The 961,759-nt window shown below is 39.3% G+C and overlaps 1 protein-coding gene, 1 non-coding gene and 4 pseudogenes across 16 annotated transcripts; 5 read left to right on the top strand and 1 right to left on the bottom strand.

The window, feature by feature from the left end:
- Positions 1–56,988: 56,988 nt before the first annotated feature.
- Positions 56,989–58,368, top strand: LOC118521571 (splicing factor 3B subunit 4 pseudogene; annotated as a pseudogene).
- A 99,051-nt stretch (positions 58,369–157,419) lies between these two features.
- Positions 157,420–157,523, top strand: LOC118521583 (U6 spliceosomal RNA). The gene has a single exon (XR_004910204.1). It is a non-coding gene; the product is annotated as a U6 spliceosomal RNA (small nuclear RNA).
- Positions 157,524–160,140: 2,617 nt separating this feature from the next.
- Positions 160,141–160,543, top strand: LOC118521566 (large ribosomal subunit protein eL42-like; annotated as a pseudogene).
- Positions 160,544–160,622: 79 nt separating this feature from the next.
- LOC118521557 (elongation factor 1-alpha 1 pseudogene) lies at positions 160,623–162,101 on the top strand (annotated as a pseudogene).
- A 109,587-nt stretch (positions 162,102–271,688) lies between these two features.
- On the top strand, positions 271,689–804,164 carry UNC5D (unc-5 netrin receptor D). Of its 15 annotated transcripts, none has more exons than XM_036081557.2 (18): positions 271,689–272,115; positions 576,827–577,045; positions 591,932–592,075; positions 616,922–617,025; positions 698,167–698,347; positions 699,323–699,490; positions 701,225–701,389; positions 718,821–718,853; positions 732,816–732,830; positions 733,581–733,727; positions 737,209–737,586; positions 742,345–742,429; positions 762,017–762,185; positions 763,810–764,037; positions 771,836–771,985; positions 778,352–778,516; positions 785,382–785,560; positions 797,527–804,164. In XM_036081557.2, the coding sequence occupies exons 1-18, from the start codon at positions 272,013–272,015 to the stop codon at positions 797,729–797,731; spliced, it is 2,838 nt and encodes a 945-aa protein (XP_035937450.1). In that variant the 5' UTR covers positions 271,689–272,012; the 3' UTR covers positions 797,732–804,164. The 15 variants fall into 15 exon arrangements, with proteins under 15 accessions (XP_035937450.1, XP_035937448.1, XP_077925739.1 ...); XM_036081555.2 differs by having other exon boundaries at positions 733,581–733,766; XM_078069613.1 differs by having other exon boundaries at positions 733,581–733,859.
- Positions 804,165–848,869: 44,705 nt separating this feature from the next.
- Positions 848,870–849,896, bottom strand: LOC118528895 (prostaglandin reductase 1 pseudogene; annotated as a pseudogene).
- Between the last annotated feature and the right edge of the window lie 111,863 nt (positions 849,897–961,759).

The following is a 961,759-nucleotide window of genomic DNA, read 5'->3' as shown; positions in this document are numbered from 1 at the left end:
ATTAATTGCACTAGTTAATGGGTAATTATCAAATCACACCCAGATGCTCTCCCCTTCCTTTTTTTCCCCCACTGGTACACATAATACAGCAACAAATTTCCATTTAATATACTAATGGATTTGCCTTATCTTGTGTTTCACTGGGAATTTGTTTCACCAAGACTTCACTGATATGAGCAGTTGTTTAAACTGAAAAATCGTAATGCCTTCCCCAACAACCTTGATACAAGTCTTATCTGTGTGTGAAAGTGACAAAAACATATCTTTTTGTTGAGACAGTGTTGGAATGAACTAAGCTACATAAAGATGTTATTTTCTATCTAGGATCGGAAATAAAGAAAAGTCCTGGTCCTTTCTTAGGGTTCACCTGATTGTCAACACAAACTTGATGTGAACGTGTGACTCTGTCACTTCCGTCTGGAACTGTCTCAGGAACCTGAAGAGGGAGGACACTGGACTTAATATGTACAGAAAGGTGTGGGTTTGACATTCAGCTTTAGGAAGGGAGGAGATGATGGACTTGAGAATTTTTATGCAGGCTTCATAAGTATTAATGATATATTGAATCAACTAAACATTTTTGTAGAGACATCTTTAATGTATTTTATTAATGGACTGTTTTGTGATGACCATAGTTAAGCATCAAGATAATGAAAGAATCCATTCAGAAGCTCAAATAAGCAGAACTTTTAAGTATTGGATTTCTTATGAGAAATAAATATAACACTCTAGGCCGAAATACTTCACACAGAAGAATATTTGTTCCTAAGCATAAGACGATTCCTTGAGCTTAAGGAAATGCCTGGATATATTGTAATATGTTGCATTTATCCTCATTTATCATTATAATTTTCTTTATTATATGTAATAGTAGAAATGATAAGTGTAGAGAGGAGGAAAATGTGCATGTGTCGATATGTGCATATATGTGAGAGTGTGTGCATGAGTGTGTGTGTGAGAGAGAGAGCAGTTGAAAGAGAGGGAATAATGTTATGGTTAGATATTAAGAGTATAAATGGCCAGATTACTAGACCTTAGGATGTCTACAGTTGGATGAGAAATGCTTCTCAGAGAATTACAGCTTGTTCACAGAAATGACACTTGCTGATCTATGCACCAGGAACACACCATTTCCAGATAAATCATTTCACAGAAGCCTATTCCCTAGGTGGGCTAGTAAGAGTAGATTATTAGGATGAAAAAAAAAAAAAGAAAGAACCAGGGAAAGATCACATGATATATTTTAGGGTCTTACCCAGTTTCTCAGCCTCATAAAGATAAAAAATAAAAATAAAAAAATAAAAAATGCTTGATCTCTCCAACTGAGGAATGCATAGGACCAAATACAGAGAGTTTTCCTCATTGACATGCAGAGTCTCTGAGCTGGCAGTAACAAATTCATTATTATGAGATACTTTGAGATGTCTTCAATCAGTTAAAAAAAAAAAAGTATAGACACGCACATGCATGCAATACGCACGCACACACACACACTTATGTATACTATTGTTTTGTACTTCTTTTCAGCAGCCAAATCATCCCCAAGAGGGTTGGCTCACTTGTTTATGTCTATGTATGTGAATGAAATTTATTTGTATAAGAGAATATAGTCGCTGACCTTTACGTGATACAAGGAAACACCATGAATCTTAGTTCCTAATACTCACTTCTCAGCTAGTCCTCAGCCTGCAAGGTGTTGGTAAAACACTAGCTGTAAGAAAATGAAATTTTAAGAAGTCAAGCAAAGGAATGACAGTAGCAAAAGACGTCTGGTGCCTATAGGCAAAACAAAGGAATTCCACACATGGCCCCTCATGGTGGCAGAATTAAACACTTTTACAGCTTCAGAGACTTGTCTTTACTAAATTCCCTTCCAAATTTTGCCTACTGGGATTCAATTCATAGCCTGTCAGCATAACATTGTCTTTCAGTTATCATGAGAAATGTTTAAGCTCCTTTGAGGGGATCAGTATTAAAGAGAAACGTCTTGACTCAGGCCTAGAGGATGAGGGCAAATAAATTCCACACATCTCCGCAGGGCTCAGGACTGAAGTAGATGCAGATATGATGCCCTCAGCTCTGGAGAATCTCAGAATCCTTACCATAGGGGCAAGAAATCTGGAAGTTAAACAGTGATAGAACAACCACACTAATCAAACACGTCCTATTGGTTTTGCTTGCATTATCTTTAGTTCATGTAATAATCTTCACAGGTAAATATTCTATTTTGCAAATGACTACACTGAGGTTTAGAGTAATTTCTTTTCTCAGGGTCACCCAGTTTTTGAATAACAGAGTCACAGTCAAGATTTGGTCACAGGTCTAATCAATTCTAAATTATGCCAATCCTTCACAAAGCCCCTCAAGGGTCCAGGCTGGGAGAGGGGAGCTGTTTTCATCCAAAATCATCTGGCAATCACACTCTCATCATAATACACACGTGCTTTCTTAGTATAAGATAGTCTGCTGAGTACTATGGGTCCACTTATGCAGACATACCATCATATGAGAGAAAGAAGCAGACACAGCACAAGAAAATTGTGGTGAATGTATAGTAGATACACACACACCAGGAGGAAAAAAGGTCAGTGGAAGAAAAGGAAATAAATAGATTAACTCTGCTTTGGATGATTAAGAACACTCATGAAAAAGATTTAAATTTAGTGATGCCTTGAAAGATAACTGCATAGATATGAGGAATGAGTACATTTTACCTAAATCAGAAAAGAGAAGATAAGCTGTGAGCAAAAGTGAATGGCAGAATCTGGAAGTTTCATGATTTAGCTGGATTAATGAGCACATAAGTTTAAAGTAGACTTCAAAACCCGAGTTAGGGACATAGGCCTCAAATGTAAATGGACTAAATTCTTCAATCAAAGGTAAAAAAAGGTAACCTACTAAAGGGCAAAAATATTTGCAAATCATATATCTGATAAGGGTCTAATATCCAAAATATATAAAGAACTCATACAATTAAATAGTAAAAAACCACAAGCAATCCAATTAAAAAATAAGCAAAAGATCTGAATAGAAAGTTTTCCAAAGAAGATATACAGATGGCCAGCAGATATATGCAAAGTTGCTCAACATCACTAATCATTAAGGAAATGCAAATCAAAACCATAATGAGATATCAACTTATACCTGTTAGAATGGCTATTATCAGAAAGATAAGAAATTAAAAGTGTTGACAAGGATGTGGAGAAAAAGGAACCCTTGTACACTATTGGTGGGAACATGAGTTGGTGAAGCCATTATGGAAAACAGTATGGACGTTCCTCAAAAAATTAAAAACAGAACTACCATATGATCCAGCAACAATTCCACTTTTGTATATTTACCCAAAGAAAATGAAGATACTAACTCAAAAAGATTAATGCATCCCCATGTTTATTGCAGCATCATTTACAATACCCAAGATATGGAAACAATCTAAGTGTACATTGATGGATGAATGGTTAAAGAAATTGTGATATCTATCTATCTATCTGTAGATAGATTGATAAAATGGAGTAATTTTCAGCCATAAAAAAAGAAGAAATCTTGCTGTTTGTGACAACATAGATGGACCTCAAGGGTATTATGCTAAGTGAAATAAATCAAAGAAAGACAAATACAGTGTGCTTCCACTTATTGTGGAATCCAAAACAAACAAACAAACAAAAAACAAGCTCATAGAGAAAACAGATTAGTGGTTGTCAGAGATTGGGGGTGGGAGGGAGAAATGAATGAAGGGGATATAAGTTTATTTTTAAAAAAACCTCAATTGGGAAATTTATATTTTATTCTGCATACAAAGAGAGTATTTGAATTTTTCTAAAAAGGAAAGTGGTGTGGTTGTTTGACAGATTATGAACATAATCTGGCGCCAGTATGCAGAAGGTAGAATTTAAAAGTCTTTAGGATCTGGGGAGAGTGCAAAGAAGTAAGAATAAAAATATCTGGAAACAATATTTCTGTCTAAAAACAGATTTGAAAAGAGTAGTTGAGTGTCTTGCCAATATGCATGGCCCTAAGTACCAATATGTAATGACCCAATTCAATTAGCGTCTCCATGTCTGGGAACTCATTCCTTGCACTAAAAAGATGATGATTGTTTTCAGAGGACTAGTTTGAATGGATCTCCTCCAGAGAGTGAGCAATAAACATTGCTTCCACAAACTGTGCTTTGGATAAGCATTAAGGGGAGAGAACTTCCTGACAAGTGTCTCAGGAGCAGTAAAGGGTGGAGCCTTATCTCTTAACTGCTTGCTCAGGTAAGCTTTGGCTGACATCCTCTAATAAAAGTTGAGAATCTGGAAAAAACACATCTGTGCTTTGAAACCCACTCATTTTCTCTGCACATAGGCCTCCTAAATATACATGGCAGAAAGACCAAAATTCTCTCTGAAAAGCAGCTTCCAGGGGCCATGTCAAACACTGAACTGCATACTAGCTTCCAGATCTTAAACTACAATCATATAGGTCGAAGATATTTAAAGCAGACAAACCCAAACTCTACACATCCTCATGATCATTTTTTTTTTCGATAAGGCTCCCAAGGACTCAAATGTGGATTTACTGCAAAGCTAATGAAGTTCAAGTCTCAATGCTCCTGATTTGCTGGATCCTTCTAAGGTTCTAGAAAGATCCTGAAACTTGTAAAGTCTGAGGTATTTGTTGGCTTTTTGTTTTGAATTGTAATTTGTTGTGATTTATCTATTTATTTTTAAAGTAGGCTCCATGCCTAGCATGGAGCCCAACTTGGGACTTGAACTCACAACCCTGAGATTGAGACCTGAGCAAAGTCAGACAGTTAACCTACTGAGCCACCCAGGTACCCCTGTTGTGATTTATTCTTGTCTATGTAAACATTCACACTTACACCTGATTTTTTATTCTGTTTTTTAAAGAAGGCTTCCCCAAACATTATAAGCTGCCTTCCCTATCTGCATCGTTACTTTACCTTAGGCCATTTAACTCCTTGGTATATTCTCCAGGTAAATTGGTTGAAAATATAAGCCTAGCTAACTAAATGAATTAACTCACTAAATATAATTATTGATTCCAAGTCACTTAAATATTAGGGATCCTACACCAATCATTAAATTGATTTTGTGATATTCATGTTGGCAGTTGACAAAAGAGCCAGTTCTCTATTAAGACCAATCTTTCTACATGACAAAAATCTGTGTAAACTGTATATGAGAAAAGGCATCGTCTTTTTATTCTCTGTGGTAAAGGGCATACATCCATTTACCCAAGAGTGATTTCAAGTTATCAAGGACAAGTTAAAGATGGAGGTGAAGAACACATCTCCATTTAGAATTGTTAAAATTGAGTTGTTCTCTGCTACTGTGAGAAAGGATTTGTATGAACAGTAAAAACCCAGTAACCAGAGCTTATACTGAGCTCCAATAGTTTACCCGGCAAACAATTCATGTCACAGAGACAAAGAAAATGGAAAGGTCAGTACCAGCTATAATCTTGTATTTTTCCAGTTGATTTCTACATACAATGATAAATAGTGCCATTAACTGGAGTCAACAGCAATATAACTATACATCAAGCTTGTTATCTCTTGGTGTAGAATATCGGCCTTAGAATGAACAACACAATGATCAATAAGAAAACCGGCAAATGTTTTATATGGAATGCTTAATGAATGAACGACAGATAATTAGGAGAAATAAAGGTTTGCTCTCTTAAAAAAAAATGATAAATCCTAAATGGGTTCTGGCAAACCAGATCATGTTCATGGAGTTGATCAAGGTAAATAAATTGGCAAGAATATGTGTCCATCAGCCATGAAGAGTGGTATCTGAACAAATGTTAAGAGCAGAAAATCAACCCCATTTTTTTAAGTTTGTTGAGTTTTCTTCTAATCTTGTAAATAAACACATACCACCAGCACCTAGTCAGAAAGTGGTTTGGCTTAATAAAGTTCACGGCAGTTGGCCTGCTTTGTGAGGCCTGGAAAAACAAGCTCCTTCCTATTCATTAGGATCTGCACTTTTCCATCACTCTCATCCCAGATCTGTTGGCCAGCCAAAGTCTTCGAGTTTCACTACATATTGTGATCACACTTGAGGTTTTGTGTTTTTGAGATTTCTATGTGAGTAGGTACATAATGTAAGTAAGATAAAAATCTTAGAAGAGTTCTTAATACTTCTCGGTATTGATTTATTTTGTTTTACAAAATTACACTAATCCTTGTTAAACTTGACTCTGTCTAGAGCAGGAGTATCCTTTTCACTGATATACTCTGAAGATAGTATTGATATTATGACATCAGCAATCTTTCAGTAATGAGCCTTGTTTTCAAGGATCTGAAGGAAATTTTACATTTTAATGATATTTATTACATTTTTTCTAATTAAAAAAGTAGTTAAGTGTTCCTTTGAGAAATACGATTTTTTTTAAAGATTTTATTTATTTATTTGACAGAGAGAGAGACAGTGAGAGAGGGAACACAAGCAGGGAGAGTGGGAGAGGGAGAAGCAGGCTTCCCACCCAGCAAGGAGCCCAGTGAAGGACTCGATCCCAGGACGCTGAGATCATGACCCAAGCCGAAGGCAGTCGCTTAACCAACTGAGCCACCCATGCACCCCAAAACAACATGATTTTTAAACTGTAATTGTCCACATTCCTACTTCATGTAACCTCTTGAGGTTCTGGTTCAATAGCTCTGAGGTAGGACGAAGACATCAGCAATTTTAATAAATTCCCCAGGTACACCAATTTTGAGAACCAATTTTGATTTATATATGCTGCCTTGTTTTTGTTATATCACATATATTATTAAATATATAAAAATATATAATATATAAAATATTATAACATATTTTTATTTCATTAAAAATCCTTTGAAAGCATGATTTTTTATAATCTCTGGGTTTCCCATCATCAGATTGGATTATAAAGTTTAAAATATTTTCTGCTTTTGGGGGCACCTGGGTGGCTCAGTTGGTTAGGTGTCTGTCTTCAGCTCAGGTCATGATCCCAGGGTCCTGGGATCGAGCCCCGCATTGGGCTCTCTGCTCAGCAGGAGCCTGTTTCTCCCTCTCCCTGTCGCTCCCCCTGCTTGTACTCTCAATCTCTGTCAAATAAATAAATAAAATCTTAAAAAAAAAAAACCTTTAAAAAAATAAAATACTTTTCTATTTTTAATATATAGGTTCATTCTCATTTTAATCTTATAAATGTGCAACTGTAAACAGTAAAATATAAACTTTCAAACCTTCTGATAAATTTCACTAGCTAGATTCCTACAAGCAATACCATTAGATCAAAAGATGTAGATTTTTTTAAGATTTTAAAACAAGTTGCTAAATTATTTTCCCGAAGTTACAATAATTTATACTAGTAATGATGATATTGCTCTTGTGACCTTACTCCACCAGTTTTAAATGTTCTAATTATTTTTCACATTGCCAATTTGACAGCTGAAAATGGTTATCTCCTTGTATTCTTAATTTGCATGTATTTGAGTATAGAGAGGTTAAAATTTTTTGTTTATGTATGAGCTCTTGATATTCTTTTTTTGCTGAAGAGTCTATTCAGATCCTTTTCCAAGGCAGAGGTAAAGGCCCTCAGATAACCACAGATCACCAAATTTTGAAATCCCCCAGCACATCTAACTCTTCTCTTTCCTCAAACCTTTCCAGTCTAACTAATGATGGCAGGTGGGGTCCCAGGCAGCTATACCAAGGTTGCGACTTAAAAGTGTTCTCCAACCGGGCGCCTGGGTGGCTCAGTCGTTAAGCGTCTGCCTTCGGCTCAGGTCATGATCCCAGTGTCCTGGGATCGAGCCCCTCATCGGGCTCCCTGCTTGGCAGGAAGCCTGCTTCTCCCTCTCCCACTCCCCCTACTTGTGTTCCTGCTCTCGCTATCTCTCTGTTAAATAAATAAATAAAATCTTTAAAAAAAAAAAAAAAAAGTGTTCTCCAACCTAGTGTTCCTTCTCAAGGTAAGGGATGACGGAAAGGACTCAGCTACCATTGTCACTCTCCCTCCCTTGACCTCATGCTACTACAGGCAGGAGGAAGTTGGGGCCCCAAAGTTCTGTGTGATTCTGGTGAGACTCCATTCTATCTCCTGGAAAACGCCCAGCTTTACCGCCACCATCTAAGAGACGGAGCATCAAGAGGAATTCCTCTGGTCCCTCTAACCCTGTCCACTACCTCGCTACAAGAAACTCAGCAATTCCAACTCTGTACACCCAACATCCCCTAATCTAAATTTATCTCCTGGCCTCTCTTAGCTCCTGGCACCCTCCTCCTCTGAAACTAAGGGTCACTCGTCAGCTACATCTCTTTTATTTTTAGGCTCTTCTCTCAAAATGCTCGTTTCATTTTGTTCTGTTTGGCTCAGAGAGGAGAGCACAACTCATCTCCTGCAGCTCTCCCCACTGGTGGCTGCTTTGTCTCTCACACACCTCATAATCCTGGGCCAGTATATGTAGTTGTGTCTTCCTTGCTCCTCCTGTTCTTCTCAGAACTGTCTCTCCATATGCTATAAAAGCCTTTAGATCTGAACCTCAGCTAACACCCCACTTATCTCCACCCCTCATTGTATAGTCACTATACACCCCCAGTTTACTTACTCTCATGCCCAGATTGTTTTCGCTCATGGCTCATTTTTAGTCTGTCCAATGCTAGTCACATGATCATTTCTGGTGATTTCAATAGCTCCAATTCTGATCCTTCCAGATCCTGACATTACAGATCCTTGAAGTCCTCTCTTCCAATGACCTTACTCTTTCCCCAATCTCAGTCACTTTCTCTGATAGTTACACCATAGACTCTACCAATAACTACATTCCTTCCATTTCCTCAATTTCAAGCATCTCACTTTCTGATTTCCACCTGCTGTCTTTCAAGCTCACTTTATCTAAGCACTCTGACACTTAAAACTCTTTGACCCTACTGGTACCTGCAGTGCATTGAGCCTATTAAATGTTCACAGTAACTTACACCTTCAGTGCCATTGGTTCCTCCCTTCCTCAGCCTAGATTCCATATTGTAATGTTATACTGCATTTACTCTTAACTCCCTAGTCTCCCTCACTTGTTTTTACTCCATGGAAAAATCCCAAACCTGGCTAGATGCAGCCATCAAACTAATCAATTGCATCATCTGCACAACTGAATGAACCTAGAAGGAAACACATGTCTATGTCAACTGGTCTCGTTTTGTATTTATAGACTCTACAGCAATAGTATTATATTCGAGTCCATGAGTTATCCCCTTCCCTTGGACCATTTATATCTTCTCTCTTCCTACAAGCACTTAAAACATCCTCAATCTTAGCTCATGACTTTGATTCTTGTTCTTCTAAGGAAATAGGAGCAATGAGAAAATAATATCTACCTCTACTCACATAGTTTAATCTGTGCCTATCTACACTGCCTTCACTCTTGTTATTACATGTGGAAGATAGCATTAATGGATTCTTCATTCCTCCCTCTAGACACACCCTATGCCATCTTATTTGACAGTTCCTCTTATTAAGAGATGGAGTATATTTCCTCACCTCTTGATTTTTTGGGTTTAACAATTGTGACTTGCTTTGGCCAACAGAGTAGAGCAAAAGTGACTGTGCCAGTTCTAAACTTAGGTTTCAAGTGGCCTTAAAGTTTCCCACTGCCCTTCATGTGCTTCAACCATTATCATGAGCCTGAGCCCCAGAACAGGAGACATGTGGATTAGACCTGAGCCCAAACCATGGAGACAAGCTGAGGCACCTACAGCTGCCTGGAAAGAGTTGTCCAGTTTCTCCAGTCTAGCTTAGATATGCTGACCTCCAACACACCTGCAGAGTTACATAATCCTCATTGGTATGAGTCACTGAAGTGCAGTGGTGTTTGCTGTGTGGCATCATTATGGCGATAATTCCTGCCATCCCATAAATAAGGTAGGTTGTCTATGGCCAACTTTTCCATTAGGTTCCATTCTCTCACAACCACTTAATATTCCCGATGAGTGTCATCTCTCTTTTGTATAATCCAGTTTTCCTTCTCTCCTAAATCACTTCCATCATAATAAAAACATAATGAAATATCTGACATTTTTAGAAATTATTTCTTCCTGGCCCTATACTTTTTTCTAGTCACCAACAAATTGCTCTCTTCCTTTTTATAGCAAATTTCCACATTTTCTCCAATTCTCCTCCAAATTTCTTTTGAACCAACTTTGATCAAGCATTTACTTTGACCATTCAACCAAAACAGTTTTGCCAAGGCCAACAAAAACCTCTATATTGGGAAATATAGAGGTCAGTTCTCAATAATCAGTTTCTTTGAATTATTAGCAGCTTTTGACACAAGGCTTAACTCTTCTCTTTGAAGCAATTTCTTTACTTGGCAGTCAGTACACTCACTCTTCTGGTTTTTCTCCAGTCCCCACTGGACATTCCTCTATGTCTCCTTTGCTGATTTCTTCTTATCACCTAAATCCATATACTTTGGATGCCCCAGTTCTTGGCTTTGAGCTGTTTCTCTTCTCCACCTAAACTTTGTATTAGATGATCTCATTTGGTCTTACAGCTTAAATACCAATATGTGTTATTGGGTCCCAAAATTATTTATCCAGCCCAGACCTCTCAACTAAACATAAGATTCATAACTATAACTCTATAACTGAACTCCCAATATTGAAGACCCCTATGGATCTGAAACTTCACAAGTCTGAAACCAAATCCTTATTATCCTCCAACAAACCTGCTCCCCTCCATAGTCTTTACCACTTTTGTATATAGTAACTCCATCATTCCAAAGACTAAAAACTTTGGTGACATCCTTGAAAATTCTTTCTCTCAACCCCCCCTACGTATACTGGCTCTTCCTTCTACCTGGAAAATTTCCCGCAGATAGCCACACGGCTGGCTTCAGTTTCTTCAGGTCACTCTTCCAACATCAACTTGCCTGACCACCTCACATAAAATAGCAGCCTCCACCCACTCCTCACCAATTGGCTAGTATTCCCAGTCCTACTCTGGGGTGTGTGTGTTTGTGTTTGTGCATGTGTGTGTGTGTTTCCTGCAAGATACCTATCACTTTCTGTGTACTCGTTTTTGCTTATTGGTTATCTTCCTCCATTAGAATATAAGCTCAGCTGGAAGAGCCATATCTGTTAGTTGACTGCTATTTTCTCATCTCACAGTATTCCCAAAGTAGTGCCTGGAATATATAATACACTCAGTGAACATATACAAATGAATGACAGTGATAAAATCTATGGCACCAACCTCCAGCATAGAAATATTTTTAAATGTTTTTTCCATATTTAACTTATATACACCAAATTCCACTAGATTTTATTCATCACTGAATTAATTTTTATTTTTTAACTATTTTAACTAAAACTTTTATTTTAATAATCATAGATTCACATATAGTTATAAGAAATTATAGGTCCCATATATCCTTTACACACTTTCCCTTGTAAAACTGAAATATCGTATCACAACTAGGACATTGGCATTGATACAATCAAGAGAAAGAACATTTCCATCACCACAAAGATCCCTCATTAGTACATTCTTTTTTGTTGCTGAGCGGTATTCCATGGTATGGATATACCACAGTTAGTTTAACCATTCACTCACTGAAGGACACCTGGGCTGTTTCCAGTATGCAGCTGTTATAAATAAAGCTGCTATAGACATTCTGTATAAGATTTGGTGTGACCACAGGTTTTCATTTCTCTGGGATAAATGCCCAAGAGAACAATTGCTGGGTGCTGTGATAATTACATGTTTAGGGTCTTTTTAATATGCAAATTGTTTTCCTGGATAGCTGTACCATCTTACATTCCCATCAGCAATGTATAAGTGATCAGTTTTTCCTCATCCTTGTTAGCATTTGGTGTTGTCACTCATTTTTATTTTAGTCATTTTGATAAGTGTGTAGCAATATCTCACTGTGGTTTAATTTGTGTTTCCTTAACTAATGATGCTGAAGTTCATGGCTGATTTTGAAGAGGGATTTTACATATTTTTTTTGTATGTGTCTCCTGATACAACTATTTTTTAATTGAAATATAATTAGCATCTAATATCCTATTAGTTTCAGGATATTTAAATCATGTCTATGGCTCTCAAATTATGGCTGTTAGGAAATTTACCACTTCTCCCCACCAATCCCCAGTGGCTTCTAAAGCAGAAATTATTAACTCTATGATAGGTAATATTGATGAAGTAGTGGAAGATGATCAAAAATCATATGTTAAACAAACACTAAGATCCTTAAAAAAAGAATGTAAGTGTCACAAAAAGTCATGTCCTCGTTTGTAGGAAACCAGAGCAGGAATGGATGAACAATTTCAGGTCATATAATATGCGACATTCAATGGTAGAATTCATAATGTTGACAGAGATGTCATATTTTTTGCCTTGATAGCCAACAAAAAAATAAACTCTAAAATTAGAAGACCAGAATGATAACTGCTCTAACATCTCATCTCTTGGACACAAATAATATTAGATACACTAATAAAGCAACACCTATACATCTTTACCTTTCAGATCTCAACCAGTCATCATGTGGGAGAGATGGTGCATACTCCACAGAGTATCTTAAATTTAAAGAAACAGAGCTCTTGACCTTGCTATTAAGCTTAGTTCCAGGAAATCAGCTTTTTCCAGCAGAGTACATGGCTCCATCTGACTGACCCAAATGACTCTGACCCAGATGACTCTGTTCATCTGAGACAAAATGGGGTTTGATACTAGAAATGGGGAAGATTATAGGAGTATGGGCTGGGTTGGGGTCTTACTGGTAAGTCAATCAAATAAAATTTTATTCTTAAGGATGATAAGCACACAAAAGTTTGCATAAGCATTTATGGAATAATGGTAGGAAACAGCATCGCTCCAATAAACCAAATGTACCAATGTGAGAAGAGAGGACTCAGCTTGTAGATCTCTTGACTTTCTGGTATGAGCTGTTTGAACAATGCAGCCTCTAACAATGGAAACTGCTCCAAGGTACCTTGAGGAGCAGCTCATAAGAGGAGCCTCTGAGCATTAGGGTTCAGATCCTCATTTATACCACCACACCTACAACCATCCTCCTTGTCAGTCATCATTAAAAAAAAATTAATAATGATAAATATTAGAGTAAAAAGATTTTCACTTTCTGTTTTTTAAAAATAATGACTGTATGATAGACAGTTAAATGCAAATTAAAACTAAAATATGAGAGAAAATAAAAAGTAAAAGTCAAAAATTTTTTTTAATTAAAACTCTGATAAAAGTTTAAAGGTTAAAAATAAGGTAAAAAAGATGTGATTTAAAATAAAAGATAAAGAGCAAGAAGCCAATAAGATAAAAGGTTAAACACATAAAAGTAGAGAAAATAAAAATTAGATAAAAGGCTAAAGCCCAGGAGATAAACAGTGAAATATGTAAAAGAAAATTGGACTAAGGATTAAGAATAGAATGGGGAACTTAAAATGTAAAATTGAAAAATGTGAAATTGAAAAAGTAAAGAGCATCATGAGAAAAACATTTTTAAAGGGAAATGGAAATAGAAAGATTGAATAGTAAAGAAACAGGTGATCTTAAAAGCATCCTCCAGCAGTTGACTAAGAGTGAGAATTTACTATTACGTATTTCTTAGGGGCACTTGTGCCATTCTTCTTCCTCCAGTGGAATTTGTCCTTTGGAGTGGCAGTCCCCCTCCAGAGCCCTACATGGAGAGAGCTTTTCAATGAAGTACTTTCATGGTAGGTCCTGGGGCTCAACTGCATAAATTAACAGTAGGATTGTGATCCAGGTTGAAAGAAGCAGCACCCAGTGTGCCCTCTGGTAAATTCTAGGAAAAAAATGTGTGATGTATAAAGTCAATACTCATCACATACATTTGCCTGTTGTGTCCATTGTTGAAGCACTTTCCAATTTATTACTTACTTGTGACCTTTAGATCAGCTTCATGAGGTGGGCAGAGATAATCTGTACCTTCGAGAAGAAACCAGTTCTTAGAGATTGGAGGCTGACAGAGCTAACAAGTGTGGAGTCGGGTAGCATTATACTATGAGGAAAGAGTACTAAATATGAGCCTAGTTCTTCTGAAGCTGAGCAATAAAACCATGTTAACACACTCATAAAACAGTAGGTAGAACTCAGGGTGGATAAGAGGAAGCCTTTCAGAATTTTTTGCAATGAAGCCATTTGTACACCTTGTGCTGGAGGACCTCCATGAATTGCCTTAGAAAGAAGGAAGTCTCTGGAAGGGCCTCAGTGCCATTTCAATAAAATCCCTTTCCTGTTTTCTGCTTGCCCTGGCGTATGCAATCTATCCCTCAGCCATTTGTGCAGCCACCTTGTGACCTTGCCATGGCAGGTAAGAAATGAGAAATTTTGAGGATGGCTGCACGCCTGGGATTTTCATGGCCTTGGCATAAAAATATTTAGTACAGGTGCTTTCCGAGCAGTGAACTGGTGAGGAAGGGCTGCAGAGTTCTCTGAGCCTCGAAGTCACCTTTCTGCCTATGAGGGGCTGCCCCAGCCTCAAGGGTTCTGGTAGTCTGTAAATACCAAGGCTGGCAAAAGGAGAATTATTGTTTCCTGTGCCATCATTAGAGATTTCCCACTTCCTTGGGGTTTTCCCAGACTTTGTTATTAAAAAAAAAAAAAAAAGTGTGTGTGTGTGTGTGTGTGTGTGTGTGTGTGTGTGTGTGGCTTTCTGCTGACATTTGAAGGGGAACACTTTATAACCAAGGATTAACATAGATTTGGAAACCTTTCTGGGTTTGAAAGAAGCATCATAGTTTGTTGATAAACCTTGATGTTTGATGTTGGAAAGCCTCTGGAAGAAGTGGGCAAGGATGATTATTTACCATCCAGCCCCTGCCTCCTACAATTCTGAGTTTCCTTAATACACTGAGTTGATTTTCCCTGCTCTTGAGAGGTTAAAAGATAGAAGCAACTAGATGCAGAAGGGAACAGTTAACAAGGGCAACAAAATAAGGCTAGCAGGACATCGTAGGTAATAGAGAAAGACTCTATTTTTACAGATTTTTATAGAATCAAGGCTTTCTAAAAGTAATAAGTAATCCAGGAATGTCATAGAAAAATCTGGAAAGTTTCTCCTGTAGCTCCTGCATTATAGACTCATGTTTCTTCTCGCTTTGACTTTCACTTCCTTTTCCTCCTCTTCCTTTTCTTTTCTATTCCTGTCTTTTTAAAAAGCTAAACTCACAGCTTCCTTCTAGTATCTTCACCTCCAGGTAGTAGCAGCATGATATGACAAGCCATTCAATCATCTGTCTTTTATTTAACAAATATTGTTGAGTGCCTGTGATAAGCAGGGCACTATGCTGGGCACTGAGAGTGCTAACTACATTAAATGTTTATAATGAATATCTGCTATGTATAATAGTATAGAAAGGTATTATAGAAAAGTCGCCTAAAGGGGTGCTTGGGTGGCTCAGTCAGTTGAGCGTCTGCCTTCGGCTCAGGTCATGATCCCAGGGTCCTGGGATCGAGCCCCACAATGGTAGAATTCATAATGTTGACAGAGATGTCTCTCTCCCTCTACCTGCCACTCCCCCTGCTTGTACTCTCTCCCTGTCTAATAAAAAAATAAAAGAATCTTAAAAAAAAAAAAAGAAAAGTCGCCTAAAGCCATAAGAGAGAAATGCTGGCTCATGCTTCCTTCATCAAGAAATGAATTTCTGCAGCAATCAGTTGACTGCAAAGTCACTTCAAATACCATTTTTCTTCCCTTGACCCGTGTTTTTCATTTGCAAGGAAGAAAAAGTGCCAGATGGTTCTTGCTTATCACTTTGTGTCAATTTCTTATTCACCCAAATATCATTTCTATTGGCAGGAAAGTTATAACTGGCATCTATCCTGTATCTGATGTCAAAATATTAATGGCTCCTACATTTAAAGCAGAAAACATGTATCATGTATCATATGATCTCATTGATATGAGGAATTCTTAATCTCAGGAAACAAACTGAGGGTTACTGGAGTGGTTGGGGGTGGGAGGGATGGGGTGGCTGGGTGATAGGCATTGGGGAGGGTATGTGCTAAGGTCAGCACTGTGAATTGTGTAAGACTGATGAATCACAGACCTGTACCTCTGAACCAAATAATACATTATATGTTAAAAAAAAAAAAAAAAGAAGATAGCAGGAAGGGAAAAATGAAGGTGGGGAAATTGGAGGGGGAGACGAACAATGGGAGACTATGGACTCTGAGAAACAAACTGAGGGTTCTAGAGGGGAGAGAGGTGGGGGGATGGGTGAGCCCGGTGATGGGTATTTAAGAGGGCACGTATTGAATGGAGCACTGGGTGTTATACGCAAACAATGAATCATGGAACACTACATCAAAAACTAATGATGTAATGTATAGTGACTAACATAACATAAAAAAATAATTTAAAAAAAGTAAAGAATTAAAAAAACCTGAAAAAATAGTAGAAATGAAAAAAATTGAAAAATAAATATATTAACAACAAAAAAAGAAAATATATAGAAAGGGGTTACCATATCAAGCAGGTCAGAATTTACATGCAATTAAGACTTATAAACAAAAATATTTTTTAAAAAATCTTCTTCCATTTATTTAATGAAATCCATTTTGCTATTGGACCTTTTTATAAAGGCTTGAAATTAAGATCAAAGGTCACTCCATTGTAAGATTCTGAGACCAGAAAATGTGTCATGGATGCTTGAGCCAGAATTAAACAGCAGGTATTAACAAGAAACCTAGAGGAAGCAGGTGGCTCCATCACATCTCAGAAGACATCAATAACTAATACCCAGGGATGCAGAGATCCAGCAAGATGAAGCTCTCTGGAATGTCAGAGAGGACCACATGTGTGATAGAATAACAGAGGCCGCTTCTCTCTGTACCAAGTCTCCAACCTGGGAAGGGATATGGAGAGAAACAGTCTTGATTGGGAATTTAACATCCTGAGTTGCCTAAAAGGAAGTTTCATTAATATAATTTAACAAGATTAACTATTTTTCTCAAGAACAAGATGAGATCATGAAAAATATAGAGTAAATTAAGGTTTTGGACAGAAGGGTCATTGTGTTTCAGATGACTTTCCTACAAATTCCTTGGTCTACCTTGGCCCTAACTGGAACTCTTTAAGAAGGAGAAGACATAAATGTAGCTTTGGTAACTGTTGATCTGTTAACAGAATGCCAGAAAAGAAAACAGACCAAGGAGTAATGTCAACTCTAGTATGAACCTAACCTTACCTTTCAAAACGTGCTCTAACACATGCCTTCTTGGTGAGAACCTGGGCCCACATTGGTGAACACAGAGAAACAAAAGCCAGTGCTAGAGGAAATTTTTTTTTCCAGAACAACTGACCTGAAAGACTATTTGATCCAACTTTCATATGTCAGCTATACTTTTGTCATCTACCACCAATCTCAGCAAACCAAAAATTAAAGAATTAATCAAGTAATTGCATTTGTTCTAATAAGTATATCACCTACTTTATAGCCTATATTGAAGCAAAAGTAACTGACACATCACCTAAGAATTGAAAAAGGAAAGAGAAAGTTTCATAATGCTGTTTGTTTCTTGCCAGTTAAAAACACACACACACACACACACACAAGTGATGGCATTGGAAATATAGTCTGCGCTAATCAGGAGACTCTTATTGTTCTTTTATGTTCTCTGCTGAAGCATTCATTACAAGGACAGGATCTGGAGGTTTAATTAGGGAGGGACTCAGCATGGGACATTTGTGTCTTAGTTGGATGCAAAATCTCACCTGATTTCCAACATTGTTTGATAATAAATATTTAACAGGAAGCCATGCAGAGATGGAAGATATTCAACTCAGAGAAAGATGTAGCACACCAGGCCAATGCTTAAACCAAATTACTGCATTTTGCAACTGGATGCAGCAGATTTATAAACGAACTGACAGAAAAACTGAACCACCACCTAAAGAGCATTGAGTCTGAATGATATTAATCCATCTGTCACCCTCAATTATTTTCATTTAAATATGTATGATATGCATTTTCATTTAATCGTGTGTTTTCATTTAAAAGTCTATTTTCATTGAAACATGTATAAACACTTCATTTAAACACATATAACATGTGAACATATAAAGAAGGAAAATTTAGAAGGAGGAAATTTAGAAGTCCAGGTAATCCTTATTACCTGCTGGCCCAGGTAATAGGGATCAGAGAAAGATGAACTATAGAGAAAGGGCAGTATCTGTTATGCCCTGCCACAAGTATAAGACCCTGAAATGAATGTCTAGTCTGGTCGACACTGTAAATCAAACGGGATGAGCCTTCCATCAGAGGACCAACAAACTCTTAGTGAGTCTCTTACTCTTTTTCAAAGTCTTTTCAAAGGCTGGTGTCACCTGTTTCCTCAATCCCTTCATCAGTACTCATGCAGACACTTGAAGATAGGGATTCCAGATTTAACAGGGTTTCCAGAGAGTCCAATAAAATCACAAACATGTAAATAGATTAATAAATATTAAAGGATGGTTCTCCAAAAGCTGTTTGCAAACCAATTTTCTTATAATTTGAGTTCCTTTTAAGTACACCCAACGAAATTTTGCCTTAAAGACAGTCCTGTCATGAATCCTATAAAAACAGATTGCCTTGCATTTATTTTGTATGCTATTCCACCCATGGAATTCCCTAAAGCATACAAATCATAAATACCAATTATAAAACTCACTATGAGGTTTCTAAAATGATCTGAACTATTCTTTTCCTTCTATCTTTCTTTCTTTCTTTCAGTCCTTGGATCTTTCTTTGCATACCTTTCTCCTTAAAAGGAGACTAAGTCTGATCTCTCAGGGCCATTATTTTTTCTGAAGACAAAAGAAAAAGACAGCATAATCCAACCTCCTTCCTTCTCTGTCCCCCACCTCCTTTTTGTTCACACCGTGCAAGGGACCTAATTGTCTAACGTGGGTCAGATATGAATTTAAGAAAAGAAGATTTATGGGAGGTTGTCTTTTTCCACTTAAAATTCTTGAACTACACACATATTCCGACAGAGTCTTGTGAAATCCAAAAGCTTTGGTTCATTTAAATTATAATCTTTCTCTTTTCCTCCTGTTTAAAAAAAGGCATTCAATTCAAGTGACATTTTCCTAATACTGATCATATCATTCAGTGACTATTTAAACTTTTGTAAGCTACTGACACTATTCCTTTGAGTTCTAAACACTGACTTATTGAGCATTATGTACATGCATTTGATATACATTGAAAAATTTAATACTTTTTTAAATATAAATTTTAGTTAGTTAACATACAGTACAATATTAGTTTCTGGAGTAGAATTCAGTGATCATCAGTTATATACAACACCCAGTGCTCATTACAAAAAGTGCCTCTTTAATACCCATCACCCATCTAGTGCATTCCACCACCCACTTCCCTCCATCAACCCCTTGTTCTCTATTGATAAGAGTTTCTTATGGTTTGTTTCCCTCTCTCCTTTTTTCCCCCTTCCATATGTTTATCTGTTTTCTTCCTTAAATTCCACATAAAAGTGAGCTCATATAGTATCTGTCTTTCTCTGACTGACTTATTTCACTTAGCATAATACACTCTAGCTCCAACCACAAGTCATTGCAAATGACAAGATTTCATTTTTTGATGGCTGAGTAATATTCCATTGGGTGTGTGTGTATGTGTATGTATATATATATGTGTGTGTGTGTGTGTGTGTGTATATATATATATATACATCTTCTTTATCCATTCATCAGTCAATGGACATTTGGGCTCTCTCAATAGGTTGGCTAATGTTGATAATGCTGCTGTGTGACCCTGGGGCTCCTGGGGCTCTGCTCTGCTTCCCCATCAGAGCACCACTCAGCTCCCCAGAAGCCACGCTGATGATGTTGCAGACCTCCAAAACTTCAGATTCTGTGCTCCACTGTTTATAAAAAACTGGTAGTATTGTAACCCTTTCTTTTTTCCCCATCAATGGTTTTGGGAAATAGTTTTCTTATGCAGTCTCCTGTCTGTGTTTTCACTTTTTTTTTTTTTCCATGCTTTCTCTCTCTCTCCTCTTTTTCTCTTGCTACTCCCTCCATGATCAGTGCTCCCTCCCCTGGACAGCACCCACAGCTCTTTTTTTCCCATGAATCTACTCTCCGCAGTTCCTACCTTCCACAGGTCATTTTTCTGGTGTGTAGATGTGCAGCTTTGTTCTCTAAGACTTCCAATCAATTTCTTGGGTGTTCAGAATGATTTTATATTTGTCTAGCTGAGTTCGAGAGAGGAAGCAAGTTTAGGGTCACTCTACTCCCCTGCCATCTTATCTCTTTCCCAAAAATTTAATACTTTTTAAAGCTTTACATTTTTAAATAATGTAAGGAAAGTAACAGTAATAATAATAGCTAACATTTATTAAGAATACTGTATGTCTGATGCTGTTCTAAGTAATTTACATGTACTGATTTAATATTTACAACAATCCTGTGGGATGGTCATATTGTCCCCACTTAACGCGGAAAGTAACAGAGAGGCTGTGTTACTTGCCTAGAGACCCACAGACTGGAAGTAATATTCATGGCACAGCAGTCTTCTTCAAACCTTTCCCAGAACAAGTGGAACATGGAGAGAGTGCTGGTGTTTAAGATGATCAAAAAATCCAGGGATAAGAAAAGGAATGGAGAAGAAAGTGAAGCAAATACCACTCATCCTATGATAAAGATGAGTTTGGTAAGTGAAAAGTCCATTCCAGCTGAGAGTCAAATCCATAAACAGCGTAGCAGAGGGTAGAAGAGCAAGTACAAAGCTATGGACCTGAAAGATTCTAGAGAAGAAAAATAACACAATACCTAGGGATCTATACATTGTGCCTATAAGTGAGAGGAAGGGCCCCTTCCATAGGGAACTTGTAGCTTAACCAGGAAGGTCAGGGAAAAGTGGTGTTAAGTTGAAGAGTCAGTTTCAGCTCTGTTCACAATTGACTGCCACCAAGATTCAGCCTCAACTATTCTCAGAACACCCAAATAGTTATTTCTCTACCATATATTCTCAAGAAAAGCCAGAGTAATCCTATTCAAATATACATAAAAATATGTGATTTCTCTACTGAAACTCCTCCAGTGGCTTCCCATCGACTGGGAACAAAATCTAAACCTTTCTTGTAGCCCACAGGCCCTTCCACACTGGTCTTCACTTACTATGCTCTGTCATCCTTGCTGTTTTTCAATTCTGCTAAGTAATCTGTCTGCCTCAGGACCTTTGCACCTTCTGTACCAATTGCCTGGACTTCTAGTCCTTGAAACATCAGTAAGCCTCCTTTCCTCTCTACTTTATGTCTCTGCCCAAATGTTTCCTTATTTTAAGGCCTCCCACATAAGGCACTCTATCTCCCCTGCTATATGTTATTTATAATCCATATCGCCACCTGGTATATAATTAACTTATTTTCATTGTCTCTTCCCACAAGAATGCAAACTTCATAATGATAGGCATTATGTGTTCATTGCTATATCCACAGCACTTAAAAGCACTGGGTACACAGTAAACCTTCAATAATAATTGTTGAATGAGCAAAATGCATTAGACATTCCTGAGCATTTTGAATAATGACAAAGATATTAAAATGTAGGGGGAGAAAGCCTTATTTTACTCATCTGAGGGCAGTAGGTTGAGTGCTCTGAGGCTGAATGCAGTCTTCAACCGTGTTTTGTTTTATCTGCAGAGCAATTTTTCAACAATATAAACCAATATTTAAATATCAAGAGAGTTCACATAAAAATCCAGGATTCTGGCTTCTTTCCAAAATGTGAAAAGATTTAGCATCCCCTGGACCTATATTCTCACATTCCAACAATCATCTGAGCTTGAGTAGCAGCTGCCTTTTTAAGGCCAGGCCTGCCTGCTCCAGTTTATACACACACATACAACTATCTCCCCAACAACAAGGCCAAGTGTGAGTTGCCATTTATCATTGTTATTGTACCTTTGTATGGATTAAGGCAGAGAAATATTTCTCTGTGCCCATGTCTCTGTCAACAACAGGAAAACGAAAGACTGAGAGAGCCACATGATTCAAGAAAAATGGGAGCGAGTATATTTCTTTGTAGAAGTGAAGACATTCCTATATGTTTAAAATGCCAACATTGGGCCACTTGTGCCATCTATACTACCTGTCTGGCCCCTGTCATCACTTGACTTTGCCATACCTGTGCTCTACACAGATGAAGAAAGACAAGGGAAGATAGGTGGATCCAGCCACCTTCTTGGGGATTGGGCTGCGGTGGCCTTAGGACACAGACTCTTGATTCAGTACGTGTGTCCACTTTCTGCACTGTTGCTTTCGGTTCCTGCTTGTTCTATGTTTGCCTTAGTTTCCTAGAAAAGCTTTTTTGGAAAAAACTCTATATCTCAGGTGAAGAGTACAAAATCTATGACTTATTACCAAGTACTACGTGCCTTGAACAATGCTAAATGTTTTACATGAACTTAGCTCATTTCATCTTCCCGGCAAATCTACGCAATGATAATTAACATGTTACTTTATTTAATAGATAGGAAAATTGAGGCACAGATAGGAGAAAGATCTTGCCAACAACATCAGCGCTAGTAAATGGCAGAGACAGAATTTAATTCAGGTATGTCTGACTCTGAAATCTGTGCTCTTAACCTTCTCACCGCACTGCCTCCCCTATAACACCACTATAACAACACCACCTTGGCACTATTGACATTGAGGGGTGGGCAGCTCTCCCATGTGTTGCAAAATGTTTAGCAGTAACCTTGGCCTCTACCCACTACATGCTGGTAATACTCCCTCCAGCCCCCACCATGTGACAACCAAAAATTTCTCCAAATACAGCCAAATATTTCCTAGGGCACAAAGTGGCCCTTGATTGAGAACCACTTCACGAAGGGGAAACTAAGGTTTGATCATCCCTTCTTGGCCACACTAGTTAAAAGAATTATAGGGCCAAAAGCAAAGGTGGAGGCAACATTTTGACCTGAAAATTTTAGATACAAAAATTTTTTTTTTTTAATTTTTATTTATTTATTTGACAGAGAGACACAGCGAGAGAGGGAACACAAGCAGGGGGAGTGGGAGAGGGAGAAGCAGGCTTCCCGTGGAGCAGGGAGCCCGATGCGGGGCTTGATCCCAGGACCCTGGGATCATGACCTGAGCCGAAGGCAGACGCTTAACGACTGAGCCACCCGGGAGCCCCTAGATACAAAAATTTTTAAGAAAAAAAATTTAGATACAAAAATTTTTAAGAAAAAAATTTAGATACAAGCCCAAAATGTGGCATATAAACTGCAAGACAGGGAGCGATATATGGACACTAGTGATCGTCAATCCATTCTCATCATGAATTTCCCCCTCTCGAGCAATGGTGATAGAATCTAAAGCAAAGGCACTCACAGGACTGATCTCCATTGATTTCATTGAGAGGCCTGAGCAAAGATGAACTGGAAAGATAATAGAACTAAAAGAGTGAGAAATACTAAAATAGCCTAGCAATGCACTGGGCACCTAATTGGCTTTTAAAACATATGTATTGATTGATAAGCTGATTTCAAGCTTGAAGACTCTCTGATACCTGGCAAACCTTCTTTAGACTCTATGACAGTACACCTCATTTCCATCCAACCTTCTTTCTTCTTTTACTGATAATCGGAATGGCATCATAACCTGATGCCTCTCCCAGCCTTCCCTAGCTACCTCTTTATTTTTCTCTTACAGGCATTCCCCTTAATAAAAACTGTGCATTTAGCTCCATCTTGGAGGCAGCTTTGTGGATGAGCTGGACTAATGCACCCCCATTTAAGATCTCCTGTATAATGCAGGGTAGAAGCCGGGAGCTACATTTCTAAGATATTCCTTTCCTGTATGGTTCTTGGAGAATATTTACCTATGAAAGCAACTTGTGTGACATTTAGAAGACAGAATGGAGGAGAGGTCATTATCCTTAGGAGGTATTTGTAAACAAATCTAGTGGCTTTATAGATTTCTCTGTGAGCTCTACAGTAAACTAGGAAAATGGTGGGATCTTTCCCAAAGACATAAAATTTGCAGTGATTTATCAGAGTACTTTTGAAAAACACCCACTTTAGTGTTTCAGGCTGAAATTTTCGGAATTCTTCTGACTGCAATCTTCTTCCTATCATCTCTAATCTTCTAACTGTAGCCTCCTAGAACATCATTGCCCAAGTCGGGTATAAACCATAACTCCTATGTTGAAACCCTTTATTCCAGGAATAGCTTCATTTTCCTAACCATATCCACACTGATGCAAGAAGAAACTGAGGCTTTCTACCTCAACATGATGTTTAAGATACATAAGGGTCCGGGGGGAGGAGCAAGATGGCGGAGGAGTAGGAGACCTAAATTTCATCTGGTCCCAGGAATTCAGCTAGATAGGGATCAAACAATTCTGAACACATACAACTCAACAGGAGATCAAAGACAAGAATAGCAGCAACTGTCTGAACAGAAAAGCGACCACTTTCTGGAAGGTAGGACATGCGGAGAAGTGAATCCGAGGTGATATTCGGGAAGATAGATGGCGGGGGAAGGGAGCCTCCATCAGCAGCTACCGGCAAGTGATAGAGCAGCGGAGCACAAAATCGGAACTTTTAGAAGTCTGCTCCACTGAGGGATGTCGCTCCAGTGGCTAAGCAGGGGGTGGAAGCCTCTCTGGGACAGTGTAGTCTCAGGACCCTTGGGGTCACAGGAAGACCGGGGGACCTGAGTGCAGCAGAGCTCCCAGGTATCAGAGCAGGGAAGCCAGCTGCAGAGACAGAGCCGAGGTGCGGGCTCTCAGCTCAGGGTTGCCATAAACCATGATCCGGGGCACAGTCGGGCCACTGCTCCTCCAGCAGGGACCCAAGAGCAGCAGATCCGGGGAGACTCCCCTTCCTCCCCCGGGAGGAGCGGCACAGGAGTGCACCACAGGAATCTGCTGGGTTTGGAGACTCCACACGGGGTCGGGTGCCGGAGATAGAAACGCTTGGTCACAGGTCGGGTGAGCACGGAGTGCGGCCGGAGACCGGGGAGACAGGAGTGACTGACTGCCTTTCTCTGGGGGCTCACTGAGGAGCGGGGCGCCAAGTTCTCGGCTCCTCCGGGGCGGAGATTGGGAGTCTGCCATTTCCACTCTCGTCCTTCAAAGCTGTATGGAAAGCTTGCAGGGAACAAAAGCTCCCAAGAGCAAACCCTAGCAGATTACTTAGCCAGGCCCTGGCAAGCGTGGGGCAATTCCGCCTCCGGCAAAGACATTTGGGAACCATGGCAACAGGCCCCTCCCCCAGAAGATCAGCAAGAACAGCCAGCCAAGACCAAGTTTACTGATCAATGAGAATGGCAGAATGCCAGCACTAGGGGAATACTGCACATAGAATTCGTGCTTTTTTCCCATGATTCTTTAGTCTTTCAAAGTTAATTTTTTAAATTTTCTTTTTCTTCTTTTTCTATTTTTTTTTTTGAATTTTTCTTTTTCCCTTTTTTAACCAACATCTTATCAATCCGTTTTTTAAAAATCTTTTTTATTTTTCATTTTTGGAGTCATAATCTATCCCTTCATTGTAGTTAACCTTATTTTTGGTATATATATAAGTTGTTCTCTTTTTAAAATTTTGGGATACATTTTCTTCTAACAGACCAAAATATACCCTAAATCTCTAGTGTATGGCTTTGTTCTAGTCTCCTGTGTGATCATATTCTCTCCCTTTTTTTTTAAATTTCTCTTCTTTCGTTTTTCAACCAACTTCTTTTCATCTTTACAGTCATATTCCATCCCTTCATCGTATTTACCCTTATTTTTGTACATATGTAAGTTTTTCTTTCTTTAAAATTTTGGGAGGCAGTTTCTTCTAACAGACCAAAATATGCCCCAAATCTAGTGTGTGGCACTGATCTATGCACCAGCCTGATCATATTTGATCATATTCTTTTTTATTTCTTTTTCCTTTTTCTGTTTCCTTTTCCTTTTTCTTTTTTTTTCTTTTTCCTTTCTTTCCCTTTCTTTTCCCCTGGTTTCAGGTCTCTTCTGATTTGTTTCATGTATATTGTTCTGGAGTCATTGTTACCCTGTTAGCATTTTCTTCTCTCATTCATCTATTCTCCTCCAGACAAAATGACAAGATGGAAAAATTCACCTCAAAAAGAAGAACAAAAGGAAGTACCGACTGCCAGGGAACTACTCAATACGGACATTAGTAAGATGCTGGAACTAGAGTTCAGAATGACGATTATACAGATACTATCTGGGCTTGAAAAAAGCATGGAAGGGGGGAAAGATGGCGGAGGAGTAGGGGACCCTATTTCAACTGGTCCCCGGAATTGAGCTGGATATCTACCAGACCACTCTGAGCACCCACAAAACCAGCCTGAGATGTAAGAAGATCTGGATCTCTACAAACAGAATATCGCAGGCGGTTGGTTTTGAGGTACGAAGCGGGGAGCAGTGATTCCGCGGGCAGATATCAGAGGATAAAGGGCAGCGGGAGGGTGCCTGGACGTGGGGATCCTACACCGCCTGTGAGTGATAGCCTCGTGCGCTGTGGACGGAGCACAGACTAGCAGACTGGTAGCGGCTGGGAAAGGACTTTAGGGCAGCCCCTGGGGAGGACACCGGGAAAGGCAGGGATGCACCTGAGAACTGCAGCCCCCGGGACAGAAACCCGGAGCAGCGGGGTTGCGCACGGGTGAACTTGGAGTGGCTGGCGGTTTTAGAAGCACAAAGGACAGAGATGTACCCCAACCTGGAGGCAGGACTGGGAGCGCTGCGGAGGGGCGCACAACCCAGGCCACTGCAGTTTATAGCAGCATGGACAGAAACAGAGATGGTGTGGCCTGGAGATCTCACTGAAGAACAGATGCGATCTCTCTGCTCTGAGGCAGAGGGTTGGAAATGGTCTCTTCTGCTCTGACTCGTGGAAGAGATATGGAAAGCCGTCAGGGAAAGCCGCCAGAGAACAAAAGACCCAAAGACTGATTCCCGCTGAGCCCATCCCCTGCCACAGGGGGGCAGGGCAACACCGCCCAAACAGGGTTGCCTTAGTAACAGCGTGGCAGGCCCCTCCTGCAGAAGACAGGCTGGGAAAACAAGAGGCCAGCAACCCTAAGGTCCCAAGAAAACAGGTGCATCTTGCTTGGGTTCTGGTCAATAATTTGGACTCTATACATTCCCTCAAACACCCATCAACAGAATGACTAGGAGGAGGAGCCCCCAAAATAGAAAAGACTCAGAGATTATGACTTATGCTGCAGATTTACAAATGGATGCAGATATAACCAAGATGTTGAAGATGGAATTCAGGCTAGCAATTGTGAAGACAATGGCTAGAATGGAGCAATCAATGAATGGCAACATAGAGTCTCTAAGGGCAGAAATGTAAGGTGAATTGGCAGAACTTAAAAATGCTATCAATGAGATCCAATCCAATCTAGATAATCTAACAGCTAGGGTAACTGAGACAGAAGAGAGAATAAGCGACCTGGAAGACAATATAATAGACAAAAAGGGAAAAGAGGAGGCCAGGGAAAAACAACTCAGAATCCATGAAAATAGAATCAGAGAAATAAGTGACACCATGAGGCATTCCAATGTCAGAATCATTGGAATCCCAGAGGGAGTGGAGAGAGAGAGAGGACTAGAAGAAGTATTTGAGCAAATCATAGCTGAGAACTTCCCTAATCTGGGGAATGAAACAAACATTCATGTCCCAGAGGCAGAGAGGACCCCTCCTAAGATCAAGGAAAACAGGCCAACACCCCGGCATGTAATAGTAAAATGTGCAAATCTTAGAACCAAGGAAACCATCTTAAGAGCAGTTAGAGGGAAGAGATTCCTTATGTACAGAGGGAGGAACATCAAAATAATGTCAGACCTATCCACAGAGACCTGGCAAGCCAGAAAGGCCTGGCAAGGCATATTCAGCGTACTAAATGAGAAGAACATGCAGCCAAGAATACTTTATCCGGCAAGGCTTTCATTTAGAATGGATGGAGAGATGCAGAGCTTCCACGACCAGCAGAAACTGAAAGAATATGTGACCACTAAGCTGGCCCTGCAAGAAATATTAAGGGGGGTTCTATAAAAGGAGAAAGACCCCAAGAGTGATATACAACACAAATTTACAGGGACAATCTATAAAAACAACATCTTCACAGGCAACATGATGACAATTAATTCATACCTTTCAATAATCACTCTCAACGTGAATGGCCTAAACGCTCCCATAAATCGGCACAGGGTTGCACATTGGATAAAAAGACAGGACCCATCCATATGCTGCCTACAAAAGACTCATTTTGAACCTAAAGATATATCCAGACTGAAAGTGAAGGGATGGAGATCCATCTTCCATGCCAGCGGACCTCAAAAGAAAGCTGGGGTAGCAATTCTTATATCAGACAAATTAGATTTTAAAGTCTGTAATTAGAGACACAGAAGGACATTGTATCATTCTTAAAGGGTCTATCCAACAAGAAGATCTAACAATTGTAAATATCTATGGCCCCAACATGGGAGCAGCCATCTATATAAGCCAACTGTCAACCAAAATAAAGAGTCATATTGATAACAATACGTTCATTGTAGGAGACCTCAAGCCTCCACTCTCAGCAATGGACAGATCATCTAAGCAGAAAATCAACAAGGAAACAAGAGCTTTGAATGACACATTGGACCAGATGGACCTCATAGATATTTACAGAACATTCCACCCTAAAACAACAGAATACTCATTCTTCTCGAGCACACATGGAACTTTCTCCAGAATAGACCACATACTGGGTCACAAATCAGGTCTCAACCGATACCAAAAGATTGAGATTATTCCCTGCATATTCTCAGACCACAATGCTCTAAAACTGCAGCTCAATCACAAGAAAAAATTTGGCAGAAATTCAAACACTTGGAAGCTAAAGACCACTCTGCTCAAGAATGTTTGGGTCAACCAAGAAATCAAAGAAGAACTTAAACAATTCATGGAAATCAATGAGAACGGAAACACATCGGTCCAAAACCTATGGGATACTGCAAAGGCGGTCCTAAGGGGGAACTACATAGCCATCCAAGCCTCACTCAAAAAAATAGAAAAATGCCGAATTCACCAACTAACTCTACACCTTAAAGAACTAGAGAAAAAGCAACAAATGATGCCTAAGCCAAGCATTAGAAGAGAAATAATTAAAATTAGAGCATTAATCAATGAATTTGAAACCAGAAACACAGTAGATCAGATCAACGAAACTGGAAGTTGGTTCTTTGAAAAAATTAATAAGATCGATAAACCACTGGCCAGACTTATCCAAAAGAAAAGAGAAAGGACCCAAATTAATAAAATTATGAATGAAAGGGGAGAGATCACGACTCACACCAAGGAAATAGAAACAATTATTAGAAATTATTATCAACAACTATATGCCAATAAACTGAGCAATCTGGATGAAATGGAGGCCTTCCTGGAAACCTATAAGCTGCCAAGACTGAAACAGGAAGAAATTGACAACCTGAATAGGCCAATAACCAGTAACGAGATTGAAGCAATGATCAAAACCCTCCCCAAAAACAAGAGTCCAGGGCAGGATGGATTCCCTGGGGAATTCTACCAAACATTCAAAGAAGAAATAATACCTATTCTCCTGAAGCTGTTTCAAAAAATAGGAACAGAAGGAAAACTTCCAAACTCATTCTATGAGGCCAGCATTACCTTAATCCCCAAACCAGGCAAAGACCCCATCAAAAAGGAGAATTTCAGACCGATATTCCTGATGAATATGGATTCCAAAATCCTCAACAAAATCCTAGCTAATAGGATCCAACAATACATTAAAAGGATCATCCACCACGACCAAGTGGGATTTATCCCCGGGATGCAAGGGTGGTTCAACATTCGCAAATCAATCAATATGATAGAACACATTAATAAGAGGAGGGAGAAGAACCATATGGTCCTCTCGATGCAGAAAAAGCATTTGATAAAATACAACATCCTTTCCTGATTAAAACTCTTCAGGGTATAGGGATAGAGGGAACATTCCTCAAGCTCATAAAATCCATCTATGAAAAACCCACAGTGAATATCATCCTCAATGGAGAAAAGCTGAGAGCCTTTCCCTTTAGATCAGGAACACGTCAAGGATGCCCACTCTTGCCACTGTTGTTCAACATAGTACTAGAAGTCCTAGCAACAGCAATCAGACAACAAAAAGAAATAAAAGGTATTCAAATTGGCAAAGAAGAAGTCAAACTCTCTCTTTTCGCAGACGACATGATACTTTATATGGAAAACCCAAAAGACTCCACCCCCAAATGACTAGAACTCATACAGCAATTCAGTAATGTGGCAGGATACAAAATCAATGCACAGAAATCAGTTGCTTTCTTATACACTAACAACGCAACTGTAGAAAGAGAAATTAGAGAAACGATTCCATTTACAATAGCACCAAAAACAATAAGATACCTTGGAATAAACCTAACCAAAGAGGTAAAGGATCTATACTCTAGGAACTACAGAACACTCATGAAAGAAATTGAAGAAGACATAAAAAGATGGAAAAATATTCCATGCTCATGGATCGGAAGAATAAACATTGTTAAAATGTCTGTGCTACCCAGAGCAATCTATACCTTCAATGCCATCCCGATCAAAATTACAAGGACATTTTTCAAAGTGCTGGAACAAAGAATCCTAAAATTTGTATGGAATCAAAAAAGACCCCAAATCACCAAGGAGATGTTGAAAAAGAAAAACAAAGCTGGGGGCATCACGTTGCCCGATTTCAAGCTATATTACAAACTGTGATCACCAAGACAGCATGGTACTGGCACAAAAACAGACATATAGACCAACGGAACAAAACAGAGAACCCAGATATGGACCCTCAACTCTATGGTCAAATAATCTTTGACAAAGCAGGAAAAAACAAGCAATGGAAAAAAGACAGTCTCTTCAATAAATGGTGCTGGGAAAATTGGACAGCCACATGCAGAAGAATGAAACTCGACCATTCTCTAACACCATTCACAAAGATAAACTCAAAGTGGATGAAAGACCTCAATGTGAGACAGGAATCCATCCAAATCCCAGAGGAGAACATAGGCAGTAACCTCTTTGACATCGTCCACAGCAACTTCTCTCAAGATACATCTCCAAAAGCTAGTGAAAGAAAAGCAAAAATGAACTTTTGGGACTTCATCAAGATAAAGAGCTTCTGCACAGCAAAGGAAACAGTCAACAAAACAAAGAGGCAACCCACAGAATGGGAGAAGATATTTGCAAATGACACTACAGATAAAGGGCTGGTATCCAAGATCTATAAAGAACTTCTCAAACTCAACACCCAAAAAACAAATAAACAAGTCAAAAAGTGGGCAGAAGACATGAAAAGGCACTTCTCTGAAGAAGACATACAAATGGCTAACAGACACATGAAAAAATGTTCATCATCATTAGCCATCAGGGAAATTCAAATCAAAACCACATTGAGATACCACCTTACACCAGTTAGAATGGCAAAAACAGACAGGGAAAGAAACAACAAGTGTTGGAGAGGTTGTGGAGAAAGGGGAACCCTCTTAACACTGGGAATGCAAGTTGGTACAGCCACTTCGGGAAACAGTGTGGAGTTTCCTCAAAAATTTTAAAATAGAGCTACCCTATGACCCAGCAATTGCACTGCTGGGTATTTACCCCAAAGACACAGATGTAGTAAAAAGAAGGGCCATATGCACCCCAATGTTCATAGCAGCAATGTCCGCAATAGCCAAACTGTGGAAAGAGCCGAGATGCCCTTCAATAGTTGAATGGATAAAGAGGATGTGGTCCATATATACAATGGAATATCACTCAGCCATCAGAAGGGATGAATACCCAACATCTATATCAACATGGATGGAACTGGAGGAGATTATGCTAAGTGAAATAAGTCAAACAGAGTAAGTCAATTATCATATGGTTTCACTTATTTGTGGGACATAAGGAATAGCATGGAGGACATTAGGAGAAGGAAGGGAAAAATGAAGCGGGGGAAATCGGAGGGAGAGATGAACCATGAGAGACTATGGACTCTGAGAAACAACAGGGTTTTAGAGAGGAGGGGGAGGGGGGATTGGTTAGCCCGGTGATGGGTATTAAGGAGGGCACGAACTGCATGGAGCACTGGGTGTTATACGAAAACAATGGATCGTGGATCACCACATCAAAAACCAATGATGTATTGTATGGTAACTAACATAACATAATAAAATTAAAAAAAAAGAAAAAGAAAAAAGCATGGAAGATATTAGAGAAACCCTTTATGGAGAAATAAAATAACTAAAATCTAACCAAGTCAAAATCAAAAAGGCTACTAATGAGGTGTAATAAAAAATGGAGGCTTTAACTGCTAGGATAAATGAGGCAGAAGAAAGAATCAGTGATATAGAAGACAAATGATGGAGAATAAAGAAGCCAAGAAAAAGAGAGATAAACAACTACTGGAGCATGAGGGCAGAATTTGAGAGATAAGTGATACCATAAGATGAAACAATATTAGAATAATTGGGATGCCAGAAGAAGAAGAAAGATAGAGAGGGGCAGAGGGTATTTGGAGCAAATTATAATAGAGAACTTCCCTAATTTGGGGAAGGAAACAGGCATCCAAATCCAGGAGACACAGAGAATCCCCCTCAAAATCAATAAAAATAGGTCAACACCTGACATCTAATAGTTAAACTTACAAGTCTCAGAGACAAAGAGAAAATCCTGAAAGCAGCTCAGGACAAGAGATCTGTAACCTACAATGGTAGAAACATTAGATTGGCAACAGACCTATCCACAGAGACCTGGCAGGCCAGAAAGAACTGGCATGATATCTTCAGAGCACTAAATGAGAAAAATATGCAGCCAAGAATACTATATCCAGCTAGGCTGTCATTGAAAATAGGAGAGATAAAAAGCTTCCAGGACAAACAAAAACTAAAAGAATTTGCAAACATGAAACCAGCCCTACAAGAAATATTGAAATGGGTCTTCTAAGCAAAGAGAGAGCCTAAAAGTAACATAGACCAGAAAGGAACACAGACAATATACAGTAACAGTCACCTTACAGGCAATACAATGGCACTAAATTCCTATCTTTCAATAGTTACCCTGAATGTAAATGGGCTAAATGCCCCAATCAAAAGACAAAGGGTATCAGACTGGATAAAAAAACAAGACCCATCCATAACCTGTCTGCAAGAGACTCATTTTAGACCCAAGGACAACACCAGATTGAAAGTTAAGGGGTGGAAAACCATTTACCATGCATCAAAAGAAAGCTGGGGTGGCAATCCTTATATCAGACAGATTAGATTTTTTTTTTTAAAGATTTTATTTATTTGTGAGAGAGAGAATGAGAGACAGAGAGCATGAGAGGGAGGAGGGTCAGAGGGAGAAGCAGGCGCCCTGCTGAGCAGGGAGCCCAATGTGGGACTCGATCCCAGGACTCCAGGATCATGACCTGAGCCGAAGGCAGTTGCTTAACCAACTGAGCCACCCAGGCGCCCAGACAGATTAGATTTTTAAACCAAAGACTATAATAAGAGATGAGGAAGGGCACTATATCCTACTTAAAAGGTCTATCCAACAAGAAGATCTAACAATTGTAAATATCTATGCCCCTAACATGGGAGCAGCCAATTATATAAGCCAATTAATAACAAAAGCAAAGAATACAATACAATACAATACAATAATATTACGGTACTTTAACACCCCCCCTCAATGAAATGGACAGATCATCTAAGCAAAAGGTCAACAAGGAAATGAAGGCTTAAATGACACACCGGACCAAATGGACTTCACAGATATATTCAGAACATTCCATCCCAAAGCAACAGAATACACATTCTTCTCTAGTGCCCATGGAACATTCTCCAGAATAGATCACATCCTAGGTCACAAATCAGGTCTCAACTGGTACCAAAAGATTGAGATCATTCCCTGCATATTTTTGGACCACAATGCTTTGAAACTAGAACTCAATGTCAGAAAGAACTCAAATACATGGAGGCTAAAGAGCATCCTACTGAAGAATGAATGGGTCAACCAGGAAATTAAAGAAGAATTTTAAAAATTCATGGAAACAAATGAAAATGAAAACACAGCTATTCAAAATCTTTGGGATGCAGCAAAGGCAGTCCTAAGAGGAAAGTATATAACAGCACAAGGCTTTCTCAAGAAACAAGAAAGGTCTCAAATACACAGCCTAACCCTACACCTAAAGGAGCTGGAGAAAGAACAGCAAATAAAGCCTAAACCAAGCAGGAGAAGAGAAATAATAAAGATCAGAGCAGAAATCAATGAAATAGAAACCAATAGTACAGTAGAACAGATCAACAAAACTAGGAGCTGGTTCTCTGAAAGAATTAATAAGATTGATAAACCCATGGCCAGACTTATCAAAAAGAAAAGAGAAATGACCCAAATAAGCAAAATCATGAATGAAAGAGGAAAGATCACAACCAACACCAAAGAAATACAAACAATTATAAGAACATATTATGAGCAACTATATGCCAGCAAATTAGATAATCTGGAAGAAATGGCTGTATTCCTAGAGATGTATCAACTACCAAAACTGAACCAGGAAGAAATAGAAAACCCGAACAGACCCATAACCACTAAGGAAATTGAAGCAGTAATCAAAAATCCCCAACAAACAAAAGCCCAGGGCCAGATGGCTTCCCAGGGGAATTCTACCAAACATTTAAAGAAAAATTAATACCTGTTCTTCTGAAACTGTTCCAAAAAATAGAAATGGAAGGAAAACTTCCAAACTCATTTTATGAGGCCAGCATTACCTTGATCCCAAAATCAAAGACCCCATCAAAAAGGAGAATTACAGGCCAATATCCTTGTTGAACATGGATGCAAAAATTCTCACCAAAATACTAGCCAATAGGATCCAACAATACATTAAAAGGATTATTCACCAGGACCAACTGGGATTTATTCCTGGACTGCAAAGTTGGTTCAACACCCACAAATCAATCAATATGATACAATACATTAATAAAAGAAAGAACAAGAACCATATGATCCTCTCAATAGATGCAGAAAATGCATTTGACAAAGTACAGCATCCTTTCTTGATTAAACCTCTTCAGAGTGTAGGGATAGAGGGTACATACCTCAATATCATAAAAGCCATCTATGAAAACGCACAGCAAATATCATTCTCAATGGGGAAAAACTGAGAGCTTTCCCCCTAAGGTCAGGAACATGGCAGGGATGTCCACTATCACCACTGCTATTCAACATAGTACTAGAAGTCCTAGCCACAGCAACCAGACAACAAAAAGAAAGAAAAGGCACCCAAATTGGCAAAGAAGAAGTCAAACTCTCACTGTTTGCAGATGATAGGATACTTTATGTGGAAAACCCAAAAGACTCCACCCCAAAACTGCTAGAACTCATACAGGAATTCAGTAAAGTGGCAGGATATAAAATCAATGCACAGAAATCAGTTGCATTTCTATACACCAACAACAAGACAGAAGAAAGAGAAATTAAAGAGTCGATCCCATTTACAATTGTACCCAAAACCATAAGATACCTAGGAATAAATCTAAACAAAGAGGCAAAGAATCTGTACTCAGGAAACTATAAAATACTCATGAAAGAAATTGAGGAAGACACAAAGAAATGGAAAAAGCATTCCATGCTCATGGATTGGAAGAACAAATATTGTGAAGATGTCAATGCTACCTAGAGCAATCTACACATTTAATGCAATCCCTATCAAAATACCATCCACTTTTTTTCAAAGAAATGGAACAAATAATCCTAAAATTTGTATGGAACCAGAAAAGACCCTGAATAGCCAGAGGAATGTTGTTGAAAAAGAAAAGAAAAGCTGGTGGCATCACAATTCCAGACTTCAAGCTCTATTACAAAGCTGTCATCATCAAAACGGTATTGTACTGGCACAAAAACAGACACATAGATCAATGGAACAGAAGAGAGAGTCCAGAAATGGACCCTCACCTCTATGGTCAACTCATCTTCGACAAAGCAGGAAACAATGTCCAATGGAAAAAAGACAGTCTCTTCAACAGTCAACAAAACCAAAAGACAACCAACAGAATGGGAGAAAATATTTGCAAATGACATATCAGATAAAGGACTAGTATCCAAAATCTATAAAGAACTTCTCAAACTCAACACCCAAAGAACAAATAATCCAATCAAGAAATGGGCAGAAGACATGAACAGACATTTTTCCAAGGAAGACATCCAAATGGCCAACAGACACATGAAAAAGTGTTCAACATCGCTCGGTATCAGGGAAATCCAATTTAAAACCTCAATGAGATACCACCTCACACCAGTCAGAATGGCTAAAATTAACAACTCAGGAAACGACAGACGTTGGCGGGGATGCGGAGAAAGGGGAACCCTCCTACACTGTTGGTGGGAATGCAAGCTGGTGCAACCACTCTGGAAAACAGTATGGAGGTTCCTCAAAAAGTTGAAAATAGAGCACCATTCAATCCAGCAATTGCACTACTGGGTATTTACCCCAAAGATACAAATATAGGGATCCGAAGGGGTATGTGCATCCTGATGTTTATAGCAGCAGTGTCCACAATAGCCAAACTGTGGAAAGAGCCAAGATGTCCATCAACAGATGAATGGATAAAGAAGAGGTGGCATATATATACAATGGAATATTATGCAGCCATCAAAAGGAATGAGATCTTTCCATTTGCAACGATGTGGATGGAACTGGAGGGCGTTATGCTAAGCGAAATAAGTCAATCAGAGAAAGATATGTATCATATGACCTCACTGATATGAGGAATTCTTAATCTCAGGAAACAAACTGAGGGTTGCTGGAGTGGGGGGTGGGGTGGGAGGGATGGTGTGGCTGGGTGATAGACATTGGGGAGTGTATGTGCTATGGTGAGTGCTGTGAATTGTGCCAGACTGTTGAATCACAGAGCTGTACCTCTGAAACAAATAATGCAATATATGTTAAGAAAAAAAAAAGAATATAGTAGGAGGGGAAGAATGAAGGGGGGAAATCGGAGGGGGAGATGAACCATTAGAGACGATGGACTCTGAAAAAAAAACTGAGGGTTCTAGAGGGGAGGGGGAGTGGGAGGATGGGTTAGCCTGGCGATGGGTATTAAAGAGGGCACGTTCTGCATGGAGCACTGGGTGTTATGCACAAACAATGAATCATGGAACACTACATCAAAAACTAATGATGTAATGTATGGTGATTAACATAACAATAAAAAAGACAGTCTCTTCAACAAATAGTGTTGGAAAATTTGGACAGCCACATGCAGAAGAATGAAACTGGAGCATTTCCTTACACCACACACAAAAATAGACTCCAAATAGTTGAAAGACCTAAATGTGAGACAGGAGTCCATCAAAATCCTAAAGGAGAACACAGGCAGCAACCTCTTCGACGTCAGCTGCAGCAACTTCTTCCTAGAAACATCGCCAAAGGCAAGGGAAGCAAGGGCAAAAAAGAACTTTGGGGACTTCATCAAGATAAAAAGCTTTTGCACAACAAAAAAACAGTCAACTAAACCAAAAACAACTGACAGAATGGGAGAAAATATTTGCAAATGACATATCCAAAATCTATAAAGAACTTCTCAAACTCAACACCCAAAGAACAAATAATCCAATCAAGAAATGGGCAGAAGACATGAACAGACATTTTTCCAAGGAAGACATCCAAATGGCCAACAGACACATGAAAAAGTTTTCAACATCGCTCAGCATCAGGGAAATCCAAATCAAAACCCCAATGAGATACCACGTCACACCAGTCAGAATCGCTAAAATTAACAAGTCAGGAAACAGCAGATGTTGGCGAGGATGCAGAGAAAGGGGAACCTTCTTACAGTGTTGGTGGGAATGCAAGCTGGTGCAGCCACTCTGCAAAACAGTATGGAGGTTCCTCAAAAAGTTTAAAATAGAGCTACTGTGCGACCCAGCAATTGCACTACTGGGTATTTACCCCAAAGTTACAAATGTAGTGATCCGAAGGGTTACATGCACCCCAATGTTTATAGCAGCAATGTCCACAATAGTCCAACTATGGAAAGAGCCAAGATGTCCAGCATCAGAAGAATGGATAAAGATGTGGTATATATATACAATGGAATATTATGCAGCCATCAAAAAAAAAAAGAAATCTTGCCATTTGCAACGACATGGATGAAACTAGAGGGTATTATGCTGATCTAAATAAGTCAATCAGAGAAAAACATGTATCATATGATCCCACTGATATGAGGAATTCTTAATCTCAGGAAACAAACTCAGAGTTGCTGGAGTGGAGGGGGTAGGAGGGATGGGGTGGCTGGGTGATAGACATTGGGGAGGGTATGTGCTATGGTGAGCGCTGTGAATAGTGTAAGACTGATGAATCACAGACCTGTACCTCTAAAACAAATCATACATTATATGTTTTAAAAAATAAAAAGAAGTTACTAGGAAGGGAAAAATGAAGGGGGGGAATCGGAGGGGGAGATGAACCACGGGAGACTATGGACTCTGAGAAACAAACTGAGGGTTCTAGAGGGGAGGGGGCTGGGGGGATAGGTTAGCCTGGTGATGGGTATTAAAGAGGACATGTATTGAATGGAGCACTGGGTGTTACACGCAAACAATGAATCATGGAACACTACATCAAACACTAATGATGTAATGTATGGTGATTAACGTAACATAATAAAATAAAATTAAATAAATAAATAAATAAATAAATAAATAAATAAATAAATAAGATACATAAAGGTCCTTCAGCACCACCCCCCCAGTATTTGAATGTAGAACATGCTCAATAACTATTAATTCAAAGAATGAAGACAGTGATTTATTTAAAGGATGTAATTATCAATTTTTAAAATTCTGTGAAATGCCTGAGTACTTGATGTATTTGACTTATCATGCTCTATTCCAACATCTCCATAGACTCTTTTATTTGTACTCCTACCTCTACTCCTACCCAATGAGTTTTCGATCCTACCCCTCTCCTCCCCTCACTCACATTAAAACTACCAGCATTCACTAGGAACTCTTCCATTCTGAACTGGACCACCACCTCCTGTTGGCTCACTTTGGTTTCTCTATTAATGATTTGCTTTTTCCATAGAAAATACTTTCTCACACAGAAGCCAGCATGATCTTTCCAAACCACAAATGCTTTCTCACACAGAAGCCAGCATGATCTTTCCAAACCACAAATCTGATTATGTCAAGTTTCATGCTTAACATGCTAAATGCCTTCCCATTGGTTTCAGAATTCAATCCAATTCATTCAAAAGTTCTTAAATTGATTTCAAGGCCCAGTGTAATATTTCTGTTCTTATTTAAAGCATGTTCCCCCTTGCTCTCTATGCTTCCACTACCCCTTCTTGGGATTTCTCTAATGTGTATTTTGCTATTTTCTATTTCACAGGGGTTTTTTTTTCCATGTCTGTCCCTCTTCCTTTAATACTTTCTTCCCTATACACACTCACTGGCCTGTGTGCACATGACACACACACATCTTTCACTTCACTAATCTTACTCATGTTGCAGGTTTCAGCTTAAAACTCACTTCATCAGGAAAGCCTTTCCTGGGCGCCTGGGTGGCTCAGTCGTTAAGCGTCTGCCTTCGGCTCAGGTCATGATCCCAGGGTCCTGGGATCGAGTCCCACATTGGGCTCCCTGCTCAGCAGGAAGCCTGCTTCTCCCTCTCCCACTCCCCCTGCTTGTGTTCCTGCTCTCGCTATCTCTCTCTCTGTCAAGTAAATAAATAAAAATCTTTAAAAAAAAAAAAAAAAAGGAAAGCCTTTCCTGACACCCTACTAGGTCAAATTCTTGTGTTATAAGTTCTCAAATATGATTGTATTTATTTCATTTTTTTGCAATACTTATTTTCCATTTTCCATTTAAGCTTCTTGTGGGAAGAGACCAACATTCTTATATTTGTCATTGTATTCACACATCTTAGACATTTAATAAATATTTTTGAATAAATATATGTTCCTCATATCAACAAGCAAAGTTCATAACCTGATTTTGACAGTGTGTCTATTTTCTGTATTGGGGTCCAAGAGTGAGCTAGAGACAGCTCATCATCTTCAAGACAACATATTGAAACTGGAGAGAATGTTAACATACCCCAACTTTGTTTTCCTGGAAACTCAATAACTTACTGGCTTATCAAGAGCCCAGATCATACAAGGAAGAATGGAAAATCATAAGAAAAAGAAAGTATGTTGATATCATTAGATAACTTAAACCAGTATTATTTGAAAGGACAAATTTATGTCCACAAAGTAAATTTATGTGGATAAAGAGATAAAATTAGCAGTCTTGATAGAATTTATTATAGACATCCAAAGAACACCACATACAGATAAGTTTTGATAAAACAATATGGGAAGCACTGTGAATTGTGTAAGACTGTTGAATCACAGACCTGTACCTCTGAACCAAATAATACATTACATGTTTTAAAAAAAAAAGAAGAAGAAGAAGATAGCAGGAAGGGAAAAATGAAGGGGGGGGGGAATCGGAGGGGGAGACGAACCATGAGAGACTATGGACTCTGAGAAACAAACTGAGGGTTCTAGAGGGTAGGGGGGCGGGGGGGTGGGTTAGCCTGGTGATGGGTATTAAAGAGGGCAGGTACTGAATGGAGCACTGGTGTTATACGCAAACAATGAGTCATGAAACACTACATCAAAAACTAATGATGTAATGTATGGTGATTAACATAACACACACACACAAAAACAATATGGAAAGCATGGTCCATATCTTTCTTGGAGCAGCAGCATAGGATTATCAGATGGAGAAATGTGCCCTCCAAATTATCCTCCAGGTGCACACTTGCCTCTTTAATGTTTTATAAAATAAGCATGCATGCCCATGCTTTAAGACAACACTCACACTTCCCACTGACTTTGAGATGAACCATTTTATTCTGTACAAATAAAAATACAATATCTATTCCATTACTAATTTCAGAAAGAGGCAGTATCTGGGAAAAGAACAATACTTCTGGCTATGCTAAAATCCAAACAAGCAAAGTCACCCTTGGAAACCTCCATTGCTGGTAAATGGATTGTATTTACATTTCATGCTTCATTTTTTTCCCCTCCCAACTGAAACATTAAGAATGTCTCAAGGCAATCTGGTCTATTTGTCTAACAACACCCCAATGGCTATATATCATTCTTTTGGACCTTGACCTCAAAAAAAGTCTTTTCCTTTCCCTTAGTCTTTTTTTTTTTTTTTTAACTTTTCACTTCAAAGTTGGCTAATATCACTGGGAAAGTCTGTTTAAGCTTACCACTTAGACAGGCTCTAACAGCTTTGGTGAATCATATTATATGCAGTCCTGGGCATGTATGACTTTTGGATAAATAAAGCCAGAACTCAGAAGCCCAGGAATCTAGAAATTGCCCCCATTCTCCAGGATAGTAACCCCAAAGCATTATCCTGTCACTGAGAGTATTAAAGGAAATAGTGCCACCATTAAGGGCTTCAGAGATTTAAGAGTAGGTGACTTTTGGCTTCATTAAACTCACCTGTTTGCCAGGCACAAAAGCCACATGCAGCTTGGAGAGTGACTATAGATTGTTATAAATTTAATCAGATGGTGATGCCTATCATGGCTACAGTTCCAGAAGTGGGATCTTCTAACACAACTCAACTGGCTCCTCATACTTGATATGCAGATATTGACTGAATAAATGCTTTCTTTTTAGTCCACATCAGCAAAGATAATCAAAAGCAGTTTGCCTTCAGGAAGCAAAAACTGCAATTCACCTTCACTGTCTACACTTAGAGATAAGTCAACTCCCAGTCAATTGTCTGGCGAACCTTCAAGATTTTAATAGCCCATTGGAGACTACACTGGTCCATTACATTAAGGATAATTTTCCTCATTTGTCTTGGTTATTTCTTGCCATTATGCTATATGCTTAAGTAAGACACATTCATATCAAGAGATGAGAGATAAACCCAATGAAAGTGTAGAGCCTGCCACATTGGTGAAGTTTCTAATGGTCCACTGACAGGGGGCTTGATTAAAAAAAAAAACAAAACTTTTAAAGTAGGAGACAAGTCTTTGCTCCTGTATTACCCATCCAACACAAAGAGGCACAAAATTTGGGGGGGAGGGTGTCTCTTTGAACATAGGCTAATTTGAATGTGTTGTGCTAATTTCCTAGATAACCTAAAATTCTACCTGTTTTGAATGGGCTCTGGAGGAAAAGGAGATGGTGCAGCAGGATCAGGCTATAATGTAAGTTGCCTTGTTACTTGAATCTTATGACCCAGTAGAACCAATAGTGTTGGAAGCTATCTTTGGAACATAGAGATGACTTACAGAGTCTGTGGCTAAGCTCCCTAGCCTTTTTGAGGAAGGAAGTATTTGTTCCTGTAGATATATCTTTTTTTTGAAGAGCAACTGCTAGATTACTACTTGACTCTGGTAGAGACTGAATAACAATGGGACATGGAGAGTCGCCCAAAATGCTGTTCAAGAAGTGGGTGTTATCTCAAGAAATAATAGGTGTTGATGAGGATATGGGGAAAAATGAACACTTGTGAACTGTTGGTGAGAATGCAAACTGGTGCAGCCACTGTGGAAAACAGTATGGAGGTTCCTCAAAAAATTAAAAATAGAACTACCCTATGATCCAGCAATTGCACTACTGTGTATTTACCCAAAGAATAATAAAACACTAATTCAAAAGGATATATGCATCCCTATGTTTATAGCAGCATTATTTACAATAGCCTAGATAAGGAAACAGCCCAAGTGTCCATCAGTTGATGGGTTATAAAGAGGTGGTATATATATACAATGAAATATTATTCAGCCACAGAAAAGAATAAAATCTTGCCATTTGCAATGACATGGATGGAGCTAAAGAGTATAATGCTAAACAAAATAACTCAATCAGAGAAAGACAGAAACCCTATGATTTCACCCACATGCAGAATTTAAGAAATAAATGAGCAAAAGAGGAAAATAAGGGAGAGAGACGCACACACAAATCAAGAAACAGACTCAAGGGGCGCCTGGGTGACTCAGTCATTAAACGTCTGCCTTCAGCTCAGGTCTTGATCCCAGGGTCCTGGGATTGAGCCCCGCATTGGGCTCCCTGCTCCACAGAAAGCCTGCTTCTCCCTCCTGCTTGTGTTCCCTCTCTCACTGTGTCTCTCTCTCACTGTGTCTCTCTGCTTGTGTTCCCTCTCTCACTGTGTCTCTCTCTGTCAAATAAATAAATAAATTTTTTTAAAAAAAGAAACAGACTCAATTATAGAGAAAAAACTGATGGTTACCCAAGAGAAGGGGAGTGGAGGGAGGGGTTGAATAGGTAATGGGGATTAAGGAGTGTACTTGATGAGCAGTGGGTGATGTATGGAAGTGTTGAATCACTATATTTTACACTTGAAACTAAAATAACATTATATGTTAACTAACTGGAATTAAAATAAAAACTTAAAAGGTACCTCCCCCCAAAAAATAAAGGGCATACAAATTCACAGAATAAAAAAAAAAAAGAATTAGGTGTTATCTGATACACTGAATCATAAAATCAGATGGTGAAGCCATTTTCAAATGGAAAATAGAAATGCTATAAATAAGAAGGTCTAAAAGTTACAAAGTTTATGAGCAGATGGATCAGATTCCTTTGGCACCTGCTTCTCTTCTGTTGTCACCTCTCCCTCAACTCACACATATGATCAGGCCTGATTTAAGGGTAGGCATGAACACTATGCTGGTACCAGCTAGAAGTGGGTAGTTGCTACATTATAGCCCTACTGAAGGTTGGTTCTGAAAATCAATGCTGAAAAGAAATCCTCCCAGTATAAAGAATGCCTAGCAGAAAAATCTAGTCCATTTTCTTTGAAGAAGATATGATCAGAGGTACAGATAAATGTTGATTGTCAAAGAGTGCCTAATAGTTTTAGTGATCAAGGACTAGGAACAAGATTGAAAAATTGATAATATAGAAGACTTGGGGAGAGGTATATAGTTGGGTTTCTTAGAATGGGAAGAGAATTTAGAGATATTTGTAAATACCCATCAGAAGGCATCCATTGCAGAGAAGGTGGACAAGATGACATATTTGCTAAATGTCAGTCTGCATCTTTTCCTAGCCACCCCAATTTTTGCTCAAGGCACCAATTTTAAAAGTGGCCATGGTAACATGGTGACAAAAATGGAGGTTTATCTTGAGCTCAACAACATGAACTTTGCTTGACTAAGATTGCTCATACCATGCCACTGCATCCTGCATGCCCAGGATGCCATTAGCAGAAACCAACACTAAGCCCCAATATAGCCCATTAGTACCTAGAAAAAGCAGCCATCTATCTGGTTGATTACAGTGGGTCTATTTCCATCACAGAATAGGCAGTAATTTGTTCCCATTAGGATCTAGGGTTTATAGTGTTGTCCTACAAGATGCAACATATTTCTTTCATAACATACAGTTATGTCTACCCATAGTCAAAGTGAATTGGTCCTGGCATCAAGGAATGCCAATGGAAGAGGTCAATTTAATACCTAACACTTAAGGAATTCCTCTTGCCCTTCTCCATTAGTTTGAGGACAATGGGTTTGGAGATTTTAGTGCCTAAGAAAGAAGTGGTCTGTTGGGGCATATAGTCATGTTTCTGTTAAATTTTAAAGCTGAGACTGCCCCCTAGCCATTTTAGGTTCCTCATGCTGCTTAACCAACAGGTAGAAAAAATAATCACTCCACTGGCTGACATGGCTCATCCAGTTTACTAAGAGAGAATTAGATATGTCAAGGACTTATCACTGAAATCTAGAAGATTCATTCAGATGCCTTTTAAATAATCATACTAATCAATAGAAAACTGAGGCAAAGCAATAAGATCAGGACTGCTGAGGACCCAAAAATTATGGTTTGTTTCATGCCACCTGGTAAATAATGCCATCCAAAGGAAATGTTGACAGAGAGCAAGGGGGTCATGGAATTAGTGGGAGAAAAAAGGAAACCTTGACTTTTAATGCAGGTCTTATGAGCAGCTATAGAAGTGGATGCTGTTGCATCTGTATGTTATTTTAATTAACTGTTTTTTTGATAACTCCTCTTTTCCCATTTTTGTTTTGCTTTGTTTTTTTATAATACGGAGCATATTAGTAAGCATGAATATTTTGGGCTTCACATGGAACTATGACTAAAATTACACACTCTATGATGAGATGATGACTGATGGGACTTTAAAAAGACACACATTGTCACTAGGTAAAGAAACAAGAATGGGCTATGCTACATACTCTCATTGCCACCATATTTATCCCTACCAGTTACATTCTCCATCTTTTGTACAATTTGTTGCTCCAGAAGCCTAAACTGTAGGGACTGCCTGAATCTTCTTGCCTCTGTTTGGATTCAGCCAATGATATGCAACTATGGGATATCATAGGGCAGAGGTTTGATGCCTCTGCATCTTTTCCTGTAAGGCCAGGCATTGATAGAAGTTACATGCCTCAACTGGGAGTCACCTCTCCTTTCTGGCATCCCTCTCCTACAGTTATATCTCTCCTCTAGGTTTGGTAACCCTTCCCTCCCATGGTCCTTTCCATGGGGTGGGATGACTTCATCAATTCCTGATAGTCTTCATTAACCTTGTCAACATCTTTCAATTGTACCTTTTGAATGTGCCATGTTTTTCCTGCTCTGATTCTGACTGGAACAAATTCCATGCTCCTTCCATTCTGGGATTCTTTGTTTCTTTTCAGTTCTTGTTCTCTTTTATTTCCAGGGTTTACCTAGGCTTTTTCTCTTGTCTGGAAGATTATCCTCCAATCATACTATTAAATATACCATAATTGTATATCCTTCCCTAAACTTTAAGCTCAACATGTAGGATGAGTACATTCTTCTTACCTATTCTCATAGCCCCTGCAAACTCCCATAAAGCTTAGCATATAATAGGTACTCAATCAATATCTGCAATAAATGATTTTATGCCCTCAAATGCCCCACCCAGAAAAATATTGCCCTAGGCCTTTTTTTTCACAAAAGGGTTTTGTGTAGCTGAAGTTGATAATTCATTTTTGTTACCAGTCCTACTTTCATTCATTATATTCTCAAATTAAACTGAAATTACCTTATTTGCTCCAGGGGTAAATGTTTCTCTGCTTCTGTGACCAACATAAACTTGCAGGGCAAATAGAATACATGATGATCCATGGAATACAGACTAGGTTCTAAAGTTTCTGGGCTTCCAAATTATAAAAAGCAAAGTGTTCACTTCTGCTTTCAGCTTGAACATGTAAACGGCATGGAAGTTGTCACTCCCATCTTTACAACAAGAAAAAACTGAACAAACTAAAAAACCATGAATTTTCTTGGACCTGTCAGAGTGAGTTTGCAGGACAAATTTCCAGCCTGAAATACAAAAAGAGAGGGAAGTCAAGAGAGTCTCTGCTCATACCTAAAGCAAAGGTTTCTGGAGTCAAAAACCCAACACGTAAATTAAGATATTCCTGAAAACTGCAGTCTTAAAGCAGTCTCCAGACTTTTGTGGGTTTTACCTCCAGGAATCTATAGTTTCCCAAAGTAAAGATCTGAGAAAGATTCTCTCATAGAGCCAGGAGGAAACCAGTCATGGTGAAGTACCCCTAAGAGTGTTCTCCATAACAAAGACCTTCTCTTCAGGAAAAAAAGATCTAACCAAACCTTATCTGAAATGAGGGAAGAACATTGCTGTCACTTCTGGCCCTCTAGCTTTCCTTCCTCATCTAAAGGACGAACAGAGCTATAAAAATGGAGAAATACTTGTGAAAGTTACAAACCAGAGACCCAGGCCCTTGAAAACAAGATTAAATCAGAAGATTATAAAATGCTTTCTCTCCTGTACTTACTACCACATGCATTCATGATAAAAACTCTCAGCAAACTAGTAATAGAAGGGAATTTCCTCAACTTGTTGAAGAACATACACACACACACACACACACACACACACACACATGCACACATACACACACACACACACACACCCCTACAGCTAACATTACACTTAAGAGTGAGGTACTGGTTACCTTTCTGGCAGTAACAAGATCAGTAACAAGGCAATAATGTCCTCTCTTATTTTTATTCAACATAGTACTGGAAGGCCTAGTTAGAGCAATCAGATAAGAAAAAGAAATAAAATATGTTGACAGATTGACAAAGAAGTAAAACTCTCATTTTTCCCAGATTATAGGATTGTCTATGTAGAAAATCCCAAGGAATCAACAAATATACTCCTGAAATAATACCAAGTATAGCAAGGTTGCTGGATATAATGTTTATATCCTAACATCAACTGCTTTACTATATGCCACCAATAAACCATTAAAATTTAAAATAAAATGAAAATATAACTTATAAAGCACACAAAAAAATAACTCTTAAGTATAAATCTAACAAAATATGTGGAGGATCTATATGTGGAAAACTATAAAACTCTAATACAAAAAGAATCCAAAATTATCTGAATAATTGGAGACATATTTTGTGTTCATGAATTGGAAGACTCAATATTATTAGGATGTTGCTTTTTCCCAACTTGATCCAAAGATTAAATGTAATCCTAATCAAAATTCCTGTGAGGTATTTTGTAGATATTAACATGAGCTGATTTTAAACCTTATATGGAAAGGAAAAAGACCTAGAATAGCCAGCACAATACTGAAGAAGAACATAGTTGGAGAACTCACATTACCTTGATTCCAAGACTTAATACACAGTATTCAACACAGTATAGTATTGGTGAAAGAATAGACACACAGGAAATAGAACAGAATAGAGACCCATCCAAATGTAGTCAACTACTGTTTAACAAAGGAGCATGGATAAGTCAATGGAGAAAGAATAGTCTTTTGAGCAGATAGTGCTGGAACAAGTGGATGCCCAAATTAGAAAAAAGGGGGGGGTGGAGAGGGATTAGAGAAAGATCTTACACCTTTCAAAAATTAACTTAAAATGGATCTAAATGTAAAATCCAAACTATATAACCTCAAGAAGAAAACATAGAGAAAATTTAGGTGACTTTAGGCTTGCCAATGAGTTTTTGCATACAACACCAAAAGCAAGATCGAAGAAAAAAGTAAGTAGGACTTTATAAAAATTAAAAAAAAAAAAAAAAAACTTATGCTGTGTGAAAGATACTGTTAGGAGAATGGAAAGATGAGCCACAGACTGGGAGAAAATATTTGCAAAACACATATCTGACAAAGGACTTATATCCAAAATATACAAAGAACTCTTAAAACTCAACAGTAAGAAAACAAACAACCCAATTAAAAAATGGGCAAAAGTCCTGGGCAAACACATCACCAAAGAAGATATACAGATGGCAAATAAACATATGAAAAGATGTTCATCATCATTTTTGTTAAGAAATTGCGAATGAAAACAACAAATGAGATACTACCAAAGCCTATCAAAATGGCTAAAGAAAAAAAAAAGACAATACCAAATTCTGGCAAGGATGTGCAGTAATAGTAATTCATAGTAACTCTCATTTGCTACTAGTGGAAATGCAAAATGGTACAGTCACTTTGGGAGATATTTTGGCAATTTCTTACAAAGCTAAACATAGCCTTATCATATGATCCAGCAATCATGCTCCTAGATGTTTACCTAACTGATGTGAAAACTTATGTCCACACTAAAACCTGCACTTGAATGTTTACAGCAGCTTTATTTATAATTACCAAAATCTGGAAGCAAGCAAAATGTGCTTCCATATGTGAATAGATAAGCAAACTGTGGTGTACCTGTACAATTGAACGTTATTCAGCAATAATAAGCTAGCAAGCCACAGAAAGAAATGAATAAATCTTAAGTATATACTGTTTAAGTGAAAGAAGTCAGTATGAAAAGGCTATATGGTGTATGATTCTAATTATATGACATTCTAGAAAAGCCAAACCAATAAAAGAAGACAAAACAATAAAAAAAGATCAGTAGTTCTGGGGGTTTGGGGAATGGGGAAAGAAGGTTAAATAAGTGAAGCACAAGGGAATTTTTAGGGGGCTGAAACTATTCCGTGTGATATTGTAATGGTGAATACATGACAATATGCAACTGTCAAAACTCATAGAACTGTACAGCACTTAATATATGCAAATTAAATAAGCAACATGTAGGAGGTCAGGAGAATCCCAAGATGGAATGCAGAATGTGACAAAACAATCTAACTCTATTACAAATGTATGAAACAACCTCATTCTAGGGGATGGGGGAAATTGCTGATGTAAGTAACTTTGGAAATGAGTAGAATATGTCAAACTAAAGGTAAAAGAAACTATACATAAGAATTGTATTCTAGTTGATAAAATTGTCCCATGAGGACAATTTTCTTCTTACGTACTAGAATTGAACAGATAAGTAAATGGACAATGAATAGTGAGAACCAGGTTTCTCACTGTTTGGTTAAGTTACAGACAGAAAAGGAAGGGGAAGAGACAAGAATGATCCATGTGAAAATGGATTTTAGTTGGAGATACCAGTATGTACTCATGTTTGGGTTAATATAGATACAGATTGTTACATGTAGAAATATTCTTAGCTATGTGTCTGTCAATACTTAGGTTAGCATACACACATATTACCTTGTTCTGTCAGCTAAGAGGGCCTGGAAGCAAGGACATACCACCAGCAGCAAACACTCCTAGTCTCTAGACTTTGGTTTCTAATACTGTTTTCAAATAAAAGGAATGAGGGCAACTTGGAGAAATGGCTGAGTCTAGAGATAGGTTAGGTGACAGATAATATGAGACTGGAGTATCTTGAAGTGCCCAGAAGTAAGGAATTATTAAAAATACACAAACAAACAAACCAAAAAATAACCCAAACACATGAAGAGGTATGTCAAAGGGATACCATAGCCATCTGAAAGAACTCACAATGGCCAATGCTGGAACAATTTGAGCAACAAAATAAATGACACAGTATTATAACCCAAAGTATAAAATAAATATCCATGAGTGCATACTGAGATAAATAAATGATAGGTTGAATAAATACATAAAAAATAATTCCAAATAATTTATGTGGCTTTACCCCCTCCTTACATTTAGGTTGTATATGGTGACTTCTTTTCAAAGAGTACAGTATGGGGGGGGCAGTAACTTTACAGAGGAGAAATCTGACAAACACTACCTCACCTAGGTGATCAAGGTTCACATCAACAGTTATGCCATGTTGCTTGTATGTACCCTTGATATGATGTGATTAAAATGGCCCTTTATCAATTAGACAGAGCAAAGATGGCCACAGAGTAGGAGGACCCTAGGCTCACCTTGTCCCGACTTGATAACTATCACAGCATCCAAAATACCCCAGAAATGAATCTGAAGACTGGATGAACAAACCACAACCAAAGTAGAGAAGAGGCCACATTGAAGAAGGTAGGAAGTACAGAGACGTGGCTTGCAAAAGAAACAAATTGTGGCTGCTGCAGTGGGGAAAGAGCCACAGTCACAGAGAAGGGCAAGAGACAGACTAGCACACAAGGGAGCACACAGGGAAAAAAATTTCCCATAGCAATTGGCTTGGAAAGTGAGAGGGCCTGAATTTCATGAGTTCTTGCAATCAGAGGGGCTTAAAGCATAGAGTTTGGATGGTCAGCATGCTTGGCTCTGGGAGAATTCAGAGGACATTGGGGCTGCTCTTGAAAAGAAGACAGGCAAAGAGCCCTTGGTATAGCATAGAAATAGTGATCTGAAGAGTACCTGGAGCACACAGGAGGGAGGTTATTTACTCCTCTTGGAGTATGAGCCAGAGAGGTAGAGTTCACAGAAAGATCCCTCCAAAAACAAACTGGCAGGTGCCATTTCCCACCCCTGTCCCTCAGCATAAGCACAGGGCCAACTGCAGTAAGCAGCTCGGCACTGACATTCATTACATACCTTGCTGACACCAAGCCCACTCCCCTGCTCCAGTGGAACTTACCCTCCCATTCACCCTTGCTTCAGTCCCAGTGTGACCAGCCCCCTTACACAGAAGGCCAGTCCAAACCCTTGCCAACACCATGTCTCCCAACCTGGGTTTTTGGCAAAGCCTCGGTTCCTGTGGCAGTGGCAACAGGTCTTATCCCATCTTATCTCACAAGCACACCAGAACACACCTAGATTTTAACTAATGCACTACATTTAGGACAGGGACCAAACACTGCACACAACAGGCAAGAGAGCCTCTGCAGACAACTGGCCTGAAAGATAAAGCAGCAAGGACACAATAACAGAGCACATGCAGCACACATTAGAGACACTTCTGGAAGCTCCAGACCCCAAAGAACAGGGGACACTACACTGCAGGGTACTATAAGACCTCTTCTTCATAAAGCCATTAACCTCAAGAACAAGGGATATAGCTGAATTTCCTAACACACAGAAACAGGCACAGAGACTTAGACAAAATGAGAAGACAGAGGAATTTTCCCCAAATGAAAGAATAGAATGAGGCCGCAGCAAGAGATTTAAACAAACAGATGTAAGTAACATGCCTGATGGAGAATGTAAAGCAATGATCATAAAGATACTTCCTGGAATCAAGAAAGGAGTGGAGGACATCCGTGAGACCATTAATACAGAGACAGCAATAACATAGAAGGATAAAGTGCTCAATAAATGAAATTAGAAACACAGTTGATGGAATGAACAGCAAACTGGAAGAAACAGAGGAATAAATTTAATGGCCTAAAAGACAAAATAATGGAAAGTAATCAGGCTGAACAAAAGAGAGAAAAAAGAATTATGTAAAACAAGAATGGACTTAGGGAACTCCATCAAACATAATAAAATTTGCATTAGAGGAGTCCCAGAAGAAGAAGAGAAAGAAAAGGGGGCAGAAAATATTTTTGAAAAACATAATAGTTGAAAACTTCCCTAATCTGGGGAAAGAAACACACATCCAGATCCAGGAGGCACAGAGAACTCCCATCAAAATCAACAAAAACAGGCCAAACTAAGACATATTGCAATTAAATTTGCAAAATATAGCAATAAAGAAAAAATTCCTAAAAGCAGCAAGAGAAAAGACAGTTACATATAAGGGAAACCCCATAAAGCTATTAGCAGATTTTTCAGTGGAAACTTTCAAAGCCAGAAAGGAGTGGCCTCACATATTGAAAGTTCTGAATGGGAAAAACTTGCAACCAAGAATACTCTATCCAGCAAGGCTATCATTCAGAATAAAATGAGGGATAAAGAGTTTCCTAGACAAACAAAAAGTAAAGGAGTTTATGATTCATGATCACTAAACCAGGCCCACAAGAAATATTAAAAGGGACCCTTTGAGTGGAAAGACGAAAAAGGATGGTATGAAGGTAGGAAACACAACAGCAGTAAAAATGAATATTTCTGTAAAAAATCAGTCAAGGAACTCACAAAATAAAAGGATGTAAAATATGACACCTTACACCAAAAACATGGGATGAGAATGGATTCAAACTTAAATTACTATCAACTTAATATAGACTGCTATATGCTGAAGACATTATACACATCTAATAGTACCACAAATCAAAAACCACTCATAAATATGCAAAGAAAATAGAGAAAGAAATCCAGATAGACCACTAAAGAAAACCAGAAAACCATGGGAGAAAGACAAGAAAGGATCAGAAAAATCTTTAGAAACAACACAAAACAAGTAATAAAATGGCAATAAATACATATCTATCAATAATTGCTTTGAATGTAAATAGAATAAAATCTCCAATCAAAAGACATAGGGTGACAGAATGAATAAAAAACAAGACCCATCTATATGTTACCTACAAGAGATTCATTTTAGACCTAAAGACACCTGCAGATTAAAAATGAGGGGATGGAGAAACATTTATCATGCAAATGGATGTCAAAAGAAAACTAGGGTAGCAGTGCTTCTACCAGACAAAATAGACTTTAAAACAAAGACTGTAACAAGAGACAAAGAAGGATACTATATAATAACAAAGGGGATAATCTAACAAGAAGATATAACAATTGTAAATATTTATGCACCCAACATGGGAGCACCCAAATACATAAAAGAGTTGATAACAAACATAATGGAACTAATTAATAATAATACAATAATAGTAGGGGACTTTAACACTCCAGTTAGATCAATAGATAGATCATCTAAACAGAAAATCAACAAGAAACAATGGCTTTGAATGACACACTGGACCAGATGGACTGAACAGGTATATTCAGAACATTTCATCCTAAAATAGCAGAATATATGTTCTTTTTAAGTACACGTGGAACATTCTCCAGGATAGATCACAGGTAGGCCACAAAACTAGCCTCAACAAATTCAAGAAGATTGAAGTCATAGCATGCATCTTTCCTGACCACAATGGTATGAAACTAGAAGTCAACCAAAAGAAAAAAATCTGGAAAGATCACAAATACATGGAGATTAAATAACATATTACTAAACAATGAGTGGGTCAACCATGAAATCAAAGAAGAAATAAAAAGGTGCATGGAAAAAAATGAAAATGAAAACACAATGGTTCAAAATCTTTGGGATGCAGCAAAAGCAGTTCTAAGAGGGAAGTTTATAGCAATATAAGCCTACTTGAGAAGAAAGAAAAATCTCAAACAATCTAAACTTACACCTAAAGAAGCTAGAAAAAGAAAAATAAACAAAACCCAAAATCAGCAGAAGGAAGGAAATAATAAAGGTTAGAGCAGAAATAAAAAAAAAAACAGATCCATGAAACCAGGAGCTGGTTCTTTGAAAAAATCAATGAAATTGATAAACCAAAGAGAAAGGACCCAAATAAATAAAATCACAAATGAGACAGGAAAAATAACAACCAACACCACAGAAATACAAACAATTTTAAAAGATTTTGAAAAACTATATGGCAATAAGCTGGACAACCTAGAAGAAATGGATAAATTCCTAGAAACATATAAACAACCAAACGGAAACAGGAAGAAATAGAAGATGTGAACAGACCAATTACCAGCAAAAAATATTGAATCAGTAATCAAAAACTCCCAACAAACAAAAGTTCAGGACCAGATGATTTACAGGAAAATTCTACCAAACATTTAAAGAGTTAATACCTACTTTTCTCATAGTATTCCAAAAAATAGAAGACAAATAAAAGCTTCAATACTCTCTCTATGACACCAGCATTACCCTGATCCCAAAACCAGATAAAGACATTGTCTCTGATGAAAATACATGCAAAAATCCTCAATAAAATACTAGCAAACTGAATCTAACAATATGTTAAAAAAAAAAAAAAAAAACATTTCTCATGATCAAGTGGGATTTATTCCTGGGTTGCAAGGGTGGTTCTGTATTCGCAAATCAATCAATGAGCTATATCACATCAAAAAGAGAAAGGATAAGGACCATATGATCATTTCAATAGCTGCAGGAAAAGCATTTGACAAAATACAACATCCATTCATGATAAATACCCTCAACAAAGTAGGTTTAGAAGGAACATACCCCAACATAATGAAGGCCATAAGAAAAACCCACAGCTAATTATCATCCTCAATGGGGAAAAACTGAGAGCTTTTCCTTTATGGTCAGGAACGAGACAGTTGTTTTATTCAACATAGTATTGGAAGTTCTAGTCATAGAAATTAGGCAACAAAAGGAAATAAAAGACATCAAAATCAGTAGAAAAGTAAAACTTCCACTATTAGCAGATGACATGATACTATATAGAGAAAGCCCAAAAGACTCCACCAAAAAACTGCTAGAACTGATAAATTCAGTAAAGTCACAGGATACAAAATCAATCTGTAGAAAACTGTTTAATTTCTATACCCCAGAAATGAAGCAGCAGAAAGAGGAATTAAAACAATCCCATTTACAATTGTACCAAAAATAAGATATCTAGGAATAAACATAACCAAAGAGGTGAAAGACCTGTACTCTGAAAGCTATAAAACACTGGTGAAAGAAATTAAAGATGACACAAGGAAATGGAAAAATATTCCATGCTCATGGATTGGAAGAACAAATATTCTTAAAATGTCTACACTACTCAAAGCCATCTATACATTTAATGTAATTCCATCAAAATACCAACAGCATTTTTTACAGAACTAGAACAAACAATCCTAAAATTTGTATGGAACCACAAAAGACTCCAAATAGCCAAAGCAATGTTGAAAAAGAAAAGCAAAGCTGGAGGCATCACAATTCTGGACTTCAAGTTATATTACAAAGCTGTGGTAATCAAAACAGAATGGTACTGGCACAAAAATAGACACATAGATCAATAAATTAGAATAGAAAACCCATAAATAGACCCACAACCATATGGTCAATTAATCTTCAACAAAGCAGGAAAAATATCCAATGGGAAAAACACAGTCTCTTCAATAGTATTGGGAAAACTGGACAGCAACATGCAAAAGAACGAAACTGGGCCACTTTCTTACGACATACACAAAAACAAATTTCAAATGGATTAAAGACCTAAATATGAGACCTAAAACCATAAAAATCCTAGAATAGTAACTTAGTTGACATTAGCTATAGCAACTTACTAGATATGTGTCCTGAAGCAAGGGAAACAAAAGCAAAAATAAACTACTGGAACTATATCAAAATGAAAAGCTTCTGCACAGCAAAGGAAATAATCAAAAAAATTAAAGGCAACCTACAGAATGAGAGAAGATATTTGCAAATGACATATCTGATAGAGGGTTAGTATCCAAAATAAAGAACTTACAAAACTCAACACCCCAAAAAAGAATCCAATTAAAAAATGGGCAGAACACATGAACAGACATTTCTCCAAATAAGATATACAGATGGTCAAAAGACACATGAAAAGATGCTCATCATCAGTTATCATAAGGGAAATGCAAATCAAAACTACAATAAGCTATCACCTCACACCTGTCAGGATGGCGAAAATCAACAACACAAGAAACAACTGGTGTTGACAGAGATGTGGAGAAAAAGGAATACTCATGTGCCGTGCATGGAAACACAAACTGGTACAGCCACTGTGGAAAACAGTATGGAGGTTCCTCAAAAAATAAAAAATAGAATTACCCTATGATTCAGCAATTGCACTACTGGGTATTTACCCGAATAATAGAAAAACTCTATTTCAAAGGGATACATGTGCCCTTATGTTTATAATAGCATTATTTACAGTAACCAAGTTATGGATATAGCCCAATTGTCCATCAATTTATGAATGGATAAAGGAGAGATGATATGTATATATATATATATATATATACATATATATATATATATATACACACACACACACAGTGGAATATTATTCAGCCATAAAAAAATGAAATCTTGCCATTTTCAATGACATGGATAAACCTAGAGAGTATAATATTAAGTGAAATACATCAGTCAGAGAAAGACAAATACCATATGATTTCACTCACATGCGGAATTTAAAAACAAAACAAATAAATATGATGGGGGAATGAGGGAGAAAGGAAGACCAAGAAACAGACTCTTTTTTTAAAGATTTTATTTATTTAGGGGAGCCCGGGTGGCTCAGTCGTTAAGCATCTGCCTTCGGCTTGGGTCATGATCCTGGTGTCCTGGGATCGAGCCCCACATCAGGCTCCCCGCTCCACAGTAAGCCTGATTCTCCCTCTCCCACTCCCCCTGCTTGTGTTCCTTCTCTCGCTGTGTCTCTCTCTGTCAAATAAATAAAATTTTATTTATTCGTCAGAGAAAGAGAGAACAAATGGGGGAGCTGCAGGCAGAGGGAGAAGCAGGCTCCTAACTGAACAGGGAGCCTGATGAGGGACTCCATCCCAGGACCCTAGGATCATGATCTGAGCTGAAGGCAGATGCTTAACCGACTGAGCCACCCAGGCATCCCAACAGACTCTTAAATATAGAGAACAAATTGATGGTTACCAGAGGGGTGAGGGGTGGGGGAGAGGGATGGGTGAAATAGGTGATGAGGATTAAGGAGTGCACTTGTGATGAGCACCTAGTAAATAAAATAAGAACTTGTTAAAAAGAGAAAGGCGGGGAGCTGTTTCACCATGGCGGCCGGGCCCAACTCCAAGTGGAACCAGGATGCCACTGTCTACATCGGCGGCCTGGAGGAGAAGCTTAGTGAACCATTGCTGTGGGAGCTATTTCTCCAGGCAGGGCCAGTAGTCAACACACACGTGCCAAAGGATAGAGTCACAAGTCAGCACCAAGGCTATGGCTTTGTGGAATTCTTGAGTGAGAAAGATGCTGACTATGCCATTAAGATCATGAACATGATCAAACTCTATGGGAAACCAATACGGGTGAACAAAGCATCAGCTCACAACAAGAACCTGGGCATGGGGGCCAACATTTTCATTGGCAATCTAGACCCGGAGATTGATGAGAAGCTGCTTTCAGCGCCTTTGGGGTCATCTTACAAACCCCGAAGATTATGCGGGACCCTGACACAGGCAACTCCAAAGGTTATGCCTTTATTAATTTCACTTCATTTGATGCTTCGGATGCAGCTATTGAGGCCATGAATGGGCAGTATCTCTGTAACCGCCCTATCACTGTGTTCTATGCCTTCAAGAAGGACTCCAAGGGTGAGCGCCATGGCTCAGCAGCTGAAAGACTTCTGGCAGCCCAGAACCCACTCTCCCAGGCCAACCGCCCTCATCAGCTGTTTGCAGATGCAACCCCTCCACCCTCAGCCCCCAATCCTGTGGTATCATCATTGGGGTCCGGGCTTCCTCCACCAGGCATGCCTCCTCCTGGGTCCTTCCCACCCCCAGTGCCACCTCCTGGAGCCCTTCCACCTGGGATACCCCCAGCCATGCCCCCACCACCTATGCCTCCTGGGGCTGGAGGACATGACCCACCATCAACAGGAACCCCAGGGGCTGGACATCCTGGACATGGACACTCACAACCTCACCCATTCCCACCAGGTGGGATGCCCCATCCAGGGATGTCTCAGATGCAGCTCGCCCACCATGGCCCTCATGGCTTAGGACACCCCCATGCTGGGCTCCCAGGCTCTGGGGGGCAGCCACCACCCTGACCGCCACCCAGAATGCCTCATCCTGGACCTCCTCCAATGGGCATGCCCCCTTGAGGGCCTCCGTTTGGATCTCCCATGGGTCACCCAGGTCCTATGCCTCCACATGGGATGCGTGGACCTCCTCCACTGATGCCTCCTCATGGATACACTGGGCCTCCATGACCCCCACCCTATGGCTACCAGCGGGGGCCCCTCCCTCCACCCCGGCCCACCCCCCCGGCCTCCAGTTCCCCCTCGTGGCCCACTTCGAGGCCCTCTTCCTCAGTAATTTCTTGTTCTCTTGCCTCCTGTTCTATCTTCCCAATATCTTTTCAATTCCTTGGACCAATCAGAGTTGCTGTAGCTCCCTAACGCTAAGGCACTAATCCCTCTCAGGCCTTTTTTTTTTTTTCCTTAAATGTAATGTTTTTCACAGGAGGTTTTATTTTTTTTGTTGTTGTTGTTGGTCCTAAGTGTTTTGCAAATGCACAGAGAAAATAAAACTAAATTCCTTGTTTAAAAAAAAAAAAGGCAATGTCACTTTATCTCTGTGGTTTTCCTTTCAAAAACCCCTACCCATACCCCAGTTTAATCATAAGAAAAATAACAGACAAATTCCAATTACTACAAAAGACCTGATAAATCCTCCTCAAAACTATCAAGGTCATCAAAAAACAAGGAAAATCTGAGAAACTCTTATAGCCAGGAGGAGCCTAAGAACACATGATGACTAAAAAGAATTTTGTGGTGTTTTGGATGGAATCCTGGAATGGAGAAAAGACATTAAGAAAAACAAACAAAAACAACAACTAAAGAAATCTGAATAAAGTATAGATTTTGATTAATTAATACAAGATAAACAATCGATTAATCTTACCAACAAATGTTATGAGTTGCATGTTCAAGTCTTAATTTATGCTAATCTTTCAAAATGAAATGCTTTCCTCCTTCAGTTATTTGAAGTCCATTCATTCTTTAAAATTATGCTGGAAACTACCTTTTTCACCAAATAACTAACCCTGCTACTCTAAACTTCAGTGATCTCTCACACTAGGCACTTAGTGTTAGAGTAGGTTTCGAGCCACCTAACCCCTATGTACATGTTATAACTTTCCTCTCCCCTCCCTTTTTATCAGTATGTTGGCTCCTTGAATAATTTCAAGTCAAGTGGCTATATCTTTACAAACTTCCTTTATATGGCAATCATCTTTAAGTATAATTCTAGGCTTAAGGTACGTGGCAATTAAAATTTGTTGATTAATTCACAAAAATCATGTGATGTGCCCCAAGATACCTTTTCAGGCCCAAGAGTGTGTCTAACACTAAGGACCATTTTCCTGTGTCTATGACCTATAGGTGTTGATATTTACAAGACTGACAAAGACTAACTGATCTTTTCTTTCAAAGGACTCCGTAGCTCCCCAATGACTAAAATATAAAATCTCAATTCATCTGTCTCTTCACAAACTAAATTCTGCCAACAACTTTGGCCTTAACCCCTTATAGTCTCCCAAATTTACATTCTGTTCCAAAAAAATAATTCAGTTTATTGGTGGAGGGCAAGGGGGATTTTCATGCTCTTCTCTACCTCTACATATTTACAATTGATGTTCACTCTGCTGAAGTCATTTCCTCAATAAAGCCACTCCTAACCCTTCAGCTAGTAAGACTTAGGTACCTTTTCTCCTGCCTTTCTATATTATTTCAAAGTATTGTATCACCTTATTTCAAAGTAACTATCATAATACTTATTACAATGATGTAATTATGTTTACCTCTCCATCTATCCACTGTACTATGAGACTATCAGTAATAAGGACTATATTTTCTTCATATTTATAGCCCCTGTAACTCAGAGTAATTGGCACTTAATACATCTTCAAATGAGAGCTTATTGAATAAATGAATACATGAATATGAATATGGTGTGCAAGAAAACAATGTATTCTAGCCAGCATGATTCCCAATGCCTAAAAATCCACAGAAAGTTGGCATTGTTGATATATTTCCTATAATATTCCAGAGAATGCAACCCTTCTACGAAATGCCTTGTGGGAACACCCACCAACCTTCTCAGTGAAAGATCTGAAACTTTAAAGCACATAGACCATGGATGATATGCTATATATATGGCTTTTCTTTATCACTTTATATCGTATATCCCTTATTACTTTATATGACATAATTCACCTAAACTTGCTACTTTTATGGACCTATACTGTGCTGTACACAAACCTTGAACAAACCATCTATTAGAAGCACAGATTACGCCTTTCAGACGCAAGCTCCCTTTGAAGGTTCTCTTTAAGAATTTGAACTACCTGAAAATGTAATCTTATCTCCTATAAGCTTTTAACCAAGCAAATGGAATTTGCAAGGACATTGGTCAAGTGGCCGGCCTAGATAGACACAGAGGTAGAGCATTGCTTTCAAGATGCACTGATTATCACAGTATGGTAAAGCTGAGAGTAGTTTCCCTGCTTTCAGTCAGCACACATTTGGAGGCATGCTTACTATGTGCAGGTGTGATGCTAGTCTCAGGGACATTAGAGCTCCAGACCAACTGTTTCATTTTTTGCAAGTAAAGACAGAGATCTAGACAGGTAAATCGATTCTCTGCAGCCACCAAGCTAATTATTGACAGAGTAAAGACTAGAAATCACAACTCCAAGATTTCCCATTCACTGACATTTCTTAGACACTTGACTGGCCGAGTTCTCCAAAAGGAAAAGTCCACCCTTTCCAGAGTGCCCTCAGCTCTGAAATTCCACCATCCATTCCTTTGGGCCTCGTCTCTTTCAAATTCACCTGAGAGAAGTAAGAAATTAACATTAAAATATGTAATACTTCAGAATAAATTAATTCTTAAGTGTGGGGAAAATGGAACAGCATAGAAGTACTGGGCACCTGGCAGGGAAATCAATAATAAAAAAGCAAGAATAAGGAGCAGGAAGGAAAGAAAATCTAGGTGATTCACCGACAGATGCCAAGTGCTCACAACTTTGCCTCGGGCCAATCTGGTCTGTTTCAGAATGGAGTAATTAGCTTGCTCAAGCTTGAGCCCTTGGTTCCTCTGCCAGAAGGTTTCCCTGTGGTTTATAAACTTAAGCAGACCTAGCAAAAAATCACCTATGACACAGAGTTTGCTGCAGCTTAACAGGATTCCTTCAGGAGTGCTCACTCCGGAGTCCAAAGAAGAGTTTCAAGTGTTGATTGCAACGCTCTCCCTTGTTTTGGGTCAGAAACATCAGCAGGAAGAAAGGACACTTAAGAAAGGATTTTTTTAATTGTCAAAACCAGAACAAATTCTAGCAAGGGCAGAAGCCTTCTGATAAGAGACAGCTAAAAAACAGCTTACCCTAGCTGCCTGATTTTTTTTTTTTTTACTCATAAATTGATTAGGAACAGTAGGTGGACTCTAGGTGAAAGTAGAAAAGAACCACTCTGGACAACCCAAAGGTCAAGCTTAATGGGGCTGTGCTTGGGCAGGTGGCCAGATGGGTGAGTGCCTCCTATTCGGAAGAGACTATCAAAGGGAAAGGTTGATGCATTGCACTTTAGAAAGCCATTTTTCTCTAAGTTTCATACAAAATCCAGCCACTAAAATCTAGAACCACAAATGGTAAGAATGAACCTATTCACTCTGCTTGTGGAAGTTTCCATGAGCACCGGAGTGTGCAGCTATTGCTGCCAATGACCCTCTTCTTGAAGCAGTTGGTATCAGATGTGATGACAGCAAAAGCACCCTCCATAGGAGGACTTCGCCAAGTCGATCTTATGTGGCCTGGTCTGCCTCTTTCACTCAGCCTCTCTGGGCACCAAAAACACCTCCTCAGAAGGAGTCGATATATTTAGAAGCCCTGTCTTGAAGAGGTCAACAAAAAAGATAGGCTGGATACCTTTGGATGTCATTTCATTTAGAAACGAGAACTTGTGTCTCAAGGGAGAAGCACTTGTTAAAGGGGAGAGAAGGTTTAGTCTTTGATTTGGAATCTGTGTATTTGCTGTGGGTTTTCACTTAGAAATATAATACCAGACACCTCGGATTTACAAGCAAAGCTGCAAGGTGTTTGGTATTCTGCTGATGCTAAATCTATACTTTCTTTCATCTGTTTCTTTCTTTCTTTTGGATATTCATTGTGGAAGAATTCAATCATAAATGTGTAGAAAAGAGTACACATGGGTGCATTCAGGTACCCATCACTGAGATGCAAAATAACAACTGTTGGCCAATCTTGTCTCCCAGCCTTCTCCCTACGTCCACTGGGTAATTTTAAAGCAAATCTCAGATAGCCTATCATTTTGTCATACACACTTCAATGTAACTTCCCTTTGTATGACCTGTATTTCTTAAGATGTTTTTAACTGGTACAGAATAAGTTGGTTGGTTCTGCTAGGGATCTGATGCTGCATTCTTAAATAGCACAACCTCCTCTCTATGCTTGGAATGTTTCTTCCATTGATGATGATATGCCAAAGAGCCTCTGATTTGGAAGCTTAGCGAGTACAGTTAGAGATAAGGGGAGAGAGCCAGTTGATGGCATGGTGATTGCTTCTGCCTGGACCCTTGGACAGGGTTCAAGTCTCTTTGATTCAGGCAGGGCAGAAAGTGGATGGAATAATTTCCATGTGAGACTGAGTGAGCATCTGAGTCCGGGGCTAGCTCCTAGAGAGGTTGTTTAGGGGAACACAGAGAACACTGATCAAAATAAAAACTCTTTGGGGGCCCATGTGTGAGATGGGGCTTGGCAGAAAGTCACTCTTCTGACTTTTGCATGGAATTTAGCAACACTCTGACAGTCTGAGATTTATACAGTAGTCAGAAGTAACTGCATTAGTAGAGTTTCAGGCGTTTACACAGGGACGCTTTCAGCTCTGGCAAGAGAAAATTCCCACCATTCATTCATTGTTTTGCTTTTTTTTTTTTTTCTTTTATTTATTCAAGAATGTACCCCTACTATGGGCCAGACACTGTTTGTGTTACTGTGATCATAGCAGAGCTCAAGATAGAAAAATTTGCTCCCATTTTAGAGGGAAAGTGGGGCAATATGCCCTAAATATATAATATAATTTCAGATAGATAAATGCTGTAAGAAGGAAAGCAAACAAAAAAAAATTTTTTTTTAATTTTATTTACTTATTTGACAGAGAGAGAGCACAAGCAGGGGAAGCGGCAGGCAGAGGGAGAAGCAGGCTTCTTTCTGAGCAGGGAGCCCGATGAGGGACTCAATCCCACAACCCTGGGATCATGACCTGAGCTGAAAGCAGACACTTAACTGCATGAGCCACCCAGGTGCCCCAGCAAACCAAATTTTAAAGAAGACTAACTTCAGGCAGAGGGTGGTATTTTATACGTGGGCATGGAAGGTCTCTATGAGGAGATAACTTCTGAGATGAGGCCTGAATAAAATATGGGGACAAGGCACCCACAAGTTTGGCTGAAGGACATCTGGGTTAAAGGCACAGAAAATGCAAACTCCCCGGAGTTCAAATAAGCAGGGTGTGATCAAGAAAAGAAAGACAAGTATGGCTATTGTGTAGTGATCCAGGTGGAGATTCACAGGAGATGAGCCCAAGAAGCAGGTCAGACTAACTTTGCAGGGTTCTAGAGGCCACAATCATGTATTTGTCTTTTTTTTAAAAAAAGGATTTAATTAGGGTGCTGGTTGGCTCACTTGGTTAAGTGTCTGCCTTCCGCTCAGGTCATGATCCCGGGGTCCTGGGATCGAGCCTGGCTTCGGGCTCCCTGCTCAGCAGGGAGTCTGCTTCTCGCTCCCCCTTCCTCCTGCTCCTTCTCTCTCTCTCTCTCACTCACTCTCTCAAATAAATAAATAAAATCTTTAAAAAAAGATTTAATTAATTTGCAAGAAAGAGAGAGAGCGAGTCAGAGGAGGATCAGAGGGAGAGGGATAAGCAGACTCCCCACTGAGCGCAGAGCCCAACACAGGGATAGATCTGAGGACCCCAAGATCACTACCTGAGCCAAAATCAAGAGTCAGAGGGTTAACCACTGAGCTACCCAGGCGCTACATATTTGATGTTTTAGTGTTTTAGTGTGTGTGCTCTCAGCAGGGCCTCTACATTGCTTAATGACAGAGGCACGATTCCTAGTCCCCACAGTTGGTCAGGACACAGTCCACATGAGCAGGGGCTATGGGCCCGAGGCTAAGGGTTTCAAGCAAGGGAGTAACAAAACCTCTGTAGATTTTAAAAAGGAGCCCCTGGCTTCTATGTAAGCAAGCACTTCAGGGTAATACAATGAAAGCTGAGACCTTATAAAAGGCCATTGGTATAATCTGGCAGGAGGAGATAACGGGCTAAACCTAACAAGGAGATAATGAGGTATGTGTGGATTTAAGCTGCATTCCCAGATGGAGCTGATAGGGTTCGCTGATGGATCAGAGGGCTGTGGACGTGGGGGAAAGAGACTCACGTATTTGGTGTCTAGGCAGCAAGGTGTGCAGTGATGCCCTTTACCAAGATGGAAAAGAGGAGGTTTGGGAGGGAGAGAGGTAAACACCTCTAGTTCCTAACAAACCACCTTTCCTCCTTGTTCTCTTTCTTCTGCTTTGTCCATCTGTCCCTTTCTATTGATCATTCCTAGAAGTAACAAATGTACAATAACATTTCCCATCTCATATCCACTCCCTCGGCCTCCCTGGTTCTGCAGGGTCTGGCCCCGACGGGCTGCATATCCCATGCTCACAGGTTAGCTGGCCTGTGCTGGGTTGGGCCAATGAGAAAAAAATGGGGGGAAGATTGCAGGACAAGAGGAATGAGAACCAAAACGCTTCTCTCCAGGCCCTCTGCCTCAGCCGGCATTGCTGGTAGAATCAAGGACTTTGGCACCCCAACTCTATTTAGAGTTCAGGAAGGTCAAGAGGATCCAGAAAAAGGGACTAAGATGGAGTAACCAATAGAAAAAGAAGAACCTGGGGCACCTGGGTGGCTCAGTCGGTTAAGCGTGTGTCTTCGGGTCAGGTCATGATTCCAGAGTCCTGTGATCAAGCCCTGCATGTGGTTCCTCCCTCTCCCTCTGCCCCTCCCCCTGCTCGTTCTCTCTCTCTTTGTCTCTCTCTCTCAAATGAATAAATAAAATCTTTAAAAAAAAAAAAAAAGAAAGAAAAGAAAAAGAGGAACCCCATAAACCAAGTGGTAAAAACTTTTCCAAAAGAGAAAACATCAACTTTGTCAAATGCTGCTAAGAAGCCAAGTAAGATGATGACTGAGAATTATCTATCATATTTCACAATTGATACTATGAGAACAATTTGGTTGGACTGGTGAAGATGAAAGCTTGACTAGGAGAAATTCATGCAAAATATGAGAAGAGGAAATAGAAACAAGTATTGCTACATTTCAAGACCAGAGAAACATGACCCTCATTTAAGAGGAATATAGTGTTTGGGCAGAAATTGTCTAAAGATGGGAGATCTATCCATCAGAGTCCACCCAGTAAAGCAGAAATCTCCCGAAGCATTTAAAACAAAGGTAATTTAACCAGATAATGCAAGAGCTGAGACACCAATAGGGTCAGATGAAGAAGCCCAAGACTAGTGGCCTGCAGACCTCTACTTCCTTCTGCCCAAAAGGACAAAGCAAAGTAAGATGTTGCTAGAATCCAAAATACAGGGTCACCTTCAGAAGCTGGAATCACAGCATTTGTGTCCATTTGGATCTAGAGCCAAGAAGAAGACTCAGTTTCTATTAGATATATTCTAATTATTCAAGATTCTTCTTGCTGATTGCTCAACATTGACTTGGAGAATTCTGCACTGGGCAGTGATTCTTAACAATGTCTGTAAATACAAATCATCTGGGGTGCCTTTTAAAAATACCAGTACCCAGACTGTACCCCAAACTAATTAAATCAGAGTCTATGAAGTTTTGGTTTGTTTTTAAAAATTGCCAAATGATTTTAATGTATTGCCAGGGCTGAGAACCACTGCTCAAAATTCTGCATGATAAAACAGTATCAAATCTTCCTCGCACAAAACTGCCTCCAGCACTCGAATCTGGTCCTAAGGTATCCATCATAGCAACAAATGGTAAAAGCCCAAATGGTGAAAGCTCCCTGCATCATTGAATTAATTTTCTTAATGAAATCGGCTGCCTGAAAGCTCCCATCTCTTTAATGCTCTTTTGAGGTTAGAAGAGCAAAAGATGAAAAGCCCAGAAACAACATTCTCTGTGTTTCCTTTCACCATAACAGAATAATTAAGTGGTGTGGTTACCCACATGGCGCCGAGAGACACATTTTTCAGGATGCTATAGGTCACAACTGATAGAAGTAAAGGGGCATACCCTGCCCATGTGGAGTGAGGAATTAACACACCTGATCTCTTTTCAAACCACTCAAATGCCTTTCAGAGTGGCTCATGTTTGTGCTTCTCTAATTTGGAATATATTATGTATCTCATAATTAGGGCTTCGCTCTTTCTGGGAGCCTGAAACATTTGTCACTTTTACAGAATCGAAATCTTGAGTCTGTGGATCAGAAATAAGCTCCTGGTCTTTTATTGGGAATCCTGCATTTCGGTAAGTAATTTCCCCCAAGCAGCTGGGATTGAGTCAGTGTTCTTAGTTATAATTAAATGATAAATCTTCACATGGAAGGCATCCAACACCAAATATGTCAGTCCCATCAAAGTGGAAGAGAGCACAAGATACATTTACCTAGGAGAATGATTCCACTTTGGAAAATTATATTCTCTTGTCAGAAGCCAGATGACAAGCAGTTGCCTGCGAACAGTCGATAACAAAAGGCTCTTTAGTGGCTCGTGATGCATCTTTCAGACCCTGCATCCATGCCGTTTTCTGGAAATAATGAGTGGCTCCCTCCCTGTCTGACATTTCCTTATTGGCATCGGCATCGCCAGTGTCCAGATAGGCTTAGTGCTCAGCATTGATTTAGGGATGCTGGAATGCTCAGCTGGAATGTGAAGCACATTGCAGTCAGTTCTTGCTGTGGCACGCCGATCATTCTACCATTCAGGACTGTTACTTACGTTCCTTTCAAACCTCTTCGCTCAACAAACATTTATTAAATACCTGCCGTGGACTGGGCTTGTACTGGCAATGTGGGAGGTTCAACCCTGACTCTGACAGTTTTGATTCACTTGTCCAGTCAGGCATCAAGAATTCATTAAGATAGGGAGAGGCAGAGAGCTTGGAGTTGGTGATTCAAAATTGTCCTTTCCAAATTGAAAATGATATGGCTCTGTTTACATATGCTTATGTGTGTGTGTGTGTGTGTGTGTGTGTGTTTAAATATAGCACTGTTTAACTCATTTCTGTATCCCATGTGTCCTAGCACAAGGCACTATAACTACTAAGAATTCAATAAGCTTCTGCGGACAATGCATTGCATGAATGAGATAATTAATTATGATCTTTGGAAATGCATAGCATAAAATTTTCAAATAGTAGCTAACACATAGATGGCTTACTGTGTGCAGAACACTCTTATAAATCATTTAATCTTCACAAGAACCATAGGAAGTATTATTATTTTCATTTTAAGATAAAAAATGGGAGATGCGGGGCGCCTGGGTGGCTCAGTCATTAGGCGTCTGCCTTCGGCTTGGGTCCTGAGCCCCGCATCGGGCTCCCTGCTCCGTGGGAAGCCTGCTTCTTTCTCTCCCACTCCCCCTGCTTGTGTTCCCTCTCTCGCTGTCAAATAAATAAATAAAATCTTTAAAAAAATATATGGGAGACGCTTAGAAATCAAGGAAACCATCCAGGCACACACAGCAGATAAGGGGCAGAGAGAGGGGGCATACTCAGGCTTTCTGGTGTTATTGCCACACCAACAAACTACACTCCAGAGAGTGGTGGTAAGTTAGTGTTTGACCGAGGCTAGCATCGTTTCTCAGAAGTAGGGAAACATGGGGCCCTAGAAAGGGATTTGTCTTTGGGATCCAATATACCCAGCCCCACATTGAATGGCTGTGTGACTTGGGCCAGTTCATGGACCTGTCTGAGCCTCAGTTTCCTAACCAAAATTATAACTGTGCCTATCCTGTTAGTAAACAGACTCTGGAGCCAGACTGTCTAACTGCATCACTAAGCAATCTACTTCACCTCTTTGTGCCTCAGTTTCCTTGTTTGTAAAAGGGGCACAGACAGGTAACTATCTCCTATGGCTGCCGTAAGGGTAACATGTATCTATATATGAAATGCTTTGAATAATGCCACCACCCAACAAGTGCACACCATCAATGTCATTTATTATTGTATTGCTATAGATATTACTATTATTATTTGGCTTGACCAGACATTGAATATTTGTTTTGCTACCTAAGGCCAATTCTTCCACTTGGCAATAAATCAAACTCTTTCACCTACTCAAGGATTCACTCCAGGAATGCCTCTTCTTTGTCTTATGTCATCCTCTCCACTGGATCATTCCAATCAGTATTCAAACTTGCTATAAATTCTCCCGTATTCAAGAAACAACTCGTTTTATCCCATTTCCATCTCCATATTCGTCATTGCCAATTTTCCTCCCATTCTCTTTTTTTTTTAATTTCTGTGGTACAATATGTATAACATAAAATTTATCATCTTAATCATTTTAAGTGTACAGTTCAGTGACATTAAGTACATTCATATTGTGCAATCATCATCACCATCCATCTCCAGAACTTTTTTCATATTTCCAAACTAAAACTCTATGCCCTTTAAACAATAACTCCCTATTCACCACTCCCCCAACACCTAGCAGCCCCCATTCTTGCTGTCTCTCTGATTTGGCCTACTCTTATTACCTCGCATAAGCAGAAGCATATAATATTTGTGCTTTTGTTGCTGGCTCATTTCACTTAGCATACTGTCCTGAAGGTTCACCAAGGTACTATATGCCAGCTTCATATATTTGATGCTCTGTTATTGGGTGCATACATTTTATAATTATTGTATCTCCTTGTTGTACTCAACCTTTTAATAGTATATGATATCCTTTCTCACTTGAAACTTTGACTTTGAAAGTTTGATTATAACATGTCATGGTGAGTCTCTTTAAGTTCACCCAGTGGGACAGGTGCTTTTTGACTGTCACTCACTGCTTCTCATGCTTGGGGCAGGACAGGATAGGTGCTTTGTTGTACTGGTCCAGCCCCCGCTGTGGGCCAGCCTCCTTCTTAGTGGACCTGAGATGTAGAGATCCTCAGCATTCCTGCTTCTTCTCCCTGTAACAGCCAACTTTGCCTTGAGTCTGTGGTAGAGCTTGTGCAGAAGAGTTTCTTGCCTTTCAGTAGAAGACCTTAAATATAGGATCTTCAACCTCAAACCCTTTCCTATTCTTTCTCTAGGACTAAAGGGATTTTTCTTCTATCCTTTCCCCAGAAAAAAATTAAGATTCACTGCCTCTTCCCAAGAAGCTTAAAGGTTTTCTTTTGTGCAAGCAAAGGGGTCTGGGGAAATGTGTGATGTTTTATGCCTGCTCTGGAGTGGCAATCAAACCTCTCTTACAGGCCTATAGCACTGTGTGAGAGTCTCTGGTCTCCTGCCCTGGGCCACCAATCTTTCTATCAAGCACCTGAATAATGTCCATGAAAAATATCCTGTAAATGAGTTTGAAATCTCATTGTGTCTGGGGTTCTGAGGGGATCTATACTGTCATACTAACCCACATTCAACTATTAACTGTTCATTACAATATTTACTGATTTTTTTTCTTACCCATAGAATGACTACTGGTGCTTCTCCCTCCCATTCTCTGTTACTTCTCTCTCCTTGAAAGGTCCTGTCCTTGACCTTTTGGCTTTTGGCCACATGGTTGCCCTACACATCAGCTTTGATAGGTTCCAAAAAATTAATGACTTTGTAATTTATCTTGCTTCTTGTTGTTTTCGTGCAAGTGACACACGTTCTAGCTTGGTACATTCTAATCATAAGCAAAATTTATCCATTATTTTTTATACTACACCAATTAGGATTTTACCTACACCTCTCAAATGACACAGTCAAAATCATCAGACAGCTCCATACTGCTACATATTTCTAATCTACTAGATAATTCTCAGTACTAATCTTTCTAAATTAGTAACACTAGGCAGAATTGATCCCCCTCTTATTCTGTAAACATTTTATTTGGTTTCCAATACACAATAACTCATAGCTTTCCTCTTTCATCCCTAGAAGTTCCTTCTCCCTGTATTTTGCTGACTCCTCTTCTTCTTTTCAATGTCTTAAACTCAGAATACCCTGGGCTCAATTATTTCACCTCTTTTCTTCCCTGCCTATGTCCATTAGTGATTTCATCCAGTCTTGTGACTTTAAGTATTAGCTCAAATTTCTCTATCTAGCCCAAATCTCTTTTCTGCCACACTCATATTAACTTATTATTTGACTTCTTCACTACAGTGTCTAATAGGCAGCTCAAACATATCTTGTCAAAAAAATTAATTCCTTATCCTCATATTTGAATCTACAGCACACACGTTCTTCTCCGTTTCTCTAGATCACAACCTCTTATTTCAGAACCAGAGGACAAAAACAAAAACTTAGTTACCCTCGCCTTCCCTCTTTCACTCATGTCACCCAATTAACTCTTTAGCAACTCGTCAGTTGGCTCTACCTGCAAAATAAATAAAATAAAATAAGTTTTTAAAATAAAAAATTCAATTTCTTCTAACCACTTTGATTATTGCAACCAAATCATCTGTTGCCTGACTTATTGTAATTATTTTCTATCCAGTCTCCTTCATTCCACTTTTGCTTCAGTACATTTTCATCATGGCATTAAGAGTGAATTTTGGAAATAATAGGTCAGATCTTGTCACTTTCCTACCCCAAATCCACTAGCAACCCCTATGTAAGCCAGAATGAATACCAAAGGTATTACAAAAACTCTTTCTCTGGACCTCCCTATCTTAATGTCATCTCTTACTGCTCTTCCTCTCACTCTCTAAGATGAATAATAAATTTAGTCTACTAAAATAAAAAATAAACTCCAACTACGTTTGACTCTTTCTACTAGTCTTTGAAAGTGCCAGGCATATTACCACCTCAGGGCCTTTGCACTGCATGTTCCCGCTGACTGGAACTCTTCTCTCCTGGGCATCTATAGAGCTCACTCCTTCACCTTCAAATATTAGCTCAAATGTCATTTTTTAAAAACAATAACCCAACCCACTTCCAACAAGCACTCTTTGTACTTCTTACTTTGTTTAATTTTTCTTCATAGTACCTTTACCATAATATACAATTATTACTTCTACCAAAGTATATAATGTACTTATATTCTATGCTTATTATTGTTTCCTCCCATTAAATAGAAAACAATAATTTGTCTCTCTTTTTCACCACTGTAACCTGTGTTTAGAAGAGTATCTAACAAAAAAAAAAAGTATCTAACAAATAGTAGACAATCACTACATAGTTCTTGAATGAACTATCAGGGTTGATTGTATGAATTAAATTAAGTAACATAGGTAACACATCTGATATCCGAGACAATCTCAGTAAATACTTTCCATGAATAGAACAAGCAGTGATGGACACATATTATAAATATTCTTTGATAAACTAGTGTGACTTTTCAGTTTTTAAGTTTTAAATTTCCTATTCTGAGTAGAAACAAATAATGAAAAAGTACATATTTAAAAATTATATTCTCATAAGTGAGAAAGTCAGGGTAGTAGAGAACAATGTGCATTTTACCATTTTTGTGGGGTTTTTCAAAGTCTGAATAGAGTTTTTCTTTAACAACACAAAACTATGTGCTACAAGTAGTTGTCTATGAAGGGACCTAGGGCACCAGTGAGAATCACCAGTGTGATATAGAGACTTATTTTTCACTGAATGCATTTTGTACTTGTCAATTTTTTAATCATATGCATGTATAACTATTAAAAGTAAATAAAATCCAGGGGCGCCTGGGTGGCTCAGTCGTTAAGCGTCTGCCTTTGGCTCAGGTCATGATCCCAGGGTCCTGGGATCGAGCCCCGCATCAGGCTCCCTGCTCCGCGGGAAGTCTGCTTCTCCCTCTCCCACTCCCCCTGCTTGTGTTCCCTCTCTCGCTGTGTCTCTCTCTGTCAAATAAATAAATAAAATCTTTAAAAAAAAATAAAATAAAATAAAATAAAATAAAAGTAAATAAAATCCAGTAATTATATTTATAGATGTATTTGAATTCTACAGAGAAACAAACAAACAAAAAAAGAGTGTGTGTGTATGTGTGTGTGTGAGAGAGAGAGTTATTTTAAGAAATTGGCTAACATAATTATGGAAGCTGGAAAGTCCAAATCTGCAATGTGGAGAACTAATGGTGCAGATGAAATCCAAAAGCCATCTGTCAGATAATTCCCTATTGCTTGAGGAAGCCAATCTTTTGTTCTATTCAAGACTTCAACTGATTAGATGAAGCCCACCCACATTATGGAGGGCAATCTGCTTACTCAAATTATAAATGTTAAGCTCATCCAAAAATATTCTCCAAGTTGACACAAAAAATTAATTATCAAAATAGCTATTTAAACATATTAAATACCCATCAAAAAAAACTTGTACAAAAATTTTCATAGCAGTTTCAGTCAGAATAGACAAATCTAGAAACCTCTCATTTGCCCATCAGCAAGAGAATACATAAATAAATAGTGGTATACTTATAAAGTGAAGTACTACTCATCCATAAAAAGAAACAAATTCCTTATCCACACCAACATAGATTAAGCTCAAAAACATTAAAATGAATGAAAGAAGGCTTACATAAAAGAGCACATATGGTATGATTCCATTAAATAAAGATCTAAAACTGGCAAGACTAATTTATAGCAGAAAAGAAAAACAGAATGGTGTGTGAATCTGAGGGTAGGTGGGTAGGTATTGATGAGAAAAAGAAATGAAGAAACTTTCCAATGTAATAGAAATGTTCTGTATCTTGGGGGCACCTGGGTGACTCAGTCATTTAAGTGTCTTCTTTCGGCTCAGGTCATGATCCAAGGGTCCTGGGATCGAGCCCCACATCTGGCTCCCTGCTCAATGGAGAGTCTGCTTTTTCCTCTGCCCCAACCCCCCACTCATGCTCTCTCCATCTCTCTCTCAAATAAATAAAATCTTTAAAAAAAAAAAGATAATGTTCTATATCTTGAAGGGATTGTGATTTTCACAGATGTATGCAGATTACAAACCTATTGAATTGTACACTAAATTTTTTCATATACTTATATAAAAACTTTACCAATAAACAAATGTTGAACACTAGTTAATGATATGTATGCTTAAGTATTTAGAGGCACCTAAACACTTTAGCATTCATATCATTAAGTAGATTTTAATATTTATTTATAGCCTACAACCTACTTAAAAATGCATCAAAAAATTAAGTGGATTTGTGGGTAAACAACAGGACAGATACATAGTTATGTGAGAAAGCAAATATAGTACAGTTAATCAAGGAATCTATGTGGTAAATATTTGGGTATTCACTGTACCTTTCTATGTTTTTCTATGTTTGAAACTTTTTATAATAAAACATTGGGAAAAAATAAAATGTAAACAAAATAATTATTTGTATAAGTATCTCTCTATGCATTCAACATAACTGACCCCCTTTTGGAAAAAATGAAAACTCATTTTCCTAATTTATATTTAAGTAGAAAACAACTACAAAGAAAAACTGTAATAAAGTTTTCCATGTAACTCTTTCAGTTGCATTTTTTTACTGTAGAGCAGAAACAAAGTATAATAAAAACTAAAGCATTGCTTGTTAGGGAATCCACATGATTAGTCCCTTCAACCAGGCATGAAAGGGAGAATTTTAAAAGAGGGCTCATGAGGCTCCTATCTTCCTGTCTAAAATGTATTATTATTGCTTTTGCTATTAGAACTCTAGACCTAGGGGCCATGGTACATATTGCTGGAGCATTGATAACAAAGCATCCTTGTATCACTGAAATTCTCCAGCTGATGGGCTCTGAGTATTTCAGATAGAAGGGGAGTGATACCTATCAACACTTTAGTCTGATCCCTGATTGTAAAATGAAGGTTACTTCTCACCACAAATTTCATAATAATTTGTATAAACCAGTCAGTGACTTTGCAAATTAAGGGTTGAGAAAAGAAATAGTAAAACTTCTAAGTTTCCAATGGCAATTTCAGAGGTAATATAAAAACACTGCCTATATCTGAATGACTTCTATTAAGTTAATAACTCTGCACTAATTATGGTGAACTTGACCATAGATACTCCCCAGTATCATCAGGTAAGGACTCAATTATCTCTTCTAAATTGGAGCCCTCTGGATCTCCATCCCACTTTTGCTTCTCTCCATTATCCCACTTCCATAGGGTCCACTCAAATATGCATACCCCAATGCACATAGACATAGCCTAATAATGTTGAAAAAGTATTTTCCAATAATAATACTTCAATGCCAGGGTGTCTGGGTGGCTCAGTTGGTTAACTGTCTGACTTTGGCTCAGGTCATGATCTCAGGGTCCTGGAATTGAGCCCTGAGTCAGGCTCTGTGATCAGTAGGGAGTCTGCTTCTCTCTCTCTCTCTCTCTCTGCCCCTCCCTCTGCTTGTGCTCTCTCTCAAATAAATAAATGAAATCTTAAAAAACAATAGTAATACTTCAATGCCTTTCATTCACATAGTGCCTTATATTTCAATATGCTTTAGTAATAGTAATCCACTAAGACTCAGTAGGTAATGCTGTCTGCAGCATTAGTTCTCAAATCATTGTTCAAATAAAGTAGGAAAATCACTGGTGGCTTATTTTAAAAACAAGTTTATGAGAACAATCCTACAAGTACTCAAAAAGAAAGATATATAGATAGATAGATAGATAGATAGATAGATAGATAGATAGATAGATGATAGATAGATAGATATATCCTTTCACTCAAGAAAGTTCAAGAATCACATATTCTTACCAATTATGCCTCTTCTTTGGCATGACAATCTTGATTGCAATTATCACCCATGTTCCAGCTAGTTAAGATAGCTATTCATAACAATACATGTAGAACTTTTGAACTTTTGAATTGAAAAAAAAGGGTTAATTGAAAATACTTTAATGTCTATGATGGAATGGCTTTACTAGAGCATGTGTGTATGGAAAAAGAGAGGGACAGAGGTATAGACTGTGGAAGAAATAGGGAATAATTAGAGTAATTTTTAACATGGTTCTGGTTATAATGCCTAATCCCTTCTTTGTAGCAATTAGTGATAATACTAATCAAATGAGGCTAACAATAGATCTTTGTTTGGTCATAGCCTTTCTTTTCTTGTCATCCTGGGTCAGTCTTCTTAATCTCTGACTTCCAATGGAATAATGGCTTCATTATGGCAGCTAGGAAATTTCAATGTTGGGAGACAATTATCCAGAGGTTTCTCATATTTCTGCATGTCTTATAAGCCGAGACAACGACTATATGATTGTTCTGAGCTATATTTTCATGAATGTTGGCATAGCAAGCAGCTTGAATGATAGAGACAGTGTCAAGAAGGATTGCTTAGTGCCCACTATAAAAGATGCATGTTTCGTAAACTCAAGGTTTCTTTCCTGTAATATAACCCATCAGATGTGTAAGTGTCACCTGGCCCTCCTCACATCACCTTGTGGGAACTGGGGCTTAGGGCATCAGTGCAAGAGAAGACTGATTCTCTAGCTACTGTGTAATTAATTGTCCTTTGTCTCTAATCTAGAGGTTGTCTTCTTTCATCATCTGTGGTGAGGTAATTCACTAGCTTAAAGGTAAGGTAAAATCCCAGGTGCTTCACGGTTTTGACAGTGAATTGCATAACATTTTCCATTTCTCTCTTACTAAAAGTTCACACTAAGCAGCAAGCCCTTGAAAACTCTATTTGTATAATCTAGTTATCTATTGGTAACTTACAAAGTTTCAAGTGACTCTTTCACTTTGTAGAAAGTGTAGAAAACACTTCTATAAGTCATTTGTAGACCCAGACATGGCATCCCTGTTCTAACCAGGTCTACACTCTCACATGTTGTCTCTCCTGAGAATTCTGATTTGCATTCTATTGGAGGGACAGGCTGGCGTTTTATCTCACTATGGTCTCTGTATATGGAGCAACTTGCAGATCAAATCTGAACTTAAACATATTCTCCCACTGATTTTATGATTGATTTTCTCAATGTGTCTAATAAATCTGACCATAGTTTCCTGTGCAAGCGGAGAGGAAGGAGAATGGTAATGTTTCCTTACCAATTTATCTCTGTAGTCATATATAGACTTCAAAACTTTTATTTTGTTCCCTGTTTTTGGTAAACATAGTATCATAGAACTTAAATTTTAAAGTTGAAAAAGATTTAAAAGTCATCTCTGTGCAACCTCCCACAGAAAGCAGATACACAAAATATAAGCAGACATTGCTTAATAATCTACAGTGATGGGAGCTTATGGAATTCACAGGAAAGGGCTTATCATGATTGAGTTTATTTAATATTTAGAAATGTCTTCTTATACTAAGCATAAATAACTTATCCTAATCATCTCTAACCATAGTCCTAGGACCATCCTCTGGAGCTTCCACTGAATTTATCTGTCCTCTCTCAGATATCATAAGCAATTTCCTCCCCAAACTAAACTTAGTCTATTATTTCTTAAATGGCATGACTTCAAAATCTTTGGGTATTCTGGCAAAATCCATACTGAAATGTACTTTATATGCACTCATCCCACAAAAGCCTATCAGCAAAACTGAATCCTGTATTTCTCCCTTTTTTGTGTACAGATGCCTCATATTGTTGATTTATATTATGTTCACAGTTAACTAGAAATGGTAGGTCTTTTTCACATTAATTCCTGACAAACCAAGTTCATCACATGTTAAATGCACACAATTGATTTTTTTTTCTCTTATCTAAAGTAATCAAAAAGAACTGTGCTAAATTAGTTTGCTGGGTTTAAATCCATTTTCTATCCTCTTAGGATTCTTTTTGAATGTTATTTCTCTAATCAAAACTATTGGTAGCTTTTTCAAAATTTGTCATTAAAAAATCTGAAACAAATGCCTTTAAACCTTTATCTAAGTTATTGATTAAAACATCAGATAGAACAGGACCAGTAACAGAACCCTTTGATCTTTAGCTTTCTCTCATAATTGACATGATTTTTAAGATCTGTATTTTTTTATGTGTGGTTACTCAAAAGGTTTCAAATTATCTTACTATATTGTCAGCTAGGATTTATTTAGTTATCTCATTCCCAAAGTTACAATGACTTGAGAAAATTTAATGTGACTTGCTGAATTTGGGTAAAAAATATTTGATTAATCTTTATTATAAAATATATTAATATTTATTGGAGAAAATTTCAAAATCACCTGGAAAATATAGAGTGCAGTTGACCCTAGTATAAAGGTTGCTATCAAAATCAGAATAGGCCCACAGAGTCTGAAAAATAACATGTAGATAAATGAAGAAGTACAGATAAAACCACACAAAACACACAGCTTCTGTATTATTAGAAAACAGAGACTACTATGAGTTTTAATTATCTGTACGTAGAGAAATCAACATTAAATACCAACATAGTTACTATTAGACTTCTGACTATCACTTCCAAGACCATGTATATAGAAACAGAGCTAAGACTGAGGAAACTACATAGAAAACAGGAAAAGAGAAAAGGGGGCATCGCAAAGCAAGCATAAAATTACCACAGAATAACCCAACACTGAACACAGGTCTAAAACCTGAGAGATGAAAGTACTAGATGTGGCAAGAGATTTGAAAATATATAGGTTCTGAGGTGGCAGTCTTGGACAGAGAACATTTCTGGGGGAGAGGCAGGTAAGTAGAAAGGAGAAGACATCCTTTTAAACTAGTAGTGAAGGCAAAGAAAGAATAAAGAGAAAAAAAAATAGAGATCTTAAAATTAAAAAAAAAAAAGACATGAATTATTTCCTTCCACCACCAACATAAAAGATATCCATTTTTAAAAAAGTAACTTTATTCTAGCCACACAATCAGACAAGAAAAAGAAAGAAGAGGCATCCATATTGGTAAGGAAAAAAACTGTCACTTTGCCCAGATGGCAAGATACTACACCTAGAAAACCCTAAAGACTCACCAAAAAACTATTAGAAGTGATAAATGAATTCAGTAAATTTGCAGGATACAAAATTAATACCCAGAAATTGATCCAATTTCTACATACTGATAATGAAGTAGCAGAAAGAGAAATTAAGAAAAGTTCCATTTACAATTACACCAAAAAGAATAAAATACCTAGGAATAAACTTAACTAAGGAGGTAAAAGACCTGTACTCTGAAAACTATAAAACACTGATGAAAGAAATTAAAGATGACACAAACAGGGGTGCCTGGGTGGCTCAGTTGGTTAAGCATCTGCCTTCGGCTCAGGTCATGATCCCAGGGTCCTGGGATCAAGGCCCGTGTTGGGCTCCCTGCTCAGCAGGAAGCCTGCTTCTCCCTCTCCCTCTCCCACTCCCCCTGCTGTGTTCCCTTTCTCGCTGTCTCTCTCTGTCAAATAAATAAATAAAAATATTTAAAAATAAAAAAAATAAGTATGACACAAACAAATATAAAGATATTACATCCTCATGGATTGGAATAATTAATATTGTTAAAATGTCTATACTACACAAAGCAATCTACACATTCAATGCAATCCTAATCAAATTATCAACAGAATTTTTCATAGAACTAAAACAATTAATACTAAGATTTGTATAGATTTCTAGCCAAAGCAATTTTGAGAAAGAACAACAAAGTGGAGGTATCACAATTCCAGATTTCAAGATATACCACAAGTTGCAGAAATCAAACAGTATGGTACTGGCATAAAAACAGATACATAGATCAGTGGAATAGAACAGAAAGCCCAGAAATAAACCCACACTTACACAGTCGATTAATCTATGACAAAGGAGGCAAGCATAATAAAATGGGGGAAAGACAATTTCTATAATAAATGATGCTGGGAAAACTGAACAGCAACATGCAAAAGAATGAAACTGGACCACTTTGTAACACCATACACAAAAATAAATTCAAGATGGACTAAAGACCTAAATGGGAGACCCAAAATCATAAAAATTTAGAAGAGAACACAGTAACTTCTCTGACATCAGCCATAAAAACATGTTTCTAGATATGTCTCCTCAGGCAAGGGAACCCAAAGCAAAAATAAATTATTGAAACTACATCAAATTAAAAAGGTTTTTCACAGTGAAGGAAACCATCAACAAAACAAAAAGGCAACCTGCTGAATGGGAGAAGATATTTGCAAATGATATAACCAATAAGGGGTTAATATCCAAAATATATAAGGAACTTATGTTAACTCAACACCAAAAAAAAAAAAAAAAAGAAAAGAAAAAAAAATCCAATTTAAAAATGGGCAAAGGACCTGAATAGACATTTTTTTCAAAGAAGACATACAGACAGCCAACAGACACATGAAAAGATGTTCAACATCGCTAATCATCAGGGAAATGCAAGTCAGAACTACAATAATATCACCTCACACCAGCCAGAAGGGCTAGTATCAAAAAGACAAGAAATAACAAGTGTTGGAGAGGATATGAAGAAAGAGAACTATTGGTGGGAATGTAAATTGGTGCAACTGCTGTGGAAAACAGTATAGAAATTCCTCAAAAAATTAAAAATGGGAATATCGCATGATCCAGTAATTCCACTACTAGGTATTAATCCAAAGAAAATGAAAACACTAATTCCAAAAGATATATGTATTCATGTGTTTATTCCAGCATTATTTACAGTAGTTAACATACGGAAGTAACCTAAGTGTTCATTGATTGATGAATGGATAAGAATGATCTTGTAACATATATACACAATAGAATATTACACCACCATAAAGAACAAGAGCTCTTGCCATTTGAGGCACCATGGATGGACCTCAGGGGTATGATGCTAAATGGAATAGCCAGACCGATAAATACAAATGCCATATGATTTCACTCATAAGTGGAACCTAAAAAAATGAATGAATAAATAAACATACCCAGAAAAAAGTCAGGCAATTAAAACATCATCAGGGTGAGAGCAGCTCTTTGATATAGGAGACAGACTTCAAAGCATTATTTATAAATATGTTCAAAGAATTAAAAGAAAAATGTTCAAAGAATTAGGGGAAAAATGATAAAAGTGAGTGAACAGATAAAGAATATCAATAGAGAAAAAAAATTATCAAAATGCATAGTATATAACTGAAAAATACAGTAACAGAAAGTTAAAAGTCACTAGATGAGAAGTAACAGCTGATTGGTGGACTTCACTTGACTTTGATATTGCACTAAAGCAAAATAAAAAAGAGTAAAGTTTGAACCTAAAAAAGGATATTTACTTCAATGGAACAGAAAAGAGGATTCAGAAGCAGACCTAAACTTTTATGAGGAATTGGCTTCTGGCACAAAGGTAATTCCTTTGTGGGGAAAGGATTAATTTTTCAGCCAATGGTGCTTGCAGGACTGGATATCCATCCATTAAAAAAGTAGAACTTAAGCTTTACCTCATATCATACACAAAATTAATTCAAAATAATGTATAAAAATTCATGGGCTTATTGTAAAAATTAAAACTATAAAAATTCTAGAAGAAAGCATAAAAGGCAACCTTATGATCTTGGATGAGGCAGGACTCAGATTCCTTAGACAAGACCTAGGAAACAGGAAGTGTAAAATAAAAAAATAGATAAAGTGGATTTCATCAAATTTTTAAATGCCAAATTTTCATAAGATACTCCTAAGGAAATTAATAGGCTGCACAGACTGGAAGAAAAATATTCACAATACATATATATGATAAAGGAGTTGTATGCAGAAAATATAAAAAACCTTACAACTCAATAACATGAAGACAAACAACTACCAAAAAACTGGCAGAAGATTTGAACAGAAACTTCACAAAAAAGCTTTAGGAGTAGCAAATAATTACATGAAAATATGTTCAACAGCATTAGTCATCAGGCAAATGCTAATTAAACAATTAGATACCACTCCAGACCCACTAGAATAGCTAAAGCAAAAAACAAATGAACAACAAAAAACTGAAAAGACAAAGTATTGGCAAGGAAAAGGAGCACCCAGAATACTTATACACTGTTGGTGGTAATGTAAAATGGTTCAAGAACTTTGCAAAACAGTTTGGTAGTTTCTTATAAAAGTAAACGTGCACTTACACTTTCAGGATCCAGCAATTCTACTCCTATTTACACAAGAGAAAGAAAAGCATATTATTATTGTGTTCACACAAAATTTGTACACAAATGTTCATAGAGGGCTTAGTCTTTTTTTTTTTTTTTTAAGATTTTATTTATTTGACAGAGAGAGAGACAGCGAGAGAGGGAACACAAGCAGAGGGAGTGGGAGAGGGAGAAGCCGACTCCCCACTGAGCAGGAAGCCCGATGTGGGGCTCGATCCCGTGACCCTGGGATCATGACCTGAGCCAAAGGCAGACGCTTAACAACTGAGCCACCCAGGCATCCCGAGGGCTTAGTCTTAATAGCTAAAAAGTGAAACAACACAAATGGGTATCATTGGGTAAACTCATACACAAATTGTGATACATACAATGGAATACTACTCATCAACAAAAAGAAAGAAACTAACACATAATATGGATAAATTCTAAAGCCATACTGAGAAAAAGAAGCAAAACAGAACACAATATATAGTTCATACTGTATGATTCCATCTATATGAAATGATACAAAACCAAATGTAATCTATAGTGACAGAAATCAAATCAATACTTGCTTATAGCCAAGGAGTGGAGTTTTGGGATGTTGCACATGTGTTGGGGGAAAGGTATTGACCAAAGGCAGGCACAAAGGAACTTCCCTGAGTTATGAGAAAGTCCTATATCCTATATCCTAATTGAGAAAGTCCTATATCCTAATTGTGATGTTTATTACATGTTTATTACATGATTTATACAAATGTATACATTGTCACAAATCATTAAACTCTACATTTTAAATGGTTGATTGGATTATTCATTTTGGGGGTGTTGAATTATATAAATTCTTTTTTTTTTTTTTTAAGGTTTTATTTATTTATTTGAGAGAGAGAGAGAGCAAGAGCACGGTGAAGGGCAGAGGGAGAAGCAGACTTCCCTGCTGAGCAGGGAGCCTGATGCGGGGCTAGATCCTGGGACTCTGGGATCATGACCTGAGCCAGAGGCAGACACTTAACCGACTGAGCTACCCAGGTGCCCCGAATTATATAAATTCTTTATGTATTTTGGATACTAACCCTTTATCAGATTTGTCAATTGCAATGATCTTCTCCCAACACCCAAAAAAGGAATATTCCAAACATGGGCAGAAGACATGAATATATTTTTCCCAAAGAAGGCATACAGATGGTCAACAGACACATGAAAAGATGCTCAATAACTTATCAGGAAAATACAAATCAAAGCTGCAATGAGATATCACCTCACACCTGTCAGAATGGCAAAAATTAATAACACAAGAAACAACAAGAATTGGCAATGGATGTGGAAAATGGGAACCCTCTTGCACTGTTGGTTGGAATGCACACTTGGGCAGCCACTCTGGAAAACATTATGGAGGTTCCTCAAAAAGTTAAAAACAGAACTACCCTATAATCCAGCAATCACACTACTAGGTATTTACCCAAAGAATACAAAAACACTAATTCAAAGGGATACATGCACCCTGTTGTTTATAGCAGCATTATTTACAATAGCCAAATTATGGAAATGGCCCATGTTCATTGACTGATGAATAAATAAAGAAGAGGTGGTGTATATATACAATGGAATATTACTCAGCCATAAAAAAGAATGTGATCTTGCCATTTGCAACAAAGTGGATGGAGCTAGAGAGTGTTATGCTAAGCAAAATAAGTCAGAGAAAGACAAATACCATATGGTTCACTACTATGTGAAATTTAAGAAACATAACAAATGAGCAAAGAGTAAAAAAAAGAGAGAGGGGTAAACCAAGAAACAAACTCTTAACTATAGAGAACAAATGGATGGTTACCAGAAGGGAAGTGGGTGGGGGGATGGGTTAAATGGGTGATGCAATTAAAGAGTGCATTTGTTGTGATGAGCACTGGATGATGTATGGAATTGTTGAAAACTAAATTGTACACCTGAAACTAATATAAGTTAACTAACTGGAATTTAAATAAAAACTTTAAAAAATGGTTGAATCGGCGAGAAGTGCAGCTGGCGGGAGCTGCAGGAATCAGTGGTTTGGCACACAAAGAGCCCACGCTATGACTAGGCAACAGCTCTCAGGGTGGTGTGACCCCCAAGGGACACTGGGGCAGCACTCAGCATGACCTGGGAGCTGTGGAAGAGGGTGCATGTGCAAGCCCACAGCCGCTAGCAATTGCAAAGTCACAAAGTGCAGAGACACTGGCACCCAGGAGAGGTGTGGAGGACAAGAATTGCATGAGTCTGTAGAGATTGACCTGGAGGATTTGCTGAGGTGGGGAGACAGCGACATTGCGGCTCTGGACCAGAGATTCCTGCAAGCCATGTTTGCTCTGACCCTCTAAAGAGAAGCAGAAAGATGTCAGGGAACAAAAGCTGGGCAGCCAACCAGTTCACATTAAGCCCATCCCCCTGACAAGGGGTGGGGCAACTCCACCCAGGCAAAGACACCTGAGAAACCAAGCAGCAGGCCCCTCCCCCAGAAGACAGACTAGAAGAACAGGTGAATGGTAAGCCTATTTCCCACAGGACTGTAAAACTCCAGCACCAGGGGAAAATTATATAGGGAGCTCCAGGTGTTCCCTGCAGGAACAGGCAGATCACCCTGCTGAGTCCACCCTGAGAGATTATAATCTCTCTCCCTGCCCCCCCTTTTTTTTCTCTTTTCTTTTTTCTTTATTTTTTATTGTTTTGGATCATCTTGGCCTTGGTGGCATATCTGTGGTAGCTTTTGACCACTTTGGATTTTTTCTTAGGTGCATTTTGCTTGGGTCATGGTTTATATTTTGGACTCTGTACATTCCCTCAACCATCCCTCAACAGAATGACTAGGAGGAGGGACTCCCAACAGAGAAAAGAACCAGAGACAATGTCCTCTGCCACAGATCTAATGGATATGGATATAAGCAAGATGTTAGAGATAGACTTCAGGATAGCAATCATGAAGTCAATAGCTAGGCTTGAGAAAAGCATTAGTGACAATATAGAATCTCTTAAGGGCAGAAATGAGATCTAATCAGACCGAACTGAAAAATGCTATGAATGAGATGCAGTCTAAACAGGTTACTCTAACAGCCAGGACAAATGAGGCAGAAGAATGAATTAGTGAGTTAGAAGATAAGCTGATAGAAAGGAAGGAAGCTGAGGAAGATAGGGATAGGCAGCTAGAAGCCCATGGGAACAGACTTAGAGAGATCATTGACACCATGAAATGTTTCAATGTCAGAATTATTGGGATCCCTAAGGGGGTGGAGAGAACTAGAAGGTATATTTGAGCAAATCATAGCTGAGAACTTCCCTAATCTAGGGAAGGAAACAAGCATTCATGTCCAAGACATGACCCCTCCCAAGATCAAGGAAAACAGGCCAACGCCCCGGCATGTAATAGTAAAACTTGCAAATTTTAGAACCAAGGAAACCATCTTAAGGGCAGTTAGGGGGAAGAGATTCCTTATGTACAGAGGGAGGAACATCAGAATAACGTCAGACCAATCCATAGAGACTTGGCAAGCCAGAAAGGGCTGGCAAGACATATTCAGGGTACTAAATGAGAAGAACATGCAGCCAAGAATACTTCATCCAGCAAGGCTGTCATTCAGAATGGATGGAGAGATAAAGAGCTTCCAGGACCAGCAGAAAATGAAAGAATATGTGACCACCAAGCCAGCCCTCAAGAAATATTAAGGGGGATTCTATAAAGGAAGAACGACCCCAAGAGTAATATAGACCAGAAATTAACAGAGACAATCTATAGAAACAGGGACTTTACAGGCAATATGATGGCACTATATTCATATCTTTCAATACTTACTCTCAGCGTGAATGGGCTGAATGCTCCCATCAAAAGGCACAGGGTTTCAGATTAGATAAAAAAAAAAAAGCAGGACCCATCCATATGCTGTCTACAAGAGATTCATTTTGAACCTAAGGACACCTCCAGATTGAAAGTGAGGGGATGGAGAACAATTTATCATGCCAGTGGACCTCAAAAGAAAGCTGGGGTAGCAATTCTCATATCAGACAAGTTAGATTTTAAACCAAAGACTGTGATAAGAGATGTAGAGGGACACTATATCATACTTAAAGGGTCTATCCAACAAGAAAATCTAACAATTATAAATACCTATGCCCCAACATGGGAGCAGTCAACTACAAAAACCAACTATTACCAAAATAAAGAATCATATTGATAATAACACATTAATAGTAGGAGACTTCAACACTCCACTCATAGCAATAGACAGATCATCTAAGCAGAAGCTCAACAAAGAAACAAGAGCTTTGAAGGACACATTGGACCAGATGGACTTTGTAGATATATACAGAACATTCCATCCTAAAACAACAGAACACTCAATCTTCTCAAGTGCATACAGAACTTTCTCCAGAATAGACCACATACTGGGTCACAAATCAGGTCTCAACTGATACCAAAAGATTGAGATTATTCCCTGCATATTATCAGGCCACAACGCATTGAAACTGGAACTCAACCACAAGGAAAAATTTGGAAGGAACACAAACACTTGGAGGTTAAAAAGTATCCTGGTAAAGAATGAATGGGTCAACCAGGAAATTAAAGAGGAACTTAAACAGTTCATGCAAACCAATGAAAATGAAAACACATTAGTTCAGAACCTCTGGGATACTGCAAAGGCAGTCTTTAGAGGGAAGTACATAGCCATCCAAGCCTCTCCCAAAAAATTAGAAAAATCCCAAATACACAAGCTAATCTTACACCTAAAGGATCTGGAAAGTGAAGAGCAAATAAAGCTTAAACCAAGCCGGAGAAGAGAAATAATATAGATTAGAGCAGAAATCAATGAAACAGAAACTAGAAGAATAGTAGAACAGATCAATGAAACTAGAAGTTGGTTCTTTGAAAGAATTAATAAGATCAATAAACCTCTGGCCAGACTTATCCAAAATAAAAGAGAAAGGACCCAAATCATGAATGAAAGGGGAGAAATCACGACCAATACCAAGGAAATAGAGACAATTATTAGAACTTCTTACCAGCAGCTATATGCCAAAAATGAGGCAATCTGGAAGAAATGGATGCATTCCTGGACACTTATAAACTACCAAGACTGAAACAGGAAGAAATAGACAATCTGAACAGACCAATAGCCAGCAAGGAAATTGAAACAGTAATCAAAAACCTCCCAAAAAACAAGAGTCCAGGGCCAGATGGCTTCCCAGGGGAATTCTACCAAACATTTAAAAAAGAAATAATACCTATTCTACTGAAGCTGTTCCAAAAAATAGAGATGGAAGAAAAACTTCCAAACTCTTTCTATGAGGCCAGCATTACCCTGATCCCAAAACCAGACAAAGACCCCATCAAAAAGGAGAATTACAGACCAATATCACTGATGAACATGGATACCAAAATACTCAACAAGATCCTAGCCAGTAGGATCCAACAGTACATTAAAAGGATTATTCACCATGACCAGGTGGGGTTTATTCCTGGGATGCAAGGGTGGTTCAATATTCACAAATCAATCAATGTGATAGATCACATTAACAAAAGAAGAGACAAGAACTATATGATCCTTTCAATTGATACAGAAAAAGCATTTGACAAAATACAGCATCCTTTCCTGATAAAAATCTTCAATATATAAGGATATAGGGAACATACCTCAATATCATAAAAGCCATCTATGAAAAGCCCACAGTGAATATCATTCTCAGTGGGGAAAAACTGAGAGCTATTCCCTTAAAGTCAGGAACATGACAGGGATGCCCATTCTCACCACTTTTGTTCAACATAGTACTAGAAGTCCTAGCCTCAGCGATCAGACAACAAAAAGAAAAAGGCGTTCAAATTAGCAAAGAAGTCAAACTCTTTCTCTTGGCAGATGATATGATACTTTATGTGGAAACCCAAAAGTCTCCACCCCCAAAATATTAGAGCTTATACAGCAATTCAGCAGCGTGGCAGGATACAAAATCAATGCACAGAAATCAGTTGCACTTCTATACACTAACAATGTGACTGAAGAAAGAGAAATTAAGGAATCAATTCCATTTACAATAGCACCAAAAACCATAAGATATCTAGGAATAAACCTAACCAAAGAGGTAAAGGGTCTATACTCTAGAAACTACAGAACACTTATGAAAGAAATTGAGGGAGACACAAAGAGATGGAAAAACATTCCACGCTCATGGATTGGAAGAATAAACATTGTGAAAATGTCTATGCAGCAATCTACACTTTCAATGCAAGCCCGATCAAAATACCAATGGCATTTTTCAAAGTGCTGGAACAAAGAATCCTAAAATTTGTATGGAACCAGAAAAGACCCTGAATCACCAGGGGATTGTTGAAAAAGAAAACCAAAGCTGGGGATATCACAATACCTGACTTCAAGCTATATTACAAAGCTGTGATCATCAAGACAGCATGGTATTGGCACAAAAACACATAGACCAGTGGAACAGAATAGAGACCCCAGAAATGGACTCTCAATTCCATGGTCAATTAATCTTCAACAAAGCAGGAAAGGATATCCAATGGAAAAAAGACAGTCTCTTCAATTAATGGTGCTGAGAAAATTGGACAACCACATGCAGAAGAATGAAACCAGACCATTCTCTTACACCATACACAAAGATAAACTAAAAATGGATGAAAGACCTCAATGTGAGACAGGATCCATCAAAATCCTAGAAGAGAACATAGGCAGTAACTTCTTCGACATCGGCCACAGCAACTTCTTTCAAGACACACCTCCAGGGGCGCCTGTGTGGCTCAGTTGGCTAAGCGACTGCCTTTGGCTCAGGTCATGATCCCAGGGTCCTGGGATCGAGCCCCACATCTGGCTCCCTGCTCGGCAAGGGGCCTGCTTCTCCATCTCCCTCAGCCCCTTCCACTGCTAGTGCTCTCCTGTTCTCTCATTCTGTCAAATAAATAAATAAAATCTTTAACAACAACAACAAAAAAGACACATTTCCAAAGGCAAGGGAAACAAAAGCAAAATCGAACTTTTGGGACTTCATCAAGATAAAAAGCTTCTGCACAGCAAAGGAAACAGTCAAGAAAACTAAGAGGCAACCCACAGAATGACATTACAAATAAAGGGCTGGTATCCAAGATTTATAAAGAACTTCTCAAACTCAACACCAAGAAAACAAATAATGCAGTCAAAAAATGGACAGAAGACATGAATAGACACTTCTCCAAAGAAAACATACAAATGGCTAACAGACACATGAAAAAATGTTCAACATCACTAGCCTTCAGGGAAATACAAATCAAAACCACAATGCGATACCACCTTACACCAGTTAGAATGGCAAAAATTAACAAAACAGGAAACAACAAATGTTGGCGAGGATGTAGAGAAAGGGGAACCCTCTTACATTGTTGGTGGGAATGCAAGCTGGTACAGCCACTCTGGAAAACAGTATGGAAGTTCCTCAAGATGTTAAAAATAGAGCTACCCTATGACCCAGCAATTGCACTACTAGGTATTTACCCCAAAGATACATATGTAGTGAAAAGAAGGGGCACATGCACCCCAATGTTCATAGCAGCAATGTCCACAATAGTGAAACTGTGGAAAGAGCCGAGATGCCCTTCAACAGATGAATGGATAAAGATGTGGTTCATATATACAATGGAATATTACTCAGCCATCAGAAATGATGAATATCCACCATTTGCAGCAACATGCATGGAACTGGAGGGGATTATGCTAAGTGAAATAAGTCAAGTAGAGAAAGACAATTATAATATGGTTTCACTCATGTGAAACAAGGAATAATATTTAGGACCATAGGGGAAGGGAGGGAAAACTGAAGGGGGAGAAATCAGAGTGGGAGATGAACCATAAAAGACTATGGACTCTGGAAAACTGAGGCTTACAGAAGGGAGGGGGTTGAGGGGGTGGGGTAACCAGGTGATGGGTATTAAGGAGGGCACATGTGGTGATGAGCACTGGGTGTTATATGCAACTAATGAATCATTGAACATTACATCAAAAACTAATGATGTATTATATGTTGGCTAATTGAACATAATAAAAATAATAAATATAAATAAAAAATAAAAATGGTTGAATCTTATATATGTAAGTTTATGTAATTTTACATAAGAATCAGAAAAAAACTATAATCAAAGAAAATTTTCTTAAAAAAAGATCTGCATCTATACATTATAAAGGTCCAATGGAATAATTGATTTGAAATTCTGAACTCCATGGCACACCCTGGTAAAACTATTACAATTTAAAGTTAAAGACAAATATTCTCAGGATTTACACACTAAAAGACCAAAGTAAGAAAATAATATTGTAATCAGACCTCTCAAACTCAACATACAAAGCAAGGCCATAGTGGAACAACATTTTTAAGAAATTCAAGGAAAAGGAAGTGTGATCTAAGGGTGTTCTAGCCAAGTCAGCTACTGTTCAACTGTCAAGGCCACAGACAATGATTTACACCTGAAATAACTCAGACTTTTCTCAAGAGTCTTTCTAGAGGAAACTACCAGGGGATGATCTTCATCCAACCAAAAGATAATGTGAAATTTTTGGCAAAAGGATGGACAGAGAGCAATCAGTATATTTAATTTTAGATGTAAGACCAAAGCAAAGATGAGAAAAAAGGTGAAAGAAAACCATGTAAATATGATCTCACAAAGTACAAGAATTCCACTTTTAAAATGAATTTTTTAAATGGAGTAAACATGGGAAAAATAAAATAAGTTCACTGATTGGAGTAAAAAAAGACAATCATTGTAAACTGATGAGTTAAAAAAGGAAGGTAAGAACAAAAGGGGATTAAGGGTGCTATGAAAGGTAAAAATATAAAGATAATTTCAAGAACAAACAAAACAAAATGGATCCTTCCAATATACTAAAAGAAACTTTTTTTAAGAAAAGATAATTTTGTGAGAAAAAAAATCATACATAACTTTCCAGAAATGTTCAATATTAACTAGAATTCCTTCCAACCTCTCCTTCCCCACCCCCCTCTCCTTTTTCTCATCCACTCTTGGCTCTCTCCATGTGTATTATCAGCACGAACTTCATTTGTTGGATTGCATTTTCATTTAATATTTCATCATGAGCATTGTCCATGCCAATAAATGTTCACGAAAAAAACATGACTTTTAATAGATTCTTATATATTATATGTAATGGATGAATTGATATATTCTTCTGAAATCTTGCTAGCTCATTCTATATTTTGATTAAGCATGCATCTTTTATTCAATCATTTAACATGTATTTATAAGATGTCTGTTGTATACAATACATCTATGAGCAGGATAGATGTATTCTCTGCACTCCTTGGAGGGCCCATTAAATAGTTATATGTTAATGATGTGGAATTACTGTTAATAATGTGGAAATTGAGAGAGGTGTGGGAGCGTGGTTTAAGGGGATTTATCTCAATCTGGAGATAAAGTCTAGGCCTACATTAGGCACCCCTGTGGAAGAAAGTGAAGCTTAAAATGAGCTGTGAATAATGTGAAGTGGGCCTGGGGACAGGAGATGGGGACCATTTGGTTAAACTTCCTTAACGTCTCCATTTCTCTATCACTTTTAAAGGTTACATTTTTCTTTGACTTTTGTCCTCTCTCTAAACTAGACTATATTTACTTTTTATTTCTAGAAGCCTTGAAATTGTTTTTTTAAATTCCAGTATAGATAACATAACAGTGTTATATTCGTTTCCAATGTACAATATAGTGAACAACAATTCTATACAACACTCAGTGCTCATCATGATAAGTGTACTCTTAATCTCCTTTACCTATTTCACCCAAGAAGCCTTGAAGTTTTAATAAAATACGTTGAACCTCTTCTTTTCTCTAATCATGGTATCTTCACTCTTGTACTGAGATGAGAAAGTACCTAACTTTGTTTCCTTCTCTGTTGCTCCTCCTTTATCAGTTTTGTTGTTATGAGCTAGAACTTTAGATTCAAATTTTATGAATAATAATGTCTTTCATTATATATCTTCTTTATACACACACACACACACAATGGAATATTACTCAGCCGTCAGAAAGTATGCATACTTATAATTTACATCAACGTGGATGGAATTGGAGGGTATTATGCTGAGCGAAATAAGTCAATCAGAGAAAGACCATTATATGGTTTCACTCATACGTGGAATATAAGAAATAGCACAGAGGATCATGGGGTAAGGGAGGGAAAACTGAATGGGAAGTCATCAGAGAGGGAGAAAACCATGAGAGACTTAACTCTAGGAAACAAACTGAGGGTTGCTGGAGGGGAGGTGGATGGGGGGATGGGGTAATTGGATGATGGGCATTAAGGAGGGCACATGATGTGATGAGCACTAGGTATTATATGCAACTGATGAATTATTGAACACTACATCTGAAACTAATGAGGTACTATATGTTGGCTAATTGAATTTAAAAAAATAAAGAATTTAGATGTTTGCTCTATTTTATAAACATTTTAGTGACTGTTAACTTTGTGTATAATTGGTTGTTGAGTTATTTTATACCACCACCTGTCCATTTTCAATTTCTTATGTTGACTAATTTTGTGTTTACTCCAGTATTTTAAAAGTTTTTCCCCCAGGAAAAATATCCTTGTTGATATTTACATATATCTTGTGTATGACATTTTTAAGGGAGATTATAGTAATTTAAACAACAAAGAGTCAGTATCTTGTGGCAGGATTTGTCCTTAAAAATGAAATGATGAGGGTTGCCTGGGTGGTTCAGTAAGTTAAGCATCCAACTTTTGATTTTCGGCTCAAGTCATGATCTTGGGGTTGTGAGATCGAGCCCCGCGTAGGGCTCCAAGCCCAGCATGGAACCTGCTTGAGAGTCTCTCTCTCCCTCTGCCCCTTCCCTTTTCTCCTCTCTCTGTCTACCCACCCCATAAAAAAAAGGAAAAATGAAATAATGATCATTAAGAATCAGTTTAAATCCCATTTATCTGAAATGTCCAGAATAGGTGAATCTATACACTTGATCTTAGCCAAAAGGCCGAGATCTATAGAGACAGAGAATAGACTAGGGTTTGCCTGGGCCCATGGGACTGGGGAGATGAGGTGCAAAGCTAAGTGATATGGTGTGAGGTTTCTTTCTGGAATAATGAAACATTATAAAACTCATTGTGGTGATGGATGCACAACTTTACAAATATACCAAAAGTCATTGAATTGTATACTTTGGGTGGATTATGTGGTTTGAAAATTATATCTCAATAAAGCTGCACAAAATGAATCAGCTTGTTATTTTCACTGTTCAATAGCCTATTATTTGCTGAAATTTATCTTCTTTTTTGAAACCAGAGGCATCATTTGCTAATCTCCAGGCTTTTGGCATCTCTCCTCTTCACTGTGGTTTCAAACTCAAAGTATGAACTAGATGAAAATCACAGCAGAGAGAATTTCACTCTGTCCTGGCTGGATATAATAATATGGATTTCAAAATCACTTCCACTATTTACTTTTTGTTCCACTTTGGTTTTATCTGTATCTCTGATGTCTCATGTTCTGCCCTCCTCACACTTTGACCCCTTAGACAAATAAGCTATTATGAATGTATCTGATCTACTGTTCCCTGTGTATAAAGGCTTACATCGTGACCCCAGGAAACATCACAATGACGAAAACCCTTAGGTCGAAGAGGAAAGGTGCTAATGATGAAATTTAAGGCAACAGAAGAGATTAGAGAAGCATTCGGGAATACAGAGATTCTCCAGTACCCTGAAATCAGGACACGTGTGGGTCTGTGGCCATGCATCCTGCTGAGGCTGGCTCTTGAGTGCCCCTGGTTTACACTTCCACCCTTTGCACTATAATTCTGAAGGCCATTAAGGTTGGTTTTTCACCAAACACTTTCCCTTGTCTAGCCTGGGGTAGGTTTAAGATTTATTTATTTACTTTAGAGGGGCAGGAGGAGGGACAGAGATCCTCAAGCAGACTCCCTGCTGAGCCCAGAGCCCGGCACAAGGCTTGATCCCAGGACTCTGAGATCATGACCTGAGCCAAAATCAAGAGTCAGTCGCTTAACTGGGATAGGTTTAACAACACCTTTATCATCCTTAGCTTGGTTTTTCTCCTCTCCCTCATGGTCCTCCCCCTGCAAATTGTAGATGGAAGATGTTTAAGGCCAATGCCATGAGGAAAGTAATAAGTTCAAAGCATTCTTTTAAATTTATGTTGTTTTATTGAAACATTTTATGAACCTTGGCATTTTTTTCTTCTCTTTATCTAAAATAGTGCTTCAAATACTTAAAATTTCAGACAAGACATTTATGAAGCCTTAGAAAGAAAAATAAGAAAAATACAACTGGAGAAAACATGCTCTCTAAAGATTACCTGTATTCTTCTGGAAATTTTTCTCAGTAACTAGAGGAGGAGGACAAAAAGCCATATAAAGATATTTTTTAAATTAACTCAGCACCACTCACTGGCATCTGGAGGTCTGTGGAAGTGAAGTCAACAGGGCTGACACTTTCCAGCAAGCACCAGCCTCCTTGGGAACTAGAAGAATGAAAATAGAATCTAGGCCTTTGGAGGAGCCTTCTAAGGTCCCACCATCCACTGCCCTCCCCCTCTATCCAGTAATGGGGGCTGTATCCACACAAGCCCTCCCCGCTAAAGATCAGGTCATTTTTTGAAGGGGAGAAAAATGGTACTTTAATTCCAGGTAGTCTGCTGCTATTTAACAACACTAACAATGACATTTTTAGCTATTTTTGGACTATTTTAACACTCCTCAGTTTCAACATAGCCTTTTTTTTTCCCTCCTCTTGTGTCCAGTGGAAATGAAAGTTTATCATCCTTTCTGGATTTCAATGTGTTTATTGTGGATTTTCTTTTTTATTTTAAAGATTTTATTTATTTATTTGACAGAGAGAGACACAGCGAGAGAGGGAACACAAGCAGTAGGAGTGGGAGAGGGAGAAGGAGGCTTCCCACTGAGCAAGGAGCCTGATGTGGGGCTCCATTCCAGGACCCTGGGATCACGACCTGAGCCGAAGGCAGACGCTTAGCGACTGAGCCATCCAGGCATCCCTATCGTGGATTTTCAAGTGAAGTCGTCTTTCTGTTCCCTTTATCATCATCTTCTTCTTTTTCTTCCTCTTCTTCTTCTTCTTCTTTTTTTTTTTTTTTTTTTTCCGCTGGGTCATCTGAAACTTCTCTTACAGTTTTATCTCTAACTAGAGTCATGGAGCTGAACTTCGCGTCCAGGGTGAAATACCCTTCTGGCGACACGTCCCAGCACTTCTGAGGTTACAGACCGTCGCTCACATCAGACTTGCTGCCTGATGGAATCTGCATGGCTGACTCCCAGTAGGCTCATGGTCCACCGTGGCCCCTCAGTTTTTCTCTCCCCGCCCCGCGTGCCCACAGCTCCTCCTGCCCTGCCGAAGTTTGCTTTGACTTCATAAGGAGAGCTTTTGCTTTGTTTCCCGTGCCCTTTTGCAGCTTTTCAGGGAGCCACGAGTGTCAGCTGCTGAGGCGCTTTTTAATTACTGACTCATCAGCCTTGGCCTTCCCGGGGGAAAGAGAAACTGCTTTTTCACATTTGTGCTATTGAGGGCCATGTCGAAGATACGATAAATAAATAACAGCGCATGATGAGTGTCTGATCCTCTGCAAGCCGCAAGAGAAAACGTCTGTCGAAGCAGCCATGCTTCTTTCTCCTGCTAACAAAGCGTCACCGCTTGCGAGGCCCCAGCTGCTAGGGTAAAACAATAAGCAAGTACTTAAGGCTCCCAGCTTTCCTATGCCCAGACAAAGAGGGTGGCAGCCTTCATAAATCCTAAATTGTGGGCCTCATCTATTTTCATCCTTTTTCTGGACCATTTTAAAGGAAGAAGAACGGAAGTGAGAGTTCCTCTCTGGAGACCTGCATGCGTGTCCTTGCTTCATCATTGTGGGGTCCTTAGCCGCTCACTGTCTCTCGGCGCCTTAGGTTCCTTCTCTACAAAATAGAAACACTACCGCACTGTCTACTCCGCATCATTGTTAGGAAACCCCAATGAAACCGGATGCGTGGAAACTAGAAAAATATAAATGTTTATTAGCAGGAGGTATTTTTCTCTTCCCTCATTAAGTTGACGAATATTTAAAGATCTAGGAAAGCTGCGCTTTATTTTGCTCACTGCTAACATCTAAAATCGTGCCTGACGCATGATGAGCACTCATTACATATTCAAGGAATAAATCGCTGAAAGAATGAAGAAATGAGTTGAGCTTCTACCGTGTAGTTATTGTGCCTGATACTGGCTAATATGAAGGTGACTAAAATGGGCATGACTTCTGCCCTAGGGAGATTTATAGATCATACATCATAGAAACTATAGAGTGCTTAGAGCAAAGATACTGAGATCCCCGCCCCCAACTTAGAGACTGGGAAAAAAAAGAAAAGAAGAAGAAAATGCAACTAAGTCTAGGTCTAAAATTAGGTGAACTTTGGAAGCCGGCAAAGTCATCTTGAGGGGCCAGCTTTTCTCTTTTACGTTCTTCCGGCTTCTCCTTAGCGACTTTCTTCCCCCCAGTTCTCCTCTGTCAGATTACCCCCTTGTGGCGAATTCTGTTTTCCCTGTTTTCAAACTCATAGAAATATATCTGTGACCTTCGTAATATTAATGCATTTCTCAAACGAGTATCCTGGGAAATGTCAATATTTGCTTCAAGGAAAGTGGATTTTGGTGCTGAATAGCTCTGGAAAATGGTTGCTTAAATGATGTTCAGTAGGATGCCATTTAGTCTGTAGATGAATTTGGTAAGAAGGACATCTTTGAATGATTAAGTCTTCCAATCCATAAATATGTATATTTCTCCACTTACATAAGTCTAGGTTTTTTATCATTTTATTTTTTTCATAATGATAAGTGTACTCTTTAATCCCCATTACTTATTTCACCCATCCCCCTGCCCACCTCCCTTCTGGTAACCATCGGTTTGTTCTCTATACTTTGAGAGTCTGTTTCTTGGTTTGCCTCTCTCTCTTTTTTCCCCCTTTTACTCATTTGTTTTGTTTCTTCTGCATATGAGTGAAATGATATATTTGTCTTTCTCTGACTTATTTCACTTATCATTATAGTCTCTAGCTTCATCCATGTTGTTGCAAGTGACAAGATTTCATTCTTTTCAATGGCTGAATAATATTCATACATGCGCGTGCGCGCGCACACACACACACACACACACACACACACACACACCACTTCTTCTTTATCCATTCATCTATCAGTGGACACTTGGGCTGTTTCCATAATTTGGCTATTGTAGATCATGCTGCTATAAACATCAGGGTGCTTGTATCCCTTTGAATTTGTATTTTTGTATTCTTTGGGTAAATAATCAGTAATGCTGGATCGTAGAGTAGTTCTGTTTTTAACTTTTTGAGGAACCTCTATACTGTTTTCCACACTGGCTGTACCAGTTTGCATTCCCACCAATAGTGCACAAGTGTTCCTTTCTCGACACATCCTTGCCAACACCTGTTGTTTCTTGTGTTGTTGATTTTCAGCATTCTTACAGGTGTGAGGGGATAGCTCATTGCAGTTTTGATTTGCATTTCCCTGATGATGAGCATGTTTTCGTGTGTCTGTTGGCCATCTGGATGTCTTCTTTGGAGAAATATCTATTCGTGTCTTCTACCCATTTTTAATTGGATTATTTGTTTTTTTGGGTGTTGAATTTTATAGGTTCTTTATATATTTTGGATACTAACCCTTTATCAGATATGTCTTTTGCAAATATCTTCTCCCATTCTGTAGGTTGCCTTATAGTTTTGTTGATTGTTTCCTTTGCTGTGCAGAAGCTTTTTATCTTGATGTAGTTCCAATAGTTTATTTTTGCTTTTGTTTTCCTTGCCTCAGAGGATTTATCTAGAAAATGTTGCTATGGCCAATGTCAGAGAGGTTACTGCCTGTGCTCTCTTCAAGGACTCTTATGGTTTCAGGTCTCACATTTAGGTTTTTAATCCATTTTGAGCTTATATTTATATATGGTGAAAGAAAGTGGACCAGTTTAATTCTTTTGCATGTGGTTGTCCAGTTTTCCCAACACCATTTGTTGAAGAGACTGTCTTTTTCCCATTGTATATTCTTGTTTTGTTGAAGATTAATTGACCATATAATTGTGGGTTTATTTCCAGGTTTTATGTTCTTTTCCATTGATCTATGTATCTGTTTTTATGCCAGTACCATACTGTTTTAATTACTACCACTTTGTGATATAACTTGAAATCTAGAATTGTGATATCTCCAGTTTTCTTTTTCTTTTTCAGATTGCTTTGGCTATTAGAGGTCTTTTGTGGTTCCATACAAATTTTAGGATTGTTTGTTTTAGTTCTGTGAAAAATGCTGTTGGTACATAAGTCTATTTAATTATATTCAGTAATATTTTGTAACTTCTAGTGTAGGAGTCTTGCACTATACTTTTAAAATGTATTCTTAAGTATGTTGGGGTTTTATGTTATTTTAAACATTATTTTTTAAATTAAGTTTCAATATTTGTTACTAGCATGTAGAAATACAATTGACTTTTGTATATTGACATTTTATCTTCTGACTTTAATAAATTTACCTATTTCTAGTAGTTTTTATAGATTCTCTGGGATTTTTTTTTTTTTTTTAGATGATGAAGTCATCTGAGAATAAAGCAAAATTTTTTCTTTTTTCAATAGATATCTTTTATTTTCCTAGCTTACCCTATTTCATTTATTCAGACAGCCAGTTCAATGCAGAATAAAATTAGTGGGAGTGGACATCATGGAGATAATGTGCTCAGTATTTTATCCTTATCCTGATATTGTGGGCTTTTTTGTAGATGCCCTGTGTCAGAATGAGGAAGCTTTCTCCTATTCCCAATTTGCTGAAACTTTTTACTGGAATAAGTTTTGGATTGTGCCAGATACCATTCTGCATCTAAAGAGATGGCGGTATGATTTTTTTTATCCTATTAATATGTCAAATTACATATTGATTGTTCATTGAATGTTAAACCAATTTTGCTTTTCTGAAAATAAGCCCTGCTTGCTCATAATATATTGTCATTTTATGTATTGCTGGATTTTATTTGCAAATATATTTCTTAAAGTTTGATGTTCATGAGGAATATTTGCATGTAACATGTTTATTTTTGGAATATCTTTGGCAGGCTTTGATAGCAGTATTTGGCTGGCCTAATAAAAGAACTTGGTGTTTCCTCCTCTACTTTCTCAAAATATTTGTGTAAGATTGATAGTATTACATTCTTAAATGTTTGGTAAAATTCATCACTGAAACAATCTGGACCTGGAATTTTCTTTGTGGAACAATTTTTTATAAATATTTGAATTATTTTAAGGAGTATATGAGTCTTCAGATTTTGTTTTATCTTGTACCATTTTTTGGTAGGTTTTAAATTTCAAGGAACTTACCCATTTTATCTGAGTTGTCAGATTTAGTGGCATAAAATTTTTCATAACATTCCCTTAGTACCATTTAATATCTGTATATCTATACTGATATACATTTCATTGGTAATTTATGTGTCTCTCTCTCTCTCTCTCTCTCTCACACACACACACACACACACACACACACACACACCGGTCTACCTAGGGATATATCAATTCCATTAATACTTTCAAAAAACAACTTTTTAGCTTTATATTTTTTCTATTATATTTTTGTTTTCTATTTCATGGATACCTGCTCTAATCTTTATTACTTCCTTGCTTCTAATTACATTATATTTACTTTGCTCTTCTAGCTTCTTAAGGTGTACTTACGGATCATTGATACTAGGCCTTTCCTGTTTTCAAATATAAGCATTTAATTCTATCAGGTTTACTCTACACTCAATTCCACTCATTCTGCTCTTTTATCTTTTCATTATCATTAGATAAAAAGTAATTTCTAATATCTCTGTGATTTATTTATTCTTTGGCCCATTGGAGTTATATAGATATCTTATTATTACTAATTTAAAATTTAATTTCATTATGAGCAGAGGACATTGTCTATAAAATTTCAGTCTTTTAGCCATATTGAAACATTTAAAACTTTTGCCATATCAAAACTTGTTTAATAGCCCAGAGTATGGTCTATTTTGGTGAATGTACAAAGTACACTTGAATAGAATATGTAGTCTAGTATAGTGTTCTTTAAATTATAATTAGTTCAAGGATGTGTATAGTGTTGTTCAGAGCATTTATGGGCATACTAATTCTTTGTCCAGTTTAGAAAGGGGTGTTAAAATTTCCAACTGAATGTATAGATTTTAATATTATTCCTTTCAGTTCAGTCAGTAGTCACATAATGTATTTTAAAACTATTATTAGCCATATACATACTTATGATTGGTATGTCTTCCTGAAAAAAAATGACATATTCATCATTATGAAATTCCCTTCTTCTGTAATACTCTTTAACCTGAGGTCTGCCTTACTTGATATTAATATAGCCACTCCAGCTCCCTTATGTTTATTGCTAACATTGTATTTTTTTCCACTTCTTTCTTTTTAACCTTTCCTCTTCTTTTATTTTTTTATAATACCTTATTTTTTAGAGAAGTTTAAGTTTCACCAAAAAATTAATGTGAAGGTAGAGATTTACCCCCTGCCCCAACAAATGTACAGCCTCCCACATTATCAACATTACTCACCAGAGCGGTGCTCTTGTTACAACCGATGAACCTACACTGACACATCATCACCAAGAGTCCACAGTTTGCATTACAATTTACTCCTGGTGTCTGTATATTCTGTAATTCCATGAATGTATATGTCTAGTAGCCACCATAATGATATCACACAGAGTATTTTCACTGCTCTAGAAATCCTCTGTGCTCCTCCTCTTCATCCCTCCCACTCCCCAACTGCTGGAACCACTGACCTATTTACCAGTGATCCTTTGTTTCAGTAGTTTCACCATTTACAGAAAAATGATTTATTTGCAACACAGCCCAGTCTCCATCACTTCAGCATAGTATAGGAATAGAAAAGAGTCACACTGCAAACGTCATTCAGTCTAAGCGGTACTTCATCCCTCCCCAAACAGCAAGCGCATCTCCCCCCAGAGATCCAGCCCAGAGCCAGATTGAACTCACAAACAGGCAAGCCCAGAAAGGAGTTGGCCACAGGCCTCACAACATCTCACCCTTCCCCCACAGCTCTTCAAGCTTCCTGGCCGCAGTCGTCTACTCCTCCACCCCCAACCAGGCCAACTCCTAGCCTCTGAGCCGCCAGGGAGCTTTCTTTGTGATAATTAACAAGGATTTAAGTGTTAAATAAAACAATGCCCTGTGAAATCCATTGTTCCCTAGAAAGTTTAAAATGACTCCCCCACACATAATCCTAATCAGCAATGACAGCAATCCCTCTCTACATCATAGATGCAGGTGGTTTTGAAGTGATTATCCTCTCAGCTCCATATTCAAGTTTTCCTATTAGTCTTATGAAAGGCTGTTCTCCTTACCCTGGAGAAGGGATCCCAGATACTTTCCCCAGATTCAGAGGCTGAGAGAAAAATCCCTGATATCTTAGAAAGACTCCTGTTTCCCTCCAAAGATTTTAATGGAGTTTATTACCTAAATATTTTTAATCCATCTGAGAAAAGTCAGTTTTAGATTCAGAGGGCAATGCAAGCAAAGAAGCAGGCATGGTTAGAATTATACAATATATAACCTTTTCAGATTGGCTCCTTTCAATTGTAATATGCATTTAAAGTTCCTCTATGTTTTTTCATGGCTTGATAACTCATTTTGTTAGGCACTGAATAATATTTTGTTTTCTGGATGTACCACAATGTATTTACCCATTCACCTATTGAAGGACACCTTGGTTGCTTCCAAGTTTTGGCAATTATGAATAAAGCTGCTATAAACATCCACGTGTAGGTTTTTGTGTGAACCTAAGTTTTCAACTTCTTTGGGTAAATACCAAGGAGTGCGATTGTTGGGTCTTATAGTAAGTGAATGATTAGGTTTGTAAGAAAATGCCAAGCTGTCTTCCAAAGTGTTTGTACCATTTTGCATCCCAGCAGCAATATATGGCAGTTCCTGTTGCTCCACATCTTCACAAACATTGGGTATTTTCAATGTTCCAGATTTTGACCATTCTGATAGGTGTGTAGTGGTATCTTATCATTTTAATTTGCATTTCCTGATGACATAAGATGTGGAACACTTTTTTTTTTTTTGCTTATTTAGCATCTGTATATATTCTTTGATGAGGTATCTGTTAAGGACTTGGCTTATATTTTAATCAAGTTTTTTGCTTTCTTATTGTGGAGTTTTAAGAATTCTTCATATAGGGCGCCTGGGTGGCTCAGTTGGTTAAGCGACTGCCTTCGGCTCAGGTCATGATCCTGGAGTCCCTGGATCGAGTCCCGCATCGGGCTCCCTGCTCGGCAGGGAGTCTGCTTCTCCCTCTGACCCTCCCCCTCTCATGTGCTTGCTCTCTCTCATTCTCTCTCTCTCAAATAAATAAATAAAAAATCTTTAAAAAAAAAAGAATTCTTCATATATTTTGTATAACAATCCTTTATCAGATGTGTGTTTTGCAAATATTTTTGCCTGGTCTGTGGCTCATCTTCTCATTTTCTTGACACTTTCACAGAGCAGAAGTGTTTAATTTTAATGAAGTCCAGTTTATCAATTATTTCTTTCATGGATTATGCCTTTTGTGTTGTGTCTAAAAAGCCATTGCCATACCCAAGGTCATCTAGGGTTTTGCCTGTTATCTTCCATGAGTTTTATAGTTTTGCATTTCACCTATAGGTCTATGATCCATTTTGAGTTAATTTTGTAAGGAGTGTAAGGTCTGAGTTTACTTTTGTTTTTGTTTTGTGTGTGGATGTCCAGTTGTTCCAGAACCATTTGTTCAAAAGTCTATCTTTGCTCCATTGTATTGCCTTTGCTTCATTTTCAAAGATCTTCCAACTTTGTTCTTCTCCTTCAATATTGTGTGGGCTATCCTTGGTCTTTTGCCATTCCATATAAACTTTAGAATAAGCTTGTCAATATCTATAAGTAACTTGATAAGATTTTGTTTAGGATTGTATTGAATATATAGATCAAGGTAGGAAGAAGAGACATCCTTACAATTAGGGTATTCCCATTCATAAACATGGAATATCTCTCCATTTATTAAGCTATTCTTTGATTTCATTCATCATAGTGTTATAGTTCTCCTCATACAGATCTTGTACATATTTTGTTAGATTTATACATAAGAATTTAATTTTTAGATGCTAATATAAATGGTATCATTTTTTTTAAGATTTATTTATTTGAGAGAGAGAGTCAGGGGAGGGGCAGAGGGAAAGAATTTTCAAGCAGACTCTTGGTTGAGTATGGAGCTGGATGCACTCTCAGTCTCACAACACTGAGATCATGACCTGAGCCAAAACCAAGAGTCGGATGCTTAACTGACTGAGTCACCCAAGTGCCCCAATTATATCATGTTTTCAATTTTAATATCCACTTGTTAATTGGTAGTATATAGGAAAGCAATTGACTTTTGTATATTATTTTTTTAGTCTGTAACCTTGCTATAATTGTTTATCAGTTCTGGGAGGTTCTTTTTGTTTTTTGTTTGTCAATTCTTTCAGATTTCTAAATAAATGATTATGTCATTTGTAAACAAGGATTTTTTTTATTTCTTCTCTTCAGATTTGTATCCTTTTTATTTTCTTTTATTGCCTTATTACAATGGCAAGAACTTCTAGTAACATGTTGAAAAGGAATGGTGAAAAGAGATAACCTTACTTTATACCTGATGTTAGTGGAAAGCTTTGAGTTTCTCACCATTACCCATGCTGTTTGCTGTAGGGTTTTTGTAGATATTCTTTTTGGTTTTTTTTACACTTTAAAAGGATACATTTTATTGTATGTAAAATTCATCTCAATAAAGTTGATTTTTAAAAATATAATGTTACAACCACAATACATTATCATAATTTGATGAAATAAAAGCATACAAATTAAAAGAAATATTAAAAGGAAAAATCCACTCAGATACCACTAACCTAACAAAGTTTTTCCATTTCTGCTTGTAATCTTAGTGTATATATATTTTGCACAGCTGTTATTGTTTTGTATAAATAATTTTACATCCAACTTTTTATTTATGTTATACACATTTTTCACATTATTTCATAGGCTATACAAAATGACAACATTATATTTCCTGAAGTAGATTTGCTATAAAAAAGTAGATATGCTATAATTTAGTTATCCATTAATCTTTAGACCATTTGCATTGCTTTTCATTTTTTCCAATTATAAAAATTATCATAATGAACATCATATATAAAGATCCTTTTCTTTTTTTTAAAGATTTTATTTATTTATTTGACAGAGAGAGACACAGCGAGAGAGGGAACACAAGCAGGGGGAGTGGGAGAGAGAGAAGCAGGCTTCCTGCGGAGCAGGGAGTCCAATGCAGGGCTCGATCCCAGGACCCTGGGATCATGACCTGAGCCGAAGGTAGGCACTTAACGACTGAGCCAACCAGGTGCCCCAGAGATATTCTTTATCAAGTTAAGAAAGTTCCCTTCTATTCCTAGATTGCAGAGAGGTTTTATTATGAATGGGTGTTGAATTTTATCAAATGCTTTTCTACATCTATTGATATAATCGTGTGAGTTTTCTTCTATCACCTGTTGATGTGATGGATTACATTGTTTTTTGAATGTTGAACCAGTCTTGCATACTTGAGATAAAGCTGGTCATGAGAAAAACTTGGTCATGTTGTATAATTCTTTGTCCATAATGTTGGATTTAATATTTCAATAATATCTTGTTGTGACTTTTTTTATCTATATTCATGAAAGATACTGGTTTGTAGTTTTCTTTTCTTGTAATTTTTTTTTCCTGGTTAGGGTAGTAGAATAATATTGGCCTTGTAGAATGAGTTAGGAAGTATTCCTTCTGTTTCTGGGCTCTGAAAGAAATTGTAGAGTATTGGCATAATCGTGTCCTTAAATATTTGGTAGAATTCACTAGTAAAACAATCTGAGCCTAGTGTTTTGCCTTTGGGAAGGTTATTAATTGTTGATTCAATTTCTTTAACAGATAAGGGCCTAATTAAATTGTCTAGTGCTTCTAGTGTGAGTTTTTGCAATTTGTGTCTTTCAAGAAGTTTATTCATTTTATTTAAGTTATTTATGGGCATAAAGTTGTTCATAGTATTTCTTCATTATTCTCATAATTTCCATGGAATGTGTACGGATGTTCCCTCTTTCATTTCTGATATTAGTAGCTTATGTCCTCTATTTTTCTTCATCAGTCTGGCTAGTGGCTTAGGGATTTTATTGATCTTTTCAAGGGCTAGCTTTTAGTTTCATTAATTTTTGCTATTGATATCCTATTTTTAATTTTATTGATTTCAGCATTAATTCTTATTATTTATTTTCTTCTACTTGGTCTGGATTTAATTTGATCCTCTTTTTTTTTAGTATCCTAACACAGAAACTTAAACGATTAATTTTAGATCTTTTTTTCCCAATATATGCACTCAATGCTATAAATTTCCATCTAAGCGATGCTTTCATTACATTGCACCAGTTTTGGTAAACTGTGCTTTCAGTTTCCTTTAGTTCAAAATATTTTAAAAGCTCTGATTTCTTCTTAACCCTTTTCAACTTCTTGTTTATTTAGAAGTGTGTTGTTTAATCTCCACATATTTGGGGGATTTTTCAGTTATCTTTCTGTGATTGAATTCTAGTTTAATTGTGATCTGAGAACATATATTGTATGATTTCTATTCTTTTAAATTTGTTAAGGTGTGTTTTATGGCTTGCAATGTCATCTACATTGGTGAATGTTCCATATGAACTGGAAAAGATGTGTATTGTTGGATAAAGTAGTGTATAAATGTCAAATGGTGTTGTTGAGTTCAACTATGTCCTAACTGATTATCTGCCTGCTGAATTTGTCCATTTCTGATAGAGCAATGTTGACGTGTCCAATTATAGTAGTGAATTGATCTATTTCTCTTTACAGTTTTATCAGTTTTTGCCATGTGTAGTTTGATGCTCTGTTGTTAGGTGCATACACATTAAGGATTGTTAGAAAATTGAACCTGTTATATGATAATCTCTGTCTTTTAATAGGTGCATTTAGACCATGATGTTCACAATGATTACTAATATTGTTGGATTAATATCTACTGTATTTGTTACTGTTTCCTATTTGTTGCCCATGTTCTTTGTTTCTGTCTTCTACTCTTTTTCTGCCTTCTGTGGTTTTAATTGAACATTTTATGTGTTTCCCTATTCTCTCCATTTTTAGCATATCAGTTATGCTTCCTTTTTTTTAAACTTTTTTTAGTAGTTGCCTTAGAGTTTACAATATACATTACAAGTAATTCAAATCCAATTTCAAATATTACTACACCAGGTGAATGGATAAAGAAGAGGTGGTATATATAGACAATGGGATATTACATAAAAAATAATGAAATGTTGCCATTCACAACAACATGGATGGAGCTAGAGAGTATTATGCTAAGCAAAATAAGTCAGTCAAAGAAAGACAAACGCTGTATGATCTCATTTATATGTGGAATTTAAGAAACAAATCAAAAGAGCAAAACAGAAAAAAAGAGGGGGGGGGGAGCAAACCAAGAAGCAGACTCTTAACTATAGAGAACAAACTGATGGTTACCACAGGGGAGGGGGTGGGAGGATAAGTGAAATAGTGAAATAGGTGATGGAGATTTGTCCTGATGAGCACTGGGTGACATATGGAATTGTTGAATCACTATATTGTATCCCTGAAATTAATATAACACCATATGTTAACTATACTGGAATTAAAATTAAATTAAATTAAAAATAAAATAAAGTAAAATAAAATAAAATACTATACCACTTCACAGGTAGTGTGAGTACCCTATAATACTAAAACAATCCTAATTCTTTTTTCCTACTCTTGTATCATTGTTGCCATTCATTTCATTTATATATAAATATATATGTAAGTATATAGATATGATGCATACATAAGCACACCCAGAGTATGTTGTTACTGTTGTTATTTTGAACAAAATGTTATCTATTAAATCAATTAAGGATAAGAAAAATAAGTTTTTTCTTTTACCCTTAATCCTTCCTTGATGCTTTTCCTTTCTTTGTGTTGATCCAAATTTTATATACTTTATATATATAAATAAAGTACTTTTAACATTTCTTGCAAGGCAAGTCTACTGACAAAAAATTCCCTCATTTTTTTGTCTGAGACAATCTTCTTCACTTTTTGTAGACTACAGAATTCTAGGTTGGTGGTTTTTTTCTCTCAGTACTTTTAATATTTTACTCTATTCTCTTCTTGCTTATGGTTTCTGAGGAGAAAGATGTATTTATCTTTGTTCCGCTATAGGTAAGGTGTTTTTTCTTCCCTCTAGCTTCTTTCAGGACTTTTTTCTTTAGCTTTGGTTTTTTGTAATTTGAAAATTAGAGATTTAGGCGTAGAATTTTTTGTTGTTGTTATTGGTGGTGGTGGTGTTTTGTTTTGCTTTTCGCATTTAGCATTTATCCTGCTTGGTGTTCTCTGAGCTTCCGGGATCTCTGGTTTGGTGTCTGACATTAATTTGGGGTATTTCTCTGTCATTATTATTTCAAACATTTCTTCTGTCCCTTTCTCTCTTCCTTCTCCTTCTGATGCTCCCATTGTGTGTACGTTCCACCTTTTGTAGTTGTCCTACAGTCCTCGGATATTCAGTTCTGTTTTGTTTTGTTTTTTAGTCTTTGTTTCTTTTTGCTTTTCAGTTTTTGAAGTTTCTATTGAGATAACCTCAAGCTCAGAGATTCTCTCCTCTGCTCTGCTTCTAAGCCTTTCAAAGACATTCTTTATTTCTGTTATAGTATTTTTTTTGTCTCTAGCATTTTTTTTGGTTCTTAGAATTTCCATATCTCTGCACACATTGCCCATCGGTTCTTGCATGTTGTCTTCTTTATCCATTCTAGCTCTTAGCATAGTTGTTTCAAATTCCTCATCTCATACTTCCAACATCCCTGCCTTGTCTGGTCCTCAGGATTGTTCTGTCTCTTCAAATTGTGAGGTTTTGTTTTGGGTTTGTTTGGGTTTTTTGTTTTTTGTTTGTTTTGTTTTGTTTTTTGCATTTGGGTATGCCTTGTATTTTTTTTTTTTTTTTTTTTTTTTTTTGATAGCCAGACACAATGTGCTGGGTAAAAGAAACTGCTGTGGTGGTGAGGTGTGAGGGGAGAGGGAGCTTTATATAGTTTAGTAATGTGGTGGTGAGGTGTGAGGGGAGAGGGAGTTTTATATAGTTCTATGATAGGTCTCAGTCTTTTAGTGAGGCTGGGACTCTGAACTGTGAACTTCAAGAGTGTTTCTCAGTTTATTTTCTCTCCCCTTAGTAGGAGAGGATGGCTAGAGTGGGCTGGAGTTGGGTATTTCCCTTCCCTCAGGTCAATTAGGCTCTGATAAAACACCAGCAGGTTAGGTTCTGGTTAATTAGTCTCTCTTGAGTGCAGACCTTGTTAAGAAGACTAGAGCGCTCCTGTTATTTCAAAAAAAAAAAAAAGGTTCTTTTTCTCCTCCCCATGACAGATGCTTGAGGGTATGTTTCTTTATTATTTACTGTGGGGATTTGGTTGAGCTCCTGGAAGTAAATTTCACAGTACTGGGGGGCTCTCCCTATGACTAGGTCCCTGCTAGAGTTTTTTTTTTTTTTTATTTATTTATTTGACAGAGAGAGACACAGCGAGAGAGGGAACACAAGCAGGGGGAGTGGGAGAGGGAGAAGCAGACTCCCCGCTGAGCAGGGAGCCCAATGCAGGGCTGATCCCAGGACCCTGGGATCATGACCTGAGCCGAAGGCAGCTGCTTAACCGACTGAGCCACCCAGGCGCCCCTCTGCTAGAGTTTTTAACTCTCAGAATTGTCCGTACTAAGCCTCTGGTTGTTCAATTACAGTTCGAGGTTTCTCTACCCTGGCACTGGTTCCTGCAGCGGTTTTCCTGTGTGAGTCTCTGCTCCAGTGAACTGTTATTCTCCATGTGTGCCTGTCTCTCCAATATTGGGCGCAGTGGTTTACCTGTGTCCTCCTCTTTTATAGGTCCTAGAGGAGTTGTTGATTTTTCAGAGTTTTACTTGTTATTAGGATGAAGTGGCAACTGCCAAGCTTCTTATCTATGGAACCAGAAATCATAATTCATAATTTCCTGTTTTAATGCATCATTCCCACTCCCAGTCACACATACTGTCATTCTCTTAACTCATCATCCCTTTTGGCAATCATTTCTCTCTTCCCCTTTACAAGAAAACTTGTTTAAAGAGACATCCTCATTGCAGTCAATTAGGTTCCCATTTCCCATGGGTCCTCGCCAGTAGGGCTTTCACCGGTAACACTTTACAATAGCTCTTATCAAATTCACATAAGTCCTCCATGTTGGTAGGTCTGATAAATAATTCTTAGTTATCTTACTTGATGTAACACTAATACTTTGCATAATCAATCACTCCTTCTTCTTGGAAATATTTCCTCTACTTGAACGATATCATACTCTATTTTTTCTTCTCCTTTGCTGGGGGCTGCTTCTCGGTTTCTTCATCTGATTTTCCCTCATCTCCTTGTCTTCTAGGCAATTTACGACTCTTTGGACCTCTACCCTTTTGAATTTACTCTTCTCATTTTGTGATCTTATCCAGTATGCTGATGTCTCCCAAATTTGTATGGCAACCTGGTCTTCTATGAATTCCAGACTATTACACTCAGCACACCCATCAGTAAAAAGGCATTTCAAATTGAGCATATGACCTTCCCCTCTAAACATACTCCACCCACAGTCTCCATTAGTTAGTGGCAAGTGTGTGTGCTTCAGGTAGCTTAGGAAAATCTGTCAGGAAACTGGTTAGGAAAACCTCTTGTCTCCACCACAATATATATTCAGAATCCTCCATTATCACAGTCCCTACAATAAGCCCCCTGCCAAAGCAGCATTTGCTCTTTCCTGAATTACTGAAATATTTTTATTATTTGTCTTCATTTTTTCTCTTTGCCAAACCTCAGCATGCAACCAAGTAGGCTAGATCCTCTTACTTCTCTGGTCCAAACCCTCTGATGGCTTTCCACCCAATTTAAAATAAAGATCAGGAATCTTTCAAGAGCCTAGAAGGTCCTACACAATCAGCTTCAACCATTACCTCTAAAATGTCATCTCCTACCCCCTCTGCTTACTTATTCTGTTCTGGCCACACTGGCCCTCTTGCTGTGTGTGTGTGTGTGTGTGTGTGTGTGTCCCTCATTTTATACACAGTTACAACTTTTTGATACAATGTTCCTATTTCTAGGAATGTCTTCCTCAGATAGTTGTGTGCCTTGTTTCTTTTCCTCCTTCAGATTTTTACCTAAATGTATTATCAATGAGGTCTCTCATGATCATCTTATTTATAATTGGAATCTTTCAACCTCTCTAACTCCCTTCTTTATTTTTTATTTTGGAACTTAACCCCTTCTACTGTGTTACATTTATCTATTTATCTCTTTATTTTTTGTCTTCCCCTCACTCAGTTCCATTTGTGGATATATGTTTGTTTATTCTGTTCGCACATTTAAAATAAATATATATTTATGGGCAAGCATTGATTTTTCTAACCAATGGAAGATAGATCTGAAGTGTGAATAATGAAATAATTTTAAGTGTTGAATAATTAAAGTAGCCTTTATGTATTGAGAATTTATAGTATGTCAGCCTCTAGATTAAGAGCTATACTCGTGGTATAGGTCTGCTTTCTACTAGGGATTCTTCCTGAGTTTGGCCTTTGGATTGCTTTGTATGGGATATTGTAGATATTTGTGAACACATATTTTTTATTTCTCCCATATATTACACTCTGCCAGTGAGAGATCAGATCCTATCTTAGTCAACTTTGTATATAATGTTCAGAGCAGGGTCTTTCTCATGGAAGGAGCTCATTAAATGTTGGCTTAAGAAATATAAACCAATGTGTGGCTGTTTGATGATTGATTGAAATTAAAATAGTAACTTTGACTATGGAGTTTTGATTCTAGAAATGCAGGGAAGCTGTCCAATTTCTATCCTTTTTCTTTCAACTAATCCTTAGGATCTATTGCATGCTAGGAGATAGAAGCAATACTTTCTCTGAATGTTGCCAAATTTATCCTCTCAAATGTTTTAGAGCATACAGTTTTCTGCATCATTCATAAAAATAGAAGGGATTGATGTCCATAAAGCTATAATTATGCAGGTTAAAGACTTCATAATTAATTAATGGCAAAGCACTCTTCTAGCTTTGTGATATATAAAAAGATGATATAAGTAAATTTGCCTTTCAATTAACTTGAGAAAATCTAACTGCCATTAAGATGGTTCTTCCACCCTAAACATAAACTTTCTTTAAATATTATTAACCAGGAAAATAAAGCTTCTAAAGTGTTTTTGAATTAAAATTATAGAACCATCACACTTTGATAGACTACCCATAATGAGTTATGCAATTGTTTAAAGTTACATTTTTTTCTGTCATGGGCAGTTTTGAATTTACAGCTCTTAAAAACTCCTAAAAGGACACAAATAAAATTTTAATGGGCATTTCAGTGAAGTCTTTCTGAATTTTGTATTAGATTTCCCTTTAGCCTTGGGTAAAGCCATAAAAAAAATTGCCTGCTTAAAAATGTAATCATCACACAGGAACCTTCCTAAAGTCAGCCTCAAATAGAATAAAATATATTTTATTAATGATACAATTCACAAAATTACCAGCCCTGCCACTCTCTGCCCTCCAGGGACACCTCCTCCTCCTCTTACACATCCACCAGTCACTGGTGTTTGTTCTGTGTAATTTAACCTTCTGATTGCCTTGAATGTTTAATGAGCCAGATTAAGTGAAATGCTGATTAGGAGTGTTGACTCCTGTTGGTAAAGTGGACCAGTGAAATCCCTTTTTTGAGGCTCAGCCCAAGCAAGGCCCAGTCCTGATTAGAGAACTAGAACTAAGAAAGCACAGGCAAGCTTTGTTTGTTTTCACTTCTCAAGTGAAGTGTTAGTAAGTAAATGGAGTCCATTTTCAAAGATCCAGTCAGACCTGGGAATCTGAGCTCCTTTGCAGGGGCAGTGACCCCATTCTCCTTAAACGACTTATTTTTTCCTCAAGGTATATGTCTAGGACTCATACAAAATTATAACTGATCTCTTTTCTTTTGCCTCAATTTAGTTGGTTTATTCTTGTCTCAGAACTAAATAAGTTTCTTCCTAAATAAGTTTCTTCCTCAAGGAGAAGGAGGAGGTGGACCTTCCTGGGAGACTAATCCACAAGCCTGAGATTAGATCCATCGTGAAGCCAACACCTTACTCTTACAAAGACTCCCAGCAAGGTCCTGTGCCTTCTTAGACAGAGAAAAATGCTATTGGTTAATGCTTATCATTTGGTAAGCAATAAAATTTGATTATAGTGTTTTAATCTGGGATTCATTAAACACTGAAAATTATTTGTTAGATATTAAAATTGATTAGGCTTTGTGGGCTAACCCAAAAAAACCAAGATAATTTTCTTAAGCAGTTTTCATAGCAGTTCATAGTAGTTGTTACTCATAACACCTGGTAAATAATGACATAATAACTTGGAAATATCAAGAAGAAATTTAAAGTACTGTTTACACGTTCAAACTTGAGAATTGAGAAATGAAATATAAAACCAGGGACATTTACAATAACGATATTCTAATATCTAACATCAGCTTTACTATTGGAATAGAAGAAATGGTCAAAATGGCATGTTGATTATTCTGAGACTAAATTTCTACTGGCTATCTAGACTTCTACAGAAAAATAATTTTATTTACTGAATTTATTTAATCCTCAGGGAAATTATGTCTTCACTTCAGAGGGCATCACATCTGCTGTAAGACACATACTTCACAAGAGCAGAAGGTCCATATGAGATAATTCTACCCTTACTCTAGGGGTGGGAAATTAGGAAACAATTAGCACTACTTTCAACTATTCCTCTATTCTAATGTTCCCAATAAGGTGGATTTTCCTTACCTTTCATTAAAGGAAATTTAAATGCATATTACTAAATGAAATAAGCCAATGTGAAAAGGCCTCATTTTGTATGATCCAACAATATTACTAAATAAAGAAGCCAATCTGAAAAGTATAATTCTGTATAATCCAACAATTTTTGTCTATTCTGGAAAAGATAAAACTGTGAAGACAGTAAAAAGGTCAGTTGGTGCCATGAATTGGGGTAGAGGAAGGATGAATAGGTAGAGCACAGATTTTTAGAGGAGAGAAAACACTCTTTAAATTATTATAATAATAGATGTACATCATTATAATATTTGTCACAACCCATAGAATATACAAAACCAAGAGTAAGTCCTAAAGTAAATTATGGAGTTTGAATGATTATATGTCAACATAGGTTAATCAGTTTAACAAATGTACCACTCTGGGGAGTGATGTTGATAATGGGGGACACTGCATGGGTGGGGCCAGGGAATATTTGGGAAATCTCTGTACCTTTCTCAATTTGGGGGTGAACCTAAAACTGCTCTAAAATAATTAAGTCAGGGGGCACCTGGGTGGCTCAGTTGGTTAAGCGTATGCCTTTGGCTCAGGTCATGATTCCAGGGTCCTGGGATTGAGCCCCACGTTGGACTCCCTGCTCAGCAGGGAGCTGCTTCTCCCTCTCCCTCTGCCTGCCATTCCCCCACTTGTGTTCTCTCTGTCACTATCTTTCTCTCTCTCTCTGTCAAGTAAATAAATAAAATCTTAAAAAGCCTGGTGATGGGTATTAAAGAGGACACATACTGCATGGAGCATTGGGTGTTATACGCAAACAATGAATCATGGAACACTACATCAAAAACTAATGATGTAATGCATGGTGATTAACATAACATAATAAAAATAAAATAAAATAAAATAAAATAAAAAGACAAAAAAATAAGTAAAAATAAAATAAAATAATTAAGTCAGGAAAAAATTAAAGAAAAAAAGAAATTATTAATGACTTTGGGTGAGAGTGAATTACCATAGTGATGTCCTTGGGGATACAGGATGAAGTCTAATATTAAGAGTACCTAGGATGGTAAATGAAATGGCAGGACACTGTGGAAATTTTATTCTGATTATCTAGATTTGCTCTGAGAATTAGGAAATAAGATATAAGCTGAGAGTATTTCAGAGAGAGGAGAAGGTATGAATCATTTTCTAGAACAGTGCTACTTTTTCCTAATCTTTTAGTAATGATAGTAAACTGGTGTGTAGGGACTGTCTGCCATGATAGCTGGTTATCTGGTCATCTCAAATTGTCATTTTCTTTCTTTGCTGAGATGATTCAAAGACTCACTTTTGCCACTATACTGTTTTCTGAGAACAAGGATCATGCTTTGTATCGTTGGCACTTCTTTCAGTGTCTGGCAAACAGTGGACATTGAATCAATGTTTACCAAGTCAATAGATATTTTAGGATCCTTACTACATTTGTGTATATTGCTTATTTTTTACATATATTATTTCTTGAGGGTATGTGTCCTGTTAGTCCCAGATACTTCCCGACACTAATTATCCAGCTCTATTTGGATATTTTCTCTCCTAAAATTAGAAATTTGCTGTATTTTAGAGAATATTTTAATGGCCCACACCCTGTAAATATTCACAGTCAAGAATAATGTTTTCACTAATCTCTATCCCAGGGCAGAAATTCCAACTGTTTTTAGTGTACTATCAGCATGAAGCCTTCTGACATGGAGGAAAGAACATACTGTTTAAAATCAGAGATACTGTAATTGGAAATTATAGTTCTATTTGGAAAGTTATTTTAGTACTTTCATAGCCTGTGTCTACAGTCTGGAATCACACATTAAATGAGATATTATGGTCCAGTTCAAAGTCAGTATATAGTGGGCATTCAATAAATTGTAGCTAAGGAATCTAGTGCTTGAATATTATATTTCTATTTTTAAGACAAGTTGTCATTGAAAGTTGTTCAAATAGAGATCACATGTTACCTTGGACTGTATTTTGTTCAAGGAAGAATCACTTGAGTGGAATCCTATTATTATACAAATGTAAGACTCAGAGGTACCCAATGACCCAGGGAAAAAGGCTGCGATCGGATTTTTTTATGTAGGCTGAAGAAGGCCAATTACATTCAGTGGGTGAGCTTTGGACAAGAAGGCAAGCTAAAGAATATCAATACGCAAATGGATCTCTCTCACTGAAAACCATCGAGGCTTCTATGACTGTTTGAAACAGAAAAAACATCATCATATCAGTGAACAAAATAGCTTTAAACTGGTTGGACCAATACTTCATTGATTGCTAAGAGTATAAGCAACAGTAATGAAGCAGCCCTCTAGCGGACTTCTTATGTCCTCCACTATTTTGCCATGATGCACTGAAGCATCCTTAGATTCACAGACAATTCTGCCCTACTCTCAAATGGAGATTCAAGTCAGTTGTAATCTGAAAAATATTTTAATGTGTAACCCTTATTTGATAGCAGTTAATTAGGTTTTAGCTATTACATTATTGTTACTAATAACATTATAATCATTATTAGGTAACAGCTTCATAGAGAAACTCCATGGGGAGAAGAGAATGGCCAATGTTTCCCTCTTGTATGTCCCTCAAGTGTCAAAGATTTCTCTGAAGCTTTTATTTTTTTAAAATCTCAGGCATCCAAGCTTCTGAACCCAACTTCCTACCAATTTTCAGGGAACTCTTCTATTCTGCTTCTCTTCCAGAATATTCCATGGACCACACACACACACACACACAAAAAGCAACTGGATACTTTTACTTCCTCTTTGGAGAAAATGCCATCATGTCTCACCTTCGTAGAAAAGCCATAAGCTCTTAGCAGATAGGTACTATTTTATGCTTGATTTATGGTTGGCTCTACATAACATCCAGCACAGTGAGTAGATTTATGATTGATGGATTGGTTAGTTGTGAAAACATATTTTATAGTGGGCAGTGAACTCAGGAATTAAGAAAGCTCTCTGTCACAGCTGAAATTTCCAATATCCCGGTGGTGCTAATCGTGACTTTCCCATTGTTTTACTGTGTGACATATCTGTTTCTCATCAGCATTCACCAAGTGCTACTGTTCATGTTTCACTGTTCTTCATGTTGACTTTCATTGCTGCCATCCCCTCACCACCGCCACCACCACCCCAAAAAACACACACAGATATTTTTGGTGGTGTAGTACATATATTCTAATTGCTTTTTGGTGTAAAACGGCAAGTCTGTGAAAATTTAGTTTATACAAAGACCAACAAGAAAAAAAGAAGGCAGTTGCCATAAAAGCTTTATTTGACTCATCCTTCCCCCCAACACTAACATTACCTCTTTTGAGCCTTTCCTCTTGCTTTTGTTATTCTATTCTGTGACCACAGCTATATTTAGTACCTTGGACTATCTTCATTCTTAAAAGTGAAGAAAATGTTAATTGTGTCAAAGGCTAAGCATCATTTAATTACACATTTTAAAGAATGTTAAAGGCACTGAAAATATTTAACCACCAGGTGAACCTCAGTAAAGTAACAAGGTTAGCAGGACAGTGTTCCAATTCAATGAGCAGCAAGCTGGATTTAAAGAATGTAAGTGAATGGAAGAGAAAATGTGATTAAAATGTCAGTCCTGCCAATGGTCAATTACTTTTCCCAAAAATATACTAATAGAGTTCTTCAAGCAGTTTATTGTGTCTCTTATCTCCATCACCACCTTTCTTTTGGGGGGCAAATAAGGCCTCTAATATGGTTTCCTAAATCGTTTCTTACTGTTGAAGCAGATGTAAGACTTTAAAAATTATGTAATTATTATTTGAAAACCAGGTGCTTGAATTTTCTGTCCTGGTTTATCTTCCTTCTAGGAATTTCAGCCCTGAGACTTTCAGCCACCCAATTCTCTGATTCAGACTCGTAATGAACTGAAAAAATTGGTGTGGGTGATTGGGTAAATGGGGTAGAAATGACTCATAAATGGGAGGTATAGTAGGGGAGGATAAAAATTGATATCCAGATTAAGTCCAAGGTGCAAAGGGCAGGTACTCACCATGATACCCCTATTCTAAAGAAGCTTCTCAGATATCAGACTACCCAGCATCAGTCACCAGCCCCATCCATTCTGTTCTAATTCACCAAGCTTATATTTTTAAGTCTTTGTATTATTTATTCATCTCAGTCATTCAGAAATACACATATTTAACACCCCCTCTAAGCCAGTTGTCATGTTAGGGAAAATGATTTTAAAAAATTAGAAGGGGGGCACCTGGGTGGCTTAGTTGGTTAAGTGTCTGCTTTCAGCTCAGGTCATGATCCCAGTGTCCTGGGATCAAGCCCTTCTAGGGCTCCCTGCTCATCAGGGAGCCTGCCTCTCCCTTTCCTTTTGCCTCTGCCCCTCCCCCGACTCGGGTGCTCACTCTCTCTCGCTCAAACAAATAAATAAAATCTTAAAAAAAATTAGAATGTATTATGCTAAGTGAAATAAGTCAGAGGAAGACAAATACCCAAATACTATATCATTTCACTTGTATGGGAAATCTAAAAAAAAAAAAAAAACCAGACTTTTTTTTTAAAGATTTTATTTATTTATTTGAGAGAGAGAATGGGAGAGAGAGCACGAGAGGGGGGAGGGTCAGAGGGAGAAGCAGACTCCCTGCCGAGCAGGGAGCCTGATGCAGGACTCGATCCTGGGACTCCAGGATCATGACCTGAGCCAAAGGCAGTTGCCTAACCAACTGAGCCACCCAGGTGCCCACAAAACAGACTCAAATACAGAGAACTAACGGCTGCCAGAGGGGAGTTGAGGGTGTATGGGTGAAATAGATAAAGGGGATTAAGAGGTACAAACTTCCAGTTATAACATAAATAAGTCACAAAGATGAAAATTATAGCATAGGGAATATAGTCAATAATATTGTAATTATTTTGTATGGTGATAGATTATGACTACACTTACTGTGGTGAATGTTGAGTAATGTATAGAATTGTTAGATCATTATATTGTACACCTGAAACTAATATAACATTGTATGTTAATTATACTTCAGTAAAAAAATAGAACATACATTAGGGAAAAAATAGTCTTTTCAACAAATGATGGTGGAAAAACTGGACAATAGTATGCAAATGATTGAAACTGGACCACTTTCTTCCACCATATACAAAAATAAACTCAAAATGGATTAAAGACCTAAATATGAGACCTGGAAACATAAAATTCCTAAAACAAAACATAGACAGCAATCTCTTGGACATTGCCCTTAGCAACATATTTATGAATATGTCAGTCAAAGGCAGCAAAAGCAAAAATAAACTATTGGAACTATGCCGTAATAAAAAGCTTGTGCACAGAAAAGGAAACCATCAATAAAACAAAGGCAACCTAGTGAATGGGAGAAAATATTTGTAAATGATATATCCAATAATGGATTAAATATAAAGAATATATAAATATATAATATATATTTTAATATATCATATAATATATATAAAGAATTTATACAACTCAACACCAAAAATCAATCCAATTAAAAAATGTACAAAGGACCTGAATAGACACTTTTCCAAATAAGACATACAGATGGCCAGCAGACACATGAAAAGATGCTCAACAGCACTAATCATCAGGGAAATGCAAATCAAAACCACAGTGAGATATCATCTTACACCTGTCAGAATGGCTAGTATCAAAAAGACAAGAATTAACAAGTGTTGTTACAGATGTGGCAGAAAGGGGACTCTCCTGCACTCTAGGGAATATAATTTGGTACAACCACCGTGGAAAACAGTAAGGAGGTTCCTCAAAAAAATTAAAAGTAGAAATACCACATAATCCAGTAATTCCACTACTGGGTATTCAGCCAAAGAAAACAAAAACACTAATTCAAAAAGATACATGCACCCCTATGTTTATTGCAGCATTATTTATAATACTCAAGGTATGGAAGCAACTCAAGTGCCCGTCAATAGATGACTCATTAAAGATGTGGTATATATACATTGGAATATTACTCTGACATAAAGAAAAATGAGATCTTGCCATTTGTGACAACATGGATGGACCTAGAGGGTATTATATTAGGTGAAAAAAGACAGAGGACAAATACCGTATGATTTCACTGATATGTGGAATCTAAAAAACAAAACAAATGAACAAACAGAATCCAGACTCTTAAATCCAGAAAAAAATTGGTGGTTGCCAGAAGGAAGGTGAAGTGTGATAGGCAAAAGAGAAAAAGGGAATTGAAGCTATAAACTTCCAGTTATAAAATAAGTCACAAAGATGAAAAGTACAGCATAGGGAATATATAGTCAATAATATTGTAATGATGTTGTGTGGTGACAGATGGTGACTATACTTATCATGGTGAGTATTAACAAAAAAAAAAAAAATGAAATAGCGTATGATCCTTTCCTAAAAGACTCACACCGTCTTCGTGGGGCACATTCATATAAACAAACAAAGCCTACACCTAATGCAGTGGAGCATAGAAGAAAGAATACCCAATTGTATGTAGGGTTACCAGCAAAAGCATCACATATGCATAGAGCTTGAGCTTTGGCACAATAAGTGAACGATAGGGAACACACAGCCATAGAGAACAACCGGAATGAATGCACAATGGTATAAAAGAAAATGGTACCTCCAAGGAATGCATTTGTTGTGATGGCAGCAATACAGAGTGCATACAGGAAGGGCAGCAATTACAGTAATTGAAACTATATATATATATATATATATATATATATATATAGGTTGGGCACAGGCCATCATAAGATTATTTCACTGATGGGAAGCTACTGAAGAAGAATTTTGTTAAGGAAATTATGTGATGATAGGGGCACCTGGGTAGCTCAGTCATTTAAGCATCTGCCTTTGGCTCAGGTCATGATCCCAGGGTCCTGCTCAGCTGGGAGCCTACTTCTCCCTCTCCCTCTGCCTGCCGCTCCCCCTGCTTGTGCTCTCTCCCTCTCTCTCTCTCTGTCAAATAAATAAATAAAATCTTTAAAAAAAAAAAAAAGGAAATTATATGATGGTTTAAGTAAGACCCACGTCAAGGAAACTAATAGGAGGATCATCCCAGTAGCTGTGAAAAGAGAAGATAAAAGCCTTTGCAAAGGCAATGGCAATGATTATGAAGAGGAAAGAGGTTGAAGAGATGTTGGAAGTTAAAAGAAACCTGAGTCATACAAAAAGATGAAAAGAAGACTAGAGGGACTCCCTGGTTCCTGATGGGCTTCTAGGTAGCTTAGATTCTTTAATAAAATTGACAATATAGGAGGATGCACAAGCTTGAGTGGAAAAGATAGCATTCCGATTTGACTGTGTTTATTTGGAGTTATTTGTGGGATTCCCCAGGCATTGGCACCCATATATGTCTGTAATTCAGGAAAGTGTTCTGGTCTGGAAACTTGGATGTAAGAGCCGTCACCAGACAGGCACTAATAGAAGCTGTGTCTTTGTATGAGAAAGCATTCAAGGTTTTTACTAACCCACCTCAACCTACAATTCTAGCATCATCTATGGCTCTCCTACAGAGAGCACATATTCTTTTTACTATCTCAAGTTTTGTGCATTTCTACCCCCATGTCCATGTTGATACTATTGCATTTTCCTAAAAAGTCCTCTTCCTCTTTCTTGACTCCCAACATGTTATTTTTCCTTTAAATTAAACCTGAGACCCTGGGGCACCTGGGTGGTTCAGATGGTTAAGTGTCTGCCTTCGGCTCAGGTCATCATCTCTGGGTCCTGGGATCGAGCCCCACATCTGGCTCCCTGCTCAGCAGGGAGTCTGCTTCTCCCTCTCCCTCTGCCCCTCCCCCCAACTTGCGTTCTCTCTCACACTCACTCTCTCTCAAATGAATAAATTTTTTAAAACAGAAAAAGAAAAAAAAGAAAAAAAAAAACTTGAGTCCCTCTTAGCATGGGAACCTTTTCCTGGATAACTCCGTCTCACTAATGCTTTCACTCCTTCTTTCTAATTCCTATAGGATATACTGCCTATCTCAACTATTAGTTAATTATATCCTAGTTAGCATTAATCTATAACTTATAATAATTTATATTTATGTATAATATAACACATATTCATAATATACATGTAAATACTTCTGTTTTACAAACTTATTATTTTTGCAAGCAATGGATTATAGCCTTTATGGTTGTATGTAATGTACCATATCACATACATAATTGGTATGCAACAGTATCTGCTGCGAGTTTTATAATATACGTGTTGTAACAACTACACTACTAATAATGCTTAGAAGACTCCTACAAACTGTTGTGAGGTTCAAGTGAAATTTATGAAAAGTAAATGCTTTGTAATTGTAGAGCATTTTAAAATTTGAGAAAGATTATTGGTATATTAATTAAATGGTAAGTATGTAAAATTACATACATTATTATATCCTCTATGCACAATGAATGATTACAAGAAGTTTTGGATCACCTTACATGCCAAGTCTTGTGAAATACTGCTTCAGAGTCTTAGATTGTTGGCCTTTAATAGTAGAACCCCTATTTTATGATGAGGGAAATGTTTGTGTTCTAAACTCACAAAACAGAAGAAAAGAACAATTCTAGGTTCACAGTTGTTCTAGAGAATGTCATGTTATTTTCTTCTTATACTTCCTTAGAATTATGTTTTTAAAAATGATGTCCATTTGTACACATTCTTTAGAAGAATGTAGAAATGACCACAGAAAACAACTCTTAAAAATAAAAGTTGGAAGTTTATACCCGACTTCTAGACTTTAGTAATGAAGACAGTGTGGTATTGACATCAAGATAGGAAACTACAGAATGATGAAAGTGAATAGGCTATCCAAAAATAAACTCACATTCATATGGTCAATTGCTTTTTCATTAAGATACCAAGAGAATTTATGGGAAAAGCTTTCAACAAATGGTGCTGGAACAATTGGATACCCATATGCAGGAAATGAACCTTAATCCTAACCTCATAGCTTAAACAAAAATTGAATAAATATTGAACATAAGCTTAACTGTAAGAATTTAAAATCTAAAATTCCTAAAAGAAAACAGAGGAGAAAATATTAGAGAATTTGGGGTTGATAATTTTTTAAATAGGACCCAAAAATTATGAACTCTAAGTGCAAAAATCAATAATTTGGACTTCATCAAAATTTGAAAAACTTGCTCTTCAAAAGATAGTGTGATAATAGTGAAATAACAATGCAGAAAATGAGAAAATATTTGCAAACATATATCTGAGAAAGGCTTTGAGTCTAGACTAAATAAAGAATATTTACAACTCAATGTTAAGAAGATAAGCAACCCCAATTTTTTACATAGGCAAAAATAATTGAATAGACATTCCACAAAGATGTGAATGGCAAGTAAGTATGAGAAAAGATGCTCAAATCATCAGTCATTAGGAAAACACAAGTTCTGCTTGCAACTAGATATTACTACATACCCATTGAATGTCTGAAGTTAAAAATAATGATCTTACCAGTTGTTGGTGAGAACGTGGGACAATTAGAACTCACATTCACTGCTGGTGGGGATGTAAAATGATTCAACTACTCTGGAAAATATTTAACAGTTCCTTAAAAAGTTAATCGTAGGTATAATATACAAGACAGATAATCAACTTTAGATATTTACCCAAAATAAATGAAAACATGTCTAAACAGAGATATGTACATGAATTTCCACAGCATTTTTATTTGTAATAGAAAAACTGGAAACAAGTTGTCCATCAATATGTGAATGAATGAACAATTTACAGTATATTCATACAATGGAATATTAGTCGACAAGGAATAAATTATTGATATACACAACATTGAATTTATCTCAGTTATGCTGATTAAATAAACTAAATAGAGTTCATACTGGATGTTTCCATTTATATAAAATTCTAGAAAAAGTAAACAGAACTCTAGTGACAGAAATCCTATCAGTTGTCAGGGTTGGGGTAGGGGAGCAGAGGAGAAAGAGAGAGAAAGACAAAGAGGCGTAAGACAATTTTTAAGGGTGATAGATCTGTTCATTTTCTTGATTGGAAGGTGTATAGATGCCAAATTTATCAAATTGTACACTTTAAATATAGGAGTTTATCAAACATCAATTATACCTCAATAAAACGATAAAAAATACATTAAAGGCCAAATGTCTACTTCAAACAAAAAAACATGCCTATTTGTATACCTTCTTGAGAAAGTAGAAATTGCTGCCAGAACTTCAGTTATATTAACAAAAACACCTGCTTTGCTTCATATTTCTCTTATTGGTCCTCCTAAAATCCCCACTTTCATGCTCCATATAGTGTTGGGTCGGTGGAAGAAGAAAGCCAGTGTTCCATCTAGGGACCAGGAAAGACATGTACCTGTCTCTCCAGCCTCACACACTGCTCATCAGGGCTCAGTATGGCATTGTGTTTGGGTGAAAATTTTGCTATGTCAATAAAGCAGGAAGCATTTTTTCTCACCAATATTGATCAAATAATTTCACTGACAAACTCCTTTTGTTTGAGACTAGACCTTTACTGCTATATACTAGAAGTCACTCAACACAGTAGGACCTATATGCGACACTTTTATCCTCCCCTTCACAAAGTGAATCCTGAACTTTTTCTTGCCATCTGGAGTTCCATTTTCCGACACCTGTGTGTTTCCAAGTACATCTACAGATTGTAGAGATGTATCATATAGTCTTCCTTGGAGGAAAAGAAACTTACCAAAAGAGAATGAGAATTGGCTACTTGCCTTCACCAGGCTTTTCTAGTATCATGCACTGAGAGGATCACTTGCAGACTGAATTATGAGCCAACTCTGACCATTGGTAGCAATATATCAAGAGATACCTTCTCACCATCAAAGAGCAGTGAGCCTGAAATTTCTTTCTGCATTAAATTTGGTGTCAACTTTGAACACATGTGTAGTCACTGAGTTGTAGCTTCCCATTACCCATCTGTAAACAGTTTGCCTATTCCTAAGGTTTGGTTTTCTGAATTGTCTGATTACATTTCAATTCATTTCAGTGAATAGTCACTAAATCCTACTCTGTGCATTGAATTCTGTTAAGTCAAGGGACCACAGGGATAAATACAGACTGAAAACTCACTAGTACATGAAAATAGAAATCTAAGAAATGCATGGACCTTGATCCCAAGGAACTCCTCTAAAATGGGAGACTGATCAAGCTTCTTACTAATCCTGGTCACATATCTACTTATTGATCGGTTCCACACATCTCCTCCTGGGGCCACTTTCTTTTACTAACCCCAAATTCTTGCTACCATACCAGGGATCATCTTGGGCTCCTTGGGTACTGATCCACAATGTGTGTTTTCCAAAAGTTTGGACACTGTCGTTTGAATAACTGGCAACCCATCTTGGGATCATCCCTTCAGTTAATTATTCCTGCCTTCTTTATCTTCCCTAGCAGCTTGCTATAATATTCCATGAATCTTTGTACCCAAGCCTGACACGCTAAGAAACTCTAGTCAATATTAGCTCCAAATATCATTATGACTCACTTTAATATTCAAATATTGTCCTTGACTTACCAGAAATTCAGGGAGGGCATCCAAAGTAAGTGCAAATATCAAGGATCAAGAATTTGAATGCCAGGCAGAGGCAAAAGAGACCATGATTTTATCCAAATGTTACAATAGAATAATTTGGGCATTGTAGAGAATGATCAAGAAAACTAACTTTTCCAGAATAGTGGAATCTGGCCTTGCTCTTTGACACAATAAGAGAAAGGAAATCATAGGCAGGGAGATGCTCAAAGAGAGGGTTAATCTACAGGAACTAATTCTAAAGACAAAGGAGGGGTTATGATCAGGTGTATAGGAGAAAACTTTGGCAAAGATAAGGGATACAGTTTTATGTGATGCCATAATAGGAAGAGAGGAGAACAGGAAGGACACTGATATGTATTGAGATGTTGAAGAAAGTAAAGAAACTCAAGTCAGAAGTTTTCAATTCTGCCAGTATCATAACTGTAGTTAGAACCTTCAGGTGACATGTGTAGGGGTGGCAACCTAAGGAAATTAATAATGTGGAATAATGTGGAGCAGTGGCTGTGGGGGACGTTTTGTTGCATCCCCCCACATATAAATAAATAGATCAAGGATTACTGAGCAGCACGGAAGGCCTGACTGTGTTTACTTAGCATGAAATTGCAGTGGACCCAATTATTTTAGTTTTGTGACTTTCTTTGTCTACTGCTGGCAGCTCAGCAGAAAGAGTTGAAAATGCCTGATGGGGTTATCCTGAGTTAGGGATCTATAAACTAAACTAGACAGAAGGTTGGGAGTGGTGGTAGAGAATTCTAAGATGTTAATGAGATGTCACTGAATTGTCCGACCATAGGGTTCCATGCTTTATAGGAAGGCAAGTGGATTCAGAGAAAATTGCTGGACTATAAGAACTGGGAAAGTTTCAGGGATTCACATTTATGAAGAAGGTGAAAAGTATTTCAGAAGAATAAAGAATTAGAACAAGGACCTTATAAAAAGATGATAGTCACCAATAAATAAATAAATGAAAGCATCCCAGAGATCCCAGACTGCATGAAAATGAGGTCTATTAGGCAGCCTTACTGTTATGTATGGGTTATGAAATAGAAGGAATGTAAAGGTCAAGACAATCACAAAAAAAGAGGAGATGTGTAAGCGAGATGCTATGCCCATTACGAAAGATAGGGCAACATCATGGATGTTGATAGACGAATGTGGTGAATGTCTTCAGTCTAAAATGGCATAAACTTCAAAAGTAAACAAGTTATTGAGTAAAGCCATAGTCTGGAAGTACCCACAGCATGAAACAGGTTAAAAAAAAAGTCTGACTCCATCAACTTGCCTCAAGAATTGTCAAGGCAAGAGAACAAGGAATTTGGTAAGGAATTCAGGAAAAGGAAGCCATTGGAGAAAGGCAATTTTCAGTTAAAGCTAAGAGATAGAAAGAGCACAAACAGAAAAGTCTCAAATCAGAGGGAAATTTCCTTGCTTACAGTACCACAAAGTTTCCATGTAGGAGGGGAGATGGAAAATGTGGAGGGCTCCTAAGGCAAGAAAAGTCGAACCTGAAAAAAAGTGGGAATGCCAAAGACAGGAAGGAAAGGATTTGTTCCTGCAACAGCAAGTGTTGATATTTGGCATGAAGGGAATATTGTTGAAGAATAAGTGACGTTAGCTCTTCTCAACAATTCTTTGCTAAATTCCTTACACTTTCATATTAATACTTAAGGATAGTACCTTAATATTGAAAAATAAATCATTGAAGGTTGGTGGAAAAAAGAAGGTAAAAAGTAACGTGAGAAATAAATTTAGAATTCAATCAATTCCTACAGTACAGAAAGTGAATTTAATGAAGTTAAATAACCTGTCTCAACTTCCTCAGCTTGGAACTAGAATTCATGTCTTTTAACCATCTGCCCCTAATTAACTGTCAGTCAAACAGACTTGTATTTTTGCCCCATCTCTACTATTACTGAGGTTTTTGCTTTGTTTTTAATCACACTACCTGCTCTTTTTCTTTTATTATTTTTCTTACATATAAGTCACACAAAAAGGCAGAGTGCTTGAATCTCCCTGTGTCTCTTGGTGGTAGGGTGAACTCAGCCTGACACCATATGCTAGCAATACTGCATGGGGTTTCATTTCTTTTCTCAAGCAGAATGGCAGGATGGACTTTTAAATCTGAGTTCAAAATTGTCACATTTCCACTGACAACTTTTGTCAAAATCTTATTTTATTAAAATTGCACACAGCTACAGGGTTTTCATTCTAGCCTGTGCTTTCCCTTTTATTTCTCATATTATTTCCCTGTGAAATAGTATGTAAAACATTAACAGACTTTGCTACTGACAAATGTTTGAACTATATCAAGTCAGTTCCTCTTTCTGGGTCACTAAGTCATTTCTATGTGAAATGAAGAAGTTGTACTACACTATTCCTCAAGTCATAAAAGCAGATATAAGAATTTTCTATGAATCTCTTCATCTTTCCTATTCTCTCTTCCCTTTCTCCACAAAGTGTCAGAATTTTCCCCAATCTCCATGGGTTCAAAAGGCTGTTTAGTTCTTAAATGTGTAGCAGACAGAATCTACCCTAACATCATGCTACAGAAATAAATAGCCCCCAAATTGAAATTTATATCCAAAGGGGCACAAAGTTTCAGTTATGCAAGACCAGTAAGTTCTGGATATCTAATGTGCAGCAATATGACTGTAGTTAACCATACTACATTGTGTACTGAAAGTTTGGTAAGAGGGCATATCTTAAGTAGTCTTATCACAAAAGAAAAGAAAAAGGTAATTTTGTGAGGTGACGTCTATGTTAATTAGTTTGTGGCAAGTATTTCACAATGTATATGAATATCATCAAAACATCAAGTTGTATACCTTAAAAGTATACAATTTTTGTGTGTCAATTATAACTCAATAAAAATGAAGAAGTTAGTCATTCATACAAAGTCCACTGTGAGTCTGAATGAATCCCAGATTAACATTTTTCCTTGTGAAAGCTCAGCACTCCAGGCAGCTTGGATCTCACGGTGCCTCTACATCAGCACACACTATCAAATCCTGGGTGACTAAATAGTCAACATCGAAAATGAAATGCCTTACAATTGGGTTTATACTTGCTAATGCTGAAGGCAGAAATTGGTAGGTCTGAGAAGTTCCAAAGTGGAGAACCTCCAGAACAAGACGTCTGGGAAAGTGTTGGGAATGTGAGAGAGTATCGGGTCTGGAGATGCCAGGGACTAATGTACGGTAATCAGAACACTCCAGTAATTGCCTGAGAAGTTTGCCGAAGTCCTTGCTTAGAGCAATGGTGGCAAGTGGAGTATGAAAGGTAGGCCTGGTGGCAGTAAGAGGAATGATTTTGCTATTGCTGTATAGCCCCTTAACTAAGAATTTATAAATTAAAGCATCAGCTTATATACAGGAATCATTTGCTGAGTGACCAGGTTCAGTAAGTTTTTACTTTTCCTGAGAGATAATTGATTTCTATGTTTTGAACTATATCCTTTCTATTGCTGATAAATTCAGTACTATAGTGACTGGCAAAAACTTAATGATTATGTTTATAATCAGGTAACTCCAACAATTGAATTAGACGCTACCACTTCATTACCAGCACAACCTGGGCTAAGCATTCTGCTACCTGAACAGATTTCTGCAAAAATACTGCCAAAAGTCATGCTTCTCATTTCCTCCCCCTTGACAAGAGACATCAGGTATATTATGAAGTGTGGCTGATTTTTATCCACTGTGTTAAACAAAGCACTTTTTGTTACCTCAATCATACTCTGTTCCTTCATGGGAAACACTCAGCATGACTCATGGTACCTGCTGGTGCTCATTACCTTGGACTGTGTAAGAGGTAAAATAAAAATGATCAGATTTAAAGGGCCAGAAGTAATAAGGAAGCAGAAGGAAAATCATCTGGAATAAATGGTTGTATGAGGACATGGCAAATGCCCAGTAGCTAAGTGTTGAGCTTTGGAGTGCTTCCAGGCTCCCACGTCACATTAGGGCAAAACAAAATTTCCTATATTCTAAGCAGTAGGAAACAAATCAATGACCCTGCAGGGAGAAATGCTCATGATTGCTCTGGCACTTACATCTAGAAGTGATAAGCAGATGAGTCAAAATCATTGCAGGATATCAAGAATACTTTACTACTAACAGGTGAACATAAAGTTTAGTATCCAGGCTGGGATAAAGGAGACAGTGTTAACTAATAGAGCCATAAAAAATATTCACAGATGGAGGCTACTCAGATATGTGATTCACTTTTCTTTTACCAATGAAATCAAAATGCTTTTGAAAAATTTGGAGACTGAAATTCTGGACAGGCTTCTTGTAGAACAATGTGTCACTCTCTATATCTGAGAGGTACAGCTCCAGGAGACTACAAAGCTTGCACTCGAATTTGGGGATTTCCTAAGTGTGGTGGCCCTTGTTGGGAGTCTTTAACTGCTGCAGTAATAGCCCCTTTTCATCAATTTGGTATTTTTTTTCTGGCAATTTTAGAGGATTATCCATCACTTTCATAGGGAGGGGAGCAGACGTATCATCTCAGGCAGTTTTACAATCTACAATTTCCTTATCTATTAGGCTTTTCCGTCGTTGATCTAGGTTAGGGACTCCCAAACATTTTAATACAAGAATCACTTGGAGAGATAAAACTTTTATACCAATGCCTGGGATCGCCTCCAGTAGTTTTGGGTGGGATCTGGAAGTCTAAATTTTTTAACAATGACTCAGCTGATTCCTATGTAGGTGCTCCAAGGACCACACTTTGGGAAACACCTCCCATGAATCACCAAGCCTACAGAACCCATTGCTTAGGAATAACCATGGCTAGGGCTCTGCTGAATACAAATTTGGAATTAGGTTTAGAGGAGAGCTGGAGAAGAAAAGATAGATTGAACAAGAAATTTTACCATAAGCCCATGATGCATCTATCTCCAGTGCATGAGCTGGCTATCCCTACAGTGAGAAGCAAGTCTCGTTTTTGATGACTAGAAAAGAACTCAAGAGCAAGTTCCTAGGAAAATGGAGTTTCCTACTAACACCTTAAATCCATTCATTCTAGTGGTCAGAATCTTACCCATTTCCAGTAACCATGATCATTCTGGAAGGCAAAATGATCTGTCTTCTCACTGAGATCTGCAATCTCAAAATAGTAGCTCTGCTCCTCTCTGTTTGTGGCCTGGAAATCCCAGAGAAGAATGTCGCTCACTGATGCTGTTCTTTACTTAAGGAAAGGCGTACCAATACATTTTGATATAGTTTCAGCATCACTGCTATCGAGTCCCCTGAAGTTCCACTTTTGACCAGCATGAGGTCTAAGTCCCAAGAGGAAACCTGTGATCATTCAGTCCATTGCTAAACAACTGTATATCATGGGGCTGAGTTTGTTCCCTATCCCACATACTCGTGCACATATAAAAAATAGACCTACTGTAAAAAATCAAACGCAAAATTGATATTTTATATATGTTTCATGGTAAAATGGATGAGTGGAACTATTACATTATGTACAAAACACCAGTTTAAAAAAAACTCTATTTCCCAAACAATTTAATAAACCATCAGTTTATTCAACCCACTAAACAAAGTCATCTGATACTAGTATTTAGGAGAACCAAACCATTTCTGAAACTCAAAACTATATGAAGAACGTCTCTTTTAAGAAGTGGACCTTGTCATTCGTTAAGCTTTCAAACCCTGCCTGCCTCTGTGAATTAACAAGACTATGTTTTGGTTCTTTTTAGCCACCAGCTCCTCTTTTCTTTAGAATCTAAGATAAATCAAAATGGGAAATATTTTTGGCTTCTGAATTGATTAACCGCTTAACCAACATTTACAGAAGGTATCCATTAGGATCTATGGGAGCAATTTCTTAAAATAAGTACTTACAAGTTGCTTTCTATTTGCCCAAAGTGATCCTTCCCCTTCAAGTATAGTGAGGTGACTGAATGTCAGAGCTATTTCTTTGATGGCTAATAATGAGCCCTCCTCTAAGGGCAGTGGCTTGGTCCATTTTCGATGACATTCCTGAGTAATACATCATGTCTGACACTTAACCCTTTTACAATTCAGTGGAAATACAGGCCCCTGCTGTTTTAATGCCTATAGGAGAATCAAATGTGCTCAGGGATGTAATCACTCCTTCTTAGGAGAAGCCTTCGCCTTCAAATAACCTGTTTTTAATGTTTTTCAAAAGCTTGCAGCTCAGAGTAGATAAACCTGCCAGTAAATTGCTCGTATTAAAATTTAATTGTATTATTTTTACAGAATAGTGGGTTACTTCATGCACTTGGCTTTCTTCTACACCGAATATGGGAACACGAAGAGCAGAAGTCACAGAGATAAAAACAAAATCTTGGAATAGTACAGTGTAATAGGAATTTAGAGATAATGGTGTCTACGCTCATTTTACAGATGAAGAAAGTGAGGTCCAGAGAGGTGTGTCTCTGCTATTGCAGTATGTCACATTTTCTAATAACTCTCTTTTCTATCTCTTCCTGGAAATTTCAGCTTTCTTTCTTCCATGTGACTGGCTTCTACATAATCTAAGCAGCAACTCAATGCTGCAAGTCCATAGCACTTTGTTCTTAGGATATACCGCTAACAGTATTTTATTAAATAATTGGCTGCACATCCATCTCTTTAGGGGCAGTGCCTTCATTGTCTTTTTAGTCTCAGTTCCAACTACAATGCATTGTACAGAGAAGTTACTAAAAAAAAAAAAAAGTCAGAGTAACTTGCTCAAGTTCACACAAGTAGCCATCAAAATGGCCACTGGTTTGTTTTTGTTTTTATTTTTTAAACTCTCTCCACCTAGTCCTATTTCAACTTTGTTAGGTTGACTCAGAGATTGTAGAGGAATTGGTTATGTCTAATATGTTTCTCTTTTTATCAGGATACATCCGGAAAAGTGTAAAGTGTTGAAAAGACTTAGCCAGATACATTTTTTTTAAATAACACCAGATCACATCTTTATGGAAAAGAGAAACAAAAATAGCAAGACCTAAGGATTTAAATAGCATAGGATTAAAATGCTGGTTCTGCTACTATCTATTTGTGAAATTATTCAGCTAATCTGAAATGTCTGCCTGAGAAATTGATTTATCTGAATCCCCCCTTCCTAAAAGGATTATTGTAAAAATTAAATGAGATTGTAAAGTATGACATTTTGTAGAGGTTACTTTTCTCCTGTCTTTCTCACTAATTTGACACCATATAATTTCCAGGATTTTTAACATTTTCCCAGCTGAGTCATTATAGCTCTGTGAGGTGACCAAGAGAGATATTACCCTCTAATTATAGGAAAAGAAAATGACATGTTTGAGATATGTTTCTGAGGATCATATAAATAAAAAACAGGCTTTTTTTTTTTTTTTTTTTTCTTTGCATCTGTCAACACAGTATCCATCCAGTGCCAGGAATCAAAGCTAGATCTTCTCATGTGCTAAAGTATAAGATAAAATATAAGCTCTCCCTTCCATGGATACCTGGACTTTCCTAGAAAATTCCAGGAGAATCCAATATGAACTGTGTTAAGGTCTCAGAAATAAACACAATCCAGTCTGACAAGGACTAATTTGGGTCAGGCATGCTATCAGTGTGATAAAACTATAAAGAAAAGCAACTAAAAAAATACATCAAACAGGGAGGTGATTGCCATTCATTTGTAAATGAAATATATGGACATATCTTTCTACACCCCACTGAAATGCTTCAGGTGACAGATGATCAATATTTTCTCTGGGTGGGTCAATGTATTCCTTATGTCCCCAATCTCAGTGATGGTTCTAAAAGCATTTGAATAGCTGGTGGACTGAGGAAGCTCTAGTCTTCCCTTATATAATAGAGAAGACAGAAGTCAGATTGTTGAAGTGCAATGCTTTCCATGATTCATGTAAGCATGTGGTTATCCAGTTTTCCCAGCATCATTTATTGAAAAGATTATCCTTTCCCCAGTGAATGTTCTTAGCACCCCTTTCAAGTATTAGTTGACAATATACATGAGGGTCTATTTCTAAGTTCCTAATTCTGTTTTATTGATCTATGTGTCTATTTTTATGTCAGTATCATACTGCTTTGATTACTATAGCTTGGTAGTGTGGTTTGAAATCAGGTATGTGATGCCTCCGAATTTGTTCTTCTTTCTTAGGATTGCTCTGGGTTCAGGGTCTTTTGTGGTTCCAAAAAATTTTAGGACTTTCTTTTTCTATTTCCGTAAAATAATTCCATTGAAATTTTCATAAGGACTGCATTGAATCTATAGATGGTTCTGAGTAATACAGACATTTAAACAATATTAATTCTTCTAATCCATGAACATGAGATATCTTGCCATTTGAGTCTTCTTCAATTCCTTTTATTTTTTATGATCACTTATATATTCTTATTTACTAATCAGTTCTTTTTAAATTTTTATTAAGGTATTGTTGACAGACAATATTATATTAGCTTCAATGTACAACATAGTGATTCAATGATTATTTACATTATGAAATGCTCACCACAGTAAGTGTATTTACCATCCATCACCACACAAATTTATTATATTGTTGACTATATTCCCTATGCTGTACTTTTCATCCTGTGACTTATTTATTTTATAACTGGAATTTGTACCTCTAATCCCTTCACTTATTTCACCCAATCCCCCCACCCCTCTCCTCTCTGGCATCCACCAGTCTGTTCAGTCTATTTATGAGTTTATTTCTGGTTTTGTTTGCTTGTTTGATCATTCATTTTGTTTTTCATATTCCACATATAAGTGAATTCATATGGTATGATCAAAGTTCTGTCATATTCAGTATATAGATCTTCCTCTTCCTTGGGTTAAATTTATTCCTAAGTATTTTATTGTTTTTATTGCCATTGTGAATGGTATGGCTTTCTTTACTTCTTTTCCAGATGTTTTGCTGTTGGTGTATAGAAACACAACTGATTTCTGTATGACTATTTTGTATCTTGCAACTTTACTAAATATGTTAATTAGTTTTAACCATTTTTGGTGGAATCTAAGATTTCCTATATATAAGATCATATCATCTGCAAACAAAGACAGTTGTACTTCTTCCTTTTCAATGTGGATGCCTTTTATTATTTTTTTGTTCCATGGTTGCCCTGGATGTGGGTATGGCTGTATTATGTTGAGGTATGTTACTTCTATATTCAATTCATTCAGCATTTTTATTATAAAAGGATGTTTTATTCTGTCAAACACTTTTTCTGCATCTGTTAAGATAATCATATGATTTCTATCTTTCATTCTATTAATATGGTGTGTCACATTTATTGATTTGCTTATGTTGAGCTATGTTTTCTTCCCAGGAATATCTCCCACTTAACCCTGATACCAAAACCAGATAAGGGCACCAAAATAAAAGTAAATTATAGAACAGCGCCACTGATGAATAATGTAAAAGTTCTCAACAAAATATTAGTGAACTGAATTCAACAGCACATTAAAACAATCATACACCATGAACATCAAGCAGGTATAAAAATTATGCTAGAGTAAAAAGATAGAAATTGAATGAAGACTGATATATCTTTAAGGAACTTGAATCAAAGACCCAAAATCTATGGGAGAGAGGGAATAGCAAACAAATAACCTATATGCAACCAACTTAGAGAAAGACATTCCCAAGATTGAATCCCAGATCTACAAAGTAATAGCTGATAACATTGGGCTAGTAACTTAATCTTTCTGAGATTAAGAATATTCTGAAAAAAAAATAAATCTTCTTCATAAGTGTGTTTGGAAGATAAAATCTGCATCAATTTAAATTAACATGGGAGTAATAGATTATTGTAGGTAAGAACTCATCCTCAGGAGCTCTACTGCCTTAGTTCATACTCTACCTCTCCCATTACTAGTTCTGAGACAAGGTAAACAATTTGTTAGATTGGATAATTTAGTTAATTTTCTTAGTTCTTAGTTTAATCACCTGTGAAGTAGGAAAATGGAAAAAGGAGAAGATTGGGCAGGCTTAAAGTGTTACCAAGAGCTCTGATTTGTCTACTCTGAGTCTGTTATTCCTTTGAAAAACAGTAGAGCTATTCCAGGGAGAATTCATGGCTGGAGATATAGATATGGGAGTGACAGGCATATAGGTGATAACTAAAATCAGTATTAGAGGTAGGGCAGCTGGTCTGAAAAAGTAGGAACTATTAAAACTAATAGCTGCAGGATACAAAAAAGTTGCAGGATACAAAATCAATATACAAAAATCTGTTGTATTTCTATACACTAATAACAAAGTAGGAGAAAAATAAATTAAGAAAACAATTCCATTTACAATTAGCATCAAAAAGAATAATTTACTTAGGAATAAATTTAATTGAAGGGGTGAAAGACCTGTACTCAGAAAACTATAAGACACTGATGAAAGAAATTAAATGTGATACAAATAAATGGAAAGATAAACCATGCTCGTGGACCAGAATAATTAATATTGTTAAATGTTCATACTACTTAAAGCAATTGACAGATTCATGGCAATCCCTAACAAAATACCACAGGGGCACCTGGGTGGCTCAGTAGATTAACCATGCAACTCTTGATTTTGGCTCGGGTCATGATCTCAGGGTCCTGAGATAGAGTCCATGTCAGGCTCTATGCTCAGCACAGAGTCTTCTTAAGATTCTCTCCCTCTCCTTCTGCCACTACCCTCACCTCACCCTCTTTCTTTCTCTGTCTTTCTCTTTCTCTTTCAAAAAAAAAAATACCACAGAATTAGCACAAATAATTCTAAACTTTGTATGGAACCACAAAAACCCTAAATAGCCAAAACAATCTTGAGAAAGAACAAAAAGGAGGTATCACAATCCCAGATTTCAAACTACATTGTAAAGCCATATTAATCAAACAGCATGGTTCTGGTGCAAAAACAGACACATAGATCAGTGGAACAGAAGAGAGAACCCAAAAATAAACCCATGCTTTTATGGAAAATTAATCTACAATACAAAAAAAAAAAAAAAAAAACACCTACATTGGGGAAAAGACACTCTTCAATAAATGGTGCTGGAAAAACTGGACAGCTATATGCAAAAGAATGAAACTGGACCACTTTCTCATACCATATACATAAATAAAATGGAGTAAAGACCTAATGGAAGACCTGAAACTGTAAACTTTTAAAAGAAAACATAGGCAATAATCTCTTGGATATCAACATTAACAATATTTTTCTGAATCTGTCTCCTCAGCAAGAGAAATAAAAGCAAAAATAAACTTTGGGACTACATCAAACTAAAAAGCTTTTGTACGATGAAGGAAACCATCAACAAAATGAAAAGGCAACCTACCAAATGGGAGGAGTGATTTGCAAATGATAAAGCAGATAATGGATTAATATCCAAAAGATATAAAGAATTTATACAACTCAACACTAAACCACCCAAATAATCTGATTTTAAAATGGCCAGAGAGCATGACTAAATATTTTTTCCAGACGACATAGAAACAGCCAACAGACACATGAAAAGATACTTAATGTCACTAATCATCAGGGAAATGCAAATCAAAACCACAGTGAGATATCACCTCACACCAGTCAGAATGGCTAAAATCAAAAAGATAAGAAATAGGGCGCCTGGGTGGCTCAGTCGTTAAGCGTCTGCCTTTGGCTCAGGTCATGATCCCAGGGTCCTGGGATCAAGCCCCGCATCGGGCTCCCTGCTCCATGGGAAGCCTGCTTCTCCCACTCCCCCTGCTTGTGTTCCCTCTCTCGCTGTGTCTCTCTCTGGCAAATAAATAAAATCTTAAAAAAAAAAAAAAAGATAAGAAATAACAAGCATTGACAAGAATGTGGAGAAAAGGGAACCCTCTTGCACTGTTGCTGGGAATGTAAATTGGTGCAACCACTGTGGAAAACTATATACTTTTATATATATATACATATATATATATATATATATATAAACTATATAACAATAGCTATAATAAATATATAGTATTAATAACTATAGTTTTTTATATATATCAGTGTATATATACTGATAATATGAACATAAAAACTTAAAATATTCTTTATATATTTACTATACATAAATATGTATTTTATATATAATAAATGTGCATGTTATATATAATAAATACATAAGATATATTAATATATACATATAATAAATATATAATATATATTTTACATGTGACATATATAATATATGTAATGGAATATTACTCAGCCATAAAAAGAATGAAATCTCAGTATTTGCAACAACATAAATGGGCCTAGAAGTTTTTATGCTAAGTGAAATAAGTCAAAGAGAAAAAGACAAATGGCATATGATTTCACTTATATGTGGAATCTAAAAAACAAAACAAATGAGCAAACAAAGCAGAAACAAACCCATAAATACAGAGAACTGGTGGTTGCCCAGGGGGAGTGGAGGTGGGTGATGGGCAAAATAGGTGAAGGGGATAAAGAGATAAATACTTCCAGTTAACAAATAAAATTAAATATAAAATGAAATTAAAATGAAATATAAAGTTAAGATAATAAAATAAAATTAATTTTTCATTATAATTAAATAAATTAATAATTGATTAAATTTAATTAAATAATAAAAGCAGGTTGACTGGTTTACCTTAGATTATTGGGCTTTAAACTTGTTTGTTCCAAGGCACTGAAATAGTATAAATTCAAATAGGCTGTATTGACCTTCATCCAATCTTTCCTTGTGCTGCAACTACTTTCAGCATAGATCAGGGGATTCAACAGGATCCTAAGTTGTCAAATTGGAAAAATTTTATTCATTTCAACAAGTCATTGCTTAGCTGTGCATTCTGATATCAAATAGAAGTATCTTTTCAAAGTAGGAATTTGACAGCCAAATAGATTTTCTTTCATTTATTGTTTCCATTTAAAAGTAATCTCAATCAAGATGGTAATATAGGTTGTTCCTAACTTTGCTCCTCCCACAAGAAGAATAACCAATAACTATTCAAGAACAAAACACCACTGAGAGAATTCTAAGGAGTGAGAGATAAAAGAAGTGAGCTTGAAAACAAACCCTCACACCACAGAAACTAAGGTGATATGAGAAGTGTAAGAAAAGTGGCTAAATGTTGACAGAATTGCCTCTTCACCAGGTCAGGGCAGGACCATACACAGAGGCCTCCCTGGAGGCACCAGCTTCTCCAGTGGGAAACCAGAACCCAGGGCAGACAATCAGATCCCCTACCAGTACTGTGGGTTGCTTTGTGAGAGCCACTATTCTGTTCTTATCTCATGGGGATTGTAGGAGAATCTTCAGGGCTCAACTACTGGGAATCTGACTGTGATGGAGTAAAGGGGAAAGTCTTGCAAGAACCAGCACATGGATGTTGGCAGACCAAGTTTATATCCACAGCACCCAAGTGGTAGTCCCAATTAGCAACTTTTCTTTTGTGCAGAACCAAGTTGGTAGTGTACTCTGACCAGGGACTTGGTATATTACAGATCTTATTGATTCAGATTATTAAACAAGAAGTTTTGCCAGCCCTAAGGCCTGGTTTGCCCAAACACAGATAAGAAGCTGAGTCACAGCACTTACCCACTGTAGTCAGTGTCTCCCGGCCACATCTGACTATAGGGGTTGGTGGAAATATCTGGAAACTGTGTGGCCCAATAATACTTGAGTTGAGAGCTTGGTGGGCAAAACTGATCACCCCCAGAACAAAGAAAGTTCTGGGTGTGGAAGACTCCTGTTCTATGCACTGGCACAAAACTGTAGGGCACTCCCAACCTGTCCCAACCAGAAAGACTTTTTGGGAAATTGAGAGTTGTTTGGAGCAGCCCCACCCCATCCTTCCTAGGCAAGGTAGCTGAGACATAGCTCCATCAACTCACTGTGGGTCCCAACCCCATCTGACCAAAAGGGCTGCTGAGAACACCTGGAAGCTGTACAGATCAGTGATACTCAAGGAGGGAGGGACAAGCAGAGCAGATACTTTGTAGAGCAAACCCAGTGGACCTGTTTGGCCAAGGAACTTGAGGCATAGGTCAGCTTGAAAGTTAGGACAACAAAGAAATTTAGTAGTCTTAGAGCTGCTTCTCCTACTGTGCCCAGGCAGGGAAACTAATTTGTAGTTCTGCTCATTCCTGAATACAAACTCCAGCTTGCCCAAACAGGGAACCCAACTGGAACACATGGGAAAATATGTAGCCCATCCAAAAGCTTTGTTTACAGTGGCATTTGAACAGAGAGCACAGCCCATGGCTTTCTGAATCTGCAGAGAAGAACTCATGGCCTCACCTGACCAGGGAATTTAATACACACTCTTGCCTGATTTGGACCCCAAAACAATGAGTTTCAGATATAGGCCCTGGGTCTCAGATCCTGATACCTTCCAGGACAGGCAAGCTAATTCATAGCCCCATTTACTACTGAATATAGTACCTAGTCCCAACCAGGCAAATACAGGACCCATCCTACAGCATCACTTAAGTGGAAAGCCAAACAAACAGTCCTATCCAACTATTGCCAGCCAGTGACACACACTCCTGCCCCAACCTCAGAGGACAAACAGTTTTCTCACCCAAAAATAGACCACAACAGCAGGCCCCACTTGCCTAAGAACATTACCAGTAGACATACTCAGAAACTCAAACTGAGCTACTGGTAAAAATCTGTCTATGCCAAAGCAAGCCTAAAGTCTGGAAGAGGAAATTGATTACTCAAATGTGCAAATACCAGTACAAAGAGTCAAGGATCAAAAACAAAAACACAGGTAAATATAACACCAACAAAGGAAACTAATAAAGCTCTAATAACTGATCTTAAAGAAATAGAGCTCTATGGACTATCAGTCAAAAAATTCAGAATAATCCTCTTAAAGACATTTAATGAGGGTGCCTGGGTGGCTCAGTCGTTAAGCATCTGCCTTCGGCTCAGGTCATGATCCCAGGATCCTGGGATCGAGGCCCACATTGGGCTCTCCGCTCCGTGGAAAGCCTGCTTCTCCCTCTCCCTCTCCCCCTGCTGGTGTTCCCTCTCTCGCTGTGTCTCTCTCTGTCAAATAAATAAAATCTTAAAAAAAAAAAAAGACATTTAAAGATTTAATGAGCTGGAAGGACAGACAGACAGCTAAACAAAATAAGGAAACATGCATTTAAAAAAATGAGATCAACAAGGCAATGGAAGCCATTAAAAAAACATAAAAATCCTTGAGATGAAAAATATAACTAAATTGAAGAACTTACTAGAGAGTTTCAAAAGTAGACTAAACCATGTAAAAGAATCAGTGACTTTCAATCTTTTTACTTGATAAGGTGAAAAGAATGAAAATAGTTAAGAAAGCCTACAAAACCTATGAGACACAATGAAAAAGACCAATATTCACATTATGGAAATTCTAGAAGAGGAAGAAAAAGAGAAAGGGGCAGAAAGTATAGTTAAAGCAATAATGGCTGAAAACTTCCTGAACTTGGGACAAGAAATGGACATCCAGATCCAGGAGGCCCAAAGAATTCCAAATAGAATGAACCCAAATAGGACTACACCAAGACACATTACAATTAAATTGTCAAAAGTCAAAGAGAAGAATTTTAAGAGCAACAAGAGAAAAGAGAAGTTGCATACATGGGACCCTCCCTAAGACTACAAGCAGATTTCTCAACAGAGACATTTCAAGCAAGGAGAGAATGGGATAACATATTTTAAATATTGAAAAGAAAAAAAAAAAAAACTGCCAACCAAGAATGCTATAGCTAGCAAAACTGTCCTTCAGAAATGAAGAAACATAAAGACTTTACCAAACAAACAATAGCTGAGGAAGTTCATAACCTCGAGGCCTGTCTTACGAGAAAGCTAATAGGAGTTGAGTAGAAGTAAAGGGGCATTGGTTAACATCATAAAAACAGAAAAAGGTAGCATATAACTCACTGGTGATGATAAATTAGACTCAAAATTAGAGTTGAATTAGAGTCAAAATTAGATTCTGTAATTAGGTAATGATGGTGCATAATTCACTTACAATTCTAGTTTAAAAGTTTAAGAAAATGAACGCAGTAGAAATAACCCTAATTAAGATAATCTGTTATTAGCTACACAGTATTAAAAATATGTAAATTATAACAGCAATAACCTAAAATGTGAAGGAGGGAGGAGAAGTAGAAGTGTAAAGTTTGGGGATTCTGTTGAAGTTAAGTTGTTATCACCTTATAATAGGGGTTTATAAATTTTTATATTTTATGTAAGCCTAATGGTAACCACAAGGGAAAGACCTGTGGCAATTATGCAAAAGAACATGATGAAGAAGTTAATGTATACTGATATCAAAAGACATTAAAAAGGAAAAAAAAGATAGCAAGATAAGAAACAAGGAATAATGAATCTCCAAAACAACCAAAGAGCAATTAACAAAATGGCAATAGTAAGTCTTTACCTATCAATAATTACTTTAAAAAATTACTTTAAATGTAAATAAATTAAATTCTTTAATCAAAGACATAGAATGGCATAAAAAAAATACAATGTTATACTGCCTACAGAGGCTTACTTTAACCTTAAAGACACACATACACCAAAAGTGAATGGATGGAAAAATTCATTTCTAAAAAACAGTAACAAAAATAACAACAAAAAAGCAGGGTTAGCTATATTTACATCACACAAAATAGACTTTAAACTAAAAAGAGAAAAAAAAGAAAGAAAAAACAAAGAAGGTCATTACATTATGACAAAGGGGTTGATCCATCAAGAACACATAACAATTGTAAATATTTATGCTCCCAATATCAGAACACGTGAATATATAACATAAAAACTAACAGAGATAAAAGGAGAAATAAAAAGTAATGCACTAATAGCTGGGGACTTTAATCCCACTCTTGATGATGGATAGATCATCCAGAGACAGAGAATCAAAAAGGAAATAGTAGATTTGAACAGCATGATAGACCAAATTGACCTAACAGACATATACAGAACATTCTATCCAACAATAGCAGAATAAACATTCTTATCAAGAGCACATGGATCATTTTCTAGGATAAACCATATGTTATGCCACAAAACAAATCTTAGCAAATTGAAGAAGATTAAAATATCTTCTCTGACCACACAGTATGAAACTAGAAATTAACAAAAGGAAAACTGGAAGATTCAAAAACACATGGAAACTAGAAATTAATAACAAAAAGAACACTGGAGGGCACCTGAGTGGCTCAGTCAGATAAGCGTCTGCCTTCCTCTTGGGTCATGATCTTGGGGCCCTGGGATTAAGCCCCACATTGGGCTCCCCACTAAGTGGAAAGTCCGTTTCTCCCTCTTCTTCTGTCCCTCCCCCTGCTCATCTTCTCTCTCTCTCAAGTAAATAAATAAAATCTTTAAAAAAGAGGGGGAGACACTGGAAGATTCACAAACACAGATAAACAACACTCTCCTGAACAACCAATGGATTAAAAAAGAAATGAAAAAGAAATAACAAAGTTTCTTATGACAATAGAAAATGGAAATACAACATACCAGAAGTTATGGGATGGAGCAAATAAATCCTAAGAGGAAAGTTTATAGCAATAGATGCCTACATTAAGAAGTAAGAAAGATTCCAAACAAACTAAATCTGCTTTAAGTAATTGGAAAAAGAAGAATAAACAAAGCCCAAAGTTTGCAGAAAAAAAGGAAACAATAAAGATTAGAAAAGAAATGAATAAAATAGAGAACAGATAGAAAATTTTAACTAAACTAGTTCTTTGAAATGATAAATAAAATTGAAAAATCTTTAGCTAGACTAACCAAGGAAATGAGTACCCAAATCACAAAAGTATAAATAAAAAAGAAAATATTACAATGACTATCAGAAGTACAAAAGATCCTAAGAGGCTACTATGAACAACTATATACCAACAAATTGGACAACCTAGAAGAAATGGAAAAATTCTTAGAAAAATATAACCTACCAGGACTGAATCAGGAAGAAATGGAAAATCTAAACAGATAAATTACTAGTAAGGAAATTAAATCAGTAATCAAAAAAAAAAAAAAATCTCTCAATGAAGACAACCCCACGACCAGAGGGCTTTACTGGTGAATTTTACCAAACATTTAAAGGAGAATTAACACCAATTCTTCTCAAAGTTGTCAAAAAAATCAGAGAAGGGAACACTGCCAAACTGCTTTTGCAATGCCAGCATTACCCTAATACTAAAACCAGGAAAGAACACTCCTAGAAAAGAAAACTACAGGCCAAGTTCTCTGGTGAATATAGATTTAAAAATTCTCAATAAAATACTAGCAAACCAATTTCAGCAGCATATTAAAAGAATTATTCACCATCAAGTGGGATTTATTCTTAGTGTACAAGGATGGTTCAGCATATGCAAATTAATCAACACAATACTTCATGTTAATAGAATGAAAAAAAATCATATGATTTCAATGGATGCAGAAAAAGCATTGGACAAAATCCAGCATACATTCATGATAAAAACTCTTAACAAATTAGGCATAACAGAAACATATCTTAACATAATACAGGCCATATATGACAAGCCCACATCTAATATCATACTCAATGGTGAAAGGTTGGAATTTTTTCCTCTAAGATCACTAACAATACAAGAGTGCCCACTTTTACCACTCCTATTCAATATAGTACTGGAAGTCCTAGCTAGAACAATCAGACAAGCAAAAGAAATAAAAAGTATTAGAATTGGAAAGAAAGAAGCAAAATTGTCTCCATTTGCAGATAACATGATTTTATATGTAGAAATTCCTAAAAACTCAACCAAAAAAATATCAGATCTAATCAGTGAATTCAGTAAAGTTGCAGGATACAAAATTAACATATAAAAATTGGCAGTGTTCTATACACCAACAATAAATTTTCTGAAAAAGAAAAAATTTGATTCCATTTACCATAGCATCAAAAAATATAACACATTTAGGAATAAATTTAACCAAGGAAATGAAATATCTCTACCCTGAAAACTAAAAGACATTGATGAAAGAGATTGGAGAAGTTACAAATAAGTTGATATGATCCCATATTCATGGATTGAAAACATTAATATTGTTGTGGTGTCAATACTACCAAAAGCCATCTATAAATTCAGTAAAATATCTATTACGTTTTCAATGGAATTTTTACAGAAGTGAACAAAACACTCCTAAAACTTATATGGACTCAGAATAGCCAAAGAAATCATGAGAAAGAAGAACAAACAGAAGGCATCACATTTTCTGATTTCAAGCTATAGTAATCAAAACAGTATGGCCTAAAAACAGACAAATAGACCAATAGAACACAATTAAGAGCCCGGAAATAAACCTAAGCACATATGGTCAAGTAAGAGTTGACCAAGGTGCCAAGAATACTCAGTAGAAAAATACAGTCTCTTCAATAAATGTTGCTGAGATAACTGGATATTCACATGCAAAAAAAAAATGTAGCTGGACCCCTATCTTCCACCACTCACAATAAACTCAATGGATTGAATGGATTAAAGATTTAAAGATCTGAAACCATGAAACTCCTGGAAAAACACATAGGAATAATACTTTTTGACATGGGTCTTGGCAATGATTTTTTGGATAAAGCAACTAAACCACAAGCAACAAAATCAAAACTAAACAAGTGGAACTACATCAAACTAAGAAATTTTTATACAACAAAAGAAACCATCAACAAAGTGAAAAGTCAACCTATTGTATGGGAATAAATATTTGCTAACCATATATCTGATAAGGGGTTAATATTCAATATATATAAAGAACTCATACAACTTAATAACAAAAAGAAACAACCCAATTAAAAACTGCACAAAGGACCTGAAAAGACTTTTTTTTCAAAGAAGGCATATGAAAGACCAACAGGTACATGAAAAGATGCTCAAGATCAAGTCATTAGGGAAATGCAAATTAAAACCACAATGAGATATCATTTTATGCCTGTTAGAATGGCCATCACCAAAAAGGCAAGAGATTACAAAGCTAGCATGGATGTGGAGAAAAGGAATTCTTGTGTCTGGTTGGTGGGGTTGTAAATCGGTATAACCACTATGGAAAACAGTATGGAGGGTCCTCAGAAAATTAAAAATAGAACTACCATATGATCCAGCAATTCCACTTCTGGAATATATCCAAAGGAAATAAAAACATTAAAAGATATCTGCACACACACACACACACACACCCTGTTAATAGCAGTATTATTTACTATAGCCAAGACATGGAAACAACCTAAGTGTTCATTGATAGAGGATGGATAAAGAAGTTGTGAGATAAATGACAGATAGATATAGATAGATGATAGATAGATAGATGATAGATGATAGATAGATAGATAGATAGATGATAGATAGATATAGATAGATGATAGTTAGATAGATGATAGATGCAATAGAATATTATTCAGCCATAAAAATGAGAAAACCCTACCATTTGTGATAGCATGGATAGAACTTGAAGGCATTATGTTAAAAAAAATAACTCAGACATAGACAAAGGCCTTAACTCACTTGTATTTGTAATTTATAAATAGATAAATACATACATACATATATACATACATACATACAAACATACCAAGCTCCATAGAAAAAGGGATTAGGCATGTGGTTTCCAGAGACTGAGGGTTCGGGAAGGCAGAATTGTGGAAAGGTTGTCAAAAGGTATTAATTTCCAGTTATAAGACAAATAGGTACAAATAGGAATGTACAACTTGAGGACTATTGATAACACTGCTGCATGATATATAGAAAAGTTTTTAAAAGAGTATATCCTGAGTTCTCATCATAAGGAAAAAATATTTTTTTCTTCTTCTCTTTCTCTTTATTGTATTTATATGAGAAGATAGATATTAGCTGAACCTATCGCAATAATTATTCCATAATATATGTAAATCAAGCCATCATGCTTTATACCTTAAATGTAGACAGTGATGTTTGTCAATTATTTCTCCTCAAAATACATACATCCCTGTGTGTATGTATATATAGTCTCTTCATCTCTGCTGAAAAAAAATTCTATTCAAATACAATTGAATCCTACAGCTAACTTCAAAGTCAAGATCTCTGTATGCACTAGAAGTCAAATGTAGAGGCGAGTCTATCCATTACAGAGAATTCCTTTTTTTTTTTCTTTTTTTTGCAACAGCATTAACTCTTTATATATGAAGTAATTTATATATGAAGTAATTCAAAGGCCTAACAGGAAGTTAAAGTAGCAACAGAGACCATTCCTTTAGGAAAATATATCAATCCTGATCCCCCCAATTTTTTTATTTAAAATGCTAAAAACTACTCAGATATATTTGTTAATAGGAATTCTCTGTTCAAATTTTGAATGCCATTAGCGTGGACTTCTAAAGAGATGATCACTTCTCCTCAGGACTGCACGGATTTTGCTTTATTTTAAGGTTTAGTTATATAAATTATTAAGAGGCCTAGGTAGATGACATAACAAAATGAAACTGAACTTTGGAACCTCATTTTATGCTTTCATTTCTGAGAGATTTAACATCTGTAGAGATTGTGGGCTTGGCAATGGTATGATGGGGGGGTTTTTTGTTTATTTTTGTTTTGTAAACCTCCTTTTCCTTATCCTTCCTTTTTTTTTTTCCTTACTCTTCCTTTTTCCTTTTCTTTATTTCTCCTGTCAAAATAAGTGAAGACCAATCAAATGAGACAGGGAAAAGTTACTGAATCAGAGTTTACAATAGCAAGAGAGTCAACCACCATCACCTGGGTCTGGCAGAGATGCAAAGGCAGGCGGAAGAAAGAAATCTTCAGAGTGGAAAAAGGGGAAGTCTCAAGTGGGCCCTGATTGGAGGTTGTTGGCATGGGAAGCCGTAGGCAGGCACACTAGAAGTGGAGCATTCTATGTGATTAATTGTGGGTGCATATTTGGCTTTTTCTGGTTGGTGCAAAGTTGGAAATAGGGACAAAATTTAGAGAAGTTGTCAGTTATTCATCAAGTCCTGGCCACTGGGGGCCAATTGTTATAGAAGTTTTTGTTCCCCTTCCGGGATTATTATGAGATACCAATCTGGCTTCCTACAAGTCTAATTTATAGAAGGCTGGCTTCCTGAGCCATTCACTGTAGATAAAATGGTTGGTTTTCCTGAGCAAATTGCTGCAGATTGTGGGTCAGATTTTTGTTTTTCCATATGATCTGGCCATTGTCCTTATGTATATTCAGTCTCTTACGCCTCTTAAATTTTTATCTCCTTATCTCCAAATCTTTTTTTCATCTTTCTTTATTTCTTCTTAATATTTGTGTATTTTTCTTAGAGCTTAGTAAAGATTGGGGAAAGGGAATGTGAAATGTGGTCAAGGTCCAGTGTCTAAGGAAATATTTTGTTCATTCATGTCATGTTCTGAATAGCTCTTAAATAAAGGATGGGCAATTTGGGTAATTTTGTGATCCAGAATGTGCAATAAAAATTGTTCTTATGAACAAATATTAAACACCATGCTATTATTTAGCTATTCTCAAACATAATAATGAAGTGCTTTTCTATATAAGTTTCCCAGAAAATAGAAACTTAAAATCTGAAAATGTGATTTAGTATCTTCTGGAAGTGAGATTGAACTGAACATTCTTAATTTCTCTACTCTGGACTTGCCAACACATGGGACTATTTTGAGATGAGACAGCAGAAAAAAATAACATAACCTCCAATATGTACCTTCAAAATATTTAATCTTTTTCGTTTCAGGGACTATGAATGAATCTTAAGTGTGGCCATGTGGCCTAACAATTCTTCCTATTTGAAGTTGCATTCAAATTTTTTTAAAAAAACAGGCTTTAGAGAAAGTGGATGTTTGTTGTCTTTTTGGAATATTGCCAACTGGAGCAGTAAACCTAAGTGAGTCAGTGAGAATCAAGAGAGGGAAACTCATTTAAATTAACAGTCAGATCTGATATTTTTATAGGACACCTGCTCCTGTGTGCTGAAGATCTATGATCAAAGTGCTAGGAGTATAGAAATATTTTATATTCATTGCAGAATTGCTAAGTTTGTGGATCACACTTTATTACGTGAAATGTATTTTTAATGGCACTCCCTCTTTTCTGGATTTTTTAAAGCCAATTAGGCATTAATACCTTTAGCTGTGAACACCTACAGCATCTTCTCTTATCCACTCTTCACCTAGCATAACACTGGGTTTTTCCAGGGGAAATAAATGTTGCTGTATATCTCCAAACCCAAGGAGGAGGGTGGTAGGTTAGGCCTCCAGATCATAACAGCCTCCTAACTGTACAAATGTGCCCAAGAACAGCATTTTTGAAGGTAATCCAGCTGTGCAAGCTGAATCATTGCTCACAGTAATTTTACTAATGCATTCCATCCTAAATTTAAAAAGCCTGATGAGTCACCCTGTATCACCAACTGCTTACATTATTAAGCAGAACATAAAAGCATTTATATACATTGGCATAATCCATTGCTGGATCAACCACATTAACTCCTACTTTTATAACCCTTCAAACTTCACATGGACAAAATAAATGGTTCCTTAACTAATAGAATGTGTTGGCAAATGTAGAATTAACATGTCAGCTGTTCTATTCTCTCTCATATTTTATGTCTATGTTGTTCTTCCATGAAAGTAGTTAACCAGTACACATGAATTTGAAGGACAACAGAAGACTGGGTTAAGTTGTCTCATGTGCTAAATGATACCCATGTAAGGATATAGGATGTTTTCCTGGCATGGCTTAACAAGACAGTATCCTTATATTAATTTAAGAGAGGCAGAGAGTGGACTAAGTTCTCTCTGAAGAGTGCATTGAGTCTAGAAAATTTTCAGCTTCAAGAGAACCAGATCTATATGAGAGGTCTTAAAGTCCTTTATTTAAAACAACAACAACAACAACAACAATGTTCCTGTGTTTAAAAAGCAACTTTTTCCAGGTAACAATAGTGTCTCTATTCCTGTGGCCATTCTCTACCATTACAATCATCACTCATCATTTACGGTACATGGCACTTTTGATCTTCAGAACATTTGAGGCATTTTATCAAATTTTCCACACATCACTAGGAGGCACAGCTGCCTATAACAGTAGATATCACACTACTTTTGAAAAGTATCTTGGGATTTTATTTATTGAGTCATTAATGATAGGAACAGAGCATCTGTATTTATCATCATCTCTAAAAGAACACAGTCAGTCATGTGTTCAAGACTTGAAAGCATTCGCTTATAATCTCTAAGGAAAAGATGTGATTGTTTCCCATGTTGTACTTCTTTTGTTCATGTAGTGCTTTCACACTGTGCTTTTTATATGTTTGCTCAGTATCCATATCATGTTACCATGCTGTGTCACTAAACATCTAGTATGGTCATTGAATATTTTACACTCAATATTCATGAGATAATGATCTCGTATAAACAATAAAAGTGTAACAGGGTTAGATAATATTTATGCAGTATCAAATCATCTTAAAGTTGCAGGGATCTTGAAGAATCCCGAAACATTTTTTAACAGATGCTTGAAGAGCTCCAGCAATAACTAACTCACTACCTTAAGCAGTTTGAGGAGATGCCAGCTTCCAAAGCTGTATGGGGACTAGATTATTAACATGCATGAAAGGGTAACAGATAAAGCTTGGCCTTTTCAGGATACAAAAGTGAAACTGAGATTGCCATATAAAATCAGAATCTCTGTAGAAGTGCAGACTTAGCACATAGGTATACTAGAAAATTATCTGGATACCAAAATAAGAAGAATCACAGAAATTTGTTTGGGGTCTTCTATTCCTTGTTTTATTGTGGCTTAGCTTCTGTGCTTGGAAAGAACCCCTCTCATTCAGAATTTATATTATATGCATTTGAGATTTAACTTATTATACCTGAAGGGTTAAAGAACACCCATCCCCAAGCTAATAAAAAAAATAGTACTTGACTAATGACAACTCTGGGGAGCTAAGCATAAAACACAAAACCTCTCACCCATCTTGAAGCAACCTAGAAATCTCTCCAAAAATATCAGTGATAAATCATTTCATCAACTAAAAGTATAAAGCATATAAGGAAATCATCTACTATAAGTGAGAGAGAGGGCTATTGGAATTAAAGTACCCTAAGATCTTTATATCTTTCTCAAGGAAGTAGAGGTATACTGCATATTAATTGATGAATCTGAAAAGTCAATATGCATGTTAAAAATTTAAGGGTATTTATAAAAAAGAAAGAATATACAGTGTTAAATCAGTGGTGGTACATGGGAAAAATAATAAACTCTAGAAGATAGGGAAAAAGAAGAATCAAGATGTACGAAAAAGCAAGTAATACAGATAGCAACAAATAAGATGAAATATTAAAAATCAGTGTGGGAAATTACATTTCTAAGAAGATGGAGTATTCCTATCTCCCTATTCCTCCCACTAAGTACAACTAAAAATTTGGACATTATAAATAAAATAAACATAAGAAGACTCTGAAAGATGGAAAGAAGACAGATTAGCTGAGGATTTCAGAACATAAGGAACAGTACAGTAATGATTTCCCTGAGTTTTCTTTTTGTTTTGTACATTCCATACATAGAGTTGAAATAGACCACAACACAGAAATACTAACATGTACAAAGAAAAAGAGCCCCCAAAAGCCTGCTCCCTTTTCTCAAAGGAACAGGAAAGACAGAAAACTTTTAGACAATAACCATTCTATTTCAGTCAAACACCACAGAAAGAAAAAAAGCTGTGACCACATTGCCATCCACATCAGAAAAATCCAAAAGAGGAACCTAGAGTTCCACTCTCAAGACACTATATGAAGGTATATCAGTACCTTTGCCAGGATGGTGTCAGAGATGACCAAATGGGAGCTTGACTTTGAATCCTTTACATGAGAAGCCTGAATTTCCATACCCACCCAGCACTGATGAGGTGCCTCAATTTGTTTCTGCTAGAGTGGCAGCAGAGGAGGCCTAGTGAAGGGTCAGGACTTCCCACCATTGCCCACAAGGGGGTTCCTCCACCCTGAGCTCTCAATGAGTGGTGAGTAGGGACCATGGACTTCTAACTCCACACAGTACTAAGAAGGCAGCACCCAGCCACCCCCAAATTTGCCTGCCAAAGCAGCATCAGACAAAACGAGCTAAAATAGAAGATTTAAATAAGAACCAGAGTCTTATAATATAATATGAACATCTCTGAGTTTAAATGGAAAATCATTCATCATGCCAAATATCACAAGGAACTCAATCAGAATTTTTATAAAAAGACAGCCAATATATATCAACACTGGGATAACAAAGATGTTATTACCTGGTAAAAATTTTAAAGCAGCTATTATAATAGTGCTCCAATGAACAATTACAAAAAATGATGGCAACAAATGAAAAAAAAAGTCTCAGCAAAAAAATAGAAGACATAGAGAAAATGCAAAAGGAAACTTAGAACTGAAAAATAGAATAATAAAAATAAAAATGAATGGGCTCAAAAACAAAATGTAGTGGATAGAGAAAAGAGTCAATCAGCTAGAATATATAGGAATAGAAACTACCCAGTTTGAACCACAGAGAAGAATATGGACTAAATAAATAATTTGAGGACCTGAAAGACAGGTGAGACTATAACAAAAGATTTAACATTCATGCCATTTGAGTCTTGGAAGGTATGAGAAGGTAGGTGAGGCTGAAAAGGAATTCAAAGAAGTCTTTGCACAAAACTGTCCAAGTTTGGCAAGAGACACAAACCTGCAAATAAAAGCAATGAGTGAAACCTAAATAGGATAAAACCAAATGAATCCATGCTAAGACACATCATAAGTAAGCTTTTGGAAACTAAAGAAAAAGAAAAAAACCTTGAAAGCAGCAGCAAAAAAACATCTTATCTATAGAGGAAAGACAATTAGAATGACATTGTATCCCTTGTCAGAAGTCTTGGAGGCCAGAAGGAAGTGTCACAATATTTTTCAGGTTTTGAAAGAAAAGAACTGGCAACCCAGATTCCTCTATCTAGATAGTATCCTTCAGGAATGAATGCGATAATCGAAATATTCTCAGGTGAGAAAAACAAAAAGAATTTGTCACCAGCAGGCTACACTAAAAGAATGACAAAACAGAAATGAAATGACATAAGAAGGAAACTTGCAGTATCAAGAAGGATTAAATTTGATGATGGAAGCACAAATTATAGCACTGTCAGATGCATCTCTATATGGGCAGAGATAAAATATTTAAGATGATCATATTATAAAAACAGAAAAGATAAAGGGACATAAAGTGTGCTTTCTGCACTTCACTCAAATTGGTAAAATGTTGACAATAATACACTGTGTATATAATGTAATACCCAGAGCAACCATTAAAACAAGCTATAAAAAAAGATACAGTCAAAAACACTATAGATAAAACAAATCAAAATTCAAAAAAATATTCAAGTAACTTAAAGAAAGACAGAAAAAAGAAAACAGAGAAACAAAGAGAACAAATGGAAAACAAAAATTATAAGGCAGACTTAAGTGTTTATCCCAGAGAAATGAAGATTTATATTCACACAAAAACCTATATAGGAATTTCTGTAGCAGCTTTATTCATAATAGACAAAAACTGGAAACAACTCAGACGTTCTTTAATAAGGAAATATTTAAACTGTAGTACATACACAACATTGAATACTACTCAGTGATTAAAAAGTAGCAAACTAGGGGCACCTGGGTGGCTCAGTCATTAAGTGTCTGCCTTCAGCTCAGGTCATGATCCCAGGGTCCTGGGATCGAGCCCCACATCGGGCTCCCTGCTAGGCAGGAAGGCTGCTTCTCCCTCTCCCACTCCCCCTGCTTGTGTTCCTGCTCTCTATCTCTTTCTCTCTCTCTCTCTGTCAAATAAATAAATAAAATCTCTAAAAATAAAAAATTAAAAGGAGCAAACTATATGATATACCCAACCTGGATGAATCCCCAGAAGTGTATGGAAAAGGCAAAGTCTGAAAATTATACAGGTATGATTCCATTTATATAACATTCTTGGAATGAAAAAATTATGGATTTCTTATGGTTAGTTTTTGCATCATATATCTTTCCTTATCCCCTTACTCTCAACATGTTTGTACATGTGAATCTACAGTGTATCTCCTGTAGGCAGAATAGGCTATGTGTTTTAATTCACTCTGACAATCTGTTTTTTAATGGCTGTATTTGCATCACTTCTATTTAATGGAATTATTAATGTGTTAGAGCTTATGTCTGCTATTTTTCATTTTGTGATCTCTGTTTCCCATTTTTGTTCTCTTTTTCTGTGTGTTCCCAAGACTTATTTGAATGTTTTTTAGTATTTCATTTTGATTTATCTATATGGTTTCTGAGAGTATGTTTCTCTATAGATTTTTAGTAGTTGCTTTATGTATTACATTTTATATACAAAACTTAACACAGTCTACGAATGTTGACATTTTACCAATCTGAATGAAAATAGAAACCATGCCTTAATTTACCTTTCCCCTTTTATAATATAATGGTCAAATATGTCCTCTATGTTCATTTAAGTGCACATCAGAGAGTGCTCTAATTTTTGCTTCGATCATCAAGAATAATTTAAGATGCTCAACATGACAATAACCTATTGTGTTTATATATGTTCACTGATACCACCCTGGTGGTGAAACATTTTTTCCCTTTCTGTTGTTCATTCTTCTTTTTGATGTTTCCTTCTTTTGTCATTTCCTGTTTAAGGGACTTATGCTAGCCATTTTTTGAGAGTAGGTTTATTAGCAACAAATCCCTTAGTTTTTTCCTTCATGTGAGAATGTCTTGATTTCTACTTCATTCCTAAAGAATATTTTCACTGGATATAGAATTTGGGGTTGAAATTCCTTTTCTTTTCACACTTTAAAATGATGTGCAGCTTCTGCTTGGTCTCCATGTTCTCTGATGAGAAATCTACTGTCAGTTGAATTGTTTTCCCCTGTAAGTGGTAAGGTATTGTTCCTTTCTCATTGTTTTCAAGACTTTTTCTTTGTCTTTAGTTTTCAGAATTTTGACTGCACTGTGTTTTGATGTGAATTTCTTTGAATTCATCATGTTGGGTTTCTTTCAACTCCTTGAATCTGTAGGTTTATGTCTTTTGCCAAATTTGGAAGTTTTCAGCCATTATTTCTTTAATTACTTTTTCTGCCTCACTTTTTCCTCTTCTGGGACCCTGGTGATGCAATCCTTTAGTTACAGTACCATAGGTTGCTGAAGTTCTCTTTTTTTTTTTTTTTTTTTGGTATATTTTCTCTCTGCTTTTAAGAAAGTTCCTATTGTTTTATCTTCATATTTACTGATTCTTCTTTCCTCCTGAACATTCTGTTCTGCTAATCCACTGATATTTTTATTTTAGTAAATATATATTTCAGTTCTAAATTTTTTCATTTGATTCTTTTTATATCTTTTGTTGCTTGCTGAAATTTTCTGCTTTACTTTATTCAAGCTGTCCATTTTTTTCATTTGTTTTAAGAATTTATTAATTACTCATTGACACTTTTATGATGGTTGCTTTATCTCAAACAGGTTCTGCATAGGATAATTCTAACTCTGTCATCTCAATATTGGTGTCTATTGTCTTTTTTTGTTCAAGTTGAGATTTTCCTTGTTCTTTTTATGATGAACAACTGTCAGTTGAAACCTGGACATTTTTATATTATGTTATGAACCTTTGGACTTATTTAAAACTTCTTTTTTTATCTGGCTTTCTATGACACTGCTCTGACAAGGAAGGAGGGTATGGGAGAGTGCTGCATTGTTGCTGCCATATCAAATGAAAGTCTATGATCTTTCACTGGCCTTCACTGACATCCAGTTAAGGGTGGGTGGCTCCTCATTACTGCTGGGCAGAGGTGGGAATTCCAGCTAGGACAGGAAGGAGTGCTTTATTATTGCTTCCCATGCAGCTCCATTGAATCACTAAGGGAGGGGGGCTTTGTTAACGCTGGATGGTGGTGAAAGTTCTGACTCTACTAGGCCTCTTCTAATACCATTCCAGCAGGAAATGAGTAGGTTTCCTCATTATTGCTGGATGTAGGGAGAAAATGTCCAGGTTCCCCACATTGTCTCTGGTGATACCATAGGAGATGAAGAGGGGATAACTTCGCCATCTAAGAGGGATAAAACTCTTAGCTTCATACTCAACCTTCTCTGACACCACCACAGTGGTAAGGTGTTAAGGTGCCTCATTTCACCCTGGTGAGAATGGAAGTCTAGATTTCTAATTTGGCCATTGTTGACCTGGGTGAAGATGAAGTATGTTCTGTGGTGTTTGGCTGAAAAAAAGTAATTATTGCCTTAAAAATTTTCATTCTCTTATGCTACTCCTTTCCTGGTCCTTCAACTAGACTGAGCAAGTTTTTGTGAAGACTGGGGTTTTCTGTTTGTTTGTCTTTTTGGTTTTTGCCCATTTTTATTTATTTATTTTATTTTATTATGTTATGTTAATCACCATACATTACATCATTAGTTTTTGATGTAATGTTCCACAATTCATTGTTTGCGTACACCCAGTGCTCCATTCAAAATGTGCCCTCTTTAATACCCATCACCAGGCTAACCCATCCCTCCACCCCCTCCCCTCTAGAACCCTCAGTTTGTTTTTCAGAGTCCATAGTCTCTCATGGTTCATCTCCCCCTCCGATCCCCCCCCTTCATTTTTCCCTTTCTACAATCTTCTTTTTTTTTTTTTTTTAATATATATTACTTGTTTCAGAGTACAGGTCTGTGATTCATCAGTCTTACACAATTCACAGCTGTGACCATTTTTAAGTTGCTCCTTCCAGCCTGGGACATATGAGGCAAACTGAAAACCTAGGGGACTCTCCATGTATTGTTCCTCAACCTGGGGTCCCTAGCCATTCTACTTTTTTTCCTTCCAATCTCTCTGAATCTCATGGTTGTTTTATACATAATATTCAACACATCTAATGTACCTGGTGGGAGGAATAGGAAAAAGTACATGTATTCCATCTTCCTAAAGTCAAACATCTTTAGATTCCTTTTTGAATCTTATTGTTCCCTGGAATAAAATATATTCTAGCCAAGGGAACATAATATTTGTACAGCAGCTTGATACTCTCTCATAGTCTCTTTGCTAAACTTGGATATCTGTTCTCCTATATTTAGCTCAAAGGTCAGTATCCAAAATAGAGAAGGAGAAGAAAAAAATTAAAATGAAGTGTACTTTCTTTAATGTATATCTATATTACATATTGACAACTTCCCTTACACCTCTGGGCAGCAGACTTATTCCTTTTTTGGTCTTCTGGTTTCTAATGTAATTTTAACATGTACTTATTGTTTCTAGCATTTTTAGAGATTTGCATATTTTCAATCCTACATGCTACAATTTTTAATTTTTAAAAATAATTTCTCATTTTACACTACCATTTATTTAGTGTCCACTATGTATTTTACCAAGTGACATGTGTTTTGCCAGTGACTATACTATTGTTAATTTTAAAGTTATATGAGTATAGGTTTTAGAGTTATTTATTCATAAAACATATTTTTTTAAGATTTTATTTGTTTATTTTAGAAAGAGAGAGCATATGTGAGCAGGGGGGAGGGGCAGAGGGAGAAAGAATCTCAAGCAGGTTCTGCATCAAGCAGACTCCACGCTGAGTGTGGAGCCTGATCCAGGACTCAATCTCAGGACCCTGTGATCATGACCTAATCCAAAATCATGAGTCTGACACTTAACTGACTAGGCCATCCAGGCTCCCCTCGCAAAATATATTTATTCATAAAACATACTGACTACATAGAAAAATAAACAGACATGGTCTCAGTCTTCATGGATTTTGCAATCTGGTAGGAGAGGGAGAAAGAGATAAACAAGTAAGCAAACAAAAATATACAGTAACTATATGTTGTGGTGAATGTTCTGAATGACTTTAAAACATAGAGTAGTGGAGCATAACAGGGTAAAGCAACCTAGAAAGTTGAGTCGTCAAGGAAGGCCACACAGAGGAGTTCGTATTTAAGCTAAGCCTCAAAGGAACAAAAAGAAGTCATCCCTACAAAGCATGAAGCAGAGGGTGTCCTAGGCAATGAAGGGCAAGAGAAAAAGTAGAAAATATCACAAGGTAACACAAGAGGTGTAGTGAATGACCCCACTACATTCTGAAACTGCCTTCCAGGGATCATTTCCCGTTTGGCTTTCTTCAACTTTTCAAGATGTTGTTTCTGCCTACCATCTGCTCAAGCAGAAGGTGGTCAAGCCTCAGGGACATTGGCAGTGCCAGTTTTCCTGGTGCTCAGAAGCCTCTGGTCACTAGCTGATTACCCATTCCATCTGAATTCAAAAATCTCAAAACAATAACCTTTTCTCATCTATCCAATCTCCAAAGCACAAGCCACAAGGAAAGAAACTAAATGAAAAGGAATGTTTTGATGGAACAATTGTAGACTGTAGACAGGGAATAGAATGCCAGAGTTCCAGTGCTAATTCTGCCATCCCTCATTTTTTTTACATGTATAGGCAATTGCCTTCACTTGACAAATTATTCTTTTCTCCCTGGGAGGATGAAAATCTTAGAGGCAGAAAAGACCTTACAGATTCATCAGTATAGCTCTCTCAGCAGCACAACCAGGTATACACTGATTTTCAACTTTCATATCAAGAGATCTACTACACCTCACAGCTGTTACACATAAAACCTGCCTTGTCTGAGATCCCAGGAATTTAAACTAGAATAAATGCTAAGTGATCAGTCTACATGTGAATGTATGTACATAGTATTTATAAACATAATCTATACACATCTTTTGAAACACAAGTATAAAATAATTGCTTTGATTTCCTCAGAAGAACAGCTATCCATATGCAAGGAAATGATAATGTTAGAGAAGAAGCCAAATACATACAGTTTTTCTTCCTCGAAGTATATTCCTACCTCTGCTAAAGGCAAAGATAGTTAACTAGTAATTGCCTCAGGAAAATGAGACACAGAGAGCATTTTCTCTTTTCAGATAATGCTGAGCATCTTTCCAGAGAACAATAAGAATTGACAAGAGGAAAAAGCATGGAAGAGTTTTGTTTTTAAGTGATCCAAACACCAACTGTTAGCCTCAAAGGAAAATAATATGCAAGACAGAAATAAAAATGAATGATGACTTAATCAGGACATTATTAGAAAGGGCACAGAGAATTTTAACTATACTACTTAAAAGTTGTTCTACTTTCCAAAATCAAGGCATAATCAATGGCCAAAGATGAATCTAGCAAGAATTCAGATCAACTTCATGTTTCTGAGATTCTAAATTTTTTTTTCTATATTAGCCATAAGTAATTAACATAAATATAGTTTGATTGCAGTGACATACTCCACCTTATCCATTGCCTAGTGAACTTATTTGACATGAAAGTACCCACTCTACCTCTTCCAGGACCAACATCTTCCAAAGCATCTTCTGAAAGTCCCATTAAAGATTCAAGATATGTCTCAGAAAAAAAAAATCTCAGAAAAAAGATTCCATGTGAAGTTAAATTCAAGAAATATAGAGTGAGGGGTGCCTGGGTGGCTCAGTCGTTAAGCGTCTGCCTTCAGCTCAGGTCATGATCCCAGCGTCCTGGGATCAAGTTCCGCATCGGGCTCCATGCTCAGCAGGGAGCCTGCTTCTCCCTCTCCCTCTGCCTGCCTGTCTGCCTACTTGTGATCTCTCTCTCTCTCTCTGTCAAATAAATAAATAAAATCTTTAAAAAAAAAAGAAATATAGAGTGAAATGAAACTACATGTACATCTTCTTCAAAGATCTTAGCTGCATTTCCCACATACATTTGAGCAAAGAACACCTCTATGAATCAAGGGAGAGATTCTAGTGTTCCTTGAAACATAACTTGGGAACAAAACCCTGGGCACTCTAATCAAGCTGCAGTATCAAACCACAATTCTTATTTGCTTCAGCAGCACATGTATTAAAATTGGAACAATACAGAGAAGATTAGCCTGGTGCCTGAACAAGGATGACATGCAAACCACAATTCATGGAATCCCTGTGTGAAACCAAAAATTACTTCCCCTTTCACGTTGCAAAAATGTTCCATGGGATATGAATCTGATATCATTTGCCACTTAAGGTGCACAGCTTTGTGCTCTTATAACTTTCAAAAGCACAGAATGTTTTCCTTTATTCTCCTAATCTACCTCAACACTTGTATTCTACAGTGTGATTATCTAATCTAGTTTTGTAGCCCAGAGTAAGCACCAGGGAATTTACCCTCAATATTCTCACCCTTGTTTTTTTGTCTTTTATATAATGTATCTTTTGCTAGTTATAAATAACAAATTCATGCTCATTGTAGGAATTTAACCAAAATATAAGAAAACTAAAATCATATGATTTGATATTGTATAAAAGTATCTTAAAGTTTATATTGAGTAATAAATACTTAAGAATAAACAAGAACATCATGAAGCAAAATAACAGGAGTAAAGGTAGTATAGGAATTTGCCTTACCAGATATCAAAATATACTAAAAATTCACTTAATATGGAATGGACAAATAGATTATGGGAACCAAACAGAAAATCCAAAAATAGATCCAAGAAAATATAATAATTGAACATATGACAAAGGGGTATTTGAATTCAGTGGGGAAAGATGATGTATTTTTAAAGGCTACATGGACAATAGTTATATGTTAAAAAGAAAACAAAATTATATCCCTTCCTCACACTATATACAAAAATAAATTACAAATGGATTATACACTTAAATTTATTTTTTTAATGAGACAATAAAACTCTTAGCAGAAAATCTAGAAGAGTGCATGTTAAAAATTTAAAGATGACAAGGATGCAGAGAAAGGGGAACCCTCCTACACTGTTGGTGGAAATGCAAGCTGGTGCAGCCACTCTGCAAAACAGTATGGATGTTCCTCAAAAAGTTGAAAATAGATCTACCCTAAGACCCAGCAATTACACTACTGGGTATTTACCCAAAAGATACAAATGTAGTGATCCGAAGGGGTATGTGCACCCCAATGTTTATAGCAGCAATGTCCATAATAGCCAAACTATGGAAAGAGTCAAGATGTTCATCAAGAGATGAATGGATAAAGAAGATGTGGTATATATATACAACGGAATATTATGCAGCCATCAAAAAAATGAAATCTTGCCATTTGCAACAACATGGATGGAACTAGAGGGTATTATGCTAAGCCAAACAAGTCAATCAAAGAAAGACAAGTTTCATATAATCTCACTGATATGAGGAATTTGAGAAACAAGACAGAGGATCATAGGGGAAGGGAGGAAAAATGAAACAAGATGAAACCAGGGAGGGAGACAAACCATAAGAGACTCTTAATCTCAGGAAACAAACTGAGGGTTGCTGGAGTGGTGGGGGGTGGGAGGGATGGGGTAGCTGGGTGATGGACATTGGGGAGGGTATGTGCTATGGTGAGCACTGTGAATTGTGTAAGACTGATGAATCACAGACTTGTACCTCTGAAAAAAATAGTACATTATATGTAAAAAAAAAAAAAATTTAAAGAAGAGAAAACATTCTAAACCAAACAAGAAACCTAAGCCTACAAATAAATAAACTTAAAATATGTAAATATGTAAACTTTTATATGCCAAAATACATAATAAAAAATAAATGATCGGCCTTGAAAAAAATAATACAGATGACAAACTAAGTGCTTATATTTGAAATACACAAGGATTGTTTTAAAATACAAGGAAAATACAAACAACCCTATAGAAAAGTTGGCAAAACTGGGAAAAGGCAATTCATGGCATAGAAAATTTTAATGACAAAATTAATACTAATTAGGTAAATTCACCTTAACATAACCACAAAATATAACTTTATACCACTAAGATTAGCAAATATTTTTTAAAACAGTATTTATTGCTAGCAGAGATAGGAGATGAAAACATAAATTGTTACCATCTTTGTAGAATGTTGAAAGAAATCTGGCAAGAGCAATTAAAAGTAAACATACCAGGGCGCCTGGGTGGCTCAGTCAGTTGCGAGTCTGCCTTCGGCTCAGGTCGTGATCCCAGAGTCCTGGGATTAGGCCCCACATCAGGCTCGGTGCTCAGCGGGGAACCTTCCTCTTCCTCTCCTCCTTCCCCTGCTTGTGCTCTCTGTCAAATAAATAAATAAAATCTTTTTTAATAAATTAAGAAAAGAAAAAAGAAAAACAAATAAAAGTAAACATACCCCCTGCCAAAAAAAGTAAACATACCATTTGACACTGAATTCCTGCTTCTGGTCATACTTCCCATTGAAAAAATTCTCAGTTAATATGAACATAAGTATATAGATGATTAATATGAAATTATTTGTAGTGGCAAAAGATAAAAATGAGTTTTTCTTTCACTGGGAAGTAGAAAGATAGAAAAAGAAGAGGATTAAGAATACAATGGACTCTGAAAAACAAACTGAGGGTTCTAGAGGGGAGAGGGGTGGGGGGATGGGTTAGACTGGTGACGTTATTAAAGAGGGCACATACTGCATGGAGCCCTGGGTGTTATATGCAAACAATGGATCATGGAACACTACATCAAAAACTAATGATGTAATGTATGGTGATTAACATAACATAAAAAAAAAGAAAAGGAGTACACTTATCTCACCCTGCCGGTAGCGCTCTCGCAAACATGGTGAACGTTCCTAAAACCGCCAGACTTTCTGCAAGAAGTGTGGCAAGCACCAGCCCCACAAAGTGACACAGTACAAGAAGGGCAAAGATTCTCTTTATGCCAAGGGAAAGCAGCATTATGACAGGAAGCAGAGTGGCTATGGTGGGCAGACTAAGCCGATTTTCCAGAAAAAGGCTAAAACTACAAAGAAGATTGTGCTGAGGCTTGAATGTGTTGAGCCCAATTGCAGATCTAAGAGAATGCTGGCTATTAAGAGATGCAAGGATTTTGAACTGGGAGGAGATAAGAAGAGAAAGGGCCAAGTGATCCAGTTCTAAGCTTCATATTTTGTTAATATTATGAAGACAATAAAATCTTGAGGTTATGTTCACTTCAAAAAAAATAAGTAAATAAAAAAGAACACACTTACCTCTTTTTTCACAACGGGTTTGCCACCAGAACACAGGTGTAGTGACAACAACCACTAAACCTAAAGCAAAATGGGAAAGGAAAAGACTCACATCAACATCATCCTCTTTGGACACATAGATTCAAGCAAGTCTACTACTGCTGGTCATCTGATTTACAAATGTGGTGGGATTGACAAAAGAACTATTGAAAAATTTGAGAAGGAGGCTTCTGAGATGGGAAAGGGATCCTTCAAGTGTGCTTGGGTCTTGGATAAACTAAAAGCTGAATGTGAACATGGTATCACCATTGATATCTCCCTGTGGAAATTCGAGACCAGCAAGTATTATGTAACCATCATTGACTTTATCAAAAACATGATCACAGGCACATCTCAGGCTGACTGTGCTGTCCTGATTGTTGCTGCTGGTGTTGGTGAATTTGAAGCAGGTATCTCCAAGAATAGGCAGATCCGTGAACATGCCCTTCTGGCTTACACACTGGGTGTAAAACAACTAATTGTTGATGTTCACAATATGGATTCCACTGAGCCACCCTACAGCCAGAAGAGACATGAGGAAATCATTAAGGAAGTCAGCACCTACATTAAGAAAATTGGCTACAATCCCAACACAGTAGCATTTGTGCCAATTTCTGGTTGGAATGGTGACAACATGCTGGAGCCAAGGGCTAACATGCCTTGGTTCAAGGAATGGAAAGTCACCCATAAAGATGGGAATGCTAGTGAAACCACATTGCTTAAAGCTCTGGATTGCATTCTGCCACCAACTCGTCCAGCTGACAAGCCCTTGCATCTGCCTCTCCAGGATGTCTACAAAATTGGTGGTATTGGTACTGTCCCTGTGGGCTGAATGTAGACTGGTATTCTTGAACCTGGCATGGTGGTCACCTTTGCTCCAGTCAATGTTACAACTGAAGTAAAGTTTGTTGAAATGCACCATGAAGCTTTGAGTGAGGCTCTTCCTGGGGACAATGTGGGCTTCAATGTCAAGTACGTATTGTCAAAGATGTTCATCGTGACAACATGGATGGTGACAGCAAAAATGACTGACCGATAGAAGCCGCTGGCTTCAGAGCTCAGGTGATTATCCTGAACCATCCAAGCCAAATCAGTGCTGGATATGCATCTGTGTTGGATTATCACACAGCTCACATTGCTTACAAGTTTGCTGAGCTGAAGGAGAAGATAGATCGTCGTTCTGGAAAAAAGGTGGAAGACAGTCCCAAGCTCTTGAAATCTGGTGATGCTGCCATTGTTGATATGGTTCCTGGCAAGCCTATGTGTGTTGAGAGCTTCTCTGACTATCCTCCTCTGGGCTGTTTTGCTGTTCGTGACATGAGACAGACGGTTGCTGAGGGTGTCATCAAAGCAGTGGACAAGAAGGCAGCTAGAGCTGGCAAGGTCACCAAGTCTGGCCAGAAAGCTCAGAAGGCTAAATGAATATTATCCCCAATACCTGCCACCCCAGTCTTAATCCGTGGTGGAAGGACGGTCTCAGAACTGTTTGTGTCAATTGGCCATTTAAGTTTAATAGTAAAAGACTGGTTAATGATAAAGCATCATAAAACCTTCAGAAGGAAAGGAGAATATTTTGTGGACCATTTGTTGTGTGTGTGTGTGGCGGTTTTAAGTTAGTAGTTTTTTAAAGTCAGTACTTTTTAATGGAAATGACTTGACCAAAAGTCTGTCATAGATGGGCACCTGGCTGGCTCAGTCATTAAATGTCTGCCTTCGGCTCAGGTCATGATGCCAGGGTCCGGGGATCAAGCCCCGCATCGGGCTCCCTGCTCAGCAGGAAGCCTGCTTCTCCCTCTCCCACTCCCCCTGTTTATGTTCCCTCTCTCAGTGTGTCTCTATCAAATAAATAAATAAAATCTTTAAAAAAAATCTGTCATAGAATTTTGAGACCCATTAAAACAAAAGTTTAATGAGAAAAAAGAGTACATTTACCTTGATGAGCACTGAGTAACACATAGAATTGTTGAATCATTGTATTACACACCGAAAACTAACATAACACTGTATGTTAATTATACTTAAATAAAAAATCTTATTTTTTAAAGAAAAGCACAGATCCCATAAACAATGAGAAAAACCAGGATCAACTAAAAATTATACCTTTTCTTGACCCCATTGGAGAAGTTGGAATAACCAGAGATGGATAGGCCCCTCCCAGGAGAGACAAAATAGACTGACTAGCTTGTGACAGAGCACAGGGAGAGGAGCTGGCTATTCCAGCTACTCTCATGGGTTCATTTGGAGGCTCTTTTTCACAGAACCTCATCAGGGGCTCACAAGAATACTGGTGACAGGGCAGGGGAACAGAGCAAACCCCCCTCACACACCGGCTTTGCAGTCAGATATTCGGGAGGGGATTAGGAACTGCAGTGGAAAGGGCACAGAGCGTCACCACCCCTGATCCCCTGCCACAGACATTTTTGTCATTTCAAACTAAAGCCTTAAGCTTCTAAAAAGGTATTTAAAATACTGTTACCTGCAGGGTACACATCAAGACCCATGGTAGCTGGTGAAAGGATAGAAGGAAAAACAAAACAATTCCACTACTGATGGGAAAGCAAATAATAATTAATAATAAATAATAATAATAATAATAATGGGTCCTAGACCCCTTATTGATGCCATTAAAGTTACTTACCACTGGAGAGTAAATCAGAAAATCTCTTTTATACAAGATTTTCCACAGATACAAAGAAGGGTTTGGTTGCCATGGAGAGGAGATACCAGGAAGCCAGGAAAGTCCCACCCGAAGACCCAGGCATGCTGGGCCAGCTTAAGAGGCTGGATCAGAATTATCGAGACAAGCCTGGCAAAGCACTGAGAACTGTAGTCTAGCAGTGGGGGAGGGGGCAGAACTTAGAGACAGACCTTCCTGTGTGCAAGTGTAGGTAGGCTAGAAGTAAGAGTAGAACACAAACACCAAGAAAAGCCCTCTGGCACCACAGCTACTTCCCTAAGCCCAAGGCTGCAATAGTGAACACTTGAGAATGTTTTTGGTAACAGGTTTATTGAAATACAGCTCACACACATACAATTCATCAACTTAAAGTGTACAATTCAGTTAATTTTACTACATTTACAGTCTTGTGCAACCATCACCACAATCAATTTTAAAACATTTTTATCTCCCCAAAAAGAAACTCCATACCATTTAGATACCCCCAACTCTTCCATCTCAATGACCCCCACCACCAACTCTAAGACAATCACTAATTTACTTTTTGCCTCTATGAATTTGCCAATTCTGGACATTCTGTATAAATGGAATCATATAATTTGATCATTAATTGTGGCCTTTTGAGACTGACTTCTTTCAGCATGTTTTCAAGGTTCATCTATGTCACAGCATGTATCAGTACTTCATTACTGTTTATGGCCAATAAATAAATATACCACATTTTGTGTATCATTTCATCAGTTGGTGAGCATGAGTTGTTCTCATTGTTCTCACTTTTAGCCCATCATGAATAATGCTGCTATGAATGTTCACATACAATTTTTTAAAGATTATATATATATTTGAGAGAGAGACCATGAGCAGAGGGGGGAGAGGGAGAAGCAGACTCCCCACTGAGCAGGGAACCCAATATGGGGCTTGGTCCCAGGACTCTGAGATCTTGACTTGAGCCGAAGGCAGGTGCTTAACCTACTGAGCCACCCAGGTGCCCCTCATATACAATTTTTGTATGAATATATATTGTTTTGTGGGACGTATATACTTAGGCATGGAATTGCTGGGTTATATGGTAATTCTATGTTTAATTTTTTGAGGAACTGCCAAAATATTTTCTATAATGCCTGCATTATTTCCATTCCCACCAGCAGTGTATGGGGGTTCCGATTTATCTACAACCTTGCCAAAACGTATTATCAGTCTTTAAGATTGCAGCCATTCTAGTTGATGAGAAATGGTATCTCATTTTGGTTTTGATTTGCATTTTCCAAGTGACTAATGATGTTGAGCATCTTTACGTATATTTATCATCCATTTATATGTCTTCATTGGGAAAATAACTATATAAATACTTTGCCCATTTTTAATTGGTTATTTGCCATTTTATTATTGAGTTATAAGAATATTTTATATGTTTTATATATAACTCTGTCATTTTATGTTTCATATATAACTCCAGTATATAACTTGCAAACATTTTCTCCCATTGTATGGGTTATCTTTTACTTTTTTCCCAGCTTTATTCAGATACAATTTACTTGTATATATTGTGAAATGTTTACCCCAATAAGGTTAGTTAACACATCCTTCACCATACATAATTACAGTTTTATTCTTGTTGGTGCTATGGTTAGAACACTAAAGTTCTACTCACATAGCAACTTTCAAATATACAATGCCATATTATTAACTATAGTCGATGCTGTACCTTAGATCCTCAGAACTTATTCATCTAATAACTGAAAGTTTGTACCCCACGACTAATGATCTCACTTCCCATTCCTCAGCCCCTGGAAATAATCATTCTATTCTATATTTCTATGAGTTTGATATATTTAGATTCCACATTTAAGTGAGATCATTCAATTCTTTCTGTGTATTACTTATTTCACTTAGTATAATGATGTCAAGGTCCATCCATGTTGTCACAAATGATAGGATTTCCTTTCTTATGGCTGAATAATATTCCATTATATAAATACAGATCACATTTTTTTACCCATTCATCCATGAATGGACACTCAAATTGTTTCCATCTCTTGGCTATTGTGAAGAATGCTGCAATGAATATAGGAGCACAGATACCTCTTCAAGATAGTTATTTCAGTTTTTTTGGGGGGGGGGGGCATATACCTAGGAGTGGGATTGCTGAGTCATATGGTAGTTCTATTTTTAAGTTTTAGAGGAACATCCATACTGTTTTCCATAGTAGCTGCACCAATTTACATTCCCAAGAACAGTGCACAAAGTGTCGTTTTCTCCACATGCTCACCAATGTTTGTTATTGCTTGTGTATATGATGACAGCTATTCTAACAGGGATGAGGTGATATCTCGTTGTTATGATTTGCATTATCTGAATATTAGTGACATTGAGCATCTTTTTATATACTTGTTGGCTGTTTGTGTATTTTCTTTGGAGAAATGTTTATTCAGGCCCTCTGCCCATGTTTGTTTGTTTTTTTAAAAATTTTTATTAAAACATTATGTATTATTTGTTTCAGAGGTACAGGTCTGTGATTCACCAGTCTTACACAATTCACAGTGCTCACCATAGCACATACCCTCCCCAATGTCCATCACCCAGCCACCCCATCCCTCCTATCCCCCACCACTCCAGCAACCCTCAGTTTGTTTCCTGAGATTAAGAGTCTCTTATGGTTTGTCTCTCTCTCTGGTTTCATCTTGTTTCATTTTTCCCCCCCTTCCCTATGATCCTCTGCCTTGTTTCTCAATTTCCACATATCGGTGAGATCATATAATTGTCTTTCTCTGATTGACTTATTTCGCTTAGCATGATACTCTCTAGTTCCATCCATATCGTTGCAAATGGCAAAATTTCTTTTCTTTTTTTTTTTTTTTTTTTGATGGCTGCCTCTGCCCTTGTTTTAATCAGATTATATGTGGATTTTTGTTGTTTCATCGTGGGTTGGGGGGGTTGTTTTGTTTTTGTTTTTATTTGCTATTGAGTTGTATGAGTTCCTTAAATATTTTGGATATTAAATCCTTATCATATAAATGGTCTGCAAATATTTTCTCCCATTCCATGATTGCATTTTCATTTTGTTGATTATTTCCTTTGCTGTACAGAAGAGTTCAGTTTCATGTAGTCCCATTTGTGGATTTTTGCTTTTGATGCTTTTGCTTTTGGTACCATAACCAAAAAATCATTGCCAAGACCAATGTCAAAAATCTTTATCCATATATCCATATCCATTCTTCTAGGAGTTTTAGTTACAGGTCTTATGTTCAAGTCTTTAATACATTTTGGATTAATTTTTGTAAGTGGTATTATATAGGGGGTCAATTTCATTCTTTTGCATATGAATATCCAATTTTCCCAACATCATTTACTAAAGAGACTATCCTTTACCCATTGAGTAGTCATGGCTCCCTTCTCAGATATTAGTTAACCATATATGTGTGTCTTTATTTCTGAGCTTATAGTTTGAATCAGGAAGTGTGATGCCTCCAGCTTTGTTCTTTCTCAAGATTGCTTTGGCTATACAGGGTCTTATGTGGTTCCATATGAATTTTAGGATTTTTTTCCATTTCTGTGAAAAATAGGAATTTTGATAGGGATTGCATTGAATCTATAGATGTCTTTGGGTAGTATGGACATTTTAACAATATTAACTCTTCAGATCCATGAAAAAGGGGATATCATTGCATTTATTTGTATCTCCTTCAATTTTGTTTTTCATCAATGACATAGTTTTCAGTGTGATTGCTCACTTCCTTGGTTAAATTTATTCCTGAGTATTTTAGTTTCTGAAGTTATTGTAAATGGGATTGTTTTCTTTATTTCTTTTTCAGATAGTTCATTGTTAATGTATAAAAACACAACTGATTTTGTATGTTGATTTTATACCCTGAAACTATTGAACTTGTTCCTTAGTCCTAACAGTTTACTGCAGAGTCTTTAGCATTTCCTATACACAACATCATGTCATTAGCGAATATAGACAATTTTCTTCTTTCTTTCTGATTTGGATACCTTTTTTTTTCTTGCCTGATTGCTTGGGATAGGGGTTCCAGTACTATGTTGAATAGGAGTGGGAAGAGTGGGCACACTTGTCTTCCTAATCTTCGAGGGAAAGCTTTCAGCCTTTTATTATTGGTTATAATGTTAGGTATGGTTTTGTCATATATGGTCTTTATTGTGTTGAGGTATGTTCCTTCTATAACCAATTTGTTGAGCATTTACATAATAAATGGATGTTTTATTTTGTCAAATGTTTTCTTTTCATCTGTTGAGGTGGTCATATGATTTTTGGTCTTTCATCCTATTAATGTGATGTATCACATTTATTGATTTGCATATGTTGAACCATCCTTGCATTCCAGGGATTAAATCCTGCTTGGTCATGGTATATGATACTTTTAATGTGATATTAAATTTGGTTTGCTAGTATTTCTTTCAAATTTTTTGCATCTGTATTCATCAGAAATATTGACCTGTAGTTTTCTTTTAATATGGTATACTTACCTGGCTTTTGTAACAGGGTAATGCTGTTCTCACAAAAAAAAAGTTTGTAAGTATTCTCTCCTCCTCAATTATTTGAAGAGTTTAAGAAGAATTGGTCATAATTATTTAAATGTTTGATAGAATTCACCACTAAAGTCATATGTCCCTGGCCTTTTTTGTTGTCATTGCAAGACATTTGATTAAAGTTTCAATCTCCTTACTTTTAATTGGTCCATTCAGATTTTCTGTTTCTTCATGATTCAGACCTGGTAGATTGTGTTTTTCAAAATCTATCCATTTATTCTAGGTTGTCCAATTTTTTGACATATAATTCTTTATAGTAATCTTCTATGGTCCTTTGTATTTCCATGTAATCTATGTCTCTTCTTTCATTTATAACTATTTAAGTCCTCTGTTTTTTTCTTGGTAAGTCTAGATAAAGGTTTGCAAATTTTGTTTATCTTTTCAAAAAACAAATTCTTAGTTTATTTATCTTTTTTATTGTCTTTCTGGTCTCTATTTATTTCTACTCTTATCTTTGTTATTCCCTTTTCTCTGCTAACTTTGGCTTAGTTCATTCCTTCTTTTCTAGTTCCTCAAGGTGGTAATCAGTATGAACTTCTCCCTTAGCCCTGCTTTTACTACATCTCATAAGATGTCATATATTGTGTTTCATTGGTTTCAAGATTTTTTTTTAATTTTCCTTTTGATTTCTTTTTGACCCATTGATTGTTCAGAAGGGTGTTATTTAATTTCCACATATTTGTGAATTTTTCAACTTTCCACCTGTTATTGGTTTCTATCTTCATACCACTGTGGTCAGATTTATAGCTAAGTGTTTCACTTTGAGGATGCTAATGTAAATGTCATTGTGCTTTTAATTTTGAATCCCGCTTATAAATATTTACTTTGGTATATTTACTTTGTATCATGTAAGCTTGCTATTATTTCTTATTCTTACTAGTTCCAGAAACTTTGTTGTTGATTTTTTAAGGAGATATATATATGTCTGCAAACAAAGATAGTTTTCTTATTTCCCTCACAATCTGTACTTTGGGTCCTTTTCTTGTCTTACTGCATTAGCTAAGACTTCCAATATAATGTTGAAAGAGGTAGTGACAGGAAACATCCTTGCATTTTCCCAAATTAGAGGGGAAGCTTCAGGTTTCTCATTATTAAGTATGGTGTTAGCTGCAGGTTTTTGTAGATATACTTTATCAAATTGAGGAAGGTCCCTTCTGTTCCTAATTACCAAGAATTTGTCATGAATGGGTGTTGGATTTTGTCATATACTTGTTCTGAATCTATTGACATAATCATTTGATTTTCTTCTTTAGCCTGTTGATGTGATGGATTATATTAATTGACATTTGAATACCTCAGATAAACCCCACGTTTTCATGGCATATAATTCTATTTATATATTGTTGGATCTAATTTGCTAATATTTTGTTGAGGAATTTTCATCTGTGTTCATGAGAGATATTAGTCCGTATTTTTCCTTTTTTGTAATGTCTTTTTCTGGTTTTGGTATTAGAGTAATGCTTCTCTCAAGAATGTGTTAGGAAGTATTCCCTCTACTTCTATCTTCTCAAAGAAATTGTAGAGAATTTGTATAATTCCTTCCTTAATTGTTTGTTAGATTCAACAGGGAATCCATCTGGGTCTGGTGCTTTCCGTTATGGAAGTTTATTAATTAGACACAATTCATTTTTCCTTAATATTTTTTTATTGAGATAAAAATGACATACAATATTATATTATTTAAGGTGTACAACATACTGATTCAATATTTGTACATATTGCAAAATGATCACCACAATAAATCTAGTTATCATTTATTACCACATATATTTACAATTCTTTTCTTGTGATGAGAATTTTAAGATCTCCCAGCAACTTTCAAATATACAATACAATAGTATTAATGATAGTCACCATGCTGTAACTTATATTCCCATGTCTTATTTTATAACTGGAAGTTTGTACCTTTTGACTCGGCCCATTTTGCCCCCAATCCCACCCCCCGCTCTGCCTCTGGCAACCACCACTCTGTTCTATTTCTCTAACTTTTTTTCTTTTTTAGATTTCACATATAAGTTAGATGTTAGGGTATTTGTCTTTCTCTGTCTGCCTTTTTTTACTTAGCATAATGTCTTCAAGGTCCATTCATATTGTTGCAAATGGCAAGATTTCTTTCTTTTATGTGGTTCAATAATATACCACTGTATACCTTTACCACATTTTCTTTATCCATTTATCCTTTGATGGACACTTAGGTAGCTTCCATATCTTGACTATTGTAAATAATGCTGTGATAAACATGGGGTGCATATATCTTTTTGAGTTAGTGTTTTTGTTTTCTTTGAATAAGTACCCAGAAGTAGAATTGCTGGATCATATGATAGTTCTCTTTTTAATTTTTTGAGAAACCTCCATACTGTTTTCCATAGTGGCTGCATCTATTTACATTCCTACCAACAATGCACAAGAGTTCCATTTCTCCATATCCTTGTCAACACTTGTTATTTCTTTTTTATAATACTTATTCTAACAGGTCTGAGGTAATCTCTCATTTGGTTTTGATTTGTATTTCCCTGATGATTAGTGATGTCGAGCCTATTTTATTGTACCTGTTGGCCACCTGCCTGTCTTCTTTGGAAAAATGTCTATTCAGATCCCCTGCCTATTTTTTAAATCAGATTGTTTTTCTTGTTTTGGGTTTGTTTTTTTTATGCTATTGAGTTGTATGAGTTCTTTATATATTTTGGACATTAGACCCTTGTCAGATACATGATTTGCAAATATTTCCTCCTTCAGTAAGTTGCCTTTTCACTTTGTTGATGGTTTGCCTTGTTGTGCAGGAGCTTTTTAGTTTTATATGGTCCCACTTGTCTTTTGTGGTTCCATAGAAATTTAGGATTGTTTGTTCTATTTCTGTGAAAAATGCCATTATGATTTTGATAGGGGTTGCACTGAATCTATAGATTGCTGTGGATATTATGGTCATTTTAACAATATTAATTTTTCCAATCCATGAGCATGGAATATCTTTCCATTTATTTATCTCTTCTTCAATTTCTTTCAGTATCTTAGTTTTCATTGTACTGGTCTTTCACTTCCTTGATGATATATCATCTACAAATAGTGACAGTTTTACTTCTTCCTTTCCAATTTAGACACTTTTTTTTTCTTGCCTAATTACTCTGGCTAGGACTTCCAATACTATGGTGAATAAAAGTGGCAAGAGTGAGCATCCTTGTCTTAGTCCTCATCTTGTTTCAGCATTTTGCCATTGAGTATGATGCTAAATGTGGGCTTCATAGACTCAGTTTCTCTAATAGATATAGACCTATTCAGAATATCTATTTCTCCTTGTGTGGGTTTTGGTATATTGTGTCTTTTAAGGAATTGGTCCATTTCATTTTGATTATCAAATTTGTGGGCATAGAGTTGTTCATAGTATTCCTTTACTATCCTTTTAATGTCTGTGGGATTATAGTGATGTCTCCCCTTTCATTTATGATATTCATGATACATGTCCTCTTTTTTTCCTTAGTTAGCCTGGCTAGAGATTTATCAGTTCTATTGATTGTTCAAAGAACTAGTTTTTTGTTTCATTAATTTTCTCCATTGGTTTCCTATTTTCAATTTTGTAGATTTCTGCTCTCACTTTTTTTCTTCTTCTTCTTACTTTGGTTTCAATTTGCTTTTCTTTTTCTAGTTTCCTAAAGTGGAAGCTTAAATATTTGATTTTGGATCTTTCTTCTTTTATTCACTCAATGCTATGAATTTGCCTCTAAACACTGCTTTTGGCACATTCCACAAATTTTGGTAAGTTATACTTTTACCCTCATTTAGTTCAAAATATTTTTAAATTTCACCTGAAATTTCTTCTTTGCCCTGTGTGCTATTAAGAGGTGTGTTGTTTAATTTTCATATATTTTTTTTATTTGTTGCCCTGTTCTTAGTTCCTAGTTTTGTCTTTTGGTTTTTTTCTGCCTTTTGTAATTTTAACTGAGCATTATATGTGTTTCCATTTTCCCTCCTTCTTAGCATATCATTCATACTTTTTTGTTTTACTCTTTTTAGTGGTTGCCCTACAGTTTGCAATATGCATTTACAACTAATCCAACTCCATTTTCAAATAACACTATACTTCATAGGTTGTGCTAATATCTTATAAAAACAAAATTATCCTAATTACTCCCTCCTGTCTCTTTTGCCATTGCTGTTATTCATTTCACTTATATTTGGGGTGTGTGTGTGTGTGTGTGTGTGTGTGTGTGTGTGTGTGTTATACCTTTTGAAGCTATCCCACAATTCTAGCATTGTCTGTTCTGGTCTATTTTCTCTTTGCTTTTAAGTTTTGGCAGTTTCTATTGAGATATCCTCAAGCTCAGAGATTCTTTTCTCAGCCATGACCAATCTATTATTAAGCCCATCAAAAACATCCTTCATTTCTGTTACAGTGTTTTTGATCTTTAGTATTTCTTTTTCTCTTTTCTCTCACAGTTTCCCTCTGCTCATATTTCCTGTCTGTTCTTACATCCTGTTTACTTTATCAATGAAAACCTTAGTATATTAATCTAGTTGTTTTAATTCCAGGTCTGTCAATTTAAACATGCCTGCCTGATTTTGATGCTTTTCCTGTCTCTTAAAATGGATTCTTTGGCCTTTCAGTATGTCTTATAGTTTCTTCTTGATAGGAGGGCATGAGATGTACTAAATAGAAGAAACTTTTATAAATATATTTTTAATTATGTTGGTAAGATGTTAGGATAGGGTAAGTATTCCATAGTCCTATGATTAGGATTCATTCCTTTAGTGAGAGTTTGCCTCTGAACTGTGAACTTCACTAATTCTTTCTAGTTTTTCCTTTCCTTAGATAGAACAGGATGGCTAGAGTAAGCTGGATTTGCAACTCAATTTTTTTTTTTAATGGCAAAGGATTTGGATAAATATTTCACAAATATGATATACAGATTAAAAATAAGCACATGAAAATATGGTCAACACCATTAGCCATTAGGAAAATATAAGTTAGAACTGTGAGTTACAGCTACACATATAATATATTACTTCATTTACAGAATATTCCATAATAGGCAAAATTATTAGGACAGAAAATGTATCAAGGGTTATTATGGGCTGAAGGGTGGTGAAAGAATTGATTAGGCATGATAAAATATTTGTGGTGGTGGAAATGTTCTATAACTTATTTGTAGTGGTGATTACACAACTCTGCACTTGTCAAAATTATAGAATTAAATGCCCAAAAAGGCAAATTTTAGAATATATCAAATATATATGAATAAACTTGACTTTTAAAAAGTAAACATTAAAGCATAGAAAATAAAGTGAAGACTATGTATAATGGAATTATTAAATAAATTATGTATATACACATGATAGAATGGTATTAGTTGATGTAAAACCATTTCCACAAAATATTGAGTGAGAAAGGGATCATGCAATAATCAAACATAAGTATAAATGAGGTTCCCCAGAAGGAACACCAAAATATTGACAAAATTTTTAAAATACTTAAAATTATAGTTTAAGAAATATTTCTAGAAATCAAAGATTGGAATATGCAGAATAATTGGCAAACTATGTTCCAGAAAGGATGTCACAAATGATCCATACTGGAACCCATCCCATTAAGGTTAAGAAAATATCCTAAGCTAGCCAGTCAAAAATCTCTTCACTGATGAAGGGGTAAATAGCAGCTGGCATGAAATTTTTCCAAAGAAATATTCAAAGATAGAAGATAGTAAAGTAAGGCAAAATAGATAGAAACACTGGTAGGAAAAGGCATTCTTTCTATGACTGATCAACTGGAAAGAAAAAAAAAAATGTTACCTTTGGGAGAAGCTGGGTGAAGAATACAGAGGACTGTACTAATTTTACACATTTTTGAGGGTCTATAATTTTTTCAGAGAGGGCAAGGAGACAAGATGTTACCTAACCTAGAAAAAGAAAAAGAAAAAAGAAAAAAGAAACCAAAATACACAGAATAAAAAAATGATACAGCAGAGATAACCAAATAACCGAAAATTCAGGAAAAACTCAAATTCTGAAAGTGGTTTTTTTTTTTTTCCAACAGGGAAGTGATTGTTGGATGAGATTCAAAATTGGGGCTAATTTATGTATCCACATCTCAAAACTGTACATTTTCCCTCCATCAGAAACAGAAACTGCTACATTCATGTATGACACCACCATTTCTCACCTGCCTTCCAACTCATCTCTTTGATTCCATCTTACACTTCTCAATCATTTTTCACACAATAGCCAAAGTAACCTTTCTAAAATGTTAACTGTACCAGGTCGCCAAAAAAGTCCCTTCACTATATTAAATAGAAAAAAAAAAAAAATTCTCCTGGGTTATCTTCTATTTTTTAAGGTTTATTTGTTCATGTAACTTTTTAAATTTTCATCTTTATGTAAATATGGAGTCTTTTTTTCCCAAATAGTTAACTATTTAAACATTTAAACAGTTAGCTAGATTGTTATTAAATAAGACTTTCTCAACATATTTATTTGTGATGCCAGTTTTATTATATAATAAATCCAAAATACTCTTATCTATTCTTGAGTTATTTCCTATCTTAAGTTAGTCTCTCTGTTAATTTTACTTTGTTATCTTGCTTTTATTTTAATTTATAGTATATTATAGTACCTGGTAAGAAATCTTCCCTTATTACTTTTAATATTCAAAATTTTTAATTTTAATTTTTGAATCTTTAATCAGACATTTTGCAGGGTTCCCAATCATTTTATTTTTACGGAATTCTTTATTCATGCTTTCAAATTACAAAAAAAAAGACCTTTTGAGATTTTCAATTAATTTGTGTTTAAAAATATAAAGTAAGTTGACATCCATAAAATAATCAATCTTCTTGTCCAAGAATGAAATAAGCCTACTGGCTTAATTCCTGATCATTCCAAAATTTTGCATTGATGATGCTTCCAACTGATGAGGCTTTCAGTTACTTAACCTTTTCTCCTCCAATGGTCTTATCTTCCTCCCTACCTTATTTATTCACTTCTATAATCATATCTTAGGCCTCTTATGCCAATAATTACATCTCTTCTATATCAATTCCAAGCACCACCTCCTGTCTTTCCACTTCACTGCCTTTAGAACCCTAACTCCAAAGGCCTTTAAGTCTTTAGATCTTATAATCTCTTTTCACTTTCCTCCACACTCTTTACATCTTCACCAGTTTCCATACACAGTTTAGATACTAGGTTCTCATTATATTGATGATTATTCTTTTTTATAGATATAGTTAACTCAGTTGCCCTTCTCTCCATTGATCCTACTTGCTCAGAAATTTAACCCTGATTGGAAGGGGGGGAAAGATGACGGAGGAGTAGGGGACCCTATTTCAACTGGTCCCCGGAATTGAGCTGGATATCTACCAGACCACTCTGAGCACCCACGAAACCAGCCTGAGATGTAAGAAGATCTGGATCTCTACAAGCAGAATATCGCAGGCGGTTGGTTTCGAGGTACGAAGCAGGGAGTCGTGATTCTGTGGGCAGATATTGGAGGATAAACGACAGCAGTGGGTGCCTGGCCGTGGGGATCCTACACCGCCAGTGAGCAACAGCCTTGCGCGCTGGGGACGGGGCACAGACTCGCAGACTGGTAGCAGCCGGGAAAGAACTTTAGGGCAGCCCCCGGGACGGAAACCTGGAGCGGCGGGGTCCCGCCTGCGAACTGGGAGTGGCTGGCAGTTTTAGAAGCACAAAGGGCAGAGATGTGCCCTGACCTGGAGGCAGGACTGGGGGTGCTGCGGAGGGGCACACAACCCAGGCCACTGCACTTTATAGCAGCATGGACAGAAACGGAGACAGTGTGGCCTGGAGAGCTCACTGAAGAACAGACTGCGGTCTCTCTGCTCTGAGGCAGAGGGTTGGAAACGGTCTCTTCTGCTCTGACTCGCGGAAGAGACACGGAAAGCCGCCAGGGAAAGGCACCAGAGAACAAAAGCCCCAAAGACTGATTCCCACTGAGCCCATCCCCCGCCACAGGGGGGCAGGGCAACTCCACCCAAACAGGGTTGCCTGAATAACAGCGCGGCAGGCCCCTCCTGCAGAAGACAGACTGGGAAAACAAGAGGCCAGCAACCCTAAGGTCCCAAGAAAACAGGTGCATCTTGCTTGGGTTCTGGTCAATAATTTGGACTCTATACATTCCCTCAAACACCCATCAACAGAATGACTAGGAAGAGGAGCCCTCAAAATAGAAAGACTCAGAGATTATGACTTATGCTGCAGATTTACAAATGGATGCAAATATAACCAAGATGTCGGAGATGGAATTCAGGCTAGCAATTGTGAACACAATGGTTAGAATGGGGAAATCAATTAATGGCAACATAGAGTCTCTAAGGGCAGAAATGTAAGGTGAATTGGCAGAACTTAAAATGCTATCAATGAGACCCAACCCAATCTAGATAATCTAACAGCTAGGGTAACTGAGGCAGAAGAGTGAATAAGCAACCTGGAAGACAATATAATAGATAAAAAGGGAAAAGAGGAGGTCAGGGAAAAACAACTCAGAATCCATGAAAAAGAATCAGAGAAATAAGTGACACCATGAAGCGTTCCAATGTCAGAATAATTGGAATCCCAGAGGAAGTGGAGAGAGAGAGAGGATTAGAAGATGTATTTGAGCAAATTGTAGCTGAGAACTTCCCTAATCTGGGGAATGAAACAAACATTCGTGTCCTAGAGGCAGAGAGGACACCTCCCAAGATCAAGGAAAACAGGCCAACACCCTGGCATGTAATAGTAAAATATGCAAATCTTAGAACCAAGGAAACCATCTTAAGGGCAGTTAGGGGAAGATTCCTTACGTACAGAGGGAGGAACATCAGAATAACGTCAGACCTATCCACAGAGACCTGGCAAGCCAGAAAGGCCTGGCAAGACATATTCGGGTACTAAATGAGAAGAACATGCAGCCAAGAATACTTTATCCGGCAAGGCTGTCATTTAGAATGGATGGAGAGATGCAGAGCTTCCACGACCGGCAGAAGTTGAAAGAATATGTGACCACTAAGCTGGCCCTGCAAGAAATATTAAGGGGGGTTCTATAAAAGGAGAAAGACCCCAAGAGTGATCTACAACAGAAATTTACAGGGACAATCTATAAAAACAACGTCTTCACAGGCAACATGATGACAATTAATTCATATCTTTCAATAATCACTCTCAACGTGAATGGCCTAAATGCTCCCATAAAACGGCACAGGGTTGCAGACTGGATAAAAAGACAGGACCCATCCATATGCTGCCTACAAGAGACTAATTTTGAACCTAAAGATACATCCAGACTGAAAGTGAAGGGATGGAGATCCATCTTCCATGCCAGCAGACCTCAAAAGAAAGCTGGGGTAGCCATTCTTATGTCAGACAAATTAGATTTTAAACTAAAGTCTGTAATTAGAGATGCAGAAGGACACTATATCATTCTTAAAGGGTCTATCCAACAAGAAGATCTAACAATTGTAAATATCTATGCCCCCAACATGGGAGCAGCCATCTACATAAGCCAACTGTTAACCAAAATAAAGAGTCATATTGATAACAATATGTTAATTGTAGGAGACCTCAAGCCTCCACTCTCAGCAATGGACAGATCATCTAAGCAGAAAATCAACAAGGAAACAAGAGCTTTGAATGACACATTGGACCAGATGGACCTCATAGATATTTACAGAACATTCCACCCTAAAACAACAGAATACTCATTCTTCTCGAGCACACATGGAACTTTCTCCAGAATAGACCACATACTGGGTCACAAATCAGGTCTCAACCGATACCAAAAGATTGAGATTATTCCCTGCATATTCTCAGACCACAATGCTCTAAAATTGGAACTCAATCACAAGAAAAAAATTGGCAGAAATTCAAACACTTGGAAGCTAAAGACCACTCTGCTCAAGAATGTTTGGGTCAACCAAGAAATCAAAGAAGAACTTAAACAATTCATGGAAATCAAACATATCAGTCCAAAACCTATGGGATACTGCAAAGGTGGTCCTAAGGGGGAAATACGTAGCCATCCAAGCCTCACTCAAAAAAATAGAAAAATCCCGAATTCACCAACTAACTCTACACCTTAAAGAACTAGAGAAAAAAGCAACAAACGACGCCTAAGCCACGCATTAGAAGAGAAATAATTAAAATTAGAGCAGAAATCAATGAATTAGAAACCAGAAACACAGTAGATCAGATCAACGAAACTAGAAGTTGGTTCTTTGAAAGAATTAATAAGATCGATAAACCACTGGCCAGACTTATCCAAAAGAAAAAAGAAAAGACCCAAATTAATAAAATTATGAATGAAAGGGGAGAGATCACGACTCACACCAAGGAAATAGAAACAATTATTAGAAATTATTATCAACAACTATATGCCAATAAACTGAGCAATCTGGATGAAATGGAGGCCTTCCTGGAAACCTAGAAGCTGCCAAGACTGAAACAGGAAGAAATTGACAACCTGAATAGGCCAATAACCAGTAACGAGATTGAAGCAGTGATCAAAACCCTCCCCAAAAACAAGAGTCCAGGGCCTGATGGATTCCCTGGGGAATTCTACCAAACATTCAAAGAAGAAATAATACCTATTCTCCTGAAGCTGTTTCAAAAAATAGAAACAGAAGGAAAACTTCCAAACTCATTCTATGAGGCCAGCATTACCTTAATCCCCAAACCAGGCAAAGACCCCATCAAAAAGGAGAATTTCAGAGTGATATCCCTGATGAATATGGATTCCAAAATCCTCAACAAAATCCTAGCTAATAGGATCCAACAATACATTAAAAGGATCATCCACCACGACCAAGTGGGATTTATCCCCGGGATGCAAGGGGGGTTCAACATTCGCAAATCAAGCAATGTGATAGAACACATTAATAAGAGGAGGGAGAAGAACCATATGGTCCTCTCAATTGATGCAGAAAAAGCATTTGACAAAATACAACATCCTTTCCTGATTAAAACTATCCAGAGTATAGGGATAGAGGGAACATTCCTCAAGTTCATAAAATCCATCTATGAAAAACCCACAGCGAATATCATCCTCAATGGGGAAAAGCTGAGAGCTTTTCCCTTAAGATCAGGAACACGTCAAAGATGCCCACTCTCACCACTATTGTTCAACATAGTAATAGAAGTCCTAGCAACAGCAATCAGACAACAAAAAGAAATAAAAGGTATTCAAATTGGCAAAGAAGAAGTCAAACTCTCTCTTTTCGCAGACGACATGATACTTTATGTGGAAAACCCAAAAGACTCCACCCCCAAATGACTAGAACTCATCCAGCAATTCAGTAATGTGGCAGGATACAAAATCAATGCACAGAAATCAGTTGCTTTCTTATACACTAACAACGCAACTGTAGAAAGAGAAATTAGAGAAACGATTCCATTTACAACAGCACCAAAAACCATAAGATACCTCGGAATAAACCTAACCAAAGAGGTAAAGGATCTAGGAACTACAGAACACTCATGAAAGAAATTGAAGAAGACAGAAAAAGATGGAAAAATATTCCATGCTCATGGATCGGAAGAATAAACATTGTTAAAATGTCTATGCTACCCAGAGCAATCTATACCTTCAATGCCATCCCGATCAAAATTCCAATGACATTTTTCAAAGTGCTGGAACAAACAATCCTAAAATTTGTATGGAATCAGAAAAGACCCCAAATCGCCAAGGAAATCTTGAAAAAGAAAAACAAAGCTGGGGGCATCATGTTGCCTGATTTCAAGCTATATTACAAAGCAGGGATCACCAAGACAGCATGGTACTGACACAAAAACAGACATATTAGACCAATGGAACAGAATAGAGAACCCAGATATGGACCCTCAACTCTATGGTCAAATAATCTTTGACAAAGCAGGAAAAAAGATGCAATGGAAAAAAGACAGTCTCTTCAATAAATGGTGCTGGGAAAATTGGACAGCCACATGCAGAAGAATGAAACTCGACCATTCTCTAACACCACTCACAAAGATAAACTCAAAGTGGATGAAAGACCTCAATGTGAGACAGGAATCCATCCAAATCCTAGAGGAGAACATAGGCAGTAATCTCTTTGACATCATCCACAGCAACTTCTTTCAAGATACATCTCCAAAAGCTAGTGAAACAAAAGCAAAAATGAACTTTTGGGACTTCATCAAGATAAAAAGCTTCTGCACAGCAAAGGAAACAGTCAACAAAACGAAGAGGCAACCCACAGAATGGGAGAAGATATTTGCAAATGACACTACAGATAAAGGGCTGGTGTCCAAGATCTATAAAGAACTTCTCAAACTCAACACCCAAAAAACAAATAATCAAGTCAAAAAGTGGGCAGAAGAGATGAAAAGACACTTCTCTGAAGAAGACATACAAATGGCTAACAGACACATGAAAAAATGTTCATCATCATTAGCCATCAGGGAAATCCAAATCAAAACCACACTGAGATACCACCTTACACCAGTTAGAATGGCCAAAATGGACAGGGCAAGAAACAACAAATGTTGGAGAGGTTGTGGAGAAAGGGGAACCCTCTTACACTGTTGGTGGGAATGTAAGTTGGTACAGCCACTTTGGAAAACAGTGTGGGGGTGCCTCAAAAATTTAAAAATAGAGCTACCCTATGACCCAGCAATTGCACTACTGGGTCTTTACCCCAAAGACACAGATGTAGTGAAAAGAAGGGCCATATGCACCCCAATGTTTATAGCAGCAATGTCCGCAATAGCCAAACTGTGGAAAGAGCTGAGATGCCCTTCAACAGATGAATGGATAAAGAAGATGTGGTCCATATATACAATGGAATATTACTCAGCCATCAGAAAAGATGAATACCCAACTTTTACATCAACATGGATGGGACTGGAGGAGATTATGCTAAGTGAAATAAGTCAAGCAGAGAAAGTCAATTATATGGTTTCACTTATTTGTGGAACATAAGGAATAGCTTGGAGGACATTAGAAGAAGGAAGGGAAAAATGGGGGGGGGAGGAATTGGAGGGAGAGATGAACCATGAGAGACTATGGACTCTGAGAAACAAACAGGGTTTTAGAGGGGTGAGTGGAGGGGGGAGGGGGGATTGGTTAGCCCAGTGATGGGTATTAAGGAGGGCACGTACTGCATGGAGCACTTGGTGTTATATGAAAACAATGGATCGTGGATCACCACATCAAAAACCAATGATGTATTGTATGGTGACTAACATAACATAAAATTTAAAAAATAAATAAAATTAAATAATAAAATTAAAAAAAAAAAGAAATTTAACCCTGATTAAAATTCTCTTTCTACTTATACCAGTATCCATGTAGCAGAATGTTGACCACCCTGCTGACTATCCTCACTCTAAATTCATGACCACCATCCTCAAAGTGCCCTTAGTACCATGGGATGATTCTACTTCCTTTCCCCATTCCATTCAATTTCCAAATCAGCTAGTAACTACTTTATACATTTGTTGCAGCCTCTAATCATCTTTCCCTTTCTCCTCATTTTCAACTGATGATGTTGCTTTCTTTTTTAATTAAGAAAATAAAAAACAATTACAAAAAAAAAAACTTTCACATGCTCCTATCAGTACAACTTCTATGTCACCTACATTTGTGTCCACATGGCCTAACTTCCATTCTGTTTCCAGAGTTAAACTCTTTGTGTGGCTTTCTAAAACCACAAAATAGGTGATATAAATCTACCTGTAAACTGAATTCCATTCCCTTTTGCCTACCCAAAAACATAGCTCTAGTAATTGTTCCCTACTTCTACCACATCACAAAATTTCTCCTTCTCTATAGATTTATTCCTATCAGTATATGAACTTTGTCCCATATTAAAAAAAAAAAATGTTATGTGAAGTCCTCTTTCACCAAACACCTCATTTATCAGCTTCTCTTTGCAACAAAATTTCTTAAGAGTTGTCTATCTGTGTGATCTCCAATTCTCTTCCCTTCCATTTCGTTTAGAACTACTCCAGTTATACGTACACTCCCACATTCTATCAAAAAAGATTTTATCAAGATCACTGAAGGCCTCTTTATTTTTAAATGTTATGATCAATCCTCATCAATCTACCACTAGTATCAAACTTGATGATTACATCCTCTGATTCCTTTTTTGTTTTTTTCCTTTTCTTTTAGATTGGTTGCCTGGACAACAGTTTCTTCCTCTCCACTTTTCATCTCCTTGGCTAGTTTTTCCTCATCTTTCCTTCAACCACCTAAAAGGGACTGTCTCAAGTCCCATCCTTGGTACTCTTCTCTATCTCTATTCTCAACCTTGGTGATCTCTTCCAGTTCCAAAGATTTTTATTAGGTTGAATCCTATGAAATTGCTGGCATTTGCAGTCAAAAATCACCAAGGATTGTCAGTTGTATATGGTTTAACTTCTATCCCATCTACAAGGTGCCAACTCTCAGCTCAGATATATCTTCTAAATCCCAACCAATATAGCCAAATGCTTACTCAGCATTTCCCTTGGCTGTCTAATAAATATCTCACTCTAAACTGTCATGACTGAATTCCTGCTCATTTCCACCAGCCCACTCCTTTCTCATGCTAGCCCATCTAAATTGATGGCAATTCCATCCTTTCAGTTGCCCAAACCAAAAATCTCTGAGTCATCTTTCCTCTCTTTTTCCTGCTCCCCATATGCAAGCTGCCAAAAAAAAAAAAAAAAATCCTATTGGTTCTACCTTCAAAATATATCTAGAATCCAACCAACTTTCCATCCCCCCCCTCCCAGCCTGGTACTAATCACCATCTTCTTTCTCCTTGGTTTTTGCATTTACCTTCTAAGTCTCCTTGCTTCTACATTTACCCTCTATGCTCTATTCCCAACAAAGTAACCATAGTCATCTTTTTAGAACATAAGTCAGATTATCTCACTTCCCTTCTCAAAACCACCCATGGCTCTCATATCACTCTGATAAAGGTCAAATTTAATGCATTGATCTTTAGGACCCTACTAATTTGGCTTTCAGTGACTTCATATTCTTACATTATCCTCCCTCCATCATTGGGCTTTAGCCTTGATGTTCCTTCTGCCTGGAGTGTCCTTCCCCAGACAGCAAAGGGGTGAACTTCCACACCTATCTCATATTCTTTCTTGAATGTCACATTTTCAGTGAGGCCTACCTGAGCAACCAGCCCTCCCCCTGACCCCACTGAGGCACTCTCAATCTCTGCAATCTTGATGAATTTCTTTTTATTATTCCATATCACTAACCACCTTCTAGCACGCTACACAATTTACTTGTTTATTATATTCATGGCTTATTTTTATCTCTCCCTGCCAAATGCAAGCTCCAAGATTGTCTGTTTTGTTTATGGATTGTATTCTAAGTACCTGGAATGGTGTCTGGTACATAGTAAGTAATAATACATATTGATTCACCCATAAGTGTATTTATTCCTTAATTTTAAAAATATTACCTAAATATTAGAATAATCTACAAAATTTTACTTTCCATATTGATTGAGCTGAACTCTCTACCATATAAAATTGTTGCAATTCTATTTCTCCAATTCATATCACCCAGATATTCCTATCTTAAACTATGGATAAGCCTCATTTTCCCCCTGATATCTATCACTTTTTGTTCATGCTTCCCTGCTTTTTTCTTTGGACTCCAAAATGCTGTCCAAAATCTTTGCCATGGACTGTGTTGACATCCAAATTTAAAAAGAAATATCACTATATTTACAGTCTTTAAAACCTCTATGATTACTCACGATATAAAGTTTCTTTAATAACCACAGGTTTCCTAAATCCAGTTTTACCAGAAATGAAATTTCTTTAACTGATTTTTTCCCTCTCCTTAAACTTTTTAGCTGACACACTAAATTGATGCAAGTCATGTGATGTACTGGAATATGAATCTGCCATCCATCTTGATACATCCCAATTCAATGTGTCAGCTGAATTCATTTTCAAAAGCCCTGCAGCTCCACAGAAATGCAGCTTTTTAAAGTCACATAAAAATAATAAAAGATTGAAGGTTGGATGTTAACTTTCTAAAACACCACAAGCAATAAAAGAGACCCCTCAACATGAAGTGCTCCATACCCATCCCTCATAATGGTACACACCACTCGACAACGATATCCAGGATACGGCTTATCGATCTTGGACTTCTTCCATGTTCTGTTTCTACATTAATCCAAAAATCTTTATAATAAAGTGATCTCACATATACTCTGCCATCTCACACAGGGACATCAAAGCTGGCATAGAATATAACATTTGAGTGTAACAAAAAATCTTGCTCTCTACTCCTTTGAGTAACAACATTCTCTCTAGCCATCCCAAATGAGAGATATGTAACTGACAAATGTACCTCTCTATATATAATAGAAATAAATTGTGAAATCAGATATTGCATCTTCAATGTTCATTTATTGGCCCTGGATTTAGGTGTAAGAGGTCTGTTTCTCTTTGCCAGAAACAAATGCTTATAAGAAATGTTCTCATTATGTAATGGTTAATTTTATGAGTCAACTTGGCTAGGCCATGGTATCCAGATATTTGGTCAAGCACTAGTCTAGATGTTATAGTCAAAAGTATTTTTTAAAAGAGATTAACGTGTAAATTAGTAGACTTTGAGTAAAGCAGATTACTCTCCATAATGTAGGAGGGCCTCATCCAATTAGCTGAAGGCCTTAAGAGAAAAGACTGATGTCCCCAAGGAAGAGGGGGTTTTTGTCTTTGGTCTGCCTTCAGACTTGAGCTGCAGCATCAACTGGGTCTCTAGCCTGCCAGCTTTCCCTGAAAATTTTGGATTTGCCATCCTCCACAATCACATGAGCCAAGTCCCTAAAATAAATCTCTCTCTCATGTTCCTCTCTCTCATTAACATATAATACATATATGGTATGATATATATATGATATCATACATGTATTATGTATATATGTATATATACATCCTATTGGTTCTGTTTCTCTGGAGAACCCTGACAAATATACCTGACGTTGAATACTACTAAGAAAACAATGTTCCAAAATAATATGAAGGATAGTTAAAATTTGTTATTATTTGTCATTCCCCTCTTTCTTAAACTAAATTTATTATCAATGAACCAAGAAGCTTATTTATTTGGTTATTTTTAAGAATCCGTGTTTAGTCGTGGATCACCACATCAAAAACCAATGATGTATTGTATGGTGACTAACATAACATAATAAAATTAAAAAAAAAAAAAAAGAATCCGTGTTTAGGAAGGAAAATACTTCCTAATTTGAACTCACAACAGAAGATTATATAACACTTGTCACAATGGTATATTTCATAGATTTAAATGTTTCTCTTTGCTAGTATAGACTCATAAGTATCTTTTACAAAATGGTTTTAGAGAGCACTACCCTTGGATTACATTTGGAAAATTTTTTTAATCAAAGTGTTTGAAAAACTGGGCTTAAAATTTATTCTCAAAGGTTTTTTTCTTTTTTCTAAAATTGCATAAGTAGGAAAAATAGGCTTATGTCAGAGCATATTTAATATGCTTGAACCTTAGGGCTGGGGATAAGTAAATTGCTTAACTGGGTGAAGCACACTGTTTCTTAGAATCAGGAATCAAATTTGTCCATCTCTGTTCTGCATTTAGCAAAACTATGTGACCAAAAAAATGTCTAAAATGTTGAAAATTTCTTTTTGAGTCATGGTTTAATACAAAACTACCAGACATCATGGTGGTTACAACTGGTCTGAGTTTGAATTTTAATTTTTGCCACTTAATAGCCATGTAAGTTTTAAGTTCTCTGGGCTTCTGTTTCTCATCTATACAGAGAGAAAATAATTGTATCTTTCCTCATGTTCTGTGCTGCTTAAATGAGTTTAATGAATGTAAAACCCTTAGAATGTAAGACACACTCAAGCCATATGGTCTTTGTGTATAATTGGAGGAGTTCTAGTTTATATTTATGATTGTGTTTACATGTAAAACTAGTTGAAACTAAGAGGTACATTTGAGTTCAGTATAACAAACAGAAACTAGTTACTAATCATTTTATTTCACAAGTTTTGTTTGCTACATACATTTGGGCATTTTGGCTAATTGAACATGAGCCATGTGCATCCATGTGATGGAATTGCCCGTGTCACGACTTCATTTGTGGATGTAGCCCTTTGATGGGAGGCCTCAGACTTCTGATGATGATGGCAAGTAATCAGCTCTCCTGGATAGAGGGTATCCTTCTGAGAAATTTTCTGAAAACCATGTTCTTCTGCTATTTTAGCAACAACTTGTAGGCAAATAATTCATCTTCAAATTCATTTCAAAAAAAATTTTTCCATGAAATACTTGAATATTTTTCCTTGTTCATCCACTTTCAATCTCTTTCCCTTGCCATATCCCTAATGAGTTGCATTCTTTCTTTGCTATTAGATTATATCTCTTTTTTGTTTTTGTTTTTGCTTTTACATCATAATTTCCTACTGTAACAAATAAAGGGTATTAAATGCTTACCATTCATTTTACTTTGGTTTCTCTTTCTCATTTTCACTTTTCATTTTGTTGTATTATTGTTTGTTTTGTTTAATGACAGAAAGTAAAACTAAAAATCACATTCAGATACCATAATATGAATATCTAAAACATAAAATAATCCATTAAACAATTTCCTCCTAAATAAATTAACTGGATCTCAGTTGGCTTTTCAACCATATTTTTTCTATTATCTCTTTAATCCATAAAATCAAATTAAATTCATATCCTTCCCTCAACTGCAAGGGAAAAATAAATCTTTACGTTTCCCCCAATGTCTCATTTTTACGTAAGGAAGTTGCCATATGGACATGTTAAAAATGACATTTAAAATTGTATGTATGCAGATGTTCCACAAATACTGGTTTTAGAGAAATATAATTTTTTCTGAAAATCTGGAACATCAGACATGTTCCATCTTTATTTAATGGAACAGTCTAAACCTTGCTAAAATTATAACTTTCATGATTGATTACATCATTGATCAAACCAAAGCTATTCTGGCATTAACATCTGTTAATCAACCAGATGTTCTCTATGTTCTCAGTGACTGAAGAACTCTTTCCCTGCTGGTTGTGGACTAATGGGGAAGTGTTTTTTTGCAAGGGACATTTCTCAGTGATGAAGAAGGAACAATATAAATTCTAAAAAAGCAAAAATGGATGATGAGTCTCTTTAGATTTGTACTCGGGCACACTGGAGTTGAATATATACAATCTGTGTTCTTCTTTGGGTTAATAAGTATGAGTCACTTTCTGACATCAATTCCAGTCTTATTTTAAGGGAGCATATTTTGACTCCCTTTCAGTGAAACATCTGCAATCCACACACACACACAAATAAGTTACTTGTAAACCAAAGATCTTTACCTATTTTATAACTCAGTCTCTTACCAACCTTTGGCTTATCCAAGTGAAATGTCAATATAGAAATATACCTACTAGCAGTAATGCCAAGTCTCAGTGACTGATTCATAATCAGAATCTCTTTGGTTACATGCATGCGGAATAAAAAAAAAGAATGCTCCAGTGAATTTAGCCTTATCTTTTTTATTTAGAAGGAAGGAAGGAAGGAAGGAAGGAAGGAAGGAAGGAAGGAAGGAAGGAAGGAAGGAAGGAAGGAAGGAAGAAAGAAAGGAAGGAAGGAAGGAAGGAAGGAAGGAAGGAAGGAAGGAAGGGGAGGGGGAGGAAGAAGGAGGGAGGGAGGGAGGAAATATCATAGTCTTTGATTTATCTTATCCCTAAGGATGTCTTAAATTGACATAAGGCCCAAAGATATCCCTAAAAGTATGAGGTCAAAAGGAAATTTTAATTTTTTTGATCTTCCTTTCCACCTCATTCCATCCCTAATATTTACATAAGATCTCCTCTAAATAAACCCAAAAAAGCACCAAAAGTTATAAGTTGCACGATATTTTAGCCTTAGAGGTCTGAGGGGAAAAGGTAATTCCCAATACTAAGGATTGGTTTTTGTGTTATAGGGAAGCTGAGGAAATATTTGCAGGTCTAAGCCCTGGCTTGTTTTAGCAGCAGTTCGCAGATCGGCCTTGACTCCCTCCCTTCCCCTCTCTCCTTGCCCACCCCATGCATGCAATCCCTGTCCAGGTAAGCAGCTACGGCAAGGAAAAAGCAGGACTCAGCACACCTACCCAAAGACAATGCAAGTAATACCACACTAGAGCTGCATGATGTTCTTCCTGTCACATTTTTTCCCCTTATATCATCTCATTTTCGTCCTGACAACAAATCTGTAAGGTAAGCATGATAGCATTGATTTCATAGCCAAGGGAACTAAGGCTCAGAACAGTCAGGTGGCCACCCAGGGCATACACATACTGAGGGGCAGCTGAAATTGTAACCCAGTTTTCAAATCTCACGGTAGAGGAATTCTTCCTCTGTTCTCCAGAGTAAAGGAGGTGACTCACTGAAATGACAATGAAAGGTCAGAAAGGATCAGCGTGGAACAAGCTGCCACTTCTCTTCCTCTGTATCACAAATTCTCTCAGAACAACATACATGGACCCATAGACATGCACTCAGATGTGCCCACACATCATCCTGGATCCCTAGCGGGGGGAGGACATCTCCAGAGACAGTAGTCCAGCCATGTGACAATTATCTGTATCCTGGAGAATGAAGGAACACTGATAAATTTATGCTCCCAAACAGCCCTTAAAAAAAAAAAAAAAGCCAATGGGCACCTGGGTGGCTCAGTTGGTTAAGGGTTGGACTCTTGATTTTGGCTCAGGTCATGAACTTAGGGTCATGAGGTCAAGCCTGGGTCAGGCTCCACACTCAGCGCAGTCCGCTGGAGATTCTCTTTCTCCCTCTGCCCCTCCCCACCTGCTGTCTCTCTCTCTCAAATAAATAAATAAATCCTTATTAAAAAAACAAGAGCCAAAAGAATTCATATTTTTGAGTGATTCTTGCCAGGTGGGACAATTCCTAACCTCTTCCAAAACCACACACCGTGTTGAGTTTTTACGCATCTATGTTTCACCTTAGAAAAATCACAGTGAGAATTAATAGCAACTCTCTCAACAGTAAGAGGGGTGAAGAGACTTTGATTTTACAGCAGAAAGTTGGGAGGCCATTACCATTTTGAACTTTTCATACAATATTCCAGAGTTAGGAAAAGCTGGCTTTTTCAGGAGATGAATCTCTTCCTTTCCCAGCCAAGTAAGTTTCCAGCTGCAGCCAAACCCAACCTGAAAAATCTCCATTTCTCCTTTTCACAAGATGACCACAGACTCAGGTGGTATAAAGGAAAGAGGAACTAACTCTGTGAGGTCAAAACCTCACAGCTGAGAAGTAATAAAAATTGCTTCTAGTTCATAACATGGCCCCTATTCACCTTCTTGTCTTCTGTCTGGACTGGCGGAGAATTTTTCAGTTAAGTTGCCACATAAAAAAACCATTTTTCTAACACCCTTAAAACTTTAGAAAAAGCAGTTCTCTATAGATCTTATGAGATTCCCAAAGACAACTCAGCTAATTGTTGACAACACAAGACACAAGATTCAGCCCACCACCCTTAGTCTCAGTCTCTCCAAGATTAATCCTTTTTTTTTTTTCCTTTTCTTATGTGGTGACTGGTAAGCTCTGTAGCCTTGTGATTATAAAGTAGGTTGTCATGGGATGTAAGAGTTCGTGTTCAAATGCCAGCTCTACTAATTCTTAGCCTCGCTTTTTTGATGTGTTTAGTGGGGATAATGATAACTAACCTTTAGGGTGATCATGAAGAGTATAAGAGTAAAATATGCAAAGCACTTAACACATTGCCTAGCACATAGCCAGTGTTTAATAAACAGTAACTCGACAGAGAGCATAAGGCTATATATATATATATATATATATATATATATTACAAAGAAAAAAAAATAAGGAATACATCTCACACACTTAAAAAAAAAAAAAACCTAAAATAAAGGAGAAAACTGCTAAAGATATGTCACAACTGAATTCTAATTCTTTTTAAAAGTCTTTCTGAAGAAGTTTAATAATTCAAAACGTCCTGCATGTAGCTATCATACTATATTCCTAGTCCTTTTTACAATTCCTCAATCTGCTAAATCCCAATCCCCAGCTTCAGTGTTAGCCCTTCTAATTGAACTTGTTAATGCTATTGGCTCAGAGGAACAAGGTTACAGCCAATCAGGACACGAAAGGCAAGACTCTCTTCACATTGTCCTTTATAATTTAAAGGAGTTGAATGCCTTGTATACTCAATGGGCAATTCAGAGCAATGTCAGGTTGATTTCCCAAAGGGTAGAATTCAATGTTATAATCATCACACATATGGAATCCAGCTTCACAGACTGAAAAAAGAGCAAAGCTAGAATGTATTCCTTGTTTGAAGTTAATTAAAGTGATAGTGAAACAACCCATAAAACACTGTCTGCAACCAACTAATTCTACTCCAGCGAGGATGTTGATTTATCTTGCTTCTGGTGCATATATTTTTCCAGTTCCACTAATCAAATAAATAAGAGTGCCTTTTTGTGTGTGTGAAAATTACCAGAGGCACTTAAAAGTGGGTATTTCAAGGGCTCACGGCTGGTCTTTTGCAGGCTGCCCACTTCAGGTTACACAAAAAGAAACAAAACTCTTCTCTGGTTTTATCTCCACTCTGTATTTTAGTAAGGCTTTGGCCTTCGAACGCATACACGATCATTTAGAGAACGAGATCACTCTCCATTGTTTTAAGGCCATGTAGGATACAAACAGAGGCAAGTTAGTCATTTGCACAGGCTAAATATGGAAACCAGATTTTTCTCCGTTTATCTACCACTCTTCTCCTCCCTGCGCCAAGAACAGAGTCTGAATAGGTTATAAATCCTCATGAGTGTCTGTTGTGAATGCAAACATAAATGTCCATTCTTGTTTTTTAACCTCTTTATGCCCACACACGTTCTTTTTGTATAATCAGTAAGAATCAAGCAATTCCTAGATGCCACAAGCTATTCTTCTTTTTCCAAAATTTCGCACCAAGAGCCTTCTCTGAATTCACTCTCTATCATATCCATCCCAATGGTCTGTTTGTCCTATTGTCTTGCTAGCATTCACATTTAGAATTATTTACTAGATAGCTGGCATTGTGCGATGAGTTTTATACTCAGTGACTTTTTTAAACCTTAAAACACTCTTAGGCAGTAGATATCATTTTCATTTTTAGGGATGAGGAAATGAAAGTTAGAGACTTTTAATGATTTGATCAAAGCTACATCATAGGGATGATATTAAGGCAGAGCTCATTTCTTCATTATTACACTGCATTGCCTTAACTAATAATTTGACTCAAATTTGTAAAGAGAGAAGGGACTTAGAGAACACTGAGTCCAATTGCTTCATTTCACATGCAGGGAAGCTAAGTGAGATTAAATGTCTAGCCCAAGGTGTCAGGGCTAAGCAGATCTAAATTAGAAGCCATAATCCAAATTCAAGTCTATGTTCTTTTCACATTTCTAGAATCCATAATCTACTGTATAATTCAACCCAACAAAAAACACACTTGCCAATGCTTGTATTCATTGCTAATTAATGCCATCTTTTACCTAGTCTCCTGCCCCTTTACCTCTGCTGCACTTTTCAACAAATATTTCTGTCTTCACCAATTCTAATTTCTCCGTCTTTCCTTTTCTCTGTCCCTCTCCTGCAGTATAGGACGTTTTGAACTCCTCTTCCTTTTGCCCTAGTGTGCTTTGGTTCCCTTGACTATCTTGTCTCCCTATTTTCTTTCCACATATCTGACCGCCTTTTTCAACCTCCTCTGCTTGCTTCTCCTCCTCTACCATATCTTATAATACGTGGCCGCTCATGGTTCATCCATGGTTTTCCCTTTATCTCAATCACAACTTTGTTTATACTACCACCCCTATCCTAATAATTCCACATCAGAAACTCCATCCTGATGCTCAAACTCAAATTTAACACTACCTGCAGAATATTTCAACCAGCATGGAGTTGAACTCATTTTCTTTGCTTCCCATCAAACTTGCTTTTTAAAATTTTTCGTTCCATGGCATCGCCATCTACTGATCATCGTAGCGGAAACTGGCCCATTATTCACCAATATCCAAGTTCTATTCCTTAATGCCACCCATTTCCTGATTCCCTTGAGATTAATGGAATTTGGGTGGAAGTGGTGTGAAGCCTTCCTGAGTCTGATCCTAAAGGCTTATGAAATATTCCACTCTGTCTTCCTCTCTTACCTCACCTGTTGACTGAATGCAGAGGCTTCAGGTAGGAATTCAAGTTCCTGCAAGGTTGTGGAGCTCAGAATGGAAGGAGCCCACGTCTTTGAATTACTTCATGAAACAGACTGGTCATGGTCACTCCTCCGTCAACTCGCATTAGAATGTAAGTAAAAAAATACATTTTCATTTCAGACACCGTGTGGGGGTTGTCACAGAAATTAGCTTACCCTGACCCAACAGCATCACCTAAGTAAGTAACTTTAGTCATTAATCACCCTGTTCTTTTAGTTCTTTTATATACCCAATCATTCCCAATTCTCATTACTTCTTCCTAAGTATTATTTTTTTAATCTCTCCATTTTTATCACTGTTATCCCAATGTAATTGTTACCATTTATTTCACACTTTCATATCTTTTACTAGAACTAATGCACTTTATTCTCCATTGCCCTTTGCTACAAATATCTGTCAAATTCATTTGTTCACACAAGTCAACATCTAAAATATCAAGGCTTAAAATCATTCCATGGCCTTAAATCATTGCTTTCAGGGTGAAGTCCAAACTCTTTATCTTGGCACAAAAATTGTTAATAGTTTTCTTTTCTATTCGTTTGCTGCTCTAAATCATTTAGCATTTGGGGCTCCTGGGTGGCTCAGTCATTAAGCGTTTGCCTTCGGCTCAGGTCATGATCCCAGGGCCCTGGGATTGAGCCCTGCATCAGGCTCCCTGCTCCGCGGGAAGCCTGCTTCTCCCTCTCCCACTCCCCCTGCTTGTGTTCCTTCTCTCACTGTGTCTCTCTCTGTCAAATAAATAAATAAAATCTTTAAAAAAAAATTAAAATTAAAATTAAAATTAAATCATTTAGCATTTTACTTAAACTATTCACACCCTTATTCCATCAATTTATTTATTCTATATATAAGTATATAATTATAAAGAATTATAATTCTTTTTTTTCTCTGCTGTCAAAATTCGTCAAGGATTAAAATCATAATCTCTACGGTGCTTTCTCTAATCCCAAGATCAGAAGTGATTCCTATACCCTTTGTGTGTGTAACTGTTCTATCAAATTGTTCACCTTAGTTCTGAATATCTTAGTCTTTTCACTACTTTGAGAGATTCCTATAGCCAAATATCAGTGTCTTTTCCCAGTGTTTATTTTCTGGTTCCAAGTGTTTATTTTCTAGACCAGGCTTTATACTTAAAGTAAGTACCCAATAAAGATTCGGCAAATTTTTGAGGAAATAAATATATGTACAAATGCAATATTAAACATATTGCACTTGTGAACCACATTGCTAGGCACCAGTATTTATTAAAATGGTTCATGATATACTGTCTGCTTTCAAAACAAAGTCTAATGGTCTCTGTCTGTATATTCCAACTCATCAAAGATTTGTTATTGTTGTTTTTTATAGTTGTTCATTTATCTCAACTCTTTGAAGAGGTTGGAGTTCAAAGCTGCCTTTTAACTTTTTTTTTTCATTTTTTATAACATTTTAGGCTTTCTTGAATTAAGAAGCATAAAACCACTTACCTTAGAAAATGCATAAGAGATCAAAGTAAGATAGCCCTGGAAAGTACACTTAAGAATTAGGAAAGGGTAGTAATATTACCCTATAATCATTTTAATTTACCTATTTTTCAAATGAAAATGATCCTCCTTTGCTTCTCTAGGCCATCAGTGACCACCTCCTATAAACACATAGAACATGGTGTACCACTCATTTGCTCATTAATTGCTGCCTTTTTAACATCCTGTTGTTGCTTACTACTATTATTATGCTATTTAATTTTAATAAGCACACACCTGATCTCTGCTAGGTTTTAAACTCTTTAAGCATAAAATCTCTCTTGGAAATGAGGTTCTCCTCCATAACTTACTCAAATAATAACTCAATTTTTGTTTTGTTTTAATCCTTAGACCACACAGTGAAATATTCATGCTTTTTGTGTTTTATTTGGAGAAGGGGCTACATTTCTTTGGCTTAGTTTGGTTAATTCAACTTTATTTTATATGTTTGCCTTTGCTATCACTTATTTGAGTAATGGTGATCAAGGCACTTAATTCCAGGAAAGCTCACTTGGTGTATTTTGGCTGAACAAGAGCTATTTGGTGAGATGATATTAAGGGAAATCATTTGTGATTCATATTATTTTGGTCAGGACATGAGTGTTTAAGCATACATGATTCTGGGATTGGTTTTGAGAAACAACAAAAAGAGAGGACAAGATTCACTCTGTGTTAATAATAGTGGAGTTTAAATGCCAAGACTGATTTTCACTCACAATTTTCACTCCTCTGGACCCCGGACAGTCAGCTATCCCTTCACTCATTTCATTGTTTTTGTTTACTATATGTACTATCAGGAAAGAATTTGCCTCCTTAATGGCTATGTACTTGCCTCAGATTCTTAGATTCATCTATTATTTAAGTGAGGGAGAATCGAAAGCAGATGAGGGCTTGCAAGTGGGTCCTCAAGGCTATTTAATTAAGGTATAAACCCCAAAGTGGCCCATTTGTCTTCCTTCACCCTCCATTTTGAACTGGGGAGAAAGAGCGAGGAAGTAGTCAGAAGCAGGCGCAGAATTAAAGCTAATTATAAGAAAATTAGAACACCAGTGTTGCTAAGCATTCCTCTTTCTCTTCTCCCCATAACAACAACAGCAACAAGAAATCGCAAGTGACTCCAGTCACATTTGGAATGGGAAGGTAAAGTTATATTGGTATTCAGTGTTTTTCTGAATTTTCTGCAGGGCGGCTCCATTCCAACCTCAGCACTGCCATAATGCCTGGCCAAGCAAGTATCCACTAAAGAAACCATCTATCCACCTGGCAGCACCCTGCCTAGGATGTGGAGGATGGACAGTTTTATATGTTGCAATGTCAGTATACAACCTCATGTTCAAGGCCGCTGGAATCCCTGAGCCAGAAAGTCAGCTTGCAGAAAGGAAATCCTCAATCGAATGTTCAGAAGGTCTGAACTTTCTTCCCCACGACCACCTGCCAGATGGAAAAAAGAGAAATCTACTGCCATGGCGTCTGAGGGATGAAAATCTTGGTTAATATTTGTTACTAACATGAAGCCTGAAACCCTCAGACAGTATTTCTCTTCATTTCGTCTGCAAATCCCTCACTGTCCTTTTATGTATAACGGAGTTAATTCCCGGAGCCGGCACTAAATTAACACACATCGACAGCTTCTCTTTCAGCTCAGTTTGGGGAACACACGTAGGATCAGTTTCAAAATGGTGGTCCCTGGTCCAGTTGCCTTCCGTTCCCTAGCCAGGAGGAACACCACAGCCAAACCTAATGAAATCCGGCCTCGAAGTCAATTTGCATTGGTCTGTCCCCTGCCCTTTGTTACCAATAGGTGGAGCTGCTGCAAAGCAGATCGATATATATACGGTGCCTACGGGATTGTGTTATGACAGCTGCAGACTTGTACGCACTCGATCGAGCATATGCGCTCTGGTAGACCCTAACAGCAGAGGGACCGGCCTTAATTCTATCACCAAAAATGGTGTTTATTCATTAAACCGGTGATCATCCACAGTTTCAAATAGCATATCTGCGAAGGACCCAAACTTTGACCTCTATTTAAATAAATCTAGGCTTTCCTTTCATCATTTTTGGATTCTTTGCTTTAAATGAGCTTAACTATAGTTTGCCTCATTAAAATATTTTAAATATTGATTGCATTACAATTCCCTCAGCAAGTCCTGTTAGAGCATTGTTGTCAGTTTTAAATATGAGAAACAGGTTTTCATTTTTCCCCCTTTCTTCCCTTACCTGACACTGTCATCCTTGGCTTTGAGGAAAATAGCATCTAATCATGCCATGGGCCATGGACTAGAACAGAAGATCTGACTTCAGAAATCTGTCTGAGACAAGGAAGTAAAATCAAAACTGGATCAAAGAAGATATACACACACATATACCCATATTTATACGTACATATATATGTGCATATATGTATGTATGTTTATCTTCCCTACAAAATTCACCCATGTTTTATTCATCAATGCCTTCTCATACTTGACAGAGAAAATGTAGTCACTTTATTAAAATGACGTGCATAAAGTGAGGTTAAAATAACAACAACAAGTAGAAAATCATGCCTATACATCTGAGATGAGTTGCTGATCACGTAAAGAGAAGCTGCAAGGAAGTACAAGCTAAATAAGGCCAATGGTCCTCTCTGCCTTGTGCTTGTCCATCTTTCTATCACAATTGTGGGGATCGTTAGCTGGTGAGTGTTACTGGAGCTCTGCTTCAGAGAGTGATGATCCCACAGAGAATGTTGTGTGGACCTATACAAACTCTTCCAAACTCACAAGACATCTCTGAATTTTTTGCTCCTTAGAAAAATGACTTACGCTTTCCAATATTGGTTCTGAATATTTTTGCTCATAATTCTGGCAAAGCATTGATTTCCAATGGCACCCAATATAACTTCCCCCCAAATCATTCCCTTCCCCAAGAGGCTACTAAATGAAACCATCTCCAAAAGCTACATCATTAAGTGAGAACAAGCAAATGGTCATTTCATAAGCTTGGAAGAACGGGGAGGACAGTGGTATTCCGCGGCCAGAGCAGATACCAATGGAAACGTTCACATTAAAGTTCCTGGAACTCACTTGATCTCAACTCCAGTTGCATCACCAGTGAAGTTTCTTTGTCCCTGCCAAGCTCAGCCTTTCTAACAAGGGTCATTTCCCCAGAAATAAGTTTAGTACATTCAGCTCAGTGTTCAGTGCATCTGAAACCTAAGCTGAGCACCATTATAGGTTTCTGGGCATTCTTAGGATATCCCATTGGCTAAAGTTCCGTGATTAATATTTTAAAAAATCTGGTTTCAGAAAGTCTGTCTCTTCTATGTTAGATAATAATGCATTTCTATATAAGAGAAATGTGACAGTATCAGGGAAACATCTCTGACACCCTGACCTCCATCCAAATAGAAAATTATTGAACCATAAATCCAATATTATGAAAATCAATTGCTAAACCACCGACAGCTAAACATTAAGTTTGTTCCTGCTTCCATGCATGATACAATATGTCTCTCCAGATGATCTTTTAAATTAATTCATAATTTTCTTTAAAAAGATATATTGTATCTTCCATTTCTAAAGATAGAATACTTGTAACACAATTGAATTATTTCTCCTTGATAGTGAAAACATTCTTTAAGTCAACTTAGTCAATGCAGTGTCTATCTTAGATGACTATGGAGAAATTCCCTCTATTTATGGTCTCTCTCCCACTGTGCTTCCCTACTTTTTATTCACCAAATAACATTTTAAAAAACAAACAAAAAACAGATGCTTGAGCCTACTTCAAGAGATCCTTGTCCACTTGCTATGTAAGCAAGAGATTTTAGAACCAGAAATTTAGTGAAAGATTATAGTTTATTAAATTTCCTTTGAACAACACATTTCCAAAGCATCATTTCAGAACACCCATTACACATTCATTGGTCTCAGTGAATTTTTATTAAGTTCTTAGTCAGTGGGGCAAATGAAATTTTAAGGCTCAAATTCCTCGAAGTAGTTCATCTCAATCATATTGTTAATGGTACTCATCTCTCTTTAAAATTATTTATTTATAAGCACATGTATTTTCTTTCTGACAACCAAATTAAATCTTGACCAAAAAACATTTGAATAGTGTTTGATACATAGGGACTCAATAATTACAATAAATAATGTCTTATACATGCTGGTGTTATACATGAAAAAAATATAAAAAGTTAATTCACCTTCATTCATTGTTGGTGGGAATGCAAAGTGGTATAGGCAGTTTTGAAACCAGTTTTCCAGTGTCTTATGAAATTAAACACACCATATGACCCAGCATTTGTGGGACCTAGCAATCCCACTTCTAGGTATTTACTTAAGTGAATTGAAAACTTACACCTACAAAAAATCTGTACACAGATGTTTATAGCAACTTTATTCATAATAGAGATGAAATTTGAAACAACCAAGGTGTCCTTCCATAGGTAAATGGATAAGTGAACTGTGGTACATCCATACAATGGAGTACTACTCAGTGATAAAAAGGAATGAGCTCTTAATGAAATTCAAATTCATTTTTCAATTTAAGTAAAAGAAACAAGACCCCAAAAGCTACATATGGTATGGTTCATTTATGTGACATTCTTGAGAAGGCAAAGCTATAGGGGTGGAAAACAGGTAAGTATTTGTACGAGGGATTCGAGGAGGGAGCGTGATTGATGCAGGGGGGCACCTATGGGAACTTATGAGGTGATAGAACAGTTATGCATGGTACTAGGGAGGTATAAATGACTTTGTGCATTTGTCAGAACCCACAGAACCAAATACCACAAATGATCTTTATTACATGCTAATTAAACAAACAAATAAACAGAACACGTTGGGAATCCCAGATGGAATGCAGACTCTGACAAATGAATCTAACTATATTACAGATATGTGAGAAAATCACTCTGAAGGGAGTGGGGTAAAAAATGAGCTGACCTAAGTAAATTTGGCATGCAGTGGTTTAACTGGAAAATGTAGGACTGAAGACAAAAACTTTACCTAAGCACTGTACTATGGTCAGTAAGTTTGTTTTTCAGGGGTATAATTAAGCAATTCTGAAGCTACTTTGTGTATACTCTAGTGAGTTTAACACTCAGTAAATGACTTGTAAATAATAAAAGCCAGATCTTTCACTGCCAAAGTAAGAAGTGGATTAGAGTGAGAGATGGTGTGTGTGTGTGTGTGTGTGTGTGTGTGTGTGTGTACACGTACGTGGAGAGAGAGAAGTGGGAAAAGGGAGGGAAGGTGCTGAAATGTAGATATGAGTATATCCACAAGATAGTTTCTGTACAGATAAATTTTCTAGTTCTGCACAGTGAGAGGACTGAAAAGCATTGACAGGCTACGAGCAGCAAGCCCACACAGCTATTGCCCAGGTCTTGGTTTCTAAATACCATTCTCTGATAATAGGAACCAGGGCTTCTTAGAAAAATAGTTGGTTCTAGGGTTCAGGATGTACAAGATAATACTGGAACATCTTGAAATTCCGGAAATTAAAGAAGTGTTCAAAAAAAAAAAAAAATGGAGGCACCTGAGTGGCTCAGTTGGCTAAGTATCTGACTATTGATCTTACCTCAGGTCTCTATGTCATGGTCGTGAGTTCAAGCCCCAAGTTGGACCCCACACTGGGCATGGCACCTACTTAAAAAAAAAAAAAAATGGAGGCATGCCAAAAAGACATGAGCTTCCAAAAGCCAACACTGGAACCGAATAAAGAGAATATTGGATTATAACCCAAATAATAATATAAACAAATGTCTATGACATACTAACATAAATGAGCAAATGAATAAATGTGCAAATGGACATATATTCCATACAGAAGAATCCCAAATGATTAATACAGAAGAAGTGAGGGAAATAGAAAAGCACCTTTAGACCACCATAGTAATAACCACTTTTTGCAAGATTCACTGATAGATGCTAAAGTTAATGAGCAAATATTAAGAAGAAACAGGATAAATGAATAGCCTCAAAGCATGTCTCCCAGAACACTTAATAATTGCCATTGTCATCTTTACTATATTTCCATAAATTCTTTCATACTCCTTTCTACAGGAGGTGGACCTTAATTTCCCTTCTCTGAAATGTGGGCTAGCCACACTTAGTGACTCACTTCTTTTTTTTTTTTTTTACATTATGTTGATCACCATACATTACATCATTAGTTTTTGATGTAGTGTTCCATGATTCATTGTTTGTGTATAACACACAGTGCTCCATGCAGTATGTGCCCTCTTTAATACCCATCACCAGGCTAACCCAGCCCCCCTCCCCTCTAGAACCCTCAGTTTGTTTCTCAGAGTCCATAGTCTCTCATGGTTTGTCTCCCCCTCTGATTTCCCCCCCTTCATTCTTCCCCTCCTGCTATCTTCTTCTTTTTTTTTTTCTTAACATATATTGCATTATTTGTTTCAGAGGTACAGATCTGAGATTCAACAGTCTTACACAATTCACAGCGCTCACCATAGCACATACCCTCCCCAGTGTCTATCACCCAGCCACCCCATCCCTCCCACCCCCCACCACTCCAGCAACCCTCAGTTTGTTTCCTGAGATTAAGAGTTCCTCATATCAGTGAGGTCATATGATACTTGCCTTTCTCTGATTAACTTATTTCGCTCAGCATAACACCCTCCAGTTCCATCCACGTCGTTGCAAATGGTAGTGACTTACTTCTAACGAGTAGAATATGAAAGGGGAAAAATAATAATGTAGTAGAGAAACCTAACAGACAAAACTTAATAAAGTGTTTGAGGCTAACATTACCAGTGATAAGTCACAGTGGCATCATGTGCTCTCTGGTATAACGTGACGTTAAGGACACTTTATCTCTTCAGTGTTCTTCTTCAAAATCCATAACCTCCATCTTGTCATGAGAAAACAAATGGAGGTACAGTCTATAGAACACTTGTTTAGTGCCCTTCAAAAGTGTCAAGGTCACATACACACACAAAAGTCTGAGAAACTGTCACATATTGGTGCAGACAAAATGACATGATGATTAAATGCAATGTGGAATCCTGGATTGGATCCTGGAACAGAAAAAGGTCATATTAGAAAAAATAGGGAAATCCAAATCAACTCTGCAGTTTAGTTAATAGTATCATACCAAGCGAATGTCTTAGTTTAGATAAATGTACCATGATTATATAAGATGTTAACATTATGGGAAACTGGATGGAGGGCACCCAGGACACTCTGTATTATCTTTACAACACTTCTGTAGATCTAACATCATTTCAAAATACAACTTTAAAAAGAAAAACAAGTTGATTAATAATACATGCCACTTCTCCAGAGAAGACATACAAATGGCTAACAGACACATGAAAAAATATTCATCATCATTAGCCATCAAGGAAATTCAAATCAAAACCACACTGAGATATCACCTTATACCAGTTAGAATGGGAAAAATTGACAAGGCAAAAACCAACAAATGTTGGAGAGGCTGTGGAGAAAGGGGAACCCTCTTACACTGTTGGTGGGAATGCAAGTTGGTACAGCCACTTTGGAAAACAGTGTGGAGGTGCCTCAAAAATTTAAAAATAGAGCTACCCTATGACCCAGCAATTGCACTACTGGGTATTTACCCCAAAGACACAGATGTAGTGAAAAGAAGGGCCATATGCACCCCAATGTTCATAGCAACAATGTCTGCAATAGCCAAACTGTGGAAAGAGCTGAGATGCCCTTCAACAGATGAATGGATAAAGAAGATGTGGTCCGTATATACAATGGAATATTACTCAGCCATCAGAAAGGATGAATACCCAACTTCTACCTCAACCTGGATGGGACTGGAGGAGATTATGCTAAGTGAGGTAAGTCAAGCAGAGAAAGTCAATTATTATATGGTTTCACTTATTTGTGGAACATAAGGAATAGCATGGAGGACATTAGGAGAAGGAAGGGAAAAATGAAGCGGGGGAAATCGGAGGGAGAGATGAACCATGAGAGACTATGGACTCTGAGAAACAAACTGAGGGTTCTAGAGGGGAGGGGGTGGGGGGATGGGTTAGCCTAGTGATGGGTATTAAGGAGGGCACGTACTGCATGGAGCACTGTGTGTTATAAGCAAACAATGAATCGTGGAACACTACATCAAAAACTAATGATGTATTGTATGGTGACTAACATAACATAATAAAATAAAATTTAAAATAATAATAATAATAATACATGCCAAATGACTAGTGAAGACCAAAACTGAAAAAGGACATCACTGTGCACATGAATGTTAACAAGAGAGCAGATAAGGAGTTGGGTGTAGCAGGTTGGTTAGGATTTGGACATGGAGAAAGTAAGATGAAGGGGTAGCATGATCAGGGTTAGAACAGGGAAGGGCACAGCTGGGTGGGGGTTGCTGTGAATGAGCCAGTCCAACTAAGCCTCAAGTTGGCAGAGTTAACAAGGCTCCCTCCCTTGTTGTATAAATAATGGTTTTGCAGTGTAGGCATTGGATTTAATTGCTTGCAATATTCATTTTTCTAAACAAAAATATCTTTACCCTTATTCTTAGATAAAAGGGCGACTTCCTTAAAATAATCCAGACATTATCTCATCAACTTGTGACTGGTAAAGACATAGTGTTTGTTGTGATTTGGTTTAGGATGTTTTTTCAGCTACCAGTGAATCCATTAGTGGTCCAAATGGTTGATAAAACATCTGTTTATGTCAGTGTCTCAGAAGGAGGTTAGGTAGAAAAATTAAGACCTTTGAGTCTGAGTGACTGTTATTAATGCGCTACAACACTTGATATGACATGACCTTTCCTGGATCACTCTATTATTATACAATTGTCTGTCAAAGACCCCTCCCAGGGCTCCAGAGTGACTGTCCTCAGATATTGGCTCTTTCTCCTCACGAGGAGGTTCCTACCCAGAAGTCTTGCCATCTTTGTGCATGAGGGATTTGAGCTGTCGTTTCTGGAAATGCTAGTAGTATTTCTATATGATTTAACATTTATTTTAGTTAAGGAGTCCACCTGGAATGACTGTGGCATTGTGCATTTTCAAATCCCCCATAATCCCCATCTAGGCTTCCTGAGGCCCTCAGGAGCCCTCTGCGGTCTTCTTTAGTGTACAACATCTTTGCCACTTGGACATTTTATGGGAGAAATACAAAGTTACTCCTCTAGGAGGCTGACACGCTACTTAGCTGAAGTTCAACTAATGATAGGAGGTACAGATAAAGCATGGAAACTAATTCCCCTCATTGTCTTTGTTTCGTTGACAATCAGTAAATGCTGCTGGCAAAGTGCTTCCAGGTAGCAATCTCACCATCCAAATGCAAACACACATTGCCCCTCCTCATTGCAATCAGCCCTTACACACACACACACACACACACACACACACACACACACACACCCTTTGCTTTCATCACAGGGAATCAAGCCTGGAAATAGTTGTCTGCTTTTGGAGAGGAAAATTCTTTCTTTCCTGCTAGTAATGAAAAGTGTAAAAATGTGTCCATGAAAACTATGTCTCCTAGGAATTCACTGCTGCTTGAGCCAAGATCTCACTGGTAACAAATTACTGAGCGGCGTGGGGAGGGACTTGATGGCTTGTGGTGTCTTCATCAAATTCCAGGCACAAATCTGAACAGTCAGTGGCAAAGGAACCCTTAAAACTGAGTATATATTTTGCACCCCCCCAAAAGTGATCAAATACAGATAATTTTAATAATTCTAGTTTTGTTCTTAAAAGTAATTATGGGCTAGTCCAGAGAGCACTGAAGATTACCTCTGCTTGGCAAGAGTCTTAGTACAGGGTTGGCAGGAAAACATTTTCTAGGATATGGACTTAATTAAACTGAAAATACAGAATGTTAACGTTAAAACCTCAGACTCACAGTGTGGTTTGATCCAGCAAGGAAAAAAAAAAAGCCTCTTAATCCATGCAGAAAATAATGGTGCTTTAGAATGTGAATTTGGTGCCAATGAGGGATCCCGGCCAGAGTTCCAGAGGCCAAGAGAAAACCCAGGTAATTGTAACCCAGAACCCTCGCCATATCCTCCCTGCCTGCCTGGTCCCTTGGCCCTGTCCTGGAGGTACCATCCTCTTTACAGAGCAGTGTGATGCCACATTCAGACCTTGGCATCGCTGTGGAGATTCAAACACTTTTTTGGAGAAGTGGTTTTCAGCCTGTGGACACCCCATGTTCTGCAAGGAAAGGGACAGTGCTTCAATACGGATTTTTCCTCGCTCCGCTGTGCTGATGAATTCGCCTGCATGGTTCTTTCAGCTCTCCCCAGGCTCTCAAATCCTTTTTCCTTGACACACACACACACACACACACACCTGAACTTCATTGGAGCTGAGTCCCTAAGAAAACCCGAGACACAGGCCTCCTTTTTATGCACGGTGACATGCAGGAGCAAACACTGTCTGCCCCTACTCATAAATGCTCTTTCATTTCAACAAGAAAGCATGCTCTTTCTCTGTCACCTTCTCTCTCTCACACACACACTTGCACACATTGACTCACAGAAATTTTCTCCCTTTCAGCTCATGATCAGTAGGAGGATACACTCCTTGAGAAAGTTGCAGAGTGGGCCTCCTGCATCTCGAAAACAAGGGAAACGCTGGGAAAGCTTTTCCTGGAAGAACCATCCGAGTGATCAGGATGAAGCCTGATTTCAGTCACCAAGAGAGAAATTGAGTGAGCATTGACCAGGGTGAGTTGGTATCTACCCAGTCGCTTCACCAGCTAAACTTGTTACTGGCTGTCCTGACATGATGGCTTGACATTAGATAAACAGATACACAGAATGAGAAATCACCGAGGAAAATAATTGCACCTGGCAGAGAAGGATGGTGTGACATTTCTGGATCCCCAACTGCCTTTCCTAAGAATTCATTCTCTGGCATCAAAAAGTCTCAGAGTTAAAGTCTGATAAGGTTAAGGGACTTTATTCTCTGTAAAGGAAAAAAAAACACAACAGTCAAACAAAAAATTTTAATAGGAAAACAATACCGTGGTTTCTTTCGCACCTCCGATGAGAAACTCAAAATTCAATTTACAAAGAAAGTCTTGCTTATCTTGTGAATTAGGAACTCTGCAGATGAAAAATTCCCCTCTTTGACTTCGATTTCTGCTGCAAACCTGAGAAGCAGCCAGCTGATGTTCTTGAAAGCTCACCCTGTTGAGGACATATGATGTCCAGTTTTTTGATAAAATGATCTTTTCCTGTCTTATGCATATGCCTTCCCTTTTCTCCTTCTTGATGCATCAACAAATACAAGTAAGACTCTGAATTCAAGAAGACTTTGTCTTCAGCCTCCCTCTAGACATCATGCTTGAATCTGACCTGAACAATCTCAAATACTGCTTGATGAAATAATTTCCTTTGCTTGAAAAAAAGGAGTTTCAAGCTTTGAAATGTGATTTTTTTTTTTTTTTAATCTCAGCTCATGTCAATCACCTTCTAAATAATCAGTAACGACCCTCTTTTAACCTTTAATTCTATCTAGGGCTGTAGCTCAAGGATTCACAGAAGTCAGAGAAAGGGGTATTCTCACTTTCTATGGAGCAATTTTTTCTCAAATGTGTCTTCCAGAGCACACGCTCTCATCCGCGGCCACCTTGCTTTCCTTTCTTGGGTGGCTTTCACTTTACTAGCATGCTCATTTTTAAAGAATGATTCGTTTTAAAATGAAAAAGTGACTTCCAGAATTGGGAAAACACTGCCTTTCAAAGGAAGAGAAGTGAGATGGACCATACCCATCCTCTATCATATGTCATTTTGCTTTCCCCTTGTAATAAGTATATGCCAGGCATCACTGATCTCAAGTAGCGAATAAGGAGCCTGGGCGTGACTCACACACAGCTCAACTGAGAGGTGGGACCCCAAACCAGGCTTCTGTTACTGCTGAGCCTACCTCCCCTCTGCCACAGGATGCCCCTCCCCAAGGTCATTAAATGGGTGTATGAGAACTAGAAGAAAAGGTCCAGGAAGTCTGAAACTGGGCATTTTTTATTTCCTTGCTTTTCCAATAAAATATTAAGCTTCAGTTTTTAATATTAACGTCATAAGTTCTTTTTTAATGAGCACTAGTAGAAATCAGTTAATGTAAAATAATCTTTAGAACTAATAAGTGTGTTTGTTTAAGTCCAAGAAAAATAAGGAAAATTTTACCTCTCTTTAAGCATATTCTAGATCTTTTTTAAAAATGCCAAGAAAGGAAAAATGGCAGTGCTGAAAGCCAGAAACTTAATAAAAAGAATGTGGTCCTTTAATTACCCAAGCTGAATGGAATATAAAAGCACACCCTGAATGGTGAGAATTCTTTTTCCTCTTGGGGAAAGAAATCTATCTTATGTCAGTAACAAGAGCAAGAAAGCATTTTTAACTCTTCGTGTAAGGCATTTATTTACAAGTATACTTAGATCAACAGGCAAAGAATCATTGCCCTCTACAAATGTAAACACAATGTTAGCATTGTACCCTTAAAAATCTAATTTATGCAACTCAATTTATGGACAGTGTGAATTAAAATGTTGTGTGTGGTGGAGGAAGACACTCAAGGAATCATATACATGACAATCTATATAGCAACGAATATATAACATCTAATTGAATTCTCATTTGTTTATGAATTTTGTAATTATAATTACTTTTCATAGAAGGTAATTATCAGAGTACTATTACAAAGACCAGCTGAATTTCGTACCAGTATTAGAAATAAATTTTATAGAAAGTAGAAAGGAAATAGTCATACATTGCATATATCTGGTTTTAATGATAATGTGTATGTGTGTATACTACTTATTATGTATATACACACATATATAATGTATAATGTGTATGTGTGTATACTGTTCATTATGTATACACACACATGCACATTATATATTAAACACACACACATTATACATTATACACATACATTTACTTGTAATTTACAAATAAATGTGTGTGTATACTGCTTCTGTGTCAGGGGTTGGCAAACCACACTCAAGGGCCACATCCTGTCCCTTTTTGTAAATAAAGTTTTATTGGAACACAGCCACACTCATTTGTTGACATATTATCTATGGGCTGCTTTCATGCACACACGATGGCAGAGCTGAGTACTTGTGATAGAGGCAGTCTGGCCTGCAAAGCCTAAAATATCCACTATTTGGCCCTTTACAGAAGAAGCTTGCCAATCCCTGATCTATGTATGACCCATAACTACCGATCAATTTTTGTGAGATTGAGTTTCGTTAAAGATCTTTCCTGAATGTATTGCAGCAACAGATTGTATAAATTGATGAACAGGTAAATTCATATGCTTGAATAAACTCTGTGATTATGTTTCTGTTCAACGTGATAAAAGTGAAAAATTATTTTATATATATTGTGTTATATAATTTGGTATAAAGCAAATATTGACATATATAAGCACAAGTTCCTATGAACTTTCAAGGAAGATTAGAAGTTGCTCCTTATCAGCTCTGAGGCTTTGGCCTTTCTAGGCCTCAGTTTCCCCACTGGTAAAACGATGATAATAATAGGCATATTATGGTATACTAACATATTGCCGTAAGATGAAAGGAAATGAGTGCTTGGCAGAGTGCCCAGCACAGACTGAGCACTTAATAAATGTAAGTTACTAATATTTTTATGACTGTTGTAGCTATTCTCAGGAATCTTTGTCCACAAGTAGGCACCTCTATCCATCTCTAAGAGGTGGTGTGTGATCTTTTAAGGGGAGACGTCAAGTCGTTATCCGAAAATGTTAGCTGTGCCATCTAGACAACAAGTGTGTAGAGCCTTAATGTACCAACAGTCTGGACTCCAGATTCTTGTCAGAGCTTACTCTGGGGGAGCTCTTATTCAACTCATGTGAAAAGAAAACTCAGAATGATTGGAATATGCTAAGGGCAGTATAAGGAAAACACTATTCATCCATTCTTACAGGCTTTCTTGAGTTTATTTTGTATCAAGTTCACTGGTAAAGAGAACACATAATCTAGGATGTATTCCTTCACATCACATCAGTTTATCAGGTGCCAGGGAGTACCTTTGGGGCAAAACAAACACTAGCCTGGCCTTATAAAAATTACTCCAGTTGGAGGCTTGGGACATCCAATGACATTTGGGGTCTACTTCTTTCCTGTACCTCTTTCTCTCATCAACTCAACCTGGTTTTTGAGTTACTGATGCCAGGTAATAGTATCTTGTATCTAGCTCTGGTTTCTCTCTCTTGCATGGCTTTCATCTTCTTTTATATATTCCATCATTGCAGTGTTCAACTCTGTTTTTACTTAATTACAGAGAATAAGATAAATTTGCTGTTTCTTCAGCAAACTTTCACCTCTGTTGGTACCACATGAGATATGGTAAAATACTTTTACTGAATTAAAATCTACATGACATCCTAATTTTTATATAGGATCATGGTAAGAAATATGTTCATGGGGCGCCTGGCTGACTAGGTCAGTAGAGCATGCAACTCTTGATCCTGGGGTTATGAGTTCAAGCCCCACATTGGGTATAGAGATTACTTAACAATAAATAAAATATTTTTTAAAAGGGAGAAAGAAAATGTGTTCATGAAGTAAGTTTTTGCATCTTCTAGCAAATTTTCTTTTTGAAGGACTCTAATGTGAGGATTTGTATTAAGTTGTTCCGAACAGTAATTTAGTGTCAGACATTGTCTCTTCTAAATGAAATGCATGTTTTTTCAAGCTGTGAAGGCAATATATCTTTTCTTATCTATCATCTATCTATCTATCTATCTATCTATCTATCTATCATCTATCTAGGGACTGAATATTTGGAAGCTCTGAATAAATTTGATGTTTAAGTGTAATTACTGCATAATCCAAGTTTCTGTGAGAATTTTTATTCCATTTTCTGTGAAGCCACAGATCTCGAAACACGAAAGAGCAACACAAAAACAGCCTCCAAAATATATATTTTTTATTGTGAGATTTTTCTGATTTTTTGTTCTTACGATTTTTAGATGAGTTAGATACAGTATTAGCATACCATACATTCTGAGTAAATAACACTACTTTAAAATATGTTACAATGATGCCCTCTATACATGTTTGAAAAAAGAGAATCCCTTTGTGAAAATGCATGGGGAGAAAATCAGATGCTTTTAAATCTGTGTATTGTTACAGAGATCCACTGATATAGTATATTGGTATTTTAGCTTAATAAAGATATAGAAACAGCAGTCTACCCGTAAATAGTGATTGTTATATAATGTAGGATGCTAGATCTTGGGAAATACAAAAGATGAAATAAATAACACTTGCTTAAAGGCAATCACCATCCTTTTCCATGGCTTCACACAAAAATCCAGTATCATCCCTCTTGGTTGTGAGAATCAACCAGGTCATCGTGGGTGGTGTCACTTAGGGGCCTCTCACCCCACAGCAGTTTGATGGTCATGAGGCCAGAGTCATCTGGAGGCTTTCTCACTCATGTGTGGTGCCTGAGTGGGACGTCATGATATCTGCGTGGGCATGTCTTTCTTGCTCTCACGCCTTCTCTCCATGTAGCCTTTCCCCATGGGTTCCTTCACGGCAACCTCGGAGTCATTGAACTTCTCACCATGGCAACTGGCTTCCCTTAAGCAAGTATACCAAGAGCTTAAAATCATTTTAAGAGTTAAAATAAAACAATAGTAATATTTTAAAGATTTATTTATTTGAAAGAGAGAGCATGAGTGGGGGGAGGGGCAGAAGGAGAAGGGGAGAGAGAATCCTCAAGCAGGCTCCCCACTGAGCATGGAGCCCAACGCCTTTGCAATCACTTGAGCGCAAACCAAGAATCAGTTACTTAACCGACTGAGCCACCCAAGTGTCCCGACAATAGTAATATTTTAATGAGCACCTGTTTCTATACCAGATATTGTGAATATCTTTTATTTTATTCTCCTAATAACCTTGAAAAATGAGTACCATTATTTCCATTTATTTCTATTTTAAAGATGAGGAAACTGAGATTCAGAATTGTTACCTAATTGTGTCAGTCCACATTGCTGCAAGGTAGGCAATCCAGGTTGTCCGATCCAGTTGTTTTGTCCAATTTAAATCCAAGCTCTTCCCTCACTAGAACCCATATCCTTTCTCCTATGCTGAGCCACAGCTCATAAAACCATGAAAAATTAAATGGCACTATAAGAGATAAATAACAGTTCAATACACAATACACGTGAATCCGTTATGACTAATTGCCAAATTAAAATACAGATAACAAGTACTCTAGGAGTACAGCAGAGGGAGACTTCCCCATGAACTAGTATTTCTGAGGAGTTTTCTTAGAATAAGTGACCTAAGTGCCACAAAGTTTTGTTCACAAACAGAAGACAATTCAACAAGTTATACATTTTATTTTTTGTTTATCAGGTATTTTTTGCTTACCTCAAAATTCTGGGGATACCTTTTTCCCTTACATAGATATTAAATTCCAGATCTGTAAAAGGCAGAGCAGATACCATTTTCTTCAAGTGGCTTGGATAATAACTCTTGGTCATCTAGATAGTTTTGCTTATTTCCTTTTTACTGTATTAGATTATATGATCATTATTATTTAAGCCTAAAAGAGAGTCCAATCCTCTGAGTAAAGCAGGAAGAAAGGACTGTTTCATTAGAAGAGGCAGTTGTGCTTTCCTTTATGGGGAGAATGATGATCACAATGTTAAATCAGAGTATTTTCTCTGTTCATTGCAAAGAGAGCCTTGTACAGCTCTAAAATGCTCTTCAAACTCTGCTTTGTGCCTATTGGATGTGTTAGTAGCAAGTTTAGAGCTTCAGCTTCTGTTGACTCTGGTTTCCTACTGCACCCCCCTCCCTAGTGAGACCTCCAGTGAGGGTCTGTTCCAACAAGTACAAACTCCATTAAAAGGGAGAGAAAGGACGCATGCTCATAGGAGACCTGCAGCTGATTCATCTTCATGCTGATTAAATTGCCCAAATCAAGTGAAGTGGGCCCATGACACATTAGGCAATGGAGCCCTTTGGCGGGTTTGCAAGCTAGAGTTTCACAGAATTCGGTGTTGCCAGAGCAAGAGCTGAGGGGAATAAAGTTGCCCAGGGCAAGTCTACATACAAGTGTTGTCCCAGACCATTTTTTTTTTTCTCATGATGCTTTCTATTCCTGGACTTACACATTTTTAAGACTTCTGTGGCACACGGGGCACCTGGGTGGCTCAGTCGTTAAGCATCTGCCTTCGGCTCAGGTCATGATCCCAGGGTCCTGGGATGGAGCCCCGCATCAGGCTCCCTGCTCAGCGGAAGCCTGCTTCTCCCTCTCCCACTCCCCCTGCTTGTGTTCCCTCTCTCGCTATCTCTCTGTCTCTGACAAATAAATCAATAAAATAAAGATTTTATTTCATTTATTTATCTGTGGCACCATCCAGAGTCTTTTGGTTTGGTGAAAAGAGTAATCCAACGATCCCGTCAGTCCCGTAGACTCTATGCTCCTGGAGGCAGGAATGTAAGCAAGACAATCAGATCCTTCCAGGCATCTAGGGTAGTGCTTGCCCACGTGATATTTGCTTTGCAAGTCAGCACCTCTTGAATGTCTGCCTGCTTCCACACTTTATACTCAAGCGATATCGAACTCTTGCAGTTGGCTTCCTACCCAACTCATGCTCTGGAACTTGTCCACATCCTTTGCCGTCATTCTTCACATGCCTTACTCCTGCTTAGCTGCAAGTTTCAGCTCAGATATCTTCCCCTCCAGGAACCTGTCTAAAGCCCCGTTCCATGCCATGCACACTTCGATCACATCCCTGAACTAGTCTGTTAGAGACGCCCGTGTAGTATACCTGCTCCATCGGCTCACTGAGAATAAAGATCATTGCTTTTTCATCCTTGCACCTCCGTTCCCAGCTCCAGGCCTGACTTGTAGTTTGAGCTCAGTAGTATCTGTTGCATGGAAGAATGGGATGAGACAGGAACTCGATGAGGCGAACAAGGGCGCTGGGCCTCCCAGATGCCACCGGTGTCTTCCACATCCCTTGGAAAAGGGTCGCTAGTGTGGGGATTTTGTTCAGATTCACTCCACGCTGCCTCCTAGAAACACAACTCCATTTTTTTTTCACTTTTTAAAATTCAAAACTGCTATTGAAAACAGAATGGGGAGGTTCTAACAAGTAATTGAATCTGTCCCACTTCCCTTAGGAGTTGTGGGAAGACCCAAGAGGAAAGAGGTAGAAACGGATGCCACCAGAGGGGTTCCACAGGTGTCAGGGCTAGAGAGGAGGTTTCCAATTACCACCAGAGAAGCCGTAAGTCCAGGAAAGCAGACAGAATGGAGTGATACCACGTGAAAGGGGTGTGTTCTCCTGGCACAGGAGAAAAGACAGCAAGCCGAAGAGGTTAAGCATAAATGGAAAGGAATTCCAGTTAATTCCCTAGAAGAACTGACACTATTTGAGACTTGCTTGGATGTGCCAGATTTTAAACAGCCACAGGCTGAATGGATAGTGAGTGTTGGCTGCCTTGCGGTGCCTTCCAGAGATCAGCTGCCTATGCTGGCCTGCACCACAGCAGATCAGACATGAGAAAGCGTGGGATGTTGGATGCCCCCGGGAAGGATCCCAGTGCCGATCAGCAGATCACAAATTTATTTAGGGCAAGAGGAAACAAAGTAGGTATCAGGGCCCCCCTAAGCCTTTCTGATGAGCTTGGAAGCAAGGCAATGGGACTCAGCAGACAGTCCTCCAAAATCAGTAAACCGTCAGTTGCATCTCCTTGGGGAGCAGGAGATGGTGCCAACATGAAAGGACAGGAGGGCATTTCCTTCACTGCCATGCTGTGAAGCTGCTGGGACCTTATCCCAGCCTCACTTGCTCCAATGCTATTTGAATTAGATCTTCTGCAAAAATGCTGCTTTTGCAAGAGATGGTGCTGTTTCTTGTTGGACTTTAAGAAAAAGGGTGAAAGAATTGCTTCATCTTGCTCAGCCTCCTCATCAGCGGATGGGATTCATGACCCCGGACTGAGGGGGGTTTTGGTTTCTTCAGGTCAAGTCCTGTCCCCAAGAGCAAGGCATGTGGGTTGCCCTGAGCCCATGCGGGTTGAGAGATGCTCCCGGACAGAGAACAATGAATTGCGGTTCCCAACTGCATCCGAACGTTTCTGATTAGCTCACTATCCTTTGCAGTAAATCAACTTAGTCTCCATTACAATAGATGGCAATAGTGCATATTACTTGTCAGCAACATGCCGCAATAATAAGGCTCTTTCAGGCTGCCTCTCAAATGCTGATTGTGATGTCTGTGGAGAAACAGAACTGCTTTTAAAAAGAGTATGAGCAATAGCTCTGTAATAAGGCCAGATCCAGTATTGAAACAGGAGGGTTTCTGAATTTTCTTACATCATGACAAGAAATTTATTGCAGAAAGCATGGTGAAAATTCATTATTTAGTTGAAAACTATTTATGAAATTGAGGTCCTATTAATTCAGCAAGAAAAATATAGCCTCCAAAATGTGCAAAGCCTGCAGAAACTACAAATTATCTGGTGGACTCTGGAACCAGCTGGAAGGATCAGATTCAAACCTTGCCTCCGCAGCTTACTACCCACATGACTATATGTGGGCTACTCAGACCCCCTCCTTACCTTATTTGTCTAACGGAGGTCATAACAAGATGTCTGTACAAGCTTGTGGATTAAACGGGATAACGTCTGCAATGTGCTATAACAATGCCTGTAACACAAGGATCTGATCGATGTCATTTATGATTATTTTATGCCCAATGTTTTCAGTTTCTAACGTTGGAAGACCAGACGCACCATTCAATTCAGGAAACCCATAGGATGCCTGTTCCTTATTTCTTGCCCTTCCTTCCCTTCATGCCAATATAGATTTGAATTCCCAGCCAGTATTCCAGGGGGATTGAATTCTGAGCTTCCCAAAGGGAGAAATAAAGAGACCAAAGTCAGCTTGACCCCACTGGGTTGGCATCTGACAAAGATTTGAAGTGGCTGTGAGCCATCACGGCAAGTGGCTGAAAATCACATTGTCAGCCTGAAACGCATCAGAGCTATTTGCTGGCTTGAGCCACCCCAGGGAGAATCTCCATTCAGCTTCGTCCGTGCAGAATCACGTTTGGCCCTGGCGGGATGGAAACTAACTTGCCATCCCATATGGCACCTAGTTTGTAGTAAGCACTTGATGAGAAAGAAATCATGACAGTCATAACCCCTCTTCACCCACAAACAGTACTCAGTTAGGGACATCTGTTACCATTATCACCACGGCCACAAATTCTGCTATTACTTGGTGCCGCGGAAAACCTAATGAAGCTCTTCGCTTTGTCGCTAATAAGGAGGGCATCTCACCTAAGCTGTGAACAGTAAGGAAGTCCGCCGGTGGCATCAAGCATGCCTACCCCCGCCCTCTGTGGCTGTCTTGTTAGCATGTGGAGAGCACTGATACATCCTATTTATTTTTCTTGTGCTTAATTCCACTTCATTAGCCAGAATCTTCCTCCCTGTACCTTTGGATAATCCAAATTCAGCGCCACCCTGTATTTCCTATTGCCTCGGGTGATGAATGTGCGCCCTCCTACCGGAAAGATCTCCGCAAACTTGGGAGGGAGTTCCCGCCGGACCCGTGATGAGTGCCCCCTTGCTCGCCGACTGCATCATGCCACCACTGGTGCGCAGGTCACATGCGCCTGCAATAAGTCAGCTTCTCAGCGACCACGGCTAAGCAGTGTTCCTGGGACAGTGGTTTGTAAGAAATATGAAATCACTTTTAGTTTCTTTGTAGATTTAAGGTTGTGCTACATTATAGGCTATTTTTACCCAGAAGGAAACGAGCTAATGACAGAAGGAGGCAGTTTTCCAAACTGCAGAATTGGACAAACATCAGCCCAAAATAGAGCCCCCTTTTTTTTCTCATAATTTCTTTTTTTTAAAGATTTTATTTCTTTATTTGTCAGAGAGAGACAGCACATGCAGGGGGAGCAGCAGGCAGAGGGAGAAGCAGGCTCCCTGCTGAGCAAGGAGCCCTACGTGGGACTTGATCCCAGGACCCTGCGATCATGACCTGAGCTGAAGGCAGATGCTTAACTGACTGAGCCACCCAGGCACCCCTTCTCATAATTTCTTACTTAGCAGGTTTCAATATTATGGTTGGCTAGGAGGAAATAAAATTTCCATGCCCGATGACTTCAAAGCAATGAGTAAGTCAAAGTCCAGTGAAATGTCTTGAGTCAGGGCAAACACAATCCACATTGTAAGTGATGGGTGAGAAATCCCTGCCCCCTGTTGCTTAGGCACTGGTGTCTTTTCGTAGCACTTGGTTAGTGTCTGCACTTTGGTACATGCTCTTCCTCATTTACTCATCATTTTGCATAAAAGATTGGGCTAATGGTGAGATATTCTGAATCACAAAATCAGCTAGAAAAACTTGCAATTTAGTTTTTCTGTTTGTCACTGAAAATGGTTAACAATTCTACAAAAAACTGTTTGATACATAGAAAATATATTATTTATTACATATATCCCAAACGGTCCAAAAACAAATGTTCTAAAGGCCTGAAAATAAAAAATAAGGCTTAGATGAGTAGAGTTATTCTTGATTTGTAAGAGATTGAGTTTCATACTCTGTTTTCTGCTACCTGTATTCAGGTGAGCCCTTCCACCCACCCCTCAAATTACCTGTCCTCTGTAAGCCTCCTCTGTCATTTCTAGAATGAGGGAAATAATTTTCCTGTCTCATAGAGTTGTCATAATGATTAAATGAGCTAATGCACAAATGACATTTATTTATTTTTATTTTTTTTAAAGATTTTATTTATTTGTTTGACAGAGGAGACACAGCGAGAGAGGGAACACAAGCAGGGAGAGTGGGAGAGTGGGAGAGGGAGAAGCAGGCTTCCCGCGGAGCAGGGAGCCCAATGAGGGGCATGATCCCAGGACCCTGGGATCATGACCCGAGCTGAAGGCAGACGCTTAACGACTGAGCCATCCAGGAGCCCCTCCACAAATGACATTTAACCTTGTGCCTACAACATAGTAAGCCCTTAGCAAGAATTACCCATGATGATGATATGACAATTCCTATTTCACTTCGCATTTTACTAAACATTTCCATGTATATGAGCATATGGGATTTTCTTCCCCATTTCATTCCTTTTGTGCCTCATTACTAAAAGGAGAGGAGTGTTTGAAAGATGGCCAATAGAAGCAAGAGCAAGTTTTCATTACCTTGTAAAATGCTTCACTCTTAGGGAGGTGAGTATCCAAGGCAAGAGATGAGAATTTCCAGAGACTAGTTTGTTTTAATTGAGGATCCTAGGAACAGCAGTAGAAAAGGAGGGTGGTTGTCTCAACTGGGCAGGGGGTACACAGAGCTGCCTTTCTGGGAGCCCACGGGAGGTGAACTTGTCACTGAATGGAGTCCCAAGAGAAATGAAGATGATATTTACACCATTGCCTAAGCACCGAGTCTATTCCTAATTGGCTGCTACTAAAAGCAGAGTCTCTGGGGAATGGAACAATGTAAATACTTCTCAGATATTGAGGACACAAAGGCAGGGTTACATAAGTTTTCCATCAATGTTTCAACAGATGGCCAGCTTCATTCTCTGAGGGAGGTAGCATTATTATCCACGTTAACAGTGAAGACAGTAGTCCGTAACTTTCTTGGGGGTCACACTCATTTTTTTTATCATGATAAAAAATAGAGCAGGAGATCTATCCTCCACAAATCATGAAGTATAGAGTTCAGTATTCTTAACCATAAACAAAATGATATACACAGATATCTAGAACTTCTTCATCTTGCATAACTGAAACTTTATATATAAGGAACAGCAGATTCCCATTTCTCTCTCCCGCAACCCCTTGGCAACCATCGTTTGACTGTCTGTTTCTAGGAGTTTGGCTACTTTAGATACCTCATAGAAATGGAATCATGCAGTATTTATACCGCACTGGCTTATTTCACTTCACATTATGCCCTCAAGGTTCATCTATATTGTTGCATGTGGCAGGATTTCTTTCTTTTTTAAGGCTGGATAATATTCTACTGTGTCTACACATGACACAGGGAGAGAGCTCTGGTATCTTTTCTGATACTTATAAGCCTTATCAGGCAAGGGTCCCTTCCTTATGACCTCATTTAACCTTTATTACCGCCTTATAAGCCTAATCTCCAAAAATAGTCACCTTGAGGTTAGGGCTTCAACGTATGAATTGTAGGGGAAAGAAACATTCCGTCCATAACGTGCACCATTCTGCATGTGGAGGTAGGTAGTAAGAGAGAAACATTTGGGCTTTTTGTTACACCAACATATCAAAGGCTGTACATTTTTTATGTTGTTCAATCTCTGAGAGGTATTGTCAGGTAATTTTTGCAAGCTTAGATGGTTGATTTCCTATAAAAAAAAAAAAAAAAAAAAAGGGAAGAAAACCCATGCTAGGTTAGTGGTGTGCTCTGGATCTGCTAGAGTGGTTTTCTTCCATCCAGTCAGCATGCAGTTTCCTTATGATGGAGCGCTTCACATGCTGCTAATCATATGTCAACATCGATACACCATAAGACTTTCAATATCTAAGGCTTGATGGGGCGAGTGAAGTCTTGCATTTCTATTCCCACTGGACTGGCCAGCTCTCACAGGCTGGTGGTTGAGATTTTGTGCTCATGGGACTTTAATGTAACTTTTGATTATAATATGAACAAGATGATTCAGAAGCAGTAGATAGAAGCAGGTGGACCCAAACCTTTCATTCAACTACCCTTCTACCTTCACCCACCCAACTAGGCTTCAGCTGACAGAGGAAGACATTTTTCTCTTCCTCCTTTCACTTACCAATCTCAGTAGTCATTAACACTTCAAGAGAGCCTCTTTGTAAGTTCAATGAGCCGTTTTCATATCCCCAGAGATGGTCTTAAGCTGGTTCCTCTTCCCAGGGTTGTTTAACTGTATATGGTTTGGGGGTTGGGGGGGAACAGTCACCACTGTAACACTGCTTTCTCACACTTTTTTTAGCTAGAACATATAAATGCACTTAGTAACTTTTTTATTATTTATTTTGCTAAGTTAATATTCCTTGTCTGAGGTCCAAATCAAAAGATATTCTAGGGTTTAAGTGATCCTGAAATAACAAGGTTTGAGGTGATTCCCTCCATGCAAGACAGCTTATACCACCATAATGCGGTTTTTGTTTGTTTTTCCAGTTTTACTGACATATGATGGACATATAATGTTGTATAAGTTTAAGGTGTACAACCTAATGATTTGATACATGTATACATTATAAAATGATCACCACAATAAGTTTAGTTAACATCTATTCCCTCACACAGTTATAATTTTTTTCTTGTGATGAGAGCTTTTAATATCTACTATCTTTGCAAATTTCAAATACACAATACAGTATTGTTAACCACAAACTCACACATATACAGTAAACTAATATTTGACAAGGAAGCTAAAAATATTCAATGGAGAAATTCTCAATGGAGAAAAGACAGTCTCTTCAATAAATGATGCTGGGAAAATTGGGTATTCACTTGCAAAAGAATGAAACTAGATTCCTATCTTGGACCGTTCACAACAATTAACTCAAAATAGACTAAACATTTTTTTTTTTAAAGATTTTATTTATTTGACAGAGAGAGACACAGTGAGAGAGGGCACACAAGCATGGGGAGAGGGAGAGGGAGAAGCAGGCTTCCCACCGAGCAGGGAGCCCGATGCGGGGCTCAATCCCAGGACCCCGGGACCATGACCTGAGCTGAAGGCAGATGCTTAATGACTGAGCCACCCAGGCGCCGCTAGACTAAACATTTAAATGTAAGACCTGAAACCACAAAGCTCCTAGAAGCAAATAGGGAAAAAGCTCTTTGACAATGGTCTTGGCAATGATTTTATATATATATATTTTTTTTTATATATTTTTTTATATATAGCACGAGCAACAAAAGCAAAAATAAACAAGCGGGACTACATAATGTTTTATTAATAACATAAGGATGATAACTAATATTTATTTGTCCTTACTATAGGTCAATAATATCCTAAGTACTTAATATGGCTTATAACATTCAATCTCATAAGAGCTCCATGAAGTAGATGCTGGGGAAGTGTCCCTATTATGTAGATGAGGAAATTAAATTAAGAGAGTTTAATGGCTTGCAGAGTGACAGACAAGAAGAGATAGTAAAATCAGGATTTGAGCCTAGAGGGGGTCCAAATTTCCATCTTTACTTGTAACTGTTAAGTTTAGATGATGTGCTGATCTACCATCTTTCTTGTCACACCTTTCTTCTTCCCTTTATTTATTTCCTTTCCCTACATCTCAGGAATGCTGGTGGTTGTGACTAATTGTGGCATAAGGCATTCATTTATTGAACAAATATTTATGATAGCCCATGAGTGTGTAAAAGCAATTTCAACTGGTAGAAAGGGAAAAAAATAAATACACGAAGAATTATTTTCTAAACTGCCAGCTTATTTCTTTTCCCACATCTTCTGTGTTAAGTATACTCTCTCCACCCTGCTCTCTCCTATAGAGTCTCTGTAGCTTTTTGCACTTAACAAGCTCTATTTTACACTATGCAGTGCTGTGCACAACAATGTATAAGATGTTTTAAAGACCATCTTGGATAACTTTGCTGTAATGTTTGAGTCTGAAATGTTTTCCCCTAAACCCACTATTTTCCATATAGTCAAGCTGCTAAATTGCCTCTCTGAGAGGCAGAAATTACTCTGCTGATTTGATTTCTTTTGTTTCTTAAGTAAGTATAAGATATAACCGATTTCTTTTTAATCCTACCACGATTGCCACATCTCCCTCCTCACTTTTAAAACTCTAGACAGTTTTCAAAAATAAGTACCTGAAGAAATATTAATTTTTACGGAATGAGGAAAAGTTATGTGCTCTAATGTTTTAATTGGCATCCTTAACCCTCTTTGCGAACTTTCTAGCCCAATTTCTAGCAGCAAACGAGCAATCACGGCAGCCAGGAGTCAGCATCATCTTCTTGTTATGCTTCTGTGTTTCCTGTTTGTCAAGCAGTGATGGTAAAGCTTCCTTAAAGGTCTCCCTTAGGAACCAGATGTTCTTGAAGACTTTTCTATGTGCTAATTAGTCAATATGAGAAGATACGGACCTTTGTGTTAAGAAAATTTGTCAGAGAGGTGACACTCCTTCTGGTAAAGACGAAGTTGGACTCTTGTTCTATGCATATCAGAGTTACTTAAAATTAGAAGCAAGCAAGTAGTTAATGACTAACTTCTTCCCCTGAACCTGGATCATGACACAATTAAGTCAAGAGAATATCAAGTAGGGATAATTTCTCTCAGTTACAGAACAAGTAAAGTATTATAAGGATTTATGCCACTTCTTTAAATAACTGAATCCAATGATTCAAGAGCTTGAATTTGATTATGTACTTGTGACCAGAATCCCATTTTTGTACCTACTCTACTGAAAACAAAGCACCTCCTAAGAGTTTCTGCTTTGGTGAGAAGTTTCTCTGTAGAATTTGGTCAGATTTTGAATATCTGCTCCCCTTCACTTTAGAATATTTTACTTATTCACTCTCAGAGTTGGTTTATGAGTTAGGTATATATTGGTTTTATTCTGTGGTGTCTGATTTGGGATATATTAGGACTTCAAGATAAAGATTTCATCACAGTTTACTTGAGATACATATTAGGAAATGAAGGCTTGTGTGCTTCTATAAATAAAAACAGACTACTTAGAAATTTCTGATTTAAGGAGCGCCTGGGTGACTCAGTCGGTTAAGTGTCTGCCTTTGGCTCAGGTCATGATCTTGGAGTCCTGGGATGGAGCCACGCATCGGGCTCCCTGCTCAGCGGGAGTCTGCCTCTCCCCCTCCTCCCCGCTCGTGCTCTCCCTCGCTATCTCTGTCTCTCTCTCTCTCTCAAATAAATAAATAAAATTTTTAAAAAAATGAATTTCTGATTTAAACACATATCCGTGTGCACACACACAACACAACACAAATTTGATATATATGAAAATTCACTCTCACAAGAAAACTTTGGCTTTATTCAAGTTAAAATGGAAAGGCCTAGAATACGCCTTTCAAATAAAGTGATTATTTTGATGAAGCATGTTTTAACTGGTTTTTATATACTTGAAATGACTTTCATATTGAGATAAATCAAAGCCCTTAACTAAGTAATGAATTGAATGTTATTGACCATAATCTCTTATGCAGAATTTTAGATTTTAGATAATATTTATGTGGATGTTCATAAGTATGAAAAATAGGCAGAGAAGTTAATTTGTCCTTACCTGGTATTAAGCCTTCTTGCTTATCATAGTGTGGGGCTGGCTGAACAGAGCCGCAGTGACCTGTGTGTGAGGGAGAGAGCCTCGGGTGGAGGCTGGAGTGATCACCAGGCACAGACCTTGTGGTTACCATTTCAGTACACCTTCCAGAGCATTGTAGAATCTCTCATCATCCTACGACCTTCTGCCATTTCTGTACCAATTCCCAACCCTAAGCCTTCCATCCTGTGCTCTCCCAATCTTTTAACTCCCAATGGCTGAACATGAGGAGAAAAGTCATGAAAATGTATTCTCTCTTATCTCCTAATTCATCTGTCTCAACTCAGTTAGACTGCCTGGACTACCCAAAACAATTTTTATTTATCATTGCTTATCTCCTTTTATAATCCACAGAAGGTTATTCTACATTCCTTCCATAGCCTTCGGATACCCATTGTCATCTCCATATCCCTAACTCTCAAGGGGTGGCCTTTTTTTTTCTTCTTCTTTACCTCGTTAAGAAAGCCTAGCTCATCCAGCCTTAATTCCTGGTTCCATTTCTGCTTCACCTGACCATTGTTTCCCATCATCTCAGGGTTCCCCTGAATGTTGCCTTAAGCTCTCTTCCCTCCTATCATGAGGAACAAGACATCTCTCTGTGTTACTGACACTATAGTCTTTTGCATCTCTCGAGAACTTCTTCGTATTTCTTTTTCTTCACAATTTTATTTTGTGGCTTTCCATTGGCTTTTTCCCTTTTGTTTTTCTCTGTGTTCAAATCTCCTCATGTATAAAAATAACTAAAAGCTAACAAATCAAAAGCACCCTAGTATGCAATGGGAAGAATTTAAATCAGAATCTTCCCCTTGTCCTCTAGGAAATCATAGAAAGAAATAAGGGAAAAAATAAGTGCCCACAAAAAGATACACACACTCCATTTAAAATGAAACAAGAAGACAGAAAGCTGCTAGGGCAGGGGCGGGGTTGTCAGGGAGTGGTGTGGTATTTGGCATCAAGAGCAGCAGTGAGCTATGAATGAAATGAAAAGACCTCAGGGCAGGAGTCCCCAGAAAGCACTGGCAAAAATAATTCCCAAAGATAAAGGTCATATCCTAAGGTCCAAAAGCTGCCTAGGAATGCTGAGAACAGAGCTGGGGATTATCCAGGAGACTCAGTGCACAGAGATGGCAAGAGAAATGGCAACAGAGGCTGGGACAAACAGTGGCTGGGACAAACAGTGGCTGATTGGGAAAGCATTTAGTGACATGCCTCTGAAATAGATCCCATGAAAACAGCCCTTGCCAGCCCAGAGCTGGTAGCAGAAGCCCTCCTGGACCAAATTAAGTTCAGAAAAGGGTGGAGGCCTATTCAGAAGTCATACAGAAACACATGGAAGTGTCATACTGGAGTAAACAGTCTGTCCCTCTGGCAGCAGAAGACAGACCCTTGAGTGTGCAGCCTTTTCCTTGCCACACACTTCCCCAGTCCCACCTACCACAGAAACCTCCTGCAAATAGCTGGTCTGGAAAAATCTAACCCAGTTGACCTTGAGTAATAAAAGAAGAGTGGCACAGAATCCATTCAAAAATACTATTAAAAATGTGTAAAGGAGCAGTAAAACTTTCCAACAGGAGAACAGTCACCAGAAAAATATTGTCAAGTTGTAGCTGAAGATTTTGCCAAAGATCTCACCATTAAAATGAGTTATGAAGCAATCACAGCAAGAAGGAAGAACACAAAGCAGGAAAATAAGAAGGTGCAGGAAATGGCCACACAATGCAGACAAGTGAAACAAGAGCTGACAACACTCAGAGAAGGAAGAGACGGAAGACAAAAGGATTGCACAAATGAAGAGTATCAGAAAGAGCACAAGGAGAAGAGTTATTGTGGCTGTCAGTAGCCCCAAGAGGACAGTAGAAATGATAAAAGAAAAATAAAATGGATGAACTCTTTTAACTCTAAGAAATGTAGAGGAGAAAGGCAAAGGGCAGGCAACATATTCATATTTGGAATCCTTAAAATCCAACAACAAAAACAATGGAACAAAACAAATGTTTTTAAATGTAATTCAAGAAACTTTTCTGAAAATAGAGAAACTCAGCCTACATTGTGTTCCAGAAAATACAGACGAGAATAGTCATCTCTATGATGAATACTAGTAAAGTTACTGAATGTTAAAGATAATAAAAAAAATCCTCCAGATGTAAAACCAAAAATAAGGTCCTAAGGGAAAAAAACCTCTATATAATCAAGCTAACATCAGACTTGTCTCTCTACCCTAATATCCAGCACTGGAAAACCAAAGACAGTGAAGTCGCACTTAAAAAATATAAAAGGCACATAGATTATGAGTCAAAATTTTATATCTAGCAAAGCTATCCTTTAAGCATGTAAGATATAAAAAGCTATATATGATAGCTACAGACAGTTCAAAATGGAAAAATTCCGAGAATACCTTTGCTGTAAGCGCTACTTGAAGAAATGATTTAAGACTTTTACTCAGAAGAGAAATGACTGCAGAAAGTTTAGCAACAGACTGGGGAGAGGGGTGAACTACGAATAGGTTTTGCTATAACTACAATTAAAACAAGTGTGGGGATAAGGGTAACAGCATCATATGGACATACGAAGAAAACAGCTTACAAAAAGAAGAATAGAAGAATATAGACCTAGAAAAGAGGAAGCACTGAAGCAAAACAGAAGCTTTTACTTTAGGTCTTAGAACTGCAATTCAAGAGCACAGATTCGGGTAGCATCCCAAATTATGTCCCATTGACATAAAAGCCTGCATTAGCAGGATGCCTGGGTGGCTCAGTCAGTTGAGCATCTGCCTTTGGCTCAGGTCGTGATCCCAGGGTCCTGGGATTGAGTCCCACATCGGACCCCCTGCTGCTTGTGCTCTCTCGCTCTCTCTTGCTTGCTCTCGCTATCTCAAATAAATAAAATCTTTTTTTTTTTTAAAAAAGGCAGGATAAAGAGTTTTAGTCCCCCCCAAAAAGAATCTGCAACGTTCAGAGAGTTTACAGAGGTTCACAGGTCAGAGGGTGCCCATAAAATAAACTTGCTAAAGTTAGTAGCCAAGAGGCAAGAGGTAGCATTGAAAGCTGGCAAATCAAATAACAGAAATATAAGCAGAGTTACAAATGCAGTGGTAAACATGAAGGGAAAGTACTTTGAGGGAGGAGGAGATACAAAAGAGAGAAAAGAAGGTGGATGAAGAATACAGGAAGATATCAACTGATTTTCTAATGCTCACGGAAAGGAAACTAATAGATAGTAGGTATTCTTATAGTGGTAATCACCTGAAAATGCAAACTTTTTAAATATCAGAGGATGTACAATTTTCAAAAAGTGAATAGTAAACACAGTGGAGCCTACCCTCAGGAAAAATGAGTTAACTGGAGCCTAACTGACCTGGGGGAAGGGAAATACCCAGCTTGGAGCAACTCCAGCCATCCTCCACTACCCAAGGGAAGAGAAAGAACCCTGAGAAACACTTGGAACAGTCACAGTCCAAAGGCATAGGCTCACTAAAAGACAAAACCCTGGGGCGCCTGGGTGGCTCCGTCAGTTAAGTGTCCGACTCTTGATTTCTGCTCAGGTCATGATCTCAGGGTTGTGAGATAGAGCCCTGTGCTGGGCTCTGCGCTGGGCGTGGAGCCTGCTTAGGATTCTCTCGCTCCCTCTCCCTCTGCCCCTCCCCCTCTAAAAAAAAAAGACTGAGCCCTGACCACAGCATTATTGAATACTCCCCTTTCCCCCACACCTCACTACTACATCACTAAGAGCCCACTGACAGCACTAAACACAATGGATAACATATATTCATATTTGCTTATATTTGCATAAAGAAAAATTGAGAAAGAGATTCAAGAAAATGATTCACGTGGTGGCCTGCTAGAGGCCAACAGGCAAAAACCAGAGTAAATAGGGACTTGTCTTAACATTACACTTTTCTCTTGGTTTGATTTTTTTTTTTACCAAAATGAATATATTACCTGTAAAGATGTATTTTTTATTCAAAATAAAAATTTAAAAATTTAAAATTAGATATTTAAAAATAAGAGAAATTACATTCCAATAGCAAAAATGTCATCAGAAAACTGTCTTTAGGTTCTGTTGTCCCTTCACACTACCATTTGACTTCCTTTTCATATACATGCAGACTTCTTAAAAGTGTAATACATATTATTGTAATAAAAACATGAGTAAATTATATCAGCTTTCTCCACTTTCTCACCCTTTTCTACTTACCACATAAATATTTGCAGTTAACTTCCCAAGGTCACCAATGATCCCATGTGGACAAAGCTATAAAAATTATCATTAATATACCTCCTTTTATTTAACCGTTCTGTATAATGCTGTCAAATGTTGTTGAAGTGAGAAAAGAAATTAGTAAATGATATTTATCTTTTAATGTATTTGTTTCTTATGTTGCAAGTTTTGATGGTTTCAATTTTGTTAAAATAATGTTAGATGGAATGATTTTGATCTTTTGAAATGAGATCTTAGTAAGAACATTACTTTTTGAGAGACCCACCCGGCTGGAGCCGGACTCCGGCATCTGTATGTGCTTAGTCAATAAACAAAAATATTTACAATACTTACTTCTAAGTGTAGAGCTTTGGGTGATTATTTTCGTCTATATATTCTGTATAATAAAAATTCTTTTCAAGGAGGGGGAAAGATGGCAGAGGAGTAGAGGACCCTATTTCAACTGGTCCCCGGAATTGAGCTGGATACCTACCAGACCACTCTGAGCACCCACGAAGCCAGCCTGAGATGTAAGAAGATCTGGATCTCTACAAACAGTGTATCTCAGGCGGTTGGTTTTGAGGTATGAAGCGGAGAGCCGTGATTCTGCGGGCAGATATCGGAGGATAAACGGCAGCGGGAGGGTGCCTGGCCGTGGGGATCCTACACCGCCGGTGTGACAGCCTCCGCGCTGCGAACGGTCACAGACTCGCAGACCGGTAGTGGCGGGGAAAGGACTTTAAGGCAGCCCCCGGGGTGGAAAACCAGACCGGCGGGGTTGCGCGCACGCGACCTGACAGAAACCGGACCGATGGTCGCGCGCAAGCGAACTGCAGCCTCCCAGACGGAAACCTGGTGCGCCGGGGTCCAGCCGGTGAACTGCAACCCCCGGGGGTGGAAACCCCAAGCGGCGGAGTCGCACGCGCCCGAACTGGGAGCGGCTGGCGGTTTTAGAAGCACAAAGGGCAGAGACGTGCCCTGACCTGGAGGCAGGTCTGGGAGCACTGCGGAGGGGCGCACAACCCAGGACTCTGCAGTTTATAGCAGCACGGACAGAAACGGAGACAGTGTGGCCTGGAGAGCTCACTGAAGAACAGACTGAGGTCTCTCTGCTCTGAAGCAGAGGGTTGGAAACGGTCTCTTCTGCTCTGACTCGCGGAAGAGACACGGAAAGCCGCCAGGGAAAGGCACCAGAGAACAAAAGCCCCAAAGACTGATTCCCACTGAGCCCATCCCCCACCACAGGGGCGCAGGGCAACTCCGCCCAATCAGGGTTACCTGAGTAACAGCATGGCAGGCCCCTCCCGCAGAAGACAGGCTGGGAAAACAAGAGGCCAGCAACCCTAAGGTCCCAAGAAAACAGGTGCATCTTGCTTGGGTTCTGATCAATAATTTGGACTCTATACATTCCCTCAAACACCCATCAACAGAATGACTAGGAGGAGGAGCCCCAAAACAGAAAAGACTCAGAGATTATGACTTATGCTGCAGATTTACAAATGGATGCAGACATAACCAAGATGTCAGAGATGGAATTCAGGCTAGCAATTGTGAAGACAATGGCTAGAATGGAGAAATCAATTAATGGCAACATAGAGTCTCTAAGGGCAGAAATAAAAGGTAAATTGGCAGAACTTAAAAATGCTATCAAAGAGATCCAATCCAATCTAGATAATCGAACAGCTAGGGTAACTGAGACAGAAGAGAGAATAAGTGATCTGGAAGACAGTATAATAGATAAAAAGGGAAAAGAGGAGGCCAGGGAAAAACAACTCAGAATCCATGAAAATAGAATCAGAGAAATAAGTGACACCATGAGGCGTTCCACTGTCAGAATCATTGGAATCCCGGAGGGAGTGGAGAGAGAGAGAGGGCTAGAAGATGTATTTGAGCAAATCGTAGCTGAGAACTTCCCTAATCTGGGGAATGAAACAAACATTCGAGTCCTAGAGGCAGAGAGGACCCCTCCTAAGATCAAGGAAAACAGGCCAACACCCCGGCATGTAATAGTAAAACGTGCAAATCTTAGAACCAAGGAAACCGTCTTAAGGGCAGTTAGGGGGAAGAGATTCCTTATGTACAGAGGGAGGAACATCAGAATAACGTCAGACCTATCCACAGAGACCTGGCAAGCCAGAAAGGCGTGGCAAGACATATTCAGGGTACTAAATGAGAAGAACATGCAGCCAAGAATACTTTATCCGGCAAGGCTTTCATTTAGAATAGATGGAGAGATGCAGAGCTTCCACGACCAGAAGTTGAAAAAATATGTGACCACTAAGCCGGCCCTGCAAGAAATATTAAGGGGGGGTTCTATAAAAAGAGAAAGACCCCAAGAGCGATCTACAACAGAAATTTACAGGGACAATCTATAAAAACAACGTCTTCACAGGCAACATGATGACAATTAATTCATATCTTTCAATAATCACTCTCAACGTGAATGGCCTAAACACTCCCATAAAACGGCACAGGGTTGCAGATTGGATAAAAAGACAGGACCCATCTCTTGTAGACAGGAGACTCATTTTGAACCTAAAGATACATCCAGACTGAAAGTGAAGGGATGGAGATCCATCTTCCATGCCAGCGGACCTCAAAAGAAAGCTGGGGTAGCAATTCTTATATCAGACAAATTAGATTTTAAACTAAAGTCTGTAATAAGAGACACAGAAGGACACTATATCATTCCTAAAGGGTCTATCCAACAAGAAGATCTAACAATTGTAAATATCTATGCCCCCAACATGGGAGCAGCCATATACATAAGCCAACTGTTAACCAAAATAAAGAGTCATATTGATAAGAATACGTTAATTGTAGGAGACCTCAAGCCTCCACTCTCAGCAATGGACAGATCATCTAAGCAGAAAATCAACAAGGAAACAAGAGCTTTGAATGATACATTGGACCAGATGAACCTCATAGATATTTACAGAACATTCCACCCTAAAACAACAGAATACTCATTCTTCTCGAGCGCACATGGAACTTTCTCCAGAATAGACCACATACTGGGTCACAAATCAGGTCTCAACCGATACCAAAAGACTGAGATTATTCCCTGCATATTCTCAGACCACAATGCTCTAAAACTGGAACTCAATCACAAGAAAAAATTTGGCAGAAATTCAAACACTTGGAAGCTAAAGACCACTCTGCTCAAGAATGTTTGGGTCATCCAAGAAATCAAAGAAGAACTTAAACAATTCATGGAAATCAATGAGAACGAAAACACATCAGTCCAAAACCTATGGGATACTGCAAAGGCGGTCCTAAGGGGGAAATACATAGCCATCGAAGCCTCACTGAAAAAAATAGAAAAATCCCGAATTCACCAACTAACTCTACACCTTAAAGAACTAGAGAAAAAGCAACAAATGACGCCTAAGCCACGCATTAGAAGAGAAATAATTAAAATTAGAGCAGAAATCAATGAATTAGAAACCAGAAACACAGTAGATCAGATCAACGAAACTAGAAGTTAGTTCTTTGAAAGAATTAATAAGATCGATAAACCACTGGCCAGACTTATCCAAAAGAAGAGAGAAAGGACCCAAATTAATAAAATTATGAATGAAAGGGGAGAGATCACGACCGACACCAAGGAAATAGAAACAATTATTAGAAATTATTATCAACAACTATATGCCAATAAACTGAGCAATCTGGATGAAATGGAGGCCTTCCTGGAAACCTATAAGCTGCCAAGACTGAAACAGGAAGAAATTGACAACGTGAATAGGCCAATAACCAGTAACGAGATTGAAGCAGTGATCAAAAACCTCCCAAAAAACAAGAGTCCAGGGCCTGATGGATTCCCTGGGGAATTCTACCAAACATTCAAAGAAGAAATAATACCTATTCTCCTGAAGCTGTTTCCAAAAATAGAAACGGAAGGAAAATTTCCAAACTCATTCTATGAGGCCAGCATTACCTTAATCCCCAAACCAGGCAAAGACCCCATCAAAAAGGAGAATTTCGGACTGATATCCCTGATGAATATGGATTCCAAAATCCTCAACAAAATCCTAGCTAATAGGATCCAACAATACATTAAAAGGATCATCCACCACGACCAAGTGGGATTTATCCCCGGGATGCAAGGGTGGTTCAACATTCACAAATCAATCAATGTGGTAGAACGCATTAATAAGAGGAGGGAGAAGAACCATATGGTCCTCTCAATTGATGCAGAAAAAGCATTTGACAAAGTACAACATTCTTTCCTGATTAAAACTCTCCAGAGTATAGGGATAGAGGGAACATCATAAAATCCATCTATGAAAAACCCACAGTGAATATCATCCTCAATGGGGAAAAGCTGAGAGCCTTTCCCTTAAGATCAGAAACACGTCAAGGGTGCCCACTCTCACCACTGTTGTTCAACATAGTACTAGAAGTCCTAGCAACAGCAATCAGACAACAAAAAGAAATAAAAGGTATTCAAATTGGCAAAGAAGAAGTCAAACTCTCTCTTTTCGCAGACGACATGATACTTTATGTGGAAAACCCAAAAGACTCCACCCCCAAATGACTAGAACTCATCCAGCAATTCAGTAATGTGACAGGATACAAAATCAATGCACAGAAATCAGTTGCTTTCTTATACACTAACAACGCAACTGTAGAAAGAGAAATTAGAGAAACGATTCCATTTACAATAGCACCAAAAACCATAAGATACCTCGGAATAAACCTAACCAAAGAGGTAAAGGATCTATACTCTAGGAACTACAGAACACTCATGAAAGAAATTGAACCAAGACACAAAAAGATGGAAAAATATTCCATGCTCATGGATCGGAAGAATAAACATTGTTAAAATGTCTATGCTACCCAGAGCAATCTATACCTTCAATGCCATCCCGATCAAAATTCCAATGACATTTTTCAAAGTGCTGGAACAAACAATCCTAAAATTTGTATGGAGTCAGAAAAGACCCCGAATCGCCAAGGAGATGTTGAAAAAGAAAAACAAAGCTGGGGGCATCACGTTGCCCGATTTCAAGCTATATTACAAAGCAGTGATCACCAAGACGGCATGGTACTGGCACAAAAACAGACATATAGACCAATGGAACAGAATAGAGAACCCAGATATGGACCCTCAACTCTATGGTCAAATAATCTTTGACAAAGCAGGAAAAAACATGCAATGGAAAAAAGACAGTCTCTTCAATAAATGGTGCTGGGAAAATTGGACAGCCACATGCAGAAGAATGAAACTCGACCATTCTCTAACACCATACACAAAGATAAACTCAAAGTGGATGAAAGACCTCAATGTGAGACAGGAATCCATCCAAATCCTAGAGGAGAACATAGGCAGTAACCTCTTTGACATCGGCCACAGCAACTTCTTTCAAGATACATCTCCAAAAGCGAGTGAAACAAAAGCAAAAATGAACTTTTGGGACTTCATCAAGATAAAAAGCTTCTGCACAGCAAAGGAAACAGTCAACAAAACAAAGAGGCAACCCACAGAATGGGAGAAGATATTTGCAAATGACACTACAGATAAAGGGCTGGTATCCAAGATCTATAAAGAACTTCTCAAACTCAACACCCAAAAAACAAATAATCAAGTCAAAAAGTGGGCAGAAGAGATGAACAGACACTTCTCTGAAGAAGACATACAAATGGCTAACAGACACATGAAAAAATGTTCATCATCATTAGCCATCAGGGAAATCCAAATCAAAACCACACTGAGATACCACCTTACACCAGTTAGAATGGCCAAAATGGACAGGGCAAGAAACAACAAATGTCGGAGAGGTTGTGGAGAAAGGGGAACCCTCTTACACTGTTGGTGGGAATGCAAGTTGGTACAGCCACTTTGGAAAACAGTGTGGAGGTGCCTCAAAAATTTAAAAATAGAGCTACCCTATGACCCAGTAATTGCACTACTGGGTATTTACCCCAAAGACACAGATGTAGTGAAAAGAAGGGCCATATGCACCCCAATGTTCATAGCAGCAATGTCCACAATAGCCAAACTGTGGAAAGAGCCGAGATGCCCTTCAACAGATGAATGGATAAAGAAGATGTGGTCCATATATACAATGGAATATTACTCAGCCATCAGAAAAGATGAATACCCAACTTTTACATCAACATGGATGGGACTGGAGGAGATTATGCTAAGCAAACTAAGTCAAGCAGAGAAAGTCAATTATCATATGGTTTCACTTATTTGTGGAACATAAGAAATAACATGGAGGACATTAGGAGAAGGAAGGGAAAAATGGTGGGGGGAATTGGAGGGAGAGGTGAACCATGAGAGACCATGGATTCTGAGAAACAAACGGTTCTAGAGGGGAGCGGGGAGGGGGGATTGGTTAGCCCGGTGATGGGTATTAAGGAGGGCACGTACTACATGGAGCACTGGGTGTTATACGAAAACAATGGATCGTGGATCACTACATCAAAAACTAATGATGTATTGTCTGGTGACTAACATAATATAATAAAATTAAAGACTACAAAAAAAAAGAATATTACTTTTTGATTCTGTTATTTTAAAAAGGTTTGTGTGTATGATTAGGTGTGCATTTACACAAGGCTGCACAAAATGTCCACACCCCCATTCCAGGGTGCCAACTCACACATTACAATCTGGCCACCCAATTCCACATCACATAGTGCCCACTCATAGAAGCTCCTTAAACACCCATCCCAGGTCTCTTCTTAGATCTTCCCCACTCACACACCCACCAGGTCTGAAAATGTTTGTTACTGAAGCAATAAATTCATCGGTAGGTACTTGCTTCCTCTAGTTAATGCCAGCTCCATTTTCCAGACTCAGGGTGAAGAAAAAGAATCTGAAATTGCATTTTGTCTGAAGTAATAAGGGATCACTAATTTTCCTGACACAATTGAAAGAAAATGTGTTTTAAAAATAAAAAAAAAAAAAACATAGAACCTGCAAAATGGCCTTTGTTTTCCTCTCGGTGCCAAAGCTTACTTCATATGCTAATTCCAGAGGGCCAGCATAAGAAAACTGACTTAAATTGAAGAGTAATCCATAGTGAAATTGAGTAATCTGGTTTCACTTATTACTGACTCTGTTAAATGCAAAAGTAGTACATTAAATTGAAAATAACAAAAGAGAAAACAGTGTTTCTAAATTGCTGATACATTGGAAAGCCCATGTCTTCCAGCACGGGGTGTGCATGTAGCATAAGGCACATATGTCAAATGGGAATTTTGCAGCCTGTTCTTATAAAAACCTGTATGAAACTCTATCAGAATTCAAAAGCATAGTCTTAACTGAGGCAAGTCAAAGAAGCATTTTTACCCAGCAAAAGCAGGCACAAACAAAGAAGAGCAGGTAAATGTCAATTAAGAATTTCTTTAGGAAAAACCATAAAACAATATAAATGTTCACTATACTGTGTAAAGGATTTCAGTTTTAACAGGTACCTCACATCCACACATCCCCCGCTCTCATCCCACAGCAGCCTCTGACATGACAGGTTGTCTTCTTAAGTACTGTCTCAATTCCAATTAAAACAGCATTCTCAAAAATAGAGAAAAGTATGTACAGTTTGCTATCATTCATCTAAGGGAGGAAGGAAATACAAATGTGTGTGTGTGTGTGTGTCTACATATACACATGATATGAATGTTTGCTTACGTTGTTAAGGACACTTTTAAGGGCATAGATGAGAATAAGGTAAAGGGAAAAACAATTCAAGCTAAACTTCCTTGAATGTAGCTTGTTTTCTAAATTAGAATTTGAAATCATGTACATGCATTATATAATTATAAAACAAAATGTAAATTAAAAAAATGATCCTATAAATAAAAAATGAAATAAATAATAACTGTGTAATTCAATTTTTGGCATGACCAGTCAGAGAGGAAATATTTCAAGGGACTGTAAAACATAATAATTTGGCTGCATGTCCATAGTGGATAGATTCCCAAGGGAAACAAATTGCAAAAGAAAAAATGTAGCTGTTTTCAGTAATCATATTATTGGTGGTAATGTTGTATTATTGTTATGAGACTGTTATGTCTATGAGATAAAACAAATAAGTAATTATATATATGTTACTGAGAACTAAGATTTGGGGCATGGCATAAGTGAAATACTGATATTAAGTAAAATCTCTTTAGTTCTTGATTTTAATTGGAAATATCAGTATAAATTCACAATGCATTTTGGGTTTTTTATTTTTTTTAAGATTTTATTTATTTATTTGAGAGAGAGAGAGAGAGAGCACATGAGATGGGGGAGGGTCAGAGGGAGAAGCAGACTCCCTGCTGAGCAGTGAGCCTGATGCGGGACTCGATCCTGGGACTCCAGGATCATGACCTGAGCTGAAGGCAGTCGCTTAACCAACTGAGCCACCGAGGCACCCCATTTTGGGTTTTTTAAATGTATATTTTCCAGTTCTGTCCCCTAGGAAGGCCTAAAGACAATGAATAATACCCCTTGTCATGGTCTTGATATGCCATCACCAACTGAGAAGAACCAGGAGTCTTTGAAGACATAGCTGTTACCAGGAAGAAAAATGTTGTCTTGGATAATTTTCAAAATAATCAAGGACAGAGTCCCTGGGAAAGTTTAGGAGTATGGAAGAAACAAGATGAGCATTTCTCCACCAGAGAGCAAGGGAGCTATCTGACATGACTACACTGTGTCAAAGAACTTTGGAGCCAACTTAAACAGGTTCTCGCTGGTCAAAGATGAGACAGTTAGAACATCAGTAAAGGTAATGACAACAGTAGCTTGAAAAATATTAAACTATTTAAATCCATCAGTTCATAATGATCCCTAAAAAGTCAGTCATCACCTTTGGAAAATATTAAGTCTCACTATTTTGAAAACTCATAAATGGAAGAAAATAACCAAGCATTATACCTTTAACAACTATACCTTAGGGCAACCAAAGGGTTGATTAAGACAGATTTCTCTATATAGAAGTATTTACAGTAATGATTGAAGAAGGAATGATGGAATATTACCCTTCTATAACCTCTAATGAATTAATTCATCTAATTAGTGATTTTCAATAGCTACTAATATCATAACAACAGAGAAAACTAGAAATTAGGTACCTCTTATGGGAAGAACACACAACCACCTATAAAGTAGCCTGGAAAAAAAAATCTAACTTGAATATGATGATTACCAATGTACATGAGAACAGAGCATGTTAGCATTATGGATATGACCTCCATAACACAATCTGCAGCAAATTCTACAGGAAAAATGACTGGATTCTATATCAGCAAGAAAAAAATGCAAGAAAAAAAGAGAGATGGAGAAGACACTTAAGGGACATGCTAATCATAGTGCATGGATCTTATTTAGATCCCAGTTCAATAAACAAAGAGTGGAATTTATGACAAGTGAGTGATGTATCTGATGCTGACTGCACCGCAGGAACATTCCCTGTCTGTTCCAGATGTCAGAGGCAATAGTTCTCGGACCTGCCAGACTCTTCCTGCATCTCTCTGAGGACATTTTCTGGACTCAGAAACAGGCCAGAAGTCCCAGGACATAACTCTCAACCAGTGAGATATGACAGAGGATAAATACTCAGTCTGCTTGACCTTCTGTGGGATAATTCTGACATGTGCCCCACACCGTGTCTCCAAGGGTCTCCAACAGGATTGGATCCCACTTGCCTACAACAGCATTTCTCTATTAGCAAGCTCTTTATTCACTTTCATTTCCTCCTCTTGCCCACTTCCTCCCCTTCAGAAAGGCTTCCTGGTATCACCTTCCAAGGTAGTTTATAATAGCATCCAAATCTTTGTCTTAGGGTTTACTAATTTGAGGGAACTTAGACTGGGACACTGGGAATTTTATAGTAATAACTTTTTATTTTTCTGGAGTGTGATTATAGGGTCAATGTTCTATTTTAAAAAGAGGTCCTTTTAGAGATGCTTTCCAAAACCTTTATAGATAAAATTATATGATGTCTGTGATTTGTTTCAAACTAATTTATGAGTTGCTGGAAAAGTAGGTGAAGTTATAGACATACAAGATTGCCTGTGATCTGATAATTGGTAAAGTTATATGGTGGGTGTATGGAGGTTTATTATAGTGTTATCATTACTTTTAAAGATGTTTAATATTTTCTATAATAAAAAGTTTTATCAAATTAAGTCCACAGTAATGGCTAATGGCTTCAAAGAAAATAGAAAACCTGGTTGCATCTAGTATGGGTCACATTGGTTGCATGTCAAAAATTGGTTACATCTAGAGAGTAGGAAAATATAGTGGAAGGGAGATTTTTCACTATATAATTTTTTTTACATCTTTTAAAGTTTGACTATGAGACAGTGTTATATTTTCCGAAAAATATAATTTTATAATAATAAAACTAGAGTTTAGAAGAGAAAGTGAAAAGCAGTGTGACTGATCACATCACTTTCCTGCTTAAAACCCTTCATATGTAGCCCATTGGTCTAAATGTAGAGTAAAATCTTTACATGTCCTAAAAATCCCTGCAGGATAGTCCATTTCCACTTCTCAAGTTTAAGCTCTTTATAGCTTGGCTCAATATACTCTAAATATGGACACCCGACTGGCTCAGTGGGTGGAGCATGCAACTCTTGAGATCAGGGTTGTGAGTTCGAGCCTCATGTTGGGCATAGAGATTACTTAAAAATGAAATCCTAAAATATATTTTTTCTCTCCTCAAAGACTTGGCACAAGCAATTCCCTCTTCCTTAGGTGGGCATTTCCTAATCCCAGACTACGTCCTCATTTCATATATACTCACAGTACCCTATGTCCCTGATGCTCACAATTGTGATTTCATTTTTATATTATATAATAATATGTACAAAAGCTATGATTTTAGTCCACAAACCCAGCTGTGTAAGAAATGTATCTTTATTTAGTGTCTGCTTCTCCCCTGTTAGGACTTCATCTTTATTTTTTTTTAAGATTTTATTTATTTAGGGGTGCCTGGGTGGCTCAGTCGGTTAAGCGGCTGCCTTCAGCTCAGGTCATGATCCCGGGGTCCTGGGACAAGTCCCGCATTAGGCTCCTTGCCCAGTGGGGAGCCTGCTTCTCCCTCTGCCTGCCGCTCCCCCTGCCTGTGCATTCTCGCTCTCTCTCTGAAGCATAGGCCGGGGGAGTGGCAGGCAGAGGGAGAAGCAGGCTCCTCACCGAGCATGGAGCCCGATGTGGGGCTCGATCCCAGGACCCTGGGATCATGACCTGAGCCTAGATGCTTAACTGACTGAGCCACCCAGGCCTCCCAGGACTTCATCTTTATGAGCACAGATACACTACCGTGGTCCCTTTGAAAACTCCAGCATATGGTAGACACTCAATATTTATTGGATGGAGAGGGATGGATGGATGGATGGGTGGATGGATGGATGGATGGATAGATGGATGGATGAACAAATAAGTAAATGAATGGATGTATCCATGAGCAGAATCTTTTGAATTTTGGCCATCGATTTTGTTGCCCAAAGATTTGAGTTAACATGTGGCTGATCTTTGTATTTCAGTGTTTATAAAACCAAATGAAAGCCTTGGTTGTACACTAGGATAAGGAGAAAGGGAGGATATGTGGTTGAAGTGGATACCTCTAACTAAGTTGAGGCCACTCCACCTCCATTTGTCAGAGTAAGCATCACTCTATCTCAACACTTTAATACTGCAAGCAGTGCAGAGGGGACTCTGTCTCCTCCACTACAACATGGGAATGTTAAAATCTCTTTGCAACATTATTACGGGTACCATTAAGTAATAATATATGTCAAAGTGCATTGTAAATGTCAAGGGTATTAAAACTGAAGTTAGTCTGTACTTTAAATGATGTCAAAGTTAAACATGAAAGCCATTCTTGGGCAGGAAAATTTGTTACAGGAGACAAAATGCAGACATGGATGGAAGAGAAGAAGATCATGTTGACTATGGGTTTCCAGTGGAATTCAGTTGGTAAATTAGTTCTTGTTCATTACATCTCATCTTTTCAGGATCAGTCTGCCCATTGGGAATGTGGCCTTCTCTGAATTCAAGATGAGATCCTCAAAGCACCCTTCTGCTTCATGTTTGTAATGTATTTATTCTCTAACCCAGCCAACTGTTGGGAAGGTGGGCCATCCCAATAGCTTATTTTCATGACTCCAGCTTTCAGAGGGAATCGACATGCCTACAAGGGAGAGACTGCGCTTGTAACCTGGAGGGAGGAATTTGGGAACACAAAATAAGTACCTACAGGTTTCAGACCTATGTATTTTATGTTCATACATATCCACCCTGCTGATAGGCGTCATTTCTTTTTTCAAACTGTCATGCAAGATCAGGCCCACCTCACCAGACAGGAGTGATTAAGAGAAGAAAAACTGCAGGCCCTCACCCACATGATTCCACAGTAAAGCATTCAGCATAGACACTCCATGTGGGTTGGCATTCCTGAGGACAGTCTCCCTGCTCGATCGCCTCCCTCTTTACAGGGCAACCATGCAGGCAACATGATTAGTGAGGGGACACCTACACATCTTTGACTCCAGACTGCACAGATACAATTACCAGCAGTTTGCAGGAACTGCCTGGAAATGCTTGCTGCCCAGAACCTAGGATGCCTGTGAAGGTGCTGTGCCCGCATTCCTATAGGAAAGATCCCATGAATCCCAAAGGAAGCTGACCTTGGATGCAGCCCCTCTAGCTTGGAAAAAGACTCCCCTCCCCAACCTGTCCCACTAGCTCCTTGTCCAGACCACCTGGAGAAGTCCAGGTTCATTTTCAAATATCTTGCTTCTTGCATCACACAAAGCAACACTAACATCTGTTCAAATTCACTCTGAGTTAGCAGGGGCATTCAGCACATGAAACCAAAAGTGGGCCGACCTGTACTGCCAGTCAACTAAAAAATATAAGACTGAAAAATATATTTAAATAAGCAGACATTTTCCAGGCGTCCCTACCTGTGGATTCAGTTAAAGGGCTAACTTAAAATTCCCTGGTTTTTCTCCTGCTTATATAAACCCAAGGCCATCTCTTCTCAATTTAAAAATATGTATTTTCGTATGGCCATGAAATACTCATTTCTATATAGAAAAGAGGAACAGTGTGCTCAGAAATGAAGAAAGATCTTGAAATCAAGAGCACAAATTGGAGCAGTAAAGAGAAACAATTAATTTGCTGGCAGCAGGAGGGGATGCCCTCCTTTCAGATAGCACAAGTTTTATATGTTACAGACTGGTCAGATGAGAGGCAGAGTGGGGAAACGAGCAGGTGATGTGAAATGAGGTAAATGTTTCATTACCGATTTGACATCATCATTTGATGATGTCAGGACTTGCAGTGGAAGATCAGCAAGGTAAGGGGATGTTGTGCACTAGGAGCTGGCCACTCTTGGTTCCCTTGGTGTTGCAAAAAAAAAAAGACAAAACACAGCTCTTGGTCATGTAGGAGTTTCCGACCAAAATGTTCACCCTTTACAGAAGCAAAATTGTCACAAAAATCACAGAAACAGCATGACCATTTTGAACATTGCCTCCGATACTGTTTATACTGTCGAAAACAGCAGAAGAAAGTCTTTTAATTTCTAGGCAAAATCATTGTGGCAGTTTCTTGATGGTACAAGATATAATATATGCTCATGAAAACTATTTTCTTAGGCACTTAATCTGATTATTTTTTACCAGCATAGCAGGTGTAAATCTATCCTCATATACTAAATTGTATCTTAAGTTAACTAAAAAAACACTTTCTGAAGAGAGTGACTATGTTGATTCCCCTTTCAGCTAGTTGTAATGACTCACAGAATTATCCTTTCTCCTTTCCTATGGCACTAACGGGTACCCCTGACTCAGCTACAAAATCAGTTGACTCATCAAGCTGATCTATAATTGCTGCAAGAAGTTCTCATTCATCTTATGATGTTTCTTTGGAGTACCCAATACCACCAGACTCTGTGCGTATGGTCACTAATGTTTTGTCTCTCGTAGTCATCCATTTACTTATTTATTCAAATGAGGATCTTGACTTATGTTTCAAACAGCTTCTGAAAATTAAATAAACTTCAAGTTACCAAATCTTTAATTCTTCCAGATTCTGCTAAGATTCTTAAGTGTTAGTTAACTCCCCTCCCCTTTTATTTGATTGTTCAGGAAGCACAAATAGTGTGAGATTGGTGTTTAAATATTAAGTGTTGTGGGGTGCCTGGGTAACTCAGTCAGTTAAGCAGCCAACTGTGGATTTCGGGTCAGGTCACAATCTCAAGGTCCTGGGATGGCGCCCCGTGTTGGGCTCCATGCTCAGTGGGGAGTCTGCTTGGGATCCTCTCTCTCCCTCTTCTTCTGCCCCTCCCCGGCTCTCTCTCTCTAAAATAAATAAATTTTAAAAAAATATTAAGTGTTGCACAATGTCCATTGTCTTTGAGTTCCACCCACCTCCATCACACAATGAAATAAACAAGGTGGCAGCCATTGTATCTGTGGTTTTGCAACATGACTCTATCCGAACATAAGGGAGAGATTTTTCCATGGAACAACCTGAATACGAAGCATTAACAAGGAGATGTTACCTGAATTCAAACAAGGTCCAGCCACTCCCACATCACTAAAACACAAGCTGGAGAAAACCCCCACAATAACCAAAAGGCAGATCTTTTTAGCAATACTACCATTCAACTCAGTTCCACTCGCCACTGCGCATGGCTTATTTATCATCCTGACAAGTTTTGCGCCAGCAGTTGTGACTATTCACTAGAGAGTTAGGCACACTCATGAATTATTTTGGCAGAGCTTTGTTCTCATGCCTTATTTGGATCACTGTAACAGGACAGTGAAGGGGCATACACCCAAAATATCAGTTGGTACCAAGGCAGAAGACAGTGGTAAATGATGGTTTGGCTCAGTGTGGATATTTTTATAGTTCTTATTACCCTAAGTCCTAACTCAAGGAATTTCTCCAATAAAGCAGTTTGTTCCTTCCTCTGTGTCTAAAATGTAAGGGGAGAAGAAAGAGTCTAGATATAATTTTCTTCTGTCTCTCATATACATAAGAATATATATATAAGAGGGGCGCCTGGGTGGCTCAGTCGTTAGGCGTCTGCCTTCGGCTCGGGTCATGGTCCCAGGGTCCTGGGATCGAGCCCCGCAACGGGCTCCCTGCTCAGCGGGAAGCCTGCTTCTCCCTCTCTTACTCCCCCTGCTTGTGTTCCCTCTCTCGCTGTGTCTCTCTCTGTCAAATAAATAAATAAAATCTTTAAAAAAAAAAAGAATATATATATAAGAATAGATGAATCTACGATTTTCATCTCTCAGGTAAATACATATATACATTCATTTTCTATATATGTGTGTGTATATATATATATATATATTTATGTGCCTATCTATTTATTGTACATATATACACTTGTGCATATATATAATGACTTTCTGATAGCCAATCAGTAGACTTGCATTTTTATTGGATTGCTCGATTCTGTAACTGAGCACCTTGGAATGCTTTGCATCATTTAATTACATGCTGGTAATTAAATAACTATATTCAGGGATAAAAAAACATCACCAAGCAGATGTCGTATACTCAAGGAATGTCATATTTGTTCTACAGATAAAAACGATTGTATTAGTTTAAAGTAGATAGATGTTTAGTGCAGTCTTTCCCATGCCATGTTCGTGCTTTTCCTCAAGCTATATGTACCCTATACTAAACTATACTACTCTATGTAGTATTTTTCTATTTCAATCCTAAAAGCCTCTTCCAAGGTGTCAGTAAAGAATTGCCTATTTTTCTTTGTCTATAGCATGGTAAGTGAAGATCTGAAATGAGCAGGTCATTTTCACAACTAACACCAAACCATCCTTCCCTCTCTTGTTTTGTGATTTGTAGTTCACACTTCTCAAGAAACAGAATTCTCTTACACAAATACTTATGCATAATACATTCATTTAATTTATTTTTACCAGGTGGCTTTGCTCTGACTTGTTTCTTAGTACTTGAAATTCTGCTTTGTTTATATTTCTCTTTCTGAGTACATTTTGTTTGTGTCATTGTTTTTGTAAGAACCCCTAGATGATAGGGACACTGCCTGCCTTGTGTTAAAAAAAATAAAAACAAATTGGTTAAATTGTCAAACCTGCTTTTCTGTAAATGTAGCAAGAACATTGACTGTGGCCAAGTTAATGTGATGAGCAGTGTGTTCATTCTTTGACAGAATACTTGATCAGTATACAATAGAACTGTTTTAAGGTTATAATCATGTTGACCTGGCATAAACAATAAGAACACATAAGTTGTGGGACGCCTGAGTGGCTCAGTCGGTTAAGCGTCTGCCTTCGGCTCAGGTCATGATCTTTGGGTCCTGGGATCAAGTTCCACATCAGCTTCCTGCTCAGCGGGAACCCTGCTTCTTCCTCTGCCTGCCGCGCCCCCTGCCTGTGCTCTCTCTTTCTTTCAATCTGACAAATAAATATATTAAAAAATCTTTAAAAAAACCCACATAAGTTGTTCATTTTTGAAGTGACATTAAGCAAAACATAATTGTATTAAATACTCCTTTGGGTGGGGCACCTGGATGGCTCAGTCGGTACGGCATCGGACTCTTGATTTTAGCTGGGGTCGTGATCTTGAGTCATGAGATTGAGCCCCGTGTGGAGCCCTGGAGCCCTGTGTCAGGCTCCACGATGGGCGTGGAGCCTGTTTGGGATTCTCTCCCTCTCTCTCCTTCCACCTCCCCTCCTGATCCCCCCCCAACCCTGCTCTCATTCTCTCTCTATCTCTAAGAAAAAAAGGTACTCCTTTGGTACAAACCTAACTGCATTTTGTCTTAATGGATATAATTGATGCAAGTATATTTTTATAGGGAGTGATAAAACTGTATAAAAGGAATCCCCATCCCTACTTAGGAATTCACGTGTAAATTTGGAAAACAGTCTACCCTAACATTTTATCACAAAAGACTCAACATGTATTTTAGATTAGCCATTTGAAGAAATCTTCAAAAAGAAAATAGTCCAACTATGGTTGATGACATTTGGGCTCTCTTCAAAATCACTTTGTATGTACATTATCTCATTGTCATAATACCAGGATATTTTGATGACTCAAACAACAGGAAAAAAAGAAGCCTGTGAATTAAACGATTTGTCAGTGTGTTTTTATATTTTCCAAAATGGCCAGTGTAGGGGATGATTCTATTGACCAGACTTCATTATGTAGCTAAAAGACCCTAGAATGAAGAATGGCAATTTCTGATGTTATGATAATGTGTTAGAGGTACCTCTCCGGGTCCTCCCTGACCTTCAGTATTCTGCCTGCCCAAAGAATGGAAGTCACTCATCAGAACTCCAACATACACACTGCACGCCACAATCTTTCAGCAACAGGTAGGATTATTTATTTAGAAATTCCTATTATTCTTTGTAATAAGTAAGGATTCTTTCCTGTCAGTTTAATATAGGCTTGGAATTACAAAGCAGCCAAATCACTTCAGGTCAAATCACTGAGAATAAGTTCTTGTATCCACAAAGGTGAGACAAGATTTGATTTGCAGTGACAGAAATAAAGTGCAGATGATCCTTGTAGCCATGCTTTAAATTGGATGCCAACTTCTTTCTGTCCAATGTAGCCAATTGTCTTTGTCACATGCTAGTTAGTAAGCAGTTAATGGAAATACTTAAAAATAATGTGGTGTTTACAAAGCTAAGATTTTAGTTACTATATCTTCAATTCATTTGTTCTAAAATTGTCAATATTCAGAAATACCCTATATTTCTTTATGATACAATCATTATCAAAATCATCATCATCATGGGGTGCCCAAGTGGCTCAGTTGGTTGGGTGTGCGACTCTTGGTTTCAGCTCAGGTGGTGATCTCAGGGTCAGGAGAGATAGAGCCCCATGTTGGGCTCCACACTCGTTGGGGAAACCACTTGAGATTCTCTTTCTTCCTCCCCACCACCCCCCGCCCCCATGCTTCCACTTTCTATCTATCTGTCTCTGAAATAAATAAATAAATCTTTTTAAAAAATCACCATCTTCATATTTGGACAGACAATAGAGCCATCTCATGATTTCATAGGCAAAGAGAGTTCATACTTGCAAAGAAGTAACTCCCTTTACAACAATGGAAGTCAAGGCATTGTTTTATCTCTAATAGAAGGACCGTAAGTCCAAGGGCTTGGGTAATTTACCCAATGACACAGCCTCAAACTTTATATTTTTGGCAAAAGAATAATGTTATTTACAAAAAAGAAATGAAATACAATTTTTCAAATGAGTTTTAATCAAAATGTACATTATGTATCAGACATATTTTTTTCTTATTTTGCTTAAGAGGGTTGACCTCCATACTTCAAGCTTTTTGTAGTGTGGAATTTACCTGTGAAATTTTGTCATGTGATGGATCCTGTGAATATTCATACTTTTAAATATCTAAATAATTGGCTGTATCAAAGCATAAAGCACCTCTTTGCCCTGTCAGGAAAGATGTAGTTCTTTCTTAGGGCTTGTAAGGAAATGCTAGTTGTTGAATTAAAGATTTAAAAAATAAAAAAGGGGGCACCTGGGTGGCTCAGTCATTAGGCATCTGCCTTTGGCTCGGGTCGTGGTCCCAGGGTCCTGGGATCAAGCCCTGCATTGGGCTCTCTTCTCGTTGGGAGGTCTGCTTCTCCCGCTCCCATTCCCCCTACTTGTGTTCCCTCTCTCGCTGTCTCTCTCTCCATCAAATAAATAAATAACTAATCTTTTAAAAAATAAATAAATAAAAAATAAAAAAAGTTTCATCTCAATATTAACCCATGGGCAAGAAATTAGGAAAAGGTGACCATTTAAGAGAAAAGGAGAATGTGACTATGTCTACTATTCAAATTTATGAATTTACAGTTTTGGGGAGCTGGAGTGTAATAAATGTTTTCTATATTATTTGATATAATATTCTATTATTAATCTTTGAGAACCTGGAGCATTGCAGAAATTATTAAAATACCAATTTGAATTATTTTCATTGGATAAAAAGCAAGAAACCATTGTATGTTCTGAGGCCAGAAAGTAAGATTGTAAGTAAAACTTACAAAGACTTACTTGCCAAGTAGTTTGTAGGACAGCGGAGAGCAGACAGTAACTGTGGGCAAAATCATGCTGTAACGTCACAAGAGCTCTCCCATGAGAGTTGTGTTATCTGTGAAAACAAAAATAAAGGAGACACCAATAATTATTTGTGCATCTTTTATTGAAAATTTCAAAGGGAGTCTTTATTTGGGCATAAAATATGGAAAATTCAGAAATGTGTAAAATTAAAACACATTCAGAATACAAGACGTAGGATAATGGGTAAGGATATGGGCTGTGAAGTCAAGGAAATCCCTTGCTATTGTTTAAGCTATTTATTGAGTTTTAAATTTTCATTACTCAATATAAATTTCTAGAAATTGGATTTAGTCATGTTTAATTTGTAATTTATGTAAGACAACATCCACTTATTTTAAGGGTACAATTCAAAGAGCTTGAAAAAATTTGTGGAGTGGTGTAACATCATCACAAATCAGTTTTAAAAACAATTCCATGACCCCAAAATGTTACCACAAACAAGTTTACAGATGATCCATGCTGCCACCACCTTCCACAGACCCAAGACAAAACTACCTTAGAGTGAAATTGCTAGATTGGATGGTAAGTATATGCTGTGTTTTAGAAAACTGCCAAACCGTTTCCCAAAGTTAGCTGTACCCACCAGCAATGTATGAGGGTTCCAGTTGCTCCCTGTTCTCACCAAAATTTGATATTGTCGATCTCTTTCACTTTAGCTAGTCTAATGGTTATGTAGTGGTATCTTGTATAGTTTTAACTTGCATTTCCCTAATGACTAATAATGTTTAATACATTTCCATATGCTTATCGGTCATTCACACATTTTCTTTGGTAAAAGACAACTAAAAATGGACAATTGGCATGCCTGGGTGGCTCAGTTGGTTGAGTGGCCGACTCTTGATTTAGGCTCAGGTTTTGATCTCAGGGTTGTGGGATCAAGCCCCGTGTTGGGCTCCATGCTCAGCAGGGAGTCTGCTTGAGGATTCTCTCTCCTCCGTCTGCCACTCCCCAACTTGTACTCTCTCTCTCTCAAATAAATAAATAAATCTTTTTAAAAATGGACAATAGCCTGACTATACATGACAATGCATTGACTCTTAACTTCTGCAGCAAAAAGTCCAGGAAGCCAAGTAAGAACTGCTGCACCCAGGGGCCAAGAAAGGTCAGGAATTGGTCAGGAATAGCTAGCTTTTCTTATTTTTACCTCCACTTTCAATTCAGAACTGGAGAAGTCCAAATATTCTCCCAAACCAATTACACTGGCTGCCCCACTTCCAGGTAGTCCTCCTCCAGTTTCTCCATGCCAATAATCTCTCATCAAAGCCTGCCTGAAAACTTTTCCATTTTTCACTATTAAAATTTCCCACTTCTTTGCCTGCCTTTGAGTCTCTGCCAAACTCAAGTGACGGTGGTTGACACCCTTACAACAGCAAGCTCTGAATAGTCTCTCTTGTTTCTCTTTTGGGCTGTCTTCACTTATTTTTGAACTGGTGAAGCAACTATTCAAATTTTTGTGCATTCTTGTGGGGCTTTTTGTCCTCTTATTATTAAGTTATAAGCATTCTTTAATTATTCTGGATATGTCTATAACCAAATACATGATTTGCAAATATTTTATCCCACACTGTAATTTATTTTATTTTCTAATGGTGTCTTTTGAAAAACAAAAGTTTTAAATTTTGATGAAGTCCAAATTTGGCCATTTTTATTCATGGATGTTGCTTTTGGTGTTACAGTATAGAAACCTTTACCGAATGCATGGTCACAAAATTTCTTTTCTATTTTTTAAAAGTTCTTACATTTATTTCTGTAGCCTGTTTTGAGTTCATTTTATGTATGATGTGAGGTACTAGACCAAGTTTTGTTTGTTGCATATGGATATTCAGTTAATATAGCACCATTTTTATCTTTTCCTTATGTAATCTCCATGGTACCTTTGTCAAAAATGAGTTGATCATAAATGAGTTGATCATAAATGTGTTGATCAAAAATTTGGCATATTTCTGGACTCTCTATTCTGTTGTGTTTCTGTGTCTACCACTATACCAATACCATTGCCTTATTATAGCTTTACATTAACTTTTGAAATCTGGAAATTTAAATTCTCCCAATTTGTTCTTCTTTTTTAAAATAGTGTGATTTTTATAGGTTTTTTTTCTTTCTGTATAAATTTTAGCAACCCAAAAGAGAACAAAGAGAGACTATTTATTCAGAGCTTGCTAATTTCTACAAATAAACCTACTGGAATTTTCATAGGGATTGTGTTGAATATGTAGATCAATTTGGAAAGAGTTAAATTTTTATTTTTTTTATTTTTTTTATTTTTTTTTTAAAGATTTTATTTATTTATTTATTTGAGAGAGAGAGACTGAGAGAGAGAGCACATGAGAGGGGGGAGGGTCGGGAGGGTCAGAGGGAGAAGCAGACTCCCTGCCAAGCAGGGAGCCCGATGCGGGACTCGATCCAGGGACTCCAGGATCATGACCTGAGCCAAAGGCAGTCGCTTAACCAACTGAGCCACCCAGGCACCCTGGAAAGAGTTAAAATTTTTAGGTTGTTCATGGATAGTATATAAAAACATAGTTTTGGGGCGCCTGGGTGGCTCAGTCGGTTAAGTGGCTGCCTTCGGCTCAGGTCATGATCCCAGAGTTCTGGGATCGAGCCCCATGTCGGGTTCCCTGCTCAGCGAGGGCCTGCTTCTCCCTCTCCCTCTGCCTGCCTCTCTGCCTACTTGTGCTCTCTCTCTCTCTCTGTCAAATAAATAAACAAAATCTTTAAAAATAAATAAATAAATAAAAACAGTTTTTTGGGTTTGGGTTTTTTTGTGTGTGTGTGTATATTGATCTTGTATCCTGCAACCTCCCTATACTCACTTATTAGTTCTAGCAGATTTTTTTTTTTTGTAGAATCCATAGATTTTTGCATCTGAATGATCCATCCATTCCAAATGGTATGCTTTCTTTCTTCTTTTTCTGTTTTTCTTTTTATTTCACTATCACCATAACTACAATGGTGAATATATATGGTAGAAGTAAATATCTTGACAGTGTTCTGTATCTTAAGGGAAAAGAGTTGAGTTCTTCATTGTTAAGTATGATAGTAGCTATAGGTTTTATCTAGCTGTCCTTTTAACAGGTGGAGGAAGTTCTCTTTCATTCCTAGTATTGAGATATCTTCTAATGAATGGATATTAAAATTTTTAAACGTTTTTGTGGTAAAACATGCAAAACATAAAATTTACCCTTTAGCCATTTTTTACATGTACAAGTCGGCACCATTAAGTATATTCATCTTGTTATGCAATCATTCCTACCATCCATCTCCAGAATTTTTCCATTTTCCCAAGCTGGAAGTCTAAACCAATTAAACAATAATTCCCCCATCCCTCTTCCCCTCAGCCCCTACAACCATTATTCTATTTTCTGTTCTGGGTACCTCATATATGTGAAATTATACAATATGTGTCCTTTGGGTCTGGCTGATTTCACTTAGCAAAATGTCCTCAAGGTTTGTCCACTTACAGCATCTGTCAGAATTTCATTCCTTTTTAAGGTCGAAAAATTGTATCACATTTTTTTATCCATTAATCTGTCAATAGGTATTTGAGTTGATTCCACATTTGGCTATTGTGAATAATATTAACAAGAACATGATAAGTAAATCCTTGTTTGAGTCTCTGCATTCAATTCTTTTGGATATATGCCCAGAAATAGAATTGCTGGATCATATGTAATTTTATTTTTAATTTATTGAGGGGCCACTATACTGTTTTCTATAGCAGTTGTACCATTTTACATTCCCACCAGCAGTATACAAGTGTTCCAATTTCTCCACATCCTCACCAACACTTGTTATTTTTCTGTTTTTTGTTTTGTTTTTGCAACAGTTATCCTAATGACCACAAAGTAATACCCAATTGTGGTTTTGACTTGCATTATCCTAATGACTAGTGATATTGAGCATCTTTTCATGTGCTTATTGGCTATCTGTGTATTTTCTTTGAAGAAATGCCTATTTCTTTTTCAGAATCATTGAGATGATCATGTGTCATTTTTTCCCCTTCATTCTATTAATGTGGTGTATAATATTGATTGGTTTTTTCTGTTGAAATATTCTTGCATCCCACTTGGTCATGGTATATACTTCTCCTATTATGTTGTTGAATTTAGTCTGTTAGTATTTTGTTGAGCATTTTTGCATCAATATTGATAACATCTTAGGTTGTTTCCATGTCTTGGCTATTGTAAGTAATATTTCAATGAATGTAGGTGCAGATATCTCCTTGAGATAGTGATTTCTTTACCTTTGAATACATATTCAGAAGTGGAATTGCTGGATCATATTAATCACTTTATTTTTAATTTTTTTGAGGAACCTCCATGCTGTTTTCCACAGTTGCTATGCCAGTTTACATTTACACAATGTACAATATTTCCTTTTCTCTACATCCTAGCCAGCACTTATTATCTCTTGTCTTTTTGGTAATGGCCTTTCTAATGGATATGAGGTAATATCTCATTGTGGTTTTGATTTGCATTTCCTTGATGATTAGAATGTTGAGCACCTTTCAAGTTCCTGTTAGTCATTTGAATATCTTTTTCAGGAAAATCTCTGGCCAGGCCCTTTGCCCATTTTTAATTGGACTATTTGATTTTTGGCTGTTGAGTTATATAAATTTCTTATAATTTTTGAATATTAAACCCTTATCAGATATGTAGTTTGCAAAATATTCTCCCATCCATAGGTTGTCTTTTCATTTTGTTATTTCTTTTGCTGTGCAAAAGCTTTTTAGTTTGACATATGATTTAATCTTTCATTATATTAATGTGTAGAATTAAAAATAAAAATAATATGGTCATCTTAATAGGTACAGAAAAAAATTTGAGAAAATTCAAAATCAATTAATGATAAAAACTCTGAATAAACTGGGTATTGAAAGAACATACCTCAACATAATAAAGGTCATATATGACAAGTCCATGGTTAACATCATACTCAATGGTAAAAGGTTGAAAGCTTTTTCTCTAAGATCAAGAACACATTAAGGGTGTTCACTCTCACCGTTCCTATTCAACATGGCCCTTAAAGTCCCCAGAGCAATCAGGCAATAAAAAGAAATAAAAGACATCCAACTAATAAAGGAAGAAGTAAAATTATCCTTGTTTGCAGCTGACACAATTTTATATAGAGAAAATCCTAAAGATTCTACCAAAAAACTATTCAATATAATCCACAAGTTCAGTAAATTTCGGAATACAAAAATCACATAAAAAATCAGCAGTGTTTCTATACACTAACCACAAATTATGTGTAAAAGAAATTAATAAAACAATCCCATTTATAATAGTATAAAAATAATAAAATACTTAAAAATAAATTAAACCAAGGGAGTGTAAAGTCTGTACACAGAAAACTATAAAGCACTCATGAAAGAAATTAAAAGACACAAATAAATGGAAAGATATTCTGTGTTCAAGGATTGGAAGAATTGATATTGATATTTTTAAAATATCTGTACTACCCAAAACCACCTATAGACTTGATGCAATTCTGAATCAAGATTCCAATAGGATCTTTTACAGACAGAAAAAAAAAATCCTAAAATTTGTGTGGGACCACAAAAGACCCCAATTAACCAAAGCAATCTTGAGAAAAAAGAACTAACGCTGAAAGTGTCACACTTCCAATTTCAAAGTATACTACCAAGCTATAGTTATCAAAAGAGTTAAGTATTGGCATAAAAAAACCGACATAGAGGGGCCCCTGGGTGGCTCAGTCGTTGAGCATCTGCCTTCAGCTTAGGTCATGATCCTGGGGTCCTGGGATCGAGCCCCAAATTGGGCTCCCTGCTCTGCGGGAGGCCTGCTTCTCCCTCTCCCACTCCCACTGCTTGTGTTCCCTCTCTCGCTGTGTCTCTCTCTCTGTCAAATAAATAAATAAATAAATTCGAAACAAAACAAAACAAAACAAAAAAACAAAAAACAGACATGGACCAGATCAAGAGTCCAGAAATAATCTCAAGTATACACAGTCAACTAATATTTGACAAGGGAGCCAAGAATCTTCAGTGGAGAAGCAGTCTCTTCAAAAAACGGTGCTGAAAAAAACTGGATATTCACATGTAAAAGAATGAAACTAGATTCCCATCCTATACCACTCACAAAAATTAAGTTGAAATAGACTAAAGACTTAAATGTAAGACCTGAAACCATAAAACTCCTAAAAGAAAACACAGGGGAAAATCTTGACTCTGGTCTTGGCAACAAGTTTTTGGATATGACGCCTAAAACACAAGTAACAAAAGCGAAAATAGACAAGTGGGACTACAGCAAACAAAAAAATACACTTTTCTTACAATGTCTTTGTTTGGCTTTGGAAGCAGAGTAATGCTGTCATAGAATGAATTAGTAAGCATTCCCTCATTTTCAATTGTTTTGGAGATATTATAGAAGGTTCAGTGTTACTTTTTCTTTAAATATTTGGTAGAATTTACCAATGAAGTCTGCTGGTACTAGGCTTTTCTTTGTTGGGAGGCTTTAAGTTACTGATTCAATCTCCTTACTATATGGAAATCTATTCAGATTTTCTACTTCTTCATGATTCAGTCTTGGTAGATTGTGTTTTTCTAAGAATATGTTCATTTCATGTAAGTTATATAATTTTTTGGTGAACAGTAGTTCATAGCACTCTCTTATAATCCTTTATTATTTCTGTATAATTCATTAAAATGTCCTCACTTTCATTTCTGGTTCTAGTTATTTGAGTTTTCTCTCTTTTTTTCTTAGTCAATTTAGCTAAAGGTTTGTCAATTCTGTTGATCTTTTTGAAGAACCAAGTCTTGGTTTCACTGTTTTCTCTCATCTTTATTATATATTATCTATTTTTTCTCTCTCTCTGCTATAATCTATGTTAACCTTACAACTATAAATTTCCCTCTTAAAACTGCTTTGGCTAGGGGCACCTGGGTGGCTCAGATGTTTAAGTGTCTGCCTTGGGCTCAGGTCATGATCCCAGGGTCCTGGGATCGAGCCCCACATCGGGCTCCTGGCTCAGCGGGGAGCCTGCTTCTCCCTCTCCCTCTGCCTCTCCCCCTGCTCATGCTCTCTCTCTCTCTGTATCTGTGTCTCAAATGAATAAATAAAATCTTTGAAAAAAAAAACTGCTTTGGCTACATCCCATCAGTTTTGGTATAATGTGTTTTTATTTTCCTTTGTCTCAAGATATTTTCTAATTTCATTTATGATTTTTTTCTTTGACCCATTGTTTGTTTGAGTGACATGTTTAACTTCCACATATTTGCAATTTTCCAGTTTTCCGTCTGCTATTGATTTCTAGTTTTATTCCACTGTAATTAGAAATGATACCTTGTATGATTTTAATCTTTGTAAATGATTAAAATTGTTTGTGACCCTATGTATGGTCTATCCTGGAGAGTGTTATATGTGCACAAGAGAAAATGTATATTCTGCTGTTTTGGGGTGGAGTGCTCTGTATATGTTTGTTAGGTTCAATTGGTCCATAGTGTTCATGTCTTCTATTTCCTTTTTTATCTTCTATCTGGTTGCTCTATTGATTAATGTAAATAGGGCTTTGAAGTTTCCTATATTATTGTAGAGCTGTCTATTTCTCCCTTAAATTCTGTCAATGTCTGCTTCATATACTTTGGAGCTCTGATATTTGGTACATATATGTTTATAATTGTTATATCTTCTTGGTGAATTGACTCTTTAATCAGCATATAATGTCCTTCTTTTCTCTTGTAATAGTTTTCGACTTAGTCTACTTTGTCTGATTTTAGCGTAGCTACCCCTAATCTCTTTTGATTATTATTTGTGTGAAATTTCTTTCTCATCCTGTACTTTCAACTTAGCTCCATTCTTAGATATAAAGTGAGACTTGTAGACAACCGATAGTTGGATTTTGTCTTTATATCCATTATACCAATCTAAGTGTTTTGATTGGGAAGTTTAATCCATTTGCAAATTTTAAAGTAATTACTGATAAACTTATTTTTGATGTTTTGTTATTTATTTTCTGTCTTGTAGAGGCTGCTTTTAGGCAATAGGCTTGAGCAATGGAAACCTGAGTAAGGTAAAAAAGGGCCCACAGTGACCACCAGGCTGAATGCAAATAGGCCCATTAGGTGACCCACCTCAAAATGTCCATAAGCCCTAGCTGACCAATGGGCTATTTATAACTGCACACGTACTAAAAAAAGGAAAATTCCACGTATTCCACTACCTCTTCACCTTCCCCCTTTAACTATAGCTCCCCACCGCTGCCTGCCGGCAAACCATCTCTCCTTTGCTGTCCTGCCTGCTTCTGTGTCCTTTGTTCTGCCTTGGGTGAATCCTTTCACTGCCTGTGCCATTACCTTCCACCTGATTGGGTCATCCCACATGTCTTATAATTTTATTGTCCCAGCTATATTTCCAGTGTTTTTTATGGTTTCTCCTTTGACAAGAAGGTTGCCTCTTTACTGAGTCATTTTATTATATTTTAATTTCAGAGTCCTGAAATTGTTCATTTTATCCAGTTTTAAACTTTTTTTTTTCTCCAGATAGAATCCACTGAATTTCTTTTCTTTGAGTACATTTATAAACTGCTAAAATCTTTCTCTGCTAAATCTAACATCTTGGTCAAGTGAATTTCTATGACTGTCCTTTTTTCTGAGTATAGGTCACATTTCCCTGTTTCTTTTGGTGGCTCATAATTTTTGTTTAAAAATTGGACATTTAAAATAATATATCTGGGGCGCCTGGGTGGCTCAGTCGTTAAGCGTCTGCCTTCGGCTCAGGTCATGATCCCAGGGTTCTGGGATCGAGCCCCGCATCGGGCTCCCTGCTCCGCGGGAAGCCTGCTTCTCCCTCTCTCACTCCCCCTGCTTGTGTTCCCTCTCTCGCTGTGTCTCTTTCTGTCAAATACATAAATAAAATCTTAAAAAAAAATAATAATAATAATATATCTTAGCAAATCCTGGGTTCTCTTCTTTTTTTTTTTTTTTCATTGTTTTGTTTTGAATATCCTGCCTAGAATGAAACTGTGGAATCTGTTTCCCATTCAGTGCAAGTGATGTTTCTTCTTAGTTTTTGATTTTTCTATTTTATGTTCTAGCCTGGTTGCCTAGGGTTTGCCCTTGTGTCTGCATAGCTCAGTGGTTAGCGAGGTGATTTGGAAAGAGCTTGTATCCAAACACCTGAAGCCCATAAGGCTGTCATCCTATGCATTTAGATCTCTTTGTGGTTTGGGAGCACATTCAAATTTAGAGCCGGTGCCCACATCTCCCTTGCCTTTTACTTTTTGCTGGATTGCTCCTGGATGTAGTTTCCCAGTCACTCAGGTAGATAGAGAGAACTCATCTCAGCACCTCCATGGCTCTCACCTTTCCAGAATCTCACATTAATTTCTGCACGATTGCTTGCCACAACTTGGGACCTCAGTCTGGGGACTGCACCAGTTGCAGGTGTTTCCCATTCATTTCCTTTTGAGTGTTCCATTTCAAGCTGACAAAGCTACCAAATGTAACCCCTGCCCAAAATTGAGTCTCCCACTCCAGCAGCAAAACTGCTAGGATTGTTGCCACTCCTACGCGGGTAAAGCTATAGTTCTTATCAGTCAAGTTAGGAAGGAAGGATAGGAGTGTCCCAGGCCAGAAGGCCACAGACTCTCACTGTTCTTACCCTCAAACTCTTCTCATTTCATCTTCTTGGTTTCTCTTGCTTCCTCCCCATTCTTAGAGCCCTGAAATGGCTTTTTTCATCCAAAAACCTTTTTTTTCTAGATAGTATTCATTGACATTCAATGCTTACATAGGCATAAGTTTGTCTTCTTTATCAAGTTTGGATACTCTGAAATAGTTGTTGTATTCCACAGCCCAGCAAGGTAAGTTAGATAAAACAATACTCTATGGATTGCTTCTTAGTTTCGTTTTCATAAATTCTGTCTTGCAAACTTCTGTCTTCAGCTATTTGGGGGGAGCTTTATCAACCACAGACTCTCACTGAATATCCCTATCAACTAATTGTGTGTTGGATCATAAACATATGGAGAAGAATGACACACTCCCTGCAAACTTCCTGAGGAAAATGATCTATTTAGTGTTTTGTATAACATCTTGTTTCTTGCCGGTGTGTTTTCAATTATTTTATTTTATTAAATATTATAAAAAGTCTTATTTAAATTGTATAAACAAAATTACAATATCTGAATTTTTCAGTAACATGATTCTTTAGCTTGTTGATTCTGTTAATGGACTCTTATTGATGCTTATTTCCTGGTATTTGTCATACAGATTGTAAGTTTATATTTGCCTGGGTTTTATGGGGAGAAAAATTCCCAGTGTTCAAGGGTACTCTCTCTAAAGAGGACATTCTTTTCCTTCTGCTACATACCCTGTGCCTGGGACACTACCCATCTAGCACAAGTTAGTTTCATGATTCCAATTTTCTGTAACCACATAGGTATGTAATTTTGACCCTCAAACCTACCTTCCGGAAAACCTCATTTAAAAGTCTTAGAAATGTTGTTGTTTTTGTTTTTAACCTAGATCTTAGGCCAAGACAGACGAACCTTTCTGTGGCCTCTTTGTTGATAAGTGGATATTTCTGGTCCACGTTTTCAGTTGTGTTGAAGCACTTAATGGGTCCCTGGTTTGTATGCAGATCTCAAGTCTAATTCCTCCCTTTTGGAAGACCCAAGAATTAGCCTCTTGTCCTCAGAATTAGCATTAAAATGCAAGTCCATGGGCTGTAGACTTTGTTAAATTCCTCAGGACAACCGCAGCCTCAAAGTAAGCTTATCATTCTGATTTCCTGGTCTTTGAAAAAATTTTGGCTTCTGCATTTTCCCCTTAGTTTGACAGGAACTTGACAATGCACTGCACAGAAGTTTGTGATATTTTATCCAGCATTTCTAGTTTCGTTTTCTTTTCCCGGGTGCCACAAGCAGAAATCACCATAGGGGTTTTAGTAAATTTTAAAGTTTAGTTTCTACTTAGAAAATCATACATGCATAAAGAAAAGAAAAGATAATCAGACATGTATAAATAATGTTTGTTCACTAGTCTCCATTATGGTACGTGTAATTTAATAAAACAGTTAACAACATGGGTCTGAACTATGTGGGTCCACCTATATGTGGATTTTTTTCAATAAATATAATTTTTAAATTGATGGAGATTTGCAATATTTGAGAAAACTTGCAGACAAACCATGTAGCCTAGAAATGCTGAGACACTAAGAAAAAGTCAGGAATGTTATGAATCCATAAAATACATGTGGATGTCTGTTTTATCATATACTACCATAAAATTTGCACAAATCTATGACGAAAAGTTAAAATTTACCAAAACTTACCCACACACTTACAGACCATACATGGCCCCATTCCCAGTCCAGAGAAATGTAAACAAATGCAAAGACGCAGTATCAAATCATGACTGCATAAAATTAACTGTACTACCTACTGTATTACTGTAATAATTTTGTAGCTGCCTCCTGTCCTGTTGCTATTGCCGTGAGCTCAAGTGTTGTGAGTATGCACTTAAAATGCCATGTGATACTAATCCTCTCCCCATGAACAGTTCATCTCTCCAGTATATCGCATATTGCAGAAAAAAGCAATCTCTTGCATTTCTTGTGTATTTGTCGTCATGTCTAGTGCAAAAGTGTCAATTCTGAATAACACCATGGGATCCATACAAAGTGCCAATAGTGAATCTGGAGATGCTCTCAAGAAGCAGAGAAAAGTCCCCCATTACAAGAAAAAGTTGAATTGCTTGATGTGTACCATAGATTGAGGTCTACAGCTGCAGCTGCCCATCATTTCAAGATAATGAATCCAGCATAAAGACCATTGTGAAAAAAGAAAGGGAAATTTGTGAAGCCATTGCTTCAGTTATGCCAACTGGCATGAAAATCTGGGACTTTTTTTTTTTTTTTAAAGACTTTATTTATTTATTTGACAGAGAGAGACACAGTGAGAGAAGGAACACGAGCGGGGGGAGTGGGAGAGGGAGAAGCAGGCTTCCCGCTGAGCAGGGAGCCTGGTGTGGGGCTCGATTCCAGGACCCCAGGATCATGACCTGAGCCAAAGGCAGATGCTTAACAACTGAGTCACCCAGGCACCCCAAAAATCTGGGACTTTTTGTAAGTGCCTTTTTATCTCGTATTGAAAATGCAGCTTTTATGTGGGTGCAGGATTGCTATCAGGAAGGCATACCTATAGACTCTAATATGATTCAAGAGAAAGCAAAGTCATTATATGACAACTTAAAGCAAAAGGAAGTGAAGTGTCTAAAGCTGGAGAATTTAATGCCAGCAAAAGATGGTTTGATAATTTTAGATAGAGGTTTTCTTGCCAGGTGGACCTGGGGAGACCTCCGGGCGCTGAGGCCTCTACCCAGCCCATCCCCTGGATATTGGAGGTTCTTGGTCTCTTAGCAAGAAAGAATTCAAGGACAGGCCATACACAATGGTAAGCCTTGTAAGGAGGAAAGTTTATTAAAGTGAGAGTATACTCTCAAGATGTGAAATCAGGGGAGTTATAGGGAAGGATGAGCCCAGGGTTTGGGTTCTAGTTGTTAACTAGGAGGTGGGATGTTCATTATTTGGGAAGGAGATTTCTTTGAGAGCATGGTTTCATGCCTTTTCTCCCTTACTTGGTGAGGGTTCTCCGCCTTCTTTGACTTGGGCCTGTCTGGTTTGATCCAGCTTCTTGTGGCTTTGTTTTTGGAGGGCTGCCAGGACAAGTCTCTAACTGCCCCCCCCCCCCATAAAGGCCATGATTTCCCCCTTTGCTGGCTTCCAGGCATCCAGTTAAAACCTAACTAACTGCCTACCCTAACAGTTTGCCTTAAAAATTGCAAGATAACAGTAGAAGTAGCTTCTGCCCACCAAGAGGCAGCCAACAAGTTCCTAGGTGCCATTAAGAGAATCACTGAGGACAATGGATATCTGCATGAACAGGTTTTTAATGCAGATGAAACTGGAAAAAAAATGCCACAAAGGACATTTATTAATGAGGAAGAGAAGTGAGCACCAGGATTTAAGGCAGGAAAGAACAGGCTAAGTCTAATGTTTTGTGCAAATGCAATTGGGTTTATGATCAGGACAGGCCTTGTCTATAAAGCTAATAACCCTGAGCCTTGAAGGGAAAAGATAAACACCAGCTGCTGGTCTTTTGGTTGTACAATAAGGAGACCTGGATAATGAGAAACTTTTTCTGGATTGGTTGCAGTGATGATTTGTCGCTGAAGTCAGGAAGTGCCTTGCCAGTAAGACTTGTCTTTTGAAGTTCTTTTGATATTGAACGATGCTTCTGTCACCCAGAACCCCATGAATTCAACAGCAAAAGTGTCAAAGTAATCTATTTGCTCCAAAACACAATGCCTCTAATTCAGCATCTAGATCGGGGGTCATAGGACCTTTAAGGCTTATTTCACATAATACTCTAAGGAATGGATGGATTGTCAACCCTATGGAAGAGAACCTCAAGGAAGAGAACATCATGAAAGTCTAGAATGATTACACCATTAAAGATGCCATCATTGTTATATTAAAAAAAAAAAAAAAAGCCATGAAAGCCATCAAGCCTGAAACAATAAATTCTTGTTGGAGAAAACTGTGTCCAGATGTTGTACATGACTTCACAGGATTTACAAAGAACCAACCAAGGAAATCATGAGTTTGTGGATATGGCCATAAAGGTGGGAGATGAAGGGTTTCAAGACATGGACCTTGGAGAAATCTAAGAGCTAAGAGACACCACACCAGAGGAATTAACCAAAGACAGCTTGATGGAGATGCATGCTTCTGAACCAGTGCCAGATAATAATGAAGATGACATAAAGGAAACAATGCCAAAAACAAAACAAAACAAAACAAAAATTGACATTAGACCACATGGCAGAAAGGTTCTAATTATTCAAGACTGTCTTTGACTTCTTTTACAACATGGACCCTTCCATGATATGGGCACTGAAACTAAAGCAAATGGCAAAACGATTGGTACCATATAGAAATATTTTTAGAGAAATGAAAGAACAAAATACCCAGACAGAGATTAGGATGTATTTCTGTAAATGTAACCCCGAGTCCTACCTTTCCCACCTCCCCTTCCGCCTCTACCACCCCTGAGATAGCAAGACCAACCTCCCCTCTTCCTCCTCCTCAGCCTGTTCAATGTGAAGACAATGAGGATCCATTTCCATTTAGTGAATAGTGAATAATGACAATGCCATACAGTTAAAAAACTTACCTGTTGTATATGTGTGAGTGTCTTTGTGTGAAAATCTAATAACCATACAGCAGGAACTAGATGAGACATTCTGTGCCATCATCATCATCACCTAAATATTCATCATGTAACACATGGTGTGCAATGCTCATGCAGAAGTGGTTAGCCTATCTTTACATGGGCATCAGGTGAGTGATATTTAATATCAAATTAATAATGTGTTAATTTTTTTACTATTTTATAACTTTGCTTTTGAAGAATGACATTACTGGACAGTATGTCTCTCTCTCATAACCAGAGAAACCATGTATCAGCATATCATCACAGGTAAGTGCTTTTAAAAAATAACAATTTTTTTAATATTGTATTATGAATATGACTGCAATACTGTATTCCATAAAATTTTATAATGATTAATTCATTAGTGTATAGGCTAGGCTACCATGAAACAATCATATCAATGACATAAGACTGCCATATGGTAATCATATTGCTACTTCTTTATCAGTGCGTGAATCATTATACCTGCAAATAAATATGAATTTCTTTTTCACATTATCTTTTCATTTTTATGCCTAGTGTTAGTAATATGTATAATATCTACACTGTTTTGTATTATATAAGACAATATTGATGTAGGTACTGACAGATGATTCACCTTGTAAACAGACAATGTAAACTCACGGTATTGAGAAATATAGTACAGGACTGTAAATATATTTTCTCTTTCTTATGATTTTCTTAATAGCATTTTCTTTTTTCTAGCTTACTTTATTGAAAGTATACAATATATAATACATACAACACATAAAATATGTTTTAATCAACTCCTTATGTTATCAGGCTTCTGGTCAACAGTAGGCTAGTGGTAGGCAAGTTTTTAGGGAGTCAAAAGTTATACATGGACTTTTGACTGTGTGGGAGATCTCTGCCCCTAACGCCAGCATTGTTCCAAGGTCAACTGTAATGCATTACAGTGGCTGAATCATCCCGAACCTTGTTAAAAAATTAGAATGAGAGCATTGTAGTTCATTCATAGTTTTAATGAGAATGACTGTATTTTGCTTTATAGATTTGGCTCTGGGTTTGGAATAGTCAATCTTAAGTGTGTCTTCCTCTTTTTAGTTTAGAATATGTATGCAAAATGTAGCAAATGTCTTTTTTGCATCTATTGGGATGACTGCAAAGTTTCAAGTATTCAAGTAGTACAATATTTTTGCCCAGCAAGAGACAGCTGTTATCACCTTCAGGGGAGGGATCCCAGTCCACCAGGAGCCGCAGTCTCAGGATGTCAATTCCGTCCATGGTTTGGTGTGGCAAGAAACATAGGAGTCACGCAAATATTAGATGGAACAAGACCTACTTCCAAACAGAAGAGACAGAACAACATCAGCTTTAGTAGTGGGTGTTAGGCCCCCAACAGCCAGTGGGTCTCCTCCCAAAGTGACAGAGTGATGGTCTGCATGCACCCCTCTTCTGCAAGCAAAGGATCCTGACCCTTCCTCCATGGGGTCTGAAATTCAGAAAGCTGGGGGGCATGGCTGAGGGTTACATGATGCACACCCTTAAGCAGAACAAAGAAGCACACATCAAGCCCTGAAGGGGGAAAAATACTCCCAAATAGGGAGGTATGCCCAGCACAGGCTGTGGGGAATCCTTGGTATTCTGTAAGGAAATATTTCAGGCCCCAGGCCACTCTTATGCAGACATGCAGGGTAGAAAGATTGCATGCACGAAAGGAAACAAACTGCCTTTCCCAACAATTTTCTAATATTGAACCACTTTGCATTCCTGAAAAATCCTTATTTGGTCATATTTTACACATATATATACATATATATGTATATATATAAATATGTAGGTATATATTTTAAATATATATTTTATATATCACATATACACACATATGTGTATAATACATTTGTTTTAATTTAGACCTTTGTAGTTATATTCATATAGAATTTATTTTGTACACACTATGTTTCAGTGAATTATGGTAGTTTTATGATTAGGAAGGAATTTTTTCTTAAATTTTCCTTGTCAAATTTTGAATTTCAAAAGAAATAAATGCTCATTTTATCTAGGGGAATAATGTAAATTATTTAGTGGAATAATGTAAAGATGCATAAAATAAAGTCAGCAATCTCTTCCCACTCCCAAAATTTTTCCCACTTTATTTCTACAGTTTTCTGTTAATAAAAATTCCCAAATACTTTACATATTTAAATTTTTTTGTTTGGGTACTTTATTGTTCTTATTAAAATGGAATCCATAGTGCTCATGACTTACTTTCCGAAATTAATGACATTGGATATATTGGGTATCTCTTCAGGTCTACATGTATAAATGTATCACCTGTTTTTTTGATGGTTACATGATATTTCACAATATGGATGAACTACAATTTATTCACATTTTCCTCCCATTGATGAATATCCACATAGGACTTATAAAAAATTTGTTATTGTTTTGTTTTTATTTGCCCCTACAAAAAATAAATATCTTTGTATATATAAACTATATACAAGTATTTTCAAGTTTATAAGATAAATTTATCAAAGTGCCACTGTAATACAATAGATATTCTCGGAGAAGTTTCCCAAAGGGTTATAGGGTCATACTCATCAGTAAAATATGAATGAGCATTTCTTCTTCACACCATCATTTTTGTATCATATCTTCTGTTCTAGGTGAACAGTGGAGGAACATTGTATATTTAATTGGCTTTTCCCAGACTACTAATGAGATTGATCACTTCGTGTATTTATTTTCCATTGGATTTTCTCTTTTAGATAATTGCCTTTCTTTGACTATAATATTATCAAATTGCTTTTAGCTATCAATATATAGAAGTATATCATTATTAGAAATAGTAACTATTTTTGTCATTTAAGTTGAAAAAATATTCCCCATTTTACTGTTTGTTTTTTGATGTTATAAAGTTACTATGTTTGGACATAATTTTTTTTTTGGGGGGGCAGAGAGAGTGAGCATGGGGGTGGGGTGGACAGAGGGAGTGGGAGAGAGAGAATCTTAAGCAGGCTCCACACCCAATGCTGAGCCCCATGTGGGGCTCAATCTCAGAACCCTGAGATCATGACCCCCGCCGAAATCAGATGCTTAACCCACTGAGCCACCCAACGACCTGGACATAATTTTTAAAATCATTATTGAAGTATAATTTACATATAGAAAAATGAACAAATCATAATTGTACAGCTTAATAATTTATCATGAAGTGAGCACAGTCATGAAGCCATCACCCAGATCAAGCAATAGGACAACAGGGGCTCCTGGTGGCTCAGTTGTTAAGTGTCTGCCTTCAGCTCAGGTCATGATCCCAGGGTCCTGGGGTGGAGCCCCGCATCGAGCCCCCCATCGAGCCCCGCATCGGGCTCCTTGCTCCGCCGGAAGCCTGCTTCTCCCTCTCCTACTCCTCCTGCTTGTGTTCCCTCTCTCGCTGTCTCTCTCTGCCAAATAATAAAATCTTAAAAAAAAAAAGAAAAGAAATAGGACAACAGCAGCAGCTAAAATCTCTCCTGTATCTCTTCTTGATTCATCACACTCTCCCTCCTCCCTCACTTTTAACACCATGGATTTGTTTTGCCCGTTATTAAAATGCATATATCTACACATATCTTAAACACATTAACTTCATTGTTTGTTACAATCAATTTTCATTTTACTAAAAATGCCATCTTTTTATTGCTTTTCTTCTCATTTTTGTATTTATCTTTTCATATGGTATCCTTCTCCTTCCGCCTAAAGAACTCCCTTTTAGTATTTCCATTATATGGTATCTGCTGATGATAAATTCTTTCATTTTTGTGTGTAAAAAGTTCACCCACTTTACTTTCATTTTGAAGGGTATTTTCACTGAATATAGAATTTAAGTTGATATTTTTTCATCCTTTTGATGACTCTCTTCCACTCTCTTAGAACTTCCACCATTTTGTTGAGAGGGGAGCAATGATTATTATCATCACTCTGCCATTCCTTTGTTTTTACTGCTTCCTTCTAAAAACATTTTTTTTCCTTTTTTTCCCTTCTTCCAATAGTTTTACTTGATATGGTATGGTTTTGTTTTGTATCCTGCTCCAGCTTTTTTACAGTTTTGAATCTTTATCTTAATGAGTTCCATTTATTTAATCAAATTTTCAGGCATTATCTTTTCAATATTGCACCTGCTCTTTCTTCTTTCTTGTCTTCTTCTACTGAAATTCCAAATTAGTCTTTTCCAGAATGTAATATGTCTCTTGTGCTCTTTTCTCCATTTATTTTTGTTTGTTTCTCAGTGCTTCATTCTGGATATTTTCTTCTGATCTCTCTTTCACATCACCAATTCCTCTGTGTCTAACATAATGTTACTCACCCAACAAATTCTGAATTTCAATTACTAAATTCTTTAGATCTAGAATTTCTAATGGATTATTTTGACTTTGCTAGTCACTGATTAAATTCTCCATATTTTCATGTAATTTGCTAAAAATACTAATAATATTGATGTATTGACCTGTGTCCCTTAATCTTTTATGTGTAAAACATCATTTAAAATGCTCTATATTATAGATTAAATTAATTACATTTTACGTTGATACTTATTTCCCTCTAATAGTCAGATGATATCATTCCATGATCTTTAGCCATCCACAATGGCTGATGTTAAATCTGTTTCTTTCTACATAATATGTATTTTTAAAAACTTCTCAGGGCACCTGGGTGGCTCAGTCGTTAAGCGTCTGCCTTTGGCTTGGGTCATGATCCCAGGGTCCTGGGATCAAGCCCTGCATCGGGCTCCCTGCTCAGCGGGAAGCCTGCTTCTCCCTCTCCCACTCCCTCTGCTTGTGTTCCCTCTCTCGCTGTGTCTCTCTCTGTTGAATAAATAAATAAAATCTTAAAAAAAAAAAACTTCTCATAACTTTTAATAGTTCTTTTAATCTTTTATATTCTGTCATATCACTATGATGTGTTGATGTGTGGATATATTTTATATGTATTGTACTTAGTAATTTGAGTATAATTTTCAGCTGAATAATTACTTATGTCTTTAAACTTGGAAAATTTTCATTTTCTGTTTCCTGAAAAGTTATTTCTCTACCATTTCCTTTATAATAATTTTCTGCAACTCTTATTGGATGTTTGTCAGAGTATCTCAATCTAGCCTCAGAGTCTCTTAATTTTGCTTAAATTTTGCAATTACACTTGCATTTTTTTCTATATCTGATGTCTCTTCAGTATTATTTTCAAATTAACTAGTTGTCTTTTCATCTTTGCCAGCCTTGATTACTTTTCCATTATTTGACCATAACATTCAGTTCCTAGATTTATATTTTTTCTTATCTACCAATACTCATTACATTTTGTTTTTTGAATTCAGTTATTATTTATTTTCCATAATTTTGTAATCAATGTAGTTCTTTCTTTTATTGTTTGGAGCATTCCAAATACATACATTTTAAGTTCTATGATGCTTTTTTTTCCCTATAAAGTATGAATTGATGTTCAAACATTGATTGTATTTTTCTGTATTTTTTAAAATCATGTTATCCACAAATGTTTTAGGGTGCTGGTCAATATGCTCATTTTTAAGGGAGGGGGTTCTTTTTCTCTCCCCTCCCCACTATCATCTGTCTCTTCTGGGATTACCACTCTTTGAACTGTAGCTTTGTGGCTACCTCCACCTAAACCCAAGGCCTAAGTCATTCAGGACATCTAAGTTGTAGTATTATTGGGATATATCACATTCAGCCGTTGAGCCAGTGTATGGTTAGGTTCAGTTCTCAGTGAAGAAGCTGTGTCTTTGTAATTCTTGCTTCCCTAAATAGCAGGCTTAGATTGGCTGAGTGTTTTTCAGGCAATTCCCTTGTGTTGGGGAATTCCATGCCAATCCCTTGTTTAAGTTGTGCAACTGGCTCTGACATCTCATTTGTCACGGAACCATTTGTTCCCTATTACACTGCATTATTCAGACTTCCATATTCCACTGCCTGCTTCAGGAGCCAGGGCCCAGAAAGTACATGGATTTAGCACCACTCACCATTTATCAATTTTGTTTTGTTGATGATCCATACAGATATTTGTCTTGGTTTTGAGCTAGGCAATGTTTCTTCAGTTTCCTATTTGATATGCAGCCTCATTTCTAGGTGTCTAGAGCAGACAGAGGTTAAAGTAAAATTATGAGGTCATCTTGGTCAGAAGTCATCTCCTTTTCTTAAAATACTTTCAAATATTTCAGTTCTGTTTTCACACATACACGTGTACACACACACACACACACACACATCCCACACTCTGGTTGGATGTGCCAGTTCATTCACACATACACTTAACACATATATGTATGTATGTATGTATGTTCACATATGTGATATATATATGTATGTGACATATATATGCATAGAGATATATTGATTCATTCATCCGTATACACATAAACAGTTCATTCATACATACATATGTATAAATATATAATATTCATTCATATATATGAAAATGAAATGGCACAAATACCCAGAGTGTGTATATATATGTATGTGTATATATGTATGTATATATATGTTTGTGTATGTATGTGTGTGTGTATATATATATATATATATATATAGTGAGTGTGTGTAATTTGCTTCTCTTCTCAACAGAGAAGTATATTGTCAGTAGGTTGAGGGCAGGAGAATCAAAGGAGTTCTAGCTTTATTTTCTGTTTGGATTAGTTTCTTACCAAAGTAATAATAATGATCATGGTCTTCTAGTGATCCCCCCAAATCTACTCTAGAACTAGATTGTCTGTCTCTAGGGAAATTGGTACTTGAATTGGGATGAAGTCATCCTTATACCTGACAAGATGAGTGGAATATGTGGTTGAATTAAATTGCAAATGGTACTCTCTTAAATTTTATTTTCAGTAAAATACTACTTAACATGTAAAGTAGATCTTTTCTCCTTCAAAATGCATGACAGTCATTTACTAATGAATGCTTTTAAATCTACTGCCTGAGCCTTAAGATATAACAAATTATAAATTCATAGGGTTTTTAGGGGTTGGGCTATAAAGATGGAGAAAGGAAGCAGGTGTGGTAGGATTTGGGCCATGAAAGTCAAAGCTTTATTTGAAAATTGGAAACAATTCTGTTTGTTAAGCTAGCATTTTCTCTTTGCACACCATCAAGTGGAATCATGTAAGAGTTTTTTAAGTCCTGCTTTAAAGAATCTACTAGAGTTGCCATCCTTCTCCTAGTGACAGGGATTAATTTATAATATCTTATTCCAGAAGAGAAGTCAAGGAAAGTGAAGGAAAAAGGAAAATGAGAGCAGAAAGTAAAAACTAGGAAGAAAACTATGGTTGTTGGTTTTTGTTTTGTTTTGTTTTTTCCTTTCAGAGAGCCATTCCTTTCTTTTCTTAGTGATTTCTAGTTGGCATTTGTACAAGTGGCTTATTATGGTTAAAGACTCTTAAAATAAATTCCTTTGATATAGGCTACTCCCTAAATATGTACACTAACATTCTGTTTGTCAGGTTTTGTTCGAGGCCAGATGACCTCTTTTGGTTCTTTTACTCTAAACGGGTGCATATTCCCTTCTAGTCTCTAATTTTGGCATACACATATCCTCCTGACTGTGTCCATTTATTCCTTAGCCCTTGTCAGGGAGGAAAATGGGTAGCTTTAGTGGAAAAAGATATGTGCTTGCCCTCGTCATGCCTCTACATGGAATCTGCATCTAACCCTACTTTCCCACAACAGTTTGCTCTGGGTGTTGTGCCAGAACCAGGAAAATCGAACACCTCTGGATCTCATAACATTAAGGAGGGGATGGGAAGGTTGGAATATACGTTTGCTCAACTTGTTACATTTTTGACTCTTGACTCTCTTCTTGACCGGAACTTGCAGGGCAACCATCCCTGCTGGGCTTCAGCCTTCTGTTCGGATATAGCTGTGTGGTTAACCTGTGTGTTCTAGTCAAGGCTACATGGCACTTTGAACTATAAATTTACTTTAATTGTCTTTGGATATCTCTTCCCTTGCCCCCTCCAGAGGGCACAATGTCTACCAGAATAGGTGAAGAGGAACAAATGAATGAATGACCAAATGATGTCCCAAGGCAGGGTGTGAAAGGAGCAAATAGAAACAAAACTGAGCAGGAAAAAACTGTCCCAAATAAAACTGTCCCAAATACAACCTCCACAGAGGTTTGGCAGCATCCTCCATTTGACAGTAAGAGCCATGGTATTTTCTCCCAAAGTGGAAAGACACCAGGCTATCCCTCAGCTACCACAAATACCACAAAGTGCCGGGATGTGTACGCTGTCACACGTCTGATGCTAAATGCCAAGGTCAGGTAACTCAAGTGTCGCATGTTGTGTTGTCATCCGAGGCTACATCTTTTATGGGTTAACACATCTCATCTTTTCTCCTCAGTTTATTATTTTTTTAAGTGCTAACACATTAATTTTACTGCCAAATAATTGTGTTTCTTGTTATTATTTTGAAGTTCTTTCATTCATCTGTGTCAGGAGCTGAAGCTGAAACTCCAGGATGTGTGATTCCAGGAAGAATTCCCTGGGTACAAAACGGGGAAAGCACACTTGCAATGTCAGGAAAAACTTGTTTAGTTAGACTCTTATCTTGGTGCCCTGCTGCCCTTCTTAAACAAATGTATTGGATTTTTGCACTTTATTGCTGCTTCATAACCCAATATCTGAAATGGACTTCTCTAATTTTGTGTGAGAGGGTTTACTTAACAAAGCGATCCCTTATTGCTTTTAACAGGGGAGCCTGTTAACCTGGATTATTGTGCACAGACAGAACATGACATGTGAGGAAATCACAGCTCCCTGGCTTTGAGCATCCTTTCTTCCCCATGCTTCCAGCAGGTTCATGAATCATGAGCTGGGCTGGGAACACACAGCGCTGCTGAATAAAATTCAGCATGTTCTCTGAAAGTTGCATGCATTTCTAAAATGTGCTGCTCTGATTGAACAAGACCTTCCTGGGGAAATGACTGGCGCAGGGTATTCCCAATGGAAATATCGCTTGTAGAATATCTCATTTACTTACATTGCCAAGTTCACCCGTTGAAGTTGCCAACTGTTGCCCTTTTGTCCAGTTGATTTTTGGTCTTCCCTATTTATTATCATAATTGTATGATTAATAGAAATGGTGGCTTTTATCAGAAAAGTCTGCGAGTGGCAGAGCTAGAAATAGTTGTCTTCAGAAACAGTAGTCAGGTTCTGGGAGGAGGGAGGCCACAGTGTTAACATCCCAAATGTGGGAAGACTGCCCTTTCTCTATAACCCATGCCTAGGAAAGGATCTGTGTGCAGCAGAGAAAGGCCCTACAAACCTTAGAAATTCTTAGAGCAGTTCTAACTAAAATTGCCGGTTGAATCCAGAAAGTTGGTAAAGTATGATGCACAAATATATTGCAGAATTCTTTTCAGCTCCTCTTTCCCTTAGTCTTTTGTTTTTTAAGATTTTATTTATTTATTTGAGAGAAAAAGAGAGAGAACAGGAGCGGGGGAGGGGGGAAGGAGAGGGAGAAGCAGACTTTCCCCTGAGCAGGGGAGCCCTTCCTGGGGCTTCATCCCAGGACCCCGGGATCATGACCTGAGCTGAACGCAGCCACTTAGCCAACTGAGCCACCCAGGGGCCCCTTCTTTCCCTTAGTCTTTTTTTTTTTGGTAAGATTATTTATTTATTTATTTGACAGAGAGAGAGACAGCGAGAGAGAGGGAACACAAGCAGGGGGAGGGGGAGAGGGAGAGGGAGAAGCAGGCCTCCCGTGGAGCAGGAAGCCCGATGCGATGCGGGGCTCCATCCCAGGACCCTGGGATCATGACCAGAGCCGAAGGCAGATGCTTAAGGACTGAGCCACCCAGGTGCCCCTCTTTCCCTTAGCCTTAATGTTCAATGTTCTTAAGCCCATTTCCTCTCCTTTCGGCTACAGCTGTGTTTTGTTCCCCAGGGTCTTGATCTCATTGACTTATGACACCTTGCTTTTGTTCAGATTTTAAATGAGGCACTTCCTGCTCCTAAAAGAATGCAGGTCTAAGGTTTAGGACAGTCCCAAAATATCTCCATACTTTTCAAAAGCTTCCATGTCTAAAGTCTTTTTGATCTCTCCTGAGTGTTTTGTCTTTAGTAATCTAGATGCAAACTACAATCTCTTCACCATTTTTCATAAATTCACTTGCCTTCATAAGCTTAAAGATGATTTGGAGCTCCCAGGAGAAAGGCCACGTCTTAGCCAGGTCTTGGCTTTCCACCAACCCCTTGGCTCCGCTTTTCCTTCGCCAAATCCTAGAACAACAGATTCTTCCCCTTACTCGTGTAGAATATTTCTATTTTAACTTCCCTTGGAGTTTTACTATTTACACCAAGCAGGTTGGCTAAAATCTTTAAATACCTTTTCCCAGACAAATACAGAGCTTTTCCTAAGGACTTATAGTAAGCCATTTAAAAAAAATTCATTATATTTGGAAAAAAATTCATTATATGTGGAAGGACAGATCTCTCTATGCCCGGTCCCTATCTCCCCTCCTCTAAGTTTGATTCGACTCAAACATTTTCTATTTTTGAGACTAGTTAGGCTAAAGATGGCCAAAAGGCAATGCGAGTACAAACGTTCTACCTCTTTATCTTTATGTATAAAGTGTTAGAAAATAGGCATAATCAATTCAAGCAACAAAGAATTGAGGAAAACACTACCAAGTCTGTTCACTGAATTAATATTACCTGGTTACAGCTAATAACTTTAGGGTGGCTATCATCCCAAATAATCTGTCTAGAACACATTTTGCATTTGTTACATAATTGCCCCAATTCCAGAATAGGTGGCTTGATTTCTGATTTGGTTGTACTGAGTATTCAAAATCATAACATGCCACAGTTGAAAATGATGGATTTTAAAAAGGATTGATCTTAAAATTCTCTGGTCAAATACTCTCATTTTTCAGATGGGGAAATGGAAACCGGATGTTGACTTGCCCCCAGGCTACAGGACCAGTCCTTGGCAATGTCATGGCCCTAGTCCCTTGGTGTCCCAATTTTCAGGCTGGTTCTTCTACTATGGCCTTGCTGCTGTTTCATGGCTGGAGACATTGATCCTGGGCAGTGACTATTCAATTTATTTCTCCAAGTGGAACGGAATACAATTCATACATGTTTAAAAATAGCCAGAATTAGATTAATACAGGATATTCTAATATATGGAACTTAATTAACGTGTCGTGTATAATTCATACATGATGTGTAATATGTGGGGGTAATACTGAAGATCCAACTTCTCCCAACTCAATAGCTAAATAGTACTGAGGAGGACAAGGTGGAATATCTATTTCTGGAACATCTGATTGAAAGGATACTACCTCAACCTTCATCTTGGGTTTAGAAACACACAAACTCATGTCTCATTCTTGATGTTTGCGCACTTACCTTTAAGATCTTGGGCAAATCACTTCTATACTCAGCCTGACTTTCCTTACCTGCCAAAAAGGGATAATAGTACCTATATTCTAGGATTTGGTTCTGCTATGAAAAAAAAAAATATGTGAAACAACCATTTCCTTGAACAGGGTATGCAATCAGGTTTCTTATTTTCTCTCCTGTCTCATTTGTCATTGCAATTTTACTTTAATTATTAACTAATATTAGCTCATCTAGTTCCCAGATATATTTTTTAAAAATAAAATTGTTTTTACTTTTGCTCCCCTCTGGGGACAGTAGTAATACTTAAATACTATTTTGGAAACATAGTTAGTCTTTTTTCTTTCTTTTTCCCCCCTCCTTTTTTTTTTAGAAAGTACTCATTTGTGATAGAACTGCCACATAGTCTTGAAGAATAAGGAACGTCAGAGGATGAATGACTATTTTCCAGAAGACAGGTAAAGCATATTTGGTAGATTAATTCTCAATTCACCTTCTCAGAGGAAAAGGACAAAACACTCATCTACCAAGATTCTAAAGAGATTTTCAGGCAAGTCCCTAGCCAGCCCCACATTAGTCTTTGCTTTGAAGCATTCATTCCCCAGAGCTTGGTTTTCTTGACCAGGACCCAAACCTTTTATTGAGCTGCAAGAAGACTGGAGGAAGCAATTGGCTCCTCTCCCCGACATTCACAGGTCTGGTGGCATTCAGGAGAGGGATGGCATATGTGCTTATCAGGGAATCAATCTTTCTGCCTCCTATCCTCTTTTTCTTCAGAAGAAAGTGAGTTAACGCAATTACCTCATCCAGAACAATTACCTCACTTTAAACTGTTTACTCTCCGCAGAAACGTGTTTGGGAGCAGGGAGCACTTTGGCAAGAGAGAGATGGATTTTTTTTTTTTTTTTAGAAGTACTCGTATCAATGTTGAGTGAGGGCACTGGGGAACAGTCGGGAAGGTTTTCTTTTGAGCCAAGACTTCATTTTCTGTTGGGGTCAACCAGGCAAAAGGGGACGCGTGTTCTAACCAGTTGAGTTCTGGCACCATTTTGGGGGCTCACTACTGGGAGAGATGGTGCATGCTTTGACTATGGAGTCTTGGACTCAGGGCCAACTCCCCAGGTGTGTTCTTTGCTCTGAAACTGTGTGGCCTAAGGCAATCTCTTTTAAGTTACTACTTCGGAGGGAAGAATAAGAGGCAACCATGAGTACTTTCAAAAGCAGTTAAATAAAGATTTGACAGGTTATTCAAAATAAACCACACTTTTAAGAAAAAGTCTTCTTTCCTTCTTGTTACAAAGGCCAGCACGACTCACTTTCCCTGATACTTAGAAGAAAGGCAATTCCCAGGGCCCAGATTAAAACAAAACCAGGAGACGTCAGAAATGAGGAAGCTTTCAGACAAGTTAAAAAAAAAAAGGTAGAAATAAAAAATCTATCACATACCCGTTAACGCACCCCTGACTGTAATTTCCCTACCTCTTTATTTATATGCATGCAGGTTTAGCATACTTATAATAATGGATTTATTCTAGTGTTATTTTTCCCCACTTGGCATTTAAGGCTTTTTCTTTTTTCTTTGAACATGTACGGAGTGCTGTCTGATCTGATGTTAAAAAATGGAAGCAGGAGAGGCAGGACTGCGAAAGGGCTCAAAGTTGAACAAAACAGGTTTCGTGGAAGCGGCAGACTCCGAGGTAGGCTGCCGAGATGCTCACATCTTTCCGCGCTGGGTTCGCCTCCAAGAGGCCCGCCGGCGCCACTCACGTCCGTAAGCGTGAGCTCGCGTCCCCGAGCCGGCTCCGGACCTGCTTCCTCTCTCCTTGAGCGGGGGCCATTTGCGGAGCGTGGAGGAACCCGGGGGCGCGTGCCGCAGCCGCGGGGCTCACCTGCGCCTCCCGGCCTCCCGCCCCGCACGGCTCGCCGCCGCCCCGCCCCGGCCCGGCTCATTGGCTGCCGCTCGGAGGGGAGGAGAAGGGGCGGCCGCGGGGATCTCATTAGCGATGCGGACTCGCTCCTCCGCCTCGTAGTCCCGGACCCGGCAGCAGCGGGAGCGCGGTGAGCGGTGCTGCGGAGACGACGCGCGACTCCGGCAGCGGCCGTGGCGGGAGCCTTCGCCCCGCCGTGGGAGGCTATGGGGGCGCGTGCTGGCTCCCGGTGCCCGGCCAGCGGCGGCTCCGGGCGCCCTGCCCCGGGGCTGTAGGGAGCCGCCGTGGACCAGTCACTCGCCGAAGACCTCCGGGACCCGCTCGTCTCGGTCCCCAGCTCGCCGTGCCTCTCCCGGGCGCCCGGGGCGTGGAAGAGGAGCCAGACTCCGAGCGGGGCGAGGAGCATGGGGAGAGCGGCCGCCGCAGGGGGAGGCGCTGGAGGGGCGCGCCGGTGGCTCCCGTGGCTGGGGCTCTGCTTCTGGGCGGCAGGGGCTGCGGCTGCCCGAGGTAAGCGCCGGGCGGAGCGGGCGGCGGGGCTGGGGAAGAGGCGAGGGGGCGATGGCGAGACCGAGCGGGACCCGCACCCATGGCGCTGGCTTCCCAAGTTGCGCCCTGCATCTCTGCGCGCGCGGACCCCACAGGGTGGGAATCGGGCGGAGGACCTCGGAGGGGACCACTGCCTCCCACCCCAAGTTTGCGATCAGCCGCAATCCTACAGGTTGCTGTGACCGGGGCCCCTACCCCTTGACGCCCATCGCCTGCTCCATTTTCCGAGCCCTCCCCAATTGCTGCAGACCGGAGTACCCACTTCTTCACTCCAGTCTCGCTCTCCCCTGCCCTCCCCACTTGCCTCCAAGGCGAGGGACCACGGGTGGGCGCGCATAGTGGTGTCCGAGAGTTTCTGGGAGAGGGGCGGGGTGATGGGAGTCTCTGTAGGGTGGGCTTGAATGGAGAGGGCGCTTTTTCCCTTTGGGGAGCAGCACCCAAGCTAAAGTCCGCTGAGCTTGGCACCCCACGGGCGACACTAGCCCGAGGACCTAAACAGCACTGGGCTTGCTTTCGAGGAGGCCGCGGTATGCGGGAGCCCGGGAGAGCTGTGTGCACCATCCGCGTTTAGCTGCGCCTGCGGTGCCGAGCCAGGGTAAGCGTTTGTCCCGAGGCTGCTCACCCGGCGCCTCCTCCCGCTACCGGGTGCCTACTCCAGCTAGGGAGCTAGCGAGCGCAGGGCTCCACGGAGCAGCGGGGAAACCGCCGCTTCTTGCTGACTTTGAAACGTAAACCCAGTTTTCCTGGATCCTCCGGACTCCAGTAGAGTGAAATTTCGCAACTGGTTTCACCTCCACTGTGAACGAGAACGTGAGCATCAAGTTAAAGATAAATCCCGCCGACTTGTTTTGAAGATGATCAGAAGCAATTTCAGCACATAGCTTGAGTATTACGGCTTTACCTTTGAAATAATCCCGAAGCCTCTCCTTCCTGCCCATCTTTACCTTTCTCCTTCCCTGTGTGCCATCCATTAGGTTTTAGAATATGTAATTGCACTGAATAATTCACCTATCGCTTGTCTGGCGAGAGGGGGACTGAGCTGACCACCTCACCTTCTACTCTCTTGGCTATCCTGAACATAATGAGTAGCCGGGAGACAGAAGAGGGTGGAAGGGGTTGACGACGATCATAAAAGAACCAACACAATCTAATTTTTATAAAAGCTAACGGTGTGTTAAAAGCAGTCAGGGTGTCTAGAATGAAGAATTAAAAAAAAAAAAGAAAAAGAGGTAGATAAGAGGCTTTCTGTTTTATGATCCTGTTCATTGACTATTTGCATTTAATTTCTTGAAAACTTTTTTTCCTTTTTTTTTGTTTTGTTTTTGGTGGAGCAGGCTTTTTAAAAAGCAGCAAAGGTTTAAAAATGAGCCTCGTGATTGCACACTCTGGGTTCTGGTGAAGCATAGTTGTTTCCCTTGCTGGAAGAAGCATAAGCTTCAGCCATTGAATTTACTATGGAGAATGCCTCCTTGCAAAGCTGACTTTGCTCTGAGTTGTTTTTAATACACTGTTATAGGGAAAAGCAAGCCTTTTCTTTTCTAAATTATCTAAATGTCTGAATTCCCACTTGCTATTTGATGTGGAAATACCTAAGAGTGCCTGCCTCCATGTACTGACCCCTTGGAATTTGGTTGGTGGAGTTGTCTTGAAGCCAGCCCCAAACAAGAGGTGGGGACATGCCAGAAGCCTCTTGGATGGAGTTTTGCTGGCTGTGAAACTAAGGCTAGCACCTCTTGTCTGCAAGCTGTTCTTTAAAGGTCTCCTAGAAAACATACTGTACACTCCGCAGGCTTATTTACAACAAAATGTCTTGCACAGATCATAGTAATGTTCAAGACACATGGAGCAGAGCAGTAAATCTGCCTAATATTTCCCTTGTAGTATTTTATGTTGTGGGGGTATGAAGCCCATTCCTTAGCATCTGTCCGAGATTCAATAGGGAATGAGTCGTAAGCCGGCTCTGGAACCTGTGAAGCTGCATGCATCTGGCTTTGGACAGGTGGGCACCATGGGAGTTTTCAGAACAAAGGGTGTGTTTCAATGTTACTTAAGTTCTGCCAGCTTGGGAAGGTGCCCGTTCATTAAAAGCAGGATGAGGTGAACTTTGTGGCATGTTTGTTGAGTCGTCTCACCAGACTCTGTGGGGTTGACCCTAGGTTGTTCTTTATCCAACGAAGTGTTTTTTTTGCAAGCCTTTTCATGTTGATTTGAACCAAGGTATTCTGCCCCCCCCCCAAACAACAGGGGATATAGAATTATGCCGTTTGCTTTATGATCTAAGAATATTTAAGAATATTTAACAATTCAGTAGCATTTTCTTTAAAATGACTTACGCTTTGTTTGCAAGATGAGTGCACCAACTTTTTTTTTTTTTTCCTTTTCTTCTCCATACTTAATGTAAAACCGTCTGAAAATCAGAGGGAGATTTCAGGTAATTGGCTTTAAATGAACGTACTGGAAGGGGAAGATAACTTGGGACAAGGGACTGCCCGTAGAAACTGGTATGGCCCAAGGAGCAAAGTTCTGGTTCCTTCCTTTGCAAGCAAGACTTATCTTTTCAGATTTATGTTCCTGACTGCTGGCACACTGTAAGGAAGGCACTTTGGTGCCATGATTACTGTATATTTTAACACTTTCCAACTTAAAAGAAGGCTGTTTAAAAGTTATTCATGACCTGCCAAGTGCTAATTGAATCCACATTGTGTTGTCATGTTGATTTGTTTTTGTTCTTTGAAAAACAAGAGTAGTGCTGTAGATCTGGTTGTGATTCCTGTATTAGATACTGTACATAAAGATATCCTCATCTAAAGGCAGGGAGGGAGGTAATCTTAGATAGGCTAAACTTCCACAAAGTTCCTTGCTTTAAAAAATGTCCCGGACAATGACATCTTCCTTATAATAGCTATAGTAATGCATTAAGGGCAAGAGAGGTACACATTTATTTTCTGGGCATAATAGGGTCAGACGGTTTACACATACTTAAATCCATTTATCTACCTGGTTCATACATTTTAAAATCTTTAGTCATTTCCTTCTTAATGAACTTTATATGCCCCTGCCTCCTTCCCAACCCCCCGCCCCCCTCCCCCCCCCCACCGGCCTTTCTCATTCTGCTCCTTTTCCTCAAAAAAACTGTCCCTCCAGAGTGCTATGAGGAAAGTGTCTTTTCTCCTAATTTCCTTCCAGGATTGTCTTATTCTCACTCTTGGGTTGTGCTCTCAGCTTGAACAGTCCCGTGGCACCTTCTTTTCTGCTCAAGAAATGTTTTCGAGTATCTTAGTTCTTAAGATGAGATTTGTTGTTCTGATTTGGCCCTTAGAAAGAAAGTTGTTCTTTTGCAGGGTCTCACTATGAAAAATAAATGTCCTTCCTCACTCTTTGAGTGACCTGTGTATGGTTCTGTAAGTGATGGCCCATAGGGTGGGAAAAGCTACGGGGCCAGGAATCCTCCTTGGGCTCTCAGAACTGTATGACTGGGTGGGTCAGGTAGTTCCAGACCCTGCTGTCTTACTAGTTAGGGAAGCAGTTTTCTCTCTATCGTCTCAATGACTTTATTGTCCTCCTTCTACTGTATATAGTACCCAGCTTAAAATGTTGCCAACTCTAAAGGTTTCTCAAGGAATTAGTTGTACAGGATTTAGTGAATATTTGGTACCACTCCCTTGTGCCTTTTCTTCTTTTTTTAATGTGACGGCTAGAGACCCAGGCTACATGCATTCACATCTAATCCCAAAGACAGGTGTATTTACAAAGAAAGATGTATTCTGTAACATCCTCTTAAAGAAGGTGGTAGTGGGGTTACCAGTGTCCCCGTAATGGACAGGCACACACATTCACAGAAAGTCCCGATGGGGATGCTTCTTGATTGCACTTTTGCCATTAATCCTAATCCCATATTGAGGCAAGTGCCAGTTGAGCAGCCCCGTCATTGTCTTCTCTTCTGTCCTCCTCCTTCTGATACCTTCATGAACTAATGGCATGACTGAATAGCCAATGGGAACTTTCCTGTAATGAGAGCTGCAAACTCTAGGCGAAGACCCTGACCAGCTCACCCCCCTCATTTGCTAAACGGCCCCTGTTGGCGTGAGAACTTACCATTGTGTTGCTACCGCTCTTTATATTCTGCCTATTCCTTCAGAGAAGGCATTTTTGTAGCCTTGTTTGAGTGCAAAATAATAATAGCAATTATTGTATTTAGTGTGTGCCATTGATTATTCTAAACGCTTTACGTATGTTAACTCATTTAGTCCTTAAAATACCACTCTGAGGTGAGTTGTATTCTCATTTTTAATATAGGAAACGAAGGGCAAAGAGGGATTAAATAACTTGTGCAAGGTCACAGAGTTAGTATATGGAGGAGCCTGGATTCGAACCTACACTGTCCTGCTCCAGAGCCTACAACAAGGACCGTTTTCTAAACTATGCTAAAAATAAAGTGACCCTTATATTTTGGTGACAAAAGGACTAAAAAATTTCTCTATCACTGTGAGAGCTGTAGAGGGATTCGGAGTAGCTTCAATAAATCTATAAATATATTCAGATAAATCTCAGAGATTTATGTTGTATGAAAACAACCACCCTCTCACCATTCAGCTTAACATTCTTTGGGATTGGATTCACACTTAAAATTCTGAACGCCAGTTTCTAATATGATAGCTTGCTTTATTTTTTTTTTTCAATTTTGAATTTCAGCAGAAAATATTACTCTGATTGAATACGCCATCCATGGAATGGCAGATCCCAAGAGACTATTGGTTGCATGTCTTGTATTTTTAGCCTTGTTTGCCGGGGAAATGTGGAGTGTGAGATTTGAGAGTAGACTGTTAACACCAGAGGCTGCTGTTTCTGCTGTTTGGGGTACTCCTGCTGCAGCTCTTTCGAGGCAGATGGCTAGATTCATTTACAGAAAATAGATATTCGTTCTATTTTGCATTTCCGCTTTGGAAAGAACTTTTAATTGTTTGTGCCACATTGCATCGTGGGGCCTTATTGTGCGCATACGCATGCTGTGCGTAGATAATTTTCAGAATTAGGCGGATGTTAATGTATTCACTTTGGACTGCCTTAGAAATCCACTGTGAACTCCGCTGTGCTTTTGCAGTATTTCTTCCAAAAGCGGGTGTGGGTGCGCAGGACAGGGTGTGAACCGCGTCTTCTGTGCTCAACACCTGCCCCTCCCTACTGACTTCACCGACATAGAAATTAGGGGCAGAAGTCCTGGGTTGTGTTTCTGGGGCTCGAGTAGAAACAACCCACCTGTATGATGCTTCTCCAGTATATCGGACCACTACAGGACTCAAGAGTATTTCCCGATATTGTTTCTAACAAGACAAGAGTAAGGGGAGGCCTGAATTCTTCCTCTATGACCAGTTCCTTTCTTCATAAATAAGGAAACTGAAAAACCAAAAGCTGTCTTCCAAGTGAGGTCAAGGCCAGCTTCACTTAACGCAGATTCTGACTCTCTGTCCCCAAATTTCTGGTTCATAAAGTGCGAAAGAGCCTTACTCCCCAGGAAGAGAGACCTTGGCGCACAGATATCCCACCAACCCAAGCTGGCATTTTAAGGCTAGGAGGAATCATGTGGGGTAAACGTCACTGCAGCGATGCGGAGCTTGAATACGAATGAATTTCGCAGATGCTTTGTTGTTATCTAAAATCAAACGTTGTAATTTCTCAAATCAGGTGAGTCCAAGGGAAAGTGGTACTGCAGAAATTCCGGCAGGTAGGTGGTTGGCAGGCAGGCATGGGAAGAAATCATCCTGCATACTTCAAAGGCTCAACTAACACCAGCATAGCTATGTTGTGTGGACTATCATTCACAGATTTTGATAACTTACTATAAAAGCAAATTTATTTTCTAAATATTGGATGAGAAATTTGCCTCTGAATATATTTGTGCATGTGTTGTTGGGAGTAGTGTGAAAGGGATTGGTGGCTTCTGCTAGCAACAGTACTTATTTAGTAGTTACCATCTTTGTTTGAATTTAATTTAATAAAATCTATGAGGAGAGGAGGGGAAACCAAATGATCATGGGTTATGGAAGCTTCGCCGGTAATATCTTTGAAACTTACAAATCAGTGCTTTTCAAATGTTAATGTGCATGTAAATCACTGCAGTTCTCCTAAAAATGCACCTTCTGATTTAGTTAGTCTGGGGAGGGGCCTGAGATTCTGCATTTTTGATAAGCTTCTAGATGACCCCATCCATGAACCCCATCCATCTTTAAGTAGCAGGGCCACATGTGATAGTAATTCAGAGTTTGTATTTTCAATATTGTTTTTCACGTGCAAGCCAGTATGAAGTGGAATACAGTGTAAGACTATTTTTAAAATGCCAATAGAAGACTAGGTAAACACAAATGTCAGTTTTAACTCAGACAAACATGCAGCCACTCATAAAACGAACACATTCAGGAGCTCCATTCTGAGATGATAAATTGTCTTTCTTCCAGCATTTGTAAAGACAGATGCAATATTTGAAAAGTCTTGAATCCGGGGTGCCTGGGTGGCTCAGTCGTTAAGTGTCTGCCTTCGGCTCAGGTCATGATCCCAAGGTCCTGGGATCGAGCCCCGCATCGGGCTCCCTGCTCAGTGGGGAGCCTGCTTCTCCCTCTCCCACTCCCCCTGCTTGTGTTCCCTCTCTTGTTTGTGTCTCTCTCTGTCAAATAAATAAATAAAATCTTAAAAAAAAAAAAAGTCTTGAATTCTATTTTGAAGTAATTGAGGACTGATGTTTGCATCTAATTAATTGCATGTAATAAAGAGGAAACTGAGTCCCCCAGAAGTTGAGCAGTTTGCCCAAAGTCAGATTTTTATTAAATAAGAAGCTTTTCTACTCCTCTCAATCACCTTCATTCTATCGTATCTCTTGACTGACCTGCACTTGAAATGATCTGGAATTCAAGATAATGAGAGAATGAGGCCAGAGTTAAGTAAGAGGTAGAGTAAAACCAGTTGGTTCAAAAAAAATAAAAAAAACCCCCAAAACAGAGCACTGTTCATACAGCGTACTGAGGCTTCCCAACCAGCTGGATTATCGTTGTCAGAACATCGTGTACGTGTTTGGGGTCTGTCTTTCTCTGCGGCAAGGTAGTTAGTTATCTCTCCTTGACAGGGCCCATTATGCTTACTGTTACTCACCCAGCCCCTGGCAGTCATTGTCCAATAGCATACACCAACCAAAGTTCTTTGGCAATTAAATTTCCCTGAGTTATTTTATCACAGTATTGAATAAGTTTTAGAAACTTTCACCTAAACAGTATTAGGTGAAAGTTTCAGGGAATATATGTTTTCATATATATATATATATATATATATATATGTATGTTTTCCCTTAATAGGTTGGAAAGCCTACATTCCTAGACAGACTATTCTAAAAAGATGGTTAAGTATAAGAGTGATACTCTCATGGATGACTGTTTTGAGTAATCATTCATTTGCATGGAACTTGACACTTTTAAGGGATGTTTACAAGCGTGATTGCTTTGTATTTTCACATCCACCCTGATCTTGAACAGATGATAAAATTAGATTTAGAGATTCTTCAACCAAGGCCAGACAGGTAGCAGTAAATAGTACCAGGCCTAGAAGCTGAGTCTCCAAATGGTTTCTGGGCCTTTTGGACTTCTTTAGCATGTAATTCTATTTTATTACCAGATGGATTGATTAGACCTGAGCCAGACGATACAGCATTTTGCTCATGTTGCTCTTGAGACAGGGCTGCGGATGCGTGAGCATGTGTGAGGAAGGAGAAATACGTGAATAAAATTTTGGATGATACCTGTGTTGCCTTCTCGGTCTGTTTGTGTTATGTTTCTCATGGTTATAAACAGAAATGGCCCTGCCTGGGAAATGTGTCAGAAGTGCTTGGAGGGAAGTAAAATTGTGACTATATCGCTAATGGCATAGTGTGGTATGGCGTAAGTTGTATGTCACATATTCTGAGGAACTTGCTAAGCAGTAACGTTTTCTTAATCTAAGGAATGAAAGTGTTCATTAAAGTAGGTGAAATCACAAATTAGTTCTCTGGTTTTATTTTTAAAGATGCCATTATAAGCCAGGCTTTTTAGAAATAGAATACTAGCTCCTCCATCTTCATAGCTTTCTAAATACATTGTCTTTATTATTAATTTTGAGTGTATGTGCTGTATTTTTTCTTTCTGTGTACACTTGTAAAACAAGATTAAAGTCTTTAAATTTGTACTTGAAGGTTGTGCCGTAGCACAGGGCCATTGGACTTCCAATAACAGTTTTCATCAGTGTGTCTTTAAGAATTTTCCAGCCTGTCTTTAAAAAGAGATAGGGCCAAAAAAATACAGACCACCGAATAAAATTCTTTGCCAGGCAAATGTAAGTATTTTATAAGCTATTTGAGAGGGGCTGGAAAAAGTTCAACTCTCCTGCATCTAAATCAGCAACCCTTGTATCTCCCTCAGTCTTGGGACCAGAAGCTACACTGATTGCATCAGATTTCCTAAGTTGTTTTCCTTACGGGAAAAAACAAAAACAAAAAAACAATCAGGAGGTTCACAGGTTTTGTTAGTGTGAGGTGTGTGGGTGGGATGTATTTGGGGGTTTGCTTTAAAGAAATAAAGCTGAATAAAAGATTTGTCATTAATTTCTTTTTTTTACATTGGGGCAAAAAGAAAGCAAAAAAAAGAAAACCCACACAACCCATTTAGTATTTTCTCAAGTTTAACAGACAGCTTGAGATGCATTTCAACCTCTGGAACGGCAATGCGGAAAGACAGCACTATCATATCACATCCTGCAGGAGAGAAGACCATCACTTAAAAAGCCAGTTATTAATAATTGTCAAGGTGATAAGTGCTTTAATGCATGGGTATCTGCGTATGTATTATATATTAGTAGAATGTCATATATCATCCTTACAGTAAACTTAGATCATGAAGTTCTATGCTATTAATTTAAATGGCATTAATAACACTTGAGATGTCGATTTAATTTTGACTTCTTAATTTAGGTACTCTGTTTCTCTCTCCATGGTATCTCTTGTCTAACCCCCAAATCTTTGTATTTTTTTTTTTAAGATTTATTTATTTGAGAGAGAGAGAGAGTGTGTGAGCATAGGCGTGGAAGCAGAGAGAATCTCAAGCAGACTCTGCTGGATGTGGAGCCTGACATGGGGCTTAATGTCATGATGACCCTGAGCCAAAACCAAGGGTTGGGTGCTCAACCCAGGCCTGCCTGTCTGTTTCTTCCTCAAGACTTCTCAAAAATTCCCTTCTCCTTTAAGCAGTGTGATGAGCCTGGGAAGTTGGAGACCACATGTGCTTCAACGTGTCACTTCCTTCTCTGGTTCTTCACGGTATTTTTATCATTTTGGGAAGCATTTCTTGGCATTTTAAATATATATTAAAACCTTCAATAAAAAATGCTGTGGCTGTAGAATTTTCAGGACAAGTTAGTGGGACTTCAGGAATGATGCTGGTAAGCCTTGGCTGAAGCATTTTGAGGAAGGTACAAACACCATAAAAAATTTAATTCTAGGTATCAGTTTCTCCTAAATCAGTGGTTGTAAACTAATGCATACATGAGCAACTCTAGCAACCGAAGTGGGTTGCATGGAAAATGGCTGAAGGAGTTAGGACCCCCCCGCACCCCCACTGTGGCTCATTTTTGCTCAGTTGGATGCAGAGGCCTATGGTTGCTAGAGTGACTGACTTTTTCTTTCCAATAGAAACCAGATTTATGAAATTTTATGTTTCCAGGTTCTCTGAGTCTTCTCACATTATTGTAATAAAACACCTTTGATAAACAAAACTCACTGTATAGAACACTCTGACTTCCAGTTTGTCTCAGTGACCTTGGTGTATTTTATGAAGAGATTGAAAGGATCCGGGAGCCAGTCATTTCTCATGTTCAGTACTCATCTTTCAGCTGTGCTTCTAAAGCTTCTTCTAGCTTTGTGGAGGGGCACTGCCTAAAAGCAGAAGATAGAAAGCATTTACATGGCCATCCATTTAATGTTTCATAAACATTAATTTGATCACCGAGTTTCTATGTAATTCTGTAGAGGAAAATCATAAAATTATATCACTGAAAAGAACCCTAAAATTTCTAGGCCAAAGCCCAAATTTTTACATGAACAACCAAAGTCTAGAGAAGCAAAGTAGCTTTCTTGACTTTTATAGGTCATTTCTGTCGGTGCTCACCCACCAGATCTTCACTTTCTCAATGTCATTCTTACCTCTTTTCCTTTCTGGGCCTATAATAACAAAAGTAATCAATAGAGGCACAAAAGAATTCAAAAGAAATACCAGAAGACTAAAGACTATTGATCATTTTTCCTCTCTGTTAAAGGATGTCTTCCTTTTATTTAAAATGTTTATATTTTTCTAAATACCTTTGAAATAATATAGATCTCTCTTCTTGGCTCAGTTCTTAGAGAACATTAGGGTTTTGATTTGAGGGGCTCAGGTTAGTTCAGTGTAGCAGAGCTAATTAATATCATAAAAAGTGTTTCCATTATGGATTTGTTTCATGTTGGGAGGAAATTTGGCGTGAGTCTTAAGCTTTTGTCTCGATTACTTCTGCATCCTTGGTAATAAGTGTGTCCAGTATGAACAAATACTGAACTGGTATTTAGGATCTACTACAATCAATCACTAGTAGGTCCTAAATACTTCCTAAATGTCATTATTTTAAAAATCTGTACACAGGAAAGAATATTATAGTAACTGCATTTTCTATGTGATATTAGTGCTGTGAGTTATGCTTTACGCAAAGGATATGATTTTAGAGTGGTATTTGCCACACAGCTCCGAATTCTTATCTGGGTAAATAAATCACTTCCAATTTCCATTTTTCCCTGTGTAAAGCTGGATTTTCAGGTGTGGTGAGAAGGTAACACTTCCAGTTTGAATGGTCTGCTGGGCCCATTATGAGGTGGTTATTCAAGTGGATGTAATAGTTGGACACTCTGAGGACACTGGGTGGGGCAGATTTCAAATGTGCGTAAGCATTTGACTTGTGCTTCTTTTAAGAGAGCTTTTGATGTTGGCAGCCATATGCTAGTGATACCCTCAAAAGGCTATAAATCTGCATTCAAAGAGAGCGACTGGGTATAATTTTGAAGGCTTCAGTTGCTGCTTCTCATGGAGTCCCTATTTTTCCTTATTTTCAAGTGAATTCTGCACCTCCGAAGGCCAGGATAACTTGCAAAAAGCAATCTCCGTGATTGAGCTGGAGCCTGGAAACTTGGGTGACTGGATCATGTTGATGATTCATATCCAAGCCACTTTGCCGGGGAAGTGTTAAACACACGGGGTTTAGGAAACTTCTGATTCTTGGAGATTAGGTATGAAAATATTCAGGGTTTTTTTTTTTTTTTTTAAAGATTTTATTTATTTATTTGACACAGAGAGAGAGACAGCGAGAGCAGGAACACAAGCAGGGGGAGTGGGAGAGGGAGAAACAGACTCCCCGCTGAGCAGGGAGCCTGATGAGGGGCTCGATCCCAGGGCCCTGGGATCATGACCTGAGCCGAAGGCAGATGCTTAATGACTGAGCCACCTAGGTGCCCCGGGTTTGGTTATTTTTTTAGCAATTATCAGTGAAGGCTCTTGCTGCTGGAAATGGTGGTCAGGTTTTAGATCTCCAAATCCCTGGTCATCACCCAATGCTATTTTTTCAAACCCAGCAGAAAGGCAGACTTCTGTAGTATTGTCAGCCAGGATGGGGGAGAAAATCCTACGCAGGTACTTCGGAGGTGTGTTGACATTAACTTTTTTTTTTTTGAGTTTCAAACTGATGTTTAACAGTTTCAAGTATGTTTAAACAGTTTTATCGAGAAACAGTAGATGGAAAGATGAGCACCGAATGTTTAGTGTAGCCCTGGTTTATTGAAATACATATGTGTGTGATTTAAGTGATGAAGTCAGTGTCTCTCTGACGTTCTCAGCCAGCTGCTGCAAGGGCCTCTAACTCAGAGCAATCGAGTCGGAATCTCCTGGGGATGACCCACTGGTATTTTTTTTTTTTTAAAGATTTTATTTATTTATTTGAGAAAGAGAGAGCACATGAGAGGGGGGAGGGTCAGAGGGAGAAGCAGACTCCCTGCCGAGCAGGGAGCCCGATGCGGGACCCGATCCTGGGACTCCAGGATCATGACCTGAGCCGAAGGCAGTCGCTTAACCAACTGAGCCACCCAGGTGCCCACCCACTGGTATTTTTTTAAGTTCCCCAGGTGATTCTCAATTTGGGAATGCAAGATCGAGACCCATTGATTTAATGGGTGCATTGATTGTGTACAAATGTTGACTCTGATCTTGTTTTAAAATTTAGAGAAGTGATTTGGAAATCACTGTCCCAGCAAAAGGTAAGGGATTGAAGGTGACCATGCCCCATTTGCCTCCCCTTCTGTGTCAGGCGTCATCTTTCCACATTGCATCCCGGATGACTTGCGTGAGTGAAACTGGATGCTGGCACAAGTCGAGAAGCTCGACTTATCGTACTAGGAGGCAACACCTGGGCTATTACTAAAAGGGATAAGATTATATGAGAGGGATTAGGCATTAAGGACTCAGGTTTGGAGGTTGTACCATGTTTCCCTTCTGGACAAAAGCACAGGGCTCACAGATAGAGATTCCCATCCCCTTGAAGCATCATTGAATGTCTCCTAGGCCCAGGATGTACATGGTAAGTAGTCATATTTATGAGTGGATTAGTATCTTTGTGCTAGTCTTGGTGTCTGAAGGATATAGGCAGGGTAGCTCCTCCTACACACAGTGGAGGGCCAAGTCCCAGGGAGCACCACTGTTGTTGACGCAGAGAGGTAGGCAGGGACACCATAGCCATTCCAGGCAACTTGGTGTAGGAATTCTCACCACAAGCGTTTCTAATAGTACTGCCCTGTTCACAACTGCCAGTGGTTCCTTATTTGTCTGTGAAATCAAATATAAACTGTTAGACATTTTGTGATTTTATTGTTGCGTATGAATAAGTAGTTTTTTTTTTTTTAAGATTTTATTTATTTGCCAGAGAGAGACACAGCAAGAGAGGGAACGCAAGCAGGGGGAGCGGGAGAGGGAGAAGCAGGCTTCCCGCTGAGCAGGGAGCCTGATGCGGGGCTGATCCCAGGACCCTGGGATCATGACCTGAGCCGAAGGCAGACGCTGAATTACTGAGCCACCCAGGCGCCCCTGAATAAATAGTTTTTTTAAATAAATAGTTTTTAAAAAATCAAATTACACTGGGTATTTGTGCACTTAACACCACACGTAAGAAGTGGGGCGCTGTCAACACTTGACCCTTGTGTGTGTTCCTCCCATCATGCACCGCTCGGGTTCTCCTTCAGAAGGAATCATGGCTCACATTCTGTGCTCATCATCTCCTTGTTTCTAAAAAATAGCTTAAACAAGTATGTATGTACTTCGACACAAACACAGTTTACTTTTGCTTCTTTTGGAGATGTATTTAAATTAGAGTCTACATATTTCTCAGCAGTTGTTGTTTGTCACGACAAGATTGTGTTTCATCTCTGTTATTACATGTACTGTTGTTGATTCACTTCCCTCAGATACGATATTCCGTGGTGTGACTCAGCCATAATTGACTTATGTTGCTGTCAGTGAAATTTGGGCTTGTTCAGATTTTTTTTCTTTTATGAAAAGTGCTCCTAGGAACTTTGTTATGCATGCCTCATGGTACCCATTTTCAAGTGTTTCTTACCTGAGAGGAGATCACTAAGACCTAGAGGGCAAGCATGTTAAATTTTCCAGGCAATGCCACATCATTTTTCAGTAAAATGTAAGTTCTCATCATTTCCCATCAACCACCTTTGGATATTAATAGGCCTGGAGGTTTCTGCTCATTTTTAGTGGGTTATAATATGATTATCTCTGCATGGATTTAATTTTCATATTTCTGATTGCTAATGAAGTTAAACATTCTTCCGTATACCTCATTGCCATTTATATTTCTTCTATGAAACACCTACTCAAGTCTTTTGCTCATTTTTTCTATTATTGTATCTTATTGAATTGTAGTAGTTTTAAGTGTATATGTCATACATGTTTTATATATACATATATAAAATCTTTAATGTATTATGTGTGACTGAAATTTCTTTAGTTTTTTTTTTTTTTACTTTATGGTATTTTCTGATGACTTGAATATTTTGTTATTTTCTCATGAACTTTAGTTTCAATTTTAATGTAATCAGTGTTTTCAGTCATTTTAGGCTTAGGTCCTTTGTGTTGTGCTTAGGAAATCCTTCCTACATGTAATTAAATACATTCTCCTATATCCTAAATTGTATAGTTTGGTCTTTCATATTTTTGCCTTTAATCCACCTAGGATACATTTTTCTTTCTTTTTTTCTGTGTAGAGTTTGAGTTAGAGATTTCTTTTCTTTTCTTTTTTTTTTTTTAAAGATTTATTTATTTATTTATTTATTTGAGAGAGAGAGAATGAGAGAGAGCACATGAGAGGGGGGAGGGTCAGAGGGAGAAGCAGACTCCCTGCCGAGCAGGGAGCCTGATGCGGGACTCGATCCAGGGACTCCAGGATCATGACCTGAGCCGAAGGCAGTCGCTTAACCAACTGAGCCACCCAGGCGCCCCTTCTTTTCATTTTTTAATGCACATAATCAGTTGTCTCAGAACCATTTATTGAGAAGTCCCTCCTTTCCCTAATGATCTCTGATGTCACCTTTGTAACGTATGAACATTTCATATACACATGGGTTTTTTTTTGGTCTGGCATTAAATGGTCTTCAGAACACTTCTAACAAAACTTTGTTTTTTTTTTTTTTTCCTACTGTCTCTTCATGTACCTTCTACTCAACTGGACTCCTTGCTGTGCCTCAAAACTACTCCTATGATTTCCCTTGTCTTGTGCATTTTGTTACTTATACCTCTCACATGTTGCCTTGTGTATTATTTTAGGTATATTCATTTCTCTTTTGCTCCCTATTATTTGCGAACTTTAGATAGCAGGCATGATTATTCATCTTTGATACCTTTGGACAGAATAATGTCTTTTACTTAACAGATATTTGATAAATCATTGAACTAAAGTGGGGTTTGTAAATGAGGGGCTCTTGGATACTATCCAGTTAGTCTCATTGTATTTGCCCACTGATGATAACTGAGATTTGTAGAATTTAAATGCAGTGCCCAGGGTCACACAACTTGGTGGATCCTTGACTTTTTTTTCTTGAACTTATTCCAGAACACCTTTCATTATATATTCCGTAGGCAAAGAACTGAACTATCAGACATTGTCCAGAAGTATGAACTAATATGAAGGTACTGGAAAAAAGGTGAAGAGATATATGTGGCAGGTCCAAGATTCTTAGACTGGTTGAGTCCATTGCCAACAATGACATTCATTTCATACCCAGACACTGGGCATTTCCTAAGCATGCTGTGCTAACTCACATCTCTATGCCATTGTTCCTTCCCCTTGTTTAACAAATCTGTCCTCATGGACCACTATCCATGAATTTTCCCCACTCCTGGAGATTAAGTTCTCCTCGTTGAATGCTGTATTTCCATACCTTGACATCACTTCTGGTACTGCACCAATGAGACCATATTCTAGTTCTTTTTCATAAGTCTCTCTTGCTTTTGATTTTTACTACTTGAGGTCAGAGACAATTTTCTATTTTACTGTATCTTTTCAACACCTAACACAGAGCCATGTTTGGAATACATTAGGTTTCCAAGATGTTCCGACTGCAGAACGGAGACAAGCAAAAAACCAAAACCTTCATGTGAGCTTATAAATATGTTCTGTCATTCCACCGTTTAGGTGTATAATTCATTTTGGTAGAATCATTGTGCTACCCCATCTAATAAAATACAAAACCTGTGGGAATGATAGTGTTAACTGTTATCACAGTAGTCTAAATGAGCTAAAGAACTTGGTGTAAGTATTCAGAGGTCCCACGTTAGGGAAGCTTTGCTAGGCTGAAAGCACACTGGGTTTTTGAGCGAATGATGCTGTATAGTTGGGAATCTATATAATCAGAAGAGAACTTAAAGATCCTAGGCATTTGAGTTGAAGGTTCAAAAAGAGGACAATTATAGGAAAAGGAATGGAGATAAGAGGGTACCAGCTACAAATAATAACGCTTTGGTTCAAGGGATGGCCCTGCAATGGTTACAGTTCTGGAGTGAGCATTCCAACTTGCTCTTAGTTTCAAGTCATGAAGGTGAACTCTTGAGTGTCTCCTTCACTGCTGGGAGCTTCCAGGCAGGAGAACATTGGGAAACTAAGTCAGTGAGCCAGCAGGGCGGGCAGTGGGAGTTTTAGGAGCTGGCATTCTCTTTTCCATCCTGGAAGTCACAAGTTGGCTAAATGGTTAGATGAATGCAACTAAGGAGCCCAAGGGAGCTTAATTGTACTTACTATAAGTAGTTCTTTTAGGTGAAAGTATTTTTTTCCGATAATTTTGAAAGTATGTGTTTATTGTATTAGAAGAAATCTGAAAATATAGGAAAGTATTAAAGAGAACAAAATCCCAGTAGATACCCAAAAAATAACCACTCAGGGGAATTCTCCGGGTAGAAGCCATATTCCTCACGGTGCCTCTGTTAGTTAGTCTGTAAATCCCTGGTGGTTCCTCTCTGTCTCTACCATTTTGAAAGAGGAACAACCAATTATCTGAGTACTAAACCAAATACTTTAGTTCCTGTTCTTATCTTTTCAGAATGTTGACTTCTTGGTAGCAGATTCTGAGTAGCCCTGTGACATATCTTCAGTGCTTTGGATGATGTGAGAATAGCACGCATTGTTATTTTTCAAAACCTGGCCAGAGCTGCTGGACACAGCCGTTGTAACTGTAGCGCCCAGGACCCTCGACAGCCGTGTCTTCTGAGAACCTACATAGTAGTGCTTTGTGTTCATTGAGCTGACTAGAGAAGAGGCCACGAAATCATTTCTTTATCTCTCAGTGTGAGGATGGTATGTGATTTGGTTACTGCTTTGGAATTCAGAAAGACAGTTTTTTTCTTTTTTTTTTTAACACTCCCAAGATAACTTTGAAGGATGGTTTTTCTATACCTGGTACATTACCACGTATGGATTTTATCTCAGCATCAGGATGAGTCAGACCTTGGCTAATATGAGCTCTTCTAACTATTGTAGACTGAGATAAATAGGGATATATTTGTTTGGAATATATTGTTCTTACGTGTATGAAGGCTGTCTCAGTTGTGGTGAAGTCTGTCCCTAGGTAGCCAAGAGCAGTCATCAATATGTACACTCATGTTCATGTTCTGTATTTTTTTTTCTTTTCTTGGCTAGAAACAAACAATTATATGGAATTCTCATAGGTAAAACTAATTAAGATTAGAGCAGTTAGTCTTTGCCAGGTCCGTTTCTTACCTTCTTCTTAAACTGATTTATTAATAAAATGCATCTGAAGTAATTAAGATTTAGAAAATAAAAATCTGAATACCATATTTTTTGGCAATCTGTGACTTAACATGTTTTCAATTCATCTGTCCCTTCACCACCACCAGCACCTCCCTTAGCTAAATTCCTCACCTCCAAAATGAAAGCTTCTAAATTCCTAATCTACTCAGAAGTGTTTTCCCCAATATGTGCATATCTGTAATGGTATCAGAGTTTCATAGCTGGTGGTTGTCTGTGTAGGGAGTTGAATGTCTGTTTATGTTTCCATATAAAACACCTTGGTGACAGGCTTGTTGTTTTCTGAATCTTTGCAAATACTTGTGGTTTGGCACATTTTAGTAATTCAAGGAATAAACGAGTAGATGAATGGATGAATAGTTACCAGCTACAATGAATATTTGTGTGTTAACTGAGCTCTGGCTTGCTAATTGTATATGATCATGTGACTGTCTGCTTGTGCCATTCATTATGGTAGATGCTTGACATATATATGCTTTAATTCCTACAATAACTGTGTCAGGTAGGTATTATTATTTGTTTACAAATAAGGAAATTAAAACTCAAATATACTTTCCCAAGGCCATACTTGTAATAGTGGGGGGGGGGTGGATTTGAGCCCAGGTCAATTTAGCTGTAATACATGTATGCTGTATCATATCAAGGTGCCTTCCAACTTTATAATGAAGATTCACACAAGTGTCTGAGATTCTTTGGATAAAATACTCCTTTGCAAGCCAGCTAGAGTTGGTTTTCCCAGCCACTTCTTAGTTACCAGGTATGGTAGCCGTTCCCTAAGTGAATGTGTGTTGGAATCTGTCTTTTGGTTCTGTCCTTGGCTGTTGTCTTTGGTATCAGCAGTTTATCGATTACAGTTTTTCCTAATGTGTAAATGTCCTTGAACACCAGCCCTGTTTTCCTCTTTGGTAGAGGAAACAGCAAGCATGGAAATGATGGAGTCTGCCTCTCTGGGGCTCTGGTGGGCCCATAAGCCCACTTCACTGGTCTTCTGCTGGCTGGTGACCAGGCCCTAATTTGTATGGTCCATGCTGTTTCAGGGCCGATGCTTCCCTTACATCAGGGGAAAATTGCAACAGTAAGCTCTCGGCCATGGAGTCTGCGTTATATATGACAGACCTTGCTTTGGGCAAAGATGGTGCTTGAGTTGATGTAGGAACTGATAATAGTTGGTAATATTATAGACCAAATGATCACCTCAGGTAAAAATCAGTTGCCTGCATTTCTAACTGGGCTTTTATTGCCTGAGACTCACTATGAGAATTCGTCCCATTGGTGGGTATTTGGTCAGGAGAATGAACGTGTATTCAGCATACCCATGCATGGTGCTAGCCAGATTGCAGGGCCTTTTTTTATTTAGTTCTCAAAGGGAGGAAACTGAGGTTGCAGAGAAGGAAATAAAATTAGAAGATGTTAAATGAGCTCTTTTGGGATCATGCATATTGTAAATGATGGATCTGAATTTTTTAATTCTTCCAAAAAACAATTGAGTATATTTACTGTATGCATATATTATTTTTGAAAGGCAGTGAAGAATAGTGATAAAGCACGCAGTTCCTAGAATCAGACTGTTTGAGTTAGAATTCAGTTTTAAGCACTTATTAGCTGTGTGGCCATAGGAAAATGGCTTCACCTCTCTGTGTTTCAGTCTCCTTCCCTGTAAAATGGGGTTGAGTGATACAGATATTCTGAGGGTTAATTAATATATGCACAGGACTTAAAATAATTCTGATACATAATCATTTATATTTATTACTCCTCCTCCTGTGTTTAAGTCACTGTGTTGGGAACTGGGATCTAGAAATAAAAACTACTTCAACTGCCATCAAGAGTCTTACAGTCTTCTGCAGGAGATACTAGAATAAACCTTACAAGGCATTATGGGAAATACAGGGAGTGAGACACCACAAGGTGCTCTGGCTGCAGGGAGGGCCCCCTCCACACCCTGGCCCCCCCAAATTTTGGAAGTGGGAGTATACCCAGAGGAAATGATCCCCGGGCTGAGTGATGCATTTTAGGTAGGCAGGTTTGGGACCATCACGATAGTAGTTCGAGAGTGTTTTTTCCCCTCAGAAACAGACACCACAAAGGTTTGGGCAGAGATAATACCTCGTGCTGTGTTTTCCAGCGTTGGACTCCTGAGTGCTATATATATATACGTCACTCCAGGCTCCGTGGCTGCCCCCATCACACTGGTAGTTCATTTTTACCTTTTCCAAGTGAACACTTTAGGCAGACTGATTTACTTTTTTTCCTCCTCTCTGAAATAGAGAAGTGCTCTTTAGCACTTTTACCCTTTGAAAATATAAAATCACTCAAGGGCTTTCATATTTTCAAAGGGCAGAAGCAACTTTAGCGAGAGAGAGGAGTGCAAAAAGCTGACTGATCTTTTTTTTTTTTTTTAAGTGCTATAATGAAAACATGTATAAGACATAACCTCCGGGCCCGTGTGTGTGGATGCGGGTAAAAAGGTAGACGAGGTAAGGAGGGTGAGAAGGGGAGTGGAATGCGTATTTAGGAGAGTTAACGACCGCTTTCTCTGTTGCTGGGATTTTTTTATTTTTTATTTTTATTTTTCCCTTTTTAACTTACTGGAGAAGAAACAGCCCTTATTCCTGCCCCCACCCCACAGGCTCATGCTAAGATAAAATAAGTGGTGTCCCTCAAGATTTTAATGGAGAAAACACCTGCTTCCTTCCTCGGCCTTGATTCGCCAAATCTCTGACCCTGGAAAATGAAAGCATAACCGCCAGGAATTTGGCAGTGGTATTCCTGAGCTAGTTTTGCCTTCGGAGTGACAGGTATAGTTATGTCTCCTCGAAAATACAGAGAGAACAGTTCACCTGTCAGGTAAGAAACAAATAACTGAGCTGCCAGCCGGGCCCCATTCTTCCCCCCGCACCACACCTGTGCACGGTAGACACCTCTGGGGTGTCCATCTTTCGAAAAGGGCCATATTTTACCCAATGAGGTGCTTACTACGAGCAGCCATCGGAATGATCTACTAGCTCAGGCTTCGTTGGCAGGGCTGGCTGTGGCATTCTGTGCTAGATGGGATGTTTGTCTTCTCCCCAAAGCACATACCACAGAATATTATCTGCAGGCAGGATTTTACTTATTTATGTTTATTATTAAATATACACGTGAACAATGGCATAGGAGGTTTGTGGCAGTTGAGGTTCTTAAATGCTATTTTCAAGAAATGGTGTCTTCCTTTGGGTCCCCAGGGGTCACAGCATTAATCAGCAGGCCAAGGAATTGCCCCAGACCCTCATTCCAAGAAGACACCCAGGACATTGCCAGAATGAGTTGGGTTGGGGTTTGCTAGAGTCTAAAGCTGGTAAGGAACACACTCTGCTATTTCAGGGACTCCGTGGTATTGTAATGATTCTGACACACTCTCTCTTTCTCGTTCTCCCTCTCTCTTCTAAGACAGCCTGCACTGCTTGAGTCGGGAGACAGGGAGAACGTTCTGAGTGGTAGAGTTACACTCTTCCTTGAGTTTACTACAGAGAAGCAATTAATTGTGAACCTGTGTAAGAGTTTATGATCCTGCTTCATATGGACTTGCCCATCAAAGGGCCACTTAAAATTCACGCACAGTAGCAACTGTGAAGGAATACCGAAGACTCATAAATAAAGCACACCTATCTTAATTTATTGCCAGGACCTTCTATACCCATTGAGCTATTCAGAACCGTGCACAATTGATGTTTCTTTCCTCCAGTTATTTCAGTAAAAAATGAACTCTATTTTATGCCACACAAGCATACTAATAAACCAGTGTTTTGCTGCTTATAAAGGCAAACTGTCACCTGTTAAAATATGTAACTGTCATAGAAAGATAAAAAAGGATCATTTAATAATGATGAACAATGTGCATGTGGCAGAAATAGAATCCAAAAAGTAAACAGCAGTTTATTATGCTATAGCCAGGCAAGCTATTCCTCAATGGAGGGCTCAGTGTTCATCTTTGTGCTCTTCCTTTTAAGGGAAATAGAACCTGGCTTAACAATAATTCGTGTGTGTGTCTGTGTGTGTGTGCATGCGTGCACGCGCGTGTTTAATGGAGGCTCATTACTGGTGCAAAATATGGACTGTTGCTCTTATTAAGGGGGGAGAAATGGTTTTCAGACCTATTTTCTTAACTCTGATGGGAACAATCTTAAGTGCTCTGTGTTATTGTTTCCTAGTGCTGAGTAATAGGGAGCGTTTAGAAATTTCATTTTGCTGGTAGGTTTGGGAAGGAGGATGTTTTTAATTAAGCTCTTCAGCTACTTTTTTCCCCCCAGTGTTGGAAGCTGAATATATCTCTAGCAAGAATATATCTGAGGCAACTGAATAAAACCAGTGCTAGCAGAAATAAAAATGGGCTCATTATAGTTACCTGGGTTTCTTGATCTCTTTTTATTGACCTGTACAAATAATACCTCCAAGGTACAGCAGCGAAAACTCTCCAGATTTCCTTCATGATGTAAGGGGACAATTGTAGGTGATGGCACAGTGTTAAATTTATGTACCTGTACAGTAAATTTTAACAGTCCTGGGGGAAGGGGTCTGGGTTTTGGTGCAACTAATAAGAGATTATAATGGAACTTTTTTTAATTAAAAAATACTTAAGTTGTAGTCTATTAAACTCCAGGGAAGTCAAAACCAGGAGAGTTACCAGGATAAGAGCTGCTTCTCTTCCAGGGCCGTTTTTTTCTCCCTGTTTCCAGTTAGCATGTATTTACAGCGACTAATGTCTTGGAAACGACAATTATGGCTGGGTGAATAAATATTGAATGTTTTAAAGATTGTGTAAATATTTGCCCAATAGACAGCCCTGGCTTCTTAAATATTTGGCCTTTTATATTAGGTTCAATTTGAAATGATTTAAAAGCTTACTTAACTATTGAACACAGCTATACCAGCTTAAAAAGGAGGAAAAAAAAAACGCTCTTTCAAGCATAGTTAAATTTAAAGTATTGTATTCAGTAGGAAATAGAATTTTACCCAAATCAGAGGAGCTAAGATTGTTTTGAAAGAATTAAGAAGGGCTTCACTGGAAAGCCAGGGTGAGCTCTAGTTCCTGGGATTGGGAGCTAAGGTCACTGGCATCCCAGCTCCACACCACAAGTGTCCCCCTCACGGGGAGATTTCTTGATCTAGATATTTCCTTTCTCAGCAAAATGCTTAAAATAACTCTGTTGTTCGCCAAAGTGATTTATAGCCCTAGAAAAAACAATCACTTCATAAATTCAAGGTAGAATCTTTGTAATATTAGGTACTAGAGCAAGATTGGGCCACCTTCCCATGTCCCATAGTCTAATTAATCTTTCTACCAGAAATCTATTTCTGAAAGCCTCATTTTTATTATTTCCCTCCCTGCCTCCCCACCCAGTGGACAGCAGTTCTCTGGTGCCTTTAAGCTGAAGTACACATTCCTTGATAATGTAACTTGGCCTCAATGACTCTTCTGGTTTCATCCTTCACCACCATCCACCGTGTACTTTACACTTCAATCACAAAAACCTTCCCTGAACTTTTCACAGCTCAGTAGCTGTGCGTATGCTTTTTTTCCAAGACACAAATTTACCTGACTTTTCTATCAGGTTGATGAACTCCTACTTCATCTTCTACACCCATTTCAAAGGTGAGCCCCACTGGAAATTCTTCTTATAATTCCACTGAGTGGAATGAATCACTCCTCTCTGAAGCCAGTAGTTAAAATATGGCATTTGCCATATTAAGTTGCAATGAATAGATTGCCTATTTCTGTAAATTTGTACTAAACTTTAAGGGATTGTGTGTGTGTGTGTGTGTTTTAAAGATTTTATTTATTTATTTGAGAGAGAGAGAGAGCATGTGCCAGAGAGAACACGAGCTGGGTGAGAGGCAGGGGGAGAAGCAGACTCCCCGCTGAGCCTGGAGCCCAATGATGCCCCAGACCCTGGGATCACGATCTGAGCTGAAGGCAGACGCTTGACTGAGCCACCGAGGTGCCCCAAGGGGTTTTGTTTAATTCATCCGTGCAGCACATCACGGATATTTAATAAATTGTCATTTTTCTTTTTAACTAGTAATGGACTTTCTCATTCAACCTAGTGGTGATGAAACTCTAAATCTGTGGCTTTGTCTCCACACATTTTGACTTTAGGTTTTCAAAGAGCATCTGAATATTAAGCCTTGCTAACAGTAAGAACAGATGTGAGAAAACAAACAAGTGAACTAACCTTAGGAGTGAGAATGACATGCTTGATGATTTCAGTTCTTCCCATCCTCCTGGATGATCCACAGTTGACCACTGACTTGCGCTGTGGCTGGCTGTCAGCAAATTTCCTAGCCTGTAATCTTCTCATTTGACAAATGAGAGTAAATAATGCCATTCTTTCCTTCTGTACTAGATACCAACTCCACTAGTCTAAAATTGCCACAAATTTTTCTGAAAAGAATATTCACATGTGGCTTTTTGGGGCAATAATTAATACCGGTATTCAATTTAATGTACTTCCCAGAAAAAGAAAATAAAAGCACTTTGTGTTTTTTGAGACAAAGCTTACATGGGTCATCTTTTATTTGGTCCAGGAAAAACGTAATCAAACCAGGTCATGTGATTTCTAAGATAAAGTGACATTTTGGGGAGTGAAAGCATGGGCTCATTTATATCCAGCCACAGAATATACAGACTAAATTTACAGCACAAGCTGTAGTTTATCAATTCATTGATCTGTTTGCTCGGGCACTGCAGATGTTTTAAGTGTAAATGGATGGAGGGATAAAATTCCTGCACAAGCTTTAAAAGTGGGGCTTACAGTATGATCTCTTCGGGTGTAGGAGCAAAATAGCTTTTCCTGTGAAACATTTCAAGTATATAAAAAGGCATAGAGAATACTATATGGTGATTATCCATGGTCCCTGCCCCAAGCTTCATCAAACATCCTAACTTTGTATCTAGAAAATCATAAAGGATATTAAGCTTTTAAAATATGTAAGACACAAATTGACTCCTGCGCCCGCTCAGGCTACAGGCAGGACCATCCTGTGGCACATGAGAGCCTGGGAAAAGTGGGGTCAACACAACCCACGGGGCTCACAGGGGACTGCTAAATGATGTTCTGGTCTTAACTCATTGACATGAAATGGGCAGATGGGTCATACCTATTCCTGCAAACAAACAGTACTTTGAAAATAGTGCTAATGAGGCAAGCACAGATGAAACCAGGAGAAAACGAGAGAGACGTGCTTCTTCAGGTCTGAGTGCATGCTCCCTGTGTTCTGAATTGTGAGGAAAAACAGTAACAATCAAATCGGGTTTGACAGAGTCAGCCAGATGATTTTAAAGTGACCTTATTTGACTACAGTGCATAATAAATCCTGCCTTTAGTTTATATTCAGGCCCTTACCTAATCATAGCGGGAAGCTATTACCATATTACCAATCTAAGTATGGGACTATAATGACTAGCAAGGTATGTTATGTTACCTTTTTTTTTTTAAATTCTTTTAGAGCAGGGGTTGGCAAGCTTTCCTGAATAAGGGCCAGATAGTAAAAATTTTTGGCTTCCCCATACTTAGGCTTGGAGCCATAGGTTTGCTCACAACGACTCAACTCTGTCAATGAAAGCAACTATAGACAATCCCATTAGTGAATGAATGAGTGTGGCTGTGTTCCAATAAAACTTTATTTATAAGAGCAGGCAGCAGGCTGGATTTGATCTGCAGGCTGTAGTTTGCTGACCCCTGTGTTAGAGATGCATACAGAAATGCTTATGGAAATGACATGATATCTAGGATTAGCATCAAAATACCCTGGGAGTGTGGGGGATGTGCTTGGAGATATAGATGACCAAAACATGGGCCATGTGTTGATAATTGTTGAAGTTGAATGATGGATATATGAGGGTTAATTATATATTTCTGACGATAAACATTTAAACTTTTCATAAGAAAACCAGCCTTTAGAACATTAGGACAGATCTCTTTTTTTTCCCTCAGAATGTTTAAAATCAGCATTCAGTCCAGTAGTTTATAAAATTTCACTATTTTTGATAAATGCTTGGGAGCTTATTTGAGATGTCTTTAGGTCAAAAGGTAATTGGCTATATACCACTGGAAAAAAAGTTTATTTCCCTTTCCTTGGTAAAAATGGCTGAAGTAATATGCCCCAAACATTACAGCATTCAAGTGAAATGCATTCCTTTGCTGACAAATACTGTTGGAAAGCAGATAGTAAAAATTCTCGAAGCTTTCAAGGAACAAGTATTAGAAGAAACTATACCACACAGGAAGTTGGTCACATAGTTAGGTAAATGTACAGAAGTTTCAACATCTCGGAGCTTATGTTGTTTGTTAGATTATGTTCTAATAGTGAAATATATAAAGATCTGTTCCAGTGACTATTGTATAATAAACCATCCCAAATTTAGTGGTGTAAGACAACCATCATTTTATTATGCTCTTGAATTCTGTAGGTCAGGAATTGAGCAGGGTGTAGTGGGGGTGCTTGTCTCTGTTCCATGATGTCTGGGGTCTTAGCAGGGATGACTTTGAATGACAAGAGTGGTTGGGGCTGGAATAATCTGGGAATTTCCTCACTCACGTAACTGGTAGGTTGGAAGCACCTACAGGTGGCCTTTCTGTGTGGCTTAGCTTCTCTCAGCAAGAAGAAGGTGCTGAGAGGAAGCGTTCTAAGACCGAGCCTCTGGAGAGCGAGTGTTCAAAGAGAACCAGACAAAAGAACACGACTGAAGACAGAATTTTGCGACCTAACCTCAGAAGTCACTTCTGTCATACTGTGTAGATTGAAGCCATCAACCAGCCCGCCTGGATTGAAAGGAAGGGGACATAGACCTCCCTTTAGATGGGAAGAGTGTCACAGTATTGGGGAACATGGACAAATCTGTCACAAGGAATGAACTTTTCTTTTGATGAACCATTAACGGAAAGTCAGAGTAGAAAAATCTCACCTGTAAACAATAAATAAATCTATGTGAGTGTAATTACTGGTGGAGAGAAAAATGATTTTTTTCAGGGTAAGTTTAATGAGAAACCACCTATAGGAAGTTGATTTCTCTATCCTTTAAGACTGAACTCTTTAAAAGTTGAGAACCTTAAACCACAGTGACACACTGAATAGCATGTTGCATTGATAGACCTTATTTTATGAAATAATAGAACTTGTTAAATTATTGTAGAATCTTGACAGTGTTTTGTGATGAGTTGGGAAATGACTGTGAACACTTTTTGAGCCATGTGGAGATTCTCTGGCTAGATTAGCAAAGTAACCTAAAGAGTTGTCAGACTTAAAGATGATTATTGTATTTTTTTTCTAAAAAGAAGATTGTTCCAAGTTTGCTGACCTTTTCTGTGGTGACAAGAGAGTGTCACTAGATTTCCAGCAAAGTTTTTGAAAAATTACATTTGATGTTTCTTTCTTTCTTTTTTTTTTTTTTTAAGATTTATTATTTGAGAGAGAGAAAGAGAGCATGAGCCAGGGCAGGGGCAGGGAGAGGGAGAGAAATCCTTAAACAGACTCCCCGCTGAACGTGGAGCCTGAAAATGCAGGGTTTGATCCCAGGACCCTGAGATCATGATCTGAGCTGGAGAGCTCAACCGACTGAGTCGGAACCAAGAGTCAGAAGCTCAACCGACGGAGCCACCCAGGCATCCCATATTTGATGTTTCTTATCATTATAAAATGAGTGAAATCAGAGTGATCTTTAAAATAAACTTCAATGTACAGAACATTTGAAAATGAGACTTTGGAAATGACTTAATTTACATTTTGTTATCATATACTATTTGTGTTCCCTAGAAATTTCTATATCTACTCATTTAGAAAACTTAGAAGCAGAACTTATTAACCTACTTTAAAGTCTTCCAAAGTTAACATTTTCAGTAGCTTTCAACCTTTTGTTAAAAATATAAAGTTTTGGGGGCACCTGGGTGGCTCAGTCGTTAAGTGTCTGCCTTCAGCTCAGGTCATGGTCCCAGGGTCCTGGGATCGAGCCCTGCATTGGGCTCTCTGCTCAGCAGGAATCCTGCTTCTCCCTCTCCCACTCCCCCTGCCTTGTGTTCCTTCTTTTGCTGTGTCTCTCTCTATCAAATAAATAAATAAAATCTTTAAAAATATATATAAAATTTTTGTATCTTCTGATTCATTTTAAGAACAACTGAATGACATTAGCAAAAATGAAAATTTACTGGGTGAAACTAACAAAAAATTGCTGAAAAACAGGTGGATAAAACTGAATGGTGATTAAAGTACTTGTAAGTGCATGTGGAAATGTAATCTTCTTTTGGTCCTGTTTTCTTAGGGGATCTGTTGTAACTCTAATGGCCGTCATCTAGTTAGTGATAAATAGAATTTAGAACCAGAGCCATTAATTCCTTCATCACCAAGTAAACCAAGATAATCAAAAATATCAGAGTATGTTCAATCACATTTCTTTTGCTAAAGATATAAATAATTGATACTTTGTGATATAAAAACTTTTTGTGTTCTTAATAAAATGACATGTCTTAAAAATATTTACTTCAGGTTTTCTAATTTTTTAGTATTTTCTGTTTTGGTATATATTTTATAATACTATCATAATAGCTAACTTGTATTTAGAACTTATAGATTCTGGGTACTGTCCTAAAAATGTTGCTCCTATTAACTCATTTTATCCTCATAACACCCCTATGAAAAAGGTGCCATCATTATCTCCACTCCGGAAACTGAAGCATGGAAAAGTGTCTAATGCGAGGTCCCACAGTTAAACTATGTAGATAATAGTGAAATATCACTGTATATAAGTAAATACATGTACATTTATTGGGACTCTATTAACAAGATTATAACTGAGAAAAGGTATATAGTAATACAAGTTTGTCTGCCACTAACCTAGAGGACGAAATTCATAAAGCAACCTCTGGACCTCTTCATAGCCTGGCTTTAGTCCATAGTGATCCTTTTTTCATACCTCTAAATCTGGGATGTACTCTGTCTTCTTTCCAGACTGGCCTTTCCAAGTGCTCACCCATTCTTGGAGACCCAGCTCAGATGCCTTCTTTTCCATGCTGTCGGCCTTGACTACCTCTGCAATCCCGTGTGCACTATTTCCACTTATTTTATTTATTTTATTTTATTTTATTTTATTTTATTTTCATGTATTCCTGCATTTATTTATCCATTTACTTAGTTTTCTCCTTTATCTTTCCCAATAGAATATAAAGTTACACAGACCAAGAACCAGGACTGTTTGATTTTTTAATGCCCACTGGTTGGCACAATGCCAGGCACGTCCTGTGGTGTTTTCTACCATTGCTGGGCTGGTACTGCTATTCCCACTGCTGATTTATTTATTGAGTACTGTGTGTTTAGCACCTGAGTAGATTATTTCATTTAATCTGAAAAATAAACCCAATAAGGTAGGTCTTGTGGGAGTCTGAGTGCCCCAGGCAGATGAGGAGATTCAAACTCAGGTCGGTGACTGTGAAATGCTGCCTCCCATCCACCACGCTAGATAAAATCCTGTGTTCAGTACAACTTTGATGGCACCTGACAACCACCAACATTTGAGACATCTTCGGTGGTGCAAAATAGGATTTTAAGGTTGGGAGTAGGATGGGAAAAGAGCTTCTGTTCTACCACTTTACTTTGAATGTTTTCTCTCCTGGATACAATGAGAAAATTGAGGGTAGGGGGCAAGGAATGAAATGGAGGCAGATGGAGATGTGAACTTTTCTTTCCAACAGCCCTGGGATCTACCCTAGTTTCCCTTGTAAGAACTTCTCCTTATTTTCTTCCTGTAATTTTCCTGTCTGATTTGAAGCGTCCCCTACCAGATGCTTGTGTGTGACCATGTAAACTCATAATGTCGTGTAAGTAGTTCATTTTTCAGGCTTTAGATATAAAATTGCATGCGGTTGTAGCTCTTTGTAGAATTAGGTACTAAATACTGCTGTGCCTACTACTCTTACTGATTTATTTATTTGTTTATTTTGAGAGCGAGAGGGAGAGAGAGAGAGAAAGAGAGACCCACACGCACACATGTGCACAGTGCGGGAGGGACAGAGAGAGAGGAAATCTTAAACAGGTCCATGCTGAGCATGGAGCCTGACGCGGGTCTCAATCCCATGACCCTGAGATCATGACCTGAGTGGAAATCAAGAGTCCCTCGCTTAACCGACTGAGCCACCCAGGTGCCGCTACCCTTACTGATTTATTGATTTAAGATTTTTAAAATTTATTTTAGAGAGAGAGTGAGCATGAGTGAGGGGAGGGGCAAAGGGAGAGGCAGAGAGAGAGAATACTTAAGCAGACTCCCTCTGAGCATGGAGCCCCACATGGGGCTCGATCCCAGGACCCTGAGAATATGACCTGAGCCAAAATCAAGAGCCAGCTGCTCAACCGACTGAGCCACCCAGGCACCCCACCCTTCCTGATTTAATTCAGCCAGTGGCCATCCTTAAAAGGGAATCAATTTCTACTCCTCTTCTCAGTAGATGAGCTTTATGACAAACAATTTTCTCATTCTGGTTAAAATTAATTTTAAGCCTTATTCATCCAGCTTTTGCCTTTTTCTTCTGAATAACTTTAATAATAACAATAATAATAACACAACAGGCTGTCTTACTTAATTAGTTATTATGACAAATTGATAGACTGTGTGTAATTATCATTATAGTCATGGTTGGTGCAATTTAGTATATTCTTTGAATTAAAAGTAAAACCAGGTGTCCTGTCAGAGCTTAAATTATAAGATCTAAGACAGAGTTGTACTGTTCATTTATATTTTTATGAACCTCTTAGCTTTGTACAAGTCTCTAGCAGACACCTGCTTCATGGCCATTTAAAACAGTGTTCATAACATACAGTAAATTTATAGGCAGTCATTTCTTGGATTTGCCAACTTATGGTACTGTACTTGTGACTGCAATAAAAAAAAAAATCACTATTTATTTCTTTAAGTTTTTACATCAAAATGTGCCCCCCAAGGTACATTATGGATATGTTACTCTATTACTGGGGATGGCTCCTGTCATTCCTCATCAGCTGAGCACATCTCTTTGGGTGAGCTTTGTTTTTAAAATATACACCTGTCACAATAATCACGACTGATCTTCTAAGGAGAGATTAATGAATTCTGTCCTATGCTTACATTGCAGAAAAGTCACCATCCTTAAAGATAGTGTGAAAATTGGATTTCAGAGATTCTTTTATTCAATAACAAACATATTTGCTAGGCATTGCTGTGGGCACTAGGGTCAGAGAGACAGGTTTCTCCCCTCATGGGGCTTCCCTTTGGGTATATTTAAAATAAATTGTATCTCTAAGGATAGCTTTTTAGAAGCCTTTGTGTCATTGCTGTAGATAAAATTATCATGGAAAACATAGTAAGGATGGAGGCTCTTTTTTAGCTACATGTGCAATGTAGCCTCGGTTAGGTGTGACATATGGACAGTCTACCCACCACTGAAATAAAACTCCAAAAGATCCCAGCAGCTGTGGAATAGAGTTAATGCAATGCTGCTTTTGAAGTTGTTGGATTTTTAGGGGAAAAAAGTGAAGTTGAATTGCTGAGTGTTTATGTAGCTGCAGACAAAACTGAAAAATGATACATAAAAATAAATATTACTTAAAGTAAAATTTCAGTTGTCTCGCTGGAGAGTGTACTATTTTCTTGTATTTTTGAATGTTTCATCTTAAGTAACTGTCATAGGTTGGGTTTCCTGAGATGCACATCCCACCATGTGGGATGCAGAATGTTTGTTGCGAGCATTCTGAGAATCAGTCCAGGGCAGAGAGAAGGGGGCAGGATTGGTGGAGGGAGCAGCTGAAAGGCAGTGTGTCTACTACAGAGGCCTCAGATGCTTCATGGGAGCTCAGACACCGGAATGACCCTTTAGAATTGTCCCAAATTGAGGCAAGTGCCTATGACTTTAAATATACCTCTTTGTCCCATTTCTGTCCCCAACAGTCACCAGATTTGGCCTCCCCATGGAGTGCTTCTTCAAGTGCATGAGACTTTTTGACTGAGAAATCACCCCAGGGCTGGTTTCCAAACTACCATGCACCTAGTGTCCCTGGCTCCCCAGTGGATTCACGGGGACCCTGCAGGGAACTACAAGCTTTAGATAGTTCACAGTTTCCACACTGGATCACAGTTTTCCTTTCAAAACCAGGTTGCAGCAGTCAATATGGGAAAAAGCAAGTACCATGTGAGAAACAATGCAAAACAGCAAAGGAAGGTGGGAAGTGTCCAGTCTTTGAAGACTTGGGCGCTAAGTCATTAAGACTTGAATACATGTTAAGTTGTTTGACCTACTTATAAGTAGCAGGTTAGGTAGGCATCTCTCTCTCTCTTTCTTTTTTTAAAAGATTTATTTATTTGAGAGAAAGAGCATGAGTGGGAGGGGCAGAGAGAGAGGGAGAGAGAATCCCAAGCAGACTCCACGCTGAGCGCAGAGCCTGATGCAGGACTTGATCTCATGACCCTGAAATCATGACCTCACCAAAACCAAGAGTCGGAAGCTTAAGCTCCTGAGCCACCTAGGTGCCCCTGGGCGCCTCTTAATTTAAGGAGTGCCATGAAAGGCTCCCAGGAGTGATACAGTTTGAGGAACTCTGGAACGGTGCTGGGAGAGGGGGGCTTAGCTTAAAGCCATCAATCCAAACAGCTGGGGACCATGTGCTTTTGTCCTAAAGGATGGAATCTGGTTGCAACACGTAGCATTCATTATAATGACAAAGAACCGAGTGTCTCATAACCTTCATGCCAGATACAAGTCTTGGAAGTCTATAGACAAAATCAAACAAAACACTGCTTCTTACATTAATCAGCTAGAGCCAACTGAAAATTATGCAGGTGTGGTGATTCGTGTATCTTCTGAGCTGTTGGTTGCTCTCCATCATGTGAACACACGCAGATGTGTAACTGTGGGGAAATGTGTAGGTGTTTCAAGATGGAATCAGAAGGTGTGATTTAAGTTCCTTACCCTAAATTTGCACTTTGGATCTTCATGTTGAATCTTGTTAGGATGAGAAACTGACAGCCAGACTTCTTTTGGACTTAAATAATCCAATTGCCCTCACTGGGGGTCCTCTGAGTTCTGTGAAACAGTGGTAAAGAGCCTCTGGTATGTTTGGAAACCTCCCCAAAACGTTGACTTCAGAATTATTTTTCCCCAGGGAAGTTAGAAAAAATGAATAGCTGAAACTCAGGAAAAATATACTTAATTTTGATATTTTACTTTCATATAACCATTCCAGGTTGGTAATTAAAAATTTGCCATGGGTGTTTATTGGTTTACCCAAATCCAGTTGTTTTTCCAGTAAGTGTGAGTCAGAAACATGTCCATAGAGCTGGAAAAGTTTGTTAAATATAAATCTCACATACTCTCCATTAATTTTATTTGTAACTCTGGGAGAAATGCAGGCCTTAACCACCCAAAGCATTTTTTTCCCCTAGGTTTTCTGGTGTCATTTTTAAGCCTATTATGAACTTTTAATTCATCCTGGAGTTTTTTTTTTTTTTTTAAACTGTCTCAGGAAGGAGGACTCATTTGTCTACTTCAACTGTGCATAATTATGGTTTGAATGGAGCCCATTGTAACCTTAGAGAATCTCAAATCTTGTCTCTGTAAAGTTCAAAAGATCTTGCTGGTTATCAGCTGGCATTTAAAGAGTAAAATCTTTTCTTAGTCATCATAATATTAGGTAGGTTTCCTCGGATGATGATGTGAATGTGAAGCTTTAAATACACCACAATGCAAAAGGACTAGCTGGGTGAAAATCCAAGAGTGAAATGCTTTCTTCAGATGATTTAGGGAATCTCTAGGAAGGATTTGTCTTAAGAATCCATTGCCTAAGTCCAGCGTAGCAGGAATCATGTTCTCAGAAACTAAATTGTCTCAAAAGGGAGAGAAAATAATTCTCCAGCCGAATTGAATTTGTAATCTGTTTATCTAGCAAATATTGGATGAGGTCCAGCACCTCTCGGGGGTTGGTGCATGCGTGTGTGTGTGTGTGTGTGTGTGCCTATGGAGAGGTGTGCATGTGTGCAGTTGAAATGGTAATGACAGGTGGTTTCATGACAAGTGGTTTTATCAGCCTGGAAGAGAACCTTCAAACCTCATTGCTCTATGATATACCTCATGGTGTCCTTTGGTGGCAGAGTTTAACAACATTAATTCCTTATTTGTTCCCTAACACAGGTGGGCTGAGCAGCAGTTTTATAACTTCAAAGTTTGTCTCTCTGTGTCTGACACATTGAATATGTATTTTAATCATAGGTAACCACAGCCAGAGAAAATTTAGGGAGGCAAAAAATCTCTTAATATATTGTGAAAGTGGTTTAAATTGATCAATTCTAAAAATCTCCTTTTGATTAAAATATAATGAATAGGAAAATAAATCTGCACTGCTCTCTCCTTGCTCTCTCTCATTTGCCTTCCGTATTTTGGCCAAATTTCTCAGTTTCTCTTCATAACTGTTCCTCCATTGCCTGTTTTTCTCACCACCCCTCCTCCCAAAGACCTTCGGCAGAAGAAATCTAATATTTTAGATTAAAAGTTGATAACAAGTGTCACCATCTGTTGTAAATTAATTAGTGTGTCCTAATTTCAGGCAAAGTGTGTTGGAAAAAATAGTTTTATAAACACAAATCAATATTATTGTGACAAATCGATGTGACAAACGTGTCTTTTATATAGAGGAACACGACTTGCTTTTCTTTTCTCTGGGACAATATAATTGAAAATTGGTATTCGTTTTCTTAGGTATGTTTTTTTCTCTGCTTACATTCAGCTCCATGAAATTATGCTTATTTAATTTGTCTTCCTTATTTTTGAAGTGCAGCTGATATGTTGACAAGAAGTGTGACCTTCGGAATCTGGCACGTGTAGAGTCTAAGCTCCACCATTTCCTCTCTGTGTGACCTTGAGGCAAGCGATGTGCCACGGTTTCCTTATCTGTAAAATTGGCATCATGATACTTCCTCCTCTCCCCCCGCCCCAGAGCTCGAGATAGTATATAAAGTGCTACTGATTTGCCTCTAATTGCAGGTTTGTTTGTAGGCTGTAATCTTACATATCTGTATCTACGTATGGATCCATGGTTTTCATTTATAGTTTTAAATTTTTTCTCATAGCGCCAAGCCCTTTTATAAACAAAATAGTTGTAAATCTCTAAGGGATTAGGGGCAGATGGCCAGGGAGATGGGATATGTGCAAGTTCTGATTGTATTTTTTGGAAGATGGGTGGATAGAGAGAGAAGATTGCCTTTGTGTCTTACTAGATGGTCACTTTTTTTGTTAGTGATTAATGGAAATTGAATATAAAATGCATGTTTTTTTATAGGCAGGTTATAAAGCTTTCAAAGTATAGGCATCTAATAACTTCTCAATTTTTTTTTCAAATTCTTGAGAAAATTGTCAGTACAGGGGGTTATACTGAATTGCCCCATAACAGCACAGTTATAATGGCAGTAAGCTTGTCCTCTGAGTGTTAAATTGAAAACTGACATTCGTAGATCAAAGGTCCAAGATACGGTATTTTATTTATTTATTTTTAGTCAGCATCGCTTCTGGGCTGTCTTCATCAGGTCATACTTTTCCTTAATTTTGATTCCATCTGCATTATATCTAGCAAAAAGTCCTTGGAGTTTCTGCTGTGAAAAATATAAGCAGGTTATTCCTTACTTGAAAATATCCTGTTGATGGTCATTTCAGTGGGTATCTGAATTAGGGGAAGGAGTGTTGGGTGTTCAAGGCTGTATATTATTACCTAGAGAACGGAATGTCTTTTTTTTTTTAAGATTTTATTTACTTATTTGACAGAGAGAGACACAGCAGAGAGGGAACACAAGCAGGGGGAGTGGGAGAGGGAGAAGCAGACTCCCCGCTGAGCAGGGAGCTGGATGCGGGGCTTGATCCCAGGACCCTGGGACCATGACCTGAGCCAAAGGCAGATGCTTAACGACTGAGCCACCCAGGCACCCCGAACGGCATGTCTTTTAAAAACAATCCGCTAAATGTTATTTTGTGCAGTATGGTAGGTACTAGTTACTATCACCAGTAGAGAGTAATCATCTTCCCTAGGAAAGATGCAGGGTTTAAATAAATCAGATTTCTGCCCTCTCCCAGACTCCCTGCTGTGAGCCCCCCCAGATCAGGAGAGTCTGGTGAGCTCCAACAGAACTTCTCTCGCCCCACAGAGATGCACTGAGGAAGACGAGGAGTATCTCCTGAATTCTAATGATGTTGTGTGCACTCAACATCTGTGTGTTCAGTCACTTTGTAAATAGTGACTGGTGCTTACAGACTTGAGTTAAGGCATTATTCCAGAGTGTTTCCAAAAAAGGAAGATAAATACACTCAAAGGGAGTATGTGGGACTTCACTCCATTGTCCGCCTGTAACTTGGTGTGTTTGTATTTACTTCTGGGGATGGGGGAGATGAGGTTGGGAATAAGGACCAGCTGTCTCCAAGATACAGTGATGAACTTGTAAACTATTTGAAGAACATAAACATAATAGAAATTTTATGTGGGTGGCAAATTGCTCCCAGGTCGACTGACCCTTTGCAATGAAGAAAAAATTTGTCAGCATTGTATTTTTGCTGTAGATCACACTGGTGATTAATGAACGCAGATCCCAAATGTAAAATGTGGAGGAATCAGTCCTCCACGGCCAGTTAATAACCAAGTCTACTACCACAGTAAACCTCAAGGGATGATGGTGATTTCCCTCTCACCTTCATCTCAACTCCCTCCACACACATATATCAGTGCTCTGGTGAGGAACACTTCTGAAGTGACCTTGCTTTGCCTCAGAAAGACACTGGGGCAGAGACAGGCTCAGCCTGTAGTAGCTGTTGGCTCTCCCAGAGGCGAAGATCCCTGGTTTCCAATTAGCTACAGCACATTCAAGCCAAAAGAGAAGACAGAATCTATAGACGCGGCCTTGTAAAATCGAGAAACATCCTGGATTCTGAATGCTGTTGTGGAGGAAATGGAACATCATCTTTTCAGTCTTACACTTAAAGGCTCAGACAACGTACATGCTGCCTTGTCTTTCTAGAGGTTCATCTGTGATTCCTCCACTCTGCAGAATACCTGTGCGAGAGGATCTTTTTGAGAAGACACTAGTGAAGTCTTGATATTTAATCGTTTAATATTTAATGAAAGGGTCTGTTTTGTCCAGTGTTCTGCATTAGAACAGAGTTGACCTTCCCAACAGTATCTTTATCCCTGCATCTGCATTAACATGTGAAGTTGTGTGTGTGTGTGTGTGTGTGTGTGTGTGCTGGGGGCAGGGAGACTGCTAATGTGAGGACGCTCCACAGAGTAACAGGGATATACCCTCCGCTTGGCAACTCCTTCTCCTTGCTGTCAGCCAGAACGGAATTCATACAGGCTTGGCAATACTTGCAACACTCCTTGATACTTCGCACAACAAGTTAGGTTGTTAGGAATCTGCGTATTCTGATTTAGTGCTGGGCCTTCTTTTTATTCTCATAAATAGCTGTCTCTTGCTCAGAAGATGGCACGCAAGTGGACGTCCATCCTTGGTGCCATCCCCCCACCGATTCATTCCGTCCTGGGTCGCCAGGTTCTTCTTCTTGCTGTACCCTGTGGCTGTGTGCGTGTGTGTGTGTGTGTGTGAGTGTGCGCGTGTGTGTGTACACCCTATGGCTGTGTCTCCCTCCTTAGGTTCCCTCTGTTTCCCCATTCCCCAGCAAATAAAGCTCCAACGTGATATTTAGTTAAAGCATATGTGTGCCCGTCTCCCAACTCATTATATCTCTCAGCGTGATTCTTTTTACCTGTCACTGCAGACACAAAGCCTCCTCTCTCTGCTCCCCCAGCCGGGGCTCACCTGGCTCCTCACCAGCTCACTGGGCCTGCACTGGGCCTCAGATCCCCGCTCTGTGATCACATCTCTGTGTATCTTCTCCCTGTGGACAAACTCCTCTTTATACCGAAGCCCTTCTTTCAACTCCTCTTTCGAGTCCTGGCCCTCAGGAAAATTTACCTCTTTCCTGACAATGCTGCATTCCCTGGTTTTCTCTGTGCTCTGCCTGCCCAGATTCAGCGAAGGAGAGAGGTTCCCATGGCCCACTCCATGCCTGCGTGGGGTCCAGGTGGGGCACCACTTATTAAGGAATGGATCTTTAATCTCTCTGTCTCTGTGTGTGAATGTTTCTTGCATTAAATGAGTAATTATGAGTAATTATAGCTTCTTCTCCCCAGTACTTTCTGTCAAACTCTTCTTTTTGAAATTCTAACATAGCTATGCCTCCTTTCCTGAAAACAGGCTTATGGGCCATGTAAAGGATTCTTGTAGGATGTTCCCCTGTGAACATGCCTCGGGGCTGAAGTCTGGCTGTCCACCATGGGCTGCATCTTCATTACTATGGAAAATAAATTCCGTCATGCCTTTGATGCTCTTAGGAGATACCATTCTCTTCACTTCTAGCTACTTCCTTGATTTCATTTGGTGAATGGTGTTCCAGTAATATCCTGAATCTAGATATCCTTCTCAACTCTTACATTCTCTGTTTTATGAATTACTTTTATGTCACTTCTTGAATATTCACATTTAATGATGTACCCCTTCACATGTACTCAGTTATTCTTTTAGGTACTAAAATACTGGGTTATTTTGTATCACTTCATAGCCATCTAGGCAAGATTCAGTTGTAAAGAACAGTTCTCAATCTCTAAAGGCTCAGAGGAATTTGCAGAGGCAGGAATTTGGTCAAACAGACAGGTAAATAAAATATATTTCAAATATATATGTATATATATATATATATATATATATATATATATTGCTTTTCTTAAAATAAGAAGGAAAAAAAAAACTAGTCCTAGGGGGCCTCTTTTTAAAAATACCTCATGAGGGGGGCGCCTGGGTGGCTCAGTCGTTAAGCATCTGCCTTCGGCTCAGGTCATGATCCCAGGGTCCTGGGATCGAGCCCCACATCGGGCTCCCTGCTCGGCAGGAAGCCTGCTTCTCCCTCTCCCGCTCCCCCTGCTTGTGTTCCCTCTCTCGCTGTGTCTCTCTCTGTCAAATAAATAAATAAAATCTTAAAAAATAAATAAATAAATGAAAATATCTCATGAAACAGCGGCCACTCTCTGAATGCTGCTGTCGCCATACCACAGCATCCAGGACCAAGGACAGCATGCTCTTGCCTTGCTGGCTACCGACCCAGTGAACAACTTCATTGTGTAGTTTTCCTTCCTTTTTACCTGTTTTCTGCTAAAATTTAGTTGCAAATCATGTAAATGTAGTGCAGTAACTCCTTCTCCTCTTATAAGAAACAACAAACCAAACTTACACTCTACCACTCCATGACCCCCACCCCCAGTACCAGTTTTAATCACTTCCACAAACGCGTTGTCAGAAGTTGTGTCATATGTAAGGTCTCTTTAACAAGGAGGAGAGGTTGTCAGGAAAGGGTAGAATTCTGTAGTTTTGTCCTGTGTATATAACTTTGCATAGACCCTTCTAAGTTACTGAAGTTGATATACAAGAGTTTACAAAACTTGACCCAGTACCATAATTTTTGAGGTAAAAATGCTCCCCGTGTTCTTTAAAATGTTTTTTTCTGGGCTGAACTTTATTTTGCTACTTTAACAGATCAGAAAACACAAAGTATTTCCTTCTTTTTTTTTTTTTAAAGATTTATTTATTTATTAGAGAGCATGCAAGCATGAGTGGGGTGAGGGGCAGAGGGAGAGAATCTTCAAGCAGACTCCCTGCTGAGCCGGGGAGCCGGGGCTTGCTCTCAAGACTCTGAGATCACAACCTGAGCCAAAGCCAAGAGTGGGATAACTGACTAAGCCACCCAGGCACCCCACATATTTCTTTCTTGATGTTCCATCCTGGAGCGATAATATTTATCAGCTAACGTAAAGTCATAACACTACTAATGAAACCTTACAAATATATTGATTATGGATGTTTATTTTCTAAATCTGGAGTGAAGCATCTTGTAAAGGATTCCCTATTTTTTAAACAAATCTTTCATTATATGAAAACATCAGTACATTTATCTTAATAGACTTTCAGTCTTGACAAACACTTTTGATGTTTTATGAACTCCTAGGTTAGCTAAAACTATCAGCTTACATGTGGTTTACACAAGCATTATTCATTAGAAGATTTAATGCTCTTCAGAGGTTATTTAGGGAAGGTTCACTCTCGAGGTTGTCAGTGGTAGAGAATATAAAATGTTTTTCACAAGAAAATGGAATAGTCTGCAGTTAAGATTGAGTAAGGTAGACTGGACAAAACTGAGTCTCAGGAAAAACTTGATTTATAAACAAAAACTGAATTTCTAAATAGAAGTTCAAAATACTTTTAGTAAGATGTTTAGGATGACAGTTTTAATTTCACACATTAAAGTAAAACTACTGTATCATGTACAGGGGGAGAATAACTTAATTTGAGAAAATTTGCACATGTAATCATTTCTCTTTTCCTTTTTTTAAAAAAGTGTATTATCTGTTGGGGTTTTTCTGACTACCTTTGTCCCCAGTATACAAATAAAAGGGTTGATTTCTAACTATTCATGGTAGAGTCGGTGACTACCATCAACACTTAGCCGTGTGTTTTCTCTGTAACGATGTTTGGAGGTGGCGAGATGAAACATAGACAGCTCTGTTGGTGAGATGTGCCACATCAAGTCACAGATTAGCCTGCGGCAGAGGTTCCCAGATGTGGGCTGGAATCGCTTGGGGAGGTTTAAATCTACGGATGCCCAAGCTCGAACTTCAGAGGTTCTAATGTAGTGTATACAAGAATGGGGCCCAGACAAGTGTTTCTTAAGAGTTTCCCAGATAATTCTAGCAGAGCCAAGGTTGAGAACTACTTATATCAAGAATCATTCAAGTACCTAGACTCTTCAAAAAAATCTTGAAACCCTTTCACGTGAGTAATTTCTGTAGGTGTTGAAAGGGATGTTTATTGGGGAAGAAATTCATTTTAGAATAAGAAATGATTTAGTGAGAATTCCAACAAAAAATCTTGGTCTTAGCCAGGTCTGTGAATAAATAGAAAAAGATAAAGATTACATGAAGCTATATCAGGCTGTGTTATGCTTATGTATACTTGTTGCTGAAATAATTGCACTGAGTTTAGAAATTATATGTATAAACTGGTTATAGACTCAGAGGGCATAAGTGGCTTTTATTAAACTAATAGTGAATATTTTTAAAACCTACAGATTACAGAACTTTTTTTTTTTTTTAAAGATTTTATTTATTTATTTGACAGAGAGAGACACAGCGAGAGAGGGAACACAAGCAGGGGGAGTGGGAGAGGGGGAAGCAGGCTTCCCGCTGAGCAGGGAGCCCAATGCGGGGCTCGATCCCAGGACCCTGGGATCATGACCTGAGCCGAAGGCAGACGCTTAACGACTGAGCCACCCAGACGCCCCTACAGAACGTTTTTTAAACTTAATTTAGAAAATTGCTTCTTCTGGTGACAGAGATTTTCTTTGTATACAAATGTCAAAATTATCACCTTCCTCTGCCCCCTCAATGCCATCCCTCTAAACTCCAGGGTCATGTGGTGAGTTGGAGATAAACTACTTCCTGATAATTTCAGTTATCTGTACTAGTCTTCACTGGTAAAGAAACCACATCTCTTTTTGATTTAGCAGTGGGAAAAATCTGGGAAAACTATTTAAACAATATAATGTGCATTTTCTATAAATCAAACATTTCTTTTTCTTTTTTTTTTAAAGATTTTATTTATTTATTTGACAGAGAGAGACACAACGAGAGAGGGAACACAAGCAGGGGGAGTGGGAGAGGGAGAAGCAGGCCTCCCGCGGAGCAGGGAACCCGATGGGGGGCTCGATCCCAGGACCCTGGGATCATGACCTGAACAGAAGGCAGATGCTTAACGACTGAGCCACCCAGGCACCCTAAGTCAAACATTTCTTGCTCTGAGTTATATACTATAGAGTAAAGTTGTTTTAATCACTTTGCCTCCATTGACCTCGACTACATTGTTCCTTTTGTTGCCTTTTTGACCTGTGATCGTAAAACAGACTCATTCTGGGTGGCTTTGAGATCGTTATTAGCACTTAAATGATATATTCGCTAAATGGTGACCCTCATTTCTGGTATGTTTTTAGGCTTATGCCGTCATACAACATCACTAATTGTGTAATTGTAGTACTTTCACCTCCATGGCCTACAAATCCCAAATTGTAGCTGGATGGATGTGCAACTGTGTGTCGGGGGTAATGGCCTCATTGTCTGGTTCCTGGATGAGGAAAAGGCATGTGGGTTTCCTCAGCCCATTCTCCACAGGATGAGACCAATTTATCTTCAGGAGAACACCTTTCCCTGGGTCTCTGTAGGAGAATTATAGCATTCATGGTAGGACATTCTGTAGCACAGGGAAGATGACTGTTATTCCGAATGCTTGACTATAATATTGCTCAGAAGTAGTAACTGGTTTTAGGGGAAGCTTCGAGTAAGTTCGATTTCTAGGGTTCTGTGGATCTGTAAATACAATTAACTTTCTTCATAGGAGATAATAGATGAATCTGAGTGAACCTTCTGGGGAGCATTTCCTTTGCTATTATGTGAGATGAAGGGAAGGAAACGATCAAGTTAATGGATCATATTTATTCAGTGATTCGGGGTAAACAATTCGTTCCTTTGGTATAGAGCACAAAATGGTGAAGAAAATCACGTCAGGTTAAACTTTTTATTGAGGAAACCTTCCCTGATAAGACCCAGCAAAAGTGTTTCGCCTGGAGAAAAGTTACCCCACGGAGGGCTGGGGGAATCCAGAGATCTACTCCTTCATCCATGCACCGGACACTGAGGCAGTCAGCATTGTCCAGCTGTTTCACATCTGTCTACCTCTGGTTTGGAGTTTGCAAGCCACAGAGGTGAAAGTCTTGTGATTACATAGTTAACCAACTTTTATGTGACAGTACAAACTTAAAAATAATGTTAGAAACAGAAACATTAGAAATACAGCATGATGAGCCCAGGGTGTTGTATGGAAGTGTTGAATTACTATATCGTACACCTGAAACTAAGAGAACACTGGATGTTAACTCTGCTGGGACTAAAATAAAATTAAAAAAAGAAAATGTGGAAAATAAATAAAATTTAGACTAGCACTCAAAAAAAAAAAAGTCACAATTTAGTGAGTGTGTCATTTCTAAGGAAAAAATTCAAAATGATTAACTCTTCATGGGGTCCCAAAGTTTTATATAAAGATGAAAAAGCTGTTTGGGAGTTATGAATTACTGTAGCCTTCTGTTAAATCTGTCTTGACAGCTGTTAAAAGGCATTATCATCAAAAATAGGGCTGCATTTCACTCTGTCTGTCAAATATAACCAACATATCAGACTTTAAGAAAGTGTGACTACAAGGTGTGTCAAAGCAATTGCAAGAAATAACCAAAGATCAGCTACTTCTTGCTACTGTTGGAGAGAGGCTTTAGAATAAAACCCCCAAACCAATGCCCAGTACCCTAAGTGAAAACCGAGTCGTTCAGAATTATCATTCGTAAGCTGAGAGCAAATAGTGTAGGGATTGGAAATCACTTCTCTATTGTATAAGTCAACCAACCAACTAGTCTAAAAATGAATACCGTAAAGGAAACGTCTCTGCAAGTTCACACGACATCCTTGGTGGTCTGAGGATCATTTGTGGTGGTGAGCCACCATGTCCAGGGGCCTCTGGAGCTGCTTGTGGGTGAACAGGCCACTTCTGCAGTGGAGAAAACATTGAATGGGAAACCAAAGACTTGGTTCTCGACCAAAATTGACCTGTCCCTATGGTCAGCTCTTAGATACTTGCGTTTCTTCTAGGCTCTGCTTCTTTATGCTTAAATGAGGTGAGTGGTGGATTGTGTGACCTTTATGGCCGTCTCACCTCTGAGATGCCTTGATTGTCAATTCGGCTTCTTCCATTTCTTCCTCTTGCATTGTTGAACTTCAGGTACTATATAAATAGCAGCTTGTAAATATCAAATAAATATTGTATATTAAATAATAAATATTCATAGTATTTATCCTGTGACTATTATAATGTATTAAATATTAACTATGTTAAATATTAAATACATTACAGATATATAACTTTCAATAAGTTATATAAATATGATTAAATATTATTTATTAAATAGTAAGTAAAGTATTTACTTATAATATTATAAATAGCTACTTCTTTTATATATGTAAAATTTAAAAAATGAGTACCTGGTTAGACTTCGAACTGGATTTCATCTTTATAGCAAATGCTGTCACTCTGAGCTACATCTATATCTGGTTAGTTGAAGTTCAACAGTGAAAAGTTATATGTTTAATGTATTAAGTATAAATATTTGCTATTTTATATAGCAATATATAATTATTATTTTTATTTTTTAAGATTTTTTTTTTTAAAGATTTTATTTATTTATTTGACACAGAGAGAGACAGCGACAGAGGGAACACAAGCAGGGGGAGTGGGAGAGGGAGAAGCAGGCGTCCCGCCGAGCAGGGAGCCCGATGCGGGGCTCGATCCCAGGACCCTGGGATCATGACCTGAGCCAAAGGCAGTCGCCTAACCGACTGAGCCACCCAGGCGCCCCAAGATTTTTTTTTTTATCCATTCGAGAGAGAGAGAGAGAGAGGGAGGGAGGGGAAGAGAGAATCTTAAACAGACTTTGTGCTGAGCACAGAGCCTGATGTCGGACTCAATCTCAGGACCGTGAGATCACAACCTCAGCTGAAACCAAAGAGTTGGACGCTCAACTGAGCCACCCAGGTGCCTCAGCAATGTATAATTATTATAAATATACTATATTATAACTACATTGTAGAATATATAAATATATACTATACTGTATAATATATAAATATAAGCTAATTATATAATACATTTAGGTGTAAGTACATCAAGGTATAAATCAAATAATATATGTATATGTAATCCTATATGTAATAAATCAAATTTATTCTTCATGGACTTACTTGAAATAGTTGCTGTTGGTTATGAAAGATTTGTGTAGCCATGTTAAAAAAGATACATTTTTTCCCTAAGGCACCCACCACTGGTTTCTTCTAGTTTCTGAGACCCCCAGTTGTCTTTCCCCATTTTGGCAACCTAATTAAAGTTAGGCTGCTTTCTAAGTAGAGAGATTCATAACTGTAAGTTGGCTAGTTTCTTGGGAGATTTTGGGAAGTCAAAATAGCTAGAAGGAATTTTAACAACTCTCAAACTCCAAATCCCTTTGTGATTGATACAGTTCAATTTTTCCTTATTCTTATCTTGATTTGTTGTTTCCTCCCTTTGCTAGTTTCCTGTTTTTGAGGAGGGAACTAAAGTGTCCGAATTGCATGCAGGGCATTTAAAAAGAATTTGTTCTGCATCTCTAATTACCTTTATCTATTATGTTAGGATTTAACTCATTTTGCCAAATTGCATTGCTACAAAGCCCATTGGAGATTTTTAAAAACCAGGATTAGTGCACGCTGCATATTCAGAACTTCAGTTATTAATTCATTTCTAGCGGAAAATTTTTGTTCTAATTATTATAGCATTGCAATATTGGACATTGGTCAAAGCTTCCACAGATAGTTATAAAGCAACTTGAATTTATTTTACAATAAATTAGTTGATTATATTCAGGGTCAAAAATATGTATATCAGACTACTCTCATATAGGACACTGTCTATTGTGTAATACTCATATTTTTAAGTCAAAGGGCATTCAGCAAATAATGCCATACCAAATCTGTGTCATTCGCCACATAATAGCATTGCTATTGATGGATTCTGTAGAGTTGAAGTTCCTATATATGAAATTATTTTTATAAGATATTTAGTTGAATTAAAGACACAAAAACAATTTTATTAGTTGTGGGAGAAGCAGATGTTTAGATAATGACCATCGGTGGGAAGGTTATGTTTGTCTCCGTTCATTGGAATCAACAGGGTTGACCCCAGGCAAAGTAGTGTTCTGTCTGACCATTGTTTTTGATGCCTCTCAAAAAAGTAAATGTTTTATATTTCTCACTTTCCTTCTCTACTTAGAAAAATTTCTCATGTCTAGTCATACAAATACTCCTTGACTGTTGGATTCATTTTTAAGAAAACAGTTTACTCTAAATTGTGGCTTAACCAGCTTTCTCATTTTTCAGTAAATTGTAGGCATCTAGATATCAGTAAAACAATCTGCTAGGAAGGTGGAGATGTTTCTGAAATGATGTTGTGTCCAATTTCTTGGACCTTCATTTCCAGTGGTTTGAGTAGTGGAGGATAGAAGGATTTATATGATGGAGTCACATCCCTTAAGGAGATTTTTTTCCCCCTGAATAGGCTGACTGAGGCCACATTGGGCAGTTGAAGAGCCAGAGGGACTTAGAATTTATTCCAGCAGTTCCCACTAGGATTGAGTCCCAACCTGTCCTCCAGTGGACCTAATCTTAATGATGAAGGTGCATAGAAAAGTTTCAGTCCTTTCCCTTTAGCATTTAATAGGTGATAACTGTGACAGGTGTGATTTGTTTCCTAGACTCTTCTGTATTTTTTTTTTTTTTAACTTTAGCAAGTTAAATAAGGCACAATATCTACACTCATCAGGGTACTAAGAATACTAAGACCCCAGACTTACTCAAATTTGGCAGAGTCCCATGACTTCCATTTGGTGGGTTCAAAAATGGGGGCTTTTTGGTGTCTAAAACAGAGGGTAGGAGCCTGGTCTTTGGCCAGTGCGGTTCTCCCTTAGCTTCATAGTCAGTACTGTGTTCTTTCTGATTAGTGTCAGAGATGCTGCTCAAAGAGCTGCTCCCTCAGGGTGAGACCATAGGCTCAACTACAGGGGCCTCTCCTGCTCTGGAAGGTCACCTCTAGGCCACAGCATCTGCTGACCCTCTAGAGCCTTTTCCCACTTGTGTGCTTTGCATACAAGCAAGATCTAGGACTCTTACAGAAACACCCCCACATACCCTGGATCCTTCCTAGTCCCAGAAAAGCCAATGTTGTCTTCCCAGTTGAGCTATTCAGGCCTTCTCCCACCCTTGAGCATTCCCAACCTACCTCATCCCTAAAGTTTGGCTCCATGGCCTCTTTGAATGTGTATTTTTAAAAACAACTGTTAGTTCTCACTTGCAAGGAACTCTTGGTACAATGTAAGCCTAAAATTATTAGAGAGAGAGAGAGGGAGAGATATGGATATGGAGCCTGGGAGATGATTTGAAAATTTCAGCAGTGGTTGGAAAGCCATGGGTTTGACAGACATACAATTTTGTGCCTGATTAAGTGGGGTGAGAGGTAGTGGAGGTTGGGAGGAGGGATAAAGAGTAGAATTTGACTCTTGTTAATCCAGTTTGGATAAATTCAACAGCTAACCCTTCTGCTTGAAATATTTATTTAACATTGAGTGGCTCAGTGGTGCCATTGGGTTTCGAGGAATGAGAGAAGCTCCAAATCTCCAAATGGAGATGGGCCAAGAGCCAAATCTAGAAAATCCTTTCATGGGAGAAATTCAATCTCTCCACTCTTCCCCTTAGGATTCTAGATGTTTCCTGCATTATAAAAGGGGAAAGCTAAGCCCAAGTGCAATTGAAATGCAGTGCAACAAAATGACCTTATTCCCAAATGCAAGAATTGCAGGACTCTTTACATATTTTCCTTTCTCTGATGCTGTATGACATCAGGACTTTCAGAGGATTTTCAAAAGTGCTTTAAAGAACCTTCTTTCCAGGACCAGCTATAATGGTGGTAGCTGTGTGTGTGGATATGTGAATGCAGAAGGTAGAACAGAGAGAGCAGGGATTTTGAAGGGATGCTATCTGAAGGCAGGATGGAAGATGAGATTTTTAAAAATTCTTTCACTTCTTTGGAGAACACATATTAAGTATTAACAAAGATCTTGTATTGCTAAGTATTAAAAAAAGAAAATAATGATCTAGGAAATTTAGATTGTTATTTAGGATTTTAAGGTATTAAATGTTTAAGATAAGTAGGCCATTCTACTACCTAATAAGGTAGTAGAATTAATAAAAATTACCATTTATTGAGTGGTATGCCAGACACACTAGGGAATATTCTTTATATATGTGCATTTTAATTTTTATAAAACCCTACAGCATAGTTGTTTATCCTCCTGTTTGACACATAAAGAATCTAATGTTTGGAGCAGCATTGCCCAATAGAAACATAATGCAGGTCACAAATGTAAGCCACATATGTACTTTTACATTTTTTTAAAGATTTTATTTTTAAGTAATTTCTACACCCAACTTGGGGCTTGAACTCACGACCCAGAGATCAAGAGTCGCACGCTCCACTGACTGAGCCAGCCAGGTGCCCCTGTAATTTTTAATTTTTAGTAGCCACATTTACAAAGGTAAACAAGTGAAATTAATTTTAGTTGTATGTATGACTTAGCTCAATTCATCCAAAATACCATTTCAATATGTAATTTATATAAAACATTGTTAATGAGATATTTTACATTTTTTATGCTAGATCTTTAAATTGTCACTTCTTTATACATCCACATCTCAGTTTGGATGCTAAATTTTTATTGGAAATACTTGATCTGTATTTAGATTTCATAAAATGTACAGTTGAAACAGATTTATATACACAAGTTGTTCCAACATGCTTAAAGTTGTTCCAATAATTGAATAAAGTTATGTTTTTAAATTTAAATTTTAATTAATTAAAATGAAATAAAATTTAAAATTCAGCTCCTCCGTCACACTTGCCACATTTGAAGTGCTCTGTAACAACATGTGGCTGATGGCGATCACAGGGGACAGAGAATTAAAATTAGTTACCAAAGACCTCAGAGCTCATCAGTGCTGGAACTGACATTTAAATCTGAGTTAACATGACTCAGAATTTCATGATCTTCACTCTAACTTCTTGTATGAAAATATTGTTGCTTAGCAGAAGTTGGGTGGTAATGAGAGTTTGCTTAGTTGAATGCATTCTCTCCTCTGCTTTTTGGTAATTGTACTTCAGCTGATGGGCTGAATGCCTATAATCAGTTGTCCACTGTGAGGCAGCTTGTTTATAAGCATGAGCAAGCGGGCCTTCAGAGAGGAGCAAGCAAACACACTTCACAGGCGGAAATGCTAATGTATTTCTTGGTCAGTCTCAGTCATTGCCACATTGCAATGAGAACAAAAATGCAAATGGTTAGCTGAAACCATTTCACTCTGGAGGCTGGTTCTATTTTACCTGGGGTCCCCGGTTGAACTTCATTAACAGTCTGAGTTGTTTGTCCTTGTCATACCGTTTTTATTTTTGTTTTGTATATTTTGGGGCTTTTTCATGGTAAAAAACAAAGGCAATTAGATTCCTCTTCTCAAGGGACTCACATTGATCTCCCCAGTAAGGGGTTTTGGCTTCTAAAACGAAGGAAATCTAGACAAAATCCTTTAATTGCCAGAGAAAATTGCCATGGACTTGATTTTTTTTCCCCACTCAGCATCATTAGAGAATCGTTCTGATGTTTCATATTTTTTACTACTACTCTATTTTTAAAAACCCTTCAAACACATTGGTTTCATTTCTTGATGCTGGTTTATCAGTTACAGACATGTTTCTTAGGAAAGATGCTTGCTTGTTAGTGATTTGCATTTTGACAATGGGTTTTCCTTAGGGAAAAAAAATGTGCTGGGCAATATCTGTCCATGAAAACAGAAAACCCTGTTTCTTGATTTTGACCATTCTTCGGATGGTGGATAATTGTTTTTGTACACAGAGAAGGAAAAGCGTAAAAGAAGAGAAATTGAATGACATGCCAGTGATTTTAGTTACTTTCATAATAACTTAATCTATGTCAGAGAAAATAAAATGAATCACAACTTAAAAGGAAATGACTTTTTAATGAAAATCATTCAGGCATGTCATTTATGTGTGTGTGTGTGTGCGCGCACACGCATGTGTGTATTCCTATTTCCAACAGAAAAGCCATTAAATAGGAAAAAAAAAAAGAACAGCAAATATTAAAAGCCTGTAGTAATTTTGTAAGCCAGTGTTTTGTTTTTCTCTTAGTTTTCTATATGAAATGTTGGATGTAAATTATATGGGATAAAATAATTGTTCTCTCCCTGAACTATAGTCACAGGGTGACCTATTGGGTTTGCTCTATTTACTGTGTCTGCAGCATAATTATGAAGACTTAGCTGTTCTCCCAAATAGTTACAGATGTGGGAGAAAAATAAATTACTTTTGCATACTAGCCCTGGAAGTCGTGCTGTTGTAATATAATGTAATCGGCCATGAACAAAAGGAAGTTACTATATTCATTTATATTAGTTTGAAAGCCAAAGAAATGTATCCTATTATTTTAGGCTGAAGAATTGAAGCTGTACCATTGATGATTCTCCCCCCGCTGCTCATCCAGCTTTATTCTGAGGGTCATCTTTGTGAAATGTGGTCATCCCAGCCTTTTCATTTTACTTAAGATATAAGCAGATCATGATAGCTGTCATCAAATATTTGAAGACTTACAGAAGAGGGGTTATATTTGGTCTGTATGACTTCAGGTGGGAGAAACAGATCAACGGCTGGAAGTGACAAGACAGATTTTAATTGACTATAAGGAAGCCATGATCATGGTCAGAACTGTCTAAAGGTGGAAGGGAATTCCTTGAGAGCTGAGGAGTTTTCAGTGTCTTAGTGTCCTGGGAAGTCGCTTCCTTTAAGGCCATTCTCCAAAATTAGATAACTAGATAGGTGGATTTAAAAACAACAACAGAAGGGCGCCTGGGTGGCTCAGTCGTTAAGCGTCTGCCTTCGGCTCAGGTCATGATCCCAGAGTCCTGGGATCGAGCTCCACATCGGGCTCCCTGCTCAGCAGGAAGCCTGCTTCTCCCTCTCCCACTCCCCCTGCTTGTGTTCCCTCTCTCACTGTGTCTCTCTCTGTCAAATAAATAAATAAAATCTTAAAAAAATAAAAAATAAAAACAACAACAGAAAGCATCTAAAGTCCTTTTACTTCCAACCTCGAGACCCATGAAATCAGACCTCTAGAGGGAGCCTGGGTTTGTAGCAAAATACTGTCGAATAGTGAGTGAGCCACTTGGATATCATGACTTTGGGAAAATTCCTCCTACCAGTACGTAGGTATGCATACCTAGGAAGATAGTGGTAGGAGGAATTTTAATGTATAAATATATAAAATTTAAATATATTAAAGGGAAGGTAATGATCCTTTTTTCCTTAACACACAGAAATACAATTAAGTTAATATGGCTTTCTGTAATATATATAGATCTATTTGCTAAACTTTAAATACCACTTTAACGTAAAGATAGTGAAGTGTTTCATTCTTTATCTGGAACGGCAAAACAAGAAGTTGATTTAAACTATATAGGGGAGTACATAAATGATGCAAGGTAGGCAAAAAAAAAAATTATGACCTTTGGAAGAGGTGGCAAATTTTTTCCATGTTCTTTTTAAAAAATTATTTTCATTTATAAGATGTTTTCAGTATGTTCTCACCTAATGATCACCCTTTGACTCACTGGCTTAAAAATATCCACTTAATTTTTCTCAGTTTCTCAAGGTTACCAGTTATATTTTCAGGTTTGAAGCACACTGTTATAGACATAATCTTGGTCATTTTTAAAATCACTCCTTTTTAAAGGGACAGATACTGTAAGCAGTGTCATTTTATCTGAATACCATGAAAAATTGTTGAGACATATACATAGAGGGCGAGAAGCAGAGACACAGTGAGACAGGGATACATATCCCTTCTAAGGGGTTATTTTGAGTGAGGCTTCTTAATTATTTAGGTTTTTAAATCCCTAGTGAAATTTTGGTAATTCTTGGTTACCAACCAGCTTGGTAAAACTTATGAACTACCTCTGGAAAGGGATTAGTTTAGGTTTACGTAGGGGCATTAGAGGAAGAAGACCTTCCATAATAAATCATCACCATCATGAATCATTTCTGAAATTTGACATCTAAGGTGGTTTTTTTTTTTTGTTTTTTTTTTTTTTTTACATAGGGTATTTACTGAAGTTGGAATTCACTTCTGGGGTTGAATAGACATTTTTTTCTAAGTTCAGAGTTCCATTTATTTTTGAAACAGTTTAAACTTGTTTAATGGGAAATTTGAAACATTACTGATCCCATTCGCTCTATTGTTGTGCTTTTGTTTTTAGTTTGTCATTTGGTATTTCCAGTTGAAAGACAGTTTGGCAAATCTCAAATTTTGTTAGGAAAAGCTATTCACAGTTGGGAACATAGAAAACAGCAGTCCACACCATAGCTTAAAATTCAAGGACAGGACTTGTGTTGAGGTAAATTATGTACTTTGCATTGCCTCATTACTACTCACTAGTTACAGGTCATTTTAAGATTTCTTAACTGCCAGTGTTTTCTCATTCTGCTCTTTCCCAAGTGATCCAGGTGAGTGGGCATTGTTCATCTTAGCAACTGGTAATCTTCAGTATTCTCTGATACGGTTGTGACCCAGCCATTTGCCTGGTACTAGTTACTAATGGGATGATGAGTAGACTTACAAGTGATTCTTTGGTTAAGTGAGGAGAGATTCTGGAGAGAGTGAGAAGGAATGAGTTGAGGGAAGGGAAGTCCCCTTAGTTAGTGCAAAATCATTTAAATTGCCTTAGATTGAAATGATAGAGTTTGAAACAGAAGGAAAAGGCAATGCATCATCATTTGCGGTGTACCTGGTTTAATTAACCTTGCATTTCCACTTGTGCAGTCTTTTGGGTAGGTGAGGAGAGAATGCTCTGGGATAAAATTGACCTTGCTTTCCTACACATGCATATGGAAATGCCATGCAGGGACTTTACAATTAATATTGATTCAATGTCAGAAGCACCACATTGATTGCAAGGGAAAAGACTATGGCGGGGAACCTCCTGAAATTTTCATTTGGAATGTGTGAAAGTGCAAGCCCTAATTATTGACTGATGTGGAGATCTTGAGGATACATGCTGAGGCCTGTGATGATCCACTTCTCATTTGCTATAGAAGCAGCTTTTTCATACCACTTTGATTATATCTTATCTATTTCTTACTCTAAAAAGAAGGAAATGTTTGCAATAGAAGTCATAGAGTTACCTATCTTAAGCCTTTTCCACGTAATGATAGACATGCGCCTATAAACAGAAGCTTAGAGAGGGGGCAGCTTTTATTCCAGCCCGTGATTTTTGTGTATCAGGGGTCTCTGTCAGAAGGACATCCTGTCAGTAAGTAATTAACAGAGCTTTACATGGAGTAGACACAAATTAGTAGCCACATTCTCACTGGTTAATACAACGCTCTTCTCACCTGGGACCTCATTCTGTGACATGAATCCAAGGACGTTCTTACAGGGAAGCTGTGGACATTCGAACATGTTTTATGACCAAACAGTCCTGGGTTAACAGCTACCAAGGGGAAGTCCAATTAACAAATTTATTCATTTGGGCCCTATTTACACTTCTGCTGTCAACTCTAATTACTTATTTTTGAAATAAAAACTTTGGCCTTCACTATGGTCTCCAGTGCCTGTCAGTGAATGATAATCTGTTTGAATCTCCTCAACTCTATTAGAATTTCATAGGTCTGCCATCTGGTAGTAGGAACCAGAACTCAATCAATATTTATACATACAAAAAGACAGTTCCTGAGAAGGGATCGTTTCGACTTCAGTGAACGCATGGCTAATGTTTATACTAGAATTACAAACATAGCCATGATTTGTGCGTCAGTAACGATTATTCCATGCCATGGATGTTTTTAGTCCTTCACAGGAAGGAGCCTTTATGCTATAAAACTTGGAGGACTTGAAACCTGTGCTTTTACTGCTTGAAGGCAGGAGAAGGGGAGGGAGAGAGACGACGATAGCCTTGAGCAACCCTGGGGGTAGTGATGGCAAGACAGCCATGCTGCTTCCCATTTGCTTTGTCCTTGGTGCCTTCCATTAAAACTTGCCCCAAAAGCCAGCTATCCACAAGAACGCTGGCTGACAGCTCAGCCCAGCTCAACTGGGCTCTTTCTCATTCCTCAACAGTGAACAATTTTGGAACCTTCAAATACTTGGCAAACTTCCCTCACAATTTTGGTATCGACAAACACTAATGTTTGCCAATGAGCAGAGCTCTGTTTCAACGTATGGGTTTAGAAACTGAAGCATGAGACCATTGAATGACCTTGCCCCCCAAATACTCTGTATTCTCAGAGTAGAAGGAACTGCAGGGATTTCTAGCTCTACCCACTCGTGTTGCAGAGGTGACACTGAGGCGTGGAGGAGCTCAACGGAAGGTTCGATGACACGGTCACAGCTGCACTGGCCTCGTCACTTACTCGAGTTCTTAGTTCTTGTGGGTCTTTGATGATGTTAAATGGGAAATATGTGTCTGGACAATGAACTTTTCTTTGTCAATATAAATATTGCTTAACTGTGAGTCCACTTTGGAACAAACTCAGAAGCTACAACATAAATATTAATTTGAAAGGTTAATTGTGGATAGTTAGTGGCTTTCAAAGCTTCTTTGTTCTGTGCTGAAATAGAGGATTCCCAAGAATCATCTTGCTCACATTTTTGTCAATACAAGGTACCTTTTTTACCTAATAACTTAGAATGTTCTCAAACTTTTGAAGACAGAAGCTTTTCCTAGGGAGCTTATTTAAGATGCAGATTCCAAGGTTGCAGCCCGCAGAGATTGCTATCGAGTAGTGCTGGTGTGGGCCCCAAGACATTGCGTGTTTAACCGGCGTTCCAGGTGGTTCTGTTACAAAAAATCAAAAAGACATTTTGGGAGTCGTCAATCAAGTGTGCTGATTTTGAATTCTGATTATTTTTAAATTATAGTCATTGTTTTTTGAGAAATTTGTGAATTACAGCATTGCCTTAAAATGAAATACACATAAGTGATTCTCTAGTTTGGTACTGTTCAAGATTCTTCACGTCTCAGCCTCTATTCTGATAATTCGATTTTTATACTTTGGCACCTTATTCAAATATTCCTTGAAAGTTGCAAGTGTCTTTTTAAGAAAGAACACAATGCCATAACAGTTAATACGTAACTTTTTAATTTTGTTTGTGTTTTAGTGTATAGTCCAATGTGAATGTGAAATTCTATTTGTTTTTATGTCTTTTTAAAAGTAATCTCCCAATATAAATAACAATAAATAACAATGAATGAAAGATGCGGAACAAAGGGGGAGCTCTACTTAAAATTTCCTGAAATTATTAGGCCCTCAGGAATTTACAGCTAATTTACAAAGATCTCCAGGGGAAAAAGCACTATAAATACAGCAGTTAGAACAGCATTCTTTTTTTTTTTTTTAAAGATTTTATTTATTTATTCATGAGAGACAGAGACAGAGACAGAGAGGCAGAGGGAGAAGCAGGCTCCCAAGGAGCAGGGAGCCCGATGAGGGACTTGATCCCAGGACCCTGGGATCATGACCTGAGCCGAAGGCAGACACTTAACCATCTGAGCCACCCAGGCACCCTAGAACAGCATTCTTCACAGAGTTTTAACAATAATTTAGGAAAAGAAGGAATAAAGGACAAAAGAAGGAAGAAAAAGGGAAAGGAAGGAAAGGTATTGAGTGATTATATACTGTAAATATATTTGCGTAGAAGCTTGGCTCTTGCTGTATATGGAGTACATCATGAATTCCTTTCTAATTTATCTCACCAAGCGTTTTTAAGTATCTACTGTGTTTGGGACAAGCTACCATGGATGCATTAGTTTGCTGCCAGAACAAAGCCCCACAAGCCTGAAGTGTATTTTGCAAAATTTTAGAGACTAGAAATTCAAGATCAAAATACCTTCAGGGTTGGTTTCTCCTGAGGCCACTCTTCTTAGCTGGCAGACTGTTCTCTTCCTGCTGTGTTTTCATACAGTGGGCCCACACCCCCAGTGTGTCTCTGTGTCTCCAGATCTTCTCTTCTTATGAGGTGCAGTCAGGTTGCATTAGGGTCCCACCCTTGTGATCTCCCTTAACCTTAATTGCCTCCTGAAAGGCACCATCTCTGAATCAGTCACACTGGGGATTAGGAATTCAACATGAGGGGCGCCTGGGTGGTTCAGTCGCTTAAGCGTCTGATTTCAGCTCAGGTCATGATCCCAGGGTCCTGGGATCCATCCAGCGTGGGGCTCCTTGCTCGTCGGGCACCCTGCTTCTCCTGAACTCTGCCTGCTGCTCCCTCTGCTTGTGCTCAATCTCTCTCTCTAAATTGGGTATTTATTTCAAATAAACAAATAAAATCTTTTACAAAAAAAGGAATTCAACATGAAATTTGGGGAGCAGGCACAGTTCAGTCTCAGAGTGAATGAAAAGGTAAGAGCTTAAAGACAGAGTTACCAATTTTAAGATACGTGATTGAGGGGGCTAATTGAACTATACTACTCTAATGTGGACAATAAGGTGTTTTTTTTATTATTATTTATTTGAGAGAGAGAGAGAGAGAGCATGAGCAGGGGGAGGGGCAGAGGGAGAAGCAGGCTTCCCGCTGAGCAGGGAGCCCAATGCAGGGCTCGATTCCAGGACCCTGCGATCGTGACCGGAGCCGAAGGCAGACGCTTAACCGACTGAGCCACCCAGGCGCCTAAGGTGATGAGTTTAAACAGAACTTATGAAAGCCTGGAGAAAAGCAAAGCTGTCATAGGACCCGGTGGGGAAAGCCTCGTGGAGCGGATTGTATTTGAAACCGGTCTGTGAAGCCAAATTTGGTTTTGTAAGAGGAAGGGGAGGCAGAGAATCGAGCAGGGTGAATGGCCAAGGGGTTGCTTATTTGGGCATCTACACATAGAAGTGATAAAAGTGAGAAAGTGTCCAGAGAAATAGCGGGGCATGAAGCTGAAAGGTTATTTCAGAGAACATTAGAAAAGGTCTTGACACCGTGCGCTGATTGGTTGGACCGCGGACGACGGGCGTTTGTTTTGTGCGGAGGAGTCACGTGATCATGTAGGCGTGGTCAGAAGCTCAGACTCGATGCAGAGCACGGTAGATGCCTCATCTCTACAATAGGGCCAACACCTCCCCATCTTCAGAAAGCCTGTTTTGAGGAGTGAATGAGAGAATGCATATAACGTGCTTGCCTACAGCAGACGCTCAACACTGGTTAGAGAGGAGATCGTTTTTTTCATTCGGCAAATATATGTATGCTAGGCATGGTGCTTCAGCCAGGGGTTTAAGAATTTGAAAATGATTAACGCAGTATAGGATTTAAAATACATTGTCACAGCCTCAGCACCTGCATTCAAGGCCAGTAGTTTGAGGAGTGGACTGAGGAAGGAGTTGGGGGAGGTGCTGGAGGCAAAACAGATCAAAGCTATTTTAACCGTACAAGGAAGAGAATCTTCAGTTGGGTCCTCAAGAATTAGTGGGATATGTTTTAATCTGTCGGATCTGCATTCCTTGTATTGACACTCCTGACTCCACATTGGCATAATACATTTCTATCGGTTTCCTAGCGATGGGGGTGGGGTGGGTGGGGGGGACAGGAAATCCCCCGTTCTTTTTTTCTTTCTCTTTTTAATTCCCTCATTCTTTTTAAATTCTTGCTTTTATGCTCACACTGTACTCCATTCAATCAGTATTTCATTCTCGGAGGTAAAGTCATGTTTCCCAAACTAACATTGTTTTTCGATTAATTAAAATCAGTTAAGAACAATTTAATTGAATGCTGTCACTAGCTCCATAAATCACTGTGATGCCTTGCTGTCATCACCCAGCTTCCGAAAGCACATCTTGTGGCGAGATTCGACACAGCTTATAGTAATATCCAAAATGTTTAACCAGGATGACATAATTGTCAAATGTGTAATTGTGTTTTACTGCCTATAGCATTCACTACCGTTTGAAAATGTCAGAAATTATGACCGCAGGCAAGTCAAACATTTAAATATATGTCCAGGGTACATCCTCTGCCAAGATAAAAAAGCATCACTTCTCCTTGGTGACTTTAATGTCCTGTGTATCAAGAAGCGTCTTCCCGTGTGTTCACACTACATTTCACGTTTGGGAAGAATGCAGCCCCAACTGTGTGACTAAGAATTATTAGATGTGGAAATTGGATACAAGGATCTTTTGAAGGGAATAAGGATGGGTTTGTCACACTGGGTAATATTTTAAAATGAATTTTGACATGTTCAATAGACTTCCTAACAAATGATTAGCATCTTAGCATACTTATGGACTATAGTGACACCAGCTGTCTTCGGAGGGCGTCAGATCATAGGACAGATTCACTGGAATCAAAGGAAGTGTTGAATTTGTGTTGAAATTTCCCCTTGCGTTAGCAGTTAGCGTCTCGACTTTGGACAGTATTATCGAATGTAAACTCTCACTACATTGTCACTGTTGTCTAACATTTATTTACTCTTTGGCTTCATAACCTAAATTGTCAAATTAGTGCCCCCTTGCCAGCCTCCTCCTGGACCAGCAGAGGACCTGGCTGTATCAATATGTATTCATTTGACAATTTTGTATCAGATGGCAAGACAGTTCCATCTAACAGCTGGGTAACCACATTAAAATAAGTCAACAGGTCCTTTGAAAGGAACAGTCAGTTCAAATTCAATGGAAATGTGTACTTAAAGGGAGTAGAACAGCCACCACCGGAATAGATATTAGCCCACATTTATTTTATTAGAGTTCACCCATGACATGTCATTAGTATGGACTGTGCTTTTCTTAAAATACAAGGAGTGCCAGGTCCTGTACATTGCAAATATGATGCATCCACTCAGATATTTATTTAGAAGGATATAGTTCACGGAAATCTTTTCTTTGTCATTGAGTACAATAATGCTCTTTAATACCATGGTGCTTTGTTTCTGTGATCCTGCATTCGACTGTGATGAACTGCGGCACAGAAAACATTTGAGCATATTGTTGACTGCTCATCAAATTTTCTCTTCCATGAAATGAAATAGAGCCATGTCCCAAGTGATAGAAAATTACTACAATTATCCCATTCTACAAGGAAGTTTTGTGATTATTTGCAGAAAGAAAATCCAACAATCCTTCACGCCAGCAATGGGCAGACTCTTTTGATGGTCTTCCACTGACCTGTCTTCCAAATGAGGTAACGCAGGTGGGAGGCCTGATCGATTACACCAGTCATCAGGGACTGATTTGAGTTGTCTCGTTTTTTTGCTCCCGCTATAATTAAGGGGATGGACACAGGATGGGGCTGTTCAGGTCCAAATACTGGCTCTGCCCCCCAGGAGCTGTGTGATTCAAGTTACAACCTTTTTATGTGTGAGTTTCTTCTTCTGATACATAGATATAATAGTAGCACAACCCGATGGGATTGTTTTGAAGATTGAATGAGTTTATGTATCTTTCTGTCTTAGAGCAGTGCCTGACACATAGTAAGAACTCAGTAAATTTAGCCATTATTATTATAACTTTTGTTAATATGAATTGATGTGTTGAAGTTAAGTACTATTAAATTTTTTGATGCTTCGTTGAGCATGAGAAAGGTGTCAGGAGAATGGAAATGTTCTAATTTTCTAAACTGATGGAACATTTGGATTCTGAAAATAATAGATTGTTACAGTTTCTCCTTTGAAAAATTCTAGTCAAAATTACTGAACAGATGGCTTGTGAGTGCTCACAAAAAACTGTGGTGGTCACTACCATCATAATGTGTTAATTAAAAGCAAGTCATTTCAAACTAGCCTAATCTCATTTTTGGAAAGAGTTAGTGGATTGTTGGAATAAGAGATGCCTTACTGGGATTTCTGCAAGGTATATGGATGCTTTCAATCCGTATTTTGATCAAAATGAAAAAAACCTAAGTGTGCTCAAATAGAGTTACTATTTTTGTGGGTAAAATCCCACAAGAATGACTGTTATTCTCAAGGGAGGTTGCTCAGTTTAAAAAAAGTAGAGTTATTTTGTCCATTTCATTCAATAATCGTATCCCTGGTTTCCATGAAGACTTGGAAAAGAGGCACATCATGTGAGTGACACACATTTCAGAAAGGTAGCTAATGTTGATGACAAATGTACGTTTCAAAAAAAAATAGAACAGTGGTTGATACAAATGAAGGAATGTTTAATGGGAACATGTGTAAAGTCATTAATTTATTTTTAAAAACTCAAAATAGTAAAGCAGTCTAGGCTTAATAGAAATTTATTTAAAAACACTTTGAACCTTTGGGTGCCTGGATGGCTCAGATGGTTGGGCATCTGCCTTCGGCTCAGGTCATGATCTCCAGGTCCTAGGATCGAGTCCCATGTGGGGCTCCCAGCTCAGTGGGGAGTCTTCTTCTCCCTTTCCCTCTGCCCCTCCCCTGCTTGTACTCTCTCTGTCTCTCTCTCTCTCTCCAGTGAATAAATAAAATCTTTAAAAAAAATCTCTTAAAAAGAAAAAACAACACTTTAAATGCAAACAGTTTTCTTTTGGAGAGTCAACTCTGGTTGGTTAGATAGGTTGAATTAAGTGCCGTGCTAGGGAGGAGTCCCAAGTAAAACAGTAACTAATACCCAGTAGTGACATAGGCCCTACCTTCCAGGAGCTTGTAAAATAGTGTGGGTGACAAATCTACAAGTAAAAACAATACGGTATGGAAATACCAAAGCACTGCATTCTTGAAAATTTGCAGAAAGGACATTTAACACCACATAATGGTGTCAGCAAATGATCCTCAAAAGAGGATATGATTAAACTCAGAGGGATAGGAGTTTGTGAAGTTAGGGTAGGGGCATTGGTATTCCAGGCTGATAAAATATAGAAAGGGCCAGAGATGGGAGTGCATGTATATTCCAGGATTGTAAGTACCAGTGGTCCAAGTAACAATAGAATGTGAGGTAGAGACCACTGAGTTTTAATAGCTTATATTCATGTATGCCTGGTACACATGAAAGTATTTTACTATACTAACTCATTTAACTGTGTTGTATCCAATAGTTTTTGCTGCATAATAAACCCACGCCTTACTGACTTGAAACAATCCCTTACTGTTATTCTTGAGTTAGGATTCAGCAGGGTATCTCTGCTGGTACGGACAAGGCTTGGATCGTCCTGGCTGGATTTGCATCTTCCTCTCTGCTCAGCTGGTTGTTCATCTAATCTGAATGGTCTAGAATGATCTCAGTCACATCTCTAGTAATTGCTTTGCTTTTGTTGGGGGGCAGTATAAAAGACTTGACCTCGTGTCTCCGGTCATTCAGCGAGTAAGCCAGACTTGTTCACATGACAGTCAGAGGGTTCTAAGATGAGCAGGAGGACCGATCTCAATGCTCAAGCACAGTAAAGCCTCTGCTAATGTCCAAAGCAAGTCCACAGGGTCAGCCCGGATCGAAGGGTGTGAGAAATGTGACTTCACACCTTGAGAAGAGTGAAAATATGTATGACCAATTTTGTAATCTGCTACAACTTAAAACATACCTTGAAGGTAGGTGCTTTTATTGTCAACCTCAATTAACCTCTGAGGTACAGGGAATATTAAGCTTGGTCAAGGTCACATAGGCATCAAGTGGTAGGTCTGAGATTTTCCAACAGGGCAGTCTGTTTCTTGATTCTTACCCACTGTACTCTGCTGGCATTTTAGGGAAGAGTTAGGGCTAGGTACAAGACTATGAAGAAAAATGTATGTTATTGTGAGAAGTTGGGCTTTTATTCTGAGGGAATAATGATGAGCAGAAGACTAACACAATCATCTTTGCAGCTTAGAAAGATCAGTTGAGCTGCATGATGGAGAATGAATTATAGGAGGGCAATATTGAAAATTGACTCATCAGCCAACTCCTCAGTATATTAATCTATCAGGATGCTGATGGAAGACTGACCTAAGGTAGTAGTAGTTGGATAGCTATATAGTTTTATCTAAATTAAGGAAATGCCATGTTAAAAATCATCATACCTATATGACACTATTGACTGGCTATTAGTAGCTGGGAAAACTGGAATTGTGGGTTTGTAATGTGGGTTCCACATTTAAGGAAGTACAATTACTTTATCATTTGTTAGTCATTAATGAGTAATCAAGGTGGAAGAATTTAGGTGCTATAAATAAATGACTGGAGTTGACAATAGAGGTGTGAAAGGGACTTTAACGAATACATTTGCTAATTGGCTTTGTAAAGATGCCAATCGCCATTCTGTCTCTATAAGTGAAGCATATAGATGGCACTTACTCGGTGAACACAAAACTCCTTTGTGATTGTCCATCTGCCAAACTAACTCACAAGGTGTGAACATATATTTTTATAGAATACTGACTTAGCATCTTAGAAAAACCAGATACATTGCCCTAACTATTCAAGAATGAAAGAGGGATTTTGTTATCTTATTTGATTTAGCGATTTGTAGCCTCTTGATTTCTGGGATGGTTCATATGAGCCCAAATGAAAATGATTACAGATTTAATCGAGAGTATAATTATTTAGGTTAAATTTTTATCAAGGCTGCATTTTGGTGTGATGAGTAAGTAAGGTCAGAGATAATGCAGAGACTATGGAGATTAGTTTTCTTCATTGCTTATATTATGTTGCGTTTTCAGGAAATACACTGTCAGATGGGTTGGCAATATTAGGGGCCACCAGAGGACATTCATTTAATCACTGAGAGCAGCCATAACAGCCAAAGAGCCAATATTTGGAAGAAAATGAAGTCATTTCAGCATAAAATAAAATGCTCTGACTTTTAGAGGATCCACTAACATCTTGAAGTGAGAGAACGTTAGAGCTTTGGAAGGGACCTTGGACAGCGCATATTCAATATCTCCATTTATGGATAAAGATACTGAGGTTCAGAACAGTTAAATAACACTTCCAAGGTTATGTTGCCAATTAGCAACCTGGTTAGGAAAATAACCCAACTTTCTAGTTCTCATCCAATACATTATCATTTAGTTATGATTAAATTGATCCCCAAATATCATGTTCAGAAGAGTGTGTGCCTGTTCCTGCTAAAATGAAGAACTCTGTCCATTTTCTGATAGAGAACATCTCTTCTTGAATAGTTACATGAGTTCTGAAGATACTTAAAAGAAGGCACTTTGGGTTGCTTTGGCTCACTGACTTCACTGGCTATGAAGGACCTTGTAACAGTATCTGGGTAAGTTTGTCATGGTCAAAAGTATAATTTTTTACTCACCAGTCCAAAAATTACATGATGACAGTATATCAGGATGTGCTTGTCTAAGGATGCTACATCACATTAAGAATACTTGAAAGACACTTATAGGTAGAAAGCAGAGCGCCCATCAGCTCATGGCATTACAATGAGAGATGTAACCATCAGTCAAAGGAGACATTCTTTTGGACCTATTGTGTGCACTCTCCTGCTTCCACTGACCTGGGAAACCAGATGACTTGACAAGCTCAGAGTTAGACTGAGAGTAGGTATTGATAATTGTCAAATACTTCAGAGTCCCAAGCTAATATTGCCTCTTATGTCCGTGTTCAACCACTCACTATCTTGTCTTCTGCCAGGACAAGATAGCTTGGTTTGGAGGCATGCATAACCCACCTTCTGGTTGGTTTGAGGATCAGCATGGCCAAAGCTCATTCCAGTGACATGTTCTCATTTACTCCAGTTCCGACTGTCATTTTTTCTGGCTGATACTCCTGCCCCACCCCAGCCACCAAATATATATTAATACTTTTCCAAGTCTTGTTAGGTATCAGAGATCTCTCTGAACAGGGACTTTACATGTCTCTGATCTCCCTTTACTATTTAACTTTCGGAAGGCAACCTAATTCCCTTTACTTCCCAATTCTTGGAAGGTACCACATCGCCTCTTGTCATTTCTGTGTTCTGCCTCTAGCTCTGCCTCGGTTGGAGTCCAGATTCTGGACTCCAGAATGTTGACATACTCTGCCAGGGGTTTAGCTGGACTGATATGTAAAGAGCAGTTATCTTCCTGGTGCTCGGCAAACCTCCATAAGTACTAATTCTCATTCACCTATTAATAATAATGAAACTGACAGATTCTGTTTCCTGTAAGCAGTATAAAAAGTAAGCACATGAGAAATACATGAATCCCTAACATAGGTACAAAAAGGATGGATTTGGAGATCAGACATGGGCTTTGAAGCAAGCCTCACCTCTTACCCGCTGTGTGACCTGTATCTTTGCATCTGATCCTGTTTTATCATACATAACATTTTATTTTTATTTTTTTAAAGCTTTTATTTATTCATTTGAAAGAGAACGAGAGAGAGAGAGAGAATGAGAGGGAGTGAGCGGGAGAGAGCAAGAGAGCACAAGTGGGGGTGGGGGGCAGAGAGGCAGAGGGAGAGGGAGAAGCAGGCTTCCTGCTGAGCAGGGAGCCCGATGCGGGGCTGGATCCCAGGACCCCGGGATCATGACCTGAGCCGAAGGCAAACGCTTAACGACTGAGCCACCCAGGCACCCATCGTACATAATACTTTAATGATACTTGCCTTTTAGGATTGTTAAGATTTAAAGCAGTTCTGTACATTTAAGGCTTTATTAATATGGCTACCACATAGGTGTTTACTAATTCTGTATTTTCCAGCTGAGAACTATAGATTATTGATATTTAAAGAGGGAAAAAGTAACTTCACATTGGCTAAGACTTTGTTAGCCTTAGAATAATCAGAGCAGCCTGAACACATATGAGGTGGTGCCTCAGTGTAGTGCATTCTCAGTGATGTTAACCTTAAAAATAAAACTGGTATTTTACCAGCAAAATGGGTATATTCCAGAACAGCAGAGAATTGCAATTTGGAACAAGCAAGCTATAATAGCAAAACCATAGGCAAGTCCAACAAAGGAGAGGAACATTATTTTATGGAGAAGAGGGTGGAAGTTGGGAGGGGTGGTTTTGAATGAAAGTCCACTGGAGAAAAGCAAGAGTTCAGGGTGATAATGGTTTCTCATTGGCTGAGTTGCAGGGGTAGGCAATTCCTTGTAGGGGATGCAACGTGCCTCTTTTCCCGTTGGGTGGTGTAATTGACGATTCTTTCCTGTTGAGGAGTCTTCTGTTGGGGTCTGTAATTGACAGTTCTTCCTATAATTGATGTTGTGTGGCAGTGCTCCCGTTCTGTCCTCGCAACTCCATCTGAGTGAGGTTTCCCTGTATTCATTTTCACAGTAAGACTATAAATTTTCACCAGAGACCTTTGGATACCTAAACTGCAAAGATGTGAGTTTCTGGAATAGCTGTAACTTATCCATTCAAAATTTATCTGAGAGTGTATCCTTAGAACACACAAAAATTAATCCTCACTTAGGAGTTTCCTTTAACAGCCAATCTGCCGGAGCGCATAGAGTCTTAGAGAAAGACCTCATTAACATTCCCTGAACAATAGTCCTCTATTCTTTCAGGTCTTTAGAAGAAGAAAGGATTCGATGATCCCCCATGGTAGCATTTCATAACCATATGTTGTCTGTGTTTAGTAGTTAGCTGACAAGGCATCTTCGAGCTCAGCTGCACAAGTTGTGGCGATAAAGTCTGGATTTTTCTCCCCCCTTGTATGAAGCGTACAACCACATTATAACTTCCTATTAAAATATGCCCTTCCGGCCAACTTAACATCTCATTTACGGAAACATGAACATATCTCCCTCTGCCCCCCACTGGCCTCAACAGTGTTGATTGCTACAGTTTGTAGAATACATTTTTAATTTACTCCTCCACTTGTCAGTAGCAGCCCACATTCTGTTTTTGTTGTTACATAAGCAGCAGCCCAGAATCTTTACGGGCTGCATGTCAGGCTGTCTGAACCCTTGATACGGCATGCACTGGGAGAAAGGTCAGATTAATCTGTATTCCTTAATAAGACTGTCTATTTCCCTATGATATAGAATAGCTTTTGTCTCCTTGAAATGTGTATTTCGGTTAAGACCACTCCACTGTCAACTTACTTTCCACGAGCCTCTGCCTTTTTCTCCTTTAAAATGGTGGTTAGCTAAGAGAACCACCAGACTGAGATAAATTGATTTCAATTTACATAGTGAAGACACCAGAAAAGAACAAGACTGTATTTTGGCCATAAGTTTCTGATACAATTGAAACTTTGTAAAGTGACCAAAGAGGATATATGCCTTCATAATTCTCATGTTCCTCTGGGAAGTATCAGTAGCATCTGGAGACCAAGGAGAAGTGGGGACTGTGTATTCCTTGTACCACGACTTGCTTTTGGACAGTGGGCTATAATGATAGTAGGTCTTACACAAGACTCTGTTCAACACACAAACTTCTGTTAGGAGGCAACCCCAAACTATCATACAGCCTTTCTTTTCTATAAGCTCATGTCAGACCTTCTGTCCTCATGACTGCGGCAAGCGTCGGGGGCATGGAAGGTTAACTCTGTAGCAGGTTCAATGATATACAGATAATAGGACCAGGCGACTGTGTAAGCAGATCAGAGTTGGGGTCCCTGGGTCACCAGGATTTCATATCGTAAGCGCTGTCTATAAGATGCTAGGAAGCTGCTGACTTTCTATGCTGTGATCACATCTCATTTCACCATCCCTTAAACTGATTAACAAGCACTGTGGCGCAAATTATAAGAGAGTCTTTTGTTGAACTGTTAAGTAGATATTTTTCTCTGTCTTGTAGGCAGGATATGAAAACCCACAGTACCTATTTCATAGGTTTCTTAAGAGGAATACGTTAGGAACATGTATGTGAAATGCTCAGCCTGGTGCCTTAAACATAGTACATGTTAGCTTTTTTTATTATCCACGTGATCAATCATTGGTTGTAGGATGAAAAATATTTTTTAACAATTGCTATGAACATAGTACATAATATCATCATATGAGCAGATTCTGGTGTTAAGAGTTAGCTACAGGGGTGCCTGGGTGGCTCAGTCAGTTAAGTGTCTGCCTTCAGTTTGGAATCCTGGGGTCCTGGGACCGCATCCGGCTCCTCAAATCCGGCTCCTCACTTGAGGGGAGCCTGCTTCTCCCTCTCCCTTTGCCTGTCACTCCCCCTGCTTGTGTGCACTCTCTCTCTGTGTCAAATAAATACATTAAATTAAATAAAAAAGAGTTAGCTACAGTGAAGGGGTTATTCATTTACTTGGTCAAGGATTTTCTCCTTCCTTCCATCCTTTCTTCCTCTTCCTCCCTCCCTCCCTTCTTTCCTTCCTTCCTTCCTTCCTTCCTTCCTTCCTTCCTTCCTTCCTTCCTTCCTCAGATGGCACATATTAATATTTATTACCTGCTCATTCCTCAGACATGCTAAATTTCAAATACTTAATGGTTCTTATTCCTTACATAAAGAATTGAAAACAAATACGGATTTTCTTTCCTTCCTTCCTTCCTTCCTCTCTCTCTCTCTCAGGTCCTTTAAATTAGAAAACAGTGTTTCTTCTGCAAGAGTACCTCGTGAATCAACTAATACAAAACGTGTAAATCTTCATTTTACATACTCATCTTCTTAGCTTCTTGGGATTAGCATCTGCTTTGGGTACATCCCTTTGCTTGTGGGCACATACTCCCTGTGTCAGTCTGTTGCTTTCACACAGTAATACAGTTTTGGATTCCCCCAGGGGACTAAAGGAAACATTGTGCTTTAATCCCCTCTCTGACCCTGCCTTCTCAGGAGGATTTAATCATCATGTGAATAGGGAATAACTGTATGCGAATGTCCCTCATTTGCAATGCATGTTGTGTCTGCCTCTTTAAATAAAGTAAAGGTTAATATGTTGATTTCCTATTTATAGGTAACTTAATGCTTCTAATTTTTCCTAATCATGGTGCAAGGGTTTGGCTCAGTACTACGATTTCTTAAATGATCTTTCTAAATCGTTATAATGATTTGATGAGTTTACTACTCTCCGAAGAGGTCGGATTGACAGGTTTAAAGAGACAAATCATACAGTACTTTTTTTGCCACATAATATCTAGTTATAGCAGTAGGTCCTTCCATTAAGCAAACTGTGTTTCTGGTTGATACATCTTTAGGCTTTTTTCTTTGAGCCCAGACATTTCTTCTTTGGCAATCCAGTTTTAATGGTAGGGCTCATCTGACCTTCACATATATCAGAATAGATTCACACAATATTTAATCTGAAAGCTGAACTAATATTATCCATCAGAGGAAGTAGATACTAATTCATTACATCATTTCCATTTCTGACATTAGAAAAAAAAAAAACAGCTTGACGTTTTACTGTTTTTTCTTCCTCCTTTCCTTTTTTTTACATGAATTAAACTGTAGAAAAGCCTGTCTTCAGACAGTGTGAGACCTGGAACCATCTTGAGGAACTAACCAGTTACTAATCTTTGCCTCAGCAGACTGGGAACGGGCTACTTAATTGGTATCTTTATGTGTTTTGTTCAGTGTATTTGAAACAGCCTTTCTTCTGGGTCACTTGGCGTTCTAAGGAGATGCAGTGTACCATCTGTAATGAGTTGCAAAATGACTTGTCTGCCCACCTTCTAGTCCTTTATTATTTTCGAGTCATTTTGGACAATATAAACTATGAAAAGACACAGTTTTTCCAAGTAGAAACAGGTCCGAAGGATCGTTCATTGATTCAACAGATATCACTTGAGCGGCTCTTCATGGCAAGCATGGTGTGGGCACTCGAGGTATTAACCACCACTAACTCCAGACACATAGAGGATGTTGATGGTGTGTGGAGCAGAGCTTTAAGCATTTTTACATAGATTAATCTAGTTTTCTTGGAACATCCACGTGGGACAGGGACTATTAATATTCCCATATTAGCAAAGAATAAACTGAAGTACAGAAAGCTTGTTACTTTTCCAGGGTGGAACTGAATCTGTCCCTGTGCAGTGCATCTCCAGAATCTATCCTGTTAAACATGTCAAAAACTAACATTCAGCCCAGTAAATTTGAAGATCTAATTGGTTTTATTAAGCAATTCATGAATTCGGCAGCATCCCGTTTAGCCAGTAGAAAAGAGCTCCTAGGAGTTGTACAAAATGGAAGGGTTTTAGAAGAAGGAGGGTGCAACAAGGATGTTAGGAGCCAAAGAGAAGAAAGGATTGTTTTAGGCCAGGTAATGTCCCGCAGGGGGAATGAGCAGGGCATCGTCTCATCAGGCAGATTAAGTCATCATCCTTCGGGGGCTCCAGAGGGAGAGGGTCCTTCTGGCAGACTACCTCGTTGGTGCCTACCAGAGAATTCCTGACTGGGTAAAACTCCGTTTCTTGGGGGACGGGGGTTGAAACTGGGTATGAAGCCCAGTCTGGTGACGTAGCCTAGCATAAGTGACTGCCTTTTGAGCCTGTGATTTTCTTTTTGACAAATTCAGTATACATGTAACCACTTACGCAAAGGTGACTGATAACAAAGTCATTGCCTTCCTCCTGCCCACAGGATGTCCAGTTGTCCATTTTTGTTAGGAATAAGTCCCCAGTTCTGCGCTGTCGAGAGCATGCCCTGTGTACACGGGTTCTGGGCAAACTTAAGAATAATGGTGAAGCTTTCCACCCTCTGTGCATGAGATGGATGTTTATTGAGTACTTACTATGCACCAAGTGCAATGCAAGACACTGGGAGCCAAAAAGAGGAATAATAAAAACCATTTTCCCAATTTCATATGCAGTTTAAGCTGTTCATTACATCATTTCCATCTTTTGTTTTCCTGCTGTTTTAAAGTACTTAAAACGGGTAATGTGGCTATATAAAGAGCACACCATAAATTCTAAACCGCTGTGCAAATACTAGGTTTTATTTTTATCATTGCTTGTTTTATTGAACAGCATCTCATGTGCCCTTCTCATAGGTAACTTTGGCCATTTGTTAATTCCATTTATATTCCATCCAAATGATTAAACTTGGTGTTTGTGGTTCCTGAGTAAAAGACACATAGTCAATTAAAATTTCAGAACTAATATTCAGTATGAGATGGCCGTGTTGCTAAATGAAAATGCATATTATATGATGAAGGGAAGCTTCAGATTTACTTGGATTTCCCTATCAAATTAGCAGCTTGCTTGTTACAGAAAATGAATGCTAATTAGTTCTCTGTTCTGCAGAAGGCAGCCCATCCCTGCCCCAGGACAGTGTTGGTAAAGCAATCTCAATTCTGCAAGGACTGTTCTTGCCCTTTTTTTGCTGGCACCGGCAGGAGAAAAGGATAGGGGAGGATCATTGTCGTTGCCAGGAGCAGTGTTGGAATGATACCCCTCATCACTGAACCTGCGATGGTCATGTTTCTCAACGTAGAAGCCAACCTTGGAAAGACTGAGGGTTCCAGATGAGGTGGGTTGTTCCCCGCTGGTGAAAAATGGACACCTATAAAAGCCAAGAGATGGGGCACTCTTGGATTCAGAGCTAAGGCAGACAAGTGGAATCCAGTAGGGAAATGACAAAGCAGTCTTTATCAATGAATAAAGAATTTTGCACTTTGGAGTCAATGGTTAAGCAACTTATTTTCGAAACAGATCTTTAAAAGCCACAATGTAGAGGCTGGGGGTTGGAGACACAAAAACAAATTTCCTGGTGATTATTTTAAGAGGGACTTAATTTGATAATAATGCTCGCCACATACTTCTAGGTTGAAAATCCTGAGGCTACCAGTGAAAATGGAGGAGGATCATGCCCGGTTTTGTGACAGGTGCCAGGACAAGGAATACAGGCAGAAAAGTACGATTGAGGAAGCTCAGAGTGACATGGTGAGTGGGTGGGTGCAGAGGGAGGATTGGGCAGGTGTGTGTGTTGAGTGGTCAAGGCATGGGGTATGTGAGTCAGCCGAAGGAACCAGGAGTGCATTAGAAGTGTAGCATTGGTACCAAAGAAGTCACAGTTCTGCTCTGCACTGGCCTGAACACACGGGAGGTAATGCATTCCTATTCTGGGGACCATGTTAAGAATATAATCAACTAGGTGCACCTGGATGGCTCAGTCGTTAAGTGTCTGCCTTCGGCTCAGGTTGTGATCCCAGAGTCCCAGGATTGAGTCCCGCGTCGGGCTCCCTGCTCCACAGGAAGCCTGCTTCTCCCTCTCCCACTCCCCCTGCTTGTGTTCCCTCTCTCTCTGTGTCTCTCTCTGTCAAATAAATAAATAAAATCTTTAAAAAAGTAAAAGAATATAATCAACTAGAACACGCACAAGAGGGAGTTTCCACCAGCATTAAGCGATTTGCAACCGAGAGACTATTCAAGGAAGGCCTGATGACCCTTTACAAATCTGAGAGACTGGCTTTTATGTGGGAGAAGGGGAGATAGAAAAGGAAGAACATTTGTATATTGTCTCCTGTGTTCTAGGCCCCATACTAGAGACTAAAATACCACAATTAATCTTCACCAAAAAAATCATGGTTGCTCAGTATGGAGTCGAGAAGATGAGGCCTGTAGAGGTTGGATGTGATGCACAAGCTCACATCAGAAGTACTATGTGTTGCCATGATCCCAACTAGGATCTTTTGGCCTTCGATGCCCATCTTCTTTATTCTCCACTTTGTTCTGTTCTCAGGGGTTAGAAATGAGACCAATAGGCAGAAACTTTCACAGTGATTTAGATTAACATAATGAATCATTTTTACCAAATTCTCTTACTATTCAAGAGGTTTTTATATGAGAAAGGAGTTACTCAGGCCAAAGCAGGATGTCTCCTCAACTGGGAATGTTTTAGGGACAGTTGTGGATGATGCCCTTTAATATCCCTTCCAACCCTGAAAGTATATATTTCCTGATTTTATGAATAAACCCAGAATGAGCATTGATTGAGCGTCCAAGTGTAGTTAGCACACTGGAAATGAAGGAGGGAAACCTAAGGCAGGCAGAGAAGGGACAGGTCAAGGCAGACAGTGAGAAACCAGAAGACATGTTTAAAAGGCAAGGCAGGGAAGGCCCATCAGCGGGGTGCCTGGCTTGGCTGAATTGGTTAAGCGTCTGCCTTCGGCTCAGGTCATGATCCCAGGGTCCTGGGATCGAGCCTCTCATTAGGCTCCCTGCTCATCAGGGAGCTTGCTTCTCCCTCTCCCTCTGCTGCTCCCCCTGATTGTGCTCTCTCTCTGACAAATAAATTAATAAAATCTTAGAAAAAATAAAGGAAACAAGCCACCAACACCTGGAGAGCATTGACTCAGAGGTGAAGTTGTGCAGCGTCCGCAATCCCCAGTGACAGGTGCTATACCAGCATGGGTAGAGTGCGGGGTCCTGGATGATCGCAACTATGTACATAGGTTGACTTCCAAGAGTAGCATCATTTTGTTTTAAGGTTCAGCTGCGATAGAGTTGTAATGAACATTGCCCCCAACTGGATTGACTGGCGGTGGTGGGGGGGGCATTTGTCTGAATTAGTGGAAGTGGTCAGATGTGTACTTGTATGAAGGGCCGAGCACCAAAGGCACATTACCCAAGTGTCTTGACAGAAAGATGAACAGGAAGAATTGCCTGTTAAAATTAGTCGCCCACGGAGTTCTGAAACATATAGCCGTAATGATATTTTCTAAATCATGTTTCCCAAAGGATATTTCAGAGATGAGCATACAGCTCACTTACTTGAAACTGTGTAAATTGTAGCAGTTAATTTTCACATGGACTAAATGGCCTTTTCAAATGATTATAGCAATGCCCTTTGCTCCAGAATGCATTTTCGGCGTGTTTGTGTCACAGGGGGAGGGTCTGCTGACCCATCTCCTGTCAGAGACCTGTGCACAACTGGTGTCCATTCATCCCAACCTCCCATGCTCTAAGAAAGAGTTCCCATCTCCTAGAAAATGCCACATAGTCCCTATTTGGCAGGAAGGCCATTTTCCTTCTCCCAGAGTTCCGTGACTCCCAAGGGAGGATCGACAGGCCTCCCTGGCCAGAACTGTGTCTTCTGCATTGACTGTCCAAATGTCTCCTTTGAGCAGATGCTTATCTCTTGTAGGGGGAACCTGGAAAGTTGGTTCCTAACCTGCTTAACTGACTACACCGGCTCTTTCTGAGCTTGGTTGTGGAACTATGACCGCCTTCCGATCCACGGTGATGGATTGATGGTGACAGGCTGAGTTAAAGTTCTGAGCTCCCAGCTGGTCAGTTGATTTCACAAGTACAATGTTGCAAGAGCCATTTATCAGAAGTGTGAACCCAGAGATTCAGATGTTTGAGGGGACAGCTGTTAGACACACTGCTTAGAGAAATAAGTCACAGAAGATTAGGGTAAGACGGCCTGTGATAGAGGACAGTGGGTTCATTTGTTAATTTTTGGTCTGTGTGATTGGGAAATTGTGGTAAGGAAAGGTCTCCATGGACATTTCTACTCTGTCATTGCCACGGCCATTTCTTTCTTTCTTATTCCTGGAAAAACACCAGCAAAGATTTGGGTGACCCCAAGTCTGATTTGCTATAACCCTTATATAATGTCTGTGTATGTATTTGTAGAGAAATTAAAGCAGGATTTACTTTTTCGTGTGCGCCTAACACTCTGTTAATGGTAAGTTGATAATTCCTTTGAACAGACAGACATAGGACGCCTGGGTGACTCAGTTGGTTAAGTGTCTGCCTTCGGCTCAGGTCATGATCTCAGGGTCCTGAGATCGAGTCCCAAGTCGGGCTCCCTGCTCAGTGGGGAGTCTGCTTTTCTCTCTTCCTCTGCCCCTGCTCATGCGCTCTCTCTCTCTCGTGCATGTGCGTGTTCCCTCTCAAATAAATAAATAAATAAAATCTTTAAAAAGTTTAGAAAAGTCACACATAGCACTGGTTCAAATCCTTTTTAATCACAGACCGTAGAGTTCACGACAGTCATGCTCTTCAAACAATGAGCACTTTCAGCCTCCCCAGGGAAGTAAAATTAAATCATTATTTGTGATGCTGTTTTTTGCTTGTTTGTTTATTTGTTTGTTTTAATTGTCTAAACATTAGCTTTGAGCAAGCCTTTTGACATTCATTTCCTGGCAGGGACCTAGGCCCAGTTTATTTTCGTGAACTAATCTTAGCTCCAGTCACAGCAGAAGCTCAAACTCTTTCTTTCTTCCCGCTATAATAATTATGCAAATTACACTCCCAAAATATGTCTGTGGGCCTCCCTTCTTGTAAACTTTTGTTGGTGTCGGGCCTCCGGATGCAACATACTGGGCCTTCTGATGCCACTCCCCCAAGCAGATAGGACTTGCATTTGAGAGAAAATTTCAGTACGCCAGCTGAGACATCACATATAAACTTACTGAAGTCAGATTGGCCCGATGTGTGCACTCTTTTTCCAAGGCAGTCTGTGTCAGGAGCTGCATTTACTCTTTGAAACCACAGGGGTATCCTTGGGCGTATTACCAGTATGAACTGGTTCTTTCATGATCCATTTTGGAAATATTCTATTTTTGTTCCTTCCCCAGTCACACACACATACTCATTACACTATTTGTCTTTCTCTGGGGTTTTTTCTTTTTTTTTTTTTTGCATCTTTTTGCTCCACATCCCTGCTTCAAAACACACACACTCTTGCATGAGTTCATGATCTCAGTCTTACTCTCTGAGATACTGATGAGTGAGTGCATTGGCAGAGTTCCCTTACTTATAAAGTCCTCTTTTTCTCCAGTTTTTTTTTTTTTTAATTTTGTGGAGGATAGCCTTTTGGTTTTGTTCTGTGGTTTGGTCTGCTTCATCTCTGATGTGTATTGTACCCTCTACTCATCACAAAGTAGATATGTTTTCTCTCTTGTACAGGAAATTGCACTCAGAGAGGTTAAATTACTTGCTGGAAGTCAGAGCCAAAATTCGATTTTGGAATTGTCTACCTTCAAATTCCATTTTTTCCCTCCTGCTGTAGTCCCCAGTGCTTCTACCCTTTTTCTGCGCATAAGAAGATGACGTATTCCTGATCAAAAAAGAAACAGATAAGCATCTTCCAGCATATGCAAGTAGTGTAGGTAGGGAATATTCCCAATTTCCTGGTTCTTACTAGGGGGGCATATCTGGAAAAAAAAGAAAAATTAGATGTCAATCCCAAAAGCAATAAATTAGATTGGAGTTCTAATGAGACCAGAGAGTAGATAAGCACCCGAACCATCATTATTAACTTCTGTTAAGAATGGCTAAAGTCTCATTCATTATTTCAGTTGTGTTTTGTTATTTCCTTCTCCCTGACTCCTTTCCGTAATTAGGCTACAGTCGGGTTTGCTATAAAGTTGAACCAGTAAAAACAAAATCCCCAGAACTAACAGTAATAAAAATAAAGAAGTTCGTATCTGGGACCCAGCCCGGTGTGCCCGAGGGAGCCTCACCCTAACTAGAATCAGTGGTGTCTCTGCCCTTTGCATTTGCCTCCAGGACTGTTCTGAACTTACCCCATTATTAATTCACCATTTCTCTGCTGGTCTCTAGACTTGTATTTATAGCCCTTGAGCAGGTATGGGCAATGCTTTCTTCACCTTGTAATGACAATAGCTAACATTTAGTGCACCTTTAATAAATTCCAGGCACTGTGCTGAACACTTCAGCTGCATTATCTCATTTAATTGTTCACACTCCCAAAGGAGAGGGTGACTGTGGAATAACATTGGGAAATATAGTAACTTGTCTGAGGTTTCACAGGTGCTCAGTGATTTGCCCAGAGTCACAGACAGAGGTAGCAGGTGGGCGAGCCAGCTTCAAACTCTGCATTCTTCTGACTCCATGGCCTCAGTCCTTAGCACTAGATTTCCATTCTCTAACACAGTCTTTGTCATAGTCATTGCTCAGAAGGGCTTCTTGAGTCAAGAAGAGAGAGACTGAATTCTGTTGAAACAAACCACAGGCTTATAATTAGAAGATCAAGGTTTGAGTTGCATCTACGCCACTTTTCACTTTGTGACCCCGATAATTCACATCCCCTCTCTGCACCCCCTTTTTCTTCAGCTTTAAAATGTGGTGGGAAGGGCGCCTGGGTGGCTCAGTTGGTTGGGCGACTGCCTTCGGCTCAGGTCATGATCCTGGAGTCCCTGGATCGAGTCCCGCATCGGGCTCCCTGCTCGGCAGGGAGTCTGCTTCTCCCTCTGACCCTCCCCCCTCTCATGTGCTCTCTCTCATTCTCTCTCTCTCAAATAAATAAATAAAATCTTTAAAAAAAAATAAAATAAAATAAAATGTGGTGGGAAGAGTTAAATGGGCTCTGAGGTCTCTTCTAAACTCTGACGAATGCAGTGAGAAGGAGACTAGGAAAATTATTCAGAACCGCCAGCTGATGCACCAGTTAGTGGGCAAACAGCTATTGCTTTATTCCAGTTGGTCTGCACTTCAGCTGTAGTGGTATAATTCCATTTAGATCCAATCTAGATATGTTTTTGCAGGGCCTCTATCATTTTTCAGAATGTTTGAAAAACAAAATACATTTAGGCTTCTAACGCTGAGTTTGGAAATCTGAAATACACGTAAGATGATATGAAGGAGGCTGACTTTGATTACCATATAGTGGCATAGCTGGGGGCTGCAATAAAAAAAACCTATAAAGTTGAACTCGATATGAACCATGACAGGCCTCCTTAATGTGTGGATGCTTTGGTTTTCAAGTGTATTCTTTCGCTGCATTATACAAAATGTGGATAAAGTGATAAGTGAGTTTAAAAATGATTGTATAAGTGAAGTGCACTGTCACACTGTAAAGCATTTTGCCTAGGGAGACCAAAAATGTAAGGCAGCCTCATTTCCTTTCTTTTAAGTGCTTTCTGGGTTGCTTAGGGTTGCCATTGACGGGTTGGTTGGTTTGTTGTTTGCTAAGTTAAGATAATATTAGTCTTGATTTTTTTTTTTTTTTTTTTAGGAATTGTTGTTCAAAGGGGACTTGTGGAGAGGCAGAGAAATAAAGGCAGCAAGATGGGGAAAGACAAGAGCAGAGAAAAAGAGAAAAGAACCAGAGAGAGAAAAATAGATGTTAATTCATAAGCCTATATATAGATACTTGAAACCATAAAAAGGCACAGGGCTGATATCTTGGGGAGGCCACTGGGCTTGCTTGAAGTCCAATGATGCAAAAAAATTAAAACAACTGAAGTTGATGACCATGACTACTCCCTTCTCTAGCAGTTTATAGACCCTGGAGCATGGACATTGCCTCTGTCCCAGCCTCAGTACCATGAATGTTCACAGAGCCCTTTGCTTCTCTCATGTGGTCAACTGTTCCATTCATGGAGGTAGCAATGGCCACAAAACTTCAAGAGGACCTGCAGACTAGCAGAGCAGATAGGAGCTGTGTGTCTACCTGTCTTATCCTCATGTCTTCTGTCATCTCCACCGCTTGTCTGATAGTTCAGTAGCTAACCAGAGAGAAAGCAACTCCAGTTTCTATTACCAGTCAGTTGCACCAGTCTTTGTACATGGACCAACCTTTGAGGTCAGGCCTAACTTACATACAAAGTTTTATAATGTTTCCTTCCCATCCTGAGTCAGTTGTTCTTATCAAGAAGGATAATGAAAGTGACATGAACGCAGTCCAACTGCCTGATACAAGATAAGAATGGGCTTTGGATTCATCCTTACATCCTGCCTCTGTCACTACTGAAGTAGGAAATTTGCCAAGGGCTTCTCTCTGTGCCTCACTGGAAAAGGGGAATACAATGTTTCCTTTGCCCAGAACTTGGGAGAGGTGTGCGCAGTGCCTGTAAGACATAGTTCCTTGCATATAGGTCAAGTTCAATATTTGGTAGTCATTGTAATTTCGCTTGCACTTATTCTCTCTCTTGCCTGAAGGGAGCAAACTCTTCTTTTAACGTAGGGAAGCCTTGCAGTTGAACCATCTACTGTGTGTTGAGACTTCAGAATGACTCCGTGAAGACCCTCTGTAGAGGGATAAAATCATAAGCTTGCTGATTCAGGCCCAAACAGGCTAAAACTAGGGTGGGCATGATGCTAGGAGTGTGCTCACCCAGCACTTTTTAAATATAATAATGTTAGATACAGGTGTAGCTTTCAATCTGTATCCATTTGGGGGCCTTTACTATACTGTAATGCAGCAGAGCAGACTTACAAAAAGCTCACTCTCAGAGTTCCTGGTCTTATATTCCCAAATGCAGATCTTCCAAGTTCTAGTGAGGATAGTGGAAATGCCACCACCACCACCACCAAGCATGTGTCTCTCCTTTATTACTTAGTAATGACCCTAAGTATTTTTCAAAATGCAAAGATTTCACCGAAACTCTTGTGAAATTTAGCAGCTCTTTTGTTTTAGTGGCTGCGGTTAGCAAACGCTGAGCACTGATGGTCAGAGCATTGTTACTAACACTAGTATGTGGTTTTAAAAGAGAAAATACTGGTAACTAAACAGTATAATTTCACACAATCAACTTTCAGTTATAGAGGGGCAGATCAGTCCTGCTTAAGACCAAGCAAGTTCTGGACGTTTCATTTCTGGGCTAAGAAATCTGATAACGGCCCACCATTGACAAGTGCTAAATACCCCCCTCCATCCAACCTCGCATGGTAACCGCAGTGGGGTCAGAGGAATGGGTTTAGTTTGAGGTCTGGGAAGCTGCAGCATTACCACCAGATGGTTCTCACTCCAGCATTCACTGGGCCCACATAGGCACCCATCAGAACTCCAGATCCTGATCACCTTTCTGAGTGGGGTTAACCTATAGCTCTCATCAAGTGCTTGCTGCCTGATATCCCAGCTCCACTGGGGAGAGGAACAGGTCCTAATTCACCTTATGAATAAGCTGCTCTGAGAACAGAGGTGGATTTCTCACGTAGCTAAAGACATTTAAGCATTTAAGCATTATCCGTCTTACTTGCCTGGGGCCTGTTCCATATCCTGACATAGTTTTGTATTTGTTATTTTGTAGTCTTAAAGCGATCCCCTCAAATTGTGTAAATTTTAGCTCTCTCTGAAGCTGGGGAATGAGTATTTATTTTAATCATTATTTGGGGTAAACCTTATATGACAAAGTTAAGTTTAGAACATAGGGTGCTTTATACTACAATGTTTTAAAATGTTAAAATAATACTGTGCCTTGTGTCAATTACCAATTACCTAGTGTTCAGATGTGGGAAACTTTGGGAGGGCCTCAGGTTCAAACCTAAGTACTCTTAAATGAATGAGCCGTCAACATCAATAGATTTTTTCCACTTAATTTTATATGCAGGGTGTGCTTACCATTTTTATGTAACTTCTTAACCTCAGGGATTGGAATAGCAGACAGCGAGGAAAATAGATGAAAAGAATGAGTAAGAAAAAAGACCCACGTAGAGAAGCGAAACATAACTGTAGAGATCACAGCTGGGAAAGATGGGCTGCATCAGTGAAAATGTAGCAACAGCATGGGGCCATTCAGGGTAGGGGCGAATTGATCAAAACTGAGATTTTCCTTAGGGATTTCACTTGCAGGGAGGTAACAATCACACATTAGAACAACAGGCATCAATTAGCCCTTTATATCTTAAATAGAGGAAAATAAGTGATGTTGCACTAAGTAAAACTGAATTTAAACTCAATACGCTTCTTATGCTATGTAGAAATTTTATCATATCTGAGGCTATATATGCTGTGTGGGGTAATGCACAAGCTTTGGAGTTGGAATCCTAGCTTTTTTTTTTCTTTTAATTTTATTATGTTATGTTAGTCACCATACAATACATCATTAGTTTTTGATGTAGTGATCCACGATCCATTGTTTTCGTATAAAACCCAGTGCTCCATGCAGTACGTGCCCTCCTTAATACCCATCACCGGGCTAACCAATCCCCCCTCTAAAACCCTGTTTGTTTCTCAGGTCCATAGTCTCTCATGGTTCATCTCTCCCTCCAATTCCCCCCGCCCATTTTTTCCTTCCTTCCTTCTCTTAATGTCCTCCATGTTATTCCTTATGTTCCACAAATAAGTGAAACCATATGATAATTGACTTTCTCTGCTTGACTTATTTCGCTTAGCATAATCTCCTCCAGTCCCATCCATGTTGATGTAAAAGTTGGGTATTCATCTTTTCTGATGGCTGAGTAATATTCCATTGTATATATGGACCACATCTTCTTTATCCATTCATCTGTTGAAGGGCATCTCGGCTCTTTCCACAGTTTGGCTATTGCGGACATTGCTGCTATGAACATTGGGGTGCATATGGCCCTTCTTTCCACTACATCTGTGTCTTTGGGGTAAATACCCAGTAGTGCAATTGCTGGGTCATAGGGTAGCTCTATTTTTAAATTTTTGAGGCACCTCCACACTGTTTTCCAAAGTGGCTGTACCAACTTGCATTGCCACCAACAGTGTAAGAGGGTTCCCCTTTCTCCACAACCTCTCCAACATTTGTTGTTTCTTGCCCTGTCCATTTTGGCCATTCTAACTGGTATAAGGTGGTATCTCAGTGTGGTTTTGATTTGGATTTCCCTGATGGCTAATGATGATGAACATTTTTTCATGTGTCTGTTAGCCATTTGTATGTCTTCTTCAGAGAAGTGTCTGTTCATCTCTTCTGCCCACTTTTTGACTTGATTATTTGTTTTTTGGGTGTTGAGTTTGAGAAGTTCTTTATAGATTTTGGATACCAGCCCTTTATCTGTAGTGTCATTTGCAAATATCTTCTCCCATTCTGTGGGTTGCCTCTTTGTTTTGTTGACTGTTTCCTTTGCTGTGCAGAAGCTTTTTATCTTGATGAAGTCCCAAAAGTTCATTTTTGCTTTTGTTTCACTAGCTTTTGGAGATGTATCTTGAAAGAAGTTGCTGTGGCCGATGTCAAAGAGGTTACTGCCTATGTTCTCCTCTAGGATTTGGATGGATTCCTGTCTCACATTGAGGTCTTTCATCCACTTTGAGTTTATCTTTGTGAGTGGTGTTAGAGAATGGTCGAGTTTCATTCTTCTGCATGTGGCTGTCCAATTTTTCCAGCACCATTTATTGAAGAGACTGTCTTTTCTCCATTGCATGTTTTTTCCTGCTTTGTCAAAGATTATTTGACCATAGAGTTGAGGGTCCATATCTGGGTTCTCTATTCTATTCCATTGGTCTGTATGTCTGTTTTTCTGCCAATACCATGCTGTCTTGGTGATCACTGCTTTGTAATATAGCTTGAAATCGGGCAACGTGATGCCCCCAGCTTTGTTTTTCTTTTTCAACATCTCCTTGGCAATTCGGGGTCTTTTCTGACTCCATACAAATTTTAGGATTGTTTGTTCCAGCACTTTGAAAAATGTCATTGGAATTTTGATCGGGATGGCATTGAAGGTATAGATTGCTCTGGGTAGCATAGACATTTTAACAATGTTTATTCTTCCGATCCATGAGCATGGAATATTTTTCCATCTTTTTGTGTCTTCTTCAATTTCTTTCATGAGTGTTTTGTAGTTCCTAGAGTATAGATCCTTTACCTCTTTGGTTAGGTTTATTCCGAGGTATCTTATGGTTTTTGCGGCTATTGTAGACGGAATCATTTCTTTAATTTCTCTTTCAGCAGTTGTGTTGTTAGTGTATAAGAAAGCAACTGATTTCTGTGCATTGATTTTGTATCCTGCCACATTACTGAATTGCTGTATGAGTTCTAGTAATTTGGGGGTGGAGTCTTTTGGGTTTTCCACATAAAGTATCATGTCGTCTGCAAAAAGAGAGAGTTTGACTTCTTCTTTGCCAATTTGAATACCTTTTATTTCTTTTTGTTATCTGATTGCTGTTGCTAGGACTTCTAGTACTATGTTGAACAACAGTGGTGAGAGTGGGCACCCTTGATGTGTTCCTGATCTTAAGGGAAAGACTCTCAGCTTTTCCCCATTGAGGATGATATTCGCTGTGGGTTTTTCATAGATGGATTTTATGAGCTTGAGGAATGTTCCCTCTATCCCTATACTCTGGAGAGTTTTAATCAGGAAAGGATGTTGTATTTTGTCAAATGCTTTTTCTGCACCAATTGAGAGGACCATATGATTCTTCTCCCTCCTCTTATTAATGTGTTCTATCACATTGATTGATTTGCGAATGTTGAACCCCCCTTGCATCCCGGGGATAAATCCCACTTGGTCGTGGTGGATGATCCTTTTAATGTATTGTTGGATCCTATTAGCTAGGATTTTGTTGAGGATTTTGGAATCCATATTCATCAGGGATATCACTCTGAAATTCTCCTTTTTGATGGGGTCTTTGCCTGGTTTGGGGATTAAGGTAATGCTGGCCTCATAGAATGAGTTTGGAAGTTTTCCTTCTGTTTCTATTTTTTGAAACAGCTTTAGTAGAATAGGTATTATTTCTTCTTTGAATGTTTGGTAGAATTCCCCAGGGAATCCATCAGGCCCTGGACTCTTGTTTTTGGGGAGGGTTTTGATCACTGCTTCAATCTCGTTACTGGTTATTGGCCTATTCAGGTTGTCAATTTCTTCCTGTTTCAGTCTTGGCAGCTTATAGGTTTCCAGGAAGGCCTCCATTTCGTCCAGATTGCTCAGTTTATTGGCATATAGTTGTTGATAATAATTTCTAATAATTGTTTCTATTTCCTTGGTGTTCCTTGTGATCTCTCCCCTTTCATTCATAATTTTATTAATTTGGGTCCTTTCTCTCTTCTTTTGGATAAGTCTGGCCAGTGGTCTATCAATCTTATTAATTCTTTCAAAGAACCAACTTCTAGTTTCATTGGTCTGATCTACTGTGTTTCTGGTTTCTAATTCATTGATTTCTGCTCTAATTTTAATTATTTCTCTTCTAATGCGTGGCTTAGGCGTCGTTTGTTGCTTTTTCTCTAGTTCTTTAAGGTGTAGAGTTAGTTGGTGAATTCGGGATTTTTCTATTTTTTTGAGTGAGGCTTGGATGGCTATGTATTTCCCCCTTAGGACCACCTTTGCAGTATCCCATAGGTTTTGGACCGATGTGTTTTCGTTCTCATTGATTTCCATGAATTGTTTAAGTTCTTCTTTGATTTCTTGGTTGACCCAAACATTCTTGAGCAGAGTGGTCTTTAGCTTCCAAGTGTTTGAATTTCTGCCAAATTTTTTCTTGTGATTGAGTTGGCAGTTTTAGAGCATTGTGGTCTGAGAATATGCAGGGAATAATCTCAATCTTTTGGTATCGGTTGAGACCTGATTTGTGACCCAGTATATGGTCTATTCTGGAGAAAGTTCCATGTGCGCTCGAGAAGAATGAGTATTCTGTTGTTTTAGGGTGGAATGTTCTGTAAATATCTATGAGGTCCATCTGGTCCAATGTATCATTCAAAGCTCTTGTTTCCTTGTTGATTTTCTGCTTAGATGATCTGTCCATTGCTGAGAGTGGAGTATTGAGGTCTCCTACAATTAACGTATTGTTATCAATATGACTCTTTATTTTGGTTAACAGTTGGCTTATGTAGATGGCTGCTCCCATGTTGGGGGCATAGATATTTACAATTGTTAGATCTTCTTGTTGGATAGACCCTTTAAGAATGATATAGTGTCCTTCTGTGTCTCTTATTACAGACTTTAGTTTAAAATCTAATTTGTCTGATACAAGAATTGCTACCCCAGCTTTCTTTTGAGGTCCGCTGGCATGGAAGATAGATCTCCATCCCTTCACTTTCAGTCTGGATGTATCTTTAGGTTCAAAATGAGTCTCTTGCAGACAGCATATGGATGGGTCCTGTCTTTTTATCCAACCTGCAACCCTGTGCCGTTTTATGGGAGCGTTTAGGCCATTCACATTGATAGTGATTATTGAAAGATATGAATTAATTGTCATCATGTTGCCTGTGAAGACGTTGTTTTTATAGATTGTCCCTGTAAATTTCTGTTGTAGATCACTCTTGGGGTCTTTCTCCTTTTATAGAACCCCCCGTAATATTTCTTGCAGGGCCGGCTTAGTGGTCCCATATTCTTTCAACTTTTGCCGGTCGTGGAAGCTCTGCATCTCTCCATCCATTCTAAATGAAAGCCTTTCCTGATAAAGTATTCTTGGCTGCATGTTCTTCTCATTTAGTACCCTGAATATGTCTTGCCAGGCCTTTCTGGCTTGCCAGGTCTCTGTGGATAGGTCTGACGTTATTCTGATGTTCCTCCCTCTGTACGTAAGGAATCTCTTCCCCCTAACTGCCCTTAAGATGGTTTCCTTGGTTCTAAGATTTGCAAGTTTTACTATTACATGCCGGGGTATTCGCCTGTTTTCCTTGATCTTAGGAGGGGTCCTCTCTGCCTCTAGGACTCGAATGTTTGTTTCATTCCCCAGATTAGGGAAGTTCTCAGCTATGATTTGCTCAAATACATCTTCTAGCCCTCTCTCTCTCTCCACTCCCTCCGGGATTCCAATGATTCTGACAGTGGAACGCCTCATGGTGTCACTTATTTCTCTGATTCTATTTTCATGGATTCTGAGTTGTTTTTCCCTGGCCTCCTCTTTTCCCTTTTTATCTATTATACTGTCTTCCAGATCGCTTATTCTCTCTTCTGTCTCAGTTACCCTAGCTGTTAGATTATCTAGATTGGATTGGATCTCATTGATAGCATTTTTAAGTTCTGTCAATTCTCCTTTTATTTCTGCCCTTAGAGACTCTATGTTGCCATTAATTGATTTCTCCATTCTAGCCATTGTCTTCACAATTGCTAGCCTGAATTCCATCTCCGACATCTTGGTTATATCTGCATCCATTTGTAAATCTGTAGCATAAGTCATAATCTCTGAGTCTTTTCTATTTTGGGGACTCCTCCTGCTAGTCATTCTGTTGATGGGTGTTTGAGGGAATGTACAGAGTCCAAATTATTGATCAGAACCCAAGCAAGATGCACCTGTTTTCTTGGGACCTTAGGGTTGCTGGCCTCTTGTTTTCCCAGCCTGTCTTCTGCGGGAGGGGCCTGCCATGCTGTTACTCAGGTAACCCTGTTTGGGCAGAGTTGCCCTGCGCCCCTGTGGCGGGGGATGGGCTCAGTGGGAATTAGTCTTTGGGGCTTTTGTTCTCTGGCGCCTTTCCCTGGTGGCTTTCCGTGTCTCTTCCGCGTGTCAGAGCAGAAGAGACCGTTTCCAACCCTCTGCCTCAGAGCAGAGAGACCTCAGTCTGTTCTTCAGTGAGCTCTCCAGGCCACACTGTCTCCTTTTCTGTCCGTGCTGCTACAAACTGCAGCGTCCTGGGTTGTGCGCCCCTCTGCAGCACTCCTAGTCCTGCCTCCAGGTCGGGCACGTCTCTGCCCTTTGTGCTTCTAAAAGCACCAGCTGCTCCCAAGTTGCGCGCGCGCGCGACTCCGCTGCTTGGGGTCCTGTCCAGGGCACTGCAGTTCGTGTGCCCGCGACTCCGCTGCTTGGGGTTTCCTTCCCGGAGGTTGCAGTTCACTGGCGGGACCCCGGCGCACCCGGTTTCCGTCTCAGAGGCTGCAGTTCACGTGCACGCGACCGTCGCTCTGGGTTTCTGTCCGGGCGGCTGTGGTTCACGTGCACGCGACCCCGCCGCTCTGGGTTTCCGACCCGGGGGCTGCCCTAAAGTCCTTTCCCAACGCTACGGGTCTGCTAGTCTGTGCCCGTCCGCAGCGCGCGAGGCTGTCACTCACCTGCGGTGTAGGATCCCCATGTCCAGGCACCCAGCCGCTGCCGTTTATCCTCCGATATCTGCCCGCAGAATCACGGCTCTCCGCTTCGTACCTGAAAACCAACCGCCTGCGATATTCTGTTTGTAGAGATCCAGATCTTCTTACATCTCAGGCTGGTTTCGTGGGTGCTCAGAGTGGTCTGGTAGATATCCAGCTTAATTCTGGGGACCAGTTGAAATAGGGTCCCCTACTCCTCCGCCATCTTTCCCCCCTCCTCTGGAATGCTAGCTTTTTAAATTTAGGTATAATTAATGTAGAATAAACACACATAAAGGGCACAATTTGATGAATTTTGACCTATATAGTCTGTGTGAAACTGTCACTGTAATTAATAACCTCACCCGTCACCCTCAAACATTTCCTCACACCCATTATGAGTCTGTCCCTGTCTACTGTGTACTCGCCTTCCAGACATTTACTGATAGGCTTTGTGTTACTGTAGATTAGTTTGCATTTTCTAGAAATTTATGTAAGTGGAATTATATATGTTCTTTTTTTTTTTTTTTTTGGTCAAAAGTCTCACTCAGCTTAATTGTTTTGAGATTCACGTACCTTGTAGTTACTTTTTATTGCTGAGTAGTATTCCATTGTGTGTACATGTGACAAAATTTATCTATTTACCTATGTGGATGTTTAGATAGTTTCTACTACTTGGCTGTTACAATTAAAACTGCAGTGAGCCTTCATTTGCAAGTCTTTGTATGGCTATGCATTCAGTCTCTTGGGTAAATACCTAGGAGGGAAATGGCTGGGTCATACGGTAAATGTACATTGACTACTTGGATTTAAATCTCTCTTGTACCATTTAGTAGTTTATGACATTGCATTAGTCATTGCATCTCTGGTATGTAAGGCGCAAGTCTTTTAGAAGGATTAAATCATATGATTCATGTGAAGTGTTTAGTTAGCACTGTGCCTGGCTTATAGTAAGCATTGATCATCTTAACTGTAATCTTTTTTAACTTTAACTATTTTAAAACTTTAGAAAATTTCATTGTTGAAATTTCTTAGCTTTATTTCTTGGGAAAGTTCATTCATGTGAAAAGGGATTATTCCGTCATACTGCATAATGGCACATCTAATAAATGCTCTATTTAAAAGATACGTTTCGTTGTAACAGGAGGTATGTACATGGTTATTAGCTAATGAAATACATAGAATGCTTAGCAGGCTGGCAACCTTTGAAATGATAGATTGACATGAGAGATTTCAGTTTCTAAAAGACTATCCATATATTAAAATGCATGAATGTGTAATCAGTTTATTTTTTAAATTTTTTATGTGTAATCAGTTTAATGAGGATTAATAATAAATATCCATTTATATATGAAAAGTCAATGATAAAAGAGCTAAGATAAAGATAATGCAGTTCTGTAGCTTCTCCTTGAGTTCTGGTGTAGTAATTGAGGAGCGATCTCTACATTGAGAGGGGACCCACTTTCCTTATTAGCTCTGTTGCTTTGGGGACATCATTTAACCTCTCTGCCACTTAGAAGAATTAGTCTCCAGCTCAAAAATCTATGATTCGGTGACACATTACATGGCAAGATACTTCTTTAACCATTCTGGCACTCCCTCAAATCTAAACATTGAGTTGAAATCATTTTTTAATTATGCCCATGGAGAGTTTTATGGTTGCTTAAGGAGAGGTGTAGATACTAATGCATTTATGCAGGAGTCTGCACCGGGTGTCCAGATTCAGTGCTGTTATCTTTTTGGTCTGCATGCTGAAAACCAGCCAGGTATCACAGGAGACAGAGCTGAGCTCTCAGGTTTTATCACCACTGACGGAGGGTCAGAGCCGAGCAGCCACCCTCCCTCCAAGTTTGCTTGAAAGTCTCTTAGACGTGAGCAGTACGCAGACATTTTGCTTTCCTCCCAAACGTGTACATGGAGGAAGGACCCTCTCCTGAGGATGTGGTTTTTGCAACACAAAGCCCAGAGAGACACAAGGAAACGCTGATTTTTCTTCTACTTTATTTTTAGTTTTACTGTTTGGATATTCTTTTCAGCAGTGCCTTATATGAAATTAACCATAACACTGCACTTAAATTGACACCTGCTGTCCGTCTTTTCAACTAGCAGCTGGATGAACAGATGCCAGTGAGCAATTGCTGTCCAATAACTACCCTGCTCTATTTTGTCAGGACTATTATTTGCATTTTTCATATTTATTTATTTATATGTATAGCTGCTTTTCCCTGAGTAATATTCAAACTGCTGACCCCATTGTTGGAGAGTAATGATTTAGAAATACTGCAGTGGTTATAAATTCTGATACAATATATCATAGACTGGAACTGCAGAATGATCAGACAGAAATGCTGTCTTTTTCAGATGCACACTTGAGAAGACATCAGTGTCTCTAATAAATTTCAGTCTTCCTGCCCCCACATCTCCACAGGACCACCAGGGCCATCTGCAGGAGAGGATTTTTGATAGGAGTTTCCAAGGTTGTTGCTAATATCTCTTCAATTAAAAACTGGTTACTTTCTTTGTGGAATCCTCAAAGGCAGGGGAAGTTTATTTGGCAGTATCTTTAGAACTTGCTTTTAAACAGAATGATTTCTTTCCATTCTGACATAAGGAAGGGATGTTTTGGGCCACTACTGACATTTTATTCACGCATTTAGCTTATTCAGTGGGTCTGCTGGGACTGAGCACATGCATTGACTTCAGCTTCCAGTCATCAAGAAAGCAGTCAGCTTTTCCTACTGAGTTCAGAGAATATGCCCCAATTTGTGGGTAGTTCCTCTTAGCATTCCTGTGTGGTACACAGCATACATTGAATTTTGTTCCCTTCAGTAAATCGCTAGAATGTTTTCTCTCAAACAAACTCAACTTCTGATCATCTTTGTTGGAAAAACTATAAAAGCCTCATTCTGTGCAAATATGGAAAAACTATTATCTTTCCCTATTCTGGGGCAAAAAAAAAAAAAGGCAAATCAGATAGTCAAGAAAGTCAATTGTTGGTTTAATTTCAACATTTCCAAAGTGGTAATCATATTTTTAGTTATTACTGTCAAAGTTATAAATTATTAAAGGTCTGTGTTTGTGATATTTTTTCACTTCTGCATTATCCAAATTGATTGGCATGCGGTAAAAATTCAATTTGCCTTTTGCTTTCTCATTGCTTTAAAATGTTTGCAGAATGTAAATGATTATATTAAAATTGTACAGTATTCATAATCAGTGTGCTAGTTCAGTGTTTTAAAAGGAAACAGAATGAAACCTTTCAACATTCATCCATTGATCTTCTTGAATGTCTTTATTTTTTTAACCTAATTTCTGGGGAATTAAATGATCATTTAACATAAAGGTAATATATTCTCCTGTAGAATGTAGAAATTTCTCTAGAACCTATTCTCACAGGATAGGCTGCCAGATGCCAGTCTCCCAAAAGGGAGATTTGTTCAAATTTTCAAATTTGCTATTCTTAAGGGTTTTTTCTTTGTTTTCTAAATGTTGAGCAACTAATAGCAATTGGCAGGAGGGATTTGTGTCTAAAATTCAGTGATGCCTTCAGCAACATTCATTTAATCAAGTTTTGCTTTGTGTGTGTGTGTGTGTGTGTGTGTGTGTAAAATAAGAAAGGCCCATGAGATGATTTCCCAAAAAACAATGTTTAATTCCCTAGGATAGATTTAAGAACCAGATCAACTGAGCCAAAGAGCAGTGGGTACATAACTCATATTCAGATTTTCCAGTGACCTTGGAGATTCTCTGTTAGAGACCACTGCAGGATTAGCCTTGGGACACTGGGGCCAAGGAAAAGTTCTGTTCCTATCTCTGACTTCAATATGACTTTTCTTCCCACCTCACTGTTTAGAAACACTCCAGTTTCTTTTTTTGTTTGTTTGTTTTTTTGTTTTAAAGCTTTTATTTATTTATTTGAGAGAGAGAGAGAGAATGAGACAGAGAGCACATGAAGGGGGGGGAGGGTCAGAGGGAGAAGCAGCTGATGCGGGACTTGATCCCAGAACTCCAGGATCATGACCTGAGCCGAAGGCAGTCGCTTAACCAACTGAGCCACCCAGGCTCCCCGAAAAACTCGTTTCTTTACTGCTTTCACATCTGCTGTTTACCCTCCTTCTGGCCTATGCCCCCATCCAGAGTGCATTTAACAAGGCGGGAGGACAGGACTGGTGAAAGAATTTTCAAAGGCACCCTTGCACACCCCATGCTCACAAAAGGACGCAAAATCAGTTTATCCCTATAATACAAAATACTTCTCTGTCTGACAGCAGGAATATGTTTCTAAGTACCGATATTCTTGGGAATGCCTTGTTGGACACCCTGTACAGGATTATGGAAAATATTGTAAACTGTTGAATGACAGATACATCAACCTAGCACATGGTTGTGTGTGGACCAGAGCTGTTTTACTCTGTGGGGTTTTATTAGTGACAGATTGCTTTACTTGCAATATGGTCACAAGTTTGGTGTGTTTGCGGGTTTACGTGGGCATTATAAAGTGTAGATAAAAACAATAAAGCAGCAGATGGGATTGGAGAAAGTGAGTATCTCTTCATGGTCATCGGGATAATTTGGGATCTTCCATTTGCAATTTACAGAGAATTTATATCTGTTTTGTCTCTGCCACCCATGTCCAGGATTCTCTGCTCCCCTGTTCGTAGTGTGTTTGGTCATATGGGATACACCACTGGGAGAAACACCTGAATATGTGTATGCTGGTGTTCAGAGCATGGATAACAAATAGGACTCTGACTTGGTGACCCTAGAGTTGAGATATACATAGTAGCCACACAAGGGGACAAAAAGATTTGTTGATTTCCAGCCTTGAAGCTCAGAGGCCCCATATTTCTAGTCAGATGTTAGGTGGGTAAAAAGTATTTTGGCAGCTGCCGGTCCTTTGAGGACTCCACCGTCTGCTTCTTGGCCGTCAGTTTTAGCCTCCAGCGCCTTCCAGTCTTCAGCACGCCTGGTCCGACCCCCAGTGGCACTAATGTGGGCTCATCGGGGTGCTCCCCCAGCAAAGCAGTGTCCGCCGGGGCGGCTGGATCCACGGTCTGGCAGAGAAAATACGCGAGCTGTGGAACAAGGAGCGCGGGCGCACAACCTCCGCAGGCGCTGGGGGCATGTGGTGAGGGCATGTGGTGATTCTACACAGAAGACTCACCTGGGCTCAAGGTTGGCCCTGTTCCAGTATTGGTTATGAGTCTTCTGTTCATTGCTTCTGTATTTATGTTGCACATTTGGGGCAAGTACACTCGTTCATAGATTCGGCTACATCCATCTGTCTGTCATCTGAAGAAGAAGGAAAAAAAACATATCTTGGACCAAAAGCATAGTGACTTTCTGTTTGTGAGAAAGAAATATTCTGTAAGCTTATTGTTTTACAGGGAACTTAACAAGAATTGATTTAAGGAATCAATTTTTTTCTATGGCTAATAAACTTTTTAATTCATTAAAAAAAAAAGTATTTTGGTCAAAAATCTATTCCTTTGATATCCACCTTCTTCCTGAGAGTACAAGATATTTCCAAGAGAATAGAATGGTTTTCTAAATCTTATCTTCTATAGTTTAAAAATGGTTGATTTCAGGGGCGCCTGAGTGGCTCAGTCGTTGGGCGTCTGCGTTCGGCTCAGGTCATGATCTCAGGGTCCTGGGATCGAGCCCCGTGTCGGGCTCCCTGCTCGGCGGGAAGCCTGCTTCTCCCTCTCCCACTCCCCCTGCTTGTGTTCCTTCTCTCACTGTGTCTCTCTCTGTCAAATAAATAAATAAAATCTTTAAAAAAATAAAATAAAAATGGTTGATTTCAGAACTTAGGAACATACCCTGACCTATGACTATTGTAACAGCAGTTCTCTGTGATAATTATTCACTTACTATATTCTGTGTTAACACAACAAAATCACCAAATACCAATTTTGGGGAGCTATAACACTCAGAGTAAAATCCCTAGAATTTTCTACCATATAAACTATATTGAAATAGTTCAGAATTTTTCCATTATAATCTAGAAATGATTTTTATAAGTACTCAAAACTAAATGTATGAAATATAAGACGTTTGGCATCCATTTTTGATATATATCTAAGGTGGAAAAAAAGTAGGGATTAGTTAAACAACGGTTCTCTTTGAGTAGAGTTCAGTGTTACATGGATTTTAATTCTGACTTGACTTATTGCTCAGATAGTCTTCCAGGTAGAAAGGTAGTAAGCAGACAAAACCATAACCAAATTGGGGCAGGAGTGTCAGGGAGAAGCTTTTGTTTTTAGAAGGGACAGATTTGAATGAAGTTGACTGAACTGATCCTTGGATATGCTAACAGCATTGCACTTACTTCTTCCTCTTCTTTTCCACCATTTTAAAATCTTTTGGCTTGTCATCTTGATATAACCTTTGTACAAGTACTCAGAAGAAAGTCAAGATGCTTAATAATCATATAAATTAGGCAGAACAGACACATTTTTGATAGGAGAAATAACTAATAACAAAACATGTTCTTAACAAGTGGCCAGTGATGTGACAAATATTTCATATAAATGGAATTAAGAGTGAAATGTGCAGCCGCCAGCTAACATTTTTAAAATGAGAAAATCATAGTTAATTCAGCTTTATGAGACAACATATTTAAAAAGATGTTGTATAAATGGCTCATGCAGTAGCATGTGGGTTTTTTTTTTTTTTTTCATTTATTTGTATTTAGGAGAATAGGGCAAAATGTCGAGCATTGTAATTTTATAGTAGCCTATAGTAGTCTAAATGGCATGCCTCATGGTATCAATACTGTAGAATATAGGTTTTGTCTCCCACCCCCATCCTCAAGACTCTTGGCTGTCAACCTTGTAACATCCTGAAAAATTTAACTCACCACTGTTGCGGTTATTGAAGTGATTTCTCCCAAGGTGATTTGTGGTCTAAACAAAGCCCTTCATGGAATTTTTAGGGCTCAGTGGAGCTCACAGATAGGAATCTTGTCTATAATATGTAAGTGAAGGTTGGTTTCTTTGGAATATATTGCTAGGAAGCACTGGCACGTAAATGGGTAATAGCGATGCCTGGAGGTATAGTGATCGAAAGGACGCAGGGAAGGGAAGGAGGCCAATATAGGATATAGATCTGAGCAGGTTGCTCTGCACCATGGGGCCCAATCCTGCTGGGAAGGTCTGAGAGATGCTGTTAGATGCTTTCAGAGCTGTCCCTGCCTCAGGGTGTTTATCCACCCTGTGACCTGAGAATCCCAAGTAGGTCAGATTGTGTCTCGTGGACAGACAGAAAGAAGGAAGGTTGTTCTTGTACCCATTGATACTCGTTCTTATTTATTGTGTGGGACTGACTTGATCTTCTAATGAGTGACCACATGGCGAGTTTTGCTATGTGTCCTTCTGATTCAAAACACATTGATTATGGTCTTCTGTGATAGGTGCAGGAAAATAGGAACCATCAGGAAAGTTGTTGGTAACCCCTGCGTGCAGATAATGGGAGCATGGGCCAGAGAAACACACCATGATACCATCCACAGATTTGGTCTGTCAAATATAAATTGCTTGTATCTTCGGGGTAGATGACTGTTCTGCCAAATCCATCATATACTAAGAAATATGGATTTGTCTACAGCAGTTTTTTTTCTTTTTTTTTTTTTATGTTATGTTAATCACCATACATTACATCATTAGTTTTTGTTGTAGTGTTCCGTGATTCATTGTTTGTGTGTTAGCACTCAGTGCTCCATGCAGAACGTGCCCTCTTTCATACCCATCACCAGGCTAACCCATCCCCCCCCCAGAACCCTCAGTTTGTTTCTCAGAGTCCATAGTCTCTCATGGTTTGTCTCCTCTGATTTCCCCCCCTTCATTTTTCCCTTCCTGCTATCTTCTTCTTCTTCTTCTTCTTTTTTTTTTAACATATAATGTATTATTTGTTTCAGAGGTACAGGTCTGTGATTCAACAGTCTTACACAATTCACGGCACTCACCATAGCACATACCCTCCCCAAGGTCTATCACCCAGCCACCCCATCCCTCCCACCCCCCACCTTGCCATTTGCAACGACATGGATGGAACTGGAGGGTATTATGCTGAGCAAAATAAGTCAATCAGAGAAAGACATGTATTATATGACCTCACTGATATGAGGAATTCTTAATCTCAGGATACAGCAGTTTTTTTTAACCATGTTCTTTTAAAGCGATGTAAGCCGTCATTCTAAGGAAACCCTATGATACTTGGTAAAAACCCAGATTCCTGAGCACAAACCTATTATAACACGATCTCTGGGAAGACTGTGTGTCATGCACTCTGCGTTTATAGTCCACAGTTGTTACTATTTGCCAGATTTCCTTTGTATCTCTTCTTCTATCCAAATGCAGAAGGGATATTGTTGTAGCACAAATTCAGCTGCGGACCACGTGACACGTCATCTTTAACTGCTATAGCGCCATAACATTTTAAGCAATTTCTGCAGCAACGCGATACAAGCTACAATTTGAAACCAGTCTTCTGAGGAGTGGTTCCCTTGAGCAACTTGAGCATGCATCAGAATCTCCTGGAGGTCTTGTTAGAGAGTTTCTGGCAAGTTTAGTGGATCTGGGCTGAGGGCTAGGGATTTGTGGTTCCAAAAAGCTCCTAAGGGAGCTGACACTGCTGCTCTGGGGACACTCGGAGAGGAGAATCTTTGTCGTAGCGTGTTGAGGCACAGATTGTGTCTAATGAGGACTCAAAAAAAACACTTGTTTCAGGGCGCCTGGGTGGCTCAGTCAGTTAAGTGTCCGACTCTTGGTTTTAGCTCAGGTCATGATCTCAGGGTTGTGGGATCGAGCCTCACGGTGGGCTGCTTGCTTAGCAGGGAGTCTGTTCGAAGGATTCTCTCCCTCTGACCCTCCCCCTACTTGTGCTTGGTGCTCTCTCTTCTCTCTCTCTCTCTCTAAAAAGAAATAAATGTTTAAAAAACAAAACAAAACAAATTTGTTTCTAGTCCAGTCTATCAACTTCCTCTTCTTTTTCTTTCCTGCCTCTGGTTTCTATAATTAGATGAGAATGGAATCACACTTTAAATTGTACCATATATTTGTATTCTCATCAAATGTGTTCTTTTTTTGTTTGTTGTTTACTAAGTTCATCAGCCAAGAACCAAATATCTTGGGTGAGAACACAGATGAAGACCAAGTACAGTGGATGATGTTCTTGGGGCAGGTTGCTCTCCAAGGGCTTGCATTCTAAGGACATTAGATATAGGACCCAGATGTATTGGGGGAGATTAGTGTTACCTTATAATACTTCTTTTTTTAAGATTTTATTTATTTATTTGAGAGAGTGAGAGAGAGCATGAGCGGGGGGAGGGGGCAAGGGGTGGGAGGGGCAGAGGGAGAGGGAGAAGCAGACTCCCCACTGAGCAGGGAGCCTGATGCGGGGCTTGATCTCAGGACTCTGAGATCATGACCTGAGCCAAAACCAGGGGTTGGACACTTAACTGACTGAGCCACCCAGGTGCCCCTGTAACACTTCTTATTTAGACTGAGTACTACCATGGGGAGGGTGTAGGAAAGGAAGGAACTTCCAGAATAATTTATGGCATTGTCACTAGGTAGCTGATGCTTCCTTACTCAGAACGAGTGGGGCCACTCCTCGGATCCTGCTCCTTTGGGCTTTCTCAGGCTGACCATGATGGACCTGAGGGTGGGTTTGTTGGAGATGGAAATGCAAGAGACTTGGTGGATAAATACCTCGAGGCGGGCACAGCTCTGAAAGCATCTAACAGCATCCATCTCTTAGAGCTTCCCAGCAGGATTGGGCCCCATGGTGCAGAGCAACCTGCTCAGATCTATATCCCGTATTGGCCTCCTTCCCTTCCCTGCTTCCTTTCGATCACTATACCTCCAGGCATCGCTATTTTCCACGTACGTGCCAGTGCTTCCTAGCAGTACATCCTAAAGAAACCAACTTCCACTTACATCCCTGTCTCAGAGGTTGCTTTGGGCGTGGGGAGTAAAAACTTAATGCCGAGAAAGTAGAATGAGCACCTAAGAAACATTTATAGGGCAACTCAGCTTTTCATTAACTCTTTGTGAGGTATACTTATTTTATTAGCAATGAATGTTCTTTATAGAAGAACTAGAAATTTCATGTACCAAAAGTTAAAAGTTTAAGTCACACAGCATCTAGAGGTGAACGTGGGGGTCAAATCACGTACTGTCTCATGCCCCTAAACATGACCCCCAGAGTCTAGTCTCAGAGCTGTGTTGTGTTCAAAAGGAGACATCCGTCAACGGAGAAGCATTTAAAGTAGCACAAATTCTTTAATTGTTTTTCTTGGACTATTTAAAAGTTAATAAGTATGTGAAACATGGTAATTCACTTCTAACATACCCTTTTGTTCTGTCCGCACCTGTCAAATCCTAGAGCAGCTCCTGTACTTTTTTCTTTTTAGTAGTACAACTTTTTCTAAAACTCACACATACACACAAAAATCTACCCAGAATTAGATTGGTATCAATTATTCTCTATTCCCATCCTTTTTGTTCCTAAGTTTACATGATATTAGAAGTCTGAAAGAAGGGGCACCTGGGTGGCTCAGTCAGTTGAGCATCGACTCTTGGTTTCGACTCAAGTCGTGATCTGAGGGTCATGGGATGGAGCCCAACATCAGGCTCCCTGCTCAGCGGGTACTCTGGGATTCTCTCTCCCCCTTTCCCTCTGCCCAAGAAAAGGAAAAGAAGTCCGAAAGAAGATGTCTGACTAGCTGGGTCCTCCGTTAGAAAGCTTGGAAGAAAGTAAATGCAGAAGCAGATCCCCAGTCTCCCTTAGCAGGTTGGGTGGGGTTGGGGTGATCTGAAGACATTAACTGATTAATAAAATGTGTTCTATTACACAGATATTTATAGCATGCCTTATTTTTCTGTGACAGTTTTTTTTTTTTTTTTTCACTTAGCGATGCATGGATACTTTCCTTTTTTTGGAATACTTTTTACTAATTATGTATGCACGGTCATCACTACTATTGGATTTCATAGATTCAATCAAAGACTATATCATAGATTCAATGAAAGACTATAATTTATTTTCCCAGTCTACTGGGCATGTATGGTATTTCCATTTTTTTCTCCTATCATAGTTATGCAGTGTATGTATTTATGTACTGACTTGGTAATTTCCTTAGGATCATTTGCAGAAGTGGAATTACTAGGTTGGAGATCGCTATTTTTAAATATTCGGATCTATGTTGCCAACTTATCTTCCAGCAGTACATGGCTACGGTGATTTTGCCAGGACCTCAAAAACCCAAGAGGTCATCATTCTATCTCAGTCTTTGTCAATCTGATAGGCAAATAACAAATAAATCAATAAATAATATCTTGTAAAACATCTGGTTTTTTTTTTTTTTTTTGACCACTCTCAATATTGATACTCTTTGTATGTTAGAAAACTCTCTTTTCTTTGGGGCAAATTGCTTTTCTATCTGTAGCTTACTTTTTCAGGGGGGTGTTTTTAGTCTCGATGTTTTGTGTTGGAGTGCTTAATAGATAAAAGAAGTTATCTCTTTATCTGGGAAATATTTCCCAGTTTGGGCATTTTCTGTTTATTTTTTTAAATTATTTTTTAAAGATTATTGGGATGCCTGGGTGGCTCAGTTGGTTAAGATTATTTATGAAGAGAGAGAGAGTGCATGCGAGCAGGGGGTGGGGTGGGGGAAGAGGGAGAGGGGGAAGGGAAGCCAGCTTCCAGCTCAGCACAGAGCCCATCATGGGGCTTGATCCCAAGACCCTGGGATCATGACCTGAGCCGAAGGCAGACGCTTAACGACTGAGCTACCCAGGTGCCCCGAAGAGTTATACTTTTAATAAACAAATGAAAGATCTTCTTTGCTGACTGGTTCCCTTTTACCTTGTGGCTGCTACCGGCTTCAGCTCTTCCAATCACAGCACCGAGGTACCTCGTCGTATGTGGCGGCCACTGTTTTTCAGAGCCTCAGATGTCGGGTGGCACTTATGATTCTGTAGCATTGCTATTTCAAACATAAATGAATTTGTTTGCAAATTCCCCTTAAAGACTACTTTTTATCATTCTCACAGCTTACAGTTATTCACTTACACAGGAATGTCATGGAGGATTCATCCGAAGGTTATATTAGATTGCATATCCAAATTGGTGTTACTGATAAGTGCTAGAAGATTTTATTTATTTATTTATTTTTTTTATTTTTATTTTATTTTATTTTTTTTTTAAAGATTTTATTTATTTATTTGAGACAGAGAGAATGAGAGAGAGAGCACATGAGAGGGGGGAGGGTCAGAGGGAGAAGCAGGCTCCCCGCCGAGCAGGGAGCCCGATGCGGGACTTGATCCAGGGACTCCAGGATCATGACCTGAGCCGAAGGCAGTCGCTTAACCAACTGAGCCACCCAGGCGCCCCTATGTGCTAGAAGATTTTAGAGAAGGTGGTGACCATTGTCTGCTGAAGCAGTTGCTTCTCATGGAGGCAGTGCCTTGGAATGGCTCTGTTGGGGTCTCAAGAGGTAGAGAGGTAGGAAAAGGTAGTTCTGACTCTGGTTCTATTTTTCTCTTCAGCAAGTGTAAGAAAACAAACTGAGGGTTGCTGGAGTGGGGGGTGGGGTGGGAGGGATGGGGTGACTGGGTGATGGACACTGGGGAGGGTATGTGCTCTGGTAAGCGCTGTGAATTGTGCAAGACTGTTGAATCTCAGATCTGTACCTCTGAAACAAATAATGCAATATATGTTAAGAAAGAAAAAAAGAAGAAGAAGAATGGAGCAGGAGGGGAAGAATGAAGGGGGGGAATCGGAGGGGGAGAAGAACCATGAGAGACGATGGACTCTGAAAAACAAACTGAGGGTTCTAGAGGGGAGGGGGTTGGGTGGATGGGTTAGCCTGGTGATGGATATTGAGGAGGGCACGTTCTGCATGGAGCACTGGGTGTTATGCACAAACAATGAATCATGGAACACTATATCTAAAACTAATGATGTAATGTATGGGGATTAACATAACAATAAAAAAAATTTTAAAAAAAAGCAAGTGTAAAAATAAAGGAAACCTCATTTAAAATGGAGTCGGGAAGCCCTGAAGGGGGCGCTCTCGTGCACGTGCCACTCATTCATTGCAGCCTGTATATAACCAGCAGAAAGAAATAATGATGTATGGAGATTAACATAACAATAAAAATTTTTAAAAAAGAAAGAAGATAAGAATTAGCTTGACGAGGGGCATGTGGGTGGCTCAGTCAGTTAAGCATCTGACTCTTGATTTTGGCTCAGGTCATGATCTCAGGGTCATGAGAGTCCGCCCCATGCTGCACGTGGAATCTGCTAAAAAAAGAATTATCTCGACAAGGGAGGACATTTCATCCCTGCTTTTAAGAAAAAGAAGGAAGATCCTTCCTCACCTCACCAACAAAACACTACTCACCACTTGAAGCCAATGAGAAACTGCCACAACCTCAAACTCTTGTTCTTATACAGTGAATTTTATTTAAAACAACCTTCCTTGATTTCCGCTGACCCTTCCTCTGTCTCTTTGGACATGCCCATGGTTCACAATAGCTTGCATGTCCCTAATTGCAATTCCTCTGCTATTCCAGGATAAACTCATTTTGCTCAGAAAATAACTGTGTATTTTATTTTTAAGGTTGATGCAAGAAAGACCTCGTCCAATACAAAGCAAATAAAGATAAATGGCAATGCCAGTACACGGGCCACCTGTTCCCCCACAATTGAGTTGCCTAGTAGCGAGATTCTGTTGCAGGCTTAAGGCCAGATGCCCTGGGCTACTCTCCAAACGCAAAGCACATGATGGCCTGAGTCTTGGGTCAACCTTGGAAGCAAAAATACATGATCTCCATGATTCTGCTTGGAGAGAATTTTGCCTTCTTCTCTGTCTTTATTTTGGGTTCACAGGCATTGGCTCAGATAATCATACGGTGTAACTTGAGAAGACTGTAAATGATATTCCTTGATATGCTGAATAGCTGTGCGGGAATATAAATGATATTTATGAGGAAGTTGGGAGTGCTTTAAATATTGTGAAAATGCTGACTTTGACACATTGGGGATAATGATGCAGAAACAGTAGGCTCTTTGTAAACTGTTTAATGGCAACAATTTTCTAAATCAAAGCAATCTACCCTTCCCCATGTACAATTTCATCTCCAACTACTACAGTCTCATAAAGAGGTTTACTACACGGAATCTTTTGCTTTTCTGAATGGTTATCTGGTACTCTGATGCTTCAAACCATTTATGTTTTATCTTTTAAAAACTTAGAAATGTTGGGCGCCTTGGTGGCTCAATCGTTAAGCGTCTGCCTTCGGCTCAGGTCATGATCCCAGGGTCCTGGGATCGAGCCCCAAATCGGGCTCCCTGCTCAGCGGGAAGCCTGCTTCTCCCTCTCCCACTCCCCCTGCCTGTGTTCCCTCTCTCGCTGTGTCTCTCTCTGTCAAATAAATAAATAAATAAAATCTTTAAAAAAATCCAAAACTTAAAAATGTTACTTGGGGGTTGGAGGTGTTTGTCATTTTGACCAGGACATGGTATTGTTAATCGTTACAAAATTTATGTAAGAAGCTCGTTTCAAAATGTGAGATGATGTCATGTTAGTATTTAGTATTCTAGATAAATATTAATACTTATGTGAGCGGGTTTGTGTGCGTGTATAGAAATAACATAATGGTAATGTACATATGTCTCTAGCCTATTGAGTAAAGTGTTTGCAGTAGTAAATGCCAAAAGGGTTACACAGTGTAACTCAATTACATTTAATGTTTCAAATATGACAGAGTTTAATCTATATATTAACTTATGAATTTGCTAAATCACAGGCATTTACCTCAAAATGCATATTTTTCTCCTTGCTGGAGCCGGAAAGAATTCTTGTAATCTAATTATATTTGATTGTATCCAGTGCTGTTTACATCATAATACCTGCATTTATTCCTGACCTGCTGTATCTTCATTTCATCAGTTTCTTTGAAAATTTTCCATGACCCCTTTGCTTGCTTACATGAGAAGAGAAAATAAGTTGCTATAAAATAGCAGAAGTGTGTGAGAAAAATGCCTCCTAGAAAACACTTAAATCTTCCCAAGGGAACCGGGAGAGAGCTTTCCTACTATGTGGTTCTTGTCATGCGGAGCATTTCTAGAAACAAAAACTCTGCTGCACTCTGCTTTAGGTACATTTGAGTAACACATCTCAATGTTAGTAAGTTTCCTCTGACTCCATTTTCATTTTCATTTAAAGAGAGGGATTTCTTTTATTTGGGAAAGTAATTTTCATCATCCTTGACAGTGTAAGGCATGGGAAGAAAAGTAAACGTAGCTCTATGCTCAGAAACACAATATGCCAACTTTGTATCTCTGGGACTTTGCTATAAACTTTTATTTTAAATGTTCTGTGTGCTCACAAAAATTTAGAGGATATGAAACACATATTAGATTTTTTTTTACCTCAAACACTGAATAAAAACTCATGCATGGAAGTGCCTAATAAAATGGATAATGTCCAAAGGAAGGAACAAGGATTTTATGATTTTAATACAGACCTGACAGAAAAAAAAAAATAAGTTAAAAAGCAGAGTCATCTCTTTGTGAGGCGTATCACCCACGAGTTGAAAGAAAAAGAAGATTTGCACATTTAATTCCTGGTGGTCTTTACGGTCTCTCTCTGAGTCTACCCTGACCTTTTGGGTCATGATACATAGTTTCCGTGGAGGAGTTTCGAGTCATTCTTTTCCTGTTGAAATTCTTAAAAGAGAAAAAATACTCTGTAAGTTCAAAAACACTTTGCTCTACCTGATGCTCCTTTTCTGTTTTGTATATTCTCAGGGGAAAAAAGGAAATGGATGGTAGCTTGGTATAAAGTAGACAGAAACTGTCAGTGGCTGGCATGATATCATCATTATTTAGACAAGTAGGAACTGACAGAGGAACCGTGTGGAAACAGTCATTGTCTTTGTGTGGAACTGCAAATCCGATTAGAGACTTCCAGTGATAATGACTAATTAAATATATATTTATATAGAAAGTAATGAAAACTGATGAGGTCTGCAGAGATTTGAAGGTGACATGGAATTCAAAGTGTATTTTCATCTTTAATTATTATTATTTTTTTATTTTTATTTTTTATTTATTTGAGAGAGGGAGAGAATGAGAGAGAGAGCACAAGAGGGGTAGGGTCAGAGGGAGGAGCAGACTCCCTGCTGAGCAGGGAGCCCGATGTGGGGCTCGATCCCGGGACTCGGGGATCATGACCTGAGCTGAAGGCTTAACCAACTAAGTCGCTTAACCAACTGAGCCACCCAGGCGCCCTTCATCTTTAAACATATGTGTGATTTTGCTGCTTTTTTTCAATATATGGTTGGACAATGTATGCATTATGTAGTTGGAGCAGATACACACACACACACACACACACACATATATATGTATATAAACTATATATAAAATATAGATATTGGTACATATGTATAAATATTGTATTGTATTTTCATAGAACCAAGAACTTTTAAGCTTAAATAAAGTATTTGATACAATAAAAGATGAGATGAATATTTTGTATTGAGCATACAATGGGATCAGTTGCTCATTTGAATGTAGATAGTGGAGTGTCACCATCCTAAACATTAATCTCTTTATTAGAATTGCAACAAGTGTGACTATTCCGAGGAGTCAGTAAGCCTTCATTATTCCTTCATCTGCACATCTTTTTAATTTTTGTTCCCCTAATGATTCTATGTGTTAGATGTTGGCATCCACAGCAATGATATTCTCTTTCTGTTTGTGTTTGTTTCTGTAAAACCACCCTGCATCTCATCGGAGTAACACAATACATCAAGGTAGACGAGACAATTTATACATTAGAGCACAATAACTACGATTCCCTGGGTTAATTGAAGCTTGGCAGAAGTGGAACTAAAATTAAGCAAATATGAGAGAGGGATGCTTGCCACCATTAAAAGGATAGTGAAGAATAACTTAGTGTTTTGGAAAATGGCTTTGGAGGCTTGTAATGTGAGTGTGGTCAACAGATCACACCAATTGCCAAGTTAAAATAATTGACTCATTTGAACCAGAAATAGGTTCTTTGTCGCGAAGAGCCTTAAACAGAGGCTGATTGCATGAGCAGCAGTTGTGGTGGTTCATGAGCTAATCGTCTAATCGTCTAATTGTCTAATATGGTAGGTTTGGTAGGGTATGGTAGGTTTTATAGGGTGTATATTTTAGTCACTGTCTTTCCAGGCTTTGTAACCCAAACTTCTCTGTCATATTGTGTAACGGTAATATGGCAGTGACCAGTCTTTAGTCTATACTCAGTTTAATCTAAATATATTTATTTGGTCACTTTAATTGCAGCTGATATGCATTCTCTGGGATGAAGTGAGAATTCTCTTAAGAATACTGATACAAAACTTTTGCTAGAATCATCAGAATTGGTGTCATTACCCCCTGCCCAATATACTTAGAGCTCATTCTCTTAAACCTGTGATGTGATTCCTTTAGGATTTGGTTGGAGGATATTTGAGTGCCATCATGCATTGCTCAAACTCCCAACACATCCCTCTTTGCTAAGTCCACTCCTATGAGCCTTGATGTGGTCACAGGTAGCAATGAGAGAAAGTGACCTGGCCTCAAGATCAGTGCTCCTTGCATATTATTGACTGTCATCCTAATTTGTGATTTTTGTATGATAATTTTGACTCTGTAGAATGCTCTAGAATTCAATTTACATTTATACTGTATACCCAAGGAAGTCACACAATGGAAGACCAGGGAAATTTATGCAAGACTAATGAGGGTCTCACATAAACAGAACTAAGAGTAACCTCTGATTAGGAACTAGATGTAAAAAGAGAAGTGAAAAAGATTAGAGCAGACTGCTGTGATCTCCATGAGGGTGGGTATTGTTGTCTATTTCATTCTTGCTTGCATCTTAAAATAAGCAGAAGTGCCCAGCACATAATAGGAACTCAATAAGAGGTTTTTTTTTGTTTGTTTGTTTTTTTGTTTTTTTTTTTTGTTTTTTTGCGAGAGAAATCGAGTAGGGGAAGTGGCAGAGGGAGAGAGAGAGGCTTAAGCAGGCTCCATGTGGGGCTCGATTTCACGGCCCTGAGATCATGACCTGAGCCAAAATCAAAAGTCTAACCCTTGACCAACTGAGCCACCCAGGCACCCCACTCAATAAGTATTTTTTTTAACAAATCAATAATGTCCATTAATAAAATTTCAAGAGTGTGCAAAACTACACAATACCATGTTTAGAAAACACTGGGGGAATAAGCTCCTTCAACCCTCCCCACTTTGGATTTCAGAACTCACATCTAGCTTTAAAATTGACTCGAACAGTGAGTTCATATTTTCCAAATGATAGTTTTGGCATAATTATTAGAAACAGTCAAATTTCCTATCCTCCATCTTTCTTCTAAGTCTTCATGGAAATGCGGTTTATAGTTCCTTCAATAAACCAGGGGATGGAGGGAATTCGGTTTAGAAAAATAGGTTAGAGCATGCTGTTTTCTGTTTTTGTGTTTTGTTTTGATTTACAATCTGTGTACGCTCTTGTTTTGTGAGCATCAAGTGCTTGTGGATTGTTGCATTTGCTGCTGTTTTTGTTATTTTCCTATATTCCCTATATTCATGAAGTGGAAAATGTTCAGATTTTATTTACTGGGGAGTGGTGGATTCTGAAAATTAAAAAGTTCTTTTAAATAGAAGCTTATATCTTGAGGCTCCATGTTATTCTGGTGAGGGGGTATTTCTTTCTACTGGTTTTAAAAACAGCAGTGTGTGTGTGTGTGTGTGTGTGTGTGTGTACTCGCGCATGTATTTATTTTTAGTTTTTTGTATTTTAACTTTACAAACAGCCAACTTGAAAACACTGGCATAAGTATGCTTCAGCCTTTGATGGCTGAAAATTAGCTGCCGGAATCCACATGTGTGCGAGTACTTTTTAACAGAGGCCACATTTCCAAAGACATGAAAACTTTTTTTTTCCTAAAAGATCGTTGAAAATTCTTTTTTTGTTCTTTATTCACCTAGTCCCCACATGGCTTATGTAACTTTTTAACAGTTATAGCTTTTAAAAGTTAGAGGTGATCTTCCAGAGAGATTTCTAAAATATTCCTGATAGTGGCATTTAAAGTAGCTGAGCTCAGAATATTAAATATATCTATACATTTTATAAAGCTGGACGGGTTGACATCTGCCAGTGCAAATATTTTTCAAGTCTCATCTATTATGGCAAGTGGCAGCATGAGAGTAGCATCTTCCTTGCTAAATTACCGTCAGGGCCATTCTACCTATGGTGTTCTTGAAGATTGCAGAACCAAACAGCTACTCTTCTGCACTTAAAGACTAAGAATGATTATCCCCGAGGAAGGAAAAAATTCATTGCTTTAAATAACTACCACCACCAGAAAATGAAATTTACTAATTTCATTGTCCCTAGGTGACATTCATCAGGCCTAATACAAGAAATGGTTTGTGTTAGTGGAATTATAGATGATGAAACTTTAATTTTATTTTAAAAATGACTGATAATTAAAAATGCAAGTTAAAATATGGAAGTACCATATTTCCCCTTTGAAGATTAACAAAGGATTAAAAGTTTGGTGATAACTGGTGCTGGTATTGGCATGGATATGGGAATTGGGCACATGTGTACACTGAGAAATTGATATTGGACAATTACCTTGATGGTAAGTTCTCACTGATCATCAAAATTCCTTAAAAGTGATTCATATAGGGCGCCTGGGTGGCTCAGTTGGTTAAGCGACTGCCTTCGGCTCAGGTCATGATCCTGGAGTCCCTGGATCGAGTCCCGCATCAGGCTCCCTGCTCGGCGGGAAGCCTGCTTCTCCCTCTCCCACTCCCCCTGTTTGTGTTCCCTCTCTCGCTGTGTCTTTCTCTGTCAAATAAATAAAATCTTTAAAAAAAAAAAAAAAAAGTGATTCATATATTCCCTTTTTTGAAAATTTTCCAGGAAACAAAATAATCGTGTAAACACGCAAAGATGTTTTTACATAAGGACATATCTAAATATTTTTAGTATTTGCAAAAATGAAAAGCTAAATCCAACATTAGGGGGTTGGAAAAATATAAATTTAGAGGGTATTATATAACCATTAAAATAAGTGTGTAGTTCTGAAGTTATTGATACAGAAGGATGCTCTTAATGTTAAATGAAATAATCAGGTTCAATTTTTTATTAAAACTTATATATACACGTGCATTGAAACAAAGCAGGAAAGATATACATATGAGTAATGGCTGTTATTCTGATGGAGAAATGCCCAACAATTATGGCTTGATTTGATTGGTCCATACTCCCTTTCCAGGCTTTTTATAGCATCATTTGTTGTGTTTATAATTTTTTCCAACATGTTGACACATACACCTATTTTGGAATGACTACCGATATCAAGATCACTAACACACTTATCACCTCCCATAGTTAACTCTTTATTTTTTGTGGTGAGAACACTTCAGATCTACTCTTCGGCAACTTCCAGTATACAATACCATATTTTAAATTATAGTCACTCTGTTCTACATCAGATCCTCAGAACTTAATCTTCCTATAACTGAAAGTTTTATACTGTACCTCATTTCCCTCTCACCCCAGCCCCTGGCAACTGCCAATTTATTCTCTATTTCTGTGAAATCAGGGTTTTAAAAAAATTAATTTGTTAAGATTCTATATATAAGTGATAATACACATTATTTTGTGTTTCTCTTGTCTTATTTCACTTAGTTTCACATCCCCCAGGTTCATCTATGTTGTTGCAAATGTGAGGATTTCTTTCTTTTTTTATGGCTGTGAGTCACATTCCATTGGGTAAATGTGTGTATGTGTATATATATCACATTTTCTTTATCCATCCATCCATTGAAGGAAATTTAGGTTGTTTCCATATTTTGACTATTGTGAATAATGCTGCAGTGACACTGGAGTGCAGATATCTTTTTGAGTTATTGATTTCATTTCCTTCAGATATATACCCAGGAGGAGAATTGCTGGATCATTTGGTAGTTTTATTTTTAAATTTTGAGGATCCTCCACACTGTTCTCCACAGTTGCTGCACCAGTTTGCATTCCCACCAATGGTGCAAAAGGATTCCTTTTCTCCACATCCTCACCAGCACTTGTTACTTCTTGTTTTTGTTTGTTTGTTTTTGGTAGGAGCCAAGGGAAAAGATGTGAGGTGCTAACCTACTATGGTTTTGTCAGTCTCTTTAAATTTATTAAGACTTATTTTGTGAGCTGATGTATGATCTATCCTGGAGAATGTTCTGTGTGTGCTTGAGAAGAATGTGTGTTCTTCTGCTGTGAGATGGAATGTTCTATATGTGTCTGTTAGGTACATTTGTGCCAGAGTGTAGTTCAAATCCATTATTTCCTTATTGACTTTCTGTCTGGATGATCTATCCGTTGTTGAAACTGGGGGGTATTAAAGTCCCCAACTATTATTGCACTGCTGTCTATTTCTACCTTCAGATCTGTTAATAATAATTCACTGTATTTAGATGTTCTGGTATTGGGTATGTATATATTTACAATTGTTATGTCCTCTAGGTAAATTAACCCCTTTTTATATGATGACTTCTTTGTCTCTTGTTATAATTTAATGCTGATAAATTTGCTGTTAGCCTTATCAGGGTTCCATTGTATGTGATTAGTCTTTTTTCTCTTGCTGCCTTCAAAATTCTCATTTGTCTTTGATTTTTGAAAGTTTGATTATAATGTGTCTGGGTGAAGATCTCCTTAGGTTGAATCCATTTGGAGATCTTTGAGCTTCATGTGCCTGGATGGCCATACATGGCCCCAGATTCAGGAAGTTTTCAGCCATGATTTTTTAAAATAAGTTTTTGATCCGTTTCTCTTTTCCTGGGACTCCCACATTGCTAATATTATTTTCTTTAGTGCTATCCCTTAATTCATGCAGGTTTTTCCTCACTCTTTTTCATTCTTATTTCTTTTCTTCTGATTAAGATTGGGAGATCAGTTTGAGGATTTTTCTTCTGCTTGATTGAAACTGTCATTGTAGCTCTTTGCATTTTTCATTTTATTCATTATGTTCCTCCATTCTCTAGTTTCTGTTCGGTGTGTCTTGGAGAGCAGAGCTGCAGCAGTGTTCTCCAGCAATGACAGGTCGAAGGCATAATTTAGAACCCTTGGGGTGGGGCGCAGAGCTACAGCAGCACTGCACCCCAAGGATGGCAGGTCAAAGCCAAGACCGAGTACCCGCTGTGGGCGGTTGCAGAAGAGCAGTGGCATGGCCCTGGGGAAGGCCCATTAACCCTTCCCGTCAGGCCCCAGAGGTTCCAGCACAGAGCCGCACAAGCAGGGTGCCAGTGATCACAAGTCCGAGCAGTGACTTAGGACCTAGGGTCCAACTGCAAAGCGGCATCAGTGCAGCCCTAGTTATTGTGGGTCAGAGCTCTGACTTGGGACCAACTGCCTCAGAGTAGCAATGTGGACCTTGAGGGTGGGGTGCAGGACAGCAGTATCTCTGGTTCTGGGGAAGAGATGCATTGGCTGGACTCTGGGTAGTTCCATCAGCTGTGTTTGGCGTGGGTGAAGACTCTGGGGTCTTCAGTAGCAGGGGCTGCAAACATTGATGGCAGTAAAGCTTGCTGAGTGTCTTCTACTCTTCTTTTCCTGGTGGGGTGATATTCCTCTGAAGGTGCCGAGTTGCTCTGGATTCTGGGATGGGGTGATTCAGGGAAGATGCTTTCTATGTTTTTCTGTGTAGGAATCCTCGGTTTGGGGCTCTACAGAGTTTCTGTTGCTTTGTTGTAGTCCCAAGCTTTCCCAGAACCATTTTTTATCAATTTGTAGTTGTCTGTTTGTTGTTTGTGTAGGAGAGACAAGCTTTGGGAACCTGTAGCCCTTCATCTTGCTTGTAGTATCACCTCCTCAATAATTTTAAAAGTAAAAAACTGTCAGTGTCAAAAATTATATAGAATTGTGTTGTTCAGTGAAAACGAAGAAGTCTCCGTGGTTTTTTTTTTTTTAATTATACTATAATTACATTGATTCAAATTCTGTTGCTAGAAAGAAAGGATTCATTAATAAGAAGATGAGAAAACATTTTTGTTATATGAGGATGGTCTCAATGATGACATTTCTTAATGACATTTGACTAATATCTGTTCGCTTTTTGTAGAGTGGGGTAGTGGATTCATTAAAGCAAAATAAATCAAGAAAAGTAGTCTTTGCAACTATGACCCTAAATGCACAAGCCACCGTATAAAAGTTTGATAAATTCAACTAGATTTTTAAAAATGTTCATAGCAACCCCTCATACGCAAATTCAAAAGACAATTTGGGAAAATAATTTTTGGAAATCCTATCACAGCCCAACTGCTAATTTCTTTAAAGAATTTCTAGAAATCGATGGGAAGACTACTAATAACTCAGTAGGAAAACAGAAAAAGAATATGAGCCAAGGCTTAACAGAGTAGAAAGCACAAATAGCTCTTATACATAAATAATCAATAGGAGAATTACAAAATAAAACATACCAAAATTCCAATTTTTCACCTGTCAAATTGACAAAAGTCTAACCATTTAATAAGACTGTTGTCATGTCTGTGGATATAATTATTGCTTTTGGGATTGTAACTTTATACAGTCCCTATGTAGGCAAATTGTACTTATCCAAATTATAAATATACAGAGAATTTACCCTTGAACAATTCTACCTGCCCACCCATGCAATTGAAAATATTTGTATAACTTTATACCCTCAAAAAACTCTACTACTACTACTAGCCTGCTGTTGACCAGAAGCCTTACTGATAATATAAATAGTTGATTAACACATATTTTATATGTTGCATGTATTATATATTGTATTCTTAAAGTAAGCTGTAGAAAAGAAAATATATTTTTTAAGATTTTATTTATTTATTTGGCAGAGAGAGACAAAGCAAGAGAAGGAACACAAGCAGGGGGAGTGGGAGAGGGAGAAGCAGGCTTCCTTCTGAGCAGGGAGCCCAACGTGGGGCTCAATCCCAGAACCCTGGGATCATGACCTAAGCCAAAGGCAGACGCTTAACAACTGAGCCACCCTGGCGCCCCTAGAAAAGAAAATATTAAGAAAATCATAAGGAAAATATATTTATAGTACTGTACTTTATATATTGGGAAAAAAATCCACAGATGAGTGGACCCACACAGTTCAAACCTATGTTCAAAGGTCATCTGTATATACCTTTTCACCCAGAACTTTCATATCTTGGAAATGCTAGAGATATTGCTAGCAAAGGATGTATGTAAGAGGTCATTCATCACAGCATTGCTGGGCAAGGTGCAAAGACTGCCAGCATTTGATGTTCATCAAGGGCTCTGATTAAATATAGAGCAGTGTGTTATGTATTATTACACCAGAAATGAACAAGATACCTCTCTCTATGTATTAATATTGGAAAATTTCCCAAAAACATATTGGAAAAGGGAAGGTTTAGAACATTGTATAATGAATGTGTAGAAAAGGGGAAAAAAGTTATGTACATCTACACATTCATACTTGAGTACATAAAATTTATATTTAAAATGCATATATATATATATTCCCACACACAAATACATATCTATGGCATATATTTAATATAATTGTATAAAAGCATGTGTACTTTTATTGAATAAAATATTTCTAGAAATATGCACAGGAAACTGAATATATTTGTTGTCTCCAGGGAATGGTGCTGAATGGCTAAAGATAGGGTAGGGAGAGTGACTTTTCTTTCTATTCTCTTTACCAAGTTTAGAGTTTGAATAATATAAATATATTACTTGGCCCGAAAGCAAATGCTATATATGTGTGTGTGTGTGTGTGTGTCTGTGTGTGTGTGTGTATATACATATTATATAAAATTTTTTTTTTAGACAGAGACAGCAAGAGCTGGGGGTGGAGGGGTAGAGGGAGAGGGAGAGAGAGAATCTTAAGCAGGTTCCACACTCAGTGCAGAGCCCAACTCGGGACTCGATCTCATGACCCCTAGATCATGACCTGGCCCAAAATGAAAGTCAGATGCATAACTGGCTGAGCCATCCAGGCACCCCATATATATTTAAATATAAATAAGATACCAATATGACTGCCCACAGTTTGTTTCAGGTGTGTTCAGTAATTACTCACAAGGTTGTATTGAGTACAGGAAAATTCACTGGAATCACTGAGTGCTATTATCTCTTTTTCTTTTTTCAAAAGTCTTCATCTTCAAACAGGGTAAGACAAGTGGGTCATTTCTTTCTGGGCCATGTGTTTATTCTTTTTTCTTACCCCCGTTCTTGTCTTTCCTTTCTTCTGATATATTAGGCAAAGCAGGGACAATGCTCAAGTACATGAGTGACAGCTTGTCATTGCAAAAGTTCATTGTGGGAATTTTTATGAGTTTATGACATCTTTGTTAATAAGCACTTAAAATTATCATCTTACAAGATGTTAACAGAGGGGTGTAGTGAGCTTCAGTGCAACTTGAGCTATTTCATATGCATGTGTTTTCAAGGTGACTGAGCTTTTCCTTTTTGTTATGCATAATGTATTCTGTTTTGCTTAGTCTACATAGTAACCACCATCAATGGCCTGGTCACTATTTATGTTGCTAATATACTTTCATGAAGGAGAGGGAGAGACTCTCTTGATACAAAGAAGCAATTTTTTACTTAGGAACCTAAAATGGTGGCCTTGTTTTCTTGGTTCACTTATAATTTCGTCCCAGTTATCCTTAGATAATTGCTGCATTACAGACTGCCTCAAAACTTAGAGGCTTACACAGCCATTTTATGTGGCTCACGACTTTCCTTTTGGTACAGATATTAGGAAGGGTTCGACTGTGTGGTTTGGTTTTCATCTGTAGCTGGGGCTGGAGGATGGACCCATTTCCAAGATGGTGTCTTCACTCAAATGTGAGGCACCTCAATTCTCTGTAGTCCTCTGTCCACGCAGTATATTGTCCTACAAGGGCCTTCTTGTGTAACTTGGGATGCTCACAGTATATTGGTATCAGGGTAGTCACTCTGCTTCCATGACCGCTGGTTTCCTAGAGTGAATTTTCCAAGAGACAGGAAGTGAGAACTGTCAGTCTCTTTAGGATGGACCTGGAAACTGGTGCCAAGTCACTTCTGCCATTATTACTTTAGTCAATGCAGTCTCAGAGTCACTCAGCTCAGGTTCATGAGAGGGGACATGGACCAACCTGTTGATGCGAGGCATGTCAAAGAATTTGTGAACAATTTTAATCCTCCTAACTTTTTTTTTCAAAGACTTTATTTATTTATTTGATAGAGAGAGACATAGTGAGAAAGGGAACACAAGCAGGGGCAGGGGGAGAGGGAGAAGCAGGCTTCCGGCCGAGCAGGGAGCCCCATGCGGGGCTCGATCCCAGAACCCTGGGATCATGACCTGAGCCAAAGGCAGAAGCTTAACGACTGAGCCACCCAGGCGCCCCTGATCCTCCTAACTTTTATTATTATTATTATTATTTTTTGAAGAACTTGGACAGGATCCTAAGGGCTTTTTTAAAAAATATTTTTTCTTTATTTTTTTAAAATTTAAATTCAATTAATTAACATATAGTGTATTATTAGTTTCAGGGGTAGAGGTCAGTGATTCATCAGTCTTATATAACACCCAGTGCTCATTCCATCACGTGCCCTCCTTAATGCCCATCCCCCAGTTACCCCATCCCCCCACCCACCTCCCCTCCAGCAGCCCTCAGGTTGTTTACTAAAAAAAAAAAAAAAAAAAGAAAGAGTACTTATGGTTTGTTAAGGACTTTATTGGGAAGTTTTAAAATGCCCTCCTTCAGCTCAAACTCCAAAGTGTACCTTCCTTCCTTGTTAGCAGTTGGTCTGGGCTTCTGTGCCAAGTCAAAGCAACTTTCTATTCTTGACCTTATTAGGAGATACCTGCCTAGATGGGCGTTGTGAATATTGAATTCAGCCTCTGTTCTTCCTCTTCATCCCAGCAGTCTGTAACCTGATCCTCAGTCCAAAGCTGTGCTTATTTGTTCTTCCATAAAAGCCTTTTAAAAATAGCTTTCTTGGTCTTCCACCTTGGTACGTCAAGCAGATTGAAGCAGCCGCGAGATCCTTGTTAGGCGGTGCCACCATTAACAAGACCCTGGGGCTTATTTCCAATTCTTCAGCTCTCGTCATTCAGCCAGTGCTGTGCCCTGGGGGAGTATAGAAGCGTAGGCTAAGCATCTTGTTTGTGTCTGTTTCCCCAGCACCAAGAGGCTCTGGGAGTATGGTCAGTGCTCAGTATAGCTACATAAATGAATGATGATAAGGCAATTATTCCCTCTGTAAACTTCATGAACCTACCCCTGCCGACCTGTTTTATCTCTCATCTTTACTTTTGCTTCTGTTTTGGCTACTATTCTAGATCTCATTCATCCCAAGTCTCCCAGTTGATTTCCCTGATTCCAGTCTCGTCTTCTGTTTTATTTTTCACATTGCAGCTGAGGTCATCATCCTAGTGTGAAAATCTAATGATGTGATATCCCTGCTTAAATTTCTTTAATGGCTCTGGTGCCACTTAAGTCAAATAACTTACATGCCTCTGAATGATTGGCTCTTGCTTTCCTCAGGCTTTATCGTGACCCACATTCCCCTTCTTTCTTGATGTTCCAGCTGTGTGAACTGCTCTTGTTTCCCTCGCATGCTTTGCTTATTTTTAACTTCAGGCCGTGTGCATGGTGTCTCTCCCCCTCGTCCTCTTCCCGCCCCTTCTCTTTCCTTCACCCTATCACTTCTTAAGTCTCAGGTGGGAGCACGGTGTCTTCAAGGGGCCTTCCGTGACCCACCAAGGCCAGGTTTCCACCGCATATGCTCCTCATTCACTCTCTTATTTTCTCCATGATAGATATCATTGTGTTACTGTGTTGGCTTTGCTCATTTGCTAGTCTAGTATCCTCTCTTAGAAGCTTGGGCGGCTGGAGACTGGAGATTTTTTGTTTAATTGGAGTATAGTTGACAGACAATGTTGCATTCGTTTCAGGTGTAAGAGACTGGAGTTTTTTGTTTTTTTTTTTAATATTTTATTTATTTATTTGACAGAAACACAGCGAGAGAGGGAACACAAGCAGGGGGAGTGGGAGAGGGAGAAGCAGGCTCCCTGCCGAGCAGGGAGCCCGAGGTGGGGCTCGATCCCAGGACTCTGGGATCATGACCTGAGCGAAGACAGCCGCTTAACTGACTGAGCCACCCAGGCACCCCGAGACTGGAGTTTTTTGAGGGCTATATTACCCCTGCTTTGAATAATACCTGGTATATCCTAGGCCTCACAAAAAGGTCAGATGGATGGAAAAGTCAAGCTAGTAGTAAATACCCTTTGGCCAATGGTTCTTTGGGTAAAGCACTGTTGCCCATTGTTATTGGCCACATACTTGTGGTTGGCCCAACTAGCTACCTAGTTTGTTTTGTTTCCCTCCCCTCCCCTCCCCTTCCCTCCCCTCCTCTCCTCCCTCTTCTCCCTTTTCTCCCTCTCCCTCTCTCCCTCCCTCTCTCTCTTTCTTCCTTTCTTTCTTTCTCTTTTTGGTTCTATTTTGATCTAGACAGTTGAGATTTCTGAATGACTGACTTCCAGATGAGTGGGAAGTCGCTATAATTTATAACAGCATCTTTCCATATTTATATCGTATTTTGAGCTCTGGGAAATTCTTTTTTGATCTCTAGATCTTTCCTTACTCTCCAGATATTTTAGATCAAGTTCTGTGTTCTGTATCTGCTATATCATGTTTTCAATCACATTCATCTCTTCTTCATGAGATCTCTTCTAACTCTTGAGCCATTCCATTCCAACTATCTCTTTCCTTAGGAAGCATTCTTAGATTTGTGATACACAAAATTTTGTCCAGTGACAGTAATTCATGCTTCTGTATTCAGAAAACTTTAAGGACTAGTACTACATCTATCCTTTGGTATTCCTGTGGAGGCGATACCACTGTAAGACTTTATTAGGTTAACTGGAAACTGGATTTTTATATGAAAATCCATGTCATTTATTTATATATGAAAAGCTTAAAAATTAACCTATTTAAAATCATGATCACTTATTAATATATAAACTACAGGTAGAAAATGGACCTAGGGATTATAAGTCTTTTTTAACAAAGAAATTGTTAAAATTTGTTTTTGAAGGGACATATTTTTAATTGGTTTTACATTCTTGCTTTTTACACTTAGCAAAAGTCTAAACACCTCTGTGACCCTGTAGTTTCCTTTTTGTTCTTGCACACGAACTATCAGCAGTCTCAAAACAGAAATTCTTTACACAGCTACCAGGTTCCATATGATTGCCAAATCATGGGATGAGAAGACTTCATCACCCCTTTAGAATATATATCCCTTTGTATATATTTTTATTTATTTTTAAAGATTTTATTTATTTATTTTAGAGAGAGAGAGGGAGAAAGAGAGAGAGTGAGAGAGCACGAGCAGGGGGAAGGGCAGAGGGAGAAGCAGACTCCCCACTGAGCAGAGAGCCCGACGTGGGGCTCCATCCCAGGACCCTGGGATCATGACCTGAGCCGAAGGCAGATGTTTAACTGACTGAGCCACCCAGGCACCCCTGTATATATTTTTATTTGCGGACATTTATAACATTATCGAGGTCACCTATGTGTGAGATGATTGTGGTTCATGTGGCAATCCATGTGAACTCTGGATTCTTTGGCCTGTAGTATTCTGGTTAATTGCATATCTGATTAATGAAGTTACCATTTACACCCTCCGTGGATTGGGTAGTGTTAAAAAACAGTTATTCCCCTTCCTTTTAATACCTACATTATGACCCTTGTATCTTCTAGTCCCACAGCATTGAGTACAGTAGCTTTATTCAAAGTATACTCTGCATTGCATTCATTAAGCAGATGTTTCTGATGATCTTTTATGATGATTCAGAGTGGTATAGGATCTAAAAATTATGAATGCCAATTATCATTCTACCACAAAAGCTTGGAAGTGAGCGTTAATGGAGAGTTTCTGTACATTAGCTGACTCTGTGATCACTTTCCATTTTGTTCTAAATTAGTTGAAATTATACCATTTAGTGTGCAAACTCAAATGAGAGTGCAGTAGAAATTTGGTTTGTTTTACGTTTTTTTTACCCCCATGTCCCCGGGCCATTCTTGGTTTCTCTCCCTGTCCTTGAAGGCCCTATCTGCAGCATGTTGATCAAGTTTGGGTCCGATATTGTGCTTATCTCATCATACCTCTAAGATTAGTGTTGTCTCTTGTTTTCTGTCATGTGCGAATATGAACAACCCCTCCAAATGGTCGTCACATGTTGAATTCCTGTAATTCACGCATCTCTTCCGTCCGGAGCGCTTCAATTAGAGAATCTCTGTACTCTCAATTTTGTCCAAGCCTTCTCCCTTGAAAGCAGCTTTTCTTGAACTTCATTTAATCAGAGTTATGGACGATGTGGTCTCTGAGCTTGGGCTTTGCTGAGCTGCTGATTGGCTTGATGTGCTGCTCGGCGTCTTCTCTGGAATGCTGAGTGTGTTCCAGGATTCTGTAATCTGTCTTGTTTAGTGCACTGCCTATAGGTTACCAGTCATTACTTGAAAAAAAGATTGTCTTCTCTGTTCCATGTATCTGAATTTTAACCACAGCTGTGCTATTAGTCAAGTATGTGCATTTCTGAATTCAATCTATTAATTTCTGCTCACTGAGTACATATTTTGGGAGTGTGGAAGATTAGATGGGCATTGGTGGTAGGTGTAAAGTGTGGCTATATTCATATGAATACATATTCCAAGAGGCGATACGAAATTGGCAATATATTTTTTTAAAAAACTCAAACTACAGCTACTGACAATAGTTTAAAACTCCTCCTGTGTTTTTTCAGTTGGTCTCCCCAGGTGGGAGAGTTGTGATTGGAATAGTATTACAAAATTGCAGTTGCTTTAGATGGCTTTATTTTTATACAACTTGATTTTAAAAAGATTTTTAAAAAATATGTACCCTCAAACATCAAAAGCACATTTTGACTCATTTTTTAAAAAGGAAAATAAGTTTAATGGATGTGAAAATACATGAAAACAAGCATGTTTGCCAGGATTGTGATAATGGGCATGTGGGTAGTGGAGAAGTTTCAGGGTGGTTGCAAATACTGAATTAGGTTCAGTCCTCTGCATGATGAAATGGACAGGCTACTGGACCAGGAGTGAGGACACTGGGCTCTGGCCTGGGCTCTGCCACAGTCTCCCTTACTGCCTTTCTTTATGCAAATATTCTCACCTCTCTGCGTCTGTCTCTTCCTTTGTGGAATAAAGGAGCGAGACTAGATGGTATCTAAGACCCAACTATGAAATCTCCCGGCTGCCCTTGATTTTAACATGGACAATAAACAAATAAGGATATAAATAGGGTAGTTTGACCTTGAATTGTCAGACTGTACAACCTCTCCAGAACAGCAAGCATTCAGGACTAAAATCACAAAAAATTAGCCACTTATCCCAGTGTCTTCAAGTTGCCAGCTCTGAATGTTTAGAATTAAGGACAGTGGATTGATTTCTTTCAGGTGGGATATTGACTGTCATGGATACCAGAGCAGAGCACTCACAGAAATGCAGAGATGTGGGGCGCCTGGGTGGCTCGGTCGTTAAGCGTCTGCCTTCGGCTCAGGTCAAGGTCCCAGCGTCCTGGGATCGAGCCCCGCATCGGGCTCCTTGCTCAGCGGGAAGCCTGCCTCTCCCTCTCCCACTCCCCTTGCTTGTGTTCCCTCTCTCGCTGTGTCCCTCTCTGTCAAATAAATAAATAAAATCTTAAAAAAAAAAAAAAGAAATGTGTGAGAAGGGCATTAGTTTGCAGCCAGCAGAGTCTGTGCAGGAGGTAATTTGGGTTCTCAGAATCGCTTGTGCAGCTTCTTTCGTTCGTCAGAGCTGAAATTTTCCAGTGTTGACCAGCATTCCCATTAGTGTGAGTCTTAGCAACGGCTTTAACTGGCCATCTGCTTCAGTTGTTGCTGTCTTTGCTAAGGCAGACCTGGAATATCATTCCACAGGGAACAATCCAAATTGGTAAAAGGTACCTCCAAAAATATATACTGATCTCGTATTGAGTATATGTAGTATATTGTAATTCATTCAGAGGTACACATTTTACTATTTTTGATTTAGAAGTACTTATAATTGATGGCATATGCAAGTAAAACTGGCAAAGCCTTTTCTCTTTGTGGTCAGTAAAATACTGGTGTATCTTAAAATCAATGGTATCTTAGATTGGATGGTTTATGAGATTAACCTGTATCACCAGGAAGGGTATAGGTATTAGTTTCTTTATTCAGACAACCTTCATCGTAAAGTAGAGACAGAAAACCTCCATTAATATGTTTGGGATGTTGGGATGGAGGAATTGTGCTAAAAATAACCCTTTCATGCGGTGTCCTTGATGGTTGAGTCAATATCTCATGCCACTCCTCTGTAGCTCTTGCTGGCTTACTTTACTATCTAGTAAAAAGTGTTTTTATGGAATTAGAAATCTCTAAGTAAATGGATTTTCCTTTTTGCAAATGCACTTCTTTACAAGAAAATAGGTGTTAAGCACTTAGCCCAGAGCCTGACACAGAATAAATGGCAACCATAAAGTGTGTTCTAGGTAAGAGCACTTTCTGGCTGAGTGCATGGATTTTGCATTTCCATGTTTAGCGCACTGTAAAAGTAGCTGTCTCTCACCAGAGGCAATGAAGGGCCAAACTTCAGTGTATTAAAGCCAAGGAAGAATCCATCTTACAAATGACTGAACCACTCTGACAATGGAGATGACTAGGCTCCAAGGTATAGATTATTTTTGAATTATTCATTTTGAAATATTTGCAGACTTACAAAACAGTTGCAAAAACAGAAATTCCTGTAAACACTTCTCTCAGAAAACGGACCTTTTCAAGAACCACAGCGCAGTGACCAAAATCATGAAATTAACAACCTTGATACAGTACTATATTCTGATCCAGAAATGAACATCCTTTTTCTGTAAAGGGCCAAAGAATGAATATTTTTGGCGTTGTTGGAAGTAAGGTCTCGGTCACTACTGCTCATCCCCGTCGTAGTGCAAGAACAGCTGTGGATGATACTGACATGAATAGGAATGGCTGTGTTCCAAAAACTTGAATCATAGAAATAGGTGCCCAGTTGTCTCTAGTTTTCCAACCTGTGAAATCTAAGACCTTCTTCCAAAATGCGTCCGTTTTCCGCTAATATCCTTTCTTGGGCCTAGAGTCAACCCCAGGTCCTGTGTTACATATCCTCATGTCTGTTCCTCATTTTATTTGGAACAGTTTATTAGTCTGCTTTTATATTTAGTGACTTTAAAACTTTTGAAGCATATTGGCCAGTTATTTTGTAGGTTGTATGTCAATTTGGGCTTTTATGATAGTTCTTCATGGTTATATTTAGATTGTACATTTTTGTTAAGAATAACAGAGAGATGAAACTATGACCTTCTCTGTGCACTACATTAGGAAACAGACTGTTTATTTATCCCATTATTGGTGATGCTACCATGGGTCATTTGGATGGCATGTTATCTGCCAGGTTTTTCCACTGTACACTTATTCTTTTTCTATTTTCAATTTAAACATTACAGGGTGCCTGGCTGGCTCAGTGAGTAAAGCAGGAGGCTCTTGATCTCGGGGTTGTAAGTTCGAGCCCCACATTGGGTATGGAGATTTCTTAAAAATAAAAATCTTAAAAAAAAGTTATTTTTTCCTTTTCAATGATCATACTTTGAGACTACGTGTATGAGACTATGCGTTCATCCTTTTGCTGATTAATTTTAGTGTTCATTTTTTATTCTTTCCTTAAACAGTTCATAACCATATTGTCAAAAGGTACATTTTTTAGTTTCATTATTCCTTTTTCATTTATCAGTTGGAATTTTACTGTAAGGACCTGCTTTTCCCTTATTCCCTGTTTGTTTATATTAGTATGAGCTCACGGATTCTTATTTTGTACATTGGGCTAAGTTCTGTTGCTGTCCTCATTTTGTTTCTGGAAACATCACAGATTTGGCTGCTGGGTGGCCCCTCTGGTTAGCTGTTGTATCCTTTCGTATGTCCCCATCAATTTTTAAGCACTTTCTTAGGTTATGGGACCACAGGATATTCCAGGTTCATCTTGTGCTTTGGTTGCCTGAGCCCTGGAATCAGGGCGTTTTACTAAGGACTGCTGGCTCATTTTATTAAGTAATAATATTTAGAAACTGTGAAGAGAGGAAGTAAGCGTGCTGTTGTTACTGGACTACCATAGGCTTTATGCCCTGTTAGTGAACCGAGCTGGAAAATAAACACACATAAGTGTGTACACACACACACACATATGTGCATTTGTATCTGTATCTGTCAGGGTATATATTAAAATTCATACCAGTACCTTTAATTTCAGTTCAGCATAAGGGGAATCCAGGCTTTCCCTCTTCCTTATTTATAAACTCCCTTCCTTTCCACTGATAAAGCTGGCTCCCAGTATGCATGATATACTAATTTCTTCAATCCTAGAATAAAACAAGGTAGTTTTGAAATTGCTACCTTATACCCTTGTGAAAACACACTTACTTTGTGTGCATTTTTTTGTCTTTCGCCTTAGATCATATAGTCAGTATATTATGTTCCAGGATCATTGAGGTTACCCGCCTTCAGCGTAGTTACGCTGTTCATTTGTAATAAAGTTAATTTCATTTCTTAGTGTTTGTATACCGTCTTCCCACATATATTTATTTTATTTTATTTATTTTTATTTTTTAAAGATTTTATTTATTTATTTGAGAGAGAGAGAGCATGAGGGAGGGGAGGGACAGAGGGAGAAACAGACTCCCTGCTGAGCAGGGAGCCCAACTCGGAGCTCAATCCCAGGACCCCGAGCCAAAGGCAGGTGCTTAAGTGACTGAGCCACCCAAGTGCCTCTACATTTATTTATTTTAATTGCATATTACATAATATGTAAAACCTTACCATAGTTCTAAAGTCAGAAAAGTATGAGAAGTTATCCTCAGAAAAATGTCACTCTTTCTGTCCCTTCTACCCCAGTTCCATGTATACATTTTTCCATTCTGCTCCCATTTATCCCTTGGGTGTAACTCATCTTCTTAGTACCTAGTGTATGCTTTCTATGTTTCAATTTATGCAAGTGAGCCAGATACATGGAAAATTTATACATTCTTCTGTACCCAGCAATTGGAAATGCATATATATAAAATATGTTTATTGCAGCATTGTCTTGTAATGGCAAAATACTGTGAACAACCTCAATGTCCACACATAGGAGAACGGCTGAATTAACTATTGTAAATTATACATCCATACACACTGGTGCTGGGCTGTGAAGCTGTAACAAAAATGAAGATCTCTATGAACTGATTTGGAGATAATTCCAGGATATATTGTTAAATTAACACAAAAAAGTACATAAGGAATAGCCTTAAGATAAGGTCCCAGCTGGAAGTCCTTATAGCATGTGCCTTCATGAAATTTCTTCCCTACCCCTTTTTGTCCAAAATTCTCTCACTGGAGGATTATCTCTTCAGCTTGCAGTTTCTATACAAAAAAAAAAAAAAAAAGCGAAGAATAACAAAGCAATGAACTGTTACCAGTTGTTACAGCCAGGGCAGATGAAGGGTTTGAGAAATTCCTTGGTCAAAGATGGCAGGAATAACTTCCTAGGGCTAGCCCACACTGGGAGAAATGGGGAAGGGTATCATGAATTGGGCTACAATTTAGTTAGTGGAACTAACAACCAGCTGCAGATCTCTTGACCTAAAATGGTACTAGTAATTCTGTTACTGTGCAGGGAACTGAGCCTGCTTTTTGCATACTACTCTTCATTGTGAACCTCACAGAGAATATAGTATATGGCATTTCCACAATGATCGTGGAACACTTTTTCTTTCTCCCCACAACGGAGCATCTTGTAGAAATAGTGATTCTCATTCTCTTTTCCCTCTCTCTCTCTCTCTCTCTCCCACCCACCCCACCTACCTATTGAAAGAATGATTATAAGTTCTTACCACCTCTCTCTCCCCCTGCTTTCATGATCTTCCACAATTCCTGTTTGCCATTAAACTTCTTTTGTTTTTCTCATTTTCTCACTTCTTCCCTATATAAAAAAGAAAGGATGGAGAGTTCAGACATACTAGACTTTCTCACCAGAGCAGGGACTGAGCCCTCTCCAGATGATGACCTGATCGTAAATGAATCATGTTGGGGACCAATGTGTTGGGAGTGGACGTGAGTATGCGTCTTTACATCTTCCCAGAGGGAGAAAACATTCCGAAGTATGGGGAACATGCTAGAACTCTTGAACATGCTTATCTCAATTATGTGCACTCCGAAATACTTCAATTCTGAATTCGTAATGGTATAAAATAGCAGATATAAAAATAGTGATTTCAGCAATTAAAACAAAAAATGTGGCATTAGTCAAACATCCATAAAATAAAATGGGCAAGAAGAGTGAATTTATCATGGCGGGTCTTTGGGCTGCAGGAACCTTGATGTTTGCTTTTACAGGCTTGTTTGACCAGATGAGCCAAACCAGTTAATCCTTCTTCTGTGTGGTGTGGGGCATAATAAAAAGATTGCAAGTACGTGAGTCATTTACCATATCCTCTGTTCCCTCCTTTCTCCCTTCCTTCCTTCTTTCTTCCCTCCCTCCCTTCTCTATATTTTTATACTTCTCTATACCTCTATTTTAAATTTATTAACAAGGAGATTTCCTTTCAAGTGTGCTTTTGAACATAGGCGTCATCCTGCTTTCGGCTTTAACTGGAAGTAGTGGTTTAATAATATGGCAGGACATTATCATGGGGGAGCAAAACAGATCACGTTATGTCCCTTAAGGGACACATTTCCAAATACCTAGGAAAAGAAAGAGGTCTTAAAGCTGGTACAGCTCTAATACTATTATTTAGGTTTTAAAACATCACGTTAGTTAACTTGGTGATTTTCCCAATTTTTATTTTGAAAAATTTCAAACCTATAGGGAAGTTGAAGGAACAGCAAATACACTCATGTGGAGTTCTCATTCAGATTTACCAGTGACCAATATTTTGTAACATTTATTTTCTCTCTCTCTCACACACCACACAAAGAGTTTTAAACTAACCCATTTTAAAGAAATTTATAGAAATGTTTATGGTTTATTCCTGAATACATCAGCTTATATTTCCTGCTAAAAACAAAGGCATTCTATTGCATGATATCATATCACACTCAAGAAACTTGATACAAATTTAAATATTTAATATAAATTTATTTAGGGGCGCCTGGGTGGCTCAGTTGGTTAAGCGTCTAACTCTTGATTTCAGCTTAGGTCATGGTCTCTGGGTTATGGGATCAAGCCCTGCGTCTAGCTCTGTGCTCTGCAGGGAGTCTGCTTGACATTCTTTCCCTCTCCTTCTCTTTCCCCCACCCCCTGCTCGCACACACACTCTCTCTTTCTCTCTCAAATAAATCTTAAAAATTATTTAATAGAAGTTAAGATATGTAATATAAATTTAAGATAACATGATATAATCATGTATGATATATAACGTGTATAATATATATTATATAATGTATTTATTATGGACTGAATGTATCCCCCCAGATTCATAGGCTAAAGCCCTAACCCCCAATATGATGGTGTTTAGAGATAGAACCTTTGGGAGGTAATGAAGGTTAGACAAGGTCATGAGAGTGGGACCCTTATGCTGGGATTAGCTCCTTTCTAAGAAAAGACAGTAGAGAGCTTGCTCTCCCTATCCGAGTGCACACACTCAGGGAAGGCCACGTGAGGAAACAGTGAGAAGGTGGCCTCGTGCAAGCCAGGTAGCGAGCTCTCACCAAAACCTGACCTTGCTGGTAACCTGATCTTGGACCAGTGTCCAGATCTGTGAGAAAAGAAATTTCGGTTGTTTAAGCCACTGAGTCTGTGGTATTTTCTTATAGCAGGTTGAGTTAAGACGCCATTATAAAAAAATTATTGTATCATATATTATGATGTAATATAGATATATTTAAGATAATATATCTTAATCCTACTTTAAACACATTTTATTTAGCAATGTAAGGACTTAATGTTCTGAAGAATGATGTTGGTGATTAGCATGTGGTAATGACAAGACCTGTCTCTCCTGTGGTCTCTGTCCCTAAAGAGTGAGCTTCTAGAGGTTAAGGATCAGGTGTAACTCGGGATTCACGTACTAGTCATCTTTGTATTCTCAGCATCTAGATGATGCTGAGTGGAATGCAGAAAACTTGATGAGTGGAGCTGTACTTTGAATTCATTTTATTTAAATTAATGGGTAGAATGATACTCCTTTCAACAGTCAGGTTTTAGGGCCTTTGAAGTAGAATTCAAGTATACATACACTTAGTGATAGTGCTTTTATGGTTGGGTGGAAAACACTAATGGGGATATTTATCAAGAGCAGTTGGGCAGGTGCTCTTGTTCGCTCAGATTTTTCTTGCCTCTGCCTGAGAAGGCTCTAATCCATATCATGTGGGTAGATCTACTATCTCAACAGCTGCCCCCTCTTGCCTTGGTCCAGAGGGCCTGAGTTTATTTAATTGGCTATGTACAGCCGTAGATGCGTCCTGTAGAGTTCTTTTTTCTCTGCTGGTTTGTTGTCTTTGTTTGCAAGCAGCTCCCCTAGGAATAAGCATGTTGGTTGTTCTGGGATGGTATGTAGACTATTCTAGGTTTTCTCTCCATTATTATCCCTCAGAATAGACTATCATGAGTAGACCTGTGTCTCATGAGCTTTTGTTCAGTGAGGATCTTTCTCTCCTATGCTTCCCCTGTATATTCAATAATCATATTGTCAGTGGCACAAGGAATGGAAAGTTAAAGCCACTCACTTGTTTTCTGGGTTGCAGTTTTCTGTCTTTTTGCTTGGTGTTCGGCTTCTCTTTTTTTTCTACTTTCTTGTTTCCCACTCTTAGGAATATTCTAGGTGTGTTTCCCTTTCTTCTACCTTGAGATCAGTTTAGTGATGAACATTTTATCCACAGTGCCTAAGAAGCTAGCACACCTTTCCTTTTGCTGGTGTTGGCGGGGGGGGGGGGGGGGGGGGTAAGCTTTTTCTAATTAAATTCGATCTATGGTCTTTCTTACTTGAACCTAGTGAAATATGACTCTGTGATAATCTATAGTGCAGAATAAATGCCATGTATTGACCATGGCTATTCATTTCTAAGGAGGGTTTTCAAATGGAAAATTAAAAAAAAAAAGCTTGGGTGCTCTGCCATGGTATATGGCAATGCTAAGATAAAGAAAAAATATAGTTTGTAGTAACAGATGGATTTGAACCACACTTGGATCTGCTGAATGCTTTAATATTTAATTTACAATGAATCTTTAATATAACATTTAACTAAGTGTTCTGTCATATTCTTTCTAAATGTATGAAGCCTTTTCAGTGTAATTGTGTCTAGAAGATTTCATAAGAATATTGAAATGTTTAAAATTAAAACTGTCATTGGAGGGGAAAAAAAACCAGTAATTTTCCCAAGATTTTTATGGTTCACTTTTATTTGTGCTGTTTAGAATGTTGTATATTTTTTTTTTAAGTCTGTCAACTTCTGCTTTATTTCCTGTTAGCTGGAAAAAAAATGAAACCAAATAATAAAAGTAACTTTCATCATGAAAATGAAACATACATGACAGCTGTGCTGAGGCCATTGAATCCATTCTATTTGTTGGTATGGAGCCAGGTACCACCATAGTTTAATAACAGTGTGAGAAATTATGGGTGTAGCATAATCAAGGGATGCCCCCCTTTGCGGAGAGAGGCAGGATAAATGAAGGCACAAAGGAAGTGCTAAAGCAGCCTCCTCAATCACATCTAAAGAAACCCGAGGGGGACGCCTGGGTGGCTCAGTCATTGGGCGTCTGCCTTCGGCTCAGGTCATGATCCCAGGGTCCTGGGATCGAGCCCCGCATGGGGCTCCCTGCTCGGCAGGAAGCCTGCTCCTCCTTCTCCCACTCCCTCAGCTTGTGTTCCCTCTCTCACTATCTCTCTCTGTGTCAAATAAATAAAATCTTAAAAAAAAAAAAGAAACCCGAGGAAAATTTCTGTTGAATTCCTTATCTGTGCCTGTTACATTTCATACAAAATTTATTTTTGATTGTTTTCAAAAAGTGTATCGGGCGGTTGGGGTGGAGGGTGTAGGTAAGACGTGTTCTGACTTATGCCTCATGCTGGTTTGCCATGGGATGGCTACGTCTCACTCATGTTTGTCACACCTGGGTCCCATTAATGTAGAAGAGAGAAATGAAAACTCCTTCCAGGCCAGTACTTATTCAGTACTCCCTCCCTTGCACTTGATGAGGTCCTCTGTTTTGGCATGTGTTAGGTTGGCATTATCCTTTTTAAAAAAAATATAGAGGATGTTAGAGGAATGAAACGTTCATCACGGATGATGGCCGGGTGTCAGCCTTTGTCTAGTAAATGCCTGGTATGAGAAGGAGCCCCGCCGATTGAAGGTCTGTCTTTCCTGGTTTGGGAAGAGGAACTTGAACCGTGTTACAGTTTCTTTTTTCTTTTCTTGTTTTTTTTTTTAAAAGATTTTATTTATTTGACAGAGAGAGACAGATAGTGACAGAGATAGCAAGAGAGAGCACAAGCAGGGAGGAGAGGGAGAAGCAGGGTGAAGCTCCTGCTCAGTGGGAGCCTGACTCGGGGCTTGATCCCAGGACCCTGGGATCATGACTGGAGCTGAAGGCAGATGCCCAACCGACTGAGCTACCCAGGTGCCCCCATGTTACAGTTTCTTAGGTATTGATAGCTGTCAGCACTTCTCAAGACGCATACTGGATAGAGAAGTTGGTCCACGTTATAATTCTTGAAGTCTGAATCTCTGGACACTGCTGGCACATCCTTTTATAATTCTGAGTTCTAGAGGTTTTGTGTTTGGTTACAGTTTTATTTGTCTCACTGTGTATTATGGTCAGTATTTCTGCACAGTGTCCCCTCAGGAAGTTTAGATGTTTAGGTTAGGGTGTTTAAAGACATTCCTGCAATCTTTCTTCTTCGTTCGGACCTGTGGGCTTTGTCGTTTTTTTTTTTTTTTTTTAATTTTTTTATTGTTATGTTAATCCCCATACATTACATCATTAGTTTTAGATATAGTGTTCCATGATTCATTGTTTGTGCATAACACCCAGTGCTCCATGCAGAACGTGCCCTCCTCAATACCCATCACCAGGCTAACCCATCCTCCCAACCCCCTCCCCTCTAGAACCCTCAGTTTGTTTTTCAGAGTCCGGCTTTGTCGTTTTGAACAGATCAAACAAGTATGAAAATGAACAGTTGTCTAATTGGATGGGCGAGGAGGAGTCATGGTGACATACATCATCTACTCTTTGGTTCTTTGATCTGAGCCTCTGATCTGTGTCTCATTATTCCTTTCACTTCCCCTACCCTCACCCTGACCTTTGATAATGACATGAGAAGATGTATTACTTGATTTGGCTCCTTACTAGTTTTGGGCCCTTTGAGATGTCATCGATCTTATATATTTTTAGGGGTTAATATCTTTTTGCAGAAGAACCGGATTGGCTTATGGAACAAAGACATTGTTTGATATTTGAAGCTGCAGCTTTGGAATGAAAAGGAATAGGCACCCAATTTCATAATGGGTCAGGCAGTCTGAATATTTTAATCTACCCATTCCATTCACATTTCCTTTGACCGAATCATCTTTTTGTCCAGCCCAGTGAGCGCCAAAATATGATTCAATTTCAGGGCCAATGGTTTGCTTTATTTAGCGTGCCAGGTAAACAGCATCTTCATTCTCCCTGCCTGTTCCACTCCAATCTCACACATTGGCTAACTTAGATATCCTTTCCAGAAGGCTAGCCTTTCCTCTTGTATTTCTACAGTGGTTTCATATGTAAAAAAGAATAGCTTCACTCGTGCTCAGCCTTTCTGAAGGACCCCAAATGGCATGGTTCTCAAAATAGTTTTATTTTTTAAACAAATAAGAGTACAAAGTGAAATGAATTGTGAGTAATTTGTGCCCCACTGTTCAGTGACATTACTGTACCATATGGTGCTCCACTGAATGATTTCAAACATACTGGGAAATGTTACCTACTCCACGGTACAATAGGCATTTCTTTAAAAAATACATGTAGCAATAAAGCATGGCCATATTTATCCTTCTCTTCTGTCAGGCACATTTTTTTTTAACATAGCTTTTATTTTCTAGTTAATAAGCATCACATAATAGGAAGCCACATGCCTGTTCTCCTTGCCTGGAACGTATGCATAAGCTGGTGAAGGTTTAATTACTATCTCTGGTGCAATAAAGCGACAGTTCGTGCAGGAAAGGGGCCCCCTGATAAGGCAGATGATGTTGTTATTTTGGATTTATCCTGTCTCGAAAACTTATCAGCAATGCATTTAGGATTGGCTTACCCTGGAAAGTGGATAGGGAATTGAGAGGAGAGCCAGAATCAACGATCTGCAGTTATACACTGTGTGGATGTTTAAACCTCAGAGTTAGCTCAAAATTCATGAGTCTAAATTCATCTTCACTTTTTGGTATCATTATAGGAAAAAAAATATTGATGAATACATCAGTACAGACACTTCCTTATCTCCTGTGAGCACCAGGGTTCCAGAGATCAAACTGGTCTTTCTTTCTTTGCTGTGCTCTTATTTTCCAAGATGGGTTGGGAACTATTTTGTCTTAAGGGAAGGGATAAGCAAGTGAGTGAATGATGTGCATTTAAAAGGCTATGTTTTTTATACAATGGATTAGCTGCAAAAAATACCATGAACTTTGCAGAGAAATCATGTGTTTTTTGGTGACATATTGGTTGTTTTATATACATCTTAAATGTGTATTGATGATGTTGCCTTTCGGTTGGAGAAATTACCACTGTACTTTTATTTTGCTTTCACCATAAACTGTTCCTTTGCTGTTTAGTACTAGAACTAATTCACTTAAATGATGACAGAACGTATGTGTTTTAAATAGAGTTTGTCTGCTCTTGCCAGCCAGGTGTCCAAAGATGATGATGTAATGGTAAGCACTGATAGTTGCACTTTTGGTCCAAAAGGAGTTGGAGGAAAGAAATACTAGTGAGAATGATTTTTCAAAGGGTATTCACCCATTTCTGGTCAGAATGAGAAGCTGCTATGAAAACAGTCTCCTGAGGGGTGACAAGAAGGTAACATTACAGCTTAGAGAATGCACAAAGCTTTTGGTGTATAAAGAATGGACTGGGTATGGTAGAGCTAGGTTGGATCCATAAAGAGACCAAACCCAAAGGAGGCTATGAGGAATTAGCAGCTTCCTTGCTCCTACCCCACTACCTTCCACCCACGTTCATATCCTGTGGAACATCAGCAGGCTCCCAAATGCTTATTTGTTACTGTTTCAAAAAAAAAAAAAAAAACCACACTGAAGACTCATTTCAGTTATACTTCATCTTCCTCTGCTTTCCAACAGAGGTCACAAACATACATTCATGATCTTCTTCGATTCAGACCCTTTGTGGGAAAAGTGAAATGGGTGGCAAGTTTGGATTGTAGAATTTAAAAACTGGAGCACATTTTGTTGCTGTGTAATGCATTGAGAACTAAATGCTCAGTTTTGCCTGAGATTCTTTAAAGGTCTGCTTTAATAAGGAGGTAAGGCTAGTTTTAATTAGCTTTAGCAGATCAAGTTTTCATATATAAATGAACCTTCTGAGAACGAGAAAATTTGTTTTATTATAAGGAGCTAAATGTTCTTTTTACAACCTTTTCCATATTATTTATTTGCATGGTTTTTTAAATCATGTGTAGTATCAAGGTGGAATTCAGCTAAGAATTATATGCAAATTATTAGAGACTATAATAAATGTTTGAAAGTAGTGAGCTTGTTATACAGGGGAAAGTATGTGAACTGCAGTCTAGGTTGGAAAAAACAATCTTTTATTTACATGTGTATTCATGTTCTCTCTCTCACATTGAAAAGGGAGGGGAGGAAAAAGCTCTTATTAAGTTTGCTTTCTATTAAAGACTGTCTACAGAAGAACCACAAAGTATTTGAAGCAAAAAGTATCTGTTGTCAACACTTTGTTAAAGGACCAAGATATTTAGTATGAATTATTGAAGTATGCCTTCCTCAAGAGTTCATACCTTGATAATTGCCCTACTTGCTGGTACTGGGGAAGAGAGAGAAGAAAAAGAAAGTGTGCATGAAAGAATCCACCTATAGGAATTAGAGATGGTTATAAGAAGCCCCCTCCTGCAGTTGAGCTTTTATCTAATAAAAAAAGACAACAGGCACACAAAACGTAACTGTGAGTTACAGTTCAGACCATGCGAATGATGGCAAACCAATCCTCATACAATAACAATAGTAACAAATAAGATTAATGGTGGTGACTTTACAATCTATATTTAATTTTGACCGTGGGAATTCCATTTGTTAGAAATCACTAACATTTTAGAGCAACAGAATAAATAAAGGTCGTTGAGAATTTTCTTCTCTAATCCAAACTATTGATTTCAGTCGAGATTCATGGAGCCTGCAGTTCCTAAAGCTATAGAGGATTTGCTGGGCAACTAAATTTGTCCTATTAGTTCAGTTGCTTTTTTGAAAAGAGGAATTTTTAATCCCTTTAGAATAGGAACCCAGGGTGGTATTTGGACTCCCAAATGCTGATCATTTTTAGATTCTTTAAATATGAAAATTCCAGGTAGGGGTGTCTGGATGGCACAGTTGGTTAAGCCTCTGACTTGGTTTTGGCTCAGGTCATGATCTCAGGGTCCTGAGATCGAGCCCCACGTCTGGCTCCTTGCTCAAGAGGGAGTCTGCTTGAGATTCTCTCCCTCTCCCTGTGTCCCCACCTCCCCCCTGCTTGTGCGCACACGCTCTCTCTGTCAAATAAATAAATAAATAAATCGTAAAAAAGAAAAGAAAAGAAAAGAAAATTCTAGGTAAAAGCACCTCTTCTGAATCTCAGAAGAAATGTGAGACAATCCCAGAAATTGGTTTTTGCCAACTGCAGTCTGTATCTCATTGTGCTGAAGAAGTTCTTATATTGTGCATTTTTTTAATCACAGAAAATCTTACCACTTTCTATCTTTAGTAAAATTGATCTTTCAAAAATGGATTAAATGTGCTCTGGTGGAGCTGAAGTATAAGCAGAGCATACTGAGTATTGTCTTCTTGGGGGAACCCCTTTGACTTGGTGTTCCTCATCAACACTTACGTTGTGTGTTGGGTGGGTGGGAAGTGGTAGCTTACTATGGTTCTGATTTGCATTTCCTTGGTGACTAATGCAAAGACCAATCCAGGGCAGTTTAGGATAGAGAAATGGATTGGTAGAATGCAGTGGACAGTCCAGAAATGAGCACTCATACTTAGTGGTCAGTTGACTATCAACAAGGGTTCTTTGTATCATGCACCTTCCCTTGCACTGGCAGGCATGTAAACACCAGCGACAGAAGCAAAGACAGGCATGTGGGAATTTTAAGCCTCTCCCCAAAGGCCTTTGCTTAAAAAGCTTTTCTTATCATAACTTTGGACAATAGGCCAGAAGGAATTTCTGCACAGTAAATATTTGGTAAAGAAAGGGGGGGATGTTGGCTTATGTGATGTCCTTTATGAGACAGAACAGATACAAGGCACGGTGGGGCAGTGAGTACGTCTATGGAATGGTGGCTGGTCACCTTGTCTGGGAAGAGTCCTGGGCTAAACAACTCAAGTTGTATGTATGTGAGTAAGCAGGTCTATTTGGAGGCGAAGGTGGGAAAGCAGATGCTTTTTTTCCTAGTGAATGCCATTGATAAAAAGAGAGAGTTGATAAGAATATGTGGCAAGGCATATCCTCCCAATCTGTGACCCTTTTGATTTTTCTTGGAAGTTCAGTCCAACTCCAGAACTTTCAGTGGCTCCTCATGCAGATGATGGGATCTATTCACAAGAGTCTTCTACCTACCTGTGCATTATCCAAGTGCTCTCCGATGTGAAGTCCCTGCTCTGTAACCAGCCATGGTCTTCCTTCCTCTCTCTGCTCATGATTTTCTTCTAGCTGGGAGGCTTCATCCCAGACCACCACAGTTCACGTACCTACCATCCTCCTGGGCAGCAAAAATCATAACTGTCTTGTAAAAATGCCCTCGACTACCCATCTCATAATGCGTGCTGTCTTTTCTGCTTGCCTTTGGTAAACTTGGGTTGCCATCTATGAGTCCTTACTTCTCCTTATATATTTCTTCTTTGTCCGCCTCATCTCCTCTGGTTGGATATGAGGCTTTTCCCCAAAGGCACACGTGGTGTTTCACTTTGTCTCCTTCACAGATGATAAGCTGCATGGTGCGTTGTTGCTCAGCAAATATTTGTTTGGCCATATGGATCATTGCAGACCCTGATGACAGAACTGCCTTTGGATGTCCGACCCGATCTGGGGCGCGGTAGCCCTCCCGCCTTTGCCACAGGACGACACTTTGTAGTAGACCCTTATGCTGGCTCAGGTGCGGCATGACCGCCATCCTGTAACGCGGAGCATAGATCTCTTATCTGCATTTTAAATCTTCCGGGAGCCCCTGCACCCGGCTCCCACGGTGCACAGCCTCCTGCAGAGCCCAGTGGGAGCACAAGGGCAGAGAGAGTGACTGGCATGTCTCGGCAGGCTCTGGGTTCGGGGTTATTAAAGCAGAGTGTTTCTGTAAGTGCAGCACAGTGGGAAAGCTCCCCATGTCACCTCCTTGTCTGCTGACCCCAGCTGCCTGCTGTGCAGCCCAGGAATATATTAGTAAACCTCTATAGCAGTGCAGGGACAGCTTGAATTCCTTTGATTTGTCTGCCCTTTTCCCTCTGGTTTCTCTGTGTTTACATAGAAAGGTGGTGATATATATTAGAGGAGTCTCCAGGTGAGCCATGGGGAAGACATTCATATATGTGGATACTGCTGTGTCACGGGAACATCATGGGTCACTTTTCTGAAGGAGTTAGCGGAAGGGTCGCATCTACACTTTTTTTTTTTTTTTTACACGCTCTTCTGAGTCTATCCATTTGCTTTGAGCTTCCAGTTAGTTTTCCTCCTGAGAGAAGTTGTCCATTTCTATTTTATACTTTATTTCTGCTTTCTTTTTTATGAGGTTCAACCTCTGTCCTCCTGCCATATTACAGACATTCCATTGTCATCCAGGGCTTTTGCTGCCTCTGTGTTATCCTCCCTAGAACCGCTTATATGACATTTGCTGTCCAGTGATTAGGTGATTACGAATCATCTGTAGCTACTACTGTCTCATTACTCATCTCCTGTCCATCGCTACCCTCAAATCTTTAGTGTTCTTTAAAATTCTACTGTGAGGATAAAGAGGCAGGCTTCCTAACTCCTATGCCCTATGTCCTGGCCCGCAGTGTCTTACGACAGCCCTTCCTCCAAGGGCAAAAACATGGGGTCCTTAAGTACCGCTCCTCACAGATAGGAAGACCTGTATGAGTGCCATGTTCTGCCCACAGAGGAAATTTTACCTCGGACTCACTTTTCACGTGGCTTCAACCCTCCTGTGCTCTTGTAACATTTCCCTGGAGGCTCCCACCTCCTTCATGGGTTCCAGGCAGAGCAAAAGGATTGGAGGAAACTGGCCCAGTTCTGAAGGGTCAGGCAAGCCTTCTGTTCCATGTCCAACTGAAGAGGACGTGTCAGACCACATTTGAAGCAGAAGCCCCTGTCCTCTGGAATCGGTAGCCAGGCCCTGGGTGTGCTGTTTGCCCCGGGTTCTCTTGCCCGACAATCCCTACAACCCAGAGTGTGGCCTGACCTTCCTGTTTGACACGGACACCTGCTTCCAAACGGTAAGCCTAGTGGTGTCGAGAGGTGTGCCTCCTCCAGTCTGGCCCGTAGCCAAGACCTCCCCTACCCCCTGAGTCTGCATGTGCACGTGTCTCCTGCTAGCAGGTGGGGTGTCCTCCCTCAACCACAGTGCACAGCTCCCATGTTGTTGGCTGTCCTGCCTGATCCTGGTCTGGTTTCTGGTTCTCACCCCTGCTGGAAAGCCCTGTGGCCACTCAGGAAATGGCGCTTCAGTATCCGTGTCTTTGTTTTTGAGCTCATTCTGCTTCACTGGCTCATGGAAGCCATAGACAGTGCTGAACTAGTTGAGGATTTCTTCTTCCTCTTTTTTTTAAAGCTTTTACTTTTTTAGGGGGGCAGGAGGGGCAGAGGGAGAGAAAAAATCTCAAGCAGACTCCGCACCGAGTGCAGAGCCCCATGCAGGGCTCAATCGCAGGACCCTGAGATCATGACCGGAGCCAAAAACAAGAGTCAGACACTTAACAGGCTGAGCCACCCTACGAGCCCCAATCCAAGTATCTCTGTTAAACACCTGGGTTGTGGAAGTTCTGTGGGGTGATAGGGCACCGTGGAAGGAAGGACGAGGAATGAAACAGGTGGGCCCTGCAATTGTAGTGATGGGCTAGGAATTCCTACTGTGACTCTAGTCCAGTTGCCTTCTTATTGTGCTTCTCTCGTGCCACTAAAAAGGCAGGAGGCCAGCTCCCTGGTTATGTCAGGTCACAGGTGTGGAGGTGTCCCAGCAGGTGTCCTTGATTATCAGGAAAGCCCCAGAAAGAAGGTTAGCAGGAGATTCTCTGGTCTCTCTCTCTCTTTTATAGCTACTGCCCATGTCAAGGAGAATAGATGTTTCTTTTGATTTCCTATATTGCTGATTGGGGAAATAGGAGCGATAACACTAGAGTTGTAGTCTCCTGAGCTGAGGGAAGAATAAAAGTCATCTAATTCAGCCTGTTCATTTGACAGGAGATAACTGAAGCCTAGGGTGATTTACGTGTCCTGCCAAGGTCACCGCTGCTTGGTGAGGGTGCCCGAGCTCTCCCTCGCCAGGGTTCTTCCCATTTGCTCTGACACCGTCCACGTTGTTTCCTTACATTTCAGCTCATTTCCTACCAACAGTACACCTTCTTGTCCCTCTATGCAAATGGCATCACACCCAACTCCTCAGTCTTCCAAGTTGAAGCCTTTAACATCTTCTCTGCCCTTTCTCTTGACCTCTGTCAGTCACCAGGACTAGTGGATTCTCCCAACTCTGGATCTGTTCTTATCTGTTCTCTTCCTTCCTTATCTTTGTCACCTTTGGACGTGGCACTTCTGTCCACATGACTGTTTCCCAGAAAAATCCCACTAGTGATTGCAGTGGGTTTTCCTGACTTTCTGGGGTATCCTGCCCTAAAATCCCACTGCCAGATCCACGCACCAAATGCATGGCTATAGACCTGTCTATCTTCTTTATCCCCTATTATCTGAGCCTTAGAGTTTACTCCATTGCCTTAGAGTTTCTATTTGGGATCCCGAGTTAGGAAAACCAGTGACTTAATGAGGAGAAAGCAAAAACTGCAGCTTGCATTTACACAAAGTCTTCTGTGAGGAGAGACAAAGGGAATATTGGTGCCTCCTTAAGGTTAGCTTTCCCTTGTCTCGTAGCCTAAACAGAGTACACTTTGACATGTCAGGCTGCCATTTTTATATATTTTATTATATACTTATATACATTTAATATACACACATACACAAACACAAATATGTATGAATATATTTGAATATATTATAGCACGGGCCCATGAATTATGGCTGGAAAGAATGATGTTGCATCTAGGCATGATCTTTTTTTTTTTTTTTAGGAGAAGTTGAAATCTTTTTGTGAGGAATACAATGTAAGGATTTTTGGGGTATGATTTCTTTGAATGTTGATTATATTTTTTAATTATAATCTCATGCTTTTAAGAATCTGGCTTCCAGATTAGAAAGCTGAAAGGAAGGCTTCTTTGAACTTCATCTCATAAAGCAGAGGAAGCAAAACAGTTTACTGTAAAATTACAAATTCAACGAAGAGGGAAGATTTGGGATCTTACACAATTAGGAAAGACATACACTGCTAATTATGTCAATCTGGGTATATTGTGTGGAAACTGATAGGATGTATGTGTTTGAGTCATAGTTCTTCTGTTAAACCTGTAGCAGTTTTCAGATCTGCTCTCAAGAGAAATAAAGAAGCCCTGAAAATGAAGTGCTTGGTCTAACCTCATGTTCTCTGGGACTCTGCTTCCCATCCCCTTGCTCTAGCTGTTAACCTTCGAATCACCCAAAAAATATTCACTGGATAATCAGTAGAACGGGTATTGTGTCAGGCCCTGTGGATAGACAGAAAGCTGTGTGTGTGCATGTGTGTGTGTATGTGTGTGTGTATGTGTGTGAGAGAGAGAGGGAGAGAGAAAATTCTATCAGGAAGAATTATTGATCTAGTTAAATTTATAAGGTATTCAAATTAATATGATAATCAGCATGGAAAATCAGCTTCCTAAGTGTTCCAGAGGAGTGGAAGAGGGAACTCCTAGGAATTTGAATGAGATCTCTGTGGGTTGACTGGGGTGATCATGAAAACTTTTATGGAGCAAATGATACTTAAATTTTGCCTGTAGAGTCCAAATAATTTATCTTGTTCTTTTTACCTCTACCTATTCCAGGGCCCTGAATCCTGGGTGATTTATAACTGTAGATGTTCACGCTGGAGAGGAGCTGGGCCATCTAGGGCTCTGTTAGCGGAGCCCTTCTAGCTATAGCGTTCCACAAGCCCCCTCCAGCCCCCACGCAGGGATTCAGCTTTAGTGAGATCCTACACTAATCACCCGGTCTGCTCCTGGATCCTGGGTAGCACTTGGCTATGGGCTGTTATTATGTTTCCTAACTGTTATTATTTAGAGTGAGTAATTTAATTCAAGAAAAGATGATCTATATTCTTCTAAGTTTCATTAAGTAGTCATTAGAATGCTTAATCTCATGCAGCTTTTTTTTTTTCCCCAGTCAGAAGCACTGCCATTAGTTTAGATAGCACTTATTAAATTTTTAGCCCTGCCAAGCCACAGTGGTAACATGAAATATTGAAGTTTTGCTCCTTTGATTCTAGCAGAAAGCCTTATCACAAAGCATATAGTCACCCTGTGCTTTGCACACTTGCCTGGGTTTGATTTAAGAGAGCCCCTGCTTCGTCTCCTCTTCATGCTTGCTTGTCGCAGATTTCTGCTGCTTTTGTTTTGTGCCAGAGTTTGCATTTCGTATTAAATCTTCATTAACTTAAAAGGTGAGTGGGTGTTAGTGCGGCGACCCTGCCAGGAATCACCTGTTTGAAGGGTGGATATGATATCAAAAGGGAGTGTTGCAGCGTTTTGAAAGGATTTGTCTGCCTTTTGGGATTTTAAAATAACTTTGTAATTATGGATTATTTCAGTGCAAATACATTTTTAAGTAACAAGAGCCTGAAAACCTTGACATGGTAGACCCACCATAACACAATCTAAATAACCTTGAGGAATTCTTCACAGTTCTGCCCAGACGAAGATAAAATCTGTCAAGGTGAATTGAAAGGCATCCAGAGGCCTGGAGTTTGAGGTTCTGTGTTTTCCCCTACAGCAGTTGATGACATTTTTTGATATGTAACTCGGGCCAGACAACTGTATTTCTTATCCTCCTTTTCGTGTCTGTGATGTCCTTAAACAGAAGAGGAAAAGAACACTGGAGAGATTTTTAGAATTGCCTCAAGTCACTTTTTCTAAGAGAAAACTGAACCTGTTCAGAGTACTTAGCTTACACCACTGTGAACAGAGATGCCCCTTCTTATTTTTTAACTTAAAAAAAAAATGTAATGCTCCCTTTTGCTGATTTGGGAGTTTACGGATATTTTATTTATTTTAAAAAATACCGTTTTTTATTCACCTTAGAGTTTACTGGCTAAAGTACTTTATCTTTTTTGTATTGTCTTGAGGCTAAGCTCTAATATTTCATTGGTGATAAATTCTGAAAGATGAATAGGAATCGCAAAGGAGATTTTTGCTTTGGAGATTTACAGTGACTGTGTCTGCACTCACATCTCAAGGAGGACATCCACACCCGCCCGTTTAACATCGCTTATTTATGGAGCTCAGCATCCTGGCGAGGTGGCTTGTACCCCTCTGGACTAGGACAGCAGCTTTGAGGCTTCTGTGAAAATGTGTGCCTCCCGTTTATATCCTTGATCATCATCACTCCTCCCGTTCATAGATATTACTGTCATTTTGTTAATACTTTCCTCATCGACTTTCCATGGAAAGTCCCAGGAATTCTGTGCTAGAAGACTGCCCACGCTCAGTACACGTTAGGTGTTAGACGGAACCTGGCTTAACACACTCCCTGCTGAGAAGTAGGAGAGAAGAACCTGCATATTGAGTGGTGATTTGACAACCTGTTACAACGTAAAGAACACTTTCGTTATCAGTGATCAGATTTAAGCAGTTCAACAGTCAGGCAATTTCCATTCCTGATTTTGCGGATTAGGCATCTTCATCACAATGACATTGAACGGTTTGTCCAGCAGCTTACCGCTGGTAAAACCAGAGCCCTGGCTGGCACCCAGGACTTTTTAATTCAGGGCCCCACTTACTTTCACTGATCTGTGTCATTTCCTGTAGCACCTGTCACAAACAAGTGTTTCAGTTAAACATCCTAGTTAAGTGTTAGGAATAGCTGTATGCATATTACGGTAAATAGATCATGGCCTTGAGGAGCCCACAGTCACATGGAGGGAATGAACATTGCAAGGCAAGTTGAGAAGCGTTATTGAAGTTAGATAATTATATACCCATTCCTTTGAGTTCAGAGGGGAAAACCTGACCGATGTCATCTGAGAGATTTCCAGGGGGAAAGGTCTTTCCATCTGGGCTTGAAGGATAAGTAAGTAGGTAAGGAGCATCTGAGATAGGGGGCACAACTCGGGCAGAAGCATGGCGGCATGAATGGGTGTGGTTTGTGGTTGGGCATCGGAAGAAATGGTAGCAAGTGAGGCTGAACAGGTGGGATTTAAGATAAATTATGGACTAAAGCTGAACTTCTGGTTTTCGACCTTGTTTGGTAGTGGAAATGTCCTTAATTTTTTAATAAAGCCAAGTTCATTGCACATATAATAAATGTGCCCATGACAGTAGTAAAAATACCCAACATTTAGAATGGGATGGTCTTAGAAAATTATTGGTATGTTTATGAATTAACTCTGTCTCTCAGAGTATTTAGAGTGGGTTGTGCACATAGAATAGAGGCTCAGCGAAGACTTGAGTGTCCTATGAATGCACTGTAAATGTGGCTGCATGCGTCTATGTACCTTCCATCTCGCCTTGCCTTATGTTCCAGTTTCTCTCTCCTTCTTCCCCATTTAAGTTGGAAGTAGTTTGTATCTTTTGAGTCCACCCTGACAGAGTCAACCCTCTAAAAGCGCCTTCTGTTCTTAGTGCCTGTTCATTTGGTGGAACTTTGCTTCCACATGCGTTGGCTTGTTCCGCTCAACACTTTCGGCTGCTTAATAATAATTCCAGACTCTTAATCAAAGTTACAGATGGTGGCACTTGCACAAACCCAGACTGGGGTGGAAGAGAAGAAAGAGGTGAGCAGTTGACCCACATGTATAGATTGTGCTAATTAATTAGCAGGTGAAAGGTGCCGTTTATTTCATTCTCAGTTTTCAATTTGACAAAAGGAAGGTTTTATCTACCTACCATAAGTGCAGCCCTGGAGATCGATAGGACTAAAGGTTTACATTTGGGGGGGGGGGGCTGTGGGCTTCCAGCAGTCTGGCAGCAGCATGGGAGTGTCCAGGACCCTGGAAAGCACGGGACTTAGCTTTGGAGTTGGCGTGAGAGGGTGGTAAATACATTGGAGCCTTTTGGGAGCAGGCACTGTAGTGGAGGTGGTGAGCCAAGTCTAGAGCTTCCAAGCGACATGTTGAAAGTGTACCCCAAGCGGTATTCTGAGAATGCCAGGGTGAAGTCAAAGGAGCCTCGGCAAGAAGCCGTTGCTCGAAGCACACAACTTCCTTAGTGAAATTCCCCTGGCGTGGCTAGCGCTGTGAAGTCATAGAAATTCAGATGGGAATGGTCTCCCCGATGTCCTCCAGCCCTTCCCTCTCCGCCAGGCCGGGGATCATTCCTTACAGGTGAGTCTCGAGTTCTTTGTCTAGTACACTTTTAACTGACACAAGTGATAAGGTATTGATCCTTCCCAGTGGTGAATTTCTTTTGATTTGTGCAGGCTGTCATTCTGCGCATGGACTCTTGTAGCTCCTCGTTAAGATTCTTGCACCACCTGAAACCTGCATGCCACCAATTTTTCAATGGGATGGTTACTCTCTGAGAGAAGGTCACCCTCGTGTGGCTTTGTGTTCACATCCTTCTGCCTTCCTCTTCTCAACAGAGATGACAGTAGAGGGACCCTCTTCAGAAATGCGCAGATATTTAGCCAATAAAAAGGGGATTCGCTTTGCAGCTGAACATTTCTTGCACGTTTCACAATCATTTCTGACCTGTCTAACCATATGCAGGCATGGTTCTGTATTTGGTGGTAGTCGACTGCCTTCAGTTTCACTTCTGACTACGATCCAGTTTTATCTGTAATTATTTGTCAGTTCAGTTCGCAGGCACGTCTTGTGGCATGCAATAGTTAGTATAGTTACTCAGAATTATAAAGGAGGTTATTCTCTATTTGAAAAGTCAACATTCATGCCTAATTTGATTTTTTTTAAACTTCTTTCCCCTGGTTTCTCTTTCTTTAGTAAAAACTTCTGAGGTGAAGAAGAATAATAAAGTCAGCTCTCACTTATTTTCAAACCATGTAACCCGAACTCTGTAAGAGCACCATGTGCTCAAATTTAAAGATGGACTTTTCAATCAGGAACTACTAAAATTATTAGCTAAGAGTAGAAATATGATACATCTTTATTTAAAGGGCCACACACACACACGCACGCATGCACGCAGCAATTAACATAAGGAAATCACTCAGCCCTGAGACCTATAAATCAATTGCTTGTCTTTTAACAACAGTACCTCATTGTTTTTTAACTGAAAGATTGAGTGATTTCCTCTGTTAATTATTTTTTCGCAAAAGGAGACTCAGTGCTGTGAAAGGGAAATCCACGAAAAGCCTGAGGAGAGAAAAAGTGTCTAGGTTATAATTTTAGAAGAGCCATCACCGTATTGTTAACCAAACTCCAGCTGCGTCAGGTGCACTGAATCTCTGACCTATGAAAAATTGTTTGGATTCCCCCCATTTATCTTGTTTGACCAGTAAAGAAAATATAATTGAAGAAATAGCATTGAAGAGTATCCGGGGTTATTTGTTATCAAAAGTGGCATGCAGGAGGCTTTCCACATTAAATTCAAACTCAAGAAGTGGCTAAATCTGTGACTATGGGAAGGGACGATTTGAGTTTACCTTTTTTTGAAAGCTCTGGTAGAAAATGATATACACAGGGCTTACTTTTTTTTTTTCTTTCTTTAAAACCAGGACTCTCTTCTGAAGGTGATAATGAGGGGGAGTCCAAGATTGAAAATGAAAAGTGACTTAGGAAATGTGATGAATGTAATTTGCAAATGATGGATGGTGAGAAAGAATCTACTTGCCCCACCCATCTCCCCAACCCCATAGTGGCAGCATGGATCAGACACACACTGAAGTTTGAGACCTTTGGGTCTAAACAGTTTTCATAGGTGAGCCCTTCCTTCTCTAGTCTCCAAATTACTTGCATTACCAGCTCAGAATACTTCTCCGTTGGCTAATGGTGCAGAGTTCTTTAACACTGAAGAAATGGAAGGTAGTCAAGAGACAAACAGGAATGGGGCACCTGGGTGGCTCAGTCGGTTAAGTGCCCAACTCTTGATTTCGGCTCAGGTCATGATCTCAGGGTCGTAAGATCGAGTCCCATGCCGGGCTTCCTGCTGTGCCTGGAGTCTGCTCTAGATTCTCTTTCTCCTCCCTCCCTCTGCCTCTCCCCACCCCACAGCTCTCTCTCTCTCTCTCTCTCAAAAAAAAAAAAAAAAAAAAAAGGAGACAAATAAGATTGGGATCCAATGTGAAGACCCTTGAGCTGGCTATCTGTATTTGAATCCTAGCTAGGCCACTTGGTGCCTGAGCCACCATGAACCATTTCCTTAACCTCTTTGATCTTCAGTGTCTTCATGGGTAGGATAGGGATGATACAAGGATCATTGTATTATCCATCTGAACAGATTTTGTTAGTATGTATGTTTAGAGATGGTACCTGGGACCTAGTAAGCATGGAGTAAACTTACCTATTATTTTAATTATGACTAACAATAAAAAATAATTTTGGAAGAGGTGATCTAGTATTTGGTATTATGATAATGTGTGAATGAATGCTATCTCGTTCTTTTCTGAAAGCAGTCTTTGATGGGATGAACATTTAAGAAGAGAAATAATACCAGGGGCCGTTGGGTGGCTCAGATGGTTAAGCATCTGCCTTTGGCTCTGGTTGTGATCCCAGGGTCCTGGGATCGAGCCCCACATTGGGCTCCCTGCTTGGCGGGGAGCCTGCTTCTCCCTCTCCCTCTGCTGCTCCCCCTGCCTGTGCTCTCTCACTCTCTCTGTCAACTAAATAAATAAAATCTTAAAAAAAAAAAAAGAGAAATAATTCCAGATTTCCAAAGGAGCAGTACACAAACCTATGAGGAAAGGATCAAGAATGGGTAAAGGGTTACATCAAAGAGGTATTTCCTTAAGTCCTGTTCAGGGATCAGCTTTTTATTAAGAAGGAAGATTTGAAAAAGGACACTAATCCAGAGCCCTTCAGTTTTTAATTTTTTTCTAAATTTAAATTTTAGGGTGAGGGAGAGAGAGAATCCCAAGTAGGCTCCATGCCTGGTACGGGGCTTGATCTCATGACCCTGAGATCATGACCTGAGCTGAAATCAAGAGTCAGACACTCAACCGACTGAGCCACCCGGGTGCCCCAAATACAGAGCCCTTTAAACTGCCTTCTTTTCCCTATGTTACAGAGAATGTTCGGTCCACCACACTTCGAGCATGTTCAGCATGTTCTCATAAAGGTAGTGTGTTTCCTTGTTTCCACGGTGTCAAGGATTTAAATCCGAACATTCTGCAGTATTGTAAAACTAACCAAAATAAAAGGGTTGTAAAGTCAGAGAGATCACTGGCAAGTGTGTGGCACAACTACGGTTTTTCAGTGAAGGTTAGTACTCTGACCAACCTATAGGCATGTTTTCAGTCAGTTCCGTTAACTGCGAACATTCTGTGTAATCCCCATGTTCCATGCTGTAGATATAGACAAGTATGAGAGACAGTCCAGCTCTCAAGATTCTGACATGGTATTTTCCTAAATGGCTGTTCTCTTTTTTTTTTGTTTGTTTGTTTTTGAATTGAGAGGCACTGAAATGTTCCAGAATGTATTTGACTTAATGATCTTTTGAGGTAAAATTTGAGCACTGATAAGGAAGTCAACATTTAGAAATGAGGGCACCTGGGTGGCTCAGATGGTTAAGCGTCTGCCTTCAGCTCAGGTCATGATCCCAGAGTCCTGGGATCGAGTCCCGCATCAGGCTCCCTGCTCCTTGGGAGCCTGCTTCTCCCTCTGCCTCTCTCTCTCTCTCTCTCTCTGTCATGAATAAATAAATAAAATCTTAAAAAAAAAACATTTAGAAATGAAAAAATATAGCTCATATATATGAAGATTTCTCAGGTTAGTAAAATGAGTAAGTTTCCCCCCACCCCCCAAGAGACTTTAGAATCTCTTGGAGTGAATGGACTGGTTCCTTTCCCTGAATCCATTCAGAGTTCACTGTGTTGCTCTTTAAAATGTAGCTCTCCTATACTTCAGAGTTGACAAATAGACTGAGGAATGTTTGGGGTGTGTGTGTGTGTAGTTAGTTCTTAACTGGGTGAAAATAAGATTCTTTAAACTTAATGACCTGTGGTTTTCAACACGGACTCTATATAACAACCACCTGTGTCCAATTTTCTTTAAAAATACAGAAGGTTGGAATCTATTTCTGGAGATTCTGACTTTGTAGGTCATATTCTACCCTGGTGAATAATAGACAGCTAAGGTTGCATTTTTTTTTTTAATTTAAATTAAATTTAATTAACATATAGTGTATTATTAGTTTCAAAGGTAGAATTTAGTGATTCATCAGTTGTATATAACACCCAGTGCTCATTTCATCAAGTGCCCTCCTTAATCCCCATCACCCAATTATCCCATCCCCCTACCCACCTCCCCTCCAGCACCCCTCAGTTTGTTTCCTAGAGTTAAGAGTCTCTTACGGTTTGTCTCCCTCTCTGATTTCATCTTATTTTATTTTTCCTTCCCTTCCCCATATGTTCATCTGTTTTGTTTCTTAAATTCTACATATGAATGAAATTGTATCTTTCCTTGATTGACTTATTTCGCTTAGCATAATACCCTCTAGTTCCATCCATGTCATTGCAAATGGCAAGATTTCATTCTTTTTGATGGCTGAGTAATATTCTGATATATATATATATATATATATATATATATATATATATATATATATAATATATGGAATATATAATATATATATGCACCACACACATACACATACCACTTCTTCTTTATCCATTTATCTGTTGATGGACATCTGGGCTCTTTCCATATTTTGGGTATTGTGGACATTGCTGCTGTAAACATTGAGGTGCATGTGCCTCTTCCAATAACTATGTTTGTATCCTTTGGATAAATACCTAGTAGTGCAGTTGCTGGGTCGTAGGGTAGTTCTATTTTTAACTTTTTGAGGAACCTCCATACTGTTTTCCAGAGTGGCTGCACCAGTTTGCATTCCCACCAACAGTCTAAGAGGGTTCCCCTTTGTCCATATCCTCACCAACATCTGTTGTTTCCTGAGTTGTTCATTTTAGCCATTCCGACTGGTGTAAGGTGGTATCTCATTGTGGTTTTGATTTGTATTTTCCTAATGCTAAGTGATGCTGAGCATCTTTCCATGGGTCTGTTGGCCATTTGGATGTCTTCTTTGAAGAAATGTCTGTTCATGTCTTCTGCTCATTTCTTGACTGGGTTTTTTGTTTTTTTGGGTGTTGGGTTTGGTAATTCTTTATAGATTTTGGATACTAGCCCTTTATCTGATAAGACATTTGCAGATATCTTCTTCTGTTCTGTAGGTTGCCTTTTAGTTTTGTCAACTGTTTCCTTTGCTGTGCAAAAGCTTTTTATCCTGATGAAGTCCCAGTAGTTCATTTTTGCTTTTGTTTCCCATGCCTTTGGCGATGTTTCTAGGAAGAAGTTACTGTGGCCGAGGTCAAAGAGGTTGCTGCCTGAGTTCTCCTCTAGGATTTTGATGGATTCCTGTCTCACATTTAGGTCTTTCATCCATTTTTATTTAAGATTTTATTTATTTATTTGAGGGAGAGAGCGAGTGAGAGAGAGAGAGCAAGTATAAGTTGGGGGGGGAAGGGAGAGGGAGAAGCAGACTCCCCTGCTGAGGATCCTGGGATCATGAGCTGAGCTGAAGGCAATGCTTAACCGACTGAGCCACCCAGGCACCCCTCTTAAATCCATTTTGAGTCTATTTTTGTGTATGGGGTAAGAAAGTGGTCCAGTTTCATTTTTCTGCATGCGGCTGTCCAATTTTCCCAACGTCATTTGTTGAAGAGACTGTCATTTTTCCATTGGATATTCTTTCCTGCTTTGTTAAAGATTGGTTGACCATAGAGTTGAAGGTCAATATCTGGGCTCTCTATCTTGTTCCATTGATCTATGTGTCTGTTTTTGTGCCAGTACCATGCTATCTTGACTACAGCTTTGTAATACAGCTTGAAGTCCAGAATTGTGATGCTTCCAGCTTTCGTTTTCTTTTTCAATATTCCATACAAACTTTAGGATTCTTTGTTCCAGCTCTGTGAAAAATGTTGATGGTATTTTGATAGGGATTGCATTGAATGTGTAGATTGTATTGGGTAGCATAGACATTTTAACAATATTTGTTCTTCCACTCCATGAGTATGGAACATTTTTCCATTTCTTTGTGTCTTCCTCAGTTTCTTTCATAAGTGTTCTATAGTTTTCAGAGTACACATCCTTTACCCCTTTGGTTAAGTTTATTCCTAGGTATCTTATGGTTTTTGGTGCAATTGTAAATGGGGTCAATTCCTTGATTTCTCTTTCTTCTTCATCATTGTTAGTGTACAGAAATGCAACTGACTTCTGTGCATTGATTTTATATCCTGTGACTTTACTGAATTCCTATATCACTTCTAGCAATTTTTTGGTGGAATCTTTCAGGTTTTCTACATAGAATATCATGTCATCTGTGAAGAGTGAAAGCTTGACTTCTTCTTTGCCCATTTGGATGCCTTTTATTTCTTTTTGTTGTCTGCTGAGGCTAGGAGAGAAGCCCTGCATTATTCTGGCTTGACTCCTTGTACCGGCTTTCTCAAGCTATAAGAGAAAAAAATCTAGGTCATTGCTCTCAAATTTTAATGGGCATGCAGATCACTTGGGCATTTTGTTCAAATGGGGTAGGGCCTGGGACTCTGCATTTCTGAGAAGTTGGTGGTGATGCAGATGCTCTAGATTTTCAGCCCACACCTTGAGTAGTAAAGAACTAGATCATGATCTACACTTTAAGAAACAATACTATACCGTGATTCTAATTACGACAATCCAGAATCCCATGTTCTTCCTCTTCCTGTTTTGTAACAATGGAAAAGAATATTACGACTTTCTAAATAACTTGCCCTTTTTTTCTTTACATGATTAAAGGTATATTACCAAGCCTGAAAATGACTTTGCAGTATAGAAAGGATTTTGCAACCACGGTTCACCTCCTTAATGGAATTCTAGAAGTTAATGTTCTGACTGATAAAAAAGTCAGTCTTTTGGGGCAGTATATAGAAGTAATGAGAAGTTAAAAGGAAATGAGAAAGAATATGTACGTGGATATCCAGATACAGTTATAGCTACATAATTATAATCATCATTGCCTATTAAGAGAAAATACCTCCTGGTTATACCCCCCTGTTAAGAGCATTAATTTAAAATAGATTTGAAACTCTGGGCATACACAGTAAATTCTCAGTATATAGTAGTTATGGCCATCATTCTTGTTGTTAACATTATCATCACTGGTGGCAATGCTCCTATTTCATTAGGTCCTTTTAGGGGAACTCTCTCAGTGTTGGTTACAATATAAGAACAAGAATAATTCTGAAGAGAAAAATTCTGAGAATCAGAATCTTTAAGGGGTAGGATAAAACCAAAATATAACAACTTCAGGAAAATAAAAAAGAGCAAAAGTGCTTTTTTTGTTAAGTAAACATCCTCAAGAAATATTTTTCCTGTTCATTGATAATACTCTGGCATATCATTAATCCAGGCAAAGTCTCTCTAAATTTACTGATGCATGTGTTCCATTTTCAAATATCTCATTAGTTCCCCTTTATGGATTAAATGTTCATGTTTACTAGTGAACACCCAGTTCCAAGAGATGGATGTAATTTGGATGTAATGGATTAGAAGTCTTCTTCATTGTCATTTGAACTAGTTAAACCAATGCACCAGTCTACTCTCTTTATTGTTCTGAGAGTTAAAAAACAATAAGAACGAGAACAAAAGCTCAATTCCACATGCCAAAAGGCAGTTGCTTTTAGTGATAATGTTGGAATGCTTTAAGGCATTCTATGAGCCTTTCTGTTTTGTGTGAGGTTGGAGCCTGTGGGAGCTGAGTCTCTGACCTTTCATCTGTGACTGGGCAACTGGGCATGTGCTAGAGGTTGTTGGGGGGCATAAAAGCTGGATGTCCTGTGCCCTAGGTGTAGGTGGAAGAGTCTTTTTGAAGAAACATGTGACTGGACTGCTTCTGTTGAGGTGAGACATTTGTTCTGTCTTCGTGTTATGAAATACATGGTTATGGGGTAGGGGAAAAGCCATCCCGTCTGCCTTCCTTGGGTGGGTGAGCAGACCTCTTCCTTCCCATCATTGTTCCTCAGCTCCAGATGGAATTCCTCAGTTCTGTGTAACATGAGCCAAGCTAATTAGCTGTTGGAGACTGACTTATCCCATCTCCATGTAAAATTTTTATGACATGTAAAATTTTTGACATTTGGGTGTAGCATTTAAAAAAATAAGCACAAACAAATGAAGAATTGTGGCCTTCAGTGTACATTTTCATTTCCATCATTCCATTGTGACATCTCAGCCAAAAGTATACTTTGGGTCCGTATGCCTTTGCCTTTATAGTTATGCAAAGAAATTCTCAGTTGTGCCAATGGAAGAAATATCGCGTGTTGTGTGTGACCTCCCCTCAAATAGGAAACACTGTTGATTAAGCATAAGTTTAGTAGATAAGTTTATTGCAATAAGGAAGAATATCAACTTGAGGAGTGTTAGGAGTCTCACAAAAGGAGGAAAATGAGGATAGCTGTTTATGAGGTAAAAAGCCTGGGTGGGTGAGTTTGAGGCAGGTCTTGTAAATGAGGAAGCTGGTTAATATTGTGGAGTTCTTTGTGGAAGAACTGGTCTGGAGGGTACAGTGAGATCAGGGTATAATGAGATCAGGATCATAGGCCAGCTGTTAGTCTTGTCAATAAGTCACCTATTTTACCTGGTTTATGGTCTTAGCTTCCAGAGACAAAACCAGCCAACCAACCAAGTATTTCCCTCTGCCTGATTCCAGTATTTCTTACCACAGGAACTGGAGTGTGTGGTAGTTTCAACTCTCAAACATCATGATAAAGAAATGGTATGTATTAGTGTCCCATTGCTGTCATAATTTACCACAATCTTAGTGGCTTAAAACAACACGTATTAGTCTACTGTTCTGGAGGTAAGAATTCCCACACGGGTTTCACTGGGCTCCATTCATGGTATTGGTAGAGGTACATTCATTTCTGGATGTTTTCCAGGGAGAATCTGTTTCCTTGAACCTCTCAGCTTCCACATGTTGCCAAGACACCTTAGCTAGTGGCCCCTTCTTCCCATCTTCAAAGCCAGCAAACTTGCATCTCTCTGACCCTTCTTAAAGTTACGAGTTCATCTTCCACTTTTAAGGACCCTTTTGATTGCATTGGACCCACGTGGATGATCCAAGATACTCCCTCCACTGCAAGGTCACATCTTCAAAGTCTCTTTTGCCATGTAAGATAACATATTTACAGGTTCTGGAGATTAGGATGAGGACATCTTGAGGAGTGGAGAAGTTGCATTATTGGGCCTACTGCATGGATGATAGATTCCCCTGGAAATTGGGAAAACTTTTTCCTCTTGCAGCCTTTGGCTACCAAAATGACTTCATGGTACAGATAATTCTTTGATAATTCTTGGAGCATTTATTTATGTTCATAAAAAGCAATAATTGTAGAGCCTCTTCTTGTAATCCGATGGATGTCAATGAGATCTATTTGATAACATTCATTTATTCTGTGCTTTTTAAAAAATCTTTTCTATGGTGTTTTTTAGAGGAAACTGCCATTCTGTTCTTTGTGTTCTAGTTAGCCCCAGGAGAACATGGGATACCTACTTCAGATGATTATGCAAATATAGCTAAATATCTGAATACCTATTCCTACATTTTATCCTCTGTAATCTAGTGACTCCCTTGATACAATACTATTTGAAATTATCTTCAGTGAGAAATGACTTGCATTTAGCTTTTTATATCACACCATCATCTAGATCATTCTCAGTATCGTTTTACATAAATTAGGAACCCTCCTTTCTTTAAGACACAGTGCAGATAGTATTCCCCAAATTAAAGCCCATCAACAGCCCAGATTTTGCCTCATTTGAAAAGCACCAGCGGCACCCATAGATTTGAGTGCCCTACTTTTGTTACTGAAAATGAAAAGCACAGGGAAGACTCTTTTCTTTTTCCCCCTGAGTTACCATAAGGTCTTTCAGCCATGGAAGGTGTTCTCATTAAGCCTCAAGCCATCTCATGACTACCTTGTGACTCCTATGTGAAGTATATTTTAAGGAAAGGGGAAAGAACTTGCTTTGTTAAACTGTCAAAATTGGCCTTTTTAAAGAAAGATTTATTTATTTATTTAGAGAGAGAGAGGGAGAGCGAGCAAGCAGCGGGGAGGGGCAGAGGGAGAGGGAGAGAGAGAGAGAGAATCTCAAGCAGAATCCCCACTGAGCATGGAGCCCGATGTGGGGCTCAATCTCAAGACCCCGAGATCATGACCTGAGCCAAAACCAGTAGCTGGACGCTTAACCAACTGAGCCACCCAGGCGCCCCTGGCCTTTTTTTTTTTTTTTTTTTTAATGGTAGTTTGAAATGAGATTGGAATAACACACTGTAGAGCTTAAACCAAGATAATCTCAGTTTTAAACTTTTGTTTGGCTAAATGAAACACAGGAATAAATATAGAGCTGGGATAGGAATTTCTTTCTGTCCCTCTTCTTGCTCTTTTTCCCTTTCCCCTTCTCTTCTTCCTTTCTTCTCTCTCTCATTTTTTCCCCTCTCTCTTTCGGTTCTCAGCCCTAGGACTTTAAATGACATATATTTTAAGCACACCACCTGACCATTCTGTCATGGACCCGAGTTTGTGTTACAGAAGTAGTTCCTTACAAGCAGAAGAGAATTGCATGCATAAGAGTATTTGTTAAGTGATTCTTCACATGGTGAAAAATTGGAAATTACCTAAATGCCTATCAGATAGAATTAAGTTAAATAATTTAGGAAAGCAGTGCAGTGTTAGTAGTGAATATTTGGTGACATGGAAAGTTGCAGACAGTAGAATCCCATTTTGTGGTATATTTACAGTGTTTCTTTATCTGGGAAATAGTTACAGAGGGATGAAAATACAGAGAGTGTGTGCACCGATGATATGTGCACTTTTGTGTATATACATTTTATTTTAATACTATTAAAAATGATGTATCTGCTGAAATAGAAACATGTGGAAGCCTATATTAATAACTTAACAGGGTTAGAGTCATGTTGGGGCTTTTACTTCCTGCTTCCTACACATCTGGATAACTTGAAATTTATGATCAGCATTTATATTTACTGTCTAAAGAAAGAAAAATTAAGGAGACTGGTGAATTTATGGTATATAACACAGCTTAGTAACACTGTTTAAAGCAAATGAAAAAGCAAAAACTATAAGATACTACTAACTACAAAAAAATGACGCAAACCAATTCCAGCTTCTGTGTCATCCAGATAGCATGAAAATTAAGAAAATAGGATAAGAGTGGCTATGTATATATGGAGCGGTATTATTTCTCGTATTGCCAGAAATCTTGTCATTATAATTGTTAGGTCACATTAGTAGTGAGAAAGGCAGAAGGGCCAATCTTTAGATCAAGGGTAATGTAAATTGGGTTTCATACTCTTAATCTCAAGAGTCTAGCAGAGAATCTGGTACTTGTTGCCAAATACATTTGTGGGATGAATAGATGGATAGAGCAATGGGAATACCTCAGCCTACCTTACCTTTCTTTGGCAAATAGTTATTTGTTTTCCCTTTGTAGTGCCTTCAGTATTGATGTGTAAAAAATTAAAAACAAAAACAAGCGCCCCCCCAGCCCCACCCCGCGCAAATCCAAAACCATAGGGCTACTTTTTTTCCTTCATAGCACTGGTGGGAAATTACATGGACAATGTGTATTGAGTGCTTTCGTAATGTCAGGTCAGAAGGGAGACCTTTTATTCCAAGCAGTAGTGGGCCAATGCTAGAATCTTCAAGAGCAAGGGCTGTCCCTATGTTTATTACTTTCTGTCAATATCTAGCACTGTAACTTGAATATTGGACAGTTGGTAAAGCTATTTAATTATGAAAATGAAGAAGAGGTAAATATTGTTTTTCCATAAACATGTGGCTAGGAAAATTGAGAACCTAACCAGATAAGGTATTTGCACATCTCCTAGAGTAAAAAGCAACCACTCATCTGAGCAGCCCTCTGAGCATCATTTAAAAGAAGCAAAAAGAGAAAGCTAGCCAGAAGAGACTGTGGGGTAGAGTTAATGTTATAATTATCCTAACGTTTATTTGGATTCTCTTTTGCCTGTATTGCTAGAATTGTTACTCTGTATTTAAAGAAGCTTTTCTCTCAAGAATTTATTTTTAGATGTAATACTAGAGAGTAAATCGTTTCAAATGCTTGGAAAAGTCATGAATAATCACTGTAATAGCACCAAACCTGCTCAGAATTCACATCTCTATGTTTAGTGCCGGTCCCCTTCCATCCAGAATAGGTAGGCAAAGGCTAATTCTGTATTTTCACAAGATAAGAAAGCACCTCTTATTCAGGAAAAAAAAAATCCACAGGCACTTCCTCAGCCACTGACATTATTTTCCTCAGACATCAGCAGGCCCCCGTCTCCCCTCTGTCACAATCCCCAAGTGCTCTGTGTGGCCCACAGGAGCAGAATTTAAACTCGATTCTTTAGCACAGAGGAGAGCCCAGGCACTGGGATACTGGAAAATTTAACCTGAATGTCAAGAAAATATCAGTAATTTCTTTTCTTGGTATGGTGACTTTATCTCCCTGAGGAAAGGAAGGGAAAGCTCCAGAGCATGAGCTGTGTAAACATCAGTCTGGAGCGCATTTAGCATTTAGTATTTATTACACTAAGTAGTTCGGGAAGTCCTATCTCTGAGGTATTTATCCTACATTGTCCACTCTTCCTTCTTTATCTTCTTTTATATGTTAATCCTGAAATCTCCATTTTGGCAGTTGATCATTACGTCCAAGGTCTCCGAGGTCATCCTCGGGTTTGGTGGTTCACTAGGACTCAGGGCCATGATGTATTAAAGCCAAAAGTGCAAAGCGAAGTTCATAGAGGGAAAAGGTGCGCAGGGCGAAATCCAAGGAAGGTAAGACTCATGGATCCAAGGGCCCTTTCTCAAGGAATAAGATACGAGATACTTCATCCCTTCAGAACCAGATTGTCACAGAACATGTGAGGTGCTGCCCATCAGGGAAGCTCATTAGGGACTCTGCCCAGGGTTTTTGTTGGGGGCTGGTAAGGTAGGAACCCTCTGCCTGGCATGAACCAGAATTCTAGACTCCCAAAAGGAAAGCAGATGTTCCACATAAACCATGTTGTTCATACAAGCAGTTTGGTCAGAGGTGCCGTTCTTACCAGTTCTGGGAATGGTGGGAGCCCTCTTGAAATCCAAGTTCACAGAGGCAGTTAAGGACCAACTTTGTAAATACGCCCTTGAAAAGATAGCCATCTGGCCTTGCTGGGTTCTCCCTTTACTGCACAATCTGTGTATTAATCTATAATCTTCTCAACTTCTTTACCTGACGTTTTGAAACTTTATATAGAGTAGGCACTTGTTGAAAACTCTGACGATATCTACCTTTTTTTTTTTTTTTTTGCTGAACACTTAGTAGGTGCTTTACTTCCCTTCTCCCCCATGCCAGTGCACAGTCCTGTGTCCTCTGGACCTAAAATAGATCCAGAGTCCACCCACTTTCTTTCTTTTGCCCTCTCCTACTTCAAGCCACTCCTCTCTTGATGAGACTATTGCAGAGGCCACCAAACCACCTTCCACATGCCACAAAGCAGCCGAGACTGTTTCTTAAAGCTCATTAACATTACTCCTTTACTTAAAGTTCTTCCATGAGCTCACATTATTCTTAAGATGAATTGCCAAGTCTGTGACATCAGCTAGCTCTGACTCATCCAGCCCCATCTAGGACCATTCTCTTATTTTGCAGCGACACTGGCCTTCCCTGCTGTCTTCAAATGTTCCAGTCTCTTTCCATCCTCAGGCATCACACCAGCTCATTCATAGACCTGGAAGGCTAATTTTCTTTCTTATTGTTAGGCTAACACCTGCTGATTACAGCTTACGTTAAAGGTAGGGCAACCACGTAATTTATCATCCAAACCAGGACACTGTTTAGAGTAGAAGGGAGTGTTATTTGTAATTCTTCCAGGTCAACAGGTGTAACCTTGGAAAGATTGTCATCTTAGTAATCAGTCCCTCCCTTGGAGAGCCCTTTCTTTACCCCGTCCTGTCCTTCTAAATTGGATGACTGTCTTCCTCTCTATAACAACCTGTCATTTTCCTTTACACCACTCATGTCATAATCATTATGCACCAATTTATGTGATGATTTGTGTAACATCTTTTATCTCCACTATGCTGTGAAGTTTCACAAATTCATGGGCATGATAGCCAGCACCCAGTAGCAGTGCCAGGAGACATTTTATAAATAGTCCCTAATTCACAATTAGGTAATAGCCATGCTTTCAAACAGGCTTTTTTTTTTTTTGGATCTGTCTTTTCTTCAATCCTCTTGCTTTGTTTTTTCTCCCACCGAACTTGTATTTGGGGAGCTCTTCATTAACTTCTTGGATTTTTCTTCTAGTTTTTGTCTTACTGAGTATATAAAAGGACTAATTTGGTTGTGTGTTGACGTTTCACCTCTACAAAAACTCTCAAGCATATTGGTTTGCTAGTGATTTGTGTGCATTTTAAATGGGCATCCTTCAAATTTCATTTCATTCATTTTTTAAAAACAAGAATACTATTCAATAAAAAAAAAAAACGGTTCTCTTTATATCAATTAATTCATCTCACCCTTTGTAGGTGTGAATTTGCTCTGATCTCCTGGAACTGGTCAAGCACAAAATTGGTTTCTATGAACAAAGCAGTGTACTCCAAATGCTAGGAAGACTCTGGCATTTCCCAACCTTTTAGGTGGTGATCCAGGCAATGCTTTCTTCTTTTTCTTCAAAGGTCTAAACAGGTCAAATAGGTGTACAGTTGTGGGTAGAATTAAAAATTTGGCACAATTGCTATCATCCTGCTGTTTTGATACCTTATTCTCTAGAGTGAGAGCTTTTATTTTGTTTCAGATTCAACACAAAGTGAAGGATTTATCAATTTTCAAGCCACGTACTTTCCACTATCTTTGGAAATTTATTTATACACTGATTTATACATCTGGGCATCACAAATTTCCATGCATATATATGTCAAAAGTCAGTATACTTAACATCTGTGTCTCTTTAAAGGATAAGAAAAAACTGAGAATTGGAATTGAGACTGCTTTAATTACAGAATAAAGGCTTTTCATTGATCTTAATTCAATACAACAGTTTAAATTTTAATTGTGAAAGCTGGCTCTGGACACAGTTGACTGCCTACTCAGTATGGTTCTTCTTTGCCAGCAGAGCTTTCTTCAACTATAGGGCTAAAAGATATAATACTCACTTCTTCTGAAGCCCCAGCATCCAGGAAGTAGGCAAATGGCAGTGAGACCAGAGGAGAAGTCTGACAGTAGGGAATAGGGTCTGAGTGTAGTCAGCTTGGGAACTCTTGGAATTTCCCTCATGATTAAAAACAGCTATGTGTGGAGAAACTGCCTTTTTTTTTTTTTTTTTTTTTTGGCCTTTGGATATGGTTAATAAGGATGTGATGCCTGGAGCAATGGCAGCCATCTTTTCATCATATTTTGGCCAGGTGGAAAGAAGAAAAGAAATGTGTCTTTAATGACACCAATGGGCATTTGCAGCAACCTTGGAAGCACCGGGTGTCCCCTAAGACTTATGCATGTGAGATAGTACATGTCCTTGTAATTTAAACCATTTTTAGATGAGATTCTGTTTCTTAAAAAAAAAAAAATACACTTGTCAGTACACTGGGAAAATTAATTTAAAAATTCAAATTTACCTTTAGGATATCATTTGAAGTGTGTGTGTGTGTGTGTGTGTGTGTGTTGGTGGAATATTTTAGTCAGTCCCTGAATTTAGGCAATAGATATTTTACCACTGGGCTGAACAATCAAGCTGTTCATTATCCTGGGTTACAGCAAAATTTTGTTTAGCAAGGACACTTTCTCATTTACTGGCCTTTTCTGTTCCTCAGAGGCCAAATCACAGACGTAGATTTCCTTTTTTTCTGTTAATAAAATAAAACCCTACCTTCATCTCTCCTAACTGTGTTCTCCTTCGGTTGTTAGAGCAACAAAGTTACCAGTATGGTACATTGGTTTTTATCAACACAGGTGTCGTTTGACTAGTTGATGAAAACTTTCTAGACCAGATTTTGGAAAGTGATACATTTTGACAAAATTTTATAGATATTCCACCACCATCACCATCTCCCCCACACTCCAAATTGACTTCAGTTACAATCGTTTACCACTCCTCCCTGCTCATTTCACCTGTGAGGGAGAGGTAGAAGAAGTGGGATTAGAAAGTCTGTCATTTGTTGTTCTTAGCTCAGTTATTTGTCTTACTGAGTAGTGTGTGTGTGTGCACAGTGGAGGTGTGTGTGTGTGTGTGTATAACTGATACATAATGCCTATTCTTTAGCTCTAGAAGAATCCCCAGGAAGCAGTCAGCCTCACTGTTATCTTGGCACCAGTAATACAATTTACATTCATAATATTCTCTAGAATTACCAGAAATAAGCAGTAGGATTACATGATCTCAAGAATGTCCACCTTGATGAGCTATACACTTCTTATAAAAGAAGATAACAGACTTATGGTATAGAATGAACAAGGTCCACTTAACCATGCCAAAGATACTGCTAAAAAAAAAAAAAATGAGGGAAAGAAGTTGGGAGAGAAATATTAGCTTCATTAATAATTAGCTTAATTAATTAATGTTGATCTTAATTTGGCCTCGTGAATAATGGATTTAACCTGGAAAGTTTTGCTCACTTGCATACTGGTGCACTCTCTGATCAGTCTTTGTATGATTGCTTTTCTGCTTCATTATTCATACTCCAGTTGGGTCACTGAAATGTCCTGCATTTCTGAATGTTAAATCTAACCTGCAAGGAGTTTCATTGGTTTATGTTCTGTTGAGTGGCTTACAGAAAACTGAATCTTTATCTGATGTGTCTGTCATTATTTCCTATCCTCCTAAGTAGGAATTTGAAATTTATGCAAACTCTATATTCTCAAGAGACATGAGGAGATTGATTTCTTTGGCCCATTCACCAACTTGATGACCAATTAAGCTGTCTGACAATGGCTTCTCATCTTGACCCTCCAATGGAGGAGGCATTAGGATTCTCCATTAGGAGCTTGATTACCTTTCACATTACTATTACTCTTCTGAACATCTTCGTTATCCTTACGCCCTCTTCCCTATTAGTCCCAAAAGAATAGTGAGAAGTTGAAAATTATGACCCTCATGGGATTGGGGACAGTTTGATGCCCCTCAAATTATCCAATGCTTAGTTCATTTAGGGGTTCCTCATATTTGTAGACCCTGCGGTTCTAATGGTCCAGGCTTCACTTCCAGTGCTACCCCAGTCTTTGAAAGCCATATCTGCATAAACATTCATTTTCCCTCAGAGACTTGTTCTTTCCTTCTGGCGTCATAGTCAGGTCCTGCCAGGTTATTGAAAAACAGGCATTATCAGCTCCTAAAAGTCAGGGAGTATGTGAGTTAACATTGGCCACTTTTTGCTGTTCTGCTCCTCGACCCCTGTATTTATTAAACAGACTCAGCCATCGCATTACACAGTGTAAATCATGGAAGCAAAAGCATAAGCCATTGGTAATGATGTCACCTTTTGATGAAGACTGCTGGCCAGCAGTCTCCGGCCCCCGTGTCACATTTGTAATAGCCACATTCAGGTCACCTCCTCAGACCTTTACGTTGCTGCCTATTCTAGATGGTCAGGACACCTGGAGGAGGATGCTTCTGTATTCAGCCTGAGGCCTACTCCTTAGCGCTATAGTCTTCTTGACCATTCCAGGAGCTGCCAAGTTGCTTCTACTGTGTGGAAGACACTGAACTAGGCACTGGGCACATAAACAGTCTTGAGAGGTACCTGAAGTAGAAGAAATTGTAAATACATCAGTGCCCTGAGTTCACTTAAAGTAAGAACATTCTGCTGTTGATGTGGAGGATTATCTCTGAAAGGGATAATCCTCATCATCTTCTTCACCTGTCCTCTGATTGACTAGACTGAACTAAATCCAGTTAGTCACTTTTGTGTGGCAACCACAGTGTGGGTGTTTTCATGTGCTGTCTGTGCTTGTTCTGCTAGCCTGTGGTCCTACAGATGTTGTTACCTGCAAATAGAAACAACTTTACTTCTCTTTCAATTCTAATACCTTTTATTTCTTTCTCTTGCCACATTTCTCTAGCTAGAACTTCTAGTACTCTGTTGAATAAGAGTGGTGAGAGTGGATACTCATATCTTGTTTCTCAGATGATGCTTAGGCACATTTAAGTTTCATAAGCATTGGTCTTACTAATAACTGCTAATATTAGGCTTTTGGGGTTTTGGTATCCTTATCTACAAAGTGGGGATTTTTAGTAGCTATCTCACTATTGTTGTAAATATTTAAAAAGTAATTATATATTTGAAAGCACTTATGAAAACGTAAGGAGTTTTAAAAATAGTATGTAAACAGGGAGCCGTCAAGAGTTTAGAGACTTTGTACAAAAAAATCTCATTTTTAATAGCAGCAACAGTTCCAGCCCACATGATTGTAGCTGCTTTCACCTAGATGTTGGAGAAAGTGGGAACAGTTGGAAGTCAAGGTTGGGATAGTGTATTGGGCTGTTGGGGGTGTATATTGGCTCCCACTGAAAGTGAACCCTATATTCTAATTAAGATGTTACAATATTTACAATATTCTGGAATTCTGGAGATCCATTAGACAAAATATTGGAGATACCTGTGAATTCAGGCTGAACCTATGGTTCACATAGTGCCTTGTGTCAGATTTGACCAACTGGCTTTAAATTGCATAGAAAGCTGACATGGTGATGATATTATATATTTGATGATAATTGAAAATATTTAGCCCCTGCTAAATGTGAAAGGAGAAGTTAAAAATATTCCCCCCACATTCTTTATTTTCATAAAAATGCATGTTCATTTGGTAATGAAGTTTCCTCTAATGTTAAACTGTTTTCAGGAGTTGACATTCTCTATTCACAACTTTTTTTTATAGGTTCTGAAATCACATTATCACAGTTGATTCATTTTCTAATTTTCAACTTCATTTCTAGTTACGACTCTGACCAGCTTTTAGCACTTCTTTCTTGTAGGAAAATATTATTACATGTGACTATGTATTTCCTTTTGGTGTGCTGAACGGGAGTATGTAAAAATAATATCTATATGAATATAATTTGCTGAATTTAGAATCCTGACATATGTAACTCAAAGATTTAGCTGCAATCTGGGTTTGTAGATTTAAATTGGCTAAAAGGAAGGGAAATGCAAACATACATGTTTCTGACCTCTCTATATTTATTAGTATAACATTAATTCAGATTAATTATGGAATACAAATAATGCAGTGTATTTTGTGAGATCTCATGTTTCCTTCCATTTTATCGTCTTTTGGGCTTGATGGTGAAATAGTGCAAGTGAGAGGGACTAGAGATAACAAACTTAGGTTCGCCACATTATAATTACTGTTTTTTTTTTTTTTTTTTAGTTAAAGTAGGCTCCATGCCCAGTGTGGAGCCCGTCACAGGGCTTGAACTCACGACCCTGAGATCAAGAGTCAGAGGGTTAACCGACTGAGCCACCCAGGCACCCCTAATTACCTTTTATTGTTTAAAAAAAAACAATAACGGGTGCATGGGTGGCTCCATCCATTAAACGTGGGACTCTTGTTTTCGGCTCAGGTCATGATCTCGAGGTTATGAGATCGAGCCCCAAGTGGGGCTCTGTGCTCAGCAGGGAGTCTGCTTCAGATTCTCTCTCCCTCTGCTCCTCCACCCACTCATGCACTCTTTTCTCAAATAAATAAATAAATAAAATCTAAAAACAAAAACAAAAACAAAACAGTAACTGAATCTTCTCCCATTGTATCTGTTGAATGCCATATCCAAAGGTGACAATAGTTGGGAAACCTTAATTATTTTTACATTGCATACTGAGGTATTGACAAGTTACACATATTTTTAAGAATTATGAGTAATATTGCTTTCAAGGATATATTTACCTTGATAAAACTTAGCTACTTTAATTTTCCAGGACTGTGTGTTATCACAGTCATAACGGGCTGTCCTGAAAGATCAGTGTAGACAGTCATTTGCTCTAAAAATGTGTTAATAGTGAAAGATACAAGTAGCCTCAGCTTCAGACAGTGTATTTCCCTGAGAGACTTTGGTACTGAGGGAGGGGGAACAGAGTCCAGGTGGGAGAAAGAAACAGGAGGTACTTAAGTTCCCATGAAGGGCTTCCTTAGGACTTTGATAGAATTTTAGAACTTGAAATGACCTTCTAGATTTAGGAAATTAAAGGATAAGGAAAAAGAAATATCTTTTCCAAGGTCCCACAGTTAAGATTATAGTCTCCTACTATATCGGTCTTGTATTCCAGTAATATTTTCATTGCGCCACGAACTCAAATATCCAGGATTAAATATATATATGGAATATATGGTATATGTATACATATGTTTGTATGAACTTACCATATATATGTGTCTGTATGTATATGTATAAGTAAAAAGTGTATATGTGTGTATATGTATAAGTAAAAAACACTTGGTAGTAATACTTTTGAGCATGTAAAGATTTTATTTATTTATTTGAGAGAGAGTGAGTGAGAGAGAGATAGAGCTGGAGCAGGAAAGATGTGGGGCTCGATCCCAGGACCCCGGGATCATGACCTGAGCTGAAGGCAGACGCTTAACAGACTGAGCCACCCGGGTACCCCGAGCATAAAGTGTTTTTGATTGTCCAGTAATATACTTTCAGACAGAAACACACCATTACATTGAATTTGGCCACTTTCTCCCTCTCTTTCTTTTTTTTGAATTTGATCACTTTGAAAAAAATCTCAAAAGCCATATTATAGAAATGTAAGTTTTAAAACAGAAGAATAAACTATAGTTATTTTTCCACTTTTAGATCATTTGGGAGCAGCTCTCTGTTCAGGAAAGTTTGTGATCACTCATATCATTTCAGACACGTGCTTTTTCTCAAAATATTTTATAAAATTATTAATATTTGAAAAGAAACCTAAAGGCTCCATTTTAAACATGTTCACATGTAATCATTTGTTTTCAATATCTGTTATCATTTTAGTTGACTCATCATTTAAAGACTAAAGAGCTCTTTGGTTCACATTCCTTCTTTGCAATTGCTTGTATTCCTGAAAATTCTTTGCTGTTTTATTTATTTTATTTTATTTTTTTAAAGATTTTATTTATTTATTTGACAGAGAGAGACACAGCGAGAGAGGGAACACAAGCAGGGGGAGAAGGAGAAGCAGGCTTCCTGCAGAGCAGGTAGCCTGAGGTGGGGTTCGATCCCAGGACCCTGAGATCATGACCTGAGCCCAAGGCAGATGCTTATTGACCTAGCCACCCAGGCGCCCCTGCTGTTTCATTTTTTAATTATGACATATAAATAACAATCCAGGAATAAACATCCTTATTTTAATACCGATAGGGTCTCAACTCACATTAGGCAAAATTAAAAGCACAGAATATAAAGGTCCATTGGAGTAACCGCTTACCCGTGTGTGTGTGTGTGTGTGTGTGTGTGTGTGTGTAATTTTTCATGTTGTGTTGAACTTTGATTACATGGGGAGCCAAATCCAGACAGTTAGCTCCGATGATACTGCTTTCTACTAACACTTGGCTGTTCATTTACATGGCTTTGAGAGCATGGCTAAAATGTATTATTTAAAGGGGAACCAGAAGGAATGTTGTGGGGGGAACCAGAAGGAATGTTTCCTGTATTAAATCAAAAGTGTGTTCATAAATATTACACACTCCAATGCCAGCACGATTTAAAACTCATATCCACAGGTAAGATTTCAGAAAAAACAATTCCACAATGTAACCACACATTTAGATTCCTAGGTCACTAGACAGAGATTTAATAGAAGTAGAGAAATCGGTACCTATATCTACGTCTGTCATAGATGCCCATGTATTCAAGTTGGTTCAAATATATTTTTAATTTACAAACAGTGAAATGCATGGTTCCATGAATCTTGATAAACGTGTAGTCATGTAATCACCATGACATTCAAGATCCAGAACACTTCTGTTATCCCCCAAACATCTCCCTCCTGCCATCATTTTGTAGGGAAACACTCCACCGTTTGCTACTGTCAACCACTGATCCCTGGAGCTTTGCATTTTCCAAAATCTCCAATAAATAGAACATGTAGCCTTTTAAGGCTAGTTTCTTTCACTTGGCTTAATGCCTTTGTGTTTCATCCATATCGTTGCATGTATACCCATGGTTTCTTCCTTTTCTTTTCTGAGTGGCGTTCCACCGTAGGCATGTACTACCGTGTGCTTATCCAGTCTCCATTGGAGAGATACTTGAATTGTGTACACTTTGGGGCAGTTGTGAATAAGGATGCTGTAAAAATTCTCGCACAGGATTTTGGGTGGACCTAAGTTAATTTTTCATGGCTAAATATCTAGAAGGGAATGCTACCTCATACGGTAAGTATATGTTAACTTTATTTGAAATGAAAACCAAGACCCCAAAAACTTCCAGACTCTTTTCAAAGCTGTGTAGCTCTTTAGCATTTTGCATTCCTGCCGGCAGTGTGTGAGCCTTCTAGTGCCTCTCCACATCCTTGGTATTGCCAGCTTCTGTTGTTTGTTTTAATCTTAGCCTTCCAACAGGTAGAAACTAGTATCTCCTTACGGTTTTATGTTATTCTAAATGCTTTTTGAAATGTGTAGATCTTCTTTGGTGATGTGTCTGTTCAAATCTTTTGCCCAGTTTTAAAGTGGGATTTTTGTTTTCTTGAGTTTTGAGAGTTCTAACTATACACATATATACATATATATATGTATATATATGTGTGTATATATATATATATATATATACTCTCTGAATACACTTTTTTTTAAACTGAGTATGTGATATGAAAACATTTTCTCCCAGTCTGTGTCTCGTCTTTATTTTCTCTGTGTTTAGCAAAGCAAAAATTCTTAATTTTGACGAAGCCTCATTTATCAAGTTCTTCTTTTGTGATCAGGCTTTTGATGTCATATCTAACATCATGACTGGCATCAACCACCTGAGGCCATGTGGAGTTTCTCCTGTTTTCTTCTAGAAATGTGTAGGTCTGTAATTCATTTTGAATTAATTTTTGTATGAAGTATGATTTATATTTTTAGGTTTTTTTTTTTTTAATAGAGGGGGGCTGTCAGGGGCAGAGGGAGAGGGAGAGGGAGAGAGAGACTCTTAAGCAGGCTCCATGCCCAGCACAGAGCCTGATGCAGGGCTCGATCTCACAACCCTGAGATCATGACCTGAGCCGAAGTCAAGAGTTGGACGCTTAACCAACTGAGCCACCCAGGCGCCCCAGGTTCTTTTTTTTACATAGAATATCCAGCTGTTAAAGCACCATTTGTTGAAAAACTATCTTTTCTCCATTCGGTTACATTTGTACTTTGTCAAAGTGTTGACTGCATTTGTGTGATTCTATTTCTTGGTTCTCTTTCATGTTCCATTGCTTTGTATCTCTATGTTTTCACCAGTACTGCCTTCTCTTTTCTCTCTCTCTCTCTCTCTTTAAATTTGAGTGTAGTCGACACACGGTGTTATATTAGTTTCACCTTGTACAACATAGTGATGCAACAAGTTTATACATTATGCTCTGTTCACCACAAGTGAACCTACCGTCTGTCAGGATACATCCCTATTACAATATCACTGACTATATTCCTTATGCTATACCTTTTATTCCTGTCACTTACTCATTCCAAAACTGGACACCTGACCTACTGCCTTCTCTTAATTACTGTCATTTTATTGTAAGTCTTGAAACTGGGTTGTGTGTCCTCTGGCTTTGTTCTTCTTCAGAATTGTTGCCTATTTAGTGCCTTTGCCTTTCCATATAAATTTTAGCTTCAGCTTGCCATGTCTATAAAAAAGTTGCTGGGATTGGGATTTTGTTGAATCTATAAATAAAATTGGTTGGAAAGAACTGACATTTTAACAACGAATATTCCAATCCATTAGCACAAGTAACTCCATTTGTTTAGGTTTGAGATTTATATTTAACTGAGAATTGTGCTCTAACTTGAGAACATCTAGTTAACTCCCAAGAGCAACTAGTGTCTGGTATGTAGTAAGCATTCAATAAATATTTCTCGGATAAAGCAGCAGCTTAGCCAAGATACTATTGATTTTGTCTTTTCTCCTCTTTCATTTTATTCAAGGGAAACCTTTGGGGTAAAAGAAACTATGCAGTTTTTAAAAAAAAAAAAAAGAAAGAAAAGAAAAGAAGCCTTCAGGTCACTCACTGTACGGTTACTGTGCTCTGTTGCCAAACGAAATTTTGGTGGGATCATGGTGGTACCTTCTTTTATCCTTGGAAAAGCTGAAGGTAGCACGTGTGAGGCAGGATTAGACTTTGTTTTTCAGAAAGTTTCCCCCTCCTCTGCCCAGCTCTGACCACAAGTGTGAGAGGTGTTAGAATTCCTGATGGCGCAGGGTAGAAAGAGGCTTCAGAGAACATCTCTTCCAGTGATTATCACATTGTTTTTCTTTTTTTCATCAGGGCACATACATTTCAAATGAAATCTTACTCAGAAATACAGTCAAAATAGATAAAAGCAGAGCTGCTCAGGTTGAACTGGACTCTGCAGAGATATTTGAAAGCTTCCTATGATTAATGCAGTGATGAGAAAAGTGAGCCTCAGAGAGATTATGTAACTTGCCCAAGGTTGCACAACACATTGTTGCAAAAGCATAAATAGAGTCCCCATCTCCTGATTCTTAGGACAAAGCCCTAAATGACTGCCTTTTCAGATTTTCCTCAAGCTGAGTTCTTTGTTTCTATGGAAACTCTGTTTTTTGTTTCCTTTGTACGCTGTAGTCAGAAATGTGACTGGACTTTCTCTTAGCTTCAGTGTTTGATTTGAGAGAAGGCTGTCTTGAGGCCCCCTCCCCCCGTAGTAAGGAGACCTATTCAGTAGCTAAGTCTCACCATCAGGATTTCATTACTTCATGTTGTTATTCCTGTAATCCAGGTGGAAAACACAGACTTGAGAGAGAGATCACCAGAAACTAGGTGTCAGCTTATTTTAATGAGGCTTCCTGGCACAGGACACTTGCTTTTCCAGCCGTGACCCATGACACATGGGTTATTCATGGCACATGAATCATTCAGGTGCTTCAGGGCCTCAAAAGTTTGTACTCACCTTGGAGTAAAATGTCTCTTACTGTCTCAGAATACATGAAGTCCATCCTGAGATTTGCCAGTGAAGCTGTTTAAACCTGTTGCATTTATGATTTCTTAAGTATGTGAATTTGATTTGCTTGAGTTGAAGAAGAAACAGGTAAACTAGAACACAAATTGCACGAGTTATCTATAAAACTACAAAATACCATTCCTCATTTCAAAGTGACATTGTTACATCTTTCCTTTCCTACTGCTAACTAGTTCTTATAGAGCAGAGGCTTTGTGAACGCCATTTTCTAATGTATGTTAACTACCCAGAACAGTGCTGGGCACCTTATAGACACTGACCCCATTTTTTATGAATGACTGAGTGAATGAAATTCTTCTCATTTAGATCTCAAGTTGAATGTCACCTGAGAAGTCCACCCTGGCCACCTTACCTCTATACACAGCCCCTGTCACTCTTGACACTCTTGATTCCATTAGCTTTCTTTTCTTTTCTTTTTTAAAGATTTTATTTATTTATTTGAGAGAGAGAGAGAGAGAATGGGAGGGAGAGGGAGAGGGAGAAGCAGACTCCCTGTTGATCAGGGAGCCTGATGTGGGGCTTGATCCCAGGACCCCGAAATCATGACCTGAGCTAAAGGCAGATGCTTAACCGATTGAGCCACCCAGGCGCCCCTGTTTTCTTTAAATCTCATATTGTATATAGCACTAGCATTATATTACATATATACTTATTTCCTCTCTCCTTCCTCTTGAATGTAATTGCCAGGATGGCAAAGATTGTGTTTGCTTTGTTTACCAATGTATCTCCATAATACCCAGTATGGTTCTTTGCGTATCGTATTAAAAAGTGTTCCATAGGTGTGCCTTGACTGAATGAATAAAATGATTCTTACCTGCTTTTAATAATTGTATTAAAAATGACAGTATAGATCATGAGTCACCTTATGTCCTGTCCTGCCCCTGTCACACTAGGGAAGTATTAAAGAGAGGAAGGGCTTTCACAATGAACAGAACATCTTTTAGTGAAAAAGTTTGTTATCTGCTGTGTGGACCTCCTTGGTTTTCCTGATGGGTTTTATGCTTTTGTTATTTATTGGTGACTTAACTGCCCCTGGTCAACGTCTGGTATTCTCCTTTACATCTCCTTCCAGGCTTCAGGATATATCTTCAGTGCAGTATTAATGGTTAGAGTCTCTGAGCTCCTGCCACTCGTCCTATTTTTAGAACCCTCCTCCAATGGGCATCAGTTAGAACATCCTTAAAGTGTCCACACTGACGGTAATAGTGTTCTGTACAGATTGGTGGTACTGGCTCTTCTGATCCGATCATAACGCTAAAAATATGTGCACTATTGGGTTAAGTAGAAACAAAGGATTTGGCAGAAACTTCAGAGATGTTCCCTTGGGCTAAGGATGCTCACTGTTTGCATTGCCGAGGTCCTTTGCTTTTTGTACGTAGTAACAGAAAAAAACATGAGCCGCGAATCTGAAAGATGTGACTTCTAATCTCAGATCCTGTTGGGTTTCTGTATGACCTCAGGCAGAGTACTTAACCTCTCCCTGCCATGGTTTTATCATTATTAACACGACAACATGGTGTCTTCCTTTTTAGGAATGGGAATCTTAAAAAAAATGAATCAATCCATGTAAATAAAGTGCTCAGCCTTTTGGAAAGGAAATCCTCACAATAAGATAAGACAGGGGCGGATTTGCCACTCAGCTCCTTGTTGTGATGGGCCTTTCCTACTGGGCAGTCTGCTTGTTATCAGGTAGGGGGTACCGCCCTGGTGCATACCTGTTTGCCATGCACAGCTAGTTAGGTACTTATTCCAACTCCCGGGAATAGTCATCTAGAAACAGAACCTAACTCTAATTCCATGGAGAGCTGCAGAAAACTCTTTTCGAGAGGGAGGCGAGTATGCAGTCTACACAGAAAGAGCTTCATAACACACGTGTGGGTCTCACTGGCCTCCTTTTCAGCATATAAAATGACCTAGTTCTATTGAGTTTCACTGTTAAGGTAGTTTTTTTGTTTACACTGAGTGGCTCTGAGCATACCATGTAGTGGATTAATGCTCGGAGCTGCATACAAAGTTTGCCAGTATTGGCCTGTTTACTTCGAAGGACAACTGTGAATTGCACTGTGCAGACGGTGCAAAATGAAATCTACATTAGCTGTGTCCCATCTCCCTGCATTTTAGATTTCTAAAGATACCCCTCTCAGGTTTTCTAATGAGGGATTTTGATCCTGCGCCGCGCCCCCCACCCGCACCCCCACTTCTTTGCAGTCCTAGGCGAATTGGAGATTTGGAGATGGACATCTGGAAGCTAGGGTTTTAACAGACTCTGCAACAAAACAAAACATTCAGCTGTTTGTTCTCTCCCCTCTTAAACTCATTAAGAATATAGACAGAAGCCCTATGCTACCAGGAGCCTTTTACTGCTGCATTCTCAATGTGAAAATAGCAGCTATTGCTGTACTGCACACGGGTGCTAAATGGGGTGCTGAGGAGGAGGAGGATGGCGGCAGGTGGGGAGGAGGATCATGATTGCCCTTTGACTTTCTGCCATCATCTAAGTCACGTGACAGGATGTGAAAGGAGACAATTTGATCTTGATGAAAGGGTCTCTCTACCCAGGGAGCTTGTAATAATGTGCAAAGCCCAAAATACTTATTTCAAATTCCTCCAATCATCCATTCAACTCAGAGAATGGCTAATATCTTTTCAAATGCCCTGTGAAAGTAGTGAGGCTGGCCTGAGAAATCACAAAAAGTGGAGGAAAGAGGAACTGCTCGAATCCATCTCTTAAATTGGTAGCAGAAGAGTGTTTTTTTTTTTCTCCCTAGTAGAATAGGTCTACACATTTTCTGCATATAGAATTTCAAGAGTATAGAATCTACTCAATGGGTCTTAATGCTGGCTGTGCATTAGAATCATCTTGAGAGCTTTTAAAAGATACCTGTGTCCTGGTGCCATCCTCGGATTCTTGATTGGAATAGGATCCAACCAGCAATGTGTTGCTTGTTTGTAAAAGTTCCCCAAGTTGTTTTAAAGTTCCATTAATGCTGAGAATCACCTGTCATAGCCTTCATCGATCCTTCTAGCTCAATTTCCCACCCCCCCCCCCAGCTCTATTATATTAATCTTACTGTAAGGTCTGCAGTCAAGATTCTCATGGAAATCTAAAAGAGATCCAAGAACCCTTGATGAAATTGTGATTATAAGTCACTCAAGGGCGTGAACTGTGTCTTTCTTATGTCTTCTTCATGTCTTCTTGAATATTTATCTTGTTATGTCTTAATGCAGGATTTCATGATCATTAAGGTTTAAAATTTATGGCGATTACCTGTTCTCATGTAGTTCTAATGCATGCTGTCTTATCTATTCTCCAACTATAGTGTCTTCTTTTTCTACCATTGATATACTCTTCTTACAATCTTCATTTGTCTCATTTAATTAAAAAATCATCTAGCCCAGTTGTGAGTCTAATGTAGCTCTTCCAGCTACTTATTTACCAATCTAAAACTCCACAATGAAAACAAAAGCTATGATTTATTATCAGGATAATTTCATTTTTGAGAGATTTGAGAACCAAAATATTAAAAAGGACACAATTTTCAGAGGAAGTTGAAGAAAACTTTGGAGGGAGTTGAACTTCTTGAAAAAAAAATACATTGTCTTGGTTGTCACATTTTACCATGGACTGATGCAAATTTTGATGTGGGTGGGAGGCTTTAGGATTTACTTTTGAGGAAATTCTGTCTGTTGCAATGGTTGTTCCATTCATTCATAGTTTTCTTTCAACTCTTCATGGGTCAGTTTTCCAAATCATAATAAACTTGATCTTTTTTTCCTGTCTCAGTAGTGAATGTGGAAATACCCACTGGGCCTTGAATAGGAAGACTCATTTATTATTTTGCTCTATCTCTTGTCATTTATTAGAAAATACTCTCTAATAACTACCACAGTGTTTAAAAGAACACTCAACTAGCAGTGTGAATCCACATCACCTAGGGAATTTCTGTAAGGTACATAATGGCTGACCTCATCTCAAATCCGCCAAATCAGAATTGTGTTTAGGGAAGGGAAGGTCTGGGAGCTAGATGACCATATTAAAACAAAATTATCTAGGAGATTCTGCTTATAAAATTTTGCCTGTCCCACCCAATATTATTACAAAAATTTATTGTAGATTTTCTGCTAATCGTTTTATAGTTTGTTTCTAAATTTATAACTGATCTTGACATAATTGTGTATGTTTAGGGTCTGACAAACCTCAGGATCTTGCTTTATTTTTTTCTAAATGAATAACCAAGTGACTCAATATGACTCAATAATTCCAGTGTGAAGTCAAGGTTGAAAAGCAAATTTCCAGACCGTCTATGACAATGCAATCCATCCGGCTTCTTTTCTTTTTTCTTTAATTTATTTATGTATTAAGTAACCTATAAAAAACCTGTAAAAACCATTTAAAATCTATATAAGGTGAGTCAGAGAGGAGAGAGTATTCTACTCTTCTGTCCCCTGTCCACTTAGTTTTCCCCTACCTCCCAAAGCAGTCACTCTTCAGTTTCCTGAATATTCTCCATCTGACTCCTTTTCAACTAGGTAGCTATACACTTCTCTTACACAATGGCCATGGAGGGTGCATGTGGTGCCCTCCCACTTGCTGATGGAGAATTACCCAGGTCGTTCTTTTCATTTTCCAGTCATCTCCTGTTTCTGCTGCTTTCCTGATTTTTGTGTCCACTTTTAATTACATCTTTTGTTGCACTGAGTATTTCAAAAGTTATACCAACAGTGATGAAGCCCATGATAGCTCGTTCCCCTTTTACGCTCCCTATTTTCCTATGGTTGACTGTGTAAACTACTTAAAATTTAGAATTTTTTTAGGCATCAGAAAAGTGAACCACAATGGATTAGGAAGATAACTGAGTTACTATGAAAAGATCTGGATTTGATTTCCTCTGGGAATGTACCTTGCACACTGTAAGGTACTCAGCGAAGTTAAGTTTTGTTGTTGTTGCTACTGTTGCTGTCTCCTTTACATGATGCAAGATTCCAAGGTACCAAGAAGTGTCAGGCATAACCGTAGATTAACTCGGTCTAGGGATTGCACCTGCTGGCTTTTTTGTTAAATTAATCACTAAATTAGAAAAAGAACCAGATTTTGAGCACAGAAAGGAGATGTAGGGAGTAAGATAAAAAAAAGAAGCAGATAGCTCAGCCAGAACCAAACAAAACACAAACAAAAACCTTTCATATTGTACTGCACTGATTTTTGTTTTGTTTTCACTTAAAAATGACTAATTCGGAGCCCATTTAAATCTTTCATTTGTTTTAATCAGTATTTCATAAACAAGTTGATCTATAAAAGCTTGGACAATGTAAATCCCAGCAACTGTTAGCCAGTCCTAGCCAGAGGGAAAGTTGAAGATAACCCTAAAAATATCTAATTGGATAAATGTGTGAAGAAAACACAGGTGGCCTCAAGGTCTGCTTCTGTTGTGTTGTAGTAAGTATTTGCACTGATGGCATTTCCTTTCTCATAATAAGAATCAAGTCAGCAGTAACTATTGTGATTTTTCCATCTGAGAGAGAAGAAAGTGTGTGTGACCTTGATTTACTAACAATAACATGCTACATAGTGTTTTGCCTCTGTTGCAGACAAACTTCATTTGAAAGGCGGCCGATAAATGTATGACAATAATCGTGCAGCTTTTAACATCCATGGTCTGATGGCAAGCTCGGTTATCATTGAGATGGGACTTGGCAATCTGAGGGTTCTTTAAAATGAACCATTTGAATGTGGGGTCTGCTATTAAGAGTTAACATCTAGAACTTGGTCAAGAAAGGATGTGTGGAGTGATTTTTATATCAGATTCAGTGGGGCAAGATGAGTTTGGGTTCTTGCATTAGGTTTGGATATACATTTTAAGTAGGATTGATGTGGTTAAGGAGTGGATTGTACAAATGATTTATTTTCTCCAACAGAGCCATTTGAAAAAAGTTAGTGTGCAGAAAAGCAATATAACATGGAATGATTCAGCCAGTACAGCACTCCATTCTGATTTTGCTTGAAGTAACAGGTCAAACATATAGATTTTTTTTTAAAATGACACAACTCTAGGTGTTACACAAATAAATTTTTCTCCTTTAAACATGCTAATGCCTTTTCATTTGCTTATTTATTATGACATGTACTCACCTTTTGGTTATTGAATTTCCCTGTTGAAATGGGAACTGTCTTTTCATTTTAAAAGTGATTGCCCAAGAGACCCCTGGGCATGTTATATTTCTGCTTCCATATTTCTAGGCAGACCAACAAAAGAATCATTATCCCAGATCCACAGATGTGAGAACATCCAAGGCAGAGTATTTGTGTCACACAATAAATCAGTGGAGTGAAGACAATGGGACTTCTGACTCCGATTCCCGGAGTTTAACTATGCTCATTTTCAACTCCACTGAACAGTGCTTAGGTGAGGTAGTTTAAATCTGGTGAGTGCGTTTATTTCCCGTTGCAAGCCACGAGCGACCCTCCTTCCATGCCCTGAGCCCGCTGTCCAGAGCGACCCTCCTTCCATGCCCTGAGCCCGCTGTCCAGAGCGACCCTCCTTCCATGCCCTGAGCCCACTGTCCAGAGCGACCCCCCTTCCACGCCCTGAGCCCGCTGTCCAGAGTGACCCTCCTTCCAGGCCCTGAGCCCACTGTCCAGAGTGGGTGCTGAGCTTTGAAAACAGAGATGGGGCTAGAACCACCTGGAAACTAATTGGCTTTAAATGTTATTTTTTGTTTCATTAAAAAAATTCTGCCCCGTTCCTTTCTGTGTCTTACTGCCCAGGGCCTGTGTCAGTGGTGTTCAGAAATCATCTCGGCGCTTGGTTACGGTCTCCCGTGCCTCCCTTGCTTTGCTCACAGCCATAGCACAGCCTCCCGGGAGCAGCTGTGAGCAGACAGTCCTCCTGTTCCCCTGAAGGGCTGTGGAGTTGTTGCCAACACTTCATTTCATTGTCCTTCCCTCTGCAGGTGCCAGAAGCTTACTTCATAGTTGATGTGTGAAGGCATTTGGGGCATATCGTCGTACATTAATGATTTTAAAGCCCTTATTGCCTCCCCGCTTTTCCATATGCTCTCGACCCCTGTTCCAGGCTGAGGAAACACAGAAGTACCTCTGTTGAATTGGACAAATGCAAAGGCATTTGCTCTCCTGTCTTCAAAATATGTCGGGATGCCATTCAGAGTCCTGTCAAGAGTTCCTGATTGCGATGCCGAAAACAGAACGAAACAAAACAGCAAGGAAAGGTGGAAATGAATTGGAAGGACCGTGTAAAGGAAAGCCCCACCCCATGACTTCTCCACATCTCATTAACAGTATCGCGTTCTGCGTAAAACGAACATGGTAGCATGGGATTCTCCTCCCCAGCAGACTCGGGCACATTGAACTCTTCCCTCTGTCTCTACAATATCATAAAAGTTGTGTCCAAAACTGTTCAGCACAAATTCCTAGAACCTTCCCTGTTGAATCAGGGAAGCACTTTGAGGGTGGGAAGGATGGAGCGGCATAGGTTTTGTGGGCAAACAGCCCGAGAGCCTGTGGGGTGGTCCCTGACTTCAGCTGGGCATTGGGACTTTGGGAATGGGAGCACACTGTTATTTCGGGTGGTGGAAGCAGCCGGAAATCTGCAAGAATCACTTATTGGTAGAAAAATTCACCATTCTATGTGGTTCCTAAAATACAGCCATGGGTATCGCGACGAAGTGGCTCATTAACACCTCCTTTTAAACTGCTGCACTTTGTAAGTGACATCACTGCCTTGCAGGAAGTAGGATACTAATTGTGTGTGGACTTCTGTGTAGTAAGAATGCTCCAGCATCACAAGTCATGCTAATTAACCAGCTGACTGGACTTCCTTCGGGGAGGAATCCTTGCATCTCTGTGGCCAGCTTATGAAGGGTCATTTGAGCAACTATTTTTCCTTTTCCTCCTTTTTTTTTTTAATAAGAAAAGAACATAAAATTAAAGAGCCCCCTTATAGAAGCTGTAAAGCCTTTATTAATATATTTATAATTTAATAGCATTCGCAAACCTGGTAAAAAGCTCATAAACATCCTCTTGATTAGAGATTTAAGAACAGGATCTGACCACCTAGGAAACTTCTCATTAGAGTCAACTAACATAGCATTTTCTCTTTTTATTGATTTCCCCTGCACGGATGCCTTTCTTGCTGTCCGTAAAGGTAGTTGCCAATGTGGTACTGTACGAGCTGCCTTATGATGTATCCCGAAGTCAGATAGGAGAATGGAGCTCACGATAAAGTGCTGGCTACCTCCATTAATTTGACTATAATTAGTCTGGAGTCTTTGGAAGCCACAACTCAAGAATAGACTAGCAGATGCATTGTGAAGACACCAATTCCCCCATAGGGAGCTGGATGTGCTTCCTGTCCTTCTCTTCCTCCCTTAATAGTCTATAGTTTAGGAGGTAAGTGAGTGGAAAAGTCATACTGATGCCATATCAATTAAATGCATTAATACCATGGGTTTTTCTGGAGAGACTGCTATTTCAGTAGGTTGGAAGGGAGTGTGTATATTTCTCTCATGCCTGAGTATAGAAAGGGTAGACCCCGGAGAGCTATAAAAATCACCATTATATAAAGTGTCTGACAAGTCAAGTAGGATACAGGTCAGAAATGATGTGTGACTCCTTTGTTCTGGCATTACCAGAGAACTTTGACTTAAGTTATAGCTTGGTTGCCGCTATCTTTCTTTGCAAGGCTGGGCCAAGGCTACTTTGTGAAGGTATAAAGTGTCCCCTTTCCCTGTGCTGCGTCATGTCCTTCTTCCTTTGCCTCTTTTCCCCCATGTAGGAACTCAAAGTGCTACTTCTTCCACCTTCCCTGACTCCCAGTCTAAGTCCGATTTCCAGAAGGGTTATGGCATGAGTCTTAATCTGAGTATATGTCAGTTCTCTCAGATGCACAGTCGGAGTAGGTGAGAGACCTGTGGCATGTGGGGGCCAAGCGTGGTTTCTTCGCGCAATCGAAATTCAGTCTCATCTCTCAAGCCCTCTACTTGGTGAAACTTGTCCCCACTTTACCAGTCTTCCCTGCCGAGTCAGCCTTGGCATTGGCCTCAAGACCTCACCTAATAACTGTAGTGGAATGGGGAGAAGAGAATTATTAGTACTGTGGCATAAACATTATTTAGGAAACAAGGCATTTATATTGTTGACACATACGTATCAGATCCCCATTGAAGAGATTCGGTGAGAAGGTACAGCTCCTGTTTTTAGAGACTTTTTTTTTTTTAAGATTTTATTTATTTATTTGACAGAGAGAGACACAGCGAGAGAGGGAACACAAGTAGGAGTTGTGGGAGAGGGAGAAGCAGACTCCCGCGGAGCAGGGAGCCCGATGCAGGGCTCGATCCCAGGACCCTGGGATCATGACCTGAGCCGAAGGCAGACGCTTAATGATTGAGCCACCCAGGTGCCCCTGGAGACTTTTAAATTATGCTTTAATAACGGGAATTGTTTGTAATTTATCCATTTGTTATTTGGCAGCAGCATTGTATATAAAGTAGTGTTATAATTTATACACATCAGTATTGATTGCATTAGTGTCTTTTCTTATGAGCTTGTATTTTTATAGCCACAAAATATTTATATATCAAATATATGTGTATGTGTGTGTGTATCCAAATAACCCCACCCTTCAGTTTTAGATTTCTTTTGACTAATCTAAGCTTCTCTTTATACCATCATTTAGCTTTTAAAAATAGTGAAAAGGAAAACTTAAACTCAGTATTTATATATCCACATGTTCTGTAGTGGGCCTTTCTGAATAAATAAGTTTTCATTGCTGTCCCCCTGAAAGACACAAGATACAAACTAAACTCTGAACAGGGTATAATATACCTTCTGCCTTCTTCATGTCCATTAATGGAACACTTTTTCAACCATGACGTTTTGACAGTTTTAACTCGGAAGTGATTATTCGCATGTGGTTCTTAGCTGATTGTATATGCACTGGGGTTGCTGGAGCTGTTTCAAGAATGCAGAGACCCTTATGCTCTCCAAGTTGCTGCCAGTCATCGCAGACCTCAATATGGCCCTTTTCCTGTGAGCTTATGGCACACGGTAACGACAACAGTTGGACTGCTGTTCATGGTACTCTATGGAAACAGCAAAACAGAAGAATGTGCTAATAAAAATGTGTCTGCGTAGAAAGAAGTTGGAGAGGAGTGAGTTTCATTGGGAGACCATTCTCTCAGTTAGCCTTTGTTTTGCCGAGCAGAGGGTGTTTGAATCAGTCCTGGTGTGAGAGAGGGTTTGATTGTTCTCTGAAGAAACAATATTCTTTCATTGTCAATGAAGGTCTAGAAACAGTTGCCATGCCTAGCAGGAGACCAGTCATTGGATTCAGGCATTAATGAGCGGAAGAATTGCATCCACAATATAAAATGACAAAAGGTGACATGTCTTTCCATGAATACTGCAGTTCCATTTCCCCATAAATTTCAGTATCTATGCACAAAGAGAATTTTTGTCTTGTGTTTGACTAAAACCAGTGCCAATTTTGTGTGCATTAGGACTTGAACGTGGCTCGACATCACTTGAAATAATAATAATGGGGAGAACACCCCATCGTTTATTGAACTCCTACTATGTGCCAGGTGCTTTATATAAATAATCCCATTTAATTTTTATAACAACCGTATGAGATGTGTGGTATTTTCTCTCTTTTAAAATTCAAAAACTGGGATTGAGAAATAATAAGAGTCTATCACCGAAGTCCATGCTTCTTATGGTCTACCATGTTGTGACCACTGTAAATTAAGAGTGGGAAAGGGTGCAGATGTCTTATGTGAGGCTCTCAAATAAATATCTCACAGAAGAGGACACAAAGCCCCATACTTGAGGGACTTGCCTCAGATTATACAGTTACTACTTGAAGAGCTGTCTCTGGAATCCAGGTCTTGTCACCGCTCCTTCCATACTGATCCTTGTCAAGTGGAAATTACCCTTTTGTTTTTGAGAAACGGATGCAATGCAGTTTAGCCAGTGGTTTGATGGCCGATATGGCATGACGTTATTCCACTTGCTGGGGAACAGTGTTCATAGTTCAGTTGGTGAGGCCACAACAGGTAAGATGATTGTATTGAGTATAGGGCACCTCCTCAGAACGTCCCCCCCACACACACACATCACGAGTCTCTGTCACCACAAGGGTCTTTAAGCACCTTCACAGGAGCCATGCTGGCCACGTTGTGCCCAACAGAGGCCATCCTCGTGGCAGTCTTCAGACCTTCACTCTTGGTGTTTATCCTGTCTTAAATGTCTCTCCCTCCCTGCCACGTCAGCGGCTCCTACTGCAGGAGATATGTCTATCATGTGATAGACACACATGAGCAGTAGTAGTCTTCTTCCCTGATGAGACTAATTTTCTTCGGGCTAAAAACCATATACCTTATTTTCCTTTTTTTCCCCTCAGTTGATTAATAGACACATGGTCATAGAAATTTACTCCGTTTTTCAATGAATACACTCAATAAATAGGAGAGTGACAAATACTTGAGCCATCTCCCCTTTTGGCAAGTCACCATTGATCACCAAATATGTAATGTCATAATTTTGGATAGGTGCCAAGTTTAGAAGATAAAGTCATTGGAAAAATATCTCCTGAAGGATGGAAAATTAAGGATAGCATCGTTTCCACAGAAGTATGAAGGGTGACTACTGCTGACATTAATTGAAACCAAAGGGCTCAAGAGAAGCTGAAGTTAGTTATGACATTGAAATAGCAGTAAGTCTATGGGTTTATAAGCTGAGAGTTTTTTTTTTTTCCTTTGGTTCCCTGAAAGATGTTAATAAAGAGTATAGTTTTAACTGAGCTTGAATGATTTCCTTCTGTGGAGCATTTGTATGAGACAGTGTATGGGGAAACATATGCTTTGAAAATATGACAATCTATAGAAATATAAGACGTAATTAATGCAGTACCTACAGGTCACATATGTAATTTTTAACATTCTATTTACCACATTAAAAAAATAAAAGGAGGGCACCTGGGTAGCTCAGTCAGTTAAGCGTCTGCCTTCGGCTCAGATCGTGATCCCAGAGTCCTGGGATGGAGTCCCGCGTCGGCGGGGGGAGGGGGGGGTCCCTGCTCAGTGGGGAGTCTGCTTCTCCCTCTGCCCTTCACCCGACCTGTGCTCTCTCTCTCTCAAATAAACAAATAAAATCTTAAAAAAAGTAAAAAAAGGGAACAAGAGGAAGTAATTTTAATGATATATCTTATTTAACATGATATGTCCAAAGTATTATTATTTGAAATGTCATCAGTATTCTACAATCTCTTTTTGGTCTTAAGTTTTAAGAATTTGGTATGTCTTCTACAACTCATCTCAGTTTGGATTAGGCATGTTTCAAGTGCTTAGCAACTCATGTGGCTCCTATATTAAACAAGGCAGATCTAGGGTAGCAGTGTAAGAATGATCCACAAGCCCTGTGGTTCTTGTGTGATTTGCAAAATTCTCTATCAAGCTTTAAAAAAAATAAGGTGTCCTAGACCCTGTTCATAGAGGTTTTGACCTGGTAAGTCTGGTGTGAGACCTCTGCATCTGTTGCTGATGCCCTTTAGGTGATTTCGAGGTGACTCTGAGGTTCAGTTCCTGACCCTAACCTCCCTTAGGTGGACTCAGGCCTCTGCCCTCTTTTCAGTTCTAATGGCTCTGCTTTGCAAAAGGTAGCTCAGCATATAACAGATTTGTCCTTATATAAGCGAGGGATGGACTCATTGGAGGCTGATTCTCAAGTAGTGAATCGTACAGGAATCTAACCTTTTCTCTTTCTTTCACCCTTGGTTGTGGGATAGTCGTGGGCCTATTTGTTTAATGTGGGTGGGCAAGTACAGAGTTGAAACGGTCCCTCTTCTAGCCAAGGTGAGTGCTGGGGAAGTTGTCTTCACTCTGTTCTTAGCCTGGCTCAAATGCCCATTACTTGTTAATGCTCTGTGTAGAATCAGAGTCAGTGAAAAGGCAGAAATCTGGGAAGGTTCTGTTTCAGCCCCTGGCTAAATACATTATTCTTTTAGCCACCCCTTTAGCTTCTTGATGCTTCTGTTTATCCAGCCACAAAATGTGGTAAATGCTGATGTATCAGCCCTCGGAGACCCCCAGGTTAAAACACTGCTGTGCTCAGTATACCGTGTCATCTTAGGATTATGGTAAGCTACACAGCATGCCCGTGAGTTAAGTGAGTGTTTACAGAAATTTGAACAAAGCTGTACTTTAGAAGGTCAGATTGACTTGCTCAAGGACAATACATTTCTCAAGGGCTCTGATTCTCCTCCTCAGAGCCAATTGACTTTCTCCTATTTACTGCTCAAATCATCTGGCTTCTCTACCTGCCCTGCCCCTCCTTTAGAGGGGTAGATTGGCAGACTTTGAGTTTGTGAAGGTTTGCCCTGTTTTCTAACCCTCTCAGGGTTGGAAGAAACCTGAAAACAATCTGGTTTAACCACTTATGTGATTTTTGAATATCCTTTTTCACATCCGGACATTTTTCCCTCTATTTTTTAACAACGCCAATGATAGGAAGTTCACCACCTCCTAAGGCAGTCCGTATCATGGACAATGAGGAACAGCTCATTTTCCCCTCCAATTCAACAGAAATATTTATCCCTGTAACTTCTCTCCTTTGAAGCTGTGTAGGGCACCTAAGTACGACAACCTTTCAAGTATTTGAAAATAGGGATTTTGGCTATGATTCCTCGCCCCTTCATCAATATATTCTTCCTGCCTTTCCCTCTTTGGGCTGAGTAATCCTGAGTTCTTTCAAGTGTTCCTCATAAAACATGGTTCTAAGTTTCCTTATTCTTCTCTGAATGGACTTCAAGGACTATGCATTTAATGTGGCACTTTAAATATAATCTGACAAACACAGATTCATGAAAGATGGGAGGAATAAGGAAAATAAAGGAGCAACAGAAACTGATGTTAAGGTTTTCTTTTCTCTTCTGAATAATCATAGAATTCACCATTTAGAAAATAATCCTGCATTCCACTTCTTGCAGTACTTTTGTGAAACCAAGTAGGAGGACAGTGGGTGTCTTTCCTTCGGTAAGTATTCCTTTCTAGTATTATACTAGGAGAGTTGTTTTGAGGTTAACTTAATGTAATTAGTAAAATATCTTGTGATGATCTTACCTGGGCATCTATATACTCATATTTCTTAACTTGAAAACATGTATCTCTTACTTTTACAGTTGGCAGACTTAAAACTATTAAAAAGGTGGTATTTTTAACTTCAGAGTTTTGTTGTCCCCATACGCCCCTTTTTAGTGTTTGAAATTAAACAGCAGGGAGATTTAGGCGAGTGTTCCAGGACGATTATAGTTAGCTAGACCTCTGAGATGCATTCAGCTTTGCAGAACTAACAGAGTACTTAATCCACGTCATTGCCTGGACTCTAGGGTGCGCGTCCAGTGGAAGGCGTTTATTTACCAAATTAAAAGCCCAGCAAGTAAAAGCCAAGGTATTATTTAAGCACGTTTATCGACTCTTATTCTGCTACTATTTACTAAATTTCTCACTGATGGAAGATGATGAACGAGTTTGATTTCTTGCAACCACTTGGCTCCACTAAAGGTGAAATACATCTTCCTTGATTTATTCCTCTTGCATTGACAAAACAGCATTTGGTAGAATTAGAGGATATCCAGCTCTAGCTGGATATAGTATGTATAATTCAGGGTTTTTTTTTTTTTTTTTTTTCCTTTTGAATTATTCTGTCAAGCCTGTTAGATGAAATCATCCCTGAAGAGATGGAGACATGCCTGGGATTCGGTGCCTGTTTTCACCTCTGCTTACCTAAGTCCCTTCTTTCTCTTCTTCCATTGGATGTTCACATGCAAATAGGCAAGCACACGCACGCACGCACACATACGTATTCACACACGCACAGGTGAACACAGACCTTCAAAAACCTACCGGTGGCTATCTGGATCAACATCCTGATCGGAAAACAGAATGAGAAGTCCAGAGATTTTTCACACTACTGCCGTATGATATTCTACTTGCTGAACAGCTTCTGTGATCAAAGAATTTCTCATCTGTTTTTGCGGGATGGATGCCAAACAAAGTTTGTTATCTTTGTCTACCATCAGCCTTGAGAGACTTGCTGCTTTTTGAAGAATGGGTAGAGATAGATATTAGATATAGTGGTGTTGGAGTTTGGGTGAAATAGGGAGAAATTGTTGATCGTGGGTTATTTCAGTGAGGATATTTTCTGCTCTATGATCCCGAGAGAGTAGCTTTTAATCCCTGTCCTTTTTTTGTGCACTGACCAGGCTAGAACTAAGTTATTTTTAGTTCTCTTGGACAACTTTTCCCTCACTGATAATCTCCAGGATGAAGTCAACCTGATCAGATTAAGGTTTTCTCTGGAACGCTCATCTATATGTCACAAGCTTCTGGGGCATATTTGCCGTTTTCTGCTAATAAAATAGCAAGTTTTTCTGTGTCAGGGCAACTCAGAGCTTATGCATCTAAAACTCATTGATGCAGTGGGTCTGGTGAGTGTTATAAAGTTATAGTTTGCAAATACTTTCAACAGCCAATTTTTTTTTTTTTCCCAAACTGAATCTTTTCTGGAAGCCCAATATTAGATAAATGACATAGTTCTCAGGTTGAACCAAGGATGGAGGGTCCAGAATCCTAAGACACTGGTAGACGCTGAGGGCCTTGCTCATGTGGCCTCTCCCTCATTCACTGACGTGAGTCTGAGAGACTCAGTGGTATGTCACGTCCCATCATATTTTTAATCCTACTTCTTGCAAAATAATGGATGGCACTCCTTTCTGACTCTCCTCTGCCCCACTTAGGATGCATTTTGCCTTGTGCAACATAAGGTCACTATGCTTGTGTTCAGAAACTATGACACACAAACACACACACTATAATTGTTGTTGGATATCCATGTATCTTAACGGGTACCTGAGATTAATTAACAAGTTAGTGTTGAACCGTTGACCAGCAAGGACTCATCTATCAGAGTTTTCTATCATAGCTTAACTTGGGGGAAAAAGTTCTGCAGTGGTGAGGAAGAGGTAGCTCGCTAATGAAAAACAGCAAACCAACCCTCACCGGGGTGGGGTGGGGTGGTGTTAGTGGTTGCTTTCCTGACCACTTTTTGCTTTTTGTTCAAGGTTTTTTTTTTTTTTTTTTTTGAGATTTTGTTTATTTATTTGACAGAGAGAGACACCACAAGAGAGGGAACACAAGCAGGGGAGTGGGAGAGGGAGAAGCAGGCCTCCTGCTGAGCAGGGAGCCCGATGTGGGGCTTGATCCTAGGACCCTGGGATCATGACCTGAGCTGAAGGCAGATGCTTAATGACTGAGCCACCCAGGTGCCCCTTGTTCAAGGTTTTATAGCCTTCAAATAGACAGTAAATAATCACTGGAAAAGTAGGCAATTTACAAAGAAGTTTAATATGGTAATTGATTAGTCATTGAGAGAAGGGGAGATGTTGCTAAGCTGGAGGAAATCCATCTCTTTACCCCAGTTTGCTAGTTAAATGGAAAATATGGTAGCAATGAAAGTGAAATCTGTTGGCTATTTTATGCTTCATTTACATCGTATAAAACACACATCATAGTTGATTGTCAGCATGAATATGGACTGTGCTTTTCAAAGGCTGCATTCGTCCCCTTTTTAAATCTTACTTTTTGATAACACAGAAGGAGGTCCAGTGGGCATTACTGTCTTTAAAAGGTCAAGGAGCTTTGTGCAAGTGATTTTGAACTGTAGATTTTTCACAGAGATAGCAATAAACTGAGGTCATAAATTAAGCAGTTGATTAGATTTTTTACCATGTGACCTGTTTTACCATATGAATATTTCAGTGGATAGAGTATCACTAACGTAGTGTTTTATCTGTGGTAGAAACCAAGGTGGGTTTGTTCAACCACATCTGTTTATTTGCAACGTCGATCTCAAAACTCTAGATATGTATGCCACAGCGTCTCTAATGTCTTATAAGACATGAAGACTTAATGACCTAAGACTATAAGAATGAATCCTCATTCTTTTTGAATATTTTATATTCAGTATATTTTATATTATCATTATTTTAGCCTTTCAGGTTGAAAATATTCCTTGGGCAAATGAGTTTCATAAGTGTATTCTACAAGGTATAAAATAATGTTTTCCCCCATTTCACAGTACATTTTATGTCATCACATACAATTTATGTGTAACAAACTATATCCATTTTAAAGCTACTCTTTGATGAGTTTTGACACCATCCTAATTAAGATACAGAACATTTCCATCACTTCCAAAAGTTTTTTTTTAAATTTTTTTATTATTGTTATGTTAATCACCATACATTCCATCATTAGTTTCTGATGTAGTGTTTCATGATTCATTGTTTGTGCATTACACCCAGTGCTCCACGCAGAACATGCCCTCTTTAATACCCATCACCAGGCTAACCCATACCCCCTCCCCACTCCCCTCTAGAACCCTCAGTTTGTTTCTCAGAGTCCACAGTCTCTCATGGTTTGTCTCCCCCTCCGATTTCCCCCCCTTCATTCTTCCAAAAGTTTCTTAATATCCCTTTGTGTTCTGTCGCTGTCCCAGCCCCCAGCCTATGACAACTACTGATCTTATATTTTTCATCTCTGTAGAGTCTAATATTTCGTTTGAATCTGTCCTGGAACTACCTTTTGAAATTTCAATACCTATGTTTTTTTGCTTTTGGCAAGCAGTGGTAGAATGAAAAATACAGTAAAAATTATAATCAGTTTGGCTTTTCATTTGGGGGGTGTAAAGACTCTGTTATGTCATCATTTAGAAATAAAACACAAACATTATATATTTATGCCAAACTTTTTTTATGAATAAAATCTAAAAACTCTAAGCATTAGATAATGAAAGACGTTTTGTACAGTTTTGATACCATATCACTCTACATTTTTCACTCTACATTTTCATAGTGTGTGTTTGGTTTCCGAACCCAATACAATGTAATACTTAATTAAAAATAATTTATAACTTGTGCTTTGTCTCAAATAATAATAGTAATAATAAATTATTCTTACAATAAATTAAGTAACATGGGCCACTTTTCAATGGAAGGAAGTAAACAATTTTCTGTGTAAGTTATGATTAATTTTAAGTAGAGTGTTACCAGGAACTTTATGTTATAATACTTAAAAACATACTGACTTAAACTTTCTTCTTTATTATATCACAGAAAAATGATTAAGAGCATGGTCTCTGGAGTGACCTTGGGGAAGTTATTTAATCTCAGTGTAATTATGTATAAAACAAGGGAAGTAATGCCAAACTACATCATAGTGTTATTGGGAGAGTTAACCAGCTTAGCCACAGAAAATATTTAAAATCATATCAGGCACATAGAAAGACCTCTATAATTCTCATTATCATTATCATTATCATCATCATTATTATTATTATTATCCCTCCCCAAAATAGTTTTTTAATCCTCCAAGTTTTGAAAATATAGCATATTATTATGACACAGTTCAATGAATCAGAAAATCTTTGGAAACGCTCAGCTGAAAGATCTCCAATTTTCATTGTCTTGTTTTATGAAATAGTTCCTCCCTTTCTGGGTGTATGGTTCTGAATACTGACGGTACTATCCAAGGTGCTGAAAAGGCCCATCCATTTTTACTGTTACTATTACCCTTTATACTGAATATTTAAATTCCAACTAGAATCACTTGGGTTAGAGCCTCAAGGTTAGTGCATAATTCTCTGAAATTAATGTTGTCTGCTCGGTGGTGGAAAAGCGGGAGAAAAGTGTTTGATGATGGAAAGACTTGGGAAAGTGGGTTGCTTGTCAGTTAAATAACAAACCATCCCTTATCTCACTTGCACTGAAATCACATTTTGTGTATTTTTCATATTTGCATAAGAGTAAAGGTTTCCAATTTCTCAATTCAGTTCGCCATATAGTTGGATGTCTTGCCTGAATACTTTTGATCTGCAGTCACATTCAAGACCAAGGAACTTTGTCTAGTGCCGGGAACAATTAATTTCTTGAGGCTCTAATAAAGAGAGTTTTATATAGTTACACAGGTAAACAGTGAATTTATAGTTAAACAAACAAACAAAGGATATTCAGAAATAACTTATGAGATTTCTGGAGGTCAAGGTCTATGTCATATACAACATTATGTCCTTGACAGTTGATAGTGTTGACACATATTAGTGCATAGATTCTTATGTTATTAAATTGAATACTTAACTGATTTCCAAGGCTGAGTCTGAAAGCTAAAATTTATCTTCATTATGTTTTGCATGAAGACTTAGATGACAAATTTCCATTGGTTTTCCAGATTTCTCTAAAAATAGCAAGAATCAAATTATAGGATGAATAACCTAATGCAGTGGTTAGGGTCCAGGAGGATATGGATCTACCTGGTCTGTAATGTTCACAGATACCTAGGAATCTCCCTTTTCATCTCAAAATCTTGGTCCATTTACTAAGAATACAATATTAAGTTTGAAATTATATAGAATATTCTCTATCTGGATTTTCTAAAATTTCTTTCTTACAGTGGGAGTAATATGCAAGAAAAAACTCACTAACTCCTAAAGAAAGCAATAGTAGTTTATCTGAGTTTAAATGGACTAATTTCAATCAGTCCACCCTGCAACAAAAACATAATCGTAAAAGTCTACTTAATTCTGTTGTGAAAGACTACTGTTAAAAATAGTGGTATATTTTACTGGCATAGAATATGAACAAAAATGAATAGAATATTCATGGACCGTATATTTATATTAATTTTTATATCTTTTTTTTAAAGATCTTATTTATTTGTTTGATAGAGACACAGCGAGAGAGGGAACACAGGCAGGGGGAGTGGGAGAGGGAGAAGCAGGCTTCCTGCCAAGCAGGGAGCCCGATGCGGGGCTCGATCCCAGGACCCTAGGAGCAGATGCTTAACGACTGAGCCACCCAGGCGCCCCTATTTTTTATATCTTTTTAATTGGTTTATAAACCATCAGTATTCAGAGGCCATAAGAATGAAGAAAGTACTATTGTAAATATTATAATGTAAAATAATTCTTAGCTTTATGTTAATGAAGAGGACCATTTTCACTGATAATCACCCTATGTTCTAATTTATATCAGTGAATGTTATCACTTCAGTGATGATATTAGCAAGCTATCTTTTTCTGATTCCTAGTCTATTTTGTGATATATGCTTACAGTATGTTTTATTATTCCTACCTTGTTTAGAATGTAATTTACTTTTTAAAGTAACATTTTTCCATTGAGTTAGAATATGTAACATGATAAGTCTTGGGATAAAACACTAAAATCTATTACTTAATTGAGGAAAGTAAGAATTTTAGCCTTTATTGAAAAGTCTGGTGAATTTTATGAAATCTTATGATGGAGTTGACATTAAATTAAATCTAATCAATTTCATATGGATTTTTATATATTAGCTCATCCGTTATACTGAAATACAGAAATAAATTTGGTAACATCTTAGTGGAAATACAGTAAGTTCTACTAATAAGAACCAGTGGTTTAATTTTGGGTTTTAAAAAGTATCAATTATTGCCTTAGAATTGCTCTGAAATGAAAATTTTTTTTTATTTGGGGAGCTGTTGAAAGAGGTAATGGTTTTTAAATTATTTTGATTTTACGTTATAGCTATGTATGTAACAAGAGAAACAATCTCTTTTTAACTTCTGATATGGAAATGTAGAATATATGCTTTCAACTTTTTTGCACAGTATTAATGTTTTTGATAAGAATCTGTTTCCCAGAGGGGCACCTGGGTGGTTCAGATGGTTAAGTGTCTGCCTTTGGCTTGGGTCATGGTCTCCACGTCCTGGGATCCAGCCTCATGCCCAGCTCCCAGCTCAGCAGGGAGTCTGCTTCTCCCTCCCTCTGCCTCTCCCCCTGCTTGTGTGCTCCCTCTCTCTCTCTCTCGCAAATGAATAAATAAAATCTAAAAAAAAAAAAAAAAGAAACTGTTTCCCAGAAATAAAATTAACATTTTTCTTCCTCCTCTTCATTTTTCCCTCCTTTTCCTCCTTTCATATTTATTATTCACTTACTATAAATCTTGAGTTACTACTACAGTGCTACATTTAATTTAGAAGTAGTTCATATACCATTCATTAGGAAGATTGTATTTCTAAAGATACCAAAATTTAAAAGCAAGTTGGGTGCCTGAAAACTGTCATGAAAGTTCTTTGCTAGATCAAGTTTCATTAAAAAAAAAAAAACTATAATTTATGTTCTAACAGTTAAAATATATTCTTTGGCAAATGATAGACCCAGAGCAATGATTCTGTGGATTATTAATGACAGGATGGCAATCAGCCCTTGGTCTGTTATTATTTAAGTTGTGTGTGTGTGTGTGTGTGTGTGTGTGCGCGTGTGTGTGTGAGAGAGAGTTTTTTTACATTAGCTAGTGCTATTTTTTTTTAATTGTTTAGCACCCTTTAAGGCTAGAACGATTGTGGAGTATGATTTTTCTGAAAGGGGTTCAATGATTCAAAGGGGTTGAAAACAATGATCTTTTATTTGATTGTATGGGAGTTTCTCCAAATCATTTCATCTTTATTTCCTATATGACCGTCTGCAATTTGTTTTTGAATGTCTTAACATGATAAACAGATTAATTCAAGAATACTTATGAAGAATTAAATATGATCCACATACTAATGCAGACATTAAGGATTGCATTTCACTTCAGGAATGAGAGGAGAAGCTATTGTATAACTTTATCATAGTATGAAAACATTCTCTGTCTTCATTCTTAAATTTTGGTCATTTCTTCCACTCATTTCTGGGGAAAGCTGGAAAAAATGAATTGCCATCTAAAATGTGAAGGATTTGATAATACAGAAATCCTTCACTTTCTGAGAACTGGAGGTTATAGGTAGAATGACCATGAAAGTTGTAAGCAAATAGTACAATAGAGCCATGTGTTAACCATAATCCAATTAGATATATCATTATAATGTTTCTAAGCATATAAAACAGTACAAAAATCTATAAGAGAAAAAAACCTCCTTTGGTGATTAAGTGGAAATTTGTCTTAAGGGCCAAAGAAATGTAAAATTCAGCCCACTGGGATATCTAAGTTAGTTGTGGGTTGGGAGATACACTGTAAAACTTGAATTTCAGATGTTGGAACCTGCATCTTTTTGGTTATTGACTGTGGAACCTATAATCGTATTCAGACTTTCCTCCCTGGATAACTGTTGAAAATGCAGTCAGCCTGTTAGCTTGAATTTCTGGTCATTTTTGGAGTTGTAGAACATGGAGGAATTAACTCCAAAGTTACTTTGGAAGGTTACATTGTGGGAGCTGAAATACTTACTTCTTTGGGAGTGAGCATTTGTTAAATCTTAAAAAGTTTTAACATGAAGTAAAGGGAACATGGATCTCATTGTATTAATATTTATCCAAAAGAGGGGTTATAAAAACTTGTGGTTACAATATTTAAGAATATTTGAACTAATAGAAAAATAAATTTGCCTGTTACTCCAATTCTAACTTAATTATCCAAATTTATAATTTGAATAATTAATTTGGAACCATGATTTTAAATTGAGTCTTAGTAAGCTTGTAAACATTATTGGAACACTTAATTTATAAATTTTGCATTTCTTTGCATTATAGTTTAAATATATTGATTCTAACAGTAATTTAATTACTCATTAAGGCCTATAACAAAATTTTAAATGTATAAATGCAGTTTCAAATGTTTGAAGATGTTTATAATGAAAGCAAACATTATTCACAGCACCCTTAAAATAAGTTTATTAGATTTGTAAATAGCACATTGATTCATTTAGTTTAAAAATTTAAGAAAGAGTTTGAGCTTATACATTTTTAAAAAACTGAATTTTATAACAGAAACTAAAGGAAAGCTCTGAATAGCCTTTTCTGTACTCAAAAACTACTCTTGACACCAAAACCCATATATTTAGCTGAGAAAGTTTCTGGTATTTTCAGCAATTGGCATTCAGTTTTGTTGACTGAGGAACTCATTTAGAAGTCTTTGGAACTAACATTGGATTTTACCATGTAAATACTAATAAAAACTCCATTTAGGAGTCACAAGAGGAGAGAATCAGAATGTGTTCATTTGATCAGGAGGCAAAGGTTTCTGATAAGTCCTGAACTCATTAGGGACTATAACTTGAAAGGAATAAATACTTAAAGTCAGAATTCTTACTGTGGTCCAGTTTAAAAAGGCTGTAGGCTTTTTTTTTTTTTTTTTTTTTTAGAACATTTCTTTAAAATGAAACATTTAGTGCTAATTGGCATGTGTTTCTACACTGGGGAATAAAGGAAAGTATTCTATAAACTATTTCCAATGCATCTTTAATAGCAATACTGGGATGCTCAATTTACTATTATAATGAAACTTCATTAAAACATCTCATTTCCATGTTTGGTTATTCTGAGGGACAAAGTATGCTCTCAAGTTCTTAGGATGGATATTGCATTTATCACTTTCATTATAAAAATCTAAACATATGGTATGACTAGTATTTCCTTGAAAACCATCATATTTTGCCCCATACATTGACTTATTGATTTCTCAATGTATTAAATTTTCTGTGTAGCATGGAATGAGCAGATGATACATGTCTCATATAAAGCTACAATGAAAAAATATATGTAAGTCCTTTGATCTGTGTAGAATGGTCAGCAAATTTCTCTTCTGACAAGACATAGACATTTCCTCCTGTATCTGTCAATGTTACGCTGAATGAAACAACATCGGTAGACGATTGCCTGATGAATACCCATTAAATGTGCTAATATCTATTCCAGAATTAAGCGCAACTATAACATTCACATACCTGAATTATATTTTATTTGCTTCCTGTGAAATCAGTCTGTTCTCTCCACACTCACTCCCTCTCTCCTGAATTGTGCTTTGGAGTGGTGCCATTAGCCAATAACAGAGGACACTATAGAGAAGAGACCTTTAAAAATTTCTTAGGTTTATCGTAAAGATGTTGTTGTGATTTTTGTTCATCGGATGTATTGTCCCTTTTATGAGTGCTCCTAGGTGAATTGGTTTGCTGCTTTTTGGACTTAGTACCTGCAACAGGTTTCTTCATATCAGTTGATGTTTTTTTCTGCTCTTAGTGGTACTTGGTTTATAAACTGATTAGCTTTCTCTCTCAATTATTTATTACATGTTAAATAATTCGATATTATAGTTCTATCTGGCTCCATTTTAAGTCTCTGTTTTCTAGTATTTGTATTCCCATTTCTTCAGATTTATGTTATCTTGGTATATTTTATGTCTAATTATAAGCCACTTTCCATCTATGTTGGAAAAGGCAGAAAAATACATGGACTGTTGGACAGGCAGACAGACAAGCAGGTGTTCTAGAGGCTCTTAGGAAAGCCTTCTGGAGAACAGTATGATACGGAAGAGGACTGCCTGGAGCCTTGCTTCAGACAGACTTGGGTTTGAATTTTCCCTCTGTTTGGTTACATCTGTCTTTGATTCAGATATTTTAAGCTCTCTAATTGTCATTTAGCTCACTTATATAATGGGAATAAGGTTAGCTACATTTTCAAACTCATGGAAAAATAAAACTAAGTTGTTGGAGGCGTACCTTCACAATGTCTCAGTAGTGCACATGATTGGGATAACCTTAAAGTTTATTGTTCAAACAGAGCCCGTTGAGAGTTAAATGGGGGCATATTACTAATTATACAGGACAGTCAACATGAAATCAGGTCTGGTCTAGACAAAGATGTGTGGTCACCTTGTATATAGGAAACTATAAATGCCTTTAATTCACAGATGCTTTCAAGGATTACTATATTTGGTGATATATGTATATATATGTGTGTATCAAAGACTATGTAATGTAAGACAAACAAACCACCTTTCGTGGAAGATCTGTGTTGATCCTGGCTTTCACATAATTTGCTTTGGCAAAATCTGCAGCAAGTTCCAAGAACGAAAATATAAGGTCGAAGTTTAGGTTAAAACTCCAGTGAATGAACGATCAAGGACTGCGAGGTAGAAAACCAGCGCTAGAGAATTTGGGATGTCAGTTTATAGTTATCAGAAGCCCATTTACCATAATTAGGGCATGAGGGTAGAGGGAAATGTCAGGTACAGGTCTCCCTTCAGAGACGACAGGGATAAAACTATATGCAGAAAAAGGAACCTCTGTGGAGGGCAAGACGGATACAGAGGCTGGAAATCTGCCTAATGAATTAGAGAGCTCTGGTCCAAATATTCATTTTGCCAAGCTGAGTGAGTAAATGCGAGTTTTTAAAGCGATCTGAGCCCTCTTTCTAGATCTCATAACGTGGATAATAATACCCGCCTCACAGATTGTTTGAAAGATTTGAAAAGTACTTAAGATAGTGCCGCCCCCCCGATAGGCTTCCAGTACATAGTAATTATCATCGTGCCCCAGCACGTGGCTGCATTCTGCAAGCAGGTCCGGTGTGGGCCGCTTTTCATAAAATAGCATGAGAGTAGCCTTTTCTTAATTTGCAGGAAACTTGAGTATGGTTGGGATATTCTCAATTGACAGTTTGTCTGAGATCGATGTTTTCACCCTTTGGTGTTTACTGCTCCTTGTCTGCCAGTGGGCTGCAACAGATGACAAAACAAATGAGTGAGCAGTATCAATATTTCATGCTTTTCTCCCCAAATCAACAAATTGCAAGTGTTTCACTACTTGGGCAAGTTTAAGAACCATTGTCTGGTTCTGTGTCTCTGATTTAATGAATGCCTGTTTTAGCAGAAGTCTCTTGAGGCTGTGAAACGGCAACTTCCTAATCTCTCAGGCTTCCTTTCTGCTACCTACAATGGAGTGGTTGGACAAAACTCTGTCTGAATTCCCTGTCATTCAGAGGAAGAGTGTCGTTTTCTAGCGATGGAAAGTGTCTTTTCCTAGGACACTTTGCTGTGCTGAGGAGAGGACTAATCTACTCCCTTTACTGACTTCCTGCCTGAATCAAAGTATCAGAAACTCTCCAGCTGGCATAATTCATGTTTTAAAAGTAAATGAAAGGAGATAGGAAAATTATTTGCAGTTATAAGAAGATGTATTCAGTTGTACTATGTAGGGATCTAAAGGTCACCAAGCAGGTACGTTCAGATTTAGTGCGTGCCCGCCCCCCCCACCATGTGCTCACTGATCCTCGCTGTTTCCTTTCCACAATTGTCCTCAAGTTCAACTCTATCACTCTGGTGACCTGTATTGCTGAGCAGTAGCAATAGGCCCCTGGTGGCTCTCACTAACTCCATCCTTTTGTTTTGGAGAAATGTTTCTTCATAGGTAAGAAACTAAGCATCGCCATCTGGGCTTATCTAAGATCCTAAAAGCCCTATGAATGTGAGTTGATGGTCTCATTTTAGAGTCCCCTGTGCATCATTGGAGCATATCACAAGAACACAAATCACTGTTAGAGAGTGCATTCTTCCAAACTCAGTCAGCCTGTGTCTCTCAGAAAATACATCCACTTCTGGCAGCTTTTCATGAAGCATGCCTTATCAGGAAAAAAAAAAAAATTAAAACATGAATTTTAAGATTTTTGTGTTTTCTGTTGTGTGTGTATTTAAATTTGAGCTTGTGTCCAGATAGACACATAGTATATGGTGACTACTTCTGTTGGGGCTTTCTGATGCATTCAGGCCCTTTATTAAACTTGAACCACACTGAACTTCAGAGCACTTTCTCCACACAGCCTTCCCTGGCTGCTCTTGTCTTGATTAAAGACAAAGACTATTAATGCACGTGGAAGTGCTATGCAAATGTTAGTTGCTGTTCACAATTTTTATCTTCCCTAAACAACTCTGCCACATAAAACGTTTGTCATAAATTAATTTGTATATATTCTTTGATTAATGAGTGCTATTTTTGTCTTCCTAATACTGTCCCTGATTCATGTGTTTTCAAATACATTGTTCGGTGATTCATACATGGTGATCTTATCTCCATGAGCGGACTATTAATGTTCTAAGATGAAGCAAGGAACAGATATTATCTGTTCCCTTAACTATGTTTAGTAAAGGTCTGCTGTTTAGATGTTTTCTAAAATGTTGGCTGGTGGAAGATTTGCAGGTCTTTGGGGCATGCAGTTTCCTGTGGGTGTACCTAACTCCCCATTCTCTGCCATGACATTTGGTTTTCTTGTACCAAAAGATCTTTATTTTTTCAACCACCTTATTGAGGTGTGAGTAACATGTAAAAAACGCTGTGCATATTTATCGTATAAACCTGATGTGTGAGGGGATAAGTATCATCAGTGATGATGAGACCAACCCGTGAAAACAACACTGACAGCAAGACCACAGATGTATTCATCACTACTGTTTCCTTGCATTCCTCCATTATTATTAATATATTGTATATGTGAGTTTGAGTGTGCATCTTTTTTTTTTCAAGATTTATTTATTTATTTGAGAGAGAAAGAGCGAGAAAGCGGGGGAAGGGGTAGAGGGAGACTGAAAGAGAGAGAGTAACTCCAGCAGACTCCCCGCTGAGCGGGGAGCCCAATGCTGGACTCAGGTCCCAGGACCCTGAGATCATGACCTGAGCTGAAACCAAGAGTCGGATGCTTTTCTAGCGATGGAAAGTGTCTTTTCCTAGGACACTTTGCTGTGCTGAGGAGAGGAATAATCTACCCCCTTTACTGACTTCCTGCCTGAATCAAAGTATCAGAAACTCTCTCCAGCTGGCATAATTTCTTCTTTTTTTAGGGCCAAATAATATTCCATTGTATGTATATACCACATTTTCTTTATCTGTTCATCCTTCACTAGACATATAGGCTGATCTTGGCTATTGTGAATAACACAGAAATGGGCCCAGCAGTGCAGACACCTCTTTTGGATCCTGATTTCAATTCCTTTGTATAAATAATCAAAAGTGAGATTGCTGAATCATATGTTAGTTCTGTTGAGTAAGAGCCATACTGATTTCTATAATAGCTGTACTGATTTACATTCCCACCAACAGTAGACAGGATGTGCTTTTCTCCACATCTTGCCCATACTTGATATGTTTTGATTTTTTAATAATAACCATCCTAATAGATGTGAGGTGATATCTCATTATGGTTTTGAATTGCATTTTCCTAATGATTAATGATCTTGAACACCCTTTTGTATACCTGATGGCCATTTGTATATCTTCTTTGGAGAAATGTCTATTCAGATTCTCTTTTTATTTGTTAATTGGGTTATTTGTTTTTTTGCTATTGAGTTGTACGAGTTCCTTATATATTTTGGATATAACTTCTTATCAGATACATGGCTTGCAACTATTTTCTCCTATTCCATTGGTTGACTTTTTATTTTGTTGATTATTTCCTTTGCTATGAAGAAATTTTTTAGCTTGATGTAGTGCCACTTGTTTATTTTTCTTTTTGTTGTCTGTGCTTTGGGGGTTAGATCTAAAAAATCATTACCATGTCCAATGTCAAGATGCCTTTCCTTAGGTTTTCCTCTAGGAGTTTTACAGTTTCAAGTCTTACATTAAGTCTTTAATCTGCTTTGAGTTGATTTTTGTGTATGGTGTAGAACAGGAGGCTGATTTCATTCTTTTGTATGTGGGTGTCTAGTTTTCTCAATAACATTTATTGAAGAGAGAGTCCTTTCTCCATTGTATATTTTTGGAATCTCTAACAAAACTAATTGACCATGAAAGCATGGGTTTATTTCTGGGCTCTCTATTGTGTTCCACGGATCAATATGTCTATTTTTATTCCAATACCGTACTATTTGGATTACTATAGGCAAGCCTCATTTTATTGTGCTTTGTTTTATTGTGCTTCAGATACTGCGCTCTCACAGACTGAAGGTCTGTGACAACCTGGCATTGAGCAAGTCTATCAGCACCATTTTTCCAATAACACTTGCTCACTTTGTGTCTATGTGTGACATTTTGGAAATTCTCACAATATTTCAAACTTTTTAATTATTATATTTATCATGATGATCCTGATGAATGATTATAACTTGCTGAAAGCTCAGATGATGGTTAACATTTTTTTAGCAATTAAATATTTTTAATTAAGATATACACATTTTTTTAAGAAATAATGTTATTACATACTTAATAGACCAACAGTATAGTGTAAACATAAATTTTATATGCATTGGGAGACCAGAAAATTCATTTAACTCACTTTATTGCCATATTCATTTTATCGCAGTGGTTCAGAACTGAGCCTGCGATATCTCTGAAGTATGTTTTGTAGCTTTATAATATAATTTGAACTCAGGAAATGTGATGCCTCCAAATTTGTTTCTTCTTGCTCAGGATTGCTTTGGATATTTGTGTTCTTGTAGGATTGTTTTTTTCTCCTGCTATCAAAAATGCCACTGAAATTTTGATAGGAATTGCCTTGACTCTGTAGAACACTTTGGATAGTATGGATATTTTAACAATACTAATTTTTCCAGTTTATGAATATGAGATATCTTTCCATTTATTTGTGTCTTGTTCAATTTCTTTCATCGTTGTTTTGTGGTTTTCAGTGTACAGATCTTTCACCTTCTTGGCTAAATTTATTTTATTTTATTGTATTTTTATTTTATTATGTTAATTACCATACATTACATCATTAGTTTTTGGTGTAGTGTTCCATGATTCATTGTTTGCGTATAACACTCAGTGCACCATTCAATACGTGCCCTCTTTAATACCCATCACCGGACTAACCCATCCTCCCACCCCCCTCCCCTCTAGAACCCTCAGTTTGTTTCTCAGAGTCCATAGTCTCTCATGGTTGGTCTCCCCCTCCGATTTCCCCCCCTTCATTTTTCCCTTCCTTCTTGGCTGAATTTATGCCTAAGTATTTTATTTTTTTCAGTTGTATTATAAACAGGATTGTTTTCTTAATTTCTTTTTCAAATGGTTCATTGTTAGTGTATAAAAACACAACTGATTTCTGTATGTTGATTTTGTGTCCCACAAGTTTACTGAATTCATTTATCAGCTCAAAAAGTTTTTTGATGGAGTCTTCAGGGTTTTCTATATAAAAAATCACATCATCTTTTAAGCAAAGACTTCCTTTCTGATTTGAGTGTATTTTATTTCTTATTCTTGCCTAATTGGTTAGGATTTCCACTACTAAGTTGAATAGAAGTGATGAGAGAGTGGGCATTCTTGTCTTATTCTTGATTTTATAGGAAAAACTTTCAGCTCCTTGTTGAGTAGGATATTATCTATGGGCCTGTCATTATAACCTTTATTATGTTTGAGTACATTCCTTCTAGATCTAATTTATTGAGAGTTTTTATTATGAAAAGATGTTTTATTTTGTCAAATGCTTTTTATATCTACTGATGTAATCATATGACTTTTTCTTTTTCATTCTATTAATGTGGTATATCACATTTATGGATTTGTGTATGTCAAACCATCCTAGCATCCCAGGGATAAATGCCAATGGATAATTTTGTGTGATCCTTTTAATGAACTTTTGAACTTGGTGCCCTAGCATTTTGTTGAGGGTGTTTGCATATATGTTCATTAGGGAAATTGGCCTATAGTTTTCTTGCAGTGTCTTTGTATGACTTTGGTATCAGAGTAATGCTGGATTAATAGAATGAGTTTGAATGTGTCATTCCTCTTCAATATTTGGAAAAGTTTGAGCAAGACTGGCATTCATTCTTCTTCCAGTATTTGATAGAATTCATTTGTGAAGCCATCTGCTCCTGTTTTTTGTTTGTTTGTTTATCTGTTTGTACTTTGTGGGGAGATTTTGATTACTGATTCAATCTCCTCCCTCATTATTGATCTGTTTAGATTTTCTGTTACTTCATGATTCAGTCTTGGTAAGTTTTATATTTCTAGGACTTTATCCATTTCTTCTAAGTTATCTGTGTTTGTGGTATCATTTGTAATGTCTCTTCTTCACATATAATTTTGTTTAATTTTTTATTCTCATTTTTCTTAGTGTAGTTAAGAGTTTATGAATTTGGGGCACCTAGGTGGCTCAGTCGGTTGGGCGTCTGCCTTCAGCTCAGGTCATCATCCCGGGGTTCTGGGATTGAGTCCTGCATCAGGCTCCCTGCTCAGCGGGGAGCCTGCTTCTCCCTCTGCCTGCCATTCCCCCTGCTTGTGCTCTCTCTCTCTGACAAATAAATAAATAAAATCCTTTAAAAAAAAGAGTTTATCAATTTTCTTTATCCCCTTTAAAAAAACAAGCAAATCCTAGATTTCTTAATATTTTCTGTTACTTTTCTTATCTCTATTTTATTTCTGCTTTGATCTATATTATTTCCTTGGCTAAATGTGGGTTTTGTTTATTCTTTTATTTTTAGTTCTTTGAGGTATAAAGTTAGGGTGTTTGAGATCATTCTTTAATATTAATGCAGTTGTTTATCACTGTACACTTCCTTCAACATTGCTTTTGCTGCATCCTATATGTTTTGGCATGTTGTGTTTCCATTTTTGTTTGTATTAAGATATTTTTTGATTTCCCTTGATTTATTGTTTGATCTATTGGATGTTCAGGAGTGTGTTTTTTAATTTATACATACTTATGAATTTTCCAATTTTTCCTTCTGATCTTGATTTCAACTTTCATACCATTGTGGCTGGAAAAATATATTTGATATGATCTTTTAAATTTAAGACTCTTTTGTATCCTAACATATGATATGTCTTAGAGAATATTCCTTGTGCATTTTAGAAAAAAATGTATTTTGCTGCTATTTGAAGGAATGTTCTGGGGCACCTGGGTGGCTCAGTCGGTTAGGTGTCTGCTTTTGGCTCAGGTCATGATCCCAGGGTCCTAGGATTGGGCCCCATGTCGGGCTTCCTGCTCAGCGGGGAGTCTGCTTCTCCCTCCCTCTCTGTTCCTCCCCCCACCTCTCAAATAAATAAATAAAATTTTCAAAAAAATGGAATGTTCTGTGTATGTCTGTTGGGTCCATTTGGTCAATAGTGTTAAGTCCACTCTTATTAACTGTCTGGATGATCTATCCATTATTGAAAGTGGGGTGTTGAAGTCTTTTCAGGTGTACAATGTAGTGGTTTGACATTTTTATACATTACACAATGATCACCAAGATAAAACTAGTTACCATCTGTCACCATACAGAGTTATTACGATATTATTGTCTTTATTTCCTATACTATACTTTACATCCCTGCAAATTATTTGTTTTGTAACGGGATGTTTGTACCTCTCAACCTCCTTCACCGGTTTCACCCATTTTCCAACCTCTTTCCCTCTAGCAACCACTATTTTGTTCTCTGTGTTTATAAGTTTTTTTTCCATTTTTTATTTGTTTTATTTTTTAGATTCTATATGTAAGGATATTTGCCTTTCTCAGTCTGACTTATTTCACTTAGTACAATACCTTCTCTAGATCCATCCATGTTGCTGCAAAATGAAGTATTTCATTTTTTTATGGCTGAGTAATATTCCAATGTGTGTGTGTGTGTGTGTGTGTGTGTGTGTGTGTGTGTATGTCACATTTTTATCCATTCATCTGTTGATGGGCACTTAGTTTATTTTCTTATCTTGACTATTGTAAATAATGCTGCAGTGAACATAAAGGTGCATATATCTTCTCAGTTAGTGTTTTTGTTTTCTTTGAATAAATACCTAGAAGTAGAATTGCTGATTATATAATACTTCTTTTTTAATTGTTTAAAAAGATTTTTATTTATTTATTGAGAGAGAGAGAGAATGATAGAGAGCATGAGAGAGAGGAGGGTCAGAGGGAGAAGCAGACTCCCCACTGAGCAGGGAGTCCAATGCGGGACTCGATCCTGGGACTCCAGGATCATGACCTGAGCCGAAGGCCGTTGCTTAACCAACTGAGCCTACCCAGGCGCCCCTATTTTTAATTTTTTGAGTAACTTCCACACTATTTTCCATAATGGCTATAACAATTTACTTTTCCACTAATAGTGCACAAGGGTTTCCTTTTCTCCACATTCTTGCCAACACTTATTATTTCTTATCATTTTGATACTAGCTGTTCTAAAAGGTGTTAGGTGATATCTCATTATGGTTTTGATTTGCATTTCCCTGATGATTAGTGATATTGAGCATCTTTTCATGTGTCTGCTGGCCATCTGGATGTCTTTGGAAAAATGTCTGTTTAGGTCTTCTGTCCATTTTTTAATCAGATTTTTTAGGTTTTTGGTGCTGAGTTGTATGAGTTCTTCTTTATATATTTGGATATTCTTATTGGATGTATCATTTGCAAATATCTCCCCCCATTCAGTAGGTTGCATTTATTTTGTTGATGGTTTCCTTCTTATGTAAGTGCTGCTTTAGTTTGATGTAGTTCCACTTGTTTACTTTTGCTGTTGTTACCCTTGCCTGCAGAGACAGTCCCAAAAACACATTGCTAAAACTTTTGTCCAAGTGTTTCCTACCTATGTTTTCTTTTAGGAGTTTTATGGTTTCAAGTCTTACATTTAGGTCTTTACTCCCTTTTGAGTTTATTTTTATATGTGGTGTTAGAAAGTGGTCCAGTTTCATCCCTTTTCTTGTAGCTGTCCAGTTTTTTTAATGTCATTTATTGAAGAGACTGTTTTTTCTTTATTGTATGTTCCTGCCTCCTTTGTCATTGATTAATTAACTAATTAAGCATGAGTTTATTTCTTAGTTCTCTTTTCTGCTCTATTGATCTGTGTGTCTCTTTTTGTACCAGTGCCATATTGTTTTAATTACTATAGCTTTGTAGTATAGTTTCAAATCTGGGAACATGATACCTCCAGGTTTGTTCTTTCTCAAGATTGCTTTGCTTTGGGATGCCTGGGTGGCTCAGTCGTTAAGCGTCTGCCTTCAGCTCAGGTCATGATCCCAGGGTCCTGGGATTGAGCCCCGCATTGGGCTCCCTGTTCCGTGGGAAACCTGCTTGTCCTCTTCTACTCCCCCTGCTTGTGTTCTCTCTCTTGCTGTGTCTCTGTCAAATAAATAAAATCTTTAAAAAAAAAAAAAAAAAGATTGCTTTGGATATTTGGGGTCTTTCTGGTTCTATATATATTTTAAGATTATTCTAGTTCTGTAAAGTCATTGGTAGTTTGATAGGGACTACATTGGATCTGTAAATTGCCTTGGGTTATATGGGCATTTCAACAATATTTTTTCTAATCCATGAGCATTATCTATCTTTCTGTTTATTTGTGGTCATCTTCAATTTCTTTCCTCAGTGTTTGATAGTTTTCAGAGTACAGGTTTTTCACCTCCTTTGTTAAATTTATTCCTAGGTATTTTATTCTTTTGATGTGCTCATAAATGGGACTGTTTTACTTTCTCTTTCTGATAGTCATTAGTGTATAGAAACAACAGATTTCTCTATATTAATTTTGTATTCTACAATTTTACTGAATTTATTCTTTAGTTCTAAAATTTTTTTTTCATAGAATCTTCAGGGTTTTCTATGTATAATATCATGTCATCTACAAATAGTAACAGTTTTATTTCATTCTTACCAATCAGGTCCCTTTTATTTCCTTTTCTTGTTTGATTGTTTGTGACTATTACTTCTAGTACTGTATTGAATAAAGATTTGTTAATATTTTTGTGGCAGTTGGCTCTGATTTTTTTTCTTTCTCTTTTGTGTATCTACTACAGGTTTTTTTCTTTGCAATTATCATGGGATTTACATAAGTATCTTATAGTTATAACAGTCTATTTTAATATGACAACTACTTAACTTCATTCATATATAAATACGCCATACTTTTACTCCACTTTCCCACATTTTATGTTATTGATGCCACAATTTTTATCTCTTTTTATATTGATGTCAGAATTTACATGTTTTCACATTTCAGCATGTTTTATATTGAGATATATAGTAGGGCAGCTGTTTAGGCCAGTATAGGGCAACAGAATAGGTTAATGAGAGATGCTGACTGAAAAGTCTATACTAGGTATTGCCTGTGAGAGGCAAAGGTGAGTCAATGCCGTATTTAACAGAATCCAGTTTTTGATCACTTATCATAATCATTCATCTAACATCAAAAAGGGAACAAACAACAAGAAGGAGAGATTCTTCAATTAGGGATCCAGCCATGTGCCAAGAAAATTCTGATTCTAGGGCCTATTTGATTTTCACAATATTAACACACTACTTTCTTAGTGTTGTCTGTGTACCAGGTACATAACATTACCTGTTGTCGTTACCATAGCCTGTCTATCCTGTGGATCCTGTGTATCCCAGTAAAATACAAAGTTATTATTTTTACTTATTTTTCTGTTTTGTAAATTGATGAAACCAAATTTGTTTTTCATAATTAAGTGTTTTTTGTGCTATTTTATTGTTGTTTTGCTTTGTTTTTTAATGAACAGTCATTGAAGGTAGGAACAGTTACATGTATATTTCTTGATAACCTTGCTGTCATATGCCAAAGTATATTTTGATCTGAACCTTGCTACAAATACAAATATTTATGGAAATGAAAGTATGAAATTAGTCATAATCATGTTAGCTGAACAGCAATATCCAGAAGTCTGTTCTTTTAAGAGTTCTACCCATAGGTTGTATAAAAAAATTGCAGAAGTTATTCTAGAGGCAAGAATTAATTAATATTATAATTGGCCTTCATAATCAGAATCTTCTGTAATAGTGGTGAGATTCAAGGCTGTTTAAAAACCAAATCTCAGGTTCCATTTCAAAGGTAAAGACTTTGTATAATAAGTTCATGCAAGGAAATGTGTGACATTTCTAGCCTATCCACACAATATGAATTTGCACCACTAAATTCGCCAGTGAAACCCCATTTCAAAAATCTTTTATGCTATTTAATAAAAATCTCTTTTGTTGATCAGAGATAAAGATAACTGGAGTGTTTTAGTAGCTACTGTATCCTTTAGATTATATGAGAACCAACCCAATTCAGACAAGTAACTACCCTTGGTTGTAAATTAAAGCTCTGTTTATCACATATTAGTACACACACACACACACACACACACACACACACACACACACACGTACCACTATGCTTAAGTATCTTAACATCTATTACAGACATTACGACAGCATTTTATAATGAGGACCATTAGGCTCAGAGAGGTTAATTAACTTCCCTCTGAATTTAAAACTAGTAACTGGGAAAAGAGAGAGTTGACCCCACACGGTCTTAGACTATATATTCATACATGTTCTTTATACCATACCGTACCTCCTGAGCTTTTTCTATCGGTGGGTGCTCAAAACCAAATAACCTTATTTATTTGACTAAGCATGATGCATTCCTTGGTACCAAGAAGGAAATGCTAAGGACTCCTGTAAAATATGTACCTATTGCAGTTTCTTTCTTGGAACATATACCAACTTCTGTGCCTTGAGTCAGTTTGCTGTGTATGACAATGAGGTGCTGTATCCAGGGGAGAAGCATGGAGATGATTCAGCAGGAGTTAGTCTCAACAGATCACTAAATTACTGCTGGCAGGGGGAAGTAAGCCACAGAAGCTGGCATGCTCAGATGGGAACAAATGGGAAAAAGCTCCCAGCCAGATACTAAATAGAAGAGGCATGTTCTTATTCTGTCTCGATGCAGCTTGGGGTAAATGATGTTGGTGGCTTTAGTTCCTTGGTGATTCTCAAAAGATAGATTATGGATTCCAATGAGAATGTGATAAATATCTAGTTCTAATCAAGAAGAAAGGCACTGTATTATTTCTGCTCCAGATATTTTCCTGCTGATGGTTATAGCTTCACACTAGAAAGAACTCTTTTTTCTAACAAATTGTGGTTAAAAGCGTAAGATTTCTCTTTAATGAAATGGTGCTTTCTGAAGTCATTCCCTTCAGGTCTGATTGTTGCCATAAATTTAACACCTGGGATGTTATATAGAATTAGATTTACATATGGAAGTCTATATGTTAATGTATCTGAAGGTGATGTATCAGGTAGAAGTAGCTGATCGCCTTTCATCATGGCAACAGAAGCAGGATTTGTAAGTTCTATGTTGATCCTCTTAGAAGAGGCACATAAGAAAGGGCCACTTTCTTCACTGCTTCTAATATAGAAGCTGATGATATTTATTTTTCTATGTACTTTTTCTGACTCATTTTTAAACATGTATTTTGGTTGAAAAAAAAAGAAATTATTTGATATAGCCTAATAAGATAATTTGATATTTATCCACTGTTCAGGGGCAGTTTGTCTTTATTTTTAATTGAAGTTTAATTGACATAGTAGTTTCAGGCTTCTAGCATAGTGACTCAATAATTACATACATTATGAACTGTGACACATGATAAGTACGCTTCTGGAGGGTACCTTTTCTTGACCTATCTCTGAGTGTTCATTCTTCTGACAGAACACCCTAGGTTTGCAGTCCTTAGGGGAACAAATATCAAGTTCCCTATTCTCCCTTCTGTCCTATTGAATTGTGTATGTGTTAGTGCTTGCTTTTATGCTTCTCTTCATACCCTTTGTACATGCTGCTAGTTCTTCCTCCTAAACCAAGTGATAAACTCTTTGGGGGACTCGGCTAATTTCGGTTTGGAAGCACATTCAATCTGAGATTACTCAAAATGTTTAGAGAATGTTTACCTCCTGGAAAGTAATCAGTCTGTTGCAGATTTTCCCCTGGTCTTTGTGGAAGGACCTGATTTTCTTTTCCCCTTTGATGTAACACATAGAATGTGTGTGTGTGTATGTGTGTGTGTGTGTGTTCATCATCACATACACATGCATTACAAACACATACACATATACACATACTTTTCCCAAATCCATTCATCTGCTAAAATCATACCAGAGCTAGAGAAATTGTCTTAAGTAATCCTAGCCTTAGGAGGGTCAACGGCAACAGAAATTATAGGATAGACATTTCTGGTGTGGACCATCTTGAATTTAGGTCTCTTTGTCTTCCAGGTTTCTGTTCTTTCAACTAAATCATGCTTTCTTCTAGAACTGTATCTGAATACCAAGTCCCCAAGATAATCCAAATCTTATGAGAATGATCTTTGTTGACTCTAGGAAAAGGATAATTTCAACTTAGTAATTTTGATATCAAAGGAAGGGGGGAATTGTGGCTAAAATCTCATTTTTTTAAAAGATTATTTATTTAGTTATTTGAGAGAGAAAGTGAGCATGAGGGAGAGGCGGAAGTGAGCAGGGAGCTCAATGCAGGGCTTGATCCCAGGACCCCAGGATCATGACCCGAGCCGAAGGCAGACACTTAACTGACTGAGCCACCCAGGAGCCCCTAAAAGTCTCATTTATACTTCTCAGTCCATTGTAATAATGTTACCTCCCTCTGTTCACATTTAGTGTCTCAATTTGGATGAGAAATTACAGAGTCACTCTAGCTCTGGGCGATGTTTTTATCCTGGGGTCAAATTGTATCATTTATATGTACAGTTTCTCACCTGGCTAAGTGATGTATACATCGACACTTATCCACTTCTTCCATTGGCTTCAGAGCATAGCTCCCCAGCTCCCCATCCCTGGGCCACCCTCCGGCACTTGGTAAGTCCAGACTCAGTTGGCTTTTCTTCCCCAACCACTACCCGGCCTCCAGTAAACATAATTCTTGTAAGTTTCTGAATGACTGTATGGGGATTAATATCTGTGCACAGCTACTGCTTCTGCCTTTAGGAGCGTGAATCTCTTTTACCTTTACGGGGAGACCGGGAGGTTTGGGGGCAGGTAGGGGTACCAGGTAGCACAGTGATTGTCATCACCACCATCATCGTTACCCTGGTTACTTTGTACCAGCCAGGCTGTTCTAAGTGGCCTCTGTGGAATAGCTCGTTTAGTTTGTATAAAAACTCTGGGAAGTAAATATTCTTATTTGTCACCATGGCACAGAGGGGAAGAAAGTTGCCTAAGGTTCTGTGGCCGAGAAGTGGAATAGCTGAGTGTTTACTGGTAAGACACTTATCACAAAACCTAAATATCTACTAAATGCTTATTGAATTGATGAAATTCCATTTTACATAGGAAGAATGTGGCATTCCAAGAGGTCAGGGTACTTGCCCAGGGACAGATCGCCAGCTGTTTGGTGGCCAGCCGCAGGAGGTTCTCATTATAGCTGGTAGGTTGTGATTACACACTTCTCATCAGCTGCTTAGAGGAACGGGCTTAGGAGAGCACAGGTGTGAGAGTCCAGGCTTTGAAACCGTTTGAATCCTTCTACTAACATGTATGACTTTTTGACCTTCAAGTCATTTAGCCTTTCTGAGCCTCTTACCTCGTCTGTGAAGTGGAGAAAATACTAGTATTTTTCTGGGAGATATTATGAGGCGTAAATGACATTTAAAGTACTTAAAATCGTGTCTGTTGGGCAATGGTGCCCAATACGTGGGCAGTTGCCGTGAAAACAGAAGATCGTTTGGGTGAGCTGACTTGTGTGTATCATAAAGGTACTGCCTTTGCATGGAGAGGAAGTATTACCTTGGAGGACTTATTATTCTCTCCTCCCCACCTAGGGTGGCGAATTTCAGCAAATCTAGCTCCTCTTTCCTGTGTATCTTTCCTCTTTTATCTGCATCTTCTCCTTCGGAGTCTGCTTATAATTATGGTCTTAAACCAGTCACAGGAGAACTTCTGGGAAATTCAACAATATTCTATCAGGAAATAATACTCCTCTGTCTGAAAGTTGCAGAAATTTTCCCTCCAAAAATCCTGCCATTTTTGAGGCTCTTTTCCAACATTCTCCAAAATCTCCCCCTCCCTCCACCTCCCCTCTTGCTCCTTGTGGAATTTTTAGCTCCAGCAGCGACACATTTTGTCATCAATTTGAAATCAATCTCTTTTAATAAAGAGGCTGGCCTAGAGTAAAGAAAGAAGGAAGGAAAACAAAAGCCATTGCTAAAGAGCAATGCCATTCCATTCTGCCCCCATCGGATTAGGCTGGTGTTGTTCCATATGCTTTTTGACCACTGGAGTTTTGTTATTGTATTTTTGGGACTATTAAAAGAATATTTTAAAGATTGTCTTAAGGAAAGGATTTAAGTGAAGGATTAGTTCATTTGCCTTAAATACGGTGATGATGATGGTGGTGGTGATAATGGGATGTTTGGAAAGCTGAAAAATAATGTCTTATTGTTCCTTAGTAAATGCTTACCCCCCAGCTCTAATTACTTTCCAAGATAGACTTCACTTGACCCAAATTCCTTGCTCTCTAAGTTCATACCCTCTAAATCAGTGCTAAATTGTGGACGGGGCAGGCAACATCAGCAGCACCTGGAAGCTATTAGAAATTCAACTCCTCAGAACTAATAAACAAATTCAGTAAAGTTGCAAGATATGAAATCAACATACAAAAATCAGTTGCATTTCTATACATGAACAGTGAGATATCTGAAAAAGAAATAAAGAAAATGATCTTATTTATGATAGCATCCAAAACAATAAAATATTTAGAAATAAATTTAATGAAGATGAAAATCTGTATACTGAAAATGACTTTGATGAAAGAAGTTAAAGAAGACACAATAAGGCGAACGATATTTTGTGTTCATGCATCACAAGAATTAGTATTGTTAAGATGTCTCTACTACTCAAAGCCATCCATAGATTGGGTACAATCTCTATCAAAATTCCAGTAGCATTTTTCACAGAAATAGAACAAATGATCCTAGAATCCAAATGGAATCACAAAAAGATTCTGAACAGCCAAAGCAGTCTTGAGGAAGAAGAACATAGTTGAAAGCATCACACTTCCTGGGTCCAAACTTGACTACAAATCTATAGTTACTACTAAATCGTGTACTGCTAGCATAAATATAGACACATCAACCAATGGAATAGAGTTGGGAGCCCAGAAGTAAAGCCATACATATACAATCGACTAATATTTGACAAGGGAACCAAGAATACTCAATGGAGAAAGGATAGTCTTTTCAATGAATAGTGGTGGGAAAACTGAATATTCACATGCAAAAGAATAAAATTAGACCCCTATTTTATATCTTTCACAAAAATTAACTCAAAATACATTAAAGACTTGAATGCAAAACCTGAAACCGTAAAGCTCCTAGAAGAAAATATAGGCAATATGCTCTTGGAGGTTGGTCTTGACAGCTATTTTTGGATATGAGTGGTACAGGGAGGGTACGTTGCACGTGGAAGATTTATTTCAGGGCGACAAAGGAAGGTCAGAGGGTCCTTCTTGCACAGGCTGTTTGTTAAATACCTTCAATTCAAGATAATTGATATGCCAAAGAGGCATATTTTGGGGTGACAAATTCTGTTCCCCTTTAAGTCCTAGTGATTAGCATCCATTAGTAGGGAGACTCAAAACTTTCTCTTTCCACATTGGTGATAATTGTCATCATTACTGGACAATATCATTACTGGACCAAACTCCAGTTCCTCTGTCCCCACTCTACCCTCAGTTTCTCCTCATAGGGCCTTTTCCCTGGAACATTCCATCTTCACTCTGCTCTGTCACGGAAATCTGCCCATTGTCCATGACTCACTCAGTGCACATGGCAGCTCATTCATGAAGCATTTCCTGACTCTCAAACTCCCCTTCTATAATATTGATCTGTACCCCACTTTTGTCTAGAATATTTTATTTTTTTTAAAGATTTTGTTTATTTATTTGACAGAGAGAGAGACAGCAAGAGCAGGAACACAAGCAGGGGGAGTGGGAGAGGGAGAAGCAGGCTTCCCGCTGAGCATGGAGCCTGATGCAGGGCTAGATCCCAGGACCCTGGGATCATGACCTGAGCCAAAGGCAGACACTTAACGACTGAGCCACCCAGGCGCCCCTAGAATATTTTAAATCTCTTTGATGCTTCTTCATTAAACAAATATTTACCGAGCATCTACTTTGCCAAAATAGCAAGAAAACAGATTTGGTTCCTGCTCTCACAGAGCTTATATTTTCTGTGCTTGGGAACTAGAATCTTACGTAATTTAACTCATTTCACATCATGTTGTCAGTATTTTTCCTTTTTTAATGTATTTAACTGCATTGAAAACTCCATGAGATCACGTGCCTACTGTTTATACACAGTAGTTGTTCAGTATATTTTAGTTCCATTAAGGACCTCTCTGTATTATAACTAAACTTACTCTAACATTGGCTGCTATTCATTGCAATTGCCAGTCTTTGACCTTTTGCCTACAATGTTAATCTATTCAGCATGACCTTTGTAACTGTTCTTGTGCATTTCTGTCTTTCAAGAATTGATTCCCACATGTGATGTTGTGATTTACAGTAAGTAACATATATTTAGTCTTTGACCCCTTTTTTGGCACCAGAAACCCTTGGAATTTCCAGAGGCGAAAGCAAGAAAGGTGTTTTTTGTTATGTTAATGAGGTGACTTTCAGAAAGCACCTAAGCAGGTGGGCTGGTTGCCTGGAGAACCCATCATGTGATTGGAGGGTTGGAACTTTCAAGCCTCCTTCCCCACAAGAGGGGCTGAGGGTTGAGAACAAATGCTAATGAGCAAATATTTCAATCAATCATGCCTAAGTAATGAAGCCTCCATAAAACCCCAAACGGACAGGGTTCAGGGAGCTTCTAGATCGGTGAACCAGAATGCTTCCATGTGCCACCATACTGGGCTGAGGACTGCAAGAGGACAGAAGCTTCTTTGTTCACTGCCTCACCTTATGTAAGTCTGCTTCTGGCTGTTGATTCAGATCCTTTAATATCCTTTGTAATGAACTGGTAATCTAGGGAGTAAGCTAGTTTCTGGAGTTCTGTGAGCCTCTCTAGCAAATTAATTGAACTTAAGAAGATGATTATAGGTACCTCTGATTTATAGCTCGTTGGTCAGAAGCCCAGGTAACAACCTGAACTTGTTTTTTTTCAACCTGAACTTTCGATTGGTATCTGAAGTGGGGACAGCCTTGTGGGACTAAGCCCTCAAGGTAAATAGAGTAGGAATTGAGCTGAATTGTAGGACACCCAGCTCCTGTGGAAGAACTGCTTGGTGGTATGGGAGAAAACCCGAAGGCATCAAAACTGGTCCCAGAGTCTTACCATTTATCTTCCTTTTCCACAAAGCCTTTTTAGACTATTTTGGGACCCATAATGATTTCTTATAAAATACTCTTCTCTGGATTTTTCTGGAACTGTAGCGTGACACATTTTTGTTAAGTTTATATTATACTAGACATGATACCTCAGCTAAATTTTAAACTCCTCGAAGGCCAAAAATGCAAATGAAACCTGTTTAGCACTTAGTAAGGTGTCTTGTCCACAAGCGCCGAATAAATCTGGATTGATGAAATGCATGCTAATGCACTCTAACGGCTCACAAAATTCCATCCTTGTCACTTCTAGTGATCATTAGTTTACATGTCCTGTGCCTTGCCCAGAGTAGGTTATTACTCTCCTCTACCAATAAAGAAAATACCCTCAGTAAGATAGCCAGCCATATGCTTCCCTGGGTTTTTCTATTCTGGCCTCTTATTTATTAATAACATTGAGCTCTATAGTAATATGTAGATTTGTTCTTTATTTTGGGACCTAGGAAGGCAAAAGTGCTTTTGAATTTGTCTAATGATAAAGTAATAATTCATGTGACACCTTATGACACAGGGGCTATTATCTACATTATATAGGGAGAGCTATGTACTATTTATAAAGTATACTCACAAATGAAGATTAACTACAGTACTTTCCGAAAGCAATCTGCATCTCCTTCAATAAGAAATGAGTACTGTTTTTTTTATAACCTAGGCGAGTAATTGAATCGTCCATTTGTTGTCAAATCTTTATAAAACACTTGACTAGGTACCAAGTATGATTTTAAATTTTTTATATATGTTAAGACGTGTAGTCCTCATCCTGGTCCAACGTGGATGGAACTATTACTATCTTAATTTTACAAATGAAGAAACACAGGTACAGAGAGAGGTAAGATGTGCTCAATCAAGGTCACATAGGGATAGAGCTAAGGTTTCAACTCCAGAATAAGTGTTCTGGAGTTTTCATCTTTTCACACTCTTAAATGGTATGCCATGTCGTAACTTTGGCACTTCCATATTCTTGTCTATGTGTCCCAAAATGTGTGTGTGGACCCTGCTATGATGCTGCTTGCCTCTTATTACTGAATATAGGTCATTTTTAGTCGGCGCTTGTTGCTGAAAGTCCGTTAGCTCGATCACTGTGGGTTGTGCCTTGGGTTTTTCTGATGGATAGTGGAGTTCTCTTTAAGTTCACTTTGTTCTGCACACTGTGATATTAAGGGAAGAAATTTGAAGTTCTTTGGTAAGGGAAAGCCTCATCCCATTGGGAAAGAAACCTAAACTAGAGCTTTCTTTGGTGAAGCACCCACACTTCCTGTGAATCCCCTTTCCTCACTCCCCACACCCACCCAGGCAATGAGCAGTCCTTTGACACATTTGTTCAGTGGGAGAGTTGCATACATCACTTCTCTGTATTTGGTAAGCTGTTTATGGACAAGCAGTCTCTGCCCAATTCGAAGTACAGTACTCAGGGCCTGGCACAGAGCGACCACTTAACAAATTCTTAATGAGTTAGTGTGTGAATTGATGTGAGTCACAAGTGCACCGTACAGATTTGTCAACTTAATTGCTTAAGAGCTTCAGAGTGTGAGTGTGTGCATGCGCCCGTGTGTGTGGAAAAGAGAATTCTAATTTCCTTCATTAACAAACGTTATCAAGCACCAAAGCCACACGATGCTATCCTAGTTGCCGCCCAAAGTTAGCTAAAAAGAGACACAGTCGAGGCCTGTTTTTTTGAATTCTTGAGGATTTAAAGCACAAAAACAGTGTAGCTGATGAATTTGCACAAGGCATGCAGGCAAAGAAGGGCATTACATAGAAAAATAAATGGGTATTACTGACTACCGCTCCATGCGCCACAGGTATTTATTGTCCAAATGGACTTATGTGAAAGGTTTCTAATGGAAAGATAACAGACTAAAGGCCTCTTCAGATGGAGGCATTAGTATTCTGATCCAAGAGTTTCAGAGACATTAGTTTACTTTGAATATTTTCATATCTTTTTACCACTGGGGCCTTTAGTATTGGAACAAATTGATGTCTAGAGTCCAAAACAGCTGTTTAGTGTGTGATAGTAGAAAATTAAATAATACATTTGTCCTGCAGGCTTCTGGCTCTCACATTTATGCAAAATCGCTAGAATACCCACAGCCTCTTTTTGGAATGTTGGATGTCTTCATTGGAATGTGAGGACATCTATTTAATTACTGACCTCAGATGAATGTAATGAGGATGAAGTTGCCCTTCTACATTGGAATTTCTGCTCCTGTCTCCAGTAGCATTTGCTCACCCTGAGAAAAATGAATGCTCATCCTCAAATTCCAGACTTTTTTTGTAGTCATTACCCATGGTGCCCATTCTCTGCACCATCTCCATCAAAATGGAGAGTTAAGACTGATGAAGTGAATGCATTGTATTTTGACGGCCTTGAAAAATAGATGCATTAAAAGGGATATCTAAGGCAAAGTTAACTTGGAAGTGGGTGGCATTAACTCTGCAAGTTCAAATTTCTGGCAACTCCTGGTCACAGGAATCTCCATGATTATCATTTGAGGGATGGACAGGGTCCTCCCTGATGACAGAGTCCTCAGAGCAGTTAAGAGTAAAGCAAATCAAATAACAGAAAATTCTGGGTTTTTTTAAGAGTGAGTTTTAAATTTGTATCTGGGAGAACAGAGAAAAAAGAGGAGAAAGTCCTCTGGCATTTTCCCGGTTAATGTCTCCTCCTAATTGCTGTTTGGCCTAGTTCTTTTTTTGTCTGTGTTCCCTCCATGCAGGGCTCTTGGCTGCTTTGCATCTCAAGGGGGTAGCATATTCAGGACTCCACTTTCAAATGTGGGTTTCTAAAAGGCAGAGTGAGACATCTGCCACCCACCCACTCTCCTGCCTACCAGGACATTCCTCATCTTGCTTTAGCTGGAGTGTAAAATTAACCTCCTGCCCACACTCAGTAGAAGGGGCTGGCTTTGTTTTTTGTAAGCCATCACGTCCTCCAACCCCCCACACCCTGTTTCTCCTAATGGCAGAAAAATACAGAAGCAGAGAAATAGATGAAAGCATTAAGAAAAAAAGATATTGATACTGGGCTGTTTCCATTGCATAGCATATTAAATTGGCCCAGTGTACTTGGATCTTGGGTTTATGACTCACCGTATGACCTACCAACCTGATCAACCTTCCCTTCCCTCTCTTGCCTGAGTTTCTTCTTGTTATATAGAAACCTGGTGGTGGGCATTAAGGAGGGCACGTGTTTTGATGAGCATTGGGTGTTATATGCAACTAATGAATCATTGAACACTACATCAAAAACTAATGATGTACTATATGTTGGCTAACCGAACATAATTAAAAAAAAAAAAGAAAGAAACAAGTGGAAAGGGGAAAATAGCCTATGGCCATCACTGTTGCAGTCGTGATTCTTAAACCTCTTTGCTGGGACGGGTTGGGATCCAGAGCTTAAAGGAGGTCACACATACACGAACACACCAGAGGAAAGCGAACCAGCAAGCAGAGGCATTTTTCTTCACTGACTCAGAGATTTGGGAGTTCCTGGTGAAGCGGATCAGAATATGCCACCCCAAAATACGCCACTTTGTCATAAGGATTATTTTGAGCTGAAGGCATTGAGAAAAAGCAAGCCCAGGAAGAAGTCTCTACTTTCCCCTTCTTGGCCCAAAAGCAGGGCATCAGCTTTTCGTTGTGAATGTACCCTTGTTCTTTCTCATATACTAGGAGGAAGAGAACAACTGTAAACACCAGAGATGGAAAGTTTGCCTTGAGAGAAGTTTACTGCTCCTAGAAGCTTGAACCCCTTTTCCTTTGTCTAGTCACTTCTCCACAATTTATCACCCTTTATTAAAATGGTATGTAAGTTCTCAAGCCTAACGATTTAATTGGTTTTTCACTTGTTTTCTGTGAAGGCCCCATCCCATAAAAATGAAAAACATGACTAAAATGTATTTGCCTATTTTCCTGTTAGTCTGGCTTTTTGTCAGTTTAATTCACCAACCCCAGTGACACAGATTAAGAGTGTAGAGGAAAAGTTTATCCTCCCCCACACTGGTGAAGAACTGTTTCTTGATTGGCAGCTTCTCTTTCTGGACTCAGAAAAACTTCTCTAGAGCTCATTTATAACTCTGAGTTTCAAAGGTAACATACCACATGTCATGAATTTACTCCTTTTATCCAACAAATATGTTATGGAGCACTTTCATTAGTAAGGCTTACTTCTTGCTCTCATGTGGTTGATAATCTAGCAGACAACTTTTTAGGCTTTGTAGAGACTTTAGATTTGCTCCAGTGAAAATTACCATATAGTTAGAAGGTACCATGCTATCTACCAATCTATCATTTATTTATTAATCATCCATCCATCTGTCTTTCACTCCATCTATTTATATCATTGTGCTTTCACATATAAACTATTTTATAAAGTAGTAATAAATGTTTCACCTTCCTAACCATCATAAAGTTTTAATAATTGAAAAATTTAAATTAAAAAAATTTTAAATTAGAAATGGATATTCCAATATCGTATAAAATCCACAGATTATGGTTGTGAAATAAATATACAAAACAGCCAGGAATTTAGACACTGTACTTTCTAGCAGTTAAGGTAAACCTAATGGCCTGCATAATTCAGATTTTACTTTTATTTTAAGGAAGAACATCCATTTATGAAAACAGGCAAGCATATTTCTGATTCCACATTCTGTACGGAATTTCATTAGAATATTACCTTCCATTATAATTGGTTGGAGTTTCTGATTCTTTCCCTCTTACTTAGATTTTATTTATTCATTTTGAGAGAGAGAGCATTCACGCACACAAGCTGGGGGAGGAGCAGAGGGAGAGACAGACTCCCAAGCGGACTCCACACTGAGCTCGGAGTCCAATGCGGGACTCAAATCTCATGACCTGAGCCAAAACCAAGTCCGATGCTCAACCGACTAAGCCACCCAAGCACCCCCTTTCCCTCTTATGTAGAATCTGGGTTACTAGGCTGCTATTCTCTTTAGGCTAGTCTTTCTAAGCTGGAATGAGTATCTAAGTCACCTGGGGCGCTTGTTGTAAGTGAAAACACAGATTGGCTGGGTTTCATCCCCAGGCTTGATTTAGTTTTTCAATCCTTGGGTTGGAGGCCCTCCCAGGCTAAAGATTGGTAAACTTCAGATTTTGATTCTGCAGGTCTGGGATGGGGCCCAGAATCTGCATTTGTAGGTGCTGCGGGTGCCACTGGTCATGGGAAGACACCTTGACATCCATGACTCAAGGACACAACGGGTCACAAAAATTAGAGAAGTTTGGGTGAGATTCACCCCCCTTTGTGGATGTTCAGGAGACAGTTGCAGATTGTCATGTGTACCTAACATTTAGTATTGTGTCCTTAACGCACTGCGAGATTGGGGTGGTGATGCCCCCCCCCCACACCCACACCCCGGTGTGGCTTGTCACAGCATCACGGTGCTTAAAAGTAGAAATGTGTTTGGTGAGGCAGGACCTGCCTGACCAAAGTGGGCCATGGGAGAGTTATTGATGTAATTGACCTTCTCTGTCAGAATATTTGTTAAAAGTCAAGAGTTGTTAAATCCAGTAGTGCTTCACTTCATTACATAGGAATCTGCGTCTTCATGCTACACTTTTTAGTAATGTTCTCTGGCTTGTTAAGAAAGGACTATAGGAAACACAATTTAGGGGGTGTCGGGCCATTCTCTCAGGTGTTACAAGATCACACTCAGCCTGTGTCTCACTCTTCACTTTCTTAGCAGCACTGGTCTATGTAATACATAGGTAATACACATGCTGTTACCTATTTTACTTGTGGTGCATTTAGACAAGATTTTTGTCTTGGCTCAGAAATTTATTAATGTATGCCCTCGAGCGCATTTTCTTATTGTTTCCAACTGGGCCACGTTTCCTCCTCTGCTAAGGGGATAATAATACCTAGCCTTAATTAGGTTTACTTCGAAGATTAAATCATATAGCCTGTGAAATGACTGGCACGTAATAAATACTTCATTCTTTCCCTCTCTTTTTATGTCATTTGTTTAATAATATTAAAAATCTTAAAAATTAATTGAAATCTCCTGATTTCAGACATAATTGGAAAGATTTTTTGGTCTCATGATGTTTCAGTGTTCTTTAAGACTCAGACGGGAGGGCGCCTGGGTGGCTCAGTTGGTTAAGCGACTGCCTTCGGCTCAGGTCATGATCCTGGAGTCCCTGGATCGAGTCCCGCATCGGGCTCCCTGCTCGGCAGGGAGCCTGCTTCTCCCTCTGACCCTCCCCCCTCTCATGTGCTCTGTCTCTCTCATTCTCTCTGTCTCAAATAAATAAATAAAATATTTAAAAAAAAAAAAAAAAAAGACTCAGACGGGAGGCCTCCCAGTTAAAGACTGGTAATCTTCCAATTCTGACCTCCTCCCTTTGTTAGTCTCTCCTGCTGTGCCTGAACAGGATGGCAATGGCCAGGGTCTCACCGTCTCCAGCTGATTCATTCTTACCAGACTATTTATTATCCCCAAGGTAGCAAGGTTGAATGTCTTTACCCTTCTGATAGGTACGTTAGGCTTTGATGCTGCCTGCAGGCAGGGATCTGGAGCCTGATTCTAAGTGGGGCGAGAAAGGTTGGAACCGTATCGAATGCCCCAAATCCATGAGGAAGGGACATGTCTGAGGGCAGTTCTCTGCTGTTTTTCTAATTTCCCAGGCTACTTATTCCCTGAGTCCCTTAGAAACCTAATGGGAAGGATCTGCTTGAGGACACCGGGTCTTATTTACTCTCTTATTCCTAGTGCTTGGCACAGTGTCCACACAGGATGGGCTCAATCACTGTTTTTGAATAAAAGAGCTTAGTAATAAAAGAATTTCTACACAATCCCAAGTTATGCAAGGATCTCATGAAAGGTTGGCAAGCAACTTTTTAAAAGGCTTATTCAAATTGGCAGTAAAGCATGGAGCATCCTGTTAAGACCCTGTGAAACTGTATTAGTTTTCAGCTCTTTTGTGGACTGCTTTGCGCTTTAATCGCGTGGCTGCAGGACCGTCCCCACTCGTACAGAACAGAATGGTAGAGCAGTTTCTTGGAGAGGGCCCAGGGCAGTCCCCTCATTGCACAAAGGAGGAAACTCACTGCCTTTCTGGGGAGATTGTGTTTTCTGGCACAGAAATGCCTACCAATACCTTTTCCTACCTTGTAATGAACCCAGAAATGAGTTCTGTAATTTAGTACAAATGATCGTCAGGATATGTTCCACAGAGAAGCACTGCTAATGGTGGTTATTGACCCTGTCACTTGCTTGCTGCGGAGGGCTCACCATGATTGGTAGTTGAATAGTGCTACCATTTTCTGAGGCCACCAGCACTGACCTGCTGGCCATGGGATTCAGTCGCTCTTCACTCCAGCAAGGAATCTTTAATTAATAGCATCTAAAGGAAAACAAATAAGAGAACAAGGCCAGCATGGAAAGCCCTCATGTATGCCACTAAGGAAAACCAAGACACTGATCTTAAATAACGAGACACTTGCAGATGGATGAAAACAGGTGCACCAAGAGCAAAGCCCAAGGATACTGGAGATTGTTGGTACACATCCAGGGTCAGAGACATGCTCTAGAAGGAAAGCCATGAAATGAAACATTACGAGTAGCCTTTTTAAGGCCAATGTACCTTAGGCAAGCTTCAGATTTTTGGGGTTTTCCTGTTATTTCTTTTTTTTTTTTTTTAAAGATTTTATTTATTTGATAGAGAGAGACACAGTGAGAGAAGGAACACAAGCAGGGGGAGTGAGAGAGGGAGAAGCAGGCTTCCTGCCGAGCAGGGAGCCCGATGCGGGGCTCGATCCCAGGACTCCAAGATCATGACCCGAGCTGAAGGCAGACACTTAACGACTGAGCCACCCAGGCGCCCCTTTCCTGTTATTTCTTATTTTTATCCAAATAAGTAGCATTTTCATTATCTAAGTATACAAACCACTTCTCTCCTCTCTCTCTCTCTTTCACTCCTCCCCCTCCCCCTTTTTACCTCTTTTGGTCTCCACTGCTGTGCATGTACGGTTAAAACATCTCAGAAGGTCTGTGAGCCAGTAGATACCTCAATGGAAGTCATGGATTGATGCATTAATAATTAATTTTCCCTAGCTCTTTTGCAGGGTGTGGTAGGAGGAGAAGGAGGGTAATATCGGACAGGCTAATTCATCTGATTTCACGAGTAGTTGTGTTTCCCTGCTGATGACAGCCTCTGGTGGCCTGGTTCAGACAAGAGACTACCGCATTCATTCATTCAGCGTGTCTCAGTCAGTTAGGTGAGGCTAGAGAATTTCAAGCAGCAGTGCTAAGCCTTTAACCAGAAATGATAGTATTGCCAATAACAAGGAGAAGCAGGCTAATAACATTTCAATTTTTACATTCTTGGCCCCATTTTTCTTTCATGCTGAAATGTTATTGAAGTATAACTGCTTGTTGAACACACATTAATTCTGGAATTTGTGGTGAATCCAATCACACATAGCTGAATTCACCGGCTCACTGCATAAGCCTTTTGACATTTGAGGCCAAATGTTCAAATCACAAAGCAGAAGGTCATGGCGTGTATTAGACAGGGAAGAATTAAGAAGATACATAGCCCCCATGATCTCTTGCACAGTCTTTACAAACCTGTCACCATCACCAATGCATTATTTATCAGATTAGGTGAAGGAAATGCTATCCTTTTTTTTTTTTTTCTAAACAGGGCTTAGTTATGGGGGTGGATGGACTCCACTGGTACTGTCTAATAGGAAAGCATCTTATTTCAAATGTAGACCCTTCCAGTTACACTAATGAGCCTTCTGCTTTGATTTCTAACATGTTATTGCATATATTTTTAGGTTGATTTTATGCCATTGGACAGTCCGTCTATAACTGGCAAACATTTGCATGAACATGGCTCATTAAGTATTTTTAGATCTGCTCTGGCCTTTACAGAATATAACTGAACTGGAGAGTTCTATCCTGCAGGATTCAGCGCCATACATGCTGGAAGGGGTGAGAGCAACTGGTGAGGGTCAGCCAGCTCCTCTGAGCAGGAGAGCCGATCCCAAAATGATCTGGAAGTTTGGAGTGAAAGGAAAGGAAAAATAAGCTCATTTTGGCATCAACTGAGAAAACTGGGATTATCAAAATTTCTTTATTTCCAGAACATTAAAAGACTCTGTTCTGGGCAGTCAGATGGCAAATGCTGGCCCTGCTGCTTTCTGAGCAACAGAGCGGGGGGATATATTCTCTTCCTCAAAACATTCCTGAGGCTTTCTTTCCCGAAAAGAGGTTATCATCTCCCCCGGGAGAGCTGTCTTGACAGCTTGAGAGACACCAGAGTGGAGCAATTCAAGATACCTCATGGAAATGTGGGTTGAACCGAACTCCACATCCGGAAATGGTCCAGATGCTGTAACATGAAATTCAAAGTCTGAACTTGTTAACCTGAAATGATACGAGGACCACAAAACCTCTGAAACACACATGGCTTCATCAACTTACTCGAAATCCCCTGGGTAGTTAGGGTTTCAGCCAAGGAAATGCAGTGACCCCAGTGCTAAACCACAATGCCAATTAATTTTTATTCATTGATTTTCGAGGGTATATTTTATTTATCATGCCCACATCTTTCCCCCTCCTTGTTTGGAGTGATGCAGAGGCCTTTTAAATTTTGAAAGCTGCTTGAGGCCTTTGCTCGCCTGTTGGAGACCATTTTCCTTATTGTTTCCTTCCCTAGCTGTGTTTCTGTGTTTCTTGCTCTGTTCTGTGCGTATGCCCTTCAGGCTAATTTGGATCACCCTGTCCTTTAATTCAATGCATTTAGAAGGTCTGCTTGTCCTCACCATCAGCAGCAGTGATTCATTCTATTTATATTTTTTCGGACTTTGTCCATCCGGTGGTCTGTTTCTTTGGAAAGCAAAACAGGAAATGTGGTCAGGATGGTTCCCATTAGTGGTTCATGAGCAGATCCTTACCCTATTATTCCGCTTTTGCATTTAGGCAAGTGAAGTGGACTAGGTCCCAGCGCTTTTTTGAACACAAGATAGGGTGGTCCTGAGAGCAAAGTCGCCTAGGTGGAGATGGCATGATGAGGTAGTTACCGGAATAGTTAGAAGAAAGCTACAGTGCATTAGACTCTTTGCCAGAAGAGGCGATGGGGGAGTTGGGTAGAGAAGGGACATTTAATGAAGGGTATTTGTTGACAGATTCTATGTTCCATTGTTTCTGTAGGTGGGCTGGGGCCTTTCAGTTCCAGAGCTATTTCTGGGTTTATATCTCACGCTTCTGCATTGCTTACGTTCCGAAGCTCCTACTTCTGTGCTATATTCTGATGAAAAGAGGAAGGCTCAGGGTTGCGTCTGGAAAGATTCCATGAGCAGAAGCAAAGTGGAGCTGTGCAAGGTGGTGGAGAGCCCATCTGTCAGTCACCTGGAGGAAGTGAAAAAAATCCAATATACACGGCCATTAATGGGTTGTAACACATAATAATAGCGATTCCATTCCAGCTCGAGAAGAGGTGCATTCATCCCACTCTTTGAATGTTGTCCACAGACACCTTTTAGCATTGTAGGGGCCAACAAGAGAGCAGAAAGTTGTCCTAAACATGCCTTGGTGAGATGCAGCCTCTACATGAAATGAAGAAACCCTGCTTCCTTAGTCCTCATGGCACCCCAAGGAGCAGGGGCTGGGAAGTCTGCTTCTTGGGTGTGAGGGTGGGGAACAACTTGGTGCATAAGGTCCTAACCATGCTTCTGGGATAGGAACTGAATTTAGACCCAGTCGCCCTTTGGAGGAGACTGTAAATCTGACCAACAATGAATAACAAACTGCCCAGCAGGCCGAATACAAGACCCCAGCTCTTTATAAGGAGCTGGCTGGGATGTTAGAGGTTCTTTACCCCAGGCTTTTCATAACCCATGAGGTGACAGATACCCTGGGTAGTCACATGATAACCTGTGGGAGCTTTTCGGTGTTCTTAACCATGATTTTAAACCTTAGAAAGATTATTGAAGGGCTACTTTCATTTTGAATATTAATATTTGCTTTATTAAAATTACAAATTCAAGAACTGAGTTCTTAAGCTTTAAGTTCAATTTACAAATCTAATTATTTTACTAAATCTGGCAACTTTAGCAATCACTTTTTAAAGGGTTTTTTTTTTACAACTTAATTAAATCACTTAAATATTTTAAACTGCACTTATAAATTTAAGATATTCGATTTTCTTTTTAAGTACTTAAATTGTCTAACAAATAAACTTTCTCACGTGCTTAAATAACACTTGTAAATCTCCTAAACTGAAGTTGTAAATATGGCGGATTGTAATTCTTCTGCATGTTACAAGATTATTTACAACTTTAGGAAATTTTTTTATAGCTACCAACTTAAATTTACAGTTTTAAAAGTTAGGGGCACCTGGCTGGCTCATTGGGTAGAGCACAGGACTCTTGATCCCAGGGTCAAGAGTTCAAGCCCCATGTTGGGTATAACACCTACTTAAAAAAAGAAAAAAAGACAAAAGTTATTCAGTTATGCCTCATGTAAAACTTGAACCATAAAGATGATTTCTTAGGCATTCTATATTGAATTCTCTTAAACAATACCAATAGTGTACTTAAAGTATCAGTTGTACACAGAATATTCTTAAATTTAACAAAAATAATCATAGGCTGGGACTGATTTACTTCATTATTTTTGCACATTTTTCCAAATTTCCCTGGGATTAAATGACACTTGCACCGAACAAGAGGAAGAGAATGTCATATCAAGGGGGAATGGGGTCCATGTCCTCACATAGGTGAGTTATGGACCCAAAATGATAGGGTGAAACAAACAACTTGGTTTTTGCCAAAGACATTGCCCTAATGATGTGTGCAACAAAGTTGAACTTAAAAAGGGATTTGATCTCATATCTCCAACCTCCAGTTTAAGAAATGTCACAACTTAATTCTCTCCTCTTAATTCTCTCCTTGCACAAAGTTGCAACCATCTCTGGACATGTAGCTAACACATGTAGCTAATTCAGTCTTCGTACTTTCATAAGCCATGGGACGTCTTCCCCTCTGGAGCATCACATCCTTATGTAAGACTTCCCATACCTCTTTGGATTGGATACATGTTGGATCTGTATTCTCAACAAATGTTTTCTTCCTGGCAGAACTACAACTTGTTTACGTAGATATTAAAAGCATTTCCAGTTGGATTTGCATATGTCACAGCATTGCCTGAATGTGTTCCCACAGACTGAAACCATGTCCCATTTCTCCCACATTGCATCTCCCCCATTATACTTCTGCTTGCCGAAGCCCAGGATGGGTTTCATTTATTGATATAGCTCTAAATTTTAATATTAGTTATGAGAGAAAAAGTGAGAAGGCAAACAAGCATTTATGCAAATCTGGAAAGTCACTAATGCTAATGTGAAGTGCATCTACTTTTAAAAGTATGCTATGTATCACTTTTTCACAACAGGGACTAATATCCCGAGAGGCAGGACCTGTCGTGGTTACTCTGAAGCCAGACCACCTGGCTTTGCCCCCAGCTCTATGTCTCCTGGCTGTGTCGGTAATACCTGCTTCAGGTACCTCATCTAGAAGACCTACCTCACAGGACTGTTGAGTGTATGAAATCCACGAGAACAGAAGCTTCATGAAGACTAACAGTTGCATCGGTTTGGTGATGGATATCTCCTCGTCCCCTGCGATAGTGCCTGGATATTATATCCGTGCATTTAGCTAAATGTAAAGTGCTTAAAACAGAGACTGGCAGGTAGAAAATTTCCAGCAAAAGTTGATTGTGATTATGTTTTGGTGACAACTTGTTTGCCGTCCGTCCCTTGCAGATTTCTAATCTCGCATTGATCTATCAGGAAATAGTTTGCCGATGATTCTCATGCCAGTGATTTCATACTTCTGTTAATTTGTGATATGTGCAATTACTTTCACCTCGAGAAAACCTTTGGTAAAGCTAAATTACTCCAGCACTTGGGTGCCCAGGGTAGTTTTAATTTTCTGGGTTCGTAGGTCTTCTTGTCCTGCTCAGCATATATGTGCACTTTCATTCACTGTGTAGTTTTTTTTTTTCCCCTTTAATCTCTCTTGTCCTTAAGTCTTCCTTCACTCTGTCTTAGCCTTTTTCCTGTTCTCTTCCTTTGTGCACCCTTTACGTGAAGGCAGTCTGTGAAGGTCAATTCTCAGCTATTTATTTTCATATTTCATCTAGTCTTCCTGGCCAATCTTGTAGACTCCTGTCGCTTTAAGTAAAGCTGCCTTTATCCCTATCCCTGACCATTTCCTAAATCATGACACCCCCACCCCCAAACACTTGCATAATATCTACTGTGTTCCCAAGCTCTGATAACAGAACGGTATTTTTCTTACATTTGAGACTTGAGTGGTGGTAGAAGCTTCCATTGTCTTCTCCAGAACCCCGATGGTCGTCAAAGTTGTGTGTTCTCCCTTACACAGTGTTTTTCACATCTACTATTCACACAATCGCCGTATCAGTTCAGACCCTTATCATAATCACCTGGGCTCTCCTCATTGGTCTCCCCGCCTCCAGCAGGTACCTCCTCATCCACCTGCCATGGTGCAGCCAGAGTTGTGTTCTTCCTAATATATATTTCTCCATGCTCAGAAGCCAATGGGGAGTCTCAGTTCTCTCATTTCCAACTTTATCTCCCCTTATTTCCTTCCCATATGTCTTTGTTTCTTTACCTGAAACCCAGTCTACCCACCATCTCTTACTGTGGTCTTCTCCCACTACAATAGGTAGAATAATACCCTCCTACCCCTGTTCTAATCCCTAGAACCCAGGAAGATGTTGGGATACATGGAAAGGGTGAATTAAGATGGCAGATGGATCGAAGATGCTAATCAGCTGACCTTAAACTAGGGAGAGCATTGTGGATGACTCAGGTGGGCACAGTGTAATCACAAGCGTCCTTGAAAGTGGAAGAGGAGAGCAGAGGGGAGAGTCCGAGGGGGATGTGACCTCAGAAGATATGCATGATGACATGGGACATGAACTCCATCTGCTGTTGGGGGCTTTGAAGATGGAGGAGGAAATGCCCTGAGCCAAGGCATGTGAGTAGCTTCCGCAAGCTGGAAAGGACAAAGACACAGAATCTCCCCTAGGGCCTCCAGAAAGGAATGTCACACTTTGACTTAGCCTAGTGAGACCCGTGTCAGACTTCTACGGAAGTGTAAGATAATGAATTTGTGTTTTCAGCCACTATGCCTATAGTAAATAATTTATTAACAGCAGTGATAGGAAACCAACATACTCACCTCTATGCTTATACTCAAGTTGATCATAATGTTGAAGGTGAGCTTCTCCTTCCCACTGACTTAACTGAAATCAGGTAGACTTCAGGGTCCGGTATAAATCTCACTTGCTCCAGGACTTGCTAGGAACTTGCAGTCAAAATTCATGTCTGTAACCCTTCCATATTTACCTAAAACCTTGTGTCCTGTGTCAGCGCTTTCTCTCTTTTATTAGATACATGTGTGTCTCTCTAACCTTGGATTGTGAACGCCCAGAAAATATGATTCGTATATTACTTATTTTTGTAGCCCCTCCCAGAAGCTTTACATTCAAGCCAATGCTTTTTTGAATCAAATTGTAAAAATGCAACACGTTATATATAGTGCTAAACATGAGTCCTATATGCCCACAAGATGGAGATATTTCCTTAAAAAAATAATTTCCTTATCCCATGAGACCACTTCTCTTTGACCCCTCTTGAAACCAGAAACTCATTGCTTTTTAGTTGAAAGTGAGAGCATTGGAATTTCAAGTCTTACGTTTGGAATCATAACTCAGGATTTAAATATATATATAGATATAATGAAAACTTCATTGACCATTTTAAAATAAAGGTTGGTATGCACATATATTAGAATTAAATCTATTTGCCTAAGAGGACTTGAGTAAACAGCACAATTGCACGTTTGCAAGTGCAGTGTGGGCCAGTGATGGACTGTCTCGTGGAGCATGGTTGTATTTCAGAGTATGTATTCTGTGTTCTCTTTAGGAAGAGGTCAGGAGAAAATGAGGAAATTGTCTCACTTGCTACAACTTAGTTTAGTTTTTTTCTATTGGAATACAAATTAAAGTCAAGGATGCTCTCTCCTAGAGACTCTTCGACAAGGGGCAACATTCCAGGTTGTGTGAACATCTACGACTATAATGAGACAAGCATGTGAACACACTTAGGATGTCTTCTGACAGGCAGGATTTGGATGTTTAAGCTCAGAAATTCATATGCCCTCATCAGTTCTTCTTTAAGATGTCTTCCTTAAAAATTACCCCTACCTCAGTGCCATTTGCCTTTACATTAAGTAATGGATGGCTAGTTTCTAATGTCTAATGTCCTTTTCTGAGAACTCAGCTGAAGCTACCTGTTCTCTTTCCAATGCCAAATTCATCCTGGAACTTTGTTCTGGGAAGATGAGAAGAAATGTGGGAGGGTGTGTGGACATGCTGAGTTAGTTGGTTTCAAAGTGGGTGGATTGACAGTTTGAAAGCACAAGTTAAGCTATGAAGGCAGGGTTGAAGATAATTTAAATTCCACTGAAATACATGAGATAGTCGGATTCATCCCCTTAGGTACGCAGCATTAATGTTCAAAATAATCCAGGGCCATTATTTTACATCTGAAAGCATCCCAGCCATAATGACACTATGGCCAAAAAAAAAAAAAAAAAAAAATCAGGCTTGTTTGAGTTACCTGTCAATAACTGTCTCCAAATATTTAAAGGACTTGAAGATAAGGAAGAAAATTATCTCCTTTACTGTGGCATATAGGGCAAAACCAGAACTTATGGGCAGATGTTGGGAGGAGGTAGAGTTCATTCATTGTTACAAAGCATCATCTTACAAGAGCTGAGTAAGCATGGACTACACTTAAAATAACCTAAGGCTTTAACTAAAAGGCTAGAGGATCACTTTTTAGGGAAAGGTCCTGTGGGAAGTGTTATTGGATGACCTTCATGGTTTTTTTTTTCCTACCAAACCTAAAATTCCGTTATCAAAAGGACACACACACACACACACACACACACACACACACACACACACACCACACTCTTTATGAGTTTTGTGTCTGTAAAAGAAATAAAAACCCAAATTAAAATGATCACTAGAACAGACTTTACTAGCTGTTAACTTTAGTTGATAAAAGAAGGCGGCGCTCCCAATGCAGTGGTTGATGAAACTAAACCTGGAAGCATGCTTCTGGTATAGGGTTGGTGAATGCTAGAGTGATGAATGGTCACTGGGAACATGTGAAATGAAGCCTCAGATAAATAGAGATAGGAAAGTGCTTTTGAGCTTCATAAACCAAAGATGACCAGCTCTTCCTACCAGTTGATACTTCTCTTTTGCCTGCACTCTTTGGAATACCAAAATTCTCCTTCAGGTTGCGTAGAGTAGCTCATTGCAGTGAAAGTTGTATTTCATGCTCTTTTTTTTTTCTTTCCTACAAAGAAAGAATGAGTTGTCCGTGTTGACTATCAAATCCCAAGCTCTCCTTTGTGCAGCCCTGACCCCTGTGTTGGTAGGGTCTCCGTCTCCTTGAGGGATTGTATTTATGGGGGGTCAGGGTTCTCTGTTCTTGAAAATTCTGTCACAGCCTGGATGGCTTCCCGCACTAACTGGATTATCACCTGGCCAGTGGCAGCAAATCGCTCTGGGAGTTTGAATCTTGCAGAATGACCGGAGTCCCATTTTGCTGTCACTAAAACATCTCCTGGCAAAGAAGGTGTGATTTCCATGGGGTGGTGCAGATGACTTTTTAATTAGGATTCTTCTCTTTAGCGTGTGCTGAATTAATAGGTGGTTTGGAAAAAGAAACTTGAAGGTGTGGGAGCGCTTGGGAAATGGGGGAGCTATTGTTAATTGGCATTAGAAACCGGAGAAAAGTAGCCAGAGAAGCCTCTGCAGAAAGAAACTATCCATGCTGTGTGGCAGGTGGGAGTTGGAGAGGGTGGTAGCTGATAATAGGAAATAATCCATGATTACACCTTTCTCAGCAAGTTAAAAATGCTCTGGTGATGTGACAGGAGCTATTAGCCCGTCCTGGTCAAAGAGAGAGCAGGTTTTACCGATGACATTTGTTATCAGACCAGCATAGGTAAAAGCTTCTAATTATCAGGAGGACATACACTTAGTTAAAATTTGGAGCCAACTAGATTCGACTTAGACAGTTCATTTAGGCTCCACGAGGCTCATTTTCTTCAGCTTTAAAGTGTGCATAATAATGCTTGCCTAATCACATTATCTTGCAAGTTAAAGCAAATGATAAAATGCATAGAAGGCACTTAGGCTACGATCTGTCCATAAGAAGTATTCAATAATTAGAATTAAATATTATTTTCAGGACCCAAGCTAAGGAACCTAGAAGTTACCAAACACTGTCACCCTTTCCTGGAACAGCCTGGATCCAGTGCACGTATTTGGAGTTGGGGAGGGGGTAGGAAACTGCAGCCTCCAGTTTAGTAACTCCTTTTGCTTCAGAATACCTATTTAATGAACACATCTATGCCTTAATATCCTGACCACACCCAGAACTTGATATCACTAACTGCCCCTTTCTCACAGTGAAGCCACAAAGGTAGATATTAAGAATCTACACAATATTTTCATTGGACCAAAGAAGGGCATTTGAAGGGAACTGTAATGCATTTCCTCAAGAAGATCTGAGTGATCAATATGAGGTTTTCAGCTCAAAATCAGATCTCCTGACCACATTATTACATTTATGCCTGACATACATCAGTTTTTATACCTTAAGAGAAGAAGAAATCTTAAAATAGGATGGAGATTTAGGTTTATGGTAAAGGGAGTGAAGGAAGGAATGTTGGAACTCTTTGTCCTTCTTGAATGTCTGATGGACACCACATAATGGCGTAGACACCACATATTGATGTAGATTTGCTTAAAGTGGTTTGGAAACACCACAGGATGGTGTGGGGGATTTTAGGGAAAGACTTTCCTCTTTGAAATAGTATTTGTGGCCCTAGCCTAACATGATACAATTCTATGTAATTTCTTCATTAACATAACAAACACGTATTGAACATCTTCTGGTCCTGGCACTTAGTTGGTTTGTGGGAAATTAATTGTACATCCTGACATTAAGGAGGTTATGGTCTAGCTGGGGAAGGAAGAGAGAGAGAGAGAGAGACACACACACACACACACACACACACACACACACACACACAGTGAAGAATTAACGTAGGATTGCCTTGCCATTGACTGGTAAAGCACAATTTGGCATCAATGGGTGACAACCTGTGCCCCCCCCCCCCCCCCCCGGGCACCACTGAGGCCTTGAATTTTTATTAGGTGTATTAAAACATGCTTTCCTAGAGATCATCTCACTTAAGCTTTGTAACAACCCTTTGAGGTTGACTTCCTATTTTGTAACTATAGAAACGGACTCAGAGGTTTAAAGGATAGTCTTAAGTTCACATAGCATGCTATTACAGGTTCCAGCCCTTGAACCTAGATTTCCTGATTCTGGTATCTTGAAACCGATTCCTTGATCCTAGCTGTCTGCCCACCCCCACCTCTCCTTCAGAGCCATTGCTTGAGAAGGACTATTTGATGACCTTGTCCTGCAACTAGGGGTGACCAGTGTTGTTTACCCACTAACACCTTCTTCACCTCAACATTTATTCAAAACCTCCAATATCCAGGGAATAACCACTGTAAGAGGGTCCTGAAGTAAATATCCCTATTGATATATGCTGTAGAAGATTTAATTAAGAGATTTCACAAGGAATAGAGAATTGAGGAATTAGACCAAGCACTTTCCTGTCGTCTTCATCCCTGTAACTGGAAGGCACTGCAAAAACTCATCCTATTTTAGCTAAGAATACATTTATTGAAGGCTCTTATAATTGCGGTGAATTGTAACACCTTGCAAACCGACTTAGAAAACGTTGGAAAAAACTCTGAATTTTTGTTGTGTTAATTCAAGTTCCCCAGTGGACTTTAAAGCAATTAATACCAAAAGAAAAGTAGTAAAAACCTCCAACTGTTGCTTTAGCACATTCTGTTGTATTACATCTTTCTCTTGTTAGTGTATATCCTTGTTCTTCTTCATACCTAAGACTTAATTAATATTCTGGGATCTGGTAATGTTTTCATGATGCAGTAGACCACAACTACTTTTCTTATGTTTTACTTAATGAATTAAACACATACTGGTAGGCACATCTTTTGCCTGATGGCTATTGTAGAATGTGGCGTTTGGTGAGTATTTAAAGATCCATTGAGTTATTAAAAGAGGAAGCTGCCATTACAAGGAGATATATTGATGCTTTATTGTGGATTACTGCCTACCAGTTAATGGCTACATAAATTAAAACAAAACAAGCAGACACTTCAGTGTTTGCTTTGTGGTTCAGTACTGGATGAGTAAAGCTGTTGAATTTTCTTAGTCCCTGTCTAAGGAATTAAGACAACAAGAATCAAATGCATAAACAAACACAAAGCAGAATCAGACGCATAAATACAGAGAAGAAGCTGATGGTTGCCAGAGGGGAGGGAGATGGAGAAATGGGCAGAATGGGTGAGGGGAGTCAGAGATACAGTCTTCCAGTTATGGAATGAATAAGTCATGGGAATAAAGGGCACAGCATGGGGAATATAGTCAATGGTATTATAATAGTGCTGCATGGTGACAGATGGTAGCTACACTCTTGGTGAGATTATCATAACACAGCGTTGTTGAATCACTGTGTTACACATCTGAAACCAATGTCCACTATTTTCAAAACCGAATCAACTGAAAAGAGACAAGACAGACCTCAAGTACATAGTGTTGAAATGTTTTCTCCTTATGCAGAAACTAGGGATTGCATCCATTATAAGAAAGCAAAAGGAGGTTTGAGATTTGTATAGTCAGACAAGAAGATCTCCTCAAAAGAGCCTTTACCCAGCCCCCTAGGTCAGGAAAAACTTCCTGGTGAAGGAAAGGTATGCGCCGGGATTTGGGGCATAGTCAGGGGAATGGTGCCCATGCAGGAGTGAGCAGCAAGAGTTTAGAACCTGCACTGAAAAGAGGTAGAGGAGGTTTGGTGTGCCCTGGTTTAGGAGAGCAGCCCACAAAGAGAGGGGATGATGGGTGATTCCTGGAGCCAAGAGTGGGTTGGTAGGATGAGTAGGAGGTTGGTTCGTGGTCTTAAGCTGAGATGAATGGCAGAGTGGGAAGAAGTTACAAAAAGGGCTATTGGGAAAAACTTTGAGAAAAGTGTGAGGCTTTTGATTTGAATGTGAAATGCCCTGGTAAGCAACCAGATGAACTGTAACCCTGTGTTTTTAATGGGAATTAAGCTACGGTCTGACAAGAATGATAACATACTTATGGGAAAGGATGTGGGAAATAGAGACCATCCAGGAAAATTAAAAAAAAAAAAAAAAAAATAGGCCAGATAGTCTCTATTACCATAAAGCCCTTGGTAAATAAAAGAGAGGGGGGAAATGATCTGTGCTCAGAAACTCTGAACCAAGCATCCTCTTGAAGCCCAAAAGAGGAAAAGTGAGTTGCTTAAAAGTTCAAGAAGTATTTTGTTATCAGGATTAGTAGAGGACCCACGCTTCCTATCAAACTGGACCTTTCCATGATACACAACCTGAATAATGAGAAAGGGTGAAAGATGGAAAATAAAGACTTGGGGATGGAAAGCCTGGCATAAAGATGGAATGTTGGAAGCCGACTTTTCCACGGGGGTTCAATGTCATGGGTGTGGGAGTCACAAAAGCACATCAGAGAAGCAAACCAGAGTTGCTATCCTACTGGGCTGACTGAGCAGTGGACCAGGCAACACAGATTGTGAAAATAATATTTGAGTTGTCAATTGTAGAATGTAAGGTTTCTTTAAATGTGATTGCCCTGACAGTAAGTGACAGAACTTCCAACAAACGAGTGAGCAGATGACCTCTGTTACAGGGAAGATGTCAACCTCCATTGAAAATGTGGGAGAACCTAGAGAGGATATAGTATCTGGAAATAGGCCTATCAAGTTCATCTTGGGGATTGGGGAATAAAAGGAAGACTGAGGAAAGCAACCAACTAGAAAAAACACATTGGAAACTAGGGAATGCAGTTATTCTAGAAGGTGAGCTCAATGAAGGCACAGATTATTGTAAGCTCTATTCATTGCTTTATCCTCAAACTTAGTGCCTGACATGTGGGAGGCATTCAGTGTTTGTTGAATGTTTGGGTGTTGAGCTTATCCCTCTGACACTTAATTTTCCCCAACCTTTGCATATTAATTGGTACTCACCCTGCGTTAAAAGGTACATCTTTTTTTTTTAAGATTTTATTTATTTGAGAGCGAGAATGAGAGAGAGAGAGAGCATGAGAGGGGGGAGGGTCAGAGGGAGAAGCAGACTCCCTGCTGAGCAGGGAGCCAGATGTGGGACTAGATCCCGGGACTCCAGGATCATGACCTGAGCCGAAGACAGTCACTTAACCAACTGAGCCACCCAGGCGCCCCAAAAGGTACATCTTAGGGGCACCTGGGTGGCTCATTCAGTTAAGCGTCTGAATGTTGATTTTTGGCTCAGGTCATGATCTCAGGGTCGTGAGATGGAGGCCCTTGTTGGGCTCTGCACTAAGCATAGAGCCTGCCTAAGATTCTCTCCCTGGGCACCTGGGTGGCTCAGTTGGTTGAGCAGCTGCCTTCAGCTCAGGTCGTGATCTTGGGGTCCTGAGATCAAGCCCCACATCGGGCTCCCTGCTCATTGGGGAGTCTGCTTCTTCCTCTCCCCCTTTCCTCTCCCCCTGCTTGTGCTCTTTTGCTTGTGCACCTCTCACTCTCAAAATAAAATATTTAAAAAACAAAACAAAAAGCTTCTCTCTCTCCCTCTGTCCCTCCCCCACCTCTCTCTCTCTCAAAAAAAAAAATACATCTTAAAAATACTTTGTTTAAAGAATTCCCTTTACAAGCTCAAGAGCCCCCTGCAGCTTTAAGAATCATGTGAAGGACATTCCCTCTTTTTCTTAAATCAACATGGGCCATCAGGGGCGTTGAATGGTAGAAGGTAGAAACCACCAGGATGGTACCTAGACTTCGTTTGCTTGGGGGAATGAATCACAAACTTGCCATATGTCAGAGTGCAACTGACAATATAACAGTGCTGTTTTGCGGGGTGTGTATGTGTACTCCTACCATAGGAAGTTTACAATCAGATGCAAATCAGTGTGTTCATCAGAGGTAACACCAATTGTGATTCTTTTCCTGTCTCTGTGATTCTTGTGCCTCTAGCTTTGAGCATGATGATTTACCACAGTTCACTCTTGACCTTGTCTACTTTCTGATCCTTTAGTATATGCAAAAACATAACCATTTCTTGTTTGATACTGTTTAGTTTTGTTTTTAATGGCTTTCAATTTACTCAGCCAACTCATTAAAACACCGGAAGAGAATGTTTACCAGCATTCAAAGGCAGGAAAACAACTTCTGAGAGGTGGACTATGGGGATATGGGTAAAAGGGTCCTTCCAGATAGCACAGGTATGCTAATGTTATATGAAGATAATAATTATTGCTGTCATAGTAGAGATTGCATACACTATTTTATGAGCTTCCTTATTTTTACTGGCCTCTTGAAACTGGAGTGAAGCCATGGGATGAGTCCTGGCCACTGAACAGAAGTGTGACATGTTACTTCTGGGTGGAGGTAGTTAAAAGCCAGCGAGATGCCTCATCTCTCCCTTCCCTGCCTCATCAACCTTGAAGGCCACATGTTGAGATGGTGGCATCACAAGATGGCAGCGTTATGGGTCCCTGAGTCTTGGATGGAGGTGGTCCCCCATTGACCTTCTTTGGATTTTCTGTGAAGAAGGAATAACCCTTTCTTGTATCAGGCCACTGAGATTTCATTGCTTGTTGCACCAGCTAAAGCTATCCTGCCTAATAAAGTTTTATATAATGTTTTAGTGAACTGAACTACTTTATAGTGGTAGAAAGGAGGCCCACCAGAGAAGTGAATCATAAAGCTCTCCTTAGGTGTGTGGGGTTAATAATCTGAGCCTCAGTAGGGGAGATCCTTCATTATGTAAATCACTTAAATGCAGGGAATTGGAATCGTGAGGAGGAAACAGCAACTGAGTTCACTGTCCTCCCCAGAGGGGTCTGGGAGGCTTAATCTGGGCATTAACATTTGGGAGAATAGGAAAGAATATTCCGGGAGTAAGGGGAAGGGTGTTTGCTTGATGGATCTTACTTTTACTTGTATTTTTCTTAAACTTTAATATGTTAAACAAGGAGGAGTTAAATTTGGAAATCCTTAGTGCGATCACTTACAATCAAAATGAAAGCACCCCAATGAGACAGGCAAAGGAGGGCCAAGTCTGGGACTGCTGCTTGTCTCTTTTTCTCCACCCTGCCCTTTTTTGCTGGACTTGCCTACAGAGCAGTCCCATTCAGACCTGACAGGTGACTTAAAAGCAGCTACCACAACCACCCAGAAATTGGCCACCTCTTCCCTGTGTTGGCTCTGTCCTGGGACTTGAACTTTGGCAAGGCGTTCTTCTGCACTTGGTCTGTTGGACCATCTTTTTTTTAAGTATGCTCCACACCCCACATGGAGCCCAACATGGGGCTTGAACTCATGACCCTGATACCAAGACCTGAACTGAGATTAAGAGTCAGATGCCGAAGCCGCTGAGTCACACAGGTGCCCGGACCTCCTGCCTTCTAAAGTGCTGCAGGCTGATCTTGTGCCTCTAGCTTTGAGCAGCCCTTCCCAGTGAGTTCCCAAGAACCCAACCTACCTCCCCCACCCCCCAACCCCCGGTGAACAGGTGTGTGGGAGAAGGGGGGAGGCAAATTTGGCACCTTCTTTGAGAATTATTTGTCCCCCAGACCTTCTGTTTTGTATCTTGTTTCAACACGAAGGTGGGGGCAAATTGGTCTGCATCCTAATTTAAGTTTTTAAAAATTGTGGCACAATTGCATGTTGTTGACACTTGATGACCATAATGACCCATCACCATTTCTGTTCTGAGCATATGTGGGGAGGTGACCATCCATAGTGTACTTGGAGAGGAATCATTTCTTCATACTGTTGAGCATCTGTTGATCACCATCTGGCAGGTTCTAGCATCCTCACTGTCAACTCTGTCTACAGAGCACCCCTTGGGTGCTTGGCCTGAAATAAGTGGCTCAGTGACTAATGAAAACTCTTTGAGGGCAGTGTTTGCCATCATTGACTTCTATCATTGGGCAGTACCTTGCACACAGACCTCAATGAATGTCTCTTGCATTGGATTTAAGGTAGTGGTGCTGTGTGAGAGCTGGAATAATTCTTTCTGGCTCAGGCCTGCTTGCCTTGTCCACTCTTGATATTGGGTTAGGACCAGTGTCCCTGGGATCCCCTTTTAACAAGCCTCCAAATGACTCTGCTACAAACACCTGTTTTCAGAACCAGTGAGTTGGGCCACAGACCCTTGCAAAGATGCTGGAAGAGAAACACACCAGCCTTGAGGAACAGACGCCTGGGGTCTAGGCCTGGCTCTGGTGATGTTTCATCAGTCTGGGTATTGGTTTATTCATGGAGCTTTAAAGGTGCACTACTAAATGCTTGTAAAGCTTTCTCCCAGCTCTACAGTTTGAATTCTTTTATTCATATCTGCATTTTCCCAGGAGTGCAGTTTGGGTGTTGTGTATGAAGACTGATAAGAGAAAGGGACATCTTTTGTGATACAGAACGTGAACGCTCTCTGGCCTTAACTTGGCCCTCATGATATGGGCTCAAAGCAGTAAGTGTTAGTCCTCAACCCCACTGCTGACAAATAGCTTCCTGAAGTTTATTTCCGAGCCAGGTTTCCCTTCTCTGTTATCTCCTGCCCTGCCTTCTGCAAGGCCATTTGTCCTGGATTAGCCTCAAGTGGGATTCAGACCTCTGCTGAAAATAAGACTACCTCCCTCTACAGACATTCTTTCCTGTTTATTTTTCTCCTGCAAACTCAGGCTGGAAAATATAAATGAAGGATTATGCATATGTATCTTTATTTCTTTCAAGGTTCACAGCCCAGGGTCGGGATGTTGAGTTGCAAGTCTTTGATCACCCATTCTGGCATTAATACTGATTTCCATTCTGTTCTTCCCTTGCTCCTGGAATCGACCCCTCTCTCCAATGTCTGCATCTCATTCCTTCTGTGATCATTATAGCAGGGCATGCATTTGAATGTTTAGCAACATCTATTGCATTTACCAGGCAGCTAGCCCCCTTGTGGGTCCTTCTGGTTTATCTGATGTGCTGCACTTGAAAAGACCCTCTGTCTAATACTCTAAGGTAATTTTCTTTGTACTTTAAAAGACATTTGCTTGCTTTTGAGATTCATTTCACTTAATTTTGAAGTTATTCCAGGGTTTAATTTTAATGCATTCAAAACTTAGAATGTAGTCTTTTTCTTTCTCTCTCTTTGATTAGTTTAAGAATTTTCTTTTCATTTTTTATAGTAATTCTTCCTAGTGTACATGTTGTGCACACAAGCCTGAGACTCACGATGGTATTTTACCTTCTTTTTTCCTTCCTTTTTTTTTTTTTTTTTTTGTTATTGTTGTTGTTCTTTCTCGTCCATTACATATCATTTGGGTATTTACCTGCATGATTTCAAAGTCTGTATCACATCATTGAAAATCAGCTTCTTTTCTCTTCAAGATGATTTTTATGGTGTTCATTGTTGAGAGACGCCACTGCTAATGATGTTGGTTTTTTGTGCCAGAAAAAAATTCTTGAATTTGTGTGTGCGTGGAGAAAATTTGAATGGAGCTAGGCACAAACTATTCTGACATCCAATCAAAGACCATCATGTGTGGCTAATAAGCAATATGGAAAGAAAAACAATAGTAAAAACTAAAGACTAGCTACATCTAGAGTCTCAGAACCAGAAACTTAATATTGCTTTATTATTCTGCACGTTCTACCAAACACTCATTAATCAACACTCAGTGGTTGCATCTGGATACACAGTTCAACTTATAAAAATTACAAAATCCTACCATGTCTTGAATGCATGCTAGTGGTCACACAGACAAAAGTAATTAACCACTTCTATTGAGTTTCTACTTACGTTTTTATTACCAAAATTAGTGTCGTAAGTTAGAAGATACTCTTTGAACATTGGCACATAAAAGTAAATATTCACAAAGAATTTTGAATTCCATGCCAGAGAACTATTATCATTAATGAAGATGGATAAAAGGTCTTATATTTATCAATAGATTATTTTATTTTAAGAAATTGTAGGCAGATTTATAATTCTTGTACTTAGCAATGTTCTTTTCCATTGCCCTTAGATATTAACACCTTATGCCAATATTAGAATCTACCGTGCAATAAGATAAAAAGCCAAACTAATCAATACAGATGGATTTGCTACTCAAAAGTTGTTTGAATATTTATTTAGCTTATTTCAAAATGTGACAAACCTATGTGAGCCCCCTTGCGAAAACCAACACAGTGACCTTAGCTTAAATTAATGTTACCATACTAACTTTGTTCTTTTAAATTGGTGACTAAAATGAACTGGACATCAACAATCTGTAGGTTAGAAGCACACACATAAAAGCTCTTCTTCCTTCAGTAGCTCTTATGGAAGTGACTTGTCATCATAAAGTTGTAACTTATACTCTAATATTCTGGTAAAAACATATACACAAACTTGGATTTTAGTATCTCTTCTCAATAAGGTTCATATTTCAAAATCCTGTGTTCCACCAACCCTCACACTTGGTACTAAAGTTACTTGTTCATAATGGAATCAGATTTCAAGCAGAAGACCATGCTTTACCTATAGGCATATATCTGTTTCTGGAGGGAGAAATCCACAATGAGTTCTGATCCTTAATTTTGGTTTTATTTTAAATGTTTTTGAATATCAGATCTGAAGCTGATGGTATTGAAATGTGTTAATAACATTAAACATTCTATGCTTTTTGATCAAGTGTGAGGTATCTGAGGAAGCAAAAAGTCAAGTACAACATTCTTTAACCTGCTTTTAATTAGATCATTAGGGATTTAAGGCTCAATTGGTTGAATTACACTGCAGCTCCTCATTCTTAGCTATTGAATTTATTTAAATTACATTTCAAACTAGTCCGTATAGAAGAGGGTTTTAGGAAATTTTCTGAGTGAAATAAAGGACAACTCTTTGGAGAGCGTGATGTCTTTTTAGACTAAGAGACTTAAAGAAATGTCTCTGTCTTTGGAGCTCAGAAATAGGAAGGTAGTTTCTAGCACATCTTCAGTACTGGATTGCTTCATTTTTTGTGTCTCACCATACTGTTTGCTTTGAGAGGCTTTGAAGAGCATTAGCCCTGCCTTTTGATGGTGTGGACACACAGAGAACCAGTAAGTCTATGTTGCCTCAAACTTGGGGGAGAAAGTCACCCTCCTAGAATTTCTAATAAGTTATTTGTTAGCCTTTGAGAGGCTTTGATTCTTTATGAATTTTCTTTTATTAGAGGAGAAATACAAAGGAATTAAAATCAGTAATTGCTGTGCTGAGTATCTGATTCCTGGGGCAAAAGTGTCCATCCTATGACTGTGGAGCCCTCCATTAATAATATATGCATTAAAATTTGGGGAATCTATCACTCTGTCCTTTGGAATACACTACTGACCTGTCTCTACCATGTGGTTCTAATGGTGATCCCGTGACAAACTACGGTTTCTTTAAGTTAGCAATGGAATGCTAAAAGCCTATTCAAGATCACTTTAGTCTCCATTTTATTGTGTTTCAGTAATAAATTAGTGATTTAGATGTAGAATATTGAATGCATGGCCTTTATTGATGGTAGATTTCTCTATATTTGCTTTTTTTGTTTCAGAAAAGTGTTTTTTAAATTTTTTAAATTTAAATTCAATTAGCCAACATATAGTACATCATCAGCTTTTGATGTAGTGTTCCTTGATTCATTAGTTGCGTATAACACCCACTGCTCATCACATCTCTTGCCCTCCTTAATGCTCTTAAATGTATGTGATTGCACTATCATAATGCTATTCTTCCAAAGGATAACAAAAGTCATAAATAGCAATACACACTAAAATTAAAAAAACAAAACAAAAATTAAGAAGAAAAATGAAACTAAACAAAACAATTTTGTTTTGGAATTTCAGAATATCTAGGCTTTGTTTTATTGGAGGAGTTGTCAATGAGATTAAGAACTTACTATATTTTGAGAATTATTTTATTTTCGGCATCTGATCTTTTTTTCTTTGGAGTTCCTGGAGAATCTTGAAAGACTCCTTGGTAGAGAGTTTGTTGTTCAATTCAGTTTGGTAAAACAAAACAAAAATATTTATTGAGGGCCTACTATATGTGAGGGTTTATTCTAGCTTGTTGGGATACATCAGTAATTGGAAGAGACACAGATCTCTGTTCCTGTAGGGCTTAAGTCCTGGCAGGGTCAAGACAAGAAATATATAATAAACCTCTTAACTAAATGAATTCTATAGAAGGCTAGAAAGTGATAAGTGCCATGGTGGGGGGAATGGTAAGATAAAGGTGATCAGGAGAGGTTGCCATTTATTTGGACTTGTTAGGGTGGCCCTTATTGAAAAGATAGCCTTTGAAATTAAAAAGGGAAGTTAGCGGAGTAGATACTGGAGAGGAAAACTTTTACTCTACCCTTCAAGATTCTTCTATCTGGTCTAAGAATTAAGTTGACTTAAAACAGATTAACAGGGGAAAAAGTTTAATTGCATGCATATGGAAGCCCAGTAATAAAGTTGAGACCCAAAGAAATGACCAAGGCATGCAGCTCTTATACAGTTTAGATAAAGAAACCTAAATCTGTAAGGAATTGAGGGGACAAAGAGAACTTATATTCAGGGGCTTCAAATAGTAAGGAAAAAGTAACAATGTTTATATAGGCTTCTTGGGCCCTGAATTCCCTATTTCTGACAATAAGGATGTCTCTACTTCCTAGTTCAGGGAGGGTACTTTTGACATGGGAGATTTATTTCCTGCTCTCTGGAAACAAAGGAGTGTCAGAGTATTCTTCCCACACTGGCTGTTTCTTAAGTACCTTTAATTAAAAACAATATGCCATCATGGCACATTTTCAGGTGGCCTACCTTGCACCACTACAGTGTCAAATAAGAACATTCCAGGCAGAAGGAAAAGCCCAAGCAAACCCTCTACAGTGGGAGAAGCCGGTGGGTTGTAGGAGAATGCTTGTACATTTGACAGGGGAAATACATGGGAATAAGGAGTCATTTGGGGGGTTTGGTCAAGGCATAAAATGATGTGACTTACCCTTTCTAAGGCATCACTCTGTCTCCTGTCAGATTTTTAGAGCCTAAAGAGAAAATAGTAGAACTAGTTGTGAGACTAGTACAATTATTTGTCTAAGCATGCTATTGTATTTGCTTCTGTCATTCTAGTAGCAGTGGATGTGGTAAGAAATAGGGCTAATTTGGATATATCTTGGAGAGCCAACAAGATTTCCTGATAAATTGGATTTGGGATGTGACAAAAGTCTATCAATAATGATTCTGGTCCTCTTGGTCTGGCTACGTGTAAGATTAAAGTTGCCCTTCACTGAGACTGAGGAGAACTTGGTGAGAAGGGGCAGGGGGTAGGGATTTCAGTTTTGGATGTGTGTAGCTTAAGATGACAATTAAGGCTCTTGAGAAATGCGAAGTCAAGATGTAGAGTTGCGTATAAACACCTGTAATTTGTGAACTAAGTGAGAAACTGAGAAGGTAATAGGTTCTTCAAAGGGTCTCTGTGGCACATGCTCTTAATTTATTCTGTGGATGAAGTAATCATTGGTCAAGCCAAATGACTTTATTTGCTTTTTAGCATGTAAATCTCTGTACATACTTCATCAAGCAAACATATCCTACCAGAAGAAACACTTGACCTTTAACATTGAATGAAGTGCTCAGAGCCCATCTGATGGGCAGAGGATTAAAGCGCAGAAGGCAGAAAGGTGATATCATTCCTGTTCTTATCAGTGCTGAGGCAGAGTGTATTTGCTCTCAGCAGTGCAGTTAGTGAATGGATAACAACCACAAAAAATATATAAAATTTAAAAGCAGACCCCATCGTATACCGTAGATTTGTATTGACTTTCTAGCCCCCACATACTTAACACTTGATAACATATTTGTTTTTCGGTGTTGTGCAGTATTAAACTCGAGAATAAGAACAGCTATTCTTCACTGAGCATACACTCTTGTCAACCTCTGGATTCAGGTATAAGGATTAGTTTTGTAAAAAGGATAGTATTGAAAGAGGGTTAAAACAACTGATATCTAAAACGGAAACTGCCCATAGTTCCCTCAAGTCTGTGGTTTCATTAAAAAATGTTATCTTTTAATTTAATTTAATTTTATTATGTTAGCCACCATCCAATACATCATTAGTTTTCGATGTAGTGTTCCACGATTCATTGTTTGCATATAACACCCGGTGCTCCATGCAGTACGTGCCATCCTTAATACCCATCACCAGGCTAACCCATCCCCCCACCCCACCCCACCCCTCTAAAACCCTCAGTTTGTTTCTTGGAGTCCATAGTCTCTCATGGTTCGTCTCCCCCTCCGATTCACCCCCCTTCATTTTTCCCTTCTCCTAATGTCCCCCATGATATTCCTTATGTTCCACAAATAAGTGAAACCATATGATAATCGACTTTCTCTGCTTGACTTATTTCACTTAGCATAATCTCCTCCAGTCCCATCCATGGCAAAAATTGACAATGCAAGAAACAACAAATGTTGGAGAGGTTGTGGAGAAAGGGGAACCCTCTTACACTGTTGGTGGGAATGCAAGTTGGTACAACCACTTTGGAAAACAGTGTGGAGGTGCCTCAGAAAATTAAAAATAGAGCTACCCTATGACCCAGCAATTGCACTACTGGGTATTTACCCCAAAGACATAGATGTAATGAAAAGAAGGGCCATGTGCACCCCAATGTTCATAGCAGCAATGTCTACAATAGCCAAACTGTGGAAAGAGCCGAGATGCCCTTCAACAGATGAATGGATAAAGAAGATATGGTCCATATATACAATGGAATATTACTCAGCCATCAGAAAGGATGAATACCCAACTTTTACATCAAAATGTTATCTTTTAGGGGCTCCTGGGAGGCTCAGTCAGTTAAGTGTCCAACTCTTGATTTTGGTTCAGGTCATGATCTCAGGATTGTGAGATCAAGCCCTAGGTCATTGGCCATGCTGGGCAGGGAGCCTACTTAAGATTCTCTTTCTGCCCCTCTCCTTGTGTCCTTCCCTGCCCCTTGCATGCACACTTCTCTTAAAAAAAAAAAAAAAGTTAACCTTCTAATTATGGCATATGTAAGAATTGGATGTTATGCTAACATGGATAGAATTCTATATTTTTAATTTTCATTTAACTTCATAATACACTAGAAATTTTGTTCACTTCGGTTTTGTTTTTGGTTTGGTTTGGTTTTAGATACTCCATTCCAACACTCTCTAATTTCCTAGACAGCCAGTGTGAACAGCCTGATGATTAGACCTCTACACCTTTATGTGTGGTGTGTGTGGTGTTTGGTATATTTAAGAGCATGTCAAGAGAATTTTCTGAAAAACTGGATTTGAAGTGTGATAAAAATACACCAAGTGTGTATATATAATGTGTGGTCCTTTTACGATCCTACTACGCACATTTCCCTGTAGGTAGATTGAATGGTGAGTATCTCTCCAGGTCTGTAGATACAGGTGTAATCATTGTTTTTAATATCCACACAATATTTCATGTTATTAATTTATCATATTTTTTTAGTTCCTCTATAGATGGACAATCAAAATAATTTTACTTTTTTTGTACTGACTACAGTGCTCATGAAGCATATTATGCAGTGTGTGGCCCAGAGTAAGCACACAATAAATGCTAGCTGCTATTATTGACACATTTGATGTACATAAGTGCTGGAGCCCTGTTTCCAACATGGTTACTAGAACTTTCCTCTTCCCCCTTGCTTCTACTCCCCCTTATCTTCCTCTTCCTTTCTTTCTTCAGTAACAGCTATAATGCTTCTGTGTCTTAAGCTCCCCCTTGGATTTGAGATCAATGTCTGACCTTATGATGCCTATTTCCATATATTTCTAATATTTCCCTCTAAACTTTTGATTTGAAAATCAAACTTGAGTTGTTATTCCAAAGCTAGTTCTCCCCCACGTTAAAAAAGAATTGTATCAATATTACAAATATTCCTTTACCCATCTGTACCTTGAAATTATCATCCTGTACTTTTTAATGCCTTCACCTCCATATCTAGTTAATCATAAGAATATGTGGATTGGATTGCTCCCATATCCCTCAAATCCTTTTTCCTATTTATCCTTACTTTTCTCATCCTATTTACATATTTATGACTTCAAACCTAATCACATGCTTTTGTCTTTATCCTGTCAAATATATCCTACCATTTACCAAATTAAGATGTTAGAACATGCTTTATGTACATCACTTTCTATCTAAAATAAGCCAAAGGCTCCTTTTAATCTATAGATTGAAAGTCACCGAATCATGACCTTTTTGGACGAAGGGACATTACCTGAGGTCAAGACATCCCCTCTGTAGAATTCCAGGTGGCTATGGTCATTAAGTGGTTGTTTGGATACATCTGATAGTGGGATCTGCACTTCTTCCCAAGGGAGATGCTTAATTTTTAGATAATTTAGATTGTGAACATGTTCTTCCTAAACTTGAGTTAAATACGCCTTTCATTGCTTTCCATGCATTTTCTTAATTTTGCCTTTTGAAATTCCACAATGTCTTAATTTCTCTGAAACATAATCTTCAAGTCTACAAAGAATACTACTATATCTCCAACCCATTCCTGGATGCCACTTCTGATTTTTATGTTGCTAAAAGAACAGACTTTCTAGTTTCTTTGCCATCTTGGTCAGCCCATTCCGGACACAGTAAAAAATCCTCTTAAAATATGGACCTTAGAATTGAAAACAGTTGTCTAAATGAGAAAGCATTAATTTGTCAGTATTTGTTTAAAGATTGTTAAAAAGCAAAATTCAATTGAGTAAATTTTAAAGGTCTTATTGTCTTTATTCAAAGATTCCTGAATCAGGCACCATCCAATTTAGCGGATAGAAAGGGGCTCTGAGATCTGTACCAAATGAAAGATACTAGTTAGGCAGAAGGGAGAGGGAATAAGGAAATGATACTAGGCAAAAAAGCTAGTTGGTTATTGCAAGGTCACTTTTCTCTAGGGGATAGGAGGGGCCGATCAGGCCTATCACTTAGGTCTACCTAACTAGAGTATTCTTGTTTGACTGGTTTAAGATGTTATTTCTGGGAGAACCAAAACTAATTAAGTCTCAGTTGGTGACATGGGGCTTAGCATAGTGACTGCATTTTAGGCCTGTTGTCTTGTGTTTAACAATACTTACTTTTTGCAGATTCAATGTGTTAGGTAAAAAAGGAAGCAGACACAAATACTAACCTCATGAAACTTAGGAGAGACCACAAATATAAACATTAAATCAAAAAATGTATGTAATCTGCAAAGTAATGACAATTGTCATCAAAGACAATTTTTTAGTGCTGCTGTTCAGTCCCACATGAAATAAGAGAGAGACAATGCTCATGAAGACTTTTAGATCTTGGTGAGCCGCCCTCCAGATATTTGATCCATGCACTGACAGCACAAGGTGATACATATCTTCTCTGATCATGAACTAAGTAGGTTCAAAAAGATTCCTCCTTCCTAAGTTCAGAATGACCTCTCACCACCAACTACAAGAGCTATCTACTGATGGTGAAGGGGAATAGAATTTGTTACCCCAAATATGCCTTTTTGGCATAAGATTACTTTAGGCTATTTGTAAGAAACCGCAGAAGCTCTGAAAATGGAGAAGTTACTTTTTTGTAAGAGACATTTGTATTTATAAGGGAAGTCTCCATTTGTAAGGGTGTCTCCCTCTCTGTACCAGGAAGAGCAGGATGACTGTAAATCTCTAGAAACTCTTATCTGTGGAGAAGACAATGATGTAAATCTGTATAACGACCTTACTCTTGTGTACTGTGCTTTTCCTGGTAACCTCCCGTAACTGCATCTCCCCCACCTCCAACATCTTTTTTCTTTAGCTGGAGTTACTGTTTAAGGTGGTAGCTTGGGTCATTTTGGAGAGTTGGTCCGTTTTCCTGGGTGTCCCCCATGCGTATAGGAGGTATACATGTCGTTAAAGTTGTATTTTTTTCTTCTGTTAATCTGTTTATTACGAGGGTGTCTTAGCCTTGTTAAGGTAGAGGGAGAATTACTTTTCTTCGCCTACAGTGGCCAAGTTAGAGGAATTTGTGCATCTACTAAGTTTACTCGCCATAAATGGTTCAGGATACACAGTCTGTATGCATCCCCGGTCACCAGAAGGGGGTGTGTGTGTGTGAGCTTGGTTACATTCTCTAGTTCATGTACTGCCACCAGACTGATCTTCCTGAAGCACAGATTAGGTTGGGTCACTCGTAAGGGTGGCTTTTGTTGAGCGAAGTTTGGGTCACTCATAAGGGTGGCTTTTGTTGAGCGAAGTTTGGCTTGAAAGGTAGAAACTTACCCAAAAACTAGAGCATTTTGTTTTACCTCTTGATAGCGATATGGTTCTTCCTCTAGTGTTGAACTCCCTAACAGAGTGACCCAAGATTTCTATTTCTCTGTTATTGTAACCGAGGTGTTTAGGCACAAAGAAAACTAAGGGTTTTTCTTTATCCACCCCAACCGCCTTGGGTCCTAGGAGGTATTGATTAAAAAACACCACTCATAGGAGCAGTGGTTGAATTAATATATTAGTGTAGGATGAGACATGAGAACAGATAAAAACATTTTAATTATTTTCTTCTTTAGGCAGTCACTTAGACTGCTTTTCTGACATCTGAGGCTCAGAGTGTAGTGAACACAGGGCTGCTGGGAGTAGAGATTCCAGGCAGGATGTTTGTGCTGCATCCAAATGTGGGGAGCTGGGGAGGGGCTTGTGAACTGGCCAATCGATCAGCTGCCTCCAGAGACCTGGCTTCAATTCACAATATAATCATATCTAGATAATGACTCTTAAGGGAAAGCGGAGTTTCTTTATCTCTGCCTGTAATGAATTAAGCATATTTATATTTAATCACCAAGACATCAATGTCAAGCTCCTTGTCAAAAGCCTGTTAAGGGGGGGAAAAGGAAAGAAAAAAAAAAAACAAAAAAACTCTTGCAACCCCACAGAACCTTTCTACTCTGTTTTTGTGTGAACCTTGTCAAAGAGCCAAAGCTTGGGGTGGCTTTGGCTCACTATCTGGGCTTTCCCTGGGGCTGGCCAGCCCCTCTTCAAGCCAGAATGTCCAGTTACTCCTCATTTTCTCTTTTCCTCACTCTACCTTGATCTATCATCAGAGAATGTTACCACTTACTCTTAAAAACCTATTTCTATTCCCTTCATTTTCTCCATCTGCACTACCCATGTTTGGTGTTAGGCACCATTTCATCCTTCCTGTCACTGAACCAGCCTCCTGACTGGTCTCCCTACACTCACACGGGCACATTGAAGGTCATTCTTCACCTGGAAGAATGATCTTCTTAGAAGTAACTTGGATGGCACCGCTCCCCTGCTTAGATCCTCTGGTGGCTTCCCACTGACCTTTCAGGGAAATGCATACCACATCCTTCATGGCCGTCAGGGGCTCCCCTCATGCTCTATGGCCCTTCTTGAGCCTTTCTTCCTTCCCACTGTAGTTTCCCAGTGCCTGGAACACCCTCCTCTCTGTCCTGCCTCAGAACCAGAGCCTCGTTTTCTCTGCTTTGAATATTCTTCCCTACTGTGCATACCAATCTCCCCCACACTATCTTGCAGGTCTCAGGTGAGAGGCCACCATTTCAGAGAGGTGGCCCTGACCAGCCTACTTAAAATAGTCCCTCCCAGTATTCTTTTCCTTGTTTGCATCTCTCTTGTTTGTTTCCTTCAAGCCGTATATCACAAAGTAATTATTTTTTATCTACTTTTGTCTTGGTCTTTCTCCCATGATAGAATATATATTTCACGAGATCAGGGACTATGCCAGTCTTGTTCATTGTTTTCCCAAGCACCTAGCCTAGTGCCTGAGCACAGTTAGTGCTCAATAAATAAATATTTATTGGCAATCACTACCACTGAAGTAGTCTTTCTATGCCCTTATCTACAGGTTGGAGCAAGAGGGAAGACTGAATTTAATGGTATATCCCTATGAGAAAGCAGGGCTCTTTTGTTTTCTGCCTCAGGATCTATGGTAAAATCCTAGTACTTTTTTTTTTTTTTTTTAAGATTTTATTTATTTGAGAGAGAGAGAGAATGAGCAGGGGGAGGGGCAGAGGGACAAGCAGATTCCACACTGAGCAGGGAGCCCAATGCGGGGCTCGATCCCAGGACCCCAGGATCACTATCTGAGCCGAAGGCAGATGCCTAATCAACTGAGCCACCCAGGTGCCCCACAATTCTAGTACATTCTTATTCAGATACCATGTGCTGCATGTTCAACCAGGCTGGTGCCAGTATGGCATGATTTGGGCAAAGATCATCCCGGCGGCACTCTTCAAGGCTTTCCTTGACTTAATTGACACGGATGCCTGCATTCCAAGAACAAAAATGTATCCAGCAGATACTGTGTGTGTTCCATCATGCCAAGTGCTTGATAACACCCCTTTGCGGATGGTATTATCACCATCTTTAGTGGAGAAGCTCAGGCTGACAGAAGTGGGACTGTGTGCCCGGTGTCAATGTCGCTAGCGGATCCTGGATTATAATCAGGTGCTCTGACTCCAGTTCTCAGTATCTTAACTCCAATACACATATGTACCATAAATAGTCTCCCCTTTAAATTGTTTTATTTTTCCTGATACAAGGATGTTGTGGTAGTAACGTTCTACGTCACCACACAATATTTCCTATAGTTTCATTGGGTCACTCTCCTCTGTGACAGAGAAATTCATAAATTCAGAAGAGACCAAACTTGACAGGCAAAATGCACAGAAAAAAAAGGGTAGGTGGTGATGCGGTACTGAAAGTCTCATACCAGCTACTTTACTCTTGGCCTTAATGTTCATTTTGGTGGTTTGAACCTAGGAATAACAATCGGTCTTACATCCTTACGGCTGAGCCAATATTTGTTTCCAGAATAGCTTCAAAATAACTTAGAGATGGACAAGATGACTGGTATATATTTTCCTTAAATTTGTCACTAGTTTCAGAATTTAGAGTGAGAAGTAAGAAGAAACCTTCTGGTTTATCATGCTTTTACTTGGTGAGTGTTCACACACTATGACTTTATATGGAGAGTATCTCATTTAATCTCCATACCATAAGGTAGGTGACTATTCTACCATTATATGGTGGTACAGTCTGATTCATGGAAAGCTTTAGGCAATTCTATTTTATTTTATTTTATTATTTATTTATTTATTTATTTATTATTTATTAAGGAGGGAGGCTTCATGCCCAGCGTGGAGCCCAACACGGGGCTTGGACTCAGGATCCTGAGATCAAGACCTGAGCTGAGATCAAGACTCAGATGCTTAACCCACTGAACCACCCAGGCATCCTTAGGCAACTTTATACTCCAGAACTTATATTACTATCCACTGTGTGAACCCACTTGCCCTGCTGCCTTGTGGTACTAACCCCCAAAATACCGCGGATCTCCTGAGTAACAGGGCAGTAGGACCAGCGAAAATAACAAAGGTGTTGAAGACAGACAGACTTTGCTTGTCAGTCCTTGTTCCTGCTTTTCCTAGCAGCGAGACCCTAAGCACAGTTTTAATGTTGCTGTGGTCGAGGTTTCTGATGTATCCAATGGAGATGATCAGAACCTGAGAGTTGTTCCAAGAATTAAATGAAATAGTGTGTGTAAAACCATGGTAGACACAGAGGAGGTGATCAGACAGTGTATCTTCACCACGGTCTCCATCGTGGGCTGTGTTCTCTCCAGTCTGAGTTGCACTTGGCCTTCCCTGGCTCTGGTCCTTCATGCTGCCCATGTCACTCATGCCTTTCTGTGGCTTGGGGATCACACCGGGGACTGGCTGCCTATTTCTCAATGCTTTAAATGTCATACTGCTACTTTTCCTAGGCAGTAATTTACCTTTGACAGTGATGGATTATTATTCAGATTTGATTCATAGCAGGGTTGCCATATAAGGACAGAGTGGCATATCAATGAGGAGTGCTGCCATTTTAAATATGGGAAATATTTTCAGTAATTTCCTAATTAGCATGAGTAGATATAAAAGCCATTTCCTAAGCTCTATGAGGAGCACGTTCTAACTCCTGTAATGCATACATGTGGTTAAATTCCCTCTGCCGTGCTGATTCATCCAGCACACGCTGTCTAATGGGACCCGTCCCCTAAACACGTAACCTAGTGCCCAGGTTGAGGACAGTGAGCTAGAAGAAGTTCAGATGCCGACTGAGAGGGGGGCCTAAGGAGACATTTGAGATCTTCGTCTGAGCTTCTCTTTCTGATAAATATGAAAATGGTCTTTGACCTTTCCTACTCCATGGAACACTTACAAGGATTTGAATCTGAAAAAAAGTCCAAACTTAGAGTCAAAGTATAACATTATTAACGTGGTTTTGTTTTAATTCTCACTGACTGGTTTGCTGCATGAGGTCAAAGCCAGTTATAGTCAGAATGTCTGTGATTTGTCGTAAGGGAATCAGGTAAGGAAATCCAATTAAGTAATATGTCTATCTTTAAAACTAGAAAAAAAGCAAAACCAGACTAAAAACCCAATCCCCCACTTCACTGAATTCAGTGTCATTTTGTGCATATGTGAGTATCACATATTGCCAAACTGTCCAGGGACATTCCCGGAGCTGTTTGAAGAGGCTGTCCTGAGTGTTGTCGTTGTAGACATGGAAGAATCCTTAGCTTCTAATATACCCCCTGACTGAGTACTTAAGGGAACCAAGCTGGGAGATGTGGTCATATAACTAACTGCTCATAAGGTTAGACCCTGAGTCTTAAGACTCCCAGCCCAGGACTCTTGCACTAGGCAGTGGCAGAATCCTAGACCATACTATCCATCCTCAGGTCATAATGCTACAACTGAGATTTTAGTACATGATTTTGATTATGCTCAGTGCTTTAAGCGATTTTAGTCCAGTTACTCCTCTTTTTAGATGGTAAAGGTTTTCAGAATCTGTGGAACTTCTTCTAATGGACCACAGCACTACACCCAATGAATATACCTTATGAAACTAAAATTATACTTGGCGTCATGAGTAACTTTGTGTGTCAATATAGCTGGACCATGGTGCCCAGATATTTGGTCAAACATTATTCTTGGTATTTCAGTGAGGGTGTTTTTTGGAATGAGATTAACATTTAAACTGATAGACTTTGAGTAAAGTAGATTAACCATGTAGTCAGGGTGGGCCACATCAAATCAGTTGAAGGCCTTAATAGAACAAAGCCTGATTCCCCCAAGAAACAAAGAATTCTGCCAGCAGAAGGCCTTTAGACTAAAACTGCAACTCGTCCCTGGATCTCCAGTCTGCCAGCTGTCCCTGCAGATTTTGGACTTATCACACCTCCACAATCATGTGAGCCAATTTTAAAGCTGTCAATCCCACTCTCTCTCTTTGTGTATAAATGTATACCTCATGAAAGTTAGGAGAGACCACACACATCCTATTGATTGTTTCCAATTGATCCCTGATTAATACAGATTTTGGTTTTGGGAAGTGGTTGCTGCTTGTGACAAATGCCTAAAAATGTGGACATGGCTTTAGAACTGAGTAATGGGTGGAGGCTTGCACATGTTAGAAAAAACCTAGCTTGCCTTGCAGAGATGGTTGGTGGAAATGTAGATGTTAAAGGTTTTGTGGTAGAGAGACTTTGTAAGTAATGAAGTTGGATGTTTCGTTGAGTGAATTTCTAAGCAAAGTGTTGAAGGTGTAGCCTGGCTTTTGCTTGTTGCTCAGAGCAAAATGCCAAAAGAGCTAAATTGGGACGCCTGGGTGGCTCAGTTGGTTAAACGTCTGACTGGCTCAGGTCATGATCCCAGGGTCCTGGGATCCAGTCCCGCATTGAGCTCCCTGCTCAGCTGGGAGCCAGCTTTCTCCCTCTGCCTGCCGCTCCCCCTGTTTGTGTTCTCTCTCCTTCTCTCTGACAAATAAATAAATGAAATCTTTAATTTATCTCTCTCTCTCTCTTTTTTTTTAATTTAAAGAAAGTGTTGTTATAAAGAAACCAGAACTTGAGCATTTGTAAAATTCTCAGCCTATGCATGTTGTGAAAAATGAGCAAGCACTTCTGGAGAGAACACCAAAGGTGTGGCTGGGCAGTCATTTGGTAAAGAGATTATGGGTGTGACTCCTGGATCCAATCAGCCAAGTCAACAGAAGACAACATTAGAGATGGGGTTATCCCAGCAGAAACACTGCCAGTTTGGACTAAAGTGGACAGAAATAGGATGAAATGAAGAAGACTGTCAGATTTCTGGGCTCCTACAGGATGAAACAATAGAGCTATCGGGCAGTGAACATGCCTTGCCCTTCAAGAAAAGGGAAGAATGACCTCTGAGGTGACTGGAAGATTGGCCGAGCTGCCACTGCCCCCGTGGGCCCAGAGGGCACAGGTTTAGGAGGTGAGACAGTCTGTGCCCTCCTCAATTTTAGAAGGCAGGGCCACCTCCTAGGTTTCAGTGGGCCAGTCTGCAGCTCAGGCAGAGCCATCACCCTCCCGGGCCCCCAGGACACAGCATCAAACCAAAGTGCATTCTTTCTTTTCTTTCTTTTCTTTTCATTTATTTGACAGAGAGAGACACAGGGAGAGAGGGAACACAAGCAGGGGGAGTGGGAGAGGGAGAAGCAGGCTTCCCGCTGAGCAGGGAGCCCGACGCAGGGCTTGATCCCAGGACCCCGGGATCATGACCTGAGCCGAAGCCAGACGCTTAATGACTGAGCCACCCAGGTGCCCCCAAAGTGGATTATTCTTGAGCCTTCAAATCTAATGGACTTTGCCTTGCTAGGTTTCAGACTTGCTTGAGACCCATGATTCATTTCTCCTTTCCTGTTTCTCCCTTTTGAAAGGGGATTATCTGTCCGATGCCTGTTCCACCACTGTATTTTGGAAGCATATAATGTGTCCAGTTTCACAAGTTCACAGCTGGAGAGGAATTTTGCCTCAAATCCTCAAGTCACACCTGTACTTGATTTACATGAGATTTGGGACTTACTATTGACGTCGGAATGGGTTCAGACTTTGGGAATTGTTCAGGAGGGGGTGAGTATGTTTGGTATGTGAGAAGGACATGAATTTTGGGGGGCCAGAGGGTGGAGTGTTATGAGCTGAACTGTTTTTCCCAAAAATTTCATATTTCGAAGTCCCAAACCCCAGGACCTCAGAATCTCACTGTATTTAGAGATTGGACCTTTATTTATTTATTTATTTTTAAGATTTTTTAAATATTTACTTGAGACAGAGAGTGAGCACAAGCCGGGGGAAGGGGCAGAGGGAGAAGCAGACTCCCTGCTGAGCAGGGAGCTTGGCACAGGGCTCGATCCCAGGATCCTGGGATCATGACCTGAGCTGAAGTCAGACGCTTAACCGACTGAGCCACCCAGGCACCCTGAGACTGAACCTTTGAAGAGGTTTGATTAAGTTAAGATGATGCCATCGGGCTGGGCCCTAATCCAGCCTGACTGGTGTCCTTCTAGGAGGAAATCTGGACATACACAGATGCTGGGGATGAACACTTGCACAGAGGAAAGGCCATATGTGGATACAGGAAAAGGTCACCATCTGTGAGCCAAGGACAGAGGTCTCCGGATAAATCAAACCTGTCGATACCTTGATCTTGGACTTCCAGCCTCCACACCTGTGAGGAATTAAACTTCTGTTCTTTAAGCCACTGATCCTTTGTTATGGAAGCCCTAGCAAACGCATACACTTGGCAAGCTTTTCTAAGTAGATCATTCTGAACTGTTCACTTGTTAAGGTCAGCCTTCTCCGTGAGGTTCCCTTCCACATATATGATGCTTTGGGTGGTTATTGTAAAAGTTATGCAGCCGAAGGTATTCTGCCTACTCTGGAATCCTGAGACACCATCTGAGCCAGGTCCATTACATCCAGCTTTAATTGTATTTATAGGGTTTTTTTGCTCATGTTGAAGATCCTTTTTTAGTTTCCACAGGTAATAAATATGGCCCATTGAAAAGCGAGAGATCATCACTACTCGTATACCAACTTTGACTTCACTTACATATAACCCCAGTGGGAAGGATACATTATAAAGATAGTATATTTTATTTTCTTAAAATTGCCAGTTGGTTGTTGTTTATAACCAGATCTCTCCTTACTTAGCAATTCCACTTTTTCTCTTTTGGCAGCCACTAGAAACATGAGTACAGGATTGTCTTATATATTTTGCTTTTTTAAGGATTCTGGAGGTTTGTGGGCGGGAAACCTCTAGATAACCAAAGTTGTCTTTTATGTACCCAAACTGAAACAGACCCCCTAGTAATCCTGGATGGATTTGTCTTTATGCACATGAATGATGCCTTAGCTTGGTGTATCAGATAGACTGGACCGGCATTTCCTTGTGAACGTTATTATTCTTCTGACCTCTGGGAAAATAGGGAGCTCAGGAGATATTTATTATAAGAGTTCAGTGCTGGTTGTCATTTCACCAAACAGCTTCAGGTCGTCTGTGACTTGAGTTCTGGGGGATAGTTTTAGAATTTTTAGAGTTTTTTTTTTTTTTATCAGAATTTTCCTTAACTATATTTGATTGTTTAGTTTTCTTCCTTTTCATGCGCTTGCCTGTAGCATTCCTTCTCCCCATTCCTTATTTGTTTTTTAAAAACTCACTGCGGGCTTACATAATTGAATTGGCTAGCGTTGTTTGCAAAGTAAGCAAAAACAGGCTGTGATTATAGGCCTAATTTATAGTGCTTGAACTTTGCAGTATTAACATTCACTGTTAAGAGATTACCAGTGCTTTCTGTTGGCTTGTTTACATTCAGCTAGTTGAGGCTGCTGAGTTGAACTTTAAGGAAAGAAAGTATTTTTATAGCAGGTTTCATCAAGCAAGAACCTCTTTCCGAAAGGTTATCTCTTCCTGTCATTTGCAGTTTTTGTGCAAGTGAGATATAAATGCTTTGTTTTAGAGAACATATGATCATTTATTTACCATGTAGTAACTTTTCAAAACAAACATTAACTGAATTAGGGAGATATTGACTTTTAATGTGACTATTAACATGACAGACCCAAGTCTTTAAGCAATAAGTCTATGTTTGATGAATTAGATTCCACTTGACTTACATCAGAGATGTCATTATTTAAAGGTACCCCAATACAACATCATCACATTACCACGTCCTTCAATTTTAACTAGTTTTTACAAACTAGATCTTTTAGATGGTCCATTTTCCAAAAATGAGGAACCCAAGCATTATTTTATCCATGGTAGCTCTAGCAACATACTCAAAAATACACTTCAAGAAGAAGGCAGCACTTTAGACATTGTTTCCTTGTGGGAGGAAATTCACAACTCAAAATAATTCTTTTTGTTCTTTCAGCTTCTAGGAACTGTCTTTAGGGATGGATAAAATGGTACTTTGTGACACAGGTATCCTTTGTTTTCATTTTCTTTTCCCATCCCCTGCCTTATCCTTCTAATATTGAAACTGCATTTTTTTAAAAATTTTATTCTCCACCCAGACCTTTATTTGCTAGAAATGATCAACTATGTATCATTGTATGTATGTATCATGACAACCGTCATTAGTTTTTGTAGGGATACTTCTTAATTAGACCCCTTCTGTCTTAGTTTTGTTTGTTTGCATGTTTTTTTTGTTTTTGTGGGTTGTTTTGTTTTGTTTTTTGTTTTACTCGTTTCCTTCTCTCTCTTCTAAGAGCACCAGTGCACCCTTCAACTTGGGTAGACGGCATTGTATGAAGCACATATTTGATAAACAGTAATGAACTCGTCTCAAATATTTCACTAGCTAATTTACTTTATTTTCTGTTGCTTCCTGAATACGGCACTTTCCTCTTTTGCTTTCTTTCCTAGAGTCCAGACATCAGTCTACCTTTCTTGTCATTATTTCCTTAAGCAAAGAATGAGCTTCAAGTTTTGGTCAAATGCAACCGCTAGCTAAGCTATTCTTCACCTTTCAGAGCTTACAGATTTATTTTTCTTATCTTTCATCTGTTTTCTTTTATTTTAACTATGACATGATGTGAGTCAGAAGAAATAACTGTCAGTGGGGTATGCTGCTTCAGTGTGCAAAAGCGAGAAATAAAAGGTGACTACTAGCATTTTCATCTAAAACCAAGGAAATGCTAGTTAGCCATCAGTGGTTGAGAGCTTGGGGTCCCAGAAGGTGTCACATGCATTATGAGACTGAACATTTCCTCTTATCTGTACTTTAATTTTACTAACAATTAAGATTTGCTTCAGTGAAGCCTGGGACAAAAACCAGTTTGCTTTGTAGTTAAGCATCTGTTCCTAGTCTTGAAAATAGGCAGCATGTTATCCCTCTTGCTGAGAGGGAGTGTCAGGGTTGTGTGTGTTTTGAAATGTTGTGTCACAGAGGGTCTGGAAGCCAATTACTTTATTTTTTAAAAAAAGATTTTATTTATTTATTTGACAGAGAGAGACACAGCGAGAGAGGGAACACAAGCAGGGGGAGTCGGAGAGGGAGAAGCAGGCTTCCCGCGGAGCAGGGAGCCCGATGTGGGACTCGATCCCAGGACCCTAGGATCAACCCTGAGCCGAAGGCAGACGCTTAATGACTGAGCCACCCAGGCGCCCTGGAAGCCAATTACTTTAAAACTCCATTGTGTTTCCTTATGTTGTTGGTCCTGTGTTTATAATTATTAAATTTGCCTTTCCAGCTGGCACATAATTTAAAGGTAGCTTTAGGTTGTTTGCATCACAGAATTAAAAAAAAAAAAAAAAAAGTGAACCATCAAAAAAAAAAAAAATCCAAACCCACAAATGGGATTAAAACAAAAACAGTTGTTGGTGTTATAAATATGCAAAAGTATTTGAAATTGTTTTGAATTAAAGAGAATATTGAAGTTTTCTGTATTAAGTTTGGTTTATAGCATGTTTATAATGGGTTTTAGTGGATATTTTATTTTCTTTCTTTAATTGAAAAACTATCCACCATATTTCTGTTGGTAGGAGACCTTGAAATCTAGGTTTTACTTACTAGAATGTATCAGGGAGAAAGTTACTGAAATTAATAGGTGGATTTTTCTCTTACGCAAAGAACATGAAAATATTTTCAAATTAATTGCATTTTTCATAATTTTGTTTTCAGATAACTAAATTCAAGTACATGGAGACAGGATTTAAGCTACCTTTTATTAGTGATGGATCGCTTTGATAAAATGGTTGCCAACTCATGAGTCAGATTCTCAAAATGATCTTTCTCATCTTCCCATCACGCTCATCTGTCCTAAGTGTTTACAGTTCCCTTTTAGTTGGCTTTCCCTCTCCTGCAGTCTGGCCAAATATACAGACTACCTTCTCTGTGAGATTACTGGTACTTAGTGATACAGTTAAACTGCATAACTTAGTGTTTAACTTGCATTAAGGAAGTCTCTGATTCAATCTTTGCCATCTCTGCAGAACAGTTCCTAAGAGTGTAGTTCAAAATGTTTGTAAAGGAAATTAAATAATGAAATAATGTATTAAACACTATTTTGCATTATGTGCTTTTTTTGGACATCTTCAGATTATTTACCCTAATGACAGAAGTATGATAATATAATAACATCTTTCCTAACCAGAACTTTTACTTATGCTACAATATTTTTGTTACTCTTTAAAAAAAATTCTGTGAGAAAGCCAAGTATTATTATATTCATTTTACAGATAGAAAATCTATACTCTCTAGAAAGAATTGATTTCCTAAGAATTATAGATAGATGGTGACCATGATGAAAAGCAGTACTCTCCATTCAACTGTTTGCTATTCAAACCATTTGTACACACTGGCAAAATTCTAATTTTGTGTCTATGCCTCGCATAAGTTGAGTCAAATGCTTGGAATATTTATTCAGATGCAGTTGTCCAGAATAATTCTGACAGATTAGGATTTTGTCCACATCTACAACATCAAAATTTGTCAGTTACCATTTTTGTGATTTTAGTTCAAGTGTGTTTTAATTGTTTCATATTTTTTTAAGTTTTTTTTTTTCTTAAGATTTTATTTATTTGAGAGAGTGAGAGAGAGTGCGGGCGCACACACACAAGTGGAGGGGAGGGGCAGAGGGAGAGGGAGAAGCAGACTCCCCACTGAGCAGGGAGCCTGATGCAGGACTCGATCCCAGGACCCCAGGATCATGATCTGAGCCAAAGGCAGGTGCTTAACTGACTGAGCCACTGAGGCACCCCAGGATTTTTTGTTTTTTTTGAGTAATGTCTACACTCAACATGGGGCTTAAACTCACAACCCTGAGATCAAGAAGGCAGACGCTTAACTGGACTGAGCCAGCCAGGCGCCCCAGTTCTGTTTTATAAAAAGGGACTTTCCTTTGCCCTGTTTTAATTATACTTTTTCACTATTTCATTTTTAATGTCTCTGAAAAAAGAATCTTAGAAATCTCGTTTTAACACTTTTTTTTTTTTTTCTCTCCACAATTTCAGCTTTTTTCCCCCTCTCCATGGCCTTTAGGGCTCCGGGTTTTGGGTTAGGAAAGGATACAAAAAAGATGGGCCCCCGTGAGTCTCAGGGCTTACAGAGGAGTGACGGGGTTGAGACTAGACACCTCACAGCTAAACTTATTGCCAAGTGATGGTTGGGAGCTTATTTTAATCACAGGGGGAAAAAAAGGGGTGGGGGAGAGAGAGACTGAGGAATCTGGACTTGCCAGAGGTGCTGTCATAGCTCAGAACAGAAGCACAGGGAGAAGTCAGTGTATGTAGAGATAAGGAAAGGATGTCAAAACACTTTTTCCTAGCAGAATTTTGGAGGAGGCTGAACATTTCTATTTGGCTGGCAGAAGCTCTTTCTATTAAATAGGAGAGAAGCCATGATTTCAAGACAGGCTTTGAAGTAATTTCTGCCTGATCTTTAAGGAGATGGAGCTTTCCCGAATTTCCATTCTGGCTGCTCTTGTCTGGGCCTCTCAGAGACCATCCAGCTTGTTCGTTTCAGTCCTCAGTTTACTTGGGTTTAACAGAGGAAAGGAAACTAGGTTATTTCACAGGTGTATTAAGGACTCTGTGTGTGTGTGTGTGTGTGTGTGTGTGTGTGTGTGTGTGTGTATGTGTATGTGAAAACTTCATACTAAGGAATAGCAATCCCCTCTCCCATGACTGACCCATCAAGAAAGGAATTTCCTATTCATTAATAAAAGGCATTGATATTAACTCTTTCCAGTGGAGAAGTTATTCTTTGAACAATTAGTTATAGTCAGGTACCAGTCTAGGTGCTGAAGATGCAGTGATGAACAAAAGGGCAGACGCATCTGCACTCCCTGCTCCCTTGCAACTATTATGTGGGTGGAGGGAAGGATGGATATTAACCCAAGTCATCGTAGTGGTGAAGGTTTAGTTGACAAACTGGAATCTGTTCCTTGAAGACCGGAATTGTGGTTTTCTGAGGCCAGTAACTAATGGGGCCGACTTACACTGAGGAGTCAAGGTAATTCTCCTCAAGCCAATTCTTGAGCTGCCACCCAATGGGGAGTAGAAATCGAGCAGGTGAGGATGGGGTAGAAGAGGGCTGCAGGTGAAAATGTCCCTGACCCAGGAGAGGTGTGGGGAGGGGAGGATGGGGGCAGGGGTCAGCAGGCCAGTCACGCTGGGTCTTCTAGGTCGATTTAAGGAATGTGGCCTTTAAGGACTTTAGAAGGCAATAAAGGGTTTTTAAGCAGGAAAGATATTTCTGGCTGAAGTCTGGATAATGGTTTGTCACGGGTACCAGAGCTGATGGAGACACTGGTAAAAGCTATGGCAGTAGTCTCGGAAAGATGATACTGCTTTAAAGTAGAACACAAAGGGGCGCCTGGGTGGCTCCGTAAGTTAAGCGTCTGCCTTTGGCTCAGGTCATGATCTCAGGGTCCTGGGATCAAGCCCCATGTCCATGTCAGGCTCCCTGCTCAGCAGAGTGTCTGCTTCTCCCTCTCCCTCTGCCCCTCCCCCCCGCTTGTGCACTCACTGTCTCAAATAAAATCTTAAATAAGAGCAGAAAATGGGTAAATTGAGAAATATTTTGGTAGTCTGATTGGTGGAACTTAGGAATAGGTTGACACTGGAGATGACAGAGAAAAGGGAGGGAATCAAACAGCACTCATATCTGTAATTTTGAAAGCTGTTTCATTGAGATACAATTGACACACTGCAAAATTCACCCATATTTTAAGTATACAACTCATTAGATTTTAGTATAATTTTAGAGTTGCACTGCTAACATCACAGTCTAACCGAAGAAAAAAAGTTCTGTATATTTGACACACAATGTCACATTAGTTTCAGGTGTACAACAGTGATTCAGTTTCTCTATATGCTGTGCTCACCACACTGTAGCGACCATCTGCCACGTGTCATCAGCACGATGACAAAACCGTCGACTGTGCCTTTTATTCCTGTGACTTACTCATTGCATAACTGGAAGCCTGGATCTCTCATTCCCTTTCACCCCATTTTGCCCATCTTCCTACTCCCCTCCCCTCTGGCAACCATCAGTTTGTTCACAGTCTAATTTTAAAACACTTTCATCACCCTAAGAAAGAGAACTCAAGCCCATTTACAGTCGCTCCCCATTCCCATTCTCTGGCCCTAGGCAACAGCTAATCTAGTTTTGATCTCTATAGATTTGCCTTTTCTAGACATTTCCTCTAAATGGAATCACACAATGTGTTTTATGTCTGGCTTTTTTTCACTCAGCAAAGTATTTGAGGTGCATCCATGTTGTAGTTTACCTATGCAGTTCGAAACCTAGTGGGTCCTTTCTTTTAGAGAGGTAGAACCAGAGGGGACAGGATCGGCAATGAAGAAGGTGAAGGTGATAAATTAGGTTTTAGATATGTCAGGAGTGAGGTGCCTCTCAGATATCCAATGGAACCATCTAATTTATAGATGGTAATTGAAACTCTGCACATAGATTCAAAAGCAAAAGAATAAAGAAAAAAAGTGGCCTAGGACTGGACCTTGGGGGTATCCAGCAGTTTACAGGAAATATCCTTTGAGCTAAGAGGACAAACGAGCAAATGATGAGAACATTTCTAGAACAAGGTAGTCGTTAAATATGTCAAATGATACAGATATGTCACTTAGGTTGGGTGCTCCACTGGTTGATTGTCATGGAAGCCATTGGTGATGTTAGAGTTGTGTGGCTTGGATGGTTAAAGGTTGGGTAACAAGGAATTATGAATGCAGGGCCACCTTTTGTGCAGAAGAAGAAAGATAGTTGCATGTAGAGCTGAATACTGCTTTTGATAACAGGAGAGAGATTTTAGCGCAACTAAATATGGACCAGGAGGATCAGTTCAGGGAAACTGGAAAGCTGTATGTAGGAAAGAAAGGCAACATGGTAGGTGAGCATCCTGGGAAAGCAGAAAAATAGGATCAAAGGCATGCTTGCATGAACAGAAAGATGGACACCCCTCCTGTACACCAGGAAGAAAATGGGTGGAGATGGAGTAGATTTATGGTTGGTTTTACGACTTATGTTTCCACCCTGTCGATACGTTTGCATTGATATGGCTGGCCTGTTTCTCTAAAGGCGGTTGGCTGGATTTAGCCATGAGGCATGGTCACAGTCTTGTATATGGAGGATAAACACAAACCTGGCTTCATGAGCTCGAAACTCATAATCACTAAGAGAAATGTGTGAATCCTCAATGGTTGACAAAAATTGAGTTTTTTCAGAACTTACCTTATAGATTTTCATGACTTTGAGTCCTATGTCCTGCTTTCCCTGGATAGATCCTGCTCCCTAACACTTGCTTCCAAGCATTCAGCAGTTTTTTTGAAACTTCCTTGCTTGGAAACAGGACCTCTACCAGTGTAGTCTAAAGCAGGATGTGAATTAACACTGCCCTAAGCACCTCTAACATTTGAATCAGCAGTTGGCGCCTTCAAATCTCTTTACTTTAATCACAGCAATTGATCTGCAAATCAAGTTGAGGGAAGAGCTTGGGGATTGTTTCAGACCAATAGCTTCAGTAAATGAAATGTTTCTCCGGATAAGAATATACACCACAGCACAGGTGCAATTATGACGGGGCAGGATTCGGTTACGTTTATTACTGTCCTCTTGCCAGTTTGTAAGTGAATGCATTAGCAAACAATTCAGACCAGAGGCCTCCTAAGCAGCTACCTTAGGTCAGTAATTGCACTTGGGAGGAATCTTGGGTTAGTCCCCTCCTTGGTGGAAGATGGAGTATTAGCCCTGCTCCCCGTTAGTTCTCCCTCATGGACATTCGTCTCTGATTCATCATAACTGAACTGACCGAGAGGACAGAAATCTTCTCAGCAAAAAGCCCACACATGATTCAGTGACCGTATCAAGTTCCGTCGTTGGGAAAACTTTGTTCTCTGGGGTGAAGACTTTTAAACAAATGTTGTAAATATATTTTAATTATGTCTGTTCTGGCATCACTGAGCCAGAGGAAGCAATTTTTGAGGAACTCATTTAATCTCCCTTGAAAGTTCTGGTTTTAATGTTGAAAAGCTTGTGAGAAGAGTAGCTTGGAGGGAGGAATGGGGCAGGGAGAAGCTGCAGGACCGCAAGCTGTTTTTAAGTCTCATGTAAAAGGCCCATCTTCATTCCCAAGCAGGGCAGCATTAATATGTAACAGATAATACCCTATATTGCTTCTTAGCTATTGCTCATTAGTTGGACGATATTGGAAAACATCTGTGAATCATGCAGACTCAAACATCTCATTTTCCCACCCCGCGATGTTTCATTAATTCTCATGCTGGAAAATGCAAAACATCTGATATTCTAATCGGATTTTGTGCAAATGAAATTATCAAGTTGGGAATGGATAAATGTTACCCCATTCAAACCCAAGACTGCATCTAGCAACAACAAAAACAAATTAATACCATCCCCCTTCATTTTAGATAATTTATTTCATGTTTGAGTGGCATTAAGCCATGTGTGCTAGTACTGTTACTTAGTTTTCAAGAAGATTTGTCTTCACCTCTTTTCCTGACTCTGCTAGGCTTATAGGATGTTAAATGCTTCTATTAGCTCTCCATGTGGCTAGTCATGCTGTGTGTATGTGAACCAATGACTTAAACATTTCCTCCTCTGTGAAGCCCTTCTTGACCTCTCTTTTAGGAGCACATCGTCTCGTGCTCCTTGAGAATGTTTCCACCTTGCCTACTAGACTCTGAGCATCCTGAGGTCTGGTAGTTCTCTTCATGCTCAGCACAAAGCCCTGCAAACCATGGATGATCAGTAAAGAATTGGTGATTGAATGCATGCATATGAATGAATGAATTAAAGCAAAAGATTGGGCCAGACCCTTGTGAAATTCACCAGATGTTGTCTACATTGAGGGGGTGGGTGTGGGTAAATATGATGCTTAAAAAGGGTGAAAAGTATAACCAAAAACATTCTGTTTTAGGGGTTCAAAAAACTTAAAATCATAAGATTATGAAGTAAAACTATAATGAAACAAATAAAGAAAAGGTGTGAGAAAGATTTCTGGAGTCATTTAGAATACCACAGTTCTTAGCAGTGCGCCTCTGGGTACACTATTGGGGAGCTTGTCTGAGGTGTGCCCCGCTGGTATATAGTAGGTCCTCAATAAAAATGTGACGTCTGAGGATCACAAATAGGCGGACCATCAGCCACGAGGGTGTTCTGTGGAAAAGTTGACCCATTTCACAAAGCATGATTACCAGGGCAATAGATCTAGGCCCATATATGTAGAGGGGCTTAGTGCCAGAAATAAGTTCTCTTAAGACCACAGTCACTTCCGGGTGCTGCCTGATCAAGGTTAAAAGCAAAAAGAGCTTCAGTGGCCAGCCTAGAGGGTGTCTGTCCCCTACGTGTTGCCTTTGTGCTGGTGGCTGCTTTCCTTTACATTTCCGTACCAGCGATCCTAAGGAAGCTGGAAGAAAGGTCTCAGGTACGGACCACCCTGGGCCCAGCCTTGGGTGGAGGCCATCGGTGCCGGGAGGGAGAGAAAAGGCCTCTGGGGGAAGTGTTCTCAAGTTACCCAGAGCCAAAGCTTCACTTTGGCATCTTTCTGGGTTGTTGATGTCTCTGTGTAAGGGCAGGTGGACAGATTCTGTAAAACATGTCCTGAAGCTTCTCTAGTTCTCAGTAGTTGCATCTTAAAAAAAAAAAAAAAAAAAAAAAAAAGGAAGAAACAAAAGTCTCAAATCACTGCTCTTCTCATTCAGAATGGAAATAAATGATTTGGAGTAAAATACCCCATCTTTACCATCATTAGAACATACTTAGTGAACAGATTCCCTTGGGCCTTACAGACTTTCCACTCTGGCATTTTCCTGTGAGCAAATACTATCCTCTGCTTTATTTGATGTATTAACAAATAAAGCTTTGTGTGTGTTTGAGGGACTGATTCATGTTTATTGAATGTGGTTTCTTAATCTCTGCATTAAATAAATGCGAGAGACAGTACTATAACTTGCAGTCTACTTAATTAAAATTTGAGGGGTTTTTTTTGGTGTGTATATATGTATACATAGGTAGGTAGATAGATAGACATGTAAAAATGAGGAATTAAAATGCAAAAGAGACTGCAATGGGATGATGATACTGTCTTTTCAGCTACCACTAGTGTTTTATGAGCATATTAATCCTCATTGATAGATATAAATGTGTTCATCTCCCGGAGCCAAATATCAACCTGCTTTCCGGGAAGTTACCCCCTCTTAATTTCTGCACAGTCTCACCAGGGTAAGGACCTCCTGGCAGAGCTTCCCTAAAGCACACAGAGAACAGAGTGGGGTGAACTTAGAGACAGGGGCTGCCCATAAAGTTATCCTTCCTACAAGCCAAAGTCCTCTCTAATCCAAGAGCAGGTACTGTTCAGATCAAAGCAGAGTTGTCCCAGCTGTGTGTGAGCAGGATCAAATTTCAGGCTGTCCTTCCTACCCTGGATGAAAGCTCCCTGAGCCCTAGTCCTGATGTTTATTTAATAAGTGGCCTTCATTTACATATGGTATCCCAGTGGGCCCCCTAGTGCCTTCTAAGGCTGGGTGCTATATACTTGATATCGAGTCTCTCACTGAGTCCTCACAGAGACTCTGTGATGTAGATACTGTTATTTTTAATTTATCACTTAACAGATAAGGAAACTGTGCTTCTCCAAGTGTGGTCCATAGGCCACGAGCATCAGTATCAGTTAAAAATTTATGTACTACCTTTTCCCAGAATGACTTAATCAGAGCGTGCATTTTAGCAACATTCCCAGGTGATTTGCAGCATTGCCAAAATTCACACAGCCTATCGGCCGAACCATGACTCAAAGGCGCCCCTGGCGCCAACATTCACGTCCAGGTGAAATGACTTGCTCATCATCACAAGATGGCAAGTGTCCAATAGGATGTGACCCAAGCTCAAGACTTTGTAGAGTTCTCTCTCTGTGCTACAGTTGTATTCTCTTATGGAGAAATTAAGAGTAATGAGTAGCATAAGTTTTTGTTAATTAGAATGCTTAAAAGCTGTGCAGGAAGTTTTCTTAATAGGAAGGGAGTTAGAATTTTAATTCTCACTCCCACTCCTGGTGTTCCACCCTCTGAATCATCACCCTGGAAGAGTGTATATATTAAAAGTGCCTCCTTGTGTCTCGTGCTATCTTAAGATCTAAAGATAGCGAGTGGGCCAGTGAGAAGAACATTAAATATAGCTACCTGCTATGCATGCTAGCTGCGTGCCGGCCCAGTGCTTATTAGCATTTACATATAATTTAAATTTCAAGAAACTTATAAAGTAGGGAATGTTCTCTCCTGTAATTTTAACCCATGAAATGGTTGCCATGTTTGGCTGACTTTTGTTAACCACGGGCCTTAAAGGATGGAGAAGAGGCAGAACAATAACGAAGGCATGGCGGCATCCCCGGCAGGGGAAGGTGTGAGATTCAGTTTGGAATGGGGGAGTGTCACATTCATGGGCCTTGCTGGCTGGAGCGAGGCAGTAACTACTAATGAATTCACACTGAGTTCTGGCACTGAAGCATTGTTGCGAAAGGGTACTCACCCTGGAACCACATGCCTGGATCCAATCCTGGATCGGCCATGACCGGCTGTGTGACCTTGGGCCAGTTATGTAACCTTTCTGGTTTTAGATTTGTAATGTGGCAAAATAACAGGAGCATAGCATCGTGAAGAGTTAGCATACAGGAGCGCTTAGGCATTGCCTGTCATGGGTCCTTTCTCAGTGTCAGTGCTTAGTACTCAAGCCACTTCGGGAATACTAAGTAGTATTAGATATAGTCCCGGTAAATACAACTGTGGGGCTAATGATCTACTTGTGAAAGGGTGGGGAAATGTCTAAGTGGGATGTAATTAGTTCATTGTATGAGAACAAAGGAAGAGAAGAGAAAGAAGACAGGTTTACCCCAGGCTTAAATACCATATGAAAGTGTTTAGATGCCATTCAAACCCTCTACTTTGTTGGCTCCTTTGTTCTTTCTGGCCATTATGGCCATTATGATAAAGTCCTAGGTTTTAATGTGCATCAGAATCTTCTGGGGAATGGTTTAAAATGAATATCCATGAGCCTTTTATCTCTAAAAACCTTGTGTTAAGTCTGGTGTAGGACTCAGAAATCTGAGTTCTAGTAAGTCACTCATTTGGTGGTAGTGGTTCTATGTGGCTTTTTCCCTTACAGTAAAACAGAACCCATCTTCCCGTTTCGTGGCCCAGCAACCTGTCTCTACTCTCAAATTCCCTCTTCAAATGGAAGAACAACTCCATCAGACACCGTATGTGACTAAAAGATAAGGGAACCATTGTTCTGGACTGGGTAAACATGTGAAGACGGGAACTTGTTCAGGGTGATTTGGATCAAATCACTTGGGAACAATGAAGAAGGATGTTGGAAAATTACAGGAATATTTTGGAGATAGGAAAAAGAAAATGGGTCCTAGTGTAACTGAATGGTCAGAAGCTATTCTGGTAGGTTCGCTTGAAGAAACTGACTTGGGGTTTGAAAAAATGACATTGGGGTCTGAGGAGTGGCCTGCAGCATTGGGAACTCCCAACAGAAGGGAAGTTAGTCTTGAGAATCAGGTGTAGCGGCACCTGCGTGGCTCAGTCTGTTAAGCGTCGGACTCTTGATTTCAGCTCAGGTTGTGATCTCACAGTTGTGAGATCGAGCCCTGTGTCCGGGCTCCATGCTCAGCGGGGAATCTGCTTGAGATTCTCTCTCCCTTGCCCTCTGCCCTCTGACCCTCCTCCCTCACTCATGCTCTCTCATACACTTGATAAAAAACAAAACAAACCCCCAAAACAGAATCCAGTCAAAGTAGAACTCATTTGAGACCAGTCTGGGATAGGGATGTAGGCCATCAAAATACCATTGGGTGGTTTGTGGTGAGGGTCAGTGTGGATAATAAACTCTAAGATCTAGGTACTAAGGGGATGAGTACACAATGGCAGTGGGTGAGGAAATGCCTGATGCTATAGGATACGTATGGAACCCAACATTGTTAACAGAATTAATATTGTTAACAAAATAAGAGCATATTTGAAAGCCTTCAACTTTACACAAGGAACGGTCTAGGTGGCTTTGTTTTTAAAGCTAAACCCTATATGGGATCATGTATGTAAGTAGGGAAAGAGATTTTCAGTGTTGGCTCTGGACCCACACCTCTTGTGCTCAAATGCCTACTTTTCTGTTCCCTATTGGGTGAATCGAACAGGTTCTGTAACCTGTCTGTGCTGTTTCCTCACAGACTCTGAGGATTGTTGTGATAATTAAATAAGTTAATATGAAATGTTTCAAATAATACTTGACATTGAGAAATTTCTTGATGTTAGATAATGTCATTATTTTTACTTAATACGCTTTCTTGCAGCTTCAAGTGGTAGAAAAAGCCCTGGCTCAGATTATCTAAATTATAAGGATGTTTATTATTTGACACAACATACGTTATTACTTCAGCAGTTCAATAAGGATATCAAAACCAAGTTCTTTTGGATTTTATACTCTGCAATCCCCAGTAAGCCAGTGTATCTTCAGGCTGGCTCCACTGTAGGTAACAAGATACTGTAACAGTTCTAGCCATCACATTCAGACACAACATTGTCTAGTAGAAGAAAAAAAGGTCCTTTCTTCTTGGGTGTATCTTTCTAAGTCCCAAAGTCCCAAAGTCCCAAAGTCCCCTAGCATCCTGTCATTCACATCTCAATGGTCAAAATTGCTTCCTGTGCCTATTACTGGTAAGTCAAATGGAATGGAATTTTCCTGATTGGCATAAGAAATTCCAGGGCCTCATAAAGGAGAGTATGAGATAGGTAGTATCTATTAAAGATACAGGTAGAATTAGCATCAGAAACAAAGAATCCGAGATTCTTTATGGTTGACCATAAAGCTCACAATTTAAAACTCTTCCTTACAATGTGATTCATAGACCTATTTGCTTTGGGTAGCACATGCATCTATTTGGAGTCCGAGAGCGCTGATTAAGTCATTGTGGGGGATATTATGGAATGGAGGATTCAGAACAGGACAGCTGTGTGGTCCAGCATGAGCTCATGACTCTGTAGGCGTCTAAGGACTGTGAGTTGGAAGTAACCTGTGAATCCAGAATGGCACACACGTGACTTTGTGGGTCAGGGCTCTTGGAAAAGGGCTGTCAACCTCTAAGACTAAATGAAATGGACCACATTGCTTGAACTGATTTATTTAGTGTCATCTTGGCTTTTCAGTATCATGTGTGACAGATGAATTCATACCCTTTGAAGGTGTTTTTGTGGGGGTGAGTCTTTGGGGCACATTTCCATCCTGGTTTCCCTTCTCATCAATCCCTGTTGACAGACCCACAGTACAGGTGAAATAATGTGGTTATTGGTGCCATTAGAGGGAGTCTGTCCTTCACTCTGTGTAATTAAGAATGGCTTCTTGGCGAAGGTCCTGGAGGACAATGACAATACGATCTGGTAGGTGGGGAAATTGTCAGGGGTCCTTGGTTGACTGATAAAAGAGGAGTCAAAAAGAAAAATCATAGAAACCTTGCTCTCAGAACTGAGTAGGTTGCAGAAGCTCTGCTTTAATGGAACAACACCAGGCATAAAGTCAGAAGCCCTTGCTCTTCACTCGCTGGTCCTGAGATGGCCAATGTGGCTCTTGAATTTTCTTCCTCAGTAAAATGAGTTTGATCATGGCAACTCCCAGAGCTCTTATAAAAAATAAAAGGGTTGAATGCATGTAGGAATGCTTTGAAAGTTAGAAACTGCCCCCTAGGAATGTCCTGGCATCTTGACACTCCTGTTACCTACCTCACTGTTTGGACATCAGTGCATCTTAGTGCGGTGACTTTGGAGGGTCTTTTGTCTGTTCTATTTAAAGGCAATGGCTATTTTCAGAGGCAGCTGGGAGGAAAAGTTAAAACTCTGACCTCGGTCTAGATCATTTCAATTTTTTTAATTATCCTCATTTGCTGAGGGCCTGACATTTTGACTTTATCAGAGCACCAGGAGTTTTCTAATGACAAAGTTGGCACTTCTCTTCGGAGACCCAGGAGGAAACAAAAGCGGGGAGGGTTTGCACCAAGCTGCTGCATATGAGTCTCCTCTTGTCATTACTACATAGGTCAGTCAAGAGGGAGGCCTCCCAAGAGACAAACTGCACCCTTTCTCAAGTCCTGCTCACAAGTAGAAACTGGCTTCACATCTCTTCCAACTCTCTCCTCAACGGGAAGATTTTAGAGAAGAAAATGGCAAAATGGCAGGAAACAAATTTTGATAGATGGCCAGGTGGCACGAGGGTTGGGGCTGTGTCTCTCAGAATTCCACTGAAGCACTAAGCCCCTTAATTACACTCACTGGTGATAAGCTTACGTGGAGCTGAGAGGGTCAGCATTGGAAAATCAAGATGTAGGGCTTCGTTTGCAGTCTAGAAATGAACTGAAGGTAGTTGGCAGAGTTCTTCACCTTCAGAAAATGGAATTGAGCAGTGTGCATACCTCAGCTTTGATTTAGTGAGCATAGTTTCAACACTTAATAGTTTGAGTTTGTTAGTAGTGGCTTATGTCAGGGGCTCGGTCAGTGGAGCCTCTGACTCTTGGTTTCGGCTCAGGTCATGATCTCAGGGTCGTGGGATGGAGCCCTGTGTCTGGCTCCATACTCAGCATGGAACCTGCTTAAGATTCTCTCTCTCCCCCTGCCCATCCCCCCCCTCGCTCGTTCTTTCTCTCAAATTAAAAAAAAAAAACTAATGTCTAAAGAAAATGTAGAATTAGTTTATTTTCATCAAGTCTTGCTGCCATTCCTCAAGGTAGATATTATAAATTGCATCTTTATAGATGAGCCTCTCAGGAGGCTTCATGTCTCCCTTAAGAACTAATATTGTCCACATTCAGGTGTGACTGGCTGCCGGCACTTATTCTTTTCCCATATTTTCTACCATGTCATGGAATAAAGTCTATACTCAGAAATTGTGTCGCCATGGGGAAGTAGTATATATATATATATAGAGAGAGAGAGAGAGAGAGGATGGAGTTTGGGGCAGGAGGGAGTATCAGTCACAGGAAGAACACAATTGTTTTCTTTCCTGTGGATCCATCAAGGGATATACACGTATTATCACATCAAGGTAGTAGGAAGAAGGATGAGAGGCCTGGCCTCAGCTCTCTATGGAAGGTGTACCAGGGCCAAGAAGTGCGAAGGGGGAGGTCCAGGCAAGGGTACTGATTGCTAAGGCCCTGCAGCAAGGAAGGGAACACAAGGTCAACATGGATCCCATTTAAAGATCTTCAGCTTACCTGGCTTGTTGGGGCAATCCTCTTCTTTGGGGTGGAGGGGAGGCAAAAATGGCTCTTGGAGACCCTGGGACATACCACATGCTGGACTTCTTTCCTGCACTGGATACGTTCCCCGTCCTTTCTCACCAGCTCCTTTGTTGAAACACGCATCGCCGGTTTGGGCTTGTGTGTTTTCAACACCTCCAACCACTTATCACCTCCTGGCTCTGACTTGTTTAGGGAAAATAAAGCTTCTTTGTGGATGATGTGACAAATTGCTTCTTACAACCTCTGCCCCATGAGGATGCCCTGAGCCCAATAGACAGATGACTCACCACCACCATAGCCCTGCCAGTAAGCTCAAATACAGACCACTTGCCCAGCATTGAGACAAGTCACACTATAAATTGGAATCAGTCCCCTTGCTTTTCTAAGGAGATGATTTTTGCACTTTTTTTTTTTTTAGTGGTTTGCATAGGTACCTTAAAAGTTCTCCCATCACCTTACCTGTTCTGTGCTCTTGTCACTATGAAGGACTTAATAGGAAAATTGATGAGTACTAGAGATACTGAAGATGACACACATAAATCAATGTCTGGTATTTATATAATGTCACACTTAAATTATTAATTCATTCTTGACAGTAACAAATGTATAGTAAAATTTACTAATTTAGACTAATTGAGGGAAAGGCCAATTATATAGCAAAGCCTCCATTAACTGGAATCCAACTAACAAGACCCCAAATCAATCAATTCTGGGTCTTCCTGCGTTTGTAAGAGAATTCACCAATCTTAGGAAAATCAAGCTTTCAGGGACTTTCCCCCTCAAAAGTGATTTCTAGATTCTATCTTAGGGTCAATGCAAGAGTGGTGCCTCTTTCACTGAACCCCCTGATCTTTCCCCCTACTTAGCTACATGAAGTGCTGCAAAATCCAGAAATGCCAAGAAATACTGAAATGAAGTCTTGTAGAATTCTAATTAACATGATCTCCGGCTAGCCCTCAGTAGCTCAGGACCAGTGTGCAGAACCAAGTTAATGACAATAATACCAATATAGATTTCAGTATCATTCACTCAATAACAAGCATTTTCTGTGGTTTAAGTCTTAATTTTCACAACCACCCTAGGAAGAAAGTTCTGTGTTTACACCTATTTTACATGTAAGAAAACAGAGGTTCCTGAGAGTTTGAGTTAATTATTGAAAGTCACACTAGTAAGTGGTGGTAGTGGGGATCTGAATCCATGCTCTCTGACTCCAGAACTGGTTCCCTTAACCACTGCCAGAACCTTCTGAGCATCTGGCTATTTGAAAGAGAGGTCTTCAGAGGCAGTGATGGACCACATCATCAGATGTGCTCCAGCAGGAGATGGACAGTATGCTGATGAGCGTTCAAACATCTAAAGTATATTGAGATGAGATTATAGTATCTCAGAGTTGGAATAAGACTTACATATAATTCCAACCAGGAAACATACCTGGCTAAAACACCTTATCCCCATAGAATATCAGCTAATGGATATCAACTATGGTATGTCACATTACATATATAAAGTATAAATTAAAAAAGAAACTTGGTAACTTTCCCATTTCATAGCGTCATACAAATAGTTTTCCAACTAGATTCTTGAGTGAAGATACTTGGACTCCATGTGGAATGGAGGCTTCTGAAGTCTTTGAAAAGCAGGAGTCTTTTCACCAGCTTCAAATTTTTCCTTCCCCAGTCTTTACATTTTTAATTTACCTGGTGTACTCTCCATTTATAGAGAATATAGCGGTGTATCAGGATAAAGGATCATCATTTCTAATTAGGGTATAAAATTAAGGATCGTTTACTATAAAACGTGTATGGCTATTAAATTATTGAACTTGAGACCAGGTTGTGGATGTCTGTTTTGCTGTACATTGACTAGCCATGCATTCTGAGGCCTGTTACCCCAACACACGTACTCCCATAGAAAAAATGAACATGGGAAGTAAGACTGTCTTCACATATTAAGACACTGAAAGAGCAACCCGGTCTGCAGTTGCTTCATTAGTTACCTGGCTGCGTTCTTGTTGGTTCTTAGAAACTGTTACCATTATCTATAAGAAAACTAATTAGATTTACTAAGAAGAATTTAAATTACATTTCTTCCCTTGCCAATTATTAGAAAGGACTCTAATAATCTGACAAAGAGCAATTTCTTGAACTTGGGAGGGTATAACAATCTTGAAGAGAAGCACTGGCAAATGTGTTATTTTAGTTTCCTTCTCATAGAGACTCATTTCTCCCTTCCCCTTCTCCTCCCTTGTCAACCTGGGTGATAAAAAATTATTCTTTTTAGCACTCACTTCCTCAAAATTTCCCTTTAGTATTAAAAATATAGTTGTTTTTTTTTTTTTTAAAGACTGTATTTATTTTAGAGAGCACGAGCAGGGGGAGGGACAGAAGCAGAGTCCCCCCTCTCCGCATGGGAGACCCATGTGGGGCTCAACCCCAGGACCCCGGGATCATGACCTGAGCCGAAAGCAGACGCTTAACTGACTGAGCCACCCAGGTGCCCCCAAATATGGAAGTTTGTAAGAGCATTTTCTTAGCATTTTTAAGACCTCCTTGAATTACTCAGAACAACTGATAGGATTCACAGCCTTACTGAGTACCTACTGAGTGCCAGGGACCCGTGCAGGTGCTTGGGATTCATCCGTGAGCCAGCTGGATACATGTCCCTGCCTTGGTATATTGGTATATTGGTATATTGGACATTTCTAGTAGAAGAGACCAGGAATAAACCGTGTATATTATAAATCAGAAAGAGATCTAGGAAGACAGAAGGTGAAAAGTACTATGGGATAAGAAGTGAGTAGATTAGAGCATGAGGAATTGAGAATGAAGACCTGCACAGGTTGCAGTATTAAATAAGGTTGTCAAGGTAGGCCTCAGAGAAAGGTGACATCTGAGCTGATGTGAAGAAAGTGAGATTGTGATACCTCTGTCGAGAAACTAAAGGTTTGTCACCTCCCTCAGACTCAAAATCCCATGTCCTAAAAGGCTCCACATGTGTACTGTGCCTTCTCTCCTTTATTTTCCTGTCCTCCTCATCTCCCTGCTTTGCCTCCTACACCCCCTCCCCCCATACACACCTTTCTCTGCATTTGCTTCCTATGGTTCCTCTAGTATTGTAGTCACCTCAGGACCTTTGCACTTGCTCTTTTGTATACCCTAAATATACTTGGCTAAATATCCATATGCTTTCTTACCTCCTTTGCTTTCCTAAACCCTTCTTAACCACATTATTATAAGTTGAGATTCCCCCTCACCCAGGAGTTTTAATCCCTCTTACCTGCTCTATTTTTCTCCATGGCACTTTATCATCATCAAATATGCTATATATTTTTAAATAGGTAAAAATGTATATATTGTCTATCTCCCCCCAAGAAAGTCTACTTGAAGGGGAAGGATTTTGTCTTTGACCACTGAAATTCCACTCCTAGCACGATGCCTGGCACAGAGAAAGCGTCAAAAGATACTGTTTTTTGAAAGACTGAGTGGTGTGTATGATGGTTGTTGACTTATTAAATGGGTTCTTTTAAAATCTAGGAAAAGAGTTTGCCTTTTAAAACTAATGCATTAAACTGGTCATTTTGTTTACATTCTTTAATATTCTTAAGCTATTACAAAAATATACTTCATCAGTGGATTGCATAAAACTCCAACTAAGTAAACTGGAATCAAGGAGTTATCATTACAAACACAAGCCACATAAAAAAGCTATTGGTATAAAGTGGGGGAGGGAGGAAGTCTTCCAAATAAATGAAAATGGATTAAATTAAGTTGTTCAGTACAGTGTTTTAATAGTAGAATCCTTATTGCCCTCCTGTTCTCCAACTGAATCCATTTTATATCTCAGCAGCCACGTGAACTGACATGCATAAGCCCCCCCCCCCCAGGAAAGAGTGGTTGAATAGTTCATGTGCAAGACTGAGGACCCAGAGTGCTTGTGTGCAATCCTCTCTCTGTCATTAACTTGCTATAAACCCGTTTAGCCTCCCCATGCCATCACATACCCATCTGCCAGGCTCTTCTATAGTTAGGGAGTGAGCAAATGAGGGCTTTTGAGAGAAACCTTTAAAGGAGACATTATCAGAATGCTCGGGATCCGTCTCTGTGTCCCAGAGCAGATGGAAGTCACTGTAACCAACCAAGAAGAGTCAAAGCCCAACATACATCTCCAGGCTGGCTTGTGCACAACATTCTGATTGGAGGGGGTAATCTCATGGTTTCTAGGAATGAGATGATGGTAGAAAATGGTCTTTTTGTCCTTGCATCCAGACCCGAGAGATGCCACGAGCCTCGGACAGCTTTCAACATGGCTTTACTTTGTTTGAATTTAATATTTCTTTTGGCTTTTTTTTATGTCTGAAAATAATTTCTCTTTCTTTAGTGGCAATTCAAACACAAAGAGAAATCAACATTTTAAAATTCAGATAAGCAGGAGTTTACAGTTAGAGATTTTGAGCACACTGCTTTTGTGTGATAATATTTGAAATTTATTTCCACAAGTTATTGCACATTCATTTCTGGAGTTTTCATTGCAGAAAATTGCCAGAAGGAATGGATTTTGTCTTCTTCAGCTGGCAGAACAATTTTCCACCTGTCGCCCAAATATTTGATGAGGATTATGTTGCCGGCTCTGAAAGTTTATACTGTGGATCTTTGGAAGTGAGAGGTCCCTAATGAAACTACTACCCTGATATCAGAGTCCAGCTTGCAAAAGTGTCTATGAAGCTGTGGAAGGATTTCTGGTGGTGAGGGCAATTTCCAAAAGCCTAGTTTCAATGACAGAAACAGATGTGCGTTTGCGCCGACAAGCACATGCGCATGCGCGCGCGCACACCCCCTTCTCAATTTGTTGTGTGGCAGTTGACGTTTTTCTTTTATGCTGTAACAGTATTCTTGTATTCAGCAAAACTCTTGTGGCCTTGCCAAAGATCTGAATTAATCGCCTGAAATTATTGCTGTTCATCTTCCTGGTAAATGGAACCAAAGAGAGGCACTGGTGCATGGATATAAATGAAATGGTCGTTTGATTTCAGGTTCCAGTAATTGACTGTCTCCACTGAGTTTTATATCCCTCTGTAGTTTGTTCGGTATATAGCCAGCATCGTCGGTACAATCAACAAAAACAGATTTCAAAAATACATGCATAATGGCAGCAACCTTTTAAACTGTCAGAATAAATATAAAACTGTTTTTCCCTTGTTTCTTCAAACACTTTATGGACGTCGTAAGTAACAATAATATCGCTGCCGTCAGAAGAATTTTTCTGAAGCCTGGATTTTGCTGGGCTGTATCAGGACTCCTCAGTTACCTCAGAGGAAAGGCTAACGTTTGTGGCCTGCGCTCCTGTCCCTGGATAATGAGCCCTTCTCTTGGATTTTCTGTCTTACCTTCCTCTATCCTCTGTACCTTGCAAGCCAGTCAAGCCCAACTGTTTCCTGCATATTCCTTGCAAATTACCGAAATCGCCATGCTTTAGTTCATGCTGTTTCTTATCCTATTTATCAAATTTACGTTTTAACTACCCATCGTGACTTAATACAAATTCTCCTCTCTCCAAAAAGCCTTCTATGAAGCATGCAGCTGTAAATAATGCCTTTGTGAACTCAGACCAGGTCATAGACATTGTTTAGGGAATCTTTTAGCTTATGTTTTTTTATTCCCTTCAGTTGCATACAAATCTAGAACAAGATGGATTCGATCTTTAAGAGCATTTTGTTAGGTTGTTTACGTGGACGCAATAGCCTTGCTCCAAACTGAGTTCTGTGTATTTTCTTCTGAAAACCTGTTCCTGTTGGTCCTGGATGTTTGTACTTCCCACAGCTCAGTAAGGTCACCTGGCTTGTCATTTGCTATTGGTGTGCTGAGGGCTTCAACAATCTGCTAGAAGCCAGTGCTGATCATAATCTGTCCTTAGAGCATGTTGTCAACTGATGGAAACACAACAACATTCACACAAGGTGTACCCAAGACGCAGGGTGGAAAAGCTGACCGTATATCCTTCAGCTCACCTCCTCTCTATGTCCCCTCCCAGGTGTACCTTCCCAGATCCTTCCCTTCAGGCTCTGCCTCTGGGCTCCTTCTTCCTTCCTCTGTCTGGGTACAAATCCAATGAATATCTTTGCTTCCCTATTTTGTGCTTCCCAAGAAGAGCTATACCATCCTGAGTACAGGCAGTGTGCAAATGTAGGAGGAATCCATCTTTTTGGAGCATTAATTTTACTTAAAAATATGAGACCATTTTTTGTTTTCATTAACTAGATATATCATCAAGTAAAATTCAAAATTTGCCCAAATTTTAAGATGAAACAGGTAATAGCAGAGAAATGCCTTGTGTGTGGTCCCACTGTTCTCCTCCCTTGACCCTCTTAAGAGATCTACATTCTTCTCTGCCTTTAGGATTATTTCAGTAAAATAATTTAAAAAGCATTAGGATTAGGATTTTGAGGTCATTTAGTCTTTTTGTAGTTGATAGATTTTGTTCCCTCTTTACCTTCTTTTCCAAAACTTTGTCTTCTCTTCTCCCCGAAAACCAAAGGTTCTGTCCCACGTTCGGGAATGTGCCTCTCTTTGACTTCCCTGACCAAGACAGCTGGATGGTTGATAGAGCATCTATGCTGTCATGCAGTCTTGTTCAAAGAATTTGGGAACCAGATGTATGGGTGGAAAACAATGGGAAGGTAGTAACTAGCTCTTGCTGGTGGCATGGTGACTCTGTAACAGAGTAAATCCTGACATGGGAGTTAATTGAAAACAGGCAATGTTTTTGTTGTTTCCTTTTATTTTTAAAGAGCGGGAAATGAGATTGGGAAAGTCTGATTACTTGTCTGTGCGTAGACCCGTGCTGTTCCAGAGCTGGAAGATATGTAAGAGAGCTTTGCTGTCGCCTTGACTTTAACCTAGGATGCCATGGGGTTGCAGAGCAGTTGGGGAAAGCGCACTATTTCCAGCGTTTAACAAAGCATTATGAAAAGTGCGCATTTACTCATAACACATTTTTCTGATTTGGGCTGGAACTTCTGAAATTCAGTAGAGTTATACTGGAAATAATGGATTAATCAGAGATTCTAATTGTTGTCTGAGAATTTTAAATAATATAATAAGAATGTATATCTATCTTTAACTGTGGTTATTTTTAATTATTATTTATTAAGTGGTATTAGTTTATTTGCTTGGTATATTTTTAACAAGAAAAATAAACAGTATAGATAAAATCAGAGCACTTTTTTTTTTTTTTTTCCATACCTCTTTCCATCATCTTTCCCTCCTCCATTTCCCCAAGAGCAGCTTCTCTTGGTAATTTAATATCCTTCTATTTTATTTTTATATTTTACATACATTTATGTACTTGTAATATTTATTGCATTGCTTTATGCTTATGTTCTATAAAATTTTATAAACATGGAATCCTACCGATATATTCTTCTGTAATGTGTTTTTTTCTTATATGTTGAGATTTTTCCATGTTGGTAGATAGATTGATGGTCCCTTCTTATTGCAGTATAGTATTCTATTCCACAAATATGCTTTACTTGATTTATTCTACTCATAGTAGATGGGTATATTGATTTTACTCTTTGTCTAAAAAATACCTGGAACAAATTTATCCATGCTTATTTTGGCTTATGTTCTGGTAGAAATTTCGTTATGTCTCTAATTAAAAAACAGTGGGGGAAATTATTATTTAACAAATACTGGTTGCTAGGCAGAATCTTTTAAATGATATACTCCAAAGGAAGGAATGGTCAAAGGAATTGAATATCATTGATATAATGTACCCCTCTCTCTATGAACAGGGCTAAATTTAAGTTTTCTTAGAAATTTTCTCTTTACCCTTTGAAAAAATACCAGACTAGTGATGCTGGATGGACCAAACCCTCAAGATGGGAGCCATCATGCCCCTCGCCAAGAGCTGGGGCCTCATGCCCCTCACCAAGAGGGTTCTTGGATTTTCATGAGGAAGAATTCAAGAGGAAGCATTTGAGAAAGGGACAAAGAGTTATTAAGAGTTATAGAGAACTAAGGGGCTACTTCATAGACAAAGACATGGCATCTCCTCTCAGATGGAGAGGAGGAACCCCCCCCTTTGCCTCTAATGAAGGGTTTTATAAGTTTTTGTTTGTTTTTGGTTTTGTTTTAATTAGCTAACCATATAGGAGGTTAACTTTGGGTTTATCATTTACGTTGAGCGGTGAGTTTTTCCATTGTCTTAGGGTTGTGTAATTACTGACAAGGAGCAATTTTAAGAATGTCCAGCCTATATGGTTTTTACTTCAAGAGGAAGTGAGGTCTTGTGGTTTTCCGTGAGCCAGATCTTGTGACTCTTTTTATGACCTGCTGACTTTCAGGTTAAGGGTCAGCCTGAAACCAAAATGGCTTCCCTTTGGTCAACTTGTCTCCCTGCTCTCCCTTCTATCCTGCTTCAGTAGGAGTCCGCAGATCCCTTGGTTACATATTTTAGTATCTCAGAACACTAGAGTTGGAAAATTTTTCATAGCATTTGACCTAAAATCTTACTTCTCTAATTGAAGTCCCATTCTCTTGTTTTTCTCCAGAAGTGATGAAGACCAACTATTTGCCTCTACCCTTAAAATAACCATGTGTTCCCAGATGCTGATTTGAAGGGTTTTTTTCCTTTAGACTGCATGAGTCTAGTCTCTCAAGTCATTCTCCTAGGATTTCTTGCCCTAGGTCATTTGTGTAGTTCTAATCAAGGATTTTTCAGATTGATCCATATCTTTTTTTTTATAGGGCTCAAAATTTAAAAATATGATGGCCTTGAACAGGGCTGACCGTATTACCTCATAACTTTTATATACAACTTTCTGAATTTATATTTATGTATAGATATTTATATATCTATTGCTTTATTCAGGAAATATATATTGTGTTCCTTCTTAGCAAGGCTGCAAAAGTTAGAACAAATATATATACGTATACATCATGTACTAACAGTACTGGGTGGCTGGATTACATTTAGCATGTAGCCTATTAGATTGACCAGTTAGGCCTTTTGATATTTTGCACAAAGGCAGTTTTTACAATTAGGCATTAATTTAGTTGATAAAAGGGGGAGGATATGATTATTTAGAGTATACTAGAAGATATGTAAGGAAAGTTCATAGCAGGATTGTTTTCAATAGCCGAGCAAAACAAAACAAAGTGAAATGGCCATTGACAAGAGGATGGATAAGTAAATCATGATATATTCATGCAATAGAATATTGCAGTGAAATGCATGATTTCCAACCACATGCATTGACAAGGGTGGATTTTAAAAACAATGCTGAGTGCAAAAAGCAATCAGAAGAACAGAAATGGCCAATAAACATATGAAAGATGTTCAACATCCGTAGCCATTAGGGAAATACAAATCAAAGCCATAATGAGATACTACTTCACACTCACACTAGGATGGCTATCATCAAAAAGAAAGATCCTAAATTTTGAAGAGGATGTGGAGAAATTTGAACCTTCGAACATGGTTGGTGGGAATGCAAAATGATGTGGGCAGTATGCAAGAAATGGCTGTTTCTCCAAGAGTTAAGCCTAGTTACCATATGACCCATCAATTTTATTCCTAGATGTAAACCCAAAAGAAATCATATGTCCATACAGGGCGTATGTGTGGCTTAGTCAGTTAAGTGTCTGCCTTCGGCTGAGGTCATGATCCCAGGGTCCTGGGATCAAGTCCTGAATCAGGCTCCCTGCTCAGTGGGGAGTCTGCTTCTCCCTCTACCCTTCCCCCCCTTGCTCATGATCTCTCTCTTTCTCTCTCTCAAATAAATAAATAAAATCTTAAAAAAAAGAAACCGTATGTCCACACAAAAAAGTGTTTGTGAATATCCATAGCAACATTATTCATAATAGTGAAAATGTCCCAAATGTCTATGAACTGATGAATGGATAAACTATGGTATGTACTTGATAATTTAAAGGAAGGAAGCCCTGAGATATACTACAATATGGATGAACCTTGAAAACATTCTGCTAAATGAGAGAAACTGGTCACAATCCATGTTATATGATTTCATTAATATAAAATGTCCAGAACAGGCAAATGCATAGAAACAGAAGTATATTAATGGTTGCTAGGGGCAGGGAAGGAATAGAACTGCTAATGGGTACAAAATTTCTTTTTGAGGTGATGAAAACATTCTACACTTAGATTGTGGGGGTGCCTGGTTGACTTAGTCTGTAAAGCATGTCACTCTTAATCTCAGTCATGAGTTTGAGCCCCATGCTGGGCATGGAGCCTACTTTAAAAAAAAATAAACTTAGATTGTAGTGGTGGTTATCTAACTGTGAATATGCTAAAACCATTGAATTATACACTTGAAGTAGGTGGATTTTATGGTATAGGAATTCTACCTCAAAGATATTTATTTTTTAAAAGCAGTCTGAAGAATGCATGTACTCTATTGTGATTTTTATGAAGTTCAAAAACAATCAAGTAAACAAAATATTGTCTATGGTTATATACCCATAAGGTAAATCCATAAACCTAAAGGAGGGAGTGAGCTAAAAGAAGAAAAATGTAGCGTAGAGTGGTGGTTGTTAACACTGTGTTTCAGACAGGACATCATATCAGAGGGGAACATGGAGCCATGGTGTTGGGAACATTCTGTTTCCTTAGGATGAGTGGAGCATTCCTTTTATTCCCATGCTTCATCCCTCATATTCACATTATGCATATTGTTTTAACCATTGCTTACTACTAAAATGTTTATATGCATCAAGAACTATATAGTAAAAATCTGAATGCAGCCTTCTTTACCCTTTTTTTAAAGACTTTTATTTATTTTGAGAGAGAGCGAGCATGTGAGAGAAAGAGGGAGAAGCACACTACCCTCTGGGCAGGGAGCCCAACTCGAGGCTCAATCCCAGGACCCTGGGACCATGACCTGAGCTGAAGGCAGACATTTAACTGACTGAGCTACCCAGGCGCTGCTTCTCTACCTTTTGAAGGAGATAGTGCACCTGCTATTAGTGGAACTGTATATGTTTATACTATTTCTATTCCCTCAGACAGACTGGTAGGGAGGGACAAAGGGTGACATCCGGTGGAGGTGGCCCATTGCTTAGCCAGCATGCTGATGAGTTTCGGGTTATAGGAATCTGAATTGTTTTGTATTAGAAAATGGAGGGAAAGCATTTTTTTTTTTCCTAAAAGAAAAGATTTTGTTTTGTTTTGCTCTTTAAGAGGGATTAGCAGAGGAGAAATAGATGAGGGTAAGAGGTGAGGTGAGAGAAAAAGGATAAAACTACATGGGGGAGGGGGCCCTGGGTGGCTTGGTTGGTTGAGCTTCCAATTTCGGTTTAGGTCAGGCTCCATGCTTGGCAGGGTGTCTGCTTGGGGTTATCTCCCTCTCCCTCTGCCCTTCCCCCTGCTCTCTCGCTGTCTCTAAAATAAATAAATCTTAAAAAAAAAAAAACAAAAACTACATGGGGGAGTTAACAAATTCCTTTTATGAAAATGACTACCTGAAACCCAATTTTGATTGTTTTCCTGTTACAGAAGAGGAATTGCATCAATGACACAGAGAGGAGGTAAACTGAACTAGTTTAGAGAGGGAGAAAAATATAGGAGCTAAGAAATGCTCAGTCTTCCAGACTTCTCCCAATGGCTCCTTGTAGAGATTAGGAACAGTTGATCCTAATGCTGTGATTTCCAACCCCATGAATGGTTTGGTTGGTGAGAATTTCATCTGAAATCCCATTTGAATCTTAAAATATAAGATCTATATAAGCCATATATGATATATATGTATATCCATCCTTGGGTTGTCAGATCATTCTACCATCTGAAAACATCCCTATTGGCCTTTTTAAATATGTCTTTCTCTTTACATATATGTCCATTTTTCAAAATTGTAGAAGTGACATAGTATTTTAAGCAACTGCTCTAATGTTGCCACACACTTATCTAAATTGGGTCTCATCAGCACCTTAATGAACAAACTCTCTATAACCCAGCCTTAATCAAAATGTTTTTTAAAATTAAAGCAATGATCAGCTCTATGTGCTTCCCTTAGGTATTGAACTTGAGATGCCTTGAGGAACAATTCACATGATTGTTTGAATATCCAAAGTCTGAGATTTCATGACCTCGTGATACCCAGTCCCCAAAACATTGTACATTGCATGCTTTACTAATCCTAATATCCTCATGTAATATCTGCTAATTCTAAAAATTAACATTTAAGTATGTTTATTTTGTTCAAAGACCATTTTTGGAATAAATTCTGTGACAATGCTTTAGAGAACTGGTGTCATACTTGGATGTCTAAAATCAGATTTGAGGAATCATTTTTCTAATCAGTTGTGCACCCACTTGGCAGTAATCTGATCTAAACTCAATTCTCTTAGTCTTTGATGAGCTCTCATGTGGAGCCAAATCTAAATTCCCTCAAAGAGCGATATTTCACTTGCCCTTTTTCTGATCAGTGGAGCCCTCCCAGAATTCCAAGAGCTTGCAAAGATGATTACAATGAGCTCTGCGATTTCAACCAATTCCTGAAATGCCTTGGCATATTTTTACCCTGCAAGATGTTTATGCAAAGAGAGGACGTTTCAGCTAGAAGGAAAGAAATACTTTAAGGTAACTTTGGGTTTAAATGTCAGTTTTTTTTCACTTGAATCTTGGTTTCAGATGGCAGAAAGAACTCTATTAAGAGATGTGTTTCTAGTTCCCTAAACTTGACTTAATCATTAGCTAGTTGAGTAAACTTGGCCAAGTTACTTAGGTTCTATGATTGGCATTTTTCTTGTCTGTAAAATGAGTTAAGTGGGATGATTTCAATAGTACTTTCTATCATTAACACACAAAGATTCCTAAGATAGATTTGGACCACTCTGCCCCTTTTTGCCTTTTCCATAACAAAGACACTGCAAATGTCCCTACAAAGTATTTTGCTTAGGCACATATCTCCAAAACAGCATAATATTGAATTTTGCCCTTGCTCTGAATACTTGCTGTAGAAACCTGATTAACAGTTATTTACCAATTAGTGATTATCTTTGGTATCTACCAGCTTTGTTTAAAACAGATCTATATTAAACAAATTATATTAAACAGATCTAGAATTATTTCCTTTGAGTCCTTTTGTGACTTAAGACCTATTTTTACTCATAATTACGATGGCATTGTTATGTAGGCTTATCTAAAATGTAACTTCACAAACAAAAAAAGCAGCTATGAAGAGATACTGCTCTATCAGTAGTTTTTAAGGAATGACAGATCTGGGGCGCTTGGGTGGCTCAGTCAGTTAAGCGTCTGCCTTCGGCTCAGGTCATGGTCCCTGAGGTCCTAGGATCGAGCCCCATGTCAGACTACCTGCTCAGCGAGGAGTTTGCTTCTCGCTCTGCTCCTCCCCCTGCTCGTGCTCTCTCTCTCTCTCTCTCAAGTAAATAAATAAAATCTTAAAAAAAAAAAAAAAAGGACAGATCTAATTATTCACTTGGACAGTCACATGGATAAAATTAGAGTTTCAGAGCAACTTGAAATTCCTTTTAGAACCTCTGATATTAAGAATGCACTCTTTTGACTCTTCAACTTTTTTTTTGTTTTAATTGGGCAGAAAAGCAATGTGTTACTTCAAAGATATTTAGTCATAGTAAAATCCAGTGTAGCTATTAAAAAAGAAAATCTTTTCTTTCCCTGCCCTAGAGTGTTCATAAAGAGTCTACAAATACGGTCTGTTATTTTGTGTGTGTCTCAAATATAACTGGCATAATTATCTTCATATTTGGCTCATTAAGCATTACATTCTTCTGTGAATCACTACAGTGTGACAATGGCCCAGGAATGAAATAGTTCCCTGTGAGACAAAGGGAAAAAGCACGATTCTGTTCTAGTAGTTTTACCTTTAAGTCTACCGTTGTCAATGGAGAACATGGCTTTGATGTATAATTAATCTAACCGAAGCCTACTGTCTTCCACTTACTAATAGAAAACCAGTAATCTGCATTTGCGACAAGCCCAGACCTTCAACCAAACCCGGAGTCCACATTTATCTTGCAGGTTTATGTTGTTCCCTGCAGTCATGGGGAGGACAGCACATTCTTCAGAAAGTGGCTCCTTGAGTCCTTGGACACCGGAGTTATAATAAGTGTGGGAGCTCGCCTCATCAATCTCGGCTGCGTCTGTAACGTGCACCCGGCCTCCAAAGTGTGTGGTGCCTTGGAAGCCAAGTGGATTCTCCCCATAACCCCAGTCTTTGTGGTTGTCCTAGTGGTTTCATCTGGGATTAGTGTGAGGTGGGGACTACAAGTGTAGGGTAGACTGGAAGATGAGTGAATTGTTTTGTTTTTTTTCAGTGTTCACATTTTAATCTCTACAGGATTATGTCCAAGAACTTCAATGTTGAAAGATGAAGGATTACTTTTCTTTTCCCATATGAAAATCTAATTTCTGCCATCCAAGAAAAGGGAATTATCCAAGAGGGATAAATGCTTATGTCACTTATAATGGTTTTCACTGAGTATTCAATGTGCCCTATACTCCATAATTTTTTATTTTATTTTATTTTGTTTTGTTATGTTAGTCACCATACATCATTAGTTTTTGATGTAGTGTTCCATGTTTCATTGTTTGTGTATAACACCCAGTGCTCCATTCAGTACGTGCCCTCTTTAATACCCATCACTAGGCTAACCCATCCCCCCACCCCCTCCCCTCTAGAACCCTCAGTTTGTTTCTCAGAGTCCATAGTCTCTCATGGTTCATCTCCATAATTTTTAATGATGGGTGAATGCCCAGTTTGCTCCATTAAGTGCGTATTGATATATCTCATCTTTCATCACCCTCTATAGTGACATTTGTTCCAGCCCCATAGCCAGGCATGCTGTGTATGAGTAACTGGTTACTCATATTTATTATGGGTCAAAACTTTGTGTGTCTTCACTTCTGCTTTTATCACAATTTATTATGGGCTTCTATCTATAATAAGTCACCTGGACCAAAAAATAAATAAATAAAACACCTTAGTAGTTTCACGCTGAGACCTTGAATAGTAAACCATTGTAGGATCCTTGGTTGTTTTTTTTTTTTCGTCTTTGTTCTGAATTGAGACTTTCAGGGTCTTCTCTTATCCCTTTGCCCCAAGGACCCTGATCTTGCCAGTGGCATTCCCTATAGCAGGTAAATAAGGAGGTGGTGTTTTGATTGGAATCCCTTGTATGTGGTGATAATGATTGTATTCCAGAGGCTCCTTCCCGAAAGATGGACAATGTCCAGTCAGATTTACTGTGACTTCTAAAATCATCTGGTCACTTTTTAAAGAAGATTTTATTTAATTATTTGAGAGAAAGAAAGACAGAGATAGCGACAGAGCACAAGTGGGGAGGTGAGGGAGAAGCAGGCTCCCCGCTGATCCGGGAGCCCCACATGAGGCTCAATCCCAGGACTCTGGGATCATGACCTGAGCCGAAGGCAGACACGTAACTGACTGAGCCACCCAGGCACCCCTCAACTGGTCATTTTTATAGACAACGTAATATATTATCATCCGTCGAGTGGGAAAAAATCATTTCTAAGTCTCTATTTACTTTCACATTTTGCATCTTAGGGATTGTATAATAGGGATGTAATGCAGCATGGGTCTAGGGGTTTTTCTGGAGTGGATTCTAATGTCATACTTAATAGCTTTCTCCAGGACTGCTGTGCCATTGTATACCTCATTCTGTCAGCTTTAAGCACGGTCTTACATTGATTTCTAATGTCTTGACTTTGTTTTCTTCTGATAAAAGTATTTAGTGTGCTTTCTGTCCACTTTGCAGTTATGGTGTTAAATTCTAATTCTAATCAACTATAAACATCTTTTTTGGTCTCGTGTTTGAGAGCCCTTAGGTTGATGATTCTAGAGTTACCTAAAGATCAATTCTAGGAGCGCCTGGGTGGCTCAGTTCAGTGTCCCACTCTTGATCTCAGCTCAGGTCTTGATCTGAGGGTTGTGAGTTCAAGCCCCACGTTGGTCTCCCTGCTGGGCGTGGAGCCTACTTAAAAAAAAAAAAAAATATATATATATATATATATATATATATATATATATATATCCATTCTAAACAAGTATAAGTTAAACTATTTAGAGAAAACTGTATCTGAAAAGTACACAGATCCATTTTTAAAGGAAGGATACCAGAACATATTTCCTTCCCCAGATTTTGCAATGCTATTGCTTCTGTAAGTTAATATTTTAAATGGCCACATAAACTGTATTTGACTAGGCAAGTATTGTAGTCAAACTTGCTTTAATGTATATTTGCGCTTCAAAAAAGATTGAGACAGGAGAAGGAGTAGAAGAATGATAGTGTAATGATCTCAGCATCCGTTCTTTCTTTTCTCCACTTACCTAACAAGAAAATTTTGATCCTCTCCAGGACTCCCTACATCTTTGCCCTGGAAATTACCTCTAACCAGTAGGAAATGTTTCATTCCTTCTAGGGTACATGGACCCATTTGATTGATGGTTTAATATCTTCCCCCAAAGTACCAACTAGTACTGGTTGTTTCTTTTAATTTCAAAACCTGTTCAGTAGTAACACAGGTCATTACCGATCTCCTGACCCAGACCCTAGGTGCCAAAAAATTAAATGCTTGCTATAAGCCACAGATACCTGCAAGGCATCAACCTACTGATGACAAATAGCAAACTGGAATGGCCCTAGTGATATGTACATGTTGCCAGATTCGTAGTCATTTGCATATGGAGGTAGGGTGCTGAGATAGCTAAATAATTAAATCCCATCATGTAATTAAACTTACTGTTAGAGTGCTCTTTTTCCTTCCATTGTTCTTGCTGACAGCATGCAGACCAGGTTTCACCCCAGTGCAATTAAGCTGATTAGGTAATACTAAGCTGCTCAAGTGTGTAGTAGGCTTTTCTGTTGTTGTTGCTTCTTTTTTTTTTTTTCTTAAGCTTCGTAAGTCAAATGCCAGATTCTCAATGTACAACTTTAGGTTTTTAAGTGATGTACATAAAGCTCTTTACCAAACACATTACAGCAAAGCCTAGTGGCCTTAATCCTCAAAGAACATTCAGGTCCTAAGAATTGGTCACTGGGTTGTGATCTTAGGGAAGGAAAATTTTTCCTTCTCCCTTCTAGGTTCTTTGGCTGGTCTAATCATTTAACTGACATAGGGCAGAGTTAGAGGAGGTAAAACACACACACACACAAATTTAATTCTGTACATATGGGAACCCCAAAGGTCTGAGGCTACCAGGCAGGTAGGCAGTTGAGGCTCATATGCTATCCTGAGTTAAGGAGAAAGGGTTGCGGTCTGGAACTACAAGTGGGGGAAAGACAATTCATAGGAAGATGGGAGGAACAAGTGTTTGGTTAAAAAAAATTATTTAGATAAATATATATATATATATATATATATATATATATATATATTTTTTTTTTTTTTTTTTTTCCCTGTGCTGCAGGGATAAGTATTTCTGACGTAAAAAGTTATCTATGGTGTTAGCTCTCTTCATGGTACAGGCTTTCTATCCAAATTCTTATAGAAAGTTAAGAGAGAGGTGTGAAAACAACCTCTTACTGAATCTGTTGGGTCTTGATTGCCTTCAGCTCAAAATAATCCACGTGTTATAGTGTCATCTTTTGGGGTCATGTATTCTCCCCATGAATCTCACCTTTGAAACTTCCCCAAGAAATTTCACAGTCCAGATGTTGAGTTGGTAGATTGCTCTCTTTGATCCAGTGTCTAGTCCTGACAATAGGTCAATCCAGTTAAAGTCATTTCAAGCAAGCAGTCAGGTATGCATGAGGAGATAGTTCTATAGAAACGGAAGGACAGCAGTTAATGATTGGAGCAGGGAATAGTCCTGGTTTCAGAGTTTTGAGGGTAGCCAGTCAAGAAGATTTTTAGCTGTCAGGGTCAAGGCATCTTCAGATAGAGTGAGGGTGGGCAGTGGCAATTCGACAGATTTTCCTGGTTTGCAGTTTGAATGTCTCAGGTGATCTGAGTGGCCCACACAGCAACAGGCATGAAGATTGTCTGTACATGACCTGTTGTGATTTCTTTGAAGTGTATATCATGTCCAACTTTAGCTTACATAGCTTCAGTAAAATGGCAGTGTCCGTTCTCAAGGATTTCAAGTCAGAAGGTTGGAGAGAAATTGGAAGTGCTGGTTTAGGGAGTGGTAGCTAAAAATTGGAGGAAACTACAATCATTTAGGATCCAGCCCAGCTTACAGGTGGAAAACAAAACCTCGAAGACAATGAACAGAACTAAAATCTCCATGAGTGTGTATTCTACTGAAACATTATTTTTCTCTCTATAGCCACCCCCATTTCCATCAAAGATAACCGTAGTTAAGACTAATTTGTTTGCCCATCATGTCTAGTTTCAATAAAGTTGGCTTGATTATTTACATAAGGACAGCAAGAACAGTGATTGACTATAGAGAATCTTCTAATCTGTTGTGCTGGAACTTTTTAGAAGGAACCTCAGACTTTTAAAAGCCTTTCAAGGGGCGTCTGGGTGGCTCAGTCATTAAGCGTCTGCCTTCGGCTCAGGTCATGATCCCAGGGTCCTGGGATCGAGCCCCTCATAGGGTTCCCTGCTCGGCGGGAAGCCTGCTTCTCCCTCTCCCACTCCCCCTGCTTGTGTTCCCTCTCTCGCTGTGTCTCTCTCTGTCAAATAAATAAATAAAATCTTAAAAAAAAAAAAAAAAGCCTTTCAATGCTTGCAAATATCCTGAGCTTCTTGTACCTATCAGGAATGACCTTCTTACTCACCTGCTAAGACTGCTGGGGAGCCCTGTTTTCAAGGGGTCTTATTAACTCCATAAAGTCCACTGAAGTTCCTTAAAGCTGTCTGGTTATATCCGACTCTGTGCATGGCTCTCTCATGACCTTCTAATCAAAGCCTTGGTAATATAACTAACATTTTCATTTGTGTGCTGTTAGAAGGAGAATAGATTCTTAGGGAACTTACACAAATAACTATTTTGCCATGAATTAAGAACACTAAGAGTTCCTGAATTCTGGAGGGATCAGGTAGGGGTGAAAAAGGTGTTTCCATTCTGCTTATAAAGGTATATTTTACCAAACTGCTGTCATTGTTCACTTAGCAGGAAATGTTTCCTTATATCTGGAAAACAAAATATTAAAGAGCCAGGAGTATTTCAAACAAGAAGTCATAACAATGATCTTTCTCATCACTTTTCTCAGTCCCTTGTGATTCTTTTTTTTTTTTTTTTTTTTTTAAGATTTTATTTATTTATTTGACAGAGACACAGCGAGAGAGGGAAGACAAGCAAGGGGAGTGGGAGAGGGAGAAGCAGGCTTCCCGCGGAGCAGGGAGCCCGATGCGGGGCTCAATCCCAGGACCTGGGATCATGACCTGAGCTGAAGGCAGACGCTTAACCGACTGAGCCACCCAGGCGCCCCCATCCCTTGTGATTCTTGTTGATCTTGATCTTTTGGTAGCAATTTTATGAAGCCATCAGTGTTTGTTTGTTTGTTTGTTTTTTCATTAAAGTTCTGTAATTTCTTACCTGGGTCAGTGATAGAACCTTAAAATCCTTAGAAACCTGTATTTTATAGTCCTTGTCACAGTCCTTTCCATGAAATTCTCTAAAAATGAGAGCGATGCTGGCAGGAACATTGTTGCAAAAGTGTCAGGGTAAAACAATAAACTTCCTATAAATGACAAAAAACTTAAAAATGACAGTCATTGAAGATCAGGGGATTACTCACCATTGATAAGGAAATTTGGTTATTTCTGTGATGTGCAACATTTAAGATAATAACTAGAACTCCAAGAGATAACATCAGACCAGGCCATTCCAGATTTTTTAGAAATTTCATGTAATTTTAGAATATTTGTATTAATAAACATTTACCCATATAATATAACCTAATAAGGCTTTAATTTATTTAAGTGATCTCTGTCCCCAACCTGGGGCTCGAGCTCACGACCCCAAGGTCAAGAGTCAGATGCTCTTCCCACTGAGCCAGCCAGGTGCCCCAAATATAACCTAAGTAGATTTATTACCATTTATTTGACAATATTTCCCATGTAATTAATATACCAGTAAGCCTAATTAGTGTAACCTAACTCTTTTTCTTTCCACCCCCCTCCTTTTTTAATATGGAGAGAGAAAAAAATGTTTTGAGATATTCTAGGGATTGCTCTGGAAAATCTGAAAGTTAGTTTGAGGCCAAAAAGACTTCATTTAGAAATTGAATTTTGGGAATTTTGTCAAAAACATAAAAAATCTTTAGGCATTTAACTAAGATTACTGATAATTATGAAACAATACTTAATTATCCATTTAACCAAACTGACAAAAAGATTTCAAAGGCACGTATAGAAGGTACATAGTCCGAGCAAAACAGCTGTTTCAATTATCAAGAAGGCTTGGGTTTACTTCAGTAGTTAAAGACCTGATGATAAAGGTAATATGAAGTACAGGAAATTAATTTGATAAAACACTAAATATTTGTTTCTAGGCGAATTACTTAAAAGGTAAAGAAAAATCTTTCACAGTATCTTATCAAGAGCAGACCAACTGTCCAGGAAACTTTGTCCTTCCAGCAGATTTAGATTTATATAAGCACACTAGTGGTATTAAAGCTTGATTTTAAAATTCCTATAATAGCAATTCAGTTTTTAGCCAACTTGACCATACAAGGTTTCCTCTTTTTTTTTTTTTTCTCTCTCTCTCTCTCTGGTCAACTTTTTTTGGCCATAGCTGGTCCTTCATTTTCCTTCTTCCCATTCTGAAATAGCCATTTAGGCAAAATAACTTTCATTTTTCTAAAAAAAAAAAAAGCATCTCTGTACCTCATACCTTTTCTAACAACAAAAAAATCAAATTTTCCTTGCATACAGAGTTTTTTGCCACCTCATTTCTACTAGCTTTAATTATATATTAGAATTCTTTTTTAAAAAAAGATTTTATTTGAGAGAGAACAAGTGAGCAGAAGCAGGGGGAGGGGCAGGGGGAAGAAGAGGGGTAGAAGGAGAAGCAGACTCCTCATTGAGTGGGGAACCCAACGCAGGGCTCCATCCCAGGACCCTGGAGTCATGACCTGAGCCTAAGGCAGAAGCTTAACCAACTGAGCCAACCCAGGCGCCCATATATATATTAGAATTCTTAACCCTTAGAAGCCTTAATTTCTAGTGAAAACTAAGTAAGCCCTTGTGAACTGTTTGTCATACCAGCATTCTTTAAATTGGCAAATTTGGGGACGCTGGGTGCCTCAGTCTGTTAAGCATCTGCCTTCAGCTCGGGTCATGATCCCGGGGTCCAGGGATGGAGCCCCACATCTGGTTCCTTGCTTAGTGGGGAGCCTGCTTCTCCCTCTGCTTGCTGCTTCCCCTACTTGTGCTCTCTCTCTCTGACAAATAAATAAAATCTTTAAAAAAATTGTCAAGTTTGTGAATATATTTCATATCTTAGAAGCATACATTTTCTTATAGTACAGTTTCTTTTGTATGTGGCACCAGACATGTATACTGGCAGATGCAAATATCTTTAGTTTCTCTGTAATAAGCCAAAAGTGGATAAACCTATGTTCAGTAACCAATATTTCTGTATTTCATTGTATTTGGAAATGACCTAGATAGTCAATGAAATGCCATCACTTAACCTGGCACAACTCTTACCAGTGGAAGTCCAAGAAATTTAGCTATTTTTAGGTAGATATACCAAAGAACAGTCATTGTTGAAATGATTACCCAAAAAGTCTCCTCCTATTTCTACTTAATACACTTTTTTTAGCAACCATTTTTAGATTCCTTATGAAGATTTCATGAGACATTAAAGCAGTTAGCCATCGTCTTAAGTTATCTTTCTTGCTGACAAAGTATGTAACAGAGATAGCTTGAGTTCAGTTGACTTTTAGTAAACACAGGTAGAATGTAAGTATTATACTTAATGCTGATAACTCTAAAATTAAACCAACAAAATTAAACTAACTTTTACCAAAGAATTATATGAAAGCATCTGAACTTGATAAACATTTGAGTTCACTTCCATTATATTTCTGAGATTTAGAAATACTTAATTTGATAAACACTCATTTGTCTGTAAGCCCATTAAATAGACTTCTTTACAAATTTTGACAATAACATCCAGAGGTAGAAAAATGTCATGTGTGTGTGTATATACATACATACATATGTATATATCCTATATCCATAAATATAAAAAGGAAGACACAGGGACTCCGTAGCTTCATTCTTAAAATTTTAGCTATAAATCAGGTGCAATCCAAAACTCACTAGTTTATGAATCCTGGTGTCTCTGGCAGATGGAACAAGATAATGTTACCCACTTAGGTGGTTCTAGTTTTTTACTAATATTTGTGGAGAAGTCTTTTAAGATTTGTCTTTGTCCTTGACAAGTGATATTATGATGACTGTGGACCAGATTGTGGGAAGGAGCTTTTACATCTCCCTTCTTATTTTTAGTCTTACAGTATAGTTTTCCTTCCTCCTGGGGTGTTTGCTCTTCAAAGACATGGTAAGATTTATATCTTCAAGGGACAAATAAGAACGTAAGCTTTCTCCTAGGATTTTTGGAGTGTGTTTGTCTATCAGAAATCTGGGGTAATTTCTCCTTTTTCTTAAGTGCACGACAATTGTACTTTCAATGTCCCAATTATTTTTATGGTATCTTCAAATGTCTGAAGGCAAATAGGAAAAGGTGAGTGGACTTGGAGTTGCTCTTAGAGTTACGATTTTGTATCTCTAAAGATTCAAGTCGTAAATCAAGAACTATTTATTCTAATTCTTTTTTTTTAAGATTTTTTTATTTTTATTTATTTGACAGAGACAGTGAGAGAGGGAACACAAGCAGGGGGAGTGGGAGAGGGAGAAGCAGGCCTCCCGCTGAGCAGGGAGCCCCATGAAGGGCTCTATCCCAGGACCCTGAGATCATGACCTGAGCCGAAGGCAGAAGTCTGCGTAATGACTGAGCCACCCAGGAATTATTCTAATTCTTCTTTTTGTTTTGTTTTTGGGGTTTTGTTTTTTTTTTCCCCCTTGGACTACATTCCTGCAAGCTATGTTCAAAGAATTAGGTAGTTTTTTTCCACTATAAGAATACCATTATTAAAGAGTTTGAGTAGCCCACCCAAGCACACTATTTTGATTTTGTCTTTTTATCAGGGAAGAATACTGTGTATTAATACGTAAATTACAAGATTTTTGTGTTCTGGAGCTTCAGGGTTTAGAGCAGTATGCCTTTGAAAAGACTGTACAAAGTGTTCAGCAAAGGCCTTTGGATGTTCCCCTGCTTTTTGAGTGCCCAATTTAACCTTTGATCAATTCACCTGAGGGGGAGAAGCCTCTATTTATGTTTCTGTCAGTCCCTGAATATCAGCCTCCAGCTGAACCATTTCCTGGTCATGTGCAGGATGGCCTGGAGATTTTCTGGACTACTGTTGCCTCTGTGAGGGAGATTTTATATGGGGGGTGGGGGGCTGGCTTGTGTGATAACTACAGGATTATCATGGTTGTGAAGAACACCCCTTAGCAGCCAAATATATTCCCTGTGAGTGGGCTTGTGAATGGCCATTAATCTTTTCAGTTCCCGTTTAAAACTGGTAGGATCTAAAAGTAGGGGTAAAGGGCTCTGTAATTTAGATGTGCTGTTGATCAGGGGACACAAGTTCTTTGAGTGGAGGTCCACGACATATCCACAAAAGACATTGCTTAGGAAGCCCTGAAGCTCATACAGCCTGATTACAGAGCCCAGCAAAAAGAGCCTTATTGTTTATCCCAGATGCTTCTCATAAATTTGCTTCCTTGCCTTCTGCATTTATATGAGTAACTTCTCCATTTGGGGCCTAGAGAAGAGGCTGGAGTGCTCTGTAAATCTTATCAGAAAAGGGAAACTAAAATAGGTGGCTGAGTGTTTACCAAATTTTCTGGGAAGGTGGGGGAAACCTTTGGGGAGGTAAAGGAATTTGGGGAGGCAGTCAGGCCAGGTCTTAAAAAGGGAAATTTATGTTGGTTGTGGACTTTAGTTTTTGTTCTGATTTCTGTTCTTTCATCTTATTAAGGAAATCTCTACTTTTTCTATGGTCTTTCCATAGGAACCAGTAAGACAATTGCTTTATGATGAGAGCTTTCTATTTCTTTTTTTTTTTTCAAATATAGTTTTCCTAAGTTTCCTAAGTCAATCAATCTATTGATGGGTAGGATCTATTGATGGGTAGGATCTAGTATTCTTAATAGCTACTCAAACCAGTAAGCCTTTTTATGGCTTAACCAAGGATGCAATAGGTAGTCCAGAGGAAAGTGCAAAGGGTGTGGCCCTCATAAGATCCAGAAAGTTCTCTCCCTGAGTCAGCCTAAGAAAGCAAAGATCTTTGTTGTCTTGGTTGGTAAGAATGGTGTAGTGGAAACAGTGTCTGTGGTCTCCCATGGAATCATGAGATGCCTCCAGTCATAGACCCACTGCTCTGTGACACCAGGCAGGTGCTGCTGGAATGGGACTTTTCCAGCACTAACAAGACGGCCAAGGTTTAGATGACAAAGGCCACTTATTGGCTGCCTTAAGACAGATTTCCCTGAGAGCTGGCATGGCTGGACAAAGAAAGTGCTCTTGTGACTTTGCATTTCAGAATATCAGAGTATTCAACTGGCCACACCATACGCACCTGTACTTCCCCCTTCCAGTGGGCAGAGACCTGAGAAAATATTCTCACTGGTCACAAAACCAGACTCTCAAGATGTAAAACAAGATGTAGGGAAACCTCATCTGGTTTTTACATAGGAGACCCACAGCAAATTTGTCTAAACAGACACCGATCTGGTGAGAACCTTGAACTAACCAGTCTGTGTGGCCGGCTGGAAACACAGGCCAATAGGACCTCTCCCTGTGTTCTAGCCTCTGGTTTTGTCTTTTAAGACAATGACACAAAAGACTAAGATAGAGGAAAACAATGGCCATCTCTTGGAGGAAAAGGATTGATAGAAAACAAGAGTACTCTTTTTTTTTTATTATGTTATGTTAATCATCATACATTACGTCATTAGTTTTTGATGTAGTGTTCCATGATTCATTGTTTGCGTATAACACCCAGTGCTCCATGCAGAATGTGCCCTCTTTAATACCCATCACCAGGCTAACCCATCCCCCCACCCCCCTCCCCTCTAGAACCCTCAGTTTGAAAACAAGAGTACTCTTAATAGATTTTTACCGGAGTTGCTATACCCAAGGAACTAGTTCACACTAATGTTTTCTCCTGCTAATCTGAATTTGGAAAAAAAAAAAGAAAGAAAGAAAAGGACTTTCACCACTTTCATTTCCACCAGATCCCACAGCCAGAGAACTGGGAAACTGACGTGGTAAGAATTTTTACCTTCTGCCAGCTTCTGTCAAAGGTCCTGGGATCTCTCAACCACAGAAGCTCCAGAGGGAGCAGTTCCAGTGAGTGGAGGGCTCTCTATTGGGGCACCATATCTGCAGGGGAAGAACACTTTTTCCTTCTTTCTTCTAAGTTCCTTGCCTGGACTAATAATTAAATTGGTATACGACAGGTTAACAGGAGAAAACAAATTAATTTCCTGCATAGGAGAACCCCAAAGAGATGAGGCTCCCAGTCAGGCAGTTGAGGCCTGTATGTCATCCTGAGCTAAGGAGAAGAGGTGAGGCTGTGGGACTTCAAAGGAGAGGAAGATAATTCATAGGAAGATAAGCAAATGCTTGATAAACAAATGTTTGCCATGTCCTAGGAATCAGTCTTTGTGATGTAAAAAGCTGTCTCTGGCATTAGCTCTCTTCCTGGTCCAGACTCTATCTAAATTGTTTTAGACAGTTAAGGAAGAAGTAAAAAGCTCTTCTTGAGTCTATTGGCCTTGATTGTCTTACCTTGAAACAATCCAAATGCCAACATAGCATATTTTCAGGTCATGTATTCTTTTTTTTTTAATAATTTTTTTATTATGTTATGTTATCTGCTCCCCTTAACTTTGTAAGGAGCAAGTCTGTAAAATTTTTAGGCATTTTTTGAAGTGCTCAGTCCTGGGGGTTCTTGATGTAGCCATTTTTTCTCACAAATGAAATAATCTACAGATGGAAATCTACATTCATCCTTCGCCCATCCATCTATCCCTTAATTTCCATTCAATAATTAATATGCTAATAATAATTTCTATTATATAGTGAGTGCTTATTATATGCCATATAATAACCTGGTCAATTTACACTTACCTACTTGAAGGTATACAACAGTTTTGTAGTACTATAGTACTATAATACTACAGTATTCTTTTTCTATGTGGAAGAATTTGGAGGACAAATTAGGTTAGATATCTTACCCAAGATATTATAACTAATTGTAAGAGAGCCTGGATTTGAATCAAGCTCTAACTCCAAGCCTCCATTTGTTCCCTTGTATCAAGCTGCCTCTTGATGAAAGATATCAGGAGGAACAGTATTTTGTGCTTCTAATACAACTTGGAATAAATCTGTCTCTGACAGTGTCTGACATCCTCTCTAAGGAGGATAAGGAAATTAAGCCCCCTCAAATGTACACTTTCCACCTCCCAGTCAGATGACTGTCAGATCGAATCAGGGCACAGCTTCTCTTGCTGGTCACTAGTGCCATGTGGTTTATTGTCAGTCTTTACTAAATACCACATCTCAGCAGGATCAACTAAATCTGTGTATTAGGAAAAATAACAAAGGAATTAAAGGATTTCATATGAGCATCAAAACTTCATCCTCATATCAACATCCTATGTGATTTCCAGAAGAAGGACTTTGTTGTGCAAAGAAGGTCATCTCATTAAGAAATGGAAGACAAATCTTATTCCTCTTTTCTTTATTAATCCTCCTCATGAAATATTGATTTTTTTAAAAATGTAAGTTCTTCCCTGCATAAGACCTTTTTTGTCTAGAGCTAACCATTTTAGTCAAAATTCTGTTGCTTTTGGAATAGTGGAACTGATCTTTTGATTTGTGTAAGTCCAAATTGGTGATGAATGAAGGATTTGATGGATTGGAAGAAATACCGTAAAATTAGGGTATAATTGGTATGATTAAGCACCTGATATGGAAACAATGGAATCTATGCATTTAAGTTATGTTTGTACTTATTTTTAGAGCTTCTGTAGCTATATTTTTCTTAAAAGTGTAAAACAAAATTGAAATGGTAGAAACTATGAGTTTGAAATTTGTAAAAGAGTAAATGAAAACAGTTGATAAACATGTTTTAATATTCAACTTGGCTGGTAACCAAGAAGTGTATGTGAAACAATATTCATTTTATCCATCAATTAACAAATATCACCAAATGTTTAATGCTGGTGAGGATGAGGAAAATTGGTAAAGTCCTATAATGCTGGTGGCTATGTCAATTTGCAGAGTTTTTCTGAAAATAAATTTAGTCACACATATGTACTTAATACATATTTGTTACAGAGAATGGTCACAGCATTTCTTCATGGCTTCATTGAACTCTTTATTTAGATATGCTTGTCCTTTGCCTTCATTGAACCTACAGTCTAAAGGAAGGTACATTGGTATACATAAATAATTATGTAGTAGTACAAAGTATTATGGAAGGACAAAGAAGGAATGTATCCTGGAATTTTTGTTGTTTCAGTAGGGCTTTACATATGACATGTCAACTAAATAAAGCCTGAAAGGTGAGAACAGGCTATAAGCCAAACAGGGAGGAATTAGTAACGTAGGCAGAAGAAAAAGCGTGGCGCAGGCAGATCCCAGGTGAAGTGTTGGACCCCCGAACGAATTGACAGTCCCTGGAGCCTCCTGTTGGTGAAATGATTCAGTGTGAAGGAGGGCGAGCAAGAATGATGATGAAGCCTGGACCAGTGGTAGTCATTCAGAATAGTGGTGATGACTAGGGGCAGGGTAGTAAGAATAGGGATGAAAAGCAGTTACTGAATTACAAAGATATTTAGGAGACAGAACCAGTAGGGCTTAGTGATAAATTGGATGTGGGGTCTGAGCAGAAGAAAGTAGGTGATGCCCAGCCCTGGGGAACTTGGAGAACTCAGTGACTGCTAAGGTTACTCTTTCATTTGGGGAACTTAGGCCAAAGAACAGATCTAAGGGTCCAAGTAATTCTAAGCTGTGCTTTAGGCATAAGAAGTTTTGTTTTGTTTTGTTTTTTGTTTAGATTTTATTTATTTGAGAGAGAGAGAATGAGAGACAGAGAGCATGAGAGGGAGGAGGGTCAGAGGGAGAAGCAGACTCCCTGCTGAGCAGGGAGCCCGATGCGGGACTCGATCCCAGGACTCTAGGATCATGACCTGAGCCGAAGGCAGTCGCTTAACCAACTGAGCCACCCAGGCGCCCTAGGCATAAAAAGTTTGAGGGTTCTACGGGTGCCTGGGGGGCTCAGTCCGTTGGGTGTTGACTCTTGGTTTCAGCTCAGGTCATGATCTCAGGGTCCTGGGATCAAGCCCTCTGTCCTGCTCTGCCCTCAGAGGAGAGTCTGCTTGAGGTTCTCTTCCTCTGCCCATGCTCCCACTTGCATGTTCTCTTTCTTTCTCTCTCTCTCAAATCTTTAAAAACATTTTTTTTTGAGGGGTCTATAGGGACATTTATGTGAATATATCTTGAGGCAATTTCTTACATAGATTTGTATGTCCAGAGAGAGAAATGAGTTGAAGATACATATTTGAGTCTAATCAGAATATAAGTAAGTGGAACATTATAATATCAATATAAAATAAAGTCTGGAAATACCTGTTAAATAGTAAGACAACGGCAAGATCAAAATTGACATCTACTCTCAATCATTAAGAATCTGGTTAATGAAAAGTAATACCATGACAATATGAAATAGCATCTCACAAATATGCACAGAAAACCCAAATATTCAATATACATCTGATAAAGAAAGATACAGGAATGAAATATACTGAATTATGAATAGTAATAATCTTTGGGAATTTGGTGACAATGGACAACAATGTGTTCAAGCATATATGTATTATTTGTCTTTTTCTCTAGTGTTTCGTAAGACATAATTTTCAGTAGAAAACATCATAAAAGTTAAAGATTATATTTTTTGTTGTATTTGATTTTACTAGAATGTTTGCAAGTTACAAGGTCATCCTAAGAGAGATTTTACAAGGTTGTTTTCTGCATATAATTTCTCAGTAGATGATAACACAAGACTTAGTCGTATATTCAGTCTTTTGTCTCCTGTCCAAATGAAAGCAGAATGGGGAAAATATTATTGTGTCAACAGAGATTTCAACCTAAGTTTGCTCCTTGGAGCTCTTTGACAAGTTGTTTAACCTCTGAGGGCCTGAGATAAGAGTTGGCCCAGATTTTATCTAAGATGAACTCCCACTCTGTTTTGCTTGAGTCCAGATCACCTACAAAAAAGGTATCAAACCATGTTGCAGTCAAATTGGCCCATATTAAAATTTTGAGCTATGCGATTTATGGGTCACCATCTGAGTTTTTAAAATGTGACCGACATGTAATGGAAGTGTGTTTATTTCAAAGGGAATTTAGTGTTTGTTCCTTATGCTTTTGTTTCCCACCTTTTGTTTCTTCTTTTTGTCATAAAAAGATTGAAAGTCCCTGCTGTATTCGTGTGCAGAACATAAAACATGAAGCTCTTCCTGAAAGGTAATTTTCCAAGAATGAAAAATATGAGAATAGTGTTTGATTGTTTGGTTTTCTGTCATTCAGTGTTGCATTAAAACAACCATTTTTCCATAACTATGAATGGCCTCACTCTCGAAAACTGTCAGTTACAAATGAAAAACGATAACACTTTGAAAAGCAAAACCTTTCCCAAATCCCACTAGGTTTTCAGAAGAATTTGAAAACTAGTCAGTGGTACATATTCATAGACAAATGTATCCATTGTTGGGGGAAAAAATTAAGAAACAATTTCTAAGCTTCATCTTATCTACTATTTTCAGCAAAATATTACTCTTTTTTTTATACTTTAGAATGAATAATTTTTATAAATCTTATAATCTAATCCTTTACATTTTTTCCTAGGGACATATTTGTTAGTTTTTCTCTGATTTGTGAATTTTATTTTATTTTATTTTTTTTTTTTTAAAGGTTTTATTTATTTATTTGACAGAGAGAGACACAGCGAGAGAGGGAACACAAGCAGGGGGTGTGGGAGAGGGAGAAGCAGGCTTCCCGCCGAGCAGGGAGCCCGATGCGGGGCTCGATCCCAGGACCCTGGGATCATGACCTGAGCCGAAGGCAGACGCTTAACAACTGAGCCACCCAGGCGCCCCTCTGATTTGTGAATTTTAATAAGTAGAAGTTAGACACCATGAAGTAAAATCTAGAAGTTGCCATAGTTTACGGAGCCTTTTATATTCCTTTACTCAACAGATAATTGTTTATGTATATGTATATAAATATACACACACTATATATATGTATATATAAGTATATAGTTATATATTGTGTTTATTTTTGGAACATATTTTGAAAATATAGTGAAAGCAAAACAATAAAAATTTAAATCCTTAATAATCTCATCACAGGTAGAGAACCATTGGACTAAATTTGGCCTCTTATATCGGAGTCCCATTGGAGAAACTGTTATCGTGGGAACAAGGGTCTTGTGCTAAATCTGGTTGTATGTTGCTTGTTTCTGTTCAGGAACAAGGCCTGCCATCAGAAAGAGTGTGAAATCTCTGACTTAGACTCAACGTCAGAAGTCTGTTTTGTGTATAAGTCAAGGGAGAACCAAAATGGTGTTCATTTTAAAAACAAAAAGAACTTTCCCTGTGGCCTTGGGAGATAGGCCACTTGTGTTGGTATGGCTTAAAGAATAACTCCATCCCATGTATCAGAACAAACATGGTTTCTCCCTCATGAAAAGCATACACAAAGAATTACTTTAACCTGGCTTTGGGACCCGTTTTGTTAAACCAAGAATGCTCTCTCTCTGTAGTTTGGTAGTTTCTTTGTATCTACATCTCAGAAAGCTCTTAGTCAAAGGCACATAAAAACAGGGATGTTGGGGGAATGCCTGGGTGGCTCAGTCGGTTAAGCATCTGCCTTCGGCTCAGTTCATGATCCCAGGGTCCTGGGATCAAGACCCACGTTGGGCTCCCCACTCAGCGGGGAGTCTGCTTTTCCCTCTCCCTGCTCGTGCTTTCTTATCCTCTCTCTCTGTCTCTCAAATAAATAAAATCTTTTAAAAATTCTTAGAAACAGGGATGTTGGAGCCAAGTAGGGCCAATGATTTAGTATGAATGTTAAAGTAAACTCTAAAATGTGAGTTCTGATGAAGATATATTTATATCTCCCTGTTTTCAACTTGTATTCCGTGATGGCACATGCCATGACTTAGGTTGGAATGCCTTCTCCCATTTGTTCCCCCCTTCAATTCCTGTGTCCAAATTGTGCTGAAATGTTTTCTTCCTTGTGATGTTTGCCATGAACCCTCCCAAGGAAAGTCAGGCTGGCTCTTTCCACAGTGCTCCTATGACATTTTGTGTATAGTTCCAATATACTGTTGGCATGTTTATCGTTGTTCTATAATTTTTTGTCTCTAATTTAGTGTGTGAGCTCCCTGAGTAAATTAACTATGTCTTAGTGAACTTTGAATCTCCAATACAGAGAATATTGACTAACCTTAGTAGGCATGCACCTGTACGTCAATTAAAAAAATGAACATATGAACGTAAATTATGATAATTTGGGGAATAGTGAATGTCCTTTCATAAGCTCTACTGAAATCTAAGGTTTCTTGTTTGAGGAACAAAGAGTGACCCTTCATATTTCTTTGACTGTGTTGTAAGCATTGTTTACTATCTTCCACTCTGCAAAATTTAAGATCTGCTCAATGGAATAATATCCTAGGTTGACGAGATAGAAGATCGACACAGGTGAAGTGAACTATGCAAATGCAGTGATATATAAAACATTTCCATTTTTATGAGAGTTTGGGAAGAAGGCAGAATAGTTTGAGTTAAAAAAAAAAAAAAGAAAACTCTTATTGAGGCCTAGGGAAAGAGTCTGTGTTTCATAAATTGCATTAAATATTTGCTATGTAAGATTCCGATTGTTGTTCTGCATTCAGTGGGTACAGTGCATTCCCTATCTAATTAAATAACCATATGGAGACAAGCCACATTTCTGTAAACAAAAGCAAAGAACCCAGCTCTTTTGTGCTGTGTTAGATTATGTAACTTGGTTTCCCTCCTATGGCTTTCTGCTCCGACTTGCATATTGCTGTGGACCAGTATGCTTACAGACACTGAGTGGAATTTAAAGAGCTATTTCTAAGGTGCCTTGCTCATTTAAATATTACAGAGAGAGGGGCTCTGGGATACTGTGAAATCTCCTATGGTTAATAACTGCTTGCCTATTAAAGGCAATGGTTTTGGGATCTGGCCAGCAGGAAATCCATTGTATATCATCCTACTGCTTTGCAGGATGACCATGTGCCTGGTGTATGGTATAAGCATTTGCTACGTGTTTATTGAATAAATAAATGCTTCACAGCATGTGTTCCTGGGTTTTGACCTAACAAAATTATACTAACATACATATGGGTAGTAAATAGTAAAAACACATTACAAGCAACAGTTCCATATCATGAGGGCTCTGGGTTGAAAATAAGAGTCGTAATCACAAAACTGAAATACAAATATTAGGATAATAAGCTTGGGAATGGAAGTCCTAGAGATCATAATTATAAATATCTTTCTTTTGTTTGCTGTTCTTTATCCAGGCGGTGGAAGTGGTGGCATATTGTATTTATGTAACATTTGGGCATTTACTGTGTATTTTTTATATATATTATCTCACTTTAATGTCACAAACCGCTGACTAATAAACTTCAGTTGCTCATTTTTATGAATGAGAAAATTGGAACCTCGTAGTTAAGTTACTCACCAAAGTTCACAGAGGTAACCCAGAGTTTAAGTCAGATTATTTGTTTCTAAAGTTCTTCACTCTTGCCAGATTTAGTCTTTGATTAATGGCAGAATTATTGGTTGGACATTGAAACAAATAGGAATGTTTTGTTCCAGTGAGAGTACAAGCATACTTTGGAGATAGAAGAGGAAAATAAGGGGCGCCTGGGTGGCTCAGTTGTTAAGCATCTGCCTTTGGCTCGGGTCATGATCCCAGGGTCTGGCATCGAGCCCCGCATCGGGCTCTCTGCTCAGGGGGAAGCCTGCTTCTCTCTCTCCCACTCCCCCCCGCTTATATTCTCTCTCTCGCTGTCTCTCACTCTGTCAAATAAATAAATAAAAAATCTTTAAAAAAAAAAGGAAAATAAAAAGAAGAAATGTGTTTCAAAGTACTCTTGTGGGTAAAAAGTGTGAAAATAATTTGGGATTTCTCAAAACCTGTTAAAGCTCAACTCCATTTGTACTCTAACCCTGTGCAAAGCCAACATATTTTGCCGATAGCCCAGGGTCTTATGAATCCCACTTTGGAATGACTCTGGCCTCCAGTGTGCCCAATCCTGTTACAGATTTAACAGATCAACCAGTGGAATAGTGGCAGTTTTGCATGGTTAAACATGATAGAATGGCATTGCCCTGATGCCAGTCTCTTTCTTTCTGAGGTTCACTGTTTCCTGTAATACTCCTTGTTATTTTTTTTTAAGATTTATTTCATTATTTTTATTTTTATTTTATTTTTTTAAAGATTTTATTTATTTATTTGACAGAGAGAGATACAGCGAGAGAGGGAACACAAGCAGGGGATTGGGAGAGGGAGAAACAGGTTTCCCGCCAAGCAGGGAGCCCTATGCGGGGCTTGATCCCAGGACCCCGGGATCATGACCTGAGCCGAAGGCAGACGCTTAACGACTGAGCCACCCAGGCGCCCCTATTTCATTATTTTTAGAGAGAGAACAAGGGTGTGTGCATGTGCACAGGGGCAGGGGCCAAGGGAGAAGGAGAAGTTTAAGCAGACTTACCGCTGAGTACGGAGCCCAACATGGGGCTCAATCTCACGACCCTGAGGTCATGACCTGAGCTGAAACCAGGAGTCTGATGCTCAAGGGACTGCGCCACCCAGGCACCCCTACTCCTTGTTATTTTTAATTGGAGTTTCAGTAGTTAAATATTCCTGCTCAGGGATGAAACAATTCCAAATGAAATATTGAAAAAGCTTTCTCATTTTATTTTCAAACACGTATTCTTCAACTTCATTGTTTTCTAACTTTAGTGAAGATACCTAGTCATTTGATCATAATTAATTGAGTACTTTCTGTGCTCTTCTCTCAAGAATATTTTCTCAAGACCTTGTCTAGGATGTGCCCATAATATACCTGAAATCACAGTCCAACTAATGGGGTAACTGTGTGAGTGATCTTTAAGATGAATATTATACTTAATTGTAGGCTGTGAGGTACCACACAGGTAATGCATCATTTTATATCTTTTTTTGGTTTTATGAACTGCATGTTACTGCCATAAGGCACTCACTAAATTACCGCACCAGACTTCGAAGGGTCCATTCATCTGAACTAAAATGGAATTGCGAGGTGATTGCAGTCAGAGCTCTGTTCAAATTCTGAGCCCCATTGACTAGCTGGATGACCTTAGACAAGGCACAGAATCGAAGCATTTCCTCAAATGCAAACAGGATACTGTGCCCACCACAGAGAGTTGATACGGAGCTTAAGTGACTTAATCCACACAGAAGGTGTATCAGCATAATCTGTAATCATTCAATACCTAGCTGCTCTTACTTTACTGTCTGATATCCTAATTTCCTTGGTTTTTAGCTGTCCAAAATCAGTGACACTGAGAGCATTGAATTTAATAAAATGAAGCTTGGAGCCCTGGCTTTGTTGAAGAAGGAAGATCTAGTTGTATCAGTGAGGAATATCTTCTGCAGAAACAACAGAAAATCTGAGTGTTAGTAGCTTAAATAAGTAAAGATTAAAAAAAAATTGTCTGGAGGTGGATGCTCTGTGGTGTTATTTCAGCCTCTATGTTGTCTGCTCTTCTGGGACATTTTTTCCTCTTGATCTTCCCTAGTTAAGGCAGGGACAAGAGGGAGAAGGGACAGAACCTACCAGACCCGTTTCCCTTATCAGGAAAATGAAAGCTTTCTCAGGAATCTCTGCTTATGACTCATTGGCTAGATGGCTGTCACGTGACCGTTCCTGCCTGCAAAAGAGTAAACTGAGTCCATGACTTCTCCAGCCTCTATTGTAAAAGCAAGTATGGGAAAAGGCAGTTGACTGGGTCATATAGTTGCCAGCATTCATCACACCAGGTTTAAAACTTTTCTTTGAATTAGAAAGCAGGGGCAGATGTATTGAGGTCAGTAGGTACATTTACCCTGAAGCCCAGATGTATTCAGGCAGGCTTCCATAAAACCATTTATTAAAGTAAATTGCCCTCCATCCCCCAACACCTCCAAAGAAGAGGATCTGTTGGCAAATTCTAAGGCCCTGAAAAGTACTCAAGTCACTTCCTTTCTTTTAGTCACATCCCTTTTGCTTTGATGAATCCCCTGAGAATTTCCTGAGCAATTACGTTCTAAGCCAGTCGGTGGGGTTGAGCACAGCGGGCCTCCTTGGGGCAAAATGGAGGTAGGTGACTCCCAGCCTTGTGGGGTAAGGAAGGGGTATCATCCTGGAGGTCAGCCTGTGGGGAGAACCCAGCCTTCTTGCAGCACCAAAGCCATCTGAAGGGCAGGGCATTATTGTAACGCGAACTTGATCCTGAGCCCATGGTGAGACTTAGGGGAGGGGAAGTGGGACTAGGGGAACAGTGTTAGGTAAATACCACTCCCAACACTTCACTATACAAAGCAAAAAACAAAACAAACAAAAACAACAAAAAACAAAAATCAAAACAAAACAAAAACCAAAACAAGCAAACAAAAAAATCACTTATTTCATTTCTTTGTTGGAAGGATACAAATAAATGGTAATATGTATACCTATGATCTCACCTTCCCACTGCCACCCTTGATAAATTGATTTTTTCCTTTGTTCCTTGTTTTCATGGATCCTGGCCCTTTTCGTATACATATATGACTCTGACATGGCTTCAGTAATAATTAAGATGTAAGGTTACAATTTGCCTCTCCCCCCCCACCTCCTCTGAGCATTAGGATTGACTGATTTTTTTATTCCTGATAAGGATCTATTTATTTTTTTATTATGTTATGTTAATCACCATACATCATTAGTTTTTGATGTAGTGTTCCATGATTCATTGTTTGCGTATAACACCCAGTGCTCCATTCAGTACGTGCCCTCTTTAATACCCATCACTAGGCTAACCCATCCCCCCATCCCCTCCCCTCTAGAACCCTCAGTTTGTTTCTCAGAGTCCATAGTCTCTCATGGTTCGTCTCCCCCTCCGATTTCCCCCACTTCATTCTTCCCTTCCTGCTATCTTCTTCTTCTTCTTCTTTTTTTTTAAACATATAATGTATTATTTGTTTCAGAGGTACAGGTCTGTGCTTCAACAAAGGATTGGCTGATTCTTAATGGAGGTCCTTGAGATAGCCAGGACACTTACCCACCTACTTTTCTTTTTTTTTTTTCTAAAGATTTTTATTTATTTGAGAGAGAGAATGAGATAGAGAGAGCATGAGATGGGGGAGGGTCAGAGGGAGAAGCAGACTCCCTGCTGAGCAGGGAGCCCGATGCGGGACTTGATCCTGGGACTCCAGGATCATGACCTGAGCTGAAGGCAGTCGCTTAACCAACTGAGCCACCCAGGCGCCCCCCCCCCCCACCTACTTTTCTATTCCACTCTTCTGCTCTGTTTCAGGTGAAAGCTGAACTTGTTACTTTATTTAAAGGGTATTTATTAAAATAGCAGGAGGGTAGCCTAATTGCTTTTAGATCTCTGTTTTGTGAATTGGATGGTTTAAACTTGATTTGTGATCTAGTGCCTTTGTCATTTTATTGATTCTGAATAAATGTGGCCTTACTATTTATTTAGGGTTAGTTATGATGCTCCTTGCCCCTGTTTTAGTAGTTACTTTGAACATTGGTGCATTGTTACTAGTTAAGCAAAATTCATCCTTCGGAATGTATGTCTGTGGCTATTCATTCAGGCTACTGCCATATGGTTTGGATATTCTTTATCAGGTGACCCTTTTCTGCAGCAATGAATTACTTTGGACAGAACTCAAGCCCGTGATGGGAGTGTGAGCTGTTTGATGTCCATATAAAATCTTTTAATACCTTTGTCATTTCCTCTAATGCATGGATTTACAAAAGCCTGAGGGGACTTAGTATTTATTGAAGATGAAAATTGGCATGAGCAGTCAGTAACAAAATGAATTAATATATGATATATTTTATGAAGTCCATTGTAAATGTAATTTAAAACATTAAAAAAAAACCCTCTCAGATTCTGTCCTGAAACCCTTCTTATTCCATATGGCATATACACGTTTTATTTTCTGAGTGACTGTGGTGGTACTTTTATGACATAAATTGTTTATTCTCTTGCTATTTAGGGCATTTGCTTTCTGATGAATTTTTGGTACATCCAGTTACGTATGAGCTGACTTTTCTATTACAAATGCATTTTAAAGCTTATAGTATCTTTTTTTTTTAAGATTTTATTTATTTATTTGACAGAGAGAGACACAGCGAGAGAGGGAACACAAGCAGGGGGAGTGGGAGAGGGAGAAGCAGGCTTCCTGCTGAGCAGGGAGCTGGATGTGGGGCTCCATCCCAGGACCCTGGGATCATGACCTGAGCTGAAGGCAGACGCTTAATGACTGAGCCACACAGGCGCTCCTAAAGCTATAGTATTTTAAAGTCTTTGTTGTGTGAGATTTTCCCCCTTTATGTTGATGTATTTAGTGGAAAAAACTAGTTTGGAGATTCAAACTCTTGTTTAATTCATTGTGGGGGCACGAGTGGTGCTCGTGTGTTCCCACTGGCAAGGCATGTTTTTCATAACTCACTTCCTTTTATTTCCTAGAATTAGAGGCAACCATACCTCTTGTGCCCTAGTCCCTCCCTCTTGATGTGCATTTGAGAATGCCCCAAGTCTTAAAATATTACCCCCTAATATTGTGGCTTAGGTTTACCTTTGACGGTGCTTACTTGATATAGCTGATTGGCTTAAGTGTGAATAGTAAGAAGCTCAGTTGTTTGTTCTGAATGACACTGAAGGGGCGCAGAGAACCAGGTGAAATCACAGGACGCATCCTGTCTGTCACCTAGGCTTGCGCTGGATGAACTGGGTTGTTCTTCCAGGGCTTTCGCTAGGTTCCTTTCCCAGCTTCCTCCTGGTTTGGTTTGCTTTGAATATGAATAATCCTTTTCAGGGCATAGTTGATCTCAGTACTGTGAAATTCTTGCTTTCTTTGTTCGTTCTTTGGAGTGGCCATGGAAGGCACACTTGTTCCTTCTGGTCATTTCCACAGTGCTTAGTGTTCAGACCTTGCTCCCCTTGACTTTGCCATAGTTTCCCAGGACTTAAGTCCTTGCTAAGTGTAGTGAAGAGGTAGTGAAGCAAAATCTTGGCGTCTGCTTTTCCCTTTTTATTTTGCTTCTCTCTACTCATCAGTTCCCTAAATTTAGGGGAGAATCATGTCCATTTTTTATCTTTGAAGAAACATAATTATAGGTCCCAAAGTAAAAGCTCACGGCTATTTTAGGGATTCGTTTTAGTTTGTCGCCTTGGAAGTGAGATTCGCAGTATATCAAGGGGAATGTTGGGGGCAGAGAATGGAGCTGTGGGCCAGTGGAACAAATGTACATTCCTTTTAGAAGGTTCAGTAAGTTGGTAGGTTTTGGAGAAAACTCTTTCTAAGGTAGAATATTAGCCAGCCTCCAGTTTCAGAGGTAGAGAAGGCAGACGATTTGGAATTTTTTTCACATGTCTTAAGACTAAGTACCCTCCAACAACATGGTCATTATCCACACTCAGTTTTGGGAGAACAAAAGCTATTTCCACCATTATTTCAAAGTTTTGAGGCAGCTCGGGGCCTCATTGAACCCCTTAAGGTAACTACTCACCAGACTGAATCTTAAGGTTCAGCCTCTCATCCCCCCATGTTGTCTCTGTTCTTTCAGCAAAGACCTGCAGACTCAAAAGTGTGGTTTGAGGATGTCTCCTATTCATTATTTTCCCTTGTCTGGTGACCCTGAAGGTGTGTCCAGCTGGAAGTACCATATTATACTAGTTCACTCTCAGAAGAGAATTCATCTGCATAGGCTGTATCGATAGGATGCAGTATTTTTCAGCACAGATTCTTAGAGCTGGTGTGGGTTATGCTTTGCATCCTGATGCATGTGCTGTTGATATAGGCAGTGTTCTCATGGCCTCTTTGATTTTGCAGGAACTGACAATGGCGAAGCCCTTCCTGAGTCCATCCCCTCAGCTCCTGGGACGTTGCCTCATTTCATAGAGGAGCCAGATGATGCTTACATCATCAAGAGCAACCCCATTGCACTGAGGTGCAAAGCAAGGCCAGCCATGCAGATATTCTTTAAATGCAATGGCGAGTGGGTCCATCAAAATGAGCATGTCTCCGAGGAGAGTCTGGATGAGAGTTCAGGTAAGAATGTGAAGCCATTCTTATATCCTCCCCTGGTATCCTCACATTGTCGTATGGCTGGGAAAAACTATGTGAGCCACCTGCCAGTGATTTATTTGAATGAGGTCATAATAACATCATCCAGGAATATTAGGTGCTATTGTATGCTTATTTTTTTTAATTTAAATTCAATTAGCCAACGTGTAGTACATCATTAGTTTCAGATGTAGTGTTCAACAACTCATCAGTTTTGTATAACACCCAGTGCTCTTCCCATCACATGCCTTCCTTAATGCCCATCACCAGTTACCCTATCCCCCACCCACCTCCCCTCCAGCAACCCTCAGTTTGTTTCCTAGAGTTAAGAGTCTCTCATGGTTTTCCTCCCTGTCTGATGACTTCACATTCAGTTTTCACTCCCTAACCCTATGGTCCTCTGCCCTGTTTCTTATCATATGTTTAAATGACTCCACAGCTCCTTTGCTAGCCTATTCTAGGAGGGTAAAGGGGCATTTTTATCTCCCTGCTCTATATAACTTCAGCACCCAATTTTGTATGGAAGTTAATATTCTTACTGGAAATAAAACCTACAAGTCGCTGCTTTCATTTTCTCCATTCTAAATATTTTGGAAGGCAAATCTTCCACCGAACACCTCTTTAAGCAATATAATTTCAGTTTATTTAATCTTTCCTCCTAGATCTTATTCTTGTATACGTCATTCTCCGTGGTCAGTGGTTTCTGAGTCTCCTTTAAGTTCTTTTGATTACTGTGTAATGACAGAGCCCAAATTTGATTGTCAAATTTGAATAGGATCTCCAGTATGAAAGAATTTAGGGACCATCTTTATTAATGTGGCTGATTTGGTCTATGAGTGGGGGATGATGAGAATAATGACCATATTGGTTAGTGTTTATTGAGCACTTACTATGTACCAGGTCTCATCTAAGCATTTGACAGACCTTATAGACCTTCTTATCTCACTGTCCTTCCAACAGTCCTCTGGGATAAATGACACTATCATTACCTTCTTATAGATAAGGAAACTGAGACTCAGAGACATTAAGTAAACCACGGATTTGTCCTGATCTGAAAGCAAGATCATTTGACTTAAAACTTGCAAAATTTAGGGGTGCCTGTGTGGCTCAGTCAGGTTAAGCATCTGACTCTTGATTTCGGCTCAGGTCATGATCTCAGGGTCATGGAATTGAGACCCAAGCTCAGCAAGCAGTCTGCTTCCTCTCCCTCTGCTCTTCCCCCTGCTTGTGTGTGCGCGCTCTCTCTCTCTCTAAAATAATAAATAGATTAAAAAAAAAAAAACTTGCAGAATTTATAACTTGTTAAATTTTAGTGTGTAACAGAAACAGTATATGCTTTTGAACTTTGGCTCCTCAGACTAACTGAAAATTTAGCCTCACCCTAAAATCACTGTGCTCTCACCCTAGATCATTGCTCTTATTAGTCCCCACTCACTGTCTAGATAACAGAGTTCAAATAAGTCAAAAAGTCTGAGTATAATTAGGAAGTTTCAAATCAGCTTAATTTATTAACTATATGCCACTGCTACTCAATGCTAAAGGCCTTGCAGAGTGTTCAAAGAATGGTAAGATGCAAACAGCGATCTCTAGGACTTTACACCTATTGATAGGTAGAAGTCCAGTATACCCATAAGTGCACTTATCCTATGGAGGATTAAAAAAAAAGATTATGCCCAATTAGGATTATCAGGAAAAGTGTGGAATCCATAGCATTTGAAAGGGACGTCGATGACTACTTAATTCAAATTAAGTAACTGAATTAATTTATTAATTGATGCTACACTAAATGGGAGAGAGAGAGGGATCTCTGTGGCTTGGAGATCAACATTAGCAAATGAAAGAAAGCTTAATATCTGTTCAGCAGGAAGTTTGATTTGGTTGAAATAGAAAATGGACCTGGAAACTGGCAAATTCAGTTCAATCAAGGGCTCAAAAGGCCTCAAATAGGAAGTGAGGGGTTCCTTACTTAATTTTATGAATCTTGGTGGTAGTGGGGATTGATTATATTGACATATGGGAATGCAGTGGCTGGAGCTCTGCTTCAAGGAGCGAATCTGGTGCAGGTGTTTAGGAAGGTAAGAAGAAATGAGAATGGATGAATTAGGAGACTTTGATATTTCAGTTGAGGGAAGGAAAAGTCTGCCTCTAGAGTGGTGGCCACAAAAATAAGAACTACATTTCTGGTATGAGAAGCACTTTAACAAATCAGACTGAATAGCTGACGGAATGAATGAATGAATGAATGAATGGAGAATATGGAGGAATAACAATCCCAACAGAAGCAGAAGGGGGATGCTATTGATGTAAGTAATTATATCAGCAAGGAGAGAAGGCTGAGATCATTGGACAAGCTGAATTTGAAATATTTATGGGATATAAGGAAGAGGTGTAGATCTGGAGTTTGTAGAGCTCCAAGATAGAAGAGTCAGTTTGGTAGTCATCAGGAAAGGATGAAGCCATGAAGACAAAGGAGTTGTCAAGAGAGAATGGGTAATATGAAAAGGAAATGGATCCAGAGTGCTACTTCCTTAGGAGTCAGGAGGAGGAATATCAGCTGCCAGCAAAGAAGCAAGCAGAGAAGAGTATGCTCTCTTCCAAAGCAAAAAAGTGAAACTTGTTTCAAAAAGATCTTCGGGCAATACTCTGTTTCTTCCTGGGAATCGATAAAGAAGAACGCAAAGAACTAAACCTATAAAAACAGTGCTAAACATTATACAGTTCTGAACTCATTTGGGATTGCATTATGGATGCATAACTTCAGAAGGTAAAGAAACACCTAAAACCTTATCACAATTCCCTGTTTCAGTTTGGAACTGGTATGAGGAAGGGAAAAAAAAAAGTGCCTATTTTCGAGATGTTCTTCAGACCAAAAACATGCTCAGAATTCTGGAATTTAAATGTGAGAACTGGAAGGGACCTTAGTGATAACCTAACAGGCCTATTTTACACAATAAAAATCTTAAATTCCAAGAGCTATAACTAGTTTATGGCATAGCTACTTCTAGAACCCAGATATCCTGGGGCACCTGGCTGGCTCAGTTGGTAGAGTGTGCAACTCTTAATCTCGGGGTTGAGTTTGAGCCCCACATTGGGTGTAGAGATTACTTAAAAATAAAATCTTATTTTTTTTAAAGATTTTATTCATTTGAGAGAGGTGGAGACAGAGACAGAAAGAGCACAATTGGGGAGAGGCAGAGGGAGAGGGAGAAGCAGGCTCCCCCACTGAGCTGGGAGCCTGACCTGGGGCTCGATCCCAGGACCTGGAGATCATGACCTGAGCTGAAGGCAGATGCTTAACCATCTGAGCCACCCAGGCACCCCTAAAAATAAAATCTTAAAGAAAAACAAAATAGAACCCAGATCTCTACTCTCTACCTTACATATGGTTTCCTGTTCTCCTTCCTAGTCAGAATATTGACAAATTCCCTTATTGATGTAAGGATGTGTTTCAGCACATGGCTCCTCATTTTCCATCCTGAGCCTGTTTCATATTTCTGTTTCCCAAGTGTATAATCCCATAGCTATTCCATTGGGATTTCTTTATCCCTCATCATTTCTGCCATCTCTGTGAGGGCTAATCCTTTATTCTAGGTCATGTTTCTGGCACTGTTAGGCAAGAGTTTATAGCAACTGAAGACAGAGATATACATTACAGGTATAGTATCCTTCTTAAAAAAAAAAAAGGATTTGGCATAATCAAGGCAAAGGAGGAAGACAAATCAAATCTTGGTGTCACCAAAGTTTCTGCTTTTGTGCTCCCAGGGCTGGGATCTTGTATACTCCTTGTGTTGGGAGATACTGAGTCACAAACAAAGCAGCCCCATTTATCTTGGTGTGAAAACTTCAAAGGAAGTCTCTGAAATCTGGGAGAGGACAACAAAGGGAACAGCATTTGCCATGTGGGCAAAAGCCTGTAAAACAATGGGAGAATATGAAAGGCTTATATATCTTATATTCAATTAGTCCAACTGGAAAGGACTCAAGTACCAGTGGCTCAGTGAGGCTCTGTGTTTTATTGTCAGATGTTTCTGGCTTAGATTTTGTCCAGTAATGAACTCAAAATGGCAGAATTCCATTGGGTAAACTCCAAATGAAAGCTAGGAAGAACACTGAAAAATGGCCAGATATTTTTTTATACCACTCCTAGGAAATCCTATATCCATTCTCATAGAAAGACCTCTTGATAAGTAGTGCAAGCCAATTTAACACTGTGCCCTCTTGTAATTTTGCAATGTTCTGTTTTGCTATTGCTTCCCCCTTTTAATTCCCCTAGCATTGCTAGGCAACTCCATGTCTTGCAGATAGCAGCGCTGATTACATTCTCTGTTTCCATGTAAAAGTCTCCCCTCTCCACTTAAAAAAAAAAAAAGGAAAAAGAACAAAAAAGACCAATAAAAGTCACAAATTTCAAAGGAACTGGGAAGAACAAAAATTCATAACTGACAAAACCTGAAGAGATTATATACCAATTTTTTGTTGAGAAAGAATTTAAATTTTAGCAGCTACCTTTTTGAAAAGAATTTAATCAGCCCAACCTTTTCTTCCAAGTCATTTTGATTGAATCAATAGGAAAAAAAAAATGTGTCTCTCCCTAAACAGTTTTCTTCTGTACTTAATGAAAATCGCTGTCTAGTGCACACTGCAATTATGTTTCCTAAGGTCTGTATTAATAGAGGAATAGTGGAAAATGGAGCAAGATGAGTGGAGATGGTGTACGCCAAACCAATACATAAGTGCAATTAAGGCTGGAAACAAAATGGCCTCCGGTATTGAAAAATAGATGCATTACCTCCCTTGGGTTCTTCAATGCCGAGCTCAAGCACAGGGCTTGACTTAATGGCTTTGGATTGGGTCTGCAAAATAACTCCTGCCAGTCCAGTAGGAGGGAAGGATGCCAAGAGGCCAAGGACAGCAGGACCACATTTGAGCAGAGGTAGAGAATTGTCCGTGTTCTTTTAGGAAGTTGGTCGTAACTGCTTATATATCTTCAGCCAACATATTCTCTATTTCAGCACTCCCAGAGAATTTTTATATTCTTATTGCTTAACGTTTTTTTCCTTCAGAGTACTAATGGGAAATGCATAAGACCTGGGAGTGTTTGGAGGAGACACAGAATCTTTTGTATTTCCAAATTGGAAGCAATAAGTCCTTGCAGTTGTTAAAGGCTGCAAACTGCCTTTGGTCTTTCTGGTAATTTGGCCCTGTCATCTAAGAGTTCAAATAAGAAGAAAAAAGATTGTGTGTTTTCACACAATTTAGCTTGGAAAATCCAGAGCTAGAGTTCTTTCCTGCAAAAGGCACAATTTATTTGACATGAGTTACTGTGTTTGCACAGACATAGCTATACCTCTTAGTAATGTACACTTTCAGTTCTGTGCACAAGCCAAGGGGTCCTCTTTCACTTGTTCTCCCTCATTTCATTTGGAAATATGGGAACTCTTCTTCCTGGTGTTTTTCCTCTGTTTACATCTGGAGTTGAGAGGTAATCCCAACCCAGGGAATCACGCCCCTGAGAAACAGGCGGAGGGTTCAGTACCAGAGAAATTAAGAGATTTAATGTAACAAACAGGCAGACGCACACACAAACACACCCCGAAAAAAAAAACTAACAAGAACCAGTAAAACCCATCCTTGGCAATCAAGGTAATGTAGCCTGTGGGAAGCTTGAGTTATCAATAAGCTAAACCACTTCTTCATTGTTCAATAAAAACAGGAGTTCCCTTAACAACGCTCCATGGCTCTTATCTTATTCTACCTTGGAGATATTGAACTCTAATGAGTGAAATAATGCGTATTCCGATGTGTTATGGGAAAAGTCTCAACTCCGGTAAACTAATATTTTTCTTCTTAAAGAATATCATTTCAGGGCTTTCATTGTGTGTGATTTCTTTTTTAAACAACTGGAGTCCCTCTCTAGGGATAAAAGTTTAATGGATTGTGTTGAGCAAAGGGAGAAGAGTAGAAATAAAAATGTATTAAATCTTTAAAGTTTGTATCCAAGAATTTTGCTGTGCTAGTGATGGGGATTTGAATATAGTTTCTTTCCAGAAAACCATTAATTTGAAGTTACCTTCGATGAGTCACAAATCACCAAGGTACATTTAGGAAGCATATATTTTAGTTCACGTAACACAGAAATAATCAATCTCTCAGGTGTTCCATTGACAGTTTGTGGGTTTAAAACTCACTTTTATAGAAATGTTCTTCCATCCCACCCCAGATTTCATCTTGTTCATCACTCTGCTTCTCAGAGAGGGCTGACCTATTCTTAAAAGGTTTTCAGGAAGGGGCGCCTGGGTGGCTCAGTCGTTAAGCGTCTGCCTTCGGCTCGGGTCATGATCCCGGGGTCCTGGGATCGAGCCCCGCATCGGGCTCCCTGCTCCGCGAGGAGCCTGCTTCTCCCTCTCCCACTCCCCCTGCTTGTGTTCCTGCTCTAGCTGTCTCTCTCTCTCTCTGTCAAATAAATAAAATAAAATCTTTAAAAAAAAAAAAAAAAGGTTTTCAGGAAAATAGTATGAATTCTTTCCATAAACTTGTGACAGAATATGAAGACCTTGTTTCTTGTATCCAGTTTAACCTTAGCTACAAAAAGTTGGAGACTGTTTACACTCACTCCATCCTTAGCAGAGACGGAAAGCAGCTCGCCATTTATGTAATTTTTAATAACAGTTCCTGATAGGGACCAGAGATTTGTTGAAAACACTAAATTTTTTACCAGTGCCTTTGGACTTTTCCCATTTTTTTCTATTCGTACAACACTCAGAAGTATGTTTTAAGTAGGAATGATAAGAATCTAAAAGAAAACCTGAAGACAGTAGTGGTTAAGAGCATGGGTAATCAGTGTTAGATGGCACCATGTTTGTTTGAAATCTGGCTCTCTCTTTGCAGACTCTTTTATGTACATATGTTACCCAACTGCCTTCTACTTCAGTTTCCCCAAGTGTAAAGGAGCCATAATTTTATCTACCCCAAGGAACTGCTATGAGGATTACAGAGTCTGAGGGCTTGGCGTCTAGCAAGTTGGTCAATCAAGGTTAGCCTTCAAAAGGATAAGTCTAAAATGGCTTATTATTCCTTTTTTTTTTTTTTTTTTAAGTGGAGCAAGTGACTGTTGATTACGCCTCCAAAAACAAATAGAAAATTGTGAACTTTTATAATTCCAAAAAGACAAAAGAGCTGATAATATTAAGAGGCAAATGTCGGTCTTTCATAGAAGAACTTGTTCCTGGCTTGCGATTCATTGCTTCGGTTTGCATTCAGGCTTTATGTTATTCTCCAAGCCAGTGGTAGCACTGTGGAAGGTAGAAGTTGTATGATACAGACCCTGACCTCAAGGCATGATCTACTCACAGCAGGTAATTTGAGTGACTGCTGGAAAGGAAAGTCACTGATGGGACGGCAAGGTTGGAAATCATGACTGTTGCCCACAAAGCTGTGAGTGTGATGTCTGAGTGAGTCATTCAGGGTAATAACCCTACTGTGTCTACTCCGGGCTCTTGAGTTTCCCTCTCTCTGCTATCAGACAACACTATCAAGTTAATTTGCTTTCCTCTGCCAGACACCTCTGTGCTGATTAATTCTAATCTCTGGTGTGGAAGAAACTGGAGAGCTTGAGTGTATTCTGAGTTTCTGTACTTAACACTGAACTTGGGGTGCTTCTGAGGAATACGTGGAGTGGTTATTATCTTGGGGAAACTAAAGAGTATTCATTAGGCATCGTGCACATTCAAAGGATTACTATTTTTTTTATTAAAATACATTTTAATCTTGTTGCTAGGATGAAGTGGCAAAAGACATTTAGCCCTAATTAAGCATCTGCCAGTAAAATGAAATATGGTCCTACCTTTTATTTTTCTTTTTTTTAAGATTTTATTTATTTATTTGACAGAGAGAGAGATAGCAAGAGAGGGAACACAAGCAGGGGGAGTGGGAGAGGGAGAAGCAGGCTTCCTGCTGAGCAGGGAGCCCGATGTAGGGCTCGATTCCAGGACCCTGGGATCGTGACCCAAGCCGAAGGCAGTCGCTTAATGACTGAGCCACCCAGGTGCCCCTGGTCCTACCTTTTAATTATCTACATTTAACTTCCTATTTTCAATAGCATGTTGGCCTGAAGATATCTTATCTAAGTCCCCAAAGAAATGGAGGCACACTTCCGTGGAAATGCTTCCCTAGTATCTCAGACTTTTGAGACTTCAAATACATGTCCCGATTCAGGTGTCCTTACGAGAGCCTTGCTTTAGATGTCATCCTAACTAGGTAAGGGGAGAGACTTCAAGTCGCCGGTGGAATAAAGCTCCTGTTGCTTCGAAGAGATAGGAAGCCACTCCCATGTGGTCCTGAGCCATCTGCACTCCCCTCATGGCGGTTTTCATGCCGCATTGTTGGGGCAGGTTGAGAGGTCTCCTGCAATAGCCTGTAAGCTCCTCCAGGGCAAGAATATTGAGCATCTAATCTTAAAAAAAAGGGGGGGGTCGAGAGCGGGGTGCACCTGCATGCCTCAGTCAGTTAAGCATCTGCCTTCAGCTCTGGTCATGATCCCGAGTTCCTCATCGGGCTCCCTGCTCGGCGGGGAGTCTGCTTCTCCCTCTCCTCCCCGCTTGTGCTCTCTCACGCGATCTCTGTCACTATCTCTCAAATAAATAAATGAAATCTTTAAAAAAAAGAACCTTGAGCATCTACTTTGTCATGGTCTCCTCAGCCCCTAGCAGAGTGGCAGGCACGTTTGATGCGCTGGGTTATTGTTTTCAAATAATGTATGTTGCAAACTGTGTAACATCTTTGATGTATTTCCTATGATGTGGGACCTGCGGCAAGATAAGAATAGAAACAACAATAATGTGGTGTTAGGATGAAATAAGGTCATGCATGTGATGGCACTAATAAAGTAAAGGGCTATAGAATGGTAGAATAATCAGTAATGATAATAGCAATGTTATTCAAAATATGGGGAAGCTTCTCATTGTGGAAGCCTGTTTTCGAGGCTCCAGCCCTGGATGAGGAAGAGGCACATGAAAAGCATTCCCTTCTAGAAGTGGTGGATCCCTTCCTCCAGCAGAATGGTTCTTTTCTGTCTTCTCAGAAGACTGTGGAGTAAGGACGGACTGTCTCAGAGCCAAATACAGGCATCAGAGGGGACTGAGACACCTTGGCAAATGATGGTTCATCAGAGCAGGCTCCTGAATAGGAGATGGTTGCTTTTCAGGAGGAGTTTGATTTTTTCTTTTCCTCTCCCGAAGAAATGAGGAAGGCCCTATGCTACTCATGAAGCTATACTGGAAAGAGTTTTTTGCAGCTTTGTCTACGGAAAGCAATATCATCATTCTCTTGGTAAATCCCCGATTGCGAAACATTACAACATGGAAAACGAAGCACGGGGTTGGTCAAACGCTGAGCTACCCTGGCCCAGGGAAAGGGCCACAGAGCCTCAGATGAGAAAACAATTCACCGGGCGCCTGGGTGGCTCAGTTGGTTAAGCGACTGCCTTCGGCTCAGGTCATGATCCTGGAGTCCCTGGATCGAGTCCCGCATCGGGCTCCCTGCTCGGCAGGGAGTCTGCTTCTCCCTCTGACCCTTCCCCCTCTCATGTGCTTGCTCTCTCTCATTCTCTCTCTCTCAAATAAATAAATAAAAAATCTTTAAAAAAAAAGAAAAGAAAACAATTCACCAAAACTGGTTTGCTAGTTTCTGACTTGTCCGGGTGGTTTTGGGATATGAACAGTATCTCCGAGGAGGAAGTGGGATCCTTAACCTCCCATCTTGAATCTAGTCTTATCCAGTGTAGTTAAGCCAAGCATCCGGCTACAGAGGGACCTCCAAACGATTGAAGGACAGGACGCTGTGAGGGGTGGCAAGCATCGGAGAGCTGGGTCGAATTCCTCCCTAAGTGCCCATCACTAGGTGTATGTAAGAGCAGGTTGGCAACCGTCACAACAGCAGGATGCTGCCACTGGGCTTTGTGGAAGTGTGATAATGAGCAGTAGATAAAAGGCGTGGGACAGCTGTTAGGCACCGGGCTGCAGTTGGCATGGTGCTGAATGTTCTTTCTTTTCTACGCAACAAGTTAAGACTAAGGCTATAGAGCCCTTTTATTAAAAGTTGGCCAGGAATAAATGATTTTCCTTCTTTTTCTCGCAACATCTCCCTTCCCGCTGTCTTCTGTATTTCTCTTCTTGGAACGCTAAAGCGCATACCTTCAATTAGTTTGAAAATTCTGTAACTTTTAGTCTCCCAACAGGATTAGACCTGCTAAGAGTAACTAGTGTTTTCTATCTGATAAATAAGGGGATTACAGCAATAACTGCTGTCAGCATTTTTCTCATTTAAACAAATAAAGCTGACAAATGATGAAGTTCTTTGCTGCTCTGTTATGTTTAGTACATGCAGAGCAATTATTCATCTGCTGCCAACATTAGTCTCCGTACAGCGGAACCATCCAACAGTGTAGAAAGCTTATTAGCGTATCAGTCCCATAGTCATATTTTTATATTCTGGAAGACTCTAGTCTATAACAAAGGCCGATGGTTATAATTTACACAACAATTTAAAGGGTTGGACTTTTCCGTGCTTATTAGGGTTACACAAGTTATCAGGTACAGTGGTACTCTTATTTATGTGATGTCATCTTCTGTTTGCCTGGGATTTTTGCTCCTCACTAGCATTTCCTACGAACAAGTTAGCTGCCTTCTCTGGAGATGTCGGAGGGGATGGCCATCTCTGCAACACTGTTGGATGAACCACGGTGGAGGGGAGTGGGTGGAGGTTTCCTTAAATAGAGCTGTCTCCGTGGATGTTTGTCACGCGCACACTTGTGTGTGCGTGTGTATGTGTATCACTAGACAGCTATAATGGAGATTTGAGAGGGAATACACTATTTAAAAATTTTTTGTTCAATAGAATTATTTCTTGTTATGGTAGAGATAAGTATAATAGATAGAAAGTATTCATGGTTTTCCAAGAGTTCTCTTAGAGGGAATGATTTGACAAGACTGAAGGGTTCCTGTGGGAAGAAGACCTAATCCAGACAGATAGTGTATTTGGGGGTGTGGGGGTGGTGATGTCACTTGTGGCCTTTTAAAGAAGCCTGCCACCCCGATGCTCCCTGCAAGGAAAATATACTGTGTTTAGAAATAGGTGGTTTATATTCACTTGGCTTCTCCAGTCCCCTGGGAGAGCGTCTGTGAAGGACTTGTAACTGAGCCATCCTAACGCTGAAACTGTGACTTCAACATCGGGCTTTCACCTGCAGTTAGTCTAAAGGAGGGGGTAAAGTCAGGTAGGACCTTCACGGTGATGGTCCGTGGTCTACAGTTTATGCTTCCCGAAACAAATATGCAGCTGTCTGTCTCTGTGTCCGTGTGTCCGTGTTTAGTTTCTGTATTTGATGCTCTGACATCTTGGGGTCTTGCTGCCCCTGGAGGGACTGTCCTGCCAGAGGGCTGGCTGATTCCCAGAGAAAGCCAACAATAGGCTTGTGAGAGTGCCTTTCATGTGCAAACCAACCAATCCAGAGCCCATCCCCCTAGCCTCTTCTTTTATTAAGCTCTTGGACTCCAGGGCCATAGGCCCCTATCCTTGCATCAGAACCAGGAACCTGACAACTAGGGACAGCCATTATGTCCCAGAGCCCACTGAAATTATTCAAACTAGTCAACTCTAAGCCTGTTTACCCGGCCACTTTCCGTGGAAACCACAGTAAAGGCTCTTGCCCGCATTTTCCCCATACCCCTCTGCCTCCTAGCATCCCCGAGGTGGTCCTGCATGGTGTGTTGTGCCTGTTGTTTCTAGTGCTTTCTGAGTGTAAAGGTCTCCTTTCAGGACAGGTGTTTCTGTTTTGTGTGCATCTTACCATACCTCAGTAAAACAAATCCTGGGTGTACTCTTAAAACACCATGGTGCCTAGATGAAATCATAGCAAGTTTTGATGTTTGGATGTGGAAACTCCCTATTTCATAAGCTTGATCATCCTGAACCATTTTGAGGTGGTGTTTGTCTCTATTTCCAATCTAGAGGAAGCTGATAACTTAGATGTCCTAATAAGATAGATAAAGAATAAATACATAGAATAGAATTGAATAGGCCCACCTTAGCTTGAACACATTTCTAGATTTTTTAAAAATTTTATTTTATTATGTTACGTTAATCACCATACATTACATCATTCGTTTTTGATGTAGTGTTCCATGATTCATTGTTTGTGTATAACATCCAGTGCTCCATGCAGAACGTGCCCTCTTTAATACCCATCACCAGGCTAGCCCATCCCCCTACCTCCTCCCCTCTAGACCCTCAGTTTGTTTCTCAGAGTCCATAGTCTCTCATGGTTCGTCTCCCCCTCCGATTTCCCCCCCTTCATTTTTCCCTTCCTACCACATTTCTAGATTTTTAAAAATTTATTTGAAGGGGGGTGCACCTGGGTGGCTCCGTCGTTAAGCATCTGCCTTCGGCTCAGGTCATGATCCCAGGGTCCTGGGACCGAGCCCCACATCGGGCTCCCTGCTCAGCAGGGAGCCTGCTTCTCCCTCTTCCACTCCCCCTGCTTGTGTTCCCTCTCTGGCGGTCTCTCTCTTTCTGTCAAATAAATAAATAAAATCTTTAAAAGAAAAAAAGAGAAAGAGAGAGTACAAGCAAGTGGGAGAGGAACAGAGGGACAAGCAGACCTCTTAAGCTTATAATTGAATGCTTCTCTGAGAGACCCCTGATTCCTAAATGGTGGGCATATTCTGTGTCAGTAGGTCCCTTGGTCCTGTGACAGGATCTCTGACTCCTGGATGCATTGATTTGGTGTTCTCTCTCTTCCCTTCCACTAGTCAAAGAAAATCATACACCATTTGCCTCAAATCAAAGAGAAAAATAGAACATAAGCCCTCTGCTCTACAGCCCAGTTCCTTACTTTTGTTTATTTCAACTTATTTTCAAATCCGCAGCATGTGTGGCCGAGCTCTGGTCTGCTTTCTGTCCTAACCATTCCTGTTTTGTCCGGTGGCTTAATTTTGATTCTCCTCGTCTCTTTCACCTGCCAACCCTACCTCCTCCTAACCCTTATCCTCCCACTCAGACTTTGTATTTCTTTAAGTGCAAAGACGAAAACACCACCGTCCATCAAAACCCCTCTAAGGCTCCTTTCCTCTTCAGTGTGGCGCACAGCTTTGGGGACACCCACATCTCTGCCAGGGAAAAAAGTATACTTCTGCCCTGGCCCAAACAGGGAAACGTGGATTATCAACTGTCATCAAGATGATTTTCTATATGTGGTCCCTCTTCAAAATTGAGAGAATGTAACTCCAGTTGAACACGGTGATTTATGTGGTCATAAAACTCTCTTTCATCACACACTGTAAGTAACATGCTATGGACTGGGGAGAAGGAAATGTCTTCCCAGCCTTGACTAATCCGACACCTCTGTTCTTGTTCTTTAAATGGTCTCACCACCCAAGATAGAATCCCATTCCACCTCCTCCCTCAGGAGCCCCTGGCTCATTTAGTTATACTGATGATTCTGTCCCATGAATTTCTTTTGAATTTAAAGGAAAAAGCATAATCATGCACTTAATATTTCTTTAAATGGTCCCTGCGTTAGTCTTATTTGCATAATGAAGTGTAAGCACCTAAAATACAGGGACAGAATTTTAGTTTTTGAGACGGACCTGCGCATGGTGCTGGTTTTGCTGGAAGACAGATCTAGGTTCAAACTGCAGATCTTCCATTATCAGACCGTGTAACTGTGGACAAATGAATTCGTCTCTCTAGGACAGTTTTTCTGTGTGCATAGTGGGGATGCGATAGTTTTTCCTGCATCAGTGTGTTGTGAAAACGTAGTGAGTGAGTAGATTAAAGGCTTATCGTGATGCTAAGTACATAAGTGGAATTCAGTAGGCATGACCCCTTTTTCTCCCATACCACCTGTCCCAGAGCAAGGCACAGCCTCAGCATGTAGGGTGGACGGAGCGAGTACTCGGACTCTCAGGGCTGCTATATGGCTCATGATGATGGAACTGACACGGCTAGCGAGGAGTGTCCTCTTTCATCCTTGGCACTCTGTGCAAGGTGACCATTCTTCCCAAAGAAAGGAAGGCTGATAGTCCTTGGTCAGGGGTTTGGAAGAAACTCACACTCCCTTGTAAGAAAAACCCAGCACATTTTCTGTTAGGAGGATGCAAAGTAATGAATAATAATAATAAACATTAAGAGGTGGCTGTCTTAGTTTTATCTTATTTTGCAGATGTACCCTCAGCTCCTCTTTCAATAAGAGCCTCTCCTTCCTTTCCTTCCAGATGGCCACTGCTAGAGGAGCCTTCCTGGGCTCTCTTGTCAGGGCTTTGAGACTAACGTAGTTCAATTTGTCTGCATCGCATTTGTTGTCTGAAGCTTTTGAAAACAAGGCTTGGCCTTTCCTTGGTTTTCCTGCCTGTTCACACATGATCATGGTTCCCTCTTTCTCCTAAGCCACACTGCTAGACCCTTGCCCACTGCCATATCCAGGGGGAGGGCCATTTAGAACCACCTGGAACTACGTCTCTGGGGTCCGTGTGTTGAGGCCTCTTTACCTTCTAGAATCCCAGAAGTTAATTGTGATACTACATTCCTCATAGTAGGTTTTACCCCAAGAAAGACCAAGAAAGAGCACCAATCAAGGTCCTGTGAAAATTATATTGTATTGGAGCCACGTTGGTGGGTAACACTTAACACTCATGCTTTCCAGACTACTCAGCTGTTGGAATTTAATTAGCAGCAATATATTATTGTCAGAGTAATTAAAACCTTGCCTTGATTAAAAACAGAATTGTTTAATTACAAGAAAAGGTTTGGCTAGCCTTAACTTTCTGTTTGAAAAATACAAGTGGCCTCAGTGGATCTGCTCTGTCTCCCCATCAGGCTTGAAGGTCCGGGAGGTGTTTATCAACGTCACCAGACAGCAGGTAGAGGATTTCCACGGGCCAGAGGACTACTGGTGCCAGTGTGTGGCCTGGAGCCACCTGGGGACCTCCAAAAGCAGGAAGGCCTCCGTACGCATAGCTTGTGAGTACATGAGGGGGGATGGTCTCGTCCGGTAGGAATGCAGGCCAGAGTTCAGTACAGCTGAAGAGGGGCTTGGGATGCGCCGGGTGCTTCTGTAGACTCCAGATTAACAGACATCAAGAAACTATCACAACGATCTCTATCTCTGCTAAATTTACTGTTTTAAAGTTGTATTTTAAATGTTTGGTAATTTCCTCTGGCGTACAATCAGCCAATCAGTTAGGCTAAGCGATTCTGCCTAGACCGTCAGAGTGCAGGTGTCTTGACAATGCCAGGGAAATCGGTTCCTGAGAGAAAGAAACCCAGGTGAATGGGTTCTGCTGTTCGTTGTCAGTGACGAAGTTCAAGGGGCATTGATGGAAAAAGGTGAGCAGTGACTGTTTACTGCTCTTTCCAGCAAATCTGCAAAAATAAGACATTAAAGATTAAGGGATTTTTGTAGCCTACTATTGAACCTCTTGCTTCTGAATCTTAAAACATGGAAATGGGTTTTAAAACTGCATGTGTTTGACCCACGGAGAACTCCAAAAAAGACACTTTGGCGGGGGGGGAAGAAGAAGAAAATTGCTTTTCAGGAGAGTCCAAGATTTCTTCATCATATTTCAGCATCAGTGTTTTTATCATCTCAAACATATTTAGAAGTACAGAAACTTCCTTTCTCCTCCCTTAAAATGTCTTCATTCCCCTACTCCCATTCTCCCACCCTGATGGGTCCCCATAAAACCTCCTTTGTGAGCCCAGGAGTGTAAAAGCTCCTCTGGAAAGAAATTGAGAGAAGGAGGGCAGACTTGGTTATTGTTGTTTTATTCAAATGCTGCCTTTTGAGAGTGCCATAAAGAATACGGGACAAGGGGGATTTATTTGAGGACTCAAGGAATTCATAGCAGATGTCGATGGTTTAGGGGTTGAGAATAGGAATGAATTGCTATTTGCAGAGACATTTATGTTTCTTGGGAAATGAAATCTTCTTCTCAAAATATGCATTTCACCTTCACTATACTGGCAATTTGGGAGGCCCTTTCCTGGATATTGACTGAGCCCTAGTAGGCCAAGGAGAAGAGGTCATTGCGTCAGCTGTGTTCTTGATGGAAGAGCCATGGGAAACCATTTTCCTATAGTTATTTAGTTAATTTTAGCCAACAAATATTTTATGACTTGAAAGTAGCGGTCAGCTGAAAGAGGGAATAATATGTTCAATTTTTACTCTTCCTTCCTTAACACCACCGGCTCTGTGATCCCCACATGGCTTCGGCTAGGCTAGTCTTGGTATTTGGTCCTGGTCAGGGGGAAGCGGATTATCTTCCAAGTTCTCTCTCTCTCTCTGAAAAAAAGAGAGGCCAGACAGCACAGGGGATTTCAACATGGCCTCCCTCCATGTGTGGCTTCTCCACATCACTTTTCCCGGTCCCCCCCTTCCTCCACGTCTCTGAGGCCCATGTGACCTATTCTAGGATTTACTAGAAATCGCATCTCACTGATCTGTCACCTCCAGGCTCTCTCACCTCCACACTTGCTCGCTTCATTTCTGATTGTCACCTGCTTGCTAGAAAGCTCCAGGGGTTTTCCCCTCGCTTACAAAGTTTGGCAAAGAATAGCTCCAGTTCTCCTTTGTTCATGTCCCATAACCTTTGATCATGTACACCATATCCTTCCAGGCACTTGGCTATTCTGAATATCAGCCTCACTCCTCTGAAGTGGGCCTTTGCGCCTATAATTTTCAGGGTCACCATGTGTATCATGGTGGTTAAGAAGCCAAGGACTGCATTCCTCTCGGTTTCTGGTTCCACTAGTTGGTTTTGTGATGGTGGACAAGTTATTCATCTCTCGTGTCTTAATGTCTCTAAGGATAAAAGGGTGCCTACTTCAAGAGTTACAGGCATTGATAACTAGAAAGTGTTTAAATCTCTACCTGGCACAGAGAGATTTATCAGCCTTATCAGTTATTAGCTGTTGTTTTATGACATACTTGAGCCTCCAAAGAACTGGCATCACTCCTCAGTAGGTGTCTTACTACTGACTAAAACTGATTGTACTGAATTAAAATTGTAGTGCCTTAGCAAATTTTCTGCAGATTATAGCTATATGGACTCTAAAAATCCATTCTAGAGCAGCCTTATGATCCAACTCTCCCAAGCATGATAGGATCAAAGAATGTTACAAATGGAAAACCCTGTTCTATCATTTCCTGCCTTTTTAGAGTTGTCTGATACTTTTGTGGTAATAGTCTCATTCTCTTCAGGTATTAAAAAAAACATTTTGTCATTCTTGTATAGGATATGCACATGTGAATATGATAAGCATGTGATTTTTAAATTAAAAAATTATCATTAAAACCTGTATTATGCAATTAATGCAATTTCCTGTATTTAACACATTTTTTAAATTTTTTCCTATGTATCAAGTGACACATCCTTTAATTTATTTAAAATTATTTATGCAAGTCAAAACATAATTTGTCATTAAATATTGCATTTGACTTGGGGACCAGTGTACATTAAAATGTAAATGGAAATTTAACTATGTTTAATGGCATCAAAAGTGGAGGGGAAAAACTGCCTTTAGGACCTTGCTTGAAATTCTTTTCATTTGCTTGTAGGGGGGATAAAAGGCGCAGTCTCTCTCTCTCTCTCTCTCTTTCTTTAATAACTTTCATGTTTTGTTGAAATAAGATCTCTGGCTGCTATTTGCAAGTACTTCCCAGCAAATAACACATTGCACATGAGGATAGTCTTTATTCCCAATAAATGAAAAGCCAAATTGGATATAATTGTCACTGTGTTTCTTCTTTTTAAGATTGGTTTTTGAAGTACTAAAGACATCTTAATGTGCTAAATAAGGATTTTGATAGATGAATGTAGCTTATGAATCTGATGACAATTGTCTTGAGGGGACTTTGCAAAATTAGTATCATTTTTATATTATTCATTAAATTATTGTAGTTCAACATCAGAGCTCCTTATGCTTCCTACATTTAACCGATGATGAATTCAGAATTTAACAATTTCGAAACTGCAACAAGCAAAACCTTCATGGCAATTGGGGCATAGGGGTGTATTGACTGGAGTGCCTTGACGTGATCATATTAGGTAATCTCTGCAAGAATATCAGGAAGCTCACTGGCATGATATCACTTAGACATCATTTGATTTTAAAGGGAAACAGGATAAATACAATTATTTTATTTATTTAACTCGTATTTTTATTGACATGGACCCACGTGGGTTATCAGTTAAATGTGCAGATTCCTAGCTTCCACCCCAGGCCTGTTGGATCAGATTCTTGAGGAGGGACCAAGGAAGCTGTGTTTGTATGAAGTTATCCAGACATTTCTGTGATTAGGTAACCTTGGGACATCCTGCCCAGAGAGTGCTTCTCAAACTTTAACATGCATGAAAATGGGGATCTTATTAAAATACAGATGATTCAATTAAAATGACTCAGTAAGTCCAGTCTGAGGTCTGAGATTCTATTATTTGTAAGAGTTCTTAGATGATGCTGCCAGTCAGTCCGTGGGCCATACTTTGAGTAGCAAGACCCTAAAAAAAAAAAAAAAAAAAAAAAAAAAAAAACCTTTATGAAGCACTATTTGGGAAATGTTGATTTAACCCATTTGTCCAACTGCATCCTTTCATACCTTTATAAGTGATGTTCAGAAAAGTTAGGTTGGCTTGACCGAAGGTCCACCCAGCAGATGGCAGATATCGTGGAGCCAGATATCACACCATTTCACCCCTCCTCCGTGCTCTTGCTACTATGCCATGTTGATTCCTTTCAGATGGAATTTGAGAACCATCATAGAAAGAAAAGTTCACGTGCATTCAAGTGTTTCCTTAAGGAAAGCAGTGATTGCTTTTCCATTCTGTTTCTGAGTAAATTCTTCCTCGTGGTAAAGTTATTGCATTTATTGAATATATGTCAGTGCATATAAGTTGTGTGTATTATATATACACACGCATATATGTGTGTACACACACACACACACACACGCACACATATGAAGCCACAACACGTTGCTGCCTTTGCCTCGAGAAAACAGTACGGGCTTTGTTTTAGTAGCCAAAGTGCCTGTCATCTTAAACTATTGTATTTTCCTTAATAATTCCACACTGTGTCAGGGAGATGTTGGCCTCCTTCCAAACGCCTGGGGCTGCAAATAGCTGAGGCCCCGTTTCAAAAGTGATCTTCTAAAGGTAAAAATAAATAAATAAAGCCACCCCCCACACCACCCCCACCAGGTTGGCAGAAGCCCGTCTCCAGGGAGGGACTCCCATGGGCCTTCTCTCGTTTGTCTGATTCAATCCAGCTGGAGGTAGCCGGGCCGCTGCGGTATCTGTTACTTCTGCTGCTGGACCGTTGTCAAAACTAGGAATATTCAATTATTCCTAGTTGTTTACTTTCGTGTGTGAACATTTGGCTGCTTAGCTATTGCTTTTCTTGCCCGCTTTTCTCCCTCTTCTTCATCGGCTTACCAGATGTTCTGCCAGTATCATTAACCCTTGGTTGGTCAATTGATGCTTGAGACGTGGGCCTTTTCTCGACTAGAAGAGCTGGGGCTGGAAAGAGGGGAAGCCGGTGTCTGTTGAGTCACATAGCAAACTGCCCCCCTGGAATGAAACACAGCAGGAAACCACTGTTTTGTTGATTTTTTTAAAAAAAAGATCTATAAAATATACATCCTGAATATAATTTAAATAGGCTGCTTCTAAAATATCTGTGCCGTTGTGCCAAGAATGAGTGGAGAGTTTAAAGGAAAACCTCATTTAAAAGCTAGGGAACTCTCTACCTAATTTTATAGGCACACAGTAAAAACAGTATTATTTTTATTTGTTTCTTTTTTGGGGGTGGTAGTTTCTTTTTGGAAACTACAGAATAGAGACAGCCAGTTAAACCTCCATTATGGATCTCAGCTCCATGGCGCTGATAATTTCACCTGCTCAAAACTGTCAATGACCCCCTTCCTGATAGCACATTAGATATAGGAATAAATATAGGCACATCTGCCTGATAGTCACAGGCAGCCTTAACCTACATTTCTAGCCTTATCTCCCACCACAAGTCATGCAAATGTGCTGAGCTTCCACTAAGTTAGCACAGCTCAGATTCTGGGACATGAGACCCACTTTTCCCCTCTGTGATGTGCTCATATTCTTTCTCCTCCCTGGAGCGTATTTTCAGCCCCACTTTGCACTCCTACCTCTTTCCACCTAATTCCCACAGCCAAGGCCCATCTTGTATGCTGTCTCCTTTATGAAACCTAGTTAACAAATCCTTTAATGCTAATTGACCTCAGCACCTGACAAGCCAGCTGAACCATTAACAAAGACACCCATGCCCCAACCCCACCCCCTCCCCGGGCCCCATAGCATCTCCAGCTTCAAAACTGATAAGATCTAAATATCCACTTCTGAGTTCTCATAGCAATTTATTTAGTACTTGTCCATGGTACTTATTATAATTTGCTCAGAATCATAGTTATTTTGAAGTTATTTGGGGATTTATTTCCCTTCTTAGAATGGAACCTGCTTTAAGATTCAACTGTATCACCCTCACTGGCTTGACTTGTGAGCCTACTACGGAGACTGATAGATAACATTCCTGGTATTAGGAATGTTTGTTTTGGTTTGAAAAGGCGACCTCATCAATGCCAGATCTGACTCTATGAAAAGGACATTTGTTAGTAGTTTGTCACGATTGTGCCCTTGTACTAACGGGGCCTCTGGCTTCTTAGCGAACCCATAGCTCAGCAGGACATTATTATAAGGATCATATCTGTCCTCCCTGCCTTGTGCATACTCCTAATGATCTTTACTGCCATAAAGAAAGGGTCAAAAGGGATTTGGGAGTAGGTGAATCATTACAACCATACAACTCTGTGATATGCGGTGTGTGGCTCTGAAGGAGGCCAAGGCCACCAGCTCTGCTCGCAGTGTCCATTCCTCTCTTTTCAGCACATGGAATTTACTCACAGGTTATGGGAAAAAATTGTTAAGACCGCTCAGTACTTGGTAGAAATTGCACAAAAGCTGGAAACCCTCCTTCCCGTCTTCATGGAAGAATGTGGCCAAAGTAAAGAGAAAATATTATTTCACTCTGCCAAAGGCTGATCCTTTCCTTTAGACTGAAATTAATTTACAGTTCACCCTTCAACACCATGGGAATTAGGGTCACTGACCCCCCTCCGTGCAGTAAGAAAATCCACCTGAGAACTTTTGACTCCCAGTAACTTAGCTGCTAATAGCCTGTTGATTGGAAGCCTTACGGATAACAAAATCGACTGACAAATATTTTGTATGTTACGTGTATTATACACTATATTCTTACAATTAAAGCAAGCTAGGGAAAGGGAAATGTTATTAAGAAAATCATAAGGAAGAGAAATCACATTTATAGCACTGTACTGTATGTATAGAAAAAATCCACACATAAGTGGACCTGCGCAGTTCAAACCTATGTTGTCCAAGGGTCAACTGTATATGAATATTATTGAAGATATGAGAGTCAGGGCCTCCAGACAAAGCTGGACACTGTATGGGAGCATCTAGCCAGGGAAGGGAATAGGGGTTGAAATGCAGCCTGCACCCCACCAGCCAGGATGTGTACCTGGACCATGGTTGCAATCACCTGAAGGCAGGGGCTGGTTTTTCTCGGCACAGAGGTGATTTTTCTCAAGCCGTGCGTTCACGTGTGTCTGATTTACATAAAGGTACCACATAGGCTTGTGGCAGTAGGACTAGGTACATAATTTGCGGGACTGAATGCAAAATGACAGTGTGGGGCCCCTTGTTCAAAAAGAACTTGAAGCCATCCACATGGGAGCCTTCAGTCAAGCAGGGGGTCCCAGACCACCTGCTGGCCCCATGCCCATGAAGCCAGCTATGAGTGGCAGTAATGTGATGGTTCGGGAAATCACTTCATATACGTAATGTTTATATAAAAAGGGAATAATTGGCCTAGAAAGATCAGGGACTCATTCATTCTGATTCCATGCAGAATTGGGAACAGGATTATTCTGCTTTACTCCAAAGCCAGAGGTAGCATCATAGGATCTAAGTTTTCAAATGCATATTTGGGGTCAAGTTGGCAACTAGAAATGTTCATTGACAAAGCGTTCCTCTTTTGGCCATGTTCTCCTGTAAACTGTGCATAGGCCGCCAAGGGGCACATGTCTGGTGGGGATTCTCTAGAAGGAATTACTGCACTAGGTGAGTAGGTAAAATATACAATAATAGAGGTTTTTAATTTTTTTTCTCTATTTTGACATAATTTCAGGCTTCAGAAAAGTTACAGTGTAGTACAAAGAATCCCCCTAAGTCTTTTATTAAGACTCTTAAAATGTTAACATCTTACCACATTTGCATTGGCATTAGCTCTCTGTGTTTATATATGTTTTTGTATATAGACTATTATGGTTTATTTTCTGACATGTTTCAGATTAAACTGCAGACATGATGCCCCCTTTCCCTTAAATACTTCATCGTGTGTGTTTTTAAAGAACAAAGATATTTTCTGACATAACTAGTAGTATAATTATGAAGAACAGTTATAGATAGTACGATTATGAAGAAATTAACATGGCTACAATACTGGCATCTAATCCTGAGACCTTATTCATAGTTCATCAATTGCTCAGTAACATCCTTTTCTAACAATAACAAAAATCATCATGGGTTATATTCAGCTGAAAGGTCACTTTAGCTTTCTTTAATCCAGGTAATTCCTCAGCCTTCCTTTGTCATGCATGACATTGAGTGAAGTGTAAATCTCAGTTATTTTGTATAATGTCCCTCATTTTGAACATGTAAAGAGGAGACATCAGCCAACTAGAAAGGACTCCCACTGACCAAATATGGGACAATTTGAATATCAAAATAATTGGTAATGATGGATGATAACTCAGTACATAACCCAAAAATCCATACTGGTATTTTGAAAAAATGACTGAATGAACATATAAATAAATGGGTGCAAAGGGAGAGCTCTTCCCTTAGAGTTAAGTGGATAAATGAAAATCATTATTTAGCACCATCATAATATTCATTGATTCAGACAAGTATCCCAGATGCTTAAACTAGAGGGTGAATGTTTCAGGAGTAACAGGATATTGATATAATCTCAAAGTATCTCTCCACAAGATATTTAAGAATTACCAAGGGGAAATGCATAGCTTTTCAGTGAAAAATCCTGCCATCTACCATCTTTATCAAGTGATGGGTGTTGACGTCACCAACAATGGGACCCGTTGGCAGTGTATGTCTCCTGATGTGATGGACAGAGCAGACTGAATCACTTAGTGCTGTTTCTTCCGAAAATGTCTAATCTATATTTAACCATAGGAAAACATTGGACCAAACCTAAATTGAGGAACATTTTACATAAGAGGTCATTTTTAACTTCACATGTCTCTCAAAATGCCAGCCCTGCGTGTAACACTGCAGGGATGTTCTGGGGAGACAAGAAACCTCAGAGTAGACATGCTGCCTCTCTCTGTAGCATCAGGCATGCTCCCCTTTTAGGTCAGTCAAATATAAACATGGATTCAAGGAGTAGAAAGCAAAATTTTCTTAAATTGTGTGAAGATGCAACTTGAAACTTTAAGACCATTTCATGCATGTGTCCTATCTTTTTAGGCCCCACCCATCGATGCAGTGCAGATTTGTATCTCTTCTCCTCTGTTCGCCTATAGGGACACTTCGGTAGAAAGTGTGAGAAATACTGAACAATAAGACATGTGATTCTGTGAAAAGAGTAGAATGGTTTGGATGGAATTGATTAAAATGGTGTTACTTTGGCTTTACTTGTGCACAGTTGAGCACACCCACCTGAAAGATGGGCATTATTAGTTAGCAGCACGTTACTTCACAACATGACCTACTGTGGACATTGAAAAAAAAATTCCCCAAATACTATTCCTTTGTGCTACTTTTTGCCTCCATTATTTGAACAAGAAGAATTTGCAAAAATATGGCCACCACCTTTTTAGCACTACCAGGCTGCTCTTCTTGTGGTAAAAATAAACCTTAAACTTCCTAGAAAATGGCCATCTCTGTAAACACGTCCATGTAGTAGGGAAGAGGATACAGATTTTATTTCATCCCTCGTTTTCTCTACTAAGGAAATCTTCTGATGGATAATGAAAACAGCTGTTAAGCAAAAAAAATATAAAGCTTTATTAATCTTTGAGGACTCTGAGCTTTGGCATAGTATTAAATTAGTCTTGTATCTCTCCTCCAGAATAAGGGCATTCTAGAAATTTGATAAGTAGCAAAGGAATGCTAACTTAGATGTAGAAGTGTTAGCCATCCTTAGCCGTCCATGAATAATTCTCTACCATGTTCTAGATAGTACAACCATAAATCAAATTCCATCCCTTCCTGTGAAGAGTTTACAGTCTAGGGAAGAGCTGTGTTTGAAACAAGTATTTTCAATGAGGCATGTTAGTGGTAAGCTCAGTGTGTTTTGGGAGGGGCAATTTGCTGCTTCTCAAGATCTTAGATACACTTCCTGAGTTAATATCTGAGCTACTTCCTGAGAAAGGAGGAGGGTTAACAATTCAAAGAATAGGGCAAAAGCACAGAAAGGTGTAATGGTATGTACTACTTGGGAAAACTAAGAGATGCAGCTAGAAGTAGATAGGGTCACATTACGGAGGGTGTTTGAATTCTCTGTTGAGTTTAGGCTCATCCAGGATGTGGCCTGGTACCATTGAAGTATCTTAAGCAGGGCAGTGATGTGGCCTTGTTTTCTAAATCCCCTACACTCCGTTTCCCCAGAGCCAGAGAGATTTAAGGGGAACAAGACCAGAACAGCAGTCCAGGAGTGAAATTCTGTAAATGGTTAAGGGGTGAATGGAGAAAGAGCCACGAAGAAGGACCCGGGTTGGGGGGAGAAAGGTTGAAGAGGCCCTGGGAGACCTAAAAGGGGGTGCAGACTTGTATGAAGGAATCAGTGGTCATTAATGTCCATGTGATCCAAAGATGAAGGTAAGAAGTAAGAAGAGTCAGTGAGATGTGATCACCTCAAGGCTCAGTGGATCTGGGCAAAGCAGTGTACTGAGAGGAGTTGTTAGAAGATCATAGTGGATCTAGGAATCCATAGGAGATGAGAAAGCAGAGGTGGTATGAACAGCCTTTTCCAAAAATTTGACCACAGAGAGAAGCTAGAACAATGACTAGAGTTAACCATTTGAGGAATGGATGGTGATTTAATATAAGCATGAAGATTAGAAGGGTTCATATTCTCAAAGCTTATGGAGAAGGACCAGGAGCAGCAGAAAGCATGAAGGAGAGGTCAGAAGAGCTGGCTTTGCATTCTGGGTTCAGCCAACTAGCTTTGTGCTCCTGTGTAGAGTCCTCCAAACCCGCTACATGTGAGAGTCACACGAGAGACGCTTCGAGATTAAGATGACTGGAGACCCATGACATCTGAATCCCTAGGGGTTGGGACACAAGCTTGCTTTTTATGACTTTTGCTGTCTTGTCTTCTTCTCAGTACCCACAATTCTGTTTGCTGTGCAGGTTTCTCCTTCTCTTCCCACCTCTAAGTATTGGGGTGCTCTAGGCCTCCCTCTTGAAACCTCTTCTCTCCTCAAGCCACAGACTCTCCCCAGGTGAAATCTTTCCCTCCATGGCTTCAGGTCCTGTTTGTTGACTGCAGATGACTCTCAGCCCTGACCTTACACCTCATCTCCTGACTTCTTTACTCACTGCCCACCTCGTATATCTAGGAGGCATCTTTAATGTAATACATGCCAAAGAAAATTCTCTTGGTTTTCACTTCATCAACACTGCTGCAAATCTGTGTTTATTCTCCAATCTTTCCTGCTTCAGTAGTGGCCCCTCAGGTGCTCCTGACAAGACCAAGGCATCATCCTTGACTCCTGTGTTTCTTCCAGCCACGTCCCACCCAGTAGCAGCTTTATCTCCAGAACAACCCTGAATTTGCCCACTTCTCTCCATTGGTACTAACAGTTGTTATTCCTTTACTGTGATGATCTCCTCCCTGCTTTCATTCTTAACATCTTAAAATATATTCTCCATGCTGAAGCCAGAATGCTTTTGCTCCCAAAAAGGTGCACAACTTCTGGCTGGCGTGATCTCTTAGATCCTTCTTGTTCTGGCAAGATTGATTTGAAGTAAAGCAAAATGAAGTTTTTTCTTCCTTTCACTCAGTTGCGGTATGGGGCCAAGCAGGAGGCAGGGGTGCTAGATGTTTGGTGGTATATTCCAGTGTTGACATGCTCAAGACACTGGCCACATCCTGTCCTGATTGACCTTCCTGGCCTTGGGGAGACCTGGAGTAGGGGAAGAACCAGAGAATCAGAAAGCTAAAAAGGCAGGTTAAAAAAAAATTCTTCTTACTGCTGGGGTGGCTTTTTCTTTTGGACTCTCTTCCCCCACTTTCTACTCCCTACCCCCCCCCCATCTCAGCAGTACTAGTACTGAATTCTAGTGAGACGGTGGGTATGGAAAGCTTCAGATTACTTTTAGGTCATTTCTTTTGAACCTCATTGCCAGTTCACATCCTTCTAATCTTCTGTGGAGGGCTGTGAGGGCACCGGGAAAGTCAGGAGTGATTCTTCAGGTCTTTGTTGTTCTTAAAACTCTCCTCAACCGTGGAGTCTGTTTTGCATCCAAGTGTTCATCAGGATGTTGAGCTGTAGGAGCGCTAGTGCAGCTGGGAGCAGGAGTGGGGCTTAAGGGACACTGGGGATGAGCAGTGTGACCTTTCTTTATACTTCTTCAGAGCTGGGCAGCCCAGTCTAGTCAATGATTCCTGGGACTGCAGTTGTTTTTTTTTTTTCCTCCATCAAAAGCACTTTGGTTCGGTGTGTCCATCTGCATTCATCTAAGACTCAGTGTCCCCATTAGCATAGCAAGTAGGACAATTGTACTCTTAAACTCATAGGATGTGGAGCTTAGGGGTACATTTTCCCAAGAGCATTCAGTGGAACATGATGTAAAGATACAATATGAGAGTTATTAGCTTTGTTTTAATTTGATTTAATGCCTTAGAAATAAGGGAGCCAAGGATTTCTATATTTTCACCTAATAACTTTTCCCTAGTGAAGCTTATGAAGATCTGCTATTTAGGTCAAACTTCAGCTGTCCTCTATGAGCCAAGTCAATATAATCGATACACAGAAAGTGCCTTTAATGGAGCTTGGAGTCAAAGCAAACCTCAGAAATCCTTCTACAGGCATGGTTCCTTTGTATGGAGTCCTGCCCATATTCCTTTGTTGAGGGAGGTGGTGTTGATAAGCATAGATGGCCACGCTGTGTCCCTCCTCGGCCCACTCTCACGTCCATCAGACCAAGAATGTATACCTAGGTTTGCTGCATAGGAGTAAATTCAGTATGAGAGACCCTCTCAAGAAGGATTCACATGATTATGTACTTCTAGATTCTTGCTCTTCTGAGGATGACTTGATCCTGAAAGGGAATCAATCATTCATTGACCGAGGCAAGAGAAAGGGACAGACACTGACAAAGAAGCAGGTTGTGGTGGCCCTGAAACAGGAGAAGACATGAGTGCAAGCAAGAGATATGCAGAGGCCATTAAGACGGTAGAACAAGAGGCACTTGATTAGGAGGAGCACAAGTGACAGAGGCCACGTCTGTGCTAGGAGGACTATGCAGTCATCCAGTAGACAGAATTACACTGGATCTCTTCATCCCCTTGCTTGGCCGTGTTACGGTCTCTTTAGGACCTGCTTGTTTGTGACACCTGCTCTCTCTTTCAAGTCCAGTTTGTGGTCTTTCTTGCTTTCCGATCAGTCCCAGACTCAAAATGAAGATTCTTGTCCTTCTGATTTTCAATAAATGTTCAATTTTTGATGGACTCTGAGTGAGTTTTGCATCCTTGTCAACCAAAGAGGCCAAACGCAATGGAATGTATTGACTTGAGAATAGGTCAGTAGAGAGCAGGTTATATTAGTGCTCAAAGCAGTTTGTAAGACTGTGGCTGTTTCTCCCCGCTGTAATGTATCCCTACTGCTGAATGCAGCACCACTGGGGCCTGACAAACTAGGCTACTTAGTGTGCAAGGGGTAGTGACACAGAGGACTGGTTATAAAACGATTTATTGATAACAGCCATTGAACAGCAGAGGGATGGCAGAGCACAGGGCATCTAGCAAAGTCCCAGAGTTATTCCGTGCCCCTGAAAAACAGCCTTGAGGAGTCTCTGAATGACAGGACCCCTGTGATCAGCCAAATGCCTTCTTGCTCCAATAAACAGAGCCTGCTCGTGGCTTGGCACCAGGGTGGGGCCATGGGGAATGCAGAGAGGCCTGTGCAATTCAACTATGGTCAAAGTTATCCCTCCTTCACTATTGCTGCAAGATTTACTCAGCAGGAGGTAAGCCTACAATAGTCACAGATTTTAGGAAAGAGAGACGTAGATGTGGAATTACGCTTTGGGGCCAGTTGTCCTTCGAGGACACATGGCAAAATCAGAACTAAAAGATCCACAGTGAAGACATGAAAGATAGGAGCAGTCTGGCATCACTATGGATCAGTGGTCAAGAAATGTGCAGAATGCGTAGATCTCAGCAAGGCAGAGAACTTAAGCCAGGCCGGCAAGGAAAGCATATAGAGAGGAAGGAATTGACCTGACAGGAAGCCTTTTATATGCTTCCTCTGGGAACTGGAGTTAGTAGCTGACTTCTCAGGCCATAACCACCTAAAGGCTAGAGGATTGAGGCAGAACCAAATGGGAGCACCAGGCCTTGACTTTCATTTTCCATCTGTTCTGCATTTGAACCAGACCTTTTATTCCAACAAATGATCTGTATTTGGCTAAGTTACAAATTCCTTTTATGTATGACAAATGGGGTTTGTTGTTCCTTCCGAAAAATATGGGTGGGAGAGATTCAGAGCTGATTTGCATACCGGTGTCATTGGACACTAATGGGACATTGTACCATCCTCCTGCAATCTTAACAAATGACTATGACTATGACTATTAAAAAAAATGACTATGATTTTTCACTGGCTGATTTGGTTTGAATGAGTAAATTATTTTTATTTCATTGCATTAACTGCCAGAACATTGAATGAGCCGATAACTCCCTGGTGTTGCTGAGCCGCAAAGAACTATTATTCGGAATTGAATTTTTATTGATTTTCTTGTGCTACAATGACTTTTCTAACATAGTAGCCTGAAAGGAAAATGAGAAAAAGGCCAAGTAGGGCATGGGGTGAGGAAGGGGAGGCTACTGTTTCCCATGGCCTCGCCCCAGATGGACTGCTCATTGGCAGGCGCTGCTGACTCGGGATGATCCTGGTGCTGATTAGATGATTTACAGGTTAGCCAAATACCTGGCTTCATCACCTTGCCTCCTCCTCCGTCCTGCTGCTGTCTTTGCTTCCAGTCACGTTGAGCCTGGTTAGCATTCTGCTGTGGAGCCGGACAGGGCGGTGGGGTGAAGAAGGAGCTGAAGTAGACGGGGAAATGCTCCACGTTGGTCAGCGCTGGTGCTGTTAACATCGTGTGCGTGTGTGTGCGCATACGCACACGAGGGTTATGAATAAGTGTTGCTTTAACATCATTATAGTACATTTATCTCTTCATGTGTTTGCTTTTTCTAGTTATCTTAACTATTGGAGATCTAGTTGTATCTAAGTTCATAATCATTCAGATGAGTTGAAATGGAAACTCATTCATTGATCCAACGAATACTTATTGAGTGGTTACTTTATACCCTTCTAGGTACTAGAGGCAAGGCAGTGAATACGACAAATGAAAAATTTGTCCTCGTGCACAGATTCCTATGAGTCAAATTTAAAAAGAATATTTTAGAATTCACAAAAGACTGAAAAATATAGTCCTTCTTGCTTCCTTTAATAAATATGATAAGAGTGAAACTTGCTACAATAAAATGAAACAAAATGTCCTTCTTCCCTGGTTTCTGATTCACTTTGATCTACTTTAGAGAATCTTGACAACTCCTAGGAAAGAGTGGCTTTTTTTGGACACTATTTTTTCTGGCTGTAAAAATAATCCATGTTCATTGCAGAAATTTTAGAAAATGCAGAAACAAATGAAGAGAATTGGTACATCCAGTCTCATCCAGCAGCAGATCTTTGACATGTTGAACGGTTTCTCTTTAGGGCTTTTCCTATAACATATATAGTAATCCCACACCAGTTGCTATTTTAAAATTTTAAAACCTTCAATCTTGCTGTGTATGTATGCAGTTTGGTTCAGTTCCCTTATACAAAATAATGTGAAAATTATTATTTCTCTTCTTTCCAGAGACCATGTTAGCATGATTGTGAGATCAGAAGGTGGAAATCTATTTATATTCCACCCTCTCAATATATATGAATAGAAGACCAAGTCTAATAAAAGAGTGTCCTTATGTGATGTGATAACTTATGGAAAGAGAGGTAGCAAGGCAGGCATTTTGCAGAGACTTGCAAGAAAGAAACGAGAGCATCTACATGCAAAAAAAAAGCCAGTAAAAGCCTGATTGAAACAGTAAAAGTGGTACAGTGTGTATTATGTAGGCTGGGTGATTCTCTACCTCTGTTTACCTAGAATTTTCTCTAAGAAACTTTACTGGAATCACTAGATTAAGGTAGGTCCCACTGTGGTAGATCCTTACAGAACTTTCTACTTCTCTATCTCATCATTCATTTATATACACCTTAATTTCTTGTTTAATGTCTGTTCTCTCTGCTAGCATATATGCTGTGGGAGGGTGGAATGGTGTGTGTCGAGTTCAGTAATACACCTCACTGCCAGGCACAGTGTCTGGCCCATGGTCCACAGCATGAGTGGATGAAGGAGGCTATTGCACATACACCAAAAACCTGAAGGCAAATTAGGAGGCCTGCCTACCAAAGCAGGTTTTAATGCAGATGTACCTACTTTTATTTGGAAGTAGATGCATTCTATAAAAACATAATTATTACATTTTGAGGTGGCCAGTTCTCACATATTAAAAAATATATAAAAGAGACCATTCACACCATGCTATTTTATCTCATGTAGCAATTTATTCAAATATTTAGTTGCAATTTACAATATTCTTTGAGCTTTTTAACATTTGCATAGTATTCCATTATATGAATGCACCAAAAGATACTATCCATTATTGTATTTTTGAATATTTCAATTGTTAGCAAGTGTTCAGCATTATAAGTGATGATTTGAGCAATGTTGCCATGCCACATTTTTCTAGGTAGCTCTCTCATCCTTTTCTTAGAAAATTTTAGAAGGAGATTTCTTGAATTATGTAAATGAACCCTTTTAAATAATAACTTTATTAAGATATAATCCACAATACCTTGCCACCAGTTCATCTATTTAAAGTCTACATTTTAATAGTTTTTAGTGTGTTCTCAGAGCTGTGCAACCATCATCAGAGTCTATTTTAGAATACTTACATCACACCAAAAAATAAAACCGTTCCCATTAACCGCCATGTTCCCCCCACCTCCAGCCCGGTCGTCTGCAGTGCTAGGCAATACCTAATCTTCCTGGCTCCCTGGACTTGCCTGTTCTGGACATTTCATATAAATGGAATCCTACAATATGTGGTCTTTGGTGTCTGGCTTCTTTCACTGAGCATATTATTTTCAAGATTCATCCCTGTTATGATATGTACTTCAGTATTTTATTTCTTTTTATTGCCAAATAACATCCCATGGTATGGATATACCACATATTTATTTATTCATTAGAAAGTGAACATATAAATGAACTCGTAAAGTGATTTTGACACATCTTCTAGCTTGCTCTTCATGTTGACCCATTTTCACTTCATCTAGCAGTGTTGACTAGTTTTCCACACTTTTCTTTTTTTTAAATTTATTTGAGAGAGAGAGAGCATGAGCAGGGGGAGGAGCAGAGGGAGAGGGAGAAGCAAACTCACCACTGACCAGGGAGCCAACCCAACCGGGGGCTCGATCCCAGGACCCTGGGATCATGACCTGAGCTAAAGGCAGACGCTTAACTGACTGAGCCACCCAGGCGCCCCTCCACACTAATTCTGGGGATTAGTACTTAAAGAAACGGACAAAACAAAGCCTGTTTGGAAAAGTAGAGACCTACTGATGCTTTTTAAATGGGCCTTTCTTTAATAATTAGTGCTATTGGGCCTTCTAATTATCTTTATTAGCCATTTATGTCTTTTCTTTTGTAAATTTTGCTTAAATACCCCTTTGCCATTTTATTTTAGGGTATTTATCTTTTCTACTTCATTTCAAAAGTGCCGTTTATGTATTAAGGCTGTCAAACCTCGGCCTATAATGCTGCTTGTAATGTTTGAGATTGAAACAATTTAATTTTAACGGTATCTACCAAACATTATCTGCCAAAACAATTATCTGCCAATCATTTCCTTAAGTGTTCTTCCTTTCATTTTGTTTAGAAGCATCTTCCCCATTCTAACACCCAGCAAGTATTTTATTACTGCTATGGTTTTACCATATACTAACTTACACTTTTCATTTGAGTGTCTTTGAAAAATGCTCTAAAATTTTATAATTAATATGTGTATCTGATTTATGAAAAAGCCAACCCCTTTTAATCATCATGGCTTTATAATAGGATTTAGTCATATTTGTGACCTTTTATTAAGCCGTGTTATGTACCCAGCTCTTAAAAGGATTTTGTACATATTAACCTTTAATGCTCACAGAAACTATATGTAATAGAAATTATTGTCCTCATTTTACAGATGAGGGGCCTAAGGCGGAGAGAACTAAAGATACTTACGGAATCAAGGTTCTGTTAGGTGGCAGACCCAGAATTCAAACATACGCAGTCTCTAGCCCCACCTTCTTCCACTGAAGTGTTCGGTCTTCCCTACTGGAGTTCTGGAAGAAATGACCTAGGAGTTTAAATCCTTATCCTTAATTATCACGGATGGTTATGATGTCTTATGTGTTTCTCTTTCCAGAGTTTTTGGATAATTGCATGAATATTCCTTGCTATATTATAAAAAAAAATTTAGGGGTGCCTGGGTGGCTCAGTCGGTTAAGCGTCTGCCTTTGGCTCAGGTCATGATCCCAGGGTCCTGGGATCGAGCCCCACATCAGGCTCCCTGCTCAGCGGGAAGCCTGCTTCTCCCTCTCCCTCTGTCTGCTGGTCCCCCTGCTTGTGCTCTCTCTCTCTGTCAGATAAATAAAATCTTTCAAAAAAAAAATTTAGATGTAAACATTTTAAGGTGGTTTTTATTGGCCACTGCCAAATTCTTAGAAACCACAACTTCCGAATACTTAATTCATTACTTTGAGCCTCACCTACAAAGGTGATGTTTTCAGGAAGGGTGTGTGGTTGATTCCAATCCCTCTTGGCCTTGTCGTGTCTGAGACGATGTCGTTGTTAGTTTGCTCCTGTATAATAACTTGTTTGGGAATAAAAAATTAGTGCCCATGCTTTTTTGTCCTCAAAAATAAAAACATAGATATGATTAATTTTACTCTAATATATGCTAATATAGGAAAAAGTTTTAGTCATAGCCTGATTTTTGTTTCATAATCAGTTACTTTTTAAAAAAATATTTATGTAGCTGTATTGATATATATCTGACAAATAACATTGTATAACTTATGATTTGTGATGATTTGATATATTTTTATATTGTGGAATGATTACCACAATAAGGTTAGTTAACATATCCATCACCTCACATAGCTACTGTTTTTTTTTTTCTTTTTTGTAGTAAGAACATTTAAAATTTACTCTCTCAGGGCGCCTGGGTGGCTCAGTCGTTAAGCGTCTGCCTTCGGCTCAGGTCATGATCCCAGGGTCCTGGGATCGAGTCCCACATCGGGCTCCCTGCTCCGCGGGAAGCCTGCTTTTCCCTCTCCCACTCCCCCTGCTTGTGTTCCTGCTCTCACTATCTCTCTCTCTCTGTCAAATAAATAAATAAAATCTTTAAAAAAAAAAAAAAAAAAAAATTTACTCTCTCAGTAACTTTCAAGTGTCTATTATAGCATTGTTAACTATATCACCATCTTGTATGTCAGGTCCCCAGAATTTACTCATCTTGTAACTAGAAGTTGTACACTTTGACCGCCATCTCGCCTTTCCCTCACTCCCCAGCCCTTGGCAACCACTAATCTACACCTTGTTTGTGAGTTCAGCTTTTTTGTATTCCAGATCATACAATATTTGTCTTTCTTTGACTTATTTCACTTAGCCTAATGCCCTCAAGGTCCATTTGTGTTGTCACAAACGGTGGGATTTGGTTCTTTTGTAATATGTATATTACATAAACATAAATATATGTATATGTAATATACATACTATATATAGAGTAATACACACACATACCTCCGTTCATCCATTGATGTACTCTTAGGTGGTTTCCATGTTTTTGCCAATAATGTTGAAATGAGCACAGGGTGTCAACATCTCTTCACGATAGCGATTTTATTTCCTTTGGATATATATATCCAGGAATGAGATTGCTGCATCCTATGGTAGTGCTGTGTTTAAGTTTTTGAGGAACCTCTGTACTATTTTTCGCAGTGGCTGTACCAGTTTACATTCCCACCAACAGTGCACAAGGGTTCCCTTTTCTCCAAATTCTCATCAATATTTATCTCTTGTCTTTTTGGTGACAGCAGTTCTAACAGGAGTGAGGTGATATCTCACTGTGGATTTGATTTGCATTTATCTGATGATTAATGATGTTGAGCCCCTTTTCACGTATCTGTTGGCCATTTGAATGTCTTCTTTGGAAAAATGTTTATCTGAGTCCTTTGCCCGCTTTTTAAATGGATTGTTTATTCTTTTGCTGTTTAGTTGACTGAATTCTTTGTATATTTTGGAGATGAACCCCTTATCAGACATACGGTTTGCAAATATTTTCTACCATTCCATAAGTTGCCTTTTCACTTTCTTGATCATTTCTTTTGCTGCACAAAAACTTTTTAGTTTGATATAGTACTAATTGTTTCCTTTTGCTTTTGTTGCTTGTGTTTTTGTTGTCACATCCAAAAAGTTGTTGTCAAGGCCCATGTCAAGAATCTTTTCCCCTAGGTTTTTCTTTTAGTTATTCTATGGTTTCAGGTCATACATTTAAGTCTTTTATCCATTTCTTTCTTTTTTTTTTTTTTTTTAGATTTTATTTATTTGAGAGAGAGAGAGAGCATGAGCATGAATGGTAGGGAAAGGGAGAGGAAGAAGCAGACCCCCCACTGAGTGGGGAGCCCAACGTGGGGTTCAATCCCAGGACCCTAAGATCCTGACCTAAGCCGAAGGCAGGTACTTAACCGATAGCCACCCAGGCACCCCAAGTCTTTAATCCATTTCGAGTTAATTTTTGTGAGTGTTAAAATGTAGGGGTCCAATTTAATTCTTTTGCATGTGGTTATCCAATTTTCCCACTACGTGTTATTGAAAAGATATCCTTTCCTCATTTAGTATAATTGGCTCCCTTGTCAAATATTAGTTATCTGTATATTTGAGTTTTTATTTCTGGGCTCTCGATTCTGTTGCATTGATCTGTGTGTCTGTTTCTGTGCTGATACTATATTGTTTTGATTACTATAACTTTTTGGTGTAATTTGAAATCAGGAAGTATGATGTCTCTAGCTTTATTTTTTTTTTGTTTTTTTTATTTTTTCCAAGATTGCTTTGGTTCTTCGAGGTCTTTTGTGGTTCCATGTGAATTTTAGGATTGTTTTTTTCTGTTTCAGTGAAAAATGCCATTGGAATCTTTGTAGGGATTGCATTGAATCTATTGATGGCTTTGGATAGTACAGACATTTTAACAATATTGATTCTTCACATCCATAAAATTGTTAGTTACATTTGTTTATTTACTCCAAAGATACTTATAAAATTATTATGTTTATAATTTTCTTAATTTTGTTAAAATTCAAAATTTCAACTATAACATAGTTAAGGTCTTTCTTTTTTCTTTTTAAAAATATTTTACCTTGTATCCAGTGAGCTCTTTTGCAAACTCAAGTCTTTTTACAGCTCAGAGATGAATTATTATCATTATTAAATAGGTTATCATTTATTTTCTTTCAGCTTGTTATTCCCTTCTAAAATTCCTATTATATTTAATACTCTATTTCTCTATCTCAGCGTTATCTTTTATTATTTATTTTGCTGGAAAATTTATTATTTTATCATTTTCCTCTTAGCTCTTTCATTCAACATATATTTATTAAGGACATGTTCTGTATCAAATGTTCAGTAGGCACTGGGAATATGTGGGTGACCATCTCAGAAATAAAGCCCCCCTTCCTAGAACTGACGATCTGGTGAGGAAAACAGATAAGGGTAAGGGGGTAAGCAATTATAAGAGCCCCAGTAGAGGAAGTTTCTTAAACTGGGTTTTGTTAGTTACAAAGCTATTATCTCTCGCCTCTAAAACCGCTGGTCTATAGTTTGTTAAGGGCTGGGGACTTCTTTGCTAGATCCTGGCTCCCTGTAAGGTTTCACCAGCTGGAGGCGCCAGAGGGGACTGAACAGTGGAAGTGGGAGAAAGGCTACTTCTTGTTAATTTTCTGTCCAGGTCAGTACACCACCCCCACCCCCCTCACCCAGAGTTTCTTCATCCTAGAAGTGCCAGTTGCTTCTTGTTTCCAGCTTACTATTTTTCCCAAATACTTCCAGGACCAGCTTTGTCAGGCCCCACAGAAGTGCCAGCACTAAGCTGATGGGCAGACTTTCTTAGAGTTCTTGGTCTTGACTTGGATCCCTCTTCCAAGTTCCTGAGGTGCCAGGACCAATGCCTAGTGCTGTGCATTATCCCAACCTCTTCCTTTTGGCCCCATCATCCCCCTTTGCCTTTTTAATCTTCCTGCCTGGATCCTCTCTCGTTTGATTTTCTGCAGTATTTAGGATGCTGTTTACAGTCTTCATGATATGTATATTTCTAACTCAGCGCTTATGTTGTTTTTTCTTTCCCCCTGCATAGTGGCAGTTTTCTTGATCTCAGATGTTATCCTATTTATAACTCCCTACTCTAGATTCTCAGTTGCTATTTCCTTTTGATTTTAAAGAGCTTAAATTAGAAGTTATCCAAAAATGCCTCTTGTTTCTTGTCTTAGAGGAAACCACTCAGTTTCAGTTCTATGGTTTGCCTCCTTTATTTGTAGAAAAGTTGTTTTTATATGGTGGGGGATGGTTTCCCTACTACTGGAAGTTGCATAGGTTCCTGTCTGAATTTTTCAAGCCTTGGAACTAATATAGGTGACAAAAGTACTTAGTTTTGTTGCCAATTCAGAAACTTAATTAGGTTGAGTGACCTATGGTGAGAATCGGAGGTAGAGTTGGAAGCAGGTACCTCTGTGTCTAAGAGTTTATTTCCATGGTTTTTAATACATTTAGTAGTTAGCTGGAATTCGTCTGGTCTGTTTGCCCTCTTTGGGAATCAGAAATGCTAGAGTTCCCGCCTCTGGTATAGGCCAGGACTCGGTGATAGTTGCGTTTCTCCCTTGGTGTGATATCTGGTACATGGTCAGCTGCCTGTTAGGATCCTGATACATGACACCACACTTTTTCCCTGACCCCTTACTCCATTGCTGATGAATCTTTAATCTTTGTATCTCCACACTGAGGAGTGTTATATGCGTCTTGTTGGAACCCTGCCAGTGATTTCCAATATCAATGGGGAAGAGCAAGAAGTTAGGTAGGTCCCTTCTTTAGTTTGGTCCTGGCTGGAGGAGATCTGCTAGAACTTTCTCAAAATTTCTTGACAAGTACGCTTTCCTACATCCCAGGGTCAATACAGGGTTTTCTTTTTTATATACATATTTATCTATTTTGTTGAGCAGTTTGGAATGGGGAGGGAAAATGATTTCGCTCTAGTTTTCTTTTCATCTGCCTCTGTATTAATGTAGTGGAGTGCAGAGCTAACCATAAACTATGCATTTTGCTACCTTTCCCATTTCTTCTGAGCAAAGAAAGGGAATAGGAGAGGAAGATAGAATAGAAATTCCCATCATCCATTTTCTGTGCTTCATCTGGTTGAATACAGATTATTTGGTGTTGTCAAAGCTGCAACCATTATGTAGCAGCATGAAGTAAGGCTTCATTTAGAAAACAAAGCAATCAAGGAAAACAAAATGGCAAACAAACCAAACAAAAATAGCCACAAAAACTCAACCCTTTCCATTAGCAAAGTGAATGTTAGCAAAACTTGTGTTAGAGTCAATCTCACATAATATGCTAGACCAATTTCAGTGCGGTCCTGATGGATAAATGAATCCTATGGAGGAGGGATTTTTGACTCACAGATTCCTTGTGGGAAAGCAAAGGAAACTTTGTGGTCCAGTTGTGCAGGCAATGGGAGATTTTTCATTCTGGTGTTTACCCACAGTTCCTCACTCACTTTTATCATAAGTCAGCTGACCCTCATCACATTTGGAGTCAGAAATTCTGAATCATAAGGGCTATGGCAGTTTACGGATCTCGAATAGAAGGAAGCTAGCTTTACGAATCGGGGGACAGCAGAGAAAGGAGAAGAAGGTTCCTGCCCCCTGCCTGCCATGCAAGCCCTTTTCAGATCTTTTGTCTCATATATACTCATGAAGATCCCTGAATATATAGCACTACTGACAAAAGACATCGGTTGCCTCTGGGAGGGAAAACATTACGAGCAGAATTCCGAAGAAAGTGAATACATGGATTGCTCTGCTTGATATTCATCCAGTGTTTCTGACTTGCTAAAAGCAAGTTTAATGTATTTATACAATTTGTAAAGATGTAACTGATTCTGGAGCTCTGCTATTTACAGGGAACATATTTCATGTTATTGTAAGCACTAAAGAAAATTAAATCAATAAATCCATAGCCTGTAATTTGAGATACTCAATTGAAGAAAAATACATTGTCTGGGAGGGAGGGGGAATCATTTACTTCGAGAAGGACTTGTAAAGCTGTCTTCACGCTACTATCCCAGGATTTTGAGTGACGGCAAGAGTTAAGCCTGTGCTGTAAAATTATCAAAGGGTTGTTGTGACACCCTAGAACAAGCAGAGGCCAACTCCCACTTTGGTTCTTGAAGCGTACGCTCAAGTGGAAAGCCATGCACGGCAAAGCTCTTTCTCTCTGAACTATCCATGTGTCTTTTGCCCTGAGAAAGTTGGGCTGGGCAGAGACTGAATGTCAGGAAACTCGGTGAACGTTTCCCCCTCATTGCCATTGATGTTCTCTGTGACCACTGGCAAGCCAGTTAACCTCTCTGAACATCACCCTTCCATGTGTAAAAGGTTAATAGTGCAGCTTGTTTGCAAAGTGCCTTGAGCCTTCCATGAAGGGCACTACACAGATACCCAGCATTGCTGTTTGACTGGTGGGCGTTGTATTTTTTAATTATATGTTTGGTTGGATGGGTTATAGATTTTGTTGTGGTTGGATGTTGCCCCATTCTCCCTGGTTACAGATGACTAATAGGTAATTTCACTCTATTACCATCTTTTAGAGCCCACTAGAGGATTAAGAGAAAGTCAGAGGTTACAGATTAATAAGGCATTCTTTAGTTAATAAAAAAAAAATCACATGCATCTCAACTGCGTGATAGCTGTGGATAGCAATTTATTAGGCTAAGTGTTTCATCAGCTGCTAAACAGATTATATTGACAGAGACTGAGGGAATGATGAGTTGTTTTTTGTTTGTTTGTTTTCGTTCTGCTCCCCCACTAAATCTTTTCTCCTTCACGTCAGTATAGAGCATTAGGAAGTTCCGTTTAAGGTTTATTCAAATGTGCTTGTGAGTATTTGGCAAAACAATTTTCTTCTTCTGGAATTCCTGAAATCCACTGACTTTTCTGTGTATATCTAGTTTGTGACATTAAGCTCGCGATTTTATTGTATTTGGAACAAATGTGAACAAGAACAAATTGTCATGGACCTCACACTTTTTTTGCAGATTTACGGAAAAACTTTGAACAAGATCCGCAGGGAAGGGAGGTTCCCATTGAAGGCATGATAGTGCTGCATTGCCGACCTCCCGAGGGAGTTCCTGCAGCTGAGGTAAGTGACCCATGGGACCACACCTGGGACAGAGTGAAGTTCTGTGTGGTCCTAAGTGAAGTAAAAGAGCCTGGGTCTGGCATTCTTACTGTCTGGACCCATTTGCTAAAGACAATGAAGAAATTGTGAAGGAAATAACTTGGAAAAGGGAATTGTCTCTCGTCTACTTTGTTGTTGACACAAAGCTCTTGCGAGGTAGCCTGAGTAGGATTTGTATTCTTGATTTTGGTGACCTCAGATGACACAGGTGGCATCCTTTGTGTCCTCAGTCAGTCACCTTGGATGCCGTGATACGTACATTGGGTCCTGGATCAACCTGAGCTCTAATAGGCAAAGCCACATGAAAAAGGGCACAGGGAAGGAGATCAGCCCCTAGTGACAAGTCTCACTGATGTTTGTACTTCATTTTTCTTTACTTATGGAACAAACGTTCAGAGCATTTATTATGCTGTAGGCACTGTGCTGGCATGACAGATATAAAAAGTGATGTAAGCCACAGGTCTCCTTCACAGTGGGAGTCTAGAATCTGGAGTCACTCTGGTTTTTGCTCCTTGCATGTTTTCTAGATGCTATTAGATTATAATTGTCAGGGATGACATACTGTGGTCATAGGGAAGCTTTCCTAAGTCTTTCAGTCACTCTTAAAAGATGTCCTGATAGATGAGTAATACAGTCGTGAAGGCAATATTGGGGGCAGGGACAAGCTAGGCAGTACCAGGAATGCTTAGTAGAATGATCATTTTTCTAAATGGAGGCCTGGGTTGAGCAATAGATAGTCCAGTTGTGGCTCTTCTGTGGGAAGCTAGGAAACCTGCCTCAGAGCAATGGTTTGTTTATTCGTTTATTCGTAGAGGTTAAAAAAAGAAGGAGCCTTTGGCTCCCATTATTCGCTAAAATTGCTGTGGGATTTTGTAATTGGAAGGACAAAGGAATAGAGAAAATAGAGGGGAATGGAAAAACACACACACTTGCATGTTTAGATAGAAAGCATGCTGGGTGGACACTATTCAAAGCTCAAGTGGTTCACAGAAATGAAGTAAACGGACTTGAAAATTAAAGTGAGCATTCCATGCATGATAGGAAATGATTAGAAAGGAAAATGCTTATTTTTAGATTTTTATTTAATGTGAAACAGAAAGATTTTTTATCTTCTTTTGCTCCCTTCTTGTTCCTTACAGAGCGTGCTTTGGTTTCCAGGGCGGGGTGATGGGCAGCAGGGTGTTAAGCTCACAGGTGAATGTTTCCCTCCCATTCAGGACACCCAAGTGCTCCCGGGAGTCTGACCTGGGCATCAGCAGTTTGCTAAAGACACCACCCACCTCTGAAAGTCCTGACTTGCAAATGTCCATGTAGACATGAAATTGCGGGGGGGAGAGGGCGTTTAACTCAGTGCACTTCCCATTCTGCCTTTGACATCATATGACCCTTTTATTTTAACCATGTGTATGTTATTAGGAATAAATTTCAGAGCTAGGCTGGCTGATTTTAAATAGAGGGCCATTCCAAGGAGCAGCCAGGGCTGCTCAGAAATTCTGAGCTGAGAGTGAGGGGAAAGCTGTGTTTTGTACATTCTGTCTTGTAGGATGAATATGGAGAGTGTTTCAGCTACATTGTGGGTTAATGGGCTGTTGTGGAGCCCTGACAAGCATTTATAGCATCATCATAATGTGAGAAGGCATCCCAATTCCAAACACTCGAGTTACCTTGGAATTTATGATTTGGATATACCTATATCCACGCACCAATATTTACAGCTTCTTTAGTGTGCAATAGCTTACACGGTGGTTATTACCACCAACATCTGTGTTTTTGCTGAAGGGAGGGCAGAATGAGAGAAGAAAGCTGAGGGAAGGACAAGGATAGGGAAGGAAAGGGAGAATATACATACCCTTCCAAATGGGGTCTCCCAGGGTGGAGACGTCTGCCCATGCCTGTCACGTGGTCTTCAGATCTCCAAGAGTACACCGCTGTGGGTTCTGACCTCACAGTCAGGTGACGATCCTGCAGTTCATGACTCTCCAGGATGGCAGTGATTGGGAACTCTGCTTGGAAATTGATCAGTTATGTCAAAATTGTCACTGTAAAATACTACCTGTTCTCTTCCTTGAGCGCGGACGTTCTTCCCTTTCCACCACGTGGTTCCCTTCATGCCCACCTGCTGTGGGGCCACGGGGTCATCACTGGAAGGGGTTGTGCCTGACAGGACCTCTGGTGTGTCAGCTGGTTTTGTCCTGCTGTGACATAGGAGGTCTCCTCCTTGGCACTTAAAGACCTGTACAATTGTCTTCTCTCTGTGAGGCAGAACTTCCTACACAACTAACTCACCTGTATGAGCACAGAAGATGGTGTCGAAGCATAGAAAGAACTACCACGTGGAGAATGTCCCCATGTGCTGGGCGCTGTGTTCAGTACCTTCTCTGTAGTATTTCATTTGATTTGCAAAAGAGATGCCAGAAAATTATAGGTGTTTTCATGTCCTTCTTACAGGAACTTGTCCAAGCTCTCAGATCACTAGCAAGTCAGTCTAACCTTAAAGCTCAGATCTTTTTTTTCTTCTCTAATATTTTTTGTTGGTTTTTAATGAGACTGTGGGTTGTCAGTTTCCCCCAAGCCTTTTTGAAGCTTAAGAGCCCCTCGGCCAGTGGGAGCCTCTCTGTTTGCTCTGCTACCTGACTTTCCATCCTTAGAAATGGACTTTTAAATGAAAATTTCTTCTAGCTAATATGCCAATCCTAAACCTTGTGTAAATTGTGTTCTTTTGTTTGAGGTAGGTAATCTGGTGGTAAAACAAAGAACAGCGCCATGAAAAAATAGAGGCTTTGGGAGCTCAGGGGGACAAGGAACAGGGAGAGGGACATCTGTGGGGCCTCTGCTCCCAATAGCCAGGAGCCTCGGTTGGATGCTGTCCTAGGAGATAGGAACGTACAGGATGTCCAGAGTTACAGGGAAGAGGCCATGGAGGAGAAGAAAAGGGGGCATATAAAAGCGGAAAGGAGAGATCCTAGGATAATCTCTACCCTCATTACATTTTTCCTATGTCTGGCATTGGCCATGACAGACCTCATTGTCACAAAGGGTCAGACCCTGACTAGCAATTCCCAATGCTGTGATCTATAGCAATTTACTAGCTACTGTGAACCTCAGATTCCTCATCCAGAAATAGGAACCATATTTTCCTTGTAGGATTGCTATCATGCAAAGAAGGAAAAAAACCTGAGAATATGCAAAATGGTTTTTAAGTACTAAATAAATAGTTTGGATTATTGTGGTTTCTCTTCTTCCTCTTTATCCTAGTCTTTTATAAAGATTCACAAACCTTTGGTTCTCAGAGAAGATGTTAAGACTCCATTGTGGTTGGAGAACCAGATTAAAACTGAGACCCTTAAGATATCTGGCACGTTTTCAGCCCCATGAAAAAGCAGGGTGCTGCTAAGACTATCCCTCCTTACCCCAGACTACCCATGAGCTCTGCCTTTCCTGCCTGAGCCCTCTGTTCTTACTTCTCAAGCTCATCAAAGGACAAAGGCATGCTCTCCACTTCCCTCTCTTTTAATCTATCACATGGAGTGAGTAAGTGGTTATTGACAGAAGCTGGTGACTATCAATGTTTGTTCATCTAGCTTACCCCAATGGAGAATCTAATGTATGGTATTATTAGTAGTAAAATACTTTCCAAAAAGTAGCATATGAACTTGAAGATTCTCACCAGACTCATTTACACACTGGTTTGGATGAAATAATAGGTCACACACTCTGCAAAATACCTGAAATGTGAACAGATGATAATTCAAGTTTTTCTAAATGCTGTGAGCTCATCCTATAGCTGGGTGTATTAGAGCATATTTGTCACACAGTTACTTTTAACCTTAACCTTGGGACAATTCTAACTAAAGAGAGCAACTTTAGTGTTTGACACTTGTTGTTTAGCTAAAACCAATTTGCTCTTTTCAAAACAATTCATTATCCCACACTGCACTTTTTTATACTCCCCAATTAAATGGAAAATCTATCTTTCATAAAAGTTAGAAATTATGTCCAATGAAAATCCGACATTTTAATGATTTTCCACAGATTAAAAGTGTAGAGTTCTCAATAAACCCTGATTTACTGATGTTGGCTATAAAATGGTTATTGCTGTTAATAAAGCCTGTAAATCTTAACAGGTTATATTTGCCTTGGACAATAAAACTTGCCATAAAGGCTTAGTGTCTAAGGCTAATTCTGCTCACATCAAGGTAAACAACCTACTCAAAATAATTCAATGTCTTTGAGAATTGAGGCCCCAAAGCTAAGCAACTGACAGGGAATTCTAGCCTTGAACCAGGCACTATTCTTGTTTTTATCTCACCAAGGAGTCAGGACAGTGCTGGAATTAGAAAATTCAAGAAGGTCAGGGGCCTTAGTCAGCACAGTGTGGGTAAAGAGAAGGTTCCCTTCTTTCTGCTGGGCACCAAATCATTGTCTGATTTGGCGTCATTGACTGATCACTAGGTGGGAATGCGTGTATAGCAAGGGGAGGTTCCGGGACTGGAATGAAAGAATATATTTTCGGTTTCGTAAAGTGTGTCAGAGTCATACAAGTATAAGAAGCCAAATTATTGGTGGTAGGGGCGTTTGGGAAGGGGGAGGCGGGGGCAGGGATTTGGGGGCAGGAGAGCCTTTCCTTTCCAGATGCCCAGGTGGAAATCAAAGGTATTTTGAGAAGCTCTATTAATCTTGGTGCACTTGGTGGACCATTTGATATGTTTTCTTATGTTTGTGGAATTTTTTTTTTTTTTTTTTTTGGTCTTCCATTTCTAAGGTAAAGGACAAAAAAAAAAAAGGATTGTCTAGTCTTCTTTGTGGTTAGTCCCCTATGAGTCTGGTGTTCTTGCACAAATCGGGTGGAGAGGTGAGCAGTGTCATGTTTTTTGAACTGTCAGGACATTGCCAAGTGACTCTCCCTTTCCCTACGGTGTGGTTGAATATTTTTCCTGGCTGCTTGGCATCTGGCCTGGCTCTTTGGCCTTCCTAGAGGCTCTGGATACTACTAATTTTTTTTTTTTTAATAAAGTTCTTTTCTGCATACACAAGCCAGGGCAGAGTTTGTTGTTTGCGGTCAAGAATCCTGACTATTACAGTGCATCTGCCATGTCTTTAAGGATGCCCTTGAACCATACCTCAAAGTGACCTTTGGAATAAAGCAAGTCACTATGAGCTAAAGTTATGGGACATTAATATATTTTTTCTTTATCTGCAAAATAATTCTCTTAATTATTCCTGATGTATAAATAGTAGAAGCCACATACTATCTATGACTTGTTTTAATAATTCTGCGCAGCCTCGTGCCAGACAGTTTTTGAGTCAGAAGCCCTTTGCTCTTATCCCCTGTGAGGGTATTCTTAATGAAAGGTTCATTTGTTTCAAATGTGTTCATTGGCATAAAACCCAGGAGAGAATCTTATGACATTGAACTGTTTAATACAAGAATCACTAGACTATTGTGTTTAACCTCAATCAAACAGACTATGAAATGAGGACTTTATTTTAAAAATAAGACTCTTAATAATTCACTAGAGAAATGTTAAGTGAGGTGCCCAAGTTCTGAAGCAATGGACCTCAGGTATAAATAATTAATCTAATTTGGTGCAGCCAAAGCAGAGAGAATGTCTAATAGTCCAGATAAACTTTGCTTTGAGGAGACTGACAATGAGGACCTTTGCAGAAAGCCACATTTGATTAGAATGTATAATATTGTAATAGAAACCTAATGGACTCTTAAGAAAAGAGAATGTTGAATTGGTTAAATACTAGTAATTAAGTGCCAGTAAATTACTTCTCTAAAAACATTTCTGCCAAAAAAAAAAAAAAAGTTGCTATCGCAGGAGAGATGGGAAAATGAGGTTAATATAAGTTATTTAAAAAGTGACTGTCTACAGCCCAAATACCCTCATCGTTAAAACATGTCCTTAAGTAAATCTTATTAACATACTGACTTTTACTACATCCTTATCTGGGAGGCTCTCTTTCCTTACTGAGGAAGAAAAGGAGAGAAGACATCTGAAGTTCCTGATTTGTATTTGTTTTCTTCTTTTCTTCTTGTTCTATATTCCTGCGGGGGGGTGAGTGGGTAGGAAAATAGAATTGCATTTCTCAAAGCCAAGGGGCAGGGACCCACAATGAGTTTGCAAAGGTTGCCTAGTTGTTAGTCTTTCCTTCCTTTTTCTTTTTATCTTCATCCCCTCGGTTAGCTTCACACGCTCCATCTCTTTCTTACCAAGCACTACTCTCTGTTATTCACAGTCCTATCTCTGTGTCTCCCCAGTTTCTCCTTGCCTGGAATGCCCTCAACCTCTGACATCTATCTATAGTATGCATGGTATTGTAGGATCCGTTTTAACTCAGCTGGTTTCTGACTTCTACCCTGGCCATCCCAGCTGACAGTCTTTCTTAGAGACTCCTAATCTGATTGGTGTGGACTGCTCAAGGAAGGGCAGCATTTTTTCCCTCCCTCCGAAGATTTCTATTAGCATATTGTTTTGAGCATTTTGTTTTCTCTCCCCAGCCCACTTCCTCTCATATTTAACTTTTCATGACTGTATGTCCTGTCTCCTTAAGGTAATTCCCCTCAGGATAGGAGATGCAAATTATACTTTTCACTGTCCTTTCCCACCCCCCTTAGCAGATAATACAAATGCACCTGGCAAGTGTTTGTGATTTAATGGATGGGTATTTACATAATGGCTGTGTGGTACATATAAGAATAACTCTTTTTTTTTAAGTCGGGGGGGGGGGGGGAGGGTGGGGGTGGGAGGGGCAGAGGGAGAGGAAGAGGAAGAGAGAGAACCTTAAGTGGACTCCATGCCCAGCAAGGAGCCGATGTGGGGCTCTATCTCATGACTCTGAGATCATGACCTGAGCTGAAATCAAGAGTCAGACACTTAACCACTTAACTGACTGAGCTACCCAGGCACCCAAGAATAAACTCTTAAATTTAAGGTATCGCTTTAAAATTTACATAGATTTTCACATGTATTGACTCATTGGATTCTTAAAGCTACAATTTGTAGGTAGGCAAATATAGTAGTATCTCTGTTATTTATTTATTATTGAACTGTGGTTGACATAGAATATTATCTTGGTTTCAGGTACATGACATAGTGATTCAACACTTGTATACATTAGGAAGTGATCTCAACTATAAATCTAGCTGCCATCTGTCACCATACAAAAACCATAGTTACATGTTATTAACTATATTCTCTATGTGGTACATTGTATCCTTGTGACTTATTTATTTTATAACTGGAAGTTTGTACCTTTTAATCCCCTTCCTTGATTTTGCCCATCTTCCCACTGCAAACACCTCCCTCTGGCAAACACCAAACTGTTCTCTTTATCTATGAGTCTATTTCTGTTTTGTTCATTTTGTTTTGTTTTGTTTTAGATTCCACATATAAGTGAAATCATACAATATTAGTCTTTCTTTGATTTATTTGGCTTAGCATAATACCTTCTGGGTCCATCCATGTTATCACAAATGGCAAGATTTCACTTTTTTGAAGGGCTGAGCAATATTCCATTGGGTATATTTTATATATACACATACATACCACATCTTTATTCATTTATCTATTGGACACTTAGGTTGTCACCTTATCTTGGCTATTTTGAGTAATGCTGCAGTGAACGTAGAGGTGCATATATCTTTTCAATTTTATTTTGTTTTCTTTGGATAAATACCCAGAAGTGGAATTGCTAGATCATATGGTAGTTCTATTTTTAATTTTTTGAGGAACCTCCACACTGTTCTTCCTAGTTGCTGCACCATTCCACATTCCTACCAACAGTATGTGAGGGTTTCTCCACATCTTCTCCAAGACTTGTTATTTCTTGTCTTTTAAATAATACCCATTCTAAGACAGATGAGGGGATACCTCATTGTAGTTTTGATTTGCATCTTCCTGATAGTGGTGTTTAGTGTCTTGTCATGTGCATGCTGGCCATCTGTCTCCTTTGGACAAATGCCTACTCAAGTCCTTTTACCAATTTTTAACTGGATTGCTTTCGTTTTGTTTTTTTTTGTTTGATGTTAAATTGTGTGAGTTCTCTTTATATTTTGGATATTAGTCCCTTATCGGCTATATTATTTGCTAACATGTTCTCCCATTCAGTAGGTTGCCTTTCCATTTCGTTCACAGTTTCCTCTGTTGTTCAAAAGCTTTTTAGTTTGATGTAGTCCCATTTGTTTATTTTTGCTTTTGTTGCCTTTGCTTGAGGAGACAGTTCCAAAAAAAAATATTGCTTAGACCAGTGCCCAAGAGCTTACTGCCCATGCTTTATTCTAGGAGTTTTATGGTTTTGGGTCTTATATTCTGGTCTTTAATCCATTTTGAGTTTATTTTTGTATATGATATATGAAAGTGGTCCAGTTCCATTCTTTTGCATGTAGTTGTCCAGTTTTCCCAACACCATTTATTGAAGAGACTGTCTTTTTCCTATTATATATTCTTGCTTCCTTTGATGAAGATTGACCATGTAAGCTTGGGTTTATTTTTGGACTCTTTATTTTATTCCATTGATCTTTGTTTATGTTTTTGTGCTAGTTTTGATTACTATAGCTTTGTAGTATAGTTTGAAATCTGGAAGTGTGTGATACCTCCAGCTTTGTTTTTCTTTCTTGAGATAGCTTTGGCTATTTGAAGTCTTTTGGAGTTCCATCCAAATTCTAGGATTTTTTTATTCTAGTTCTGTGGAAAATGCCCCTGGTATTTCAATAGGGATTGCACTGAATCTGTAGATTGCTTTGAGTAGTATGGACATTTTAACAACATTAATTCTTCCAATCCATGAGCATGGTATATTTTTCCATTTATTTGTGTCATCTTCAATTTCTTTCATCAGTGTCATAGTTATCAGAGTACAGGTCTTTCACCTCCTTGGTTAAATTCACTTCTAGGCATTATACTTCTTTTGATTCAATTGCAAATGAGACCATTTTCTTAATTTCTCTTTCTGAGAGTTCATTATGCAATGACTCTATTTATAGAGTCATTTATTCCAGATATAAATTAATGCAGAAACTATATAGCTAACATTTATCGCATATGCACTCTATGCCAGGCACAGTTCACTGAATCCTCCTGACAGCTCTCTGAGGTAGATGCTAATAATCTGCCAGTTTTATAAACAAGGAAACTGAGGCCCAGACAGGTTAAGCACCTTACTGGAGGACACAGTTACTAAATGACTGACCCAATAATTGAACTCAGATAACCTGGCTTCTGAGCATTTTCTCTTTAAATCCACCTGATGAAGCTTCTCTATGTGCCAGACATTGCATGCTGAGTACCAGTTGAGTAAGATCCATGCCTGGCAATAACTAGTCCACCATCTCGTTTCATGCATACACAGCTAAAAGTATTAAGGTAAGATAATGGCATTTGTAAATATATATGAGTGTGCACACATGCAAGCCTACTGCTTTTCCTCCATGTTGTTGCTCATGTCTGTGATTACAGGTCTGAGCCTTATTGCTCCCCAATTGCAGTTAAACCCCATCACCTGATGGCATTGGAATCCACATTGGTTCAAGTTCTAGAGATGGTTTTGCAGAGTGGCTCAGTGCCAGTGACAACTTTGAGCAGGCTTTGATGGGATGCAGAAACCCTGCTAACAGAATATCTCTTTATCTTACTCTTCATTTTTTTTTTCCTTGACAGGAAATTACATCCTTTATCCTTTCAGAAATATAAAATTTGCATATTGTGTTTAAGGTTTCTCAAATTGGGAGAAGCAGCAAATGGATCAAGAGGGAAGGCGGTTTGGAGGAAAAATCAGAAAGCTAGCAATCAGTCAGTAGTAAAAAAGTTAAAGAAAAACACATAAGGAGAAAGGAAATGTATGATTTCTAAATTAACCTAATGAAGGCGGAGAGCTATTTCTCTGTCCTGCGCCTTTTTTCACAGTTTAGCGGCAATAAACAGTCTTTATATCTTGAATTATGCAGAAGTAAAAGCAGTCTGGGAGGCCTCCACATAAAGAGCTTCGGTTCTGTAATTCAGCAGTAATGCTCCATGGGCATGAATCAAGAACTCCATCCCAATCCTGCTGAGACAGCATGGATTTTAATGTTTCTGTGAAGCACAGCACACACCCTCCTGATTCACTTAGCAAATGCCTTTGTTTTGTAGGCAGACCTTATTAAAACAGAAGCACACAGCCGCTACTGTATCCGCTTCTCCGGGTAATCTTTTGCCATGATCCCCAAATCCTACCCACTGTCTATAGGGTCTTTTGGCGGACAAAGTGCCACTTTCTATAATGTCTTTTGTTTTTAGTTAACTGTGGGCGACTAGAAGGTACATCAGCCCCCCGGGCAATTTTTCATGTAACTGCTTGTAAAATAGAGCGTGGCCATTTCGGCTTCGTGGGGTAGAGACCTGCTGACTAAGCACCTGCCTGCAGGTATTGTTGAGCTACACCCAGCTGATCGGACTGCAGTTTCGCTTCCGTTCCATAATTTGTGCCTGCCAAAAGAAGCCTAGATGGCCTCTTACATTACACTGCACAGCGCTCAAACTTCCCCACTTTGTAAAATCTAAAGGAGCTGTGATCTCTCCCGTGGAGCCACCTTAGATTCAGTGCAGTAAGTACACTGAGTGAAGGAGAGTGACTTATTGAAAACTCCCAGAGCTTTGGTTTGTCTGAATCGCAGTGGCTCGCACACCACAGATTACAGGCGCACCAGCTTAGCAGCTGCTCGGCTCAAATCCGCACATAACTCAGATTCACTTGGTTCTATCAGTTAAGCTTCCAAAAAAAAAAAGAAAAGAAAAAAAAAATCCCCTGCCATGGTGAATTTCAGTTTAAATATAACTGAGACTTTCTTGACTCTGGTTTAGCTAAATTGGACCTGTTCCTTGAATTGTTGATTCAGTATTGACTTAGAGATCTGGCTGTCAGTCCCTCCAACAGAATCTCTGTAGACACGTGTATTAATCGTGTGCAATATTCCTCACCCTCCATGCACCGCCAGCCCTGGCTTGCGCTAGCTACAAGCGATGTTTTAAACCTTCATTTCCGTGTGCGGTAAGTGTCAGACGGACGATTCATATGCTGGCTCAACAGTATCATTTGGAGATCACCTTCAGGAGGCAGCTCTGGCATGCCACTGCAAGGAAGCGGAAGAACAGGTCTGCATCATGCCCCCCAGATTTGACAGGAGCAGTCACTCTGGGGCATCAATTATGTATGAGGCTAGGTGGTCAGTTTAATCTTTCCTTTTAACATTGTCATCTACGCACTGCCTGAAATGCTGTTGTTACGGATCTGGGTAAGGGGTGAAGTATTATGTGGTAATGGACGTTGTACATTTGCCTGGGAAAAAAATTGTCTCTTTCTTCATAGCCTGGGAACTCACATTCTCATTTTTAATTAGGCCATTCAAATAATAGGCAACAGGAATTGGCGCTATGGAGGGATAACAGTAAAAAGGATAACCAAGCTAGTGGGGAAAAGAAACCTCAAAGTAGAGATGGGGGCTAACCATGATGGGTTGTATTTATATGCCATGTCATTCAGTATTGTGATTCGCCAAGATAATAGACTCCCCGTTAATGATCATCATCGTTAATTGCCATATATCAAGGACCACATGGCAGGCTCTCTGCTGTAGGCGCTACCATATGTCATCCTATTTCATTCTCTCAGCTGAATTATCATTTCCATTTTATAGATGTGAAAACTGAGGCTTAGGTGAAGTAACTGCCCCAAAGTCCCTCAGATAGTAAGGGGCCAAGTTCTCTTTGATTACAAAGCCCAAATCTTGAGATAACCCAACAGTGTCTCTTATTATTGGCCATATGCCATGCACATGGTAAGCAAGGAAGAAGAGATCCCAGCAGGGATGGGTCTGATTCCAATGTTGAGTCCTTTTGATTGTATCACCCTACCCATGGGTGCTGGGTCAGCTTTGTGGTATTGGGTATCAGAGCATGACTTCAAGACAATTCATGGACAGTCTTTTGTGTGGTCTAATACGGCTTTAATCTCTTACTACTTTCATAGATGGCTTCTTTGCTCAAGGCATACAACAATAAATGAGAGTTGGTCTTTATTCCTGACTAGCTCCAGCATCCAATAACTGGGATAAATATGTAAATAACGATCTAAGACAGTGTATTCCTTATAAGAATAAGAACAACAAAATAGAAGTTTTATAATTACTTCTGTTGGCCAGAGTGGTCAACCAGGACTTGGCAAAATATAATTCCCATACAGGCTTTTGAAGGATGAAGAGATCATTGCACGGGACATTCGGAGAGCAAGATCAGCATGGTCAAAAGCACATGGCTATGAAACAGCATGGTTGGCTAGGAAGTACAGTGAGTTTTGTTTTGAGAGAGCCTAAAGAACACGTGGAAGAATCACTGGGGTGGAAACTCTAGGTTGTAGGGAGGGCTCCGATCAGAGGAAGCCTTGTCTGCCATCCAGAAAAACTGACTTTTTCCTCGTAAGTGGTGGGGGGAGCCACTGAAGGATTTGAATCAGAGAAGTGAGACACCACACTTATTTGCTTGTCTGTTTTTTCAGTGTCCGTGCGATGTTTTAGTTCAAGGACCCAGATTGTAACAGGGAAGCCTGTAGGAAGTTTTAAATACATCTGTGTCTATGTCATTGTTAGAACTTTTTCAAAACTACTTATTTGTACATAATGGGGAACGGGCAGAAAAAAGTCTCGAGAATGAGAATAAGAAATGCACAGCCGAAGCCTGCTTTCATCAGTACCCTGACTCCCGTCCCGGCCTCCATTGTCCCAGCAAGTAGCCAGCCGGTCTTTCCAAACCCTCGCGTCATTTCTGCAGACGGGAGGAAGTGCAGACAATGGAGACATTTGTGTTCACCAGCCTTGATGGTGGCACCTCCGAGCATGAGGGCCTGGACTCCCTTCGTTCACACTACGCAGCTTACCTAGTGGGGGCCCTCCCCCGCCCTGCTTCAGAACAAACGTAGCAGGGGCGCCTGGGTGGCTCAGTCGGTTAAGCATCTGCCTTCAGCTCAGGTCATGATCCCAGGGTCCTGGGATCCAGCCCCGCATTGGGCTCCCTGCTCAGCGGGGAGCCTGCTTCTCCCTCTCCCTCTGCTGCTCCCCCTGCTTGTGCTCTTTCTCTCTTTGTGTCAAATAAATAAAATCTTTAAAATAAATAAATAAAAGACCACTCCAGCTTGAGCATTCCCTATAAGAGTCACTCACCACTTGTGTTTAAAAAAAAAAAAAAAGAACAAAAGTAGCAGCTGAAGAGAGGAGTCGACATCTTTATGTCAGTAGATGCTTCTGCACCAGCCCTTCACCTCTGTATTCAGAGTGGGCTTCCCGAGCTATTTGACAAAGCCTTTGAGGTATCATTTACCTCCTTTGTACTTGCTCCCCATTTTCCTTGAAACATTCTGGGCTCCTTCTCTTTGCCGGCGTCTTTGAGCCCATTAGAGGCATGAGCGCAACTCCGGCTTTTCAGGCTGTCCCACGTCGTATTTCACTAAAGCAGACAAAGGACAGTGGAGTGTTGTCATTATTGTTTCCAGGAGGCAGGATCTTTACATCCAGATAATGTGGATATCCTCTCAAAGTTTCTTTGGAACCATAGTCGTGGAAAGAGCTTTTGTTTTCTCTTCGATTACCTCTGCAACTCCTCATGTGAAGTGAGTTTCTCCTCACATCCTCCCCTTTCACCATTGTCTCAATTACCCTTTGCATTTGCTTTCGCCCCATACGCATTTGTTCAGTTGGGCTTTATTCAGTCAAGTCTCCTCGTGCTATTTTGGCTTACCTTCCCTCCTGCATTTAGAGTGCAGGGACCATTATTCCTTTGATTTGCCTGCTTTAAAGTCTCAAATCTGCCTCTAATTCACTTCTGTACCTGGGCCTAATCATGCTCTTATTACTGGGTTTTCATCCCTGAGTTTCCTGGTTTCTATTGACTTTCTGCCTCCCGGAAGCCACTGTGGATCCTGAGGCAATTGAGGATAGCTTCTATCAAAGATAATTCCTTTCTCTCTTCTGGTACTGTTCACTCAGTACTTAACACTAACTTGGACTCAGAGGAGCATAGAACATAGCAGGGTTCTCAGCCTGACCCTTGTTCACATTCGGGGCCTGATACTCCTTTGTTGGGGGGCCGCCCTGCTCTGTGGGGGATGTTTAATGGCGTTCTTGGCCTCTACCGATTAGAGGCTAGCAGCACCTCGACATTCACACCCCATTTTGTGACAACCAAAAATGTCTCCAGACATTGCCAAATGTCACTCCTCGTTGAGAATCCCTGAGACACGGAGTTCTTGCTGTAGGTTAGAATCCCACTGAGATCCTATGCACAGTGTCTAATACACCGGCTGCCATATAGCAGGTGCTCCATAATTTTTTGTTGAATTGAGCCCAGCATCAACACATAGCTGTTCACATATGCCTGTTGGCCTGTGATCACATTGAGGCAGTGGAAACCATGCCATATTCATCTCTATAGCCAGCCCCCGGCACAGTACCTGGCATGTAATAGGCGCGCAGAACGTATATGTCAAGGGGATGCTTTCACTCCGGTGAAAGTGATTGTTAGATTTTGTTGATTAATCAAGGAAATGCACATATTGGGTGGGCATGAGGTGCACTGTGAAGGATGAGGTGAACACATGCAAGGAAAGATAGATAAAGAGGAGATCATTATGAGAAGCACGTTGAGTCGGGCAGGTGTAAGTTCTATTCCCTAAAGAGTGGTCATTGTCTACACTCTGCCTCTATGCCTCAGATGGTCCAATTTGCTTCACATGGGAAAAAAAAAAAGAAAGCCACATCACACAACTGTAGACTGCATCTGTGGACTTAAACTGGTGGCTCAAAAATGTACACCCGGGATGAATCCCATCAAGTCACCACCCTGTGGAGGAAGTCACCTCAGAGCAGAGAGCCTGCTGACAACCCCAAAAGGTGCACAATGGAGACAACCACGTGTTCCTGGAGTGTGTGCCTCAGTCTCCACTAGGGTGGTCCCTTCAAAAGCCAAGATTTCCATCGTCGTCCTATAGTTCCTTTTGACATGATGGTAGAGGAGATGTGACGTGGGTCCCACATCCCCTTCTCAGCCTCATAACTAGGAAAAGTTAAAATCCCTTGGGGTTTCTTTAAATGGAGCTATTACCTTTCCTACTTGAAAGGCAAGGGGTTGAAAAAAAAAAAGTCTTTTGGCGGTCCCTTAAAATCCAAGGGAGGCATTATTTACTATCAGCATATTATTTAAAAGGATATATCTTGGAATCATAAGTCAGGTAGGTGTGGCTTAATCCAAGCCCTGTCTTTTATTAGCTGCATGATCTTGGGCTAATTCTATAACCTTTCTGAACTTCAGGGCCCTCATATGCAAAATGGGATACTAAAGCCTCATAAGGATGCTGTGAAGATTGACTTCAATTAGATAATATCTTACAGCATTTACTTTAGTTCTTAGCACATCGCACAGTAAATGGCTATTGTTATTGGTTATTATAGTATTAGATAGTGGAATCTATTAACACCTTATTTTTCTCTAAATTTTTCTCTTTGTTCACGGCATACCACTAGCAAGTTTGAGGATCTAGCCCTGCCTGGGTGTTACCCTCCCACTGTAACATGTTCTGGTGTAAGGTCATGTTGAGGTTTGCCTCGATTATTCTGTCTTCCTAAAACCCTGTCGTCCACCTTCATCCCCACCCCCACTGAAGTGTAATAGTTCATCATATTCCAGTCAGGGCTAATGCATTCTTTCCAAGCCATCCCAGTCTCTCTCGATTTTAGGGATGTAGCAACTGTTGGAATCATGTTTTCTCAGTGACAAATCCATTTGCTTTCAAAGTAAAACAATGAAGAATGTGAACAACTTGATTTTGTCATTGGAAGTGCTCTGTACCAGTCAAGGTGGAAGATCTAGAATCAATATGACTAATGGATCCAAGCTCTAAGTGATAGAGTCAGCAGAAAGGATAAATTATCACTTCCCCATGCCTCCTGGATGGTAATTTCTTCTCGCCGCCTGCTCTGTGATAGCCAGCGCTGTGTTCTCCATGGTGGCTGTCAGACCAATCACAAGCCAAGACCGGGAAGCACTTGGTCAATACATCCAGTGTGTCAAGCTTTGAGTCATTTTTATGTTTTTGTATTCCCCTTATTACTTTCCTTGGCTGAGTAAAATCTCTATTACCTTGGGCTCAGGAATGGAGAATGTGCTGTGAACACCCAAGGTGTACATTTTATTTTATTTTTATTATTTTTTGTGATGACTTCATTATTCCCTTATGCCTGAGTTTTTCCAAAATTGTTTTTTCTCCCTTCCTCTCTCTTTCAACATCCTCATCTTTGACTTCGCCATTTATTCATTCAAGCTGCATGGTAGTGAGCTTATGCCATTGCTTGGCCTCTCTCTTTCAGAGCAGTGAATGACTCCAACTTCTGAATTTCACAGACTGGTAAAAGTACTCCCCTCACCCCTCTCTAAGAGGAGGGACTGGCCAATTGTTGCCAACTTTTAACTATTTTTCAGGGAAGGACATCATGATATCATAACAGCCACTTTCCATAACCATCATTAAATTTAGACAAGGACATTTAAAAACAACATGCAATCTAAGAATTACACATATTAAATAAATTTTGCTTTGTAATAAACTCATCATATTGGTCTCATTTTGCAAACGTAAAAAAAAAAAGTCATCATAGATGATGGATTTTGTGAATGAACGATGGATGTTGCCATCTTCGGGGAACGCTGGTACAGAACAGTGCTAGAGGCCATCTAGACCAGAAGCAACAGTTGAAGGTTCCTTTTTCTTATCCAATTCCTATGCCTTACTCTCATTTTCAGGAGTACCTCTCTAAGCATTTTGTTGATATGTTTGCAATGAAATCATCACTGCCCAGAAAGAGAAATTATTTTCCATTTGCATTAAAAGCTGCACATCTGAGTTTATGTAGATATCCACGGGGACGTCACATAAAGCAGAGCCCATTAAAGTGCCAGACCCCGTGGTAAACCTCTTGTTACAGGTGTGACCGTGATTTGCCTTTAAGATTGATACCGTGTTATCATTCATTCACAACATGCATGACCTATGTTTGTTTTGCTTTTGCATTTGACTCGTATGTTCATTAACAAATGGCCTGGGCTTTTGGAATCAACAGACAAGGATTCACACCCTCCTTCTGACAATCACTGGCTGTGTGATCTTGGACAGATTCCTTTCTCTAAGGTGATTTCTTCACTGGTGTAAATGAAAGTGGCAATAATGCCCACCTCTGGATTGTTCTAAGATTTGAATGGAAGGAAGTATGTAGGAATGACTGGTACACTGCCTGGCACATAGTTTGATGGGATACACACGCATTCCCTTACTCTTGTTCATTTAACTTGCAAGCACTTTTGTTCAGGGAAAACCTAAATGGGGCGTCTTAAAACCATTCACAGTCTCTCTCCAAATTAACTAATTGCTGTGGTTCTTTCCTCTCCACAGTCAGCCCGCTGTTTTGAGTCACATTCCATATATGTATTTGACATTAAACCTCCTTGTTAATTTATTCTTTAAAATAGGGCTTTTTCAATTACGGGAATGTTAATTATTATTTATCATGCCTTAATTATTGTAATCGACCACACGCTTATTTTGAGTGTGCGTGTGTGTTTCAAGCCAGCAGTCTGTGAACGTCCGCCTCTGATAGCCTTTTATCTGTTTTCTCCCATCACTGTTTCATCCCCAGCCCTAACAGGGCTCTGCACCTTGATGTGCCCTGCAGCTGCTTTACCGACAAACATAAACTTGCCTTGATTTTTGAGTGTTCTGCAGAGGTCGGTACAGTATTATAAAATATCTTTAAAACTCTATCACTTGAAAAAAAATGTTAGGAATGTGCCTTTCAGATACCCTTTTATCAAATGTTTAACACAGGGTTTGGCACTTTAATGGGCTCTCCTCGGTGTTCTAGTGGATATCTACATAAACTCTGATGGTTTATTTACTACCGTAGCTTTTAATGGAAATGTAAAATAATTTCTCTTCTGGGCAGTACTGATTTCATTGCAAACACATCAACAAAATGTGAAACCCACATAAAAAAGCAAAGTTGGAAGTATCACTAAAGCTGGGAGAGTCATTGCTGCATATTTTAGATGGGCTAGTGTATTTATGGTTCTTATACACATACTGTAAAATGTAATGTGGCAGGATTGCTATATTGTAATAAAACAATGTGGTGCTTGCTGAAGAAAAAAAAAAAAAAGGACTGGTGAATTATAGCAGTCATTGTACCTTGTTTCCTGTTACTGAAAATGGAGTATGATTATTAAATGCGTGCAGTGTGCATTTTACACACTTAGTTATAGATCTTGGTTTTTATGTGTGCCTGGAATATCAATATTTGCTTTACTTTTAAGGAACATTAGTTACAAATACAATAAGTGTGTTTCATTTTTCATCAAAGACATACCGGCTTCAGTTCTCAAGTCAGAGTGTGCAATATATGTCTCAGTGATCATTGATGAAAAGCCCTGTTGAAAGTAAGCAAGACTGGTTTTGTAATAAGCAAACACGGGTGCCGCTGCTGCTCTCTGAAACCCATGAAACTGGAGTGAGTGACAATAAATAAGAGTTTAATTAAATTGCTCCTTGGCAGATAGCAGGACTGTCTTTCAGCTGTGGTTTAGAACCTGTGGGGTCTTTTTTCCTCATGATGTCTGTGTGGCATTCTCATCAATACTAATGGAAACCGTGTGCACTAAGGGGGCAGCTGACCCCATGTTCTATTGTGTCTACAGAATACCTCATGGAATTTTCTCCCTTGGGCCACTCAGATTGGGGGGGGGGGAAGGCAAAGGAAGAAGGAAATCTCAACATTTAAGACAGTCTCGAGGCATAAACTTAGGTGTTACTCTTAGTCGCTTACAGATGCTAAAATAATCATCATAGTATCTTAGAAATCCTTAAAAAATGTCCACTTGCATTTTGTGTGGGACTTAGTTTCAAATTGTAATTATAACCAAAAGATTAAAATACAGCCTCCCGTTGGAATTTAACTCTGATTAGCTATATGCATATATGTGATTATGGTGCTTGGTAAACCATGGAAACCATGCTCCTAGGCTAGAAATGAATGAAAATGATTAATTAGATTCTGTAAGGTGTTACGTTTATAACAGGGCACACGTAGTAAGCTCATTTAGGTTCAAAGCCATCTGAAAGATAGGAGTGCTTGAAAATGATTAAAGCAGAGCTAGCAAGGTACAATTTCCACTTGCTGTGTTGCTGTTACTTTCCCTAGAGCACCGACTAGGAATATGTATCATCCAGGCATCCTCAGTGCGCTAGCAAGAGATATTTCATTATTTCTCTGTATGAGTTCAAACGTTTTCAGGATAATACTATCAGGCAAACCTACATATACATGTAGAGCCCACATCTATGTATGAAACTGCCTTGCTGGTTTGTAATTGCTTGTATGTTCGCCCAGACATCTGACTTGTTGGTCCTAGAGATAGATTCACTTAGATTCTGCGGACCAGCTCTGAACACTCAGTACTCGTAACCTAGTGGGTGCCAACTCTACGTCTGTAGAAACCTGATGCTCCACTCCCACTTACCCTTCAACACCCATCCCCTAGGAAGTGGTTAGGAAGGCAACGACTGCATTCATCTTTCTAAATTAAGCACAGGTATGAACAAATGTACTCGGGTATCTTTAAGCTCAAAAAAGAAGTGAAAAAAAGCTTTCCAGAGGTTCCACCATATTAGCTTCTTCTTCCCTAATTCTTCTTACCGGCTTTATACACACCCTCTGGAGTAAAACCCAATGGCCTTTAAGGTAGAGTTACGAGTTCCGAACAGTAACGTTCACACATAATCACCTGGCTTAATTAATCTAGTAATTTCTGCCCTAATTTGTTTGATTCATCATCTTACAATGACAGAGGAGCAGGGGGCGGGGGGGGCCTGCAAATTCTTAGTGCACTCAGGGCATCTTTATTGTATTAATTTGTCACCATTCCCCTCATAGTAGTCACACAGTCTTTTGCCCTGGTGAATAATTTATAGTGTGTTGGTCTTCTTCTGCCTGAGAAGGCAGCCATCTTTACTTAGCAAAATCCAGCCCTTTTGTTTCTGTGGAGAATAACCCAAGATTTCAAATATTCATCATTGCAGGAAATTTCAAATATCATTCTCTAGTTGATAGTACTTTATAAAAATAATATACACTCCTTTTGTATTTACTGTCACTCTCTATTTTTTTTTTTTTGGAGGAAAGGTGTGCATTTGGCCTTTATGTGACAGATAATGCCATATTTCATAGATTTTAAGATGACATCCATTGTAAGAAGAACCGTTACTTTATATACCACTGAATAAAGGCCACTTTTTAATTTTAAGATGTTAACTATAAGACCTGTCCTGATTTCAAAGTGTCAAAATGAAAAGAGCGCATGTACGTTGTAGAATCAGAGAAATACGTACCGTGTCTACTCTTTGACTTTTCTCTCTTTCCTTTTCCTTAGTATTGAAGCTTAGAAACTTTGCAACTCAACAAACAGTTGTCTTTAAAAACAAAACACAAAACTCTGTCCTTTGTGTTCTAGGAAATGGATTAGGTATTAAAATACTAGGTACTACATAACCCTAGAGTGATAGGTTTTATAGGTTCAAAGAGAAGTTAGGTTTAGGAAGAGATTAAAGAACAAGCTTGTTTTCATAGACACCATGATAAGCCAGCCTAACATTGTATCACAGTATGAGCCTTACTCTTGGTGATATGATAATTAGAAGTTTCCAACAGGTTGGCCCCTTCTAGAGAATATCTGTATATCTCCAAGAATTGGCGCCTGTCAATTCTGGATAGAATTATACTAATCATCTAGAGTTGTCCAGCCCCCATTGTAGAGGTGAGGAGATCAGTCTCAGAATGCAAACATGGTCAAGTTCCTGTCTGGTACTCTGTCCTCCCTGTGGGTATTCTTACAGGTTTATTTGGTGTAGAGATGGGGAGCAGACCTGTGGTATGGTTTCCATCCAGAACTTCTAACCCGTGCCTTTTGTGTTTGCCATTTTTCTCCCAAACTCCTAGCACCCTTTCAATAGCAAACCATTTTTTTCTAATAAATAAATGGCAGCAGCGTTTTCTGTTGTTTTAAATCAAAGAATAGAAAGCTACTTGGACATGAGCACTTTACTACATTTTGAATCACTCATTCTTCCCATAATTAGAAAAGGGAATGCTTTTGTTTCACAAAAGTGAATACAAATGCTAGCACACAGCTGTGACCTCTGTGCTCTAATGGATTGTCTGTTTATGACAATCTTCAGTTCCCTGAGTCATAAAAGTGTTCACATCATGGGGCGCCTGGGTGGCTCAGTCGTTAAGCGTCTGCCTTCGGCTCAGGTCATGATCCCAGGGTCCTGGGATCGAGCCCCACATCGGGCTCCCTGCTCCGCGGGGAGCCTGCTTCTCCCTCCCCCACTCCCCCTGCTTCTGTTCCCTCTCTCGCTGTGTCTCTGTCTGTCAAATAAATAAATAAATAAAATCTTTAAAATAAAAAAAAAAAGTGTTCACATCATTATAAATGAGGTAATCGTATGATGCCTAGACCCAGAGTTGTGTTGTCTTTTGAGGTAACCATAAGTTTTGTTTGTTTGTTTTCCCTCTTTTTCCATTTCCTTTTTAAAATTGAATTATTTATTTAGAATATTTTCTTACCTGATAACTGTTCCTTGAAAAAAAACAAACATGTAATAGATATTCACATGTGGAAAAGGCTTTAATTTGGTCTTTTATTTTCTGGACTGAAATTGATTAATCCAATGAAATAAATTTAATAAATTGCTTCCCTGACAACAGACAAACTTTGGACTTTTTATACTGGACTTTACCTACTTCACACAGGAAATTTATTTATTTATTTTTAAATGAAAATGGAATTAGTGGTAAAGATTTTATTTCAGCAACTTGGACCGTATACAACCACTCTTGTGTTCATTGATCTGCAGATTTTATTTTTCTCCTGCTTGCAGTTGCTTTGTGTGATCAGTGTATGATCCGGGATCACTCATATGCATTCTGAGCAGCCCTGATCTTAGAGAATAAGGCTCTCTTCATGGATAGTGCAGTGTTCCTTTGACAGTGACTTGAGTTGTCCAGACTAGTTATACCTGGAGCAGAGGAAAAGCCAAAGCTAAGTCTTGTTAACACCCAAGAAACAGTGGTGTCCTTTTCTGTTTCTGCGTCATCCAGCCAGGAATATCATGGCAATGAGGTATGTTTGACAGTGGTCTGGCTCTCTCTCGAGGGGGCCACATTGCAAATTCTTGTCTTATGTAATGTCCTGGGATTTTCGTCAGAATTTTAGGACTGTGCCATCTGATCCAATTTCTCACTCTCTCTTATCTAGTAGTTCCTAGAGAAAAAAAAGTGGTTACTTAAATCTTCCCCATCTAAATCAGTTACCTGGTTTAAAGCTATCATGAGTAATTCAGAGCCAGAATAGCTGACAAGGGGGGAAAATCTGTCAGAAGTTTGCAGGCTTCATCCCTAATATAAGCTAGGCTTCACCCAAGGGCACAACTGTGGGTCTCAGGGATTCAAGACAGTGCACTGATGTCTCAGTGCCCACCGATTATCATTTATGAATGAAAGCAGTTTCTCTGGATGGTGGGTCTCTGACCTCCGCTTTGTGGAAACACAGAATAATTTGAGCTGGAAGGAGTCTTCGAGATCCTCTGACCATACTGCCTCAGTTTATGGAAGGTGAGATGAGATCCAGAGAGGCCTGATGATTTATGCGAAGTCGTACTGTTGGTCAGTGTCGTGGCAGCCTCTCAGCGTAGCTCCTCTGACTCCTGGTGGAATGTTCTTTCAGCTGCACCGTGCATTGCTGGATGGCTCTACCTGCCCACTCTTAGGAAGATGCTGACCCAGTTCCCTCAGATCATTAGGTGTCAAGCCTCATTTGGCTTTGTCGCTACAGCACAGGTATGGACTGGGGGAATTACAGTTAATTGAAGCACAGAAATGCCTCAGATGTTCATTTCCACAGCAAGTAGTCTGAACAGAGTAGGCGAAGAAAGAACTGACTCTCCTTCTGCTTAGAGCTCTTATGCAGTGTATTTTGCCTCCCTGGGACTCGATTCCACACTTGTAATATGAGGACATTGACCGTGATGACCCTTAGGCCTGACCTTAAGTGATTATGTGTACGGATTGTTTACAGTTGTAGAGCTTTGGGATCCATGTTCTGTCACTCTCGCCCTTTCTCTAGAATGGGTTTTAACATGAATAACCAACTTATGTTCATATGTATTAAGATCTTATATTAGCCAAAAAATAATTCCTACACATCATTTATCCAATACTCTAATGACAAGATGAATTCCTAACAGGGGTCCATACGGGCATTTGCACTCTGCATGTGCCTGGCCTTCCTTGCTCACTCCCTGGCAGGCCTTGCCGCTCTTTCCAGACTTAGGCACAGAATCTGCTACCTTCCCACAGAACGGCCAGGGCCCCCTTGCCCATAAGACTGAGAACCATCTATAACTAGACTCTTGACTCTGGTACATGCGTCTGTGAGTTGGGACCAGTGGCAAATCCGTAACCTCTGCTGCCATGGGATCAGCATTCAGATTGGAAAATTTTTCCATTTCTCCTCTTTGCAGTGAAATTCAGTCTTTTATCCACTCATGTTTCCTTGTCGAGATATGTCGAGGGAGGAAATCCTACAACCTTTGGAGAAAGAATCTCTTTATCATGGCGGTGACTCCCTCCAAAACCTGGAACTGAAAGCCTTGCTACTTTTATTTGGCCTGTTATTTGGGATGACAGAAATCTCTTCCTGTGACCACAGTGAACCCCTTAGTTAGGAAAGCTGAGGAAGGGGGCCTGGATCCCCAGAGCCTGAGGGGCATTTGGCCTCAACTCCATGTGATTGTCCTCTGGTACAAATCACCTCTAATCCAAGGGGGTGAGAGAACCTTCCAGCAGCCAGGGTCTTGTCCCTGTGCTGCTGAGGCTGCTGCATTCACAGGTAAGAGGGGAAATGGAATTCTCTGAAGATCACGTTCCTGAGGGCAGGGCTTGCCCCTCTTTTCGCTGTCTTGTCCACTGCAGGACGGGGCAGATGGTCCATGAGAGGTCACACCTCACAGGGCCATTCTGCTCCTCCAGAGCCATCAGGCCAAGAGGTCTAGGTTCATTCCCTCCTCCACCACCAGGGGGAGTGTGGTCCAGCTCGTTCTAATAGTCCTCTCTATTTCCCAGCTACTGACTGGTTTCTTTAGCACCTCTTCCCTAGCTCAAAACTATCCCTTGACAGCCCACATCGTCACAAACTGCCTGCTAATGGATTTTCACCGCTTTTGTTCAGACTCTAGTTTTAATAACCAGCTCCCACCTTGAGAAGAGAAATTGGTTCTCTAGTACCAACTTGCAGATCCGAAAGTCTGTGTCCCAGTAATTCTCACCAAGTCCGTGGGCTTGCGGTCTGTTCTGTAAGGCTCTCTGCCTTCCTCTGACCATGCCATTGACAGCAGAGCCTGAAGCCATGCTGTCCGAGATAATCCATGCTCCTTGATGTTCTGGGCTCCACTGGGGAGAAGATTCAGCACACAAAAAGTTGGGATGATAGCTCCACAATGTTTAGGTAAATCAGTAGTTTGTCTTTACATTCTTGTGGACTTGCTGCCAGGTTCAAAGCTCCATGCTTCTGTGCAGATGGGCCTCTGTGTCCCACCTTTACCTAATTTATAAAGACATTTTCTAAACCACAGCCAATAATTTTAGGGGTCCATATATCTTCTAGTCTAATACTGAACAGTTTCTTTTAGCTTCTTTTCTGCAGGATAAAAAATCATTTTCTGTTTGGATGCCCAGTGCAGCCTCTAAAATATCTCGTCAGAATGGCTACACCTGCAGTTTCTATTGTCCCATACAAACTTCCAGTCAGGCAAAGCCCCAGATCAGTGGGGTCCAGGCAGCAGTGTGGGCCTGCAGAGCCTGGATTAGGCATGAGGCAGTAAGTCAGAGTCCATAGTGCGAAGAATGGTCACGTGGAAGGTAGAATTTTGACAGAAGCAGGATCAGAGCCCAGAAATTGGTCCAAACCAGTCACCCATTAGAATTGGCAAAAAAAACAAAAACAAAACAAAACAAAACAAAACAAAAAACACAGGTGTTTTAGTAAAACAAAAGAAACCAAAAACTGGCATTTGATTTTTAACTCTACCACTCATTAACCTATGTGATCTTAAGGTTTCTGAATCTCAGTCCCGATAATAACATCTGTCTCCCTTGGTTGTTGGTAAAGTGTGAAATCAGAGCTGTTTGAAACATGACTTGTAAACTCATAAGTGAGATGAAAACAGTAGCCATTTTGCTTGCATTCAGCTCTTACGCATTTTCCCAGAATCGCGTAGAATTTCCATTCAGTCAAGGCAAGGTAACGTGGTACTCTTCCCTCAGAACGAAGAGGCTTGCCTATTTTTGCTACTGTGTTAAACCGTAAACTAAACAAGGCAGCCCACAAAGGAGGAACAAAGGTTATAGAAATGAAATGCTGGAGCAAACACATCCCCACTAATGGGAGCACTAAAATGACAAAGATTTGCATCACATTGTCCTCTTGGCCCTGACTAGATAGCCCCTCGTACAGCTGTGTGAATTCATTTCCTGGGCCTAGGGTGACCTAAATAGATCTATCTGATAGAATTAAGAGCATTAGAAGAAGTATACTGAGTTGCAGGGTACAGAGAGACAAGTTATGTAGTTTTGAAAGGTTGCAAACACTGATGCAGGGGGAAAAAATAGAGGATGTGATGGCACATACTGATTTTGAAGTGCTTTTTGCACATTTATAAGGCAAATAAAGGTGCAGTTCTTATGGTGTTTTTTTCCTCTCTAGATTTCTTTTTAAAGATTTTATTTATTGGGGCGCCTGAGTGGCTCAGTCGTTAAGCATCTGCCTTCGGCTCAGGTCATGGTCCCAGGGTCCTGGGATCGAGCCCCTCGTCGGGCTCCCTGCTCGGCAGGAAGCCTGCTTCTCCCTCTCCCACTCCCCCTGCTTGTGTTCCCTCTCCCGCTGTGTGTCTCTCTCTCTACTCATTTGTGTAAATCAATTTCATCGATGTGGGGTGGGTGGGAAGCAAACAGAGTCCAACAATAGGTTTGATACCTACAAAGAATCATTGTTAGTAAGTGAGCATCCATCACCAAGGAGATAGTGAATGACCGAGAATCAAATAAGTAAAGGATACATTCTTTTGATTTCGATCATAGCTCTCTTTGAGAAAGAAAGAGAGCACAGGAGTTGTGGGCAGAGGCAGAGGCAGAGGGAGAAGCAGGCTCCCTTCTGAGCATGGAGCCCAATGCGGGACTCGATCCCAGGACGCTTGAGATCTTGACCTGAGCCAAAGGCAGATGCTTAAATGACTGAGACACCCAGGCGCCCCCCACCTCTGGATTTTTCTACAAAGTTGCACGAAACAGATATACAGGGTTCTTCGAAAGGCCCACTGGGGTTTTATTTTTCCTCCCCCCCCACCCCCTTCCCTTTGGCACCCCATCCTGTTGTGGGGAGAATGGGTCCTCCATTGTCCCTCCTGACTCCTGTCCCTGCCTCAGCTCAGGTGTCTCCTTTTAAGTACTTGCACCCAGGTGTTTCCTCTGGGTTGCAGGGATAAATCTGTAGACTGACACCTCAGCTGCTGTCCCACAGCATGTCCATATGCAACAAAATCTTCTGACTTTGAAAGGGATGCACATTTTATTTTAACCTGTCTTCTGCTTTTCCTGTCGCTCATCCAAGGTCTGCTCACCTACCCAGGAAACCAGCTCTGGCTCAGACGCAGTTCAGCTCTTAATAAGAAGTTGAACAGAAGTTATAATAACTCATTGCCTTGCCTGCTTAGAAAACATGATAATGCTCCTTAGTTGTAAGAAATCATTTTAACCACACTGACTGGTGGCAGTTCATTGATGAAGGCTATGTGAAACCTGCTATAAATAGCACATGATGCATGCAGTAAAGGGTTCTTCTGTGTGGCATTTATTTATTTGTAATTTATACCCTGCCTACTTTCACAAAAGGATTTGAGCTGGCTGACAATAAAAGACACATATACAATAAGATTGTTATGTATGTAGAAATGGAAGATCAAAAATCATATGGAATGGGGAAAGGAAAAGAGTTATGTTCGTAGTGTTTTCCTCCTCATCAAGGCAATAGAAGATTATGGTTTCAGCCTTGCCTCTCCCGGACTCAAGGAGATATGGTGAAGAGGGGATGTGCCATTCACCCCTCAAATAAATAAAACAAGTAAAATTACTCTGCTGGATGTAGGGGAGGAAACTATATTTAGAAGAAAGGAGAAATCTCAAAAGATCTTATTTTGGGCTGAGAGCAGGTACAGCGGGTAAGGCCGTGGAGTAAGCCGAACTACATAGTGATTATATTTTCCCTAATAAGAGTTCTGATTACCTCCTGCCCAGTCGGTATGGCACTTGCCTGGCATTATGCAGGAGCTATTGATTTGTTCTGTACTCATTTGTGTAAATCAATTTCATCGATGGGGGGGGAAGCAAACAGAGTCCAACAATAGATTTGATACCTACAAAGAATCATTGTTAGTAACTGAGCATCCATCACAAAGGAGATGGTGAATGACCGAGACTCAAATAACTAAAGGATACATTCTTTTGACTTCGATCAGACACTGTTGACATTTGGGGCCCAATAATTGTCATGGGGGCTCTCCTGTGAATTGTAGAAAGTTTAGTACCATCCCTGGACTCCACCCAGTTGATGCCAATAGAATCCCTGCCCCGTCTCAGTCGTGCCAATCAGAAATGGCTCCAGACATTGCCAAATGCGCCCACTGAATGGTGTGCGAAATTGCCCCCAGTGTAACCACTGGTTTAGGTAAAGGCTGGTACACAGACTGCCTCATGGAACAGGTGATGCCGAGAGATCTTTTCCTGGTTCTCTCTTCCCCAATGAGGGAACCCATCTGCCAAGGAAATGCCCACTGGTGTGTGTGGGAATTCCTATTGGGTCGCCTAGAAGCATATCCTTCCCTTCTGTTCTCATGAGGTCTTTGTGTATCTTGCCTAGGCGAGCATTTTGGAAAGTTGGCATTTCTGCTTCCTCAGCAGATACAAGTAATGCCGGTACCGAGCATAACAACCCCAGCAACATTGCTGTGTTTACCCTGGCAGTGGATAAGTCACAAATCAGTGTCAGGTTCATTCCCACGTGGGGGAAGTTCTTCATTTCTGCCTGAGGTCTATCCCTGTACTCATTCTGACTTCCTCCGGAGAAGATGCTAATAAATGCTCTTCTAATTCAACTGATAAGAAATGTTCGAAATAAGTTGAATTGCAATATGATCATGCCTAAGCACGTAGTGCAATTAATTGCTCTTAGTTTTCCAAGTGGAGAGCCAATCACCAGTTTCCAAAAGTGGTTCACGATTGGCAACAGACATTGTTCGTATGTATGTCAGGTCCATAGACAGATTTGTGCTCTGAAGAACTTTACCTCTTTTGTCTTTTATTTATTTCTTTTAATAATCACACCTTTTCTTTGTGATTGAGTCACAAACATACTATAGCCCAAGTCAGGTTCAATTGTCACACCCATAGAAAATACTGTCCTGTCTGGGTGTCATGTGGAAGCCAAGCATCCCAGGTGCATATAATGAATTAATTTCTATCTAGTTCTACTTCAATTTCCATCCGAAATCTCTAAAGCACTTTGGAGTATCTTTACAATTATCTTTACAGCACATCTATAAAATGGAGAGGGAGCCAGTGATAATGAGCCCATTTCAGGGGTAGATGTAAGAGACAGGATTAGAGTTCACATTTTCAGAGGCCTTTCTAAATGGTCTGGGGTAGTCTGGGATTGGACAGGATCAGTGTATTACCCCTGAAGATGAAGTAAACACATGGTGGTGAGATCTTAACACAAGTCAGCCTCCTCTGTTGGCATTGGTGTCTCTTGCGGCTGATGGGGATTTTTTACAGGTTTACATCAGAGGGGAAAAAAATGGTGTGCTCCCATTTCCTGGGACAGAGCTTCTTCATTCCTGCCTGGTGATGAGGATGCTTGCAAGAGGCACTCACCCTCTGATATTATTCAAGAGCTGCTTTCTGACCTGTGGGTTTTGTTGACCCAGCTCTTGAGTCCCTATGCACCAGCCAACCAATGTACAACATGATAGATCATGTCCCTTTATTATGTTTCTAATTCGGGCCCACCTGTCACTACCGGCCCTTGCTGTCCAGCATATCTCTAGGCCAAGGCCCTCCGGGGCTTGAGAAGGATGGGAAGGAACAAACGAAAAATCTGTGGTACATCTTTTGCATGGAATGTTTTCACATTTTTATTCTAAGAACTGTGTGTGTACCAATTAAAGATTTTTCACACTTTTTCATCTTTAAGGAAAGGCAGTTATTTGCTGTTTAATCCAAAACAGTGAAAGAAGATATTTCACCTACATTTCCTGCACATATTTTTGTTATGAGAATAAACACTTGTCTCATAGCAATTAAACCATAAGGCACAGTGGCTTAGATGCTCAGCTTTGCGAAAGATAATGGGAGCCAACGAAAACAGGTATAGTATGCATGTGAGGGGACAGGTTTAGGTACAGGAAGAATTCCCTGAATCAGAATTCACTGCCTGCAAATAGTATCTGGCACGTAATAGATTCAGTTTGACTAAATGAAGGATAACTACAAGAGTGGACTATGTCTTTTATTGTTATTAATTTATTTTTTTGTTATGTTTTGTTTTTTATCCTCTAATAAGGAAAGGATTAAAATTTAATGTATCCTGAGACTAGCCCTAGTCACGGTATCAAGAATAAGCAAAAAGGACCAAAGTGAACATTCTTAATTAATACTGAAACTTATTGGGGTGCCTGGGTGGCTCAGTCAGTTAAGTGTCTGCCTTCAGCTCAGGTCATGATCCCAGGGTCCTGGAATTGAGCCCTACGTCGGGCTCACTGCTCAGCACAGTTTGCTTCTCCCTCTTCCTCTGCCTACCCCCCCACCCCGGCTCATGCTCTTGTGTTCGCTCACTCGCTCGCTCTCCCTCTCTCTCAAATAAATAAATCTTAAAAAAAAAAAAAATACTGAAACTTTTTGTAGTTAAGACATGGTAAAGGGAAGAAGGGTATATGAGTTATACCTACTTTGGTTGATTTTCTTTTTCTAATTAACATTTGTTAAGTCTCCTATAGGTCAGACTCAGGAAAGGTGCTATAGATATCATGATAAATATACCTTTCTATCTTTGAATTGTGTACCCAAAGCAAACCTCAAGTGTAAAGGACCATGGCTAAGCAAAAGGCCCTGAGGCAGGTAACTCTGATGGAAACAGAGGGAAAGGGACATCCAGAAAGCTTGTCTCCAAGAAGACAGTGGAACTAAAGGTTACCTAATTTATCCATGTAATTCATCTGTATATATTGAGAGGCTTACAGTTCTTTTGGAGATTTAGATGAAAAATTTCCCCCATCGAAAATGAATGGAATTATTAACTCCAGGGGATAAAAAGAAAGTGTTAAGAAAGAAAAGCAGTCACAGTAAACTAAGTAATTTAAATGCAAAAATGCTAAATAGTCACACTGTAAACCTTGAGTATTAACTTAATCAAAAGTATAATATATTTATTATATTGCTAAGGTGATTAAGAAATATGCTGCTGAGGGATAGTATAATATTAAATCTTCCTCCTCAGTAGTGAGAAGCAAATAGATAATTTTTAGAATCTCAAGTCTAATTAATAACCAGAAAAGCACATTATTTAAAACATATTGATGTAAATACTAGAAGATAAAACTTGAAGGAAGGAAGGAGTAGGGGAAGTAACCGACTCTTTTTCATTTAAGTCATGTAAAATCTCCTGGCTTTTACAGTTATGTACATGGCTCATTTTACTTTTTTGAAAAATATTTAAGATATCTCCTAGAGACCTTCATAAAATGTAAAAAGAAAAATCTAAAGGAAGTGAAAATGGGTAGTTTCTACCAATTATAAAAGCCCAGCTTCTGCTTATACTTTTATTCCTACTTTACATGTCACGGGGTTAAATCCAAACAGGCCAGATCTGTTCCAGCTCTCAAAGTTCCTTGGGTTCTACAAAATTGAGGATTCATTCACTCCTTGGCCTTAAACTTTCACCTCCTGATCAAATTGTATCTCTGCGCTGAGGATTATGGAATGAAATACACAGACCTTCAAGAGTTCATGTACCCGGAAGAAAGCAACTGACAATGGGCACATGGCCAACACGCCTTTTTTTTTTTTTTTCCTTCTTGATATGATGCTCTGTGGAGTGAGTACCTTTAATTCAAGAGTTTGATCTTTAGAGGATGACCTAGAGCTGCCATGAGTGACTGTACCTGAGCGAGAAGCCCTGGTCTTAGGAATCTCTGGCATCTTCCATTACAGACCTTCCTGTAAAAGGTAACTTAGAGGATACCATAGTCAGAGGTGGCTGAACTACACATTCTGCCCTGATTCCAAATAAGTGTATCTTCCAAAATCTAAACTCCCTGGAAGCTCAGAGATGTTTTCACACTTGTCACCTTACCTGGCAGGTCTTTTGAATTCTTATATATTGGGCAGTTCCTATTTAATACATCAGAGATTTTAAGATATGCAAAGTCCGTCTATATGAGCAAAGGAATACTTCCAGTGGAATCAGTTTTTTTTAGAATTTTTGTCCTGTTTTTCTTTAAACTCAACTTTCTGACCCCACCCCTCCTCTGCATCTCCTTCACTCTGTTCTCTCCAATAATTCCCTGAGCCACAACCTTTAACACCCAAGAGCATGTCCTTTCTTTGGCTTCTTTTCGCTTGTGAGATAGCCTTTTTGAGATATGAAAGTACATCCGATGTGACCCAATCAAAGCCTAGAACTGTAAGCTATTTAATAGAGATGTTCATGAAATACAGATTAGGGTTGAGAAAGTTTCTCAAAGAGACAAGCATCCCACACTTCTCTGACCTATAGAGCCAAACGTGTAGAGTGTTTTCCATGTTCATATTCACCTCGTTTGATAGGAAAACAAAGTCTACTAAGTTATATTTTATAGCTGCCAAAAGTTTCTAATCATTCACTGTCTTCAGCTTTAAGCCAGCAGGAATGTGGCTGCATAGCATATCTTACTGCCAACCGGGGGGTGGGGGGGTGGGTGGGAAGGAGTCTACGACATTTGGGAAGGCAGAGGTCACTGGCTGGGGGGCTTGATGAGATCTTTGCCGCAGCTTAAGTCAATGGCCCCGCAGGGGCGTCATTACCTTTCCCTCAGTGGGGACACCTACAGCCTTCATTTCAAAAGTGATGCTAGTCTTCATTAGAGATTGAGTCATATTCTACAGTTTGTAATATTTTATGACAGTATAACATATTCTGTAGCATTTCATAGGCAGGAAGAAAGGAAAGCAGAAACTGGGACTCAGATTCTTGGGCTCCATTCACAGAGCCTGTGCAAAATAGTGCTGTTTCAGGGTCACTGGGGAAGACAGGAGAGCAGGACCTCTAAGCAGATAGGCCTTGAGAACAATATCATTTATCTGAAACTCTGGGCTCACGGATCCCAATTCCAAATGCTGTCTAAGACTTTTATAATCTGAATAGAAAGGCCTGGCACAATCTCAGAGGGACCGTATTTCTCCAAGTTCTTTTCTGCGTGCATACGGGGGCACCATCTCACAATTTAATACCCAGAAAATCCTCACAAACACTCCAAGACCTTGGTTACAAGCAAGGACCCCCCGAATGTCTCTGGAAAGCCTGTTGCTGTTAGTTGACATTTTCAGTCGGAGACTTTGAACAGTCCGCCTGGCTCACTGGCCTCAGGAGTCCCTTCTCTGGTTGAGACTCTAACAGTACTACTCCTACAGTTGATTGGACTCTTGTAGTTGTGCGGATATGGCAGATCTTAACATAGTAATCTCACACTGGTAGACGAATTAACAGGAGCGGGGCGCCTGGGTGGCTCAGTCGGTTAAGCGTCTCTGCCTTCAGCTCAGGTCATGATCTCAGGGTCCTGGGACCGAGCTCCACATCAGGCTCCATGCTCAGTGGGGAGTCCGCTTCTCCCTCTCCTCCCTGTTCCTGCTCTCTCACCATCTCTGTCACTATCTCTGTCTCTGACTCTCAAATAAATAAACAAAATCTTTTAAAAAAAATTAACAGAAGTGCTGCAGCCCCTCACCTCACACCCTCGCTGTAAATTAAGTGTATGACCTACAGGGCCTGGGCGTTGTTGAAAGCACTATTAGATCCGAGGTCCTGGGATCAAGAGATTTTTCTTTTATGTTTTTGCATCTTTCCTTTTTGTCCATATTTTATCAATAGTAGATTGTATATCCTGTTCCCATGTTTCGACATGTCCCTTATCACCAAAGTGATAGAAACAACAAGAGAAAGTATTATGTCTTTTAGAGATTTTTTAGTCTCCCCCTCCCCCAAAGTCTTTCACTGGGCAAGCTGTAAGTTGTATGTCTAGGTTTACACTCAAGCTTTAACCAGTGGGTGGATGTTTTCCCTGATAAACACATGTCACTGGCCAACGGCGCTCCTCTGAACCCTACCAGGTCCAAATCAGTGCAGTCTACTCATCAAACCGGGCGAGAGAGGAAGCATATCAACAGATTGCTCTCCTAGCTGGCTTCTTGGCTAATCTCAAAGCATTTGCTAAATATAATTAGTGCATACTCCAAAGATTACTGGAAAGTACTGGTTTTTTGGCAGGTACAGATTTAATTTTAATGAGGCATTAAGCACCTATAAGACATTTTAATGATGCACTAAGCTCACAGAAGGTACATTTTTGCATAATTACAAATTACCTCCCCCCCATCTTTAGTTCCAAGAATTGTGTTTTCCTCTCCTCCCTGTCCCACTCTAAATCTGGTGAAACATGTGTCCTTTGTTGAATAGTTAACACCTACTGAATGGTTTATTATCTCAGGCTTAGGAACATGCTAGGAAGTCATCCTTAGAGAAGGGGACAGACACAATAGCTTCTGGTCATCCTGCTAATTCTTGTCTCTAGAGAAGTCAGAGTTATTAATCTCCCTACATCAGGGACATTGGGGGCTAGATATCTCTTTGTTTCAAAGGCCTATCCTGTGCACAGTAGGATGTATAATAGTATCAATAATATACTTCCCTCCAGTTGTGACAACCAAAAATGTCTCCAGACATTACCAAATATCCCTCAGGGGGAAAATCACCCCTCAGTTGAGAACCTCTGCTGTGGATTCTGTCTTCATCTCCCAAGTCTCCTTCATGCAGTCCCTCTCTGTTTTAAAAGCTCAACAATTGAAGTTTACAAAGCAGGTCAGTCCTTACATGACTTTGACATCATTTAGTGGCTTCTAAATGTCTAAAAATGTTTCAGAATGCTAATGGGTCAGGAAAGAGAATGGAGAAGGAAATGAAATCTGGAGAGATTGTTTTACCATTTTAATCAAACGGTGTCCGCAAAATTGAAATAGGATAAAGAATAAAGCCCTGGTCTTCATCAGGCTTCTGCAGCCCAAGACTGTTGTCATTCCCCAACCCCACATGCAGCCCACCGTTTCTCTCATACCCACAGGTCACAAGGGGAGAACAGTACAGCTCTTGGAGGTGTTGGGCCATCAGCTATGTATCTCACCAGTTTCAAGATTCACTTCTGCCCACAGTTTCACTCTCCCTTCATTGCCCCAGATACTTGTAAGATCTTGAGAATTAGAGTTGACTATAGACTCAGAATGGAAAGTTTCTCATCATACTCAGTTCCTGGGTCTATAACCTAGCACCATTTTGAGCATTTTTAAAGCTCTCTGGGCTCATTGTATCAGACTAAAAAAAAAAAAAAAAAAAAAAAAACCCAACAAAAAAAACCCAGCAGTAAGCCCTAGAGCATGCTCATGCTGTAACCTTCACTCAGTTTGTCTTCTTGTTAATGCCTCTTTCTACCCTAATTGATAAAGAGCATCTCAGATTCTATTTCAAGAATGCATAGCATTTTCTCCCTTCACGTGCAAGTTCTCTGATCATCTTGAAGGGTTATGGTTAATCACATTTGTGCCCAGCTAGGAAAAAGCCTGCAAACCGTAAGATTCCTTGAACCCACTTGTAACTTTTCTCCATCCAAAAAAACCCCAAAAAGCATATTTTTAAGTGAACTCTGACTTGTTTCGGGTATTTCTACTCTTCTTTTCATCGTATGTAATCTAAATGAGGTGAAATCACTAAAAGTCAGATGTTTGAGGCCTGGAATTCAATCAACATAGACACAGACTAAATAAACAGTGAGACTTGGAGTGGTGACTAGTGGAATTCTGGGATTGATCCTTTTCCAAATAGCTGATATAAATGTAATTATACCTAGGAATTCTAAAGGGCTTTGTCTCCGTCCCACAGATCTGTTTTCTTTTGGACAGGGTAGCTGCAGTATCCCGTGTTTAATGGCTCCTGTTTCGCGCGCACGCACACACCCACACACACACAGCAACCGGCCCACATCCCCACCTCTTATTTCTGCACAAATCTGATTTTGTTGTCTTAATATAAATGTCTTTTTTATGTACTCTGGAACTCTTGGAAGAGCTTCCCTGAGCTAGCTAGCTACATAGAGGAACTTCGTCTGGATGGGTGACAGAACCCATATTTGGCTTAATACACTGCTTTTGAGGAAGCTGAAGCAGCAGCCTGGTCTCCAAATGAATCAATTATTGAATCCATTGGGCACGCATTGTGTTCTGTTAGGAAGATGCACGGAGGCTGCCTGCTTTGCAGTTTTAGCCTCCAGGTGACCCTTTCACAGAACAATGAAAGAAACTGGAGGGAAAAAATGCATGGAAACCATAAGATCCTCGTACCCACGTGCAACATTTCTTCATCAAAAAAACATATATTTTTTAAATGAATTGTCCCTTGTTTCTAGTACTTCCTTCTCTCTTTCAGCATGTGTAATCTAAGTGAGGTGTTTTCCCCCCGGGCAGAAAACCTAGAGCCTCACTTCCTTGTAGTGGCATTCTGTGAGGGTCTCTGAACTAGGACACTTTCAAGTAGAAATGCGTGTTCTTCAGAAAATCCATAGTGGTGAGGCATAGGAATCATGTTATAATGTTGAGGGTTTTGTTCTCTTTTCTGCCCTCCTAGACTCTTGCTGGTCAAGGTCAAGACAGTTGAGACTTTTAAGGCAGAGAATGATGACTTAGACCCAACTTTCTTTTGTCTTTAGCCTATTTATCAGTCCTGGATAAGAGTGAGGTCTGTGTTCTTTTAGGGCTCTAATTCCCTAAAAACACTTCATTTTTGGGGTTTTGTTTTTAGGAGGTATGTAAATACATCTCCTATACTCAAGAGATTGTGCTAAAATTGTGTTCCAAAATTAAACCAATACTAACAGTAGTAACAAATTCTCAAATAAAACCAGTAACAACTTCTGTCCGTTGGGTTCAGCAGAGACTATTGACCCATGAAGTAATGTAAGTGGCACGAAGGCCCATGAAGTCACATAAGTGAAATCTGAACAAAAAGGGAGCAGAATAGTATTAAAGGCAGTTTTTTTTTTTTTAAAGATTTTATTTATTTGACAGAGAGAGACACAGTGAGAGAGGGAACACAAGCAGGGGGAGTGGGAGAGGGAGAAGCAGGCTTCCTGTGGAGCAGGGAGCCCGATGCGGGGCCCGATCCCAGGACCCTGGTATCACGACCTGAGCCGAAGGCAGATGCTCAACGACTGAGCCACCCAGGGGCCCCTAAAGGCAGTTTTTATTGAAGGCAGCAACTGAGCACATTTACCATCTTCTGAGCACTCAACGGTGTGTCAGGTATTTAGGCTGGGTCTGAACCAGGCAGATGAGACATAGTCTATGCTTTAAATGTGTAGGTAATTAGGTGAAGTTGAGAAACAAGAGTTACCTACTTAGACGTGGAGAAATCCAAGAGAAACACACTGCCCTTCCTTTCTTCTACAGAGCTAAAACATTTTTTTTTTTTTTTTTTAATCATGACATATCAGAAGCCATTTGAGTCAAAGACTCTGGAATGAAGCCGAGAGAGCCCTGGGGAGAACCCTGGAAGGTGCTCACGAGCCAGTGAAAATCAGCTCCCCATTATCCGTCTCTGCTCCTGATGGCGTCTTTAGTTCAGACATTGTTACCACCATGGCTTCAACCCACTCATGGAAATACTCCGCATTGTAAATTATGGACCCCGGTGTCATGACTGATGCTTGTCAGTAACGTGCTGGGGGAGGGGAGATTAAATGACAGTATTGTGGTACTTAAAGACCAGCATCTCTTTAAGTACATCTCCCTCTCCATCTGCTCCAAATGAGAGTGTGGGTACATATAAATTAGCTTGTGCACCTACAATAAAAGATAGATAGCAGAGACACCCAAATTATAACAGTGTTTATCACTGAATGATGGGATTGTTGATGATGATTTGTTCTTTGTTTTTGTTTTCTTCAGTTTTTACAATAAATGTGTTATCGGTGAAAAAGAAGAGTATTAATTTTAAAGCAGGAAGTCTGACTTGATAAATATAGTTAACATAATATAAATGTGTATTTGCTTAGGTGAAAATGGGATGTCGCCATTGATGTACTGGATTTTTTTTAGCATAGCAGACCCCGTGCTTGCTCGTAGTTAGTATTCATCCAGCCATACCACCTAAATGTAACACATTTGTTAACCAATAATTGTATTTCTTCAAACATAGATGCAGCATTGAGTTCAAACACTTATTCCCAGTGCAAATAGGAGGATGATTCATTAGCAGATCTTAATGATGTTTCTATCCGTCTGACTTCACCTGCATCTTATAAACAAACGAAAAATGTACTCTTTGAAGGCAACTGTTTATCAAGAGAAAACGTCTTATATCTGCAGCCTTCCTGGTTAGCTATAACTCTAAACATAATCACATGTAGACTCTATTGCTTTTACACACAGTGCAGAAATATTCAAGTTGCTGTTGTAATCAAAAATAAGGACCACACAAGCCAGCGATGGAAAATAATTTATTCTTTTCTGACCATGGTACATTTATCAAGATGCTTCATTAGCATTAAAAATCCTAGTTTTGAGCTCCCGTGTGTTGTGTGTTTGTATCTGAGACTGTATGTGTGTGTGTGTGTGTGTGTGTATGTGTGTGTGTGTGTGAGTACTTGTTCGTTTGTGTGCATCAATTACATTTCTTTTGGGACCTCCAACATTATACATTTTTTTTCTAAATTTTATTCAGTATTCTTACTACTTAATTTTCACATTAAGGGGTAGGAGATACGCAAGAACTTTATTGATTTATCGCATTAGGTTTTCTATAATTATGTCCAGATCCTAATCTTTGAAATGAGTGCTAGCCAAGTGCTCTCCCAGAAGATTATACAAAAATACAATCAGTGCATTCTTATCTACAATTGTCCTTTTGCATGGTTTATCTGTTGGCAATGTGTAGGCATTTCCTGGTTAATTATAAATGAAGACAAACTAGAAATAAGTACAGACAATGATTTTGGACTTTTATCTGTTGATCTAGATTCGAGAAATCTGCTTACCTCAGCATTGTAGAAAGCAAGGCTTTGTGTTTCTCTCCCTCTTTACTCCCCAGGTTAGCAAGATAAAGTACCGTTCCAAAGACAACTCACACAATTTGCTGTTCTCATTTCCATGAACAATAGTCAAGGGATCCAGAGTTTCAGCAATAGTCAGGTCATTTATTTCTTACTAGAGAGTAATTGAAGTCAACTGATCCCTGTGTTGGGCATCACTTGAAATTGTACCACGTACACATACTGAACTATCTGTGGTCCCTTCTGTCACCAGTGAATCATAGTTCAGCATCTGCAGAAAGAAAGGAATGAGTGGGTATTGCAATTAAAATAGAAAAAAAAAAAAGCCAAATAGCTCTTCCTTATAGAATGTGGTCTTCCATTAGCCAGTTGATCACGTCTTTAAAGTACATAATTATTATGTAATGATATAGCCTAAATCTACAACCTGCACCCTATACCCTGCAGTAACGTTCATCATAGGACTGTTAACATTAACATATGGGGCACGAACACCTGCTCTCACAACAGCCTCACAGGCCGGAATCTTTAAGGAAATTAAAGATCCCCTAAAGTCAATAGTGAGAGAAGCTGCAGAGAACAGGAGGTAAAGTGAGAACCCTTGGCAATATTTAAGTCAAGATCTACTAATGTAAAGTTGTGTCATTGACAGATGGAGTTGAGTTCATCATACTTCGGCATGATATGCCTAAGAAGGCTACCAGACAGGGCGAATACCGCCTCTGTCCTCAAGAGGTGATAATCTAAAACACCTAACACTGATTTCAGTATGCATAAAAAGTACGAGCAACTCTACAGGGTCTAGCAAGGCAATGCAATGTCAAGAACAAGAATTATCAGGAAGAGATGATATTGCATTTTTGTCACACACTAAGACTTCACTTGTCACTGAGATTACATTCTTGGAGAAAGAACAAAGGGAAGGAACCTTGTCACATTTCCATAATCACATTTATAAATCAGGTTTTTAGATACATTGGATGAGAATATTTCTAGAATGGGGAAAATTTTGTCAAAGTAATACAGGAACACTGTTATAATGAACAGACAAGGCAAGTTGCAAACATTTCCACGCAGACCATGAAGACCGAGATTAAGGAAAGGACTACGTAACCCATATCTGACAAATAATCCCACGACACCAGGACTTTATAGAATAGAGATTAGATGATGATTAAGGCTCTGGCTTCTGCTCTGTGACTGACTTGGTGTGAATCTTGTGATCATTTAGCTCTCTGGTGGTTCTTGCTTCCTCTCAGAGGTAATATTAACTTACTATGGCTTTCAGGAGCCTCCATGAGTCCTGATGAAGCAGTTTCTGATATGATAGATTGTTGAGAGCAGGAGTATTTTTTACTCTTCTTAATGATCACTACCCTGGATTACAAAGTGGAGGCACTGTGGAAAAGGTGGCTATTTTTTGATGTAGCACTGGGCCTGCATTTGCAGCAAAGAAGCCAGAAAGCTATAATTTGCATTGCTAATACTGTTGAGCATCTTTGCAAATCATGATGATTTTCAATGAGAAGGAGGTACTTTATCAAGAAATAAGCTTTTTTTTTTTTCTTTTTTTAATTTGTTACTTTATATCCCTTCAAGGTCTTGTAGTCTTAGTAGCCTAACAGATGTTTGGCTCTGTGGTCATACTCCAGGCTCTGCTCATAGAACTTTCCATATCTATCAGGGATAGTGCAGTGTTCATGTTGCCCCTGATGTATTGCTGGACACAACAGAGTCAGTGTCCTTTAAAGGATGGCCCTGAGTGGGGAGTAAAGACACACAGCCTTTATTTTTCTGGTATCCATATATAAACTGGGTCAATCCAGCTAGGATTTTTTTTTTTTTTTGGAAACAGTGCATGTGAATATGAGTTCCCAGGGGCCAGGCCAGAACATGAAGGTTGTATGTAAATATAGGGAGCCAAAGAAAAAGAAGAAAAGCCTAGCTGGAGGGACCCAAGGTTAGAAGCTAAGAGTCACCATAAAAGGTGCATAAATGAAGAGAACACGGAAGCAGGAAATGGAGAGACAGTGGTTGAGAACAGAGTTATGAGCCAGGTTTGAAGAGGCTGAGATCAGACAGTTTGAGAAATCGAAATCTGGGTATGCAGCATGAATCAGGTTATGCTTTACTGTTTCTTTTTAAATGGGAAATATAAAAACTATATAACTTACAGTTTCAGCTTAAATAAAATTAAGGTAACTCACCAAAACAGTTTAAAAAATAAAACTTCTGGGTGACTGACCCCTTCCCACCCCATCCCTGCCTTACAGCTTCTTTCTCTCCCTACTAAACATCACTTCCATTTTGAAATTTGGGCTATTCCTTCCTTTATTTTCTATAGTTCTTTTTTTTCTGCTTTATATATTGGATACATTCCTAAATAATATGCTATTCAGTTTTGTCTAGTTTTGAATTTTATGTAAGCTAAATTGCACTCCTCCATGTCTTATTTCATGAACTTGTGTATGACTGAGATCCCTCTAAGTTGATGTGTAAGTCTGCTACATTCATGTTCGCTGCTGTATACTGTTCTGCTAAGTGCATATGCCACAGTTTAGGTAGTATTTCTCCTACTTAAGAACCTTTGGAAAGCAAAGCTGGAGGCATCACAGTTCTAGACTTCAAATTATATTACAAAGCTATAGTAATCAAAACAGTATGGTACTGGCACAAAAACAGACACATAGATGAAAATAGAACAGAATAGAAAACCTAGAAATGAACCCACAACTGTATGGTCAATTAATCTTTGACAAAGGAGGAATGAGTATCCAATGGGAAAAGGATGGTTTCTTCAACAAATGGTGCTGGGAAAACTGGACAGCAACATGCAAAAGAATGAAACTGAACCACTTTCTTACATCATACACAAAAACAAATTCAAAATGGATTAAAGACCTAAGTGTGAGACCTGAAACCATAAAATCCTAGTGGAGAATATAAGCAGTAACCTCTTTGACATCAGCCATAGCAACCTCTTTCTAGATATGTCTCCAGAGGCAAGGGAAACAAAAGCAAAAATAAACTATTGGGACTTCATCAAAATAAAAAGCTTAGGCACAGTGAAGGAAACCATCCACAAAACTAAAAGGCAACCTATGTAATAGGAGAAGATATTTGCAAATGACATATCTAATAAGGGTTAGTATGGAAAATATGTAAAGAACTTATACAACTCAACACCCCAAAAATGAAAAATGCAATTAAAAATGGGCAGAAGACATGAAGAGACATTTTCCCAAAGAAGACATCCAGATGGCTAACAGACACATGAAAAGATGTTCAACATCACTGATCAGAGAAATAGAAATCAGAGGTCTGAGGTGATATCTCAGATTTAGTCAGAATGGCTAAAGTCAACAACACAAGAAACAACAGGTGTTGGTGAGGATACAGAGAAAGGGAACATTCTTGCACTGTTGGTGGGAATGCAAACTGGTGCATCTACTCTGGAGAACAGTATAGAGGTGCCCCAAAAAGTTAAAAATAGAACTTCCCTGTGATCTAGTGATCATACTACAGGGTATTTACCCAAAGAATACAAAAACACTAATTGGAAGGGATACATGTTCCCTTATGTTTATTTCAGCAGTATCTAAAATCGCCAAACTGTACAAACAGCCCAAGTGTCCATCAACTGATGAATGGATAAAGAAGATGTGGTGTATATATATATATATATATATACACACACACAGACACACACATACATACATACATACAGTGGAATATTACTCAGCCCTAAAAAAGAATGAAATCTTGCCATTTGCAACAACATGGTTGGAGCTAGAGAGTATTATGCTAAGTGAAATAAGTTAGAGAAAGATACCATATAATTACACTCATGTGGAATTTAAGAAACAAAACAAATGAGCAAAGGCAGGAAAAAGAGACAAAGCAAGAAACAAACTCTTAACTATAGAGAACAAACTGATGGTTACCAGAAGGGAGGTGGGTGGGGGAAATGGGTAAAATGGGTGGTAAGGATTAAGGAGTGCACTTGTTGTGATGAGCCTGGGCATTATATCAAAGGTTGAATCACTATGCTGTACACCTGGAACTAATATTACACTGTGTGCTAACTACCTGAAATTTAAATAAAAACTTAGCAAAAACAAAAACCCTTGGATTACAAACAATGCTGTTATTTCCATTCTTGATATGTTTCCTGTGCAGAGATGCAGGAGTTTCTCTAGGGAATATACGTAAGAATAAGCTGGCTAACAGAGTCTGCATATCCAACTTTGCCAAGCCATGCCAAATTATTTTTCAAAGTGGTTATACAAAAGTAAACTCTTATCCAGCCGTAACTGATCCTTATGGCCCTACTCAGCGACTCTTTGTTTTCAAACATTCAACTTTTTGCTAGCAAGCAGGAAGGTAAAGTGGCATATTATTGAAAGTTGAACAAGTTTGTGTTTAGAGTCAACTAGTTAAAGAAAGCTTACTAAAAACATAAACCATATTCATTGTTCCTAGAATCAACTATTTATCATTTTAGTAATTTTTTGGCATTTCTATCCATGTTTCAACTGCTATGTCTTGATTTCTCAAATTGGATACTCACTGTATTACTCATAGAAAATGAGGCTTGACCTTCCTTTTCTTTCTTGAACCTCCTTATGTACATGCACAAATTCTAGTGCCCATCTTCCCAGTATAGTTGTTCTATGTGGATCATTATATGATCATTTATATTAGGAGTATAGAAAAGCTGTTCACAGATGAGCAAGGTATAGCATGATTACTTTTATTACACAATATTTTGTTTTTCCTGGAGAGTAATTACTAATCTTTTTTTTTTCCACTTTTCTTATTTTTCTATGTGATTATCAATCACTCAACCCCTAAAATTTTTGCCAGGTATGAAAATCTTTTTTTATATATATTCAAGGATACTAGGTATTGTGTATTCAGTGAGTATTATCTCATCTTGAAGCAATCTTTCCTTTAGGCTTCTCATCAGCTTTTATCTGCACTGACCTCTCTCTAGGCTAGACTGTATTCTTATGATTTCCTATGACTTTAAATTGAATTTCTTCACTGACTGTTTTTAAAATCTTCGGTCTTTCGTGTTTTTTTTATTTTTACTGTTAAGTGAGGATTTCTTTTTATTTATCCTGTTTGGGACAAATTGAACTTCTTGAGTCTAAGAGTTGGTCATTCATTAATTTAATACATTTTGAACTACATGTAGGTCTGTGTTGTGTCTTGAGAATATGCTGATGCTAGTTCTGTTCTTCTAGGAACCACACCTGGACCAAATTATGTTAGACCTTCTTATTCTATTTTCCCATGCCATTTAATCACTCAGTCATAGATGCCTTATACATTCTCTCTCTCATTGCTTCTTTGCATGTAATTTCTTGATCTGTGTATGTCAGTTTACAAAGTTCCTCTTCAACTGTTAAATTTTATATTTTCAGCTTTATTCATTTGAGTTTTAAATTCAAATACTTTTCATTTCTGTAAGTTCTATTTGTTTCTATTTCACTATTTCCCGATCAATTTTAATAGAATTGTTTTCATATGTTATACTTTCATATATTCTTTGACTTAAATATATTGAGGCTGTATTATATTCTGTACTTATTAATTATATACAATCAGTCTTGCAAATCAAATACTTTATTTTTTGTTTCTGCAGATTCCTTCATAGGACTTGTTTCCCCGTGTACTTAGAGGTATTTTTTATGATGAGCTCATGTTTGTTAGAATTCATGTATAGGAATACTTTGTGGCCTATGCTTCGAATGTGTCTCTGTAGAGAATATTTGTAAATCGTTTCTGCTACCTACTTAGGGGTACTACTCATTTGATACTTCCTGAGATTTTTCTTATCATGTGAATCTTGTCCTCACTCTTTGGAAAATGGACTTTGGGTAAGGAACTCTCAAGAGAGACTTTTTGTTTACCCTGTTTCACTTAACATCAACTCCAACTGTGTGTTTTTTCTAGTGTGTCTTCAGTGAGTTGTTGCCCTTTGTCAGTACGTGCTTTACCAGGGTCTATGAGGACCTCCTACTTACTTGGATGTCAGGCTTTGTCTCTGTCCTCTATACACTTGTCACTACCCCAGGGACTGGAAGGCATACCAGTGGAAAACGCCTGCTCCTAGACTCACTTACCCAGAAATCGCCTTGAGATGTCTGGTCTCTAATTTTTTATCTTACCAGCACCAGCCTAGCCATCCTTTTATAAAGGTGTTTTGTTTTTTTTTTTTTCATATGTTATCTAGCATTTTTATTTACTCTGCACTAATAAGGATTTCCCTGTAGAGCTGCTCTGTCATATTTAGAGAACCAGCATGTCCAGCTTTTTTTTTTTTTCTTTTTTAGCAGAGCTTGATATACCTTCCATGGTGACTACCTTTGATTAATATACCAGGCCCAAAATTACAGGTCAGTCATGTGATTTCAAGTAACTTGTGTCACTCCTTTGCCCAGAGTTTTCTCTGATCAAAAGCAAGGGGGCTGAGCTAGACAAACTCTCGGCCTCTTCCATCTCTGAAATCCTGTGACTTAAGGTGGTGAAAATGGTGCCCCAGATCTACTTTGTAACATGGAAGGTCAATTAAATGGCTGAATGTGCTAGGGCGTTCAACAGAAATAAGCGGCCAGGTGTAGTGTGCTTGCTTATGAAATTCAACTCTTCAGTATTTCTTTTTTTCTCATAACAAAAATAGTAAGAATATTACAAAAGTTTCTTCCAGCCTGCTTCATATGGTAATTCTTTTTTTAGGGTTCATGAGATTATCAGTTGTTCCTCATGGATCCTAAAAATGCTTAAGATTAAGTTTTTCATGTTCATTTGGTTTGGGCCATTTATCACATGGATATTATATTAGCCAAAAATATTGTCATCTTCTCTTACTGAAATGTAAGTTTCCTGGTTATGTAACAAATATTCATATACATTATCTTCTCAATTGGTGGTGTTGGGCGAATTCCCATTTTTTAGGGTATTTAATTGGTATCTAAAGAGCTGCGTGTAGAAATAACGGACTTTATAACCATCTCTCTTAACTCCTATTTATTTCAGTTGCTCTGTTAGAAGGACAGCAGTCATTTTTGTACTTATTCATAAAAAGAAGCAGTATGGTTATCATTTTAATAATAATTGTTGCATAATAAACAATAGTTAGATATTGGGGATCCCCAGAGATATACTTCATTCCTTTGTGGAGTTTCCAATTTAGTTGAGGAGACAGAATTTATGAAAAAGTAATTAATAATATTAGATAAAAGTCCCAATTGAAGGTGTGGAGAATAAATGCTCTAGGAATTTTGAGGAGGAAGAGGCAAATCATTACAAGGAGATTAACTCAACTAGATAGCATCATAGACACAAGAGAAGACAGAATGCCAACAGCCAAATTATAATAAATAGTTGTAATGCCTAGGCATTTGTCTAAAATTCACTAGTTTTGCTAGTTGTAACTTTATATTCTAAATATGAATAATATAAAGCTGGGCCCAACTTCAGTCACACATTTATATAAAATGCTACCTGAATTTGCATGGGAATGATACTCAACTTGGGGGCTATTGATATTAACCCTTTGCACATTCAGCAGGAAGAACATGTTAACAGTTTTCAGGTTACACTTATGTGATCCCAGCATCAGCCTCCCCCTGTCAAGAGTCACCTTCTTCTTCTTTGTGTGGGAGAGACAGAACCCGTCTCCTCTCCACTCCTGAGCCATCTGCCTCTCAGCTGACAGGCAGGTATCGTGAGCTCCTGCTCGCCATCCCCTTCTCTAGCGCAGACCACTGCTAGCTTGCTCCTGGCCTCTGGAAACCCTTGCAGTCCAACTTCAAAGCAAGAGAAGTGTGTTTAGCAGGACACACTTGATTTCATTGTCTGTAGCCTGTATTCCTCCCGGTATAACCAAACAAAGCTATAAAATGTATCAAGTTTTACTGAGAAGTTGAATGTTAATGAAGAGGAAATTTTAAAATAGAAAGCAAAAAAATTGAATATGGCTGATTAAAAATGATTTTCCTCATCATTCAGTGGAAATGCAGTTAGAGTTAACCACTTCACAGGGCTTCCCTTCTTGAGCATAACCCATTTCGTAGCTTTCCTTATTCTCCTTCCTCCCTATCCTTAAGTCACACCAAAGAGTTACTTCCTTTCAACTTCCATAATGTAAACCTTAGCCCTTTGCGGGGAGCTCTACCCCAAAGCTCCATCACCGTTAGGTTGGGTCTTAGTCCCAGAATCTATCTCTCTCCCCTTACTTTGCAATCCCAGGAACATAAGTACCAATCACAGTACATTCCCCAAAGGCTGAGTTATTCAGTGTAGACTGCACACAGGGAAGCTTTAGCAGCACAGGCCAGAGTGGAATTTGCTGTATAGTTAACCTCTATAAAAGAGGAAAGTGCACACATGCCTTCTCATTCTTCCCATCTTCCAGTAACTTTTAAAAAATACAACAAATAGACACACACATGTACACACTCACACATGCATACAAATGCACACACACTCCTCCCAAAATATTAATTTTTAAATATGGCAGTCTGGAACCACATTCAGCACTTTACTATGAAAAAAAATATATAAATATATAAAATATATGGTATATTCTATTTAAGAAAGTAGAACCAGGTGCTCTTTGATGCCCATTCTCTTGTCTGTACAAAGATCTGGTCAAAGTTGGAAATAACTTGAAATTTTTTGTTGTTTGTACCTTCAGCCACACTAGATTTTTAGGTATGGTATATACTTATATTAATGTCCATATGCAAAAGGTGGTAGTGTGAAGATTTATCGTTTTTATCCAAGAGAGCTGAAGGGCTACATTCCAGTTGTAAATTATAATTCTTGATTATTTCTGGCATTTTGCCTGACATTGTGTTATTTTTATAGTCTTTAAAATTAGCGTATCTTCTACAAATGTGAAATCAAGAGAGAGGAATTTTTCATCTTCAGAGAATTATTGGACCAACCAGGCACGCTATTATAACTTTGTAAGTAAAATGAAGACTTAAATGAGCTTGGAAAAGTCAGTCATCAAGACGAGAGGTTTGAATAAATATGCTCTGTAACTTGTTACCATCAAAGGCATAATGACTACATGTGTGAAACACAGGACAACATCTTAACATTATGTGTGAGGTAGCAAATATATTTTTTAATATTTTTCTCATCCTTAGTAAAATTCACATCTGCTTAGGTTGACATAGTTCCCCTTTGGGCAACTAAAACATTATATGGCCTCCACAGACTAATGATTTTTTTAGGGGTCACAATATTATAAAATGGAGAAACAACGTCATTTTGTCTATATAAGAAATTATTTTAAAACTCTTTAAAAATTTTTTTAGGTAGAAGTATATTATGTCCACAAAACTTATTTTATAAGTAATGTCTGTTCGTTGTAGATATGCCAGCAGGTACAGGTCAAATTTAGAAAGCCTCTTTACTTGGGGTTAAAATTATGATATCTTTCCCCCAAAGGTATTACATCATCTTTGAAGCCAGGGAATACGTCTACTTTTCCATCCCAGTTAACAGCAGGCCAAGTGCAGGACATGTCATGGATGCTCTATAAATAGATATGTTGGTGGGCTGAGCGTGCCCAGATGTTGCATGATGTTATAAAAACAGAAGGGCTGATGTGATCAGATTGGGGGAGGGGGGAGTTTAGGAAGTGAACTTTTGGAAAGATTCATGAATGAAATCTTTTTTAAATGTCTGATTGCACAGAAAAATGGAAGTCAGCATGATGGTCCACGTGGCAGTAGGATTAGGATAAATCAACAATGAAACCAGGAAGCGGAGTAGCAAGGGATCATTATCTGAATGGCTCAAATGATGTTATGCTATGCATTTTTATCATACTTTGTTGCTTTTTTTTAATCCCCCCCTTTCTTGGGCCTTCGGAATAGAAGTAGAAGCTGATTTATGAGTTGAGAGTCAGTGCAGGGTGTCAGGTTTCTATAATGAGATTATATATTAAATCTAATGAAGGGAAAATATGCTTACCCAAATCAAATGGCAGTGCCATGATTAAAGGACTCAAGATCTCTCCGTGGATTTGTTTAGACAATATCACAGGTAAAGTGACCTCCTCTTCTCCCAGGTTTGTGATCAATTCTGTGAAATGAAGATTTATGTCTTCTATTATTCTGATGACATAACAATATGATCATAGAAGCAAATATGCACAAGATGGAACTAGTAAGCCAAGAGATGTGTTCTGGGTATTGTGGAGGTCTGCTTAGATTAATCACCTATGTTACGTTTTATGGTGACTGCTGACTTCCTTGTAACAATGCAGTTATGAGCCTCTATTTATCCTTTAACTTAAATCTCCAAGGTACATTTTTGTAAGCGCACACATGCATGGGTGTCTCATACCCACATGCACACACATGCACCAAAGTATGACCTTGTGGGGGAAGAAAACTTTTCCCTTCTTCCCTTCTAGGTTCTTTGGCAAGAATCATAATTAAATTGACATAACAGAGATGAACATGAGAAAAATTTAATTATGTACATACAGGGACCCCACAAAGACATGAGGGGCCCCCCAACAGTCAAGCAGTTCAGGTTTATGTATCATCTTGAGCTAAGGAGAAAGGAGGTAAGTGTATGGGACTTCAAAGGGGGAGAAAGACAATTTATATGAGGGTGTGAGCAGCAAATGCCTGGTAAACAAATGTTTGCCATGGCATACAGATAAGTCTGTCTGATGTAAAATCTTATCTCTGGTTGTTAGCTATCTTCCTGGTATAGGCTCTCTATCTACATTATTTTAAGTCAGTTAAGGGGGAGGAAAAAAACTTTTTGAGTCTGTCAGACCTTGATTGTCTTCAGCTTGAAATAATCTGCATGCCAAGATGGCACATTCACGTTCTGGGGTAGCCTGCTTTGAACCCCATCAGTTGCCTCCTCTGAAACTTTTTCCCTGGCAATTTCACATATCGAAAGCTGAGCTGTTAGATTGCTCCAGTATTTCATTGAATTAATCTCTGAGTGTTGAAAATCGGTCAGTTCAGTTAAACAGTTGTGTCTCATTTTAGGAGGTGGTACAGAGCTGGGCTCCCAGAATTAGGCCTATATTGTTTGAGAAATCAGGTGTTTAATAAGGAAGTTCGATGGAAGCGAAAGAAAATGATGGTAGGATGATTGGAGCAAATTATAAGCCAGATTCTGTGTTCTGAAGCGATCCAGTCAAGAAGATTTCTAGCTGTCAGCCTCAAAGCCTCTTCAGATAGAGTGAGGGTGGGCAGTTGCAATCTGACAGATCTTCCTGGTTTCCAGGTTGAATGTCTCCAGTGATCTTTCTGAGTGGCCCACACAGCAACAGGCGTGAGGATTGTCTGTACATGGCCTGTTGTGATGATTTCTCTGAAGTTGATATCACATCGTCCAACTTTAGTTGGCATGGTTTTGAAAAAAACAGTTTGGTTCTCAACGATTCCAAGTCATAAGGGTGGGAGAAAAATTGAAAGTGTTAGTTTGGAGAGTTGTAGCTAAATGTTGGAGGAAACAACAAGAATTTGGGATTCAGTTCAGTTTACAGGTGGAAAACAAAATCTCAAAGACAGTTAACAGAACTAGAATCTATTATCCACAAATATGCATTATAGTTTCTACTGAAACATAATTTTTCTTGCAACAATCACCCCCATTTCTCTGAAAGATAACCGTAGTAAGACTGATTTGTTTGCACAATATGTTGTTTCAATAAAGTCGGCTTGATTATTTATATAAGGGCAGCAAGAAGAGCTATTGACCATATAGAATCTTTTAAGCTGCTTTACTGAAACTTTTTATAAGGAATCTCAGAGTGGACTTTTAAAAGCCTCTTGAGTCTAGGAAACCATGCCAAGAACTTGCCATCAGATTTTGCTTACAGTACGTATAGATTTGAGCTAATTCATCTCTTCTCAAAGTCCCCCAAATATCCTGAGGTTCTTGAACCTGCCAGAAAGTGACCTTCCTTACCTGATAAGGCTGCTTAGAACCTTGTAAGCAAGGTACCAGGTCATTTTTTTCCAAGGGGTCTTATGTGCTCCATAAAATCAACCTTAGTTCCTTAGAGCTGTCTGATTATATCTGAATCTTCATACATCTCTCTCAAATATGGCATTCCAGTCAAAGCTTTGGTAATATAATCAAAGTGTCCAAATGTGTCCTGTTACGAGGAGGACAGATTCTTCATGAATATCTGCCAACATACAACACTATGACAATACCATTGACTATATTCCCTATGCTGTACCCTGTATCCTTGTGACTTATTCATTCCATAACTGGAGGTCTGTATTCCCCAACTCCCCTTCACCCACTCTACCCATCCCACCACCCCCTCCCTTCTGGGAACCACCAGTTCTCTGTATTTATGAGACCCAGCCTTCTTAAGTAATCAAAGACTTGATATGAAACATAGGAAATTATTTTGACAAGACACAAAATCTTTGTTTTAGGCATATTACTTACTATGCAAAGGAAAACTTTGCAAAACATCAAGAGCGGATCAGTAGTCCAAGAAAACTTTGTCCTTTTGAAAGATGAAACAAAATTAAGTTTCAGTTTTACGTAAGTATGCTATTGTTATTAAAACTTCATTTTAAAAGTTTATACTAACAATTCAGATTTTAGGCAACTTGAACACACAAGATGACATCTTTTGCTCTCTTGTCAATGTTCTATATCCATGGTTTATTTTTTGTTTTCCTCCTTTCTATTCTGAAATAACCAGCTTCATTTTGGGACAAAATGAACTTTTCTCTTAACAAAACTGTGTCTCTATACCTCCTACCTTTTCTAACCAAAAAAACATATCCTACTTTCCTTGGATACAGAGTTGTTTCCCTTCTTACTCCTAGTAGTTTTAATTACATATATTGAAATTTTTAACCCTTAAAAACCTTACTTTCTAGGGCAAACTAAGCAGTTGTGAACTGTGCTGTTTAGATTGGCAAATTTATAAATACATTTCATAATTTCCAGAGACATATGCTTCTTCATAGTACAGTTTCTCAATGTGACATGAAATATGTTTACTGATAGACCCAAGTAGCTTTAGTTCCTCTGTAAAAGGACACCAAAAATGGATAAACCTATGTTCAGTAATTAATGTTTCTATGTTTTATCTTATTTGGAAATGATCTAGATATTCAGTGAATTTTCATCATTTAATTGAACTTAGCAAAACACTAAGGGTATTTTTGGAAACTGTTTAAGTAGATATAACATAAAACAATTATTGCTGAAAAGTTCACTAAGAACTCTTAATTCACATTTATTTCATTTGTCCTTAACAATCACACTGAGATTACTCCTGAAGATTTCATGAGACATTTAAAGCAGCTAGCCATAGCCTTATTTTCTGGTGGACAAATTTTGTAACAGAGACAACATGAGCTTATTTGACATTTCAGTAAACAGATATAGAATAAAAGTATTATACTTAACGCTGTTATTAATACAAACATGGCTGATTTAATTAAACTGACAATCCTTAATTAGCTTTTATTTACTGAATGTTATCCTAAATAATGTGAACTTGAAAAATATTTCAGTTAGTTTCTATTATATTTCTTTTTAAAATGTTTTAATGCCAGTATAATGTTAACAAACAGTTTTATATTAGTTTCAGGTATACAATATAGTTATTCAACAATTCTGTACATTACTCAGTGCTCATCGTGTTAAGTGTACTCTTTAATCCCCATCACCTGTTTCACCCATCCCCCACCCACTTCCCATCTGGTATCCATCAGTTCTCTGTAGTTAAGAGTCTGTTTTTTTGGTTTATTTCTTTTTCTTTGTTCGTTTGTTTTGTTTCTTAAATTCCACATATGAGTGAAATCATATGATACTTGTCTTTCTCTGACTGGCTTATTTCATTTAGCATTATACTCTCTAGTTCTATCTACGTGTTTGTAAATGGCAAGATTTCATTCTTTTTATGGCTGAGTAATATTCCATTGTATATATATATACCACTTATTCTTTATCCATTCATTAGTCGATGGACACTTGGGCTGTTTCTATAGTTTGGCTATTGTAGATAATACTGCAGTAAACAACAGGGTGCATGTATCCCTTCCAATTAGTGTTTTTGTATTCTTTGGGTAAATACCCTGTAGTACGGATTACTGGATCACAGGGAAGTTCTATTTTTAACTTTTTGAGGAAACTCCATACTGTTTTCCAGAGTGGCTGCACCAATTGGCATTCCCACCAGCAATGCAAGAGGGTTCTTCTTACTCCACAATCTCCCCAATACCTGTTGTTTCTTGTATTGTTGATTTTAGCCATTCTGACAGATGTGAGATGATACCTCATTGTAATTTTGATTTGCATTTCATCTTTTCATGTGTCTATTGGCCATCTGGATGTCTTCTTTGGATAAATGTCTCTTCATGTCTTCTACCCATTTTTTAACTGGATTAATTGGGGTTTTTTGATGTTGAGTTGTAGACGTTCTTTATATAGTTTGGATACTAACCAGATAATCAGATATCAGATGTGTCATTTGCAAATATCTTCTCTTATTCAGTAGGTTGTCTTTTACTTTTGTTGGTTGTTTCCTTTGCTGTGCAGAAGCTTTTTATTTTGATGTAGTCTCAATAGTTTGTTTTTTTCCCCTTACCTCAGGAGGCATATCTAGAAAGATGCTGCTAGGGCCAATGTCGGAGAAATTACTGCCTCTCCTCTCTTCCAGGATTTTTATGGTTTCAGGTCTCATTTAGGTATTTAATACCTTTTGAGTTTATTTTTGTATACAGTGTAAAAAAAATGGTCCAGTTTCATTCTTCTGCAAATAGCTATCCAGTTTTCCCAACATCATTTGTTGAAGAGACTTTTTCCCATTGCGTATTCTTTCCTGCTTTGTCGAAGATTAATTGACCATATTGTGGGTTCATTTCTGGGTTTCCTCCTCTGTTCCATTGATCTATGTGTCTACTTTTGTGCCAGTGCTATACTGTTTTGATTCCTACAGCTTTGTAATAGAACTTGAAGTCTAGAATTGTGATACTTCCAGTTTTATTTTTCTTTTTCAAAATTGCTTTGGCTATTCAGGGTCTTTTGTGGTTCCATACAAATTTTAGGATTGTTTGTTCTAGTTCTATGAAAAATGCTATTAGTATTTTGATAGGGATTGCATTAAATCTGTAGGTTGCTTTGGGTAGTATAGGCATTTTAACAATATTTGTCCTTCTAATCCATGAGCATGGAATGTCTTTCCATTTCTTTGTGTCACCTCAATTTATTTCATAGGAAATTTTATAATTTTCAGACTACAAGTCTTTCACCTCTTTCATTAAGTTTATTTCTAGGTATTTTATTTTTGATGCAATTGTAAATGGGATTGTTTCTCAATTTCTTTTTCTTGCTCCTTCATTATTAGTGTATAGAAATGCAATGGATTTCTGTATGTTGATTTTATATCCCATGACCTTACTTAATTCATTCATCAGTTCTAATAGTTTTCTGGTGGAGTCTTAAGGGTTTTTGTTATATAATATGTCATCTGTAAATAGTGAAAGTTTTATTTCTTCCTTAATGATCTGGATACCTTTTATTTCTTTTTGTTGTCTGATTGCTGTCGCTAGGACTTCTAGTACTAGTACTTAATACTCTAGTACTTAAATAAAAGTGGTGAGAGAGGACATCCTTGTCTTGTTCCTGGTCTTAGAGGAAAATCTCTGTTTTTCACCATAGAGTATGATGTTAGCTGTGGGATTTTCATATATGGCCTTTATTATGTTGAGGTATGTTCCCTCTAAACCTACTTTGTTGAGAGTTTTTATCATGAATGGATGTTGTACTTTGTCAAAGGCCTTTTCTGCATCTGTTGAAATGATTATGTGGTTCTTATCCTTTCTTTTATTGATGCGATGTATCATGTTGATTGATTTGCAAATATTGAACCATGTTTGCCTCCTAGGAATAATCCCACTTGATGGTGGTGAATGATTTTTTTTAATGTATTGTTGGATTTGATTTGCCAATATTCTCTTGAGGATTTTTCCACCTATGTTCATCAGAGATATTAGCCTATAGTTATCTTTTTTAGTGTTATCTTTACCTGGTTTGGGGATCAGGGTAATGTTGGCCTCATAGAGTGAATTTGGAAATTTTCCTTCTTCTTCTATTTTTGGAAAAGTTTAAGAATATGTATTAACTCTTCTTTAAATGTTTGGTAGCATTCACTTGTCAAGCCATTTGGTCCTGGACTTTTGTTTTTGGGGAGTTTTTGGGTTACTGATGCAGTTTCATTGGTGGTAATTGGTCTGTTCAAATTTTCTCTTTCTTCTTACGTTAGTTTTGGTAGGTTATGTGTTTCTAGAAATTTATCGACTTCTTCTAGGCTGTCCAATTTGTTGGCATATAATTTTTCATAATATTATATAATCCTTTGTATTTCTTTGTTGCCAGTTGTTATTTCTCCTCTTTCATTTGTGATTTTGTTTGAGTCCTCTCTCTCTCTTTTTTTTTTTTTTTCATGAATCTGGTTAGAGATTTATCAAATCTTTTTTTTTTTTTTTTCAAGGAACCAGCTTCTGGTTTCATTGATCCATTCTACTTTGTTTTGTTTTGTTTTAGTGTCTATATAATTTATTTCTGTTCTAATCTTTATTATTTCCTTCCTTCCACTTTATCTCTCTTATTCTGAATGATAACCTTGCTGGATAGAGTCTTCTTGGCTGCAGATCCTTTTTTATCCCCTTTAGCACTTTGAGTAGATCATGCTTGCAAAGTTTCTGCTGAAAAATCAGTTGATAACCTTATGGGGTTTCCCTTATATGAAACTGCCTTCTTTTCTCTTTCTGGTTTTAAAATTCTTTTTTTATTACTATGTGTCATGGTTTGGACCTCCTTGGGTTGATTTTGATGGGGGATCTCTGTGCCTCCTGGATCTGGGTATCTGTTTCCTTCCTCAGATTAGGGAAATTTTCAGCTAGTATTTCTTCATATAAACTCTCTGCCCCCTTTTCTCTCTCTTCTTGTGGGATCCCTATAAGGCAGATGTTATTACACTTGATGGAGTTGCTGAGTTCCCTAAGTCTTTTCTCATTTTGCATAATTTTTTTTTTTATTTCACCTGCTCAGCTTGATTACTTCCATTACTCTGTCCACCAGGTTGTTAATTCCTTCCTCTGATTCCTCTAGCTTGATATTTATTCCATCGAGTGTATTTTTCATTTCATTTATTGTGTTCTTCGTCTCTGATTGGTGTTTACTTTTTATATTTTCTATCTCTTTGTTAAGAGTCTCACTGATGTCCTCCACTCTTTTCTCACGTCCAGTGAGTATCTTCATGATCATTACTTTAAATTCTCTATCAGACATATTATATATATATATATATATATATATATATATATATATATATATCCCTTTTGCTTAGTTCTCTTGCAGTAGTTTTGTACTGTTCTTTTATTTGGGACATAGCTCTTTGTCTATTCATTGTCTAACTCTCTGCCTGTTTCTGTGTTAGGAAATTCAGCTACATCCCCTGTTCTAAAAAGTAGTGGCCTTATGAAGAGGAGGTCCTATAATGCCCTGCAGTGCAGTGTTGCCTGTTCAACAGAACCTGGCTCTTCAAGGGCGTCTCCTTTGTGTGTTGTGTGCACCCTGCTGTTGTGTCTCGGCCACTTTTTCCTTCAAGCCAGTCATCTGCAGAGGCTCTCATTACCTCTTATAGGCAACATTTGGTCCCTGTGGTGTTAGTGGACCAGTTTTGGGCCACCTTGGACTTGAGTTGAGACAGAGCAGGCATTTGCCAGAGATGCAGTAGCACACTACATGACACTTTCCCTGTGTTATCCCTTGAGAAATTTTCATTGGTGGATGGGGCCTACAATCAGACCGACTGTTTGCCCCCAGCCCACTGTTGGGGCCACCATTCATTAGTGTGTGTGGTTATTTTACCCTCAGAGGGATGGAGTCACTTTGGATTGGTGCTGGCTTCCGTAGCAGCTGCTTGCTCTCTGCCAGGCTTGACGCATTGCTTTGGATGGGACTCAGCTGAGGACATATCGGAGGAGACATGCCACCACCCTGGAACTAGACTGGCATGGGGTACACAGTTTTAACACAGTGTGTGCTGGTCCGCTTGCCAAATAAAACCTGCTGCCAGGCTGCTGGGACTGGGTTGGCCTGGTGGATCCACAAATTGGGCCCGGGCAACATCCACAATTTTAACAACATGCATGCTGGTCTTCCATAGGCTGCCTCCAACTGCAGCCAGGACTGAGGCCCCACAAAGCACGCAGGTGGGGAGATGTGTTGGCAAGGTTTGCACTGATCTTCTTGGGGAGGGGACCTACAGCTCTGGCACTGAAGCAAATGTGATTGGGAAGAGCAGATCAGCTGAAGTACAGGGAGGTGGGGCTTGGTGTAAGCAAGTTAGGTATGGAGTGCAGGCACAGTACTGGTTCCCACAGGTGGCCATGTGTTTATGCTGGTAGGGGGTTGGGGAAGGAGATGGTGCCTGCCAGCTCCTTTGTTCCTGGAGGGGTCTCCCTGTGATCCCTGACTTCCAGGAGATCCATAGACTTCTATAAGCATGCAGATGTACAGAGATCTTTTAAGTTTTCATTGTAGTTTTAACCATGAATCAGGTATAACAATATAAAACTCACTATTTTATAAATAACAGTTGGAGTAGGTTATCTGCTCACTTGAGTAAAGCTTGTTACTATTTGTGGAAAAAACTTTCAAGATTTGTATTTTCTCTTGACATGTAAACTTAAGGAGGCTGTGGTCTAGAGTTTGGGCAAGAGAGATTTTTTTGGCAGTTTGTATTTTATTGATTTATTGATTATTTATGTTTACTTGAAAATGGTCTCTTTGTTCTTTTTTTTTTTTTTTTTTTTTGTCTTAGCAGCTTTGTGACTTTGGGCAAGTTAACCTCTCTATCCTTACCTGTGATTTGAAGATAACTATATACCCCTTATAGTACTGTTGAGCATTAAAACATGTATGTAAGTACTCATATTGAGTGCACATAGTAACAGTCAATAAGCTTTACTGTTGTTTATATTTTTATTTTTATTTATTTATTTTATTTTATTTTATTTTTTTAAAGATTTTATTTATTTATTTGACAGAGAGAGACACAGCGAGAGAGAGAACACAAGCAGGGGGAGTGGGAGAGGGAGAAGCAGGCTTCCTGCCGAGCAGGGAGCCCGATGCGGGGCTCGATCCCAGGACCCTGGGATCATGACCTGAGCCGAAGGCAGACACTTAACGACTGAGCCACCCAGGCGCCCCACTGTTGTTTATATTTTTAAAAGGTCTCTTTTCTTTTTCTCCTTCTTCCTCTTCTCCTCCTCCTCCTAAATCACCACCACCCTTCAGTTTCAAGGAAGTGTTAATTATCCCCTGGGGTGTTTACATTTCAAAGACACGGTAAGATTTACATTTTCAAGGAACAGAGAAAGAATGCCTACCATGGGCCTCCAGATGAGGCCAGAGTGCTCTCTATAAATCTTATAGGGAAAGGGAAGCTAAAATAGGCACTTTCACCAGTTTTCTGGGGAAAGTAGAGAAGTTTGGGAGTGGAGGCGATTTCAAGAAGGGGAATTTATGTTGAATGTAGACTTTAATTTTGTTCTAAGTTTAATTTTTGTTTTTTCATCTTAGTAAGGGAGTTCCCAAGGCCAGCCATTATACCCTTTTGTATTCACTTTTTAATTGGGTATCATAGGTACCAATAAGATAATTTAAAAAAAATTTTCTTTAAATACTAAAAACTTTCTAATTCAAAAGAAAACTTCTCTGGCCATTGATGGGCAGGATCTATTCATCTCTACAGTGACTCAACCCAGTAAGCCTTTTTTTTTTTTTTTTAATGGCTTAACCAAGGACTCAAGAGGCAGTCCAAAGTAAAGTGCAAAAGGTGTGGCCCTTATAAGATCCAGAAAGTTCACTCCCTGAGTTAGCCTAAGAAAGCAAAGACCTTTGTTGTCATGGGTGGTAAGAATGGTGTAGGAACCATTTCTGTGGCCTCCCATGGGATCATGAGATGCCTTCAATTCACAAACCCACTGCTCTGTGACACCAGGCAGGCACCACTGGAATGGGACTTTTTCAGCACTAACAAGACAGCCAAGGTTGAGATGACAAAGACCACTTATGGGCTGGATTCCTTAAGATAGCTTTCCCTGAGAGCTGGCACGGCTGGACAAAGAAAGTGCTCTTGTGACTTTGTGTCTCAGAACCTCAGACTAAACTGGCCACATGATACGCACCTGTACTTGCCCCTTCCAGTGGGCAGAGACCTGAGAGAATATTCTCACTGGTCACAAAACCAGGCTCTCAGGGCATAAAAGAAGATGAAAGGAAAACTTCATCTGGTTTTTACGTAGGAGACCCGCAGCAAATATGTCTAAAGAGACATCGGTCTGGTGAGAACCATGAACTCACCAGTCTGTGCGGCTGGCTGGAAACACAGGCTTAATGGGACCTCTGCCTGTGTTCTAGCCTATGGTTTTCTCTCTTATGACAATGATACAAAAGACTAAGAGGAAAATGATGGCCATCTCTTGGAGGAAAAGGATCGATAGGAAACAAGAGTACTCTTAATAGATTTTTACCAGAGTAGCTATACCCAAGGAACCAGTTCACACAAATATTTTCTCCTGCTAATCTGAATTGGGGGTAAAAAAATGAAAGAAAAGGATTTTCTCCTTTTCACCACTTTTGTTTCCACCAGATCCTGCAGCCAGAAATCTGGGAAACTGACATGGTAAGAATTCTTACTTTCTGCCAGCTTCTGTCAGAGGTGCCGGGATCTTTCAGCCACAGAAGCTCCAGAGTGAGCTGTGTCCAGTGAGTGGAGGGGTCCATGTTGGTGCACCAAATCTGCAGGGGAAGAACATTTTTCCCTTCTCCCTTCTAGGTTCTTTGGCTAGACTAATAATTAAATTGGTATAAGACGGGTTAACAGGAGAAAACAAATTAATTACATACATTCAGGAGTCCCACAGAGACATGAGCGGCCCTCTGACAGGCATTTGAGGCTTATTATCCCATCCTGAGCTAAACAGAAAGGGGAAAAGGGTCTGGGATTTCAAAGAGGAAGAAAGCAATTCACAGAAAAATGGGAGGATCAGTTGTTTGCCATTGCCATGGGGATAATTATTTCACATTAAACAAAAACCAAAGTTATCTTTGATAATCACTCACTTTCTGGTATAGGCCTTCTATTTAAATTATTTTAGGCAGTTAAGAGCAAAACAAAAAGCTCTTCTTGAATTTGTTTTCAACTTGAAATAATCTGCATACCAAAGTGGCACATTCTCAGGTGGCCTGCCCTGAACCCCATCAGCCTCATGCTCTATCTTGTAGGTAACAGCAATTTAAATGGGTACTGTCCTCGCTGCAACTGAGTGTTCAACAAGAATGGTTTCTAAGATATTTCAGCTTTGCTGGAGCAAAGGCATGAGTGGTAACTGGACTTTTACAGGGTCAACATTTGAAAATGTTGAAAATGTTGATATATCCAAGTTTTAAGCAGTCCTACCACTATCACCACCCATTTTTAGAAGGGAAAAGAATACAGATAGAGTAGCAGTCAGCCCTGTAGAAAAGAATTTCTATGAATGAAGGAAACCATTTATGGCCTATAAATTAAAGAAGATTTAATTTACCAAAACTTCCATCCATTTCCAGCTAACCTTCATTTTCTCATTCTTGCCTGAAATTTCACCATTAGAGAGTCATTTCTTGGATTAAACATTTCACTCCAATTAAAATGCAAATATAGGGGACTGTGTCATTTTGTAATCTCCAAATAAATATTTTCAGATCCTATCTCTGTAGGCAAGACATGATAGAAATGGAAAGCTTAAGGAGCATGGAAAGAAGAGAGAATGAGTGAAACAATGTATCAAGAAGAAAAAGTTTTGTCTATTGCGGTTTTGCCTAGAGGGGGCCATATGACAGGAAGTAAGCCTGATGAATGTGGTTTTCTTAGTAGCTTCCTCCACTCACTTTTAGCTGCTCCACTGCTGTTTTCTTCTTTAATATTCATGCATTTGAGTTCTGTGATCTGTAACCGAGACTTCATGGTATTTAGCGTTGCCACATGCAGATACTTTTAAGAGTGACTTCATTAAAGATCATTTTCTCCTGGAGCATTCTGTGCTCTCCAGTGGTATTTATCACCCAGCATTTAGTTTTGATCCTTGTAATATATGCAGAACCAAAGACACCCCTTCATCACTCTCATTCTGCTGGGAGTTGGTTTATGTTATAAAACAGTCGAAATGGGGAAAAAGGGAGCCAGAGGGAAGCAGAGTTGCATATATAGAGTTACGCGTTGAGATAAAATAAAGCCATGGCACTAGACAATTAGGGAGTAGGATTGGGAATAAATGGATTCCCTCCCCTCAGGGCTGCCTATTTACAGGCAAATTCTGGCTGACAACATTCTTCCTGGGTTCTGCTTTCTCTTCTTCCATGAAATGAGCTTAGAGCAAGTCACCTTTCTCCCTCTCCCACACACCGCCAGGCCTTAGGTGTGTATTTAGGGGTTCTGATCCCTTGGTAAGGGTCTTAGGTAAGAACAGGAAATAGGTGACATGTAAATTCCTGTGCCTCTCCTTTCAGGGTAAATACTGCAAGGCACAGTGCTTTTATACCTAGGGTTGCCTCAGACAAGAAACATTTATGAAATTCATTGCAGTGGAGAGGAGCTTGTTTGAAAGGTACTATTGGATACATTGCTTGTTCCTAATGGTTGAAATAATGAGACATCCTTGATTGAGCATAGAGAAAACTCAGGATCTGGAACCCAAGTTTTGGATTAGGCATGCCTGTTTTAGTGCCTTCCGTGTTTCTGTTTAAAATTTAATTTCATTTTTTTAAAAAACTCAATATATTTTTTAAAAGTTTTTTTTTCTGGTTTAATTTTTAACTTCCTCATTTCTGGTTTAATCTTGGTTCTGGTTTAAAATCCCCACGGGAGGGGTTTCTGGGTGGCTCAGTCGGTTGAGCATCTGCCTTCGGCTCAGGTCATGATCCCAGGGTCCTGGGATCGAGTCCCACTTCGGGCTCCCTGCTCACTGGGGAGTCTGCTTCTCCCTCTCCCTCTGTGTTCTCTCTCTCTTTCTCTCAACTAAATAAAATCTTTAAAATAAAATAAAATAAAATCCCCACAGGAGATTTTTGGATAGGAAAGCCTTGGGAACGGGCCCTATACTGGCAGATTTTGATGGAAAGAAGCCGTACAAAGAGAGAATGTACAATTTTCACATTCACATCTGTGATTAGCTTTCCTTCTGTTCTTACACTGCTTTAGACTTCATGCTCAGGACCCTTGGCCCCCAATTATAGGTCGATCTTTTATGTCAGATTCTAGAACCCATGCTCTGCAAGATTCAGGAACTCCAAGGAGCTGTGGGCCAATCTAGTAGACATGTAGGACACATCAGCCTTCTGATCAGCCGGAAGTAAGCTTCTGTCAATTAACTGTCCCTGTCTTGCCACATTTTACCCCTTTTGGGTGATCACCCTCCGTTACAAGTGAAGCACATATCATTGAATACAAAACCAAACCAATAACTGTATCTGTTTAATGAGTGTATGGGTTTCTCACTCTTCAGGTTTCTTGTCTGGGATTCCCGAGTGGACCCCAGCCCTGAACCCCAGGCAGCTCTATTGTGACTAAGAGTGTGCATTCAACTTAATTCCTGCTCCATCATGCTTCCCTCCCGGCACTCCAGATCCTGTGGCCGAGGACTTACCATCATTTTGTGCCAACATTATCTTCTCATAGGAAATAGGACAATGGGTTGCAAAACGCATTTTCTGCTGCCAGGACTGATTACTCTCCTAAAGGTATATTAATTCCAGCACTGTCCCTGTATGAACTGCAGAGGACGTGTGTTCCTTTGAGTCTCTTTGCTTTTAGCAAAATCAAAAAGAAAACAGAAGCTTAAAAAAAAAAAAAATAGAACTGTACACAGTAGAGACGGAAATCAGTGAAACCTGGTTCTCTAATGAGATGTGGTCTGGCAGCCCCATCTATAGTTAGAGTTACAGTCTAGACTGGGAGAGCCCAGGCAGGCCCTGTGCTTTATGGAAGATGTAGCAGTTCATAAAGCAGACAATGCCCTCTGGTGATATTGCGTTACCGCCAAGGTTGATAGGGATTGCAGATGCGTGGATGAGAAAGTGAACAACCACACTCAGTCTGTGATTTGTGTAAAAAAATATGAGCTCATAGGAGATGAGTCTTGGTTTAAAGCAAAGTAAATACTTACAGGGAAGGATCATAGAGCTCCAGGAGCCTGAAGGGGAAGAGAAGATGCCAAAGCCAGAGCAGGTACCACCGAGCCCTCCCTCCATACATTTATCACACACCCCGCTCCTATTTTGAGGCAGGCAAATCCAGGCTAAAAAGGAACAGCCCTGCAAAGGAAGCAAACTCATAACTGGTCGCATGTTTGCTGTTACCATACATCTCCTTTAGGGCCTCATTGAGATTTACTTACTCCTAACCGTTGTGTGCCAGAAACAGGGCTCAGGGACGAAGCAACACAGCAAGCACATTTCTTGTCTTTAGGCAGCCCAGAGCCTCATAGAAAATGATCGATCTTTTTAGCACTTTCCGGCCAACAGCCATCCTGCCCTTATTCCAATTCATTGTACTCTAAAGACAAATCCAATCAGCTCGCATTTTTGTTCTTCTTAAGCACTAGAGAGATTGACTCTATTGATTACAATGGTAGCTACAGTGCACTTTGGATGGTTTGAGCCTTTTGGCCTAAAGGTAACATAAGTATTCATGATACGCTAAGAATCCACAGGAAAATAAGGAAGGTACCCTTCTTCTGTAATCATGTCTGTCTCGACTCGGGCTCTGGTGATGGTGGTGGTGGTGCTGAGCAGGGTGGTGTGTAGAGGTTTGGGTAAGTATGTCTAGATGTGTGGGAGAGAAAGACATAGAGGAAGAGAGAATATTTTCGAAATGGGGGAAGAATTTGATCCTAATTATTCCCAAATATAATGTCCTCGTTTCTATCCCAGGTACTATGTACTTTGTAAAATGATGACAAAAAATATCCAGTCTTTTATTTTGACGTGTCCTACTTACACTAGAAAATGCCGATGAGAAGTGGTTGGTTTAAAAATAAAGGGTCACAACGAATCATGAGAGACTAAGGACATTAGGAGAAGGAAGGGAAAAATGAAGGGGAGGAAATTGGAGGAGGGAGACGAACCATGAAAGACTATGGACTCCGAGAAACAAACTGAGGGTTCTAGAGGGGAGGGGGGTGGGGGGATGCGTTAGCCCGGTGATGGGTATTAAAGAGGGCACATACTGCATGGAGCACTGGGTGTTATATGCAAACAATGAATCATGGAACACTACATCAAAAACTAATGATGTAATGTATGGTGACTAACATAATAAAATTAAATTAAAAAAATAAAGGGTCACAGATTAACTGGAGTAAATAGTTTGTGAACAAGCAATGTGGCAAGTGTTAAAACAAACTACGTTCCAGGTGATATGGGAGCTGGGCAAGCACGCCCTGAGCTCTTCTGAATTTCTGTGGCACAGAATCTGGCATGATGCACATGCCATACGGGTATGCTGTCGTGTGCATGTGCGTCGTGTTTTCCCGTTTGCTTCCGTGTTCCTTAAGCTGGGCACTGTGTCATTACCTGTGTTCCCATGGTGCCCACTACAGTGTCACTTACATAGTAGACGGTCAAATAACGCCTACAGAATAAAGAAATAATTTTCTCTTCCAAAAAAAAAAAATAATAATAAAAACAAAAATAAAGGGTAAAGAAACTTCAGCTAAGTTTTCTTTTTCTTTTTCTTTTTTTTTTTTAAACAAGAACATGGGCTTATAAACCAAAAAGAACAGGCTCTAAGAAAGTGAGTCATAACCACCAGCCAGATGTTGACCTTTTTAATTTTACACTGGTTCCGGTGTGATCTTGCATCCAGAAAATGATTGATTGCTCTCTTCAAGGAGTGGTGACAGTCTGGATGTGGTACCTCTGATGTTTGTACACTCCACTTCTTGACCACAGTCGGAAGTCAGACATGTGTAAAAGGCCAGAGTAACCTCCTCTTAACTCAAGAATTATAAAGTTATTTCATGGTGTGACCTATAACATGATCCCCACCAACCGGAAGCCCGCAGAGAAGCCTTGTTTTTACTGATGATTACAGTGCCTGGTGGAAATGTTCTTTATTCTCAAACCAGAAACACTGATTGTTGCATGTTTCTGGGATGTCTATTTAGCTGGGTGAGTCCAGTTGTGAAGTTGATGATCCGTTCTTAAACGTGTCCAACAATGTAGAAAACATGTACAAAACAGGTACTTGACCTTGAAAATCCGAGACCCCTTGCTTGGTTAAGGGTACACGTTGCCCAAGCTAGGAACTTAACAACAACGTATCAGTTGTATTTATTCTGTGTTGAATCTTCCCTATCTTTACTGAATGCCTTATGCAGGCCTTCATCCTTTCTCTCCTTTGGCGGACTAATAACTACCTATCTGGCCTCTCTAATCCAGCGTCACTTGGCGCCTTCACATTGATAGCAGAATGATTTTTTTTGAACCCAGACTCCTTTGGTTAAAACCTATCAGTGGCTCCTTAGTGCTTTCAGGGTTGAGTTCAAATTCCTTGAGTGGCGTGTAGGACACATATTCAACGTGCTTTTGTCTGGTCTTATCCTCTTGAACTACTGACTTTATATCCTGAGTGAAGCTGCACAAGACCATCTATCTGTTCCTGGAATCTGCTACCACGTTACATTAATTTATTGCTTTATATTTGTACCAAAGTCACTTCATCCATGGTTTCATTTTCAACCTCTCAAGATCCCTCTGAGGAAGGGAAAGAAGGGACCTTTTTTTTTTCCCTCATTTTACAGAGGAATAATAGGGGTTTAACTCCACGCTGACTTAACAGGCAGGTACTACACAGAATCAACTCTTGATAATCTTTACATTATAGAATTCATGAGTTACCTGTGGAGAAAGTGCAATGTATATTTTTATGGTCTAGCATACTACTGGTCTTCTGGACCCTATATTCAGCTAATTCTTTGATAAGAACTCTATGCTTACTTAAGATACATGTATATACATTTATTTTTCCCAAAATGATTAAATATTCAATTCCAAAATAGGTTATACTTCTCTTTTTCAACAGTTGTGATCATTTGATCATTAAATACTTTTGATAAGTAATATGGAAAGGTGGAATAATTAAGGCAAGTAAACTGCTAAATATATTATATACACATATAAAATATGTAACATACACATCATAGAACAATGAACGATAGGAGTGGGGAGAATTATAGACTAACCTGTATATTGCATAGGAAACAAGTGTCCCCCCCCCCCAGTGATATTAATGGAATATCGTAAGCTCATTTTAGTACCAAGATTTAAATTAAAAAAGAAGGAGGGGGTTATAGCATAGAGGCTGTTGAAAAATCTCATTTCCAGCAAATTTGAAAAAAAAAAGTCATGAAGGCAATTTAGTTTCTTTTTTAAACATTCCCTGTAGTGTTGTGAAGACCAAAAAGCAGCTCTGAGCTAGTTCATAAAACCAGAATGCAAAGAAGAGGGGGATAAACTGGGAGGAAACAAATAGGAAACCATCCAATTTAATTGACCAGGCTGATTAAAATGGGAAATGTAAACACCCTCCCCAAATGAGACAGTGTCACAGTGTTGGATGTGCAGAGTCACTTCTTTCTGGATTCCTCTTGGAATGTTTGTAATGCATGACACAACCTATGTAATTTAAAAAAATTAAAACAGACTTGGAAAAACTCAATTTTGCTGATGAAATTATATAGTTAACTGAAGTAAGCATGACATGAAAAAGTAATATAATTTCATTTAAATTTTCCTCCATGGACTTAGAGGTTAGAATTTGGAAGCCATGATCTACACTGTGTACGATGATGCAGAAATCAAGGAGTTATCTAAAATAACCAGGTAAGGATGCCTATGAAGATAAAAATGTGATGTGGGACAGTCACTTAGCCTGCCAGCCATCTAGAAATGGATTGCTTTTCTAGTTAATGTATTAGTTTGTGGGGGGGAAAAGAGATATGCAATTTAAGATAATTTGTTTACCTCTTAGAGACCAGGAGTGTTAGAAACATTTGGAGGAACATATCTTTGTTTAATGAAAATAGCTTTTTGCTTTCTGCTTAAAAACATAATATGGATGGCAGAAAATAAGGTAAACTAGGTGATAAAGTAACAAACAACCTAGAAATCTCAGTAGCTTAAAATAACAAAGATTGATTTCTCTCTTGTGTTACGTAGCTATCACATGTCATCTGGGAGCTCTGTTCATGACAGTCTTACTGCAGTTCCAAGGTTAATGGAATAGCCATTCTCAAAAAAATTGTGAGCTGTTGTGGCAGAGGGAGAAAGACAGAAGTCAAAAGAATCTCAACACAGGAAAGTAAATACTCAGTCCTGGAACTGACAGGCAACTTCAACTGAGGACTGATTGACCGGAACTAGTCACGTGACCCCAGCAAACTAAAAAGGGACCAGGAAGTGAAACTACTTATAAAAGGGGAAGCCAGAAATTTTGTCAAATAGTTCATACTAAAAATTTCAGCAGTATAGGGATTTAGAAAGAAGAAAATTTTGATCACTGATAATTCCACCACCCAAATAACATTTGGTGAACTGCCTTCCAGCTATTTATGAGTGTCTCTGAATGGGGAGATAATAGAAATGCAGTTTTAAGATCTGCTTTTTACACTTAATAAATATCTCATGGAGATATTTCCCATTAGAAATGCATCCTTCTTTTTGATGGTTGCATAGTATTCTGTGGAATAATAAATGTCCATAATTGACTGAATCTTTAGTGAACAATTAGGTTGTTTCCAGTTTCTTCATTATTATAGACAAGGCTATAATTATCATCTTAGCATATATCTCTGGATTTTTACCGATGATTATTCTGCTGGAACCAGTAGAAATTTACATCAAACGATGGCAGTATTTTCAGTTTTGGTAAAACCTGCAAGATTGTCCCACAAAAGGGAGGTACTAATTTAGACCAGCACCTAAAGTAAATGAAAACATCTATTTCTTTACAATTTTGACAACCCTACATAGTTTCAGGCTTTGCCACGGGAATAGGCGAACGGTAATCCTCTCGTTTTCATTTTTGGAGAAGTTAAACAATTTTTATGTTAGTTCTCCATACATATTTTTCTCCTCTAGTCTATTCAAGTACTTAGCTCATTTTCTGTTGGAAGTTGTGTTTCCTATTGATTTTAGCATGATCTTTGTATATTAGAAAGCAAGCTGATGTTCAGTACATATTGGTAGAACATATTATCCAGCATCCATTTTTATTGGATAGGCATCATGCTGTACAAATTACAAAATGTATTTAATATCTCTGTTGATTTTAGTATAATAACACTTTGTCATATGTTGCAAACATCTTTTTTATGTTTAAGGCATCTTTTACATATGTTAAACTTTAAAATTTTAGTAGTCAATCTTTGTGCTTTTGCTATTTATACCATGCAGGAAATCCTTGTCCTGTCTAAAAACTACCAAAATACTCACCTGTGCTTTCTTATGGTACTTTTGTGGTTTCACTGACTATATTTTTAATATTTTATATGCCTGGGTTTGTTTTACTATAAGGAGTGAAAAAGAGATACCACTTTATTTTTCAAGTGGCCAATTGACTTTGGGGAAATTCTAGTGAATATGAGGAAAGTGAAAGAGGAGGAAAATATTTTATTTATTTATTTACATTCATTAACAAAGACAGAGTGGAGTCCTTTAGTTCACATGCTGTAGGAGGAGCTTCATGTAGAAATGGAGCCTGGGACTTTACTATACTCACCTTTTACTTCAGGGATAATTTTTCAATACATAAAATGTTTTCTTTTTTGGCTTCCATGATACATACATTTCTGATTTCTCTCTTACCTCAATAGCAACAACATATTTTTGTAGTTTCCTCTTCCCTTTTGTGTCATTAAAATGGTGATTTTCTTTAGGGTGTTGTATCTTTACCCTCCCCCACTCGCCACCCCACCCCACCCCACCCCCACCATTTTATACTTTTTGCTTCATTTCACAATTAAATACAATGGATACAATTTATCCTGAAGCTCATGGAGGAAATATGCCCACAAAGTAGTTGACTATGTTGGTCTGGAGCTGAAGAGAGATCTGGGTTAAAGTGTTTATTTCAAAGCCTTAATATACATTGTAAATTTCACGGAGTTATTCAAGTGCTTAGCTTATTTTTCTGTTGTCATGTTTGCTTGTCTGTTTCTTCTACTGATTTGAGAGTGCTCTTTGTATATTAGGACCAAGGTGATATTCAGTCAATGCATATCAGTACAACATCCCAAAATGATCTTTTCATCTGAGTTCCCTATATCACTCGTCCAGGTCAGAAATACGGGTGCCAAATTTCGACTGCCCTCTCTTTAAATCTTGTATCAAATCTTCATTCATTCTGTTTTAGCCCTTCACTTCTTCAAGGCTTCACCTCTTTCAAGGCTCTTTACTATATACCCATCACAGCCTTCCAGTTTGGTCTACCAGAGTCTCCCCAGGCTTATTGTTATAGTCTTCTAAGGATTTCTCTGACTTAGCTTTGCCTGTCCCTCCCTGTCCCATATATTCTATATATGACATCAAGAGTGTGCTTTTTAATGTAAAATTATTATGTCACCAACCCTCCCATTTTTTCTGTGAATCCCTATTTTCAGATAAGAAGGTTCAAATATTATAATGTCAGACATGTAAAAAAATCCTCTATTCCTTTCTCTTGCAAGAAAAAAAATTCTAAATCCAATTCCACATGTTGAGCTTAAAGTATCTGTGAAGCATACAAAAATAGATGCTGAGTAGGCATCTGAATATAAGAAGCTCTAGCTCAAGGTCAATGACCTGAGGATATTCATCTGGAAATGTTCGGTATGTGGCCATGACACACAGTCTGGTGATACCATATTGGGAAGACATTGTGCAGGCAGGCGTAGAGAGGGGCCTAATCCTGAGAGCCAAAGAAATGCAACACTTCGTGTTTCAATAGAGAAGAAGCCAACAAAAGAGACAAGGCAGGATTGGTCAGAAGGGTGGGAGGAGAGAACATGTGGAATTATTAAAAAACAATGGAGGAGAAAATCCAAGAATGTTCTCATTATCCCTGAAAGTCCAGTAAGAATGCAAAACAATGTGCATTTAGTGAATGTAGCAAGTTGGAGATCACTGGTGGCCTTAGCAAGAGCAATTCCAGTGAGTTGATGGGGTGGAAGCCCATTTGAAATGTAATGATAAGGGTTGAGTATTTGCCAAAGAATTCAAGAGAGGCAGCTATGAAAAAACAAAGGAAGGAGTTTTTGTTTGTTTATTGATTTAAGTTGCTAGAATTTTGAGCATGTTTGAATATTTCGGTTCTTGCCTTCTCAGTTACTTTTTAAGTATAAAAACGTAAGGATGCCCAGCTCACCAAGTGGGTTAAGATGTGAAAGAGCCTAGACTAGTATCCAGTGCATAGCAGTCAGTACAAATAAAATGTGAGTCTCCCTTCCTTCCTCTTTTCCCTCCTCTTGCCCCGCTGGGCCTATCATCCTTTGTAACAGTACAACCCACTGTACGTCGTTACAGTAGAAATCCTTTTCTGTCTTTCTCCGTATAATCTGCCCTCTCTCGAGCATCTCTTTAATGTTTGTTGAAGTCCTGGGCACATTCTAATATATGTATGTATAATCTTAACTAGTTAACTTGAATTGCCCCTTTAGCTCTAAAATTTGGAACTAAATCTGTTGCCCTCTTTACAAAATAGATTTAACTCTCCTGGACCCTTTCCAGGCTGACAATGGTTAACAAGGCAACAGGTCCCATGTCTGATGGGAAGGCAAAAATGAAAACAGTATGAACAGCAGTGGAGTTACCCTGGCCAAACAGCACTGCGTTTCTGCACAGACAACTTTTGTTTGGAGCAGATAATGACAGGTTTAGTCACAGTTTTATTCCTCATCAATATTTTGGACAGAACACAAGAGGTGATGGGAAGTACTGTCTAAAATGTAAAAGCACTATCCTTAACCACTGATCTAGAGAAATTATCCATACAAGACTTTAGACTTTACAGTTATGTTATTATATTGAGCGTGATATTTTTTTTGTACAGCATGTATTTTTTTTTTCCTTCTTTCTTAGCAGCTTTTTGTCTGTCAGCTAAAAGGGAACTTGCATGGAGTGTATAGTAATCAAAGAGATGAAAGATGAATGAATATAGAGCTTTTTTTTTTTTTTTTTAAGCACTATTAACTCAGTGGCATCTACCTGGAATGTAGATGCACTTTGGTGATTTCATTTTGATAATGTTGTACGCTGGTCTCTGATAATTGCCTTCTGTAATTGGAACAAATTTATGATTATGCTAATTCATTCTCAGCCACCCAGTATACGGAAGCTGAGCTAATCCATATCTGTCCATGCATTTCCTTTGTAGATCATTACATGATTAGCCTTTCACTGTGGCTGATGGAAACATTTTTATTCCGAGCAGACTAGATTTCTCAGATGGTGCATATATATGTATGTGTAAGTGATATGTGTTTGTGTATCTTTATCTAATTGTGTGTAACTCAGATATCAGCACCTAAAACCAGTTTATGATATGAATGTTTAGAGTCTTTAATGCTTTAATCCTTAAAAATGGCTATTTTCTCAATACTTGAGCATATATTACATGGTAGCAAGGAACAAGAAAAGGGAATTGTTAATTAATATCTCCCGACTACCACCTTTAAACCTTATTTACATAGTAGAAATTGTGGGAGGGAATATGAATACAGAAACAGTTTTAAGTCTCTCTGAAAGCCAACTCTTTGTAATCTTGTTAGAGAGTTCTTCCCATCCTAAAATAGTCTCTTAAAATGAAATGGAGCATGACACTATATTTATGATCACTCCTTGGGATATCAAGCTTTGCAAGCGCCTTCTAGGTGTTGCTTCATCAAAGGTTCAAACCCAGAATCCTTTTTTTCCCTAGCAGATGGGAATGAGCAAAGGTAGAGTTAGCAAAACACAAGATGTGTTGCACTATGGAAAACACAGCTGAAAATGGCAGCAGGTGCCTCTCCTGACAAATCCTCTGCCCATTGCTTCTCTCTCCCCATTCTCTTATTGATGTTTCCTCTGTTCCATGTTGTCTTTTGCCTTTCACATTCTTGTAAATGTTTTACATTAATGTAAACAGGGCTGATTCTTCACTCGTGACAGTGTTACACTTTCAGTAAACAGTGGATCAGGGTGTTCCCTTTCTCAGAGACCGTTTACCTGTCAAAATGAATAAGAAAATACATGAGACTACACCTGACTTTCATAACTAAAAAGGGGAAGTTAAAGGACAACACTGATCTGACAAGAGACATACAATGTCAGAACATCAAGTTCCATCATCAGAATCCTGGCTTCTGCAGAGGTACGCATGTCTGTAATTTCCTTCAGCATCAGCGAGTGCGATTCAATCTGTGATCATTAGGTTCCTATCATTTGCCTGGTTCTGCTGCTGTGACTTCACAATTAAGTTGGATTTCTGCTTCCTTTTGTGATGCATAATCAGATAAGTAGAGCTAAATTGAAGAAACTGCAGTGTAGGTGGCTTTAAAATCAATCTATACAGTCTGGCAAGAAAAGGAAGACAAAAGGGGAAACCTGATAGTAGGGTTATAAATAACTTGAAGGAAATATTATCAAGGAGAGAGGAGAGGACAGGTGACATCTCCTCTGAAAGTAGCAAAGCAAGAAATGGCCTGAACTAAACCTTAGAAAACAGTATGCTCTGGGGCGCCTAGGTGGCTCAGTCAGTTGAGTGCCGACTCTTGGCTTGGGCTCAGGTCATGATCTCAGGGTTGTGGGATCAAGCCCCACGTTGGGCTCCCTGCTCAGCAGGGAGTCTGCCTTCCCTCTCTCTCTACTCCCTCCCCCACTCACATGTGAGCACATGCTCTCTCTCAAATAGATCTTAAAAAAAAAAAAAAAGAAAAAGTCCGTACGCTCCACTGTGAGTAGAGGAATGTCACTCTATGCAATAAGTAAGTCCCAGTTCAGATTTATTCAAGAATGGCAGGTCAAATCATGGGAAATGTTAAAGAATAGCACTTTATGTGGTCAGTAAAATAAGAAAACAGCTAATGTTTTCTGGTAGAAAAAGTATTTGAAGGCTACTGCTTCTAGTTCTGCCATTTTCCAAGTATGTTGTATTAGGCAAATCCTAGGATCTATGAAATGGGAAGAATATCTTTTCTTTGCCTACCTTGGAGTTCTGAGGATCAAATGAGATAATGTCTTGAAGCATAGTGTGTTCACTTGGGAGTATAAAGACCATGACCAATATCTCTGTGGCTTCTTGCCTTTTGCTCATGGTCACAAGATGGCTGTCATGTCTTTAGAATCACATTCATGCCCAAACAGGTGAAAGGCCAGAAATACCTGTTCCTTTTCTCAGGAAAGCAAATGTTTTTCTACACATCCCCCAACACACTTAGATACAGTTGGCCTTCTTAAATATTTTAAGACTGCAGGCTGTATTGTCCCAGCCTGATTTCATGGACTATGTGCTCCACTCATTTCTGCTCATTGCCAAAAAAGCAAATAAAACACCAGATAACTTTGAGAGGGCTACCATAACTTTCCATGAGTTATACATGGACAAATATTGAGTAATTTTTGATGTCAAAATAACTCTGGCCACATTCTGAACATTCTGACATGTTAGTATAATATAACCAGAACGTGCACATTCAAATGAGAGCTGTCCTTTAAATCAGCCCCCTAGGAGACTATACACTGATTCCAACAGTGAGGCTTTTATCAAGAAAATTTTTTGCAGCTCTTCCTTAGGAATGATCATGAAATCCTGAAATATGTCTACAAAATTATCTTCGATGGTGCCAGTCCTCTCTATTTCAGTGTAATTTTGCAAATAGCATATGGTCATTCCGCCCAAATCTGGCAAATGGTATAGATGACTGCACACAGTTGTTGCAAGCCTCTCGGATTCCGATTCTGGCCCTGCCATTGACTATGTATCCAACTCTGGGCAAGGTATCCTTGGGGTGCTATCTACCCCTTACCAGGTAGAATGAATTCCTCTGCTTTCTGTTTTCTCACAGAAGTCATCACATTTGTTATTTTGTAAGATGGGAACTTCACAGAAAGTTTGAGATGTTATGTAGGGAATGACAACAGTGGGAACTGCTGTGCCCTTCCACTATTTACCTGACTCTGCCTCTCCTACTCCCTAATGTAGTCTTTCTCTCCACTCTGTCCTAGGGGCTTGCCTTCCCAAGCCACCCTTAGTTGTAGTAGGGAGAAAAAAACCACATTGATTACGCTATATAATTCATACTTAGAGCAAATACATAAATTCAACATAAGACCATATGTAGCCATTATGAAGTGGCTGCCAGAATATATTTAAGAACAACTACATTAAAAATGTCTGTCTTCTAGATCATATCTGTGCTCAACCCTGGGATCTAAAGCAAGGATATCCTTCTCCTTTGACCCTCACTCCATGATGCAGCTTGAAGTTTTATTGTATGTATGTGTATCATGCCTGTCTCTAAATTTGTAAGCACATCAATTTGAGCTAAAAAATGTATTCAAGAGATGCCATTGAACATCCTCCGAAGTAGGTTCTGTGCAAGATAAAAGAATATTTAAAACATTGTTGCGTGTTCTTAAGGAGCATGCCACTGAGTCATTTTCAGAAAGAAAATGATCACAGGCAATGAGTAGATGGAGAACCTTCAAAAGTCATAAATCTGAGTTTACATCTATAGTACATATGAGCAACTCAATTTCGTAACCAGTCTAGCAAATCCCCAAAGAGGACTGGAATTGGAGGATAGGTACATGATATCAACAAATGGTCCTCACTGGCATTTTCTCAGGGATATTAAGGAAAAGTTTCAGGTTGAAGCTATCTAGAAATCAGAGAAGAGGTTTGGGATCCTGCATGAGAAGAGAGCTGGGCCATTAAAATGGCTTTTTCTTTCTAGTCCAGTTTTTTCTTTTTCTTTTTCTTTCTTTCTTTTTTTTTTTTTACATTTCTGAAAGGTTAGTAACACTGCCTTCTCATTGTCTTATGGAATATTAAGAACAAGAACAGGAGCATTAGAATTCTGACATACTGTCTAATGGAAATAAACATTTAAGTGTAAGGTTTATGTGTGTACATTCATAGATGTCTTTGACAAAAGGTCAGTAGAGGTGAAATGTTAGGTCTCATGCAAACATTTTCACCTATAACCCAGGTCTCAGATAAGGTTATCCCCCACAGAACATCAATCCATTACTCTTCTAAAGGAGGTTCCCTCCCCATCCAATTACACCTTGCTGCCTATTGTTGAGAAAATCTATAGGCTCATCAATTACATACATTCGGTCCCCTGCTAACCAGAATGACTGATCAGGAACCTGGCAGGAAATCTAATTGTCTTTGATGGTCTGCTTTTCCAGATTTGTTTATAAACTGGAAAAATCTACAAATTGCAGACCATCTGTACATAACACTATGCTAATAGATGTGGGCATCCTGCAAATCCATAAGCTCATTACCTCTAAGTAACTAGTTTCTTCACACGCTTCTAACTGGGTTAATTTATCTAAACCAAATAAGGAGAAACATATGAAGAATTGTTTCTCTGAGGGGTGAATGCCTCCAACAACCTTCTGGACTGGTAAGCCTCTCTGTCAAAGAGATGACCTGTTAGCACAAGGTCATTTGGCTTTAGTGATACAAATGTCCTTTAGCTTAAGGTAGTCAATGTATTGACCCCATAATGCTAATTTGAAAATTTGCATTGCTTCTGTTAAGGGCTTAATTAGGGCCTTCCCGGTGTTGGCAACCTCTTGTAAAATAATTTTCTAACTCAATATTCATGCCCTTATGATACTTGTCAGACATTCCCATGAGAAAGCCTGGAGAGTGGCATATGATACATATGAACCATAACATTTTAGGATGATGGGGGAGGCAGATTTAATGAAAAGAAATTAACTTCAGTGAAGGATATCTTTGTGGTAATGTTCACAAGTGGCCAGAAAGCTGGTGTGTTGTATTTGTGGAGAAGAGGGAGTGAATCTAGTTCCTGGATATATTTTGTTTGGCCCTCCCAATAGATTTTGAGCCATCGTGTTAGAATCAAGAAATATTACATTAGAATATACGTCCCTGGTTTTCTTGTGAGAGTTGGAAGCTCTGGCTACACTGGTAGCCACGGTCTGAACCTGACTGATGGCTGCACATTTGCAACAGGTCATGTGATCTACATTTTGTCATAAATAGCCACCACTTCCCTATACATCCTGACACAGAGGCTCAATACTCCAGAAATTCAAAGACCACCGTGAATTTAAAAGCAAGAGATTTTTAAGCAAAAATGAGGTCATTGTCACTTTCATTATACTCATTGTTGGTTTTTTGTTTTTTTTTGGTTTTTTAATACTCATGTATATACCTAAAGTGGGAAAAACAAAAGGAGACAGAAAGTGATAACATTTTTTAAGACAAATGAGAGTGAGCTCATTCCTTTGTGGAAATGAACAGTCCCTTGTCTTTAATATGCAAGTGATGTTCATGGATGTCTTGCACCCAGGGCCACTTCGGTAATTTATGTTCCCTCCCTGGCCCCCAGAAACATTTGAGTTTGCAACTGCTGGTTTAGGGCATGCTTTTGCTATCTTATTTATTAAACTACTCAACATTAGGAGCACTTAGCTCATCAAAAATGTTTTAAAATTTCTCTAAGTGACAAAAGCGTAAATCCAAAAGCAATTCGTCATTTTTATAAGCCCAGAAAATACCAAACTGATTTCCTCATAAAGATCTTGCCATCAGTTTAATGGATAAACTATTAGTTTACATAAAAAACAGTCCCACAGTTAGGAGTCTCCTAATGCACTGCTTGTTTATAGACATAATTGGATGGAGGGACCTCAGTCATGACACCATAAACACTGAGTATACCACAACATGTATATAACTATGATGCCAAATTCATCCTGTATCAGTGTTTTTCAGACTATGATCTGGGGAGACATATTGCATATGTCCATAGTACATGTGGGTGGGTAGGGGGTAGATTGTGTGGTGGGTGCAACTTATATGGTGGTACAGCTTGTGCTTGAACATCTCCACAGGGCATGACTGACATAGGGAAGGACAGGAATGATTTCTCCTGGAGTTCTGCCAACAGTGGCTCTGGGAATGGCCACGTTAATTCAGCTTAGGGTCCCTCCCATCTGTGGCTCTGATACCCTCACTTCTTCAGCGGTTGTAAGAAATTGCCTTATCTACTTTTTCATCTTGGGCTTTCAGATAAGCATTAAACTGAGGAAACATTCTATGTTTAAATATAAATTTGAAAACCACTGTGCCACATGGTAATTAAGAGGGATTTTTTAAGCTAAAGTGATTTTGTCAGATTACTAAATAGCTTTCCATTGAATGTGCCACAGGAAGGACAGCTTTCTCTTAAAACCTCTATAAACATACTGCATTTTCTTCCAATCATTTTTTAAGTATATATATGTTCATGATTTTTTTTGTTTTATGAATTTATGATAACGCTAAACATACAATTTTGCATTTTGACTCTTTCATATATTAGGAGCATTTTCTATGTTTTCTCTAGTTGAAATCATGACTTTTCATGTCTGTATAACATTAAATCATATTGTTGCATCATGATTTATTTAAACAAAGCTCTATTTGGCATGTGGCTTTGGCATACGTTTTTCTTTCTCCCTCCCTCCCTCTCTTTCTCTACCAAAAATAATTTATTGTGTTTAAATCCTTGTTGTAGCCCTAATACTTTTCTTTAGTAAATTCCTAGGAGCATCATTACAAGAACAAAAGGCATTACTATCTTTAAGACTATCGGATAGAGATAAATATTAGGAAGAAAATTAAAGCAGATAGGGCAGAAGAGTGGACAGGGAAGGGTGGCTGCTTAGGAAAAAGGACTAGTAGGCAAGACCTCTCTGAGGAGGTAACACTTGATCAGAGACTTGAATGAAAAGTGAGATTGAGCCATGAGGGTGCTTATGGGAAAGGCCTTCCAGGCAAAGGAATCAGCAAGTGTTAAGGCCCTGAGGTGGGTGGGAACTTGCTTTGAGCTTTCTAGGACAGGAAGGAGTCCAGGACGGCTGGAACAGAGGGAGCAGGGATTACTTGGGGGCATCTGAGGTGGAGAACTGATTGGGGGGCCAGACTGAGAAGGGCTTTGTTAGCCTTGGTAAGGATTTGCAATTTCATTCTAAGTGAGATTCAAGACCATTGAAGGGTTTTGAGCCAGAAATGATCTGATTCCTTCATGGAGAATCAACTGTGGAGGCAAGAATAAAAGCAGCCCACAGCCCAGGTAGTTAGAGGCAGTTGCTCAGATCCCAGAAAGGGGATAATGGTAGAGTAGCAATCACAGAAATGCCCCATACTCTGCAAGTTCAGCAAAAAACAAACCACAAAAATAAAAACTGTGTGTGTGTGTGTGTGTGTTTGTGTGTGTGTGTGTAGAATTTTAATCTTTGGTATTTTGGTAGAAAAAACTTCATTATATTAACTTTCTTATCAGTGGTGTAGGATATTTATTCAGTTGTTTAATTGCCACATATCCCTTTTCTTCGTCTTTATGCTGTATTATCAAGGATGGAGTTCTATCATTAGTGTATGAGAGCTTGAGCTCTTGAGATTATGATTCCTCGGATCATCATATTTTCCCCCCTTTTATCTGCCACATTTGTAGCAAATATTTTCCTAGTTGGTTGGTTGTTTAATTTTGTGTATGGTTTATTCTTATGTAAGTTTTCAATTTGAAGCTAAACCTCTACACTTGATGATGGTGGTTTTGATTTCTTCCAAGCTGAAATTCCTTCAGGAAAGCTTTCTTTGATTTCCAGGTGCTGGGACTCTTTTGGTTTCAGTCTCCAGAGCTCTTTCTGGCTGTTTACTCGCTAGAGATCATTTACTTCTGGGTCAGAACTGCCTGACTTTACTGACCAGCTGTTTGTGGGGAACTGTGGTAAAGAAGACTTAGGTGGGGACATAGGGAACAGCTTTCTAGGTATCACAAATAGCAAGAGGAAGGGAATGAACAATCAGAAAACTGGGCAATTTACATGCAGAATTTCTGAACCAGGAGAGTGGAGTAGAACAGAAGCTCCCCAGACCTACTTTAAGCAGACCAGCTTGTTCTTTCCAGTGACATAGCTGTGATGGTGGTGATTTAAAAAATCCATCCCTGTTGGCCTTACAGCAAGCGTTTCATCCCAGATATCAGTGACAGTGTGACTCCCAGCTCTTGTTTTCTGGTTGTGATGTGGATTGACTTCTTTATTTCCACCTTACCCATTAACTCTAAGATCCATGAAAGGAGAAGCTATGTGGGTGGGTTTTGTCTATCTAGCTTTACCCAACTCTCCAGCCCCCCTCTGATAGCCAGTGTGTGTTTGAATATTCATCTGTGAATAAGTGAATTACTATAAAATATGCAGTGTCAGTGGGGAACGGAGGGCATTTTTTCACAGACTGGGGATCAGATGTGTTTTAAAATCCCTTCCACTGTCCTGTTTTGTTAAACACAGCAGTGCTTTGGGGCTTGGGGGGGTCATCATTAGTGCCTGTGCCTCCTCCAGGCTGGGACATGGTGACCCCTTCAGGAACTACCAGGAACTCTGGTAGTCAGGCTTACTTCTTTACTTCATGGCCCTGAACCACATTCCTTTTTCTCCTCTTCCTGATATGTAAAAGCAGTTCTCAGATCTCTTCTTTTGGCTATTTTGTGTCACCTTATTTTCCAAAATTGACCTCTTGGAGGGTACCTTTTGGATGGTGATGTTTTTGGTACTCTGAACTCTTGTTTAATGGGGTAAATTTCATCATAGAGACCAACAAATCCTTATAAAACCAAATTGTACAACAGATGTCACTTGTTTATTGGTAAATTAGGATTCCTTAGATTTAAACAGGAGTGAGGCATCTCATTCCAAAGCAGCTTTCAATCATCTGTGCTAATGGTGGGCAGGGTAAGAGGAAAAGTCCCCCAATGCATTTGCTACTGTGTGGTGTCTCTTTGGTGTAGTCACTGCTATTGCTTTTTGTGTTACATTATGGTTTTGATGTGTCTGTTAAATTTCTGTGTATAATATACTCTGATACCTAGAGCTAAATGGTTATTGTCAAACAAGGTGCATCTAGCACTACCAAGATGGCACTAGAGAGTGGAGATGTTGTTTAGATACAGAAGCAGAGGACACAACGGGAAGGCAGGCAGTTCAGGGGTGAAATTGGCCTGCTTTGTAAAATAGGGGCACTAAGGTGCTGCACTCCATCTGGGGGGAAGGTGAGGATCTAGGGAGCAGAAGGTTCCATCTCTGTCTTCTCCAGGTATCCAAGGAAAGTGACGTTTGGACCAAGGGTAGGATCAGAGCAGAACTGGAAAGAGGAAAATAGGTTCTCTGGGAGCAAACTAGAGAAAATAAATCAGAGATGGGACTAGCCTATGCCCAGAGAATGTTGGAAGTCTGCTCCTCCAGAGGAGAAGCTGGGCCTTAAATGTGCCGGGCATCTAACCCAGCCTAAATGTCTGCTGGATCATTGAAGGAGTTACGGAATTGATCACCAGAGAAATGTATCTCCAAGACTAGAGAACACTGAGATTTGGATTTTACTCCCTATGATTGCCCAAATCTGTATTATATTGGCCTTTATACATTATCACACCTTTTTAAAAAAAATTTAAATATTTATTTTAGAGAGAGAGTGTGAGCAGGGGGAGAGGTGGCGGGGGAAGGGAGGGAGCAGACTACCCCACTGAGCACAGAGCCCCGAGGCAGGGCTCAGTTCCAGGACCCTGTGAGCTTGACCTGAGCTGAAACCAAGAGTTGGATGCTTAACCAACTGAGCCACCCAGGCGCCCCATCACACCTTTCTTAAAATGTGTTTAAATGCAAACATTGACCTGAAACCTTGTCTGACAATATAAATATCCTCTCAGCACAAAGTTCTGCGTATATGTGTTGACTTTCTGAGCTCCATATTAGACTTGTCGTGGAAACAGTCATCATCATCAGAGTTGCAATAAAATGAAATATAACAAAATGACCTAATTGTAGTCCCCTCTTTTCTCTCTTCCACCGCCTTTTTAAAAAATGGGTCAAAGTCAGTACATATTTGTGTTCTTTTCCTGCCTCCAGTTTATTAACTCGAGTGAACACTGATTCATTTCCCGGATATGCCAAATTGGCTAAATAAAAGGGATGGGATATGGAAAAATCATTCAGTTCATTTCCTGAATATGCCAAATTGGCTAAATAAAAGGGATGAGATATGGAAAAATCATTGCTGTTACTCTATATGTTAGGAATGTCTCTCTCCCCCACACCAGAACTGCTCACCTAGCAATTCCAGAAAAGAGTTCTTTTTCTTTTTAATGACCAGTAGATGTTCCTGTCTTCTTATAGGTGGAATGGCTGAAAAATGAGGAGCCCATTGACTCCGAGCAAGACGAGAACATTGACACCAGGGCTGACCACAACCTCATCATCCGCCAGGCACGGCTCTCGGACTCAGGAAATTACACCTGCATGGCAGCCAACATCGTGGCCAAGAGGAGGAGCCTGTCAGCCACAGTGGTGGTTTATGGTAAGACCAGCCCAAAGGCCAGGAATGGATAGGGAGGATGGAAAGCGGAGAAGTAGAAGGATGCGTATTACATTACAACTTTCGTTGTTTAGAGCTGAAAAGACTTTAGGGATCATTCACTACTGTGCTCTCTCCTGCCTCTCCCATTTGGTGGAGGGAGAATACATGCCTATTACCACTGATGTGTTTGCTCTTCCCTCCAGTACCGGACTTCCGTGAGATAGGGATGTTTCCGGTCCCTCTTTTAAAAAGAATTTTAAAAGTCGTTCATTTTCTCCCATTGTGTTAATATTTGAAAAGAAGCAAAGTGGGCACCTTCTGCCTCCCACCCTCCCAAATCCAACATCCACCCCCATCCTCCCCAGACCTGCTCTGGGCACTTCCTCTCCTGGCATAAGAAATCCACCAGAATCGAGCCCCGCATCGGGCTCCTTGCTTAGCGAGGAGCCTGCTTCTCCCTCTGCCTGCCACTCCACCAGCTTGTACTCTCCCTCTCTCTGGCAAAAAAAAAAAAAAAAAAATCCACCAGAAACAAACATTACTATTTTCTGAATATCTCAGGTATCCTGTAGAAGAACTTCCCGGCTATTTAAAGGCCTTCCCTTCCACAGCAGAAGAGCCCTGGGATTTATTTTTGAAGCACTTAAAGTAATAGAAATTCAAATGCTGATATTTTCTTCCTGTACTCTGGATTTTCAAGTGCTTTAGAGATGTGTTGATGACGTCTTCCTGTTTTTCATAATTTCCCACAGAGGAAATTCTCTGGGTCCCTATCCTATCAGATGAGTAGACTGAGGGACAGAGGCAAGGGGAGCCCCACTGTTGCCTCATGATGGAGCAGCCAGTGTGGGTCCGCAGGGTCTCTTGGTCCCTGGATGCCGAACTCACAACACCCGGCGCAGTGGCTTGCACATAGTAGGCAATCAGTAAAAACCTCTCTCCTTTCTTTCTCCCCTCCCCACTTCTCTCTCTCAGTGAATGGAGGCTGGTCTTCCTGGACAGAGTGGTCAGCCTGCAATGTTCGCTGTGGTAGAGGATGGCAGAAACGTTCCCGGACCTGCACCAACCCAGCTCCTCTCAATGGTGGGGCCTTTTGTGAGGGAATGTCAGTGCAGAAAATAACCTGCACTTCTCTTTGTCCTGGTGAGATATGTGTAGATTCCCTTTTCCCTTCTGACCCACCAACACTAGTAAGCTGGTGGGAAGCACTGAATAGAACCTTCCTTCCCAAAGTTATTCTCTCCCATCTTCTCACAATGCAGCCTTTGTCCAAAATGCTAGTGTGGACCTCACTAGGATAGCAAGAACCTGGGTGAGATACCTCCATTTGGAAATAAATATATATATTCAATATTTACATGATCCTGGACACTCACCATCAACAAGCCAAAGGCTTTGAAGTATTTCTGTATTACCCAGGTCTGGTTAGGCTAAACCCTCCCTTCTCTCCTTGGGTTCTCCCATCTGGTGGCACTTACTTGAACAATAACAGGGATAGAGTTGTCCGTGAGCACAAAGCAGGTAGCAAAAATTTGACCCTTTTCCTTCCAATCAACTCACCTTCTCAGCTTTGTATTTATTTCCAATACAATTGGCAGAGATGATACAGTATCACAGTGGTTTCTATTTTACATGTGGTCTGTGTTTGCCTTCCTTTCTGAATAGAGGCTTCGTTGACCAAATATGGCTCTTATAAGCTCTTTTTGGTTCATCTCTTACTGGCTCTAACCCAATTTCTACAATGAGGAATAGATGAGATGGAAGGTGACTTTCTTTATGGAAAGCATATCCTCCCACTGAGAAATAAATGGATCCTGGGTCTCACATGCATTATAAAACATTAACTCCAAGGACACTGGACTCGAGCCTCGGGTCTTTAAAATTTCAGATCTAGTTCTGCTCAGAGCTAAGCTGAGCCTCTCACCAGCAGCTTATTCTTGGAGTTTCATTTTAAACTCATATTCGGTAAACATTTATTGAGTGCTTACTATGTGCAAGATATTTGTATACGTGTAATGTCATTTAACTCTGTGTTGTGAGTTTTATTAGCCCCCAGTTGACAGAAACAGTAAACTAAGGCTAAGGGATTGCCCAGGAGCCAATATGTGAACACAACCAAGACAAGTTGTCGGACATTTTGCTTCAAGTTCAGTATTTTTTATGTTACCCTCTTCTTGACTAATTGCTCTAGATTAAAAATTGCACGATCTATCTTAACCCACATAAGCGTGGTTGGACTATTCCTAGGAGGTAATGGGACAATTGCCTCCAACAGCTCCCATAATCTCTAGGGTCAATTTTTAGTGGAATTAAAATCAGTTTGTTCATTTCTACATAGAGCAGCAATCTATGACCCACGAAATTCTATTTATGTAAGCCCTGGTATCTTGGGGTTTGACTGACCTGTTTTACTTTAATACTATCAATATATATAGGTTTAACTTCTTATTGTAGGGCTTTTAGGGCTTAAAGATAGTTCATTCTACTCTCTGTTCTAAACTGTCAACCCCCAAGGAACTGGTGATTACCCCCACATACTTTATCCATCTAAGATGCACCTGGGCATGCATGACTGGGAAAGAATGGGTAATGACATTATTAGCCACCCCAAGGGCACTGATCATGCGAATGCTTGCCTAAATTCAGTAACTGGTCTCCTCCTGAAATAGCCAGAGAATTACACCACTGCTTCTGTTAGCCTCTGTCTTTAGGAAAGAAACCATGGAGAGAAGATAAACAGAAATTACTTTGTCTTTTTTTGTGGTAGTGGTGATTTCTTTAAAATCCAGCTATAAAAACAACAGTAGTCCTGGGGGGAGTCTCCTGACATCTGCCTGCTTCATTCTTTAATGGTTGTTCCTTTTGTTTCCCTTGAAGTGGATGGGAGCTGGGAAGCGTGGAGCGAATGGTCAGTCTGCAGTCCGGAGTGTGAGCATTTGCGGATTCGGGAGTGCACGGCCCCACCCCCAAGGAACGGGGGCAAGTTCTGTGAAGGGCTAAGCCAGGAATCTGAAAACTGTACAGATGGTCTCTGCATTCTAGGTAACACCTTCTGTTTCACATTTTCAGTGTTTGTCCACAACATGAAAAGAAACGTCGTGACCATTCATTCACTTGAACACGTTAGCAGAAAGCGAAATCGTTCTCCAAGAGCAAAAAGAAAATGAGTGGAAGAGTAGAAAAGTAGTCAGATACATTTTTAGCAGCGATGGGGTCATTTTAAATATTGTATCACTGTAACTTCCATAAAGGCGCATACTTACTAATCTAACCAATAACGTTTTAAGAGAGCTGATTTAAGAAAGTGGTTAACATTGCTTTTTAGCTTAGCAGTTCTTTTCTTTTACTAGCCCCCATTTTAAAGTTTGGTGACATTCTGTTACTGATCACCATGTGCTTTTATTTCTGCCAAGAATTTCACAGCACTATAAAGCATTTTATTATTCTATGCATATAATAAAATACAAAATTTATAAAATATATATAAACAATGAATCATGGAACACTACATCAAAAACTAATGATGTAATGTATAGTGATTAACATAATAAAAAAAGATAAAGTAAAAAAATATATATGTATATATTTTACTAATATTTTAATAATTTCTAGAGACCACGGCTCTGTGACAAGGGACATGTGTTGTGACTGTTACCTTACAAATGGGGGGGGAAATGACGCTTGAGGAGATGGGTGGTTTTGTATCAAAATACAGTGTTCAGTTCAAAACGCCCAAGCCTCTGCTTTATTCCTGAGGTTATACTATTCCATCTCCAGGTGACAGTCTGCCTGGGTAAGAAAGTATGGGAAGATCAAAGCATCACATAGACAGGTTTTAATTTGGTGCTGTCCCTTACTAGCTTTGTGACCTGGACAGGTCACCTACCTGCTTAATTCCTTTGACTATGTAAGTACCAAAACTTGGTTATTGGCAAGACTAAACGATAAAAGAATATATGTGAGTATTTCATGGCACAGAGTAGGTGCTCAGTAAATACTTACTCCCTTCTTCACTTGCCTACTTAGATGAGCTAAGGTGTATTGATTTTGCTTAGGTCCTTAAGAAACAGGAGATTCAGGACACACTTATTCTCTAGAACTAAGTAGCCTTCCTGGAAAATAGCCAGCAAAAAATAATATAGCTCAATAGTTTGTCATCTTTTCAGGAATATGTGTCGCTTTTTATTTGGGAAAATGACAGTATGAAGGGAATGTCTAAGTTGGATTTACTTTTCTGCATCGGTATGTTTGGGTAGCCTTCAGAGCAAGGATATTCAAACATGCTGTTGTATTTTCACAATAAATCCAGATGCTTAAAACATTAGTTAAAATGCTTGATACTTTGAAATGACCACTTATGGATGCCCATATGCCTTTATTTTCTCAATCCAAGTACTGAAGGCCCCACACGTGTCAGATTCACCCTCTCTAGTACTCCAACCATTGGCCTTCCTCCGAATGCCTTCTCTCTTCCAAAATGTAAGGAAACTTAAAACTCAGTAGCAAGAAGTTTAAGGAAATGTGTTTTTGACCACTCTTGACTACCACCATATTTTCTGAAATAGACCTTTGAGGTCTATTTTTTTTTTTAACACAGAGCCATATATTTTGATACAGTTAGGACTGTGAATCTCGGCTGTCTTCTAAAGAACCACTGACAATATAAATCTTTGGCTACTGGCTGAATTTTAGGTGATCATAGTAATAACCCTCTCTATCAACCATCGATGAGACTTGCACCTGGGGGAAATCTGTGGCTAAAACTTAGTCTTAGAGGCACTGCTGAAAGCAGACAGACAATGGTTAGCCCTCAAGGGAAGAAAGAATTGTCAAACATGCGCATATTATTTATTCACGCTCGTATTGTGGTACATAGGCATTTGTCATTTGAGTAAGAGTTCTCTTTAGGGCTGAAAGGAATTACCAGTCCTGAAAGTGTACTGGTCAGCCTAGACCTCAAGTCTCCAATCTGAGAACTGTATTAAGGGGTGTGTGTGTGTTTTATATTATATATTATATATATATATAAATATATATATATATATATATATACACACAACACACACACATATATACACATACACACATACCTTAATATATATACACACACACATATATATACACATACATATATATATACACACACATATATATACACATACCTTTATATATGTACCTTATTAAATTATATATATATAATTATATATAAATTATAAGGAAATTTCTCATGTGATTATAAAAGCCAGCAAGTCCAAAATCTTTAGAGGCAAATGTCTCACTTCAAAGACAGGCAGAAGAATTCTCTTACTCAGGGGATGGTTATGCCTTAAACTGTGCTTGGATGAGGCCCACCCACATCATCGAGGGCAGTCTGCTTTTCTCAGTCTGCCAATTTAAATGTTGGCCTCATCTGAAAACACTCTCACAGCATGATTTTCAACCCAATACTTGGGCAGCTGATGGCACAGTCAGGTTGACCCATAAATTTAATCACCACAGATGCGTACGTACTTGTGAAGTTCCAAAGCTTCGTTCTTTCCCTAGAGCGGGGCATGGCCATAATCCAGGCGGTTGCTTGAAGCAGTTCGTTCATTTACTGAATAACCCTCTCTGTGGACATTGGCCATGTATGGTTTTAGTCACATGTGTGTAATTTAGTGGGTTTTCAGTTTCTGTTTTCCTATAGTGGAAATAAAATCTATAGGAAGACAAGGAAGTTTGGAATATGTTTGGCACTGGAGCTAAGATCTCTGTGAAATCCCTCCATAAGTTTAAAATGCTGTGTGAGACTTTCCCCTCTATTCATTCCTCTCTTGTCTACTGAAGCATGGTTTTCTAGTGTCTTTTAGCCTCCATTTTATGCATATTGAGATGTCAGTCAGATATGATCAGAGACTCTTGAAAAGCTTAGTCATCGCAGCCATCAAGGGAAAAAGAGTGAAGCATCTGAAATCATAGAGGTGAATAAGATCTATTTTTACATCAGTGGGCAAAGGGTGTGTTTATAAGAGCCCAACACCAGAACATATTCTACCCTTTTAGACAGAGTGGCTACCATCTCTGCAGGAAGCAATGAAAGCAGTCTAATTAAATGATGCCAACATCACCACACGTGTCACTGGTTGGTAGTCTGCCAGAGTGCTCTTGGTAAAACTAGCTGTTTCAGCAGTGAAGGCCGGGTTTGATTAAAATAGCACTGGGCAACAGCTTTGTGGAGCAGGAGCTTTGCGAAGGATCTAGGTCATGTTACAGTTGGGGAATCTCCTTCATTCTAAATTTTTCCTTTCATGCCAAACATGACCCTAAAGCAATTTCTCAGTTCCCGACATCTCTTGGAGGTTTAACAATGGCACTGCTTGACTCTTGGATGACCTACAATTCTTAGATTTTATTTAGCTTCCAACAGAGTACCTAGATTTCCTTGGTTGTCCCTGAGGGCTGCGTTTCTCCTAGAGATGGAGCTGCCAGCTCTGAATGATCGCTTTAATATTTGGGTGTGAGTGTTGCTTGGTCAGGTGTGACTGGCGCACAGAACCTTAGTGTTATGCTATCTGAGATGGCCACACCTAAATGCTCTCCACCAGAAAATAAATGCCCCAAGACTGGTGAGAGTAAGATCAGGCAATCTTTGCCAAAAACAGTCCAAGGATCCAAATTACAAGCTAAACTAAACATCCATGCTTTTATGGTAGCACATTTCTCTTCCAGAAAGATAATTCTGTGGTATGATTGTCAAGAAACTTTTCTAAGCTTAGCCACCAGCATCGGGTGGTTTTCTGACCAGTGCCTTTCTACTTGCTGGCCCTAGTGCTCTGAGGATCGCAGCCAGAGGTCAATAACAGGTGCATGCCTCATTGATGGGAACAGAAGGGTGAAATTTGTGGGGTGTTTAGCTCGAACCTGATGAATAAGAGAAGCCTGTTCCCTCTCCCTCTATTCTAGCAGATAGAAAACTAAGGGCTGTGGCTTGAGAAGATTAAATCAGTCTGCTTCAGAGGAGATTAATACCTAGATTTGTCATGAGACTGAAGCCAGAGAAATGCCACAGGGGTCTGAAAGAGAGAGGAAATCTAAGGCTGAGCTACCTGATAGCTAATCCGTCCTTCTTGTCAAGATGTGAGATAGGTCAGTTCAACATTGACAGTTCAGAAACCAAAATAGCAGTTGAATGCTGGTTTAGTTTCATTTCTGATAGGTATATTGATAAGAAAAGTTCGAATAGAAAGTTTGGAAACAAAATCAAGGGTAAAGACATCTATACAATAGCCGGTTCAAATAAACATCCCCAAACTACATCTAATAATCTAACTACATTGTCTTACTGAATGATCTACTAAAATGACCTAAAGGAAAAACCTGAAAAGGTGAGCCTGTAATCACATCAAAGTAAAGGCTGCCTTGGTAAGCATTTTCTCTTGGACCAGTCTGAGCTTCATTGTTATCCATTACAGTAATTACCTGGGTCCCTTCCCTGTCTTTCCCAGGGCATGGAAGAATTTTCATTCTGGGTTAGCTCAGTGCATCTAAAACAACTCTTTTTGCTAGTGGTTTACAGAATGCCTACTTTTTGTATACAAAGGGTGGGTTTCCCTTTACCAAAACAAAACCCAATCTTTCCTTTCTCCAGGCAAAAGAGTCCAGAATACCTACTTGACTCATTCCTAAACTTTGTGTTGGATAAGTTCATATTTCAGAGCCAGCTGCACTGCACAATTGCTTCATTATAGCATAAACTCTATATAGCAAAAGGAAAATGGCGCCAGCAGGTTAACATGCCAGCACAGTGCATTCTTAAGTTGTCATGAAGTGTACTTGATAATTCTCCCAAGTAGTTTTAATATTAAAAACCCATTTCCATCCCACTTATAGTACATAGTATGTTCTCCTTTTTACACAAAGATTTTTCCTAGAAATACCCAACAGCTGCCTTTCTGTATAACAATTGATTAATTCAGAGTTGCCTTCATGTACATTGCATAGCAGAAGTGGATATAATATTGCAGACCCACAGGAGTAATAAGAATGTAGATTTGGACACATACGGTGTCATTAGCAGCTTAGCAACAATCTCTCCCCCATGCCCCAGTAAACACTCTCCCATTATGGGACCCAATAAGAAAGCCTGTGAATAACAAGCTTTAATGAGACAGAGTGGAGTGGCTCATGACTAAAGTTTCCATTGTGCTTAATTAAAAAAGAAAATAAAGCAGAGATATCTCAATACTCATGTGTTTTAGTGAAAGCAGTTTTTTAATTCTTCAAGGCTAAAACTGGCATTTTTGTGTTGTGTCCTGAGTGGGATGGAGCATAAAGAGGATAAAGAATAAACCATATTCAACAAATCACCATAAAATCTCTCCCCTTTGTTATCCATCCATTGTAGACTTCTCTACTTTTAGCCTTGTTAATAAAAAGAAAAAGACATCTGATCGTTTTTCTAGCATAATCCTCCTTCCAAGTAAGGATTGGCTTTCATCCATTGGTCTGTGATGGATGTGTATTTCGTAAGTCATTAAAAATCTATGGCCCTTCTTATTAACTGGCTCTAAAACAGTTAAGATGCCTTTCCCCATCTAGGACATTTTTCTTCTGTCACCACCTTCTCTTTACTTCCTCATAGACCTGTGTGCTGCATATACATGGTCAAGACAGAGGAACCTAGGGAAGAATTTCTCTCTCAACTAATTGAAAGGCAGTTATTGTGCCTGTCTCTCTCTTCCATCCTCCTTTTCCTATTCCACGCCCTGCCCACGTACTTCAATGTGTACTTTTATACTATGCTTCCATTCTTTTGGTGAAATTGGACAAAGTACTGCACATGCTGCAGAAACACAATCTCTGAAAGATTGTTTATCTCAGGCACATCTTGTTAACTTTGTTCATTTTATGAGCAGAATTGAAATAAAACACCTCCACTGTAAATAGGAAGGACTTTAAAATTAAATTTGGGCAGCTGGAGAGCAGGATACATTACCTCCAGATCATATTACTTAGATTGGAAAAAAAAAGCAAAAACCCAAGAAAAGTAAACAGATCCTCATGACAGTGTGAACAAGACAGCCCGTTAGAAAACTTACAAACATTTCTTAAGGAAGTGAAATATCAGCCACAGAACCAGAGAGTTGGTGGGAACGCACATCCATAACAAAGTAAATAAAAATTTTTGTAGATGCCATACCCAAGAAGAACAGGGAAGGCATCAGCACTGACCTGGGACTGATTGTCACAAGGTACAGAAGTTGAGCTTATGGGGGCCGGCCCAGGATGGTAGATCTGGCATTCAGAGCAAAGGTTGAATAGCCTTCAAAGGTTCTCTGTGATTCTAAGTTGAAAGTGGTTAGTCTCTTTTTCAAAGATTGGAAATGGGCCTGAACCTTGGATTGAAAGAAATGAATGAACCAAGCCTATAAGATTTGAACATTTATCCCATAGATGAAGAACAGGTTGAAGAATCAGGGCTCTGGGGTCAGACTGCTTGAGTTTGAATTATAATTACAGTCCTATGAGCAAGTTTAATTTCTCTAAGCCTAAATTTACTCCTCTATAAAAGTTCTAATAGTGTCGAGGCACCTGGGTGGCTCAGTCGATTAAGCGTCCAATTTTGGCTCAGGTTATGCTCGTGGGGTTGGGAGTTTGAGCCTTGTATTGGGCTCCATGCTAAGTGAGGAGTATGCTTGTCCCTCTCCCCCGGCTGGTGTGCTCGTTCGCTCTCTCTCAAATAAAATCTTTAAAAATATATATTAAGTAAAAGTTCTAATAGTGCCTATTAGAAAGGGTTCTTTTTGAGGACGAGATGAGCTAATCCCTGTAAGGCATTTAGCACCCACAGAAAGTGCTCCATTTGTGTAAATAATTATCATGTGTGTGTGTTCTAGTGAAGGGATTCCTGTGGCAGAAAAACTGTGTTTTCCTTGTTCTGCTAAATATTGACACTGTGACACTTTATTTTCTTAAAACATTTCCTATTATATCTGATGAATATAGTATATCTAATGAAATAAAATGTACTTGTCATTAAAATCTATGAAATACAAATTGTGTTCTTTATACCAGCCAGTTCTAATTAATAGATGTTGGAAAATAGAGTTTAGGAATCCTGATGATTTTTTTTTAAGATTTATTTGAGAGCGAGAGATACAGAACATGTGAGCTAGGGGAGGGGCAGAGGGAGAAGGAGAGAGAGAATCGCAAGCAGACTCCCTGCTGAGCGTGGAGCCTGTTGCAGGGCTCCATCCCAGGACCTTGAGATCATGACCTGAGCTGAAATCAAGAGTCGGGTGCTCCGCCGACTGAGCCACCCAGGGGCCCTGGAATCATGACTCTTAAACTTTGTGTTAAACCAGAGATTGAGTATCCTTTTTCAGAACTTTCTAAGTAGCTGAACAAAGGGTTCTTGATCTTCCAGTCTTCCTTTGCAGGTGGGATTTGGTCCTGAGGAGGAGACAGGTGATTAATGAGGTCTAAACCAGTTCTAAAATTCTATGATTCTCACCACTAATTCAAAATCACTCAAGGGGAAGGCTGCAGAGAGAGCCCCAGGTGAGAAAGTCAGTCCTCACAATACCAACTGGAGGATTATATAGGTTTCCTTCATGTTATAAAATACACATGTTCTGACCACCTCATCAGAAAATCAATTTGTATAAAGCAAGTCCTAATTTTTCCAACACAAATTCAAAAATTCTTTTTCTCCGGAAAAAAAAAATCCAGCATACACACTATGAGACTGTATATACAGATTCCAGAATTACCCATCTGTTGCCAGCCATTCTGGATTAATGTTTGTTACACGTCTGGTACTTCCCCTATTCTACATTCCCACATCTCAAAATTAGCAATTTTGCCATATTTTTCCATATTTAAAAAAAATGCTTCATAGGTTTGGTTGTAACTATGGATATCCAAAATCCTTTTTGGAAGTTTCCAAAAATTAGGCTTTCTGGCCTATAAAACAAACTCTTTCCATTTCATTAGTTGTGTGAAGCCAGATTCTACATTTGCAGTATATCTAATCAGGATTCAACAGTACACAACCCTGGGTAAGAAATATTAGTCTAGACTAGAGGAAGATTTAATGCTTGAGATCATAGAGTGGTCCAACTATAAAAGAAATGGCAAGAACCCAATCAAGGAAGTGATTTAAAATGGAGTAGAGAATTCAGTGCCCTCTGGGGTGTACTAACAAAGTGAATTAATAGAGAGGAAACCTCTTTTGTGTTGATCCTACCTTTTCTTCTTAAATTACACATGCATGCGTGTCTTCAAGATCATGGAGAAAGGTGGTACCTAAAATGAAGATATTAACATCATCAGCAGACATCCTCATCACCCTGGCCTTCCCCTTTCTCCAGAGAAGTGTCAGTATTACAGTAAGAAAAGACCTGGCTTTGCGTACATGTGTTTGGCAGAAGACAGTGTGAGTGTTCAGTGGAGTGGAAAATTGCCATGATCATTGAGAAAGAGATCACGGGGTAGTGAAAAGGGCTCAGAATCAGGAAGCAGGAGTCCTGGGTCTTCATTCAGTTGTTTCGTTAACTAACATGTGACCTTGAGCCGATCTCTCCGGATTTGGTGCCTTTCGTCTGTATCTATTAAAAAGAGCAGGTTGGGCAAGAGGATTTCTAGGTTTCATTCCACGATAAAAACATGAAATTGTTATAATTTTATATCTGAAATGTAGCTTACATATATATATATATGTATGTATATGTATGTATATAGATTTCACAGGTAATTTTCAATAATTTATGGTTAATATATACATGCATATAAAATATGAAAATAATATCACAGACATGTCTGTGCTTTCAGATACTTGTTTTTTAGCCAGTTTTGAGGAGAAATTTTAATTCATTCGTACCTAAAATTAACCATTTGGATGATTATTAAACAGCATGAAGGGGGACAACTTTTAGATATGAAACAAAGGTAAAACCATAACATTCTCGCCTAGGAAATGAATCTTCAAATCAGGCCTCTAGCTTTCCATTTCAATCCCTTCACTGAAAAGCCACAATATCCTAGGAATTCATACAGACCATAGGGAATTTATGGACCCTGATGTTGTATTCAACAAAAACTTGTAGAAGTATTCAACAAATACTTACTGAGTACCTACTATATTCCATTTACTGTTATAGGGACTGGGAATAGGTGGAAAACACAGATATAGACTCTGTGTGCAAGTAGCTCAGTCTATAATGGTAGGTACATGTATGACTAGCATAGGGACTGATGAAGCTTAAAAAAATGTACAAGTTGGGATGCCTGGGTGGTTCAGTTGGTTAAGCGTCTGCCTTCGGCTCAGGTCATGACTCCAGAGTTCTGGGATGGAGCCCTGCACTGGGCTCCCTGTTCAGTGGGGAGTCTGCTTCTCCCTCTCCAGCTTCCCCCGCTTGTGCTCACTCGCTCTCTGTCAAAATAAATAAAATCTTTAAAAAAAAAAAAAAAAAGGTACAAGTCAAGGGTTCTTCACAATTTCTCTTTAAGCAATTTTTTTTTAAGGCGGGACTGATAAACTATGTCTATCAATTGCTAAGTGTTTTCTTAGCAATTGGTAAATAGTCATTAAACAACCACCCTCCTTAATCTCACCATCCCCATCCATTCCCTACCCAGACTTCGCTATGATCCAGCAACAAAAGGGACAACTCTGGACACAGCAGGAAGCCACACGACCCTCTGTCAAGGCCGGCACTTACATTGTAGAAGGTTTTTACATTTTTTTTTTTTATCACGTTCAGTTAGCCAGCATATAGTACATCATTAGTTTCTGATGTAATGTTCAACGATTCATTAGTTGCATATAACACTCAGTGCTCATCACAACACGTGCCCTCCTTAATACCCATCACCCGGTTACCCCCACCCCCAAGCCCGCTCTGCTCTGAAACCCTCAGTTTGTTTCCTGGAGTCCAGAGTCTCTCATGGTTTGTCTCCCTCTCTGATTTCTTCCCATTCAGTTTTCCCTCCCTTCCCCTGTGGTCCTCTGAGCTATTCCTTATGTTCCACATATGAATGAAACCATATGATAATTGTCTTTCTCTGCTTGACTTACTTCATTTAGCATAATCCCCTCCAGTTCCATCCATGTCAATTCAAATGGTGGGTATTCATCCTTTCTGATGGCTGAGTAATATTCCATTGTATATATGAACCACATCTTCTTTATCCATTCATCTGTTGAACAACAAGACATCTCAGTTCCTTCCACAGTTTGGCTATTGTGGACATTGCTGCTATGAACATTGGGGTGCATGTGCCCCTTCTTTTCATTACATCTATATCTTTGGGGTAAATACCTAGTAGTGCAATTGCTGGGTCATAGGGTAGCTGTATGTTTAATGTCTTGAGGAAGGTTTTTAAATTTTTAAAGAATTTGGATATCACTCCTGCCTTAGGTAAAGAAAGTAATCATCTGGACCTTAACCAATAAATTATTTCCTTAAACTTATATAAATCTGAACAGTGTTTAGTTTAGAATGTGTGTGCATTCCTATTGTGGTTGGAAGGGAGGAAATCAAAGCAAATTAATTTACTGGATATAAAAAAAAGGATTTTAATAGACATCTTCCTTGGAGCAGAGATAGAAACATTACATTTTATTACTTTGAGACCAATTTCTGATAGTCTTTGTGAACCCATGCTTAAAAGTGTTTGCAGCAACCCAAGAGCATATTTTACTGTTTACCTATAACAAAAAACTAACACAGAGAATCAGTGGGAATGGATAGAACTTCATAACAAAGATGGTATGGATTCTAGAAATTCAAATGATTTAGCTCAAAAATGAAATATGCAAATGATCCTTGTGAACATGGTCATTATGGACACCGACTTGTCTGAGTTCAGAAAATGCAAAGGGCATTTCTATAGAGAGACCTCAGTTTTGAAAGGTGGGGGAAGATGCCATCTCCTAATGCACACTACTCATGTGCTTTGACCGAGGGGCAATTCTGGAAGATTACTGTCAAGAGAAGTGACACCCATAAGCTCTCAGTTGTGGTACCTGCCTGACCTCCCCTAATTAACATGGTGGGATCTTGAACAATTCATAAGTAGAAGACGTCCCTAGAGCTGTTTTTCATTTACTAATAATGTATTTCAGACCTCAGCTTTTATTCAGGTGGGTGTTTTTGCCATTTAGTCCCAGAATGTCACTAATTGCTCAAATATCTCTGACCAGCTGGGAAACCCTGGGAGGAATCGCTAAAAACCTCCTATTCTCTGCACTTGTCTTCCATGGATGTGCTCAGAGGGCATTTTCAAAGGAGTAGATCTTGGAATAGTCTGTACAGGCTGGGAAGGGGCAAGGGTAGAAGGAGTGGGTGAAGAAGCAAGAATTGAACCAACCCAGTAACGTACGTGTGTTGAAAATCTGGTCTCTAAAGAGTAACTTCTGAGCACCATCTTTGAAATGAACAAAAAGCAAAATACAGTGAGGAAATTAAAAACTCAAAAGCGTGGAAACCAGAGATGGGCTCTGTTTTATGCTCTTTTGGTTTTTCTGTGGTTTTGATCATTGGAAGAGTTGGAGGAATACAGGGCCGATGGTGTATCTGTGTGTGTTCTACTGCCTATAGGAACTTTCAGCACTGAGAGGAGAATAGAACAGAATCCCCACTTGTCATCTTCAGGGTCTGCCTGACATATTCAATCACGATGGTTTTGCCAATGCAAAGCAGGCCTTGTGTTTATCTAATTATCTGCCAGAGCTAATATAAGGCAGATCGGCCAGGCCCTGGGATTTCCTGCAGCCTTGGCTAGCATTCAGAGAGCATAACACTGGTCCTTAATTATTTCTAGTCATGGGGCGGAGGGGGGAGCGAAAGCATGAATAAATGAAACACATTGGTAATCAATAACGTCAACTTCTTTTCTACCAATCAGTAAATAATCAAGCAAATAGCTTTTAATTTCATTTTTCCTCCGTTTTTCTTGCTGTGATTCTCTGGTTGCAGTGCCAATTATTCATGAGCTAATCATTTAAATGTGACTTATATGTTAGGGACCCATAACTGACAGAGATTAAAAAGTCTAAAATAAATCAAATGAACAGTTCCAAAGTATACATTTGAAAAAAAAATCCACATTGTACTTTTTTAAAGTAAGCCCTACGCCCAATGTGGGGCTCGAACTCACGTGACAAGATCAAGTCTCATGCTCTACAGACTGAGCCAGCCAGGCACTCACACATTGTATTGTAGTGACTATAAGTAAGATAAACTGTCCAGAGAGGTGTGACTTCCCTGTAAGTGAAGTAATCACCAAAAAAGATCAAGAAGGCATCAGAAATTGATCTGTGCCTTGGAAATAGGACATTTTTATATAGGAGGAAGAAGGGCCTCCCAAGGAGAGGCAGTAGCACTGAGGTGAGCCTGGAGAGCTCAGGGATTGATCAGACTAGAGCTTGGATTGGTGCTGAAGTGCTACAGAAACTAAGTTACTGGTGGGACTAGTTCGTAGAAGACCGGAAAGGCAGGCAGAGCAGTTGGCCATGACTCGCAGGCAATGTGGAATCATGGTAGACTCCTGGGGGCTGATGTTAGAGAATTATTCCAGGGAATACAAAAATAGCTAGAGAATCAGTGAGAAAGAAGACTTGACTGTTCCACCGACTTCAGAAATCAGCTCTTAAATATTTTAAGATGATGAAGAATGTGGAGAGTCAGAATAAAACAGTCAACATGTATCTTTTGTGGGGGAGCTGGTGAAAAGGGTTTCAAAGCATAGGATCTATGAAGGAAATAATAAAGATCTTTGGAGATGAAAAAATGGGACATGACTGGTTTAGTGAAATTAGAGAATGGTAATAATCATTAACTATAATGACATATGTGAATTGCTGCCTGGAGGAGAGTCCGGGCTCACTGTCCTGGTGGGTATTCAGTCACACTGAGTGGGCTCTGTGCCCGATTCTCAAAAATAGTGACATAGACTCTGATATCGAACATACCTGTGTAGTCTTTAAAAGGCAGAGGAGCTGATTTCAGATAATCAGCGCCAGGTTTTGAGAAGCAATCTCTTGCCCACTCCGTGGGTTGGAGTTGAACTCATCTGTCCCCACGTGCCATTTCTCCTCAGGCCTGCTCTCTTTACATCCCTAGGATAGGGGCTAGGATACACGTAGCTGGCCACACTTGTTTCCTAGCAGAGACAGGATAAGGCTGGCTGTGGGTGGGAAGGTAGGGGTGCAGCTATAAATAGCTCCTAAGAACAATGGATACCATGGAAATGCTTGGGGAGCATCTCCTATAACAGAGGAAGCAAGAAAAGTAAAATGGCAAAGAAATGAATCACTACCAAAAATAAAAAGATTGTCCTCTCTTTCCCTTTTACTTAATCATTTCTTATATATAAATATGTATACCTCTATACACACACATACCACAGACAAAAGCAGATTGCAAAAATATATACAAAAGACAATTCCATGTCTTTGTAGGTAAAAATGATCAATTACTATCAATCTTCTGTAGTTTCCTGCAAATATATATGTATAAACATATATGCGTGCGCATAGTTTTATATATACATATATGGGGTGGGGAGACTAGGCTGTGTATATATAACTTAACATTAATGATGGTTATCTCTTGGTGTGGAATTATGGGGTTTTTTTCTTTGTACTTACATATATATTTTATTTTGGAACACTAACTGTGTACTGACTGTGTAAATAATAAAAAGGATTCTTAAAGAAAACATGACAATTTAAAATACACTTTTGCATATAACACCAGGTGTTATATGCAACTGATGAATTACTGAACTCTACATATGAAACTAATGATGTTCTCTATATGTTGGCTAATTGAATCTAAATTTAAAAAAAACCAAACACATACTTTTGCATCTTTAACTTGTAAATAGACATAATCATTATAAGACTGAGTTGTAATGACATCAGTTTCCATTTACCCAGAAGGTGCCTCTCGGTGTCTAAGTTAGACCCCAGGAAAACTTGTGATTTTCCCAAACTACAGCTCAGCTGCCACTAGCTCAAAATTTTTTTTTTTTCTGCCTGCAGGATACAGGAGGGCTCCTTCTGAGTCCATCTGAAGCCACCCCGAAGCTTCTCAGGGAAGCAAGACTAGCTGAAGTTGAGTACGCAGGGCCCCAGATTTGTTGGCAGGAAGGAGTGGTACACTCGGTAATCACAAAAACACAGACCCCAGTTAGTCAGGAGGTCTTGGACAGGGGCCCAGGCATGGGTATTTGCTTAAAAAGCTCCCCAGGTGATTCTAATGTGCAGTCAGCATTAAGAACCATGGCCCTAATGGATTAATTTCCTAGGGGGCTATTTGAACATGGCCTTGGAGAGAGGTAAAATGAAAGCAGAGAGGATTTGGTTGACCAAGGCCAAGTGGATGCATGGCCCAGGGCCTGTGAGAATGATTTTGCAAACAGAATAAAAGAATATGGAGTGTAGGGTGGGCAGTTCTTCCAAAAGATAGTGAGGTCGGTGGGTAGACCTCTCCCTCTCTCGAGTTCATTGTAGAACAATCTTTGATATTTCAAACCGGGAAAAGGTTTAATGGTGACAGTTTGCTGTCAAGATACTGGTATCTCACAAAATCCAGCAGGACCCAATTCTGATGCTGATGAGAGGGGGCTGAAGTTCTCTTGGGCCCCTGAGGCTTCTAGCCTCTTCTGTTCGAGGATGCACACTGATACACCGGACCCTAGCATGACAAATCCTACAGTAGAGCAGTGGCCATTCGAATAATTTCTTACTCTGCTTTAGGAAATCATTCCACATGGATTTCTGTGGAAGGCCTCTGCTTGTTACTCCACAGATTTATAATGGGTGAAAGCTAGGCAGCCCACAGCGGTCTGCTGGTCCTTCTCCTTCTTTTTTCCTATGAGGAAACTGAAGTTTTGACTTGTGCTCAGTTTCCTAAAGCAGAAGCTAGGACTGGACGCAAGTTTCTTAACTCCCTTCAAGAATCCCTGAAATCCACTACAATTTCTGATTTGGAGTTGTGACTTGTCTCAGGCCGTGGCACAAGGGGTCCTGTTTTTACTCCGAGTGATTGACAATGATGATCTTAATTCATAATCTGTTGAGTTACGTATCAGCTACCATTTATCGATACTGAACACGTGCCAGCCCTGAGCTATTGGCTTTATATTTATCATGTTTAATCTCAGCACCGATGCTCAAGGATTTTACTATTTCCATTTTACTGTGGAGAACACTGAGATCACACAGATAGAATGAAGACCATTCAAAATGGAAAGCCTGTTCTAAAAGGCTAATTGTGACAGTCTGCACAATTTCCACAACGCCACTGCAAGTCACAATGACCCCAGAGCTGGGTCAGAGAGGGAAATGCCCCACTTTTCTGCCCTGTGTGCCCTTGTGGCCCGACTTTGTCTCATGACCAGTTAAGCCCTGGCTTTTCCACCCATTCACTCTTTCTTCCTGTAGAGCTGCACCCGATCACCTCAGTGTTTTAACAGCCTGACTGTATTTGATTTATTTTCTGAGGAGTGGTTCTATATCTCACCTGTTTTTAATGGAGTTTCATTTTGCTACCCAGCATAACCTTCGTTCCTGTGGTTTGGGAGGAAGAAAATGCTGTTAAGCTCAGCTAGAGTCCTAAACAGATGTTCTGCATGTCTCTGTGTGTAGCGTTAGCAATGCATCACTTCCAGACGTCTTGGCCTGGCCTGCCAGCATCCTGCGCCCATGCCAAATGCTTTCCGATAGCAGGCAATAAGCAACAACTGAAGTCAGGTTAAAACCACCAAAGTCGTTGGATTCTAATTCTTGAGTGCATTAGCATCTGGACTTTGGGAGGTGGCACCTGCTCTCAGGCAAACTAGCCGCCCTCGATTCGTGCAGGAAGGGAGATGCAAGTGTTGTCTGTTTTAAGAAACCTGATGGTGTAAAAATCTGAATATGATCCTATCTGCTTGAGCAAATTATTATCTTTTATGAAGATTTTTCATTTTAAAGAGAGATTGGTCAGGAATTATCCCTTGCCAGTTAATCTTTCTCCTTATGATGAGAAAAAAACAAAATGGTGGTGCCTTTGCTAGAGTGTGACTTACAACTTTTGAAAGCTACTTCCGTAACAAATCAGATGGCAGAGCACACGAGAGCTGTCTTCAGTGACGCACGCCGCAAGGGTTTTCTGTCAGAATCAGTATTAAGGGCAGGAGTGGGTTAGGGTAATACATATCTGGTGAAGGATTCAGAATATAGCTGCGTCTCTCTGCCTGGGAGGGGTTATGTGGCAGTCAGATAATGTTTATGAAGTTCTCCAATATGCAGTGGGCGAGATTTGATGCCATTAAAAACGTAATCCAAAATGACAGTGTCTCACCCCGCTTGGCTCACCTTCAGGCAAGTGGAGGAAAGGGACTGTGTAAGGTGACCTTTCAAGGTCCCCCTACCATCGTGTGATTCTGTGAATAATGAGAAACAGCCTCAGAGCTTACAGTCTGACCGTGTTCCATCGAAGTCCTCAGAAGGGCACTGAGAAGAGGGAGGTCATGCCGTGCAAATCTTCTGGAATCTTGATGCAGTGACTAAAGCACCTTTTTCTCAGGTTTCTGTGTCGTGGTGGAGTTGTGTTGGCCTGGGACGGCCGGAGAATGGGGACTGGGAAGTAGACGGTCTGTAATCTAAGACAAAGTTAGCCATGGGCACCGAGTCTCAAAGTGATTTACAAGGTTCTGTAGTGATGGCAGACAGGGCAGGACAGGGTGGCTGGAGGGCAGTGGGGAGAAATGATAAAAAGGTCTACACCTGAGCCTGATCCCTGAATGGGTTTTCTCTGTCCACTTCACCTGCCTGCTGAACTGCCCAGTACCCCGATTACAGAGAGATCGTACACATTGTCAGATTTCAGAGCGATATGAAACAAACTGTGCCATTCAGAGAGATGGTACACGGTGAAACAGATCAGAGGGATAGGAAACAAACAAACCTCCAACAAGCTCCCAATACTGCACCCATCCTCAACAAGGATGAGCAAACGGCATAGCCTGGAACTTTTTCATCCAGGCTGTAATAACCACTAAACCAATGTAGGATCCGTTTAAATAGGTATTCACCAGCTCATTTTTTCCATCATCACATATAGTGAAATAGCATCCCTTACCTGAGCAGTCTTCTGACTGTATAGGAACTAGGGACCCGCTGCGAGCTCACCGCTCTCATCATGCTGATAAGAATCTAGCAAATGCAACAGAGAGAAACTCTAGTAAGCCTGAGGGAAAAGAAAAAATAAAATAATAAATAAATAAAAGGAATGAAACAATCATCCCAGGAAAATATTGCACAAGAGAAAAACACGAAATTAGAATGAAAAGGAAAAATACGGACAACATAATCCATATCGTCTGCAAAAATAGAGAAAATGTTTCATTTATAGAGGTGGACACACAGCGATATAGGAAATCTATCTGCTCCGTGTAAATTTATTAAATGAAACTTTCTTTTTCTCTTTCTTTCTTTTAGATAAAAAACCTCTTCATGAAATAAAACCCCAAAGTAAGTTATTTTTCCTCTTGTGAATATAATTTATTCTCATATTTGCTGCCTTACTGTTGTATTTGTTTAGGAGCCAAACAGAATTGAAGTTTGTGCAAAAGACCCAGGGCTTTCAGGGCTTCTCCTCATTGGGTTTGGAGTCACATATCAGAGGTTGGAATCGAAAGGAAATATGCACACCCCTTCCCTCCCTCAAAGTAAATCTCTCGTCTTGGTGCTGCCTGCCTATAAGTCCATTTCTCTGCAAATGTCATCTAGGATTCTTATTGCTGAGATTTATAGCATTAAAATTAATAAATATTTGTCAATACAAGCTTTCAGAAGAGGAGCCTTGGGCAAGAGCCTGACTACAAGCCTCTCCACCTAGGAGGAGGAGGAGGGGGGTGGGCACCTGAGATGCAAACCGTGAACTCCATGGCAACTGGGTAGATCAGAAACCAATACTCCCCAGTGAAATCATCAGGAACTGAAAAGTTTGGTGTCAGTGCCGGCTTGAGTTCTCCATCCACAGGCTGGCCTCCTGGGGAGGCCTTTGCATTATGTCCACCATACACAGCCAGCAGATTTGGGAAAAGCCATGCAGCGTGAATCATTGGCAGCTTGCCATTTGACCCTATGGTTTTCAGCCTTGGCTGAACTTTAGAACCACCTGGAGGCCTTTTCAAAACCCTAGTTCTCAGGCTGTATCCTTGGACCAATGGGATCAGAATTGGGGTGGATGAGAATCCCTGTTTTTTGTTTGTTTAGGATTTAAAAATTTTAATGCATATTTCAGTATATATTATTTTTTCCTTGAAGTATAGTTGATAGACAATATTATATGCACAGTGATTCGACTTTTGTGTACATTAGGAAATGACTGCTGTGATGTCAGTTACCTTCTATCACCATACATAGTTATTACAGTATTATTGACTATATTCCCTTATGCTGTACTTTAAATCCTGGGACTTGTTTTATAACTGGAAGTTTGTACCTCTTAATCCACTTCACCTATTTCACCATCCCCCCACCCCTCTGGCAACCACCCCCTTGTCCTCTGTATTTATGAATCTATTTCTGTTTTGTTTGCTCATTTGTTTTGATTTTTAGATTCCACAAAGAAGGGTAGGAATGCCTATTTATTAAAAGATCCTCAGATTCCAATGTGCAGCTTGGGCTGAGAGTAACTGTCTTAGAAAAGTATTTCTCAAAAAGTGGATCAGCAACCATGTGCATTAGAATCTTGGGGTGTGGTGGAAGGTTGTAAAATACATCCCACCTCAGAATAGAACAAATGAATCAGAACAAGGGAGGGGGAGGGTCCTCCTGGGAATCTACGTGTTCATATGTTCATCAAATGATCCTGAAGTATTCAGGAGTATGTCAGGCATTCCAAGGAAACGTTGAGATAGAAGGGCATTAGCAACACAACTCTTAGCAACAGGAAAGTAGCGAGCTGCCCAGTTTGGTTTAGAAGCTTGTAGAAGATGTCCCTGGCCAGTATCTCCCATTTTAATATAAAGTGAATGACTTTTGATCTTTTAAATCCTAGGGTATTAAAATTCAGATAGCTTGGGAGAGCTAATAGCTTTTATGAGCTAACTTCTTTGAAGGAATTAAGACCCTGTGAGGATAGACAGAAATAGGTACCTTGGGACAGGGGTCAGGAGACATGAGAGAAAGATCCAGGAAAGCTGTTAGGTTCATACTGCGTTATGTTGCTCCAGGCAGACTTGGGAGATAATGGGGCCATTACTTGCAGCGTGGGAGAACTTGGCAGAACAACAAAAACAAACTTCCTTAACTTTTTTCCCCCTGAGGTCCTCTGCCTGTCAATGATTGGTACTTAAGGAGTAGTCCCCTGACATCCTGCTGGCTTGATTTTGAACTCAGGAAGGTTGAAGGTGGGGGAACCTGGTTGTGTATGTGTGGGTACATGTATGCTAAGGGAGGGAGGAAGAAAATCGGCTCAGTGAATATTTGGCTTGAGCCTGTGTCAAGAGCTCAGGGTTGACAGCTGGACCCCCAGCTGCCGCCTGGTGACATAGCCATGCCCCCCACCGGGGGTCATGTGGAACACCCGCAAGATCATGGGTATCCATGTGGTGGCCACCATGAGAGTTACTTAGGAATGTGTTTTTTAAAAATTAATTTCATGCTTAGTTTGTGAGTCCTGTGCCATTCTAATTTGGTTACATCTGTACTTCCAGCCATAAACCCCACAGTAGCTATTTCTAGTCCTCAGGGACTCCTGAATTAGTTTTTGCTTGGGGTTCTCGCTCGTGAACACCATGCTTAATTGCTGGATACTGCAACGGAATCGCTTAAACTGTTTTAATTTGTGATTTCCTAAAAATAAAACCTTAACAGAATCAATGTGATTGCAAAAGGCTCCCAGAGGAATCCAGTCGGGGTTCTGTAAGCTGCATGGTTAGGAGTGCATTTTACAAATTCAAGCTATGGTTGTTTAGTGAAAGAGGGGCTTAGTTTAAGATGACATGAATCATCACTGATGCAAAATCAAAGTCAATTATGAAGATAATTGAGAAACAACCTGTTCCCCTATATAGCTGTACACATGATCCTCCGCAAGGCCTGGTGGATAGAAGACATTACTCAGAGCTCACGAGCAGTGCTCTGTGAGCAGGCGAGCCGAAGAGCTGGCTTTGAGTTGCAAGGAGGTGTAAAGAGAAAGTGAAGTCTTAAGATATCTGTTGGCAAATCATAATGACAAACTGGGGAAAATATGTGCTCCGCATAGCTCATGAAAGCACTTATTGTAAATGAGATAATTTAATCAATTACGTTTCCTAATGTACTAAACCGAATGTTTCATTTTCTGCCTCTGCACATCTTAAATTATCTTCAGGTGCTTTATGAGATTTAATCATAGTTAATAGAAACTTCATTACCATCAAATGTGCTTTCAATAAATGTTGTGTAACAATGTCAGGAGGTGCAGTAAAATATAGTAGGTTCTGAATGGCAAACACGCACCCCCAGATTCAGACAGAAAAAAGGCTGCCTTCAGACAATGGGGCTCCTTGGAGGCTTGGGGCCGTGGCTTTCTGAAAGGCCATAGGTTCCTGAGGAGTGGCTCGCTCAGCATGTTCACCTTAGCAATGAGGATTTCGCTTTCCCCTAAAAAATAACCCAGAACCACACACACATGCACACATGCACACACACACAGCCTTCTCTCCATCTCCTTTCCACGTAGTTGTTTTGCACCTAGCACCAATGCCTGCTCAGCACAAATCCCATTAGCATGTCCAGAGTCGGCCACCTCCAGGACCTTCATCTCAACTTTTCCAAAAGTCAATTTCTCCTTCTCTGCCCCTATTCTTCAGTCCTGCATCCCATCTTCTCTAGTTCAGTCAAAACCACACCATCAACTCACTTGTCCGTGGGTGTATCTTGGGCAGTCTCTGAGACCCCTCTTTTTCCTCTCTTGTCTCCTGCTCTGCTCGTTACTCAATAGAAAATTACAGTCTGACTCTTCTACCACCCGAACAGATCTTGAGTTCATCAACATCTCTCCATTTTCACTCTACCCATATCCATCCCTCCATTCACTCAACAGCTGTCTATTGAGTGCTTACCACATGCTAGGCAGGGGTGGTGGGGAAGCAGCACTGGGCTGAACAGGTGCAGTTTCTGCTTCCACAAAGCTTACCGTTTTAGCGAATGGAGATGGAGGGATGCAAACAAACCAGAAAACCTATAGTGTTGATGTCATGAAGAGAAATAAAGCAGGGTAAGGGGCTCAGGTGGGGTCGAAGGGAGTAGTTGCTTTTTTTGTATAAGGTGTTCAGAGCAGGTCTCTGTATTAAAATTACATTTAAGAAGAGACCTGAAAAACAAAGAAACATTCTGGATGTCTGGGAGAGAGTGTTCCAGACAGACGGAATACCAGATGAAAAGGCGGTGAAGTGGGGACTTTGCTTTGAGTGTCTGTGGAAGAGCAAGGAGGCCAGGATACCTGCAGCAGAGTGGCAAAGGGAAGAGTCCTGATAGCTAAGATCAGAGAAGGTGGGATGAGAGGGGAAACTGCCAGACATATCATTCAATGACTTTGACCAAAGGGAAGCCATTGAGCGTTAGTCATAGTGACATGACCTAATATTTTCAAGGATAAACTCTGCCTGCTGGATTGAGTGTCCACATATAGGGGATCAAAGCAGAAGCAAGACCTGTTACAGTGATCTGCTGTAACAATGATCTGTTACAGTAATCTAGGCTGTTCCAGTACGGAGGCTCTTACAGTACCAAGGTTCAAGATGACTGTGACTCGGCATGGATAGACAACATTAGAAATTGTAAAATTGGGTCATATTTGGGTATCTTTGGAAGGCAGAGAGGATTTGCTGATGGGTTGGATATCGAGTGTGAGAGAAAGAAAGGTGTCAGGCATGATTTCAAAAGTCTGGCCATGCAGCTAACAGATGGAGTTGCCATTACTGATAATGGAGAAAATGTGGTCTAGCAAATCCAGAGGGAGAATCAAGAGTTCAGTGTTACTAGTGCTAACTTTGAGATACCTCTTAAACATCTAAATAGAGAGGTTGAGCAGGCAGTTGAATATATGAGTCTCGAGGTCAGAGGAGAGTCTTGGCTGGTGACATAAATCTGGGGCTTGTCAGTGTCCAGATGATATTTAAAGCCATTAGGTTGAAAGAGATCCCGGGTAATGAGTATGCGTGGAGACAGAGAAGGAAGTGGAGGACTGAGCCCTACAGGGCATCAACATTTAGATGTAGAAGAGGTCAAAAGTCACTGCAGAAAAGACAGAAAAGTAATAGCAGGCAGAGTAAGAGAAAAACCAAAAGAAAAGAACATGCTGTCCCAGAAGAAAAGTTTAAAAAGTTCAGGCCATCTTCATTCCCAACCAGGATTGCTACAGTGGCCTCCCTGGATCCAGTTTTGCCCTTCATCAATTTTTCTGAGCTTTCTGAAACATAAATTCTGGTCGTACCACCTCCGTGTTTAAAGCTCTTCAATTGCTCACCATTTGTTCTAAGATCTAGTCCAAGGTACTAAACAGGTATATGATCTGGTCTCAGCTTCCTTTTCTTAATCAGCCTAATCATTAGGTAAGTTCCTTCCTACGTGCTTGCCACTTCCTATATTCTTCAGCCAAATAAAGCTTCTGGGTTTTCTGAATACCCTCTGCCCATTTTCGCATGTACATTCTGTTACTTCTGCCCAAAAACTCGTTCCCGCCACGTAAGCCTTAACTTGTTAAGCTCATTCTTCCTTCAGATCCTCTGCAAGACCTTCACCCACCAAGCCTGCATTAGTTACTCCTGTATTTTAGCCAGTATCAAACTATCTCCCTAATTCTATACTATATTTTCATTGCCCTAATGCTGGTCTGGATTCCTCTTCTCAGACATTATCCTATCTACCTATAGGCAGGGATTGACTCTTATTTACTCTTAACACCTGTAGCCATTACCACTGGCCTAGTATGTATTAGATGTTCAAAAAACACTTGAGTTAATGCCTTACATCCTTTTGTTAACTCCTCATGAGGCCTTTTGTTGTTAAGGTGAAAATAACTGCTTCTAAAAATTTTAATCATTTATGTAGTAGCTATTTATTATACAGTTGTTCTATATAGTCTTGTCCCAGTGAAATGTGAGGGAAAAAATAAGAAATGTTTCTTCCCCACAACTTACAACATAGAAGATGATAAATGACTTGAGAAAAGGGGCAGGAACAATCTTGAATAATCATTTATTCTCTACCAGATACAAAGTTAAAGCCCAAAATGTACGCTTTCCAGAATCATTTCCATCAAAGAATGGCCCAAATGTGTCCTTAAAGTCTAAAAACAAGGTGTACTCTTCTCACTAACACCCATCCCATTCTATATCTTTTCCAAAAACACACTGCCTTCATCCATATTGGAATCATATGAAGCCTGGGAATCACCATCCTCTGTGATCTTCACAGGGTTAAGGAATGCCTCAGAAGATATGGGGCCCACACTACATTCGGACATTCTTTTAGTCTATGAAGACTTGGATAGTGCCTTGAGCCCATAGAACTGTCTGGGACTTTGGGACCTACCTTCACATTCTCAACAGACTTTTAGGTTCTTCTAAGCTAACTGGCCTCAATGCTGATCTTCTAGCCATGCTTTAAAGCACTTTTTTTTTTTTTGTATTTTGCCCATCATTTTTCTTCACCTCCTGCTGATTATTTTCAATTACATAAACACTGCACTTTCTGCAAATTGCATGACTTGCTTTGTCCTTCAGGGTCATCCCTACTGTGAATCAATCCAATATGTCTTTATAGGCAACATTTGTAATTTTCTTACCACTTCCAGTATCCTTATTATCCAATTTTTATCCTATAATAAGTCTGTGCCTTTTCTTACTACTGTTTTCAATGATATTGTTGACTCTGCCCTTAATGAATGTGATGGGAGTTTGTTCATTATATACCTCAGAACTAAGCACAGAGGAGTAGTTGATAGACCAATATGTTCTTCAACAAGAGAATAACCCAGGTAACTTGTTAGAATATGAATTCATAGGCCCTATCTCTCCACTTGTCAGTATTTTCAAAGTTTATAGAGTTTGTGCCTTCAGTCTTTAGGAGAGGAAATTAAATAAATTGAAGTCATTTTTCTCAAGGGCTGGAGTTCAAATCTTATTCTTTTTTGACTCTATCCCTACTCTAACTTGGTCTTCGTATCCGACGGGGGGAAAAAGCACAGTTCTTTTGCAGCCAAAGGTAGTTACCAGATAAAAGAGAGGACCCCTCGTTAAATTTGAATTTCAGATAAATAAATTTTTTAGCATAAGCATTATTCCAGATATTGCATGGAAAATACACTAAAATTATTCATTGTTGATCTAAAATTCAAGTTTAACTGTGTCATATTTTTATTTGCTAAATCCGGCAACTTTGCTTAAAAGGAGGACTATAACATACATGAATGTTCACTATCAAGAAATATTTAAAAAATAGATTACCTTTACTGCCAATCTTGGAAGAATGGCTAAAATTGAAACAGATATTGGAGGGAAGAGCCCCTCAGTAGGAGCAAAAAATCTGAACCAAAAAAAAAGTCTCCTGGAGTACAAGGTCTACTTGAAAAAATGAGTAATCAGACTTGGCCAGAGTAGGGTCCATATGAATAAGAAGTGGGTGAAAGCTTTTGAAAAATGGGATGGTGCAGAGCATAAAGTGTCTTGAGCCATAATATAAGTCCCTGTTGGAGTGGACTCAATTCATATTAGAGGGTCATTGAAAGGTGTTGGAGTGGCAGTACCAGGACCGTGTTTGGGAAGACGAATCCACGTGTAAAATGTCTCTGAGTGACCAAGACTGTGTACAAGGTACGACGAGACTGAACACCATGGGTGTCAAGTGGGGTATCTCCTGTTGAAATTGAGATGCAAGAGGCATTGGAGATGTAACAAGTAAGGCATGTGAGTGGTTTGGAGAAGGACTCAATGGGGACAGAATGAAAGATGACTCTTCAGTCTCACTCATGGTATCACATTACCTGAGAAAGGGAATTCAAGAGAAGAAAATATTTGAAGAGGTGCGAATGATGAATCTAGAAGTCAGATGACGGATTTGAGATGTTAGCACAACACACAAGTGGTTTTGTCCATTGAGCAGGAAGAAGATATGGGATGAGGTCTGCAGACAGGAGATGAGGCAGGAGATCTCCAATGGAGAGTGTTAGACATCAAGGAAATAGCACTGTTTGTGATGATTATCCAATGGGATTGGCATGGAGAAAGGAAAGGGGCTGAGAAGGGAGCTTTAAAGTCTGTTTATAGAACTTTGAGAATGAAGAGTGGTTACTAAGTAAGAAGAAGGTAGAGGAATCGAGTTTAAGGAACATTTTTTATCTCTCTAGAAGGAGGACTGGCTTGGCTTGTCTGCCGCCTCAGAGCAGTGGGAAAGAGTAAGACAGAGAACATTACTGTTGAGGCAGTGGTAGTAAGCAGCCTTCAAGAAGGAACAGTGATTTGGCGGAAAGACAGACCTTAAAGGGTAAGAGAACAATCAAATATTGAAATACTGGACTAATTAAATAATCATACTGCCTGGCAACAGGCTAGGCAAATGTAAAAAGAAATGAAGTGCATCTACGGGTTCTGGTAGGAAAGACCTGCAAGATACTGTATGTGGAACAACAAAAAGCAAAGTACAGGAAAGGAAATATAATGTGGAGCCTTTAGGGTAGAAAAGGATAAATGAAGGACGTTCACATTTTTTCCCCCGAAAGTTCTCAAAGATACTATCAAGACTATTTCTGGAGTAGTTGGAAGATGCATTTTCTCCTTGCATACTGTCCATTTTTATACTTCCTAAAACATATTCTCCCCTTATACAGGTATTTTATTTATTCCCTTAACAGGGACAGCAGTTAACTGGTTGGGGAAACCATGTATTAAGAAAACATATATTAAGAAATGTTGAATGTTAAACAAAAGTGCTCTTAAGTTCTTTTAAACAAACAGGTAAGAATCTATGGGTGTAGAGAAGACCGCATTGTTGAGAAGTTTATCTGAGAGGAAGTTGGGGGAAAGATTTGGGGAGAGGTGATCTAAGAAGACTAGACTGTGTGTGCAGGCAGAGGGCAAGGCTCAGGTGCAGAGGAAAAGTTTGAAGATGCAAGACCAAAAGGGAATAATGAATGAGTCCGGGTCCCGGTGGAGGCAGGAGAGGGCGGAATTAGAGCCGGCCTGACACAGAAGAGGAACAGCTCCTCAGGGAACAGAGAAAAGGGAAGGAAATGTGTGTGAAAGAGCAGAGGAATTTTAGAGTTTGGGGGAGTGCGCTCACATGGGACAGCCTCCATTTCTTCAGCTAGAAAGAAGGGCAGGTGAGCAGGAGGGCGCTTCTTGAACTAGAATGGTGCCAAGCACATAGGAAGTGCATTTAAGAATTGACTCTGTGGTCATTCATTACAAAAGTAAAACAACAATCACCACAATATCAATAATGAGGTTTTTGAGGGGAGATCAGAAAAGCCGAGGTGCTGATTGGTGAAGGGGTTGTAAGACTCCAAGCAGTGCAAATATAATCGGAATGGCTCACCGTGGTTGGCCGTGGCTGGCCATTTAAAGCTATTTTCTGACGTGTTATTAAAAAATGTTGCTTCTCGGGCGCCTGGGTGGCTCAGTCGGTTAAGCGACTGCCTTCGGCTCAGGTCATGATCCTGGAGTCCCGGGATCGAGTCCCGCATCGGGCTCCCTGCTCGGTGGGGAGTCTGCTTCTCCCTCTGACCCTCCTCCCTCTCGTGCTCTCTGTCTCTCATTCTCTCTCTCGCAAATAAATAAAATCTTTAAAAAAAAAAAAATGTTGCTTCTCAATGACAGCAAGGAGAAACCACTCTAACAGAAACTTCTGTTGTATCTTATTCCAGCATCTAATTAAATACCCTGGTACATGACTCTGTATCCATAGCACTCACTGGCTGTGCAGGGGTCAGGGGCAGGTCCTGAGACGGCCGGGAGCTGCCCTTCTTGGGGAGTGAGCCCACCAACAGCTTCTTCCATCTTCCATCTGTGAATTCTGATGATGTTTGTTCCTTGGTAATTCACCGTTTCTAGTATATGCCAAGTCAAGTTGTTGGTTTTTCTCCTGAAATGGCAGCAATGGCCGTTCTACCATATTTAATGGGAGATAGAGTATTCTGTGTTTTGAAGGGCATTTGCTGTGCTCCTTTATTAATTTTGTGTAGCTATCTAATTCTATAAAACATTTTAATCTGATACATAGTTAAGCTCATAACATGAGAATTGAGTTAAATTCCCATTAATTAGTGGCAATAATCAATCTTTCACATGGGAGTCATGTGAAGAAAGGCAAACCTAGTAAACAGCCCTTGTATTTCATCCTTTGGGGACTACATTGGTTCCTCTAAATGACTAGGTATGATAGCAATTCCTAAAGACATGGAACTTGCTGATGCCTCATCCTTGCAGTAGGAAGTTCACAGGGGCTTTGAAAGGCCACTTACTCCTTCTCACCAGCTTTGACCAAAAATAAATAAATAAAACACCTGCAGACAATTGTCAAGTCATGCTGCCTTTTTTTTTTCCAGACTTTTTGAAAGGAAATTTCAGTCTCCCTCAGAACTACACCACACTTTTAAACAACCCTCATTGTAGAAAAGGTCATTTTAATATCTAACCAGAGTCCCAATTGCTATAATAAAAGGCTATGTCCTCCTGTTCAGTCCTTGTTAGAGACGGCGAAGCACTGGTTACTCGCGTCATCATAAAGGAAGGGTCATTGAGTGCCTACTGTGGGCCTCTTCTCCTCTTGTGACAACCCTCTGTGCCTTAAAGATCACCTCCAGTCACTTTATAGCTCTCCCTTCTCCAGGCCAAATGAACCCATAAACATGGCCTCTCCAGGGTCCTAATTTCCAGCTCTCTATTAATCTTTGCAGCCTTTCTCTGCAGATATTCCATACTCCTTCCAGCAATGAACATACTCCTCAGTAGTTCCTGACTAATTTGGAATACAAGAGATTTCTTAGTCAGTTCTCAGTTTTGTTGTGTTTCCTCTAAGGTGTAGATTTTTACACAACAATTTTTTTTATTAGTTTCAAAGGTAGAATTAGTGATTCATCAGTTGCATATAACACTCAGTGCTCATTCCATCAAGTGCCCACCTTAATGCCCATCACCCAATTATCCCTTCCCCCACCCACCACCCCTCCAGCAACCCTCAGTTTGTTTCCTAGAGTTAAACGTCTCTTATGGTTTGCCTCCCTCTCTATTTTCATCTTATTTTATTTTTCCTTCCCTTCCCCTATGCAACCATTTTTTTGCACCACATGTTGGGTCCTTCCATGCTTTGCCTAAAGCTTTTGTGACTCTTGGATCAAGGAAAATGGGGGTGAAGACACAGGAAAGACATCAATAACACATTGATACCTAAAGCTTCATTCGTGAAACAAAGTCAGAGAACAGTATCCTGTGCGCACAGAAAACGGAATAGCATTGTCAGTCACGGGGTGTCAGTGCTTCTGTTCAAAATCATTTTGAGCAAACAGACCAGTAACACGTGTATATGTGAGCAAGCAGACAGGGGTAAACATATATATATGTGTTAAATGTAAAGGGAGTCCCTGCGGCAGGAGTTCTGTAATCAACCTCAGACTGTGATTTCTTTAATGCTTCTCTTCCCACAGTTGGAGACCAGGCGAACAATCAATGAATAGTTGCAGTGATTTGCAAATTTCTGTGGGAAATTGTGGAGATATTACTGCTTTTGAAGTGTTTAAAGCAGTCAGGGAGAATGCATTGGCATTCAGATAATTAAACAGTAAGAAGGATGATCCAAAATGAGTTGTCGGAACCCTGAAGTGATGTTGGAGTTTAGAAGAACATGGTTGGCAGGGTTGGCTGGATCGGCCAGGCCAAGGTTACTTTCTTGGAGGAGGTGGACCTTGAGCTGTCATTTGACGGATGAGTGGTACCTAGATGCCCAGTGGGGTGGGGCGATATTTTACAATGACCTTCCATTCACTAGCAGGCATCCATCTGGCAGGTAAATTACAGTTGAGTTTGGGGTGTAGGGTAATGCAGCAAAGGAGAGCATGAGCACTGACATGGGCCATGGAGAAAGCAGCCAGCGCCTGGGTAGTGCCGGCGCCTGGTGGTCATGTGGTTGGAAAGACTCCACTGGGAAGGAGCAGTGGTGGCTTCCAATATTTGGATAAGAGTTGAGTGTGTGCCTATGTGCACACGTGCATGCATGCGCCCCTCTTCCTCCCTTGTCCCATGAAGTCGTAGTGGAAAATGTGGAACTGAAACTCAGATTCTTCTGGAACCAGTCCTGAACACACAAGAAAAGCGAATGGATTATGTTTGTAAGCACACAGCAGTCCTTATAGGGGAAACCACTCTCCTTTCCTGGAGGACAGATTAGAAAAGAGTGAGGCAGAGGAAAAAGAATAAGACGAAGTAAAAGCAGGTAGAGAGAAGAGAAGAGAAAGAAGAAAGAAGCGCTGTGGCCCAACTTTGGAAGGGTTTGAGCTGTGGGTAAGGATATCTGATTACATCTCTCCATACACACATGTGGCTTTGGGTAACTTGTGTCTGCCTCTGTCAGAATCTCATCACTACTGCTGGACAAGAAACAAGAATATGTTAATTCATCCGTGCATCCTCATTTCCACAGCATGGTTGGCCCTTAGCAAATGTTTGTTGAATAAATGAAATTATTAGCTTCTGAAGTTTTTAATTCCCAAGACAGATTGTTCTTGTAAACTAAATACCACGTTGCTTATCTTCCTGTAGGAGTCGATTGACTTTGGCTTTTAGATTAGACTGTCCCACCAAGTGGAAGGGTAAGCTTTATAAGGACACGGTGCCCTCCATATGATCTCTGTCCCTTCTCCCCCGACCCCCATCCCCAAAGTCCCCATACTTATTTTTAATTCTGTAATTCAGTTTTTCATTCCCTTGACTTAAGTCAAATAGATTCTGCAAATATTCTTGGGAAACGCATTGAACCATATCAAACATTTAAATCTCAATCTAAAGGCATAGGTCCTTTCCTAAAAACAGGGTTTGTGTCTGAGAAGGAGAATTCTGCTTGTCTGGGTAGCATAAAGAACAAGATAGGAATACAGAGGAACAAACACAACTTGTTCCTGCTACTTGGTTTCGTCTCGGGATGTTCACGTCTAGGGATGTCCATTTCCAGCCAAAGTCTTTTGCCCTGGTCATCCTCCTGGCTTCTGCTCCTGCCTGTTTTAGCACCTGGGACCTAAAAGGATTATGTTTGTAAGCACACAGCAGTCCTTATAGGGTCATTGTCTCTACTTTGCCAACTCAGCAACTGCATTCAGTACACTGCCAGGCTGTTTCTCTGTCTGTGCTCGGATGCTGAGCAGGTGTGTTTTCCCCAGATACGCCTTTTAAGCTGATAGTGTCATCAGTCAGTACTGCCTGAGGAACCGGTGGCAAGCAGGGGGAAGGCTAATTGGTTTCAAGCCAAAATTCTCTCACTACTCCTGGTTCCCTGCTGTGTTCTGCGTCCTCTCTCTGCTCTGAGTACAATTACGTCCTCCAAGGAGCTTAATTGAGTGGAAGGAGGGTGGGAGCCTAAGCGGGAGCATAGCTGCCCTTCCCTTTCTGTGTGTGACACAGGCAGACACTGGAACCTTGGGATCGGCTCCAGTTACCATGTGCCTGGTTCTGGGTGGTCAGAGCAGACCACCACCCAGAAGCCTCCATCCCTTTCCCTCTCCCACTGGGACCGCCATGACATTGGAACTAAAACCCGAGTCACACCCTGTTTCTCAACACCTCCTGGGCTATTGTGGTTACTGACAGTGTCTGATAATCCTCTAACCTTTCAGATACCGTTCTTTCGTTCTTTCGGATGGTTACACTCCCTTGCAAATTATTTGTATGTGTTTGCTGCCCCTATTGCTGAACTAGTTCTGCTTGATTTCCTCGTTCACTCTTTAACTTGGTAGCGCCTCATTTTACAGCCCACTAACTTTGTCGAAAATAAATTCCTTTTACCTGTGTGGTTAGTAGCACTCAGTTGATAACATAAGTACCATATTAGGCTGCAGTGAATGCATAGTAAGCACCATGCAATTACAAGGTGAATATACGATAGCTCTATTTTAGCCTCTAAACCCAATACAGGGTAACAGAGTAATTACTTTGGGACCTATTAAGTGTACTCACCCCATAATCTGTAGGGAGATGAATTACATAGTTAGCACTTGCCACCTTCTACTTCCACATACTTTCCAAGATGAAGCCTCTCTTAGGGTTGTGTGGTTGGATAAATCTCATTCTGAACAGCAGTAGCCATGTTGAATGTCTTCAGGAATGAACCACACCCAAAGGACAACTAGCAAACGAGTTGGAAAACAGCTACAACCGATCTTGGGGGTTGGGGAGACACCCACATTCTCAATTCAAACTAACGCTTTTATTTTTGCTTTGCCTATGCATTCAATAGGATGGAGTAGGAGAGGTATGGGAGAAACAGCATGTGCCCTTTTAGAGACCAGTCCTCCTCCACAAAAACATATTAAGTCTAGCATTTAATGGTGCTAGAAAACATTGACCATGGACATCGGAGCCCCTAGGACCAAGACCTCCATATCTCACAACAGAAACTCTCTCATAATAATTGTAAATACCCTAACCTGATGTTGTCGATGTTCTCTTAAACTGAATGATTTGTGCCAAAGCTAAAAAATTTCTATTTGTGAGCTCTGGTCTTCTCTCTCTCGACTCCTAGACTGTGTATGAGCTTCTCACCCCAGCCCACTCTCTGTGAATGCATGTGCCCATCATATAGAAGCAGAGCAGTTTGCCCATGTTTTGTCATTGTATGTGGATCTCATGTCCCCCCTCAAAAATAAGATGCCAAAAAATACTTTGCAGGTAAATATGACTTCCTAAACCAAGTTAATTAAGGAGTTGTCTGTTTTTCCTTGAAAAATACTACATTCTTTGCAAAATTGATTCTCTTTAAGATTTTATGATGTGGTAAACTACCTTAATGCAGTCAAGATATTTGACTGGCGTCCCTCTGATTTATACAGGGTATTTGAGAAACATGATTATGTGTGAAAGTAGAACTTATGGCTAGCTGCAGTTGTTATTTTCTCTGAGTGGTAGCTCCAAAAAATCCAATAGCATTTCATTTGGTATCCCAGGGTGGCTCTTCGGCTCTGTACCCATGTTGGCCATTTAGGATTTCTCTTGTGTCTTTCAGGCATTGAGAACGCCAGCGACATTGCTCTGTACTCGGGCTTGGGCGCTGCCGTGGTGGCTGTTGCAGTCCTGGTCATTGGTGTCACCCTTTATAGACGGAGCCAGAGTGACTATGGCGTGGACGTCATTGACTCTTCTGCATTGACAGGTGGCTTCCAGACCTTCAACTTCAAAACGGTCCGTCAAGGTCAGCGGCGTAGGTCCCCCCAACACCTCGTCCTCAGGACCATAGAGACTACGCTCACACAGGACCCCCAGTGCTCTCCAGCCCTGTGTGAAGGTAGCTCTTGGCACTGGGAGCCGCTGCCTAATTGTCTAAACATGTTAGGAAACCAGGCTCAGTGGGTTAGTCTGCCTCAGTCCTTGGCTACGAGGAGGATGAATGGATCTCAGCTTACCATTAGCAACATTCTCAATGGGGCACTTCCATCCTTGATATGTAGTAAACTTAGCAAGTTATTTTGTCTCAGATTATCCAACTTTCTATTTTAACAAGACTGCTCTGAGGATATTTCATTAACTAAAATACTGATTATTCAAACCTGAGCACCAACTACTTTACCATAACCTCCCGTGCATATGAATTATACTATTTATTAGGTAGAGTTATTTGTGTTACTTCTATTTTGTAGTAGTGAAAAGGACTTCAGAGAATCTGTGATGGGTCAGGTAGCCAGCAGGAGGAGAAAAAAATGAAGCTCCCAGCTTAAATGACTCTCACCTGTTGCCCGGTCAAGGCAATCTTTTGTTGGAGAGAGAAGGAAATCGATCATGTCAAGCTATAGCAATGCTCATTTTCAAAATAGAGTCATTTAATTCTCTTATGTGAACCAAATCTGTTTCTGATTGCAAGATGGAGATGAGCTATACATGGGTTTTGGTTTAGAAAAAAAATGAAACTATCTCCCTTCAGAGGGTGAAGTTTTCCACCTTGACCCTTCCTGTCAATATTGTCACCTTTATTTCTATTTATTGTGCATCACTAGCGCCTGTAGCCCTCGACAAGAAGAAGTCTCACTACATGGCAGTGATTGAGTAGCAACCTGGTTCTGAAGTGGAACCCGAACATGCTAGAAACTGGGAGATGGCCGGCAGAGACAAAAGTGCTTTCCTGCCTGCCGCTCACTTCTGGGCACCAGAGTTTCAGGTCTGAGCCTGCTTCTCAGAAAGGGACACATGCCCTTGACTTGGGTACATAGCTTAGTAGGTATGATTTAATTAGAAATAAATCGAATGAAGAACTGATTTTTATACTATATAAGAAACTGGAAATCTTTCCATCAAATACAAGATCTCAGGGTCTCAGACCATAACATTTTAAAATAGAATACAGTCATTTGAGAGACAGAGGCTTTGAAGTCAGATAGATGGAATCCAAAATTGCTAAATGACCTAGTTAATCTATTATGCTCTGGGTCTCAATTTTTATAGCTATAAAATGGGGATCCTCCTAGCCACCTCAGAGGGTCCTCATGAAGATGACGTGACCTGGAATAACAAGGATCATAAGCCCTTGGCATAAGGAGGGTGCTCAACAAATGTACTGAAGAGGAGTCTAACCGCTGGTGGTTTCCTCTGACTTTGGCACAGGAGGCCAGTGTGTTCCCTGAAGCAGCAGGTAGCAGGTGAGGGGGTGGTTCCCTCGCCTCAGCATTTGGAGAGTGCGGACTTGCATAAGCTGAACCCCATCTCCTTAGTGTGGGCCTCCTTAGAGCTTACGGTGTATTGTGAATCTCTAAAAGAATAGATAGCCTTTCCAAACTTACTTTACCATTTTATTTTTATTTTTAACCAAGAATATCCCAAAGCTAGTGATTAAAGCAAAAACCTTTTATTAAGATTCTACTTTACCCTATATTCACTGCAATGATAAACCTCCCGTTGACCTTCATATGATTTTCACCTCCATTGTCTTGAGACATCCCTTCTTGAGCAAAGAGAGTGGAAGGTGAATGGTGATGAGACTTTTAAACAGAATGCCATACTTCGAATTGAGCAGAAGTTTTAAAAGGATTTCCAGAGGGAACTGTAAAGTAATCAGCCAACTTTCTTCAACCGTGGACTCTTGTCATACGTACATACTTTTATAATCAGGCATTTTCTCCTTAAGTTAGACTTCAGTGTAACTCTAGGAAATCTTTTTGCTGCTTGGCTTCACATAAGCTAGGAGGGTCTTTCAAAAAGTGGCCAAAAATTAAGCTCCAGAAGGTGAGGGCTTGAGATAAAATAGCCATGAGACTCAGGGATGTGATTTTTCAGGTCTTGGTGGAAGGGTCTGTTCCAAATTCTTTTCAGATGTGACATGGTTCTTAAGTCCCGCTTCTTGCCCAGGAAGACCATAAACAAGAACCAGGCTGAGACCTGTAGAATTCAGTGCAGTTCCATTAAAAAGCACGGCTCCTTGATTGTGTCTTGGCACCAGAGCCTTAAGCATGAAAAAAATGCATCATCAAGGAGCCTTTAGATCTACAAAGCCATTTCATCTCATTTTGAACCTCCTCCTCTATGATTTTGGATTCTTAGAGCATCAGAACAAGAGGTGGCAAAAGTCAGGGTTATAGATTTCTTGCTGGCATTGCTACAAATTATGAGTTGGAAGAACAATAGAGGCTAATACAATATGGCCTAGAATTGCAACATTTTCCAAAAATAGCATACTTTAAACATTTTGTCAGGCCCTAAAGGAAAACTGTTTAATATGGTTTGGTTTCAATTTGAGGAGTCACATTGACGGACTGATACGGGTGGGAGGTTTGGGACTGAGGGTTATTTCTTTATTTACTAATAAATGAGATTACTTCATGACAAGAAAATAGCATGGCATTTCATTTTTAATATTTGGCCTAGAAAAAATCGGTGAACCCCAACAGATGAAAGTCAAATTTCTCATGTTTTCGTAAAGATTTTTGTTTTCAGTTGTTTTGAGACGGAAAGGAAGCCATTCTAAGCTGCTCCCCACGTAGAATCGGGAGTCTCACTCTCCCTGTGTGGGGCCTCTTTTCCCTCTCAGAGTGACATATGCACTATTAGAGCAGACGGACTCCTCAGACACAGAGTGATCCGTGGGCTCCCCGACCCGTTTGCTCCGAGGACACAGTGTTTCCTCCCCCAGCTCCGGAAACTGCCCAGAATTCCACGCGACATGCGCTGGCATCAACACCGCTCTAGTTATAAACAGCCCTACCTAGCTGTGTCACCTCTTACCATTTAAAATGAACAGATGTTATTTTTCCTCCAAACTGGATTGCAAAACATCTTTCTTCCTTTTTTTTTTTTCCTTTAAGCATCTCTTCACCAGTTAAAATGATCACATAAACGTAATACCTGAGTTCATTGCCTGACGGAGTGCCAGAAATACTTGTTTTGAAAAGACGGCATCCAAGGAGCTCTGGAACATGAGTGACTTGGGTTCAGCGGCACTCAGAGAATCCGCTGGAAAAGCCAGAGCTCCAGATTCCAGGGCTCTGGTCACTCCTGACCAGCCTGTGAGAGCTGCCACAGACACTCGGGTGGGCTTGAAGGGCAGCTGACAGGCACACGGGTGGTTCTGCAGTTAGGAGAGGCAGAGGCAAGGGGGTAACTGTGATGCCTTTTCGTTTCTGAGTGACAGATCAATTCTCTTTGACCAGGTAACTCCCTGCTCCTGAATTCCTCCATGCAACCAGACCTCACGGTCAGCCGGACATACAGCGGGCCCATCTGCCTCCAGGACCCTCTGGACAAGGAACTCATGACAGAGTCCTCACTCTTTAACCCTTTGTCTGACATCAAAGTCAAAGTCCAGAGCTCATTCATGGTGTCCCTGGGCGTGTCTGAGAGACCCGAGTACCACGGCAAGAATCATTCCGGGACTTTTCCCCATGGAAACAACCGCAGCTTTAGTACAATGCACCCCAGAAATAAAACACCCTACATCCAGAATCTGTCATCACTCCCCACAAGGACAGAACTGAGGACCACTGGGGTCTTTGGCCACTTAGGAGGACGCTTAGTCATGCCAAATACAGGTGGGTGGTACGTGTGCATTTGTGTATTTCCGAGCATTCTTTTAAATGATTTATATCGACAATTATGTCCCATAAGATTCATTTTTAAGATGTTACCATCTTTGTGTCAGAGCTATAAACTGTGGTTCCATAAGCCTCGATTTACACAGCAAACCAGAATCGATGCTGAGATTAGATTTTGCAATCTTCACCTCAGCATGGATCAGCTGTTCCATTTGATGCCCTGTTCGAGTTGACAGTCATATTTGCTCAGAAGGTTTGGGTGGTCCCCAGGGTTTAAGCCCCCTTGAAATATATTTCCTAGAACATGAGCAGGAAGCACTGAAAATATTCCTTGACGGGAATGAGAAATACCATGTTTTATTGCCAAACATGGTTTATACACTAGTAGATAATTTAGCAGAAGGACATCGAAGTCGAACTTCCTCCATAACTGACCTAATAAACACTGTCAGTGTCCATAGACCTTGCTATAATGTTACTTTATGACAAGCAATGAAGAAGGTTCATCACGGAGTTGCTCTTTTGAATGCAAACTTCAGGTCCAGGGCTATATCGTGCGTACAATTAGTTCTCAAGAATTTTTTCCTCCTTTTGGTTAGAAGGGAGAGTTTCTTCATGTTTTGACAAGGATACTTAAGATGTACAGACCAAATCACTTTTAAAATGACATCCTATCTATGGATTAGTCTTCAGAGATGCCATCCAAGACCTAACTGAGTGGCCAAAGAGGGCATTCTCTCCTCTGATTTCTAAGCAACGAGAATTAGGTAGTGCTCTGAATCATCGCTGGTTGGCCGCTGAGAGGAAAGAGTACACTATCTCTGTATGTGTGACAAAACCACCAGACGGCATTGAATCGGGACCATTGGGGCCTCGGCTGCCTTCTCTCTGAGGTACAGCTCTCCACCCTCTCCAAATCAATCATTTTATCCTCTAAAATGAAGTCTGCGATAGGACTAGTCTGAAACTCCCATTCCAGCTAACTGACCCTACAGTAGCTTAGTGACCTGACACTGCACTTTGGTTCAAGTTGAGAAATGTCTTGTTCTCCTACATCAGTTGCTTCCTTAAAAATCGCCCTCAAATGCAGGCCTACTCATGATTTTGTTTTCTGAACTTTCAACTCCCAAAATCTTCCTTGGTCCATGTTTTAGAATGTGGTAAGAATCTTCATTTAAACATGCATGAATGTCAACATGTGACATAATCCTCCCTGGTCATAATTGGCAGTCAGGAGACTCTACGCAGAATGAGCCAGTCAGCCATGCTTACCAAGTACCCTTCTTGTAAGAATCTATAACCACCCAGTGATGGGTAATAAGGAGGGCACGTATTGAATAGAGCACTGGGTGTTACATGCAAACAATGAATCATGGAACACTACATCAAAAACTAATGATGTAATGTATGGTGACTAACATAACATAATAAAATAAAATTAAAAAAAAAAAAGAATCTATAACCTGGAAGTGTGGGCTCTGGAAAAAGAAAATGCTGCAAACCCCTCCTAAGAACAGGATATATTCATCAGAATCCTGGAAGGTTGCATTTTGTCTTCCCTTTCCTTCCTAATCCAGTGTGTGGCACTTCAGAGGCTCCCAGTAGTTATTGGTTGAATAAATTGGCCCACACGCCTCCTCTCTCTTCCCATCTTTGTGTGTTTACATACATGTGGCAGGCATGCCAAGATCAACCCATTCATTGGCTCTGTTTGTTTAAGGTTCATCAAAGAAAGTGAGATGGAATCATGAAACAGATTTTTCTTTTTCCTCCATTCTGACTCGAGAAGCACTTGTGTTGAAAACGCAAAGTTCTGATGGCATCTGATTCCCAAACACTTCCTCTGTGAAAGGGCATTTTCAAAGCTTCTAATAAGAAGCTCTGGACAAGATTGAAGCTGTTCACTGGGAATGAGTTTGAGGAAAAATAAGTGTGGGGAATTGAAACATATGCTGTGTTATTTGCAGAACATAAATGCAAAATATGCCCTAGGGGCTAGAGTGTAAAGAAGCAAGGCACAGCAATTAAATTGTTCTAGTGCCATCCGTCCCAAATTATTGTATGGTGCCTGGCCATGATTTTTCAAAAAGGATGGGATGGTCCCCACGCTGTAGAAGTCATTTATTATGCAAAATACGAAGCAAGAAACTCAGACAGGTGGTTCTGTTGTCATATAAAATAAAAGGCTGTCAGGGTAGCAGGTGGAGTTTGGGGGAGAGTATGTTTCTTTAATTAGAGATAACTGGTGAGTGACAGATTGAAAACAGACACTTCTTTAGGGGACCACAGGCATAAAGATTCCCCACTATGCCTTTCCTTCTTCTTAAGCGATAACTTGTCACCCACACTACCACCTACCACGATCCTGCCTCTGTGTTTGTGTCCCATCTCTGTTGACAATCTGCATGTTTAAATGGGAGGAGGGAAGTATGTTTGAAAGAGAAAAAATTTCTGATCGAAGGAAAGATGAAATCGTTTAAAGCTCTAATGATCCCGTGGATTCAGGTCATATTTAGGAGTATTATGAAATAATGTTTCAATCTGAACACAGGGAATTAAGCTGACTTGAAAGGAATGAGATATGATCCGTTCTACAAACAGCCCTATCTCAAAAGTCCACATACATATTTATTCTGATTCGATCTGGGAGTTGACCGTCAGGCACTGATGATCTAGAGAAGAGACCACGTCTCAGAGTCTGCCTTTTTTTTTTTTTTTAAAACAATTTTGAATCCTATTCCTTCATCTATTTAGGATTTGGTTTTTGTTTTTGAGTCCCTACTGGGTGCCAGGCATTGTGCAACATATTATTGATGTAATAAGCCATCCTTGCTTTTTTTATTTTAAACACACTGTAGGATTTATTTGCAAGTTTACAAAAGGCACACTAATCAACATGTCAGAAAGTAAAACATGATCATCTGGATTGGCAATCGAAGAACTGACTATAAAGGGCACCAGGCAACTCTGTGGTGATGGCAATGTTCTGTGTCTTGACTACGGTGGTGATTACATGAGAGTATACATGAGAAACTCATCAATTTATACTCTTAAAATGGGTACAATTTATTGCCTGTGAATTGTACCTTCAAAAAGGAAAATTGTAGGAAAAGAAAAATGGGAGCACGATCAAGTTATTCTTTCAGGTTAACTGCCTAAGATGGCATCATTGCTTCATGATGCTTCTATACCTAAAGAATAAGGACTGAAGATCTCTGTTGTCATAAGGGCCTAGAGAGTTTAAAAGAGAGGCAACAGAGAAAAAGCACTGTGTCAAACAGAGAGAATACAGAATATCTAGGGTGTGCATTCAGCTTGACATCCACACACACAGTGAATATCCTGTGTATCACAACTTCTGCTCAACAGTACTGGAGTCCACTTCATTTGGCAACTACATTTAAAAAAGAACAGGAAATGAAAGGAGGAGCCTGATCAGAGGCCCCTAAGTATGGCAATTACAGTTCCATTGACATTAAAGTCCAGAATATAAATGGATACTCCTGCTGAAAAGCTGTAAGCAAGATTTAAATGTGCCTCATTCTTAGTGCTGGCGAAAGATACTGATGATAACTAGCATGTTACTGAATAATGCTCAAAATGTGCATCACAGATAACTTGTTTTGCAATGAGTCTTACATTCCTTGATTCCATAGCAGCTAACAGGCACATAGAAGGATATCAGGAAAGCCTGCCATCTCTAGATGTAAATTACCATCGGCAATCTGAAAAGCTTTCTGTGCAATTACATTAGCTCTAACGAAAGGGGGAAAGGTGGAAACCGCATTATTCAAAGAATAGGAGGATGCCCTGAGATTTTATTTTGCAAAGGTCTTACTGTGTCTCTATTTCATCTCTTTTTTTATAAACAAGAAGCTACATTAAAGAGAATCTCTGCCCTCTCTAGATTCCTCTCTCTTGGCCAAAGTGAAATATTTACTTTGCAGTAGATAAGAAAAGAGAGAGGATGTTGCAAACACAGTGTGATGTGGCTTCCTGGGCCTTCCCTCCCCTGCGTTATAGGATTTTGCTAAAGTTAGGCTACTGATTTTTCTCTGATTTGACACCAACATGAATATGGTTACACCACCTTTAACCTTCATCGTTTTTAGCTTCGGTTTGCAAATATTGGACAAATACCAGCTATACAACAACCTACAATGTCCCTAAATTTATCCATGCCTTTTTTTTTTCCCCTTCAGTTTTCTTGACAAAATACAGTACTCTGTTATCACCTCTTTAAACTTACTTTGAGATGCATAATTTATAAGACAATTTCATACAAGGCCTGAGCAAAGCATTAGAGGGCTCGCCCACCACCTCAGATGCCTTTTCAGGAAATGACTGGAGAGAGATGAGCTACAGCGATACATTTTGAAATTTTGCAGTAGATTAACCAATACACTGATAAACTCTTATATTCAGACGTGTTTGATAGTGCCTGGTCTCAGGACACCCACTCTTTTAAGAGAATTAAAAAATGCTGGGAAGACTCTAAATAAAAAGCGAATTTGAGTCCACAGTCGAATAACATGCTCCTCTTTATTTCACTGTTGGGAAACAATGTTTTCTCCATTAGTATCTTGAACTTTATAAACTTTGCAAAGATCAGGATTTCATAAATTGCTGTGAGGTGTGTGTGTGTGTGTGTGTATGTGAGAAAGAGAGAGAAGGGGCATCTGTAAGGTGCTCAGCTGTGGGGCTTCAAGATCATTGGAAAATCGACGAATAACCTCTTGGCTTTTTCTGTTTTAGGGGTGAGTTTACTCATACCACATGGGGCCATCCCAGAAGAGAATTCTTGGGAGATCTATATGTCCATCAACCAAGGTGAACCCAGGTGAGAGAGAAGGGTGGCATATTGATGACATTTTAAATACGGAAATGGAGCTACTGCAGAAAATCTGAGGTTTTTAAGATAATTTGGCATGGAGGCGTACAGCTAAGATCTGTGAGTTATTTGACTATATAGAGGAAAAAACCAGTTGCAAAACTATTGGATAAAATGAAAACACACAGAGCTAGCTCCACAATTTTGGGTGACTAATCTAGGTCACTGACCTCTTGACTGTAGACACCAAATATAAAACCGTGAATCAGTAGGCAAGTCATTAGCAGGGCCCCTCCGTCAATATTGACTACCTCACATAGTCTTCCTCTCAAAAGAAAAAAAAAATCATCCCAGGAGGTGCTCTGTGGTGCTAGGCATTATGCAAATGCTGAGAATGACCAACCTGTGACCTTTTCAGGTCAGCACAAGACCTGCTCTTGGCTGAGAGAGGATTTCTCAGGTAATCTTCCCTCCATGTTAAAATACGTCTATGCTGCAATAGCTTTCAGGTCTGACACATTTCAGTAGCATTAAATTCAATTACATGGACAAATACAAATCTTGTCACAGAGTCTTTAATGAAAGTAGTTGGTTATTTTCTTAGCGCAAGTATAATATTTGCGGAAATGTTGCTTTCCTCCACACAAGATAAACCTAGCTCCGCTTTAGAAAGCAATTTCTCTCATAAACTGGATGTATCCCTCTGGCATTTTCAGTCTTAACATCTTGGTTATTTTAGGCTAGATTTTTTGTTGTGAGCAGAGAACACATGAAGGAAAAACACTGGAAGGAAAAAAAAGCCAGAGAAAACAGATGGTTTGAACAGATTCTGATAACTATCTCCATGAAAGGATTTGTTGGTGCCCAGTGGTTTTAACTTTCTGCTCGAGAGAGCTTAGAAGGAATGGAAAAGGCTCTGCTAGCTGGCTGTTGGCGAGGCTCTCAAAGGGCTTGCGAGTAGGCCGTGCTGTGGTCTGTTCTCGTGCTGTCTCCCTCAGTCCTGGAGAACCAGATCCCTCACCTACACAGCTGAAGGCACGCTAGTGTCTGAACACCTCCACGGGCAAACAGAGGCAACCACGGCACAGAGGGGCTTGGAGAGTTTATTCAGAATCTCAGTTAAGCAGACCCAAAGATGGAGTTTCCTGGATAAGAGTCGCCTTTTTTTTATCCCTTTGGTTGACTGATACGAGAAACCATACCTCTTTAAAATTTAGGTCAGGGTGCATTCCACACATGCTGCTGAACACATCGTCCTGCAGAGATCGAGTACAAGGCAGAATCCAGTCAGCCTGCCTGAATCACAGCTTCCTGCCAACCTTCGCCCCTGCATCCTGCTTCCTTCCTTATAATCCATCCACTGAGCCTACATTCAGCTCTTTCCTCTCAAAACCCAGTGTCTTCCACCTCATTATGTGAGAACCTAGGGCTAGTTCATATTTTCAAAGGCACCCAATTTACAATTCACCTCAATCCCCGTCTCTTACTAGAAGCTGCATCTGAGGAGGTCAGAGCTAGAGTGTGCCAGAAGGCATTAAACATACAGGACTTATGTGGGAAATACCACTCGAGATGTCCTGCAATTATAAAATAAGGAGGAGAAATATATTAAAAACATGCCAGGGCCCACAGACCTTGAAAGACAGGTTTGGCCTGATGTGGTCACCTCCTGGACCACCACTAGCTTTGTAAGTTCTGTGTTAACCGGTTTGGTTTATCCATCTGTATCTAAGATGTGAGTTTATTACTGCTGTCCAGGAGGGTGGAATGGACAGCAACAGGAACAGTTCCTCCAAGACTTCAGATCTGTGAGGTATGCATTTTCCTGTCTATTAAACGGAGGGTAAAGTACAATTGTAGGAGGCACACATTCCTTTTCATGTTGCTCAAACCTTCCCAGATGTTCCTAGCTCTTAAGAAAATGACCAGTCCCCAGGCTACTGCTCATTTAGCTTCCTTGGCAATCTTCATTCCCTTTCAAGAAGCTCCAAACTACTTACCAAAACACTAAAAATAGCACATGCCTTTCTGCTGCTACTTTTCTTAAGCTTGGTGATTTTTTTCCACCCCTAACAGGAGGCTGCTCAGAGCTAAGTTCTGCAGCTTTTAATCCTGTGGTTAATCGGAAGGCCATTAATGAAGCGCTATTTAGTGTCACCTTGCCTTTGTGATGTCACTTAAAAACCCATTTTCATCTTATGCTGTCCTTCTGTCCTGCTGAACTTGTGCTCAGAATAAGGCCTATTTTTCTCACCATCCGTAGACCTGGAACAGCACGGCTCTGTCTCTTTAACCTCTGACTCTCCGTCGCTTCCACACCCAGAATTACAGTCAGATCTTCCAAACAGCCTCTTTATGCTATATTTAAAGTCCGTTCCGTTTTCCTATTGATGGTACCTTTCTGTTGCCTTTTTCTGAGTGACATCTCTGGGACAGGTGGGTGATGATTTAGTGGAATTGTCACTGAAATCATTGATCCAAATTCAGTACCAGATTCCCAGAGATAGGGCTGTGTGGAATGAATCACAGACTTAAAATAACCCCCTGTATTCAAATAAGCTCCTATGGCTGTATTTTGAAATTCTGGTAGGTTTTAAGTGAGGGGGTTCATTGTATGAATTTATGCACCCTGGCCCTCTCCGGAGGTCCTACTTCTATTGCTGGGAAGCCTCCCTCTCAAGGATGCTCTGTATTTTCCATTAAATGGAATGATGTCACTCTCCCTCAGTGTCCCTGCTCTGTCTACACTTTCAGCCTTGAACTATCATTTTAATGAATCTCTTCCAACCTCGTGCAGCAGTCTGGACCTCTGGTTGCTCATAATGCTTAGGAAATGATCTCTGTTGGCTTTTTGTACAGACATGCGTATTAAATGGTTTGCTGGACAAGGACTTTGCATTCTTGGAAAAGTAATAATTACCTCTGCTTCCGTGTAACTTGCAAAGTGCTCTCACATGCATTTGACTCATTTAGTCTTCCGTCATGTCAAAAGAAGAGGATTTTGTAGCAATTTTAGTGAGGAGAAAAAAAAAGTCTAAAAACATGAAGGTTCCAAGAAACAAAGGTGCTTCGAAGGGCATGTTACTCTCCTGGCAGAGCTGGGATTTGACGTTAGGCTATCTGACCATAACTGCAGTGCTTACACACTAAATGATGCCATCTCTCCCTGATGTCAGAGCCTTTACAGAAACAGCTTTCTTTTTCTTTTTTTTTTAAGATTTTATTTATTTATTTGACAGAAAGAGAGACAGCGAGAGAGGGAACACAAGCAGGGGGAGTGGGAGAGGGAGAAGCAGGCTTCCCGCTGAGCGGGGAGCCCGATGTGGGGCTCGATACCAGGACCCCGGGACCATGACCTGAGCCAAAGGCAGACGCTTAACGACTGAGCCATCCAGGTGCCCCCAGAAATAGCTTTCTGACTTTGGCGTTCCAACTCTTGGCTCCTAGAATGGGGCATCTCTGGAATCGCTCTGTCTGAGCACCGAGAATTAAGCAAGGCAGAAAGGCAGGATCAAGTTGAACTTTTCTTAGAAGTACATCAGGTAAATTGCTGTTGTTACATCATAGAACTGAGAGCACAGAGGCTGGAAACAAGTCCCACTAAATTGCTGAGTCTCAGCGGACACAATGTTAGGAAACATCTGAACTCAGTGGCTAGGAGTGTGAGCCCAGGCATCAGAGGCCCTGGGTTCAGATCTAAGCTCCACTGCTATCATCCATGTGACCTTAGGGAAGTTCCTAAAACTCTTTGCAACCCAGATGTGTCCTCCTCTGAAAAACAGTAGGTATCTACCTTATAGGGATATCGTGGGATTGCATGGTAGACAGTGATACAAAAATCTAAAAGATGATAAAATAGGTGTTCTTTTCCTCATTGCTACACTTATATTTGACAAAGCATTCTACCTACAGTATATCCTTTCATCTTCACATGGAGCCTATATGGTAAACAATAATATGATTATCCTGATTTTTATAGATTTGAAAATTAACACCAAGAAAAGTTAGTAAGCTCAATTTAGGTTGTAGCAAGACAAGGCACCAAAGCAAGGTGATCTGACTTATAATGTATTTCAATGCTGTATCACAATCCCTACCATAAGGCGCAGTTAGGTATGTTATCCATGAGTCCAGTAAAGCACACTTGGGGCGTGACAAGGCTTATGCCTAATAATGGAAATACATCATGAAACGGATGGGGAGGGGCCCAGATTTGGGAACGCCATTATTACTTTGCAACTCAATGTGGAACCACACTGCAATAAGGGATCTCATGGAAAACCATGGAAAAATACAAAATGGCTCTTAATCTATTCTAAGCATAGACCCACAGACAGGGTGTGGAGAGAGTACCTTTCAGAAGTTGTCACTTGACCTGAGTCTAAAACATCAGTGGAAATTAGCCAGGCAAAGAAAGGTATAAGGGCAGTAAGTATCTTAATGTCCAGCTCCAGGATACGTTTTCCATTATCTACATAGCATAAGAGGGGCAGGGGGAGAAGTCTGTAAGAGCGGCTAAATCCAGATACCTTTCCCTGCTTTTAAGTCATTATCTTAAGCAGCTTCCTTCCAGCTGTAGCCCAGGCCAGGGCACAGGTAGGACGAAGAGTTAGGTTTTACGTGCTGCCCTCTTCACAAATTAGAGAACGCTTAGTGACATCACAGGAATGGGAACTTGAGCAGCCTCACAGAAAGGCAAGGGCATGAAATTGGGGCTGCCAGAAGTATTTGCTGGGGAAGCCCTTGGGCTCTTCCTGGATCAGGGGCATTTAAGCAGCTAGCTCAATGCTAGATGTGGCCTCCTTTCCTATTGGCCCCCTTTGGAGGGCAAGAAACCAGCACTGATCATTCTCAGAAAGACCCTCTCTTTTCCCAAACTTCAATTTGAAAGAATCTGGGGTGGTTGTTAACATTTCTACAGGAGCTTTTGGGGGGATATTTTTCTCATCCTCTCCGACTGGGTTTTGATAATTTTTTATAAAATGTAGGTATCTCATTAAGGGAATTAAAGTCTTATTTCAGAGACTCCCCCCACGTGGATTACAATAAGAAAATGATGTGGATGCATTACAGCCTTCCCTCTGCCCCTCACCCAGCTCCTGCACCCCTCCCCACCCCATAGTCGGAGAGTAGAGAACTGGACCAGAAAATTATTACATGGAGCTTTCTTCCAAGAAGCAATAAAATGAAACCAAAGGCAAACACTCATTTCTTTTTCCAATTACACTGTCATGTGGATATCCCTGACCAAATGCTTAAACTGGAATTGGAAATATAAGTGATCTTATTGAAGAATTTACAAAAGGACACGTATTTTGGAATTTGGGCGCAGCCCAGATAGCATATTTCAACCACTTTTTCTCTTCTGTTTTTGTTTGTTTTGCTATCGAATGGTCTGACTCAGTGGATGCTTCTTGGGGTGAAGATCAGGAAAATAGACATGGTGGTGTTAGGAAGCATTAGCTGTTTTTAGGGTGCCTTGATGGAGCTACCATTTTGCTATTAATTTACCATTAATAGCAAAGCATGAGGTAAGACCAAATATGAGACTAGGAAGACACCAAAAGTCACCCTGGGAAATGAAGAGAATTTCTTTCCCAGGAATGGCTCACCATGAAACACTGCGGTGAAGGCCGCTCCTGCAGAATGGCTTCCTTTAGTTTTGCTTCCACAGTAGCGAGACCAGCCCATGCATGCACACGCACGTGTGTGCACACACACACACATACACGCACACACACACACGCACGTTCTCACGTATCAAGCCTACCAGAAGATATAGACACTCAGAAACACCCTTAGACTGTTTGACCTCGTTTCTAGAAGAGTAAGAAGAAAACCTGGATATGTATGGCCATACCTGTAAAAATGAAATGTTAATGAATGAATCTACCTACAGTCGACTAGTCTTTGTGTGAAAGCAGACATTTGAAGCCATTCTAAAATCCTCGTCACAGTAAAATAGGAAACCGCATTCTCTATCCTGGGGCCTCCCAGAGCTCTGATTTCTCACGAGGTAAGGAACCCCAGCCACTGGGCTACTGCAGTTAGTGTGGAGATCCCCCAAACAAGAGCACCTGCTTCTGACTCCCCCCCGACTGACACCAGGTGACTGGTCAGGACACTGCCACCGGGGAGAAAACCGGGCTAAAAGCTTCTGGGTTGATTTGTATCTCTGTTGGCCTTCTCCAGCTTGGGGGACCTACCCGCTGTGTTCCCGTCTCAAGCCATCCCCCACCTCAGGCAAAAAACACTGCCCCTTCTCACTGCAAAAATATTGTGGACTTCTGGAAAAGTTTTCACAATTAATATTAGAGCTCAGTGTAGTCCATGACTATTAAGCCCCAAATGTGTCTGGTACTACAGAACAGGATAAAATACAATCCCTTCTGTAAGGAGTTTATTTCTGGTGGAGGTGATGGTTGGAGGACAGAGGTTGTATATATGTAGCAGAATGATGTTTGGGGGGTACAGTGGCCTTTTCTGTATTCTGAAAAATGGACAAAGCTCAGAGCTCATTTATAAAAAGAGCAAGAGAGAGAAGTGCCCCCACATTCTAATTTCAGAGCATGCCAAAAACTAATTTTCCCACCTCCCCACAGAACCTTCCAAGAAGCATCATTTCATCAGCATGGACACTATTGCTCCCCAACCCACTTACTCACCAGGTCCTCTCCTCCCTATTGATAGGAGAATGGGACGAGAAGAGAAAATAAGTCCTATTTTGGAGGAGTACAGGTATCAAAAATGGCCACCTCTGCTCTCTCCAAAGTCAAAGAGAATAGACTCAAGAGAATTACTCACAAAATTTGGGCCATTTGCAGGAGAATTGGACAGTGATATTTGATTTTCTTATTGTTTATAAGCTTGTTGACTTGTCCAGTGCTGCTAAAGCAAAGGAGAGAGGGGCAAAGAACACTTCTGTTATTCCCAGGTCCCCATCCTCCCAAGGGGTAGAGAAGATTGACCCGAGCCAGGGAGGGTAAGTGAGATTGAAAACAGATTTGCCAGGGGCCAGTGCAATAGGCAAAAAAGTCAGAGAGCGGGGTCAAGATGCTGCCAGATGGGGGCCAGTTGGCAGAAGTAACTGAGACCCACAAGGAACTACAGATGCTTCACAGCAACGGTTTGCAATCCCATCACCTGCACCCTCTGTCCAGGAGGGCTTTTGGCATCCCCACCTATCAGTACTGAATCCAGTAACGATTATCTTAAGACACTTAAGTCATCCGAGAAAATATTATCACCTCGTCACAGGTAGTTACGTAATGAGATGGTGTGTTTTCCTATCCTTGCCCTCTATCACAGTGCCATGGGGATAAGCTCATGGAAGAGGGAGGCTATGTGCTCCCTCCTCCCCAGACCAAGCATCTAGAGCTCCGTATATGTGCGTGTGCATGCGTGTGTGTGGCCACGTGTGTCTGTGTGCACGGGTACTGGGGGGTGAGGGTGGAATTTTGAATCAGATGGAAGATTAAATTTTTAAACTAGTTTTTAGGTCTCCTCTGTTTAATAAATAAAACTATTTTAATAGTTATAGAATCAAAAGGAGACGTCTTCAAGGGACCCTGTTACCGTGGGCAGTTCCAGTAAGCACAAGTGTTAGAAATTATAGCCGACCCTTGAACAACACAGGTTCGAATGGGGCTCGTCCACCTATATTTTTTTCCAATAAATACAGTACAGCACTGTAAATGTATTTCCTCTTACGATTTCCTTAACATGTTTTCTCTAGCTTACTTTATCATAAGCATACAGTATGTAATGCATGTAACATACAAAATATGTATCAATCAACTGTTCATGTTCTCAGTAAGGCCTCTAGTCAACAGTAGGCTGTGAAGTTTTGGGGGAGTCAAAAATTATATGCTCATTTTCAACTTGCACTAGGAAAACTAGAGCCACCTAACACCACCTAACTAGACCAATAGATGAAGCTCCCAAAGCAAACCCAGTAACTCAAATCACTGATGATATTGCAGCATTATATATGTGGTGACAGAGATACACAGATGCTAACCAGGATCAAAGGGATGGAACCTGTCTAAAGGCTCGGGGAAGGCTTCCGAGAGGAAGGGACAATTGGCTTAAAAACTGAACATGCGTAAAAGGCATTCCGGTCAACAGGAATGGAATGTGCAAAGGCACAGGGGTACAAATAGGATCATATATTTTGAAACTAAGCAAATCTGAACAAAATATAAAAGGAAGAGTGATAAGGACTAGACTATGTAGAGGGTTATTTGCTGCCTAGGGGAAATTGACATTTACCTGCTAGATAGGGATGGAGGAAAGATCAGCTTCAGGAGACCCGGTCGTATTTACATTTTCCGTATCTTATCTTCTGCTTTATCTCCGCGACCACTCCCCAGTTCACGTCTCCTTATACCAGCACCCTCCTTGTGAGCACAGTGAAAATTGCCTCATTTTTCCTAGCACGGTTATTAATAGTGCCCTTCGTCATCCTCAAAAGTATCTGAGTTTGGACAATAAATTATAGTCACTCTACTTTTGAGTGTCCTTGTCTTTGGTTGTGCACAAGAGATTGGGAGGGGGCATGTTAATGTGAGCGATGAAGGAGTCGAAGATGATTCCCAGAATTCTACCTTGGGAACTGATGATTAACTAGTTGAGAGAGATTTGCCAGCTGAAGGTCACCTGAGAGTTTGTGGTAATAGTTGATCCAGGAGCCACTTCGGCTTTCTTTCCAGGGAATAAACACAGCCCTTTGACTTACAGGAAAGGGGGTACAAAGGAAATTGATTAAAGAATAAATCAATACAATTCAAAAACAATATTTCTAACCAAGGAAAAAAAAAGACAACTGCTGAATCAAAATCCCATGTCGAGTTTTGGCCACAGTGTGTGGCAACAAATACACTTAGAGCAGGAAATCACGATACTGGGCACAAACCCTGCCTGTCTGCTGTGTGCAGGGCACAGTCTTCTGCCCACCTTTGTTTTCTTTGCCTCCCTAGCTGGGTAAGAATCTGCCAGTCCTGGAGTTCACTGAAGTGAACTGATAACATACATAACTTGTCAGGAAAGTAGTGTAGACCCAGTCATTGGCATCCCCTGAGAGGTAGAGAAGGATCAGAAAGGAGATGATGGGGACAGTGAGAACGCAGGGATTCCGAAGGCTCGAGTTCCAACTCCCCCAGGACACCTCCCGTCTGAATGGCTGCAAGCAAGTAATTTTCTTTCTCTGGGCCTCAAGTGTACCATCTAGAAATCTTGTATATTATTAGCTGCATTCCAGGATTTTGGTGAGGACAATAAAGTGACATCATATATGACATCATATATATCATATATAAAGTCTCGTGCAAAGTATAAAGTACCATACAAATGCCACCTTTTGATATTATTGTCCTTCATCTGGCCTTATTTTTTCATTGCATAAATAACAAGTTGTTTAGAGTCCCTGGAATTTGCTTTAGCTCTGTCCCGATGATGCTGGGTTCCTTTTTGACTGCTACCACATTCCTAGACTTGGAGGAAAGATCAATTCAGTGATAGCAAACACATTAACCGTCCACTCTAAAATCAGAGCCTTGTGAAGATACGAAGGACTCTGCATCAATTCCTTTGAGTCTACTTCGATCTCTCCTTACATTGGGGCCTATGATTTATACTCTAAAGGCATATTATATGGAGTCCAAACAGTGGACTTGCGTTTATAGTAGGAGATCAGTGAGCAGTCAAGCTGGGCTGGCGGCTTAGGCCACCTTGAACAAGCTCTGTCAGGCTTCCCTTGCTTGATAGTGATGGATAGAAGTGAACAGATTGTTTCTGTCACTAGTTCTGTTCAATGCTCAGTCATAGATTGGCATCCTGCTTGTTGCTTTAAGTGAGTTTTAGAGATTTTTATTGGAAGAATCGGAATGGCGAACATCTATCCCTTGGAGGGGATCTGGCATTAATGAGCTCTGTATCAGGCAGAAGCAACTGCTGAGGAGGGAAGGTGCTTTCTAAGGGACAAAGGGGCTCTTTCCGCTAGTGCAAGGGGAGCAAATTGCTGCCATTTGGGAAACACATTAATTTGTTCACACTACCAGTGCCATGCAGTGTGATAAAAGGGGCAATTAATCAAATGGTAACTTAATGGCTTAGAAGGGTTAATGCACCTTTAGCTGAAGACCGTGCTCTTTACTGCAGTGAAATCACAGAGGCTCCTTCACAAAGTCATTTCAGTTAGACTAGAATGCCATTACCCCCAAAATGAGAGCAGGGGAAGAGAGAAAGAAGGAAGGAAGGAAAAGAGAAAGGAGTGGGGAGAACTCTCACACTGTCGTTTTATGATCTGTTTTTGGAAAGAATTTCCCCACACCACGCTCCTCACCGTTCCTTCCACCCCATGCCCCCTTGGTCCACAAACAAATATGCATAAATAAAAATTGCCATCATTTTCATCAGAGTACGTTAGAAGCCCTGTGAGCTCACAATGTGAAGTGATTAGAATGGTCCAGAGGAGTCTTTAATTAAAGATGTCATTGACAAGATAACAATGGTTTGTGAATGTTGTTAATAGATCTGAATGGAAGGTGCACCTTAATTCAATAAGAGGAAAGTCATCGGTTCATGAATTTGATTGCTCATTGTAAAGGAACACCACATACTGTAATTATTTTTATTTGTATGTGCCATCTCTTTTATTGCCCACGCTGGAAGTAGAAATAACCTGTCCTATTAAGATATTTAATATATATCATCCTTTCCACTTCACTTAGTTATAGCCTAATAAAAATGCCGGGAGAACACACCAGCCCACGCTAAGGCTGGCCTCCATGCTTTCTAAAACAATCCACACTGCCCTTGAAAAAACCTAGATGACCAACTTCCTAACTCCTTTGGTTATCATCCTTAAGACAAAGGAATAGTAACTTCCCAGGACTCCATAAAGTGTACGAGATAAGGAGCTTCACTCTGGAAATAAGGATGGGCATGCCCAAAGGTCAACTGATACCTTGTTCCAGTTGTGTAGTGTCTTGGAGACAACAGGGTTTCAGGAAGCAGAAGCAGGGGGATCTCTATGTTCTAACTTCAAAGAACAAGCCATGAAAAGCCAGGTAGCGGACAGAAGAATGCCCCCCCACACCCAAAAATGTCCACATTCTAATCCCTTGAACCTGTGACTGTTATGCTACATGGCAAAGGGGACTTTACAGGTGTGATTAAGGTTAAGGACCTTGAGAGGGAGAAATTACCCTGGGTTATGCAGGTGGGCTCATGGAAGGGCCGCTGTAAGAGGAAGGTGCGAGTATCAGAGTCAGATACAGAGTTGTAAGGATGCTCTGCTAGTGGCAGATGGAAGAGGGGCTTCCAGAAGCTGGAAGAGGCAAGGAAATGAGTCTTCTCTAGCACCTCAAGAAGGAATGCGGCCCCACTGGCACCTTGATTTTAGCTCAGTAAGACGTCTGACTACAGAACTGCGTGATAGTAAGTTTGGGTCGTCTTAAGCCACTAAGTCTGTAGCACAGTTATAATGGGAAACTACCACCAAACTTCTGTTGCAATCACTGTACCTCGGTGCCCCGCCATCATACTAAGACTCAGTCCCTACGAATACACCCTTATAACTCTCATGCTAGTGTTTTACCTTAGAAATGCCAGGTTTGGGGAATGTGGCCCAGGGAATATCGGTTCCTTTCCCTGCCTGCCCCCACACATACCCCTCAACCACCACCACTAACAGGACAGAAGAGTCTAGTCCCCACTTTGTCACGGGCGAGGTCTAACTTTGGCCATATCATTCCACCCCACGCCATGCCTTGTGTTTTGTCATCTGAATAATAATAGTATCGGGGCTGATAACTCCTGGGTCCTTTCCCAGCCTAAAAGAAAATGATCCTAGAAATGGGACTCAGGTTTGCCCCAGAAGAGTCTGTTTTCCCCATTCAAGATGTAAATGCATAGACAACTTGGTAGATAGAAAAACTGTCATAGCCGTGTGCCGCATAGACCCACACACTCCTGTCCGGTCTTTCACCGTAAAGCATCTCAATGAGCCATCGTTCAGCTCCTCCTGGTAAACAAGCTGAACACAAGCCCGACACTGCATGAAAGATGAGGCTTAAATTGTGTCTAAGAACTGGTGGCTTACATATGATTTGTGATTCCTTTAGTATATTAATTGGTAAACACCTATGCATGTGTGTGTAGACTAAAGCCGTTTAATGTATGCAAACAGTTTAATCTCTCAGTGTGGTATTGCTCACATTTCAGCAAACTCAGATGCGCACTCCAGTATGAACGTAATTCCCCTCCCGCCCCTGCCCCCCTCATGCCATCTCCCCTCCTGTGATCCTATTTCAGATAATACTGAGTGGGTGACCCAGATCTTTAAACCCTTTCATCGTAGAGCCATATGCTTCCATCCTCAGTGAATTGTGCTTGTTGCTTGTTGTAATCCACTGTTCTCACTCCTCCTTTCCCCACCCCAGCTAATGGAATATAATGGCTTGATGAGCTATAGCATTATTTCCAGTTACTGCTAATCAACCCCCCCCTCAGCCTGACATCCTTGCTTATTAATCCACATACTGCTTAGAGAAAGGGGATGTAGGACAGTCCCTGTGTGGTTGTATTTTCCACCCCAGTAGCATCATCTGAGGCCTTAAGACTGAGCATTTAACCTTGACCAGCCTCCAACTTCCATTTCAGAAGCCTACCCTCTCTACATTGGACAGACCACCAAGCCCCTGTTTTCTCAAGAACTACACAATTTTTCTCAAATGTTAGTAGCAGGGCTACCTTGCATGTAAGGAACACAAATAAAAAGTGTATGTTCCTGGGCCCTGTCCCAGAAATCTGGAATCGAATTTTTTTTTAAGATTTTACGTATTTATTTGTCAAAGAGAGAGAGAACACAAGCACTGGGACCAGCAGACAGAGGGAGAAGCAGGCTCCCCACTGAGCAGGGAGCCACATGCGGGACTCAATCCCAGGACCCGGGGATCATGACCTGAGCTGAAGGCAGACGATTAACCGACTGAGCCACCCAGGCATTCCCAGAATCAAAATCTTAACTGGCGGTGTCCACAAGTATCATTTTCAATAAGCTGCCCAAAGAATTCTGAACCACTCTATAGTTTGAAGACCACTTAAACACTGAAAGAGGAATCCACAGTGACAAAGAGAAGCTTTTGCTTAACCTCTCTCTTTGTCCTCTGTTTTGCTCCTCACCCCCCTATTCTCCCTTTCTAAAAGTCTTTTCTTAACTCACACATGGCAGTTATAGAATGAAAGTCCTCAGGAGACCTGCTAATGGTGTTGGGGTTGACTGATGAGCCACGCTGGCTTTCAGAGGCTCCTCTCCGCAGGAGGTTCTGTGATGTCATTTTCCTGGGGCTTGGCTGAACGATCTGGTCAGAGCTGGAGAATGCGACAGGTATCTGACTCCAATAAAACAACAGGTGTAAGAGAGAAGGAAGGAAGGAGGGAAAAGAGAGGAGGGGGGAGAACTCTCACACTGTCGTTTTATGATCTTGATTTTCATCCACAGCAATGTTAGCATTCAGGTCAATATAGGAGGTTTTTAATGAAAAGAGAAAAAGAGAATAATAAGAGTTAAAACTGTGTATCTTCTTGGACAGGAAACTGTAGGACACTGGAGCTACCTTGTTTTCTGAGCTCCAATCTTAAGACTAAGTATAGCTTCCATCTCTCTGCCTTTTATGTCTATTCCATTAAAATATGATTTAATTATGTATCGACCCAGGGTCTGGCATAGTAAAACTATCATTATTCTCCTGCCTGCATTCCTGAGTGATACTCTGGGTAAAGGTGATCAAACCTACATTAATCTATAATATAGACCATGAGGAGGAAAGGCGGGAGCAGTAATTACCGAGCGCAGCATGGCAGACAACAACAACAATGAAAATCTCATCTCGAAATATGGAGCTGGTTGATTTGCTTGAAGAGGGTGACACATTACCAGTCCAGACTCAGGTCAAGAAATACTGAGAGCAAAAGAAAATGTGCACAGATCCACCTCCAGACCTGCAGTGGATTGCAGTTGCCTCCTGGCAGTGGACCTGTTGAGCGTGACCTTTTGTGGCCACTGGTGTGTGTATGTGTGCTGCATAGTGGCACTTACCACGTGGCTGGTGTGGCCAAGCTTGGGCCACCAGCTGCAGCACCTGTTACCCTCTAATGCACATTTTATGCAGTAGTCAGTGACCCCGCTGATTTCATTATAAGAAGTCTGGAAAATTTTCCCTGGGCCTCTATCTTCATTCATTCATTCATTCATTCATTCATTCAAAAAAATTATTTTTGACACAACTTCAAACTTAAGGATGGGGCGCATGGGTGGCTCAGTCGGTTAAGTGTCCAACTCTTGGTTTCAGCTCAGGTCGGGAGATCGGGCCCTGCATTGGGCTCTGTGCTCAGCACAGGATCTGCTTGAGATTCTCTCCCTCTCCCTCTGCACCTCCCCCCACTTGCACTCTCTCTCTCTCTCATAAAATCTAAAAAAAATAAGGAAAAGTTGCAAGAATATCATTTCCAGCCATCCCACAGCTATATTCACCAGTGTTAACATTTTACTAATTTACCATATTCTGCTCTCTCTCCATATGTGTACGTGTGTGCATATACACACAAAATACAGATCTACATACACACACATATATATTTCTGGAACCATTGTGAACAAGATGTCCTTTTGCCCCTAAATACTTCAGTATGTAGATCCTAAAAAGGAATTCTCTTATATAACTGCAGCACAATTCTCAAAACCTGGAGATTAACATTGATACACTTCTATTATCTACTCCACAAACTTTATTCATATTTTGCCTGTTATCTGAATAACGTCCTTTGTAGCAAATGAAAATCCAAGTCCATTCATTACATTCTATTGCCATGTGTCTCTCGTCTCCTGTAATTTGGAGCACTTCCTACGTCTGTCTCTATTTTATGACATTGACCCTTTATAAGAGTGTGGATCAGTTCTTTTGCACCATGTCCGTCAGTTTAGGCTTGTCTGATAGTTTCCTGTGATTAGATTCAGGTTATATATTATTGGCAGGAATATTACAGACATATGCCAAGTTCTTCTCACTATGTCCTATCAGGAGGTGTGTTCTGTCCATCCATCCCGTGGATTAGTAAAATGTTAACACTGCCAGTGTTAACTTTGATAACTTGGTTAGGTGGTGTCTGCCAAGGTTCTCCACTGTAAAGTAGTATTTTACCCTTTGTAATTAGTAAGTATCTTGTGGGGAGATACTTTCGAACCCTATAAATAGTTCTTATTTCTAAACTTCCACCAAGTAGATTAGCATCTATTCATAATTCTTGACTGAATCAATGTTAGTATGGTTGGTTGCCAAACGATTTTCTGCATTTATTAGTTGGCTTCCTGCTGCATAGGAGAGTTTTCCCTTCTCGTTAATCATTCACATATATATCCATATATCTCATGAATTATGTTATTCAGTGGGTTATAATCCTACACTACCATTATTTACTTTGATACTCAAAATGTTCCAGTTTTTGACCAGTAGGAACTACTTCAAGCTGACTCCTCTGTCCTCCTCAACAACTACTTCTGAGTGCTTACACCTGACATCTAGTAGACATTGTGGATACAATGACGAACTGGGAAAAAAAAAAAAATTCCCTGGCCTCATAGAGCTTACATTCTCTTTTGTGGGAGACAAAAGGAAACAAATATGTAAATGCTATAGTGTATTAGCATATATAGTGTATTAACTACAGTGAAGTGTAGTAGAGAGAAAGAAAAGCAAAGATCAGCTTTGGTGTCGGGAATGGTCAGGGAATGCATCCCTAGTAGGCATTATTTGAGCAAAAACCTGAGGGGCGTGAGGGAGCCCGTCATGTGGCCGACGGGACGAAAACTTCCAGGCAGCGCGGAGCGCTCCAGAGCAGAACAGCTGGGATTCCTGAAGGTGGGAACACATTGGCATTTTTGGTGGGATTCCACTGGTTGCCGAGTTGAGGACAGACTGTGGGAGGTAAGGATGAAGCATTGCCAAGGTGCTTTAAATTCCCTTAAATAGTGCACATCCCTAAGGCCGTGAAATGTTTGTTAAAGTATATCTTGCTGGAATGGTAATTTATTGAATCAATTAGCAATCTCAAAGAGCACAGTTCCTATAAAAATAAGGCTCTTCAAAAGGCAGGAAAGATGGGCATTCGGGGTTGGGAGAAGCAGAACCTCCACCCACTGAGCACATATTAGGTATTTTTTGTGGTTTTTTTGTTTTGTTCTGTTTTGTTTTTAATTCTCACAACAGTCTTAGAGTAGGTGTTATTTTGCATGTAAGGAAAGTGAGGCTCAGAAAGGCCTGGGCTTTCCCTTCTGCCACGCTGTGGTTTTCATGACAGAAAGTCAGACGAGGGATGTGGTATCAAGGGCAGTGCTGTGAAGAGTACAGTGAGGACACAAGTGGGACATCGGGATGTTCTTTTACCCACTTATGTCCTCTGTAGCTACTCTTCCCATGTTTTCCCTCTCTGGTTCTAAACAAAGCAGCAACACGAGTCTTCGTGTCTGACCAGATTACTAGGCAACATGTTCCTGTGACTGTTACGAGCGCCCTGTCCCCCATGGATATTCCGTGGCTCTCTGCAAAGCTGGCCAGAGTTTTCCTAGAACCCTCAGCTGCACTGTGTAAGCAGAAATTTGAATTCACAACCTGGTTACCATACAGTTGCCCCACAAACCATCTGGCTGCACAGAACTGGCTCTTAAATTATTGATCTTTTTATATCCATAAGTGTTCATAAATATGCACAGCATATGGTTGGATGGATGGATGGATCAAACACAAGGAAAAAGACAAGTAGCAAAAGTCGAACACAGCCAGACTTTTCCAACTACATTAGAGTGCGTGATGCCCGGAGCTGGTTCCTAGGATAGGCCCTGCAATCACTGTTGTTATTAGTTCACAGTTATCATTAGCTCACAGCAATTTTAGAAAAATGTGGGGTTTTTTGTTTGTTTTTTTTTGTTTGTTTTTTCTCCTAGCAAGAGCGTGAGTACTTCCTTATCAGATGTACTCTGGGAAAACTGAAATGCCATCCATACTGTCCTTAGGAATCTTCATTTTTGCCCAGGCCCAATTAAAGCCTTCTCTCCCCAGACCTCCATCCTCCAGTTTCCTAAGTCTGTATCCATGACGACACTTGGACTGCATTTTCCCCCTGTCTTCACTTGGGATGTCATGAGAGCCAGCAGCCCGACCAGAAATCTGCTAGTGGTTACAGAGAAGGAAAGTACATCCTGTCACAGAGATCAGGAGCCTGTGTACGAGTCAGAAATTTAGGGTGCATTTTGCGGCTCATCGCTTTGACGGACTACTCTGTGACCTTATGCTGTTAACACCTGCCTCCACAGGTGTGTGAAGAGCTTTAATTAATATTTGTAAATCTCCCTGATTGCCATAGATAGAATATGGCAGAGAGGGACAAATTATTATTAATCATGGGGGGGGGGGAAATGGAGAGATTTAAGTTTTGTTCCTTCACCAGAGACCTACACCCACAGACAATGTTTTCACAGTAGTAGGATTAGATATAAATCTTGATTTACTTCCTTTGCACTGGTGGAAATGCCCAGTGCCTGCTTAATGCAAAGCGCCCGTTGCCGGCTCTGCCTGAGACTCAATGTGCTCCGCCTCTGCCTCCTAATGCTATTTAAGTTATTACGGGAAGGAGCGTTGCTATTCACGAGTGTGAGAGTTCATCTAATTAGCTGATTTCAGTTCATTTGGCATTAAATAATTCCCCAAATTCCCATATGTTTGAACAATATGTTCAACAAGGGGGATGATTCTCTGAAAGCAATTAAATAGTTCTTTTAGGAGAGCTTGTCATCGGTCACTCATAAGCATCCCTGCTATTCCTGTCTGTGATGAAGGCAAGCAGCAATTATACGGAAAGCGCTTAACCTTCGCTAATGGTCGCTGGCAGGCATCCACAGACAAGCTGCCACCCCATGCTGCTTAGAGCTCACACTGGAATTTTACCTTTCTCCCCTCCCTCGCCCCCCCCCCCGCAAACCTCAAGTATATTATTGTATCCAGGCTGTTCAGCGAGCATTTGTTATTGCTCATACACTACTTTCCATCCCCGCCCACCTCGCCCGCCTGCTTTGCTTAAAGGGAGATGTAGACATATTTTCAGTTCCCCTTGCACCCTGGTAGTATGGGGAGAATTGTCGACTTTGGACAGTGGTTGCCTCTGTGGATGAAGTTTGCAAATCCATCTTCGGGGCTTCCTGAAAGGGGGGAGGACACTGCATTCACGTTCAGGTCTGTTTTAGATAGAATAGAGAGACGATGTCCCTGCCCCCTTCTGTGTCTGGACTTGTAATGCAGAAGCAAATTACAGGTCATGAGCTAGAGTAGGACCATTCCTAACAAGCAATGTCAACAAAAGCAGCTCAGAAACATGTACTCATAGGAAAACTGTCTGTTTATACAAGACCATGGAAAAGGTGGCATCTTTTGGTGATAAATTTCATCTTTATCTTGCTCAAGTGGTGGCTTTTTTGACGAGGGATGACATATTTAAATGTCCTTCCTAGGTCGGGTAAGAGAAAACTTCTGTATTAATACCAATCCCAGTGCTCATGTAGCATTGTTCATCTGAGAGTCATAAATGGCTTTATGGACTATATTCTGTATCACTGTATTTCTTACAAGTGAAAATACAGGCCCCCCAAAAATCAGATAGCTTGTTCAAAAACACAGAAGCAGTTGGGGAAGAATGAACAGACTTCTGGCCTATAAGCCAGCCCACCTTACCATTTGGGGACAGAGATTAAAACCAAAAGACAAGAAATTGAAAGAAATATTCAATGATATCATTTCCCTTTAGTTAAATTTCACCTCCTTTTATTATTTCATGACTCTGTATTCCCATTGTGAATAATTCACAATACAGAAAAGTGTCCACACTAGGTTTGGGTGGAATTACTTTAAATTTAGAACTAAAATAGTGAGGCGTTGATGTAATTGATTATACACATTTGTAACTGTCTACTGTGCTATCACTATATAACCTAGGTATTTGTGCATTGGCAGAAAACAAATGTTTTCAAAACCAGCAGTGACATACTCAATCTGGGTATGTCTGAAGGTTGCTTTGTTCGTAATAATTTTTTTTATGACTTATTAGCATTAAAAATGTTTGTAGAACGTGTTGTTGGGAGGAAGGAATCTGATGGGAAGATTACCAGATCAATAGTTCCTACAAAGCTCTCGGCTTTGGTCATTGATAATGTTATCAACGAGAATAAGGATTCAGCAGCCCGTGTGTGACACACCAGCAAGGTCTTTGCTCTCTTCTGTTCTGCCCTATATTTCTGAAGAAGCACCTGTCATTTTGTTTGTCAAAACCTAGATTTGAAATCTAAGCTAAACTCAGTCCGCGTGCTTGAGCCATTCAGGATAAATGGCTGTTGCCCAGACCAGCCCTGGGCACGTGTGGTGCCATCCAGGAAGGAATCCTGGGAAACCCTTTTCCTCAGCCTCAAGAAAGCCCCAGTCTATAACTAAATTCTCATTCAAATGCGCCCCCTTCTTTACACGCTTCTTGTATCCTCTCCCAACCGTAAAGCCTCCAGTCCGATGGATCCGAGGTGCTCCTGAGTCCTGAAGTCACCTGTGGCCCTCCAGACATGATCGTCACCACTCCCTTTGCATTGACCATACCACACTGTGCGGACGTCAGTTCTGAGCACTGGAACATCCATTTAAAGAAGCGGACGCAGCAGGGCAAGTGGGAGGTGAGACCCTAGTCTTCCTTTTGAAAAAATAGGATTTGGCTTCCACCATGGGATAGATTTAACCTTACCCTCTTTTAACACGAGTTTGCCGTGAAATATGTAAGCATTTTCTTGTTTTTTCAGAGGGTTGGTGGCATGTGCTTTACAATATCCTCAAGGTATTGGCTAGTGTTTTTCCATAATAATGGAAAAGAGAAGCAAGAGAGGATCCAGAGCTTCTCTCTTTGCTTTTAGAATACAGTTGTAATTACCCACACAGACGCGTACCGTTATGTGCCCATCCCTGGTACATAAAACCTTTACTTCTGTCCTTCCTCCCAGAGTGTGTCCCTGTCTGAATTGACTTTCCCTGCGGCCTCCGTGGAGGGAGGTCAGGAGGAGGCTCAGGCATACAGGCTGTGTTCATAAAAGAAACTTCTAATCATAGGGATTAGAACATGTTGAAATGTTCAGCAACACAGTAGTTGCTAAATACATTCTGGTGAATTAATGAATGCATTGAGAATTATTGAGCGTAGGTTGCCCTGTGTATAGGAGTACATATGAAAGTGATACAGTCCAAGGGAGAGTAGAAGAGAGACAAGAAAATGAGGAAGTGTGTGAGGAGGGTAACAACAAGAGAGACAGACACAGCAACGATTGCACTGTTATTACTATTTTAAGTGAAACCTCTGATTTATCTGTCTGATAGGGATTCCTTTTATGTCTGTCTGAAGTCAGTTTGCATGAAAGCAGGTGAATTATCTTGCTGGAACACAATGACCTGTTCCAGCTAGCCCTGGGATCGTCCCTCCCAGGAGGTGCTTCAGGCAAAAGGAATAAAAGGAAAATCTTGTTTCTTTAGGAGAAGAAAATTCCCATTTGCTACAATGGATTACATTTACCCTGCCCAGCTCTCTCTGCAACTAGCCTGTACTCTTTGTTGCAAATGCATTCTGCTGTTTATTCAGTCCTGGTACAACCAGGGGCACATTTTGTGGGCATGAAGTTCCATGGGTTTCATAAAGGGGCAGGATTTTGCTCTTTTCCATTATGGTTTGCTTTGCCTTGATTTTTACCACTTTAGTTTTTCAGTTGAGCGCTTCCTCACAAGCTTTTCATCCAGATGGTGTTATATTTATGCTCTACCCAGCCAGTCACACAAACCAAAGTTCTTATCAGGGAAGGTGAAATATTCTCGTACATCTTATCAAAACCATTTATTTAACGGTCCCTCATGAATGAATTTGGTGGAAAGAGGATAAAATATTTGAAGGAAAATAAATATTACCTTAAGGATATTGAAAGAGATTTTCAGAAATAGATCTTTTTCAAGACAGAGTTTGCTTGTCGGGTGTTAATATTTAAGGTTTTTCTTAAATTCAGCACTGCACAAATTAACTGAAAAAAAGGAGAATTTTGGAAATGAGTTTTGTTGTAACCTATAGAATTCCAACACACTGAATAGAACTATTTCTTGAGTTCCCCATGTAAGCAGTTATTTTGCTAGAAAAAGCGCATTTAACATCAAGGAAATGAGGACAGTAAAAATACTCTGAAAAAACTGTGTCTGTCCATGCAAAGTCATTGTTAAATCATATCTTATTTCCAAGCTGAGACAATTTCATACACCGTTTCCCCACAGGAAGTGATGTCAGTGGAGGATGAATCCACATCCTGTTACTGCCTTTTGGACCCCTTTGCATGTCACGTGCTCCTCGACAGCTTCGGGACCTATGCCCTCACCGGAGAACCAATCACAGATTGTGCCGTGAAACAGCTCAAGGTGGCGGTTTTTGGCTGTATGTCCTGTAACTCTCTGGATTACAACTTGAGAGTCTACTGTGTGGACAATACCCCTTGCGCATTTCAGGTCAGCGTTTTCTCTAGAATTCTTCTTTTGGTATCATGAAAGCATGGGGTTTCCTAAAGATCAGTATCAATAGAGAATACTATTGCTGAGGGTCTGCAAAATGAAGACACACCACTGACTTGCTGGGGATACCTATCCTGAAGCAAGAGTTGTGTTATGGTATGTCCAATCATGTGCTGAGGCCCGAGGACATGAGGTACTTGGCACTCAAGAATAGAGAAGAGTCAGGACGCCTGGGTGGCTCAGTCGGTTAAGCGTCTGCCTTCAGCTCAGGTCATGATCCCGGGGTCCTGGGATCGAGTCCCGCATGGGGCTCCCTGCTCAGCGGGGAGTCAGCTTCTCCCTCTCCCTCTGACCCTCTCTCTGCTCATGTGCGTGCACGAGCTCTCTCTCTCTCTCTTTCTCTCTCTGTCTCTCTCAAATAAATAAATAAAATATTTAAAAAAGAATAGAGAAGAGTTACATAAATACATACAGAAAACACTGTGTGCTGAATTATCAACTGACTTAGAAGTCTAGTCAGATTCAGAAAACAGAGACCCAATTGCAATAGATCAGAGAACAATCTCTGAGAGCCCTTTGTGAACCTTCATGGATGTCATTTAGGAGCAAAAGAGAAAGAGCTACCATGTCAAGAAAGGAGAATGGCATGAGCCACAGGAACAGCAAGAGTTATTTGATGTGCAGAAGGCAGTGAGAAAATCGCTTGAACAACTGAAGGTTATAGTTTGGGAACAACAATTATAAATCCTATCGATCAGCAGGCAGTCATATTATATCCTGGATACATAGTCTATTAATAATTAGGGCTACTAGGGCAGAGATAGTTCAAGGTTCCTTTCCATTTTTGGTACTTTTAATCATGTAAGACTCATTTTAAATTAGCTACTCACGAAGAGTACGAGTTTATTAATAGCAGCAAGGATAATGCAGAAGTGCCTGTGTAAGCTCTGCCCATATATAAATAGCATAGCTCTCCTGACACACCTCATCCCAGATCCCTGCTATTCCAGTCCTGGATCATTAAGTCCATTATGCAGAGCATTTCCTCAGTAACTAGCTTTTAAGACACTGAGCTGGAAAACTCATGTTTACCAATAGAAGACATACAATGACCTGAATCCTGAACATAAGCCAGTAAAAGAGACACAGTGCCAACCTATGTTCTCAAAACTTCCGCATCTCTTAAGTAGCACAGGTCATTTTGAAAGGCACACTTAATATATGGCTGCTCATAAAAGAGCCTTTTTTCAGAGGGGCACCATTTTGTAGAGGAAAGAACTTCCATGTGAGTTGTTAAACGTCATCCTATGATTGCTATTTGATAATCTTAATCTGCTTTCGCCACCCCTAATAAGAACATTTTTCCAAAATAAAACGCATTAATAGACATTCAGCAACCAAAAATAATGAGTTGAGGTCATTACTACCACTGAATGCATCATGACTCAAGTCAGATGTTTAGTAACTTGGCCAGATTTTGAAGGCTGAGTCAACTGGAGTAAACACGGGGGGCCTTGGAGGATTTCCAGCCTCCAGGCTCATATGGGCAACCCACTGCCGACCAGTGTGCCTGTGAGGATCTGTTTATCACAACTGCCTTGGAAGTCGGCCCTCATAGCCATTTTGATCTCACTTTGAATAATGCTGATGTCTATTATATACCAGTGAGTTTGACATTTGCCTAAAGAAAAAACTAAGTGACTTTCAGATAATCTATTCTCATTCCTCTTGATTGCTACCAGATTCTACAACAGCTCAACTGTTCACAGATGAATATGAATTGCAGTGGAAGTCATGAAAATGAGGCCCTAAACACAGCTTTTCCAAACCATTCTCCTTTCCTATGGGTAATAGACCCTTCTTCATCAGTGCTAGGGATTCTTCCTCTAAATTGAATCCAAATATCTTTATTTCATCATTTAGAGATACTTCTTAAAACACTGTAATTTTGCATTAGAGAAATGTTTTCCAGTAGAAATACTCTTGACCCCATTTGCCATAATCTATTTATCTCCAGTGATTCTCTCTCCTAGTATGTCCAATAAAGCTGATTTTAAAGGGGGGCTTGGTTGTACTTGCTATTGACAGGATGTACGTGACAGGTATCATGAGCAACAAAAGCCAGGCTTCCCCCTGGGGTGGTGAGAGATCGTCAGCCTTGGTTGAATAACTTTTCTGGCCCACAGAAAGATTACAACACAACTTGTAGCTTTTCAGAACACAACCGTGCAGTCTACGGTCTTGATCTCTGGGTTTTGTTTCTGAGAGAATCTGGCTTTCTGGATTTTTACCTTCCTAATAAGTGAACATGTTCAGGGCCTTCTGCCCAGGTTCCTTTAAAACCACTTCAACATCCCAAATCATCCGTGTCACGTTTTTCACAGCTTTGTATGTGGTATTTAATGAGAGGGGAAAATTATATAGTTACTAACCCATTAAAACTGTTCCACTTTAAGAAAGCCTTAGCAACAGTTCACTTTTTGAACCTCTAGCAGACTTCACACATTAATATTAGCTCCCCCAACTTGTGTGGTGTGAGCTGAAAATATTGTATACAGTGATGACTCATGTTCTGTAACTCGGATAGAACCCTGACTTCTTAGTCAAAAGTAATGGGTCATCTTTCAAGAAGCATTTCTACTGAAATTGACTGTACTGGCATTTGCCTCCATTATCACAGTGTTAAAAATGTTTCTTGTGACTTAGAAACAGGTACAAGCTTGGTTGCAATAGTTGCTGTGTTTATTGTAGTGCATCTTTCATGTCTCAAAGAAATAGCAACATATATGTGCCCAACTAGGACTGTCCTCTTGATCAAGAAAGAAGCCTGGTTGAAGATCATGGTGACGTCTTTCATTTTATTCATAGCTTATTGAAGTTATGTCCAATAAAATAAGCAAAATCTCCCCCCTCACTGGAAACCTTGGAAGGAGACAGCTTCTCAACCCAAGTCTTCTGTCCTCTTAGAACCAGTGAGGGTCTGGCGACATAATGGTCCCACCAAACTGTAGTCCTGTGGAGGGTTTTAGTCCTGGAACAGAAACATTGTCCCTTTCCAGGCTTGCCCTCCTCCCCTGTACCTCCTACAGGGGCTGCTCTGCTGGCTTCTCCTTTGCTCTGGGGTTATTTCTTCTGAATAATAGTACTGGTTTCTCTCAATGACAAAAACAAAAGACCACCTACACCTTGGTAAGACATAATTTAGTTTCAGGTTTTTGAAGACCTGTTCTGATAAATACATCTACAACTGTCTCTGGGAAGTTAAATCAGCTATGTTGTTGTTTTTTTTTACATAAAAATCTGCCTGAAGGTGAGAGGAGAATAAGAGAACAACCCATGACTTCTTGTCCTTCCTGTTCCTGTGTTTCTATGATAATTAGAGCTGCCATTTTGTGTGTGTGTGTGCTTGACATCATCTCCTTTGGTGAATTCAAACCAAAGGTTGAATGGTGGTATATTTATAAAACAGTAACATTTTAAGACCTAGGTTTCTGTTACTGTCTGTTTTATTTCTTTCTGTATCTGTCTCACATGGGTGTGCACGCATGCACACACACACACAGCTCAAACAAACCTTGAACACAGGGAAAGCAAGGAATTAAACACTTGCCCCATCTGAGGAAGAAAAAAAGGAAAAACAACTAGTTTTTTTTCCTCCATTGCTCCCAGCCCTCCTATTCAGTACCTCTCGGTACTCATTACTTACTTGGCATTAATGTGGATTTAGGATCTAATTTCAAAGGATTTCCTCCAGATGTAGTTCTTGTGTTTATCAATAATGCAACCTTGGGAAATATTGTTCACGTAAAGCATTTAAAGGAACACACCACAGCGACATAATTTCTGTGTGTGTGTATGTGTGTGTGCGTGCACACGCACATGCTTAAGTTCAAATGGTTTTGTCTCACAAATATGTAAATTCGGCCTGCCTGTTTTAGTATCCCTGAAGCCCACCTGAATATTGCTGCCTGTCTCATTAAATCAACATAAAGAGCTCACAAAGCTCAGGCTTTTCCTGGCCACAACTCCAGGATCTGGATAGCTAACAGCCCCCAGTGTGAAATGAGGAGGGAGACAGACTAGAACCACCACCAACCATAGCCTTTGGGTACATTTTATAGGAAATAAGCTGGCCAGACCCTATTTTCTGGTTTAATTAATGCAGATACTAATTTAACAATAGAACTGGAGATTTAACTTAAGGTCCTTGTCATATAGGAGGCAGATAGGAAAAATGAAGCGAGTATCAGGCCTCATGCTTGGAGTGATATATCCACTGAGTCACTCAGAACTAGCTCAGCAGAGTTGTTTGTATCAGCGATTCTCAAACCCAGCTGGGCATCAGAATCATCCGAAAAGCATTTAAAAATACCGATGTCCAGGCCCAGCCCTGAAAAGAGTACAGTAGGTTGTGGGCATAACTGGGAATTCTTTGCTAAGTGTAATTTATTATTTTTGTACTCAGGAGTTTCTTAACTCTGAAGCCAGTTGTGCCTTTATAAATATATAAATACAATGATTAGTTCCTTATTGGGCTTCTTCATTTTAATAATTACTTGTTGTGTTACAGAATAACTAGGATTGCTTAATATTTTGTACAAGATTATGAGACACTGGTTCAATGTGTGGAGATGAAAGTAAGCTTTAAAAAAAAGCAAAAATAAATCATGGTTGTATTTAAATTGGAGGCCCTAAAGCAGGAATTTCTAAAAGTACCATTTTCCTCTGTGAAATTATAAGTGGACATCTATTAAAAATTTCTAATATTCTCCACTCTGCATTTCAGGGACTGCTTAGGCAGTATATATAACCATAGGGCAAATACAGACTGACTTATGTCATCTTTATATATATCTTGCACAGTGAAAAATTATTTACGGGACAGAGTTAATAACAGTCTGACCTTCACATGACTCAAAAAAAAAAAAAAATCAAGCATAGGATAGAAAAAGGCAGGGAAATGTAGAAAAAATACTAGACCACAGTCAGGTTGCCCTGTTTTAGTCTTCGTTCCATCACTAACCCTGTAACTTGAGGAAGAGGACTTTCTTTGGGGGTAAGGGTGTGCTTCAAATTTTCATCTCTTAATAAGGTACATGATGATTTAAAACTACAGTTCTCTTCTAGTGTGATGGTGCTCCATATGACTTCTAAATATTAAAATAGCCTAGCTCTACACTAAGAAGTGCACCATCTTGCACAAGACACTTCATCTTCTGACCTCAATTTACTTCTCTGTACATTCAGGCAAGTTAGATTATTTAAAGAAAAGGGGTATGCTTTATAGAGCCCAAATATACTTTGAAGAGTCCACACTATTGTTATTGTGTGGCTTTCACGTGGTTTTAATAAGTACATTCTTTATTTGTACTTGTTTCTAACCTTACACTAGAATTGCAAAAAGAGGTTAATAGAGTATCAGGCTGATGATTTTGCTTGGCCATGAATAAGCCCAGCTAAGGAACAGAGGCCTAAAGAAAATAAGTAACCTGCCGAAGACCATGGAAATGTGACTGGAGTCCTGTGGCTCCAATTTTGGTTTACAAGATTCATCCTCTTTTGAGTATATGTAGTCCCCCAAAGATTCTTATACACCTTAAAACCTGAGTATCCATGTTCTAAAATTAAGTACAAAGTCCTTAGCATAGCAAGCGAGAATTCATGATTTGATTTTCATCACCTCCAGCCACTCACTTTCTACCCTAACCTGTCCCAGCTCTGCCTCGCCTCATACCTTTGTGCATACCCTGCTCACTGCCCCCAGTGCACGCCCCCGCCTTCTCCTGTGACTATCCCCGATCTTTAACTTCAAGGTTCAGCTCAAATATCACTTCTTCTGGTAATTCCGCACTTCTTTTCCTGGCCTCTCTTCCCATCTGGGTTAGGCTATACCCTGTACTTTGCCTTGACCTCCTAGGTAGACATGTATTTGTAATACTTAGATATGATAATCAGATGCCTACTCTACTGAGCCTGTCACTAGACTGTGAGCTCCCTGGTGGTGGAGACGGTTTTATAAACTCAGAGTCCAGCTCAAGCATAGCTCCAGTGGACACTCATTAAATCTCAGCAAGGAACCAGTGGTCAGCATCTGTAAAAGACCTCAACTCAGCATTTGGAGTAAATTCTCTCTCCTCCCCATCCTGCCACCATCCTTCCACTCTTTGTAGCCCCCATCAGATGCCAGTGACTATGTTGTCATGCTCAACTCCTAGACCCACACTGTTAGGAACTACCTAGCACTCTGTTGTTCAGTACAGTAATTACCAACCGCATGTGGATATTTAAATTTAAGTTAATTAAAATGAAAAACTCAGTTCCTTCCTCGCTCTAGCCACATTTCAAGTGCTCAACAGCCACTGTGGCCAATGGCTACCATATTGAGCAGCACAGATAGAGAACATTTCCTACATCACAGAAAGTTCACCACTGACCCAAGAGCCCCCAAGAAACACCCTCTCATTAAAAGAACCAGAGCAAATGACCTTGGAATTGAATCATTTAGTCCTGAGAAGAGATACCAGCAACTGACTAACAGTTACGTGTACGTGACGGGTAAAAGCTGGACAGCCGCGTCTTAGTAAGACATGTTTTTATTCCTGTTATTCTGCACCTAGACAAGAGTCAGTAAGATAACCTCTGGAGCTGCTTTTACTCGCTGATAATTGAAATGTAAGTTTTATTGTATTTATAAGCCTACTTGCCTGACTTCTCACAATCTTTTAGAATCTGGAAAGATTACAGGACATAATTAAAGGATCTCAGTTTTCTTATTTATTGTACCTCTGCAAGGGAATTAGAAGTCAATTAATGGTGACTTTAAGAAATGGATTTAGGGAGCTCTCTTATCTCCAATAACACTAACGACCTCACCCCGAAGGCAGGTTAACCTTTTGCAGAAATCATGTCGGTTATTTTATTTGGCTTATCATCTCTCCAATAGGATTCCAGACACCACAAATTTGGAACCAATTAAAATGGTTTGCTCATCATGGAACACTACATCAAAAACTAATGATGTATGGTGATTAACATAATAAAAAAAATAAAATGGCTTGCTCAATAGAATGTAGGTGAATTATGTGAATTGTGTTTATATTAAATATAATTTTAAAGATTTCTCAGTGAAAAATACAGGAGTATTTATCTTCAGGAATCTGATTTCTTTTTTCTGAGCTAAAACTAACTTGATAAACAACTTTTGTCTTGGCTTTTTGGCATAACTTTAATGAACATTACTACAAATAAATAGGATACGTGCACTCTATAACATTTATTTTGAACCAACGAGTAAGTATTGTATAATGCCCATATTCATGATGAACATGTGAAAGGGTAGAGCTGGTGAAAGGGTGAAGTCGTTGTTCAACTTTCAGTGTAAAATCTGAATACATCCCTTGATTATGGTTATAGCAGATGAAATTCACACAGTTGTGGAAACTCAACCGTATAACAGTTTGCTTGGGGCAGGGGAGGTCTTTTAGTTTTAAAGAAAGGCATGGTGTGTTTAAAAGCCTAAGCAACACAAATAATGAAGAACAAGTATTTCTTTCTGCCCACATCCTTATTAATCAGCAGCTTTGAGTCCCAGTCCTGACCTTGCAAGGATATAGGGTTCTCAAAGAAGTGTGTGTGTGTGTGTGTGTGTGTGTGTGTGTGTGTGTGTGTGTGTGTATCATGCTGTTTGTCTATTTCCGGGAGACACATGGTAGGGAGCATACCTATCTATGGAAAGAAATGTGGCAGAAACTGTATACTTCATTGTTATGCCTCTTTTCTCTTTCCTGCCCCATAGGAAGTAGTTTCAGATGAAAGGCATCAAGGTGGACAGCTACTGGAAGAGCCAAAATTGCTGCATTTCAAAGGGAACACCTTCAGTCTTCAGATCTCCGTCCTTGATATCCCCCCATTCCTCTGGAGAATTAAACCATTCACTGCATGCCAGGTACTGGCCAAATGGGCTGCTAACAGAAATAGCTTTGCTTTAACCAGCAAGCAGGTCACTAAACCCTGGTGAGGGTACTCTTGACTTACCTCCTCCTTTAAAAGTATGGATTTAATCTCAGAACTGTCACAGAAATGTAGCAGTTTGGACTACACACAAAGAATTAATTGTATTGTCATCAACTCACAGGTTTCTAACACGTGGGGGGAAAAGGTGCTTTATGTCAGGTATTGTGAAATTTCTCCTCTCTCTCACTTAAACTCTCGCTCAGCATAGGTTGAAGATGGTTATTTAACAACTTAGAGCGAGGTTGGTTTGTTGTTTGTTTTTATTAAAACCAGTTCATTACGAGACATGGTTTTAATCATGGTCAGCTATGAAAGGTCTGGATGTCAGTCCTTCAAAGGGTGACAATTTTGAGTTGTGGGGAGCTCTGGGTGGCCAGGTAGACACAAGAGGTTTTGTCCAGAATATATGAAGTGCTTGCCTCCAGGTAAGCTGGGAAAGATGGGAAGACGAAATTATAAACTGAGAGCCAAAGAAAGGATCATGCCTCTTAGAATCCTTTGACAAATATATAAACATATTTCTGCATGATTATTCACCTATCTCTGTATCAGAGAATTTTAAAGCATTGCAAAATGACTTAGAGCCTCCTCAGATGACTTTTAGGGGATTTGAGTAATTGCTTAGCATAGAAGGATCTCTTATCGACGTGTGACCCTGTCACCAAATGCTGTGGAAATTCCCCATGATGAGTACTGTCATCATAAGCAGCTAGCTGGTCTACAGTTGTTTCCTAAACCAAAGTCACCTGTGGTTCAGGTGACAGGACAGGTCCTTAACTTTGGAAAAGCTTCTGGTGGGTTCAGATTGATCCAGAATCACAGGAGGCTTTCAGATGTCTTTGTTTCTGTCATAAGCTGCAGAGCCCTGTGGGGTTTTAACCTTTCCATCCTTGTGGCATTTATTAAAAACAAAGACCAAAAACTTGCACAAGGTAAACCAGCTTGTCAGAATGGGAACAAGCCAAATCACAGAGAGAAAAACCTTGCCTGAGCCATGAGAGTTAGGTAAAAAAAAAAAAAAAAAGTTGAACCACCAGTCCTTTTGCCTTCAAAAATTCACGTTTTCAAATTAGACAAGGTTGTATTTTCCTGTTTACTTTTCAGACTTCTCGTTACCTTGGGAACTGCCCCTCTGTGTCCTCTTTCGGGGCATTCAGAGCAACAAAAGCATCTCTCACGGCCCCAAACCATTTTTTTTTTTTGACACATTCAGCATATTTCCTTATAGTGAGAGGTTTTCTATAAATAAATGGATTGTTTATGATGTTCTAAGACCGAGGTGTCTTTGTGTCCAGGAAAGTGGTATTCAGAGTTTCCAGTCCAAATTGAACTTCAGGACATTGTTAAAACAGGTCCTGAAAGTCATGTAAATTCCTCTGTATTAATCTTTATAGGCTTAAAGGCATCATTCCACTGGATCTAATGCAAGTGCCTCTGTCCAAAGTAACTATTAAGTTTAATGTTTAGAGATAAAAAAAAAATCAGATGAAAGGACCATAACCTTGCACCAGTCCTTAAACAATAATTCCAACACCAAGAATTCCAAGGAGAGCCCCGGGCAGGAAAGGCATTGGGGGCTAGGAGCCTGTGGACCTCAGAGCATGCAACAGGGCCAGCCAAAGCCAAAGGGCATTGGCTCACACGGAAACCCAACAAGCTTTACTGCCAGGATGGGTTGGATTGCATGGACGTTGCGAACATGGATAAATATTTGCCTTCTGTAATTGAGCATAATTTGAAAGAGTCTTGGAAGGCTGAGAAATAATTTAATTTTCTCTGCACCAGGAGGTTTGCCACTGAGTTGCATTTCCACTTCATTTTTCTTACCCACAAATGGCTTTCTGCTCTATTCCTCCTTTCCGCCCCCCACCACCACCACCCGCCTTGCCGCCATTGTCTTGCCCCTGTCATCACTGAAATCCCCTAGCTTGTATGAACACATATTGTGCTGCTCTTAATGGCCCTGCTGCATTTGCTCCAGGCATAAGATGTAAGCACTTCGGGGAGGGTTTGTGTTCATGCTGCTTGAACCTCATGTAGAACATAATGTGCACTGATAAACTTGGCGTGGATAATAGAGAATGGCTTTTCATTAGGGCTTCGCCGATGGGAACTAACTGAGAGCTATTGCAGGGACAGAAAATCTCACTCTTCCTGACATCATTTATAGGTCTCCCCTTCAACTGGTAAATCTCCCTGTCGTCTTCTGTCATCTTCCAGCTCAGTGCATGGAAGACCACTGGTCTTCCTGTCTCCCCCTTTCTCTAACTTCACATCAGGAATCTGAGAAGCGACATATTCCACTTGGTCCCCAAAGCCTGTTCTCTTTGGAAACCTTCCTTTCTTCTTCTGGGAAAGGTGGAATTTACCAGGAATTTTCAGGCCTGGGAGGTACCCACTGCAGAGAATATCTGCCCTATCAGACACCAACCAACTGCATGAGGAATGTTTTTAGAATGGTGTGAATTCAAGGTCGGATCCAGAGCTTTGTGCGGAAACCCTGTGTATAGGCAGACCAGCTAACTTTGAAATCTTGTTGGGTTAGGTTCGGGAGGATTACAGTTGACGAAATGCTACGCTACCACCCACAGTGCTAGTCCCGCCCAACCCACCCACCCCCAGAGATAAACAAGTATTCCTTCTCTTCTTCTCAGGCTTTTTAGGACTTGACCACAGTTAGAGATCCCCCTCCACAGATTTAGCAGACCTCGTCTAGGAGGTAAATAACTCCGCTTTCCGTAGGTTACTGGGACCTGGGTGCTACTGAGTCACACGTTCTGCTATTTCTTGCTGACTGTGGGGTGGAGAAGCTGGAATAGGCAGTATACAATAAACTATTATTTTTTAAATCCTACAAAACACAAAGTCGGGCTATCACCTCCCTAGGATAAAAGCAGCTGTCTTTTCAGCATACTTTGTGTCTTGGGGAACCCAATGTCTGTCTCCTAGGATGTGATTTACATTCTCTCCATCTGCTAGGAACCTAATTATAATGGGAATCAAAATGAAAACATTTCCGGAATTCTTTAAACACCCATAACTTTGCTACGCTTTGTCCTCCCATATTACTTTCCACATCATTCTTCTCACTCAGTGAGCATCTTGATAGTTTTTTTAATAATGAAAACAAAGGTGATTGCCCTGACAACACACTAATCACAGTGCTTCTAATTCTATTACTTTTAAATGTTTTGTCAAGCCCTATTGGTAGCTGTTACTCAAGCCAACAATAAAAAAAATATTCTTTTGATACGGTCTTAAAATCAGAATTTTAAAATGTCTTGATTGTGTGCAGTGGGATGCAAAGAGAAAAGAGAAGAGAGTGTGTGCTTGCGCACACGCTCATTCTCGTGGCTTTCTGCACTGGAGGATTATCTCTGCAGTGGGCATTACTCTCTTACCTTTCTGCCACCATTCTCTGGAGAAAATAGAAGAAATGTAGCAAATTATACCAGAGAAGACACTTTTCAATAAATGGCCAGTACCTTTTTTTTTTTTTTTTTTTAGGAAAGGAAGCATTATCAAGGATTCAGATCCACCACACAACATGGAGATCAGTTTAAGAGCAGGACCTTGAATTCAGCTCTGTCTGACCCTGACGCCCAAGAACTTATGTTATGCTGTAATGACTCAAATTTCCGTTTAAAAACACAAAGACCTTTTTAGTTTAGTTTAGGTTTTTTTTTTTTTTAAGAGTCGGGGAAGGGGCAGAGGGAGAGATAATCTTAAGCAGGCTTCATGCCCAGCATGGAGCCCGACACAGGGCTTGATCTCACAACCCTGAGATCAGGACCTGAACAGAAATCAAGCATCAGACACTTAACCGACTGAGCCACCCAGGCGCCCCCTTAGTTTTCTCAATTAGGCAAAAGTACCTGTTAACCGTGGAGCCCTATGTTAGTTTCTTTCATGAAAGGGGGTGGTGCAAAGGAACTATAAAAAATGTACTAGTTTGAAGGAGAATTCATTTGAGGGCTATTAAAATGAAGATGGGACAACAAATGATGGAAGCACCAGGCAGGAGACTCTGTTTAATGTGGCAGGCATCAGGGGGCCATACTGGGCCCCATTGCAAAGGATTCTTATAACAAGAGCAGAGTTCCCAGGCGATCTGGTCACATCAGTGTCCCCCAGTCATGATTAGAGGTAAAAGAGACATCACAATGCTATTTCCTGAAGAACACCAATCAGCTGCTTCCCGTTTCCCTCTCCAGTCAAGCCCTAACCCCCTCATTAGCTCAGTATTGTAGAGACTGCAGGGAGGAGATTGGGGAGTAGGTCACCACAGTTAGCTCTAATGAGGAGAGAAGAGGATCATTAATGGCAATAGGAAAATTAGAGAAGGACAAGACAGTGAATGGTGATAATCAGTTTTGAAAAGGTAGAGTTGTTGGAGAAAGTAAAGGCTAAATAAAATGACTTGTAGTGATTAGGGGTATAATGTCAGTGATTGATAATAGATAAATTCCAGAGACATAGCTATTGGGAGTTCTCCACAGAGACGTGGCAGTGAGCAGATGGGATCTTGAAGAGTTCAGCAAGCAGAGAGACAAGTGTTGGAGGCTGAGATAATGAAGTAAGGGTTACCCACAGCTTACAAAATGGAAGAAGCCTTAGGGGGAGAAGCACAGTAAGTCAGGTTGGACAACAAGAAGAAATGGCATTTCTTGTAAATACATATTATTATTTATCTGGTGTAGAATTTGGTGCAAATTCAAAAAAAGTCATTTTTGAGTGTTGTCGGTAAAATGAATTCCTCCAAAGATTGCTGGGGGACCTCACCAACCAATCTCACTCCTTCTCTCTGCTTCTTGAGATGAAAATTCCACTGCCTTTCACTTGGTTTAGGATTAAGAACAAATGAAACAAACCCACAAAACCTTTATACTCCTTACTGGGATGTGTGGTAGGAGTTGGGGCATGAGTTTCTTCTCTCAGACTCCCTCAGCTAGCGCTCCTCTCTTCAAGTGGACAACAATCAGAGTCCATCCCTCCTTGTTGATCCCCCCAGGAAGCATCCAAAATCCAGACCTGTGAGACTTCTAGTAGAGAAAACTAAACTCAGAAACAAGCAATGTGCCCATTAGAGCTCAGAAAGAACTAGGTAACTCCTAGTTCCTCCAAGTGAATAGTCTGAATTTTAATCATGGCCCCAGTCTCCTAACACATGATGGCTTCATCACCAGTCACACTTCAGAGTATCAAACCTCCAAACCTGATACATCTTCTGCCACCTGCCAGTGTTAATATTGGAGAAAATGATATTTATAGCAACAGGTAAAAAAGAGTACATTAACGAGAAGAGAAGAAGAGAAAAAGGTGAGGATGAACGTTACTAGAGGCTGGTCATTCATGGTCATTGCCAAGAAGGAGAGACTTTTTTTGTAGATGAAAGAATATCAATGGGTGACCTCTAGTTCGCATTACTGTCAAGCCACGTGTCTGAGCACAGTCTAATCAGTGGCAGACACTGACTAGTAACAGGGGAAAAGGCTGTATGTAGATTTTATGATTTCCCCCCTCATTTAGTAAAAATTGCTTTTGCCACTCAATTGTAAGTCTTGTGACGGTAGAGACTGAACCTAGTTTCTTGTTATTTCTTATTGTTTATCTTGTACAGCATCTGGTCATTAGCAGTGCTGAACAGATGAATTGAGTGAATGAGGAGTTGACAAACAGGACTGTTCTGGGCAGCCTAGTGTGTTTGTGTATCTCTCTGGCGTGTGTGTGTGTGTGTGTGTGTGTGTGTGCGTGCGCACGTGTGTGTGTGTGTTCGGCAGTAGGTATAATTTTTATGTTGGATACATTAGCAATATTGTGTTCTGTTTACACAATTCTGTAGGAGTTTGTGTGGTGTTGGGATAGGTTCTTGTCAGTCAGTTCTTTAGCATAATTTTTATTTAAGTGAAAAGATATCATCCTACCCCAGGCTTAGGGAGAAGGATGGACCAGAAGAGTCTTCTCAAGAATATTTTTTTCTCGTGGGAAAACCATGAGGATTAATTTTTGATAGTATCCTAATTGTGTGTGTCACCAAGTGAAATCTGAGTTCTTGCGCTGTGGTTTTGGAATTCAAATGTTATCAATTGGAATTGACGTTAATTACTTTTTGTGCTGCTTGGTATATGCTGGAACATTATTTCTACAACAATTCCACCAAAGTCACTGAGGCAATTATCTCTGCTGCAATCATTGTCATCATCATCATAATTATTGCTATTAAGTCTCTCCTAGTCTCCACTCGTCTCAGCCGGGCTCTGCACACCATACCCCTCTTCTCTCCCCCGTTTCCCTGCAGGAGGTCCCATTCTCCCGCGTGTGGTGCAGTAACAGGCAGCCTCTGCACTGTGCCTTCTCCCTGGAGCGCTACACGCCCACCACCACCCAGCTGTCCTGCAAAATCTGCATCCGGCAGCTCAAAGGCCATGAACAGATCCTCCAAGTGCAGACATCCATCCTGGAGGTGAGTCGTTGGTCTGCAGGACCACTTGACTCCATTTCGACAGGACACTAAGATTAATGTACCTATTTCAGTATGCTACACAGGGTCTAAAAGAGCTTCATCCTCGTTACTGATAAGGGCAAATAAACTTTTTCTCAGGCTGAGGGTTGAACTGAGCTTCCTATTGGGCAGAGAAACTCAACCCATCAGAGCTTAGGCTCCATGGAGAGCCCTTTGGGGAAAGAACTGGTAGAGGGCTTTTTATACACAAAACCACGAGCAATCTAATAGTCCATTGTAGGTTTGGAATATCTCCAGAGATTCATTGGTGGCTGATGGTACATTTGAAACACATACCGTAAAGAGGCACAAGGTCACCATGGGGCTGTTTTTCTACTGGTTCTGACCAGTTTTCCAGAAGTCGTCTTCAGGACCTGGGTTACCTGTTGTCTTAGAATGTCTCCTAACCCCCAGGTTCGGGGTTCTGCATAGCCCCATCTCCACTGAATCTAGATTCATCGATGCAGTCATGTACAACAGTGTAGATATAAGTCTCATTCTACAAAGTAAGGAAATGCAAGTGCAGAGAAGGAAAGGACACTGTCCAAGGTCGTATCACTATTGAAGGGCAGAGTTAGAATGGGAGTCAGAGGAGAATTCACTTTTGCAAAAAGACACTTGATTTCTGCCATGGCTCTGATTTGCCCTAAACCACTGAATGGCTTCATGGCTGTGGACTTGGCTTAGAGAGATGATGGCATTTCTTCCCGAATGGTTATTTGAGGGTAGAGGGCTAGGGTAGCTGAGTGGTAGAATCGGGAAGCACGTGATGCTTTTGTTGAGCAATTCTAAGGTAATCCCTGGCTAGTGTAGAAAAACACATTTTACTGCTCATCAGTAGAATATATATATATATATGCATGCGTGTGTACAGGCACACATACATATTTATGTGCAAATACATAAATAATATGTATTTATTCATTCAGGCTTGGCAGAAGGCTTAACAAATGTTATATACATACCACTCAATTCGGGAGTTTTTTTCTTTGAAAACCTGTAGCTTTATAGCATTATCACTTCACTCCATTCTCATTTCAATTCATTGTTTATGCAAAATGAGCATTGCTAATTCCCCGAATAGTTTTTCTGAAGAGCGGATGGCTTTCCAAAGGATTGTGCCTCAAAATTGATAGCTGTCTTAACTGACATGTTTGTACAGGATTTGCATTCATTATCGCCAATTAACATTGTGCGCCAAAGTAGGTTTGATGGGAAAGGTAGATCCAGAAACGTAGGGTAGGATATTTTGAGAGTCTCTTTCTTGAACAGTCATGGCATATTTAACACAATACATTTCAAAGTAAAATAAAAAATTGCAGGAAAGTTTTAAAATAAACACAAAAGGAAAATCCAAGCAGATTTTCCTTCTGGCGTTCAGAAGCAAGCATGAAAAGGCAGGACAGAAAGATAACCTCTGATGCAAACTGCCCTAAATGTCTGATCCCAGATCAATGCAACAATTCCAGGCTTAAAAGAGTTTTTATTTTTCAAGGCATTCCGATAGAGAGGACCAACTTCTGCTATTACAGGAAATCCATGTTAAAGGACTGTGATAGAGTTGATACAGCCTGGTACCTGTGCTCCTTGCTTAAACAAATGTTGGAAGCGCACAGGAGGAAAATGAGCTAATAAACACAATCTTACCCTTTACTCTCCATTTCCTTGTCTAATGCTTCGCAAGCTTACAATCACTTTGAAATGCCTTGAAAAAGAAGATACCACGGTATCTCTAGATAGTAAGAGGCCAGCATCCAAATAATATTTATTCACTGTTGGGTTACCACTATCTGGTTTGCAGATGACTGCATTTTAGAAGCTCTATTAACCCTTTCGGTCCTGGAAGATCATTTTATTAATTGCTTGAAGTGTTACTGCTGGCGTTTGGCCCACTGCTTCGCCATCTCTTTGTTAATAAACTGTATTTCTTAGGCAAATCTGTTATTTTGTCAGCAGAAAATTAAGAACTTTTGAAAGCCACTATATTTTGGTACCATTTCATACGCTTTCACAGGTAACCATTCAGCTCTGCGGATTAAATACTATACTGTCACAATTTGACATGATGTAACGTTCTCAAAGAGGTCAACCTTCTTGTCCAAGATGATAAAACCAATAATGGGGAGCCAGAGTTCCCAACTGAGGTACTGACGTCAAGGTCAAAGTCTGGATTTCCATACTAGACTACTTCCGGACCCCAGTCAGGGAAGTCTAATTTAGCAATACAGACTGTGGGCCTTGTACATAATGTAAGCCTTCTTTCTGGGGGGCTTCGGCACCAGTGACAAACATTGCAGCATCAAAAATTTGGTCTTTGAGTATGAAAGTAGGTGAAAATTGGGAAGTTCTTTCCTCGAGACTGCAGAAGGATGGGATGGCCTAGAATAAGTGTTCATTCTATAGGTCTTCAAGAATAGAATAGATTTCCCACATGTCAGTCTGCCTGGAAAGGGAGGTCTTAAGGTCACTCACATTCCTTCCAACTCCAGGACTGTCTCATTCCTGGCAGAAGCATACATCTGCTGATAGATCTAGTGAATACAAAGCATCCTCTTCCCCCGAAAATGACTTGGATTTTTGTGATAGTTCCAGAAAAAGTGAAGATACATAAAATGCTGAGAAACTGGGATTACCTGGGGAAGAGACAAGATACATTCTAGACATGAACTTGTATTAGTCAGTGAGTTGGGAATAATAGATCAGTAAGTACATCATACTTTATGGCCTCTAGGCTGTAAGACCCTGCATTAGGTGGTTTTAATTAGTAATAGGATTTCATTGATTAAATATAATAAAAATAACAATAAGGAAATAAATCTTTTGAAGTTTTCAATAGATGTCTGAATTTTTTAAGTATCTGTCCCTCTCCCCACTCCAAAAAAAAATCCCTGTATCGTTAAGCTCAGAGCTCCAACTTCCTACCTTACTTTAATGAATCCTCTTAGTGTGTGTTTCACGAATTTAACAATGGAACCATTCGAGGTAAAAGAGATACATATGTATATCATTGTATATATATTTTAAATATCTGAATCAAGACAGTGATTATCCTCATTGAAAGGCCTTTGGTTCTTTATGTTCAGCCTCCAATCCATCACATTCCTTCGTGCCTCTCATCTAAATGGCTTTCCAAATAACTACAATCATTCATGTCATTCTCACACTTAAAAATTATTTCAGTGATCAAGATAACATATTTTTTTCTGTCCTTTAGAGTGACCATTATTGTGTCCCTCTGTAGAAGCAGGTGGTTCTCTTTAAATGTAACCTCACTGAATTACCTAACAATTAGCACCAATTGATATTCTGTAAAAGCGATGTTATCACCGCTCTAAAAATTGTGGAGTGAAGCAGAATAATTTTACTAATATTGAAGAGAAGGGAAGAATCCCTAAGTAATTTATTGTATCATCCCTTGTTAATGTAATATTATTGGAGAATCCTTTTTTTTTTTTTTTTTTTGGTAGAAAGAACTTAAATGGGAAACTTGCATGTTACAAGTTTCCCTTCAAGCAATTCTCTTATCTTTCTTCCAAAAGTGGTGGAAGGTTAGGGGATGATTTGTCTGTTGCGAAATGGACAGAATACTTGGAATTCCTCATTGATTTACAGCTCCCCAGCTAGCCAAGTAGCAGCCTCTTATCTCAGATGGGCAGAGCATGAAAATCTGCTGTTCCTCTGCATATTTAATTTTAAACAATCAGAAAATGTGATGTATCTACAGGATTCTTATTACTTGGCCCAGCTGTCTTTTAGAATGCACCATAAATGTTGAAGTGTCATCCTTATGCATGACAAATATTTAAAGTGGGAAACTTTATGAGGGAAATGGGGGCCCACTTACTAAAGTGTCGAAAATAGAAAAAATACTTAAGAGTCAGTCTCCTATAATATTTTATTCACTTTGAAATCCTACCACTTCTGTCCTGAAGACTGTGGATCGGGGTGGTCTCTCTTCTGCCAGCAGTAAAGACAGAGCTTGGTGAGCTTGGTCCACTCAAAGATGCCGTAAGAGATTGCACAAGCCAGCCCTGTCTCTGTAGTCCTTTGTCATGGATACTTTCAGTGTTTTCAGTTTCACTGGCAAGCCACCTTTTCACATGTGAACACCCTTTGGTACTGATTTACAATGACAGCGCCCATGTTATCTTCCTTAGAATTCCGTAGAATTCCTTTTTTTCCTCTCTACAGTTTCTACCATCTTTTTAAAGCACATCCTCCTGCCTTAAGTCAGGAAATTGAAGGAAACGGTTTTCAATTTACATTTTTTAAAGGCTAGGAGAAATTTCACAAACCATGATTAAAAATGTTGTTGCTCGTAACCTATTTCATACAGCAAGAAGCCTGAGTTGGTTCATTTTATAACCAGCCAACATATCAGAATAAGAATTGTTCATTTTGCCAAAAATCACTAGTTACCCACTCAATTTCTATTCAATCAATAGCTACTCATCCTTCAAGGCCAACCGAAATGCCTCCTCCAGGAAGCCCTTCCTGCTCTTAATTCCTGAAGCATAAATCTCATAATGCTCAGCATTTTTCTTAACTACCTGCTTGTCTTGAAGCAGGGTGGCATAGAGAAATGAATCTTGGTATAGGTATTAGGAAATCAGACTTATAGTTTCAGCCATGTTACAAACTACCTGGGTATTTTCACCACATGTCATAACGTTTGTGGCATCTATAAAAAAAAAAAAAATGCCAAAAGACTGATTAGGAAATTGGACAGATGTCCTGGAGCATCCAAGGTCACTGAGCTAGGAAGTATAAAATCATACCCCAAAGCAAGGTCCCTCTGCCTCCGAAAACCATGCTTTTCTATTGCCCCATGCTAACACGAAATACTGGAAGAATTTTGATGAGTGTTGTTCTATAATATTCCAGGGAATAGAACTAAAACCAGTAAGTAGAATCTATTTAATATGATAATATGTACTTTGAATTTCCAAGCAGAAGATATAATATGCAATGTTTCTCAAATGTATTTGACCAGAGATCGGCTCTTTCTTGGAACATCTTCTGAGAAACCCTTTTGGAAATAATGCGTTAAGGCACTGGGTTTCCAAGATACAGCCCTCAAAATGTAACTGTGTCAAATGGTTATGGAACAACAAAACATATTATCATTAATAAGATCTCTGCACGAACCAGCTTCCTCAATTAACAGATTCTTGAAGACAGAAGACTCACTGAGGTTTATAGCCATGTGAGCCTGGCCACTTGCCAAGAAGGGCTCTCACAGCTGTGGTGCCCGCAGTAGGAAAAGGTGTTAAGTTGGAAAAAGCTTCGAGGCAGGATCCCAGAAGAGTTCATAAATGGCACATGTTGGCTTAAAGGAAAACACAAGAGGACACATTCCTAACATGAAGGATAGTTCTTGGGGTTTAAATAGTCCTAACTATTCCCTCAACCCCATCTCAGATTTGATGTTTTAAGTTCTCTTTATATTATTATCATTATATTTGCTTTTTTGCTATATAACCAATTACCATAAACTTAATAGGACAAAACAATACCCATTTACTGTCTCACATTTTTTGTAGGTCAAAAGTCCAGGCGTGGCATAATTGGGTTTTCTGATCAGGATCTCACAAGGCTGAGATCAAGGTGGTGGCTGGGGACACGTTTTCACCTAGAGCTTAGAGTCCTTTTTCCAAGCTTATTTGGATTGTTGACCAAATCTGATTCCTTGCAGGTCCCCATTTTCTTGCTGGCTCTTGGACCGGGGTCATGCTCAGCTCCTAGGGGATGCCCTCAGGTCCTAGCTCCCTGTCCAGCTCTATAGACAGTTCACAGCCCTGCTGTTTGCATTCTACCAGGCCAGCAGGAGTGATGCCTCCAGATAAGAGCTGCCTCTTCTTTCTTCTAAACATCACCTGATTAGGTCAGGCCCACTCTGGAAAATCTCAATCAATTCATAGTCAACTGATTAGAGACCTTAATGAAGAAACCCTTGTGTCTTGTAACCTATCATAGTCACAGGAGTGATTCAGATACTTTTCGGCTTTAAAATTCTGTTGGTTCACATAAACTTAGCAGCAGCCACTTTAATCTGACCGATGTCTGTATGGTTTCACATTGGAAATGATGATCTGATTGCTGGGATGCACTGAAATCACCAGTCCTCACTGGACAGCTCTAAATCAGAAGCAGAGTGGGCAGCAGGCAGAAGCCTTCCACCATGCCCCAGGCTCTAGACCTCCTCATGGACTCCTGGTGGGCTCGTATATGACCAAAGCAATGTCATTCTGAAACAAGACCAAAATATTTACTATGGAATCACGCACTTCACAATCAGGGTGGGGCAACACAAACTTAAAGATGATCAATATACAATCAGTTCCCCTCTGTAGCTTTCCTGACAGGTGCCTGCCCAACCAGCAACTTGGATTAGCCCATTTGTCTTTGGTCAGCTCTGACTATCACAGGTTCATTCCTTACACTGAACTGAAATCTGTCATCTGGGGTCTTCTTCCTACTGATTCTAAATCTATCCCTGAGAACCAACCCCCCCAAAAAAAGAAAGAAAGGTTTAATTCTGCTGTCACCTGACATCTCCCTGGATGTAGGAAGCTGATGATTGTGACCCCTCCACACCCTCGAGTGGAAGACACTGTCGTAAATCTCCAGTACGTGATTCACAAGGCTGCCAGAGAAGTTATTTACTATGTTAGAACATAGGGGAACGTGTCAATGTATTTTACAGAGTCCATCACAAAAGGCAAGCATGTTGCGCATGTGCGTTAATAGATTTTCTTAAAAAAAAAATAAAGTGTTGATCGGTAATGCTTCCGTTGAGATCTGACTATGCTTTCTTTATTTGTAGAGTGAAAGAGAAACCATCACATTCTTTGCACAAGAGGACAGCACTTTCCCTGCACAGACTGGCCCCAAAGCCTTCAAAATCCCTTACTCCATCAGACAGCGGATTTGTGCCACCTTCGATACCCCCAATGCCAAAGGCAAGGACTGGCAGATGTTAGCACAGAAAAACAGCATCAACAGGTAACTGGGGGCAACTGGAAAGAGGACGCTCCTGAGAGTTTTGGGAAAAACGAAGGGGGTTGGGTGCATCCATGTGGTTTCCAGGCCCTGATATCTTTATCAATCCCTCCGGCCATATTTCATGTGAGGCCTGGCTACGTATGTGGGCAAAGATCAAGAACAGGACACTATGTGTGACATTTCCTTCCACCCACTCTGCCTTCAGGGACATTATAGAAAAGTCTTACTTTGGTCCTGGTCCCATCTTTAGGTTGGCTAACTTGGGCCACCCAAATGGGGGTAGAGGCTAGGTCATCTTGGTACTTGTGGGAGATCCCAGCACGGTCTTGAGCCAGTGATAACAGAAACAAAGAAGTAAGCGTCTCACCGCTCCTCCCTACCATCTGGCCACCTTAAGCGTGATTTAACCCTTCATGGGGACATGCTCAGCCTGCAAAAATGGGTGCTTCAGTACTAGAAGTTTGAGGATGAGAATTCCCAGATATGAAGGCAGGGGACACGAAACAAGCAGGTAACCTAGACACGTGAACGAGTCTGCTGCTTCACCAGGCTCCCATTACTAATGCTAGCTTTGTAGTTCAGTTGAGAGTAGAATAGAGAGATTCATAACGGGATTGATTACTTTCGATGAGAAGCAAGAGTGATGGCATCCCGGGCAGCACTGGTGGGCAGGCAGCTTCGGCTGGGCTCGAAGGATAACCAGCAGGGAGAGGGCATTGGCAAGCAACACCTCCCCTCCCCCACCCCCACCTCCCCCCATGCCCCAGAATGAATAGAAAGGAGAACAAGTTTTGCCAGAACCATTTTACTTCCCTTTTCCTCCGGTACTCTTTTTTTTTTTTTTTCTTTTGAGGCAAAGCCTTATTTTCTTACTGTTTGGCTTGCTCTGTCATTTCCATTTTGTGTTCTTTATTTCCACAGACATCCTACCTGACTCTTTCTTCTCTGAAAGGGAGGTAGGTGTCTGCCAGGAAATGATAGAGTGCCGCTCCCTGTTTCAAAAGGGATCCAGAATCCAAGAACGAAGGACCCAACTAGAAAGCAGTCAGGCTCAGAGAGGCAAATGAAGGAAGAAGGCATGGCTGCCAAAGAAAAGGGAATTTGCAGAGACAGGCAAACCCAGAAAGAACAAATACATTCTTGAGAGTCATATATTGAAAATGAAAGAATACAAAAATGTATATGTACAGGAAAAAAAAATTAGGTTGAATATTTCCCAGCAAGTTTGACAAAGGGAGGAGATGTCTCATTTATAACCATGAGCACCCTGACAATGTCAAGCTCACTTTCTGATCAACACAGGGACAAGAATGAAAAACCAACCCAGAGAACAGATTTGGTTGACAAAGAAAAAAGGGTGGGGGGTGGATTCGGCCCCCTGTAAGGCATCCCTGGTTCTCCAACCCATACCAATCTACCTGAAGACACCACTCACCAGCCCTCTTTTTCTACAATTGCAATTCATAGAATTTGAACTGCATTAACTCCCTAATCCATTCTGACCATAAGAGTTTATGATTTGTAATTCACCATTCACATGAAAATAATTGCCCCAAAATATCTGTGGATCCACAGAAGCTATCACGTTCCTCCTGCCTCGTTCCATTTCATTCTCTGCTTACAGTCTACTTATGAGAACGACAATGAGTGCCCCCAAAGTCAGCAGTTGGGGCCCTTGCACGGTAGGGAAAATGCATTTCAGACTGGGAGACTAGAGTCAACAACCTTTTGTGTCTGGGCTGTCATGAACAGGAAATGGCTACACAGGAGCAAACCACCCTCCAAGTGTCCAGGGTCCTCCGATTTGAACACTTGGGTGCCTATTTACTTCAGGCTGTCCCTAAGACCCCTTCTCCAGGAAAACCTAAATTTCCTTGACATAAGAAACACAAATGACCTACTTTATGGAAAGTTTCTAACACAGTGCCCAGAAAATGTTGATTTTCATTTTTTTTTAAAGATTTTATTTATTTGACAGAGACACAACAAGCGAGGGAACACAAGCAGGGGGAGTGGGAGAGGGAGAAGCAGGCTCCCCGATGACCAGAGAGCCCAACTCGGGGCTCGATTCCAGGACCCTGGGATCATGACTTGAGCCAAAGACAGATGCTTAACCAACTAAGCCACCCAGGTGCCCCCTGAAAATGTTGATTTTCAATCAGTGTCGCTCTTTGCAATTTTCACTAATAGCAAATTAGGATGGCATGAATACATGTAATCTACTATTTTTAAATCTTCTTTGGTAAACACATTCAACTTCAGTGAATGGCATGTCCTGCTTCCCTCTTCATTCTCTAGCTTAGCCCTCCAAAAGTTATCTAACTACCAAATGAGAATGGTTTAAATTGAGAATCAGCAAACTTCTTTCTGTTAAAGAACCAGATAGCAAATAGTTTAGGCCATATAGGATCTGTTGTAATTGCTCGGTGCCATTCAGCCCTGCTTCTTCAGTGAGAAACAGCCAGAGAAAATACATGAAACACAGCTATGCCTATTTGTGTAACAAACTTTCTTTATAAGAACAAGCAACAACCAACATTTGCCCTACAGAACATAGTTTGCTGACCCCTCATTTAAATAAATCTGCCCTCATTTAGTAAGATTTCTATAGGATCTTGTTGCTTCAGTCAGAGGAACACCAGGAGATGAGGCTTCTCAGTCAGCTCAGCATCCAAGCTTTGCGGAGGAAAGAGGGGGATAGGACCCTTTTCTGCAGACTGGCTGGTTCCAGCAGAAGGGCCACCAACATATTCACAGAAGCAGAGTAAAGACTACTGAAAACCACCTTGCACCATGTTAGCTCATTCTCATTTTGCAGGATTGGTCAAGTTCCTTTTATGTTTTCATTACTGTACCAAAAATCTGTCTTCTCCTACATGGGAAGAAGCCCTACGAAACAGAGAGGAATGGGATTTTCAGATGTAATTTGTCACAACTTCCTATTGCGTAATCTCAAATCACTGGCTGGGCTCGCTTAGAGTTACAGATAATTTAGCATAGAACTGATCATTAATGTGTGTTAAAACACAAAAATCTGACATTGTGAATATGCAGACATTATTGGGCGAGAGAGTCATCCCATTGCTTGAGATCCCATCCACTCTGGGATCACAAGAGAAAGAGGATGACAAAGCACGCAGGCTTTGTTAGAAAATTCACCTTCCTTGATCTCGTGACAGCACTTTTCACCTGCTTCTCCCCCTCCTTTCAATTTCCAGAAGTATCCCAAAGCTAGCAAATCATGAAGGAAGAATTTTCAAAGGGAGTGGAGGGAAACGTTTACTTTTATTTTATTGCCAGTGAAAATGCTCTCATACCCTCCTTTTGGGGAAATGCAAATGTCACTGATGATAATCTGCCTTTTTGCCAAACAAGTTTCTACTTAGATCTGAATAGGGGGGGAAAAAAGACTCGGAATATAAAGTGAAAGGCTTAGCAATCGATGAGAATGTGAGAAATGTCAGTGGTGTGTGTTATGAGGCGGCAACACAGGTGGCCTTGCAACTTGCCTGGCATATGGATCACGCTAAGGAAGCTACACAGCCTAGCAAAGAATGTCATCGAGAACAGTTGCAATTATAGATTCTGTGAGCAAACTTTGACTATTACTCAGAGTCCATACTTGCTGCATTTGAAAGCTGAGATTGCACATTTGTTCTCTAAATTCAGCTGCAATAACCCTCCACTTCAGTGCTCCTGGCCCCATGTGATTGGTAGGTGGGGAGTGCTGAGAAATAAAGAATTGATCGCGTGAAAGTAGATGGTGAGGAACATCACTGAGGACCGAACAGATTAATGTCGGAAAAGAACTGCTTCAGCCAAAAGTATTCTCCCATCTCTAAACTTCCCTAGTGCTTTGTACTGTGATGACACTATGTATCTTTAGTTATTGTTAAACCCACCAAGATGGTTCTCTCTACTTAGGGGAAATCCAGTAATTTTTCCTTGAATGAATGACACGAACTCTTTCATTGGACACTAACTATGCTTTACCTCAAAAACTTTCTTCCTCATAAATAGAATTGATAGGAATAACCATCAAAGGATTTTCAAAATTGGTCTCCAAGGAAAACAGTTTACACGGCTGACATGAGGGAAGATTCTGGTCTTCTCTCCCAGCTCTTACACAATCCCCGAAATTCTACCATTAGCTCATTCTTCTTTAAGGCCTCATGATTTTCATATTCCAGAAACCCTTGTGAAAACATAGCCAGCTTGACCATGTTGCTATGGGAACAGCTGCTGGAGAAAGTGCATGAGACATGGGAGTCTGAGCGGAGGGGAAGCAGCCGAGATGGAAAAGAGGATGCCAAGGTGGAAAGAAGCACATAATTACATCCTATTAACAGTTTTTCATAATAGTACACAGTTGAACCTTGAACAACACAGTTGAACTTTGGAACTGCATGGGTCCGCTTATATGTGGATTTTTTTTTCAGTAAATACAGACCAGTGCTAAAAATGTATCTTCTCTTCCTTATGATTTTCTTAATGACATTTCTTTTCTCTCGCCTACTTTAAGAATACAGTATATGATACACATGACATACAAAGTATGTGTCAACTGTCTGTTTATGATCTCAGTAAGGCTTCTGGTCGACAGTAGACTAGTGGTAGTTAAGTTTTGGGGGAACCAACTGGATTTTTGACCGCGTGGTGGGGGGAGGGCTAACTCCCCACATTGTTCAAGGGTCAGCTAAAACATATTTCTAATGTCAGGGGTTAAAATAGTTTATTTTGGCTGTTAATGTTCATGGGTGATGGTGTAGCAATTGAGAGCAAATGAAATTTCTCAAACCTCGTGGCTGATGAGCAGTGCTGCATCACCAGTTTGTCCACCAGGACCTCTAATGAGAAACAGAATCTTCTCCTACTGAGGTCATATCCTTTCATTCCCTCTGTCCACCCTCTTAATTGGATACACAGGAACAGTGAAATGACCAGAGGGCAGTGGAAGAGGACAGAGGAAGGTCACAAGGCAGCTTCCTCGTCTATCTTGGAATAACTGTTGAGAATTCACCAGAAGTAGAGTAGCCCATGTGCCAGCTGCCTTTTTGGGGTGAGGGAGGAAGAGGAGAACAAAAGCCATACAGGAGGCCTGCTTCCCAGGCAGGCCACTGTGGGGGGCGGGGGGGAGTCTCGCAGTGACCACGGAGACTCTGTTTTCATTCCTGTGGTTTGGGGTTTACCGTGATGACATCAAACTCCACTCTCTTTCTTCTGCCGGCTGGAGGCTAGAAAACACATCCTAACCTTTCAGTAATAAAAATGGATGTAAGGGCGTCATATCCCAAAAAGCCACCTTTAGGACTCTTCCAAGGAAATTTAATACATAGGGAGATAGACAGCATTACATGGGTCCTTGGAGGCAAAATAGGGGGAAGCCCAAATCAGACTTTCTGGTTCTGGCCCAGGAGGCTTATGCAGGGGGTGAAATGTGAAGAGCCCTTAACAGTGAAGCCAGAGGGACCCAGCACAGCAAAGCTTCATTCCACCGAGGTCAGTGACTCATGAAACTGCCCACTAATACGAAGCGGAAGCAGATAGCCCTGGGACAAGTGTAGCCGTGAAAAAGCTGTATACGGTTTATAAGTGGCAGGTGTCCATCCTGAAGGCAATATGGAAAAGAAGTTTCTTAATGTTCCTCCAAGAGAACCAAAGCCATGCTTCCGCAGCCCCAGGCGCCGGTGACAGGGCACTGCATTCCTTCTAGGCAAGGGGCGAGTTTGTGCTGATCCTTAAAGGAATAACAGGTTCTCCTCCTTTATGCTAATAGGGTTTTCAGAAAAGATGGACATGCCCAGGCCCCTTCTATAGCCTAAATAATCCCCTTCAAAAGAGCGGTCTCAGACAGCACTGAAAAAACTGGCAGCGTCCGGTTGCCTGAATATGAGGTGTTCATCATCTGAGAAAATTAAATTATAGGAAGGATTTTAACCTAATTCATTAGAGGATTCTTTAAGGGATTAACTGTTTCTTTTCAGTGATTTGCGAGGTTTTATTGAAACACATAGTGAGTATTTTGCAAAGGGAGAAGTCTAAATATTTCACGATTCCCTTACTCAGCATTAGCACAGGGGTCTTTCCTCTCGGAACAGACGGTGGTCATTCTCCTTCACCCTCAGGATGCGTAAAAGGTCTCAAGGTTATGGAGTGGGAAAATTAGTTTAAATGAGACCTATTTTTCCTTGATATTTCCCAGTTCAAAGAAAACTAGAGATTCGACTTGGTAGTTTTCATGGCCATTTACTTCCAAATATGACAAATTGTCATAGACACTTTCATCCTGTCAGGAATGAAACTAGAGAATTGAAAACAGGGTTTATAACTGACCTTATTCTCCTTTGGCAACTCACGGGTGGCCCCGAAAGCTCCAGGTCCTTAAATGTTTGACAAGGAAAAAAAAAACATCCTTGCTGTTCCCCTTCAAGAGCCAGATAATAGAAGAGACAAAAGGAAAAACTGAGAGGAATTTCATGGCCACATTAATTGACCTAAAACAATGAATGCACCTGCACCTGTCTGACGGCAAGACAGAGTGGAACTCCGTGTTTTCTGTTGCCTGTACCCCGTCCTTGTGGTGCCGCCTGACAGCTGCCTTGCACTGGAAGGCACAGGAGACAATAGGCAGAGGTTGAATTATGGCATCCATCTTTTACTTCTTCTTTGGAAAATGCAGCACTGACTTGGCTTTATCCTGAAAGCTGCTTTGCTGTTTGTTGAGTACCCGGCGAGGTTCAAGTTTGGGGATGGAAGCCTGATGGGTGGGACAAATGGTTGTGTTGTGTCCAATTACTGCTGTTCAATATGAATGGCTTTTCTCTTCTGTCCGCATTGAAAGAACCATATGGAGGGCTGGTTTTGGTCACATACAAGGCTCTCATTAAATGAGACAATGAGGATGATAGCAGGGATATTAATATTTTTTCATTAGGACTCTGTTTCCATTCCCTCTGGCACTAACAGTAGGATTATGCACTGTTCCTATAAATGATGGCTCCCGATTTGTTATGGGCAGCTTAACTTAGTTTTCACTTTTTATACTACAAGCCTACTGGGAAAGAAGATATTTTTAAAATATGCTTTTTTAAAGGCTAAAACAATTCAGTTGACTGAAATGTAAATGGCAAGTTTGTAGAATATAAACAGACTTGCTGCCCTCATGTTACAGGGATTATTAGTACACCCCAACACCTGAAGGTGTTGGGTGAAATCCTCAATTCTGAACTAATTTACAGCATGCCCCTGGTATGAGGGGGTCTTCTGTGCTAATGACATTAAGCTGCAGCTCTAATGTGGTCCCCAACTATATTTCAGTAGGAAATCCATTCTCCCAGTTAGTGACCAGAAGAGCTTACAGCTTGCAAATAAAGTGGATCAGCCCCCATGGTAGCAGGATTCTGAGAAACTTGAGAGTTTGTTATCTGGAATTCAGAATCAAAGGGAGTCCCTTATAGGGCACACACAGTGGGACCTAAGAACACTGAGCCAGGCCAACTCCAGTGTGAGCGCAGAATGCCCTCCAGAGAGCTTCAGTGTTTTTCCCCAGGGCTGACATTGAGCCTCAGACCTGTGCCTGCCCGCATTACTCTTATCTCCCTGTTGACTGATTGAAGGTTTAGATGTTACTATTCCTGAAGATATTTACATTTGAATAGGCCTTCAAGTACTTAAGAAAAGGTGGTCTCTCTAAACTCACACCAAAGGGACACCCAGCCACTTTTCCTTTTCCTAAAACTAGCCTATAAACACATTGGAGGGCAGAATTTTATCATGGGCCCTTAGTTCTCGCCTTCTCTTTGCATCCAAAAATGGAAACAGGCACAGTCATTATTCCCAGAAATCCTCAAATTTTAACCTAATTTCCATTATTCATTTAACATGGTCATTAATTTGAAGATGTATTTTGAAAACTGTGATTCTGCATAAAAATTTGGTTTTGGACCATATACACCATTATAGGTTGGCCTGTGTCTAGCTAGTGAAATCGTGAAGGTAAGGATTCATGCTTCCAATTCTTGTCCTGGCTTCCACCTCAATCATGGGATTTTAATCGAGGATAAGGGATGGGGATAGGAAAGTCTCAGAGGAAATTAATCCTGGTAATAAAACAACCATCCCCCCCCACCTCAGCTGTCCCCAGAACTCAGGTGAATGAAGGCATGTAGGCTCAACAAGACAAAATTAAATTTAATAAACCATTACTACTCAATAAACTTACATGGGTAAATTTGTCCAGCTGTCTTAGCATGTGTGTGTGTGTGTTTTTAATGGTTTACTCTTTTAGTGGAAGTTCCAAAGGAAAAGATAAAGTCATCGAGTCTAAAAAGCTTAGGACAAATAAATTGACCTGAAGACCTAGAAGGAGTCTAAAGTAAATTCCTAAAATTTAAGAGTTATCTTACCTGCATAATATGCAGCATCTTTATGACACTACAGAAAACGAAATCTTATTTTTTCAAAATAACCTCAGTCTATCAGATTCCTAAAAGGCTATGACAAAAGGTCACCCAAAGTTCAGAGCTTAAAAAAATAACTATGAAGCATCTAACACCAGCATTATAAACATTCAGTTCTTTAAACATGTTTCAAAGAGAAAGAAAAAAATTAAGTTTTACTTTGAGGCATCCACCTAAATTTCAAGACTACTAGTTTTGCTAAATGTTCTGGTTTCATTAAAAAAAAAAAAAAATCAAAGACACTCAGAAAATTGCTTAATACCAACTATTGCTATGAATTCTATTCTCTACTATTAACAATATTCCCTGAATTGTGTGTGCATTTACCTGCTAGTGTCCAAATGCACCACCATTATGAAGAGAAATGAGTCACATAGACTGGGATCAGAATAATTTCAAAAGGGCAGTATGGAAACCACCAAACAGATGCATGGTATACCAATTTTCAAAACAAAACAAAAATCAGTGCATTTGCACACATGCAAACGGTTAAAATAATCCAACTATCTTGGAGGAATAGCCTATTGCATTAGGATTTTAGGGTCTTTTATATACTAATTGTTCTGGGGTAGACAGGTAAAGATAATTTAATAGGAGGTCTGTTTATCACAAAGCTAACTGAATCATTTTTAATAAGACTGATTATGTTCCTGTATGTATCTACTAAAATTAAGTGGAATTTGAGATTTGTGTGTGTTATGATGAATATGCTTGTATAGAGGATAAATCGGAGCCATGCTTTGGGGAGCACATTTCACTTGTTACAATATGTTCAGAGACCTGTGCCAAGTGAGAGTTATATTTCTGCCTCTTTTGATCACTTAGCTTTAGGCCTGGGTGCTTATTCTACAAATCAGGACGTTTGCAGGACTGCTGAGAACCAAATGGCTGGCAGGAACCCTTCGACAGCCCTGCTCTTCTTCCTCTATACTTAGAGCACCTTCCCACCCCCACTCCCAACCCCACCACGTATTCATGAAAACTTCTGATATCCTGTTGGGACAAAGATTCATCCCGGCCTCCAAAACATATTCTGTATGCCTCTCCCAGAGTTTTATTATTGCATTTTTATGCCTGGGTCTTCCTGTCATGTCTTGAAATGTCAGAGATCCCTGAACACTTACTGAGGATGAAGCGCTCAAAGTGCTTGAGGCAGGATGTGTAACTTGTGCATTCAACAACTTTAACCCTCTGGCTACTTATTTTCAAAGGCAGCACAAAACATAAAGTTCAGTCTAATCTTCTCTCAAATAGTTACCACCTCTGGAAATCGAGCTTGAGTTGTAAGACAGCATAGGACGGGGATCAGCACTATGGCCTAAAGGCCAAATCTGGCCCACCACCTGCTTTTCTATAGCCCAGGAGCTAGAATAGTTTTAGGTTTTTTAAATGGTCAGGAAAATAAATAAGTAAATAAATAACTAAATAAATAAATAATCAAAAGAAGAGAAATATTGTGTGACGTGACAACTGTAGGACCTTCAATTTCAATGTGTCTCAATAAAGTGTTATTGCCATGCTCGTTCACATGTACTGTATGGCTGCTTTCACACTGCCATAGCCAAGTTGGGTAGCTGCTTTAGAGACCACATATGGCCCCTAAAGGCAAAAATATTTGCTAGCTGGTCTTTATAGAAATATTCGTCAACCCCTGGTATAGAATAAAGCTTAATTTGGGGGTTAATAAGATCACAAGGAATCTAGTTATTCCCACAGGACACTAGTCCACTGTTGTTCAAGGGAAAATACAAAATATAAACCCTCAATAGAATGATGAGAAATCTGTGCTTTTGTTTTGCTTGCTGTTTTTTTTTTTCTTTTTGAAACAACATTAGATAGCATAAATATTTACCCATTCCAGAAACAAATGTGTGTTTATGGTCTTTATTCTCAAAAAGGACATGGAAAGAGATTATCACACAGCCCATCCAGAGTTCACTGTCACCTAGTCTCTCAGTTTGCCTCTTTCTCAGCTACTTCCTCAGTTTGTGTTCCACCTGAATGTTGGGAGGGGGGTATCAATAGACTGAACAGACCTAGAGGAATAGCAGCTTTCTCTACAAACATTGTCCCAGGACCAAGAAGAAGTGACAGTATTCAAAACAAAGTTCTTAAATAAAAAGAACTAGGATCCCTTCAATTGCCCAAGCAAGGTTTGATTTGCCATTTCCATTAGTGTAGAAATAAATAACTATATTTGATTCCAAGTGAGGGGAAGGGGCAGTGGGGGGGGGGGAGGGGGGGATAAGGAAAAAGATAAACCAGAGAGAACATTTTTAAGCTGGCCTTCTCCCGCTCTCAATTACAGATTCGGATGTAGTAGAAAGCATATATAGTACCCTGATAGTTATGCTATTTGGCAACCAACTAGCTTTAAGCAGTCCCTTGAGACCTTTGAATAAAATAGCACTTTATTCAGTCAAAATTACTGTATGTGTGTGTGTTGTTTGTAAATGGTAATGTGCCCTTAAAAGCTTGTCTTCTCTTCCAAGTGCTCTTAGTTACATGAGTCTACTTTGTGATTATATGCTGAATGTGGTGAAGAAAAATGGTGCCAGCCTCAAAGTAGGCAATTCTTGGTTGACTCTCAAAAATCTTTTCAACTTATCAAAATTTTACCAAAGGTGACATTTCTATCCCTGCTGTAAAAGTGCCTATGAAAACTGTGACCTTTAATCTTTTGTGTTGTCTTAATCTTCATCATAGCAAAGTCGTTGTCCAAAAGGTTACCATTTGTTTTCACTGAAGATCCCGTATCATCTGAAAAAGGCTCATAGCAATCAATTACTCAAGACAATGGATACTGAATAAACACCTGTCATAATATTAGATAAGGACTATCGCAGAATCAGATTATTAGCTATGATCCTTTCCCTTCAAGTGTCTGTAATCATGCTGGTGGGCAAAACTCACATGAAACATGTAAGCAGTTTATTCATATGAAAATTTAAGTACAACAATAGAATTCAGAGAAGAAATAAAGCATTTTGAGCAAAGAGTAGAGGAGAATTGAACCAGGCATTACAGGAGAGTAAGATCTTGAGAAACAGTAAAGAGAGGAAGTGGAGACAATAGATTGAATGAAAGCAAGAAGCAAAGTATTTTACCTAAGCCAGCATTAATGGCTCAAAGGGCAAAGGAAGACTGAGTATGTCAAAAAGAAAGCAACAACATAAAGGGAAAAGTCAAAAATAAATGTCCTAGTGTGAGAGATTAGAAGGACATTTGTAATTACTGGGATACTTGTTATAGTTACAAAGGAGGCCAATTTGGAGGCACAGGAAAGATAACCATTTCTGCTACATTGAGTTTGAGGAGGTGGAGAGATATTGAATCCGAGCAATCCCAAGGTCATTTGGAGACCTGTAACTGGCTCCCATTAACCTCCTATTCCTACTGTAAGAATATCCATTGCAATTCATTTTTAATTCCCTTAAAATGATTTTTATTTGTTCCTTTATTTCTGTTTTCATTTTTGTTATTCTTTGTTTAAATCTCTCTGTCTAGGAATTTATCTTATTTTGCTACACAAAGTAGTCCATCTGCTGTCATTTTGAACCTGTGGGAAGCTCGTCATCAGCACGATGGTGATCTTGACTCCCTGGCCTGTGCCCTTGAAGAAATTGGGAGGACACACACGAAACTCTCAAACATTACAGAATCCCAGCTCGATGAAGCCGACTTCAACTACAGCAGGCAAAATGGACTCTAGTCCACGATCACTCATGAGACAGTGACGGCCAGCTTCAGGACATTTGCTTTAAATGGGAAAGAGGCAGCTTTCTGCCCAGGGGCATTTGGAGAATTCAGCCTTCATTTACAATCAGTGTGAATCCCTGGTTGAAGAAACTGAATTTTATATAGGTATAATATGTTCATAGGGAAAAGTACAAGCTCTCTTGAATATAAGAGGGCTCTACTGTCTTGTCTGAATCTGCACTCGGGCGAACACTTGATGAACTTTCTCAGCTTTGGAGTGGGGAGGATAAAAGTGAGGGCGTAGCTAGAGAAAAGTAACTGTGGGGAAAAGATGAGCTACGATAAAGCCAGGAAGGCAGAGAGTGAATCGTGCATGTTTTGAAACAGGTTTTTAATGAGATGCCCCAAAGGGCCAGCTGATTCTGGTACCAGATTGTCAAGGTTGTCTCCCAACTGGCATCCGTGAGGTCAGCAATCATTGTAAAACCAGCTTTGCAAAGTGAAACGGGGTTGCCCACCCATTTGTAGGACTTTGGTAACGTCAAGGAGGGCATTTAGAATCTAGATTCTGAGTTCATCACACCAGCACCGATTCCCCCATTTATCCTAGCCACTTAACGGAAACAAGATCAGAAGGTAAGACGGACCACAAACTAGTTCTTGCCCTGTACGCCACCTTCATTTTCTCCCCGAGACAAATCTGCCCACCTTCTTTCTACCCCTTCCTTACCCGGTTTCAGAGCATAATTAAACTTCTCAATATGGAAATTTACTTCTCCTAATTCAACAAAGCAGAATCCTCCATTCCCAGCTAAACCAGTCGAATTGCAGAGTGCTATTAGAACACAGCTTGACGTGGATTTGGAGGGAGGCGGTCAAATCGAGCCCAGGGAAAGACAGGGACTGCAGACGCCACAGGCCTCCGATAAGCTGTAATTCTAGGATGGAGGTGTTGACCCAGTCTCTAAACATTGTTATAAGGGCATGAGGGGTTCTGCTCAAATTTTCATTCCAGGTTCTTGAAACTTCTTAGCCTCTTGGTACTGTGTTATCACAAAATCTCTCTGTAGGACTATAGGGCATCCTCCTTTTGCCTCTTGGAAAATTAGCAGATAGTCTTTGGTCTAAATGATATGAGTAAATAGACGTGAGGAATAAGTCTACCACAGTGTCCCAGAAACCACATGCATGTTCAGGAAGCTTTTGAGCTCTGATTATTCAACCTCACCAAGTACACTTTCTCTACAGGACCATGAACATTAGGACTATTGCTTTAAGATTTTTTTTTTTTAAAGAGGCAATGATATTGTGGAGAAATGAAGTCCACAGAGAATTCGTGAACCCCATCTTAACATTGTAGTCCATCTTTTATCCTATTACATCATCATTTTTGACAAGATGTCCTGGTAGACTAAAGATGAATAGATCTGTTCCTGCTCATCTTCTGGTGGATGTTTTAATTAGCTGTCCACAATCAGGACAAGCAAGGTCAAGGACCTAGATTAACTATAAGGCTGATCAGCTACTTAGAGGTTGGCTACATTAGAATAAAATATAGTCAGGGAATGGGGGAGTTGGTGAGTACTTGGCAATGGGGATATGGTCAATTTAAAAAAAAAAAAAAAGTTTTTGTAAGTCCTGTGTAAAAAAAAAAAAAATTTATATATATATATCTCCACCGAAGTAAAAAAGACCTAGAGATAGGTGGAATTTATGATACCATGGGTAAGGCATTAAGAACTCTTGAATGTGTTAGCCATTTTCTCTTAACGTGTGGTATATATGGTCCCCTGTATTGGATGGAAGGCTTTGCCACATGAAATTCAAAAGCATCTTGCTTTTCTCAGGAACCAAAGGCATATTACAAAGAACAAACCCTCTTAGAATTGCTGAGCATATTTTCAAAATACCATCTCTAGATCACTCTAGGTCAGGAAAAGACCCTTTTGCTAACGTGCTCTACTTGTTTATTCCCTCTGGAGAGCAATGAAGAGAAGGCATGAGAGGGTAAATCATCTGACACCCTTGCTAACATTTCTGGAAGAGCAAGAAGTTGAAGTAGATGGTCAGTCACCCAGAATAGAGAGTTGACTGGCACAGTGTTATACAGAAAGCATCTGCATTGACTGTTTAATAATAACTTGTAGGAAACACATAGAACACTTTTGTCAGCTTCCATCTTGGAGGATTTTTGTTTTAAAACCATCCTATCCTTTTTTCCTCTTCCCTTCTAATTGGCCTTATCATTGCTTTATATATTCCGTGAATCCACACAGATCTTTTAGATCCGATACATTTTTTATATCTTAAAACAAATGAAAAATTTTAATATTTTCCCTAGAATCTAGATTATGTTAAAATGAGAGATTATAATTAATCCCTCAACCTCTAGAATTTCCTCCCATGGACTTTTTTTTTTTTTTTTTTGACCTGGGTGTTTATAAATGCATGTGACCATCATAACATACTGAACAACAAAGGAAGCAAATTAACATGATTCATGGCTGACTTCAGCCTAAGGTTCAAATCCACTTTTCAGTCCATTTTGCTCCCTCTTTTCATTTCTCTTATTTCTGCTAGACTTCTACATAGGATTTCTACAGAAATGTATGAAATTCTGTGGCCGTTGCATGTCAGGATCGTACTTTACAATAGAACGCCAAGGAGAACCCATGTTTGTGAGATGTACAGACACGGTCGGGGGGGTAGGGGTGTCAGGAGGAGTGGAAATCACAAATCAGATAGACTTTGCTGACACTTGAACTTGTGGTTATTTGCTGTGGCCTAGACCCTTGTTCTCTTTTAACGTTTTCCCATCACAACACAAATGCCCCTCTAGAAAGAGGTTCACTTGCCAGTACACATGCTTACCTTAGAAGTCTTCTTGTCCTAGTGTAAAAGGAACCAAGACATTAAAAGTGGGCTTTAATACTTGGTAGGTTACTTAAAAATTTTTTTACAAAATATCCCACTTACTGCCAAATCTTTCAGTCCTCAAAGGCATTTAAGTCTAACGGTCATGCTTTAAACAGGACTTCAAATTATGCCACCAAAATGGTGCACTTCACAGGTGTACCAGACTGCCGCCGCATCATAAAGCTAATTTACAGTTTTTACAGCATTGCTTGTGCAGTCTTACTGGTTTACATTAAAATCCTTTAAGCCAAAAGGCAGCTCACTCTACGGATTTAAATGCAAACTTCATTTACCAGTGCAGAAAGTCTCGTAAAACTCAGATGTACTCCCACAAAAATTTTATTGGCCTTTTTGTAAGAGATGAATAGGAATTGACACAATTCTCTTTAAAGAGGGGAAATTTTCTCTCTTTTTATTATTTTTATCTCCAGCTGCAGGTATTCTCTGGTGCCATGGTCCCTATGTTTTTCTTTCAGTTGACTTTGAGAGGGGTTATTAAGTCAGGACTAAAACAGGGTTCTCTCTGGATTAAAAGTTCTGGAATTTATTGCATCTATTTTCCTTGAGAAAAATTCTCGACATCACAATTCATAAGCAAAGGTGGAATATGAAAATGGTATACAGAGTTTCCTCAACTTTTGATGGGGTCACGTCCCCATAAACCCATCAGAAGTTGAAAATATCATGTCAAAAATACACTTACTACGTCTAACCTGCCCCCAACACCAGAGCTTAGCCTAGCCTAACTCAAATGTGCTCAGACCACTTGACATTAGCCTCCAGTTGGGCACAATCATCTAACACAAAGCCTCGTTTATAATGAAATGTTGAAAATCTCATGTAATGACTCAAATATTGTACTGAAAGTGAACGACGGAATGGTTACTGGGGGGTTAGTTGTTGTGGTTGACTGGGGTCTGCCCAGCCAACAGCGCGAGATGGTCAACCCAGGTATCGCTAGCCCAGGAAGAGATCCAGATTCAGGGTTGCTAGTACGGCTGCTGAATGCCTATCACCTTCGTATCACAGTAACGTCAGAAAGTTGCTGGTCAAACCGCCATAAGTCGGGGACCATCTGTAATTGGTTTTAGATCGTATCCTCCACTTGCCAAACTTCTGGCAAAATTGACCTGTGGATTTCAAAATGTTAGAAGACCTTTCCATGTGCTTATTTTTCCTTTTTTTAATTTTTCCTTTTTGCCATTTTCGCTGCAATTTCTTAGTCCTCTGTAAAGGTGTGGAATACTAACTAGCAGATGTGGGGAAGGTGATGTTCCCTCAGAGGTCTTTGTTCCAGATCTGTGAACATCACAGGAACCGGAAGGAGCTGGAAAACATGCTTCTTATGGCCCATCGTGTGGCCCATTTCCATTACTTTTCCTCATGAAACATTGCAGAGTTCTGAATCCTGGTACCTCTCATTGACTGGACTAGGGGTCACATCCATAGCAAATGGGAGAGCAAAATGTTGTCCTACAGGTAGTGACAAAATTTTATTAGCTCTTCGGTGTTAGTGGCCATAGCGCTGTATTTGAAAAATCGATGCTTTAGCCAAAAGCTGAACGGCCACCCTTTTCCGCAGCTTCCACTGTTTTGTCTGCATAGAATTTTCCTGAACTACAAGCAAAAATGTATTTTGTCAAATGTCACAAAGTGAAAATGTTGCTAATCTTAGATGTGTTACATATTTTGTGTTTTTTACTTTCCATACTCTTAAAAGCTGCAGTTATAAAGCTGTTTGGCTGTATTGACAGCATGTGGTGTTCTTTGCAAAAGCAATTCTAGGAGAGCCAGCGTCTACCACGGACTCCTCACATCCCCACTCCAGGGTCATCAGCAAAAAGCAAAAAAATGGCAATTTGTGTGCTGTGTTATTTCAAAAAGATAAAAAGGGGATGGAAATCAGACCTGGCTGTTAGTCACTAGTGTGTAGTACTGTGATCTGAAGTAGGAAATTTAACTCACATAGAATAATTGTGGTGTTTGAAGCAGCTACTTTGCTTTTTCCTTTTGCTGTGAAGATCATGGATTTGGAATGTCCTCATGAGGTGGGCCTAAGACGGCGACCGTGAACTTCATGTCTTAGTGCCCACCCTCCATCTGAACCCAAAGATTAAAAAGGCAGTAAGCTTCATGTTTAGGCCTAAGCTTAAAAATATCCTCCCTCCTCCTACCCCTAAGATTGAGTTGGGCAGAGGATACATCCTCTTTCCCAAAAAAGGTACAGCCTTGAATTATAAAATGGATCACTAAATTTGGCAATGTAACCCTCCGCACGAGTGGAAATGTGTCAAGTACTTTTACAAAAGGCATGATTATGACAAAAAATGTCCTTTTGCCTCAAATCTTGCTAACCCCAAAGAGTATTTCACTATTGCAAGCATTATGTACATACAAATTCCAAAATGGGATAAATTCTACAAGTCCCTTAAAATTAGAGAGATTCGGGAGGTAGAGATTTAACTATGGTTCTGCCGAACCGTGAGAAGAGGATATCTTAAGGGAATTTGTAAGCAGAATACCTTGCCTTACGACCCCCATTACAATCAGAAACGGATCTAATAATTCCAAAATCCTTCATCCAGAGCTCTCATGAGACTGAAGTAAGATCACCCCTTACCAAGAAGCTTTGATCTAAGCCTCATCAGAGTGTAGCTAAAAAATTTCAATCAGAAACACTCTCTAGGCCTAGCCTAGATTATGAAGACCCTTCCCATTCAACACGTCTCTATAAGAAGGTGGAAGAAAAAAAAACTCAGTGTGGGAATCTTCTGGTCAGTAAAACAATTTTCTCCTTTTCCAAACTGGAATCAAGACAGATTTTAAATTTCCCATTCTTCACACGTCTAATTGGTACACGTAATTAATACAGTCCGTGTCACCCTGGAGATAGCACCAATATAAGCAGTTAGCGGAAAACTGGCTTATTCTCCTGACCTGGACTCAAAAGATCTGAGTAATTGTTTACCTGCATTTCTGTACGGAAGAATTTTAAAATATTTCATTTTGGTTCTGTTTATTTTGGGAAGGTGCGTGGGGGGGGGTGGTTTTGTCGTGATTCATATCTCCAACCCATACCACTCTCAACTTTTATTTGATGTGTTCAAAGCCGGAAAAAAAAAAAAGCAGAACTGAACACTTAATTTGACATGAAGCTGAAGGAGGGAGCAAGCCAGAGGAGAGTTTGAATAAAGCATGGCCTTGGCTTCATACCACACTTTTTGTGCCTTGTATTATCAATGTAAATTCTGAATGTTGTATAGTAAATACTTGGATGGACTTCTTAGAAAAGGCTGCACTGGCTTCTTTTTCAGCACATGTACATATCTATAAATATATATACATATATATTTGGTAATGCCAAACAGCTGTGTTATATTGTACTGAACAAAATGGACCGTTTGGATGTTTTATGTAGAGTTTGCAAAAAAACAAAACAAAACAAAACAAAAAAACAACAAAACTGGATGGTTACAGACTTTTCAAGATAAATGTACAGACGTAAATTACCGCATATCAGTTATTTATGAATAAAGAGTCTTTTATTGACATTTTAGGATACTCCATGAGTGGAAATTTGAAATCCCAAGGAGGAACCCCTCTGTGCACTTCCTAGCTGGAGCTGGAATTCCCTCCACATTGGGGACAGTTTCCAAATACCTATTAAGGTATTGAACCTAATTTCTCCTTGTGGCCTCAAGAATGAGACACCACGAGGCTATCGAAACCAAAGATGAGATCATCTCCTACCGTTCTCAACCAAACCACCCCGCACACACACACAACTACCCTTAGGACGTAGTGTTACAAACTGTGAGAATCCCAACTGTACCATAACTGGGATACCATTCACCGTAGCCCTCAAAATGCTTGGGTTATTTATTTATTTATTTTTTTTTTTACAGACACTCTAGAAATTTTCTGCCTTTCCATGGGAAAAATGTTACAAAAATAAGTACAATGTTGCACATTTCAGATATGTCTTCACTGACTGGATCTGTTTAAATTGCTTTAGAAATGCTGAACGCTCCCAAGATCCCAAGAATTTAACCATAACTCTTTGGAGCTGGTCAGAGTCCGTTTAAACAGTGTGATCTACTCAAAGATGGCTTCTGATTTAAATTAGTCATAAATTAAAAGAAGGTCACAAATTGGTTTATAACCAGTATTTTCCAGAATTCATCTTTAAACAACATACAATTTCCATAGTAAGATGACAGGTTTTGGACCCCCCACCCCGACTCATCAAATTAAGTTTGGAAAACTATGGCATAAAATGAAATCACATTCTCTAGACTTCTGAAAACCTTTAAGGGTACAATGGATCTAATGTATATGATGGATCTCTAAAAGAGGAGTATATGCAACATTTTCTAAACGTTTGGACCATGTAATTCTTCTTATGGATCATCTTAGAGGACTAGCAGGGACGATAATATCCACAAAGTGGCTGTGAGTGGTTCCAGTGCTTTAAAGCTAATTAGAATATATTTAAGTTACTGGTAGAATGAGAACTGGTTTTAATTAACTAGGTAAATCAGTATGATTAGGCAGAACCAAGCCAAAAATTTCAGAACTATTTTAATAGAGCAAACAAATCAATCTGAGTTGATCAACTATAAAGAATGCTGTGACTGGCAGAGAGATTCAGATAGAACTAGCTCATTTTGATAAAAATAGAACATATCAGCTTGAGCCTATAATCAACTGTTCAAAATATTTAAGTTTTGTCTAAAAAATATTTTATCTACCTAGTAACTGATTCTGAGTGGATTAAGCTACTTTGGGCTAATGTTTGTTCTCTTTAGCCAACATTTATTAGAATTTGATCAAATTTGTTCTGATAGGGTTACTTATTCATTCAAAAATATTTATTTAAATTTGCCACATTATAGCAAAGTCTGGGTTCAAATCCTGTCCATGTCACTTAGCATTTAATATCAGACAAAATACTTAATGTTTCTACTTTATTATATAGGAATGATTGAATTTTAGATTCTTTCCAAAGTATGAAGATTAAGTGAAAAAAAAAAAAAGAAGATACATGTAAAGTCCTCAGCACACTGGTACTTAGCAACGAATCAGTGTTCGCTTTCACCTTATTTTAGAAAGGCAGTAAGCATGGTAGTTAACAAAATGTGTTTGAGATCAACACAGGCTAGGTAGTAATCCTGAGTCTGCCATTCTCTGGGCAGATGACCTTGGCCAAGAAACTGTCTTTAAAAGGAGATAATCTTATCAAGCTCATTAGGTACAAAATAAATGTTCAAGAAATAGTATAATGACTAAACACATCTCTAGCTATCTCTGGCTTGTCCCAGTTCTGAACAGAGATGTCCTAGAGTGTTCATTATATAAACATAGCAACGTGACAAGAGGGGCAAAGATGTACTCAATTTTAATCTTTCTGATAGCAGAATGTTAAGGCAAAAAAAAAAGTCTTACGACCCCTGAAATAAGTGAAATATTTTGTTTTTCAAATATAAAGGTTAATGCTTAATACAGTTAGCTTTAAATACTCTAATAAGGTCCATTATATCCACCCACCTAAAATGATTTTAGGAGGGAAGGAACTGGAGTCAGATGATGGGGAAATACATATTTAAAATGTATCTATTTTAAAAGAGTGATCTTGCATAGAGTAGATGCCCCATCAATGAGATGACCCATTTTCTGGTTTTCAGACAACACAAAGGCCTTAAAATCTTAAAAGAGTATATACACAGATTAAAAAGTTACCTGGGCATTATTACTCTCTCCATTCTAGACCCTCTACAACAAAGCAGGCATTCATGAAAAAAAAAAACAAAAACCACCCATCGACTCAAACTTCACGAAGCTTACTCTCTCTGTATGAAGTTATCATACCATCAAACAAGTGCTGTGAAAGAGAGGAGCACAGATTGTTAAGGGAGGATAAAGGAGGAGAGGTGAAACCAGGTTGTGTTGTGTGAGGGAAAGTAACATGGACACAGGGTCACTGGGCTAAGATGTAAAGATGATATATTAACATAGCTAGTGCTATAATAACACTTTGCAGCAAGCCCCATTATTTGTGGCTTAAAGTAACCATTTATTATTCCTACAGATTTATGGATCAGTAGGAAGGTCCTCCTGATCTGAGCCTTGCTTGGCTATCTCAGCTGAACACATTCCTGTATGTGCTGATACCCTGGAGGTTAGCTGAGCTGGCTCTTCCAGACTAGGTTCCTTACATGGTGGGGCCCTTGGCTAGGACAATAGGACTAAGCTCTGTCCCATAGGTCTTATGATGCAGTAGGTTCAGCTGGGTATGTTCTCATGGTAAAGACAAAGGAAGAAAAGCATTACAGAGGTTTCTGAAGAATAGTCTTGGAACACCATCATTTCAGTGATATTTTATTGGCCCACATAACTCATAAGACAAGAGCATTCAAGACAGAGAGAAATAGAATCCAACTCTTGTTGAGAACTATTGCAAAAATCACAGTGCTTTAAAGAGTATGGATGCACGAAGGGTGGAGAATTTGGGTCATGGTTCCAATTTCTCCATCAGAGTGGAGTAAGAATTTGTCAGACAAAAATAAAGGAGGAAAAGCATTCAAACGGGAATATTAACATAGATAAATAGATTCATAAGTATTTTATTCAGGGGAGGCTACCATACTCCTTTTCATGCTTCTTGTCCTTATGATCCACTGGATCTTCTATGCTATGTTATTAGGTACTGATTAGGTACTGATCCTACATTTAGCCATGTTTGAGGAAAAGCGGACTTAATCACATTTACAGGGGCTTTACTGTAAGAATTCTCAAAGGTTTTTACATAATGAAGGTGGTCAATACTTTTTTAATACTTTCACTCTGCTAGGCACTTTACACAGATTCACTCATTTAATCCCCTAGCAACCATATGAAGTCAGTACTATTATTAGTCACATTTTGTAAATAGGAAAGCTGAAAAAAGAATTATGCTAATATGAATTTTTAATAACTCAACCAATGTCTACAACATTTTCCAAATATTTGTCACTTACTCCTACTTAATGAGCATGTAGTAACATCTCACAGTTAATATCCTGGGATCCACTTTTCAACAATGTAGAAGAGATAAATTGAGTCCTCCATCCTAAATTAATTCAGTCTAGATTTTCAACTTTTTCTCATCTACCAACCCAATTCTTTGCACTTTGCAAAATTTCTCATCTCTAAGCATATGCTAAGCTCATGGCAACCTTTTTAACATTTTAATTCTTGGCTATGAATGCTTGATTTAACCATGTTCCTCTATAATTAAAAAGGCTCACTTAAAACTGATAAGAATGAGTTGTAAATATTTTGCTCCACCTTCTAAAGACAACTGGAGGCATCTTTCCAATGAAAGATTTGTATCAAATAACCTCACTTTCTCCAAGTTCAGAGAAAAATTCAACATATCCATCCTCCCAAAGGGGTGAGTGTTAGGTGTCCAGCCATGAGAAAGATGCTGTGCAATTAACAGAGCACAGAACAGGTTAAGAAGGCATTAAGTAATGAGTGCTCTAATCTTAGCTGTCATGCCTACTGGTGGAGTCTCAGACAATTCATTTTACTTTTTGAGTCCCCATTTCCTCATCTGTAAAATCAGCATCATGCATATCCTGTCCTACTTCCTTATCTGTCCATAGCCAAAAGAAAACAATGTGATCAAAATAGGAGCCCAAATTGTTAGACACGAAGTAAAAAAAATGTACATGACCAGGACTTGTTCATCTCCTTGGATCCCTAGCTTGAATAATTTGGTTATGGTCCCCAGAGAAGTAGAGATGGTCTCTTCTCCTAGCATCTGAGCTCTAAACATCCACATACTTTGAGAAAGATCATCAATAAGAATGTGCTCTTGACAACATCAAAAGTGAAAAATTATAGAAAATGCTTAGGTCAACCACCGATTCATCATCACCAAAAGAACTTAAGAGTTAACACTTCTGGGGGCACCTGGGGGGCTCAATCACCTAAACGTCAGCTCTTGATTTCGGCTCAGGTCATGATCTCAGGGTCGTGAGATCGAGCCCCATATTGGGCTCTGCACTGGGCATGGAACCTACTTAAGATTCTCGCTCTTTCCCTCTCCTTCTGCCCTTCCCCCACCCCTCTTCCTCTTTAATTAAAAAAAAAAAATTAACATTTTCTGGCTTTTATGGGCCCAAACTATCATTTCTTTCTATCATCCTTTATATTTTTAGAAAAAACGGGGACAGTTTACCATTTAAGTGTGCCTCCTATTGACTCGCTACTTTACCCAGGTGTTCAGTTTATTTAAAAAAATAAGTTATTGTCTGCACTGGGGGAAGCACTTATAAAGAATGGGAATATGGCAGTGAACAAAAGCTACCCCCCTCACAGAGATTCATTCTGAAGGAAGGCAGAGAGTAAAGACTAAATAAGGAAAATATAAGAGTCAGACAAAGAAAAGAAGAATGGGGTTTCTGGGGATGCGATTTGGGTTGTATCTTTAAACAGGGTTGTCAGGCAAAATCTTACTGAGACTGGCACTATTGACACTTGGGCCTGGATAATTCTCTGTGGTGAGGGGCTGCTCTGTGCTTTATAGGATATTCTGCAGCCTCCCTTGCCTGTAGCCACAAAATGTCAATAGTCCCTACCAACTATGACAAGCAAAAACATCTCCAGACATTTCCAATGATCCTCTAGGGAGCAACCACAGCTGAGAACCACTGGTCTATATATGTTGATAGGTCACAGTAAGTAGCTGAGCTAGGATCAAAGACAAAAATCATTGGAGAATCAAAATTCAAAGAATTAGATTAGGGAGGTAGAACATCTATATGCATACTCAAATCCCCAAAATTTAAACAGGGATGTGTTGCATAGAATGACAGTCAGAAGCTAATGCTTCAGTGAATAACAGGACTTGACTTGGGCATCTGTAGATTACTACAACCAGCAGAGATAGTGGCTGGTATGCTCTCAAAATAGGAGTATCAAAACATGGAAAATATTAGGGCGAAGAGAGAGAAGTGGTCTGGACATGGCCATGAGAAGAAAAGACAACTCCCACCCTGCCTCTGGTGATACAGAAAGTATAGGAGAGAAAATAGCAATTAGCTAAAAGACCACAGTGGAAGGAGTTTCTTTAAGAGCCAGTTTTCACTAACAGCAAGAAAAAGAAGGAAACGTTCAGCGATACAATTTGCCGAGGAGAAAAAAATTATCCTCTACTCTCGTTGGGTCTCTGGCTGGGCCTAACAATTAAACGGACATAACGCATGAACAGGAGAAAAGCATACACAATCTATTGAATTTGTACATATACAAGGGCGCCTTCGCAAGAAAATGAAGTGACCAGAGGAGGAGCCTTTTACACCTTTTAGACAAAGAAACAATAAATTGATGAAGAATTGATAAGACAAAGAGATAGTAAATGGTGAAGAAGTAACAGGGCTTGTTTATACGGCCTTCTTGGCCCTATAATCCCTGTCTCTGGTGACAGGGATGTCTCCCTTCCTCCTGCTACAGGGAGGATACCTTCCACATGGGAGATCTGACTCCCACTTTCAGGGAAGAAGGGGAAGAGGAGAGGTCACAGTGACCTCTGTTTCTGCCATTTTCTCAAACTCCTGCAGCTTAAGATATTCAATATGCCAAAGTGCCATATTTTAGGGTAACGTGTTCTGAATCCTATCAGGATGTAAAGCATTTTGGTGAGGACTGAAAGCACCGGGGAAGGGTTTCACGAGTTGGGGAAAGTGGGAAATGAGTCAGATGTACAACCCCTTAGGAGGATCATGGTCCAGTGAATGGGAGATACGGACATCCTCTGGTGACTGACTTCAGCAGGGATAAAGGACATGATAAGAGTAGCCATTAAACCTGAATAAATTAAGGAATTGATAGACTAAAAGTTCATTTTCCAGACACACTGATTATTGTCTCGGAGAAACCAGGATAATGCCATACCCTTATTCATACATTTAGACATTATCTGTTTCGTGTCTAGAAACTTTCTTCCAAGTCCTGTGAAGTAGGTAATTATATGCTTCTTCAAACAAAAAAGGAGTAGAAGGGAAATGCAGTGCTTAGCCAAAAATTGCAAAGCTAGTTGGGGGGCAGAGTTTAAACCAGGTCTTCTTCTGGGGTGTTATTTCTAGAAAACAAAATTTTTGTTTTTCTTTTTTAGCCACAGTATATAGAGAACAGAAAGTCTTAGTTCAAGGGCAGAATGCAGGGCTTCTGACAGAATGGATCACCCAGGCACACAGTTAAAGAATTTTACCAGCTGCAGCTTCTGGAGTCTGCAAGGCTGACCTCCTGCACTGGCTTCCCATCAGTCTCTGCTTGCTACAGGCTTCTGGGAGCCCAGTGCTTCTGTTTAAAAGGGAGATCAGCAGCCCTGACACATTGGAAACCATCAGAAGACACTAGAGTTGGTCAAGACATGGTAGTACCTTCCAGAAACTTCCTTCCTGGTGCAATCAGAACAAATGAATGCATTAAAAAAAAAAAAAGGAGAGCTTTGGAAGGGAACCTATTCATATATCTGAAAGATTTTTTTGTAGTGAATACATTGATACAATTCTTTACATTGCTAAAAGAACATGTTTTTCAGAGAGTTAAAAACAGCTCACATGTGAACACAGAATGAATATATGTCAAAGATATACATAACTCATTAATGAAGAAACTGGTTAACATTAGTCCAAAGAATTTTAAGAACACATACATAGGTACACACACACACACACACACACACAGACATACATGTGCATACCCATGGGAATTCTGAGATGAAAATGCTAATAAAGAAAAAACTGGTTAATATTTCATAGGGCAATAATAGATGCCCTATAGGATATTGGCCAATTTTGTAATATTAACCTATATATTAATACCCTGTAGTAAAATAAAAATTTAGTATTTGAGGTTGTCTTTTCTACTCAGTTGTATCTGGACAAAATTCATTTGCATGACTTACAGTTTTCTATAGTTTCTCTTCTCCCGCTACAGACCTGTAATGTAAGCAAGTCAACAGAGGTCAAAGGAGCACACCCCTACAGAATCAAACAGTCCCCAGATGGCCAGTTCAACAACACCCAACACTTCCCTGAAAAGACACTCAGTACTTTCTTTTGTCCGTGTTCAAGTCTTTGACAAGTTTTTCTTGACAATAATCAGTGTGTCTGGAAAATCTCCTGGGAGACTTTTATTTGTGCAGCATCTCTCAACAACTTTCCAAGTCACTACTGTGCTTTGTTGTTTTTTTTTTTTTTTCCTTCCATCACCCCAAGAATTGGCAGGTCTATTTCCCTTCTTTGCCACCAATATCAATAACTCAACATCTGAAACCACTAGGGGAAGACAGAAGTCACGTGGCCTCTTCTACTATCATCTCCATCCTTGTGGAAATCTAAGCAGTTGTCAATCCTGCACTTGTTTGAGGACTGTTTTTCATTGTTACTATAAAGTAGTGAGCCTGTTGGGGAGGAGGGGGAGGGTAAAAAGTCTGTTTTGATGTGTGAGGCTTCATCCATCACTGACATGTACCAATGCTCCTCTTTTTCTTGCTTTCCTGTTTCCCCCCATTTTCAATATAATTAGATTCCAGGGGACTTGATATGGTCTTCAAATATTTGAAAATCTGTCATATGGAAGACAGATCACACTCGTTCTGCCTGGTCCCAAGAGGTAGACCTAGGGCCAATTCTGCAGAAACAACAAGACTTCCCCACCCCCCCACTTCTATAAGGGGGGAATTTGAACAGAGCTGTTCAAATCTGGGATGAGCTTTTAAGGAATCTTAAAAGCTTCTGGTCATTTTGATCCATGACTTTCATAGAAGCCTACAAACAGTGCCCATGTTCTCTTTATTGACAATTTTTTTTTCCAGTTTTGGTTAAGTCCTTCCCTCCTAAGACATCACTCAGGCTTTTTTTCTCTTTCCCTTCAAACTGAGATTCTCGGTTCCTCCCACTAACCAGATCTTCATTCCCTGGTTTAGGGATGAGCGCAAGGTTTTGGTAAAGCCAGAGTGTAAACATTAGGGGCTACAAGGTCTCCACTGAAACTACTCGACTTGCCACTGTAACAAGCAAGTAGTCATAGACTATATGTAAACTAATGAGTGTGGCCGGGTTGCAATAAAACTTTATTTATAGACACTGAAATTTGATTTCCAGATAATTTTTATGGGTCACATAACATCACTCTTGATTTTTTTCAAGCCTTTTAAAATGTTAAGACTATTCTTAGCTCACATAAGCAGGTAGCAGCCTGGGTTTGGCCCAATGGCCATAGTTTGTCAACCTCTATTCTAGCCTCTCATTACCTTTAGGAGGGACAACTTGTCCAAAGAATGGAAGCAGATTCATTGACCCCTCAAAGAGGACTCTGCAGATTGCAAATCTGCTGAGGACTGGGGAAAAGAAGTCTTCTTGTATTAATGTTTTTTATCTAAGTGGGAAGTTTTAAAAAATGATTTTCGTCTGAAGATACAACGATAGGGGGGCCCGTGTGTGTGTGTGTGTGTGTGTGTGTTTTGAACACAATACCTGGAGTAAAAGTCAGAAACTCAGTTAGGGAATTAGAAAGCAGAATTGTATTTGTTAACAAAACTCTTTCCTGTGACAGATCCCAGTTCTGGAGCAGTAGTTCTATACTCGTCAGAGAGCTTCTTGGGGATAAACTTTCTGTGGTCTGCCTCACAATAAAGTTTGACTGCACAGGCACCAAATTATTGCCTTGTAAAACCAGAGCATCCCCTTCTATTATTATCCATTCCAGGCTTAAAGTATAACAGATTACAATAAAGACTCTCTTTATATGTTTAAAGATTATTTCCCAGTCCATTTGGTAGCACTTATGTTGATACTATCAAGGCAGATCCCCAAAAGGTACTAACAAAAAATTTCAATAGCACTTACAAGATTTTTTTTTTTTCAAAGGGAGGTTCTGCTGACAGCTTTTTCTTTTGGAGGAACCAGCAGAAGGGGGAAGTTCTAAGGTATTTATCTCTGTTTTTACCGATTTGTTTCAATAGGTGAGGTTTCATCCATCACTGACATGTACCAATTCCCCTCCTTTCCTTTTCTATTTTTCCCCCACTTTCAATATAATTAGACTCAAGGGGACTTGATATTTGTCTTCAGATATTTGAAAGTCTGTCATATGGAAGAGGGATTAGACTTGCTCTGCCTGCTCCCAAGGGGTAGAACGAGGACCAATTCTGCAGAAACTACGGGGAGACTTTTTTTTTTTTTAATTCCTTACAGGGAGCGTAACATTCACAGAGCTGTCCAAAACTAGGATGAACTCAAAGAATTTCAAGTCACTGAAGGTGTTCATACAGAGGCCAGACTACTACTTGGAGGGGATTTTGTAAAGCAAACCTGAACATCCTAAAATAATTGAAATGTCAGTTCCAAGATTCTGAGTCAGCGAATTGTTGCCATTATAAAATAGCAGCTGCATTATTTGACTATTTACTATTGTCATATACTGTACTGAAATCTACATGCTTACTTAATACAATGATAAGGTCTGCACTATCGGCGTTTAAATTTTATAAATGTTGATATCAAGACCTGAGAGGTTAAGTAATTTGCCCTAAACTACACAGCTAGTAAATGGAAGATTCTAGATTTCAACCCAGGCTTTTAAAATTATGCTGCTTCCTTATAGTGGTGGTACGCAGTGAGTTTTATGGATCCGATTTGTGTTCCAGGATAGCTTTTAATCTAAGATAGACAAAGGTAAGAGATACAGAATATCTGCTTGGAATGTCGAACAGCTGTTACGTGTGTGCCTCAACAGGTATACATCATGAAAACATGTTGAATGTAAAGAAGTTGCAGAACAATATGTATAATACGACACTATTTACATAGAATTTCAAACGTGCAAAATAAAACCATAAATTATTTAGGGCTACATACATGGACATTAAGATCTCCACATAGATGGGAATAAGATAGATGAAATGAAGTACCTACTCTGAAGAGTGAAGGAAATGAACAAAATTGAAGAAAGTTAAGATAGTCTTTACTTATATATCTGTGAGATACTTTGGTTCTTTAAAAATGAGAGTGAGAAGACAGTGGGCACACGAGGGACAGGGACAGATACTAAGACAAAGATGAATCTGAAGCAAAGATGACCAAAATGGTAGGACTTTTCAAAGCAGGTGTGGAAACATATGTTATTTTGTTTTTTATACTTCCTATACAACCTCAATGCTTGAAATTTTTCATTTAAAATACATGTAGGGGTGCCCAGGTGGCTCCATCAGTTAAGAGTCTGACACTTGATTTTGGCTCAGCTCATGATCTCAGGGTTGTGAGATTGAGCCCTGCGTTGGGCTCCATGCCAGCGTGGAGCCTGCTTAAGAGTCTCTCCCTCCCTCTCTATAAATAAATAAATAGAATATATGTAATTATGACAAAGCAGAAAACCTTTCATTGAGCTTTGCAGCACATTAAGTACATATTAGTCTTCATCTCTCCCATCTCCATTGCCTACAAAAATGGCACAAAGGAATGAAAATGGAAAAAGAAAAAAAGAAAGGAATAAACCGTGCATAAACCCACAAAGACAGGAAGAGCGGGAAAAGATCAAAGAGCAGTGAGAAGAAATTAATCTACCTAACCATGAAGCTTATCAGTTGAGGAGCCCTGCCCATCCACAGAGTTTTTGAATAGAGGTATGCATATATACTTCATTTTAAAATATGAAAAGAAGGCCAATGATGACCAGACGTGTGAGGAAAGACTCAAGAAACCAAAAGGATACCAAAACTGAAAGAGAATAAAATAACTGAGGAAAATAAAGACAATATAAAAGGAAGTAGTAAGACTCAAACTAAAAACAAGATACAAAACAACAACAAAAAAACACTTAAAAACATCTATGATTAATATTCTTAGAGGGATAAGACAGGCAAGTATAAAACATGAAAAAAAATCCTATTTTAAAAAAGTATCTGAACAAAAAAAGAGCTCTGAGAACTAAAAATAGGACACCAACATTTAAAATAATTCCATAGAAGTGTTTGTAGTTTCAACTTAATGGTTGAGAGAAACTCCCAAACCTAGAACAAAAGATACGAAAATTAGATGAGATTAAGGAATTAAACTTGGAAATTAGTATTCAAATAATAGCCATTCCAGAAAAAGCAGATAGCATTTAAAAAGAAATTGACCAGAACAAAACAAAACAAAATTCAAATGGCAGGGCACAACATAAATTGAGAACACTTATGAAATACAGAATGAAGGAAAATAAAAGATCCACAGTGAGACATATTACTTTGAAATTTCACAGTGCCTCGCATACAAGTTCTTAAATGTTTCCAGAGTCAAAAAGACCAAAGAACATGAGCAAGGATGTCCTCAGTCTTCTCTATTCTAAGGGAAAGGGTTTGCAACCTGGCATTCTCTACCTAGCCAAGCTATCACTAATTAAGGGGAATAGAAAAAAGGCATTTTCAGACAGGAAAGGTGTCACATTTTCTTTTCTTAGGGAACTCCAGGAAGATATGCACATGAAAACAAGGGAGAAAACTCAGAAGAGAAAAATCTGGAATCCAGAAAATAGAGCTCCAAAGCAAAAGAGAAGCAAAAGGGATTCCCAGGATGATGGCACAGGTTCTGAGATATTACTGACCTTCAAGCTTAGAGGGGAATCAATCAAAATTGGGGCAAGAAGTATCTAGGCTCCCAGAGCAAGATCTCCAGCAAGATAATAAAACAGAACACCTGAATTGTTTGAATATATTCAGGTGATGTCTTCAAATCTGTTAGAGGCTCTGGAGATAGATTTGTGAGTGATAGAGAGCTCACCAAGCAAAATTAAAATGTGGTAAAGAGGGCCACCAGGAAGGAGTTAACATTTTATGAGCAAATGCGATCATGATGAACTACACGGTTCAGCTATGAATGACTGTTTCCTAGTCTTGGTAATATAAACCCGTTAAAAGTAATCTAACAAAAAATGTGATATAACTTCATTGGAAGAAGAGACTCACTATATTGAGAGAATAGGATATTATGAGTGAATGTGATTGTGTTGGGTGTGCATGCTTTGTGTGTGTGTGTATGCGAGTGGGTGTGTTAAATATTTAAGAGAACTAGGTTCTCATCCTTCCTAGTAGATATTCTATGGAAAATATATAAAGCTTTAAAAAAATTCAGGAAAGTAGTATAGAAATAGTATTTATAAATATAGAAGTAAATAGGAAAGAATACCCAAAAACTGAAAGGGGTTTCCTCAGGGGAGCAAGAATTAGGAGTGAATAGGATAGAGAAGAAAACTGCTATTTTTCAACATTTTAAAATTTATATTTATATTTTCCTGTAATAAAGAAAGGGGGAAACAAATGAATACACAACTAGACAATGAGGCATTTTCAGAAGAACAAAAGGATTTCCATGGCAAAGGCAATTCACAGTAGAAGGAAAGAATAAGTGCCTAATTGACGTGGAATACCCGCAACCTTTCACTTTAAAGGGCAGAAAGGAAAAAAATAAAAGAAAGAAAGAAACTTTACCAATTCAATACACTTAAAAATCTCGACTGAGCGGAGCAGAAACCAATGGGAGGCCAGAGGTCCCTTGTGTGACTGTCTTTCTGAGGTTTTGCACATTCCTGCCACCACCTTCGATACCAAGCCCACTTCTACATACGCAATTAAAATTCTAATTATCCTCAACCTACATGGTGTTCTTAGGGTTTGTTATGTGTATGAAACCTGAGTGAAAACATACCACGAGTACATGCCTTTTCTGACACATAGAAGGTTCAATCCAAGTCAGATCAATGATGTAACATTACTTCAGGCTGTGGGAGCCGAGACAGGTCAGAGCTACAGTAGCAGCAAGAAAAATAAATTGCCAACCACATACACAAACAACCAAGTATCTCATCATACATCAAAATCTCTCTGTTCTGAATTAAAGAAAAAAAAAGGTATTTCAAGCCCTAGAAGGTGAATGTTCAGGATGGTTTGATCAAGAAACATGAGCCGTATCAGGCATTTAGACATTCAACAAAATTATTCTTCCTATCACTAGGTTCTTTATGAAATACAAAGGAAATGTAGGATATGGTTCCTGCTCTCAAGAAGTAAGCAGTCTATTTGGGGAGACATGACTGGCATACAGGAAATGTAAAGAAAGGATTTGGAAACTCTTATGAATATTAAGTAACCAAAAGTAAAGGCAAAGGTGTAGGACACAGGGCTCAGAGCAAGGGAATGAGAAGCAAGAAGAATCATAGGGAAAGTGGACTTGAGTGAAGCTTTGGGGAATACGTAAGGATTTGGGCTGGTAACTGGAAGAGGTTTGAATTATTTATGCTTTAGAAACTTGAGTTAGAAGCAATCATATTGGGTTAGGGTTGGTAGGGGAGGGAGCAACCGGGAAGTGGTCAGAATTGAGTGTATCATGTTTACTTTTTATCAGTTTACTCTAAATTCTGGCTTTATTTCCCTTCCAGTCCTTTAGCTTTTTCTTTGCGAGACTATGCGCACATTAGTTACCCAATACCCACCAGATGCACATGGTAAAAACATTTGTCCTTTTAAATTTCCTTTGTTGCAACAATGATTTTTTTTTTTTTATATTCAAGTCATCTCCCTAGTAAAATTATTGCTTACTGCAAATGTGGTCTTGAATACACCATTGAATTGTTCATCTAGTAGAAAGTTGGGAATGGGGAAGTGAAAAAAAAATACATTTGAAAGTGATTGGCCATTCATTTTAAACAAAATGGGGGAAACTAAGCCCAAGTTGGGAGTTTCATTTCTCTACAGCCAAGACATTTCCATTAACAACCTGTGCTACTGCTGCTCCCAGGGCCTTTTGGGAACTATGCTGTGGAAGCCAGATCTTTGAGACTCTGCCAGGGGCAAATGGACCTGAAGGACATACCCCAATTCTCACTGCTCACTTTGCAGAGAAGCTGGAAGAAATCATGGAGACCCATAGAAGTAAATCACAGGTAGTTCTAATCTCAGACCAATCAAAAAAATGAGTAAAGAGGAGAAAGATGGATCTTTTTCTTAAGCATTTCAGTCTACTTGTTCTTTGATCCTCTCTGCTGTGGCTTAAGCCATCTATACTTAGTTAAGAATGGGTTGCTGCTAAATAGGAAAAAAGATGGATTTCTACTATTCTGATACTGGACTATAAATAATAGAGATTCAGTGTCTGCCTTCTGTCACATCCAATTTTATGATATTTGCAAAAAGAGATTTTATAAGATATTTGCAAGAATTAGTCAAGTGATAAAAATGGCTTCATGGAACTCCCCTGATGGCTGGAAAGAAAGGTATCTGCAGGGAGGCCTCCCCCTCTCTTCCTTACTTACTGGGTGAGCGTATCCTGGCTGTATGGAACACTGGCCTGGAGCCTGTTGTTCCAACTTCTATTTTGACCTCTCTCAACTACACAGTTCCCCCAACAGCCTCTCACGGTAGGGACCTTCTCCCCCATCTTTGCCCAGGTAAGGTTAATACTCTAATGGAGGCATGACCCTTCGGGGCCTATTTAAGTTTTCTGATCTGCTTAAGGAATAGCCAGAGGCGTTAAATGTTAGTAAGATTCAGCCTAGAACTCCTACCTTAAAGGGAAATTTGTAGACATGGAGTTTCTTTAAATGGGAGCTTCTTATCCCTGGAAATTCTTGTGATAGGATGATGATGATTGCTTTAATTATTAAATTTAGAAGGCCAAAAAGAAGCTAGGGTAGCAGGGAAACAAAGTGTTTCTCAAGTATTTAATACTGTCTGTAGTGTGGTAGGCAAAGTCCAGCAATACAAACCATCTGAGCAGGAGTGACCATCAGAGAAGGAGCCCAACACTAAGCTAACGACGACAATATACAAAATACATAAAATATGCAATATACAAGATACACAAAATGCCCAACAAGGAGAGAGATTCCGTTCTGACACCAATCCCCATGTATATTTTTCTTCCCCACACCACTGAGCAGTTCTCCAACACCGGCTGGGTATCCTACAATTTAACTCAGTTCTGACATTATCTAGAGATACTATCAGATCCCAAGGTTAAGGGCTCAGTCCCAGAGGACTGCAGCCCCCCTCTTCAGATGCCAACTGCAAGCAGAAATTGTCACCTATGCTTCTGACCCACCAGCATAGATAGGAGGTTCCTTCAACCCCTCCTTGGGTTCAGTTAAGTTGCTAGAACAGCTCGTAAAACTCAGAGAAACATTTTACTTATTAGATAGTTGGTTTCTTCAAAAACAGCCAGATGGAAGAGATGTATAGGGCAAGCTCCCATGATTTCTCCAGGCAGGCGACTCTCCCCCCACCTCCACATCTTCATCAACACGGAAGTTCTCCAAATCCCACCCTTTTGGGTTTAATGGACGTTTCCTTCTGTGGTCATGACAGGTTAAATCATTGGCCATCATCCTCTCTCCCCGCCCCAGAGGTCAGAGGTGGGACTGAAAGTTCCAAACCTTTAATCACCTTGTTGGCTTCACTGGCAACTGGTCCCCATCCTTAGGTGCTTTCCATTAATTGCCTTATTAACATAACAAAAGAGTCCTTTACCACTCTCTTCACTGGAAATTCCAAAGGTTTTAGGAGCTCTGTGCCAGAAATGGGGACAAAGACCAAATCTATACTTATTGTAAAGTACAGTATCACAAGGAGTAAAGTGATAGATTCCCATTTTACCTCAGTAGTTGCTTGACAGGACTAGATTGGAGCAAAGAAAAGTTAATGTAAATGAAGAAGTATTGAAATTCTAGAGAGGGAGTTTGGAGGTGGCTCTCCTCATCTGAAAACATCTAAACTGTTTTCTTTAGGTTTTGTAGAGCCAAGTTCATGAAGATTAGGTGACTGTGTCTCAACCAAGCAGAGAATCAAGACTAAGCTCAGAAAGTCTAGCAGGGAATTTTAGACCTAAATAACATTTTTAGCGGGGAGGCTGTTTATGGAAATAGGAAGGAAGAAATAGAAATTAGTGTTCCAAGACCCTGAGTTTTGGACTTGAAAACACCTGGATCTGAGTTCCCATGCCATCTCACTTACTAGATGTCTGATCTCGGTCAAGCTACTTAACCTTTCTAAAAGCCATAGTTCTCTTCTGTAATTTGGGGAAAATCATAGGATATACTTCAATGAAGTTTTGTTTTATTTGAAAACTGAACAAGAGAATGTGATCGGCATATAGCATATGCTCCATAACTGTTCGTGGTTGTTATTACTAGGCCCAGGAATTATACTGTGGTTGTCTTTCCCCTGCTTGGTGGCTCCATAAGTATAATGTAAAGATTATATTACATCTATGATGTAAAGGCAGAGCTTTCTAACAGAAATATGTTCTTAATGATATAGAATTGAACATCATTTGGAGCTGAAATTAACTAATTAATTAAGCTAAGAAGAGTTTGTTCTAGATCTTACATTGTATGTAGAGACCACAGTTGTTCCAATCAGGATCCTATAGCAGAGACCAAAGAACCTGGATCCTGTCACAGCCAGGCATCCCATCACCCACATAATCTTGTAACTTCTACTATGCTCTTAGTGCCTCAACTTCTCCATCAGCATAAATGGACTACCAAGAATGCCACCTTGCCTATGGACTGTTGTAAGGACTTAATATCAAAAATATATTCAAAGGTGACCTGAGAACAAATGGGATGCTGAGCACAGCTGCAGGTTACTATGACGGTGTTTAAAAAATTAAACTTTATGAAATGCTTACCATATATCAGAAACTATTAGAGCATTTAGATACATCATTGGTACCACCATTATCATTGGCATAATAGATAAGAAAGGAAAGAACATTTAAGAGAGAATTGGAGACATTAACACAACCGTATAATATACACAGAAGATAATTTCTGTTTGTGAAAAGGGATGCAGTATATATATGATAATGAAAGGAATATTCCTATAGACCTCATAAAGCAGAATCATTTACACAGTATATTGTGGTTAGATTCCTCTCTACTAAAAAAATGTCATTCTTCTGTTACAGATGGTTGATGATGCCTGAAATATGATTTCCTGATAAGTAGGGCATTACCCACCTTGTTTTCACTATTAATATTGATACTGAATGAGGTAGAGTACAATGAGGTGAATTTCTTGGCTGTCCTCCATTTAAAGTTTTATATTGGGACAATCCAGTCCATCAGACCCTCTCTCTCTCTCTTTAAACTATGTTGTCAGAGACTTTAATGACTTGAAAAATATTCATGATTTTAAGGAAAAGACAAAAGCCGGTTACAAATTACTATGCCAGTTTTACAATATATACACAGTTAAATGACCAGGAAAAAGAATTCCTCCATATGCTAATACTATTAATGGTATCATCTCTGGGCAATGGGATTTTTAGCAATTTTAATATGCTTCCTGATACTCTTTAATATTCTCTAATTTTTTTCAATAAATGTGCATATTGCTTTTTCCTCAGCATTACTGAGATAATATTAACATATAACTTATATAAGTTTAAGGTGTACAATTTGATGATTTGATACACATATATATTGTGAAATGATTATCACAATGATGTTAGTTAACACCTTGATACTCACATAATTATGTTTGTGTGTGTGTACATATGGTGATAATATTTAAGATTTACTCTCTTAACAACTTTCAAATATATAATACAGTACTGTTAATTATATTCACTATGCTTTAAATTAGATCCCTAGAACTTACTAATCTATTACTAGAAGTTTGCACCCTTTGCCCAGTATCTTACCATCTCCCCCACCCCCCAGCCCCTGGCGACCACCATTCTACTATTTCCATGAGTTCAGCTTTTTTAGAGTCTACATATAAGTGAAAACGTACACTATTTCTTTCTTTGTCTGATTTATTTCTTTTAGCATAATGCTATCAAAGGTCCCTCCATGTTGTCACAAAAGGTAGGATTTCCTTCTTATTTATGGCTACCTAATATTTCATATAACATATATATATCACATTTTCTTTATTCATTCATCTGATGATGAACACTTATATATATGATGCTACAATGAGCACAGAATGCAGATATCTTTTTAAGATAGTGATTTCATTTCCTTAGGATGTAACCAGGAGTAAGATTGCTGAATCAGAAGGTAATTCTATTTTTTTTTAAGATTTTATTTATTTATTTATTTATTTGACAAAGAGAGATACAGAAAGAGAGGGAACACAAGCAGGGGGAGTGGGAGAGGGAGAAGCAGGCTTCCCGCCGAGCAGGGAGCCCAATGTGGGGTTCAGTCCATCATGACCTAAGCCGAAGGCAGACGCCCAATGACTGAGCCACTCAGGCACCCTGGTAATTCTATTTTTAATTTTTTTTTAATATTTTATTTTTAAGTAATCAGTACACCCAACATGGGGCTCGAACTCACAACCGGGATCAAGAGTCCCTAGTGAATTCTCTAGTTCTGTCACTGAGTTCTTCAACTCTAGGATTTCTGGATTTTTAAAAATAGTTTCTACTCCTTTGTTGAACTCATTTTGTTCATGCAATCTTTCTTAATTTCCTTTAGTTGTTCATTTGTGTTTTCTTGTATTTCATTGAATTTCTTTAAGAGGATTATCCTGAATTCATCCTTAGACAGTTCATAGCTCTTCATTTTTTAATATCGGTCTTAGGAGTTTCATTAGTTTCCTTTGGTGGTGTCATGTGTCTTTGATTATTCATGATCCTTATGACCTTAGTTGGTGTCTGTGCATTTGAGGAAATAGGCACCCTTTCTAGTCCTTACAGACTGGCTTCAGCAGGGAAAACCCTTCACCAGTCAGCCCATCCAGAGATTCTGTGTGGACCATCTGGTGGTGTCCATAGGCAAGCTTCAGCAGGTAGATCTATTGCCTAGGTCAAAAGCTAAGAAAGCCTGGTGTTTGGGTATGTGGAACCAGCATGGTGCCTGGGTCTGTGGGAGCAGGTTTGAACCTTGTGTTCAATGAGGCAGGCCTGGTTCTTGAGTCTGTGATGATGGGTCTGGGATCTGGGTCTGTATGGGGGGATCTGGATCTTGGGTTCTAAAAGACCAACCAGAAACTGGGGACTACGGGAGTGAACCTGGTATCTGGGTCTGCAGAAACTGGTCCAGTAGTGGGATGGGCAAGGAGTCTGGCCTCATAAGAGTCGACCTGGAAGCTGGGACCATGGGGACCTGCCTGGCTCTAGGTCAAGTCTATAACCTGGGGCTTTAGAAGCTAGATTGAGGTTGGGTCTGTGGGGCCATTTTGATGTTGGGGAGGGCCTGGGGTAGATCAAAATCATGGGTCTATGATAGCCAACCGTCCAATAAGCGCCTACAAACCTAAGGTCCACATGGTCACCTGCAAAACCAGGACCCTGGCCACAGGATCAGCCCAGGGCCATGGAAGCCTGGGGTGCTGGGATGTGCTATGAGCCTAGGTTCACATGAGCCTGCCAAGAGCCTATCAGGCTATCTCTTGAATTGTCACTAGAGTAGCAGCCTCAGGAGCAAATTCTTTCATGGATCCTTCTCTCCATTCTAACAAGAAATTGATTTAAAATGAACATCATGTTATATATTATATCCCCAGAATTTTATTTATCTTATAACTGAAAGTTTGTACCTTTGACCACCTTCACCCAATTCTCCCATTCCTCATCCATGCCCCCTACCTCTGGCAACCACAAATGTAATATCTGTTTCTGAGTTTAGATTTTTTTGATTCCACATATAAGCGAGGTCAAACAATATTTGTTTTTCTCCTTCTGACTTGTTTCACTTAGCATAATGACTTTCATGGTCCATCCATATTGTCTCAAATGATAGGCTTACATCTTTCTATATATCTTTCTTTATATATATATATATATATATATGTATGTATATACACATATATGTATCTTCTTTCTATATATATAACACAGTTTTTAAGTTCTCATCACAAGAAAAAAATTTGTAACTATGTGACATGTGGATGTTAATTAAACTTATCATAGAAATCATTTTGTAAAATATGTATCAAATCATTATGTTATACACCTTAAACTTACACAATATGTCCATTATATCTTAATAAAACTAGAGAAAACATCAGAGCCTCCTTGAAAAAGTTAATAGCAATGTTTGGCCCAAACACTCTGTGTATAGAGTAGGGACAGATCATTCATTTGGCCTTTGATAAGAAGGATCAGACATTATTATTATTATTTTTTTTAAAGATTTTATTTATTTGACAGAGAGAGAGACAGCGAGAGCAGGAACACAAGCAGGGGGAGTGGGAGAGGGAGAAGCAGGCTTCCCGCCGAGCAGGGAGCCCGATGTGGGACTCGATCCCAGGCCCCCAGGATCATGACCTGAGCCGAAGGCAGACGCTTAACGACTGAGCCACCCAGGCGCCCGGATCAGACATTATTAATACCAATAATAATTTCTAGCAGGTATTGGAAATTCTCATGTGGGGCCATTGGGTTGTCCAACTCCACGCTGCATCATTCACATCATACTAGTTGTAACAAAGCCCCCCCTAGATAGTTCAGTGGTGGTACTGCTGCTCTTTTCCTGCAGTTTATTGAACACTGTGTATGCATCATTTCACCTAATCTTGAAAGCAACACTGAAATAAGAGTAATATAATAAATGGTAAGCATTTATTTGATGATAATTATGTGCTAAAAGCTATGATACATTAATTATATAATTTGATCCTCACAATAGTTCTACACATTTGGGATTACTATTATTTCTTCTCTCATTTTACATATGAGAAAACTGGAGATTAGAGTATCTAATTTACTCATTCAATAGCTATCAAGTTATGGAGTCAAGTTACAGGGATATGTCTTGATCCTCCAAGATTGGAACTGCCCAAATTTGAGCCTGTTATCAAAGTGCTACCTTGTATCAGGTAACTGTTCAGCATGCCTTCAAGTTAACTAACTGGTTATATTTGAGTTTCTCACATGGGCTACTGAGAACATCTGCAGAAGTTGTATACTGCATAGATTAGGTTGATATAATGCCCCAAAGCCGTGAATGCATTGCATTCACAACTATACTGGGCAGGCCTAGTCCTTTAGGAAATAAGGTTTCTAGCAAAGCATTATCTGGAAGTGTGTGGTTTGTAAGAGTCAAGACCCCTCTTGGTACATATCACAGATGTATAGTTTAAATGTTCTTTATATACCTCAAGCATTTGGTGAACTAATATTAGTTGTTGTCAAACTCATGTGACTGTTTAACTCTAAATACTGAGAATCAATACATAACTAGGAATAAAAGCAGATCCTTTCATAAAAACTTTTAAAAATAAAAGTCAGTAACATAGTTCCAGATGTAGGTGTGTTGCTGTTATGTATATGACACTTTTCCTTCATCATGAGTATAAGCCTAAAGCCCATAAACATCAAGTCCTGATATGCTCACATTTATAAGATCCCAAGTGTATTTTACTCCTATAGCCTTCTAGTATTCCTCCACTGATTTTAAAACAAAAACAAAAAGCAAAGAGCAATGAGGGATTGGTCTTATCAAACCTGTTTTGTGTGATAACAGACACTTTTGGTTGACCGCCCAACCACACCTCTTCTGTTCTTCCTCACTGACAGAGCACCTGATGTGTTTGGGTGGTCTTCTTTCGTTCCATATGACTCGGCATTAATTTCTGATTAGTCCAAGTTATTCATGGTATCTCATTTCTTTGTCAGCAGTTGGTTTAAGGGTGGGTATCTAACTAGTTCTAGACACTGATATGAGGTGAGACCCTGCTGCGAGAATATTGGGAGAAGTTTCCTCATTCTTAAGAGGAACAGACAAGGAAATAGAATCCTTTTCTTTTATTGGTCTAGATTCCTGGAACTACAGCGTATCTTGTAAGATGGGAACTCTTGATTTCCCCGTCTTGGGCTTTTAGAAAACATTTTAATATAGTTTTAATTTTTTTTCAAAATACATGTACTTACTTGAAAAAAATCAAATGACCTACAACACTTATTCTAATAATAATTAGCAGCTCCCTGAACACCCATTCCCAGTCATTCATTCAGCAGAGGCAGATACTATTAACTCCTTTAATTTTCTTCTACCTACTTCCATGTTTCTAAGTAACATTGCTATTTCTTAAATTTTTAGTTTTAGACATTTAAAAATTTTCTTGATAAAAGATGAAGATTTAACTCTTACACTACAACTTCCATATAACTTGTACAACTCTACCCTCCCAACATACTTATTAAATAAATATTCAGTGTTTACAGTTGAGCCAAGTGGGGCAATATATCACATTGTCTTCTTGTACCATTGGTTTTCCTTGGAGTTAACAATTACCTCAATTTTTTCTTTTGTATAGTTTTAGAATATATGTCATGACTTGTCTCTAAGCTCTCTACCCAAACTGGAAAATTTCTCTCAATATAGCTAATGGACTCACTATGAGTGAGAACGGAACTCTATGAGTTCCATTTTTTTCCATGCAGCATATCAATGTTGGCAGAGGAAGTGATAGCCTACATAGTAGAATTTGGAGGAATGGCAGTGTCTCTTTCTACTCCCCTTTAAACACCTACCCCACTGTCTTTATTGATATTTTGGATTTTACTTTCAACACTTTACTTCCTTCCATTAGCTATTAAGTTATCCTGATGACCTTTTGTGAAAATGTGCACATCTATCAGAAGGACATACTGAATAACCAACATGGTAGTGTGACCAGATTAGGCATATCTTTTTTTTTTTTCTATGGCAGAGAGAGAGGGGTGGCATGGAAAGGCTAATACATGGGCAGACAGCAACAGTAAAGAAGCTCTTTTTAAAAAATATTTTATTTATTTATTTGACACAGAGAGATAGAGAGAGCGCACAAGCAGGGGGAATGGCAGGCAGAGGCAGAGGGAGAGGGAGAAGCAGGCTTCCCGCTGAGCAGGGAGCCCGACGCGGGGTTCGATCCCGGGACCCTGGGATCATGACCTGACCTGAAGGCAGATGCCTAACTGACTGAACCACCCAGGTGGCCCAAGAAGCTCTTTTTATTTCACAGACTTACCTTGCCCACCTGTGCCATAGGATTCCTTATGTTCGGTGAAGCACCAAGCAAAGAAGAGAGCATTAGTCAGGTTTGAGACAGTAACATATGTGGCCTCTCATCCCCTGGAATGAATAATAATAAATGGGTCTTGCCTTTAAAGGCAACAACTATTATTCTAATCCCTCTTTGAAGATTTTTCTTCACAGGTGAATGGCAGTGATGGTTAGCAAACACACACACACACACACTCTCACATGCATGCATGCGTGCACACACAAATACATCTACACAGAGAAAGCTACTCAGCGGAGAGCTGAAATAGACTGCAGGCCTTGATTTTGGCCCGCTGAGTAAGAACTCATGCTGTATCCTGTCTTTCTCCTTCTAGGGCAATGTTGTTTCCAGCAGTGAGTGAGTAGAATAAAAAAGCTGAATCCAACATGAAAACAGTTTTGTTTCCCTGGCATCCACATAGATACCTTCAGACATATAAAACAGTTTGAACTGCAGGTGATGTATAGAACAGAAAACCCAGTATTTTCCTTATTCACATTTTTGGTTAAATTTGACAAGTTTGAGAACGCAACATCTCCATGGGCAATATTGACATGATCATTAGGTTATGGTTTAACAGCATGCAGCTAACATTTGTTTCCCCTCGTGTAGCTTGGATCTTAATATAGCATTTAATGAATGTCCAGATAAATCAGTTAATGTCAGGGCTATCTAGTTCCAGATTTACTTACTTTCTTTCATTTGCTTTTCTTCTAATCCTTCTCCCATCTGGTAGTAGCTCCAGTTAAATGCAGCTCAATCTAGTATATGCAAGAATGTGAGGTTAAGAAAATATTTTATTAATCCCCACCCCTAAGAATAGCTACATTCCATAATTTGCCTGGAATGGAGGCAGCCAATGGGTAAGAACGTAAACCCTGACCACAATGCGGATGCAGAGTAGTACAGATTTTATGAGGAATTGAATAGAACCGACAGAAACCAGATTGCAGGGAGGGAAAATATCAGCATAAAGAGGGAAGGAGTCTGGCCCAATGATAGGGCGTAAGGTGGAAGGAAGAGTATTTCTATGTACCTTGAGGCTATGTTTGAATGCATCTCAATTCAGCCCCCTGCGGGGAAGACAGCTCCCTTAGGAGGAGAGGTCTGGGTGGTAAACTTCCATTGCTTTCATTCTTTGGAGGTGATGGCAAGAACATGTCTTACTGCTATAACCATCTCACAACCTCCTCAGTAAAAATTATGATTCTAAAAATAAAGGAGAAGGAATTTCCTTATAAGCAAGAGAGATAGAGACAGAGAGAGACATATACATCAGACATCTGGAGGTAAGAGGTAGGAATTTCAAACAGTTAAGGGGTGAGTACAGAAAACCTGGGGCCTGTGAATAGGGGGTGTATGTGTTGCTGGGGTGGGGGGGATGGAAAGTAAGATTAGCACAATCCATTTTGAGCAGGTGTAGGAGGTAACAACTGGAGCACGCACTGAAAGATACTGGGCTGGCAAGCAAAGCAGAGTCCAGGGCCCAAATAAATGTAATACCAATGTCCATGTCCTGTTTATTGCTCTCTTTGAATACCTGGAGAAATGCAATGAACTCCTGCTCTTCAACAGAAGATTATCAATATTAAGGATGTAGGATCTGATGACCACTAGAATCTGACTTAGGACCCATAAGGTGGTGAGCTTGATGGGCATTAAGGAATTTTATATGTTACATATACATATAGACACATATAAATACGTAAGTATATTACATGTGTATTGTATATAATAAAAATGGCACAGCTGTATATATGAGCATCATCTAGAACAAAAGCTAATGTTCGCTTTACAACGAAAAACTCAGAGAACTCTGAGAAATGATAATATATGCACATAAATATCAAGTATTGTTTTCTCTTATGAATGAATCATGTCCAAGAGGAAAGCAAATGCATGTATTTCTTGAATGGAAAATGGTAGGGATACTTTTTCTCTGGGAGCTTTCACGTGGTATGGTTCTCCTAGTTAATACGAGAAGAAAATATTGAGATGGAGAATCTTGGTTTGGCTCTTGCCAACACATCCCACCCCCTCAGCAATAGGGCTTTAGGCCACTCTGTCCAATAGTTCCCACCATATGGTGCTAGCAGAATAGCGTTCTTTCCATTTCAATGAAGTGGCTACAAAGAACCTGCTAAAAGCCTAAATGGTTAACATAATTCATGAGCTTTACGTCATATTTGGGTCACGCACACGAACTCCTGGGTTCTTTTCCCAGTCCCAGTCAGGAGATCTGAGAGCCGCTAATTGTTCCCACAGGGCTGTTTGCAGCGACAATGCCACCTTGCGTGGGCAAGAGCCGGGCATCTGCTGTTCCTGCATCTCCCCTTTGTAATTGGGTCCATCTTGAGGAAAGCCAAGAAGCTTGGGCGACAGATTCTCCCTTCCCTTTTGGTGAGATAACCAGCTCATTAAATCTCAATGTGAAGGGCATTTTATTATGAAGAGTCAAATCCAAAGATTTGCTTGCCCATTTGTCACCTGCTTCCCCCTCCTGCTTATTCCTTTGTATTCGCTAATGGCCTTTCTCTAAGTTATATAATCCTGTCACGGGTATAAAAATATCACTCCAAGGCTGCTCATTTGGCCTAAATCATTCAGCCGTTAGCAGTGACAAGGCGGGAGTATGAACCACACTGGAGGCAGGAAGACAGCTATCCCACTCTCTACGCCTTGTCACTGGGCTAAGAAACGCTGAGATTTTAATAAGATCATAAAGTAGAGTGACATGGACTGGCGTGATAGGTAGTTTTCATTAGCATTCCGAAGGCCTGCGATAATAAATTAAAGCAATTGAGCAGAAATGGGCAATTTGATTATTCGACATTTTTCAACACCAGCCCAAGCAGCTGGACCCGGAGTTCTGCTGACTTCTCCCCACGCAGCCTGGCTGGCGGGGCACAGGTGAGGGCGCTGCCATCACCTCGTCCCACCCGGGCTCGGGGAGGGAGCCCCGTGGATGGTGTCCTCCATGCTCGGCGAGTGCGAATTGATGACCAGGAGGAGGAAGACTCCATATATCTTTGTAGTTGAGGTGGCAGAGTTGGACTGGCAGACTCTCTTTTACTGCAACAGTTCCACACTGTTGGAGAGAAGGCGGGGGCAGAGGGACGAGAGAGGAGCCCCTAAACACAGCAATTTACATTCCTGCCAGAGGGGCGGGCTCTCAGTCAACACGGTTTTCCTGCAGAAATTCTAATACAGCGTGAGACTGGTCTTTAATGTATTCACTCGGGCTGGGGGGCTACGGGTCAACTTTTCCAGACGGTTCTTAAACCATATTTATATGTATTATATAAATTATAAACCTTGCGTATAAATTGATTAGATGGGGCAGTTATGTAAGCAATCATGGTATCATATGTTTAATAGGACACAGGATCATTTGAACTGCTATAAAATTCTCACTGTTCATTTGGGCTTCATGTTTGGCTTTTTTTTAATTGGTATTTCATTAAAAATAGCTTTAAATTTAAACTGTTAATAAGAAGGCGAATGAAGAAGTTCGTCGGAATGGATGAATGCAGAATGGCTGTCTTAGATATTCCCCTGGGCATCTTTAAGGACGCTCCAAGTTCTGTTCAGAGCCACACCATGGCTTTCTGATTGTCAGAAAGCTCCTGATTGTCAGCGTTCTGTTTCGACACCTTGTTTTCTTCACACCATAGTATCTTACCCTGAAACTAGGTAGCAGACGTCATGTGGTTCAACTGCTTTTGAACAAAAAGCATTTTGGTTTTCTCAGTTTGTCAGTTCATTAATGTTAGACATGTGGCCTCACACCCTGGTGTCTCGTACTTTTAGCTTAAATAGTAGAAAACCTCAAAAGAGTTCAGTGCTAAAATTGATTTTGATGTCACAACTTAAAAAACTTAGTTCTTTAATTGTTGTGTAACAGAGGGTTGTCATCATTCTTCAGTGCCTTTTAGGGTGGGGTCTTAGTGTGTGTATATATACACATTCCTGTGCATGTTTGTGTGTGTACACATGTGTACAAAAATATACATATATGCATTTACATGAAAATTAATTTTGCCTTTGAATTAGCATAATTAAGAGATTACTCACCCATCCAAGGACCACAAAACACATTTGGAACTACTCTTCACAGATGTTTTATTTTATTTATTTATTTATTTATTTTAAACTTTTTTTTTTAAGATTTTATTTATTTATTTGACAGAGAGAGAAAGACATAGCGAGAGAGGGAGCACAAGCAGGGGGAGTGGGAGAGGGAGAAGCAGGCTCCCCGCGGAGCAGGGAGCCCGATGCGGGGCTCCATTCTAGGACCCTGGGGTCATGACCTGAGCCGAAGGCAGATGTTTAACGACTCAGCCACCCAGGCGCCCCTCTTCACAGATGTTTTAATAGTTAATTCTAGTTATTAGAGTTAATAATAATAATAATAGAGTTATTAACCCTAATAACTATAACTATTACTACTCTAGTTAACTCTGCTTCCTTTCACTCTCAGTTCTTCTGTCAACAGCCCTATAGAGACTCACAGAAGGTATAAACTGGAGCAGAACAAAACCCAAGAGAACCAGCAAGAACTAGGGACTGAGGGCTGGGGAGTGGCAAGCGCTGAGGCTTCTGCCTGAGATTGTGACATGGAGTGGCTTACAGGGCAACAGCATGGGAAGGCTTGCCTTGGAATATTAAAGGCATGGGCTCTGAGGTTCAGAGTCAAATTCAAATCCTGATTTGGGTACTCATAGCAGTGTGGCACTTGCGAGGTTGTCAAGAGAACATTGGTTTTCTTGTCTATAAAGTAGGGATAATCATTTAGTTATATCAGGAGATTATTGTGAGGATTAATTATGTGGGAAACACTTAAAATGGCCCAGAGTGCAGTACTCAAACCTCTTCTCTCCTCTGTCTACACTCACTCTTAGTGGTCTCATGGAGTCTCGGACTTCAAATGTCTGTATGCTGATGACTCACCAATACACACATTCCTCCTGAACTCCAGACCCGTGTATCCAACTGTCTACCTGACACCTCCCCTGGGATGTCTAAAAGGCATCTAAAATTTAACATATCTCAAACTGCATTCTTTTTTTAAAAAAAGATTATATTTATTTATTTGAGAGGGAGAGTGCCCGTGTGCGCACGTGCACGCATGAGTGGGGCACGGGGCAGAGAGAGAAGCAGGCTCCCCGCTGAGCAGGGAGCCCGATGTGGGGCTCGATCCCAGGACCCCGGGATCATGACCTGAGCTAAAGACAGATGCTTAACTGACTGAGCCACCCAGGCGCCCCTCAAACTGCCTTCTTCATCTCTGTCCCTTCATCAGCTTTTCTCTTCTGGTACCCACCCTCCCATTCCTCAGCCTGACCCCTTGGAGGCACCCGGGACTCCTCACTCTCTCTTCAACTCCAGATCTAACTCATCTGTAGTCCTTTGGGGCCTAACTTCAAAACCATTCCAGAATGCAGTCACTCGTCACTATGTCCTCGGCTAACAATCAGCTTGACATAGTTGACGTTTATAGAATACCTCGCCAAACAACAGAAAACGGCACATGCTTTTCAATTGCCCCTGAAACATTTACCAAGATAGACCATATACTGGGACATAAACCACATCTCAACCGTCATTACCTCATGCCCAAGGCACTAGCTAGCTTCCATTCGCACGGCCTGAGCCACTGTCTACCACACTCTGTGGCTCGCTCCCCGGAGGCAAACCGGTGTGGGCAATTAGGGATCAACAAACCTTTTCTGTGAAGGGCTAGATAGTAAATGCTTAAGGCTTTGCAGTCCAAACGGTCTCTGTTGCTGATACTCAATGCTCTTGTGGTGTGAAAATGGCGGTAGATAATCAGAAAAGGAATGAGCATGGCTCTGTTCCAATTAAACTTTCTTTACAAAAACAGGCGCTGGGCTGCATTTGGCCTGTGGGCCAACCCTTGCACTATATTGGGGTCTCCCTTGCCTCGCGGATTCCACTGGGTTTGGTCAGCGGGGGAGCCTCAGCAAGGAACGAGAGGGAGAGTATAGTTCACAGGCACCTGCAGGGTTATGGCAGCCTGGTTACTTGCCCCAACCAAAGGCTCAGCCTCCATCAAGCAGCCTGCTCCACGCAGTACTCTCCGTCTCTGGGTTTTTGTGACAACTTTCTCCCTCACCTCTTCCGGCCTAGGGGTGGTAAGAATAAATGCTCCATTCCTTACGGTTTCCTGACATCAGGCCCATTGTGTTGTAATAGTCCCTTTGCTAAACTGTTCTTCCAATTACCCACTTTAGTGTGTCACTGTTTCATCTGGGATCCTGACTGATACACTTAGATTACAGCAATAGCCGGGTGCCCACCCTACCTCCCTCACCAGTCTGTTTTTAACACAGCAGCTAGAATGATCCTGCTAGGACTGGTAGCATCAGGTCATGTCACTCATCTGCTCAAATTTCATGGCTCTGCATTTTTCTCGGAGTAAATGCCAAAGTCCTTACGATGGTCTGTAGGCTCTGCGCCATTTGCCCTCTACCACCCATTACGGCTCACTTCGTTTCTCTCCACTGCCCCCTCCCTCCACTCCTGACTCATTGGCTTCTAACTGTTGCTGGAACACAGCAGGCGGACTCCGGCCTCAGGGTCCTTGCACTGGCTACTCCTCCTGCCAGAAATGTTCTTCCAAATATCCACAAGGCTTCCTCCTACCACTTGGCCGACTCCCTCGTTTTTGCTCAAAAACAGTGAGGACCTCATTTAACATTTTATATGGCCCCTCCTCCTGCATTCCCAGCTGGTTTTCTAGCTCTATTTTATTTTCTGGAACACTCACCAGGTTCTGACATACTATGCAACTTACTTATCATCTCTCTCCCCACTACAGTTAAGCTCCATGAGGGCAGGGATTTCGATATCTTGACATCTACTGGCATAGGCATTTAATACCTATTTATTAAATGAATTATTAAAATTAATAATTTTTAATAAATAATTTAATCAGTTAAAGTGATTTGTGGACTCCTAGTTGGGAAACCTGGTCTGGACTCCAGGTTCTGATTCATTTTTCCATCATTGCTTTCCTCCCTCCCTCCCTTTGTTGTTCCCTTCTTCCTGAGAGCCCTTGAAATAAGTGTTTGTCTTTATAATTGCACAGAAACTTTAATAGAAACCTTTACTTAATGAAATCAAACAGTATTCTCACATCCTAAGCCTCTCAATATTGATTTCAATATCCAATGTTCCTTTCCAACCATTGTTCATCTGCAGATACAATCTTTTTTTTCTAAGATTTTATTTATTTGAGAGAGAGAGCACGAGAGAGAGTGCAAGTGTGTGTGCACGCAGGGGTGGGGTGGGGAGAAGGGCAGAGGGAGAGGGAGAAGTAGACTCCCCGCCGAGCAGGGAGCCCAAGTGGGGCTCAATCCCAGGACCCTGGAACCATGACCTGAGCCGAAGGCAGACGCTTAACTGATTGAGCCACCCAGGTGCCCCTGAAGATATAATCTTAAAATGATAAACATAACATAGGTACTGTTTTTGTATTTCACTTTTTGGCTTAATTTTTCCACAATGAAAAGGGCTCTCCCCCCGCCCTCCCAATTCCAATTATGCTCCTTGAGAAAGAAATGAACACACAAAATATGAAGAGAGAAATAAGAGATACTAAATTCTCACCACCTGAGATACTATTAGTGATTTGATAATCATCCTTATATGCATCTCTTTAGGCATCTGTATGTGTATATATATATGTATATATATATATTTAACAGAAAAAGCTCAGCATGATAAATGCTATTTTTAGTCACTGAATCTATTTAAAAGCAAATAAATAAAAATGGAGCATCTCCAACCAGGATACTAAACTGGCATATAATATTTTACCCATATCTTTCTCTGGTTTGCTTCACTCTCAAGTTGAGATTTCAATGTTTGTTTGCTTTTTCCTAAGGGAAACAGTGCAATTGCTCTCAAACTTGAGAATTTTGGATCATTTTAAAGTCAAAATAAGGTTATTGTAAACCCTGAGTACTGACTTCGGTTATTTTGTGAAAATGTTACTTAGTATCTACTAACATATAACTTCATGTTTCCTATGTTCACAGTTCTTGAGTAAAACCAAAGCAAGTTTGTAAATTAAATATAAAAGCAACACTGTAAAATCAATAAAATTCAAATTAATAATATTACTTTAATATGATGCATGGCGCTATTTTGATGAAATTAAATTACTAATGTTTAGTTTAACGATTGAACGATACAGCCTCAAGTTTGGGCCTATATTTAATTTCTCTAGGTGTTTTTACTTCAATAATACAGAAAATGTTAATTTGTAATTGTGTTTTACAAATGAGTATTAATACCTTTAAGGCATCATTGGCTAGTTCAAGTTAATCAGGCCACATACTTAATCAAAATTGCCACCAATCAATTCATGATAGCAAATTTTAATGAAGTTTCATTCTATAAAGTTGTTTTATTCAATTAAAGATACCGGTAATCTTAGCATTGCTGCATTATTGACGTCTGCTTTCAAATGATCAGTTTTCACTAGGATTAGGAATAGAAATTGTTTCCGGCGCAGCCTTCCTGTTACTGTGCCGATCCACACAGAGATGGGCCATCTGTCTATGGCCCCACAGTTTCCGGACAGCTTTAGTTGTCTGAGGTTGCAGGGCTTGGGGTGGCTCCAGTTTCGTACTTCTGTTCCCTGTTCATTTATTTATTTTTAAGGATTTTATTTATTTGAGAGAGAGCGTGCGAGCGAGAGCACACCAGCAGGGGGAGCGGCAGAAGGAAAGGGAGAAGCAGACTCCCCACTGAGCGGGGCCGATGCAGGCTCGATCCCAGGAGGAGCCAAAGGCAGATGCTTAACAGACTGAGCCACCCAGGCGCCCCTCCTGTTCCCTATTTAAATCACAGTAAAATATACTGATTTGTAAGATGTTCCCTGACATTATTTGGTTATCACTTGGAAGGAATATACTCATAAACACAAACTCGGACTTTTAGGTGCTGTGGTCACTACATGGGCACTAAAAGACGGTCAACGTGCTGATGAAGGTGCTTATGTTTTTCATGGAGGTGATCACTATAACTAAGCCCAAAATTAACACATTGTCTTAAAGAGCTCACTGGCCTGAGGGAGCAGGAGTCCAGCATGGCAGATTTGAAAAACATAAACATAATGAGTTTTTATATGGTTCTGAGCTCAAATGATGGCTTCACAACTTACAAGCTATGCAGACTTGGGCAGTTTACTTAACCTGCCCGCACCTCACTTTCCTTATTTGTAACATGATGATGATTCTCGCTGCTCACACGAGGACTTAACGAATTGCGACATACCAAGCGCCAGATCGCGGTCCTTGGGAACTCGTAGTTGTTTCCCTTGCAAACAGAGCAGCTGGTGGATCCTCTAGCCCCAGGGAAAAGCCTCAACAGTTCATTTGCCGAGTTCCTAAATCACTGCACTGAGTGGGTGATTATAGACTTAATCACCAGCCAGATATTAAGACCCAATTTTACAACAACATTACATAATTTTCCAACAAGCAAGGGGATAATCTTTTCGCATATGACCAGTCCCTGATCCACAAGAAGCAGTTTTCTTTTCTAAGGTTAAAACCCAGACTCAGTCCAGAGATGGCAGGCCAGTTAAACATGCAACCGAATTATGAGTTGCAATGCTCTTAAGGAGCAGTGTTTGGGGCAAAGGGGCAACAAGGCAATCAAAAAAACTTTTGTGGCTGGTTAAGTGTGTGAACAGTTTTCCATATTCGATGGCAATAAAAACAAGAGCTAGGGTTGATTTTGATGGCTTCCATCTAAAGCGTAGCCTTTAATTCATTTTGTAGATGTTTCTTCAGATGCATTGTTTCTTCCAGAACTCCATGGAGGAGATGGTAGTATACTGCAGAACATTCGTAGACACAAGGACGCGATACAGCGTAAGACATCCTATAATACCAATATCTACCAAATGCTGAGGGGGGGTGGGTTGAGAACAGTTCTGTGGATTTAAAAGAAGTATTTACAGATAAAGCGAATCTTTTATTTTTATTTACTCACCTGTATGCTTTTTAAAGCATAGTGTATACTTACTACCTTCCCAGACAACTTGCATTTTCTCTCAGGTCAAAGTTAGGAGGATAATTACCTTAAGCTGGAGTCTACTTGGGAGCCCAGTAAGATCTGCATGTAGGTGGGCCACAAGAAATTGAAGAGCACATAGCGACCCAGACCTAACACCGAACTAGGAAAAAACCTCTCCTTCCTGCGAGACAACTGAAAATTTGCTTTTGTCCTAGAATGCCCACTCCCTGAGTCGGGGCAGGGGATGAGCCAGTTTTAAAAAGGGGTCTAGTTGGTGGATAAAAAAAAAAAAAGGACAAGGGAGCTGTATCTAAATTACCAGGGGAGGCTGGAAACCTAGAAATGACAATGTGTTATCCCTGTAGTAACAGGGGCTCTAAGGCTGACAACAGCGTGCTGTAAGCCAGGGATTAGACCCAGTGCCAGAGCAAAGACATATTCCCTTCTCTCCCCACCGGAGCTCTGGCCACCTTCCGTCATTATTCCCATTATCTCTTCTTCCACGAGGCCACCTGGCCACTGCCACGCTTTCCTCAGCTGACACCATTAATTGTGTTTATTCAACATCCTCTGCGTGTCTCGCTCTGCCTCAGCGTTCCCCCCTCCTGGGCTTCGTGGGGCTGAGAAGCTTTATAACTTTCAACAGCTGGTAGCTACAAATTAACTTTTTGAATTCATTAGGCTAATATGCTGAATTATCCCTAATTTGGAGCACCTGAAGCACTTCCCACCCGCTTCCTCTCCGCCCCACCCTCCCAACCACCTTCTCTCATCAATCAGGGGCTGAGTAGCAGGGAAGCAGCATATGGAGCAAAAGGCTAGCTTGGTCAGAGCCTAAGCGTGTTTTTCTATCCCTGCTGAAGAATGGAAGGGCCTGGACCTTTACAATCAACACATCCTATGGTCAGGGCTGGCGTGAGTACAAGATGCAACCGCAGTTGCAAAACTAGTGGACATGACCAGACAGGTCAATGGTCCCTCTGCCTTGAGGGCATGCACCTGTCCTCGAGTAATTTCCATCCTGGATGGTGGAACTCAGAGGTGCCTTCGGCAGCACAGATACCTGTGATTGTCTCCAGCATTCCCAGAATTCAGACTAATTGGAAGGGCATTCCCTCCCACCCTTCCCCATTTTCCCAGCAGTCAGAAGACCGAAAGCTTTTACCTCACACAATCAGTGAGAAATGGGAAAAAAAAAAAACCCAAGTTTTATAGTCTTTCTTGAATCATACCTGCGTTTACTGATAGGGGCTCCTGGCTAGCTTCCTTCCAGCTGGATTTCCTTTAAAGACCCAAAATAGTTCAACACAGTCTATAAAGTTGAACAAAGATCTTCCCACTATCCTGTCAGGCTCAAGTGCCAATTTTCTTCCCAGAGAGTTTTCCCTAGAGGGTACTGAAGGAAAACCAGCACAAACAGAACTCTTAAAATCTCTTTCGGATCCATGGTGCACTGCTCCTTGCAGTTTTAGAGGATAAAACTCTTTTCATCATATGGCTCTCCTGGAACCTTCCCTCCCTAAAAGCTTGGCCTGAGAATGGGGCTGGGGAGATGGTAGAGGCAGATAAACAAGATTTGCTGGAACAAAAAAGCCAAAACATCGCTGACTTAAATCTTATAAGAGGAGTTACACTTTGTAAAAGCAATTCAGATGCACTTTGTACATGGAGTAGTGGTGGAAATAGTTTCTTGGAGATAGAACTGGAGCATAGAAAGTGAACATCAATGCCAGAATCTTAAATTGGATATTACTTGATTTTCCTCCCCTTAGGGTTTGTTTTCTGCATGCTTTTTTTTTATAGTTTATAGTTCGGGCAACCATATGTCCTAATTTTCCTAGGACGATCCTTGTTTCCACCTGTTATCCTGATGAAATTTTCGAAAGGGCCTTCTTCCACTTTCAAAAATATTCCAATTTGCACAATAAGCTCTAGGGTCACCCTGTTTGCTGTGAGCTTCCCAATGACCATTTGTCCAATCTCCCAACCTCGAGATGCTAGGCAGCGTGGATCAGCTGCTCTTTGAAAGTTTATGTTAACGTTATGAGAGAAAAGGTAGCATTTCGAGTCTCATTTTTCATCTCTGTCACCCTTTCCCCACATTTAGGGCAAAAAGTGATCTAGAAGCTATGTGTTTGTTGGAAAGAGTGCAGAACTTGGAATGATACGGGCTTGGCTTTTAAACACCCTGCTGACACTTACTCTTAACTTTGGTTGAGTAAATTTAGCTCTAATTGTACCTCATTGTCTTTGTCTAAAAGATGAAATTATATGAAAGATACATTTATTTATTTTTAGAGAGAGAGAGTGTAAGGGGAGTGTGGTGGGGGAGGGGCAGAGGGAGAGAGAATATTAAGCAGGCTCCATGCTCAGCGCAGAGCCCCAGGCGAGGCTCGATCTCAGGATCATGACCTGAGCACAAATCAAGAGTCGGACACTTAACTGACTGAGCCACCCAGGCGCCCCTGAAAGAATTATATAAAGATGCCATCCTTTTGGAACCAGCATAGTGGCTGGGAATGGCAGCTCGAGCAGGCTGCAAGAGTTACGGTAGAGGATGCAGGCGGGGAGCCTCAGGGTAGCAGAAGAAAGGCTCTAGATTTGGGTCAGGTGATCGCTGGTTAAGCATTTCCTATGTAACCAAATAGCTATGTAACCTTGGAGGAGCACGCCAGTTTCCTTCCCTGAGTTTCATGTAGGTCTTGCCTAAATTGCAATTTCTTTCTCTTAATGGTAAAATGAAATAATGCTTATGAAGAACATTTACAAACTATACAGGTTGTATGGACATCAAGTATCATTTCTTGGTTGCTCTTTTGATGCTGTTTTGGAGATCATTCCTATATGTTATAAGAAGATGGTTCATGTCATAGTCCAGGTGCTGGAAAGTACGCTATACTTGAGAATGAGGGTCCTGATTTCTGAAGCCCCACGGTCGCCGGGAGTGAGCTGTGAGCTGAAGTTAATGGGTGAAGGCACGTAGAGGCAAACCAGTTGTCAATGAAAGAAACACCTGAATAATCCAAGTGGTTGGAGACCCAGTGTCCACTCTGTGTGGCTGACACAATTAATTGCTTACCCAAGAGTCACCTTCTCTTATTTTCTGCGAACATACCCCTGATTTTAAGGTAGAAAAAGATCCTCCATCCCAGTGGAAGCTGGACCTGTTCTTAGTCCCAGGGATGAGCTATCGGATGTGGCAATCTCATCCCCTTCTGCCAATGATCGTCTTAGGAGTGAGCTCAAGTTCCAATTCTGGCCAATGAGGCATAAAGCGAGGTGTGGGAGATGGGGGGAGGTTTGCTTCCAGCATAAAAAGACAGACCTTTTCTAGGAATAAGGCTTTCCCCCATTCCTATTCCCTGCCTTGACTTCATTGAAGAAGTTTGGTGGCTGCCATGCAATCAAGAGACTGCATGCATGAAGATGAGCAGCCAGAATGGTGAGGACAGTCCCACCATCATTGCTCAACTACTGATCAGCTCTGGAGTGTCTACCACTAGATCACTTACAGGAGATAATATAGATGTATTGTCTGTTCTACTCTTAGACATAAAGCCAGAAGACTTCCTAAGTGACACATTCCTCTAAGTTAGAATTCGATAAGTGAATCCAAACAGTTTCATTTTTTCCCGTGTTTTCTTTCAACTGTCTCTGGTGATTAACAGTTTGGCTGAATATTTTGCTTGGGTCATGAAAAGAAGACAAAATATCAGCTGTAGATGAGACTCTCATTTCTTTTCTTTTTTTTTAATGTATTCCTACATATTTGCAAGGATAAATGTGGAAATTATAGGATAGTGAGAGGATGTTGTTTTCTAAAAGGAAAGGATTTTTAGACTCCCAATCAGTGGATGCATAAAATTCTGCTGTGATGAAGCCATGAAATGTAACTCATTCAATTGGTCTGAACATTTCGAATTTGTATTTTTGGAGTCTGGCATCCTTTATGTCTTCAGACCACATAATCTGTGTATAAAAACTAAGAGTTAAAAATAATAAAAATAAGACTTGAAAAACCACATTGGGCTTTCTCGGCAGCAGCGGTTCCATTTTTATGTGTCAGAATTAATATTTCACACACACCAGCTCATTAAAAAAAGTAACCTTGGAACACAGTGTCAGGTGGAGATTTTTTTTTTAAGAGGTGCTGGAAATTACGCAGCCATAAAGAGCATTCCCACTAATTATCTTAGCACTCACGTTATGCTGACTGGTCTGTCACCGAGTTGGGGGTGGCAGAGCAGAGAACCCCCTCCATGCTGTTTCATGCATTGCTCTGCTCCATTTTCTCTACAACTCATTTACTCAATGCACATATTTATGCAAGAGAGGGTAATGAGGTAGCCAAAGGTTAGAGGGGGTGCAAAGGGCTTGTGGATCATGAGAGCATTGGTAACTAGGGAGGCCAGGCTTGGGCTGTCTGAAATTGAAATTTGGGGCTAAATTAATAACTCAGCTTGAGCACATGCAGTTTTACAGTAAGTCTGTCTCCTCTAAGGTTGACACTATGTAGTTTGACATAAAAGGATCTCTAGATATGATAGAAGAAATTAAGTCCAAGACTATTCCATTGAAAGTAATGCCTTTTTGGGGGTGAGGAGGCAAGCAGAAAGGGGTGGTGGGACACCCACTATTCAAACTTTCTCCAGGGGCGCCTGAGTGACTCAGTTGGTTAAGCGGCTGCCTTCAGCTCAGGTTATGTTCCCAGGGTCCTGGGATTGAACCCCACATGGGGATCCCCGCTCAGCAGGGAATCTGCTTCTCCCTCTCCCTCTGCCCCTGCTTGTATGCTCACTCTCTCTCTCTTTCTCTCTCTCAAATAAATAAATAAAATCTTTAAAAAAAACTTTCTCCAGAATGTACTTTTATATTTCGGTCTATAGCATGTATTTGCTTATGTGCAGTTTTAGACATCAACAATGATCTTGCACAGAATTATATGTGCAAACAAACGAGGCATCTGTTCTACAGTTAACTCCTCATGATTTCCTCCAAAGTCAGTGTCAGCTAGAGTCTAGGCAAAGCTCAGGAGCAGAGCAAGATGCTGATTGAATTCATTGGCTTTCCTTTTACTTTATTTCTTTGCATTTCAGGATGGGGAACATTGGGATAATTTCCCAAAGTCTGGTGAAAGATGTGGTGGGGTATTTACCTGTATTTTCAGTGTGAGTATGTTCAGGAGAATGCTCCCGGGGGCGGGGGGAAGTCAAAGATGACCATGAAAAAGCCAGAAAAGGATACCTGGGAGACATTATAGATTAGCCCCTGATGACAGTAGCTTCCAGCTATTCTGTAGAATGAAAAGCAGTCATGATTCGAGGTATCACCGAGACAGATTAGGACGAAAATAGAATCCTACCTGTGTCCCGAACCATGTTTCCTTCCCAGTTTTGGATGATATTCTTGATTATGTTTCAAAATAGATGTAACTTCTTGATAGGATCAAGAGAAAGACACTAACCAGCTGAAAGAAGAAAGGGGGTTGCTATAGGCTGGCCAACTAACATTCTCGGAACTGTATAGTGTGGAAAGTCATGGCCAAAACATGGCTGACTAGTGGCTACAGTGGGGCTGGAAGTAGCGACTCAACCAAACTTGCAATTTCAAGTCCTCCAAAATTGACAAACCAAAGGATTCTTTTGTATAAATGAAGAAGACAGGATTTCAGTGATCCTTTTAATGTCATCCAGGGACCACACTGGAACCGTGGTGTCATGATGGACGCTGCAGGGGGTTTTCACTTCCCAGCAGTTCCTCTTGAGCTGGGCTATGAGGTGAAGGAATGACAGGGTCTCCAAGCTCTGTTCCGGTGATCTGGTGTGATGGTACCATCTGATCATCTGTGACAGACCGATGATGAGGGCTGTCTCTGGCCACTGATAATGCAGAGATTGTGAGGTGGTCTGTGTACTTTTTCCGCAAGAGGTGCTCTGTGATTTCCTTTCTTCCGAGAATTGGTTCTCTCACCAGTCCAGGAGTGAAAGGCAAGACCTTTTCCTCTCCTTTAGCACAACCAAGAATAAAGGTGGTTAAAAACTCTTTTATTTAACTTAAAAAAAGGTAGCTCTTAGCTAGGTGTTCCTTTCCCACTTCTTCTACAATTAGGCAGCCAGAAGCTGAAGGGGAGGCATGCTAAGCTTTATAACCAGTGCCCCCTATAATTTGGCCCCACTTTCTACTCCCGATCTATTTTCCCACAACTCAAACCCTAAGTCAAACTGAACTGCATTTTTCTTTCCACAGATGCTCATATTCATGCTCTTCAAACCTCTGACAGTGGTCCCTTTTTCTAACTTTCTTTTTTACCATCAGGAAATTCTTTGGTCTCCAGTTTCACACAGGACCACAAGTACAACCTTAACTTTCCGTGGCCAAATCTCCAAACCCTATGCCCAGGCTCATCTTCTGTGCCTTTCCTATTTTTTTTTTTTTAATCTAAGGTCCTCCATGTTCTCCAAAGACCATCCCCTCTGGCTTTTATGGGATATAAATTACTGGTTATTTGTTCTTTCACTTATATCTTAACTTCATCTCCTAGATCCCTGCTACCAGGACTAGAACATGCTCACAGGTCATCCATTGTAAAAATATGCTCCCTCAATCCCACTCTCCTGATGCTAAAGACATTTCTCTTACCTATCGTATATAGTACCTTTACAGTTATAGGCATATAATAATTATATAATTCGCTATATAATGTTTTTCTTTCCTCTTGACCAAAGTGCTACGGAGCAAGGACTGAGCTTGTTTAACTTATTCCTGAGTATCTTGTACCTAGCACAGTGTCTCAGCCATAGTAAGAAGGTATTCAATAAGTTTTCAATGACTGATTAATTAGTGAGTGAATGAAGGAATGTATGAATAACGTTCTTCCTTTGACTCTGCTCATATTGTTCCTCCCCTGTATTGGAATGCTCTTCCCTGTCACCTCTTTTCCTTTCTTCCTTTTTTTAAAGATTTAGTTATTTATTTTATATATAGAGAGAGCATGAGTGCACGCGTGGGGAGGAAGGGGCAGAGGGAGAAGGAGAGAGAGAATCTCAGCAGACTCCCCACTGAACAGAGCCCCACGTAGGGTTCGATCTCATGACCCTGAGATCATGACCTGAGCTGAAATCAAAAGTCAGACGCATAACCGACTGAGCCACCCAGGTGCCCCGTCCCCTCTTTTTCTTATCAAAATCCTGCATATTATCAGTTGGTGATCAAATGAATTATATCATATTGCCCACCTTCTCCCACAGCAGCAGGATTCCCTGATGTCTCCAAGTTGCCTTCTTAAAATGCTCATTATTAGAAATTTCTGGTATCTTACACTCTCATAACGTGTATGCATGACTCTTCAGTAAAATATTGAATACTTATTGAAGATAGGTTCCAATACAGTGGCATCATGTATCCCCCACCAGAACACAGCTTTGTACAGGGAAAGGGCTCAATAAGAGCTAAGCTAATCAAATCATTCATTTGTTCATTCACTCAACTATTTATTGAGCTCCCATTAAGACCCAGGTAAACGTGCCAGAAATAAAATGATGTATAAGACATAGTCTCTGTCTTTACAAAACTTATGGTAGGAGAGACAGAAGAATTAACAGGAAATTGTGTTAATGTGGTACATATTAACAGTAAGGAGAACTGTGAAAAGGGGCACGTAGGGCAGCTTGTTGGATTCAGAGAAGGCTTATCAGAGAAAGGGATACCTGAGTTGAGTCCTAAAAGATGAGCAGAAATTGGTCTAGGCTCAGGGAGCAGGAGGAGAAGCATGTGAAAAGCTTCGAAGGTGAGCGGGAGAATGGAGAACTCAGGGAACAAAAGGTCTGGTGTGGTAGTCACTAGCAGGGCAGGTAGAGGGGAAAACTGGAGCTACATCTTCAACAGCTTTATTTAAAGACAAAAGGAAACCGCTGAATTGGAGAATTACATGACTGGTTTTGTGTGTTAGGAAGGTCTCTCTGGCTGTCGCGCATGTGCGTGGGCACACAAACACACACACACACACACACACACACACACAATGAGGACTTCCTCTGTAGAACATGGAAGTTAAACTCCCTCATCTTTGATTTTTCTCTCTCTATGTATACATTTTCTGGGATTTACCATTTGCCCCCGAGGTAGAGTGTATTGTGTGCATCTTGTCCTTTGGTCAATTTTTTTCTGTGAGACTTTAATAGTCTTTTCAGGTTGTTCAGAATTAATGAAGCAAATGTCCTCAATCAAGAAGCAATTTAAGAACATGCTGCTAATTTCAATGAGTTCTGTAAATGAACTAATTTAATACCAGTTGACCTTTTTAAGGAGAATGATTTGTGGCTGTTTTCCTGATTTGTGCCTATAAGTCTTGGCGGTCTGAATGGGCATTTTGAGCCCAGAGGTAAACATTAATCATGGTTCCAGGATGGTGCAGTTCTAAGCAGAGTATGGAACATTCACCTCAGTGAGGAAGTGGAGGGTGTCTTTTAAAAGGAAGTTCTTACCATGTTTATAAAAACCGAGGGTCATAGAATAAAGAATATTATACTTCTCTGGTGATATAGACCAGGCAGAAAGATGCTGAATATGTTATGAGATTTTAACCATGTCCTACAGATTTTGCTACTCTATTCTTTTTTATATTTTCACCTCTTTGGACCTGGGGTGGTACCAATTGCGTTTTAAAAAAAATTCGTTATTAACATAGAAGAAAATCTTACCTCCTGAATAAACTCGATGCACACTAAATGATACTTTAGTGATCTTGCCATTGCTTCTGCCTTTTAGCACTTCACCTAGTAAAGGACTCATATTTCTGTAGCATTTCCTCTAAGATCAAGCTATCAGTAGGAATGTATCTTTTACTGATGACTTGATGTGAAAGGTTTTGCCTTAAACCAGCAAATCTACAGGTCTACAAACGAGAAGATTTGACAATGCCATCATACCAGTAAAAGGATAAAATATTGTTTCTGCCACTGAAGCAGTTTCCACTTAATGGGAAAGTATTGTTCTAAGTATGGTTTAGCATTGTTGAATCAAGGCTGAATCAGCAGGTTTCAAGTGCCTGGTAAACTCAATCTTCTTTGAAAACCAAGGGAAAGGAAAATTGAACTGATAAAATCAGGATAGGGTAGAATTTCTTTTAAAAGTGGCAAAAAGCGCTAACCATAAAGGAAATTGATTAATAAAATGACTACATTAGAATCAAGAACTTCTATTCATAAAGAAAAGATAGTATGAACAGAGAAAAAAGACAAGGCACAGAGTGGGGAAAGATATTTGCTACACATATAATGCCAAAGGGCTTGTATTAAGTATAAAAATAGAGCTCTTACAATCCTGTAGAAAAATGGCTAAAATTCTTGAATAAGTATTTGGGAAAGCGGAAATCTGATGGTCAATGAATATTTGAAAAGGAGCTCAAATCCTTTAGCAATCAAGGCCATGAAAATTAAATTATTAGATGTCATTATATGCCCTTCAAATTGGCAAAAATGAACAAATTGAACAATCCACCTTGGTTGGCCCAGACCAAGAAAAACAGGAACTCTCCCATACTGTTGGTAGGAGCAAATTTATTAAGACCACAATGAAAAACAAGTTGGCATTACCCAGAAAAGCTGAAGGTGCGTGTCCCCTGTGATTCAGTATTTCTATTCCAAAGTGAGAAAGTCACACATATGTGTGCTCACAGGTTGTTTCACTTAAAAAAATCTGGAAGAGAGTTTGTTTTGTTTTGTTTTGTTTCATTTGGATGTGAGAGAGACTCTGGATCAAATATAGGGTGATAGAGACTTAGGGAGTAAATAAAGGAACATTTGCACAAAAAAAAATAGGAAAGAAGGAAGGGAGGGAGGGAGGGAGGGAAGTTTTTTTGAGGTTCTTTGCAAAATGGGTTCTTGAAGAAACTGAAAAATGTTTCAATTTTGATGCTCCGCAAGCCAGATAATTTTCAGTAACTAGGAAGAAGAAACCATTTCTTAAATTAGATGCTATGGTCTTACAAGCTAACATTGCCCAGAAATGTGAGAAAGAATACAGGGAGCCCTCATTCATCTTGGATTATGAGAAAAGAAAAGCCAAAACCAACACTTAGGGAAAGTGAGGTTGTCCAGGATTACAATACCTGTAGGTGGTAAAACTGACATTCAGATGTAGGTCCATGGTTCCCAAATAAAACATACAGGTGTACTCAACTTTTCCTCCTTTGAGCTATACACCAAACCCATTTGTGAAAGAGAAACTTAGCTGGAACACCTTAAAACCCAGCCCCCACCCCCCAAAAAAGTAAGAAAAATGTCTTTTCTTATTACTTGTGGAAGTAAGGGCTCTTAGGCTTTACCACTCCTACCTTCTCTGTTGAGTGCCGTAGGGGGCAGGCGCTGTTTTTGCCTGTGGAGAATCAGGAAAACGCATGAGCAGCGGGTTTGGCCTTCTCTCCCCTTTCTATGATTCTGTGATTCTTGCTTTTGTTGTATCATCTCTGTGCTTCTTCAGGTGGAGCAGAAACCCAGGAGGAATTCGTCATTGGCAGGCTGAGTAGCTTATCTTCAGGAATTAGGGATACTTACTGAGGTATATAGGCAGGTCAATGTAAAAGTCTCCTGAGCTTTTAAGGATAGGGATATATGTAGGTATATCCCTATCCCATATGATATAGGATATCAGATCTTCTGGGTTAGTTTTTACTAGTTCCTTTAGTTTCTTCTAGAACCTACATGCGTGTTATATGCTGTGGAGCTCCAGCAAAAGCCTCTATTTGGCCATGGCCCACTGACGTGAGGCTGGAACCCAGAACCCCTGGTGGGGAATGACTCCTGTCTCAGTCAGTTGGTGACATCGTATCCACAACTGTGTCAAACACTCAGAAGAAAAACATTTTTTTTCTTGATTTAATGTCAACAAGTTTATTGAACACACCAAGCTTCTTTGTTTACCCTTATTTTCTGATCCTAAACTGGTTCAAAACATGGCGCTTTGTCAGGAAAGATGTCCCTGCCCTTTGGAAGCACTCGAATAAGGAGGTAACCATGACATTTGTGGTACTCCGCTACGCAGGCATATACAGAAAGTGAAGGTCTTTGCAAGCTGGAAGCCAGCTTTGGGGGAGATGCAGAATTTACACGTTGAGCACCAATTCAATGCCAACAAATTTTTCCCCCTTCTTTTTTTTTTTTTTTTTTTTGAAGGTAGTATACATTTTTACTAAATGGTTAAAAAGAAATTAAGTAATCATCCAAATGATTTCTAGATTCCGTGTGTCATTTTTTTCATACTTTCACTATTGTTTTTCCCAAATTATCTCCTTTCAGCATTCCCATGAATGTAGCTGGCATGTTTTCAAATCCTTGAGTGATGTATTCATGGTACTGGATTTTACCCTCTACGACCCATTTCAGCAAGTCTTTCAGAGCCTTCTGGTGGACCTCTCCTTGCCAGCAGGTGACGATGAACCCTTCCATGAGGAGATGCTGATAGATAGTATTTTCTGGGGGTGGGCCTGGGGGAAGAGGGCAAGTACTATTATATGTAGAGATGGCCCCACATATAGCAATTCTTCCAAATTTCTTCATCTGGGGGATAACAATGTTTGAAAACTCTCCACCTACATTATCGAAGTAACAATCATAACCATCAGGAGAGGCTTTTTTCAAAGTTTCTTCCAAAGACTCTACTGTTTTGTAGTTAAAGGCAACAACATCATATCCAAGCTTTTTGAGGTAGGCAACCTTTTCGTCAGAGCCCACTTCTCCTGCTGCTGCATTAACCATCACTGTTTCTCCATCCTTCATACCACAGATGTCAAGTAGGCCAAAGTAGGCTGTCATGCCCACTGTTCCCAGAGCCAAAGACACCGGTACCGTGTCTGGCCACTCTGCGGGTAGCTTTTCCAGATCTTTCCCATCAGAAATAGAGTGTGTCGTCCAGCCTGAAAAAGCCACTACCACAGTTCCTGCTGGGAAGGCTGAGTTTTTACTTTCCACAACTCTGGCCACTTGCTGCCCCATCATCATATCACCCTCCTTCAATCTTTTGGCCGCCACTCTCATATAAGGATCCATGGTAAGGAACAAAGCTTCCAGCAGGACCTCTCCATTTTTTAAGGATGGGAGTTCAACTGCCTTTAACTCAAAGTTACTATGAGTAGGGCTGCCTTCAAAGTGCTTCTTCAGGGTCCAGCTCTTAGCATGAACCATCCTGAAGTTTCCGACCCTGCAGTTTCCACTACCTAGACAGAATGTGGTTGGGGTTGTCAATTTTTCCCCCTTCTTTTGGGTAATTCATCCATCCTTAAAGTAACACCCAATACTCAAACCAAAAGCAATAACCATTATCAGTGACACAAAGTAGTTAGTGACATTATTTTAACTGCCTGATACAACTGTGGAAAGCATGCTGAAGAAATCTAATGCATGCCCTTTATCAAGGAGTGTGTGCCAAGTGGGTTATTTGAAGATGCATTTTACCTCTTCAGTAGCATGGATGGAAATTTCAAGGGAAATTCATCTGGTCCGTCTGTCTTAATATGCTCTGTTTATCCATGTTGGGCCTGAACTACATAGCAACAGAAGTATCCCAGTTACTGGTGCTTTCCATCTTGAGCAAAGTATGACAAGTGCATATACTCCAGAGTTAGTACATCTAAAGAACAAAAAGCAAAGGGAGGGCATAGAGTATAAAGTAAAATGTATAAGGTATGTTTTATCCTGGGATCTTAATATATATTGCCTGAGGCCTGAGACTGATTTTCTTTTGAAAGGTAATTTCACAAAGAAGATAGAAAATGACATATTGGTGACTTTATTAATTAATATTTTATCCAGTTTTTACCTAGCTTTCCAAGGTCTGAGTGATTTCTACTCCTCCAGATTCATTTTTTTTCTTTCACTGACTTCTAGTGTAACTTGATTTCTATGTATCTCATTGATCGCTATTAGTCAAATAGAGTAATATCCATTTTTCTATTTCCAGAGGAAATTGTTATGAATATCAATGATGAAATAGGATGACATCAATAAACTAATATGCTGAGCTCTTTAGGAAAAAAAACCTTTACAAGTAGTCTCCGCTTTTTCTATAGCTTTAAATTTTGCTGCTATACTTACCTAAAAATGCTTACCACACACTTATATGTAGTATTTATCGCAGCGGTCTGAATATCTGTCACTTTTCTTTAATGTGGGGGACATGGGAAGTGAACACTTGGCGGTAGAAGGCCATCTGGTGTCGATGGGGAGTAACTACGGGTTTCCGTGGAAGCTTTTTCTACCTCATTCTGTTCTCTGGTGTGCTTTTTTTTTTTTTTCCCCCACAGAACAGTTCTTTTCTTTTTTTATTATGCTATGTTAATCACCATACATTACATCATTAGTTTTGGATGTAGTGTTCCATGATCCATTGTCTCCGGTGTGTTTTGAGAAACACACTCCCCACATCCAATCGGCTGTACAGGAAGCCCCTCATGACCTCTGCAAACTGGGAGCAGTATGGTGCCTTTTGGGCATTGTTTTTACTATGTCTGATCTGATTTTTATAGGTTTTAAATTTGACTTCAGAATACATTTGAATTACTATTTAACTATGAACATGTTGGATAATTTGAGATTTTATAATATAGTATGACAATCCTGTATAAAGTTCTGACTCCGAAGACTCTAATACGTTGTTTCATTTTCCTACTGAGTCCAAGCAGGAATATTATGACCTCTGAGATTCATATAAAGCTCTCCTTCCACCCCATTCTTGCCTGTGCCACTCTGCCCTTCTTAGGTTCATGGAGTCATAAGTGTGTCACTTGGGACGTAGGGCTCTTCCAACTCATTTGGGCCTTCAGGATAAATGGAAGGCCTGCGTGCTTTAAAAAGAACAAAAGTGTCTAATTTTCTAGGAATAGAAACATGTAGATATGGACCTAAATGCAATAAGTGTGGGAGGCAAGTTGCGAGTGACAGTGCCATGGTTATATTATATTATATATAATCTGGTCAGTGTTGTAGACATAGAACAGATCAAAGTCATCCCTTACCCTTGGTGAAAAGCTTTAAAAACGGAAATTTCGGAAGTGATAACTGTGGAACTTATCATATTCAATTGTTTGAAGAGAGAACAAATAGACTCATTCAGTTGCTTTCATCTCATCTCATTTGTTTGTTTATAAACCCAGAAGGACTCACTCAGGATGGATTTCTCTAAAGAAGTGACTTGGAACTTAAATGGACCTGAAATTAACGTTGTTCTCTTTGGCAATTGCTTTCTCTTTCACAGTATAATGGATGATGTTGTCAATGATACACTCAGTTTTGGGAAATAACTTTTGTCACCTAGCCTGTTCTTTTCCATGCTTTCTGTTTCGGGCTGATGAATGCTGAAAGGATAATGGAGATGCCTCGTGATAGGAGACTGGATTTGGGGGGGTATCTCCCTTTCTCCTTTGGCCTCCCGTGGAGAGTTCTGGAAACTGAGTGGATCAATCTCCAGTGGATAATATAAGATGTAGGGCAGACTAAAATTAGCAAGGATTGAAGGTCTGATCTCTTCCCTTTTGGATGATCTCGTTAAACTTCTTAATGCCTCAGATTTACCTGTGAAGCAGGAGATAAAATGGGAAGTGAGAATACAATAAAATAAATATATTTGAAAATTGTGGCTATTCTTTATGGGCTGGTGCTGCTAGAAGTGAAACATTTTGCTATGAAAATGGATGGGATGCTTTCTGCCTTGCTGGAATGTCAGCCAGTGTAATTCATTAGTGGTTTGAAAAGTGCTTTGCGCTAATGGAATGAGAGGCACTGGAGAAATTTGAACTAATATTATTAAAAATGAAAAATTGCAACAGAGAAACTTATTTCGCCCAGAACATAGACATCAACATGGAGTCTAATATTGCCAAGAACACCAGTTTGAGAAGGGAAAACGCCAGTCACTCATCTGGACATTTTGTCTTACACGTTTCCAAATTACCAATTTGACTATTTTTGTTTTCCCACTAAATTGTATAAATTCAGTTTTTCTCTGAGAGCCATTGAAATCGACACTGTGTGGTATAAATTCTTCGATTACACTACCTTGTTTTATTCTCCATAACTCTATCTTGACTTGTAAGGTCACATGTATTCTTCTCCCCCAATCCCCATACACGTACCCTTGAAAACCAAATTTCAAATCAGTGCACGTCCTCCTCTTTAGAGATGGTCGTATTCATCATATTGCTGTAGTAATTAAGACGGGACATCCTGAAGTCAGTGCAACAGATAGCAAGCATTTGTGCAGGTTTCTGAGAATATGAGGCACATTATTGCTTTGTTCACATGTACTTTTTCCCACAATAACGTTGAGTTGTGTATTAATGAACACAATTAGGGCTTTTTGATATGGTAAACCTCGGAAACTATTCATTATTCTGTTAACAGAACCTTGCTAATTTTCTTCTAAATTAATGTACTCCTGTGGAGATGTAGATTATGTTTTATAATGCAACACAGTTGGCTTTCACTTTCCTCCCTTTGTTTATTGATTTTGGTTTCTTTGTTCATGGCGTGATTCAGGTGAGTTATAAATCAGAATAACTTCCAGTCATCTTCAAGGGAAGAAACATGCTTCATCTAAATGATAATTTTTTATCACTGCCACTTCCCTTTTAATGTATATCCAAACACAAAGACCAAAAAATTTAATAATATGTATTTTAAAATGCACCCACTAAGGCCTTTTTGCGATAGAAAAGAAGGTCCTACCTTCCTCCTTCCTTTGAAAATTATACTTCATGTCTTCTGTCAAGACTCTTAACACGACTCATATTTTGTCGTTACTTTGTAATGCAACGTAAAGTGCTGGCAGCAACCACCGAAAGTGAACATTAGTGAGTCTAGATATATATTATGCAGATGCTTCCAGCCTAATTACCAGATAACTCTGCATGGAGAATGGAAAGGAGCAAAGGTTAAGTGTCTGCTTTTCAATAAATTTTAAAACCAGGATGAACTACTCTGAGCCTTCATGCAAGAGTGGGCTTGGCTCACGCTAATTCACAAATGTATGTGTTCACAACAATATTTTATTGTTATTTTATTATATTTCTCAGCTGCAGAGAGAAGAAGCTCTTTCTCCTTAATAGCCCTGAAAATCGGCACTGGAGTGAATTGAAGAAGTGAACAGCTGCTCTCGTTGTCCTTACAGTGGGCGATGAAGGCAGGCGCGGCAGGCATTGAGTTGGCCCTTCTGAAAGATGTTTCCTTACTCTCATCTCTTTTGCATTAAAAATTTTTTTATCATTTACACATTGGCCATTTTCTTTCCTTTTCTATTTCTTCTTGTCTTGTCTCCTTTCCACTGTCCCTCTTTCTCTCCTTTCCTTTCTTCCTCCCATCTTTTTCTCTTGGGTTGTGTGTATGTGGGGGGGGGGGGCGGATACAACACAACAAAATTACCTGCCACCTGAGTACCCACAGAAATGCAGAAGGTGAAAACTGCCAAGTTCAAGCCGTGCGAAACCTTTACCAGAATTTGCTCTGCACTGGTTTTCCAACAGCTAGATTTTGTGTGTGCTTATGTGTGTGCCCGGTCTATTTTAGACAGCTTTAATGTCCTGGGGTCTCCTACGCCTAATCAAATTGGAGTTCAGTCTAATAGAAAAGTCCACAGAGGATTAAGTTTAATGCACCATAATAGGTTACTGAGCTTTTGTTAGTGCACATTTTATACGTGTGACTCTTAGGAAGGACCCAGAAAATTAGGTTTACAAGCGTCTTGGAATGTTTCCTTATGGCCTTTTGCATCCTTTCTTTTATGTGGTGATCTCCAAAGAGACCATATGAATGTTGGAAATACCAAGTGAAGAGTCAGAGAAGGCAGGGAGTGAGAGAGACTTTGAAGCCTGGTGTCTTGAAACCGTTTCTTCGAGAGGCCGATGGTGAGATTAAATTGAATTGATTTACACAAAAATTGGATACAGGGCACCAAGTAAAATGTCAAATGCAAGGAAAGAATTACAAAATCTGCAAGCATGATAATTATGCAAAAGAATAATAATGGTTTTCACAGCGAGGGGCTAAGCGTGTCTGACTTTAGCTTATTTACATCTGTGGCAGAAGAGAAATTAAGGACCAGTGAAGGAAGTGTGTCCCCTCATGCTCTAGCTGGTAACCAGAGAAACCACCAGATTTTTCCTGAGCAAAAAAGCCAACAGGCCAATAGGCTTACAGAAATACAATGATAACCTGCATGTGTTTAGAGTTTTACACTTTTCAGAGCAAATTCGCTTTCGTATTTTTAATTAACATTCCCAATTATTTTGAAATGCGGGTAATGTAGGTATCCCATTTCTACAGATGAGAGTATTAACACATGGCAAAATCACAGAAACAAGTGCAGTGGTTTTTTGCTTTGTTTTGTTTTTACTTTACTAATACAGCTTTGTTAGCTGTGTTATTCAACCCATGTTCATTTACTGTTCATGAACTTCAGACAGTGGGGGCCACTGAAGATTTCTAAACAGAGAAATATCAAGATCAGAATTGTGTTTGGGGAAATATCCAGAATGCTTTGGAGGAGGTGGAGGGTGGTTCCCAGCAGGGACAAAAGACTACATCGTGGAATATTAAGTGAAAAGGATAGGATGCTTTGGAAGGGACTCTGAAGAAGAAATCTCAAATGTGCTGGAGATGAGCCTGCTCAGGGAGAGGAGTCGGCACTGGGAGATATCAGTAGAGCTCACACCAGGTTGGCAGAAAGCCCACTGGGTTTGCAGGCTCCCACATTTTCAAACTCATTTTTCACAAGTTCAGAGAATTAAATCTTATACTAGTAATTGTCGTGATGGAATCTGAATTCTATTCCTCCAGAAGCAAATAATCTTAGAGATGGAATAAATACTGTAATAAACCACAGTTTTACTAATTTGGAATGCGTACTCACTTGAATAGGGTCTATTAGTTAGAAATTCCCTACCATCTGTAGAAAACAATTACTCCTTAGGCAGATTACTAATAAAGGCAGGACAGCATCGTCCTCAAAATCTCAAGGAAATTAATTGTTTCCCTGGATTTGGAAACCACTTGAACAACAGTCACCGGCATATGATTAATGTTAAAAAATAGAAAAAGTTTCATTAATATTGCAACTGGAGTGTTTCATGGTCTCCCATTGGAAATAGTTTAATTATATCATATGTGATATATATGTGCTTAAAATAATGTTAACGTTTCTATATTCTGGATATTTCACTTCTGCCTAATTATTCTAAATAAATGTGAGTTTACTGACACTACAAATCCATATATCAGATTCATAAAATATTTTTATTTTTTCTAACATTCCACGGGCTCCCAGAGTCCCACGTTCAAACAAAATTAAGCAAGTTTAGTTCCAGACAGTTGTAACTGACTCCACTTCACCTCGCTATGTTTTATGTTATGGGAGGATATGGAAAGAAAGTAAACCAAGCTATGGAACTTTAAGGTCGTTTCATTCATTTCACCATTCCCGATTCTGCTCCCCAAATACGATGCAGTTCCCGGTGAACACTAAGGCCTTGTTGATTTGCTCTACCAGAGGGCCTGTGGATGTGTGGGCTGCCTAGGGGTCAGCAGCAAATCACTGTGAGCTTACCCCATTTATGAATGACTTCCTACCAGCTTCCTGTTTCCACACCTGTGAAATTAGTTTCAAAGGAACATCAACCGCCTTTTTGTTTGGCGATGTTGCCAGGCTATAAGGACTAATTTTATACATATGTTAGAGAAAGGGATTTGAAAGACAGTTCTTTCTTCCAGTGATCTGCAAGGTGGTGGCCCCAACTCACTGTGCCCATCATGTGGATGTTCTTAATTTAACTGCCTGTAATCTCTGCTACATTTGAATTAAATAACATGATGCAGTTGGTTTCTGTTATAGCAATTTGGTCTTAGAAGAGGCAGGCAATTCTACATTAAAAAATAATGTTGACTTGATTCTTCATGCTTATAACCAGTTTTTTTGACTGAATGCCATCGTTATACTATAGAAACTTCCAACATCTGCTTGCTAAGACATTGGAGAACAATTGTGTTTTATTTTTATTTCAAGCTTGGTTCTGGCTGCCTCTTTTGGTCTGATCCTGAGAACATGTTTCATATGTAATCATGTGGATGTTCACAGTAGATGTCTTTTGTTCCTGGAAGAATTTAAAATGGAATTATCTATTTCCTCTGGCTTAACTTTTTGCCTTATTTTAATTGTACCCAGGAATTTTTATGAAACCATGTCATGTTGTCAGAAATGGCCTCCATATCAAACTTTGCCTTGTCAAAATAATTTTATCATTCATAAATATTTCAGTGAAAACCAAAGACTGCTTATAAATGATTGATTCTGTAGAGTTCACTGACCTTTCCTGTGAAGCCTTTTATTAAAATTAGAGTATCCCATCCTAAATCTGACCATTAATTGTTAATAATGTGGTGATTGAAACCTAGGTTTCTCTAAAACATGAGGAATTAAATTGGTAGTTATAATGATATACTGAAATTAAAGAGGGTCATTGCAGTTCAAAGCTCATTCTCAAGCTTAGCTCTATGCTAGAGTGTATTTTGGTTTCTAAATTAAATCAGGCAAGCTTTAAACCTGAAGTATTCTATATTATCTGGAGAGTTCTAGAAGCAACAAGGTAAAGAACGCTTTGAGAAACTGGAGATTAACATGGATGGGTTATTTATGTCATCTCTTCCATCTTAACCATTTCTTTTCTTTATTGAAAGATGGCATTGCTATTTTATGTGGGCCTATAAGAACAATTATCACTTAACAAATTACCACGTGGCCTGAGAGTTGAAACATTCTGATATTATACAGAGCCAATCACGGATATGGGGCTGAGTTAATTTGAAGAAGGAGCCTGTTTTCTCACTTTTGTCTTTATAAGCAAAGTCGATTTTTTTAAAAAAATTGCTTTTTTATGCTTTCCAAATTCTCTAAAAAAGCACATATTGTTTTCATGAAAAACAAAAGTTAAAAATAAAAGAAAGCAAAGGCAAAAACAAAAGCAGGAAATAATTCCACCAGCCATAGATACCATTTTAAAGAGCACATTTCCTTTTGGTTTTTCTATACTTAATTTTTTGCAGTTTATCCAAGGAAACAAGTATTCGTGGAATATTGTTGTGCACTGGGCACTGAGAGTGGAACAGAATAAGACAGAGGCTCTATTCTGCAGAAATGTACAGCACAGTTATAGAATCAAAAGGGGTGCTGTAAGTTCTCAATGGGTGGCAGAGACAATCCTGTCATGGGAAGAGTTTGAAGAAGATGAAGATGCTCATCTGTGGTGGTTAGGAGACCCCTGATGGAGGCAGTAGGATTGAGTGTGTTCAGGTGTGGTCCTTCCACCCGTCCAGTGACCTATGTAGATGAATGCAACAAGCTATAGGTTGTATATATAACACAGTAGATGGCTCTCTAGGGCTTCCATATCTACCACAGGGCTTGAGAAATGAACTTCCTATACGGCAGATGTTGACGGTGCCCTCACTCCTTCCCTTGTCTTTGCCATTTCTTTGTAAGCTGGCTGACTTCCAATGCCAAGCACCTGCTCTCTTTACCTGAGGATGCTCTTTGGCCATCAAACCTACTATGCCACCATGGTGTAGACCAGAAACACTGGGGAGTCAATGTCCCAGTTGAAGCAGTTTTCAACAAATGAATGATGGAAGGTGGTGGCTGAATACTCAGGTCTCTTGGCTCTCATACAGAATATCTCTGGGGTGTAACCTACATGGTCTTCCAGAATTTCCCAGTTGGATGGAGGGCTACTTTAAAATTGTGGTAATTAATACCTAATTAATAACACACTTTTAAAAAACGATTTATTTATTTATTCATTTGAAAGAGAGAGAGAGAAAGAAAGAGAGAGAGAGGTGGGAGGGGCAGAGGGAAAGGCACAGAGAGAGAATCTCAAGCAGAGCCCTACTCAGGGCTTGATCCCACAGCCCTGAGACCATGATCTGAGCCAAAATCGAGAGTTGGATGTTTAACTGACTGAGCCACCCAGGTGCCCCTATTTTTTTTTTACCTTCTAAAGCTTATTGTGGAAAATGCAAACGATGTACAGCAAGATCATTGAGTAACATCCCTATCCTCTAAGTAAGCTTCCAGCAATTGAAGGCTTGTCAGAGGTTATCTAAACCAATTATCTTCTAGCAGATGCTCCAGATACCCTGCCTGCACCCCCATGGCCCACCCTGGAGACGGCGGTCCCATGCTCAGCTGGTTTCCTGCGGCTCTCTGTACTCTGGGAGTGGAAGCATCCTTGGTCCCCATGGGATAGGACTAAGCACCCGAGGAGCAACTGGCATGCAACAAAGAGCAGGTATGGATGAATACACACCCTGGTGGGGAATTCTGAGAAGTCAGCATCTCAGAGCATCTCCAGCAGGATTTCTCTTCCGTTTTCCATAGGGTTAACTCATTGATCAACACTCCTTGCCTTCTCTGAATCTCAATTCCTCACTCTTCCCTGCGCCTCTTGGAGTCATTGCCCCTAATAAACCACTTGTGCCTTGGACGCTTACTCAGTACTTGCAGGGGAGGAACTGCGACTGGGACACTTCTCCTTATAGAGAAGGGGAGGGAACTGAGGCCAAGAAAGTGAAAGTCACTTGCCAGCAGGCCTAGGCAGTTTTGTTAGATGGTAGAGATTATGGCCCGTGTGCAGTTTATGTCATTCTTTTGTCACTGAACTGTTTTCCCAGTACTCGAATTTAGGTAAACGTCTTTGAAAATAACCATCCGTCATGTAAAAGAAACACCATTTATTTACCCAGACCCTAACGGTCGGCATTTGGGTTGATGCATCTATTGAAGGAATCGTGGAAACTCATCGAGGGAAGACTGCTTTGCTAGAGAAGCTCCCGATTCTACCTGAACCGAAGATACTCTTTAGTTGCATTTATAAATGTCAAAGTCCACCCTCCTCTGCCTGTATTTATGAATACCAGATGGGCTTTTTTTGAATGATAGCACAGTAAAATAATGGCAACCCATTAAGGTCATTAAGGGAAGCCTGTGTGGAATTTATAATCAGTGGGCTGCCATTTATGCAACCAACTAGAATCCATAAACTACAAGATAATCTGACATGGATTTGATTTCTGATCTGAGTGAATGCATAGGAACTTCTACATCTGTAGACATATGGTGTCTTCCAAGCCCTTTCTAGTGTTGTCTGCTTGTGTCCCTTTGGTTATCTTTTCCACCATATTATTCAGGGAGAAAATTAATTGGTAACTGCTAGGTTTCCCGAGCACAGTAAATGCATAAGCCTGTTTACTGCATGCCAGATGGTTCCACAGTTACTCGGGAAGGGACAAATATCCACAAAAGAGTGTCTTCAGTATAAAACGGTGCCACCAAACAGGTCTACACGACGGATATCTGAAGCTAGGGCACTTGAGGAAAAGAACAACCTTCCAAGTGGTTGCAGATTCTTTCTTTCCCTGGAAAATAATCAGGCCTGCAAATGCCTTATTCTGTAGCCCCAAAGCTCTGCATGACAAAGAATAAAAACTTCTTAGCATTAATATGGGTCCTACTCTCCTGTGGTGTTAAGATGATAGAGAATGAGGGGTGAAAGGCATAATACTAGAAGTTTGCGAAGTGGGGAGGGGTCAGGGCAAAAGAACCCCTGGTGACATTTTTGTTCTTCCCCCGAGCAATTTTTGAATTAGAGCCCTTGAATAGTGCACGCTCTTCTGAATCCTCCTCCCTTGGAATCAATAACTATAAGAAGGTGCTTTTCCATGTTCGGGCTGGGGCACTCTTGCCTTTCATCGGACACAGTGACTGAGAGGCACTCAGCAGTGCTGTCAGAGTGATAAATCCATCTCGACTTCCGCGCGTGGTGCCTCCGAGGGCTGACATGTTAGTCCAGGGGCTGTCACCTGAACAGTACGTTCCCGCTGCTCGGGGTGGACTCCCCATTGCAGAATCATTTTGAGAAGTCAGTTATTGATTTTTCATATTTCAGGGCAAAGGAGGTGGAAAGAAGTTGCTCTTCCGGCAGATGGCTGGAGGTTCTATTAAAATCAGAAAATACCGTCTTAAGCATGTCTGGTTTCTCCTCTAGATTAAAGCCCTGGAAGCTGAAGCAAACATGCAAGTATGTAAGCATGTTGCCTGGGAGGGGAACACAAAACACTCCTAGAAACCATTAACATGTGCATGCAGATTAGGTCACTACAATCACTTTGGCACTGCAGTAAGATGTCTTGGGGAGAGAGGAAGGGGAGCAGAACACACTGGGAGTCATAGCAGGCTCTGGGGAGTAGTGGGCAGTGGGAAGACAACTGGGGGAGGAGACACTAATTGGGGTAGAGTGGGACAGGAGTAGAGGGTCCCTCAGGGGCTCACTTTACTTCCGTCACAATACTGCCCTTCCAGGGACTGCTTTTTCTGCATCGCCAACAAGGCTCTGGTCAGTGTCTCCAAAATTATAGATTGTCTATGAATATTGATGAATGATGATGAAGCAGGTATAAAATGTTACAGGATCTCTGGAGAGATTCAAAGAGCCATTTCTTGATCAGATTAGGAAATAGAATGTCCATTAACATTATCACTTCGGAATTACCTTTTAGACCAAACATTAGCATTTAGTTCGAATTGAAGCTAAACCTCCGCACTTAGGATTTGAATAACTCTGTCCATTCAGAAAATAAAAGAAACTTTGCCATCTTTTAGCCACCTAAAGAAAAGCTTTTAGGTTCAGCTTTTAAGACCCAAACTTTCTTCTTAATAGTTCTGCTGAACTCGGCACTAGAAATCCATCTACATTCAAAGGATTGATTGCAGAGCATTAATTTCATCAATATAAGCCCAGCAGTTTAAGAAGAGGGGTGAGTTCAATGTTGCACAGGGCTTGTCAGTTCCGATGCTTGAAAACCTAGCGGAATACAAACAGAATTAAATGCTTACCCTTTCTCTTCTACCTTCTTTCTCTCTTGCTTTCTTCTCCTTCCTTCCTTCTTTCCTTCCTTTCTTCCTTTCCTTCCTTCCTCCCTCCCTCCCTCCCTTCCTTCCTCCCTCCCTCCCTTCCTCCCTCCCTTCCTTGCAATGACAAGTTGTGCCTTTTCATGACACATGAGCTCTCCTCTAGGTAAATGATTTTATGCCTCCTGTTTTCTCACGCATACAACTTCTTTTTGAAGGAAGGTGGCAGACAGAAGTCTTGTGTGACAATCAGAAATGACCTCTTAGAAGAACTGGCTACTCCTCTGGATTTTAGTCACAAGCCTAAGTATTGTGCCTCACTTGGAATGGTTTGGATGTTATCTTTAAAAATCTGATTTCAGGAAAAAAGAATTCACTGAGAAAAATCAATCTGCTGGGCCTATAGAGTTGCCTGGGAAAAATAAACTTTGACTCTTAGGACATGAGGTGACATTTTCAAAATTTGACAAATGAGAGTTGTACCAAGTAAACAGTTTATTGCTTCATGATTTTTATTGCTTTTTAGGATCCCTGGAAATCAACCAGTTCTATCTGTTGTAGCTAACGGTCACAGAGGAGAAGGCCAATTGGTACAAGCTAGAAATGATATCCCTGAGCTCCCTTTTCACACCACTCTGTGATTTTACAGAAATTGGTGATTCAGTAGTGGGTGTTTCTCTAATCAGGCACTTTCCAAAAAAAAAAAAGAAAGTGCCAGAGTTTTAAGTTTCATATGACCTCGCTAATTAAAATGTGAGGCAAATACAGAGGAATATGAAAATAATTTGTGAAAAACCAAGTCAATGGGTTTCATACTATCTGAGAGCTGTAGTTTTTCTTTCTTCTTTCTTTCTTTCTTCTTTCTTTCTTTCTTCTTTCTTTCTTTCTTTCTTTTTTTCTTTCTTTCTTCTTTCTTTCTTTCTTTCCTTCTCCTTCTCCTTCTCCTTCTTCTTTTTTTTTTTTTTTTTAAATTGGGGCATAGTTGCTGCTCCAGGACCTGAAGAAATAGATTCTTAATTGCTCTTTGATATTATACTTATTCCAACTAAATAAATGTCAAAGGTGTGTTAGTTGGTAATGTTGAGGGTCATTAGCTCTGACAATTACATCATGTCCTCGTGACTCCATTTGCCTGAGTAGCTGTATGTGGTATATAAACGCAGCCATGCAGATACAGAAAAGCTCTGGCCTTGAGATTCTACTGAAAAACACTTCAGTTTGTCTTGGTCAAAAGTCAGAGAATAAACATGCTTATGAGGAGTCTAATCTTTGGATGGTAGAAATTTAAAAAATGATCTGCAGTTTTAATAGCATTCATATCTATAGCCAAAATATTTATTTTCCACAACAATGGTGTAAAATGCAGAATGTGGTTTCTAAAGCTGTTCAGGAGATTGAGTAATTTCTTAGACAGAAGAACACGAGTTTGGTAATATTAAGAAGCTTGAACCAGGTAACAGGGATTGGTTATGCACAGAGATCACCTCTCTAGCAGTTAGTTGTTCTTGCTGGAAAACTTAGTGAGGCAAGAAAAAGGAAACAAAGTCTTCTCTTAAGACCTACATTGTTAAAAAAAATATGCTACCACCAGAAGTTTAGTAGTATGTCATTGTTAGTTTCCGTGAGGTCTGGAATTCTGTTATGATACTTAATACCCTAAGTCTTTTTTTTTTTTTTAAGATTTTATTTATTTTATTGAGAGAGAGAGTGAGTGTGCGCATGGGGGGGTTAGAGGGAGAGGGAGAGAGAATCTCTGTTTTGATGTTTAATACCCTAAGTCTTTTTTAAGATTTTATTTACTTTATTGAGACAGAGAGAGAGAGAGAGAGAGCATGTAAGCACTGGGGGAAGGGACAGAGGAAGAGGGAGAGAGAGAATCTCAAGCCAACTCCCCAGTGAGCAGAGAGCCTGATGTGGGGCTTGATTTCAGGATCCTGAGATCCTGACCTGAGCTGAAACCAAGAGTTGGACGCTTAACTGACTGAGCCACCCAGGAGCCCCTTAATACTCTAAGTCTTAAATATACTTACTAATGATATAAATGGGGAGAAAACAAGAAAGAAGAGAATGAGTATTTATTGAATATACTGCCTGTAGCACTACTTTAGAATTGTATTATCATCAGCATCTTATAGATAAGAGAAATGAAGGCTTAAGAAAGCTCACGAGGGTTGTATGTTGCGGAGCTTAGATGTGAAGCCAATGTGTCATTCTGTTCCACGGCAGTGAGTGAGCTTGCAGATGACCCAGCACACCCGTGGTGGGACCCACTTCCACATTTCATTGCTGCTGTGACTTTGGAGCGAGAACTGAGGATATGCTCAGTAGCAAATATGAGGAAAGTGAGGAGCAGATCCAGAGGACAGACATTCCTTGGCAACCAGTGAAACAACTAAAGATACAGGACATCAATCTAGGATTCTCCAAGACAGACAAAGATATGATTAAAAAATTGAATGGAGGAAAAGTTTAGGCCAATCTCTCAGGCCACAGACTGCTGGCTGGGTTGATTTGTGGGCACAGAGTAGGGCATCAAACCCTCCCAGAGTGGTTCCACTCAACGAAGAATATGACTCTTTAGTCTTTTGGTTCTATAAGGCTCTGGGGCCAGAAAGAAATGAAAACTATTCCTGGAGTATGTTAAATGCGTTCAGAAGAAAACAAGGAACTAGGATGGCATTGAGTGCCCTGAGTATTTCCATTAGGGGCATGAGACCAGAAAGATCTAAGGAGGGAAGTGGTAGGAAAGGGATTCCAGATACAAACTAACTTCATGTTTTGCCCCTTGTCAAGATGGACTACCAGACTCCTTTAGAGAACAAACGTGTTTGAATAGCATTGCCCTCCCAGTTGATTTCGTATGTGTTATGTACACACAGATCTCTTGTCTGACAGGAGTGAACAAATAAACAAATACCATCTTACTATTATGATAGAATTCTCTGAGCATGAGAAATTATTACCAAAGCCTAGGAAATGACAAGCTCCATCAACCTCTTCTAGGCCGAGTTTAGAAAACGAGGTGAAAGATCCAAATATTTGTGATAGGTAAAAGGATCTTTTTCTATATCCTTAGAAAAATAAGAAGAGAATGGGAGGAAAGGAGATAGTGCTGTTATCATGTTACAGATCGTGTTTGACATGAAGAACACAGTCCCGCGACATAGCCATTAAGTGCTAGGATCAGAGGCAAGATTCATATATTCTGCAAAATGGCTTAGTTCAGTCATTCAGTGAGTCAACACATTCCCTTAAGACAAAAAGCAGTTGGCAGATGAGGTGAGCTCTTTGCTGCTGTAACACTCAGGGTAATCTTGTCAACAGTGTGAGTATAACAAAGTGCATCTGCTTATTTTTTGCTGTTTTTGAAAGGTGAGAGAAGATATTTAACTTGAGGTCCATCCTCACTTTCTTGCTCAGCCTGGAAACGTGTGGTTCTCAGATCAAGGCACTCTTAGAAGGTCTTGGGCATTGCAAAATGTGCCGGGCAAAGAAATTGGGTCTCTCAGAGGAGAGCTGTGGTGAAAAACAAATATATAAGCAAATGAAATCTGAATTCAGATTCCTTCAGGTGGGCAAAGCAATGTGCTTTGACATTTCTGCCTTTATATCACCTTTCCGTTTGTGTGTGTGTGTGAGAGAGAGAGAGAGAGAGAGAGAGAGGAAGAGAGGGAGACCCCATGCTACTCAGACTTCTAGTCAGTTTTAAATGGCATACCGTTTCTCTCAAAATCACAGCTGGCTTTTGGCCCCCACACTCCACAACCGACATGAAGGGCAGGACAGCTGGGTGACAAAAGAAGGCAGGAGGTAGGAATACTTTAATCTTTCAGCATGAAGTTTTTTGAAAAAGTCTAGAGTTAAACGTAAGATATGAAAAATGTTGTAAAAAAATGGAAATCGCCACAGTGAAAGGTAGGGTAAGTATTTCCAACAGGGGTATAACCAAAAAAGAAGGGGGTATGAATTTAGAGGTGCTAAATGACTTCCTGACTCAAAAGATGTCTACCTGCCCCTGTCAAAAATGACACAGGAGCAGTTCCAGAGGTGTGAGGAGGTTTCTTGTACTCTGCTAGACCACAGAATTTTGGAGTTGAGGGAAATTAGAGGGTATCTATATGAACGTCCTGAGCCATCTTAACAATCCCTGGACAGCTGAGGGAGAGATGCTCATGAGCAATGAGTGACTCATTAAGACAGCAATTCTAGTGTGTGTGTGTGTGTGTGTGTGTGTGTTTGGGAGAGAATATGAAAGGAGTCAAAGGGGCATTTCAGAATGCCTGAGGTTTAAAGATAGGTGATTCGAAAACATTCCCCAGGTACTGATTGATGATTTTCCTTCTCAACCCCTGAAGAAATAATGATCAGTACTCTTCAAATCCAGCCTGCATCAGAAGCACAAGGAGGGCTTGTTAAAACACAGATTGCTGGACTGTGTTCCTGGAGTTTCTGATTCCGGAGGTCTGAGGGGGAGCCCAGGAATTCACATTTCTCTCAGGTTCACAGAGGATGCTGATTCTGCAGGGCTGAGAGCCACCCATCTAGTGCGATTGGATCATTACATGGTATGTATTTATTTTCTCTCCACATTTTGTAGATGAGGAATTGGAATACCCAGTAAGTGGCTCCAGGAGTTCTGATTCCAATTCCAGGCTATCTGATGCAAATCAAAATGGTGTTTAGAAAGATCTTTCTCAAGACTGGCCCGAAGAGGTCTGTCAGTCATTTTCAGCTAACCAGAACTTCGTTCTAATGCATTTCAGTCCTGAGACATCACCATCCCAGGATTTGATTAATAGGTTCCTCTTACTGATGTGTTCCCTCTCAAATAGCTCTCTTTGGCAGGCTGAGGAACTTGTTACATTAGCCAGCTTTTCCCCTTCCATTTTGATTATTTACAATAAAGGTTTAATTTTTTTCATTTTAAAAGTAGTATTGGTGCCTGTTGAAAATACAGTAGCAGTATAAAGAAGAAAATAGTAACCTTTAATTTTATCACCGAGACATGATCGTGGTCCATAATTTAAAGGTTTTGAGGTTAAGTTTTGTTTAATGGAGTTGTATGAGGTTTTTTTCTTTCATCAAGACTTTTCTTAAAAAAGCGGGTTTGTTGATTCATATATTCATATGAAAATAGAATTCACAACCGTACAATTCACCCATTGAACGACTTTTCATGTATTCAGACAGTCGTAGAAGCATCAGCACAATCAACTTTAGAAACACTTTCATCACCCCAAGTGAAGCCTTGCTTTAGCGGTCCCTGCCCTACTCCCCGCTCCCGCTCTCTTCCCCGCTCCCGCCCATCTCCCAGCCCTGGGAAACTACTAATCTACTTTCTGATTCTGTGCATTTGCCTCCTCTGGATGTTTTGTATAAATGGAATCATACAAAAGGTGCTCTTTTGTGCCTGGCTTCTTTCACTTAGCATAATGTTTTCAACATTATGTGGTAACACACATCGGTACTTCATTTTGTTTTATTGTTGAATAATACTCCATTGTATGCATATACGACGTTTATTTCTCCAGTCATCAGTTGAACACTTGGGTCATTTCCACTTCTTGACTATTATGAATAGTGCTGCTTTAAACATTTGTGTGCAAGTTTTTATGTGGATGTATGTTTTCTGTTCTCTTAGGTATATACCTAAAAGTGGAATTCCTGGAGCATATCATTACTCTATTTTTTTTTTTTTTAGATTTTTATTTATTTATTTGACAGAGAGTGAGTGAGAGAGGGAACACAAGCAGGGGGAGTGGGAGAGAGAGAAGCAGGCTTCCCAGAGAGCGGCGAGCCCGATGCGGGCTCGATCTCAGGACCCTGGGATCATAACCTGAGCCGAAGGCAGACACTTAACGACTGAGCCACCCAGGTGCCCCTCATTACTCTATTTTTAACTTTCTAAGGAGCTGTCAAACTGTTTTCCAAAACTGCACCATTTTATATCCTCATACGTATGAGGGTTCTAATTTCTCCACACCCTTGCCAACACTTGTTATCTGACTTTTTGATTACAGACATCCTAGCAGATGTGAAGTGGTATCTCATTTTGGTTTTGATTGCATTTCCCTAATAGCTAATGATGTGGAGCATCAATTCATATGCTTATTGATGATTTATAGCTTCTTTGAAAAATGCCCAGTCAGATCCTTTGCCTCTTTTTAAATTTGATTATGTATCCTTTTATGAATGAATTGTAGAAGTTCTTTTTATATTCTGGATACAATTCCCTTATCAGATAAATGATTTGCAAACATTTCTCCTGTTTTATGGTCTTTTCATTTTCTTGAAAGTTGTCTTCACTTGATGAGGTTCAAGTAATCCATTTTATTCTTTTTCACTCCTGTGCTTTTGGTGACACATCAAAGGAGGCTTTGCATAATCGAAAATCAGGAGAACTTACTCCCATGTTTTCTTCTAAAAATTTCCAAGGTTTAAGTCTTACATTTTGGTCCATGATCCATTTTGAGTTAATTATTGTTTACAATGTAAGGAAAGGGCTCAATTTTATTTGTTTGCATGTGGATATCCTATTGTCCCACCACATTTACTAAAAAGACTCTTCCCCATTGACTTGTCTTGGCACCTTGTGTATAATTTTCTATCATGTATTTACATAAAATTTTAGGAACATTTCTTGATTGTTTTAGATATAGTCCCCAATATGTTTTAAACGGCAAGTTACTGTCCTTTGGTAGATGTTATCTTCCTACCTGCATTCAGGAATTAATTTAGGAAATTGCCCTTCCTACTGCCTGCACTGAACTATGTATCCTGTAAAGATCACGTGACCCCCTATGTCTTGGTCACAGCTGATTGGACTAAGGTGTTGGGGTTTAGAGAGGTCTCCACTTCACAAGTTCAAAACCATTGGAAAGACAGAAGCAGGAAATGGCAGATATTAGCTTTATTATTGGTAAGGTGATTGGAAAATGTGACTCTGGAACATTGGTCAAAATAGCTAAAATTCCTCTCTCACCCTTGCCCAAAGTCCGGACCTTGGGAAGGTCAGCCTGAGTGAAAGATTGGTTCCATACAGCAAGAACCTCTTACAGATTAAAGGCAGAGAGAAATAGAAGGGATATTCATCTGGTTCTTATTGTCACACCTGAGAAATATAGACAAATGAATGTCACCTGTATGGCAAAAAATAATAAGAGGGAAGAGGCCAGGACTGTTAATCTAGTGCAGTGATTTTCAAATTTTAGCATGCATCAGAATCAACTGAAGGGACTGCTACAGTCATTTATTATTATAAGCTTTTATTTTGAAATAATTGTAGACTTAACAGAAAAGTTGTAAAAATGGTTCCCATATACTCTCCATCTAGTTTTCTTGAATCACAGTATAATTAGCAACACCAGGAAACTAACATTGACACAGTAATAGAGACCTTATTCAAATTTCACCAGTTTTCCCAATTACATGCCTCTTTTCTTTTTCCCTTCCCAGGATATAATTCAATTGGAGTTAGTTGGTACTCTGCTTAGTATTTCCCAACTCTATGAGAATTCTTCAGTCTGTCCCTATTTTTCATAACCTTGACCCATCTGAAGAATACTGGTCAGGTGTTTTGCAGAATGTCTGTCAGTCTGCAAACAGAGATAGTTTTCCTTCTAAACCTACCCTTCTTATGCCTTTGTTTTTTCTTATCCAACTGAACTGGCTAATATCTCAAATACAGTGTTGAAAAGCAGCAGAGATAGTAGACATCCTTGACTTGGTTCTGACTCTAATGGAAATGCCTCTAATGTTTTTGCCCATTGAGTAAAACACTGGCTTTAGAATGAGCTATACTTATTTAAGTACCATTTTATGAAAAGTAGCCTTTGATTCCTATTTCCTTGGATGTTTTTATCATGGATGAGTGTCAAATTTCGTTAAAGGAGTTTTCAGCACATATAGAAATAATTACATAATTGTTTCCTTGGATACATTAATATACGATATCAATGGACTTTCTAATATTAAATCCACATGGCATTCCTGGAATACATCCCACCCAGTAATAGCATATTACCTTCTTCTTGTGGTGTTGAATTCTCTTTGTTAATAATTTAACCTAGTTGTTTCGCATTAGTATCCATAAGTGGTAGTGTGATATTTGTCTGTCTTTCTTTTTCTTTTTCTTTCTTTTTCTCTTTCTTTCTTTCTTTCTTTCTTTCTTTCTTTCTTTCTTTCTTTCTTTCTTTCTTTCTTTCTTCTTTCTTTCTTCTTTCTTTTTCTTTCTTTCTTTCTTTCTTTCTTTCTTTCTTTCTTTCTTTCTTTCTTTCTTTCTTTCTTTCTTTCTTTCTTTCTTTCTTTCTTTCTTTCTTTCTTTCTTTCTTCCTTCTTTTTCTTCTTTCTTTTTGTATTGTGTTTGTCAGGTTTAGGTATTAATATTAAAGGTGCATCATAAGAATAACTAGGGAGTTTCTTCAGTTTGAATGTTCTTGAACTATGTGTAGAACACTGGAACTATCTTTTTTAAAGATTTGGTAAAATTCCAATATGAATCCATCTGAACCTGGTGCATTTTTGTAGGGTAGTTCCTTAATAATTTCTCTATTTCTTCCATGGAAATTAGTCTGGTTGAACTTTCTAATAAAATTCTAATTCTAAGGGGCTCAAATTTGGCAATCTGTATTTTCCTAAGAAATTATCTGTTTCATCCAGGTTTTCAGATTTACTTGTAAAGGCATCCACAAAGTAGTATCTTATGAATGTATTTTTAAATTTCTGTGGTTGTGTCTCCATTTCATTTCATATTTTGCATATTATGATCTCTTTCTTTTTCCTTCCAAGTTGGCTGGTGGTTTGTATATAATTATTTTTCTAAATAGGGATTTTGATTTGTTGATTAGGTCTATGTTACCTCATTGGTTTCTGTTTTTATCTTTATTTCTTCTCTTGTTCATTCTTTTGGTTTATTGTATCTTTTTTGTTTGTTTCTTGATATGGTAATTGAATTCAGTTATATTCATTCTTTTTTTTTTAAAGATTTTATTTATTTATTTGACAGAGAGATAGAGAGAGAGAACAAGTATGCAGAGAGGCAGGCAGAGGGAGAGGGAGAAGCAGGTCCCCGCTGAGCAGGGAGCCCGATGCGGGGCTCGATTCCAGGACCCTGGGATCATGACCCGAGCCGAAGGCAGCCGCTTAACCGACTGAGCCACCCAGGCGCCCCAGTTATATTCATTCTTTTATTTTACTAATGAAAATGTTTAGTTCAATGCAGTTTACTCTGATCATTGCTTTAAATGTATCCCATAAATTCTGGTATGTAGCATTTTCATTTTCATTATTTTTTAAAAATTCTGTAATTTCAGTTTGTATTATTTAATTAAAGAATTATTTAATAGTTAAAAAAATTTCCAGGTGTAAGAGCTGTTCTGTGTTTTTATTCCTAACTTCTAATTTTACTGTACTATAATAGTTCTACTATATGAAATTACCAATTTTTTGTTACCTAATATTTGGTTAATTCTTGTGAATGTTCCATGAGTCCTTGAGAAAAAGTTTCTTCCTGTATTATCAGATTGTAGAGATTGATATATACCTATAAATTCTACCTTGTTGATTGTGTTGTTTAAGTATTCTCTTTAGTTTTTATTTGCTTGATCCGACTTGTATTCTGAATGATGTACTCAAGACTTATATTTTTAGTGGGTTTTTATCTATGTCTCTTTGCACCTTCTGTATTTTTTGCTTTATAAAGATGGTTACTGTGTTATTTTGTGCACAATTATTCATCAGTTTTATATTTTCTTTGTGACGTGTCATGTTTAGCATTAAAAAGTGCCCTTACTTATCATTTGTTTTAGCTTGATTTCTAGTTTGTCTGATGTTAGGATCGTTACTCCTCATCTCTTTTTCTTTCCATTTCCTGATATACCTTTGTCTACCACTCATTTTTTCTCCTTATTTTCCTTGTTTTAAATTTGGTTCTTGTGTCCAGAATACACTTGGGGTTTATTTTATGAGACATATTTAAAAACTCCTTCAATTAATATGTGTTGAGCCTTTTTTTTAATTGATATGACTAATATGTTTGGTGTTAGTATTTTTAAATTATGTGTATTTCCCTATATTTCCTATTTTTTGCCTCTATAATATTTGTGTCCTTTGTCCTGTAATTTAAAAAATTGGTATTTAGGGGTGCCTGAGTGGCTCAGTCAGTTAAGTGTCTGACTCTTGATTTCAGCTCAGGTCATGAGTTCAGGGTCATGAGATGGAGCCCCGCATTGGGCTCTGCGTTCAGGGTGGAGACTGCTTGAAATTCTCTTTCCCTTTCCCTCTGCCCTCCCCTTGCTTGTGCTCTCTCTTTCTCTCTCAAATAAATAAATAAATAATCTTTAAAAAATTGGTATTTAAATATATTTATTTTTTAATTTCATACTTATATTTTTAAAACACCATTGTTTTACTATTTAATATTTTGTCTGTTTTTTATTTGCATCCTTTAACTCCTCCCTGTTGCCTATATGGCAATCAATTATTTTGCTTTATTTCTCTTTCTATTATTTCTACTTTGTCATAATATATAATATTATACATTGATCTTCCATTCTCATCCCTACTGATGTTTTAATCTCAGATATACATCAGCAGTTCCCAATTGAGAATAATTAAGCCTCCCTGCAGACATTTGGCAACATCTGGAGACATTTTTTATTATGAGAGTGGGCAGAGGATGGTGTTGCTGCTGGCATCTAGTGAATATAGGCTAGAGATGCTGCTAAATATCCTACAATTTACAGGAGAGTTTCCCAAACAAAAAATTATACAGCTAAAATGTCAATAGGCCCAAAGTTGAGAAACTCTGACAAACATTCTGTATTTTAAAGTGCTCAAACATCAGACCTCTCACTGAAGTTTTATCCTCATATCCTTGAGGCACGTGGGTGTCTCAGTCGACTGAGTGTCTGATTCTTGCTTTCTGCTCTGGTCGTGATCTCAGGTCCTGGGATGGAGTCCTGCATCAGGCTCAGCAGGGAGTCTGCTTGAGGATTCTCTCTCTCCCTCTTCCTCTGCCCCTCTCCCCGCTTGTGTGCTCTCTCTCTTAAATAAATAAATAAATCTTTAAAAAGAAAAGTCATATCCTTAATTGGTAAAGCTTATTCTTTGTAGATACTTCAAGAACAGTAGTGAAGAATTCAAGTTCTTGTATGTTGAAAACTATTTCATGTCCTCAAATGCCTGCTTGAGTATATTTAGTTCCATTTGGAATGCCATTTTGCAGTTTTCTTCTCTTTTGTGGTTGGGTTTTTTTTTTTTGGGGGGGTGGCATTTGCCTTCTGAAATTGATGTGTACTGACTTTTTGCAATACTGCTGTATAGATCTGTCGATTATCTTCTTGTTTACTTTTTTTGTGGTATTGAGTGTTTTACAAGAATCCTAGTTCAACCACAACTCTTCTGTCAGATTCTTCAGTGGAGTTTTGTTTGGTGGTAAAGGAGGGGTTGTGAGAGATGCATGTATGTGTGTGTTTCCTTTTTTTTTGTTAAGATGTTTCTCCAACAAAACCTATTTAGTACTTAAACCAGGTGATATGGTAGTGTTTGCCTTAGCCCACTACACACTTTCACCAGGCTTTTCCTTCTTCATTTAAATGACCTCTCTCGCCTCCCCCTTTATGTAGCTTTTCTCTTTGAAAGATTATAATTACATCAATTTTGGAGACCACTGGTAAGCCTTTTCAGGTGGTAATTCTAACATATCATTTCTCAGTTCTCAGATTCCTTTGTACCCATTTTTTGGACTGGACATTGGACACTATTTTTATTTTATTTTATTTTTTAAAGATTTTATTTATTTATTTGAGAGAGAGAGAGGAGTGGGGGGGGGCAGAGGCAGAGGGAGAGGGAGAAACAGATTTCCCGCTGAGAAGGGAGCCCAATGCGGGGCTCGATCCCAGGACCCCAAGATCACGACCTGAGCCGAAGGCAGACGCCTAACCAACTGAGCCACCCAGGTACTCCAGACACTTTTAAATAGACTGTTTCACTCTCTAGTTCTTTTTATCATCTTTAGCTTTGTTTTGTTTATTAATTTCTCTTGGTTTCCCAACCAGAAACTCAGACTGTAAAGACAATATACACAAGGTCTCAGAATTTTTTACCTCGGTACTGCGTAGCACGGTGCCAGGAATATAGTAGGTATTCACTAAACACTGCTTGGTAAGTAATGGAAGCCTAATTTTAGTGAGGAAAGGAGAAAAACCTGTGAAGCAAAGCAAAGTCATCAAGTCAATGTGACTCCCCCTCCAGCTGTGTTTGACAAACGTCCCAGAGAAGCTGAACAGGGGGAGAGATGTTCGGGACAAGCTGTGTGAAAAAAAGCTAATGAACAGCAGGAGGAAAAGAATTTGTCAGCAATGCTCTGTTTGCACCACTTTCTAGTATAATCACTACTGAAAAACAGAAAGGTGAGAGAGAGACTTGCTCTTTGGCCCAAAGATAAGCCAACAAGTCCAGCTTGCCCAGTTCCATGGTTTGGCATAGCCTGCCAGGTCCTAACCTTAATATGTATGTGCGGATAAAGGGGTGGCACCGTGGGGAAAGCCAGGATTTTAAAGTTAGTTTAAAGTTAGTTTAAATTTAAATTTTAAATTTCAACTACTATCTTTACCAGTTTATTAGCAAGCAAGTTAGTAGCCACAAATTGATACCTTGTCTGATCATCTGTAAAATGATGGGTATTAATAATGGTCCCGTAGATTGCTGGCAGAAGAGTGTGGTCAACTGCCTGACTCGGGCCTCTGGGACTTTGGGCCAGTTGCTTAACCTCCCTTGCTTCACAGCTTTATTCGTTACACAGGGGTGTTAATATTATTTACCTTGGAGGGCTTTTGTGAAAACTAAATGGACCGATACAAGGGCAGCCATTTAGGACATGCCTGGCAAATAAGAAGACCTCAGTTAAGTTTTATTTTTGACTGTGATGGTGCATCTAAAGCACAGTGTCGGACACATGGTAGGTACTCCTCGAATGCAGCTATCATCAACTCATTATTTAGTAACATTTATTAAGATTGTTGTCCTTGACAAAAAATCTTTTTTTAAAAAAGATTTATTTATTTTAGGGAGGGGGAAGGGGAGGGGCAGAGGGAGAGGGAGAGAGAATCTCAAGCAGACTCCATGCTGAGTATGGAGCTGGAAATGAGTCTCAATCCCAGGACCCTAAGATCATGACCTGAGCTGAAACCAAGAGTTAGACACTTACTGACTATACCACCCAGGAGCCCCACTGACAACAATTCTTTAGGGAGCAAACATTCTCGTTCTCTGAAACATTGGAAAAGATAGAGGGGATGGTGATTCTAATAGCCACAGAACCTTTAACCATGACCTTGTGAATTACTCAGTTCTCTGGGCCTCTGATTATTTTAGCTATAAAATGAAGTGTTTAGGAGTTGGTCTCAAAGCTTGCTTGCAAAGCTAAAAACTTCCAGCCTTCTGAACAGGGGGCACCTGGGTGGCTCAGTCAGTTAAGTGTCTGCCTTCGGCTGGGGTCATGATCCCAGGGTCCTGGGATCGAGCCCCACTTCAGGCTCCCTACTTGGCAGGGGCCCACTTCTCTCTCTCCTGCTCCCCCTGCTCGTGCTTGCTCTCTCTTTCTCTCTGTGTGTGTCTAATAAATAAATTTAAAAAAATCCAAACAATGTATGTATGCCCACATATACCGTGTGGCATAGGCCTGTGTTAGCTCAAGGCTGGAGCAGTAATTCTCAAAATGCGGTCTTCAGACCAGTAGCACCAGCATCACCTGGGAAAGTGTTAGAGATGCAAATTGTGGGGCTCTACCTCTAGCCTCCTGAATCAGAAACGCTGGGGAATGGGACCCAACACCTGTATTTTAGTGAGCCCCCCAGGTGATTCTAACGCTCACTAAAGTTTGCAGAACACTGAGCTGGAATACCAGAAGAAATTTAATGAAAAATAGGATCTTAGTGGTTAAGGAGATCCTAAGGAGAAGCAGTCGTTCTCAACCCAGTCCATACATTAGAATCACCTAGGAAAAAGAATACCAAACACCAAAATCTGGCTCCAGCTCCAAAAATTCTGATTTGTTTGGTGGAGATGAGCCCCAGGAATGGCTTTAAGAACACCCCGGGTGATTCCTATTGAGGCCCACAGCTTGTTAAACAATCTCATTATGCAAATGAACAGAGGGGTGCTCTGAGAAATTAGATTGATCCCCAAAGTCATAGAACCAATTTGAACTCTAACTCAGGTGACCTAATCCTTCAGCCAGTCTTAAGTCATGTTTATTTTGTTGTGTTTTATTAATTAAGTTCTATAATATCCCCCTTTTGGAAAAAATCACAAAGTCAAAATATTCCAAGTATTTAGTTATCTAATATGTGTTCCCGAAGAATGTCCAAATCTTTCCATATTAGGGGGTTATTGATGTTTTGCTTTTCATTTTATCAGTGGTTGTCCAAATATCTCCTTACACACACACACCCACACACACCACCCAGAGTTCCAGTTTTCTACATAAACATGTGTATGTGAGCTAGTTCATATAGGATATCAAGTGTTCTCTTATAAGTTAAGATTTAACAGAATTGGGGCACCTGGGTGGCTCAGTCGTTAAGCGTCTGCCTTCGGCTCAGGTCATGATCCCAGGGTCCTGGGATCGAGCCCCGCATCGGGCTCCCTGCTTGGCGGGAAGCCTGCTTCTCCCTCTCCCACTCCCCTTGCTTGTGTTCCCTCTCTCACTGTCTCTCTCTCTGTCAAATAAATAAATAAAATCTTAAAAAAAAAAAAAGAGTATGTCTTTAAAAAAAAAAAGATTTAACAGAATTATAGCAATGGAAAGTTGAAAATAGCAATCTCCATATTGGCAAATTTCTTTTTTTTTTAAAGATTTTATTTATTTATTTATTTGTGTGAGAAAAGCTCACAAGCAGGGTGAGTGGTAGGCAGAGGAAGAAGCAAACTCCCCGCTGAGCAGGGAGCCTGATGCAGGACTTGATCCCAGGACCCTGGGATCATGACCTGAGCTGAAGGCAGATGTTTAACCGACCGAGCCACCCAGGCGCCCCTCTATATTGGCAAATTTCTAAGAAGAGTGCCTCATAGGGAAATATGAGAGAACCTATGATCAGTGTTTCCTGGGCATCGACTAGACACATTAGTTATTGATGGCTTTTGGAGTCACTATCTAACCAGGATAATTTTAAAAAGTGACTTAATAGCTCTGAATGTGCTTTGCTCTTAAAGGAACTAGAGGAAGACAATTTTTTATCCTGCGGGATGTTAAACTCGTACAGCCAGTGCTTTACAGAAATTTGCTGAGTGAAATATGGCAAGATACAGCAATATAGACTGTGCCTTTCAAACTATATTTATTCTTCGGAGGTGTTTATAGGTTCTGCGGATGATTTAAACCCCCTTTTTATACTTTATTTCAAACTGTTTTAAAAGTTGAATTAAAAAGAAAATAGGCACATTCAAATGTGTTATATGAGATTTAATACATTGAAGATGACCAATGAATTAGCTTTATTTATTGTTTAGCTTTACAACTATATGTTATAAAGTTGAATTCAGTTAATATTTGTAAGTATAAAATATACTAATAAATATGCTTTTTATTTGTTTTATTTATTGGGAGTTTGTGTGCATTTCATTAAATACACATGATTCGACAGTTTATAAATTTTAGAAATCATTGGACTAGAAAAAGATAAATAGAAGTGCTTGAGAAAAATCAAAGCTACTGGATAACATCTAGATAAAATAACCACATGAAAAGAAAATATTTTTAGGTGTCTGAGGCACACTGACATCTACTGATTTATTTGGATGGATACTAGATTAACTTTACGTGTATGTATGTGTGTGTCTACGTGCATGTGTGTGTGTGTGTGTGTGTTATGGGTTTTACAAAACGTATCCAGGATCTCTATTAGAATTAAATTCCATGGATCATGTTCTCTTTTCCTTTTTATAGGCTCCTGCATTGGTGGTATTTCCTTGCCCCCCACCCTCAGAGTGGTCTATAAATAAGGACTCATTAAACTTGGTTAGAAAAGAAAATGATAATCCCCCCCCAAGAAAGAAAGAAAAAAAGAAAAAAGAAAGAAAGAAAGAAGAAAGAAAAAGAAAGAAAGAAAGAAAGCCATCCCTTTACAAAGTTTCTTTTCTTCTCCAGGTATAATCTATATTCAAAGACTGAAAGTAGAAATATGTTCAGGAATAGTAAATCCATAATGGCAAAATTATGACTATTTAAGAAGTTTTTCTACTCTCTTATTCATTGTATTGCAAATTTCAACACCTATGATCTCCCACAGACTACAAAGAGCAATAGCCATTGCTGACATGAACCAAGGTTTGGTTTAAAAGGACTAAGTCCTGTGTCAGAGGTAAATTAACCATAGCTGATGTCTTCTCTCACTTCTTGTGTTTACCACTGGCCCAGCCAGGCCCATATTTTAAGGTCTATAACTTTCATCTTCTTTCAGGCAACCTCTGGGTTTCTACAGTTGTGCCAACAATAAAGGGTCTGCTAAAGGAAAATGGACTCTAATAGAAAAGCCCTGTTCAGTGCCCCTTCTTAGCCCTGAAGGATAATGGACAAGAGAAATTCTTCCAAAGAATAAAAGTGAGGCTGGCCAGGTTACTTCCACAAGAAATCTTTTCCTAGAAAGGAGGATATGGTACTAGATATTGCTATGTTCTACTTTTCACATGGGAATTTTAATGTGATAATCTTTTTGTATATCTTGTAAATTGGAAGTATTAAAGATGGTTGCAATTTTAGCTCAAAGAATGAAAAATCCTGAGGAATGTATATAAGATCTGATTAAATTTGAAAATGAGATGCAGGGGTGTCTAGGTGGCTCAGTGGGTTGAGCGGCCAACTCTTGATTTCAGCTCATGTCATGATCTCAGGGTCCTGGGATCGAGCCCCACATCAGGCTTCATGCTCAGGATGGAGTCTGCTTGTCCCTTTCCTTCTACTCCTCCCTCTGCTCTCTCTCTCTCTCAAATAAATAAATAAAATCTTAAAAAAATAAAAGAAAACGAGATGTAGAAGGTGGACAAGTTTTTGGCTTTTCTCTAGTAGGGAAGATTAATATATTTGTGGTTGTATATAAAGCATTGTATTATGATAAGCAAGGACATTTTTCAAATTGTGTGTATAGGAAAGGGTGTGTGTATGTACACAACACACACACACACACACACACACACAATGAAAAGAGATACAATGTATTAGGTAGAAATTGAAGTGGTTACCTGGCTTCCAACACATCCCCAGTGGCCGTTTCCATGCTTCCTCCCCCTTCTTCAGATAGGACCTAATTGATTTAGCAATGAGCACATGGACCAAATCAACCCACTAGGTTTTTAAATCCAGTATTTTTCAGGCAAGAACTGGTGGGAAAGAGACATTTTGGCCCTTGGTCAGAGAGCTATGAAAATGTCAGTTCAAGGCTGTCATTTTTATTATTTATATTCCCACTGAGGATATTCACACTTGGTATATCCCTTGGAATTCTCTTCCCTTGATTTTTGCATGGCTGGCTGATGCTAATCATTTACTTCTCAGTTCAGATATCACCTCCTTAGAGAAGCCTTATTTATTTATACAAATATAAATTTATTTTTATTTATACAAATATTTGTTTGTCTATTTATACAAATCTCAAGTTTTCTGCCTCACTGCCCAACCCTTCTGTACCACTTACTTTCCTTTATGTAATCCTATCTCATTTTCCTCATTGCTTTTATCATTACTTCAAAATATGGATTTGTGTCACTCTCAGCTTCTGTCCTCTCTCTCTGTATGTCTGTTCCCTCAGACTTTGAGCTGTGATGATACCACTCTCATGGACCAACAACTATGACTTCATCTCTAGCTACTATTTCAGTTTCAGCTCCATCTTCTACTGCCATAATTTCATAGTTTAAATTCCTAAGATAATTTGGTCATATATATTTTTTTTTCTGAAGCCATGTCAGATGGAAGCAGTCAGTTTAAGTGTAATGTAATCTGAGGTCAGTGCACACTCCTACATTATGGAGGATAATCCTTTCCTCTTGCTTCATTTTCTCAAGTGGCTGTTTTGTACCACAAAAGTGCTTTCAGTGTGTGGTACTTAGGATTAAACATCACCTAGGAATTTATAAGAAATATACATTTGCAGGCCCCATCTCAGGCCTACTGAATCAAAAACTCTAGAAGTGCTTTAGTAATCCATATTTCAATCTATGTTTTTATAAATTGTCTAGGACTTCCAGGTAGCTGGAAGCAATGGTGGTTGCCTACCTTCCCATCCCCTAATATTTCCTCCAGAAAACAATACAGAATAATAAAAATAGAAAGATAAGTTGACACCAAAACAATGCCCTTGGCATAACTTAAAAACAGAGGATGCCCAAACTTCAAAATAACTGTAAAGAAAAATGACCAAATTTCAGTGCACTATTTCTCAGATTCGCACCCCACCTCTCCTCCACAGCAGGGTTTTTGGCATGCAAAGAGAGGCTAAGAAAAACTGCAAGGAAGACAGAAAAAGGAAGACAGTGAAGGAGTCATGGGTCAATCTCAACACACCACTAGAAAGACTGAGTCTACCTTAAGTCTAAAATTGCTAAAAAAATGTAAACAAGTAGATCAGAGCACAGACTACAGGGAAAGGACTTAAAAGTATGTGCAATTTGAAGGCTCAGTCTTCAAATATATAGATTCTGGGAGAGAGAATAAAAGGAAGACCCAGTAAAACTTGGGGAAAAAGGAAGAAAAAAAAGCACCTTTTGATAATAGGAAAAGAAGCAAAGAGGAAAATTGTGGAGTCCTGAAATTCGAAAGGTAACCACAAACAATAAGAAAACAAATAGCCCAGTTAAAAAATGGGCCAAAGACCTTAACAGACACCTCACCAAAGAAGACATATAGATGGCAAATAAGCATATGAAATGATGCTCCACATCATATGTCCTGAGTGAAGTGAAAATTAAAACAACAATGAAATACTACTATGCACCTATGGGAGTGGTCAAAATTTGGAACGCTGACAACACAGAATGTTGGTGAGGTTGTGGACAACAGGAACTCTCATTCACTGCTGGAGGGAATGCAAAATGGGACACTTTGGTGGTTTCTTACAAAACTAAACATGTTCTTACCATATATCTAGCAGTTTCACTTCTTAGGTATTTACCCAAAGGAGGTGAAAACTTATGTCTACACAAAAACCTACAGACACAATATTTATGACAGCTTTATCCATAATTGCCCAAACTTGGAAGCAACCAAGATGTCCTTCAGTAGGTAAATGGATAAACAAAGTTTGGCACATCTGGACAATGGAATGTTATTCAGCACTAGAAAGAAATGAACTACCAAGGTGTGAAGAGACATGGAAGAACCTTAAATACATATTACTAAATGAAGGAAGTCAAACTGAAAAGGCAACATATTGTATGATTCCAACATGTGACATTCTGAAGAAGGCAAAACTACAGAGACAGTAAAATCAGTGGAGCATGAAGGATTTCAGGCAGTGAAAATACTCTGTATGATGTTGTAATGATGGATTTGTGATAATACTTTTGTCCAAACCCATAAACTGTATGATACCAAGAATGAACCCTAACATAAACTACAATATTTGGGTGATTATAATGTGTCAATGTAGATTCATCCTAGTTAAAAAAAAAAAAAATACTTTTCTGGTGAGTGATGTTAGTAATGGAGGAGGCCATGCATGTATGGGGTCAAAAGGTATATGAGAAATCTCTGTATCTCCCTCTCAATTTTATTGTAAACCTAAAACTTCTCTAAAAACTAAAGTCTTAAAAAAAACAGCACATGTGTGGAATTCTCTTGCACACACACACACACACACATCCCTCATAACCCCTCCATTACATCCAAACAAAGATCCACTAAAGTGTCTTTCAGAAAAGGAGTTGTTAAACTAGGACTCTTGTAAAACATAGAATACCACAAAAAAATCACCTTGTTTAGGCACTGAATAGGCTTTCTTGAAGGAACGTATAAGAAAAAAAAAATCAACAAAATAGGGGATGGCCCCACACCTTACTGCTATTCTGTGGAGGGTAGAGCTTGATGTTTTTACAATAAAAGCTTAGGAGGGATCCCACAAGCAGGAGAAAAACACTGAACTTTGTCAGTCGCTTCCTGTTGAGAGACCATTCTTTATGGGACTCTCACATTTCTGAACATTGACCAGCCTTTGTTCAAATTATCTTTTTAAAGATGTTTATATAGTGAACAGCCTTAGAAGATAGAGATGGTGTCTTCCTCTGGAGCAAAATGCAGGTTTATTAAAGCCTTGGAAGGTAAAGAGTTTCCCTCTAGAACAAGGGGTAAACATGCTTATGTCCATTATAGAGGATCAGGTTCCCAAAGCTCTGGGTTTCTCTGATGTAATACAATCCACTGCTTGTGAAGATGTCATATGTCCCTCTTTGTATTACCACGTAGGAATAAGGTGTGGGTAACTAGAACCAATGCTATTACTCTTAGAGCTATTGCTGTGAGTAAGAAACTGTCCTTGGTCTCTGATTTAGTGGTTTCATGTCTTCTGCTAGCATCCATCAAAATGCAGCCAGTTAACTTCTTAACCAGTAAGTAAGGTAACATTTCAGACCCTTAACAGTTATGGAGACATGCATCTATGCAATCGTGACATTTAGGGCCACTATGGTCAGAATTTAGGCAACTTGTTAGAACTTTGGCTGATTCTCTTGATAGGAAAGAACATGTAATGTTTGTGAGGGAAGGAAGGTAACAGCAAGATCATCTTACCGCTCAGCCCTTCCTGCAGCCTTTTATGCAAACCTTAGATCTATTTGAAGATGACAGTAAAAAGTCTCAGAGTTCTTTGCAGTAAGACTTGGCAGCTATAAGGGTGTTTAACTCCTTGGGGAGATTTCCCTGAGAGAGACAAAATCCTGTGGAAAACCATAGATAAGGCAGTGAATAATACTTGGGCTCTTGTTGCCCCAGAAAGGGTTTCAATGCTGATGAAGGTGACCCACTGGAGAATCAGAGACTGTCCCAAAGGAATTCAAATACATTCTTGTGATCAGCCCCATTGTCCTAGAATACTCTATTATTCCTTGTATTGAAATCAGGCAAGAATTTTTAACATGTCATCATGACAATGAAGCAGCAAATGCTTGGGATTAAAATGCACTCCTTAAAAAAAGATGTTACTGTGGCATAAGAATAGACCTATAGATCAATGGAATAGAATAACCTAGAAATAAACCCTTACATTCATGGTCAATTGATTTTCAACGTGGATAACAAGACAATTCAATTTTAAAAAGTGCTGGGACAACTGGTATACACGTGTAAAAGGATGGAATTGGACCCTTTTCTTAAATGTAAACAAAAATAGCTCAAAATGGATCATGAACCTAAATGTACAAGCTAGAATTTTGAAACTCTTAGAAGAAGTTATAGTAGTAAATCTTCATGACCTTGGGTTAGGCAAAGATTTCTTTGATAAGACATCACAAGAAAAGGGGAATAAAAAAGATAAATTGAATTTCATCAAAATTAAAATCCTTTGTGCTTCAAAGGACATCATCAAGAAAATGGAGAAGCCCACAGAATTGGGCAAAATATTTGCAAATCATATATCAATAAGGGATTTGGATCTAGACCATATAGAAAATGTCTACAGTTCAATAATAAAAGGATAAGTACTCCAATTAAAAATGAGAAAAAGACATAAATGGTTATTTCTTCAAAGAAGATATATAAGCATAAATAAGCACAGACAATGAAGCTCAATATCATTAGTCATTTGAAAAATGCAAATCAAAACCACAATGAGATGGGATATCACACACATTAGGATGGCTACATCAAAAGGACAGATAATAACAAGGATTGGTAAAGATGTGGAGAAATTAGAATCCTCATACGTCGTTGGTTGGATGGATGATTTGGTAAATAGTTTGGCACCTCCTTCACAAGTTAAACATTAAATTACCATATGACTCAACACTTCCACACTTAGCCATAAACCCAAGAACATTGAAAATATATGTACACACAAAAACTGGTGCATGAATGTTGATAGCAGCCTCATAATAGCTAAAAAGTAGAAAAAAAAAACAGGAAATGTCCATCAACTAGTAAATGGATAAATAAGTCATGGTATTCATATGATTGAACATTTGGCCATAAAAAGGAATGAAGTACTGACATGTGGTATAACACAGCTGAATCTTGCCAGGGGATAGAAGGAATGGGGAATTGCTAACAAGTACACAGTTTCCCTTTGGGATGATGGAAATATTTTGGAATTAGATAGCAGTGATAGATGCACAATATTTTGAATATACTAAAAACCACTGAATTGTACACTTTAAAATGGTGAATTTTATGTTGTGAGAATTACACCTCGATACTAAAATACTGCAAAAAAAAAAAAAAATACATGGCTGAATGTTGAAATCATTATGGTAAGTGAAAGAACCCAGACACAAAAGGCCACATATTGTGTAATTCTGTTTACAGGTTTCCCTTGTATTCTGAAAGTTTCCTTTATACTACATCACTTTTTTTTAAATTTTTAAATTTTTAAAAATTTTTAAAAATTTTATTTTATTTTTTTTAACGATTTTATTTATTTGACAGAGAGAGACACAGTGAGAGAGGGAACACAAGCAGGGGGAGTGGGAGAGGGAGAAGCAGGCTTCCCGCCGAGCAGGGAGCCCAATGTGGGGCTCAATCCCAGCACCCAGGAATCATGACCTGAGCCGAAGGCAGGCACTTAACGACTGAGCCACCCAGGCGCCCCGCCACATCACTTTTGTAAAAGACCTATGGTAGATTCTGTTTTTGCTAACTAAAAGAAATCTGAAGAGAATTTTTGCTTTCATGAAATGGCAATTGCTTCTTTGCTTTAGGCCATTTTGGCTTACGAAGTTTTCATAGGAATATTCTACTTTTGGATAGCAGGTGAAGCCTGCATAGTAAATGTCCAGAACAGGCAAATCCATAAAGACAGAAAGTAGATTAGTGGTTGCCAGGTGCTGAGAGTGGGGGTGGTGTGGTGGTGAGTGGGTAGTGACTACTAATGAGTCTGAGAATTTTTTTGGAGGTGAAGAAAATGTTTTAAAAATTGAATGTGGTGATGGTTGCACAACTTTATGAACTATATGAAAAATCATTGAGTTGCATACTTTATAAAGGTAAACTTTATGGCATGTGAATTATATATCAATAAAACTGTCATAAAAAGAACAAAAAGTTTATCTGTTTAAGAAGTAGAAAGTGATGCAGTACCCATAAATAAGGAAATTGTTTAATAAATCTTTATATCTTATTATCTATCCAAAAAAGGTGCTATTATGCAAGTCAAGCCCAAGTTCACAGAAAACGTAAACCCTGATGTCCTAGGCGGAAGATAATGCTCCTATGGCTGCTGAGTCAAAGGGTTCCCAAAGCTGAAATAGATGGGCTTTGAGTGGATAAAAAACATTGAAATTTCATTTGGTTGAGTCACAAGCTGCCACTATATTTCTCAAAACTGAAAGCAAACATACCTTGTGATTAGTGCCACCTAGACTTTCCTCTACTCCAAACCCAGCTGCTTTAAGGAGAAGATGATTAGAAGTAGGACTGAGGTCTCTCTGTCTTCAATGACTACCAAAGGCCATATATATACCAGTCCCTACCAGTCTGAGTATGGTAGGGAACTTCGGGAGGGAGGGGGGCAGACTTAAACTCCTATGGTTCTGTTGATACAAGCATCCAAGTCACCGTTCTACCCAATCTTGTGAAGGGAGAGGGTCCCTGAATTCAACTCCTGGGTTTTGGGAAAGATTAGTGAAAAAGGAAAGCTAACATGATCTTGTGGGTGGGGCTTTGGGAGGATTCAATGTACTGATGTTTCTACATCAGTGAATGCATTGGAAGACCTAATGTGTTATGTGCTTTTACTTCTCTGTCCCATAAATGACAGAGAGGATTAGTCTGATTACGAATTGTTGCATGTAGAGAGATACTCATACCTTTGGGGTCCCTTAACTCTAAAGACTACTTTGAATTACAAATCTCTGTGACTTACAAATTTATCAATTGGAGCTTCCAGCAACAGGAGCCAGCCTCTATCTGAAAGCATTTTGGATTTGTTGCATCCCTTTCTTGTTGCATCCCTTTTGAAAAGCAGCTATTAGCTTACTATTTGACATTTGTCAAAACCAAAACTTAACTCATAGAGAATTTGATACTCTACAGCCTGATGTTTCTATTTTGCAGTGGATCAATTCATATCTACTGACTGAGAAGGTGGGAGGGGTCCAATGAGATTGCTTTTCTTTTCTTTCTTTTTTTATTAACATAAAATGTATTATTTGTTTCAGAGGTACAGGTCTTTGATTCATCAGTCTTACACAATTCACAGTGCTCACCATAGCACACACCCTCCCCAGTGTCCATCACCCAGCCACCCATCCCTCCCACTTCCCTCCACTCCAGCAACTTTCAGTTTGTTTCCTGGGATTAAGAGTCTCTTATGGTTTCTCTCTCTCTCTCTGGTTTTGTCTTGTTTCATTTTTCCCTCCCTTCCCCTATGATCCACTGTCTTGTTTCTCAAATTCCTCATATCAGTGAGGTCATGTGATACTTGTCTTTCTCTGATTGACTTATTTCGCTCAGCATAAACCTTCTAGTTCCATCCATGTCATCGCAAAAGGCAAGATTTCATTTTTTTGATGGTTGCCTAATATTCCATTGTATATATATACCACCTCTTCTTTATCCATTCATCTGTCCATGGACATCTAGGCTCTTTCCATAGTTTGGCTATTGTGGACATTGCTGCTATAAACATTGGGGTGCATGTGCCCCTTCAGATCACTACATTTGTATCTCTGAGGTAAATACCCAGTAGTTCAATTGCTGGGTCATAGGGTAGCTCTATTTTCAACTTTTTGAGGATCCTCCATACTGTTTTCCAGAGTGGCCGCACCAGCTTGCATTCCCACCAACAGTGTAGGAGGGTTCTCCTTTCTCCAAATCCTTGTCAATATCTGTCATTTCCTGACTTGTTAATTTTAGTCATTTTGACTGGTGTGAGGTGGTATCTCATTGAGGTTTTGATTTAGATTTCCCTGATGCTGAGTGATGTTGAACACTTTTTCATGTGTCTCTTAGCCATTTAGATGTCTTCTTTGGAGAAATGTCTGTTCATGTCTTCTGCTCATTTCTTGATTGGATTATTTGCTCTTTGGGTGTTGAGTTTGATAAGTTCTTTATAGATTTTAATTACTAGCCCTTTATCTGATATGTCATTTGCAAATATCTTCTTCCATTCTGTCAGTTGTCTTTTGATTTTGTTGACTGTTTTCTTTGCTGTGCAAAAGCTTTTTATCTTGATGAAGTCCCAATAGTTCATTTTTGCCCTTGCTTCCCTTGCCTTTGGCGATGTTTCTAGGAAGAAGTTGCTGAGGCTGAGGTCGAAGAAGTTGCTGCCTGCGTTCTCCTTTAGGATTTTGATGGATTCCTGTCTCAAATTTAGGGATTTCATCCATTTTGAGTCTATTTTTGTGTGTGGTGTAAGGAAATGGTCCAGTTTTATTCTTCTGCATGTGGCTGTCCAATTTTCCCAACACCATTTGTTGAAGAGACTGTCTTTTTTCCATTGGACATTCTTTCCTGCTTTGTCAAAGATGAGTTGACCATAGAGTTGAGGGTCCATTTCTGGGCTCTCTCTTCTGTTCCATTGATCTATGTGTCGTTTTTGTGCCAGTACCATACTGTCTTGATGATGCCAGCTTTGTAATAGAGCTTGAAGTCTGGAATTGTGATGCCGCCAGCTTTGCTTTTCTTTTTCAACGTTCCTCTGGCTATTCGGGGTCTTTTCTGGTTCCATACAAATTTTAGGATTATTTGTTCCATTTCTTTGAAAAAAGTGGATGGTATTTTGATAGGGATTGCATTGAATGTGTAGATTGCTCTAGGTAGCATTGACATCTTCACAATATTTGTTCTTCCAATCCATGAGCATGGGATGTTTTTCCATTTCTTTGTGTCTTCCTCAATTTCTTTCATGAGTATTTTATACTTTTCTGAGTACATATACAAAAATAAGGGTAAACACAATGATGGGATGGAATCTGACTGTAAAGATGAAAATTAAAAAATATTTGAAAAAAGGAATTGATAAGAAGTTGGTTGAAAAAAGAAAGAAGAAAAATTAAAAAGAAAAAAAGGAGAGAATGTGATCAGGTGGGAGACTAGAACAAAGCCATACACTAGATTTAGGGTATATTTTAGTCTGTTAGAAGAAACTGTATCCCAAAATTTTAAAGAAAGAAAAACTTACATATATACAAAAAATAAGGTTAAATACAGTGAAGGGATAGAATATGATTATAAAAGTGAAAATTTAAAAAGATTTTAAAAAAGGAATCGATAAAATAATATGTTGGGTGAAAAAGGCTAAGTAATCTGCTCGGGTTTGCTCTCGGTAGCTTTTGTTCCCTGAAAGCTTTCCATACAGCTTTGGAGGATGAGAGTGAAAATGGCGGCCTCCCAATCTCCACCCCGAGGAGCCAAGAACTCAGGGCCCCACTCCTCAGTGCACCCCCAGAGAAAAGCAGTCAATCACTCCCATCTCCCCAGTCTCCGGCCACACTCCGTGCTCACCCGGCCTGTGACCGAGCATTTCTATCTCTGGCACACGACCCCGTTTGGAGTTTCCAAACCCAGCAGATTCCTGCGGTACCTTTCCGGATCTCGGTTTATGGAAATCCCGAGCTGAGAGCCCACTGCTCGGCTCGTCTTTGCAGCCGGCTTCTGCTCTGATACCTGGGAGCTCTGCCACACTCAGGCACGCCCGGTCTTTCTGTGACCCCGAGGGTCCTGAGACCACACTGTCCCAGCGAGGGTTCCAACCCCGCTTAGCCACTGGAGTGATGTCCCTCAGTGGAGCAGACTTCTAAAATTTCTAATTTTGTGCTCTGCTCCTCTATCACTTGCCGGTAGCGGCTGATGGAGGCTCCCTCCCCCACGTGGTCTATCTTCCCGAATATCGCCTCAGATTCACTTCTCCAGATGTCCTACCTTCCAGAAAGTGTTCACTTTTCTGTTCAGAGAGTTGTTGCTATTCTTTTCTTCGATCTCATGTTGAGTTCGTAGGTGTTCAGAATGGTTTGATCCCTAGAATTCCTGGGACCAGACGAAATTAAGTCTCCCACTCCTCTGCCATCTTGCTCCTCCCCCTGAGATTGCTTTTCAGTTGGAAATGGCATATTCAAGAATATAGAGGGTCTGGCTCCACCAGTGTCTGTTTTCATGAAAAAGTGACAGCCATTCAATTTGGGGGAAATTTCACTCCCAATTCCACAGCCTGTAGCAAAATCATTGGCTCAGTGGGGCTCTTGATTTCCAGGAGTTCTCCTAAATGATTGGGCCTGGTTAACAGATGGCTTGGCTAAGCTGGCACCTGATGGCGTCCACTGTGCTTCTGTACCAGCTGCATAACAGTGAAAATGGAAGTGGTCATTCCACTCTAAACTCTTCCACTCCAGTGGACAGGATGCAGGGTTGTTCTCATAGCTTGGGCCAATCCCTGCCTTTATGAATTTGTTATATTTTTTACTGATTCTTGAGCTGTTGCCAGTGTTCTGGCTGTTTGGTCTGCCACTTGGAAAACCAGAAGCAGACAGATTAAAGACACCCTTAGGGGCAAATTAAAGGCACCCTTTGGAGCAGATTAAAGGTACTTTCGGGACTGCTGATTGAACCATCTATGTCACTCACAAAGATGCTCGTGGGAAGGGCCTGTTCTCTGATAAGAGCAACTCTAATCAAGCTGCTGATGAAGCCAAATCTGCCTGGGGGTACCATCATACCATACATAGCAACACACCTACCACTGTATACTGGGTGTGAAAGACTTTCTGTTGCTGATTCAGGTAAGTGTGTGGCTGTGCCAGTCCATTCAGCTGACCTAAGCCTCACCACATGGCCTTTGAAACTAATTGCACCATGTTTTCAGCTTTTCAGATAATTTTCAGGCTAAAAATGTGATGTAGTGGTATACATTTTATTGCAACAACCACTCAACAAATGTTAATAGGAAAGATATTTGATGGACTGTCCACATTCCTTGTCATACATCGTCATCTGCTATTATTGAGCTTGGAATGGCCTCCTTAAAAGTTGACTCAAAAAGATGTCTGACTCTACCTCCTTTAACTGCTCTATACTTTAGTAAGGCAGTTTGGTCCCTCATGAGTTCTCCCTAGAGATCTCCCTAGGGATAATTTTCTCTTAGCTACTTTATGGGTAATGATCAGTATGAATAAAATAGGAAATAATATAGACATATTTTGAGAATTTGGGATTCTTCCATGACCATTCTTGGACATGATGCCTTTTTCTTTTCCCTAATGAAAATCCCAGGTCAACCCAGTTGGCACACCTTCTGAATGACAGCCTGACCAAAAGGGAACCTAACAGACTGAAATTTAATTCTGGTTTAGGCCTTTGGATTTTCTTGTTTGGTTGACAGGGTCCAAGAGCCTAAAGGTAATAAATACTTGGTTTAGTACATTGCTTGCAGAACTCCCATATGGAGGCTCTCTGGGCCAAAATCTGGGGATATAATGGGTCTACGTAAGATTTGTAAACATTTACTTTTCCTGTTTGCACTTGGCCCTTCTGGACAAAAGTTCTGGTGCATGTGGGGAACAGGTCACATTATTGTGGCAGTGGAATGAGAACAACAATCTTGGTACCTAGGAGGGAACAACTTAGACCCTGAGAGATATTGGAGTGTGGGGGGGCAAATATTAATGATCTCTGTCTTTCAGAGTTGTCTCTGGAGCTTTCTTCACAAAGGAAAACACCCTGTTGGCACTGGTCCCAAACTATTGCAAGTGCCTTAAATTTAATTGAGTGTTGGACCTGCCCTTCCTGATGAGATAATCCTGACCACAATTTGATCACATTTTCTCTTAAACTTGCTGACAAGTCTATCAGGGGACCCATAACAGCAGGGGATGTCCCCAGTTTCTACCTGTCATCACTTTCTGATGTCTTCTCCACTGTTTTCAGTCATTCATTGTGGCATGGATAAACATGACAGACTGAAAGACTGGCTTTTGGATGTCCCTCCAAAAACACTTATTTAAAGTGAACTGGAAAACCCAAGACCTGCCATCTGACTGGGAGGCTATCCTGGAGGTATTGTCAACCTCTGCCATCAGACTGATATAGAGTCCACTTGGCAGGCCCTAATAATTGTGAACTGTTTTAAGTGGTACTATTTGTGCCTTCAAGACTGTACTTTTTGTAAGGAAGTCAGACATTCAATAACTTGCCTCTCTCCAAAAATATGGTGACTGGCACCTTATTGGTGATCATGAGAGACCTTCAAGTATTTAAGGAAACAGCAAAAATAGATCATGTAGCCCTTAAATGACTGCAATATCTGTCTAAAGTAAAGCTACCCTTAGATATCAGAAGGAAATTCTTGGAGGGATAACTGGCTCATTATTTATGCTCACCTCATAGACAGTTATCTTTATAATGGACAGTTATCCATATGATAGGTGTCATTCAATTAGAAAAAAAGTGGTAATGACACAAACTTTACCCTAGAAAGCATTCAGTTTAGCTCCAATTCAATGGTAAGAACAGTTATGGATTATGAGATTATTCTAGACTTCCTTCTTATGGGCCAAGGCACAGAGTCTGGGAACATGCCAAATACATCCTGCCATACATGAATTAATGTCTCAGGTCAAGTGGAAAAGTCAATACAGAAACTTAAAGAGAAAGTCACTTGACTTTCTAAAGTAAACCCTGATGGCCTATGTGGTTTGTTTAGCTGGCTGGATCTGGGATCCTGGGAGGCATGGTTGAAGTTATGACTGCAGGCTGGCCTCATCCTGCTGCCTGGAGTCTTGTTGCTAATAGCCTTTATTAAATACTATATGAGAAAATTGAATGGATTTGGTCCCAGCCTCTGCTGGTTAGGTTATTCAGAGTAGGCAGTGTAGTGAGAAATTCATGGGAAAATTCTCTAGAAACAGGGATGACATAGGAATGAGAGGTAGATGTTGGTAAGATAATTATCTAGGAGTCTCTTGTATTTCTGTGCAACTTGGGAAGCAAGATATTGACTGGCTTTCACTCTAGACTTGCACAGCTAACATCCTTGGATGGTGGAGATCATGTTTCCCTCCACGGTAAAGGACAGGTTTACTTATAGTCTTGGGAGATAGAGATAAGGTTTCTTTCTGGAGCAAAAAGCAGGCATGATTTCTGACCATGATAAAAGGTTCTAGTTCCCTAAGCTCAGGGTCCCTTTCTTGTAATGGAACCTACTGCGTTTGATGGTTTCATTTGGGCCTCTCCGTGTCACTGTCTCAGGGAGCCAGCATAAAAGCTAACATTCTGGCACTTGCTGCTGCTACGAGTAATAAATGTCCTTTGTCTCTGACATGGGAGTTGTATGTTTTCTACCTGAAAACCCACGAAATGTGTCAGGCTAACTTGTTAGCTTGCAAGTGGAGTAAAATTTCACAGAGGAGTTACGTGTCAGAAATAGTGCTGATCATACTAAAGATGCTGAGACCTTGGCAGGTATCTCTCTTCCTGGGGTGGAAGGAAGAAGAATTTTGGGGGCAACATAGAGCAAACCCACAGAACAAATAGAAAGTCCATTGTCTACACTGGACTATCACCTTAGGTGACAATGTGATCACTCATGAAGATCATTATGCCAGAAAAAGTATGATGAAAGCAGCTTGTTAAGGTACATTAAACTGTTAGTATTTTGTAAAATGGACCATGAATCAATGAAACAAATTGAATTCAACTAACATATTGAACACACTGAACACCTACTATGTATAAAGCCACTATGCTTTCTACAAATTTTTACAAATGATGCAGAGGTGAACGAGATGAGAAATAAGAGACAACTTATAATTTGGTTGGGAAAAATTTTGTATAAAATCATAGTACAAACTTGAATAAAGTAAATTAAATATGTTGTATAAATAAAGAGATGGAAGTAAAAGAGGACTCAAAATTTTAGAGGAAGAAATTAGGAGACTTTGCTTTGTTTTAACGTGGCTCCATATGTGTGAGCTCCATAGCCCTGGTTAGCCTACAGGTTCCTAATGAAAAGTTAATGAACAATCCTTTTTCTGAAGAAGGTCAGAGCAGGGACCTGAGAGAGCATTGATTACAGAATCTACTCAACACTGCGAACGCTTCATGGCACTGACCCGGGTTTACTCATCTTAAGTCTCAGAGTTGGGGTCACTCATCAGTCACTGAGCAGAACATTATTAGAGATGAGGAGAGAGCACAGATGATGGATTTAAGGAACGAGGAGGTATATGAAGAATAAATATCCTTCATCTTCTTACTTAGGGATCTGCTTCTGTGCTTAAGTTTATAGACAGAGAGAACCCAGAACCTAGATTCCTAATTCCATCTCCATGATTGCTCACAGCAGCACAAAGGCATCTCAGAGTATGTCCTTCACTGGCATGCACTACGATGGCTTTTCTCCTCCAGCACCTGCACATGTGGGATGTACAAAGTAAGCCTATGATGAAGTAATGTTTATTAAAGTTTATATTTTTGAATAAAGCACTTGAAGAGGTAGCTTTATTTGCTAGCAAATTTTAAGCTCAAAATTTATAGTCTTACCCTAGCAATACACTCCTTTCGGACCACTTATAGGGTAGTTGTGAGGATTAACCAGAGTTAATATATGTGGACAACACTTGGTAAACAGTAAAATGGTAGGTGAATTTTAGAATTTATTTACTTATTCATCCAAAGCTTTGCTTCAGAAAGAAGTTAAGGACTATTATTTATATTTCTATGAATAGCTGGTCATCTACCTTTTGGCTAGGAGCAAAGCAACTCAGATATATTTAAACATTTATTCTGACTGTACCATCTCCCCCCAGAGTTCCTGTGCTGGGAAAGCTCTTTCCTTCATAGGGTAGGTGTGCCTTTAGGAAGACTAAAAGAAAAAATATATATAATATGTATTGTTTATATAACTACTTTTTTTTCTCATTATACATTTCCATCTCAGAATATTTAGAAAAGGAAGGCAGTCGGAAAAAAAAATGAAAATTACCCTCTAGGAAAGCGATTGTTGACAATATTGTACATACTTCATATCTTTTTTCTAAAGATCATATACATTGTTTGAGAGCTTATTTTTAAGTTGTTTTCACTTAATGCTTTATGAACATTTTCTCATGTTCATAATATTCTTCAGAATCATACTTTTTAAATTATAAATGTTGCCTTGTGTTCCATTTGGAGATAGTACCATTAATTCATTTAATTATTGTTTTTTGTTTAGATGGTGTAAAAATTTTCACTTAATGAATTAAACATACACCTACCACATGATTGATAAACCATTCTACTGCTCAGATATTTACCCAAGAGAAATGAAACATCTGTCCATTCAAAGAGTTATATATGAATATTTTGTAATACCTCAAACTGGAAGTGACACAAATGTCCATCCATAGGTGAATGAATAAATAAAATGTGGTATGTACATACAATGCAACACTATTTAGCAATAAAAAAGAATGGACTACTGACACATGGATGAATCTCAAAATCATTGTGCAGACAAAAGAATCCAGACAAAAAATAATGTGCTTATCATTCCATTTACATATAATTTCATAGAATACAAAGTGCTCTATAGTGATAGCAATTGCCTGAGGACAAGAGTGAGGGAGGGTTGGATGAGAAAGCATGAGGGGATGGAAACGTCCAATATCTTGATTTTTCTGATTGTTTCATGGGTAGAAACGTTGATCAAAATTCATTGAGTTGTATACTTTAATTATATATTGTTTAGCATATATAAATAATACCTGAATAAAGTAATTTAAAAATTACAGTTAGGTTTGAAAACAATATGTTGATATATAATGACCCACTGAGTCATAAAAATATTTTTACAAAACTCTGTTTTTTTAAAACATATTTCTAGACTCTATTTTCCTGAGAAAAAATGGTGTGAACTATTTAGGGCTTTGGGCACATATTGTGCAACTGCCCTTGAAATAGATCTTAATATGTAGAGTCCCACTAGTAGTGGAAATGGAGGTTCACTTTCTGACAACTGAGGAGCTACTTGTATCTGCACATTCTTTTATACCAGTATGAGTTAAACTCACTTTGTAGCCTACAGTTCATTTCTAGGTAAATTATCAGAGCAGAACCAATTCCTTCTCAAATTGGTCAGTATCTGTTTGCAAGAATGAGTGCTTATGAAATAGAAGAGAAAGGATTCTTTGGCAGGACCATCTGTTATTCACCACTGGTCAGAACCTTACCAAAGAGAAGCTTCTTGGAGTTATCTAGATTGCTTACTCAAACTGCCCAATCTTATGGGTAGACCAGGGACCTGAACACATCCACATAGCCACGGAGATCAGGATGGGAATTCCATGTGCTCTTGGTCAGGTGAAGAGGCTGAGAAGAAAGATGTGGGCGAAGTACCCAGCAGATCTCCGGGGCACATGAAATCTCACCTGGTCCTCTCCATTGCTGACTTCACTAACATCCTAATGCATGAGGGTCACTGAAATACAGCACCCCGTGTCTACCCATCAGCGATACTTTTTCTTTCTTTCTTCTTCTTTTTTTTAAGATTTTATTTATTTATTTATTAGAGAGAGTGAGAGAACATGAGCTGGAGGGGGGTGGGGGTGAAGGGCCAAGGGAGAGGGAGAAGCAGGTTCCCCACTGAGCAGGGAGCCCAACACAGGACTCGATCTCAGGACCCTGAAAACATGACCTGAACCAAAGGCAGACACTTACCCGACTGAGCCATCCAGGTGCCCCATGATACTTTTTCTTTATTCCTGCAGAAAAAATATATATATATTTAAAGATTTTGTTTATTTATTTGACAGAGAGATAGAGAGCACAAGTAGGCAGAGCAGCAAGCAGAGGGAGAGGGAGAAGAAGACTCCCCACTGAGCAGGGAGCCTGATGCGGGGCTTGATCCCAGGATGACCTGGGCCGAAGGCAGACGCTTATCTGACTGAGCCACCCAGGAGCCCCTCCTGGAGAAAATATTTGTAATAAATATCAGTCTGTGTGATTTAGAGGAAGGACCAGGTGTTGAAGCTGGCTTCAAATATGTGATTTAGGACAAGTTACTCATTTCTCAGAGGCTGATTTGGGCAGTGAAATTTATCTTGCAAGATTGTTTTGAGGAAAAACGAGATAACATATATAAAAATTTACAATGCCCAGTGCAATGTTAAATATTAGCTTCCTTCCCAATTAAAAAAAAAGTAAACATGTATAATTCTAACCTTTCCCCATAGATTGTCACTGCATCTTATATACTAGCTAAACTGTTGTCAGAAGGAAAACATGACAACTATGAAAATGTTTTGTAAACTGTAGGATACCATACACGTCTGAGATGCCAGTTATCTTTGCTTTTAAATCCTATAACACCTGGATCAAAGTTAGCTCCCCTGAAACGAACAGAAAGCCTGTAGTGGTTGATTGATAAAGAGTAAAGAGACCTGGTACTCAGACATTTCAACTGATGCCAGGATGCTAAACTACTGTTTTTTTATATATATATATGTAGAAGAAAAGCCCAGGGCTGACTCTGTCCGCCGGATAATTACCTTGAGGATGCCATGTCTGCTGTTGGCAGCGGTTTCGGGTCTTTGTGAAGCACCTGGAATGGAGCCAGGCAATTTTACTTAAGGAAGGAGGGTTGTTTATAAAATATACTCACAAAAGCATTAATGGTCATGGTTTCTAACAAAGGAGAGACTTCAAGAAAACTAGGTTGGAAAAAAAGCATTTTCTTACCCTTGGTAACGAGGTCTATGTTGATAGCCACTGTGAATTTGGAATAGCTGACCTGCTGTTAACAAAAATGCTTACATGGACTGCAAAGCTGGGAAGAAAACCAGAGAGCCCGCTTCCTAAGGGGCAATGAGCATGCAGACATGCTCTCTCCAAACCTTATGACAGCTTGGGAAATCTCTGAAGTTACCTTGTATTTTGGAAAGTGGGAAGCCAGAAAAAACAAACAAACAAACAAACAAAAAACCCTGGGAAACCACCCAAGTTTTAAAAACATCTTTTCTCTTCCTGGCCCTCCTGCTATTATTTCAACTCTCTGCAAAGAAGGACAATCAATAGTTATTTTTAGATATTTAACACACCATGAGATTGGTAATTAACCAAGGCAATGTTTCTGAAAATAGTTTGCTTCTATATATGAAAGTAATATTTGCATGAGGGTTTTCCTCCCCTATAGCAAATGTTTGTTAAGCTCATTGCAGACATTCATCCCTGCCAGTCATGTACAGAGGTCATGATTATCTGTCTTGCTGCAAATTGTTTCTCTACCTTCTACCCACCCAATATGACAGAACGAGAGGGAAGGGATCAAAAAATCTGAGCAAGTGGAGTGGCTAAGAGAAGGTGTCTGGAAGCACCAGATCATTGTCTTCCTCATTTGGAATAAAAAGGTAAGAGATGAAGTAAAGCATAAAAGATCGAGAACTACACAGAGGAAAAAAGAGGTAATAGCTGGTAAGCTGTTCCGATGGCAGGTGAAAGAAAAAGAAGGTAATGTTACAGACCATTACATTTTAGAACAATACAAAAGAGGGAGCTCTCAAGCAAGAAAATTATGTTTATTTTATTCTAAACAAGCATGTAGGAAATAACAAAGATGATTATCCCATATTTAATAGGCAGCAAGCTGACTCCTTGCTTCCATCTTCTTTAAAGATACAATCTTTTAAAATAGTGTATATATATATATATTTATTTGTTTTAAAAGATTTTATTTATTTATTTGACAGAGAGAGAGACAGCAAGAGAGGGAACACAAGCAGGGGGAGTGGGAGAGGGAGAAGTAGGCTTCCCGCGGAGCAGGGAGCCCGATGCGGGGCTCGATCCCAGGACCCTGGGATCATGACCTGAGCCGAAGGCAGACGCTTAACGACTGAGCCACCCAGGCACCCCTATATATATTTATTTAAATTTATATATATATTTTTTCCATTAAGAGTGGGAGGTAGTCTCTCAACAAGTCTGCATGTTCTCTGCCAGAGCCCTGCCATTTTCTTGTAATTGTAAGATCTGCTTCAGAAGCATGACATCCAGGGGAGAGAGATGCCAGGACATTAGCACATTGTGAACATCTGACCTCTGATTTGGGGAAATGATGAAAAATTAATGGGTGCAGATGTGCTCATCCTGCAGCGGACAGATGTTCTCTTTACACACCATTTAGAAGCCCCTGGTGTGTTTGACTACAGGATGATGAATACAACAGCTGAATGATGTGGGGATGAGCAAAAGTGCTGGAAAAACCAAAGTTTATGCTACAGGATGGCCCCAGTGTTCTCCACCAATGGGCAGTGTTATAACTGAGAGCATGCTGTAGGGATGGAGGTGGCTTCACCTGGGGCAGATGTCACACTTAAAAGGAATCGAATACTGCGACGCATAACTGGTCTCAGCAGAGGATAAAGTAAGGACATACAGTTCTTGATCCAAACTCAGGATGCAAAGCTCAGCGACTTGCAAATGGACTCAAATCCCTGCCTCATCCAAGAATATGGATCATATCCAGGACTGCCTGTAACAATTATTCCCTAGGCTTCATTCATCTAGGTGCCTCCCTTGATATGGCACCAACACACTGAAGTTTGAGTTGAGGAAGTGATCCCTTAGAAGTGGTTTTATCATTTCACCTCACTGCTCAAAAATGTTCAACGGGCTCTCATTGCCGAAGACATTTAAAAGTGACTCGTGCTTTATCCAAATGGAGCATGCTTACGTGGCAAGATAGACTACTTTAGATGTCTCTGAAGAGGTCTCTAGAAAAACCAAAGCTTGGAAAATAGTAACTATGTGTAAAGGTTAAATAAAGAAAATAAACACATCTATCTGAAGAACAGAAAGCTTGCTGGTGGGATAATAATAGTTTTTAGGTCCTCTACTAAAACTGGAAAAACAGTATAGATGCTTACATTAAGCAATACAGGAAATTGGATCAAAGTAGAAATGTCATGACCAAAAACATTTCGAACCCAAGAATGGTATAAAGACAATATTTGGAATCCACATCCTTTAAAATAGGACAAACATCCCTCTCACAGGAAAGGTTTTATGAGCCAAACTGTCTAAAGAGAGGCCTGTGGAATGAATTGAAGACAGGAGGTTCCTTCCAGAAATGAAATCTTCTGAGACTACTAGGGAACAGGGGCATCCAGTAAAGCCCACATTATAGTTACTTCTTCAATTTCTTCTCAGATTACAAAATCAAAAGTTTTCCCTACTCTTGCTGCTCTTGCCAATATCTCCTAACATCCTCCTTTATTTCTCCTCAGCTGCTATACTAATCTGAAATTATCTAGTGTATTTCATTGGGTCACTAGCATAGGGTCTCTTCCCTCTCATAAAAATGTATGACCCACGAGGGCAGAGACCTGGCCATTTCTTCCCAGCATAGCCTTGTGTGCTATCTAGTAGATGCTCAATAAATATTAGCGGAACAATAAAACTACACACATGGTCGCTGAAGTGATGGGGGAAATGAGATAGAAGGGGATGAGAAAATGGAATCCTCTCTTCCTCTTAGTGTCTAAACTATTTACATCAGAAAATGCTTTTTGGAATTACTTCAGTTTTCTGATTTTTGCAACACGTTGGAAGGCCAGAGTGGCAGCAAAGTTGCCCCTGACTGAAAACTCAGGTACTGCATATGCTAGTCCTTCCTCAGGTTTCTTGAAGATCATTAGGTTCCTCCTGGTCTGATCCTTTTTGCTTGAGGAGTTGGCTGCCTTTCCTGAAATTATTTTTTTCCTCTTCTATTATGCTTGTTCGATGTGGCACTTATACTTTAATGCCTTATAGATAAAATGATCTCTGTCAGTCTGCACTTCTCATGCCTGGAGAAAGTTTTACTGCTTCATAAAATCCTGTAATGCCCCAGTGTTTAAAAAAGATCTATCACTCTATCAGTGGGTCTTTATGGGCTCTGTGTACATTTTTTTTTGCAATGCAAGGTTGGTTTCTTGAAGCAAAAAAAGGGGCAGAGATAAATGGATCTGTGTGTGCTAACAAATGTCAAGAATTCAGCTCAATTCAAGCCAAGGTGGTTCTAAATAACTAAGCAAATTGTGAAGTGTCTCAGATACAACTGCATTAAACATCATGAAGAAACTGTAATAGAAGATTTCCGCTTTGTAAGTGGTTATGGGAAGATGACTATTTTATTCACTGGTTTGGGCTACATAGTCTTGATGGTTACAGCTTCTGTTCTTCTCTTGCTGACAGGTGCTCAGAGGCCTGATGCCTTTCGAGTTTAGTTTGTGGACGGGGACACTAGGCATGACCTTCCTCCTGTTTCCTGCTCTACACCAATCATCTCTGTGTGCCTTATAAACTCTTTTAAGGACATATTTTCAAGATGTAAGCTAAAGGGAGATATGTCGGACTTGCACCTTCCTAGTCTGTTGGTTTAGGACTGGCCGATTTCTGTCAAAGATACGGATACGTGTGTGCGCGCGCATGTGCTGTGCCTACGTCTGTACGTGTGCGTATACGCATGTGCACGTGTGCAGGATCCCTCACCTAGATGTGTGGCACGGGGGCTATGTCTGGACGCATGTAGGTGACCCAGACTGGCCTGGTGGAGAGGTGTGTCTCCCAGAGCTCGGAGTTAAGTTGCCTCTTCTCTCTGCAGGGCTGCTGTGTCATTGTCTGTGGTGTGTGCGTGCGTACAGAGAGTCAGTCTCCCACGGTCCCAGGGGTCCGCAGCGAGAAGGTGAAGACAGCATCTCTTGCGCCACGGCCAGGTAGAGGGAATGACCTGACTACCTGTTGCTGGGTACTGGGCCAACCAGGCCATGCAACTCCACTGCCCATCCCTCTGCCACATGAGCCGTTCCTCTCCCCACCTCTTCGTCGTGGTGCGCCCAACCTTGTGCTCGGAAGCTGTCAGGCAGTAAATGAGCATCTGTTTCCGCACTGCTCAACAATTCCTTGTGTTAGAACGTATTTACTAAGTAGTTTATTTATGCTCTGTGCTTTGATAACAGCTATGATGAATAAACACGTAGTGATAGTAACTGGAAATGGGAGCTGATGCAGGAGTACTTGGGTAATTTCAAAGGAAATAATGCAAACAAATAACAGAAAGCCGGCAAGCAGGAAGCAGACAGCGACTGCACTGACATGCCCTTAAAATCTGCTCCACTGCACCAACTTTCTGCATCTCTGCAGCTGGACAATAGTGTATTGAGCAAATGAATATGGAGCACCAACTGCTCGTCCTCCCCAGCCCCGCGGGGATCAAAACCACAGGGCATAAAACGCAAAAATTCTGCCTGGGAAGAGTTTATTTTTGACCTTCAAAGATGTGATTTTAGGAGGGAGAGAGAGGGAGTGGTCTGTTGGTATGGAGATTGTTGGAAGCCCCGTTCTCCTTCCTGCCACAACCCATGAAAGAAGGCCCTCTTAACACACTGGCAGGAGAAGGGGGGAGGGGATATGTGAGGAAATACACATTCTGGTCACCACACAGCTTCCACACCCCTTGTGTTATATGACCTTGCTCTTTCAGTCTTCACTTCACATGCTAGGAAAAAGAAATGTCTGTGTCATGGAGGAGGGGCTAAGGAAAGGTTATCTTATGTACTTCTACTTGATACTTGTATTAAGCAAGATGTCGCATGTGTAAGGGCTTTGGGAACTGGGTTGTGCTGTACCAGCCAGTCATTAATCAATCATGAGGCAGGAGGAGGGTCAGCTCAGATGACAGGTGGGAACTTGACACAAGTGCAAGGGACACTCCTGGGAAGGGTGCTGAAGAGGCAGATCTGTGTCCCATGGGCATGTGTGGGAGGCTCTCAGTCTTGTGCTCCTTGCCCACAGCTCTCCCTACCCCTCAAAGCACTAGCATGAAGTAGGACCCTAGTGAAAGGTGCCTTTTATTACTATTTTTAATATTGTTAGTGTTGCAATTCTAATAAATGCTGTGTAACCGCCCCAAAGCAGTTTCAGACCCCAGCTGAGGGTCACTCTGCAGTATTACAGAACCAATGACTTTGGAATAAAAACATTAATTTACAGGCCTCTAGAGGTTCAATGTGATCATGGATGATGAGAAACCAAAAAGCAAATACGTTTATCTTTACACCAAACGATTTGCGTGCAGGAGGGCTTCTCTTCACCTGTGTGAATGTGTTCAATTCTGGTTGCTATGTGTCAAAGAAGATATGACACAGCCGGAATGTCAATCCTAGCCTGAGGACCAGCTGTCACAGAGAAGGATCAGAAATCTGTAGTCCTGAGTGTGAATCAATAAGTGCTGAGCCTGACTACTGGGTATTTACCCCAAAGATACAAATGTAGGGATCCGAAGGCGTACGTGCACCCCGATGTTTATAGCAGCAATGTCCACAATAGCCAAACTGTGGAAAGAGCCAAGATGTCCATCGACAGATGAATGGATAAAGAAGAGGTGGTATATATATATAATGGAATATTATGCAGCCATCAAAAGGAATGAGATCTTGCCATTTGCAACGACGTGGATGGAACTGGAGGGTGTTATGCTGAGCGAAATAAGTCAATCAGAGAAAGACATGTATCATATGACCTCACTGATACGAGGAGTTCTTAATCTCAGGAAACAAACTGAGGGTTGCTGGAGTGGGGGGGTGGGATGAGATGGATGGGGTGGTTGGGTGATAGACACTGGGGAAGGTATGTGCTATGGTGAGCGCTGTGAATTGTGCAAGACTGTTGAATCTCAGATCTGTACCTCTGAAACAAATAATGCAATATATGTTAAGAAAAAAAAAAAAGAAGAAGATAGCAGGAGGTGAAGAATGAAGGGGGGGAAATCGGAGGGGGAGACGAACCATGAGAGACGATGGACTCTGAAAAACAAACTGAGGGTTCTAGAGGGGAGGGGGGTGGGAGGATGGGTTAGCCTGGTGATGGGTTTTAAAGAGGGCACGTTCTGCATGGAGCACTCACTGGGTGTTATGCACAAACAATGAATCATGGAACACTACATCAAAAACTAATGATGTAATGTATGGTGATTAACATAACAATAAAATTTTTTTTAAAAAAGTGCTGAGCCTGGCATCCTGCTATAATAGAGTCTGATTGATCTGCAGCCTGGGTCAAGTCTTTCTAGGGATGGCCCTTCCCTCTGCCCTGGAGGAGTCCAGTCTATGTGCCTGCTTTTCTGTCCCGGCTCCAGGCTTGTGCGCTGGCTCCCTTGAGGGACCGGAGCCTAGTCCAGTTCTTTGATTTGACCCTTCCCTCTTTCCCTCTCTGCAAGGAGGAGATCCTGCTCACAGTACCTTCAGCTTAGTTAAGGACCCAGCTTCATTCAAACAATTCTCCATGTAACACAGTAATCCTGTTCTGGAATCTGATTTTTTTTCTTGAATTCTTGATGAGCAAACTCTAAAAACTTTGTTGCCTAAAAGCTTCAAGAGAGGGCACCTGGGTGGCTCAGTCAGTTAAGCGTCTGCCTTCGGCTCAGATCATGATCCCAGGGTCCTGGGAATGAGTCCCGCATGGTGTTCCCTGCTCAGTGGTGAGTCTGCTTCTCCCTCTGCTCCTTCCCTCCCCTGCTCATGTGCTTGTGCACGTGCTCTCTCTCTCAAAAATAAATAAATAAAATCTTTAAAAAAAGCTTTAAGAGAATGTTCTACCTTTTCAAATGTGGGGGTTTGATTTTTTTCCTGCATAACTGTCTAAAAACTCATATATTATAAAAACAACAATAACAAGGACAAAAACTCATGTATTATAATTTCCCCACAAATAAAGACTGCTAAAAATAATGTTTAAGAATTCTGATCCTAAAGGAGAGACAGAAAATTGGTCTGGGGGAGATCATGTGGGATCACGGGGAGAAGCTTATTAATGTAAGCTCAAGGATAAGGAGGAAAATTAACACATAACTCCAATTGTCCTTCTGGCCCATTGGACTGAGTTGGGAGCTATATGATTAAGAGACAAGGTCTGTTAATTGTAAAATTATTTATGAGAAAGTTTGTGGGTCTCTATTCTTAAGCCAAACTGCTTTAGGTACCAGGTGACAAAATGTAGCTCAGAGTGAGAAAGAAAGATGCTCTCTCTGCTTCTGCACAGAACCTAGTCTGCTTTGGCTCCCTGAAAAACAGCAAGATTTGGGCCCATCAGAGGCTCTATCCCTGTGTCATGTATTGTGGCTCTTATTATAGTCAGCCTGAGCAGTGGTGGCAGGGAGACTTCATGGATGTGACGAGTGGAAGCCAGAGTAGAAGAGGGCATATGTCATGTGGTGCTTATAGCCAAATGATTGGTCTTTGGGCACACATGAAGTGCCATTTTGGAAACCACTGGAAAAGAAAAACCCTAAAGACACTTACCAGAGGGGACAAATGTCATGCTATTATGCATTTGGAGGTTATTGGGCCAAGAGAACTTGAGTTGCACTCAAGCCACCGTTCTGTCACCTATGTGAAGAAGCAGGATCACTGCCATTCAGTGATTCCTGCTGCTCTTTAGATAGGACAGTTAGATGGTCACCACCCATTTTTAATCTACCTGGAGCCTGCTGCGGACATTCATTGGGCCTGCTGATAAGCACTTCTATGGGATTATTCCTTGAACCATAAAGAAATTTAGTCTCTTTTCTGGAGTCAAAAACTATAAATTCATAAGATGAAGAAATTTGATGAGAGCATCTGAAATGCTCAAGAGATTGTAGGTTTGAGGGTGGCCACGTGGAGGGAGAGACATGGTGAAGAGTCTTAAGTATAGAAAGACAAGGCAAAATGTGATGGAATAACATATCCATGAAAAAGCAAAGTGCATAGATACAATAGACATGTTTACCAAAGGATAGGATGAAAGAATTAGGGGTCTTTATTTAAAAGTTCCAAGAAGGCTAAGCTCAGGAAACAAACTGAAGGTTGCTGGGGTAGTAGGGGGTGGGAGGGATGGGGTGGCTGGGTGATAGACATTGGGGAGGGTATGTGCTATGGTGAACACTGTGAATTGTGCAAGACTGTTGAATCACAGATCTGTACCTCTGAAACAAATAATACATTATATGTTAAGAAAAAAAAAAAAGAAGAAGAAGAAGAAGATAGCAGGAGGGGAAGAATGAAGGGGGGGGAAATTGGAGGGGGAACAAACCATGAGAGACGATGGACTCTGAAAAACAAACTGAGGGTTCTAGAGGGGAGGGGGGTGGGAGAATGGGTTAGCCTGGTGGTAGGTATTAAAGAGGGCACGTTCTGCATGGAGCACTGGGTGTTATACACAAACAAAGAATCATAGAACACTACATCAAAAACTAATGATGTACTGTATGGTGATTAACATACCAATAAAAAATTTTAAAAAAATGAAATTTCCAAGAAGGCAAATAAGGGAAAATAATCAGTAAGTGTTACATTAGCATGTTGTTATAGGAAGTAAGAAATAATTTGCCAAACCCTTTACAGAGCTTTTAGTCATTATTATTTTTTGCTGGTTTTGAAAATGTATTTTAAAATTTTTGAGGTAATGAGTTAGTGTAGAAGTTTATGTCCAGGGGATGTCCGTAACATCCCAGGTGGATGCCATGGAAGATGATCATTTTCTCTCCATGCTGATGGATCATCTTAGACATAATCTTGGTGCCTGATGCCATCATCTTAGGCATAATATTGGTTGGATGAACCATAGAAAGAATCAGAGTTGGTATGTACAATCGTTTAACTGTTTTCAACACCATTTTAATAACCCATGAACTTGATCAGAATCTTTCCAATAGCAAAAGGATTAACTTTGTTATAAGTCAGTAAATTTTTTTGAAACAAAGCCCCATAAAGTTAAGCAAAAACATATTGGTTACATTAATTCAACTGGTTATTTCCTCCAATATCCTCCTAAATTTCCTAGAAATAATCATGTTTAGTGTATTTAAAAAGATGTCGGAACTTCAATCCAATGAGCATCTATTGATCTACTATCTTCCAGGCCTATGGCAGGTGCTAGAAATTTATAGCTGAATAAGACAGGGACACTTAGAGGCTTTGACTCTAGGGAAAATGCTCAGAACTGTATTTATGCCCCCATTGAGTGAGCTTTCTGATGTTCTCTTAAGAGATCTAGAAATAAACAGTTGACATTATGGGTTATTGAGGCAATTTTATTAAATGCCCTTGCTTCCAATTCCTTGTCTCCTCTTTCAGAAAGGCTTATACCATCACTTTAGGAGATCTTTACAGTCAGAAGACCTGAATTACTATCATTGCTGATTAAGCACATCGATTGAGCTGTATTCTGTCTGGAGTGGGGCAGAATAGGGAGAGTTTGAGATGCAGAACAGGGGAGGGGATAAGAAAAACAGTTCTCTGTCAAAGAAGGAAAGGAGGAAGAAGGGAGGAAAGAAAGAGACAAACAAGCTAGATGTTCTGTATGCTGTACAGATTTGGGTGTTGGCAACATTTAATGAGAACAACCTTCAAAACTTTCCATATTCTTAGCAAAAGTCAATTTAGATGCTGACCCTAAAATTGAGGATCTTTCTAAATTAGAGAAGCAATCTAATGTGATGACCAAGAAATACCAACAATGTTCGTACAGTTAAATTAGTATCTAATATGTTGTGACAAATATCCTAGGATCTTACTTGTATCCGGACTCTCTAAGAAAAAAGAAAAAAACCCGGCAAGCTCACAGACATGGAGAATAGATCAGTGGTTGCCAGAGGCACGGTGTGTTTGTGTGTGTGTGTGTGTGGGGGGGGTTGGCAAAATGGGTGAAGTGAGTCAAAAGTTACAAACACAGTTATACAATAAATAAAATGAGGATGAAATGTACAACATGGTGACTATAGTTAATAATACTGTACTGCATACTTGAAAGTTGCTGAGAGTAGATCTTAAAAGTTCTTATCACAAGAAAAAATTTATAACCATGTATAGTGACAAATGTTAACTAGAATCACAGTGGCAATCTGGTTGAGGAGGTCAAGAGGATGTGACACCCAGTTGACCTTTGAGCTGGACTTGGGCAATTAGAGGCTCCTCACTCCCTTCCCTGTGCTCTCTTCCCTCCATTGGGAGCCATTTTCAAGAAGCAATGGGTTGTTGAGAACCTCTGAATGCTATACATGACTGAATCTTTTTTAAGATTTAGGTGGACAGCTACAGAGATACACTTCTGAAGTGGCCTGCCTTTCTTTGATCTCTCCTTGCCCCTTATGGGGACCAGTTTGTGAACCAACTTGATCATTTTCAGTGTATACAAATATCAAATCCTTATGTTGTATACTAATGTATACATGTATGTATGAAACTAATATAATTTTATGTCAAATTTATGTCAATAATCCCTCAATAAAAAATAAAATAAACTAATAGTGTCAATAAAAATTAAGTAAGACTGTGAATGCATTTTGGAATTTAAAATATGAAAGTGGGGGTGGCACCTGAGTGGCTCAGTTGTTAAGTATCTGCCTTCAGCTCAGGTCACGATCCCAGAGTCCTGGGATCGAGCACCGCATCGGGCTCCCTGCTCTGCGGAAAGCCTACTTCTCCCTCTCCCACTCCCCTGCTTGTGTTCCCTCTCTCACTGTGTCTCTCTCTGTCAAATAAATAAATAAAATCTTTAAAAAAATAAAATATGAAAGTAGGAAATGTATATTTACAACTGAGACTAGCTAACATAAAAGGAAATTCTGCCAAGTTTCTAGTAAAAACAAGTTAATCTTGAATCCCACTTAAGATTCAGGAGGGCTCAGGATAATGTATATTGGAATTTAATAAGTTTGAACCAGATTTTTTATTAGATATTTTTGTATGATAAATAGTAAAATTATTATTAACACAAGAGGGGAATGGTAAAATTAGGAAGTGATCAGAGATAGGACTGTTAATTAACCATTCCTAGGATCTTTGCGCTAGTTCCAACATGTAAATTATTGAGACAATAGCTTAGAATCCCCATTGTTTCCTAGGGCTGTAATAAATCTAGCCAAGAGAGTTTCTGCAATTAACATTGTACAGCTTGGAAGGAAATGGGCTAGTTGTAGAGAGTATTTTCTAGATAACTGAAGGGAGGAGTGTTCATATTGTTATCTCTAGGAGTAATTCCTAGAGCCTCCACCAGCCTAAAATTCAAGGTACACTTTCCTAAAATACACAGCTAGTCAGTGAAAGAACTCCTTAGAAGCAGCTCTGTGCCCTTTCCATTTTACCTGGCTGCCTGCCCCACATCCCCCAGTCTGGGGGCACAAGACTTACCTATTCATGCTGAATATTATTTCTTGAGAACCAGCTTAAAATCCAGTTATGGCGGGCTGAAAACTCAGTTTGGGGCCAGCTATGTGTCAGTAAAAGGAAATTTTGACATGTCACACATGTACCCCATTTCATCTATTTCGGAAGAAGGGTGAAGATGGATTCTGTGCAAACCAAGAGAGTTTGAGGTGTCTTGCTTTCATGTTAAGTCAGAATCTCTCTATTCCTTCTTTTGGGACCACTTCAGTGGAAGAGTGGTGACGGCCAGGGCAGATGTGTGAATGCCTAGACTTTAGTTTTAGGTCAATTTCCATAGGTTTGAACTTCAGACTTAGTGCTAATATGTGGGGGACCCTGAGCAATTTGCTTATGGTACCAGGGCCTCAGCTTGCATATCTCCGAATGAGGTTCATAGCATCAATCTCATAGTAATAGTGTGAAGATTAAATGAAGTAGCCTATGGGATATACTTGGGATATACTATGAGATATACTTGGATTAATGACTGACTCATTGAGTAAACATTCAATAAGTGATAGCCCCTATATTGTCTAATGTGAAACAAATATTAATTGCCTGGAGACTTTTTTCTTTTCTTTCTTTTTTTTTTTTTTAACGAATGTCTGAGTTCCTTTTTGGTTTTGGGCAAGGTTTATCGTAGGGCAAAACTGATTTTAACACAAATATTCTTACAATCATTTGTACCACAAGCTAATTTATGAAAAGGACAAGAATGTGGATGGGGCCCAGAAGATGCCTTCACCAGCTTTGTCACTAAATACAGTGTGGGCACAATCATGCCTCACCCAGCAGGCACCTGGGATTCAGGCCAGAAATCACCAATGAATGCCAGTGCTGGCTGAAAGGGTTCAATCAACATTAATCCTTAAATATTACTTACAGAGTTTATGGGGAAGAAAATGTGATTAATCTACACAAAAAGAAAAAAAAATAACCCCATTTCTCAACTGAGGGGGAAAATTCCTTTGAGCATAAACAGATTGCACTATTTATACATGAAATATTTTCTGCATCTATAAACTTACCAAGCTCAAGTATTCTAATTAATCGTGGTGGTTGCCAGGGAAACCAAACTAACTCAATTATAGGTCTGCAGGAAGGTGCGGCATATTTATGACTATGAAGCAGGTACTTTTCTGTGCAAAAACTAAAACTGAACAGATGCCTAAAGATTTTAAATGTTTTAGAGAACACGGCATTATCTGGATGGATTTCCTGAAAGAATGTCTTGGTTTTCTTTCTTCATGACAGCTTGGTTTGGTGATATAGACCATCAATGTGGTAGATTGAGAGGAGGTAATTAGGAACATGATCAGTAGTAAAACCACAAGAAATGACTGAATTAGGAGGCTGTGATTCCCACTGAAAGAGCCTTAATTCTGTGTACCATTTGTGGTTTGGCTATCTTCTTATCTAAATACCTGAGGTTCAGAGTATAAGAACTAAGGGGGAAGCAGCTGACAGTGAAAATAATAATAATAAACATAGACGCAATGAGTTTAGTTGAAGTAAATTGTGGGAAATTGATGACATTTGACCAGAAGACCCAGTAATGTTCACATTTTCCCTTCTAACAACCTATTATCCCATGAAGATCCTCAAAAAGGTGTATACAAAGAACTAGTAGCCAATGAAATAAATGGAGAATGAGGGGGCAAGTTCAATCAGGCTTGAGAAACTTTCTACCATGCCATACTCATTAGGTAAAGATATTATATTATAATTTCTTAAAAATATTTATTTATTTGAGACAGAGAAAGAGAGAGAGAGAGAAAGCACATGAGCCGGGGGAGGGGCAGGGGGAGAGAGAGAGAGAGAGAATCCTCAAACAGACTCCCTGCTGAGCTCAGAGCCTGATATAGGGCTTGATCCCAGGGTCCTGAGATCATGACCCGAGTCGAAATCAGGAGTCAGCTGCTTAACCAACTATGCCACCCACGCGCCACAAAGGTCCTATAATTTTTAGAGCCTATTGTTTTATTTTTATAACTAAGATGTCCAGGTATTTTCTCACTACATTTTTAAAATCTATAATTAGGAACGCCTGGGTGGCTCAGTCGGTTGAGCATCTGCCTTCAGCTCAGGTCATGGTCCCCGGTTCCTAGGATCAAGCCCCACATCGGGCTCCTGGCTCAGTGGGGAGCCTGCTTCTCCCTCATGCTCTCTCCCTTGCTATCTCTCTCTCTCTCAAATAAATTTTTAAAATATCTAAAAAAAATAAAAAAATAAAATCTATAATTAGAGTTTTAAAAATATGTAAGTTATGTCATCACTGTCCAGATATACTATCACCCTGTTTATCATGTAAACAAAACATAATGTTTTTCTGAGGCCCAGACTGACCATCTATCCATCCATCCATCTGTCCATCTGTTCCTGTTCTCATCCAACCAACCATTTATTCAGTTAAAAATTATTTATTGAGTTCCTACTTTGTGCTTGGCTGTATGCTAGAACTTGGGTATACAATAATAAATAGAATTTCTACCTTTAGTGAATTTATAATATGATGAGGGAGACAACTGATAAACTGATAATTATAAACACAATGTTCAATAAATTATGACTTTGTGAACTCTTGAAAAAGCTTGACAGGAACTCAAATCTTAATCTACCATTCTATCTCCATAAAAAATCCATTCTTTGGATAAATTGCCACTTTTATCATTAATTTCATTATCTACAGTAATACTCCTTGCTTTCAAGTCTACCTTTTTATGCTATTGATCTGCTATAGTTATCTCTTGAATACTGTTACAATCTTTCTGTATCTTTACTTTTTTTAAATTTAAGGTGTGTCTCTGATAAGTAGCATATGATTAAATGTATTTTAAAATCTAGTCTGGTAATCTTAGTTTTTTAACTGGAATATTTGTTTTATTTAAAGATTTTATTTATTTATTTGACAGAGAGAGACACAGCGAGAGAGGGAACACAAGCAGGGGGAGCGGGAGAGGGAGAAGCAGGTTTCCTGCCCAGCAGGGAGCCCAATGCAGGGCTCGATCCCAGGACCTTGGGATCACGGCCTGAGCTGAAGGCAGACGCTTAACGACCAAGCCACCCAGGTGCCCCTGTTTTATCTACATTTAGTATAATTTCTGATGTATTTGGTTTTAAATCTACCATCCTACTATTTGTTTTCTGTTTATCCCTGCTCTTTTCCTGTCCTCACTTATTTTTGAATCACATAGTATTCTTCTTACTCAATTTTCTAACTCTGTTAATGTGTAAATTATACTTAAAAAAAAAAGGTTTTATTTATTTATTTATTTGAGAGAGAGAGAGAGAGCAGGCGGGAGAGAGAGAGAATCTGAAGCAGACCCCACACTGAGCACAGAGCCCACCTTGGGGCCCTATCTCACTACTGCAAGTTCATGATCTGAGCTGAGACCGAGTTGGACGCTCAACCAACTGAGTCACCCAGGCGCCCCTGTGTAAATTACACTTTTAAAATTCATTTTGTGTTAGTAGAGAGATGATAAAATGAATCTATGACTTACTAAATCTAGTATAAGCTGGAATATTTACCATTTTCCAGACAATACAACCCAAGAACACTTAATTCTCTTATCTCTTCTTATCTTCCATGCTACTTTGTCTTGGCCTGCATTGCATCTACATTCTACCCGAAAAGACTGATTTCACATACTCAGTATTATGTATATTTAGCCACATATTTACTCTTTTTCCTGCAATCCAAGTTTTCATCTGGGCTGTCTTCCTCTGGCCTGAAGTATTTACTTCAGTAGTTCTTTTTGTACACATATACTGGTGAAAAACATCACTTGATTTTGGTAGTTTGAAAGTATCTTTTTTATACTCATTCTTGAAGTATATTTTTACTGGATATAAAATTCTATGTTGGTAGTTACCGACCCCTCCCATGGTTTTAAATACTCTTTTGCATTGCTTTGTTTTTATAAAGGGTAAATATCTGGGTTTCTTCCCTGCTTGGGTCACTTATAAGATTTTTCCTTTTGTCTTTGGTCCTTAGAAGTTTTAGTATGATATGGCTAGGTGTGGCTTTTTTTGTAATTAACCCACTTGGGGAGAGTAGTGAGCTTATTCCTTCCATGGCCTCACTTTTTTTTTTAATCAGTTTTGAAAAAAAAAATCTTTGTTGATATATTGTTTTCTTCCTTCTTTCTTCTCCAATTACACATGTATCACAGCTTTTCACAGTGTTCCATAGGTCTCTTACATTCTTTCCTTTTTTCTAGGTTCTTCTTTTATTCTAGTTTGAGTTCACTCCTCTTCTGCTCGATGTAATTTATTTTAAACACATTTATCAAGTTCTAAATTTTAATTATTTTTTTCAGATCTAGAATTTCCACTGGACTCCATTTTATAGATTCCAGTTTTCTGATGACATTCTCCATGGTCTTCAATTACCTTGAACATCTTAATAATAATAATTTTATCTTGCATCTGATAAGTATGATATCTGGATCACCTAAGAATCTGCTTGTATTGAATATTTTTTTATCTTGTTTTCAATCCTTTGGTACATATTCCTGCCATATCTAGTAATTTTTGACTAAATGCCAGACATTAGTATGAAAAATTGTATAGATATTTTGAGGCTCTGCCTCAGGTTGTCATTCTCCAAAGAAGATTGACTTTCGTTTTGAGACAGGTAGTTAGAGTTTAGGACTGTGCTGTTTCAAGTTAAGGTTGTAGAATTTGTGACAATGAGTCTATTTTTAGTTGTCTTTACTACTAGGACCAGCAGTATGTGATGTTTACCAGGGCCCCTACCACCCTGGTGCACCCTGAAATATATTTTTGTTACTCCATTCCCATTAGATTGCCAAAAGTTGTGTTAAGTTTTCCAACCTTTTAGCCACTGATTTCTCCTCAGCTCTGTGCCTTGTCCTGGATCCTTGGTAAGTGTCTGATGGGAAAAACAATTGTGTCAAAAGTCTTTTCCTCTGGAATCCCAAGTCTTCAAGTCCTGGCTGCTATGCTAATGTCATAATGCCTTCAAACATGAGTTTTAAAAATTGGCCAGCTTTTCTAGTTTTCATTAGATGGACAGTTGGTTTGCAACAAACTCCTCTGCTACCAGAAGGGGAAACTCTTCATTATATTATTTTTGTTTTCCTGAATTTCCACATTTATTTGGGCTTCACTGACAGATCAAGCCCATATGTATTTTTTCTAACCACCCCTCTTGTGTTATTTTCTTTCAACAAAGCCATAACTTCTACTATGTTTTTTTTGTTGTTTGTTTCATCAAGATTCATCATTCATTAATCTGTTGGCAAATGTAATTTGTCAATCTTTATCCAGCTCCAGCTAAAGTAGTTTTTGATCATCTCCATAGTGAACTAGGTCACTGAACTAAAAATAAGTTTGGTCCTAGCTTTTATGTGGACATCTCTTATTCAAAATCGTTTGATAATTATTATATATCTCTAGAATCTTTAAACTGCCTTTATCCTGAAACACGTCAATTATACTTCTGCTCCCCCCAGCAGATCAATGCAGGCTGTGGAAGGCCATCCTTAAGAAATGCATGAATCTACCTCGTTGCAGGACAGTTTTCCATTGTGCAGCTGCCTCACTTGAAACATAAATGAATTGTTCAATAGAGAAAATAAAAAATGAGCTTTAGCAACTTCTTGGCACCAACTTTCTTGATCCTCAGAAGGGTTTCTCTGGTGAATCTTCTTAAAGGAAGAGAGATAAAAAGGAATCCTAGGCATTTCTGGCATCTTGTGAGACAACTGGAATGCCTATGAGATGCTCCTTATTTCAAGAATAATATCCAGAAAGGAGACTGTATTCTGTGCAGCTTGACCAACCTGGCTTGACAGCACATCACACAGTGCCTTTGACAGCACCAAGGATTGGAAAATGGAATTGCAACTATCAGGCATCAAGTTATGTTTTAACATTTAGTTATAAAGGCCATGTCATGCCCTCCGAGATACAGCAGGAGTATTAGGCCTGACATTTTGAATTTCAAATGCAAATTGGAAAATCCAACCCAAACTAGGAAAGTCAATGTGTGTAAATGGACTGAGTTCAGTATCCAGGAGTGGCTCCTGCGTGAGGCTAGTCAAGTCTCCCAAAGGCTCTTGTTTTACTCTGTCAGCCACACAACTGAAGAAAAATTTCAATTAATATATCTGGATAGTATCTGAAAAGTATCACCTGAACATCTTATTTGTTAAAGGGATTATTGGTAAGTTGTATCTAAATGATACAAGTAAATTATGCCATGCTAACTTGTTCCACAAATAAATTATTGCACAGATTTTTTTCTTTTTTTGAACTACGTATTCAAAATCTCCCAATAATGGTACCCATAGTAATAGGTTTGTATTTTTCAAAGCTCGTAGGTTAACCTGCTACCACTATTTTTCAGAGTAGTTAAGTGACTTGCCCATTTTGAGAAAGTAATAGAATTGGGTCTAGCGCCTGTCTGTCTGATTTCCATTTCACTGCTTTAGCTCCCACTTCAGCACCCTGTAAGACTGCATGCCACATACAAAATAGTTATGATGAGAAATGGAGAAAACACAAAGTTTAGTTGAAACAAGTCCATTCTTTTTTGTTTAATAAGCACAGGTGTGTGCGTAGGAGGTAAGCATTGGCCAGTAAATGCATGGCTTTCAGGTGGGCCATAGGCCCTGGTAACTTATTGTGTTCTCAGTGTCCTTTTTAAAACACAAATTTGATAAAGTTTGTTTCCTTACACGTTTAGGGGCTCCCCATTGCCTAGGATAAAGTCCAACTTCCATTGCACAGCTTACAACTGCTGGACCCCTCCCCGCCCTTCTTGCAGTTCCTTGAATGTTCCATGCTCTCTTTACATCTGGGTCTGCAAATTTGCTGGCCCTTCTATTTAGAAAATGTTCCTTCTCTTTTGCCCTTTGCCTGGCTAATTCTTGTTTGTCTGGTTTCAGCTGTTGTCACGTCCTCCAAGAAACATTTTTTGTGTCCCAGATCTAAATTAGATTCACCTCCTATGTTCTGAGCCAACCAGTACTTGTCTTATCATAGGCATTATAATAGGCACTGAAACTGCCTATTTGTTGGTCTTTATTATCCATTATTCCCTATGCACCATGTGTGTAAGATCTGTATCTATCTTGTTCTTCATTTTATTTCTGGCATTAACACCCTGTCTAGTGGATAGCAGACTCTCTATATATTGGAAGAATTAATGAATAAAAAACTATCTGACACTTTGAGAAAGGCCTTCGATGGGCAAAGACCTTTACAAGGACAAATGCCACACTGATTTATTATCTATTATGTACCAGCCATTTTCTATACGTTATCTCTCATTTAGAGCTATTTTTATGGAAAAAAAATAAAAAATAACAACAAAGACCTCGTAATAGATTGTTTTATTGGCTAATATTCAGTGCCCTTCCCTGATGGTACACATCCTTGCCCTGTTGAACTCTGGTATGGGCATGTGAAATGGGAGAAGTGACAAGTGTGACTTCTGTGCTTTAGCTTCGCCAAGTGGTTCATGGTGGCTTGCCTTGTAATTGATTGCTGATATGTTTCAAAAAGAAATGTCCCTTAACTAAAGCCTCAGATATTGTGGAATAGAGCCCCAGCTAACTTGAACTGAGAAATAGAAATGTTTGTTATTGTAAACCATGAGTAACATGTGTGAGAAGTAGAAATATTTGTTATTGTAAACCACCATGATTTGTGTGTGTGTTACAACCGCAAACCACAGTATATCTTGACTGATGGAGATCTTTTCAACCCAGTTCAAATGAGGGGAAACTTAGGGAAAGGATTCAACAGGGAATCTTAGGCACATCATAGATTAGATACAAGAACACTTAGGTTTCACTGGAACAGGAAACTGAAAGTCAGAAACTGGTGCTATTTTATTCATATTTTAGAGCTGCATAGACTCACATTTCTGCTTCTCTCTGCTTACCTGCTACTTTTTCTTCCTCCTTCAGTAAACTTCACATACATGCTAATCACAAATTTGACCCAAATGAAGATGATCTCCAGCTCTTGTCTTTATATGATTTCCCATGTCAGAACCCACTACTAACTGCTGCCTCTCTCTGAGTCTCTTGGTTTATATTCTTGAGGGACATAATTATGGTTTTAATGCATCTTTTTGAACAGATTACAAGCCAGATGTCACTGACTAGTCAGTGTTAACTGGTTACTAGTCTAATGCTTGCTCAGTCAGTTGTGCCTGTGTGTGAGTGTGTTGGGGAGGGTGGTGGTAGGTCAGTAACAAGCCGTGTGGTATGAAACATGGCTGTTTGGGACAGCAAACACTATGTGTAGGATTCAGTGTCTTAAAAAATCTACATAGAGAAGAAGTATTTTAATATATATTAATGTTGTATAGCTATGTTGGTTCTATGAGGATAGTATTATTAATATTATCATAATGACAAATTTCAGATTATAAAACTAAAAGCAATAAGATAACTTGGGTAAAATTGCATACTAATATGTGAAAGGCAGAGTAGATTTAAAATTTAAACCTTGGTATAGTTTAGCTGACCCCAAATTTCATGCTCTGCAATGTAATAAATCATCTCAAAGATTTGAACTCTCCCTATCAGTGAAACAAGTATGAATAACTTTACAGAAAAAATGAAATAAAATAAAAATTATGTAAAGGTATAACAGATGGGGTTATTTTAGAGGAGAACAGTATAATTGGTGTATACTGAAGGTTAGAAAGTGTTTCAGAGCCCCAAAAAGGTTTTCTTTCCAAACACAGTTTTCCAATATTTTATTGTGAAAAAAAATTTCAGTGTATAGAACGTCAGAGTTAAAAGCCATATATCCACCTCCTAAAATTTATATTTGTTATATTCTTGCTTTGTCACATATCTATGTACCCATCCATTAATCCCTCTTTCTAAGTCAGTTGCTTGGCCCCTTATCTTTTTAAAATATTTATATATATATATATATATATATATATATATATATATATTTTATTTTTTATTTTTAATTGAAGTGTAATTGACATATAATATGTTAGTTTCAGGTGTACAACATACTGTGATTCCATGATTGTATACATTACCAACTGCTCACTATGGTAAGCATAGCCACCATCTATCATCATACAACATTATTGCAATAGTATTGACTATATTCCTTGTGCTGTACTTTTCATCTTTGTGACTTATTTATTTTGTGACTGGAAGTTTGTATCTCTTAATCCCCTTCACCTATTTTTCCTACCCCCACAGCCCCCTCCTCTCTGGCCACTGCTAGTTTATTCTCCATTATTTATGAGCCTACTTCTCTTTTTGTTGTTGTTATTGTTGTTTGTTTTAGCTTCCACATATAAGTGAAGTCATATGGTATCTGTCCCTGTCTGACTCATTTCACTTAACATAATTCCGTCTAGGTCCATCCATATTGTCACAAATGCAAGATTTCATTCTTTTTTATGGCTGGGTAATATTCCATTGTGTACATGTACCACAAGACCCTTTTTCTTCAAAGACTGAATGAGTTTGGTGGGGTCTTGCAAAAATATTTTCTTAAAAGCACTCTAAGTCCTTGATACTCAGAGTATGTCCCATGACCACCAGCAGTATTGGCATCACTTGAGACTTTGTCAGAAATGCAGAATCTTGGGCCCTACTCTAGATCTAATAAATCATAACCTGCATTTTACTCAGATTCCCCAGGTGATTTGTGTGTGCAGTAAGTATTGAGAAAGACCAATATGGATGATTCCAACAAACACTGAAGGTTGAGAAACACTACATTAGACAAGTAGTTGTATTATATATTTCTTCCACTTACCAACAGTACGATCTTGGACAATAACTTATTTGAATCTTAAGATTTTTATCTGTGGTATGGGGAGAACAGTACCTACTTTGCAGGTATGATGGGTCAGATATGCTTATTAATGGAGCAGAGCTCTGGCATAGTACTTATTATTTCCATAGGCAAATGTGTGTCTATAAGGGCGTGCAAGCAGTAGCATCCAATTTAAGAGCTTCCCAAACAAAATTGCTCTAATTTAGTCTTGTATTATTATCCAATTTTGTAGATAATGATGGAGAAAGTAATCTGGGTTAGGCCTAAACAGATGGAACAGGGTTTGAAGTAAGTTGGATAAATCTGATTAAAAGCCTGAATGTCTACAAGCAGGAGTCTGGGCTGCATGTGGAGGGAGAAAATGGAGTTTTGAGTGAGTGTCGAGGCTAAAGAGAAGTGAGAAAGGTACATTTCTTTGTCATTTACAGTTAAGATTTACTGAGATGGGAAAGGACAATATGGCAGGGTCACTGATTCAGAGATGCCAAGATTTCCCTGAAAGGGTAAAAAGTGACCAAATGATTTGGCAGTGGGATTTATTGGAAATTAGCAAACATTTATTGATGAATAGTAACCATCACACAGAGCACAAGTTGTTTGTTGATCAAGAATGGTAGTGAGGGAATCACAGATACAAGAAGAGGAGGCAAAAGATAGCAAGTTTGAATTGTGAGACAGAAATGAGAGAAAAGAGAAATATATTACAAATCCCAAGAGCTCAGAGCAGAAAGAAGAGAGATATATGTGGTAGAATAACAAAATTCAAAAGGAAAACAAAACAATCCTGTGAGCATTTCCATGGTAAATGCATGCATATCAGGGCTCAAAGGCAGTACTGCCATATTCAATAGCCTCCAAACAAAATCATTAGAAAATTTTATAGTATTATTACTCAATTCTGTATTATGCCAGCACCTCTTAGTTCTACAGAACTTATATTTGAGCCTCCAGAATTGGGCCAAAGTCCTTCCAGTGACTGATTCCTCTTACCTAACCTCCTTGTTGAGTCACCAATTACCCTTTCTTTGTGAGTCTCTCTCTCTCTTTTTTCTTTAAAATAAAGGCACAATGAAGACAAGGGAAGTCCTTCACAAGTAGAAAGTCCCAATATAGGAGAGAAAGCTAAGATCACTTATAGTATATCCTAAACATGAGTAATGCTAAAATTTTGTCTGTTTTCTACTCCAGCTTCTTAGGGATATCATTATACTGGTATGGTTGTGGTGTCCTAAATGCTGTAGGCACCTTCTCAAAAGTGTCACCTGATAAATGCATTCTTTCTACCAGATGTTCCTTTTTCTCATCAGCAGTTATGGATGCTATTTTGAGCCACGGCTGAGTTTTTGCTTTCCACAGCAAGGCTGTTGCTTCAGTTTCCTTTATCTTACTTGCTTCTACTTTTTTTTAAAGACTCATTTCAAAAAATTTCCAAAGATGTCTTTAGCAAATTTCAATGCTATTTCTTCCTAGTCTCTTAAATAGAACAGACCAAAGAATGTAGCCTTTAGACATTCTCTTAAAGGTTAGTATTTGATTTGGGAAAAACAGTCTGCACTGTAATGATGTAAGGTAAAGAAAAAGCCAAACTGTCCAAGGATTGAGTACTTTTATTTTAAGGGGAAGAAATGAGTGATCAACAGGCAATGAGAAAAGGAAGTCAGAGATACAAAATTTCCGGCATAAATAAAACTTGTCTTCTATAGCAAATGTATGTTCATTTCAAAATAATACTTTTGTTCTAGCCCATCCCATAAGTTATTTTAAGTGATAGAGGGTAAAAACAGATGTCTTGGACAGTTGCCATTTTCCTCTCCAGATTCATTCTCCATACTTTCCTACCCTACTCTGTACTTGCATGCTGGCTCTGCAGGACTGTGTTAGTAAGCTTCCTTGTCCTCTGACCTGCAGATGGGTCTGTCCAATAGGAGGAATCAGTGGGATATATGAGGGCAAAAGAAGGAAGTGGTCTGTGTATTTGTCTTCCAAGCTCTTTTCCCACTGGGTCACCTCTGATTGGCGGCATCCCTCCACTGAAATTTATACTTCATGAGGCAGTTTTGTCTTATAGTTTCTCTCTTCATATTTTGGCATCTGATTCCTTTCCTTGCTCCTTTAGGTGTAGGGACAACAACACCATCCCATTGTTCCTGGCTCCAGGGTATTTCACCATCTTTATTGGTTCCCTCCAATCCTGTCCACACTTTTGAAAATAAGAGCTTTAAACTTTACTGAAACTTCCCTATTTGAATTTTCCATGTGCTCTCCACAGGTGCCCTGACTGATACAGAAGAGTTCAGCTTAATTAATTAATTAATCCATCTATTCCTTTACTGGTTCATTTATTCAACAAATATTGTATATCTATTGTGTGTTATGTACTATTCTGGACCTTAGGAATATAAATACTGAACAGAACAGTAAGAAATTTCTGCCCCTATGAACCTTGAGTTCAGGCAGGTGAAACAGACAATAGATAAGAGAAGTAGCTGAATTATAGTATGCTAGGAGGTGGAAAGTGCTATGAAAATAAGACAAAGGAGGGTAGAGGGATAGAAAGCATGTGTGTAGGAAAGGATGTGTGTGATTTTAGATAATGTGGTTAGGGACGGTCTCACTGAAAATGTGGCATTTGGATAAAGATTGTAGGAAATGAGAAAAGACAAAGCAGAGGGGAAGCATTAGAGGCCGAGGGAACAGCAACTACAAAGGCCTACAGGAAGGGGGTGTGCATGGATATTTGAAGACAGTATGGCTAGAGTAAAATAAGAGAGAGGAAAGTTCTCTGAAATGAGTTCAGAGAGCCAAGGGGGTGTCAGGACATATAGGGCAAAAGACTATTAGAAGGACTTTGACTTCTACACTGAGTGAAGCACAGAGTCATTGGGAGGTACTGAGAAGAAGAATAACATTAAAACTTATGTTTCAACAGGATTACACTGGAGGTTGTATTGAGACTAGACAGTGACAGTGAGAGTGTGGGATCAAGGAGATTAATTAGGAGACTCTTGCAATAATCAAGTGGAGAGGGCGCCTGGGTGGCTCAGTTGGTTAAGCGACTGCCTTCGGCTCAGGTCATGATCCTGGAGTCCTGGGATCGAGTCCCGCATTGGGCTCCTTGCTCAGCAGGGAGTCTGCTTCTCCCTCTGACCCTCCCCCCTCTCATGCTCTCTCTCTATCTCATTCTCTCTCAAATAAATAAATAAAATCTTTAAAAAAAAATAATCAAGTGGAGAGATTATGTTGGCTTGGAGCAGGCAGGAGAGGAGAAGGTGAAAAGTGGTCACCTTCTGGATAAAGTCCAATAAAAACCCATAAACCCAACAACCACTTGACAGACTTACTAATAAGTTGGATAAGTGTGTGCCACAAATTAAATATTTATGTCTTCACAAAATTCATATTTTGAAACCCTAACCCTCAGTGTGAAAGTATTAGGAGGTAGGGTCTTTGGTTGGTGATTAGGTCCTGAGAGTGGAGTTCTCATAAACAGGGTTAACTCCCCTATAAAAGAGACTTGGAATCTCCCTGGCCTCTTCCATCATGTGAGGACATCGCAAAAAGAGGGTTGTCTATGAACCAGGAAGGAGGCTTTCACCAGACACTGAATTTACTTTTACTGGTGCCTGATCTTAGAATTCCCAGCCTCCAGAACTGTGAGAAATAAATTTCTGTTCTTTATAAGCCACTCAGTCTGTGGTAGTTTTTTATAGCAGTCCAAGCAGACTAAGACAGTGTATGAATGAGTGCATTCCAGAATAACTCCAGTGCTTTTAGACTGAGAAAATGGAAAGATGGAGTAGACATCTACTGAGATGGGTGGACTGGAGGAGAAGGTTTTGGAGTGAAGTATTTTAGGTTTGGACACATTAAGTCTGAGACGACTATTAGACATTCAAGTGTAGATGTTGCAAAGGCAGTTGGATGTATCAGTCTGGAGTTCAGAGGAAAGTTCTGGGTAAAAAATATAGATATGATAGTCAATCGGTTTTATATTGTTTTATGGGCCATAAGCCTGGGTGAATTTATTGAGGGAGGAAACCTCAACAAAGAGGAGAAGAGGTCAAAGGACTGAATCTTAGGCTGCTCCTAAGATGTTATGAAGAAGAGGGGGAAATTGGCAGAATTGACTAAGAGTGTCCAATGGAGTGGAAGGAAATCCAGAACAATATGGAGTCCTGAAAGCCAAGTGAATACAATGTTTCAAGGAAGAGAGAATACTTAACTGTATCAAATGCTCCTGACATTACAAGATGAAGATTAAGCATTGTCTGTTGGATTTGGGTCATTGGTGACCTTCAAAAGAATATTCTCTACAAAATGGAGAAGTTAAAACCTTCTTGTAGTGGGTTCAAGAAGGAATGTGAACTGATGAATCTAGGAAGGAGTACAAACAACATTTTGAGGAACTTTGCTTTAAAAAAAACAGAAAATTGGGCAGCAACTGAATGATAAAATGGTGTTGAGAGAAAAAAATAGCATTATGGTTGTGTGCAGATGGGGAATATCTGATAGAGTGGTGAAACAGTATTATATATGGCAGTGAAGTGAGAATTTCTGGAGCAATGTCCTTGAGGAAAGGGGATAGATTAAATGTTACTCATGTAGGAAGTGGCGTTTGGCAGGAGCAGGACTAGTGTGAATAGTGACAGGCATAAATGCAGGCAGGTGAGAAGACGAGATGGTGGGAGTAGTGGGGATTCTATCATTAACGCTTCTATTTCATCATTAATATAAAAAGCAAGATTGTCAGCTGAAAGTGAGAATGGAGAGGATATGTTGCAGATTTGCAAAGAGAAGGAAAGATAGGAAATAGTCTAAAAGAGTGTAGAGCTACTGGACAAAGAAAAGATGATAAGATTTCTGGGCAGCCCTGATGGTCTGTTTGAGGTCAGTGGGCATGAAGGCAGAGTGAGACCAGTTAGCACTGCTTTGTGCTTTTCTCTAGTCATCATCAACTTCATGGATGTAATCAAGGAGTGAGAAGAGCAGTGTGTGGTTTATCCAAATGTCATAGGCTATGTTCCCTGGGAAATAAACTCTGAAGCTGACATTTGCATACAGATGGTTTTGTCCTTTTGGGAAAGACACTTCTAAGTGAGGAAGGGAAGCAGATTTGAGGAAAGGGAGGAGCCGAACTGTTCCCTGATCTGGCCCCTCAGGATTCCTCAGGATCCTGACACTGGAATGACTCTTAAAAGATGTCTCGATTGAGAAAAGGGAGGGAAGAGCTTTTAGGTCCCTCATATCCACCAGTCACTAAATGTGGGCTGCCCCTTGGGCTGGAGGGCAACTTCTGACTAAAGCTCTAAGTCCTACAGTTGCAAGGAAATAATTCTGCAAACAACCTTAGTGAGCTTGGAAGCTGACTATTCTCTCTCCTCTCAGGTAAGAGGAGGGCACTAGACTTTAACAGAAAGGAATGGGACATGTCTGCAGCCCCCAAATGTTCAGGAAAATCTGGCCATTCGAAATTTGGAAATGCTCATACATTCCCATCTCAAGTCTCAGAGTCACATTACTTCCCAATCTGGGCCCCAAGCTTGGTGTAGCAGAATTTTCAGATTGCAGAATTCAAGCCTATGTGGCACTCTACTACCATTTGAAGTCCTAAGCCTGATCGTCAGTTTTCTTTTTTTTCCCTCCAGCTGGAGCAGATGAGAGATTCTTTCCATGTTGCCAAGGATACTTTCACTATGTGCCTTATATTGATGATTAATTACCCTTGGCCTTTCAATATCCTTCTATGATATTTTAACAACCCCCGGTAGCAGCTGTCCAATTCTATAGTTTGTATGATTAGTATTTTCCTGTATCTCTCAAATGCTTGTGACATCATATCTCAGTGTATTCCTTCCATGGGTATACCATTTCTGTTTACCACAATCATGACGCTGCAATGCACTAGGACCTATCCTAACCCCTCTGCCACCAGAGATGCAGTCCTTATTGCTGACCTGGAGACAGATGATCCCATTCCAAATTCTGACTTTAGGATCTACTCTCATGTTCCACTTCCAACTGTTTAAGTCTCCATCCCAGACTCCAAGATGGAGATTTGTGTGCAGGTGTTTTATAAGGCAGCAATCTGGGGAATAAACCTGCATGGAGTAATGGGAATAGGACCGGGCAGAGGGAGAAGTTGAAATCCAATGTGGTCTTCAGTTGATTCTAGTGGGAGAACAGAGCTGGGAAAGCCCTTCAGAGATGTCTCTGATTGGGACAAAAAAGCTGGGCCTTTGTCATCCCTACATCAACCAGCCACTGAAAGTAAGATGCTCCTGGGAAAGAGGTGTAATCTTGGACAATCTGGTTCCTTTTGGTAGAAGGCAGTTCCTGGGGGGCAGGGGGGAACTCAGATGTGAACCAAAGACAGCCAGTAGTCTTAGCAGTTGGGTGAATGAATACTTCTGTCCTGAAGGGGAGCTCTGGGTGGTGCAAGTGATGCTAGGGAGGGTAGGGTAGCTCAGAAAGACCATGGAATTTAGATAGATGAAGGGAAAAAGAAGGATATGAGAGGTGATGAGGTGGTAGGTCAATGGATGGTAGGTCCTAATGATGTCAGTGGATTTTTGGGAATCAGCATTTGGAAAGTGGGATGATTATAATTGAGATTTTGGAAAGCTTTATTCCCAGATCCTTACATGACTATTCTCAAGAGTGAATCACTCAAGAAAAAAAAAAAAAAAAAAAAAGAGTGGATCACTCAATCAGAATGTTTTGACATATATCAAATTACTTGCCAAATGAAAGCTTTTCTACATATACCAGTGTACAATTCTATTAGGATTCTATGTGTTTAAACACATTCACATATACAACCCTAAGAGTGTGAAGGCTACAGTCATTTTTGCTCTGGTGCTGGCGACAAATTACATTGAAAATTTGGTGATAACTAGTTCAGCAGTTTTCAAATTACCTCAGTGGAAATAAATGGTGTTTTTGCATCAGAAGTAACTCTCACCATTCCCGCCCCCCACCAAAAAAATCTAGTTAAAAAGTGGATATCAAAATATAAGTTATCAAATATTCTTTGTCTATCTATTCTTCCAAATGAATTTTCTTACTTACTGGCCTCTGAAATACTTTTTATAACAATTCAAATGCAGGGTTTTCTTGGTAAGGAAAGTTTTGGAAAAAAGTGGAAGTTTGTAGACTTCAAATGCCAAATGAAAGTTTGTAGTCTTTTAAACTCCAATTAAAATATCCTTCAGTAGGAACTTCAATTTTTCATTTATTTCCAGAAGAACCTCACTATCCTCCACTAAATTTTGAAGGCTGTCAGCATAATTCATGATGAAATAGCTACTTGCACATGGACATAAGACAATGATGTGAACTTTAATCAAAATTGGAGATTGAAAAGATTATTTGAACTATTCCTTCCCCGTGGGATAGATATTTCCTATAGTCCAATAAAATTTTATTTTAAAAAATTCTACCTCTAATTCTGCAGCTGTACTTACACATGCACACACATGTCTGTAAATGAGTAGCTCTATTCTGGATACAATCAGGAAAACCCCAACTGCTTGACTTTTTTTCAGAGCCCTTTGAGTGCTTTCTCTTAATATTCATGACTGATTTTCCCACATGTGTTTTGGAAGTATTGTGTGTCTCAGAGCTGAGGCCCTAAATGGCATGACCAAGAAGGGCAGACAATCTCACAAATGTGTGTTGAATATTAAAGAGGTAAGAAGAATAAAAAGAGAAAGAATCTGCATAAACACAAAACCAATAATGACAAATTATTAAAATAAACAAATTAAAGATTTCAGATCCATTGTATCATCATCTTATCAGGATAGGATTCTCATTCTACTCTTAAACCTTCTTTCGCATAGTTTTTGAGACCACCTGCCAAATGATGGTTGAGTGGTTTGAATCAGTGTAACTAGCCAATCAGATCACTTGTTTGTTTGTTTGTTTTTTGTTTTTTAGCAGCTTTATTGAGGTATAATTTACATAACATAAAATTTACCTGCTCTCATTAATTTATCTACTATACTGATTCTGGTAAATGTATAGCATTCTATAACACCAAAATCTAGTTGTTTTTTTTTTAATTTTATTATGTTATGTTAGTCACCATACAATACATCATTAGTTTTTGATGTGGTGATCCACGATCCATTGTTTTCGTATAACACCCAGTGCTCCATGCAGTATGTGCCCTCCTTAATACCCACCACCGGGCTAACCCATCTCCCCCCCTTCCCCTATAAAACCCTGTTTGTTTCTCAGAGTCCATAGTCTCTCATGGTTCATCTTTCCCTCCAATTGCCCCCCCCCTCATTTTTCCCTTCTTTCTCCTAGTGTCCTCCATGCTATTCCTTATGTTCCACAAATAAGTGAAACCCTATGATAATTGACTTTCTCTGCTTGACTTCTTTCACTTAGCATAATTTCCTCCAGTCCCATCCATGTTGATGTAAAAGTTGGGTATTCATCCTTTCTGATGGCTGAGTAATATTCCATTGTATATATGGACCACATCTTCTTTATCCATTCATCTGTTGAAGGGCATCTCGGCTCTTTCCACAGTTTGGCTATTGCGGACATTGCTGCTATGAACATTGGGGTGCATATGGCCCTTCTTTTCACTACCTCTGTGTCTTTGGGGTAAATACCCAGCAGTGCAATTGCTGGGTCATAGGGTAGCTCTATTTTAAAATTTTTGAGGCACCTCCCCACTGTTTTCCGAAGTGGCTGTACCAACTTGCATTCCCAGTGTTGAGGGTTCCCCTTTCTCCACAACCTCTCCAACACTTGTTGTTTCTTTCCCTGTCTGTTTTTGCCATTCTAACTGGTGTAAGGTGGTATCTCAATGTGGTTTTGATTTGAATTTCCCTGATGGCTAATGATGATGAACATTTTTTCATGTGTCTGTTAGCCATTTGTATGTCTTCTTCAGAGAAGTGCCTTTTCATGTCTTCTGCCCACTTTTTGACTTGTTTATTTGTTTTTTGGGTGTTGAGTTTGAGAAGTTCTTTATAGATCTTGGATACCAGCCCTTTATCTGTAGTGTCATTTGCAAATATCTTCTCCCATTCTGTGGGTTGCCTCCTTGTTTTGTTGACTGTTTCCTTTGCTGTGCAGAAGCTTTTTATCTTGATCAAGTCCCAAAAGTTCATTTTTGCTTTTGTTTCACTAGGTTTTGGAGATGTATCTTGAAAGAAGTTGCTGTGGGCGATGTCAAAGAGGTTACTGCCTATGTTCTCCTCTAGGATTTGGATGGATTCCTGTCTCACATTGAGGTCTTTCATCCACTTTGAGTTTATCTTTATGAATGGTGTTAGAGAATGGTCGAGTTTCATTCTTCTGCATGTGGCTGTCCAATTTTCCCAGCACCATTTATTGAAGAGACTGTCTTTTTTCCATTGCATGTTTTTTTCTGCTTTGTCAAAGATTATTTGACCATAGAGTTGAGGGTCCATATCTGGGTTCTCTATTCTGTTCCATTGGTCTATATGTCTGTTTTTGTGCCAGTAGCATGCTGTCTTGGTGATCACAGCTTTGTAATATAGCTTGAAATTGGGCAACGTGATGCCCCCAGCTTTGTTTTTCTTTTTCAACATTTCGTTGGCGATTTGGGGTCTTTTCTGATTCCATACAAATTTTAGGATTGTTCCAGCACTTTGAAAAATGTCATTGGAATTTTGATCGGGATGGCATTGAAGGTATAGATTGTTCTGGGTAGCATAGACATTTTAACAATGTTTATTCTTCCAATCCATGAGCATGGAATATTTTTCCATCTTTTTGTGTCTTCCTCAATTTCTTTCATGAGTGTTTTGTAGTTCCTAGAGTATAGATCATTTACCTCTTTGGTTAGGTTTATTCCAAGGTATCTTATGGTTTTTGGTGCTATTGTAAATGGAATCGTTTCTCTAATTTCTCTTTCTACAGTTGCATTGTTAGTGTATAAGAAAGCAACTGATTTCTGTGCATTGATTTTGTATCCTGCCACATTACGGAATTGCTGTATGAGTTCTAGTAAATTGGGGGTGGAGTCTTTTGGGTTTTCCACATAAAGTATCATGTCATCTGCAGAAAGAGAGAGTTTGCCATCTTCTTTGCCAATTTGAATACCTTTTATTTCTTTTTGTTGTCTGATTGCTGTTGCTAGGACTTCTATTACTATGTTGAACAATAGTGGTGAGAGTGGGCTTCCTTGATGTGTTCCTGATCTTAAGGGAAAGGCTCTCAGCTTTTCCCCATTGAGGATGATATTCGCTGTGGGTTTTTCATAGATGGATTTTATGAACTTGAGGAATGTTCCCTCTATCCCTATACTCTGAAGAGTTTTAATCAGGAAAGGATGTTGTATTTTGTCAAATGCTTTTTCTGCATCAATTGAGAGGACCAAATCGTTCTTCTCCCTCCTCTTATTAATGTGTTCTACCACATTGATTGATTTGCGAATGTTGAACCACCCTTGCATCCCGGGGATAAATCCCACTTGGTCGTGGTGGATGATCCTTTTAATGTATTGTTGGATCCTATTAGCTAGGATTTTGTTGAGGATTTTGGAATCCATATTCATCAGGGATATCACTCTGAAATTCTCCTTTTTGATGGGGTCTTTGCCTGGTTTGGGGATTAAGGTAATGCTGGCCTCATAGAATGAGTTTGGAAGTTTTCCTTCTGTTTCTATTTTTTGAAACAGCTTCAGGAGAATAGGTATTATTTCCTCTTTGAATGTTTGGTAGAATTCCCCAGGGAATCCATCCTGCCCTGGACTCTTGTTTTTTGGGAGGGTTTTGATCACTGCTTCAATCTCGTTACTGGTTATTGGCCTATTCAGGTTGTCAATTTCTAAATGTTTCAGTCTTGGCAGCTTATAGGTTTCCAGGAAGGCCTCCATTTCATCCAGATTGCTCAGTTTATTGGCATATAGTTGTTGATAATAATTTCTAATAATTGTTTCTATTTCCTTGGTGTGAGTCGTGATCTCTCCCCTTTCATTCATAATTTTATTAATTTGGGTCCTTTCTCTTTTCTTTGGGATAAGTCTGGCCAGTGGTTTATAGATCTTTTTAATTCTTTCAAAGAACCAACTTCTAGTTTCGTTGATCTGATCTACTGTGCTTCTGGTTTCTAATTCATTGACTTCTGCTCTAATTTTAATTATTTCTCTTCTAATGTGTGGCTTAGGCATCGTTTGTTGCTTTTTCTATAGTTCTTTAAGGTGTAGAGTTAGTTGGTGAATTCGGGATTTTTCTATTTTTTTGAGTGAGGCTTGGATGGCTATGGATTTCCCCCTCAGGACCGCCTTTGCAGTATCCCATAGGTTTTGGACCGATGTGTTTTCATTCTTATTGATTTCCATGAGTTGTTTAAATTTTTCTTTGATTTCCTGGTTGACCCAAACATTCTTGAGCAGAGTGGTCTTTAGCTTCCAAGTGTTTGAATTTCTGCCAATTTTTTTCTTGTGATTGAGTTGCAGTTTTAGAGCATTGTGGTCTGAGAATATGCAGGGAATAATCTCAATCTTTTGGTATTGGTTGAGACCTGATTTGTGACCCAGTATATGGTCTATTCTGGAGAAAGTTCCATGTGCACTCGAGAAGAATGAATATTCTGTTGTTTTAGGGTGGAATGTTCTGTAAATATCTATGAAGTCCATCTGGTCCAATGTATCATTCAAAGCTCTTGTTTCCTTGTTGATTTTCTGCTTAGATGATCTGTCCATTGCTGAGAGTGGAGGATTGAGGTCTCGTCTCCTACAATTAATGTATTGTTATCAATATGACTCTTTATTTTGGCTAACAGTTGGCTTATGTAGATGGCTGTTCCCATGTTGGGGGCATAGATATTTACAATTGTTAGATCTTCTTGTTGGATAGACCCTTTAAGAATGATATAGTGTCCTGTGTCTCTAACTACAGACTTTAGTTTAAAATCTAATTTGTCTGATATAAGAATTGCTACCCCAGCTTTCTTTTGAGGTCCGCTGGCATGGAAGATGGATCTCCATCCCTTCACTTTCAGTCTGGATATATCTTTAGGTTCAAAATGAGTCTCTTGTAGGCAGCATATGGATGGGTCCTGTCTTTTTATCCAATCTGCAACCCTGTGCCATTTTATGGGAGCATTTAAGCCATTCACGTTGAGAGTGATTAGTGAAAGATATGAATTAATTGTCATCATGTTGCTTGTGAAGACGTTGTTTTTATAGATTGTCCCTGTAAATTTCTGTTGTATATCACTCTTGGGGTCTTTCTCCTTTTATAGAACCCCCCTTAATATTTCTTGCAGGGCCAGTTTAGTGGTCACATATTCTTTCAGTTTCTGCCGGTCGTGGAAGATCTGCATCTCTCCATCCATTCTAAATGAAAGGCTTGTCAGATAAAGTATTCTTGGCTGCATGTTCTTCTCATTTAGTACCCTGAATATGTCTTGCCAGGCCTTTCTGGCTTGCCAGGTCTCTGTGGATAGGTCTGACGTTATTCTGATGTTCCTCCCTCTGTACGTAAGGAATCTCTTCCCCCTAACTGCCCTTAAGATGGTTTCCTTGGTTCTAAGATTTGCAAGTTTTACTATTACATGCTGGGGTCTTGGCCTGTTTTCCTTGATCTTGGGAGGGGACCTCTCTGCCTCTAGGACATGCATGTTTGTTTCATTCCCCAGATTAGGGAAGTTCTCAGCTACGATTTGCTCAAATACATCTTCTAGTCCTCTCTCTCTCTCCACTCCCTCTGGGATTCCAATTATTCTGACATTGGAACGCTTCATGGTGTCACTTATTTCTCTGATTCTATTTTCATGGATTCTGAGTTGTTTTTTCCTGGCCTCCTCTTTTCCCTTTTTATCTATTATATTGTCTTCCAGATCGCTTATTTGCTCTTCTGTCTCAGTTACCCTAGCTGTTAGATTATCTAGATTGGATTGGATCTCATTGATAGCATTTTTAAGTTCTGCCAATTCACCTTTCATTTCTGCCCTTAGAGACTCTATTTTGCCATTAATTGATTTCTCCATTCTAGCCATTGTCTTCACAATTGCTAGCCTGAATTCCATCTCCGACATCTTGGTTATATCTGCATCCATTTGTAAATCTGCAGCATAAGTCATAATCTCTGAGTCTTTTCTGTTTTGGGGGCTCCTCTTCTTAGTTATTCTATTGATGGGTGTTTGAGGGAATGTATAGAGTCCAAATTATTGACCATAACCCAAGCAAGATGCACCTGTTTTCTTGGGACCTTAGGGTTGCTGGCCTCTTGTTTTCCCAGCCTGTCTTCTGCGGGAGGGGCCTGCCACGCTGTTACTCAGGCAACCCTGTTTGGGCGGAGTTGCCCTGCCCCCCTGTGGCGGGGGATGGGCTCAGTGGGAATCAGTTTTGGAGGCTTTTGTTCTCTGGCGCCTTTCCCTGGTGGCTTTCCGCGTCTCTTCCACAAGTCAGAGCAGAAGACACCATTTCCAACCCTCTGCCTCAGAGCAGAGAGACCGCAGTCTGTTCTTCAGTGAGCTCTCCAGGCCACACTGTCTCTGTTTCTGTCCGTGGTGCTATAAACTGTAGCGGCCTGGGTTGTGCGCCCCTCCGTAGCGCTCCCAGTCCTGCCTTCAGATCGGGGCACGTCTCTGCCCTTTGTGCTTCTAAAACCGCCAGCCGCTCCGGGTTTCTGCCCCGGGGCTGCAGTTCGCAGGCACGACCCCGCCACTCCGGGTTTCCGTCCCGGGGGCTGCCCTAAAGTCCTTTCCCCGCCACTACCGGTCTGCGAGTCTGTGACCGTCCGCAGCGCGCGAGGCTGTGGCTCACCGGCGGTGAAGGATCCCCACTGCCAGGCACCCTCCCGCTGCCGTTTATCCTCCAATATCTGCCCGCAGAATCATGGCTCCCCACTTCGTACCTCGAAACCAACCGCCTGCAATATTCTGTTTGTAGAGATCCAGATCTTCTTACATCTCAGGCTGGTTTCATGGGTGCTCAGAATGGTCTGGTAGATATCCAGCTCAATTCCGGGGACCAGTTGAAATAGGGTCCCCTACTCCTCCGCCATCTTTCCTAGTCCCTCCAATCAGATCACTTTTGAGAAGCCTTCAATATTTACTTTTGCCCCTTTTCCCCTTTGTATACAATAGAATGTTCAAAGGTTATTCAGTTTTTTGAGTGGAATCTGATTAAACCTATATGTGAGAGATATTTTTTAAGGAAAAAAATTGAGTGGCTCAATGGACCAAAAGAAAGTACACATTAATTTTGTTTTCATAGAAAAAAAGATAAACTTGTGCCCTGTTAGAGAGCACTAATATCCTTAAGAATATTTTCTAGCTCCCCCAAAGAGACTGGGATTGGGGGAAAGACAAACAAGGGCTTCAACCTTATTCTGGTTATTTAAAAAGTAATCAAAAGGAAATATATCACATTATTAGTATAATATTTGACAAATCTGGGTGGTAGCTACATGGCTGTCCATCATAATATTCCTTTTTCTGTATGTTTGCAATATTTAATAATAAATATTATACAAGGTGCTTATATAAAGTATTATAATATTAAGTTGAATTATATAAAATTAATTGTATTCAATTGTGTTTGACCCATGAAAAATGACAATTTCATATGGTTCAACCTCATGTTGTACATTTGAAATATCGCCTCCCTGCTATTGCTCATGGAACTCATTTTTCTTGATCTTTTGAATTGGTCCAAGGAAGGAAAGCATGTTTATGAGGTTATGTGTTACATCCAGAAATACAGTTTCTTTGATGTCATATTTATTTTGTAACCAGTAGTGTCTAGTGTATCTGTTTTACTTTAAATGGAAAATCTCATAATATATGTTAACTCTATTCCTTAATATCAGTGTGAAATATTAAGGGTGGTTCTAATGTTTGTTTTCTGCAGTGAAGTGAAGAATTCTACACAGAGAAAATGAAAAGAAAACCAGTTGAATATGTATGGTAAGTTGAATAATGGCCCTCTTAAAATGTCAAAATCCTAATCTCCAAAACCCTGTGAATATGCTACCTTACATGGCAAAAGGAATAAGCAGATGTGATAGTTAAGGAACTCAAGATAGGAAATTATCTGGATGGGGCCAAGATAATCACAGGAGTTCTTATAAGAGGGAGACAGGTGGGTTGGAGTCAAAGAAGATTTTTTGACATGTGAAGCAGTGGAAAGAAGGAGAGGTACTGATGGAAGCAGTAGTCAGAGTGATGTAGAGCCCTGAATCAGGAGCATAAGCAGTCTCTAGGAACTGGAAAAGGCAAGGAAATAGATTCTTCCCTAGAGCCTCCTGAAAGAACCCATTCTTGCCGGCCCATTTGAGTTTTCTGACCTCAAAAACTATAAGAACATAAATTCATGTTGTTTTAAGCCACTAAATTTGCCATGATTTTTTATAGCAGTAATAAGAAACTAATACAAAGTATTTTTGAAAAGGAAGAATTTCTATTACTTTTTTTTTAAATCTATGTAGGCCTCATATACTATTGGTTTAAAAAAGTCTATTTATATTTTTTTAGACCCATTTCTGGAAGTATAGACTTTAGGGATATTTTAAGGTCTTTTCAACCAACAAAACTTCTGATGTTTCAATTTCCCTATCCTTGTCCATCACTGATGAAAGCAAATCCAAAAGTGCTTTAGGAACTTTTGTACAGCTATATGAAAAGGCTCTTTCTCTTATAGGTGTCTCCCATTGGTCTTAGATTTACTTTTTGAGATTATACTAAATAAGGCCCATTTATATTTCATCAAAATATTGGAAGACAGCTAATGGGACTATCCTTTTTGTAATAGAGACGCCCATCCTCTCTGTAACATCCCAGAAAAATACTTTGATTTCTGACTCAACAACCATTCTTTATTTTCCCTCAACTTTATTTAGATATTGAGTTGCATCAATATTTAAGAGTTTCCCGGTCCTTAGAAATGAATCATGATTGTTCCAAGCTGTTCATGGTTGCTTTATTCCCTCATATCAAAGATTATTCTAGGGTAGATATCTGGCAAGTTCTGACAAGGGCACATATAGTGTATTCTGCTCTTATTATAAATAAAGGCACATAAAGAGAAAATCACCTTCTTGATTTGGATATGGGTGTGTGAAGGAACAATGCAGGAGCCATCTTGCCAACCTGAGGGGTCAAGCATGAAAAGCAAAAAGTTGAGGATAATGGAGCAGAATGATAGAATGAATTTGGGTCCTTGATACCATCATGAACAACTGAATCAATGCTTGAACTACCAACTTCTATACTTCTTGTTTTTTTTTTTTTTTAAGATTTTATTTATTTATTTATTTATTTGAGAGAGAGAGAATGAGAGATAGAGAGCACGAGAGGGAAGAGGGTCAGAGGGAGAAGCAGACTCCCTGCTGAGCAGGTAGCCCAATGTGGGACTTGATCCCGGAACTCCAGGATCATGACCTGAGCTGAAGGCAGACGCTTAATGACTGAGCCACCCAGGCGCCCTATACTTCTTGGTTTTTGAGATAATAAAATAACATTCTTGTCATCAGTTGGGCTGCTGTAATAAAATACCATAAACTGGTGGCTTAACAGAAATTTATTTATTTATTTATTTATTTATTTATTTTATTTTGAGAGAGAGAGAGAACGTACAAGCAGGGAGATGACAGGGGGAAGAAGAGGGAGAAGGAGAAGCAGACCCCCCGCTGAGCAAGGAGCTCAACGTGGGGCTCAATCCCAGCACCCTGGGATCATGACCTGAGCTGAAGGCAGATGCCTAATGACTGAGACACCCAGGAGCCCCCAGAAATTTATTTTTTAACAGTTCTGGAGACCAGAAGTCTGAGATCAGAGTGGCAGGGTGGTTGGGTTCTGATGAGAACCCTCTCTTCTCCCTGTGTTCTCACATGAAGGAGAGAAAGAGTTCTGATCTGTTTCTCTCCTTAAAAGGACACTAATCCCATCATGGAAGCTCCAACCTCATGACCTCATCTAAACCTAGTTACTGCCCAAACACCCCACCTAACGTGCTATCATATGAGAGGTTAGGGCTTCAACACATGAATTTTGGGGGTTACAAACATTCAGTCCATGACAGTTTAAGCCACTTTTCGTTGAGAATTCTAGTACATGTGCCAAAAGAATCCTAATTCTTGCATTTCTACCCCAGTTCCTTCAATATTCTCCATCTAAATTGGGTGCCAAACTTTTCATTGCCTTGCTTAATTTACATTTGTTTTTCTTACATTTATCGATATCTCTTTTCAAGAATGAGGGTATGAATAGAAGACCTAGGTCTAGGTTTAGTCTGACAAGACAGAGTGAGATTATGTCAACGTTAATTTTAGATTTTATGGTTCTATTAATTCAAAATATAATTTACAGTTTTTTTTCAGTAACTTCAACCTTCAGTTGACTCTAAATGGTTCAACATTGACTCCCTAGCATTTGCTAAGCTATGACTCATCTGTCACGTAATTATGCCGTTGATTATTGGGACCCAAGTGTATGATCTTAGTCCTATTATCTTAGACCTATTTGATTTTTTAAGATTTGTTTCATTTTCTAGTATGTTCTAATATTTTAAAATTTTGACTTAAATGGTTGTAAATGTGCAATCTCCCTGCCAGTCTTAGATGATCCATAGATGTGATGAATGCTTACCTTTTATTTTATTTTTTTTTAAGTCAAGTCAGCCTTGTGTTATTCCATGTGAATTCTCCCTTCAAGTTCATAATGGTTCAATCATTCAAATTTAATAACTGCATAATAATCCCAATTATATTGTGATTACCTTTATAAGGGGGACCAGTATTTATTCATCTTTACCAGGTATTGGAAATGCAGCACTGATTTCTGGTAGGGGCCAACAGCATGTTTAATGCGTTGGTCCTCCACCCTGCTTGCATATTAGCATACCCTGTGAACCCTTTATAAAATACTAGTCTCACCTTAGTCCATCTGAATCAGAAATTTTGAGAGTTAGGCCCAGGCACTGATATTTTAAAAAATATCCTCAGACAATTCTGATGAACTGTTACAGTTTCAAGCCACTGATTTATTGAATAATTGTTGCATGACTCTGGCTCAAATTCTTTTATCATGTCCATTAAGTTATGATACATTAGATACACTTTTTGCCATTTTTCCTTCATCACATTTTGTTCTTATTAATAAGGCATGTAATGGTCTCTCTGTTTTTTCAGGTGGTAAGTTACTTAGGGTCTCAGACCATAATTTCTTTTATGTAAAAATGAGTACAGTGCCTTCCCTGTAATAGCTACTCAATAGAGGCTTAAATAGAACTGGAAAACAAGGTTTATGAGCAAGGATTGGAAGTGATTTGTCTGTTCTCAGAAGCAATCACTTGAATGTTGTACTCTTTTTATTTTGCTTTTAGTGATAATACACTATTTTTGAAACATATTTCCATGTTGGTTTTATAATTGATCTTCCATTAGAGGTTTTGTTTTGTTTTGTTTTACTTATTTGTTTGCTTGTGTTTCCAGTCTCCTGCTAAACTGATGGGTGGAGAACAGAGTTTAGCCAGTGTTTGGCAGGGACATGTTTGAAGAGAGAGAATTTCACCATGTGTTTGCCATATGTATGTCTGGTGTTTATATAGTGGATATTCTGTATAAGAATCAAGATTATATACTCACTGAGAATCCTTCTTGGCCGTGGAAATTATGTATGTCAGGATATTTGAAGGCATAGAGGATAGTAAGACATGGTACAGGAATGTATCAGAATGCTAAAGTGACTTAGAGCAGGTTAAATCCAGAGCAAATTTTTTTTCAGTAACTGAGTCATACATAGTTGATGCCTTGTTTGCTTTCTATATTTTGTTATTACTGACATAAACATCTAATTATTATGCTTCGATGCTCTTGAATGGATAATCTAGCCAAAAAATGTGGAGTAAAGTAAATTCTACATATTTTTGGCAATCAGTTGAAAGTTACCCTTATATTGGAACCAAATAAGCTCTTATTATAGGGTTTGCTTTGGTACCTATTGCAGCTTTTCTTGGATTTATATACTGAGAAGATTTTTATTTTGCCATAAGAGACCAGAATAATAATGTTAAAAGACATCACTTAACCTTTCTGATCCCCAATTTCCCCATTAAAATAAAGGAAATAAACCAGGAGAGTGACTTGTCTGAAGTCATATACCTGCTCAAAAGCACTGTTAGAATTAAATCTGGATTTTTAGACTTTCTTTCCATCTACATTATTTGGTTTACTTTTAGAAAAGCAAACAGACTTTAAAAGAACATACATAATACTCTGTTTATTTTATGAAATCCTCTTAGGATGCAATATTGATATCTTTCTTCCTACTTTGCCTAGATTTGACATTTGATTAACTTGTGAGATTATTGAAAATATCCTTACCCCTAGCATGAAAATTTTTTATACAAATGAAATCAATCACACAGACAAAACTCTGTTCCTACTATTGCTGGACTTTCTATGCGTATCAACCCTAAAATTGTAGTGGTTTCTTGAATGGCATGTTTTTGGATCATGAGTTGCTACTAAAGCTATGTCAATCTTTTTTTTTTCAGAAAGTTCACTAGACAAAATAAATACCAAAGAACTTTTAAATAAATCAGAGTCAAGGTGATTTCTGAGCTTTAATCAGTCATAATAAGAAAAGTTATAATTATTCAGTGCAAAACATCTATGTGGGATAAAATTTCCATGCCTGCTAGTGAAACACTAAACCATCTGATTTGAGTCAAGGTTACATTCTTTTGGAGACAGCATGATAACAGTAGAAAGACCAAGAAATTTGAAATCTGACTGGACTTCAGGAATCAAACTCTATACTGCTATTTTTCAGTTGTGATATTGAGATGGCTGCTCGACTTTTCCAAGCTTTACTTTCCTCATGTGCAAACTGAGGATAATAATACCAGGGTTATTTTTAAAGTGAAAAGAATATATGAAAAAGTATTATGCTTATGAATTACTTAATGTTTCCCAATAGTTGATAGATGCATATTGACTATAACTAACTTCCAGGAAAACAGTTAACATCAGGTTCTGATAAGTTTCTGTGTAGGATTCCTGAGTGCCTTATTATGCTCAGTAGGCTCAAGAGTTAATTTGCTTAGCAAAACAGTGGCTTCTTGCTGATTGGAAAGTTCAATGAATGAGTTGTTCTAATTGCAACTTATGTTTAGTCCATGTCCATCTTATGTCACACATAAGCTTGCTGCCAGAACAAGTTTCCGTGACTGAGAAGAGGTGGAGAAAGGATAGACTGAGTGCTGTCTAAAGTTTAGCTCTCTTTCCATGAAACTAGGCTGACAACAGATATATTCTATGCTTAAGAAAGTAGAGAAGAAAGCATCTTCTTAAGAATTAATGACATTTTCACAGTGACACCTAACTCAATCAATAGATTTACTATTTATAATGGAATTACTTAAGTAATTTGAAAATGCACCAAAAGAGAATGCCTGAGTTCCCTAAATTGTTGGCTTAGTAAACAAGAACATATACATTGGTCCTAAAACCTATCTGTGCAGGTGAAGAGAGGACTCTGGGAAGTTCAAATCATGGATAAAAAGTGCAGTTACTATACACAGTAGAGGAAACTCTCAGCTCCCTTCTCTACCCTAAAGTCTTTGGTCATGAAGAATAAAATAAATATATATTACTAAAAAAACCGCATGCCAAAGATTTCTACTTCTAGCTAAGATGGAGTGACAAGAATCAGGTTTACCTTCCTGCCTGAAATAACCAAAAAATAAACAAAGTTATGAAACAACAGCTCCCACTGCGCATCAGGTGACAAATTCCAGAGATGAGATGAACTCTACAATTGCCCCAGATTATTGCCTTGAAAAAGTTTCCAGGCCAAGGTGCTAGAGGAGGGAGCCAGGAACAGCCTGGGAGAATCCTTGAGTTGAGGATATAGAGCTGCAAGTCTGAGAAGACTAAAGCAACTAGAGTTCACAGGAAAGAGTACCAGAGAGGAAAGAATTGTGCAAGAAAAAAAACTCCAGAGAGCTGTGGAGGGTTTCTCTCAAGTGTTCAGTAGAGTATCAATAAAAATATGTATTTGATGAAGTTATTCATGTGGGAAAGACTCACCTGAAATGATTAGAAGTAATAGTACCTGTTAAATGTCATTTATACCTCAATAAAAAAGAAAAAAAGAAAGTCAATTGATTATTTAAAAAAAAGAGGAAATAATAATACCCAACACACACAGAATCAGAAGTAGTGCCTGTTCTCAAAAACTAGACTGGAAAACCTCATAGTTCACAAGGCATTGAGGAGAATACACGAAAGGGTCTAGCCTCAGTTGTGGAGCATAAATAGCCCTATACTAAGCACTGTTCTGGTGCAGTCTTATAAATCTCAAAATGAAGACTGAAAGGATCACACTGATTCCAAGGCAATTAAGTGCATTTTAGAACAAAGCTTAGGAGTATTTGTAGGAAAACTAAAACGTCCAGCATGTAAAATATGCAGATGAAAATACAATATCTGGCTTCTAATAAAAATTTTTCCGACAGGCAAATAAACAGGAAAATATAAACATATGAAGAGATAAATCAATCAAAATACCCCCAAACATAAATATTAAAATGAACAAAAAACAACATTAAAATTAGTTATTATAATTGCATTCCATATGTTCTAACACTTAAGCAGAGTCATGGAAGATACAACAAAGACCCAAAATAGATTTCTAGAGATTGAAAACTTCAATGTGTGGAATAAAATATAAATAGGATAGGATCAATGGCAGATTAGACATTGCAGGAAAAATTATTAGTAAATTTAAATACATAATAATAGAAGTTATTAAAATTGAAACAGAGAGAAAAGATAATATTAAGAAAAAAATAATAAACAGGGCATCAGTCAGTTGTGCAACATTTTAAGCAATCTAATATACTATAATCAAATTTCAACAAGGAGAAAACAGGTGGGTGTGTGGGCGAGCAGAAAAAAATAATTAAAGAAATTTGGTCTAAGTTTTCCAAATTTTATGAAAACTATAGACACATAGATTCAAGCAACTTAATAAAGGCCAAGACAAGAAACATGAAAAAACTAAACTCAAACAGATCATAATTAAATAGCACAAAACCAGTGATACAAAGAAAGTCTTAAAAGGAATCAGAGAAAAATGGTATTATATACAGAATACCAAAGATAAGGATGGCTGCAGATGTCTCATTGGAAGCAGTATAAGTGAGATAACAGTAAAGCAACATCTTTAAAGAGAGAAAGAAAGCTCTCTGTCAACCTAGAATTCTATACCTAGCACAATTTTCTTTCAAAAACAATGGCAAAACAAAAATGTTTAGATAGAACAAAGCTAAAAGAACTTACCACCAGAAAACTGCTATTATAGGTATTTCAAAGGAAGTCCTTCAGGCAGAAAAAAATGACAGGCAATGGAAATATGGTTTTCACACGAAGGAAAGAACACTTAAAATGGTAATGACATGGATAAATATAAAATACTTTATTGTGATATAAATATCTTTTATAGATAGTTTTATTTTTTTACTTTTTTATTTTTTTAAAGATTTTATTTATTTATTTGACAGAGAGAGACACAGCGAGAGAGGGAACACAAGCAGGGGGAGTGGGAGAGGGAGAACCAGGCTTCCCGTGGAGCAGGGAGCCTGATGTGGGGCTCGATCCCAGGACTCTGGGATCATGACCTGAGCTGAAGGCAGACGCTTAATGACTGAGCCACCCAGGTGCCCCTTAAAGATAGTTTTAAACTGCTTAAACAAAATGAAAATATAGTGCAAGGTTTATAATTTATGTAAAATTAAAATATATGGCTATCATAGTGCAAAAGTCAGAAGAGAACTGGAAGTCTGCAATTTTAAGATTCTTATACTATAGGTCAAGTGTTATAATATTGCTTGAAGGTAGACTGTGATACATTAAAGATGTATAACAAGAGGCAATCTATGAAATAAGGTATAGAATAATATATTTGATAAGGGGTGACTATCCAAATTATATAAAGAATCATACAACTCAATAACAACACACACACACACACACACCACAAAACCCAACAAACTGATTTAAAACATGGACAGAGAAACTGAATAGACATTTTTCCAAAGAGGACATACAAATGGCCAACAGGTTTATGAAAATGTGCTCAACATTACCAACCATTAACAAAATGCAAATCAAAACCATAATGAGCTATCACCTCACACCTCTTAGAATGGCTATTATCAAAAAGACAAGAGATAACAAGTGTTGGTGAGGATGTGGAGAAAAGGGAACCCTTGTGCATTGTTGGTGGGACTATAAATTGGTGTAGCCAATATGGAAAACTATATGGAGGTTCCTCAAAAAATTAAAAGTGGAGCTACCATATGATCCAGCAATCCCACTTCTGGGTATATATCCAAAAGAAATAGAAACAAGATATCAAAGAGATATCTGCACTCCCATGTTTATTATAGCACTATTCACAATAGCCAAAATATATAAACAAGCTAGTGTCATCAAAACATGGATGGATGGATAAAGAAGATGTAGTATGTGTATACATGCATATATACACAATAGAAGGAAGTCCTGCTCTTTGTGAAAACATGGATTAACCTTGAGTGCATTATGCTAGGTGAAATGAGACAGAGAAAGAAAAATGCTACATGGTATTACTTATATGTGAAATCTAAAAAAATAGGTCAAACTCATGGAAAAGTGGTTGTTGGGGCTGGGGGTGGTGGAATAGGGAGAAGTTGGTAAAATGGTACAAACTTTCAGCTGTCATATGAATAAAGTCTGAGGATCTAATGCAAAACATGGTGACTCTACTTGATAACATGGTATTGTATAATTGAAATTTTCTAATAGAACTTAAATGTTCTCATCAAAAAAAAGTTAAGTGATGGATATGTTAATCAGCTAGATGGGGAGATTCCTTTCATAATGTATATATGATTATCAAGTTACCACAATGTATACTTAAAATATCTTAAAATTTTATGTCAATTAAACCTCAATATAACTAACATTAAGAATAAATGCATACTATAAACTCTATAAAACTGCTAAAAGTGATCTCTAGCTAATAAGCCAAAAATCAAGATGAAATAAAATTTAAAAAATTCAAAAGGAGACAGAAAAAAAGGGGAAAAATGGAACAAAGAATAGATAAGATAAATAGGAAACAAGTAGCAAGCTATTAGATTTTGAACTCATCCACATAATTAAACACATTAAATATAAATGGTCTAAATACACAAATCAAAAGGCAGAGTTATCAGACAGGATAAAAAAGCAAGATCCAATTATTTGCTGCCTGGAAGAAATGCACTTCAAATATAAAGACAGAAATAGCTTAAAAGTAAAGGATAAGAAAAATGTCTACCATTATAACACTATAAAAAAATCTGGAGTGACCGTATTAAAATCAAGCAAAACATATATCCGATCAAAGAATATTACTAGAGACAAAGAAGGTTATTTTATAATGATAAAGGAGTTAATTCATCAAGAAGATATAATATTCCTAAATGCTTATGCATGTGATAACTAAGCTATAAAATATATGAAGTTAAACCAATTCAACGACAAGGAGAAATAAAAAATTCACAATTACAGTAGGTGATTTTTGATAATTTATAGAAGAAGTAGACAAAAAAAATCAGTAGGGAATGTATATTTGAACAACTTCATCCACAACTTTATCTAACTGATATTTATAGAACACTCCACTTAAGGGAATACACATACTTTTCCTGTGCACAGGAAACATTTGTGAAAATAGACCATAATCTGGGCAATAAAACAAGTCTCAACAAATTTAAATAATTCAAGTAATACAAATTATGCTCTCTGACCAAAATGGAATTAAATTATAAATCAATCATAGAAGTAATATCTAGATTCTAAAAATCATGTGGAACTACAAAGGATTTAGAATTGCCGAAACAACTTTGAGAAACATCAAAGTGGAAAACTAACACTACATGCTTTTGAGTGTTATAAACCCACAGTAATGAAAACAGAGTGGTATTGGTGTAAAGATAGAGATACAGCTCAAAACAACAGAATAGATTTGAGAAATAGGCCCACACATATATGTCTCACTAATTTTCAATAAAGGTAAGAAAGTAATTCAGTGGGATAGAGAAAGTCTTTTCAACACACAGTATTGAAACAAGTAGATATCTCTATACAGAAAAAAAAAGAAAAAAAGAATATTGCCTCATACCTCACATCATATCCAAAAAATTAACTAAAAGTGAATCCTCAACTGAGATGTAAGACCTAAAATGACAAAATTTCTAGAAGAAAGCATAGAAGAAAACTTTTGTGACCTTGGGATAGGTAAATATTTTTTAGATATGGCACCAAAAGCATGATCCATAAAATAATAAATTTATATACTGGATTTCATCAAAATTAAAAGTTTCTGCTCTGTGAAAGATGTTAACAGAATGAAAAATGGTAGCCGCACTTGTGGTGAGCATAGAGTAACACATAAACTTGTTGAATCTCTATGTTATCTACCTGAAGCTAACATAGCATTGTGCGTCAACTATACTCCAATAAAAAAAAAATTTTAAAAGAGAAGCCAAAAACTGGGAAAATACTTGTAAAGCATAGCTTTGGTGGACATCCTATATCCAAAGTACATAAACATAGTAACAAGAAAACAAAACCCTATTACAAAATAGGCAAAAGATGTGAACAGAGTGGCTGTACTAACTTGCATTCCCACCAACAGTGTAAGAGGGTTCCCCTTTCTCCACAACCTCTCCAACATTTGTTGTTTCTTGCCCTGTCAATTTTTGCCATTCTAACTGGTGTAAGGTGGTATCTCAATGTGGTTTTGATTTGAATTTCCCTGATGGCTAATGATGATGAACACTTTTTCATGTGTCTGTCAGCCATTTGTATGTCATCTTCAGAGAAGTGTCTGTTCATATCTTCTGCCCATTTTTTGACTTGATTATTTGGTTTTTGGGTGTTGAGTTTGAGAAGTTCTTTATAGATCTTGGATACCAGACCTTTATCTGTAGTGTCATTTGTAAATATCTTCTCCAATTCTGTGGGTTGCTTCTTTGTTTTGTTGACTGTTTCCTTTGCTGTGCAGAAGCTTTTTATCTTGATGAAGTCCCCAAAGTTCATTTTTGCTTTTGTTTCACTAGCTTTTGGAGATGTATCTTGAAAGAAGTTGCTGTAGCCGATGTCAAAGGGGTTAACTGCCTATGTTCTCCTCTAGGATTTGGATGAATTCTTGTCTCACATTGAGGTCTTTCATCCATTTTGACTTTATCTTTGTGTATAGTGTTAGAGAATGATCGAGTTTCATTCTCCTGCATGTGGCTGTCCAATTTTCCCAGCACCAACAATGTGGAGGTGCCTCAAAAAATTAAATATAAAGCTACCCTCTGATCCAGCAATTGAACTCTTGGGTATTTACCCCAAAGACAAAGATGTAGTGAAAAGAAGGGCCATATGCACCCCAATGTTCATAGCAGCAATGTCTGCACTAGCCAAACTGTGGAAAGAGCTGAGATGCCCTTCAACAGATGAATGGATAAAGAAGATGTGGTCCATATATACAATGGTATATTACTCAGCCATCAGCAAGGATGAATACTCAACTTTTACATCAACATGGATGGAACTGGAGATTATACTAAGTGAAATAAGTCAAGCGAGAAAGTCAATTATCATATGGTTTCACTTATTTGTGGAACATAAGGAATAGCATGGAGGACATTAGGGGAAGGAAGGGAAAAATGAAGGGGGGGAATCGGAGGGAGAGATGAACCATGAGAGACTATGGACTCTGAGAAGCAAACTGAGGGTTTTAGAGGGGAGAGGGGTGGGGGTATGGGTTAGCCCGGTGATGGGTATTAAGGAGGGCACGTACTGCACGGAGCACTGGGTGTTATATGAAAACAATGAATCGTGGATCACCACATCAAAAACTAATGATGTATTGTATGGTGACTAACATAACATAACAAAATAAAATTAAAAAAAAAGATATGAACAGATGCTTCGAAGAAGATTAAAGAGCTGGCAAATAACACATAAAACATCATTAGTCTTTTGGGAAATGCATATTAAAACCACAATGATATTCCAATACATTATCTATTAGAACAGCTAAAATTATAGAATGACCATATCAAATGTTGTCAGTGATGTGGAAGAATTACAACTCCTCTACACCCCTTGGTAATGTAATGTAAAACCCCTTTGGAAAAGTTAGATATGTAATGTAAAACCCCTTTGGAAAAGTTAGATATTTTCTTTAAAAAGCTAGGCATATCCCTACCATATGGACCCAGTCATTTAACTCCTAGATATTGCTCTAAGAAAAGTGAAAGCATATGTCTATAGCAGGTTTATTTGTAATGGACAAAAGCTGGAAACAACTCAAATGTCCATCAACATGAGTATAGATGAACTTTGGTATCTACATACAATGGAGTACTACTCAACAATAAAGAGAAATGAACTATTTTTTAAATGATTTTATTTAATTAATTAGAGAGAACACAAGTGGGAGGGAGGGGCAGAGGGAGAGGGAGAAGCAGACTTCCCGCTGAGCAGGGAGCCTGGTGTGGGGCTTGACCACATGACCCTGGGATCATGACCTGGGCTGAAGGCAGATGTTAAAACCGCTGAGATACCCAGGTACTCCAACAGAAATGAACTACTAATACCCACAACAAATATGGATGACTCTCAAAATAATTATGTCAAAAGAAGCTGGACAAAAAAAGAGAATATATATAATATAATTCCATTTATATAAAATTCTAGAAAATGCAAACTAATCTACAATGACAGAAAGATCAGTGTTTGCCTAGGGGAGGGCAAAGCAGACAGGTGTGGAAGAGAAAGATTGTAAAGGGGTACTAGGAAATTTTCAGTGGTGGTGGATACATGTTCATTATCTGGAGGTGGTGATTATTTCAGAAATACATACATATATACGTCAAAAATTATCAAATCATACACTCCATATATACACAGCTTATTGTCTGTTAATTAAAAACAAAAAGAACAACCCCCCCTACATGCTTCTCTATCCCAAAGAATAAATGCCTAAACACAACAGTATTTTTTTTAAAGATTTTATTTATTTATTTGACAGAGAGAGACACAGCGAGAGAGGGAACACAAGCAGGGGGAGTAGGAGAGGGGGAAGCACACTTCCTGCTGAGCAGGGCTCGATCCCAGAACCCTTTGGCTCATGACCTGAGCCAAAGGCAGACACTAACGACTGAGCCACCCAGGTGCCCCTAAACATACAACAGTATTATCAGGTAAGAGTTCTATAGTGCTTTCATCATATAAAGCACATAGAAGCTAACATATATTGATATGTTTAATTTAATCTTCATGATAGATCAATGATTCTGAGATGATCAGAGATTCTGTAGATCTAGTTTCCAATCCTCCCCTCACCCATTCTAAATCTCTCAAATGATCATACAACTTGGAAATATTCCTCTGAGGAGTATCTTTAAAATTGGCATATAACAGATCAAAGCAAAGGTATGCAAAATCTCCATTCAGAGTCAGGAATGTTCTTAGGTAGAAACACTTGATTGCAATTTAAAAATATCAACTTGATTGGATTTATTAAGGGAAGAATATGCCAATTATGAAGGGATTTGGCCGCCAACAGAAATCTAGGCAAAGGAGCATCTTGGAGGTATCTTTTTTGAGTGACCACTAAGTGCTCTCCAGGAGAGAGAGTGCTGAAGAACTTGACCTATCCTCTTTTTATGGCACATGTATCCTTGTTATGAGGATGGGTTCATAGGTCTGAGTGTGTTGTTCTCAAATATCTAGAATCAGATAATTAAATGCTCTGCATATTCAGAAAGCCTCCTTCTAATAATAATCTGGCATCCCATGGACCCTGCCTTCAAGGAGATAGTGTACTGACAGAGAAGTGCAGTGCCCCTTGGTAGTTACAGTTTTCATTTTAAATTAAGCACAACCTTTCAGAAATTATACCTTGGTCTCTGTGTGCATGGCTAATGTGAAGTGTCACTGGAAAGACAGCCATTCCTGTTACTGAACCTGCAAGGTGGAAATGGGGAATGGGACTTTGTAGCATGTGCCATAAAAATCCCACTCTGTGGGGACCTTGCCACAGTGGTCCAACAGTCTTTTCCATGAAAATTTCTTTGCCTATTTTCTTCCTGTTTTAGAATTTCTATAATTAGGTGTTGATACAGCCATTTCCCAGATGAAAAAACGGGGTCAGCGATGTTCTATTTCTTGCTCAAGTTCACCCTACTGGTAAAGGAGAAAACTTAGTATCCTTCCTACCCAGGGCTTCTGACTCCAAGTCCAAACTGCTCTTGATTGATTGCTTCCTGCTAATGAGGTGTGGTCAATGTCAAGAGATTTAACTTCAACACCTGCGGGCTCTCTGTAGGTGCTGGTACAAGACCTGGGGGCTGGTGAGAAGGCAATGGAGGTGGAGCAGGGAGAAAACATTTCTTAAAATGCAGCTACCAAGTGAAATAAAGGCATGTAAGCCTTAAATAGTCAGTCTAAACCCAGCCTTCTTAACAGCGAAAGCATCCATTGCCAAGATTCCGCCTCCTGGCAGTTATTGTCTTGCTCAGACTCAGAGGGTCTTTGCTTCCACTCAGGAATAATGTGTGTCCGTGTGTGCGCTCCGTCTGCTCCATGTATGCAAGTGGATGTGACTAGGCGAGTGTTCATGATTATCTTCAGACATTGTTGGTAATTGGAAATGATTTCTCTTCAGCAGCAAATGCTGAGCTGGAATCTGATTGGGAATTAGTACATGTCTCACCCGCATAGGTAAGTCTCAAGGGCTAGGATTATCAGGCTTAGTTTAGCCGCTAGTTCCATTACAGTTCATTATCTGTGACTGGCTGTCTCAGGAGGCCTGCAGCGCCCTGCTAAGACATGCAGGAGATATCAGCCTAAAGAGTCTATATGTGAAAAGGGGGGAGTGAGGCCATTTTTTTTTCACTGTGCTAAAGCCGTGGTGATTAAAAATGGCATAGCTAATCTGTTGTTAGGGTCAATATGGCAGTTGGTTATTTCTGCACATTTTAGGATGACAGACTCACGTCAGACTGTCTTCTTCCCAAATGGAAAAATCAGCATTTACCTATCTTGCCAAATAAAATGCTCTGCACAGATCAGCTCACTGTCCAAGGGAGGTGAGGGGCTGGTATTTTGTAAGGAAGTGGGAACTAGAATTTCAAGGTCTTTAGTGAAAAGAAAGAATCAACTCCCAAAGCAATTAGCATTTATGTTGGAATGGGGTCTAATTCCTTTGGCTGAGAACTGTATTCTTTTCCTTTTGTATCATAAAACAGTAACTGGTACAAAATAGGTGCTCAATAAAAATTTGCAGTATTTCACTAAAGCATGATTTCAAAAAGAAAGCCATATCACAATTCAGGGATCTAAGAATTTTGTTTCATGAATTTTTTTCAACACCAATTCATTCCTGCCTCCCTGTGATTTAATACCCACAGTTTTGTTGAATTGACAATAGCAAACTTGTTCTGTCTGACACTTAAGAGACAGGGAAAGCAAACTTACACTTGATTCTGGGGTTGATAGTAGCTAATAACTTTGAATATTTAAGTTTGAATTGTCGAAAGATGAAGGGAATGCATCAGGTGTGTCTGTATGTGTATTTCCATCTGGACATAATATAAATAATTTCTAAAAATGTTTATTTAGAGACTTAATTTTGTCTGAACCAATTCATCAATCAGTACATTTATCTAATGCCAACTATGTGACAATCACTATGGCAGGCAGAAAGCAAAACACAAGGAAAGAAAAGGCAGACTATCTGTTTTTATAGAGCTAACAGTTCATTTGGGGGAAAATAATTCATGCAGCACACTTTTTTTGCTGCATATTTTGCACTACCACGTAGAAGGTATAGTGGTAGATGTTCCGATGGCCATAAAACAGATGAAAACATAGACCTCAACTCAAAAGGCTATTGCCTAGCAGGAGGGATAACACAAGCGTATAAACCTATTTAGTGATCAAGTATGAAATTTATTATAAGAAAGATCTAAATGCAGTGTGATGGAATTCAAAGAGCAAGGAGAGCATACGTCATGTCAGAGGTTTCATTGAGCATGCGGCCTTTTGAATACAGTTTGACAGATATAAAATACCAATTGCTTTCTAGTCACCTTCAATATTTCTAAGATGCTGAAGAGAGTTTGACACCCTCTCCATTTCTTTTAATAGTTGTAGTTCCAGATGGCTCAGGAGAGAAGTCACGATAGGATGTGACACGCGCATGTGTGTGTGTTGGGTGTGTGACATGGAGAAACGTGACCTTCTAGGATGTTTGCAATCTCTTCCGTGTCCATGATTTTAAACAACCATGTGTTATGAATGACTAACTGACCTGGATCTTTAGCCCAGATCTCTCCTCTGAGCTCCTAACCTCACAAAGCCAACTGTCTATTTAACATGTTCTTGAGGTATTTTAAAGGTACCTCAAACTCAGGTCTGTGATTGAATTTCCATATTCCCCTCAATTTTGGGGGTAGTAGTGAGTGCTATTTCTGGAGCTCTTCTTTCTGGTATATTGTACTTCTTTGTGCCCTTGAAGCTTGGTGTAGTCACATAACTTGCTTTGGTCAACAAAATATGAGCAGAAGTGACATGTATCACTTCTGAGTATAAGCCTTTAAGAGCTGCTGTGAAATTTGTAATAGTCCTGTCCCTCCTGACAAAGAAATCAACATTTCAGGTGGTGGAAATGCCATCAACTTTGTTTCCTAAACGAGGATGCCATAGAAGAGAGTCCCTGTCTCACCTGACATGGACATGTAGTGTGAATGCGAAATGAATCACAGTTTTTTATAGCTGTATCGAGATATATTTCACAGACCATAGAATTAATTCAGTGGTTTTTAGTATATTCAGAACTGTGCAACCATCATAACAATACAATTTTAGAATGTTTTCAAAGCCCCTCAAAAAACTCTATAAACATCAGCAGTCATTCCTCATTCCCACTTACCCCAATCCCTACCTCCAGCTCCGGGTGACCTCTAATCTACTTTTGGTCTTTGAACTTGTATTGTTTACATCAGTAATAATTAGAGGATGCTAGCTTTTGAAGCATAACTTAGCTGACAGATTGGCTTTCTTCTAGTGTTCTGTCTTAATAAATGGTGCAAACTATCACAAAAATAGAAACTTAGAAGTTACTCTTAACACCCTACCTTATTTCCACATTCAGCTAGTCTACAACTCTTGTGAATTTTACTTCCTGGGTATTTCTTTGATTTGTCTATTTCTCTCCAATTTCATTGCTACCACTATAATTCAAGATACTGCCATCTCTTTCATGCACTTTTGCTAATGTTTCCAAATGCCTGAAAGATATTAAACTTCAGGATTTGGGAATGAGAAATCAGAATTCCTGAGAATGTTTTGGAAATCCTGAAATCCTAAACCATTCTGTATTTTTCATAACAATTTATGTGTTTTTTTGGTGGCAGAGTTGTAACAATAATTCTTAACAGTATTTACCTGTACATATTTACATTCATTAAAAGTAACAAATGGCTATAATAATAAAGCATGCATTATTTTTCTGTGACAGGACTGTACTAGAAGTTTCAGAAGGAGGCGCCTAGGTGGCTCAGTCCTTAAGCGTCTGCCTTCGGCTCAGGTCTTGATCCCAGTGTCCTGGGATCGAGTCCCACATCGGGCTCCCTGCTCCGCGGGAAGCCTGCTTCTTTCTCTCTCACTCCCCCTGACTGTGTTCCCTCTCTCTCTGTCTCTCTCTCTCTGTCAAATAAATAAATAAAATCCTTAAAAAAAAAAGTTTCAGAGATTTTCTATAAAAATATAAAAATAAATTCATGTTTTCTTATTATCATGAACCAACATATTGTGACAAAATTCTATATTTCAGTAGTATTTAAAAGTGATCTCTGCCTGATAAAGACATTTGGTGACAGAAAACATTAAATAAAGGAAACAGTAATACAAAATAAATGCCAAAATATAAGTCCCTTAAAAATTGAAATATTAAACACCAAATATTTAATAATTATTCTTAAAACGAAATGTAAAAACACACAAAGCATTAATTGCTCTAATAGCCTTGATTTTTGTTTCATGACAAGTATTACAGATGTAGCAAAATTTCTTACACTGTTCATTGGAATTTGAATTTTTAAATTTTTTAGTTTTTATTTTTAACTGATGTAACAGATTCTTTTTTTCTAATTACCTCTTTAATTAGTTATTTTATGTGGTTATTTTGTAGTTGCAAACATGTAATATAAACACATTTAATATTGTTTTAGATCCAACAGGCCTTTTTCTTTTCGTTCGTTTCTTTTTGTAAGTATAGTTGACACATGAAGTTACATTAGTTTCAGGTATAGTGAATTCAACATACTGATTCAACAACTCTATATGTTATGCTATGCTCAGCTATATGTGCTATCTGTCACCATACCGTGCCATTACAGTATCATTGATATGTTCCCTGTGCTGTACCTTTTATCCTCCTCACTTATTCATTCCATAATTGAACCCCTGTATCTCCAACTCCCCTTCACCATTTTGCCCACCCCCACTCCCCCCTCCCCTCTGGCAACTATCAGTTTGTTCTTTGTATTTATGGGCCTTTTTCTGCTTTTTGTTTGTTTGTTTATTCATTTGTTTCATTTTTTAGATTCTACATGTAAGTGAAATCATATGGTCTTTCTCAATCTGACTTATTTCACTTAGCATAATAACCTCTAGGTCCAACCATGTTGTTGGAAATGGCAAGATTTCATACTTTTTATGGCTGAGTAATATTCTATCATATATATATATATATATATATATATATATATATATATATATATATCTCCATCCATCCATCCATCTATTGATATTTTGGCTATTGGGCAATAAACATAGGGGCACATGTTCCTTTTAAGTTGGTGTTTTTGTTTCCTTTGTGTAAATACCCAGTTGTGGAATCACTGGATTTATGGTATTCCTATTTTTAATTTTTTGAGGAACCTCCGTACTGTTTCTACAGTGGCTGCACCAACTTGCATTCCTACCAAAAGCACATGAGATTTACTTTTTCTCCACATCCTCACCAACACTTGTTATTTTTTGCCTTTTTGATTCTAGCCATTCTGAGAGGTATAAGGTGATATCTCATTGTGGTTTTCATCTACATGTCCCTGATGATGAGTGATATTGAATATCTTTCATATGGGCAGTCAAATTTTTAAGAGTTGGTCCAGAGGCATTTTCAAGCTGGGCATTAAGGTACATATTACTTCGTATAAGCTTATTTTTTAAAAATCAATAGAAGTATTCTGTCTGATCACTCCAATTTTAGTTTTGCCATGAAATCCTTAGTGCTTTCGCTAATTCGGATTTCAGATCAGTTTCTAATTTTGTGTTGAGGTGTCCACAACAATATCCTCTTCTCTTTGCATTTCCTCTGTTCAAGTGTTTCACTGAACTGTAGCCCACAGTAAATATTCAAGCACTAGACAACACTGGTGAATCACTTATTGAAAAGTATTAAAATAACATGACTTCAGATCTTCTAACAAGCTTAATAACATGACTCAGAATCATGTGTCAAACTGCCAGATTAAGTACTTTGCATCCAAAACTTGTTATTTTTTTGGTTCATCACACATAGGATTTGTATAAAGTATACTACATGAATACATTTATTAATTATTTTTATTTGAATGAACAACTCACCCTTATCAGCATACGGGGCTACAGAGATACCTTGTAATGTGACAAGAACTGGCTGATTTGACTGTGACCACTTTTCTGCCATGTGCCCTTGTCTCAAGTCCTAGAAATATTGACCTTAGCCTTCCATTCCACGTGCCCATGTTAGCATTTCTTGCTCTGACCTGTCATTCAATGTCAGTGCATTCTTTCAAACCAGTAGTCTTGATGTGGATTGTGGAACTCTGGTTCTTACAGGAGGATTATATTATTTTTCCTGTTTTTCTGAACTCTTGATTGATTTTTCTTGAGATTCTAAAAAACAAATGTCCCAAGACATGTGGGAAGGAATTCCTATATGGAAATCCCAATTCTTACAATAGTCTCCCTATATCCAGGCCAGTCTTCCTTTTGTCCTTTATCGTATTCAGGATTGTTTTCTGAAAACACAAATTTGTTGGAGTCTTCCCCAGGTTGAAATGTCTTTAATGGCTTCCTCATTGCTCTTAGGATAAAACCCAAATCCTTAAAATGGACTTTAAGTCACCTGCAAACCTCTGGCCTCTCATTATACTCTTCTTTTTCTCAATGACTGTTTTACACTTGGGCTCCCCAGGTCTCCTTTTAATCCCATGCTTTTCTCATCATAGGAACTTTGCAGGTACTGTGTCTTGCATCTGAAAATCTTTCTCACTACTTATCCTTCTGATCTTAGCTCAAATGACATTTCTTTAATTAAGTTTTGCCTACCTCAACTTATGTCAGGCTTCTTTATTAAGTGTTCTCTAAGTCTATCTGATTTTCTACAAAACACTTAGCTCAATTATAATTATACAGTCATTTGTGTGGGGTTATCTGTGTGAGAGTATGCATAGCATGCATAAGGCACTTAAAAACATGTTGAATGAATGCTAAATGAATAAAACTCATGCTTCAGGAAGAAGCAGAACATGATATGTGTAAAATTTAAGGACCCTGTCAGATCATAGTAAAAAAAATGTTCTGTAGTCAATATTCAACAATACAATTGAGTACCTATTACATACCAGGCACTATGCCAATTTCTGGAACAAAAGAGAACAAACCAACAACAAAAATCCCCGTCCCATTAGAGCTTATACATTCTTGTGGGAGGAGACTTCAATGTGAAAAATTAGTAAGTATATATGATATGCTAGATGGTGATAAATACTATGGGAGACAAATAAATCAGGGAGGTAAGATAGCAAATTTTTTAGGGGGGGGTGAGAATTTCACATTTATAAAGAGTGCCCAGGAAAGCCTCAGTGAAATTGACAAAAGGGACAAAGCCTTAAAAGAGGTGAAGAAATAGTGCGGTATGGCTATCCAGGAGATGTGTATTCCAGGTACAACCATGAGGTGGGAGGATGACCGGCATGTTCAAACAATAGCAAGAAAGCCAGTGAAGCTAGAGAAGAGTGAATGCAGAGGAGAATAGGAGGAGGTAAGTTTAGAGGTGATGGGGGAGGGGTACAGATCATATAGGACCTTGTAGGCTATTGCCATTTTTGGCTCTTACTCTAAGTGAAACCATTGGAAGGTTTTGAGTAGAGCTGTGACATGACCTTATATTTTATTTTATTTTTTAATTTTTTTATTGTTATGTTAATCCCCATACATTACATCATTAGTTTTAGATATAGTGTTCCATGATTCATTGTTTGTGCATAACACCCAGTGCTCCATGCAGAACGTGCCCTCCTCAATACCCATCACCAGGCTAACCCATCCTCCCACCCCCCTCCCCTCTAGAACCCTCAGTTTGTTTTTCAGAGTCCATCGTCTCTCATGGTTCTTCTCCCCCTCCAATTTCCCCCCCTTCATTCTTCCCCTCCTGCTACATTCTTCTTCTTCTTTTTTTCTTTCTTAACATATATTGCATTATTTGTTTCAGAGGTACAGATCTGAGATTCAACAGTCTTGCACAATTCACAGCACTTACCAGAGCACATACCCTCCCCAGTGTCCATCACCCAGTCACCCCATCCCTCCCACCCCACCTCCCGTTCCAGCAACCCTCAGTTTGTTTCCTGAGATTAAGAATTCCTCATATCAGTGAGGTCATATGATACATGTCTTTCTCTGTTTGACTTATTTCGCTCAGCATAATACCCTCCAGTTCCATCCACGTCGTTGCAAATGGCAAGATCTCATTCCTTTTGATGGCTGCATAATATTCCATTGTATATATATACCACCTCTTCTTTATCCATTCATCTGTCCATGGACATCTTGGCTCTTTCACAGTTTGGCTATTGTGGACATTGCTGCTGTAAACATCGGGGTGCACGTACCCTTTCGGGTCCCTACTTTTGTATCTTTGGGGTAAATACCCAGGAGTGCAATTCCTGGATCATATGGTAGCTCTATTTTCAACTTTTTGAGGAACCTCCATACTGTTTTCCAGAGTGGCTGCACCAGCTTGCATTCCCACCAACAGTGTAGGAGGGTTCCCCTTTCTCCGCATCCCCGCCAACATCTGTCATTTCCTGACTTGTTAATTTTAGCCATTCTGACTGGTGTGAGGTGGTATCTCATTGAGGTTTTGATTTGGATTTCCCTGATGCCGAGCGATATTGAACACTTTTTCATGTGTCTGTTGGCCGTTTGGATGTCTTCTTTGGAAAAATGTCTGTTCATGTCTTCTGCCCATTTCTTGATTGGATTCTTTGTTCTTTTGGTGTTGAGTTTGATGAGTTCTTTATAGATTTTGGATACTAGCCCTTTATCTGATATGTCATTTGCAAATATCTTCTCCCATTCTGTCAGTTGTCTTTTGGTTTTGTTGACTGTTTCCTTTGCTTTGCAAAAGCTTTTTATCTTGATGAAGTCACAATAGTTCATTTTTGCCCTTGCTTCCCTTGCCTTTGGCGATGTTTCTAGGAAGAAGTTGCTGCGGCTGAGGTCGAAGAGGTTGCTGCCTGTGTTCTCCTCTAGGATTTTGATGGACTCCTGTCTCACATTGAGGTCTTTCAACCATTTGGAGTCTATTTTTGTGTGTGGTGTAAGGAAATGGTCCAGTTTCATTCTTCTGCATGTGGCTGTCCAATTTTCCCAACACCATTTGTAGAAGAGACTGTCTTTTTTCCATTGGACATTCTTTCCTGCTTTGTCAAAGATTAGTTGACCATAGAGTTGAGGGTCCATTTCTGGGCTCTCTATTCTGTTCCATTGATCTCTGTGTCTGTTTTTGTGCCAGTACCATACTGTCTTGATGATGACAGCTTTGTAGTAGAGCTGGAAGTCCGGAATTGTGATGCCACCAGCTTTGCTTTTCTTTTTCAACATTCCTCTGGCTATGCGGGGTCTTTTCTGGTTCCATACAAATTTTAGGATTATTTGTTCCATTTCTTTGAAGAAAGTGGATGGTATTTTGATGGGGATTGCATTGAATGTGTAGATTGCTCTAGGTAACATTGACATCTTCACAATATTTGTTCTTCCAATCCATGAGCATGGAATGTTTTTCCATTTCTTTGTGTCTTCCTCAATTTCTTTCATGAGTATTTTATAGTTTTCTGAGTACAGATCCTTTGCCTCTTTGGTTAGATTTATTCCTAGGTATCTTATGGTTTTGGGTGCAATTGTAAATGGCATCGACTCCTTAATTTCTCTTTCTTCTGACTTGTTGTTGGTGTATAGGAATGCCACTGACTTCTGTGCATTGATTTTATATCCTGCCACTTGACTGAATTCCTGTATGAGTTCTAGCAGTTTTGGGGTGGAGTCTTTGGCATTTTCCACATAAAGTATCATATCATCTGCAAAGAGTGAGAGTTTGACTTCTTCTTTGCCGATTTGGATGCCTTTTATTTCTTTTTGTTGTCTGATTGCTGTGGCTAGGACTTCCAATACTATGTTGAATAACAGTGGTGATAGTGGACATCCCTGCCGCGTTCCTGACCTTAGGGGGAAAGCTCTTAGTTTTTCCCCATTGAGAATGATATTCGCTGTAGGTTTTTCATAGATGGCTTTTATGATATTGAGGTATGTACCCTCTATCCCTATATTCTGAAGAGTTTTGATCAAGAAAGGATGCTGTACTTTGTCAAATGCTTTTTCTGCATCTATTGAGAGGATCATATGATTCTTGTTCTTTCTTTTGTTAATGTATTGTATCACGTTGATTGATTTGTGGATGTTGAACCAACCTTGCAGCCCAGGGATAAATCCGACTTGGTCGTGGTGAATAATCCTTTTAATGTACTGTTGGATCCTATTGGCTAGTCTTTTGGTGAGAATTTTTGCATCCATGTTCATCAGGGATATTGGTCTGTAATTCTCCTTTTTGATGGGGTCTTTGTCTGGTTTTGGGATCAAGGTAATGCTGGCCTCATAAAATGAGTTTGGAAGTTTTCCTTCCATTTCTATTTTTTGGAACAGTTTCAGAAGAATAGGTATTAATTCTTCTTGAAATATTTGGTAGAATTCCCCTGGGAAGCCATCTGGCCCTGGGCTTTTGTGTTTTGGGAGATTTTTGATGACTGCTTCAATTTCCTTAGTGGTTATAGGTCTGTTCAGGTTTTCTATTTCTTCCTGGTTCAGTTTTGGTAGTTGATACATCTCTAGGAATGCATCCATTACTTCCAGGTTATCTAATTTGCTGGCATAGAGTTGCTCATAATATGTTCTTATAATTGTTTGTATTTCTTTGGTGTTGGTTGTGATCTCTCCTCTTTCATTCATGATTTTGTTGATTTGGGTCATTTCTCTTTTCTTTTTGATAAGTCTGGCCAGGGGCTTATCAATCTTGTTAATTCTTTCAAAGAACCAGCTCCTAGTTTCGTTGATCTGTTCTACTGTTCTTTTGGTTTCTATTTCATTGATTTCTGCTCTGATCTTTATTATTTCTCTTTTCCTGCTGGGTTTAGGCTTTATTTGCTGTTCTTTCTCCAGCTCCTTTAGGTGTAGGGTTAGGTTGTGTACTTGAGACCTTTCTTGTTTCTTGAGAAAGGCTTGTATTGCTATATACTTTCCTCTTAGGACTGCCTTTGCTGTATCCCAAAGATTTTGAATAGTTGTGTTTTCATTTTCATTGGTTTCCATGAATTTTCTTAATTCTTCTTTAATGTCCTGGTTGACCCATTCATTCTTCAGTAGGATGCTCTTTAGCCTCCATGTATTTGAGTTCTTTCCGACTTTCCTCTTGTGATTGAGTTCTAGTTTCAAAGCACTGTGGTCTGAAAATATGCAGGGAATGATCCCAATCTTCTGGTACCGGTTGAGACATGATTTATGACCTAGGATGTGATCTATTCTGGAGAATGTTCCATGGGCACTAGAGAAGAATGTGTATTCCGTTGCTTTGGGATGGAATGTTCTGAATATGTCTGTGAAGTCCATTTGGTTCAGTGTGTCATTTAAAGTCTTTATTTCCTTGTTGATCTTTTGCTTAGATGATCTGTCCATTTCAGTGAGGGGGCTGTTAAAGTCCCCCACTATTATTGTATTGTTGTCGATGTGTTTCTTAGCTTTTGTTATTAATTGCCTTATATAATTGGCTGCTCCCATGTTAGGGGCATAGATATTTACAATTGTTAGATCTTCTTGTTGGATAGACCCTTTAAGTAGGATATAGTGTCCTTCCTCATCTCTTATTACAGTCTTTGGTTTAAAATCTAATTTGTCTGATATAAGGATTGCCACCCCAGCTTTCTTTTGATGTCCATTAGCATGGTAAATGGTTTTCCACCCCCTCACTTTCAATCTGGGGGTGTCTTTGGGTCTAAAATGAGTCTCTTGCAGACAGCATATTGATGGGTCTTGTTTTTTAATCCAATCTGATAGCCTGTGTCTTTTGATTGGGGCATTTAGCCCATTTACATTCAGGGTAACTATTGAAAGATAGGAATTTAGTGCCATTGTATTGCCTGTAAAGTAACTGTTACTGTATATTGTTTGTGTTCCTTTCTGGTCTATGTTGCTTTTAGGCTCTCTCTTTGCTTAGAGGACCCCTTTCAAGATTTCTTGTAGGGCTGGTTTCGTGTTTGCAAATTCCTTTAGTTTTTGTGTGTCCTGGAAGCTTTTTATCTCTCCTTCAATTTTCAATGACAGCCTAGCTGGATATAGTATTCTTGGCTGCATATTTTTCTCATTTAGTGCTCTGAATATGTCCTGCCAGTCCTTTCTGGCCTGCCAGGTCTCTGTGGATAAGTCTGTTGCCAATCTAATGTTTCTACCATTGTAGGTTACATATCTCTTCTCCCGAGCTGCTTTCAGGATTTTCTCTTTGTCTCTGAGACTCGTAAGTTTTACTATTAGATGTCGGGGTGTTGACCTATTTTTATTGATTTTGAGAGGGGTTCTCTGTGCTTCCTGGATTTTGATGCCTGTTTCCTTCCCCAAATTAGGGAAGTTCTCTGCTATAATTTGCTCCAGTATACCTTCTGCCCCTCTCTCTCTTTCTTCTTCTTCTGGGATCCCAATTATTCTAATGTTGTTTCGTCTTATGGTATCGTTTATCTCTCGAATTCTGCCCTCGTGATCCAGTAGTTGTTGATCTCTCTTTTTCTCAGCTTCTTTATTTTCCATCATTTGGTCTTCTATCTCACTGATTCTTTCTTCTGCCTCATTTATCTAGCAGTTAGCGCCCCCATGTTTGATTGCACCTCATTAATAGCCTTTTTGATTTCTACTTGGTTAGATTTTAGTTCTTTTACTTCTCCAGAAAGGGTTTCTCTAATAACTTCCATGCTTTTCTCAAGCCCAGCTAGTATCTTTAAAGTGATGATTCTGAACTCTAGATTTGACATCGTACTAATGTCCGTATTGAGTAGGTCCCTGGCAGTCGGTACTACCTCTTGTTCTTTTTGTTGAGGTGACTTTTTCCGTCTTGTCATTTTGTGCAGAGGAGAATAGATTAATGAGAGAACAAAATGCTAGCAGGGTAACAACATCCCCAGAAAATATACTCTAAACAAATCAGAAAAGACCTGAAGCAGGGGGAAAAGAAAGGGAAAGAGAGAAAAAAGAAAAAGAAAGAAAAAAAGAAAAAAGAAAAAGATAAAGATAAAAACAAACAAAAGCAGAACAAAACAAAACAAAACAAAAACAGAATGTGATCAAATATGATCAGGCTGGTTTATAGATCAGTGCCACACACTAGATTTTGGGTGTATTTTGGTCTGTTAAAAGAAAGTCCCTCCCAAAATTTTAAAGAAAGAAAAACTTATATATGTACAAAAATAAGGGTTGATATGATGAAGGGATGGAATATGACTGTAAAGATGGAAATTATAAAAAATTTTATAAAAGGATTTGATAAGGTGTTTGAAAAAAGAAAGAAGAGGATTAAAAAAAAAAGAAAGAAAGAAAGGAAAAAGGGAGAGAATGTGATCAGGCAGGGGAGTAGAAAAAAACCATACACTAGAGATTTAGAGTATATTTTGATCTGTTAGAAGAAACTATCTCAAAATTTTAAAGAGAGAACAACTTATATATATATGCCAAAAATACAGGTAACTACTATGAAGGCATAGAATATGACTTTAAAAATGAAAAATAAAAATGTTTTTTTTTTAAAAAGGGATTGATAAGATGTTGGTTGAAAAAGGGAAAAAGAAAAATTCAAAAAAAAAGAAAAAAAGAAAAAAGAAAAAAAGACAGTTAAAAAAAATAATTTACTTTGAAAGACTAAAGAATCATGGGGAAAAAGCAATGAATTCTGTGCTGTATTCCCCTAGCGCTGGAGTTCTGTCGTTCTCATTGATCGGTAAACTTGGTCTTGGCTGGCTGTTCTCGCTGATCTTCTTGGGGAGGGGCCTGTTGCCGTGGTTCCCAAACGTCTTTGCCGGAGGCAGCATTGCCCTGCCCTTGCCAGTCCGGGCTAAGTAATCTGCTCGGGTTTGCTCTCTGGAGCTTTTGTTCCCTGCAAGCTTTCCGTACAGCTTTGGAGGCAGAGAGTGAAAATGGCGGCCTCCCAGTCTCCGCCCCGGAGGAGCCGAGAACTCGGGGTCCCGCTCCTCAGCGAGCCCCCAGAGAAAAGCAGTCAGTCACTCCTGTCTCCCCGGTCTCCGGCCACACTCCGCGCTCACCCGGCCTGTGACCGCGCCTTTCTATCTGGCACCCCACCCTGGGTGGAGTCTCCAAACCCAGCAGATCCCCGCGGTGCGCTCCTGCACCTCTTCTCCCGGGGGAAGAAGGTGAGTCTCCCCGGATCTGCCACTTGTTGGATCCCTGCTGGAGGAGCAGTGGCCTGACTGTGCCATGGATCACGGTTTATGGCAACCCCGAGCTGAGAGCCCGCGCCTGGGCTCCGTCTCTGCAGCCGGCTTCCCTGCTCCGATACCTGGGAGCTCTGCCATGCTCAGGCACCCCCGGTCTTTCTGTGACCCTGAGGGTCCTGAGACCACACTGTCCCGCGAGGGTTCCACCCCCCACTTCGCCACCAGAGTGACGTCCCTCAGCGGAGCCGACTTCTAAAAGTCCCGATTTTGTGCTCTGCGGCTCTATCACTTGCCAGAAGCGGCCGATGGAGGCCCCTCCCCCGCCGTCTATCCTCCCAAATATTGCCTCGGATTCACTTCTCCGCACGTCCTACCTTCCAGAAAGTGTTCGCTTTTCTGTTCAGAGAGTTGTTGCTCTTCTTTTCTTCGATCTCCTGTTGAGTTTGTAGGTGTTCAGAATGGTTTGATCCCTATCCAGCTGAATTCCTGAGAGGAGACGAAATCCAGGTCTCCTACTCCTCCGCCATCTTGCTCCGCCCCCTTTTCCTGACATATTTTAACAAGATAACATTGCCTTTGTTGAGAATAGAAGGTAGTGGGTTAAAGACAGAAGCAGGGTGATTAGGAAGCTATTACAATAATCTCAGTAGTAGTTCATGTTTAATGGTGAAAGAATTAGTATGGTAACAGGGAAGGAGGTAAGAAGTGGTTGGAATCTGGATATATTTTGAAGTTGAACCAATAGGATATGCTTCTGGATGGGATGCTAGCTGTGAGAACAAGAGAAGAATCAAGATTGACTCCAAATTTGTAGTTATAATTTTGACAGAAGGATGAAGATATCATTACCTGGAGCAGGGGTGGAGAGGAGGTTTGTGGGATTGTAGGTTTGGACTGGGGGAGTCCAGGAACCTAGGTTAGAACTTGCTAAGTCTGAGATACCTGGAATCAATCTAAGTGAAAATGCTAAATATGTAATAGGATAAGTTTGAAGTTCAAGAAAAAGAATGGGGCTGGAGATATTTTTTTGGGAGTTATCAATGTATAGATTGTATTTAGAGCCATGAGACTAGGTGATGTACACAACAGAGTGACTAACATTAAAAAGAAAGGAGATCTAAGGACTGGGACCT

This window comes from Halichoerus grypus, chromosome 3 (genome assembly GCF_964656455.1).
Source record: "Halichoerus grypus chromosome 3, mHalGry1.hap1.1, whole genome shotgun sequence".
NCBI lineage: Eukaryota > Metazoa > Chordata > Mammalia > Carnivora > Phocidae > Halichoerus > Halichoerus grypus.
This window is presented reverse-complemented; position numbering and strand designations above follow the sequence as displayed.

Excerpts from the sequence above, each read along its gene's own strand:
- UNC5D (XM_078069613.1), top strand. The coding sequence starts at position 272,013 with ATGGGGAGAGCGGCCGCCGCAGGGGGAGGCGCTGGAGGGGCGCGCCGG. Across the intron at positions 698,348-699,322 it reads AGCCACAGTGGTGGTTTATG|TGAATGGAGGCTGGTCTTCC; the intron begins GTAAGACCAGCC and ends TCTCTCTCTCAG. Across the intron at positions 701,390-718,820 it reads AGATGGTCTCTGCATTCTAG|ATAAAAAACCTCTTCATGAA; the intron begins GTAACACCTTCT and ends TCTTTCTTTTAG.